Genomic DNA, 1,153,433 nt, shown 5'->3' with positions numbered 1-1,153,433 from the left:
TGCATAAAGAAATTTCCAAAAGAAATAATTCTGGCATACATAAATAAGGTAAATCCTCGTAATAAGATGATACAGCTGTGAAGAATAGGCACCATGATCTAAAGAAAGAGAGAAAGCAGGACAACACTAGCTCTTTGGAATTTCTAAAACCTAGTCTGAGAGCTCATATTCTATGTCCTTCTCACGTATTCTGTAGAGTGAGTCTCAAGCCTGGCTGCACATGAGTGTCACCTTAGAATGCTTAAGAATTCCTGACACCCAAGCCGTGACAGAGCAATTAAAATGGAATCTCTGGAGGTGGACCCAGGCATCATTATTTTTAAATCTCCACAAGGGATATCAATATGCAGCTAAGGCTGAGAACCAGTGCCTTAATGAAGTGTCAGTGGTTTAAGACAGTTATGTTTATTTTCAACCCCTATTTTATGAAATATCTATGGGGTCCTGATAGGTAGTGCAAATGAGTAAAGCTGACCAGGTTTTTTTTTCATAGTTGTGTCTTCAGTAGTATTTTTTCAAAGCAAACAATTTGCTTACATATTAAATGTATAGGAATGCTTTGTTCTTCCACCCACCCCCCGCCAAAAAAAAAAAAAGTGTTTTCCAATATACATTTGGGTCTGTTTTTGGCTTGGGCCTATCTTTGGTTTGGCCAATTTTGATAGAGCTCAGCACAAGAAATATTTCACTTTTTACTTTATTGTATGAAAACCTAGCACTAAGGTGATAATAAAAGACAATCAACATTTGTAGGCTATACCATGGCAGCTGCTCTTCAACCTTGGCCTTTGGTTACCATGCAGGAATGTAGATCCAATCATTGCCATATTTTTCGGATATTTCAGAAGACAGAGATTCAGATTTGCGTAGGAAGTCACTCAGTATTTATATATTGACAATTCAATTTAAAATAAAAAAACTCAGTGTACATCAACATTGCAAGCCAAAGAACACATCTGTGGGCTTTTTCTGCTCACAGACTAAATCTGGTCAGCAGGGTGGCAGTTCATATGTTTTGGTCTAAGGCAAATCTATTGAGGCTGCATAACCAGTTGACCTTATTGCATCATTTCAGAAAGAATCTGTTATTGGCTATAAAATAAGCAGGGTCCAGATTCAGATACAAAAGATGCTTGTCTCAAAAATAAGGTCAAGGCACTAGACTTAAGGCATGTGGTCAGATTTAGACTACTGGCCAAAGAGATTTGATAATGAGTGACTCTATAGTAACATTAAATCGGCTCTTACCAGGGGCAGGGCATATTCTATAGACTCTGGCAGGGCTTAGTGGGGAAGATGAGAACTGTAGGAACTAACATCAGTCAAGTCTGAGGTGTTGGAACAGATCTTTGCACTGTTGACCCATCCTGTGGCTTGTTGATATGGAAATGTTGTCTTCCTCTTGTTACCACCATGATCTAAACAGCTCACATAATCTGCCATATGGCCTTTTCACCAAGTTGGTTCTCGGAGAGAATTTGGGGAGAAAAATATGTTCTCCTTTGGCTGGCTAGACAAAAGATTGATTTTATATCTGGAGAGCAGTGATTCTCAAACTTCAGTGCACATCAGAATCATCTGGGATGATTTGTTAAAACACAGATTGCCAGGCCCACCCCCAGAGCTTTTTTTTTTTTTTTTTTTTTTAAATGAAACAAATGTTTCTTTTTTTTTTTTTTTAATTATTATTTATTTATTTATGTCTGTGTTGGTCTTCGTTTCTGTGCGAGGGCTTTCTCTAGTTGCGGCAAGTGGGGGCCACTCTTCATCGCGGTGTGCGGGCCTCTCATTATCGTGGCCTTTCTTTTTGCGGAGCACAGGCTCCAGATACGCAGGCTCAGCAATTGTGGCTCACGGGCCCAGTTGCTCTGCGGTATGTGGGATCTTCCCAGACCAGGGCTCGAACCCGTGTCCCCTGCATTGGCAGGCAGATTCTCAACCACTGCGCCACCAGGGAAGCCCACCCCCAGAGATTTTGATCGGTAGGTGTGGAATGGGACCTGAGAATTAGCATTTCAAACAAGTTCCCTGCTGGTGTTGATTGCTGCTGGTCTGGGAACTACATTTTGGATCCTCAGGTCTAGGATCTTTAATTCTCATTTTCCCACTAACCTATTTTTGTACCTTTGTCTCTGATAGTGGGAAATGATGTTCTTTTGGTGTGTGTGTTAGAGTTCTCCTTTGAATAAAATAAAATACAAATGTTGAATAAATATTATAAAGTATTTCTTCATAGGGCCAGCACTAATCTTCAGGTTCTATTAATTGACAATTGTAGGAGCCACTTGAGATCCTTATCCTTTTAAGTTTTCTGTGGCAATCAATGGAAGCCGTTTCTGTACTTCCAAACTTCCTGGCATGTTGACGGGGATGGTGACTGGGGAACCCCAGAGCCCGTACCTCATATAGTCCAAATACGGGTTCTTGGATTGTCTGGTTGAAAGTGTGGTGTCTGTCTTTTCCTTGTCTTTGTGTATCTGGCGTTATCTTCTAAGACAGTTGAATCATGAGGCCCATCCTGGAAGCTGCTTATGATTTCCTTGTTATTATAATGTTAGTTACTGGAGCTGCCATTTGTCAGGCATGGACCTAGTAATTGAACTCTCTGGAGGTCAGAATTACTGAGAGAGGGAAAGCATAAGTATATTCAGTTCAGCCAGATATTTTTTCTGTATTATTTTCTGGGAAGGATACCATTTGGAACAAATCTTCAAAGAAACAGGCCAGTGATTCTCAGCTGTGGATGAGACATCAAAAAATCCTAGGCAACTTCGAGGTGAGAGGATGAATGCTTCGACCCCCAACTCCCACCCCAGACTAATTAAATCTGATGCTCCACGGTGGAGCCTGGTCTTGTTATATTTTCAAATCTCCCTAGGTTAGTGGTTCTCAAATTTTGGCCTGCATCAACATCACCTGCAAAGCCTGTTGGAGATTGCTTGGTCCCACTGCTAGAATTTATGATTGAGTAAGTCTGGGTTGGGGGCCTAAGAATTTACATTTCCTACAGGTTCCCAGGGGATGCTGATGCTACCGGTTTTGGAACCATGCTTTGATGATTACAGTGTACAACTCTAGATAGCATGGCTGCTCTGGGCAGAGGTTGCCTTTTCTCTGAGCTCAGCTGTTAGCTACTTCATTAACCTCGGCTTCCCTAGCAGGCTAAATAATAACTCTCAAATCCACTGTGAACCTTTTTTTTTTTTTACAGACTAAAGTATTTTGGGAGGTTGTGCTCTTAGTTACATTGGAGCCCATTAAATTATATGGCAATTTAATTTTGTTAAACAAAACTATATTTGTATCAAATATGTCACTTTAGTCGCTTCTAGCTGTATCAGTCAGCTTCAAAGAGCTCTATCTTTGCTGATATTTTTCATTATATTTTCCTGTAATTTTATTTACCAGACCCTTAAATTGAAGAAAAATAGCAACCACAACATCAGCAGGCCTAAAATAAATTAGATCTATACGGGCAGTTTTCTGCATTATACTCCCCTGGTATGATAAATTCAGTCATTATTTTATGAGGCTCACCATTCCTGGAAAGGTTATTTTTACCAAAAATGTCTAAAGAGCATCTTCAAACCCAGTGAACCTTAGGAGTTTCCAAATCTTGGTTCTTGACCTGATCCTGCAGAATTCTGAATGTATTTTAATCATAAGTATACCTTTTAAAACAGGTATGTACATTGGCTTTCTCACTGTACCAAATGTTCATGCCTCTCTTGCTCGTGTGATAAGAAGAGCAAGGCCTTCACAGACATATCTGTATTAGTATTACCAGCAGAGTAGGTTGGGCAAATTACTTGCTCACTCGCAGCCTTAGTTTTCTTATCTGTAAAATGGTAGGAATAATCCCTGTCTCACAAGGATATTGCAAGATCAGATATGAGGAGACCCAAGTCCCCAGCATAGTGCCTGCTAAAAAGTGCTGTATAAGTGGGAGCTGTTTTTTGTGGTGTTGATGGGGCCTAAGAAGATCTTGGAACCCTCTGTGTGGGGAGAGGATACCATGATCAAAACTGGATATTCACCCAAGCCACAGAACCAAATCAAACAAATCATATGTAACTCCATTGTGTCTACACATGAATTCACCACGTCTACATTACTTTTGTACTTTATTCTAAAGTATTAAAATGTGTCAGTGGAGAACATTGCAGGTCAGAGTCCTGCTCTAAAAAAAATAACTTGTGCAAATATGATTGTTGACCTAGTTTTTAGTACTGTCTTTCATTTTTACATGGTGGTGTCATATGTCTGTTAGGCACTATTTTTAATGTGGATTCTTGGCAATAATTCATTTAGGCTTAATTAAAAATGGAACTTGATTTAATTAAAGGATTACCTTCACAATAAAAGCTAGGGTGGATTTCTTTGAAGTTTGTAAATCTTCATTCTAATGATCATATGGCTGATGCCTTGTGAGACTGTGCTTATTTACAGCTTAAACCAGTCCTTGCAATACAGACTTCTCATTTCCCTGAACAAAAAGGGTTTTGGAACTTTATCCTCCATTGAATGAGGTGGGTGCACCAAGCAGGCTACTGTAGTTTTTCAAAGTCAGCACTAGTTTGGAAGAAATGAAGTCCATGTGAAAAAACAAAACCAAAATCAAAACCACACCTGGAGAACTCTAATTATTCTTATCTTGATATGTTAATTTAACAAGGTTATGATATGATTATATAACTATATGATATCATTATGTAAATGTATAGTTTATTTTAAGTCCATTAAGCTCAACTTGTTGCATCAATTATGTGTTCAGTTTCTTCAAGTTAGGAATTTTCTATACTGGTTCCCAAAATGCGTGTGTCTCAGTCTTCACAGGTGTGTTGATGTGTGTGTTTTTGTATAGGTCTGTGAGCATTTTGTTTGGTTGTTTTTATGATGCACAAAAACAACCCTTGAATAATCATTGTAATATAATGACCATAAAGCATAATTTTGCTTTCCTTCAGTATTTCTGTTACAAACCCATTTAAAATAATATAAAAATCGTTATATTCTACCTTTTCTCTTGAAGTCTTGATAATAAAAATTTCTGTCTCTTTTTATTTTAATAAGCTAGTGAAACAAGCTAGGCTCTTAGATTTAATTTTGCCTAACTCTAGGTAAGGGTTGAGCTTTCTTCTATAGGGTGACCATTCCTCTTTTCTCTTCCTCAAGGAGCTCATCTCTTCTTCTCACTGCTGAGCTAAAAACTTAACAATAGTGATATGCCAAAAAAAAACATGGGATTAAGACCCCTGGATGAGGACAGTCCCCACATCTTTTATCTGTATCCACTGGGCTTCTTGCCAACCTTCTACTTCTCTAGAGATTCTTATTGAACATTTCTGCTTCTCTCTTCTGCCAGTGTTCAAAAGTTAACCCCTAGGAAAGCACTGTCATCTATTGGGATTTACACTGTAGGATGTACATGTACAGAAACTTGACTTTGTTTTCTGTAATTGAACTCAACTTGATCATGAGCTCCCATTTCTGCTGATGGTGGGGGAAAATAAACTTTTACTTTTCCAAAGTAATTTGTTTTCTTCCTTTATACAATTTTGTCTTTAGATAAGGCAGTGGGTCCTGGATTGTTTCCTACCATCCCCTTTCTCTTTCCTTGTCTTGAGAAAGAGGGGAAAGCTTATCGAACCTTATAGTAGTGAGATGGAATGGGTGCTCAGGATGTCCTCAGTCTCCTTCTGGCCACTGTGGGTGAGGTAACCAGATTTATTCACCTCTGAGTAGTAGTCAGCACCACTGCTAGTGTCCCTGGAGTCTGTGATAGAATCAGGCCTCAAAGTTCAGCAACTCTGTAAGCGTCTACTTTAACTTCACTGTGGCCACCAGGTATTCTCCTCTCAGAGCCCCAGATATGAGCCAGGGCACAATCCCTCTCTAACTTCCCCTTCAATCTATCTGTAGTTTATACAGTTTCCTCTTGGACCCTCATCTTCACCCCAGCCAGGGTTTCTCAGGGACACAGGCAGTATCTTAATGCTAGACTTCTCATTTTACAGTCTCTTCATTCTGCAATACAGCTTGTAAAAGGCTTTTAAAAAAACCTTTTTTTGGTAAAAAAAAAAAAAATTTTTTTCCCGTATTCTGCAGTTGACCTTATTTATCTCTGTGTCGAATCTTCCAGCTTTGACTCATTGGTCCTCTGAATGCATCCTTGCAACAATGCCTGCCTCTTACAAAATAAAAGCTTTTGTTCTCACAAGTGTCGTCTTTAAAATGGACATTAAGAGCCTTTTTTTGGAATTCAAAAGTAGAGTATCATTTTATTTTCTCTGCTGGATTCTGCCTTTCTCCTGAACCAACCGATACCTCAACTTCAAGGAGCACAGACTAAAGGTTAGCAATAATTAAATAAATGAAATTATATCAAATAACATTTCAGAATTATTTGATATTACCACTTCAAGTAAGGTGCTTATGTGCTGCAGATCTTACATAATGGTTTTGTCCAGTATTGTTTCAGAGACTATTTTGGTGGGTTTTGGACTTTCACATGAATTAGATAGCCCTATTTACTCAAATAGTCTGTTGGCTTTTCAATTTGATCATAAAATAGTATATAATGAGGATGCATAAAATATTTACTAATATTTATTGGCAAATTTCTATGATCCCAGACATATTAAGGAGTATCTGCAATGACCCTTATTCTCACTGTGTGATTTAAACAACTATGGTTTATTTTTTAACTGTGTAGGTTTTTAAAACTACAGTTACATAGAAAGCAATTTAAAAACCTACTGTGTAGGAGTTGATTGTGACACTAAATTATATATATAAAACAAAAAAAAATGTATATTTGGAGCTTGCTCTATTATTCCAAAGCTATGGCAATTATCTCTAATGGTTCAGAGTAAAGAAGGGTAGAAACACACAAGCCATTTCTTTTTTATAAATTTATTTATTTTATTTATTTATTCTCTGGCTGCGTTGGGTCTTTGTTGTTGTGCACGGGCTTTCTCCAGTTGTGGCGAGCAGGGGCTACTCTTCGTTGTGGTGCATGGGCTTCTCATTGCAGTGGCTTCTCTTGTTGCGGAGCACGGGTTCCAGACACGCGGGCCTCAGTAGTTGTGGCGCACAGGCCTAGCTGCTCCGCAGCATGTGGGATCTTCCTGGACCAGGGCTCAAACCCATGTCCCCTGCATTGGCAGGCAGATTCTTAACCACTGAGCCACCAGAGAAGTCCCCACAAGCCATTTTAATAAGGTTCATTCAACGCAGAATTGGTAGGGAGAATAACTGATCAGATTTTACAACTATTGAGAAGACCCCTTGAGGGCAAATCCATGTTTCCACAGAAACATAAAGGGAATTAATATTTATGAAGCATCTACTGTATGCCAAGGTACTACACTAGTAGCTCATATGTATATGATGTTTTACTTAGTTTCTATTAGGTAGGTAGTTCTTATAGTAAGAGAAGCATTTTATAATGAAGCAACTGGCACATGGCCAAGCTGGAATTAAAAACTAGGTCTCTCCCCTACAACCCATTGCCAAACACTAAAATCAGCTTTTATAATCTTCCTATTAGATAAGCAGTAGGTGACATTTGAATAAGGTAATTTTTTTTAAAGGAATTCCTTTATTTTTATTTATTTATTTATTTATTTATTTATTTTTGGCTCTGTTGGGTCTTCCTTTCTGTGCAAGGGCTTTCTCTAGTTGCGGCAAGCGGGGGCCACTCTTCATCGCGGTGCGTGGGCCTCTCACTATCGCGGCCTCTCTTGTCGCGGAGCACAAGCTCCAGACGCGCAGGCTCAGTAGTTGTGGCTCACGGGCCTAGTTGCTCCGCTGCTTGTGGGTTCTTCCCAGACCAGGGCTCGAACCCGTGTCCCCTGCATTGGCAGGCGGATTCTCAACCACTGTGCCACCAGGGAAGGCCCAAGGTAATATTTTTAAAAGATAGTCATTCATAGAAAAAAGTTAATTGTATAATTATAAAATGATTAAGAACTTTTAAAAATTGAAGTGTAGTTGACTTACAATATTATATTAGTTTCAGGTGTACAACATAGTAATTCAATATTTTTATAGATTATACTCCATATAAAGTTATTATGACATATTGGCTATATTCCCTCTGCTCTACATTATATCCCTGTAACTTATCTATTTTGTGCCTAGTAGTTTGTACCTCTTAATCTCCCTTACCCATTTTACCCTTTCCCCACCCCTCTCTCCTCTGGCACTTACCAGTCTGTTCTCTATATCTGTGAGTCTGTTTCTGTTTTGTTATATTTGTTCATTTGTTTTATTCCTTAGATTCCACATATAAGTGATAACGTATAGTATTTGTCTTTCTCTCACTTATTTCACTTAGCCGAATACTTTCTAGGTCCACCCATGTTGTTGCAAATGTCAAAATTCTATTCTTTTTTACACCTGAGTAGTATTCCATTTTATATATATATATATATATATATATATATATATATATATATATATACACACACACACACACACACACACACACACATATAGATACACACAACATATTCTTTATCCATTCATCTGTTGATGGACACTTCAGTTGCTTCCATATCTTGGCTTTTATAAATAATACTGCTATGAACATTGGGGTGCATATTTTTTTTGATTTAGTGTTTTCATTTTCTTTGGCTAAATACACAGAGTAGAATTGCTGGATCATGTTAGTTCTGTTTTTAATTTTCTGAGGAACCTCCATACTGTTTTCCACAGTGGCTGTACCAATTTACATTCCCACCAACAGTGCATGAGGGTTCTCTTTTCTCCACATCCTCACCAACACTTGTTATTTGTTGTCTCTTTGATAATAGCCATTCTGACAGGCGTGAGGTGATATATCATTGGGGTTTTGATTTGCATTTCCTGATTATTAGTGATGTTGAGCATCTTTTCATGTACCTGTTGGCTATCTGTATGTCTTCTTTGGAAAAATGCCTATTCAGGTGCTCTAACCATTTTTAAGTCAGGTTGTTTCCTTTGATGTTGAATTGTATTAGTACTTTATATATTTTAGATATTAACCCCTTATCTGACATATCATTTGCAAATATCTTCTCCCATTCAGTAGGCTGCCTTTTTGTTTTGTTGATGGTTTCCGTCTCTATGCAAAAGCTTTTAAGTTTGATTGGGACCCTTTTGTTTACTTTTGCTTTTGTTTCCCTTGCCTGAGGAGACAGATCTAAAAAAATATTGCTAAAACCAATGTCAAAGAGTACTGCCTATGTTTTCTTCCAGGAGTTTAATGGTTTCAGATCTTGCACTTAGGTCTTTAATCCATTTGAGTTTATTTTTGTATGCTGTGAAAAAATGTTCTAATTTCATTCTTTACATGTAGCTGTCCAGTTTTCCCAACACCAATTATTGCAAAGAGCGTCTTTTCCCCATTGTATATCCTTGTCTCCTTTGTCATAAATTAAATGACCATATGAGCGTGGGTTTATTTTTGGGCTCTCTATTCTGTCTCAGTGCTCTATGTGTCTGTCTTTGTGCCAGTACCATGCTGTTTTGATTCCTGTAGCTTTGTAGTATAGTCTGAAGCCAGAGCACATGATATCTCCAGCTTTGTTCTTATTTCTCAAGATTGCTTTGTCTATTTGGGGTCTTTTATGGTTCCATACAAATTTTAGAATTATTTGTTCCAGTTCCCTGAAAAATGTTATGAGTATTTTGATAGGGATTGCATTAAATCTGTAGATTTCTTTGTAGAGTATGGACGCTAAAAAATATTAATTCTTCTAATCCATGAACATGGGATATCATTCCATTTATTTGTATTATCTTCAGTTTCCTTCTTTAACTTCTTATAGTTTTCAGAGTACAGGTCTTTCACCTCCTTGGTTAAAGTTATTCCTAGGTATTTTATTCTTTTCAATGTGATTGTTTTCTTGATTTCTCTTTCTGATAGTTCATTATTAGTGTATAAAATTACAACAGATTTCTATTACTAATCTGGTATCCTGCAACTTTACTACATTTATTTATTAGTTCTGATAGTTCTATTGTAGAGTCTTTAGGATTTTCTATGTATAGTATCATGTCATCTGCAAATAGTGACAGTTTTACTTTTTCCCTTCCAATTTGGATGACTTTTCTTTTTCTTGTCTGATTGCTGTGGCTAGGACTTCCTATATAATATTAAATAGAAGCAATGAGAGTGGGCATCCTTGTCTTGTTCCTGATCTTAGAGGAAAAGCTTTCAGCTTTTAACTGTTAGTATGATGTTAACTGTGGGTTTGTCATACATGGTCTTTATTATGTTGAGGTATGTTCCCTCTATACCAACTTTGTTGAGAGTTTTTAGTCAAATCTTTAAACATTGTTTTCACATAAAGTATAAACATTTACTCTAACTCTTATTTATTGATTCAGTTTATGACTTTGAAACTGGGTGTAAGTGATTTTGAGAACAGTTGGACACAATAGTTTGGCACAAGTTCACTGACTCTAGGGAGCTGGGAATAACAGTAATCAACATAACATATAAAGCATTATTTCCCCTCCTGGGAATTATTTTAGAAATAGAAGGATTTCCCGTTTCATGCTTTGTCCTATCCATAAAGTGAAAAATTACTCATCATCACATGCAAGTCCCAAACATTACTTGGGTGGCTGCGGGCAAGGTACTATACCACTCACTCAGAAAACAAAGATGTGATCTCTTACATGTAATCAGATGTCTACACTAAATTAAAAGGTTTTTGGCACATGTTGCCCTGAGATAGTTCCCGGGAGCAGGTATACTGTGTGTGTGTGTGTGTGTGTGTGTGTGTGTATTTTAAATGTCGTATGTGTAAGAAGTGCCCTATACATATTCATTTGATGGTAATGCAATGAGATCATGGTTAAAAGGAGCCTCAGTGTAGTGGCATGGAGTTTAGCACATATTAGCTATTCAATATGTATTAATTACTTTAAAGTGAATTTCAAAGTACTACTTAGACTTGATTGAGGGTCCAATCTGATTCTGAGAACATGAGTCATTAGCTCATGTCCTTCTAAGCTCCGAAATCCCATATATCTTTTGGGGACATCATTAGCTTTCTTTTCATTTCATAAGGAAAAGATCTTTGAACTATATCATCTAGGAATTACACAACTTGGAAAAAACTGTCAGGGCTTTTCTTACTAATGAATGACCTTGGGTTAAGGATTCTAAATTGGGAAGTGTGAGAAAGTTTATGACTTAGAATTCTGTTTAAATCAATATGATCTTTAAAAACAAACATATATTTTAAAAGGCCTTGCTGTATTCATCATTCATACAGTCATTCTGACTTAACTGTACTGAGTTGAAAGTGTTGAATATGTAAATTGTGGTTAAGTGTGTAGGTCCTAACACTTACACCTTCACTCTACATTTTGGCAAGATAGGATCCTTAGGAAGTCACTAAGATACCTTATGTAAGCTAAAAAATGCATATACTTTACAAATAAATGGAAAAATAATCCAATTAAATAACTTGCTATCTCATTAATAGGCAGGCATCTCAGTTCTGGGCTTCCATGATAGTACCATTAAAACCAGCTTGCAGCTTCATGCATTTTGAAAATATTTTGACCACCAGTGAGAATATATTTAAATTAAATTTTTATAAAGTTAATATTTAAGTTACTTTTCCTTTGATTGTCTTATGATTAAAAATATTTCACTAAAAAAATATTTCATTATAGAGTTCTTTTTATCTTTAAGAGCCATGAAATGAGGGACAGTGCCAGTGATGTCTTGTTTCTTTATTGCTCCAAGCACAGGAAGAGAAAATTTTCAATTAGAAATTCCATTTTCTCTTTATATATGGGAAATAGCACATAGAGGCAGATGAGACATTGGCCTAGCTAATTTTTTTTTAACATCTTTATTGGAGTATAATTGCTTTACAATGGTGTGTTAGTTTCTGCTTTATAACAAAGTGAATCAGCTGTACAGATACATATATCCCCATATCTCCTCCCTCTTTTGTCTCCCTCCCACCCTCCCTATCCCACCCCTGTAGGTGGCCACAAAGCACGGAGCTGATCTCCCTGTACTATGTGACTGCTTCCCACTAGCTATCTATTTTACATTTGGTAGTGTATATATGTCCATGCCACTCTCTCACTTCGTCTCAGCTTACCCTTCCCCCTCCCTGTGTCCTCAAGTCCATTCTCTACGTCTGCATCTTTATTCCTGTCCTGCCCCTAGGTTTTTCAGAACCTTTTTGTTTGTTTGTTTTTAGAGTCCATATATATGTGTTAGCATATGGTATTTGTTTTTCTCTTTCTGACTTACTTCACTCTGTATGACAGACTCTAGGTCCATCCACCTCACTACAAATAACTCAGTTTTGTTTCTTTTTATGGCTGAGTAATATTCCATTGTATATATGTGCCATATCTTCTTTATCCATTCATCTGTCGATGGACACATAGGTTGCTTCCATGTCCTGGCTATTGTAAATAGAGCTGCAATGAACATTTTGGTACATGACTCTTTTTGAATTATGGTTTTCTCAGGATATATGCCCAGTAGTGGGATTGCTGGGTCATATGGTAGTTCTATTTTTAATTTTTTAAGGAACCTCCATACTGTTCTCCACAGTGGCTGTATCAATTTACATTCCCACCAACAGTGCAAGAGGGTTCCCTTTTCTCCACACCCTCTCCAGCATTTATTGTTTGTAGATTTTTTGATGATGGCCATGCTGACTGGTGTGAGGTGATACCTCATTGTAGTTTTGATTTGCATTTCTCTAATGATTAGTGATGTTGAGCATCCTTTCATGTGTTTGTTGGCAATCTGTATATCTTCTTTGGAGAAATGTCTATTTAGGTCTTCTGCCCATTTTTGGATTGGGTTGTTTGTTTATTTGATATTGAGCTGCATGAGCTGCTTGTAAATTTGGAAGGTTAATCCTTTGGCAGTTGCTTCATTTGCAAATATTTTCTCCCATTCTGAGGGTTGTCTTTTTGTCGTGTTTATGGTTTCCTTTGCTGTGCAAAAGCTTTTAAGTTTCATTAGGTCCCATTTGTTTATTTTTGCTTTTATTTCCATTTCTCTAGGAGGTGGGTCAAAATGGATCTTGCTGTGATTTATGTCATAGAGTGTTCTGCCTATGTTTTCCTCTAAGAGTTTGATAGTGTCTGGCCTTACATTTAGGTCTTTAATCCATTTTGAGTTTATTTTTGTGTATGGTGTCAGGGAGTGTTCTAATTTCATTCTTTTACATGTAGCTGTCCAGTTTTCCCAGCACCACTTATTGAAGAGGCTGTCTTTTCTCCATTTTATATTCTTGCCTCCTTTATCAAAGATAAGGTGACCATATGTGCGTGGGTTTATCTCTGGGATTTCTATCCTGTTCCATTGATCTATATTTCTGTTTTTGTGCCAGTACCACACTGTCTTGGTTATTGTAGCTTTGTAGTATAGTCTGAAGTCAGGGAGCATGATTCCTGCAGCTCTGTTTTTCTTTCTCAAGATTGCTTTGGCTATTCGGGGTCTTTTGTGTTTCCATACAAATTGTGAAATTTTTTGTTCTAGTTCTGTGAAAAATGCCAGTGGTAGTTTGAAAGGGATTGCATTGAATCTGTAGATTGCTTTGGGTAGTATAGTCATTTTCACAGTATTGATTCTTCCAATCCAAGAACATGGTATATCTCTCCATCTGTTTGTATCATCCTTAATTTCTTTCATCAGTGTCTTATAGTTTTCTGCATACAGGTCTTTTGTCTCCCTAGGTAGGTTTATTCCTAGGTATTTTATTCTTTTTGTTGCAGTGGTGAGTGGGAGTGTTTTCTTAATTTCACTTTCAGACTTTTCATCATTAGTGTATAGGAATGCAAGAGATTTCTGTGCATTAATTTTGTATCCTGCTACTTTACCAAATTCGTTGATTAGCTCTAGTAGTTTTCTGGTAGCATCTTTAGGATTCTCTATGTATAGTATCATGTCATCTGCAAACAGTGACAGCTTTACTTCTTCTTTTCTGATTTGGATTTCTTTTTCTTCTCTGATTGCTGTGGCTAAAACTTCCAAAAGTCTGTTGAATAATAGTGGTGCGAGTGGGCAACCTTGTCTTGTTCCTGATCTTAGAGGTAATGGTTTCAGTTTTTCACCATTGAGAATGATGTTGGCTGTGCGGTTGTCATATATGGCCTTTATTATGTTGAGTAAGTTCCCTCTATGCTTACTTTCTGGAGGGTTTTTATCATAAATGGGTTTTGAATTTTGTTGAAAGCTTTTTCTGCATCTATTGAGATGATCATATGGTTTTTCTCCTTCAATTTGTTAATATGGTTTATCACATTGATTACTTTGCATATATTGAAGAATCCTTGCATTCCTGGGATAAACCCCACTTGATTATAGGGTATGATCCTTTTAATATGCTGTTGGATTCTGTTTGTGCCTAGCTAATTTTATTAGACTTTCCTAGAAGACCTCTACCACAAATCTCTCCCGTATAAATGTGCCCTTCTTGGGGATTTTTATCCTATTTTCCCTCTCCTTTACATTGCAGTGTGACATATCTCTTTGAATTCAGGTGATCTTTGCCCACTTATCTAGAGTTTGCTCCTTAATAGTTATATTTTTTCACAATTTTTTTTCAGTTTTTATGTTTTAAACGTGTTCAAGACCATTTTAAGGGAAGGCATGCAGTCTTAGTCACAACTCCAAGAACTTTCTAGGTAGAAAGTGTTCTTTGTTTTTTTTTCTGAGAACTGCGAGGCACATTTTACACTAAAACTAATACTTGAATAATGTTACAGTTGGAAAACTGAAATAATTTCTCCATTACTGTAGTCCTTCCTTCCTTTTTTGCTTCCTTCCTTTTTCTTTTTCTCTTTTCTCTCCCTTATTCCCCCTACTTCGTATTTCTTCTCTTTCCTTCCTTTCCTAGCATCTTTTTATATCTATTTTACTCTTTAACTTTTTACACTTTTATTTTGGTATAGTTTTAGATTTATAGACAAGTCATAAAAATAGTATAAAGAATTTCCATATACCATCCATCTAGCTTCCCCCAAAATGAACATGTTACATAACAATGGTGTATTTATAAAAACTCTTTCTTTTGTATCTTTCATGTACATCAACCCTCTATTGCAATACCTGTCAAGCACTGCTATGTAATAGGACTGTCTTATATCAGTGAAAATAATGCATTTTTTAAAAATAAATTTATCTTATTATTTTTGGCTGTGTTTGGTCTTCGTAGCTGCGCGCGGGCTTTCTCTAGTTGTGGCGATCGGGGGTACTCTTCATTGCGATGCACAGGCTTCTCATTGCCATGGCTTCTCTTGTTGTGAAGCATAGGCTCTAGGCATGCAGGTTTCAGTAGTTGTGGCACACGGGCTCAGTAGTTGTGGTTCGCGTGCTCTAGAGCGCCGGCTCAGTAGTTGTGGTGCATGGGCTTATTTGCTCTGCAGCATGTAGGATCGTCCTGGACTAGGGCTCGAACCTGTGTTCCCTGCACTGGCAGGTGGATTCTTAACCACTGCATCACCAGGGAAGCCCAATAATGCATGTTTCACAAGGATACAGTGAAATAACCTCAGCCCACATCCTCTTTTTTTCCCTCTACCACTTATCCTTATTTACGCTCTGATAGTGTAATTTTATGAATGATTTTAAAAAAAATTTCTCTAATATAATAATCTCATTAAAGAGGCTGTTTCAGAGCTTTTCTGTGGTTTGATATCACCCAGAATTTACTCCTGGAATACTGAAGCCATATCTGAACTATTCCATTTGTCTCCAGTCTTGGCATCTCCATCCTTTCTCCAGCCAGCTGCCAGGGTAATCTTTTTAGAGAGTACACCAGAATCATGTCATTCTCCTGCTTCACATCTTTCCATGGTTCCTCACTGATTATAGCTGTGGTTCCCAAACTGTGTGCTAGGGCACCCCAGGCATGGCAGTTAATTCACATCAGTACCATGGGATATTTTAAATATTTGGGGGAAACAAAGCAATCTATCCCTTAAACACCCTCTGTAACAGCTTGAGGTAGTTCAGTTTCAACATTAGATTGGCTCCATTCCTTCTGATGATGTCATATTTTACAAAGCTGAGTTTTCAGTGGTTGTTGTGATGAAAAGCAAGCATTGTGTAAAAAAACAATGTAAAACAAAAAAGGTGGCAGTGTTCAGTCTGATTCCAAAATCTGTGAAGATGTGCAGTGCCCAAGCAAGAATGTCCCATTGGTAAGTAATGTGGCTACTTAAGGATGAAATAAAAATGTTAATTTTCTTTTAAATTTATGTGTATTATGTTTTCAAATGGTTACTAAGTTTTAAGACATAAATATTTATTGGTGTTTTTTAGACATAACTACTTAAAGAGAACTGTTATTTATCTCTTTTGGCCTAGAGTCTCAATGAAAATAGTACTGACACTAAGAGTGCTGCAAACCAAAAAAGTTTTCAAATGTCTGGTCAAAAATTAAAATTCAAACTCCATGGCAAGGTATGGCAGGCACAGTCCTTCAAAATCAGTTTTCTGACCTTAAAATGAGGAAGTAGTACCATTCATGCTTACATTTCTAGGTTTCAAATTCCTTATCTATAAGGTTGGGATAGTATTAGTACCTAATATATATTAAGAGAGTTGTTGATATTAAATTAACATGTACTGGCACTTAGCACAGTGCCTGGCACATGGTAAGTATGCAGTGAAGTTTTGGTGATTAAATTAAGCACAATGATATTTGCTCTTAAAATTAACATCATCTCAGTCAAAACAGATACAGACTTAGAATCTGAGAGCCCTAGTAGTCTTAAGAGTCCTAGTGTTGGTTAACTTGCTTAAGGTAGTTCAGCTAGTTAGTGGCAATGTGAAAACTTGAAGTCAGATCTTTTGGGTCTGTCTCATCAGCCTTTCCTCTACTCTGCAAGCAAGATCAGTGGTTTTCATCCTTCAAAAGGTGTGCATTACGAAGTAACAGTCATGAGTAGAAACAAGTTTTCTAAGTTCAAGGAGGACATTAAGAAATCAAGTCCAATAGTGTCTTTTTATTTTTTTACTTATCTTTGGACAAAGATTTATCTGGTATTACATTTGTGAAAATGGGAAGAATAAAATACTGAGTTGTTTGCCTTACCTAGAAAAGTAGGACAATGTGGGCTATATAATTTGAATTGGTTCTTATTCCCATATTGCTTTTTTGCTTCTGTGTCTTTTTTTCCTTAAAAGGGAGGGTTCTATAAAAATACTCATGTTTATTCTGCAAGTGCAAACACCTTGCTTTAGTGACACAAGTACCCTGAAGGAGGCCTGTTTTGAGCTAGAGGAAAGTGTAGAGAGATCGTAGAGGTGACATTAGAAGGTCTTTCCTGTGTTGCTACCTGCAGTTTGGTCTTGGGCCCTGGCCAAGCAGTGATGGGACATCTGTTTAGGCTTTGAATCCCTAATATTGAGAGAAACAAAACTAAAACAAAAAGGAGTAGATGATGGTCTCAGGATTAGTGAAGTGCCATACTAAGCATTACTGCTGCTGAACAAACTTAGAACTGTGAACCCTGATTTCCTCATCTAAGTAAGAAAAACATATTTCATCAGATTATTTCTAAAGTCCTTTCTTGTTCCATGATAATTTGGAGGATCAAATTTATTGTTCACAGGGCCATAAACTCATACTCTGCCCCTGGGGCTTAGAAAGGTCACTTAGCTCAGTGCATGAGTTTCCTGATCTGTTGGACTGATCCAGCTGGGTCTACGGATTATATTTCCTGATATCATGCAAAACAAACAAGCAACAAAACCAAACAAATCCTTATTCTAGATCAAATAAGTTCAGCATATAATACATCCTATATTCCTCTTAGAGATTCATAATACACATTATTATAAGACTAAAAGTATCCTTCAGTAAAGATAGATTTATTTGGCTCACTGTCTTAAAAGAACTTTTTTGGTGACACAGTTCATTGACATACCATGGACTGACCACTCTGGACTAGAGTATTTCTAAATCCCAACTGTAAACATTTCGACTCTATGTTTCCAAAAAATAATTTGAGATCAGATGAGTTGGTAGCCAGCTCTCTAAGTCTACTGAGCTATGTATGCCTTTCACCTTTTATTATATATGAGGGTCAATTATATTCTGGGCATGCTAAGTAAACCATGAAATTATTGCAGTCAAGTGGTCCAGAATAAAGATAATGGAACCAGACTGCTTGGATTCAAAATTCAAGCCCTGCCTCTGCCACTTACTCGCCTTGAGGAGTGGGACAAGTTAAGAAGCTCAGTGCTTCATTTGCTATCATCAGTTAAGTGGACATGATGATAGTACCTACATTGTAGGGTTCAGACCAGGAGCAGGGCCTGGTACATAATAAGTTTTCAATAAACGTTAATACTACTATGATGATAGTGATGATTGCTAAGGGAACCTGCAGACTTCTCTCCTGGAGATATTGAGAAGAAATGGAAAGAGTCTCATCTCAGGTTCACGCATTGTTAAATTTTTATCTCCTTAAAATTTCTCCTCTCCATAGTGTTTGCCATCTCAGTAAATGGCATTAACCTTCAGTCAGTAGTTCAGGCCCCAAACTTAGGAGGCCAATTAGTAAGTTCTTTGTCCTCTACCTTCAAAATATCCTTCAAATTATATCTCAAAACCTGTTCTTTTGAGATATCTATTAATATTATCACAGTGCAAGCCACCACCATCCCTTCCCTGGAATCCTGCAATAACCATCTAATGGTTTGTGATCCCCCATAGTCCCTTTATCAGTAGCAACTAGAGTGCTTATTTAAAACTTACATCAAATAATTTGCCTATGGCCCCATTGCATTAGAATAAAATCCAGACATCTAACCATGATCTTCAAAGTCCCTAGCTGCCTCCCTAATCTCATCCCCTTCATTCACAGTGCTTTGGACATCTTGGCGAAACACAGAAAGTTTGTTCTTACCTTGGTCTTTTGTATTTGATGTTCTTTTTGCCTACAATATTCGTTCCACAGATTTTTATAAACCTGGTTCCTTCTCTCTCTTCTGGTCTGAGTCCTTCTCTCTATTCTGGTCTGAGTCCCATGTTACCTTCTCAGAAAGACAATCTGCCATCACTGTAGTAGCCCCCAACACACTCTATCTGAATTTTTAAATTTGTTTATGTGTTTATTTTTCTATCCTTTAACCAGAAAGTAAAGCTGTACGGGGGTAGAGATCATGCAAGTCTTGTTCATGGGCATTTAGAATAAATTTTATTATTTCCATTTAAGTATATATTTAATGACTGAATGAAGTTTTGCTTGAGGGTCTAATGGTCCCCATCTCGCAAGCTTGTTTTGAAGGTTAAAAGAGAAACTACAGGGCTTCCCTGGTGGCACAGTGGTTGAGAATCTGCCTGCCAATGCAGGGGACACGGGTTCGAGCCCTGGTCTGGGAAGATCCCACATGCCGCGGAGCAGCTAGGCCCGTGAGCCACAACTACTGAGCCTGCGCATCTGGAGCCTGTGCTCCTCAACAAGAGAGGCCGCGATAGTGAGAGGCCCGCACACCGCGATGAAGAGTGGCCCCCGCTTGCCACAACTAGAGAAAGCCCTCGCACAGAAATGAAGACCCAACACAGCATAAATAAATAAATAAATAAATAAACTTTATAAAAAAAAAAAAAGAGAGAAACTACACATAAAGCAGCTGAATTCAGTACTTAGCAGATGGAAGCTGCTTAGTATCTGTCCTTAGTATTCCTTAGTATTTTTATGCCACTTCCTCATTTTCCTGTTCTATCCCCTCAGAGGTACTGAGAAAGAGGCTCAAGAGACTCCCCTTCCCCCTAATATCTGGAGGGTGCAAAGAAGCAGAGTCAGGGCTGGAACCTCCATCTTTGGGCCTTCTTTTGGTCCAGGATGTCTCTCACTATGTCACCCAACTTCTATAGTAAAATTTATTCAGCATTTAAGTTTTAAGAGAAATTATATATATTTTCATACCCCATACAAATAATTCTTTTTAAAGAGAAAGGAAACCACAAGAACAAATTTGAACCCATGATGGAATTAATTCATTATCCTGTAATCATTTAAAATGTTTAAGATATAGCTAATCATCTGTATTTTTTCACCTCTGCTAAGATTCAACATTTGGAATGAGTTCTCATTCTATAGTGTTATACTCAGTCTACTTTAAATCCTAATGTAATTAAAATTTTTTATTTCCAAGCTGAAGGTGCTGACCATAATTATTTATCATTTTCCATACCTAATCCATATTCTACCCTTCTGAGCTTCATGTTATTTGCATACTGAATTAGCAAGATTCATATTCAGGTACCTATGTTACTGATCAAATTGTACACATTGAAAAGTATTGAGATATATCATATGTACAAATGTGTGTAACATGAGCATTTATATACATATATACACATATATGTATATATATATGTGTATATATATAGTTTAAACAATAACAAATAAGCATCTCTATTCACCATCCAGGTTGTAAAAATAGAACATGATCAGTACCATTGACATTCCCTGTGTGCCCCCCTCTATTTACAGAATTTGGTAATAATCATTTCTTTACTTTCCTTTATATCACTAAACAATATAAGTTTAGTTCTGCCTATTTTTGTTCACTTCATACAAATGGAATCATACTGTATATATTGTTTGGTGACTTGCTTTTTCACTTTATGTTATGTGTTTGAAATTCATCCATGTTGATGAATACAACTGTGATTCAGTCAGGCTCACTTTAGTACAGAATTCCATTGTGTGAATAAATCACAATTTATTTCTCCCCCATCTTGTTGATTTGAACTGTTTACAGTTATTTACTATTATGAACAGTGTTGCTGTGGACAGTTTCTTATGCTTGTTAGTACATATGTGCAAGGGTTTTTCTAAGGTTTATACCTAGAATTGGATGACTCTGTCATAGGATATTCTCATATTCAGCTCTCCTGTGTAATACCAACTTGCTTTCCAAAGTGATTAAATCAAGTTACATTTCCCTCCAGTGGTACACAAAAATTCACGGGGCTTTCTATCTTCCTGAACATTGTTAGGAAGACTGTCAGGCTTTCAAGTTTTGCCAGTTTGGCAGGTGTGAAATGGTATCTCCTTGAGACTTTAATTTGCATTTCTTTGCTTACTAAAGACACTGAGCATCTTTACATATATTTATTTGGCATTCCCATTTTCTCTTCTAGGAAATGTTTATTCGTGGTTTTTTTTTGTATTTGTCTTACTGATTTATGAGTTCCTTTTACATATTCTAGGTACTATTTTGTCTGTCATATGTACAACAAACACCTTTTCCCAATTATTTGGATTGTCATTTCATGATTCCTTTTGATATACAGAAGTTTCAAATTTTAATATCGTTGAATTTACCAGTATTTTCCTTTTCTAAAAATTGGCACATAAAACATTCTCCATATTGATGTCATAAAGATATTCTCCTACCTTTTTCAAAAACCCTTAATGTTTAACTCTTCACATTAAAGTCCTTGAATAGATTTTTCAAGGAAGGAATATTGTGTTTTCATGTGAATTTGTAATTATTCCAGCATAATTTATTGAATAATGTGTCCATTTCCCACAGATGTGCATTACCACCTCTATCATATATCAATTCTCCAATTATGCATGAATCTGTTTCTGAGCTCTCACTCTCATTTTGTTGGCCTATTTGTCTATCCCTGGGATAATACCATAGTTTAAAAATTGCTCTAGCTTTATAATAAGTCTTAATAACTGGTAGGGCTAACCTTTTTTATCATTTTCTTGACTCCTACATGAAGATATTTAGAATCATTCTGTCAAGTCCTATAAAACGTCCCATTGGGATTTTTATTGAAATTGCATTGAAAGTGTAGATCAATTTGGGGAAGGGGGTTGATACCTTTACAACATTGGGTATTTCTGTCCATGAAAATAGCATCTCTCTCCATTTATTTAGCTCTCCTTTAGGGTTTTTCAATAGAGGTTTGTACTTTCTACATAAAGAATTTGCACATCTTTATATTAAAATTATTTCTAGGTACCTCATCTTTTGGATTTGTAAATGATGTGTTTTCAAATTGTATTTTCTAATTTGTTCTATTAAAAAGCAATGTACTTTTATTAATTTTGATAATCAGGAAATGCTTAAGTTTTCTATATATACAATGATGTTATCCTGAAATAATAGAAGTTTTATTTCTTCATTTACAAACCATTTGTATGTTTTTTTTTGTTTTTTGTTTTTATTGCACTGATTCAAAAATCAAAGGTAATGTTGAATAGAAGTGATAGTGGGCATTTTTTAAATGTAAATTCAAAAGGAATGATTTTGATATTTCACCACTGAATAAGATGTTTGCTCGAATTTTTTTGTAGGTACACTTTTCAAGATAAAAAAGTTCTTTGATTTCTAGTTTTTAAAGAATTTATTATGAAGGGATGCTGAATTTTATAGAATGCTTTTACCAGTTAATGAAGATGAATATGTAGATTTTTTCCCTTTGAACTGTTAATATGAAGTACGTTTCTGATTTCTAATGTTCAACCAACTTTACATTCTTGAGATAAACACAATCTGGTCATAAAAATTTAGGGTTTTTCTGCGCATTGCTGTGTTTGTCATACTATTTTAAATACTTTTATTATTTATTTATTTACTGAAGTATAGTTGATTTACAATGATTAAGGTTTACAACAAAGTGATTCAGTTTTATATATATATGTTTGTGTGTATATATATGTGTGTATATATTCTTTTCCATTATAGATTATTACAAGATATTGAATATGGTTCCCTGTGCTATACAGTAGGTCCTTGTTTATCTGTTTTATGTAGTAGTGTGTATCTGTTAATCTCAAATTCCCAACTTATCCCTCCTTGCCCTTTCCCCTTTGGTAACCATGTTTTCTATGTCTGTGAGTCTATTTTTGTCTTGTAAATAAGTTCATTTGTATTATCTTTTTTTAGACTCCACATATAAGTGCTATCATATGATATTTATCTTTTTCTGTCTGACTTCACTTAGTATGATAATCTCTAGAATACTTTTATTTGTATAATTAGCATTGGCCTGGTATTTTTCTTTCCTATCTGCTTGTCTGGTTTTAGTGTCAAAAGTTACTCATAAAATTATTTGGAGATTGTTTCTTTCCTTTATATTACCTAAGATTAATAAATATGAGATTATTGATTCCTTGAGGATTTGTAGAACTTGCTTTTAAAATGCCCTGGGTATAATGTTTTCTTGAAAAGAAGATTTTTTTTTATAGCTGTCTTTTTTTTTTTTTTTTAAGTGTTATTAGCATTCAAATTTTCTCTCTTCTTGACTCAGGACTAATAATTTGTACATTTCTAAGACTTTGTCCTTTCTACTTTGTTTTCATATTTAATTGTATTTTGTTGTTTGTAATGTCCTCTTATCTTTTAAATTGTTTCTTTTAGTCCTAAAATTGTTTATTTGTGCCTTTCTTTCTTAAAAAAAAATCTGTCTTTTTCTGGAGATTACTCAGTTTTTTTAGCCATTAAAAACTAAAAAATTTGACTTCTCTAATCCTTTCTCCTGTATCTTTGTTTTCTATTTTCCATTCTTTATTTTCTATTTCTGCTTTTAATTATGTTGTTTTTTTACTGCCAGCTTTAAAAAAATGACTTCCCTTTTTTACACCTTAAATGCCTTAGCCTATTTTAACCATGTATATGTGTACATATATGCATTCTATACTTTTCCTTCTAAGTGTACTTTATAAGTTTTGATACATTGTATTTTTATCATTTTCGAGTTTTAAGCATTTCTTTATTTTCATTATGCTTTATTTTATACATGTGCTATTTAGAAGCGTATTTCTTTAATTTCTATTTTTCTTTCTCCTCCTTATTCTATTTGCTCTTTTTGTCTTCCACCTCTTTTTATCTCTTCTATTATTTGTTTCTACCTTGTTTATAATAAGAGAACATGATCTATATGACATTGATCCTCTGAAATATGGTGAGATTTGCTTTGTCCTACATTGTGATCAGTTTTCCTTAAATGCCCCATGTGAACTCGAGAATACATACTCTTCAATTAATGATTGTCCATCAGATCAAGGTTCTAATTATGTTTTTCAAGTCTTTACTGTTTTCACCAATTTTGTTAATATTCCTTTATGGTATCAGTTATTAAGTGAAGTATATCAGAACTTCCCACTGTCATGGCAGATTTATCATTTTCTTGTTTTTATATTTTTCCTTTTGTGTTTTTGAGGTTCATAGAAATTTGGAATTGTTATACATTCTTGGTAAGTTAAACAACTTATCAATAGATGGTGACAAACTTTTACCTCTGCTAAGATTTTACCTTAGTCTATTATGATTAGTAAAAATAAATTGCATTAGCTTGGTTCAAGTAGTATTTTACTAATATAACTTTTGCTGCCTTTTTTCTTTTAACTTTTTTTGTCTTTGTAAACACATATGTAAATTTTATCTTTTTTGGATCATCTGATATTTTTTATTAATTGGAGATTTAGTTCATTTATGTTGAATATTTCAGGTGTATTTGTCTTCATTTCTAACATATTATTTGTGTTTGTATATATTTTTTTACTTGTCTTTTTTTTCCAGAATTATTTTCTCATTCCATTATTCTCTTCCTTGAGTTTAGAATTTATGTATGCTTTGTCTGTTCTTTTAGGCTCAATACACTTTAAATGCATATTTAACTTATCAGAGTCTAATGTTAATCCATATTTTATTATCCACCCAAATAATAAAAGGATTTTAGAATGATTTAGTTAGTATTTTCTTTCTGACTTGTATAATTGTCCTAGCTTTTATCTATATCTAGATTCTTTTAACACCAGAAATAAGGCATGTATTTTTTTTTCACTAGCTTAATTAATTTATTTTTTAAAGGGATCAATATTTTGATTCTTCCTTTTTTTTAAGGCGTGTATTATTATTATTATTAATTATATACAGTGTCACACATATGTTTGCAAATTTCCTTTCTTCATCATTTCTTGAATCTTATATATTCCTTTTGAGGTCATTTTCTTTTTTCTAACATACAAGCTTTAGAAGGGCCTATAGAGAGAGTCTCTTGATTCTAAACACTGTTTCTATCGATTGGTCTGTAAATCTTTGTTCCACCCTCATTACACTGGACATTCTTGGTTGACTTTTTCTCTCTCAGTATTTTGAAAGTATTATTCCAACTACTGGTTTCCAGTATTGCTTGTAAAAATCATCATTCAATGTAGATTTTTATTTTAAATCTATTTTCTTTGTTTATGGTGTTCTGAAATTTCACTATGACATATTTAAGTATGTACCTCTTGTTGTTTATTCATGGGATATCTTGAACTTCTTAAATATATAAATCACTATCTTAGAAATACTAAGTTATTATCTCTTCAAATATTGCCTCTGTCCCATTTTGTCTTTCTTCTTTTTTGTGAACTTTGACTAGATCTGTGTTGCTGTTTCTCATTCTATTCTCTAGCCTTTTAGCCTCTTTTATATTTTGCCCCTCAGTGCTACATTAGAGTAATTTCTTTAGATTTATCTTTTAGTTTCACAATTTTTTTGTCAGCTTTGCTCAACCTCCTGTTGAACTCATTTATCAAGGTTTTGATTTCTATTAATAGGTTTTTATCTCTAGAAGTTTTATTGCTTTCTTTTGCAAAACTCTGAGGTTGTTTTTTTTTTTAATTAATTAATTAATTTATTTATTTGGCTGTGTTGGGTCTTCGTTGCTGCGTGCAGGCTTTCTCTAGTCGCGGCGAGTGGGGGCTATTCTTCATTGTGGTGTGCGGGCTTCTCATTGCGGTGACTTCTCTTGCTGCGGAGCACGGGCTCTAGGTGCGTGGGCTTCAGTAGTTGTGGCACACGGGCTCTAGAGCGCAGACTAAGTAGTTGTGGCACACAGGCTTAGTTGCTCTGTGGCATGTGGGATCTTCCCGGACCAGGGCTTGAACCCATGTCCCCTGCATTGGCAGGCGGATTCATAACCACTGCGCCACAAGGGAAGCCCTCTGTGGTTAATTTTTGAAGGTCTCTTTTTCCTTTGAGGTACTCTCAGTGTCATCTTCTATTTGTTGCACTGAAAGCATTTATAGATACTAAATATTTCTGGGTTTTACAGGACTGCCCCTGCAGTTTGTGTTTTCTGCTGACTATTTGAGTCTACTGCTGCCTTACATGTTTTGTTAACTTTTTTCTTATGAGCTTCTGTTCCTTGGAACTTCACCCGTGGAAATTCTTTCAGGCCTGGTTTTACAGTGTGTTCCTCTAGAGAGGATTTGAGTTTGCTTTGTGTTTGGTGTGAGAGACACTACTCATCCGTCCCTCTTTAAAGTAAATGTGTACATCAGGGATTCTTGAGCGAATCAGTTTGTACAATAGGATGTGGGATTAGAAAGTCTCAGGGAAAAGTTTTTCTCTCATTCCCACCTATAGTCAAGAGCATGAAGGGATGATACCCACTGTTGCCCTCTGCAGGAGGTTTTATTTTTCTCTCAAACACTTAAGAGATTCCAGCTATATGTACACTGGTCTTCTGTCTGACCTCCCATCTACTTGGGCCTTAAGCTTTTCCCCCCTATTTTCTGGTCATGCAATCTTCAAAAACCCAGGCTCTGGGGAACTATGGTTTGGCTGATACTCCCAGAGTAAACACTGGCTTCAGTGCTATTTTACCTCTCTGAATTCATCCTTTCTTGTCATTTCTCTCCTCCAACGAATTCTCTTCATTTCTCCATCAACTCAGCCCTGCATTGAAATTAATTTTTAAAAATCTATCATTTTTAGTTCTGTATTATAAAGATGTCTGTGTGTGTGTTTAAAACTAGCCTGCCATACTACTGGAAGGTAAATGTGCATAGTTTTCACTAGAGAACTTTTTTTTATATTCAGATGAGCCTTATTTTTATTGTCTGTGTGTTTGTGCCTCTCTGCATATACATGTGTTTAACATATACAAATATATGTTAAACAATTGAAAGTTATGGATAAATAGCATCATAAATTTTTATTTTGCTAATAATCAATTTTAGCTCTACATACAGGAAATAACATATACTATGGATGGCATTGTAGATTTAGAAGTTGTTCCTGTGCTAACATGTCTTCTCCTATCCCCAAGGTATCTTTTTTTAAAAAAATATTTTATTTATTTATTTATTTATGGCTGTGTTGGGTCTTCGTTTCTGTGCGAGGGCTTTCTCCAGTTGCGGCAAGTGGGGGCCATTCTTCATCGCGGTGCGCGGGCCTCTCACTATCGCGGCCTCTCTTGTTGAGGAGCACAGGCTCCAGACGCGCAGGCTCAGTAATTGTGGCTCACGGGCCCAGCTGCTCCGCTGCATGTGGGATCCTCCCAGACCAGGGCGCGAACCCGTGTCCCCTGCATTGGCAGGCAGACTCTCAACCACTGCGCCACCAGGGAAGCCCGGTATCTCTTTTTTTGATGTCATAATTTAGATAAAATTTCAGGCATTTAGAATGAGGAATGATGTGGGGAAAAACCCTTCACTTTCAGGAAGTAGCAAATCTTATAAAGTTTCCCTCCAGCCAACAAAGGATAAGCCAATTTAACAAATACTTAGGATTGGACTTGGTCACAGAAAACAGACAGTTAACATAGGCCTTCTATCTTCTAGAAAGTTTAAGTTCAGGGCCATAGGTACCCGTCCTTGGCAGTACCTGTAAATAAGCAAATTGGCAGAGGACTTCTCAGAAATGTGACCTTGCCTGCAGAGCTGGCTTCTAGACTTAAAATGCCAGTTCTTATTATACAGGTGACATTGGATGCCTTTCTTAACCTCTCTAACCACCACTTCCTCATTTATTAAATGAATTTAATGAAAATAATAAATGTGTCTGTCTCATATAGCTGCTGTGAGAAATAAAATAGTTTATTCAGTTGGATATACAGTTTGTGATTAATGTAAAGTATTAATAGGCCAGTCTTATTTTTCTGAGTCAGTGACAACATGTTCTATGATTCTGAAATTTTAGCCTTTTTAATGCACTGAAATCCAGCAACTGAATTTTGAAGGCCTTCCTGCCTATCCCCCAAATTGAGAACCTACACTTGTCATGTTCCCACTCTTCTGAAGTTGATCAGCATTCAAAAACTATCTTGTCTATTGCCAGGAGCACATGTAGATTTTTGTACCCAGGTTAGTGTTTTTTCTATACTCCACATAAGGTGGAGTTTGTGTGCCAACCCTATAGTGACTTCCGGTTTTAAAATCTGTTTGATATGCAGCCACGAAAGCACATTGGTGTATATTCCAAGATTTCTGAGACTCAGGAAGGAAAGGCAAGTCATTGTCTCTTCCCTGAATGCCTATAATTCTTCCTCTTGGCGTTTGTACAATGCATCCAGGTATTGTTTTCCTCAATACTGTATTTCTCAAATTAGGTGGTAAATCTCCAGAGGGTGGGTATCCTGAAATGGTTTTCTTATGTTAATTATTCAATATATATTATTAAGTTTTTGAGAATAATCGTATCCCTAATTCATTCATTCACTCATTTAACAAGTATTCATTAAGCACCTAAAAAAAAAAAAAGCACCTAAAAGAAAAGTTCTAGGTCCTAGGGTATGCATGTCAGTGAACAAGAGATACAAGGCCCTGTTCTCATGGAATTTACATCTGCTTAAGAGAGACTGGAAAATAAACAAGTAAATTAAAATGGATTATAAATAGTGGTAAGTGCTATGCAGTCATAATGGATGTGGGATGGGAAGGATCACTTTGGCTAAGGTGGAGGGAAGACCTTGGTAAGAGGTGATATTCGAGCTTTGTATTAAACAATGAGGAGAAGCCAAGCATGTGAGGATATGAGAGAAGAACGATCCAGGCAGGGGAAAGAGGTTGGCATTTTGAAAAACAAGAAGAAGGCCATTGTAGCTGGAATATAACAAACAAGGCGCATAGACTGGTACTAGATGAAATCTGAGAAGCTGACCAGGGCTGGATCATTTAATATGTGATTTTTACTAACAGTATTCCAGATGCAATTGAATAGGATTTACCATATTGACTTCTGTTTCATTTTGTTTCTTCTCCCTGTAAACTTGCTGCTATTCCCTTTGCTTAAGCTATCGATGCCAGTGAATGTCTCTTTTCCTGTCTCAGCCTTCCACACTCATCATAACTCAAATGACCACAAAAACTAGTTTGATTAGTAAGGGATTAAGGATTAAATGTATTAAGGTCTGGATTCTCTGGAAAGAGATATTCCCTCTGAAAAGTGAGCTTTGCACATGAAGGGCAGATCACAGCAAGATTCTGGCTTCTTGCAATAAACAGATCACAAATCTGAATAAATTACATGTCCTCCCTTGGCTTAGCTTAATTTGAATTAGTGTTGTCTAATATGCGTTTCCTGAGCTGTTAATCATGATTTATCAACAAGTTGATCGTGAAGCTATTAAACTATCTCTAATCTGATGACACAGCATTTCAGTGGTTACCACACCTTCCTACCCATAGGAGGAGCTTATGAAAGGGGATTCTTAGGAGCTTAGGGGACATCGTTAAACCTTCTCACAACCTTCTCATAGATGCGGGGCCCTTGGTCTTGTGGCTTATAGGTCTCTAGAAGTGTTGACATAGGGCCATTCTTTTCTGACAGTTGCATGGCTTTTTGCATTGGAAGAAATAAGTATTTGAAGGAAAATTGCAAGCAAATATGAATAATTTTGTGGCATTATCAATCTTCTGCTTTTGTAAAATGGATATGTTTACTATTTTGAAATTATGGGGCATAATGGTAATTTGCACCTGCAGGGTGACTGTCAAAGGGAGTCTAGTTGGCATTGCTCCGTGAGACTTGATTTTGAAATCTGGTACAAACCCCAGCTGGGAAGTTAGGCTACAGAAAGCAGCAGGAGCAAGCTAAATGTGCATAGAAACTGGTGGTGCTGGTGCTTGTTCTCAGCAGAGAGAGCCTTGTATGATGTCTGAGCACTTGAGAGACTTGGACCAAACAGCACTGGCATTATTTGATTTTGACTAAGTAGCCCTGGGATGAAATGGCCTTTCATTCAACTTTGTTAAACTTAAGGGCATGCTGGGCCTTGCTTCACTCTGAGTTTGCCAAGGACAGGGTTGGCAGCTGCAGAACAGAGCAAGACATTTCTGCCACATCAATCTCTTGATGGCAGCTGTATGCAGTACGGGCTAATAGGCACCTTTTCAACTCTGAGAGTTAGACTGTTTGCTCAGTGTTTCCTTGCTTGTCTGGGTACACAAAAAAGAATAGAAAGACAAGAGGCACAGAGCCTCTTTTTACATAATGTAGCTGGCGCCCTCTAGTGGGGGGATGGTAAGTATGCAGGTAATTTGAACTGCAAGTCTGGAAAAATAGGATTATTTCTAGCCTTCAGATAAATGACGCATACCGAGGCAGGATTGGGTTTGGGTTAGTGAGGCCTAAAGCTTATACAATTTAGGGGTCCCTTTTAGAAAACAATGCAAAATATCTTATTTAAATTTTACAAAAACGGGCAAACATGTAAACACAACTAGGATTCCTCCCTTATCACCTAAACCTCATGAAATTCATGGTAGATCCACCTCTGGATTTACTGGATTCTGTTTTTGCTGACTTTAAATAAAATAGAAATTATGGAGAATTTTTTTTTTAATGTTTGGGAATTACAGCTTTTTAGTCTATAAAAGTTTGGACAAAATTATAATATAGTTTTTAAGTACAATACAAAATTCAGACTTAACTTAATTCTTTCTTTCTTAGAATTAGTTAATCCAGCCTTTATAGCATTTCTCAGAATGACTATTCTTCTATTCCCTAGCTGAGTTCAGAACTGTATGTGCTAAGTAATGTATAACACATTAGTCTTTAACCTATAAAATCTTACTTGAGTATGGTAAAGTACAAAGTTAGTAAAGGTTAGTAAATAACTGCCTTCATTAACCTGAGGAGAGTATTTTAGTGATCAGCATATTCAACTTTGCTTATCCATTGGTAACTCTAGAAATAGATGAACCTCATAAGCAGAAATGTTGGAATTTGCAAATTGGCTTGAAGATCTGCAAAGTGGGAGCCAGAACCTGCCAAATACAATGGAATAAGATTGATTCAGTCTTGAAGTGCAAAAACATTAATGAAAGACACTTCCCACTCAAACTAGGGCCTTAAAAAGTCCATTTTCTGAAACAAAATAAGCAATCCAGTTTTGACTGTTTCCTTGAATTAAAGGGGATATAGATTTGTGGTTTTGTGCTCAATTACAAGCTCTTTCTTAAAAATTAAAGTTCCAAATAAAGTTACTAAGTCACAGAGTTTTCTATACTAAAAAGCTCCTAGATAATGATTTATAGATGTGTCCTTTTTCAAATAGTTGAATTTGTGAATGGGTTTTAAGCATATAATGTGTTTCTTTATTGCCAGAAGTATGCAGTCTCACCACTCAAAAGGACCGTAGGCTAATAAAACAGTACAGAGTTTTTTGGAATCAGATTCAGAGAGACAAGAGCCGAAAAAGAACTTGTAAGGCCGTCTCGTCCAGTCTCCTTTTCCATTAGACAGGTCAGGAGTTGTGTTCTTCATGTTTTCTTCACACATAAGGATGGCTGATTTTAAAGAAAAACTTAAATTGAACTTCTCTGTCTTCATAAACATTGAGGCAAGCTACCTGAAATATTAAAAACCCTGGACTTTTAACCTGAATCACTAGCTATTTTTATGTAGAAATATAAGTTGATTTTATTTTCTCAAAGATAATGTATTCCAATTTAAAATCTAAGGTAATATTGGCTAGCCTTTTTGTTTGGTTTTTAATATATCAGGCACTGGTCTGTGTATTACTATAGTGCTTATGCTTCTCGTGTGTTATTTCCCTTTTATCCTTACGACAACCCATTGAGGCTGGTGTACTGCAGATGAGAAAACTAAGAGCCGTAAAGGTTAAAGAAATTGCCCAGGGTAATTTAGCTAGCAAGTGGCAGACCAGGGCTCATACCCAGGCAGTCTGGCTTCCTGATATATTATCTCCCTGTTAGAAGACTTTGAGGAACCCACTGGAGCATGTGACAGATTAATGCATTAAAAAAGAAGGAATACAGATTGGATTATAAAACACAAACTTCGGAAGACAATAACTGTACTCACATAGATGTTGGTGTATTAGAAAGTGCACTCAGCTTGGAATCTTAAACTTCTGAATAGTGGTGGTAGTTAAAAATGGAGTAGACAGCCATAAAAAAGAGATGAAACCTTGCCATCTGTGACAACATGGATGGACCTTGAGGGTATTACGCCAGGGTGAAGTAAGTCAGACGGAGAAAGACAAATACTGTATGATTTCACTCGTATGAGGAATGTAAGAAAACAAACAAAACTCCCAAATAAATGAACAAACCAAACAAAAACAAACACATAGATACAGAGAACAGAGTAGTGGTTACCAGAAGGAAAGGGGTGGGGTGGGAGAGGGCAAAATGGGTAAAGGGGATCAGCTGTATGGTGACAAATGAAAACTAAATTTTTGGTGATGAACACTCTGTAATGTATACAGAAGTAGAAACATAATGTTATGCACATGAAACTTAGATAATGTCATAAACCAGTGATACCTCAATAAACATTAAACTTTAAAAATATAGGAGTAGATACAATTTCCAAGACAGGAATTCTTGCTAAGAGTGGAGGGGTCAGAATGTGGAAGCTTAGGGAACACCAGAGAAGAGGAAAGGTGGCCTGAAAGTGACACGACAAAGGAATGGTCAGTGGGGTGGGAGAGCTGCCGTCTGGCAGTGCCCCGGGGGAGGGAACAGACAGTCTCACCAGTTGAGCGTAGATGGCAGTGCTGGTCATCCAACACACCACACACCGCCTCCTTGAATAAGAACACCTGAAGCTGACCTAAAGGTGTCTGGTCACATCAGGCACATTTAGAGTCTGATTATACCCTTATAATCAGACTGAGTCTTATATTCAGTCTGAAGTACTTGAGTTACTTCACAGGGGGTGGGGGCAGGGTGTTAGTATTCCTTAGATAAGAACACTGATCCAAAGGTTTTAAGTTATCCTGCTGGTGAGCCTCAAACAAGAAAAAGCAGGCTGCTACTTTTGATTTTGAATTGCTATACAGATGGTGCTAACAGATGTTTCCAAGCAACAGACTTCTAAAAATCACAACTCTACTTGAGGCTTCAAACACAAATACACACAGACTTTGTAATGCTTTGGCATACCTCTTGTTTTAAAAATAGTACCACACTCTCAACCCCTTGGGGTGAGCGGAACTCTGTATAATTACCCTTTTCACATTTAGATGTACCTTACTATGGTTGAGAATGTCCATGTATGCTTAAACGTGGTTTTCCTGTCCTTTTAATGGTTTTAACGGGATAGGAACAATATGATGGCTCATAGATCCAGCAAATTCTAGAATAATGTGAAAAGCACACTTCCCCAGCTTAGAAAACTACAATCAAAGAGATGTAGATAACAAAAGTGACAATTAAAAAAGACTTTTTTTAAAACCCCCAGCAGGAGAATTCATGCAATCATTAAATATTTGAGTGCATACCAGTTATTTATGTGGGGAGACAGCAATGGAGAAATGCATTCCCCTGGAGCCTTATTCTAGAAAATAAAATAGGTAAATAATGGATAGTATGCTAGGTGGAGGTGAGTGTTTTGGAGATAAGGGGACCCAAGTTTGTTCCTGATCCTTTAAGTGTCTCAGGGTGCTTTAGTACTCTTTTTAAAGGTCATTCTGGTTCTATCACTGTCCCTGCTGAAGTTTGCCTCTCCTCTGTCCCTTGTGTCCTGAGTTGCTGCTGCCTTCTTGGCTTCGTGTATGGTGTAGGTTAACCTGGTAAGGTTACAACAAGCCAGGATAGGTCTTTATCATATTGATACACCTCTCAATTTCTCTTTTGGGGTCCTGATTTTGTCTGTAGTGGTGCTTCTTCCTCCAGTGTATTCACTGATCATTTCAGCAGGTCTATATTGAGAACACATTATATGTCAGGCACTGTGCCAGGGGCTTGGGGGCACAGTGGTAAGACATACATGGTCCTTGCCTGCATGGAGCTTATTGTCTAGATAGGGGGAAGAAAAACAAACAACATAAAACCTGTAAACACTCAAGTGAATCGGATAAGTTCTACGAAGGAAGCGAACAGACTTTTGAAATAGAGAATAGTAAGACATGGTGGTCAGGGGACTCCTCCTAGAAAGGGTACCATTTAGGCTGAGATTGGAAGAAGGAAAGGAATCAGCCTTTTAATTTATGTATTTGTGTATTTGTGTGAGGGGAAGATGGAGGGTTGCTTTTCAGGCCGTGAGAACACCATGTACAAAGTCCCTTAGCCAAGGGGAGTAAAATCTGGCGCCTTCAAGGATCTGCACGAAAGCTTTTGCAGGACTGAGTTGGAATTGGAATACTCAGTGCCCTGAATCTGTCTCTTAAAAGCAAACCTGATGGTAAAATTTGACTCCATTATTTACTTTTCCCTACACACCCCTCTTTCAGGAACTTGGGGATTATTTCCATCCATGCTGGGTATTAGTGCATTTGACAAAGTCTGAATCAGCACTGCTCCCAGAACCACCTCTCCCTGTCTACCTTGAGTCCCACCACCTAGACTCCGTTCTCAGAGATTGTTTTCTGAGCATCGGGGGACCAGTACTTAAATGTTCCCACCACTGTTCTTCCTAGGATGTCACAGAGTCCCTGTCAGTCTCCCATGTCATACCCAACCCTCAGAGGCTTGACACCCTTCTGAGACACCTGTCACCAACACACATGTTTGGTAAAAAGATACAATTTTAATTTTTTTCAATTAGATAAAAAAGTTTTCCTTTTAAGTCTAGATTTTGTTTTTCCTTTAAAAATACTGTATTTTCCTAAAGTTCCAGGTAGACAAATATTTAACTACATTCTGAATTGCCTTGGTAAATCTCAATAAGACAACATACCTTTGAGCTCTGTTGTGTAACTGTCCATATTTGGGTGTTTTTTTTTTTTTTCATAGTGTATTTTTTACCCAGTGGGTAACACTCCAGCTGTTGATACTTTCACAGGAGGGGGTTGCCCTCCTCTGCCTGTGTGAAAATTTTGGGCTTAGCAGCTGGGGCAAAGGAAATACTTGTGGTAAAGGACAATCTGTTAAAGAAACTAAGTTACTTCCTTTCATTTTCACTATGGGGTATTCAGCAATTTGGAGAAACTGGAAGAAAATAATAAGCAGAAATGGTCATTGGGTGTTTTTTGTGCTGAAGTGGGATAAGTTTGGTGAGAAGAGAAATCGAGAAATAAGTGTAATCTTTGCCAGTCTGATGTCCAAAAAGTAGCATCTTACTGATTTAACTTGCATTTCTTTGATTACTATTGAGATGAACTATCTCTAGGTGTACTTGGTGTGCATTGCTTCTTCTTGTCTCTTTAGCCATTTTTCTTTTGAGGTTTTACTTTTCTTATTGATAAGTAAGATTTCTATATATGTCACATACGGATATGTTAGTATGTAATCATTAACGCTCTTGTCATATATGTTTCCAGGTTCTTATTTCTGGTCAGATCTGTCTATTTCTTTATATCATGTTGAACCATATGCTGTTGCTGTTTCTGTACTTCAAACATGGTTAAAAAAAATAATATAGAAATTACAAATGGTTCAACCTAAATAGTTTATGACTTAGAGTTTGTACTCACCCCAGATTATATTGTTTCATATGTACTTTTTTTCTCATGCCTAATAACCTATATAATCCTTTAAGAGTTGTGTTTCTTTGAAAATAAGTACTTTATTACTCCTTAGTGTATTAAAAACACTCTCTTCTAACATAGTCTGCTTTTATCTGATTTGGTGCCTTTTGCTTTTGTTCTAATACAGTGGTGTTCATACCCTGCCTTAACTCTTTTTAGCTTCAGCTCAGGAATTGCCCGCTCTGGGAAGCCTCCTCTGAACCCCTTAGCTTGGTTTGGTGCTAATATTCTGTGCTTTGGTGGGACCGTGTATATCCTTCTCCCCTGGAATTTACCACATTTACTGGGATTGTTGATTTCTCCACCTCCAATCTGGGACCACATTTTGTTTACTTCCAAGTCCTAGGATCTAAGATACTGGTTGCCTCATAATAAATTCCCAATTTATGTTCCTTTTACCTGAATTAAACTACTTGAGCAGGAGTTTCCCACGGATCAAGGAATAGAGTCGTTATTTTTATAGCCTATGTGATATACATGCAAGTAACCTTTTCAGCGCAGCACTGATACACATAATAGGACCATGAGAACAAAATGTGCTGAATTGCATTGTGATCCTACACTCTTTCTAATTAGATCTCTCTTCCTTTTTCTTTCCTTCTAATTTATTTTCCTTTTTATATTTTCAAAATAACCTCCTTCCTTACATTTCTAGTCTCTGCATCCTTTTCCTGAAACCCATCTGTTGAGTGCAATGTTTAACTATTTCATGTGCATGTGTATTACACCATGATGAAGTGTTTTCCTACTTGAATATTTTACTCTTCATTTTACTTAAATATAGGCTAGATGTTTGTTGAAAAAAATGTAATTAGAAGAGTCATATCATTATATTCAGGCTGGACTGTAGGCATTTTCTATTTGGGGAGATGCTCTGCATTTTACCTGATCATAAACATATTGTAGGCCATTAACCTCCTTCATAGACTTTAGAATTTCCCACTTTGTACTATTCTTTGCTGACCACATCTTTCTTTTTCAAGCCTGTGTTAAAAAAAAAAAAAAAATCACCAAATCCAGTCATGCTACTGTGATTTATCACACTAATTTTTCCAAAACTTTCCCCTCATAAATGTTGTCTTTTACATCAAGTATAAATAGTTCATCATAAACTCTTTTTATTTATTTATTTATTTATTTTTCACATCTTTATTGTAGTATAATTGCTTTACAAATAAACTCTTTTTAGAAAGCAAAAATGAAAAAAGATTGTTATTGAGGAATAATGACTACATATGAAAAGGCACAGGAAAACATGAAGTTTAAATCAATAAAGAAATGCATATCTCTATATACTTAAAGCAAGAAATTTATTTACCATTTCCATTTTACTCTCATCTTTTTTCTGTGCAGGCCTGTGTGGGGAGGGTCATTATCCTGAATACTATTGTGTTAATTATTCCCTTACTTTTCTTGATAACTTTTAGAAAACAAACTTTCTAGGAATTCTGACATATTATATTGTTTAGTTATCTGGTTTTGTAATTTAGGTAATTACAGTAAAATCATACCACATGAATTTTTAGGTGATTTGATTCTATCATTCAACATTGTGTTTTTGAAATTTATCTATTTGATGAATGCAACTTTCATTCTTTCTTTTTCATGGCAACATAGTATTTCATAGTATGGATATATCACAACTATTTTTCCATTTTCTTTTGAGGAACACATAGGGGTTTTCCAGTTTTATTGCTATTTCAAGCAGCATAATTGTAAATATACGTATTTCCTGGTGCACATGTGTGAGAATTTTTTCCAGGATAAATACCTAGTAATGAAGTTTCTGAATCATAGGCTAGGCAACAAGTTCAACTTTCCTACATGATTTTCCAAAGTAGTTTTACCCATTATCATACCTAGTTTCAATGGATGAGAATCCTCTGTGTATATTCATGGCAACACTTAGTATTACCCTACATTTACATTTTTGCCAACCTTGTGGGCATGAATTGTATCTCATTGTGCTTTTAATTTACACTCCCTTGATTACTGAAAAGGTTAATATCTTTCAATATGCTTTGGGGCCATTTGTTTCTTCTATTTTGAATTCATGTTCATTTCTCTTTCCCATTTTTCAATAGTGTTGTTTGACTTTGTCTTATTAATTCATAGAGTTCTTTATATACACTGTGTAGTAACCCTTTGATTATGTGTTTTAAGTGTCTTATCCAAATTTATAGCTTGTATTTTTATTTATTTATTTACATTATTTTATTTATATATTTATATATATTTTATATTAATTAAATTTTGTACTTCTTTTAAAAATATAATTGCATTTACCAATTTTTCCCTTCATAATTTGCCCATTCTGTGCCTTGTTTAAGGAATAATTTTCTATCTCCCAAGGTAAAGAAGAAACAAATCTTTCCTAAATTGCTTCTAAAATCTTGTCTTTTATATTTAAATGCTTAATTCGTCAGGAATTGATTTATCTGTATGGTCTAGAAGGGGATTTTTTTTCTTCCCACGTATGTAGTCAGTTGTCCCAGTACAATTTATTTTAAAAAGTTCATTCTTTCTCCACTGATCTGTATTATAATCTCAGTCATATATTTTGACTGTGCAGTCATCATCGTATTTCCAGGCTATTTTGGTTCGTTGCTCTATTTGTTAATCCCTGTTCCAATACTTGACTACCTTTATTAATATGGCTTTATAATAAAGTTTAGTATCTGGTAGTCAAGTCCCATGATATTATTCCTCTTCTTCATTAGTATATTAGCAATTATTGGAACCTTGAAATTCCTTATATATTTTAGAATCAGTTTTTCAAGCATCACATATAAAACACACACACACACCCACAGAGTTGGGATTTTGATTGGAATTGAATTTATAGATAAATTTTTGATCAAATAATATTTTTGTAATACTGAGTATTCCAGTCTGTTAATATAATATTTCCACTTTTAAAATTATTCTTTCATGTCCTTCAATAAAATATTATAACTTCGCCATAGAGATTTTGCATGTGATTTTTTATGCTACTCTAAGTGGTGACTTTTTTTTAACTTGTCATTTTCTAAATTTTGTTGCCAGTGAATAGAAATTCAAATTTTTTTGTGTGCACTGATTTTTATATCTAGTAATCTTGCCAAGTGTGTTAAAAGTCAGTAATTTATTGTTTGAATCTTTTTTTTATTGTCTACAACCATTATCATATCATGGTGAATAAAGATAATTTTGTTTTTCCTTTTCTAATTCTTATGCCTTTATTTTTTCCTTGCCTTACTCTATTGGCTAAGAACTTCAGAACAAGGGCAAACAGAAGGGGTGATAACATGCCTCTTTGCCTTTCTTTGCAAACTCAAGAGATACTTTCAGTATTTCAACATTGAGAATCAGATGGGCTCTCTCTGTCTGCACTAGATCTTAATATTGTGTAGGCCCCTAAGTTGAGATAAATCACTGGAGGCAAAGGAGAGAGTGCCAGCTTAAATTTATATTTCTGCCACAAAGCATATTAGGATCTTAAAGTAAAAATTAATTTCTATCAGAGAAAAATAAAATGATATTATTTCTTGTACACCTAAGTTTGTAGACTAAGGTACATTTCCACTACATAGTGAATAGATTCAAGAAAATGACACTTTTTCCAGTAAGGAAAATATCGTCAGAGCATTTTCCAGCTCCCTCAGTGGACAATTTCTTAAGGAATTCCTTTGCAAAAATTCTCCCTATTAGAGAGCAACACAGTGGGGACAGATTAACTAGTCATTGCAGCATTTTCTGGAGGAAGGGAAGATGGCAGGGTGATTGCAGTTCCATTTAACTGTCCCAATAAGTATATGAGGGACCTGGTGTGCTCTTTCACCAATACTTTACTGGGTAAGTGTAAGTGATGGAAAAAAAACAGGACAATTGTACTACACAGCTGTCTCATTCTAAAAAAAAAAAAAAACAGAGCCTCTGAAGTCTCACTCAGTAAAACCACTCAGTTCCATCCCAAATAAAAACAGAATACTTGGTGCTGGTCCTGACATAAAGAAGGCTTTCTGTGTAGTAGACATTCATCCTCCTGAAATCCACTTGGAGGCTTTAGAAGTCAACCCCAGGCATAGCAAATCTAAGAGCACCTCTGGTTGACACACCCCTGTCTCAGTGAAAGTGCCCTGAGTCACAGGAGCAGCCTGTTGCTTGGGTGAATATGGGCAAGGGAGATAGTTTATTCACAGCTCCAGGGAAGGAGAGAATGAACATTATACAGAAACCACTGGTCACAGCTGAAGAAATATGTGGATTGTATCCATGGGCATATGTTATTCTTATACAGTTGCTCAGAGATAAGAGATGGCATATCCTATATTGTCAGGAACTAGAGTTGAGACACACAGGTTAACTCAGGGAGGAGCATCTTGGGGAACAGTGTGTAGGCTATAACTAGGATGTTCGTTGGCCTAGAAAACATGTTTCATTAGGCCTAGTGGACATGTCTCTTGGGCAGAGTAAGCCAGGCTTTGCTCTGGGCACAAACATGAAAAAGATGCAGAAACTTGAAATGTTTTTTAGAGATTCATCATCTCCCCCAAGAGTTCCAAACCCATTATGGGCACAACATGCTTAATTGGCACTTTAAGGAGTAGATTAATAGTAAACATTGTAAAGTTCCCAGAATTACATAAAGTCTTCCTTTTGATATTGTAAACTTAATGTATAACTTTACTGACATCCTAATGACAGTGCTAACAGGGAAAAATGCAAGGCATAGTGATACTTTATCAAGTTATCATTTATTGATATCAACTTGGCTTGCCAATGCTATCTCCCTGTTCCTGTGATAAGAGATGAAAGGGAATAGAAGACAGGAAAACAGGATTGGTGGTGAGAAGTCAGATGGCAGGGCCATCCTTCCTTTCTTCTGATAACGTGTTGTCATGTTTGTTGTCAGTACCACAATGCAGTGATTGTGGCTTTGCTCTAGTAACCGCTGTTGAAGGACTGTATAGATGGAACTGAACATGTCTCTGATGGTGAAGGGGGACATAGAACAAGTCAGATTTTGATTTTTCCCTTTTAACTTTAAGATTCTGGTCATGTAAAATTATTGTTAAGGAATTAAACATGCTTCAATATCATTTCTATCTTATAAATTCATGTAAATTTTTTAGATCCTGGCTCTTTGCTTTCCTAGAAATGTACATCTGAGCTCTCTCTACATAGCGCATAATTATGAATAAATACTATAACCCTATAATAGATGATCATATAAAATGATAAAATATATAATATGAAATTTTAAATTTGTATGATTCCTTTTACAAATGGGCTAATTTCACTGTGTTAGACTTGAGGAATAAACTATATTCAGGCATGTGAGCTTGGTCTGCTGGATACAGGTGCATTTAATCTTTTCATCAGATTATAAACTTCTGAGTCTGTTTCATCTTTGTACTTCCCAGGCTCCTTAAGTACTTATTGAATGAATAAATACATGGATGAGTTAGTAAATTAATAAAAGAGCTAATACGTAAGTACATAAATACATAAATACTTGGTATTTCTCTAGGAAAAGTGGTTAGTACATATTGGCTTATTTGGGCTTTGTGCACTATATTGCCAAATAGACTTTCATTATTTTTATACCCCTTACATCAATGTACAAGGTTTTGTATTTTTAACTTAAAAATTTTTTGTTATTGTTTAGAATCTAGCTATGTGAAATTGTAATCACCTTTTAGAAATGTCAGTTTCTTTCTATGCCACTTCTACTTTCTTGATATCTTCATCATTGAAAATTAAAAGAGAGAGAGAGAGAGAGAGAGAGAAAAATCAAACACTTCTCTTCCATACCCAGGCACTGTTTGAATAGGATGCTCTCTCATTCAGTTTACTACCTGCAGGGTTCATTTGCCAAGATTCCTTTGAAGCACAACTCTTAGCTTTCTAAGTTTTGAATTAAAAAGTATTCCCTCTATTACCCAAAATTATGTCTCAGATGATCCAGCTGGCAAAACAAGGCTGGGATAAGTGGTACAGGTCTGCTCTTCATAAGACAACGGATGAGAGCCACTAGTTTGGCCCCCCAGGGATAGAGAATGAATAGATCTTTATCCTTTTCCTCCTCCCATCACACTCCTGTTCACCCCTTTCTCTCATGTCTTTTGATTGAAGGAGACAGCTTCTGTTACTGTTCATCAAGTGGAAAAATGACTCCGTGTGTTTGGGACTTCGTTTCTAGGGCTCCTGGAGACAATAATGACACCTCCCATTGAGAAGTGTGTTTGCCAGTTTAGTCATTTTCCAAGTCAAACCAGGTCCCTCTGGGAGCCCCTTGTGATTCTTTTATTTTATTTTTAACTTTTGCTTTTGTTTTTTCTACAACCAGACACTATTCTTCTGCCCCTTAAGTGGAATTTGTGTTCCTCACTTATCATGGTCTCTCAGAAGCCCACTCTCCTTTTCCTTGTTGTAAGAATGATCTACATTTCCTTTACCCATGACCATGATAAGCTGGTGCTAAGTTGCACCCATGGTGGAGAAATCCAGAAAATATATTAAGTCAAAAGATATGAGACCCTTTCCAACTGTGATTCTCTTAATTCAGTAGTTAAGTTTTGGAACTAAAATAGGCTTAATAATTTTGAATATAGGGAAATTCTTTGTCAATTTTGTTCTTAGGTAGGAAAAAGGGAAAAATACTCACACTTTTTTATACTTGTCAACTGGGACTCATTTTATTACTAGCACTTATTGTAAATTATAGGGTTAATATGTTTATTCAAAACTCCAATAGCTCCACTCCCTGCAAAATTTCTCTCTTAACTGCATGGAAAATACTCTCCACATCAAATTTAGGAGAACTGTATTTTATTTCCTCTTAAAATTTTGATTGGAATTAGACACACTGGATGGTTTGTGTCTTTGTAGGTACATGAATGCCATTATACTTCCCACTGCAGCACGATTGGGAAGTCACACACACAGGAATGCATTGCAAGTATGTGAGGGTGTGAGGGGGTATAACGTTGCTTCATTTTTGAGAGCGCTGATTAAACAGACACCTTCTGCGGCTGTGACTTTGTACAGATGGCAAGACTAAACCAGAGAGGCTGAAAGCGCTTTCTAAAATGAAGCCAAGAAGCAGATCTAGTTTTCTCCACTGAAAGTTTGGAGAAAACCACATAAAGTACATGCTATTTGCATGTCCATGCATGCTGGATGTGTGTAGATCTTTTACCCCTATTTTTGGTCATGGAATTGTATATGCCACATCTACTACCTACTGGTGAAGTCTTAAACCATATACATATTATGTAGAAGTTTTAAAAATGTATGTTTTATTTAACAGAGAAAGTGGCTGGATATAGAGCAGTTTTCCCTGCCTTGGATCTTTGAAACTGCTTTGGACAACTTGGGTACAAATCTTTTAGAAGGTCTAAGGACAGCCAAAAGATTACCTCTATTACATTTGTTTGAATTGTTTTCCACCTCCTCATATTTTTCTTTTTCCTTTTTTCTTTTTCTTTTTTTCTGATGATCATCTCTTCTACCTTAACTCTGGTCCTCTAATATTTTCCCCAGTTGGTTCTTGCTTAAAAAAAAACTTCTCTACATCATGTACATTTCTACTAGATCTCCATATTCTCTGCCCTAAAATCTTCCCTAAATAGTGGCTATCACGCAAAACAAGACAAAACAAAAAATTTTACCCTTTCTGCAGTTCAGAACATGCAGTTTTGCTCGAGGGATAACTGAGCCCTGGTTCCTCTTCTTGTCTGGGTTCAAATACTTCTCACTCTTGGATGGAATCTGAGCCACCACACAGGTTGGGAGAAGGATTCAACTCACCAACCTCATATGCCTTGGAGAAAAAAGTGAAATCAAATTTTCACAGAGTGCTAAGTTACTCTCTCCACGGGTATCTATGGAGCATCTACTCTAGTTGACCCAATTCTTGGCATAAACATTGGTAAATCGGGCAGATAAAGTTTCTGCCTTCAAGAAGCTTACATTCCAGGACTTCCCTGGTGGTCCAGTGGTTAAGACTCCCGCTTCCAGTTCAGGAGCCGTGGGTTCGATCCGTAGTCGGGGAACTAAGATCCCTCATGCTGCGTGGCGTGCCAACCCCCCCAAAAAAAAACTGAAAAAAAAAAGCTTACATTCCAGTGGTGGGGAGACAAACACTAAACAAAATAAAAATGAACAAGACAATAAGCTATGGATAAGTGTAAGAAAGAAAATAAAATGGAGTAATTTCATAAAATGTGACAGGGTCTTAAAATGTGTAGCGTCTTGGATTATATGTCAGGGGAGACCTATATGAGAAGACATAATAGTTATTATTGCTGTGTAACATATCACCCCACATCTAACAGCTTAAAAACATTTATTGTATCACATGATTTTTGTTAGACAGGAATTCAGTGATGACTAAAATGGGTAGTTCTATCTCAGGGTCTCTTAGGAGATTGCAACCATCTGAAAACTTGACTGGTGCTAGAGATTCTGCTTCCAAGATAACTCACTCCCACTACTGTTGGCAGGAGGCCTCAGTTCCTTCCCCCGTGGATCTTTCCATAAAAGCACACGAGTGTTCTTGTGACATGTTGACTGATTTTCCCCAAACAAATGATCCAAGAGGGCAAAGCAGAGTAGCAATATATTTCTTAGCCTTGGAAGTCGCATGATATCACTTTCTGTGCTGTTGGTCACACAGTTTAATGCTGGTGCAAGGTGGGAGGACACTACTACAAAGATGTGAATACCAGGATGTGAGGATCATTTGGGGGGTGGGGGGACATTTTGGATGCTGGTTACCACAGGAAGGGATAGTTGAACTCAGGCCAGGATAATTAGAAAAAAATCTGTTAGGTGAATGCTCAGGGGAAGGGCATCCCAGCTGGCAGGAACAACAGTTCATATGACACTGAGGCAGGGAATACTTGGTATTTTCAAGGAATCAATACAAGGCTGGATTGAGTAAATGGGAGAGTTGCATAAGATGAGTCCAAAGAGCAAGGGCCAGATTACACAGGACCTTAACAGGGGTTTGGAATATATTCTGAACGTGGGGAGAAATTGTTGGCAGGTTTTAAGCAGAGGAATAACCGAATCACATGAGTACGTGTTGAACCAAAGTACACTTTGAAGAACTGAATTGGACCTGAAAAACTGTAATACTAAAGAGAATGAGTTTGACTAAGACTTTTGACTGACTCTTGATGGTCAAACTGTGCCAACGCATCAAAGATGTGACGTGTATTTATTCAACTCTGTTGAGTAATAGAACAAAATTGATCCAGAGATTTAAGCATAAAGTGTGAGCGTTTCTGAATTAGCCCTAACTCCCTATTCTGTCATCAAAAGGAGGCTGTACTTTTGACCCCGACCATTTATAGGAACCAAAACCCGCAGGGAATTTCAGGCAGGAATATACCTATTGAGGTATTTTATAAATGTTTCAAAGGTCAGATTGAATTCCTGCTGAAGCAGTTGGGTGTTTTCCCCTTTGTTTGCCAGATAGAATGTCATTCACTCCAATTTCTCCAGTTCTTTTTCGTGCTGTTAAAAGGCAGGAAAATTTTCTCATTTTTAGAAAATTCACTTCAGACGTAAAAGAATAGCTCTTTCTTCTCTTGACCCCATGCCCCACCCTCTCAGCTCACTGACCAGTGATGTCTTGCCCTTTAGAAGGTGGTTCTAACCTACAGAGAAAACGCAGCATTTTATTTTAAATGAGATTATTCTGCTCTGTTGCTCTGTGCAGGTGCTGACATTCTGGCCATGGTTCACTGACTTGGAGGAGGGATGTATTCAGTTTTTCTCTTAACTACCTGCCATGCCCCTCAAAACATTTCAACAGTAATAGAATGTATTTTATGCACATAAAAATGTTCATAGTCTCTGATCCTGATCATGTACACAAAATTAACCTTTGCTCCAAGTCTAATGGTTTGATGTGACATTCTTATCTCTTCACTGCTTACATTTCCTTCTTTTTACTTAAGAACAGGAACATTTGACTTGCATATCATGTACCAGCTCCTCAAATACAAATCTACTAAATTTTGTGTGTCTTTATTATTTAAATATTTCTAACAGTTGGAATGTACCTGCATTGTAGAACTGAAAACCCATATCTTGGTTCACTCTCCACCTGTGCCCACACCCTACACCCTATGCTGTTAGTCACCGATGAGTATGCCATGTACTTGGCTGTCTTCACTCCTTGTTCATGTGGTTTGCTCTGCCTGAAATGTCCTCTAACCTTACTTCTCTCATGAACTTATACTTCTCTTTCAAAGTTCAATACAAATATCACTTCCCCTGAGAAGCCTTCTCTGATGCCTATAAGTAGATCTATCTCCACTTCCCACCATAAACCCATGCTAGGACATTCAGGTCTCTGCAAAGAGCATTTAGTTCTAAGTACCATAATTGCTTAATGACATAATTCAATTCATAGTCTCTGATATATCATAGGCTCATAAATATTTATCTTAACCAGTCAGCCCAAAACCATTTTAAGTAATCAATATAAAGTATTTCAGTGTTATCAAGCAAATATGCTTCTGTGTCCTTTGCTCATCAGAATCTTGTAACAGCTTCAAGAAAAGGAACAACTTCAGGGTGACTGATCTCAAGGGATTTTAAATCCACTGAGATGGAAAGTAATTCCTGACTTTTCTTATACACCCTAGAAGCTTTGGTAGCAACAGTCAGGAAGATCAGAGGTTCATATTATTTGTGTGATGATTGTTCTCATCATTTATCACTCACTGGGAACATTATCAAACATGATACTCGCAAGTTCATCTTCTGTCATGTCCATTTATTTAGATTACGTGGCAGTAAACAAATGCCGACTCACATCTCTGGGCATTCTAAAAAGTAAATATAATTAACAATCACACAGAAAGAGTGAGCCTTGGCATTTAAAGTGGGATACGGGCTGTGGAGTTTTAGGTCCTCTGAGGGAGGAATGGCAGAGATGATGAATAGAGTCTGAGTGCGGAGCCTCCCTGGGACTTGTGAATTTCTCTGTGCCTGGGGGAGTGACAGGAAGGAGCTGCAGTACAGAGTCCTTAGGGAAATTATCATCTGTTTACTTACCTGTGTATTTGTTTATTCATGAATTCAGCAATCATCTATGGAGCTCTCCCAATGTGAAGCCACTGTGCTGGGTACAGTGGTAAATGAGACAGAAGCATATTGCCCTCATGTTGCTTCCGGTCTAGAAGGGAAGACAAACATGATTACATGAATAATTTGTCTACTATCCTTTTGATAAATACCATAAAGTAATATTCTGGGTTGTTAGAGCATGTAATAGTGGTTAGGGTGTTAACTTAGTGGGGGCCCTTAGGAGGCCTTCCTAAGGAGGTGACAGTTAAGTTGAATTTTAAAGGATAAGGTAGTCAGGCAAAGAGAATGGGGCATGGGGAGAAGGACAGGTAGGCCAGGATGGGGGAGAGAGATCAAGCTCCAGGTGGGTAGAACAGCCCCTCGGGCACTCTCCATGGATGAATTTGCCATAAAAGATGGACAGAGTTAGGTTTCTTGCTTTTTTTTTAAGTTTGAGTTATGTGGAATTAAAATTTACTTTTGACATGACTTTTTTTGGGGAAGGAGAAAGATATGATATTCAAAGGATTCAAATTTTGTTCATTAATAAAAATACAGAACACACTAAAACAATTTTTGTTTATGCTTCTGTGCTCATTCTGCCATTTATGGAGAGAGTTAGGAAGGGAGAGAAAGAGAGATAAAAGGAAGGAGAGGACTCCTAGAAGGAATTACTGGAGGGACAAAGGCAGAGAAAGAGAAAATAGCAGAATAAAATATGAATAGAGTGATGATGCATTGTTTGTATCAGCTATTAAAAAATGATTTTGTCCTTTCTTGCTGGAACATCAAGGTTTAGATCACTATCTTTTTTCATTCTTTCATGATACAAAAGTTACAAGGTTAGTCTGTGTTTATTTTGACATCTTCAAATAAATTATTCTCCAGGTTTCAGTGCCCAGATCGCCTAATTTTGAGAGCAGGACAAAATGCAGGCAGGGCTCTAGATGGGCTTCAGTTCACTAGTCCTGTCAGTGGAATTCAAAGGGGTGAGCTAGGATATGAAAATGGCCAGGAAATAGCAAATATCTTAGGATTCTGTGTTTGGCTGCAGTAGAGTCCCTAGGTTTGAGAGGCCTGACATGCCTCAAGCACTCACGGTGTTGGCACTGGTGAGAGACACCCACTCCCTTTCTCTAGCCTGAGAGGGGACAAGCACAGCAAGTTGGTTGACACTGAATGGTATGATAAGTTACTTATATTCAAAGAGAAATCAGGGTGCAACATAAGTTGATAATAACTGCAACAGTTTTGAATTTTAATTGAGTGGGTCACTTGAATTTAGCATATGGGGAAAAAAAGGTGAGAGAGGAAGAGAATAGTCACTGGTTAGGAGAGGTGACCGTGTAAGGGAAGAACTACAACAGTAAATAGCCAATTAACTCAGCCAACTGTTGGACATTAGAAAGGAAAATGTGAATACACAAAAGATGTTGTTTTTTAATATCAAGGGGATTTGTCCTTGATGCTTGAGCACTTGTAATAAACTTATGAATAGCCCTAGGCTGCATATCATGGAGGAGTGAAATCAGTTAAAAGAGCTTTGAGCATCTTTTAAAAACAGATGTTTGAAAACATATGAGGTAGGTGAGGAGGGATTAGAAAATTAGTGAAACTGAAATCAAAGGTGTCTTGAACTCAGTTAACTTAATGTATGTACTAAGACAGGACAATAAAGCAATAACTATTTAGCACACGCGTTCACTTACACATCCCCAAATATCACCCATTTCAAAGAAGGCTTTTAAAAATCAGTCTTACTAATTTATAGTTCCATCTCTTATCCAAATGATTCTCTCTTCTAAAGGATGTGAGAGAAAACAAGTTTAATAAGCTGCATGAGGAAGTTAATGTCAGAAAGATAACCTAGGATGATAGTCTATGTGACTACCATAGGACATCTCAGTATCATTATGCTCAAAGAAAATTTAAAATTACAAAATAATTTTTTATGTTTTAAAGATATTTTGTAAGTAACATACGAGAGTGGCTTTATTAACCTTTTTCTTTGTGTCAGAGAAGTTCTAATTCATCTTTTCCCTTAATTCATATTGAAATAATAAAGATCCCACACTTGGATTTAAGAGAACCGAGTGGGTATTGCATATTATAAAAATATCTTTCTTTGCTATCATCCAAATTAAATGTATTTCTTTGTTAAAACACCTTGTGGTAAGATTTAAACATTCTTTTCTCTAGTATTAATGAGAAATGATACACCTACACACAACCAACATACTTCTAAGAATTTTATTTTTAACTTGGAATTAAGTGGATTTTCAAAATATACCTTACCATAGAAATCTCTTCTTTGGGACATAAAGGCTAGAAGATGGAACACTTTTATAATGTGGGAAGAAAGGAAGGCAGAAATGAAGCTTAAGGAAAGGCAGAGAGGCACGATGGATATGTGTGCAGCTCTGAAGTACACTTGTCTGGATTCTTACTGAGGCTCCATTCAAGGGCAACCTTGAGCAAGTCACCCAAACTTTCCTAGCCTCAGTTTCCACATCTGCAAAATGGACGATAGTGGTTCTCCCCTCATAGGGGTTTTGTAAGGATCAAATAAGTGAATGCAAAGCTCACATAGAGACTGCACATGGTACAGCCTCATCTACTATAAGCCTCATCTATTATTTTCTTCTAAGAGGAGGGCTATTCCTATGCTGATTTGGGGACTTTCCTTTGGGTCACTTAATGTGACTATGGAAACAGCATTCACTTTGTTGTTTCCTGGGGATATCAGGCAGTAGAGAAGGTAAGGGAGGTAAAGCCCACTTTTAGCAATATGCGTTCTCCTCTCTACCCTCTAGACCGGCATACCATCCCACACTGTTGTTTCCTTATTCAGCTCTTTACCCTTTTCTTTGTCACTTTTGTTTCCTTTCCCTTCTCCTGTTACTTCAGAATCTTAACAGTTGGGTCAAAGGTAACAGCATTAATTGTGTGAGCCAGAACAAGGAGTTATGGATTAGTTCAAATTTGAACAGGGGGAGAGGGTTGCATGTTTGAGATCTGGGGTGGTTATTCCCTTGGCTGGTTCAGTCACCCTTGTACATATTCATGGGCACAGTATTTCTGGACTCACTGTGATTATGCCAGAATTAACACATAGCTTTGCTTATCTCTTCTATGCAGAATAATCTAAGTGCTAAGAGTATAGAGAAGATAAATAAGACAAGATCACTTAGCCTAAGGGATGTGTCATCACAGGCATACATGTTAACTGACAGTGCCATGGAGATCTGTGATAAGGGCCATGAGAATTATGGCTCAAAGAATTGAAAGATGAAATAGATAGTTGTAGGCCCAGAAGTCATCTTGTATTTTGGGACTTTTTTTTCTCATGCTCTTGGAAATAAATTTCAAGCAAAATAAACAGTCTCTTGACTGCATCATTTCCTGCTCGTTTTTAAAGTTTAATTTTATAGAATTAACCCCAAAGAAGAAAAAAATATGCATAGATTTGGTTACTGTAACTTTTATTTAAAAAAATTTTTTTAAACATCTTTATTGGAGTATAATTGCTTTACATTGTTGTGTTAGTTTCTGCTGTATAACAAAGTGAATCAGCTATACGTATACATATATCCCCGTATCCCCTCCCTCTTGGCGTCTCCCTCCCACCCCCTATCCCACCCCTCTAGGTGGACACAAAGCACCGAGCTGATCTCCCTGTGCTATGTGGCTGCTTCCCACTAGCTATCTATTTTACATTTGGTAGTGTATATATGTCCACGCCACTCTCTCACTTTGTCCCAGCTTACCCTTCCCCCTCCGCATATATATCTTCAAGTCCATTCTCTAGGTCTGCGTGTTTATTCCTGTCCTGCCCCTCGGTTCATCAGAACCATTTTTTTTTTTTTTTTTTTTAGATTCCATATATATGTGTTAGCATAGGGTATTTGTTTTTCTCTTTCTGACTTACTTCACTCTGTAGGACAGACTCTAGGTCCATCCACCTCACTATTAATAACAATTTTGTTTCTTTTTATAGCTGAGTAATATTCCATTGTATATATGTGCCACATCTTCTTTATCCATTCATCTGTCGATGGACACTTAGGCTGCTTCCATGTCCTGGCTATTGTAAATAGTGCTGCAATGAACATTGTGGTACATGACTCTTTTTGAATTATGGTTTTCTCAGGGTATATGCCCAGGAGTGGGATTGCTGGGTCATATGGTAGTTCCATTTTTAGTTTTTAAGGAACCTCCATACTGTTCTCTATAGTGGCTGTATCAATTTACATTTCCACCAACAGTGCAAGAGGGTTCCCTTTTCTCCACACCCTCTCCAGCATTTATTGTTTGTAGATTTTTTGATGATGGCCATTCTGACCAGTGTGAGATGATATCTCATTGTAGTTTTGATTTGCATTTCTCTAATGATTTGTGTTGTTGAGCATCCTTTCATGTGTTTGTTGGCAATCTGTGTATCTTCTTTGGAGAAATGTCTATTTAGGTCTTCTGCCCATTTTTGGAATGGGTTGTTTTTTTGATATTGAGCTGTATGAGCTGCTTGTATATTTTGGAGGTTAATCCTGTGTTAGTTGCTTCATTTGCAAATATTTTCTCCCATTCTGAGGGTTGTCTTTTCATCTTATTTATGGTTTCCTTTGCTGTGCTCTTAAGTTTCATTAGGTCTCATTTGTTTATTTTTGTTTTTATTTCCCTTTCTCTAGGAGGTGGGTCAAAAAGGATCTTGCTGTGATTTATGTCATAGAGTGTTCTGCCTATGTTTTCCTCTAGAGTTTCATAGTGTCTGGCCTTACACAAAAATAAACTCAAAATGGATTAAAGACCTAAATGTATGGTGTTAGGGAGTGTTCCAGTTTCATTCTTTTACATGTAGTTTTCCAGTTTTCCCAGCACCACTTATTGAAGAGGCCGTCTTTTCTCCATTGTATACTCTTGCCTCGTTTATCAAAGATAAAGTGACCATATGTGTGTGGGTTTATCTCTGGGCTTTCTATCCTGTTCCATTGATCTATATTTCTGTTTTTGTGCCAGTACCATACTGTCTTGATTACTGTAGCTTTGTAGTATAGTCTGAAGTCCGGGAGCCTGATTCCTCTAGCTCCATTTTTCTTTTTTCAAGATTGCTTTGGCTATTCAGGGTCTTTTGTGTTTCCATACAAATTGTACAATTTTTTGTTCTAGTTCTGTGAAAAATGGCATTTGTAGTTTGATAGGGATTGCATTGAATCTGTAGATTGCTTTGGGTAGTATAGTCATTTTCACAATACTGATTCTTCCAATCCAAGAACATGGTATATCTCTCCATCTGTATCATCTTTAATTTCTTTCATCGGTGTCTTATAGTTTTCTGCCTACAGGTCTTTTGTCTCCTTAGGTAGGTTTATTCCTGAGTATTTTATTCTTTTTGTTGCAATGGTAAATGGGAGTGTTTCCTGAATTTCTTTTTCAGATTTTTCATCATTAGTGTATAGGAATGCAAGAGATGTCTGTGCATTAATTTTGTATCCTGCTACTTTACCAAATTCATTGATTAACTCTAGTAGTTTTCTGGTAGCATCTTTAGAATTCTGTATGTATAGTGTCGTGTCATCTGCAAACAGTGACAGTTTTACTTCTTCTTTTCTGATTTGGATTCCTTTTATTTCTTTTTCTTCTCTGATTGCTGTGGCTAAAACTTCCAAAACTATGTTGAATAATAACAGTGAGAGTGGGCAACCTTGTCTTGTTCTTGATTGTAGTGGAAATGGTTTCAGTTTGCTCCATTGATAACGATGTTGGCTGTGAGTTTGTCATATATGGCCTTTATTATGTTGAGGTAGGTTCCCTCTATGCCTACTTTCTGGAGCATTTTTATCATAAGTGGGTGTTGAATTTTGTCAAAAGCTTTTTCTGCATCTATTGAGATGATCATATGGTTTTTCTCCTTCAGTTTTTTAATATGGTGTATCACATTGGTTGATTTGCATATATTGAAGAATCCTTGCATTCCTGGGATAAACCCCACTTAATCATGGTGTATGATCCTTTTAATGTGCTGCTGAATTCTATTTGCTGGTATCTTGTTGTGGATTTTCACATCTATGTTCATCAGTGATATTGGCCTGTAGTTTTCTTTTTTTGTGACATCTTTGTCTGGTTTTGGTATCAGGGTGATGGTGGCCTCATAGAATGATATTGGGAGTGTTCCTCCCTCTGCTATATTTTGGAAGAGCTTGAGAAGGATAGGTGTTAGCTCTTCTCTAAATGTTTGGTAGAATTAGCCTGTGAAGCCATCTGGCCCTGGGCTTTTGTCTGTTGGAAGATTTTTAATCACAGTTTCAATTTCAGTGCTTGTGATTGGTCTGCTTATGTTTTCTGTCTCTTCCTGGTTTAGTCTCGGAAGGTTGTGCTTTTCTAAGAATTTGTCCTTTTCTTCCAGGTTGTCCACTTTATTGGCATAGAGTTGCTTGTAGTAATCTCTCATGATCCTGTGTATTTCTGCAGTGTCAGTTGTTACGTCTCCTTTTTCATTTCTAATTCTGTTGATTTGAGTATTCTCCTTTTTTTCTTGATGAGTCTGGCTAATGGTTTATCAATTTTGTTTATCTTCTCAAAGAACCAGCTTTTAGTTTTATTGATTTTTGCTGTTGTTTCCTTCATTTCTTTTTCATTTATTTCTGATCTGATCTTTATGATTTCTTTCCTTCTGCTAACTTTGGGGGTTTTTTTGTTCTTCTTTCTCTAATTGCTTTATGTGTAAGGTTAGGTTGTTTATTTGAGGTTTTTCTTGTTTCTTGAGGTAGGATTGTATTGCTATAAACTTCCCTCTTAGAACTGCTTTTGCTGACTCCCATAGGTTTTGGGCCATCGTGGATTCCATTTGTTTCTAGGTATTTTTTGATTTCCTCTTTGATTTCTTCAGTGATCTCTTGGTTATTTATTAGCGTATTGTTTAGCCTCCATGTGTTTGTATTTTTTACAGTTTTTTTCCTGTAATTGATACCTAGTCTCATAGCATTGTGGTCAGATAAGATACTTGATACGATTTCAATTATCTTAAATTTACCAAGCCTTGATTTGTGACCCAAGATATGATCTATCCTGGAGGATGTTCCTTGTGCACTTGAGAAGAAAGTGTATTATGCTGTTTTTGGATGGAACGTCCTATAAATATCAATTAAGTCGATCTTGTTTAATGTGTCATTTAAAGCTTGTGTTTCCTTATTTATTTTTATTTTGGTTGATCTGTCCATTGGTGAAAGTGGGGTGTTTAAGTCCCCACTTAAACTATTATTTAACACAATACTATTATTGTGTTACTGTCGATTTCCCCTTTTATGGCTGTTAGCATTTGCCTATGTATTGAGGTGCTCCTATGTTGGGTGCATAAATATTTACAATTGTTATATCTTCTTCTTGGATTGATCCCTTGATCATTATATAGTGTTCTTCTTTGTCTCTTGTAATAGTCTTTATTTTAAAGTCTATTTTGTCTGATATGAGAATTGCTACTTCAGCTTTCTTTTGATTTCCATTTGCATGGAATATCTTTTTGCATCCCCTCACTTTCAGTCTGTATGTGTCCCTAGGTCTGAAGTGGGTCTCTTGTAGACAGCATATATACGGGTCTTGTTTTTGTATTCATTCAGCCAGTCTGTGTCTTTTGGTTGGAGCATTTAATCCATTTACATTTAAGGTAATTATAGATATGTATGTTCCTATTATCATTTTCTTAATTGTTTTGGGTTTGTTTTTGTAGGCCTTTTCCTTCTCTTGTGTTTCCTACCTAGAGAAGTTCCTTTAGCATTTGTTGTAGAGCTGGTTTGGTGGTGCTGAATTCTCTTAACTTTTCTTGTCTGAAAAGTTTTTAATTTCTCCATCAAATCTGAATGAGATCCTTGCTGGGTAATCTTGGTTGTAGGCTTTTCCCTTTCATCACTTTAAATATGTCCTTCCACTCCCTTTTGGCTTGCAGAGTTTCTGCTGAAAGATCAGCTGTTGACCTTATGAGGATTCCCTTGTATGTTATTTGTTGTTTTTCCCTTGCTGCTTTTAATATTTTTTCTTTGTATTTAATTTTTGATAGTTTGATTAATATGTGTCTTGGCCTGTTTCTCCTTGTATTTATCCTGTATGGGACTCTCTGTGCTTCCTGGACTTGATTGACTATTTCCTTTCCCATATTAGGGAAGTTTTCAACTATAATCTCTTCAAATATTTTCTCAGTCCGTTTCTTTTTCTCTTCTTCTTCTGGGACCCCTATAATTTGAATGTTGGTGTCTTTAATGTTATCGAGAGGTCTCTGAGACTGTCCTCAATTCTTTCCATTCTTTTTTCTTTTTTCTGCTCTACAGTAGTTATTTCTACTATTTTATCTTCCAGGTCATTTATCCGTTCTTCTACCTCAGATATTCTGCTATTGATTTCTTCTAGGGAATTCCTGATGTCGTTTATTGTGTTGTTCATCATTATTTGTTTCTCTTTAATTCTTCTAGGTCATTGTTAGATGTTTCTTGTACTTTCTCCATTCTGTTATCAAGATTTTGGATCATCTTTACTATCATTACTCTGAATTCTTTTTCAGGTAGGCTGCCTATTTCCTCTTCATTTGTTTGGTCTGGTGGGTTTTTACCTTGCTCCTTCATCTGCTGCATATTTCTCTGTCTTCTCATTTTGCTTAACTTACTCTGTTTGGGGTCTCCTTTTCACAGGCTGCAGGTTTGTAGTTCCTTTTCGTTTTGGTGTCTGCCCCCAGTGGGTAAGGTTGGTTAAGTGGGTTGTGTAAGCTTTCTGATGGAGGGGACTGGTGCCTGTGTTCTGGTGGATGAGGCTGGATATTGTCTTTCTGGTGGGCAGGACCAAGTCGGGTGGTGTGTTTTGGGGTGTCTGTGGCCTTATTATGATTTTAGGCAGCCTCTCTGCTAATGGGTGGGTTTGTGTTCCTGTCTTGCTAGTTGTTTGGCATAGGGTGTCCAGCACTGTAGCTTACTGGTCGTTGAGTGGAGCTGGTTCTTAGCATTGAGACAGAGATCTCCGGGAGAGCTCTCGCTGATTGATATTATGCGGGGCCAGGAGGTCTCTGGTGGTCCAATGTCCTGAACTCAGCTCTCCCACCTGTGAGGCTCAGGCCTGATACCCAGCCAGAGCACCAAGACCCTGTCAGCCAGATGACTCAGAACAAAAGGGACAAAAAGGAAGAAACAAGGAAAAATAAAATAAAATAAAACAAAATAAAATAAAATAATTAAAATAAATTTTTTTTAATTATTAAAATTAAAAATTTAAAAAGTAATAAAGAAAAGAGAGCAACCAATCCAATAAACAAATCCACCAATGATAACAGGCGCTAAAAACTAAACTAAGATAAACATATAAATCAGAAACTAGTCAGTTGCATACAGCAAACCCCAAGTCTACAGTTGCTCCCAAAATCCACCACCTCAATTTTGGGATGATTCGTTGTCTATTCAGGTATTCCACAGATGCAGGGTACATCAAGTTGATTGTGGAGATTTAATCCGCTGCTCCTGAGGCTGCTGGGAGAGATTTCCCTTTCTCTTCTTTGTTCGCACAGCTCCTGGGGTTCAGCTTTGGATTTGGACCCGCCTCTGCGTGTAGGTCGCCCTCTGGTGTCTGTTCTTCGCCCAGACAGGAGGTGGTTAAAGTAGCAGCTGATTAGGGAGCTCTGGCTCACTCAGGCCGGGGGAGGGTGGGGTATGGATGCGGGGAGAGCCTGCGGCAGCAGAGGCCAGTGTGACGTTGCACCAGCCTGCGGTGTGCCGTGCATTTTCCCAGGGAAGTTGTCCCTGGATCGCGGGACCCTGGCAGTGGCGGGCTGCACAGGCTCCCAGGAGGGGCGGTGCAGATAGTGACCTGAGCTTGCACACAGGCTTCTTGTGGCTGCAGCAGCAGCCTTAGCGTCTCATGCCCGTCTCTGGGGTCCACGCTAATAGCCGCGGCTCGCGCCCATCTCTGAAGCTCATTTAGGCGGTGCTCTGGATCTCCTCCCCTCGTGCACCCCAAAACCATGGTCTCTTGCCTCTTAGGCAGTTCCACACTTTTTCCCGGACTGACTCCCTCCCAGCTAGCTGTGGCACACTAGCCCCCTTCAGGCTGTGTTCATGCCGCCAACCCCAGTCCTCTCCCTGGGGTCTGACCTCTGAAGCCGGGGCCTCAGCTTCCAGCCCCCACCCACCCCGGTGGGTGAGCAGACAAGCCTCTCGGGCTGGTGAGTGCTGGTCGGCAGCGATCCTGTGTGCGGGAATCTCTCCACTTTGCCCTCCGCACCCCTTTTGCTGTGCTCTCTTCTGTGGCTCCGAAACTTCCCCCCCCCCACCCCCATCTCCGCCAGTGAAGGGGCTTCCTAGTGTGTGGAAACTTTTCCTCCTTCACAGCTCCCTCTCAGAGGTGCAGGTCCCGTCCCTATTCTTTTGTCTCTGTTTGTTCTTTTTTCTTTTGCCCTACCCAGGTACCTGGGGATTTTCTTGCCTTTTGGGAAGTCTGAGGTCTTCTGCCAGCGTTCAGTAGGTGTTCTGTAGGAGCTGTTCCACATGTAGGTATATTTTTGATGTATCTGTGGGGAGGAAGGTGATCTCCACGTCTTACTCGTCCATCATCTTGAAGGTCCTCCAGCTACTGTAACTTTTTAAAATTATTTTTTAATTGTGAACAAACTAAGTCCAGATGTTTGGAAGAAAGTTAACTAAGTTATAATGTCGACTAAGTGAAATAAGATGTAGCCATTAAAAATGATAATTATAAAAACACATGACATAATGTTAAGTGAAATCAGTATTATAATAGTTTTAGAAAGAAGAGAAAAAAGACAATGCTAGTCAGTGTGAAATGTAGGATTATAGTGATTTTTAGTTTTTTCCTCTTTTCCTTAAGTCCACTAAAGTTCTTACAAATGTAGTTTTAAAATAAAATTGAGGAGGTCAGGTACCCAACTACAAGTATCACCAGGAAATAAGTTTACAAAGCCATCTTGATCCCTAAAATAGTAAGAAGTCTGTAATTTTTTAAAATTGCAGTATATTTTGTTTACAATATTGTGTACAGCATAGTGATTCAGGTGTAACGTGTACAGCATAGTGATTCATTTTTCTATGCAGATTATATTCCATTATAGGTTATTACAAGATGTTAGATATAATTCTCTGTGCTACACAGTAAATCCTTGTTGCTTATTGTCTATTTTATATATAGTAGTTTGTATCTGTTAATCCCATACTCCTAATTTGTCTCTTCCCCCCTCCCTCTCCCTTTTGGTAACCGTAAATTTGTTTTCTATGACTGTGAATTTCTGTTTTGTATATAGATTAATTTGTATTATTTTTAGATTCCACATACAAGTGATATCATGTAGTATTTGTCTTTCTATATGACTTATTTCACTAAGCCTAATATTCTCTAGGTCCATCCAGCTTGCTGCAAATGGCATATTTCTTTTTTATGGCTGAGTAATACTCCATTTTATATACATACACACACACATACACCACATCTTCCTAAGCCAATCGTCTGTTTATGGGCACTTGGGTTGCTTCCATGTTTTGACTGTTGTAAATAGTGCTGCTATTATTCTGTAATTTTTAAGAGGACTACTTTCTGGATGCTGAGACCAGGGAAAATTTCTTTACCCCTTTGATTCTCAGATTTCTCATCTGTAAAATAATCTGTGGATGTTGGAAAGATTAAATATGATGATGCATGTAATGCAATTACCATGGTACCTGGCAGTCAGTAATCACACAGAGATCTTAATGAGTTGGTATATTTAGAAGTATTGATGTAATTAATTAAAATATAAAAACATTACTTCAAGGGGTAGAAATTTAAAGTGAAAGTTCTATAAGGTAAATACCAATTTATCGTTATCATGAAAGTCATTTATTTTTGAATAAGAAAATAAGAAATAAGAGGAAACTTTTTCTCAATGTAAAAAATCCAGATCATGGATAGATACAAAGTCTAGATGGATAGATTTCCTACAATAAAAAGAATTCATGGGAACAGTGGGGACACCTGCTTTAAAGTTTAATGCTAGACAAATACAAATAAGTGATGGCCAGGAGCTCAAGAGCTCATACTCTTAGCCAGTTTGCCTGGGTTCATGTCCCAACTTTGCTGCATGAACTTGGACACCCTACCTAACTTCAGTTTCACCATCTATAGAGCAGGATTAATAACAGCATTATGGTAGGAATTAAATGAGTCAATACGTGCAAAGATCCGAGAGCAGCACTTGGTACATTAATGAGTGCCATGTAATTTACTTAGAAAATGGAATTATGAAGTTTTAAGCCTTATTATAAGTTTGTTTCCATAATTTTAGCCATTCATCCAATTTTGATTTGATAAGAAACCACTTATGGTATTAATAAAATAAAATATCATTCTTGGAAAAGGTAAGCCTTAATGCTTTTAGATGGTGAAAATCTTCAGATGTGTGTTCTCGAGGTGTAAATACTTATTGAATGAGTATAAGCAAATCATTCCATAGAGCAATTTAACACCTAGTGACCATATTACCCTACCCTAATTTTATGTCTCTTATAAAGAAATATCACTTCATTCTCAGGAAGTGAAGCCATAAGACCTCTGGATGAAAATTAAAACAGTTCACTCAGTTACTAGGATATTAACTGGAATGGAGAAGTATTGACTGTCAAATGATATTATCAGAAGACTCACCAGCACTCTGCTTATCTCAGATTTAAAAATCAGCAAGCATTCAGGTGTAGAGTTAGTACAAATGCATTCATTTGTGATTATAGGTTCTATGAAAGTATTTTCCTAAGGATTTCTATAAGTAATTTCTCTTGGTGTAAATCAACTCCATTTAGATAAGTTGGTATATATAAATATGTAAAGAAAATATGTCTCAAATAGCTCAATCAGACCCATACCTTTGCTATTATAATGAAACATATTTCATATGTAATACTTTAGTCATCACTGTCACATGCTATTATTGACCAGCCATTGAGCCCATGGCATGAATGTTTTCACCACATCAGCACAAGATCATTATTTGCTCCCAACTTGCTCTTATTTCCCTCTTTTATCAGATGACCCCACCATGTATTAAGTTACCCTGTTTGATAACACAGGGTCCATCTTCTCCTCATCTTCCTTACACAGTACCCACCTCCCATCCAGTCAGTTACCACACTCTCAGAAGTCTCTCCCCTGGGAATCTTTTGCTATCCTATTAAAGAACTTGTCGTCTTCATCTGTACCATTATAGCACTTTCCTACCTGTTTCTTCCTCTTATGTCTATTAAATTACTTTAGAAGATGACCTTAAAGCAACTCTTCTAAAATGCAAATTTAATTACGGTGCCAGACACTTCCCATATTGCTCTGCAAATATTCATTCTGCAGGATGTTAAAGATGTTACATTTGGGAAATTCTGGGTTAAATCATGTTAAAACATGATTCTTCATTGTAAGACTTATCAGGGCTTTTGGGATTTATACATTATGATGTCCAAAGGGTGTTTTTTTTTAATTTTTTTTTTTTTCTAAGATGAGGACACAGGTGCCCCCTTCCCTCCAACTGATCTTTATTCACTCACTATGCCTTTGCTTTTACATTCTTCTCTTTTTTTTTCCCACACACACACACTGTATTTTATTTTTACAAGAGATAAATAGACTGACACCAAGCATTGTACATGGATGACCACAACAAAAGCAACAATGATTGCAATTACCAAACATGAAACACACTCATAGTATGTCATAATATTGACGTTCAGTCCAGTAATCCTCCACTGTAACAGCTCCTTTACTTTGCAGTGAAAATTGATTTGTATATTCTTTGCCTCTGAGTCCTTGTGGGATTTTTTATTTTTTTTAATTCAGACAGCAAGTCACAAAAATTATACTCATCCTCATCAGTTCACTCAGTCCCATGTAATTAATTTTTTTTTTCATCTTGATCTTTTGTTAGCCCTTTTATGAGTTCATCAGTTTTTCATTAGAGTTCTGAAAATGCTTATTCATTCAGTTCAGCAGTACAGTCAGTTACCAGAAACCTGTACTTGTCAGAGTCTTTTCCATGAATTTCTTGAAGATGAAACCCTTTTATAGGAACATATTTGCAAAATCATCAGAGTACACCCAGAACTGTCTGTAAATGACAAAAGACTTAAAAATGACCATGGTTAAAGATTTGATGAAAGTTCATAATAATGCAGTTGACAAGAAAATTAGTTATTTCTGAGATATACATTTTAAAGTAATAACTAGGATTATTACTTATAACATTATACCAGAACATATAAGATTTTTAGAAGTTTCCTGTAATGTCTGAAACATTTATATTAACATATTTCCATACATATTTCCATACAAATACAAATATAAGATTTTTAGAAATTTCATGTAATGTCTGAAACATTTATATTAACACATTTCCATACAAATAACCCAATGAAAGTTTAGTATTAGTTGTTTTGTTTGTTTTTTTATACTGCAGGTTCTTATTAGGCATCAGTTTTATACACATCAGTGTATACATGTCAATCCCAATCGCCCAATTCAGCACACCACCATCCCCACCTCACCGCAGTTTTCCCCCCTTGGTGTCCATATGTCCATTCTCTACATCTGTGTCTCAACTTCTGCCCTGCAAACTGGCTCATCTGTACCATTTTTCTAGGTTCCACATACATGCATTAATATACGATATTTGTTTTTCTCTTTCTGACTTACTTCACTCTGTATGACAGTCTCTAGATCCATCCACGTCTCAACAAATGACTCAATTTCGTTCCTTTTTAGGGCTGAGTAATATTCCATTGTATATATGTACCACCACTTCTTTATCCATTCGTCTGTTGATGGGCATTTAGGTTGCTTCCATGACCTGGCTATTGTAAATAGTGCTGCAATGAACATTCGGGTGCATGTGTCTTTTTGAATTACGGTTTTCTCTGGGTATATGCCCAGTAGTGGGATTGCTGGGTCATATGGTAATTCTATTTTTAGGTTTTTAAGGAACCTCCATATTCTTCTCCATAGTGGCTGTATCAATTTACATTCCCACCAACAGTGCAAGAGGGTTCCCTTTTCTCTACACCCTCTCCAGCATTTGTTGTTTGTAGATTTTCTGATGATGCCCATTCTAACAGGAGTGAGGTGATACCTCATTGTAGTTTTGATTTGCATTTCTCTAATAATTAGTGATGTTGAGCATCTTTTCATGTGCTTCGTGGCCGTCTGTATGTCTTCTTTGGAGAAATGTCTATTTAGGTCTTCTGCCCATTTTTGGATTGGGGTGTTTGTTTCTTTGATACTGAGCTGAATGAGCTCTTTATATATTTTGGAGATTAATCCTTTGTCCGTTGATTCATTTGCAAATATTTTCTCCCATTCTGAGGGTTGTCTTTTCGTCTTGTTTATGGTTTCCTTTGCTGTGCAAAAGCTTTGAAGTTTCATTAGGTCCCACTTGTTTATTTTTGTTTTTATTTCCATTACTCTAGGAGGTGGATCAAAGAAGATCTTGCTGTGATTTATGTCAAAGAGTGTTCTTCCTATGTTTTCCTCTAAGAGTTTTATAGTGTCCAGTCTTATATTTAGGTCTCTAATCCATTTTGAGTTTATTTTTGTGTATGGTGTTAGGGAGTATTCTAATTTCATTCTTTTACATGTAGCTGTCCAGTTTTCCCAGCACCACCTATTGAAGAGACTGTCTTTTCTCCATTGTATATCTTTGCCTCCTTTGTCATAGATTAGTTGACCATAGGTGCGTGGGTTAATCTCTGGGCTTTCTATCTTGTTCCATTGATCTATGTTTCTGTTTTTGTGCCAGTACCATATTGTCTTGATTACTGTAGCTTTGTAGTATAGTCTGAAGTCAGAGAGTCTGATTCCTCCAGCTCCATTTTTTTGCCTCAAGACTGCTTTGGCTATTCGGGGTCTTTTGTGTCTCCATACAAATTTTAAGATGATTTGTTCTAGCTCCGTAAAAAATGCCATTGGTAATTTGATAGGGATTGCATTGAATCTGTAGATTGCTTTGGGTAGTATACTCATTTTCACAATGTTGATTCTTCCAATCCAAGAACATGGTATATCTCTCCATCTGTTGGTATCATCTTTAATTTCTTTCATCAGTGTCTTATAGTTTTCTGCATACAGGTCTTTTGTCTCCCTAGATAGGTTTATTCCTAGGTATTTTATTCTTTTTGTTGTAATGGTAAATGGGAGTGTTTCCGTAATTTCTCTTTCAGATTTTTCATCATTAGTGTATAGGAATGCAAGAGATTTCTGTGCATTAATTTTGTAACCTGCAACTTTACCATATGCATTAATTAGCTCTAGCAGTTTCCTGGTGGCAGTTTTAGGATTCTCTATGTATAGTATCATGTCATCCGCAAACAGTGACAGTTTTACTTCTTCTTTTCCAATTTGTATTCCTTTTATTTCTTTTTCTTCTCTGATTGCCGTGGCTAGGACTTCCAGAACTATGTTGAATAATAGTGGTGAGAGTGGACATCCTTGTCTCGTTCCTGATCTTAGAGGAAATGCTTTCAGTTTTTCACCATTGAGAATGATGTTTGCTGTGGGTTTGTCATATATGGCCTTTATTATGTTGAGGTAGGTTCCCTCTATGCCCACTTTCTGGAGAGTTTTTATCATAAATGGGTGTTGAATTTTGTCAAAAGCTTTTTCTGCATCTATTGAGATGATCATATGGTTTTTCTTCTTCAATTTGTTAATATGGTGTATCACATTGATTGATTTGCGTATATTGAAGAATCCTTGCATCCCTGGGATAAATCCCACTTGATCGTGGTGTATGATCCTTTTAATGTGTTGTTGGATTCTGTTTGCTAGTATTTTGTTGAGGATTTTTGCATCTATATTCATCAGTGATATTGGTGTGTAATTTTCTTTTTTTGTAGTGTCTTTGTCTGGTTTTGGTATCAGGGTGATGGTGGCCTCATAGAATGAGTTTGGGAGAGTTCCTTCCTCTGCAATTTTTTGGAAGAGTTTGAGAAGGATGGGTGTTAGCTCTTCTCTAAATGTTTGATAGAATTCACCTGTGAAGCCATCTGGTCCTGGACTTTTGTTTGCTGGAAGATTTTTAATCACAGTTTCAATTTCATTACTTGTGATTGGTCTGTTCATATTTTCTGTTTCTTCCTGATTCAGTCTTGGAAGGTTATACCTTTCTAAGAATTTGTCCATTTCTTCCAGGTTGTCCATTTTATTGGCATAAAGTTGCTTGTAGTAGTCTCTTAGGATGTTTTGTATTTCTGCGGTGTCTGTTGTAACTTCTCCTTTTTCATTTCTGATTTTATTGATTTGAGTCCTCTCCCTCTTTTTCTTGATGAGTCTGGCTAATGGCTTATCAATTTTGTTTATCTTCTCAAAGAACCAACTTTTAGTTTTATTGATCTTTGCTATTGTTTTCTTTGTTTCTATTTCATTTATTTCTGCTCTGATCTTTATGATTTCTTTCCTTCTGCTAACTTTGGGTTTTGTTTGTTCTTCTTTCCCTAGTTTCTTTAGGTGTAATGTTAGATTGTTTACTTGAGATTTTTCTTGTTTCTTTAGGTAGGCCTGTATAGCTATAAACTTCCCTCTTAGAACCGCTTTTGCTGCATCCCATAGGTTTTGGGTCGTCGTGTTTTCATTGTCATTTGTCTCTAGGTATTTTTTTATTTCCTGTTTGATTTCTTCAGTGATCTCTTGGTTATTTAGTAACGTATTGTTTAGCCTCCATGTGTTTGTCTTTTTTACGTTTTTTTCCCTGTAATTCATTTCTAATCTCATAGCGTTGTGGTCAGAAAAGATGCTTGATATGATTTCAATTTTCTTAAATTTACTGAGGCTTGATTTGTGACCCAAGATGTGATCTATCCTGGAGAATGTTCCGTGCGCACTTGAGAAGAACGTGTAATCTGCCGTTTTTGGATGGAATGTCCTATATATATCAATTAAATCTATCTGGTCTATTGTGTCATTTAAAGCTTCTGTTTCCTTATTTATTTTCATTTTGGATGATCTGTCCATTGGTGTAAGTGAGGTGTTAAAGTCCCCCACTATTATTGTGTTACTGTCGATTTCCTCTTTTATAGCTGTTAGCAGTTGCCTTATGTGTTGAGGTGCTCCTATGTTGGGTGCATAAACATTTATAATTGTTGTATCTTCTTGGATTGATTCTTTGATCATTATGTAGTGTCCCTCCTTATCTCTTGTAACAGTCTTTATTTTAAATTCTATTTCATCTGTTACGAGTATAGCTATTCCAGCTTTCTTTTGATTTCCATTTGCATGGAATATCTTTTTCCATCCCCTCACTTTCAGTCTGTATGTGTCCCTAGGTCTGAAGTGGGTCTCTTGTAGACAGCATACATATGGGTCTTGTTTTTGTATCCATTCAGCCAGTCTATGTCTTTTGGTTGGGGCATTTAATCCATTCACGTTTAAGGTAATTATCAATATGTATGTTCCTATGACCATTTTCTTAATTGTTTTGGGTTTGTTTTTGTAGGTCCTTTTCTTCTCTTGTGTTTCCCACTTAGAGAAGTTCCTTTAGCATTTGTTGTAGAGCTGGTTTGGTGGTGCTGAATTCTCTTAGCTTTTGCTTGTCTGTAAAGCTTTTGATTTCTCCATCAAATCTAAATGAGATCCTTGCTGGGTAGAGTAATCTTGGTTGTAGGTTCTTCCCTTTCATCACTTTAAGTATATCATGCCACTCCCTTCTGGCTTGCAGAGTTTCTGCTGAGAAATCATCTGTTAACCTTATGGGAGTTTCCTTGTATGTTATTTGTCGTTTTTCCCTTGCTGCTTTCAATAATTTTTCTTTGTCTTTAATTTTTGCCACTTTGATTACTATGTGTCTCGGCGTGTTTCTCCTTGGGTTTATTCTGTATGGGACTCTCTGCGCTTCCTGGACTTGGGTGGCTATTTCCTTTCCCATGTTAGGGAAGTTTTCGACTATAATCTCTTCAAATATTTTCTCTGGTCCTTTCTCTCTCTCTCCTCCTTCTGGGACCCCTATAATGCGAATGTTGTTGCGTTTAATGTTGTCCCAGAGGTCTCTTAGGCTGTCTTCATTTCTTTTCATTCTTTTTTCTTTAGTCTGTTCCGCAGCAGTGAATTCCACCATTCTGTCTTCCAAGTCACTTATCCGTTCTTCTGCCTCAGTTATTCTGCTATTGATTCCTTCTAGTGTAGTTTTCATTTCAGTTATTGTATTGGTCATCTCTGTTTGTTTGTTCTTTAATTCTTCTAGGTCTTTGTTAATCATTTCTTGCATCTTCTCGATCTTTGCCTCCATTCTTATTCCGAGGTCCTGGATCATCTTCACTATCATTATTCTGAATTCTTTTTCTGGAAGGTTGCCTATCTCCACTTCATTTAGTTGTTTTTCTGGGGTTTTTTCTTGTTCCTTCATCTGGTACGTAGCCCTCTGCCTTTTCATCTTCTCTGTCTTTCTGTAACTGTGGTTTTTGGTCCACAGGCTGCAGGATTGTAGTTTTTCTTGCTTCTGTTGTCTGCCCTCTGGTGGTTGAGGCTATCTAAGAGGCTTGATGGGAGGCTCTGGTGGTGGGTAGAGCTCTTTAAATTTTTAATTTTAATTTAATTCAAAAAAAACTTTTGGCCTTCCAGCATGTGGGATCTTAATTCCCTGACCAGGTATCAAACCCACGCCCCCTGCAGTGGAAGTGCAGAGTCTTAACCACTGAACCACCAGGGAAGTCCCCAAAACGGTGTTTTAATATGTAATTTTTCCTAAACTGTACTGACCAAAAACTTTTTTGGGGGTGGGGTGGGGTATAGTACAGAGAGGGCTGATGTCCTTCGGAATGCACTTTGTGAAATACCATTTTATTTGCCTCTCCAAATCCACATTAACCTGTGAGATAAAGCACAAATTCCTTAACATAACTTATAAGAACTTCTGTGGTCAGCTTCCTGGTATCACCTTAGCCCCATTTACTGCTCTTGCACACACACCTTTTGTTGTGATCCTGTCAAACTATATTTAGACCCAATGTACTGTATATTGTCATGACTTGCATGCACTGCTCTCTCTCTACCTGAAATATTTTCTCTTACCTTGTCTGCTTGATGAACTCTTTATCCTTCAAGATGAAGGATGGGGTACAAATGACACCTACTTTGTAAATGTTCCTGGACCGATCCAAGCAGTCAGTCTCTTTCTCCTCCATACTTGCTGGTACTTACCTCTCTTGTAGTTCTAATCAAATTTTATTAAAAATAAAATATTTGTATGTAGTCCCCCTTCTGTGCCAGACTAGGGGTTCCTTAATGGTCAGTATTCTTTGATCCTGTGTCCTGGCATCTGGTCCATGATTGATGCTCAGTAAGAAAAGGAGTGGTGCTTCTGTGGAGGTAAATGGACACCCTATTGTCAGAGGAGAGACATGCAGTGTAATCAAGTTAAGACTCTAATGAAATCACAAAGGCAAGACTGCGTTTGCTAATTAATACATGGCAACTTCAGACATGAAAACATTTTCAGCAGAAACAGCTTCTGAATACCAGTGCCTTTGTCTACTAACAACGATGTCCTCAAATCAAATGGTGAGCATTTGTAACATTGAAGGTTACTTCCTACCTTTTTTTCTGCTTTCCTGATCACCATATCTCTGAATAAAAGAGAAAAGAACAGAATGGCCTTCAGAGAGGCTGGAATCATTATTGAATATGTCACATCTCAGATCTTAGAAAGGGATCAAAGGAGAAACAATAAATAGGGGTTCCCCCCTTTTAATTTAACCACTCACTCTTGCTTAGCTATATAGATCATTCATTTTTGAAATCAAGATAGTTGTGGCCACAGCTCTCTGTAAGAAGCAAATAGCAGAGTCGGCTTTATCTCAGGACAAAGTATATTCAGAAAGTAAATTTACTCAGAATAATAACATTAGAGTTTTTACAATTAAAAGGGGCAAATAAAACCCATATTATTACACGTAAGAAAATGATGCTGGAACAGGGTAAAAGACTTGCCCAGGGTCACGAGAACTTACATTTTCTAAATTGCAAAGGTATGTTTTTAGTCATGTTTAAAAATACAACTCACATAAGACTAGAGAAATAAAGCAAAGTAGACTTTAAGATCAGCAGGCAAAATCTTATTGTCAAGCTTTTGTCTCTTTATCTTTCATTGGTGTAGAGCATATGTCTTTTAAGTAATTTTTACACTAACTGATGTTTTACAGAGATACATGGAGAGGGTATCAAGGAATGATTTAGGAGGAGACAGGTGGTGTTTGTAAATTGGGGCAGGGTGGGCGAATGCTTGGCCAGCCAATGGGAGTGATGGTGGATCACCATCTTGTAAAAGTTTTGCAAGATGAATCTAAAGCATTCTTCTTAAATTTTCATTCATTTTTGTTTCCTAGTACAGAAGACCACGTATTATTGACTCACCACTTAGCATTTTCTTTAAAATGAGCATTTAAAATTTTGTTAAAAAACAACAGAAAATTTTACCGTTTATGGAAGCAGGTTAACTGAGAGATGAGGCAATGGGAAGGCAGATGTGAACAGAGATGGTCACAGTAGTAGCTTCTGGTCGTGTTTGCTTAGAGCAGGCCCAGCGATGGATTGGTGGTAGCTGTAAGGACTTTGTCGTAATCCTTTTGTGGACTCAGTTGGGCTGGCTAAAGGAAGGACACAACTCCAGGGCTACTGAAATCAGCCAACAGGGTGTGCCGTTGCTGGGATGAGGGCTATCTATGAAGGAGGGAGGGGCTTTCTTTTGATACTTGGGAAGCTTCAGCCAACCTTATCTGACGGAGAGGTAGGAGGGATAGTTTATCTTTTCTCCTTGCCCTTACCGCCTCTGCACTTTAGAGGCTGCATGAGATTTGATCTTACCATTGTCAAAAATCCAGCAACAGTAAAAATTAAAACCAGATCAGTAAAATAGTATTTGTTAATAATTTATTGTGCACATAAGAAGAGTTCATGAACTGGGAGCTTTCAAACCCCAAACTGATGTGAGGCTTACAGAATGGCTTGTAAAGTGAAAATGAGGAAGTTGATTAACCTTTATAAAGATTGGTTATTACAGTGGGGATTTCTAGAAGGAAGGAGATTGGTTAAAAGTGTTTATCTTATACTTTAAGGAAGATGACTTTAATTTCTTTTATGATGGCCAGAAACATTTACCAGCATTTACCTAAATTAAATTTTGCTTATGATTTTGTTTTGCTTACATGGCTTAAATGGTTTGTCTGCTCAGGGAGTTTTCAAGTTGAGTCTCCACTTTGTATTTTACTTTAGCACCATCCACACATAAATCTTTACAAACTATCTAAGGATATACAGGGCCAGAATGCTGAAGTGCTTTTGCATTCAACCTCTTAAAAATACTGTTTTGATAGATCATAAGACTTTGGATAAAACCAAAGCAGCTTCTAGTAGGATAAATTTGGGGGCTGCTGTTTCATTTTAATATGTGTGAAAAGTAATAGAAACCTTAACCTAAAGGAGGATGTCTCAGTCTTGGCACTATTGACATTTTGGACCATATAATGCTTTGTTGTAGGCGGCTGTTCTGTGCATTGCATAATGTTTAGCAACATTTCTGTCCTCTACCAACTAGATGACAGTAACACAACCCGTGGCCCACCCAGTTGTGACAACTAAAAATATCTCCAGATATTGGCAGATGTTCCCTGGAGGCCAAAATTGCCCCAGGTTGAAAATTACTGACCTAAAGCACAATGTATCGTTTCCTGCTTACTATGAAGTGAAAACTTGCCTTTGAGTCAGGAAACTTTCAATTAGTGCTGAAATCCCTTTTTCTTTATCCATCACACATGTGTTGAACATATTACAATTAATCAGATCCTGGGGATACAAAAATAAATAAGAAATTGCCCTTCTGGACTTAGATTGTAGTAAGGAAGACAGGTATGTGAAATAAATCATTACTGTATAGGGTTCGAGTGTAATTTTGTAGAGGTAAGTCCACGGTGCCACGCAAGCTCCGAGAATGCAGAACCAAGTTCGGAGTGAAGAATCAGGGAAGTTCTGTAATGAAAGGCATCTCTGGATTATTTCAGAGCTGTTTCTCCCGTGTTAGATACATTCCCTGGGAGATGAGGCCCCTCTTAGCCCCATGGATGCAGGAAAGTCATTGATTTTAGTTATAAGAACCTGCTCCCAATAAAAATTGCACAATTTTATGCTGGAAGAAGTTGGTCCTGGTGTGCGACTTTCACAGCACTGTTCTGTGTTGATGTGGCGAGTCATCCTGACAGAGGTGGTCGATATCACAGACTTCCATCATTTTGAGAAATGTGAAATGAGCAAAGTCCACATCAGGCAAACAGTGCCATCACTTTAAAGACAATGAACTGAACTCAGAATGTCACATAAATTCCCAAGAAAAACTATTGTTACCCTAAAATGCTGTGTTTCCCTTGTTTAAAGAGCCAAGCAGTAGAGTTAATGAAGAATCATGTATTCTACCTCCATTGACTATAATTAGAATATGTGAAAGAATAATGTTTTTCTTTTAGGTTAGAAAAGCTAACAGAATAAAGAAACTCAAAATTAGCTTGTATCTGAATTTTCCTTTGGGGAGGCGAAGGTTCTAATTTTAAAAATTAAATTTCTCTGTTACAATGAATTAGTATTACACGTAAAATTTTATTTAGTTAAGTATTTATTGTATAGCTACCAAGTATAAAGTACAGTATTGTGGGACTGTAAACAATGAAGAAGACAGTGTTTACTCTCAAGCACTTATCGTCTTGTAGGGAAGATGAGCACTAAATAACCAGGCTAATTCATCAGAAGGTAAGATTAGTGCTGTAATAGGGGAGTTCAGATGAGACAGTGAAGAATTATAACTGGTGAATGAAGAAAAATGAGCATCAACTCTTTGTCTTTCTGATTTCCTGAGCCCAATAATATATATCAGGAATATTTGCAGGTCAAAAGTTTCATCCTCTAGTATTAATAAAGCTGGTAGAAAGCTGTGATATGGTTTTAGTAGCTTGTTCTCAAATTCAGTTTTCTCTTCAAACAAAACAGTAAAAGGAAACTTTCTCTAAAAATGCAAGAATACCCTCTCGTGTCTTCCATCCTTCCTTTCAGTTATTCTGCCTTTTTCCCTATCTTAGGACCATTACATATGCACCTTCAATTCTGTCCCTCTGCTCTTGGCTCCTGCACGGCACTCTGCTGGCTCCTTCTCATGTTTTACATCACAGCTTAAATGTCACTACCTAGAAAAGGTCCTTATTTACAACATTTGTTCACTTCCTCCATTACACTTCAAAGCATTACGTGAAAGTAGGATCCTTGTCTATTTTGTTCACTAATATATCCCTGAACAAGGCACAAGAAATAGTGTATACTTAATATGTATACTTTGAATGTGTAGACAAATACCTCTCTTCAAGTGTTTATCCCTACACTAGATTACATATAAGCTTCTTAAGGGCAGGATAAATGTCTGTTTTGCTCACCGTCGTATAACCATTACCTAGATCAGTGCCCAGTTCAACGAAGATTTTAAAGAAATATTTTTTTAAAGATGGAAATGAATTAATCAAGGTCTAGTTCAGGTAAAAAGCAAAAAAGGAAAACAAGGGCAATAACAATAACAAAAACATATGATCCTACCAATAGCTTGCCAATAGGTATGGGAAGGAAAAGTAAACATTTGATGAGTCAATTTTAAAAAAGTATAGCTTCAAGGTTAAATACATGTAATCGTCTTCTCAATTTGAATTTATTATGGTAAAATTCCTTAAACATCATTTATTAAACCAAATGTAATAATTTTAAACATACTCCCTCTCCCCCATAGAATTGCGGCTGATAATCCATTATTAACATTCCTTATGAATCTGTCATTACTCTAAGTTAAAGAATAAGTGTTGTTAATGGGGTTTACTCTGTTAATGGCAGTGGGGAGTTACCAAGCCTTAAACTATGGACCACGTGGAAGACCGGTATTCACATTGTATAGTTTTATCAGTCTAAAATGATTCTCAGTATTGGCCACCAGATGGCAGTGTATGGGAAAACTTTCCCACTTCAAAAAGAATTCTTTCTTCAGCCACTTGATGGCATCTCCTCATTGTTTTCAAGAACTCTTGACCCACTCATCTTGGTTCCTTTTGTGTTCCCTGTCTGCACCGCTTTCCTCCTGCAGTTCTTCCCTATCACATGGACTCCCACCTGCAGTGCCAGTCATGCATACAGTTCCCTAAAGAGAAGGTCTTTAGGACATTCCTTTGAATGTTATTCATTGTGAAAAATTTCCACTCTAATTGTTTAAAATGTACTTTAAAGAAGAATTTTTTCTTGTATTTTAAAGGCAACAGAAAGCTGCATAGGATTCTTTAAATATTATGATAAAATTATATATATTTGTATATACATATATATATACACACACACACATGCATATTTATAATGGAAAAAATGTGTGTGAGCGAGTGATGTTTTTGTTGAAAGGGTTTATGATTGGCTTGTACAATAGCATCACGTTGTTGAACTATAATATTATGATTCCATATAGGGAGCTTTAAGCCCTACTCTTCATAGGACGATATAGACTATTTACACCTCTTTGGCCTATTAAAAATTCCTGATTAAAAAAAAAATTAGGGTAAAATGTAGAACCACATCAGCATTCCAGTGTAATTTAGACTTTGATTTTATAGTGTTTGCAGGCAAATTAACCTTTTAAAGTATGTATATATATATGTGTGTGTGTGTGTATGTATTTTTAAGGGCTGGTAATTTTTCCTCTCAGGATATTATCTCGTTAACATATTTGACTTGTCAACCAAAATTCTCATAAGGCCATTATATAAAGTGAAGCTTTGGGGGATCATACTTTCAGGGGTCACTATTTCAAGCATTTTAAAGATACTCCACAGGAGAGGAGAGGAGGGCATTTGCCCCACCCACTCGAGCCCAGGAAGCCTGCTGGGCTCCCAGGTGAGGTCCCCCACCCTCTGAGACCAGGGGTGGGGGGCACACCTGGGCCCCTTCTGTTCCTTGAGCCTAAGCCCCACCCCCCACAGCCCCCAGGGCCTTTTCCAGCACTGTGGGTCCTGAGCATTGGCCCTGCCCACCATCCAAACCTTGCCCTTGTTTAGGCCCCGCCCTCCACAGCCAAGGCCTTTCTACCCCCCCCCCCCTTTTTTTTCCTTCTCCCTCCTCCTCTTTCTTACTATGGTGGTACTGTTGTACCTTCCAGTTGTTGATTCATCTATATTTTTATTTTTATATTCTTTCTAACATATCTGTTAGTTTCCTAGTCTAATTTTATTTTTTTCTTTGTTATTGTCTCTCTCTCTTTTTTTTTTTGCTACCTCACACAGCTTGCGGGATCTTGGTTCTTGAGCCAGGGCTCAGGCCAAAGCTCCTGCAGTGGGAGTTCTGAGTCCAAACCACTGGACTAACAGAGAACCTCATACACCAGGGAATATCCATCGGCGTGAGGTCTCACAGAGGTCCTCATCTCAGCACCAAGACCCAGCTCTACCCAACAGCCTACAAACTCCAGTGTTGAAAGCCTCAGGCCAAACAGCGAGTAAGACAGGAACACAATCCCACTCATTAAAAAAAAAAAAAAAAAATGAGACAGCAAAAAAAGATGTTACAGATGAAGGAGAAAGGTAAAAGCCTACAAGACCAAATAAATGAAGAAAAAATAGGCAATCTACCTGAAAAAGAATTCAGAGTAATGATAGTAAAGATGATCCAGAATCTCAGAAATAGAATGGAGGTATGGATTGAGAAAATACAAGAAATGTTTAACAAAGATCTAGAAGAGAACTAAAGAACAAACAAACAGAGATGAATAACACAATAACTGAAATGAAAAATGCACTAGAAGGAATCAATAACAGAATAACTGAGGCAGAAGAACAAATAAGTGAGCTGGAAGACAAGATGGTGGAAATAACTGTCGAGGAGCAGAATAAAGAAAAAAGAATGAAAAGAATTGAAGACACTTGGGCTTCCTTGGTGGCGCAGTGGTTGAGAATCTGCCTGCCAATGCAGGGGACACGGGTTCGAGCCCTGATCTGGGAAGATCCCACATGCTGCAGAGCAACTGGGCCTGTGAGCCACAACTACTGAGCCTGCGTGTCTGGAGCCTGTGCTCCGCAACAGAGAGAGGCCGTGACAGGGAGAGGCCCACGCACCGCGATGAAGAGTGGCCCCCACTCGCTGCAACTAGAGAAAAGCCCTCGCACAGAAACGAAGACCCAACACAGCCAAAAAAAATAAATAAATAAATGCAGTCATTTAAAAAAAAAAAAGAATTAAAAAAAAAAAAAAGAATTGAAGACAATCTCAGAGACCTCTGGGACAACACTAAACACACCAACATTCGAATTATAGGGGTCCCAGAAGAAGAAGAGAAAAAGAAAGGGACTGAGAAAATATTTGAAGGGATTATAGTCGAAAACTTCCCTAACATGGGAAAGGAAATAGTCACCCAAGTCCAGGAAGCACAGAGAGTCCCATACAGGATAAACCCTAGGAAAAACACACCTAGACACATATTAATCAAACTAACAAAAATTAAATTCAAAGAAAAAATAGTAAAATCAGCAAGAGAAAAGCAAAAAGTAACATGCAAAGGAATCCCCATAAGGTTATCAACTGATTTTTCAGCAGAAACTCTGCAGGCCAAAAGGGAGTGGCAGGATATACATAAAGTGATGAAAGAGAAAAACCTACAACCAAGATTACTCTACCCAGCAAGGATCTCATTCAGATTTGATGGAGAAGTCAAAACCTTTTCAGACAAGCAAAAGCTAAGAGAATTCAGCACCACCAACCAGCTTTACAGCAAATGCTAAAGAAACTTCTCTAGGCAGGAAACACGAGAAGAAAAAGACCCACAAAAACAAACCCAAAACAATTAAGAAAATGGTAATAGGAATATACATATCGATAATAACCTTGAATGTAAGTGGATTAAATGCCCCAACCAAAAGACACAGACTGGCTGAATGGATACAAAAACAAGACCCATATATATGCTGTCTACAAGAAACCCACTTCAGACCTAGGGACACATACAGATTGAAAGTGAGGGGATGGAAAAAGATATTCCATGGAAATGGAAATCAAAAGAAAGCTGGAGTAGCAATACTCGTAACAGATGAAATAGAATTTAAAATAAAGACTGTTACAAGAGATAAGGAGGGACACTACATAATGATCAAAGAATCAATCCAAGAAGATACAACAATTATAAATGTTTATGCACCCAACATAGGAGCACCTCAACACATAAGGCAAATGCTAACAACCATGAAAGGAGAAATCGACAGTAAAACAATAATAGTAGGGGACTTTAACACCCCACTTACACCAATGGACAGATCATCCAAGCAGAAAATAAATAAGGAAACACAAGCTTTAAATGACACAATAGACCAGATAGATTTAATTGATATTTATAGAATATTCCAACCAAAAGTGGCAGAATACACTTCTTCTCAAGTGCACAAGGAACATTCTCCAGGATAGATCACATCTTGGGTCACAAATCAAGCCTTGGTTAATTTGAGAAAACTGAAATCATGGCAAGTATCTTTTCTGACCACAATGCCATGAGACGGGATATCAATTACAGGAAAAAAACTGTAAAGAATATGAACAGGTGGAGGCTAAACAATGCGCTAATAAATAACCAAGAGATCACTGAAGAAATCAAAGAAGAAATTAAAAAATGCATAGAAACAAATGACAATAAAAACACAATGACCCAAAACCTATGGGATGCAGCAAAAGCAGTTCTAAGAGGGAAGTTTATAGCAATTCAATCTCACCTCAAGAAACAAGAAAAATCCCAAATAAACAGTCTAACCCTACACTTAAAAGAACTAGAGAAAGAAGAACAAAGAAAACCCAAAGTCAGTAGAAGGAAAGAAATCATAAAGATCAGAGCAGAAATAAATGAAATAGAAATGAAGAAAACAATAGCAAAGATCAATAAAACTAAAAGCTGGTTCTTTGAGAAGATAAACAAAATTGATAACCCCTTAGCCAGACTCATCAAGAAAAAAAGGGAGAGGACACAAATCAATAAAATTAGAAATGAAAAAGGAGAAATCACAACTGACACCACAAAAATACAAAGGATTATAAGAGTCTACTACCAGCAACTATATGCCAATAAAATGGACAACCTCGATGAAATGGACATATTCTTGGAAAGGTACAATTTTACAAGACTGAACCAGGAAGAACTAGAAAATATAAACAGACCTATCACAAGTAATGAAATAGAAACTGTAATTAAAAATCTTCCAGCAAAAAAAAAAAAAAAAATCTTCCAGCAAACAAAAGTCCAGGACCAGATGGCTTCACAGGCAAATTCTATCAAACATTTAGAGAACTAACACCCATCCTTGTCAAACTCTTCCAAAAACATTGCAGAGGGAGAAACATTCCCAAATTCATTCTATGAAGCCACCATCACCCTGATACCAAAACCAGAAAAAGTTATCACATAAAAAGAAAATTATAGACCAATGGCACTGATGAACATAGATGCAAAAATCCTGAACAAAATACTAGCAAACAGAATCCAACAACCCATTAAAAGGATCATATACCATGATTTATGGGATTTATCCCAGGGATGCAAGGATTCTTCAATATACGCAAATCAATCAATGTGATACATACATCCTTAACAAATTAAGGAATAAAAACCATATGATCATCTCAATAGATGCAGAAAAACTTCTGACAAAATTAAACACCCGTTTATGATAAAAACTTTACAGAAAATTGGCTTAGAGGGAACCTATCTTAACATAATAAAGGCCATATGTGACAAATGCAAAGCAAGCGTCATACTCAATGGTGAAAAACTGAAAGCATTTCCACTAAGATCAGGAACAAGACAAGGATGTCCACTCTCGCCACTCTTATTCAACATAGTTTTGGAAGTCCTAGCCGTGGCAGTCAGAGAAGAAAAAGAAATAAAAGGAATAGAAATTGGAAAAGAAGAAATAAAACTGTCACTGTTTGCAGATGACATGATACTATACATAGAAAATCCTAAAGATGCCACCAGAAAGCTACTAGAACTAATCAATGAATTTCGTAAGATTGCAGGATACAAAGTTAATGCACAGAAATCTCTGGCATTCCTATACACCAACAATGAAGAATCAGAAAGAGAAATTAAGGAAACATTCCCATTTACCATGGCAACAAAAAGAATAAAATACCTAGGAATACACCTGCCTAAGGAGGCGAAAGACTTGTAGTCAGAAAACTATAAAACACTGATGAAAGAAATCAAAGATGACATAAACAGATGGAGAAATATACCATGTTTTTGGATTGGAAGAATCAATATTGTGAAAATGACTATACTACCCAAAGCAATCTACAGATTCAGTGCAATCCCTATCAAACTACCAATGGCATTCTTCACAGAATTAGAACAAAAAATTTCACAATTTGTATGGAAACACAAAAGACCCTGAAAAGCAAATGCAGTCTTGAGAAAGAAAAACAAGAGTTGGAGGAATCAGGCTCCCCGACTTCAAACTATACCACAAAGCCATGGTAATCGAGACAGTATGGTACTGGCATAGAAACAGAAATATAGATCAATGGTACAGGATAGAATGCCCAGAGATAAACTCACACACATATGGTCACCTAATTTACGATTAAGGAGGCAAGAGTATACAATGGAGGAAAGACAGCCTCTTCAGTAAGTGGTGCTGGGAAAACTGGACAGCTACATGTAAAATAATGTTATTAGAACACTACCTAACACCTTACACAAAAATAAACTCCAAGTGGATTAAAGATCAAAATGTAAGGCCAGACACTATAAAACTCTTAGAGGAAAACATAGGAAAAACACTCTTTGACATAAACCACAGCAAGATCTTTTTTGACCCACCTCCTAGAGTAATGAAAATAAAAACAAAAATAAACAAATGGGACTTAATCAAACTTTTAAAAGCTTTTGCACAGCAAAGGAAACCATAAAAAAGACAAAAAGACAACCCTCAGAATGGGAGAAAATATTTGCAAGTGAAACAACAGACAAAGGATTAATCTCCAAAATATACAAACAGCTCATGGAGCTCAGTATAAAAAAACCAAACTATCCAATTAAAAAATGGGTGGAAGACCTAAACAGACATTTCACCAAGGAGACATACAGATGGTCAAGAGGCACATGAAAAGATGCTCAGCATCACTGATTATTAGAGAAATGCAAATCAAAACTACAGTGAGGTATCACCTCACACCAGTCAGCATGGCCATCATCAAAAAATCTAGAAGTAATAAATGCTGGAAAAGGGTGTGGAGAAAAGGGAACCCTCTTGCACCGTTGGGAATGTAAATTGATAGAACCACTATGGAAAACAATATGGAGGTTCCTTAAAAAACTAAAAATAGAACTGCCATATGACCCAGCAATCCCACTACTGGACATATACCCTGAGAAAACCATAGTTCAAAAAGAGACATGTGCCACAGTGTTCACTGCAGCACTATTTACAATAGCCAGGACATGGAACCAACCTAGATGTCCATTGACAGATAAATGAATAAAGAAGATGTGGCACATATATACAATGGACTATTACTCAGCCATAAAAAGAAACGAAATTGAGTTATTTGTAGTGAGGTGGATGGACCTAGAGTCTGTCATACAGAGTGAAGTAAGTCAGAAAGAAAAACAAATGCCGTATGTTAACACATATGTATGGAATCTTAAAAAAAAAAATGGTACTGATGAACCTAGTTGCTGGGCAGGAATAAAGATGTAGACATAGAGAATGGACTTGGGGACACGGGGTGGGAGGGAGAAGCTGGGGCAAAGTGAGAGTAGCATCTACATATATACACTCTACCGAATGTAAAATAGCTAGTGGAAAGCAGCAGCATAGCACAGGGAGATCAGCTTGGTGCTTTGCAATGACCTAGACGGGTGGGATAGGGAGGATGGGAGGCAGGCTCAAGAGGGAGGGGATATGGGGGCATGTGTATGCATATGGCTGATTCACTTCAGCGTACAACAAAAACTAGCACAGTATTGTGAAGCAATTATACTCCAGTAAAGATTTATTAAAAAAAAAAAAAGATGCTCCAGATAAGTTTAGCTATTAACCAGCAGTTTGCAAATAAATGACCAAGTTTTGCAAATGCTGTTTTTAAGTCAGAGAGTATATTCCACATGAAACATTGTTTGAGTTACCTACTGTTTAAAAGCAAATCATAAACATCTTAAAGCTCATTAGAGTTGATCTGCTTTGAAAGAAATCTGTTTTCATATTCTTCCCTCATGAAAATTTTATCTGTGTATCCTCAGATGGCTTTTCTTTGTACTTTGTGCTATAAGGCTCTTTTTTCCCATAATTCAGAGAACTTATATTTATGATCTTGAGGGCTCTTTCAAAATGTTGGTGTTCAGGGAAGTTGACAACCTTAGGGAGCTATGTAAGTGTATAACAATAATTGGATGTGCATTATTAACACAGACCAGGGCTCTGTTAAAAGTGCCTTGGGGACTTCCCTGGTGGCGCAGTGGTTAGGAATCCGCCTGCCAATGCAGGGGACACAGGTTCGATCACTGGTCCAGGGATATCCGACATGCCGCAGAGCAGCTAAGCTCGTGTGCCACAACTGCTGAAACCCACGCACCTAGAGCCTGTGCTGCAGAACAAGAGAAACCACTGCAACGAGAAGCCTGTGCACCGCAACTAGAGAAAGCCTGCGCGGAGCAGCGAAGACCCAATGCAGGCAAAAAAATTTTTTTTAAAAAGTGCCTTTGTTGAATGGGAGAATCAGTCAGAAAATGAGAGACATTGGTAATTAGCTGAGAATAGGAGCTTTCTCTTATGCCGCCCCCCTTTTAAATCAGTTAAGATGGGATTTGCTCCAACTAGCAACAAACAAAAACTTAAAGTAACATGTAAGAAAAGTGTGTTATCTCATATAGAAAAGAGGGCTGAGGTGTGATGTTTCCAGGGTTGGTTAACATAGAACCTGACAGATATCCTTTCTGTCTTCCCCTTCTAGCTTTCCCAACCTGTCAGCGTTGTCTTCTGGCTTGTCCCCTCATGGTTAATAGATGATTGTATCTTTCCAGAAGCCACATTCAAACACCAGAATGTCCAGAGAAAAAAAGATAATGTTTAACCATACCCAGAGGCCGTGCAGGCAACTCCCTCAGGTCTCATTGGCCAGAATTTGTTGTATGTATACTCCTTTCTAAACCAATCCATTCCTGCTATTTCCTCTGCAAAGCAATTTGATTTCCATGATGGCTCAGACTATTTAGTTTACCACTGAGTCACATAGTGGAGGGGAGAATTTTCCAATGAAAAACAGCCAAGAAGGGTGGATGGGCTTAGGGTAGACACCCAATAATTTCTGGTGCCCTACCTTTTTCTCACTTGGTGGAAGTGTGGGAGAGCTTGGAAAAATTCGGTAATCAGATAAGAGGGAGAATTTGCTTAAAATCTCAGTAGTTGTAATGTTCTTGGCTCGTGGACCCTTTGGGAATGATGATCCATTAGCCTTTGAGATTGTGCTGTCAGCTCAGGAAAAACTGGTCTCCTATTTATTCCCTCAAATATTTCGCTCTAATATCAGCTTTAAAACCTTCACTCTAGCTAGTAAAATAGAGTATTTATAAAATGAAGACTTGGGGTCCTGGACCTCCTTGTTTTAAACCCTAGTTCGTAAATGTTGGATTTCATATTTCTGCCAGGAATGGTGATTCTAGACCCTCCGTGATGATCAGGCAGGAGAAGGGAATCTGTCCTGTATTCCACTAGCCGGTTTCCCACAGCAGCTGTTCCCTCACACTGGGCTGATTACCTTGTATCCCTGAGAAAATAAAGGTCAGTGCATAGGAATCACATCAGTTGGTCCTCCCTTTGTCATTTCTGAGTCTCTGCTCCTTCCCTCTCATTTTCAAGTATGGAATACCTCTCCTCCCTTCCTATTTCCTCCGCTAGTGTTTTTGATTCTTTTCTTTCCTGACTCCTTGAGCTCTGTCATCCCAGTCCTTCTCCAGGTCACCTGGGCTGGACACTTTGGACTTTGACCCCTACATGCAATGAGGTGCCAATTTCTATTCTTCCTCTCAGGTGTCACTCATTCCTTCCTGCTGCCACTGTTGTCTCGTACTGAAATAATTTTAGGTTCTTGGAGCTCAGGTTATGCTCCTTTAATCGAGTTGTGCAGTAGTCTGGCATTTGAAATAGAGTTTCTATTTTGCTATTTTTTATCTTTATTAAGTATTCTGAGAGGTAACCTTTTGGTGATCTATATTTGCTTTGCAGTACACTAGAATTGCAGGATGCACATAAAACCTGAAGAGGCTGAAATGGTAGCAACTAACTACCAAGTACAGAGAGAGCACTAATTAAAGTGTCTTACAATTAAATCTTCCTTATATTAGGGTAGATAAATTAGAACTGTGTGAATTTACAGGGGCCAATTTTGAGATGACAAAATAAATCCCATTATTATTTACTCCCTAAAAGTAGATTGATAGTATTGTAGGCAAATGTCAGTTAGTTTTGTGAAACCAGCTATTTGTATAAAATGGCTATTCAATAGGGCCAATTCAGTTCTGGGTGCTTTTCATTAAAGCCATTGCTTACTTTTCTTTTTTTCCTTTTAGTTGAAAATCTCAATCCATTTTATATTATCGCCAAGACTGAAGGGCTTGGTGAAACATCTCATTTTCCAGAACCATATGCTAAAAAGTGTAAAGCGGGAAGCACCTTGAGTAATTTTATTTAGTTTGTGCACAACGCTCTGTTCACTGTTCTACTCGTTTTCATTGATTTCATCCATTCACAAATCCAAAATATGATCAGTCTTATTTGCAGGCATGATAAACATGCCTTTTTTCTAATGGTTTCTAAAATATAAATACTTTGAAAATTTAAAAAAAATCATTTAAGCATCTACAAACTCTAGAGAAGAACATAAAACATTCTGGCAAAACCATTTTAGTGTTAGAACTTTTATTGAATTTACTTCTCCACCTATCAGTGGATCAAGTAAAGGGTACATTAGGCAACCAAATAAGGATCCAAATTATTCAGCAATCCGTTTCCCAAACCTCATTCAAGTCCCATAATTTTAAAAGTTTTAAAACTATTTAAAACCCCAGCCCTACTCTAATCCCTTCCTTCTCAACTGATGATCTTGGATTCTGCTTCACTGAGAAAATAACGAGCCATTCTTTATTAACTTCATGAGATATCCTTACCACTTCTTTTCTGTAAATCTCTTTTCCATTCTTTCCCTCTCTGGGGCAGTTGAGCCCTCCTCTTTTCCAACATAAACTCCAAACCCATGTATTTGATAACATTTATTCCTGTCTCCCGAGCCTTTAGCCACTATCCTTCTAGTTGTCCAGGCTACACACTTCCAAATCATTGTCAGCCCCTATTGGGAGCCCCTTATCAAGTGATTACTCATCCCAGTTTATTCAACTTCTCCATAATTCTTCTATCAGATTCTTTGCATTTCCACCACTACTGCCCTGTGTAAAACCCAGCTCATCTGCACATCCTTGGCACTACTAATTTATTCTTCTTACGAATTCCTTCAGCTGTGTTCTCAAAACAATTAAAATTACGTTACTCCTTGCCTCAACAAAATTCATCAGTGCCTCCCTGTGGTCTAAAGATAAAATTCAGATGTCTTCACATTTCATTCATACTCTTGCTTAGTCTGACATAAAACTACTTTTCCAACATCTTCTCCCAGAGTATTCTTCATTCTGCCCACCTTGGACTTGCCCACGATGTACCAGTCACTCTGATTGTCCTGCCTCAGCTCAAGTTGTTCTAGCAACCCAGGAAGTCCTCCCCACCAACCTGAACTACTGAAGTCCTACTTATCTTTCAAGATCCACTTCAAATGCCATCTGGAGTTTCATAAACTCCTTCTCTTGATCCTTCGTTGAGAATTAACCCAACATTCCCTGTACTCCTAAACTAAATTTCTTATAGTGCTATCAAATCACTTCACTTATCCTGCTTTTTATTGTATCCAATAGTACATTTGCATTTTCCTCCACAAATGACACATCTTTTGAAGATGGTGACTATATCTTATTTATCTTTGTAGCTATTCTCACTTCCCTGCCCCAAGCACTTAGCAGAGTGTTTTGGACAAAGCAAGAACTCAGTAACATTTGCTGGAATGAAATTACCTGTTATTCAAATAGTCTGGCTTACATTTTGATGTGATCTTTATAATTTCATGGCATTTACAATGAAAAGTAAAGCACAGTGTTCAACTTTCTAGTGTTCAATGCAGTGGTTTGCCTCAAATGATCTTTGATATGTCTAAATACTGATCCTCTTAGCATTCAAGGCAGCATGACAGGGCTTAGGGTACCTTGAATGATTTACCCCAATATGCATTACAAACATTGTCATTTTCTATGTTAACTGATTTGAAAAGGTTGTCAGAGTGCTTAAAAGCATGGGTATTGGAATCAGAATGGCTGGATTTGAAATCAAACTGCCACTCACTCTTTTAAGGCTCCAACTTTTGAGTCTTAGTTTTAGTTTTAGACTCGGGTGAAAGGGGTCCCTGCTTTAGCAAGCTCTGGTTTTCCTCTGGCCACAGCTTTCTTCACAGGATGAAGAGTTCATGCCACCAAAAGGATGTTCTTACCTGGAGCCTGTATCTCCACTTTTAGAACATGCTTCTGGATTCCTGAGGCCTTTTGTGCACATGACCTGGTACCCACTTCCAGGTCCTGCAAAGGCCTCTCTCCTCACCTGTCTTCCCATGGGTAGACCACAGGAACAAAGTGTCCTCCGGGGAGAGCTATTTGATGGGGCAGGGACTGAGCTTGGACATGGGAGCTGGGCTGTCCACAGACTCTACACAAGGTCCCTCGCAGTGTGGGACATGGCCTAGGGTGGGACATAAGGGAGGTAGGCGGGGGGTGGTGGGGGTCCACAATGATCTTTTCCCATATCTCTGCATCCTTGTGTGGAATCCGAGGAATTAAAAAATTCAAGCCTGATCTTACGTGTTTTATGATGTTATATTGCCAAGATAAGAGTAGAGAATGTATTTTATGTAACAGTTTCTTAGCTTGGTTTATAACTTTTGAGTATTTGGACTCAAAGTGTCTGGGTCCCCATTTGTCCTCCTCCCTAAGCCTTGCATATGTTATAGGCTATAACAAGAATTAGGTCTCATTCATACTTTTGAAAGCTCAGTCTGGTTGCAGTATGGAGAATGGATGATAAAAGTGATGAAGGCAATGATGGATAATGAAAGTATTAGAGTAAAGCTAGTAAAATTAGTAGGGAGGCTATTACAGAAGGCCCAGGCAAAGAGTGGTTGTGGTAATGATAACAATGGTCACAGTAATAGATGTAGAACTAATAATAATTATAAAAAGTAACATCAACATTAGTATCAGTAATAAGAGCAATAAATAACAACAATGATGATAATATAGATTTATCTTTCTTTGTCAGGTTCTGAATTGAATACTGTAGAATTAAATTTTTAGGTAGCCAACTTAAATTGATTTCTGTTTTTATTGAAGTATAGTTGATTTACAGTATTAGTTTCAGGTGTACAGCATAGTGATTCAGTGCTTTTACAGTTTACACTCCTTTGAAAGTTATTACCAAAAAATAAAAGTTATTACAAGATAATAGCTTTGATTCCCTGTGCTGTACAATATACCCTTGTTGCTTATCTGTTTTATATACAGTAGTTTGTATCTCTTAATTTCATCCCCCTGTCTTGCTCCTGCCCCCCTTCCCTCTCCCCACTGGTAACCACTAGTTTGTTTTCTATATCTGTGAGTCTGTTTCTGTTTTCTTATATAAATTCATTTGTATTATTTTTTAGATTCCACATATAAGTGATATCATACAGCATTTGTCTTTCTCTGACTTACTTCACTAAGCATGATATTCTCTAGGTCCATCCATGTTGCTGCAAATGGCAGAATTTCATTCTTTTTTATGGCTGTGTAATATTCCTGTGTGTGTGTGTGTGTGTGTGTGTGTGTGTGTGTGTGTGTGTACACCACATCTTCTTTATCTGTTCATCTGTCTGATGGACATTTAGGTTGCTTCCACATCTTGGCTATTGAGAATAGTGCTGCTATGCACATTGGGGTGCATATATCTTTTCGAATTAGCGTTTTCATTTCTTTTGGATATATACCCAGGAATGGAATTGCATCAAAATCTAAATTCCTTCATTGAAATGTTGTTCTGTTAACAAAAGTCAATCTTAAATGAATAGGTTTTTCTCTATTTAACCCATTAAGGACCTAGACTTTTCAGAGCAGGGCTATACAGTTATAGAGGGTGTTCGGCTGCGGGGAATCAGACACTTCCTCAGCTAACTGATCATTTCACAGGGTCAGCCTTTTAGAGCTGAAAGTCATCCTCTGGATCCTGTGGATCATTTGCCAGTGAAGAAACTGCCTCTGAGGATTTAGCGACCTAAGCTGGAGATGCCTCAATTTCTTTGTGGCTTCTAATCTGTATCACAGCCACCCTCTGCACGTAGCCCAGTACCTTGTGCTGCTAAAGGACAATGGAAACTTATGCCTGAAATATTGCTTTCCACATCTGTCTGCCACAAAAAAACGATTTAAAGCTGTTGAGAGGCAGTGATTTCCCAAGTTGACACATATGCAAATGTGACAGATGCTTTTGTCTTAAAGTCTCCTTCCAAAAGCAATGTATATCTGAGTCATCCTGATTCTGTGTGCTCACTGTTGAAATGAGCATTGCTGCTGGATGTCTGATGAAATGAATGTCCTGAATAAAGTCACATGAGATGGATTTTCGCCTAAGAATATTTTAAATCAACACTAATTTGCACAAAGTTGGTTTCTTAAACCTTTACTTTTAAAATGAGTCTGCATACATAATGTTTATTTCTATAACTTGTTTTTTTGCCAGTTGAGTTTAGATTTCATAGCATATCAAATTAGTAAGCTTATGAAGCATTCATACATTGCATAACAGAATTCCAGTATATTCTGTAAAGCATTTTTACATGAACCCAGGCTTCCAACCAGGATTATTTTTAAAGTGTTGAACCAATTGAATTTTTGGCTAGATACGGTTAAGAAAAGGCCACCAGAACTATAGTGAAAAGAGCTATGAGGGCATAAGCAGGAAGAGCTCTAGCAGCTTTGCCATCATTACCACTGAAAAGGATTTTAAATTTAAAGGTGTGAAACAAGAGAACTGGTGAGTGTGTGATTGCCTGAGGTTCAAGGTCTGTTTGAAGAACTGTGCATGTAGGTGAAGGAATGTATTCTGCTATTAACTTTAAATCTTACAAAGTGATCATTTTGAGGTATTTTCCTCCATTTGCATTTCTCTTGGAATCTAAGAAACTTAGAGCATTTTTAAGGCTTTTTATATCTTTGGAAATAAAAGAAATAGTTTAACAAGGACACAATGTTCAGAAAAGTTCTAATGATCAACTAATAATATAAAGCAGAATCTACATTGTAGGAAATTTTCAACACAGAAAATTTGGTATCCTTCTAGGAGCCAAAAACGTTCAATTAAAATGTTATTCCTGGCATGACCTAGATACTACTCTGAATTCCTTGTAGCAGACCTAATCCTACAATGGGTAGACTACAGACTTCTGTTTTATTTTGCTTTTTCTCAAAAATGTTGGTATTCCTCTCTCCCTCTCTCACTCTTGTGTCCTTTCTCTCTCTTTTTTCTTTCCTCTCTTCCTTCTCCAAATCTACCTTAAACACTAAAAATGTTTTTGTAAAAGCATTAAACACAAGAAATTGTTTTTTTCAAATTTTCTTTCTTGGTTCCAAACATGAAAAAATACATTTGTTGTTATTGTTGTTGTTTAATTCTGGGTGTTTAATGCAAACATTTAAACTTATATTGACACTTTCAGAAACTATCTGTATTAGAGTAAATGTAGACTTAGATAAAAGATGTTAAACTAGTGGGTAAAGCCGTATGGTAAAAATAATGCATCCCATTGGCTAAAAGTCGTGGCTAGATTTACAATGCATTTACTCGTTCACTCATTCAAGATAACACTTGTTATTGCTTACTCAGTAAATGGGATGCCAGGGATAAAAAGATGACTATGACCTAATTCTTGCCGTCCAGGAATTTGTAATCTGGCCAATCTCTTTTCCCCTGATGGTCATTTTGAAGAGTATGACAATAACTTAACATTTCCCTAAAAGAATCCAAATAATTATTCAGTGTCTATGTAGAAAATTATTTTTAAATTTATAAAATAAATTTCCAATAAAGAATCTGAAACAGGTGCAAAAATTGGTATATGTAAGGCTCATCCAGTTCCAATGGGAAAAAAACTTTACATTTATGTAATGAATTTCAAGATGCACTAAATTATTCCTCTGAGCTATATTTAGATGCTATAAAGGTCTCTTCAGCTAATCCTTGACAAAAGAATGAAACCTTTTAAGCAAATAAATTCTTATATAGCAAATGTGAATAAATTCCACAGGCTGCCCAAATTAATTCCATTTTCTAAATACAATGAACTCCCTCTTCTAACAAAGATCTAAATAGGCAAAGTAATCTTTGAAAACCCCAATCCATGAGGCTGAATCTTGGTGATATTATAGTTTCAGTGCATAACTTTTATATTTGGCATATTTAAGGACTTGGAGTTGGTTAATTGCATGAAAACATATTTTCCTCATTCCTATTTAACTAAAAAGAAAAAAACAGGCCGTCAATAACTTATTCTAAGAAATGCATAATATATTGTCATTCTAAGGAATGAATAAGTATATTATATTTCCTGTTGAATTATATTCTGAGTTTATATCAAAGGAAACATGCAAATACTTTCTGTAACTAATGCAATCCCTCTTTTGATTCATGACTTTTGATGTAGAAAGGTGATTTTGTTTTAAATTTATGCTACTTTTTTGTGAAGTTATTTTCTTCAAAATATTTATTTGATGATTTTTGAATGACAAATTCATGGATCAGTGTGGTTGTATGTTTTCCTATAGAACATTGAACTATAGTGATTGTAATTTAATATCTCAGTGATTTAGAAGTGCCCTGAAGATATTTGAATTGCAAGAGCTGTGCACTTTGAAATGTTTATCTGTGAGAGACTTTTCAAAATATACCAATAGTAGTGGTAGTAAACCTATTCTGCCATTCTGGTATGAGAAATGCTATAAATAAAAACATATTAATATGGTTAAATTTTACTGCATGAAATGTTAAAAATTCCACATTGGATTTGTAGCACGAGATTTGTAAAATTCTGTCATTTTATCCCTTCTTCAAGGGAAGGAGGTAGGGAAGGCCATCTCAAGAAGAGAAGTGCATTTGACAGAATACAATCATATATATTTTGGAATATTCTAATCTGAGATATTTTGTACCACATTGCACAGTTGGTAGGGGGCCATATCAAAGAGAATATTAATATCTCTTAGAATAAGTGTTGCAGTTTTTCAAAAGTGTTCTTCAAAAGTAATGTTAATACTTTTGAGGTGTGCTAGGGAAAAAGAGAGCCCAATACCCTTCTACAAGGAAGAGTAGATGACTGTTTGTGAGTTGTGATTTAAGTAGCACCAAGAAGATCCCCCTTTCCCTAAGTTTTCTTGACAATCTCACATAATCTCATTGCTTAAAGTTCTACTGATTAGAGGTACATTGAGTTTATGAGTAAATGGCCCTTGAAGAATAAAGATGTGTAATGCCAAATTTTATATTCATGGTACCTTCATTTAATCGTAACTCCAGAAAGAGGGCTTCCTTAAAAAGTCAGTAGATATTGGAGCATGGGAACTTAAGAACTGAAACCCGAGAAATAAAGGAGCAAGATGGTCAGAATTAACTGAGGACAAAATGAAGGAGGACATCAGAGCCTGGTTTCACTTTGAATGTTTTTCCTGTGGTTGAGCTGATAATTTAATTTACATCATTGTGTAACACTTGGATAGGGAGAGATAATTGTCATTTTACCTGACTTTAGGGAATGATATATGGAGAAGGAAGCCAGACTGACTTCCTGAAATACTGGGCATCATCTTTGGCAGACATTGTTCATGATCCATGTGAGATGGAATAAAAGTAGGTTTACTGAGGAGAAAATGGTTATATTAATAATTTAATGCTGCTACTGCTTTTATTTTTCATAGAAGTGTATTATGGATATGCAGAAAATGTGTTACTTTGAAAAACATGTTGAATTTCTGCTAATCCTTCATTGTAATGAGCCATTAGAAATTTGATAGGTATAACCTACATGCCCCAATGGGGAATATGAAGGTGAAAGATCTGCCAATCACTTTTTGGTAGTCTTCTAATCTTTTGCTTGGGAGATTCATTTTTATATTGAAAATGGCATCAAAACCTAAAGAATTAAATCCTATCAGAAGTGCCTGAAGACTTTACAATGGAGTTCATCTTCCAGACCACCTAATAAATAAAAGTATAAAATTTGGGCTTTCTATGGGCTTCCCTGGTGGCGCAGTGGTTGAGAGTCTGCCTGCCAATGCAGGGGACACGGGTTTGAGCCCTGGTCTGGGAAGATCCCGCATGCCGCGGAGCAACTGGGCCCGTGAGCCACAAATTACTGAGCCTGCGCGTCTGGAGCCTGTGCTCCGCAACGAGAGAGGCCGCGATAGTGAGAGGCCCGCGCAACGCGATGAAGAGTGGTCCCCACTTGCCACAACTAGAGAAAGCCCTCGCACAGAAACGAAGACCCAACACAGCAATCAATCAATCAATAAATAAATAAGAACGTGAATTTCTAAAAAAAAAAAAAAAAAAAAAAAAATTTGGGCTTTCTATTGCTACCCATACCTCCTCCCCCAGCCTCTTTGTAAGAAATTGAAGCAGGTTTCTGTAACAGTGTACCTGGATGAAGAAAGACTACCTAAAATCCCAAGAAGGAAGTATTTTGAAAGGGTATGGTTTAGACAAATGTCAAAGTCATATTGGACATGCTCTAGAACTATGTTCACACTATCATCACCTCATTCAGAGAAAAGCAAAGAATATTTGATTCACGAGTATACTAAGAAGACTTTAGATAGGTCAAGTTCATGAATCAGGAAGTGTGAAAACCACACAGCCTAATTGTACCCATTTCTGTTATAGCTCAGAATTAAACTATTTGAACATTTAGCAACTTTTATGTACAGAATTTTTTTTTGCTCGGAATGTACGAAAAGTTTTGCACAAAACTTGCTGTAGGGAGAAACACATTGGCATATTGTGAACAATTATTAAGCATTCTAGTTAGGTAATTGCTGTAAGACATAAGATATATTATCCTGCCTCTGTCCTGAGGGGACTTAATTAATGTTTGTGACTAGGGTGTCTTATATGTAGAGAGTTAAAATTATGAAAGTCATCATAGCTAATTGAATGCCACCTGCCTTTGTTTTAACAGAATTAATAGGGCTGCTTATTTTCCTCCAATTGAAAAATCAATAGAATTGTGTATTGTATGACTACTCTTATGACATGAAGTGTGATAACTTAAACCTCCAGAAAATCTTCTAGAGATGAATTGGGAACAGCAGTTGAGGAGGAATAAATAGTACCTTTCTTTTGATTATTATTAAGTGAAATAATATTATTTGCTTATATACCACTTCTCTTCCTCAACTTTTCCAGTTACTTCTTTTTATTTATAATGCAAATCTGAAGGTAATTTATTACATAACGATAGATAATTAGTATAATAATTAAAGGGAAAAGGACTCACCAAGATAGCTATATTCCTTCTTGTGAATCTCAAACTTGATCAGTGGGGTTTCATTCAGTCTGAATTAAAGGAAAAGACTTTTGAGCTTCACTGCAAAAGAAATCCCAAGCCTAGAATGACATTTAAAAGGGCTAACTGAATATTTGGCTAGGATCTTGAAAGTTGGGGTTCTTAAAAACTCTGGAAGACCTTCTAATGCTAATAATAACACCTACAGTGTATTACCTGTAATTTAAAACACATGTTCACATGAGTTTAGTTTAATTTGGAAGGTGGCAATTATTTCTGCAATTTCCTAGAATTTGCATAGTGCTTTTCCAAAATTATCAAGGCTGCTTCCCCATGGGATGATGTATATGATGATGGTTTTGTTTTTATGGCATAAATGATGCCTTTGCAAAATAAAATAAGACTCTCTCCCATTTTAACATGCCTTTTACTTTTGCATATACTACTTATACCAAGAAAGGAGCAAATGAAGATATCTGCATATAATTAAAGCAGATATGTTGACTGAAATATGAGTATTTGGTATTGAAACTCAACCTTAATTATCAAATTGTAATTTGTAGACAAATGAGATGTCTGTTGACTATAAGTGATTTCGGCTTTTATAAAATGAAAGCATGGAGTCTGATAAAGTTAATATGGATTGATAATGCTCCTTTTGAATTTTTTTTAAACATCTTTATTGGAGTATAATTGCTTTACAGTGTTGTGTTAGTTTCTGCTGTATAACAAAGTGAATCAGCTATATGCATACATATATCCCAATATCCCTTCCCTCTTGCGTCTCCCTCCCACCCTCCTTATCCCACCCCTATAGGTCATCACAAAGCACTGAGCTGATCTCCCTGTGCCATGCAGCTGCTTCCCACTAGCTATTTGTTTTACATTTGGTACTGTATATATGTCAATGTTACTCTATCACTTCATCCCAGCTTACACTTCCCCCTCCCTGTGTCCTCAAGTCCATTCTCTACGTCTGTGTCTTTATTCCTGTCCTGCCCCTGGGTTCATCAGAACCATTTTTTTTTTTTTTTTTTTTTTTTAGATTCCATATATATGTGTTAGCACACGGTATTTGTTTTTCCCTTTCTGACTTACTTCACTCTGTATGACAGACTCTAGGTCCATCCACCTCACTACAAATAACTCAATTTCGTTTCTTTTTATGGCTGAGTAATATTCCATTGTATATATGTGCCACATCTTCTTTACCCATTCATCTGTCGATGGACAATTAGGTTTCTTCCATGTCCTGGCTATTGTAAATAGAGCTGCAATGAACATTGTGGTACATGACTCTTTTTGAATTATGGTTTTCTCAGGGTATACGCCCAGTAGTGGGATTGCTGGGTCATATGGTAGTTCTATTTGTAGTTTTTTAAGGAACCTCCATACTCTTCTCCATAGTGGCTGTACCAATTTACATTCCCACCAACAGTGCAAGAGGGTTCCCTTTTCTCCATACCCTCTCCAGCATTTATTGTTTGTAGATTTTTTGTTGATGGCCATTCTGACTGGTGTGAGGTGATACCTCTTTGTAGTTTTGATTTGCATTTCTGTGATGATTAGTGATGTTGAGCATCTTTTCATGTGTTTGTTGGCAATCTGTATATCTTCTTTGGAGAAACGTCTATTTAGGTCTTCTGCCCATTTTTGGATTGGGTTGTTTCTTTTTCTGATATTGAGCTGCATGCGTTGCTTGTATATTTTGGAGATTAATCCTTTGTCAGTTGCTTCATTTGCAAATATTTTCTCCCATTCTGAGGGTTGTCTTTTTGTCTTGTTTATGGTTTCCTTTGCTGTGCAAAAGCTTTTAGGTTTCATTAGGTCCCATTTGTTTATTTTTGCTTTTATTTCCCTTTCTCTAGGAGGTGGGTCAAAAAGGATCTTGCTGTCATAGAGTGTTCTACCTATGTTTTCCTCTAAGAGTTTTATAGTGTCTGGCCTTACATTTAGGTCTTTAATCCATTTTGAGTTTATTTTTGTGTATAGTGTTAGGGAGTGTTCTAATTTCATTCTTTTACATGTAGCTGTCCAGTTTTCCCAGCACCTCTTATTGAAGAGGCTGTCTTTTCTCCACTGTATATGCTTGCCTCCTTTATCAAAGATAAGGTGACCATATGTGTGTGGGTTTATCTCTGGGCTTTCTATCCTGTTCCATTGAGCTATATCTGTTTTTGTGCCAGTACCATACTGTCTTGATTACTGTAGCTTTATAGTATAGTCTGAAGTCTGGGAGCCTGATTCCTCTAGCTCATTTTTCTTTCTCAAGATTGTTTTGGCTATTCGGGGTCTTTTGTGTTCCCATACAAATTGTGCAGTTTTTTGTTCTAATTCTGTGAAAAATGCCATTGGTAGTTTGATAGGGATTGCATTGAATCTGTAGATTGCTTTGGGTAGTAGAGTCGTTTTCACAATGTTGATTCTTCCAATCCAAGAACATGGTATATCTCTCCATCTGTTTGTATCATCTTTAATTTCTTTCATCAGTGTCTTACAGTTTTCTGCCTACAGGTCTTTTGTCTCCTTAGGTAGGTTTATTCCTAGGTATTTTATTCTTTTTGTTGCAGTGGTAAATGTGAGTGTTTCCTTAATTTCTCTTTCAGATTTTTCATAATTAGTGTATAGGAATGCAAGAGATTTCTGTGAATTAAGTTTGTATCCTGCTACTTTACCAAATTCATTGATTAGCTCTACTAGTTTTCTGGTAGCATCTTTAGGATTCTCTATGTATACTGTCATGTCATCTGCAAACAGTGACAGCTTTACTTCTTCTTTTCCAATTTGGATTCCTTTTATTTCTTTTTCTTCTCTGATTGCTGTGGCTAAAACTTCCAAAACTATGTTGAATAATAGTGGTGAGAGTGGGCAACCTTGTCTTGTTCCTGATCTTAGAAGAACTGCTTTAAGTTTTTCCCCCTTGAGAACGATGTTGGCTGTGGGTTTGACATGCTCCTTTTGAATTTTAAAAGAAGGAAATAAAGTTGATTTGATTTGAAATCTTATCTAGGTTTTATAGGTTTACTAGGTTTGTTAATTCAATTGTCCTATGCTCTTTTAGGTAAGGATGATGTATACTGTTGGAAAGTAAAGCAGGATGGTAAAATGAAGTCTCTGGCTTGCCTTTTCTGGGCTACATATGGCACTTACAAATGTAACCCCAGATGGAGTCTGGGGCTGGAGGCAGGTCACTCCTTGATAGAGGCTGAAGACAGACGGCTGATAGAGCCTGCTCATGGAAGCAAGGTGAACCCCATGTTCCCCCAACACAGTGGTGTGATAATGGGGGCTAGAGAGTTAGCACACCAAAGCAGAGGGGCAAAGACAACACAGTGCAGGGAGAAGAGACACAAACTTAAGTTGTGGGCCAGGAAGAGAGATGGCACAAGTTAAAGAACAGGTACCTTGACACTGAATCCAATTTATATATGCATTAGAATATGCATCAGTGAATGGACAGGGTAAGGAAAATGAACAGACAGTCTTCTCATGGTGAGTACATGGGAAGCAGGATGGTAGAACATTGACAACATGCACATTGGAGTCATATCAGCTTCAGTTTAACCTCTGGTTCCACACTTTACTAATCAATAGTGTGATCTTGGCAGGTTGTTATACTAGTGCAACAAGATACCTAGCACAGGCCAGACTAACATACAAGAGGTACAAACAATGCTGGTTCTAGTGCTAGTCTAGATTGGAAGCACAGATTCTTTATATTTGCTATATTCTTTTCCTTCTTAGAATCCACTCCACTTGGTATCAACATTTGCTTGAAATCCTGTTCTCTAAGGCTATTTGTTTTTAATTTGTAAAGTATGGTAGCTTATAGCTACAGACATCTTTTAAGTCTCCAGTGGAACACAGTGCCTTTGGAGCACTTTGATTTGAGCTCCTTGAAAGGACTAATCTAAATGTAACATTTAAATAATACCTGATTTTTAAATCTATTATTCAAATGTAATTGTGTTTATATAATATGTGTGTATTAGTTTCCTATCCCTGCTGTTTGACCACCAACTTAATGGCTTAATGTCTTGCTTTGGACCACTATTTGAACGTCAAGAAAATTTAGTGCATCCATTGGTAGTGGTCCAATAATACATTTAGTTAAGACAAGATCAAAGCAAAAAAAAAAAAAAATTAACCAATTGCTTCTTGAAGGAATCTCTTAAGCTGAAAAATAAGAGGAGTTAAAAAGTTCTATAATTCCATGAATCCTAACATTAAACTCGTGATCCTGGGCATAAATGAATTGCAAAGCGGAGCCCCCAGTTTAACTTAACCTTGGAGGCTTTCACAGAGGAGGCGACAGAGAATGCCTATTGTAATAATACAAACAGATGCCAGGAAACAATGGTATTTGTCTTCACTGTTGGTTTATTGGCATGCTTTTTTCAAATGACTGCTTTTCAATTGTCTGCTCCATATGCAAGCCAAATTCACTGTCTTAAGATACATTAAGCAGTAAGGTTTTTTAAAAAATGTTGCTTTCTAATGAAAATATGAGCTATGTTCAGGGATATTAGTCGTTCAGCAGATACTTTATGAACCACAACTTTTTGTCAGGCATCTGTATTAAGCATGAATAAGGCATATTTCCTATCCTCATGGAGCTTACAGTTTTGAGGGTTTGGGGTGTGTGTGTGTGTGTGTGTGTGTGTGTGTGTTGGCAACAGTGGACAGATAAATAACAATAAAATCTGTCATAAAGTAAACAATGATAGACTTATGACCGTCATGAAGAGGCCAAGCTGTAGAAAAGGAAAGGTTTTTAAAGGTGGAAAGAGGTTGAAAAATAGGAAGTTATTAGCAAGGAATGCATTCATTCAGGGAAGGTCACCCTCCAAAGGGGAACAGATTATCCTTACTAGTGCTGACTAGGTAATTCCAGGTTGATGGGTTAAATGTTACATTCCGGGAGGGACTGCAGTTAGGTTAGATATTAAGTCTTTGTTTGCTGACGTGGGATTTAGCACAAGTGACTCCATTTGGGGCCTGCTGTCTCCTTTTTAACAAGACTTAAGTTTTCAAAGTAAATATAAATTTGCACCAGGGTCTACTGTGGCAAACAGGTTCCATTGTGTGTTTGTGGTATCGGAAAAAATTAGGTGTTCTTGACTTCTGGTCAGAATTTAAAAGTTGGAGATCTTTGTAATATCTCTTGAACGCACTCCCACTTCCTAGTAGCCTCAAGAACTGATGTTTCCCATCTGTAGGGAGATGCTGTAGTGCCTAGTTTAGCAGATATCATAAAAATATTTAGAGATGTTATTTTGACCATGAAATGTCATATTCCTTTATGTTTATAATAGTTTATAATTAATGTTTATAATAGTTATTTATTCTGAGCTTAAATGTCATAAACCAAAGAAAGAAATAAAGTGAATATCTAGTTTAGTGGTCAGCAAACTTTTATCTGTAAAGGCTCAGCTAGGAAATATTTTAGGATTTGTGCACCACACAATCTTGGTCACAACTGTTAAACTTTGCCATTGTAGTGCAAAAGCAGCCAGAGACAAAATGTTAACAGATTTACATGGCTGTGCTCCTATAAAACTTTGATGGACACTGACATTTAAATTTCATACAATGTTTGTGTTGTGAAGTATTCTTTATTTGATTCTTTTCAACCATTTTAGAATGTAAAACTCATTCTTATCTCATGTGCATACAAAAACAGACAGTGAGTTGGATCTGGCCTGTAGGCAGCAGTTTGCCTCCTCACCATGGATAGTTCCCCTCCTTCTCCATCATCTGGTGCTCTTTGCCTCTCCCACAACTTTTGCCAAGCTCACTATTGTTCTTTGTGCGCCAACAGTACATATTTGGTAGATGTAGGGGAGCAACTAAGATGGGCTCCACTACCAGGTATTGTTTTGCTTGAGATTATTTTGAAAAAGTTTTTTTCTTTTTGTCCAGTCGATTTATATTCATGTTAGAGGAGGCAACGTGTTCTTGAGATTGACAGGAAGACAATGTGTTCTTGATTCTCTTGTTCAAGAGCATCACATTCTCTTCCTCTCCTCTCTCCCTCTTTCTCCTCTATCTCTGTCCCTAACTCAATCTCTGTTTCTCCAGTTTAAATTCCCTTGATTTGGTTAGATGTTTTAACTCAAAAAATCACTTTTGGAACTGGCTCCCTTAGACACGAGTTAAAACTTAAGAAATGAATAAATTTTGCTTATGAAAATGTGAATGTTCACTTCCTAATATTGAGAAATTATAAGCTTACTCCTTAAAAAAGCAAGCAGTTAGTTTTAGCAACCATTATGCAAAATAGAAATGGGGCATCAATTTGCTAATTATTCTTTCCCACTCTAACATCAGCTAGAATTCAATTTCTAGCTATGGCATATGAATAATTAAAAGGATTGAAGTTTCATGATTTACGTTATGTCTGGATGGGCTAAGATATATTCATTTAAATTCTTCACAAGAAAATAGTTTCAGGGACCACTACTAAAAGTCTTGATATTTTCACAACTGGACATATTTTAGGTTTACTAGGGTTTCCAAGATATGTAATAAAACTTCATAGTAACTTTTAAATCCCTGAGGGTTACATTTATGTTTATATTTTCCTGGCCATTTCTATTTTTACCTTGGAAAATAGGACAGTAAAGGGAGAGCTGTAGTGCCTAGTTTAGCAGATATCATAAAAATATTTAGAGATGTTATTTTGACCATGAAATGTACTTCTATGATGGTAAATATTTCTGATGAGTTAATTTAAAAAATTTTCATGTTAATTATAGGATGCTTTAATTTGATTGACTTCAAAGACCCAAGTAAATTCTTGGTTCTTTCTTGGAAACTGACCTCACAGTCAGTGTTAATGAATGCAAACCAAATTAGGCCTTTATAAAGCAATTTGAACTATTTATTCTTAACACATGCACCACCACCACCAAATGTTTGTATATCTTCTACTGCAGGAATGTTTTCTATTGACTTTTATTCCAGGTTTTGGGTAAAGGATGAAAGTCAAGGTCTAGCATTTCACTCAATGTTTCCAAAACTTTTTAATACCTAAATTATTGCTATATTTTGTGAATGATTTGTTTAAAATGAAAATTTTAAACTGCAACAGTAAATTGTGTTCTCACCTTTCCCCTTACCCCAGCAATATAATTTTGCGCTATTATTCAGTGGTCAGTTCCAGTGAAGGTCAATATCAATTACTGGTTGGATAGGCATGCCAGATCAAATTAATTAGCTTAAAGTACAAATGTGTTCTGTCTATGCTGTTTTTCTGGAAAAACACCAGAATGCTTTTTTCAGGAGCTCATTCCTTGTCCTTTCCAGGGCTAGAGATGGAAGAACAAAATTGAAATAATTTTGGCCTTTTCCTGTTTTGTTAACTGCCCTCCCTCCTCCTTACCCCTTCTGATATAAGATGCCTTACTCTATTGGTCAAGTGTGGACCTAAGAAAGGGAGGCTTTGGTAATAAGGAAACAATTCCTATCAAAGAATGGATCAGCATAATTTTGGAGCAGTTAAGGAAAAATAAAAATTTAAGCTATATGGAGAACTGATGAAAATTTAAAACACTTGACATACATCAACTCTTTTTGTTCTTTCATATTGATTTTTTTCAAAAGGGCAATGAAGATCTGTTGAAAGGCATTAAAATAGACCAACCGGTTTTCTGTGACATATTTAAAAATACTTTAAAGTTCATTCTCATTTTGAACAATAACTGATTCAGGGAGTTTCTGTGATTACACTATCCATTACTATATGGAAATTTTATAGTACCACACTATAAAGTGCCAGATTTCCCACTGAAGAATTAACCAAATGGTATGTAATATTTATTACAAAATATATGTTGAATATTTCACATTTATCTCTTTATCTTTTATGCCAAAAATCAATTTAGGGAATAATGACCGATTTGACTTAATTGGGCACACTATTGAAGAATCTCAGTATATTTTTTTCATTTAAAAGAGGTAAGATACATAAGAGATGTATTATTTATTCCAGAAAGTAGGTCTGTAATTGTTAATAGCATGTTAGATGTTTTTATAGTGTCTTAATCCTTTTACTTAAGAAAAAGAAATTTTAGTAGAAATCAGCTGCTTCTTCCATAAAATTTCAAGGAAGAAAGCTGTCATTCCTAATCAGTTTCCAGGTATATAGCATGGATTTAAAAGATCAACACTTTATTTTATACTGGTAGCTACTTCTTCAGTCTTCTTGTTTAACTTCTGTACCCATTTCAACTGCTGAAAAGAAGAACATCCCAGTAAGGCCATCTTTGAGATAGCTTTGGGGTCATGAATTATTCTTTGAGGTAAGTTAGAGAAACCTTTTGGTACCTACATAAACCATTTTTGCCCTACAAGGCTTTTGGCAAACTTGTGTACATTAGTTCCCGCTTATCTGCAGGGGATATGGTCCAGGACCCCCAGCGGATGCCTGAAACTGCACATAGTACCCAACTCTATACAGGTGACTCTTGAACACTGTGGGCGTTAGGGATGCCAACCCCCAAGCAGTCAAAAATCCCTGCATAACTTTACTGTCAGCCCTTCATATCAGTGGTTCCACATCTTCAGACTCAGTCATCCACACGATCTGTGGATTGTGTAGTACTATAGTATGTATTTAGTGAAAAAAAATATGAGTATAAGAGGGCCTACACAGTTCAAATCAACGTTGTTTAGACACTGTATATGTTTTTTTCCTATACATACAAACCGATGATAAAGTTTCATTTATAAATCAGGCACAGTAAGGGATTAACAACAGTAACTAATAATAAAATAGAACCATTATAACAATATACTGTAATAGAAGTTTGTGAATGTGGTCTCTCTCTCTCTGTCTTTCAGAATATCTTATCATACAAATTTAATGCCTTTTCCATCTTAACTAAGCACTTATCACACACTGTGGCTGTAACTTGTAGTTTGAGGTGTGACAGCAAAACTAACACAGTTTCACAGATAGAAGATTCATTCTGACCCTAGATCTTAGCAACCTCAGCATACGATTTTTTTTCTTTCCTTATTAAATCAGGAACTTCCATCTTTTCACTTAAAGGAAGCACTTTACTGCTTCTCTTTGGCATATCCGAACAGCCAGCATCACTACTCTTGCGCTTTGGGGCCGTTATTAAGTGAAATAAGGGTGACTTGAACACAGGTACTGTGATGCTGTGACAATGGATCTGATAACTGAGGTGGCTACTAAGTGACTAATGGGAGGGATAGGCTGGGCAAAGAGATGATTTCACATCCCGGGCATGACGGGAGTGTGACTGCGCAAGATTTCAGCACTGCTACTCAGAACAGTGCACAACTTAAAGCTTATGAATTGTTTACTTCTGGAATCTTCCATTAAATATTTTCAGATCTCAGTTGACCATGGATAACTGAAAATGCAGAAAGTGAAACAGTGGGTAAGGGGGGACTATTGCATTTATTTTACTTGGTAAGCTTTTTCTTTACCCCAGCTGTCCAGTATCCTTCATCTTAAAACTCCATTTTCCTTTCAAGTTCCTGAAAGAGTGTTCTTAGAATGGAAGCCAAGGCTTCGTTTGCTGTTTCCTTCCCCTGAGGTAACTCTTTCACACTCTTATTTTTACTGAAACCGTAGTGCGCAAACACAAGGATTCCTGTCATTTCTCATGGAAACTACCAGGAGACGGTTCAGTTTGTTCATTTGCAGTCTTAGGCAAGAGATATTTATTAATTCACGTGAATGAATCACTTTTTTTTTTTTTTTTTTAAAGAGGTAATTCTTTTTTTTTTTTTTTTTTTAACTTTGGGTTTATTTATTTATTTATGGCTGTGTTGGGTCTTCGTTTCTGTGCGAGGGCTTTCTCTAGTTGCTGCAAGCGGGGGCCACTCTTCATCGCGGTGCGCGGGCCTCTCATTATGGCGGCCTCTGTTGTTGCGGAGCACAGGCTCCAGACGCGCAGGCTCAGTAATTGTGGCTCATGGGCCTAGTTGCTCCGCGGCCTGTGGGATCTTCCCAGATCAGGGCTCGAACCCATGTCCCCTGCATTGGCAGGCAGATTCTCAACCACTGCGCCACCAGGGAAGCCCTGAATCACTTTTAATGCTACATGAAATGTGAATTTGAGAAGGATGAGTAATTACTTCTTGAGCTGATATCATTCAAACTACATAGTATATAGTTCAAAATGTATCAGCATATTTTTTTAAGAAAATGCATAATTAGTGATATACTTTATTTTGTCCTCAAACAATCCCTAGTGTGTTTTAATGTTTCACACAGCATTGCATATAATTTTATTTTAAAAGTGTTTGCCCAACAAACTTGACATGGGTGCCATTCCATCTTCCTCACCCTCCCGTCCAGCCCTATTCCTCCTCAACCACTGTCTACCCCACTGAGAAAAACCTGGGCAGGGCACTCATAAATTCAAGCAAAGCAGAACAAGTTAAATTCATTTTGAACTCAATGAGTAGCTTTGTTTTTAAGCTTTGAGAATAAAGACTAATATGTATTTTCATAGAGGTAATCTTTTTCCTCCTTTTATACTCAAATCTTTGAAATGGTATTAGTAACAATTCTACTGCTATCTGTGGCACCAAATTGCATTTAGGATGATGATAGTTGATGTTAGCTGATACTTCCATAATGCTCTTCACACTGTACCAAGCACTATCCAAAGTACCATAGGTGTATTAATTCCTTTAATCACACGACAGCCCTCAGAGGTAGATACAACTATAATTGCTGTTTTACAGATGAGGAAACTGGGACACAAAGAGGTCAAGCAACATGCCCAAGGTCACACAGCTAATATAGTTGATAGCAGAACTGGGATTTCAAACCAGACAATCTGTCTCCAGGGTTATTCTGCCTTTCTAATATCATTAGCACTCAGTTTTACCCAGCCCCTACTGAGACTTTGAGATGTAATTCTGGCTGAATAAACATGAGAAGATAAACGCATAGAGTGGAATTTGTGTCTGTTGCATTTTGGTACAAAATTAGGAATGGTAGGTTTGGCTACAGCTTACTGAAACATGTTAAAGGGGAAAGGTGGGGGTAACAATAATATTGAATATGCATTATGAGCCACGATGGTCCAGTAAGGGGGATATTTTTCAGATTTGCAGATAAGGGAGAATGAAGCCAAGAAAGGTTAATAAATGTGCCCAGAGTGACACTAAAGTGGTGAAGCCAGCATTCTAAACAGCTCTGTCCTGCTCCAAAGCTTCTCTGCTTCTCTGGAACTAGACTTTCCTCAGAGAGTATGTGTCAGTGTCAACCAGAGAAGCAGAACCAGCTATATATCTATACTGGCTAAACCAAACACTTCTGGGGGCCAACCTGCAGGCCACCAATTTGTAACTTGGCTTTAAATAATTGATACTGTTTTCATACAGTCACTGCAGTGGGCATACCATGGTATTACTTGCCTATTTGGGGATTTCTCTTTTACAAAAAGAAATGCATAATTCAATATTTATAATGTCTTTGCTTAGAGAACATTTTTCTAATACCTACTATGTATCAAACACTGTTTTAAGCTATTCACATACATTTTCTAATTTAACCCTCACAACACATTTATGAGGTCAGCTATACCATTAGGTTCATCTCACAAATGAGGGTACAAAGGAGGAAAGGACATTGTCAGTGGCATAGTTGGCATTCAGATCTGAGCAGTCTGGCTGCACAGTCTGAGCTCTTAAAAATGATTCTTTGCTAAAGTGTTACAACCAAGAACTGACACATAATCCTACATTGTCCAACTGAGTACCTGGGCCCATCGGTCTTCCCCATGAGGCTTATATGTACCTGCCACGCTATACCTGGAAAGATGCTCAGAGTAAGCACAAAGCAAAAGTCAGAAAGTGTTAAAAATAACAACCTGGGATCTCTATCTGCCTATGAAGTCTGTGCCGGAAAACTCTGTAACAAGATCCTTTTAAAGTGTTAATAATCGAGTTCTCTTGTGAGATGTACACAAGGACCTAACCTGTGATCCATTCTGCCTCATAACAAAGAGTGCTGTGCAGTGCCACCTGTATGCATAAACAATGGTTTAATCCCCTGTTCATATCTTAGTTTTCTTTAGAAATATATAAAAGTCTTATAAGTATTACTAAATAAAATTTAAAGAAGAGAAAAGCTCCCTCTTAATGCATCTGATACTTATTTGGTTTAGCAGGAATTTAATTGCCAGGTGTCAATGAGGAAACCAAATATTGGGGATGATTTGTGGTGGAGGTGGGGTGAGGTGACAACAGCAGGATAGGTCAGTATATCGGGGAAAAGGAGGCAATCTGGTGAAATACACATGACATTTGTAAACAGAAAATGTAGACTATAAAACTCTACCTGTGATACTAGGGTAAAAATGTAAATACCAAATATGCACATGAACAAGGACCAAAGAATGATAGATTTTCAACAGTGCAATTGAGGATGTGAGTATGAAGTAATGGTTTTTTTTTTTTTTTTTGCTTTCTGTTATTTCAGTACTATTTGAAATGAAGTATTAAAAAAGAAGGGAAAGAAAACAATTAAAAAATAAAAATAAAATAAAAGAAGGGAAAGAAACGTATATTAAAGATCAAGAAATTGGGAAGCCAAATAAATACACCACAAGTAGAGCAAATAAGATACAGAACACTATTTTGTGGGAATTTAAAAAATGCATATATCTTTTATAGTAGTCTTTAAAGTGACAGTCGGTGCCTATTATAAATTGCTTCTTTTTAGTTAACTCAATGAAATAAGAGATAGGGTGTCAGTGTTTCTATGGGTAATATACATGTCATTGCTCCTAGTGAATTACTTACTGAGAAATTGGTTCAGGGTGATTATTCTTGGTGGTTTTTGTTTGTTGTTTTGGGGTTTTTTTTTTTGATGTTGTTGTATACAGTTTGGTAACATTTGATCCCCTTTTCAAGTCTAGCTGAGTTCTCAGAACTAATTGAAATCAGTGTGTTCTTTTTTTTCTAAGTAACTTCAGCACACTTCCAACTGTATACTTTTAATATGATCTATATACAACTGGTCCTACTCTAAAAATATTTTCTAATGCATGTATATTAGTTAAGGTAAAGCTTGCTGATGTGGCAGATAAGTTTAGTGGTTTAGCACAATAGGAGTTTCTCATACGTGTCAGAGTTCAGTGAGGGTGGCCCTGGTTGGGTATCTCTTCTCCAAACAGTAATTCAGGGCCCAGGCTCTCTCTGTCTTGTGATTTCACTGTCATCAGTTTGACACCAAGGCTCACCATGGGGGCCATATTCACTCCAACCAGCCAATCACCTGAAGGGGGTTTTCATGGACTGACAGGGTCTGGAAGTAGAATGCATTCTTTTGTCCAATTCTGTTAGCTACAATTCAGCAACAGGGCCACACCTAACAGGAGGTTGGGAAACATGGTGTAGCTGTGTGTTTGTTAAGGAAGAAGAGAAGGATTTAGTGAGCACATAGAGTCTGTCACCATTGACCCTCTTGGTCACCATATCTCTATTTCAATCTTCCTCCCATACATGGAACATTCTCACCCCCTTCCCATGAGAAATCCTGAACTATTAGAGCCAAAAATCACTTACTAAAAATTCCAGTGATCTGTAATTGTAAGTTCAATTTTCTAATTTAGCAGAAACAAAGTGAGGGAGGGGGGAACCTGATTCAAGCTACCGGTTACAAAAATCACAAAATTACAACTATCAAGTTACAAAAATTGCAAAAATATCACCCCTTCAATAAAGTGAAACAACTTCAGCATCAACTATACTCGTAAAATATATCTATCTATTCTTTTTCACAGTCTTTTCTATTATAGGTTATTACAAGGTATTGAATATAGTTCCCTGTGCTATACAGTAGGTCCTTGTTGGTTATCTTTTTTATATATAGTAATGTGTATCTGTTAATAACAAATTCCTAATTTTTCCTCCCCCCCTTTCCCCTGAGTTTGTTTTCTATGTCTGTGAGTCTATTTCTGTTTTGTAAATAAGTTCATTTGTATCATTATTTTAAATTCTGCATATAGGCAATATCATATGGTATTTGTCTTTCTCTGTCTGACTTCACTTAGTATGGTAATCTCCAGGTCCATCCATGTTGCTGCAAATAGCATTATTTCTTTCTTTTTAATGGCTGAATATTATTCCATTGTATATATGTACCACATCTTCTTTATCTATTCATCTGTCAATGGACATTTAGGTTGCTTCCATGTCTTGGCTATTGTAAACAGCACTGCAATGAACATTGGGGTGCATGTATCCTTTCGAACCATGGTTTTCTCCAGATATATACCCAGGAGTGGGATTGCTGGATCATATGGTAACTCTATTTCTAGTTCTTTAAGGAACCTCCATACTGTTCTCCATAGTGGCTGTACCAGTTTACATTCCCATCAACAGTGGAGGAGGGTTCCTTTTTCTTCATACCCTCCCCAGCATGTCTTGTTTGTAGACTTTCTGATGATGGCCATTCTGACTTGTATGAGGTGATACCTCTTTGTAGTTTTGATTTGCATTTCTCTAATAATTAGCAATATTGAGCATCTTTTCATGTGCCTATCGGCCATCTGTTATAAATTCTTTTAAAGAAACTTTCATTCATTTATTAGTCTCCTTTAGCCTGGACCTTAAACTGCCAAATTGCTTTCAGAGACCGAAACCTCATGCCTTATTTCAGCCCCATCCCCACCCTGAAGCCTAGATTTGGGAGAAGAGAACATTAAAAATGCTCTAAAAAGGAGAGAATCACAATGATACCCGTTGGAATTTCTGTTCAATAATTTGTGCTTTTGCTATATTTACATAGAGATTAAAAAAATAGATTTAAGATAGTGTCTTCCTTTAGCTTCGAAATAAGTGTTACCGTATATTAAATACATTTTTCTTAAAAAAATTTTTTTTATTCCACTACTGAAAAGTTAGCGCAATAAAGTAACAAATCTATTAGAATGTTGCATTCATTTCTATGTGAGGGAATAAAGCAGTCAAAGGCACCTTCTCACCAGCTCTCCAGGTCAGAAAAGGGAAAAAGGTATTGTGTCTCACAGATACTGTATTACCCTGAGGCCAAGGCTCCCAGCAGCTGAATTCACACTTCAGTTCTCTGATCCTTGATGATGTGGTGGGTTCAGAAATTTGCTATTCAGTTGTTTCTTAAGGAAACAAATACAGATTAAAGTTAAAATAATAGTTTGTCCATAACAAAGGATACAATGTTTACATTTGAAAAAGAAGTGCTCCAAATTGTCAAAACAGCAATACTTACAGTTTTTATCTCATAGTATTACAGGCAAGTAGTCCAGCACAGAAAATGCCTGTATCCGTTATCACTGGGGACCAGACATTAAGCTAGATGGTGTAAAGAATTCAAAGTTTAAGAATTAATGAGACCATGAGAATAAAAATAAGTGAAACAGAAGGACAACAAATACATAAATGTTACAGGGAATTTGGGTATTAATTATGATTTTCTAGTATAGACCATGAATTAAGGAGAGATTGAGGTAAGCTGCTAAGTCCAGTCATGGAAAGCATTATGGAAGAATGTGAACTTGAGAAAGGGGTTGAAGGTTGTAGGGAGGTAGATGGGCATTTTCAACATAGTCAAAAAGCAAACAAACAGACAAAACCCACAGGATCTTGTTTTATTTATTCAAAAAAAATTTATTGAGTGATTACTATGTACCATGCTGTCACTGAGGATAGAGACAAGTGTTGAAGTCAGAAATTACAGGCCTGTTCAATACAGCTTTAGGTTTAAGAAGGCTTGGAATAAGTGTTCAAACACTGGCTATGTTATTTTTACTCTGTATGGCCTTAGAAAAGTTACCTTATCATTTTAGGCTTAAGTTTCCTCATCTCTAAATATTAAAAAAAAGAAAGAAAAAGGCTCCCTCGCAGGGAAGTTGTAAGGAATAAATGAGAAGAATAAATGAGAAGATTTATCTCCGCTATTACACAGTTCAGGGTGTGTATGTAATAAGAGCTCAGAAAATGAGAATTGCTCTTCCCTGGATTGAAGCTTATATTTAGTGGAATAGTAAGAAATGTATCCAGGTGCTTGGTTGGGAGACAATCTGTGAAAGGGTTTCAGTGCCAGTCTGGGAATTTGGGCATGTTCTATAGGTTGTGGAGAGTCCTGCCCAGGGAATATCATTTTTCTTTTCTTTTCTTTTCTTTTTTTAATGGATATCTCTGGTAATAGCCCTCTTCCTGGTACAGGAGGCTCTTCTAATGTAAATTTCTTTCTTTTATTTTTTTTTAATGATACCAACTATCATTTTACCATATTCATTTTTTTTAAGGAATTCCTTTATTTTTATTATTTATTTATTTATTTATTTTAGCTGTGTTGGGTCTTCGTTTCTGTGCAAGGGCTTTCTCTAGTTGCGGCAAGCGGGGGCCGCTCTTCATCGCGGTGCGCGGGCCTCTCACTATCGCGGCCTCTCTTGTTGCGGAGCACAGGCTCCAGACGCGCAGGCTCAGTAGTTGTGGCTCACGGGCCCAGTTGCTCCGTGGCATGTGGGATCTTCCCAGACCAGGACTCAAAACCGCGTCCCCTGCATTGGCAGGCAGATTCTCAACCACTGCACCACCAGGGAAGCCCCCAGGGAATATCATGATCACTGTGGTGTATAACAGGTGGACTAGATCAGAGGGGCAAGGTGGCTAGCTGGGTGGCTTGGCTAGCTGGGTGGCTTTTTTTCAAGCTTGATGTCCCAGAAAAATGATATTGTGGTCTTCTGTGTTTAGGTAGATGTGGAGACTTCATAAGGAAGTGCATGCTATAAATGTATGGAACATATGACGTTACCTGTAGGAGTTTATAAACTGTTGAACATTCCCTTTACCCAGTCCTTCATTATCCTACCCATCCCCTCTTATAGAGAGGCCTCAGATGCCTGGAAGACTTGAATATTTCAGATATTTCATACATTAAATAAAATAATTGGATGTGCAAAGAGGATTGTTGTCTTTGAGCTAATTCCATTAAATCTCTGTGGCAAGAGCTTCTTCAGTTTGATACTCAGATATGTGTGGGAGTACCTTCGTTGGTGAGAATATGAAAAGGATGGGCATTCACTCAGCAGATATTAACTGAATGCTTAGTACTTAGATATTTGTGCAAGTTCTTTAGAGGTAAGATGGACTGAGCTGCTTTGTTCAGCATATTAGATATCACTTGTAGATCCCAAGTCAAATGGGATTTCAGTACCACTGCTACCTTGTTTATATTGAGCAACTGTGCAAAATGACATGATGTGATTACTGCTCCTGCTTTATGTACTGAACTGTCAACACAGCCAAGACCATGTACCTTTAATACAAAAGTCAAGGCAAAGGGCAAGGTGTTAGATTTACTCTTTCAAATTCTTACATCCCTGATGGCCATTGGGGAAATCAATTTGTAACTTAAAGTGTATAAAAATGACACCAAAATCAGTCAAGAGGAGAAAAAAATCCTCTGCTGATTTTGCAAATTCTTTCCTAGTTACTGTGGGCCGCGGATGGATTTTTATATGAATAGTGCATGTGAGTGGAAGCACTATATATGTCTGTTGATATGTAAACTCTTGGAGATAAAAGATTTAAAAATCCTGGACACCCCAGGAATCCCAGAAATCATGGACAACAGAGAGAGGCTATTGCTGATTACCTGATTTTTGGAAGCATCCTTACTGGCATGGTGTTGGCACAGATTGATTTGAAACCACTTCTAGGGGACTTCCCTGGCGGTCCAGTGGTTAAGACTCTGTGCTTCCACTGCAGGGGGCACGGGTTTGATCCCTGGTCAGGGTAAGATCCCACATTCCACGTGGCGCAGCCAAAAAAACAAACAAAAAACAAACAAACAAAAAACACTTCTAGGTATTACATGCTCAAAGTTTGGGGAAGAGAACAATCAGTCTCTTCCTTTCTTGAATTTGTAAAATAGGTCCTTTTTTTCTTGGTGGACACGTGTGCAAAAAAAGCACAGTAATATAAAAATATCAATTTTATACATTTACTGTATGCCAAGTGCTGTGCCTATTACTTTGTATACATTATTTATTTAATTTAACATAAATTTTAAGAGATAAGTATCATTTATTATCTATAGTTTACAGAAGAAAAAAACAAAGCATAGGGATGTTGAGTAGCTTGCTCACTGGCACAAAGCTAGTGAGTAGCTACATAGATTCATGTGCAGGTGAGGTAGCATGGTGGCTCCTGGGTCACGACGGAATATACTGGGGTGTCTGCGGACCGTGCTCAGAGGTGGGCTGAGAGCAGTTCTGTAGGTGTTTGAGAGACAGGCACTTTTCCCCTAGCTCCTGGGCTCTCTAAGATCCTGTCTCCCAGCGCACTTCAAAGTCTACAATTAGGAGTTTTTATTATGCAGCGTTATAATAATAAATATCACATGGTAACATCAAAAGTATCATCCAGCAGATTAAACAAGGAGAGAAAATATGAAATTGCTTGTACAGTCTTGTTACAGGGATAGAAACTTATCAAGGGACATGGTTGGCCTATGCATGTCAACTATAGATGGCACTGCTGTTGTGTCGATATGATGTTTTAAATTAAGAACTTCCCTTTTCCTGATCAGATTGGAAGAGATAAAGATGTTGATGGTACCTGGTGTGGGCAAGGATGTGGGGGAACGTGCACTCTCACACTGTGCTGCCAGGAGTGTAAACTGGTATAGCTTTAGAGGTTTCCCATTAAAATTAAAATGGTGCAAAACTTTTATTCAGTACTTCTTTTTCTAGAAAGTTATTGTATAGGTATACTTGCATTTGTGTCCAAAGGAAGGTGTATACGGATGTTGATTGCAGTGGTTTATAATAGAAAAAATGGAAACAAACTAAATGTTCGTTGAGAGAAAAATGTTAAATTATTATAACTATATAATTGAATACTGGTTAACTTAACCATATCTCTGTCTATATATATGTAAAGGTTTGTGTGTATATGGACGTGAAGAGAGATGGTATGTTCAGAGAGGAGGGTATTGTAGAATAACATGGAAAGTATATTCCTTTTTGTGCTGTAAAAAGTATGTGCCCTTGTATGATCTTATATTCTTGGAAAATGCCTGAAGAAATAACAACAAAATTAGGAGTGGTCCGCTTTGGGTAATGGGGAAGCAGGGAGGGGAGCTTTTAAGTTTTGCATAATATTCTTCTGTATTGTTTGAGTATTTTAACTTTATGAAGAGCATGTTGCTTTTTTTTTTTTTTAATAAAAATGAACATTAGGTTTAAAAAAATCACTTGATTTTGTTATAGTTTTCTCCCTAAGATGATTCTGTGTTTCCCACTTGCGTTAATGCCAGTCTTCCTACCCTAGTCTCCCAGAAATTTCCTGATGGAGTGAGCGGTACAATGTGTATATATGCCTGGTTAGGATGACCAACAGAGCACATCTTTCCTCCTTCTCCTTCCTTCCTTCTTCTAGCCTGTAGGCCTAGAACAATAAGAGGTGGAATAAGAGGTGAGCAAGAATTTGTTGCTGTTGTGACTGGGAATTTCCTGGAGGGAAGAGGAAACTTCATACTGTATGTTGAAAGGTAGTTCAGTTGGAGCAAACTATGTAGAAACAAAGATTGCGATGCCAGCATATAACCTCTTGCATGTAGATTGCCTATTAGAAATGAGGGAATAATTTAACTTCAATTGAACTAAAGTTTAACTTTATCTGATCTATGAGAAGAGATTTGCTGAGCACAATAGTACTGTTATAAAGATAGCCAAAGGCTTGTTTTATCTGCTCTATAGGACTCCTGTTAACAATAAGTGAGCTAATTATTGGTATGCAAAGGTACTAGTAATTTTAAATCAACCTTATCTTTTAATTAAAACTGGCCCAGAACTGTATGCTCACATGATAAAGTATTATGCACTATTGCAGATGATTTTTAAGAAGAGTTTTTAACTGATAGGGGAAAACATGTTTATGAGATGTGTTTAAAACCCTATGGCATTCTCAGATTTGCTCATAGACCCAGCTGAGGTAGAATGAGATGGTTAGACTTTTGCTAGCTCATCTTATACAAAACATTAGTCAAGCAGCAATACATGCGAGAAAGCCTTAAAGATTTTATAGACATTCAAATCTATTATTTTTTAAAGGAGCTAAGTATACCAATTAATAGCAAATTCTGCCCTTAATATATTTCCATTTAGGAATATTACAAATTTTTATAGAATTCTAATAGATGTCATTCCTAATCTTAGTCTGGGCTGACCGCATATTTCCATGATTCATTTATATATTCTCTCAGTCAGACATAGTTCATCATTGGACATTAATCAGTTGCCTTTCTGAGGGATAATTTGCAAACAAAATGCCTTGGAGATAGGAAGTTAAGGTAGGCATAGAACTTGCCCTCAAAAATTATACAGTCTAAAGACAGAGAGGATATGAATTTAAGGAGAAGTAGAGGCTTGGGTGGCCTTTATAATATAATTACTTAGATTTTTCTAAGTTTGCAGTTAGAAAATAGTTTAAATTCATTGGTTAGTTAATCTCTGCAATGTTGTTAATATAGTAAATAACCTAGGAACTAAAGCATTTAATTAGAATGATTTGCCCATGAATGTGAGATTGTGATGCTTTTCATATGCACGTGCTGTTTTCTCTGCAAAGTTTTCCTGATACCCAGAGTGGTTAGTGATCCCAGGGATGAGTTACCTTATCTCTATGAGCCTCAGTGTCCTAATCTGTAAAATATTTAGACTAATACCTAATGGCATATTAGTCCACACATGAAACACGGAGGATGGAGCCTGGCACATAATGGATGCTTCAGAGGTACATGTGAATTCTCATGCATTCCCTCTCTGTGTGTTGTGCAGGGCAGAAGGTTACTCCCCAAGAGCCTTTGTCTGAAGCCTGTCCTAATTAGTGTCTGAGTAAGAGAAGCCAGGTCTGTGTCAGTGATTGGGTTTATTCCCCACTGGTCCAAACAGCTTAGCAGGAAGCATAGAGGGTCTATCTACTTCTAAAACAAGCTGCTTTGGGTTTTGTGTTGTTGTTATTGTTTCTGTTTTTTGTTGTTGGTGGTGGCGGTGGTCATTCCACATAAAATATATAGATACTTGTGGAATTTCTACAGGTTAATATCTTTGCTTTAAGTCGGATAGGATTATGCTTTCAGTGGTGAGAAGCAGGGAAGTAAAGGGTAGAAATGAAACAGCTGTGGTTGTTCTAAGTTTTGTACCCAGGGTTGCTCTGATTTCTTTCATAATATCTCCTCTTTCCTTACGTGTACCAGTTGTACAATGAATTTTTATTACTGTAGTTGTAGCCTCCCCAAAGCAAGTTTTCCACCCCCAAAAGTTCCCTGTGGTTCGTTCGGAGAGCACAGTCTTTGAAAAGTCACTTGGTTTCTCTGAACATTTGTTTAGCCATCAATGTATGGACTTTCATATCTGCTTGTTTTGAAAGACCAACAAATCTTAGGGCAGTCATCCTGTATCTTGATAACTGCTGTTCTAATCTCTGTGTGTGTGTTTGTGTGTGTGTGTGTTGACAGTCTTTTACTTTCTCCACTTTTTTTTATGTGTGTGTGAGAATGAAACAAACTTCTTCATTAGAAATAGGACCTAAATGTAGATTCTTCGGGAGTGAGCAATGCATGGAATTAATTGGATGAGCATGCAAAAGCTGGTGTCAGATCCTTACTTGCACTAGTGATTTTTTTTAATGGATCAGAGACTGATGTAAGCATAAGGATAAAGATTGGGTCAACAAGACAGGAAAAAAGGCAAAGACTGAGGCTGCTTATGAGAATTCTTTGCCTTCTTCATGATTTTGCCCAAGGCTAGTTCTAGGTTAATACTTCACAACAAGAAGATTGTCTGCCTGCTCAATGCAGATACAGAATCTGCTCAGCTGGCATCATTGCAGAAAACAATTATGGAATGAATTGAGGATGAGCAGATATCAGGAGAGGCCCAGCCCACGTCTATTTTTCAGGGCTTCAATAATTTTGAAAAGAAAAGAGAGAAGTGCCAAGTCAGGTCACAAAAACTGTTCTATGGTTTAAATGATTACATTCAAAAAGTTAACACTTCTTTCATTTACAGAGAAAGCCAGGAGTCTAGATTGGAGACCCTTACTAAGAATGAGCATTGGGCCGAGTGGTCCTCTGGGAGCCTCCATCCCAGGCCCTGGCATGGACTGATACCATTAGTTATCCTTTGATCCATTTCCACGTGGAGTGTTTGAGATCAATTATTCCTAGTTAATAGCGAAGATACCTCATTGTCAGAGGTGTTTTTCTCTGATGTCCACACCCTGAGGACATCTGGAAGAAGGTCCCCAAAAACTGCTCCTGAAGAGTTATCTTAAAAACCTGGCTACCTGTGTAGCTGGAAACCTGTCGTGATTTTGGCTGAGCTAATGGTAGGAACTGACGATTCCTGACAAGGGTATGAGACAGGATGTGGCAGAGCTGTGATACTATTGCTCACTATTTTCAGTGGGGCCCTGACTGAATTGCTGTTGAATTATCTACTCTGTGTACAGTAATGGGTGTATGAGTGAGGCCTGAAAGCTGTTAATTGTATTTTCTTCTTCTATTCCATAGCCTGTATTCCACATAGTGGAAACATCCCAACGCTTTTTATTTCTAATGCCCCCATAGGTTACACTGTGATAGATATACTTGTTAAGGAACAGAAGACACTGAGAAAATTATACCACTTCTATCATTCATGTTATTAGTGTGTTCAGTAAGCAGTGTTATTAGCTGTAGTGATAGGATACAAGCTCTAGAGGGGAAGGTTTTCCTAGCTGTGTATATTTCGATGTGAAAGTGCTCTAGATAAATCATATTAAATATAAATTCTGGAATTAGCATGAAATTGATAAGCAAAGCTTAGAAAAGAATAGGCTGGTATATAATGAAAAATATTATGCAATGCAACTGTGCTTGGCTAGGACTGTTTTCGGAGTAGTTGCCAGAGAAGGAGCCAATAATTGTAATAAGACAGGAAATTAAAGAGCAAAAGAGGAAAGGCACTTTCAAAGGGGCTGGATGGCAAAAGGGAGAAATGCCTCCAGCTGAGGAGAGCTTCCAAGAGAAAGATCTGATTCAAGTGAGATGTTTTTCTTCTCTGTTTGCCTACTTTTATTATCCTTAGAGAATCTGGGAGAAGATGAACAGGTGGTGCTGAGAATGAGAAAGCACAGTAAAGGCCTTGGACTTGACCTTGCAGGGCTGGTGGACTGTGCCGATCTAATTCAGGTGCACATTAATAGGTCCTGGATCATGAATACTTATTTGATTTTGGGTCACCCAAGTGGTGAGTAATGGATAATCTCATAATATATCCTTCTATTTACTAAATTCCCTATTTACTGCCTTGCCAGGTACATTCCATCTGTAATGTCACCAGATAAATGAATGTCTTTTTTTACCCCACTTGAGGAATGAGTAAAATCATTCGATTCCTTGATGGAGTGAACTGCTTGTTTTAAAAATTTTCAGTAGTGAGCATTTTTGGTCATATAAGTAAGCCATTATACTATTTTGTGTTTTGTTATGTTTAATTCGATCAAATAAGATTCAGAGTTGCTAAAAATATCTTTTAGGACAAATTGACTCCTTTATGTTTTTGATAGATATGTATAAATTTAGGACCATTTTCTTCATTGAGGTTTACCTGCCATGTTAAGATAAATTAAAAAAAAAGAAATGATCAGGTTTTACTTGGCCATGTAGAAATATTTAAAGATTCAGAGGAATCCAGATTCCTTTCAAACCCTTGGAATCCTGGAGAGCTACTCTTCCTCCTGTGACTATCTTTTGAGGAGGGAAATTCAATGGGACAGGAAGTATTTACATCACTATTATGTGTGGCCTGATAGATTAGCAATATTTATCACACAACCCCCCTAAAAATTGTTTTCTTTCCTATTCTCTGCTATGACTTCAACTTAATCATCTCTGAAATCTTAGTACCAAATTATATTTAGGTGTAGAAAGAAAATCAAATGAACGTTTATTTAACACACACTCAAAGTGCCTGTTATATGCTTGTCTGGGTCTGGTAAAATATGGTCCATATAAAAAAGAAAGAAAGCTGAGGATGATAGGCAAAAGGGAGTACAGGGCATGAATCATGTAGATGTTGTGGATTTCATCATTCAGTGTGCTTAAAAATGGCCTGTGGGGCTTGCCAAACATGCAGATCTCCATGCCCCCACTGATTCTGGTTCTGTATGAAGTGGCTCAGGAATTTGTACTTTTACAAACACATTGGGTGATTATGATGCAGGTGGTACAGGAGACACTGAGAGGGTAATCTTAAACCTGTGCTTTATGTTGACCACTGTGAGATAATCTTTAAATTGTTACCTGGGGCCAGACATTTGAGCAAAAGTTATATCTAAGGATTACTCAGCAGCTAGTTCAGCTATAGCAATCCCACGTGAGTGAGTGTGTATGGCAAGATACAAGAACACAGAAGTGAAAAATGACCTCTTATTGCTAAAGGACAATGGTAAGTTTGACATCTCGTTTGTAAGTTTCAGAAAGAAAAACTGATCTGTAGAAATGCAATATTATAGTATTTATCTCATAGGGAGGATTAAACATGATAGTGATTGTAAAATACTTCATATAGTATTTCACATAATGTCTAATACTAAGTTTAATAAACACGATGTATTCTTCTTGTTATCGTTTAGTTATTATTTAAGCTATGCATTTCCTATTCTCTGCTTTATTTTTAGTAAAGTAAGTTGACCTAAGGGCTTGTTTGTCATCTTGTGGTTTGAAGAGCTAGGTTTTTTCTGCATCAAAAGAAAATAGCAGTTACCGACTCCATTATTCTTTTGAAAAATAACAAAAGTATTTTGATTAAAACAGGAGTTGGAGTAGAAAAAAATGCTTACATGCTTTTACTTATAGGGTTCAAAGTTGTAGAGGGATGTGGTAATACAAGATCAGTTTCCATCCAATTTAAAAGAGAACCTTAGATAGTCTGGTGAATGACTGGGATAATGCCTTTGTTCTCAGGAAGGTCACAAGATCTTTCTTGCTCTATAAAGTAGGAGTATTAAAAAAAAAAGGCACATTACATTAATTTTAATGGAAATGAATCCAATTTCTGAAGCATCTGGGTCCTCAGGTAAGGGCAGTCTTGTCAACCCCCTGTGACTAAATTAGCATGATGGAAGTAAACACTAGAGCCTTTATGAACTGCTTGCTTCTATTCTAGCAACTTAATTCACAGAGGACTGAAAGGCCAAACCTTTAAAGAGTACTTTTATCCTATAATTAGAAAATCCAATATGCCAGAATTTGGGGGGAGATGAAAGGCCTCTTTAGAAGAGCTATTAGTCTTTTATTTACTCTAACTGCCGAATCTTGGGATTTAGACGTTTTAGCTGGGGTCAAATTGTTCAAATCTTATTTTACACAAGAGAGAAATTCCTAGGGATTATGCTTTCTTCTTTTTGGTAAAAATTTTCAGAATTCGTTAGGCAACAAAGAGAACATGTGGTCTAGGACATCTGCCACTCACTACTAGTTTTAGTGGGGACCATATAGCCACTCTGCCTCCTTCCTTTGTATCCAATAGGACATGTTTTCAGAAATTATTCTGACCTTAGAATGTCTGTTATGGATTCCCATGTGAGGTATTGCAACTCACATTTCTCACTAAGTGTAGTACTTAACAGAGTATATGTTTCTTTCTATTGATAGAAATGGGGTCAGGTCATGGCCCACACACCTTAGGGAATTATATCCAGGTTAAATTCCTGTTCAGATGAACTGAATTTGAAATACATTGTAAATGATGTCCCTTTCTAAGAAAGATGGATGATAAGGATCTCCCCTTCTACTGTGTAATGTAAAATCTATTATATTCTACTGAGAGAGAGATGATTTCCAACATGGTAGTTCCAACAAAGCAATTTCCTACAACGATGAACACCAGCATCCGACACACATTAATGCCATATGGTGAGTCCTGCTGCTATTGCCAGGTGAGCCACTAAAATTTACTTCCTATTCTGGGAGGCAGATTTGATTAGGAAGTCTCATTATGATTTTAAAATTTTGTTTACAGAGGATGCTTATGGAAAAAAATATTCCCCAAATGGGAATATATGTTGGTTATGTTTAATTGGTATGACAAGTAAAGCACTTCTAGATCACTACAAATCACAGCTGTCTTCAGCTAAGTCAGCATCCTGCCCCTTCGGAAAAAGTGTAGAGTCTGGTTTCCTTACTGCCTTGCCTCCTTCAGGACAATTTTGTTTTATGCTTTCAGTATTTACTAAGTAGATGCCATTAAAAACTGACTTGTTCAAAATTATCTAAACTGATCAAATTCACCAAAAATTAGCAAATCCTCCATTTTATTTCACATAATATGCATTGAGATTTGGTTCTTAATAAAGCAAAGCAACGTCAAGAACAAAAAACAGGAATATGGGGCACTCTCTTTGCCTGCAACTTTGGATGTGGTGTACATTTTGCTATTTTGCTGGACAAATAAACGTTTGATGTCGAATAACTCCCTTTAGAATCATGAATGGTGATGCCTCCTGCCTTTCCCTCTCCCTCTTGATAATCGGCTCATCCTATCACTTCTTTTAGGCTCAGTCTAACTAGTCCAGTCCAGGCCCTCACTTTGGAACTAACAATGCATGGTTAGCTGGCACACTGCATTTCACATCAAATTGTTCTGTTTCAAGTGTGTCACTTTTTCTACTAAACTGGGTTATCAATTCCTTGAAAGCAAGGGAAATGCTGGGATTAAGAACTAAGGAAAATCATGGTTCAATATCTTCTGGAAGTTCTCCTTTATCTAGTTTATCATTCTAATGTATGAAATTTCTATTAATAAAAGTTTAAACTGTCCTCTTAAAATATTTTTAAACAAAAGTTAATTTTTAGAATCTAGGCTCTACGGCAACTGCAGTGTCACTGAGGGAATAAAATAGGTTAATTACCTTGACTTCCTAGAAGTAATTCCTTTAAAGTAAGAAAGCAGCCTCTGCCTGTCAGGGTTTCAGAGTGAAGGATGAAGGCATTTTTAACAGCAGATTGGAATAGCAAGGACAAGGGGATGATGACTCTGATATAGTTATGGATGCTATAATATTTATGTCTTGTATTTAGTTGGGAAATATTCTTAGAAACTGAATCTTATAAAATTGCTATTTCCTCTTCATGCATATTTTCATCTTATAATTTGCCTACTCTTAAGTGATTATTTCTTTAAATACTATCTTCTAAATACCAGTAACATAAAGATAATGTCTAAAAAGAAAGGGTGCCTACAGTCTTACAGAGTGAGAGAAATTATATTTTGTTTTTACATTCCTTTTGATTTTATTTATTTCCAGCATTATTGACATATAATTGACACATAACATTATGTAAGCTTAAGGTATACATGTTGATTTGATACATATAAATGTTGCAAAATGTTTACCATCATAGGTTAGTTACCACCTCTACCCCCATCACATAGTTACCATCTCTTTTTCCTCATTTCATTATAAATTGCCTGGGTGTGTAACCTACTCTATACAGAAGCTTTTATATTAAACTACTATGAGAAACATGTTATTATGTTTATACTACCTAAAATAAAATATATTGAATTTACGTACCCACTTTCTGTAATATTCTCCACTCTGTTGTATTTTAAGCTGTAAATATGTATAACACATGCATAAGAATTCCTCCTTGCAAGTCTTATCGATATAAATGCAGTAATACACTGTAAATCATATATTACCCATTGCTACATTTGCCATGTGTAGGTTTATTGCACTCTTTCTACAGTGTGGCTATATGATAAAAATCTTATCTCGAGGAAAATGAATTCCAAAAATTACCAAGCTGAATAATTCTTATACTGAGTTTAAGATCATATCTTGGTTTAATATAAAACATTTTCTGTTAGCAAAGGCAGGTTCGTTAGAAGCATTTTTGTTCCAAACTATCCTTTCCATTGTGGTACAAAAATACAATCTCCCTATTAGCTTCAGGAACTTAAGGCAAACAAAAAATGAAAACCTCATAAAAGTCAATTAGGATAACCCTATGTGGTGCTTCCATATGACTAAAAACTAAGCCTTAGTGTGCTAGTCCCAGAGGCAGAGGAGGCAAGAGCTAAAAGTCTAAAAACCCAGTGACATTTGGGGTCCGGGTTTAGTAACTTTAAGAATATTTATAATATCGTTTGGGTCTTTTTTAAGTTGAGTATTTGTGTGCGGCAATAGCTGGGTTTCCTAATGCATGAATGACACTGAATCCTGTCTCTGTTTGTGAAAACTTGGGTGTTCAGCGTGCTGATTGCTTTTCATACCTTCCAGTATTTCTCCTCATGGCTTAGATTTTTAATGCCTCTCCTATCCGTGTCCTTTACCTTTTGAAGATTTCAATTTCTATGTTAAAAGCCCTTTGATTCCTCCATCACCTGGCTTTATGCCTTCTTTGATAGCACAGCTACTTAGCAGCAGCCCAGACACTAAGTACAATGAGTATTGCTTTGCTTCAGAGATCTCTTCTTGGTCCTCTTTCTTTCCCTGTTATACCATCCTCACGCCCTACCACCACTGAGACCAGCCTGCCTGTCACATCTACATCACTGGCTGCCTGCCAGCTCATCACCCTCCTCCCTCCCTTTTACCTCTAGTCTTCATTATATTAGAGATTTATTTTTTCTACCCACATTTCCCTTGGTCTGCCTCATTGTTTCCCAAATGCACTGGTAACGCTTGCAACTGTTTCAGCTTATGTTCTCTGCTCTTCTGCTCCTCAGCTGCCAGGCTTGATGGGAGAGAAACATAGAATTGTACAGGCCGAGCCTATTCCAGGTTCACACAAATGCAGTTTGGCTATCATTGCAGCTCCGCAAACCATTTACTTCTCTTCTGTGCAATCCTAACCTTACTCTCCCAGAGGCTACTTGTGACCTTTTTTCTCTTCTTTGAATCCAAATCCTGCCTTCCCTCACTTCCAAATTCATGGCTAAGATCATCACAGTCTGGCAGGAGCTGCTCTGCATCTTCGGTCATGTTTACCTCCATCGGTTGCTTCCTTCCTCCCAGTCATCTTCTCCCTAAACTCCCTGCCCCCATGGTATTTGGCCCACCTGCCATTCTCTTTATGACTGCTTCAAGGCTCTCGGTCTCTCATTCAATTCCAGTAGCCCCAGCTGCTCCTCTTCTACTTTTAAGCAAGATTAGCCCTCAGTATCTGAAAACAAAACAGCCAAATGTGTTTTTCTTGGCCTCATTCTCTAATCTTATTACTCAAACATGGCTTTGTCCCTTCTGTTGAGCTGTTAGAATGTGTGGTCCTCACCTGATGGCTGCATCACCTTCATCAGCAGCATCTCTTAATGTTCTCGGACTCTGACTTCTAAACTTGCTTTATCCAGATTCTGCCCAATACATAGTCCTACCCTGTTTTCCTCCTGTTACCTGATAGCTCCTTTTTACCCTTCAGACTTTAAATATATTTTTTAAAAAGTTTATCTTTGATACTTTTCCCTCCTGCTTCTTTGCTTGGCATTCCCCAGTTCCAACTATCAACTGTATTTTCATGATGCCCCAAGATATGTCTCCACATGAATCTCTCTCTAGAATTACAACTCTATTTTCAAAGGCCTACTGGACATTCCAACTTAATTTTCCTATGATTGCTTCCATTTAGCTTGTCTAAAAGTTCATCAGTTATCTTTCTCCAAAGCCTTTCCCCTTTGACATTTTTTTCCAAATGCCTTTTCATTTCCAAATTTATTTTATTTTAATTTTTGAGGGAAGAAATATGATACTAGCGGAAACATACTCTTTTGACTTGGCGCTAAAATAATCATATGCAGACTCAGTTATCACTTCTGTAGATTATGAAATATTTTCCTTCATAGGAAGTACATTGTATTGCAGATGATTATTGTGATCTGGTTTATCTTGGAGTGCAGTGAATGTAGAATGATTTTATTTTTAGCAATTTATAATGTAATGCAATGCCCAGATCATGTCAGTTATTTGCTGATCAAATTCATTGTATTTTTACAAGTAAAAACTCACAAGTAAGAACAGTAATTTCAGGGAATAAGTTGGTCTTCCTAGGTAGTACATCTAAAAACAAATTAAAAGTTGACTCATGCTGTCCTCCGGCCATTTCAATATCATTCTTACCTTGAATGAAGGTAGAAAAAAAACATTTGGACAATTTGTGACATGCTTGTCTCCAAAGCTGGTTTATAGGCAGGTAGTAATCTGTCTCTCCCCTCAGCCCCCCATGGAATTTTCCATAAAGAACCCAGACACCTCCATCAGTGCACAGCCATGGACCTACCTTCTCCCAAATGTAGGGAGATACTTGCCAACTACATTTTAAGGAATAGCATTTTTGCAAAGTATAACTTGTTTCTTTCATCACCACCAAATGTAAGATTCTAAGGTAAATATACTGCCTTTCCATATATGTTCAATAGGAGGGGAAAAAGTTTTCCTCTTTTCTCTTAGGGTTCCTGCCTAGGTCTGAATATTAAACTGGCAAAGACAGATTAACAGGAGAAAAGCATGCACATTTATTTAATGTAAGTTTTATGTGACATGGGAGCCTTCATAAGGAAATAGAGACCCAAAGAAACAATTAGCCCTGAGTATTTTTATGCTAAGTTTGATGAAGAGTGGTCAGATGTGAAGAGATATGATAGGTCAAAGAGTATGAGGTAAGTGTAGTAATCTGGGGAAAAATTAGCAAGACCTGTTTGTTCGGATTCTTCTGGGCATCCTTTGTCTCCAGAGATAAGGATGCTCCTTTCCTGGTATAGAGGAGCATCCTTATCTATACCTCTCACATGTGAGGTTCTGAAGTCACAACCTGTTTCAGGGGAGAAGTTGTAGGGGAAGGTCAAAGTGACCTTCCTGCTTCTACTGTTTTCTTAAACTCCTTCAGCTTACAATATTCAGCATACTAAGGTGACATATTTTGGGGTAGTATGTCCTGAACCCCGTCATTTACAGTTTACCTCCTGCATTCTTTGTTTCTCTAGCTGTCCTTATTTTTCTGTAATTAGGAAAACTTACTTATAAGACTCTACCAAGGAAAATGGGTGTTTGGAACAAGAAAGTCCTTTTAAACTGTTCCTAAGTGTTTGTATGGAAATTTGAAGAATCTGGGGCAAAGTTAAATTGCGATGCATAAGAAAGTGGTAGCAGTATTAGGGGCAGAGAAGGAAGATCAGGGAAAAATGATAAATATATTGCCCCGGTATACTCCCACAGTGTGGGAAACCCCAGTAGGAGGCTGGGTGAAGGGACTGCAGGAAAAGGTACATGTGAAATGAGGAATTAGGAAGTGGGCTGTAGGGAATAAGACACAATGCCTTTCTCCAGTTATACTATAATATGTTCAGGGAAGTCAACTTTGATCACTAATCCTTTTCAGTATAAGTAGATGCTTTCTGGAAATGCAAAGACTCCTACACACTGATGGCCCTCCTAAAGACTGCATGGTGGTGGCTGCATAGGGTGGTGTTACAACTCACATAGCAGAAAGCAGTTGTGATGCCATTGTTTTCTACTCATATTCGTCATCAACATATATTCATGGCACGGGTTGATGCTCGAGGCACTATGGAAAATGCAGTTATGAGACAAGGCACTTACAAGTCTAGTTATGAAGAGAGAACAACAATTATAAAGGCAATTGGGTATCATTGACAGGTGGGTGGTCCAGTCAAAAGGTGTTCAGAGGAAGAAGACATGGTGTGCAGAAAAACCATGTCTACCAGCTGTTCCTTCCTTCCCACATCTATGTGACTTTCTACTTTGTCATGTATTAATATTTTGTAAATGCCTTTGCCCTTTAGCTACCTCTGTTTTCCATGTATGATGTCCTTGTGAAACTTTACACCATCTTTAATTTTTGTGTTTCTTATGCTGCACCCTGATTCAATCCGTTTTAGTTCAATGAGAAGAACCTACTTAGCTATTCTGTTTGGGGAGTTCTTTTACATACAACACATTCAGTAAATCTGGGCTACAATGAGAAAGCTTTGATTGTTCCTCTCTGAGACCTCACAACTAAAGATATGACTTATTATTTGGTGGCAAATGTCCTTTAAGCATAACAATGATGAAACTCTTAAGGACTTGTAGTCTATTTTTTTTTTTTAACACATTCATCTCACAAGAATGAGGTCATCCCTGTTCCCCTCCCTCTCTCTCCCAACAAGTATCTGTGTAGCTAAATTCTTCTGATACTTTTAAGACTCACGCCAGAAGCAACTTCCTCCAAAAAGCCTTCCATGATGCCAAACTATTCTCATTTTAATGTTAGAAGCTGCCACGTTATGCAGTTCCAGGGGACGCCATTTACTTGCAGTCTATGTGAGTGACACCTCCTGGATTTACGCAGCTCACAGCCTGAGCAGCAGTACACAGCAGCCGTGGGTGCTTCTCCCATAGTACCCTATGCCTCAACTATTACATTATTGTTCCTTTCTATTTATGATTCTGTCCCCTAACACACTGTAAGTATTTTAGAGACAGAAACTGTAACTTAATTCTCCACCTATAGTAATTACAGAGTAAAGGTTTATTTTATTAGTGAAAAGGAAAGAAAGACGTTGAATGGAACCTCTTTGTAAAATTCATACCTTAATGATGTCTCTAAAGACCTATGCTTAACTCACACTGTTGTTACATATCCTGACTCATAGGTGTAGCAGTCCAGACTTTCTCCCCAATTCTGACTCCTGATCCAAAATACCGGGGTTTCCATTTTCTAAGAGCCTTGTACCCTTCTGACCCTATCTATTCCCCATCCCTTTCTCTATCTGCTGTAATCCTGGTCATTGGCCATTATCACCTTATTCCCCTGACTCATTAACTTTATGGAACAAGTACTGGAGAATCTTTTCAAAACTCTACCAACTCCAGTTTCTCCTCCAGGTCTTTCCCCCTCTTACTTCTGTTGTGCATCTCTCCCATCCTCCTCCACACTTGCCACCAAAAATTAGAAATTCAGCAATAAAGGTTGAAATTAGATTTTTATATCGCTGTATATTTTTCTTCTCTGCCTTCCTCCCCAGTTGGGAGGAAGGCAGAGAAGAAAAATCCATAGGTTTAGTAATATCAATTAGATATCAAATCTGTTTGTCTAACAGAATAACTGATTAGGGTGCATGCCTCTTAAATAGGTAAAAATATTTTTTTATTTTTAGAAATAGGTTTTAGGTGACTTTCCTAATCCACCCTTGATCTGTATGTGTGGCCTCATTCTGCACATCATTTGTCTATTGCATATAAACAACATTCACCTACATACTCTCTCCTTTCAAGTCTGCATTTCCAATTTTCTCTTACATAGAAGAGATCTGGGGGGTCCTGTTTCCAGCCATTGGTGAACATGAAGAGCAAGCCTTGCAAACTGGGGACTTCGACCTGCAGATGTGCTTTATTTAGAAAGCATACTACTTGGAAAAATTATTTTTTATTTAACAAATGAAATTGGAAGATTCCACGTAAGAACTCAGCTTTACAAGTTTTCTTTAAAACTTGTTTTGAAATCCAACAGATGATCCACTTTACAACATGGTAAAAATCAGTGGGGCTTAGTAGCAATTACTTCATTTATACAGATATCCACTCCCTATAGACCACAGTCATCACCACTCCTTATTGTCTCCCTAATGTGGAGGTCTAATGCATCTCTGCTCTTCCACTGTATTCTCTTATTGTGGAGAGATACTTCCTTGTATCCCTGGTTTTGTCAATTATAGGAAAATGAAAAATGACTGGAGAGGGCAGTTTATTTCATGCAAAAAGTGGAAGTAGCTTATTTCCTTGTGCCAGTGACACATATTTTTATATATCAAATGCAAAAAAAAAAATGTGTTTGTGGAACTTTAACCAGGCATCTTCACTCATTTAAGTTACTTTCTTGTTCTTGTACACATATTCTGTGACCCTTGAAAAATAAAAAGAATGATATTATTAAAATAATAACAACATTCCAGGAGGTAACTCATTGCCAATGGCATAGGAGAATCCATGTAGAAGGAAGGTCAGGGTTAAAGGAAGGTGTTGGAGATGTTGAAGTGGCAAACAACAGTGAAGCAAGGCTCTGACTTAAACTCTTGCCACTCTAGATCACCGTGTAATACCCACTGCTGTCTCATCCTCTCCACACAAGTGGAATATGGGGCCTGGATTGGGAGAGGACAGACAGCGTAGAATCTGTCTTAATTTACCCTCTGGATACTTAGAAATCCAAATGAGTGAAAACTAGACCACAGGGAAGACAGCACATAAGTTTTATTTTCAGAGTCATTGTAGTCTGTATGCCATTTGGAAGCAGAAGTGTCTTGGTGGCTTCAAAGCCATACAGACAACACCAATAAATAGTATACAATGATGGGTGTTAATTTGGTTTGCTTTGCCCATTAAAATACCATTTTTGGCAATCTATTTTTGTATTCTCCGTAAGATGATAACAATATTTTTTCCTCTAAATGAGGTATGTCGTAGTGCACTTATTTTCAGCTTCAACAAAAACAATTCCATAGCAGTCTATTTGTCATGGTATTATGCAGCTGTTGGTGCAATAACCGTGTACCTAATAAAAAGTATTGTTTTATTTCCTCCATTCTCCCACATCCTGCCCTCCACTTACCCCTTCTAATTTCTCAATTTTTTCTTCTGCAGAGTGAAGCTAGAATGTTGTTAGAGTTTTAAAAAAATTATGCTGTCATGATTCCCTCCATAATTAGCTTATTGGGAAAGTTTTGGTAAATATCTCATAGCTCAGCAGGGAAAACATTAAAAAAACAAAAACAAAAAACTCTTACTCAACTTGTGCAAGGGGTGAAGTTACTAGGGAGTTTTAATTGAAACCTCAACCATGAGCGTATAGTTCTCAGAATTCTGAAAACTGCTAATTAGGTTCAAAATTAACTTCTGCATGGAATAGAAGACTATTGAATTTAGGAATGTATTATGACTACGTGGAAAAGTGACATCTATAAATAATCCAAAATGAAATGTGTCATGAGAGAAAGAAGTGTGTGTATGTTTTTTGTTTTTTGTTTGTTTTATTTTTTTGGCAGGGGGGCAGGAAGTAATTGGTTCTTTCATTGGTTTTATGGACAAAGGAGGTATTATTCTGGTAAGTTCACTCTTGTGTTCTAGAATCAAATATGGGGATAGCAGAGAAAAATAACAATGAATTTTAAATAAAAGATAACATCTTTATACTGTACTTAGTGTTCTTGAGGAAAAACACGTTGAGGGAGGTAAGATAAATAAATGAGGAAATCATCCAGGTAGGTCAGACTGAAATGAATACGTCTTTTTTCAGAATTATCTGGATATTGTTCTACTGCCTTTTGGTCAGTGGCTTTATAACAACCACTGACTAGCCCAAATAATGTCTTTCATTTGACTCAAATTTTTGAAATAATGGCTGTAATAAATAAATTTTAGTTTTGCTTTTCTTTTTATTTTAGATTTGTTTTATTCCTTGTGGTGCCAGATATTTGAGAGAGCCTAGTACATATGTATTGGTTGAGAAATATAGTTTGGCATAAGAGAGTAAAATGATGATCTCTCTGATATAAAGGGGAAACTTGAAAAAAAAATCATTGAAACAGCATAAAACATTTAAAGAAAAAATGTGGACCAACTATATTTTAGAGACCATCTGCACTGATACTTACTTGGTATAATATTGGAATATTCAATGGAGTTCTTGAATCCCTTCTGCGATTTACCTCTTTTTTCTTAAACAAGATGATGAGAAGAGATTAAAGTGATGTGGACAGTACCTGGGGTATTTCCATGTTATTCACCATAATTCCTTTAATCAATTTAAATTAATCAGTGTATGATTCCAGTCATTTGTATGAACTTTCAATCTGTGCAACACATTATTTTACATTGTTGCTGTCTTAAATAGTCAATTTCCAAATATTTTATGCTTGATAGTATGGCTAAATTTACCCTTTTATGATGAAAGATATATTTAAGTTTCACTTTTGCGCCTATATATTGATGGTCCATGAGTCCTTTTAATTCTTCTCTTCAAAATACTGTTTTAAAGAATATACAGGGCTTCCCTGGTGGTGCAGTGGTTAAGAATCCGCCTGCCAGTGCAGGGGACACGGGTTCAAGCCCTGGCCGGGGAAGATCCCACATGCCACAGAGCAAATAAGCCTGTGCGCCACAACTACTGAAGCCTGCGCGCTTAGAGCCATTGCTCCGTAACAAGAGAAGCCACGACAATGAGAAGCCCATGCACCACAAGGAAGAGTAGTCCCCGCTCACGGCAACTAGAGAAAACCCGCGCTCAGCAACGAAGACCCAATGCAACCAAAAATAAATAATAAATTAAAAAAAAAAGAATATACTAACATGGAAACATTATATTTTTATTTCTTTAGACACAGCTGTCAACCTACTGTGTTTGTTGAATTTCCTGTTTCCTTCCAGTCCATTTTGGCCAGTCACCGTAACTTTCTGGTCACTTTGGTTTATTATAATTAGTCTAATCCTGTTTAACTTCCGATATCATATCTGATTTCATTGTTTTCTTCCCTCCCCCCAGCTGTAGACTGTGATCTTGGCTACTTGGACTTTGGAGAGTAGGAGGGTCTGCCTTTTAGATCTTCATTACCTCTTCCTTTTCAAGGTCCAGTCTCTTGAAATAGAGAGAGAGAGGAATAGTGGAAGCAGAGCTTGTCTGTAACTAAGCTGCTCTGATTCCATCTGTGATCTACTCAGAGAATGGTCTTTGTGTAGATGTTACATTTGGGTGGGGGTGGGGGAGTGAGGGCTTTGCTCATCCTCCTTTTGATGACCTCTATTACTGACAACTCCTGCAGAGAAAGCCAGCTAGTTTCCCGTGAGTCCTTCCAGAAGGCCATGTTCCCAGTTCCTTCTGGTACTTCCTCATCTGTCTCTGCCCTTCCTCTGTCTTCCTTGCTCCTTCATATGGGCCCACAGGAGTCATAGGAGGCTTCTTCTGTCCCCTCTGATGGCCTCTGGGAACTTAGAAGGGGCTGCCCCACCATTTTTCTTCACAAGTGTAATGGACATTAGTCCTTTTAAGACTTGCTGACAATAGACTACTCTGAAGACCTTTCTGCTTTCAGACAACCCTAGCCCAGAAATGGGCACCAGGTTCTATATTTATTATTATCCTACATTTCAGGGGGTGGATGTTAACCTCACCTGAGAACTTTCTCGCTGTTCTCAACTCCAGCTCAGGAATCAGCCAGCCAGGTTTCCTCACCCACTGCTGTACATGAGTCTCCTCCTCCCCTGACATGCTTGCCTTTAGCAAAAAATTATTCTTGCCTTTCTTTTATGGTTGGGACAGGGATGAGTAACCTCTCACCACAAAGAGTGCATAGCCATTAAGTCTAAGGCTGACCCTCAGGATCGTTCATCTGCGCACTTGGGGGAATAGAGGACAGAGAAAAAGTTAGTGAATGGGGGCTCTGGTAGCTGCTTCTGCCTCTCTGAGAAGAGGAACATATCTGGGGGGCTTGTTGTTAGTACAATATTGCGCCCTCCCTGTTATGTAAAAGGTCCCTCTCTACATGCTGTTGGGTGTGTGTGTGTGTGTGACAGCCTCTCTCTTCCATGGATTTTAAGCTACTTTGAGACAGAAACCATATATTGCAGCTTTTTCATCCTTTCTAAGTACTACTTTAACAGTAAAATTGATATCAAAATGGTAATAATAATAGTAAAAATAGTAAATGGTGCTTTTTAGGTCAGGCACTGTTCTAAAAGATTTATATATATTTATGCATTTAATCCTCACAAACCCTACGAGGTCGGTATTGTTATTGCTGCAATTTAGCTTGTGAAAATAGGTTATGGAGTGGTTAAGTAACTTGCTGAAAGTCACACAGCTGATAAGCAATGAAGCTGGGGTTGGAACCCAGGCAGCCTGGCTCTGAGGTTTATCAATATTGATTGTCCTCGTCACAAGCATATGGCCTTACTGTGAACAGGTGTTGGTAAAGTTAATTAGAAACAGGGATAATTTGCTCAGTCTGATTTAGTATGTGAAGGAACATATTAAATTTTAATTTAAGTGAATTATTTTACTTAAGAGAAAAATCAGATTATTATTATTTATGCATGCAACTTCATAAATTATTGTTGAACTCAGTGAATATGAAACTTTATAGATTAAATGTAAGCAAAAAATTAGTCCCGAAAGAATTGAGAACATTAAAACAATTCCTTCTAAAGATGAGTCAAAACAGTTACTTAATGAGTGACTGTCCCTGAATATATTAGATACGTTTTTAAAGGTAAGTTTAAAAAGTTCAAACCATATTGGTTATCTAGTCTCAGACACTATCTGGTATCTCTTTGTAGATAAGAAAATAAAAATCAGAGTTCAGAACGATGAAGTCCATTGTTCTCACCTTGCATCTCCTTAAAATCACTGATGATCTTCTCCCAGATTTAAACAGATGCTTTTCAGACCATATCTCTCATACTTCCCTTCCCTCTCCTCCTCTGTCTCGAGCTCTGCCCCTCGTTCTCCACCCACTCATTTTCCCCTCAGTCTGTCCACTGCACCAGCTGTGAGGTGCACTGAGTCTCCTCTCTGCTCTCTTCCTGCTGTGCGTTCTTTGCCCTCTGCCCCTTCTCTGGCCAGCTCCCTGCAGTTCTGACAATGGGTATCTGGGGCAAATTCAGCTCTCTTGACAATGCTCTAATGGAGAAAAAAAAAAAGAAAACTGGTCAGCTAAAACATGGCATACATTTTTCACAAGCTCTTATCTCTACCCCATCCAATACACATTTCTGTAAACCATTTCAAATTGTTAAAAGAAGCAGGTATTTCCCTTTCTGACTTACTTCACTCTGTATGACAGACTCTAGGTCCATCCACGTCTCTACAAATGACCCAATTTTGTTCCTTTTTTATGGCTGAGTAATACTCCATTGTATATATGTACCACACAAATATCGTATATTAACTCATATATGTGGAATCTAGAAAAATGGCAGATGAACCTATTTGCAGGGAAGGAATAGAGAATGCAGATGTAGAGAATGGATGTGTGGACGTGGGGGAGGGGAGGGGGGAATGAATAGGGAGATTGGGATTGACGTATGTTCACTGCCACGTGTAAAACGGATAGCTGGTGGGAACCTGCTGTATAGCGCAGGGAGCTCTGCTTGGTGCTCTGTGGTGACCTAGATGGGTGGGATGGCAGGGTGGCGTGGGAGGGAGGTCCAAGAGGGAGGGGATATATGTATACATATAGCTGATTCACTTCATTGTACAGCAGAAACTAACACAACATTGTAAAGCAACCACACTCCAATTTAAAAGAGAAAAAAGAAACAAGTAGATTCAGTGAACTTGTTACTTGGTGGATTGACTTTCAGCAATCCAGCCTTAAATGAAGTGGCCATTCAGTCAGCTGGTAAAATGGTGAATTGTCTTTTGGGATATTGGCCCTGAGGCTGCCCTGGTTCCTGCCTTTCTGGTTGTTCAGCTTGTGCTTTGATACCATGACCTATCCCAGCATGCTTTGTGCTTAAGCTGGTTGGCCTCTGTGACTTGATGGAAAGAACCCTGACTGTTTTGAACCTTAGTTCAGCTAGTCTCTGAGCAGGTCTGTTGGGAGTGGCAGAAGCAGAAAGCTCTGGGGCCATCTGGCTCTCCTGTTTTCAGAGTTCCTATGATCACTTGTGGTCTGTGCACCTGTCTTGCTCACAGTATAAACCTGGACTTTTTAATATGTATATTATATTGTAGATACACACTGATGGGGTTAGGATTAGGGTTAGAGTTACGGTTATGGTTAGCTTAGTGCTGGATTTTGGATTCTCTGGTGAGATTCCTCTGGTCACAGAGACCATTGACCTCCATATGGCCAAATCCAGTAGCTACAATTTTGTCATTATATTTCCTGATAATCCTATTGATTTTTGCAATGTTGACCATTCTCTGCTACTTAAAATCTTTTTCTTTTGTTTCCAGAATCCTTTCCAGGATTTGTGGTTTCTCTTTTATTAATAAATAAAAATTTATTTTTTAAATAAACTGTTATTTCTGTCATCTTTACAAATCTGTCTTTAGCCACCCACTCCTTTTAATAATGTGTTTCTTCAGGACTCAGGCTCTGACCCTCTAGTTACCTTACCTTACATTCTTTTTTTTTTTTTTTAATATTTATTTATTTATTTACTTACTTACTTACTTACTTATCCGGCTGCACTGGGCCTCAGTTGTGGCACGCAGGATCTTTGTTGCCGCTTGCAAGATCTTTGTTGTGGCGTGTGAGATCTTTTTAGTTGCAGCATGTGGCATCTTCTTTTTAGTTGCAGCACGTGGGATCTTTAATTGCGGCATGCGGGCTCTTAGTTGCGGCATGTGGGATCTAGTTCCCTGACCAGGGATCAAACCCGGGCCCTCTGCATTGGGAGCACAGAGTCTTAACCACTGGACCACTAGGGAAGTCCCTACCTTACATTCTTAAACATGCTTATCCATGCCCATGACTTCAACTGATGCATCTCTACTTAAAATCCCCAAATTTCTATCTCTTGTTTTGGCCTCTCTACTGGTCTCTAGACACATAACAACTGTTTACTCATTTCAATTTGGTTGTTTCACAAGCACTTCAAACTCATCATCATCCTTCTCCAAATTTTCCTCTTTGACATTGCCCATCTGGTAAATGGTACCACTGTTTACCCACTCCACCTAGCCTTCTCTGTCATCCCATTCAGTCACCAGATCCTACCATTTCCACCTTCTAAGTCAGCATCAACCACTCTCTCCCTCTTTGCTTCTCCCTCTCCTTTTCCCCCTCTGTCTTTCTTTTTCATCACCATTGCTCCTGCCTTAGTGCAGAGCTGCATCTTTTCTCTCCCAAATCATTACAGCTGTTTCTGAATAATTATTTTCTTTCCAGTCTTATCTCCCTCCAATCTGTCCTTCATACTGTGGCCTTGGAGGGAGCTTCTGAGGTGCTGTTCTGATCATATCACTTCTCTGGGTAAACCTTGTCATTGATGTCCATTCCCTTTAGAACAAAGAGTTATCTCATTAGCATGAACATGTAACCTGGTAACATGTAACATGAAACCTTGTAACCTAGCCTCTGTTTAGCTATCATTTATTCTTTTGCCTTCTAACATGTATTCATCACTCCAGCAATAGCAAACATGGCATTTCCTAAATGTGCCATGTACCTTAATGTTTCGCACCTGTTTGTAAGACCCATGTGAAGCATCACCTCCCCAAGGAAACCTTCTCTGACCCCTCAGCTTAACATAGATGCTCTTCCTTTGTGTTCCTACAGCCTCGAATACACACATATCTCTGCCCTAATGCTTATCATACCCTTCTGGAATAGTCTGTTTACTTTTCTGTCTCTTACACTAAGTCCAAACCTATTTACTTTATCTCCCCCAAACCTAGCTCAGTACATAGGAGGTAATCAATAATTGTTTATTAAATGATTAATATATTAATGAATGGGTGAAAATAAGAAAATTAAAACAGAAGAAGTTTTCTTATTTAAAAATACAGACGATTCCTCTGAACAATTTCATTTACGTAATGTTATTTCTATTTTAAAATACTCTTTTGCATGTTTGGAGGGTAGTTGCATTCTTGCTAATTACATATTTCAATTAATATTGTGTAAAGCTAGTTATGCCATGTAAAGTATGCCCATTCTATTGAATAAGAATATAATAAAATGCATGCTACAAAATATTGTAGTCCAAATGATTCAGTCTACATTGTTTTTCTGTCCTTTATTCATTGTTATGACTGTCAATTATTATTATACAGTAGATAAGGGACCTGTAGGTTATGAGAAAGTCAGAAGTATTATATTTTATTATGAACTAATCTTGCTCTAATCCCCAATGCAGCTACTTCCTTTTAATAACATTGTTTTAAAAGATCTTCTGACATCTGCATATACTCAGTAACGTGAATATAGCAAACTTTTAGGTATTTCACTCATCTCTGTGCAACATATTAAATTATTAAGAATGTCCTTTTGGAATCATTTTCCTGGAATATAGTATCTTTCTTAAAGTCTAAGGCTTTTTCCTAAAACAGTCTCCCTTTCCCCTAGAGGCTGAGTAATCAGAGACTCCCCTATTCACCTTCTCCTTAGCATGGTACCAGGTACTCAGCAAGTTCTCAGTGACTGTTTCTTGAGTCTACATCCTTGAAACTCTTCTTCCTTTCAGTTTTACCACATTTAGAGGATTTTCAACCCACCAAAGCCCCTAATATATTCTCTGAAAAGCCAAGGGTTTATTTAAGGGTATAATACAGCAGGGAACAGGAAGTAGAGTGAGTGTTTCTTCATCTCCTTGGAACTGTGGGCCCCTTGAGAGTCTGATGTAGTCCTCTCTCAAGGAAAATGCACATACTCATATACTCACAAATGTTAAAAGTTCAGGGGGTCATAGAGCTCTAAAAGGATTTCATTGACCCTCCTGGGTCCATGGAACTCAGATTAGCTCTGAAATCAGGTTTAATTATGGCTGGAGTGAAGGATGTTGTGTTAGGACATGGTAGAAGATGAGGCGAAACCAGAGGTAACCAAGAGATGGAGAAGGACTTGGATTCCATGAAAGCAGTTGGGATTTCTTCCTAAGAAAGCATTAAAACTCATGATAACTAAATCGAAGGATATTTATAAAACTGAGACTACCAAGCCAGAAAGTAAAATTTCCATTTATTTTATGGGGAAGATAAATATAATTTTGCATAAGCATCAAGGGGGAAATACTGAGTTCCTAGTGTTGCCTCTTTGCTCAGTAAAATGCCACTAAGTTGGAAATCTCATATTTTAGCAGACCGAATCTATTTGCACTGAGTTGGCAGTAGTTAAGTACCTTTCTCTACAAAGTATAAGGCTTACTTATGTCTAATATTTTGTCTAGTAAAAAAACAAAACCAGAAAGTTATGGCCAATTCACTCTCATACATATAGTTGAGTGACTATAAAGGGTCAGGCACTATGCTAGGCTCTAAGAGGAATATATAGACAATTTTTAGAAGACTAGAGCTTCTTGAACAGCTTGAAAAAGAGATGCACAAAGAAGGTGAACGCTATAACTAAGGTCCAGTTATAATGGGAAAGAAGAAAAGAGGATTTGATCCTCCATAGTGGAATCTGGGAAGACTTCACGGAGGAGGTGGAACTTGAGCAGGCTTTGAAGACAGTTGGATTCTGACAAGTGGAAGTGAAGTACAGAGACCACTGTAGTTAAAATATGTTCAGAGGGAAAACATGGAAGTTAGGGAGAGCAAGGAGAATGATGAATCGTCTCCTTGGGTTGGCACAGAGGTGGCATGATGCACGGTAAGGAAATGCCCTATGTGGCAGAACGTGCTCTGTATTCCACATTCAACAAACCTTGAGCACGTACTATGTGCAAGTGGAGAGAGAGAAATAATAAGCCATAATCATAATAGGAAAGTTTTAAAGGATTTTATAAGTGATAATGTGATTAAAAATAAAAGAAAAAATAAAGCAGGGTAAGGGGGATTGTAGTGCCTTATAGGACGCAAGTTAACATTTTAAATAGGGTGGTCCAAACATAATTCATTGAGAAAGTGACCTTTGAGCAAAGCCTGGAAAGGGATTAGGGAGAGAAACATTCAGATATCTTAGGGGAGAATGCTCCAGGAAGAGAGCGATGAGGCCAAAGTGTGCTTGGTTTGTTCAAGGAATGACTTGGACACCAGTATAACTGGAGCTGAGTGCAGAGGAGAGAAGTAGAAGACACAGTCAGGTAAAGTGGTGTGTGATGCAGGTGGGGATGTGTCCTATAGGGTCTAATCGAAGGTTTAGGACCTTTCTTGCTTCCTCTGCCAATATTTTCCCCGAACACTCTTAACAGTTCCACAGTTTTAGAATCTCAAAGAAAACATGGAGGCAGTGTTACCTGGAAGGGATGTAGTGATTCATCTATTCATAGCACAGTGTATGGAATCAACATAGTCTATTTTATTTCACATTTTTTGACTCAACCATACAGATCTCTGGAAGGGAGATGATTTTGCTAGACTTCAAATAGTAAGGAAGCAGTACTTCAGATTGTTACATGTCCCCCATGATTGACATGGTTCTAAGTACTTTCACTGCAAGCATCTTTGCTGCAATCATTTTCACCACATAACTAATTGGCTGTAAGGCAGTTTTTCCATAAAAGATACAGTAACAAAAAATAAAAGAGGGACATTTAAAAGGACATAATGAAATATGAGAAATGAATAACAAAATTAGAAAACTATTGTGAAATACAAAATATTTGATTACATTTAAAATGTGTTGATTCATGGCAGTTCTGCATAAATAACTGATTTTATTTTGTGGGTTGTACCTAAGCACTTGTCTTTCAAGTATTTTCTCCTAGTATTTTCTTCCTTTTTTTTTTTTTTTTTTGCTTGTTGATTCATGTCCTTATTTGGCATCACACTTTTTCTTTTTTGCGAAAATTCATTCATTAAGAGAGGTATCAGTTTCCAAATACTAGGATGTATATTCGTACCTGAGCTTTCTATTGCATGTGAAAGCCTTCTACACTGTTGTTTGTTATTGGCATATTGTCACATGTCCGTTGACAGACATTCCAAAGTCCTGTGGGAATGTGCATTCAAGTCTGCACCTTGGAGGCCCTGGCCTCTTTCTCCTCCAATGTAGTGTGTTTCAAAATAAGAAACCAACTCTTGAGGCAAATCATCCTCATCTGTCAGCTGGACAAAGCCATCAGTAACGTCGCTAACTGGAAGAAATGCTAACGTATTTCAAGCAGTTGAAACCAAACTGTTGAACCAAAAACTATCAACCAATTGTATCTTTCACGGCAAAATTGCCTTACGGCCAATTAGTTTTGCGGCAAAATGCTTGCGGCAAACATTTACGGCAAAGAAGCTTATGGAAAAAATACCGGATTCTGAGGCGCTCGCGTGTTGCCTTCGATATAACAGGTAGGAGTTATTTTTCACTGGAAAGGTTTTGACTTCCAGAATATTCAAAGGGAATTTTTAGAAAGAAAGACGGTAGCTATGAAATAAGCTTCTTGGGATTTCCCTGGCGGTCTAGTGGTTAAGACTCCGCGTTTCCACTGCAGGGAGCGCGGGTTCCATCCTTGGTTGGGGAACTAAGATCCCGCGTGCCAAGCAGCTCAGACAAAAAAAAAAAAAAAAAAAAAAATTCTGTTAATAAGTTTCTTAAAAACGAAAGATGGAGAGAAAATATGTTTGTAGGTTTTAGGTTCATTAGGATTTTTAAAAAAACGTATATGTGTTTTTTTTGGCCAGATATTGAAGTATGCATGCTTGATATGTTTTATTCAACATAATGACATTTGGGTTTTCTCTTTAATTAACATAGATGATGTAGCCAAGCCTTATTTTTTCACATGACTCTATCTACAGCAAGGATGTACAAAAGCATAGTTTTTGTGTTAATGGCCCTCTCTGGCCCATTGTGTTCACTACTGTTTGCACTATACTTTATTTCCTATCCTTACAATGACTCTATAAGACAGAGATTTTTAGTCAAATTTTCAAGAGAGTTACCTGAAGCTTACAGAGGTTAACTAATTTTGCCCAAGTTACACAGTCTATTTGTTGTGGTGCTGTAATATTAGTTCATATTGCTCTGACCCCAAATCCTTTGTAATTTCCACATGATTGAATTGTCATCTTCCTTGTAATTCCCTTTGAACCATATGTAGCTAGAGTCCAGAGAAGGAATAAATTGTTAATAGGGTAGTAGCTACTGGGTGTTTATCTCTGCCCGATGCGGTGTCCTAAACTAATTTAGGTAGTAGGCATTTAAAAGTCCTGGATTCAAATGCTACTTTCCCTCTATGAATGGTATGACTTTGGTCAAGTTACTGTACAGTTTTGAGCTTTCATTTCCTGATCTATAAAGTGAAGATTCACGCCTACCTTGCAGAGTTGTTGGCAGAATTGAATAAGAGCATATTTTGGACTAAGTAAGCTTTCCGTTTTTGCTAGTTGAATATAGTAAGACCTTTTCTTTGTGTGGTTGGCAGAGCATATTTTTATATCAAGAATTAATAGTCCAAGCTATGTCACAACTTTAAGATTGCATGTAATGTTGCTCCCTGTGTAATATTATAATAGGTTTCAATTAGAAAAGTTCACGGCCAGTCTTGCATGGCAAGTTGTGTTAACCTCATTTAACCCAGTCAAATGTTCTGTGGTACCAAATGCAAAATTTTTTTGACAATCTGTCCTCATAGTTTTTGAAATAATTTAATTATTTCAGTTTCAACAATCTGTGTGCTCTTCAGCTTAGGTCTTCTCTTACTAATCTACTTGATTCCTCCTATCCATGAAAGAATAACTAAAAATAGCATATCTTTAACCCAGTTCCTTTATTACTTGCTATCTACCCTCAAACATTGTCGCTTAAATATTAGGCCATCACAGATCTGTAGTTCTTGTGTCCTGGTCACACTTAAAAACAATAATGATGTAGCAAAGCATTTGTAAGCTAATAGCTTGGCTAATTACTGAACTTTGATTAGAGTTTTAAGTTTCTGAAAAAATGTATTAATGGAAAATCAGAATGGCTTTTCTTTGACTTACAGATTTTAATTGATATTATCTTTGTAGTGTAATAAGATTCCTTAGAGGGTGCCCTTGGTTTAATTTTATCTTGCTCTGACTATGAAAGAGGCAAGAGTTGGGCAAATGATACTGTAGGATACTGTAGGTAGTAGAAACTAACATTTTTTGAAATTAATAGCTATAGCTTTTAAAACTTTTTGAAATAAAAAGTAATACTTTTAAAGATGTTTAGATAGCATTATAGACAAATTTATGGTAATTTGCTTCTGATATTTTTAAGTTGTGATACTTTGCTATTTGTTTAGGCAAAATATTCTTTGCCTTCAGAACTGTAACATTTGTTAGCTCAACAAACCAAAATGTTCCCTCAACATTGTGTAGGTGTTATGCTTTTTGTTTATAATGTACTGTTATTCATCTTCTATTAATATTTGGAAAATAAATCTGGAGTCTAAGAAAGTGTGTGTCCAATGTGGATTATTGCAGTAAGGGAAGCCCTCACTCATCCATGTGTGTGGGAAGCAGGCAGAAGTCAAACATTTAAATATTTGATCAAATATCCTTTATGGAAATTATACTGGACTTTGACATTCTTGGACACAATTTTCATGGAAGCCCGTTTGTAACAAGGGTTATGACCTAGAGCACTTTCAAGTGATTTGGTCTTAGAGAATGACTGTCATGAAGATGCTTATTATGACATCAAGTTGTGATCATTTTTCTTTCCAAAGCAATTTGGAATGCTTTCACAAGTGACATCTAGCATTCTTTCATAAGGGTTTGCAAATTTTTAACAGGGTGAAATTTTCCTGATCCTATATTAAGAATAAGTCTACAAGTCTCTTAAGAATCCTGAAGAATGCTTATTATAGCAAGTTTTCCTAAGTACAGTCATGAGTAATTTAGAAATATAAGTACATTTTTGTCTTTCTCATAACTTGAAAAGCATTTATAGCATCATATGGGATGATATGGGTAGCAACCTAAGCACAATCAGTTCTTCTCATTTAAATCTTTAAAAGAGAGCAAGAAATTTGATTTGCTTTAAAAAAAAAGTAGATTAAAAGACTAGGCTAATCATTTAATTATTAATAATCATAGTTGGTATATACTGATCAGTTACTATGTATCTGGTGCAGTGATAAGCTGATGAACAATGTATATACTGGTGGTATACTTATATTCTGTATAAAGAAACAAAGGCTTAAGAATTTAATGACTTGCCCAAGTCTGATGACAGTATTCAAACCAGGAATGATCTGACTGCAGAATTCAGGACCTCAACCAGCAGACGCATGGCCTTTCTCAAACTCCCAATGTACCTGAACTAACAAACATCGGCCTAGGGTTGACCACTAGGGAGAAGAATCCCAACACACAGTCTGGTTACTAGAATATGGCAGTTTCTAGATTAATTTAGAACAATGGCTTTCAACTCTCGTTTTGTATTAGAATTATCTGGGCAATTTTAAAACATCCTGAGATTCTGATTCAATTGGTCTTGGGTGAGACCTGGACACTGGTATTTTTTTAAATTGCCCTATAATTGATGTTAATGTGTAGCCAAGATATAGATGCATTTATTTAGGGCAGACTGTGTCTTGTAAGACAGCAGCATTCAGTGGAAATACTTCAAGTTTGTTTCAAGTTTAATTTTTAATATATTTGAACTATTAATTAATTAAAATAAAATATACAATCAGATGTTTTAACTACAAACGTTAAATCTCAGGATGAGCCAAGCTCATTTTAGCCTCAGGGTCTTTGCAGTTGGCCTGCAATACTTTGAAGCTTTGCCTGGATGGTTTCTTCTCTTTATTAAGGTTTCCACTCTGTTGTTCCTTTAGAGAGACTGTCTATGAGTGTCTCCCAAAATACCTCCCCCGATTTTTTATCTCATTGTTTTTAAAGGTTTTCATTAAAACACTTTTAATTTCCTGAAATTGTCTTGTTTTTATTTGTTTTTTGTTGGCTTCCTTGCAAAATACAGAGATCTTGTCTGTCTTGTTTTAATATGTGTCTATCCCTAGCACAAGGAGTGGAGTTTGGCTCAAGTACTCAATAAATGTCTGTTGAATGAATGAATGAACGGCGAAAATTTAGTATAGATTTTTGGTTAGTCCATCTGCTTATAAGCTAAACTGACTCTCCCAACTTTGAACACAAATTCTGTGTACCTTACTTCCTAGATAACTGGAAAAAGAACACACCTGGTACACAGGTAGAGGTATTCTGAATTCAGTTTAAAATTAAGGTGATTTGATAAAGCCTTCATTCGTAGCTGGGATTGTGACTCTTACTTGATGATAAAACCATGTTTCTGGAAAATATTAATTGTGTTACAATAAATTGACATCTCTGATAGGTAGCAAGTCTAGTTTTTTAGACTACCCAGCGAAAATAAAGGTCTAAGGTAATGCTTTTCGAGTATGTCATTAGTACACTGGATGTAGTTCTGTAAGTCTATACCATTTTGAAGGGAATCTTGATTTTGAATTCTAGACTGTATCATTCTTTTCTTTGATAACCTTGGCACAATATTCTTTGGATAAAATAAAACTATTAATATTTGGGAAAGTTGAGTTTCTAAAAATGGGAACTTGGATAACAGGGAGTAATTAAAATACCTCATAACTCTTGGTCTTTGTCTGCTTATTCAGGATGGCAGTTCCTAGAAACCGCTGAAGCAAGTTCATAGAATAATATAAAAGAAAGCTCACTTCTTGATTGACATTGGCTTAGTACTTAATGTGAGATGGGGAAGTTTTCTTCAGTTAGAATATTTTGAAGGAGGGAGGTCAGTTGGGTTTCATCCCGTGCAAGTATCTTTTGACCTGCTGCTGATTAAAGTTTGTTAGCTTGCAGAGTAGCAATAGACTTAAGAATCTTTAAATGTGAAGAAGACTTACATACCATTTAGTTCAATCACTTTATTTTACATCAAGGAAACTGGGGCCCAAATAGGAGAAGTAAATCTGGAACTCTGTCTTCCCTCAGTAATTGCAGTGTAGCTACATGCTCTGCCTTTCTAGCAAATGTAGTGAAAGGTTTGCTCTTGTATCTTCTGGTGTTTTTTCGAGAAGAAGTGTTTTGCTTTGTACTTATAAAGGCTAAAAATACATGTTTTAAATATATTAACAATTATATATGTATAATATAAATGCAAAATATCACTGGATAAGAGACCTAAGGCATAAGCAATCATTTGAAGTGCCAATTTGAAGCTAAAGTTTTTCTGTGGATCTATCTAAAATAGAATAACATTTACTTGGAGAATTCAAGGAAAATAAGCTTCAAAGTTTTTTTTGTTTTTGTTTTTGTTGTTTAAGACTTGAACTTTGCCATTGCAGCTTCCCTCAGGTTCACTCTCACAGTGCCAAACTAAATTTACTCCTGGTGTTTTTAACATTGGCCTTACAGAAAAATGGCTACATAAACCTCAAATTGTGAAACATTAAAGGAATGTGAAAGAAAATATTCTATTTGACTATGTGCAAGTAAATCAGGTTGCTAAATTACAAGAAAAAATGAAGGTGCTCATTATACTTGTTGGGTCCCATTTTAGGGGTATAGAATTCCAACTCCTATGGGAATGTAGTGAAAAAGCACAGACTTCAGTCAGGTCTAACAGGGTACAAGTCTCACTACTGCTTATGAGCCAGGGCTCTAGGGCAAGTGACAGAATATCCCTGACCCTCCTTTGGCTTAGCTGCAAAATTACCCTGAGATAAAAGTACAGTGAAGTGAACTAAACAGGGAAGGGTGTGTCCCAAGGCACCAATGTTAAGGGAGTACAAACCTTTTAAAAATTGAAATTTTAATGATGTCATTTAAAATAACGTAACATTTGCATATTGACAACATATGCACTGAGCTTAGTACCTAATTAGCAAGAAAGAGTAATTAAAACAGGAAGCTACCATGTGACAAGTATTGTTACTGATACCTACACCTGAGGCGCATTACCAAGATGATCTGATGGTTCTACTTTCTGTGGGCTCAGTATTGCCAGTGACTGCCCTGATAATGCCAACTTCACAAGGGCGTTATAAAGATTCCATGAGGTAACATGCTGCTATGACTGTATAAATGGTAGTCATTGGCCATTGTGACAGGAGCTCTTTCTCAGGTTTCTAAGTTTGGTATTATGTTGACTTTCTTATCAACCTGATATCTCTTTTAGTAGACTTTCTGCAGGGTAAGGTCATTGCACTGTTTTATTCTTTGAGTCTACCAAGTAAGTGCCTGATGTGGAATAGGTCCTCTTTGAAGAGTTCAAATGAATGTATACAGTCATCTAAAAGTTACTTAACTGGGGATCTTGTTATCATTTTGAGAGCTCTAATCTCTGTCCTAATAGGACAGATGAGCTAATAAAGGAGAGTTGAGTACCAATTCTACTCCCCAGATGGCCTCAACCTTCTTGGGCAGCAGTAAGGCCAGGAAGAGTCAGTGGTGATCACTCCATTGTGAGGACAGACTATATCTAATTCTGCTGGCTCTCCCCTCTGTATTTCCATTCATCTGAAATATAATGGGTTGGAATTCATAAAATAAAATTCTCACTTGTTTATATTACTTTCACTGGACATTAATGATCCAGTTAAATGGAAAATAGAACTTTTTTGAGTGGGGGTATGTTAAAGCTGTATTTGCTCTCCCATTTCAGTATTTCCTTGAGATTGAAACCTTTTAATAATGATTTACTCATATAAGTACAATACTATTATAAAGAAATTTGTTAGGTCATTAAGTTCTGAGGAGCAAGGTACAAGGCAGTCAACATCCAGCCCCTTTTTTGAGAATACGTAACATATACCCTCTAAAGTGACTTGGTTTTTTAGCCTTGGCCTTGACTTGAGAAATAAATCTCCAAGTTACTATGCAGTAAACTTCAGAATTATTTCTCTTATAGTTTATAGCAGAGCAAGTTGAAGGTGATAAAATTTTTATCAACAAGGAGTTCACAGTTTTATATGTGATTAAGAACATGTACTTCGGTTATTTATAATATGTGTCCAGATTTTAAAAACTCACATTACCATAAAATCAGCTATGACATATAAATTGACTGAAAAACAAGCCATGGTTCTTATACCTCTTTTGAAAGGAAAGGCAGGTATATCACAGAGTGGTTTTTATAATGTACATTTTTCAGTTGTTGATGGCAGATAGTTGAAGCAAAAACCTCAGAACGGTCACAAGAGAGTTTAACGCATAATTTTGTAATAACGGAAGCATGGTTGTTTTCAACCTTTTTTTTCCCCACTGGGAGCCCATTCCATATTAGTGTGTATAGAATTGCCTTATACTTTTTAAGGGATACTAAATTCCTTTTATTTGGATTTATATAATGTAGTCAACCATTCTCCTATGGATGGAAATTATGCTGTTTCCAAACTTTTGCTGCTATAAACAATGATGCAAAGAATGTCTGTGTCCATGTCATTGAGCTTTTGGGTGAATACTCTGCAGAATAAATACCTAGCAGTAAAATTGCACATTTTATTGCATTTTTTATTTTGATAAAGATAGCCAAATTGTCTTTCATAGAAGTTGTATTAATTTACACTCTCATCAGGGGTTTGAGAAGATACATAATTCTTCACATCAAGCTTTTAGATCTTTACCAATCCTGATAGGTAAAAAATGGTATCTGAACACGTTTAATTTACACAGCTCTTGTTACAAATAAGAGCATTTGAAGTTATTTATATTTCATTTTCTATGAACGCTCTGTGTATTTTACGTTCTGTTTTTAAATCTTAGATTGTTCTTTTCTGATTTGTTGAAACTCTTTCCATATTGGAAAACCTATGCCTTTGTGATAGGATTTGCAAATATTATTTTTCCTCATTTGTCATTTATCTTGAAGCAGTTTAGTATATGTTTTGTCCTGAAGAAAATTTAGATTCTTTTTTACCTATTCAATTTATGAATCTTTAATTTGATGACTTCTCATTGCAAATTCTCCCCCCCCCCAACACACACACACACACTCTCTCTCTCTCTTATTTGTTTGTAGGGTTTTATCTGGAATTTATTTTGTTATGCGATAGATATCCAACCTTAGTTTTTCCCAAATGATTTCCCAGTTGTCTCAGTTTTTAATCTAGTTCTCCTACATGCCACTTACATCATAAACTGAAGTCCCACATTTATTTGGTTTTATGTATAGACTGTTCTGTTCCATCTTTCTTTCTTTCTTTCTTTCTTTCACCACAATATTTTAGTAGCAGTAGATTTATAATAAAACTAGTTTTCATTCCACCCCCTCTTCTTCATTAGAATTCTTTTCTAAAAATTTCCTTTTTGTACACATTTATTTTCCACATGAATTAAATAAACAGATTGGTATAGGTCTAAAAAATATGTTGCAATTGTATTTAAGATTTGTGCATCTATTTTCTTAAGTGTTATTCATTTGTGATTTTAGTGGGAGGCTATTTCATTGGATTTTGGCATCCATGTTATACTAAATTCATATAAATAGTTTAAAAGATTTTCTTCTTTTTTAATGCTTTGGAACTGTTTCAATAGAATTGGAGGTATCTGTAGTTTCAAATTTGATATGGTATCAGAGCTGTTTACTCTTTATAGACTTTTTTCTCCTGGGAAAATCTGAGACTTGTGCTTAAAGGTATAAGAGGGGGTAGAGGAATCACTCTTCTAGTGTTTCCTCGATTTTATTTTCACCAATTAGGATATTTATATATTCTGCTTATTTAGGTCAGTGGTTTTATAAAGCCTTTATTTTTTAAGAGCAGTTTTAAGTTTACAATAAAATCGAGAGGATGGTATAGAAACCCTCTGCTCTCATACACCCATAGCCTCACCTGTTAACAAGATCATTCACCAGAATGGTACATTTTTTCACCAAGGATGAAGCTACATTGATACAACATCATCATAGTTCACCTTAGGGTTCTTGGTGCTGTACCTTTCAGTGGGTTGGTGCTGTACCTTTCAGTGGGTTTGGGCAAATGTATAATGACATGTATTCATCATTATAATATTACACAGAGTATTTTCACTGCCCTAAAATCCTCTGGGCTCTGCCTATTCATCTCTTACCCACTCTAGCTCCGTTTTTGTAAAATTATATTTTCCTAGTTAACCATACATTTTATACAGATTTTCAAATTCATTTTCAAATTGCTGAAAATAATAGCAGTCTCTTCTTTCTTCTAATTTCCTCTGTTGGGATTATTTCCCCTTTCACTGTGTGCATGTATGTATGTATGTGTGTGTCTCCATCTCCCACTTTTCCTTGCTTGTGTTTATTGTTTATTCAACTGTATTTTTAAAAAAGACTCTTTTGTATTTTACAACATTTCTTTTTTTTTAAAAATTGTATTTATGAGCAAATATCATGGCCTTCCTTTTTTTTTTTAATTTATTAATTTATTTATTTTGGCTGTGCTGGGTCCTCATCTCCGTGCGAGGGCCCTCTCCAGTTGCGGCAAGCGGGGGCTTCTCACTATCGCGGCCTCTCCCGTCGCGGAGCACAGGCTCCAGACGCGCAGGCCCAGCAATTGTGGCTCACGGGCCCAGCCGCTCCGCAGCATGCGGGATCCTCCCAGACCAGGGCTCAAACCCGTGTCCCCTGCATTGGCAGGCAGACTCCCAACCACTGCGCCACCAGGGAAGCCCCTACAACATTTCTGTATTCTAATTATTTGGTTTTCATTTCTCTTTACTGCGTTTTTTTTCTTTTTTGTATTGCTTAGTTTCATTTTCCTCTTCTGTTTGAAAATTCTTGTGTAATACGTGGATAATTATTAATCAGTGATTTTCTTTTTCATTATTACATAAATATTTTAAGACTAAATTTTCTCTTAAACCTGACTTTAGCTATTTCTTGCCATTTTTAAGATAAATTTCATTATCTGTGTTTGCTAAGTATTCTGTAATTTTTAATTTATTTCCTCTTTAACTAACATGCATCTGTACTAATTATATTTTGGGGAGATGTATTTAGGTTTTCTAAATGGCCTAGTACTTGGTTTATTTTTTTGTGGCTATTCTATTATTACTTCAAAAGAAGTTATTTTGTTTGTTTAAAGATTATAGAAATTTATATCAGTTACCTTGTTAATTTTGTCCCTTAGGTATAAGAAGACCTTGTTTATTTCTGTTCTACTTGCTCTTTTGTGAGTGGGGGAAAGAGGAATTCAAATTCCCTATCACTGATGTTTTTCCATCTATATCTCTTTGTTTCCACTAGTCTTTGCTTTATGAATTTTAATGTTATTTGATTCACAGATATCATAGCTGTAAACCTTCGTTGGTTGAAATCATTATCACCATCATTGAATGCTTTCTTTGTTTTTATTTAATGTTTATGGCCCTGAATTTAATCTGTTTGGTATTAGTTTATAAACCCTTAAACCTCTTTTGTTTACATTTCTTCGAATACCTTTGCTCACCCTTTCATTTTCAACCATCCGTAATCACCTTGTTTTAAGTGTATCTCTTGTGTACCACATATAGCTGTTTTGCTTTCAAGAATATCTGTCTTTCAATAGACAAGGAAATTCTTTTTGCAATTATATATAAGACCAATTTGTGTGGCCTAATTCTGTCATTATATTTAGTGCTATATGTGCTCCTTCTATTTCTTTAGACAATTTATAGGCCCTCCTCTCTATGTGGTCTTTAAATTAGTATACTTTCACTTTGTCTCATTTGCCTTCCCTCCTGTCTTTCCCTTCACAATTTTGGGTGATTACATTTTTTTTTTAAACATCTTTATTGGAGTATAATTGCTTTACAATGGTGTGTTAGTTTCTGCTTTATAACAAAGTGAATCAGTTATACATATACATGTGTTCCCATATCTCTTCCCTCCTGCATCTCCCTCCCTCCCACCCGCCCTATCCCACCCCTCTAGGTGGTCACAAAGCACAGAGCTGATCTCCCTGTGCTATGTGGCTGCTTCCCACTAGCTATCTATTTTACGTTTGGTAGTGTATATATGTCCATGCCACTCTCTCACCCTGTCACATCTTACCCCTCCCCCTCCCCATATCCTCAAGTCCATTCTCTAGTAGGTCTGTGTCTTTATTCCCATCTTGCCCCTAGGTTCTTCCTGACCTTTTTTTTTTTTTTCCTTAGATTCCATATATATGTGTTAGCATACTGTATTTGTTTTTCTCTTTCTGACTTACTTCACTCTGTATGACAGACTCTAACTCCATCCACCTCACTACAAATAACTCCATTTCGTTTCTTTTTATGGCTGAGTAATATTCCATTGTATATATGTGCCACATCTTCTTTATCCATTCATCCGATGCTGGACACTTAGGTTGCTTCCATGTCCTGGCTATTGTAAATAGAGCTGCTGTGAACATTTTGGTACGTGACTCTTTTTGAATTATGGTTTTCTCAGGGTATATGCCCAGTAGTGGGATTGCTGGGTCGTATGGTAGTTCTATTTTTAGTTTTTTAAGGAACCTCCATACTGTTCTCCATAGTGGCTGTATCCATTTACATTCCCACCAACAGTGCAGGAGTGTTCCCTTTTCTCCACACCCTCTCCAGCATTTATTGTTTCTAGATTTTTTGGTGATGGCCATTCTGACCGGTGTGAGATGATATCTCATTGTAGTTTTGATTTGCATTCCTCTAATGATTAATGATGTTGAGCATTCTTTCGTGTGTCTGTTGGCAATCTGTATATCTTCTTTGGAGAAATGTCTGTTTAGGTCTTCTGCCCATTTTTGGATTGGGTTGTTTGTTTTTTTGTTATTGAGCTGCAGGAGCTGCTTGTAAATCTTGGAGATTAATCCTTCGTCAGTTGCTTCATTTGCAAATATTTTCTCCCATTCTGAGGGTTGTCTTTTGGTCTTGTTTATGGTTTCCTTTGCTGTGCAAAAGCTTTTAAGTTTCATTAGGTCCCATTTGTTTATTTGTGTTTTTATTTCCCTTTCTCTAGGAGTTGGGTCAAAAAGGATCTTGCTGTGATTTATGTCATAGAGTGTTCTGCCTATGTTTTCCTCTAAGAGTTTGATAGTGTCTGGCCTTACATTTAGGTCTTTAATCCATTTTGAGTTTATTTTTGTGTATGGTGTTAGGGAGTGTTCTAATTTCATACTTTTACATGTACCTGTCCAGTTTTCCCAACACCACTTATTGAAGAGGCTGTCTTTTCTCCACTGTATATGCTTGCCTCCTTTATCAAAGATAAGGTGACCATATGTGCGTGGGTTTATCTCTGGGCTTGCTATCCTGTTCCATTGATCTATATTTCTGTTTTTGTGCCAGTACCAAACTGTCTTGATTACTGTAGCTTTGTAATGTAGTCTGAAGTCAGGGAACCTGATTCCTCTAGCTCCATTTTTCGTTCTCAAGATTGTTTTGGCTATTCGGGGTCTTTTGTGTTTCCATACAAATTGTGAAATTTTTTGTTCTAGTTCTGTGAAAAATGCCAGTGGTAGTTTGATAGGGATTGCATTGAATCTGTAGATTGCTTTGGGTAGTAGAGTCATTTTCACAATGTTGATTCTTCCAATCCAAGAACATGGTATACCTCTCCATCTATTTGTATCATCTTTAATTTCTTTCATCAGTGTCTTATAATTTTCTGCATACAGGTCTTTTGTCTCCTTAGGTAGGTTTATTCCTAGATATTTTATTCTTTTTGTTGCAGTGGTAAATGGGAGTGTTTTCTTAATTTCACTTTCAGATTTTTCATCATTAGTGTATAGGAATGCAAGAGATTTCTGTGCATTAATTTTGTATCCTGCTACTTTACCAGATTCATTGATCAGCTCTAGTAGTTTTCTGGTAGCATCTTTAGGATTCTCTATGTATAGTATCATGTCATCTGCAAACAGTGACAGCTTTACTTCTTCTTTTCCGATTTGGATTCCTTTTATTTCTTTTTCTTATCTGATTGCTGTGGCTAACACTTCCAACTATGTTGAATAATAGTGGTGAGAGTGGGCAACCTTGTCTTGCTCCTGATCTTAGTGGAATTGGTTTCAGTTTTTCACCATTGAGGACAATGTTGGCTGTGGGTTTGTCATATATGGCCTTTATTATGTTGAGGAAAGTTCCCTCTATGCCTACTTTCTGCAGGGCTTTTATCATAAATGGGTGTTGAATTTTGTCGAAAGCTTTCTCTGCATCTATTGAGATGATCATATGGTTTTTCTCCTTCAATTTGTTAATATGATGTATCATGTTGATTGATTTGCGTATATTGAAGAATCCTTGCATTCCTGGAATAAACCCCACTTGATCATGGTGTATGATCCTTTTAATGTGCTGTTGGATTCTGTTTGCTAGTATTTTGTTGAGAATTTTTGCATTTATGTTCATCAGTGATATTGGCCTGTAGTTTTCTTTGTGACATCTTTGTCTGGTTTTGGTATCAGGGTGATGGTGGCCTCGTAGAATGAGTTAGGGAGTGTTCTTCCCTCTGCAATATTTTGGAAGATTTTGAGAAGGATAGGTGTTAGCTCTTCTCTAAGTGTTTGATAGAATTCGCTTGTGAAGCCATTTGGTCCTGGGCTTTTGTTTGCTGGAAGATTTTTAATCACAGTTTCAATTTCAGTGCTTGTGATTGGTCTGTTCATATTTTCTGTTTCTTCCTGGTTCAGTCTCAGCACGTTGTGCATTTCTAAGAATTTGTCCATTTCTTCCAGGTTTCCATTTTATTGGCATGGAGTTGCTTGTAGTAATGTCTCATGATCGTTTGTATTTCTGTAGTGTCAGTTGTTAGGTGATTACATTTTTGCTAGTCCTGAAATTTAAATTATATCTTCAAATATCCTCTCTTTCTGTTATTTGATTTATCAGCTGTATATGATGCATTTTGAATCTCCAGCTCTAAAAAGAGAGAATATCAGCATACATCCACTACCGTCTCCTTCTTTCTCATTTAAGTTTTGGTAGTTATATTATTTTTACATTTCATATTTCTATTACCATAATGGCCCCAGGGTTGCATTTTTTCTTTATCCTAGAATTAAATAACTTCAGTAGCCTTTGCATTTGCTGTTCTTACTCCATTTTCCTCTTCTTCAGCTGCAATTTAGCTTCTGACTTTCAAGAAATTTCAAACTTCTTCAAGAAAGCTTTCTGGGAACAATGATCTCTGAGTTCTTATATGTTCAAAAGTTTTTTTCTTTGGCCTTTATACTCAAATGATTGCTTATCCATTCATCCAATGATGGACACTTAGGTTGCTTCCATGTCCTGGCTATTGTAAATAGAGCTGAAGTGAACATTTTGGTACATGACTCTTTTTGAATTATGGTTTTCTCAGGGTATATACCCAGTAGTGGGATTGCTGGGTCGTATGGTAGATGTGGCACATATATACAATGGAATATTACTCAGCCATAAAAAGAAATGAAATGGAGTTATTTGTAGTGAGGTGGATGGAGTTAGAGTCTGTCATACAGAGTGAAGTAAGTCAGAAAGAGAAAAACAAGTACAGTATGCTAACACGTGTATATGGAATCTAAGGGGGGTAAAAAAAAAGGTCATGAAGAACCTAGTGGTAAGACGGGAATAAAGACACAGACCTACTAGAGAATGGACTTGAGGGTGTGGGTAGGGGGAAGGGTAAGCTGTGACAAAGTGAGAGAGTGGCATGGACATATATACAGTACCAAACGTAAAATAGATAGCTACTGGGAAGCAGCCGCATAACACAGGGAGATCAGCTCGGTGCTTTGTGATCACCTAGAGGGGTGGGAGAGGGAGGGTGGGGGGGAGGGAGATGCAAGAGGGAAGAGATATGGGAACATATGTATATGTATAACTGATTCACTTTGTTATAAAGCAGAAACTAACACACCATTGTAAAGCAATTATACTCCAATAAAGATGTTAAAAAAAAAAAAATGATTGCTTAGTTGGGAGTAAAATTCTTGGTTCATGCTTTTCCTAAGATCTTCCCAGGCATCACTCTACTATGTGCTAGTTATATATTCTGCTCCGGAGACTCGTGTGAACAGTTGACTGAAGAACAAGAGAGGAGATTTTTAAAAATCATAAAAATCTAAAATAAATCCCCTCCATAGCAAAGCATTTCAAAACAACATCCAGTACACCTCAGTTGTATCTAAAAACATTATTGTAGCATGTCATGTGATAATGATATACATTACCATGTCCCAGGGTGTTAAGAAAAATGTAAATTACTTTCAATGTTATTTATAAAAATTCAGGCAAATGTAAATTTGTTTATAAATATCCCTCTACTGATTAATTATATTAATTAGTATTATATTAGTCTAATATTTTAAACATCTGGTAATTTTAGCAGATTAAAAAGTTTAGTTCTGTGAAATTACTTATATCCTAAGGACTCAAGAAAAATACGGTACTTCTGCCTATAACAGTTTTTCTCAAATGGGAGTACAAATGGCATATTTACTTGAGAAGATTTTAAAACATTAGACAATCCCACCACTCCCTGTCATTTCTGTTTGAGAATCGGTAATTTAGTACCAAATGAAATATGGTAGGGAGAAGCAGAAGGGAACATTGTTAGACTAAATTTTTTAAGGCAAGCTTCTTAATGAGGTGACCCTGGACTTGTATAGATTTTTGCCAAGGTAGAGGGAAGGGGAGCATACTTGTAGATCCCTGGAAAATGAAATGCTGGTCAGAAAGTGCCACATAATTAGTACCGCTTGTAAGGGCCCTGTTTATAGTGTTGCCACTTTTTCCAGCTGGTCTAAGATATGAGTCGTGTACCTACCTTTGTCCAGAGGCAGCATTTTCTATCTCTGAGAACTTGAATCAGCAGGATTGGCAGCAAACGAAGTTATTTTTTCAGTCAATTATGTGATTAGAGCACTTGAAACAGGCTAAATTCCAAAATGCTATCTTAACCTGATTTCCATTCAGATTGGAGGTTGGTTGAAAAGAATCACTGAGTGATTCTCAATTCAGATCTCTTGAGGGTTTCTGTCAAGTATGGGCCTAGGACTTCAGAGAAGCTCTGGGAAAAAGTTCCATTATGAGGAAAAACAGTTGAATTTGCTTTCCATTAACCAGCCAGCACTATTTTTATTGTTCTGGGTGTGTGTGGGGAGGTCAGGGGGAGTATTTAATGACAGGTGTGTATTTTGTTTTAAAGAAAAATAGTTTTCTGAACTGTGGTACAGTTATATTTTAGTAGTTCCTGTATGGAATTTCTGTTCTAAAGGTTCCAAGGTCTATTTTTAACACATGAAGATTTTAAAGCAGGAGCAAATTAACCCATGCCTTTCAATACACTGTGAATCTTTACAGTAATTTCTAGGCTTTTCTGTTTCCTAAGGTACAGCTAAAGGTATGTTACATATTTTAATTCTTTATTTTATTCAACAAACGTTTGTTGAGCATTGTGAATTGGAGAAACACAGATATATAAAATACCTCCCATACCTTCCAAGAATCCATGGAAGCAGTTGTCTACAGAGACCAAATTCATGGGAACTTTGGGAAGTACATGGAACTAAGTGGGGGCTCTGTGGCGTGTTTGGCATTTCCTGGCCTTAGGGATTCTTAAGCATCCAACATCCATTACCCAAAGTCTGTGGCCTCCCTGTGACCATCATTAATAAGTCAGGCCTGTGGCATGTCCTTCTTGCTGCACCTTTACTTTCTAATCAGTTCTCACTCAATACAAGAAAATTTTAAAATTTTCATTTATTCTAGGTGTAGTTTATGAAATGTTTATAAACTTATGATTTGTAGACAGAGATTAGAGACAAATTGCATCTCTGAGCCTCATTAACTATGTGACATTAGGCTCTTAATCTGATCTGTAAAATGGGAATGATGTGAAGGGTCCTTATGAATATTAAATGAGGTAACATAGGTAAAGGACTTAGCAAAGTGCCTGACATATAGTAATTTGTCAATAATTATGTGTATGTGATATATATTCCTCTCACGATTATTGTTTTCAATAAACTATGAACTCCTTAAAGGCATGAAATAAGTCTACTCAGTTTTTCTATCTGAGAATTAGGAACAGTGTGTTGCATGAGACAGTAATGAAACAAATGTTCATTATGAAGGAATATTAATAAATTATGCAAGGCTTCCAGCTGCTGAGATCTTCAAGAGAAAGCATGTTCTTTCAAGGTTCCAAGGACATGGGTGATGCCTCATTTCCTATAATCAGCAGTGTCCTCTAGGATATATATAAGTCAGGTGCTGAGTTTGAAAGACCTGGGGTTGGTTGTTACTGTATCATTGTGTAGATTGTAAAAGAGAAAAGAAAAAAAATCCATAGAATTATAAAAGAAAAAAAGAAAACTCATCCATAGATGAATGATGATACATCCACCTTAGTGGAACTATTTAGCATTTAAAAACAGATGGATCAATATATCCTGACACTTTAAGGAGCACTACAACGTATTGATAAGCAAGTGGAACATGATGCAAACACATACAACCATACATAAAAGGATTCAGTTATTTTAAACTATATATAAACTACTTCTGTGTCTATTCATTTACCCACATATCCACTCATCAATCTGTTATTTTTATACCTACACCTGTAGAAGAGGCTATGTATCTACCTATTCATTCATCCATCTATCCATTTACCCTCTCTCCATCTTCTCTTTGTAAACATGAAGAAAAAGGAGTTCTGAGGATACAAACTAAACTGATAAAAATGGATATGGTGGCTGTTGGAGTGGGCAAGGGAAACTTTTGCTCTATCTGCAACATTGTAATGTCTTATAAGGAGAATCCTTTAATGAATTTCTTGTTTTTAAGCTCTGTTGAGTATTAAATAGGAAATCATGGAGTTATCTCCTTGTTGAAAATATTGTATCCTATGTCAGAAGATGTTTTGCCTGTGTTCTCTTCTAGGAGTTTTATGGTGTCATGTCTTACATTTAAGTCTTAAAGCCATTTTGAGTTTATTATTGTGTATGGTGTGAGGGTATGTTCTAACTTCATTGATTTACATACGGCTGTCCAAATTTCCTAACGCCACTTGCTGAAGAGACTGCCTTTTCCCCATTGTATATTTTTGCCTCCTTTGTCGAAAGTTAATTGACCATAGGTGTATGGGTTTATTTCTGGGGTCTCTATTCTGTTCCATTGATCCATATGTCTGGTTTTGTGCCAGTATCATGCTGTTTTGATTACTGTAGCTTTATAGTATTGTCTGAAGTCTGGGAGGGTTATGCATCTTGATTTGTTCTTTTTCCTCATGATTGCTTTGGCAATTCTGGGTCTTTTATGGTTCCATATAAATTTTAGGATTATTTGTTTTAGTTCTGTGAAAAATGTCATGGGTAATTTTTTTTTAAATTAGTTAATTTACTTATTTTTGGCTGCATTGGGTCTTCGTTGCTGTACGCAGGCTTTCTCCAGTTGTGGCGAGTGGGGGCCACTCTTTGTTGCGGTGCGCGGGCCTCTTATTGTGGTGGCTTTCTCTTGTTGCAGAGTACAGGCTCTAGGTGTGTGGGCTTCAGCAGTTGTGGCTTGGGGGCTCCAGAGGGCAGGCTCAGTAGTTGTGGCGCACGGGCTTAGTTGCTCTGTGACATGTGGGATCTTCCCAGACCAGGGCTCGACTCTGTGTCTCCTGCACTGGCAGGCGGATTCCCAACCACTGCCCCACCAGGGAATTCCTGTCATGGGTAATTTGATAGGGATCACATTAAATCTGTAGATTGCTTTTGGATAGTATGGCCATTCTAACAATATTAATTCTTCCTCTGTTAGAAAATTTTAATCTGAAATTTAAATTCCATATTTTTAAAATTAATTAATTTAATTCTGGCTGCATTGAGTCTTTATTGTTGTACGCAGGCTTTCTCTAGTTCTGGCGAGCAGGGGCTACACTTTGTTGTGGTGCGAGGGCTTCTCATTGCGGTGGCTTCTCGTTGTGGAGCACGGGCTCCAGGTGCTTAGGCTTCAGTAGTTGTGGCACGTGGGCTCAGCAGTTGTGGCTCCCAGGCTCTAGAGTGCAGGCTCAGTAGTTGTGGCACACGGCCTTAGTTGCTCCACGCCATGTGGTATCTACCCGGAACAGGGCTCGAACCCATGTCCCCTGCATTGGCAGGCGGATTCTCTACCAGTGTGCCACCAGGGAAGCCCTAAGTTCCATATTTTAAGCCATGTTTCTTTCAATGCTTTTTCTGGTATATTACTCATAATAATATATTAACAGTAGTATACTTTTCTTTTTTGATTACACAAAACTAAAATTAGGATTTTACATGAAAAAATAGACTTTGGAATGCTCGTTCTTTCCATTCTTCATATTATGTCTATTTTCTTTTCCCAGAAATGCAGCTTTTTCCTGCAGGGCACCTCCAGGCTTCACAGCAGTTTACTAGGGCTCTCAAAGTTGGCTGAGAAAACACAAAATCATGACGTGGTATTTAGTGCTTTCTTACTTATAGAGTATTCCAGAATCCATTCTCAAAGTCCCATATCTAAAGGAACCTACATCTCTTACTAGAAAAAGGAAAGAGTAGCAGAAGTCCTTGCCTGAATGCCCACATTCAGTCATTTTTCTATTGTTATTCTCCTCTGGAGTGTATCACCTCTAGGGAAGTTGCCCTATCAGATTTCCAAATGGAGTTCCATCTGGTATCTAAGATAGCATTTACATTTTCTCATATTTTCATATCCTTTTTGACTTCACAGTAGTCTGAAGGATATGTGACCCTTGACTCTTTGGTCTTCATTATAATTATGATATTAAACAGCTTTTCTAGTTTCTCATGAAGAATGATAATCAAAACTTTTCATAATTTTCATTTGCTGTAAAGTTTTTTTGCTGGACTATTAGCTAATGGATGTTTATGGAAACATAATTTTATCTTATTACAGTGTTTTAAATAATTTACATATTCCTGGTAACATAGCTATTTGAAAGTCAAAAACGTAAACGTGGGTTGTCATGGATACGTACATGAAGAAACTTACTTCATACATTTATTACAGAACTACCTGTTTATTTTTAGTATGTAATGTAGTGTAATCCAAAAAACTGCTGTTGTAATTGAGGTTCATTTTCGTTTTCACTAAGGTTATTTTATTAAGCATATTGCTCCTTGTTTTTCTTTCGATTTTTTTTTTCTCTAAAGACATTATATTGCCAAAGGGCACAGTTTAAACTGTGTGTCAAAATGACTGATCAGCAGTCTAGGTTGACTTTTGCTGCCTTTCCTTTCTCCGGCTGATATGTCAAGTCAGGTCTATATATAACTCTCAGAATAATGCTTATTATAATGTGTTAGACCAACTCACTAGGGAGCTCATAGAAATTTAATTGACCCAGAGGGGAAAAAAAAATAAAACCCTAGCTCGCCCTAAAAAAAGTCAGCAAATCTCGTGCTTTGCCTTTTAAGGGTACAATAAAAAAACAAAAGGGTACAGTGTGCAAAAAAACATATTGAAACAATTATATTTTTGGGGTTTTTTGTTTGTTTTGGCCATGCCATGCGGCATGCGGGATCTTAGTTCCCTGACCAGGATTCGAACCCATGCCCCCTGCATTGGGAATACAGAGTCTTAACCACTTGACCACCAGGGAAGTCCAAAAAACACATTGATACCTAAGAAAGTAGGGGAAAGAGAATGAATGGATGGGTAGGTGGAAACAGTATAGGTCAGGTTGCCCAGGAGCAAAGAGTTAGATAAAAAGAATTGGGAAAGGTTTTTTTAGTTTGTTTGAGTAGACCAAGATTGGGTAAGACTAAAATTAAAATGATCAGATGAAACTTTGTTAAAGTAACTTGCTTGGATAAAACATATTGCTGCTAGGTACACGGAAGTTTAAAAATCATGAACCTTATGAAATTTAGAACTCTTACTCATTTTTGTACTTTTTTTCCCCACAGGGTTGGCCATAAAGTAAGGGATATTTTGGTGAAACATAACAGAGAAAATACACATTTTGTTTGATAACTGACAAATATGAAAAGAAGTTTAGAATATATATTTTTAAAAGCCAGCTCTATTAACTAATATAATAGCTAATGGGACAAGGTGCTACCAGTGGAAAAATACAAAACTGCTTTGAAGATTGTGTACTATTTATATAAAGTAACAGAATCTGACAGTGCGTGAAAAATGCATCTTCACATAGGCAGAAGAGACAACTTTAATATAAATTGCAAGGCAAGCTTCTTTTTTATAAATTATCAGTGAAAAATAAATCTGAGAATGTTACCTTTGTTAAAGTTAGTGTGCTCAGATTAACTTGGTTGGTGTTTTTTGATAATATGATTTTAATATTAAAATTTAAACATCTGATTTGATCTCAGGTTAAATTATACATATAAAATATATAGAAAAATGGAAAAGTCTTAAGCAGCCCAGAGCCTTAAACATATTAGGTAGACATTCAATATATGCTTGTTGGAGCTGCTACTGCTGGATGAATTTTCCAGCGTGGCTCACCAAGTTTTTGGTGTTATGAATTTGATAAAAACATTAAAATGTCAGCATAAACTGTTCCACTGTTTCAATGTCTAAATAATTTGAGTTACAGCGAGGGATGGCTATTTGGCATAAATAACTGTAGTCATTTCTGCATGCTCTGTTTCCTCACAGAAATGCGATAAGAGACAGCTTGGTGAATGCTAAATTTTTACAAAAGAACCACAGGCTTACCCAATAGTACTGCTCAAATAGATGTAGGTAGACTACTAGGCTAGAGATAGAAAGAACTTAGAGTTTAGTGGAGATAGGCATGCAGTGCAATCATTCCTATAATGATGTATGTGGTACGACAGAGCTCGGGAGTCGAGGGAAGCTGTGCACAGATGATATAACATTTGAGCTAGTTCAGAGGATGATCACAAGTCTGCCAGGTAGATTGGGAGAGGAGCATGGGAAGGAGTGGTGTAGTAGATTCCACCTATGTCCTTTCAACCCATTTCAGTGCACTTTGCCTCAACATAAAATTCCTCACATCTGTATCTCTTTGCTTGATAATGCTGGCTTCTAGAGCCCTGCATGGCAGTCTGGAAGTGCTGGTGAATAGAACTCTCCCCTCTCAGTAGCCCCCAACCAATGACTGACAGGCGTTGGTGTACGAATGCCCTGGCTCCCTCAGCCTTTGGGTAGGATAACTCTGGGAAGCAGGTTCAACATCATACAAAGCATCCCAGTGAAATGAAGCTCCAGGTACTCGCAGTGATAACTTAACATCCTCATTGTCTTTCCCCTAACTGGTTTCAGTTCTTCCTTTCCTTCTTTGTTTCCTGGGATAACTACCAAACAAACTGCTAGGGCTCAAATTCTTGTTCCAGGGTTTGTTTTGGAGGGAGTTCAACCTCAGATATTTAAGACATTTCAGAACAAGTGGCCACCATGTCCAAAGGCATTTTAGAGATGCTCTGTCAAGAAATTTCCCAGCTTAAGCTCTTCTCTTGAGAAATAGGAAACTGGAGGTCTAGAGAGATTGATGCCTGGTCCAGTGTCACAAACATTTAAAGAAAGAATTCTACCCTTTGGGCTCCAAATTTAGTGTTTTGACACTAGTCAACATTAAGTTTTTTTTAATATATATATAACAAAGGTAAAGCTTAAGATAGAAATCCTGCAGCGGTAACAAAACCCTTTCTGCTCAGTTTTGAAAACATTCAGATATTATATACTGGTGTTTTTGATGATATCCTTCACAGATATGGTCCTTGACTGTATTACAGACCCAGTGAATGGAATTTCAGAAACCATCAAAATACAAGTATAGTAACAGGGTATTAAAGATGTTATTGTGGATGAAGCAGCTTCATTTCATGGGAAATCAAAAGGTCATGCCAACATAATTGGGATTTTGCAGAAGAGCAACTAACAGAATTACAAACATGAGTGAAAGTGATATATAAAAAAATGTAGTCAGCCTATGAAATGTAATAAAAATTTATTTTAAGTGGTAGTAATATTATTAATTCCATTGTTCAAGACCTCACAGATAATGCTGCAAACACTGTCATGTTTTATTGCAGATTCAGACAGTCAGATGTTGTCCATGTAATCTCATTAACTCAGAATATTCCAGGTTTGTGTTTGAAAAGTCCCTTTAACTCAATAAATAACGCATGGAAAAAAAGGATGTCTTGGAACTAAAAGATGAGTGAAGAAAGACCTACTTGAAATCATCGGAAAAAGAATAGAATCAGAATCAGAGGTCAAAAGGCAGTTATATCCATCCCCAAATTAAAAACTAGGTGTTCACAGTTTGTTACAATCATTTTGAACATGAAAATCCATCTTAAATATGAGTTTTAGTATTTTTTGTGTTTATATTAAGTACTCAAAGTATTTGTAAAATGTGCGAGGATATCAGAATCCCAGTCAACTAGGTGCTATTTATAAAGATGTCTGAAGCTAAGTGCATTGGTAAATTATAGTACTTTTAATACAACTAATTAAATTATTGAAAGTAGCAGATTAAGAACCAGAAGCTTAAGAACATGCTAATAGTCTAGCTTTCTTAGGTTTTTGTGGAAATTTTAATTTTACATGTCAAAGTTAAATGTATCATGTTCAGTGTACTTGATTTTGGATCTTGTAAATATAAAAAGGTGAAAATGGGATATGCATAATTTTTACATTTAAACATTACTGAACACATGACAGATGAGTTTGACATCAAGGGTATTATCTGCATACTTCTGAGCATAGAAACTAATTATACTTGAATATGATATAGTGCAGCTCAAGCACACCCTCTTGAACCCCTGAGATGACCCCAGACAGAGCCAGTTGCTTTATTCCTCTGCTAAAATCATAGATTGTTTACATTTATTTTATTATGCTTTTCATTGTACTCTGTTTATACAATATGTTAAAATACAGTATTTTTCTGTATAAGTGCATGTATGATTCAACTGTTAGACACTAGTCCTGTTACTTGTACCTCAGGGCCAGGCACATAGTGGAAGGTCAGTAAATGTTTGGGTGGATTGATGGATAGATGAGTGAAAGAATGAAAAATATGCTAATTTAGAGCAGTCATTGAGGAAAGTTATGTGCCTGTTGGCTTTAAAGGTACCATAACATTAAAATACTTTCAAACATTATTCTAGGGTGGCACAAAGGACCAAACTTGAGTAGATGTCAGGATGCCATATTGAGGAAGAAGAGGAGATTAAAAGAGGTAGAATTGGAAAATATTAGGAGGATGAAGAAGGAAAAGGAAGTAACTCTGTTTTCAAACACTGTGCAATTTCCTTTGGAAATGAAAGATGTTGTAGAGCGGGGATTTAAGACACTGGAGACAAACTGCCTGGGTTGAAATCATGTCTCTGCCACTTCTTAGCTGTGTGACTTTGGGGAGGTCAGCTTTTCTGTCCTTCAGTCTCTTCATCCATAATTTGCTTCATAAGGCTGTTTATCCTAAAGCATAAAGCTGCAAGTAACAGAAGACTTACTAGCTGCTTAAATACTAAAAGCACTTAATTATATTGTATAAGTAGAAGTCTCAGAGGTGGTAGATTGTAGGTTGGCTCAATAGCTCAGGATATGAGGGCACTGGATGCCATGTCTGTCTGTCTTTTGACCTCTCACTCATGGCTTCAAGCTGATTGTTATAGCTCCAGGCCTCCCCTTCTCAAATGACAGCATCCCAAAGGTAGGGAACAAGTAGAGGGACGGTAAGTGGCTTGGCATGGGGGCTGCAAGAGAACTTGGTGGCTTTCTTGTTTTTCACGAAGGGAAATCTTTCCCCTAACCCGCACATCAATTCTTTCCCTTTTTGACTAGAACTAAAGGTGAGGGAGGCTTAGAAAACACATCTTAGCCTTTCCAGCAGAAGGACAAATAAGAAAGTGGTTAAGAATGGGAGCTGACTTGCCAGCCAAGAGTATATGTCACTTTTGTTGTAAGGATTATTACTGGTTAGCACCATGCCTGGCACAGATTTGATGTTGTTATTATTACTATTATTATTGTTATTATTATTGAATACTTATTTGATACATACTACAGTTATTATTTTAACTACTCTGGAATGCATTGAAGAGAATAAATCCAGTATTAGTAAAGGTTTTCCAAGAGAATATAGACTCCTTTCTACCACTTACAATTATTTTTATAAATTATTTACAAACTCAGACATTACTATTGTTCTCCTCTTAGTATTATCTCTACCCCTACCCTTTCTTTATCACACCTCTACTCTGATTTGTGTAAATTGCCAACTAAGAGAAGTCATTTTTTCCTGTTTTCAGGACTGAAATGTAAACAGTAGTTTTTCTAACGTATCAGTTAAGATGAGTGGAAACTTTTGTTTTAATTATTTTTAATATCGTCAGGAATTAAGGTTGAATTTTACCTAAGAGCTTCACAACTAATAAAATTTTCATTGCAGAGAACCTCTTGAGGTAATAACTTGCCACACAGCCATTTCTATGTGGACTATTTAGCTAATGGGAAAATTTATCTTATATGCTATTCTCATCAATGTAATCTTTGAGGACATCACTTATTTCAGTTATAACATGAATTGTAGTAAGAGAGGACAGCATTTGGGGAAGATTAAAAAGCATGTATTCAGGGAATCAAGTAAGAATACCAAAGAGGTAAACAAAACAAACAAAAATGAAAAATGACCTCTAGAGAAGAGACAGAAAGATGAAAATAATAAAATCTACATCACAGTTTTTATGCTAGCAAATTAGGAGACCTCTTTCAATGTACTAATCACTAGTCTTTTATATTATACAAGTTATATACTAGTATAACTTGCAAAGTCAGAAGCCTTGAACAATAGTATTTTTATGTTTCTAAGTAGAAAAGCAAATAATCACATTTTAAAAATCAATTTTTATATTGGAGCAAGCAGAAACATACATGACTATTTGAAATATATGTCACAGATATACTGAAGGATCAGAAGCCCAATTAGAGAGAGAGTATCTCCCCAGGGAAACCTGATGTGATTTCCGTTTAATAAATGGTTGAAGTATTGGGAAAATGGCACTAAAACCCAGAGCTATTATTGTTTGTATGCTGTATTCTGTTTCTTTTTTAAAAACAGTTTTATTAAGATATAATTTCTATACCATAAAATTCACCCGTTTGAAGTATACAATTCAGTGGTTCATTCTATTATTTTTAAGTGAAGCAAACTGAAAAAAAAAAAAAAAGATAAAAGATAAAGAGAGAATGCTTGGAAAATGCTGATTTCCAATTAGAAGTTTATGTAAGTACTAAAAAATCAATTGGAAGACAAATTTTTCATTTAAAACCCCAGAACAAATTAAAAGTAATATTTATGCATTGCATCATTCTCTTGTGTCCTGAGTTCAGGCAACCTTAGTGTTAGCACAGGATCACCTGCCTGGGAACAGAAAAGCACCAGCTTTTCTCCTCAGATGACTGGGAGCAAATATAAACAAAGACAGAGAAAGCTGGGAGGAGAAGGAAATTGGAGAGACCTTTGATGTGGAACCAGGTGTGTGAGTTTGACAAAGGAGGTTTTTGTTGCCATGCTTCATTTTTATTTTTTCTTGATTTCTAATACTTTCTCTTTCCAAAGTTTCGTTGTCTATTTCTAATTGCAAAAGTTCCTTGAACATAGATTTTCAACTGTTTAAATGATGTGAAAAGGTTACTTTCCTAAAAATAATACTTGAAATGTGTCGTCCAAGCCTGAAGCTTCCTTTTGGACATTTTGCAGAACTTGAGTCTTTTGCATATGAGTCCTTCAGTGACATGTCAAAAGTAAGGAACTGATGAGGATTACAGCTCAAAGTCATGTGCTCCTCCATGTGGAAAATTAAAGAGAAATAAGATAAGAACCATCTTTTTGAAAAAAGGATTAAAATAATTGGATTGCTTAGCCATTTTACCAAAGTTTATGTTGACACAATTGCCAAATATGTATATTGTCTGTAATCCCACTAATGAATCTTCAAAACTCAGTTATCATTTCTTCATGTTACTGTGTTATGCTCAGACAAGCTTGTCTTAAGTATTTACTTAAGTGCTTAAGGTCATCTATTCACTTGACATTTGTTAGACTATTAGATTTTTATTTGATACTCGTTTGTTTTTTTTTAACAGAGGAGAGGCTATATCAAATGTAATAGAATTTTGCCTTAGTCTGAAGCTGTGAAAATGGGGGCACTTAATCTTTATTTCTTTGAAGTAATATCTTTGTCTATTTTGTGTGAATTTTAATAGTTTTTTAAATTAAGTTTTAAGGAAAAGCCACAACATAAAGAATAACTTTTTGCATTATGAAGCACATGCTTGGAACATTATGTTTACCTCCATTCTATAAGAAAATTTTACCTTTGGGTCTAGAAGTTGAAGGAAAATTTGGTATCAACCACTAAAAACTGAAGAATTAATAATTTTCTATAATTGACATGGTTTGCTTTCCTTCCTCTTGTTTTGCCCCACTCTGATCTACTTTCTACGGATAGTAGAGTCATTTTCTAAAACACAATCCTGATCACAAAACCTTAAAACCTCTCCCACCCCATCCAGTTTAATGATACAGTTGAAACATCTTAGTTCAAACTGTCCCTATCCACCCCCAGCCTATTGTTGTGCTATGCAACACTTCTTATATTCAGAAAGTACCATGGGTCCTCTTACTTCTTTGCCTTTACCAGAGCTGTTCTTACTATCTAGAGTGCTATCTTACTCTCATATCTGTGGCTAAATTTGCCAAACTCTTTTGCTTCCAGAAATTGCATTTCTCTCTGTGCTCCAGACTGAGAGGACACCCCGAGATGCTCCCCTTCCTGTGCTCCCTTTAGCATTTTGTGTGTAGCCCTGTCTAGATCTGGATTAAGGAGCAAACCTGGGAGTCCCTACCTGGTCCCTGCTCTGTGATGGGCATTTAATTTCCTTAGACATACATAACACTGGAAATGTCCCAAGGAGGAGGGCATTACATTTATTAGAGCTCATTTTAAGGAGACTAAGGTATGTGGTTGGGAAGATTTGATTGAAAAGTAAGTAGGATTGAAGAGTAAAAATCCCCAGGAAGTAGATTCCAATCACAAGGTGGTCCTAGTCCCAAACTACCTTGTCAGGTATATGAGTCTAGTTACCTGTGACACTTTTGCATTACCAGATGGAGTATCCATATTTGGTGTTAGAGCTGAACGACTCAGGGCAATAGAGGAGAGGCTGGGCCTAGCGATCTTAAATCATTCCCCACGTGACACTCACCTTACTCCAAAGTAAGGTTTAAATGTAGCCCTTCTTGAGCCACTACGTAAAGAATTTGTCTTGAGTTTGTCTAGGAGGCTGTCTCTGTCCAGTCTTGCCTTTAGTCTGGCACTTACCATGCTATGTGAACTGCTTGTTTTCTCAAGTAATGTGCTTGTGTGTTCCATTATTGTGTGGACTATATACTAATCGTTTTATATCCTCAGCACCTGGCATAGTTCTGGGCACATAGCAGACATTCAGAGGGTGGTTAGATTAACAAATCTGTACAGTGAGTTGGTAAATGTTAATTACATCACTTTTAAATGGTGTCTTCATAAATTTGCTAAAATCTTAAATTCAGGGTTAGGCTGCAAGTGTGGCACCAAACAAATTCTAGACCTAGGGATAGATATTTATGTAATTCCTCAGCAAACAATATATAGTATTTGTATTATGTTAACAGCCCTTAAAATTCTACTCTATTTTACTGAGAAAAATTAAGGCACATCTAAAATTTGCTGATGTTTTTCTTTTTTCCTGAAGGTAAGCATATGCTGAGGTATATCTATCTGGCCCAGATATTTCATAGCATAAACTCCAATAGAATAAAACTCTCCAATTACATCTGTGATGCCAGTTGGCTCTGGGTGAGTTTATGAGGCTGTCCTATTACACAGACGCTATAGTAAGTGTTAGGCAGTATTCACTTTTTATTCAAAATGGGTAATGCTGAAAATGATTTATTTGTGGCACAATGAAATAGATGGAAACTATCTAGGAAGGAATTAGTATTAAAATCTAAAATGTTAGCTCTGGAAAAAACTCAGCAGAGCATCAACATCACTCTTATTATATTATTTTTTTTTTTTAATTAATTAATTTATTTATTTTTGTCTGTATTGGGTCTTCGGTTCGTGCGAGGGCTTTCTCCAGTTGCGGCAAGCGGGGGCCACTCTTCATCGCGGTGCGGGGACCGCTCTTCATCGCGGTGCGCGGGCCTTTCTCCATCGCGGCCCCTCCCGTTGCGGGGCACAGGCTCCAGACGCGCAGGCTCAGCAATTGTGGCTCACGGGCCCAGCTGCTCCGTGGCATGTGGGATCTTCCCAGACCAGGGCTCGAACCCGCGTCCCCTGCATTAGCAGGCAGATTCTCAACCACTGCGCCACCAGGGAAGCCCCACTCTTATTATATTTTAAAATTTATTTTATTGAAGTATGGTTGATTTACAATGTTGTGTTAATTTCTGCTGTACAGCAAAGTGATTCAGTTATACATACGTATATATGTTATTTTCCATATTCTTTTCCATTATGGTTTATCACAGAATATTGAATATAGTCCCCTGTGCTATATAGTAGGACCTTGTTGTTTATACATTCTATATATAATAGTTTGCATCTGCTAATCCCAAACTACCAGTCCATCCCTCTGCCATCCACCCTCCCCCTTGGCAACCACAAGTCTGTTCTCTATGTTTGTGAGTCTGTTTCTGTTTCATAGATAAGTTCATTGTGTCATATTCTAGATTCCATATATAAGTGATATTGTATGGTATTTGTCTTTCTCTGTCTGACTTACTCACTTAGTATGATAATCTCTAGGTCCATCCCTGTAGCTGCAAATGGCATTATTTCATTCTTTTTTATGGCTGAGTAATACTCCATTGTATATATGTACCACATCTTCTTTATCCATTCGTGGACATTTAAGTTGCTTCTATGTCTTGGCTGTTGTAAATAGTGCTGTTATGAACATAGTGGTGCGTGTACCTTTTTGAATTATAGTTTTGTCCAGGTACGTGCCCAGGAGTGAGATTGCTGAATCATATGGCAACTCTATTTTTGTTTTTTTGTGGAGCCTTCATTCTGTTTTCCATAATGGCTGCACCAATTTACATTCCCACCAACAATGTAGAAGGGTTTGCTTTTCTTCACACCCTCTCCAGCATTTGTTCTTTGTAGATTTTTTTAATGATGGCCATTCTGACTGTTGTTAAGTGGTACCTCATTGTAATTTTTATTTGCATTTCTCTAATAGTTAACAATGTTGAACATCTTTTCATGACCATCACCCTTATTTTATACCATTATCCTGGGCCCAGAGGAGGGAGGTGCCATCACAAAATTCCCCACTCCCGCTTAGTGGTACAGCCTGGAGAAGAATCCAGCTGCCTTGGCTTCCATACTACTCCCATTCTACATAATCACGTCTCTATGGCTTCTGCTTGTCGCCCTCCTCTCTAACCCCAATCAAAACTGGAGGTGACACAGGGCAATTTGTGTTGCAGAGGGAAATAGGGAGCTAAAGGGTGACTGAAAATTTGCTGTCCAGTGTATGGGAAAGATGCCAACAGGATATGACCTTACAGTAGGTCCAAAAATAAGTTTTGGCTCCAGGTGAATGCTTAAGGAGTCACATAATTCGAAGAGACTAAAAATTGTCATAATTGATAATTCCAGAAATTTTGGATTTAGCTAAGTATGTTTTTATAAGGTTGTGTTATGATGAGTTCCTTTTGTTGACTTTCTTCTTTGTCATTTTGCTTCTTGCCCATCTTTCCTATCGTTAAGGTTTATTGAGTTTTCAAGTTGGATTTTTCCCCAACTGGTTTGCTACCAGTTGACAGCTCTTAGAAACAGATGTTCTCCATTTTCTGGCTACTAGTCCAGAGAGCTTAGTTTAAGGTATTGACTCTGATCCTCGAAGTCTCTAGTAGCTTAAGTTCTGGCAAACTCAGAAATCCATGTTACATTTATTCAGTAGCCAGACAATAAGGTACATTCAATCACTCATTGCTTTTACCAGTCATTTTTGTGGCAGAGATCATAGCCACATTGAACCTGCAGGATTGCATCTCTCAGAGACTGAGATGACAGAGATTTCATGGCATTTGGATCCTTTTATTCTATGGAGATAGTGATTGTGGAAGAGAAAAGAAGGCTTAATACTATTTGAAAATATGAAGCAATAAGCTTTATTTAGAACAGATTGTGGATTATATCATAGAACAGAAGATCCCTTTAGTCACAGTTGCTGTTCAAGGAATTTTATCACACCATTTGGATGGGCCTTTAATAAAAAGGGTGATATAGGATTGCAGTTTGGTTAAGTATCAGCAAAGAAATGTTAGTCCAAATAGTTTAAATATAATGAGAAAGAAAGAGAGAATTTGAGACAGGTGTGCATGTGTGTGTGCACGTGCACACACACACAGACTTTTATAAATAGTAGGCAAAATAATGAAGTCACAAAGGAAGGTGAATGGACCAGAGATGGTGTTAAGAGATGCTAATGGACTATGGAACAGCTATAAGAATATATAAATGAGTATTTATTGGAGCCTGGGTCGGGGATGGCCTTCCTTTAGCTTAACGTGTATGATGGGACCTACAAAGGAAATGACTGCTAGATTTGAATGTATAAATATTAAAAAAAATTTTATAAATTAACAAAAAGAACATAAACAAAAGACAAGTGGAGGGACTTCCTGGCTGTCCAGTGGTTAAGACTACATGCTTCCACTGCAGAGGGGTGCGGGTTCGTCCCCTCGTCAGGGAACTAAGATCCCACATGCCTCGTGGCACAGCCAAAATATATTAAAAAAAAAAAAAAAGTGGAAAACTGTAAAAATACTAACAACTCATATGATGATGGGTTAATACCTTTAGTATAAAAAGAGCTGTTATGGATAAAGAGGAAAAATAAAACTCTATTACAAAGAAGCAGCAATTCACTAGAAGAATTACAATTGGCAACAGGAAAAATGGAGCTTTATAAGTTACTCAGTGAGTGCACAATACATTTCTTTTTCTGTGATCGACTTGGCCAGAAATTAATTTAAATTAATGATATACCTGGTTTTGTAAATGATTCAGTAATAAGGACATTTTTATCTATTGCTGAGGGGCATGTAAAATGGTACATTTTTCTGAATAACAATTTGGAAATACCTATCAAGAACCTAAAAAAATATTCATCACTTATGAACCAGTTATCCTTCAACCTAATTGTATCTTAAGGAAATGATCAGAGATGTGCACAAAAATGTATGAGCAAGTTTATCCATAGATAGTGTTATTTATTACAATGAAAATGGAACCAGGCTGATAACTTGCAGTGAATAAAATAACACAATAAAATTCTATATACCAATTTAATATTATAATTTCTAAGAATATTTGATAACATGGAGGTCAATTTATGATATCATCATATTAAGTTATATATAAAGTATAATTCCTAAAATGCTTGATAAAATTTCTTAAGTCACATGAATAGTTATTTATGGGTAGTGAAATTATAGGCATTTTTAATTTTTTATACTCCTATAAATTAAAAAAAATTTGTATTGAAAAGTTCTTTTTTATAATCAGGGAAAAAATATATTTTCCCCAGCTTTATTACATACAAAAAATTCACTAATTGTATGGTTTGATGAATTGCAGCAATTATATGCAGTTGAGTAACTGGCATTACATTCAAGATACAGAACGTTTTCATCACCCTAAAAAATTCCTCATGTCCTTTTGCAGTCAATTCTATCCTCAAACAATTACTGGCAGTCTCTGCTCTTTCTGTCACTATTGTTTGTCCTCTCTAGAATTTCATATATCATTTTGAGATCCATGCTGCTTATATATGCCATCTTTTTGTTCTAAGGATTTTATTTTGAAAGAATATTCAGTATGTGGCTCACTCCAAGAATTAACCCAGGGGTGAAGAGGCGATGGGGCATAATGAAAAGAAGAAATACTGAGGCTGGAGAGTCTGGATAAGTCATCTACATCTTCTGATTCTCAGTTTGCTCATCTCTAAGATGAGGTTAAAAATAACATTTTCCTTACCCATACTTCAGCATCATTATGGGTAACAAATTAGAATATGCTTGTTAAACCACTTTGTGAAGCATGTGTATCAATTTTTGTCTTAATTATTATTGTGAGTATGATTATTATTGCTGATATATAGGTCAGTGTACCTATCCCCTTCAAAAGGAGATTTGCCTTTATGTGAAATAGAGAACTGCCTTTGTAAAGGTATATTCTGACATTAAGTTAAGTCCTAATAAATTGCTATCATGGGAGATGTTTGAGAATGGACCAGACTGTCACAAGTGGTAAATGATTGAATTCTCTAGCATGAGTTATTTTCAGATTCAGGTTCTGATATCTATACTTTCCCCCTTTCCTCTTTCTCTTTTCCAAATCCCTCTACATTTAGAGCTTGGTCTCTACTAGCAGGTTAGAGTATAAGAATGTACTCCTTTTATTAACTTTTTAAATATCTAATAAGTAATTCTTAGACTTTTCAAGGGAATGGAGTGAAGATTTGGAGAAACAAAAAGGCAGTGAAACCCAATAAATGTTCAACCCAGTTTGCAGATAAGCACCATGAAATAACTTTAAATAACTTGAAAGGATACAATGAACATGTCTAGGTCATTCATTCATTATTTATTCATTCTACAGTCACCAAATTTTGATTGAGTTTCCATCATGTTCTAGACGTTCTGTAGGACCTGGGATATAGTTGGTAATTGTCCTAATAGAAATTACAATCAAGTAGGAGACGAAGACAAAAAATAAATCATTAAATAGTTACAAATTCTGATAAGAGTAAAAAGAATTCAAACAAAAACTGCAATGGGTGATGGAGTGTAAGGCTAGAGAAATCAAGAAAGGAATCTCCAGGGAGACTACACTTAAGCAAGACCTGAAGCATGAGAAGGAGCTAATCTTGGGAAGAGCTGGAGAAAAGAGCATTAGGAGGAGAAGAAGAAACACTACGTGTAAATACCCTGTGACAAGAAATACAGGAACTAAAAAAAAAAATCAATATGGCTGACACACGATGAATATGGAAAGGTCCATAGTTGAAGCCGGAGAGTTAATAAGCAGGATCAAATCAGACTGAGATGAAGACTTTGGGCTCTGTCCTAACTCCCTGGGGAGAACTGGATGGTTTTACTCATGGGGGTGCCTTAATCTGTTTTAATCCTGAGTGTTCTCATAAAATCGAACTGATCATTCTCTCATCTGATCTGTAACCAACCGTTTAATTGCAAAGAATTTAATTAAGATGCAAAGAAAACTTACACATATTAAAGCTTTATCTACCTACTTTCTTTTGTTTTTTTTTAATGGTAACTATTGTTTTTATTTATTAAAAAAATTTTTTTTTAAATTTATTTTTGGCTGTTTTGGGACTTCATTGCTGTGTGTGGGCTTTCTCTAGTTGCGGTGAGTGGGGGCTACTCTTCATTGCGGTGCATGGGCTTCTCATTGCAGTGGCTTCTCTTGTTGTGGAGAACGGGCTCTAGGTGCATGAGCTTCACTAGTTGCAGCACGTCAGCTCAGTAGTTGCGGCACGCGGGCCCTGGAGTGCACGGGCTTCAGTAATTGCGGTGTGTGGGCTCAGTAGTTGTGGTGTGTGGGCTCAGTAGTTGTGGTTCACAGGCCCTAGGGCATGCGGGCTTCAGTAGTTGTGGTGTGCAGGCTCAGTAGTTGTGGCTCGTGAGCTCTAGAGTGCAGGCTCAGTAGTTGTGGCACACGGGCTTAGTTGCTCCATGGCATGTGGGATCTTCCTGGACCAGGGATAGAACCCGTGTACCCTGCATTGGCAGGCAGATTCTTAACCACTACACCACCAGGGAAGTCCCTATCTACCTATTTTCTAAAATAATAATTTAAGATTTTCGCTTTGAGATAATTTCAGGTACAATAGGACATTATAGTTCTTTCCTCTATTATCATCTCTCCACTTCCTTATTGGGGAAGGCTTCCCAGGAACACCTGGGGGTCCCATGCAGTCAACCAGATACCCCATGCCAACACATGTATTGTTTAGGCTCCTGTGGGTGGCTTTGGCTAGATTTAGAATAACAACAGTCGGAATCTGATTTATTAGCCAATTTAGAAGCTATTGTAAGTCAAATTTTTCTTTGCTACCTAATTTTCTAGTTTAACAGCTTCGGGTCAGTAGTAAAGTTTTGATATTATTTTGTTTTCTCCCCAGATGCTTTTGTACATTTCATACGAGGGTCAAGTAACTTTGAATAATCACCATAATTTTATATGATTACACAGATACCTTTGGTATTTACTTACTATGATAGTTATCAGGCCAAGTGTATTTTTTGTGTAATTGAAACTTCTTGTTACCCTAGTAAGTATCTAGAATATTGTCTTTCAGTCATGAAGACTGCTGGTTTTATGAGCTATCTAACTAAAGTATATGAAACTAATTCTGTTGCCTTAAAAATAGATTTTATTTTTATTTTATATATTATAAAACATTACACAATATCTCAAGTTTATATTTGAATTAAAACCATGGCTCTGAAACTTACTGTGTGAACTTGAATAAGTATTTAACCTTTCTGTGCCTCCATTTTCTCATCTAGAAAATGCATGTGGGGATAAAAGTGGGATAGTAATGAGAATTAAATGAGTTCATATATGTATATGTATATATATTCAGTATATGGAGAACTTACCCCACATTTGCAAGAATCATGTGAATCCTTCAGAAAAATTCATTTTTCCGCTTCTTAAATACTGTGTCCCGGGCCTTGTGTTAAAAATATTGGCATACCAAATGATTAAGGAGAAATCATTGTCTCACCAGAGAGACCTGAGCTTCTAGCCCAGGACAGGCTGCCCCAGCCAGATGGAACAGGAGAGTAGGGAAGGGATGTGGATGTTAGCAGAAAGAACATAAGAAACCCAGAGCCGGGAAGATCCCACATACCGCGGAGCAGCTAAGCCTGTGCACCACAACTACTGAGCCTGCGCTCTAGAGCCCGTGAGCCACAACTACTGAGCCCACGTGCCACAACTACTGAAGCCTGCATGCCTAGAGCCCGTGCTCCGCAACAAGAGAAGCCACCACCATGAGAAGCCTGTGCACCACAACAAAGAGTAGCCCCTGCTTGCCACAACTAGAGAAAGCCTGTGTGGAGCAACGAAGACCCAACGCAGCCAAAAATAAATAAATAAAAATAAACTAATTAATTAAAAAAACAAAGAAAAGAAACCCAGAGCCATTGGGAGAACCATTGGTCCTCCTGTGCTCTGCAGGATTCTTATGTTACGGTTAGATGCGCAAGTTACTTTTTCTGTTTTCAGATTGTGTCAGTGATCAAATACCACCTTCCTTTTGGAATGCAACCAAAAACTTGTATAAATCTTTTTGTTTTTAATTGTAGTGGTGTAGTGTGAACAGCACAGATTATAGAACCAGATGCACAGATTATAGAATCAGATAGACCTGGGTTCAAGTCCATTTACTACCCATGTGACTGTTGACAAAAATAATAAATAAACAGTCAGTAATAAGAATAGGAAAGGGTTTTATTTGAGCCAAACTGAGGACTAGCCTGGAAGCATGCTTCCCAGATTACTCTGAGAAACCGCTCCAGAGAAGCAGGGTTTTCAGTACAGTTTTATGTCTTGTCAGAACAAAGAACATTAAACATTTCTTCAGGGGTTACATTTCTTCAGGGTTTCAAAAAAAAAGAACAGACCAGCATGTACACAGTGAGTCAGTATGGCCTTGGCACCTGGGAAGGTAGCCTTATCATCAGAGGAGTACCAGTGTTGGCATTCTAGGAAGAGGGGCATTTAATCTTTATTTTTAACATGGACATTCTTTATTTCTGGTCAATGTGCGCTTTTCTTTCATTAAAGCAGATGTACAGTGTGTGTTTGATAGGCCACAGACTATTTTAGTTAGCATAAAATTCAAATTAATTCATGTATAAGTCAGAGTGAGTTCCCTGTATCTCAATATGTGAAAATTTCTTTTATTATGACTTACTGCAAGTTTCTTAACTTTTTTGAGTCTTTGGTTTTCTGAGACTATTTCCCCATCTGTAAACTGAGGATAATAATGCTACAAATCTCATAGGTTTGTTGTGAAAACTAAATGAGCTATGCACTTAGAAGGATTAATACACTTTAGCATATAATAAGTGCTCAAAGTTGTCAATCATCATCTTAACATTATTATAATTAACTAGTATGTTTATTTTAAAGATGAGGATTCATAAAAGTTGTATAAATTGCCCAATGACTTAATGTGGATTCAAACCCAGTTCTTCCTGATTTCGAAATCCATGTTTGCATTGATTTTATGCCGCCTCATAAGAAAAGCAAAACAAACAGAACAAAAACTGGACCAATCCCTCAAAAACTAGAATCGTGTAATCCCCACCACTATTGTTAATTAAAATAAAAATGAAAGGCTCATGGTTGTTAAAAATGTGATATCAGAATAAGCATCAACAGTGATACATTTTATGGTAGGCTGACAAAAGTAGATAGCAAGTATGGTTTTCATTAGCTTTCTTTGTTAAAATCCTCTTTTGTGCAGATCTACTGCTTTGAGGATTTTCCAGATCACAGCATGTCTGTTTCCCAGGTGAGCACACCTTATGGTTCAACACAGTGGTAGCCATTAGTGTCAGAAGCCCAGATGCACAAGGTGGAGTGTGCAGCTCAGGTAGTTTCTCTGCTCTCATGGGTGGGTGTCAGATGGTGTTTGAGAAGGTATATGTGAGGCATGAGCTTGAACTTGTATCTTATTTGAGCATGCGTTAGTCAAAAGATCAGACTTACGCTGCACTGTTAGCAATGAAATATTGAGCTTCCCTCCAATTCACACATTTTATTCAAGCAGTAATTGGAGATTCACTGCTTAAATCCCCCTCCCAAAAGATGTTCATTCACAAGTTTTGTACCAAGTTGGCCAGATTTGTGGTTTTCATAATGGAGAAGTCTCTAAAATACCTGTATTCTCTCTGTGTGTGGTGCACTTGAGTGTGTGTGTGTGTGTGTGTGTGTGTGTGTGTATGTGAGATGTCTAGGCTCAGAATAGAGAATATCTGCAGTAATCAATAGCATTGCAAGTATTAAAAGAATGCAAATATTAAGCGGTTTAGAAATGCACATCTCAAATTCCTGTAGTTTTAATAAGCCTCCATAGACTCATTAAAATTTTCGGAATTGTACAAAAAAACAATCCCCTTTGTGAATGAAAGTATTAGGGTTTCAAAGCTTGCATGAGGATGTATTTTAGCTCTTGGCCTTTGAATACTTGTTATACGTGTGTGTGTGTGTGTGTGTGTGTGTGTGTGATTTCTATTTTTGATGAAACAGAAACTGCTTATATACCTTAATGTTTTCCAACTGAAACATTTTATATATTAAAGCTTTGTACTCTGTTAGTGGAATATATGATCCCCTCCCAGCTGCAGAGAGGAAAGCAGTAAGTAAAGGCAGGTGTGGTTTTCTTCTGTGTTCTCTGAAGCTTATCCTCTTACTGGAACAAGCAAAGGAGGAAATGAAGGCGTTTTGCTTTGCTTTTCCTAGAGCAGCAGCTTTGGGAAAGACAGTACATTTGACTTCATATTATTAATAATCAATTACTAATATTTTTTGAGCTTTTACGATGTGCTGGTTCCTCTTTTGAGGGTTCTGCATATATTAGCTAATTACTTCACAATATTCCTTTGACATAGGTAGTAGTATTATCCCCAAGTTACAGATGAAAAAACTAAAGCATGGTAAGGTTAAGAAACTTCCCAAAGCTACATGAAATGGTAAAGCTGGGGTTCAAATCCAGGCCATTGGCTGTATGGCCTGTGCTCTTAAGCACTGTGCCAGTGTTTCCAGTGAAAGAGATAACAATAATCATCATCATTCATCATAATTACACTTAAATGTGTGTTTACTATATAAGCACTGTGCCAATTGATTTTAATCTTCACAAACATCTTGAGGTGGAAACTGCTGTGGACCCCATTTTACAACATGGAAACTAAGACTCTGGGAGGTTAACCGGCCCAGGGCTACACAGCTGTGAGAGGTGAGACTTGAGTTTGAATTAAATCTGACTGCAAAGCTAGCAAATAGACAGGGAGAAGGAAACACAGACCAATCCCTGCCCATTTCTAGATAACATGGCTTCTCATTAGCCAGAGCTTATCACTACCTCCATTACAGGGGCAAGGAAGAGGAAGTTACATGCACTTCAGGCTTCAGATACAGTGGAGGTCACTTTGTAACAGAGGTTCTATACGGCACACTTCACTTAGGGAGAGAGGGGGAGTCAGTTATTAAACTGTATGTTGAGTAAATTAATTAATTCATGAAGAACATTTTTTAGAGAAACTACATTATTAGTGAGTTTGCCCTCAGAGCTCCCTACAGGACCTTTATGAGAAGTAATTCAAGGGACATAAGAGAATTAGACACCATTATATTTAAAGTGCCCTATGACATAATATTGACTATAACCATGAAGAGGGTTTTTACATAACGATACTCCATCATGTGAAGAAGGATCAAAGGTCCAAGATGTCCAGTATGGAGAAGAGGTTTGAGTGGAGCTTGTTGCCTGTCTTTATACTTTTGGAGAACATTCTCTGGAAGAGAAACTCGACTGGGAAGTTCCAGGGAGACACATTTTATCTTAGTTGTAGGAAGAACTTTCTCTCAACTAGAGCTGTCAACCCATGGAATGGGGTGCCTTAGAAATATACCCGCTCCCTGCCACTGCATGCAGAGGGGGGGATAGCACTCAAGGAGCCGGGGAGAAATGGAGTAGACAACTATTCTAATTTTGAGACCTTTTAATTTTATACAGCATAAATGTTGTTTAAGCTACTTAACTGAGTGAGTCATGGGTTTTAATAGATTTTAATGTATGTTAGAATCTGTTATCTTTATAAAAGATACCAAAAGGGGAAAAATAAGTGTAGAAAAAAATTATTTAATCTATTTGGAAAACATATTTGAAACTAAATTAAGAACTGTTCTGTATCAATGGAATCTATAAAGAGATTTAATACCTTAGAAAATATTGTTGAAGGATCTAAAATTTCTAAAAATTTTATGGCTGTATTTGAGCGCAGTTAAAGCGAAGAAAGAGGAAAAGCATGGTTTTTTGATAAAAATGATAAATTGCCAGTGCTTACAACACAAATGTTTTTCTGATAAAAGTGATGAATTATCAAACACAACAAATAGGGTGATGATATTGAAATTACAAAATATTAAGGCAAATGAAGTTATCTTGCAAAGGCTTACCCTTGGACTGATTTCTGCTATTTCACTGGGATGCTTGAGTATCGTCCTTCTGAACTAGGTACACTACATTCACTGTGAGAGCCTCGAAATATCTGTTCAATTAATGTCAGATACGTATGAATTTCCGTGTCTTAACAACATTGTGAAAAATTATATTGGAGCATTTTTTAAAAAACACATCTTAGGCGGCAGATTTGGAACACTGAACCACCCGTATACTGTGTCATTTCCTTTCTGTTTTCTTAGGTTTTCATGGATCAGCCCCTTGTATATCTAAGAAATATAAGGGAAGACAGTGTGCAAAGTGGAGCAATGCTATGTAGAGGATGCCATGATTTTTTTAAGGAGAGGGAATGTGGTTGTCAAAAGGAAGGCAGGCAGCCTGTCTGTACTGTGGCTCGTCATCAGCATTGAGACAGCTCAAATCTTATCATAATTCCTAAATTTAGCATCATTAAGACAGGAAGTAAAACACAAAGATGATCAGTGGGAAGTGGGCTTACATAGCATAGGAGAAAATTAGTTCAAAGACAGGCTTCGGAGAGCAGAGATTTGATGTGCTGGGCTTGCTATTTTGGGGGATACTGAAAGCTGATGTGGTCATGTCAGGCTTTTAAGTCTGTTGGTATTTATTGTGTAGCTTTGTAAACATCCACATTCATAAAATTGGTAAACAGGCATTTTGGATTTATGAGATGCAGACGTCTGGGGCTGGGCTTGCTCCTCTCTGCTCTTTCCTCATTAGACTCCTCTCTAAAAGCCAGGAAGACATCATTCCATGTGAAAATATCATTTCTTGAAGCAGGGCGGGATCCTGAGAACTGCTTCAGATGTTGTGATAGCAAACAATTGTGGCCCAAACTATTCCAACAATGGAAGAAAAACCTCCTCTCACGCACTGTCATTCTTCTTTGATCTTTACTTCTTTTGCGGTGTAGTCTCCAATTCTCTAGAGGTTTTGTGCTCTCTCCTCTAATTGCCATTATAGAGGGCTGTGAATCCTCCTACTTCTCCATTCCGCAGAGTTCCAAACTATTCTCTTTGACCAAAGTTATTCAGTAAAAATTGAGGGGGCTAGGAGGATCAAAGGCTGTGTGTTTTCAGAATGATGCTGTCCTTTTTGTGGGGTCCTTAACAGTGAGGAACAGTGGGGGCAAGGGAGAGGTAACTGCAGTGTTTCAGCATTTTAACCGACCACTTAATAGCATTTAATAGCTTACGGAGGTTGGTGCCTGGTAGCCTAACCAAAGGCAACATCTTGCAATCTGATGAATACCACTCTGCAGTATAGCATGAGGAAATCCATACTGCTGTCTTAGTTTCCCACTTTTCTCTTTACCCCATTTATTAATCTCATGGTAACTCATATAAGAAGCTGTCAGGTTTAATCTGCCTTGCTTGACTTCATTACCTGGTACTAAAAGTGTATATACTTGTGCACGCTTAAGGAAATCATCAGCAGGTTCCCACCTCAGCATCAGTGCTTGCTACCTGGAAGATAAATCATGGTATAAGAGACTCAGTATACGCCAGGCACTGTTCTAAGTGCTTTACTGATCTCTTAGCTGACTTAGTCTTCACAGCCTTAGGTGTGTGGTTTCATTTTTATCTCCATTTTACAGATGAGGACTCTAAGGCACAGAGTAGGCCGGTAAGTTGCCCAAGGCCAGGGTCAGAATTAGAGTTCGAACCATGCAGCCTGATTCTAGAATTCATGGTTTTTACTATATCAACGTCAAACCAAAGAAATAATTTGAAACAGATGCTGAGCATTTTTTCTTCATGGTCTTTTAGCTCAACTCTTATGTAGGGTTAAATCACCAGAAAGCTGAAGCAGTAGCTTAAATGCTGTGGCTGCCATAACTATGAAAGAAATAGGAAAGAAGATAAAGCTTGTCTTTTTTTATTTATTTATTTATTTTTAATGAGGATCTTGAATCAGATGCGTATGTTTTGATTGATTGATTGATTGATTGATTTTGGCTGTGTTGCGTCTTCGTTTCTGTGCGAGGGCTTTCTCCAGTTGTGGCAAGCGGGGGCCACTCTTCATCGCGATGCGCGGGCCTCTCTCGTTGCGGAGCACAGGCTCCAAACGCGCAGGCTCAGCAGTTGTGGCTCACGGGCCCAGCCGCTCCGCGGCATGTGGGATCTTCCCAGGCCAGGGCTCGAACCCGTGTCCCCTGCATTAGCAGGCAGACTCTCAACCACTGCGCCACCAGGGAAGCCCAAAGCTTGTCTTTATAGTCTTGTAGACTGGTTTCAGTCTAAATCCCAGTTTTATTAGTTATATCATTACTAACTCTCAATTACTCATTACGAATTTCTCAGGACCTCAGTCGCTCAGTCTGTGAAATGTGGATATGACAGTAGCATGTACTACATAGAGTTATTGTTGACATGAACTTACATAATGCATTTAGAGTGCCTAGCACAATGCTTGATACAGACATGTTAGCTGTTACTGTTCTAAGCTGCCTTTAATCTTTGGTGGAAATAGAATGGTGGCAGATAGTGAACCAACTGTGTGTGTGGGGGTGTCTATAAAGTGATATTGGTTAATAGAAGGAAATCAGATGCATGAATTTTATTACACAAGGCAAGTCAGTAGTCTGGATTCTACCCATGGACTAGATTTTCTATAAAAAAATCCTTAGTGTCCTTAGATCTGTAACACAGGACCATTGTGAGGGAAATACAGTTGTAATGTGGTGTGTCAGGTATTTATTACACTCCAGGGAGGATCCATGTTGCTCCAAATTCTGAATTAGAGCAGGATCTCTGTGTATCACATCTGCTCTCACATCTCCCGTTTCTGCTTCAGAATGCATAATAGTCATGGAGCTGGGATTTACCATTCTCTTCTAGTTAATTCAAAATTGAAAATCAGTACAGTCATAGGGAGGGACATAAAGAGGAAGAATAAGATGGAAATGCTCTAAGGATGTGAGGGTTCTCCTGGGCAGCCGTCAGTCAACTGCACTCACTGATGTCTGATTCCTCGGGATGGGGGCGTTTACGTGGGGCTTGTGACTTCCTCTTCCCAACCACCTCACTGCCTTCAACTGGAAGAGTTCCCCTTTGTGCTTTCTCACCATAGGAGCCCTAAAGACTATTCACACCAACACAGCAACTCTCTCTTAAAGCTTCCCTTAGGAAATGGTGGGGGTGGGTATCCCCAATTCAGGAAACTCCATCTTTTATGGAAAGCATTCCTTCCATGTGGCACCTTAAGGGTTAAACTTTTGTTGCAGATAGAGTATCAAGTGGCTTTTCAGGATGGGATAACCCCCCATTTAGAAACTGCTGTTTCTAAAAGGTAAGCCAAAGATACATTAGTTTACACTGCTTTCTATGAAAGGAATAACTCACCGCTCCCTCTGTGTGTGTTAGTTTGCTTCTCTCTCTGCCGTCTGCCTCCTCTAATCTATATAATGTATACATCAGGGTGAGGACTGTCAATCACAGTTAATAAAAAACCCAGAACATGACAGAGATCCCTTTTATTGTAAATCCATTTTACAGTAGCTCTCAATTTATTGTCACATAAATCAAAAGTGTTTATCTTATCATTCGGAGGCATTCCCTTTTCCTTCTGTGTCCTAGCCCCTCCCCCCTGTGCCAGTTTCCAGCCCCTCAGAGATGCTTTGTACCAGAAAGTGCAAGTTCCCTGTTCTGGCTTTATTGATGTTCCCTTTTGCTCTCCTCCTGGCTCCCCCCCAAACCAAGTGAGCAGAACAAATGGCCAGGGTTTTCCCCCAATGCCTGACCTGCGTTTACTGGGAGGAGAGTAGGAGAGGGAGCACACATTCTGAGCAGGCTGCTCTGACTCCGACCGCTGGCTGTTCCGTGCAGGCTGTCCCTCTCCTTCGAAACCGTGCATCCCCTCCCCGAAGCAGCAGGCAGTGTGCCTCCATTCAGCCACATTTGGTATGCATGAGCACGGCTGCAGGGAGAGGGGAGGTGGCTTTCTTAAGAAGGTTCAGTGGCTCAGGCAACGCCACTTGACTAGTCTCCCAAGTTGCAGGAAGCCTCTGCCCTGATGGAATTCTCAGGTGTGGAGATGACCATGGGATGCCAGGGCTGTGGGGGACCGTTTATTTTCTAGGCACTGCTCAGGTTTGCGGCTTCTGGTTTTCCCGGTGGAATTTGGACGGGGTCATGAATCAAACTGATGCTCCTCGACCCCTAAACTGGACCATCCGGAAGCTGTGCCACGCAGCCTTTCTCCCATCTGTCAGACTTCTTAAGGTACTGTAACTTGCTGCTTTGAATGGCTCTCATTGTGCTTTGCAGGTCTAAATACCCAACTTTGCACTTGGGCTGGGACACACCTTTTGGGGAGTATAGATGCCTTGTAGTACTGGCTCTGTTGCCCATGGCTGGAGAGAGGTTCTAAACGCCCCTCACCCCATGGTGTCAGGGAGGGAGGATGATCTGAGCCACATTTGAGAATGAGATTGTGGTGGTATAGAATGGGCTGCCTGAGTGCTCCCCACCCCCAAAATCCCTAAAATAGAATTAATTAACTTCTTTGGGAGGGTGGGAACAGTGGTGGGAGTGAAATCTCTTACTCCCCTGTGTTTGGCTCCTGGATTCTTTTCCCTCCCTGGGGAAGCCTTTCGACCCAGTTTTCCTTTAAATGGAACCTGGGAGAACAAAGGATTCTCCTTATTAGTTTAAAAGCCCTGTGTCCTTAGGTGGTCTCTCAGATAAAGACAAAGAACAAGCCTCATCAGATTGTGACTTTTTTGGTGACTTTTTTTTTTTTAAAGCCATGATAATTTTAGTCTCTTAAGTGAAGTCGGTAGTGGGAAAGTATTGTTAAATATATACCGAGTGTGTGCCTCTAGCTTTCTCTCTAGCTGAGTTACACAAAAGAACTATACCTGAGCTAGGATGCTACCTGGTGTCTGCAGCACTCCTCTTTCTAGAAGCAAATACATTAAAGATACTGAGAAATTCCCTACAACTTCATAATAATTCATCTTCATCATCTGCCTTGTAGGGAAGGAAATACAAGTAAAATTTAAAAGGTGCAGAAAACAAGTATTTTCCCTCAGAAAAGAGAATGTGGTAATACTTATTTGGGAAAAGTGCATATCTCTGGATGTTCCTCCCACATCCATGTGGAGTTAAAAAGGCAAGGTGAAGTTCTTAATTCTCTTTTCCATATTAATATGATACTGTGATATAATGACCACTGGACCTTGAGTCCAGTGTCACAATAGAGGATTAATAAGTTAACCCTGAATAAATTACGCTTGCAACATTTTTTTTTTTTCTGAGGCTGTGTTCTAGTTGGGTCAGATTTGATGTGGACCATTAGTTCTGTACAGCTAAGTGGCTTCTTACAGTGGAGTATTACCTTGTCTGAGTTTCCTTTATTCTGTTCAGCACAAACTGAGATTAACTTTCTCAAAGGCTACCCTCACGTACTGTTCAAACACCTCTCATATTGTTGTTATGATGGTGGTTTGCTTCCCTAAAAGAGTATTTTGGAGGAAAAGCAGGTTTGAGAGTGGGAGAGAAGCTTCCTTGGATATAAGGGCTTTTGCTGTATTGGAACAACATGCGTGATAGGGCATGAAAAAGAATGAGGCCAGGGAACTAACAAACAAATGTAAATTTTCTTCCAGAATTACTCCTGAATCCAGGGTCTGGGGCGAAGAGTGTCTTGTCAAACCTAACTATGACTGAGAAAATTGACTTTAGCAATGCCATGTGCAATAAGAAACATTTTTCAGTTAAATCATTCATTGGCTTTACCCCAAAGTAATGCTTTTTAACTTACATAATGATTTTTTAAACAAGTGTGTGTATACCACCTTCAATATATTATTCATTAATACTCTCATTTTTTTAATGGAAATGTTATTTTTCATTTGCTAGTCACAAAACCAGCAGAGAAGCATCTCTTTGAGGTACATTACTTATTTTTAGAAGAGCTCTCATCTTTTTTAGCTGAAAGTACCATCCATGCTATATACCAGCAGACATTGTCAATACTACACCAATACCATGGTTGGCATACAGCTCGGTCTTACCATGGTTTATTAACATGGTGCTTTATAACAATTCATTCTAATAAAGTGCATTCATGAGTATCCTTCCAATTCTCTCAATATCTGAAAGATAGGATTTGTTTTACCTGAGAACTTTCTTTCCAAATGACATCTGTATTTTTTGAAAGATTATACCTATCCTAGGAGACTTCAGATATTGAGCACATTTCAAACTAGAAAAAAAAGTGCTACCAAATTCTTTCAGCAATATTTGGAAAGAAATAAAAGCTGCTTCTGTATATGAGTTATTGTATTATCAACATTCTGGATATCAATGCCATGTAATTTTTTTCCCCTCTAGATTGTTGCTGTCTTGTCTTTGCTTTCCTAGTCCCTGTGTATTCTTGCTCTGCTTTTACATTTTGAGTAAAATCGAAGTTTCTGAGTAATCATTTGCAACTGTTGCTCAGTGTTCTTCCTGGTTTAGTCTATAAATTAAATATTTAATAACAGCAGTCCTACTGTTCTTTCCGTACTTTCTGCTGGTTCTCTCCCTCTCCTCCTCCTCTCTCAGTCTCTTATTCTGTCCCCCACACTACCACAACCGTGTTAGTATAACGGATGGATTCTCTGTTGTCTATTGAAATTGTAAGTGAATAAACCCAGTTCTCCTATTCAATAGGTCATGTTTGTTCCTCTTTCACGCTTTTTCTGATGTGATATGCCCTTTCCAGTGCCCTGACTTGTCAGTAAATGCAGTTTAGGACATGATGGCATGATTAGATTTAACTAAACTCAGATGGCTCACCGTTTCTGACAGACAGGGCTCAGGCCAATTTCCCTCCCTATCCTTTCCTTGAAAATGTGTGTTTCTTTGCTAACTTACTTCAGTACCATGCTAATGTTTAGAAATGGCTTCATAATCCTGTTTCCTGTATTTCCCATTTCCTGATGAAAACAGGATACTAAAGAATTAGAAGGGAAAGGCCAGCATCTGAAGCATGAATTAAACCCAATGAGTGTTGGAATATACTTATTATTCCTTCTGAAAACATCTCATTTGTTGTTTTGTCCGTCTCAGAGAAAATTTTGAACATGCCAGCCAACTCACATTTTGAATTTGGGATTGCATTCGGAAATATCATTTGAAAATGAATTTTTGGACAGGCACATGACCATGATAGCCAAAAGTCAGAGGCTGTTTTCAAACGGATACATTTCAAATGGGACCCTTACCAAAATGTTTCTCTTCAGTTGTCATTTGCTTCATTCTCATGTGTTTCAAGATTTCATCTTATTATTAATCTCCAAAAGTATAATTTATTTCAGTGATAGAATGTTCTTAGCATATTTTATATTCATTATAAGGTCTGTCTCTGACGTTGTTTTATTTAGGAGATTTTATTTTGGTTACTTCTGTTGAATTTGAATATTAATTTTAGAGCAGAGAGCTTTTTTTTTTTTTTAAACATCTTTATTGGAGTATAATTGCTTTACAATGGTGTGTTAGTTTCTGCTTTATAACAAAGTGAATCAGTTATACATATACAGATGTTCCCATATCTCTTCCCTCTTGCATCTCCCTCCCTCCCACCTGCCCTATCCCACCCCTCTAGGTGGTCACAAAGCACAGAGCTGATCTCCCTGTGCTATGCGGTTGCTTCCCACTAGCTAGCTATTTTACGTTTGGTAGTGTATATATGTCCATGCCACTCTCTCACTTTGTCACATCTTACCCTTCCCCCTCCCCATATCCTCAAGTCCATTCTCTAGTAGGTCTGTGTCTTTATTCCCGTCTTGCCACTAGGTTCTTCATGACCTTTTTTTTTTTTCCCCCTTAGATTCCATATATATGTGTTAGCATACTGTATTTGTTTTTCTCTTTCTGACTTACTTCACTCTGTATGACAGACTCTAACTCCATCCACCTCACTACAAATACCTCCATTTCATTTCTTTTTATGGCAGAGTAATATTCCACTGTATATATGTGCCACATCTTCTTTATCCATTCATCTGTTGATGGACACTTAGGTCGCTTCCATGTCCTGGCTATTGTAAATAGAGCTGCTGTGAACATTTTGGTACATGACTCTTTTTGAATTATGGTTTTCTCAGGGTATATGCCCAGTAGTGGGATTGCTAGGTCGTATGATAGTTCTATTTTTAGTTTTTTAAGGAACCTCCATACTGTTCTCCATAGTGGCTGTATCCATTTACATTCCCACCAACAGTGCAAGAGTGTTCCCTTTTCTCCACACCCTCTCCAGAGCAGAGAGCTTTCTTTGTATTGACGTCTTGGTAGACTTAGTAAAGGGGCTTCTGAAAAATGGATTGCTTTGGGGAAAAGGAAACTCTGCACTTGTAACAGCCTTTGGATACACATGTTTAAGCCAGTTTCTTAATGAGGACCAAATGGTCTGTATCATTTTATGATTTTCAAAGAAAGAGTATGACTTTGCCACTTTGAGTAATGTCAGAAAGAGATTAAAGAAATTGTACTTTGGACAGTTAGGCCTAAACACTGGGTCCTAATTCCTTCATGTTCCTAATCACCTGTGTGACCTTGGGAAATTACTTAACCTCTCTGTAACTTGGTGTCCTTCTCTTTAAAATGAAGAGTTTAGGTCTTGACTTAGATTCAATGCTATGATTCCTTGTGGTGAAGGCTGCCATGCTCTGTGGGCCTGGAAGAACAGAGTCTATTGAGGCTAAAAGTAGCTAAGCTGGATTGAACATTAAACTGGAAGGACTAGAACAGTCAGCAGAGTTTAGATCATAAGGGGCCTTGTCTGCTAAGCCAAGGCAGTTGACAATGATCCTGAAAACGAGGGAGGGCCATTAAAGGGGTCTTAGCAAATAAGCGATTGCTAGATTCAGCTATTAAATAGATTGCTTTGGCTGTAGTGTCTAGAGTGGATGGGAGATGGTAGGATTGGAAGCTGAGAGATTAAATTAGAAGCCTGAAGAATTCATGAGGACCAGGGCTAAGGCAAAAGTAATGAAGGTAAAATAAATAGGGACTTGTTAAATCGATTAGTTGTGGTGGAAGAAAGAATTTAGGATACCTTCAGATATCCTACTTTGCTGTCTGATGGTCCCAGTGGTGGTGGTTCCAGTGTCTGAGAATCAAGGTTCTAAGAAGGAAAGACAGAGCTTCTTTTTTTTTTTTTTTTTAAATATTTATTATTTATTTATTTATTTATTTTTGGCTGTGTTGGGTCTTCGTTTCTGTGCGAGGGCTTTCTCTAGTTGCGGCGAGCGGGGGCCACTATTCATCGCGGTGCGCGGGCCTCTCACTGTTGCGGCCTCTCTTGTTGCGGAGCACGGGCTCCAGACGCGCAGGCTCAGTAATTGTGGCTCACGGGCCTAGTTGCTCCGCGGCATGTGGGATCTTCCCAGACCAGGGCTCGAACCCGTGTCTCCTGCATTAGTAGGCAGGTTCTCAACCACTGCGCCACCAGGGAAGCCCCCAAGACAGAGCTTCTTGATTGGTGGTTCTTTGGTGAGCTAGAAAGGGTATGCCAGTTACTAATTCTAGTGGGACTGAGACAAAAGTAAGGCATGTAACTTCATGTCATTGATGAGTAAGAGCCCCATTGGATGCCTGATAGCAGAACTCTTTGATTAAGTAATATACAATCAGAAATATCACTTCTAGTTTTCTTAGATTGTTTTTTTTTTTGCTCTTATAAAACAATGCATAGTAAATTCCCAATTTTTTGAAATCCAGTCAAAAAGCTCAGAGTTTCATTTCATTTTTTCCCCTCCTTTCCCTCTTTTATGTTATTATGCAAAGAGGGATAAATGAAGGTGAACTGGGTATGACACAAGAGAAATAATTGAAAGAGCAGTGATCAAGTTAGGCTACCAGATCACAAATTCTGCCCAAGTACCAATGTTTTCTACTCCTATAATTTCATGTCATGGTAACCAATGTCCATTGTATTGTCTCTGAATCATAGCAAGATCCTGATGACAAAATAAGTTGGGTCTGTCTTCTACAGTTGATGCCAGGCATTCCAGAAACTGACTTCCCTTTGCTGGTCTCAAACTCTTAGAAAACAATTATGTTGAGATTCATTTCAATTTGTGTGTTAAATTTATTACTTTTAATGTCTTCTTTTCACATCTAAAATTCTGAATCTTTACATGGCAGGTAGAATAATATTAATACACCAGAGCTTTTCCTTAGCCAGGACAAGGTACTCCTAAACCACATGCTGGTGAGTAGCCATTAAGTTCCCACAGGAAGAGAGGAAACATACACCTATTATATCTAGACATGTTCATGAATGGTGGTAAGTGAGGTCAGGGAACTTGTTATGGATCAATTCCACTAAGCACCTTAAAGATGGGAAACTTGAAGAATAAATTGCTTTTAGGAAAATGCAGTGTGTGGTTAGGCAAATTTTAAGGGCTACTCATAAAGAAACTTCTGTCTTTCCATCTCAGCATGCCAGCCTCAGATTCCCTTTAAGAAAATAAGAAAAAGAAAAGAAAATGTGCCCAAACTAAAACCCAGGAGAGACAAAATCTGTCTGGTGTGTTTCAAGTAGTGGCTTCAACTCAGACTGCTGAACAGTGACCATGTGATTTGCCTTTTTGTGAAATGTTCCTCGGGCAGCCTGAAGGAAATTCCTGAGGCAACAAGAAACCTGTCTCTCTGGAGAGCTCTGTCTTCTGATGCCCACCATTGTGGAGTAAAGAATGAAAGTGTGTGGTCACTGAAGAATGAGGAAGGGCATAGCTGGGATGTCCAAGCTCAGGGCCATCTGGTTCTGGGATGACTTGTGGAGTCACAGTAAAATGGGGCAAGGTCTGTGTCAAGGAAAAGGGTTCTGCCTTCCCTGTAGATGACTTCCTGCAGGGGGCAGGTGGGGAGGCGTGGGGGGTGGCAGGAACACTGCCTCTCCAGCAGTGGCTTTACATCCTCCCCCTCTCTCAGTCTGTTGGTATAATCTCAACTGGCTCCAAGCTCATCTGCGGACAACTAGATCATATCCTTTCTCCATTTCCATTAGCTAACATGAAAAAGAGTTTTAAAGACTGTGGCTCACAGAAAGTATTCCGTAAATGTTTATTGAAAAATAAATGAGTGAAGAAACATGTGAATGATACATGATATGCTAAGAATGCTTAGGAATCACTTGGGGAGCTTGTGAGCAAAGCAGATATTCATGTCCACCCCTTGGGGGTGCTGACTCAGTAGGTAGGTTGTCGGCCCAGGAATTTTCATTTTAACAAGCTCTCTCAGTGATTCTGGTATGAACACCCCTTAGAAGGACTGCACGCTGAGAAAAACTGCCGTAGATTCAACTGAGCTGGAGGGAAACTCAATTAAATGCCCTCTCTCTTTTGCTGGCATCTGGGCAGAACAGATTATGTGTTAGTTAACAGTGGGAGCAAAGGGTTTTAAGTGAACAGTTCATGGGTTTTCAAAATTTTTAATCATGAAAGATCATTTATATAGAGAAGTAATTGAGTTCAGCTGCCCCGTTTTGGTTTGTAGATGATATAACATCATAAAGTGAAGGAATGTTTGTCCCTATTCTTTATCTTTTTCGTTTATCTATTTGAGATTTCTCTGTGTATTATTTTCATGATGTTTTTCAGGCAATGACATACAATTTTAGATTTTTCTATCCTACTGAATTTATATAGAGGCATGATTGTGAACCAGAGCTCCCAAAGGTAGTGTCCATCGTCAAGATTCTGGAGCATCCTGCTTATGCCCCCTTTAAACTTCCCTATGATGGTACTTGGAATTGCAGTGGTCACTCAAGTGCATGTCCCTTAGATTCCCATTGTATGTGATAGTACCAACTGAGCAGTGGTCAGTTCACTTCGGGACCAAGGCCAAAGCAGCCATAACTGATGACTACATTAGTAGAGATAATACCCGCACCCCTGCCCCCTGTCTGCTCTACCCTACATCCTTCAAAAACTAAGGAAGAGATTCTGGACAGGGAGGGGGAGGAATGGAACATCCAGGGCTTTCATTTGAAAAAGCATGTTCAAACTCAAAATTAATTTTATATTTGATTTTTTTTAAATGATGCCTGGTATTAAATATTAAATGTGGAAAATTGAGCTGAACAAAATTTTCTTGGCTCCTGAGCATGTGAGAAAGATACAAAGCTATAATTGCTTGGGTAAGGTGGGGGCAGGTATAACAAAATCTCTAAGAGGGAGATATTTAATTTTTACATTTGTCTCACATATAATTTATGTTTAAAGCATTTGGGAATTTTGTTCCAGCCATTGGCTCTTCTCTACTTCCATTTTCAGGGGCACATGCATAGAAATTTGAAGTTTAGGGATAGCATTGATAACTTTTGCTTCTTTTCCCCCAAATAATTAAAGAATTTCTAAGTTTAATATATAGAGAGACAGACAGATAGGTGACAGTTAGATGATAGATAGGTGATAGACAAATAGAAAGATAGATAGATAGATAGAAGGAAGGAAGGAGTGTTTCTCAAAGTGTGGTCCAAGACTGCCTGTTGTTAAGTCTGACTGAGTCTAACTTCTGCCCTAATCATTCAGCCATTGCTGAAATAAGCAAGCTCCCTCACACCTGCTCCTTTTCCTCTGTTTTCTCCCAATTGCTAGAATCACCCATTCACCAGGTTGCCCAAACTGGTAAACTTGGGCTTATGCCTTTTGCTTTGTTTGCTCTTATCCCTTACATAATCAGCCAATCAGTTCTGCCACGTATTCTCATACATATGTGTCTGATCCACCCGCTTCTGTCTATTCCTAGTTCCCAAGACCAGTCTCTCTTTTTCTTGGGCCCAAAATACTACAGCTGTCTACTTCAAATTGATCCTTTCCACAGCCACCAGAATGGTCCACTTAAAATGCAGGTAAGACCAGGATACTGCCATGTTTGACATTTCTTGTAGAATAAAATCCTAAACTCCTTGGATTGGTATATAAGACCCTCTGTGAGCTGTCCTCTGCCTACTTCTCTGCCTTTATACTTTGTTTTTCCCTTTCTCAAATCATGGAATTCCTTTTAGCTGGGCTTTTTGCACAAGCTATTTCCATTGCCTGGAAAATCTGAACCACATCTTCTCCTACCTGACTCCTGCCCATATTTTAATACTCAACTCAAGTGAGTTGGATGAGTTCAAGAAAAATTTCCTGAATCTCTAAAGCTAGATTAGGCTCTTCTTTTATTCTTAAAAAATTTCATAAAAATCAGTGGGTATTTCTGTCTTTGCTTTTAGCATGTTGTAGCATTATTAGCTCTTTCACCTCATTCTGAAGAGCTTCTTAAAATTAGGAACCATATCTTAGACAACTTCCTGTGTACATCATTTAGCAGAGAGCACGGGATAATTGGGGTGCTAGATGAATAGGTAAATGTTGGAGAGCGTGGATAACTATGCTCTTGATGCAGTGCTCTGAAGCCACTGCTTAGAAGAACCAAATGGTATTATAGGGTCTTGGCATTTTTGTCTAGTTAAAGGATACTTTGAGCTTGAGTTGATATACTTCATATGTTCCCCAAATTGGAAGATTAGTTAGGGAATTGAACTAATAATTATTACTCAGTAAAAGTGATGCATAGTAAAATATGTACTCAAGGAAGAAACTGTAAGTAGGTAGCACCAGATGTCTGCTTTCAAAATATTTACTGAAAGTGAAAGTGAGAGATTGAAATTACTTCATCTATTGCTTATGTTGGAGAAAGGGCATTCCTTAATTTAGTGATCTAAGAGACTTTAATATGTTACTTTCAATAATGTTGGCTGGGTTACACTGTGAATTAGAGAAAGTACTATTAGAAGAAAAACTACACTGTTAAACTCAGGCTATTCTTGCTTTAATCTTTAAATATGCCATTGGCTAATGTCTAGAGATAATTATGTAGACAGTTATATTGAAGTATTTTGTCATTTTCATTTAAAGGCAAATGTGGCTTAGGATTTGTTTTTCTGTTAGCATTAGGTTATTTAACTGTATCAGGTATCATGGATAGAAATATTTTATTATATCAGGTATCACGGATAACTGGTATAAAATAGAAGTTTTAGTTTATCCCATTGTGACAACCAAAAATGTCTACACACATGGTCAAATCTCCTTTTGGGGGCAAAATCATCCCCAAAAGCACTGCTTTAAACATTTCCTCTTAAAGATGGAGGGTAGGTAATTGATTACACTGGAAACCCAACAGATACATCCTAGTGATGTAAAAGGGATGCTTTAACTTTAGACACACTTCCTTTTTCATTTTATAAAAGACTGAAATTTACATTTACATTTACATCCCAATTTACATTTGGGAAATTAGCTGGTCAAGTTCTAGTCACTAAACACAGAAAGGCTAAGGGATTATTTTCTCATCTTATTGTCAATCATCTCTTGTAAGAAAATTGAATGTGGCCAGTTTCTCTGAAAGTGTTTGAATTTCCATATATTACTGCTTTATGAATTACAAGCAGAGCATGTGTCAGTTGATTGATGTGTTAAGCAAAATATTTAATTTTTACCATTATTTTATTCTACAGTAACTTCTACTTAGAACTATTTAAGAATAATACAATATAAAATTCATCTCAGTGAATAAATGAAGAAAATATTTTACTTCATCAAGATGAATTTTTTGTATAATGTTAGCTTATGTGAGCAAAGATTCTGAGATAAATCTAGTAATTAGCACAAGGAGGCTACATAATTTAAAGATGAGTATAATTAAAGCTAATTTTTAATCATTAAATTGAGCATGATCAAATGGACAGAAATACTAGGTTTTAGCCCTAATTCTGATTAATTAATATCCTAGCTGAGTTACCTAGAGTAAATAGTTTTATCTTTAGTTTTCTCCTCTGTAGAATGACAGGATTGGGTTAGATAAGGGTTGGCAAACTTTTTCTATAAAAGGCCAGATGGTAAAGTGGCTTTCTGGGTCATATAGTTACCCTGTCTGTCACAACTGTTCAGCTTTGCCATTGTAGTTTGAGAAAGCAGCCACATACAATACATAACAAATGAATGTAGTTGTGTTCCAGTTAAACTTACTTATGAACACTGTGCTATGGTCTGAGTGTTCATGTGCTGAAAGTCCATATATTGAAATCCTAACCCCAAAGGTGATGGTATAAGTAGGTGGGGCATTCGGGAGGTACTTCAGTCATGAGGGTGGAAACCTTATGAATGGTATTGGTGCCTTGTAAAAGAGGCTCCAGAGAGCTCGCTATCCCCTTCCAGCAAAGAGAAGTCTGTGCCCTAGAAGAGGGCCCTACCCTGACCATGGTAGAACCCTGATCTTGAGCTTCCAGCCTCCAGAATTGTGAGCAATAAATTTCTGCTGTTTATAACCTGCCCAGTCTGTGGTATTTTGTTATAACAGCCTGAACAGACTAAGACAGATTGAAATTTGAATTTCATGTAATTGTCACATGTCATGAAATATTATTCTTATTTTCATTTTTTCAACCAGTTTTAAATGTAAAAACTATTGTTAGTTTATTGGCTATACACAAACAGAGGGCAGGTGGTAGTTGGCCTGTGGAGTGCAGTTTGCCAATCATGAGATGATTGTTAAGTTCCCTTATAGCTCTAATATTCTTAGATTAATTCATAATAATAGAAAGCCATTTCATGCTCCTGTTTATTTTAAAATTAGTTTGATATTTGAAAGAGCTGAGAGTAAATCATTTATTATAATAATGTTATCTCATGCTCACTGGAGAGCGGTGTGGAGTAGACTTACTGTCTCGTGGTATAGCTCACATTTAGTAAATGTTAGTAGGGAATGCTTGTTTTCTATCTCCAGCAATCTGAATGTCTCTGTCCTTCAGAAGATGTCATTATTCACAAACTATTTTGAAAGGTGCAGAGACTACAAGTGAAATGATATTAAAACTTAACATTTAAAAAGTCCTTTTCAGTTTACAGAGTTCTTTGCTTTACATCAAACAAACTGAACTTCATAGCAACCCTGTGACACAAGTATAGAAAACACGGCTATCCCTCTTTCGAGCTGAAGAATTGACCCACCTAGGTTACCCACATCATTGGACTTTGCTGTTCCCGAGCTCAGAATTCCCTCTGTTGCACGCTTCTTACATCTGCCCCATCCCCACCACCTTCACTGTCTCTGCATCTGAAACCCAGCTAGATGATAGCGTTACTCATGCATTGATAATACACACAAGCAGATCATTTGGGTACTTGCTACCAAAATAATTAAATGGCATATTCTCAAAATTATCATTGACAAAATAGGAAAACTTCTCCAAATTTTAATTTCCTTAATTATAAATTAAATAAAAATATTGCTTTATGTTCAGAAATTAATATGTTTGGTGTCGGCATACTCTATAGCCAGTATTCAGTTAATATGAGTTCCTCCCTTCCAGCCTAATAAAACAGAAATGGTGCAGTGCAAATGAACAAAATTCAAGATGTCTTTTGTAATAATTTGGGTTTAGGGAATACATACTATTCACGTGCAGCTAATTACACTTTGTAGTTATTGTAGGTTGTATTAGTTAGGGTTCTCCAAAGAAACAGAAGCATTTGTGTGTGTGTGTGTGTGTGTGTGTGTGTGTGTGAATAAAAAGATTTATTTTAAGGAATTGGCTTACATGATTGTGGAAGCTTGGCAAGTCCAAAATCTGATGATGGACACTGGCAGGCTGGAGACTCAGGAAAGGCCTGCAGTTTTAGTCCAAAGGCAGTCTTCTGTAGAACCAGGAATCACTGATGTTGCCGATGAATTTCAAAGTCAGTCTTCTGGAGAATTCTGTCCTGTTTGGGGGAGGGTCAGCCTTTTGTTCTATTCAGGCCTTCAACCAACTACATGAAGCCCACTCACATTATGGGGGGCAATCTGCTTTACTCAAATAGCACTGATTTAAATGTAAGTCTCAGCCAAACACTCCCTTACAGAAATATCCACAATAATGTTCGGCCAAATATCAGAGCACGGTGGCCTAGACAAGTTGACACATAAAGTTGGCCATTGCATAGATCATTGTTACAGTTAAAGTTATTATTTTAGATGTAACAACATGGGCTTGAACTGTGCAGGTCCATTTATATGTGGATTTTTTTTTCAATAAATACATACTGCAGTACCACATGATCTGAGGTTGGTTGAATTCAAAGATGTGGAACTGTGGATATAGACGGCTGGCTTTAAAGTTACATGTGGATTTTCAACTGTGTGGAGAGTCATTGCCCCTAACTCCTGTATTATTGTTCAAGGGTCAACTGTACTTTGCTTGCAAATAACAGAAATCCACTCGTGCTAACTTAAATAAAGATTTTCTTCTAAGGCTAATCTCTGGGATATCTAGCAACTGGAATGGAAATACATCCCGACAATACAGGGACCCAAGCTTCACTGTAATGGGGCCCTAGAATCTCTCATTTTGGCTTCTCTTAGCCCATCTATTCTGTATTCCCACTTTTCTTTGTAGACTAGCTTCCTCTATCACTCTATATTTCTCTCATACTTGCCACAGTGTGCAGTTCTATATGATCTTGCTGTTGCATTCCTTACATTTTACCAATTTGTCTCTCCCATTCTCCTAAGGAGTCTCCCTGACTCAGGTTTGGTCAGATATCCATCCTTGCCTACATATCTTTGGTCAAGGAAATTGAATCACCTGATATAAATATGGCCACCTAGACACATTCTTCTAGTAGGTGATGTGGGCAGGGGCAGATCCTCTTAGCAAGGATATAGGCACAATGCTTCACTAATTCAATTAGCATGAATCCCCTACACACACAATAGCTTAATGTTTCTGGAAGCCATCCAGGCCCAAAAGTTACAGCAAGCGATCCAAAACTAACGTTTCATTCTGCAAGTGCAGATAAACAATCTGCACCTTTTTGCTAATATGTAACAGGAGGAAGTGGATTCCAATTATAGAACCTGATTTTAGGTGTACTATAAAGACAATATTTCTGAGGAAGGGGCTTAGAGAACCAGGGAAAATAGTAGGCTCTCCTCCATTAGAATCAAGAAGAAAAAGAAGAAATGCTTTTTAGAGTCCACTACAAGATGGCATGGTGGGCTCCAGTGTCCCCTTAAATGCCTCCTTGAGTTCTTCCATTTTTCATGGTTTCACCACTGCTGAAAGGTCCTGTGGAGCTTTTAATGGGGTTTGTCAGCTCTTCTGACTGAATGAAATTGCACCATCCCAAATGTATATCCCTGAGAAAAGCAAAATAGCACATTGTTTAGAAGTAGTAACGTGATGGTGAACTAGATATGAGAAAAGTTTTATGTTTTTAAAAAATTAACCATGCTAAAGGAATTCAGTCTGAGAGATTAGTGTTTTAGTCAGAATATTCCTGTTTTCCTCAGTGTTCGTGTGAACGGGAAAAGTTCATAGATATTTAATGCTGTCAAAGTGAGTATTGTGTTGTTTCTAGGTGTACAGCAAGCAATTCACAAATCAAAACAGGAATATAAAATTAGCTTTTCTCCCCATTCATTTATTCATTCTTCACACTCTTATTCATTCTACAATTATCTATTGCTATGTGTCAGAAACGTGCAAAGGTATTAGAAATTCAGAGATGAAGAATAACTAGGCTCCCCATCAAAAGGAGATAAAAAGAAGTTAGGGAGACAGACAAGCAAATTGGAAGGGATACTGTGGTTTGATAATTGGTGAACATAGATAAGGGGCACCAAATAATAGCCTGGAATGTACTAGAAAAGGTAACTCCTGAACTGAATATTGAAAGAGATACCTATGGGAAGTTGGGTAGAAAGAATATTCCAGATAAATAGAGTGGCATGTACAAAGGCAAGGCGATCCTGGAGAGTATAGCTCATGGAGAGCACTCCCATGAGGGAAGCTGAAGTATCAAGTGTAAAGGGATTGTCATGGAGAGAAGTGGGCCAAAAAGAGTGCCATGTAGCTAAGGGACTACTTCTGGTGGTGGGTGTGGGGTGTATTTATATTGCTCTGGCGTGTACAGCTCGTACTCACTTGACAGTCTGCCCAGTTTAGGCTGCTCACATTGAAGTGCAAGCTGCCACCTCCTCACCCTCTGCCTCAAAGAAGCTCTGTAGATAGTACCACTGCCCCCAGCTGCGCAAATGCAGAGATGAACTCAGATTCATTAATCATTAAATGTAGGAATTGTTCAGCAGCTGCAGGATGCTCTATTAAGAGTGTTACACTGTAGGAGTGCTCTTCATTTTTCTTTTCCTTCTTCCTTTTTTTTGTGCCCCTGGCAAACTCACTTTGCCTCATCATGGAGAAATGTTTTGTCCTGTTTTATACATTTTAAAGTGTCTTCATCGAGAGTGATAATGGCCTTATGAAAATTATAGTAAACAAAAGCTACGACACAGAACATCTTTCTTTTGCTCTGGACAGCTATAAAATGTTAGGCACAGGGGATAATGAGCTTACTGTGTAGTTGTCAATAATGGCATATCACTGAGTAGAGGGAGTAGGTGTGCCTTCAGATGTGTCCCCATTTAGCAAACAAGTGAACTCTGGACATCAAGACTGTTTAAATCTAAACTGACTTCTCTGGGATTTCAGTCATCCTCCATCATCCTGTAAAAGCCTCTACCAGGTGAACTACTCAAGTGAACAGTTAAACATCATCAAGAAGACTTTCTAAAGTTGAGGTAAACTTACATACAGTAAAATTCATGAGTTTTCATTCTAAGCTCAATAACTTTTTGGAAATGTAATCACCTGTATGAGCACTACCCTTATCAAGGCATATTAGTTTACATCACTCTAAAGAATTCTTGGTGCTCTTTCCCAGTTAATACCATTACAACCAGCACTACCCAAGGTAACCACTGTCAAGCTTTTATCACTCTATATTAGTTTTGCCTGACTTAGAATTTTGAATAAGTGGAATCATACAGTGTGTACTCTTGTGTCTGGTTTCTTCCACTCGACATAGTGTTTCTGATATTCATCCATTTTGTTTTGTCTATCATTCTGTGTAATATCGCATTGTATGAATACTATAACTGGTTTATCCTTTTTCTTGTTAATGGACATTTGGGTTCTTTCCCACTTTGAGTTCCTATGGATAAAGGTGCTGTAAACATTCTTGTGAACCTATGCACTCATTTGTGTTGGCTATATACTAAGATTGGAGTTGCTGGGTTATAGTGTAGGCATATATTTGACCTTAGTAGAAACTGCCAAAGAGTTTTTCAAGATGGTCATACCATTTTATACTCCCTTTTACACAATAAGAGTTTCAGTTGCTGCATATTCTCACCAAAATTAGCATTGTCTATCTTTCTTTTAAAGTTTAGCCATTCTGTTGGGTGTATAGTTGTATCTTACTGTATTATAGTTTTCATCTCCCTGCTAAGTAACGTGATGTTAAATTTCACATGTAAACATATTAAAAAAATAATAACAATAGCAAAAAATGTATGGATAAACCTAGGGAAAGGGGAGGAAAATTAATTTTTATTGAGTTATTATGGTGGCTAGAAACCATGATGCATGATTTATATCTTGTCATTTAATCTTTAATGAGGTATTATTATCTCCAGTTTTTAGGCAAGGAATTTATGATTAAGAGACATTAAATAAAGCAGGGATAGTTATAATATTAATTACTTTGCAATGTAGTTGGAAGAAATAAATGAATCATACACATTTATACACATTGTGTTGTATCTTCTCAAGTACTGAGAATAGTGCTTGGCATATGAGCAGCACTCAGTATGTTTTTGCTGTTTTGAAACATAGTGCTACAAATTGTAAATAAAAACCAATTAGTTTGTGGTTTTTAAGGAAAGTCAAGATGTGGTAGGCTATAGATCTACCCATCTGAAGTCAACATGAGGAAGTTTCATACAGTGTTGGCTGTGCTGCTAGGGATGTCTCAATATTAGTAGTGATGGTCACCCTTGAAGAGTTGCTAAATGGGTCTGATTATTCTGAGCTATAGTTATTCCACGGAGCTTGGTTTGGATGGAGAGTGTCCACGTTTCAGAAGGAGGGCATAGGATGTCATTAGTTGAGTGATGTATTCACTGCTTCCACCAAACTTGTCAGGTGCCTCCTACGCATGGGATGTCATACTGAGTGCTGGAAATACAAACTTGTATAGTGATTATAGTTACATTTCATGGAGCTGAAAAGAAGAAAAGACTATCTTTCCGAGTGTACTCTATTTTCCCAGCCCATCACATCTAGTTCCTTAATCAGTTACATTTAGACCATGTCAGGTGCTTTTGAAGACTTAACAGCTTTCAGGACTCTGCAGTTAGAAAGATCTTTGTGTTTGGGGCAGGCTTTTTTTTTTTGGTTTTGTTTTTAGTTTTGTTTTGAGGTCCCTGTAAATAAATATCAAAGATTACAGTAACACAAATGACTGTGCCAGTATTTCATAATTTTTTATTCAACTTTGACTTCTGAAATCTCACCTTATTTGGAAGGCTTCTCAAATAGCCATATTTTGACCTTGGCAACTTGAAAGACTAGTTTTCATAGGATACTCAGGTGATAAGAGAGAAGATACTCATCAGTTTGTTCTAAGGTTCCTATTTCACTTTTTCTTTTTAGTAATTCTCATTTTGTAATAAAATTTAATAGGGGTATTTACATTGATTACAATCAAGATTCAATGGAAAAAATAATACAGGTGTTTGAGAAAACTTCAAACAGTGCAATTCAGCATGTGATTTATTAGGGATAGGTATCTTTAAATGACCAAAGCTGTTATCCTCTTTACTTACTTACATTCCTCTTACATCGAAGAGGATTTGAGGTAATAATATCTTTACTTAAAACTAAAATCTTCTTTGGCTAGTTTTTAAAATTTTTTAGTTATACCTCAGAATTCTGTTAAAACACAAATATTGGGAGGGGGAGAAATGTCCTAGTTTGTCAGAAGGGGCAAAGCATATGTGCTGTTCTCATAATTTCAAGTCAATTCAGTAAATATTGTTGAGCATTTCCTATGTTCCACGCTCCATGCTGAGTGTTAGCAATACGAAGATGAAAATGACATACTCTATACATTCTAGGATCTGAACAACTTATGGGAGAGATCCACATGAACAATTAACCATAATGCTTTCTAATAAAAAATATAATAGAAAAATGTTCCATGTATTAAAAGAGAACACTGTGTAAAATAACTAATTTTTCCTGAAGAAAAAGGCATCAAAAATGGGTTATATTGGGCTCATATGAATCTTAAAAGTTGATTTCAACATCTTTTAAGGAGGGCAAGGACATTCTGGGTGGAGAAAAGAGTATGTGGAAAAGCATCGTGGTGTGAGTGAGCATGGCGTGTGTGGTGAGTTGAAGTTGATCAGTGATTTGAAGTTGATCAGTGTAGCTGAGCAAAGTGGGCTGGAGGGAAAAGGAGGCATTGCAGAAGGAACTAGGGCAGGAAATGAGAAGGTTTTCATGTGCAGTGTTCAGTAGCTTGGATTTTACATCTGAACTTGTTTCTAAAATGTTCTTAGGGGAAAATGTATTCAACAAATATTTACAGAAATCAGCTGTGTGGCAGAGTCTGAACTAGGCACTAGGAATACAGTAATGAATAAAAATTCATTCCCAGCGCTGAGAAATCCCAAGTAGAGCTAGACCGACATAGAAGTAATGTGGTTGATTCAAGGATAGGTGGTTTTCTTACCTCATGGGAAGAGAGCTGGGAGCAGAAGGGAAGGTGCTTGTTTTGCTTTACCTTTGAAAGGACACATTCCACTCACTACGAAGACAAAAATGTTTAGGTTATGAACCAAAAGCTTAATAAATCAGTAATGTCATTTCTGATTTTGCTTTGGCATGGAGGGGATGCTTGAAATACATTTGAAAAGAAAAATTTATACTAGAACTCCACTTTCACAGGTTTTGGTTCAAAACACACACATATCCCCCTAAAAGGAAAGCTGGAGTCTTGATTTAATTGCTTCTTCTGAAAGGCCCAGAGAGAAAGCTATTGGGCTTTGCAGGCTTTTAACCAGTTTTGTTATCAATAATATAAGAGATGGGTGCTTAAATGTACCTTTCTCACAGGGGAAATGCTGCCACAGGAGCCAGTGACCTAAATTGTCTTTGAACATCAAACTTCCTAAAGTGAAGAGGACACATCTACCCTTTGAATATTAAACTAGTCACTAAACTGGGTCAGAATGCCTGCAGAGTGCATTTACAGTCTTCTCTCTCTCATAGAAAGTAATGTCTTGGGCCTTCATTACCGTGAAGAAAATAATGGTATTTCCTATACAAATTGCTTTTGATGGAACAAGTGTTTTACGATATTCATCTTTGACAGTATAGCCCTGCACCAATTTTTAGATTTTCTTAACTGAGTTTGAACTAATTCCTTGGGAATTACTTATCCCTTGCTACCTGTGTTCTCCACTTTTCTCCTTTATATCTGTCTCAGTTACACATACACACACAATTCAGCCCTCCCTTCAGACATTAGAAACAGTCTTAACAATTGTTTGAGACTACATCAGCAGTTTTCTTACGTCAGCATCCTTGGAAGGAGGATGTCAGTGAGGACTAAGAAAAGACCCTTGGGTTGAGCGATTTGTAGGGTTCAGGGTGACTCAGTCAGAATCTATGGTAGGGTGTTCAAGGAGCAAAATACCCACAACCATCTCAAGAGCAGAGACCATACCTTTTTCATGTTTCATTGCACAACACCTACACTGAAGTCACAGATGCTTGTATGTTTCCTGAATGGATCAGTAAATGAACAAGTGGGAAGTAGAGGCAGTGGGTATACTATTTCAAGAAGATAAGCAGTGGAGGAGAGGAAACATAGTGAGTTGGCTTCAGGTGGTTACATGGTCCCAAAAGAAAGGTATATTTAGCTTTTAGACACATGACAGAAAGCAAGAAAAAAGATTTAGAATTCAAACATGATTTAAGAAGAAACGATGAGTCAAAATCAGAGGCCAGGAGTTTTCCTTGGAGCTGAGAAGTCTAACAGTGGACACACAGTAAATATTTGTTGAATAAATCAATGGGTGAGTAAAGACACTTCATCTAAGACATAAAAAAAGATTGGCTCAAGGTACAAAAATTTTGATGGAGAATAAAAGGAAGTTGGAAACTCTTAAAAATCTAATCATCTAAGGTAATTGTAGTAAAGATTTAGGAAATGATCGCTGTATGCCGGGTGTCATGTTATGTACTTTACATATATTATTTCATTTAATCCTTACTCATAAGCCTACACTGTGAGTGGGGGGTAGTATTTTGGTCATTTGTAGTTAAGGAAACGAAACTTTACCTTATAGTGATCTAGACTCAAGGAACAGTTGTAGCTGAGCTAGGACTTGAACTTAGGGACTCTGCCTCCAGATGTCACTGCTTCCTGATGGTAAGGGAATGAGGCTGGAGGCTTGAGTATCCTTTGCTTTTTTTTTGTTTGTTTGTTTTTGTTTTTGTTTTTGTTTTCAGTTTTCAAAAGTCTCTTCTTCATCTTATCTTCTCAGACAACTAACTGTTTTGAGATTCTGACATAGGGAGTATCCTTTGCTTTTAATTTTCCGATGGTTTCTCATTTTCTTATGCTTATGTGGATCTTGCTATATGGATTATATATTCATTAAGCGTGAAGACTTTAATTTGAATTTTCTTCAAATTCAAGATTTGAATTTCCTTCAGTGGCTAGCAAAATGCTTGGATTATTGTAGTCAGTTGGCTGCTTGTTAACTGATGTGTTAATCAAAGAAGTTAAATCAAAGAAGTTAAAATTTGGGATATGAAACTTAGGAATTGAAAGTCAGAAAGGAATTAATTTTTATAAAACATGATGAAACGTAGAAATATACCAGTCCCTTGAAGTGTGGCCAATAAGATCTGAGGCTCTGCTATGTCAGGTAAAATTTCTAAAATAAAGGCATATAAAACTTGTTCCAGTGTTAAAAATAATGGACGAGGCTACAGTGCACTGTCCAGCACATAATAGGCTCAATATACATCAACAGGGATGCAGGATATCATAGGCATTGCTTGGGTCCAAATCTCATCTCAGTCACTGGAAACTTTGGGTAAATTACTTAATCTCTTTAAACCTCAGTTTCCTCATCTGTAAAGGAAATAGATGATACCTCCTTCCTCGGGTTGTTATTAATATTAAACAAAGTAATGCACATAAAGCACTTATTTAAGGCTTTACACATAGTAAATTTTCAATAAGTATTAGAGATTACTATTTGATGTTGAATGAAGGAAAGGGAGCTTAGAGTCATAAGATAAGTATAGCATGGATCTCCTGGAGTCCAAGTTGCATATTCTATCCTGGTATGTATGTAATGGGTACAGTGGGCTTGCCCCAGGCTTTTTGGGAAAGAACTCATCTAGAGGTACAGTCATACATATGCTTGGATCATTGAAAAGGCCCCACACCAGAGAGGAGGGTTGGTTGTGGTATACAGCATTGTACCTACCCTGTGCATTTCAGGAGACAGGGATTATGAATTAAATATAGTGGGGAGATGGGAGAGCTCTTTTCTGTAAAGTGCCTGAGATATTGGAAGTACCAGCTAACATTGCTTTGGCTTCAGTGTCATGGCATGAGGCCTAAGGAATAGGGAACAGCACTTTCCCCCCTCAGCTGAGCAGCCCAGCCTGGTGCCTGCAGCAGCACCACTCTGACAGCTCTGGGAGAGAAGGAAGTAGGGATGCCCAGGGAGGCATGGATATCATTTCCTGAATGGTAGGTCTGGAGGTGGTGACCCTTGTGAGATGCCGTCATAGGTTTCACCTGGCCACTGAAATCTCCAGGGGAGTCCAAGACATCTTTGGATAAGACTTGAGGAGGATTAGAAATCCTTTGGTTGACGTTAGAGACAGAGAACTGAGCTAAATTATATCCATACATTTACAACTTCCAGGCCATTGTGGTCAGGGGAATAGGAATTACATAGAATTCTAGAGCTGAGAAGAATGTAACCGGTCAGCTGGTTCAGTTTTATCCTTTAACCTGTGGTCCAGAGAGCCTAAGTAATGTTCCCAGGATCACCTGCCATAAGAATCTGTGTAACAAAGTTTGAGTGACAGGGGAGTATTCACCACTGCATATGTCCATTACTTACTAGCATTATGAAAAGTGTGAGTGAGCTGAATATATATGAGAGCGATTGCATTAAACCAGAAAACGCCAGTATGGACAGCCAGGCAGCCTGCTTGGTTTGTTTCCCCACATACATCTGCTCCTTTTGTCTCTCTTTAACGGTTGCTAGCTAACTGATGATGTGAAAACAGACTTCCTTAACTCCTACACACTAAATCAATTAGTGTTGAGGTGCCACTAGGTTCACTGAGAACTGTTGATTTCTACCCTGTTGTTTTAGTTGTTGCTTTTATTCTTTTTCATTACTTTTTGGTTTGGGATTGTGTTAGTAGAGTGAGGACATCTGCATGATCCATGGCCCTATTAAAGGGACTAATAGGAGATAAGTAAACATATTACAGGTATTCCAGTGTTGACTACAGAGCGATCATTACACAATGAAACTCTCATGGCCTGAGTACACATCAAAGAGGCCATGCTGGTATTGGGTGAATTTTTGCATTTTCTTTTCTTCCTCTTTATAGAAGAATGCTCATGAGAGTCCTGGATGGTTTGAGGAGCTATCTTCTCTGCATCTTTCCCTTCCTGGACTGATTTAATCATATGCCCCTTCCTTTCCCTTCATCTCTAACTTCATGCCATCTGTGATATTTGGCAGCTGCTGGTATATCCAGAATACTTCTTGGCCCCAGCATCTGTTGGTTTGGATGAAGCTGGAAGTATTTTATCTATCGGTAATGTCTTCCAAAACCATAAATGGTTATTTTGTCACCTGTTATGTTGGGATAATCATTTCCTTTATATATGGCACCTTTGGGCACTTAGACCTCTGTTTCTTTTTAGGCCCTAAAATGCAGAGGCACACAAGCTTGAATAATGGGAAATTTGATTTTCCTATGGGGTGTATATTTGGTTCTAGGAGATATTCAGTGGTGGCATTGAGAATAAAGAGAATACAGCGTTAGAAGAGTCAGAAAGTTCCCCGTGGTGTTTTTTAAGCTCAGAAAAGTTTGGAACCAAGAAACTAAAAAGTATATATATATAAATTTATTTTGTGTCCATAATACTAAGTATAAACAAATACCATACAGACATGCAAATTAAACATACCCTCATTTACACCATGTATACATTTGTATATGTATGTGGGTGTGTGTACAAAAAGTGTTGGCCAGTTGTATATGTATGTATATCTGAAGGTGTTCATAATATTACTATATGACAGAATTACAGAAAATTTATTTTTTCTTATATAGTTTCTGGGTTTTTCAAATTTTTAAATGAGCTTGGAGGCCTTTTATAAAAAGGAACAGCCAAACATTGTAAAGCAAATCCATGCTTGGAGTCTTTTTGACAGCACACCATACAAGCTGCCAGAGTCAGGAAGGACATAGAAATTGCAAATGTTCCCTGGGCTCTGGCCAAATGGGTCACAGGAATTGGTCCCCACCCTCCATCCCCACTCCCATCTCCTTCTTTGAGGTCCCAGCTATTTTGAGACAAAACAATATATGTGATCAGTGAGGTGACTGAGATGGTATAACCAAACAGATTACTCCAGCCTCTCTTCTAGAGACAAAGTCTGATTATGTTTGAATTCTAAATTTGTATTTCCTCTCAAATAGTTGCAGAGAGTTCACTCACAGAAACTCCAGAAACAAATTAAGTTGACCACCAGCTGATTTGAAATTTAGCGTTTAGTTATGAAGGACTGTTTTTTTTTTTTACAGATAATGATTGCAGCACTCCAGGTACATAAAATCTGCCACTGCCATTGTAGGTTCCTGTACTCCTTCTCCATTTTATTTAATCGGGTGTATGTGCACACAGGGGATGGGGATTCCAGCAGTCAGTGGGAGATCCTGCAAGTTTCTCATCTACTAGGTCCCATTTTCACTCTTAACCTCTGGAAGAGTTCCATAGAGCCCAGAGGTAATGTAGTATGTCGTCTTTGCTTTTTCACAGGTTTCCTGACTGAGGTTATGCTAATGATTTTCAGTTAGAAATTTGACCATGGATATGACTGTTGTCTTCCTTTAGATCCTAGCAGAGTAGTTCCATCAATTTTTAGTAAAGAAAGAGAAAAGCAACTATATCTAAAAATCAGTTGCTATAAGAGTTTACCATACTCTGATGTTTTGATTCTGATAGAAGCATAGCATTTATAACATTATTTGGAATTTACATTTTTTTTCAAACTGCCGATCTATTTTTAGATTGGAGCAAATGAACTTATTTTTGAAACATTAACTTGACTTAAAATCATATTTGGTCCTCCAGAATCAAGAAAGCTAATCTTGGAAAGTTATCCTGCTTGGATAAATACCTTTTTTAAAACTCTTAACTTGATAAAGCCATGGTGGTCTCCAGAAAAGAAAAACATAGGCCCACTTTAATTTTTATGACTGATCTATCTGAAAATGGAAGAGGAGAATTGTAATTCCTTGAGAAGTTATGCTAATGAAAATCTCAAGTGTCCATTCCATATCTCTGACAGCTATCTAAGTGAGCAATGGAAATATCCTCATAACTATTAGAAGAGAATAAACTTAAATGGAAAATTCTCATTCTCCTGCATTGGGAGAGTTACTTTTGTCTTCTGCTTGTTTTAATTTGTGGTTAAGAACTTATAAGAAACAGTCCAAGAGCATAAATAAAGTGTTCTCCCTTTGTGCCCCACATCACACCTCCCTCCAATTCCATGTTCTTTTATGAGAGAAGAAAAAGAAGGGAATCTGGAAAATGGTTCTATCTCTTATACACGATGATGGAGTCAGTTTGACCCCTTCTGTACTCATTTAATAAGCAAATCTTTTGTTAGTGAAAATAGGAGAGTTTTTGTTCACATGAATTTTAACAGCCAAATGTAATCAGAAACTCAGTCCAAGAAGCAAAAAAGGAAAAAGTAATATGTCCTCTGAGCCCTACTCCAGATAAAAGCCAAGGCATTTCCCAGGGCTTGGATTACAGTCCATTTTGTAGATACTCATCTGTAGGGATGATATAGTTCCTCTTTTGAATACGAAGTGGTTGTTTTGGATGGAGTATGCTAAGAGGACTTAGGACCTTCCTGGCTGGAGCCGTGTGTACTTCCGAAACTTGAGAGTTTTATGGCTGTCCTTTTCCTGGTCCTCCCTGTAAACCCTGACTATATCCATTGAGATCAATGTTACATTACTGAGTTGCAAGTCTGTGTTCTATTCTGAGGATAGATTTTTCTCTTTTTTTTTTTTTGAAGTCTAGTTGATTTACAGTGTTGTGTTAATTTCTGGTGTACACCAAAATGATTCAGTTATATACACACACACACACACACACACACACACACACACACACACACACACATTCTTTTTTATATTCTTTTCCATTATGGTTTATCACCAGATACCGAATATAGTTCCCTGTGCTATACAGAAAGATCTTGTTGTTTATCCATTCTACATATAATAGTTTGCATCTACTAACCCCAACCTCCCACTCCATCCCTTCCCCACATCCCTTCCCCCTTGGAAACAACATGTCTGTTCTCTATGCCTGTGAGTGTGTTTCTGTTTCATAGATAAGTTCATTGTGTCATATTTTAGGTTCCACATGTAAGTGATATATGGTGTTTGTCTTTCTCTTTCTGACTTCCTTCACTTAGTGTGATAATCTCTAGGTTCATCCATGTTGCTGCAAATGGCATTATTTCATTCCTTTTTACGGCTGAGTAGTATTCCATTGTATATATATATCACACTTCTTTATGAGGATGGATTTTTTTTTCTTTAACAATATATATAATTAAACCAGAGGCAAAGTTTGATTTTTAGAATGTGCCTTGATAGCAACATCTAATGTATCACAGAACAATTACTGTATGACAGGCATGGTGCTTACTATCTTTCATACATTTATCTCTCTCATTTTCCCAACAGACCTGTGACAAAAGATCGTTCTTTCTACATACAGCTTAGAGCATTAGATATTATGCTGGTAGGAAATGGTAGCTGAGGTTTGAACCTGGTCTGTGCTGTTAACTACTAACTGATTTCCTCCTATTATATTCCTTCTGCTTTGCTCTTCTGTCTCTTCCATGAAATACTATGGATTCTCTAAAAAAAATAAAGCATAATACTTAGAAATGGAAGAGAAATAGAGAAGAAGTCAAGCTAATAAAATGATAATATGCAGGCCTGGAAGAAGATGCAATTTTCCAGTCTTACATGTCTGTCAAGAGATGGTTTATACAACAATAAGAACCTTGTCTATTTTTCTTTTTTCATTCTTGCATTCCCTAGCACCTAATACAGTGCTTGGCAAATGGAGGCAACCAAATATTTTAAAATAAATGTTTATATTAAATTTATCACAATGTTTAATGTAAAAGATACATTATAATAATGTTCAAGGAGCCGAGGACATTGATTTTATCAATTCAAACAAATGCTTCTGTATTGGTCTTAAAGATTCAGAAATTTAGAATCAGGGCAGAAAGAAGTAGAAAACTTATTTTGCCCTTGTTATTCTTAAGTCAGTATTATAGTCTTAAGAAATATACTGACATTATTTGTGGATAACTTCCTAATCAGATCCTGAAATTTCAAATTGAGTCTATTTTATAATTTATAAAATGTTAAGGGAAAGCAGAAAAGTCTGTACTTGGTAAGTGAAGAAGTTAGTCTTATTTCCATTAGGGGAACAAATTTGTGAGAAATCACATTGCAATTTAAATAAATCCATTATCTCCTTATGTTTATCGTGAAGATAGATAATCAGTGTTATTTTCTGTAATTTAAAAAGCTTGCTCAGGTTGCTTCACTGCACAACTCCAGAGGGCACCATTCCCAGTGCAGTGAATCTATGTGAATGGTGCTCTGGGCTAAAGGAGTGCTGTAGTTTCACAGCCATTGGCAGCCCTGCCATTCCTTCTGTCCATATAGATGATTTAGGCCTAACCTAAATAGATTCCTATTTGCAAAAACAATCAATTTATCCAGGGATTTTTTTCATATTTGTGTGATGTGATAATTTATTTTAGCGTTTATTGAATACCTATGTCAAATTTTGGGCTAGAACCTTGCAGATAAGTAGGACATGATCTCTAAAAGAGATTTACCATCTGTCAGAATGGGAAATACTAAACGGATGTCGTAGTATCTTTATCTACAGATAGACGTGATTGATGGTTAAGTGGTACACATACAGAGGTATAGATGTATAGAGATATATATAATACATGCTTATGCTTGGATAGCTACAGATCAAGGTTATTATGATATTTTAAAATTGGGTCATCCATACAAAATTCTTTATCCCTCAGATACACCCTTGCCATTCGCAATAGCCAAAACTCCCTCTTCCCAGGGGCTTTCTAGTACTAGAAAATGCTTGGAAACTGGCCTTTTTCTAGGGTTTATATCCTTGATTTTCTTTAGCAGTACATGTAACGAGTGATTTCATTTGTATCAGCTGTGGCTCTTTGTGAGCTGAAAATCACAGAAAATGCAATGCCAACCAGTTTAAAGCACAAAGTAAATTTTTTGGGTCCTGTAACTGAAAATCCAAGGAGCTATTTGGCTTCAAGTAGACAGTGTCGCTAGTATTTGGTTTCCCTTGTTCCATCTTTTATTACACTTACTCTGGGTTGTTTCCATTCTCTTGTGACCCAAGATGGCGGCAACAGTTCTGGACTTAATGTGATCATGTTTCAAAGGCTCTGATCAGATCCTATGGCAAATCCAAACCAACCATTGTTGCAAGGGGAATGTGATGCTCTGACCAGCTTAGACCTACGTTACACGCTCCAACCCTGAACTGGGGTGGATTCTCCAGCTGAAGACTAGTGACTGAGACTGAGAGAGGGGTGGTTCCTCAGAAGTTTGAGTTTCAATTACCAGAAGTGGAGTGAAAGGAATTCTGGAACAATAGATGTCAATCACACAGGCCACAAAGAGAAAATCGACCTTCTTTATCTATCCTTTACCACAATCAACACAAGTTTTGTAATAAAAGCTGCCAATATGCTAAAGAATGAGATGTCCTGTCTGCAAGGGAATGGCAAGCATAGCATTTTTAAGTTTTGATATTTCAAGGTGTTTCTTATCAAGCCAGAGTCAAAAGGTAGGGTCAACAGCCATGAAGCAAAAATTAATTTAGAAAGTAAAAAGTTACAGTAAATTTTTATGACTTGTTAAAAGAAAGGGGTGAGTGGGTGTTAAAAAATTCCTACTATAGATATAAATCAAGAATTTGAAAGTTTTACTGGAGCTTTTAAAATCATTGCACAGTTAGGTACTGTAATACTAACAGTACCTAACATGTATTTGGTACTTACTACAAGCCTGACATTATGCTAAATACTTTTAATCCTCACTTAATCTTCTCAGTAATCCCATGAAGTAGATAGGTATCCTCATTTTACAAATGAAGATGCTCAGGCTTGGAGAAGTTAAATAACTTGTCTAAGATCACAGAGTGAGTGTAGTGAAGCCAGCCCTAAAATTTGGTGCAGTTTGAGATATAATAACTTAACCTGTGTCTTCAACCCCTTCTAACAGAAACAACCCATAGCAAGAAAAGCCTGCTTTTTGTACTGCTCGGGGCAAACAGGAAGAGCAGTGTAACAGCCTGGGAAGCGTATTTTAGAGGAGACCTTCCTAAACATGAAGGCATGGTGTAGAAGATGGCCAAGATGGTGATGATTCTGGAAATTGGCAGATGAGAAGGTTCATATCGAGGAAAAAGGACATGATGACTTTGCCTCTGTCTTAGTTCAGGCTGTTATAACAAATTACCATAGACTAGGAGACCTAAATAACAAATGTTTATTTCTCACAATTCTAAAGGCTAGAGGTTTGAGGTCAGGGTGCCAGCAGAGTTCTGGTGAGGATCCTCTTCCTGGTTCCCAGATGGCTGTCCTTTCTCTGTGTCCTCACATGGTAGAGAGCAGAGAGAGGGGAAGCAAGCTCTCTCATGTCTCTTCATATAAGGGCACTGATCCCATCATGACGGCTTCACTCTCATGACCTAATAACCTCCCAAAGATGCCATCTCCAAATACTCTCACATTGGGTTTAGGGTTTTAACATATGAATTTTGGGGATACACATTCAGTTTGTACCATTCTACTTCTGAGAATTGGCTCATAGATATGGAATTATACTTACCCTGCATAGAATGGTTGTTGGATGTTTCAGAAAGACAGTTTGCAGATAAGGTAAGACTTCTTAGCAGTTACCCATTGGCATATTCTGTTACTTCTGTCTACAGTGCTTCTCCATTCTCTTCACATGTCTAGATACAACCCATCCTTGAAAGCTTGAAATGCCATTTATTCCACAAGACCTTGCTTGATTGCCTTCACCACTGCCATCAAGTGAGGTATCTCCTTCCAGTAACTCCCAGAGCACTAAGACACTTGCCTTAGGACCTTGTGCTGTGCTTTATTAATGGAGAGATCTTATCTCTGACTTTAGCCTTAAGTTCTTTGAGGACGAGTGCTTTGCCAGCTTCATCCATGAACCATTCTAGAGTGCCCCATTTGGCCTTGCACACAGCAGATGCTCAGGACACCTCCTGAAATGGCCTGGCTGGTGAGACGGGAGCTCGTGTTCCTAATCATCTTCAACAGAGTGTGCTGAAGACAGTGATTATGGGGATAAATCCCTGCATTAAGTGGAAGGCACATGAAACGACTTCCAAGACCCTATTTATTCTAATATTCTATGATATTTATGGCATAATTTTGCACTTATTTTTTATTTTTTTCACATCATTGTTGAAACATGACTTTATGCATTTGACAAAAAAAAAATCCTAAATGAATTTCTGGCTCTTAAGTATCTAGATGTCTCTAGCTAGACAGACATATTTTCAGGTCATATCAATATAAAGGAAGACACAGATAACATAGCCATAGTTTATTACTTTTATTTATTCCTAAGTAGATCTATACAAGTTATATGGAGCTATAAATGCCATATTAAGAAAAGTATGTATTGTATTTATGTATTCTTGCATGTATGCTATATCCTTGTATAGCATGTTTAGAGTTATAAAACCCTTCTGCAAAAATCATTTCATTTTATAGTTATATAGAAACTATATATACCTATAAACAAATGTTTGTATATATAACGTATATATATAACCATACATACATACATTATATATGTACACATGTATATATACAATGCATATGTATATTATCCACACACATATACACACTTACAGTGATGTATAAACTTGCCTTGATATTTGAGGTTGCCTTTTACCTTGGAAAGCAGCTGAAATAGTGCCGGGATTATTTTTCAGAAAGGATGAACTAGAGAAAGAAGAGAACAGTATATCAGCAGCTGTCTCCTTCCCCCTCAAGTTTCCATTACACCTTCTTCCCACTTTCTTTCCACCTCTCTACTTACAAATCTTATCATCTGGTCTCAATGTACTAGTGCAAATAACAAGTTTGAATGGAGTGAGTTCCAAAATCAAAAGAGCATAAAGAATCTTTCAAAGAGAGGAAAATTGTGTGAAGTGGTGTTGTGGATATTTAGTGCCTTGCCAACAACCATATACCAATTATGTTACCTTGGGCTAGGTGAAAATGAGGAAACCTCATTATGCCTTGGAAATTCTGCTGCTTATACCTAGAAGTGTCACTTGGCTTTCTGGTTAGCACAGAAAATTTTGGACTTTCTGAAATTAAGTAATGGTAGTCAGCTTGAGTCTAGAACAAGAGAAAAACGTTGATATATTTGGAAACATTTCGATAACCATATGTATACAGTTTAGTTTGTATAATAAGCTATAATTAGATTATATCTATATATTATGTTGCCTTCCAAAGATATTTTATATCAGTCTTTAAAATATGATATAATAGATTTTGGGGTATATCAAACCCATTCAGAACTCCATATATTTCTGTTCTTACTTTGTAGGGTGAAGTTCCTCCCTTGCTTTCTAAAGGTCCCACTCAGAATCTGTTTGAACAGCTTCTATCCTGAAATCCATTTTCTCTTTTCAGCTATAACCAAATGTTCTATCTTCTGTATAACATGGGTTCATAAATGCTTCTCTCTACCAACACTTGTCTCAAACTACTTTTCTTCCACAATTGACTGTGGAGTCACTGTAACCTGATAGGTATAACTGTATCTCATTGTTGACAGGAGATTACTGAAGAACATGTTTTGGTCTTATTTTATTTCTAGCAACTAGTCCAATCTCAAGCATAAGGGAGACACATAGTAACCTCTTGATTAAAGAATGAATAATAGTATAAGGGTTAAGGCAGATCTACTGCCATAGATGCAGTTGCTTTCTGGCAACATTTAAATCCAAAGAACATCATGTCCTAAAGAAAATGTGATATACATGCATATATATACATAATGGAAAAAAAAGATGAAATCTTGCCATTTGTGGCAACTTGGATAGACCTTGAGGGTATTAAGCTAAGTGAAGTAAGTGGAGAAAGACAAATGCCATATGATTTCACTCACATGTAGAATATAATAAACATAAATATAATAAACAAATAAAACAAAAACAAACACATAGATACAGAGAATAGAGTAGTGGTTACCAGCAGGGAAGCAAGGTGGGGGAAAGGTGAAATGGGTAAAGGGAGTCAACCCTATGGTGATGGATGAAAACTAAACCTTCAATGGTGAACATGCTGTAGTGTATACGGAAGTTGAAATATAATGTTGTACACATGGAACTTATATAATCTTAGAAACCAATGTTACCTCGATTTAAAAAAAAGGAACAGCATGTCTACATTTTTTTGAGCTTTTTAGATATTTGAGCTTCCAGTACTTATTTGCTTTGTATTTATGCAGTTTGTAATTTTCAAAATACAATTACTCCATGTACTCACCCTGAAGTCATTTATTAGTTATAAGTGTTTTCCTAGTCTTTATACCCAGTAGAATTGGCCTAAACGTGCGATGGCCTATGTTTAAAATCTACTTTGCTGATTAAAAGAAGGAAATGAGCTTGTACTTGGTTGCTTGCTCTCTCCCAAAGCTTATTAATCCATGTACAGTTATTTTACTAAAGAATGTACCCAGTCATGCAGTGAAGTGCAAATATATTGAGTGCCCACCATGTGCTGGATTCTGTGGGAGTACAGAGACAAATAAAATGGACACTTCCCTCCAGGAGTCTAAACGGTATTCACAGAACAGATATAACTATAAATAATGTTTTTTATAAAGGATCCCTGAGATACATGCTCTCTCAATGTTGCGAACAAGGAAGGACAAAATTAATTGCTATGGGTGGGATCTGAAAAGGCCTTTCAGAGGAAAGGGCATTTGAATCGAGCTTTGAAGTTCGTGATATAAACATTGTACAGTATAAGCAGTGTGAAGGAAGCTTCCAAGAGGAAGAAATGTCTTGGTCAAAAGGCTGGAAGCAACAAGGTTAAAAGCTATTCTTTGGCACAGATGGGATATAGGAGTGGAGATGGGGTATCAGATAAGACTGGAAAGTCAGATTTGGGTCAAAAGTTCTTGGTAAGAGGTGAGGATCTTGCTTTAATTTCCCAGGCAGCAGAGAGAAAATGAAAGTTTTTAAGGCAGAGAAAAGAAGAGACAAGCTGTGATGTTTAAATGTTTTCAAGAATCAGAGGCATCAGAGCCAGTGGCCAGAGAATTTATAAGTAGGAGGAAACCTGATAATCTTCATAAGGAAATAAAATGCCCAGACATTACTCTCCTCTTCTCAAATAAGTGCTGGAACCAGGGCAAAGCATGTGAGGTGAGTAAGGTGTAAATTTATAGGAGGCATTCATTCTTAGGGGCGTGAAAGTACATGAAATTGTACCTCTCTCACCTTAATCTAGTTCTGACACTGCCTGGAATATTAAATTGGCATTACTGTAAAAGATACTTGTGACATTTCCTATGAGAACTCGCTTCCTATGAGTACTCTCAAAGTGGTCTACTGGATTCTTTCCTTGGGCCACCATTTTCAGTTTCTGTAAGGGGAGAGGAAGGCTAATTCACATAGAAAAGTTGCACTGCAATGAGATATTACACTGAACCAGGCCAATTAGAAGAAGAAGATCTTACCTCCATGAGCCTGAAGCTCCCATTTATCCTGACAGGATAAATAATGACTCCCAGGTCTTTTCATTTTGACCTCTTTAATTTAGATTCTCAGTCTGAGGTAGAGAAAAGGACATCGACTGAATGGTGAGGAGCACCAAACTCTGAGCCATGAATTTGTGTCAGTGGCCCATTATGATAATCCAGACTTTCTGCCCATTTTTAAGGTTGCTGAGAAGAGGAGGAAAAAATTAGAATGAATCTCTTCTTTTTTAAAACCAAGAAGTAGGTGACACAGAACATTTGCTTATTTGTGGCCAGGATCCCTTCATGTTACTGCTTGTTCATTATTGATTGCCTATGTGATGCCTTGTACAATCATAGATTCTTAGAGCAGTTTTCATTTTATAAATATACTGTGGGGTCCATTGTTAAAATTAGTGTACACTACATATGACTATCCATTCTACAGTCAGTCAGCCTGTTTCTCACCCATGAGAAACAAAGGAGATATTCAGGAAGCACCTAGCACAACATTGGCACATTGTAGGTCCTCAGTCAAATACTGGCTCATTTTCTTCCCCTCTCTCAAAAATCTCCTTCCTCTGTAGAATCACTCTCTCCCCCACAGACTGGGCCCACATCACTCAACTTCAAGATTCTACTGCTAAGATAATTCTTCTAAAGTATTATTTGAATATCCTATGCCTGGCAATTAATTGATTGGTTTAATATGTTGTACCCCACCACTTAGAAAGTTGGTTAAAAAAAAAATATACACACACACACACACACACACACACACACACACACACACACACACATATATACATACACATGCATGCCCTTCAATGTACAAGTCTACTGAGTCCAAAAACAACACATAGTATGTAAAGTCATAGTCATTAAAAACAGGGCTACATTAACTTTTTTTATATACGTTCCCATCCATCAAAAAAAGTGCAGTGTGCAGAGCATTGTGATGTTTACAACTTCAGAATACGTAGCTCTTAAGATTGGCTTACCCAGTAAGATTCAGAGAGATGCAGGATGCAGAATGGGAAAGAGCATGGGCTTTAAATCAGGAAGGCTTGGGTTTAAATCTCCTATCTACCAGCCCTGTGACCTTGAGCAGGTGGCTTACCGTTCTGAATATTTGTTTAAGATATTAAATTGCCCCCCCTGCAATTCTATAAGTATTAGATGAGATGATATATGTAAATCATCCAGTGTAGTTTCTGATCCATGGTTGGCACTCAATAAGTGGTAACAATAAATGACATTGATTACAGTTTTAGGAAATTATTTCTGTCTCACACAATCACTCAGCCACTTCAATCCATGTATATTCTAAGGGATTTACTTGGAATTCAGACTCATACCTCCTTTATGTGTTCAGTGGATTCTGTGAAATGCAGTACCTGTCATATCATCCAAATGAAGGCTGTTCTTTGGAACACATACATAGAGATATTTGAAAGATTTCCCTATTCAGGACAAGCTAGACATCTCCATATGAAGTCTCCATGTAAAGAATTTTTTCAGATTGTCTTCCAAGATGTTATCTGTCCTGTTCCTGCCTTTTCAATTCCTTCCTGCTATCCCCAAATCTCGTACAACAGAAGTAAAATTTAGTACCTTACTGTGTTTTTATATGACTCTTCTTGCCTTTAGTACCACAGAGATACTCTTCTTGTTAAACCCACTCTCAATGGTTACATTATTAACCTTTGACTTCTTTTCCCTGACACAGATCATTTTAATTCCAGTAACAACCTGTTCTTTCTTCCTTGATTTGACAGGGTATCAGGCCATGTAAGATCATGTAATCCACTAAGAATCATAGACCATTAGAGCTGGAAGGCATTTTATAGAGTATCTAGTTCACTTTGTTCTTTATATACAGGATAAAAGGGAAGTTCTGAGAAGTTAAGGCACCTTGTGAACTGTCATTCAATGTCTGAGATTTATGTCTTGAAACCAAACATAGATTCTCTTTAATTACCTGGAATGAAATTAGAACATGGCTCTAACCTACCTTATGGTCATCCTCTCTTTGTGCCTTGTCTTGGTAGGTATTACATGAGAAGACATGATAGAACAGTAAAATTATGCAGCCTTGTTAATAAGGTAACATTCCATCGATGTCAGGAAAATTGGCATCATTTGAATGGTTTCCTAACTTTTATTTTCGACATCAGCTATTTGGCAATCTGTACATATACTATTAGGAGCGAGCACTCATAAATCCAAAGCAACCAAATGATCATCAGTAAACACCAAGGGAATTTCCCTTAGCATATTCGATATATTTCCGTGATCCTTGAGATTGGCGCTGGGATTAGTTGAGAGTATACGACTATTAACACACAGTTAGCTATATTGGTATTTCAGGAATACTGTCTATTACATGTAAAACATTCATAGCCCGATAGATGCACTTTTTCTGCATTCTTTCCAATAGGATTTATTTTAAAACATCTATTGATGTTGTTACATCTGTGCAGAGACATAAGGTTCTGCTAGGAGAAAAATTAAAAGATTGGTGGGTAGGCAGATGTGGCTGTTATCTTACTCAGAATCATCCGAAATTATAACTCCACTAAGTCAGTGTGGTAGTACAGCTAAAGGAAGAGCCAGAATGTAAGACAGATGTTTACACTTTTATTAGAACTGCTTGATACCAAATCAAGACTGTGAGTTTGGAAAAACCATTGGTAATCATTTCAGAAATAGCTTACAAAGCATGTAGTTAAACTAAGTCTCTTATTTCTAAGTGCTCCTGTGTGTGTGTGTGTGTGTGTGTGTGTTTGTGTGTGTGTGTTTTCAAATAACAATGACGTAAGGCATTTTCATCTAGATATTCTACCAACGATCCTTCTTAACAAAAGTTCTTATGTTAAGCTCACAGTTCTTTCTTAGCAATGCCATACAAATTTTCAATAAAGGACTTTTGTCTTGGCACCTTACAAATCTTTCCCCGATTATCCTGAGTCCCTCAGAAACTTCCCTTGTTTGAACCCTTATATTTAACACTGGTGAAGCACTTTTATGTGTTGAGTACTGTTCTAAGCATTTAATCCTTCCAACAGTTACTAGAGAAGTTATTCTAATTATCCTATGTTTAAAGATGAAAACACTGAAATACAGAGGTCAGCTTGTCCAGAGTCACACAGCCTGTGAAAGATGAGGCAGGAGTGGAATCCAGGCACAGCCTTCCTAATTACTTCAGTAGATTGCCTCACTTGTTCACTATTAATTACCATTCTCTGGGACATTATATCCTGTCTTTCCAGGTAGTTTGTTAATGCTTTGTAGGCACTGTTCCTCTTTATACTCTTAAAGGCAGAGTAGATTTTGTTTGGTGAAGACCAGTTTAGCTTCATGCCCAGAGAGGAAGTGTCCTGGACTTTCTGAGGGCCAAGCTGGAAGGGGCAGTCTTGCCTCCAACCACCTGGCATTTCTAGTCTCTTCCCTCACTTGCTCCTGGTCCTTGGTTTTATCCTTTGCAGGTGCAGGATCGACTGCAGAATGTGTATATACAAGGGGTTTAGCCACCCTGTGAGAGAAGGGACTTTAGGCACTTCCATGCCTACTGTGTAAACACAAGGCCAGCTACGTAACTTGCTAGGTCTAGTGCAAAATAAAAAGGTGTGACCTTTTATTCAAAAAGCAGGAAAAAGTTTATGCCTTTCTTCTGTGGTCTCTCTCTCAACCTGTCATGGTGGTTTTTATTTGCTATTTAATGTTGTGCTCCCTCAGGCATGGGGAACTCACTAAGCGAATGCACCTAGGGCCCCTGCAGGAAGGAGATGGGGAGAGGGCAATGGCTGAGTGGGGTTGTGGTTGGGAATGACCAAGAGTCCACTCCAAGGAGGCAGTGGGAGATGAGACCATGGTTGAGCCTAGGCTCTGAAGGCCCAGCACATCCTTCATTGTCTCATCAGACATCACAGAACACAACTTCAAAATAAAAGTACTAAGAATTTCAAGATGGTAGCTGCAGAGTTAACCCCCAAGGGTAGGCCCCCCTTTAGAGCACTGGTTGCAGACCAGACCCATGAAGCTGGCTCTTTATACATATTAATTTGGTTTGACTTAGGGGTCAGAGCTGATGAAGAATATGGCTGAAGCCCGTCTAAGCTGTCTTTTGCTTCTTCCACTGTTAGGGTGATAGCATCTTTTGAGGTATTGTTGTCTCATCCCAATGACTAGATTGTAAATCTTCGAGGGCAAAGCATCTCCTTTGTGTCTTTATGAAGTCTCACAAGGTGACCAGAGGACCACTGGGGGTAATGAGGGCACTATGGGAAGTCCATTTGAGGATAGACAAGCCTGTGCAACCCAACAGAAAGATGACTTGTACCACTTTATGATGGCAGAGAGTCTTCACGTCCACTGGACTCACTGAGAAACATTGCTGACTACTAACCAAGCTTTACACTCCATTGGGAAGACTCTCATGCATTTTTAATGAAGAACCATCTACTTCCCAGCTTATCTCCAAATGGTACAGTCCTGAATGTGCAGACTGAAAGGGACTTTCGAAATCATCCCTTCCCAGCCAGGCACTTTACCAAAGAGAAAAATGAGGCCTGAGGAGGTGCCTTGACTTACCTAAGGTCACAGTCCTCCAGAGATACAGTTTTCATTCGGCCTGGTCTTTAACACAGCACACCTTTCCCTCGAAATCTGGCACAAGTTTTTGGAGACAGAAGCCAACTTGAGGGAACAGTCCAGAGTGCTACCCTCTCAATCATTCCTTCACTCCAAACCCCAACTTGTCAGTGTCCACAGATGATAAACTTTTCTTTCCACAGAGAGCACATTCTTTTTTCACCTTGTGCATTTTTCAGGTGTTCTATCCAATGTTTTGTTTCAGGGCAAATTATACTCAGAGACTGAGATTGTATTGCCAGTATTTTATTTAACAAAGATTCAGTGTACAAATTATAATTTCACAAGCCAATAGCATACAGGAAAATGTCTCTTAACAAGCCAATAAAGAAGTAACATACTCTAAAACGATGATAATTACACTATTCTTCTAGGCGAGGGGAGATGACAGAAATAAAGTCCAAATTTAGTTGAGGTGTACCTTTTTATGAGTTAGTACTCTAGGGAGGCAGCTTAGTCAATCATCAGCTAATGTCCAGCTGCTGGCAAAAACGAAAGTCCCCTGTTGTTGGAGCACGTTGCTAGGGAGTGATGGTGCTGGTTTGGGGGAGATGATCTCCTTCGCGGGGCCACTGCTCAGCTTTCACCACTGCCGGTAAAAGAGTGGACTTTACCAAGGGAGGAGCTAATGCCCCAAGGTCTTCCCAGAGCTATTAGATCAGCAACAGCAAAGACCCGCCTTGCCCAGATGGAACACTCTCAGGTGGTCCTCAGAAACTCTGAGTATGTATAGTCTAAATGTCCCATCACCATACTTGCCTCTGTGTATGTTCTTATTAATAAGCCCCAGTGGCGCCCCCAGCCGCTGAGCTACTGAGTGCTCATCAGTAGTCACACGTGTGGATGACAACATCCCCACGTGCAACTTCACTTTTATATCAAAACAACTTATAAAAACAACTTCATTTTTAGACCGAAACAACTTTACTCTTAAAAACAACTTCATTTTAAAAATGAGCCTAGAGTTTTTTGTCATAAAAAACAAGTGGATTTGAAATCCTACTGTCGACTGAAAAAAATGCACAACTTAGAAGTTGAGAGTTATGTTTTATTTGGGTACTTTGCTGAGGGCTATAGCCCAGAGAATCAGCCTTTCAGATAGCTCTGAGGGACTGTTCCAAAGAGGTAAGGGATGAGACAGGATACATAGGCATTTTTGTTGGAAAAAAGAACATATAGTTGAACATCAAAAGGTAACTGCTAATTTACACACAAAAAAACCCAGACATTTCAAGTTAATGATTTTATTGCTTTTCTATATATGGGAAGATGCAAGAGTCTGGGCTCATTGAAATTACTACTTTGATTTGCATCTTAACTATCTAGGTCCGGTATCCTGTTCCCTCCATCCTGAATTACCCTCAGGGCACACCATAGTGGGCTGCTGATGACAGGTAACATTGGTTGTTTACCGGAATGGCAGGCAACATTCTTCGTCTGCAGTATCAAACCACTACACAGCACCCACAAACCCATCACCAACTCTGATGGACACGGTAAAATCTTTCCTCTTCTTTGAGATATTTGGGTTATACAGACAGAGCCCTAGCCAGGCCAGCACAGAGGCTTCTCCTCTCTGCCTCCCCAAGAGTTCAAGGTGGATGTGAGGGTACACTGTTGAGGCCTGATGTGGAAAAACTGGTTTTCATTCTACTCAACTGGCAGTGAGTACCTTGAGGATTCTGAAGTTGACCCAGGGGCTCAGTGGGAAAGTGTACCTTGGCCTTTGGTAGTGGCTTCCTGGGTGCCAGGGCAAAAAGGGTGGTAGTTCTGCCACCTATTTGCTTTGTATTAGCTTCTGTGCTTATTCTGGATTTCTTCCTGGATTTATTATGCTATAATTTGATGTACTATTGGAAAATATTTTAGCTGAAATTCTAGGCTCATTGATGAACTTTCATAACGGGGTCCTCCATTAGGCCCTGCCAGCAGGAATCCTCTCAGCATATATTTAAAGAAGCAAGATGATTAGGGGAAGAGCCTATTGGTAATCTTAACATTGCAAACTTTTATTTAACAAAATGTTATACCTACATATACGCATGTAAGTCTAAATACTTTAAAACTCTTTTTAGTTATGGTGATTTCTGTTTTTAAAAATTATTAATTGAAGAAGTAATATAGCTTATGGCAAAAATTTTAAAGAGTACAAGAAAGCATGCAATGAAAAATATTATGACATCTCATCACCAATAATTAATTCCAAATTCTCCATCCCAAGAGGCAATTACTGTTAAGAATTCCTTCTGTATCTTTCTAGAAATTTGCTATATATAAACAGAAGTGTGTGTTTATACACTTGAGAAGATACTTTACATATTATTCTGCATCTTGCTTTTTTTTCCATGTAAAATTATATCTAGGAGGTAGTTACCTATCAGCACAAATAGATTTCATTTTTTTAACATCCACATATATTTCCATTTCAAAGATGTTTTTTAATTTATGTAACAAATCATCCAAAGAGGATGCTTTCTAGATATTTGCAATTACAAACAACACTGTAAAAAACCTCATGACTATGTTTTTGCCCAAATATGTACATACATGTATAACGTGATTTTCTAGAGGTAGAGTTGCTGGCTCGAAAGATACACGCACTTAAAAATTGTGATAAGTGTTTCCAAACACTCTAAGAAGTTTGTGTGACTGGTTAGCATTTGAAAAACTGTGATTGAATAGAAAAAGACAGATATAAAACCAAAGTAGATGACTATGAATTGAATTAATATATTCTACTAAAAGCATAAAGGAAATAGTAATTTAAATGGAATCTAAAAACAATAAGTAGTTTAGTTCAGTTTATCAAACACTTGTGCCTATTGTATACTGAGCAGTGTCAGATGGATGAGAAGGAGCTGGAGGGCATGGGGAGGAAGGTGTACACAGGTGAGTAAGGCTGCATGCTTGTCTTACCTTGACAGGGTCCCCAGTCCACTAGTGTAGGCAGTTGTGGGTGAAAACACAGGTGTTAGAGAAGCACAGGTGAGAAGGTTTAAGATAGGTGTGGGGTTGGTGGGGAGAGGGCTCATGTTTATAGTACTTTTTTGTACCTCAGATATCTTTCTGCTTCAGCCTATAGCATTTATGTACAATTCAGGAAGAACTGATTTACGGGCTGCTCCCTGTTTAACCATGGGTTGAATTCCAAAAGTTGGGTTTAAGTCCATTTGGAGCTTAGAGGACCTTTCCTCACAGAAACATTGCCATAAATTGTTTCAATTCCTAAACCATATAAAAGCAATCTCACCCACAGTGTAACAGAAAAATTGTGCATATGTGGTTAAAGAAGGCAGTAATATTCTGGTAAGATCAGGTGATTAAGCAAAAGGCAAAACAATTCAATTTAAATGAGTAGCTTACCATCAATGCCTGCACTTGAAGACTGCTAGGTTTGGTTAGAGGAAGATGAAGAGGTCTGTGGAGATTCTGAAAGGTACCGGCTCTTTCTCTGGAAACTTTCAGGGGCTTTCGGAGCTAGCCAATCCATCCTAATTTCTACTTTTTTGTCCTCTGCACTCCCTTTGTTTTGTAATTCATGGAAATGAGCCAGAGGGAAAGGTTTTCCTGAGGTAAAAAGGAAAGAGTTGGAAGAAAGAGTAGAAAGAAAAATGAATTCAAGTAGGGTGTGTATATCTCCATGAGAAAGAGGTGTCCTGAAATGGAATTGAGGAGTGTCTGAAGAGTTGAGTGATGAAGCTTGGAGTCACACAATTTTACAGTCTGCCCAGGAGGTTATGATGTTTATCCCAAATGCCTTGGCTGGTCTTTGAGAGGGCGGGTGGGCTTGGTAGTGCTTCCTTTAAACCAGTGGTTCTCAAACCTGGAAGTTCTTCACAGTCATTTGGAAATTTTAGAAATGCACATTCCTGGCTCCAATACTGGAGATTTGATAAGAAATTTCTGTTTTCCTGTCCAAGTGCATAATGTGTCTAGGTGATTCTGATATTTAGCCAGGGCTGAGAACCACTACAGGGCTGGACTTCATAGCCTTGGGTGAAAGGGGAGAAAGACTATATGTAACCTGTTGATGGTGTAAAAAACACTTCTTTAAGCCAAGTGATTGTAATGTATGGAATGCTTATTTATATTTCAGAAAAGGGCAGTCTCCTCTTTTTGGAACAGTGGAAGGTACGAATCCTCTGTTCCTGGGGACAGGATGGTAAACAAGATAGGTCCCTGCTGTCTTTGAGTTCATATTCTGGTTTTTACTCTCTTCAGTGATTCTGATAAGTGATTCTCAATCACCCTGCACCTAATGCCTGGTCCATTCTTGGTTCCAGGATGGGACTCAAGCATTGATATCTTTTAAAAGTCTCCAGGCGATTCTCAACAGTGAAAGTATTGAGAACCTTGTCTAAATTTGCATGAGGTTGAAGAGGGAGCAGTAACCTCTCTCCAGTGTTTCTCCTCTCCCAACTTAGCTCCCCTCTCCTCCAGGATTTCTGGTGTAAGAAAAGATGCTAGTACTGTCAAAAAATTTTGAGATGAGGAGAGAGAGTGTTTTGTTCATCGTACTAAGAGATGGAGAACTCTAAGAGCAGCAGAGCTATGATCTTCAGTGACTCCCAGAGGATTTTCCCGTGTGTGGAGCAACTGTCCCTTTTCCAGCTGATGGTTGATGCAGGGAACTCCCCGCCCAGTCCAAGCATCTGAGAGCAGATAAAAGCTTTTCTCCTCTTCCTAAGAATGGCTGCTTGACCCAGTAGCAAATTAGTCCATTGTTTTTATTGTAAGATTTTGTGATGTGCTAGTGAATGTTTAACAACCGGCTCTGGAAAGAAAACAGAATCCCTGACTGGTAGTGTGTGCTAATTTCATGGTGTAAGTACTCTCCCATGGCTGATTTCAAGCTGACAGCAGTTAAACACCTCACTTACAAGGTTCCTGAAAGCGGAACAAGTAGCAATCCTGAGCAGTTAGAAGCCAGCACACCACTAGATGTATCTTTCCTCCACCCCTCTGCATTCCAACCATTTTTTATTTTCGATAGTTTCTTTCACATAAATGTACAGTTGGCACTTTATTGTATATAAGTGATATATCAATTAAACAATAAAAAACCAAAATGAAGTATTGAGGCTAAAGTTGTGCCAGTGATTTACATCTCTGCCCTGTTTTTTTTCATTTATAGGGACAACTTATCTTCTTGCTAGTTAATATGACCTCTGAAGACTCTTCATTGACATGAACATCACAATTAAAAATAGTGTACAATATTTCTTTTCTGAGACATCTTGTTATAAAGCTTATGCCAAAAGAGCTAGTTTTCCTTAAAGCAGAAAAAAATTTTGTTTTAATATTTGCTTCTTTTCAAAATTTAAATAAATGGCCTAGATATTATTTATGGTTTATTTATGACCCACAAGACACTCACTAGGTGGCTTTATGAGGTTGACTTATAATGTGGACGTTTTATAGATTTTAAAAAATAAAACAGATGTATATTTAAATTAAGTCTATCAAGTAGTATGGGAGAGCGGGTGGTTGCTTTTTGAACATTTATTATCCAAATCTCTAAGGGAATTAAGGTTGCATAGGGGAGCAAAGTTGAACATATCATAGAAATATTCACAAATGAACTGACCACTTACAAAATTAGCCCCCATTCAAACCACCCCCTCCACTTGACATCTTATCTATTTAAACACTGAACAAAATGCAATGCAAACTGGCTTCAAAGTGCATTGGAAATCCTTTAATATGAGGAATTTCTTTGAAGGCAGTGTTGGTGAATGGCTTGAATCTTGTGCAGAGCCGTAAACAAATGGTGATCTGATTGAGTCATCTGAATGAAGAGGTGAAGTAGAAAAGAAATCTGAAGATGAGAATAGGATAGGTTTTTCAGAAGTGAATTATTCAACATCAAAATATTGAGAGAGACCTCTGCAAAATTGATAGACATTTTTGCCAAAATGGCTCTCTTAATTATGGTGCTACAAAGTATCATGTAATTTTGTTAGGAAAGTTAGCTACATTCCCATCCACCAAAAACAAACCAAAAAAACCCCCAGAAAACAAGAACAATTACAGTAGAGCCACTTGTTCTTAGAAACAATAGCCTAATTCACTGTGTACAACAGTACACAGTGGGTGCAATTATAATTTAGTTTTTTGACGTATAACATATGTTATTTTAATAATTTTTATGAATTTATCAAAATTTGCCAAAATTTTATTGTCATTTTTCCTGGGTAAAGTTCCATTCAAACTTCACCCTCATTATTTATAATGAAATGTTTTTTCCTGCTTTAATTAGGGTCATTTCAAGTCAGCCTTTTCCAGGTAATGGTTATCCTTAAATAACCATAATGATGTACTCCTGAATTCAATCCAGAACTTGCCAGGTCCCTACTTTTTTAGTAATAAGGACAACAATAATAATTATTGAGAATATGCTATGTACTATTCTATGCCTATGTGCTATTCTAATTACTTCACAAGTGTCATCTCTTTTAATCCTTACAACAACCCTGTGAGGTAGAAACATTTATTAACAGCATTTTAGATATGAAGTAACTGAATTGAGAGGCTGGAAAGTAACTTTCTAAGGAGGGGAAGCAGACACAGGTAATCTGATACCAGAGCCTGCTGCCAGTGTTTACCAGTGACATAACGGCCAAGAAATATTTAAATGCTTAACTCCTCAAATTCTAATGGTGAAGTGACCAAAAGTCATATTCTTATCTACTTTAAAACATAAGATAAATATTATATTAACAGGAGTTAATAAATATCAATACCGGGAAATCCTCTCCCTAATAACTGGCTTATTCACATGTTAATCAGAGTTTGAAATGCTGCAAGAAACAGCTGCACAGACTGCTTGCCCCATAAGCAGAAAAATATTGTGTAATATTTGGACAGTAACTTAAATAAGAGCTAACTATATAGACCTTGCCTGTTCTGGTAGTTACTAAAATAGAATTAATTGCAGGCTGTTGAATTATATTGTTAACAGTAATCATGGTGCTGCTAGTCTGTTAGGTGAAGAAAAAAAGCATGTTGTAGTTCTTAAAGTTATTTATTATTATTTAAAAGCTCCAAATTAATAGAATCAAAAGATGTATTCTTTACATAGAAGAAAAATGGTACAGCAAAGAAAGTTTAAATTAGAGTAGTTTTGTACGCTGGAAGCATATTTTTCTCCTTAGGTTAGTGACTTTCCAACTTTTTAACAGCTCCTTAGGGAAATGAAATCAAGATAATGATAAATGCCTTTGTGTCACTATAAAATTCAGCATTCCTTTTTCAACATTATCTCAGCAATATTTTTATGGGTTTTTAAATATTAAATATATTAAATTTGTGCATCGTGGAGTCCCTGCCATATGTAAGCTGCCAGCTTGAAAAGCAAAGCTCTCTGCTTTAATATTATGTGATACAAGAAATAAGATTTTCCAAATAAATTGGTTTATTGTTCATTGATGATTGGTGGAGTGGAATAGGGAAACACATTACATTTTGCTTTAAAATAGAATTCAAGAAAATACAAATGGGTATATTAGAACATGGGCATTAGTTGAAGCTGCATCTCTGGCCAGCAAAATTAAAGCAATTAGATAGTGTCAGAGGCTAATTACTGATGAGACCTCTGTACTTTCTCAAGCTCAGAACCGGGAAATTAAATGCAGAGCTGAGGATATAGTAAGATACAGCATGTTTCTTTTTGAAAACTGTAATCTTCCTTTTACCATATAGTGAGAACCATGTCATATATTTAATCTTCCTTTTTGTCTCGATCTACAAGAAGTTCAGAGGCACAAGTTTGGCTCAAATGCAGGATCTTGCATTAAGCCTACATTTTTGACTGTTAAGCCTCACCTTCCCTCCACTCCTTCATTCTCATCCTTATTATTTCAATTTCCCTTTTTAGCCTTCAGTTCATAGTTTTACTTTTTTCTCATTCCTATGCATTATACTATGTTTTGTTTTAGTTTTTGCAAGTTATTCTGAATCCTTGAAGAGACAGTGTAACTTTATGAGCCCTGGAGTAGGACTGCCTGGGACCAGATCTTGACTCGGCCACTCAAGAGCTGTGCGATCTCAGGCAAACGATTGAATTCATCTGTCATTCGTTTTCCTCATCTGTAGAATTGGGTAATTATGATACCCGACTCCTAGGGTTACTGTAAGGATTAAATGGGTTAATATATGTTCAGTGCTTTAGAAGAAGGGAGTCTGGCACATGGTAACTTTTCAGTAAGTATTAGCTATTGAAGCGACGGATGGACAGACATGCTCTAGGTGGAAGAGAAATAGGCAAATATAAGATAAAATGCTTTGTAGAGATGATGATAGGTTTAACTACCTGAACTTAAAGGAAAATTAACTGAAGACGACCCTGAAAACAAAATGTGGCCCTGATACTCACCAACTGTAACAGCAAATAGAGAAATCTCAAACAATGTAGGCATTGTCATCAATGAAGGCATTCCATAAACTACTGGAAACTAGATCTGAAATGTTTGGGTCTCCCAAGTCAGACGGGGATATGTTTTGTGACATTAGTGTCAATTAGTTCCTCTCTGAAGTTATGTCTTATAATTCTGGGCCAAAAATCCTAAGATTACTACATTATTAAGAGATTAATCGTACCTAATCAAGAGATCAAATGCCAAAAAAATAAAAAATTGGAATCCCACTTTCTACTCTTTCTTCTTGCCTCCTTCATTCTTGCTTTCCTGGCGCTGAGATCTCTGTGATGTCCTTTGAAGGAGTAGAAGAAAGATAAATACACCTGACATTTGTTGATTCCCTGTGCATGAACCAGGTTATCTACTAGAAGCTCTAGCCTGCATCTTCATGCTGCAAGCAGGTATTAATATCCACGCTTACGTTGCAGGTTCAGAGGACTTAAGTGTATGTCCCAACATCTTACATTTAGTGAGTGATAGAGTTGGATTCAAACCCTGGTCTGTATGGTGCTAAAGCCCATTCTCTTATGGATACAGCCTATTCTGTGTATCTAATCACTCTACCACAGAGTCTGTGGATAAAGACATAGCTATAATGTGTTAATTCAGTCTTGCTTAATTAGGAATCAGTTGCAGTGGTTGTACAGTCTGGGTTACAATTCGTGTTGTAAATTTTTAAACATTTTTTAAAAAAATATTTATGTGTTTATTTATTTATTTGGTTGCACTGGGTCTTAGTTGCAGCAGGCGGGCTCCTTAGTTGCAGCTCCAGGGCTCCTTAGTCATGGTTCGCCGGCTCCTTAGTTGTGGCACATGGGCTCCTTAGTTGTGGTATGTGAACTCTTAGTTGCAGCATGCATGTGGGATCTAGTTCCTTACCAGGGATTGAACCTGGGCCCCCTGCATTGGGAGCGCGGAGTCTTATCCACTGTGCCACCAGGGAAGTCCCTCGTGTTGTAAATTTTTGAAGAGAGGTTTTCCTGGGTAGTTTAATATTGCTTATTTCATTGTCATGATTGAAGTCCTGTGGCTACAATCTTCTAACAACCTCTCATCCTTTATTCTTTGTGATCCTACCCATTCTTGATTATTCATTAGCTAAGCTAATTTCCTAAAACACTCTCCTGTATGAGGTCAGGCTATGCTTTTGTAACCCAAAGACCCAAAACCATAGTGCCTCAAGCAAAAGAGTTTATTTCTGTCTCATGTAGCAATCCAGGACTAGCAAGCAGCTCTGCCATCCTCAAAACATTGCTTTGAATGTTGCCTCTTTCCAAGAAAGTGGGAAAGAGGTAGGCCAAGGCAAGGAGATAGCCCAGAAATGGCACATGTTACTGCCACTCACATCTTATTGGCTCAGACTAATTAATACAACAAAGCTAGCTACAAAACTAGAGAACCCTCTAACCAAGTGACTGTGGGGATAGATGTTCTATGCTAAAAGAAAGAAAAGAAAATATATACTGGGGCACAATCAGTGGTCTCTGACTCATTACCCCTGACTAAAGAACCTCTGAGACGCCTCCCGGTCTCTGTTATTGAAGCTGACCTAGATTCCAGTGCCCTCTGTGATGACGCCTCACCTTACCCATTCAATTTTTTTCCCTGGAGCCTTGCCAACATAGGGTTATGTCAGCTTTAGAGCTGAAAAGAAATCTTTTAAAGCAACAGTTATGGTTTTGACATATGTAAAAGTCTGTATATCCCAGGCCCATCAGCTGAGTTGGAAAAATGTCCAGCCCCTCCCCAGGATGAAGAGTGCTGCATGTGAGACGGGAAAAATGAGATTTGTGTTCATATTAACTAGACACGAAGATTTATATTTGTATCATAAAAAGGCAATAACTACACTGCAAAGATAATTTCAGAATTGGATATCTCTTCTTCTCTCCCTCTCCAAACCTCATTATTAAAAAAAAAAAAGGTGAATATGTTGTTATTTGCATGGGTATCAGTTGACAGTGCGTATCTGGCAATCAAGAGTTTTACAAACGTTGTCCTTATAAACTATCTTGCTGTGGTTTTGTTTTGCTTTGATTTTTTTTTTTTTAAAGAAAATACATCTGATAAGAAATCTGGCCCAAGAGAGTTTAGAGAACAAAGCTTACAGAAATTGCAATGGATTTGTTCCACAACCTGGTGCAAAGCTAAAAGCAAAGTGAAGCATATTTCTCTGCTTTCTAACAGTCTTCTCTGTTTCAATCAGAGTGCAGAGCTGTGTGGCTGAACTTCTTGTAGCACCATGCATCATTCATGACCTGATGGAGTAGACAGAGTGCATAACAATCAGTGCAGAAATCCACTGCATGAATAAGTTCACCAATAGGTTACAGACATCTCCATTTTGTTTTCTGCTGATCTAGGACGTTACCCCCTCCCATTTCAGGAGCAAATTACTGATACATTTTAATCATAACACTTCATCCCGATATGTTTCCTCTTAATTTGGAAGTTGATTTGGGTGATGAGAGTTTTGGCAACTGTTAGAGTGAAATATAATCATTGTATGGTCAACACTCATTAAAATCTAAATTAAACAAAAATGATAACTCAGCATATTAAGTTACTAGACTGGTGACATTAAATCCACTTTTCTTTGCTTAGAATAAATTTATGTTAGGGGAAGAGGCTAAGAGGCATACTTTTTAAAAAAAATTAATTTTGGTAAACAGGTCTTCCTGTTCCTCCCTACCTGTCTCTCCCCGCCATGTGAGGCCCTATAGTAACCATTCTTATTACTGTCTTTATGCATTTACATATAAATGCAAATACATGTTCCCCTGCCATTCTTATATAAAAGGTATATATTGGGTTGGCTAAAAGGTTCATAAACCCGAACGAACCTTTTGGCCAACCTAATATATACCGTACTATATATACTGTGGTGTACTTTGTTTTTCTTACATAAGACATCTTAGAGAGCTTTTGATATGAGTACATAGACAGCTTCGTCATTCTTTCATAGAGTTGCATCGTTTCTTTTTTGTGGATCTGTCAGAGTTTATTTACCAGTCTGAGGAGCATTGTTTAGTTAAATCCTCAACTCTAAAGTAGGCATTATTAATCTGGATTTTCAGAGAAAACCAAGGCTCTAGGAGCTTCTACAGTGCTTCCACGGTAATCTCTATCTTCCAGGGTTTGGTAGGTGGATTCATATTACATCACCATGGTGGAAGCAATAGTATCAGTTCTTAAATATTGGCTATTATTAAGAAAATCTCCTTCCTTCACATGCTCACAAGTAAGTTTTCCTATGCCAGAGGTTCTCAACTTCAGAGTACAAGAGAATCATTAGCCGCCTTTGAGAATGCAGACTCCTGGGCGGCACTCTCCTAAGTTCTCATGAGCATGTCTGGGGTGAGTTGCTGGAACACAGCTCTCCCAGGTAGCCCAACTCCATCATGGCTATTCACATAGAGTGGAACATAGAGGTTCTGGTCTGCAATACTCATTTGAACATATACTCCAGATGGTTTGCAGCAGTGATCCCTGAGCCAAACTCTAACACACAGCTGTAGATAGTCCCTGGGTGTGTATAGTATTTGTGTACAGCATCATGCTTGGTAGTCAGAAGCATTCCCTGATCCCATTGCCACCTGGTTCCCTGTGGTGCTTTGGGCTGGGCTTTGTTCTCCAGCGCACTTTGCACCCTGGCTGTACAGGCTGCCTTAGGTGCCAGTGGGTGCAGCAAAGCATGAGGCTGAATATCTCTCTCTTGTGCCTTTGAGATTGAGAAAGACTCTAGTTCTCTGTAGCAAATTAGCATATAAATAGGTGCTTTTGGAGTCCCAAATCCTGAATGCACCAGGAATTGAAAGTATGTGCAAGGGATTTAATTAGGAAACTCTTAGAATCTCCAATGAGACAGAAAACAGAAATCTTCAGTGAGGAAGAACTGCTTCCTGAACTTACCGTTCACTTCCTTCTTGTTTCCACCATAGTCAGGTCAGGAATTATAAGAATGAGACCATTTCTGTAGGACTGACCACCACAGAATGCCAGAGCTTGAAGAACCATGAGAGGTCGTGTAACATGACGATTCTTAACGTGGAGCCTCTAGAAGGGACCCTTTAACTTCCAGAGGTTAGTAAACCCCACAAAATCATAAAGTACTGTGTCAAAGGAGTTTCTGATCTTCTCAAAATGATTAAGGACCACCCATATAGCCTAGCACCTTCATTTTACCAATGATGAAACAATGATCCAAAGAATTGCAGTGACTTTCCAAGGTCACATAATTATTTGTGGCAGGGATGGGGCCAGAATATGGGAATCTTCATATCTGGTGATTGATATCTCCAAGACTTTGAAAACAGCATATGAAGGTGGCTTAGTAAGAGCCCTTGGCAAGGAACATGTCATTGCCAGGACTTGCAGTCTTTGTAATAGAAAATGCTAATTGACGGCTTACTTTGTGCTAGCCACTGTTCTAAGTACTTTACATATTAGCTCATCTGAGTCTCATAATCACTGCATAAAGAACACTAAGAATGGATGAATGGTAGGAGTTAACTTTTGAGTACAGAGAGGTAAACAAAGACTGGACATGATGGTGAGATTTAGATGAAAAGGGGGACAGGGACCAGGAAAGACTGGCAGCAGGAAAGCTTTATGATAAGCCACATAGCAAAAGGTGGTCAGAAGAATAAATGATGTTCAGCTGTGATTTTCCCCACCTTAAAAAAAAGTAATTCAATATGTTGTTGTTCTTATCATCCCATTTTATTTATGAGGAAAAGAAAGTACAAAGAAATTAATTTATCTGCTACGATTTAAAGTCCAACAGTTTGGTTCCACAACCATGTTCATCATTACGCTATGCTATTTCTTTCTCTGAAATGATGATTAATGTCAACTGGGAGAATGAGCACCAAATCATTTACAGATCCACATTTTCATGAGACATGAGAGAAGGTAATCTTGGCTCTGTTCCCACAAACTTCTGCACTTGAACATGAGCCCTAGAATGAAGAAACACCATTGAGATGCCTTCAATGATAAACGACAAGATGGTTATACACTAAAATGTCCACAGTAGTTATCTCTGAGTTCTCCAGGATGCAATTTTATTTTTGCTTGGTGCTTTGCTGTTTTCCCAGTTTTCTACAAAGTATATCTGCCACTTTGATAGTCAAAAAGAAAATAAATATTATTTCAAAGATACTATACACAGTATAAGAAACCCAGAAGTTCATTGCCTCCCTTTTTGTCTCAAACCATTGGAAGGGATCCTTGACTTCTACAGACATTTGCTGTCAGGTTTTGGGCCTCTGGGGTGTATTCTTGTCTATCTTCAGAGTGCTTTTGTACAGTGGGAGTTTCAAGGGCTGACAAAACTGCTCTGATGCTTTCCTGGGTTGAAATATGGCACCGTAGCACCAACCCCTAAAAGGAAACAGTCTTCCTTCAAACATGATCCAGAGAACACTTTGAATGGATGAATGGTAGGAGTTAACTTTTGTGTACAGAGAGGTAAACAAAGACTGGACATGATGGTGAGATTAAATGAAAAGGGGGAACAGGGGCCAGGAGAGACAGGCAGGGGGGAAAGCTTTAGGATAAGCCACATACGAATAGGTGGTCTGAAGAATAAATGATGTTCAGCCCTGATTTCCACACCTTTAAAAAAAAGAGTAATTTAATATGCAACAGCCTTCAGTGCTATTCAGGAATGATCTATCAGTGTGTGTCTGTTATGCCAAAACTCAGAGTGGTTAATTATAGATAGAGCAGCATGAAATATGGCCTGCTCTGCATATAAGGCCATCAGGGACCCTCTCTGTTCCTTGCTGTCACTAAAGAGTGTCAGCACAGCTTAAAAATGGCACCCTATCTGCCAACACCCCATTTACAAAACATTTTTAGAATACATTTATGGCTGGGAAGGTCTGTGTCATGGAGTTTGTTTCAGTTTCAAGTCTCAAGTTAATGGATAATTCCTTGGAAAACCTACATGGAATTCATTTCTTTAAACTGTATCTATTGGTATGAGAATCAGACCCTACCTTAGTCTTTCAGGAAACTTAACATTTCTCAAGTGTCAAGCTGCACCATAAGCAAGGTTGCCAATGTTTTAGTACTAAAGTTCACAGAGTCAAGTTTTGCTTAGATATTATTGTCATCAGGATATAAAATATTTCAGTTTGGTAAGTTTTTTCAGAAGACTGAGTTTCATAACTTTAAGGTGTTAAGGCTATTTTCTCTAACTTTAAACACATGGGAGGAACATTTCTCAAATATGTGATACATTTCTGTCTCTTTTGAAACAAAGCACTGTACTCTGGGTGGCTAGGGGGTCACCACTGTACATGCAATTGATAATTGTCAGAAAGTATTGGTGCATATGTAGCAGTTTCCCCCTGCATGTAAGTCCCAGACTGCCTTCCTGGGTCAGTTTGTGTGTCTGCGTTTGAATTTGTGATCTCTTCGCTTACTATCCATCCCACTTCCAGATATCATTTCTTCCTCTTACCAGTGTGCCAGTCATAGACATGTTGTATGAATTTTGATGACTTTCCTTAATCTCCTTGGCTCCAGGATTGCTTTAGGTAATTGAGGTGATTAGACAAATGTTTTTTAGATAAGTGATATTTTGCTATGAGCAGCAATAGATATTTTAATGTTTTTTAATGAATTCACTTAATGATATGCTCTCAAAGTATTTAGAATAGGTTAGTGGTCCCATTGTTTAGAAAGGTGGAGTGAGCGACGGAGTCACAGAATTCTGTGTTGGTGATTGGGGCCCAAGACTTAGCCAGTCAGCAGCAGCCCATCAGTAGCAGCACTGATGGTCTCCTAAATCTCCCAGGGGTCAGAGCTCTCATTCATTCATTCATTCATTCATTCATCAAAGTGGTAGTTTAAGCAGAAGGATTAATTTTATACTTGCGTGCAGAATGATTTCAAAGCTATGGAGACTTAAGAGGGAACGGGGCTTCAAAGACATATAATGTTGAAAGCAGTTGAAGCCAGTTAGAAGCATTTTCAATAATTTAGCATGAAAAGTCACCCTTACTTGACAATCCTACTTGAACATGTTTTCTTCATCCATTAGCTTTGAGATTCTTCAACAACTGTTACCTTTGACAATAAAACTCATTCATATGGTACAGTTCATTATTGCAGAGATTTATACAAATGTCACCTGCAAAATATCATGTAAGATCTGATCTATCAATTGCTTACAAGCCTTACCACCTAAGTGTAGTTGAGTGTGTTATAAATAAGCTACTCCTGCTAGACATTTCACCTCTAATTCACCTTGTTTAAAATTTGATTTATCATATATTTTTTCAAGTTATCCCCTCGTCCTAATATGCCTATATATTAATTCCAGTTTTTGAACAACTGCAGTATGCCACGCCCTACACCAGGTACTTGAGACACAATCCCAGCCTGCAGAAATTTATGGGCTATAAAAGAATAACAATAAATCAAATTTCACTAATAGTTATTCTGTTACAATTATAATGAAGGCTATGAATTAGAATTTTAGCACATTATATGAGTGTAGTATTAAAACCAACTTTTTAAAACTTCGTTTATGGGACCTTCATATCATAAAGTGTCTCCAGTGCTTATTGGCTGTGCTGTCATTTAGCCTCTCATATCCATTTCTTTTTTTCTGTTTCGCATGTTTGCAAACTAATTCGACCTCTTCTTATTTCAGTAGGCATGCTATGCTGAAATTTCCAGATTTCTGTTTCAATGATTTACAGCCTCTTTCATACCTCTCTTCAGTTTTGTCATTCTTATACCACACCTCCAGACGAAGCATCCACAAATGCCACATTGAAAGCAAAAGTCCTCTGCTCTGCAGACACCTTTGGTGGTCTTCCCTCACCAGCAAGAGGAATGCCAGCCTTCTTAGACTGCATTCTAGGCTGTCCTCAGCCTGGCTGCAGCTGCCTACCCAGCCTTATTGTACATTATTCCCTTAAACACAGTCTCCCCTCGGCCACCTTAGTCTACTCATTGTCTCCTGAATGTGCATCTATGCACATTATCAACGCCATTGGAAATGATCTCCCACCTTGGAGCATTGTATACCACCAGACTTCATATTTCAGTGTAGATCCTTCCTGTAAAGATGTTTACATCCTCAGAGGGTTCTTTCCTTTCTGAACTCGTAATAGTAATCTGCATTTCTTACTTAACAACGTAGCCTTTCTGTTGTTTCATTGGATTGCAGTGTGTGATTACACACCTAAGGCTGATGGTTTCTAGATATCAAGGACTATGTCACTTTCAGGACACAGCACATGTTTTGCATGAAGTAGGTGCCCAGTAAATATTGATTGATTTCCTAAAAGGATTCTAACTGTACTCAGCAAAGGTGAAGGCATTCTATAGATCTATATCAGTGAGCATCTCCATAGGAACAGCATGCCGGGCTCCTCAGAGACGTCAAGTTTGAGAGCTTTCTGACTCTTCCAAGTGGAAGTTCATGGGAGGAGAGTAAGTGCTGTGATAGGAATTTATACTTGCTTTGATAATGTGAGCAAGATGGCCGGATTCCAGAGAAAGAAGACCAGTAGTGTTGTTTGGTTGTTTACTTTAGAAAGAAAGATTTGTCTTCCATGCCAGTTCTTATCTCATCAATATTTTATTTGCTGTTTTCCTCTCCTGAGAATGGAAGAGTAAGTATATTGGATTTTCATTTACTCAAAGAAACAAAAGTATTTAGTAAGCAATATCCAGTTTTAAGCCTTGCTCTACTGGAGATAGTGAAGTTGGCATATATTTTGTAAAATTTGCCTTTGTGGTTTTCTAGTATGTTTGTATTGCTAGTTCTTGCAATTAACAGAATATAAAGTACAAAGAAATGACCAACTTTCCTAGGTTTTGAATAATATATTGAAAGTATAAGAGAAAGAGGCCATTCAGACTGTAATGTTGACTGGCTTAATATAAAGATATAAAATGAAAATGACCTTATTACATTCATTGGCACAACCTGCATTTTAATAAAGGCAGATAAATTAAAGCTATAGAGCATTATGAAATTGGTTTTCTGAACTCCTGAAGGTAAGATGCCATGTTCCTGGGCAAATGCAGGGCAGTGGCACTGGGGATTGCAGGTGGTTGTTTAATATTTATTATTAATCTTTGTTGGAAGTTAGTATATGTCTTTAAATTCTCATTACCCAGCCGTGGCTCACTGTAGACATTTCTAGACCTTAGAGTCGTGAAGCAACTGCCGAGGTGAGAGTTGCCCATTCTAACCCACCTTTGTAAGCCCTTCAGTGGTTGGAAGGGAAGCTTTGATTACATGGTCACTATAGGCTTTGGGGTCAGCAAGGTCACAAGCCCTGTATCAGGGGTCCCTAAGACCACCCTCCCCTGCCCCACTAGGTTTGGTGATTCACTAGGAACACTCAAAAGACTTATACAGTCATCCTCATGGCTAAGATGTGTTACAGGGAAAGGACACAAAGCAAAATCAACAACAGGATGAGATGCATGGGGTAAAGCCTAAAGAAAACTAAATACAAGCTTCTGTGCTTTCTCCCAGTAGAGTCACACAGGACATGCTTAATCCCCCCAGCAGTAGTTGTGAAAATGTTTGTGAAATGCTGTCTACCATGTAAGCTTATTAGACTCTCAGTGCCCAGGGTTTTTACTGCGGACTAGTCATGCAGGCACCCTCTGCCTGGCACATACCAGAATTCCAGACTCCCAGAAAGAAAGCAGGTGTTCAGCAAAAACCATATTGTTTGTACAGTTTAGACACAGTGAGCCACTCTCATCAGTTCTGGGAAGGGTGGGAATCTTCTCAATATCCAGGTGTCCTGTTGCCAGCCAAGGGCCAACCTTGCAAACAGGACTTTTAGGCATAGCAGTGTCAGGTCTGCTGTGCTGTTTGTACATACCACCCAACCTCCATGTGCAACTGCATTGAGGACTACGTGATTGGGATGTCCCAAGCCACCAAGTTATCTCTGTCCTTATGCATTCATTGGTTCATTTAGAAAATTACATATTCTGCATGGCCTTGCATGGAGTGGCTTCTGTCCACCTCTCTGGCTGCATCTGATGCCACTGCCCTCTTTATTAATAAGAAGTCAGGCACCCTGGCTTTCTTTCAGTTCTTCAGTGCTCCAAGTGGTGTCCTATTTCAGGGCCTTGCTATACACTGCACCTGGCTGAGCACTGTACATCCTTCAGCTCTTACCCTGGCAATTACTTACTGAGGGATGTCTTCCCTGACCCTCCAGATGAAATAAGGACCCACCTGTTACTCACTCTCCGAGCACTCTGTTCTCCTTCTCAGCATTGATGACAATTGTAATTAAATACTTATCAATACATTTTTTTTAATGGTAAGTTTTTTTTTTTTAATTTATTAATTAATTTATTTTTGGCTGCATTGGGTCTTCGTTGCTGCACTGGGGCTTCTGCTAGTTGCGGCGAGCGGGGGCTACTCTTCGTTGCGGTGCATGGGCTTCTTTTTGCGGTGGCCTCTCTTGTTGCAGAGCACAGGCTGAAGGCTCACGGGCTTCAGTAGTTGTGGCTCGCGGGCTCAGTAGTTGTGGCTCACAGGCTCTAGAGCGCAGGCTCGGTAGTTGTGGCGCATGGGCTTAGTTGGTCCGTGGCATGTGGGATCTTCCCAGACCAGGGCTCGAACCCATGTCCCCTGCGTTGGCAGATGGATTCTTAACCACTGTACCACCAGGGAGGTCCATCAATACATTTTAATTTAATATTTACCTTCTCTGTAGATGTATGTATCTGATGGGGCTGGGATCGTGTCTATCTTGTTTGTTGCTGTATTCCTGGATGACTAGTACCTGTGATCAACCAGCATTTGTTTCATGAAAGAAGACAATTCTTTCAGTTTTAATGCTCTGAAAAATAAAGCATGGCCCCATCACAGATGAATTCACTACATTGTACTCAAGGCAGAGAAACATATAATTAGGGTGCATGTACTAAGGATTGAACAGACAATGACTTGTGGCTCATGCATGAGATTTTGAGTCCTTCTCTCACAGGGTAAGGAGAGTGTTTCCACAGAGAGTTGCCCTCTACACGGTGGCTTCCCAGGGGAGTCTGGGGAGTCAGGTGGGCCTGGGTTTGAAACCTAGCTTTGAAATGTACTTACTGGTTGACTTTGGACCAGTTACTGAGCTTCCAAGAGCCTTATTTTTCCTGTCTTTAAAGTGAGGGCACTAAGGCCACCTTAGAAGTTGGGAGGATGACGTTGTGAAATCAGATATCTAAGTGCTGAGCACAGTGTCTGGCACGCAGGGAGGACTCAGTAACTGGTGGCTTTGATCGGGGAACTGTCAAGCTGGATAGGAGCCTCCAGGTCATACTCTCTCTCTCACCTAATCAAGAAGAATCTTTTTTAATCTCCTGCCACGTATCACAGTCCTTTTAGAAAGCTGGTCCCTGGGAGCTGATCCAGTTCAAATGGTTCAGTTCTTGTGTTTATTGATTGCCAGTCTGCCCACTGTAACTTCTAACCTTAGGATCCAGTTTTGTATTCTGGGGCAGCACAGAACACGGCTGATCTCTCTTCTGCATTTCAGACCTTCAAATATATGAAGGAAGCTGTCAGATCCCACTTAGACCTTCTTCTTCCAGACTGAATATCTGTAGTGCCTTCAGCCTCTCCTCACATACTGTCATTTCCAGACCTTCCTGGTTTCCAGATCCCTTGAAGTCTTGGCTGCCTCCCTCCCCACACATGCTCCATTTGGGTGGTGTATCAGTCAGGGTTCTTCAGAGAAGCAGAACCAATATGTATTTATTTTAAGGAATTGGCCCATGCCGTTGCCAGTGCTGGCAAGTCCAGAATCTGTAGAGCAGGCCCCAGCAGGCTGTGAAAGCTCAGGCAGGAGCTGATGCTGCAGTCTGGAGGCAGGATCTCTTCTTCCTGGGAAACCTCAGTTTTTGCTCTGAAGGCCTTCACTTGATTAGATGAGGCCCACCCACCTACATTATCAACGGTGAGCTGCTTAAAGTTAACCACATCTATAAAGTACCTTCACAGCGATGCCTAAAGTAGTGTCTGATGAAATAACTGGGCACTGTCATCTAACCAAGTTGCCATAAAAGTAACTATCACAGACGATATACTTAAACTATGATGCCAGAACTGAGCATGAAACATTCGCTCTGACTAGAGTCCAACACGGGCGAGTGTTAGCTCCCTCGATCTGGAAACTACTTTTGTGTTAATGTGGTCTAAGATTTTATTAAATTTTTAAAAAATAGCCAGACCACACAGACTTGTTTGTGCTAAACATATCTGCTGCCCTTGCAAGCAGGAGGTATGGACCCTGCTGCAGAAGCTCCTGGTCCAGGTAAGAGGGTGCCTGACAACAAAGGAAAACCCCAGATCAGAGGAAGTGGGGGGAGGGAGGGATTCTGTCAAGGAGCCTGGAGGAGGGAAGGAGACAGTTTTCTTTGACACAGTCCTACTTTGTTTCCAGTAGCCTTTAACATACCCTTCCCTCATCTCCCAACCAACCCTTCTGTTCACATGTCCCTAACTGCCACCCAGAAGCTAGTAGCATAACACTAGTTAATAGTAACTTACAGTGTTATTTCTCCTGTAGGTTATTTATAGCCTAATAGATGACTCTTGAAATTCGAAAAAAAAGTCATAGCAATGTATTTATTGCAGCAGAACTTCAGACTCCAGAGGCAGGCAGGGAGGGAGATATTTTTGGAAACAGGCACAAGATCCATCAGGTGGACCAGCTGCTCTCCATTCCTGACATCTCTTCACTGTCCCTGTCAGGAGGCTGTGAAGGAGGTCAGGAGGCTGACCTCTGCGATAACTGTGTGTACTCGGTTAGCCTTGCAAGGCCAGCCCTCCTACATCTTGGCAGCTGTGCTGCCTCTGGCCCTGGGTTGGTTTTCTAATTCCCATATTAATATTAAGAGGGACTGAGCAGCTGACGAATCAGCAGGAGAAAACAGGAGAATGGAGCACGTTACTTCAAAAATATTGTAGCCTGCAATACCCATCAGTCAGCGCTCTGAATTTGAAGCTACTGCCAGGTGGCTGCACAACTTGCTTAAAACATGTATATAGTAGCTTCTGGAAAAACACCAAGGCTTGCACTGGGCTATGCTGTGGGTTATTTTGTTCATAAGTGGCATCAGTTTGTAGTGCAGTATTTCACAGACCATGATACCCATACTCTTGGTGACTCACAGATAATTTTAGGTGGTACATGGATGATCATATTTTATTCTAGATTTGTGTGCTTATTTATTTTAGTATATATTCTTGTGAAATGTGTTGTAAGGTTATTATATTCATCTTAATGTCTATTTTAAAAGTATAGTTGTCTCACTGAGCTATATAAAAGTATAGCTGTTGCATACTGCTTAAGACAACGTTAAGGTAAAAATTTGAGGTTATTTAAAGAAAAATGTTCAATAGATAATAGTACAGATAGTATGTAGATATGGTAAAAGTTATGATAGTGACATGAGAATGACCACAGTTAGAAAACACATGTCCAATGAGTAAAGTCTGGGCTTTACTATCAGACCTTTGTTCCAATATCAGTTCCATTATGGCCTCTTTATGGTCTTTTGTGTCTCATCGATAAAATTGAAATGTTAATACTTAACCTTTAGGATAATTTTGAGGATTAGAGCTAATAATACAAAGTGCCAGGCTCATCATAGGTACTCCATAAATAGAAATTATTGCTTTTAGTATTTTAGATCTGTTAGAAGAAAATGGCACAATTATCAAAAAGATGAGATCAAAGGCTAGAGATCTAGCATAAGACATAAAGACAGAAAACTGTTTAAATTGTGAGACTGCATCAGTGTAGTAGTTCCTTTAACTGTGTTTAGAGCACTTCATTATCTGACAGTAGCTTCAGATACAAAAGTAGAACATGAAGACACAATCAGGGGAGGCCAGGCTAGACTCTGTACAGAAGTAGACTCAGTGGGATAGAAAGTGTCATGAAAGATTTTTCAGTTAAAGGTTCAGAGAGGAAGGACAAACAGCTCTCTGGCCCTTCAGAGGAAAGGGAGAAAGTGACGTGGACCCTCTGGTCCAGCGGAGGAGCAGTGAGAGGGGCATGGAGATCCAGTTCTGCATCAGGGGTCTCATGAGCCCATTACATGGGTATCTGGAGACAGTAAAATGAAAACAACACTACAGACTGAATCGTTTATCCTCTTCCTCTATTTTGTTGAAACCTAAGATAGGACACTTTGTCACTAAACTCCCAAGCCTCCAAAGCATTTCCTTGTCACTGTTTTGTCCATCTTAGTCAATGCGCTAATAATCTTTTCCTCACAAGGGAGGCCAGGTTCTGGAGTGTGGATGAACCCAAGGATGCTATATGCTATATTAGTTTGCTAGGGTTGCTGTAACAAAGTACCACAGACTGGGTGGCTTAAACACAGAAATTTATTTTCTCACTCTTCTGGAGGCTATAATTCTGAGGTCAAGGTGTCAGCAGGGTTAGTTTCTTCTGAGGCCTCTCTCCTTGGCTTGCAGATGTCCGTGTTCTCCCTGTGTCTTCACTTTGTGCTTGTCTGTGCCCAGATTTCCTATTCTTGTAAAGACACCAGTCATACTGGATTCTAGTCCTCCCTTATGACCTCATTGTACCTTAAGTACCTCTGTAAGGCCCTATCTCCAAATATAGTCACGTTCTGTGATACTGAGGGTTAGGACTTCAACATGTGAATTTGGGGAGACACAACTCTGCCCATACACATGTTTGTTAACTGCTCCTGGAAGAAAAGAATTCACACAGTATGACCTGCTGACTAGACCACAAGCTTCATCTTCATTTCAATGAAGAGTGTCTAATTATCTGTATCTTTGCAGTGTTTCCTAAAGATTAGAGTTGAATAATCATCCTTCTCTGAAGTTTTAAAATTAATAAAATCAGATATCCTTTCAACACGTTATGAAGAGATTACAACAAGAGGCAGCACACTGTAATTGGTATCTTAATTTCCATTCACAGGTAATGAGTACTTTGTAAACACTGGAATATAATTTATTCTTCTTCAATTTTCCTAGTCCCAATTCTACACCCAAACATGTTATTTTAATATATCTTTAAGTTTGATTTGAATCATGGCTCTGCCACTAGCTGCTGGAGTGGCGTTGGGCAATTTTGCCCATCTGGGTCATAGTCTATTGCTGTGTAGAATGGGGATGATAATTACCTGATAGGGAGGCTAAGGGGATAACAGGAGATAATGGCTCTAAAGTGCTTTGTACAATGCCTGGCATACAGCAGGTGCTCAATACGTGATAGGTAGAGCTCTAAGGGTTATTTGTATACAGGGTATATAGAAAGGAGGGTGGATTCTTAGCTGTCAGATTAGGAAGAACTAAAAAGGAAGGTGTGGTCCCCTTCAGCTCATGCTCTCTGTCAAGAACAGAAGCTATTCTGGATTACTACCAAATCATTCAAATCAACATTCATTCACAAGCTCAGAAGGACATGCTCACATTGAACTGTAGTGGCCTCAGCACATGTAATATTATCTTCAAGGAATTGGCATAAAGATCTGAGTCCTTATGACTTCTATCTACATTATCCATTCCTTTAAGAGAGCAAGCAGCCAGGCTAGAGATTATATAATAGGTGTCAGAGCAGATAGCACAAAGCAGTAAGTGATACCGCCTGGACATGCATGCATTTGTATTCTGATTCATCTGAAGCTGCCTTTTTGGAAAAATGGTCCACTTGGATATAAGAAAGGATGTGTACTGAATGTTTTCCTGCTACTCACAAGCCCTGACTTTAAAAATATTTGCTGAAAAGTAGGGAATTGGACCCTTTGTCTTTCCTCTCTTGATTCTGTTGCTCAGCCTGAATACTTTTCTAGGCACTATATTTGAAATCTTGTAGACACCTGACAAAATTATTATTTTTATAACTAGTCTCCTTGACTTTATTCTCTTTCCTCTCCAGTCCATCCACTTACCTGATTAAGTTTCTTAAAATGTGACTCTGTTCAACCCAACACTTGAAAAAGTGAATATTTAGTTAGCAGACTGCCTCCAAAATGGTTTAAGCACAACCTAATCTCTGGCTTCAACATAACTAAACAGCACCTTACCTCCTAACTTGTGTTTCAAATGAACTGGAATCTCCAAATCTGTTCTGAACTCACTACTTAAACTACATATATAGCAAACATTTGTAGATACGAGTGCTTAGTATCTACCAAGCATTGTGTGGAGTGATTTATATGTATTTTTAAATCATCACAGTAACTCTATAAGAAATATTTGTAAGATACTGTTATTATCTTTATTTTATAGGATGAAAGTGGGGCTGAGGAGGTTAAGTGGCTTTCCCCAGGTCACACAACTAGCAGTGATGGAGCTGGGTTTACCTGACTCCAAAGCCTTCCTTCTGCCCCAAACGCTGCTTCTTCACATCTGCCAGTCAGGCCTTTAAGGTACATCTGAAGCATCTCCACTAGTTAAAATTGTAAGTTCCTTTATTATAGGAACCGTGGAGATGCCACTATATGTATGTATGTATGTGTGTGTGTGTGTGTATGTATATATATGTGTGTGTGTGTATATTTGTATATATATTTTGTGCTCATAAGATCTAGCATAGTGTTAGCCTCATAACAGATACTCAATACCTGTTTGAATGAGTGGACAGAACAGATGATTTCAGATAAGGCATAAAACAAAAGTAAAAAGCAAAGTGGTATGCAGTGCTACTGTAAGGACTTACATAAACAAAAGCTGAGCTGAATTAAATTTCATTTCACTTCACAACTACCTCAGTCTGCCTCAAGGGCAGAATAAACAGATTCTGTGAACTTTATGAGTTCATACCTATAAAATAACATTGCTGATGTGTGGCCTCCTCTGAGAGGGAATAAAGTTTCATAGCAGGCATCGTGAATAACCAAAGATGCAGAACTCTGCACATGGGGAAACATCTTGGCCAGTCAACAAAATCAGGCTGCTGCCCTCCTGGGGACCATTTTGTTTGCTTAGCGTCCACTCAACTTACTGGGTTGTCTTGGGCAAGACTTCACCTCTTTGACCAAGTTCCTAATCTCTAATGCAGAGGGGCTGGTGGAGATAGTAACAGCTACCATGACATAACTAGCACAGCTAGTATGAGCAGAGCTAAGGTTTAAGCTGACTAACTGAATTTAAAGCCTTAATGCTACTGTTTTAAGGCCCCTTGCAGCTCTAAAATTCAGTGAATCTCCCACATGTTCTCTCTGACTCTGAGTTGGTTGGAGGCTCTTACACTCCCTTGTCTGAAGATCCTTTACTCTGTTTTGTGATGTTTGGTAATGATTTTTATACTTCTACCCCATGCAGGACCTGCTGGAGGGGTCTCAGCCATTATGCAGCTTGGTCTGGCTCACATCTGCTGAGGGCTGCTGGCTGGGGAGGGTGTGGAGGCAGAGCAAACAGTAGAACAAAGCTTCTCTTGCCAAGTCCATGTCACTGAGAGGCAATTCGATACTTAAATTAAAATTTTACATATTTCAAATTTCAGATATTTTCAAATTGTCAGATAACCTCTCTAAAAGAACTGAAAAATAACACATTTTTCAAAATTGGGTAGTGGAATTGTAGGTGGCATCTACACCTCTTTTATAATCTTGTTTTCATACACAATCAGCAGGTTGACCCTCATCTTCTGCCACCGTGACCTTGAAAGAAGACCTGAAATTCTCAGGGCCACAAACTGTGTGTGTGTATTTAACTATAAATCTTTTTACTTCTGGGACACTTTCCCTTCAAACTCTCTGGAGTGATATAAGAGGTACTTAAATGAATGTGAAAGGAAATGAGTGGACAGCACTGTATGTTGTGAGGATAATGAGGCAGGATGAGTTAGCTTGAAAGGCCAGCATTGCACAGACATATGCAGAGGTCAGTGTGGCTCAAGCTTTGAAGAGACTCTTCTTCACCTGGGATTGGAAATAGATGATCTTGAGGTCCCTTCCAGGTTGTTTAATTGCAAGATTTACTGCTAGACTGGAAGATACCTTCCCTCTTCCCTCTCTGCTCAGTTTGTTTTTTTCTTTTTCATGGCATGGTTCTATAAAAAAGGTACGTTAGTTTGCTCTGTGTTATAAAACTCCAGATGCATCGCTGATGCCAAGAGAGTTACTGAGATGCACTTTGGGTAGGTGTAAATATTGTTTTGTTATTGTATTTTTTGTAATAGTGTGATATTTTTGCCATGAAAGTACAGCTTTGGACGGTCATTTCAGTAAAAAAGAGAAATAACTACCTCACATGAACTTATGGGAAGTTCATTTTATCTGGTGAAACTGAGTTTTGCTTTGTGCGCTGAAGGAAGCAAATGATGGTACCTTGTTCATTTGCAGCAAACTCTTAGATACCTGGAGTTGTAGGTGTTTTTAGAAGGTTATATGTGTTTTGGCTCAGCTAGTGAATAGAGGTGGAAACAAGCCTTCAGTATGACCTATAAGGTTAAAAATTACTGTAAATTATGATGAGCACTAGTTATTTTCTGCTGTCAATAGGTAGAGTGAAGGTCCTGAAACATGGAGCACTCGTGGCCTCACTCTGGCTTGCACACCCGTCGTAGACATAACAGATTGAACTGGCACTCTTTCCTGACTTGGATCAAGACCTCAGAATCCTTTCTCAACACAGCAATTCAGGAAGCTGCTGTCATCTAATGAGAATGATCTAGCACCTAAAACCCAGTTGCTATTCCGAGATTCATCCCTGTGGGCATCCAAGAAATAGATATGGGTTCTAAATACAACACTTTTAATTTAGCTTGATTTGCATTAATGAGTGTGAATTCTTGATCTGCCATTTACTAGCTGTGTGACCCTGGCCAAGTTTCTTAACTTATCTCATTCCTCTAGTATTAAATGGAGATAATAATACGTACCATGAACATATAAACATGGTTCCTTAACATGAAGCCAAATTGTGCCCTAAATTTTCACTCTCCCCCATGATACAGAACCAACCATTTACTGCCTTTAAACTTTCTCCTTCACCCTGCCTGCTTTTCTTCTCCTTCTGATACAGTTATTCCAATGCCAGCAATATGTTTGATTAAGAGATATAGTACAGAAGCAGGTAAGACATGCCAGACCTGAACACTAATGAGGATGAAATTAAATGATAATGGATTTTCCCCTCCTATCCCCTAGATAATGATGAGACTGAAATGAACACCAAAACTGTGTTCTTCAGTAATCCATGGTGACAGTAAAAAGAAATGGCCAAATAACATATTGGCCTCAATATTCAGAGCACATTTGGAATGCAGAGTAAGACTGAACAATCCTCCATTTCCCTTTCTCTCTTCTTTTGTGTAGTATAGTCTGAGCAGGTATGTGGGTGAGGCAGTGTGCTCCCCCCAGGTGGGGTAGGGACACTAGGCTTGGGAATCAGAATACTTGTGCTCGGGTGTCAGCTCTGTAACTGACTACCTGTGTATCTTTGGATACATGGCTTCCCAGCTTCCTGATCTTCATAATGGAGGAGAATGATGTTATCGACCTCACAGCAATGTTGAAATGAGATAATGAATTTAGTAATGCATTTTATAAACTGCAAAGCACTTAAACACATCTTAGAGTCTTAGTAGAGACGCTCAAAGACATGCTGAATGAATGCAAATCAGTTAAGCAGTAGAGGCTAAGATCACCATCCTAGTAGATTCTTTATAGTATAATACTTTGTTCAAAGAAAATCTTATTATGGAAAGCCAAGTTTTTGCTGTCTGACATGGCAGGAACTTCAGGACTCATCTGAGAAACACTTGCATTTTTGTAAGCAACATTGTGCCTTATCCCTGTCCTACTGAAAGGTACAAATTGTACTTTTTTCTATTTATTTTTTAATTTATCTGTTACCAAGGTGTATCTGAGACCTACATGAGTCTCACAAAAACTAATTGATGAATCTAATTTATGTGCCTAAATATTAGTTGAGAGCTTCCTGGGTCCCAAGCACCATGCTCTACACCAGCAAAACAATAATGAAAATGTCACAATTCCCATATAACAATTTCCTATATGCATTGTTTTCCTAGTATTTGCATGACACTGAGGGAGGCACAATTAATAATTATAGGCTACACTTAATAAGGCTCTTGAGCACCTTCTGTGTTCCAAGTCCAGTCGTTACTTTACTTTACAGTATTCCATTTAAGCCTCACAAAATCTGGACGGAGATTTTTTTTTTGTTTGCTTTTATTTTATATTGTGGTAAGAACACTTAACAAGAGCTATACCCTTTTTTTTTAAATTAATTTTTATTGGACTATAGTTGATTTACAGTGTTGTGTTAGTTTCTGCTGTACAGCAAAGTGAATCAGCTATACGTATACATATATCCACTCTTTTTTAGATTCTATTCCCATATAGGTCATTACAGAGTATTGAGTAGAGTTCTGTGCTAAACAATAGGTCCTTATTAGTTACCTGTTTTGTATATATTAGTGTGTATATTTCAATCCCAATCTCCCAATTTATCCCTCCACCCTCTTTCCCCCTTGGTAACCATATGTTTGTTTTCTACATCTGTGACTCTATTTCTGTGTTGTAAATAGGTTCATTTGTACCATTTTTTTTGGATTCCACATATAAGCGATGTCATATATTTGTCTTTCTCTGTCTGACTTACTTCACTCAGTATGACAATCTTTAGGTCCATCCATGTCACTGCAAATGGCATTATTTCGCTCTTTTTATGGCTGAGTAATACTCCATTGTATATGAGCTTTACTCGCTTAACAAATTTTAAGTGTACAATACATTATTGTTGGCTCTAGGTACAGTGTTGTACAGAAGATCTGAAGGGAAGTTATTATTAACCCCTGGGTCACAGATAAGGGAACTGCGTCTCAGAGAGTGGGATAACTTTCCCAGACTCACACAGCTGGAAAGTGGAGGAAATGGGATTTTTAACCTGGGCTGTTGGAACTCTAGAACCTATCCTCTTTTCCATTACACCACAGTGCCACCTCTGCCTTCAAAGAGCGACAGTCCAGCTGGGCAGATACAATCTACCTATAATGACCAGGAAACGTAGAACTGGCTAAGGGCCAGTCGCTTCAAGGACCCTCTCATTTGGCCACTTCTTCCCTTCCTCCCTCAAACCCAGGCAACACATATGCCTCCTTACTGGCTTGGGCTCCTTGGGGCCACCCTTTCCTTTTTCCTCTCATGAACCAAATAAAAGTTGGTTAACTTGGTTTCTGCATATAAAATGATGTTTTTAGAAACTAAAACTCACATTTCAGATTGGGACATGCCAGAGCATTATTTTACAGAGTTTTCTCATGCCCTGAAAGATGAGTACTTATGACTCTGAGCGTTTTGGCCGACGTGGCTATCATTGGGTACAAGACAGGAGCTATGTGCCTGGAGGAGGATCAAGTCATTAAGGCAGGTCAGCATAGCCTCGGAAAGAGGGAGTCAGGGTGTGCCTTGTGATGAAAAGGATAAGTGAGATGGAGTCACTGACAACGACTGTGACACATCAGCAAGAATGGTGCTAAAAATGTTAGTGCAGCAAAGATGTGGTGAAGAAAGTGAGGGTCTTCAGCCTGCTCTGGGGAAAGACTCATTTATTGTTATTCCCCTGGAAGTAAAAGATCATGTCAAAGCTATTTTATTTTATAAAACGGCATTGAATAATATGGATTTGAAGGAAATGAGTAACTTTCATCTGATTTCATCTCATAATGGCTAGCGTGGGCCAAAATGGAGCCATAGCTCAGGCTCCTGATGAATAATCATATGTCTCCTTCACATTAGCAGTGAGGGATTCTGAGTCCCTTTCGTTACTTAATGCCCCATGGAAATCTGTCTTGACATTCCTCTCACATCAGCATCAGAATGGGATTTTTGCTGTCTGTGGCCATCTCAAAAATTGGCCACTGCTTTTCAGTCACGCAGTTTCTGTGCATGGGTGTGACTGCCTGCAGTTGTCCATCCCTGCTCCAGTGCAAGGCTCAGATTCTAACCCATTCATAAAACACGGTAGATTCATGTCACAGAATTGAATGAGGTGAGCAAGACAAGGCTCTCCCCGCTGGTTGGAGCCATAAAGTACCTGGAGAGGAAACAGAACCAAAAGGGAATTGTCCTGATTTTATGGTAGGTGAGAACCATAGTATTGTTGCTGAAAGCACATTCCCACGAGCATTCCTGCTTGGGGAAGGTTGGGTACTTCATGGATGGCTAGTGAGTAAACTGTCCCCAAAGATATAAGGATCTGAGGCCAGTAGGCCTGCCCCTAAATGGAAGCTGACCTTCTGGGCAGTTGAGACTAGAGGAGTTACTTAGTTCTTTGGCATAAAATGAGATAGGTAACTCAATAACTAAATGCTCTAAAAAGTTAAAAGATAGTTTTAGCCATTCTTTCATTTAACAAATACACTGAACACCTATTCTGAGCAGAACACCAGTCTAGGCTCTGTTGCGGATGGGGTAATGAAAATACTACTCCTCACCTTTCAAAAAAAGTGTCAATAACATATTAGATTAAATATCTATACTAGAGTTGAATGATGATATGGCAAGAGTAGAAAATACGGAATCATTTATTCAGTCAACGAATACTTATTAAGCACATAACTGTGTTCCAGGCACTCCACAAAGCATTGGTGAATCATTGGTGAATGAAAGTCAGATTCTCTGCCCTTGACACCCTTTTGTTCTGGAGGAATGCAACCAGTAGGCTTGCATTTTGAAAGCAGTGATTTTCTCTGGTGATTGAATATCTGTAAACTTGCAGTTGTATAGTTTGTCTGTGGGGCAGATTTAGCCATTGTCAGCTTTCACTGATCATGAAAGAATGAGATTTTTGCATGTGGTGAACCAGAAGACCAGGTCCTGTCTTCTCCAGATACTCTTCAAGTGAAATAATCAGATGAGCAAGATGTTGACTTATCCAGAGGGTAGCCAAAGTTGTAGGAGTTTGGGACAGCCTCCTTTGTATCAGAAGATTTTAGTCCCTACACAAAATCAAGCTACTGATTGAATTCTTTCCAACATTATTTGTGCTGTGCCTAGGTTCTTAATGATGGATCCTGATTCTGGGGCATTCAGGTAAAGTATACCATAAGGCTTTCAGGAAAAAAAAAATTATTAAAATGTTTTTACCTGATGATCAGTTCAGGCTAGAACATTTGAATGTTTAGAAGAAAACCAACAAAAACTGGAATAATAGAAAAATAATTGAAAGTCCGTGAATGATTAAAGATTATACCATATTTATACATCTGCATAATCAGTATATAATAATTCCTATTAATCTCTAATGATCTTGATTCTAAATTGCCAGAAGATCTCCACATATGAACTTTTATCTTGGGTTAATTTGGGACCCTCTTCATCTATTGGAAAAGCATTTCATTAAATGGATTTTACACACACATACACACACACACACACACACACACACACACACACACACACACACACATTTCTTTCCCTAAAAGAACAGTTTTGAGGAATTCATTATCCTTAAACACTGCAAAGGCAGCTTGCATTTGGCCTTTAAAATATTCCAAGGGGCAGTTCTTAGGGATTACAAGGGTAAGCCTATTTTGGCATATGTGTGAAAGTCATGTGGTATTTGGTGCTTATTAATTTAAAGTATTATTTTGAACATTCTTAAGTAAATGTCATGGCATTTAGGAAAAAAAATGGGCCACAACTATGAAATATCAAAGACCAGATAGAATATTAACTCTATTCCATTCTGATCAGTTTTTCTGTGCCCTCAGGCAAAATATCTGTTTGATATATATGTTGCTCTAGCAACACTTTCAAGTCATGGTAAACCTATTTTAAATTATGAGTCTGAGAGTTGTATGTGTAGTTAATTTTCTTTTTCCCGCCTTGCTTGGATTGCTAAGAAAATCCCTCCAAACAACAACAAAAAAACATGTTTCGCAAAGTGGGAATTAGGGAAGAGGGGTGGTTAGTGGAGGCTAGAGCTGGAAACAGGCAACAAATAACTGATAGTCTGAGAAATCCTCAGGAGAGGGGACTGTGGAGCAGATAACATTATTTGGATGCTTGAAAGAGAAGTGCCCTTTTTGCCATTTTATGGGCCAGCTAATTTATTTTTTCCATTTCTAAGGTACTGAATATATTAGAATTGCCTTCAGTTTCTTATTTAAAAGCTCACAAAATATCAAGTTGCAGAGGGTCAGTCATGTAGTGTTTCCCAACATGAGTTCCTCAGAAATGCTGTTCTTACAAGATGCTCTGTGATAAAAGACTGTGTGGTCACATAAGTGCAGGAAATACCACAAGCTGCAGATTCTCCTGGAAAGTCATACATTACTAAATGAAAGATTTAAGAAGTGGTACAATGAAGAATCCTTTTCATTTTTGTGTGTCAGATTTTCTCCAATTATTTGACCATAGAACCCCCAATTTAAATAGCTAACAGCTACTCATTTTACTCAGAACTGATGTTGCGCAGTATGCTAAATTCTATGGGAAGCACCCCTGTCAAGTATTCTTCCCTAAGAGTCCCTTAGCCTGCAGTTAGCACTCTCCACAATTGAAAACAAATCCACATTACTTCCTTAGATCTCTGCTGGAGGATACTCTAGTCTTTGTTTCTCCAGGTCATAAGACTGCTTGTCTGCTTGCTTTATGTCTCATCTGTTCCTCCACCTTCCTCTTTGGTTGCTTCTTTTATAAGACCCATCAATCATCTCATGGGCAAATTTTAGGCGAATTTATTCAATTCAAAAATATTTATTAAGCATCTATAGCGTGACAAATTGTGCAGTAGGTACTCAGATACTCAGGTGAGAAAGAAAAACTTAGAGACCAGCTCAGTACCTGTCTTTAAGGAGTTTACAGTCTAGCGAAGAAGAGAAGCCATTGTGCACATTATCATAATAACTTACAGATGTGTCACCTGCGATAAGAAGGGTATAGAGAAGGTGAAAATAGCGGAAAGATAATGTCCTAACGGGGGCTACCTAAGAAGGAAACATGGAGGATAACTGAAATGGTATTCTAGGTTGAGTGAAAGCATTAAAAAATAAAATTACAGAAATATTCAAAATAGTGATGAAGCTCAGAGACTCTTTAATGGAGAGTCTCCCAACTTGGCTAGACTATAACAGGGAGCAGTATGAACTAAGCCTGGAAAGGAAGTTTGGAGTTATGTAATGTAATAGATAATCTCATATGTCACGCTAATGAATGAAGATTTTATATGTGAGGTAGTAGCAAGTATTAGAGAATCATTGAATGTCTTTATAATGATACAATCAAAACCTTGAGATTAACTTAGTAGCAATTACTAGAAAAAACTCAGGTGAAAGATGACTGGAGGCTGGGTCTACTGAGAAGTTGATGGAAATGCAAATAATATAAACAGACTCAACAAGACTTGGCAAGTAATCAGTTGTGGAGTGACTGAAAAACAAGGATGAGTCTGAGTCTTTGAGCCTTCTTGTGTGAGAGTCTAGGGAGAGAAATAGGAAAGCTGAAGAGCAGGGGCTTTTGGGGGTGGCGAGGACTGGGTGTTTGGGTTTTGATGTATTCCTTATAAGAAGCCATGGAACACAGAGATGGCATTTCTACTCAAGCAGTTGGAAAGGTAAACTTGGAGACTCTATTCAGATTGAATAAAAGACAAAATTTTTAAAGTCCTGTGACTAAAATGAATGATTGAGATCATAGTGATGCATCAGATTCTCATGGAAGGAAGTACGAAGTGAAAGGAGGCAAGGTTTAACTATGGAAAACTCCAGATAATAGGGAAAAATGTCAATGAAAGAGATAAAGGAATGGTGTGAGGTAAAAAGAGAATCAGTCAGGGTAGTACAACCACAGAAAACAAGGGAGGAGGAAGTCTCAAGCAGTAATGTGAAATGGTACAGGGATAAAGAAGGATCAGGGCTAGGGTAAGATGCCTAGATTGGGTGAATTAGAGGTCCTTACTGAACTTTGAGAGAGTGGTTCCAAGAGAGCAGTGTTCTGACTGTGGTGTGCGTGGGAATCTCTTGAAGGGCTGGTTACAGCAGAGATGGCTGTTCAGTTCTCTTCCCTAATCACTCTCTGCCAAAATTTTGATTTTGTAGATCTACAATGAGGCCAGAAATTTCCACTTCTAACAGATTTCCAGCTGATGCTGGTGCAGATGTGCTAGTCCAGGAACCATACTTTGAGAATCACTGTAATAGAGTGATGGAAGATTGTAACAGATGCAAGAGAATAAGGGAATAAAAGATAATCTAGATGTCTGTGTAGCAAATGGAGGCAAGTTCAGAATATTTGCCTATGAAAAGAAGATGGGGAAGAGCTGTAGACTGGGGACTAAATTTTCCTCCCATAGCACCCAGCACGGTAGCTTATATATATTAGGTTGTCAGGGACTAGCTATACACTGAAGATAACCAATAGCCATTTCTTTCTCCTTGCTCTAGTAGCAAAGACTTCTTAAATGTAGCCTTAGGTGTAGTCACCTCTTCTAAACTCCTCCATCTCTTCTTGCCAGAAACTGCCCCCGAATTCTATCTTATGTCCAAAATATACCAGTTGTGTGACAATCACCTCAACTACCAAAGTTGGGGGATAGCTAGGTTTGAGGCTCTCTGCAAAGAATTTAGCTATTTAAAGGATAAGGAGAATATGTCAGACATCACTTTACCCTTGAAAATGCAGCAGTATGTGCATCCTTACATTTATGTGCTTAAAAACTCAAGATCTGTTTTGCAAAGATATCAAATTTTCTGTTTCTCAGAAAACTGCAAGAACTTGGCAGAAAGCCTGTGCTTTGGACCAAATGCAGTCATGCTCGTGTGTAATCCCAAGAAATAAGAATTAATGCAACTCTCACAGTTTAGAAAAGTCATTTCAAAGTCTGTGTAGTGGTTTCCTTCATGACACTATGATTTTATTACCTATAATTTGAAACACCATGGTGCTTCCTGATGAACTGTTTATGGCCCTTTGATTTTTCCCAACTGCCAGGTATGTAATGCTTATTTAAATTAAATTTTTCATCTCCTATTCAAAACCTTTTAAGGACTCTCCTCTTTGCAAAATTGACTCTTACCTGGGTAAGAAGAGAATGAAGAGTTACACAAATGTAATCACAGGCTGTCAGAATGCTGAAGCTTCTATTAATGATTAGAAGTCAGCTTCAGGACATCCAAAGGTCACTTAGTTTGGATGTAAATATTAGATAGAGGAAATTGGAGGGATGAAAATTCAATACCACGAGATAATGTAAGAAGAAAAGAAACAGTATAAGAGGCTTAGTGTGTCCCTGCCAGTAATCATGGGATATTTATTGAATATCTACTATTTGCTTAACATGTAAAAGAAACTGAAGTGTAAGGTGCATCGAGTTCTTCAAGTAAATACTATCTTTGGGCGACTAAACAAAATTACATAAAATAGCTACAAACAACTTTTTTAAAGTGGCTGTTGAGCGGCATGGTATACATTATGTGGGGAATGCTGTATAATGCATACTACAGAAGAGTAGTGACATAAATTAGCACAGTAGAGGCTGAGTTGATTAATTTCATTTAATGCAATATATCTGAAACATATTTGACCATTGTACTCTCCCCCTTTTTTTTCAAATAACAACTTCAACATTCTAAGGTATATACTTTAGGAAATGAGAATGGAACAGACAAAGCCAGACAAATAAAAATTTGTCTTAACTTTTGATCTTCAGTTTTCTGAGCTCTAAAATGGGAACAATAATGCCTATCTCACAGAAGATGCAGGAGTTAAATTAGATTCTGTGTGTGTGTGTGTGTGTGTGTGTGTGTGTGTGTAGTGGCACACTTAAATACTTTACCCTTGAATACTTCAATGTATTTTCCCCTAACAAGGACATTCTCTTTCATAACAATAGGACAATGATCTAATTCAGGAAATTAACACAAGTACAACATTATCTAATCCAGGAAATTAACACAAGTACAACATTATCTAATTCACATACCTTATTCAGATTTTGCCAGATTTTTCCTTCTTCCTGGGGAAGTGCCTCAGTCTTCCCTTGTCTTTCCTGACCTTGACACTTTGAAGAGTTTAGGACACTTATTTTGCTGACTCTCTCAATCTTTGATCTTGCCTGATACCTCCTTGTGATTATATGCAGGTTATACATTTTTGCCACAGAAGTGTCATTGTGTCCTTCCCTGTGCATCATATCTGGAGGCACCTGATGCCTGTTTCTCATTGCTGGTGATGTTCATTTTCATCACTAGGTTAAGGCAGTACCTACTAGGTTTCTCCTGTTTGCCTCTGCTTCACTTTGCAATTATGTAAATATCCTGTTACTAATCAAAGTTTATACTACTTGTTCTAGCATCCACTGGTGACTCTTTTTAATCAGTTATAACCATGATGGCTGCCAAATGGTGGCTTTTTAAAGTCCACGTCAAAAGCAATTTTAAAAACTTATGTAATCAGAGAGATGCTACTCTATGTGAATGCCTCTAGTTTACAGAATGCCACCCTGAAATAATGTTTTTTATACAGCGTGAGGAAACATCCCTAACACCCAGCTGTGACTGTTAATGTCGTGGGGATAGCACTGCTGAGAAAGTCTGGGAGGTAATATCAGGCTGATGAACAGCTATGCATTTCAAAGCTTCTGTTATAGAGGAAGCTTTGTCCACTAATGTTTATCTATAAAATATATTGAGAAATATTGTGTGCTTTGAGATAAACTATTTTTATGAAGAATTCTAGCTCTGGCCACCAGGACTTGTTTCTGCCTCAAGACGTAAAGAATTTTGTCTTTTGCTTTTACTCAAACAACAAACTTATTTGTAAATGACTGAAAGAATAGAAACCTTTAAAGGCTTGTTTGTAACAGCTACAGGCTTTCTCTTTCCTGCATAGGGACTCCTGCTCCCTTTACCCCTTACTTGAAAATTATAGCAAAAAATTAATTCTCATAGTACCTGTGAGATGTATTGGAAGAGAAAAAAGTTTATCCACTTTTTAAATTATTGCCCTTATAATAAAATTATCAAGTATTAGCATTTCAAATATTGTATTTTGAAATGTGATCTTTGTATACCATGAATAAAAAAGTATAACATCTATTGATCACTTATTATGCCCCAGGTACAGGCTATACTAATAGTCTATATATTCTCATTTAATCCAAAACCACTCTCTGAGGTGTTATCCCCATTTACAGAAGACAAAACTGAGACAGAGATTTAAGTGCTCTTCATTTCATTTCCAGTGTTTGTGAGTCCTACTCATAAATCCTGAGAATTAGAACCTATCTTTGTTCATTTGTGTTAATGAGAATAGTCTTGAGATTGAGTTGACTATGCCTGTGGCCCAAAGAGGCTCACTGATATTTTCTACTTTTATGGCCACATGTGGCATTTCCAGACCCAATATGTTTTCTTGAAATAGCACATTCTTTCATCGCTGGCAGTATCTAGCTAGAGACTATAGATTTACATTTTTGTAAATCGTTGATATTATTAAAGAGCATCTATTGATATTATGATTTGAAACTTCTACTTTTAAAATGTTACATACCTTTTTACCCACTTACTAAATATTTGTTGAATACTTAATATGCCTGGCACTATGCTGGGCTCTTTACACGTATAACCACCTGGTTCCATACTTCCTGGAGGGTAGTTTTTAATTCTGATTCTGCACGTGAGAAAGCTGTAACTTAGAGATAGAAAGATTTGCTCAAGACCAAAACACCAGAAGGTTCAGAGTCAGGATTAAATTCCATGATTTGTCTGATTTCAGAGTCCACAATCCATATAGCACCCTGACAACACTGGCTTTCATAAGGGTGCAGGGATGTGTGGGTAAGAAAAAGACCAACGTTGCATGGTTGAGGTGACAGGGTTTTGACATGATGCAAGGCACATTTTCCTCTATTTCTTTTTTTTTTAAGTTTACTTCAAAATGTTTATTCCTGATTTATTAATGCAAAGTTCAAAATTATACAGAAATGAAAATATTTTAGAGGAAATTTTGGTCTGGGAATTGGGCCCATGACATTGAAGACAGTCAGATAATACTCTTCTGCCATTGCCTGATGGGTCAGTTTTGCTGAGATCCTCCAGTGGCCTCTTCTGGCAGCTTTCTGCTGTGGGACATGAGCACAAACCATATCCTCTGCCTGGAATGTTATATACCCCCATTCTGTGACAGCCTGTCTCCTATCCCTAGGTCTCAGTGTGAATATGACTTCACCAGAAAGCTTTTCCTGACCTGTCCATGTGCCCAACTAGACTATAAGTTCCATGAGATCAGGGATGCAACTGAAGCCCTAGTCCCTAACCCTATGCCTGGTACATAATAGCTGCTCAGCAAATAATTGTTAAATAGATGGATGGATGGGTGGATGAAGGAGAAAGAGGGAAATGAAAAAGAAGGGGAAAGAGGTGGAGAGGAAAGGAAGGAGGGAGGAATGTTGTTAAACAGAAAGAGACAAGAGGGAAGGGGAGAGAGAGGGGAAGAGAAAAATTCTCATTCACGGTATACAATAAGCATGTTGTAATGCAAAAACTTCCTGGACCTAAGGCCAGTAGAGATGAATTCAGATGCCCCTTTATTCACTTGTTCCATAGCATTGAATACATTATTTCCCCTCTCTGAACTTCTAATTCCTTATCAGTAAAATAAGGATTTGAACTTGAAGACAGGAGGCATCTCAGATCTCTTCAAACTCTGTCATTCTCCAGAATTGCAATTGTTAGTGGATAAGTGTTCTCAAATGCCTGATATGCACTTCTCCACTTCTCCTCCAACTCCCCAAAGACTGAAACAGCCCACAGCCTTGAACAATACAAATCTGTTTGAAAACACTTTATGCTCTGTCACTCCAGCTTTTATCTCACTAAGCTAAGACTTTTGAAAATTCAGTAGGGTCATTAAAATCAGTTCGTCGATTTCTTTTCCCTTGTAATCTGTAAGCACTACTATATTTTGACTGAAAAAGACCAAAACAGCGTGTAAAAGCATTAGCAGCAAGAATGATAGGCTGCACCATTTATTTGAATGCATAAATGTCATTTTCTAGGACGACTGATGTTATCCAGGTTTTTCTTGATTAGGATTCGCCTGTGGCATCCACGCTTGATGGAACTGTGTGGGTGGGCAGGAGGGAAGAACAGCAGACTGGCTTGTATTGAACAAGTAGTGGGCTCTGTACATTACAGATTAGATCTGAGGTGATCCATTTCACTGAGAGGCTTCTGCATATGCCTGCCACATCATACCAGTGTTCTGCAGGCTGCTAGCTGAGAAATGAGGTAAACCACACAGTCAGCTAAGGTGGGAAGACTTGAATAAGCAAGAAGTGCAGTTTTGTAACTTCATAATGGACAAGTTATGCTGAGTCAATGGGCAAGGGCCACTTTTCTGCGCATGCACACACACACACGTATGTATGAGCTTGTCTCACTTGAAGCCATACATTTTATGCACACATATCACGTATATACATACAAATGTTTATGAACACATGAGACTCCACTGAGTTTTAGGAAACACTTGGATTCCACCCAGTAAAGTTAAATCCAGTCAAAACACTGGATTTGTGTTACATATTCAAACTTTAAATGTAGTATTTCCCATGGTACCAAAACTTACTCTGAGGTTTAGGGGGTAGCTACTAATTGTTTAAACTAGGCTAGTCTTACATACCTAAGTATCCAAGTGTTGAATTCTCCTCACTATTGTAAGTTGAACATAATCATGATAAGACTTGAACACGGCTGGATGATCAACATACAGTTAATTCTCAATTAACACCCCTAAGAATAAAATAAATACAGAGTTTATAGCATACCTTTTCATGTGGGACGCTTTTTAAAGTTTTTCATTATTGCTGCTGCTTCTCTTGTTGCTGCTGTCATTGGTCATGAGCTGAGTATAGCAACTCTGTCTCATATTTCTTGGTATCTCAATCATAGCTTTCTGTCATCATCGATGCTTAATAAATGCTTATTATATTGTACTAGATTGTCCTAAATTTTGCATAATTTAAAAATGATCAATCTGTGTTAATTTTGAAATGTGTGTTTTCACTCATATTTGAGTGTCTATTATCCCTCAACACCTGTTGAACCACCTAATGACATCCCCAAGGCACAAAGGAGTTGTCAAGTTCCCTATGCTGCCATTCTTATAAGTTGCTTCATAATGGTAGGCAGCTACTTCAAACTAATGCAAACTTAGCCTTCTTTCAAAAATTCTCTTTATCTGGGCATAGGGCCAAAAACTTCTGTTTCGAAGAGTTTCCCTCAGGCAAAGTAAATTGAGGGAGTTCCCTCATGCATTCACCTGTTCCTTCAAAAATAGTGTGCCAACAAATGTGTAGTGAAGCCTTTGTACTGTTAACTTTTTAGTTAATGCCCAGCAAATGAAAAATAAGTAATTTAAATGAACTGGGGTCTGTGGAAAAGCCACAAGGCAGTGTAGATAATATACCCACAAATAAGTGAAATTTGGTTGCACTGAGTTTATATGGTCTTAGTAAAAACCATGTCAGGGTGCCTGAGACGTAAGTGCTTTCTGAAGAAAATTGAAGAGGCCTAATTTACAGAGATGTGACCTGGAGGTCCCTGCTTCATGCATCCTAATTAAGTAAAGCAGTCACTGAAATTGCTTTCTGTCATCTGGATAAGAAGCAATTACAGTTACACTTCAGGTTGCTGGTTTGGTTAGGGAATAAGGTATTGTATTTAGCTGACTCCTTCAATCAGCTGAGGGTTAATAAATTAATGTCCATAGTTGTGAAAAGGTAATGTGGCAAAGAGGGGAATCTAACTGCTTAGAAGATGAAGACTTTAAAAATTCAGTCTGAAACCTCTTTCCAGATGATAAAATTAGGGTTAGTGGTTATTTTTGTTTTCTCTCTTACAGAAACTGAAAAAAAAAACCCCCAAAATTGTTTAAAAAATATTTCCATCACCAAGTTGAGTTTTAACATGGTATGCAATAAATTTAATTAGAATGGATTTCTGATTTCTTTATAAAACCTGTATACTTATCTCTATTTAATAAATATTATAATCTGTGATCTGCTGCCAACTAGATGATGAGTTCTTCAAGGGTTGATACTGGAGTTTTTTCTTTGAGAAATCCTAATTATTGCAGGCCCCCATAAAGTTTGATGAAGGAGTAAATTTTTATACTATGTTTTATGAATTGGAAAATTTGTGTCTCCTAATGCCTGTTCTTGAAATATGCTAAGTCTCTAAAAGTAGTTTCTGGCTTGTTGTTGTTGTTGTTAGAATATTTTCTGGAAAGATTTCAAAGTTTGCATTCATTTGTTTTTTGGTAGTTTCATCTTTCTCTTCCTGATCAATCGGCACTCTCTGAATTGCTGGTTACTTGATGGGTGCAGTTAGCTGAGTGCTTGTTAACCAAGTTTTTACTAATGAAGAAAAGCAAATGAGCTCAACTGGGAAAGCTTTTGGAATAATTCTAATTAACTTCAACAAAAGGGTTGGCCTACTAAAGGAAAGAGTGGACTGGAATTACCAACAGGTTGAGATTAGTCCACTGTTACCAATTTCCTACTGTAAAAAATGAATAAGCACAAGGAAACTGTTAAGAGATTTTGTAGCTGCTAAAACATATATCTGACCATTTTTAAATGCATGGGTGAGCTAGAGGAAGATTTAAAGTTATTTTGACTAATTTTCCAGAAATTAAATTTCCAGAATGTGTGCATGCACACACATACACAGACACACACTGAGTAGTGTGCTGATGTATGTTTAACAATGCAAAGCTCTCTGGAAAAAAATAATGATACAAATACCCTGATTTGCAGCATTGTTGATTTCCAGCATAAATTCTCCCATCATGGCCAATTTCAGTCTTCAAAGGTGATGTCACTGAGCACAGTTAGGAAGAGATGTGCACACTCAGCTCTTACACCGAAGCAAATCAGCTCAAACAAACCACTGCACACTCGGCCCCAGTATACCATTTAACTTCTAATATCTCAGATATTGAATCCTGTGAATCATATATAGAGGTGTGACCCAGAATCCAGTATGAAAGTATCTAAACTGGAAGAAGGAAATATTCACCTTTCTTTTCCCATGTTTCAGGCAACTAAACAGAACAATGAGGCTTGCCACTTCATGGGAATAAGCTCATTTTGGTGAAACACATTCACTTGATAAATGATCTCTGTCAGCATGAAGCCCTCACCAAACCTTCTGTCATTTTGCTGATGACCCAAACTTACTGACCCAGCTGAGTGCTGACTGGATCTCTGCTCGTCCAAGCAGAGCTGGGGCATGGCCACCATGAGAACAAGAAAGAGCAGCTTCAGAGTCCTGGCTTTGAAGATATTAAAGGCAGCCTCCCAGTGACCTTGATCTCAGCCACAGCCTGCTTCTTTGAACAACTCAGTCTGTCTGTTTGGCTTCCCAGCAGTTTAGGACCCCTTCTCCTTATTTCCTGTGTTCCCTCTTGCTTCAGAGACTGCAAGCCCCAGCCTGCTTGAGATGGAGAGATGGCTCATGAATGGAGTATCAGACGGGTGCCAGAAGAGTCAGATGGAAATAGGATCTGATTGTTTGACTCTGCTTAGAATCAGTAATTGGCACTAAGTAAAGCAGGGAGTTGTAATCAAGGTAAATGGGACGGTGATGAATAGATAGCTAAATGGAGTCCAGGAAGTAATAGAGTATAATTCCAAAAGAAAGGTTACATTTAATCCAAATAAGTAAAGTGCTTCTGAGAGGGAGGAAGTTAATAGATAGATACACACCGAGACCGTTGATGGTATGAATAGCTGTGTACCACACAGGAGGAATCTTCATGGAAAAACTGCTATAAAACAGATTTCGAACACACACTCATACACATACCCCTTGGTGTTGTGGTAGAAAAAAATAAATGCCACATTTTCAGATGTGAGGTTAATTGGACACAGGTGATTGTTGTTTCAATCTATGGGTCACACTTTTACATCATCCTTATTTAGTTAAAATGTTATTACATTTATGGAGACTTAGAATGACTGTCTGCTTATCCTACCCCTCATTTCTGCAATTTCTTCTCTTCTTTCTCTTGTCCTATTAGCTTGTTTTACTTCTGCAATATTCAGACTGTATTTCAGTAATATGTTGAAATTAATGGTGGGTTTATAACCTGATATTTGTTTTTAAAAACTTGGTGTTAGTAAATACATCAAGGAGGGGGTCCCAATATCTTCCATCTAGGTTAATATTTAGGAAGTGTCAAATTTCATTGGTTTTCAAATTATGGTTTGTGAAATATATTTTATGAAAGAATCAGTGGCTAAACATATTCAGGGTAGGATTAGCCCAGTGTCTCCAGCCTTGACCCTCAAGTTAAGATGTTTACGTATGAAAAGGGAGTGTGTAAATGTCTCAGAATCTCAGAAATTGAATGTTTCAAGGCCCTAGGGGACTATAACTTGGCATGGTATTTTGTAATCTGCCTAAAAATATCAACAACAGCCACAAAAATAGTAATAGTGAGTATGCTTTTTTAAAGTATCTACTTTGTGCCAGGCATCTGACTTTCTTAAGTATCACTATGTGCTGAGTATATACTAGGTATTTCATATGTATTGCATTCATTCTATTTTTTAAAAATTAATTAATTAATTAATTTATTTATTTTTGGCTGCGTTGGGTCTTTGTTGCTGCCCGCAGGCTTTCTCTAGTTGCAGCCAGTGGGGGCTACTCTTCGCTACGGTAGGCGGGCTTCTCACTGCAGTGGCTTCTCCTGTTGCGGAGCATGGGCTCTAGGCGCGTGGGCTTCAGTAGTTGTGGCACACGGGCTTCAGTATTTGTGGCACACGGGCTTCAGTAGTTGTGGCTCACAGGCTCTAGAGTGCAAGCTCAGTAGTGGTGGCGCACGGGCTTAGTTGCTCCGCAGCATGTGGGATCTTCCCAGACCAGGGCTTGAACCTGTGTCCCCTGCATTGGCAGGCGGATTCTTAACCACTGCGCCTCCGGGGAAGTCCCTTGCATTCATTCTTGAGAGAAACTTGACAAAGGAGTTAACACTATCCTGTTTTTATAAATGAAGAAATTGAAGCTTAGAAAAGTTTAGAGAGAAATATGAGGGAGAACCAGTATTCAAACTCAGATCAAGCTGACCATAATTCTGCTCTCTTACTACTATGGCCATCTGATTTTAAGCTCTGAAAGGGCAGAGACCGTGTTGGTTGTGCTCATCTTTCTATCTCTAGCACATAATAATTTGCTTGGCATTCAATGTGTATGTGTGAGTTGAAAGAATAAATGAAATCTCTCATTTAAATTCTTGTTAGCTGTCCTATTTTTTTCCATCTGAAAGTGAGAATTATAATGTTAAAATTTTTTGTTAAACTTACAGACATTTAATGAGACCATATGACTTAGTGTGGTTGCAGCATTTTAGTTCTCAGCATGCAGCAGTAGGAGCCCCCAAATGTAATCTATGAAACACTACAGAGATGCTGAAATAAATTAAAAATTTTAATGAGTTCAACAATTCAAACTTTAGCTCAGATAATTTCTATGGAGATCAATAAATACCCTGTGCCTATGTAATTTCTTTTCATATGTTTCATGTCAATATCAGCATAATAAATGCAAGAATTAAATTCTCTAGGAGAAATAGCTTCAGATTCATTCAGTCTTTATAACCCAGATAAAACTACCAAATAGCTTTGACTACATCCTGGGCATTGAATTCATGAATTAGCTGTTAAAACTTAATATACCCTTTATGTCCAAGTTCTCATTGCTGCACAAGATTCCAAAATGAATAATCTTGTCTATACTAAAATAATGTTTTGTGTTTTTAAAATGCCATTTAGCCCGATTGGTCAAGGAAAACCTGAGTGTCATTTTAGCCATCTAAGCTTCATTAAAATTTATGCTTCTGTCATTAGAAAAAAATTGAATGTATCATGTCAAAGAAGGCATCTCTGTTACCTCTGAAAACAAAATCATGGCAGATTTTTTTTTTTTTATTTTAAAGAATATTTATTTATTTATTTTTTATTATTTTTTTGGCTGTGTCATGGCTTAGTTGCAGCACGCGGGATCTTCGTTGAGGCATGCGGGATCTTTTTTGTTGCAGCACGTGGGCTCTTCGTTGGGGTGCGCCGGCTTCTCTCTAGTTGTGGCCTGCGGGTTTTCTCTCTCTAGTTGTGGCACGCAGCCTCCAGGGCACGTGGGCTCTGTAATTGTGGCGCATGGGTTCCAGAGTGCGTGGGCTCTGTAGTTTGAGGCACGGGGGCTCTCTCGTTGAGGTGCACGAGCTCAGTAGTAGTGATGCGTGGGCTTAGTTGCTCCGCAGCATGTGGGATCTTAGTTCCCTGACCAGGAATCAAACCCATGTCCTCTGCATTAGAAGGTGGATTCTTTACCATTGGACCACTGGGGAAGTCCCATGGCAGATTATTTTTAAATAATTCTAATAACTTTCCATAACTATAAAATATGTTTACTGAACAAACTTTAGAAAATATGATCAAAAATTTAAAAATAATTATACCTCCTTAGCCTTAGGTGACCGCAGTGAATGTTCATTAACATTTGTTTGTGTTTGCTAACAGACTTTATACTTTATTTATAGGTAAGTGAGTCAGTAGAAAGGGAACATGAATCAGACATTCTTGTCTTTATAGAAAGCTTCAGCATGTAATTTCAGAGTTTTGGACCCCTGGAGTAGCTTCTTTTAGCTAAGAGTTCAGTCTGTATCCTGGTACATGACTCAAATGATAAAAGCAGCCCACCAAAGTAATGTCATAGCCCTAATTCTACTCTAATTTTCCTAGTAAATATTCTCTCCTGAATTCCAGTTATCTGTCTGACTATTGTTTATTATCAATATCTATAGTATCTATTGACATTTGACTGCATATCTATGTAAGGATATGGAGTGACCAATGTAGTTTTTTTGCTGAAGGTCTCTCATAACTCATCATTATATACCTTGATTCTTAAAGACTTTCTAATTCCTGAAAGACTGTTCCCCAGAATACATGCATGAAAAATCTGTTGATTTTCCTTTTTTTGGTCATAAGTTTAGATTGTCTAAACTGTATTATGGTATTTCTCTTCCTTTATTATATCTTCACATAGTAATTGAATTTGGAATGGGTAAATCTTGAACTTTTTATTGATGAATATTTACATCTTAATTTGGTGTCATTTTATATTTTGGTCACCTTTCAGTATGTAGCTTTTACTCCATACTGAATTTTATATATCTTTGGCTCTAGAAATCTGTAAATACATAGAACATGTTAAAAATCCCTCTTACAACTATTAAGCTAATTTCTGATAGTATTTTATTTTTCACTCTCTCTTTATGAGAATATTTTGGTCTTATTATAGGTCAGGAGTTTTTTTTTTTTAAGTTGTGTTTCAGGTGTACAACAAAGTGAATCTGTTATATATATATACATATATCCATTATTTTTTAGGTTCTTTTCACATATAGGCCATTACAGAGTATTGAGTAGAGTTCCCTGTGCTATACAATAGGTCCTTATTAGTTATGTATTTTATATGTAGTAGTGTGTATATGTCAATCGCAATCTTCCAATTTATCTCTCTCCCCCACCTTACCCCCTGGTAACCATAAGTTTATTTTCTACATCTGTAACTCTCTCTCTGTTCTGTAGATAATTTCATTAGTAGCCTTTTTCTTTAGATTCCACATGTAAGTGATATCATATGATATTTGTCTTTCTCTGTCTGACTTCACTCAATACGACCATCTCTAGGTCCATCCATGTTGCTGCAAATGGCATTATTTTGTTCTTTTTCTGGCTGAGTAATATTCTATTGTATGTATGTACCACATTTTCTTTATCCACTCCTCCATTGATGGGCATTAGGTTGCTTCCATGTCCTGGCTATTGTAAATAGTGCTGCAGTGAACATTGGGGTGCATGTATCTTTTCGGATTATGGTTTTCTCTGGATACATGCCCAGGAGTGGGATTGCTGGATCATATGGTAGCTCTATTTTTATTTTTTTAAAGAACCTCCATACCGGGGCTTCCCTGGTGGCGCAGTGGTTGAGAATCTGCCTGCTAATGCAGGAGACACGGGTTCGAGCCCTGGTCTGGGAAGATCCCACATGCCACGGAGCAGCTGGGCCCGTGAGCCACAGCTGCTGAGCCTGCGCGTCTGGAGCCTGTGCCCCGCAACGGGAGGGGCCGCGATAGTGAAAGGCCTGCGCACCGCGATGAAGAGCGGTCCCCGCACCGCGATGAAGAGTGGCCCCCACTTGCCGCAACTAGAGAAAGCCCTCGCACGAACCGAAGACCCAGCACAGCCAAAAATAAATAAATAAATAAATAAATAAATAAAATAAAATTAAAAAAAAAAAAAAAAAAAAAAGAACCTCCATACCGTTCTCAACAATTTACATTCCCACCAACAGTGTAGGAGGGTTCCCTTTTCTGCACACCCTCTCCAGCATTTATTGTTTGTAGATTTTTTGATGATGGCCATTTTATAGGTTGGGAGTTCTTTACCTAGAATCCTCAGACTCCCAAGGGTTCAAGGATTTAATTCATAAGGTCTGTGAACTTGTATTGAAAAACATATACATATGCATATTCACTAACCTCTGACTAAAATTTAGCAGTTTCTTCAATTATAAATGTAGACAACAAACCACAGTACTCTTAGCAATATCTGACTTTGTCACCACTGAAACTCACAGATATTTTCATGTCACTTTATAGTTGCTATAGATATCTTAAAATATCATTACATTCATCACTACTTAGAAATTATGGAAGTTATTAGACCTACTGCTAGATCTTGATATTTAGTGTGTTAATAAGGGCTTGCATATTTTTATAACGAATATCTGGCTTTAATTTTTCAACGACAATATTTAGTGTTTTAGTATTTCAATATAATAGGTTTTCTTTGTAAATAGATGTAGTTTATGCACAAAAAACTGTTTTGATGATGCGACTGTATCTTTCACTTATTTATTTTACTCTTCCAAACATTAGGATTATATACCAACACACAGTGTAAGTATCTTTCTTGGTACTTAGACTTCAAAAATATCTTTTGATTAGTTTTCATACTTAAAAAATGACTATAGAACTTGGAAGAACTGGATAAGAAAGAAACTTCAAAACAAACAAAAGGGAATGATTAAACGATAGATGGAGAAGAGTAAACAAGGGTGATCCCAGACGATCTAGAAGAGGAAATTTCTTATATTTCTCTTTATACATGATGCTAATTTCATCCAGGTGATGAGCTGCCAGATTAATAAGGATCATTTCAAGAAGGCCTAGTAAGACATGGCAGATGTGCTTTCATAAGGAAGGGTAGTAAATTTGCAGAATATAGTTCTAGAAAGAGGACTGTTAAATCTAGAAGCCGTGGTTGACTGTTTCCCAAAGTGTAGTAGTGTCTGCAGCCAGAGATGCTTCCCCTTTCCCACTCATCTCCACCCTTGCAAAGCTGGTAATCTTCAGGAAAATTTCCAGAAGGAAAAAAAAAAAAAAATCCTGTGCTGATTATCATTATACACCCTTGCCAGAGGTATATTTCTGGATCCTGTACTTCCACAAAAGAATAAAGAATATGGAGGAAGTTGAGTGAGTGGTAACTAAAATGATCAGCGGATGGATGTATCCCTTGATTTGAGAAAGTGAGGACTGAACAAATGCAAGGCCTGTAAAAATTTGAAGATTATAAACAAAATGGAGATGGCTCTATTAATCAAGTTCTTGAACATAGAACTCTTAAAAGGGATTTGATTCAAGAATTTGAATAAAAATAAATGACAGAATCACTATATACTGCAAGTAATAAACATATGGGACTGGTAATCTCCAATGGTGGTATTCCTCAATATAAACAAAAAAGGGGGTCTGAAAACAGTTGAGTATGTGAATAGTGGCTTTCCAATGGGATTTCATTAAGGGAGTGTTAAAATGATAAACCCACATGCTTAAACTACTGAAGTTATTGACAGGACAACCACTGCATGTGACGAAATACCCTTCAGTGACATTAACAGGAGCCATACAATTGGACTGTACTCTGGTGTTCCCACTGTGTGGTGGTTTTTGTTTCTCTGGCTGCATGTTGTGTATGGTATGCCAACAGCGATGGCTGCTAAGTCAGTGCTTGTCCTTATTAAAGAAGAAATGTGCCAATACCACCAACTTGGTATTTTCCCTGCAAGTGATCATATCCTGGTTCATTAGAAAATATGAGCCTCATATAGTTCATGCCCATAAATATTTATTCCTTTTCTATGCGTCATGTATTCTTGCCAGTAAAGCTCAGGCTCTCGTAGAGTGGAGTTCTCACAGCTGTCATCCTGTAGGCTTCAGGGCTACTTCAGCAGCTCCTTCTGCACTACTCAGAGCAAGTCTATCTGTAGGGGATTTAGAGCCAACAAGTTCAGTCTAGATCATTACTGCCTGTCAGTCTTCATCAGTCAAGAGGGTTGCAAAATAAGGAAAAAATTTTACCAGGAGGGCTGGAAAATGATGATTACAGTTTCTCTTTGGGGAATGAGTGTTTCATTACTTGTGATGCATTGTACTTCGTCAGAGAATAAATAGGTTGCTTGGTGCTGAGAAGGTGAAGATACCGCAGAATTATCTCTAATTTGTGCTGGACTCAGAAAACAAAGATCTTGTTGGAAATCAGTCAGGAAAAGGGGACAGGTTTGAGGGAGATGTATTGAACTGGTTTCCCTCTCCAAGCAACATTGTTTATACTTGGATGGGTAAGCAGCCACCTACACAATACTGTGCTTCTCTGGCCTGCTTTCAAACAGCTTTAGAAATCAGAGATGCAGAGGTGTCAGTTTCCCCGGCTACTGTGGGATAAGCTCAGTTAGTAGAAGTATCAAAACACAGTAAGTAATAAGAAAGACACAGGAAAATTATAGCTTATGTTGCCCTGTGATCAGGTAATGATACAATCAGCTAAGACTGAATACCAGGCACTCTTCTAAGATTTTTATATACATTAATTTATTTGGCCCTTGTAATAGGCTTATAGGATTCATATATTATAAGGAACCTGAGGCATAGAGAGGTTTCAATAACTTGCCCAGGGTCATACTGCTAATAATTGACAGAGTTGATATTGGGTCTCAGGCAGTCAAGTTTAGAGCTCACACTCAACAGTTATATTCTACTGTATATTTTGGATGTATTCTGTTCAAGAAGGCACCACGAGATACTTGCCCTGGATTTTCGTCCCTAGTTAAGTAGAAGCTTGTTACCTCCTCCTTAAAATCTCAGTTTCAGTCTTAACCAGTACTTACTTCTACCTCTCTGATACCCTGTATCCAATTTGTTTTTTCTTTTCCAGAAAATGATAACGGCTCAGTTTTTGGTACTCTGCACCTCTATCCTGTGTGTGTGTTGTGTGTGTGTGTGTACATATGTCTTTTGTTTTTATTCCAGTTTTATTGAGATATAATGGACATACAATACTATGTAAAGTTAAGGTGTACAGCATAATGGTTTGACTTACATAACATCGTGAAATGATTACCAAAGTAAGTTCAGTGAACATCATTTCATATAAATGCAAAATTAAAGAAATAGAAAAGAATGTTTTTCTTCTGATGAGAACTCTTAGGATTTGCTCTCTTAACAACTTTTATGTATAACCTACAGCAGTGTGAATCATGTTTATCATGTCCAGTGCTGTACTGGAAGTTTGTACCTTTTGACAGCATTCATCCAGTTCCCCTCCCCCCACCCCCACCACAAATCTGATCTCTTTTTCTATGAATTTGTTTGTTTTTGAAGTATAGTTTTCCTACAACATTATGTTAGTTCCTGGTGTACAGCATAGTGATGTGGCATTTCTATACACTTCCAAATGATCACCACTATAAGTCTAGTTACCATCTGTCACTATACAAAGACATTACATAATTATCCACTATGTTCCCCACACTGTAAATTTCATACCCATGACTCATTTATTTTGTAGCTGGAAGTTTGTATCTCTTAATCTCCCTCAGGAAAGAAACCTATTTCTTCCCAGCCCCCCACCCCCCCACCCCACACCACCCGCCCGCCACCCCACACCTCTCTGGCAACCACTTGTTTGTTCTCTGTATCTTTGACTCTGTTTCTGTTTTGTTATGTTTGTTCATTTGTTTTATTTTTTAGATTCCACATATAAGTGAAATCATATGGTATTTGTCTTTCTCTGACTTATTTCACTTAGTATAATACCCTCTAGGTCCATCCACTACATGTATATTCTTTCTTTGAGTTTATAACGGAGATATATTTTTGTGTTCAATAATTAATTAAACTTTTTTGTTTTGAGATAAATGTAAATTTACATACAGTTGTAAGAAATAATACAGAGAGATCCTATATCCTTTACCTGGTTTCCCCCCATAGTAACATCTTGCAAAACCACAGTATAATATCACAACCAGGATATTGACATTATCCAGTCCGCCAATCTTATTCATATTTCCCAAGTGTTACTTTACTCATTTGTGTGTGTGTGTGTGTGTGTGTGTGTGTGTGTGCATATACTTAGTTCTGTACAGTTCTGTCACATGGGTCTGTTCATGTGTCTGAACCACAGTCAAGATATAGAAGAGTTCTATCACCACAGGATCCTTTGTGTTGCCCTTTTTATAACCACGCCATCTTCCTCCTGTACCTCCCCTTCCCTGTTCCTAAACCTTGGCAACCACTATCCTGTTCTCCATTTCTAAAATTTTGTCTTTCCAAATGTTTATTATAAATGAAATTACCATATGTAATTTTGGGGGATTGGCTTCTTTCACTTAGTGTAATACCTTGGAAACTCTTCCAAGTTGTTGCATGTATCAAAAAATCATTCCTTTTTATTGCTGAGTAGTATTGCACAGTTGGTTTAACAGTTCACGTGTTGAAGGACATCTGGGTCGTTTCCACTTTGGGCTTTTATGAATAAGGCTGCTTTGAGCATTCACACACAGATCTTTGTGTAAACATAAGTTTTTATTTCTCTAGGATAAATGTCCAAGAGTATTATTGGGTTATATGGTAGCTGATGCTTAGTTCTACAAGAAACTGCTAAATTGTTTTCCAGAGTGACTCTATCATTTTATATTCCCACTAGCAGTAAATGAGTGAGCCAGGTTTCTCCCCATTCTCACCAGCATCTAGTACTGTTACTATTTTTAATTTTTGTGATTCTGATAGGTGTATAATTATAGCTCATTGTCGTTTTAATTTGCATTTTCCTGATGTCTAATGATGTTGAACAACATTTTATGTGCTTATTTGCCATCTTTATTTCTGCTTCTGTGAAATGTCTGTTCATCTCTTTTGCTTATTTCCTAATTGGGTTTTTTTTTTTTTTTTTTTTTTTTACTGTTGAGTTTTGACAGATCTTTATGTATTCTAAGTAATAGTCTTTTGCTGGATATGTAATTTGCAGATACTTTCTTCAATTCTGTAGCTTGTGTTTTTATCATGTAGCAGAGTATTTCAAAGAACAAAATTTTAAAATTTTGTTAAGGTCCAAATTATCAATTTTTCCTTTTAGGGATCGTGCTGTTGGTATCAAGACTAAGAATTCTTTACCTAGCCCTAGATCTCAGTGGTTTTTCTCAGTTTTCTTTTCTACAGTTTTTATCATTTTATGTTTTGCAATTTAAGTTTATAATCTGTTTGTGTTAATTTTTATATAAGGTGTGGGTTTAGGTTGAGGTTCACCTATGTATTTATTCATTTTGCCTGTGGATTCCAATTGCTCTAGTATCATTTCTTGAAAAAGCTATCTTTTCTGATAAATTGCTTTTGCACCCTTGTCAAAAATCAGTTGGACGTATTTGTGGGGGTCTATTTCTGGGTTCTTTATTCAGTTCCATTAATCTATGTGCACATCCCTTTACAAATACCATATTGTCTTGAGTAATGTAGCCATATAGTAAGACTTGATTTTGGGTAGAGTGATTCCTCCCACTTTAGTCCTTTTCAAGTTTGCTTTAACTATTTAATATTTAATTTATGATGTTAATTTATAATGAAAAGCAACAGCCCATGCTCCACTTACATTCTTATTCCGACCTCCTGGAGGCAACATCTGTGAAGTAATTGCATTTTAGTTTCTTTTGGTGGTTTACCCTTTATTTCTTAAAAGTATATATTGCTACCTCTTGATTTATCAACTTTTTGATGCTTTTGCATTACTTTTTGCTATAATATATAGTGTCTTAGCTCACTTAAATCAATCCCCACTCCCTCTCCCTCCTACCTTTTGCTATTGTTAAGCCACTAGTTTTAGTTTGTTCACTGGTCATTTGTGTACCTTAAAAAGACATACCTGAACCTTCTTCGCTTGACTTCCCTCTTTGTTAGATGACAGTACTGCTCCCCCAACTCTTTCACCTCATATTGTCTTATACATTGTTGAACTTTTCAACATTTTCATTCTGTTTTGTAATGAATGATAATTGTCTTATTTCTTTATAGTCTGATTTGAAAAGTTGAAAATCAGTAGGTATTATTAGCTTTTTAAAACTGTAAATATTTAATCATAAATTTCTCTACTGTGCCAAATAGTACCCTATGGACCATTCCCATTATAAATGTTCCTAATAACAAGTTGAATAGACTGTCCCCACCATCGTCAAAATTAAGTCACCTTTTAGATTACTTCACACTTGAATGATGCATTTCTTATTACTCCTTGAGTTGCATATTATCAATCTTTTTGGAATAAATTTTCTTATTGAAGTATATGCATACATAAAAAGCAAAGATTATAACTGTATAGCCTGATATATTTTCACAATAAATGGAACATTAGCAGTACCCCCAAACCTTGTTTGCACCACCCCAGTCATCAGTTGTCCTTCCCCAGTCATTTTCCTGACTTCAAACACTGTATGTATTTGTTTTATTTGATTTTGGATTTTATATGAATTGAGAGATACAATATTAATCTTTTGGTCTGGCTTCTTTTACTTAACATTAAGTTTGTGAGAGACATCTTTGTGGTTGCATTCAGCAGTAATTCTTTTATTTTTGTTGCTGTAAAGTAGTTTTTGTAGTAAAATACCACAATGTCTTTATTCCAACTCTGATTGGGCATTTTTTTTCCAGTTTGGCTATTGTGAATATGCTGCTTTAAATCTTCTTTTACCTGTCTTTGAGTATATACATACAAACTTTCTGTTAGGTGTGTGTTAGGAGTATAATTACTGTGTTATAGAATATGAATATTTTCAAGTTTAATGAATACTTCTAAACAGTATTTCTAAGTTTATAATCTCACTAACATGTATGAGAATTCTACTTGATCAATTTCTTCACTAACATTTAGTCTTGGCAGTTATTTTAATTTTACCCAGTTTGGTGAGTAGATGTTTTTACCTCATTGTAATTTTAATTTGCATTTTCCTGATGAATAATGAGGTTAAATAGTTTTTCATATTTTTTGGCTAGTTCTTTAAATATTCTGGTTTTGAATCTATTTTTGTTTATTCTATGGCTTTTCACTTTTTTAAAACTGTCTAAATGAGCAAAAAAAAAATTGTAATGTTATCCAGTTAATCTTTTCTGTTTTGGTTAGTGTTTTTTGCCCCATTTAAAACGTATTTGCCTATCCCAAGTTTATAGAAATATTGCATAATATTTTCATCTAGAAGCTTTATTGTTTTACCTTTCTTATTTAGACTTACTGAAATTAATTTTTGTGTATGGTGTGAGGTAGGATTCAAAATATATTTTTCCCATATAAATATCCACTAATTTGGTTCCATTTCTTTAAAAGGCCATCCTTTTCCCAAAGTTCTGCAGTGAAATCTTAGTCATAAATCAAGTGTCCATAGATGTGTGGGTCTGTTTCTGCCCCTCTATTCTGTTACACTGTTCTATTTACCTATCTTTGTACCAGCACACACTTTAGCTTTTTACTGATTCTTGAAATGTGGTTGTGTAAGCCCTCCAGTTTATGATTGTTTTGGCTATTCTTGGCCCTTTGAATTTCCATATAAATTCTAGAATCAGATTATCATTTAAAAAAATTCTCTTGGGATTTTGACATTTATAGATCAATTTGCAGAGATATGACATCTTTACAATATCAATATTCCAACCTGTGAATCTGATATGTATCCCCCCAATTATTTAATTCTTTAAAAACCTCCTCTCAATATATTTTTTTCAGTTTTCTGGGTACTTACACTTCTTTTACTTCTTTTGTTAGAATTATTGCTAGGTATTTGAAGATTTTTGATATAAACAGAAACTTTTTAAGTTTTCATTTTTAGCTGTTGATGAAATATAGAAATAAATTGATTTTTGTGTATTGACCTCTAGCCAATGAACTAAATGATTTCACTTACTAATCCTAAAAATGTATTTTTAGGTTCTTTTCTAGTTACTATAGTTCTTTTAGTCACATAGTACAGGGTGTCAGTTTGGGAGGGTGATAAAAGTTCTAGAGATGGATGTTGGTAATAGTTGTGGAACAGTGTGAATGTACTTAATGCTGCTGAACTGTACACTTAAAAATGGTTAAAGAGGTACATTTTATGTTATGTATATTTTACCACAGTTTATAAAAGAGATGTTGATGAGATCTGCAGTATACTCACGGTTGGTAATGTCGTCAGAATTTCTTTACCTCCCTCATGATTTATTATTATTACGCTGAAGCAAGTATGTAGAGAACTGTCCAAAACCTGCTCCTCAGTGTGACACATGGATATTCCATTCAAAACAAAAATAGACCCAAAATCTCTACTGAATTAAACTGGACTACTCTGGTTCATTGGCTTTCTTTTTTGCTTAGCAGATTTTCATAAGGAAAGCTCTGATTTAATTGATAGAAAACACAAAACAAATGTAAAAGGCCCCAAATGATAAACTCCAGAGTGTAATGGTAAGGGGACACTCTCATAGTACTCTGAAGTACTCTGAACATAAGAAAACACAAAGAATAAGGAAAATGTCCTTGAACTGCTATGGAATGATTTCCAGGATATACTGTCAAGTGGGATAAAAAAGCAAGATTCAAAGGATTCAAAATATTTAAACTAAATCTAGTCTTAAAGCTATAGTCAGACAAGTCAGTTTGTGGAAAAATCATTAAAGATAACTAACCCTAGGACTCTTTGAAAATGTCAGTATAATAAATAACCAGAAAAAAAAATATGAAGGTCATACACTTTATTCTAGATTAAAAGAGATACTAGAGAGACTTGACAACCAAATGCTGTAAGTAATCCTTTAATGAGTCCTGGATCCAACAACAACAATTATTAAAGACATCTTTGGAAAACTTGAATATAGACTATATATTAAATCATACTTTTCCATGTTAAATTTCTTGGTTGAGATATTGGTATTGTGGTTATGTAGGAAAACATTCTTGTTGTTAAGTGATACATGCTGAAGTGTTTGGGGATGAAGTGTAATGATATCTGCAACTTGCATTCAAATAATTCTAAAGGATATACGTGGAGAACGGATCTAGCTGAAGATAATATAGAGGTGCTCACTGTACTATTATTTCAACTCAAAATCAGACTTGAAATTTTTCAAGTAAAAAGTTGAGGGACAAAAGGGATGTCCATGATAAAAAATAATTTAAATTAGAGCTATGCCATTTACTTATTTTGTAGTTCATTGCAGTTTGAGCTTACATTTAAGTAACGTTAAATAGTAATAAATTGGTCATCCTAACCAAATAAGCCTTCATTGAATGCCTGTTGTGTCTGAGGTGTGGTAGAGAATAGATATGTATAATGGAAGGAGAAAAGAGTCAAAGCAGAAAAACGATCACCGTGATGGATGAAGTTATAGTGAAAACCTCAGTGTAGAATAATTGTGTTGTGTGTCTAAAAAGTTGGTCTTTCATTTTCTCTGAGACTTCTCATTAAAAAGAAATGTAGTCCCTTGTATTAGATGGTTTCCTGGAGACTGAGATTCCTTTTTAAAGTTTGAAAGCTAAAACCACTGGCTCCAGTTTCAATGAAGAGAAGTATTTCTAGCAACTGCTGATAGCTTATGGCATATAGTACATAAAATGACTTAGTACATGGAGTCAGGGAATGCTTCCTTGAATTGACGTCAGAGGTGAACTTTGAAGGGTGATAAGAGTTAACTAGGCAAATGGGATAGATGAAGTATTCTAAGCACAGGGAACAGCACGTACAAAGAACAAAAACGAGGGGAATGGTGCATTTGGGAACTAAGAGAAGGTCAGTATGCTTGGAGCACGGAAAGGGAAAAGATGAATGTAAGAAACAAGGTTGCAGCCCTCCATCTCCCACCCCTTCATTGTTCATTCCTCCATCTCTATTAGCTTGTCAACCACAAGGGGGCTCCCAAGACCCAATACCTGGTCTGTGGCCTGTGTGCCATTCCAAAGGTGTTTCCTTTCTTCCTTGGGGTTATACAGAACCATCTTGAGCAGCTCCCATCTCTTTCACATATGCCCCCGCCAACTGAGTAGCAAAGGGGAAACAAGTGAATAAGTTTCAAGTTACTACCAACACACAATAGGTGCCATGTGTCTCATACTCCCTCTTGGGTTAGAAATCAAAATAGCTGCCTAGACACATGGGGATCAACAATGCAGTCCTCCTTCCGTTAGAATGATGTTTTGCTTTGGATTCTACATCAGAAAGGCTAATTTTTCAGGGTTAGGGACTTGCTGTTTTTATAGGAGGACAAAAAAAGAGGAGAGTGTTTGGTTTTATTTTTTACAATGTCTCTATTGTTCCTGGCTTTTTTGTCCTTAATGGACATTGCATGGCACCAAGGCGTTTAGAAGTAACTCGGTATGCCTGTTCAGAAATCATGTAGATCAGTAGGAATATCATAACTTTTGAAACTAGAACTATGAGGTAGCAGAAGTCTTAGGTTTGCTGAGGTATATTTAAGCTTAAAATGACCTTAATAGAAAGAACAAATGTAAAAATCTAAGGGAAAATGACATGTGTGTATATATTTTTTTCTTTATCTCTATTTGTTAGTTTTCCTAGGGTTGATAAAATTAATCAAAAGGCACAGTGACTACTGAATTGGTTATAGACATAACCCCCACATTGGGACTGCTTTTGGGAAGACCCAAGGGTTCTCATACCACACCACCTACCACAGTCCGGACTCCCAGGTCCGGGCACTGGAGTGGCTCAGAACTGGCTTTGGGTTCCAACAGCACTAATAATCAGAATTCACTCAATCACCCATCCACCAACCACCATTCAAATATGTTCTACACCAATGTTTCATCTATTGGAGTGGAAGGCAATTAGGTAGAACTGAGGAAATTCAGCAGGCCAAATCATTATTTTGCATTCTGCATGTAATTTGTTGAGACCCTTCTAATAAGAAAAGGTATTTTGTTTGTTTTCTAGCTAGAATTATATTTATAGGGACAAAACTTATCAGACTAATATCAGTTTCTGCTATGAAAGTGACAGGACTGATAAATTGCAATATGATTATAATTTATCTTGATTTTGTGAAGATTTTTATTCTGTGCATACTAATGAAAAGAACTGGAAGAACAGCCCACCTCCCTTTTCAGGGTGTTGTCAATCCTGTGGACTAAATAGCAGGTACGCACTTTATTGTCAGCTTCTCATGAACTGTGTGAGGGGTCTAGGTTAATGAGGTAAAGAGCAAGATCCCTTTCCTTTATGATGGTAGATGATTCTGTGATTTAATCAGCGAACTGTGTCTAATTAGCTCTAAAGGTAATAAAACTAGATAAATTTGACAGCTGGAAGAGGAAAGTCAAATAAATTAAAAAGCAAAATCTAAATTTCTCTGGATCCCAACTAGATTGAAATTTTATTTGGGTTGTATATATACACTTTAAAATTTATTTTTCATGTAAGCAGCACAGCTCAGGGGAGTATTTTTACACCATGAAAGCCCGGTCATGGATCTGAAAACCAATTTAGCACTTTCTTTATTTTATTTCCAAAACTTAGCAGTACTTTGGAAATGGCTAAAGAAAAAATAATAACTACAATGAGATGGAATTCAACACTTTAACCTCAGTGTTCAGCCAAACAGAATCTTAAGGCTCTAAATTGTAAACTCATTCCATTTGACTTGATTTTAGGGTCACATGGAGCCAAAACTAACTTATGTGCCTTGAATTCACTGCTTTGAACTGAAAAGTAAGCTATTTACTTGCTCCCAATGGGAATACGTTATGCTGAAAGATCGCTTCCTGTCTGTCCTAGAGGGGTTTCCCTGCCCTGAAAGAAGCCGTAAGTTGGGCCAGCTGTCTCTGCAGGGGCCGCCTCTGACAGCTTTCTCAGGATGAGGTCAGGAAAGCACCAAGCTGTCGCAAGATATGAAGCCAAAGGCTTGGCACAGCCCCGCCCCTCCCTTGCAGAGGGCTCTTAAGTTTAAGTGCGGCCCGAATGCTGAAGTCACAGAAAAGGGACACATTTCCCCCAAGTGACTTCTGCTGAACCACACTGTGGATTGTTTCAGATGTTGCTGAAAGTCATTAGGAATGCTGTCCTGCATGGATATATTAGACCGTCTGTAAGGAGGATTGCCCAGAGAGAGTTGCACCTCTCTCTGTGACATTGGAAGGTGCTGGAGAGTAAAAATAATCCTGGATCAACATATGAGTCAAATGCAGTATTTATCCATTCTGCAGTTAGGGAACAAAAACTTAAAATGCCACCTTGCCGAAGATAACAGGCAATTAAAGTAGGCCAAACCCATGATACTACATGTGGTAGCCAAGAAGCATTATTGTAGAGGAATAATTATAATGGGGTTTCCAGTCTTTCATTTACCCTGATATTACCTACCTAACTCTTTACCCTTTTGCCTTTGAAAAGAAGTGAAGATTTCTTCTGGTTTCATCCAGGGTAGTATTACCACTTCTGCTTATTATTTCTGATCACTGTCCCGGTAAATTCTAAGTATGATGCTAAGTTCTGGCATGAACCACTGCTGGAAGGAGTCCAAATGAAGACGTGTGAACATCCAAAGACTGCCCCATTCACACAGCTGGAAAAATCAATTCAATTGAAAGCACAGGTGTGATAGACAGCATATTACCAGGTCAATGCCTTCATAATTCTTTCTTTCTAGTGAGGCCTTGTGGGAGATAGGCCAGATACTCTGACTCATCTTTACTGAGTGCTTTCATGCCAGCGTGCTCCCTTCTCTGAAAGGCAACTGGAATTGAAGGAAAATGGAAAACTCATCTTGAGGTGAAATTGGAAGTGAGCAAGGAACATATAGAAGGCAATGATTGTCAATAGGCAGAAATACGGGGCTTTGCTACAATCATGCCTCGTAAATGTGCCTACCTTCCATCACAGTGCCTTATATCTGGCAAGTATGGAACAAAAAATTCTGGAAAGTATGAAAATAAGGAGTGCACTGTGTAGTACTGCAGGGGACCAAGGGGTAGAAAGTAAAAGTTTAAAGAAGATGTGAAGACCATCATTGCAAAATAAATGGAAACGCAGTTCCAGGACTTCTAAAAGCACGCTAGTGAAACTGTTGATGTTGTAATCTGAGTTCTGAGTAAATAATGTGTCCTTTTCGTGGAAGAAGTGGGTGGTGGTGAAAGAACACGTACCAGAAAACAGCTAAAAAATAGTGATAATGATACAAATAAAATTCAGTAAAAGTGGTTGCATCAGGGTAAGTAAAAAACTGAAACTAAGAAATAGAATTGAATCATAATATATGGATTATATAAATAGAGAATAAAATTAAAAACAATTTTTCAGGAACAGTGATAACCTGAAAACAATAGAAACAGGCTTGAAGGCATATGGGCAAGGTATTTCTTTTTTTCTTTTTTTTTTGAATTTTATTTATTTTTTTGTACAGCAGGTTCTTATTAGTCATCACTTTTATACACATCAGTGTATACATGTCAATCCCAATTGCCCAATTCATCACACCCCCACCCCCACCCCCCACCCCCCCGCTGCTTTCCCCCCTTGGTGTCCATATGTTTGTTCTCTACATCTGTGTCTCAACTTCTGCCCTGCAAACCGGTTCATCTGTACCATTTTTCTAGGTTCCACATGTATGCGTTAATATACAATATTTGTTTTTCTCTTTCTGACTTACTTCACTCTGTATGACAGTCTCTAGATCCATCCACGTCTCAACAAATGACCCAATTTCGTTCCTTTTAATGGCTGAGTAATATTCCATTGTATATATGTACCACATCTTCCTTATCCATTCATCTGTCGATGGGCAGATGAATGGATAGGTTGCTTCTATGACCTGACTATTGTAAATAGCGCTGCATTTTTGGGGTTCATGTGTCTTTTTGAATTATGGTTTTCTCTGGGTATATGCCCAGTAGGGGGATTGCTGGATCATATGGTAATTCTATTTTTAGTTTTTTAAGGAACCTCCATACTGTTCTCCATAGTGGCTGTATCAATTTACATTTCCACCAACAGTGCAAGAGGGTTGCCTTTTCTCCACACCCTCTCCAGCATTTGTTGTTTGTAGATTTTCTGATGATGCCCATTCTAACTGGTGTGAGGTGATACCTCATTGTAGTTTTGATTTGCATTTCTCTAATAATTAGTGATGTTGAGCAGCTTTTCATGTGCTTCTTGGCCATCTGTATGTCTTCTTTGGAGAAATGTCTATTTAGGTCTTCTGCCCATTTTTGGATTGGGTTGTTTGTTTCTTTAATATTGAGCTGCATGAGCTGTTTACATATTTTGGAGATTAATCCTTTGTCCGTTGGTTCGTTTGCAAATATTTTCCCCCATTCTGAGGGTTGTCTTTTGGTCTTGTTTATGGTTCCCTTTGCTGTGCAAAAGCTTTGAAGTTTCATTAGGTCCCATTTGTTTATTTTTGTTTTTATTTCCATTACTCTAGGAGGTGGATCAAAAAAAATCTTGCTGTTATTTATGTCAAAGAGTGTTCTTCCAATGTTTTCCTCTAAGAGTTTTATAGTGGCGGGTCTTACATTTAGGTCTTTAATCCATTTTGAGTTTATTTTTGTGTGTAGTGTTAGGGAGTGTTGTAATTTCGTTCTTTTACATGTAGCTGTCCAGTTTTCCCAGCACCACTTATTGAAGAGAGTGTCTTTTCTCCATTGTATATCTTTGCCTCCTTTGTCATAGATTAGTTGACCATAGGTGCATGGGTTTATCTCTGGGCTTTCTATCTTGTTCCATTGATCTATGTTTCTGTTTTTGTGCCAGTACCATATTGTCTTGATTACTGTAGCTTTATAATATAGTCTGAAGTCAGGGAGTCTGATTCCTCCAGCTCCGTTTTTTTCCTTCAAGACTGCTTTAGCTCTTCGGGGTCTTTTGTGTCTCCATACAAATTTTAAGATGATTTGTTCTAGTTCCATAAAAAATGCCATTGCTAATTTGATAGGGACTGCACTGAATCTGTAGATTGCTTTGGGTAGTATATTCATTTTCACAATATTGACTCTTCCAATCCAAGAACATGGTATATCTCTCCATTTGTTGGTATCATCATTAATTTCTTTTATCAGTGTCTTACAGTTTTCTGCATACAGGTCCTTTCTCTCCCTAGGTAGGTTTATTCCTACGTATTTTATTCTTTTTGTTGCAGTGGTAAATGGGAGTGTTTCCTTAATTTCTCTTTCAGATTTTTCATCATTAGTGTATAGAAATGCAAGAGATTTCTGTGCATTAATTTTGTATCCTGCAACTTTACCAAATTCATTGATTAGCTCTAGTAGTTTTCTGGTGGCATCTTTAGGATGCTCTATGTATAGTATCATGTCATCTGCAAACAGTGACAGTTTTACTTCTTCTTTTCCAATTTGTATTCCTTTTATTTCTTTCTCTTCTCTGATTGCTGTGGCTAGGACTTTCAAAACTATGTTGAATAATAGTGGTGAGAGTGGACATCCTTGTCTTGTTCCTGATCTTAGAGGAAATGCTTTCAGTTTTTCACCATTGAGAATGATGTTTGCTGTGGGTTTGTCGTATATGGCCTTTATTATGTTGAGGTAGGTTCCCTCTATGCCCACTTTCTGGAGAGTTTTTATCATAAATGGGTGTTGAATTTTGTCAGAAGCTTTTTCTGCATCTATTGAGATGATCATATGGTTTTTATTCTTCAGTTTGTTAATATGGTTTATCACATTGATTGGTTTGCGTGTATTGAAGAATCCTTGCATCCCTGGGATAAATCCCACTTGATCATGGTGTCTGATCCTTTTAATGTGTTGTTGGATTCTGTTTGCTAGTATTTTATTGAGGATTTTTGCATCTATATTCATCAGTGATATTGGTCTGTAATTTTCTTTTGTTGTAGTATCTTTGTCTGGTTTTGGTATCAGGTTGATGGTGTCCTCATAGAATGAGTTTGGGAGCGTTCCTTTCTCTGCAATTTTTTGGAAGAGTTTGAGAAGGATGGGTGTTAGCTCTTCTCTAAATATTTGATAGAATTCACCTGTGAAGCTATCTGGTCCTGGACTTCTGTTTGGTGGAAGATGTTTAATCACAGTTTCAATTTCATTACTTGTGATTGGTCTGTTCCTATTTTCTATTTCTTCCTGGTTCAGTCTTGGAAGGTTATACCTTTCTAAAAATTTGTCCATTTCTTCCAGGTTGTCCATTTTGTTGGCATAGAGTTGCTTATAGTAGTCTCTTAGGATGCTTTGTATTTCTGCCGTGTCTGTTGTAACTTTTCCTTTTTCATTTCTACTTTTATTGATTTGAGTCCTCTCCCTCTTTTTCTTGATGAGTCTGGCTAATGGTTTATCAATTTTGTTTATCTTCTCAAAGAACCAGCTTTTAGTTTTATTGATCTTTGCTATTGTTTTCTTTGTTTCTATTTCATTTATTTCTGCTCTGATCGTTATGATTTCTTTCCTTCTGCTAACGTTGGGTTTTGTTTGTTTTTCTTTCTCTGCTTCCTTTAGGTGTAAGGTAAGATTGTTTATTTGAGATTTTTCTTGTTTCTTGAGGTAGCCTTGTATAGCTATAAACTTCCCTCTTAGAACTGCTTTTGCTGTATCCCATAGGTTTTGGATTGTTGTGTTTTCATTGTCATTTGTCTCTAGGTATTTTTTGATTTCCTCTTTGATTTCTTCAGTGATCTCTTGGTTATTTAGTAATGTATTGTTTAGCCTCCATGTGTTTGTGTTTTTTACGTTTTTTTCCCTTAATTCATTTCTAATCACATAGCATTGTCAGAAAAGATGGTTGATGTGATTTCAATTTTCGTAAGTTTACTGAGGCTTGATTTGTGACCCAAGATGTGATCTATCCTGGAGAATGTTCCGTGTGCACTTGAGAAGAAGGTGTAATCTGCTGTTTTTGGATGGAATGTACTATAAATATCAATTAAATCTATCTGGTCTATTGTGTCATTTAAAGCTTCTGTTTCCGTATTTATTTTCATTTTGGATGATCTGTCCATTGGTGTAAGTGAGGTGTTAAAGTCCCCCACTATTATTGTGTTACTGTCGATTTCCCCTTTTATAGCTGTTAGCAGTTGCCTTATGTATTGAGGTGCTCCTATGCTGGGTGCATATATATTTATAATTGTTATATCTTCTTCTTGGATTGATCCCTTGATCATTATGTAGTGTCCTTCCTTGTCTCTTGTAACATTCTTTATTTTAAAGTCTATTTTATCTGATATGAGTATTGCTACTTTCTTTTGATTTCCATTTGCATGGAATATCTTTTTCCATCCCCTCACTTTCAGTCTGTATGTGTCCCTAGGTCTGAAGTGGGTCTCTTGTAGACAGCATATATATGGGTCCTGTTTTTGTGTCCATTCAGCAAGCCTGTGTCTTTTGGTTGGAGCATTTAATCCATTCACGTTTAAGGTAATTATCAATATGTATGTTCCTATTAGCATTTTCTTAATTGTTTTGGGTTTGTTTTTGTAGGTCCTTTTCTTCTCTTGTGTTTCCCACTTAGAGAAGTTCCTTTAGCATTTCTTGTAGACCTGGTTTGGTGGTGCTGAATTCTCTTAACTTTTTCTTGTCTGTAAAGCTTTTGATTTCTCCATTGAATCTGAATGAGATCCTTGCTGGGTAGAGTAATCTTGGTTGTAGTTTCTTCCCTTTCATCACTTTAAGTATATCATGCCACTCCCTTCTGGCTTGTAGAGTTTCTGCTGAGAAATCAGCTATTAACCTTATGGGAGTTCCCTTGTATGTTATTTGTCATTTTTCCCTTGCTGCTTTCAATAATTCTTCTTTGTCTTTAATTTTTGCCAATTTGATTACTATGTGTCTCGGCGTGTTTCTCCTTGGGTTTATCCTGTATGGGACTCTCTGTGCTTCCTGGACTTGGGTGTCTATTTCCTTTCCCATGTTAGGGAAGTTTTCGACTGTAATCTCTTCAGATATTTTCTCTGGTCCTTTCTCTCTCTCTCTTCTCCTTCTGGGACCCCTATAATGTGAATGGTGTTGCATTTAATGTTGTCCCAGAGGTCTCTTAGGCTGTCTTCATTTCTTTTCTTTCTTTTTTCTTTATTCTGTTCCACAGCTGTGAATTCCACCATTCTGTCTTCCAGGTCACTTATCCGTTCTTCTGCCTCAGTTATTCTGCTATTGATTCCTTCTAGTGTAGTTTTCATTTCATTTATTGTATTGTTCATCTCTGTTTGTTTGTTCTTTAATTCTTCTAGGTCTTTGTTAAACATTTCTTGCATTTTCTCGATCTTTGCCTCCATTCTTTTTCCGAGGTCCTGGATCATCTTCACTATCATTATTCTGAATTCTTTTTCTAGAAGGTTGCCTATCTCCACTTCATTTAGTTGTTTTTCTGTGGTTTTATCTTGTTCCTTCATCTGGTATATAGCCCTCTGCTTTTTCATCTTGTCTATCTTTCTGTGAATGTGGGGGTTTTTTCCACAGACTGCAGTATTGTAGTTCTTCTTGCTTCTGCTGTCTGCCCTCTTGTGGATGAGGCTATCTCAGAGGCTTGTGCAAGTTTCCTGATGGGAGGGACTGGTGGTGGGTAGAGCTGAGTAAAACTTTGATCTGCTTGACTGCTGATGGGTGGGGCTAGGTTCCCTCCCTGTTGGTTGTTTGGCCTGAGGCAACCCAACACTGGAGCCTACCTGGGCTCTTTGGTGGGGCTAATGGCGGACTCTGGGAGGGCTCAAGGCAAGGAGTGCTTCCCAGAACTTCTGCTGCCAGTGTCCTTGTCCCCACGGTGAGGCACAGCCACCCCCCGCCTCTGCAGGAGCCCCTCCAACACTAGCACGTAAGTGTGGTTCAGTCTCCCCTGGGGTCACTACTCCTTCCCCTCGGTCCCGATGCGCACACTACTTTGTGTGTGCCCTCCAAGAGTGGAGTCTGTGTTTCCCCCAGTCCTATCGAAGTCCTGCAATCAAGTCCCACTAGCCTTCAAAGTCTGATTCTATAGGAATTCCTCCTCCCATTGCTGGACCCCAGGTTGGGAAGCCTGACGTGGGGCTCAGAACCTTCACTCCAGTGGGTGGACTTCTGTGGTATAAGTGTTCGCCAGTCTGTGAGTCACCCACCCAGCAGTTATGGGATTTGATTTTACTCTGATTGCGCCCCTCCTACCGTCTCACTGTGGCTTCTCCTCTGTCCTTGGACGTGGGGTATCCTCCTTGGTGAAGTCCAGGGTCTTCCTGTCAATGATTGTCCAGCAGCCAGTTGTGATTCTGGTGTTCTCACAAGAGGGAGTGAGAGCACGTCCTTCTACTCCGCCATCTTGGTTAATCTCCACATGTGTCTTTTTGAATAAAGGTTTGCTCTGGGTATATGCCTGGTAGTGGAATTGCTGGATCATATGGTAATTTTATTTTTAGTTTTTTAAGGAAACTCCATACTGTTCTCCATAGTGGCTGTATTAATTTACACTCCCACCAACAGTGCAAGAGGGTTCCCTTTTCTCCACACCCTCTCCAGCATTTGTTGCTTGTAGATTTTCTGATGAAGCCCATTCTAACTGGTGTGAGGTGGTACCTCATTGTAGTTTTGATTTGCATTTCTCTAATAATTAGTGATGTTGAGCAGTTTTTCATGTGCTTCTTGGACATGTGTATGTCTTCTTTGGAGAAATGTCTATTTAGGTCTTCTGCCCATTTTTGGATTGGGTTGTTTGTTTTTTTAATGTTGAGCTGCATGAGCTGTTTATATATTTTGAAGATTAATCCTTTGTCCATTGATTCGTTTGCAAATATTTTCTCCCATTCTGAGGGTTGTCTTTTGGTCTTGTTTATGGTTTCCTTTGCTGTGCAAAAGCTTTTAAGTTTCATTAGATCCCATTTGTTTATTGTTGCTTTTATTTCCATTACTCTAGGAGGTGGATCAAAAAAGATCATGCTGTGATTTATGTCAAAGAGTGTTCTTCCTATGTTTTCCTGTAAGAGTTTTAGTGTCCGGTCTTACATTTAGGTCTCTAATCCATTTTGAGTTTATTTTTGTGTATGGTGTTAGGGAGTATTCTAATTTCATTCTTTTACATGTAGCTGTCCAGTTTTCCCAGCACCACTTATTGAAGAGACTGTCTTTTCTCCATTGTATATCCTTGCCTCCTTTGTCATACATTAGTTGACCATAGGTGCATGGGTTTGTCTCTGGGCTTTCTAACTTGTTCCATTGATCTATGTTTCTGTTTTTGTGCCAGTACCATATTGTCTTGATTCCTGTAGCTTTGTAGTATAGTCTGAAGTCAGGGAGTCTGATTCCTCCAGCTCCGTTTTTTTCCCTCAAGACTGCTTTGGCTATTCGGGGTCTTTTGTGTCTCCATACAAATTTTAAGACTTTTGTTCTAGTTCTGTAAAAAATGCCATTGATAATTTGATAGGGATTGCATTGAATCTGTAGATTGCTTTGGGTAGTATAGTCATTTTCATAATATTGATTCTTCCAATCCAAGAACATGGTATATCTCTCCATCTGTTGGTATCATCTTTAATTTCTTTCATCAGTGTCTTATACTTTTCTGCATACAGGTCTTTTGTCTCCTTAGGTAGGTTTATTCCTAGATATTTAATTCTTTTTGTTGTAGTGGTAAATGGGAGTGTTTCCTTAATTTCTCTTCCAGATTTTCATCATTAGTGTATAGGAATGCAGGAGATTTCTGTGCATTAATTTTGTATCCTGCAACTTTACCAAATTCATTAATTAGCTCTAGTAGTTTTCTGGTGGCATCTTTAGGATTCTCTATGTATAGTATCATGTCATCTGCAAAGAGTGACAGTTTTACTTCTTCTTTTCCAATTTGTATTCCTTTTATTTCTTTTTCTTCTCTGATTGCCGTGGCTAGGACTTCCAAAACTATGTTGAATAATAGTGGTGAGAGTGGACATCTTTGTCTTGTTGCTGATCTTAGAGGAAATGCTTTCAGTTTTTCACCATTGAGAATGATGTTGGCTGTGGGTTTGTCCTATATGGCCTTTATTATGTTGAGGTAGGTTCCCTCTGTGCCCACTTTCTGGAGAGTTTTTGTCATAAATGGGTGTTGAATTTTGTTGAAAGCTTTTTCTGCATCTATTGAGATGATCATATGGTTTTTATTCTTCAATTTGTTAATATGGTGTATCACATTGACTGATTTGCATATATTGAAGAATCCTTGCATCCCTGGGATAAATCCCACTTGATCATGGTGTATGATCCTTTTAATGTGTTGTTGGATTCTGTTTGCTAGTATTTTGTTGAGGATTTTTGCATCTATATTCATCAGTGACATTGGTCTGTAATTTTCATTTTTGTAGTATCTTTGTCTGGTATGGGTATCAGGGTTATGGTGGCCTCATAGAATGGGTTTGGGAGTGTTCCTTCCTCTGCAATTTTTTGGAAGAGTTTGAGAAGGATGGGTGTTAGGTCTTCTCTAAATGTTTGATAGAATTCACCTGTGAAGCCATCTGGTCCTGGGCTTTTGTTTGTTGGAAGATTTTTAATCACAGTTTCAATTTCATTACTTGTGATTGGTCTGTTCATATTTTCTATTTCTTCCTGGTTCAGTCTTGGAAGGTTATACCTTTCTAAGAATTTGTCCATTTCTTCCAGGTTGTCCATTTTATTGGCATAGAGTTGCTTGTAGTAGTCTCTTAGGATGCTTTGTATTTCTGCGGTGTCTGTTGTAACTTCTCCTTTTTCATTTCTGATTTTATTGATTTGAGTCCTCTCCCTCTTTTTCTTGATGAGTCTGGCTAATGGTTCATCAATTTTGTTTATCTTCTCAAAGAACCAGCGTTTAGTTTTATTGATCTTTGCTATTGTTTTCTTTGTTTCTATTTCATTTATTTCTGCTCGGGTCTTTATGATTTCTTTCCTTCTGCTAACTTTGGGTTTTGCTTGTTCTTCTTTCTCTAGTTCCTTCAGGTGTAAGGTTAGATTGTTTATTTGAGATTTTTCTTGTTTCTTGAGGTAGCCTTGTATAGCTATAAACTTCCCTCTTAGAACTGCTTTTGCTGCATCGTACAGGTTTTGGATCGTCATGTTTTCATTGTCATTTGTCTCTAGGTATTTTTTGATTTCCTCTTTGATTTCTTCAGTGATCTCTTGGTTATTTAGTAATGTATTGTTTAGCCTCCATGTGTTTGTGTTTTTTACGTTTTTTTCCCTTAATTCATTTCTAATCACATAGCATTGTCAGAAAAGATGGTTGATGTGATTTCAATTTTCGTAAGTTTACTGAGGCTTGATTTGTGACCCAAGATGTGATCTATCCTGGAGAATGTTCCGTGTGCACTTGAGAAGAAGGTGTAATCTGCTGTTTTTGGATGGAATGTACTATAAATATCAATTAAATCTATCTGGTCTATTGTGTCATTTAAAGCTTCTGTTTCCGTATTTATTTTCATTTTGGATGATCTGTCCATTGGTGTAAGTGAGGTGTTAAAGTCCCCCACTATTACTGTGTTACTGTCGATTTCCCCTTTTATAGCTGTTAGCAGTTGCCTTATGTATTGAGGTGCTCCTATGCTGGGTGCATATATATTTATAATTGTTATATCTTCTTCTTGGATTGATCCCTGGATCATTATGTAGTGTCCTTCCTTGTCTCTTGTAACAGTCTTTATTTTAAAGTCTGTTTTATCTGATATGAGTATTGCTACTTTCTTTTGATTTCCATTTGCATGGAATATCTTTTTCCATCCCCTCACTTTCAGTCTGTATGTGTCCCTAGGTCTGAAGTGGGTCTCTTGTAGACAGCATATATATGGGTCCTGTTTTTGTGTCCATTCAGCAAGCCTGTGTCTTTTGGTTGGAGCATTTAATCCATTCACGTTTAAGGTAATTATCAATATGTATGTTCCTATTAGCATTTTCTTAATTGTTTTGGGTTTGTTTTTGTAGGTCCTTTTCTTCTCTTGTGTTTCCCACTTAGAGAAGTTCCTTTAGCATTTCTTGTAGACCTGGTTTGGTGGTGCTGAATTCTCTTAACTTTTTCTTGTCTGTAAAGCTTTTGATTTCTCCATTGAATCTGAATGAGATCCTTGCTGGGTAGAGTAATCTTGGTTGTAGTTTCTTCCCTTTCATCACTTTAAGTATATCATGCCACTCCCTTCTGGCTTGTAGAGTTTCTGCTGAGAAATCAGCTATTAACCTTATGGGAGTTCCCTTGTATGTTATTTGTCATTTTTCCCTTGCTGCTTTCAATAATTCTTCTTTGTCTTTAATTTTTGCCAATTTGATTACTATGTGTCTCGGCGTGTTTCTCCTTGGGTTTATCCTGTATGGGACTCTCTGTGCTTCCTGGACTTGGGTGTCTATTTCCTTTCCCATGTTAGGGAAGTTTTCGACTGTAATCTCTTCAGATATTTTCTCTGGTCCTTTCTCTCTCTCTCTTCTCCTTCTGGGACCCCTATAATGTGAATGGTGTTGCATTTAATGTTGTCCCAGAGGTCTCTTAGGCTGTCTTCATTTCTTTTCTTTCTTTTTTCTTTATTCTGTTCCACAGCTGTGAATTCCACCATTCTGTCTTCCAGGTCACTTATCCGTTCTTCTGCCTCAGTTATTCTGCTATTGATTCCTTCTAGTGTAGTTTTCATTTCATTTATTGTATTGTTCATCTCTGTTTGTTTGTTCTTTAATTCTTCTAGGTCTTTGTTAAACATTTCTTGCATTTTCTCGATCTTTGCCTCCATTCTTTTTCCGAGGTCCTGGATCATCTTCACTATCATTATTCTGAATTCTTTTTCTAGAAGGTTGCCTATCTCCACTTCATTTAGTTGTTTTTCTGTGGTTTTATCTTGTTCCTTCATCTGGTATATAGCCCTCTGCTTTTTCATCTTGTCTATCTTTCTGTGAATGTGGGGGTTTTTTCCACAGACTGCAGTATTGTAGTTCTTCTTGCTTCTGCTGTCTGCCCTCTTGTGGATGAGGCTATCTCAGAGGCTTGTGCAAGTTTCCTGATGGGAGGGACTGGTGGTGGGTAGAGCTGAGTAAAACTTTGATCTGCTTGACTGCTGATGGGTGGGGCTAGGTTCCCTCCCTGTTGGTTGTTTGGCCTGAGGCAACCCAACACTGGAGCCTACCTGGGCTCTTTGGTGGGGCTAATGGCGGACTCTGGGAGGGCTCAAGGCAAGGAGTGCTTCCCAGAACTTCTGCTGCCAGTGTCCTTGTCCCCACGGTGAGGCACAGCCACCCCCCGCCTCTGCAGGAGCCCCTCCAACACTAGCACGTAAGTGTGGTTCAGTCTCCCCTGGGGTCACTACTCCTTCCCCTCGGTCCCGATGCGCACACTACTTTGTGTGTGCCCTCCAAGAGTGGAGTCTGTGTTTCCCCCAGTCCTATCGAAGTCCTGCAATCAAGTCCCACTAGCCTTCAAAGTCTGATTCTATAGGAATTCCTCCTCCCATTGCTGGACCCCCAGGTTGGGAAGCCTGACGTGGGGCTCAGAACCTTCACTCCAGTGGGTGGACTTCTGTGGTATAAGTGTTCTCCAGTCTGTGAGTCACTCACCCAGCAGTTATGGGATTTGATTTTACTGTGCGCCCCTGCTACTGTCTCATTGTGGCCTCTTGTTTGTCTTGGGGTGTGGGGTAACTTTTTTGGTGAGTTTCAGTGTCTTCCTGTCGATGATTGTCCAGCAGCTAGTTGTGATTCTGGTGTTCTCGCAAGAGGGAGTGAGAGCACGTCCTTCTACTCTGCCATCTTGGTTGAATTCCTGGTCAAGGTGTTTCTTGTTATTGTGTGGGCTGTGGGATGTGGGATATTCTATTGTGAGGCTTTGGGAGATCTTGTTGGGTGCTGTGTAAATGGGTATTAGAGGAGTGTTGAGACTTATGAAAGACTCTCAATTCAGAGGAGGTAGACACAGCATATCAGGAAGAGCAAAACAGTTCATCCAAGAAATGCAAAAAAAAAGAAAAGAAAGTTCTAATAGAAATCCACAGTGGATTATAATTAACATTGATATCCAGGAACCCTGAACACTGAGGATTCTGTCAAATTAACTACAGTGTGTGTGTTCTGAAGATCATCTGGAACTAGACATCAATGATGTGGCCTTCAAGAGAAGCTAGCCTACCTTCTTAAGGGGAAGGTGAAAATCTACTCTGACTAGATTCCAAAAAGATTGGAAATGATAGTCTGGGAAAGACTGTGCAAGAATCAGATTTTGAAAAGGTAGAAGGAAGCCAAAGAAAGCATTAAGGTTAATGAGTATAAAAATGTGACACAGGGGAGAAAAAAAGAAAAGAAAAAGGAATATACATTACTGAAGGTATAAAACAGTTTTGAGCTCTGTAATTGGAAAATATGTTGTCCATCTAGTCCTTCTTAAGGTGCAGACAACAAGCCATACTCAGCAGAGCATTAAAAAGATTAAGGCAGAAGAAACCCTAATATGGCCCACAGGAGAAAAACACAGGAGTCATAAACCCCCATTAAAGGTATATTTATGACTGATTATAAGTTTACTCTCATTTATGAAAAAAAACGGCAAACCTTCCCACAACTCCTGAGATCTAAAAAGTGTTCTTCCCATTTACCTGGTCATGGGTGCCAAATAACATCAGAAGAAATTTAATCCAAATTTCTCGTTACTTTGAGATACTAGGTACTACATGTTAAAGCTTTTGGAGGCAGTTTAACTGGATAATTACCCGACACAACAAAAGAAAACTTGAGGCTACTGTTAAGGTGAAAAGAAAAGGAAATCCCAAATAAACTATTAAAGCAGATAGTATTCAGTACACTAGGAATGACCCAATGGCTGACCTAAATGTGAGAAATTAGTGTGATTTAATATTGTGACTTGGCCAATGATTCACTGTTAGCCTTGCATACAATCTGAGTGCTATGGCCATGGGATGTAGATGTAAGTGGAACCATATATTTACCATCCCTGTTTGCTCCGTCTCGTCCATAAGCCAACATAATGAATGCTCCTGGGTATCTTGTTCACTTGGTTGGACTATCAGGATTTGTTTACAGTAGACATAGATGGCCCAAGTTCTTTGGTGTCATTGTGGAGCAGGGAACAAGAGGACAGAATTCCTCTTATCAGATTCCCCGTGACTTTCAACAGTATTGGATCTATGCGTTTCACTACCTAGGACTTCACTCTCTAGATAGACTGAGCAAGGTGAGTTTGTGTCTATAGATCAAAGTTCTTAATCCCTTCAAATGGTAGGCAGGATTCCATTTCTATGGATATGTGTTTAGTTTTTCTAAGGAGAATGTATCATTGGCCATTCATCTGCCAAAGTTAAGAAGGGCCTTTCATTAATCCAACAATATATTGTAGTACCTTCAATGTATAAGACACTAGATTCTGTGATTACAAAAGTAAATATGACAGTAGTTGCCCTTAAGCAGTTTTCAGTCCACTGGGGTAAACAAGCCCCAGCCAATTTCAAAGGTGCAGTAAAGACACGCATAGAGCTAATGGATCCAGAGAATTACAGAGGAAAAAGGGACAAGATTAGAGTTTCTTCCTGAAATTGCATAAAATTATGGCAATTAGGAACCAAAGTTGGGACACCAAGATAGAACAATTAAGTAAATGAGTCCAGCAGTATGCATGTGTGTAAATCAGTGTCCGTAGAAGCAGACAGCATTTGGGTTTTGCAGGGCTTTATTTTGAGCAATTAATTTTTAAGAGCCTGGAATGCTAAATTTATTCATCGTCTTGCCCACACATCTGGAGAGATGCTAGGAACCTCTGACCTAGCTAATTAAAACAAATAGCTCTTGTTGTGGCATTGTGAATGGCTAGGCAAACAACATCGCACTGTTCGTTAGCAGATTCTGCCACACTAGTGGAAGAAAAATGTCAGAAATCCTAGTGGATGTCTTTCCTAATTGATACAAGGACACTTGATGGGCAGGGATGACAAATGCTAAAACAGAAGGAGATATAAAGAAAAATGGATCCAGCTTGTTGGGCTTGGAGATTAAGTTGATGAAATTTTTTTTAAAAAGGAATAATCTAATCTGTACACTTTTGCAAAGATAAGAGTTAAAAGCAGCAAGTGATCCATCTCTCTTCCACTTTTCATCTGCCCTGATCTAGAGAAAATTTGCTTGAACTGCTGATTTAAATGTATTTTTTTAGTAAATCCTTTTAGGAAACACTGATGAGGACAGTTCAAAGAGAGTTAAGTAGATTCCTTAACCTTAGAAAATGACTTTAAAAAATGGTCAGCACCCATGTATTGCACTATAAAGACTCCTAGACCAATTTTCAACCAAATTAAGACAGAAAAATGTGATGAGATTACACACACACACACGCAAGCACACATACACATTTACACTCATACAGAGGAGGAAGCAGGAATCGTGGAAACCTACATGCTCTGATTTCTGCAAGAGTCCCCTATACCTGCCTTAGTGGTGGTTGTTCATTAGGAGCATCCACCTGGATCCAATGAATCACTTGTACAAATACAAAGTGGGATGGCGAGCACACTCTGCAGAAAACAAGAAAAGGTGTTTTGAAGATGATCATGCTAGACTGGGTCCATGTTTCTAATTGATCTGCTGGGATAAATTAACTGTCTCCCATCTTTTTTGTTTCTCATATCCACAGTGGTTGAAGATTTATTAAATAGAATGCACAACGAAAGCAGAGTCAGCAGGAATGTAGCTAATCCACATGTTTCACTGCAGTTTGGGAAAAGAACAGTGCTTGTATGCCTTGCTGGCAAGCCCTGCATGCTGAGTAAGCTGGTGAGGTTCCCCTGGAGAGTAAGGTGGGCTGGGAGGAGGAAAAGGGGAAACATTGGGTTTCCCTGGGTACACATTTACAAAGGCCATGTGAAATTACATACTTCCTGCCAGAGAGCAGTAGGCAGAGCCAGTTTCAGGAAGCAACACTTTCCAATTAAAAAAAAAATGAATTAAATTTAAAAATTATTCTTAGGGAGCATTAGGGAAGTAAACAGAGAAAGAAGGGATAGAGCCAAAATCAGATAGTTCTCAAGCACAGGAGTCGTGGCATGGCACAGTGGAATGATCACACAAGCTTTGGAGTTGCGTACACCTGGGTAAATTTCTTAGGCACAGTAACAGGATTACTAACACTGACCAAGGTATTTCATATCAAGAGCTAATGCATTTTGGGCATTTACTATATGTTAGGCATTGGACTTGTATCCATTATTTTACTTAATTCTCCTTACAGCTTCACTTACTGATGAAATTTGGGAGACATTAAGTATCTTGTCCAAGGTTATGCAGCCAATAAAGAGTGGAGTCAGGATTTTAACTCAGTTCTGTATGACTGTGTACCAATTACATTCTCTGTGAAATAGAGGTGCTATTACTAATCGTCCAGGGTGACACAGCTAGTAACTGTTGGTTCTCCCCCTTCGTGACTGTAGCCATTTGCTCAGTGCAAAACTCAGAGTACACCTCTGTGGTGTGAACTTTGGGTCACTGATGGTTGGGCCCTTGGAATTTGCCCATTTTGCCCCAAAGAGAAGTGACCCTAATCTAAAGAGAATAACCACTGTGCAGGTGCTGGTCAGCATGCCCAGCCCTCCTGGAGCACTTTCTCTTTTCTGTCTGGGCTCATCCCACAGTTGATTTCATCAAGTCCCTCAGCTTCAAGACCATTTCTATGCTGCTGCCTCCCAAACCCACATTCGCAGTTCTGACCTTTCCTCAGAATTCCAGACATGACATTTCCACTTGGATGTCTAGGTATTTTATACTTGGCATATCCAAAACTGAACTCTTGATTTTTCACCCTTGAGCTGGGTCTTGAATTTACCAGCAGTCAATTAGGGAGAGACTTTTTATCAGAGAGAACAGTGTGCCAGAAATAAAAGAGAACTTTGATGGTTCATTGCATCTGGGAACTTGAAACAGTTTGGAACAGATAGAAAGCAGAGTTCAAGGATCAACACACAGGCAGCGAGGCAGTGGAAGGAGACGTGTAGATCATGGAAGGTCTTCTGTGAACCACAAAGGATTTGGACGCTATTAGGGAGATGGTTTGGTGCCACTGAAGAAGTTTAAGTTAAGAGAGTAACATTATGAAAACATTAGAAAGATCCTTCCAGAGCAGAGGTTCTTAATTCTTGTATGTGTGCCATGGACTGCTTTAACGGTCTGGGAAAGCCTAGAGATCCCTTCTCAGAAGTGTTTTTTAAATAGACGTATAGAATTTCAAAGGAGACCAATTACATTGAAATACAGTGATCAAAATATAAAAAAGAAACAAATCTGTAATACAGCTATATATGTGCTTCTTTATTAAATGCATTAAATAATAAGATCTAGGAGGAGGTCTAATAACTAAGATAATTTCGAATGGTGGTGCACTTACATGATATTGGGGATATTTGCTGTAACTGTAGTGAGATATGAAAATGTCTGTGGTTTTGTTTGGCGACTAGCTCACATCTACTACAAATAATACTGAAATTTGTTTCTCCTTTCATCGTAGAAGGAAATGCTAGATTTCGGTTTGAGATTAGTGAAAATAAAGATACTTTATTTTTATCCAAGTTTATGGACCACTGAATTCTTTCCATGGGTCCAGATATAGAGCCCCTATTGTAGGTGATACGGAGAATAAACTTGGGGGTGAGAAAGAATAAGGGTGAATGTTGTGAGGCTTGTGATGAGACAGGGAAAGCAGTTAAAAAGATATTACCATAGTTCAGTGAGAGATGAGGAAGCTTGAAGGGAACAATTCCTTTAAAACAGATGTGGCACAAATTCACTTCCAAAATAGATCATTTAAAGGGTAATTTTTCTATTAGAAATGATACATCACAAGTCCCTTATAAATAGGCTCCCCCTTACCTTATTTAAGATTTAATTTATATTAACTTTGAGATATGTACGTTTCAGAGACACAGTATTTCTGGAGAGATAAAGTTGTGCTAGTTCTATTTTCTTTTCTTTTTTTTTTAACATCTTTATTGGAGTGTAATTGCTTTACAGTGTTGTACTATTTTCTGCTGTATAACAAAGTGAATCACCTATATGTATACATATATCCCCATATCACCTCCTTCTTGCGTCTCCCTCCCACCCTCCCTATCCCACCCCTCTAGGTGGTCACAAAGCACCGGGCTGATCTTCCCTGTGCTATGCAGCTGCTTCCCACTAGGTGTTTTACATTTGGTAGTGTATATATGTCAGTGCTACTTTCTCACTTCATCCCAGCTTACCCTTCCCCCTCCCTGTGTCCTCAAGTCCATTCTCTACATCTGTATCTTTATGCCTACGCTGCCCCTAGGTTCATCAGAACCATTTTTTTTTTTTAGATTCCATATATATGTGTTAGCATACGGTATTTGTTTTTCCCTTTCTGACTTACTTCACTCTGTATGACAGACTCTAGGTCCATCCACCTCACTACAAATAACTCAATTTTGTTTCTTTTTATGGCTGAGTAATATTCCATTGTATATGTGTGCCACATCTTCTTTATCCATTCATCTGTTGATGGACACTTAGGTTGCTTCCATGTTCTGGCTATTGTAAATAGAGCTGTAATGAACATTGTGGTACATGACTCTTTTTGAATTATGGTTTGCTCAGGGTATATGCCCAGTAGTGGGATTGCTGGGTCATATGGTCGTTCTATTTTTCGTTTTTTAAGGAACCTCCATACCGTTCTCCATAGTGGCTGTATCAACTTACATTCCCACCAACAGTGCAAGAGGGTTCCCTTTTCTCCACACCCTCTCCAGCACTTATTGTTTGTAGATTTTTTGATGATGGCCATTCTGACTGGTGTGAGGTGATACCTCATTGTGGTTTTGATTTGCATTTCTCTAATGATTAGTGATGTTGAGCATCCTTTCATGTGTTTGTTGGCAGTCTGTATGTCTTCTTTGGAGAAATGTCTATTTAGGTCTTCCATCCATTTTTGGATTGGGTTGTTTGTTTTTTGAAATTGAGCTGCATGAGCTGCTTGTAAATTTTGGAGATTAATCCTTTGTCAGTTGCTTCATTTGCAAATATTTTCTCCCATTCTGAGAGTGGTCTTTTCGTCTTGTTTGTGGTTTCCTTTGCTGTGCAAAAGCTTTTACGTTTCATTAGGTCCCATTTGTTAATTTTTGTTTTTATTTCCATTTCTCTAGGAGGTGGGCCAAAAAGGGTCTTGCTGTGATTTATGTCATATAGAGTGTTCTACCTGTGTTTTCCTCGAAGAGTTTTGTAGTGTCTGGCCTTACATTTAGGTCTTTAATCCATTTTGAGTTTATTTTTGTGTATGGTGTTAGGAAGTGTTCTAATTTCATTCTTTCACATGTAGCTGTCCAGTTTTCCCAGCACCACTTATTGAAGAGCCTGTCTTTTCTCCATTGTATATTCTTGCCTCCTTTATCAAAGATAAGGTGACCATATGTGTGTGGGTTTGTCTCTAGGCTTTCCATCCTGTTCCATTGATCTATATTTCTGTCTTTGTGCCAGTACCATACTGTCTTGATTACTGTAGCTTTGTCATATAGTCTGAAGTCAGAGAGTGTGATTTCTCCAGCTCTGTCTTTCTTTCTCAAGATTGCTTTGGCTATTCGGGGTCTTCTGTGTTTCCATACAAGTTTTGAAATTTTTTGTTCTAGTTCTTTGAAAAATGCTGTTGGTAGTTTGATAGAGATTGCATTGAATCTATAGATTGTTTTGGGTAGTATAGTTATTTTCACAATGTTGATTCTACCAATCCAAGAACATGGTATATCTCTCCATCTGTTTGTATCATCTTTAATTTCTTTCATCAGTGTCTTACAGTTTTCTGCATACAGGTCTTTTGTCTCCTGAGGTAGGTTTATTCCTAGGTATTTTATTCTTTTGGTTGCAATGGTAAATGGGAGTGTTTCCTTAATTTCTCTTTCAGATTTTTCATCATTAGTGTATAGGAATGCAAGAGATTTCTGTGCATTCATTTTGTGAACAGGATTTTATGTATCCTGCTACTTTACCAAATTCATTGATTAGCTCTAGTGGTCTTCTGGTAGCATCTTTAGGATTCTCTATGTATAGTATCATGTCATCTGCAAACAGTGACAGTTTTACTTCTTCTTTTCTAATTTGGATTCCTTTTATTTCTTTTTCTTCTCTGATTGCTGTGGCTAAAACTTCCAAAACTATGTTGAATAATAGCGGTGAGAGTGGGCAACCTTGTCTTGTTCCTGATCTTAGTGGAAATGCTTTCAGTTTTTCACCATTGAGAATGATGTTGGCTGAGGGTTTGTCATTTATGGCCTTTATTATATTGAGCCTATGTGCCTACTTTCTGGAGAGTTTTTATCATAAATCGGTGTTGAATTTTGTGAGGAGCTTTTTCTGCATCAATTGAGATGATCATGCGGGTTTTCTCCTTCAATTTGTTAATATGGTGTATCACATTGATTTGCATATATTGAAGAATCCTTGCATTCCTGGGATAAACCCCACTTGATCATGGTGTATGATCCTTTTAATGTGCTGTTGAATTCTGTTTGCTAGTATTTTGTTGAGGATTTTTGCATCTTTGTTCATCAGTGATATTGGCCTGTAGTTTTCTTTTTTGTGACATCTTTTTCTGGTGTTGGTATCAGGGTGATGGTGTCCTCATAGAATGAATTTGGGAGTGTTCCTCCCTCTGTTATATTTTGGAAGAGTTTGAGAAGGATGGGTGTTACCTCTTTTCTAAATGTTTGATAGAATTCGCCTGTGAAGCCATCTGGTGGTCTTGGGCTTTTGTTTGTTGGAAGACTTTTAATCACAGTTTCAATTTCAGTGCTTGTGATTGGTCTGTTTATATTTTCTATTTCTTCCTGGTTCAGTCTTGGAAGATTGTGCTTTTCTAAGAATGTGTCCATTTCTTTCAGGTTGTCCATTTTATTGGCATATAGTTGTTGTAGTAATCTCTCATGATCCTTTGTATTTCTGCAGTGTCAGTTGTTACTTCTCCTTTTTCTTTTTTAATGCTTTTGATTTGAGTCTTCTCCTTTTTTTTCTCGGTGAGTCTGGCTAATGGTTTATCAAGTTTGTTTATCTTCTCAAAGAACCAGCTTTTAGTTTTTTTGATCTTTGCTATCGTTTCCTTCATTTCTTTTTCATTTATTTCTGATCTGAGCTTTATGTTTTCTTCCCTTCTGCTAACTTTGGGGGGTTTTTTCTTTTTTTTCCCTCTAATTGCTTTAGGTGTAAATTTCAGTTGTTTATTTGAGATTTTTCTTGTTTCTTGAGGTAGGATTGTATTGCTATAAATTTCCCTCTTAGAACTGCTTTTCCTGCATCCCATAGGTTTTGGGTCATCGTGTTTTCATTGTCATTTGTTTCTAGGTATTTTTTTATTTCCTCTTTGATTTCTTCAGTGATCTCTTGGTTATTTATTAGCATATTGTTTAGCATCCATGTGTTTGTATTTTTTACAGTTTTTTTCCCCTGTAATTGTTATCTAGTCTCATTATGTTGTGGTTGGAAAAGATACTTGATACGATTTCAATTTTCTTAAATTTACCAAGGTTTGATTTGTGACCCAAGACATGATCTGTCCTGGAGAATGTTCCATGAGCACTTGAGGAGAAAGTGTATTCTGTTGTTTTTGGATGGAGTGTCCTATAAATCAATTAAGTCCATCTTGTTTAATGTGTCATTTAAAGCTTGTGTTTCTTTATTTGTTTTCATTTTGGGTGTTTTGTCCATTGCTGAAACTGGGGTGTTAAAGTTCCCTGCTATGATTGTGTTAATGTCGATTTCCCATTTTATGGCTGTTAGGATTTGCCTTGCATATTGAGGTGCTCCTATGTTGTTTGCATAAATATTTGCAATTGTTATATCTTCTTCTTGGATTGATCCCTTGATCATTATATAGTGTCCTTTTTTGTCTCTTGTAATAGTCTTTATTTTAAAGTCTCTTTTGTCTAATACAAGAATCACTACTCCAGCTTTCTTTTGATTTCCATTTTCATGGAATATCTTTTTGCATCCCCTCACTTTCAGTCTGTATGTGTCCCTAGGTCTGAAGACAGAATTCATACGGGCCTTGTTTTTGTATCCATTCAGCCAGTCTGTGTCTTTTGGTTGGAGCATTTAATCCATTTACATTTAAGGTAATTATCAATATGTATGTTCCTATTACCATTTTCTTAATTGTTTTGGGCTTATTTTTGTAGGTTTTCCTTCTCTTGTGTTTCTTGCCTTTAGCATTTGTTGTAAAGCTGGTTTGGTGGTGCTGAATTCTCTTAACTTTTTCTTGTCTGTAAACGTTTTAATTTCTCCGTCGAATCTGAATGAGATGCTTGCTAGGTAGAGTAATCTTGGTTGTAGGTCTTTCTCTTTCATCACTTTAGATATGTCCTGCCACTCCCTTCTGGCTTGCAGAGTTTCTGCTGAAAGATCAGCTGTTAACCTTATGGGGATTCCTTTGTATGTTATTTATTGGTTTTCCCTTGCTGCTTTTAATATTTTTTCTTTGTATTTAATTTTTGATAGTTTGATTACTATATGTCTTGGCATGTTTCTCCTTGGATTTATATGTTCTGCACTTCCTGGACTTGATTGACTATTTCTTTTCCCATGTTAGAGAAGTTTTCAACTATAATCTCTTCAAATATTTTCTCAGACCCTTCCTTTTTCTCTTCTTCTTCTGGGATCCCTATAACTCAAATGTTGGTGCATTTAATGTTGTCCCAGAGGTCTCTGAGGCTGTCCTCAATTCTTTTCATTCTTTTTTCTTTATTCTGCTCTGCAGTAGTTATTTCCACTATTTTATCTTCCATGTCACATATCCGTTCTTCTGCCTCAGTTATTCTGTTATTGAGTCCTTCTAGAGAATTTTTAATTTCATTTATTTTGTTGTTCATCATTGTTTGTTTGCTCTTTAGTTCTTCTAGGTCCTTGTTAAACATTTCTTGTATTTTCTCCATTCTATTTCCAAGATTTTGGATCATCTTTACTATCATTATTCTGAATTCTTTTTCAGGTAGACTGCCTATTTCCTCTTCATTTGTTTGGTCTGGTGGGTTTTTACCTTACTGCTTTATCTGCTGCATATTTCTCTGTCTTCTCATGTTGTTTAACTTACTGTGTTTGGGGTCTCCTTTTCACAGGCTGCAGGTTCGTAGTTCCCATTGTTTTTAGTGTCTGCCCGCAGTGGGTAAGGTTTATTCAGTGGCTTGTGTAGGCTGCCTGGTGGAGGGGACTGGTGCCTGTGTTCTGGTGGGTGGGGATGGATCCTTTCCCTCTGGTGGGCAGGACAGCATCTGGTGTTGTGTTTTGGGTTGTCTGTGACCTTATTATGATTTTAGGCAGCCTCTCTGCTAATGGGTGGGTTTGTGTTCCTGTCTTGCTAGTTGTTTGGTATGGGGCGTCCAGCACTGGAGCTTGCTGGACTTTGGGTAGAGCTGGGTCTTAGTGTTGAGACAGAGACTTCTGGGAGAGCTCTCACCAATTGATATTACGTGAGGCCGGGAGGTCTCTGGTGGTCCAGTGTCCTGACTTCGGCTCTCCCACCTCAGAGGCTCAGGTCTGACAGCAGGCTGGAGCACCAAGACCCTGTCAGCCACACGGCTCAGAAGAAAAGGGAGAAAAAAGAAAGAAAATAATAATAATAAATTAAAAAAATTTTTTTTAATTATTAAAATTAAAAAAATTATTAAAATAAAAAATTTAAAAAGTAATAATAAAAAAAAAGAAGAGGGCTACCAAACCAATAAAGAAATCCACCAGTGATAACAAGTGCTAAAAACTATACTAAGATAAACATAAAAGTCAGAAACAAGTCAGTCGCAGACAGCAAGCCCCAAGTCTACAGTTACTCCCAAAGTCTGCTGCCTCAATTTTGGGATGATTTGTTGTCTATTCAGGTATTCCACAGTTGCAGGGTACATCAAGTTGATTGTGGGGCTTTAATCCGCTGCTCCTGAAGCTGCACGGAGAAATTTCCCTTTCTTCTTTGTTCACACAGCTCCTGGGGTTCAGCTTTGGTTTTGGACCCACCTCTGTGTGTAGGTCGCCCTCAGGCCTCTGTTCCCACCCAGACAGGATGGGGTTAAAGCAGAAGCTGATTAGGGGGCTCTGGCTCACTCATGCTGGGGGGAGAGAGAGGTACAGTAGGTATAATTGGAATGCAAGGCGAGACAGCGGAGGCAGAGGCCAGTGTGACGTTGCAACAGCCTGAGGCGCGCCGTGTGTTCTCCTGGGGAAGTTGTCCCTGGATCACGGGACCCTGGCAGTGGCAGGCTGCACAGGCTCCCGAGGGGGAGTGTGGTTAGTGACCTGTGCTTGCACACAGGATTCTTTGTGGCTGTAGCAGCAGTGTTAGAGTTTCATCCCTGTCTCTGGGGTCCAAGCTGGTAGCCATGGCTCGTGCCCAGCTCTGGAGTTCGTTTAGGAGGTGCTCTGCGTTCTATGGGCAGACGGGGAAGGAATCCCCTCTCCTCATGCACCCCAAAACAATGGTCTCTTGCCTCTTAGGCAGGTCCAGACTTTTTCCCAGACTCCCTCTCAGCTAGCTGTGGCACACTAGCCCCCTTCAGGCTGTGTTCACGCAGCCAACCGCAGTCCTCTCCCTGGGATCTGACCTCCGAAGCCCGAGCCTCAGGTCCCAGCCCCCGCCCGCCCCAGCGGGTGAGCAGACAAGCTCTCGGGCTGGTGAGTGCTGGTTGGCACTGATCCTCTGTGCGGGAATCTCTCTGCTTCGCCCTCTGCACCCCTGTTGCTGCGCTCTCCTCCGTGGCTCTGAAGCTTCCCCCCCGCCACCCCCCCGTCTCCACCAGTGAAGGGGCTCCCTATTGTGTGGAAAGTTTTCCTCCTTCACAGCTCCCTCCCAGATGGGCAGGTCCCCTCCCTATTCTTTTGTCTCTCTTTTTTCTTTTGCCCTACCCAGGTACGTGGGGATTTTCTTGCCTTTTGGGAAGTCTGAGGTCTTCTGCCAGCATTCAGTAGGTACTCTGTAGGAGTTGTTCCACATGTAGATGTATTTCTGATGTATTTGTGGGGAGGAAGGTGATCTCCACGTCTTACTCCTCCGCCATCTTGAAGGTCCCTGCTAGTTCTGTTTTCAAAGCTCATTTCTAACATGGTGGGAAGAAAACTGAATAGTTCTAAATAGTGACTCCAGGAAAAAGATCCCTTCTGTGCATTTGATGTCAGTGACAGTAACAAATAGCCCAGGACCAAGAGAGGTGAATTGTGCCTTCCTTCATTTCAACACAGGCATTTCAAGCACAGGGTGTTTTGGGCCAAGAACATGTTGTAAAGGAACAGGAACCCAAGGAGTCACCTTCAAGACCTATACATCTCATAACTTGAACTGAAAGCGTCTATCTTGTTATAAACTATTAAAGTATACTATCTGTTTTATGGTGCCTTATTGAATTTTTTAGACTCTAGGCAGAAGCTTTAAAGTAGGCTTTTGTATCCTTCATTTTTCTTGCCAAGAGCAGTAGTGAAGGAGAGGGAAAGGTCTGGACTCAGTTACTGGTTTTTAGATGTTTCCTTGTTTCACGCCTTTGCATTTTGCCTCTCCAAGCAGAGGCACCATTCTTTGACACGAAGGTCCTGCATCTTCTGCTGAAGGCTGCACTTTGCATGCAGTAGATTTGTCGACTAAGAGAAATAATATATCTCATCTCAAAATAGAGTAAGCATTATATACACAACTTTCTGGGTTCCAGCTTCTCCACTTACTAGCTATATGATCTTGGGCAAATTATTTAAATACACTATATATAGTTTCTGCATTGTACAAAAGGCATAATGTTAGAACTTATGCTACCTTTCTAGAAGAGATGTTATGACAGTTAAATTAATACACTTAGAGTGCCCACAACAGGATCTGGCATACAATTGCTTAATAAATGTTGCGTATTATTGTCTACATGGGAAATGCACACATGTTTCCTACACAAGTAGAAATTCCTATATACACTTGCTTCAGGTTATAAAAAGGGGAAAAGAGATCATTATTCTCCTATTAGATCTGATCTTACTGAGATTGGAGACATGATTTATTTTTATTTGAAATACTTTAGAAGGTAGAGTTTGGTTGAATGTCTAAGTTCCTGGTCTAAATAATCCAAACCAATTGGGATTTAGTTTGAACAACATATAAAGCTGAGTATTCTTACTGAAGTCCCAAGACTTTCAAAAAAAAATCTTGATCTTCTTGATCAGATCAGAAGGCCAAAAGTACCAATTCCCTTCCCCCAACCATATGGAAGGACTAAGAAAATGAAAATTCAGCAACAATAACAAGGAAGGAAGCTCTTCACAGTTGTAAACCTTTGGGAATTGCTGTTTCTTCAAGTTAAAAGTTCAGTTCCCGTCGCTTCTAGATTCTTAGCTAAGCCTGTGGGCAAGATGGGAACGTTATTTCACTGTAGGGCATTTATAACAAACTAAAAGAGATGGAGTGAAAGAGATGTGCATTTATGTAGTCCTTGGTAATATGTCAAAATACTGAATATGTTGTTTCTCCTTCCATTTGGCCCTCGGAAGATAAGAACTGTCACTTCGTATTTCTGCTACAGATACAAGCATAGGTGTATGGTGGAAAAGGCAAGAAGAGGAATTTGTTCTTCAAATAATGTTAACTTTTAAAAACAATCATATAATACAATTCTGCTATATATATATTTATTGTCATCTAACAAATTATCACAAACTTAGAGATTTAAAAGAACACTATTATCTCGCAGTTCTGTAGGTCAGAAGTCTGGCACAGCGTGGCTGGGTTCTCTGTTCAGGGTATGGCAAAGGTGATATCAGGATGTCGGCCAGCTGCATGCTCCTCTGGAGGCTCCTCTAGGGAAGGATCTCTCCCTTTGCTCCTTTAGGTTGTTTCAGATTTCATTTCCTTGCAGTCATAGGGCTGAGGTTGACAGTTGGGGACTGATCTCAGCAACTACTCTCAGGTCCTTGCCATGTGGCCCCATAGGCAGTTCACAACATGGATGTTGGCCTTCTTCCAGGCCTGCCTAAGTGCATCTCCCTGACTTCCTGTGGGACAACCAGCAAGAAAAATCTCTCTGTTTTTAAAGGGTTCATGTAGTCAAGTCAGACCCACCAGAATAATCTTTCCATCTTAAGATCAACTGATTTGGGACTTTAATTACATGAGCAAAATTCCTATACAGAAATACCTAGATTCGTGTTTAACTGAATAACTGGTGGTTGGGAATTTGGGGAGGACCATCTTAAATGCTGCCTCTCCAGAAATACATATGCAAGGTATATAATGGACACTTAAGTAGTATAGTGAATACTTAACTAGCATGTACAAGGGTATGGTGGAGAACTGATTTTCTTGGGTTTCTTTTCTGGACCAAGTGCTGTGGGAAACTTTCTACTGATTAATGTTTTCATTCTCCTAAAGGCCCAATCATTTTACAGGGGAGACAATGAAGGCTGCCAGACTTTAAAAGTATCTTAGGTTACCCAGCTAGTAAATGACAAGGCAAGATTTCAAACTTTCGAGTATTTGGATTCAAAGTTTGTACACTTTACTCCATACTAGTGGTTCTCAAACATTAGGATGTATTTGAATCAAGGAAAACTGGTTAAACATGTTAATTTCTAGATCCTCCTCCCAGATATTCTGATTCTCTGGATCATGGTCTAGGAGTTACTATTCAAGAAATCTTGCTCTATAGCAGTGTTTCCCAGAGATTCCAAAGAATCTCAGTGGCTAACACAAGCTTACCTACATGGAGAACAGATATTTTAACCCTGAAAAATTTAGAAGAACATACAGAATAAGAGATAATCTCTTAGGTCCTTATTTTTCACACTTCTCCATAGACTGATAACAAAATTGTCATGAAATTTACTAATCCCAGGTCTGGCATTTGGGAACCACTGTTCTATACCATAGTTGAAGTATTTTTAAATTAGTTATTTACATAACATACAAGTCACCAATTATCCATGAAATAAAATTTTACTATAATTTAAAACATAGGAATATTTTAATATAATGTTAAAATTTTTTAACACTCCACAAAGACATTTCAGGAACCAACAGAGAATTAATCTTTGTTGTTCGGTTGATGTGCAGAAGGACTACTTAATGGAAAGTTCCAGCTGATAGATTACTAGATTAACAATATTTTATTCTGTATGTATGACTATAGCCTCAGGGTGATAATATGGCAGCAAGAGCCTCTCTGATCTTGTTTTCATAGGTTCTGTTCCCAAAGAGTTTTCATTGCTTGTAAAACACATAACTAATATATGTGTGTGTTGACCCACATATAACCGTATATTTGCGAATATATATTCTGACTTATTAGTGACAGTTATTGTATCACATATACTTGTCTCTGGCTTTCAGGTTTCAAAAATACCAGAATTAGTCATTGGACATAATCTCTATGGCAACAAATTGATCATTTCACATCAGAAATAATATTGGTTCTTAAAATATTGGGGAATATAATAGATTTTAGAGATCTTAGAAAAGGACACAAGAAATGGAAGAATTAAGCAGAATTTTCCAGACAGTGAGTATATTACAATTACCATCTACATCAAATATAGCACATGAGAGTTGCATCTTACTCAGAGCCTGTGTTCAGAATTTAGCAGGAAATGCAAAAATTACGTAAAATCAAAATTACCTTTGAAACCAAATAAAGGGATAGAACAGATCATACTTTCTTCAGTTAAGCACTAGTTCAAGTATTTGGCTTAAGTTTGGGGGCCATTTTGTGTTTTAAAAACACATGTTGGTTTTTGTTTTTTGCTTTTGTTGTTGTGTCATCGTTGTTGTGTTGATTTTGCTGAGTCCATATGATTACACTGATGGAGTTTAATGGACATATGATACTATTCTCTTGTAGGACTTTTTAAAGCTTTAAAGCTCTTTGAGTTGGATTTCTATCCGTGACTGACTGGGGGATTCACAGACATGGTGATGTTTAAGCTGAATGCAACTAAATTTGAAAAAGTAGGAAAAGGAGGCAGAGGAAGGAAGAAGAGATGAGCTGAGAATTTAAAAATAAAAAGGAAGTGTCCACATGTATTCCCATCACTGTTTTAAATAAGCATCTTTTGGAAACAGCTTTATGGAAGCTAAAATAGTATTTTTCAGCTTTGTTGATAAGGAAACTGAGTGCTTGGGAATTCTTGCTAGGTTTACATTAACAAAGGTTGTGAACCCTTACATTTTTCTTTTTTTCATTAAACTTCCACCTTCACCCATTTCGCCCACTCCTCCCCACCCCCACCCCACCTCTGTGGGGTTTTTAAAAAAATTCCACATATTAGTGAGATCATACAGTATATATCTTTCTCTGTATGACTTTTTTCTCTTAGCATAATGCCCTCTAGGTCCATCCATGTTGTCACAAATAGCAGGATTTCCTTCTTTTTTATGACTGAATAAGATTCCATTGTATATATACCACATTTTCTTTACCCATCCATCATGAAAGAGATTAATGAGATCTGTAATCTGTCCCGTACTGTTCAATAAATTAAATGTAAATTAATTAGAATTAAATAAAATTAAAAGTCCAGTTCCTCAGTCACACTAGTTGCATTTCACATGCCCAAGAGCCACATGTGGCTAGAGGCTACATATTGGAAAGATGCAGCAGAAATATAGAACATTTCCACCATCCAGAAATCTCTGTTGGAATATACTGACCCATCATTGGCTAAATGATGCTCCTAGAAGGTTAACTACAGATAATAAGAGACTGATGTGACCTGTGCTCTTTTGAAGAGTTTTCTAAAACCAGAGATCTGAAGAGGCTCCACTAGATTAAACATCTGTTTTTGCACATTTGCCTGTATTCTATTTGCCTACATTTTTGGGAAATCACAAATGTTAAAGAAAGAGGCAGAGTAATATAGTAGAAGAATAGTAGTGCTGCTTCAAAATCTGGTTAATTCACTTGTGAATGCTGCTGCTACAGACCAGTCACCATACATCTGTAGGTCTCTCTTCCCTCACCTGTGAAATAGGATCATAATATTGACCTCACATGGAAATTGTCTGACTTAACTTAGATAGTTCAAGGGGAAAACATCTCAAAGCACCAGATGATTCTGAATCATAACAGACTTCCTCTTGAGATGAATGTGTAGTCAAGTTTTGGGTTTTGGGTGTTTATTAAAATATAAGTAATAAAATTATAATATTGCAAATAGAGTATGTTTCTCTTTCCCTGTTAGATTATAGGTTCCTTGAGTATAGGGATCATTATCTGGCCCACTTTTATACCCACCAGAGCCCAATACAGGAAAAAGTCAGTTCTCAGAAAACACTTGACTCTGGAGCTGAGATTACTAGCAAGTACTTTAGATGGATTTAGAAGCCAAATTTCATTTTTTAAGTAGCATTTTAGTTATAATACTTTTGACCAAAAGTAATAGAATAAATTCCTGAGTAAAAACAAATACAGACATTTCATTGCTTGTACAAAAAGAAGTTTGGAAATGTTCATCCCCAGGGCTGGTTCAGAGGCTCAGTGCTGTAAGAGCACTGGGTTGCCCTCTTTAGAATTCTCTTGGCCTCTTCCTCATGGTTCCAAAATGGCTGCAGAAATTCAGTATGACATGTCCGGACATCAGGCACACCAAGCAGGAAGGGAGGGAAGGAAAGGTCCTCTCTTCATCCATCTCTCTTTAAGAAAAAATTCTTTCCCAGACACTCTACAGCTGAGGTCTTAAATTAGTCAGCACTGGGTATTAGTGTTACTGCTGACATTTTCAGCTTAAGGAATGTCTGGTACTGGCCCCAACAGCCTCTGCCACAGTAAGCTGTCCCTAAGCCCTGTAGATAATAATGCCATAATTAGACCTTCGTGATCTCATTTCATTTTACTTTTTTCTTCTTTTTTCCCATCTGTTCTTTGGCACTCCATGCCATCTGCTGGGTATTGTTTACGTCTGCATCTTAAAGTGTCTTTAATTTGAGATAAAGAACCCAACAGCAGAAAGGTGGAACCTAGGATACAGGTTCAGGAAGCTCCACATGACCCCAAATAATCTGTAGGTAAATGAGACAGTGGATGACATATTAGCGTCCTATTGTTGCTTCAGCAAATTACCACAAATTTAGTGGTTTAAAACAATACAATATATTCTCTTACAATTCGGGAAGTCAGAACTCCAAAAGGAATCTTAAGCAGCTAAAATCAACATGTCGGCAGGGCTTTTTCCTTCTGGAGGCTCCATGGAATGTTGTTCCCTGCCTCCTCCAGCTTTTAGAGGGGGTTGGCATTTTTTGCCCCGTGGATTCCTCACTCCATTTTCTGCTTTTGTTGTCACATCACCTTCTGTTCCATTGACCCTTTTGCCTTCCTCTTATAAGAACCCTTGTGATTATGTTGGCTTACCCAAATAATTCAAAATAATCTCACAATCTTAAGATTCTTAACACTATCAAGTCCCTTTCACCATGTAAGGTAGTAGATTCCCAGGTTCCAGGGATTAGGACGTGGACATCTTTTCTGGGGGAGGGCAGGGAGAGGGTACATTATTCAGCCTACTACATATAGGAAGTTCTATTGTACACCATCAAAAACATGTGGAAGTAGGAAACAAATGTCTGATCAGGAAACACAACTTATTTGAAGTCTTTATTAATTATAAGGCACTAAATAAATGCTGTTCTTATGGAGTTTTGCATCTCCAAGCAGCAACCTCTTTTCTTTTACAAATAAGGTGACATGACTTACCTGAATTGACTGTTTTGGAATCTAGGGCAGAAAGCGGGTGTCTGAGTCATAATTTTTAAGAAGGATCAGGCAAGAAAAATTACCCCTCAAATGCACCAGTACATTAATGCTATTATGCCTGCCAAAGCAGATTATATGTTATATGCACAAGAGCTTTATTTGTAATGTTTTAAGGGAAAGTTGATCCAGGAGGTCAAAACAGGAAAAACAGAAAAGGAAGCTTCTGTTTCACACTGCATCATGTCTCCTTTCTACTTACTCTAAGCGTCATTCTCATTTATTTTTAAGATGTCAGTTTGATACCAAAAAAAAAAAAGTGGCAGTGTGGATACCAGTGCCAATAACAGATAAAGTATGATGTCATAAGAGAACAGTTTTCAAAAGGCCACTTTCTGAAGTCTTTTTCTAGTTTCAAAAGGAAATTTCAAAATCAAGGGCATTTTAAGCATGAGATAAGGTTGTTTTGAGAGATGCCAATAACCACATAACCAGTATTTATTATGCACCTAAGGGCTGCAGAACATTACTGTGCTTTGAAGGAGCAGTTATAAGAATCCTATGAGGGGGACTCATGAATCCCAAACTATGCAAGGAGTTGAAGTATGAATGGAGCTATTTGGGGAAATTTTTCTGAGGATTGCCTGGAAATAGACTTTAAATAAAGGAAGGATGTAATATGGGAGAGAGGAAGAACAACCATAATAGCACCTCTTAGGTACTCTGTTAGGCCCTCTACACAAATAATGGCAAATCCTTACAACCTGCATTGTCCCCATTGTATAGGAAAAATGCTGAGGCTCAGAGGTAACTCCCCAGGGTCATGCAGCTCATCAGGAGCAGGAGCAGGGTGCGAATCAAGATCTTACTTTAAAGTCCATATTCCCTATACTACTCTGCTATGTAGCCTCTAGGGACTAAAACGTTTATGCCTTTAGTAGTCGAGGAATCTTTTAGGAAATAAAGTGCTACATTGACAACCCCCTTCTTTTTTAATGTGAAACAGGGAAGAAGGAATGATTTGCCATGTATCTATGTCAGAATAGACAAAAATCTTCTGTCTTGTTGAGATCATTGTTTACAATGATATATAGTAAATATAAGAATGGAAAAAACTTTCTATGATAGCACATAACAAAAAACTTGATCTGGACAGGGGTTTTTGGAAAGGTTTCCCTGACAATACCATACTTTAGCTAAAGGATGGGTAGGAGTGAACTCAGCAAAGGAGGGATGGTTTGGATGCATTCCAGATAGATGGTGGGGACAGTATGTGCAAAGGTTCTGTGGTGAGAAGGAGCAAAGTTTATTCCAGGAACTGAAATAAGGTAAGCATGGTTGGAGTACGGGGAGCAAGGGAAAATGTAATGGAAAATAAGGCAGAAGAGCTAAGCAGAGGCCGTGGAAGACTGTTGTAGGCCATGCTAAAGATTTCTATCTTCATCCCAAAAACAAAGCCAGGAAAGGTTTTTAGTTGGGTGGAAGCAGAAAGACACGTTCACTGTATGATAAGATTAGCAGTGAGTATTTTCCTGCATAGTGCAGAGGAGATATTATGGTAACTGATAGCAGCGAGGATGGAGAAAAGAGAAAAGATGTCAGTGGTACTGAGGAGATGATGATGGGAAGACTTTGGTGATAGGTTGGGAAATAAGGAGGTGGATAATAGCAACATTAGCTAACGTTTATTAAATACTTACTATGTGCGAGATGTGTTGGTAAATAACTTTTTTGTGGATTATCTCATTTTTCACAGTAACTAAACAGTAACATAGTATACTTTTAGCTTCAAGTGACAGAAATGCCAGCTTAACATGTTCTTATGTTGTAGAATGAAAGTCTGCAGGTAGGGCAGTTTTGATGTTGAATTAATTCATCAGCTCTAATGTCATCTGGGACCCAGGTTCATTCTGTGTGTTCACTCTGTCATCTCAGTGCGTACCATAGTGCTTTGGGTAGCCCCCCTCATGGTTGCAAGCTGGCTGCAGCAGCTCCAGCCATCACTATTCATACAGCTATGTCCAAAAGGAAAAACTTTCCATCCCTGTCTCCTTCTGTTACCGTCTTTCCTCTTTAGGTAGGCATGTGTTTTAGTTTGGAGGTTATTCTCACGCTGTTTCCTTCTGAAAATAAAAACAAATATGTGGATGTATTTATTTCCTCTTTTCTTACAAAGGATAGAATGCTATACACACTGCTCTACCCATAGATTTTTATTGCTTAACAGTATATCCCAAAGATCACTAATGTAAAAAGATCTTCCTCACTCCTTTTTTTTTTTATTTTTTTTTATTTTTATTTTTTTTATAGCTACTTTATTTATTTATTTATTTATTTTTGGCTGTGTTGGGTCTTCGGTTCGTGCGAGGGCTTTCTCTGGTTACGGCAAGTGGGGGCCACTCTTCATCGCGGTGCGGGGACCGCTCTTCATCGCGGTGCGCGGGCCTTTCACTATCGTGGCCCCTCCCGTTGCGGGGCACAGGCTCCAGACGCGCAGGCTCAGTAGTTGTGGCTCACGGGCCCAGCCGCCCCGCGGCATGTGGGATCTTCCCAGACCAGGGCTCGAACCCGTGTCCCCTGCACTAGCAGGCAGATTCTCAACCACTGCGCCACCAGGGAAGCCCCTCCTCACTCCTTTTTAGAGGTACATGGCACTAAGTTTATGGCTGTACTAGAATTTATTCAGCTAGTTCCTCATTGATAGACATTTAGATACATTCTAGTCTTTGCTATTACAAGTAGTGTTGTATTGAGCAAACTTGTTCATACATGTCATTTCATATTTCTTTTTTTTTTAATTAATTAATTAATTTATTTATTTTTGGCTGTGTTGGGTCTTCGTTTCTGCGTGAGGGCTTTCTCTAGTTGTGGCAAGCGGGGGCCACTCTTCATCGCGGTGCGCGGGCCTCTCACTATCGCGGCCTCTCTTGTTGCGGAGCACAGGCTCCAGACACGCAGGCTCAGTAGTTGTAGCTCACGGGCCCAGTTGCTCCACAGCATGTGGGATCTTCCCAGACCAGGGCTCGAACCCGTGTCCCCTGCATTAGCAGGCAGATTCTCAACCACTGCGCCACCAGGGAAGCCCCATTTCATATTTCTTCCTGTGTATCTTCAAAATAGATTCCCAGAAGATGGATTGCTCTGTTAAAGGGTAAATACATGTGTAATTTCAGCAGTAAACACCAAAATCCCCTCCATTGTGTATGCTGTACCTCTTTGCCTCCCCACTAGCAACATATAAGGCTATTTGTTTTGTGTTGGCCTGGCCAGTGACGATTATTGTCAGACTTCAGGTTTTTGAAAATCTGATAGATGAAAAGTAGAATCACATTATATTTAATTTTACATCTATCTTATTAGAAGTATGGCTGATCATCTTTTAGTATGTTTAGGACCATTTGTTCTGTGAGCTGCCTGGTCCTATCATTTACTCGTTTTTCTACTGGGTTGTTGGTCTCTTCTAAATTTTTTTTTTTTTTTTTTTTTTAAATTATTTATTTATTTATTTATTTATGGCTGTATTGGGTCTTCGTTTCTGTGCGAGGGCTTTCTCTAGTTGTGGCAAGCGGGGGCCACTCTTCATCGCAGTGCGCGGGCCTCTCACTATCGCGGCCTCTCTTGTTGCGGAGCACAGGCTCCAGTCACGCAGGCTCAGTAGTTGTGGCTCACGGGCCTAGTTGCTCCGCGGCATGTGGGATCTTCCCAGACCAGGGCTCGAACCCGTGTCCCCTGCATTAGCAGGCAGATTCTCAACCACTGCGCCACCAGGGAAGCCCCCTCTTCTAAATTTTGAGGAAGCTTTTATAGATTACAGATTTAACTGTTTGTAATTTAATTTGCAAATGTTTTTCCTATTTTGACACACTCTAGGTGGAACATATCTTGGTGTACAGTGTGAGAAACCCACCCCATTTTATCTTTTTCCATACTTCTACTCAGTTGTCTCAACTTGATAAAAAGTCCATCCTTTCACTTCACATCACTGATTTGAGAAGTTGTCTTTATCGTATTCTAAATTATCAAGTGTACTTGGATCTATTTGTGAATTTTCTATCCTGTTCTATTGGTTTGTATCTCTCTTCATGTACCAGTGCATACTATTTTAATTGTAGAAGCTTATATAATATTTTAATGTGTTTGCCACCCCTGTCCCCCTTCCCAACATTGATTTTTTTAAAGTTTTCTTGGAAATTTTGCTTGCTAATTCTTCCAAATCACTTTGTAGCTGACTTATCTGGCTCCAGAAAAAAATCAAACGGTACTTTTGTTAGAATTTTATTATGTACATAAACTGACTTCTGAGAATTGACATCTTTTTGATATTGAGTCTTTCTTTCCAAGAACATGGTATATCTTTCTATTTGCTCAGGTATACATTTTTTAAAAAAGACTTTATTTTTTAAAGTTTTTGTTGAAGTATAGTTGATTTACAACGTTGTGTTAGTTTCAGGTGTTCAGCAAAGTGAATCAGTTATACATATACATATATCCACTCTTTTTTAAGATTCTTTTCCCATATAGGCCATTACAGAGTATTGAGTTGAATTCTGTGCTATACAGTAGGTACTTATTAGTTATCTATTTTATATGTAGTAGTGTGTATATGTCAATCCCAATCTCCCAATTTATCCCTCCCCCACCTTATCCCCTCATAACCATAAGTTTATTTTTTACATCTGTAACTCTATTTCTGTTTTTTTAAAGCCATCCAGCTGGACACTTTATTTATTTATTTATTTATTGGCTGCTTTGGGTCTTTGTTGCTGCACGCGGGCTTTCTCTAGTTGTGGTGAGCAGGGGCTACTCTTTGTTGCGGTTTGCGGGCTTCTCAGGGCTTCTCATTGTGGTGGCTTCTCTTGTTGCAGAGCACAGGCTGTAGGCGCATGGGCTTCAGTAGTTGTGGCACTTGGGCTTAGCAGTTGTGGCTCGTGGGCTCTAGAGCACAGGCTCAGTAGTTGTGGCACACGGGCCTAGCTGCTCTGTGGAACGTGGGATCCTCCCAGACCAAGGATCAAACCCATGTCCCCCGCACTGGCAGGCGGATTCTTAACCACTGCGCCACCAGGGAAGTCCCTATTTCTGTTTTGTAGATAAGTTCTTTGTACCCTTTTTTAAAATTCCACATATAAGCGATATCATATGATATTTGTCTTTCTTTGTCTGACTTACTTTACTCAGTATGACAATCTCTAGGTCCATCCATGTTGCTGCAAGTGGCATTATTTCATTCTTTAAAAATAACTTTATTTTTTTTTTAAAGCAGTTTTAGGTTCACAACAAAATTGAGAGAAAAGTACAGAGATTTCCCATATATCTCTTGCCCTCAACTCATGCATAGCCTCCCCCATTATCATCATTCTCTACCAGAGTGGTACATTTGTTACAATTGATGAACCTACATTGACGCATTGTAATCACTGAAAGTCATAGTTTACATGACAATTCACTCTTGGTGTTGTACATTCTGTGGCTTTGGTAAAATGACATGAATCCACCATTATAGTATCACGTGGAGTAGTTCACTGCTCTAAAAATCCTCTGTACTCCACCTATTCATCCCTCCATGGCCCCCCCCCCCCCAGTCGCCAGCAACCACTGATCTTTTTATTGTCTCCATAGTTTTGCCTTTTCCGGGATGTCACATAGTTGGAATCACACAGCATATAGCCTTTTCAGATTGGCTTCTTTCACTTAGTAATATGTATTTAAGATTCCTCCATTCTTTTCATGGCTTGATGGCTCATTTCTCTTTATCACTAAATAATATTCCATCACGTGATGTACCACAGTTCATCTGTTCACCTACTAAAGGTCATCTTGGTTGCTTCCAAGTTTTGACAATTGTGAATAAAGTTGCTATAAACATTTGTGTGCAGGTTTGTGTGTGGACATAAGTTTTCAACTTCTTTGGGTAAGTACCAAGGAGAATGATCGCTGGATCATATGGTAAGAACATACTTAGTTTTGTGAGAAACTGCCAGATTGTCTTCCTTAGTGGCTTCTATTTTGCATTCTGACCAGCAATGGATGAGAGTTCCTGTTGTTCCACACCATCACCAGTATTTGCTGTTACCAGTGTTCTGGATTCTGGCCATACTTTGGGTGTGTTGTGGTATTTCATTGTTGTTTTAATTTGAATTTCCCTGATGATATATCATGTAGAGCATCTTTTCATGTGCTTATTTGTCATCCATATATCTTCTTTGTTGAGGTGTCTTTGGCCCATTTTTTAATCGGGTTGTTTGTTTTCATATTGTTGAGTTTTAAGAATTCTTTGAATATTTTGTCCTTTATAAGATGTGTCTTTTGCAGATATTTTCTCCCAGTCTGTGACTTGTCTTTTCATTCTTTTGATAGTGTCTTTTTCAGAGCATATGTTTTGTATTTAATTAAGTGTACTTATCAATTATTTCTTTCATGAACTGTGCCTTTGGTGTTAATCTAAAATGCCATCACCATACCCAAGGTTATCTAAGTTTTCTCCTGTGTTATCTTCTAAGCATTTTATAGTTTTGCATTTTACTTTAGGTATTTGATCCATTTGATTTAATTTTGTGAAAGTTGTAAGGTCTGTGTCTAGATTCAATTTTTTTTGCATTTGGATGTCCAGTCTTTCTAGCACCATTTGCTGAAAAGACTATCTTTGCTGTATTGTATTTCCTTTGTTCCTTTGTCAAAGATCAGTTGACAGTATTTATGTAGGTCTTTCTGAGCTGTCTCTTCTGTTTCATTGATCTATTTGTCTATTCTTTCACCAACACTATACTGTCTTGATTCCTGCCTCTTTGTAGTAAGTGTTGGAGTCTAGCAGTTTCAGTCTACCAGCTTGGTTTTTCTCCTTCAGTACTGTGTTGGCTATTCTGGGACTTCTGCCTCTCCATATAAACTTTAGGATCCACATATTAACTTGCTGAGATTTTTATTGGGATTACATCAAATTTATAAATCAAGTTGGAAAAAACTGACATCTTGAAAATACTGAGTCTTCCTCTCCCTGAATATCTCCCCATTTATTTAGTTCATCTTTGGGAGGGTGGGGGGGAGATGCAAGAGGGAGGAGATAAAGGGATATATGTTTATGTATAGCTGATTCACTTTGTTATACAGCAGAAACTAACACACCATTTTAAGGCAATTATACTCCAATAAAGATGTTAAAAAATAAAAAATAAATAAAAAGATTAAAAAAAGGAAAGGGGGAAAATGAGAAATAACACGCCCACTGAAATATGGCATGTATTATATCCTGTTACACAGGAAAGGTCAGGACTCTCTGGTAGAGATCAGTCAGTCATTCTGGTCATCTCTGGTTCTGCCCTAAGGAAGGATCTTTCTTATCTGTTGTCATTCTGAGTGACATCTGAGACATTTATTGGGTAGAATGTCCTTCCTTTGAGCCAATTGTTTTAGCACTATACTTCTTGTAAGTATGAGTGTAGAGCCCCAAAATCACTGTAAGGTTTGTTACAGATTATTTTTAGCCAAGCACGTGGTAAATTTAGCAGTGTAGTACTCAGAAATAAAAAATTATTAGGTTTCCATTCTGGTTTTTTCCCCCACAGGCAGCTCCATATTGTAAAACCAGCGCCAACAATCTCCTTGTACATAATCCTTAAGAATATCTGTCCTCTGGTCACTGGCGCATTTCCTCTGCTAAACCCAGAGCTTTGATTTTAATGTTAAAATATCGAATAGCATCTTCAGTGATATGGGAACACACCTCCTTTAAGCTTATTTTTGCCATCAGTCTTTTCCCCTTTGTCAAGCAGAGAATGATTAAGATGCCAGGCCCACTGTTTTCTCAAGTGTATATCCTACCTCTCTCTCTCTATTTAATTCAGGTTTGAGAATTCCATTATTCCAACACTGCAAGACTGCAAATTATAGAAGTCTTGGTTAATTTTAATTTCAGGCTATTGGCACAGAAAGCTTCTCTTAGCAAGTTTGACTCTTAAAATACTATACTAAATTCTGCGGGGCTGTAGCTAACACATATGAGTAGGCTGAATTTTCCTTATATTACTATCAGCCTTGTTAGTAAAATTGTCTTCATTACAAGGTAGTAATGCAATAACTAAACCAAGCATTTTGACCTTCAATGACAAAGCTTATCAACTTCCAATCTAGCAATAGTGGAATTCTCAACACCCTCCATCTCCTTTCTTCCTTCAATCAAATTCTCATTTTTAGGGTCTGTTACTTATAATGCACCATTCCTGATTATCACTGGACCAAGAACATAGCCAGTAGTTAAAATGTTTTTAACACTTCAGAAAAGTGTGGGTAATGGCTGTTGAGTAGGCAATAACTGTGTCTATGTCAGATAAGTCTCCCATTCTACTAATTTTTAGGTTAAGTAAATGAAAATTAAAACAAAATTTAAGTACCTTGTCCAGAGTTACAGAGCTCATGTGTGGTAGACCTATGAAATATAAACACAGTATGATTCCAGAGCTCACATTCTTAATATCATGCTATATTGCCTCCTTAGTTTCTGGTTTACGAGACCGGACTGAGGGAGTTGAGAGACTGAATATACAAGTGGACAATGGCCAGACCATATATAAAATAGAACTCTGACCCATAATCTACATCAACCAGCCCAGGAAGTGAACCTCCCATTTATATTTTCTCCAACTGGAGGAATCCAAATATATACCTCTAACCAATCACATAGGAGGCCCACTTCTAGTTAGCCCACGTCCAGCTTTCCCATGCCAACAGCCTCTAATCAAGGCATACCTGGAGCCCTTTTTTCTTGACTGTAAAGCATTCCCACTCCTCTGCCTGCCTTTGAGTCTCTGCCAAACACTGGTGATGGTGGCTGACTCCCTTTTTGTGAATAAATAGTCTTTGCTTGCTCTCGTTTGAGTCATCTTTTTATTTCCACAGAGGTATCTTTCAATGAAAGAGAAAGTGCTGAAATGAAAGAAAGTGAATCTTGGATAGTATGTGTTTGATGCTTTTGAAGTATCAAAATACACATGTTAAGTAGGCACTTAGATTTATTGGTCTGAAGGGCCTAAGCTATGAAGGGTGGATAAAGTTGCCTAGAGAAATATACAAAGTGAGAAGATATGAGGTATTAGAACTGATCCTGGAGGAACTCCCACATCTAATGGTTGGAAAAAGCTGTATCAGCCTGCAGAAGAGTATGAAAGGATGAGAAGGGGATAGGAGAAAAACAAGGGCCATGAGGTCATGGATGTCGAGGGAAGAGAGCTTTCAGAAGGAGTTGATCGACAGCATCTAATGCTGATGAGAGTTGAGTGGATTTAGCACCATGGAGGTCAGTGTGCTCCTAGCAGAAATGCTACTGTGATAGCATGGATTCCAGACTTGTGGAGATTGAATAGAAAGAGAGATGAGAAAAGAAAGGCCAAAAGTTTAAAGAACTTTCAACAAGTTTGGCTGTGAAGAGGGGGGATGAAAATGTGCTGGGAGCTGAGGTAGAATGTGAGGATCAGAGAGGGACTTGAAAATACCTAAGGTTTGCGCGTGTTTGGATGCTGACAAGAAGGATTCATTTGAAAGGTATTGGTTGATTATATGCAAGGGGAAAATGAATAGTCATGTGTCATGTTCCTGAGGAGACTGGAGAGAGATTAAAGCTTAGGCAATAAAAAGGAAGAACTCCTTTAATCTAACAGGAAAGACGATGAGGGCTGTTGACTAGGTCAGTGGGTTTGTCATTTTCAAGTGGGTTCCTTTGGAAATCTTTGATTTTCTGAATAATATATAATGATACTAGAAATATTTCAAGTAGTCACTGTGGAAATTAGGCAAGGTAGTTTACCAGGGAAATGATGGGAAAATGCTAGGTATAGTTGAAGGCCCATTTGAAGTTTATAATCTTGATTTTATTGTCACATCAGTAAATTGATCCAAGAATGTGAGGTTGTACAGTACAACTGACTCGGAGGAAATAATCACCAGATAGATTCCATGCTGGGCTGAGAGGAAAAAGAGAATATTCATGATGGGTGAGGTGAAATTAGTCTGGAGAGTGTACGTAACCCAGAACTGAGGATTGGTAATGTTTAGATGGTGAAATAGCCCCAGTCTTCCAAGGTTTCAGGAAGAACAAGAAGCTTTGCAAGGTTTGCTCGAGTCACACCAGTATATCAAGGCACTTTAGCATATGTGCTCTTGGGACTAGTGTTTTATAAATCTCCTAAGAATACTTGTAGTGCTTTATTGGGTGAAGTCCAATTTGTTTGGAAATAATATAAAGATAATATTTTCTAAGATTAGGATGTTTCTGTGCTTTTGTACTACTTTTTTGAAATTTGCATTATACATCTTAGATGCACGAGCTTCAAATGGAATGGGGAAAGAAATGCTATCATCCTCACATAATAATAATTATTAGCATTAATTGAGTATTTACAGTAAGCCGGACATTGTGCTACATATTTGCCTACATTTCCGCACTCCATCCTCCCAACAACCATGTAATTTAGATAGCATTCTTATCTCCATCTTACAATCAAGGAAACTAAGGTTTATAGAGGCTAGGTGACTTGCTGGAGATCCCCCTACTGGGAAATGATGGAGTCAGGACCAGAACCCAGGACCTTCTCAGGCAAAATTGTGATGTCAGCGAAAGTGATCTTCAGGAAATTCCTGGTTCTCTTCCAGCTTTACTTTCTCAGACCTTGCCTAACACTCCCACCTCCCCAAGATGAGACAGCTTCTATCTCTTTTCCAACTAAGGCAATAAAACATTCTTTGCTAATGGGTTAATCATGTACTCTCAGACATTGTATTCATTATTTATTAGGAAACTTTCTGGAGACACTGGCCTAAATCAGTGAGATCGCTCTAATGTTCCTTTTACTCTCCCATTTTCAAGTCATTCTGTGCTGTAAAACTGCAGAAGAGGTAACTACTGTTTTCATTCACTAGGGCCCTAAAATCAAGACTCCTGTTGCTCTGGAACAAATCACATTGTCATCTTTCTCAGTAGAAGTGAGTAGGTCTGTGGGGATGGGAGAGCAGAGAAGTGACAGATTGTAGGTTCATCAAAGCTTATGCTAATTAGGAAGCAACTGATTTGATGTGACTCTTGAGCTTCCAGTCACCCAAGGAAAGAGGCATCTTGTGTGTGCATGCGTGTGTGCACTCACATATGTGTGTATTGAAATTGCTTTAGATTTATTTTTTGTTTTTTAAAATTTCAGCTTTATTGAGGTATGATTGATAAAGTTGTAAGATATTTGAAGTGTACATTGTGATAATTTGATGTATGTATGCATTTTGAAAGGATTCCCCCTCCACCCATCTAGTTTATTAACACACCTTTTCCGTCACCTCACATATTTATCTTTTCTGTTTCTTGTGGGTTTTTTGGTTTTTTGTTTTTTTTTAAATAAATTTATTTATTTATTTTATTTTTGGCTGCATTGGGTCTTCGTTGCTGTGCGCGGGCTTTCTCTAGTTGCATTGAGCGGGGGCTACTCTTTGTTGCGGTGTGCTGGCTTCTCATCGCGGTGGCTTCTCTTGTTGGGGAGCACAGGCTCTAGGCGCGCGGGCTCAGTAGCTGTGGCTCACGGGCTTAGTTGCTCCGCGGCATGTGGGATCTTCCCGGACCAGGGCTTGAACCCGTGTCCCCTGCATTGGCAGGCGGATTCTTAACCACTGCGCTACCAGGGAAGTCCCTGAGATAGATTTCTTGAAACAAATGAATATAATGCATTTCCTGAGTCCTAAAACGTACGGGAGGATGGAAAAAGGAGAGAAGAGGCCACAGCAGTGTGCCTATCTCTGGTGAAACATCCAGTTAGAAATTTAGGCAAAGAAAGTACAAAGTACCCAAAGATTGAGTTCCCACATTTAAAAAATAGTTCAGTTGATTTTTAATCACTTTTGCCCACTTTTTTTAGAGAGAAGCTCAAGGTAAGGCAGTTGAAGGGAGTATGTGTTGGCAGGGGCCAGGATGCTACCAAACAAATAAATTGGGGGTGGGAAGTAAAGGAGATGGAAACAAGATAAGTGCGTGTAGAGGGATGAGTTAATCAGTCAGCTTGATAGAGACTGGAGCAAAAGAAGAACATGAAACAGATGCCTTAGAACCACAGGGAGTAGCCAACAGAACTGAGCAGAGGGAGAAAGAAAAATGAACACCTACACGTAGCCGACATTGATTAGCTTCCTACCTCAGGAACATGAAGGAAAACCACTTTAAAACCACTTTAGAGGGGCTTCCCTGGTGGCGCAGTGGTTAGGAATCCGCCTGCCAATGCAGGGGACACGGGTTCGAGCCCTGGTATGGGAAGATCCCACATACCGCGGAGCGGCTAGGCCCGTGAGCCACAACTACTGAGCCTGCGTGTCTGGAGCCTGTGCTCCGCAACGGGAGAGGCCGCGACAGTGAGAGGCCCGCGCACCGCAATGAGGAGTGGCCCCTGCTCTCCGCAACTGGAGAAAGCCCTCGCACAGAAACGAAGACCCAACACAGTCAAAAATAAATAAATAAATTTATTTAAAAAAAAAAAAACACTTTGGAAAAGCAAAGGGAAAATACGAAAACTCTCCCAGACTGCCCCCTTCATACATCTTTCTTCCTTCTAACACTGATCTCTCTCATGCTACCGCTCCCTCTGGTCTTATTATTCTGTGTTATCACTCAAATCTTTCCTTCTGCCCTCCAAAGATGTCCAGAAATCCCAGTTCCTCCATAAAGCCTTTCCTGGCTAAATGAAAAGAGGTCGCGCTGACTTCTCCTCCCTCCAGCAGTCTGGCAGAGAACACTGCAAGGCCTGATTTAAGAAGGTTACCCTCAGTGTAAATATTTAATGACAAGTGCCCTCACCACAGCATTAGCTCTTGGCTTAGCGTGCTGTGTGTGCATGAGCATGTGCACGTGCTATGGACTGAATTGCCTACCCCACCAATTCATATGTTGAAACCCTAGCCCCCATGTGACTGTATTAGAGATAGGGTCCTTAGGAGGTAATTAAGGTTTAGTGAGGTCATGTGGGTGGGGTCCTAATCTGATAGTATTTTGGCCTTATAAGAAGAGGAAGAGAGACGTCCCATCCTCTGCCCAACCAGTCCCCCACCCCTCACTCCCTGCTACCCCGTGAAGACACAGCAAGAAGGAGGCAGTCTGCAAGCCAGGAAAAGAACCCTCACTAGAACCTGAACCCTGCCTGAACCTTGATCTTGGACTTTTTGTCCTTCAGAACTGTGAAAAAAAAAATTTCTGTTGTTTACACCACCCAGTCTGTTGTATTTTGTCATGGCAGCCCAAGCAGTCTATGGCAGTGTGTGTGGGTAGCGGCAGTTGTGAAGACTGTTAGTTGAATTTAGGTCATCCATTGTTAGAATAAAACTCCCATAAGGCAAGGATTGTCAATTTAACTGTATTTACAATAAGCAAAGTGTTTATGTGACGCCAGTACCTAATAAATACCAGTAAATTTCTGCTGTTTCTTTTAATACAGAAATGACAAATGTCTTCTGCCTATTTTTCTTTATGTATCCGTTCGGCTCCCCCTTCCCCTAAATTTCTGTTTACCTGAAACCAGGGTCCCAGATATAGCAATACAGGTATTCCTTGTTATATCACACTTGGCTTTACTGCACTTCAGAGATACTGCTTTTTTTTTTTTTTTTTTTTTCAAATTGAAGGTTTGTGGCAGTCCTTGTCGAATAAGTCTCTTGGCACCATTTTTCCAGCAGCATTTGCTCACTTTGTGTCTTTGTGTCACGTTTTGGTAAATTCCCTCAATATTTCAAACATTTTCATTATTATTATATTTGTTATGGTGATCTGTGATCAGTAAGCTTTGATGTTATTACTATGACTCAATGAAAGTTCAGATGATGGTTAGTGGTTTTTAGCAATAAAGTATTTTTAATTAAGGTATGTACATTATCTTTTTAGACATAGTGCTGTTGCACACTTAGTAGACTACAATATAAAGTATAAACATAACTTTTATATTCACTGGAAAACTAAAAGTCTCATGTGACTTGCTTTATTGCAATGTTCACTTCATTGCTGTGGTCTGGAACCAAACCCAGAATATCTCCAGTGTGCCTGTACTGGAAGCTCTGGATTATACAGGACAAGGTTGGAGTAAAGTTACCTAATACCCCAGAGAATTGAGAGGCTTTGCCAATTAGGTGTAGATCTTTCACACTCTATAGCATTTCTGTTAAATTAAAGCTGTAGCCAGCTGTATGCATTTTTAGTTGTAGAACTCAACTCAGATAAATTATTTCAAGTAAGGACACTGGCAGTTATCAAGAAGTAGGTATTAGATGGCAGCTTAGCTGAAAAAGCGCTTTCCCTACTACCGTAATTATTGTGCTGAAAAACTGCCTAGGAGAAGCCTGCAAGTAATTAGATGCTGTTAAAAGCAGGTGGAGGGACGATGCTTCATTCTCCTCCCTGGGCCAGCACACCCACATGGTAATTTACATCAAGGAATCCTTCCCTCTGACTCAGAAAGAGGGTGATCCCTGTTGGGCTGTCCTCATGTGAGGAATAAATGTGCCCCTGCGAAGTCACCCTTTTTAATCATTAGATACTCCAATCTAGCAACATGGACCTCAGAAAAGAATATTAGCAACGTTGGCAAAAAGCATGTTTGCCCTCTATAAGACTTCATTCAGAGCCAGCCTGGAATATGAAATGGCAGTGGCCATTTAGCAGGAAGACTAATTCTGGTTCTCTTCCCATTACAAGGGTCGGGAGGAGGGGGACTATTAAGACCTTCCATTTTCTTGCATCTTTTTTTCCTACATGATACATCAGCACCTCAAAAGCCTTTCTTGCACCAGATTCTGTATTACATATATCAATGAGCAATGCTGATTCCTAACTCTTGCAGGGTGCTGGCCAGTTAGGGGGAGAGGAAGAGAGCCCAGGCTCAACATCCTCCCTCCCACCTCCATCCCTACCCATATCCCCCAACCCCCATGAAAACCAAAAGGGGTCCTAAGGTCAGGAACGAGGACCTGGAACTCTTTCCTCCCCCAGGACCACACATCCTCCTAACTCACATCCCTATGCCCTCTCCTCCCCACAGCACTGGGACCTGGGTGGGATTAAAACCCCTGAGGCCCTAAACCCTGGAACCATTATAGAACCTCTTCTCATATGTAGATCAAAAATGTAAATAAGTCTCAGTGGAATAGCCATACACCTTGTCACCCAAACCTGGACACTTGTGAGAAAGGAGGAGCTGTTGACAAATGTCAGGACAGTAGACACAAGCCAGGAATGTCCTGAGCAAATGGGGATGTGTGATTACCCCAGCTCAAAACCATAAAAGAGATATAAGAAAGTTCTTTTTCCATGATGACTAATTTGATTTGGAAATATCAAATTCTTACCCCCTAAATTCTTTCTCTAATATACATATAGTTTGTTTTTTCTTTTTCGAAAGAGTTGATATTGGGCTGCTTATTGTTAAATCCACTAGTTCTCAAGTGTAGTCCCTGGACCAGTATCATCAGAATCATCCGTGAATGTGTAAGAAATACAAATTCTGAGGCCTACCCCAAACCCACCGGGGGTGGGACCCAGCAGCTTGTATTTTAACGAGCCCTCCAGGTAATTCTGAGCCATGCTGAAGTTTGAGAAACATTGGGATAATCAGTTCAGCTCTGAAGGCAACTTGTTAAGGAGGTTCATCGGGGATTTGCTTGAAGTGGTTTCCCTTCCAGTGGAAAAGGAAAATGCCTGGATGGACCTAACCAGCATCTGCTGATAACTTATAAGCCTAGTTGTCTATCAGAGTTTTCACCTGTTGACTAGTTGTTGGATTCTGAAGAAGGCTGCAGTTGCACAGGCCATATCTAGGGTTTTGTAAAATGCTTTAGTTCCTTGGAACTGGATCTCAATATAAAGCATGCAGATATATTGTTTGACTTTCATACCATTGTGTTTCCAACACACTTTCAGAAAATTGTTATGTGTGCCAGAGAGGAATATCTGGACTTCCTAGCTGTGTGACATCAGGCAAGCAATTTCTCCATCTTTCATGTATCAGTCAGAGTAGCTTGGGTGATGCTGTGCTAGCTAACAACCCCCAAATCTCAGTGACTTAAGATGACAAAGGCTGATTTCTTGCTCATGCTTTATATTTATCATGGTTTGGAGGGGTGAGAAGCTCCTGCTCATTGGAGTAACTCAGGGACCAAAGCCACCATCCACAAACATTGCTGATCTCCATATAGAGGCAAGAGAGTTCTAGAGTGTCTCACATCGGCAATTAAATGCTGTAACCTGAAAGCGACACATTGCATTTTGGCTCACAGCTTATTGTCAAAAACTAGTTACATGGCACAACCATGGGGGTATCATATATTAAACAAAAGACATAAGAAATAAGTTACATAATATGTAAGAAAGGGATGAGTGTGATGCAGAAAGAAAACATGGAGCAGATAAGGAGGATGGGATGTACTGGGTAGAGGAGAAAGGGAGGAAGGTTGTAAATTTAGACAGGGTGGTCGGGGAAGACCTCAGGGAGAAGATGACTTTCCAGCAAAGACTTTAAAGAGATGAAGGAGTCAACCATGCAGATACCAGGGGGGAAGAGCATTCCGGGTAAATGAACAGAAGGAACTGCTAATGCTAGTGCAAATGCACACCGAGCATGTTCAGGGCCAGCAAAGAGGCTGCTGGTTTGACAGAATGGAGTGGAGAGGGGCTTGGGTGTGTGTGTGGGGGGGGGGGGTGTAGGAGGTAAGGTCAGAGAGGGAAAGGGGCCTCAGTCTTCCTAAGGACTTGGCTTTTACTCTGACTGCAGTGGTGGTGACCTATTATAGGCATTTGGGAAGAGGACTGATGTGATCTGACTTGCATTTTAAACTGATGCTCTGGTTGCCTTGTTGAAAATAGACTGTAGGAGGGCAACGGTAGAAGGAGGGAGACTTATGGGAAACTACTGTCATAATCTGGGCTCAAGATGATAGTTTGGGCAAGGGAGGTAACAGAGAGGTTGGAAGCAGAGATCAGATTCTAGATAGGTTTGGAAGGTAGAGACAAGTGAGATTTCCTGACAGATTGGACATGAGGTGTGAGCGAAAGAGAAGAAGAGCCAGGGACCCACTTAGAGGTTTTTTGCCCAAGGAATCAGAAAAGTGGAGTAGCCATCAACTGAGATAGGGAAGTCTGAGAGGGGAGCAGGGTTATGGGGGGCAGACCAAGAGTTCTGAGTTAGTGTGAAATGTGAGAGAAAGCCTCTTGCAAAAGGCAGCTTCAACTGAAGTGCTATCAGTAGATGTCAAAAGTAAGAGAAGTAGAAAATTCCACATGCTAGCACAGGCTAGCTTCCTTGAATTCACCAATCCAGGCAGATATGAGAGACCTGGGACAATCCTTTTGACAAAAGATGATGATTTTTACTGGTTATCATATGTTTCATAGAGATGCCTCAGAATGAATGCATTAGGATGCCTGGGGTTAAAATTAGAAAGTTAACAATACGTCATATTCATCTTTGCATTCATCATGAATAGAAAATCCATGGCACATAAGCAAATGATAAATATTTGATAAGTGGATGAATGAAATTACCACACCCACATCTCCCCAAGTCTGAGCAATGGAATGGCAAATGGAGAGGTGTTAACAGGAGATAAGGAAAGCCAGGTGAAAGGCGTGGGCTTGAAAAAACAGCCATTTGGCCCAAAGGGGACTTGTTATGTTGACCTATCACTGGTTTCAAGAAGCACTACACACCTAATCTTAGCAGTAGTTGTATTAGTTGGAATTCTTTTCTGCTCTAGAAAGGTATTCCTTTAAGATGACTCATCTCAAGATATCTACCAGGGCAATAACGTTCAATCTTCCAATTTTCTTTCTTCCTTGGGGGGAAAAGTCTCATTTTAACTTGTTTCTCTCTGGCATTTGCGGAAAAGGTATGAGTGTGGCATTTTGGAACAATTATGTTCACTTCCCTGGAATATGGATGGCATCCAACCTCGAGGTTTTATGTTGAGGACACTGGCAGGGCACCCAGTGAGCATGTAGCCAGGCGACAAACTTCCTGATATAAAACAGAGCCGTCTGACACCAAAACAAATGTGTTTCCATTTCATGCCATTTATGCTTTATGAAGTTGTTTAAATTATGCTGATGGCAAATTAACACTAAGCTAAATGCCTTACCCCATGATGGGAACTACAATATTTCCTCGTGGAGGCAGTGTTTCAGGAACTTATGATGCAAAGCCATGGCATCGGAAATAACTTGAATCCTGATGATGTCTCTAAAGCATTAAAAGCATCTCTCGTAGATGCATGAAATAAATAGGATTGTTGCTGGAAAAAGAGAAAAAAACATAAGTTTTGGGAAGGGAGAAACCTGTGAAGGGATTTTCTGAGCAACTTCAACTGACTGCAAAAGAGTAAAATACACTATACTGACAGATTGTGGAATATGCATGGGGCTGGTCTTTCTTACACTCAGTGGGCTGAATTGCATTTGCTTTGGTCACTAGACATAAATATCCAAGCAGGCAGCTGCCCTGAGAAGCATCCAAGACATTTTTCATTTCACCTGTGCACATTAGTCACATGCATTTCTTAAATATTTTTTGACCAGAAACAGTTTAACTTTCTCCATGTTATAAAATTCAGTTATCCATCCTTTCTGAAGTTATACTCTCAGGTGTAGCTGAGGGGCAGATGGGAAGAAAAAAAAATTTTTTTTTGACCTTCATACTTAAAGTAATGCTGTGCCTTTCTCTTAAAAAAAAAATCCCTGGAATTAAAGGAGAATCACATTATGGTGATTCACGAATAAGAAAATCATGACTCAGAGGAATCTTTCAGAGACTTGCCCACTGTCCATCTGTGGCTGCACCCAGGTTTCTTCATTCTCAGGCAAGAATTTTTATTATTAATAACTATTATTTACATAGGACTTACTAGAATCCAGTAGAGTGATGTATTATCTCATTTAATCCTCACAATAATCCAGTGAGGTAAAAACTATTATTTGTACCTTTTTACAGAGAGAAAATTGAAGCATAGAGTGGTTAAGAGACTTACTTACCCAAGGTCACATAGCTACTAAGGTGAGGAGCCAAGCATTAAATGCAGGCAATCTGGTTCTCAGATTCTTTGCCCTTAACCAGTGCACAGACTGCCTTTTTAAAGACATAAGCACTTTCAAAGAAATGAGCTTTGATTGATTGATTGATTTTTGGCCGTGCCACACAGCATGCAGGACCTTAGTTCCCCGACCAGAGATTGAACCCGTGACCCCTGCAGTGGAAGCGTGGAGCCCTAACCACTGGACCACCAGGGAATTCCCAAGAAATGAGCTTTTAGAAGATGTTCTCAAATTATAGTATACATAAGAATCTCCAGGAACCCTCTGATTCAGAAGGTCTGGGCTGGGGCCCAGAAATCTTTTATGTTCAGGTGCTTGTGGCTGGGCCCGATGCTTTAGAACACCTCTGCTCTCTGGATAAGTGGTATCTGAGATGGGCTGGGGTGCTTTTGAATCTCTTGACTTCAGTGTGTACTTTGCACATTCTGCCTAGTGACCTGGCCTCGTGAAAACGTTCACCTGGGTGTGGATGTTGGCGAATCAGGTGGAGAAATCACTAGCTGCGTGACCTCCTAGGCAGGAGAAGTTGAGCTTCCCTGTTTTGTGTTTTCTTTCACGGTAGACAAACCCTTCACTTCCTGAGGTTTTAGCTCATGACATAATACTCAGTTCACCCTGCTCCTTCTTGACAATGCCTCATGCTGAGTTGTTCTGCACCAGGAGTGAAGAGCGTATCTGTGTTCGCCTTCCTCTTATTGTCCAGGAAATTTCACCATGGATAGTCTTCTCTACACTGGAAGCAGACTGATTCTAATGAAGTAATTGCAATGAAAGTGCATATTGAATACAGTGAAGTGAGAGTCCCCTTGGATTCTAAGGCTGGGAATGGAGATCAGGCTTTAGAGAGCAGGGATGGAAAGAAGGGACACTAAAATATGTGTCCTAGGCACTGTGCTTGATCATTTGGGTCTATGATCTTCAAGGTACCTGTTATCTACATTCTTACAGATGAGGACCCTTGGCACAGAGAAGTTAGGTAACGTGCCCAAGTTTGTTCAGCTAAAAGATTCTGTCCTATCTGATTCCAGAGAGTGTGTTCCTTCCATGATACCATGCTGGCCAAGACAACGCAGGTGGCTAGCTGAAGTAAGCTCCTAGGTGATCCTCACATGCAGCTTACATCTTTAACCTTTGAGCTGAACCTGAGAGGTTCTCCAGGCCTAAGGTCTTACGTGGTATTTATCTACTGCAACTAATTAGAGAATCTTCTTTAGAAATTGTGACTACTCAATGTTAGATAAGTGTACATATAAACACTTATTTTTTTTACTGATATGAATCAAAATGCATTCTGGCTTAAGGCCCTGGGTAGTATTATGTATGTGCTCCAAGGCACATAGAGGTGTTCGTAACATTGTAGATGTACAAAAGGTTTTTCCTCTAGGTATTTCCTAGGAATGGCTGTGGTGCAAGTAACAAGTTCTTTTTCCTTTAAAGAATCCTTTATTCATCTCTTATTTCTTACTCTAAAAATACATTTTGAAATAGGAGTAACATGATACTATAAGATGGCTCTACTCAGCAACTCCTTTGCAGAAGTTATCTTTAGCTTCCTGAAGAAATTAATGGTCTTTCATTCTCATGGAACTATAATCAATTTTGAATTTTTGTCTTTATGTACATTTCTTAACCTTTGTAAATTTCACATTTCTCCTATTAAAAACAAACACAAAAAACCTTTCTCATTTATATCTGGAAATTGTTATATCCATCAAAAAAATTACACATGTGAAAATGTTTCAGTAAATTTATCATGCTGTACAAAGAGAAAGAATTTGCTTTCAAACCATGGTGACTGGATTACTTTTCAGGATTAGCCTGCTGATTTCTCTGGTTGGTAGGCAGTTAATAGCCTTTATAAGTATCATTCCCTTTTACTTATGAAGTGCGTATGTATACTTCACTTACTATGCGCCAGGCATTTTGTGAATAGTAACTCACCTAACTTATTCAGAATGTTGTCCTTTTAGGCATCAACTACTTGATAAAATTCCCTGTCTGTTAGTGAGGAACTTTATCACAACTTTGAAATTGACCAATTCTAGGCTATGCAATTTAAAGAACTTTATCTTAAAATTTGTATTCAGTGAAGTTTTTGTTACAGTTGGTAGTTCTTTTTTCAGTGACTTTAGTCTGAATTTTTGATTTTTTTCCAATGGGAGATAGTTTTGACCCAGTGGTGTGCCGTAAATGTTTAATAACCAGATGGATGATGTTTAACAACCAGGTTTGGGGAAGGGATTAAGACCCTAATTTGTATCATTGGCCAATTCCTATGGTGTAACCATGGCTGATTTGGTGTCACAATGTGGAATTGGGAAGAAATGCTAACATGCAGCTCCTGTGAGTGTGGTCTTTTTATATCTTATCTTAAAGATGCTATAAATTTGAGTTTAGTGAGAATGACCTAAATTCCTAGATAAGGTTTAAAAAAAAAAGTGTCTCATGAAATGGAGGATATTAGTTGCCAGATAGTTACTACCTTCTCATGTAGGTATAGTTGATAAGGTTTGAAATCTTATATAAACACAAACCAGTAGGAAGACTACGTAAGAATGAGTCACTTTTACTAGAAATTAAATGCTTTCACAAATGAATGAGACCTCCTTGCACTTGGGCTAACTCAGCTTAAATAAGCAAAGTAAGCAGTGTCCTTGTCAGTATGATAGGAAGACTAAGGAAAAAAGATCTCTGCTAGTATTAACCACCCACAACCTGACATTGATGTGATAAAGTCAGTCCTTTGAATTAAGAAATAATTGTACACAGTAAGATGTAAAGAGGACTAGACTGTGATTCAGCAGACTCACATTGCATCTATGGAATCTGTCCACATCTTTCTATCTATGTCACTTAAAATCTCATTTAGGCCCCAAATGTTTCATCTTTATATTGGAAATAATAATTATTGAAAGCATAAATACCAAGGTACTTTAAAAACCAAAGGTATTATATGAATGATGAGGCATCTTATGTAGGGGTTAGATTTTTAAAGTGAGGACGTGAGAAGGCAGATCATATGTAACCTCAGTCCATGCTCCCAATCCTTTCGATATCATAGCTTCCACAGAAAATAATAATAGTGGTGGGTCACACTGGGCCCCCAGCTGAATAATGCTTACCAGATGAAACCTTACAACTACTATAAGCCAGATACTCTCTGGGGTTTCTTGCCCCTTGGGATGTAGAAAAAAATTCTGCACTGATACAAGTCCAAAGCCCTCTTCAAGAATCTAAAAAAAATTCCTAAAGCACTTTTTAAATAACAGCTTTGTTGAGATATTATTCACATACCAAAAAGTTCATCTTTTTTTTTTTTTTTTCCTTTTTTGGGCCGCACCGTGAGGCATGCAGGATATTAGTTCCCCAACCAAGGATCGATCCCATGCCTACTCCAGTGGAAGCAAGGCATCCTAACCACTGGACCGCCAGGGAATTCCCAGTTCACCTTTTAAAAGTGTACAGTTAAATAGATTTTAGTGTATTCACAGAGTTGTATATCCATCACCACTATTTAAATCTGGAACATTTTCATCATTTCCAAAAGAAACCCTGTACCAGTTAGCAGTCAGTTCCCATTTCCCCTCATCCTACCCCTGGCAAACACTAATCTACCTTTTGTCTCTGTAGATTTGCCTATTCTGAACATTTTATATAAGTGGAATTATATGTGGCTTTTTATGTCTGGCCTTTTTCACTTTACCATAATGTTTTAAAGATTCATCCATACTGTAGCATGTATCACACCTTCATTCCTCTTTATGGCTGAATAATTCCATTGTATGGTATACCACATCAATTGATGGGCCTTTGGATTGTTTCCATTTTGTATAATGAATAATACTGGTATGAACATCCATGTATACTTTTTTTATTTATTCATTTATTTATTTATTCATTCATTTATGGCTGTGTTGGGTCTTCGTTCCTGTGCGAGGGCTTTCTCCAGCTGCGGCAAGTGGGGACCACTCTTCATTGCCGTACGCGGGCCTCTCACTGTAGCAGCCTCTCTTGTTGCGGAGCACAGGCTCCAGACGCGCAGGCTCAGTAATTGTGGCTCACAGGCCCAGTCGCTCTGCGGCATGTGGGATCTTCCCAGACCAGGGCTCGAACCCATGTCCCTTGCATTGGCAGGCAGATTCTCAACCACTGCGCCACCAGGGAAGCCCCATGTATACTTTTTTTATGTGAACATACATTTTCAATTCTCTTGGGCATATACCTAGGAAAAGAATTGTTGGGTCATATGGTTAACTCTATTTAGCATTTTGAGGAACTGCCTCCAAAGCAGCTGGACTATTTTACATTCCCACCAACAATGTATGTGGATTTCAATTTCTCCACATCCTCGCCATCAATTGTTATTGTCCGCCTTTTTCATTATAGCCATCCTAGTGGCTGTGAAGTGGTATCTTAATGTGGTTTTGATGGGTATTTCTCTAATGACTAATGATGTTGAGCACCTTTTCATGTATTTATTGGTCATTTGTAAATCTTCTTCAGAGAAGTGTCTATCAAGTCCTTTTACCATTTTTCATTGGATTATTTGTCTTTTTATTGTTGAGTTGTAAAGTTTCTTTATATATTATGGATACGAGTTCCTTATCAGATGTATGATTTGAAGATATTTTCTATCATTCTGTGGGTGTCTTTTCACTGTCTTGATGGTGTGCTTTGGTGCACATAAGTTTTTAAATTTGATGAAGTCCAAAATTATATATTTTTTCTTTTGTCACCTGTGCTTTAGTTATCTAAATATCTGAGATAGATATCTGAGAAAGCATTGCTTAATCCAGGGTCACAAATATTGACCTCTGTGTTTTCTTCTAAGAGTTCTTACATTTAGGTCTTAGGTCAGTTTTGAGTTAACTGAGTTAATTTTTCTGTGTGCTGTGGCACTGATGCTTTTATGGTAACTCTACCCTCAGGCTCCTACTTCTGTACATAGTGTCTCTGTTCTCATATTGACACACAGGAAAACCAGGCCCTTCCTTGATTTCTACACACACACACACACACACATACACACACACAGATACACATACATACACCTAAACTCCTCTTCTATAAAACATCCCCAGGATAGTATACTTTACAAAAATTTTAATAGTCACATCATATATCAGACAAACAACCTAAAATCACATTTTAGGCATCTCTAACCTCCAGAGTTCTTTTGGCCAAGGGATATTCACTGTTAATTGTCCCCAGTATGATGCAGTTTCTAAGTGGTTTTTTTCTTTGTTCAGTTCTTCTCTCTCTCCCCTGTACTTCTCTCCAGGCTCTTGAGAACCGAAACGCAAATGTCTCTCATTTTCTCATGTAGCACAGCTTAACTTCTTCATTTCCTTACTTGAGTTTCTCATGGTTTCTCACTTGCTTTTCTGCAAGAATGTATTCCCCTACCCCCCAAAAAGGTTTATCCCTAATGGAAATTCTGGTACCATTTTCCATACCATTATTCTAAGCAAGTTTTGGTAGAGTAATGGATGGAGAGTGGTCCTAGGAGTGAGTAGAGAGCCCACATACCTGAATAGCAAAAAATAAGAATCACCAAATGAATAAAAGAAAGGCACAAAAGGGGAGACCAAGAACACTATGATGATGAGCTTCAACTATTCCAACATGTTCACAACAGTTGAGGTAGCAGAAAGGGTCTTATAGGTCAGCTCAATACAGTGGGGGAGAGATTAGGTTGTGGAGAGATTGGTCAGTGGAAGGGGGAAGGAAACCTACTTTTAAATATACAAAGTTATAGTGTTTTGATTATACAGATCCACAATACTTTGGGGCAGATATGTTTATAATTCGGTATTTTTCAGATTTTAGAACATATTACAGTAGGTGTGTCATGTATTATATACAATATAATACCCGGGTAGGGTGAGGCAGCATCCCATAAGCAAACACAGCATCAAAAGTATATAACATGAAGGAGGAAGAAAACTCTAAATAGCTTTATATCGATTATTTAGTCTTGTCAAATGAGTTAGGAGAAAAACTTTCTATTTTTGGTTTTGGTTTTTTTTAAATTCTGAATGTCATATTATGGAAATATGAGATCTGTAGGTGATAAACCACTATTCCAGTGTTCTCTTTTGCTGAGACTACTCAGCACGGCTAGCGATGATGAGGATGAAGATGAGGATGCTTCCCAAGTGCCAACATTCTTTCTAGCCGGTGCATGTTTTGTAAGTGATTTGCCAGGCAGATCAGCTTTGCTGCTTAAAAGCATTCACTGTAGCCTCATTTCCTCCCAGCTTTCTTTTTAGCTTCAGTCTTACTGCATTGAATATAGTTGGAACATAAGACGATGAGCAAATGCTGTTGAGGATAATAATGTGAGCTCAAAAAAGAGAGAGAAATCACTACAGCGAGGAGAGTAGCAGGGAAGAAGTAGACTAAAACAGTATTAGGAAATTGCTACCCACCCCTCAAGGGAAAAAAGGCCTATCAGCTGTACTAAAGCTCTCTTTGGAAAACCTTGAATGGTAATAAATGAGCACGGGCATCTAGAAGGAGTGACCGGCAGCCTTTGTGGACTTAATGGAGGAATTAATCTTAATTTGCCTTTTGCGTAAAGGAATTCTGATGCAGCTTTGTTGCATGAAAAATGCTTAGGATTTGGATTCAAGATACTGGGTCTTAACCAACCTCCTCCTGACTGTGACCCTAACCAGCATCATTTGTTTTTGTTAGTGAAGATGACCATTTTGTAAAAGTCACTGTGATCGGGACATTTTACATAAATTAGTTCTAATATTCATAATAGCCTTTCAGTGAAAAAATACAGGTCTTAACATCTCCATATAATGGATGAGGAAATTGAGATCTGGAGAGCTTACCTGACTTAGCCCAAGTTACACGGTGAAAGATCTGTTCCACTGGGATTAGACACAGTTCTGTCTGATGCTAGAGCTTATGTTCTTCTGTTGTTCAGGATGCCTCTTTAACGGAGACCCTGGTTTAGCACGTGAATACTGATTTTACTGTACAGTGTAGAGACCTGCAGGCCTAGCTTCAAATTAAGCTTATTATATACTAGCTATTCAAGCTTGGAATAGTAATAATAGTAGTAGTGGTAATAGTTACCATCACTATGTATCAAGCACTATTCTAAGAAACTTTATATAGATATAGCTGTAGGTAGATATTTAAGGGATAAAGATACCAGCTTGTTTTCTATGTAGTTCACATGACATAACGTGGATCAGCATTTTCCACGGTTCCTTTTAGGAACTACTAGACTCTTGAAATATCCCAAGAGAAGAGGTTTTATGCTAAAACAAATTTGAAAAACCCTGACTGTTTTTTTCTTTTATAGGTTCTCAGTGTACATCCACATTGTAATGATGCTGAGAAGCATTTAAGGTTAAAAAGAAATGGTTGAACCTTGTTTAACTCAGGGGTTTCCCCAGTATTTTGACCACAGAACCTCTTTATTCAGAGTTTATCTGTTAACATCCTTAACTTCCATGGAACACAGTGTGAGAGATGCTGATATAAATGAAAGTCCTTTGTATACTGGTATAAAGTGATACGATCACTCACATTATTTTGTACAACTAGTATAAGTTTACAAAGTAAGTAAACACAGAGTTTGTTTGGGTCAGAACATGTGTCTGACTTTAGCTTCTTATTCTACCTGTGGGCTTTGCCCACTTGAATATTTTTTAAATAAAAATAAATTTTAGGGTTATGTCTTACCATCCAAATTCAAGGCGCTCAAATCCTGGTCAAGGTTTCTCTCTTTCACAGAATCTTCCCAAGCCTCCCTCCCCTCTAGCCCACAGGGATCCCTCTGTTCTCTGCCCTGCCTCAGCACTGATTGTCCCCAAGGAACTGGGGCTTCGGAGTCGTCTCTAAGAAACTAGAATTATGCGGAATTAAAATGTTCTACATTTGATGGAGCTGAATAGGAATAGATTGAAATTTGTGAGAAAGCCACAGTTTTAAAACAAAAGGCAACATTTCCTCATTAGCCTTCCGGAAGAAATTCACAAGGGGAAACTAGCTTTCTTGCTTTCTTTCTTGCTTTCTTCTTTGTGATCCAGTCCTGAGTACACAATTACAAAAATTTTATTTACCAAAAACAGATATTCAGTTTGAGTCTTCTAAACTTGGACATGGATTTACATTTAAATTTCTCATATATCTTTTTTTAAAAATACAACTGCAAAAAATAATGACTCTTCTCCCTGTGTGAGTCCTTGATTGTTTTTAATTTGTAACACTTCCCAGCTATATGGAAATTTGTGAGTCTCTATTCAGAATCACTTTTTTAAAAAAAATGATGAAGTGCAACATTCCTAATTGAAAATTAGCACTTTATTTATTATTGGGGACCCCTTTTATTAAAGTTGTGAAATTAAAGTACAGTGTTTACTCTGTTTAAAACGTCTTAAGTATGCTCAGTGCTGCTCTTGCAAGAGAACCACCCTTTGGCCCTCTGACTAATGCACCAATGGTAATCTGTGCTAAAGGGAAATGCCCACGACTTGCTTCTACTATGAATTTTAAAAAATAAAGGATAGCTTGAGGGTGTGGCACTGTAACTGTCCTGGGAGAAGCTGGAATTAGGTAGGAGAGGGTGATCAAGTGATCAGCCACACTGGGGTGTGGGTACAAAAAGATTGTGTCAGGCACTAGTTTACTGTACTAACTTAAGAACAACCACAAGCTAAATGTGGTGCTCAGTCTACAGGGAGAAAATTAAATTAGTCAGAGAAATAAAGATTGATGTAAATTTCTGTGGCTTCATATAATAGGAAAGAGAAGAGGTTTGATTTTGAAAATGCTCATGCTTCTCTAAAACAGAACTAGCCACCTAAGCAGAATCTTTGGAACACAAAGGGTGATTTATTTGAAATCCTGTGGTTAATTATAATACCATTAGTCAAATTCAAATTATGATTTATGAAAATTAGTCAAGGATAACAATTACACCTGTGGCTCTGACTTAAACTGGTGGTTATTTATAATAATACAGATCAGTTCAGAATATAACTGGAAATTTATCTGAGTTCCTCAACCACATTATTCCCACGACACGTACAGAGCCTGGAATGTAGTAACTGCACAGTAACTGGAACAGAATATTTGCTCTCCAGATTAGTCATGTGGGTAAATAAAACAGAATGAGAGAGATGGAAGCAGCTTAAGTGCCCATCGATAGATGAATGGATAAAGAAGATGTGCAAATATATGCATATGCATATATTGGAATATTACTCAGCCATAAAAAAGAATGAAATCTTGCCACTTGCAACAACATAGATGGATCTAGATGGTACTAAGTGAATAAGTGAAATAAGTCAGAGAAAGACAGTGCAGGATCTCATGTATTATACATGGAACCTAAAAAACAAAAACAGACAATGAAAACAGACTCGTACATACAGAGAACAAAGAGGTGATTGCCAGAGAGGAGGAGAGTGAGGTTGGGCAAAATAAGTGAAGGGGATTAAGAAGTACAAACGTCTAGTTAAAAAATAAATAACCCACAGGGATGTATAAGGAATATGGTCAATAATAATGTAAATAACTTCATATGGGGACAGATGGTAATTAGACTTATCATGGTGATCATTTCATAATGTATGTAAATGTCAAATCACTATGTAGTATACCTGAAACAAACATAATATTATATGTCAACTGTATTTCAATTTAAAAAACAAAAACCAAAAAATAATTAGGAACCACAAGGAAAAAACAATGATAGTGAGATTGTTGCCTTGACTTAAGAAACGCACTTCTGTCATTTACCAAAATGCCTCATAGTTTTTAAACTCATTTTATTCTGTCTCCTCTCTGTTAACTCATTCATTAATTTAAGCATTCATTCATTCACTCAAAACCTCTTCTTTGAGCCTATTCTTTGTTCCAAGTACTAGGTATACACTCTGCCCTCCTAGGGTTTATGGTCTAGCAGAAGAGCTAAAAAACAAGAAAAAATATATATAAAATCATAACTGGGATAAATAATAAGACTAAAAATAATGATGGCGAATACTTCAGTATGACAGGTCTAGGTGAACAGAAATTTCACCTTCCTTTGAGAAATCACTGTATTATATTGATTTGTACTCACTGATTTGCCAGTAAAGCACTTGTGACATTTAAAACAAAGGTTAGAAAGGTCTCTAACCCAAAAAAGACACTGCCAGAGAAAACACATTTTCCAAGGAAAGAATATAAAGTTAACAGGATCTTAAATGTCATAATTGTCCCTCATTAGCTAAAAAACAACAGAAGAATCTTGCTTTAAAACATGTCTTTCTGACCCCGGACAGAAACTTTCTAGACCAAAGCATGGCCTGCTATTGATGCAAAAGACTCATATTTTATTCACTCTCTTTAAGGGCAGCAGACCTTGGGGAAGACTGTGGATTTTGGTGCCCACACTGAGAAACAAGGGTGTGAATCTGTACTCTTCCACACGTTTTCCATGTGGACATGGACAGATTATTTAACCACTCAGAACCTCATTTTTGTAAGCCTTTTAGTTGACACACAAAATGTGCAAAATATCAATATACAGCTCAATGAATTATCTCCAAAAGAAATCTGTGTAGCCAGGCAAACCAAGATGTGGGCCATTGCCAGCCCATCAGAATCCCCTCTCAGGCCACCTCCAATCACTTCCCCTCTCTCCTCTCTAATGTAACCAGTCTTTTAACTTCTTACACTACAATTTAGTGTTGTACTTTCTTTTTTAAAACTTTATGCATATATAGGATCAAATCATACATATTGTTTGGTGTCTGGCTTCTTTCACAGAGGCACATTTCTGTATCTGTAAAATGGGGGAAATCATACCTACCTTATACCGTGGTTACGATAATGATACTGGAATTTTGCAGCATGGAAAGTACATGGCTACCAACTAGTTGGGAGAAAAGGGGAGTGGTTTATCCTCCCTAGTTCCATGTTCACAAGCAGCAGGTGAACATGCAGAAATGCTAGTGACAAGGATGGGATGGATTTGGAAGTATTTGATAGACCTGACCTTGCCTTGAGATCTACAGTTAAAACATGAACCTTTATCTTGGCAGTTAATTCTTCTTTTCCTGATGCCATTTCCTCCTGTGGAGTAGCTGTTCCTTCTCCATTAGTCTCCAAACGAGCTCAATTGGTTTGTGCACCAGAAGCTTGTAGAAGTGACCCAAGCAGGTTTTCAGATAGAACAATAGTTATAAGTAGTTTTTCCTAAAGACTCATTATGTGCCAGGCCCTCTACTGATCACTTCACATACTTTATCTCATCTAATCCCACCACAGCCAAATGAGGAAGGTATTCCTATTATCCCCATTGTAGAGATGAGGTACTGAAGTCAGAAAGACTTGAAAGTTTACCCAGCCTCTAGGAGATGGAGTTAGGATTTCAACCTAGGCAGTTCATCTCCAGAATGTTGGCTAGCTGCTGATGTGCAGGGCCCTGGTACAAACAGATCCTGTCATTTTTACTGCACTTCTTTGGGAAAAATTATCCCATGTAGATTTCAACTTATTGGAGAGATTTGGTTGAAAAAATAATAAGAAAGTGTTTTACACTCTCCCTTCTAACCTTACTAGGAAATGTTCTCAGTGAACAGAGTTTGGAAGACACAGGCCACATATGCCTCATTAAAAGCCCTAAAATTTAAGGCCTAAATCTATGTTTATTGTGTTACTCCTGCACTAGAGCATGCCATGTTATCTAGGAAAGTGCGTTTGGGGATTTTAGTGCCCTCTCTAGTTCTACTACCATTTCCTTCTTTTTATCTCTATAACAGTTTTACGTATTTCTTTATTTTCCATTATTGACCAATAATCACAGCCCTATAGAGTCATTCGTGATGCTACTTCAGAAATTTAGAGAGCCCCTGTAAAAACCCACTGCCAGGTTTAATCCTATGAAGTTGCTGGTAAGACGTTTTGTAATAAATCTTCTTACAGCATTATTTAATATGTCAAACCAATACTTATTTAGTATTTTTTTTGTGCATGATACTATTCTAGGGGGGTAAAACAAAAGATTACATGACATAAGCCCCATCCTCAGAGTGCTTGAAATTCAGTTGGGGAAGAGGACAAAGATGTAATCACAGAAAGTTAAATGTTAGTTCAAAGCAGTAGTAGAAATGTTAACTGTAGTGCCTATGAGTAAGAGGACATTTAAGGTGGTCTCAGAATAATTACCACAGATGTTCAGAGAAAGCAGGAATCACATGGTCAGAAAAACAGAGAGTTTTTTTTTTTTAACATCTTTACTGGAGTATAATTGCTTTACAATGTTGTGTTAGTTTCTGCTTTTATAACAAAGTAAATCAGCTATACATAAACATATATCCCCATATCTCTTCCCTCTTGCGTCTCCCTCCCACCCGCCCTGTGCCACCCCTCTAGGTGGTTACAAAGGACCGAGCTGATCTCCCTGTGCTATGTGGCTGCTTCCCACTAGCTATCTATTTTACATTTGGTAGTGTATATATTTCCATGCCACTCTCTCACTTTGTCCCAGTTTACCCTTCCCTCTCTCCGTGTCCTCAAGTCCATTCTCTCCGTCAAGCAGTGGGATTGAAGGTGCTCCTAGAACATGAATAGGATCTGCAGAGTCAGACTGTAAAACACCCTGGCTGATAAACATGGCTTTACCCAAGGATTCAGGAAGATGAGAAGAGAGAGGGTAGAAGGTTGAGTGCATTTGTTTCCTATTGCTGCTGTAACAAATGACCGCAAACTTGGTGGCTTCAGATAACACAAATGTATTATGTAAAAGTCTGCAGGTCGGAAGTCCAAAATAGGTCTATGGCTAAAATCAGGATGTCAGCAGAGCTGCATTCCTTCTGTAGACTCTAGGGTAGAATCTGTTTCCTTGGCTTTTCCTTGGCTCCTGGCCCCTTTCTCCATCTTCAGAGCATATTATTCCAACTTCTGTTTATGTCATCACATCTCCTTCTCTGACCCTGACCCTCCTGCCTTCCTTTTATAAGGGCCCTGTGATTATGTTAGGCCCACTGGAAATGTCCAGGATTATCTCTAAGTGTATCATCTCTACACTAACTGAATCACATGTGCAAGGTTTCTTTTGCCGGGTAAGATAACATGATCACAGGATCTGGGGGGCAGAACCCGGACATCTGTGGGTGGTTGGCGGGGGGAGGCGTTATTCTGTAGATTTAGCTCAGCACCATACTGAGGAGGTTTTTAAGTGATAGGCTTTGAAGTTTACCTGGTGCAACGTGAAACCATTGAACATTTCAATCTGGGAAGTGACATGAGCAAAGCACAGAGTAAAAGGCAGAGCAGTGGTTAGAAAAGCATAGAGACAAGGAGACCAGTGCAGAGAGTGCTGATTCGATCACTGGACAGTGTGCATGTGGTGTGTCATCTTTGCCTGTGTGTCAGTCATGTGTGGGTGTGGGTGACAGACCACCCACATGTCCACCTACGCTTGTACTTGTGAACACTGCCTAAGCTTGTTCCAAATGGATATTTGCCCAGCCATGGGAAAGCAGCCACCCGAGGAGACCTGCACCTCTTCCTGCCTCCCAGTATTCCTGCTAGAGCATGGGTGATATGCAGGGATTTGGGTTTCTAAGTAATTGTCATTATACTTCAAAATATGGGACATTCAGAGAGCTGGGAGTAACCTCTCCAGACAACCGACCAGGTGTTCCAAGGGGGTTTCCATACTTTAAGAAGATCTTTTAAAAAGTAGTCTGTGATGGGCAATTATGCAAGCTGCAGTGATCTCCCAGAGAGACTGTTTCCTGGGGTGGCAGGGACTGTCACATAGTGGCAGCCAGGAGAAGTGATCTGATTAACAAGAAGTCTGAATGGTGTTCAGAGCAGAGCTGAGATGCTATTCATTAACTTGCCTCTCTATTGTTTTCCCTCTCTATATTGTCTAAAATTTGAAATAAGTTGTCACACACAGTGAGTTTTTGTTCAGACACTGCTTTATTGGAATTAGCTGTAACTATGGCTCTACATGGGTTTGAAATTAGGCAAAAACAAAAAAAAACCCAAATCCCAAGGATCAAATGAATTAGCAGACTTGCAGCGGCCCGAGAAATTTTTAGGAGAATTCTCACTGACATACAGGCAAAGGCTGGAGTTGCCTCTCCGGCCAAACAAATTCAGATAATTCAGGAGTGAGCAAGCCCAAATGGTTTATTAACTCATTTGGGGATCCTGTCATCAGTGTAGTTGCTTATCTAGGGTAAAGCAATTAAGATGGTATCAGATAGCTGCACCCAACTGCCTAGTAAGACTTGATAACATGGAATTTTTGGAACAAAAGCTTGTGTTTTCAGCAACGGGAAAGAAAATTATAATGTTGGTATTCAGACTTTGAGGAATTACAACACAGTCTGAAAGGGATGGATGTTATGAAGTGAACATGTTCCCCCTTCCCAAGGCTGAATGGTATAGCAGAGTTATTTTGGTGACTTATAACTATTACGATGTTCAATAGCAAAGAAAGATCCTCAGAAATAAGCCCAGAAGTCTCCGAGGGAAAACATAAATATTCAGCTTTGCTTTTAAAGACTTGCTGTTTTCTTTCTTAATTGTGTTTACCTTTTAAACAACAGCAAACAGAAGCCAAAAACTTGGCAGAGGGATGCTTTTTAAGGAGAATGTATTCCTTGGCTGCTAACTGAATATGCCTCTTTTTTTATTTGGTTCTTTTTCCTTTAAAAAAGAAGAAAGTGATACTTCCCATTTTCTTCATTCAAGAACATCTTGCCCTTCAGTCATCAAGAGTGCTCAGACTTCAGAATGGGGTCCCAAGGAGGATAAGTCCAGGGATGTGTTTATCGTTATTATCATCATTATTGTTATATTGCATGAAATTATAAGACTCAGGGTTTGGAGCATTAGAGATATACTAGATTGATAGAAACATGTGTATAAACAAATAATGACTACACAACATAATAAGGCATTTGTACTTAAAAAATCACTATGGGAGTGTTATTATTTTCAAGAGCAATGACCTCTAGTGAATTCATGCACGTGTTTGCCACCTTTAAAGAGTTCCTCACCTCATACAGCAAAACCAAACAAACTACAAAGCAGTAGCAAACTATCCTTTTTGAACCCGTTTCCCATGCTTGGGGTGTAAGACAGAAGAGGACCATGGCCCTGGAGTCACTGACATTAGGTGGTAGCCACTGTGGTAATCAGGAGAGACCCCCAGAGGAAGGTGACCTCAAGTCGGTGCTCTCCTGCCACCCAGTATCCCTTTCTGTGCTTCATTGGGGAGTTGCAGGCTCCATGTCTAGTTAGGTGTCTCATACATGGTATTCCGAATTTTCTGGTTGTTAAACCCTCTTCCCTGTGCACTCAGAAAATCTCCAGGGAAATGGGTTCAGAAAGTAAACCACGATCTTTTTTACGTAACATCCCTTTACAGAGGCTAAAGCTTGGCAAGAGTGCTGAAGAACTAGAGGGGAACTTTTATATCGTAGTAGAGGAAAGTCCGTTTCCTAAATGGAAAAAGTTCTGCCTCTTCTTACTGATTATATTGATGGGGACACCATGGACCAGTTGATGTTTGGGGAAGTTGGAGGAAGGGGGAGCAGGGTAGCTGCTAGGTTTGAAGACTTTGGGCAAAGTATTTGAATTATTGTGGGATTTAGAGAAACTGAGAGGAGTGAGTATTTATTTATTGAGCCTCTGCTAAATAATTTAAATATTCATTTCATTTAATCTTAAAACAAAATATGAGGTTTACAGATATGGAAACTAAGGATTTGCAAGAAATTACCCAAATACATTATTGTTCCACAACCACTGAGTGACAAAGCTGGAGTTTGAATTCGGTCCTGCCAGAGGACTTTCCACCTCAACAGTGTAAACACCTTGGGCAGTGGTAATACACTCAGGCCTGCCTCTGAGATGGGTGTTCAGTTCTGGATGACTGCAATAAAGCAAGTCACATGAATTTTTTGGTTTCTCAGGGCATGTTAAAGTTATGCTTACACTATACTTTAGTCTATTGTGTGCAATAGTATTATATCTAAAAAAAAAAACCCCACAATGTACATACCTTAATTTAAAAAATATTTTATTCCTAAAGAGTGCTAACCATCATCTGAGCCTTCAGGAAGTTGTAATCTTTTTTGCCGATAGAGGGGCTTGCCGTGAAGTTGACGGCTCCTGACTGATCAGGGTGTGGTGGTTGCTGAAGGCTGGAGTGACTGTGGAAATTTCTTAAAATAAGACAACAATGAAGTCTGCCACATTGATGGACCCTTCCTTTCGCAAATGATTTCTCTGTAGCCTGCAATACTACAGCGCTTTTTACCCACAGTAGAACTTCTTTCAGAATTGGGATTGGTCCTCTCAAACCGTGCCACTGTTTTATCAGTGAAGTTTATGTACTGTTCTAAATCCTTTGTGGTCATTTCAACAATCTTCACAGCATCTTCACCAGGAGTAGATTCCATCTCAGGAAACCACTTTTCTTTGCTCATCCAAGAAGCATCTACTCATCTGTTAAAGTTTTATTACGAGATTGCAGCAATTCAGTCACATCTTCAGGCTCCACTTCTAATTCTAGTTCTCTTGCTATTTCCACCACATCTGCAGTTATTTTCTCCACTGAAGTCTTGAACCCCTCCAAGGCATCCATAAGGGTTGGAATCAACTTCTTCCAAACTCCTGTTGATGTTGATATTTTCACCTCTTCCATGAATCATAAATGTTCTAGGATGGTAAATCCTTCCCAGGAGGTTTCCAATAGACTTTTCCCAGATCCATCAGAGGAATCACTATCTATGGCAGCTATAGCCTTACAAAAAGTATTTCTTAAATAAAAAGACTTGAAAGTTGAAATGACTCCATGATGTTAGCAGGCATGAAAACAACATTAATCTCACTGTACATCTCCATCAGAGCTCTTGGGTGAGCAGGTGCCTCGTCAACGGGCAGGAATATTTTGACAGGAATCTCTTTTTTTGAGCAGTATATATCAACAGCGAGCTTAAAATGTTCAGCAAACCATGTTGTAAACAGATGTGCTGTCATTCAGGTTTTGTTGTTCCATTTATAGAGCACAAGCAGAGTAGATTGATCATAATTCTTAAGGGCCCATGAGGATTTTCAGAATGGTAAACGACATTGATTTCAACTTAAAGTCACCAGCTACATTAGCCTCTAACAAGAGAGTCAGCCTGTCCTTTGAAGCATTGAAGCCAGGCATTGACTTCTCCTCTTTAGCTATGAAAGTCCTAGATGGCATCTTTTTCCAATAGAAGGTTGTTTCATCTACATTAATAATCTTGTTTAGTGTAACCACCTTCATTAATGATCTTAGCCAGATCTTCTGGATAACTTTCAGCTTCTACATCAGCACTTGCTGCTTCATGTTGCACTTTTGTGTTGTGGAAATAGCTTCTTTCCTTAAATCTCATGAACCAACCTCTGCCAGCTCCAAACTGTTCTTCTGTAGCTTCCCTTACCTCTCACAGCCTTCATAGAATTGAAGAGGATTAGGGCCTTGCTCTGGATTAGGCTTTGGCTTCAGGGAATGTTGTGGCTGGTTTGCTCTTCTACCCAGATCATCAAAACTTTCTCCATATCAGCAATAAGGCTGTTTCACTTTCTTATCATCTGTGTGTTTACTGGAGTAATACTTATAATTTCCTCCAAGAACTTTTCCTTTGCCTTCACAACTTGGCTAAGTGTTTGGCGCAAGAGACCTAGCTTTCAGCCTCTCAGCTTTTGATCACTAAGCTTAATCATTTCTAGCTTTTGATTTAAAGTGAGAGACATGTGACTCTTCCTTTCACTTGTACACTTAGAGGCCATTGTAGGATTATTAATTGGCCTAATTTCAAAATAGTAGTATCTCAGGAAGTAGAGGCCCAAGGAGTGGGGGATAGATGGGGGAAACAGACAGCTGGTGGAGCAGTCAGAACACACTCAACATTTATGGATTAAAGTTACGTCATATTTGCGCAGTTTCCACGTCCCAAAACAGTTACAACAGTAACATCAAAGTCACTGATCACAGATCATCATAACAAATATAATAATAATGAAAAAGGCTGAAATATTGCAAGAATTAACAAATGTGACACAGAGACACAAAGTGAACCAATGCTGTTGGAAAAATGGTGCACATAAACTTACTCAATGCAGCATTGCCACAAGCCTTCAATTTGTAAAACACACAGTATCTGTGAAACCAGGTGTTCCTGTACTTCCTAAGTGCTTACTGGTCTAAACTTAACAGGCCAGTTGTTCTGCTCTTAAATTGATGTTGTCATTGCAATTATACACAAGTGCAGTTTAAAAATAAAACTTCAAAAGTTAGAAGCATTTTTAATGTAAGAAGTAAACCATTAAAACTTTCATTCATTTAGATATGATATACATATAAATGCATACACATATCAATACATCCCTATCTTTAGTCAATGCTAAGTTCTTACAGATTTTCAACATCTTTATCTTTGCATTAAAAGCTTGCTACAACTATTCCATTTGCCTTGCTAATATGTTGCTTTTTTTTTTTTTTTTTTTGGCTGTGTTGGGTCTCTGTTGCTGTGCACGGGCTTTTCTCTAGTTGTGGGGAATGGGGGCTACTCTTTGTTGCGGTGCACGGGCTTCTCATTGGGGTGGCTTCTCTTGTTGTGGAGCACGGGCTCCAGGCACGTGGGCTTTAGTAGTTGCAGCATGCGGGCTCAGTAGTTGTGGCTTATGGCTCTAGAGTGCAGGCGCAGTAGTTGTGGCACACGGGCTTAGTTGCTGCTCAGCATGTGGGATATTCCCAGACCAGGGCTCGAACCCATGTCCCCTGCATTGGCAGGCGGATTCTTAACCACTGCGCCACCAGGGAAGCCCGCAAATTTATTTTTTCTTATTTTTTTCTATTTAAAATTTACTATCCTTAGGTAGAAATGTTGAATTAATTAACAAACCTTTCTGAAGTGAAAAATGTGCGTTTGTCTAAGTAGAGTCTTGGCTATATTTATTCATGTGACTAAAAAATAAGATTAAATCCTACAAGCTATCTAAATTCTGCATTTATTTATATGTTAAGTATATTCTGTGCTATGCTATTCTCAATATTGCCCAATTTCTTTATCTTTTTATTCTGAAAAGCTTATCTTGGAGTAAGCAAATATGTATATCTTTCTGATTCTCAGTTGGATGCCCTTCAAGTAACATTGTCAAATAGTACCATTAGAATCCTGGGAGTGCCTCTGATATGAAAACTCATTCAGTAGATATTAGACTACTGACTAATTGGCATTGGCCACTGAAAGGTTGTCAGAGATAATGATATACTGTCACTCTCACTATTGTTATACTTTTCCAGTACACCAAATATATTAGATGCCAATTAATAATCATGGAGCTGCCCCCCAATAATCTTGCAGTTACCCATTGAGCTTGTTATATTAATTTGAAAAATGAGACTCGAAGAATTGACAAAGACTATTCACAGAAAAGAAACATGGTAACTCAGAATTCACGGGCCTCATTCTATAGGAAATTTTCACCAGTCATGAAAGATATATGCAGAGTCACCATCTTAGTGAGCTAGTAGAATACTATCAGACACCCTGGAATAGTAGTGGTCAGAAATCTTGGATTCTGGTTCTAGCATAATCCCTGATTTTCTGTGTGACCTTAAATAAATCACTTCTCTGGGTTTCAAATTTCCCACCTGTTAACTAGGAAGACATAATGCCATTCCATTGTAGGTATAAAAGCACTGTGAAGATCAAGTGAAATAAAATATATAAATATGAATTTAAAAGTATTAGGAGCAAGAGAGATGTTTAACTGCTACTGCTACTATAATTATATAGCCATGTGGAATAGTGAAGATATCTAAAGACAGGAGTATGAAGTATAAATATAAATAAGGATAATTATTAGATGAGGTAAGGAACTAAATAAGCCAAAGAATATTCCTCATTCTTCCTGTAATCTCTTCTGCAATGCAGAAACAGCCTCCAAAAACAGACTACTCCCTAACTGTTTAAAAAAATTTTGATAGCTAAAGGCAGAGGGATGTTACATAGGAAAAAGAAGAATGTGATTGTCACTTGTTTTCAATCACTCTACTTCAAGCAAAAAAGAATGTAATATAGGGAATTAGAGGCTGATATAACTGTTGGAAGGGCTGCGGAAGCAAAGGTCAGGAGGAGAATGCTGCTGGTTTCAGGAACTCCAGAAGTGCAGGAAACACAGAAAAGCTGCTGCTGATGATCTTTAATTGCTGGCAATTCCCGAGTGACTTGCCACTGCTCACGTAGTAAGCCCCAGGCAAAATCTGCTCTAGGCATCTGTCAGTGTTCGCCTGGCTGCTGCTGGAGAATGCAGGCTTCTCCTCATCTGTGCTCCAGCTTTCCTGCAAGGATTCCCACTGGCATAATTCAAATTGGAACCTAGAGGGTGAGGGATCCCAGGAAGTGTGGGTACCAGGCTTCCCCCCAAGGATGGGAGTGATGTGCAGTTGACAACACAGCTGACACACTCCTGCTCTTCAAAGCCATTTCTTTAGTAACACTTGCATGAAAAAACTAGAGTTAGAAAGCAAGGATCTCAAATGTTAAATCAGAATTATTTGAGAGTGAGAAACTAGACTATTTCTGTACTCTCTCATATGTTATACTATTTCCACAGTTCTAAGTTTCCAACAATTAGGAGTTGCACCATTAATTTAATAAGAGCTTTTCAAAAAAAAAAAAAAAAGCAACATAAAAAGTACACATCCAATGGAAGACTTGCCCCCTCCCAAATCACTGTTGTTCATAGTACAGAGATTAGTCTTAGAGACAAGGAAATAGGATGTTACTGTGATATTGGGGGGTTCTAGTGGGAAGAAGTTGGAAATCCCTTATCCTTCTCACATCCTTCTACATACTGACAATTGATCCTTTAATCAAATTGGGTCAGGATCAAGGCATTTTCCTCTACCACCAAAGAGGTCTGGTGGACATGCTCAAGGATATATTATTGGTTATTGAGCTATAGGGGTAATGGAGAGAATGTCACTGTCCTGGGCAGAGAAGGAAGGGGGACCAGGGGGTGTCACAGTCTCTCCATACATGGACTTCCTTACATTATGCTAGGGAGAAGTAGCTAGTTGTCTCTTTCTCTTTGGTTTCCTTCTGCTCCCTTCTGACCTTTGTCCCCATGTGACCAGGGTAGAGGTGGCCCATTTCCTCCTGGAAGAAGCCTGGTCTTCTCTGTGTATTTCCTTTTGGGATGCTATTTCTTCAGGGATGTTCCTGGTGCCCCAGCCTCAGAAGACCTACCGAAGTTTCTCTAAACTAAATCTACTATAGGCATTTCAGAAAATGTTTCCTCCATCTTCCTCTTTGAGCTCTTGGGCTGGCTCTGGATGAGAGCCTTTGCAGTGGTGTGGCTGAGATTTGGGCTTGGGCCCAGTGGCGCCCTCTCCTCTGGCTTGTGGTCTTTTCAATCCACCTTGTTTAGGCCATAGTTGTTCTACCCAGGGCCTCTTCCACCTCACTGGAGAGTTCTGCATTGGAGTTTAGTGGTTATGTGTACATAAATTTCCTTTGGAACCTGGTAAAGAGCGGTGGCCAATTTATGACCTAGATTCTTGGACTCTTGGCCAAATTCTGTGGTGATCTCACTTTGTATTGAATAATGCCATGTTTATTGCCTAGAAAGTAATTTTAAGTATCTTAGCATATAATGTGTTGAGCAACTGGCATATGTTGCCTGTTATCAGAGTAGAAGCCCAAACACTTCCGCCTACTGCATCTTGATATTAGAGTTGCCAAGGAAAACACAATGATGTCAAGTACTGGATGGAATAGTGTTTTACTTAATAGAGAAGAGACAGCAATACCAGCTGCAGTAGTTGGGCATCCATCACCCATGGCGCCTACATGCACCCCAGTTGTGACAGAGCACAGAAACCCCGCCCCCTCCCTGTAAGGGACAGGTAGAGCTGTGGAGCTGACCAGGTGCCATATGACACATACGCTTAAGCAGAACAAAGGAGTTCACCTTGAGTCAGAAACAGAGAAAGATGCTCTTCTTTCTCAAGTCCAACAGAGGCTTTGAGGATTTTTAAATTTTTGGTCAGAATGTATTCTAGGCCCAAGGCCTACCCTGTGCAGCTAACAGGGTTGAAAAAAACTACATATATAGAACTATTTTCCTAACCATCAGGATTTTCAAAAAATGGATTTCCTGATTTCTGAAAAGAGTATATATGTACTCATGATGAAACATTTAAAAATGCTTGATAATGTCACAGATTTTTCTGGAAATGGTATTGTGTCCTACTTTGGTTTTTTTTTTTTTTTTGAGACCAGAAGAAGATTATTACCTGCAGTAATCTTCTCCAGGGCTGATTGGTTCACTCTGAACTAGGTTTCACTTTGGAAGAATATCTATGGACAGCCTACCCCTATCATAAATGCTAACATTACAGCCTTCTCATCAGCGCCTAAGCTGGTTAGGTGACCTTGAGAAGCAAAAGCACTTTGAAACTGGGTGACCATTACATGAAACATTGTCAGGCAAACTCCCCACCATGGGAAAAGAAAAGAGAATATTTGGGGGTCTGTCGTAGACCTTGTCTTTTATTTGTGCCATAGAAGTTCTGTTGAGCAGCAATGAAGCATGAAACATTTGGGGTCCCAGAGCTATGGACCAGTATTCAATTTTAGCCAATATATCCTTTTAACCAGAAAAGAAGCACCCCTTTTTGAGGTTATTTCTGTTAATTGGGTCAGTAGAGAAACCATTTTTTTTAGTACTTGGCATGGTTGCAGGAAAAATGGTTTGAATGCTTTATCATTTCTTTGCTGAGTTTAATTCAACTTTGTCACTTCTTTGCTTAAAAATTCCTTCAGTGGCTCTCCCTTATTTTTTGGATAAAGTTCAGATTTTTTCACATGACTTGACTAGGACTTTCAGTAACTGGTTCCTCCTTGCCTATCCAGACTCATCTTCCAATGACCTCCCACAGGCTGCAGCTCCACTACAGCCTGACTAAGCTATTGTCATTTCCTCCAACACTCATGCTCACCTGCTAACCCCTCTGTCTAGCTTCCTATCTCCCCTACTCCCCTCCCTTCCTTCATCTTTCAGATGAATTGCTACTTAACCTTCAGGAGGGCAGACTTTAAGCACCTCCATAGATTGGCCATGTCCTATTCATCTCCAAACTCCTGGTGCTTATCAGAAAATTGGTACATCAGAGGTGCTCAAAAACAATCAGTGTATCTGAAATGAACTTTATAATTGTACATTTTCTGCATGAACTTTATCCCAGTGTCAAGAGTCTTCTGCTTAGGTAATGTGAACGATTACTAGAAATTGCTCATTTAATTTCCGTGACATCTCACTAGCAAGAATCTCTTCATTACCAAAGTCCCTATTAAGAGCTGTATTATGAATTCCACATATAAAAATGTGTCCTAACACACCATTTAAGAATTCAACAAATTGTAGTTGTAGGAGTGAGACTATCCCCTGTCTATGGGCTCAGGCTATAAGATGAGCAATAAAACTTTGCTGCTAAAGAAAAGTGTGCTTTCATTAGTGCCACAAGTTCATCAAATATTAGAATCTTAGTTGAAAGACTGTGAGCAAATCTTTTAAGGAAGCAATTTGGGCTCATTGATGGTTAGGAGATGATGCTTTTCTTTTCAGGGCATTGCATTTGTTTTCTGGAGGTAGAATCAAGGCTTCTTGGGTTGTGGATCCCAGGGAGCCTCCTGACCTTGAGCATTTTGGTCTGCCCTAGAGCAGCCATTTTTAGCACGGAGTCAGCCCGTAGGTTTAGGGGAAAGCTTTGTTCAACTGATCAGTAATTCTAGAAGGCTGAAGTGCAGTGAAACAAGTCACAGCTTCTTTGAATGTATATTAGTTGTTTTGCTTGTTTAAATAGAATTCCATCCTCATTACCAAAACATTTGTCATGTTGAGTGCTATTAGGAAACAGAAAAGAACAAGCAGCCCTTCCAGAAGACATTCCTTTAGCTCTTCAAAATCTGTATATCCCTGGAAGTTACTGCAGAGACTCAAGAACAGACTGTATAATGGAAATATTATCAATAAGCTTCACTGCCCTTGGGTATGTAAGCAACAGTACTCACATTCTGTCCTATTTCTCAAATTCTAGAAGGATCATAATGGTTTAATATGCCTGATTTACAGAGTGTGTTTAGTGAGGAGAAGCTAGCAATGTAATAAAATAAAATAGAATATGTTATATTTTAAAAGATTTAGTTTACCTCTTAATGTTGTACCTATATTTTCTTTGATCTTTTACATGCATAATATATATTTCATGCCAAACTCCTCTAATCCATAATTTGATTATTTACAGGATAATAGAATGTTGTCAAGTGTACTTTTTTCTTTTTTTTTTGATTACCTTGGTCATATGGTTCACCAATTTAGAGAGTTACTTACATTGAACTGAAAATTACTCAAGAAGTTTATCGTCATTATTTGTTGACATTCTCTCTTTCCACCTATTCAAACATAATTCTTTATTAAACATCTACTAAGGATGAATCCTAAGATGCAATATCTAGTCATTGTTTCCACAAGCTAAGTTGGTTAATCATAATATGTTCTTATAAGAGATCAGGAGACCTTGAAGGCTGAATAATTGAAAAATAAATTAAATAAGCCACAAGGTATATGTGCTATAAGAAAAAACTTCAGTGCAGTCTGGAGAGGCTGCATAAGATTTAATAGGCCTTTTCAGATTTTTAATTTCAGTCAGTTCATGGGTCATGCTGTTGGCTTTCTCCTCCTCTCTTCATCTTGGTTAATTCCATTTGCTTTAGAACGTGTCTGTCCGGTAACTGTGGAGGAACCCTCATTCTCAGTGCCTCAACTCAAAAGAATCCTGTTCCCTGAAAAGGATACCTTTTCCAAAGGATTCCCATGTAATAACAGGTGGTCTCAGTTCTCTTTGTTCTCAACCAGCTTATTTTTCCTTCTGTGATACTGTCAGGAGCCTACAATTAATATATCACCCAAATCCATGAAAATATTGAGGAGGTTTGACCATCAATTTTTGATGGACCAAGTTAAAAACGTCCATCACACAGCCACTTGAAAAATAACACCACGAGTGTGCGACAACTCTTTATTAAGAACAAATAGAGATTTCTTTGAAAGGTTTTTTGAAGCTACAAATCATGTTCTGGTGTGAATTTAAATACATCTGTACTGTGGCATTACTTAAAAAGAAAGCCGTTTTGCTACTTAAATACTTTCTAAATTGTTTAAATAAGGCAGCTTTAGAAGGTTTTGATAGAAATTGCAATACCACATAGACTTTGCCATCTCTATTTAAGAGAAAGATCATGACTGCACAGGGAGCATTTCAGATATTTTTTTCCCCAAATCTTTGTAAACAACATATGAACAACTCATCAGTCAAAGTGAATTGCATTAGTATCCTTCCCAACTGCAGTGCCAAGTTAGCCTTTGGGGAGCTTCCACGTGTCACATGGACTCCGTAACAGGAGTCAGTTTGTCCTATAGCTTAGGCATGGGAAAGAAAAGCAGACCTCGCTTGGCCAAGGCAGTGACTCCCATGTCACAAATGAAGGAGATGAGTCCTATTACTAGAAATAAGAGAATGTTGAATTTTTTCTGGAAACCTACATCATTCTCTTTTTTTTCACTTTTTTTTAAAAAATTGAATTGTAGTTGATTTACAATGTTATGTTAGTTCTATAGGTGTATAGCAAACTGATTCAGTTTTATATATGTATTTATATATTCTTTTTCAGATTCTTTTCCATTATAGGTTATTATAAGCTATTGAATACAGTTCCCTGTGCTCTACAGTAGGTCCTTGTTGTTTATCTGTTTTATATATAGTCGTGTGTATCTGTTACTCCAAGACTCCCAATTTATCCCCCCACCACTTTCCCCTTTGATAACCATAAATTTGTTTCCTATGTCTGTGAGTCTGTTTCTGTTTTTCATTTATGAACACACATCGTATCATCTTCATAACATATTTCCTTAAAATCCTTCATTGGCTCCCCTTCATTGTCTTTAGGATTAAGTTCAAACTCCCTGTCATGGCGAAGTCCAAGTCCTTCCAGGATGGCATCTCCCACCCCCAACCTCTGTAGTCTAACTCACTCTCTCTCCCTGAAGCTGCAGCCATATGAATCTTGTGTGTGTCCACACTCACCATGCTCCCCAAATGTGGCTATATCTTCTTAGAACACTGTGCCACCCTACCTAAACCATTCCATTTGTCCCTACCTATTTATCCAGACTCACCTCCTCCATGAAGCCTTTCAGACATATTGGACCACTTTTGGTACCTATAGGACTAAAGTAATATAACTATTACTTTTCTGTTTATTTCAACTAGATTGTAAGCTATTTATGGGAAGAAATGTCATAATATTTATCACTGTATTCCCAGTGTTCAGCATCATGTTCAGCACAGCATATTAGAAAAACACTTCTTTTTAAAAACACATTTTGAAAGAACTCCCCCCATCTAGTTAATTAACCTATCCATCACCTCACATATTTATCTTTTTTTTGGTGAGAACATTTAAGTTCTATTCTCTTGGCAAATTTCAGTCCCCACAATTTGTTTATTTTATAACTGGAAGTGTGTACCTTTTGGCCCCCTCATTTTACCCACCTTCCAAATGCCCCACCCCCATCTCTGGCAACCACCAGTCTGTTCTCTGTATCTACGAGCTTGGATTTTGCTGTCATTGTTCTGTTTCTTTTAATTACACATACAAAAAATAAGATCACACTTCACTGGAAGATTTTGAAAATAGAAATACAAAAATGTATTTTTATAAAGGTGAATTGAGTTTTTTAGTTTGATTATAAAAGTAATACAGGCTAATTGTAGAAATGTAATGCAAATAATACTGAAAATAAAAAGAAAATAAAAATTATCCAGATATAACCACCATTAATATTCTCTATTATATTCTCTGTCCTTTTTAATGCAAAGGTATTTTTAAAGAATATATTAGATATGCTATTTGTGTAGTTGTGTAACCTTCATTTTAGACTTCATTATGGCCCACTTTCTCAGTCAATAAATGTAGATGATGATGAAAATTGTCCTTAATGTGAAAAGATACTTTTCGAAGTCTTTTACGTATATCAACTCATGTAAATTTCAAAACAGCCCTATTGTAGATTGTCATTATCTTCATTTTATAGATAACTAAAATACAGAGAAATTATGTAACTTGCCCAAGGTCACATAGCTACTAAGTAGCTGAACCTCAGTTTGAGCCTAGACAGTTTTGCTCTAAATCTATGTCTAGAACCACTGGACAACACTATCATCCATCTTCAATCTTATTTTCATGGATGCACAATTTAAAATTGTAAGCATGAACTTTAATTTATTTAACAGTTCCCTTATTGTTAGACATGGAAGCTATTTTTCTAGTATTCAGTATGATAAACAATGCCACAATAAATAGCTTAGTGCAATCATTTTTGTATAATTATCTATTTATTGCCTTATGATAAATACCCATCTTCAATTTGTTCTTTTCTCTTTGGACACTGTACTCCTGCTACATGTGCTTCTTGTTAATTCTGCAGACTCAGAAAGCCCTTCCCTGACTACTGTATCTAACTTAATCCTTACCTCTGTTATTCAGTATCATTGCATGCAGTGCATTTCCTTCAAAGCACCAAAGTTCTGATAAAATATACATCTGATAGTCTACATATTTATTACTGTCTCCTTCACCCCCAGTGGCCTATGAGCTCCATGAATCCATAGGTCATGTCTATTTTATAGAACACTGCTTGCCCAGGGTTTGATTCCATGCTCAGCCTATGGTAGGTATTTAAATACTAATTGAAAGAACAAATAAATTTGAGTATAATTGCTGAGTCAGGTAGATGTCATGAAAATTTAAGCTAAGGGCATTACACTTTCTTTCCCTAAAACCACAACATAGAGAAAAATTCCAGAATCAGCAAAACAGTAGATCAGTCTGTAGTAAGGATATAATATGATCATACCTTTGAAGCAAAAAAGTCAGTATCTTCCTGCATTAATTACCACTCTTGGCAATAGGGCAGATGGTTTAAGTAGTTCAGGGAAATCTGTGTCAAAAGTGGCTCCAGGTCCAATGTTATGTTGTGAATTCGCTGGAGGCAGGGATTATCTTTTGGTCTGGCCACTTACCGTGAGTAGTGGCTGGAATACCAACTGCTGAGAGCAGCAGAAATTCTCTTTGCTGCTTGTAAACTCCTAACAGGGTGATATTTGTTTAATAGTCTCTCAACTACCCAAGCCATGTTTTTGAAGACAGTCTCTTCAATTGTTAATATATTCATTCATCTTTAACCTGCAACCCAGCCCACTGGTCACAGTTTCAATTTTTTACCAACGTAACCAAACCAGAAAGCGTGTTAAAAAAACTTATTTCAGTCGTCAAAAGGCTCTTTATTTTTCAAGCTTGGTGTTTCATTAGAGAAAAGGACAAGGAATGCATACAGTTGGAACTGTTAAAGTATATTTTGTTTTCTGCAATGTTCACATTGGCACAAATGATTCAAAATGTACCTCTCTAGTGTTTCCCAAGATAAAAAAATTCTTTTAAATAATTTATATTTGAGAAGGCTTCTAAAGGAAGAAAATTCTTTCAAATCCAGGAGAGGAAAAATTGTGTGTGATTTGAACGTAAGCCAAGAAGATATATTCATTAGCTGGAACCCTTTTATGAGAATGAAGAGCAGTTTAGTGTTCTATCTGAAGGCAAGAAAGGCTTTTGAGGGTGAGAATAAATATGTAGGAGCTGTATCCTGGATGATACTAATACTGTTATTTATAAAATCAAGTTATGTTAAGGAGTTTGGTGGTGTTTCTGTGCACTCTCATAAATATAAAGAAAAGCAGGAACAACTTAAGTGTTTACAAGAGTTATATCTAATAATACTAATTTTTCCCTATTTACTGTCCCTACAAAAGGCTTTGGAGGAAGTATGGGAGACTTAGGTATACCTGTATGTGCTAACAGTGAAAGTAAAACTTAAAACCCAAGCTGCAATCATGCATTCTCCTGCAAAATACTCACAGATGTGCTGTACTGTCATTATTCTCACACATACACCCAATCTTCCTCCCCCCCACGCACCTCTGGCTCAGTTTCAAACATAAATGTCATGAAAACACGTTGCAGTCACTAAAAACGATGTCATGGAGCCTCCAGAAGTAGGTCATCCTTCCTTACTGTCTTCCTCCCCCCCCACCCCAACCCCACCAAACACTGAGCAGGCCTGCAGAGCCAAGATAATTTTCTAATTCCACTTTGAATGGAAACAAAAGGAAGTGCAAGAAAGTCTTTTATAAAAGACCCCCTTCCTCCCCTCCATTACCAGAGGGTAATTCTCTAAATTACAAAAGAAAAAAAAAAGTGAATACAGAATAAAAATAGTGAATGCCCTTGATTTGTAAATTAGAACTTAAAATTCTTTGAAAAGCTTTGGAGAGAGGCAGTTATTTATAAAATGAAAGGTGGGGATAGTTATTTATAAAATAAAAAAGAGAGAGCACAGGCTTTTGACTTAGAAAAACCTCAGTTTAAATCTTGGTGTTGCTTTATACAAGATATCCAAATATCCAGTAAATAGGTGTTTAATTTCATTAGTCATCAAGGAAATGCAAAGTAAATCCACAATGAGATACCGCTCTACCCCTCCAGATTGGCTGCAATGAAGAAGACAAAGTAGAATTTCCGTATTCTACTCATGGGGAGTACTTATTTACAACTAATCTCTGTTTTACGCTGTATTCTAAAGCTGACTGTATTAATACCTTATGAGCCAGAAATTCCACTTGTAGATATATACCAAATAAAAATGTGTATACATGTTCACCAAAAAGCATTGTTGAAAGGTTTATAGCAGTACTATTAGTAATAGCGTAAATTTAGGAACTCCTCAAATGTGGATCAACAGTAGATTGGATATATTAGTTGCGGGAAATTTATAGATAAAATAACATACAACCATGAGAATAAAGGATTTTTATCCACATATAACAACAAGTACAAAGTTTAGTAGAAGAGGCCAGATACAAAAGGTTATACATTGTATGATTCCTTTTATATAAATTACAAAAACAAGAAAGACTCTTCTGTGTGTTAGAAGTCAGACTATCAGTTATGAAGGGTGTGGGGATATGACTGGAAGGGGGCATGAGCAGATCTTTTGGGTGCTGGTAATCTGTTTCATGGTTTGGATGCTGGTTACATGCGTGTTTTCAGTGTGGGAAAATCTATCAAGGTATACATAAATTTTAATAGCTTTTAGAAATTCTCGTGCCCCCAATAACTAGCTGTGCATCCTTGTATATGATTAGTACCCACTCTTGTGCCAGTATTCTGAGAGCTTTATAAATAGTGATGCATTTAATCGTCACCCTGGAAGATAATTATGATTATTATCACCCCGGTTTTACAGAAGAGGAAACTGATGCATGGAAATGTATGTAACCTGCCAGAGACCCCGTGGCCGGTCCATGTTGGAGCTGGGTTTCCGATTCTGCCTGCCTCTCTACAAATTCAGTGTTCTTACCACTACACTGCTCTGCTTCCGTAGGCACTTAATATCTATGAACTACCATTTTCCCTTTTATAATGTCAGCATAATAATACATCAAAAGTTGCACTAAGGATTAAGTAACATATCATTTGATGTAATATAGTCATTCCTCGGTATTTGCGGGCGACCCCCTGCAGATACCAAAATATATGGGTGCCCAAGTCCCTTACGGTTGGCCTCCGCATCCGTGGATTCAACCAACCAAGGATCAAATCCATGATTGGTTGAATCTGCAGCCACCGAACCCTCTGAAGAGGGCCAAATGTATATGACATTTGTCTAGCTCACAAGGTGTTTAACTAACGTTAACTAAAAGCATGTCTGCTCCACCTTTCTGACCAGAGCTGACCCAAGATCTTCCTAGTTCAGGGTCAACAAAGTTTATTATTCACATACTTCTCTCTCCCTTTTCTGTCCCATTGGACCCCGTGTCCTCAACACTCTGCTCCATTTCTCTCTTCTTCTGTACCTCTCCAGCCAGTTCTTACTAACTAGGGCTGCCCTGCCTGAATAGTACAGAACCTCCCTCAATTTTAAATTTAATTCAGAATTACCTTGTTCTATATTTTAGGGTTGCTAATGGTTGCCAAGTGATAAGAACTCATCTAATTAATATTATTCCACCAAACAGGGAATTTACATTTTAACAATAGTCAGTCACAGCTGAATAAAGGAACCTAATGTTGAAAATTTCAAGCCAGGAGCTATACGGGGAAACATTTTGTGTTGGGTAGTGTTTTGTAGTAATAAGAATAACATTTCTTGGCATTTTACATTATCCACATTAGTTTATGTGGCCATGATTTCATTGAATCATCACAGCAATCTAGCTGGGTAGGTAGTATTTTGCTTATTGTAAGATGAGAAAGCTGATGTTTAATGAATTTAAATGTATTTATTTGACAAATATATAGAGGGTAACTATCCTGTACCAAATATTGTTCTGGGTCCACAAGATCTTACATTCCTGAGAGAGGAGAGTGATCGTACACAAATAACACACAAGACAAGTATATAAAGATAATTTAAATGGTAGGTTAATGCTATGAAAAAGGAATAAAACAGAATGGTGAGATAGAAAGAGACCAGCAAGGCTGGGGCAGGAACTCTATTTTGTCCTGAGAAATTCAAGGCAGAATCTCCTGGGCCTTCTCACTTCCTTGTAAACAGTGTTTCTCCACTTTGGCTGCACATTAGAATACACTGCGAGCTTTTAAAAAAGTACCTCTGTCCGTGCTTCACCTGCAGAAAGACTTTAATTAGGCGTAATACCTTTTAAAGCAAAAAACGAATGAGGCCCAAAGAATGACAGCACTAGCTTCTGTTGATGCTTTCAGTTTAATACAAAACATGAACATGCCTACATTGATTTCTGATCCTTCACCTAGTTTTTATTGAGGCTTTTATGTGGGTTTTTCCCCCATGAGCAGAGTAATCTGTCTCTATGCAATGGAAGAAGATAAAACCTTCCCAACATAAATGAGCATAAACATTTCCTTGCAAACCACAAATGATTATTGTTAAAAGTTTAAAATTCAAGGGCTTAATGTCATCTTCCTGAACATTTTAATCAAGAAATCTTTGAAAAGACTGAAGGGAAATATGAAGTTATGTTATAAGTTTTCTACTAAGTGTCTCTTAGTCTGCTGCTGGTATATGCTGTCCATATGGAGGAATTTGAATTGGTGTCAAAAGACATTATCATCCACCTTTACCCATTAAGGTATGAGGGGTGTTTGTGGAGAAGGAAAAGGGCAAGTCTTTACAGGGAGAATCTAGAATAACCCTTCACTTATGATCTCATTCCTTGAAGAAAAAAAGAGATAAGAGAAAGAGAAAAAGGAAGGAAAGGAATGAGAAAATAAGAGAAAGTGAGAGTGTGGAAATGAAGGAGGGTTGTGGGCTCTGTGGTCTAAAGTGATGGAGCCGACTCAGAAGTCAGAAGACAAAATAAAGGTACATTAGAGAAACACACGCCTTGCTCCAAGGCTGCTTTTCACTTAGGCTTGTGTCTTCCTTTTTGCTTAATGAAGGCAGGATTGTTCAAGCAGGGTGGTCATTCATGATGCTGCTGCATGTTTTCTCTTCTCTGCTTTTCATTCATCCACCTCCAGCCCTCCAACTACTTCCTTTTCTGTACTGCCAACTAGAGCAGAGGCCAGATTGAGCTTTCTTTTCTGTTACTTGTATAACTCTATGGAGTCAATTTTTTTACGAAAAAAATTACTTTAAAATCATTATCACCATTGTAATTACTCATGCACAATAACATTATTATTCAGTATCAGACATTTTTAGAGACTTTGAGGCCTGTACAAAATCTTTTAACCAAATGGTAAGATTTTTGGGGGTTTTTTTGAGTGAAAAAATAGCTTAACTTGGAAGCATAGTTCAGTAACTGTGACCTTTGTTTGCCATTAGCTAGGATTTTGGTCGTAAGTTAAGAGGATTTGCACACAGTCAATAAAAATAACTTCTAACCCAGTAAAACAAATATTCCCTCAGTCTTTTAGGGAAAGTTAACTCAGGTTATTGAATGGGTGTAAGAAACCAACCATACAGGAACTATGTGTTATATAATCAAAGCATTTTGTGTCAGAAGTTTTACTGAGTGTCATGGGTAAATGCAGTGGCAGTCATACTTTCAATTTCTACATTTATGATATTTGTGATCTAAGTCTTGAGAAAGTTTTCATGGAGTTAAGCCATGTAAGTTTTGTGTCTAGAAGTTTCTAAATATGTAAAGAAATCCAAATGTAGTAAGAGATTCTTCTTCAGCCAACATCTGTCAGTTACCTCCTGTGAGCCACCTTGTCTCATCAAACTCATGACCCCTTGATGTGGGCATTATCATCCCTGTTTAACAAATGAGGACACTATGGGTCACATAAGTTAAGTGACTCAGCAAAACTCCCACAGTTAGTAAGCAGTAGAACCCACATAGGGATTCAGATCTTGGACTCCACAAAGACAAAAAACTCCTTTCCATTTTACCACATGATCCTAGTTTAAAAACATTTATAGTGGGCCGGGTACTTGTTACATTAGCTCATCTTTAATCTCCAGAATCAGTGGTTCTCAAACTTTGGTGAATATGAGGATCACCTTGAGAACTCGAAGAAAATACAAATGCCCAGGCTTTGTTCTCCTTTAATTAGTTTGACCTCTGTGTTCTTCATTAGCTCTCCACTGAAATTTGAGAAACACTGGTCAAAACCTTCCATATTAGAGATGATCTACAGAGGTTAGTACAATAATTTGCCCAAAGGCAATGCTGGAGCCATTGGTGGAGCTCCAAATGGGAGCCAGGACTCAACCCCAGTCTGATCCTAAATCATTGCTTCTGAAATTGAAGTGGGATGCCAGTGGAGATAGAAGGCAAGGAAGGCATATGCTACCTAGAACCAGTCTTTATTACTGAAGAAGGTGGAAAAAAATGATATGATCACTGATAAAGAAGAAAATGAATCCCCACCCAGTGAATTTTCCAACAAGGTTTTGATCTCCAAGAGCCAAAGTTGATTTGTAAATAATCTGTGCATTGTGCCAGTATGGTTGTTGAAGGTCGAGATGCTCACCTCTTCTTCCTGAATCTTGCCATCCTTTTCTTTTGCCTCTCCTATTGGACTTCTGTACATTTTTTGGCCTAAATGTGTTTGCCAATCTCTCCTTCGCCTGAGACTCTCTAACCTGAATGGTTAATTCATTTGTCTGTGTATGTATGTGTGTGTGTATACAAACCTACATAACAGCCTGTGTGAGATTCCCAAGTTTAACTCTAAAAAGAATGTCAAAAAATGGTCCTGGTGTAGGTTTTTAAGAAGGAAGATTGTCTCTCCTTTTTCAAAAGTCTGTTGCTGGAAACTATCTCAGTTAAAGGTTGGCCAATTGCTCTTGCTAGTGCCTGCTAAACCTGAGCTGCATGATTTATTTGTCTCCCAGATGAAAATCAAATGGCATCCAAAGAGAAGTTGAAAACAGTATGTGGTAAGATTTAAGAGGAAAAAACTTACAGGTTTAGAACAAAATATAAGGGCCTCTACTGATTGTTTTTGGAACCGATAGAGACTGGTTAATTTTTTTTTTCACGTAACAGATTTGGGGATAGAAACTACTTGCTGAATTGTGGAGTCAAGATAAACAGTAATCAGATCTATTTTCCAAAGAGTCCAATTAGTTCTCAGAAGGTGCCTGAGATTCAAGGGAACAAAATGTCATCCAGATGCTCATTTGGTACAATTCACTCCCTCTGGGTCTTTTGCAGTGTAAATAGAAAGCTGACAGTTTGCCACCTTTAATAAAATGCCCCTTCCTTGCCTTTCTGAATCAGCCTGTGCATCAACAAAATCCACCCAGGGCAGATACCACACTGATACCCTCTTCACATTTTGCCCCGCCCTACACAATGATTTTCAAATTCCATTCTTGCATTCTTATATGCAAACTGTTAGAAATCGTAAAATGTTTATTATTTTAAAGAAGAATCTTAATTAATACTTAAGCTGCAATGATTTCTAAATAGAGAGTTAATTTTGTCCCTCACTAGGACACAGCAATGCTGGTTGTACTCCATTTTTTCAAATACAAACTACTTCTCTCCTCAAGCCCTTGCACACATGCTCCTTCAGCATGAAACACTCCCTTCCCTCCACTCTCCATCCCTGTCCCCAGACTTCTCATTGCTAACTCCTCATCCTTCAGCCTTAGCTCCACTGCCACCTCCTCCGAGAAGCTTTTCCTGGCCACCTTATAGAAACAGGTCTGTGCCTTGGTCTTCTATTTGCTTCACAGTTGTTTCCTTCACACCATTTATATTGTATACCCTTATATATTTTTGTTTACTGCCTTTGTTATATATGTCTTTGTTTCCCCACCATACCATAAACCCCATAAGGGCAAGGAGTACCCCCCACCTAGCATCGCACTTAGCACATAGTAGATGTTCAAGAAATTTTGAATTGGTGGACCACCAAAACTAAGAGATTGAGATTGAGCCACCTTCTTGTCTCCACTCCCTACCGAGTATTCTCTAATCATGCGGTTTTTATTTTCCAAAGGAATCCTAACAAAATTTCAAAGAAACTTAGATAATGTAACTTGATGATGAAAAACACAAGCTTAAATGCCAGCTTTGTCACTTCATAGGTTGGTGAACTTGGCAAAATATTTTACCTTTTTGTGTCTAAGTTTCCTCTCTATATACTGAAGATAATACTTGTATCTAATTCAGAAGGTTGTAATGAGTCTTACACAAGTTAACACGTTATATGCTTTTTAAAATAGTAGCTGGCAGATAAATTCTGGCCAGAATAGTTTCAAAAGCTCCATACAGGGAGGGGTTCCAACACCTGCAGGAATTCTGCATTGATGACAGGAAGGTTGAAACCACCCAACTGAGAACCTGTGTTGTGTGTTTTAAATACTGAGACATCATCTGGATTCCGCACTTCAGCTTCTTAACTTTAGCTAGAAAGCAGCTTACTGTAATTATAATGGAGAATCTCCCTCATCAAGCTGAATTCTAAAGGACCCTGCCACCTTCACACTTCAAGGAACAACATCTTATGTCATTAGCAGTATTAATTAATTTTACTTTAATAGATGGGTACATTGAGGAGAAGGGACTCCCCAGGGCCATAGAAAGAGTGAATAAAGGTGCTTGGAAAAGGTTATAGCAACTCTGTTTCATAATTCACCACTCAATTCAAATGCTTGAGCTGTCCCTCATTTAGATTTCCTGTTTTCTCTCTCAGTATAAATTTTAGTTGGATTTATCTTAGGAAACTTCTCTTTCCAATCTTTCACTGGCAAAATCAACCCTTGTGGGTGTGTCTGATCACTATAACCCAATTAGGGATTTGTTGATTTATCTTAAGAAACTGTTCCTTGAAGCATTAAAGTAAATCTCTCTGCAGCTTTTCAGATCCTGTATTTCTTTAAGCAATTGGGCTGACTAATACTTGCTCTGCTGCTGAAATCGAGTGATAACTCATTAATCTTGCTGAATAATTAACGTATGTGAGAAAAGGGGAGGAAGTACTATCAAGTTCTGAGAGAAGTTTCAGGGACTCTTGGGTAATTAGCAAAGCAGGAGGAGGTGGAAATTCTTGCTCACTTTGAAAAGTTCTATCATCAAGACAGTAACTTTGGTGAGAATTTTGGTAACAAAACTGTAAAGGAAACAAAACTCATTTTAGTGTTCTGTGCCACCCTTTCACTCTTCTCTTCCCCTTCTTACTTAGTTGCTTTGAAATAGCCATTATTTGTGATGCCTCCACCTTTCACAGAGGAGAATGGCTCTGAAAAGCAGGTGTACTTTAACCCATTAGTAGTTTAATAAGGTATCTCTTGCATAAGTTATTGCATTACACAAGGTAAACCATAAAGAAACAAATGTCTAATGGTGGAATTTCAGCTGCTGAGACACCTTGGTAGAGGGAGAAAGGAGTAATATTACTGATAATTGGCGACATTTCATGATATGAAGGGGGCTGAAAATGGGCAGCATCACTATTTAAAGAATGTTCAGAGGACAGGTAATCTGCAAAGAATGAGAAAGAATCAGCAGAGAGATAGAAGGAAAAGCATGATTAAATGGAGACATATTTACCAAAGGTAGAGAGAGCACCCAGGAGGAAGTTGTGGTTAGCAGGGGCAGATGTGAGGAGGGCTCATAGAAGGTAACTCCCATAAAGCATGCAGGAGTTAGCAACAGAGAGTCATTGGTGCCTTGAGTAGAGTGGGCTCAGGGCTCAGTAAACTGAGAAGGGGACAGAACCTGAGGAAGTGGGAATGACATGGTTACTACATGTTTGAATTGGTGTTTTGGAATCTGTCCAGATCTCTGTATTTTTTGATGCACCCTCACCCATCAATTCAAAACTCACAACACAAATCACAGAGCACTTTAGCCCCTCTGCCCAGCCCTCCCTTACACCATTATAGTGATGCAGCCCCAGGTCCTGTTCCCCACCCCAGAACATTTAGAGGTCCTGAAAGTGGTCTCCAACTTCTGCTTACTTACTGGACAGAATATACTGAGAAATTATAATAGAAGAGGTTTCTCATAGGAAAGTAGCAAATTCGAGAACAAATCCTCAGAAATCAACTAAAAGGTCAAATTTCTGAACATTATTAAATTGTAAAGGGAGTTCTTTAGAAGCAACCCCCTCCCAAAACATTGATAGCTTTTAGTCTGAGAGTCTAGTTAGGCTCTCAGCTGATTTCTGCAGGACCTGCGAGAGTGACAAGGGCTCACGGATACAATTGCTGGAGCCCTCCTGCCCCAGGAACTTTGCAAGAGAATTTCGCAGTCTACCCGGTAAATATTCAAATTTCTGTTTAGGGATGGCCACATTTTCAGTCAGTCACACTTTGAGGCTTCTTTTCTGGTGAAGTTTCTGTACAAAAGAGTCAATGGACTATGCTATGTATTCAGTTTCTTTTAACTCAAGAATGTTGTTAGTGAATTTTTTTAAGGGTTTTTTGTTTGTTTGGTTTGTTTTTTTTGTTCACAGGAAAATTTGTAATGTCTCAGTAACTTTGGACATTTCTGTCTGTAATATGTTGCAAAGTTATTTTAGCAAGAATGAAATTAAATATTGTGTTGGCCAAAAGGTTCATTTGGGTTTTTCCATAAGATGTTACGGAATAACATAATATAAAAAATTACCATGTTTACTGATTCCAGTATAGTTCCTACAATTTAGATCCTCAAAAGATTGATTTTAAAGTCATAAATAAATCTTGTCATTTAGAGATGGCTACGCTGAGGGAGAGGTACCTAACAGATTTGCCCAAAGATGATAGTTTGTGTCCAAGCTGAGAAGAGAAACGAGAGAATAACATGAAACCTAAATCTGATTCCAAGCTCAGTGCCTGTTTCTATGCCTATCTATCCACTTTTAACTAACCACTTTTTAAAACTTTTTCATTTTGAAATGTACAATTATGAAGTTATCTCATCAACTCATGCCATGTAGTGACGTTTCATCAAAATGTATAATAAAACAAGTTCATTAATTCTTTTAAAACTATTTTCAGCCCATGACATATTTCCTCATTGTGTTAATATTGAACAAAAGTATGATAATTGATGCCACAGGCTGATTTGTTTCCGAAGGCTTTTGAGATAGTAGAGATTAAAAACTGGTGATAAGCCATGTATCTTTTGTATGGTCTGGGAAGCTAAAGGCTGGAAGATCTTGACAGATACGAGTTATGGCACAGAAATCCTACTTAAATTTCCTCTTAGATGCTAAAGCCTGGAGTTAGCTGAGCTGAATACAAATGAGGTTGATCTTAGTTTACTTCACCTATAAGAACAACTCTCCTCCTGAGCAAAGAGTATAGTCATCCCTCGGTATCCGTGGGGGATTGGTTCCAGAAGCCAGTCCCCCACAGATTGGAAGCCACAGATTGGTACCAAAATCTGTGGATGCTCAAGTCTTCTATATAAAACGTCTTATGTAGTACTATGAATACAGTTTTCCCTCTGTGTCTGCTGGTCCTATATCCCCCTGTTCTGCATCCACAGATTCAACCTACCCAGTTTGCAGTTGGTTGAATCCACGGACATGAAACTCTCGGATAATGAAGGTGGACTGTATATTTCATTGAGTCGTAATGAAAATCTATTTACTGAGTATACAGAACGCTAAGCATAGGAGGAGACTTGTGTGATACAGAAGTCTCACAAACACTTTTGAGGGGTAAAGGTTGTAGCTTTCAGTTCATCTGAACCATTAGGTAAATCACCCAGCAGCCTAGTAGTGATCACACTGTTATCAGTTCTGATTTCCACTCCTCCGCTAACCCGTTAGTGGTCTCTGAATAAATCAATTGCTTTCCCACTGAGGTGTCCCATTTCTACCAGTTCAACCTGAATTTCCTTGTCTGATGCCAAAGGGTTAATTAAACATTTTGTCAAGAGCTATAGACTACAGAATCTCATTCTTTGCCAAATTTCACAGAGGATGGACATAATTCTCTCCCTCAATGGAAAATTCTGTGGCTGGAGGTCTTCATACAGATTTTAGTGAATGGGGTTGAGTGAAGTTTTTGTTTTACTTTGTTTTAGAAATTCCTAAACATCGAATCAAAGCAAAGCAATACTGTTGTTCACATCTGAAGGGTGGTACAGTTAGTCATTTATTTACTTACTCATTTACTGCATTTATTGAACTTACAGTACACTTATGCTGTACAATCAAGTTTTAAACCCTTGGAGGCTGAAGACTGGAAATTATAGTTACTTCCATGGAGCAATCACCCCAAGAAAGCTCTCTCTCCTGTTTTTGCAGCCAAAGTTAATCCTATTGCTAAAGCGATGCCAGGTGTCTTTGGCATTATCAGAAAGCTTTTGAAGGAAGGGAAGTGCATAAATGCACAAGTATTTGCAGGCCTTTTGTTCTGTCAATAACTGGACTGCTAATACTCCTTTTCCTAATCTTTGTAGCTTTGAAGCACACTAGAGGAAATTTGGAAATGGGTTACTGATTTGAATGAACAGCATACCTAAAGATATTAGGATGTGGAGCATTTATCATGCTTGGGGGGAAAATCATTTTCTTTTTAAAAAGTTCACAAATATAAACAAGATTATGTTTAAGTCTCATCCAGAAAACATTTAAGTGTCTACCTACTCTTGGAATCAGACTATTAGATATAATTAGTTTGTCAGAGTTCCTAGAGGCCAGTGACCCAGACAAATATGTAGGACACACATCGGTGAGGGAAAGATGCAAAGTAGGTGCAAAATGGTAATGGATAATAGCATGCATTTTCAGTATGCACAGGCCAAAGTTTAGGTATATTTACAGGCAACCTATAAAGTGTAAACAACTTCCTGTTTAGATGGTATTTTTTTCATATATATATATATATATATATATATATATATATATATATATATGTTAGATAATTGTGCAAGTCAGCCTTGCCATTAAAAGTATCCCCAGGATTCATTCTTTACTTCATCTAACATTTATTGAGCACCATGGTACCTAGCCTGGAGTAAGCACTAACGTGGTTCCAAAAATGGATTGAGTCCTTTGCCCCCTGAGATGCTCAAAGTCTGGTGGGGAAGGCAAATCAATTAACAGACTAATTAAATACAACCCAGTAAGTATTAAAATGGGGGTATGTTCAAAATGTCAGTGTTCTGTAAGCCTAGAAAAGATATCTGCCTGGAGAATTGGGGAAATTTTCATAGGAAGGAATATTTCCATTGAGTGGGTGGGAGTTAATGAGGTAGATAAGAGAAGCAGTAGGTGGAAAGGGATGGGATGGGGACTTTGGTGTAGTTGCAAAGTAGGGCATAGGGAAGTGATGGAAGATGAGGTGATGAAGTACATTGGGGTCCAACTATGAAGGCTTTTGTAAGGATTTGCGTTTCATTTTCTGAGAACTTGATACCTTGGGAAAGGTCTTCTAGACTGCCAATGTCTCTCCTACAAAATTTACAAGCCCATGATTACCCAGTTGTTTTCTCTGGTCATTGTATGCCACAATTCATAAAACCTCAGGTTGAATTTCCCACTAGTTACATGTAAATTACATTTCCCACGTACTTCAGCGGCACACCTCCTCATTACAAACACACACAGGCAAAAGAAACAAAGATATTTGACATTTATTCTGAGGGAAAGAGGAATTTTATTGCAGTAGTCATTTTACCTACATTATCCTGTTTGATTCTTCCAAGTCTATGGTGGTAGGTATTATTAATACCTCATTTTTAGGATGAAGAAGTTGAGAAAACTGATACTTAGAGTAGTTAAATAGCCCAAATTCACCATCATAATAACTTTGCAAGTTACACTTAATGTATTACAAATGTATTGCAAGTACATTTAATGCATACATCATATGTATTTCATATATTGTTTATTTTAATCTTCACAACCATATGAGATCATATTTTATTCCTATTTAGTGATGAGGAAACTGAAGCTAAGAAAGACTAATAAATAAATTGCTTATGATAGAACTGGGGTTTGAACCCAAGTCTAGCTGATTCCAACACCTATTTTTTTCCCCAATACTGTCACTTATGCTTATAAAGCAAACCTGAAATGCTCTTTGATTTTCCCAGGCATAATCCTAGAATCATCAAATATTATGTTTTCTTACCAAATCCTCTCATTATCCTTCCATATTGTAAATTTTTCAACTGTGCCTTCTTTGTTATTCCTGAGTCTACCTGGGACTCAGCACATCTTGATACTGCTTTGTGTATTCCAAGGATTTTGGTACACTTATAAAAAGATTTTGACAAATACATGTTTTGGACAGCCAGGGGAAGTTTTTCTATTATCCAGCATGTTGGTACAGCAGCGGAAGCCAGGGAATGCAGTTTTGTAGCTTCCGTAACTTTAGGAATTAAGTTTAGTAAAAGAGTTTATGCAGGCTTCCCTGGTGGCGCGGTGGTTAAGAATCTGCCTGCCAATGCAGGGGACATGGGTTCGAGTCCTGGTCCAAGAAGATCCCACATGCGGCGGAGCAACTAAGCCTGTGAGCCACGACTACTGAGCCTGCGCTCTAGAGCCCAAGAGCCGCAACTACTGAGCCTGCGAGCCACAACTACTGAAGCCCGTGCGCCTAGAGCCTGTGCTCCGCAACAGGAAAGCCCGCTGCAATGAGAGGCCTGCGCACCGCAACAAAGAGTGGCCCCCACTTGCCACAACTAGAGAGAGCCCATGCACAGCAGCGAAGACCCAATGCAGCCAAAAATAAATAAATAAATATTTTTAAAAAGCTTTAAAAATAAAAAGGTTTATGCATCAAGTAGAATGTTCAATTTTATGCTCGTTATCCTAGAAACTCCCAAATATATGTGATTGACAGACTTCAAGGTTTAGTATAAAAATTTGATTTTAAAGTTTTTATACGAATCTAAAAAGCATTGGTGAAACTATTAAAAGGTTTGTCGGGCTTCCCTGGTGGCGCAGTGGTGAAGAATCCGCCTGCCAATGCAGGGGACACGGGTTCGGGCCCTGGTCTGGGAAGATCCCACATACCACAGAGCAACTAGGCCCATGAGCCACAACTACTGAGCCTGCGTGTCTGGAGCTTGTGCTCCGTGACAAGAGAGGCCGCGACAGTGAGAGGCCCACGCACCACGATGAAGAGTGGTCCCCGCTTGCCGCAACTAGAGAAAGCCCTCACACAGAAACAAAGACCCAACACAGCCAAAAATAAATAAATAAATAATTAAAAAGAAAAAAAGGTTTGTCATTTGGAGAAAATACATATTCCTTCAGAGAGCTCATTTTTCCATTTCTTTCTGATCATTCTCTATGCTGCAAAAAAAAACTATAGCACAGAAAACAGAAAGAGTGAAATAGTGATCAATCCTGCCTTTCACGTCTTTAAATGAAATGTTTTCTTCAAACTTCATTTTATTGTTGTTATTGCTCTTATTGTTGTTATAGCTCTATTTTCTGGGTTCTGTCTCCAATCAGTTTTAGTCATCAAGAGCTCACATTTATGAAGCCATTCTTATTTCTTAATTATGGACTTGTTTTCTTTGTGCGTTTTCTTAATGCATTCTGAATACACTGTCTTAAAATTACATAATCTTTGCATTTTTTTATTTCTTGAGTGCACTCACAAAATAGGAGTTTTTAGAATTTACTCTTACAGTTTTTTCAAATGCATTTCTAATTATTCTTAAAATATATAACTTATACATGCATTTAAATGCATTTACTATAATTATCATTACACCAGAAACCCTATTGAGCATAAGTTTCTTCAGAGTCTGAACATTGTCTTCCCAAAGTTGCCTTGCTTATTATTATCCTTATAAAACTCATAAAAGGCAGGAAACAATTCTTTACATTAAAAAAATTACTTTTGGGGCAAAGTGAATATTATGCTTCTTTATCCAATCCAGAGCTTGGAAAATATGATTATTGGAGCCCCAATATTCAAAGTTATCTACATTTTCTCTGCTTTGATTATTGCACTTGATACATATAAATGTGTGTGTTGTATTTTTCCCACAGCTAGTTTCCTTTATTCTGCTTTTCCTGCTCCCAACTCCCACATCTCGACCAAACACATTGGCAAGATTTTGTCTTGGTTTTAGTGACTGTTTAAAATGAACAGTTTTCTTGCTTTTGCCAAAGTATTTATGGAAACCACTTTCTATATTTAAGTTAATTGAGTTGAAATCATATTTCATTACAAGAAAACAACCGCGCAGTTATGTCACAGGACCTCATTGCTCCTTGATAATCCTGCATTTCATTCCTTAACACCTCCTAATGTAACATTAATAAGAATGTGTGCTGCTCTGCTCTATCCTTAACTTTTTGTTTATTGTGTATTCAAATATTAACACACTGTGGCTTAAATGTTAAGATTTAGATAAATGAAATAAGTCAATCATATACATGTTATTTTTTAATAATCAAAAAACAATTGTAAGAAAATCATAACAATGATAAAAGAAAGTATAAAAATTCACCCAGAGAAACAATTTCCATGACACTGCTGAATCCTCACATAGGAACTTACATAATCTGCATTAAGTGACAACATGGACAAATTCTTGAACTACAGTTTTGAAAAAGATAATACTAAATAGCTACCATTTTCTATATTCTTTCAGTGTAAGGCATTATGCTAGGTACTTTACAAATGTGACTATATTTCTATCTACTAATTTGTTTTTTCTCACCCCACCCCTATCCTGCATTGTCTCCTGTGGATCTCTTCATTTCTCCCACCACCCTTAAACAAATGTAGAAAGAGAAACTGTGGAAAACCAAGGACACTGCATCCCAACTCCACCGTTTACTATGTTTAGAATCTGTACTTCTCTTCTTACGTTGTCTAAGCCTCAGTTGCTGCACAGGTAAAATGAGAATAAAAATATCTACCTCAAAAAATTGTTGTGAAGAGCAAATCATATGTACACCCAGTGGTTGATGCTTAAGTTTCCACAATTTCTCTTGTACCAGACAGACTGAAGAGCTGAAATATTGAGGGCTAATTCTAATTGTATACAGAGAAGAAAGGCTAGACTGAGGGGCTGGGGAGGAGGACAGCAAAAGCGCATCCTAAAAAAAACAAAACACAAAAAATTCTTTAAGCATGTTCAAGCCCTTGGAGAAGCTCTTGGTAAGATAAGGATTCTGTGCCAGAAAACCGTGGGAGGAAGCAATTTTTCCCTGACCATATTAACAATAGATTTTCCAGTTATCAATGCCAGCCATAGAAAATCAGCCAGGACCCAGTGGAACATACGCTTTTGGATAGAACTGTCTTCAAGGACCATCCAGAACCTATGATTTTGTAAAACACTATTATCGTATAGCTTAGGCTCCAAGGACATGAAAAAGTATGAGGAAGAATTATATTTAAGAGATGATGCAAAAAAGAAGGCAATGCTTGAAGACTCTTGGAACTTATCAGATACCAACTAAGTAAACCAAGAGGCTACTTTCTACCATTTGTGAATATGGCTGGAAAAACCACAAGGATGTAGAATCCTTTCTTTCCTGTACGTGTGCTGGGTCTTTCCTAGAATGTGGAGGAAGCCATTGTTGGCTGGCCAACTAGGAAGCATAGTAATTTTTATCATATATTGTGCTGTGCCAGAACAGGAACTGAGGGCTTTTCTTAGGGACAGCTTGGTTGCAAGCTACTGAAACACATTCAAGCTAGATTCTGGGGGGATGGTTAATTGTCAGGGCAACCTCTCAGATACCCAAGAGCAAAGAGCAAAGGTCAGCCAGGTCTCTCATGAGGTTGCATGATCCTCGCTTCATCATCTTTCCACATACCTGCTTTGTTCTCCCACATCTCTCTGAGATCATGTTTCTCACAGCCTCCTGTCATCTGTGGCTCAGGTTTGCCATGTTTCCTTTGGATCCAGCTGAAAAAATATTCAGCTGCCAGACCCAGTGAAGTAAATAGAGAAGCAACCCCATTTGATAGTCAGTGTCACAGAGTTCCAGTGCTCCATATTGTCTCAACTGTATTTGGCCTGTGTGTTTTAGATTGAATTTTCAAGAAAGACACCGTAATAGGCCGTACTTAATCCCTAGGTGTGTTCTCTTGGTGTCAGGTTTCCACATTGCTCTCTCACTTTGGCCAGAGGGTCGAGATCACCTGTATGAAATCCACCTGTTCCTAGGATCACCCTTTTAGTAAGAATTGAAGAGAGAAGGTGATTTTTTAAAAGGGGTGAGGAGACCTGGTTTATTCAGACAAGTCCAAATATCTCTAATAGAGCTTCAGCCTGCAATCCTGCAGATAGCATTATCTGCAGTTCACAGATGAAGAAACAGAGGCTCCAAGATATTAAAGCTCCTTCCTAATGTCACATACCTAGTAAGTTACAAAAAATGGCATTTCATCCCAGTTGTATCTCTCTGACCCCGAAGCTCATGTTCTTCCGATTTTGCCTTAACAGCTAAATATCCAGATGACTCGCAAAAATGGGGGCAATTTGTTTGAAGTCATAAGAACTCAGAAAGAATTAAAGGGTCCAAAATAGTTTCTGCACTTCCAAGCAGTGTATTCATTATCTTGGAATTAAGAGATGTCTCAGGAAAGCTCTTCATAAAAAGAAAAATACTGCATTTAAATGCTATTAGAAACTATTAATTAGTGGGAGGTGAGAAAGCTGCTCCCAAGCTAAAAATAGACAAAATAGTCTAAATTAGGGGGGAATGGACGATACCCAAAAGGAGACAAGAGACCCAATTGATTGTGCCTGCTTTTAGCGTTTTGCCCTAAAGCCCTGTGGCTGGCAGGTCCTATCAGGTGCTGTGACATTGCCAAATCTCCCTTTTATGTATAAAGTGGGGCACCTCAGACTCTGTGCCCAAGCCTTGGAGAAACACTGAAAAGAAAAATACAGGAGAAAAGTATTCAGAAAGTCCTTGCGAATAGCAGAGATCATTAAACCAACCATTGGAGGCTGGCAGCCCAAGAAAGTATATAATAAAACATATTTTCTCTATCTCCATGAGAAAACCTTAATGTACTTTTCTAAGTTACAAAATTAAAACGGAAGATTTGGATGCCTTTAAGGTTTTGCTAGTTTCATTGAGATTCCTTTACCGTTTCTCATGCTATGAATTTCATTAAATGTTGTCTGTTGGCCTGCAGAACTGTCCGACAGTTACTTTGTGGACGGCATTTACCAATATCATTCAGGGAGCATTCAATAATGTCTTACCTGCAGCTTAATGTATTTTCACCTCTTATGTGCAGAACATAATAGCATGAAAGTACATCTGAATTTCCATAAAATGTAAGGAGACATTCTTTCTCAAGCTTCCAAATAAGAGAACTTTTCTTTGGCCCCCTCAACATCCCTTGAAAAGAACTAGAGTACAATAAATTCAGATACAAAGTGATGATAAACAGGAAAATGTTTCAGTATGTCAGTAATAACTTACAGTATAAAACCCTGATAAGTAAGACTGAGCCCTTCAACTATGACAGTCGTGGAGAATACTAGAATAAATTTTCATGTTACCTGAAATGTAATTTCCTTAGATATGGTGCATTTTCAGGTTAGCACTTAACCTTTAAGCTGGAAATTTTCCGATTAAATCCAATGCCTGCCGTAGGGAGAGCTGTCAACACAGGTCTCCTCTGGTTGGAAGATTTCGTTGACATGTTCTTGCAGTGTGGGTATTTGCGATCTCAAATCTGCAAGAATGCTGACGACTTTGAAAATTTAGTCCTTAAAATGCCTTCCCTAAGCACACTCGGGACTGATATTTCCCACCAGTTATAGTATGTTTAGGAGCAACACAGCATCAGATGGATGTGCAGAAGACTAAGTAAATTACGACAAAAATTTCAAAAGCTGCTTAAAAATAATAGGTCATAGAAAAATGGTTCTGGTTGTTAACTTCTATTATTGAAGTCCCAGACCAGGATGTGAGTTGAGTTAAAAAGTGCCTCTATGTTTCTTTGAAGCAGTACTACATGAAGAAAAAGTTGTAGCTTTTTTTCCAGGGTGTTTTAAGATCTAAAAAGTAGCTCTGCCTTTGCTATCTACCTGCCTCTTTTTCTAATGCTGCGTTTTGGGAGAGCCTACCTTTCACTTTCTGATGAGTCTCTCTATGGAATCACATGTAGTCATGTGATTTTGCAGAAGAATATGGTACATACAGTAGTATCTCTGAATTATATAACCACAAACCTTTACAAATAAATACAGATAACTTCATGAACAAATACATTAGTTTGGGCTAGACTTGAAATATTTTACAAATGCTTTGTCTCACTTTGGTCTTGGGGACACCTCACTCTGAAGATCACACAAGCCCCCAAACCCACATTTGTAATTTATTTCCATTTCTTGTCAAGTTACAAATTTGAGAAGGAAACCATTATAGGTGATCTCTTGTCAATATTATTGGTCGGCAGTCTGTATACCAGCAGCCTATGGACCATTTTTGGTCTCCTTGAAAGAAGGATGACTTTTCTGTGTGTATTAACAATAGTTGTTTGAGATATGCAGATTACAGATTGATTTTTAAAGGTGGGGGGAGGTTGTTTTGTTTCATTTTTTTCAAAGCCTTTTTCTTTTCTAGTTACGAGTGGATCATAAAATGCCTAACTGAAACTGATCCCTCACCTAAACTGACGCTGTTTTCAGAGAAATGAGACTGGCCTTGGTTCCACACTGTAAACAGGAAAGGTGCTGTTCTCCTCCAAATCCTAACTGTGTTGAAGAGAACTTCTAACCTGTATTGACAGTAAGAAATTTATCTCCATTGTGCTGCCTAAAAGGACATATTGTGCTGCTGCTTCCATCTTAACATTAAATTATTTTGGAAAATGAGTCACTGCTAATATCCCAGCCATCCAATCCATATTCCACCAACATTTCTGTGAAGCTATCATAGAAACAATATAGTCTGTATAATGACTCGTAATCTTTTTTTTTTTTTTTTAAAGATTTATTGATTGATTGATTGATTGCTATGTTGGTTCTTCGTTTCTGTGCGAGGGCTTTCTCTAGTTGCGGCGAGCGGGGGCCACTCTTCATCGCGGTGCGCAGGCCTCTCACTATCGTGGCCTCTCTTGTTGCGGAGCACAGGCTCCAGACGCGCAGGCTCAGTAGTTGTGGCTCACGGGCCTAGTTGCTCCACAGCATGTAGGATCTTCCCAGACCAGGGCTCGAACCCGTGTTCCCTGCATTAGCAGGCAGACTCTCAACCACTGCGCCACCAGGGAAGCCCCATCGTAATCTTTTTATAACTACCCTGTTTAAGACCCACCTCTGACTCCCACTGCCTCCCCAAAAACATTTACCTATGTATCTTTAGGAAAAAGGTCTGGTTTAATACATCATTGCTATTAGGTGGTGAGTCATCGTTTATTTGCCCTCAGTACCCCGGAAAACAGATTTCTTTCAATACTGAGCAAAGACTGGTTTTGTATTTGAAGTCTGTTGTCTCATTTTCAGGTTCAGTTTTGGACCTGTGAGCAATTTCAATAATATCAGTGTGCAAAGTGGACTTCATTGAGCAGCCTTAAGCAGGCCTGCTCAAATCAGTCAAGTTATAAATTTGCCGTGTAGCAAATTTAAATGTTGGAAAGACAGCACCATCTGCTGGAAGGGGGCAGGTAGAGAAACACATGTTAGCCAAGTGTTGGAGAATCTGAAGACCAAAATCCCTGACTGGCTCAAGTGTGTGCATATCCATGTTCAAATAATTCATGTTTTGAACTGGCAATTGTGGTATTTCAATGATAATGACGTTTTATGGTTCAGTGGAAAGAGCACAGAGTGAAAATAGGATTTTGGTCTGGTTCAGCCTTCTTAATCTTTTTTTGTTTTTGTTTTTTTGGTGGTTTTGTTTTTGTTAAATCCATGTAACCTTGAGGAGATCACTTCTTTAAAATAAGAGTTCCTTATATGGGTCTTGGGATGTGTGGGTAGTAGTACCTAAGCTTCCTACCTCACATTAGTCAGCTGAAAGAATGGTTGTTAAAGGGCTTTGTACCCTGTAAGTCACATTAGAGTATAAGATATAAGTGTTAGTGTTAGCATATCAAATTTTAATTCAGCAAGATGCAGTAGAAGCAGAGCAGGCCTGTTGAGTATTCTAATACACTGCTGGAGAGACTGTTAATTGGGAAAGTAATTTGGCAAGAAGAGGAAGAGCTTTAAAAGCATTCATCTAGTTTGACTCAGTAATTGTGCTTCTAGGAATCCATCCAAAGAAGATCATTAGAGATGTGGAAATAGATTTATGGTCAAGAACATTCGTACTAACATTATTTATGGTGTTGAAATACTGGAAATACAAACTGATGAATATCAGTAAGGAGTAAGTCCCATGATAGAATAGTGTGCAGCATTAAACATCCCATTTTGAGGAATAATGATATGAGGAAATATTTATAATTTAATTATAAGTAAAAAAATATGGGATTTGAACGTGAATGACCAGCGTGATTATAACTTTTGGAAGGAAAAAGAAAAGGGATCAAGAGAGGAAAAAAGATATTGACGGACACTCAGTGAGATGTCAACAGCAGTTATCTCTGTTAACACCATCAACACTGTTGACATTGTTGACTATATAATTCTTTGTTGTGGATTTTGGGAGACTGTCCTCTATGTTGGATATTTAGCAGCATCCCTGACCTCTATCCACTGGATGCGATAGTAGAACTTCCCCCAGATGTAATCAAAAATGTCTTCAGACATTGCCAAATGTCCTCTGAGAGCCAAAAATCACCCTTGGTTGAGAACCATTGGTTTAACGGCAAGTAGTAAAAACATTACAAAGTTATTTCTGTGCTTGTACATATACTAAGCCCAGTTTGATCAATAAACTGGTTATAGGAATCAAATGGAGAAAGTGGAGAGTAACTCACTGGCTCTCCAGGATTTTGCCTAAAGGAAGTTCTTGGGAAGTGGATTGGACATCTGGCAAGAAGAACTCATAGGAGATACATATCTATTCACAGATTGAAAAGAAAGATTTTCTGACATATGACCTTTAGGAACTTAGGCCTTTTCCCTTTGTACTAGCTATATTACTTTATGGTCATTTCTTGGCAAAAGAGACTGAGTTCTCATCACTGACAGGTGATGATGAGTAACTTTTTTTTCTTTGCACTTTCTATATTTTACATATTTTTCTACAATTAACATGAATTAATTTGTTATCAGAAAAAGTAAATGTGTTTTAAGAAACCCTTGGAGCAGACCAGGAAGCAAATGCTTGAACCCTGGCTAGTGTTTTCCTGATGTAATCCTGATGAATTCATCTGCTCTTTGTATCCCTTCCATCATCTTAAAATCGGACAAAACCTGCATAATTGCCATAGTAAATATGAACATGTACTGAAAAGTTTAAAATGCCATGAACATGAAAACACGTCATTATCTTAATAACACTTACCTTCAGGTTTTCCTGGCTTCTTTTTCATTAATTAGTTTACTCAAATTGTCAAATTAATAAATCAAGAAATTTTTAGGCTCCAGTTAATTGTTCCTGGATAGGTACCATAGATTATCATGGGCTGAACTGTCTAATCCATTTAGAAAGCCAAAGTCAGAAAGACCAATCACTTTTATTCTTGGTGGACATGATCTTTGCCAAGCAGATCATTTGCACTGTTTCAGCTGAGCTCGTAGAAGGTGAGCTTTTGTGGAATGTGTTTACAGAGTCGATTCTCTTTCCTCAGGCCCCAAATGTTACATTCTATATAACATTCTGGTTACCTGCAAAATCTCCCTTTGAAAAATAACCTTTTGGAGATCTAAGCTCAGTATGTGGAGAGAAAACGAGCCTGAGACCACTTAGCAGCCCAACAATAACTGAAATCAAATAAAAATGAGCGGGCCGGTTCCGTTTCCAATTTTTCAAAATGAAATTTTCTCAGCAATGCAGTATCAGTGTGTGAGGGTTTAGCCACAAGCTAAGTTCAAGGAGTTGTAATAAATTCTGAAAGCAATGATTTAGTGGAAAAAACGGTAATCAAGGCAAAGTATTACATATCTTCAAATACAGTAGAACGAATAAATATCTGTAGAAGACCTGCAGAGATGCAAAAATATAAGGGCTGACTTCCTGCTATTTAAACCCCTTAACAGCTTTATCAAAGTATACTTTACCTAACATTAAATTAATTCATTTTAAGTGGCTGTTCAATAATTTTTAGGAAATGTGCAGAACTGTGCAGTCAGCACACCAGAACTTCTTTTTGAGGCCTAATATTTTATTGTCCAAGTCAAACGTTAATAACATGATGCATCACACATGTGTGTGTGATTGAGGACAGGATTTGGAGAGATGGTATGTATTCAGAATTGAGTCTCTTTTGCCAAGAACTGACTATAAAGGAATGTAGTTAATGCAAAGGGGAAAGGATGCTTAGTTTTTAAGAGTTATATGTCAGAAAACATTTTTTCAATCCATGCATAGACATGTATCTTCTATGAGCTCTTCTTGCCAGATGGCAAATCCACTTCCTAAGAGCTTCCTTTAGGCAAGGCCCTGGAGAGCCAGTGAGTTACCCTCCACTTTCTCCATCTGATTCCCATAACCAGCTTGTTGATCAAACTGGGCTTAGCAAGGGAGAAGTACAGAAATTATTTTTTTTACTACTTTCTTTTAAACCAGTGGTGCTCAACTATGGATGCTCCTCCACCCCATCTCAGGGAACATTTAACAGTGTCTCCAGTCATTATTGGCTATCGCAACAAGGGGGATGCTATTGACATCTAGTAAGGTGGAGGTTAGGGATGCTACTAAACATCTCACATTGCACAGGATATTCCCCCAGCCCCCCCATACACACAACAAAGACTTATTCTGCCCAAACCATCAACAGTGCCAAGACTGAGACACCCTCCTGTAAACTCACTTCATGCATCTGCTAGTCCCCACCGTGGACAAAGTGTCAGGCAGGATACATATCTTCTCATCAGTCATTTTATGGTAATAAAAAGTCCTGTGGTCACTTTCAAGCACTTAAGGATTCACCCTAAGCAAATTATCAAATAACTCCAGTTTCATCTGGTCAAATGTCAAAACTTAAAAGCTTATTTGGAGTGAACATTTTTCCCATGTAGTAACTCAGGCCTGCTGGAAACCTGCAACAGGAAAGGGGCATGGTTAGAGGATTCTTCCCTCCTATCCTGCCTAGCTTTCTGGTCCCTGAGCTGCTGTTTCTATGCCCGTTACAGTCCAGCCCAGGCGGCCAGGGAATTACATGACTGGTACAGTTGCAATTTGGCATCAGTGCTCTCTGGTATAATGCTTGGACAATACAGACTTTTTCATTCATGGGATACTTTTGCTGTTTCTTTAGAGCATACTCTCCACCCCAACTTTCCAAGGTCTTCTCCAACTCCTTTGCTTCAGGCAGTGTCTTTCCTCCTCTGGCTGCCTACTTAAGATTCCCTGCTAGTACCTTGTTCTTCCACTGTTCATCCCTCTCCTGGGGGGTTTCACTCATCAATCCAGATGCTCTTCTGCAAGGAGATCCCTTTTTAAGACACTCTCAGACCAGATCCCATTCATGGGGTCCAGAGTTGGTTCCCAAGTGTATTCGTTATCTACGGCTATGTAACAAATTATCTTGGAACTTAGTTGTTTAAAACAATAGCACTTAGGGCTTCCCTGGTGGCGCAGTGGTTGAGAGTCTGCTTGCCAATGCGGGGGACACGAGTTCGACCCCTGGTCTGGGAAGATCCCACATGCCGCGGAGCAACTAGGCCCGTGAGCCACAACTACTGAGCCTGCGCGTCTGGAGCTTGTGCTCCGCAACAAGAGAGGCCGCGACAGTGAGAAGCCCGCACACTGCGATGAAGAGTGGCCCCCGCTCACCGCAACTAGAGAAAGCCCTCGCACAGAAACGAAGACCCAACACAGCCAAAAATAAATATAAATAAATAAATAAAAATTAATTTATTTTAAAAAACACAACAAAAAAACAATAGCACTTATTATCTCACAGTTTCTGTGGTTCCAGAATCCAGGTATGACTTAGCTGATTTCTCTGGCTCAGAGTCTCCCACAAAACCACAGTCAAGGTGTTAGCTGGGGCTGCTGTCTCATCTTAAAGCCTTATTGGGAAGGGAACCTCATCGAAGCTCTTTCAAGTAGTTGTTGGCAAGATTCAGTTTCATGCTGACTGTTGCACAAAGGCCACTCTCAGTTCCTTGCCATATGGGTCTCGCCTCATGGCTACTCACAACATGGCATCTTGCTTCATCAGAGAAAGCAAGAGAGAAGAACCAGAGTGAGAAAGACAGAGCAAGAAGACCTATGCTCTGCTAGTGTTTGAAACAGTCACTCTCTGTCCAGCCTTCCTTCCAAGAGACACTTATCAAACTCTCCTAGTGGGCTGCTCATTGACCCACTTGGATCTATCACTTGGCTAAGGAAAAAGCAACCATCTTTTCCCAGTGGAGAATTGTCAAAGCACCTCATCACCCTCCCCACAAATATTTTGTTTCTTGGACTGTTTAATATTGATCTCCTATGTAGATTGTGATAGTGGGAGGCCTGGATAATTGCTGACAGTACCAATCTGGTGGAGCTTGCTTCTTTGCAAATGCTGTACTTATGAGCTATCATTTTGCTATACAACGTGAAGGAAGTTGGCAATTATTTATAATTCAGCATTTAGAGTTCAGCAAAACTGAGGCAGGAAGTACTCACTTTTAATAACCTGCTACCTTTTAATCTAGAGGTAGCAGAGAATAGAGAAGCAGATTATAAAATTTTATTTAAGTGCATTGTGGAAAACAGAATTTAAAATGAGAACTATGATAAAACTGGAAGAGAGACTAGAACATCTTGTATAGAAGAGTATAATCATTCGTTCAATTAATAATAAAATAGGCAAAGAATGATGAGGACACAGGTGTAAGAGAAATGAATCTACTTGTTAATAGAAAATCAATAGGGAAGGCAATCAAACATTTGGAAGGACTAAGAAAAGGTGATTTGGATCTGTGTTTGATGCCTACTTTTCTCTTACAGCAACACTTCTCTGTCCACAGAGAATAGGAATATTGAACTAAGAGTGTGCAACCTGTATTTGACGGGGTCTGCTAAAAATGAATCCCTAATATTGGTCTACAGCAAAATTTTCATCAGTTCAGGATGGAATAAGAAGTAAAGATATTATAGTAAGCATTTCATATTTATTCAGTATAAATAAATATACTCTGGCATTTTATCTTTTATATTTGGGAATATAAATACTTCCTCTTATTTATGAAACTGTTGAGGGTAGATGTCTGATTATTTAGATTGGAGGTTTCATGTTTTTTACTCTTAACCTTCAGAGATTTTTTTGATGGTGTATTTCATCACTTTTTTTGATATTAACGAATATGTAGTTTTAGGAAAATATAGAGAAGCCAAAATCAGCTGTTTTAGCTCCTTGTTAGAGTTCTGGCCAGAAGTTTGATAGAGGAGACTTAAAATTCCAAAATTATTGACATTTTAAAATGGTCTGTCATTTTCCATTATTTTTTGTTTCTATTCTATTACCACATTTCATTATTTCCATTATTCCTATTTCATTACCACCGCATAAAACTAATAGACTTTTCAAAGCCCTGACCCCACTCACTAAATGATGAAACAAAATTTTAGTAAGCACGTACTATGTACAAGGCACATAGGCATTGTGAGGGCTACAAATAAGAACAGGGCACAGTTTTTGCCTTCAAGAAGCTTGTAGTCAATGGGGAAGAAAAGCTTTTATCCCAAGTTTATTGATTTCTCACTAACAAAAATTGAATTCTCTTATAACAGGTACTAGGAACGAAGTAATAAAAAAGACATGCTCCTTACCTTTTTTGAGTAATCACCAAATGATGAACATGGGATAATTTATTATCCACAGTAAATATCTTTGTCTATTATGTCAGTTTTTTTTTAACCTTGGACTTGATGTGACAGATTAGAGAAAGCAAACTGTATTCTTGAAGGTCAATTTAGTCAAACCTGGGGAGAACCTGGTCTGTACTTTTGACCCCATTTACACAAAAATATCTGCATTAGTTGATGGACAAATGAACACCAAGTTAGACCTTTACAACTAAATATCAGTCATGGACATACATAAATAAAAGATAAGGTAGACTATAAGTACTATAATAGGGAAATGAACAAAATAGCACAGGAGTGTAGAGAGGTGTAAGATTAATTCTGGCTGAGGAAAGTGATGAAAATAATTCTACTTGAGCTAGCCTTCAAGAAACTAACAAACATACATAATGAGGTTTGGGCGGAGAGTAAAAGACCTTCCAGGCCAGGACAGGGTTTGTCCCATGGTGAAGTCACTTGCCGAGGCCGGGCATGTTTCTAGAGCAGGGCTCAGTTTGACTGTGGCATCAGGTTCCTGAAGAAAAGTGACTGATCAGGCTGGGAGAGCAGATTCCAGCCTGATGATGGAGAGCCTTGGTTGCCATGCTGAGCAGTTCGGACTTGTTTCTTAGCAGATGAGTAGCTATTGAGGGATTTTTCACTGAGAGTGTGATAACCTGGTGCTTTAGGAAAGTTACTCTTTTGGAAGGATAGGTTATAGGATGCATTGGAAAAGGGGAAGACAGTGGAGAGACAGACAGACAGCTCCCTTGAGAAACTATTGTCTGCTCCATTGAGAGACTATTGTAACCACCGAAGAAAGAGGCAATGAAGGCGCATATTTAATGAGTAGCAATGGAAGTGGAAAGGAACAAAGAGACTGAATAAATTGTGGATTGAATCTATAATATAATTTTTAGGTTTTCTATAGAAAATGCTACATTAATTTGGGTAGAACAATATAAATCTGCTTCATATGAAAAACATGAGCATCATCTTACTGTACAACACTTATTACATATTTGTCACCATAATTTTTAAGTGGGAACCTAGGAAATTTATTTTTTAAACTCAAAACTGCCCAAATGAATAATCTGTACACCCAAAGCTGACTTTTCTCTCGAAATATTTGATTTTCTCTTTATCCAGTAGGTGCTCCTCTCTGAGCATCCCCCAAATGGCATCATTTTATGTTTGTACAATGCCCAAGCCAACGTGCTCCTTCATTAGCTCAAGACTAAGGGTTTTACCGCACTGATCTGTCTTTAAAATAAGGGGTTTCTATTTTATTCTGGGGATGAGGGATGGATGAAAACATATACAAGAAGGAAGAATCACAGGCTCATCCACATCCAAGTCCTAGAAAAAAGCAAGTGACAGTCACTTCAATGCTTGAGTAGTGGTGGTCAGTTCCAACAAAATGGCATGAAGATTTCGAAACAAACGCAGGCCCCATTTAACTTGAAACAGGGGCGTTTTTGTAGATGTACCACTTTCTTCAAGACTAGAAATCATTAAAATATATTCTAATGGCATTTCCTTTCTTGAGGGTCTAAATGTTTTTAAAATTACAAAGAAATATGTAAAGTCATTCTTACACACTTTTAAAAGCATAGTCATTATTTAGTTGTAACTGCAGCTTGATCCATGCCCTTTCATCATCACATTGCACATGTCTATTCTGCTTCAGCATCTGTCTCTATAGGAAGTTTTTTTTGACACCGCTTTTTTCTCATTATACCTCCAGTGACTCTGAGAGATACAGATTATGGTGTTTAGCAGCCATCATTAAAGACTGTGATCTAAGTTATTTTGCCCAGGGAACATGATGAGAAATCTGTAACTTTATTTCTCTATTCTTTGACCTGGTCTTTCTCATGCGCAATAGAACATGTTGGTGCACTGGGGTCTAGGTGTGGTTGCTGGCCATCACATAGAGGAAAGCAATAACTTGTAAGCTCGACATGTTTTATGCTTTTAAGACTGATAGACAAGTTAATATTTTACTCCTGGGAAATTTGGGAGAGACAGTTAGATGCTCAGAATACCACAGAGACTTAGGAAATTAGATTTAAACCTAAAAGAGCCTAATTCATCCACTGGTCTAGTAACAGCCTATTGTCTTTATGCTGGTACTACTGGACACCACAGATTCTACTCTAGAACAGTTAATACTTTGTTTATTGAAGTATAGTTGATTTACAAAGTGTTAATTTTTGCTGTACAGCAAAGTGATTCAGTTATACATATGTATACATTCTTTTTTAAATATTGTTTTCCATTATGGTTTATCATAGGATATTGAATATAGTTCCCTGTGCTATACAGTAGGACTTTGTTGTTTATCCATTCTATATATAATAGGTTACATCTGCTAACCCCAACCTCCCACTCCATCCCTCCCCCAACCTTCTGCCTCTTGGCAACCTCAAGCCTGTTCTCTGTGTCCGTGAGTCTGTTTCTGTTTCATAGCTAGGTTCATTTGTGTCATATGTTAGACTACACATGTAAGTGATATCATATGGTATTTGTCTTTCCCTGTCTGGCTTACTTTACTTAGTATGATAATTTCTGGTCTCATGTTGCTGCAAATGGCATTATTTCATTTCTTTTATGGCTGAATATTCCATTGTATATATGTACCACATGTTCTTTATCAATTCATCTGTTGATGGAAATATAGGTTGTTTCCATGTCTTGGTTATTGTAAATAGTGCTGCTATGAACATAGGGGTGCATGTATCTTTTTGCATTAGAGTTTTGTCTGGATATATGCCCAGGAGTGGGATTGCTGAATCATATGGTAGCTCTATTTTTAGTTTTCTGAGGAGCCTCCATACTGTTTTACATAGTGGCTGTACCAACTTACATTCCCACCAACCGTGTAGGAGGGTTCCCTTTTCTCCACATCCTTTCCAGCATTTATTATTTGTAGAGTTTTTAATGATGGCCATTCTGACCGGTGTGAGGTGGTACCTCATTGTCGTTTTGATTCACATTTCTCTAATAATTAGAGATGTTGAACATCTTTTCATGTGCCTATTGGCCATTTGTATTTCTTTTTTGGAGAAATATCTATTTAGGTCTTCTGCCCATTTTTCGATTGGGTTGTTGAGTTGTATGAGCTCTTTGTATATTTTGGAAATTAAGCCCTTGTCGGTTGTATCATTTGCAAATATTTTCTTCTGTTCTGTAGGTTGTCTTTTCATTTTGTTTATGGTTTCCTTTGCTTTGCAAAAGCTTTTTAGTTTTATTAGGTCCCATTTGTTTCTTTTTCTTTTTATTTCTATTGCCTTGGGAGACTGACATAAGAAAACATTGGTTCGATTTATGTCAGAGAATGTTTTGCCTAAGCTCTGTTCTAGGAATTTTATGGTGTCATGTCTTATGTTTAAGTCTTTAAGCCATTTTGAGTTTATTTTTGTATATGGTGAGAGTGTGTATTATAATTAAATTGATTTACATGTGGCTGTCCAACTTTCCCAGCACCACTTGCTGAAGAGACTGTCTTTTTCCCATTGTATATTCTTGCCTCCTTTGTTGAAGATTAATTGACCATAGGTGTGTGGGTTTATTTCCGGGCTGTCTATTCTGTTCCATTGATCCATATGTCTGTTTTTGTACCAGTACCATGCTATTTTGATTACTGTAGCTTTGTAGTATGGTCTGAAGTCTGGGAGAGTTATGCCTCCTGCTTTAGAATAGTTAATACTCGATAACACTAAGCTATTCATTTTTTTAAATCATTGATTATTCGTTATTTGTGTCTTTTTCTACTATAGAAAATCATGGAAATTTTAACAGTGGCTATTTTCCTCTATTCCTTTGAACTTGAACATTGTAAATAAATGTACATGAACTTGATGACCTTTTTTTCTACTTAATATCTCCCTCTAACCCACTCTCAGTGGTGGTGATGTGAAAAATGTGAAATCCAGGGGTGATCTTCACCAATCCAGGGAAAAGGAGGTCACTATACTCTGTACTAGTTCTAGCACTGACTTTTGACCCCCAAAGACTTTTTTTTTTAATTAATTAATTTATTTATTTCTGGCTGTGTTGGGTCTTCGTTTCTGTGCGAGGACTTTCTCTAGTTGTGGCAAGCGGGGGCCACTCTTCATCGCGGTGCGTGGGCCTCTCACTATCGCAGCCTCTCTTGTTGCGGAGCACAGGCTCCAGACGCGCAGGCTCAGTAATTGTGGCTCATGGGCCCAGTTGCTCCGCGGCATGTGGGATCTTACCAGACCAGGCTTCAAACCCGTGTCCCCTGCATTGGCAGGCAGATTCTCAACCACTGCGCCACCAGGGAAGCCCCCCCAAAGACTTTTGACCTCAGAGAGTACAGTAAATCATTTCTAGGTAAACCAAATAAGACTATTGGGACACCTCTGTGTACAGGTGAAGTTTATAGTTCATACCTCTGAAACATGTCTAAGAAACAGAGGCCTGGAAAACAAAACCAAATACGTGGAAGTGACTCATTCACAAATTTTGAAAAGGGAAAAAAATGGCTGTTTCTACCATTTTGTTTTGGGTTTGACAATTTCACCATTGGGAGGGTAAACATATGCCTACTCTACATTTATAGGTTGCCCACCCAGCTTTTATTTTACAGGATGCCTTCTCATAAGCAGGATACCCATGTATATAAGTGGTTGCCTGGTAAGGGATGGATTGTAAAGGAAGAGAAGGAAACATTGGAGAATGGTTAAGTGTATGTTATCATAATTATGGTAATGGTGTCATGCTTGTATACATATATATCAAAACCCATTTCATGTATGTGTAGTTTATTCAGTGTCAATTGTATTGCAATTACTTTGTTTTTTTCCAAAGATTTATTTATTATTTATTTATTTTATTTATTTTTGGCTGCTTCTGGTCTTAGCTGCGGTACATGGGATCTTTGTTGAGGCATGCAGGATCTTTCATTGCAGCACGCGGGCTCTTTGTTGTGGTGCATGGGCTTCTCTCTAGTTGTGGTGTGCTACTGCAATTACTTTGTAAACCTGAAGAGTAGATTGAGAGAGAGAGAGGGAGAGAGAAACAGACGGAGAAAGAGACGGAAAGAGAGACAGAGAGAGGGAAACCTAAAATACCTTGCATAATGGGTGACTGCCGCAGAGTTGGTGCCCATTGCATTTCAGCTTGTTTTTCCTTTCCATTATTTATTGTTTTTTCCAGGCTTTCGTTCCAAGTTTGCGATCTCAAACACTTGTTAGGGGGCAATGTCCACATTTGTTTTGGATTCCCATCAGCTGCTCCTTTCACTGAGCAGTGTTTTCTAAATACTTTTGTTGATTTTCAGATAAGCAGCCCAAACATGTTTTTACATTTACTCTGCTGGGCTGCCCTGGTCTCTCCTCACTCTCTTCACCCACCCTCTATTCTATCTGAGAAATTAGACTAAGAAATTCCAATTTGTTTTAGCTGTTTGAGGTTACTTTGCTTTATCAAGCCTGTTGAGGCAACTATTTAGAATTTTGTAGAACACCTTAGAATTGCTGTTTTTAATTCTTTAACAGGTACCAATGTTTTTTCCAAACATAATATTTTACCCATGAAAGAGTTGTTTTGTTTCGTGGTTTTAACTTTGAGAAACTGTTTAACCTCTAGAAAACATTCTTAACTTTTAACCTTTGGGATAAAAAATACTAAGTGAGAATTTAAAAGTTCCTGGAAAACTAAAAATTAATATAATGATTCTCATGGAAGATTGCATTAATCCTTTTAAATGTTTATTTGCCTCCTCTTCCTCTCTTTGACTTTTCCTGCCGATGTTGGCCATAAAGATTGTCCTGACATCAACTTCTGATTGAGACAATCATGGAGGAATCCACTTTGACTATTCTGACTCTATTCTAACTCTTCTCTTTGGTTAGACATCATTCTGTTTCCTCAAGTCCAAGCCAACTCCTTTATTTTTGTATCACAATCCTCATGCATGGCTACTCAGCCCTTGTCCCTCCAAGCTAGGTCCAGCCATGGCCAGAAGGGATAGAAGGGATGGTGAAGGTGGTGAGGGGTATGCAGGAGATACCTGTTAGTCGTAGGGAAGGAAATGAGGAGATGGGATGATGGGACTTGATGAGGCTTGCTAGGAGGGTGTTGCTGTTCTGCAGGAAGAAGAGATGAAGGTATGAACTAAAACAGTTGCATTGGCAATGGGAACCAAAAGGAGAGGACAGATTCACGACAAATTGAAAAACTAGAATCAGGACTTCCCTGGTGGTGCAGTGGTTAAGAATCCGCCTGCCAGTGTATGGGACATGGGTTCAAGCCATGGTCCAGGAGGATCCCACATGCCACGGAGCAACTAAGCCTGTGGGCCACAACTACTAAGCCCACCTGCCACAACTACTGAAGCCTGCGCACCTAGAGCCCGTGCTCCGCAACAAGAGAAGCCACTGCAATGAGAAGCCTGCGCACCACAGCGAAGAGTAGCCCCTGCTTGCTGCAACTAGAGAAAGCCCGTGCGCGGCAATGAAGACCCAACACAGCCAAAAAAAAAAAAAAAAAAGAATAAAATTTAAATAAATAAATTAATTAAAACTAGAATCAGTAAGACTAGGTGACTTTTAGATGGTGAGTGGAAAAGTAAACAACAGAGGGGAGACTATTGGCATCCAGGTTTCTAATCCCTGGTGGAATCATGATCGTGCTGCTTACTAATAGAGAATATAGATGAAGCAGGTTTTAGTAGAATCCCATGAGTTCATGTTTGGACATATGAAATTAAAATACCTTTGACATGTCTCACTGGAAATAACTAATAAATAGCTGAATATACAAGTAAAAATGTTGGTATCACCAAATTTTAGATAGTAATTAAGGTACAATTTTGTATGAAGTTACCCAGGAAGGGAGTACAGAATGAGATAAATGAAGAGAGGGCCTAAATGGTGCCGTAGGGAACACCAATGTTTCAAAGGTGGTCAGAAAAACAGGACCTTGCAAAAGAAATCAATAAAGAATGGCCAGAAAATCCAAGAGTAACTGATCTAATAAAATGTTCCCCGAAGTATTGCTGCAGGACAGTACTCCTATGATTTGATGTCAAATGGGGTTCATTTGTCAAATAAATTTGCAAATGCTGCAGGATATATTCTTTCCTGGAAGAGTCCCCATCTGAGGAGTCTTCTGGTAAGGAAAATTGTTCAAGTTATATAATCTAGGAATTTCTCAACACGTTGGGCCACAGAGCACTTTTCAGACACAGTACATCTCATTAACATTCAATACAACTACTACCATTCCTGAAACACACTTTAGAGGTAGTGTAATAGAAGTCTACATATGAGAACACCAAGGAGGGGGATGTCATCTGTTTCCATTGCTGCAACAAAATCAAGGACAGGTTAGGACTGAAAGCCATCTATTGCATTTGGCAGTGACTGCAATGGTTAAGAACTCAGACAATACTATTAATTTGTAGAACTTTCTTAAAGATAGAAATAGAAAGTGTATGCAAACTGCTGAGAACAGCTATTATTTGGTAACTCTTATTCATAGCTTGGCAATTTTGGTTGCATTTTATGGCAGAATCTTTATTTCTAGAAGTTAAAAAGTGAGTAGAAAGTGATAAAAGTGATAAAGATTCAGCTTCTAAGGTGTATTTTTCCAATTATAATTTTACCAAGTTTTATTCTTTTTATTTTTAGAAATTTTTAAAATTAAAATATAACAACTAGAAAAGCACATAAACTAAAAGTATATATCTCAATAAATTGATACAAAGTGAACACACCCAAGTAACTACCAACCAGGTGCAGACAGCACACTAAAAGCCCTATTCTTGCCTCTTCCCAGTCACTATCCATACCCTCTTTCCTGAAGATAACCATATCCTGACTTTGAACAGTGTGATTAGTTTTACTTGTCTTCAAACTTTGTATAAATGGAATCATGTATTCTTTTCCATATGACTTATTTTGTTTAACATTATAGTGGTGAGAGTCAACCATACTGCATGTAGTAGTTTATTCTTTTTCACTGCTGTATAGTATTTTGTTGTGCCAGCATGCCACAATTAATTTATCTGTTCTATAATTAATAGAAATTGGGGTTGTTTCCAGTTTAGGGCTACTATGAATAATGATACTGTGTACGTTGATTTATACATAACTTGGTGACCATATGTATGCATTTCTGTTGCTATTAGCCTAGAAATGGAACAGCTGGGTCATAGGGAATACATATATTCAACGTGAGTAGAAATTCCAAGTAGTTATATCAATTTACACTCAAAATTGTAGCAATTTATACTCCACCCAGCATACAAGGGTTTCATTCTCATATCATCATCATCACTCTATATTGTCCATCTTTTTACTTTTAGCCATAGGGTGGGAATGTACTGGTATTTCATTGTGGTTTTAATTTTCATTTTCCTAATGACAAATGAGGTTGAATATATTTTAATATTTATTGGCCATTTGGATATCTTCACAGGACCTCATCAAGTCCTTTGCCAACTTTCCTATTAGACTGTATATTGAACCCAATTTATATACCCTCCACCCAGTTCACTCCTTCTAACCCCAACTTTTTGGGCCCTTAGCTGCTTGATCAATGGACAGCCCAAGCTGCCAATGCTGTTGCTTTTTTTCCTTAACACCACAGGCTGCCTAGGGCTTCCTCAGAATAAGTGCTGGGCTTCAGCATGGCCTCCCTCATGCCCACCTTGCCTGGGGCTACAGCAATTCTGGTTCCCAACCCCAACCCTACCAAACTATGGAGGATCTGGCTTCTCCCACCACCTCCCTAGGGGTTCCCTAGAAAGGCCAAGTGAATTAATCTGGAAATATAAAAATTTGACAGTGAAAGACATGAGCTAGAAGGAAACCAGCATACAAATTATTCCCCTTCCCTCCTTTCCATATACTCTAGGTATTTCTCTATGTCCTCTCTGGAAACTGAGCAATCAGCTAGGTTTTCTTATAAGGCTGTGGGGTAGCTAGGTATTTGCTTTCCCTTTTTCCCTGCCTCTCTTCCCTATTTTCCTTTACTCTTGCTGCCCTGGACTTTTAACCCCCCAATAAAGCATTATCTTGTTTTTCCCTCAGGGTTGATTTTTTAGGGAAACTGGATTATTGATTTAAAAGACTTTATATATGTAAACTTAATTGGTTATGTGTATTACAGATATCTTCTTCATTACGTGACTTCTTATAATGGAGTTTTTTGATTAACAGAAGTTCATATTTTCAATGTATTATAATGAATCATTCTTTCTTGCTTGTGGTTTATGATCTGTGTTTTAAGAAATCTTTGCTTACTCCAAAGATATAGAGGTACTTGACTGTCTTCTCAAAACTTTATTTCACATTTCACATTTTTATCTACAATCCAGCTGAGATTGTCATTTGATGATGTGAGATCAGGGTATTTTTTTTCCCATATGGATATGTGGTTAACACAGCATCATTTATCCTTTATCTGCTTCTCTGAGGTGTCATGTTGGTCATATATTAAGTGTCAACATATGTGAGGGTCTGTGTCTGGACCTCTGTTCTATTCCATTGGTCTGTTTGTCTATGCTTGAGCCAGTACCACATTGCCTTAATTACTGTAGCTTTATAATGAGTGTTCATATATGCTAATGTGGATACTCCAGATTTGTTCTTCTTCTTCAAGCTTGTTTTGACTATTTGGAGCCCTGGGATTTTAACTGAAATCACATTGAATACAAATCAGCTTGGGGAGACTCAACATTTCCACAAGTTTGGATCATCTAGTCCATGAACATGGAGTATCCCTCCATTTGTTTAGGTCTTTAGTTTCTTTCAGTATTGTGCTTGCTTCTATGGACTTCCCTTTTGTCCTGGACCTTGGCACCACAAGTCCTTGTTACCTTCACAGCTTTCCAATGTCTTCAAAACTTGATGTATATTTTGTCCAGTTCACGTAGTTGTTCTTGGTGGGAGTGTTGCCTGAAGTGAAACTCTCCCTATCTGTATTAAATAATTAAATATTATGTAATCAGTTGATTCTCATTATCTGTAATTATTTTCTGTAAAGTCACCAGGAACACTGAAATAGCAAATATGGGATCATTGCTCCTAGGGGAAATACAGTGTTAGGTTCCTGTGAGCCTCTGCTCATAACATTTTCATCAACTGATCAATACGTAACCTTGATTTATGTGTGTTTCTGTTTAAAGGCATCTTATTTAATATATATTGCTTATTCATTAACATTGAATTCACAGCCAAAGCACTATAACTTATATCTGAATGAAGCTTATCTAACACACATTTTCTCTGTAAGGCAAATCACAGCCTTTGCATACTCAAGAACACTAGAAGACACTTACGAATAATGTTAGGGGAATATTTTAAATAAAGAAATCACCAGCAAAAAGCACAAAAATGTAAAAAATGTGTCTAAATAGACCGTGAAAAGTATACAGTATGAGAGCTGAAACAAGAAGCCAAGAGTCATCTTGTTCGACCTCAGCTGGGAACACACATGTCAAGCAAGTCAAAGTGTTTGCCCCTCTGCACAGGAATGACTGTGAACACGTGCCATGGGTACTGATTTGGGGTTACAAATAAATTATCATAGGTAAGCTAATTAAAAAATACAGAATCCATGACTAAAAAGAATCAACTGTATTATCTGAGTAAAATTTTATTGTTTTTAATAAGCTCTGCTATAATTAAAGAAATATAAATTTCAAAAGTAAATAGTAAATGTATACAGAACTCATACATTTGGGTATGTTTTAGTCCAACTGAATTCATTATTTATCCCACAGTTACCCTACCTTTCCTGTGTTGTATCTGAACTTTTTTAAAGCATTGTTCTTATCCACTGTAACTGAATATATAAAATCCCCATCTAACTGTTTCTCAGCCTGGAGGATTCTTCCCCAAACTTCCAGAAACTCCCCCAAACTCTTCTGGCATTTACTTCCCTGAAATTTAACAAAGGGATGGCACTAGCTTCACCTGCCAGAGGTCACCAGCCCTCTTCACCTTTGACTTCCACCCTCTCCTCAGAGCCCAGGCCGAGTGAAGAATCATGCAGCTGGCCCCCTCACAGGCTCATGGCAGAAAATGAAACTATGTGCCATTCCCATTTTAAGATTTTCTTTTTTTTGTACCTCTTCATCTCTTTTCTGTGATAGATGTAAACTCCAAAATCCCTGGCTACTACCTGGGATTCTTTGTATACAGTAGGAAAGAGCTACTGATTCACAAGACCTTTTCCCCTAAATATCATTACAGAAATAAATATTCAGAAAAAAGAAGATTCTTTAAGTTATGAAGGAAGAACAAAGTCACAATTGTATTCTGTCTTCCTGTGAGCTTTTATTGTTAGTTTGTTTGTGATGAGAGAAGCCAGAGGATTCTCCAACAAAAAATGATTCCTTTATCAGAATCCAGGTCCAGGAAGTAGAGGATGCTTTGTCTTGGTATTGATCATCCCTTGGGTGTATTTATTAATCATAGAGATGACAAACACTTATTCATTGCATTTCTAACGTCCAGGTATTTATAAAATGTTGTAGCTTCTATTTATGGCTATAAATCTTGTTGGTCTATTTGCACAGTGGTATGTTACTCTTCCTAGTAATTAAATATACTTTGTTGAGAGAAAATAGTATAATTACAGTTAAATAGAGGCCATTCCCTTCAGCTGGTTTTAATGACACTTAGTGAAAATTCCAACACAGGCATTTTGGTACCTTCTGCAAGATATGAAGAGTTGCTACTGGTCTGTAAACAAAGAGGAGAGGGACTTTTAATTTGTTTCGGAAATGTTGATTTAAGCAAAGTTAAACAGCTTGTTTACTGCAGCACTTATGCTCTTTAATATGTCCACATGTATTGGGCATCTCCAGAAGGAGATTACAGTGTACTGCAATCTTGAACATACTTAACTTCAGAACCATTTTAAGAAACAACTTGTGGGAATAATGCTATGAAAGGCATAAATTTGAAAATACTACTCTAGAATATGACCTACATTATTTTTGTAGACTTAGAAATTCTAGTGGAAGAAAATGGATAATTAGTGATTGGCAGGAACCATGTCTATTTGTTATCGATGCTCTCGAGATGGCTTTTCAGGATTATTAGCAACTCCCCAGGATATCCTGAAACCTACCAAAACAATTGAGTTTTTGCTTACCTACTTCATTAAACCACACTGTGAATGAAGCAGATGTTATGAGATTCAGGGATCATTACAAGGAAAGCTTCCCCAGCCATAAGAAAAATTTAAACTCTGGAATATAAGCAAAAATTTTAGAAAAGCTACCTTCAAATTTTGTTAATCTCAAAAGAAGCCAATTGTCAATTAAAAACTCTCCTCTAAGTCTTCTTTTTTTTTTTTGTACTTGAATAGCTATTTATTTATTTATTTATTTATTTATGGCTGTGTTGGGTCTTCGTTTCTGTGCGAGGGCTTTCTCTAGTTGCGGCAAGTGGGGGCCACTCTTTATCGCGGTGCGCGGGCCTCTCACTATTGCGGCCTCTCTTGTTGCGGAGCACAGGCTCCAGACACGCAGGCTCAGCAATTGTGGCTTACGGGCCTAGTCGCTCTGCGGCATGTGGGATCTTCCCAGACCAGGGCTCGAACCCGTGTCCCCTGCATTGGCAGGCAGATTCTCAACCACTGCGCCACCAGGGAAGCCTAAGTCTTCTTTTAAAATGTCTTTAAATTAGCAAAACTTCATTTCAACACCTTTGAAGAGAAAATATTCTATTCTATTACCCTGTGAATATGTGTTTTCAAACTGAGTATGTGAAACCCAATTTAGCCCTTCCTTGAAGGCTGTGTCATTTTGTGACATTTTGTGTTGAAAGGCATTGCTGCTCCAGACCAATTAATATATGCTGGCCATTTACCCCATCCCTAGATGGGCCCAGGTTGCTCCGCTTTCTGAGATTACTTCTTTTCTGCCTCTGAGTTCCTTCCTTCTTACCCCTCTTCCTCCTTCACATTCTTCCCTGGGCTGTTTCTAATCTGCTGGGCTTTTGGAAACCACAATATGTATTACACTTGTTGATTTAAGTAGTAAATTAGAGAAGGTGGGCCCTTGAGCACCTAATTTGCACTTCGTTGATTAGAAAGAAGTAACTTTTCAGAAAACTTTCTTAGTTTTTTTTTATCAAACATGTATTCAGCCAACAAATATTATTATGGCTTGGGACTGTGTTTTGGATGGTCAGGTTTGCCAGAAAAGCGAAGAATCTTTATATTTTTATTAATTAATTTCAAAAATAAGCAAAAAAGAAAATATATGATAACTTCAAATCCTACATAATTCTGTATCTCAGAGAAAACATGTTCTCCTTTCTATTCTTGAGTATACACAATGGACTCTTAATTGAACAATATTTAAACAAACTCATTTATCATGTACCTCTTATATATGAAGAACCCTGCTGTTTGCAAGCAATACAACCAAAACTGTAGCAAACTATAATAGATCCTTGCCCTAACTGTCTAGTAGTTTTAGCTAATAAACAATATTCTGTAGGCAGAGTTTACCTTAAATCACTCTTTAGTATTTTATATGCACCATTTTGCTTTTTCATTTTCTTCATGATAAATAAACTCAACAAAAAAAGTAAATGTCTTTCAGTTCCCTTGTTAAGGAAAAAAGTATTTTGATTCCTCATTGTGATCTCTTTCTTTTTGCCAAATTCCCCCTTTTTTAAAAAATAGTACCCTTTTAATAGGAACACTTTTAACAGAGTACTTTAAGGGAAATTATCTTTTGGGGGAGGTGGATGAAGCCTCCATTCACATTTTACGAGGTCCAGAATGTTAGTGTAGGAGTGCCAACGTGGCATTTCCATATAATGGAGCTAATCCCCACACAAAATGTGTCAGTCATTTCACTGCGTATTAATGCCCCAGCTTTCTTTTAAACAACCAGCAAAGCTCAGATCTTTGTTTCAAGTGCAAAACCCTGCTGATGCGCCAACTTGGTTCAGGCCTCCGGCACGTTGTCTGTGCTTCATGACCTGGAAAAAGGACCCATTATATCTGAAAATGTTAACGTTTCAACACAGGAAAGGACAGTAAGGTACAAACCAACACGGAGTCATCTTTCCTTTGTACTGGATTCGGTTTCTGAATTCCTTCCTGGGAAAGAGTTCCGGCTGTAATTTTCCCCTGGCCAGCTACGTGGATAACATCTTCACATCCCCCTCCACTTCGTTTCCTCTTTTACATTTACAGCAGGACACACTATGCTTGTATTACAGCCATCTTATGTGCCTGGGCAACCTCTGCCCAGACTGTAAACTGGAGGCTGGAACAAGGTTATGTCACTCTGCTATTTGTGCCATGACACCGTGAGCTCTTTCAAAAGGTTCTGTGACTTATTCTAGTAACAGTCAAGCCAACAACTTTCTCTTCCCCTGAAACATCACTAGTGCAAGTCACAGGTACATATTTATTCACTTGTTCATTCATTCATCTAGAACTCCCAGCACCTAGTATAGTGCCTGGGGCTGAAAATGTCCTCAAAAACTGAATCAACGAGTGAATGGCCTGCGTTTTGCTCATTGTAACTTCTCTAGAATAAGGAAGAAAGCAGCTGACATGATTCTTATTCAAATAATAGGTGAAAGGTTGGAAGAAGAACTGAGCTAACCCTAACTTGTCTCATGCAGATGCAATGAATTTGTGTCTCGTGCAAAATTTGAAATGTGTCCCTCCCTTATGCTCCCCGAGATTAAAATAAGTGGCCCCCGGAGTAACAAAATAGATCTTAACCACTTCCCATTCAGTCGTCGGCATTTATTGAATATGTACAGTATCAGGCACAAAAGAAATGAGGCCTCCCAGATCTTGAGTGCAGTGAGGTCAAGCATAACCACAGCTTCGCAGAGTGTGAGGGATGTTGAGATGAAGGGGCATGCCTGAACTGGAGCTGGAGCCATGACCAACCTTGCAAGATTCTGCTTATTTGCTCCTGGAACTTCTCTCATCCTGCCTTTGCTATGTGTTATTTGCTCACCAGTGGGGTGAATTTGGTTTCTTATTAGCTAGACATATTGGAGAGAAGCAGGCCTTGTAAAGGAGAATTACGTAAAAAATTGCTGTGTGTTGCTGGCTAGATATTCAGTGTGGACCCTCACATTCTATGTGACTCCTCCCCTAACCACCAAAGAACAAGAATGTCAGAACATAAAGACTGCTTTGTGTGGCTACGGGTGTCTGCCCATGTCATCTTTCCTAATTCTACGACAAGCACAATAAATGACATTTAATAGAAACATAATTATGATGATGAACATCCTCAGCTGGTTTAAAATTTGCAAATATATGCTCTCATGAACTTGCTTATAAATTGTTCTCTGGGATCATTCATTAATTAATAGTAACTTGGAAGTTAATAACTTAGAAACAAAACTCGCCTTCTTTTTGTTCTTCTGTGCCATTAAGTAACATTAAACCTTTGCTGCTTCAGATGTTTTAACTTGTCAAAGTCTAATAATTATTCACAGCTCCACATATTGCTGCTCCTCTCCTATTATAAACAACTAATTTTTTTTATTTTTAATGCTTAAATTTTATTTTCAATTTATTTGTTGAATTTATTTCTGGATATATAATAAAATTCCTAAGTATGTTCTTTTCACGGTATATTTCAAATTCCATAAAATGTTTTACCACCATGGACACAACATCTACCATGTTGCTAACCGAAGTCAAATTTTTTAACCTACCTTGTTAAGGAAAAAAAAAAAAGCTGAATGTTACATCTTGATAATTTTATTCATACAAAGTAAACATGCCTCCTCTTCATATTAGTTGATGGTGTTTGGAGCTGCCTCAGGGGATTTTCTCTCTAAGGACTGACTCTGTAGTATCTGGAAATGCTTATGGGGTCATTAATGAATGTGCCCTTTGAGCTCAATGATCAAGGGTGTTTCCTTCGGTTTTAATTTGTGTTACCATATCCACACTCATAACAATTGTGTAGGTCATTATACTATGCATTTTTACCTAATTCCTGGTTACATTTTAGGTCTCCACCCTTATTTTTCTTTCTTTTTTCATGCCACTTTCATTTTAGTCTGTCCTGTTCCTTGTGGAACAAGGTAGTATGTAAGTAGTACTGAAACAAAGGACAGTTAAGGCAAACCAATCAGTGATTTCTGTTGAACACAAATGGGGGAAAAGTTGTCCTCTACTTCTCCCTGAGAATATCATAGAAAATAATTTTAAAAGCTCTTTATAAACTTCAAAGACATAAGTATTCATAGAGTCTCTGGCCCAGAAGGGAAACCTCCCTTATGAAAGTAGCGTGGCTGCCTGCCTGTGAGGCCAGACACAGACTCTTCCTCTCGATTGACCCTTCTCACTCATGATCAGGCCTATGACCATGACCACAGTTTAGAGCAGAATCAGAAGCCCTGTCAGATTGTATAGTAACTTTGACTTGGAGAAAAATGAAAAGAGTGTTTGCATAAAGGTTGATCCAAGTGAACGATCCACTTATAGTGGGAAAAGACTAGAAATTCTTGCTAAAAGATATTTGTGGATACTTCCCAATTTTTTGCTATAACGTATAAAATGTGCTTTTTGAGGTAAGGTATTTTATTTGCTTCGCTTTTTAATTTTAATAACCTATTTTTATAATGCCTGTGTCCATTTTCTTCTGTTATTCCTTGTTTGTGCCCTTGAATTCCAAATTTCGCCACTCATTTTTTTCTTTTTACTTTCTTAATCTCTGCAAGAAATCTTTGAACCATGACCCACGCTTGTACCTTATATCATTTGATTTTCTAGAAATTTATTTCTTGACCTCCAGTAAGTTGGATTTTATCTATGTCATTAAAGTTATGATTTCCATATTGGAACTTGATTTTTTCTTTTTTGATGAATTTATTGTTAAGGGTCCTTCCACCCCTGAGATTCTCTGAAATATTTCTTCTGTCCAAGAAAAAAAAGGATAATGAGAGTTTATGCAGTGCTAGTTTTTATATTCTTTGCAGATATTTTAAAGCAATTTTCATGCTGCAATAGTATAATTAAAACCAGCCTCTTCAAGTATACATTTATCTAGTGATTGGTTGAGCCTCTTCAAGTATACATTTATCTAGTGATTGGTTGATTGATCCATTCATTCATATATTCTTCAAACATTAAGTGACTTATCTATGCAAACAGGATGCTAAGAGCTATTTCTACAGTGATAAAGCAAAGAGGGTTCCTAACCCAGAGAAGTTCACAGTCTTGTAGATAAAAACACACAATTGGGCTTCCCTGGTGGCGCAGTGGTTGAGAGTCTGCCTGCCAATGCGGGGGACACGGGTTCGAGCCCTGGTCTGGGAAGATCCCACATGCCGCGGAGCAACTAGGCCCGTGAGCCACAGCTACTGAGCCTGCGCGTCTGGAGCTTGTGCTCCACAACAGGAGAGGCCGCGACAGTGAGAGGCCCGCACACCATGATGAAGAGCGGCCCCCACTCGCCGCAGCTAGGGAAGGCCCTCGCACAGAAACCCAACTCGAACAGAAGACCCAACACAGCCAAAAATAAATAAATAAATAAATATTTTTTTAAAAAAAACAAAAAACACACAATTAAGCAAATGCCATAAAGTGGAATTACTACTACGGTCTAAGCATCTATAGGGTGCATTGGGGCACAGAAGAGTGTGTGATCAGTTCTCCCTGAGGTATAGGTAAGGAAAAGCTTCATAGATGAGATAATGATTCAGCTGAGTTTTTTTAAACTTTTTATTTTATATTGGAGTATAGTTGATTAACAATGTTGTGTTAGTTTCAGGTGTACAACAAAGTGATTCAGTTACATATATACATGTATCTATTCTTCTACAAATTTTTTTCCCAACTAGGTTGTTACCAACAAGGACCTACTGTATAGCATAGTTGAGTTTTGCAAGACAGTAGTAGATTCATAGGGGGGCAGGGGAAGGGACAAAAAGCAGTTTGGGCACAGCAAACAATACAAGAAAAACCAAGGAACGTGAACCAATATACGCAGTTTAGGATTTTGGAAGTGGTTCTGTGACTCAAGTGTGAGGTGTGAAGTGGAGACAGAGTGGAAGATGAGGAAAGAAAGAGATGGAAGAGAGCTCAGATGATAAGAAGTTTGGACACAAATCTGTAGGCAATGAGGATCTGTTGAAGAATCTGATCAGATTGCCTGAGAGACCCTGTTTTAATAAATAAACAGTAACTGTAAGATTACCTCCAGGAATGACAAGTCATCTTTTAAGGCTACAACAAAATGTGGTAACAGGTTTATACTCAGTGATGGTAGTTTGTATTATGCTCTAAAATTAAATCTTTCTTTCCCTCTTTCAATTTTGGTTGCCCTATTGCTTTCCATACCAGTACCACTGATGTCTCTGTCTTTGCTCTTGTCTTCCCTGCCCTGCTCCTTTCTCTGGAAGCATCAAATTTCAGGTTCTCTGAACACTTTACACAGGCACTGGCCTTGACTCTATTCCTTTCTCTGACTGTTTCCTACAGAGGGATAGTACATTTATTTCTATTGTCCAAGCTGCATATTGGTAATAAGCTTGCCAGTTAGGCACACATTTCCCAAAGCCATTTGGACCACCTTCATTCCTAATAAGTCAGTCCAAATTCTATCAGAAGCTTCTGTTCTCCTCAGGCTGCTTTCAGATTGGTAGAAGTAGAGGAAAAAACAAGTAAATCTTTCAAAAACATTTACTTTTAAACTTATTGAGAGCTGTTGAGTGAGAATTCGGGTTCCTTCAATACCAAAATAAAGACTGTTCTAATGAGTTGCTCAATTCGTAGCACTTGTCAGGGATCTTATGCAAGAGGGGTATCCCCAGAGCTAGAAAAGCTCCAGAAATTGGAGTGGTGCTTTATTTTGTCTTGAATTATCTCTGGTTTAATGACAACTACCTAGACAGCTTCAGCCTTGCTGTAATTGATCAATCTGACTCTCCTTGACCTTCATAAGAGATGCTATTAATGGCCAGTGAGCTGGTGCACGGTAATAAAGAGAATTGTCTTTAGAAGCCATTGTTTAATTTTACAAACCATTAACATACTCTGAGTCTTCCCTTCACTAAATATAATCAGTTCCTTCTCCTATTTGGAGACATTTACCTACAGATTATCTAACTTTTCTAGGAATTTACCTCTGGGAAAATAATTTCCTCTTCAAAACTCAGCCTAGACTTTTTGGAGCTTTTAACCCCAAGACTTACTGGAGCTTTCTGGAGCAACTGTCCAATATAATCAAAGACCTTCATAAGGAATTGTTAAAAAAAATTCAATGGATATCAGGTTTGGAACTAGACCTTCTCCCTTGTGCACCTCAATTTTCTCACCTGTCAAAAAAAATTAGAAGGTCTGCTTAACTCTAAAATGCTCTTTGGTGTTAGGAAGTTCTTAACACTGCTCTGGCACGTAGAGCACTATTGTAAACTAGAGGAATTGGTTTTAATAAAACATAAATCTCCTGATTTAGGCATTAGTCCCTACAAATCTCATCATTGCTATTTGTTAGTGGTAATCTTTTAATTAAAATCTGCCTAATTCAATCCAAGAATGATATACAATGAACATGTTAGGCTTTTATTAATAAATGTTCAAATATCTTACTGCACAATGAACATCAGTAGTGATTAAACAGCTCTGTGGGGGTTTTTTTGTTTTTTGTTTTTTGTTATTGAAAGTACTCATTGTCTCTATCTGTTTACAAATCGATTAGTACTTTTTGTGTAATAATTCATGCACATTCACTTTTGAGTCCTTTTGTCTTCTAGCATCTGGTTCTTTATTTTCTGTGACTGTCTGTATCTTATAAAAGAAATTGAAGCTATGGCAGCTATCTAATTAGTGTAATCAGTATGTGTAGCTGAAGTAGGAAATTCATCCAGACCCCGGTATATTTGAAGGGTTTTAGCCTTTGAGTGATCAATTTAGCTAAATAAATTTGTAAGATTAAATCACCACTTTCCACTAGGCTATAGAACTATCCTGTGTAGCCTACTCCAGCAGGGCAGGACAAGCAGATAGAAGTGAACATCCCTAAAATTTGCCACTGTGCAGACACCTTACACAGCAAAAACATTGTAGTGAGGTAAATTCATTGAAAATGAGGAGTTTTTCCCAAAAGTATAGAGGTTAGCACAAAACAAAAGATAACACCCTAAACCTTTTTTTTTAACTAAATCTTTTTTTCCAGTTTTATTGAGAAATAATCGATTGACATACATCACAGTATAAATTTAAGGCATACAGCATAATGGTTTGATTTACATATATTATGAAATGATTACCACAATAGGTTCAGCTAACATCCATCTTCTGATAAAGTTACAATAAAAAGAAAAGAAAAGATAGAAGAAGAAAAGGAAAAAAATTTTCTCTGGGATGAGAACTCTTAGAATTCAGGATAAAAACTTTCTTATGTATCATAGAGGTGAGTTAGCTATAGTCGTCTTGTCGTATATTACATCCATAGTATTTAATTATCTTATAACTGGAAGTTTGTACTTTTTGAACCCTAAACCTTCTTATGAAATGCTGCTGTTCTAATCTCTATCTCTTTTTCTGCGTATTGACCTTCATCTCATCTTTCTCTCCAAAAGTATTCTTAATCTCTAATTATCTTTCTTGTGACTCATCAATTATAATTTTTTTAGTTTCTTTTTGATCATTTAGGCCACCTGCTGTCTGACCCATTTGACCAGTAATGCATTTTATAAGAGGGGATGTTTTCCCTATGTGATGAAATTTCACCAGAGCCACTCTCTGGATAATCCCCTCATTCTTAATTTAGGGTTATCTAATACTTTTGCTGTCTCTACTCAAATTTGCTATCTCTTCCAGATGTGTTTCTTATAAGATTATCCCTTTTAGTTTCTGGGGCATTTTGAGGGCTAGTCTATGGTCTGTCTCTTTTTGTAAGGTATAAATATCTTTTAACTTTCTAAGTTTCTTCTCTATCTTTAAAATATATCCTCAGTGCAAATTCCCCCAAAATAGCTTGTAATGTGGTAAATTCATTGAAAATGGTGAGTTTTTCCTAAAAATATAGAGGTTAGCACAATTTAAATATACACAGAAGTATAGAAAGGATTATACTATATTCAATAAGCCCCTATTTACCCATCACCCAGCTTCAGTCTTACCAATTCATGGCCAATCTTGCTTCAATGACTCCACCACCCACTTTCTCCCCTCGTAATATTATTTTGAAACTATCCTAGACATATTTTATCCACAAATACAGTGTTTTTAAAATATATATAAAATATATATTAGAATATATAACATATAGCACATGTCATATGTATGATATATACAACATGTATATAATACATATATAATATTAAGTAGAAAATTGCCTAAAAAATTCTGGGAATTTTCTGTAATCCATTTGTCTATATAAACACTGGGAGTTATCATAAGTCATCTCTAATTGATATGTTTGTAGTATTAGATCATTCTAATTAAAATATCAGATGTGAAGGAGAAGAAAAATTAGAATTCCATCCAGATATTAATTATGTAGTTTCATTTCAAATAGCTTGGGCAGTTAATATGTTCCTCTAGATTTTCCGTGGCACATAAGCTATTTAGTAGATAGAGGGGCCTATTCAGAGTGGGCCAGGTGGTCCTGCCAAGTTGTAGAAAATATTACGGATTTTAAAAACCTTTTGCAGAGTTAATAAGCATTAAGCATAGGAACAAAATTCAAAGTGGTGTACACTGCAGAATTCCATAAAGAACAAAAATGCAGCACTGGATCTCTGCAAAGCTCAGATCTGCCTGTGTTTGGACTGGCATACAGAATTGTCATAATACTACTAATGTTTATATAGCACCTGACACTTTAATATCTCATCTGATGTTCAGTTCACCTTAGAGCTGGGAACTCTTATCATCTTCCCTGGGCTCATGAGGAAATAAAGGCTCTGAAAAGATAAGGCTCTCCCCAAGGCCTGGCCCTAGCACCCAGTAGAGGCAGCTCTCAAGCCGATGTTGTCTGCGACTCTAAAACTTGTGCTCTTTTTCTCATTTAGGATTCTCATGGGTCCTGTTAAACCAGTGTAGCCCTGAGATGTAAGCTTCTTGAAGATATAGACCCTCAAGAAGGTCTATTGTAGGAAGTAGTATTGACATGATGTTACTAACATTTATGTAGCAAAATGTCAAGTACTTTTATTTAAATGTTAGTAATGTTATCACAATTCTATATGACGGCCCAAACAGATATAGGTCAGGGCCCTGGAGAGGCCTAATACCACATCTTCTATTCTTTACAGAATTCTCAAGTGCACCTAACCTTGCATTTTATTCTCATGTTCAACGTTTTCTTGGTCAATACTATATAACCAAGTTCCTAAAATGGTGTGTGGTACATGGTAGGTGCACAAGGAACATTTGTTGAATAAATAAATGGATGAAAAGTGATGACAGTATCCCTGGCTCTTGTACCAAAGGCACAGACCTTGATTTATAGAGAGATATTCCATGAGTTGCAAACACTGAATATAGCAAACCAAAGTGGTGCAGTCCCAGGAAGCCCAGTTGATGTCCTGTGGTCCCCCTTGCCCAGGTATCCATTCACCCCATAGCCCAGGGCAAAACTCAGCTGGGTCCTAAGCTTGACTGCTCCTAGCTGACAGTGTCACTGGACAACGCCACTGAAAATGTTCCCTTTTGTTGTTTGTGTAACAGTTAACAAAGTTTCTTCATATACATGGCCTCTGAGCCTCAAAACAACTCTGGAAGGAAAATCCTGGGCCCCTGCACCTTAGCAAGCTCCTTGGTCTCTAAACTCCTTTCACATTCTGGTGCTGTGATTCTGAAGAACTACTCTTTCCTCACTTGTAAATTAGAGACATGTGCTTATCTATCATGAAGTTACTTCCCAACTTTTAAGCTATTGTAAAGCAAAGTAGACTTTTTCTATGGTAATTTTCTGCATATCTTATTTTTTATTTTGGTTTTGGATCATATTCCTGATTGATTGACGTGTGTGTGTACACACATGTGTGTGTGTATTCTAAAGCTATACATCATAGTTAGATGACTGTTAATGTGCAAACACAGACATGCATCCACTTCATTTGCACATGATACCATACAAGAAAACTTACATCTTTGTAGCTCAACAAGGAGTACATATCAGTGTTGAAATTTGTTGGGATGGCTTATGAACACTTTTTCATTCTGTCTGCTGTATGTGTTCTCCTCTACCTGTTCCAAACAAGATTCCCAAGTTCTTGGACAACCATGACCCAATTTTCCCTCCAATATAGTGCTATTTCCTATATGTGGGATAAAGCCTTACACATATTATAACTTCTGGTATTTTCCAGGAGAAAAAAAATTGTGCTTACCTCGTCATATTTTTCAACTTCTTTTAAAATAACTGAGAGGCTTAGAATGCTTTGCATAAGACTTCTTTCATATCCCAGGCCTTTTTGGGAGAAAAAAGAAAGAATCCTTTGATGTAAATCTTTTTTGATGTAATCCTTTTCTAATATTAATCTTATTCACTGTGTGTCAGTCTTTAATTACCATTAGCCCTTTAATCTGACCACGTGTGGGATTTGGGGTGGCGCTGGTGGCTTTGCTAGCACAGTAATGTGACTCAAGCTACATGAATTACTTTTCCCTTTTCAATAAATAAGTTTATAGAGCCCTAACTGTTCCACGTCTAAGAGGTGTACTTTTAATCCCAAAGTTATCAAGGTACAACTAAAAATATCCGTAATATACCATAAGCTGCTGGTGGTCACCATGGGGCATCTTGATATTTATGCTGTGCTATTATTATTTGTATTAGTCATATCATTATAACATATTTGTCTGGTACCTTATCATTTATAAAAGAGCTTCCTGTACAGGACACATTCATATTCTTTATTCATTTGACCCTAACAAAAACCCTGTGGTGCAAACAGGGATCCCTTTTTATGGATGAGAAAATTTGGGCTAGGAAAGTTGACCCAGGTTCCTTGTGACAAAGCCAGCTCTTTGACCCAAGCCGCTGGTATGGTCTAAGTGACTTCACCAAGCAAATATCGACAGTATGGTTATGCAGCCCTTCCAATCTGGAGGACCTATGGGGAGTAGTTTCATTATGCAGCCCTTCCAATCTGGAGGACCTATGGGGAGTAGTTTCATTATGCAGCCCTTCCAATCTGGAGGACCTATGGGGAGTAGTTTCATTAGCAAATGTGTTACTGCTATCCCAGGCAATATCTGCATCAATATATTGAAATAGCGATCTGGTACAGGAGACTGTCCTTTGGGGAAATAGATCATCAGTGTTGCCTCTTTTTCAGAATATGTTGTGCAGAGATGGTGCTTTGTGTTTGTTTAAAATGCCATCTCATGTTACAGCATATTAATAACCTTGTAAGTAGTTGCAGTGGGTGATATTTTCTCAATTTTATTTATTGACATATTTGGTCATGTAATTAAGTGACTTTTCTAAATATGTGAAGGTAACATCAGAACAAGAAAACTATAGTATTCTTTTTTGTTGTTTGAGTTATTTTCTTTTTTTAAAATTTTATTGAAGTATAGTTGATTTACAATGTGTTAATTTCTGCTGTACAGCAAAGTGATTCAGTTATACATGTATATATTCGTTTTCATATTCTTTTCCATTGTGATTTATCATGGAATATTGAATATAGTTCCCTATGCTATAAAGTAGGACCTTGTTGTTTATCCATCCTATATATAATAGTTTGCATCTGCTAATTCCAAACTGCCAATCCTTCCCTCCCCCACCTCCTCCCCCTCCCCCTTGGCAACCACAAGTCCGTTCTCTATATCTGTGAGTCTGTTTCTGTTTCATAGATATGTTCATTTGTATTGTATTTTAGATTCCACATATAAGTGATATCATATGGTATTTGTCTTTCTCTTTCTGACTTACTTCGCTTATTATGATAATCTCTAGGTTCACCTGTGTTGCTGTAAATGGCATTATTTCATTCTTTTAATGGCTGAGTAATAGTCCATTGTATATATGTACCACATCTTCTTTATTCATTCATCTGTCAGTGGACATTTAGGTTGTTACCATGTCTTGGCTATTGTAAATAGTGCTGCTATGAGCATAGGGGTGTGTGTATCTTTTTTGAATTATAGTTTTGTCTGGATATATGCCAGGAGTGGGATTGCTGGATCAAATGGCAACTCTATTTTTAGTTTTTTGAGGAACCTCCATACTGTTTTCCATAGTGGCTGCACAAATTTGCATTCCCACTAACAGTGTAGGAGGGTTCCCTTTTCTCCTTTTTCTGTTCCACCACACACTATGGTTGGAATGACAATTACCAGTTTTAACCACTTATATCTTGGTATTGACTAAGAGTTAGAAGAGTCTCTTTAATTGGAAACCCTTTTGCAGAGATAGGTTCCCTAAGTTTAATAGATCCCCATCCATGAACATGATAGTTTTTCATAAATGTTTACAGATAGGCTAATTTTTTGATCCCTTTTTTGAGGCCAAATAGGCCAATACAAAGCTTGAATCTAAAGAAGGAACAGTGTATTAATTTGGGATTTTTTTTTCATTTCAAAAGATAAAGGATTGAAGTAACCAGAATTGAATTGAATTGAACCATAGAATTTCTTTCAAGATAATTATTTAAAAAATAAAAAGTGGCACAATCTCAGTAATAGCTAAAACTATTCCCCAGAAATTAATCAAATATCAGAAATTGGCTTTATCTTTAATCTCAAAATTCAAGGTCTGACCCCATTAATGTAAAGGAAGAAAAACAAATTACCCTATTTCTAGATATTTCCACCAGTTTATAGATGCCTAGCTTAATGTCTGACAATAATAGTGCCTTCTTTCTCTGAAAGTTATTCAATATTATTAATTCATTTTACTTTTTATAGTGTATACTACTCTGTTGGCTAAAAAAGTAAATTCTCTACTCCCATGAAAAATTAATTTCTAAATCAAAAGTTTAAGACACAAGATGTTAAAATAGTGTGGGTAATACATTCTGAAAATAAAGAATCCTCTCACATCTTGCTTTTTTTTCCCTCTTCCTTTATAAATAAATTCCCCCAAAGAAGGATTAAAGTTATCATCTAGATGTCCACTTTATTATGAAACGCTATGAAGGCTAGGAGAAACATGCAGTCCATAACAATTTCTTAGAATCAAGCTTCCATATATAATTAAATGAAACTTCAGAATATGGTGAGAGCATGGAACTCAGGGTGAAAAAGGCTTTTGGTAGGCTGTGACTTTGCTAGCCCTCTGACCTTGGACAAGCCTTTGGAACTCAGCCTGAGTTCTCTTATCTGGGATGTGGGGACAAAAATGCCTGCCTCATGGAGTTGTCATTAGCATTAAATGAAATAGTGCTTAAGAGACTGCCTAACACAGGGGCTTGTAATAGATAATACAGGTTTGTTTTAATAACGACCCTGGGGGAGCTGGAAGGATAACAGTCCAACCTCCTACTCAAGTTTTGTTGTTGTTGTTCATTTAATTCTTATTACATAATTTTATTATATAGCTTAAAAAATAAAATAGAACTACAAGATCTTTAACCCAAAAACTGAGTCCCTTTCCCACTCCACATTCGTGCTTCCCATTCACTTTCCACTCTTTTAGCATCTTTTCCTGATATTTATCTTTGTTTGTAAATAACATGCTTATATGTCTACATTTTTTATTTTTCGTAGTAGATATTTTTACCCTGAAAGATAGGATTTAGCTATTTTACTCTCCTTCCCCAACATACACTTCCTCTTCCCCCTTACTTCCAAAAGACGGTTGATAAATTTTTTTTCAATCCATATTCAGTGTTCTTTATGACTATGCAAACTTTGTTCACTGCCAAGACAAGCAAGATTATTAAACCTCGTTTCCTGAACAGTATTTAAGGTTATCTGTGTTTGTTTGGTTTTGTTGTTGTTTTCATATGCGTGATTTTCTTTGTACTTCTAGCCAGGTTTTCCGGTACCCTCAGCAGCTTTGTAAAATGTCTGGGTCCAGTTTTCCCCATCTGTCCTTCTACCCTATTCTGGAATGGTTGGTCCTGTGTGTGCTGTGTAGCTGTCTTGTCAACCTGGCCCTTGGTTTTTCCATCCTCCTCTCACTTCAGTCTGCTCCTATCCCATGTTTGGTTCCCTGTTTCGTGCGTACCATGTTTCCTCATATTTATGGAGCGTATTTTCCAGTAGCTTTCTGAGAAAGGGTGCATAGCAGGTTAAATTTTGAGGTAGTTTAGATCCCAAAATTCCTTTATTCTATTCTTACACTTGATTAAGAATTACTTTCACTCACAATTTTGAGGTAACCCCCACTGCTTTCTAGATTTCAGACTCTTGATCTTATTTATGAAACCCATTTTCCCCTGTCTGGAGGCTTATAGAACCTTCTCTTTTTCTCAGTCTTTGGAAATTCTACAGTGTTATACTGTGGTGTAGGTCCATCTTCATTCACAGTGGGTCCTTCAATTCGGAAATTTATGTTCTGCAATTCTGGAAGCTTTTCTTATATTGATTTTTGATAATTTTCTCCTTCGGTGTTCTCTATTTTCTTTTTCCTGCACACCTTCACTACTGATTCTCTGATCTTATTTTTTTCTCCTGTTCTCTCTTTGTTCTGTTTACTAAGAAATAACCTTACCTTTATCTTCCAGCACTTCTATTTAGGTTTTTTTTTTAAGGTTTTTTGTCATATCTTTATTTTTTTTATTTTTATTTTTTTTTAAATTTATTTATTTATTTATTTATGGCTGTGTTGGGTCTTCGTTTCTGTGCGAGGGCTTTCTCCAGTTGCGGCAAGCGGGGGCCACTCTTCATCGCGATGCGCAGGCCTCCCACTATTGCGGCCTCTCTTGTTGCGGAGCACAGGCTCCAGACGCGCAGGCTCAGTAATTGTGGCTCATGGGCCTAGTTGCTCCGCGGCATGTGGGATCTTCCCAGACCAGGGCTCGAACCCGTGTCCCCTGCATTGGCAGGCAGATTCTCAACCACTGCGCCACCAGGGAAGCCCTGTCATATCTTTAGCTTCTAATAATCCCTTGATGTTTTTGAAATGCCCTTTGTTATAATCTCTCTCCTTTCATGCATGGGGCTTCTTTATCTCTCTGAGACTATTGTTTATACCCATTCTCCTTCTTCTCAACACTGTTTCCTTTGTTGTTGATTTCGATGGTCTCTGTCTTTCATACTAGAGGCTTTCTTCAAGTCCTGGTAACCCTTGGCTGTTATTATATTTAACACTGAGACACTAAAATGCAAATTGGAAATTCTTTTTACTGAGGTGGGATTTTTTTGACTGATGGCCTTTTCAGTGGGTACCCAATATTTTGTTGGGAGAGCCCCCCCCCCAATCAAGATCATTAGGTCTCTGTTTGGTGCTCTTTAGTATTTCCAAAGGAAAGTCCTCCAGTGTCCTGCCTAAAAGTGGGTACAGAATGGAGTAAGAGTGATCAGGGAGGGTGGTGAGGATATTCAGCCAGTCTGCGCATGTGTAGCTTAGAGAGGTAAGGAACTTCTGGGATCTCACTGGTCTGTTTGTACACTTTCACTCAATATTTTTGTTTTCAGTCTGGTGCCTCATGCCTTGTTTCAGCTCTGCCCCAGAACCCAATCCTCTGAGGTTCAACTTCTCAAAAGAGTAAACCTCTGGTCTTCTGCCTGGGTGGGACAGGGGCAGTTTCCTGGCTCTGTGGAGTGGAGGAGGAAATTTGGCTCCTTCTTTTAAATATTTTCAACTAATTATCCCTGTGGGCTTGGCCTCACAACCCCACCCACATCCCAGCCTTCAAAAATACCCCGATGCCTCTATTTATAAGCCTGTTTGAGGTTCAGCAGAGTGAATCAGCTTCTTTGTTGTTGGCTTATGCCACCCTTTCCAGTCCCTTAGCTTGGAAGAGTTCCTCGTCAGCTAAATCAGTTACCACTCATCTACTTTGAAGCTTCCAAAAATGTTGTTGACATCCTTCATGTGTTCCCACTTCCTTCTCCATGCTCCTGTCCTCATAGGCTATGCCTTTGTTGTTGTTCCTTTACTGTCATTGTAGGAGAATATTTAAGAAGAACCAGGAAAACTGCATATATTCAGTCTTCCATGTTTGATCAGAAGAGCTATTGATTCAGTCTCTTCCCATTCCAAAACAGACATCATCACTCCTTAACTTAAGCAAAGGTCAGCCCAAAGGGAACCGTATCTCCTTCCTCTTCTCATCCTAGGCCCAGGGGTCAAGTCAGTGTCTCTGCTGAGCCAAAGTAGCTGGACAAAAATGTTAGTGAATTGTCACGACCTCAGAAGGGGAGGGTAAGGTACATCCAGTCCTTCCAGTTATCACGGGAATTTTTTAAAATGGTATGCAATGTACATTAACAGTGGAGGTAAGACAATAAGCAGAAGTTGAAAGCAAAACATGTATTTGTCAATGGCAAAATAAATTGAAAAATAAAATCTCCTAATCAGAGGAATTTTCTGAGAAAAATTTTGGAGAATATATACTATCTGGTTATTTACAGTTTTATCTTAATTATGCAGAAAATTTTACATCTAAGATTGGATAAACCACACACACACACACACACACACACCCACACACACACACAAAAGCAAAACGTACTCTCTTAACTCCTATTAGCCCAATAAGAAATTTTTAAAAATGAAAATATTGTTATAAAAATTCAAGTTTTCAGGCAACTACTATGTGCTAAGTGGTTATAATAGTTCATAGTAAAGATTGAAGCTAAGCTTCCTTTAGTGATATAAAGCCTCATCATTATAGTGATTTGGGGAAAGCCAAATCTTGTTAATATGCCTTCTTGGTTCTATGGAGCATGCTACAATCTGTGCCAGATGCAATTAAAGAATGGTTCAAATGGCAATCTGTAGAGCTTTGAAGATATCCGTGGGAAATAGGCTGCTTGGCTGTTCATTCCCATTGTAATAGATTAGAAGTGACATCGGTTTAAAAAAAAATAACAACTCATCATTCTGGTCCAGTTGACCAATTAGGGCATTCACACTTGTCATACTGCAGTTGCACAGTTGTTGACATTATTTTTCTTCATATGATGGTTATGGGAAAGGAACACGGTACTTCATAGACCTTTACAATATCTGTGCTTCTGCCCAAATGTAAGTCTTCTTGCATATGAGAGTTAAATATGTTGTGTTTATGTACATAGATAAAATGGAGCAAACCAGTGTCTGGTGATAAGGAATAAATGGATTGATAGTTGAAAAACAGATGTTGAAACACACAGAAAACCAGATATCAATAAAATATGAGATTTGTATGAGCTGCCTCGCTCACCCACATGTAACATAAATGAGAAGAATTAAAACTGCTGAAATGGGAAACTTATAGTTTCCTGCCAGAAGTTTATTCTTGTCATTTCAGATATTCAGGGAAACTCTCTTCTGTAATAATTCATAAAAAGAAGGCATCTATATTGACATGAATATTATAGTATAAAATTATACCTATTAGATTTGCATCACTGTATATTCTAAAATGCTCTAAAAATGGAAGAGAAAGCATTTTTATATTTATATTCCTTATATTGTTTCCCACTAAGTTTTATTAGCACTTTAGATGAGTAACAATGTAGACAGTGAATAATTAGCTCTTTGAAGATCTTCCCAACACTTAAATAATCTTCCATTTTCCTTTTGTAACTTCAACATTGAAATTAGGAGGAAAACTACGTATAGATGTGACACAATTTGGACTTAATAAGACCTGGAACAATCTAAACTAAGTCACCTGAATTCATATCCTCAGACCCCTTTCTTTCTAAGCAGGAGCCCGATCAGTTGGGCACAGGTGATATGAAAGAACTCCAAATGGCTTAGGAGTTAGGTAGTATATATTGGTAAACTTAGGTAGAATGCAATTACAGATTTCCATTTAGAAGAATGACTCTCCTTTAAAACTTGGTTTTGGTTTTGTCTTCTCCCAGTTATTAGTGATAAAGACACCTTATAGGTAAAAAGAAAAACTCTCAAAGGACCTCCACCACCACCATCTTCCTCAGTAGTCCTCATTTCACCCTTGAGCTGTTGTCCCCATCTCCTCCTTCTGAGTTCAGGGTAGCTAAGGTGGTCAAAATAGGTGCTTTAGATCTGGACTGAGATTGGATGTTTAGGATCAACTTAGATGCATTTGTTATACAACATAAAGTAAGGACACAGGGCAATGAGGGGAGAATGGAGACAAGCTAACTGTTGTAAATTACTGTGATTGTTAATCCATTAATAGAGTAATTCCTAAAACCTAGAACTTCTTGGGAGTTCCCTTTGTAATAATTCTACCAAAGATGCTAACGTAGCACCTACTGAATCAATGCTTTTCAAAGGTGATTTGAGGTATAATTTATATCTATTAAAAGCAGGAAAACACTAAAGTGAACATTGCTCATGTGTTGGTTTGGGACTGGTTTTGTTTAATTTTGGGCTGCTTATGAGTAGTTTGGTCACTTTTTCTTACTGATTTTAACTTAACTTTAGTTAAGGACTTACTGCAAATTAAATATTCTAAAATGTTGATGGCTAATATCCTGACTTAAAGTGTAATGCTGTAGGTCTATAGCACACACATTTAATTTTGTTTCCATCATTCTTGGTGAGTCAGTTATAACATATAGATTAAAAAACTTTTATTCTCTGTAGTGTGCTTTAAATGTCACTTTTATTCATTTGCGCAGTTATTAAGGGCCAACTTGTGCTTTCCCTATGCTCAGTGCTAATGAGTTGGGAAGAAATACGTTCTGGTCTTTGCAATTGAGAGGGAAAGAGATGGGCAAAAAATTGGTTGTGGGACAAGTCTGAATGAATAAGCTCTAGATAGAGGCAAGAAAAAAAAAAACTAGTACACACAAGGAAGGAGTGGAGATAATTAGGAAAATCAAGAAAACTTTGGAGAAGGTGGATTTTAAGCTAAGCTTTGAAGATGTCAGGTTTTCCTGGGAAAGCAAGCAAAAAAAGAAAAGGATGCTTAAGGCTTGAGAAAAAGCAGAAGCTAATGTACAGAGTTGTGAATATCAATGGTTCTTGATATTGGGTAAACTAGAATGGCCTAGTTCGGTGAAGAGCGAGGATCATTGAGTAGTTTAGCAGTAGGCACGGCTGGAAGCCTGTTTTGGAGGCAGATCACATAGGTATTTGATTGCCATGGTAAAACATTTGGACAATAGAAGAAGAGACCTAAGGTTTAAGAGCAGTGGTTTTCAACCAGGGTCTGTTTTGCCCCAAAGGGATATTTGGCAATGACTGGAGACAATTTTGGTTGTTACAACCAGGGATGGGGATGTTACTGGTTTCTAGTGAGTAGAGCCCATAGATGTTGCTAAACATCCTACAAGGACAGGACAGTACCCACACCGAGCAAAGAATTATTCAGCCCCATGTGTCAACAGTACTGAGGTTGAGGAATTCTGGTTTAAGAAGATATTTTTTATGGCACTGTGAAGGATGGAATAGGGTGAGGGAGTGGGGAGCAGAGAGGCCTGTTAGGAAACCTAGAGTAATGGTGTTGGAGTGAGAGAGAGGACCTAACCAAGGCAGTGGCAGTGGGTTTGGCATCTTGCAAATAAACATAAATAGCCGACTTCGAGAAACTCAGATGCCAACCAGTGGCCGAGAGGAAATCTTAGCAGTGTTGCTCAGACAGTAGTTCACGGAATTAACTGTGGTTATTATTTAAAAATTGGGATGCTGGAGACCCACTATCACCTACAGATGCATAATCTATGAACAAGGGACCATAATGTACATTTTTCACAAACTCCTGGAATAATTTTTAGCAGGAGTTCCACTTCAAGTCATTGATTCTTAAACTTGTTTTCTAATACATCAGAATGCTTATAATTATCTCCAAGATTATCCTAGTTTTTTTAATCACTTAAATTATCAAAATACATGTCCCCCAGCTCTGTGAAGCAGGGATATAAATCAACCATATTTAGGATATTGCAAAAACAAAGGCATAGCTGTGTCCTCTGTATACAGGAACTATTTGGGGTATTTGTATAAAATGCCACATCTCTCCTGTAATAAGGAGCACCTTTGCCACATGCCACATGCACACTCTGCCCCATGCTGGGGCCATCACTAGTTCTGCCCTCACATGCCTGATCAGCACATTCTCAGATGAATGGTTAATTCAGTTCTGCATGCTTTCACCAGGTCATTGCATCCCAGGGAGAAATCAGACATTTGCCTTGTAGGCTTCTGGGGTATCCTATACTTTTCCACCAAGAACATATGCCAACATGTTATCAGAGTTCTCTGTGGGTAGGAGTCAAGATTAGAGGTAACGTATATTTTCTTCTCTTTGTGTAACTGTTTTCCAAAGGATCCTCAGTGAATTAGCACAACTTTTGTAAGACAGAAAGAATGTACAAAATAAGTTGTAAAAAAGCAAATTAAAGAGTTTGCATGTGGGCGTTGTTCCTGCAAGTGATCATTGTAAACCACCCCTAATACAGGAAAACACCCTAGGAAGCTCTTCATTATGAACAACAACAAAGGATGGAGACTGAAAGGGGATGAATCTCACTGTAAATACATGTCCCTAGATTTCTTAAGATCCCCAAAATATGTTTTTCAATATAGCCAAGAAAACAACTACCCAAATGCCAAGAATTATTGGGCTGGCCAAAAAGTTCGTTCAGTTTTGTCCATAAGATGGCTTTAGTAGCACTTAGTTGTCTTTAACTTCATTCGAAGCAATTTTGTTAGGTTGTATGTGACAGCTGTCATATCAGCGTGCATTTTAAAAGAGACATCAAAATTGGTGAATTTTTGTGTAGCCATTTTAATATTGAAGATGAAAGAAAAACAACATTTTTGGCCTATTATGCTCTATTATTTCAAGAAAGGCAAAAACGCAACTGAAACGCAAAAAAAAGATTTGTGCAGTGTATGGAGAAGGTGCTGTGACTGATCAAACACGTCAAAAGTGGTTTGCGAAGTTTCGTGCTGGAAATTTCTCGCTGGATGACGCACCACAGTTGGGTAGATCAGTTGAAGTTGACAGCAATCAAATTAATACATTAATTGAGAACAGTCAACGTTATACTACGCGGGAGATAGCCGACATACTCAAAATATCCAAATCAAGCGTTGAAAATCATTTGCACCAGCTTGGTTATGTGAATCGCTTTGATGTTTGGGTTCCACATAAGCAAAAAAAAAACCTTGACTGTATTTCCACATGCAATTCTCTACTTACATGTAATGAAAATGTTCCATTTATAAAACAAATTGTGACGGGCAATGAGAAGTGGATACTGTACAATAATGTGGAACGGAAGAGATTGTGGGACAAGCGAAATGAAGCACCACCAACCACACCAAAGGCCGGTCTTCATCCAGAGAAGGTGATGCTGTGTATATGGTGGGATTGGAAGGGAGTCCTCTATTATGAGCTCCTTCCCGAAAACCAAACAATTAATTTGAACAAGTACGGCTCCCAGTTAGACCAAATGAAAGCAGCACTCAATGAAAAATGTCCAGAATTAGTCAATAGAAAATGCATAATCTTCCATCAGGATAATGCAAGACTGCATGTTTCTTTGATGACCAGGCAAAAACTGTTACAGCTTGACTGAGAAGTTCTGATTCATCCACTGTATTCACCAGATATTGCACCTTTGGATTTCCATTTATTTCAGTCTTTACAAAATTCTCTTAATGGAAAAAATTTCAATTCCCAGGAAGACTGTAAAAGGCACCTGGAACAGTTCTTTGCTCAAAAAGATAAAGAGTTTTGGGAAGATGGAATTATGAAGTTGCCTGAAAAATGGCAGAAGGTAGTGGAACAAAAGGGTGAATACGTTGTTCAATAAAGTTCTTAGTGAAAATGAGAAATGTGTCTTTTATTTTTATTTAAAATACCGAAGGCGGGCTTCCCTGGTGGCGCAGTGGTTGAGAATCTGCCTGCTAATGCAGGAGACACGGGTTCGAGCCCTGGTCTGGGAAGATCCCACATGCCACGGAGCAGCTGGGCCCGTGAGCCACAGCTGCTGAGCCTGCGCGTCTGGAGCCTGTGCCCCGCAACGGGAGGGGCCGCGATAGTGAAAGGCCCGCGCACCGCGATGAAGAGCGGTCCCCGCACCGCGATGAAGAGTGGCCCCCACTTGCCGCAACTAGAGAAAGCCCTCGCACGAACCGAAGACCCAGCACAGCCAAAAATAAATAAATAAATAAAAACCTAAAAGTTAAAGATTTAATCTGATCACCTTTCATTCTTTAAAAAAAAAAAAAAAAAAAAAAAAAAAAAAAAAAAAAAAAAAAAAAAAAAAAGTGTTATAAAATACCGAAGGCACATTTTGGCCCACCCATTAAGTTCCTTTAGATGAATCCCAGTAAGGGAAATGTTGGGACATCCAAGACTCATGGATGTCAGAGCTAACACTGTAACTGTTTCCAAAAGCAAAATAACAACTAGGATTATGTCCCTGATACAAGCAGAATGCGTCAGCCTCTCTGTAATTGTCGTACAAATCAGCCCCTTTTCAGAGATGAAAATACTCTGTTTTAGATGCCAGCTGACTCTGCCTTCCATGTGGAGGGGGTAGTGTGATGGGACTGGATTGCACAGGTGTCTGGATCAGAAGAGCTGGCTTTAATTCTGCTTTTGCTGGTTGCTAGTGGTGTGACCTTGAGCAAGTCCTATCTCCCTCTCTGAATGTCAGTTTCTCCCAACATGGAGCTCAGGTAGAGCAAATGAGACACAGCACTTGAGAGTTGGATCTGTGAACTATGAAAAAATAAGGTTTTTTGGTATCTTTTGGCTCATAAGATTTTATTGTTACCTTTCCTAGCTGTTCTAATGAGAATCACTCAAGTCATGTTAGGGAAAAGGAAATTATTGTGAGCCTAGAAATTGACTAGAATTGGAATGGGAAAATCATCAGGAAGCAGGACTACTCTCCCCATCTCTCTGTCTTTCATGGGCTACCTTGTTTCTCTCTCATACACAGCGTTTCTACTTCTAACTGCACAGGCACTATGGAGTACTCTGATAATGCACATGTTCCCCTCTCTGAATTTCTACTTATACCTAAGTGTTGTTACCTAGTTGGAACTTTCTCTGCCTCAAGACTTCTCTGCATTAGTTCCCCATGGTTCCTGGCTTCATTTTCTCTGAGTTTCTAAGTTCAGATTTCCAAGAAAAGGACTATGATTGATCAACTTCTCTTTGGGGTCCTTCATAAGTCAAAGGTAGTGGACAGCCTATGACTTTTTTGCTGTGATGTCAGGCACCACCACTGGTCCACTGGTCTTTCAGTTATGACCATGGTGGGGGGGTAGGTGAGGATATGGTATCACGATAAAAATGGCTACATATGGACAGGCAGGCACTAACTGAGATCTCTAGGAAGCACACTGGTTTGAGTACTTCTTTATAATCCCTGCTTTAGCACTCTTATATATCTATCCTTTTGAGGTTTGTTACTATCATATTAAGTGTTATAGGGAACATATATGTCTAGGGATGTTGTCTTGAGGAATGGGTCCATGGTTTAAACGGTACCCAGTCTAAAACACAGTCACCACTCACTCAAATGAAGGACCAGAATCAGGTTTCATTCTTCTCTGCTCTTTATGATGTTGTGAAGTCATTGGGAACAGTTGCCATGGCCTGCAGCCAAACATCCTTGCAAAGTCACTTGCAAGGGAGAACTTTACCAGTAAGTCAAGGTAGACCTCATATGATCAATAGTATGAAGTGGGAGACATAGGAGTGGGATTAAGTTTAAAACGAATTTTGAGGAAGGTGCTATGTTCCAGAATACTCAAAATGTCTCACTAACTTTGAAGTTCAGGTGTCATTCTGAAAAAATAAAGTAGCTGAAAAGCCAGTGGAGAAAACAAACCAGCAGTGATTCCTAAGGCCTGAGTCTCCACACCTGCAGTCTTGCTAATAATCTGATATCCAGGAATGGAAGAGAAAGAATACGGAGATTATTTCTAGAAACTTATTTCTAACCATTCCAAACAGCTTTGGCATTTCCTGTTAAGAAATGTTATTTATGTCAGCTCCCCCCAGTATAGCATTTTTCACTGTCTGGTTTGTGACTCTGTTAGAAATATGGCAGACCTAGGAGTCCCAGAGGAATGAGGCCTCTGTCTCTTCATGTTGTGATGACACCAAACGCATGTAACCAAATCAACTAAAGTGAGGACTGGGTCATGTCAAGACACTAAGTTAATTTATTTAGTCGACTAACAGGCTGAATGCTCTGTGTGTCCAAGAATCTATTGGGTAATAAATCATCATTTTACTCTTTCGTACAATCTCTTTCATATGTTGACTCTTAGTCTTTTGGCTAACACAGCAACTTTATACTCTGGCTAAGACTAACTTCCTAGAACTGGAAAACTTGGTGATAATGTTATTTTTAGAGCATACTTTTGATTATTTAAGATAATTCATTGTTTGTTAGGCAAACAGACTGAGTGCCTCAATATGCCAGATATGGTACTAATTGCTAAGGAATCAGATGAGAGACACGGCCCCCACCCTTGAGGTACTTATAATCTGGACTAGGGGGTAGACAGAAAATTTTAGGAAATAGTGGAAAAGTTCTGACTAAGGTAGAGAGAGCACAGCTTGCTCTAAAGTGAATATTTCCATTTGTGGCTCACATTTCATGTAACTAACCTTAATTTCTAAGTAACATAATTCACAGGTGATGGGTTTTGATGTCACTTCAGAGAGATGCAGGAAACTCCAAAGGCAGTGCTCTAAAAGAAACTGCAGAAATGCAGAAATGGCCAAAAGCACCAATGTGATGTCGCCTTTTATTAGTCCACAGAGGAGATGTAATTATTCTGCTAAGTCTTTGTTTGCTATTTGAGAGCAACAAATTAAACCCCACTAATCTACCTCTCTGGATGGTACCTACTGAACCTAAGAGGCTTCAATTATCAACAGCTTAATAAACTTACTAATCTGCATTAAATGAAATCCTTTGCAAAATCACATTGAAACAATGCTTAAGTCATAATCAGCCTGCCTGGTATCTGCAGCCTGCTGTGGCTGAGCCCCAGAATGCACTGTGTAATCAAATTCCATGTTACTTAAACCTTAGAAAATTCCTAATAGTTGGTTGTGTTTGTGTGTGTTGTGTGTGTGTGTTTTGTCACATGAATTCATATAGTGCTTTTTTTAATCCAGAGAAAATTGACATTTAGGTATAAGTCAAGCAAGAATGTAATTTAGAACTGCTTAAATTCAACCACCTATTACCATAAAAAGAAAGCTTAAAAAGAATGTTCTATTCTGCATACAGCAAGCCAGCATTCTGTGTAACAAGTATTCATATGACACTCAAAGAATCCAAGGTTGTCATCATGTTATCAATCCAGACCACAGTCCCTTGCGAGGTAATAAGAGAAGTATTCTTTAGGTTTGCAAAAGGAGAAACGGAGGCAATGGAATGCTTTGTCCCCAGTCATAGAGGGGAACACCAGCAGGCTACCATTTCATTCCTCTTTCTTTTGCTAAGCAGTCCAGGTAAGGGAGGACTGTTAGAACAGAATCACTAATTGAGTGGTTTAGGATCCACATAGATATTCTCCAAGTGATTTGTATTGATGTCTGGCACAGAAACTCAAGTTGATAGTAACAGTGCCATGAGGAACTCATCAATTAGGTCTTAAATGTTAAATAATGAGCAGTGCAGTACAGATGAGGGTAGGATTTGTGCACCTAAGAGCAAGGAAAGGGAGCCATAAAAATAACTGAACAAAGCATTTCAGAATTTTGTCCTCAATTTTATGGACTAATTAATCATTTAAACCTGTCCAGGGCACACACATGCAAATGCCAACTAAAATCTATCCATTTAGGATTCTGCTGGCATAGTTTTATTTTTTTAAGGTATAAAATGCAGAATTTTCTATCTGGGTAAAACAGAATCTAGCAAGGACTGTCATTTAAAAGCTACCTAGGTAGTAAAAGTTCTGATCCTCTCTATAATTTTGAATTATGCTGACTAAAATTATTTTTCAGATCATCTCCATCAGCCTGTAGTTTCTAAGACTTGAAAATTTTTGAGCAGAGGGGAGGTATAACATGTGTCTAAATTCAGTGGGAAAACATAATTGATGGGCAATTATACTATTTAACAAATGGCTGAATTTAAATAATGACATCTACTGACATTAAGAAAAGACTGCATACCCCCAAAATAGCATTTGACAATCCAGAACTTTTCTAAGATTTTTATCCTTAGACTACAGAATATTAATTTGAAGGTCCAAGCATTCAAGAATGATCTATGGACCCATTGTCCTTAAAATGCACTAACAAGCTATAATGCCAACAAAAGGAAGGGTGGAGATGAATTACATTTTTATATATTTCTCCATTTTCAGTGCTTTCCAGCATGTTTTTGTAATATAGAACTGGTAAAAGTAGAACTTGGTGTGTGCCTACCAGATTCCAACAGAAAAAAAGTGTGTGTGTGTGTTTCTGCGCACAAACACGATGTGTGTGGGCATGTGATCAGTGTAATCAGTCAACTCAGTGGCAATGCTTTAAGTCTGACAGTTATATTTTGCTAATATTTTAAGGTTTGACAGTTCATGTTAAGGTTCTGGTGCAGAACGTGTTAGGAAAATAGAGAGCAATGAATATCTAAAAGAATGTTCCACCCGCAGCCGAACAATCTATTTTCTTGGTAACTTTATATTATTTTAACAAAGATTTATTGAGGTACCAGGCACTTGGGTTTCAAGAAGAAGGTAAAAACGTAAATAGATGTGGTCCCTTCCCTACATGAGCCTGAGGACGTAGGCTAGCTGCACACTATTAGTCAGGACAGAAGGTGTTAATGGGCCAGGAAAGAACAAAGTATAGGGAAGCTCAAGGAAGGAAACAAACACTTTCACTGTAGAGTTGGAAACAGGGGAAATAGGAGAAGAAAGAAAAATTTGAGCTGAATCTAAAAAAGTGTAGAGTTATGAGAACAGGTAATTAAATTGAAACCACCTCCCTGAAACTATGGAAATAGGGAAGGACAAAAGTTATGTAACTCAGCGAAATGCAACCAAAATCATTTAAGTGCCTACTGTATGCTAGGAATGCCAGCTATGTGCCAGACCCAGCTCAAATACCTGTCGTGTCCAAAGTTGACCCTTCCCACATCTGAGCACCCTCTCAGTCAGTCTCAACTTCTCTCCTGTCCCTGAAGCTATTCTCATTCCTACATTCTGCTTCCTAGCTGTGTGACATTGAACTAGACGGTTAATCTCTACTGTCTGGTGTCCTTACCTGCAGAATGAGCATAATAAAAGCACTTAACTTCACAGGTTTGTTATGAGGATCAGATTAGTTGATATATGAAAATAATTAGACCAGTGTATGCGTACTTACTGTAAGGGCTGTAAACCTGTTTGCTATTATTGCTATTATTAAATGTTATTGTAATCTTTCATTCGTCTGATTGATTTCCCTGCAGAACAGTGCTTTTCCCCTGTGGATCTTATTAAAATGCAGATGCAGATTCAGTAGGTCTGGGGTGGGGCCTAAGAATCTGCATTTTTGACAGGTTCCCTGATGCTGCTGGTTCATGGACTACTCATCGAGTAATGCCTTACGGTACACAGACTGGTGCTGGCTCACGAACTGTTTGTGAATGATGAGAGAAGAGCAAAATTGAGAGTAAACATTTGGAAACTTTTAGAGCAACTTGCCACTGCCACAAAATCCAAGTGCATAATCAATTCATGGCATTTTACAGAACTATGAGTTTGTAACCGATCGAAAAAAGTTTTTAAAATGGTCCTTCACCACAAATCATTTGAGAAGCATTGCTCTAGAACACAGCATAAACTTAAAAACAGATAGGAGGTCTTTGTAAAGTTTGGTACCACCTCATCAACTAAAAGAACTTTGTACAAGGTTCGTGTTCAACAGATATTCTTGAGTGCTTGTGAGAATTCATTTAAAAATAAGTGAATACAACTCTGATTGCCCATTTTCAGATTCTCCGTGTGATGGCTGGAGTCAGAGCTCCAGGTAGCATCAACTTTAATGAAGTACAATTAGCAGTTGTACGACTAAGCTTCTGTTTACATCTTATGCTTAGTGATTGTTTAAAGACTTCTGTGTTAGAACTGTATGCACAGGAAGGTGTTTTCTCTACTTGGTTCTCTCCTGCGAAATATTAGATTTGTACATTTGTAGAAATACATGCCCACTTTCATAATAACTCACTTTCAAATAACTAACATTAGGATCTGAAGAGAGACAGAACACATACACATGTATGTTAATGTGAGTCTCATATTTCATCCTTGTTCTTCATCTACTATGGCCTCAGGTAGAGCACTATTTAACAGTAGTATACATATCAGTATGTCAAAGAAAAAAGTAAAAGGGAAAAGAAATACCTGTTTGAACAAAAGAAATATATTATTATTTTGGGTGTGTGTGTGTGTGTGAGTGAAAGTCAGTATTATAGTATATTTTATGCCTTTACCTGTAGTGGCAGTTTTAATGACTGGTCACAGACAGTATTCTAATGAAAGGGATCGCATCCCAGAGTCAGGAATTTCATGTGAATGTGTGTATTTATGATTTTCCTTTGCAGTTATCTCACCAGCTAGAAACAAGGTGTCATTCACCAGAAGAACTTACTTAGTTTTCTACAAAATATTGGAGAAAGGACCTAAGATCTCTTGCAAACTTAGGGTTTGAAGATTAAATTAAGAAATGAATCAGGATACTTGGTCTCTGCTCCATGATTTTCCAGTGATTAACGTCTTTACTAATGACTTCCAAAATCATTATCATACTTATCTCTCATGTGCCAAACAGATATCTTAAAATAAACTACATTATCAAATTAAACAAATCTGTGTTACGAAAATTTACATTCAAAATGCGGACGTCAGATCATCCACAACCCCCTCCACCCAGGTCATGAGTGTTATTTGTATCCCCTTAAAAAGGAGTATTCAAATTAAAGAGTAAATTCTATCATGACATTTTTACTCTTCCATCTCTTTTATGTGGAAAAGTTGCAGATCTGAAAGAAGGCTGGTATGGCTGGAGGTAGTGAGTTGGGATGTGACTGTGCAAGGCCTCTGAGACCTGCTAAGGCATCTCGATTTTATTCTGGGAGTCACTGAGTGATTTGGGGTAAGGGAGATGGAATGCCACGAGCTAATAATTATTTTAAATGGTCATCAGTAAAACTATTCTATATGATACTGCTATGATGGATACATGATATTATGCATTTGGCAAAACCATAGAACTGTACAACACAAAGAGTGAACCCTGATGTAAACTGTGGATTTTAGTTAATGGAAATATATCAGTATCAGGTCGTCATTTGGAACAGATGTAGCACAGCAGTGCAAGGAGTTAAATAATATGGGAAACCATGGGGATAAGTGGAGGGAGGGGATATTTGAGAACTCTCTGTACTTCTGGTCAATTTTTCTTTAAATCTAAAACTTCTCTAAGAAAGTCTATTAATTAAGAAAAAAAATGATCACTCTTGTGCTGGGTGGAGAATGAATTAAAGGGACAAATTAGAAAGCCAGCACAGTCCATTTTAAAAAATAGCTTTACTAATATAGCTTCCTTCAGAAGAATTTTGCTATCAGAATTTCATTTTGGCATCAAATATCCAAAGAATGGTATTCTCTACATCAGAGTAAGGGTGAGGTGGTAAGAAAACAGGAGAAAAATACCACGTTGCCATCCAATGGAATACAACTTGGAAACTAAATCTATATTTTTGCACTACCTACTAACATTTTTTACACCTACTTCTGAATTTTTGTTCGTTTCTATGTGCATCAAATTTAAATTAATATATTTAAAGAAAGCTAATAAATGTATTAGTATCTTCCAGGACCTAAAATCTTTCAGAGAAATTTTTTTATTAACATACTAAGGTAAGAATAAATCAAAAAGATATAGGCTTTGGTAGGGAGTATGTAAGGAAAGGCATTGGCAATATATGGAAGCTAATAACCTTGAACCACTTTAAAACTGTCACATTAGTACAACATAACCACTGGCTGAATTTATGTGGATGCCTTTATTTTCTACCTAACAATCTAGTAATTTGACAGAGAAAGATGACTATCAGACAGAAATACATTTATGCTGCATTAACTTAATACCTAATAATTTTTCATTTCCAGAGAGAGATAGGAATAGCTTTACAGTTACATCACTGGACCTATCTGCTTATAACTTACTTCTGATGATAAAAATGGTATTGATTTGGCCTCAGTTTCTCCAGTTAAGTAATTCTTGATTGTTAGGTTAAAGAAAAATTACAAATCGTGGGCAGACTCTGCATATTCTGACTGGAATGACCATCAAGATTTGATTTATCATTTGGTTGGGAATCAGGGCAAGAGAACAGCAAGTTCTGGTCTTGAAAACTCTCTCAATAGCAGAAATAGAAATGTCAAGTTATTAATTAATTGCAGTAATGTCTTAATAATACTTGAAGTCTTATTGAAACAGAATTAGGACTTGACACGTGTGCCAGATTGCTAAACCAGGGGCATTCTTAAGAATGGTTGGAGTCTGGGGAGAATTCTTTCAGGGATTATTTATTAGTTCAAATCTCCTTATGTGCTTTGTGCTCAGTAAGCACAAAACTGTGTGCTCTGCTACATTTTTGTTTGTTATCAAAAGAATAGTTATTTCATGAATTTGTAAAAATTAAAATAAAAATACCCTCTTATTTAAAAAAAAAACACCTCTACATCTATTTTGTACACATTAATGAGGAACTAATAACAAAGCTGTCAGGTTCTGATTCCCAGAATCCTCAGCTCTGAGAGCTGGGGTTGACCATGAGATCACCAAGATTAAGTCCTCCCCCAAGTTTACACGACTAGGGGTCAACAAGGCATGGCTAGGATGCATATCTTGGGACCCCTAATCAGTCATGCTTCCACTAGGCTCTGCCTTTGAATGGATAAAGAAAATCAAGATTTCAGAAATAAAATCCTGCCCCAAATTTAAGTCTGTACTTTGTGAGGATGAAGAGTTTGAACTGAACTAATCACTCATTGATTAAGATGAGTCTGTTTCTGTACCCCAAATACTTTAAGGTAATTAGGACTGATGATAAAGAAACTAAAAATAATAAAAATGAGAGAGAGAGAGAGACACTGATTTCCTAAGCAGTTAATCCTCATTTGAGAACTCCATTACAAATAGAAGTACAGCTACTGATCCATTGTCCCCTTCTTCTTAGCATCTTCATCCTTCCAGGGCAAAAGAGGCAAACAAAGTAAAAATCAGCCTCTGAATCTATGATATCATTTGTCACATAAACTCCACATTTCAACATAACATAGAATGTTCCAATTTCATGACTCAGCACATTTCTTTAGTTCCTGACAAAATCAGAATGATGTGGGAATGAATTGTGAAAGCTAAACAGAATTAAGGACTTAAAGGATGACATTACATTGGCCCAGCTCTGCATTTACTTGACAGAAAACAAGGTTGTATTTCCCATGTATGCGGCCTCCAGGAATGTAGAAAGCCCTCCCAGTGACTTGCTGTACACTGGCATTGTCACACTGATGCTGCTTTCTAACAAATGACCTATCATTTTAAACTTTCTACCTCTTGAATATGTCAAATCTCAGTCTTATAATTTTGTTAGTCATAATTTTGTCTTTCATTTCCTACTTCTCTGGGTGAAGTTTATCCTATTATTATCTTCTTAAGACGTACACCGGTTTCATAGAGCTGGCTCCAATGTAGGTATGTTTTTTGGTCAATGAAGGCAGTGAAGTCGCTGAAAGTATGTGTGGAGCTTTTAAGTTTTTATGTCACCATGTATGGAAATAGCTATTGTATTCAAACAGATGTCTAATCCTTGATCATAATTAGGATACTTTTGAAATAGAAGCCTATGTCCTCATTTCAATTTTTCAACAGTCTTTTAGGCTTGATGAAGTGTGTATATTTTTATTAAGATCATAATGATTAAAATGCACTTATCCCACCACAAAGAAGAAAAAGATGACTCAGAATTCCTAAGGTTAGTTATAGCATATAGAGGATGCAGGGTTCTCTGTACCCTGTGTACCCTATGGACGCACAAGGGCTTTGGCTCCATCAGGCTAAGCCAATAGCTGATGTACAACTTAGGAATGAGACTAAACCTCTGTAGACCCCAGTTTTTAATTTGAATAATGGAATTTTATAATACCTACCTTACAGAGTTATTGTGAGTATTGCATAAAATACTATGTTTGGAAGCATTTGTGAACTGTAGAATAGTTTATAAACGTAATATATTATTGCCAAGCAATAATTAACTGATTCATAATGAAGAAACAATTTTCCAAAGAAACATGAAATATATTTTTAAATTGTTCACAAAAATTCTAGGAGGTTAACATTAGTATATATTCATAGTACATCTATATAAAATTCTGCCTGTATTTAAGTGTAATTTACATAGCATGACCTACTGAAAAAAGATGTTTCAGTTATAATTACAAAGCATAATTTATTGAATTGTTTGCAAATCTAGTGATAAAATATAATCTAATTTAACTTTATGTTAAGGTGTATATGATTTAAGTTTAGAGGCTATAAGGAGAATTTTAGTACAAATAATTTGTATAATAATTTATATACTAATTATAGTAATTAAAATAATTTAGTATAAATAACCCACAAAGAATTATTCCCCAAAGATGACTGACTAGGAGTGAGAAATTGATATTTCTGCAGAAACAATGTTAAAAATAGAAAAAGAAGGAGAGTGTCCTAGGCAAGGCTATGAAACTCTAGTTATGCCATGATAGACCCAGAGTACTGTGTGTTTGCAGCAGAAATTGGCAGTGGGTGATTATAAATCTTGAAATGAAAACAAATAATTATAAAATTATATGACTTTTCTTCTAATGGAAGTGTGAGCAAGGTATGGAAGTGGATCAGTAGTTGTGGTGATTCATTCTGTCTGGCAGTGGCCAGCCAAGCTTGTCGAAGAATACAATATTTTGTGCAGAGTTAGCAAGAACAAACAGGTGTTTGCTAAGTACAGAAGGAGGAACCTAGCATTCCAGGCAAATGGGACAGCATATTCAAAGGCTGAGGAGTGTGGCACAGCATGGTGCATTAGGGAAATAATCGATAATCTAGTGTACTGGAGCATAATGTGTTTAAAGATTTGGAGGGAGATTGAGAGATTTGAACAGATAGTTTCAGAGGCAGATCCTGAAAGGTTTTAAATACTGAACTGATCTGATCTTGTTGGGGTTGGGGAGCTAAAGAAGGGTATTGACCAGGGGGTATCCTGATTGACTGTTTTAGGAAAACCATGTTGGTGGTATTATGCTCCAGAGGCAGCTGGCTTTGTCATGTTCCTCTGGCATTGTTTTACTTTATAGGTCAAGGGCAATTCTGAATATTAGAGAACACAATACATTTATTTTCATGCATTAGAATAAAAACAAGGAGCCAAAGGGGCATTTAAGAGGAATTGGTCCTGTGTTTCCCAAACTTCACTTGCTTATGTGGTACCATCATTATCTACAAATCATTTTTAATCTAATTTATTAAATATTTTGGATGGATTCATTTTTTCATAACTCCACAAAAGAAAATGTATGTCACCAAACAATAATATTTATTAAATTACAGGTTTAGCCATTGCTTAAATATTATATATTATTATAAATCCAACTGTTAAAAGAAAAATGCATCTGGGTACCACCTCTGGGAAACACAGGTCCATCTGATGTCATCATCTTACAGGTGAGGAATTGATGTACAAGTAAATCAAATGTCCCTAAGTCACCTTTGTATGCTGACCACGTCCCAAACACAGTTCTAGGTGCTGGAGTGACAGCAGTAACAAAATAAAATCACTGCCCTCAGGAACTTACATCCTAGTGGGGGAAATAGACAAAAAATAAATACGTGAACACATGGCATAATGCTAGGTAATGTGAAAAATAAATACGTGAACACATGGCATAATGCTAGGTAATGTGAAGGTAATGTGAAGAGGAAAAGAGAGGGAAGTTACAGAGTAGAGAATGATGACACAGGTGTGCCTTCAGATGGAGTGTCCGGGCCCGTCAGTGTTCCTAATGTGCTGATGGGCAAGTTGTGGGCAATCTGAGGATGGAGCTGTCCAGGTAGAAGGAACAACAGAAGCAAAAGTACCTGAGAACTTGCCTGACATGCTTAAGGAAGAGCCAAGACAAGCTAGTGGTGGTGCCATGGAAGCCTGGTTTTTAGGACCGTCACCCCCCTCCCCTGCTGCCCCATCAGACATACCCCCTTTCTCTATAGCAAGGGCTGATCAGTACACACCAGTTCCAGCCCACTGCCTGTTTTATTGGAACGCAGCAGTGCTCATTTGTTTATATCTGGCCTATGAGCGCTTTTGTGCTGCAACAGCAGAGTTGAATGTTGTGACGGAGACCATGTGACCCACAGAGAGCCTAAATTATTTACCATCCAGCACTTTACAGAAAATGTTTACTGACCCCTCCTCTATATCATGCTCTTGTTGTCATTGTTGTTATTAAATGTGGACATCACAGAAAGGAATGCTTTGGACATCTTTATAAAAATGAATACAAATCATCCATGTCAAAGTCTAGTTTCTACTTGTAGAAAATCTGATTTCATTTTTTAAAATTGAGTTATGTACCAGTGGGAACTTTTTAGTATATTCTATTCAAGTGTGATCTTTTTTCTTTAACGATGAATTGGAAGAATAAGGTAATCTGCCATTACATGAAGATAGGAGTGAAGAATAACCACAGTTCGCATTACACTTGTGGTTTCCTCTTGTTAGTATTCAAAGTATATTCTCTCTAAACTACATCTGAAACAAGATGGTGATATATCCTGTCAGGAGTTGAAGTTGCATTGTTGGGTAATGCATAGGATTTTTAAAAGATCTGTGTGGACAGTGTGGCCCAGAGCTACAAGTCTCTTTGGAACTAATTACCTTCTCAAATCAGAGTCCTGAAGATCATCTGTGACCTCATATGAAAGAAATGCTGTGCTGATTTTTACCTCAGGCTTCCTAGTTCACATAGACAGAATGCTCGTGGTTCTGGTGGCAGTATTTTTGTCTTTGGTGTAAAGTTCATAGAAGGTGCCTCATATCCTTTTCCCTATCAAATATTTCTCTCTAGGAAGGAAAAATAAGCGAAAAGAAAAACAGCAACAAAAAATGAGTAAGACTAGAGAGAATAAGGCTAAAAAAAACACATGGGCAATATTTAAAAGACTCAGTATGGATCTGATTGAACTCAAGATTTAAAGTAAGTCAGATGAGGAACTGAAGTAGTATCTAGTGAAGTAGATATCAGATCTCAGTATCTCTCAGATGCCTGCCTGTCAGCCAGCCCTCCCCGTCTTCTTCCATCTCCTCCTCCTCTTCTCTGTTCCCTTCCCTGCTCCTCTCTCTCTCTCTCTCTCCAGCCTTTATACCCTAGGAAACTCATCCTGTACACTATAGAACTTCCCTTTCCAAATATTAACCACTGAGCCCTCTCTTTTAACTGAGCTCTTCGTACGTCACTTCCTGAACTGCTCTTTCCTAATGACTTCCCATTATCATAAGGTCGAGCTTAACAGCTGGAAAAAAAAATCTGGAAATCTTCTGACCATATAGAATATAATTTCATGACTATAAATATATGGTTACAGAAGAAAACTTTGGAAAATATAAAAAAGCAAAAGGAAGAAAATAAAAATTAGCTACAGTTTCCACTTTAGTATATTCCCAATCATCTCTGTATCTATTTTAAATTTGTAATTATTCTCTACTTAAAATTTTGTCCTGCTTTTCTCACATAACAATGTGAAAATGTATATTTCTCTATGTAATTAAATAGTCTTCTGAAACCTGATTGTGGTCATCAAACAGCATGAAACCATAGTTTAATTAGCCTCCCATTAATTTCCATTTGTTTCCAATTTTTCTGAATTATAAATAACGCTGTGGTGAACATCTTTGTGTGCTCACATCTCTGTTGATTCCCTAAGAATAAATGCATAGGAGTGTTACAGCTGCATAGAAGGATAGGTATCCTCATTATTAAGGCCATCACTACGTATTATTCTGCAGGCAACTCCTGAAGACTGTCAAAGGGACTTCTCCATCTCATGTTTAATGCTCACGCTCAGTCTGATGATGATTCATTTGCATTTTGCTTATTGTAGTGTTTCCTCAGTTGAAAGTCACTAAGTAGTTTGTTGCCCCTTGTCTCCGGGGAAACCTTGGTAAGTGAGAGACCAGAAGATGGGGGAGTTTGAAAGAGATCCATCCTGGAAACAGCAGAGAGGCAGGGAGAAGGCTTTGGATCTGATCCAAGCTAGAAATAAGTCACCCAGTTCCCACTGTGATTCTCAGGGAGTGCCCACATAACACATACTAGGTGCTTTGAGAGGAGATTGTGGGAAAATGAAGCTCAAAATGACACTGCCCTCAGAGGTTCACAGCCCACAGAGTTGATGATGAACACACCTCTCAGCTCTGACTTCCATCTGCAAGAAAAGATAAGTCTTTTGGAGGTGAAGTGTTCACATAGTCACTTCTTTAAAAGTATTTTTGCCTTGTTGAAAGTTGAGCTCTCTTCTTCCCCAGTTCATTCACTTATCTAGCTAAGAACTACTATTATCTAAAAAACTTATTCTTGGAAGATATTTGAAAGAGCCCTTTTGTGTTGTGTGAGCCAGAACCTCTAAGTTGCCCTCCACCCGCCCCAGATAAACACATCACAGTGCCACTGCTTTCAGCCTGCATCCATGTGCTGTAATAGTCCCAGCTCATCTTTTTTTAATAGGGAAACAGGGGAGTGTAGGTTTCTAGTCACACAGTTACAGTAGTGGGGGAGGGGCTGCAGGATAAGAAGTGTGATCAGTTGTATTATTTTTTGACATCTCAGAAGTTGTGGAAGGTTACTGACAGACCCCAACTTTATTCTCCTTGGGCTCACATTCAGGGACCCAGCTATCCTTTTGAAACATTCAGAGTTTTTAGCAGTTCCTCTTTAAAGAAATGCTATCATTCCATCCTTTGGGGAGGAATGAACAATGCCGCTTGTGTGTTCAAACCACTCGGAGCATTAATATACTGTTTCTTTAGAAGGATTTGCTTTCCAAAGTTGAACTTTTCAGAACTCAGAACACCTTATCACACTTTCACAAGCCTTCTCTCTGAAAATGGAAAAAGAAAAGGGGGGAGAGCCTGTCAGGACTTGTGCCAGTTAAATCCGATCTCTCCGGGGATTTGTTTTTCTTCTGGCGTCAGATTAGATGTTCAAATCAAGCAGTGTTTGAGGGCTGCGAGGGAATGTCCATGGGATTCTTAGTGAGGCTAATCCCAAAGCAGCACATTCCAAGGGGCTAATCTGCCCAAGTTCATTGCTTACTTGAAACGTCTCTTGGGGGAAGAGCCGGGCAAGTGACTTTTTTTCCAGTGGGCGGTCATAAGAGCATTATTAACGGGATGACCAGCCCCAGATGCAGCAAAATGAAAGCAACAAGAGCTGCTCGTGGGACTGCCTTTGCCACCACCCAGAGTCAATGCTCAGGTAAAATGATTTCAGCTCATTTTCTTCTTGTTCAACCTCCCAATACTGGATCTGGGGATCTAGAGGAAGACCCAGGGAATGCCAGGGAGATGTTGAGGGAAAGCAAAAGGTAAAAATGAACACAGGCATTCAGTACCTTGGGGTCTTTGGTGTTTTGTTCTGATTAGGGCAGAGTGTACCTTTTAAACCTGAGAGTCTTAAAATGAGGGATGTAAAGTTTTGCTCGTAATTTGTTCCTATAAAGTTAGTGGACTCTTTTTCTAATCTTGGAATTACTGGACTGGATTGGTGTCCTGTTAAGTTGCCCTGCTAAAGGGTAGATTGCAATAGCAGTTTCTGAGACTTTCTGTAGACAGATTTAATACATACTCTATGTAAGTACTTGTAAATCATGTTGCCCGGAGAAGGTCTTAATTCTGTAGTTAATGGGGAGTGGGTGGTAGGAAGAGTCAAAGAAGTTTGAGAGACTAATGTTTGTAGCAGAGTCTTTGTGAAAAAGAGTTGAAACTTTGTTAAATGAAACCATTTTTTCTTCTTTTTTCAGTTCCAATTATTTTGATGCTTTATTGACTGTACATTTGACTTTCAAAATTCATACGTACTTTATTCTTTGAGGGTTATTATTATACTTTTCTTGACATGTGAATGTCCTCATTTTTGTTTTGAATAAGATGTCCTTTAATTATTAGCCTTTGAAAAACAGTTCCCTATTACACATCACACATGACTGATAATGCAGAAAGACAAGAAAGAAAATAGCCCTTCGCCAACTCAGTCATGGTGATGTGACTGTTCTGCCTTTAGAAAAGTGATTTTCTAAGAGCTGATAGAAGCCACCTTTTCTAAGAGTACATGAGCCCTCCAAAGCATATTTAGAAAGAAGAGATTTTAGGGCATGCTGTTGAAGTTTTGCGTTAGAAGAGAGTTAAAGGGTCAGCTAGAAATATGGCATGTCAAAACTGTTTCATGCTTTCTAACAATAAGGATAGCCATTCTGTGCTAACTTAGTTGGGTGTTGCAACCAAGTATAAAGCTTCACACAGAGTAGTTCAAAGCCTTTGAACAAAGGAAAAGGGAACTAGTTTAGGGAACAAGTTAAATCATGATTATACATCAAATATGCCTTCTCCAAGAAAATGATTTTAAAAATCTAATATCCATCCACACTGAAGACTGAATAAAAGCACAATAAAGCAAAGCCCACAATAAAGCATAGTAAATTATGCATGATATTTGGTAGAATTCCTAATTCATGTGCTATACGTGCACTCTTCCTGTTATGTATTATGCTTTTCTTCTCAAAAAGAGAATCCGACTCAATTATGAATGATGGAAAGATTTTTTTACATTTTCTCCCCTCCCAATTTTCTATGCCTTTGCAAGAGAAACTGTTAGTTTGCTAATAATAAGAAATAGAAACTGATCCTCAATCCCTTTGCTGACAGTGAGGTAGCTTTTCACCTTTGAGAAGGTAATTAAGTTGCTAAACTGCACACAAGTCAGATTACTTAAAGACTAACAAACAAGTTGACAATCCATATGCAGTCATTCTTATTACACACCATCTGTGTAAACCTTCCAGGGCCTTCCAAGTTGAAACCAGGATCCATGAGTGAGAGAAATAATGGAGGTGCCCTTGAAAAGTGTAATCTATTTGTTGTGGCCCCCAGATTCTCAAGTTGGGAGTCCTGTGTGATTACATTTCTTTGGGGTAGCCGTTATAGTGATCCCCCCCCTTCTTTTACGTCTTTCTCATATTCTGATGTCTGCCTAATGTCCCACCTCAATCCTTGACCCCAAGGAGAGAGGAACAGAGAGCAGAGTGTTCATTACTCCACTTGTGGGGACTGGCAGGGGGAAATAAGGAGGGGAAAGGTGCAGGTATGAACTGGTTCCCAGACATGCCTCTAGAAGGCATCCCAGGCAAGCCCAGATGGCACTGCCCAGATCTGGGGTATTTAATACCAATAAAACCTAATTTGGAGAGGCAGTTGAGCAGAGTGGGTAAGAGTGTGAACTCTGGAGTCAGACTGCTCACGTTCAAACTCTGTCTTCTAATCTGCTGCATCTCTGACTCAATTTCTTCATTGGTAAAATGGACATAATAGTAGTACTTCCCTCACGGGGTTCTTGTGCGGCTCCATGGAGATAATACGTATACAGCGCAATTCCAGGTACATGATGAACCCTTAATAAAGGTTAAGCATTGTTATTACCTACTGAGTGCCTACTATGTGCCAGGTGCTTTCTCTGAATCATTTGCTTTGATTAATACAACAACTCTCCAAAGTAGCTGTGGTACCCTCATGTTATAGAAAAAGCTCAGGAAAGTTAAATAGCTTTTCTGTATACCTTGTTTGTGGCCAGCCAGGCCTTCTGAGAGCATATCATCTCCAGTGCAAAGTGAAATCAATTTAGGTCAGATCTGCTACAGCAGTTTCATAGTAATCTCATCTAAACCTTTATCTGAACTTCTAGTACCAGGCCAACCTAGGACCGGTCCCTGTTCTTGAAGTGAAAACTTGGTACCTAAATAATGATAACAACTCTGTGTCAGGCATTATTTTTGTGCCCATTTTATAGATGAGGAAAACCGAAGATCAGAGAAATTACACGACTTTGTCCAAGCCGCAGAATCCCATGCACGACAACTTTTTCTAACTGCAAACGTCATTGTCTACCCATGATACTGCCATTCCTGCTTTCTCTCAATGAGTATTGATCAGCACTCCCTGAAATTCCCAGATAGTGGGCCACAAAAAAAGGGAAAGTATGCTCTCCCTTTTCTGCTCCCCAAGGTGTAGTAAAAGTTGGTTGCAGATGTCCAGTGAGGAATATTTTTACCATCTATCTGCCAAGAGATGTTATCAAAGAAAGTATTCAGTTTCTAGGAAAAATCACAGCCTATGAATAGTTTAACTTACAGGCTTTTTACAGAGATAAAGACTGGTTATCTATGCTGCTAAGCTCATTTCTGCTGCAAAGATGTACCCACTAGTTTTTCCTATGTATTTGAGAAGAAAAATGTTTAAGAATAGACACTGGGGCTTTTTCCATGCCCAGATGACAAATGACTGCAAATGTTAGTTTTGTGGTGTGAGGGTGCAGAGGGCCACCTGGACCCAGGTATCTCTGTGGCAGGGTGGGTGCTCCTTTTCACGTGGACAATGTATAAACACTCAGAAATTATGCAACCTGATTGTAACCATGACTGAAACAGGATGCAGGTCCTTTGTATCCCTCAAGCATCCCCCCCCCCCCGCGTTGCTACTTTTAAAATGTGCTTTGTCATGAATATAAGACAACTACTTCCTTCTGTGCCACATGCTCGAATAGACTCCACTGTGAGAGAGGAGGCAGGTGCAATATTAAGGGGTTGAGGGCAAACCAGACCTTAGCACAACTTATACAGACATCTGGGTCCCTGGCAGAGTCAATATCAATTACAGCCAACAAGCAGGGGCTTGTAACAGTTAACACTGGTCATTGGGACAGGCCAGGTAAACAGCTTAGTTGGGCTTTGGTCCCGTATATTTTAAAAGTAGGAATTTGGTCCTGATGCTGGGTTAGAGAGAAGACGATGCCATGTAGATATAACATTACACGTTACTCTAGCAACTTCTGTTTTAAACACGCGCTTAGAGAAGGAATCTTCTGAGTAGCTTACTGGATTTCGTAGGAGGTTCCGCTGCTGTTTCAAATGCTTCTAAAAAAAGGGGTTAAGGGATGAAGGATGGACACTGCTTTGGAACAAGGATGGTACAGTTTGTTGAAACTTCCTTCATCCTTCTGGGAGCCCAATCTCAGTGGCCAGGCTTCTGGGTGGACAGTCCCAACAGTGTTCATTCTAAGAAGCCATGTTTGCTGTGCTGAAAGGCATGTGGGATGCCAAAAAATGTGGTATCTTCCTTCCTTCCAAAGGCATTACCTGTGAAATTTTGGACTGTGATGAAGACATTTATCTTCCTATGTTTCCATTTCCTTTTTTCCCCTCCATATTCAAACATTGCTAATTTGGATTTTAGAAAAAACGTGGTGATGGATTAGGGCTCAAATTATGTAATTTCCTCACCGTTTTTCTTTCTTTCTATAAGGAAAATCTAATGGAAGTGTCAGCCATGAAAACCGTATGCTTATTTAGATGTATTTCTTCCTACCACTGAATACTTGTTAACTAAAGGGTTATAAACATCCTGCTCTATGGCTTTCATTTTCTCTGTAAATAGCATTATTTTTCTGTTCTTCAGAAGTCATTATGAACTTGTATATAGTTTCATTACTAACATTTTTTATTATGGTCATTTCCTTTAACTCTCGTATTATAATGTTAAATAACCTAACCAGCAGATTCTGGTAATAATTGATTTTGTTATATGCAGTGTTTATGTGTGAAGTAACCACAATTTCAGTTCAGTTTATGAGACACTAGTCTCTTAAGTGATTATGAAATTTTGCTTTCTAGTCAAAAATACTTAAAGGTTGTGTTCACCTTTCCTCTTCTTTTTTTTTTTTTTTCAGGCTCAGAAGTCCTGGATAGAAAGAGCGTTTTATAAAAGAGAATGTGTTCACATCATACCCAGCACCAAAGACCCCCATAGGTAATCTTGCTGTCTCTGTAATGTAGCAAGAACATGAAGTAGCAATTATGGGACCAAAAATATGATACCAATCACTATCCATTGCAAGAGAACGAATGTTAAAGATCATTTTTTAATTGTTGCTGGACATCTTTGAAGCAATCTCATATATACACACCATGTAATATGCCATGCCTGCAGTTAATTGTCTGAGAGCCTGTACGAAATAAAAGCTACACCATTGGGAAGGGAATTCATCACAGTCTATAGGAATGGGATATATATATATTTAGTGTGGTTACTGGTTTTCCCTTTCTAGCATTTCATCAAAATGCTTACTTTTTACTAAAATGCTCTGCTACAGTGAAAAAAAGACTTTTAAAGGAAATACTCCTAGCAGATTACTAATTAGACTGCAGACCTTTCGATTTCTATCCAATCACATTTTTAATATTCTACTTACCTTCCTGAAGATCAACAGTATATAAGGTGGGAAGCATTGGGGATAAAGTAATATATGAATGTCTGGAAACGCCCTTATGAAAAGGCAGTATAATGGAGTAGTTTAAAATATAGACTCTGGAATCATATAGGCCAGCTGTATAACCTTGAACAAATTACCTAACCTTCAAAACTATAATATTTTACCCATAAAATGTATGTCACACTGTTAGTATTTAATAAATGATAGCTCTGTATCAGTATTATTGCTAATAGTCATAACAGTGCTAGTAGTAAAGTATGAAGGACATTTTCATGGTATGAGGGGCGAATTTTGTTTTCAAATACCTTGTGAATAATATTTTCATTGTTTCTTCAACAACACTTAAGCTGCAGATCTTCATTCTCAAAATTGGATATATGACAGACTGTCAATTGGGAAAAGACAAGTTAGGTTGTGACTCACATATGATTGAGAGTCCTTATTTAAATGTACCTGTTAAAATTCTTCCCTCAAAGCTGTTCAGTGTCCTTTGTGCAAGATTTGATAGATGGGAGGAGTGAGAAGTAGAAAAATCTACATGGTGTTCGTTCTTTTCGTTCCAATCCTGAACAATGTGGCAGGTGTGAAAGGGGGTAGGTGCAGAAGGATGGGAGGCATGTTACAGCCTATACAGCTAGAGGAAAATGTGGAGGGGCCAGAAAAGAAAAGAAATGTATGTCAAGTAAATCCCGAGTTCACCATTTGCCAGGTATGGCCACATTATGGTTTCCACCTAAAAACTGACTCTCTGGCTTGCTATGGTTTGTAGGTTTCTCCAGCAGGTTGCCTTCAGTGTGTATTACAGTTGTTACTAATACAAGGGGTTCACTTTGACCTCTTATGTTATAGGTGTTGCTGCGGGCGTTTAATAGGCCAGCATGTCGGCCTCACTCCCAGTATCTCAGTTCTTCAGAATGAGAAAAATGAAAGTCGCCTCTCCCGAAATGACATCCAGTCTGAGAAGTGGTCCATCAGCAAGCACACTCAACTCAGCCCCACAGATGCTTTTGGGACCATTGAGTTCCAAGGAGGCGGCCATTCCAACAAAGCCATGGTAATCAGAAACCATTCAGTCACTTCTCAAATTCTGTCTCAAGTCCTGCAAAGGAATGGTGAAGAGCTGGAGATTTAGTCTTTGGGCTGAATCCCAACTTTGCCAGTTCCTGGCTGGGTGACCTGCTCTAACTGTGCTGCTCCTGTGCAGCTCTGCCCTTCCTCTGTCAAATGGGGCAAAGAAAACCTTCCTCTCAGGATTTTTGAAATGATTAGTATGAGATCAGACACAGTGACTCTTGTTTTTAATAATAATAACAAGTAGCTTTCTACAGTTATCCACTGTTCATTATTTTATTTTCTGGGTCTCATCCATTGAGACATGTTTTTCTAACTCCTTTGGTAAAAAATATCTTAACTTTAGGTCTCTGTTTCATTCGGTTGGTAACTAGCATTTCTTTCAATTCAAGGTAGAAATGATCATCCCAGACTATTTCCTTCCCTGTTCTAACAGAGATCTTGTCATCCAAATTGAGTGCTTTTTCTTCAAGCAGCTACGTTCAATAATGTTCTCAATAGAACAGCTCCATATGAAAAGCATTTTTTTTTTTTTTGGAAAGGAGGCAGTAGGAAGTATACAAATTTTACTTCTAAGAGTTGTTGCTTCTAAATTTTAGCTTTCATCGTGGACCTCTCCCTACTTGGCTGACAGATTTTGCCAGGAGAAAAGTCTACCATGTGTTTTTGGAAATTCTAGAAATGCTGTATTCCAACGAGCTTGCTTCTAACTGTTGAGAGAGAGTTAGTTAGTTGAGGGTGGAGCAGTTGGAGGTGACTGTTCTCAGGCATGCCATGGAGTTTTCTGAGTTTGGAGAGGAAATTTTGCTTAGAGAAGCATACTGCAAAACGCAGGAGAACTCACTTCACACCAGTTACAGTCTAAAAATGTGCAATAAAGCCACCTCTCTTGTCTCTTTCCTCTTCTCTCCCCTTTCCCCCATCCCCCCCTTCCCACTGCAGTATTTTCTTCACCAAGAGTAGCTGACCAAGCTATTCTCACAGTTCTTCCCTAAGAAAATTAATTCTGAGCAATATACTGAAAAGGAGGCTGCTATGTGCAACCCCCAGAAAGGCCTGGGGAAAACAAAGAAAGGGTTCGGTAGTCTTGACCTGGACAGAACCAAGGGAAATGAAGACTTGGTAACTTCCTCATCCACTTAACGGATGGATATGCCCACACAAGATCCTTAAGGGTTCCCAATTACAGTACAGTCCCCATTCACAGTATGAGATTGAACCATATGCAGTGTGGATGCTCTGGAACCGTGCATTAATTAAAAGTCACGAAAGTTCTCCCTATAAGAAGAGTGCTGCAGATGAAGAAGTGGTTTAGCGGTCAATAATCATTATAGAGTAGTATACTCAGTGACTTCATAGGGTGCTTGAATGATGCCTGTAAGCATCATGCCACAAGCCCAGAGGCATATGATAAACTTTTAGCCGTTATTTCCTTCATTAATATGCAGTATCTGTCAAATATAGAGCATAAATTTGGTCTTAAGTAGAGCATTCCTCCAAAGTCATCACCTAGGGAGATTCTAATTACCGTGATGCATGAGTGCACAGAACGTGTTTTGGGGACTGCTTTCAGACAATTTATAGATCATGAGAGAAAAGCACTCTGTATTTTCTTCAAATGATGTTTTTGATCAGAAGTTAATCCCGAGTACCTAAAATTCAAAAAACTTAGGGCTTTGTCACAAACGGCTTCTGCTAGTTTTTAAAAATCAGGTCTGTTCTCAGAAGATAAAGTTTTCCACCACTAAAAATTCTGAAAGAATGGAGTTCTAGTTTGGAAGTGAAGAATGTGGGGTTTGGATGCAGACAGTCTAAGTTTATCCCAGAACCATCATATATTTGCTGTGTGACATGAGAAACATCAATTAAATTCTCTGGGCCTCAGTAATTTATTCTGTTATCTAGGAATAATAATACTACCATTATAAATGTTAAATAGATGGCATATGTAAGTCATCTGGCACAGTGCCAGGACACATAATAGTTGTAAAATTAATTTTAACTGTTATTTGTGCTACTATCATCATTATTATTTGCTTCAGGCTTTGAAAATTTTTTTAAATGTTTTGATTAATACTCTGAAGGACATACATTTGGGTGTATATCTTGGTATATTATTTTAGAAAGTCAAATCATAATTTTTCAGTTAACCCTTTAAAATAATTCAAGAAGTTCTGATTTCTTCACCTAGTTCTTAAGCCCCGAATCTGAAGCCACATTGCTTTGTTTATAGTCTGGCCTGTCACTTACTGGTTTAAAATCTGGCCCAGTTTATTTAACTTCCCAGTGCCTCAGTTTCCTCATCTGCAAAATGAGGATAGTAATTCCTGCTTTATAGGGCTGTAGCAAGGATTAAGTGAGTCAATATGTATTAAGTGCTTAGAAGAGTACCTGGTGTTAAAGCTAAATTAATGTTTGCTATGTTATCACTTCCACTAAGTGTTCACTTACTATAGTTACAGGAGAGGCTTTGCAATCAATTAAAATAAAATGCAAAATCTTGACGTCATATAGAACTGTGTCTAAACACTCACTCTCTCTGCCTAGTTAAAAAGTGTTGGTTAAACCAATTAACTTAGCTGAGCCTCAAGATTTCTTATTTATAAAGTGGGCATGTTTTCCTTATGAGATGGTTACAAGGATTAGAGAGAATATAAAATCACCTGGTATACAGCTAGTGCTCAATATATTTATGAAAATCATAGTAATGGCACAGTGAAGCAGCTTCGTTTACTTCCTAGGAATCCAAAGATATGTTAACATATTTCCACAGGAGTACCAGGCTGCATAAGCTGGTGTCAGTGACGGCCACTAACTGGAGGCCACCACTGTGGACACCAGCTCATCAGTGACTGGAGACATGTGGCTTGTAAACCACCACATTATACACTTTGACTTCCACATTGAGTCAACCTCCTGCATCCACTTACTCTAGCAAAACGGAAAATGAGCTGTTACCTGGTATCCTCTCTACTTTACTCACTGTAGACTTCAACAATTAGACAGCTACTGTGGGTGTGGCATTTGTGCCTTTTATGATGGACAAAGCCAAGATTCCTTCTCATGATACAATTTTCTTCTACCTGAAATTTTTCCCCTCCTAAAAATTTCTAGTGAATTTGAAATTTTTAAGAATCCTGGAGATTGAATCTCCAAATAAATTTACTAGAACATGTGTCCTTCAAAGTATCAATCAAAATACTTTTGCAACTGTTTTCAGGGTCTGTAGCAAATAATAATGACAACTAAAACTTATTAAACATCTACTATGTGCCCAGCACTGTGCCAAGTACTTATCTATGTTGGTATATTTCATGTTTATGACACTAGCATTATTATTCCTGCATGACAGAATAACATACTAAGGCACAGAAAAGTTAAGTAATTTGCCCTGTGTCACACAGCTACTATATGATATGTGTATATTATGGTATTTAACAGTAGAGGAAAAACTTGAAGAGACAGCTAGATCTTTCACTCTGTTCCAGAAGAGTGAACACATAAGGACATTGAACCTTGACAGCCCTCCCCAGGTCCCACATAGCTCTGTCCAACCCAGAGCTGTCTGTTGGCAGTCAGGTTAGGCAAGGTCAGCTACATGATTTGTGGAGCCCAGTATAAAATGAAAATGTAGGCCCTCAACAGGGGTAGGGAAATCCATGCCCCTTTCCCATGACTACAGCCCCAACCCGTCAATGGATTGCCATCTCCACACTGGGAAGTGCTCAGTATCCAGTGGGGGAGGCTTCCCACAAAGTTGCCCACAAAACCCACCGTGGCACTGCCAGCCCAAGGCAAAGACAGCTACATCCTTACCTGCCCTCAAATGCTACAGGCCACATGCCCGACCCTGCCCCTGCCCTTGCCTGCACCCAGGTACCAGCCAGGGATGGATGGTAATGATGGAACATGGCCCTGTCCGCTGCCCCAGGCAGGGCTGGGGAGGGGAGGCTAGGCTGGCAGGGACACTAAAGGCAGGAGCGTGTATGAATGAAATCCCATTCTGGCGAGGCAGCAGGAGGTAGGGCGTGGGACTGTAGCGACGTGTGAGCCGAGGCTCCAGGCCCTCTGCACATGCTCCACTGTCCCATCAGGCTTCACTTACAAAACACGGATTCAAGGGTAAATTTGTCAAGAATTTCAAGACAGCAAGTGCAGAACATTAAACCCTGAACACTGCCCTTCTGAGCAGTGTGACTGGGCTGGTGGCACGACCATGAAGCCAGCACTGAGGTTAGGTCTCGCCTGCCCTAGGTGGTCTCAGAGCAGTCACTTCAAGGGGAAACCTTTCTTTCTGACTCTAACCTGCCAAATGAGGACCACTTTTTCTTTTTTATTACAACCCAATATTTAACAAGTGGGAGTCCCCACTGTTCATCTAGGCACGATGAGCATTTTGTCCACTTTAGATACTTGGCCTTGAATTATTCCGATTCTCCTGTCTAGACAAAAGGGTGGAGTTATGCATAGGACAGATGACTTGTTTTATCAGGCAGGACAGTCGTTTTGTGCCAACCTGTGCCTTCTTTACCTCTTGTTCTCTCCAACAAACCGACATGCAGTTCATCAAAGGGAAAAATCAGCAACTACTGTCTGTTAAAGAGTGCCAGTCTTTAGATGGGGAAGCCATGGTTAAATATTCACCAATATTGAAGTGAATCAGGTCAACTAACTTAATATGTCTTTGGTCCCCTTCTCCTGACAAGAATATTTGAAAGTTGAAATGATTTTTAACAAAGTGGTCAAAAAATTCTAAAGGGCAGATTAACTTTGACCTTCATTAATTTTTAAAAAAATAAGATATAACATTAACTTTTCCCCTCAAGACAGCCCAAAATAAAGCACTTGGGTCTTCAGAATGCTGATGTGGTCTGGACACAATTTGAGGCAGAATCTGCCATAGTTTGGTAGAAGATACAGTGGGAGAAAAGGGACTCATTATTAAAATGTGGTGGGCTATGTGAGAACCATATCTCACATATGTATCTCTGTTACCACATAGACAGTACAGCATGATGTCACAGGACTTTGATCACCAAAGACCCTTGAGGGATCAGTGCAATGGTTCTCTACTTGGAGGCTCACAATAACTTGTGGGGCTACTACCAATGCCCATGCCCAGGAATCATTCCCAGAGAGTCTCCTTCATTGGTCTGATATAGAACCTGGGCATTCAAAATGTTTTGTTTATTTATTTTATTTATTTATTTTTGGCTGCATTGGGTCTTTGTTGTTGTGCACGGGCTTTCTCTAGTTGCGGTGAGCAGGGACTACTGTTCTTTGCGGTGCACGGGCTTCTCATTGCGGCGGCTTCTTTTGTTGCAGAGCATGGGCTCTAGGTGCACAGGCTTCAGTAGTTGTGGCGTGCGGGCTCAGTAGTTGTGGCTCACAGGCTCTAGAGCACAGGCTCAGTAGTTGTGGCTCGCAGGCTCTAGAGCGCAGGCTCAGTAGTTGTGGTGCACAGGCTTAGTTGCTCCACGGCATGTGGGATCTTCCCAGACCAGGGATCAAACCTGTGTCCCTTGCACTGGCAGGCAGATTCTTAACCACTGAGCCACCAGGGAAGTCCCCAACGTGTTTTAAAAGTTAACCCAGTTAATCTACTGTTCAGCCAGGCTTAAGAAATACTGAATAATCCCAATCTGTCTACCTATTTTATAGATGAGGCAACTCGAGCCCAGAGAGGTTAAATTATTTTCTGAGAGTCACCCAATTACTTGACAAAGATAGTTCTCAAACTCAGGATCCTTAGCACTCTCCATCAGTTCTGTTTCTTCTCTGTCATGTATTCCTGGTGCAGCCTATAATAGATGTTTTGAAAGGAAGCTAATGACTATTACGTTTCTAACTCTTTATAAGGGTTTTGAAAACTTTCTAATAGAATTATAAAATCTCTAGTATTTGATGAGGTTAATTACACTCAAAAGCTGTGAGCAGGAAGAGCTCTTTGTAAAATTACATCCTAGGTTAATGGAGCCATTTTCTGAGCCCCTCCCAGGACTCTGTGGTATTCTTTCCTCAATTCTCAGACTTGACAAACCCCAGTGAAATAGCAGTGAAACCAGTGTCTCTCACGCTTTACAGAGAAAGAAGTTGTGACACAGAATGAAGACATTCAGAGCTGACAGTAAGTGAAGGATTCTCGTTCCTCTCTCCTCTATACCAAGCCACATCTTACCAAAAAATTCATGGCCCCCAAATCCATTCCTGGGCTGTTAAACAACCTGGCAGTTCATGCAGATGCCTCATAAAAACCAGAACATGAGGACCAAGGAAGAAGGTACTGAGATACTAAAGCTCTGGTTTAGGCATTTTCTTACTAGACTGGGTTCCAGGGAACTTTTTAAAACTGACTGAGAGAGCAATACCAAAATGGCCCAACAGCAGACATTGTTGGGTCCTTTCTCAAAGACTCTTCTTTGTCTGGGGCTGAGTCTATTAAATTATTTAGAAAAGGAAGCAGTGCTGGACTTAATTAGACAGACTCTTATTTGCTTACTAATCATCTCTTCCAGTTAATGCTGAGCTAACTTACAGACCAGGTAAGTATAACCTAATTAAGGACTTGTATTTAAACTTCTCAACTCACCCACATAATTCTCTTTGGGTTTTCCCTTGCTGTTTACTCAGCTTATTAGATCAGGTTGAGCCCCTTATTACAGTTTTTGTATAATTTAGAGAATTATTCCTGTGCTTCATTTTTACACTTAGAGCTGTAACTGTTGAGTCAGCCAGGATGCAAGCCTTCTTCTCTGCGCATTACCAGAGAGTGTGTGAGAGGGAGTAGGTAAAACTGAGGAGATACTCAAGGGGGTGGGGAGGCTGTCAGCTGCTTGACATCTACAACCTTATACTCTTAAAATGCTTTAGGATTAAATCTGATTTTTAAAAAATTATCTTTCTTTGCATTATGCAGATTTGATCTGGGAATCGTTGACTGACGTGCACAAAATACATTAAATAAATCCCAGTTCACAAAACAAAATAGCTAATCACTGGACTATAGCTAACTAAGAAGCTTTATATAGCAAGGTATGGTTTTTGAGGGGTTTTGTAATTGCTCTGTTGCTTTCCAGTTTCCACTTTGAAATCTCTAGGCCATTAGACTGGCAGTACCTTTGGAAAACCTTTCTGAAGCTGGGAATAAAACTAGAACGTATCAATATCACTTAAACTTCTGATCTCAATCATAGACCTATAGAGAAGGAAGAACCGACATTCCTCAAGAGACTCATCTTGTTCTAGAAAATTTTATACAAAAGCAATTCTGGCAGAAAATTCATAGAGTACCCCTGCAACTAGGTGATATGCTCAGTGAAGTTTTGTATTATTTCTAAACCTTTAGCTTTGCCTTATCAGCATCCATCACCTGGAAGCACCTGTTATCTAACATTGAAGAATCACAAAAACAATATAGAATAAATTACAATGGCATTTTCACTCCCAAAGTTTTGTGGGTCATCAAACTAGGAACCCAATAACAGTGACACCTTACATTTACCTTCCACATATTTTCTTTCTAGGGAACTTTGCATACATTAAACCACCATAAGCATTAAACATTTGGTGCAAAACCAACGGCTCCATGGACTTGGAAAGCTGATATCAGCAAAGTGGTCTCAGCAGTCTGATGCAACATATTCTCCTTGGCCACAACTTTAATTAAAAATACTCATTTAAAATGGGGCTACAGAGAATTAGAAAATGAAATGATGCTTGTCACAGATCTCAACAGAAAGGAAAATGGGACAAATTCCCACTACAGGCTTGGAAGAAAGGCATTGAAAATACTGTTAAAATAGATTTAGCTGTAGTAGTTCCATTACTCAGAAAAAGTACTACTGAAATATACCAATTGGTTATTTCCCCAAATTAAAGGTGGCTTCTCAGTGAGAGTTAGAAAGATTTGTCATTTACCATTTCCTAGAGTATAACCAGATTTGTTGTTCTGTAAATATCTTCCCTTTTCATTTAAAAAGCTGGGCAAAATGATGTGAGTAAAAATTTAGGGCTGAAAAGGTGACAGATTAATTATCAGAGACAAATTGCTCCACAGCAAGTCAAGATCAGAATACCAAAGGAAGATTATTATTATTTTTAATTAAACAACCCCAGCCTATTCTAAGTAGTGACGGCTGCTTCTCCACTTTCCAGCCTTCACCCGCCCTGGGTGTTGTAAAGGGAAGGATACTGTCTGGTTTGTGACACCTCTGTACCAGTTTAATGCAGTGAGGCCGTAGTAAAGTTGAATTCTGCTTTGACAAGTGAATAGTAACATTTCTAATGATGAAGCAGGTTAGAGTGGCTTTAGAAAAAACTGCAGTGAAATCACCTGCTAAACAAAAATAAATTTAGCAACTGGAAAAAGCAAAGACTCAAGGGTTTTAGTTACCAAAGCCCTCTGCCATTCGAACAAAAGAAAAGCTCTAGTTTGCTATTATAGTCTCACTTGCAAAATTTCATTTGTAAGTTTGTGGTTTGGAATTCAAAGTACGTGTTTTTGTGAAAATCATGCTTGTATGCATTGGCCTCCAGAGCACCTAGGAATAGATCAAATAGTACAATTTCAAGTAGAGCTAACTTCTGTTTTATACAGTACATTCTTTAGATGCTCTTCTGAATCTCATTAGCTCATCACACAGGCTTTCTGCTGCCAGGCAGGGGCACTAATGATGGCAGTGCAGGCATGGGTAAGTCATTTGAGCTCAATTTATTTCTAGAAATTAAAATTAGGGAGCTCAGGGCATGAGGGAGAAGGATAGGATAGGTAGCCAGACAGAGGTAGCATTTTCCCTCTGGACAGGTACTTTTTATAACTTGCACCAGTCACTCTTCAGATAGCTCAGAGTTGAGAGGCAAAGGGCTACTTTGAAGGGGACATGAAAGAGCTGACGGCAAGTTATCTGGACCCTGTTGTATGCAGAGGTCATTTATAACGTGAGTGCTCGTAACTCTTATCCAATTTACATATACTGATTTTTCTGCCATTCCAGGCATTTCCCAGAATTTAATCTTTAGTGTTCTGTCTGGGGGTCAGGATCACCCTTATTTCACAAGAGAGGGTCTCAAACTGATCTAAATGACTTACAGTGCCAGTACTGTATCTGATGCTAGAGTGTGATGCCACACGTGATTGGGAAACCTGTAAATAGGAGCACACATCACCACATCAGAGTACTGCCCAGGTAACAAAATTTAATATACACATTAGGAAGATTTCTTGTTATTTGTAAGGTGATCCCTTGGCAATTAATGAGCTCACAAGTGGACAGTCAAAATTGCTTATCTTGACAACCAAAATAGCTCCTAATTTCAAATCCCATTGACCTTTGAGCAGGAATGGATTAATTGCTCTGGGTACAACCATTTATGACCTTGAAGCTGCTGATTCGGCACCTGAGTTAACTGTTATATTACAAGCACCGGGAGAATTACTGAATAACCTGATTTTTATGGGTATAAGAATATAATTTAAAAATTGAAATCTCCAGGTAATCATAAAGTATCATTTTATCCCTTAGTTTTAATTATCCTCTTATCCCTAAACTGTTTCCTTGAGCTGCTAAACAATAACATACAAAAAGTAACAAATTGATTTCATTTAAATGCTTCCTTTTTTAAAAAATCTCTTATTCTCCAAGGGAAGGAAAAAATAAATCTAAAATAATGGCCAACATTAAAGGAACAGGGACACCCAGTATTTCTATTATTTATCAGTTTCTGGATAATCAGGGATGGGCTGTCATTAATCATGTGTTCCTTTGTATAAGAATTAGTCCTGGTGAAAAAGAATTAGGTAGTTGAAATTGAGTAGCTTATCAGTGGCTGCACTTTCCTACTTCTCATGGCCTGAGTAATTTTCCAGTGTTTCCTCCATTCTTCTCTTTGATTTTCATGTAAAATATTGAGTGTTCTTTTTTCCCTTGGGCCCAGTGATAAACGCTAGACACACCACTTAGAATCTTTGGTCTGGGGAAGAGTTGTAATCCTTGCTACTCCTGTGGTCCCTGGGGAGCTAGTTAGAAATGCAAAACCTCAAGTCCCACCTCATACCTACTGAATCAGAACCTGCATTTTTGAGGTCCCCTGGGTGAGTTTTGCATGTTAAAGTTTGAGAAGCACAGCTCAACCTAGAGTTTCCAGTGTAACAGTAGCTTTAATAATGGGTTAGGTGAGTGGTTAATTACTAGATAACTAATTCTGACTCCCAGTCACTCACCTTCCCTGGGTCTCAGTGTCCTCATCTGTAAAGCAGAAGAACTGAAATAGAGTATTTCTAGTTCCCATGATTGCTAAGATATTTCTAAACTCCCTTTTATTTCTAAGATTGTAACTACATCATAGCCAGTACTGAAAGGCTTATCCAAAATCGTAGGTCAGACCAAACATGATCCCTCCACTCAAAGGTCTTGCAAATGGGGAGATAAAACTGACACATACAAGAAACAGCCGGAAAAAAATATATATTAGACTGGGTTTGACTGAGAGTTATATTGAGTCAACATGAGCTTGCATTCCAAGGAGCAGTCAGTAAGAGCCTTTGAAAGACAAGAATGATTTATGTAGATGAAAGGAGAGGGACTGGGTTTTCTAGGACTTGGGGAATAACATTAGCCAAATACAGAGAGAAGTGGGGAAACGCCTCTTAAATAAGTAGGGTAAGGCCAAATTGTGGGGACCATGACAGGCAGAATGGGAGTTTATGTATGATGTAACTATTTGAATTGAGAAATAATAGGATCAAAAAGGAATTGGGGAAAGAAATCTGCCTGTTGGTGTCTCATTGAGAACACAGGGTTAGAGGAGCCAGTAGGACTGTTGCCACAACCCAAAATGACATCCTAGTAAAGAGCATTCTTATTTATTCTTAAAATAGCAGCTGAAGCAATAGAAGGAAAGGCCTGGATGAGAGCACCATTTGAGAAATGGATCGTTAGGACTCGCAGACTGCTTGGTTGTAAGTGAAGGAAAAGGAAAAGTAAGGAGAGAGGAGGTATTTATGTTTTTGAGGTCAAGAGCAAGGACGTGGAGTCAGACAGACCTGGGGTGTGAATTCTGTCATCACCACTTAATAGCTGTTGAACTTACTGTTCTTTCCTGTCCCCCATAAATGTGGATGCCACCAACCTCGTAATTGGGAGGAGTCCATGAAATGATGCATGTAAAGCACACAGTACGTATGTACCTGGAACACAAGGGATTTGATTGTAGGTTTGGGGTTTTTTCTCAGTAGTTAAGAAATTGAGAGTAGAGAGAAATATGCATGGAGAGCGTATGAGCAACATGACCTTACACAGGCCAGACACTGAATACCTCTGTTTCTTCCTCTGTAAGACAGAGAACCAGGGACAAGGTGATCTAAGGTCATTTATTCATTCCCCCACTGGAGCACTTATTAGCTGAGTAAGAAGTGTTTCGTGATCACCAGCAAGCTTTTCTTCGTTTCCTAGCTAGGAAAAAGATAAAGCTAGTTCAAAAGGAATTTTAACATATTCACTAGATTCGTTGGTCACTTTACAGTGAACTGCTCACATGATCAGTAAATTGGGTTCCTTATTGGTAAGTTGTAACTTTAGAAGCCCCAAAGGGAATTATTTACCAAGTGAGACTTATTCCTAAAAATGCATTAGGATTATTATTACTAATTACTATAAATAATGGAACTCCATAATATGTTATTTTTAAATATTTTTTATTTATTTATTTATTTAATTAATTTTATTTTGGCTGTGCCAGGTCTTAGTTGCGACGTGTGCAATATCTTCATTGCTGGCACGTGGGATCTTTAGTTGCGGCATGCGGGCTTCTTAGTTGTGGCATGTGAACTCTTAGTTGCAGCATGCAAGTGGGATCTAGTTCCCCAACCAGGGATTGAACCCAAGCCCTCTGCATTGGGAGCGTGGAGTCTTACCCACCAGATCACAGGAAAGTCCCCATAATATGTTATTTAGCTAGGTTACACATACTAAAATTATTACACATTCTCTGTAGTGATTAAGTATGATTCCCATATCTCTTCACATTGAGTTAATTAATAATGTATGTGTGTCTGTTCCCAGACACTACCTGTGGCTCAGAATCTCACATTATTTACCTGGCTAAATGAAACGTGCAGGTGGGGTTGCTCAATGAGGCATCTTGAAGTTCCAAAAGCCATAATCACACTACTTTTCTTGTTTTTCAAAACATTTTACTGTTCTCAAGTAAGCCTTCTGTAATCATTGGGACTACAGCTTTACAGTTCTTCAGAAATTTTAGGAACTACTATCTAGGCTTGCAAGGGGCATGTAATTTTAGAAGGATTTTTATACTTTAGATGTTTTTCTATATTTCGAAATGTAATTTATATCTCACCTTAGAAGAATATGGATTCTTATTTAGTTGGGGTTTTTTGAAGGAATAAGAAAGTGATACTGAAATAAAGTTATTGAATAATTTGAGAAGCAGTTTCTTAGCCTCTCCCACAATGAACATTCCTGGTTTGGAAGCCTTGTGAGTCTCAGTTCTAGTTTATTTTACTAAATATCCCTTTCTAGAATTATTCAAAATGGTATAAATTTAATCTAGTAAAGCTACCAAATTTTAACATAAATTTAGCATAAATTCAGTGTACAGGCACAGAAAACATTTTATTCTTTTATTTTATAGTGTTCATTATATAGATAGCTTTCTTATAAACAGTCACTCAATGAGATAATTAATATAACAATAGATAATTTTAAAAGCTTTTAAGAAACCCTTGTGTTTGCTTCCACCACTGCAGTACCCTCTCTCCAGCCCCAAGGCTCCTTGCATGACACAAAAGCACATGTTGTTGAAGATTTCTGCTGATAGATATCTGAAAGTTCTTGCCCTCTACATGAGAGTTTGTGTACAAAATATGCAGTTTCCCACATTGTAAACTCTAGTTAAATTCTATTGATATAAGTGATGTAATTCTTTTTTTTTAACATCTTTATTGGAGTGTAATTGCTTTACAATGTTGTGTTAGTTTCTGCTGTACAACAAAGTGAATCAGCTATATGTATACAGATATCCCCATATCCCCTCCCTCTTGCGCCACCCTCCCACCCTCCATATCCCACCCCTCTAGGTGGTCACAAAGCACCGAGCTGATCTCCCTGTGCTATGCAGCTGCTTCCCACTAGCTATTATATCACTTATTTTATACACTACCAAATGTAAAATAAGTGTTATAATTCTTTTGATATAATGTACTTAGCTAAAATTGCCAACCTTTACTGTTTCCATTCTGGAATTGATTTTTGCTGAGTAGATTAAGTCAATATAGAACCAGCTTGTTAGATTCTAACACTTCTTTGGATTTCTAGTATATGTATATGGGAAACTTTAGCTCTTTTGTATTTCTTGATTATGCAGCTTAATTTATCAAGCTACTTTAATATTTTGTATGTTTGTGCCTCACATTTCTGCTAAATATATTTAAAATATACTTTAACAAAAGAATTGACATATAATTTTTAAGGTTTTTGCAACAGTGGGGTCTCCCCGATCCAAAAAATATTACAATAAATTGTCATCTCCTGCATAACCTTTTTTATTTATACATCCAAAAGCATATGTTTGTATGATTACATGCAAGTCTGTTCTTTTTGTGGTTATGTAACTTCAACATTAATACTTCACAAATTCCAAATTAAAACTTTTCTCTGCCACACAATATATAGACTTTAGAATGCTTTGACTCTAATTACTACTCCCGAATTTATATGCTATATTATCCAGTGCTTTAGTTCTATCCCTTTCCACCATGTATTAGACACTATTATCATTTTATATTTTACAACCAGTGCTTTTTAAGATTTACCCTGTATGTGCTAATATCTTTGTTTACCATTCTTTCTTGTATCTCAGCTCATCCATCTGGGATCATGTAACTTCTGCCTGCTACATATATCTTAAAATTTCCTTCAGTGAAGTCTGCTAGAAGTAAACTCTCAGTTTTGGTAGTCTAAAAATGTCTATAATATGCTCTCATTTTGGAAAGATATTTTTGCTGAATTCTACACTGACAGACAATTTCTCTTTGCAAATCGAAGACACTGTTCTGGCATCCATTGTTGCTGTTGAAAGTAAGCCATCAGTCTAATGACTGTTTCTTTGTAGGTAATCTGTCTTTTTTTCTAGCTCCTTTTGAAGGCTTTTCCCCCTACCCTTTGGTGTTCTCTATGAGGTATCTGTGTGTGGGGTTTCTTTTTATTTATCTTGCTTGAGATTCATTGAGCTTCTTGAATCTGAGAATTAGTATCTTTTAGTAATTCTGAGAAATTCCCAACCAATATCTCTTCAAGTATTGCCTCTTCCACATTATCTCTTTTATTTCTATCTAGAATTCTGATTACATCCTCTAAAATTCTCAAATTTTCTTCTATGTTTTCAATTCCTCTATTTTTCTAGGCTGCATCTGGCTTATTTCTCTGGATCTGTAGTTAACATGTCTGATCTGTAGTTTCATTTATCCCCTGTATTTTTTATTTAAATTGTTATATTTTAATTTCTAGAAGTTCTGTTTTTTACTGTTTTTCAAATGTATGTGATCATTTTTTATAATCACTTGTTCTTTATTCATATGTTCAACTTTCTCATTTATGTTTTTTAACATATTAAATGTAGGTATTTTATATTCTCTGTCTGAGCATTTCAGTATCTTTGAGGATCTTATTCTGCTACCCATTGTGTCTTTTGGTTCTCATTCATGTTGCTTTACTTCCTTTTGTAATTTGTGATTTTATTTTTTTACAATGAAATGCTTATTTTCCCATGGGAATTATTTGAGACCTGGGTTGATGATGTATTCCTCCACAGAGAATTTGCATTTGCTTCTGACAGTTATCTGGAGCCATTACCCCACCAGAACCACCTTATATTAAATACTCTGATGTTTCTCAAACCACACTGAGAGTGTGAATGTGGACCAGAACCTGTATGAGGACCCACTTTTGTTTATAAATAACCAGAGGAGAATTTTTTTTTCCCATCTGCTGAGAGTCAAGGTTGAGGCAGGCAAGTTTCCTTGCTCTATTCTTCTGACCATCAGCCTTATTTATCTTTCTTCCTTACACTTGAGAGTGGAGCCCTTTGAAGTATCCCCGCTTTATGTGGGGTCTCTCCTTAGGCACTTAGGCACCCCCATACTGCATTAAGCTACCAAAGCAGCTGCTCATGGTCTTCCAGGATTCAGGAGAAAGCCTCAAGGCCAAAGCTTGCTTTGGTATTTCCTTACCTCCTGAGATTCCAGCTTCCACTTTGTTTAGGTATCTGAATATTCTCTCTTTTCATGCCAGCTCAGCAATACATTTCAAAAGGCTTTCAAGTGCATTTGCCCAGTATTCCAGTTGTTTCCAGCTAGAAATGAAATGTTTATATAATTAAAGACCTAAATGAGTATGTATATATATATATATAGTTATAGTTATATAAATGTTTATCATTATATGTATTTATAGCATTTTATTTATATATACTTATCATAACTTTATTTCCAGTTGCATCTGGTAATACCTTGATATCTGCTATGCACTTCAATTTTTTTCAACTATTCTACAAAAATAATTGGAATGACTTTTGTCACTTTTCTTTGAAAGATAAAACATTTGGTATGCAGGTATTTTTAGATTTAAATAAATATAATCAGCTGTTACCGTATTTTAAAATTCTTGTTACATTATGTAGAACTGTAGAATTTTCAAAACCTCTCAAAATAATAAAGCCACAGAAACAGTCATGTCTAGGTCCAGTTGGTATAGAGGGATTATTTATATTGAAAATGTTAGCAACATTTGAACTGTTGCACAAATTTTAAGGTTGGTAAAATATAAATACGATTTCCTCTGAGCAAAGAACCCATCCCAGGGAAAGTTGTGTTTACACTGCATTTTAGAAAGTTAAATAATTTAAAAATTTGTAGTCATTCAGAATTTCAAGAAAACCTTTTAAAATGGTGAATCCCTTTGTCTAGAAGGCTCTTTTGGTAAATCAATTGATTTGCCCCTTTTAAAAAATCTAGTTGTTATAAGACGTTTTCTTCAAGTAACTATACATATTATTGCAATCAGTAAAGATAAGCAGTCAGCCCTGCCCTGTCTCCCTAATCAATGGTCGTCCTTCTTCTAGTACGTACGAGTATCTTTCGATACAAAACCTGATCTCCTCCTACACCTGATGACCAAGGAATGGCAGTTGGAGCTTCCCAAGCTTCTCATCTCAGTTCATGGGGGCCTACAGAACTTTGAACTCCAGCCAAAACTCAAGCAAGTCTTTGGGAAAGGTCTCATCAAAGCAGCCATGACAACTGGAGCATGGATATTCACTGGAGGTGTTAACACAGGTAATTGGAAGTGGGACAGAGAAGGACAACATAAGGCCACGAGAATGTTGTGACTAAGATCATTTTCCCCTGAGGTTAAATATATTTACATTCCCCCACCTCATCCCCTACACCTGTGTGTCCACACCTGCTGGTTATTGCTCCTTTCACTGAGTCTCTCTCCTTCCTCTACCTAAATGATAACTGTACTGTCATTTCTCAACCAAGAAGAATTATTTACACTTAAGAAACAGATTGGGATATTTAATACCTGACTCTACAGAATTTATAAACACAACTAATGGAATTTCACAGGATACTTTCAATACCTCAAGTTGCCAAATAGGCATCCAGTAATTTTTTAAAGAATAACTTTTGCTCTAAATTGGAGACTCTGTTCTTTAAGTGATTTTAAGTTTGATGCAAATAGCTTTAGATTTTGCAGAATGCCCTTTCCATCTGGCGTGACAGCAAAGTCTGGAGTAATATGTGTTTATTATTTAAAGTATTTCATTGAATCAACTGCACCAACAGAAGACACACTCCACTCTGAACTCCAAGCGGTCTTTTCTACCTGCCAAATGAGTTTCTATATTGTGATCCAGGCAAGCTGTCAAATCAATTCTTACAAACCCACTTAGAGTTAAGTGCTTATCTGCAGAACATTATGAATGTGCAGCAGATAATGGAATGGATGCTGTAAATGTTTTGATATATTTCCCCAGCCTGAGTCAGAAGTGCCAATTGGAAGAGACAGGTAATGCTGCAGTAAATTAATTCAGACTTGTTTCAAGACTCAAAGTCTGCGCATGTGGACACATTTGAAGTTAGTGGGACATGCTGAACATAACCCTGGACCAACTAGTTTTAAATAAAATGTTATCTCAATGTTGTTTATTCATTTGTTTGTAGTTTAGGTGATGTTTGAGTGAGACCTGCACTCAGAATTCTCCTCCATACCTAGAAGTTGGGAACATTCAGCTCACAACAATGTAGGTTCATTTACACAGCGAAATCTGCATATTGCCCGTGCCCGTCGTTGTCATGTGAAACCCTGACTCAGTCTGTGTAGTGACATGATCTTAGAATGACCTGCTTAGCCAGCTCTTTACTGTTTACTTTGTGGCGATCAAATATCTACAGAGCAGTTTTCTTCCGTGGCTGTTCAGGCTTTAAGCTCCAACTTTCACTCACAGTTTAACAGGCATCATTTGCCTATAATTATTCAGTCTTTCGCTTTCCTGGCATAACCTGCATCTCCTGTGGAGATCAACTCAAAGATTTCTAAAAGAAATGCTTACCAATCTTCTGTTTGGGGGAACTTGGAACATTGTTTATTGTTTTTCTTCTTCTGTGAAATGCATCCAATATCAGAAGAAGAATTAACAGCGTAAATGTTGTAAACCAAAGAGTTCACCTCTGCCTCTCTCCAGGCATAGTGTTCAATCCAACACGCTAAGTGAGGTTTTTTGAGTGTTCTATTGAACGCTCAGCTTGGGTAAAAAGGTGAAGGTGGAATTGTGGCAGATGGAGGGAGGGGCTACCATGAAGTTACCTTCTTGTCCAGGACTGGACCCCAAATGAGTTTTGCATATAAATAGGAAAAAACTTAACACTAATATTCACACCTTTACTCTTTTTTTTTTTTTTTTCAAACATCTTTATTGAAGTATAATTGCCTTACAATAGTGTGTTAGCATCTGCTTTATAACAAAGTGAATCTGTTATACATATACAATATGTTCCCATTTCTCTTCCCTCCTGCATCTCCCTCCCTCCCACCCTCCCCATCCCACCCCTCTAGGTGGTCACAAAGCACCGAGCTGATCTCCCTGTGCTATGCGGCTGCTTCCCACTAGCTATCTATTTTACATTTGGTAGTGTATATATGTCCATGACACTCTCTTACCCTGTCACATCTCACCCCACCCCCTCCCCATATCCTCAAGTCCATTCTCTAGTAGGTCTGTGTCTTTATTCCCGTCTTGCCACTAGGTTCTTCATGGCCTTTTTTTTTTTTTTTTCCCTTAGATTCCATATATATGTGTTAGCATACTGTATTTGTTTTTCTCTTTCTGACTTACTTCACTCTGTATGACAGACTCTAACTCCATCCACCTCATTACAAATACCTCCATTTCATTTCTTTTTATGGCTGAGTAATATTCCATTGTATATATGTGCCACATCTTCTTTATCCATTCATCTGTCGATGGACATTTAGGTTGCTTCCATGTCCTGGCTATTGTAAATAGAGCTGCAATGAACATTTTGGTACATGACTCTTTTTGACCTATGGTTTTCTCAGGGTATATGCCCAGTAGTGGGATTGCTGGGTCGTATGGTAGTTCTATTTGTAGTTTTTTAAGGAACCTCCATACTGTTCTCCATAGTGGCTGTATCAATTTACATTCCCACCAACAGTGCAAGAGTGTTCCCTTTCCTCCACACCCTCTCCAGCATTTATTGTTTCTAGATTTTTTGATGATGGCCATTCTGACCGGTGTGAGATGATATCTCATTGTAGTTTTGATTTGCATTTCTCTAATGATTAATGATGTTGAGCATTCTTTCATGTGTCTGTAGGCCACCTGTATATCTTCTTTGGAGAAATGTCTATTTAGATCTTCTGCCCATTTTTGGATTGGGTTGTTCGTTTTTTTTTGTTATTGAGTTGCATGAGCTGCTTGTAAATCTTGGAGATTAATCCTTTGTCAGTTGCTTCATTTGCAAATATTTTCTCCCATTCTGAGGGTTGTCTTTTGGTCTTGTTTATGGTTTCCTTTGCTGTGCAAAAGCTTTTCAGTTTCATTAGGTCCCATTTGTTTATTTGTGTTCTTATTTCCATTTCTCTGGGAGCTGGGTCAAAAAGAATCTTGCTGTGATGTATGTCATAGAGTGTTCTGCCTATGTTTTCCTCTAAGAGTTTGATAGCGTCTGCCCTTACACTTAGGTCTTTAATCCATTTTGAGTTTATTTTTGTGCATGGTGTCAGGGAGTGTTCTAATTTCATACTTTTACATGTTCCTGTCCAATTTTCCCAGCACCACTTATTGAAGAGGCTGTCTTTTCTCCACTGTATATGCTTGCCTCCTTTATCAAAGATAAGTTGACCATATGTGTGTGGGTTTATCTCTGGGCTTTCTATCCTGTTCCATTGATCTATATTTCTGTTTTTGTGCCAATACCAAACTGTCTTGATTACTGAAGCTTTGTAATATAGTCTGAAGTCAGGGAGCCTGATTCCCCCAGCTCCATTTTTCGTTCTCAAGATTGCTTTGGCTATTCGGGGTCTTTTGTGTTTCCATACAAATTGTGAAATTTTTTGTTCTAGTTCTGTGAAAAATGCCAGTGGTAGTTTGATAGGGATTGCATTGAATCTGTAGATTGCTTTGGGTAGTAGAGACATTTTCACAATGTTGATTCTTCCAATCCAGGAACATGGTATATCTCTCCATCTATTTGTATCATCTTTAATTTCTTTCATCAGTGTCTTATAATTTTCTGCATACAGGTCTTTTGTCTCCTTAGGTAGGTTTATTCCTAGATATTTTATTCTTTTTGTTGCAATGGTAAATGGGAGTGTTTTCTTAATTTCACTTTCAGATTTTTCGTCATTAGTGTATAGAAATGCAAGAGATTTCTGTGCATTAATTTTGTATCCTGCTACTTTACCAAATTCATTGATTAGCTCTAGGAGTTTTCTGGTAGCATCTTTAGGATTCTCTATGTATAGTATCATGTCATCTGCAAATAGTGACAGCTTTACTTCTTCTTTTCCGATTTGGATTCCTTTTATTTCTTTGTCTTCTCTGATTGCTGTGGCTAGGACTTCCAGAACTATGTTGAATAATAGTGGTGAGAGTGGGCAACCTTGTCTTGTTCCTGATCTTAGTGGAAATGGTTTCAGTTTTTCACCATTGAGGACAATGTTGGCTGTGGGTTTGTCATATATGGCCTTTATTATGTTGAGGAAAGTTCCCTCTATGCCTACTTTCTGCAGGGCTTTTATCATAAATGGGTGTTGAATTTTGTCAAAAGCTTTCTCTGCATCTATTGAGATGATCATATGGTTTTTCTCCTTCAATTTGTTAATATGGTGTATCACATTGATTGATTTGCGTATATTGAAGAATCCTTGCATTCCTGGGATAAACCCCACTTGATCATGGTGTATGATCCTTTTAATGTGCTGTTGGATTCTGTTTGCTAGTATTTTGTTGAGGATTTTTGCATCTATGTTCATCAGTGATATTGGCCTGTAGTTTTCTTTCTTTGTGACATCTTTGTCTGGTTTTGGTATCAGGGTGATGGTGGCCTCGTAGAATGAGTTGGGGAGTGTTCCTCCCTCTGCAATATTTTGGAAGAGTTTGAGAAGGATAGGTGTTAGCTCTTCTCTAAATGTTTGATAGAATTCGCCTGTGAAGCCATCTGGTCCTGGGCTTTTGTTTGTTGGAAGGTTTTTAATCACAGTTTCAATTTCAGTGCTTGTGATTGGTCTGTTCATATTTTCTATTTCTTCCTGGTTCAGTCTCGGCAGTTTGTGCATTTCTAAGAATCTGTCCATTTCTTCCAGGTTGTCCATTTTATTGGCATATAGTTGCTTGTAGTAATCTCTCATGATCTTTTGTATTTCTGCAGTGTCAGTGGTTACTTCTCCTTTTTCATTTCTAATTCTATTGATCTGAGTCTTCTCCCTTTTTCTCTTGATGAGTCTGGCTAATGGTTTATCAATTTTGTTTATCTTCTCAAAGAACCAGCTTTTAGTTTCATTGATTTTTGCTATTGTTTCCTTCATTTCTTTTTCATTTATTTCTGACCTGATCTTTATAATTTCTTTCCTTCTGCTGGCTTTGGGGTTTTTTTGTTCTTCTTTCTCTAATTGCTTTAGGTGCAAGGTTAGGTTGTTTATTCGAGATGTTGCCTGTTTCTTGAGGTAGGCTTGTATTGCTATAAACTTCCCTCTTAGCACTGCTTTTGCTGTGTCCCATAGGTTTTGGGTCGTCGTGTCTCCATTGTCATTTGTTTCTAGGTATTTTTTGATTTCCCCTTTGATTTCTTCAGTAATCACTTCGTTATTAAGTAATGTATTGTGTAGCCTCCATGTGTTTGTATTTTTTACAGATCTTTTCCTGTAATTGATATCTAGTCTCATAGCGTTGTGGTCGGAAAAGATACTTGATACGATTTCAATTTTCTTAAATTTACCAAGGCTTGATTTGTGACCCAAGATATGATCTATCCTGGAGAATGTTCCATGAGCACTTGAGAAAAATGTGTATTCTGTTGTTTTTGGGTGGAATGTCCTATAAATATCAATTAAGTCCATATTGTTTAATGTATCATTTAAAGCTTGTGTTTCCTTATTTATTTTCATTTTGGATGATCTGTCCATTGGTGAAAGTGGGGTGTTAAAGTCCCCTACTATGATTGTGTTGCTGTCAATTTCCCCTTTCATGGCTGTTAGTATTTGCCTTATGTATTGAGGTGCTCCTATGTTGGGTGCATAAATATTTACAATTGTTATACCTTCCTCTTGGATCGATCCCTTGATCATTATATAGTGTCCTTCTTTGTCTCTTGTAATAGTCTTTATTTTAAAGTCTATTTTGTCTGATATGAGAATTGCTACTCCAGCTTTCTTTTGATTTCCATTTGCATGGAATATCTTTTTCCATCCCCTCACTTTCAGTCTGTATGTGTCCCTAGGTCTGAAGTGGGTCTCTTGTAGACAGCATATGTATGGGTCTTGTTTTTGTATCCATTCAGCCAGCCTGTGTCTTTTGGTGGGAGCATTTAATCCATTTACATTCAAGGTAATTATCGATATGTATGTTCCTATTCCCATTTTCTTAAATGTATTGGGTTTGTTATTGTAGGTGTTTTCCTTCTCTTGTGTTTCTTGCCTAGAGAATTTCCTTTAGCATTTGTTGTAAAGCTGGTTTGGTGGTGCTGAAGTCTCTCAGCTTTTGCTTGTCTGTAAAGGTTTTAATTTCTCCATCGAATCTGAATGAGATCCTTGCTGGGTAGAGTAATCTTGGTTGTAGGTTTTTCTCCTTCATCACTTTAAGTATATCCTGCCACTCCCTTCTGGCTTGCAGAGTTTCTGCTGAGAGATCAGATGTTAACCTTATGGGGATTCCCTTGTGTGTTATTTGTTGTTTTTCCCTTGCTGCCTTTAATATGTTTTCCTTATATTTAATTTTTGACAGTTTGATTAATATGTGTCTTGGCGTGTTCCTCCTTGGGTTTATCCTGTATGGGACTCTCTGTGCTTCCAGGACTTGATTAACTATTTCCTTTCCCATATTAGGGAAGTTTTCAACTATAATCTCTTCAAAAATTTTCTCAGTCCCTTTCTTTTTCTCTTCTTCTTCTGGTACCCCTATAATTCGAATGTTGGCACGTTTAATGTTGTCCCAGAGGTCCCTGAGACTGTCCTCAGTTCTTTTCATTCTTTTTTCTTTATCCTGCTCTGTAGTAGTTATTTCCACCATTTTATCTTCCAGGTCACTTATCCTTTCTTCTGCCTCAGTTATTCTACTATTGATCCCATCTAGAGTATTTTTAATTTCATTTATTGTGTTTTTCATCATTGCTTGGTTCCTCTTTAGTTCTTCTACATCCTTGTTAAATGTTTCTTGCATTTTGTCTATTCTGTTTCCAAGATTTTGGATCATCCTTACTATCAGTATTCTGAATTCTTTTTCAGGTAGACTACCTATTTCCTCTTCATTTGTTAAGTCCAGTGTGTTTTGAGCCTGCTCCTTCATCTGCTGTGTGTTTTTCTGTCGTCTCATTTTGCCTATCTTACTGTGTTTGGGGTCTCCTTTTCACAGGCTGCAGGTTCATAGTTCCCGTTGTTTTTGGTATCTGTCCCCAGTGGCTAAGGTTGGTTTGGTGGGTTGTGTAGGCTTCCTGGTGGAGGGAACTAGTGCCTGAGTTCTGGTGGATGAGGCTAGATCTTGTCTTTCTGGTGGGCACGTCCACGTCTGGTGGTGTATTTTGTGGTGTCTGTGGCCTTATTATGATTTTAGGCAGCCTCTCTGCCAATGGATGGGGTTGTGTTCCTGTCTAGCTAGTTGTTTGGCATAGGATGTCCAGCACTGTAGCTTGCTGGTCGTCGAGTGAAGCTGGGTCTTGATGTTGAGATGGAGATCTCTGGGAGATTTTTGCCGTTTGGTATTACGTGGAGCTGGGAGGTCTCTTGTGGACCAGTGTTCTGAAGTTGGCTCTCCCACCTCAGAGGCACGGCCCTGATGCCTGGCTGGAGCACCAAGAGCCTTTCGTCCACACGGCTCAGAGTAAAAGGGAGAAAAAATAGAAAGAAAGAAAGAAAGAGGCTATAATATAGTGAAGTAAAATAAAGCTATTGTAAAGCAAAGCTATACAGACAAAATCTCACCCAGAAGCATATACATATACACTCACAAAAAAAAGGAAAAGGGGAAGAATTAATATCTCCTGCTCCCAGAGTCCACCTCCTGAACTTGGGCTGATTCGTTGTCTGTTCAGGTATTCAACAGATGCAGGCACATCAAGTTGTTTGTGGAGTTTTAATCCGCTGCTTCTGAGGCTGCTGGGAGAGATTCCCCCTTCTCTTCCCTGTTCGCACAGCTCCTGGGGTTCAGCTTTGGATTTGGACCCGCCTCTGCGTGTAGGTCGCCTGAGGGCGTCTGTTCCCCGCCCAGACAGGACGGGGTTAAAGGAGCAGCTGCTTCGGGGGCTCTGGCTCACTCAGGCGGGGGGAGGGAGGGGTACGGAGGAGGCGGGGCGAGCCTGCGGCGGCCGAGGCCGGCGTGACGTTGCACCAGCGCGAGGCGCGCAGTGCGTTCTCCCGGGGATGTTGTCCCCGGATCCCGGGACCCTGGCAGTGGCGGGCTGCACAGGCTCCCGGGAGGGGAGGTGTGGAGAGTGACCTGTGCTCACACACAGGCTTTTTGGAGGCGGCAGCAGCAGCCCCAGCGTCTCACGCCCGTCTCTGGGGTCCGCGCTGATCGCCGTGGCTTGCGCCCTTCTCTGGAGTTCGTTTAGGCGGCGCTCTGAATCCCCTCTCCTTGCCCGCCGCGAAACAAAGAGGCAAGAAAAAGTCTCTTGCCTCTTCGGCAGCTGCAGACTTTTTCCCGGACTTCTTCCGGGCTAGCTGTGGTGCGCTAACCCCTTCAGGCTGTGTTCACGCCGCCAGCCCCAGTCCTCTCCCTGCGATCCGACCGCAGCCCGAGCCTCAGCTCCCAGCCCCGCCCGCCCCGGCGGGGGAGCAGACAAGCCTCTCGGGCTGGTGAGCGCCGCTCGGCGCCGAGCCTCTGTGCGGGAGTCTCTCCGATTTTCCCTCTGCGCCCCTGTTGCTGTGGGATCCGCGCTGATAGCCGCGGCTTGCGCCCTTCTCTGGAGTTCGTTTAGGCGGCGCTCTGAATCCCCTCTCCTTGCCCGCCGCGAAACAAAGAGGCAAGAAAAAGTCTCTTGCCTCTTCGGCAGCTGCAGACTTTTTCCCCGGACTCCCTCCCGGCTAGCTGTGGTGCGCTAACCCCTTCAGGCTGTGTTCACGCTGCCAGCCCCAGTCCTCTCCCTGCCATCCGACCGAAGCCCGAGCCTCAGCTCCCAGCCCCGCCCGCCCCGGCGGCTAAGCAGACAAGCCTCTCGGGCTGGTGAGTGCTGCTCGGCGCCGAGCCTCTGTGCGGGAACCTCTCCGCTTTGCCCTCCGCACCTCTGTGGCTGCGCTCTCCTCCGTGGCTCTGAAGCTTCCCCCCTCCGCCCCCCGCAGTCTCCGCCCGCGAAGGGGCTCCTAGTGCGTGGAAACCTTTCCTCCTTCACGGCTCCCTCCCACTGGTGCAGGTGCCGTCCCTATTCTTTTGTCTCTGTTATTTCTTTTTTCTTTTGCCCTACCCAAGTACGGGGGGAGTTTCTTGCCTTTTTGGAGGTCGGACGTTTTCTGCCAGCGTTCAGTGGGTGTACTGTAGGAGCAGTTCCACGTGTAGGTGTATTTCTACTGTATCTGTGGGAAGGAATGTGATCTCCGCGTCTTACTCTTCCGCCATCTTCTCTATCCACACCTTTACTCTTGTATTTGGTTTTCTTTATCAGTACTTTCTCTTAGAAGATCCATAGATGAGTTAGTAAGTGAAATTGATATTCTTGCCAACGCTCCCAGCACAACTCAGCATGGATTAGTGGCTATTTACACTACTCTGTTGTTTGATTTTTTTTAAAGGAGGCTCTTTCTGTTTGAGCTTAGGAATATTTCAGAATTGAGTTGTTCACACATGTCTGTTGTCTCCTGTGATTAAATTGCCTGGTGTGTTTTGTGTGCTTAGTTAGTCCCGTGCCCAGTTCCTGAGCCCTCACTCTGTGCTGGCACCTGAAGAGAGTGAGCCGCTGATCTCCAGCCTTCCCCTCAGTGAGTTTACTCTGAGCAGAGACATCCTCATATGTGGTTATGAGCCAAAGAAGAATATGTTCAGTGACATATTGAACTATTCAAAATATACAAACTGCAACCCTGTTCAAATGGAGAAGAAATCAAATCCAACTCAGCTTTCATATAGGAGATGGAACTAGGTGTGAGTTTTTCCTTGAAGAATGGGTGGAATTTTCCTTAAAGTATAAATGGAAACATCTTTTCTTAGAGAATGTATTTTATATCTTCTATAAAAATGATCACTTGAGAGAGAAGTTACAAGATTAGAAATTATATCTTCTTTAAATGGTTTATTAAAAGATAAAAGGTAGTTCCCTACCATCTTGTAAACTGAATTTTCTCACTCTTAACTATGGTGAGGAAAGGCGTGGTGATGGGAAGGCCACTATGACAGAAGAGGAAAATAATTAGAATGATGTCTAAAAAGGTGTATTTATGTATTTTTAACATAAATTTTCCACAGAATATGTCAACATTTTCTTTACAAGCAGGGTCTCCACATTATGTGTCCATAAATAAGGTGAAATCAAGATTAACAGAATCTGAGCTAAGTAATTACTCTGTTTGCTGACCCTAACTCATACACAAACTGTGGTATAGATTTAATATAATATTATTTATGATGTTTTTTATAGGATATTGTCATGTTATTAGTTCTTAGTCATACTAACACATCATTATACTTATAATACAAGAAAAGATTCTCTAAGTTTAAAGTATTGTATTTATTCTTTTTTTTTGAATGAAGTTTTATTATTATCATTATTTTGGCCACGCGGCTTACGCGATCTTAGTTCCCTGACCAGGGATCGAACCCATGGCCCTTGCAGTGGAAGTGCAGAGTCCTAACCACTGGACCACCAGGGAAGTCCCTGTATTTATTCTTTTTATAGATATTGTATACATCTGTTTTTCATATGAGATAGAATAAGAAATGTATTACTAGAGTTCATATACAAGTCCAGCAGATGTATCTGGCATTAGAGCTGCAAGTTTATGTTCTCTCCTGAACACGTGTAGTTCGTATAGAAATATGTCAAAACTTTATATTCAGTGCATTTAATCTTAGGAAAAACAGTTACCGCAATTTCCTTTAGATCAATGGAAAGTAATTGCTTTAAAAGGCAAGAGTAATACTTCTCTTTTTCCTCTTAGGTGTTATTCGTCATGTTGGAGATGCCTTGAAGGACCATGCATCTAAGTCTCGAGGGAAGATATGTACCATAGGTATCGCCCCTTGGGGAATTGTGGAAAACCAGGAGGACCTGATTGGAAGAGATGTAAGTCCTGGGAGCTCCCTGTATGTGACTTCTCATAGAGGCGATATCAAAAGAGTAAAATAAAATTAGAATTCAAACTATGCATACTGGATTACTCTGTCAGTCCCCACCTCCCAAAATGAAACTGATGTTAGGAATAGTTATGGGAGACTGTTTATTTTCCAGTATCTATCTGTGTGAACTCCATGTCAACTCTTAGGATTAGGAAAGGTCCTAAGTAAGACTTATCAACTACCCTCTTGGTTTGAATCAAGCAATGGTTTTTTATCACCCATCAAATTTTGCAAGTGCTCTTGGCACAGTTATGTTAAGATTAATTAACAACATGAATTCATTGACTGATACATAAAATGAGAACTTCCCTCACCCCAGGTCTCCAGCTTCTTTATTTGAGTGCCCTTCACCTAGGACAGGAGGCTACAGAGGGAGATTCTTTCCATTCAAACTTGTGGCTTCCCTGGTTGGCCTTTCTTTTGCTAAATGCTTGGGTGAGGAGTGAGCATAGTTGGGATCTTTATTTCCTGCTCTGGAACTACTCAGAAGCCCTTGACCAAACTCAGCAGGTTGTCAGCCTCTCTTTCCTGTTCTGATGTCCGAAGCCACACACTGACCAATCAATCAACAGTTTTGCCAGAGATAATTTGGTCCTATTTCTTCTGAGTCACTGTCTTATTTCCAGGGTCTCTTTTTCGTTTGTTTAAAACCACAAACGGGTCATTCCGCACCTCCCTTCTAGGGTTTTTCTCTCCTACTAACAACCAGACTTTTTCCCCTATGTAATACTTTCCAAAATTCCACTGGTATGAGTTAAACTATGTACACAGATTGCCATGCATTATTTACTTCTTTTGTCCCCAATAATTTTAGCAATTAATTATTTATCAATGCTTCTCTATATCAGATCAATACAATCCTCCATTCCCAATCAAGACCTGCCATAGAGTAATAAATGTGTTTCGCAGTTCTTTCTAAGTAACATGAAGTCTGTCTGAGTTAAAAAAAAAAAAAAAAAAAAAAAAATTTTTTTTTTTAATCAAAGAGGTTGAGAAGTAACTGGTCCTAAACTGCTTCTTCTATTGTGTTGCAGTATAATGAAACCATCTTATTTCAGTGCAACACAGTATGTGCAATTTTTTAAAATGCAATGCAAAATACTTTGAATTTAAAAATCAAAGATCATGAAATGGAAGCAGTAAATAAACACTCTTTGAATCCTTCAGAACTTTATTTAAGTGATAAATAACTTTATTTTAAGTGATAAGAAATGTCCATATCTCTGCTACCAAATTACATGTAGAAACATGAATTTATCCAGAATACGTAGAATAAGGAATGAGATAGTTTTATCAGTGTAATATTCTCTTAACTAAAATGTACTTGCTGTTTTGTATCATACAAAAATTGAATATCTCAAGTGAAATATCTTTGAAATATCTATGTGAAAATGTCCAGCAGGACAGTGAGAAAGATCTGGTTACCCACTTAGATTCAGAAGGTGTCTGCATATAGATGATAATTAAAGCCACTGCAGTGGATGGATCACTACATACAGCAGAGTATGTAGAGTGATGAAAAGGAGGGCCTGATGATATCCCGGATCCTGGTGATAGCCAATATTTAATGGTTGAGCAGAGGAAAAGCAGCCTGCAAAGGAGAGCAGAGGAAAAGCAGCCTGCGAAGGAGACCAGAGGAAGGGCTAAGAGGGAGGAGCAAAACCAGGGAGTGTTTTAGAAGCCAAGGGAAGAGTGTGTTTTAGAAGAACTGAGTGAAGGGCAATGCCAAGTACAACTGAGAGTCTAAGGAAGATAAGGACTTGGAAGTGTTCATCCAGTTGATCAAGACAGACATGATTGGTATCACTGGTCAGAGCTGTTTCAGAAGCATGATGGAGGATCAAGCCATATTTCAATGGGTTGAGGAGGAAAAAAAAGAAGTAGAGATGGCAAGTAGAAACTACCTTTTAGAGGTTTGTCTGGGATGAGGAGAAGGGACATGAGTAGCCAAAGGGAGCCATAATTTGAGGGTTTTTTTCTTCAAGATGGGAGAGACCTGAGTTTGTTTATATGTTTATGGTAGAAATGGAGTTAGGGATGGAGAGGAGATAATTAATGAAATAAGTCCTAGAGTGGCCCTGAGGTGCTGGGGTCCAGAGCTAAAGGGGAGATTAACCATCTGTACCCTTGTAACCGAAGGAGACGAGGAAAGAATATGTAGGCAGAGAGTTGATGGCAGGACTTTGAAGTTTAGCTGGAGGTTTATCATTTATCACTGAAATAATAATAACAACAATGATAATATCAACACAATTGTAGAGTTTAATAAGTATCAGCATCCATCTAAGCACTTTACACAGATAGTCATTTAATCCTCATAATGGCACTCAGAAGTTGCTATTTTTAGTATCACTGTGATCCTTCCCATTTTACTGATGGTGAAACTAAACACAGTGAGATTAAGTAACTTGCCCAATGTTACATAACTAATAAATTATGTAGCTGGGGTGTAAACCTAGGCCATCCAATTCCCCAGATCATATTCTTACCTATTATGCAATATTACTTCTTCATATAAGAGCAACTCTCATTTTTTTGAGTTCATATGTGGATCACTTCATGAGTTCTATATCTCATTGAATCCTAAAAATGACCCAGTGAGGTAGTTATAATCATTATTAATCTCCATTTACAAATGAAGACACTGAGACCAGAAGGTAAATAACCTGCCTTGGGTCATCCGGCTGGCAAATGTGTAAACACAGGAGTCAGATCATCTGCCAAATGAGGAGAGATAGTGTTTGGGGTCAGACGTATGAGGAGCGTGGAGGATGGTAGTCATAGCCCCAGTGTAGAACAGGAACCAGAACTGATCAGAGCCCAGGCATGGAATGCCAGGCAGCTTAGAGGACTAGAGTGAGGCAGGATGGAGGTCATGAAATTATGATGCATCAGTGAATCCAGAGTAGAGGGAAGAGAATACATTTTGAAGTCTCAAAGAAAACGATAATAATGCACTATTATATTAGTTATCTATCACCATATAACAGGTTACCCCAAAACTTAACGACTTAAAACATTCATTATCTCACCGTTTCTGCGGATCAGGAATTTGTGAGTGGCTTAGCTGGGTAATTCTGGCTTGGGGTCTCTCGTAAGGTCACGGTCAGGATGTCAGTTGGGACTGCATCATCTGAAGGATTGAATGGGGTTACAGTACCCTCTTCCAAGATGACTCACTCGCATGGCTATTGGGAGGAGTTTTCGCCATGTGGATCTCTCCAGGAGGCTGCCTTATTAACATGGCAACTGGCTCCCCCCAGAGTAGGTGATCCAAGAGAGAGCGAAGAGGGAACCCTCTTATGACCTAGTTTTGGAAGCCACACACCATCACTTCTGTTTTATTCTGCTTAGAAGTGTGTCACTGAATCCAGCCAGACTAAGGGAAGATTTTCAAAGAATTTCTGAACAAATTTTAAAATCACCCCACTGATACATGGTGATTTCTAAAGCAAGTAACGCCTTTCAGAACTCAAGGCCTTTTCCCACAACCAGTAGGCCCTGTATCTGAATGGTACACAGTCCACCTCAGGACAGGGCAGAGGGAGGCGAGCCTATTCGAGCAGAAAGCCTGAAATGTGGACGGTGCAACTCTGCAGCCCGTGAGGTGAAGAACACATTTTCAAAGTGCTGCAAAAAGATGCAGTTGTTTTCCCATGGATTTTAGTGGGAGTCACGCAGCTCAAGTACCTGGGCATTCTTTAGAGATGGATCCCTGGGTTTGCTGGTTTCTTGTTTGGGTTGCTGAGCTGAGAGTCAGCATCTGGGTTTCAATATGACCCTGCTTCATACCTAGACTTGGCAGCTGAGCTGCCTAAATAGGAAACAACAAGGCAGTGTTCCCTCTAGCTCAGGCCTTGCTATGATTCTGAGGATACACAGTGCCTTTCTTTTTTTAATTTCATTCTCTCAGTCCCCTTGTTTCTTTACCTCAGACACAGGTTGTTTCCCACTTCTCTGCAGTATACCCTCATCCCTCCCAGAAACGCATGCCTGATCTGAAGAGTACCTTGCCGCTCCTTTTGTGTCTCTCTCACCAAAGCACAAACCCCGTTTTGCTGCCTGCTGGTGCCTTTCCTGACCTCTGTCTACTATACAGTTCTGGAGAACTCATCTGGAAATAATCTGATCAGCTGTCAGCAGGATTTTAATGCCCGGCTGAGTCACTGACAAAAATGTCCAGCAGCAAAACCAACCATAATATCCTTTATAAATTTAAAATCAGGCTGGGTCCTCTGTCTTTCCTCTAAATGTCTCCTGCCCTGTAAAGGAATTTAAGGTCTACATGCAATTTATAGGAAACAGTGAGGTTAGTGGGGCAGATCTGGTCAAGATGCTTTACTTCTCTGAGCCTCTATAGTTGTGTCTTTAAAATAAGCATGAAATGGATTAATCCATGTAAAAGTGGCTATCACAGTGCCTGGCATACAATAAGTAGTCAAAGAATGCTAATCTTCTTCCTGCCTAAATTATAATCATGGTGCTATTAGGAGGGAAAGAATGACTCAGTGGGCTACACATCCCCTACCCTGGTATTGCCTGGGGCAGGTTGACACACACCTCACCAGGTAATAACGTCTGGGATTGCAGAGGGCCTGTGATTGATGACTCAGAAACCTGATTTAACTCAATTCAATTCTGTTCAGGAAAGGAGTCACAGATACCCAAACTGCCCTTGCGTTGTGGAAAGCACCACAAAATGGAAGAGACCCCAAGATATGAGCGAACTACTTTTTTTGTGGCCAGCATGCCCAGAAGGTCATTGTTCTATACTAACTTGGAAAAGGCAAATGTATTTTTTAATACAGACTGTTCATACTCAATTTTAGAGGTAGAAAGGCTTCAGAATTTATAGTCAAATCCTCTACCTTACAGATGAGAAAACCACCATCCAAAAAGTTTCTTTCGATTAATATATTTTGAATATTTATTTGAGATATTACTTAGATGCAAGATTATATGTCTCCTCAAGCCAGTCCGATACTTATCACATACATTTCCTAGAGAAATTCTGAATGGGTGTGTGAACGAATGAATGAATAAATTTGAAGACTTGCCCAAGTTCACAAAAGTAATTAGGGGAACTAGAACTTGAAGTCCCATCTCCTGACTTCCTACTAAGTACTCCTGGGTGAGACCAGAACATGCATGAAAATAGCTAGGAAAACTCCAGCAGGTGTCCTAGATCAGCTCCCAAATGATTGATTTCAGCCCATCCAAGTAAAATAAATGCAGCACGCTGCACCAACACACGAACGATGTTCAGTTTCTCCACAGTGTCTCTAGATCGGTTCTCTCCTGGCAATGATAATGGCCCTACAAATATCTTATATAAAGGCCCTCCACCTCATTAACTTCTTGAACAGCTTCTATTACATTCCCTCTTTGTTGCAAAGTCAAGGTACACAGAGGCCTTAGAACCAGAGCTTTACCAATCAGCCAATACAAAATGTGTACAATAGATTAATGAGTGAAATACTAAGTATCTAAAATCCATTTCTAAGCAGATTTCCCTTCTAGGTATAGATACCAATGTAGTTACCAATCATGAAAGATCACTTGATATGTAGTCCTTTCAGACACAGTTCAGTCTTTCTCGACCCAGATTCCTCATTTGAGCTACAAAACACAGAAAATTATTTGAATGACTCTCTTCTCAATTCTCTCAAGGATGGTACATAACGTGGACCATCCTATATTCTTAGGAGAGAAGGTGATCCATTACATACAACGAATACTGCAGAGCATTAGGGCTTGATTCTCCCAGGAAACACTGGCTGAGAAACGTGCTAATCTGTATACCTACAGGTCACAATTGTTCTAGCTATGCACACATGCGCATGCACACACACACACACACACATACACACATTTCCAAAAAAGTCCTTTTTATGTTATGCTCTTAACAATAAAAGTTTTGCATTACCTCCAAAATTTTGTCAGAAGGAAAAATTCATTTGTATTCATGTGATACAACGGCATTATTTTTTTCTATTTGAAAAACTTAACAGAAGATCAGCAAATCTTTTGTAGATATGCAAATTGTAAATTGAACAAAAATAGACTGCTGGTATGTTTATGAAGAATATTAAGTGGATTTTGTAGACAAGTTAGACCAAAATGCATTCCTCTGAAGTATTTGGGAAGTTATTTCCAACTTTGCAGTTAATCAACAAATATTTCCAGAAAATCACCGTCTTAAATGACCTAGGAGGACATGCAAAAAAAACCACTTTGCATATTTTGGCAACTGATAAATTTGTTTTCTCTACTCATATTGATTGATTTAAATCCCTGTGTAAAACAAAAGTGACTGATTTGTCTCCCGTCGTTTCATTTTGGTCACTAGTTTGCAACTGGAAAATCAGTTTATAGTTGTTAAGATAAAGCAGGACTTGAGAAGAAATTCACATTTGTAGATTGCCTACTAGGAGCCAGGCATGGTGCCAGGTACTTTGCACATATAATCTCATCTAACCCCCATGAGGTAAGTGGTTTTATCATTTCCCTTTTACAGATTAAAAATGTGAGACTCAGATTCCCACAGCCATTGACAGAACTGGGATTCAAAGAGATTTCCATGCCTCAAACGTTCATGATTGTTCCAGGATTCAACATACCTTCCTCCAATGATGACTGGAAAATAATTTAGGACATTTAACTTATTTTTTGGATTTATATCCTCCATTATTCGGCAGAAAAAATCCCTGCCAACATATAACTACCTTTAACTTACTTTAACATAAGATCCAAAGAAATGGGGAGCAGTAAGATGAAGAAATTAAAATTCATGAGTGACACTGTAAACTTGATCCTCTTATCATGATTAATTCAAATGTACAGTATTCCCAAAGAGCTGGTGCACCATGTTTCACAAGAAAAGAAGGTCAAAACTCAGAAGGCTGAAGCACCAATGTCCTTAGAATCCTGTGGTGGGGGAAACAGATATATAGAATATAGTCAGATGATTTAATTATGTTCTTTTATTCTCAGATTGTGGTGATTAAGTCAGGTTGACCCAGAATCATTTTCACTCCTTTATTTGTTTGAAAACGTCACTTTCACTGGTGGGCTTTAATTAAGCTCCCAAGAATTAGAAAACGTGCCCCGTATCTCAGCTAGAACAAGTGTCTGGAGTTCTCCATCACAAATAGTTTAACCTCTAGAAAATCCACTGTCCCATGACCCTCACAGAACTGCTTTGGGGTTCCCTCCTTCTTGGCATGGAGCCTTGGGGAACTGCCGTTAGGAAAGAGAAAACAGTAACCTAAAGCTTTTTCTTTTGTCCAAAAGTACAGTGCAGAGGTACTTTAAGAATAGGAGAAAGTCTTTCTGCTAAGCCTTTTTCAACAAAGCATTAATATTTATTAACTTGCACTCTGTTATAGAATGAATGTTTTATGATCAAAAATGCGTAACAGCAAAATGGGAATTTTAACCACAAGCGACCTACTCTTCCAGTGATAAAGAACTCAGGATGGGGTTAGCCAACCACTCTCTCTGTAGTTCAGGGGGGACTCTCATTCACTCATCTAGACAAAGGAGTAATTGAATACTGCTCCATGTGATTACTGGAAACAATAATCACAAATTTATAGGCTTACTTTATAAATGAGAGCCATCTAGAATAAGCTGTGAATTAATGTTATATTAGTGGTATATTAACAAATAGGGACATTTATTAAAAGGTCTGAAAGATATTTCAAAAGCTCAGAATAACCCATTTTAAATTTAGATTAGATCAATTCCCAAACAATTCAGATAAGAGGGGGTTTTTATTTTTCAACTTTTAATAAAAGCATGTCTGTCTCAAGTCTTTTGAATTAATCCATTCACTATTCATTGAGTAGATTCTGTTTGCCAGGCATACAGAAATGTGGGGTTTTGAATCAGCATCAAGGTGTAAAATTTGACTTTTATGAGATCTTTTCTACTGACGCTGTCTTTACTGAATCACTTTGTAATTCCTTTAGCAAACTACTCAATCTTACTACAGCTTTGCCTGATGAGTTATTACTTACTTAAAATGAACAAGTGCATCTCAACTCTATAATTAATGTATACACTGCATAAAGGCACAGAAATAAAAGTCCCTTAGCATTTATTTCTGTCTTGTCAATTTCAGTGGTACACTACAGAGATAACTGTATGGAGACCGTGTAACAGTGAGTTTGTTAAATGTTCCTTTTCATAGTCTTGAGTGAAATTTCTGCCTAAATATTTTAGGAGTAGATTTCCAACACATCATCTTGTTTCCATTGTGTCTAAGCAGTTTGGGAAAGGGGAATGAATAAGCATAGATTTTGGAATCAGGCAGACCTGGTTGTGATTTCTGGTTCTGAGCGTGGTAAACTCTTGTAAAACCTACTTAATCTCCATCTCTGTTCCTTCATCTACAAAATAAACATAACAGCATCTACCTTGCAGGATTATTGCAAGGAGTATAGATAATGTATATAAAGCAACTAGCGCACAATAGGCTTTGTTTTTCTTTTCAGATCAAAAGTCTGAAAGACCATACGAAGAATTGTTCTGTTTCAGGTAGTCTGATTCACCATGAAATTAAAATAACACAACAAAAATTTAAGACAGATATGAACATTGTGAGCCTGATTTTTATTTATCTCATGATACAGTTATTTTACATTCAGCATTTCCACTTAAGGTGTCTAATAAGACACCTTAAGGTGTCTTAAGGTCTGTTTAAATAACAGACCTTCAGACTGCTGAATGGGCTTGACAAAGAAGATCACCCCTGACCCCATTCTCCACCCTCCACTCCCCACCCTCCACTGTACTCCAGAATCACGATTGCTCTTCTCTGCCTATTAGAGTATGGACATGATGGAGAGGAGAAAGAAAGAAACAAAATAGCTAAATTTAAAAATTATTTTTGGTTCATCAGCATATAAACAATCAACTTCAAAATGAAACAGACATTCACTTGCCAGTTTTTGAGTACAGTGAAAGCACAAACTCTCATTTCTGTATGAATCCAGAAAATGAATGGAACACTTACTGTAAATCTTGCTTCTACCCAAAGCAGTATTAGGAGGAGGATGTAGACTATCCTTTCACTGTACCAAAGAATTGATTTCCCTTCTCTCTCTCTCTTTCCTGTCTGTCTGGTTCTCCTTTTCATATTTTGCACTCTTTTCTCTGACTTCTGCCCCTTCCTTTTGAAATTCTGCAGGTTGTCCGGCCATATCAGACCATGTCCAATCCCATGAGCAAGCTCACTGTTCTCAACAGCATGCATTCTCACTTCATTCTGGCCGACAATGGGACCACCGGAAAGTACGGAGCAGAGGTGAAACTTAGGAGACAACTGGAAAAGCATATTTCACTCCAGAAGATAAACACAAGTAAGTCGGCTGCTGTTCCCACTCATGCTTCACGGGAAATAGGCTGAAAGTGAGAAAACTTGAGCAAATTTTAAACACAGATCATTTTCTACTGGGCCAGTGGTTAGAATTAGAGAAGGTCATCTAAAGGAGGATGATTGGAGGCGCAATAAGTGTTTACACAATTAGTGGACTCAAGCTCATTTATTATGTGTGAAAAATTCAACCCTGTCTGGGGTTTATAAATGCAGATAAGCTTTTCTTTCCAAACTTTTTTCTACATCTTTTACAATACTCTAAGGAGGAAAAGCACCCTGGAGAATTTTTTTCTATTTATTAAGCTATTTTTGGTGGCTAAAGAAAAGAAAAAAAGAAAAAGAAACAGGTTTTGATCTTAGCATAGATCTGGCTGTGCAAAGGCATTTCGAGGGAACTGACATTGTCTAAACTAAAGCATAATGTGTAACCATGTTGATGAAACTTTAATTCTGTCTCTTAATTTTATGTATGTATTCATTCACTGTTTCTAGATACCTATATATTTAGATATATGTGTGTATTTATGGGTACCACATAATACTTAGCCCATAGTTACACTGAAATTATCTCTTAAGTACTTATGTGTTCTATGCAGTATTTATTGTGTACCCATTTAACTATGAGAAGGTAGCATTGTAAAAACAGCAACGCTCCCCAGATCACTCAGTGGCTTGCATTTAAATGTGGTAGAGGTAAGAAAATAATCTACTGACCTTCCTCACAAAATAAAGTTCAATTTGTTTTCACAAAGTAACACATGGCTTCGCGGCAGGCTCAAGCTTTCTGGTAATTGTATGTTCCATCAGGGAAACTTGGATTTAATTGATTAAACTTTCAAAACCTGCAATTCCAAGTAACAAAAGATTCTCTTTGGCTTGATAAGCTTTCAAAAATTCAGTGTAATATGATTCAACATGTCCAAATGGCTTTTCTCATCTCCAGTCTTTTCTCTGCATCTGTCCCGAATGGATTTTGCTTGCTCTCACCACCTTCCTCCCAGAACTAGGATATCCAACCTATCAGACCACAACTTCTCTTTCCTGTACTCTCTTTTCTGGTTCCACCTTTTAGGAGCTACTACTGTTTAAGCAGTCAAGTTTCATACCTTCATCTTTTTCACAGAGAAGTCTGGAATAATAGATTTTGGTGTAGGCCTGAAGTCAACATTGTATTAGAAAACTCTCTTCTAAGAATCTTCAACTATCTTTGGAAAGAGAAAACACAGGATTACCCAAAGGTAAACATCTTTTGGGAACAAAAGAGTAAAAAAGACTAGAAAATCCATCCAGAAACCAGCAGAGATCCAAAGTAACAAAGCACTATAGCCAATGGGTGGTAGGTTTTGTTAAACTAAAATTGAATTTTATTATAATACTTGATAGGAAGGACAAAACTCATATCATTAATATTATGCATTTAGGTTTTTATTGGCTGTAGCATTACTTTTTTTACACCAGCAGGTTAAGAATGAGCCTAAATAGGAGTAACCTGAAAGCTGAAGAAGATGGGAGCAGGGTAGACAAAGAGCAAATGCAGGGTCAAGTTCAGTGCTCAATAGTGAGACCAAATTTGTCCAGACACACAAAGCATGCCATTGTGCCAGGTCCTGGTGGCAGCTGGGCCAGGTATTTGTTAGTGTTAGGAGGAGAGCTAGGTGTGCGGTTGTGTAAGTTTAAACACCCAGCTATGGTGGTGCCAGCAGGAGTTAAAACCCAGCCAGAGCTCTGTCTGCCAAGCCCTGTGCCTCATAGGCTGCCCAAGGAAAGGATACTCTTTTCTAATTAGTCATCCCAGAGGGGACATCGTTTTGTAACCTTTGTGCCTGGGGAAGCACCTGTCTCCAAAGCTCACAGAGTTGCTATACGTGGGGATTGCCCTGAAGGGGAGGCTCATAGACAGTGGCCGGGCCTCCATGAGGAGCAGAGCCCAGCAGCATAGAGTCCAGGAGAAGGCCAAGGCTGGTGGTCAGGGCATCAGGGATGCTGGAGGAGCCAGGACCCCAGGCACATGCCTTATGCCACTCGTGTGACACTGGACCCTTGTGAGCACATCAAGGCAGGTAGCGGCATGCAAACACATTGCCAAGTGGAATCCCAGTCAAGGGTCTAGGGCGCAAAGTAGGGGATAAACACAGACCCAGGTTCCAAGCTGAAGCACCAGGTCAGAGAAGCTGGCTTGAGACTCCTAAAATGTTCCGAGTCCACAAACAGAATTAGGCCTCGGACCTGGGGTAGAGGCTGAGCCCCTAGATTGGGTTAAGTGATAGTAGCTGGAACAGGATGGGGGCAGAGAGAGGCAAATAGTCATTGCAATCGTCATAATTTATAAACACAATTTTCCTCTTTGTTTTGGAGACTATATTTGAGGCTTAATAGGAATCCACAGACTCCCATTCAGTGCAAATAATTAAATAGGAAGAAGAAGGTTAAAGATGCCCAGAGGAGATCCCTGAGGTCACAGGAAGTTATAAGGCTCAGGGCCAAGAATTTGCCACAAGCTGTAGTGAATGATGCCATGTGTTAGCTCTTCTACCAGTTCTATCCTTGAACTTAGTAGTGGGAGGGTGACCAACTTGTCCCAGTTTCCCAGGGACTTTCTCAGATTTAGCATTGAAAGTCCCATGTCCCTGGGCCCCCTCCATCACAGGCAAATGGAGATTGCAGGTCGCCCTCCAAGTCAGACTCAGGAGTCATTAGTTCTACTTCTCTTTTTACTGCATTCACCCCGCAAACCAGGGAAGGAGCAGCGAGGGCCTCAGAGTTTAAGGAGTGGCCCAGGCTCTGGAAGTAGAGCAGGACCTTGAGATCTCCATTCAGTTAGCAGTAAAGCAAAGTGCCCACTGAGAACCTGGAAGCCTCCAGAATAGGACTGAGTGAGAAAAAAGGAGGAAAAGTTGACCTGGTTAAAATAAGAAACAGCAGAACTAAGAATACAGACCTTTAATGTAACTCTCTGTTCTAATCTGAACACTATTTTTTTCTTTATATCATAATTAGTGATAATGTAATTCTTCTTATTAAAATAAAATTTTATTCTATAACAATTCTAAAAATCTCACCTACTTCTTAATTTCCCTCTTCAAAAGTCTAAGAAATCTAAAATACAACAGGGGAACTCAATTTTGGGAAACCTCAACTTAGCCTCCTGAAATTAGACCATCTACCAGGATACCACAATAATACTATCACCACCTATTACGCTTAGCACGACCCTGGGGGTGTCTGAATACACTCAGCATTTTGCTCATTAAAGTGCCATTCCTCCTCATCACTTAGGGATGACATGCATACCATAGGAATCTTTCCACAAGTCTGTTTCTTGCATAAATAGCATAATCTTCTGAAGAATATTTTCAAGAGACCTTTAAGCCCTTTCTCATCAACATGACAATTATGAATAATAAAATATTACAAGCACCAGCATCTTAGACTTTTCTCAGCACTCTGGCATCCATTATCTCAACTCTCCCCTCCCTCCACTCATTCCTGCTGTTAACAGTCCTTCTGGAAGTGTTGTCATTGGTTACTGAAGGACTTCTTTGTTGTTAAAGGAGAATCCTTTCTGACATGAGCCACTTAGGAACACTTCCATCTGAAATTTTCTAAACTTCAAATTTAACATGCAAAGCCTCAAACAATCCCCATCATGCCTTTAGTAAACAAATATTTCTTGAACTCCTATTATGTACCAGTCATGGTTAAGGTCTAGAAAAGCAGCAGTAGATAATTCATTGAGCTTACGTCAAGAGGGGCAGAGTAATAAGTAAATAAGTAAATAGGCAAATATATGTAGTAAGAGAGCTATTAAGAAAAAGCAGAGGAAGGGATATATGTATGTGTCATGGATACACATGTCTGCATGCCTGCACATGTGTGTGATGGGAGGATAGTTTAGATTAGATGATTGGGTATGGTGTAATATATAAGCAGAGACCTGAATGAAGTGAGGGAGCCAGCTCTGAAAAGAGCATTCTGGAGGGAGTGAAAGCAGGAACAAAGACCCAGGTATTTGATGAAGAGTATGACCTTTGTAAAGAGTTGAATTTTATTCTGACAGAGTTTTGATCTGGCAAGTTATAGGATCTCCCTCGTGGTTTAAAACACCACTCTGCTGTTGTGTGTAGAGATCCAACTGACGCAGGGGGCAAGGTTAAAAGCAGGTAGATGTTTCAGTAGGCTATTGCCGTAATGCAGGTGAGAGATGACAGTGTTTTGAATTAGGATGACAGCAATAAAAGTAGTAAAAAGCGGTTGGATTCACATTTATACATATCTATTTTCTTAACTGATCTTTCTTTTAATGTGGTAAAATATATATAACATAAAATTTATCAGTTTAACCATTTTTAAGTGTACCGTTCAGTGCGATGAAGTACGTTTACATTGTTATGTAATGATCACCACTATCCATCCCCAGAACTTTTCATCATTCCAAACTGAAACTCTATACACATTAAACGCTCTTATTCCCTCCCTCCAGCCCCTGGTAACCGTGATTCAACTTCATGTCTTTATGAATTTGTTCTAGGTAACCCACATAAGTAGAATCATACGATATTGGTCCTAAGATACATTTTGAAGGTAGAGCTCAAGAGAACTTGCTACTGAATTGAGCATTCAGGGGAAGGAATAGACACATCAAGGATGCTGAACAGTCATCCTTACAGACACCAGTGTATTCTTCAAAGAATGGGGCTAGTGGGAGCCCCTAAGTAGTAAGTTTTTACAGAAAAGGGAGTTGAGGACTAATCTCTGGGGAGTTGGGACAAAGTCCTTGAGAAGGAGGGAGATGATGAGATTCAGTGCACAAATGAAGAATGTGGCCATAGGTAGAACAGGAAGAGTTTCATCCTGGGTAGCAGGAGGGAAGGCAGAGTTTACGTGTGCAGATGTAGGTGGGATGGAACATTTTCTGCTGGGAAGATCAGGTAGTTCTTTATAGATGCTTTCTATATCTGAAGAAAATAATACAGGAGGTCATTGGCTAAGAGTGTGGAAAGGCAAGAGGTGTAGAAGATTAGGGAGAAAAAAGAAAAAACAAGTGTAGAGCCTGGGAGAGTGAGCTGACTAGGGAAATGTAGGACTGCCCACTTGATATTTGTGGTCATAAATTTGCAGTGGCATGAATCATCAGGGATGTGTGTTTTTTTCCAGGCATGTTCAGCTTGAATAGTAGAATAGGCAGAGACTTGGGTTGAGAGGCTATTGGGATTTTGCTAAGCAAGTAGAAAAGAGGAAGAGAGAGGCAAGGGAGTGAGGCTATATGTACTCTATATACCTATATCCCAGGAGTATTGTCAGTGTCTGGATGAAAGCAGTGGTTTCCCACCCACATCTGTGCCCATTCACGAGAACATAAAATCATTCATCTAAAAGATCAGAATAAGGTGCAGAGAAGTGATTAAGAGAATTATCAAAGGTGACCCACACCTTTAGTTAGTATTGCCAAGCATTACATATGTTAAGTTCAAACCATTTAAGTAAGCAAAGGTTCATAATAAGCAGTTCCTCATATTTATTTTATTGTTGTTTACATATTCATATAAGTTGAATCAAGTTAGCACAATGCTGGGAACATAGTAGCTGTTCAGTAAACACGTGTTACCTGAAAGACTGAATACCAAGGGACTGCTCCAGAAAGTAACATGTAAGTAGCCTGATGAACCTATAAAATCCCAAGCATATTTTCTGCATACATTTTTGCTGTTAAAAAAATTTCCAAAAAAATTAGAGAATATTATAATAACCCCCATAACTATCACCCCAGCCCATAGCCAATCTTGTTTCCTCTATGTATACAACCACCTACATCTTCCTCCGGGTAAGTTTGAAAGAAATCCAAACAGTGTATCATTTCATCTATAAATATTTCAGCACCAAAGCATTTCTTTAACTTGCGTGGGCCACACGCAAGGTAGATTTTTAAAGTATTTCCTTAACTTAGGAGCAACATAATGGAAAATACTGATCCAAGAACCCTTTAACAATTCTTTCAAAAAAATAAAAATTAAGAACTATGTTATCACATGTTAAAATTTATCTAAAATTTTGATAATCATTTTTTCTTGTCCCAAATTCTACACTAAGCTGGCCAAAAAACATTTAAAACAAATATTACCTTGCAGTTCTTAAAAAGGAAGATTAGAAAAATCCCCAGCAATTGTGGCTTTCTTTGAATCATTTGAAGGGAAGAATATAACTTTTGGGAAAAAAGGAAGGCTTTGCCTTTTGCCAGTGGTATAAACTGAGAGAAACAGGGAGACCTGGGGGTTCAGATCTTCATGGCTCTGTGACCTTAGGTAAATTACCGTATTTCTCTCAGACTTTGTTTCTGTGTCTGTGAACCAGGGATAATAATTTTTCACAGTGTGGTGATTAAATGAGTCAACCTATGAAAGGATTCTGGCATGTGGCAGTTCAGAAACACTGATTCCCTTCCTGCCTTCTCGGTGGCACAGTGGTCCCCCAGTGGGAAACCATGTTCTGTGTTGATATAGCCTGATGGGCTGCCATAGATTCCAGCCTGAAATCCAGACCTTCATTCGAAGCACATCAGAGTCTAGGGTGTCTGTCAGAATATCTTTACCACAAATCGAACCTGTCTCTGCTTGTTAGGGAAAAGCCATGTATCTCTGGGGTTACAGAAAGGGTCCAAAGAAAAAAATAAGACTCAAAATTGTATTCTGAAACATATTATCAAGCCTCTATTAACATTACTTCTTAAAGAGTAGTTGATTTAAAGTCTTGATCATTGCAGCAATAAACAGAAAACTCTTGTTTTTTCATTATTGTTGAAAATATATTCTAAACTGTAGTTGTTCCTCTTGCTTGAGTGAAGAATATAATGGAGAAACTTTAATATTTCTTTAGAGAGTCAAGCTATTCTAGTGTCTTGGAGCAATCGTTATGAATGTCAGTTAAGTTTGCAGAGAACTCTATTTGGTGGAGGTGTTAGAATTTGGGCTAAATGTGAATTGGTCCAGAATATATAAGATTAGATTTATATGTCAAGTTTAGATTTAGGCCAATATCAGATTTCCTTCTTATAATTTACTATTTTGTTTAAAAAGGAGATTGGAGGAAGAGGACAGAAATCTAGTTGGTTTTGGGCTCTAATTAATGAAAGTGTTACTCCTTTGTGTTTGAATTTTATTTTAGGTTTGGCTAAATGCAAAGTTTTATTTGGATTATATATCTTAATTAATTTGTGAACATTAACTTTGTAGGAAATTTCATTATGAGGCTAGAATTTTCCAACTTTGTCATCTTCATACTATAAAGTGAAATCTATGTCAGACTAAATCTAGTCTAAGAGACTCTGTCCCCACGGCAAGTCATTATAGATACACCCATTCTGCAGTACTAATGAATGGGGATGTCTGAATAGGTTTAGATTTTTGTAACCATCGCTTTTGCCACCGTCAGGGTTTTCTTGAAAGAGAATTTGATGCTGTGCATTTTTCTTTGCCCCAGAGTTAACAACTGACATTTGAGCATAGCCTCATCTAATGAAGCCACAAAGAATACTTTCTCTAAAGCAGTAGATTAAAATCTGCTTGGCAGTTCTAAGCAAACAAGTAGCAGACATGATCATAGAACTCATAAAACACAATCAAATTTGGTATTTGAGGATACTGCTATTTAGAATTCTCTGGAAAAAAAGAACAGATGTTTTGTTATGCAGTCCCTAAACCAGTACACCTATTTATATATGATTGTGTGCTTAACTCACACAAACTAACAAAAAATAATAATGATAATAATGTCACCCAGTAGCACCGAATGTCATCCCTGGTAAGTTATGCTTTATGATGGGAACAGATGTTTCTGATTTCCACTGAGTTGTTTGGTACAGGAGTCCCATGAACAGGCTAATCCATAGAGTGATAAAGTCTTATGGGTTCCAGGAGATTTTATTTTAAAAAGATCATGATGTGACATTCATCAATTTTACAGCATTTTGTTTCAGTGAAATTTCCATAATCAGAAAAAATACTCATGACTGTATCCTTGTTCGATTACCACCATTTTTTGGTGATAATTCTTAAACATGGCTGTGGTGGTTTTCAACCAAGGTGACACTGCGTCCCGTAGGAGGTATTTTAAAATATCAGAGGGGTTTGGTTGACACAATTTCTGGTGCTCCCAAATGACACAGAGGGGAGGAGGGAATGTTAATATTCTACCTTGTGCAGGACGGTTTCACATGAAGAATTAATTGCCTGGACCAAATGCCAATCCATCCCTTAGGAAACACTACTCTGATTTTGTTTCCTTGAGTTTTGTTTTTCTTTTTTTTTTCTCCCAAATCTTTCCAATAGCCCACACCTGATGTGGTAGGACCACACACTTCCAAGATACTCTGTCCTAGTCTAAAGACGTAGAAGAAGCAGCAGTCGTGAGCCAGCAGTGAGATTTAAAATATCGAACAACGTGTGAAGACTTTAGTGTCCTCAATCCACATCATAGGCTGGATGTCAGCCCTGACATGTCCTTCAGATCTTAACATCCCTTGCTGTTGGGAAGTTCTCCCTTATATCCAACTTCATTTGCTCTGAATCCGTTCTCTTCTGGGTGAGGACCAAAGTCATCACCTGTGTTAGAGCTCTCAGCTTATTTGAAAACTGTAAATGGACTTGAATTGACCTTTCTGCCATAATGGCTGTAAGGAAGCTGTTTTTCATTTGAAGAGACACACTGACCTGCTTAACAGGCAGAACTGACTCAAGAAGTAAATCAGAATTTCCATTTCGGCAGCACCCGCTCTTAGCACCACTGCTTTGTATGTTTCAGGCTCAGTGACTCCAGAAATGAGTTCGATGCTGGGGGCTCTACTGTCAGAGTCCTTGATGTTCAGAGAAATCCTACAGTCCACAGTTAATAACTGATTTGGGGGTAGAAACTGAAGCCCAGAAATGTGGTCGCTTTACCTGCAGGCCCCTGGAGAGCCTACTAACTAGAATTCATTGCCAAGGGAATATTTTAATAAACCAAGGTTCTAGGAGAATAAAGAGTTTGAAACTGAATACAAAGAGACCTCTAATTTTTAATCTATGTATTACTGAGAATTATGTTGGAAATAAGGGAGCAGGACAGTAATATAAATCTTGAATGAATGAATAAATTCATGATGTAAAATGCCATAAAGCAGTGCTTTTTAAAAATTCACATTTAATTTCTAATATATGTCTCTCATTTCCCTGGACTGTAATAGACCCCTTATACGTATTAGTATTTTTCTCTTGTTAAATTATGAAGCCGACTTACCCTGGAAATTTGACATAGATTATCTAAAGAATACTATTGACATCCTTACTATTAAATCCTTACTATTTACCAACCTTTCTGACACCAAAACTAGCGTTAATGTTATGCATAGTAAGTGCTCAATAAAGAGTTGCTGATTTGGTATGAAACAAATTTAAGTGATTTTGACCCAGTCATATTATTATAAGAAATGTGTGAATTTACAGTTTCCAAAAAATTCCAAAGATACTTTAGCAACAGCAGCATTACTGAAATAAGCAGGTAGCTTCCTGGGAGGCTATTTTAAAGGATTGTAGTCATTTATATATAAATAAATAATTTGTATCATAAATACTACATAAATTATTTATTTTTATTCTTATTATGACTGTTAAGTAAGTCTCATTTCTTTGTATTTATACCAAATACAGAGAGACCAAACCTGAGTGTCAACAATAGCACAGAGAGGGAGGCATATGGCAAAGGGAAGGTCTAAGGTATGAGTCACATCAGAGCTTCCTTGGAAAGTTTTCCATTTTGGAGTAAGTTGGATAGCCATACAGTAAGAGGTTAGAGTTGGCATGGAACCATCGGGTCCCTTGCCCACTATTGACATTGCAAACCTAGCGAGACACTTTTCCCACTGAGCCTTGATACAGCTCAGGACCATTTTGCATTCATTAAGACACAGGTTCTGCTGCTGTAACAATGACTCAAAACAATGGATGCCTCAATGAGACAGGAGTTTATTCCTTATGCATGTGTTATTCTGAACATGAGTCCAGGCCTTTTGTGGTAGCCTCACAATGTTGAGGACTCAGATTTCTTCTTTCTTTTGCTCTGCACATCCCTGTTTTCATGGTCTGCGGGAACTCACTATCACATCTACATTCTGCTCAGAAGGAATCAGGAAAAAGTCATAACCTGTTCCCTTAAAGGCACAATGAGGAAGTCATATACAGGATTTTGGCTTACATCCTATGTGCCAATATTTGGTCACATATTCACACCTAGCAAAAGGGGGATTCAAAAATATAGTCTTTATCCTGGGCATACAGCTAAAGTTCTATCACTATGAAGGAGGAAAATAGATACTAGGGTACAGCCAGCAGTTTTTGCCACACCTTTCCAGCATAGCATTACAGATGGTTATTAAGAATTGGCTGGAGTTGGCACATGAGGTAAAACATACCTGCCATTCATAAATAAGATACACCTACATGTTCTAGTGTGTTCATTGAGTAGCTTTGTCCATAAATAACTCCTGTAGCATATGCTTCATATCATGCCCTTTCACTCTTCACGTGTGTGTTTCTTAGTCATATGTAGTTGAAGAGTCTTCCACTGGTTCTGGAAATTGTAATTCCCCTTGAAATGGGATTGAGACTAGCTGTCTAAAATTATATACATTATTTTAGACCATCCTGGTTTAGTTAACTTTTTAGGTTAACTCAAACAGATCCTCCTAGCCTCAAAGTAATTGCATAGGCTATACTATGCATAATTTGTATACATTCCATAATGGATCTGTAGCCACATATTTTCTTGCACATCATTTGTAACCTTAAATGTTACAAGTGTTAAAAATAAATAGAAAAGATTCAGTTCTGTGTTTCTATGACATTGTACTTAATATTAATGTTTCAAAGATAAATCCTAGGAAATAATTCTCATGTGACCTACACAGGACTGTACTCTTGGTAACAGGCAGTAGAATGGAGATAGCTCGCCTCTCAAATCCTTCCTGAGGGGAAAAGGTTGTAACTGGGCCTTGGCCCAGTTGGGGAGAAAGGATAAGAAACCCATCTTAGGGAGTAAAAGCAGCAGCGCATCCTCCGACTCTGTTGAGGAAACGTTTGAGGAGACGTGGAAAGCAGATGCATTTGTGAGGGATTTAAAGCTCTCTTATGCCAGTTATCCAGTTTGACATTCCTACATTTTATAACCCCTAAGTGATAACTAATAATTTGGTAAGATACAGCTGAAAGGCTCTTGAAACCTTCTGAATGCCTATAAATATATAATTAAGAGTATTTCCTGACACTGACAGTTATAAGAAGATTAATCAGTAGAACTTCTCTTAACAAATGGTGAACTGGGTCACCTTGTTTTAGAGACTGAGATACATGTGTATTATTGATCCAACCCTAGTTAGTTTTTCTTTTGATTTTAGCTTGTGTTTCTCAGTAAAACCAAAAAGATAGAGCTAAAAGCAGTTGGGGTTTCTTTTCTATCTTAAGTGAATAAAGCCTACGAGGATCTATTGCGGTACAGATTTAATGAAGCCAGAGGCCGGCACTTTAAAAATAAACCTTGCCTTTCCTCTCTCGGTATTCTTTGAATAGAACAGTTTCTTGGCCTTGTTTCTGCCTTGCCTATATCTTTTTCCCTCATCTTTTTATAGTACCAAACTCAGAGGTATTGTGACTTTTCCATTCAGACAAACTAAGTTTCTGTAGAAAATAGATTCAATGTTTAGAAACCCCATTAGAAAATAGTATAAATAAATTCAAAAAACAAATGGGAAAGCAAAGAAAATATTTGCAACCATGACAAAGAGCTCATTTACATAATAAGTAAAGGGCATCTACAAATCCAAAAGGAAAATCCTTTAATAGGCAAAGTATATCAACAGGAAAATCTTGGGGAAGAAAATACAAATGCTCAACTTCACTCAAAATTAAAGAAATGAAAGCTAAGACAACAATGAAATGTTTTTTAACCTATCAAATTGACAAAAAACAAAGTTTAAAAATATCTGGTGTCAATAAGTGTGTATGGAAATCTGTACTGGAGGGTGTGCAAATATGGGCAACCTTATCTGGAAGATAATTTGGCTACCCCTATTAAATTTTAAATGCACATACCTTTTGGCCCTGTAATTTTACTTCTAGGGATTTATTTTATGCATATTTATTGCCATATTGTTTACAGTAATAAAAATGGAAATAATTCAAAGATTCACCAATAAGTGACTAATTAAATTATACGTAGACATAACAGTGAAAGACTGTGAAGTTATTATGAATAATGCAATAGCTCTGTTTGGGCTCCTATGGAAAGATACCCAATGGTAGTTTTTATGTCCTTTTCTTAAGTTAAAGCCTGTTGTACGACAGTAGAACTGTGTGTCTATGACCACATTTATGTTTTTTAAAATTATGTGTGTGTGTGTGTATATATGCTTACAAAATATCTTAAAGGACACAGGTGAACAATTATAGCTTCTAGAGAATGAGATTTGAGGTAAGTAAGAAGTAAGATGAGAACTGACATTTTCCACTAATACCTTTTAAAAACCTCTCAATGTTGTTTTTTGACAATGACCAAATATAGCTTTTATAAAAGGAAGGAAGGAAAGGAAGGAGGGAGAGAGAGAGAGAGAAAAGGAGGGATGGAGAGAGGGAGAGAGGAGGAAGGGTGGATGAAGGAAGAAAACTTTTTGGAAGTAGTCAGCCTATCCATGTTCAGTACTTTCTTCCCACAAGTGTATGTTTATCATTCTTGACCTGTGGGTAAGGAGCCAACACAGCTGTGTTTGACACACCTTGGTTTCTCTTGCCCACTGAGTCTGCTAGCAATTCTTTGCTTCATCTAAGACAAAAGGAAAGAGTCAAGTCAGGAGACCTAAGGGAAGAGGCTGGTTAAAGACATGCCATGGAGAATAATACTCTCAAATCATATAAAGGATGTGTATAAAACAGTAAGACAACATAACAGGTTTGAATCTTATATTTGATAGTGGCTGAAATCAGAACCAAAATTATCTTCCCTGTTTGGAGTTGGTAAATGACAAAATAGCCTAAATTTATTCCCAATCCTTAGCCATAACCAGATAGCCTAGTATAATGGGGCTACTGAAAATGCCCTACTTCTATATCTCTACCATGAGCACAATTCAGTAGAGCTAAATTATTCATTTTCCTTTTATTAGGCTCTGGGGCACCCCAAAGTCCAGCTCCCCTCTCCCTGGATCCTACTCCCTGTGATGGAGTAGGCTCACACACAGCTCATTCAACAGCCATTTCATGTTGAATGTTGTCTGTGATGCTCACACTGGAAAAAATGGCTCCCACTATATTCTTGACTCCACTGTACTCCTAAGATGCTTTGTATGGAGCCAAAATACATGTCAAAAGTTCATCAGCTTTTCTAAATATGGCAAGAATGAGAACTCAAAATATCTGTCATCTAAAATAAGTAGTGATCACTCTCTCTGTTATTTTCCCCTTGATAGTTCTTCTGTTACTCCACCAGTATTTGCTTGTGTGCCTACAATATACAAAGCGCTATAGAGGTGGCAAGATAAGACATAGTTGTGCACTTGAAGAACTTAGGGTTTTACAAATAAGTTAACAATAACTAGCTATTGAGTGCTATTCTAAAACTTTACAAGGAATAACTGATTCAGTCCTTACAATGACCCTATGAAGTGAGGACCATTATTATTCCCATTGGCCAAAAAGAAAACTGAGGCACAAAGGAGGTCAAGTAATAACCCCCCAAGGTCAGACTGCTAAAAAGTGGCAGAGCCAAGAAGTCTGCCTGCGTCCATGCCTCAACCGTGTGCTCCACGGGCTCTCAGTGTGCAAAGGGCTGCATCAAACAGCAACAAGTGTCAGATGCCCTTGAATGATACGAAATACAACAGGAATTCAGAAAGCATTTCTGGATAGAATGTTCATGGGGGCGGTGTAGTCAAGGTATTCTCAGGAAGATTTTGACAGATGGAATGTGAGCAATGGATTGCAAGCCATGCAGGTGAAAGCTTTCAACATTTAGAAAGGTAGTGCACAGCATGTGGTCTAATTACATTTATTTTACTTTCATTAAATTGTTTTTCCTATCTTCATAAGCAAAATTTCAGCTGCAAATATAAATAAGGTCTACATGTGAACTAAGCTTAGTTTTTTTTTAGGAAACGCGATCATCAAAATCATAAGGATAAGATATAGATGTTTCATTGTTTCCCTTTTATTGACCCTCCTTAATAGAATGATGTAAAGGTAGAAGATAGTGTAATATGATAAATGAGACATTATTGTGTATACATAGATATAGATATATAGATGGGGCAGAAGCAGAGCTATTCATACTCATGGGATTCTATATATCTATAACTATATGTTATCATTGGTATTATATATATATATATATATATATATATATATATATATATATATATATATATATATATATATATATATATTTCACCTAGTTCATTGCCTTCATTTTCCAGATAGGAAAGTCCACTTGGAAAAGGTCAATCAAGTGTCCTACCTAAATTCATACAGTGAATTAACTGGCACAGCTTTTACCTGAACTCACGACTCCAAACTCCTAACTGCTACTCTTTGCTCAGCATTGTCACTGCCTTACTTTGGGAGGTACTTCTCTTATTCTATTTAACAAAGCACCAGGGGAACTCAAATAAGAAAAGGTTATCCAGGCACCTGAGCAAGGAATAAAAGCAGAGCACTTAGGATATCAACGTATTTGATGCAAAATCCTTAGCCCTTTATTCTCCAGTTTTTCCCCTTGAGACCATTTTCTCCACTGCATCTTGAAGGGTAAGCAAGGAAGTATCGAGAGAATTGGAATCACAATCAACAGACACTGGATGTTCAGACATTTCCATTTTTAGCCGTGCAACAAATCGGCAAGAAATCTGGTTGATCTGCACTAAAATGTCATTTAACTTTTGTTCATTAGGGCTTGGTAACTGTGGGGGGAAAGAAAGAAACTAAAAATACCAGTGTGCTGTTCAGTCTGCAGGAAAGACGCAGCTAAGCCAATTTTGTGCTTGGTTCCTTAAACAAGCGCTTTTGTGGTAAATTTCCAGGAGGGTTTGTGTCATCAACTCTTTGAGGTTTTGCTCGTAATATTTAGCAATCTGTCTAATTGTTGCACAAAGTGGTGGAGTGACCTGGGGAGGTGTGTGCTCCCAAGCTGAATTTATGTTCTCAGGAAGGTGCTAATTAGTAACTTTCTGGAAAATGTACAGTAGTTACTCTTGGCTTGTTTTTTTTTTTTTTAATTCATGAGATATTTATTAAAATAACACATTTAGGGAAAAAAATCAATACAAATGTATGCATCATTACTGAAAACTGTATACCATCATACAAAAAAGGATTTTATTATGAGAAATCAATTCCTAATTTATGGCAAGTTCCCCCCCCACCCCCGCTGCTTTGGGTCTTCTTTGCTGTGCACAAGCTTTCTCTAGTTGTGGCAAGCGGGGGCTGCACTTCATTGTGGTGCGCGGGTTTCTCATTGCAGTGGCCTCTCCCGCTGCGGAGCACGGGCTCTAGGCACGCAGGCTCAGCAGTTATGGCGCACGGGCCTAGTTGCTCCGCGGCATGCGAAATCTTCCCCGACCAGGGATTGAACCCGTGTCCCCTGCGTGGGCAGGCGGATTCCCAACCACTGCGCCACCAGGGAAGTCTGGCAAGTTTTACTTTCAGAAATAAAACCACAAAACAACACAATCTAATTCAATCTTAAAGGCTGGCACGCTGAGCAAGGAATGTTCTTATTCTTTATAGGAGCTCCTTCTTTACACTGTCAGGTACCAGGGCTCTGCCTTTTGGTGTGATTTCAGCCACCAAGTCATCAACAGTAATGTGTTCTAGTCCTTTTTCTTTAATTACCTCTTTACAGTGTGCCTTCAACTGATCCTTCCAGCCACATTCAGTTAATTTAGCTCTCAGCCACTCTTTGAGGCATTCTCTTTCTCCAGTTTCTATCAACTTTTGGTTGATTGCTGCTCTCATCTGCGCATCTTTGTTCATCTTGCTAACCACCATCACCGCGGGCAAGGGCCGTCCCTTCCCAGTGACGAAATGACCCTTGCGCTGACGACCGTTACCTACCACACTCTTCGGCTGCCCGGACCTAGACCCTCCTTGGCTTGTTATTTTGCAAACTATTGATAATCCAGAAGAACCAACCCTTATATTTTGTGCTTCAAGTGATATTGCTTTGTGTTTTCCCCAATGAGTACGTTCTTATGAAAAGGCAGCCCTGCCAAGTTATGGGCACTGAGGAATTACCAAGTCATGTTTTATGAAAAATGGGGTGAGACCCTACTATGCCTCTCACCAACCAGCTACCCCCTGCCCAACCAGCAACCAACAACTACCACCCCAAGCTGTGGCTGCGCTAGAAGTCTGGCTTGATCCTAGGACACTAGGGCTAGAAGACCTAACTCAAGGATCTGGGGCCCTCTGTAAATGCTGTTTTAGGGAAGGAGCAAAAACGGGCAGAGGCAGATTCTCCTGAGGCCTAGATTTGAAATGAGATCCTGCCTGAGTCATCTAGCCTAAAACTAGCTTGTTAGTAAGTTAACAATTCCAGAGACATTATTTACCATTAAATTTCTCTCCCAGTTTGGGATAGAATAGCCAGAATTGGTAGGAAACCTATTATAATGAAATGTCTTTGACGACTTTTTTTTGGAAGATAGATAGATAGAAAGGTAGGTAGGTAGGTAGATAGATAGAGGTATATGATAGAGATAATATGTGACAGATAGATATAGATATATATGGTTCTATCTATCTATCTAATTGGTCGTTTTCTTGGCCCATGAGAGAAGAGAGGGAAATGTGGGGATCTGTTCAGTAAAGAACATCAGATATGTTGAGTGACACATTGGCATTGGTTTCAGTTCCCTTTTAAAAAGAAGAGTTAAGTACATTAGCCTCTGAAAAAGTACTTCTTTTAGGTCAGAAGTAGCTAATGACCTGAGAATAAGACATGTATCTCTAGAAATCAGAAAAAAAAATGTTTTTAAAGGGAGGGAGGGAGGGAGGAATCCAGTTATTTATTCAGCCTTGGAAGACATAATTATTGTTATAATTAGTGTAACAAAAACAAACATTTCTTGAGGATTTACTAAGTGCCAAGCATTGTTACAAGCACTTAACATGGATTAACTCATTTAACCCTTTAACCACTACAACAGTTATCTAGGCTGAAACAGAATAATGAAGGCTATGTCCCCCAGCAAAGGGAATGTTGATTTTAAGGACCCGTTTATCTGAGGGAGCAATGAGACAAGGCATAGCTGGTACAGAGTGCTGTTTGATGCTTTGCATAGGTCTGAATATGCAGTTAGGTTGCCATCACATGTGTAAATTTATAAATTGGGAGATTGGACTGCTTTAATAAAATGTGAATCCAACCATTGGGTTGTAGAAATTTCAAAGATTTTGTTTTTTGACAGGATGCCTGCCGTTTTTCTCTCTTGACTCCCGCTTGTTTTATTCATTTTGGGGTAGTTGCCAATTAGACCCAATTGGTAAGTATAATTAATGGACAACATGAATTTCCTCTTAAACCCCAACCAAGAAAATTAACCATAGAAATAATCATTTCCTTTACAAATTCCTAACACTATCCCTCCCTGTGACTGCTGTTTATCTCTTCTAAGACATCCAACCACACCAGAGATTAATTACTCCCTATTATTTATCATCCTAATAATACCACATAAGACAGAGAAGAGAGAAATGAGTGTTTATTGAGGTCCAAGTATATTCCAGGCACTGTGCTAGCATTTTCATATATACTGTCTCTTTCAATAGTCACAAAAACCCTTCAAAGTAGGAATTATTATCTTCCTTCTTTATAGTAGATGAAATGGCATCTCAGAGTAGTTAAGCCCTTGTTTTATATCCAGTTAGTGGTACAGACAGGTACAAACCTAGGCTGATATGATTCCAAAACCCTTGCTCTTTTCACCCCACATAGGAAGCATTATTTCATTCAAAAAGACACTCCCCTGAAATTTTGTTACCTTGGAGGGTTTGGGGGTCATTATTTCATTCAACAACTATTTGAACACAAACTCTGTGTCAGACACGGGATGAATATTGGTTCAGCTGGGAATAATCATCAGCAGAACTTTGGGTGGAGGACAGTGGTTAGTGGCAAGATGGTAGAGGAATTCACAGGAACAAGATGAGGAGGAAGTAGGACAGGGTGGTGGCATGGGCGGTAGGGGTGAAGACAAACAGAGGAGCTCCTGATCGTGTTCCCATGGCTACAGTCTTTCTTCATGTGACTCGTGGACTTCCCTTTGTCATCCTATGCCTGAGAATATATGAAGGAGGCTGGGAAGGCAAAGGGACGTTCAATTGTCATCACTGGCATCTTTTTGATCATTGCACCATCATCCAATGCATTGGGATAACCATGACATGAAGTTTTCCATCATTGAGCTCATAATTGTTCCATGAGATAAATAACAACTCTGTAAGTTAAAGGTCATAGCAGAACTTCATCCAGGGAGCCCTGGAAGTAAGAAACAGTGAATTTATATTCTCAGAGACTGACAGCCCTGTATTCAAATCAAGTGACCTAAAAAGGATGTTAAACTTCCTCTGGGCAGGTTACATGTATATCAGGAACATCTCATTGTCTTCCTTGGATGCCTAATCCAAGACATGTTCAGCCTAATCATTCAGACTTTTTACTACTGGTAGAATCAACCAATCAAGTAGAAGACCATCCAAAATACAAATACCAAATTCATGATCAGTTAACTTTGGACTGTGATAACTTGCCATTTTCCAGATGCTCTCAACTGAATGTGTTGTTTGAAGTTTCCTCTGCCTTTTAAAGAATTTTCCCTTCAAAGGATAGGTTGTGTGAAGAAGACAGTTACAGTTTAAACATCTGCCCTCTCTTCATTTTATAAAATGGCTTGACAGAAGTTGGCTGTGACACTGAACTGTTTGCCATGCTTGTTAATGAAAAGTCACCTTGTCAATCAAGAAAATAAAGGAGTCAAAAGAATAATACTGAAGGAGTAGAACAAATTTTAGTGAAACCTGTTTCTTGGTATTTACCTGTCTTGTTTATCTGACTTATTTTCCAATTCAAGTTAGGAGCTCTCTCTTTTTTAGGAAGGAACCCCATTCCACATTGGAACTCTCTGTTCAGGGACTGGGACAGTTCCTGTAAACAAATGAGTCTGAAACAGGTAACTGTCCACCATTCTGATAAGACTCTTAGGTTCTTTTACATGTAGGGAAGAATGCTGAGATCTCCTTTCAGATTAGAAAGATTTGGGTTGCAAATGTTTGACTGGCATTTTGGTCTCAAAGTCAGCAACATTTACTGTTGCTGGTCAGAACTAATAGGTTCTTCTGATGGCAACTTTCTTGGTGGGACTCAATCTCTTCCTCGTTTCACTAACTGGAAGACCTTCCATATCTTCTCATTTGTTGTTTTTCTAGCTTTCGTCTCCTTCCTAATGCCTGTGGACCTTATGTCCCACCCATTCCAAGCTACTTGCAGTTTCTCTTAAAGGACATACCCTGTTCGATGTGTTTTTGTCCCATTTTGACATTTGCTGAAATTCCAACCTCTCCCAACTCTACTTATTGGCAAAAACCTACACTCTTAAGTCTCAGCTTGAAAATCTTCTTTTCTCTGAAATACTGTCAGAAACCATACACACACACACACACACACACACACACACACACACACACACACACACACACACCGTGATCCTCTTAGGCTCAGTTATTCACCACATAACCCCCGTTCCCACAGCACTCTGTATAAACCTGTGTTGTAGCATTGCCTCTTTGGTAGAGTGGTTGTCTGCCTGCACCTCCTCCCCATCACCTGTAGATTGTGAGCTCCATGTGAGCAGAGCCTGAGTCATACTCACTTTTGTCATCCTGCAAATCTAGCACAGTGCCTGGCACATGCAGGTAGGTAGGTGCTCAATAAATTTTTATTGTAAACATCAGTATTTGGTTTTCTGGCCTTATTTTTAACTCTTGTTTCCAGCCTGATGTAAAAATGTAATAGAAGAGTTTAGAAACTAAAAGCTATATAGAAAGGACACATAATAAAACAATAATACATAGTTTCAGGGAGGATAAATAAATAGGAACGTGTACAGGTAAAGACCATCATGCATACTTCCAACTGTCATGGGCATAAAAACGTTTATTCTGGAAATTTGACTGTATTTCTGTTGACTTGTGCTTGTTGTCAAATCATTTCTATCTTGTGGATTTAGAGAGTCTAGGATATACATTTTTGTAGCAGCCAATGCCATCATGGCTTCATTATTTCCATTTACACAGAAAAAGAAATAAGTATTGATTTTTCTGCACTTATCTAAAGTGATAATTGCCCATGGCTGCTTTTCAGTCTAGATTAGGATCAACCATTCAGTAGAAATGCATAGCTAACTTTAGAAAGTTAGATAAACATAAAATAGATGGGAAAACCCGTGCTGACTGAGTACTTTTCTGCCGTAATCAACAATTTTACAGTAGGATATATTTGGAGACGATAAGGTATCTCATTCTCTAGGGGTCTTTTAAAAAAGCAGGCTGAGATTTTAATTCACTGGAGATGGGTCAGGCCAGGGCAATTGTCATAGGACCCTTCAAAGCCCCTTCCCAGGATTTAAAATAATTTGCCCATCCTTTGAAAATACTGTTTGGATCATTTCAAGCCATTTAAACTAGTGGATGTAAGGCTATATTTCATATAGGCTAGGAAAATGACTAGAAGTAGTGCTCCCAAGATGTCAGTAATAAAGTTGTCATAAGTTTTAACAGAATAAAAATCTTTTAACTTGAGCCCTCAGCTTAAGATCATTAAGCCCTGAGAAATAGGAGAAAAATAGAGATGTTATGCCCTAATACTGGCCAAATAAGCATGCAGATTTTTTTTTTTTTTTTTTTGGCATCCATCGCTGAAGCAGCAAGCACTCTTACCCTTACTGAACAGGCTGTCCCTGTTCTGCAAGGAGGCCAGATTTCACAAGCCTCACAGAGTCCCACATGCTGCAACCTGGCAGGCAAACACTCAAGTCCTAAATCCCAGGCAGAGGAATCAACAGTTCTTGTTGGCTAATGAGCCTTGACGTCTCTGGGTCCACATGGGGTTCTGTGAGCAATTCCTGGCGAAATGAGGCAGGGTGGATAAACAGGTGCACCTTTGCTAAAACAGAGGGATGAGGATTGAAGAGTCAGCTTTCCTGATCATCAGAAAGATCTGAGCTGAACCCTTCCTCATTAGCAGCATTTTGTCCACCCAAAGGGAGAACACAGGAAGTGCATATTGACTCTGGTTCACATCAGAATTTATTATGAAATCATGGTGGAGTTTGGGGAGAAGTGGAAAGTTCATTATACCCTGTATTTCCATTTTTCTATCCTGTTTTCTTGGTTTGAGTGGAGCAGGGTTTGTTTTGTTCCATTGATTTATTTATTTCCATTATTCAAGTAATAAGAACTGTTGAGTATGAATTATTGTTCATAAACTTAGGTATGTAGGAAATGTCACATAATAACAATTTTCCTTAATTCAAATAAATCCAATTCCAAGCTTCTATCTAGTTTTGGTAAATTCAATCTTTATCTATTAGGTCTCTCCCACCCTCTCTCCCTCTCTCTCTCTCTCTCTCTCTCTCTCTCTCTCTCTCTTTCTCCCTTCCTCCCCCCTCCCTCCTTCCCTCTCCCCCCCTCTCTCTTTCATTCTTCTTCTCTCCCTCTTCCTCTCCTCTGTCCCCGTATTCCTCTCTCCTCTACCCTTCTCCTCTCCCCTTCTCTCCCCTCCCCTCCTCCCTCCTTCGCTCCCTCCCTCCCCCCTCTCTTCCTCTCTCTCGCCTCTCCCCCCACCTCTCTCCCTCTTTCCTCTCCTCTCTTCTCTCCCCACCCCACTGTCCTCTCTCTCTCCTTACCCGCCTCTGTCATGCTTATGGTGTACCTGGAAAACTGAATAAGAGCCTTTTAACCTCCCTCAGCCAAGGTGACCACTGATAAAAACAACTGCCCAAGCCTGCTTGGTCCCTCCAGGGTGGAAGGCTCTGGTGCTGCCTGGCCGAGTAAAGCCAGCGGTATCTTTGCTGCAGCTGGCATCCCCGTGCCCAGGGCTCTGCAGCCCCGACTCAGCACCCCAAAGTGCACTTCACAGCAGCTCCCTCAGACCAGATGCCTGTGCTGATCCCACCCTTAAGGAGCTTACATTTGAGTGGAAGGAGACAGAGAACAAACAAGTAAAATACATAGTGTATTGCATAGTGATAAGTGCGGGGGAGAGAGAGAAAGCAAAGAAGGCAGAAAGGCAAGTGCAGGGAAGGGGCTGCAATTTTCAGTAGAGTAGGGGGAGGACTCCCTGAAAAGGGGACATCTGAGTAAAGACTTGGAGGAAATGAGGGAGCAAGTTGTGTGATGTTTTGGAGGAGACCATTTCCAGCAGTGGAAACAACATTAAAAAGGCGCTGAGGTGGGAATGTGGGCAGCATGTTTGAGGAGCATCAGGAGGCCTGTGTGACCACGTGGGCGGAAGAGTAGGAGAGGAGTGGGGAGGAGGCCAAAGAGGAAACAAGGGCCAGGGCCAGCGAGGACTGTAAGACCTCTGACTTTCACGTTCACTCTTTGGGAGATGGGAGCTTGTGGAGTTTTGAGCAAAGGAATGAGTGGTCTTGTATGTTTCAATAGACTCGCTGTTACCTGCTGAGTTGAGAGTCGTCCAAATTGGGAGCAGGAATGAAAACAGAGATGCCAGTCAAGAGAAAATGGCACTAATCCAGGCAAAAGCTGATGGTGACTAGACTAGGAGTGGTAGCAGTTGAGGAGCTGAGAAGTAGTCAAATTTGAACTATGATATGAAGGTAGACCAGGCAAGTTTTTTTTTTTTTAAATGAATTCCTTTATTTTTTATTTATTTATTTATTTATTTTTGGCTGTGTTGGGTCTTCGTTTCTGTGCAAGGGCTTTCTCTAGTTGCGGCAAGCGGGGGCCACTCTTCATCACGGTGCGCGGCCCTCTCACTGTCGCGGCCTCTCTTGTTGCGGAGCACAGGCTCCAGACGCGCAGGCTCAGTAGTTGTGGCTCACGGGCCTAGTTGCTCCGCGGCATGTGGGATCTTCCCAGACCAGGGCTCAAACCCGTGTCCCCTGCATTGGCAGGCAGATTCTCAACCACTGCGCCACCAGGGAAGCCCAGGATTTACCATCAAATTGGATATGGGGTATGGTTCCAGGTTTTGGAGGCTGATCAGTAGAAGAATGGAGTTTCCATTTTCCAGTCTGGAGAAGACTGTGGGGATGGGGATGGCAGGGATGAGACAATATCAGGAATTTAGCTTTGGACATGTCAGATTTGAGAGGCCTCATAGCATGTGTGGAGACGTCGAGAGGGTCACGGTTATGTGAGACTGAAGTTCAGTGGAGATATTTGGCCTCAAATTATAAATATGGAAGTTGTCTGTGTGTCGACAGTATATGAAACCATGTGAGTGGATGAGATCACCAAGGTAGTGTGTGAGGAGAGGACAGGACAGGAGAGAACCAAGAACTGAGCTTTGAGACAGTCCTTCTATCAGAGGAGAGACCAGCAAAGGAGATAAAGAAGGAGCAGCTAGTGAAGTGAGAGGGAAACCAGAGGAGAATGCTCTCTGGAAGCCAAGCAAAGAACATATTTCCAAGAGGAAGGAATGGCCAACTGTGTCAAATGCTGTTGACAGGACAAGTAAGGAGAGACCCGGGAAGTGACCATCAGGGATGTTGCGAGTCTTTTCTGCCTGTCCCAGGAGTTGGATAACTTCCTCCCCATCTCATCCGCTTCCACCTCTCCCCATCAAATACATTTGTCTTTCTCTTCCTCCTCTTCAGGGCATCAGCGAGCTTAGTTCTTTAGCAAAAACCATCATGAGAGCTTATCTTCAGGCCACCAACGTAAATCTCTTGTGCGAAAAGACAGCCCAGTGGGCCCTTTTGGAAATAAGGAGAAGAAAAAACGAATTTAAAACGAAATATGAATTAACTGATAACTCAATGATCCTGATACACAGGATTGACTTTTATTGACTTTTAGGCAATGTACCAAGTAGAGAATAAATTAAATGTACGTAATTTCCAGCAGTGCAGTGAAACCCCTGTTGAATTAGGATGAAGTGGTGAGCCATTGGTTTTTAAATGGTTGTAGGGGTTGAATTGCAAGAAGAGTGCATATCTTCCAGTGCGGGCAATAGTCAACCAATCACGTGCAGCTAAAAACAGGTGTCAGTGCTTGGCTGACACAGGTTTCCAGCTTGGTTGGTTTCTCATTGATCATAGGCATGCTTGGGCTCAACATACTAACAGATGTTGCAATATATGAGTCATATTTATCACATTAGTTAGACTCAGAGGTTGGCAAATTATGGCCTGTGGGCCAAATCCATTGCATTATTCGTCTTTGTAAATAAAGCTTTATTGGAATACAGCCGTGTCCATGCTCCATCTTTCATGCACCGTCTCTGGCTGCTTTCATGCTACAGTGGCAGAGTTGAGAACTTGCAGCAGAGACCATCTAGCCTGCAAAGCTGAAGATATTTACTATCTGGCCTTTTACAGAAAAAGTTTGCTGACTCCTAGTCAGACCTCAATAGACTGTTAGAAATATAACAGGGACATTTCAGTCCTACTCCATGGGCTTTCATCTTAATTTATTCCAGGGGGCACATCTTAGATTTCACTTCTTTTCACAGGTGAAAAGTCTCCACTCCCTACAGCTTTATGCTAGGGCACTGGTTCTCAGAGTGTGGTCCGTGGACCAGCAACAATAGCATCATCCGGGAACTTGTTAGAAATGCACATTCTCAAGTCCCATTCTAGACCTACTGATCGGAAGCTCTGAGGGTGGGGCCCAGCAGCGTGTATTTTAGCTGATCCTCCAGGTGATTCTGGAGCATGCTAGGCTTGAGAGCCATCCTGCTAGATCCTAGAGCACACACTGGTAAGAAGAGCTGAGGACTGGAAATGGGCATTTCCACACACTTCTTCTTGTGATAATTTTCAATGCACAAACTAGTTCTTTGCACATTAGAATCAGGATTTTAAGAGCAGTCCTTAGAGTGCCACGCTCTTCTATGTAACATTAGGGTAACCCATTTACTAGAATGATAGTAGTAGCACTGATTATTGATGTCAAATGACTCTTGGTGGCAGCAGTAGGAATAACTCAAGTGGCTGTTTCACACCAACTCGACAGAGTAGGATAATGAGGTTAACCGCCCCCATGCCCCTGGGCCTTGACTGTCTCTGATTCCTCATCACGACACTCCAGTGTGCTTAAGTGATAGAATGTAATGGGACATTTATTTATAAGAGAGAAAAGTAGAAGGCATTTATATCCAGCTCCATCAAGGATATGCTAGAACATGAGAAAAACTTTAAATTGATCTTTTCCCCCTACAGGATTTATGCAGGTGCTGTTGTATTGTTGTTTCTATTTTCCTTTGCTTAATGATCTAATCCTTCCCTGGAGCTTCATCCCTCTGTGTGGCTAGAGGAAGAAATATCTCTGATAACAAACAGCTGTGATTTATTTAGATGGAGCTAGAAACTGGATCTCAAGAATCAGGGAGGGGCAACAAGTGAGTCTTAAGCCTTTTTAAGCCAGGAAGAGGTGAACAAAGGAACAGTGAACAAACTCAGGCCCCTTTCTAAATATCCAGAATTGGCATCTATTTTTAAACATCTGCTAGAAACGAGTTTGAGACCCTAGAGTGATCATATGTACAGGTTTGTCCAAAACTAAATAATTCTGGTTTATATTGATGTTTGTCATCCCAGAATAATTATTAACGATGACCCCTTCACTTGCAAGAATGTCCTGGTTTTTGTATGATAAATCACCTGGTCACCCTAGTGAGAGACAAGCCAGTAGAGTGCAGAGTGCAGGCTCTGAATTTCCTAATAGGTCTCTGAAACCCTGTTCAGACATGAGATTTACTCTCAATGCCTCAATTTATTTAACTGTAAAATGGGGATGATAATATCTCTATCATAGGGTTGGTGAGCAGATTAAGTGAGCATATCCAGCTCGCCTGGCTGAGTGCCCAGCACCTGGTGGGTGCTTCGTAGCCGCTACTTCCCCTACAGGAATAAGAAACTGCCTTCAGTCAGTTGGCCGAGTGGACTTCACTACATGAAATCATTCACTGCAACCCAGAAATTCATAAGCTCCCTTGTTTGGGTTCCATTTTTAATAAGCTTTTTTAAAATCTGTGGCAATTGTTGTTTCCTTTTAAGGAGCTGTAAAGACATTAAGAAAAAATTGTCTTTCAGAAAAGGCCATATTTGTGTCTAAAAAATAAGATCACGTTCACAAACTTGAACCAGAGGTTCAAGTTTGTTAGATGCTGCTGCAAAATGAATGCCAGAAACAGAAATGACTGCATTGTAATTCATGGTGTTGGAGCTTGAGGAAGTCCAGTAAATTATAACTCACTCTTGACAGGACAAGATTCAAATTGAGAGTTGAACAGTGGAGTTATGCAGATGGAGATCAAAATATCACTTTTATTAATGATGAAGTAGTTGAAGATAATGACTTATTGTGAGGGCCAAATGGGTTTGCCTGCTTACCTCAGCCCTCAGACAGCCAACCAGAGGAGAAATTTAGGTCTACAGAAACAATTTTACTAATATCACTGACTGGCACTGGTCCATAGAGAAAAACGAAAAAAGATGCTAAATCCTCCTCACTGAGAGACTTTTAGTAGACTAGTCCTATCCAATCAAGAAACATGGACATTAGTCACCACCAACCAGGTTACTCAATTCTATATATAGAGACAAGAGAAGGACAAGGGGCTAGATGTGTCACATTAATGGAGCCCTCCACATGGAAACTTGACACCAGAGGAAAGAAGGTTTCCCATGACATTGTCACCATATTTCTCACTGAGGATTTAGTAACAGTGAAAATTTGATCAGATTGGACACATTATCTTTTGGAAAAGATGCCAGATAATCAAATAAAAATGTATCGCTTTTCCCAACTGCTGGTCAGAAATTGGATTAAATACCATTACTAGATTCCAAATAATCAGTACCCTTCCTTTGTCTCATACATGATAATGGCAGTCAGTTATTCTAATAACTTAAATAACCTTTGTGGTGAATGAAGGTCACTCCTGGCCTACAGCAAGTTAGCTGCTAAAACATATCCATCACCTCAGAGAGAACAGAATTAGGTTTCTACTTCAGTCATATAGTTCCCTATTTATTTCAACTGGAGGAAATAATAGCTTTCACGGACATCCTTCCAGCAAGGGGAAGAGTGTAAACCTTTGTTCGCGTCTTTCTCCCCAGTGGCCAGGACACGTTGTCACTGCAGCTGCGTCCAATTCTGAGAAATAATAAGGCTTCAATTTAAAAGTACAAGACAGCTGAACTGAAATTGGCTATTCAAGTTCCTAAGAATCTGGACTTCTGCAGACTTAATCCAGATGGACAAGGCAATGTGTGAGCACCCACCCAGGTCACTCAGCGTGTTCTTTTCTTGGTCTCTGACCACCACTAAGGCCAATAGTGAAGGCCTGTAAAAGGACACCAGGGACCACTTAAATGGCTGTCATCTCCACTTTCAGCAGTCCGCATCAGTAGTATTGAGGTGTGATACTTAGTCCCCTTATAACAACCCATCTATTCATGTCATTTCAGCTGTGCTAGTCCCAAGGTATAGACCCTAGGCATTGTACCTTCTAATTTTATTTCACAAGCATTTATTTGAACTACCTTCTAAGTATGAGGCACTATGGAAACCAGAATGTTGTCTAAGAGGGGTGTGGGTGTTTCTATCCCAAAGAGTTTACAGTGTAGTAGATGAAACTTTCATTAAAGCAAGGCAGAATTTAAAAACTGCCAAAGGATATGTAGAAAAATAAATAAATAATGGGACTACAAAGGAATGAATAATTAATACTGCCTGAGGGAGTTAGGAAGGGCCTCAGGAATTAGTAACATTTGAACTGGACTTTGCAGATTGAGTTAGGGTTTCTGAGGGGCTGCAATAAATAGCACCTCTTTTCCTCATCCAAGTTCTAAACACTTTGAGAAATAAAAGAAGTAGCTGATGGAACTCAGAATATCATTTTTAGTTGGGGGACAAGTTAGCAGACATGGCTTTTAGACTGTTGACCAAGTGGGATTATTGACTCCCCAGAATTAGGCAGAATTCCACAGTAAGCCTTCATTCCCCACGCCACCGCATACACCCACAGGGACAGGGCCCTGGAGGAGTTGGGAGATGTCAGGCTTCCGGCAGGCAGGAAGATGCCAAGAGAAAGAAGAGCGAGACTGAGTGGGCAAATCCAGTTATTCTTCTCCAATCTACCAAGGAGTAAAAGCATAGAAAACCCAAGGATCTGCTTAGGAAAAATTCCTCCTCATGAAACCAAGAGTAGGGAAAGATACTCCTCTCTGGAAATTAGGATGGCTAAAGGGAAATTTAAGAATAGTCCTAGATGGAGGATAAGGAAGATAGTCTGGATGAGACTAGGATCAGAATGAACAGAAAGTTCTGGAGAGAGAGATGAGGCTGTGAATAAAGGTTGGGTCCAGAATATGGGGAGCCTTGTCTGTCATGCAAAATTATTTGGGCTTTTCTATAAGCAATGGGAACCCACTAAATATTGTTACAGAGAAGACTGTATTTACAGATGATGACTAGCAGTTATGTGATGATTGTTGTAGAGGCAGAGAAATCAGTTAGGAAGCAATCTCAGTAGTCCACAGGAAAACCAGTCAGCGCAGAAACCGGGCATTTGGCATCATTCCTGATTTCAGGAGAATTTAAATCAGATCTAAGTGCCCTGGATCTCAGGTCAGTTGATTAAGGGAAAATTGCTTATATCATAAAACATTTGAAAATTTCTATTGAAATAATTACATTGTCATATAACCTATGAGCAATCAGGATATACTTGAGGTGATTCAGTATCCTGCCTTCCTTCTGTACCCCAGATTTTAGAGAACAACTACTACATGTAGAACACTCTATGATATGCTGGGGATACAAAGATAAACCTACCTACAGAGAAAAGAGATGTCCAAACATGTAATTTAATGAGAGAAAACTTCAAGAGATATGTAAGGTACTATGAGAATTTTTTCCTTGATATCATAGTAGTTGATTGACAAATTTATAAAGTATCTTCATTGGCATGGGCTTTTAAGAAAAGTAAATGCTATAAGAACACAAAAGTGAGAATAGTTAATTCTGCCTGGTGGGGGTGAAAGGGAGGGGCCTAAGGAAGACTTGTCTTTGAGCCTGGGAACTGCAGGATGCATAGTAAGTTCTCCAGAAAGAGTAAGTCAAAAAGAACATGCCTTAAAGAGAGAATAGAACTTTTCACATTTGGTGCAGGGAGAAGTAATTGCAGTCTCCTTCAAATGACGCAGAGATTTTTTTAAAAAATTATTTTGGAAGGGCAAATTAATATACAATTTTGCCATTACCAGCAACATTTCCCTCTCTCTTACCATTTACCTCTCCTACCCAGCCGTGCCCTGCACTGTGGGCTAGGTCTTTCCAAATCATAATTCCCCTGGCTGCTCTGCTGCTTACTAATTCTGCCAAGAAGCCAAAGGATCTTGTACGAGCTGTGGACCTAGATCCTGGCACATTTATAGGGGAGTGTGGGCAAGGAATTATAAAGTAAAATGAGTTAGAATCACTTTGATTACCTTACATTTGAGAAGGCAAGGATGCCTTTTGATGTGGGTTTTGAACAGAGCAGAAACTAAGAAGACTGTAGCTTTGTTTGGGCGAGTTTTCTTGTAGACTTAGATCAGTTACATTAAAACATTCAGCCTGCAAACAATGGCCCCAAAGAAAAAACTCTGGCTCTTTCCTTTTATGAGAGTAATACTTGCCTTACAGCCCATGCAATTGGCCGTTCCCTTTCTTTTGAAACGATTCACGTGGAATGTTGCTTGGATGTCCTGGAAACATACGGACATTAATAGCAGAACATTTTAATCAGAGCTGTCTGGCCATGAGGGAGTAACTGTTTTCCATTGATTAAGTCAAAAGCTAAGTTTGTTTACTAGCATGTAATATACTTGGAGTCAACTTATGAGTTTTGTTATTTGGCATTTACATCTTTGTCCAACCCACAGAATTCAAAAGACTTAAGCTGATTGAAGCACTGACGAGAGGCCCCTTGGTAGAAGACATCTGGGGAGTGACAAAAAGATCACCTACCCCGAAGCAGAAAGTTTTAGTGTTTTGGATAGGAGATAAAGGAATTTGCCTTCCTAAGCATATTACTGGTCTGCATGAGAGAATATTCAAACTTTGGAAAAGTGTGTTTCAAATTATTTATTTGTCGGAGCATACTTTTGGTTTAAATCCATAAAATGCATTTGTCGTCATGAATCATTTATACAGTTAAAATAGAAACCTTTTACAAACCTAATAAATATATATAAGAATCTTTATATTTGTTTAACCATATAGTTCTCAGTAAGTGCCAGACTCTGTTCTAAGTGCTTGACAAATAACTCATTACTCAAAACAGTGCTATGAATTGTGTGCCAACTCTGTGTATTAGACACTGTGTAGAATTCTAAAATGTATTGTTGGTTTATCAATTCATATCAAGATGTATTTATGCCTTTCTAGGATGTGCATAGTTCCAGCTACCATGTTAGTAGTACAATGTGTAGACATGCTGTCAAAGTTTACAGTAGCAAGGAGGTAAAATAGACTAGAGTGACCCATGCTGAGTTAGAAAATGGGGGTCAACAAAAAGCAGCAGACAAATGAAGGTAGAGGCAGTCATGGAACTGGGAATCAGAGTCAGAGATCAGAACAGGACAGGTTCAGCCCAGTTCCAGCCAGGCAGCCCATGATCTAAAGAAAAGAGTCATCATCTGAGTGAGACAGGTCCAGGCTTCCAGAGTATAGGGCAGAGATGGTCGTGGTGTTGCATGAAGAAGTGCTTCCAGAAAAGTCCACTGAAATCAAGGCAAAACCCCAGTCTTGGGGCCCACATTGCCAGGGAGGGAGCAAGCAAATGTCCCAGCCTGGCTGGCTTATAGAAGAGGGTGCCACTCTCCAGGAGCTAAGGGTATTCAGAGAGGACGGATTGTTCTCTCTGCTCTTGGGCTTAGAGCTCTCTGAAGACCATCTAAATCCCTTCTGCTGTCTGAGTGAAGTTCCTTGATCGACCACATGAGTGAGTCCTCTTCTCTTTGAGAGAAGCAGAACAGCTCACCATGACTGGTAACCAGATTTCCCACATGAGCATCAGTTAAGCTTCAAAATGAAGGCCTGCCTGACACTGTGTAGATAGTAGCCTTACACCCAGTTTAGAACTGAATATTGCCTCTTAAAGCCCTACCTTAGGGCTTCCCTGGTGGCGCAGTGGTAAAGAATCCGCCTGCCAATGCAGGGGACATGGGTTCAACCCCTGGTCCGGGAAGATCCCACATGCCACGGAGCAACTAAGCCCATGCGCCACAACTACTGAGCCTGCGCTCTAGAGCCCGTGAGCCGACTACTGAGCCCTCGTGCCACAACTACTGAAGCCCGTGAGCCTAGAGCCCGTGCTCCGCAACAAGAGAAGCCACCGCAATGAGAAGCCCGCGCACCACAACAAAGAGTAGCTCCCGCTCACCTCAACTAGAGAAAGCCCATGCGCAGCAACAAAGACCCAGTGCAGCCAAAAATAAAACAAAACAAATAAATTAAAAAAAAAAAAAGCCCTACCTCAAAAAAAAAAAAAAATCTCTGCTATCGTCAATTTTTCTCTTACAAAGAGCCCTCAACTACTCTCTCCCTGTGAGGGTCCTCAGGCTGAGAAAAGAGCATCTGAGGACTTTCCATGTTGTTAAGGACAGGCGAAGACTTCCTTAGAGTCAGCAGAGGTGAGGCTGAGGAGGGGAATGTTTGGTGGCAATAAAGAGAAACTTACTCAAAATATATAAAGGAGTATTTTTGATAAAGAGACAGAAATGTGTTTAGAGGAAGGTTTGCAAACTATGGCCCACCCTGTTTTCATATGGCTCATGGGCTAAGAATGTTTTTTTTTCATTTTTAAATGTTTGAAAATAAAAGAATAGTTTTGTGACATATGAAAACTACATCAAATTCAAATTTCAGCATCCATCTGAAAATTCCATTTTTCTCGTTAGTAGACCTGTAGTACAAAAAAAAAGTATTCAATTGTGTTTTGCAATTCGTCCATAAACATTCTGTATAATTTGTTTTCTCTCTTGTTATATAAGTACCTGCATGATGTCCTCTATTTTGCCCATTGTCCTACAAAGCCTAAAATATTTACTATATAGCCCCTTACAGAAAAAAATTTTCTACCTTTGATCTATAGGGGACTCTGTACAAACTATAGCCAAGTGACTGTATCTTGAACTGAAAAGTCATTAATAATCCAGGCAATAAATCCCTCTCTCTCTCCCTCTCTCTCCCTCCCTCTCTCTCTCCCACTCTCATGCTCTCTCTCTCTCTCTCTCACCCCCAAACACACACACTCTTTCCCTCCCTCTCAGGCCACGTGATCTCTCCTCTGTAATGCCCTCTGTTCCCTTCTTCTCTTCCTGCACACAGACTTCTTTGCTTGTTTATTCACCCTGACATGGTCCCATCAGAGCCACCATTAATAGAGGCTTTACTCCCCAAATACTCATGCCCTCCCAGTCCCTCCCAGTTACTCACCTCAGGTTCAAGGTCTCCATTCAAATTGCAGAAAGGCAAATCTGGCCCACTGCAGGTCTGGAATCTACCACCATTCCGATCAGCTTTGAAAGATGCCAAGTAAGGCTGCCCTTCTGTGCTGCGGACAGCTCAGTTCTCTGATAGGCGAGTGTGGATAGAGAGGACATGATGGGAGTTGCCAGTACACATGCCACAGTGACCTCTTTGGTTGGCTTTCAAGATTTTACATTCAATCCACTCATCCACTCTCCCAGTTCTGGCCTTTGGCCTTCAGTCACTACATGGGAAAGCAAAGCAAGAAGGCAGTGTCCAAAATTATAGTCTTCTGGTGGGGGCTAGTACTAAATTCCTAAGAAAATACCTGCAGCATTGATAATGCGAAAAATAGATTGGTTCAACAACAGAAAAAAATGCATTGGAAACAAACAGAAAAAAAGGGGATTAGCCATATTAATTCAGTAGATTTAACATTCTTAGTCCCCAGGGTAAGAAATGCTATGCACCATCTGTTTTCGGTCTTTTATCATTGTCTCAGAGAGGTGTTTCCATGAATTCAAACTCTATATCTTCAACGTCTTGACAACCTCATATCTTCAGCCAGATTTACTGAGATTTTAACTGCCAAGATAAAATATACATGTATGTTTATTCTGGAATATTGGCACTAGCTTTAAATATGGAAAGGTTGTGTATGGATGGGGTCTGTTAAGTTAAATATCGACAAGGGAGTTGCCATAGGGATTGGTGATGATAGGAAAAGACATTTAAGCAATTCTCATTATCTTTACCCCTGCCTAGTACTCCAATGGGTTGGAAATTTATGCCTCAGGGAAAGACCTCAGCCCTCTTTCAAGGAATTTCTTCCCCACTAGAGAACCAAAAGTGTCTAAAAGTGAAGCATCTTGTTGCATGTGGTTTCTTTTTGACTGCTTAATAATTTGTGCAGTATTTTATATTTCCAAATGCTTTTCTAAGCATCCATTTAGGTGCAGAATTATAGTGGCAAAAAAAATGTAGTAAGGATATACATAATTGGTTTGAACTGGGATTGGCATTTACCAATTGAATACATCATCAGGATTTGCTAAAATGAATGGGTTTATTACCCATTTCCAAGTAGGATCAGGCACATTCCAGTAATAGTTCTGTTGTCTTGAATAGATAATGTATTCTATCTCTAAAACATGAAGGCAATATCTAAAACATCTGCTTCCATTGAAGACTGAAGAGACATTCTAGTTAAAATGAGATGCATTTTTTTTTTCTTATGTCATTCCTAGATATTTTCTTGGGCTCACTCTGTTCCTTAGTAGCTCAAAGATTTCCAATCACGTTTCTTTTTGCCAAAAAAAAGCATATTAAAATATTATCTTTCTATACAGTAATATTCTACAGTTGTACCTGAATATTCATGTTCTGGGAATCTTCCTAATTATAAGAAGCGCCTTAAACTAAATAAACAAGAATAGTATCGAGTGTTGTCAGTTAAACACAGCTGATTACCAGCTTTATTTAATTTTCATAAATCCATCCCACAATTTGCAGATCATAGAAGAGATGCATTAAGGGGAGCAAGAACCTAATTCTAAAACTATTTGTGAAAAGCTGTGGCATTATGCAAACTTCAGCCACTATTTCTCAAGTAGAGAGTAAACTGGTGCCCATTAAAATGAGGCAAATAGCTTGACTGCTTCTTCTCCCAGCATTACAGTAATTGTTAATGCCCCCCAGGTCTGTATAAAGTTCTGTTTGTAAAATACAAGATCTTAAGGGGTTAGTGAGTTTTTATGGCCCCATTCTAGTCCAAATACAGGAGATGGTGACCAGTATATCTATTGGTCGAGTCAACCATTGAATCAAAGACCAGACTATTCAAATGAGAAATGGGATAAAGGGGACATGTTCAGTGCTTTTTAATAATATACACATTTTAATAATATAAATTTAAAATTTTGCAACATAAAATATATTGACAAATTCTCACTATATGCACACTTTCAAAGCATATGCATTCTCCAAACAAACTTCTAAATCATCAAGAATCACATAATCCCAGAACTGGCAAGGCCAGTGTGTTAACTGTGTTCATGTTATTGCTAAACAGCTTTAGCTGGTAAACAGAAATGCCTACCCATCACTGACAGACTCATTTTCAAAGTGATTAAGATCTTCAAGAAGTCATCACTCATGTAAAGTTTGAAGCCTCCTTTCTAAATGACCTGTACTGTAATAATCACGTGATCTGTGGCTTTGATCATTAAGACTTAGCTAAATATCAATCTTCTATGCTCCATCTCCATGTAAATATAAACCGTTTTCCAACAGCAAAAAAAATTATTCCTTAGGCCCACTGGCGTTTTAGATCATATATAATGATGTTGACAGTAAACCAAAGGATTAATTTGGTTTGATCAAAATTCTATTTATCCAAGCATTTCACTACAATACACCAAATATTTTTACAGGTGGCTGAACTGATCGTAGATTATAGTCTGACGTCGGCAGAAAGAGAGAGAAAAAAAGGGTCTTTCAGAATTTTAAGACATTCTTCTCTCCCTGCCACCTCCCTTCTTTACACCACCCAACCCAATCTTTGTTTACACCAATTTTGACAATATTTGAATTATTGGAAGCCCAGGCTTAACTGCGTAGTGGTCATAACAAAATGGGACAAACGTCTAAGAGGTTATCTTCTGCAAAGGACCATTAACTGGGGTTCAATTTATAATTTGAAAGCCCTAGGTCAACCTGGAATCCTCTAGAATGTAATTGCTAAGTCCATTACTCAAGCTCACGTTTTTGTAGGCTATAATGCTTCCAGTTCCAAAATTACAAAAACTAAAGAGTGTGGCAAACATCTTGCCTCTTCCTGATTAAGCAACTCTGCATTGCTCTAAAATTAAATTCTAATGGAAATCTCTAAGAAGTTTTTGGTTATAGTAGAAAATGAAAAATTATTGCAATCAACTAAGGAATTAGCCTACTTTCCCCAAAACCAAAAGAACAAGTATTGACCAAAAAGATCTCTGAGGGGCCTAGATAAAATGAGAAATTTTTGGTGATAATAGATAATAGAAGTCATATTTTTTTAAAACTATAAATCTAAACTACTTTCTGTGAACGGTCAGTAGTTTCAGCTGAGCAAGGCTTACATCTGTGAGACTCTTCAAAGGAATTTATGTTAATTTTTTTGTGGGCATAAAGAAAATGGTAGTGGTCCTTATGAATCCAGCTGGATCTGTAGTGAATTCCCAAAATGTTTTCTTTATTTCACTAATAAAGAATATACCATTCTTGTTTTTTAAAATGCTTTTTCTTTACTAATGATGTCATATGCTACAGATTTGTAAATTTGTGGTTTTCTCTAGAGATTTTTTTTAATATCCTACATCCAAAATGTAATTTAGAAAAGAAAATGTGAACAGAAGAAATAAAGAAAAACAAGGAAGAGAGAAAGGCATGAAGGATGGGAGGAGAGATAACCTATAGACAGTGCTTCACCTTGGAAACTTCGGCCAGTCACTATAACTGGGTAGTAATAATGTGATATAGTTTCCCTGGACATAGAGTTTTGTTTGAAAACCCATTCTAGGACCTGTCTCAGAGGCCTCAGTGAGCTTCTTAAAAGAACACAAACTGATGCTCTTTGCATATATAGTGGTCCCTCAGTATCCTTGGGGGATTGGCTCCAGCCCTACCCCCACAGATACCAAAATTGCGGATGCTCAAGTCCCTTCTATAAAATGGTGCAGTATTTGCATTGTAGCCTACGCACATCCTCCTGTACACTTTAAATCTTCTCTAGATTACTTATAATACTTAATACAACATAAATGCTATGTAAATAGTTGCCAGCGCCCGGCAAATTCAAGTTTTGCTTTTTGGATCTTTCTGGAATTTTTTTCAAATGTTTTCGATTTGCAGCTGGTTGAATTTGTGGATGTGGAACCCACAGATACAGAGGACCAACTGTATATCAGTGTTCTTAATTTAGGGTGGGGCTTTGTAAGGGTCCATTAGCAAGATTTTTATGAATAGGTTTCAGGGATCCATGAACTTTTAAAATGCATAGAAACATTTTTGTGACTGTCCTTATGAGCATTTATTTTTCTGGGAAAAGGATCATTAGCTTTCATCAGATTCACAAAAGTTTTCAAAGATTCTTGTCTCCAAAACATAGGCTAAGAACCATTGCTTTAGGTCATTACTAATTATTTGATATCATTTTCTTTTCTCAGAAAAAAGGTAATATGTGTGACGGGTGTGTGTGTGTGTGTGTGTCTGTGTGTGTGTGTGTGTGTGTGTGTGTTGACAAAAAGGCTTAATGTTACCGTATATCCATATATTGGCAAGTTTAATTTACACAAAGCATATTTTTAGGAACAGCCTGATTCTCTACCACCTATAACTAAGAAAATCAAAAATGCTTTTGTTTTAGGCTATAAGGGTTTTTCATTGTCTGTGGAACAAATTTCCATGTATTATCACTAAAGGAAATGGGAGAGAATTTGGAGGAATAGATATATTGGATATATTCAGTTTATGAAAAAATAGATGATATTTTGATACTTTACTCCATCCAATTTTTAGCCCTGGAATATATATCTGAATTAATGTAGTTCTTTTCATCATTTCAGTTAATTATAGCTTCATTCCAAATATAGGAAATCTGACCATCTAAATGCTTCTGTATTTCTAGAGGTTATAACAATTTGATTTATTGACACATATAACTGACAGCTTATTGCTCTCAAATCTTCCTATGAAAATTGATCCTTTGCACCTGTGTTTCCTCTCAAAGAGAGGAGAGTTTTCCAGCCATCTTGCCTATTGTCTGGTAGACTCTGGATCACTGGAACATTCTAGAAGGTCCATTCTATGACTTCTTCCTCCATGAGTGGATCACAGTTGGTCTGTGAGTAGGAGTAAAGATCCACTGATAGAATCAGTGCTCAAGAATCAGAATTTGGCCAAGGCCTCTCTTAGAAGATCCTAGAAATAGTCTAAATGATATCATTTGGTATAAAACAGTAGGTATAGCATATTGTCCCTTGACATGAAACAATATGAGAGCATGTGCTAAAGAAAAGCAAAGGGAAAAACTAAATAGCATAGTATTTTGGAAATACCTTATAAAATCACTTTAAACATTTAAGTTTATGTTTAAACTTTAAACATAAAATACTTTATAAAATAACATTTAATGTGCCTTGGAAAAGAGTCTCTTTTCCAAGGCACATTAGAACATAAATCCATATAGGGGTGGGTATTTTTATGTCAGAAAATTCTCCTCCAAAAGAAGTGTGCTGTATTAACATTTCAAGTTAGCCCTTAATCTTTAACGTGCCTTTCAACAGGAACTTACTTAATCCTCATAAGCAATAGCAGTGGGAAAGTGTCTCCTTCATAGACACCCCAACAGAGCTTTAAAGTGGCCTTTTGTCTGAGTCATTAGAGCTTCTGGGTCAAAGGAGAACAGCATGACCTTTTACTTCCCTCTCCTTGGATTTGAAGGAGTAATTCTCAAAAACTCCCCATCCACAGAAAACTCTGATGGGACTACAGGTCATCTCTCTCTCCCAATTCCTTCTGGGGAACAAAAAAAAATCTTGGCTTCTTGCCTTAATCAACAATTGTTATTTTCTTACATTTTTTAAATGTAAATTTAAAACAGCACTCTTTTTTTGTGTAACTGGCATTTTGGACCATTCTTTCCAGATGAAAATCAGACCATGAAAAACACTGACTTAGAAGAGATAAGGCCCTAGGAGACTGATGTACTTATACTTTAGAAGTAAAACAGGTCACACAAGTCTAATAAAATCTCTTACTAATGGAGCAAGAAATCAAACACCAACCTATTATTTCTCATAGGGAAGCAGTTTCTTGATAAAAGATAAAACCATAACAGAAGGAGGAAGAGAAAGGAAGAACTGAGGTGATTAAGGGCTTTTTTCAGTTCATATTTCCGGAAGTGGTACAGAATCTTGACTCTGTTTTTTAAGATAACTGCTTTGTGTACCTTACAAAACCCTTTCATTTTTATGGCACTGCCCAATTTCCTAACTATTCTGAGAAGATAGAGTGAGAAAATACAATGTGGTACCAAATTGAGCAAAAAAACTTATTCAATGAACGATGATACTTGAGATGTCACTTGAAAACTAATTTAATTTCTTTCTCATCATGTCTCTCATGGACATTTGTTTTTAATACTTCTCTTTACTATGTTAGGTTGAACATACATAAGTGTTGATGTTAGGGCAGTTTTTACTTGAAAACAGCAATGTCTGTGGCTCAGCATAAATAGCTGAAGTCCCTTAATTCAACTGAATTCAGAAAACGTTTGCCCATCGTGTGCCTGGCACCTTCCTCAGTAGTGAAGGACACAGTAATGGCAGAGGACAGATGCCATATCTCCTGAGTAATTTATTATAACTATTCTAGTGTTAAGAATCCATAATCAAGCTTATCACCTATGGTCAGAAATGATAGACCCCTAATTTTGCCACTAGTTGATTGAACAAGTTAAAATATGCCCCCAGCTGATTTTGGTAGTCTTTAATAAAAAGAACCATTTAGGCATTTTCTTAGCACTGTGATGACTTCAGGGAGGTGGCATTTTTTTAACTCCCCATTTTTCATATAGGAAACTGACCGTTGGATCCATGTGAGACTTGCTTAAGATCGCATTTAGCTTCCAGTCTTTTGGTTGCTGGCCCAGCACTTCCTCTACTAACCAATTCCTTTCCCACCCTCCTCACTCTACGCCTCCCCTTTGAGGTATAGTCATCAGCGCTTTAAAACCCCAAAACGCTGGGAGTTGCGGGGAGAGGGCAGAGTCGAGTGGACTCTCTAGCGGGAAAATTCTGCTAAAGGGTTTTCTGTAAATTTTCGCTCCGTATGTTAGCCCTTCATATGTTGTTACCTCCCCCATGCTCAGTAATTTTAGTTTGTGCTTTTTGTTTCTCTTTTTGTTTCTTTGGTTTGCTGGCTTTGTGTTCTTTTCTCTTTTTTTCCTTTTCTTTTCCTTTTTTAATGCAGGAATCGGTCAAGGCGTTCCAGTGGTGGCACTCATTGTGGAAGGAGGACCCAATGTGATCTCAATTGTCTTGGAATACCTTCGAGATACCCCTCCCGTGCCAGTTGTTGTCTGTGATGGGAGTGGACGGGCATCCGACATCCTGGCATTTGGGCATAAATATTCAGAAGAAGGCGGGTAGGTAATTTTCCAGGCCCCAGAGTTGACCTGTGAGTGCTAAGCTTGTGTTCCAAGCTTGGAAGAGAGGGTGTGAGTTGATTAATCATTTGGCGTGGGAGGGAGGTGGGGAAGAGCAGGGAAACATATCTACATGTCCTATGAAGTGGGAAATTCCATGAAAGCTCTACTAGTCCACACTGATGCTAAAGAGAACTAGGGGAATGGAGGGGTCATAGGATGTGGTCTTCTTTCTGTTCTCTTCATTCTCCTCTCTTGTCCTCCTCCCACTGAGGAGAAGCAGGAATTGGGTTTTAACACATGAAGCACAGCTAACCTGGACCACACAGTACAGGTTAGTAACTCGAGAGAAGCTAGGATGTGCAGCTTCCAGGCTTGACCTCCAAACACCACCTTCCCCAAGCTGCCATGTGTGTACAAATGCTAAATGTTTACAAAAGCATTTGGTGGCCTGTCCCATCAGATCCCTCTAGACTAGCTTGGAAAGTAGATTCTCTGCAATGGTAACCACTCTGTCCTGTGTAACCTGCTCTTGACCCCCTCACGCACTTTCCTTGGTCTAGCAACCCCCGGATGCTGCTCTCAACAGTCCAAAGTACCCAACCCCATGGAGGACTTCCTTTCATGGCCCTCCCCCCCAAATCTGAGATCCCCCTCAGTGAATCCTGAAGTGCAGGCACTCCTGCAGAAGATTAGATCAAAGTCATTCATCTGAAGGTGTGAATGACTTTAAGGAAGAAAACTCAAGGGAGCAATTGAAGTTTTAAATAAGGAACTTCGTAACCTAATCAGTTCTCCTAACACATGAAAGTAGTGGGAGAAAGAAACCCCGAAGGAGTTGGGGGTCTTTTATTCATTCCTTTCATAAATATACAGTAATTGTCTACTGGGTGCCAAGCACTAAGATATGAAAAAGAATAACAAGCTATTCCTACCCCAAAGAGTTCATAGCAAGTCTTGTAAGTAGACAAGCATATCATTATAATAATCGTAATGACAGGTGAGCTTGCCTACTCAGGCCACTCCCTCCTCCAACTCTCTCTCACCCAGCCTGACTTAAAATAGACTCGGCATGGCAGCTCAATACCCTCTCTCTCCCCAGTCTTCCTCTTGTCTTTGCCAGCAGCCCAGCACTCTGGGTGAGCCATTAAATCCGCACACTTCCCTGGTTAGTACATGAACTTAGACATGCGAAAGGAAGACGGCTGGAGACATAAGACTCTCAGCTTAACATTGCAAACATTGACAGTGGCTTTAGGCCCTGTTAAAGCTTTTGATACTAAAAGAAAAAAGGCTAATTTTTGTACGCACCAAGTTGGAGTTTGCTTACTGGCAAATTCAATGAAGTTACTGTTATCTTCTTCTTTAATAGTGAATATCAGTCACATTTGCCTATGTGTCCGCATGTCTGTTACCAAAAAGAGTTCGAGATCCTCAACTATGCTTTGCTTTTAGCCATAGTTCTCATTGATTTAAATATAGCAATTGGTTCTTTATTCAGAAATAGGTTAGAGAATGTACACAGTTTTTAGCTTTGGTGCTTTTTTTCGTTTTAGTGCTTGCAATTATTTTGCTGTATCCCTAAAAAGTAGATACAAGTTTGCACTCAGAATGCACATTTCGTTTTGAGAAACCTCAGCATTTCAGGTTTCCAGGTCTATATACAGTGAAAGTCTGGACCTAGTGCTTGTTTTTTGTCATTCTCTCGGGTTGGGTACCTTGAAAAATATTAAAATCTCTGATAAGTTGCTTTTCCTGATTCTGTTTTAATATAGGAGAAATGTTATACATTTTAGAGCTGGGTAAGACTCTATATATTATTTAACCTAGGGGACAGATACACAGAGAAATTAAGTGCTTTCCCAAGGCCACACAGCCCATGATCCCAGGCCATTTCTGGTGTATTATAAAAATTCACTGAAATGTGTTTTGTGGTATGTGCCCTAGTGTTTCTCATATAGTACTTCAGTGATACTATCTTTTAAATATATAGGTGTACTTAAGCTGCCTTCAGTTTCCGCTTTCTGTTGTAATTGAATTTTTTTGTTATTCTGTATAATCAAAGAAAGATAAAATCAATGTATTTCTGGTTGTAAACCAACATCCAAGCTGATCACCTCTACATCATGTAGATTCTTTTCTTTCTCACACCCAGACCATCATACCTCAACTCCAAAATTAAGAGTCAAAAATACCATGCCCTTTCATGCGTGTAACTAGTGTGAAGATAAAGAGTTAAGATATAATTTTATATCTTTGGAATTATTAAAATTAAAATTTCAATAATTTTCAGAAACATTTAGAAATGGTTATTAAGAATATAGAAGACTAAAAAGAGCATTATATTTGCCAGTCTAAATATATATATATATATTTTTTAAAGTTATGATAAAAATATGGCTTTAGGAAACCGGTTATAAATTTAACATGATAAAATGCATTCAGAATGTTTCTGTGTGCCATCTGAATTACTGCCAGAATTAATCATGTTTATTTACCTTGGTAAGAAATTGTCCAGCCACACATGTGCAGCCAATTTTAAAAATCATTAGTGTGCTTTATTATATGCTCCTGAAAAAAATGGCCCACCTGGACTTCATTCATCAAGAAGGATTTCTTCTTTGATTTTCAACAAAGTCCAACAGAGTTGAGACATGTTTCACTGCAAATAGATATAAACGCATAACTATATGTTCATATAAACAAATCTATATAAATAAATGTGTGTGATCGTACATATACTATTGAACATAGGAAACATACATACCCTGTTTATTAAACATGAATCAGGATTTGAAATCACTTATTTTTATTTTTCAGTTACTTTGGTAATTTAAATATGATTTTTTAAATTTTAAGTTCATTTATAGGTTGTTAAATAGTATAGGCCCAAGCACTATAAATTTTTATATTCAGCTGTAAAGCTTTTCAATTTTATAATCCTAGAGGAGTGAATAGAATTTACACACACTTATGTAGTTTAACTTTTGTGAACTTGATATTTTGACTTTAAATTCCCTGTTATTAACTACCTTCCAAGAATATGAATTTGAAGGGGAATCGCTCTGGAAGCAAATTATCATTGGAAATACTGATTAACTTTTGTAGATGAGATTATGTGAGGTAGAAAAAGTCAGACTGTATCTCTCCCAATGCAAATGGGTTTGGATAGACTAGGAGACTGTATCTCTCCCAGTGCAAAGGGGTTTGGATAGACTAGGAGACAATTGCAATTAAATTCTTATTTTTATCTTTTTTCCCCATGTCTGTTCTGTGGACTATACTACCAGAAAGAAATGGTCAAACTTTGTTTTTTTCCTTCTTGACATATTGGATTTTCTATTTCTCATCTGTCATAGTTTAGAATGAGTCACAAGTCACTTTCCCTACCTAATTTCATTGCTTTAGAAATATTATGAAATATTATTTCTGAATCACAAATGACTCAACACTGCAGACATAAATAGATTAATGCTATCTATGTAGCATTAGATTCAATTACCTCAGTTTTTAAATACTAGGATTCCCCTTTTTGCTGTGTTGACTAACCAAGATGACCAGCATTACCCATAGTCAGGAGCACCTTTCCGGCTGTAGGTTTCTGAAGTTGAAATCGGAGATTGCTTTGCTTGATAATTGTCAACCCAATTCTCAGATTGCAGAGAAATGTGGTCTAGCCCCTCATTTATCAATTAGTGAGCAATGACTCACAGATGAAAAACGTCAGCATGAAAAAGGCATCTGAATGAATGTGAGTCCTGAGATGATTACCCCCATTCATCCAAATTGTATTATCAATGCTTATGTTTATTTTGACAAGTTTGTCCCAAAAATAATCATCCGGATTTACCATTTTTAGATACCCTAGGCAAGAAGCAGAACTTGCAGTAACAGAAAGCCTTAAAGTTTTAAGTAGTCATAACTTTTGGAAAGTTATTAATGGGGCAAACACCAATAGACTTCACATCCTTATGTGCCAGTGGAATTTGCATCAGGTATTGTGAAGAATAAATGAGCAATGGCTTGCTCTTGAATACGGGAGATAAATATTTTATTTGAAATAAAAGTCTGATTTGCCTGTTTAAAGGGAGCTTAATAGGGTCCCTACATTTTTGGATTAGCTGAAATAAAGGCATAAATGGAACACAAAGTAGAAATGAAGAAGGAAAATTTTGCTGCATGGCTTCAGATTATATAACTCTATCCTACCAGAGATGTGACAGGTTTGTTTCTCTCCAAATACACATCAAAATGACCAAGGACAGGAGAAAGTCACCAGAAAACTAGTCATTTTAGAACCCCAGGTGTAGACTGTATTCCCTAGGGCATATCGTTCTGTGTGGTGGCCACTCTTTCCTTCTGCTGCTCAAGAGATTTCCAGCTAAAGCTGAAGGATGCCACAGGCCGATCATTTGTCTCTGTAAGATCTGCTGAAAGAAAGTAATTGATCTCGATGGTTTGTATTCCAGCATGATTTAGACATAATGGGAATGTCAAGTGAGAAGGAAGGAAACCAATAGCAGGCATGCCAACTTCAAGTGTCCATTTTATTTTTTGTTAATTTCATCTGGCCTTGTCTCTTTTCTAGAATTTTCTATAAAAAGCATGTCAAAACTGGATTCTATTTTGTGACCTCAGAAGGGAAGTAAGAAAAATTAGAAACATCTTGTACAGACACAGAATACTGGTGGCTTTATTTATAAAAAAGTGCTGGTTTTGTAAACTGTTTTCCAAGTTAACATTTAACTGTTAGAGGACGGGCAGGATGTGGCACTGTCGAGGACTTTGGAGATTAAATGGAGACCTCCAACACAGGCATGAATACAGATAACGAGAAGGTCATGTATGCTATGATAAATGTATAAAGTGTTACCAGAGCACAAAGCACTTGAGTGTGGCATTCCTCATGAGAATCTATTCAATGAAAACATTTATGTTAATTATCCCCAAAATGGCAATATAATAACTCTATTGCTTCCCTTCCCCTTTTCCATCAAAAACTATATCTAAAGTGAGGGTCAGTATGAATGATCAAGGAAAAGCTAACATACAAACCTCTTTTATGCAAGTCAACACAGAAAAAAGAATCAATCTGAATAGGATTGAAGGAAAGCTGGTAAAGGGACAAATTATATGAGACAGTATGGTGTTTTGTGTGGTGGTGTGTGTGTATAGATATTATTATTTTTTTTTATTTTATTTATTTATTTATTTATTTATTTATTTTTGGCTGTGTTGGGTCTTCGTTTCTGTGCGAGGGCTTTCTCTAGTTGCGGCGAGCGGGGGCCACTCTTCATCGCAGTGCGCGGGCCTCTCACTGTCGCGGCCTCTCTTGTTGCGGAGCACAGGCTCCAGACGTGCAGGCTCAGTAGTTGTGACTCACGGGCCCAGCTGCTCCGCGGCATGTGGGATCTTCCCAGACCAGGGCTCGAACCCGTGTCCCCTGCATTGGCAGGCAGATTCTCAACCACTGCGCCACCAGGGAAGCCCCTAGATAGATATTATTAAACTGAATTTATATATACTCAAATTCAATGTAATGAAGTTAATTGATATATTAATAATAATAATATTTTATAATATTTATAATAAATTTAATAATTTAATACTATAAAATTTAATTTTATGTAATTAAGTATATATACTTATATATAAATGATAATATGTGTATGTATGTGTGTGTTTAAATCTTAAGTGAAAACTTAAAAGTAGGACTAATAACCTCACTTTTCAAATCAATCACCAGGTATTTTTTGAATGCTTGTTTTAGGCCTTTCCTGGAGAGGTACAATCTCATTTGAACTAATATAATAGAAAATAATTTTCAACTAGATGTTAGTTACTGAATTCTAAAAGGCAGAAAGAGGCAGAGGTTGGAGTAGATGGAGAAAGTTTCATAAAGAGAGTATTATTGCAATTTTCCCTCCGTGGAATATATAAAGATATAGTTATATGGATACTTAGGTCACTGTATCCAAGTTCCACAAGGCTAGAGTAGCTTCATTTATTTAGGAAAGTGCAAAATAAAATAAATATTTTTCCCTTAGAGTTTGCTATTTGATCCCTCCATGTGTGCCAACATGGGGAGAATGAAGCATTGACTTAAAAAAAAATCTAGATAGTTCATGGAGGAAAGTACCAGTGAAAACTTTTATTTATATAAATTGGCCGATAAGTTCTCTACATTGATTAAATTTACTTTAGAATTGCTCAACTCCAAGTTGGGAAAATGTGGTCTTGAACATAAAGAGCAAACATGAGAAAAACACAGAGCTGGGTAATCCATTACCGTAAAGAAATCCTTTTTAGGGAACCACTGCCCAGAACTTTTAGATAGCCCATCAATGCAAGTGAAGACTTCAAAGGTACCAGTTGTGTTCCCCTGAGATTTGCTTAGCTAACTCTCGGCCACTTGTTATATAGAAAACTTTCAAAATAAGCATGTGGTTATCACATTTCAGCATGCCTGAGAATCACCTGGAGAGTGAAAGAAAAAGTCCCCTAAGTATCTTGATTAAGTGTAGCTGGGCTGGGGTGCAGGAAACTGTATTTGAAACCAAAACCCCAGATGATTCCAATAAGAGTGGTCCATGGACCACACTTTCAGAAACTTTTTAAAAATTTATTTCATTGAAGTATAGTTGACTAACAATGTTGTGTTAATTTCTGCTGTACAGCAAAGTGATTCGGTTATACATATGTATATACATTCTTTGTCATATTCTTCGCCATTATGGCTTATTACAGGATACTGAATATAGTTCCCTGTGCTATACAGTAGGACTTTGTTGTTTATCCATCCTATATATAATAATTTGCATCTGCTAATCCCAAACTCCCAGTCCATCCCTCCCCCATCCCCCCCCCTTGGCAACCACAAGTCTGTTCTCTATATCTGTGAGGCTGCAGAAGCTCTTTTAAAGTTTATAAAAATTAGATTTCTCTTTATATTTCTCTGGTGTTTCCAAAAACAGCTTCACTTTCTATGCCTCATGTGCATTCTACTCACACAAGTCATTGCATTGTTACCACAAGCACTTTGTACTCTCTGCCAAACTTTGTCTTTGGAACCCAGTTGACTTGAAAAGTGTATTTAGCATGAATCTCCTCATTTCTTTCTTTATCACAGCTGTTCTTGGTTCCAAACATCTGTCAGACTTGAAAATTCTTCCCTTGAAGAGCAAGCTATAGCTCTTCATACAGCATAAAAATATGCATTTAGACAGGACTGGGAGACTTCTCTGTTAGTATTTTTATTTATATGGATTTCTTAAAGCTATTCAGCTCACCTCCCTGTTTCTCTTGAAAATTATTTTCTGAGTAGTTCAAAAGGTATGAACAATTTAAAAAGAGAAAGAAAAGAGGATGAGGAAAGCAATAGTACTTAAAAGTGAAGTAATGCTAGTTGGTTGTGAATGATGGCTCTCAGCTGTTTGAGAAGCCACTGACAGTCACTGGGGCCATTAACTTCAGCATTAGAAGGTATTACCTCACTTTCCTTTAACTTGACGATTGCAATGGATAACCATTTAAGAGTCCCAATTTCCCACTTGCCTCTAGTATTGATTTTCACTTCTTTAAAGCCCCTGGACCCCTTCTCAAATGAAATCTCTGGTAGAAGTGCCATTTATAAAACAGACAAGACACAGGTTTACTCTGTTGAAGCTGGGGTGGAAGGCCTAGACCACTGGGTCTCAAGTTTTACCTTGCATCAGAATTACCCAGAAGGCTTCTTAGAGTCCACATGCCACAACTAAAAAAAGATCCAGCATGCCGCAGCGAAGATCCCCCGTGCTGCAACTAAGACCTGGTGCAGCCAAACCAAAAAAAAGATTAAAAAACCATTAGCATTAAAAAAAACTACCCAGAGGGCTTCTTAAAACGAATTGCCGGGTCCATACTTTGAGAACCACTGGCTTAGCCTCCTTCTCTCTGCCTGGTTCTCACCCACTAAAGCAGTTCTGAAGCAGCTCTGGAGCTCATCCTCAAAATTCCAGGGGCTTCTTTGTAGAACCCAGTTGAAGACCATTAATCTACATGTTAAGTCCACGTTCCTTTACTTAAACTCAACACTCTTTGCATTCTGGCCCCAGCCTCTCTCTAGAGCCATCTCAGTGAAACTTCCATTTACCTGAAACCCAGCTGAACTGTCCCCCTGCACTGCTCTCCAAGCACAGCATGCTGCCATAGGCCTCTCTGCCTTAGCATGAGATGTCCATGTACATTTCTTTACCCACTTAATTTCTAGGAAATTTTTCTTTCTGAAGTCCAATGCATAGTTTCTCTCTCATGAGAGCTTTAAAACCCACATTTAAAGAGCTTTAAAAATACATTTAAAACTTGTCTGGGTGAGGTGCAGATAATAAACTCTCCTGGTATTTAATCCCTCTACCTTAGAGGAAATGAATTCTGAATCAACCTGGCTGACATTAGAACCTGCAGCTGCTAAAAATACAGTGTAGTAACATATCACCCAGTGATCATTAATAATAGATAATGTTTGGAATGTTCTTCATGAATTTCCCTCAGATTCCCCATGCAATTCTCAGATGTTGATTATGAGCCACAGGATTTATGAAAACTATTTACAGCAGTAACTACCTGCTTAAAAAAGCTTCTTCATCCAGAGAAACACTAAAGATGCATTAAAGTAGGACTCCAAGGTTAAGTCAAGTTTGTACTTCTGAAAAGTACAAACTAGAAAAGTCTCCATTCAGTTTCAGTAAAGCCTGTCCTTTATTGTCCTAATTGCTGGACAACCATCCTAGAGTTAATATACATGTTCATTGTGTTTTCTGGGTTTATTCAATGTAAATGAAGTGTCCGTCCATGAACAGTGACCCCCTAAAGGTCTTAAGTAAGCAATAAAGAATCGGTTCTTCTAACTCCATGGAAACCACAGTTCAGTGTCTTAGAGACAGGCCTAAAATTTGGAGCTCTTTGACCCTATGATCTTATTGGTTTTCACCATTTGACAGTATATTTGAGATTTATTATCTCTGATAGAGGGATGACAAGTTTTCATCTTGAGTGTCAATGATAATCAACCAGTAGTGGCTTCCTAAGATGATGTGTTGAGAGTGATTCTGAGGCCACATCTAGACTCAGGAAAGATTACTGTGATAGATTAGCAATGATGCAAAGAAGGAAATTTATAGTCAAAATACCATGGATGTCTATTCTTATTCTTGAATAAAAACAAAATCTTTTAGCTAGCCTGTGTATGTCGCTACCAGGCAACCATCAAGCAGCACATTGAATTATGAAACCAGGGGAAAAATAAGAACCTTATCTGCCTAAAAGATACTTAGGAACTACTCAGTTTTTTTATCAACACTGTGAAGCACATCAGTCTTTAAATTATCTGATGATATGAGCCTTTTCACACAAGCATAATGCATAGGATATGAGGGACAAGAGGCTCTTTATTGTGGGGTGGTGCTGTTTGGAGCTGGACTGAGGGACAAAGTGCAATTGCTAATGGATAATGTATTAGAAAAAAGAATAACTTTTTCAAAAACCTAGGAACTAATTCATCACAGAATGCATACAAAAATAGAGAAAAGTATATTTGCCCCAGCATCTCATAGAGTAGGATATAGGGTTAGAAGGAATACTTTGACAAATTACTTTGAAAGAGAAGTGATATTTACCACTCCTTTTCCTCCACACCCCTGACCCTCCCCCCAATAGCATACTTGAGGAATTGAAATTACTGTTTTTTAAAGCTTCTACATGCAAGAGCCCAATCTAGACACTTTGTTTCATAAATGCTGTGAGGTAGCTATGATAATTATCTCAATTTTATAAATGAGGAAATTGAGTAGAGAAAGGTTAGGAAAGTTCAGTATCGCACAGCTAGAGAGTGGTCTGCCTAGGAAGATTAGGGCTGGAACCTCTGCTCTTAGCAGCTGCACCACGTTGCCTCCTAGGAGAATGGGCCCCAGGAACTGCAGGAGGTTTACTTGCCCCAGAGCTGAGTTACTCCGAACAGAGGAAGCTGCACCCAGCTTCCATCTTCTCCTTCTTGTTTCACATGCTGGTTAACTTCTCCTTTGAATTAAATGTTGGACCAACGTTTAAAGCATGTCAGTTGAAGAGGTGCCAGTGTTTTTGCCTGCCCAAGGAGCCTACACATCTCAGTCCAGCTCTGATTCTGTCTCTCATACAGGGCCTAAAACAATAAAAGTTTGATTATTCCTCTTGCCTGGCTATGTGCAATATTCACTGATGGGATTTCACTTGGAATGAAATCAGAGGATGTGTTTTCCTTACAATTTTGGCAGCAGAGAAGCTACCTGACCATGTGGCAGTCCCCATATCCTCTGGCAACAATTCAGTTTCTACTCTTGGGCACATTCATAACCAAAGGCAAAGAGAAGAGGAGGAATTGGAGAGATGCAGCCAACACTGTTCAGGATTTTTCACCTTAATGTCCTGCTAGTCCCTGACTAAGGTGGAGGATTTGGCACCTCTGCCTCAAGAGCAGCGCTATCCAATAGAACTTTCTGTGGTGACGGATATGTTCTGTATCTCTGTCGTCCAATCAGACAGGCACTGAGCTCTTGAATTGTGGCTAGAGTGACTAAGGAATTGAATTTTAAATTTTATTTAATTGTAATAAATTTAAATTTGAATTGCCACATGTGGCTGATAGCTCGCACAGCTCTGGCATTTCTGTAATTGGATTCTACCACACTACGAACCCTTGAATGTCTGATAGACTTCCAATGTTATTAGAAATTGTTCCCTTCATTTTTAAATTACATTCTTTCATCCAACCAACATTATGTATTCAGTCATTCAATATTTTTGGACACCTACCATGTTCCAGGCACTATTCTAGGTGCGGGCAAAAACACACCTGTGAGCCAAATAGACAAACATTTTTTTGTGGAGCTTACATTTTAAATTTTAGCAGGGTTAGATAGATAATAAGTAATATACATAATAAATAAGCCTGTAGAACATTTTAGAAGGTGATATACTATGGGGAAAAGGAGAAGGGTGAGGGGAATCAAGATGAGGTAGAGGAAAAGCCTCTGTCTACAGCACATCCATGAACACTGAGAGAAGGAGTACATAAGTAATATAACATGTAGTCCATGTATCCAAGGAGTTAGAGTTAGTTAGGATTTTCTTAGATTAATCTGTATTTCTTTATGAAATGCCAAATACAAGATGCACAGCACAAAGCTTGTCTTATAATAGGTGTTAACTGCCTCTCTTAGCACCACCCTCAACCCTACCTCACCACCTACCTTCTGTTTCCTTTTGTATGTGTATCTAAGCCTTCTGTTTTACTATATCTGGCTCAGGATTGTAGAGTGGGTTTTAAAAAGTAGATAGATATTAGATAGGTAGGTAGGTAGATAGATAGATAATAGGTAGGTAGGAAGGTAAGTAGAAAGAAAGAAATGTAAGACACATCACTCTATGGTTAGTGGTAGGTGAAATTTGCCAGAGAGCAGACTGTACCATCAAGGTATGTGCATCTTGCCCAATTATAAGCAGCTTCTCTAAGATCCTTCCAACTACCTCACACTGCTAGATGGAAACCCTCAGGAAAAGCCCAGGTGAACAACTTTTCTAGGCCAGATGTTCAAACAAGATCAGAGGTACTATTTCTAACATGTCTTAGCTAATAAAGGCCATTTGTACCTGGAGTTGATCCTCAGTAAAACTTGGGCAAAGTAGTTTGGTCACTTTTCTACATTCCATTCACATCTTCCCCAACTTTCTATCCAACTAGTGCTTCCTGAAAAACATCAACATCAGTCAATTATAGCTAAGTAGTTTAACATGAAATATCACGTTAGGGCTTCTAATTGTTGAGCAAAATAGTTGTTTGCCTTTTAATTAATTAAAAGGAACTTGGGGCATCTGCTAAGTTAAGGGAGTAACTCTGAGAAAGTAGTGGATCCTTGAAATCACATTACTCAGTCTTCTCACATATAAGATATATAACATCCTGTTTCAGGGATAAAACAGAAGAAATCTCCTCTTGTATCCAATTGTTTAAACAAATCACTAACTTTACTACACTGAGCTGAGCCTATATATTTAGGTTAGTATAATTCATTGTCAAAAATTATTCCTTCTTATTCTCTTGTTCTCTAAGCCCAGCTCTGATGCTTTCAGCTATGTAATCTTCAGCAAGTCAGTTTACCTGTTCAGGCTTCAGATTCTTCATCTGTAAAGTGGTTCTGAAGTTGTATCATTCCTTTATCCTGAACTTCAAATTCCTCAATAGAATTTTCGGATTAGCACTTTTCCTAGAACACACAGACTCTAGAAATATCAAAATATAAGCTTCAGGAGGAGGTCATAGTCAAGTAACAGTTCTGATACTAACAGCAGTTTGACTTCAGGATGACATAAAATTATCTAGAGTAGTGGTTTTAGGGTATCTTAGGATCACTTGTTTGTTTTTACATGACATTGATGAACATAATACAAGAGCTAATGAACTCTCTTCATTGATACCCTTCTAAGTGGTTTTGAATTATAGCCTTGGGCTTCCCTGGTAGCGCAGTGGTTGGGAATCTGCCTGCCAGTGCAGGGGACACGGGTTCGAGCCCTGGTCCAGGAAGATCCCACATGCCACGGAGCAACTAAGCCTGTGCGCCACAGCTACTGAGCCTGTGCTCTAGAGCCCGCGTGCCACAACTACTGAGCCCACGTGCTACAACTACTGAAGCCTGCGTGCCTAGAGCCCGTGCTCCACAAGAGAAGCCACCACAATGAGAAGCCCACACACCGCAATGAAGAGTAGCCCCCGCTTGCCACACCTAGGGAAAGCCCTCGTGCAACAACGATGACCCAACGCAGCCAAAAAAATAAATAAAATAAAATAAATTAATTAAAAAAAATTATAGCCTTTTCTATCCCATTCACAGACCTGCTCCATCCAAATTTTATAGAAATACTGCAGTTTTTCCCTCCTGCATAGAATTGGTCTCCTCCAGCTAACTTGCATATTCAGTACCTTGCTTCAGCCCTGAGCTGGGCACAACATTGGGATTCCCTGCAGATGCGAAAGCCCCTGGGGTATTTAATAATAAGAAAAAACTGCTTATTATTGAACACCTACTATGTACCAAGAACAGTGCTAGGTGCTTTCTATACCTTATCTTTTTCCAAATACATCAACCTACAAAGACATATTCTACCCCCTTTCAACAGATAAGGAGAGGGAGGCTTAAAGAGATTGAATAACCTGCCTCAGGTCCCTCAACTAGTAAATGAAAGAACTGGATTCCAACCAAAGGCACCATATCATAGTGCTTTAATTATAACATTCCCTCTTCTATAGAAGATTGCAAAACTGACCTCACCCCTTCTATGTATGACATGGAATTAGTTGAAAAAATGTAGATGTATGTTGAGTTGATCTTTTTAATTTTAGTTTATTTTATTGTAGTATAGTTGCTTTACAATTTGTTTAAATTTCTACTGTACAGCAAAGTGATTTAGTTACATATATAATCATTCTTTTTCATATTCTTTTCCATTATAGTTTATCACAGTGAGTTGATTTTTATGTGATATAATTACTTCCATAAAAAAACAACAAGATCTATGTGAAGGAACTATCTTGATATCACTGAAATCCTTAAAGTCTTTAAACAGTTATTGAGCACTTTATGGGCAAGACATTGCCCTCAGCATTATGGGGGAGACACAGTGAATATGCATCTCCTCCTGACGAGCTACAAAGCAATTCAAAAGGGGAAAACAGTCTCCAGAAGTAGAACCAAATATAGATTATTGAGTTTGGTGGCCAATTCATTTCTAAATACCCTTTGAGTTTAAAGAAAAACTAGAATATTTCTTAGAGATGGATCTGATTGAATGAAAAATGATCAAGAAAATCAGATTGTTGGGGGGTGAGGGGCAAAACCCTATGCCACTTCTCTCATTCTCCCAAATAGGTTTGAAGTCCATCCCAGCATGAGGAGCAAAGGGGAATGGGGAAGACCACCTGGTTAGCTGCCACAAAGTAGCTAATGAGTAGGCAGCTACACATTCACTCAGTCAATCCACAGATATGCTTCTAGAACCAACAATGAACTATGTACTCTTCTAGAGCTTAGGTACAGAAGTGTTAAGATGCATTCACTCCTTCAAGGAGTTCATAATCTACTGGAGGGAGACATACATGTAAATAAATAATTCCCATACAATATAATAGTAGTAATTAATATGTATCCAGTGCTATGGGAACATCAAGAGAGTGGTAATCAGAGACTTCCACACAGGAGGTGGACTTGGAGCTGAATTATGAATGATGAGCCTGAGTGACGGGATCAGATGTAGAGAGTATTTCAAGCAGCAGGTACAGCAAGTTCAAGGGCATAGAAGCATGCAAGAGTCAGGTGTGTTTGGGTGATAATAGCATTTTATAGAATATGTGTGAGAGAGTTGCAGGGGATGAGCCTAGCTGGGAGAGAGACCATGATAAGCCTTAAATGCCATATGCAAGTTGAGATGTTATCTTGCCCGTGATGGGAAGCTATTGCAGGGTTTTAAGAAGGATATGATAGAATCTTATTTGCCTTGTAAGAGAACCATTCAATCAACACTGTGGGGAATATAGTAGAGGACATAGAGAAGAAACCAATTAGTGATCTGTTGGTACCATTTGCATGAGTCACCTCTGCCTGAATTCTTGGCCCACAAAATTATCAACACAATAAATAAATACTGTTTTACATTGCTAAGGTTGGGGTGTGTTACCTATTAATAAATGACCAGAATATGTTGACACACAATCCTGTGAGTTCCTTGAGGCTAGGACTGAATAGTATTCATCTCTCTACCTCTAGTATAGTGCCTGGCACATAGTAAACACAATATTGTTTGTTGAATGAATGAGTGAATGAATGTTTAGGTGCTGCCTGCATGGGATGTTTGCAAGGCTCCATTATAATTAAACCTCCAAATCTAAGTATCTCTGTCTCAAATGTAAGAAAGAATGGTGATCTCTGACCTCTCTGAAGTCAGAAAGTTATTTCTCCGACTGCATACCTGGCGAGCCCAGTGGTATAAGGATTGGAGTGTTCTTATACCGCTGGGCTCTCCAGGTATGCAGAGCACTGTTGATCCCAGGGGAGAGCTCTGCATTACACACAGAGGCCCTGGCCACTGGTTGTGCTACTTGACAAGAAGGGCTGGTCAGTGATGCTTTCCTAAGGAGCATTGTAGGACTGAGCTCTAATAATAGCAAATGTTTACATAGGACTTGCTGTGTGTCAGGCACTTTTCTAAGCATTTTGCAAAGATTAATCCATTTAACATTCACAAGTCTATAAGTACTATTATAATTCCTATTTTACATATACAAAAAATATGACTTGGAAATACTAAGTAATTTGCACAAGATCACACAGCTAGAAGTGACAGTTGAACTCCAGACATCCTGGCCCTGGTGACCATGATGCTTTTATTCATGATGCTCTCCTGCCTCTCTGGGAAGAATCATGCTGTTACTTGTGACCTCAGCCATTTGGGAAGAACTGATAACTTTTACTAAGGAAGAAAGAGAAGGAGAAATGGAAGAGAAAAGAAAAATACCAGTCTCTGTGACCTTAGACAAGACATGTAAACTTTCTGTGCCCTAATGTTGTATTTAGTAATTTGCTTTGGTTTCGAGCAAATGATAAAATTTCTTTTTTTTTAGACCATTAGAGATTCCATGGGAAATGATGTTTTGTAAGTACCAAACAGTGGTATTATTAACAGTCGTTTTTATTTATACAAGTAAAATTTTCTCCCATTGTATCTGAATAGGTTAATAGAGAGTGTCTGTGGGGGCATAAGAAGGGCCCCTCTCCTCAAAAGCCATTAGCCTAAGCCTAGCTGTTTGAGTCCCATTGAATTCTGAACGCGTTTTCCAATTTTTAAATCTAGGAACAAAACTCTGATATTGCAGGTAAATTCATTTTGAGAAAAATATGTACATGTGGGTTGAATTGCCAGCGTTTGAACAGAATATTAGTAGCAAACTGTGGGAAGCTTTGTTGGTTACTCTGAGCACTGGATGAAACTGCCCTATTTCAGATAACTCTGTGACTCATCTGAAAAGCTTCAGATCACAAGTACAGCATTTAAATGGAGACACAAATGCTGTAGTGTAGAGATTTTCCTCACTTCAGTGACTACACTTCCTAATCAGAAAACCTTCTAATTGGAGGTGCACCAAAAATAGCCTTGGTACATATGGAACCACAAGTCAACAGTTTCCATAAATAGGCTCCCCTTTGTCAAAGACCCAATTCTAAAACTAAAATTTTACATAATACTATGACCATGTTTTGGTGTCAAGAAATTTTTAGTCACTATTCTAGTGCCATAAAAAGAAATCTAAAATGAGCTTATTTCTATTTTTTGCTCATGATTAAATATAACAGTCAAGATTTTTAAATCATTCCAGTGTTGTGCAGAAAAAAATATGTGAAGAGCTAGGAAAGTCATAATTTCAAGAAAGTAGGCCTCCCAGTATCATAAGGAGTATAGTCACAAAATAAGAAAGGTGCGGTGGAGAAGACAGAGTAAGAATTTGTGCCAAATGGAAATCATCTAGGTCAGCATAGAAAATACTTGTGGAAAATTAGAAGCAAATGTAATCTTCAGTGTACTAAATGCACTTTGTCGTTGTCCTCATTTACCAGTTTCCCCTTATCTTCTCCAAACGTGTCTGATTTCCTTCAGATATTTTCTATGTAACTAAAACGAAAAGCAATTTCCTACAACACATCCATGCAAATGTCTACCTCCAGTGCAGATGAGTAGGAAAGTGAAAGGCATATTTATAGATTACAATCAGGAAAAGCAACACCATGGAAGGAAGGCTGAATTCAATAGACCCAACTGAAGCACTGAGATGATCAAGCTTTGTGACTTTGCACACATCATTTCACCTCTTTGGGCCACAGTCTCCTCTTCTGCAAAATGGAATGAATACCTGCTTTTCTCACAGACTGTTATGAAGAGCAAATGAGATTATCTCTGTGAAGCCCATTGTGTGTCATAAACACTGCTGCACTATGAACACATCAAACCATTATACAGTATCTTTTTAAAAACAATATTATTAAACTCTCTGCAAAGAGTATGGGACCTAAAACCTGTCATTTCTCTGTCAAAAGGGGGGATTTGTAAGTGTTTGTGAGCTGTGAAAGGCAAAGAAGCATCAAAAATGAAATTTTCCTCTTGATGCAATCAGAAGGACAGAAAAAGAAGTAAACCAGGAATAACAGTTATTAAATGTTTAATGAGTATAACCTAATGCTTTGAAAGGACCAAATCACCTTTGTTCAACCTAAATTCATCTCAGCTCCAACAGTGACAGTTTTCCTACACTCTGGAAAACACCAACCTAGAGAATTCTTGTACTTCTAGAAGTAGAATCCATGGTTTTTGTTGCTAAATGATTTAACCAAGGCCACAATTTCAGTCAGTTGCAAAATTGGACTAAAAAGTATAAGATGCTTAGTGTCTTTCAGCTCTCCTAGCCACTGAAGCCCACAATCAGCTAAGTTGTACATCATTTCTGAATTTTTACAAAGTGACAGACTGGGTACAAGTGACAGATCCCTCACACAGTTAATGACCTCAGGGAACTGGGATTTCATTACACAGATGGTTGGCAATAGAAAACAAATTAAATTCAAAATTAAACACCTGCAGGGGCTTCCCTGGTGGTGCAGTGGTTGAGAATCTGCCTGCCAATGCAGGGGACACGGGTTCGAGCCCTGGTCTGGGAGGATCCCACATGCCGCGGAGCAACTGGGCCCGTGAGCCACAACTACTGAGCCTGCGCGTCTGGAGCCTGTGCTCCGCAACAAGAGAGGCCGCGATAGTGAGAGGCCTGCTCACCGCGATGAAGAGTGGCCCCCGCTCGCCGCAACTAGAGAAAGCCCTTGCACAGAAACTAAGACCCAATACAGCCAAAAATAAATAAATAAATAAATAAATTTATTAAAAAAAAAAATTAAACACCTGCAGATGAATGATTGGATCTATCAAGTGGCTAATCAGGAGAGTCTTTTCTGTTGTTAATCATGTACAACCTTTATGTACACTTGATATTGCAAAAACCTCTAGACTGTCAAGTAGACACATGCCCAGGTATGAGTGCTCATGTCTTGACTCTTACAGAAAGTTAATTGGCAACACAAATGTAATCATGTTACTCTCCAACTTAAATCCTTCAATGGTTCTCCTTGCCTGGGGGATAAAATCCAAAATCTCTAACACAGTCTTGAAAATTTCCCATGATCTTGCCCTTGCTTACCCCTTCTGCAGCCTCATCTTGTTCCATTCTTTCTTTTGCTCTCTGTGCTCTAGCCATACTGGCCTTCTTTATTTTCTCCAAACTAGGCCTATTCATGCTGTTTTGTTTGCCAAATATGCTCTTACCTAGCCCCCAGCCCCATCCCCATCCCACCCCCTTCAAGTGCTAATGCTCCTCCATTCTTCAAGTCTCAGATAAAAGAGCACTTCCTCAAAGAAGTCTGCCCTGAACCCCTTAGATTAGATTGTATTCAACTGTCACAAGCTTCTCTACTTCTTGACCACTGTAAATTATAGTTGAATTGCTGGATCGTGTCTTTCTATTCCACTGGTGTGTAAGCCCATCGAAGGCTGTGAGTGTGTATATCTCATCTATCCCTGTAGCCCTGGCATGCACCACAGTGTCTGGCACTAAATAGACATCACTAAGCAATTGCTGAATGAATGAATGAATGGATGGTTTCAGAGTGGTTCACAACTAAGAGTACAGAGTCCTCCAGAATAATTCAGTAACCTTGAGAGGATTTGGTATCATTTTTCAACTTCATCTGGATCATTCTCTTTTTCTGAATGTATATGTTCATGATATAAATCTTCCTGGGGGGCCAAAAGGGTAACCCAACCCTCCATCAAGGTGAGTGACATTCCAGGATCCTAGGTATAATTCTATCATGGGGAGTGCACCTGCTTCAAAGTAGGGCCACCATAATATCCAGCCTCGTGGGTCTAGGTGAATCTTCACACAGTCCTGGGGCACAGCAGGTCAGTGATATGAAGACATTCTCAAGCCTCTCATCTTGCTTTCTTTTAAGAAACAAAATTTGTCCTGCTTTCATGTAAAGGAAATTTTATAATTTCCTGCTCAAGTAGCCACAGTGATGAAGAGAGGCAGTGGTGTATTGCAAGGTGTAATACGAGGCAGCATGGTGTAGTGGAAAGGGCACTGGACAAGGAATCAGAAGAACTAGGTTCTGGTTTTGACTGTGCCACTTGTTTTCTGAGTGACCTTAAGCATCTGGCTCTTTCTGGCTAAAATATCCTTCCCTTTTGAATTGGACAGATCTCTTGTCTATCAAGTTTCTGTAGGCACTTAATAATTATAGTATACTACTTTATCTAGGAGTTGTTGGTACTTCATGTGTGAAGGCAATTTGTAAACTGTAAAATACTAGGCAAATTATGATAATTTTGTCATTAGTCCTTAAGAGCAGTTTTATCTTCCTGATTTTGAATAGTATCTATTAATACAAAGTGAATTTTCATTCCTGCTATTTTTTTTAAGATTTTTAGAAATTTCATGTAATGTCTGAAACATTTATATTAACATATTTCCATACATATTCCCATACACATACAAATATAAGATTTTTAGAAATTTCATGTAATGTCTGAAACATTTATATTAACATATTTCCATACAAATAACCCAATGAAAGTTTAGTATTAGTTGTTTTGTTTGTTTTTTTATACTGCAGGTTCTTATTAGGCATCAATTTTATACATATCAGTGTATACATGTCAATCCCAATCGCCCAATTCAGCACACCACCATCCCCACCCCACCGTAGTTTTCCCCCCTTGGTGTCCATATGTCCATTCTCTACATCTGTGTCTCAACTTCTGCCCTGCAAACTGGCTCATCTGTACCATTTTTCTAGGTTCCACATACATGCATTAATATACGATATTTGTTTTTCTCTTTCTGACTTACTTCACTCTGTATGACGGTCTCTAGATCCATCCACGTCTCAACAAATGACTCAATTTCGTTCCTTTTTATGGCTGAGTAATATTCCATTGTATATATGTACCACCACTTCTTTATCCATTCGTCTGTTGATGGGCATTTAGGTTGCTTCCATGACCTGGCTATTGTAAATAGTGCTGCAATGAACATTCGGGTGCATGTGTCTTTTTGAATTACGGTTTTCTCTGGGTATATGCCCAGTAGTGGGATTGCTGGGTCATATGGTAATTCTATTTTTAGTTTTTTTTTTTTTTCACACACACACACTGTATTTTATTTTTACAAGAGATAAATAGACTGACACCAAGCATTGTACATGGATGACCACAACAAAAGCAACAATGATTGCAATTACCAAACATGAAACACACTCATACTATGTCATAATATTGACATTCAGTCCAGTAATCCTCCACTGTAACAGCTCCTTTACTTTGCAGTGAAAATTGATTTGTATATTCTTTGCCTCTGAGTCCTTGTGGTATTTTTTTTTAATTCAGACATAAAGTCACAAAAATTATACTCATCCTCATCAGTTCACTCAGTCCCATGTAATTTTTTTTTTTTTCCATCTTGATCTTTTGTTAGCACTTTTATGAGTTCATCAGTTTTTCATTAGAGTTCTGAAAATGCTTATTAATTCAGTTCAGCAGTACAGTCAGTTACCAGAAACCTGTACTTGTCAGAGTCTTTTCCATGAATTTCTTGAAGATGAAACCCTTTTATAGGAACATATTTGCAAAATCATCAGAGTACACCCAGAACTGTTTGTAAATGACAAAAGACTTAAAAATGACCATGGTTAAAGATTTGATGAAAGTTCATAATAATGCAGTTGACAAGAAAATTAGTTATTTCTGAGATATACATTTTAAAGTAATAACTAGGATTATTACTTATAACATTATACCAGAACATATAAGATTTTTAGAAGTTTCCTGTAATGTCTGAAACATTTATATTAACATATTTCCATACATATTTCCATACAAATACAAATATAAGATTTTTAGAAATTTCATGTAATGTCTGAAACATTTATATTAACATATTTCCATACATATTTCCATAGAAATACAAATATAAGATTTTTAGAAATTTCATGTAATGTCTGAAACATTTATATTAACATATTTCCATACAAATAACCCAATGAAAGTTTAGTATTAGTTGTTTTGTTTGTTTTTTTATACTGCAGGTTCTTATTAGGCATCAGTTTTATACACATCAGTGTATACATGTCAATCCCAGTCGCCCAATTCAGCACACCACCATCCCCACCTCACTGCAGTTTTCCTCCCTTGGTGTCCATATGTCCATTCTCTACATCTGTGTCTCAACTTCTGCCCTGCAAACTGGCTCATCTGTACCATTTTTCTAGGTTCCACATACATGCATTAATATACGATATTTGTTTTTCTCTTTCTGACTTACTTCACTCTGTATGACAGTCTCTAGATCCATCCACGTCTCAACAAATGACGCAATTTCGTTCCTTTTTAGGGCTGAGTAATATTCCATTGTATATATGTACCACCACTTCTTTATCCATTCGTCTGTTGATGGGCATTTAGGTTGCTTCCATGACCTGGCTATTGTAAATAGTGCTGCAATGAACATTCGGGTGCATGTGTCTTTTTGAATTACGGTTTTCTCTGGGTATATGCCCAGTAGTGGGATTGCTGGGTCATATGGTAATTCTATTTTTAGGTTTTTAAGGAACCTCCATATTGTTCTCCATAGTGGCTGTATCAATTTACATTCCCACCAACAGTGCAAGAGGGTTCCTTTTCTCCACACCCTCTCCAGCATTTGTTGTTTGTAGATTTTCTGATGATGCCCATTCTAACAGGAGTGAGGTGATACCTCATTGTAGTTTTGATTTGCATTTCTCTAATAATTAGTGATGTTGAGCATCTTTTCATGTGCTTCGTGGCCGTCTGTATGTCTTCTTTGGAGAAATGTCTATTTAGGTCTTCTGCCCATTTTTGGATTGGGGTGTTTGTTTCTTTGATATTGAGCTGAATGAGCTGTTTATATATTTTGGAGATTAATCCTTTGTCCGTTGATTCATTTGCAAATATTTTCTCCCATTCTGAGGGTTGTCTTTTCGTCTTGTTTATGGTTTCCTTTGCTGTGCAAAAGCTTTGAAGTTTCATTAGGTCCCACTTGTTTATTTTTGTTTTTATTTCCATTACTCTAGGAGGTGGATCAAAAAAGATGTTGCTGTGATTTATGTCAAAGAGTGTTCTTCCTATGTTTTCCTCCAAGAGTTTTATAGTGTCCAGTCTTATATTTAGGTCTCTAATCCATTTTGAGTTTATTTTTGTGTATGGTGTTAGGGAGTATTCTAATTTCATTCTTTTACATGTAGCTGTCCAGTTTTCCCAGCACCACTTATTGAAGAGACTGTCTTTTCTCCATTGTATATCTTTGCCTCCTTTGTCATAGATTAGTTGACCATAGGTGCGTGGGTTAATCTCTGGGCTTTCTATCTTGTTCCATTGATCTATGTTTCTGTTTTTGTGCCAGTACCATATTGTCTTGATTACTGTAGCTTTGTAGTATAGTCTGAAGTCAGGGAGTCTGATTCCTCCAGCTCCATTTTTTTGCCTCAAGACTGCTTTGGCTATTCGGGGTCTTTTGTGTCTCCATACAAATTTTAAGATGATTTGTTCTAGCTCCGTGAAAAATGCCATTGGTAATTTGATAGGGATTGCATTGAATCTGTAGATTGCTTTGGGTAGTATACTCATTTTCACAATGTTGATTCTTCCAATCCAAGAACATGGTATATCTCTCCATCTGTTGGTATCATCTTTAATTTCTTTCATCAGTGTCTTATAGTTTTCTGCATATAGGTCTTTTGTCTCCCTAGGTAGGTTTATTCCTAGGTATTTTATTCTTTTTGTTGCAATGGTAAATGGGAGTGTTTCCTTAATTTCTCTTTCAGATTTTTCATCATTAGTGTATAGGAATGCAAGAGATTTCTGTGCATTAATTTTGTATCCTGCAACTTTACCATATTCATTAATTAGCTCTAGCAGTTTTCTGGTGGCAGTTTTAGGATTCTCTATGTATAGTATCATGTCATCCGCAAACAGTGACAGTTTTACTTCTTCTTTTCCAATTTGTATTCCTTTTATTTCTTTTTCTTCTCTGATTGCCATGGCTAGGACTTCCAGAACTATGTTGAATAATAGTGGTGAGAGTGGACATCCTTGTCTTGTTCCTGATCTTAGAGGAAATGCTTTCAGTTTTTCACCATTGAGAATGATGTTTGCTGTGGGTTTGTCGTATATGGCCTTTATTATGTTGAGGTAGGTTCCCTCTATGCCCACTTTCTGGAGAGTTTTTAACAGAAATGGGTGTTGAATTTTGTCAAAAGCTTTTTCTGCATCTATTGAGATGATCATATGGTTTTTCTTCTTCAATTTGTTAATATGGTGTATCACATTGATTGATTTGCGTATATTGAAGAATCCTTGCATCCCTGGGATAAATCCCACTTGATCGTGGTGTATGATCCTTTTAATGTGTTGTTGGATTCTGTTTGCTAGTATTTTGTTGAGGATTTTTGCATCTATATTCATCAGTGATATTGGTCTGTAATTTTCTTTTTTTGTAGTGTCTTTGTCTGGTTTTGGTATCAGGGTGATGGTGGCCTCATAGAATGAGTTTGGGAGTGTTCCTTCCTCTGCAATTTTTTGGAAGAGTTTGAGAAGGATGGGTGTTAGCTCTTCTCTAAATGTTTGATAGAATTCACCTGTGAAGCCATCTGGTCCTGGACTTTTGTTTGTTGGAAGATTTTTAATCACAGTTTCAATTTCATTACTTGTGATTGGTCTGTTCATATTTTCTGTTTCTTCCTGGTTCAGTCTTGGAAGGTTATACCTTTCTAAGAATTTGTCCATTTCTTCCAGGTTGTCCATTTTATTGGCATAAAGTTGCTTGTAGTAGTCTAGCAGTTTGTAGTAGTAGTCTTGTAGTAGGATGCTTTGTATTTCTGCGGTGTCTGTTGTAACTTCTCCTTTTTCATTTCTGATTTTATTGATTTGAGTCCTCTCCCTCTTTTTTTTGATTTGATTTGATTTTTTTTATTGATTTGAGTCCTCTCCCTCTTTTTCTTGATGAGTCTGGCTAATGGCTTATCAATTTTGTTTATCTTCTCAAAGAACCAACTTTTAGTTTTATTGATCTTTGCTATTGTTTTCTTTGTTTCTATTTCATTTATTTCTGCTCTGATCTTTATGATTTCTTTCCTTCTGCTAACTTTGGGTTTTGTTTGTTCTTCTTTCTCTAGTTTCTTTAGGTGTAAGGTTAGATTGTTTACTTGAGATTTTTCTTGTTTCTTGAGGTAGGCTTGTATAGCTATAAACTTCCCTCTTAGAACTGCTTTTGCTGCATCCCATAGGTTTTGGGTCATCGTGTTTTCATTGTCATTTGTCTCTAGGTATTTTTTGATTTCCTCTTTGATTTCTTCAGTGATCTCTTGGTTATTTAGTAACATATTGTTTAGCCTCCATGTGTTTGTCTTTTTTATGTTTTTTTCCCTGTAATTGATTTCTAATCTCATAGCGTTGTGGTCAGAAAAGATGCTTGATATGATTTCAATTTTCTTAAATTTACTGAGGCTTGATTTGTGACCCAAGATGTGATCTATCCTGGAGAATGTTCCGTGCGCACTTGAGAGGAACGTGTAATCTGCTGTTTTTGGATGGAATGTCCTATATATATCAATTAAATCTATCTGGTCTATTGTGTCATTTAAAGCTTCTGTTTCCTTATTTATTTTCATTTTGGATGATCTGTCCATTGGTGTAAGTGAGGTGTTAAAGTCCCCCGCTATTACTGTGTTACTGTCGATTTCCTCTTTTATAGCTGTTAGCAGTTGCCTTATGTATTGAGGTGCTCTTATGTTGGGTGCATATATATTTATAATTGTTATATCTTCTTCTTGGATTGATCCCTGGATCATTATGTAGTGTCCTTCCTTGTCTCTTGTAACATTCTTTATTTTAAAGTCTATTTTATCTGATATGAGTATAGCTACTCGAGCTTTCTTTTGATTTCCATTTGCATGGAATATCTTTTTCCATCCCCTCACTTTCAGTCTGTATGTGTCCCTAGGTCTAAAGTGGGTCTCTTGTAGACAGCATATATATGGGTCTTGTTTTTGTATCCATTCAGCCAGTCTATGTCTTTTGGTTGGGGCATTTAATCCATTCACGTTTAAGGTAATTATCGATATGTATGTTCCTATGACCATTTTCTTAATTGTTTTGGGTTTGTTTTTGTAGGTCCTTTTCTTCTCTTGTGTTTCCTACTTAGAGAAGTTCCTTTAGCATTTGTTGTAGAGCTGGTTTGGTGGTGCTGAATTCTCTTAGCTTTTGCTTGTCTGTAAAGCTTTTGATTTCTCCATCAAATCTAAATGAGATCCTTGCCGGGTAGAGTAATCTTGGTTGTAGGTTCTTCCCTTTCATCACTTTAAGTATATCATGCCACTCCCTTCTGGCTTGCAGAGTTTCTGCTGAGAAATCAGCTGTTAACCTTATGGGAGTTCCCTTGTATGTTATTTGTCGTGTTTCCCTTGCTGCTTTCAATAATTTTTCTTTGTCTTTAATTTTTGCCACTTTGATTACTATGTGTTTCGGCGTGTTTCTCCTTGGGTTTATTCTGTATGGCACTCTCTGCGCTTCCTGGACTTGGGTGGCTATTTCCTTTCCCATGTTAGGGAAGTTTTCGACTATAATCTCTTCAGATATTTTCTCTGGTCCTTTCTCTCTCTCTTCTCCTTCTGGGACCCCTATAATGCGAATGTTGTTGCGTTTAATGTTGTCCCAGAGGTCTCTTAGGCTGTCTTCATTTCTTTTCATTCTTTTTTCTTTAGTCTGTTCCGCAGCAGTGAATTCCACCATTCTGTCTTCCAGGTCACTTACCCGTTCTTCTGCCTCAGTTATTCTGCTATTGATTCCTTCTAGTGTAGTTTTCATTTCAGTTATTGTATTGGTCATCTCTGTTTGTTTGTTCTTTAATTCTTCTAGGTCTTTGTTAATCATTTCTTGCATCTTCTCAATCTTTGCCTCCATTCTTATTCCGAGGTCCTGGATCATCTTCACTATCATTATTCTGAATTCTTTTTCTGGAAGGTTGCCTATCTCCACTTCATTTAGTTGTTTTTCTGGGGTTTTTTCTTGTTCCTTCATCTGGTACATAGCCCTCTGCCTTTTCATCTTGTCTATCTTTCTGTAACTGTGGTTTTTGGTCCACAGGCTGCAGGATTGTAGTTTTTCTTGCTTCTGCTGTCTGCCCTCTGGTGGTTGAGGCTATCTAAGAGGCTTGATGGGAGGCTCTGGTGGTGGGTAGAGCTGACTGTTGCTGTGGCGGTCAGAGCTCAGTCCATTCCTGCTATTTGATGGCTGATAGAGATAGACCAGTTCTCACCAGGCTAGTGATAAAGGAGTTAAAATTAATTGTGATTCGTCCATATGCAAGAGATAATTGAGCTTTAACTTGATATGATGCACCTTCCTTGTTTTAATTCACTCCTCTATAATACGAAAACTATCTTTAAATAAAGTAGTCAATATAATACCTCTTTATGGGTCAGACGCTTGTTGGCAAACAACACAGCAAAAGTTCAGCATAAATAGTGAGGACCTGAATTGTGGGCCAGATCAGCTACTACCTTCATAGAATGATTTTAGAGGAAACATAAGTCCGATTTCTCCTCATTGATACTCAGCAATCCCTTACTGAGACAAAATTTTTCTTTCCACAGTTAGACATGAAGCTGAAATTTAAATCTCCTTCAAATAAGTAATATATTAATAGTAAGTTTTTACCAAGATGCAAAGGATTAATTGAAGGTATTTTTTTGATAACAGCACTTGAGCAAGAGGGCATTAGACATATGCCATTTAAAAGAAAAAAGAGAGAGCCAAAAAAGAACTAAATCCATCTTCTTCCTTTACTCATTTAGGTACTGAGATGTTGAAATGGATTTATTTTTAAATGTACTTTTTAAAAAAAATTATCACAATCAAAATAACTGCTATGGAAAAAAATATGGGAAGAAATAACTCCTATCTAAAGTAAATCCTCATAACGCTTTCTCATGTTCTATGTTTGTCAGAAATATGTACTAAATAGGAGCTGAGTTAACCCGCTTTCAACATTTTTTCACTGCAGACTTATAAACGAATCTTTGAGGGACCAGCTGTTGGTGACCATCCAGAAGACTTTCACATACACTCGAACCCAGGCTCAGCACCTGTTCATCATCCTCATGGAGTGCATGAAGAAGAAGGAATTGGTAGGTAACAGTGTGTCCGTGGGTGGCAGAGACCTCCCCACATTCCCTCTGTGTGTTTAACCATTTTCTTGAATCACACACCCGCTGTTTCTCCTTTCTGGCCAAGCTCACAACCATCCTCAGCCTCCACTGGCCCCTGTAGCTTCCTCCCTTCAGTAGCTAAGAAACTTTTCTGCCTGGATCTAATGAAGTGTGGGCAGCAGGGTTCTAGCATCATTTGCTATTGAAGCTCACCTGAATGCTCCGATTGCCTCAACCCAATGAGGTGAAGAGAGAACACGGGTTTCGTCTTTGAAAATGCTTCAGTTGATACTCTCTTAGGTTTGGAGTTTCACTTGACTTGTGAGTTGTGAATCACTGATGTGCTTAGTATCAATGATCTTAGTGACACAGGGTCCAGGCTAATCTGTTCATCTGTACAGGTGGAAAATGGAGAAACGTAGCCAAGGAAGGGTGGGAATTTCTGTAATTTCCGAAGTGTCCTTCAATAACTACTGAAACATTTCTTACATCTGGGGAAAATGTCTTAGAAGTGTGTCAGCACAGAGACCTTCTGTTAGGGTGCACAGAAATAACCTGAGCTAACATTGAAGGAGTAGGCAGAGTGCCAGATCTTTCCATATATTAGCTCACGTGATCTTGGCAACTGTCCCAATGTGAGAGGTACAGTAATTATCCTCACCTTAGAGAAACCCAAAGTCACCTGATGAGTAAATCAGGAACTAGACTAAAAACCATTGGTACTTCATCTCTGTGGGAAGTATTTTTATTCAGAAATTGTCTCATTGAAGCAAATGTAGTGAATCGCCCACTCTGGGTCGATTTGAGGTGGGCCCCAGTGAGAGGAGACTATTCTCAAAGGCCACGTGAGCCCACCTGCTGATGCGGAGGCAAAGGAGCAGTTCAGACCTGAGCAGCAGCCTCACTCGGGCTTTGACGATCTCAGAGTCTGCGTAGGCATCCTGGAATGATTATCTCCGGAGACATAGGGTGGCACTGCTCCTCCAGAGGGGCACCAGGGCCAGACCCTACAAGGCTCAACCACAGGGAGGTAGGTGGTGAGGAGAAGAACTAGAGAGAGCTGCCTGCAGCCTGCTCCCCTCTAGACTATAGCTCCCTGGGCCTGGGCTGGAACTGTCTTGCTCACGATGGTGTCCCTATGTATGTGACAGTGGCTGGCACGCACAGGTGCTCACTGAGGCTGCCAGGAGGGAGGGAAGGAGGCAATTTCTGAGTTTAAGGAACTAAATATTTAGAAAAAAAAAAAAAGATTTGATTCAAATAAACAAGATCCAACTCCAGAAAGCATCACACAGCCTTTGTGAAAAGCCTTTCAGCTGCTTCTAGGTTTGGGATGAGAGAGAGGAGTGAAGTGAGGAGAATGGGACAACACCTCTAATCCTTGAGTATCCAACCTAAGTAGTCTGGCCGCCCTGCAGAGGGAAGCCCACGTGCAGACTGGGTTCACAGTCATGACTGCTGGTGTCCCAGCAGAGCCTCTGTCAATCCTGAAAGTGCCACTGGCGTCCTCCCATCTCGGAGGCAATTAGCTCACAGCATTTCAGCCCATGTGCTTCCTGCACTCCCAAGGAGGGCATGAAACTGAGCTTCTGCATGCTTGCAGCAGGGATTTTCTCCTAACTGAGGATTAATGATTTTCCAACGCTAAGGCCAATGACTGTGAAAGTTTACCAGAACTATGCATTTCAGCAGTCCTGCAAGTTTCCTAGAAAGGCAGTCAGGCTCAAAATTCTAGGAACCAGTTAGAAGTCATAAAATCAAATGAGGTTGAATGTACTTTTCTGGGTATGTTATAGGGCTGTTCCCTGGGATTCTTTCTGTCTGATAATTATCTTGTTGCTTAATCATGGCCCCTGCTGTAAGGTCAGCTGCATTTTCACGCGAGATATTTATTCTAAGAAACGTAAGGTATCCCTAGATCTAGGCTAAGGACATGTGATCTTAACAAGCAGTAAATTGTCCTGATTTCCATCCACATCTGGACAGAAATTAGGATTTTTTAAATCATAAATGTAATTAAAATAATTTCCATTTTTGAAGGACTATGTGTGTGGACAGTACTAGATGCTTTAGAAAGGAGGTGGAAGGAGGTAGGCATTATTCTTCTCCTTTTGAAAGAAACAGGGGAGGGAACTGAGGCTGGGGAGGTGAGGAGATATGTGCACAGCCAGGAAGAGCCACACCAGGTCTGTCCTGCTGCAGAGCCCGGGTATCTTTTCCATGCCGCCTGGCTTAGCACACACAACAGCATTGCACAGGGAGCCCCTCTTCACTTTTACATCCTTCAAGTTGCTTTTTTTTTTTTTTCTTTTCTCAATTAGGTAGTCTAGAGTTTTTATTCCCCCATTGGAGATTTAATCCATCAAGTATTAGGTACAGAGTTTCTTTGCAACTTTTTTTTAAATTGAAGTACAGTTGATTTCCAATGTTTCAGGTGTACAGCAAAATGATTCAGTTTTATATATATATAAAGAATTTCCAGATTCTTTTCCATTATAGGTTATTACAAGATATTGAATATAGTTCCCTGTGCTATACAGTAGGTTCTTGTTGGTTATCTATTTTATATATAGTAGTGTATATCTATTAGTCCCAAATCGCTAATTTATCCCTCTTCCCCTTTCCTCTTTGGTAACCATAAGTTTGTTTTCTATGTCTGTGAGTCTATTTTGTTTTTAAATAAGTTCCTTTATATCATTTTTTTAGATTCCACATATAAGTGATAGCATATGATATTGGTCTTTCTCTGTCTGACCTACTTCACTTAGTATGTTATTCTCTAGGTCCATCCATGTTGCTGCAAATGGCATTCTTTCTTTCTTTTTTTATGGCTGAGCAATATTCCGTTGTGTGTATGTATGTATGTATATATATATGTATGTGTGTATGTATATATATATATATATATATATATATATATATATACCACATCTTCTTTATCCATTCATCTGTTGATGGACACTTAGGTTGCTTCCATGTCTTGGCTATTATAAATAATGCTGCTATGAACATTGGGGCGCATGTTTCTTTTTGAATTAGTGTTTTTGTCTTTTCTGGGTATATATGCCCAGGAGTGGGATTGATAGATCATGTGGTAACTCTATTTTTAGTTTTTTAAGGAACCTCCATACTGTTCTCCATAGTGGCTGCAACAGTTTACATTTCCACCAATAGTGAAGGAAGGTTCCTCTTCAAGTTTCTTTTGATTTCCTTTACAAATGAAGTGGGATGTCATATCCTGAGGTCAACCTAACCATTCATTGCCAAGTTCAACTTAGGGATTTGGTTCTAGAGCTGATCGTACATCTTTCTCATCCCAGCATCCTATTAACTATGTCATAAAAATCTGCACTATAGATGCTTGTGAAACCCAGGCCTCTGGGCTGTGTGGCCTTATGGAAAATATGCATTGATGGGCCCTTTGTGTGAGTACTTTCTACTAACTTCATATTGTTCTTGAAGAAATTCACTTCTCCTCTGCTTATTTCCCAACTTGGGTCAAAACACCTGAAATCCTGTCATCTTCTGAGAAGATATATCCCTCTAGACACCAAGCCATGAGCTAAATTCCATCATTGTTATTCAGGAAAAAAATAAAAATAAAGCAATAAAAACTGTCCACAGCCACTATAGTAATTTGGGGACAAATGTAAGGGATCAGTGGCCCTCCACCTCCTTCCTCTCAAGAGGGATCTGGTCATAAAGCACATCAGGACAGGAAAAGTGGCATAGCATACTCTGAGGCTGATTGCGTATGTAGAAACCATAGAGCCTTTTAGTTCCAGAGGACAGTGCCACCTCCTGCCTCTTGGAGCTCCTGCCTGCCCTCCGAGCTCCTGCAGAAGCCTCCCCCCATCACCACTTCCAACCCACCAGTCCCAGGCTGGGCAGTACCTGTGCTCCTGACACTCTGTAGTGATGGGGTACCGGTCAGACTCAGCAATGTAAGCCCCATGGTACGTGTGGCCCTAAACAAGTCATGGTGGAGGATGGCACCCACCTGGCTCCTAGTTCACTACTTCCATTTACACGCTGATGGCTCCTCTAATTTGCTACCCTTCTCTCCCAGCCGTTGGACCTCCTAGGGGCCAGTGCTGTTCATCTGGCCACCACTTCCCAGTCACACCTGAGGATCATGTCTCCACTCCAAACTGATGCTGCTCTAAAATCCAAGACTTTAAATTCCATTCTCACCTCCAAATACAGTCACCCTCCCCTCCCCCCACCACCATCACTTTATTCATATCAAACTTGAATGCCAAGCTTTTCCATAATTTGCTAGTCTGAGATCAAATTCTTGAGATCATCCATGTGGAAGCATATTTTAAAGTGTGGTTTTCTTTGTCCTCTTAGTTGAGAGTCCAAGCCATCACTCCCAAAGCTGAGTCATTGGTTCTAATTCAGTTAGATCTTCAGTCATACTGGGCAATCTCTTTATTCATCTCTAGTCAATTCAGGATGTACAGGAATGAAGATAAACTGATTTTTTAAAGACATCAGATGTCAAGAATCTACCAAGGATGTCTACAGGTATAGAGAAGAGGTAGTTTGGGGAGAATTGGAGGGGACCTGGTACCCACCTTTCTTTGGAAAATGATGGACACATGCAACCTGAGAAGCTAAATTTAAGGAATAGGTCACTATTATGTCCTAGCAGCTGAAGCTATAGCATCTCAATATCATCACATTCTCACTTGGGTAGGGCACCTTAAGGCAAGGAAAAGCCAAGGACATAGAAATGTGCTAATGGAATAAACTGAAGCGAAGATATTAGGTCATCAGGTTTGTGTCCTTTTCAGTAACTTCTCTGTAGCATTTGATGCTGTTAACTCCTCTTCCCTCTTCCAAGTTACATTCCTGAGGAGTCAATGATGTTAGACTCTGTAGATTCTGTTTCCTTGCCATTTCTCTTACAGTTCATTTATCTTTCTATTGCTAGTTCCCCTTCTTCCTCCCCATACTATAAAAAGATGTTTATCAAAGATCAGTTCTTGGCTCTTCCCCTTTCATTCATTATTCTGACTTCAGTTATCATTTTGAGACAATTCCCAAATTACACATGTTAAGCCTTGTCTTCCTCCAGGCTCCTTCATTTCCAAAGTCCATGCTCTCAGACATTCCCTCATTCTTCCTTTCCTAACCTATCACTCTTCCCTATTAACATGGCTTCCCCTAATCCAGTATCCCCCCCAACAATCCATTTTATACACTGCAGAGGTTGTCAAACTTTTTTCTGTAAAGAGGCTGATGGTAAGTATGTTAGGTTTTGTGTACTACATACAGTTCTGTCACATAATTTTTCTGTTTGTTTGCTTATTTGTTTTTAAACCACCCTTTAAACTATAAAAACCATTCTCATCTTCCTGGCCACGGAAAAACAGGCCATGGACCAAATTTGACCCACAAGCTGTGGTTTGCTGACCCCTGCTATATAGTAATGCCAGATACTCTTGCTGGAGCAGAGAACCAATCACATCAGTCATTTGAATATGAAGTATAACGTTTTGCCTATAGTTCCAGTCTTACATTCCATCACTTTTTTATGGACCCCTTACACTAACCAAACTAATCTTCTTGCAGTCATTTTTTTATTTCCTACTTCCCTGAATTTGTTCAAGTTTAGAACCCTCTCTTTAGCCATAACCAGTTGCCAAACACATGCAAATACACATGCATGTACATGCACACGTGCACACACACACCTAGAAGACACCTCACTCCTTTATTTGTAACTCTCTTGTGGTACTTATCGTTTATACCTGAAGTTATTTATGTGTATCTCTAACTTCCCATGTAAACTCTTAAGAGCAGAATCTCTGTCCAATTCGTTATTCTCACTCATCCCTAGTTGTACTTAGTAGCATAGCATATATGTAGCAGATGCTCAATAAATCTTTGTTTAATGGATGAGTGAGTGAATGAATGAATTCAGATAAATATACATTAAGGCAGAAAGATACATATTCAGTATCCATAAATTGCCCTAGAATTTTCATTAACACAGCAGCATGTCTCCTTAGGGCGTCGTAGATTTGGTTTATGGACGTAGATTTGATTCAGGGCCATCTGCTTAAGTTGCTCTACCTATGGGAGGTATCCCAATGCAGTGGTTATGAGGAGCAAGCTGTAGAAGCAGACAAGTCTGGATTCCAATTCTGGCTTCAGCACTCAAGAGACTTAACTTCCATTAAGCCCCAGGGCCCTCAGCTTTTAAAGAGAGTGATAATAATACCTATGTGTTCCAGGATCTGCCACATTTAGAGCTTCTTCCTTACTGGTACAGATTATGCTTTGATTCTTTTTTTTCTAACCACAATGAGACAAATGTCACAATACCAAAAGATTAAAACTGGCACGAGGATTTCACATGACCTATTCTATGCCCTACCAAGTCCAAGGCCAAGCAGTACCCAGACGTCACTCACATGGCTTCTTGTCCTCTGCTTGATGGTCCGAGGCTCCAGAGCTGATGAATATCCGCTAGACACTGGGGAAGGCAACAGAGGGGTGTTTTCTGTGCCTTACAGGTGAGTCTTTGGAGGCCCAACTCTGCTACCTTCCAATGCAGGGAGATGTATTACTTTTATGAGGGCATATGTAAAGCATATGCTGATGTCCCATCACAACTCTCTAACCACATTTGGGAAACTGAGAGACAACTCTCTACTTGTCATTTCATAGATTCATAAAAACCAAGCAAGCATGACTTCTAAACAAACAGGTTTCCTCTCCTTTCGCAGATGGGTATCCTATATCTGAGGAAGAACCACAAAGTGCAAGATGTTCCTTGCTTAGAAAAATAGATGTTTGTAAGACTCTTAATACCATAGACAGGAGCAGTTAGTGTACCTTGACGCATTGATATCTTAGCATCATGTAGGAGATATTCCTGAAGATCCCAGTTACCCCTCCACCACCCTGGGATGCTGGGAGAGTTGTGCAAAGAATGTTGGCACAGTTTGTGGCTCCTAGGAAATACTCAATAACCTCAGCTATCATTACAGTTATACGACAAGTCACTACAGATGCTAATTAGAGTACAAGTACAGATACCTGCTCTTACCCTTGTTTTTTCCCTAGTCCTATAGATAGTTATAATTGTTACTGGGGCACAGTTTGACTTGAGTCACTTGTCATCCATCTTCATGTTCCGTCTTCTTTCCTTGCTCATCACCATGGACAGAGAGGACAGACAAGAGGAAACATATTTATATGTAAACTCCCATGTGATAGGAGAGGAGTGAGCCTGCACCTTCCCTGTTTAACACCAATGGCCAAACAAGTGCAGTAGATCTCGTGTGGTCATGAAGGGAAAAAAACCTCTTAGAGCTGAAGAAAGGCTTTTTAGGCCAAACGGCTGAAAGTCATAAAGTCAGGTATCAAGTTTAGAAAACAGTTCTCTCTAACACAGTGTATGGGGAGAAATAGAAATGCTCTTTGAGATCAATGCTGAATTGTACCTAGCTCCTTTTAAGTTCATTTGACTATCATCGTAACAATTTAAATCCAAACGTCTTAAATAAGATGGAAGGAGGATAGAGGGGAAATATTGTTCCATTAAAAATGTTTCCATATTAGTTCTCAAAACGCACTGAGTTACTGATTAATTTTTGGAAGTTCTGAAACTTTTAGGTGATAGAATATCACTACTCTAGGAATAAGGATGATGAAGGCTTTGGAGTCAGTTTGCCTGGCTTCAAATCCCAGATCTGTCATTTAATACTTGGCATTAGCAAGTTATTTAATCTCTTTAGTTTTCTCCTCCAGAAAGTTGAGATAATAATAATATTTATGTTATGGGGTTAATTATAAGGATTAAATGAGTTAATATATGTAAAGAACATAATAAGCATTCAATAAATACTTTTATTGTAACGATGATGATGTCTATATAGCACTTTATCTTTAACAAAGACAATTTTCTTGTCATCTTATTTGATACTACAATCAACCTTGCTAAGGTCAGTATTAGAATCTCCGTTTTACAGAGAGAAACCAAGACTCAAAGACTTAAGTGACAGGCCCGACGTCGTGTAGCTTAGTCAGTGGCCACCCCAAGACTTGAACCAAGAACATCTTTCTGCAAGTCCTCTGCTCTTTCCACCATATTTCAGCTGATTCTATATTCAAAATATCAGGTATGACCAAGTTAAAATGACTTTAAAGTAGGAGCCAGTTTTCTCTTTCATTCCTAGAATAATCTGAACAAATATTTATTAGATTTTTAGAGTCCTGGAAGGAAAAAAAAGAATACATTGTTGGTTGATATTCCTGGAATGCCCTCTGCCCCTGTAGCCATTATATTCCTACAAGGAAAATGTAAGTACAATGTCCAAATCACTTGAAATTTCTACATCAAGGGCAAAGTGAAATTATTCTTTTCCAGCATAATACCTTAATCAGACCAACTAGAAGTCCCAATTAGTGATCAACTCTCCTATGTCTTCTCACAAAATATTCATTGAAATAAAAAAGAAATTTGAAGGAAATGTCATTTACACAATTCCTTGCCAAGACAGCTGATCATAACACCTTTCGTTTAATGATGTATAATAACACTTTATAATAGACAAAGGTCTGTTGCACAACTTGTGTCATTTGAGCTGCACAACAATGGGACAAGAATCATGTCTATTTTCCAGCTAACCAGAAAAATTAAACAAATTGGGAAAGACCAGAGAAGTATACAGAAAATGGCCATCTGATTTTCAACCCCACTATGCAGGTCTCACATTCTCTCTCATAACCAATAAAAATGCATAGAATTTTAATGCTTCTGACTTTTTTCAACCATATTCATTAAATATTAGTAGATTAAGGCAAAGGGAAAATATAGCAAGCATTAAAATATAAATAATTAAATATAAATAATGCCCAAAAATAAACATATTATTGTATTATTTTATTCCTTAGGAGCTGACTTACTAAATGGTTTACATGACAATTGGTTTGAGTTCCAACTCTAGGAAGACTCCATCTCACCTCCAGTCTACATTTTCCCTCTGCCTCCCTGGTCCAGGGTCTCATCATGTTCACCTAGACCATTGGTGTCTGCTTGGTCTCAGCACCGCCAGGCTCTCCATTCCAACTGACACTCAACTGCTGAAGGATTCCTTTTACAGAGCAGCTCTCATAACATAACCTCCCACCCACTCAGAAGTCCCCATTGCACTCTCTAGTGTTTCCCAAAGTGAAGAATACCTACTGCTGATTGCATGAGATCATTTCAGGTAGAATGCAAATTCATATTTTTATTTTAGGAGATACAGTTTTTTGCATATGTATTTGAAATGATTACAATAAAATGCAAAATATAAGTGTATATTAAGCCTTTAAAAATATAAGTTTTAAAGGGGAATCAGTTTGAAAAAAAGATCTAATTGTCATGTTGGGATATAGATATGGCAAAAAGATGAAGATTGTACAAGGATGACTGTAGGCTGGAACATACTGGCTTTCAGAATTAAGTTGCAGTTTCTTAACCTAGCATTCAAGATCCTCCGTGATCCAGATCTAGTCCTCCTTTCCAGTCACAACTACCAGTACTACTACTCTTGTCCCTTATACTCTAGCCTCTCCATACCTAATCTTCTTTGAGGAAAAAGACTATGCCTTATACATCTTTCTGTATTTTGTGCAAGCTCTTGAATCCTCTCTCAAATGTTAAATGCAGTAGGCTCTACAAGCACCAGGATGGATTCTTCACCCCTACCCTACAGCCTATTCCCAAATAGGAATTTTACTGTTGTAAATAGAAATACATGGGCTAGCGTTTTCCCTGAATTCAGTAGGCTAACAGTTCTTAGCCTAGTGTTCAAGAACAACTAGAAGTCTCTAGGGAGTTCTGTGAATCCCCTGAAAATATACATAAGATTCTGTGTGTGTGTGTACGCATTTCATGGAAAGAATGCATTCAATTCTCAGATTCCCCAAGGTACAAACAACCCCAAAGAGCTAAGAACCACTATATTAGAGACCTCTCCATGGCAGCAACCAAATTAGAATCATGGGAGCCATAAACATTGTCTCACATTCCTTTTAGTTCCTCAGAGATATCCCATTTGGATAAACATTTAAACTCTGAGCAATTTTTAAATGTGTGAACCTCCACATTTCTCAATAAGAGTTTTGTACACGTAATTTCTTCCATGCAAAACAGTCAATCATGCATCTCAGGAAGTCATCAGCTTATAAATGGGCTGTGATCCAAGGATCTATTTACAACCCAGAATCCATTTTCTCATAAAGAAATGTAAATAATTTAGCAAAATTCTGGTTTGCTATGAAGAGTCTGAGAGCAAGAAACCAAGAAATGCAGTAGGAAAGAAGGAAAAGATTGTCATTCCCTTCTTTGGGACATCCCCATCTTGTTCCTCCAGTGTTACCCATCTCCCACCTCCTACAATTCCAAGTCCTCCCTGCAGAGCATCTTGTCTGGGAACCTGGAATCCCAGCAGCAAGAGTGATAGCTCTTTGACCTCCGTAACATACTTGAGCTTCCAATAGAGGAAACTTATTGAACCAAAGGAATTATTGATTAGGGGACTTCAAGGTAGTATAACAAATGAAGGGGGAAATACAGGTGGGAAGGGCAATGAAGAGGTAGGATGCTGAGTCTTTTTTGGAAATATTCTGATGTCAACTGTCATATTCAAACCATTTCCAAACTCTGCTTCCTACAGCATCTTCATGATGGGTAAAGGCAAGGATAAAAAACATGCTGAATATGACAGACACCAGCCCACCCTTTCTCTGTTTTAAATTCATCTTAGTTCTGTAACCCGTCTCCAGTAACAGTTCATTCAACTAAAGATCGTAGGACTAAAGTTTGAAAATCACTTCTCCAAAATAGGTGTTTCCCAGCTTATTCCCTTCCTCCATTTCTTTTTTTTCATAGCTCTTTTTTAAAAATTTTATTGAAATATAGTTGATTTACCATGTGTTAATTTCTGCTGTACAGCAAAGTCACTCAGTTATACATATTATATATATACTTTTTCATATTCTTTTTCATTATGGTTTATCACAGGATATAGCATATAGTTCCCTGTGCTATACAGTAGGTCCTTGTTGTTTATCCATCCTATGTATACTAATTTGCATCTGCTAATCCCAAACTCCCAGTCTTTCCCTTCCCCACCTCACCTCCCCCCTTGGCAACCACAAGTCTGTTCTCTATGTCTGTGAGTCTGTATCTGTTTCATAGATATGTTCATTTGTGTCGTATTTTAGATTTGACATGTAAGTGATATCATATGGTATTTGTCTTTCTCTTTCTGACTTAACTTCACTCAGTATGACAATCTCTAAGTCTATCCATGTTGCTTCAAATGGCATTATTTCATTCTTTTTTATGGCTGAATAATATTCTATTGTATATATATACCACATCTTCTTTATCCATTAATCTGTTGATGGACACTTAGGTTGCTTCCATGTCTTGGCTATTGTAAATAGTGCTGCTATGAACATAGGGGTGCATATGTCTTTTCAAACTATAGTTTTGTCCAGGTATATGCCCGGGAGTGGGATTGCTGGATAAAATGGCAACTCTATTTTTAGTGTTTTGAAGACCCTCCATACTGTTTTCCATAGTGGCTGCACCAATTTATACTCCCACCAACAGTGTAAGACACTTCCTCTACTTCTGATTCCACAATTTTACTCAAACATGTAAGTTTTGTTTTTGACCCACAGTGTTTGCAGGAGGAAGAAGGGAGTGGAGGGTTGGGGTGGGGAATAAATGGGAAGGAGCTAGAGAGGCTATTTATACGCGTGGATTATTTGTAAACCAGGTTTCTGAAACCAGATACTTTCTGCTTTCTCTTCCATGCTAATCAATGTGTATAAAATACCTTCTATCATTTGATCTCATTCACCCACACTTCCTTCTGTATTAGTATTTATGCTGCTTCTTATTAGATGTGAGGCTCAGTAAATGAATACATTCATCGAATTCCAAGGTTTCAGGCAGGGCCATTAGCCTGGTGTTGATCACATGTTGCCCAATATATCATTCTCCCAATTCATGATCTGCCTTCCCCAAACCCAAACCTTGACCTGAGAAAGTTTTTCCCAATTGGAAGACAAACATACACTGCCTAAAGAGCGCTCCTGCTACTATTATCTCTATCATTTATCTTTGGGTTTTTACTTGACCATCTTCTCCCTCAAAGGGAATTTAAATATTTTACCCACTAACCTCCTCCTTTACATTAAATAATATTTCCTTTCTTTTTCCTTCTCATTTGGCCTTTGTATTTTCTTTATTCTCAGGCCACTTCTACTGTTTGTTATCAGCACATGGCTATCAACCGTAGGGCCGGTGCTCAGGGCTTGTTCTGGAGCTGGTCTGTCATCTTCATTCCACAGTGTTGTGACTAACACTTCACTCATCCCCGTCCTTGTGGGCCTTAGCATTGGCCCATGGCAGCCACATTAGTTTCCTTCCCCTACTTCTTCTCGTTTTTAATTCCTAGAAACATAGATACATAGTTCACAGAAGTATAGAGGCTTGGGGTGTTAAGAAACCACTTAATAGTGATTCTCAACCTTGGCTGCACATTAGAATCACCTGGGGAGTTTTAAAAACTGCTGATGTCTGGACTCCACCCCTGTGAAATAAATTAAAAGTTAGCTTATGTGAAACTCCTCCTTTTTCAAAGATACCAGCAAATGAAGTATCCTGATACAATGAGAGCAGGCCTGGTGGGGGGCTGGGCAGAGAAAGAGCATTATTAAGTAAAACTGGCCCCAAACTGACTTGATTTTAAATGTTGTGATCACATCCTCCTCCATGCGCTCGGCCATGACTAATAACAGTGGTGAGAATGACTGTTGGGGTCTCACACCACATCGTGGGCTCTCTGCACATGCCAGCGACGAGCCATTCAGTGATAAAAGACAAGAGGCTCAAGGCGTCGCCGACTGGTGGAGGGAAGGGAAGAAAGGAGGGAAGTGGAAGAGGAGGGAAGAAAGGGAGTAATTCATCCCTAGCTTGCCAGTTGCTTTTTGCAATTTTATCTTCCCTACAGCAGAGGCAAATAATGCCATCCCTATTTTTACAGACAAAAAAGTTGCTTGGAGTGACTAGAGGTCACTCGGCTAGCAAGTGGTCTGATCAGGCTTCCTCCTACCACTCCTGCCTTACTGTCGTCACCTGTTCAAAGTCTGCTGCTCTGGTTTTGAAGGTCAGGGAACACAGACCCTCCAGATCTGAGTGAAATAAAGTTCCAGGTGGGAGGAAGGGCAGTCTCCACCCAGCGGGAGGAGCATTACAGCTCTCAGCCCTCTGGGTGGAGGCAGGCTGACTTGGGACCCAAAAAATGGAGTTTGAGTTTTTCTGGCAGTGGTTGGCCTCCAAGGGGACCTGGGTCAGGGGAAAAACAAATTCCACCAAGCAGGTTCCAGCAGGCGCTACATGAATGCAAAGTCTGGAGTATGAGTCCTTTTGCCAGGCTTCCCCAGGAAATGGGCTGGAGGACTTCTGTTATTGAGCTAATGGGGGGACAGTTTTGGTTGTCGTGGAGAACAGCAGAGCATAGAGTATTCACAAAAACCCACCATCCTCTCATCTAACGACACTAAGAAACAGTCAGATACTAATGATTCAAACATATGGGCAAACCTGCACTTCAACCAAATGGCATCATTTTGTTTCCATACTTGCAGAGGACAGAATGATAACCAAAGGGAGAAATCTCTTACAACACAGCATTTAGGGGCAGGAGGTGGCCAACTCTCAAAAAAGATTTTCCCGAGGAATGACTACCAATATTTTCACCCTGTTTTTCTCTCCTTGCTCTAGCACTGGTCTCTCATCTCAGCCACTCTGGTCTTCTTTCAGTACCTCAAACACCCCTGTGTCTTCTTTGGTCTCAAGACATTTGCTTATATCCTTCCTTTTGCCTGAAACCTTTCCCTCCAGTCTTCATGTGGCTGGTGCTTTCTTATTCTTCATTCTCAGCTTGACCATCACCTCCTCCAGGAAGCCTTCCCTGAACACCCTGTATAAAGCAGTTCCCCCTTTCATTCCACTATGTTTCCTATTAGCATTTATCACACTTGACAGTTCTCTTATTTATTTATGTTTGCATGTGTTTTTGTCTATCTGCAACTTTAGCCTCTACGAAGGCATATCCATCTTGCCCAGCGAGTCACACATTTTTAGATACAACATAGATGCTCCATTTAAATGTTTGCTGAATACATTAGCAAACAAAGCCCACGTCTGCCATGTCTGATGCTGTATTTTCTCCCCCTACCCTTTTTTATAACTTTTTAAAACTATTTAGGGTGGGCTCTATTTCAAACCCTATGCTAGGCACTTTGCTCATATTTCATTTAAGACTCAAAACAATCCTATGTGATAGATATTATTTCTCCAATTTTACAGATTAAGAAATTAAGGTTTGAGAAATTAGGTTTCTTGCCTAAGCCAGCATCATAACTGAAACAGTCAGGATTCAAGCACAGATGTATCTAATTCCAAAGCTTTTGCTCTTTTCACTATGTGACACTATCCCTAAGGAAAAAAGAGGGATTATTGGGGTGGATGAATAATCTTTCCAAAGAATTGAACAACAGTGCTTCTCATTTATCTTTCTTCCTCTCCTTTTATTTGTTCATTCCTTCCCCCCATGCCCCCATTTCACATTGCCAAAAACATGCACATCCATTGGCAGGAAACACAGGGAAGTAATCCCTGTCCCAGATAGTGCCTTTAGAAACACTGAAGTCAGAAAGCCACTTTGAATGGCAAGCTCCTTTTCTAGTCATGGAAATCTCCTCTTTTAGTACCTATATTTCTAGAGCCTCAATGCAGCAGACCTCAATGCACCATACTCAGCCCCTGCAACTTCAGAGAGATGCCCTTGGAAGGGCTGAGTGCTCTGGGGAAAGGGTACAGGGCCCAGATAACACCCCCACCAGCATCCCCAAAACTCAGGGCTTGCAAGAACCAACTTGCAAGTTCTACTGTGGACAAAAAAAATGGATCAGGGTGTGAGAAGACCCCAATCCTGACATAGATAAAGTTTGAGATTGCTAGGACTGTCACTAGCCTATGCATAGCTTTAAATGCCCATGTTCCAACTCAGCCTAAGACAAAATGTTTCTCAACAACTCGATTCCTAACCAGACCTCAACCATCTGCCATCCATGAGCCATAAGCTCTTTGTCTTCCTCTTTCATTGGTCCTCGGAAGCTCTCCATTTCCACTACAGCTGTTTTATCTCCTTGTGTGGGTTCATTCTGTCACTCTGCCAGCTTAGGAATACTTGGTAGCTTTCTCATCCCCAACAGGATAAACCAGAGAGCTCAGAGAGGAGAATTTCTAACCCTTGTAACATGCCAGTCAGCTCCCAGATGCCCTGTGGGCACAGGCACACGGAGGGCCAGGAAGCAGAGCAGATGCCAGGCACAGCACACATCATATACACATAAACATGGGCATTTGCAACTGAAGCTCACTGCAGAAAAATCCAAGTGGGAAATGCATCGCTTTTTAAAGCCAAATCATTACACATGCCAACAAATTATAAGCACTGAACAGAAGTCCAGAATGTGCTCAGGAACTGCTCACGGCATCCATGGGGTGGACTTCAGCTTGGAACATACATTCACATTGCCCTCAGGGTATCCTTCAGGGAAAGGCAGTCTGTTGTTACCTGCAATAGTTTTTTGCTCAACAGACTACTTTTGCAGTCATTCATTCCACTAACCTTTACTGTGCGCTTGCCACATGCCAGGCACTATTCTAGGGGCTAGGGATACAACAGTACCTGCCCTCATTTCAGCCCACATTCCAGTGGGGAAGAAATAGTAAAGAAATTGGTACTGACCCTTTCGAGTCTGGCCCCAGCAAAGGTCCTCCTGCCCAATGTCATTTAAGCCAATACAACGAGACCGTGTTCAGTGCAGAAGCAAAGCAAAGTTTTATTCTTTGATCAGAAAACGGAGAGGTGTGAGCTCACGCTCTAGAGTACACGGTCTCTTGACAGGCTGTGGGTGGAACTCCTTTATAGGGATCGTGTCCTCTGGGAGGGAGGGGAGTTCTGGTGGGTGGGCGGGGCTGTGCTGTTCTGGCTCCAGATGGCAGTGCCGGGCGCAGCGCCTCTGCGCACAGCCCACTGCCGCCATCTTGAATTGCAGTGTCGGGCGCAGCGCCTCTGCACACAGCCCACTGCCGCCATCTTGAATTGCAGTGTCGGGCGCAGCGCCTCTGCGCACAGCCTGCCCGGCTGAGGCGTTGAGGCGTCAGCTCAGGCGTTTGGCGCTAGGAACTCTGGCCTGAAGGGCCAGGCGCAAGGCCTCTGCAGGTGGCACCCTATGAGCAAGTGACACTAGACTAAGCACAAAGGAAAAAAAGGTTAGATTTTATTACCCAGATTCTATTTTTATTTCCGGGGACTTGTTAATGGGCTTTGCTGGTGACAAAATAAAATAAATACATGGAAATATATATTATCATAAATATATCTTGTGCATTTAACGCATCAAGTACTGTAAGTATTAAAAATCTGCGACCAGATTTAGCAAGATGGAATTCATTGGTGGCCTTAAGGAGCATGGTTTTGGTGGTGGTGTGGGCAAAAATCCTATGAATAGGGTACATTCAAGAGAGAATGAGACTGTAAGGAATGAGACAGAGTAGAAACTGCTATGTGAGGAATTTTGAAATAAAGGACAAGAAAAAGTGGGGAAGAGCTGGAGGACAATGGAGATCAAGAGATGATATCACAATAACTTGTCCATTAAAAAAATATTCCATGACCTTAAATATTTATCCTATCCAGTACTGGAGACACAGGACAGAGATTTCAGTACTTATCTTCATTCTCTTCTAAACCCAAGAGAAATGGCATCAAAATACTTCTGGCCTGGGGGCCACCGAGGAATCAAAGAAGTCAAATAATAATGTTAAAAGCTGCCATTTTGAGGGTGCTTTAATGAATAAGCAATTATATACGTGTGTGTATATATATTTCCCTCTCTTATTTAAATCTGAAAAACACAGTAAGAAGTTGACATTATTGTCAGCTTCCCTCTCTAAAGTTGAGAGGGGTTAAGTAATTTGACCAAGGGACACAGAGTTATGGAACAGCATTAAGATTTGAATCCAGACTTGTTTGAATAAAAATCTTGTGTTTTTTTCTTCTTCTCTCTTCTAATGTGAGAAGAACAGGCTTTCAACTCTCCAGCCTAAAAATCTCACCTTGAAATGACCTGATCAGAGGGAACACACAATCTAGATGATCTCTAGGGCCCTCTGGCACTGCTTTTCTTTTATTCTGTGATTCATTTACAAAGAAAGACTTTTTCATATTTCAAATTCTTTTTTTTTTTTTACAAATTAATTTTACATCTCTCAGTGAACAATCATCTTAAACTTAATTTTTAATGTAGTTTTGATTTCCTTTATTTCTTCCATTGGGAAAGTAATATCTGCTGATTGAAAATATGTTTTTTATAGAAAATTTAGAGACGACCAAAAAAATGAAAAGAGGAAAACTATCACCCACAGCCCCACAAGCACCAGTGACTTTTGTTTCCTTCTATGTTTTTTCTATGTGTAAATTTTTAGATTTATTTTGTTTTAAATACAGTTGTAATTAAGCATATATTTCTAAAGTAAAATTTTTCATTTAACATTAAAATATTTGCATTTTTCATACCATTCATAACTATACATTTTTAGGATTAAATTATTCATTATGTTATAGTGAGATTTCCCCACTGAAAACATTAGGTTGAGTTTTATTGGGAAAAGATATGAATAGTGCACTTAAGTCCCCCCAGCCATGCTATTAGAAAAGAGTAGGTGTCTGGTTATAAGGGTACATGACTCAGTACTACTAGCAGCTTCTTCTACCAGAGTTCTCCACCATGATTCTCAAACCTACTTTCAGTAGGGGATCTGCCTTGGCAAGTATAAATTTTGGGGTCATCCTGTTAGTCAGTGTTATGACCCTGCTGAGAACACTTGAAAAAACTTTGGATTAAGAAACATGCCAACCCCACCTCTGCTTAACAAAGCCCTTCCTAACTATTAAAATTGCACATGAATGCTGTTCATGATCATGTACTGAATAGTCCAGCATTTGAACAGAGGATAATGTAGAGACGACCTTTACTACTTGTCCCTTTTCACTCGTGAAGTTTATATAATACAATTAATTTGAATTCACTTAATGTCCAAACAGTTTATTGGGCAATTTGCAGACTTGGTGAGTGTCATGGATTCTTAGACATTATGGAACACAACCTACGAGAGAACCTTTGTCCCCTAAATAGACAGTCCATGTGAAGAAGCCACAGCATAACAAGAAATGGCATGACAAAAAGAAACATGAAGACCCAGCTGGTACTTGACATCTGTGATGAATGCAGCCTTTCACTGACGTACTCCTGCCAGTCCTACCTTGTTTGATTTTGCATTCTCCGTGAATGTGGCTATAATGCTGGCCCTGGCAAAAGTTCCATTGTAAGCTTCCTGTTTCCTGGGTATTATACAGCCAGCAAGCTTACTTACATACCAGCTATTGACTAACAAAACAATGACCTATTATTGAAGAGGTCTTGGGTCACTGTGCAGTATATTCTTTATGTTCAGTGAAAGCTGTATCAGAGACAATGTTAGAAACCAGTTCGAACCACCAAAGAGAATCCCCTTTCATTCTTTCTCTCATATATGCTCTATTTATCTTTTTGTCTTTCTTTTCCTTTTGTTTTTGCAAGGGGTATTTCCAGTAAATCTATGTCTGATCGGAAGTGGTTCATTTTGTAAAATGCCATTGAAATCAAACTACTGATGAATAGCAATTTTTTTTTTCTTCTCTGGACTATTGTTCCCTAGAAAAATTGTACCTTCCTGACTGCTTTGTCTCTCACCAGAATTTTTTAATACTTTTTTTTTAATGCATTTGGGTGCAGTAAATACAGCCCTTGGATTTTGGTGGAGCCTAAATACAGGGAAATGTAAGGTAAAAAATCTCTTTTTCAAAAGAGGACATACTCACTAGCTCAAAGCCTAATTGTAAGCAGCTTATAGCCCCCATGACTAGCATTTATTCTGCATAGGAAGATATTTGAGAAAGAGAGCAACCATTTGGGGGAATGAAGGATTTACAGTAGCAGTTGTTGGAACAACTGGCCGTCAGCCTGTCCAAACATTCTCCCAGATTTATAAAATAAAATTACCGTATCAGAACAAGCGAGCCTCCAGGGAGCTAAAACAACCAGTTGACAAGCTGTTCTACTCCCTGTTAAGGCTGAGCTGGGCCTCTCTCCTTCTGGATCCCAAAGCATTCAAAGCTAGGCCAAGTTTTTAAGCCCCCAGGAGAAATTACCTGCTTATTATCATTTCATCATTCTGGCATTATAAAAAAACAAACAGAAGGTATTTGCATGGAGCAAGACAAAACAGTTATTCTTGTGCTTCCATTTGCTGCCATGAGCTCTTAATACCTCAGGGTAAATTTTCATTTGTGTTAAATTTACACAAGAGTTAACCTGATCCACTGATTTAGGATATTGGTCCCTCCATAGAAAATTGAAGGACTTTAACAGAGGTCACCAAAACAAAGAAACTGTAGGGATCATCAAGATGAAATCCACCCATCCAGTTTACAGATGAGGAAACTAGGACTTTAAATAATAACAATAATAATAACAATAATAGCAACAGCATTTACTGAGCACTTACCTTTTCCCAGGTGGTTTGTTTTTTTTAGCTCACCTGTAAAGCCAGTTCAGTTTCTCCAAGAATATGCCAAGTTCTTTTCTGACTGCTTTACACGTGTTAATTTACTTTTCCCACAACAACCTATGAAGATGATATTGTTAGTGTTGTTGTTTTGTAAAAGTTAGGTGACTTGCTTGAAGCCACAGAGCCAGTTAAGTGACCTAATATATTATGTGGGTGTATATCATTATATTACATTGTCTATAACGTTATTTATATGATAACTGTCAAATGTCACAATACAATGATGTTATATAATAATAAATGTTATTATATTATATGTTGAAACTTAAAAAAATCCATTTTCTTGCAAGGTTCTGTGCATTTTGTTTTTCATTGAAGAGGGTTGCAATAAGTCCATTATGTGCTGGTAAAGAAAACCAGGAAAAAATAACATGCCATATCCCACGTAATAAAGGTCTTCTGATTTCACTAGATATTGAATTAAAACACCAACCTTGCATCTGAAGAAGGTGTTCAGAAAATATCTGTTGACTCAAAATCTGACTTTCTCTCTTGGAGTCATAATAGTGGATAATATGGGTCCAGAAACCATATTTTCAGAACTAAAATGTAGACAGGGTGGCCTTGGATGTGAGCTATAAACTGGGCAGAACATTTGAAATAGAGACAGTTCTGGAAAATTCCATGTGCATAGTGAGTGTGTGTGTTTAATATGTGTACTTGGTGTGAGTGTAAAATGTAGGATGCCATTTTTCAACTTCTTTTGTTTGACGCCGAGTAAAAAATTTGTAAATTTTTAAAACCTGGCTATTTTAGAAACTGTAGGTAAAGCCTGATAAAAATTTGAGTTAGAGAGCAGGAATGTCCAATATTCTCTCACAAGTCAGCATAAATAAGTCACCAAAGACAAGGAGGACGTCTTCTCCCTCGATTTTATCCCAGTTCCAGAAATGCCTCCTTTCCTTGTCCATATCAGAAAGTATAGGATCAGTCACTGTAAAAAGGTATGTTTAGGATGCTTGATTTAGAAAGCTGCTAAAATATGCTTTTCCTTTAAGGGACTTTCCAGTTCTCTGCCAGCCTTTGTCACACTGGTCTGGGTGGTTCTGTGATTGCTGAGTGTGCTCAGTGAAGCAGTGCTTGAAAAGCAATTGAAACCTGAAGTTGACTGGGCCCATAACAGCAGCCAGTCTACTTGAAAATACACACTGGACTCCTTGAAATGGAACTTGTCATGCCCAGCAAAGCTGGTGACTGCCTGTCAGTCTGGGAATTCTTGGAGGAATTGAACTAGCCTGACAGATAGACTCAAAAAACCAAGCAACCTGGAGAAAAGTTCCTGAGCTGCCCCTCCTTTGCAACATCAGGCATGCTGGCGGCTGTGGGCTGTCTTCCTCATTAGTTCCTAGTAGCATGGTGGTCATGTTTCTGGTGGCCTTTTTTAAAAGATGATGAGGTACTTGATAAAATATTGTCTTGAGTAATGAAAGGATTTGTCATTCACATGATATTTCTTCTTTTGGAAAAAAAATTCTTCCTGTTGCCCAATTTATTTTAGGGCTGCCACAGTTCTATCAACTCTTAGACCCATAGAATTATGGTATCTGTATATGGGGTAAACTTGGCCTTACATGCTTTTTCAGATTGATGATATAATTATGGAGAGCCACTAATGGTGTCATTCTCTCAAACACACTCTACTACTTAGTTAAAACTAGGTTTTTCTTTTCTGAAGGGTGAATAAAAGTAAAACCTGCTTTCTTTTCAAGGGATTAGCATTATCCATTGTATCTGGTATAAACCCACTAATTTCCTTTTTATTCAGAATTTCAGAGACCCACTGAGTAGTACATAATTGTGTAATTTTTTCACATCTAAATTTAGCTTCATTTAGCTGCTAATATGTTATATTGTTTCTTATTTTAAACAACTATGGCCAGATAAACTCAGGTGCACTTTTCTCATCATCTAAGAACTATATTTGCTTTTTTAACTAATAAAATTACTCCTTTGATGCAGTTTTTAAGGTTATAAATTTTGAACTGAGCTTCACCTAGCTACTGTTCCTATTCCATAGAAACAAATCTCTATCTAGAAAATATATGTGTGTGTGTGTGTGTGTGTGTGTGTGTGTGTGTGTGTCCCTGCACAGTGCCTGGCCCTTTAAAGGCTCGTAGTTAATAATTTTGGAAGCAAAGAAGGAAAGGAGAGAAGGAATGAGGAAGAAATGAGAAGGGGAGGCTAAAAACATAACTGAAAGAAATGCAATGTTTGCATGAGAGAGGGACTCAACATTTGGATGTTTCTTGAATGTTCCCATGCATCTCTCCATACATAACTTTCAAGCTAAGGGATGTTCTGCTGCAGTTGAATGATAAGGAAAAGATGAAAAAGGAGAGAAATATTTCTCATTGATGTCCAGAAATGATTAACAAAGTGACAGACTCAAAGACAGGTGCTGGACAGAAAATAATTACATTCTACTTTGCACCACTGTTACTTCAGTTTAATGCAGTAGCTTTATAATTGCTAGCTAAAAATATATGCCTTTCCATGCCATTCTATCAAGCCTATTTTTGGGAACTTGACCTTCTTTAGCAGCTTGCTTTATTCCATGTTATTTCTACTTTGGGGCATCTAGGAAATTCTCTATTTAAAAAGCAAAGTCTAAAAGAGCTGATGATAAATGATAAAAATCTGTTTGCATATCTGACAATCAGTAAGTGCTCTTGGCAAAGCAACAGAGAGGAGGTTCAATACTGAATAATAATGCTGTCTCTTTCATCAACATCAAATATGGACACTACCTCTGACCTCAGTGCAGCTTCCATTCATTCTCTTTCTGTCCCTCCATAAAACCCAGGGAACTCTGATGAATCATCCAGCAGAATGAGCGGGGAGGCCTTCAACAGTAGTGTTTGAGCACACACCATGAGAATCCCAGCTATGTGACTTTGAATTAGTTACTTTACCTTTCTAAGCTTCAGGTATCTCTACTGGAAAATAAGAATAATAATACTGAGGGTCATTGGGAAGATTAGTGAGTTGTACATGTACAATGTTTAGAGGAGTGCTTGCACACTACAGCTGCTATTATTATGATTAAGAGCTCTCTTCTATTCTTACCTTAGGCAGATGTGCTAATGTCACTTAGCAGCTGCTCTCCTTAAGAGGCTAGACATGTTCAATTCTTAACTCCCTAGTAGGGATTAGCAGAAAGAGTTCAAATAAAATTAATTAGAAAAATTTCCTGCTAAAAGTACGACAATGTCTAATTTATCTGAAGATCTCTTATACAGAAACCTCAACTATGGAGACCAGGAAATAAGAAATGAAAAAAGAGAGTTATTTGAATGCTGTCATTAATATCAGACAATCTGGCACTAAATCCCACACAGTCAAAAGCACTAAATGCCACAGAAATCACCACTCTTTTGTTCAGTTTTGGTCTGGTACTCCTGCCCTTTATGCCTCAGGGATGGTTTTGAGAAGAGTTAGTCAGACTGTAGAGTGAGGAACCAATAAATAGCAGATACATGAACTCTGAACATGAATGGTCTGAGGTCATTTCGATAGGACGAAGTAGTCCTACCTTCCTGACAGTCAATTAGAACATCACAAAGTCACACCAAAAATAAATGGATTTTCATTTTATTTAATGTTGTCTAAGAAGACAAATGTGTCTATTCCATTTTAGAAAAGTTTCCATCCAAGAGAACTAACTTGTTTTTCAATTGGTGTCAAGCAATAACTCATACTTAACTAGAAAATTCACCTTTATAGAACAATTCATCATTCTTTAATATCTCCAAATAAGATAGACATCATCATATAACTGTACAATCAATGTAACAGGAATATGTAAAAAATGCAAGCATTTGATGAAAGTGGTAAATGTAAAGCTGAACATTTTTCTGAGGGTTCTTTGTGGAAAAGGCGATGCTGGTTGAAAGGTACATTCCTCCATCCAAGAGAACCACACTCAAATTGTGCAGAGTTGCTTTCTGGGGCGGCGATTAGCATATTTAATATTGCCAAGTCATGTGACTCACAAAACCACTGTGTGTGTGTATGTGTGTGCACGTGCACATACCTCCTTATTGTTGTGATAGGATGTAAGTAAAACATGCCTCCAATTTTGCTCCCTAAAGAGAGCAACCTGATGAGAGCTTCTGTTTTCTCAGTCCTGGGTATCTCCACATACATACACATTGCTCTGTGGCAGTTATAACCTGAAAAGCTGTTGACAGCCTCAAGTTTTGCCAAATCCTTCCCTTTCCATACTCTTCAGAATCTCCCCAGGGCTTTGGTGTAGCTCTAGTCAAAGGCATTTTAACAAAGAGCTCATCTTTTTGCTTACCAGTGGGAAGATTTCGAGGGCGTATGGGCAGCAGGGATTCTACTCATTTTGGTTTCACTGCCCGGCAGAGCGCTGTCTAAAATCACCCCCTACCTTGTAGTGTGCTGCCCTGGGTCAATACTCAACTTCTGAGTCAAAAAGAATAGAAGTTATGGAAAACTCTTCACTTTTCCTGGCTTTTCTGTTTCTCTTAAGAGCAGCCCCATGCTCTCAGCACCAAGGCTGAAAAATTGAGTCATCTTTGATTCCTTCCTGTCTCTTGACCCCTGAAAATCAACCCACCTTGTGATTCTTCTTGATGTTCCTCGCACAGAGCCTCTTCTCCATCACACAGCCATGTCCTAATCCAGGCCCTTGTTACTTCACCTTAAACCTGCTGCAACAGCCCTGAAGCTGGGCCTCACCTCCAATTTGTACCCTGAGATTAATTTGCATCCAACAGTATTTGACTTCAGCAAGATAGCCTAGCAGGCTGAGAGCATAGCCTTTAGAGCTGAGCAGATCTGAGATCTAATCTTGACTCTGCCATTTACCAGCTAAGCACTGTTGGGTACTTATCTAATCTCGGAGCCTCACAGGGTTGATGTGAAGATTCACAAGGTAATATATATAAAGTGCTTGGCACAAGGCCTAGTACATAGTGAATTATGTCCAAATTCCTTGACACTGAAGATGGTTCACAACTCGGCCCCAACCTTCCTTCATTAGTTACCTTCCCTTTACACAGTGCTCCAGCCAAATGAATATGTAATGCTTTTATTATTTTTTGTTTATTTATTTATTTATTTATTTATTTTAAGTTCTTATTTCGTTTTATTAGCTTCCTCGGAAAGTGCAAACTTAAATAGCCATATGTGTTCTCCTGGGCAACATGAAGTCTCTCTCGTGTCTTACTTTTAGTCTTGACAAGAAAACTGTCTTTGCCAATTTGCCTCAGAACAGGTGATGGATGTAATATTTATCCTCAAAGAAAGGAGTAGCAAGAAAAACAATAACCTGCATTTATACAGTGCTTATACATATTTTATATCATTTGATTTTTTTCTTTTTTTTTAATTTAATATCTTTATTGGAGTATAATTGCTTTACAATGTTGTGCTAGTTTCTGTTGTATAACAAAGTGAATCAACTGTACATATGCATATATTCCCATATCCCCTCCCTCTTGCATCTCCCTCCCACCCTCCCTATCCCACCCCTCTAGGTGGTCACACAGCACTGAGCTGATCTCCCTCTATTATGCAGCTGCTTCCCACTAGCTATGTCAGTGCTACTCTCTCACTTTGTCCCAGCTTACCCTTCCCCCTCCCCGTGTCCTCAAGTCCATTCTCTACATCTGCGTCGTTGTTCCTGTCCTGCCCCTAGGTTCATCAGAACCATTTTTTTTTTGATTCCATATATATGTGTTAGCAAACGGTATTTGTTTTTCTCTTTATGACTAACTTCACTCTGTATGACAGACTCTAGGTCCATCTACCTCACTACAAATAACTCAATTTCGTTTCTTTTTATAGCTGAGTAATATTCCATAGTATATATGTGCCACATCTTCTTTATCCATTCATCTGTTCATGGACACTTAGGTTGCTTCCATATCCTGGCTATTGCAAATAGTGCTGCAGTGAACATTGTGGTACATGACTCTTTTTGAATTATGGTTTTCTCAGGGTATATGCCCAGGAGTGGGATTGCTGGGTCATATGGTAGTTCTATTTTTAATTTTTTAAGGAACCTCCATACTGTTCTCCATAGTGGCTGTATCAACTTACATTCCCACCAACAGTGCAAGAGGGTTCCCTTTTCTCCACACCCTCTCCAGCATTTATTGCTTGTAGATTTTTTGATGATGGCCATTCTGACTGGTGTGAAGTGATACCTCACTGTAGTTTTGATTTGCATTTCTCTAATGATTAGTGATGTTGAGCATCCTTTCATGTGTTTGTTGGCAATCTGTATACCTTCTTTGGAGAAGTGTCTATTTAGGTCTTCTGCCCATTTTTGGATTGGGTTGTTTCTTTTTTTGATATTGAGCTGCATGGACTGCTTGTATATTTTGGAGATTAATCCTTTGTCAGTTGCTTCATTTGCAAATATTTTCTCCTATTCTGAGGGTTGTCTTTTCATCTTGTTTATGGTTTCCTTTTCTGTGCAAAAGCTTTTAGGTTTCATTAGGTCCCATTTGTTTATTTTTGTTTTTATTTCCGTTTCTCTAGAAGGTGGGTCAAAAAGAATCTTGCTGTGATTTATGTCAGAGTGTTCTGCCTATGTTTTCCTCTAAGAGTTTTATAGTGTCTGGTCTTACATTCAGGTCTTTAATCCATTTTGAGTTTATTTTTGTGTATGGTGTTAAGGAGTGTTCTAATTTCATTCTTTTACATGTAGCTGTCCAGTTTTCCCAGCAACACTTATTGAAGAGGCTGTCTTTTCTCCATTGTATATTCTTGCCTCATTATCAAAGGTAAAGTGACCATATGTGCATGAGTTTATCTCTGGGCTTTCTATCCTGTTCCATTGATGTGTATTTCTGTTTTTGTGTCAGTACCATAGTGTCTTGATTACTGTAGCTTTGTAGTATAGGCTGAAGTCAGGGAGCCTGATTCCTCCAGCTCCATTTTTCTTTCTCAAGAATGCATTGGCTATTCAGGGTCTTTTGTGTTTCCATACAAATTGTGAAATTTTTTGTTCTAGTTCTGTGGAAAATGCCATTGGTAGTTTGATAGGGATTGCATTGAATCTGTAGATTGCTTTGGGTAGTATAGTCATTTTCACAATGTTGATTCAAGAACATGGTATATCTCTCGATCTGTTTGTATCATCTTTAATTTCTTTCATCAGTGTCTTATAGTTTTCTGCATACAGGTCTTTTATCTCCTTAGGTAGGTTTATTCCTAGGTATTTTATTCTTTTTGTTCCAATGGTAAATCGGAGTGTTTCCTTAATTTCTCTTTCAGATTTTTCATCATTAGTGTATAGGAATGCAAGAGATTTCTGTGCATTAATTTTGTACCCTGCTGCTTTATCAAATTCATTGATTAGCTCTAATAGTTTTCTGGTAGCATCTTTAGGATTCTCTATGTATAGTATCATGTCATCTGCAAACAGTGACAGTTTTACTTCTCTTTTCTGACTTGGGTTCCTTTTATTTCTTTTTCTTCTCTGATTGCTATGGCTAAAACTTCCAAAACTACGTTGAATAATATTGGTGAGAGTGGGCAACCTTGTCTTGTTCCTGATATTAGAGGAAATGGTTTCAGTTTTTCACCATTGAGAACAATGTTGGCTGTGGGTTTGTCATATATGACCTTTATTATGTTGAGGTAAATTCCCTCTATGCCTACTTTCTGGAGAGTTTTTATCGTAAATGGGTGTTGAATTCTGTTGAAAGCTTTTTCTGCATCTATTGAGATGATCATATGGTTTTTATCCTTCAATTTGTTAATATGGTGTATCACATTGATTGATTTGCATATATTGAAGAATCCTTGCATTCCTGGGATAAACCCCACTTGATCATGGTGTATGATCCTTTTAATGCGCTGTTGGATTCTGTTTGCTAGTATTTCATTGAGGATTTTTGCGTCTATGTTCATCAGTGATATCGGCCTATAGTTTTTTTGTGACATCTTTGTCTGGTTTTGGTATCAGGGTGATGGTGGCCTCATAGAATGTGTTTGGGAGTGTTCCTCCCTCTGCTATATTTTGGAAGAATTTGAGAAGAATAGGTATTAGCTCTTCTCTAAATGTTTGATAGAATTCACTTGTGAAGCCATCAGGTCCTGGGCTTTTGTTTGTTGGAAGATTTTTAATCACAGTTTCAATTTCAGTGCTTTGTGATTGGTCTGTTTATATTTTCTATTTCTATTTTGTTTCGGGGTGCGCAAGGAGAGGGGATTCAGAGCACCACCTAAAAGAGCTCCAGAGATGGGCGTGAGCCGCAGCTGTCAGCGTGGATACCAGAGGTGGGAATAAGACGCTAAGGCTGCTGCTGCAGCCACCAGTAAGCCTGTGTGCAAGCACAGGTCACTATCTACACCTCCCATCCTGGGAACCTGTGCTGCCTGCCACAGCCAGGGTCCCGTGATCCAGGGACAACTTCCCCGGGAGAGCACACGGCGTGCCTCAGGCTGTTGCAACGCCACGCCAGCCTCTGCTGCTGCAGGCTCGCCCCACAGTCTGTACCACTCCCTCCCCCAAGCCTAAGTGAGCCAGAGGCCCCTAATCAGCTGCTACTTTAACTCCATCCTGTCTGGGTGGGGTACAGACATGCTCAGGCAACCTACATGCAGAGGTTCGGCCAAATGCAAAGCTGAACCCCAGGAGCTGTGTGAACAAAGAAGAGAAAGGGAAATTTCTCCCAGCAGCCTCAGGAGCACCAGATTAAATCTCCGTAATCAACTTGATGTACCCTGCATCTGTGGAATACCTGAATAGACAACAAATCATCCCAAAATTGAGGTGGTGGACTTTGGAAGCAACAATATATATATATATTCCTTTTTCTCTTTTTGTGAGTGTGTATGTGTATGCTTCTTTGTGTGATTTTGTTTGTATAGCTTTGCTTTCAGCATTTGTCCTAGGGTTCTGTCTGTCCTTTTTTTTTTTTTTTAGTGTAGTTTTTAGCACTTTTTATCATTGGTGGATTTCTTTTTTGGTTTGGTTGTTCTTTCTTTATTTTTGTTAAATTTTTTTTTATTTTAATAACTTCATTTTATTTTATTTTATTCCTTCCTTCCTTCCTTCCTCCCTCCCTCCCTCCCTTCCTTCCTTTCTCCCTTTTCTTCTGAGCCGTGTGGCTGGCAGGGTCTTGGTGCTCCAGCCGGGTGTCAGGCCTGTGCCTCTGAGGTGGGAGAGCCGAGTTCAGGACATTGGTCCACCAGAGACCTCCCAGCTCCACATAATATCAAACAGCGAAAGCTCTCCCAGAGATCTCCATCTCAACGCTAAGACCCAGCTCCACTCAATGACCAGCAAGCTACAGTGCTGGACACCCTATGCCAAACAACTAGCAAGACAGGAACACAACCCCACCCATTAGCAGAGAGGCTGCCTAAAATCATAAGGTAACAGACACCCCAGAACACACCACCAGACACAGACCTGCCCACCAGAAAGACAAGATCCAGCCTCATCCACCAGAACACAGGCACTAGTCCCCTCCACCAGGAAGCCTACACAACCCACTGAACCAACTTTAGCCACTGGGGGCAGACACCAAAAGTAAGGGGAACTACGAACCTGCAGCCTGCAAAAAGGAAACGCCAAACACAGTAAGTTAAGCAAAATGAGAAGACAGAGAAACACACAGCAGATGAAGGAGCAAGGTAAAAACCCACCAGACCAAACAAATGAAGAGGAAATAGGCAGTCTACCTGAAAAAGAATTCAGAGTAATGATAGGAAAGATGATCCAAAATCTTGGAAATAGAATGGAGAAAATACAAGAAATGTTTAACAAGGACCTAGAAGAACTAAAGAGCAAACAGACAATAATGAACAACACAATAAATGAAATTAAAAATTCTCTAGAAGGAATCAGTAGCAGAATAACTGAGGCAGAAGAACAGATAAGTTACCTGGAAGATAAAATAGTGGAAATAACTACTATAGAGCACAATAAAGAAAAAAGAATGAAAAGAACTGAGGACAGTCTCAGAGACCTAGGGGACAACATTAAACGCACCAACATTCGAATTATAGGGGTCCCAGAAGAAGAAGAGAAAAAGAAAGGGACTGAGAAAATATTTGAAGAGATTATAGTTAAAAACTTCCCTAATATGGGAAAGGAAATCGTTAATCAAGTCCAGGAAGCACAGAGCGTCCCATACAGGATAAATCCAAGGAGAAACATGCCAAGACACATTAATCAAACTACCAAAAATTAAATACAAGGAAAAAATATTAAAAGCAGCAAGGGAAAAACAATAAATAACATACAAAGGAATCCCCATAAGGTTAACAGCTGATCTTTCAGCAGAAACTCTGCAAGCCAGAAGGGAGTGGCAGGACATACTTAAAGTGATGAAAGGGAAAAACCTACAACCAAGATTAGTCTACCCAGCAAGGATCTCATTCAGATTCGATGGAGAAATTAAAACCTTAACAGATAAGCAAAAGCTAAGAGAGTTCAGCACCACCAAACCAGCTTTACAGCAAATGCTAAAGGAACTTCTCTAGGCAGGAAACACAAGAGAAGGAAAAGACCTACAATAACAAACCCAAAACAATTAAGAAAATTGTAATAGGAACATACATATCGAAAATTACCTTAAATGTAAATGGATTAAATGCTCCAGCCAAAAGACATAGACTGGCTGAGTGGATACAAAAACAAGACCCGTGTATATGCTGTCTACAAGAGACCCACTTCAGACCTAGGGACACATACAGACTGAAAGTGAGGGGATGGAGAAAGATATTCCATGCAAATGGAGATCAGAAGAAAGCTGGAGTAGCAATTCTTATATCAGACAAAAGAGACTTTAAAATAAAGACTATTACAAGAGACAAAGAAGGACACTACATAATGATCAAGGGATCAATCCAAGAAGAATATATAAAATTGTAAATATTTATGCACCCAACATAGGAGCACCTCAGTACATAAGGCAAATGCTAACAGCCATAAAAGGGGAAATCGACAGCAACACAATCATAGTAGGGGACTTTAACACCCCACTTTCACCAATGGAAACAGTAGCAAAGATCAATAAAACTAAAAGCTGGTTCTTTGAGAAGATAAACAAAATTGATAAACCATTAGCCAGACTCATCAAGAAAAAAAGGGAGAAGACTCAAATCAATAGAATTAGAAATGAAAAAGGAGAAGTAACAATTGACACTGCAGAAGTACAAAGGATCATGAGAGATTACTACAAGCAGCTATATGCCAATAAAATGGAAGAAATGGACACATTCTTAGAAAAGCACAACCTTCCGAGACTGAACCAGGAAGAAATAGAAAATATAAAGAGACCAATCACAAGCACTGAAATTGAAACTGTGATTAAAAATCTTCCAACAAACAAAAAAGCCCAGGGCCAGATGGCTTCACAGGCAAATTCTATCAAACATTTAGAGAAGAGCTAACACCTATCCTTCTCTAACTCTTCCAAAATATAGCAGAGGGAGGAACACTCCCAAACTCATTCTACGAGGCCACCATCACCCTGATACCAAAACCAGACAAAGATGTCACAAAAAAAGAAAACTATAGGCCGATATCACTGATGAACATAGATGCAAAAATCCTCTGCATCTTTGCCAACACCAGGGGTGGTAGGAGAAGACGACTCTGCTTTTCTTGTTTGACTTTTCTTTTTTTCTGAGAAAGACATATAAATTGAGTAATTGATATTTTTTAAATTTTAATTTCAAATTTAAAAGTTTAGAGTAGTGGAGACATAATATCTCAGGTCAACTCAAGGGAAAATTATGAAATAAATTTCATCTTTGGATCCTCCAGCCTCCCTTTGGTGCTTCCTCTCCCTCTTTCTAGGATCCTTAGGTCCTTCAGTCTAAGCACACCATGGGGATGGGGTGCCACAGACAGGTGGACAGCCATCCCCTCCACACCAGTTTTCCAGAAAATCTGTGAAGCCCCAGAGTACAATGCTATTTCAGGCTCCTGGACAAACAACAGCACACATATCCGCATCTCCACCACCCCCACCCTGAAATCCTTTAGCAGCTCCACACTGTAAACCTTCCTTTCCCCTCCTCAAAGCTGTTCGTAAGAAAACCTGATAATCTTATATTTCAGGGTAAATTTATCTATTTGCTACCTTGGAAGAATTTGCATCTGAAATGGGATCTCTAATTAGGCAGTGAAATTTAGGCATCTGCAGAACAAGTAGGTCAGATGTTTAAGGAATTCCGTTTGATGCCTAATTTCTGAATTTTTCTAAAACAATGAGAGATGTTATCCTGGTAGTCCGCAGCTTGCTACCAGCTCAGCACACGGTAATACCTTTCAAACCCTAGCCAGCCCTGGCTTAAAAAGTTGAAGATTTAGCCAAAATTCCACTTCTGCCCCTTGGTTCTTTCTCCAGTGGACCTGAAGTTTTCTTCCCAATTAAGGCACTTCTGAGTTCAGAACAGAGAAGAACTGCCTCTCATCTCTGTTCTTGATTCCAGTCACAGCTGTTCTTCTAACTTGATGCTGACCATAAGCAAGTTACTCTGTCTCTGGATAGTGGACTAGAGGATTTCTAAGGCAACTGACAGTTTAACAGTCTGTGATTCTAGGTGCCTGTTCTCTTCATCATGGTGGCAAAACTTAGAATTATACATGAGCAAATCCTACAAAGTTTACTTCCTATGTGGTTAGAAACAGGGAAGCCCTATTATTTTCCCATTTTACAGATAAACTTGAAGTCTGAAGCAGTTGAGTACAGTAGTAATTCAACCAATGTATATATTCAAATAACCTTTTGGCTTCCTTAAGTAGCTTCCATCTGACTGGGAAAAAAAAATCTTCATTATCGTTAAGCATGATGTGGGGACTTCATATTAATCCAACATGTATTAACCCTTCACTGCTACATCTGTACTCTCCTCCCCATCATTCATCCCCAGAGAATACTTTTCTTCCCAGAATTAAGAGGAAAAAATGTTATTTTATTGTCTGCTTTTTCATTCTTACAACCTGGATACTGCTAAGTCATTCTCAAGAAGGTTTAAGGTTATTGAGAGGACTGAAGGATCTAGAGGCATCACAATATTGAAACCCTTGAATAACTATTGCTGAGGAGAGAGTGTAGTGATGGCTATATTGCACACATGCATATACACAAAAACACACACAGGCACACATGCATACATAGTGGGGCCACTCACTGAAGGGCGTACTAACTAGCTATTTTTAAACAGTTTCTCAACTCATAGTTTAAATTATGGCTTACACATTTTTGCAAATCTGGCAAGTTTTAATTCTAAAACTAAAATGGTAGAAGGGGACATTTTCTTTGGTCTCTGGTTTCAGAGATTGTAACCATAATCAATGAATTATCTAAGTTGGTTTCTGTTTGGAGGCTACTGAGGCATCTTCCTCTTAATGAGTTGCAGACCACTCTAATTGAATTCTTGCTATGCATGCTTTCCCTGTGGTTAAGAATCTACCTTATAGATATTAAGATAGTCTGTGTTCAAATATGGTCTCATTGATTTAATTTCTCTTGAGAGAAAAAATGCATTGCTAATGGTCACCTTGTCTCAAATTTCAGATTACGGTGTTTCGGATGGGATCAGAAGGACACCAGGACATTGATTTAGCCATCCTGACAGCTTTGCTTAAAGGTAAAGATTTTCTACGTCCAGAGAGTGCAAAAATAATTTAAATGCATTAACACAGTAACCTTATGTCTCCTAAGAGTTGGATATAATTCCAAATGATACCATGACACATCTAATTACTGATAACATAAGGGTCTCTGTTGTAAGACATTCTTAATGCTATTAAATTCCCCTATAATAGACCTCTTACAGTGTGACTCAATTTCATGAAATTTAAATGTACTGCAATTCATCCGTGTCCATTGAATCATAAAAATATATTAATTAAAAGGCTAATGTAATATGTAAGAAACTAAGTTACTAAGGTTAGTTAATAATTATTACCCTGCCTACTTTCAAAAACCATTTGATATGGCATAGATGATAGATAGATAGATAGATAGATATGGAGATATTATAATACATTAAAAATGAAAATCAAAACCATTGAGAAGAAGGGAGAAAGAAATAAAACAAAAAAATTGGGCTACTATATTTGTTATAATTGAGCATTAAATTTAAGCTTCCTAGAAGTTCAGATAAGAATAGAAATGCCCTGGGTTGTATGATTTTCCTTTATAAGGTGGGCATTTGTCCTGTTTTCTAGTCCTAATATCATAAAGAGGTCCTTATCCTTGGAACCATATCCAGGAGAAGACCATTTTCCTCCAGGCTCTGCAGATCAGATTCTGCCCTTAATGTCCCTTAATAGGTATATTACATTTAACTAATAATTTTCACTATTAAAATAAACAAAAGGAAATTGCCTCTGTTTAGCACTGAAGTGAAAACAGGAACAATAAGAAAAAACAAAACCGCAAACCTTGTTGACTGTGGTTCTGGGTTAGAGCTATCTCCTACATTCCCGCTAAGCCCCACAGTTTATGCCTGCTGCAGCATTTATCACATGGCTGATTACTGCCTGTTTGTAAGTCTCCATTAGACTATAAGCCCTGCGAGGGCAGAGAATGTGTCTTGTCCATTACTGCTTTCTTAGCACAAACAGTAGCATTTAATCAATTTTTGTTGAATAAATGAAGGAATGAATGGATTACTCAATGATTCAGTGGTAGACTCAGCATCCCAAATTTTAAACTCAGAATAGCAGCCATTGTAATCTAAGTTCCATTCTACCTACCCTTATTCCACTATTAATAGTTTCTTGAGTACCCATCATGTGGCAGCCACTATGCTAAGTGCTAAGCTTTTTACAAATACTGTAAACATTAATTACTCCAACAACTACATCACATTAGAGCTATTTTTAATCCCCATTTTACAGAAAGAGTAAGTGGAGCTACAAGAGATTAAGTAACTTGCTCAAGGTTACTATGCTAATTAATAAGCCTGGACTTAGATCCAAAGTATGTCTAGTTCTTCACTGTACCACGTGTGACCCCTTTGATACTAGAAACTGTCTGTCCTCTCCATTCGTTCCCAGAGGTACATGTGCACATTCATTCAAGATCCTGATCACATTTCGGAAGTTCACAATCCGATGAAGTGTATCGTGTGTCCCAAGTTGAGCATTTCATTCTAATGAACTAAAGCATTTCATTCTAACGAACTAAAGAATATATACATGCAGAAGAATTAAGGAACCATGCATGGGTTGAGCCACAAAGCATCTTCAGGGCCTAATCATAGCAACCAGAGATTTCCACTGGAAAGGGCCCCAGACTTGCCTTAATAAACTATCCAGTGCTTATCAACCTGCTCTGTCGGTCACCTTATCCTATCTGCATCCCTCATGCAGCAGTATAAACCTCTTGCTCCAGGCTCAATGAAGCCAGAAAACATCTACTCATAGTAGATGAAGTTATTGTAAGTGGTCCCTTGACCCTTTCTGTGCATAAAATTATTCCAATTTTTTTCGTCTTTTCTCATACACCTTGGAGGTTAAATCGTGTGGGTGTATACTCTTTCACTTCTGTACATGCACTGAAGTGTAATATGTGATTATAGCTATCCTCCGTAAATGAGGAATTCTTTTTCTTTGGGTTTAATCTTCATTGGTAAAGAAGTTCACCTGTGGCATAAAGAGAGAATAACTTTTATTGCTTATTTCTTTTTCTGGAAGGTATTTTAAAAGAGAGTGCAGAAATAATATATTCCTCCTCAAAAATGTCAAAATCATCAAAAACAAGGGTAGTCTCAGAAATTGTCATAGCCCTGAGGAGCCTAAGGAGACATGACATCTAAATGTAATGTGGTTTCCTGGATAATATTCTTGAGCAGAAAAAAGGGGCATTAGGTTAAAACTAGGAAAATCTTAATAAAGTATGGACTTTAGTTTGTTGGGTTTTTTAAATGTTAAGGGAAAAATAAGAAATTTATGCTATCATATATTATGTATCTGAGGAGGAGACATACTGTAGCCAAGAAAACTCCACACTTCTTTCATGTCAAAGTGACAAAAAAAGGAAAAAGCCTCTTATGGGATTAACTGTACAAGTCAAGTACTTATATAATCAAAGTACTATAACATGCGTAGGCAGTATTTAATATAAAGAATCTATATAAATCACATAGGCATGGATAATAGCTGATCACTACTGATGTAAGAAACGATTAAAAATACCACTGGGGAATCTAAGACATGTAATGAATACAGAACTAACAGAAAACAATTTGTAGGAAATCAAATGTCCTATGGACTTATACAATCATTTCAGAGATAATTACCATTTTATTGTATACAGTTCACTTCTTCAGACATAATTAATGCTATCAGTAATTAATAAACTAATTAATTACTTACCTATTCTTAAGCAGAGGAAGAAAAACTCTTTTTAAGATATGTATTTGTTAATTTGTTCAAACTATAAAGAAGAAAGTTTACAATAAAAATTCAAATGCCAAAAGAAAGTCAATATGTTCTAACTTTAGAAAAAATTTATAGTAAGAATGCTGTTGATTAGATTAGATCATACAAAACAATGAAAATCACTGTTTTCAGAGTCATTTTCCTTTAAAACTATATCTTTAAAAAAAACCCTAAATTTGAAATAAAAGTGGGTAAAATCTAATGTTTTTAAACTACTTCTGAATGCATGCCCCTCCAACTCTATTAACCAGAAAATGCAGAATTATTGTCACAAACTAGTACTGATATCAATACACAATTAGTCTTGCTAAATAATTCATTTTTAAATGGCTTAATTAATCCTTGATAAAACAAAAATTTTGACATACATTCTAAAGTAGTTTCTGTCCAATAATTCTCTGCACCAGATACATTTCATAAGTAACTAACACCCTAGAATGTTTACTGAGAAGCTGTCTTTGCTTACACTTGGATGATTAATGAATAGGTTTTATGGGAATTTACTGTGGCTCTGCTTTGAAAATTAAAAAATTATTTCTAATTATGTGTTCCATCTTTCCCACCCTTTTTTCTGTGTGTAGGCAGCTTAATATAACACATGCATGATTGCTTTCTTTTTAATATTGTTTTTTTTTTAACCCAGAACTGTTTAGATAGCTTTATTAAGGCCAAAAAAAAGAGACATTCATGTTGACACTTTCATCGTTTATATGCAGTGCAAAGTTATTAAATATTATGCAATGGAAACAGATGAAATTTTGTCCAAAAGATATCTCCAGAGTCGAAATGTGTGGCATATTTATTTTAGGTTTAAAAGGGCATAGGGGTAAACTGTGGGAGAACAGTGAAATATTTCAGGTAGAGATAAAATTCACCCAGTATTTTTTACAGTGTAGATTCTTAACAAAAGTATTATTAAGCCCTTCTCTGTATGAGACCACTTTTAATCTTCCTTGTGTCCTTTGACTGTAAATCAGGCTCCCCCAAATGCACTTGTTTCCTGATGGTTCATTTTACCTCTTTAGCCAAATCTTTAACTTAGATGTCACGGAGCAGATTGGCCGTGAGCATTAGAACCTTAGCATGGGCCCCCCAGACCTATGTCTGCTACTGGCCTCTTATTATTACTTCATCCCAAAGCCACCCTGAAGCCACAATACCCTCTTTCACCTTGCTACTCCCTTGCATTTTACAAACTTGGAAATTGAGGCCAAAGAGTCTAAAAGACATTCAAGATCATTAGGCAAATCAGTGGTAGAGCCAAGGCTTAAACTCAGGTCTCCTCACTTCTATTGTTTTCTTTACATACATGTATGAGTCTTTGGGGCATCCAGGATTTCTTGGCTCTACACTGCCACAGAGATTTCAGGCATTTGCCCCTTTGACTCCAGGGGTATCCGAGTGATAACAGATCAGGACATCTACTTCCTTAAAACTATCAGAACACTTACCAGGGCCCTCAGCTGCCAGATGATCTTAGCTGCACACACAATATCTTAATGATGAAACTAGAATGCCCACAATTTAACCTAATGTAATGGAAGAAAAAGTATAGTCTGACACTTGTTTTATTTTTAAAGATTAGACCTCTGGTGAAATATTGACTTAACCAGGAATTTTTTTAGTTACATGTGGCAGAAACACAGTTCAACCTAGCTCAAACAAAAAGAAATAAAATGGTTCACACAGCCAGGAAGTCTAAGGGTAAAATGAGTTCAGGCAGAGTAGCATGCAGGACTCAAATGGTGTCATCAGGGTCTATACTCCATTTCTTAGACGTTAGTCTGTACGCTTGTTATGCAAAACAGCAATCAGCAGTGCCAAGCTCACATCCAATCCACTGAGCAAACCCCAATTCAAAAGAGCCATCTTTCCTCGTACTTACAATGAGAAGTCCCAGGGAGCATTTGGATTTGCTTGCCTTGGTTCAGTGCCCATCCCTGAATTCATCACCGTGGCCAAGAAGATGGGAGAATCCCTATAAGCATGAAATACAAGATGGGATCAGCTTCACCTGAGTCTCAGAGTTATAGATTCCCAACAACACATAAAAGAGGTTCTGTAGCCAGAAAGTAGAGGAGGAAAGAGTGCTGAGAAGACCAAAAGCAACTAAAACATATACACGTCTCTGCAGTTGTATTAAAAGAAGTACTGAGGGTCAAAGAGTGTCAGATTTACCTCACATGCTGGCACCTCATGCACCTTAGTGGAATAAATTCTTCACTCAGCAGACAAAAATGGGAACTAGGTCAAATGAATACTAATCAGGGTCCAGACATTCTCCCAAGGCATTCTCATACAGTTCACTTTAGGTAGACCTAAATATGCAATTTATGAATATTATTTACTATATATTGTTATATATTACTATAATCATTATTACCCTTTTCAATTTTAATTGTCTGTACTTGATTATTTCTGCCAAAAATTTTAAAGGAGATTACATTCTTAACACTTTTTCCCCAAGACCAAAGTCTGTCCCTTAGGAAAAAATGATTCTGGGAAGACCAAATCGTCCCAGGCTTTCCCCACTAGACACCATCCACCCCATCCTCCACTACCACCCCAACCCCTCAGAATAGTACTTACCACAGTGAGACCACTAGTAAAGGGCCTTATAATGTTAAGAATTACAGCCATACTCAAAGCATCGCTACTCCCTGATTGAACAAATTGCTTTACTTCATTGAGGCTTGGTTTCCCAATCTGTAAAATTGAGATAATTATCATACCTCACTTACAGTCATTGTAACAATTGTAATTAATAATGCAAGTAAAGCACTTAACAGTACCTGGAAAGTTCTGTTTAATAAATGATGGTTGGACAGATCATGATGATGATGCCAAACTAGAAATGAGGACAGGGACCACATCCATTTTACTCATGATGATATACACAGTGCCTGGCACACCGTCAGTATTCAATATGTTATATTTGTTGGATGCGTGAATAAATGATCAACAGGCTTTGGGATAAGATGACATATATACATACATATATATATGTGTGTGTATATATATATATATATATATATATATATATATATATATATATATATGTATGTATGTATGTATGTATGTATATATCTCCTAGTTCTTTGCTGGCTGTAGAATTGACCAAGTTATTTAACCTCTGTATGCCTCAGTTCCCTTAACTGTGAAAAGGGAAATTGTACCTTCCTCATGTGGGTTGGTTTAAAAGGGTTGCATGAGATGGTTACACTGGAAGCTCTCTGAGGGCAGGCACTCTGCCTTCTTCATGGTAAATACTGAGCACTTAGTGCGTTGATACCCTTCCCCTTCTAAGACAGGCTTTAAAAATTCCTAGGGGATTAGGATGTCCCCCATGTCCAAAATCCAACAGCATCATAAAATGTTAATTTTGAAAGGACACATAAATTTGAAAAAACAACAACAAAACCCTTGAGCATACATGTAAAGAAACAGAACAGACCACAAAAAGAAATTTAATCTTGAAAATGGTTGAGCACATGCTAAGCTGCCTTAAAATGAAGTTAATTTTCTGGCAAGTTTATTTTCTTGCATATCCAAGTAGATCTCAGAGCAATAATAGAGACCATGGTAGAGAGCAATTTTGGACACTTCTGTTTGTCTCTAATAGGAGAATGCAATAAGAGAACTTAAATCTCTTAATCTTTCTATTTGTGTAATGTTTTACAATTCACAAAGCATTTTCACGTAAATTTTATCATCTAATCTTTATAACAACTCTGTGGAATGGTTGCCAGTTTATTTATCTCCAAACTGGGCCTTCTGGGGCATGAAAGTGGGAGGTATAGATAATTATGACAGAACAAGTAGAATGAACCAAGAATGTCCAGGTAAACTGGGAAGAGTGATCATCCTGATTACAACACCCACCTTCCAATTAGGAAGCTTCCAGAAGAAAAGTATTATGTCTTCTTTGCCTTCATATCCCAATACCAGGAAAAATGCTTGACATACGCTAAGCATTCAGTAAATGTCCACTGATTGAAAGAAGTGAAGTTTAGTCCCAAGCCCATCAGTCACTGGCTAAAGTCATATAAACAACCTAGACATAAACTGGGCCTCCTTACCCCTTGAGAGTTCATTGAGGTGGACTCCAGCCTTTCAACTCAGTGATCCACAGTAATGCAAATTCCACATCCTCCCCAGGATTTCTGCAAATTCCTGAAAGATGTAAGTTCTCTTGGTCACCCCTGCCTTCAGGTTCCTGATTCCACGTGTGATATTTCTGTTTCTCATCACAGAACGCAAAATGTAAAACTCAGCCTTGCCACAATTTCAAAACAAAAAACAAAATTCACTTACACAAAGCTTTTAACAGACATAGTAGACTTTTCTAAAAAAGTAGGTAGGGATGGAAGAGAAGTTTACTTCTCAATAATGCACATAGCTTCTAATTGCACAGCAGGCATCTCCAATGTTGACGTCCTTTGGCTATTTCACACAGGGACTTCCCATGGATCCTTCACCCTTGACTTCCCCAATGTCACACTGTCTCACAGTCTTCTCCCCCTCTTCTGCCACTGTTCTCTTCTTCATGCTCCCCTCTAAGAGTAAAACAAAGTCCTTCAAACAGAGCATTTCATCCCTGTTCTCTGACATTTTGGCCCTGGCCCTGAAGGGCTCATCTACCCTAAGCAGCTTTGCAGGGTATTTTTACAAACAAAGACAGCCTCCTTCCTAAGCAGAGTTCTGGTGCCAACGCATAGGAGAGAGTGATTCTTCAGCTCCTTTGATGTAGGTAGTAAGTGAGAGAGTGGGGCTTGGACTTATGTCTCTAATCAGAAGATGAGAGTATGATGTTCTTTGCTCCAGGGCCATAATCACCAGCAGTAAAAGTTACAATGTGTAGGAGGCTCAAATGCTTGCAAGAACTGTGAACATCAGCCCCCAGGTCTGCAGCCGTGGATGGGCCATTTCTAGCAGATTTTCAAGATTATGACCATGTCCATAAGATTGTCTCATTGTAGAACTACACAGCTGGATAGAACCGTAAAGGTCTAGGGTAGGGAGAGGCCTCTGCTGATGTTCAGACAAAGGGGAGCTAGAATCCAGGTCTGCAGATGTCCGGGTCTGTTACTCCTTCCCTGCATCATGCAGCCAGTGCTGGTGGCAGATGTGGTCATCCTTGGCCTCTTGTTACACAAAAGGTAAACACCTTTCACTCTGCAGCTCCCTCATGCCTCAGGATTGGCACGGGAACAATGCCATGTGCACATTAAGCTAATTGCGAACCCAAAGCTCCTGAGCAGCTCTCAGCTTGTGAAGACATCATCACTGCCGACTGCCCAGCAGTGCTGTAGAATTGTACCTTTTCTTCCTTGACTTGCCTGAGAGCAATGAATCAGTCATCAGTTAAATCAATTATTGAATATTCTGAATTACATAACCATGCAGATTGGTAAGAGCATGATTCCAAAATGAATAGTTTACATTAATAACAAAAGTAATAGTGATAACAATAGTAAAACATGTAACAATAGCAACTAATATGGCATTTACTATAGTACAAGCATTAACTAATTTAATTCTCACACTACTCCAATGGGGCAGGTACTATCAGTATTAGCCATTTTACACTTGAGGAAACTGAGGCACAGCAGGCTGCCTTGGAAAGGTCACACAGCTAGAAATTGATGGAGTCTGGACATGAACTCAAGTTATTTGAGTCCAGAACACTTGGTCTGCATCCTGAGCCTCTATGGCCAGGATCAGATATTAAGGACTACCCCCATTTTTTACATGTTCTGAACAATAAATGGTGGCTAAACTTTCCTTGATGTATAAAAAAAAAAATACAGATTCCTAGTTAAATATGGTCCACTGAATACATGGATCTACTATTATTAGTCCCACTGAATCCCTCTAAAAGAAGAGTAAATGGTTATTTATTAAAATATTTTTGTTGTTGGAGCAGAAACAATATTTTGTGTTGGAGCAGAAACAATATTTTGTGTTCACCACACTGATTTCTCTTCTTGCACACTGAAGATTAAATATCCTAGCCTTCCTTCCAGAGAGGTTGGGACCATGTGACTGTGCTTCGACCAAAGGGATGTGATCAGAAGTGGTGTAAGCCATTTCTAGACCTGGAAGATGAAAAGCCAATGTAAGAATGGAAAATAACATACCAAAGAAAACTGAATACTAAGCTGATACCAAGCTGACTTACACTTCAAAATGTTCAAAAGGCCCAGAAAGGTGGGGTACATGGAGTCTTTTTAAAGAAGTAGCCAGAATGCCATATCCACTCCCCTAGACTCCCCTACACTCCAAAACCCTCTCCAATCAAAAATCAAAGATTTATTCTCTGAAGAGGGTAAAGCATATTCTCTGCACCAGGAGACACCAGGTGCAAGGTGAGGGCTAGGCTATAGAACTGATAATGGGGGTGCTAAATAAATTAATAGATATCAGATGCTGAGACCCCAGCCCTTCGCCCTCCACTTGGTTCCCAGCATGCTGGTGGCTGGGGTCTTCATCCTCCAGTGAGGAGACTGGAAGATCCTTTTTTTGTAAAACCACTCTTAACACCCATTGGCAACTCTGACATATATATAAGCCCTTGATAATTTAGGGACCTCAGTACTTATTTCTGAGAATTACTGTTCTCAGTAATTACTGAGAATTACTGTTTCACTATACAGTTGGTATTCTGTGTGGTAATTGTTCTCCATCTAGGAGTGTCTACATGGCAATGGCATTATTAACCTGATAAAATTATTAAAATAGTATTTTTAACCTGGTAAATTTATTGTCGGGAACGTGTAAGACACTCAAAATATTTGCACAGTGCTTTAATTTAACAAAACAATTTTTTCATCTGTTATTCTATTTAATCCTCAATCCCTTGAGGGAGATCTTGTTGACTTTGTTTTACGTGAAGAAACTCGGTCTTGGGAGGATAAGTAACGTTTCCAAGCCCCCCAGGTAATATCAGGGATAAACAACCTAATCGCTGGGGCACCTACTATAAGGCATTATCTTAAGTGCTGCAAAGTCTTCAAAGTCTTAAAATATGGTAGAGTACAGACCCCAGTGTAAAATGTAAACAAAATGGTAAAAAAGTGCAAATGAAAGAGACTGCGTGTCCAGGGGAAATTTTATTATAGAGGCAGCATTTGAAATGCACCTCTGCAGTTCAGAATACTAAGCCTATTATATTGAATAAACAGCCTAGAGAAATCCAAAATAAATAGTATGCCGATTATTTTTTCAGAGGAATTTAAAATCAAGAAGAAGATACTTGTTTGTTTGTTTTCTTTTTCAAATTATTTTCCCATTTAGGTTGTCACAGAACATTGAGCAGCGTTCCCTGTGCTATACAGTAGGTCCCCATTGGCTACCTATTTTAAATATAGCAGTGTGTACATGTCAATGCCAAACTCCCAGTCCATCCGTCCCCCCGCCCTTCCCCTGTGGCAACCACAAGTTTGCTCTCCCAAGTCTGTGAGTCTGTAAGAAGAAGATACTTTTTAAAAAAGTCTTATTAAGACTGAAAATCAGAGCCTCCAAATAAACAGGATAAAGAATGTCCAAACAGGGTTTCTTTTGCCTGTACAAGTGTGCATCATTTTATCCAATCAGTACCTTCCTTTTTTTTTTTTAATTAATTTATTTATTTATTTATTTTATTTATTTATGGCTGTGTTGGGTCTTCGTTTCTGTGCGAGGGCTTTCTCCAGTTGCAGCAAGTGGGGGCCACTCTTCATCGCGGTGCGCGGGCCTCATTATCGCGGCCTCTCTTGTTGTGGAGCACAGGCTTCAGAGGCGCAGGCTCAGTACTTGTGGCTCACGGGCCCAGTTGCTCTGTGGCATGTGGGATCTTCCCAGACCAGGGCTCGAACCCGTGTCCCCTGAATTGGCAGGCAGATTCTCAACCACTGCATCACCAGGGAAGCCCAGTACCTTCCTTAAAATGTATTTGTAAATTGTATCTTTTGAACTGTATCATACTTTAGACACACTTGTAAATTCCTGATTAAGGAGAGAATAAGTCCTTTTGCAAAAGAGAATCCTTTTACAAAAATATCACCTAAGTCACTGTTCTGTAAGTATTCACTTTTACAATCTTGTTACCAAAAGTGGGGTCAGGCTGCTCATCCCTCTGAAGCCGATAAAGAGGCAAGGCTGGTGGAAAGGAAAGTTTGCTTTATTTCAGAGGCCAGCAACTGTGGGGGAGGGTGGAGTCGTGCCCAAAGGCCAACTCCTTGCAACTGACAATCAGTGGGCAAGAGCTTTTATGGGCGGAGGGAGGGGGCCACATGCAGAAACAGCACAGTCAGCTCTGCCAGTCATCTTGAAGTTGGTTGTGTGGTGGTCTGATCAGTGTCATCTTGATTGTTTTCAGTACAGTTAGTCTTCAGTTCCCGGTCAGTTTGTTCCCATTTCTTTGAGGCCAATTCTCCGAATTGTGGCAGCTTATGTCATGCTACATCCTGGTCATCATGTAGTTCACTTCTTCCACCTGGTGGGGGTTTTAGTATCTACAAAACAGCTCATAGGACATGGCTCAGAATATTATTCATAGCCCTTGAGGAGGAACTAAAGGTCCTTGACTTTGCTTAATGACTAAAATTTTTTTTTTAATAAATTTATTTATTTACTTTTGGCTACTTTGGATCTTTGTTGCTGTGCGTGGGCTTTCTCTAGTTGCGGCGAGCGGTGTCTACTCTTTGTTGCGGTGTGTGGGCTTCTTATTGCGGTGGCTTTCTTTGTTGCAGAACACGGGCTCTAGGCACGTGGGCTTCAGTAGTTGTGGCTCGCGGGCTCTAGAGTGCAGGCTCAGTAGTTGTGGCACACGGGCTTAGTTGCTTAGTTGCATGTGGTATCTTGCCGGACCAGGGTTCGAACCCATGTCCCCTGCATTGGCAGGCGGATTCTTAACCACTGCGCCACCAGGGAAGTCCCTTAATGACTAAATTTTTATTATTTTGTCCTGTTTGACTGTTTTCCTTTGCTTCTGCATTTTCTCACTTCTCTGATTAAATTTATTCTTTGACTAAAGTTTTTCTACAGACGAAAGGCAGGCAGTGGACGTGGTGGGGAAAGGACCATAGGGTCCTGCTCCGTTTCAGCATGAGACTTTCAAATGGAGAACTCCTATTTATGACTATCAGGAAGGGGTGGCAGTAGAGATGGGATAATTGAAATGAATGGAGTTGGTAGGGTAGAGTGGATGGAGCCCAATTTAGGACCAATCTTTTCTGTTCCAAAGGAAATGAAGAACACTGAATTCATTTTGGGTCACTTCAAAAACTGGCATAGACTCTTAGGTAGTCGTCTAAGGACTCTATCCAAAATAAGAGACTCAATAATAGAATCCAAAGGCGGACTCGGGGGATTGCATATATATTTATTTTATTTATATTTATATTTATTTTATATATATATATGTGTGTGTGTATATATATATATATATATTTTTTTTTTTTTTCCTTTGAGAGTAGAAACTTTGGTTCAACCTTGTTTTCCCCAGGGCCTAAAAGAAAGGCTGATGGAGAATTGGAATTCAATAAAAATCTGTTGAGTAAATGAAAACAGCTGGGGATCCAGCTCTCTTCTCTAAAGGCAGCCCCTAGAGGCAGTGAAATGAAGACATCAAGAATTTCAGCAAGGAGTGGGAGGTGGGGGTAGGTGAAATGGGTGTATGAGGTCAAAAGGTACAAACTTCCAGTTATAAGTAAGTCCTTGGGAGGTAATGTATAGCATGGTGACTTTAGTTAACAATGCTGTATTTTATATCTGAAAGTTGCTAATAGAATAGATCTTAAAAGTTCTCATCACAAGAAAAAAATTTGTAACTATGTGAGGTGATAGATGTTAACAAAATTTATATTGTACACCTAAAACTAATACAACATTTTATGTCAATTATATCTCAGTAAAACTGGGGGAAGATGTTTTTAATAAACAAATACAACCTCAAGCCCAAATGGCTTGACTAATAATCATAATAATAATTAAAGAAGCTGATATGTGAATTTTAGGTAACATTTTACTGTCAATTTTGGACCTAATCATAGGGCATTAGAGAATATTCTGGCTTACTTCATTAATGCAATGTGGGTTATTTTGTGATAAAGGAAGCAAAAACCTGTTTGCCTCCTTCCCTTTTTGTTGTAGGTATGATGTTCTAAATTTCTATGAATCAGAAAAAAAAAATTTCAGCTCTTAAAACCAGATTGCCTGAGTTTGAATCTCATCTCTGAACCTCTTAGCCATCTCACCTTGGACAAGTTTCTGTGCCTCGGTTTCCTCATCTAATGAGGATAATGGCACCTCAGAGCTTGTTGTGAGAATTCAATACATTAACACTTAGAAACAGTGCCTGGCACAAGCTAAGCATGAAAGAAATATTAGTTATTATTATCTTTCTTATTTACTAAAGATAAACCAAGAAAGAAAACTCCATCTCCCCACAAAGGGCTCTTTCACTCAGCTGTCTGCGTTTTCTCTTACAAGCCAAATCTGAATTTCTTCAGCTAAAGTTAATCCAATTTTTCCTGATTCCTTTTAACTTTCTCCTGGGAGTCTACCTGAAGTTATTTTATTTTATTTTTTTTTTATAATTTTTTTTTCCCCTACTTTATTTATTTATTTATTTATTTTTGGCTGTGTTGGGTCTTCGGTTCGTGCGAGGGCTTTCTCCAGTTGCGGCAAGCGGGGGCCACTCTTCATTGCGGTGCGGGGACCGCTCTTCATCGCGGTGCGGGGACCGCTCTTCATCGCGGTGCGCGGGCCTTTCACTATCGCGGCCCCTCCCGTTGCGGGGCACAGGCTCCAGACGCGCAGGCTCAGCAGCTGTGGCTCACGGGCCCAGCCGCTCCGCGGCATGTGGGATCTTCCCAGACCAGGGCTCGAACCCGTGTCCCCTGCATTAGCAGGCAGATTCTCAACCACTGCGCCACCAGGGAAGCCCTGAAGTTATTTTTACCAAGAGGAGATAGTTATCATTCAAGGTAAGAAAATAGAGCAAAGAATAATTATCCACAGACCTCACATACTTTATATGTGTGTGTTTCAAGCCTTTAATTTGTTTTTTCTCAACACAGCAGCTGCATTCCTAAGAGAGGTTCACAAGGCTAGGTCATGTCTCTGCTCTGAGAGATAACTGAAGGTGTATCCTAGCAACCAAGTCACATGGCAGGGCCTTTCAACTACTTTCCTTCCACCTTTGTGGTTTTCATGTAGGTAGAGAATCTGAAGTCTTTAAATGAATGGATGGATGGGTTTTCACTGACTTACTGCATTTAGTTGCAAAACTTAGCAGTAAAGTAAATTGATAGAAATGAATAGAATTCCTGAGAAGAATATTTAATCCAGGCAAGGTTCTTTAGATAAGACAAGGAAAGGCCCAAAGATCCCAGCAAGAAGAAATGTTCCTCAATTAATTAGGGATGGGCAGCATCATCCTATATATCACAGAATCAACGCACTACTAAGACCTTGCAAGGTCAGTACCTCCTGCCCTCTCCCCCCACCACCCAGTCCATCAAGCAAGATCATGCTTAACTATCCAGGTCAAATGACTCACCCAACTTTTTTATTTGGAAACTCTCCCAAAGAGGGTCCACAGCTCTATTTACAACCCATTGAAGTGTTTAGTGACCCTCAGAGTAATAAAAAACAAAACAAAACATAACTTTCCCTAATAGTGATGCTCAAGTCCCTAAATAAATATTGCCTGCAACACGTACCCATTGGTGCCATGACATATTTGGGATGCCTTACCTCAAGTGGGCTCTAACTCTGCTCCAAAACTGCTTCATACTTTAAGCCTCAGCCTCAGACACATTCTCCCTGTTCCTTCCTTCAAGTCCCCACTTCCTCTCACTCCCAGCAGATGGTATCCCCTCTTACTTAACTTACAATATTTAGGTTCATCTAAGCTCCCTTCTTTTCCTCTCATGAATATGTTTCTTCACTCAGCCTCATTGCTTTTCCTCCTCTCCCTGAAGACCCCTCTTTGCTAAAACCAACTACTCCCTGGCGTCCATTCGCCAGGATCTCAACCATCACGCACTTGCTCTTTCCTTTTACATTTTCAATGCCTCCCTCACCAGTGGCTTTTTCCCTTCTGCTATAAATACGCTCCAGGTACTTGTCACCTAAGAAGACCTGGCTCCTCTCCACCAGGACCCTCAAGGAAGCATCCTCCTTTTCTCATCTTAACCATCAAACTCTGAAAGGTAGCCTGCCTTTCTACCAGCATTCCTCACCCTCCACTCACTCTAAATTCTTGACTCACATACTCACTCTGCAAATTCTTGCATTCCATATTCTATCCCAGCCAATTTATTCACACAGCTTTCAGTGACTTGATGATGTCGTCTTTATCCTCTTCTTACTGCAACTCTTTTTTTTTTTTTTTTTTTTTAAAGTTATACAATTTTTATTTATTTATTTATTTATTTATGGCTGTGTTGGGTCTTCGTTTCTGTGCGAGGGCTTTCTCTAGTTGCGGCAAGTGGGGGCCACTCTTTTTTTTTTTTTTTTTTTTTTTTTTTAAAGGATTTTCTTATTTATTTATTTATTTATTTATTTATTTTTGGCTGTGTTGGGTCCTCGGTTCGTGCGAGGGCTTTCTCCAGTTGCGGCAAGCGAGGGCCACTCTTCATCGCGGCGCGGGGACCGCCCTTCATCGCGGCGCGCGGGCCTCTCTCTACCGCGGCCCCTCCCGTCGCGGGGCACAGGCTCCAGACGCGCAGGCTCAGCAACTGTGGCTCACGGGCCCAGCCGCTCCGCGGCATGTGGGATCTTCCCAGACCAGGGCCCGAACCCGTGTCCCCTGCATTAGCAGGCAGACTCTCAACCACTGCGCCACCAGGGAAGCCCAGGGGCCACTCTTCATCGCGGTGCGCGGGCCTTTCATTATTGCGGCCTCTCTTGTTGCGGAGCACAGGCTCCAGACGCGCAGGCTCAGTAATTGTGGCTCACGGGCCTAGTTGCTCCGCGGCATGTGGGATCTTCCCAGACCAGGGCTCGAACCCGTGTCCCCTGCATTGGCAGGCAGATTCTCAACCACTGCGCCACCAGGGAAGCCCTGCAACTCTTTTTTATTTTGCGGGAAGGCCTCAATTTAAAGCCTTGTTCTACAAGTTAATCCACCTCTCTGAGCCTCTATTTTCTTTTCTTTTTTTTAAATTTTATAGTTGCTTTATTTAACAAAATTTATGCCCACTTCTCTATCTACATACATATGTGTTTCAAAATCAGAGCAGGAGACACACAAACTGTTAACACAGGACTTATAATAATGCTTAAAACATGTTACACAATGTTTTGTTTTCAGCTCATACTGACATTGACAGATTCAAAATTATTCCAAAGGCTGAGCAGCATCATGTCTTTATTTTCTCGGGTGGTTTATATGGTATGTCCTAAAGAAAGAGGGATGGAATTTTTGAGGGTTAATACATTGTGTTCAGTTTAGTTCAACCAACAGTTCTTGACCCATAAGAGGGGCTCACAAAGTGTTTTGGACTGGGGATAAAAACTTGAATAAAATAGAATCTATTTGAGTATACTTTAAAAAGCTTTTTTCACTGTCATATCATAAACATAACAAGGTCATCTTGTTTCTGATCCCCCAAAGTAAGAAAATCTATTTTAAAAAATAAGTTAAAAATGATTTTAGTAGTAAGTACTATGAATAACATTTAGTGAGTAGAGATCCTTCAAAATCAAGGTAAGAAAGAGTAGACAGATACTCAACACAGTTTTGCCCCTACCTTCTCCAATTTTGTTGGAAATATGTTCGTTTCATGACATGAAGCTACATGTTGACAAGATGTTTTCTAAAGTTCTTTATATGGGGAAGACAGCCATTTTCTGCTTTCTCATTTTTTTACAACTTCCAGGAGCCCTCTTAATTCCTTAAAAAGTAAGTACTATAGTTCTGAAAATCTCAAAAAGCTTAGCTACATATTCTACTCACAAAATTTTTGAGCCTCCGTTTTCTGATCTGCAAACTGGGGATAAAGATATTCACTGTACAGATCTTTGTGAGCATTAAATGAGATAATACATGTAAAATGCCTAGCATGTAATTGTATGTATGATGGCAATTATTTTTATTTTTCATTGGTGTCAGAGATACTGAATATTCTGCCTTTCTGACTACTCCTTTGTTTCTTTCATTAAACTCTCTTACTTCTTCACTCTGCCTCTGTCAAACTTTAAAAGTACCATAACTTTAAACAGCACATCTGCATGAATAACCTCCAGACTCACCTCCAACCCTAGCTTCCCTCCCTGCTCCCTTTTCTAATTGCCTACTGGATAACTCCCTTGGTAGTCAAATTCAATCAAATTAATTATCATAAAAATAAATATAAATAAATGAAAATAAATTCTTTGCCCAAAAAGCTGATTTCTACCATTTATGTTCATATAACAGCCATCCTTTTGGCTATCAAGGTTCAGAGCCTTCATCAAGTTCTTCCTCCCTTTGTTCGAGCAAATTCTTGCTAATTCTGGGCATTTTTACCACCATAATTTCCTTTATGTCTATCCCTTCTTTTCCCTCCTTGCTCAGCATCATTAGACCTTCAGGACTTTTGATCTGAATTATTGCAGTGGCCTCTTAAGGGATCTTCCTGCTTCTTGTTGAACATATTCCTATCCATCTTCTATGCTTCAGTTAGAGGAATACTACTAGTGCAAAGATCTGATCAAAACACTCTTCTACCTACAAAATCCTTCAGGATTTCCAGTATAGACATGGCAACATAAATGTATCTTTCTCTTCCTAGAAAGCTTCAAAAATCAATAATGAAAAAGGAAGACAACAGCAAGCAAACTCCATTTTTGGTAAACTAGGAAAAATTCCAAAATATTTGTATATGTGGGACATCTGTAGGAGGAAAGGGTGACAGCTGAGGAGAGAGAAACCAGCAGTGGCAGTCCTCAGAAAGCACCAACAAAAATGTAATTCCTAGATGTGAGGAACACCCTAAGGTACAAAGTTCTTTCCTTTGTCTGGAACAGCATGTGCAAGAACAAGAGGGAGTTGGATGGTGGCAGGAGACCCTCCTGTTCCTGACTTAGTACATATAAGTAGAGGAGGTGAGCCACATATGGAATTATTCAGATAAGCCATGTTTGCAGGAGAGAGTTTTCCTTCATGGTAGCTGGGAAGAAAACCTTCCAGCTGTGAGTAATAACTAGCCTGGAATGCTACCCTGGGCCCATTATAACCCAACTCACTAAATGATAAAAAATAAAAAAGGAATTAGCACACAGATTTATTCTAAGAAAAAAATAACAAAAGAGCAAAATGTATTCACAGAAGACTAATACTCTATAAAAATGTTTCCAGGGAACAGATGAACATTATGAGTAAATACTTTACCATGAACTTTAAAAAAATTAAATCTCAATGAAGCACTTACCTATGAAGAAATACTTCAGAGTTGGAATACCAAAGTTCAGGTAAGAGTAGGTGAGGCAGCAAGAGGAGATAAAATGTGAATAGCACTCAGGAATAAAGTAAAGGGGGAAAAAATAAAATTATCACAGAATTGCAGAAGAAATGGAAAATGGTACAAGATCAAATACACATTGTGAAAAACCCAGTGCAGGACACAAAGAGTAGAAATGAGGAAAATAAACAAAAATGAAATGAAACAGAGTTAATTGGGATTAAAGAGAAGTTATATTTGTAGAAGATAGAAAAGAGATCCAACATAAACATACTTGGTAACTCCAAAGAAGACAACCAAAATAACGGATCAGAGCAAATATTTTGAAATATAATTACATAATTTAAAAATATAATTTAAGAATTTTTATTCAAATTTTTTAAAACTTTGACCTGGATATTGAAAGGGCCACGTAATGCTAGGGAAAAAATGGATTCAGAATCCTCAACGCCCACACTTAAAATCCTAGTAAAGTTACTGAACGTCAAAGAAAAATAAAAGATACTTTGGGCCACCAGGAAAAGTAATCAAGTCTTTTATGAGGTGAAAATCAAGCTGGCCTCAGACCTTCTTACAGTAACATTCAATGCCAGGAGTCCATTGAGGAACAAATTTTATACTGAACCAATGTCATTCAGCTACAATGACTACTGAAAAAGCGAAATAAAACAGTTTAAAACAGTCGAGAACTCTGGCAGTATTGTTCCCTTAAGTTCCTCTTGAAAAAAACTATTGGAAAATTCAAGCTACCAACCAAGAGATGCTTCGTTGGTAAAATCACTAATTGTGAGCATTGATACTAGAATCTAATAGAACTAAGATTTAAAATAAAAATGGGAATTTGAGTAACAGAACAGAATGTAAATGTTACTTGCCATTTACATAACAACAACAAAAATTAACAGGAGGAAAAAGGGTGAAGGTAAAGTTGGTAGGCTTTTTGCCCATTATTATATCTATGCCTTTTGCCTAAGGAACATAATTTAAGACACAATTCAAGTATTAGTAAAAGAAATATAAGCATATTTGACAGCACAGAGTAAAACACTAAAAATACAATCTTATATTCTAAAATTGAATGGTGGAGGAAAGGGAGAAAGAGTACATGTACTTAATTTTATCATGATTACAATAGAAAACTAATTAATGCTTGCTGTCTAGAGAAACATAATTAGGAGCCCACCCCAGACCAACTGAATCAGAATCACCATTTAAACAAGATCCCCAGGTAAATGATATGCACATTAAAGTTTGAGAATTGGTACCATAACAAATTACCACAAACTTAGTGGCTTAAAATAACAAAAATTTACTCATAATTCTGGAGACCAGAAGTCTAAAATTAAGGTGTTAGCAGGGTTATATTCCTTCTACAGGCTTCAGAGGAGAATCATGTCCTTGCCGTTTTCAGCTTCCAGAGGCTGCCTACATTCCTTGACTTGTGGCTCTTACCTTGCATCAATCCACCCTGTTGCTTTCATTTTCACATGTCCTACTACTACTTTGATCCCCCTATGTTCCTCTTCTAAGGACTCTTGTGATTACATTGCATTTGGCCCATCAGGTAATCCAGGACAATCTCCCCATTTCAAAATCTTAATTACAGCAACAAAATTTTTCTGCCATATAAAGTAACAGCTTCACTGGTTCCCAGGATCAGGACATTGACATCTTTGAGAGATGGGGGCATCACTCAGCCTACCACAAACTCCATTTGTTCAAGTCTCCCTCATCCTTCCCCATCTCTCAGAAAATTCTACTTCCTCCTTAAAGTTGCTCTGACTTAACTGACAGGAAGTGCTCTAGACTTATTTGTATAGCTTCTACAGAACTTACCACTTTGTTCTTTGATACAGTGATTTGTATACTTGTCATATCTCTCCTTTTATTCCATTCCACCTCCATTCTTATTAGATCACACTTTCCTTGAGGGAAGAGTTAGGAGACATGCTTCCATTCCCGTACTCTGCTGACAGTACACACGCTGTTTTCATCAAGGACTTCTTAATTGCCAAATCCAGTGCACACTTTTGGGTTCATTTATTCATTCAGCAAATAGTTATTAAACACCTATTATGTGCCAAGCACTGTTTTGGACTCTAAGAATACAACAGTGAATAAAGAAGACTCAGTCCCTGACCTCTTGCAGTTTACATTCTGGTGATGGAAATAAGTAATAAACTAATAGATGCATAAGCTGGTGCTCAGTAATGAGAAGAGTTGTGAAGAAGGAAGACCAGTCTTTTCACTTGCTCTTTTTGCAGAATTTGCCCTATTGACCATACCCTCTTTCTTGAGAACCTCTCTTTCCATAGTTTAGGACACCATGATCTCCAGTTCTCTTCCTATCTCTCTGTTTGTGTGTGTGTGTGTGCTTTCTTTCTAAAGATTTGCTTTACTTTCATACTTTTTAAGTACTGGTTTTTCACTTACCCATCTTCTGCTCTCTTCTTCTTGTCACCTTCATGCTAATGTTTCCCAAATCTGTATCTCCAGGCCTGACCCCTCCCCTGCCCCAGACCTCAATATCTAGTGGCCTCTGGTCATTCCCACCTGGACATACCACAGGCATTTAAGCTCAACATCTTAAAGAATGAAATTTTTCTGTCCCCAAATGCTTGTTTTATCTTGCATTGCCAATCTCAGTTGGGTTCCCAAGCTGGAGACAGGGGATCACATTTGACTTCTTTTTCTCTCTTGCTCCCCACTTTAAATCTCACCCAAGGCTATCAACTTTGCTTTCTAAATATCCCTCCATCCAAGCTGCTTCTTCAGGTGCTCATTTTCCCTTTCCTAGAATGCTGCAGAACTTTCCTAACTGCTTCTCCAGTCCACTGCTCTTCCAATCCATCCTTCACACTGCTCTAGTGATTTTCCTAAGTCATAAATCGGACTGCGTTGTTTCTGAGACAGAGTCCTCCAGTGGTTTCCTCATGACTTCAGGAAAAAACAAAACTCCTCCACATCATTTATAAGTCTTTCTATTCTAGCTTCATCTCTCTCTGCTTCTAACTCACACTATACCCCAAGCACTGAATCTTCAATGTCTTCCCATGAATTTTCCAAATTCACTGAGTTGTTTAACTCCCCAATCTTTGCATATATGATTCCCTTTGCTAGAACACTTTTCTTCCTCTCATTTGTCTAGTGAACTAATCCCATAAAACCAAGTGTGGCCATTACTTATGCAGGGAAGATTACCTGCAGAAAGAGGAAATAATAAAACCATATTTTAATGTCTTATACCTACTTGTTTTCATTTCTACGTCAGGACCTTTGCACTTGATGTTTCCTCTTCCCAGAATGTTTTCCCCCCACTTCTTCACACGATGGCTTTTTCTAATCATTTAGGTCTCGGTTCAAGTGTTACTCTCGGGGGGGTCTCCTGTTCACTCATTTTAACAGAGCAGCTCCACCACCCTGATCATTATCAGTACCATCCTTAGACCTTTGCTTTCAAGGGCCTTCTCCATGGCCACCTGGGATCCCACACCAGCTAGGGCTGTAGTACCATATGCTGGGGAGGGCAGGGACTGAGCTGACACCAGGACCCGCATAGACCCCAGACCCATTTCAATACTTCAGGGCATTTTTGAAACTTCTGTTTCCCACACGGGATCAACCAGATGCCCCAAAGTATTCCCAGACTTGTGCTATGAGGTTATCCAGTGGCTCCATGTCCAGCCTTGGCTTCAGGAGGGCAGCCTGGCCAGCAGATCACTCCAGCTGACTGGCACAATACTTTTGTCCTGGGATCATATGAAATGGGTTGCCAGAATGTTGCTGCCACTTTGATTTGGAATGACTCAAATTTTTTATATAGACACAGGTCCCATATATCCTGGGAATGACACTGGTCCTTCATAGCACTTACACGTTCTGAAAGTATACTGTTTATTAATTCATTTATTCATTTATTTTCTGAGTGCCACTCCTCCACTAGTAGAAGTAAGTAGTAAGCTATGTGAAGAGTGACCTTAGCTATCTTGTTCACCACCAGACATTCAGTGCTAAAACAGTTCCTGGCACCGAAGGTATTCAGTAAATATCTATTGAGCAAATAAATGAATGATTGCATGAAATAGTGTATTTAATTACAGACCTCTCTCCTTCTCTAGAATGTAAGCTCTCAAAAGACAAAGGATTTTGTCTTATTCACCTTGGTCTTCATACTGGCATAGTGCCTGCCATATGAGAAGGCATGAGGTCAATATCTTTGAATGCATACATAAATAAATAAATGAGTGAATGAATGACCGTATAATATCTAGACTCGAGGTTCTTAACCTTGTCTTCACAATTCTAATGTGTAAATGAGGTTAAGAACCTCTAGTTCTTAAAAGCTGTTAAGAATCTCTAGTTCTTAAAAGCTGTTAAGAAACTTTTAAAACTGCAGTGCTCAGGACCAGTTAAATCAGAGTCTCTGAGGATACATCCCAGGCATGAGTATATTTTAAACTTTCCAGGAAATTTCAGTGTTCCACCACAGTTGAGAATAGGGTGACCAGCCATCCAGGTTTGTGCAGGACTGAGGGGTCTCCCAGGATTCAGAAATTTCACTGCTAACACTGTGACTATACCAGGCAAACTAGGATGGTTGGTTACCCTAGTTGAGAACCACTGATTTGAACTGTCACCCAGCACCAATCTTGAGTGATATATTTTCAATTTTTGAAAAGTCAAGACTCATTAGTTTCGTGCTTTCATTTGACACTTACCTAATTACATTCAGGCAGTTCACATTGACCTCAATGACTGCTTTCTGCTATGTGTTCTTGTTCAGATTTGTGTGGCTACTATTGACTTGGGTGACATACAAATTTGTGGCATACAAATGGCAAAGGGAATGATTAAACCATTACAGCAGGTCAGCAAGGACCAATAGGGCAGCTAAGCTTCCTTAGCTGGAAGTTAGCATAAAGTGCTACCTTTCCAAATGCAACTCCAGTGAGCCTTCACTTTTCATTCTCCTTCAAAATGTTGACAGTACATTCTGACACGTTCCTATTTATCACTTATGTACGTCAGTTACCCTGGTATGAGCTTGCAGTCCCTGCTGTTATCTGAGGAGACAAAAAATACTTTTCTTAATGGAAAAATCCCTATGTAAACTGAATTAATATTTATCATTCCAATTAATTTAATTCCTAATTAATTTACTACAAGTATGTGATTTATACTGAACCCATCAATATCTGGACACCAGAATCAGAAATGCTCTTTGACCTATGAAGGGAACATAGCACCACAGCTCTCTAGGGCCTTGTTATTCAAAGGGTGGCCCTAGATCATCAGCCTCAGCATTACCTGGGAGCTCGTTAGAAATACAGAAACTCAGGTCCCACCCCAGATGTACTGAATCAGAATCTTTGGAGGTGGGGCCCAAGAATCTGTGTTTTAAAAAGCTCTCCAGATTATACTTATGCATGCTCAAATTTGAGAAGGGGTCATCTAGCGAACACTTCACTTACCTAATTCTTCACATCATTATCTCAAAGCCCAGAGAGAACAGGTAAGGGTAAGCAGAGGAAAGAAACATGTGGCACAGTGGTCCCCAAACTCTGCTGCACATTGAAAACACCTGGAGATCTTAAAAACTATCTGCGCCTGGCTTGCCACCCAAGGCACCGTGATACAATTGGTTTGAGGTGCAACCTGGGCACAGGGATATTTTAAAAGCTTCCCAGGTGATTCTAATTTACAGCAGAGATTGGGAATCACTGATACAGCAGCCATAACCCCAGCTCCTTGCTTTGGGCTTCCACTGATGAAGAACCCAGAGGAATGGGCAGCATCAGCATTTTCTGTCCCTCCTTCCTTCACAAACATCAGAATCAGCAGGGACAAAATGAAGGGAAAACTCTCTGAGTCTGAATCTCACCTCTGACATAATGAATGCTTATTCTGTTTACCCTCTGTTAGTAGCTGTTCGATCTTTAACCTCTCTGGACCTCAGTATCGTCTGTCAAATGGAGACAGTAAGACCAAATTCCCAGGATTATTTGAGACATTACATATGATAACATGTGGATGTGCCTAATACTTTGCCATTCGAAAACATCTGATGCAGGAAAGAGTGTCCTCTCTTTATCCTGCTCCCCTGGTGGTGGGACATCCAGCAGCATGAAGTCTGGCAAATATTTAGGGATGTCTCTTGCTCAGTACATCAAGGATATTGATGAATTGAAATAACCCTGTTCACGTGTGAGTTCATTTATATAATCCCATTTCAGTCTCACATCTCAGCTGGGTAAACAGGATAACTTTTATTGTCCCCATTTTACAGATGATAAAACAGTGGCTTAGAGAGGTCCAGTGCCACACAGCAGTGCAATGGCAGACTCAGATCCTCTGACTGTAGCCCATTTTTCTCTTCATTCTCAATCTCACATCCCGCTGCTTGGCAGGTTGCATTTATGGACAGGATACATTGATTTAGACCAGCTCTGTCCCAGTAAACCGTCTCTGTGTTGATGGAACTGTTCTGTACTTGCACTGTCCAATTCAAAGGCCACCGGCCACGTGCGACTATTGAGCACTTGAAATGTGGCTACTATGAGTGAGGAATTAAAGTTTTAATTTAATTTTAATAGTTTAGATTTAAATAGCCACACGTAGACAGTGCAGATCTAGCGACAGAGTCTGGAGAATAATGGGAAACTGAAAAATTGTTCAGTGGTTTCTGTTCACAAATCGAAGTAAACCTCAGCCATTTGTTTGCCTTTCTCTTAAAAGATCTTCTTAACTCTTTTTCAATAGAGTGTTAAAGCTGGCTCACTATTTTTTTTTAATTAATTAATTAATTAATTAATTTATGGCTGTGTTGGGTCTTCGTTTCTGTGCGAGGGCTTTCTCTAGTTGCGGCAAGCGGGGGCCACTCCTCATCGCGGTCTCTCTTGTTGCAGAGCACAGGCTCCAGACGCGCAGGCTCAGTAGTTGTGGCTCACGGGCCCAGTTGCTCCGCGGCGTGTGGGATCTTCCCAGACCAGGGCTTGAACCCGTGTCCTCTGTATTGGCAGGCAGATTCTCAACCACTGCACCACCAGGGAAGCCCCCTGGCTCACTTTCTTGACAAGGGCACCATCACCATGCAATATATAATTCAAATGATGCCTTGAAACCAGTGATTGGCCAGCAGAAACAAAATGTGTTGTAGAGCAGGCTTCTCAAACTTCAACATGTATAGGAATCACCTGGGATCTTGTTGAAATACAGATTCTGATTTAGTAGGTCTGGGGTGGGGCCTGGGATCCTGCCTTTCTAATAAGTGCCCAGGTGATGCTGCTGCTGCTGCCCTGTGAACCACACCTTGACTAGCAGAGCTGTAGAGCAGCAGTCGGGTTAATATTGTCTCCCTTCACTCCTGGGGGCGTTTGGCAATGTCTGGAGATATTTTTGATTGTCATGGCTTGGTGGGGGAGGTGCTATTGGCATCTACTGGGTCCTGAGATGCTGCTAAATATTCTACAATATATAGGACATGATAATTATCCTGCTCAAAATGGCAATAGGGCCAAGTATGAGAACCCCTGCTGTACAGCCAAGTCTGCTCTCCAGGAAGAGGGGGTGGATAGGAGAGCGATGGAGTGGGTCTTCTTGGTATAATAACTGAGTGCTGTTTTCTCTCTCTCATTCTTCTCTCCTACTTATCTACACACAGGAGCCAATGCCTCGGCCCCAGACCAACTGAGCTTAGCTTTAGCCTGGAACAGAGTCGACATCGCCCGCAGCCAGATCTTTATTTATGGGCAACAGTGGCCGGTAGAGTATATGTCGTCACCCCTGAAAAGCCCACTTGCTTGGGCAAGGGTATTTGTTTAAGGAAACTCTGAGAGCGGCTCAGGAAAGCGCTGCTTTTTCTTTAGGGTAGAAACGTTCCTTTGTAGCTGCCCTCATTCTCAGCTCCCTTTCTTATATTTAGGAAAACACTGTCATCTGGTGGAAGATATGACAAAGCACAGCTCCAAATGTTCCAAACATTTCCATCTCTCTGAGTGGCCTTTGATAGCAGTGTTTAGCTGCAACTAATGCCATTTCTTTTATATGCCTGAAAAAATATATATAAGACAAAATTGTGTTAATTAAAACTAAAGAAGGAGCAGAGTTAGCAGTTTGTTTCCGGTTGTCCCGGAGGTTTCTGCTGCCATGTAGTGGCACCCCATGCTGGTGTGGGGCTGGGTCGCACCTTAGGATACAGAACCAGCAGGCTTCCACGTGCCGGTGCCATCTGGTCCTGGAGGCTGAGCACAGGTCCTCCCTGAGCCCAAGAACAATACAGAGGCAACCAAAGCTTTATATAACTGTTCTTGGTTTGTTTCCGTCAACTGGCTCTACCAAAAATAAAAACTTGGAAATTGGCCATTGGGTAGTGTATGCTTGTATGCCCAGGAGGCAGCCAACAGTCTGGGATTTGATTTCTGTGCCTGGAATCACTGCAGGACACACCTTCATGTACAGGTCTTTTTTAACCCTTCCTCTGCCCCAGAGAGCTTCTGCCTAGGATTGAAACCCTGGCTTCATTTAGTGCAAATGAATTGCTAGTGTGGAAAGATTTGTCAAGGAGTCTGGACACTGGGAAATTTTTGTGAAAGAAATTAAATAAAACCCTAGTAAACAGACCAAATGACCTAAATAGTTATTGGGCCTCCGTGTAGAAATGGGCGAGGTGGAGACAAGGTAGTATCACTTAACTAAAAAAAAAAAGAGCAGCCTTCTTTCTGGTCTGTTTATTAGGATCCCTCCTCTCAGGTCAGCCAGGAGTCCAATTTAGAGCCTAAGGAAGATGACAATGAAGACAGTAAAGTACTCACTTTGGAACTTCACTGGTTTTGTAGAAGTTTGATCAGAGAGTTGGAAGAGGGAAAGCCTTTGAAACCCGTGCACCTTCTCAGAATCTAGAACAAAAAAAGAGATTCAAGGAAGAAATAGCTTTTGGAACTAGAGATCCTTGTGTTCTGTTTGCAAAGACAAGCCCCAAAACACAGGAGAGAGTGTGACTGTCCCAAAAGTGGGGTTGGGAAACTCTTGCTAGCATGTTCTTGGAGGTGCTGAAGGTTTACCAGATGTCAAAGGCATCCATTTCTAAACTATTCAGGAGAATGCCAGAGAACTACATCCTTAGACCCTGGGTCAGACTAACTCTGACTTGATTTGCAGGTGGGGTCTCTGGAGCAAGCCATGTTGGATGCCCTAGTTCTGGACAGAGTGGATTTTGTGAAATTGCTCATAGAGAATGGAGTAAGCATGCACCGTTTTCTCACCATCTCCAGACTAGAGGAATTGTACAATACGGTAGGACCAAGCTAAGGCACATTTTATTTTCTCTACTTTTTTTGTTTGTTTGTTTTACCTTCTCCTGCCCCCCACATGTCTGTGAGTCCCTGCCCTCCCCTCCAAATGCATGGATCATTTTCCACAAATGCTCCCGTAGACCTGTATAGACAACAAACACCAAGTCACCAAGAATCCACTTGTTTTAACTGCTCAGTTGTCAGCATCTAAGAAGCAGAAAGTTACATGATCACCAAAAGGTAATGTTCTCAGGTTCTTACACAAAAGCATATGGCTCTGGAAATTAGAACACACTTTATTCTGTAAGCCCAGAGGGTGTTTGAGGCAATCCGCAGAGGAGGATTGATTTAACTCCAAGCATCAAAGGAGGCCGATTAACTATCCTGCACCATCTTGTTATCCTCAGAGCTATGAAGTTCATTCATTCCACTATAATAGGATAAAATGTAAAAACCTCTTGTTTGGAGTTACCCAGAAAGATTTGTTTTGTTTTGTTTTATAATGATTTGTTAATTCATTCACTAGGGATACCAAGAAGTAATCAAAAGAAAACCTACTGTTTATGAAGTTGTTGAGAGTATCCAGTGAGTTAAGTACATCAGCTCTGAGCTGATACTCACTAAAATACAATGAAGTTTAAAGAATAGATATTGTTTTCCCCATTTTACAGATGAGGAAACTGAGGCCAAGAAGAGAATTGGCTTATTCAAGATCACAAAATTTCTAAGTAAAGACAGAAGCCAGTACTGAACCAAAGCTTCTTTCTCAGGGACTGTTTTTCCCCTCATTTGTCACAGTGCCTCTTTGTCCCACCACCCACAGCACTAATGAGATGGAGCTTGTTGACCTGTCCCCAGCCAGTGATAGGTATTAGCTGGTGCCACCCTGGCTCTGTAACATTCCCACTGCTGGAAGTAGAAAACAAGTTAGCGGAATGACCCCACGTTTCTGTTTTCTCTGCAGATTTTTCTCAGTTCCACATACTAAGACTTTCAGTAACAATACGCCAGAATGGCAGAGTGGGAGACCCAGCCTCTATCCGCCCCCCCAACAAAGATCAACAATTAGACAGCTATCCACAGACAAAGACAGCTCTAGGAGAGCTCAAGAGTTCAATTAAGAAACTTCAGCAAAACAGTGGAACAAAAAATATCTGAAAATAACCACCCAAAAAGGAGAGGAAGAACAGCTTCATTGTGTCTGTATCACCCTGTCCCCTGAGGCCAGCACAGCTCTGTGCCAAGAGGAAGCTCCTCAGCTAGAAATAGTTCCCCTCACTGGAAAAGAGAGAGCCAGTGAGCCTTTCAGGGCACTGCACAAAGGACACACTTTGGTTTCACCCCGCCCAGAGACCTGCAAAGCTGAGACATACTGTGATAGCTAGGAACACAGTATCAGCCAGGCTGAAGGCTGAGTAACCATGGTTCCCAGAGACCTGCTCTGCAGAGGACCCCGGCATTTTTCACCAGTGAAGGAACCAATAACCAGCACAGCTGCCACAGACCCCTGCAGATTTCACTGGCTTTTGCTCTACAGATATTTGCATTCATAGACACCGGTCACCCAAGCCCCTCACCACTCCCTCTCCCCTCACCCCTGCTGGTGCCTGGGGTCCACACCAGCAGCCAGCCCAGGCCTCTGTGGCTACACGATTGCAAGAACCCAGCCTAGACCCCCATGGCTGACCTCCACTGCTGTGCACACTCTGAAAGCTAGCACCTCTGGCTGTGCACCTGTACACTGCTGGCCTGACACACACCGCCACTGCTGTGGAAATGCAAGACCCTAGAACTGCAAGACCCTGCAGCTACATGAGTACACTCCAGCAGCCAAGGCTGCATGTGGACCAATAGCAAGTAAGGAGATTGAGTCAGGAATCAAAAACCTCCCAACAAAGAAAAGCCCAGGACCAGATGGCTTCACAGGTGAATTCTACCAAACATTTAAAGAATTAACTCCAATTTTTTCCAATTCTTCAAAAAAAATTGAAGAGGAAGGAATGTTCCCAAACTTACTTTAGGAGGCCAGCATTACCATAATAGCAAAGCCAGATAAGGACACTGCAAGAAAAGAAAACTACAGGTCAATATTCCTGATGAATATAGATGCAAAAATTCTCAACAAAATACTAGCAAACCAAATTGAAGCACATTAAAAAGATGGTATACCATGATCAAGTGGGAGTCTTCCTAGATGCAAGGATGGTTCAACATATGCAAATTAATAAATGTGATACATCACATTAATAGAATGAAAGACAAAAATCATATGATCATCTCAGTGGATGCAGAAAATATATTTGACAAAATTCAACATCCTTTCACGGTAACAACTCTCAACAAATTGAGTATAACAGTAACACACCTCAATGTAATAAAGGCCATATATGACAAACCCACAGCTAACATCATACTCAATGGTGAAAGATTGAAAGCTTTCCCTCTGAGATCAGGAGCAAGAAAATTGTGCCCACTCTTACCACTCCTATTCAACATGGTACTGGAAGTCGTAGCCAGAGAAATTAGGCCAAAAATAAAGGAGGAAAAGAAATAAAAATTTTTTATCCAAATTGAAAAGGAAGAAAGAAAATTGTCTGTTTGCTGATAACAGCATCTTGTATACAGAAAATCCTAACGACTCCACCAAAAAAACTATTAGAACTAATAAATTCGGTAAGTTTCAGTATACAGAGGCAACATACAAAAATCAATTGCATTTATGTATGCTAACAATGAATTATCTGAAAAAGAAATAAAGAAAACAATTCCATTTACAATAGCATCAAAAACAATAAAATACTTAGGAATAAACTTAACCAAAGAAGTGAAAGATCTTTTATCATATATCAAAAACTATGACATTGATAAAAGAAATTGAAGAAGGCACAAATAAATGGAAAGATATCTCATGTTCATGAACTGGAAGTGTTAATATTGTTAAAATGTTCATGCTACCCAAAACCATCTATAGATTCAATGCAATTCTGATGGCATTTTTCACAGAAATAGAAAAAAACATTCCTACAATTTGCATGGAACCACAAAAGACCCTGAATAACCAAAGAAGTCATGAGAAAGAAGAACAAAGGTGGAGACATCACACTTCTTGATTTCAAACTATATCACAAAGATACAGTAATCGAAATAGTATGGTATCAGCATAAAAACAGACACATAGACCAATGGAACAGAATCAAGAGCCCAGCAATAAACTCATGCATATACAGTTAACTAATATTAGACAAGAGAACAAAATATAGGAAACAATATGGAGGTTCCTCCAAAAAATTGGGGCCGAGGGGCGGGGGAAATGAGGAGATGTTGGCCAAAGGATACAAACTTTCAGTTATAAGATGAATATGTTTCAGGGATCTAATGTACAGCATTGTGACTGTAGTTAACAGTACTATATTGTATACTTGCAAGTTACTATGAGATCAGAGCTTTAATGTTCTCACCATAACAACAACAAAATGATTATTAAGTGAGGTGAAGGATATGTTAACTAACCTTATTATGGTAGACATTTCACAATATATATGAGCATCAAATCATCACATTGTACGCCTTAAACTTACACAATGTTACATGTCAATTTTATCTCAATAAAACTGGGGAAAAAATAATAATGGGGTTTTCAGTAAAATAAATAAATGAAAAACACAGAGTTGAATGACCTTCATATAAATTAGAGAATCAAGGGAGTAGAGTGACTTATTCCAATGATTGGAAAGAAGTAAGTAGGAAAGTTATAGATCAAGAAAGGCCAATAGATTTCATCACTCCAGTCAAGTCTAATCAACATTCCCTAGAGTACTCTCTTGAAAAGGATTATGGAACAGTGAATGGCCTCAGTGATAAGAATAGCTAACATTTTCTAAGCACTATTTTAATAGTTTTATAAACATTTCATCATTTAATCCTCACAACAGCCCTACCAGATAAGTGGTAGTATTATCCTCATTTTATAGATAATAAGACTGAGTCACGGTTAAGCAGCTTGCCCATGGTCATAGCTGGTAAGCAGCAGGGTCAGGTTTGGAGCCAGGCATTCTGACTCCAGAGTTTGCATGTTTAATCCCGACACAATACTGCATCCCTCAGTGGAAAAAGAGTTCTGATGAGTATGTCCGCCTGAAGGGGCCAGTGGTTGAGGTGGTACACAGGGATTGTCTTGAATACTTGAATTTGTTCCAGCAGTGCTTAAGGATTTGCCATCACTGTTCAGGATCTTCCAATACAGTCACCAGATTTAGCAAACAAAAATACAGAATTCCCAGTTAGGTTTGAATTTCACATAAAGAGCAAATAATTTTTAGTATGTCTCAAATATTGCACAAGACATACTTATACTCAAAATTATTCATTGTTATTGGTCAAAATGTACAAAATTCCAAATTTATTTATAAAATAAATGTCATGAGGATGTAATATACAGCACAGTGACTATAGCTAATAATATTGTATTGCATATTTGAAAGTTGCTAAGAGAGTAGATCTTTAAGGTCCTTATAACAAGAAAAAAATCTAGGAACTATGTATGGTGACAGATATTAAATAGACTTATTGTTATGATCATTTTGCCATATATACAAATATCGAATCACTATGTTGTACACCTGGAACTAAAATATGTCAGTTATACCTCAATTTAAAAAAGATGAGGAAACATAAAAACAAAAGAAGCTGTAAATCAAAAGATTAAGAGATATAGTTACATTTAAAACTTTTAATTTGATACATAAAAAATACATGAATACTAAAAAGAAATACAAAATAGGCCATCAGGGCTTCCCTGGTGGCGCAGTGGTTAAGAATCCGCCTGCCAACTCAGGGGACAGGGGTTTGATCCCTGGCCCGGGAAGATCCCACATGCCGCGGAGCAACTAAGCCCGTGCACCACAATTACTGAGCCTGCGCTCTAGAACCCGCGTGCCACAAGTACTGAAGCTGGTGCGCCTAGAGCCCGTGCTCTGCAACAAGAGAAGCCATGACAATGAGAAGCCCGTGCACCACAACAAAGAGTAGCCCCCGCTCGCTGAAACTAGAGAAAGCCTGCACACAGCAACAAAGACCCAACACAGCCAAAAATAAAAACAGATTAAAAAAAAAAAAAAAAGGCCATCATTATGACAAAAAAAAAGTTCAACATTAAGAATTAATAAAATGAATAAAAACTAAAACAAAAAAAGAAGTTATTCATTGGCTGTCTGGAATTCAGATTTAACTAGGCATCCTGTGTTTCATCTGATATTCCTATTCCTGAAAGACAAGAGAATGGCAAACCACTTCACTTTATTCTTACCTTAAGCAAAGGTAAGGATCTTTTGCACAATGGCAGAGTTGAACAGTTGCGATGAAGACTGTATGGCCCACAAAGTCTAAGATATTAACCATCTGGCTATTTACAGAAAAAGTCTGCCAAACCCTGCTTTAGCCAGTTTCTCATTCATTATGGGTAATAAACAAGTTGCGATTGGCAGTGTGCCAAATTGTAGTTCTAATGCAGTAAACTGGCCCTTTTGTCTCCCCCTGCTGCACAACTAGCCTCTTGAATGATGTTTTGGCCCAACTGTCAACAGAGTTGATGGCCTCCTTTGCAAAGTTTGAATCTAGAACCTCAAATGGTTTTTCTTGAGGAGCCACAATCCAAAAACCTGCCACTGTATTTGTTTAGAAAAGACAGGTACAACTGAGCAACTAGAACAAGGTTCATCTTAATGAACTTCCCCTCCGCCAGCCAGAACCCTTCCTTCCAGATCCTTGTTGCCTTGCCAATGAGAGCCCCTGACTAGCAAAACCATTTGATTCTTCTTTATTGTTTTCAGAGACATGGGCCCTCAAACACATTGTACCACTTGGTCAGGGATGTCAAAAAGGTAAGAACCCTCTCGACTGCAGGTCGGAGGCCCTGTCTTGACTGCTTCCTGTGATTAGAAAGTGCCTGTTTTGCATGAGCTGCCAGAGTATTCCTGTCCCTGCCAGACGCCCTCATTTCAGGACACAGTGTGCGTGTATGTCTTTTAACTTTGACATCTCTGCTTACGATGCAGCTGCGGTTTTATCGCCAGTCTCCATGGTTTTAGATGCTTTCATTGGACATAATGCTTTCGGATAGTGGAACCCTAGGCTTTCCCCCCATGCCGTGTGGATTTATGCCATTACCTGTATTTTTCCATGTGCTCCTCACTATTTGGGGAACTCGTTTCCATGCTATCCAACTGACCATGAAAGGTATATTTATTTACTAGCTCCTGATACAGTGTGTCACTGCCACATCTAGCATGACACAGAGCATATAGTAAGTGTAGCTCAAAAAGTCTCAGAGAAACAGAGACTACAACATATATATACATTCCATTCTGCTAACACTTTATTTTCTCCAATATATTTTTTCACATCATCAAATTTGATGGGGGAAAAAGCCAGTTGGTTTGGATCTAGTAGATTTATGCCCAATTTAAAAATGAGGAGGTTGAAACACAAGGTGAGAACTGTATTGAGTGGTTAGTAAGGAGCTAGATTTAGAACTCAAATCCTTTAATAATCATAATCATAAGTAATGGTACCTAGGATTTTGTGATGACAAGGTATGTGACACTAATCCTTCTATGTGTCTTAGCTCATTTCATCTTCACAACAAATATATGAAGTAGAGTTATTATTTTTTTTTACTATATAGTGTTATTCCCATTTATAGATAAGAAAAATGAGGCACAGGGAGGTTACATTTAATCTTAACCAAATGCTTGTTCTGCCCCATACAATCTCTTTCTGAGGTAGCTTCAGTTCTGAACCCTTGGCAGGGTTCCCAGAAAGTGATGTTTTAACACCAAAGGATAAATTAAATGGTGGCACTTCCCCTACCACATACACACGTACACACGCACATACATACACAGGTATACCCACCTACCAGTTGGTAGCAATTCTTTGCCAAAGTCCATAGGACATACTCGGAGAAAGCTACAAAGTGAGGTAAAAAGTAGATTGCCATTCCTTCATCTCATAGGAAGTCATAGGCTAGAACTACCCTTTAGGTGTCCTGTAGCCACTTACTAATTTTTCCTTCGAAAGGCCAATCAAAGGCCCTGGGACTGATTATAATGTACCTATTAACCAGCTGGACCTTTGCTGATAATGAGTAAAGAGTACTAAAAAACCTCTTTCTGTAGGCCCTTGGGAACTTTACTCCCATCTCTACACAACCTTACTGAAAAATTTCTCATCCGTGTGAGTGAGTGAAGCCTGTAGTTCTTTCAAAGCAAGGGAAATAGATGCTATGCCATCTGTATATTTTACCAAGATCACACCTTTCCATGGTCTGCCTCATTTCAAGCCATAAACATACCTGCCCTCAACAAACCCATTTCTCTTTTCCTCAAGTCTTCCTATTTTGTTTAATTTATCTTGGCATAAAATTGCCTGGAAACTAAACAGAAGTATCTCAGAAGATTAGATGTACACACCCAGCATGTATTCTTTGCCAAGGTACTTGTTGCTCATGTTCAAAACTCAAAATGTTTTGAGTTTTTCTAAAATAATAAGTAAAATATCCCCCTCACCTTAATCTAGTCTGTGTCACTGAAGGAATTATGAGGCTTTCTGAAGAGACAGCTGTGTGCCTTTTCCCTTAGTCCCAGCCACTGGGCAGGCCAAGCCTTCATATAAAGTCACTCATCTACCTCCATCACCAAGTTTCTCAATGTCTTGCCTGATTTTCAAAGAGATTTTTGCAGTTAGATTTTAATGAATATAAATGATTGAAATCCCTCCTAATAGGTTCTCTTCCTCATAGGACTTTGCTTTGCATATCATTTTCTTTTTTCTGAAGTTCCATTAGCTGCCTCTTACATTTGCTTACATTTAGTGGAAGGCATGTAGAGTATTTTTAAGGTAGGGTTTTCTTTAACTTCTTAGCTAAAGGTATACCTCAAAAATAATATAGACTAACAAGAAAGGACAGGATGGTAAGAATTTGGGAGGACTATCAGTTAGGAGCAGTTTTATTTTTCTTTCAAGTGTGATCCAAATACCAGAGCAAGAATATAGTTATATAAGGATTCATTTACTTACTAATTTAGTAACGGGAAAAAAATAAGAAATCACTCAGGATAGTACTGAAATGGCTTAGGAAAAATTTATCCTTTTTCTTGAGAAAAGAGACTGCCAGTATGGTTGGGAGAAACAAAAGCCTATGTTTAGTTTCTTCCCTTGGGAAGAAATAGGGGCAGGAAATGCAGACTCCATTTATTTCTATGATAAAGGTGAGTGTCTGACTATTGGAGAGCAAGAAAGAATAACAGTGGTAGCCAAAGGAGCTGTAAGTGTCTATGTTTTATGGATGAAAGTAGCTAAAAATTAGGTTTTTTTGTTTGTGTTTTTTTAAGAAGTGAATGAGAGAGAAATTAATATTGGTAAACATCTTCCTCAGATGGTTCCAGATGACTTCCATCAATTTATGCCAATAAGATATACAAAATCTACAAAAACTAGGTTTAAAATGCTAAGAAAATCTTGGGCAGTTTAAACAGTTTTCAGAATTAAGGAACATAATAATTAGCATGTGCTTTGTGCTTTATGATTATAGGACTTTATGTACATATTAATTGATTTAATCTATGACAAAAGTTAATCAGTAAGTGATAAGCCCTAGTGTGAAATGAATGCTGTTCAAAAATTAGAAACACAGTTCGGGACGTTAAACGTAGTGTTTGATAATATGTCTGTAAAATAAAATGTAAATAACTCTTATGAACCCAGAGAATGCATTTAGGAATTATCAGACCATCATTAAGTTAACCAGCATATCTCCAAGTCCAACTATCCTTTGAAACCAACAGAACTGAACGTGGAGAATTACTCCCAAGCTAGTTTCAAAATCTTAAATTATTTATATCAAGGGAGAAATCTAGGAGCAATGAGGTAGAGTTAGTATCAATCAGAAATTTAAAATATCACCCAACCCAGTTCCCTGAACCTTTCTCGTGCATAAATCCATTGGATGTACCAATGCTCTCATATTAAACCAGAGTGGCCTGAGTCTGTCCGCTTTTCCATGAAATCTAACTTGCCATTTTAGTAGCTAACTGTCTGCTCAATTTGTGCCTCTGTATGTTTTAAAGTAGTAGTTTTTCTTTCTTAAATTAAATGTACTAATACTTTAGATTGCCTCAATTATCCCTCCCCACCAAAGAAGGGTGATATTTGAGTATTATGTAAGAGTAGTGGTGAAATTATTATAACTTAAAATTCATTTATATGGGAATCAAGACCCAGAGCTTTGCCGAATTTTAAAGAAAAAGTATTTCGGACACACTTTGGGTAAAGAAAGGACATTTTCATAACTCCATCTGCCAAATTCATGCAAATTTGCAAAAGCATTCTTAATTTTTAAAAGATTGGTTGCCCAGTCTACTGCCATGCCAAACACTGAGGGAATGTCCTCTTTTCCCATGAATTTTCACCAGGTTGGTCTTTTCCCCACTCTCCCTTGGTAAATCTGACAACCAGCTATCATTTTATACCTTGCATACATCAGAAGGAAACAGTATTCTTTGAAGGCTTGTTATGAGTTTCAAAGAAAAAAATAAAAGTTTCCTAAACAGCTGAAATCTGATAGTGATATCATGAGCTGACATCTGAAAAACAGAGTGCATTTAGAAGAGCAGATCTAATAAGTGAATTTAAGTTATTCTTTTAATTAAAAGACATCCTTAGGCATGGCATGGATTAAAATTTAGCCTCAGAGTAGTATCTCATGGCATGAAAAAAAAGGAGACAATGTTTTCAAGTTGTAAAATTTACCTACCCATGGATCCAAGCCTCTCTATTTTACTCTGTGGATCAAATTATTTGAATCCTGTGGCTTGCTATGTGTTGTTAAGGCATGAAATGGGAAATAAGTGTTCAGACTTTACCAGTTACCAAAGTAATTACCAAAAAATGGGAGCAGGGAATAACAGAAACAGCAGGCAGAATGAATATTACTCCAGTATATTGACTTCCTGTTCGAAAAGGAGCCAAGCAAAGGAAGACTCCTCCAGAAGTTTTTGGACATTACCTGTGGAATATGAGGGGGCATTTTTCTCTGCTTTTTTTTGAAGGAGGTGGATGTTATGAGCACAAGCCCATCCCTGTCTAACCCTTTACCCTCCCTTTTCTCTAAGCCTCCATCTCTACTAACCAAATTCCAGCAGATTATTAGAAACTGCATCAACTCTGGAAGCTCTGGACAGGGGTCTTTGCCCAGGGACCCGGCAGCATAGAAATAAGAGCAGCCTTCCAGGTAGTGATCAAACAACTGGACCTTTAGAAACAGACAGGACCTTAGAAGTAACTATGTCCACATTGCCTGTTTTCAGAGCATGAATTGAAGTACAGAGAGAGAACCCTCATTGCCTTGTGTTAGGTGACCATTGCCCCCGTTGTAGTCAAACAGAAATCAGGCCAGTTCCTTTCAGGCCATCACTCAAAGCTCAGTAACCCAGAATGGTCACAGAATCTTTTCTCCTACTTCAGACCAGATCATACAAAAATCACTCCAAAATAATCAAGCTTTATATAAGAAATTTCTAGGAAAAGAAGATGCCAGCACCTTCTTTGGTAGTATGTAAGCCTATCAGCCCTTTATGAATTTGCATAAAATTTTGCAAAACAATGTTGCCAATGTTTGCTGAACATTTGCAAAAAGTGTTGCCCCTCTAAAATTTTTGTTTATTTTGAATTTTACTATTATCACTTTCCTGACAACCCACTCTTAACAGAGACCTCAAAAGCATAAATATTGCCATTCAATATTGGTCTTCAGGCAGTATTGGTTCTTCTTGTTAGAATTCAAACTGATGTTCACACATAGGTTTCTCAAAAGGAAATATACAGGTGTTAGGCTCACTATTACCCACGTTTTAAATTTGGAAAATCGTTACAAGACTAAAAATAGGCACAAATTCATAGACCCACTATGATCGTTGTTCAGTAGCATCACAATAAACCTTTTGGGGATTTTTCTGAAACCTGGTACTTGAGCATTACAGGCCATAAAGGGCATGGAGTTCAGCCCCTTTTACGGGGAAGAAAACTGAGGCCTTGAGGGAAAGTGGATGATTTGTGAAGGATGGACAGAGTCCAGAGCAACTGACTCGCAGCCAGTGCTCTTTCCCCTGCCAGCTTCACAGTGCCAAGGAAAATAGCCCAGATGGGGTGAGCCTCCTCTGGAGGTCATCCGTGTAGGAGCAAAATGCACAGGAGATGAGGCTGACCCAGATGTGCCCAGAGAAGCTCTGGGGCTCTTCTACTCTTGAAATAATAGCCTTGCCTAACTGTCCAGTAAGAGCCAGACAATACAGAAAGTGCAGTCTTGTTAACCTGCCCAAAATAATGGAGAAGTGTTGCACAGGTAATATTTTTAGATTCAGTTTAATGTTTATGGAAAGGACAATACATAAAAAGTTACTACCTTAAAATAAATCTCTAAGTTCCCTTTTAAAGAAGTCAGACAATTGGTCTTTCTTGATAACCTGAGGATAGCTGGGACTTTCCCACTCAGGAGTGACTCATAAACTGTAACTAGTTAGTTGTTACTGAGAACATAATACTGAAGAAACCCAAACTGAGACTTGATCCCAAATACATTGATTAATTTCAGTGTTTTACTTATTCACATTTTTGACCAAAAAAAAAAAAAAAACTTGAATGCCTACCATACACCAGACATTGGGAATACAAAGATAAATAAAGCAATTAAAAATATGAAGTTATAGGTTTGATGGCAGGATACAGTGGGCCACCCGTAATCCTGAATCCCTTTCAAGTGATTGCTGTTGACCATAGGAAAGCTGATAAGGATAACTGAAAACCTACCTTCAGTTAATAAAACTACATAAGCTAATTTCCTAGTGATAATGATTACCTTCATACACTATGAATTTCCCAATTCTGCTGTGTAATCCCACCTGAACTTTATTTAGTAGACCTCAGAATCACCTGGACAGCTCACAAAGTGCATAGAGTCTTATACTCGAAGCAGGATAGGGTCCAGACCTTTGCATTGTCACCAAGTTCCTCAGATGGTTCAGATGCCACAAAGTTGGAAAACCACCACTGTTATGAGCCACTTCTGTGAAGTGGCAGGAATCTCACACAGCATCCTGGATGGATCCTCCATTAAAGACAAACCCCAAAGTGGACAAAGCCCTCAGGCCCCTCCATAATGTATCTAAGAATGCAGTGTGCCAGGCTTCCAACACGGTGTGGTACCCCTGCCATTCATGGTATAGAGCACACTTCTGCATCAGGGAACTAAACCAGACAGTGAGACTTGATCAGTTGTACCCTTTGGAACTCACTGTGAGCTCAGAATTTCCCACAAACAGAACTAATTCTTCCTGGACCTAACAAAACAAGGATTTTCCTCAGACCCTATAGAGCTCCCTTTTGAAGTAGAAACCAGTAATGAGCAGATAATAATAAAAACTCTTGTTTTTGCATCTATATGTACAACATTAAACTTATACCATAGCTCTAGGTCCTTAAGAAGCACTATTCTCTGAAGGAAAATATGAAAAACCTCTTTAATTCTGAGAAAATAAACATTCCGTTGATAAAACTTCTCTTATTTCACCCCTCTTTCTCTTTAAACACAGGGGATATTCATAAAGGGCTTTGTCATGACATCCATCCTGGTCTCCTTTTATTAAAAAGGTGCCAATTTTTAAAAAAAGTTTAATAGAAGTTTTGTATAAACGATATTTGAGCTGTCAGCATATTTCACCTGATGCAGTCCCTGGTAATCACAATCATCTTCTGGAAGGAGTCTTCATTTAGTGAGTGTGAAGAAATAAATGATCAGCAAGAGGACAGTAACAGGCCTGGGTCAGAGGCAGAGCAGCGAGGGGGTCCAGGGGGAGTATCTGGGGAACATAGTTCCTAGTGGCTGGGAGTGGTAGAATTTGCCATGTCTAGCCTTGTGTTTCTTTCTGCTACACTGGTGTTTTTTTCTCCCCAGCTGAAGACTTGAATAAATATTTTGATTTTCTGTTATTGCCGACGATTACTGCATCTTCTTATTTAACTTATGTCTTCTTTCCAAGCGAGAATATCCAGGTTTCGGTTGGATCTATTTTAAGGTGAATTGATTAACCAGAATAATAATACATTCATATGTTTCTTTTTTTATTATTATTATTATTTTACTCTAAAATAGTTACAAAACACATGGAATAGAATCCCTAGTAAACCACGCTGTCTTTTGGATGTGTCTGTCTGTTCCGTTCTTCCCTGATAGGGGAACCTGCCCCCAGACTACAGAATCAGCCTGATAGACATTGGCCTGGTGATCGAGTACCTGATGGGAGGGGCTTATCGCTGCAACTACACGCGCAAGCGCTTCCGGACGCTCTACCACAATCTCTTTGGACCCAAGAGGGTGAGGCTGGCAGCAAATTCCATTTCCTGGACTCCGGGGAGGACTAGTGTGAAGTAGATTTGGAGTGTGGCTACTTTGTCATCTCCAAGGGGGAGATCAGATGACAAGGCAGTTGCCCTGCCTCTTCTTCCCTCTGCCATCAAATCTGTTTAAAAAAGAAGAAAGAAAAAAAGGAATATACTGGGTGTTACACTTCTTTCTTTTCCTCACTAGATCCAATTCAAACCAGAAACTGGCATTGAAAGTGAACCTTTTTTAGCTTTTCTACATGCTATGAATTGAGATGACATGCTCAACTTCTAAATAAGTCATTTTGTATATTAAAAAAGTAATTTTTCTCATTTAAAAAAAGTGAACCTTAATGGTCAGAGAATAGTAATTATATTCAAATAATCTTATTATCTACCTCATCAGTTTTCAAGGTTTTTGGTCTTGGGATCTATTTATACCTTTAAAAATTATTGAGGACCCCCCCCAAAGCTTTTTATCTATATGAGTTCCATCTTGTTCTATAATTTACTGAGTTGCCTTCTCTTCCGTCTTGGTCTGTGCCTGTTTTGCACATCCCCAGCGTCACCAGTGGTGCTACTGTGTGTGCTTACACTTTCCATGCCATTGAGTGCCTTTTGCCATCCGCACATGCCCCTCTGGTCCCACTCACCCTGCTCTACTGGACAGCAGCAAAGAGAGATAGCCAGCATGAAGCATCTCAACATATAGTATTTCTGAATAATATCCCAAGTCTCCAGATAATAGAGGTCTTTCAGAGGTTTGGGAAACATCTCATGGTTTGACTGAATGTCTCATTGTTCACTCAAGTGCTTGATGTCATGGAGAGGTCGGCCTAGCGGGATGGTTTTAGGATGATGGAAGAAATCTTGGTCCACAAAAGAGATTATAAACCTGCAGGCTCTACCCTTGGGCAATCTCATTATGCCTCTCCAGTTTCCTAATTTTCTGTAATTCACCAAAATCACTAAATCCCTAATTCTTTTAGAATTTCTATAAAGAGTTTCCCCTGTGGTATTTTATTTAGTGAAATGAATAAATGCTGTATGGTACAATAGATTTGTTCCATTACCTGTTTAAGATACATTAGGATTCTTTTCTTACCTCTAGAAAGAAAGATCTAACTTTGTGCATAACATTTTTTTAACAGCCCAAAGCCTTGAAACTGCTGGGAATGGAGGTAAGTGTTTGCTCAAATTATTAGTGTCAATTGTTTATTCTCTTTATTAAACATTTCAAAATATATATATATAAGTTCATTCCAGTGGTAGGGCTTAGTACATGTTTATAAAATAAGGAGGTGAAATTTTTTCCAGTGTCGAGGGGGCAGGTCACAGTAGCTTTGAAAATTCTATCATGGGGTTATATTAGCATTGCAAACAAAAAAATAAATCCTATTTGAAGTACTGACTTGAAAACCAAGAAAGCATATACATTCCAGTAAGTGAAATCTATTCATGGGTGCTTACAAATGGCAACAGATCCAAAGACCAGAAATTCTTCACAAATGCATCTAATGAAGTATTCAGAAACTCAAGATAGATTATCTGTCTCCCATCTTCTGTTCATGTGGTTATTATCGTATATCCAAGTGCAAGTATAGGATGTCCTTGTCCTTTCAGCAGAAAGGGTAGTGCTGTCCATCATGAGGTACAACTAACCCTACTTGTAGAGGAAAAGAATGGACAAAAGTTAAAAAAAAAAGCCCATTAAAAAATACTGTTCTAAAATTAAAGTATAACACTGACATGTTCCCATAGGACTGTGCTTATGCATTTATTATAACTTGTTTTAAAGTTAGGCATGCAGGGGCTTGTGAGTTCTTTTAGAATAGAAGCTAGGAAAAGATAGTTCATTTTTTCTGTATCTATCCCAGAGCTGGGCCAGTAGTAGACATCCAAGAACTATTTACTGAATTGAATGGATTCATTTCTAACTCCATCTCTCTGTTTTTTCCCTAAAATTACAGGATGATGTTCCCTTGAGGCGAGGACGAAAGACAACCAAGAAGCGTGAAGAAGAGGTGGACATTGACTTGGATGACCCTGAGATCAACCACTTCCCTTTCCCTTTTCATGAGCTGATGGTGTGGGCCGTCCTGATGAAGCGGCAGAAGATGGCCCTGTTCTTCTGGCAGCACGGCGAGGAGGCCATGGCCAAGGCCTTGGTGGCCTGTAAGCTCTGCAAAGCCATGGCCCACGAGGCTTCTGAGAACGACATGGTCGATGACATCTCCCAGGAGCTGAACCACAACTCCAGGTTGGACAGCCTAGCAAATGGCGTGGTCAGGGGAAGAGAAGCGAAGGTGGTCCCCAGATACAGGTTTTTTGAGCTATCCAGTACTTCAAGGGGAGACAGAATCAACCCAATGGTGCACACAGAGGGTGGACACAAACAGTTAACATTTACAGTGCACAGTGCTAGATACAGAGGTACATACAGATACATAGATTTCATTTCACCCTCTCAACTGCCTCAAGAGGTAGGTCCCTTATGATGCATACTTTACACCTGAAGAAAATGAGACTCAGAGAATTTAAGTAACCTGTCCAAGATCACACACTTGTGGTTGACAAGGCCCAGTTCGGAACTGAGGTCTGTCACACTTAAGAAGACATACTGCACTCTGAGTTTTGGGTCTGCCTTCCGCATCCATATGCCTTGAACTGGGGGCCTTGAGTGCAGGGATTGTGCTTCATTTGACTTACACCCCCAGTTCTAAACATGGTATCTGGCACACAGTGGGTGTTGGGTGTTGGCTGAATGAATGAATGAACAGACTAGACCCCATAAGGAACAACTAGACCACTCAGCGACCACCCTTTGTGGCTTGGCCAGTGGGTCCCCACTTTCATCATCTAAGTCTCCAAGATGGCCAAAAGACAGTTCCTCACATTCTCTCATTCAGGGACTTTGGCCAGCTGGCCGTGGAGCTCCTGGACCAGTCCTACAAGCAGGATGAGCAGCTGGCCATGAAACTGCTGACGTATGAGCTGAAGAACTGGAGCAACGCCACATGCCTGCAGCTCGCGGTAGCCGCCAAGCACCGTGACTTCATCGCACACACATGCAGCCAGATGTTGCTCACGGACATGTGGATGGGTCGGCTCCGGATGCGCAAGAACTCAGGCCTCAAGGTCAGTGAGTCCAGAAGGCCCTGTTGGCTATGAGGACCAGAGGGCTGGTGGGAGCTTTCCAAGCCAAATCTGCAGTGGTAGTAGGCATTCTCTTAACTCGGGAGGGTGGTTCTAAGCCCCAACTGTGCATCAGAATCTTCTGTATAATGGGTTGTTTTTTTGAATACAGAGACGAGGGCCTACCCCAAATTCTGCTAAATCAGAACCTCTAGAGATGGCATGCCTAGACAGTAATATTCTCAGAAGATCCAAAGGTGATGGTCACACACAGGTACCATAGGAGGTATCATTTGCTCTGTCACAAGCCATGCTGCACCAAGAGACACTTAACTTAGGCAACCTTTCACCTCCATGCGAGCCTGAACGCCTTGGCCCCTCCTTGGCACCATAAAGAGACATTGGCTCTTATCAGCTGTACTTTAGAAATTTTTTAAATGAAATAAAAATGAGATAGATTTATATGTAAAGATGTTGCTAGGTAATCCTGATCTATTCTTCATTGAAGGAAAACAAGTTGCAGACCAATATGTAGAGCCTGAGTCCATTTCTTTGGTTTTTTTAAAGCATGTACATGTATAGTTCTATTTGTACAACTTCATTTTTTAAAAAAAAAAATAGAAAGGATACACAGTAAATTGTTTGTAGTGGTTATCCCTGGGGTTGAAAGTATAAGAAATAGGATAATAAGTGGCTTTTGATTTTTTGTTTTCTTCAGTGTTTTACAAGGAAAACATTAAACTGAGAGAATTTTTTAAAAGGCAGAAAAAATGGGAAGGGAAGATGGAAAGAATGTTTTTAAATGCTCTATCTGTTTAGAGTCTGTGGCTGTTACAACTGAAGCCAGCCAGGCTTATACTTACCTAGAACTACCTGCTCTAGGTAACTCTGAGGTCAGCCCAAAACAAAAGGGCCACCAGACCAGAGCAATCTGCTGAGGCCACCCTGATTGAACCAGCAACCCTCCCCGACTCCACCCTTTCCGTGGGCTCTTGGCCCAGAGTCACAGAAGGGTTCCATGAAGTGGGTCATGGACATTCCATCACTACACTGCAAACAATGCCAAGCCTGGCTCTCAGCTCTGAGGACAGGGTGTCATGTCCCCTGAAGACTGCCAGGCATGCCACCTGAGCGTTCCCAGGCCTGCCAGGCACCCTGAGTCAGGGTCACCACTCTCCCCTTTCCCTTAGCTGCTCTCAAGTCCCTGGGCACTCGAGCACAGGCTGTCCCTGCCTCATTACTTGAGGATCATTTTTACTTATCCTTCATGGCCTCTCTTAGCCCCTCACCTTGGTACACTTTCTTCAGGGAGGGTTGTATTCAGAAGCCTTGTACACAGAACCATTTTAGGACTGAGGGAAGAGGTGAGAGAAGATTTAGGGAACACAAATCAGATGTCAGTATTATCATTCAGAAACTTGGTCCCTGGAAATAGAGAATGAAATTATTGCCCTCTCATGAGAAAAGCCAATGAATTTAGTGTCATCACGTGGAGATTTAAGCATGTGGTTTATAATGAGAGAAATACAATGCAGAGCCTCCTGGGGCATTTGTGCAGAGGGATTCTCATAGTGATGCAGAGCCCACGTGTGTGTGTGTGTTTCTGTTGGATAGTAGCAAATGCTGAGGGATGCTCTAAAATGAATACCATTTTCCTACATGGACTTACTCAAGGTCAACTTAGGACAGTATTTTTTACGGAGATAACCAGATGACACATAATCAATTCCACTTGGCATATTAATAAATAAATGCCAATGGACATAAGTATGAACTGATTTCACAAAGTGCCATCAAGTGACTAAATGGGAATCTGAATTTTTTCCCATTTTTGCCTTGGGTAGAATCTTTTTCCTCCGTTTCCCTCATGCAAAGTAGGTGTTAATTGGACAAGATGTATTTGGGTAAGATGCTTTGTTTCTCCAAAATCAGACTGAGCTACTGTGAGTTAACAGTTAACAGTTCCCAGTCACGTGGGCAGAAGTGACCCTCTTACCATGGATGTTCTTAGTTACTCAGATATGCAGGTCCCCACTGTGGGCACAGCCAACACTCATACACCCTCACATCACACACACACAGACCCCACCCCCCAGGCTCTCTGATTCTAAGCAACCACCCTTATCTTAATCCTTTAAATGTGATTATTATTATTATCATTATTATTACTTTAGGTAATTCTGGGAATTCTACTTCCTCCTTCAATTCTCAGCTTGGAGTTCAAGAACAAAGATGACATGCCCTATATGACTCAGGCCCAGGAAATTCACCTCCAAGAGAAGGAGCAAGAAGAACCAGAGAAGCCCACGAAGGAAAAAGACGAAGAGGACATGGAATTGACAGTAAGAAAAAAATATGCAGTTATTGTCAGAGGGGAGAACCCCTAATCCACCTCTCCCATGGATATGGCTTAAGATTTAATAACTCTTGAGGTCAGCCTCCCACCAGGTACTTTCATTTAAGTATTGAGACCAGGTTATTATAAAAGTGTCCTCTCGGGGACTTCCCTGGCGGTCCAGTGGTTAAGACTCTGTGCTTCCAATGCATGGGGCACGGGTTTGATCCCTGGTCAGGGAACTAAGGTCCCACATGCCGCATGGTGCAGCCAAGAAAAAATAAGTGTCCTCTCTGTACACAAATAACATAACTAAAGGGACTGATTCTAATCCTTCAGCCGGGTAAGTGGCACTCAACAACCCAATGAAATTCAGAAGCAAGACACCCTGAATTTTCCAAACAGGCGATACTTTATAAACAACAGGTGATGTGGCAGTCTTAGCACACTAAGAAGGAAAGGGAATCTGATTTGGGAGCAGCTGGCTCCACTGAGCTGGAGCCGTTGTGCTGATCAGAAGCTAAGCCTTTATCTGTCTTCGAGGTCAGGCTCACAAATACAGCACTAATTGAATTTGGGGGTTTGTATGGAAGGCTTTTATTAGCTCTTCCTGGTATAATTATAGAGCATGGATGGTTTGTTCTGTAGGGGGAATGGGGCAGCTGGGCATGGGACAGCTTCCTGCAACCCCTGCTGGAGCAGCATGACTACCACTGGATTGTATCCAAAGTCTAAAAACATCACATGCTATTAAAGGAACAAACAAGGCTTCAGAGCTTTGGAGACATAAGGCAACAGCTCCATAGGACTTCCTGGGTACCCCCCACCCTCCCCACCACCCTGACCAATTACCGTGATGAGCCAGAAGAAGCTGTTTGGGGAAAAAGCAAAAAATTGGTTTTGCTCAGGTGACAAAAGGCCTTGGCATTATTATCCTAAGTGGGACCACCCTGCGATTTTTTTTTCCTCCAGATAAACACTATTTCCTTCAGTAGGTCCTTCCTAAAGATCTATTTGCAGGCACATTCCCAGCCCCAAGTACAACAGGGGGTATGCATTGGGCCACTCTTTGGATTGATTAATCATTCATTGCTTTTGACTCACTGAGTTCAAGTCCTATGTTTGCTTTCAATTTCAGGATCCTTATATAAATTAGTGGAGGAGTCGGCTTCCCTCTATGACAGGATCAAATGACTGTCTTCCCTAAAGAACTTACCATAATTTTGGCCTCTGAACCCCTTCAAGGATAGGAAATGATATTTTGATCATTAGCAGAAACGTTGGTAGTAGTAATACCAAATCTTTATTGAATGCTTCAGCAGAGGGGTAAAGAGTGTGCGCTCTGGAGCCAGAATCCTGCCCTGTCACCTACTTGCTGTGCAACCTTGGGCACAGTTTCTTAACCTCTAACATGGGAATAATGACATTATTAGTATTACTAGCTGACAGGTACATGTAAACTATGTAAAAAGTGTACATGTAACTAATGTAGACTGGTGCCTAGCACATGGTAAATGTTTGCTAATATTGCTATAATGGTGCTAAATGCTTAACCGTACACTTACTCATGGAATCCTCACAACAAGCCCACAAGGTAGATACTATTGTTATACCATTTTATAGATGAGGAAGCTGAGACTCAAGAGAGGTTAAATGGTCCAAGGTTACCCACCTAATTAGTTGCAAAGCCGGGATTAGAACCCAGGCATGAAGACTCCACTGGCCATGCTTTTACCTGATAAACCTAAGGGATGCAAAGAATTTCTTCCTAGTCTCAAATATAGGAGCTCAGCTGGTTTGGTCCACCACGTAGTAGAAAGAATCCAATAGGGATGCATGGGCCTCCTGTGTCAAGTATGACATGGCCTTGACATTGGTGTACATCCTAGGAAGGCTCAAAGAAGGAACCTAGGAAGGTAGCCAGAAGCTAAAGCAGTATTCTTTCTGGTTGGGTCTCAAGGAAGATAACAAAAGAGGCAGCTGCCTCTCCTGCTCGGTCCAGAGTTTTGAGGATCTGATCTTTCAAGAAGCCACAATAAAAGATGCATCTCTGGACTAAGAGCAAAGTCTACTTCCCAAAGAATAGCCCCTGCCATTGTCTACTGAGAACCCAAGTAGAAGACACCACAACAGCATTACTGCCTGAGCTGATTCTCCACAGGCTGAAACAGCAGGGAGAAGGAAAGGAAGGAAAGGACTTATGGGCTGGCAAAGTCAGGGTTGGACAGCACTTGTTTTTAAGGTGGCACTTTCTTTGACCCTAATGACAAATTCTGTTACTGCTGGACCACTGGTCTCAGCTCACCCCAGACAGGATTGGAGAATGCAGCTTGTTGACAACTCCACTCCCTTCATAGCATTGATATTTGAGCTTCTGTGTTAAATCAGTATATCCTCTCTTGGAATGGAACATTTTCCCTTGGCCCTTCCAAAATTATACATGAAACATCAGCCTCAGTTTGCTTCACTTTAGTAGCCTTTAATAGCTTAGTTCACCTCAAAGGATCTTTCCCGGACTTGACATCTGTGTCTAGCCAGCAAAGATTCTGAAATCCATATTGTGCAGTCATGTCTGTATTTGACCCTGTTACAATCTGCTTTAAGAAATGTAGGCTAAGGAAATGTTTGACTACTGGGAAGAGAAATCAACAAAATCAGCAAGTTAAGCTGGAATTAATGAAATGTCGAAAATGCTTTACTTAAACCATGAAAGACAAGCCTCTTAAAAATGCACTCACTTTGAAATATTTTTGAACAATAAAGGCAAAATAGATTGTTCTGTTTTTCCCTTTGTTTTACCTGCCTTGCTAGGTAAGTGTCTTGAATTTTGCCTAATAAAGCCTCAACACATCCACAGACCCAGGGCATTGTTACAACTCTGTTGGGAAAGCCACCATTCCTAGAGGTTACCCCAAGATGCCATTCTCCAAGATGCCTAAAACCCTCCAAGCTGCCTTTACTCTCATCTAATTGTGTATCCAAATGGTCTTGTATTATTGAGCATATAAATAAGCAGAATAGAAGTAGGATAATTATGTTACATATATTATAAATTATAGAAGATAAATATCATGAACTTCAGAGTTTCCTGAGGTCGATGGTCGATATTTATAGAACCCTATTGCTGTCTAGTGTGCTATATCCATCACAAAGATTGACTCAGCTCACTGATCAAAATAAATTCTTAGATAGGCCATAGTATGGAATCTTACCTATTCATTAGTTCAAGGTACTTTTCCAGCCAGAGAGTCCATAAAGGAATGGAAGTTACCCTTTCCCGAAATCCAATGGTTACAGGTAAATCATTTGTGATTGTTACATATTTGAGTAAAGTGGATATTTGAGGCAATGACAAAAATAGTTGAAACTAATATATCTATATTGTGGGTAAGGTAGTTTGAAACCAGAATTATCTAGTGGTTGTCTCTGTTATCAACTTCAAGGTAAATTATTTTGGTAATTAGATCTTCAACTTTAAACCCATATTCCTATACTTTTTCTTCCCCCAAATCCTTGTCTGTCTTCAGTAGTTATAAGGTTTTACCCTGTTCTCACACTTAATAAAAATTTCATTTCCCAAACATTGTAAAACTAACCTTGCTTAGAACAATATGGAAAGAATTAAAGCCAAGAAATTATGCTGTAATAGGTGCCTAATATCACACTTCTTTTTTTCTTGTGAGAGAGCCCAACTAGATCATTTCAGTCACGAGTATCCAAGAAAGTCTTAGTTCACTTTAAAGAGCAGCTCATCTTTACCGAGCACTTATTACGTTCCAGATGCCGATTGATTTGTAAACCAACCCTCTATCAGGTGCTATTACTTATTTTACAGTTAAAGAAACTAAGTCTCAGAGAGGTTAAAAGAGTTGCCCAAGGTGCCACAGATTCTAAGTGTCCAGGGTAGGACCCAGTCCCTTTCTGAGTATGTCCGCTTTTTCTCAAGTTCTGCCTTTTTTGTGATGTTTAATTGTTGTTGCCGCTTCTCCTGTCAGAAATGAGGAGGAAATAGTGAATTCTTAAGGAGATCTGCAGCAACTTGGGAGATGAGGGCCTTTTCTGGTCAGGCCTGACTTCCAGTCCCATCTGGTTGACTCTGCCATGCAGAGGAAGGCCGTGTGCCCAGGAATCACCAAACTAGCACCAGCAGTAATTCAGGCTTTACAGGGTTTGAAATCGGGGAACCGAGGCATATGCCTAAGAGTTGGGTAGATATTCCTAAGTTCAGGCACTACAGATAACTTAACCTCTTGAATATTCAACACCTTTGGATAAATAAGGTATTACTAGTCCAATTTACCCTTGACTTAAGAGTCGTTAGCATGAGTAGAGAACCCAGACCTGCCTGTTTCACGATATATAAAGGGAGAGAGGGGTTGGGAGGAATGACAGATTCCTGGCCTCTCCAGGTTACGCTCTTTCTCTCAGAACTCTGGGTATCTTCCAACAGCTCATCTTCCAGAGGTTCCAGGCTGGAAGAGAAGAGAATGGTCAAGAAATATCCCTAAGGCCTTTCATCCCAGGGAAAGGGTACATAGATTCTATGTATAATGCAAATGCACACTTAGGGAAGGCACAATCTCTAAATCTCTGGGGGCCCTGAACAAAGCTCTTAGGTTCTATGAACACACTTTCCCCATCTATAAAATGAGATACATGTTGAAACATGTTCTGCAGAACCCTGCTGTGATGGTATCGGTTCTCTTCCACTGTAGGCAATGTTGGGACGAAACAACGGGGAGTCCTCCAGGAAGAAGGATGAAGAGGAGGTTCAGAGCAGACACCGGTTAATCCCCCTGGGCCGAAAAATCTATGAATTCTACAACGCACCCATTGTGAAGTTCTGGTTCTACACTGTAAGCATCTTTCCTTTTCTCCTTTTCTTAAAGGAGAAAAGGCCACAAAGAGCCAATGTCAGTTTCTCACACACCTGGGTGGTTTCTTCTACAAGTCATTATATAAAGACCATACAGGCAGGAATAATGGCTCTATGACCTTGCTTTTTCCTATAGCTTTGCAAGATTTGTGGAGTTTGTGAGGCAGCTTCCACAGCTTCTACATTTCTCCTCCTTGCAGAAAATAAAGGAAATGGTAAAAGTGAGAACTAGCAGAAATAGAGGTGAGATGAATATGAGTCTAGTCTAGAAGGGAAATAGAGGTCCTTCTACAAAACGCTTCCTGTTCTGGATGGACGAGCAATGGATCAGAGTTGCCCATTTTAGACACCAGTCCTGGGTTTGGGGGGACATTTGGTGGGTAAGGGCTGAGCAGAGTGTTAGAAGGAAAACCACAAAAGATGGGGATCAGAAGTGTGTAATTACTCCCAATCCGGTATGTCATCAAACAACCTTTCTTGCTCTGACACGGTTAAACAACATGCTAACCAAAGCAGCAAAAAACATGCAAAGCAACCTACAATCACAGCAAATACTGTCCAGTAAGCACACCCTGCAAATATTTTCTGCCCACAAGATAAAAGATTATCCCTGAAATAGCCTCCTCATATGGGAGAAATGGCCTGTCTGCCCCTGTTTTTCATGATATTTTAAGCTTAAGGTGAGCTTTGACCCAGGTCGTCTCTGCTGCTCTCCAGCCAACGGTGGAGCTGTGCCAGATGAAAGATAGTGCATCTGTATTTTTGGCCTTTTTCACAACCAGCTCCACCCCAGTCACTTGAGTCAGCAACAGGATAGTCTGAGTCTGAGGCCGAGATGACACAAATGACCAGATGAGGTCCTTTTTGTGTGGTCCTGTATGCTAACACTCAACACTGGCTTTCAGCCAGGCTTTCCCAACCTCAGCACTCCTGACATGTGGGGCGGAATGATTCTTTGTTGAGGAGGGCTGTCCATGCGCAGCAGCATCCCCGGCCTCTGTCCACTAGACGCCAGTAGCAGTGTCCAGCCCCCAAGTAGGACAACCAAAATGTCTCCAGACATTGCCACATGTCTCCTTGTGGGGTAAAACTGCCACAAGCTGAAAACCACTACTTTAAAGTTTGTTCTTCAAAGAGGATGGGAAATTATTAAAATACAAATATGACTTTTTTAGTGAGGTAAAAATTTAAATTTAAAGTTTAAATTTATTAACATTAAAAAAAATCCTTCCCCCCCCCCAAAAAATAACTAAGGCATACAGAAATCATTTCTATTTATCTATTGCATGCAGATATACACTATTTTTACCTTGCAGAAAACAACGGAGTGGTGGCAAACATGGACTTTGGAGTCAGACAGCCTAAGTAGAAATCCTGTCTGGGCCTCTTTATTATGCTGTGACCTTAAGCAAGTTACTTTAGCACTACGTTCCCAGTTTTCTTAAGATGGGGATAGTAATGGTACCTACTTTATAAGGTTTGGTAAAGATTAAATGTGTTGAAATATATAAAGCACTTAGAACAGGGCCTGGAACACGTAAGCACAATATAAATGTAACTGTTGTTATTCCTAGGCTGGTCCCATTGCAGAGCAACGGTCAGTGTTTTATTCATCCACCCAGTCAATAATGATAAACTATCATTTACTGAATACCTACCTTTCTCTTATATTACACTGCTTTAATTGTCTAGGACGGAGCGAGGCAAGCTAAAGCTCACAGGCCAGACCCAGCCCGCTGCCCATTATTGTGGCCTGTGAGCTAAGAATGTTTTTTACATTTTTAAAGAGTTGAAATAAAATCTACTGAAGACTAATTTGTGACACGTGAAAATTACATGAAATTCACATGTAATTCATGTGTCCATAAATAAAGTTTTACTGGAATACAGCCAAACTCATTCATTTACCTACAGTCTGGGTGCTTTTGTGCTACAACTGTTGAGTTGATTACTTGCGATAGAGACCATCTGGCCCACAAAGCCTTAAAAATTATCTGGTCCTTTACAGAAAATGTTTACAGACTCCTGATCTAGAGCATGAAAGAAACCAGTAGTAGTATCAAGAATTATCTATCACCTTTACAAATAGAATACTAGCTTCTCTTATCCTTCCAAGGCATCTCTTTTTTTCTTTTTCTGAGTTCAGTATTAATTTTACTTCCTTGATTCCTCTAGTCCCCATTTACTTAGTTGAGGCAGTTTGTTAGCCAAGAATGTTTTTAAATCACAAATGCCTTGGCCAGTGGTTCTGAGCCTTGGCTACGCATTAGAATCACCTGGAGTGCTTAAAAAAAAAAACAACTGAGTTCTATTTAATCTATATGTTTATCTACTTAAAAAGATGCCTGGGTTCTTTTCCCGGAGATTCTTTTGACATTGTTCTGGGGCACAGCCAGGACATCAGGATATTTCAAAGCTCCCAAGTGGTTGTAATGAGTAGCCAGGGATGAGAACCACTGCCCTAGACAAAGGGCTGAATTTTCAGCCTGGTATTTCCAAAACTTCCATGATGATAAGGGATTGTGTTAGAAATGCAAATTCCTGGCCCCATCACAGACCCACTAAATGAAATCTCCAGGGAGGAGCCCGAGCAGTTGTGTTTAACAAGCTTCCCAGGTGAGTCTTGTGGTCTGGGAAGCTTGGGGCATACTGCTTTTCTTGTACCATATACTGCAGGTTGTGAGGCTGTCCCTTTGAGAAGTGGGGCCAACGTGTCCAGCTCCCTTCTGCATGGCTGACTGGGTTACCCTCCACAGACCCATCAGACTGGATGCTCCAGTCATGTCTGACTGTGTTTCCACAATGATTTTCAGAAATCCATATGTACTGACAAAGCCTCCAAGAAGTAAATGGAGATGCGGAGTGTCAATCTTTAAAGTCCCCAGAGATGCTTAACAATAAAATGCAGCTTTAGATCAAAGGGCCCATTTGCTTTTGGTTGTGTTTTTTTCTGTAAGAGTAGTTCCCACCCTGATTTCCCAAAGTATCCCCTTCTACACTCCCAAGGTTCTGAAAGGTAGGACACACCTCACTTCCACATAACCTCACTTCCATATCTTAGCAAGTTTCCAGAGGAGCAGGTTGAGTCCTCTTCTGTTCCAAGAAGAAAGGAGGCAGGGATCCAACTGGCTCCCAGACCAGTTTGTGCTGAGAGCCTGTTTCAAGTGCCCAGCTGGAGAGGATGCCAGTTCAAGGTGCAAAGTGGTGCCGGGTCAGAGGGCACCGGGTGTGCTCCGGGCTTCTCCAGCAGGAACAGACTCCTTCCTCTGCTGACACGATGGGCCCCTCCACGCTCTAGTGGCAGTAGGAAAAGGCCTGGGAAGAAGCGAGGAATGGCCAGGGCCCACCAGGGATCCCCAGGCAGCTTCAGCAGGCTTTGGTGCTTGCATTTCATACTTTAGGAGTCATGCACCTTGGTTAATGGTAAATTTATAAAAATATATAAGCAAATAAAATACAAATTCTTATAGGATTCCCACTAACTTAAGAATCACAAGGTTCTGTTTCTTTTCAAAGCTATGTTATTCTACACACAGCTTGTTAAAGCTTACAGAATATATATGTGTGTGTATATATGTGAATATATATTCACACACACACACATTAAAGCATGTCACGTTAGGGTCATCTGCAGCAAGGCCCCATGAATGTTAGCGAGTTCTAAGATAGGTTTCTTCCAAGGCAGCATCCAGTCCTCTGTTGTACCACTGAAACATGTTTAAAGCCCTATTTTGGAAGTCCGTATTTTGAGAGTTGTCCCAAAATATTATATTGTAGCTTGTTTATGGAAAGAAAAGCATTGTAGAGTAACTGATTTAAAAAATAGGCAGGAGCTAAAAAGAATGGTCGTGGAGGAAGCATAAGCCATGAGGTCAATTTAAAAAAGAAAAAAAAAGAAGAGAGGTATGAGTAGTTAAGGGGGGTAAAAAGGAAGGAAGGACTGAGATAAGAGGAGGCGAGAGGCGTAGAAGTTTCTTGAAGAAAGAGGTGTATAATAATATCAGTCACCGTTCATTGGGCCTCTATACTGTATCAGGAGGTAGATGCATATTCCCCTCCCCCATCCTTCTGAAAGCTCTACAGGGTCGATAGCAAACATCTCCATTTCACAGAAGGGAGGCCCAGGCAGGCGAAGTGATTTTACACAAAAAGATACAGCTGGGATGTACTTGAGCCAGGATTTAAATCCAAGTTTCACTGACTTTGCGTCTGTATTCCTTCCACCAAACACTAGTCCTTCTGCCAAACAAGTACATTAGACCTGTGTTCAGAGGAGAGAGGCAGATTGAAGGAGTTATTTAAGTACTAAAAGGAAGAGGTTCTGGAAGAATTGTGTGTGTGTCACTGGGCCTACCTGTGACAAGAGAAGATAATGCTTTGGAATGTTTTGTAATGAACTGAGTAAAATGACAAAACCTGGGCAGTTAACAAGGCCCACCAGAAGCAGTGGAATTTGGTCCAACAAGGAGAAGGAAGCAACTAGAAAGAGAGAAGGATTTCAGGTCAGAAGGAGGCTAAGAGCATATTTCACCGTTTATCCACTGAAGTCCTTTCCTTGTGTTTTGTAAAATACAGAACTCACAGGGACTAGAGAGTGGATGCCAGTGTATAATGGTAAACAGGAACCATATGAAACAAATTACACTCTAAACACCATCCTACACGATTTCACGTTGAGTAGACTCTTTTCAGGTGAGGTTTTTCACAACGTGCTAATGATCCCGAAGGGGGTGGGGTAGGAACTGAGGCATGGTTATAAATGGTGGTCCTTGGGCGGGGCGTATACCAAAGCGAATCTCGCAGGAGGAGGAGGCCTGCTGATCCTCCAGCATCTATGCAGCTGCCCTCTCACTTTCATACGTGATCTCATTCAACTCTGACATATGCCCACCCTTCAAGAGATGAGACGTTATATCACCATGTCTGTAAATCCGTCAATGTAATAGGGTCTCAGAAAGTACCTTTGACTCATATTAAGGGCCTATGTATTCATTTATTTTTTAAATGAGAAGGAAGGGGGGAAAAAGGAAAAGGGGGAAGAAATAAGAAAAAAAAAAGGAAAGGGGGGAGGATAAAAAAGAGGGTGAGAAAAAAGAAAAGGGATAAAAAAGGAAAGGGAGGAAAAAAAGGGGGGAAGAAAAAGGAAGAAAAAAGGAAATGGGGAGGAAAAAAGGAAAAGGGGAGGGTAAAAAGAAAAGGGGAGAGGATAAAAAGTAAAAAGGAAAAGGGAATAAAACAGGAAGGAGAGTAGAAAAGAAAAGGGGGATGAAAAAAACACGGAGAGAAAAAGAAAAGAAGGGGAAAAAGGAAAAAAAGGGGAAGAAAAAAGAAAAAGGGAAGGAAAGAGGTCTGTTAGCAGAGAAAGCAGCATTTCTCTAGCTCTGCAGGGCTGCCCGTTCCCCTGTCTCCCAGCCAGGCTGCATCTTTCTCCACCTTCTAAGCTGCCTCCAGGGCTCCGGAATCATGCGGTATCTCCAAAATTCTCAAGGTCTCAATCCTTTTGCCCACACCGTATCCTATTCTTTTCTACCTAAGCTCCAAAGAGTGCAGATTTCAATATATTCACTCTTAGTTCCTATTCACAGCCCCTGAGGCCCCTAAAGGCAGCAGGTACCTTACTCGACCTGAAGCCTTGCCTAGAAAAGGCTTAACTTCTATGCCGTTGCCCCTAGGATGAGTTTTTTTCTCCAGAGGCTCCTCAGCCCCTTATGTAAGAACCTCACTAGCCCTCCTATACTTCACTCATCTAGACATACCTGAGTCATCCAGTGACATTCACCAAACCTGAAGCCTGAGGAATTTTCCTGGGACACCCAGCAACTCAGCTAGTTCCATCAGGGCTCAACCTCCAGTGCTAGTGCCTCGTGAGGATTAAACCTTACTCCAAGCCACAGTAGGCCTCACAGACTCATTCTTTCCTATAAATTGCTTGTCTTCTCTTGCTTTGTTCAAAGAAGCAGAAACCAGGAAGGAATATCCCAGCTTGGATAGGGCAGGAAAGCAGTGCCTGGGGTAAGAGGTAAAACCTTCCCAGGGCACCGCCAAACCAAGCACATTAAGATAGGAGAAAAAAAGAAGACATTAACATAGAAGAGAATTAAAGTGGGGCTCCAAGAAATTCCGGGCTATTATTTATGTCGGTTTGACCAATTTACACGTATAGCATGTGTCTGCCTTTCCTTCTTACAGACATTTAATCTACCTGGTATTCGTTAGGCAAAAATTCACTGTGCTGTCCTAGTTCAAGGACCCAAGACTCATGCATGAGCAAGAGCAGCCCCTGAGAGAAGAGGTTCCATGTTTAGCCAAGAAAATACGAGAAACGGGGAATTGCAAAACAAAATGGTGCATCATGACACATAGGTACAAGCAAAGTACTGGGACGCAGAGACACGCAAGGATCAAAAGGAAGATTGTATATCAAATTATTTCAAAATTACAATCTTTTAAAATTCTTTTGATCGTTTAGAGCCTAGAAGTTCATTTCGTCGTGAATTCCTAGTCCTGCTTGCTGACCTTGTTGTGTCCTAACTCACAGTGGCCTGGCCCAAGGGCAGGGCTCCCAGGTCTTCGCAGCCAGAGCACTGTATTGTGTTTCCTTACAGCTGGCGTACATCGGATACTTGATGCTCTTCAACTATATCGTGTTAGTGAAGATGGAGCGCTGGCCTTCCACCCAGGAATGGATCGTCATTTCCTATATTTTCACCCTGGGAATAGAAAAGATGAGAGAGGTAACTGCTTTCATAAAAGAGAACAGAGGAGAAAGACAGCGGTTAGTTACATCTGTGGATAGAGGGGATCATGGAACACTCGGGATCCAAGTTAAGCCAGAAACTATTTCTCTAACACTGCCACAGAAATAAAGGACTTGGCTTCCACGGCTGCTGACAGACCTGGGAGGCTTCAGTGTGTGTTTATAGGGTTGTCAGTCCATGCATGCTTGGGATCTAGTCTATTTTCTGCTAGAGTTATCTCTTACCCCCAAGAAACCCTCCAGTTGTCTTCAACAGTGTTTACACCTGTCTTTCCTCGTCCTGATAAACATGACTTTAAAATTTTTTCTACTTTAAAAAAGTTTTTTTTAATCTTTAAATTTTCCACTTTTAACTCCCATTGCAACCCGTTACTCTGTGTCTCTTTGGACACAGTCCACCAATACCTGTGATTCTGCAAATGCATTTCAGCAGCTCTCGGAGGAACTATGCTTTCATTCGTTAATTTATTCCCTGGTTTATTCCTTCTCAACATTTATTATGTCCCTGCTGGGCGCCAGCCTCTCTCCCAGCCCTAAGTGAATTGAACATATTTCTTGTCCTTCAGGTTGAGGATGTGGGTCCCTCTCTTCTCCCCCCAGCGCCATCGCATAAAAGGGGCCATCAAAATGCCACCCTCCTGTGACTTGAAGTCAAAGCTAGCCTCGGGTCATCAGATTCAGAGCCATTAGAATAAATGTAGTCAAGCAATAATCCACCAGAGGGCTCTGCAACCCTGCCCAACAAGCTCCCAAAGCCCATTCCCAAGCCCACAGGGGAGGCAGGCTTGTAAGGTATGATGATTCCTCTGCATTTCCCCCTGGAACTACAATCAGCTGGAGAGGTTTTTCTGGAAGAATTACTCCCCGTCAAGTCCACTGCATTCTCGAGAGCTCTGGAACAACCCTACTTGCTGTACTACAGTGAGTAGGAAAATATATTGAGCTCCATAGAAAAAAGGATTCCTACAAACCCACAAATTCACCCTTGCCTTCATTACTAAGGTTAAAAGGGCCTTACTATCTTAGGGCTTAGCTCTAGAATGTTCTCCAGAGAAAAAGTGGGATCATTTTTTTAAAAAAACAAACGTATAAATATTTAGAGCCCTTCCTTGGGTTTTTTAACTGCTTTGGGGATATTTAAATTCTAACCAGCATGCCCCTATCCTGAGAGTCCCATTTTATAAGGGACTGGATTTTTTTTTTTTTTGAAGTGGCTGCCTTTGCCTCATTCCAGCTAGTTGTCTCCTCTTAGGCTTTCCCATTCATAATGCCTTCCACTTCCTGACCACTGTTGTGCATTTCCCGTTTGTAAACTGAAAACAGTAATAAATTCGCCTTGGTCTTTGTGTAGCTCTCTGAGAACTGAGGCCGCGACTGCTGCGGGCCCTGTTGCTGTGCAGCGCCAGCTCACTGGCTTTGTGATTTAAAGCCCAGATGCCTATTCCTTCCCCAGGACAAGCAGAAAAGGGAGAGACTTGAGCAGGGAGACTGGAATCTCTCCAGGGACTAGACTGGAAGAAGACAGGGAGCAGTCTGTACTCCACGGACTGTTCTGGAAGAGGCTGCCAAGCCGGCGGGCTGCCAGGAATCTCCAGGCTGGCTATCCATTTCTCCTGAGGCGGCATATAACAGCGGGGAGAGCAGGTTTTGGAGCCTGGGGTCAGCGGGGGGTCAATCAAGAGTCCTTGTTTCCGAGGAAGCAGTGGGCGGGAGGCACTGACCACCTAAGTGTCTGACCTTCTCTTCGGCCCAATGAGGTTGCCCCCTGGCCCCTCACCCCACGTCCCTGAACCCATTAAGGACATGCTCAGGCGCCGAGCGTCCCGCCTGGTGCCTCCTCACAGCACGCGGGCCCTCCAGACCTCAGACGCAGGAGCCTGAGAACAGGGGAAAGGCTGTAGGCTTCCGCGCCCCCGGGGGCATAGGCAGGCTCTGTGGTTTCTCCCTGGGCCCGCCCCTTCCCGGCACACTTGCTTCTGCGCGCAGTCGGCCAAACAAGCCCGGTCATGCCGTAAGAGCCCGTAACAGCTCCCGGGTGCGGTTAGACAACTTCTCACGTGGGGCCTCCTCCCCGCGACTCGTGAGGTAGGTGGCGCGCTGTGACGACATCTCCACTGCACAGGTATGGGAACCAAGACCCAGGGATTGAGCAATTTTTCTGCAACCCACAGCTAGAGAGGAGAGCTGGGTCTTAAATCCGACTGACCCGGCCCGAGGCCCACGGCTCTTTCCACTTCCCGCGAGGTTGCAAACAGACGCGCCCCGGATCCCTGGGATCCTAAGAGAGGCCTCACCGCAGCCACTCTGCTTTTCTCTCTTTTTATGTTGAGATTTCAGAAAAATACTTTAACTATTTAAAATATATATACATATATACTAAAATCCTTAGGCGAGTGTGGGCAAAGGGTTAGAGAAACTCTAAGGCATTCCCCACCCCACCCCAGCACGTACGCTTGTGCACAGACAGGTTTTTTCCCCTAGTTAAGGTGGAGCCTGGGTGGGAAGCCATCAGGACAATAGCTGCTGCAGGAATTCCTCATGGGTAGGACAGTGGCTCCCAACCTGTGGTCACCAGCATGACCTGGGAGCTTTTAGAAATGTAAATCCTCAAGCCCCACGCAGGCATACTGAAGCAGCAACTCCAGGACTGGGGCCCACGCAACCGTGTTTTCACCAGCCCTCCAGGTGATTCCGATGCATGCTAAGGGCTAGGGTTTAGGAATGAGGCACTAGAGGATGAAGAATGAGGCTACCACGTGGCTCCTGGTATCTTGCTCAGCCTTCCAAGCCCCAGTCCTGACTCACTAATAAAACCTCCCTTCCTTAATATTTCAGGCCAAGGCAAGCCATTAAAGGCACCGTGAGGATTCAAATAAATAGCTGCAGATAAGACCTGGCCCCCGTCTTTGCACTCCTCTCCTTTGAGAGGTCCTGAGTCGGGAAAGGGGTGGGTCATGGCTTGAAGAGGTGGAAATCTCAGAGGCAAACACAAGTGATTCGTGAAGGTAGCCCTGCTGTATAGCCTCACCAGGTTCCTCACATCCTGTGGTGCAGAACGGGTGTCAACTCCTACTGTCCAACTGTTCATTTATAGAGTGTGGAGCAGCAAAAAAAACCCTCTAGATTTAAGATAATTCAGAGTACCACCCAGCAGTTAAGATACACAAGGGAGTGGAGAATTGCTATGAGGTGTCTCTGCAACAATCAGTCAACACATGAGTGTCTGTTATGTAGCAGGGCCTGGGAAACAAAGGGTCTGTCCTCAAAGTTTACAGTTACAGATGAGAGGAGAGATGGATGGATGTTGAGAGGGATGCGTAGATAGATGATAGCTAGCTAGCTAGACTGGCATGCGTACATGTACGCACACATATACATGCATGCAGAAGGTTTCCATATAGTGATAAAAATCTTCAAAACATAGAGTAGGGTAAGGTATTAATGGCTTGGGCATGTGGAGACCACTGCAGGGAGGTGGTCAAGGAAGTTCTTCCTAAGAAGGGGAAATTTGAGTGGAGACCTTGAGTATAAGGAGAACCCAGACATGTAAAAATCTGGGAGAAGAAAATGCCCAACAAAATGAACAAGTGCCAATGTCCTGAGTATAGAATGGATTTGTTATGCTTAAGAGCAAACCACTACGGCCTCAGGGTAGTGAATGGGGATAATATGGTGGGACATGAAATGAGGCCACCGTAAGGAGTTTGGATCTTTCTGTATTCATAATGGAAGCCATCAGAAGGCTTAAATATTCAGTTATCACAATTTACTTCAGTTTTGCTGTTGTTCATATGTCTCTCAAGTCTCTCTCTTTTTTAAATTGAGGTATAATTCACCGGTAAGAAAATGAACAACTCATAAGGGTAGAGCTTGATGAGTTTTTACCTACCCATACAACTGTGTAATCACCACCCAGCTCACAGCTTAGGCTTTTAAAGGTCTTTCTGTGTGCTGCTCAGAGAATACACTGAGGCTGGTCGGGCAACAGTGGTGGCAGGGATACCAGTTAGAAGGCTGTTGCAATCATCTGGGCAATGTAATGGGGCTTAGGATAGAGTGGCGACACTGAAGGTGGTGAGAAGTGGTTGGACTAGGTCGTATTTGGAAATATAGGTAAGAGGACATGTTGATGCAGAGGATATGGGTACGAAAGAGGAATGAAGGAGTCCTCCTAAGTTAGTGGCCTGAGTAACTCAATATGGTGATAACGTTTACTGAGATGAAGGAGGATTTTGGAGATTTGCAGGGTATTAGGAATCAATAATTTTATAGCAAAACCCTAATGCGTGTCTTAGAATTGTAAGGCGTCCCAAAGGATCAAAGTTATTGCTTATATACAACTGAGCTAAGCTTAGGCTACCCAGATGAGTAGATACAGGTAGACAAAACAAGCTACTGTTGTCAGCTAACAGACCAAGTACTTTCCAACTGGGCTGAAAATATAGACAGAAATCAAACCTAACCCCACTCTCTTTCCTGACTTTCAGATTTTGATGTCAGAGCCAGGGAAATTGCTACAAAAAGTAAAGGTGTGGCTGCAAGAGTACTGGAATGTCACAGACCTCATAGCCATCCTTCTGTTCTCTGTTGGAATGATCCTTCGTCTCCAAGACCAGCCCTTCAGGAGTGACGGGAGGGTCATCTATTGTGTGAACATCATCTATTGGTACATTCGTCTATTAGACATCTTCGGCGTGAACAAGTATTTGGGCCCATATGTAATGATGATTGGAAAAATGGTAAGCAGGGTCCTCTGATTCCATGTTATAAGTTCTCAGGGAAGGAGTGGTTATCATAGGAAGAGGGAAATCATTCATTTGGGTCTGCTATCAATGTCTGAGATGGCCCTGGGGGTGTTTTATTTTTTAATTCCTTTTGAGTGTTCAGAAGTTTGACTATATCTATATATTATTAATACATAACTGGAGGATTAACTATCACTCACTCACTTACTGACAAATATTTATAAACATCATCTATTTTGTGCCAGGCACCTGGGCAGGAGTTGGGTATGTAAGGACTCTCATTTAATGAGGTAGATGATGAGAGAAAGAGAGAAGTGATTACCATACAGTGTGAGAATGCTGCAACAGAGTTGTGTATAAAATACCTCAGGAGCATAGAAAAGAGACGGTTGGTCAGGGAAGCCTTCACACAGAAGTTACATTTTATATCGGAGAAGGTATGGATCTCCACTGTAAATTTTTAACAGATTCCTTTTTTCTTAATGAAGTTCTAGAAAAACATGTTTCCCTACGCAGAGGGGGAAAAAAACATAGTTTATTTGAGTTGAGTTAGGTTGAGTTTGAGCTGAACATTAAGTTCTGTCAATACATTATGTGTTTTGTTACATTACTGGAGAATGATATCTGTTGAAAACTGAGTTCCAGAATGATGCTCCTACTTATCTTATTCTTTTTAAAAAAGAATCCCAAGTGCCAAGTTAATATGCTTCCCCACATATGGCTGTGGACTTGTTCCGGTATTCCTGGACCATACACTAGTTTCCAGACTTTCTCCATAAAGACTGAGCCCTCACAGGACAGCATCGGTGTAACCTTGGGAATGCACAAGTAAATCAGCCCCCTCTCCAAACTTACTAGAGGAAGAATCAGAGTCTGATGCTCAGAAACTGGGTGCTTTTTATCAGTTACCCCACTTTTCTAAGTGTGTCCCCTTTCTTAACCTTTACAGGGCATATATGGAAAAGCCAAGTACATCCATTTTACTGTGGCAAACAGCTCTTACTGAAAAATCTCATTCCTAATGTCCTCCACTCCACTCCCATTGTATCAGCTCTTGAAACAGTTGAACAATTGGTCAACAGATAATCCTTCATCATTCTCACTCAAGTTTTACTATTTACATCATTACTGCTTACCTTTCAGTCAGCAAATCAATATTTATTATTATTATTATTTTGTGTGTGTGTATGTATGTAACTACTAAAATGAGTCTTAAGTAACAAAAACTCTTCCTACAAAAGCACTGGCAAACTCATACAAAGAGAGGGAGACTGAGTCTAAAAGGAAAGGGTTATAATACCTTGAGCAATTTATTTAACCTCTTTGAGATGCAGTTCACTCATTTCCAAGTAGTAATAATAAATGCGTATCTCGTCAGGTTGTGGTGATAATTAGAAATAACACAGGTTAAGTGGTCAATAATGTCTGGCTTACAGTAGGTAGTTGATAAATTATATCTGTTATCATTGTTAAAGTACAATGGAAAAAGGAAAAATTGGTGAGCATACTTATTTACTCTATTCCTAATCCTTTTGTACAAAAGCTTGGTGTTTATAAAACCAGCATTGTTTAGGGAAAATATCACAAAGCCCACTCTAGAGTGGAAAAACTTGAATTCAGTAAGCTTGAGTTACTTACCCAAAGCTGAATCCTGGTTCATTTGGGGGGTTTTTGAGTAGGAAACAAATGCGTATCTTACTGTATAACACTACCTCTTACATCATCTTTGTACTTTAGTGATGAATTTGAGATGGTGGTGAAAATTTCCACATCTAAAAGCAGAGTCTCCACTTAGTCTATGGAAGAGGTTTAGGAGAGAGGATCTGTTGGCTTTCCACACAATTTATGTATAAAAATGTGTAGATGTATGAATTTTCTGGACAGAGGGGACAGACCATCTATGAGATTCTCAAATGTGAAATTCTCAAATATATTCTCAAATAGACCCAGTGAAAGTGAAGAACTATAACAGCTGCAAAATTAAGCCAAGTTTTCTCATTCTTGACACTATTGCTATTTTGGACTAGATAATTCTTCGTTGGGGGGCGGGGGGCTGTCCTGTGCATCATAGGATGTTTAGCAGCATCCGTGACCTCTACCCACTGGGTGCCAGTAACGTGTGTGCATGAGCGCATGTGTGCACGCATGCATGTGCACACACACACACACACACACACTCACAACAACAAAAACATCCAGATATTGCTATATGTCCCCTGTGGAGCAAATTGCCCTCTGTAGAGAACCAGTACATTAGGTGAATACATTATTTGATTGTTTGTTTTTCGTAATTGATCATTACCTTATCTTATTTCAATAAATAAAATTGGGAAAGACCCAAGCAAGCCAGATATATTAGTTTTAAGAGGTTGAGTCACATTTAAATACTTGAAATAACTAAAGTCACACTAATGCAGTAAGATTATTTTCTTTTTATTTATTTATTTATTTATTTTTGGCTGTGTTGGGTCTTCGTTTCTGTGCGAGGGCTTTCTCTAGTTGTGGCAAGCGGGGGCCACTCTTCATCGCAGTGCGCGGGCCTCTCACTGTCGCGGCCTCTGTTGTTGCGGAGTACAGGCTCCAGACGCGCAGGCTCAGTAACTGTGGCTCACGGGCCCAGTTGCTCCGTGGCATGTGGGATCTTCCCGGACCAGGGCTCGAACCCGTGTGCCCTGCATTAGCAGACAGATTCTCAACCACTGCGCCACCAGGGAAGCATAGTAAGATTATTTTCAAATTCATATCTATCTTTTTAATAATGGCATAATTATCCCCAGTTTTGATGAGAATGAAACCTTACCGTGGAGTGAGCAAGAGAGATTGTACTGCAGTTTTTCTACATTCTAACTTATTCTTGACTGATTAGTGAAGTCATTCATAAGTAGAAAATGAGTATATTTGGGGGCTTTGTTCGCTTTCATGGGGCTTTTAAGATAATTAGTAATAGAGTCACTGATCCAGAAGGTAGGTAAACTATGCCTATAGAAATTATCAGTGAGCTGGATGGACTGCCAGGATGGAAGCTTAACAATATATGCCCAGATGTGATTATACCGAAAGCCCCCAATATTAGAGAGCCCCTGTTTAGTACTAAACAGCCAAGTAACTCACTATGCCCTGTGGTCTAGGGACTGCAGGCTGCTAAAGTACCTGGACTCAATACTGATCAAGTATGATTCCAATTAATCTTCAGATCCAGGATCACTTAATGGAATTCCAACCCCTTTTCTTCATATTCCACTTCTCAATGGGTCTCTAAACCTAGCACTAAGCTCACTTATATAATGTGGAATAAAAACAACAATAATAGGTTTCATTTACTATGTGCCAAATACCATGTCAGACATGTCAATCATCATAACAACCCCATGAAATAGGTTTTAGTATCTTCATTTCATAATTGAGCAAACTGAAACTAGACAAGGAACAAAGGAAGGATTCAAACTCCTGTCTATCTGACTCCACAGCCTGACCTCCTTTCAATTCTAATAATAAACTTTTACTGAGAACTACCCACATTGTTTCACACATTATCTCATTTAATCCTTACAAAAATAATATACATTATTATTATTATCCCCACTTTACAAATAAAAGAAACAAGACCAAACAACGTGCCCAAGATTACCTAGTTGTTTTTACTACCAGAGTCAAGGTGAAAACTCAGGTAGTCTGACACCTGAGGACACATACTTAACCGCTACAGTATATACTCTCCTCTATAGAAACCAACCAAAGGGTATTTGAAAGAATGAGACACAATCAGCTCTCTTCATATTAAACCAATTGGACAACTTAGCTTTAAAAACAGAGGTAGCCAGGGCTTCCCTGGTGGCGCAGTGGTTGAGGATCCACCTGCCAGTGCAGGGGACACAGGTTCGATTCCTGGTCCGGGAAGATCCCACATGCTGCGGAGCAACTAAGCCCGTGCACCACAACTACTGAGCCTGTGCTCTAAAGCCCGTGAGCCACAACTACTGAGCCCGTGTGCCGCAACTACTGAAGCCCGCCCGCCTAGAGCCCGTGCTCCACAAGAGAAGCCACCGCAATGAGAAGCCCACGCACTGCAATGAAGAGTAGCCCCTGCTCACCGCAACTAGAAAAAGCCCGCACGCAGCAACGAAGACCCAACACAGCCAAAAATAAATTAATTAATTAATTAAAAAATAAATAAAAAATAAAAATAAAGGTAGCCAGACCCAGTTCTCACTAATAATGTCCTGTTTCTGCAGTTCACTCCAACAGATATCAGTATTTGTATGGAAGCTAAGACTCCTTTGAAATATATGAAGTTGAGTGTTTGGGAACAATGTTTCTTTGATTGTTTTGACCCTTTGAATAGATATTACAATCAAGCTGAATGAAAACAGTCCTGAGAAATTAGATTAGAACAGTTGCTGTATTTACTGGCTGAGTTTTCTTGGGTCAGACTAGTTCCTAAGTCTCATAAGTACACACCTTCCTCTCCCCACCCACCTTTTCATCAGTCTAAATAAACATAACATGAAGGACCCATTTGTGTTTTCTCACTAACAGAACTTTTTGTAAATAAATGATGAAAGAATTTTATAAGAGAGAGAGAGGATGAGAAATAGACCCACATTCCCTATAAAACTGTTTCAGCACAGCTGGCTTGCTCACTTTTAAGAGAGTTCTGAGGCCACTAAGTTGTGAAAAGAATAATTAACCAGCATATATTTTTAAGGACAGTGAACAAATACGAATGAATGTCAAATTTTGAGAGATTCTTATTTAGATTCAAAGTCAGACAATACTTGAGAGATTTTTAAGTTGCCTTGAAAGTTGATTAATTTGCCTAAAATGTATTGAGCCCCCAGTGTCCTAAGGCATACAGGAAGGCTGTAATGTTTTAATTCCAATAACTGGCACCATGAAATGTAGTCTTGCAAAATAAAGTTTTAAAACTAATTTAAAGCCTTCATTACCATTTATAAAATTATCATCAGTTTTTCTTTGTGGATGGGCATTCCTTCAGGAAATTTGGTATCCAAGAAAAGATAGCCTTTTGTATTAGGTGGTTTTATGTAAGGGATAGAAACCAATCTCCAACTAGCTTAAGCCCAGGAGGGGTAAATTGATTTACAGCAGGGCATGATGGAACTGGGCTTAAAAGCTACTGCAGCCAGGCCCCCAACTACCATCACAGCGCACTCTTTCTCTCTGGAATAGCTGCTTCATTCACTCTGGTCAGTTTCACTGGTGGGAGACTCAGCCTCAGACACTCTGAATTCACATCATTACAGAGAGTGTAAGGGAGCTTCTCTCTCCTGCTTCAGTTAAAAAAAAAAAAAAAAATCCAAAGAAGGGATTCTGGTTGGCTTGTCTGTGACGCATGCCTACCTCCTATCACTTGCCAGAGGGCAAGGTACCATGATTAACCCAGCCTAGAAAAGACACCTACCTTTAGGGCCAAAATGGGTGGGAACTGTTTCTGAAAGAAGGAGGCAGTGGGTTCTGGCTAGGCAAAATAATAGTTAGTACATCCTCATCTACTTTCGGTGATAAAAGGAAAGTAATTTGGCATGTGAGAAACAGATCCCAGATAACATGTATCATGAAAACAAGCAAAAAAGAAAGGAATAAAGAGGGATAAGAGATAACACTGTACTTGAATGGAGTCGAGAATTTTATAAACATGTCGAGATGAAAATCCAACATTTCAACAGCAAACACTGGAATGGGCCATTAGGCTACCTGATTCTAATGCCTACAAAAACACGCTCCGTAACTGATAGGATGCACTGCAGAAGAAAGCACAGAAGAAGTGGTTCTCTGAGACTGGTTTGTGGTAGAATACCATTCAGTGAGGTAGGGGCCACAAGGATAAGACGGTATAAGGTGGATATTTGGGTTGTCCTAGCCTTGTTAACAAATGATTTTCTTGAGCTTTTCAGCTCTCCATAAGCTTTTCAGAATTTAGGGAATTTACAGCATTGCAATAGTTGTTGAAATAGTTCAACTATCTCAATTCCAATTTTGCTAAGAAGAAAGAGACCCAGCAAGGGCATTTGCCTTTCCCAGGAGCAGAAAAAAAGTTAGTACTGCATTAATATAAAGACTCAAGCCTCTGTGTTATATGACTCTCATGCCTAGTCTTGACTAGGTCCCACAGAAAATAATGAACGATGAAGGGGTTCCATTGTGCATGTGCTTTCTTTTTTTTTTAAATGATTTTTGAGTTACTGACAAGCTTGTATGGACATTGGCTTCAATAGACCAGGTGTTCTCTTACCTGCACACAGCTCCCTATGTCAACATCCCTTATCAGCAGTCTCAGAAGTGCATCTCCTTCAAAGGTTTCCATCAATGTCAGCACCACAGGAATACTCAGTCATTCTGGTTTTCTTTTGTTTCTCCCTCTGCTTCCCCACCCTTCCAGATGATAGACATGATGTACTTTGTCATCATTATGCTGGTGGTGCTGATGAGTTTTGGGGTCGCCAGGCAAGCCATTCTGTTTCCCAACGAGGAGCCATCATGGAAATTGGCCAAGAACATCTTCTACATGCCCTATTGGATGATTTATGGGGAAGTGTTTGCAGACCAGATAGACCGTAAGCAAGTTTATGATTCTCATACACCAAAGTCAGGTATTTAACTTCATTTGGGTCATATCTTTTCCAAGTTCATTTGTTTGTTTTCAATAAATGGCTCAAGATAGAGGACTGATTCCTAGCTTGCTATCTTGGAGGAAAAAATAACAATTACAGAAGGTGAATATACAATTTTAGCACAGTAGTCCTCGGGTGCTTTTTTCAGGTATGTCCTTTCTGTGACAGCTGACGTGCCAAATTTGATCAAGAATGAACCATTTAAAAAGGTCTAAATTCTTTGGGGATTCAAAATCCTAGGGCCATGTGTTGAATATTTCAATATTAGGAGTATATTATGTCACTACTCCCCACCCTACCCCAGCCCCCAGCCTTTAAAAAATAAATTCCTTGGGTTTGACTTCAGAACAAATAAACAATTCTCAATTTCGCCATCAGAATTCAAGAGTGAGGGCAAACATCTGCATGTTTTCCTTGCACTGGAAACTATTCTCCAGCTCCTTTTCCCACTGTCTTAAATTATGTGCTGTTGAGACTCAAAAGAAGCTAGTATTCATTGCCTGGAAGTATGGAAAATGCCTTAGGTTATAAAATGAGTTGCTTGCTTGTAAATGCCAGAAAAAAAAATAGTATCTATATCATGAAGTGATTCATTGTGAGGAGCGAGTGCCAGCAGGCCCCCGATGTTTCATGCCCTAATAGATGCTGATTCTCTGTAATAAACACCCTTCTTGTATAGAGTTTGAAGATAGTTGTGTCCTAGGAGTCTGTTCCAGCATTTTATTTGGATAAAATGTCAGGACATACCAGGCACTGGGAAATTATTTGGGAAGAAAGCATCAGGAAAAGAAATATCTTTCAGTGTGGAGGAGTTGAATCCCAGGAGCAACCATTTCTCATTTTCCCTGAGGAGTTTAACTCTAGAAATAACATCCTTCCAACATTGTTGAATTAACATTTTTCTAACGTTTTTTTGCTGACAGACCAGCCATCTGAGCTCTGGACTATAGACATGGATTAGGGTTACATAACTAGGTAGTATAGCTTATTAAGAACCGGAGCAAAGACTAGTCAGCATCTCCCCCACCCCACCCCTGCCAGTCCCAGGTAGGACTGAGACCAGGAAAATAAGGACAAAGCACCAAAAAGTGTGAGTCCTACAGGCCTGTGAAGAGCATGTGTACACTGGCCACAGGACACACCAGTCTCTTATTTTCCCTTCCATGATGGGTTTTGAACAAATACTCTTTCCTTCTCACAATGAGTTATCTGAGGCAAGAAGGTTTTTTGGAACACCTAATTGGAACAAATACTCATTTCATGAGACTTAGCCATCTCACTGAGCAAGAATTTTAACTCCATCTCCCAGTTGGAATATCTTTGACAATGTGCAGCCTTCACCAAGACAGCTTTCCAGGGACTGGGGAAAACTCTTTTGAATTCCTTCTTTCAAATGGTCCCTAAACGCAAAACAACACTTAAAAAGCCCACCTATGATCATTCTCCTCGGAGATTAAATGTACTATTTTTCCCCAAGAAATTGCTTTTCCACTTACATTATTTTACTTTTTCTATCTTTCCTTTCTTTCCCCAAATGAAATTAAGCCCCCATGGGTCTTTTGACAATGCAACATTTTGGGATGGGAGAAGGAGGGAGGTGTAGGTGTGCTTTATGAGTGGGATTCTGTCCGTCCGTCTACAAGTGGCCATTTATTGATGTTGTACTATGAACCCAGCCTAGTGCAACAAACACCACCATCTGGCTGAATCAGAGGTTCTATTATTGTTATTTTGAAAGAAGGGCTGATTGTAGTTTAGAACTCGAAAAAACCCTGGAGATGGAAGTGCAGTGTTTTGTGTGAGTGAAGTATGAATACAGATTTCCCACGTTGTTAATTAGATCTGTGGTGCTCTATGTGTGTGAGAATAAATTTCTACCCCATATCCCACATATCCCAGTATGTAGCCAACTCAGCCTTGGATGGATGTAACCTTCATGACACCCTTCCCCCGACCACTTACCTTCCTTTTTGATATTCTGAAATTGGCTGCAATGGTGGCCACTGTTCTAAGCTAAATCAGCCAGTTTTCTGTCTAGAGTGTTAGAGTATCTGTCCTTTCTCAAATGGGCATAGAACACTGCCCCCAAATCTGTCATTACACTTGGCCAAAGTCATTGAACATCCCTGTCCTCTAAATGATTTGGTTCTCATGTCATGGCATTGAGTGGGCCAAAGGGGGATTGGGTGATGGCCCTGCCCGGACATTCAGAACTGCCCAGGAGACCCAAGTTCCGAGCTATTTGAGAAAGGTACAAATCGTTTATGCTGCCCTGCGGTGTCTTGCCTACTTTCCGTGCCGTGTCCAGGTCGGTTTGTGAAGCATGTATTCAGGCTGATTGGATCTCATATCCACCTGGACCCACAGCCCTGCCCAGGGTCCACCAACCCCATCCTGTGGATGTGCCCTGTGGGGACCTCTCCAAGTGCTGCTCATTCTCGCACACCTTCTCAGAGCAGCTCATTTCTAACGTAATGCACGCGCTCCATGTCTAACTCTTTTTGTTTTTAGCTGCAAAATTGTTAAACCTATTTCATGTTTGCAGAAATAATCTTTCTTAATTAAGGTGAGTGTATATGGCTGTATCTTGGGGCCCTCGGGGTGGGTTATTAACATCTGTCTCACACCTCAGAAGGGAGGACAGCTTTAATGCCCTCACTTCTGGGAGGCAATATTACCCAACTACAGATTTTTAATATACATTCCATTTTTTTCTTGTAGTTAGTCCTAAACCCAGAGACTATCAATAAGGCCAAAAAAGCTAGAAAGAGACTTCTAAGGTTACTTTCCAAATGTGCTTAAAGACTAAAAGCAAAAGGAAAAAAAGAAAAAAAAAAGAATGTAAATTTACAAAATGACATGTACTTTGACCTCTAAGCCAAGTTGGGTTAACACAAACGATAGTCCAGCATTAATCTCAATTATCTGTAGAGGCTAAAACATGTGCTTTGGTGTTGGGAGCAGAAGTGAGTGCAAGAACGTGTTTGGAAACAGCAGATAATGAAACTCAGGAAGGAACAGTGATGATCTGCTCGTCTATACACTTTGCCTAACACCCTGATTAATGGATGGGAATTGAACCTGCTGTCATTGTCTGATTGGTGGGTTTCTGGTTTTTGTTTTTTTCACATAGCCCAAAATCATCTCAGGTATTTATGTTATATGTACTAGCTCTCTAAGACCCAATCTATGGGCTACCGTGATGGGACTTGGGCTCCAGGTTGCTAAAAGCATTGCTACCGAATGATGATATCCTTCTGGGCATCTCATTAAATGACCCATGTTGCATGGCTTCTGAGAGCTGGTCAGGATCCCACTGGAGCCTGAGGGGAAAAAAGCCACTTGAGAGTAGAGGAGCAGCAGAATAAATTTCCAGCACATTCATGCCAAGGCGGGGGCAAAGCTAAAATTAGATGGATTTTCGCCAGCTAAGAAATCTGGTTCTACGTTTTTGTGTGTGAGGTGCTTGGAAGTTCACCTCTGTTGGCAGAGAAAATGGGGTGTCTCTAGCTTCCTCGAGCCTCTGAATGAATGAGACTTCCCTTTATTTACAGGGCATCCTTGTGTTGCCTGCCATACACACAGATTCCCCAGGCTGTACCAGGGCAGGGGGAAAATGAATCATGCTCTTGAATACATTAAATCAGCATCTAAATTTAGTCCTTTTTTCTGTCTCTCTGAGTATTTTCACAAGTTTGGTTAGTAATGTGGAAGCAGAATGTCCAAAACTTACTTTCTACCATGACAACTTATTATTTAGCCGTTTCTATTCACCCTAAATTAACTATCCAACCTACTTAATGCATGGATCACATTTTATTTCCCTTATTGCCTAGGGCCTTTCCATCTGAAATTAATGGGTTATCTGGAGTAAGAGGGATATTTGTGTTGTTGTTTGGTTTGATTTGGTTTTGCTCATTTATTTATTTAGTACTGAAGTTTTGCCGTTCAAAAACTCTATAGGCCTGTTGTCTCTGTGATGTTGACTGGATTTAAAGTGTTGTTTTTGTCAGGAAACAAGGAGCATGCATGGGCATGTAAAGCTCAGACATTCTCCTGTATTACTTTTCTGTCTCAAATCATTTGTTGCTCACTTCAGGTGTGGAAATTAGGATAGCTCAAGGCCAGTCTCTAAAATATGCCTACTTATGGTGAAGCTTAGAACAGCAAGAACAGAAAAGATGACTATTGTTATGCATTTCAATCCATAGACTCCAGTTCTGGAAACTCAGGGCTCTGCATCTGTTTGGTATTTAGGACTGACCTTCTCTAATGGATTCAGAGCACACTATGCCTGACAGTTGTGGCGTGGGGAGTGTTCCCTGACGAAAGAAAGTATTTTGGAAAAGACAAACTCGAGCCTGTGCCAACTTTTGGGAAAGGGGGTATTGTTTTGCTGGGTTTTGTTTTTGCAAATTGCTAAGGAAGCAAGCCAATATGAGGCACCACCCCCATTTTCTGTCCCTGAAAGTCAGCTTACACTCTAGAGAATCCCCACCCGACTTGTTTACTAATGCAACCTGAGGGTTAGCAGGCTTACAAACAGCAGAACTATCTGCAGACAGGCCGTTGTGATGATTCATTTCACTACTGTAACCAACATTTGTTCCATTGTCATCATACTGATTTTAGCCTTTGCTCACAGGTTAGGCTCCATTTTTAATTTGTTCATTTTTCAGTCAATGAATATTTGTTTTGTTCCTACTATGAGCTGAGCATCGAGGTACAGAGGTGCATGTGACAGAGACATTGTCTTCAAGGAATTTACAGTCCAGGAGAGGCAGACTGACGTGGTCCATATATGTGGAGATGGAGCCCCAGAAAGAAAGTAGTCAGTTCTTCCTGGGGTGAAAGGAAGAGCACAGTAGATGAAGCCTTGCAAAGAGTGGGAAGGTTGAGCTGAGCCCTGAAATTTAAGTAGATATTTGCTAGACAGATGGGAGCAGGGGGGTGTGAAGGAGAAGAATGACATTCCAAACCGAGACTTAGCATGGAAAGTTCCAGGCACAGCAGGTAGTTTAATATGGCTGACTGCAGGGTGAGAGGCAGGAGGCAGGAAGCAGGACAGATGGGTCTGAAGAGAGACAGGAGTATAGATCTTAGCGGAGTTATACTCCCTGCTCAGGGTAGTACCATGATGTGATATATGTTTTAGTTGGAGCTATCAAGCAAAATGTAAAGGGTCCATAAAAGGGATGGAGATGGAAGGTGGGAGGACATTAGCTAATGCAGTAGCAGTTGGGATGGAGAAGATAGGCAGCATGAAACTTCAGGAAGGTAAAATCAGAAGGACCTGGATAGAAGTCAGATGGTGCAGAAGGCGGGAGTGCGGGAAGTGGATGAGGATTTAAGATGGAGGAGATGAAGTTCACTCCAAGGTTTCTGGCTCAGTCTAAACAGTGCTGTCATCTACTGAGACAGAGGAGCAGGGAGGAGGAACTGTGGGGGGAAGGGGACTTGTTCACTTGGGCTTGGATGGAGCTTGAAGTTTCCATTGGAATTCCAAAAAAATTATGAAGAAGACTATTTTGTTTATAGAACTCTAGAGCTAAGTAGAAAAAGCTGGACTGGAGATATAGATTTGGGGGTCAAGAATACAACCACCAGTCAAAGCCATGGGAGTGGGTGAGCTTTCCAGAGAGCACAAGTAGAGAGAGAAGAGAAGGCCAGAGCAGAACACTGAGAATGGAGGAGTCAACAGTATCAAATGCAAGAGAAGAGTGCAACTAGGTGAATATTTAAAAGAGTCCATTCAGTTTGACCTTTAGAAAGTCACTGGTGACTTTGGCCAGAGAATTTGCATTTCAGCGGGGAGTGCAAAAATCAATTACAGTGATTTAAGAGTAAATGAGTAGCAAGGCAAAGCATTTACCAGGGAAAAGGGAGGGAGACAAGTGTTGTATATGTATGGGGCCGGGGGTGTCAATGCAGTGAGGCTTGGAAAAGAAGAGTATTGTTTTGTAATCACCCCTCAGGAAAGTCACTGACCCATACATATCAAACAATTGCCTAGGGCTGCCTCTTTGCATAGTTAGGTTGTCTGTTTTCTCAGTCAAGACTTAGCAGCCCAGATCAGGAAAAACAAATCGGTGGATTAAGTCAAGATTGAAGATTTTTTGTGCCATTACAGCAGAAAGAAAGGGGCCTAGGGATTTTGAAGAGGCTTGCAAGGGTTCTTAAAGTTTTGCGTTATAAGGTCTAGGATGGAGGGTGAAGAAAATAAAGGTACAATGTTGGTAAGTACCTAGGAGGAAAAAAGAATAATCAAAGGACTAGAATTCTAACTTGAACACCAAGGACACTGAGAACTAAGGATCCTGAGAGTAGTGATGATAACGTGCTGTGGTCAGAGAATGGTAAACTGGCCTTCAAAATTGAGAGGTGGAACAATTTAGGATAATGATAAGAGCCAGGAGTGGCTATAAGGATGGGTTCTAGGATATGCTGGAATCAAGGTCACACATCGTGAAGCTAGGTTCTTCTGTGTTTGTCACTTACAGATGTTGAAGTGTCCATGATAATGACAAGAGAGGGGAAGACTTTGAGCAGGATGACCTGAAACCCAAAGGAGAAAGGGCTTTTTGCACAACAGTGAAAAGCAGTGGTTTAGAAGAGGCAAAGAGTATCAGCGAGAATGCAGACATTACTTATGGGAACCACACTGGCAGATGAGCAGAAATATGGGATTTCCATTTGAGAAGGTTACAGGGAGGTGGTGTCTTCCTACAAAATGGGTTTAGCTAAGCCAAGAAAATGGGGTATTGTTCTTAGGATAAGTGTAAGAAAGCAGAGGAGTTTGTGTTCAGTGGTAAGGGTTTTCCAGAAGGCTCTGGGGAAAGGGAGGAAAGGGAGAAATGGGAAAATTCAGTGGGCAGAAAGCACAACATCATATGAGGACAGTAGCATAAGGCAGGATAGTTAACCAGAGGAGTTTGCATTGCAGATATAGAGGATCATAGGTAAGAAAGGTATGGTGGGAATAACTTTTCCAGAGTTTTGAGGCAGCTGGAGCCTGGAGCCCTAGTAGCATAAGAGGCCAGATGAGGCTGATGAGATCTAGGTCTCAGAGGCAGACTAGAGTGGTCATTGCTCAGGTTTCCAAAATTGTGTTGGGGACAAATTGCTCTGGTGCCTGAGGAATGGGTGTGGCTCCCAGATCACAGATGCAGAGGCTGCCAGAAAATCAACTTTTTTTTTTTTTTATTATAATTCTGCTTATTTCTCTTTTGAACACCTACCCCCTTATGCTGGGGGAAAATCATGACCTCAGGCTCAGCCCTCTTTACCTTCCCTGAGGTGGGTTAATGTTGGGGGGGTGGGAGCAGGTTGTAGTTTTGAGTAATCTGTCCACACAGTTTGCTGCTAAAATGTCCATTATGCCTGTCAGTGTGACCCTCCAAGTGTAGCTGACTTATGAGGTCTCCCCACAGTCCCAAATCCTAGACACTTGCTCCCTCTGGGGCCCTGCTACCCACAAAAGAACTGCCAGGAAAACCACGCAGCCTGAGCCCACAAAGCACATGCAAGCTGGCGTTCACTCCCAAACACCCTCACACGTATACACAGACACACATTTCTTTCCTCTCCCCTCCAGTCTTGCTCCTGCCAGCATAATTTCATCTATTCCCAAATTCCTCTCTCTGTTACCCCTTCTACAAATGCTTGAAAGTCCTGAGAGCTTGTACATCCGGACCACAAAAGCAGCCAGCGACTCAAAGGCTGTCTCTGGGTTGTGCCTTGCAACCCCTCCTTCCCTGATAGAGAGCCATTACCTGCTTGCAAAACAAGCAGGAAATGTGAATGAGTATTTCATAGTGCTATCCCACCACACTGATTTAACCATCTTGTAAGTAAAAACAGGATGCCCCAAATAAAAATAAACTTATTGGCGCCAGGCATGCTAGATGTAATCTCTGTGTTTCAAAGGGAATGTGAAGGAATCATAAATCGTCTCATGGTGTTGCTGCGGGGATTTCCTAAACTCTCAGAATGGTAGTAGGTCTTGCAAGTTCTTCTAGAATAGCCCTGTCCAGTAGAATCTTCTGTGATGGTGGAACTGATCTAGTCCTGTACTTTTAGTCACACGTGGCTAGCGGGCCCTTGAAATGTGGCCGGTGTGAATGAGAAACTGAATTTTTGTTTAATTTTAATTAATTGAAGTTTTAATTTAAAGGGCTGCACATTGCTAATTGCTACCCTATGGGACAGCTCAGTTCTAGTCCTTCAGAACACCAGCTCTGTGAGAGCTGGAAACACATCTGCCTTGTTCCCTACTGTAGCCTCAGCATCTCAAACTGTCTGGCACAAAGTAGGTGCTCAGAAAACAGTTGGTGCATGAAATAAACCCCTTGACGTAAGGAATAGAAAGAAAGTAAGGTTGTTATCTGCTTTACATAATTTAAAAAAAGAAGATTTCAATGATACATATAAAGAAATTTGAAAATTTTCAATTGAGAGGGTGAAAAGTTTATTATAAAGGAATTTAAAATTTGGGTTAAGTCAAATGTAGTGATCATGGATTCATACTTCAAACACACACACAGAGAAAAGTGAACTCAAATGGGATCCTAGAGTTGATAACTTCCTGCAATTTAGCTGAATTTGTATTCAAGAAGAGAATTACAGCCACATTCAAGAAATATTTATTGAACAAGTCATCATTCTAGACTATGTGCAGAGATTGACTGTTGGGTAGCTAGAAGAGAGGAAGGAAGAGAGGGAGAGAAGGGAGGAGGGAGGGAGGGAGGGATGGAGGGAGGAAGGAAAGAAGGGAGGGAGGGAGGGTAGGCATTTGGTTGTTGAGGGCAGCTGAGGAAGGGAGAGAGAGCTGTGTGAGCCCAGCAGTGGGACTGGATGAGACCCAAACAGAGAGCCCTGCCAGCTCCACGTTGTGCCACCCTGGAGGTGGTTGCCATGCATCCTGTAACTACGGGCCTCTCCACAGGCACGGTGTTCTGACCAAACGCAACGAGGCAGGTGGCTGATTTCCACTCAGAGCAGAGCAGAGTACATCCCTTCTGATAACGTGGCGAGATTTTAACTGACCTGTGTCAACAACAAGCAAAAAATAGACTGACCTCCACACAGGTTAACTATTAACAGACAGGGCCAGCAAGATTCACATGTTAATTGTTTTTTCTCAAATGTGACAAGAGTCCAAATAAGCCTGCAGCCTCAGTGAGGAGGGGGAAGTTAGGTGCTCAAGATCTTTTACAAGATACCGTCCAGTGGAGTGAAGAGCTTCCTGCCGCTAGATTTCAGACTCTGTCTGGCAAGTGACATTTGACTGAATCGCTTGGCCTTCAGCCAGATATTTGGTGTCTAGAGTATCAGGCCTGAGGTTCAAGATGAGGGCATGCTTGGCAGAAGACCCCAGTAACTTCAGATCAGGTATAGAATTGTGAGTCCTTGCCATGGTGACACACCCAGTTCAAGTACATGACATCCACTGATGGGTCAAAACCTGAGGGGCTATTTCTTGACCTGGGTTGTCGTTACATGGGTTTTCATTTTACACTGGACATATATGTTTTATGGACTCTTCTGTATATATGATGTATCTCACAATGTAATATAAAAAGGAGTAAAGCAGACAGGCTGCTATCACATTTTCTAGGTTCTAGTTAGAATGGATTCATTCATTCAGTGACATTTACTGAGCGCTTCTGTGTGCCAGGCACTGTGCGAGGAGCTGGGGAGTAAAAAGAAACATACGTTATTGTCTTGGCTTCGAAAAATGTTTAATAGGGATGATTGACAAGTAAACAAATCGGTATGATATATATATTCCATAGACGTGATGTATAAGGACTTAGCTCAAAGGAAAGAACATACTTTTATTTGAGGGTGGGTGGGGTGAGGGGGACGTGTTGAAGCGGAAAAACAAGAGAAGGCAAAGTACAGCCAGAGAAATTCTCCTGGAGGTAACAGTTAAGCTGGATCATAAAGGGTACTAAGAGCTTCCCAGACAGATCATAAAGAGGGCATTCTAGACAGAGGGACCATCATGCACAGAGCTAGAGAGAGGTGACAAGGTATGCCAGGTGTAGGCATGTGGAGACAGCAGAGAAGTGAGAGTCCCTCCCTGGACCGGTCAGTTAGGGTTAATCCCCCTTACAAGGTGCTCCCACGCCTCCTTTACCTACCCTGGGTTAACTCATGGCACCGTATTGGTTTTTTCTGGTTTCTTATGTGTATCCCCACTGGACTATATGCATTTTGGGAGGGAGAAGGCCGGGGTTCGTGTCCATCTTTTTCACCATATTTGAGTCAATGAATGGAGAAGAGGTTAGAAACGTAGATTGTAAAGCCTTTGTATGCCAGGCTAAGGAATTTGAATCTTTTCTTATGGGAAAGGCACAGCTTACCTTGTGTGGAGCCCATTTCTAAGTTAAGGCTGTAGTTTATGGAATTCGCAGGTTGTGAATGCCGAGTGGGGATATTGTGGCTGGAAAGTATACAACCTTGATGCTCATTTCAGGGAAGCTCGGCGAGCCGTAGAAAAGCCCTTTGTTCCAAAATGTCTTTTAAAAGAGAAATAGCAAGTTTTGAAGAGTCAAAACATCCCCGGAATGGGTTAAACCTACTGACTGTTCTCCCCTTAGTGTGAAGTATTTGAATCTTTCATCTTAACCCCCCAAAAAAGCTGAAATCAGCATTCAGGGAAGGAAAGTTAAAATGGGGGCAGGTCACGAAGGAAGCAGATGGCTCCAGCGGAGGGTGAGGCAGACTTTGAGCAGCCAGAGGGCATCATGAGGCGACTGTGTGCCTGGAGGGCAGGGAAAGTGAGACGGGGTGTGGGGAAGGTTCGGAAAGAGAGCTGGTGGCAGAAGCAGCTATGCCTACCTTGCAGTTTTGCCAAGGGCCCTGGCAGATGCCCCGCTTGCCTCCAAAAACCATCTTCTATGCTGTCTGCAATAAATTGCTGATGCCTGAATTTAAATATCAGGACTACTTGAAGTTCTAAAAGCCTCAGGCTCCCCCAGTTCAGGCTGCAGGTGCTGGAGTTCCCAACTCCTGCTTCTCCAGTTCAGCCAGGTTTCTCCTCACCTACACCCCGCCCCTTCCTGCTAGGAGACTAACAGATGCAAAAGAGAGAGAGGAAGACAGAGGGGAGGAGTCACATGCATTCAGGTACCACCCTCTCTCACCTTTTCCTTTAGTTCATCCTTTATTTATTTTCAGGTCCATTAAAAATCTATTTCCCAGGAAACTCAAAGGTCTAAAAAAGCCCCGGGAAAGCCAGCAGAAGCTGGAATACCTTCAAAGAAGTTTTCTTGTGACCGCAGAATCTCCCACAGTTAGGTCTGCCTCACTGGTTCTCAACCAGGGGCAATTTTGCCCCCCAGCCCCACCCCCAGGGGACATTTAGCACTGCTTAGAAGTATTTTTGTTTGCCACAACTCGAAAGATGCTACTGGCATCTAGTGGTAGAGGCCAGGGATGCTACTACACAGGACAACTTCCCAAGCAAAAAAATCTTCCAACCCAAAATGTCAGTAGTACTGAGGTTGAGAAAACCTGGTTTATTAGAATCCAAAATTCAACTTATTGTTGCTTCTCAAAAAAAAATGGCACAAGGTAGTTGCCGTCAACATCTGCAAAGTCCTAAAGGACAGATCTGAAAAGATCCCAAGTCCTCACTACCTGATGCCAGGAACAGTGTTCTAGGCCCCCATCCGCCATTGCTTACAGAGTTTCACATCTTTCTCCACTCTGCTCACTCATTTGATCTTCAGACCAAAGACCAAGTTAGGACATCATGCAGTTATGGTGTCAGAACGGTCAACATGACAAGCCACTTTTAGCAAACACCAGTAGGTCCCATCACCTGTTCTTGGGGACCAGTTTTGGATGGAATAAATCCAGCTACCATTGCAGTGAAGAATGAGGAGAACCCAGAGGTCTTAACTTATCATTCAGAATTCACCAAATATTTTGCTGATCCAGGTAAAATCTAGCAAACACTTCCCAAGTTTTTATCTGAGAGATGTCAGTGATTTTTTAATAGGAAAGGATCATCCTGCATGGCCAGAGAAAGTGGCTTCAGTGACCTCAGAAGTCCTGTGAAATTGTCCAGTTCAATCAGTCTAGCTCATCATCTGAGATGAAGCAGGAAGGAGAACCACACTCCCCATAATCAGACTCAATAGTTACAGTTACTGACCAACTTAACACCACTGGACCAAATCCAAAACCGTTTTTAAACATTGTGCTGGAGCCAGTGACTCTCTCCTGAGTAGACCACAGGATCCAGCTTTACAAAATCACAGTCCTTGAAGCAAAGGAATAGAGTCTGTGGCATGCCCTTTTTAATATTCTGAACAAGGGCTTTAGAAGTAAAACGCCACTGTGAACTAAGTGGTTGCAGTACTGTTGCAGGAAAGCCAGTTGCTGACAAGTACTTCAAAGTCACGGATGCCACCTGAGGAACATAGTGTTCAACGACCAGAGGAACTGTGTATGGCGCATGCGGTTCTATTATACAGCGAGTAATTGAATATACAGGGTGGGGGACATCTCCATCAAACAGGTCAGGCACTAAAAGACTAGATTCTTTTCAGTGGATTTAAGATTATACAACCTGTCAGGAGTCTACATAAGATAACCAAATGTCGAAAATGTCACTGCTTTTTGAAAAATGTATGGCAGTTGCACTTAAGCAGATTGTACTAAATATAAGGATGCCTGAGTGCTTTATTAGCTGTCAGGTGTGTTACAAAGGCTGTGTCATGAGTTTCATGGGTTTCTTCTGGCATTTCTAGGCGAAGGGAAGTCAATTAACATTTGTTGAGATCCTGTTACAGTGGCTGGCACCAGACCAGGCACAGGATATACTGCAACCCACTTAATCCTGATTTACTGTTGATGTACAGAAAGAGCAGAGATTAAATAACTTCCTTCGGGCACACAGCCAGGGTTGCAGAGGCGGAATTGGAACCCAGACCTGTCTAACTGCTAAGTCAGTGCTCTCATTTCTACACTGTAACAGAAGGGTGCTTCCATCTGATTCCACAGGCCTTCTTTCTCCCTTGCACCTTGCTCCAGTGACTGGACCACAGTTATGCATTCATTTACTTAGCAACTACTTATCAAGTGCTCTACTTGGCCCTGGAGAGAAAGTGGTACACAGGAGAGACCTCATCTTTCCCTTAGTGGGAGTTATAGTCTACTGCGGGCAGGAGGGAGGTAGACAATTAGTAAACAAATAAATAAGATACTTTGGGATAGTAATAGGTTCCATAAAGAGAATAAATCCAAGTAGTAGTCTAGGGAGTCATTGGGGCAAGGAATTAGGGTACAATTTTACATAGAATGGTCAGGGGAAGACCTTGAAGTGATAAGGTTGTATTGAAATATGAATGATGAAAACAAGTGTGGCAAGAACTGGAGAAAGAACATTCCAGCAGAGGGAACAGCAAGGACAAAAGCCATGTGGTAAAAATGATCTATTAGTTGTGCTTAACTAGGATCAGAAAGGATGCCAGTGTGACTAGAGTTTAAGATCTAAAGCAGCTCAGGTTGGTATTAACATGCCATAGTGGAAATCCTGGGTGCAAATGTGTGGCTTAATTCTAAGTTAGGGACTGTATTTAAGAACAGATCAACAACTCTGCAGTCATTCAGGAAACAGCATGCCACCATGTGCTGATAGGAGGGTAGGGAATCTTCCAGAAGCCGGTGGCTTCCAGGATCAGGAAGGGAGCTGCCTCCACTGTTGGAGCCATCCTGTGGCCTCACTGAAGGGTTCCTTCGACACTGGGATGGTGATACTTTGGACACTCTCAGAAGCACCCATCATGGATGAATTAGACACCCACATGAATAACACATTGTACCTCCAAAGAGGAGATTTACCTGTCGCTATGAGTATCTCAGGTAGCATCCATCATCAAAACTGTGAACATCTTAGTAATGTAAACAAGAATACAGCACTTGTAAATGAGACGTGTTCACAGATGGGTCAGAAGATTACAAATTGGGAAGAGGCAGCTAAAAAGTGTTAGCCCTGAGATACCAGCACTGTGCACTGGGTATAACGTACACAGGGAAAAAAATCTTACAGAAAAGTTTGCTTTGGGGAGTGATCATTAGTCCCGTAGCAGTTCACATTTACAAATGAGTGCCTGGTATGCATGTAGAACTCAGTTAAGAATGGTTTGAGTTGCTGTAGCAGGGACAGCCCATGATGGAACCAAGAATCAGGAACTCTGAATCCCAGTTCTGTCAACTCTGATAACTCTGTGACCTTGAGCAAGTTAGTGAACCTCTCTGTGCTTCAGTAGCCTTAACAAATTAAGGACAGTAAGGAGATCTGGCTTGGTAAACCTCCCCCCAGGAACACTGTTAAGAAAAAGAGCAGTCTTTCCCCAATGAGTATAATAAGCCCAAGAAATACAGGAGTTCATGCATATTAGTGTTTATGATGAAGCTAAAATCTGCATCAGTGTCAAGGTGTGATGTGTTCAAAGAAAACATTAATGAATAATAACCCTGGTGATGTGCAGATGTGCCAAATTAATGAAAGTGATACCCAAAGGACTGGAAATTTGGGAAAGAATGAAACAAAATTTGCACTTTATTTATTTATTTATTTATTTATTTATTTATTTTTGTGGCTGTGTTGGGTCTTCGTTGCTGCGTGCGGGCTTTCTCTAGTTGTGGCGAGTGGGGGCTACTCTTCGTTGCGGTGCATGGGCTTCTCTTGGGGTGGCTTCTCTTTGTTGTGGAACACGGGCTCTAGGCACGCGGGCTTCTGTAGTTGTGGCACGCAGGCTCAGTAGTTGTGGCCTGCGGGCTCTAGAGCGCAGGCTCAGTAGTTGTGGCGCGTGGGCTTAATTGCTCCGCGGCATGTGGGATCTTCCTGGGCCAGGGCTCGAACCCATGTCCCCTGCATTGGCAGGTGGATTCTTAACCACTGCGCCACCAGGGAAGTCCCAAAATTTGCACTTTAAAAGGCACAATACCAAGGACTAATCAGAGATAAGGTGTTATTGGTAGTAAACAGGGAAAGGATGAAGTGCGGTTGCTTGTAGGGTTGAGTCCTATAAAGCCAAAGTTTGCAAAGCTGTTGCTTGAGCCTCTGTTCCCTTCCAGCAGGGAAGCCAGCTCCAAATAGGTGCAGGAGCCTTGAGTCATCCAAACAACAAGGTGCTTTCCAGCATCCTCTATTCCACTGTGTTCTTTTCAAACAAAGCCCATTGAAACAGTTAAGCCAAAACAATCTGTCTCAAATAACAGTATGCCTCTCTCTCTTTACAGCAAGATAGAACCAAGAGTCTGTTGCTGCTGATCATAATGAAAAACGACGATCTTGTTTGCCCTATTGTGTCTGCCTTCTAGCCAACCCAAAAGTCATTTTGGACAGCTAACACAATTTCTCATCCATTCATGGATTCAGCAAATGTTTAGAACCTACTCTGTTCCAGGCGTTATGATGGGTGCTGGGGGTACAGTAATGAGTAAAATCTGAGTGGGGGCATCAGATAACAAGCATAGAATCACAGAGATACTTAATCATAAGCTCTGTCAAGTGTGTGTTCAAGAAATAGAGGTGATATGAGAACATCAGACATGGAGACTCAGGGAAAGGCTTTCTGAGGAAGTGACTTTTTGAGCTAAGCTATGCAGAATAAGTAGGAGTTTGCCAAGCAACGAGCAGGAGAAGAACCCAGGGAGGAGGAATAGTCTGTGCCAAGGCCCTGAGGTAGGAAGGAGGTAATTCTTGCCAGTAATTGGGAGAAGACCAGCATGGTAGAAGCATAACATATAGGGGAAAATATAGTTTGAAAAAAAACTGAAGAGCAAATGAAGGTCAAGTTGTCCAGGGCCTTCTAGGCCAGTGTAAGGATATGAGTTTTCTCTTACATTTAATGGAAAATCTTTGAAGGGTTTGGTACAGGAATTTAGCTATAGTAATGACAGTGGTGGTTGTGGTGGTGTATATATGTGTGCATGCTTATGTAAGTGTGTGTTGGTGTATGTGATGTGAATTGCATGATTTGATCAATCAGCCTCAATCCAACAGTTACCATGGGTACTGTTGAGGGCTCAGCAAGCACCAGATCATGCAGGATAGGAGCACAGACCTGAATTTCAAGCTAAGTTTTGCCCTCGTATGCTGGCTGCGTGGACCTAAACCCAGCCCCTTGCTGTGGACTGAACTGATTGGACTTAAACTAGATGAGTGGTGGTCTTGACAGGGCAGCATGGCCTCCATATTTTGGAAATTTTATCTTGAAATTCGAGGAGTGTTTTTGCTTGCCCTCCCTGATTGGGAGGGACACTGGCATTCAGTAGGTGGAGTCCATGGAGGGCCCCTGTCCTGCAGTATACAGGCCACTCCCACAATCAAGCATTGTTCTCTGTCCCACACAGCTTTCCAGAGTCCCTGCAGGCATTCATGTAGGTGAAAAACCTGGTTATGATTATCTGAGCCTAGCTCTGTTTTACATTTAAAGATACAATATTTTTGCATGTTTTTAATAAGCAGTAAATTTTTCCAGGAATGAAACCACCATGAAGATTGACGGCAGTGGTATTTTGTTTGCTTTGGAACTTTCCCAAGGGTTGTTCACCCTTTTAGAAAATCAACTCACCAGTGACAATCCTGCCCATTATACTTGAGTCTTCTGTCAGTCTACATTTGTGTCTCTCTCATACGTGGAGATTCTTCATATAGGTGTAAGCATCTGACCACTTCACTGTGGCTTGTGGAATAGTCAGACCTGAGCGTTTATATATTGAAATATTTATTATTATATTATAAATCACTGGCCTTTTTATTTTCCTGTTATTTTAAAATTAGGACATTATATTGATTTTTCTGGTTTTTCTGATTATGCATACAGGTAAATTATGCCATCAATAATTTTATTTCAGAACAGTAAAGGAGGCAGTAGAAAATACTTACTATAAAAAAGAGGTGTTGGGTCTGATAAGATTGATAACAACTGAACAAGCATGTTTGGTAATTCAAAATACTATGATTTTAGGAATCTTGCTACTTACTATCTCTGAAGAGTCTCTTGGGAACTTTAATACCTGGAGAGTTCTATGTAAAAATTTTACTTTGTTCAATAACCCAGGGAGGTATCAAGGTTGACACCACCAGTGAGAAGTCATGTGGGTGTCATTTACCCTCAGTAGAATATGATGAGACAGACATTTGACCTTTGTGGTATTCTTCCCTAAATTTCATAACCCCAGTCTAATCATGAGGGGAAAAAAATGCGACAAACACAAATTGAGTGATATTCTTCAAAGCGCCTGACCAGTACTCCTCAAAACCTTGTCAAGATCATGAAAAACAAGGAAGACTGAGAAATTGTCACAAACCAGGAGACTAAGGAGACTTGATGACCAGATGCAACGTAGCATCCTGGATGGGATCCTAGAAGAGAAAAAGGACATTAGTGGAAAACTGATTAAGTATTGACTCAAGTCTGGAGTTTAGTTAACAGTAATATACCAATATATATAAATTTCTTCATTTCAGCAAATGTACAATAGTTGTGTAAGACCTTAACATTAAAGGAAACTGAGTAAAAGGTACACAGGGATTCTCTGTACTACCTTTGCAACTTTTCTATAAACCTAAAATTATTCAAGTTTTTTTTTTCAGGTTTCTGCTTTATTGACCAAGGTAGATCTAGAGATCAAAATAAGCAAGGAGCTATATTTTTTTACTCTGCGTATAATAAAATTGGCTTTTGGTAGTGGTGATTGTATACAGGTCTGTGGGTCTTAATACATGCATAGATTTCTGTAACCACCACCACAATGAGGATACAGAGTCATTCCATTACCCCCAAAAAACTCCTTTGTATCAGACTCCCCCTGACCCCAATCCCTGACAACTATATTCCAGAATATCACATAAATGGAGTCGTATAGTATGTAACCTTTTGAGACTGGCTGTTTTCACTCAGCAAAATGCCCTTGAAAGTAAACCATGGTGTTGCATATCAATAATTTATATTATTAGTTCATTCTTTTTTATTGCTGAATAGGATTCCATTGTATAGATGTATCACAGTTTGCTTATTCACCTGTTGATGGATATTCTGGTGGCTTCCAGTTTGGGGCAGTTATGAATAGAGCTGCTGTAAACATTCATGTGTAAGTTTCTGTGTGAACATAAATTTTTATTTCTCTGGGATAAATGCCTAGGACTGAGATTTCTGGGTCATGTGGTAATTCTATGTTTAACTTTTTGAGTAACTGCCAAACTGTTTTCCCAGTGATCGTACCATTTTACATGCCCACCAGCAATGTATGAGAGTTCTGATTGTTCTGCATCCTCTTTGGTATTGTCACTTTTGTTGTTCTTCTTCCTCTTTGTTTCGTTTTTATTTTGGCCATTCTGATAGGCTTGTGGTGATATCTTGTTATAGTCTTAATTTGCATTTCTCTAGTGCCTAGTGATGTTGAGCGTCTTTACATGTGCTTATTTGCCACCCATAGGTCTTCTTTGGTGAAGTGACTTCAGATCTTTTGCCCATTTTAAATTGACTTGTTTGCTCTTTTGTTGTTGAGTTTTAAGAGTTCTTTATATGTTCTGGACACAGGTCCTTTATCAGATATATCTCTGCAAATATTTTCTCCCAATCTGTGGGTAGTCTTTCCATTCTCCTACCAATGTCTTTCTTAGAAAAGAGTTCTATATTTTATGAAGTTTAGTTTAACAGTTTTTTTTCTTTTATGGGTTGTGCTTTTGGTGTCATTTCTAAGAAATCTTTGCCCAATCCAAGGTCACAGAGATTTTCTCCTGTGTTTTCTTCTAAAAGTTTTATGGTTTTACATTTTACATTTAGATCTGTGACCCATTTTGAATTAATTTTTCATAAGGTGTGAGATTTAGGTCAATGTTTATTTCTTTTGGCATGTGGATGTCCATTATTCAAGGGTTTTTTTAAGTCCTTTTTAAAAAACATAGGAAGACATTAGGGGTCCCACATTTAAAGATCACTTAATTTTTCTAAAGATATAAAATAATCACCACATGAAAAGATACAATTAAAACAGGAGAAATGTCATAACCTTCCTGGACCCTCACACTCCAGGGTCAATATATGGAGAAGACAAAGACAACATGGGAACCACTGTCAGCTGATGTAAAATAACTTGTCCTTAGTGAATAAACAAATGCCAAGAGACATGGCAGAAATGGAATAGAGTGGGGGAGTCGATCACATGAATTGAGACCAAGCTTTGAAGGAGAGAGAGGGGCATTGCAGGCAAGACAGAAAGGCTGATTGACAGAAGCAGGCTATTCTTGGGAAAAGTTTGTGTCAAGCAGTAGTGAGATATGAGGGTAATAAAAATGATAATAGTAAATACTTAAATAGCACTTTCTGTAATCAGGCATTGTCCCACATGTTTTATGAATGCTTACTCATGTATTCCCCATAACAATCCTATGAGGTAGGGTTATTGCCTCTTTTTTTAATTAATTAATTAATTAATTTATGGCTGCATTGGGTCTTCGTTGCCACGCATGGGCTTTCTCTAGTTGCGGTGAGCGGAGGCTACTCTTCATTGCTGTGCATGGGCTTCTCATTGGGGTGGCTTCTCTTGTTGCAGAGCATGGGCTCTAGGCGTGCGGGCTTCAGTAGTTGTGGCACATGGGGCTTCAGTAGCTGTGGCTTGGAGACTCTAGAGTGCAGGCTCAGTAGTTGTGGCGCATGGGCTTAGTTGCTCCGTGGCATGTAGGATCTTCCCAGACCAGGGATTGAACCCGTGTCCCCTGCATTGGCAGGCGGATTCTTAACCACTGCGCCACTAGGGAAGCCCATTGCCTCTATTTTTAATGGGTAAGGAAACTGAGGCGCAGAGAATATTATGTTCATGTTAGGTTCAGCCCTGTGAAGCTGCCGTTTTTGTAGGTCAAAAATGATCTACTCTCAGAAAGTTCATATGGTCTGACCTAATAAGTAACTTGCCTAAAGTGTATGACTATTTTGAGAGGCAGAGCTGAACTTTGAACCCTGGCAGCTGGGTCAGGAGTCTAGTCTGGAAGACTACCAGCTAGAGGGCCTCTTATAGAAATGGCCAGCACTTACTGAATGCACACTGTGTACCTGGCACTGTCTAAAGTTTTACATGTATCAACAACTCATATATCTTTGCGTCAGTACTCTTGAGGGTAGGTATGATAATCACCCAATAATCTGGAGAGGAGAGGCTTTTCCTGTCAAACCTCAGTACAGCTGCTAGGGGCTTTGCATTGGAAGGACACACAAGAAGGGGACATTGTATTTTCTGGCCAGCTCAAAATGAATGACATTGTTATTCTGATGGAATAGAAAATTGACCTCATAATCTCTTCAAAAATAAGGAAGTAAAAGAGAGAATGAATGATAATGGAACAGAATGAGAGAAACATAATGTGAAAGACTGGAAGATGGACTATAGAAGGTATTTCAGATGTTTCTATGCTGGAGATATTTGGAATCAAGTATTTTATTTGCAATTGGCTAGCTTCTTCCTACTCTTAAATGATTGGCTGGCCATTCAGTGGACATCTGGTGCTTGGATCTACACTATCGAACAGTTAGTAGTCATGTCATAATGGCCCGATGTTCAGTCTACTTAATTTACACCCAGATTCTCTTAGGCAGAGAAGAAAAAAGTACCCAAATGTTGCTCTCCAGCAAATTAAATTTTAAAGTATCATTTAATAATATGACCTAAAACTCTGCTAAGTTTAACTATCAGATGAATCAAATTAGAAAAAAAAAAATCTGAATTACAGAATATTTTAAAATGCAGTTTTATTATTTTTCATGTACAGTATCTTAAGTTAGGCTAGCTATGGATTGCCTAGCAAGATGATTCTACACGAATAAAGAGTCTAAGAATCTAAAGTAATTTAAATCTTGAGCATTACATAATTCAGATCACCAAATCTACAAAAATATGGAAACATCCTTAACTTTATCTCTTTAAATCTCAAAATAAAGTAAATTAAGTCCCATGAACCATTGTTTGTGGGTCAATATTCTGGGTCAGTTCTGCGGAAATATAACTTAGACTAGAGCCAGGCCTAAACAAGGCATAAGTATAAAAAAATTATTAACTAATTCATATGCACATTTAATTAATTAAATGAAAGAGACTGCAAGGACTGTATTATTGGCACCACTCTGCCCACTTGGCCCTGTATACCTGCCGTAACAGTGGCAAGTCTCTTGCATTTTGAAGCACATAAACATGACTGTGAACATCTCTGTTGGTCTCAGATGCTGACACACAGACTTCCACCAGTTAGTAAAGCCAAATCCCTTCATTTGATATTCCTCGACTTGACATCACTGGTTCCTATTGTAATGTGGGACCAGCTGGAGCAGTGTATATCCATGGCAACTGTCAGTATAGCCAATTCCTTCACTCACCTAGTAATATGAAATAATAGTCTATTCTTTATAACACATAGCAAAACAAGATTTGGTTTTGTTCCTTGATTGTACACTATTTTGGTCCTCAGCCTCTTCTCAACAGAGATCCTACTGCAAACCCAACACTACTATGTTAAGTGAAGCTATCAGTCATGGTGGGTGTAAACAGCTATGCCTAAGCAAACTGCTTATTCTTGGGCCCATCTACACACTCTAGTGAAATAGAGAAATCTCTGTTTCCATGGGTTAAAAACAGACTGTTTACACAGTTAACTGGGATAAATGAGACCCAAGGAGGGCTTAAATCGAGTCTTCAAGCCTGTGGGATGAAACGCCTTGCCCAGGGCACTCTAAATGATATTTCCTGGCCTGGAATTATTCATACCCCTTCCAAAGAATATTAGTTTACTCATTTTCAAAGGCACCACTGGACAATAAATAAAATAAAAACTGGGCTTTTAAATTTATTTCATTATATTTGTGGTGATAAATATACATTTTCCATTTACACTGAATGTATTATCCACACAGATGTGGTTCTAAAGTAAGCATGTTGGCCAAAAATCACTTCTGGTCCAACTTACTCTCAAAAGTCTTTATATCATGGAAAGAGTATTACTTATGGACATCACCACTTGAGAGCCACTGACCCAGACAAAAGAATGAAACACAAGTATAGTCTAAATACAGATGTCTGGACATTCAAACCTTCATGACTCTAATGTAACTTTCAACTCCCTCACCGTGAGAAAGAGCACAATGCAGTAGTTAAGATGATGGAATCTTAGGTTTGAATCCAGGCTCTGAGGTCTCTTTCTCTTACTAGCTGTGTGGCATTGGGCAAGTTACTTGCCTATTTGTGCCTCAGTTTACTCACCTCTAAAATGGACATAATAGAATCCACCTGTTATAGACTAAATTGTGTCCCCCCAAAATTCATGTGTTGAATCCCTAACCTGCAGTGTGACTGTGATGGGGCCTTTGGAAGGTAATAAGATGAGATCACAAGGGTGAGACACTTATAAGAAGAGACAGCAGAGACCTTTCTTCCTCTCTCTCTGCCTTATGAGGACACAGTGAGAAGGTAGCCATCTGAAGCCAAGCTGAGGACTCTCACTGGGGAACCAGATCAGCTGGCTGTTTGATCTTGGACTTCCTAGCCTCCAGAATTGTGAGAAATGTCTGTTATATAAACCACCCAGTTTATGGTATTTTGTCTTATGGCTGTTTGAGCTAAGACACCACCTTATTTTTTTTCTCATATTTTTATGAGCTGAAAGTTATAAAGCATGCAGAATAATGCCTAAAATATAGCAAGTGTTTTATTAATTGATTGTCAAATGAAATTTTTAAAAAATAAATGAATGGGTGGGAAATTCTAATGTGTTTCTTGCAGGGTTTCCACCACTTTGTCTTATGATCAGCCTCCATAATCTTAATAATCTTTTTAAAAATGTGTTTGTTATCATGACAAATGAGCTAATGTATGTGAAGGCATCTGGCATAGAATCTGATACACCCATCTCTAGGGTGTTTGTAACCACAGTTGTTTGTTGTATAATTATAAATGCTTGTTGTACTTGAGTTTGCAACTTGTTTCATCAGACCCATATCAACCCTGTTCTTTGCAAAGTTGTAGTGAAAAACCTGGCCATCTGCCTTATGTCTGTCCAAGTCCACATGTCCTGTTGTGGCCCCAAGGAACAATGATCACACTCAATCCACTGGACATTGGTTTTACGTCGTCTTAAGTAGAATTGCATCTTGCACTGGGATTTGATTGTAGTCAGGTCATACATTAAATGCGTATAGGAGACTGTTCCTTTACATCTTGTTAGCTAACTTAGCAATCAAGCTGGATTTTACCCCATAACTTTCTTTTAGCTTTCCTTCCTTTTCTCTCCGCTCTCTCTCCTGCTGGGGGTGGGGTTGTGTGCATGCGTGTATGCTTGTCAGCATTGAGCATGCAGCCCAGAGCCTGCATGTTAACCATCCTCTTTTTACTAAATAGTTGTATAAGATACGGAGAAAGGAAGGCAGAACATTCACTTACAAACTCCCCAAGTTTGCAACCCACAAGCTGGTCCACCAGAGCCCAAAGAACAGCCTTTGTTTCACAATTAGGCAAGGGATATAGTGGAAGAAGCCCAACTTGTTTCCTTTCTATGTAGGACCCAGAAACTAGCCAATTTTATACTGCTTTTTGGTTTAGTTTTCAGATTTTCCCACAGGTCTATTCAGACCAACTTGGCCAAAGGAAATGCCACTGCACAGCATTGCTTAGAGTAGAGCTGCATGAGGCATAAGCTTACGAAAATTGGGAAAGACTTTTAAAAAATACGTGTGTGTGTATGTATATGTATGTCGGCTTTCACATGTCACTAGTTTGTACTTTGTGCAGTGACAAAGTGAAGCCATCCAATTTTCAAATACATGAATCAACATGGTCAACTCAGTTGATCATTTGTGGAAAAAAGCAACATCTTTGTATGTGTGAGTTTTGTCCAGGTACAGGAGAAAAATACAGATTTTGTAGAAACCATCTATTTTCACTTTAAAAAGAAGTAACAACCTTCCTATCTTCACGAAGAAAAGAAATGAGAATTTAAATCCACCCTTTCTCTGCATATACTTTGTGGTGGGTAGGCACACTGTTGAATAAAACCGTCTAGAAGTTTTTCAGACTAACTGCTGGCTACAGCCTTTGCTTAGGTTTCCTGCCTCGGGAAAGGTTAGGATACTTAAGGAACAAAGGGGCTTTGCCTGTCCCTAAGCTTATTGTTCTTTGACACACCAGGTACAGCAAATAGTTTGCACTAAGCAGCAACCACTGAGGAGTTTAGCAGCAATGAGAAAAGCTGGATTGTGCTCTAAAGTCATTAGTAAGAACCTTGTTCCCTCTCCCAAGCCTCATACTGTGAGGACTTCTTCTATTTATAAAAGTTGATTTTGCTCAAATTAGATTAGAAATCAGCTTTCCCTCAGCAGGCTGCTTGTTTGGCCAATAAAGGGAGGATAGCTGTTGATGTGGGTAGGATTGAGAGAAAGAGCGAGCCCAGGCACCTGTTCTCATGAGCCTTCCATCTCTTTGTGGTAGGTGGACGCAGAGGGAGTCTGAGAGCTACCGTTCATTGCAGATTGTGGAGAACCAGGATTCAGCTGCCTTCAGTTCACCACCAGGGGACAGAGCGTTGGTCCCTATTTCATTTAGGGGCATTGGGGGTCTATTGGGAAAAACAGAAATAATGAAGAGAGGGCTTACTGAGTAAATCAAAAAACCGTCCAACAGGAGCCGGAATGGGTGAAGAGGAATTACTCAGCTTCTTTTTTTTTTTTTTTTTTTTAAGATTTCTTTATTGATTGATTGATTGATTGATTGCTATGTTGGGTCTTCGTTTCTGTGCTAGGGCTTTCTCCAGTTGTGGCAAGTGGGGGCCACTCTTCATCGCGGTGCGCGGGCCTCTCACTGTCGCGGCCTCTCCCGTTGCGGAGCACAGGCTCCAGACGCGCAGGCTCAGTAGTTGTGGCTCACGGGCCTAGTTGCTCCACGGCATGTGGGATCTTCCCAGACCAGGGCTCGAACCCGTGTTTCCTGCATTAGCAGGCAGATTCTCAACCACTGCGCCACCAGGGAAGCCCACTCAGCTTCTTTAATAAAGCCAGTAAGGATTACAATAAATAGCAATGCCTTATTATCTGACTGGATCCTGGGAGGTCCTTCCATAGGCCCCACATGAAGTTCAACTTCCCTCCACCCCTTAGCACTCTTTTTTTCTTCTCTGCTCTCCTCTGCATTACGGCAGACACAGAACACAGCAGGAGCACTTCTGCCCCAGGGCCTTTGCCTTAGCCCTGCCTGCAGCTTCAAACACCCTTTCCCCAGATTGCTGCTTGGTTAACTCCCTCATCCAAGACTGGAGTCTGTTCTCGTCTCACCTTCTCATTGCTGTTCCCAGGCACCCACATGCCCGCCTGATCCTTCTTGCCCTGCCTTACTTTTCTTTTCTTCTACAGCACTTATCACCTTCTAACACACCACTTAGCTTACTTATTTATGATGCTGTTGTTTACTTTGTGTCCACCCACCTCTCCCAGTGCAGGCTGAAGAAGAGCAGGAGTCTTTGATGCGTCATTCACTGGTGTATCCCAAGCACTTAGAACAGCGCCTGGCACGTCGTAGGGGGTTCATAAATACTTGCTGAATGAATGATGAGGGAATCTGGGCATGCATCATCATCATGATTAATATTATTTCTACTACTACTATATTCTATTAACATTACTGTTATTTTATCAGGCTTAGACATTTTAATTGACGTACTCTATGACGTGCACAGATGGCAAATGTCAGGTCTGGGACTCAAACTGAGCTCACTAAGATTAGTAGCTTGTGTCTAGTGACTTCAAAGAGTGATTTAATAAGATGGGTCACTTATGGATAGATCCCCAAACAGGAAATGTACAACAAGGAGATTATTTAAAATATTCAAACCACAATTAACAGCGAAGTGCCTTTCCCATCTTGCTCCTTTCTATGCCCCCCACCCTGCTTCTCCACTTGATTGGCACCTGAGTTTCTAATTTTTAACAGATAAATCTTTCAAGATAAAAGTGTTTGTTTATTTTATTTTCACTGACATTTGCTAACATTGCTCTGGGAAAGAAAAAAGTTGGTAGTCCACTGTACGAGGGTGTACTGTCACCCAGTCTTTTGTTATAATAATAATAATGTTTATATTCTGCATACAGTTGGACGCCTGTTCACAACATGACAGTAAGTGATGTCATGATGTCAGTAATCTGAGCCCGCCCGTGAACTGACTATGGTCCAGATTCTTTGCTGTGTGAAGAGCAGGAGTTGAAGTGTGAAAAGCTCACATTTTAGCAGTAAACAGAGACAAGTGGGCAGAGGGGCCTTAAAGTAAAAAGAAGAGGGCGGGGAGAACAGAGCCTGGGATCTGGAGGGGGCAGCAAGGGGAGGAGAGACCCCAAGAGGGCCGTGTGCCAGGAGACTGAGCCAGGAGCGTGAGTTCTGAGTACAAATGGATTTCCTGCGTTATCTGTCACTTACCAGGGGATTTGTAAATAATGTCAGCAGGAGCTTGTGTTTGCTTACCAGCACATTCCTGAATATTAGGGGCCACATTGATTGTTTCCCTTTATGTCCTATAATCCCGGGGGCGCAATCCAATGGGAGCTGGCAGGAGCTGTGGATCATTTCCGTGGAGCTGGTCCAGCCTGGTTTCTCTGATGTACATCCGCACACAGATATGCATAGCCTGGCTCGCTAGACTGATCCTTCTCAGCACAAAGAACCCTGATGTCAGCTTGCTAGTTTCTTTTCATGAGACACTCCCTCTCGAAGAAGGCCCTGGCCCTCCCTCTTCATACAGCCAGCAGGACAGATGTACAGGTTTCCGAAAAATTATGCAGTCCCTTTTTAAACAAAAACAAGAAGCATGTTCCCTAACGTGAGGCACGGTGGCTCAGGTAGAATGGACCCACAGGGGAAGCCTTTCCCAGTTAAGGCAATGAGAAGGGAATCACGCTCCCTGCACCTGGGATGGAAGGGACACCTGTTTCTGCCCTTGTAGCTCTGGAGAGTGTATTCTTCCAACATGAGGAGTTGGTACAAGAACGTCACAGTCAAGAGTTACAGTGGAAGTGGACATAGCACAAAATCTGGGAGAGTAAATCATTTATTTGACTTCTTCTCTGAATGTTTTTGTTTTTGTTTTGAAGCAGACAAAAGCTTATCTAATCCTATTTTGCTTAGGCAAATATCAAAAGGAATGAGATGAGCCCTCAGTAAAATTGTAAGTTAAATGCTTTTTATTCCCATCCTTCCGACCCTTCCCTGGGCCCCTTTCCCCCGTCCCCGGCCCCCTCCCTGATTGCCATGAGTTCCCAGCCTGCTGGATCTTGGCCTGCTCTGATGAAACTACCAGCCTGAGAAGCTGATTCTCTCTAAGGTGTTAATGGCTGTGCCCTCAACTAGAGAAACGTTGCTTGCAAGAAAACAAAACCCACTCAAACTAGATTAAATAAAGAAAGATTGACTGTAAGTGTCTAAGAGGAAACCTCAAAAACATTCAAAGACAGGAAGCAAAGCATGACGTAAACTGACTGGAAATGAAGCTGGAAGTTGTTTTGGGAAGCCAGAATCTGAAGACATGACCACTCGTCTGCTTTTCTTTCTGCTTCTTTCCAGGCTCAATCAATCAATCATCTCTCTTGCTCTCTAGCTCTCTCTCTGCTTTCCTTCCCTTCCTTCCCCTCTCTTCTCTCAGATGGCTTGCTTTCCCTTTTTTTTTTTTTTTTTCTTGGCAGTGTTGGATCTTCATTGCTGCCTGCAGGCTTTCTCTAGTTGCAGAGAGTGGGGGCTACTCTTCATTGTGGTGCGCGGGCATCTCCTTGCGGTGGCTTCTCTTGTTGTGGAGCACAGGCTCCAGGCGTGCGAGCTTCAGTAGTTGTGGCACGTGGGCTCAGTAGTTGTGGTTTGCGGGCTGTAGAGCGCAGGCTCAGTAGTTGTGGCATGTGGGCTCAGTAGTTGTGGTTTGCGGGCTCTAGAGTGCAGGCTCAGTAGTTGTGGTGCATGGGCTTAGTTGCTCTGTGGCATGTGGGATCTTCCCAGACCAGGGATCGAACCCGTGTCCCCTGCATTGGCAGGCGGACTCCTAAGCACTGCACCACCAAGGAAGTCCCTGGCTTTACTTTTAAATGACCTAACTTGGTCTGATTCTATATGATCTTCAATTAAGTACCTGCCATCACCTAACTAAAGTCTCTGCATCTCAGTTTAATTTCTAAAAACCAAGTGTGATTAGCCATTGGTCATTCAGTGGATTTGCTCCTCGCTCCTTGGGTAATGATGGGATTTGACCTGAATTGAGGGGGGAGGATGAAGAAATTAGGAAAGGGTGTGTTAACCTGTGAGACCTAGGGCTACAGGTTGCCCTAGAAGAGGGCTACCTCTTCTAGCTGTGAGCAGGGCAAGGGAAGTGGAGTATGTATATCAGGTATCTTTGACATACACCCCAGAAGGCAGTGGCTTAACGCTGTCAACATTTATTGAGCTCAGGAGCCTGTGGGTTGCCTGGATGGTTCTTCTGTCTTGGCTGGGCTTGGGCATATGCCAGGGAGTCAGCTGGCTGTCAGCTGATCCAAAACAACCTTAGCTCACACAACAGAAATGACTAGGAGCAGAGGCTCCCGTGTTTCATCCTCCAGCAGACTAGCTCAGGCATGTTCCTCGTGGTGATGGCTGAAGTGGAAGAATGGAAACAAAAACACTCAAGGTTTTTTCCAGGCTTCTATATGGGTCACATTTACTAACATCCCCATTGCCAAAGAAACTCACATGGCTAAACTCAGAACCAGGGGGCAAGGAAATAGATCCTGCCTGTTTATTGAAAGAAATGAAACTGTCAACTCACATGGCAAAGGAGGTTGGATACAGAGAGAGAAATAGGAGCTATTAATGTAATCAATCTGCTGCATCATGGCAACAAATTCACTGACATGTATGTACTGCAGGCTAGTATAGATACACATCCTTTGCTGGCAAAATTTGCATAGGATCTTACTGATACTAATTCCTGATCCCAAATAATGAACTCCCAAGGTTGGAATTTTGACTCCTTCTCAAATAACAGCAAATAAATGACAGGTTTGTTTCTAAGTAAAACTAGAAATTAAGAATAACTAAAACACAGAACGAAGATAACAGAGGGAATTGGATGTTCTCCCCTTCCCCCCTCCCCCGCCCACAATTCACACACAACATACCTAGGCTTATAACATTCTGCTTTATATATATATATATATGTATGTATGTATTTCTTTTTTTTTTGCGGGGGGCGGCTGCGTTGGGTCTTCCTTACCGCGCGCGGGCTTTCTCTAGTTGTGATAAGCGGGGGCTACTCTTTGTTGCGATGCCTGGCTTCTCCTTGTGGTGGCTTCTCTCGTTGCAGAGCACGGGCTCTAGACATGCAGGCTTTAGTAGTTGCACATCCTGCTTTCTGATTCACTAGATTAAAAAACAAAGCTTATTAATTTAATTGTGCTTCCTAAATAGCTGAAAGCTGAGCATGTGTAACCCTAACCCTGTGAAGAGTTAGAGGCTCTGTCATTGGTGAGTTTTTTCCCCCTTGGTGGTGGCTGGATTCTCTGTTGTGCGGTGGGGGCTAGGTATTTGTTTGCTTTTCTGACAGGAATAAAAAGAATACAGCTTTTATAGGTGACCTACAGTTAGCTCCTGGGATGGATAATCCAGCCTGGGGCTTATTCTAGTCTTCTGCTCCTCTTCTTAGATTCATAGAGTAATAAAATGTCTGGACTAGATGGGGCTTAGAGATCATCTAGCGTTTCCCAACCTTTAGTTAGTCACATAAACCATTCACTGTTTTGTAACATCTGTCCACTCTTTAATGTTTTTAGTTAAATTGGCTCAATTTTAAAACCTAAATTAATTTATTTTTAAAAATTTACATCATGGCCGTAAGTTGAAAAATCAGTGTGATTTGATGTAATAGAAAATGAGCATAAAATAAACAGAATGAAAACACCGCATTGTTAGGAAATTCTGTCCAGATGCTTGAGCCTTCAGCCTGCCCAGTCTTTACTGAAAAGGAAGTTTAGCAGATGTGAAGGAAGTGTTAAAGAAATATTATCCTCAAACTGACGCATTCTCTCTGATGGGAGTCAGGAAGATGGAAAGAGGCTTGAAAAGGTCATCACTTTCTCACTGTCCAATTCAGTGCTGCTTAGTGAGCTGTGCCTGTATCCCACAGTCATCTTGGGCTTCCTGAGTTGTGTGGGCAGTGCACTGTAGGGGGTATCAGTAGTCCAAGCCCCTCTGTTCACAGACAGAGGAGCTGAGACCTCTTACTCCTTTCTCATGGTTGCCTTTGTACCATGTCACTACCAACTTGCATCTTGCCCAACCCTTAGGATAGGGGAAGGGAAAAGAAATGAACCACAAAAGAAGTAAAAGAGCTGGTGGGTGATGCTTTCGACTCTACAAAGTTGGAGCTTACCTGGTATTCAATTACCTCTGTTCTTCCTGACCTCCATTTCTAGAGGACATTGACTATAGCCTATTAAAAGAAGCAGAAAGACCCCCTTACTTACATAAAGAAGACTTCTGCCTGGATGTACTGTTATGCAGGACTCTTAGATCAGGAGCTTCTAGATAGATATAGCCGTACAAAAGGAGGCATCTCCAGTTCTTTTGCCAAGGAAAACAGTGTGTCAGGAAAAAGGCCAAAAAAACAGAGCTATCTAAATCTGGTTCCTTGGAGTAAGCTATAGGAGCTGTGTAATGGCATTCTAAACCCTCCATGGCAAACTGTATGGATTTTCAAAATGAGGTGGGGAAATCCTCTTTGTCTCCTTTTCAGGATGGATTTTTAGTTGAATATCCTTTGTTTAAAAAAAATAGGATAAATGTAGTCATATGTTTAACTAAGCTCTTTATTCCATTGCCTGTGATTTGGAATATGCTATTGAGACATTTCTTCAGCCAGGTGAGGAAGAGATGATCTTCTGGAAATATCCTTCTTCTTCATATTTTTAAAGAGGATGCTCATTGTGTCATATATTGGTGTTTCATTTTTAATCTCTCATGCTTTTTGGAAACAGTATGGTATGCGTATTAAGTAAACAAATGTTTCTTTTCCCCATGCCTTATAGGACAAAATCAAAGGGGCAAGTGTCTTAATCTTTGGGATGTGGGTTCCTACACCTGGTACCTGTTTTATGAATCAAATTTCTTTCTCCACACTTTGAATTTTAGTGTTCTATACATTTGTACATGATCTGAACAGCTCAGGCTTTATTCGTGTTGATGGAAACAAGAAAAATTCAGATGTCTATCAATCTGTCTTTACATTTGTTCATAGTTGAGATTCCTCTCAACCCCATGTTGGCTCTTTCTTCAGAGGCACAGACAAAAGATACTTTATAGTTGAACAGGTTTGCATGGACATCCTGATTCTCTGAAATACTGACAGAGATACTAAAATTTTCTGAGCCTCACTTCTTCACCTTTAAATGGGGCAATAAAATCGATTGTGTCAAAGTATTATAAAGATTAAAATAAGGTGATACAGGTACGGCTCATAGCACAGGGCCTTACACTGAAGCTTGCAATTGGTAGTCACTAGCAATATTACACTGGAAAGGCTGTAAGATAGAGAGGCATACATACAGGCTTTGGGGTCAGAGAGGAGGAGGACCCATTTCTGCTTCATTCATAAGTGCATCTCCAGAGCAAATTCCCACTGGCACGTAGCAGGAACTCATTATTTTTTGGATGGATGAATGAATGGTTCTGGCATATTCCCTTATTAGTTGTGTGATCTTAGAAAAGGCATTGCACCCCTCAGTGCATGTTTCTACAACTATGAAGCAAGGATAATACATTTGTTATGGAGTTGCAAGGAAGCTTAAGTGCAATGGCTGATGTGAAGTACACAGCACAGAGACTGCCACATGCTATGCTTTCCACAGTTGTTTATTCCAAATCTCTACTGTCCTTCACTTTAGTGGATCCCAAATAACAAACTAGGATCAGCAGTTCCACTAGAAGTATCCATTTTAATTTACTTTTTTTTTTTTTTGTCTGTGTTGGGTCTTTGTTGCTGCGTGTGGGCTTTCTCTAGTTGCAGCAAGCGGGGGCTACTCTTTATTGCGGTGCGAGGGCTCTAGGCACACGGGCTTCAGTAGTTGTGGCACACGGACTCAATAGTTGTGGCTCGTGGGCTCTAGAGTGCAGGCTCAGTAGTTGTGGCGCATGGGCTTAGTTGCCCCACAGCATGTGGGATCTTCCCGGACCAGGGAATGAATCCGTGTCCCCTGCATTGGCAGGCGGATTCTTAACCACTGCGCCACCAGGGAAGTCCCAGAAGTATCCATTTTAAAAGGTATCTTTTAAAATGGGCAGTGGGCAGTGTCCAGGAGCCCAGGACGTATGTAGGTGGCCCTTCATCAAAAACGTCAGGGTCTAAGAAAAGCAGGATGTCTAATTTGACCCTTTTTTGTTCCTGGGCAACTTCAAGGTAGTATAGATTGGGCAAAGGCCAGGCCATGTGGGCATAAGGAGGATCCTGAAAAGAGGTATAGAAATTATCTTTCACCGAGACCTCATGTTCTCATTTTTGAAAGAACTAAGAGAAAGTTTCCATCTCTTGTGTCAACTTCAGTTGGTTAGTCGTGCTTTGGGGAGTTGTGTGGTAAAAAGGATTCCAAGGCTACAACCTGACAGAAGAGTGTAATGATTGATTACCAAATGTCTGCCGTGCGTTTAACGTGGGGTGTTCCGTCTGGTGCGCCATGGAGATTTACGCAGCAGCACTCAGAAGGGAGGTCTCCTCTAGCCTTTACCGAAGCCAGGCGTGTTCCTTTGCAAGTTAATTGCAAAGACAAACAAATAATCAAGAATCTGTTTTTTCCCCTCTTTCAGATTTTTGCTCTTACAGGAAACATCTCATATTAGCAGGTCATGGTGGCACTTAAGATCTTGAAGGAAATAAGAAAACAAACACTGACCCAGTGAAATTGATCGCATGTCACCCTTACAGAAATGCCTGACATTGCAGGTCAAATGTACAGTATGTGATATTCCTGCCTGCATTCATTTGGCAAGTATTTATTGAGCATCTGCTATGTGCCAGGCAATGTTACAGCTGTTGTTTCTTTAGTGAACAAAACAGACAAAAACGCTTTTCCCCACGAAGCTTACGTTCTAGTGAGGGATTCTGTTGACCCTTATTTTAGTTATTATAAAAATTTATTTATGATAAAAATGCCAACCATTGGAAGGCTGCTCTCCAGAACATGTACAGAAAAGGGAAGACTTTCTTACTCTGACCTGCATAATCTGGCTGGATTATAACTGCACAAACCTATCATTGTTCTAGAGCCCAGTCTTCCATTTCACTTCTACTCGTTAATGCACTTCCAACTTTCTGCCTTGTGATGTGTCATTGTGACCCACGTAGATAAACCGTAGAGAATCTGAATTTCCAAATGTTTGATCCCTTCTCATTTGGCCATAATTGCATAGATGTAGCCTTTACACTCTGTACCCGCACCCCACCCCCCGGGGCTTCTTTGGCCTAATCTATCTATGATCAGCTTCTAGAGCAAGGTTTTCTTCACTTTGGGAGTAGCTGGAAAGTTTGGCCAGTTTCCCAAGTGTGTTTACCCTGCTGACTTGATAATAAGTGAAATCTGTATCATTAGTTTCTGAGTCAGAGGACAGTTGAGCTTTGAGCAGTGTAGACCCCTTAAGTTCTTCTATGCTCGGGGAAGAAAAAGAGCAACAGAGCCTCTGGCTCCTGAAACCCTGAAACTGTGATTCAACCTTGATGTCAGGTCAGATTTCATATTGCCAGTTGCCTCTTCCAATCTCTTCATGCTACCCCAAGGCTCCAAATGTAGCCTCCCAGGAGTGGTATAAACAAAATACCAACATCCTTAATGACCGTGGACAGGGGACAGGGAGGCAAGGGTGATTGTATTAGCCAGGACTCACTGCAAGTGATGATAGAAACCCAATTCAAATTGACTTAAGGAAAAATGGAATTTTATGGTTCATATAACTGAAGAATTCTGGTTTTAGGCATGGCTGAATCAGGAATCTGTTTCTCTTCTCTGTGATGGAGTCACTCCTGGGCAGGCTGTCTTCGCTTGGTAGACTTATATCGCATTGTAAAAAGAGCTTCTCTTTAATACGAGTTCTAGCAAAAGTCCCAAGCTTTATGCATGTTGGCTCTGGTTGGTCAGGCTAGGATCGCATGTCCATCCCTGAACTAACCACTGCAATCAGGAGATGAAATACACTGATTAATTTCCTCAATATGGAACTGCATGCAGCTCATTTCGCCCAAACTTCATGGGCTGAGAGTAGGGAGGGACAGTTCCACAAAGGGAAACCAGCATGCTCTTAACAGAGGAAGGGGAAATGTATATACTAGGCAGGTAGAACCACCAAACATCCACCAGAGGCACTCTGCACTGACTGTCACCGACAAAGAGGGAGATGACAACATGTCACTTGGTATAAGGGTGGTAGTGACTGTGCATTTACTTCTTGCAGGAGGGTTGGGAGAAAAACCACTCGTGTCAGGTTCCAAAGCAGGGAAGGAGGAGGCGCAATGGTAGCCACCAGCCCACACGTTCCTAAACATCCACCCGTGTGCCATCTTGGGTCTGTGTGCCCTGGAGTATTTCCCTGGGAATATGAACCCCCAGATACTGGTTGGTACCATTCGACAATCCAGATAACTTATCCCCCAACCTAAAATCTGCTTGTCAGGGCTTTAAGGCACCCAGTTCATCTTCATCAGTGGTAGACATCTGTAAGTTTGAGTCATAGCACTTTCTAGTGCAGATAAATGCTCTGAGCAAGGACACGGCTAGGAGCCATTACAAAGCAATGTTTTGCACTAACTGCTGCATATAATATCAGCAAACTGCCTCTTTGCTGATATTACCAAATGAAGGCTGTTTCTTACTGATTCATTTTTATTATCATTATCACAAGGATCATCTAATTCATGTATACTGCACTTGTTGCTGTAGAGTCTAGATGGCAGTCCTCAAGGCTAATCCTGACTACCAGCCTGCTCAGTGGGACCCAGGCTAGAAGGACTGCAGCAGTTCTGCTGTGCTTCTTCAGAGCCCCCAGCAGAGCTCACATCACCCGTTAAATGCAATGTTCTCTTCCCTTTCTGTGCCCCCTACTAAACTGCGAGTTCCTTAGCAACAGGGACTGTCTCTTTAATCCCCAGCATCTCCTGTACCCAGCATATTATAACCACTCAATGAATGTTTGTAGAATAAGTGCTATGCTTAGTGATTGTAAAATAAAGAGGAATAAGACATAGTCCCTAACCTTGAGACGCTTCAAGTCTACTAATTACAAAATAACAATACCAATCATGACACCAACTAATGTTAATTAAGTGCTGTATGCTAGATACTGAGCTAAGTGCTTTCCATGCATTATCTCATTTAACGATCTTGACAGTCTCCCCCCATGTATACTATTACTACCCCATTTTACGGACGAGGAGGCTGAAGTTCATGGAGTAAGCTAATGTCGCATCATTTGAAAATGGTGGAATCGGGATTTGAACCCAGGTCTGCCAGATTATAATGCATGTTCCTAACCACTAAAGTAATACTACTTCTATAAAGGCAGGATGAAAAAAAGGTGGGGGAAGGTGGAATAAATTAATACCCAAAGAATTGGCAGAGAGTTCCCAGAGCCAATCATGATGACATCAAATCAAATCAAATCTTGTATAAAGGTAATGAGTTGGTCCAATTTTCCAGCTAGTAGGGGAATAAAGCAGAGATCTAGAGACATGTTAATGACACTATCTGAAGACCCATGGAAATGCGCAGGGGCCACTTGAAACTAGCGAGCACCTACTATTCTCCCTGGGTTTTTCTCTAGGCTGGAAGAAGGTTTCTTCTCTAGTGGAGGAAGTGTCTGCATCTTCACTAAATAAGGGGTCAAAAGCTGGATGAGCTCTGCCCCTCACAAGTTTATTTTACGTTCTCCCAGAATGTAAAGAGAAATCTCAGAATGACATCATTAAATGGAGATCAGGGATCACACCTGTAAAAACTGTGTGCACTTTGTACCCCACCCCAAGCAGTTCTTTCTCCTGCTCTTTGTCGGCTTCCCCATAGAGATCTGAGCAGGAATCAAAGAAAAGGGGAGCACAGGAGTGACAGCCCCAAGGGAGGTCAACTCAGGAGGAAGGGGGTAGGGTGGCTGGGCAAGCTTCGCTGAGGAGAGAAAAGCAAAGTGAGCTATTCCATGAGGCCTGCAGCCAAGTGGGTATCAGAGACCCAGGCATCTGGTTGAGCATGAGAAACCTTCTTGCCAGACCAAGGGCAGGATTTCTTGGAAGAATCTAAGGAAGGAGCCAGCAACTGCTTAGAGCTAGAACTATCCATCATGAGTAGGCCTGCAGAGCTGTGGTGAATGTTAGTGCTCAACAACCAAATTGTGTTTAATGATCTTTATTCACTCAACAGTTTTCATGTGTGGATATTTGTGTATGTGCTGTGTGTATGCACTGAGGCAGGTAATTGGAAACCATGAAGAGACATGTTACCACTGGAAATGTTATGTAGGACACAGAGACCAGTAAATTGGCAGCAGTGATACGGTGTTGAGAAACCCCCCAAAGGGGCAAGCAAAGGGAGTTCTGGGATTATATGGAAGACAAAATTACTAAAGAAAAAATTATTTGTTAAAGAAAAAATTATTCATGACATTTGGTAAGAATGGTAAGGAAGACTTTGTTCAAGGGGAGCTACTGCGGTGGGGTTCTGTAATAGGAGAGAGAGATTGGGCTCGACTCTGAGTGAAGAAAAAAAAAAAAGGAAATTTATAGCCAGGAGCTGGGTGTGGGTCAGTGGATGGAAGATCACTAAGAGGAAACATCAGGAGTAAGGGGGGTTCTGGCTTACCTGACGTAATGGATTCTTACTGAAGACAGACCAGTGTGATCAGACTTCAGATGGAGGATGGTGGAGAATGAGGAAACTGATTAGATATCGATGGTGATTAGAAATTGAGGATGGGGATTCTGGCTAAACATACTTAGCAGGATTCTTGCTAAAATTGGACAAATGCAGAGACAAGCATGGGAGTCCACAAGTTGAGGCCACAAAAGAGCTCAGAAGAGCCTGAGTGGAGTTTGGTCAAGCAGAGGATCTTTGTCAATACCTATCCCAGTCCCAGCTGGAAAGGAGCAGAAAGTTAGCTGAAAGCTAAGTGAGCACTGAAAAGTGAATAGGATTCATCGGAGGTAAAGCATGGGAGTGGGAGCAAGGTGTCAGAGGTGCCTTCTGGAAGCGAAAGGAGCAGCATGGCTCAAAATCAGTAAGTAAGAGAGGGCATGACAGTTCTAGGAGCTGCAAGAAACCTGGTCCGGTTTGTGCTCAGAGCGAGGTGTGGGAAGTAGCAAGAGTTGGCACCAGGCTAGCTACCCCAGAGTTCGGACCTCATCCTGGCGTCAGTGCGGGCTCTATCACTGGGTTTTCCTTCCAAAGGAGGAAATGATCAGAACCTCCTGCAGGGCTGTCTTGGGTGCATAGCGCCACAACTGCCAACAACAAAAAAGACGCCGGCGCCTTGAGAACATCTGAGTCCATCAACACCTGATCATCTTACAGGCAGGTCCAAAGGAAGCACTTTGGCCATCTTCTTCTGGCCATAAAAACAGAGTCTTGGTGTCCCGATATTACTAAAACCCTCATAAATTGAGAAGATGTGTTTTGGACTTCAGAGCATGTCAAAAATCACATAATGTTTCTAGCCTAATTCTAGTTCAGTAGACTCATGTTAGTGGCACCTGAGAATTACCTGGGAAATTTTGAAAGAAATACTGATGCCGGGGCCACCCTCAAAGATTCTGGTTCAATTGACTGGAGTGGAGCTGGGCATTGGCAGTTTTTAAAGATCCCCACGTGGTCCCCTGTGCAGTCAGATGTTTTATTTTTCTCTGTTCGCCCATTTATTCAGTGCAGTTGGGTTTTGTTCCCTGTGCCCTGAGAAGCACATTTTTGGAATGGAAATGCTGCTGGAAAAAAAACAGGTGGCTCCAGGCTCCAGGGTCCTGGCCCATCTCCCCTCATTGCCCCTCCCCATGAAACGCCGTCCATCAGGAGCACTGAGCTACAGTCCCCCTAAATACTTCCCAAGGTGCTGCCCTGTTTCGTTCCTTCCACACTGAGACAGCAAATCGTTAACTCAGAGTCCCTGGGTTGTTTCATGAAGCAGTTAACAGCTGCCCCGGTGTTAATTCCCAGTCAGTAGCCCCTCCATGCTGCTGCTCTTACAGCTGTCGGCTTCTGGCCTCCACAGCACATTTTGAAAGTAACTTGATGGGGCAGTGAGACTCTGCCCCTCCTGCACTCCCTGGGAAAGCCTTCACCAGGCTTCCTGGGGACACCAAGTGCCCCAGGGACTCGGCAAGCCAGCAGGGGGCTCCACCCACCTCTTTCGTGTCAGATGACAGCTTGGGAGACTGTCGGAACCAACTCCCCTCTGCAGAGACAGCCCCTAGAGATATTCATGAAGCTTTCGTTTGTTTGTTTTGGCTTTTCTGGAATTCTTTTTTTCTGTTTGTTTTGAGATGGCTGTATTTTTCCTTCATCTAAAAACCCCTCCTTCAACTCAGTCTGTGATTTCAATCACAGAGCCACACAATTTCTCACATCTTGCCTGTGCTGCTTCCTCCAGCTCCCTGTGGACAGAATGAGACTCGAGAGGATGGTAAAATAATCCAACTGCCTCCCTGCAAGACAGGAGCCTGGATCGTGCCGGCCATCATGGCCTGCTACCTCCTAGTGGCAAACATCCTGCTGGTCAACCTCCTCATCGCTGTCTTTAAGTAAGAGGGTCCTTCCTCAGAGCCCTTGGAAGTAGGGAGACTGAGGCAGGAGCGGGGCATGACGCTCCAGAAAGCAGGGGTGTTCCTCACTTGATTCTCTCTGGTCTCTATTTCAGCAATACATTTTTTGAGGTAAAATCAATATCCAACCAAGTGTGGAAGTTTCAGAGGTATCAGCTCATCATGACTTTCCATGAAAGGCCCGTTCTGCCCCCACCTCTGATCATATTCAGCCACATGACCATGATATTCCAGCACCTGTGTTGCCGATGGAGAAAACACGAGAGTGACCCAGATGAAAGGGACTATGGCCTGAGTAAGCTTTGAGTGACCACCCCCCGCAACTACAGAGCAGAAATCCCCACCACGTCTATAGGTGGTCATGCAGGACCACTGGGCACCTGGTTCCTCCTACGTCCTGCCCACAGCTCCGAAGACTTGGGAGGGATGGGAGGGTATGCGTGATGAGAAATGGTGCTGGAAGGAAGACAGGAGAGGCTGAAAGCGAGCATTCTTAGCCTCACACCTTTCTTAGTGAGATAAAACCAGGCTCTAGCAGGGCTGTTTTAGCACCTTCATAGGTTCTAAGCTTCTTACTTCACAGACATCCCACCACAAGATATATCAACCATGTTAATATGCTCCCAATGCTGCAGTATATATAATTTAAGTATCCTGACATGAGTTGAGTTGTAGGTGACTAAGTTTGATTTTCCATGGTCATTTTTGGATCTATCATGTTTTTAGGTCTTAAACATTTCCCAAGCCTTAAGGGTTGTGCCTATATGGCTTCATGAGGAAACCAGTCCTGCTTTCCATGATTCCAAGGACAAAAAAAAAAAGACCCTCCACCAGCCACCTTCTAGCCCAGTGTTTCTAGAAGGAGATTAGATTGACATTGGGGTGGAGTAATTCTTCATTATATAGGATTGTTCCACATATTGCAGGAGATTTAGCACATCCGGCCTGCACACATTGAATACTAATAGCTCCTGCAGATTCCTAAATGTCCCCTGGGTACCACCCACAGTTAAGAACCATTGGGAATCCAGCCCCCATACAAGCAACCTACCGTGATTTCTCAAAGTGTGTCAAATAGACCACCTACACTAAATCTACTGAACCAGAGCCTCTAGGATTGTGGCCCAAGAATTACCTCCAGGTGATCACTAGTGCAACTAAAGTTTGAAACCAAAGCCACTTAATAATCAACTGCTTCTCTAAGTCTGAAGCTTTTAACAACTTCTCTGACACAGCAATGCCTGACTTCTTTCGAGACATTAAAATTGGAAAGTTGGAGAGGGATTAAGAATTCCAAAATTCACTGTTTCCATTTGAAACACCAATTTAGGCAAGTAGAAAGCTCAGGGGGAGAAAAGGTTCAGATTTCCACTGGGCTCTTTCTACCACTGAATCAGTTATGAATTTGTTTACCAGCTATAAACAGAAAACCAGACTAACAGTAACACAAATACGTAAGGTTTTACTTTTCTCACACAACAGAAAGTGAAACGGTAAATAAATAGCCCAGAGCTCAACAATGACTCACTGAAGTCAAAGACCCCAAGTCCTATTTTTAGGCTCAGCTGTTCCTTGTCACACTGTCTTGTCTCATGGTAGCAAAATAGCTGCTGCACTTCCAGTCATCACATTCATGTTCAGGGCAGAAAGAAGCATGAAGGTGAAAAAAGGTAGAAAGAAGCAGCCACATACTTATAGTTTATCAGGAAAGCAAAATCTCTTCTCAATACACAACCCTTTCCTGCAGCAGGTTTTTTTTGTTCCTTGAGCCAAACTGGGTCTCATGGTTGTTGCTAGCTTGAAGGGACACTGGAAACGTGTATTTGGCTTTCCAGTCTCAGTAGTGGGAAAAGGGAAAAGGGAAAAGGGAAATTGGGTTGCAAAGGGCTTTTAGTAAGGTGAATGAACAATGTCTTGTCTGCCACACTCCTCAGCCCAGAAGTTGAGTTTTTAAGAAACCTCCATGCTCTGCATAGCTCCCCTTTCCTTTATTTAGCTACATTCTTGTCCTTACAATATATATAGTTCTAACTGGTCTCTGCAGTAAACCAGGTATACTCAGGTGAGCTTCAGAGACCCATAATGAATCTAACACAGAGAAAGAGGACAGTGACGCAAGTTGCCTGACCAGATTTGGATTTAGTTTGAGACTCAGTGAAGAATCTGGGCCCCATTCCCTAACCTTGAGTTAGATTAGGAATGTCATTAGACCCACAAGTCAGGTGCCATCGCTTTTACTTCTCTGCCTCATATCTCTCATTTCTTTTCCACAGAGCTCTTCATAACTGATGATGAGCTCAAGAAAGTACATGATTTTGAAGAGCAGTGCATAGAGGAATATTTCAGAGAAAAGGATGACCGCTTCAACTCGTCCAATGATGAGAGGATACGAGTGACTTCAGAAAGGTGTGTTCCCACGGGCACATGCCTCCTGGGGATGTTTTATACCATGGCATGCCTTATCAATTGATTTTGTTTGCAGGGCCGCAAAAAAACAGAGACCCCATTGTGCTTATTTTTATTGTCCAAGAAATCATCGAGCTTATGAGAGAACAGAATGTTGTCTGAAATGTCTATAGATCAAAGTCCCAGACTTATAGACCCTAGACTTCTCCAGCAGGCAGTAGCAGCCGCCTTCCTGGACACTAGAGATTGTTGAGTCCAGGACAGGGCAAGAGTTGCTGGCTCAGACCAGAAATTGGAAAGTTCTGACACAGACATAAACCAAGAGAGACCCAGCCCAACTCAAGGCTCTCCATCAAGTTTGTGTTTCATATAGATCACTGAGCTTCTTCTCCAAAGGTGAGGATGGTCCTAGTGCCTGGCTTATATGGGTGCCCAATACCTTCTGAATAAACAATAGCAAGAGACTTGTGAATTTGTTAGAATAATGGTTGAGGGTTTTTTTTTTTTCAATTGTTTTGTTTTTTCTTCTTATAGAACAAGATAAAAGCAAAGAAATAAAAGCAGATTTTTTACTTACTTATTATATAATTTTAGATCTCATTGGCCCCAAATAGTTTTGTAGACCAGTAGGGCTGTAAGAAAAAAATCTCAAAATGAAGAGAAGAGAATCCTTTAAAGTTAATAAATATAAGTTTATATAAATGAACTTACATTTTCTTATTTTCCCCATTTTGCTATAGACTAATACAAACTTCATTCCAGGCTGGCACTCAGAACCCAGCATTTAGGAACTACTCTTCTAAAGAACACCCCGAGTGTTACAAAGCATTAGTGTAACTTTAAATTTTAAGCACTTTCAATATAAAGATGGCAGAAGCAAATTATAAATAATGGGAAAAGGACGGTATACTGATGACTTCAGATGATATATGACTCAGACTACTAAGATTTGAGTCAGTTGCCTCTAGTTTTCATGAAATGGCATTCTGTCTGCTTACCCATGTCATACATTTTCTCTAGTGGCTCTGTAGAAATTACACAAATGGCATTTTTCTGTCCCTGGCCCTTTATTTCTCTAAAGAATGCAGTCTAGATAAGTGAGTATATACACATATGCCATTGAGTGATTGTATCCATAGGTACTCAGCCAATATTAATAAAGTTTAAAGCCATGGACAGATTTTATACACATCTGTCATTGCAAAATAGAGCATTTTATGATGATATGGTGTGAAGCAATTTTCCAGCAAACAGAGGAAGGAGCTGCAAATCTAAAGATCTCTCTCATGCTGAGGCCTTGAAAAAGCTATTTATTAATGGACATACAGCCATGTGGTTCCCAGAAAATTGTGCCCTGTGGACACATTGTCCATTGCTCAGACATATTTCCAAAGCATATGTCCAGGGGCCTTTGAAATGCTTTTTGGATTCAGAAAACCACAGACCTGGGAGGAAAGAAAGGTAGGGGAAGGAGTGTTAAGATGCAAGGAAGTCTTTGTCTTTCTTTCTGGGGAACTAGAATGAGAGGTACAGACACTAGGGCATGTAAACTGTGACCTTGTCACCAATTCCTTTTGGATGGAAACATAAAGGAACTATAGCACCTCCAACTAAGGCTCTCACCCCACACCTACAAACGCTTCCAGGAGACTTCTTCCCCAAGGCCCTATTCTTCTGTGGGTGGTTACAGAGCCCCACCCTTCAGAGCGTGACCAAGATGAACAATTCCCAGAAATCAGGACAGCGTGCAGGCCCACCCTCCCTGTGTCCCAGGCGTTAGCTGACCTCCTGGAGTAACATTGGCCTAGAGGACCAGGACGAGTTCTCAGCCAAGCCCAGGTGCCAGAGAAGTGAACTTAAGCCCAGGCCTCATTCTGCTTCTGTTGCTTCTGTCTGTGTTTATTTGAGGTTTTGCTTTTGTTGGTGGTGGTGGTAGTTTTGGTTTGTTTTGCATTTGTAAATGTACCCGAAAATAACATCTTTAAACACTAGGATTATACTCAGCACAATAGAAGCACCACGAGGTGCATAAGGGAATCAACCAAGGGAAGAGTGGGTCCATGTTACCAATCTCACACATTCTCTAGGCCGTGTCCTTTCTAAGTGGAGTGGCGTGCGAAATCACCTGTCCTGTTTTACATTAGCTAGCTAGATGGATAGATAGATGGGTAGAAAGTGATAAATAGATAAATATGTATAAACAGACATTTGAATACATATGTTAAATTTATATAAGTTGACTGTGCACATTCTATATAGTATATAAAATATTTTATAATTTTCTCTTCATATTAGATAACCTCAATACAGAGATTTGAAATCAGAAAAATTAAGAGCTGGTTCTTTGCTCTACTAAAAACTTGGGAAAAGGGTTTTTTCACATAGTGAGCCCCATGCTTCTGCCCCTGCTACTGCCTTTAAAATACAATTTATTTATACTTGTTCTATTTGCATGAATCTTTTTAGAAATACAAAGATACTTCCATAATTGTCTATTTAAATGGATCATTATTAAATCATATTTTTGTCACCAAATGGTATGTATAGGGCTCAATACAATATTCAGGAGATCATTAACACCTTGGAGGAACTTGATCCTGAAAACCCCTTGGCTTTCCCATTTTTATATAGCAATGACCATGATGTATCTAAAGCAGTACTGTTCCAGAATATAATGAGCTAATTGATTGTAACCAGTGCCCTCACTTATTTGGGACAATATCTAGCTGGTGATAATTATATTAAAATAACCAAATTTTTAAGCTATTAAGCAACATTGGTGACTGGCTTCTTTTCTGAGGATTTTTTGACTATTGGCTGAAAATAACCAATCCTTGGAGTTTGTTCCATCAAATTCTGTGCTCATCATCCTTTAACTAGTTCAGTTCTGTTTCAGTACATGCATACTGGACCTTTACTGTATACCAGACAATAAGGCAGGACCCTGTCCTCAAAAAACACAGTCTCATTGAGTTCCAGTGTACACCCAAGGCAGGAACAGTCAGAAACATCTAACTCAGTGTTGTCAAACTTTAGAAGGCCTGAAAATCATCTGGAAGGCTTGTTACTACACAGGTTGCTGGGCATCCGTCCCCACTCTGGGTTTCTGATTTACTATGTCTAAGGTGGGGCCTGAGAATTTGCATTTCTAACAAGTTCCCAGGTGATGCTGATGCTGGTTCTGGACCACACTTTGGGGACCACTAATAGAATACGATGGACAAGATAAAAGTTAAAGTAGGAGAGGACAGTGCAAAATTATTCACTGTGGAACATACAAAATTCGGCACCTTACATTCAGAATAAGTTCGGGAGGTCAGTGAATACAGGTTACTTGTACCCAGAGCAGTGTTTCTCCCACACACCTGACCAACAGCACTTTGACAAGCATGTACTGAGCAGGGCCTGTGTTAGGGGTGGGGATATAAGGACTTTGCTTTGAAAGAATGCATAGTCGTTACACTCAGCCTCTACTTGAGCACCTCCTAGAGAGAGGAGAAATTGCCTTAGATACCAGCCTTATGAATAAATACAGAAAAAAATTAAATTCATTTCTCTCTGAGAAAGTATTTTACATAGGTGAAGATCACTATCATCTCCCCACTTTGCTTTGTCTTTTCTAAACTAAATATCCCAAGATCTTTTAACCACTTACCATGCATACAGCAGGTCTCCCACTACCCTGCTTACTTTCTCAGTATGCACTTTAAATTGTCAACGTCACCCTTTAAATGTGGTCTCTAAATGGAACTTAATTCTGTGTTTTAGTTAGAGCCTAGATTCAATTCCTTTATTCATTCATTTACTGTTTTTATCATCTACTATATGCTAGGCTAATAATCATAGAGTACAATAGAACAAGCAGTTCTTTTCATGTTACAAGAGAAGGAACACAGTATAATGGAAAGTTTTTAATACTAATTCTGCAGTGACTAGCTGTGTGACCTTGAACAAGTTACTTAACTTCTCTGAACCTATGTCCCCATCTGTAAAATGAAGTATTAATACCTAACTGTAGAATCTTAAAAGTTATTGAGATAACATATATGAGATATTATGCTTTCAGTAACTGTTAGTTATTGTTTGATCCATACATTTTATTTGCTGTGAGATTGCATATCATAGCAGCCAAGTCATGTCTTTGGTTCAGAGTGAGACTACAATTAATTAAAACCAGGGCTTTTTCACGTGAGCTAATTCAAATATCCCCAAACCTCTTCTTGTGAAATGTTTGTTTTTAACCTAAAATCAAGACTTAACATCCATCGCTGTGAAATTTTTCTTTAATTTGTTCCCCCTTTGGCTCATTATTCTAGCATTTTTAAGGACAACTTTGGATCCTGATTTTATCATCAGTCTATTAATTTTTCATCCTATTCTTTTTATATCATTGTTTGCTTGATAAGCATACCTACTATGCCTTCAACGTAATCCACCAAAATGTCACCAGCACAGATCAGGTGAACCAAGACAGAACTAAGATATTGCATGACTCCAAAAAATACCTCTCATGGCAACATCGGCCCATGGGTTAATCAGGCAGCCAGGTGTCCACATTTCTTTAGTCACTCCAGTGTGTCAACCTCCCTTCTAAAATCACAATGTACTTCATCAAAAGTATTGTGCATCTGTGTCTCTCTATTAGTCTAGACTATCAAAAGAGAGACAAGATTAACATTGTAATCTTGAGCCCATGTAGTCTCGTGTTAACTAATCCTATCTCTTTAAAGTACTCAAAAGATACCATCTGCTTAATTACCTACGACTAAGCCATTCTGTAATGCTGCCTAGAATTGATGTCAAACTCCCATAATTCCTAGAATCCAGGAATGTTGAATGTCAGGAAAACATTTCCTATCTGCAGTCTCCTGGCATTTCTTTTCTTTTTTTTTTTTTTTTTTAATTAATTAATTTATTTTGGCTGCGTTGGGTCTTCGTTGCTGCACATGGGCTTTCTCTAGTTGCCGTGAGCAGTGGGCTACTCTTCATTGCAGTTCACGGGCTTCTCATTGCGGTGGCTTCTCTCGTTGTGGAGCACGGGCTCTAGGCACACAGGCTTTAGTAGTTGTGGCACGCAGTCTCAGTAGTTGTGGCTTGCAGGCTCTAGAGCGCAGGCTCAGTAGTTGTGGCCCACGGGCTTAGTTGCTCCACAGCATGTGGAATCTTCCCGGACCAGGGATCGTACCCATGTCCCCTGAATTGGCAGGTGGATTCTTAACCACTGCGCCACCAGGGAAGTCCCCGGCATTTCTTTTTACTTCCCTTTGGTTTTTAAGGGTCACGTACATTTTCTGCTGATCAGAGATGGAAGTTCTTTTCTGGTTCTTTTAACTCATTTAAAGCAGAATTTGCAAACTGGTTGCTCATGGGCAGCATCTGCCCACAGAGGGCTGTTGTGTTGAGCTTGCAGTGATTGTTAAAATTCACTCCGAATGCCTTTGGACTGGGTGTGCTCTCTGCTGCCACAGAATCCTTGCCTCTGTTCTCTTATGCCTTGCCTGCTTCACCTACTTACTGGATCTGCCCTTCTATAGGCATTTGAATCTCAGACCCCTAACTTAAAGCTTCCAGTTAATCCTCACCATCACCCCACCCGTAGGGCCCCACCTGTCAGAAGTTTCAGTTTGAATTTTCTCCTTGACAGTAACAATTTAAGCAAACTGGGATATACATTAATCCTTGTTGTCATCTTTTTTTGTTGTTGTTGTTGTTGTCATCTTTTAATCTAACATTATCTTTCCCAGACCAATGGGCTCTATACCCTTTTTTCACTTCACCTAGATCCAAAAAGTATTAGACAATGACTATTAATAGTATATACAACTTATAATTTTTCATAACAAAGAGAGAGGAATAACTTAGGATATATGAAATTTATAAATAATCCAAAAATAATGTAAGCCAAAAAAATGAGCTTCACCCACTTGCCACCATGACTTTTTCTAAAACTGATCTTTGATATCTCCATTGATAGAACGAAGTTTAAACCTTTCTCCCTGTTTTTGGTTAGTGAGAAGGGTAATTGCCCCAAAGGGAAGGGTAGGTGACCCTAAAGGACTTAAATAATTCACAAATTAGGTATCAGTCTGTGGATAAGCAAGAGTTAGCTTTAGCTGCTCTGCATCGTTGCCTTTGATCTGAAAACCTGTGTCAGTATACCCTTTTTCCCCCCGCAAGAGTCCCCACAATTTGGTTCATGTGTTCTGGGGTTGTTTTTGCTCTTCATCCTACACCCATTCTACTGCTAGCACTCCAGGAAATATTTGAAATTTAGAGCAGGCATGGTCTGCCAGTTCTCTTTTTCCTTTTACCATATTTGCTTTAACTACATTTTGAGGTTATCAGAAAAGAAGATGAATTTCTGGAAGGTAATACAATAATCCTTAAGAAATTACATATTGAAGTTGAAATTTTCTGTGCCACCAGAATCTTCTTTTGAATGCCCTTTTCCTTATCACACTGGCTGTTAGAGGCTGGTTGTTTTACTACCTGGTTTTTGTTTGTTTGTTTGTTTTACCGGCCTATTGAGTCCTCTCTAATGGGCTCCTTGCTGTCACTTTCTTGGCCTCCCGGGAACAGGAGCCACCTCACATCTTTCCAGGGTTCTGTTGGGTCCCTATTGTGATTGCCTTGTGAGTTATTCTGAAATAAGCCATGCAAGGTCTGGAGATTTGAAAGAGGGAAAGAAAAATAAAGTGTTCCTTCATACAACATCTTCCTTTCCACAGTTCCTTCTTCTTTTCTTACTTAGTCACTTCCCATATCTATCTCGTTAAGGATTCTTATTGATCCTTAAGTCCTTATTGATCCTTATAATTCTTATCTCCATTTTATCTCCTGATTTATTTGACTGGAGTCAGCTCCTAGAAACTACAATCATGACTCGAAACTCTCGGTTTGTTCCTCAGACCTATTTTTATCTGTGATGCGTGCCCATTTGCAAATAACTTTTCAGGAATTCTTTTTTAAAGATTAAGAGAAGTACTCTATTTATGGAACAAGCATATGTAAACTTGACTCTAGGAACGTTTATTCTTTTATAACTCCTACATTAAACCCCTATCAGTTATATCCGTGCTCTAATTGATGATATAATTAGGTGGTTAAACACATCTAGAATTCTGAAAGGAAATGGATCAAACAGTCCTTTTTTTTTTTCTTTTTTAAATTCAAATCTTACATTCCAAAGCACCTCAGAGCCCACAGGAGAGTTAAGATTTGGTGAAGAATAGCTCCTTGGCCCTGTTCTAGCAGGCTTTCCTCCCCTACTTCCATCCCCTGGAGCCATGCTTCTTTATCTTTGCTCTTGAGGCTCCACTGGGCACCTCCTTGCTTTCCCGGACGACCCTCTTCCTCCTTGTACCTCCTCTTTCTTCCTCCCATCCCCTTGGGCTCCTTAGTTTCTGGGTTCCATTTATTCCCCACAACCAAGTCCTTAGTCTTCAATTGCCTCTTGGTGCCTTAGCTTGGCCTCTCACCTGCTAGTTTTCTCTGCAGTATTGGATCCTGGGGCTAAAGCGAGGTGGGATGCAGGGAGGGGAGGGTCCCACAGTGCAGGGAGATAGCTCACCATGCTCAAACCAATGATCGCATGCAGTTATGCTCAGAGAGCATCTTTATTTCTTTCCATACCGACCTTGTATACACCAGACTCCAGGAAAGGGCAGGAGAGGGAGGAAGAAAACTATCCTGCCTTTTGTTACTCTGCCAACACTAAAAAGCTAGGTGGACCCAGTACCTAGAGTATCCAAAACAAAACTCCTCATTCTATAGAAATGTACCATCTGTCCTTCTCTTGACTTTAATGAAGAAGTATTTTTGTCCACTTACGCAAAGCTTATTGAATTACAAAAAAAATGAAATTGTAATACTTGAAAACTCCATAGGCTAGATGGTGAAGAAGTGAATTGTAAGTCTGTAAGACACACAAACTTATTATTGTAAGTAATTTGTTTCTCAGGCTATGTTTATACCACAAAACAAAGTGAAACAGAGGAAGTTGAATTTTCCTTCTGAATCATCTGTGTTAGCTGAATGAATAACATTGTGTTTGCCAGACACAGAATTGCTCGATTTATAAGTCTTCTGGAAATACACCTGGTCATGATGGCAGAGTGTGCCTGGACCCTGGGAGGCTCTGGATTGGCTATGGAGCAGCAGGAAGGAGCAAAAGAAAAAAATGTTCCCAAAGCAGGGCTCTTGAGAACAGTCCACAACCTTGGACCAGTGAAGGGAAGCTGAGAGGTAAAAGAGCAGAGTAGGTAGAGTGAGGTGGGAGGTTGTTGCTAAGAGAGGCAGAGATGGGCCCCAAGGCCGCAGCAGCAGAGAAGGAGGAGGAGGCTTTTAAAAGGCCTCAGGTCCCTCAGCGAGGGGGACCACATGCCTCTCATTTCATTCTGGCACTGAAACGTATAGTCTTCTCTGATAGAGGCACTGCTGCTGTCAACCCACCGTCACCATCACCACCACCACCACCCCAGCTGGAGGGACCCAGGTCTGATGCCCACCGCTCTTCGTAATGCATGCAGCCATGTTCCTTTTCAGGGTCAGCAGTCAAGTGATTAGCTGTGCATATTGGAAGTATTGGAAAAGTATCTTTATCCTCCCCAAAAAAGTTGTGAATGGGTCTTATTTAGACTCTCCAAAAGATTTGCCTTTGGGCATCTAAAAGTGAAAGTTTGAGCTCAAACCAAAACTTGGCTTTGGTTTGTCCTTTCCAAGTTTATTTGAGCAGGTGAAAATGTGGCACAATTTTATTTTAAATGTGTGGTCTCTGTCTTTATAAATAAATGGTCAGGCAACCTATTAGACAGTTGAAATCAAGTTCATCACAGTGGTTGACTCAGTGAACCTTTATTGACACCTGGCACGTATTGGGCTGGCAACACGGAAATGGGAACAGGAATATGAGGCAGATCACACGCCTAAGAATTTCCAGTAGGGAGGGTCAAGACCTGGAGAAATAACTGTAATATAAAGCATCTGTGATCAGCTACCCAGAGAAACAGAGAGCAGTAGGACTATTCATTTATTGATAGCCACTCCAGAGTAATTTACCATAAATCACTCTATGTAATCTTGGCTGAATTTCTTGATGTTTGATTTTCCTTTATTAATGAAAGGATTTGGTTAAATTAGATCAGCTCCAGGTGACTCAGTAACAGTACTATAGCAGTTCCTCTGGAGGCACTCCATTCTAAAAGGATTGTTGTGAATAACAACAACAACAAAAGATTATTATATAAAGGCAAAATAAACATAATCCCAGTCCATAGAATACAAATTTAAATGTACACTGCAGTAAGAACAGCTACATTCTGCAGTTCCACTGCAAAATTCTGGGTAAAGTTATCCAAATGTAACATTCTCATTTTGTTGGTGACTGATAAGCCAACACCCTAATACTTATTTAGGTCATTGAACCCTGCCCCAAGCCACAGCAAAGCCAGGAGGGTGAGAAAAGGTGGGACTTTGGCCCACTTTACTTCAAGAAGAACTACTCAACTTTGGTGTTTATTTATTGGGATTGAGCATTAATTTTCACTGAGGGAAAAGGGGATTAGTAGCTAAAAACCGCTGGATTCAGTAATCTCTAAAGCCTTTTCCAGCTCCAGAAGATGGAGATTCTGTGATTCTCAGTGGCAGGGTCACTGCCATCCTCTCCTCCCCACCCCCCTTAGTTTCCCTCCAGTGGGACAGCGAGGGCACCGAGTCTGGGCGCAACTGTGATCCCCTCTGTGCTCTCCAGCCTCCCACAGAGAAACCAGCCCCAAGTGACTCTGGTTCTCTTTTCCCTCCCAGGGTGGAGAACATGTCCATGCGGCTGGAGGAAGTCAATGAGAGAGAACACTGCATGAGGGCCTCGCTCCAGACCGTGGACATCCGGCTGGCACAGCTCGAGGACCTCATCGGGCGCATGGCTACAGCCCTGGAGCGCCTGACGGGTCTGGAGCGGGCCGAGTCCAACAAAATCCGCTCGCGGACCTCCTCAGACTGCACAGACGCAGCCTACATTGTCCGCCAGAGCAGCTTCAACAGCCAGGAGGGGAACACCTTCAAGCTCCAAGAGAGTATAGATCCTGCAGGTGAGGAGACCTTGTCCCCAACTTCTCCAACCCTAATGCCCCGTATGCGAAGCCATTCTTTCTATTCAGTCAATATGAAAGACAAAGGTGGGATAGAAAAGTTGGAGAGTCTTTTTAAAGAAAGGTCCCTGAGCCTACACCGGGCTACTAGTTCCCACTCTGTAGCAAAAGAATCCAAAGCTCCTGCAGCCCCTGCAAACACCTTGGCCATTGTTCCTGATTCCAGGAGACCGTCTTCATGTATAGACATCTATGTCTCTGCCATGGATGAGCTCCACTGTGATATAGACCCTCTGGACAATTCCATGAACATCCTTGGGCTGGGAGAGCCAAGCTTTTCGGCTCCAGTACCTTCCACAGCTCCTTCAAGTAGTGCCTATGCAACTCTTGCACCCACAGACAGACCTCCAAGCCGGAACATTGATTTCGAGGACATCACCTCCATGGACACTAAATCTTTTTCTTCAGACTATACCCACCACCCGGAATGCCAAAACCTGTGGGACACTGAGCCTCCGATGCACCACACCATTGAGCGTTCCAAAAGTAGCCGCTACCTAGCCACCGCCCCCTTTCTTCTAGAAGAGGCCCCCATCGTGAAATCTCACAGCTTTATGTTTTCTCCTTCGAGGAGCTATTATGCCAACCTTGGGGTGCCTGTGAAAACAGCAGAATACACAAGTATTACAGACTGTATTGACACAAGGTGTGTCAATGCCCCTCAAGTGATTGCTGACAGAGCCACCTTCCCGGGAGGTCTTGGAGGAAAAGTGGAGGACTCATCATGCTGCCATCCCGAACGAGAAGCAGAACTGAGTCACCCCAGCTCTGACAGTGAGGAGAATGAGGCCAAGGGCCGGAGAGCCGCCATTGCAGTACGCCCCCAGGAGGGTGATAATTCAGACAGAACCCTGTCCAACAACATCACAGTTCCCAGGATAGAGCGTGCCAACAGCTACTCAGCAGAGGAGCCCAGTGTGCCATATGCACACACCAGGAAGAGCTTCTCCATCAGTGACAAACTTGACAGGCAGCGGAACGCAGCAAGCCTGAGAAATGCCTTCCAGAGGAGTAAGTCCTCCAAGCCAGAGGGCCGAGGGGACAGTCTGTCCATGAGGAGACTCTCCAGAACATCCGCTTTCCACAGCTTTGAAAGCAAACACAACTAAACCTTCTAATAAGCTTTGCAGGAGGCTCAAGAATCCAGCCCTAAAATTCTCCCCAAAATTCACCTGTTCCCCTTCCTTGAAACTTATCTGCTTTATTCTTAGCTGAGCAAAACAAATATTGCCTTGGGAGGTATTAACTCAAAGGTGACTTCTGGCCAGAGATCAAGAAAGCATTTGTTCTGGCCCAGTGCCAAACACGGGATTTAAGTCATGTTCACACTTGATGGGTAGGGAGGGGAAAGAGGGAGAAGAAGGGTTGAGGTGAATGTGTATCACTAGTCACTTCAGAAAGCCATGAGTTCTGGGAATGAATGGGGCTTCAAGCACTGTCCGTGCCAGGAGGCATCTTTCCATTTCTGACCATTATCAAGAGTTTTAGGATGCAGGGCTAAATTGCAAAAATAAAATAAAATAGCCAGCATACAAATGAGATATTCTAAACTTTCAATTCTGTTTTCTTTTCACATTGGCTCCATCACTGGTGACTGATGAAGAGCATCCTTTTTATTCAGTATAAGCCGGCAGCAAGCAGTTCTACCTAACGTCCCACATCCTTCTCATGCCAACACTTCTGTAATTGATCATTATAAAGAAAAAACAAGGTAACAGTCATAGTTCACCTGTCTCTTATATATTCGTTTCTGGTGCCACAACTTTTATCTTTTTTGAAGAAAATAAAGGGAAAAGAAATGCCTTTTTGTATTGCAATCAAAATGAAAGAAGAATTGATGCTAAAAACAAATGTCAAGTGGTTTATTATAAACAGTGGGCATTCAAGCATAGTCAAGCAAGCTCAGGATGAATGTAATTAAATAATTTTATATTTTTTAATTTATTTTGTATCTCACCTGTCTTCAGTGAAGCCACTCACTGAATATGTAATAGTGAACTTAAAAAAATAGTAGGCAGAACTCACCTAAAACTGCCATATGAGATACTATTATCTTCTCACCATCCATGTCATGTGTGATGCTGCTGTGTGACCTTCATCATTTGTATGAGTCTACCATGTCTTCTGAATGTCTCCAGGATGTAACTGCCAATTTCCTGCACCACTCATCACATGAGCATTTTGTATATGAATATCTGGTTACATGTGGATATTTTCATACCTAGAGTTTTGCCATTTAATCTGAGCTCAGCATAAATTTAATTGGAGTTTTTCAAGGGCTGGTATCTTTTTTATGGAATGTTCCAAAGCACTTTTTAAGGAAGTTTCAAAACCATAAATAACCTTAGAATTGACTGGGAGTTTGGTATCAACCCAAGCCATCAGTTGCAGGCATACCATGAATATTTTTCTTATACACAGAGTTATAAAAAAGATACAGTAGACTAAAATAGAAAACAAACATGTAAAGAGTTCTGTAGTATATGCTGCTTATATACATATATATGCATTTACCCAGGGAGACATGTTAATATATAGTATATAAACAGACATATAGAGCTTTCTTAAAAGGCTTGGACTTTTCTATCACCTTGAGATATAACCAGGATTTTTTAATATCCAAGGAGTTCCATTGAAAGAGTTCATTATATTAAATTTTGACAGATGTTGAAATTATGAATTTTTTAAATCCCTATGACCTCAGCTTTTCCTTGTACCAAACCAGAACATGACTCACTGCCTTCCCTCTGCCCCTTTTTGTGCGGAAGCACTTGCTGTCATGACGTCTCATTTAGTCTGGTTTCTCCTACACAAAGCGATTATGCCAAGTACAATCAGAATAGACATGCCAGTCTAAGCCAGATAGTATTATGGACTCGAGAATACAGGCATGTGTTTCTAGATCCGAGTCTGGATTTCAAGTGGGATAAAGAAATCTTGACCCTCAAATCTTCGGATTCCTATTTGGATCACTGATTTCAAAGCGAATCAAGATCTTTAAGGAAAAAGACTTAATGTCTCTGACTCCAAATACTACCTGGCTCTTTTGTTTCTCTGTAGTTACGAACTCCAAACTGTCTCACTATGTGAAATCAAGTAAGTACGTGGACAAAATCTCTAGCCTTTAAATATTTAAACAAAACCCACAACATTCTGCACAAGCTTTTCAGTTGTAGAGATAATGATGTGGCCACACATAAAGAACTAAAGAATTCCTCCTTCACTCCTTGGATTTAAGTGAAAAAGAAATAAGTCACCAGAGTCCCTCATGTATAATTGCTCTAGAAACACTTAATTTTTATTGAACTCCATATTGGCTGTTTCCCCCTCAGCAAACACACATTTGAGAATAGATCAGTTGCCCTTAAACTTCCTTGAGTCACGAATCTCTATGAGGATCTAATGAAAGCTCTGGGCCCGCTTCCCAGAAAAAAATGTACATACGTGCAAAGTTGCAATATACCTTAAAGGGTTCATGCACCCCTGGTTCCATATTGATTGATAATGAGGAGGAGGAACCATGTTTATTCATAATCAATGCAGTTGTAATAGGCACTTTACATTTCAAGACCATTTCTCTGTGACTCTCAGGAAGGCCAAGTCTCAGCACCAGAGTTTGAACCAAGATTTTGTTATTTTTGTTCCTTAGATTAGCTTTTGCTAGTCTGATGTACTTACATCCTAACACTTTGATGGTTTTACGTATGGAGCACATTTACAAAGCCAGAAGCCTCTCTAAATCTGTAGAGGAATCTAAGAAGGAGGTGAAATCATTATTCTTTGACCACAGAGCAGGATATCACAGCACCTCCAGAGCCTCATTCTGGACCAGATTGAAAGTAGGGGAAAGAAATTATGAGCATGCGTGTTTCCATTCATCGTGATTTCTGGAGAGAACTGAGCAGAACCTGGGAAACAAAGTATTTAACAGCCCTGACCTTGTGACTACCTGGTCCTTTTGTTGTGCATGAAAATGAAGTTCTTACATCTTTTGTGAAGTGTGTGAAATATATAAGCCAAATTTAAGTGACTTTAAACACAACCTGTGTAACTTTCATGAGCCATTTCTTTCCTCTGCACTTACATGTGTATTATGTTTCCACCCATTTCTTTCCATTTCTGGGTGTTCTGCACACCGACGTGGCATTGATTCTGTGGCCTTGTACAGTCAGCTTGTGTCCAGCTCATTTATTTCACCATGTCCCTGATCGAGGGGACATTAATTACCTGTCTCTGTGAATTAAGCAGCCCGTGAGCAGCAAGTTACTGAGGAATGTAAATAAAGTCATAGAGCGCTCAAGGAAGTAATAGCTTTGGTTTAATCATATGCTTCTAAGGTGCCAATTTTTATATACTACTATATGTAATGGTTTGTTCTAAATTACTCAGTCCTTTTGAAAAAAAAAAAAAAGTAAGGATGTCTAATGAAAATGACCATGGAAATTCCTGATTAACCAACATACTTTATACTTATACTTAGAAACTCCCTCCTTAATGGATTTCAATGAAGCTGGAAAGCTTGAGTGTAATTGTCGTGACTAGTCTGAGTATTTCTCCAGCCAAAAGGTGTTTTAGGGGTCAGAATGCAGCACTTTACAGAACTGGATTTTTTTTTAAGTCTAAGCTTCCCGGTCTAGGATATTATATAGCACTTTGAAAGTTCCCCCTTTAAAAAATATATATCAGAATAATCGAATGAGAAAAATGTACTTGCAAGAACACAAAATGTGTTTCTTCTGAATGTTTCAAATGTATTCTAAAAGATGGTTTCTATAGATAATATTATGGTAGATAACTGGATAGCACATTTTTTCTACTTTCTGAGGCTGTACAGTCTAATCTTTCTGAATGTTTGGGCTGTTTAACTTCTGCAATGATAATAAATATTATCCAGTCATCAATCATGCTATATCTATAGGCTATACCATTCGATGTGTGTGGGGCAATGCTGTATTATAAAACACATGTAAACATATATGTAACCCGTGTTTAACTCAGCATAGTTGTAGCATGTGGTTGTATTAATGAACGTTACAGGACAGCTTTATAATCATTTACAAATCTGTAACATTCAATAAAGAAGCACATGTTGCAAGGATTAATGATGTTCCCAATTCCATGTTATTTAGCATCCTCGTGAAATGGGCACTTTTGTTCCTGATCTGCTTTATGTCTTTCACATTCCCGTAGACCACTGTAAAATATTCGTATAAGCTGATGTGCATCTTCTAACCAGCCCTGCGAGCTGTGGTAGGCAAGTTGTGATTCTGTGAAAGACAAACTGGCATGTTATACAAAAGACTATATGACAAATGAACTGAAAATAGTATTTTAAGCTCCAGTTGAATTAGCTGTTTGTTTACATCTGCTAACCCAACGTGGAAGCAGTGTACAGTATTTTATAAATATGTTCATGTAGTAACACTGATATGTTTGTTTCTAGATAAAGTGATGCTAGTGTGTAGGTGGTTATATCCTTGTTCTAGATATTGCATTATAGCTCACTTTTCTTTAATAATAGTAATGTGACTTAAATGAAGTAATCCCGCTCCAAATCCAGTCTTAATTTTGTGGCAACAAAATGCATGCACTGCTTTATGCGTTTATTTTGACTTTTTAAAGGCACTTAACATTTTACCGTTGCCTGCTGTGACACTTAAACCAGTTAGGAACTCATTCAAAATATCGGGCTTCTTACACTGTTTGGGGATTATGTCCAGTTTTTAAAAATTAAAAACAAAAAAGCAACCAAGTATTTTTTATTATTTTTTTAAGCTCTGCACAAATAATATGGACTAAAGTATTAACCACAGGGCATATAGCCATGCGAGACCTGGATGTAGCTAGCCAATACTAAGGTCTAGGTGTTGGTGTATCTGTGATATATGAAAGACATGTTTCTGATTCTTTAGGGCCATTAGGTGCAGATTGCTAAAACAGAGATGAGAGGGAGAAGTCCATTCGTGACAGTGTAGAAATCCACATATCAGTATGAATGAATCCAGTGGACAACATATGACCACGCTCCTACCTTGGGGCTTTTTTCACCTTCTGTGTGAGCCTGGCCCAGGGGAGGGCGAGAGATGGGTGACTGGGTGTGTGATTGAGCACCGGGTGACTCTGAAGAGTTTACCTTGTAAGGAAATCACCATTTCATTGTTAGAAGCCATTCAACATCTAGACAAGAGAGGAGCCAATTTGCACAATTTACACATCTTACAAATGATGGCTTCTCAACGAGTAGAGAGAACTTTTCTCTCTCAGCCTGCACTGGCCTAAGCTTTCTCTCCTTTTTACCTGTCAAACAGTCTCTTTCTCAGATTGGAGTCAGCCAAAGGAGGGGTTGGTTCTGATTTAAGGAAAACAAGATTTTTTTTTCCTTTTCTTTTGTAATTCGTTTGAGAATGTAGTTGTGTTACCTTTTCTCTGATGAATTCCTTGCACTGATCGCTGCTAATGAAATCACAACATGACCGTTTCTACATGTCATCTAAGAGAGGAATTCGGTGGCCAAGTAATCCCGACGGCGGTAAGAGTGAGGTGACTTTTCCCTCCCCTAACTTACCTAGTCTACTGGCCCCATTAAACCTTCAGGCCATTGCCTATTTACACAGTGTTGTGTGCTGGGAAGTGAAAAGGACATGTGTGGCCATAAGGCCATAGGCTTTCTGATGAACATCAATGCCAACCTTGACCCAGGCCTTCCTCTGGAGCAGGCAGGCTGCTGAGAGCTGTGGGACACAGAGGGGAGTTCAGCCTTGTGCCTGGATGCACAGCCTTCTTCACCCCTTTAACTTTCTTCCTTTCTCTTGACCCAGCACAAGGTGTTTTTTGCCAGACCATTTGACTCTTGCTCCTATTACCTCAATACCCTCTGGACACTGGCACAGTAAACTGAAACAGTGGTTACAAACATTCAGACTTTGTCCAGCCCTCACCTTCCCACTGACTTTTCATCCTCCCCGTAACTCTACCCCACATGCTCCTAACTTGGCTGGTGTTTGCATCAGCCTCATCAGTTCTTTGCCTGTCTGAATCCCAACCCTCACATCTTCACCCCAGCTTCTCACATGTCGTCAGCACCGGCCATCTGCACCTAGATTGTGGGGTTGCAAACTCAAATATGTGGAGAGGCTGGATCCAGAACACAAAGGTGTCAGTTGGGCTGGCGAAAGACAACAGGAAGAAGTAGGGTTCGTAGGGCACGAGAGAACATGTGTCCTGCTGCAAAGACATTCACATTCAGATGTGCAAACACTGTGCTAGCCAAACAGACGTGTCTGCCAGCAGCTTTCAGTCCCGGAGGCAATAGTTTGGGACCTCTGAATCGGAGCCAACCAGGATCATATTCTTGATTCCAACTTAGTGAGTATATACACAAAATACACTGAAAATGGAGGCGGGAGGGAAAGAAACTCACCCTATTCAGGGTTCCTCCTGTTCTCCCAAATGATATGTGCATGTATATTTGCTAGCTGCATCATTCTGGACCTAAACTCAGGATCTTTGTGAGGAAGATTCAGAAGAAGAGTACCGTAGCATTGTATCGAGGCTTGTCTGCTTCCTGTCACTACAGTGTCTGACCTGAGTTCTTATTGCTGCTCCTGCCATGCAGAACAATCCATGCAGTATACTGTACTCACAGCCATTTCATAACACAGAACTTAGCCTCTCATTTGTAAACGTTCTAACCGTAGTTTATAATGGGGAAAATTATTCAAATATCATTTTTAAATGAATTCCTATAAACAATTTTGCAGTTGGGTTTCTTAAAGACATATACATCTTTTCGTTCTTTGTGTATAGACAGACAGTGGTTTGCATATCTATCGACATTATAAATATATATAAATCCTTAGAGGAATTGTTCTTTTTTAAAGGTCTCTTATTGGATTCACAGTGCACTTTGAGCTTGTTCGTTTAGATATATAATTCAAAGCAGAAGTTGGCAGATACTACGGGAGAAACTTTCTGAAATTTCTGTAACAAATGTTTTGCAATAAAAAAAAAAAAACAAAACTCAGTAGTTCAAACCATGACTTGGACTTCCTTGTGCATTTATTTGCCACCATGTGATCTCTACCATTCTCATGCCAAGAATTGTTGGGGTACAGAGAGACAATTGCCTTGGGCTCCATAAATTACTTGTAGAGCAGAGGCTGCAACTGGTGGTCTGTGGGTCATATCTAGCCAGCAGAGAAGGGGTGTTGTTGTCCAGCACAAATATTTTCACTTCAAATAATAGTGGGAAAAGAAATTGCAGAACACATATATGTACAATCTTTTATTTTATTTTAAAAAATATTTGTTGAGCACCTACTCTGTGCCCAGTAGTATGCCAAGGTGAATAACGCAGGCAAAGGCCCTGCCCCTGTGGAGTTTTAAACCTAACTGTAATAAAGTGGAATCATATCTAGTTTTGTAATTACCATTGCGCCGCCTAAGAAACAGAGCATGAAAAGTAAGAATCTATAGGTTCAGAGGAGTGACAGCGCTCTGTGTCTCAGGGCAAGGAAGGCCCTATGGGGTAGGCTACACCAGAATGTGCCCTGAAGAGCAAGGGGAGTTTAACTAGCCGATAGGAGGAGGACATTCCACGTAAGGGGGACATTTTTTTTTTTAATTGACGCATAGTTACTGTACAATATGGTATAAGCTACAGGTGTACAATATAGTGATTCACAATTTTTAAAGGTAAGGGGGACATTAATTTGATAAGCAGCCAAATGTTACAGTGCTTCATCCTGGTTAGAACCTCTAAGCAGCCCCAGCTTCAGGGGCTGCATCTCCAGCGTGGACCCTGATGTTGAGAATGAGGCTTTGTTCCAGTGAGCACCTTTATCTTTACTTTTCCCACTGGCTCTGTCTAGTCAATTTTTTGAAAATGGAATGGCTGGCATAGCTTTCTGCACATTTATGTAACACATACAATATTCAATCATGTGCCCTCAGATTTCCTGTAAAATCAGGTCAACCATCATTTGCTGCCAAAATCTCAGATTTAGACCAACATGGGGCTTCCTTGAAGGACGTATTAATGGAGGTAGAGAAAGACTAAATTCTCTAGAGATATTATATCATCATTTCCTTTTTTACATTACCCAATTTGATTAAAAGCCGGAAGACAGCTTACCATAGAAAGGCCTGGTTTACCACACCCTTGTCTGTGGAAAGTTCTCAGTAATTATTTCCTTTTCACCATGCCTGATCTCTGGTCGTTAACTTGGCCTCTGCCCTAACGTACAGCACATTACTTTTTTTATAGTATGAACCATTTCCCAGAAGCCTTGGGCTGTGTCACAGTCACTATCTTATAGTATATCATCAGATAGACATGATGACACAATGCGGACACCCTAGAAAGGCCTTCACTCAAAATCATGAACTGTTGCCCCAATATTCTTTACCTCAGGCACTAAACAATTTTTTTTTTTACAGACTGTATTAATCTGCTAGGACTGCTCTAACAAAACAGCACAAACTGGGTGGCTTAAACAACCGAAATGTATTCAATCTAGACCTGGAGGCTGGAAGTCCAAGATCTGGTACTGGCAGAATAGGTTCCTTCTGAGGGCTGTGAGGGAGAATCTGTTCCAGGCCTCTCTCCTGCTTCTGGTGAGTTTCTGGCAATCTTCGGCATTCCTCGGCTTATAGAAGCATCACCCTGATCTTTGCCTTCATCTTCACATAATGTTCTCCCTGTGGTCTGTATTCAAATATTCCCTTTTTATAAGGACACCAGTATGGGGCCCATCCTACCCCAGTATGGCCTTACCTCAACTAATTGTGTCCACAATGACCCTATTCCCTAATAAGGTCAAATTCTGAGGTACTAGAGGCTAAGATTTCAACATATAAATTTTGGGGTGGCAAAATTTAACCCTTAACACTGGGTGAATTTGTGAATAGGAGTGTGATGGTCACACTATCACACACACCTGTCTTTTTAATATCTTTTAAGGTAAAGAAATCAGAATTCAAGAATCAATTGGAAATATGTTGATCGATAGGAGAAAAATATAGATCAATTGTGCCACCGCATGGAGCCATTAAAAATAATTGAATCTTTGTACATTGACATGAAAAAGTGTCATTGGTGTATTGTTAAGTCTTTTTAAAAGGAAATACAAAGCAGCATATAGAGTGTAATCCCAATTTTTATAAAAACTAAACCAAGTGTATAGATATGGATATATTTGTGTATAAATAGTAAAAAGACTGGAAGAATACACCAAAAGGGAGAGAAAGGAGTAAAAGTTTTGCAGTAGAAATTTTTTTTTCAAAAATTCAAATACTGTTTAAGAGTAATCTAAAGTGGCCTAAGTGAAGTTGGTTTAAGCATCAATAGACATCAACCAGGGACTTCCCTGGCGGTCCAGTGGTTAAGACTCCACGCTTCCAGTGCAGGGGGAGTGGGATCGATCCCTGGTTGGGGAAGTAAGATCCCACATGCCGTGCACTGTGGCCAAAAAAAAAAAAAAAATAGACATCAATCAAGAGGGTTTTCTTTGCCTTCTTTCTGCTCTAGGCATTGTCACAATAATCACAAGCCCTGTAATGGCAAGTCCTCTCCCCCCAAGAAATGGTAAAGGTGAAAGAAAAGAAAAGTGGTAGCAATGGTTTAACTACTAATGTCATGAAATTGTAGGCACAAATACAATCAATGCCTTTCCAGCTGGTACTGTTCCTCTGGAAGAACTGAAAATTTTATTAAAAAGGCAAGACTGTCGTGACTAAAAAGATAATTACATATTGCAGTTATTTAATTAGAGCTGCTGAAAAAATGGGATGAGCGGCCCAAGTTTAGCTCATCAACACTAAAAGTGTTCATGTAGAAGCAACATGGCCACCAGGAAGGCAACGTGTGGATGTTTTTCACATTCAGGCAGGAAATTGGGCTATTGGGCTACATGATGTACTCTGACACTCTGCATAGAATAGAGGAGAGACGCCCTTAGAAGTAAGAGGTAAGAATGAGTATTTGTAGCCTAGCAGGGCCCTAAGTAATATGCAGGACTGAAAAGATAGGAGGTGAGGGTCAGATATTTCCAAGGCTGGAGTCCCAGGCAAAACAAACGCATAGCCGTGAGAACACATAAGGCACGCTGGGAGAGCCCTGGGCAGCCAACCTGAAAGGGCAGAGGGTTCGCGCTGGAGATTTGTGGGAAAGGATAACAATCCCTAATATTCACTTAATCTTCTCAGTACATCAGTGAATTTGGCATTATTATTCTCCTGTCCCAAATGGGGAAAAGGTGACTCGGCATTTTATACATAAATGCCAGGTTAGAGTTTGGACTTTATTCTGAGATAAAGAAAGTGCCTGAAGAATTCTGGGCGAAAATGTGACATGTAAAGATATGGCATGGCCGAGGAAGGAGAGGTACAGTCAGAAGAACTGCAGGATTCCAGGCAAAAGGAGATAAAACCCCCTGGATAAAAAGACACTTTGAAGAAATTTCACAACTCTTCCTAATTCCAGAAACATTTCATGGATACTCACTATTTGAAAAACACTTGACCAAGTGCTGGCACATTCTGTTTGAAATGTCAACCTCTTACTTAATTCCCTGGTGAATAACTAGTCATCCTTTCCAGAGGATTATTTTTTACTGTGTGCCCAGCTGAGCATCCTTTGAGATGCCTCCTTGCTGGCAGTTGTTTTATACAGTGTGGAAGAGCTGTACCCTTTCCCTCAGCCACAGTTTTGGCTACATCTTTGGCGAAAGGTGACATTGACCCAAGAGTGCCAATCAGAGCTTTTTCCTTGGGAACTTGGAATAGAGGTAGGGGTGGGGACAATCTCTGGCTACTGAAACCATAACTTACGGACTCAGGAACTGTCTACCATCATGTTCCTACATATGGCTGAGCTGCAGAGGAAGTCAGTCTGAGGAGAAAGAAACAAGGAATACAGAGACAGAAGCAATTATGGAAAACAGAAAAATTCTAGACTCTTCCTGGGACTTGACTGTAGTTCACCTTTGGGGTCTAAAAACATCAGTGTCCTTAAATTCCTTGTGTGGTAGGCTAAATAGTGGTCTCTCAAAGATGCGCACGTCCTAATCCCCAGAACCTATGTGTATTACCTAATATGGCAAAAGAGGCTTTGCAGATGTGATTAAGTTAAGGATCTTGAGATGGGGAGATGAGGCAGCCTCAGGACCCACCAGACCCTTCTATACAGGACCCAGATGCTTAAAGCCTTTCAAAGATTACTTAAATGGCATTACTCTTAGTTATAATTATTCTCCAATAATTCCCCCCACAACACACACACCCCTATCCTTCTCAGTGTTTAATTAAGAAACTTTCTGTCTTATCTTACTTATTTGATAAGCACAGCAGTGCTTCATCAAATAGAGTGCTGTCTCTGTTTCAGAAAGAAAACTGAGTGACTTCCCCGGCCGTCCAGTGGTTAGGGCTCTGCCCTTCCACTGCAAGGGGCACGGGTTCAATCCCTGGTCAGGGAACTAAGATCCCACATGCCACATGGCAGTGCAGCCAAAAAAAGAAAAAGAAAGTCAAGCTCTCTTTTGCCTCTTTTGTGTCAGTCCTGCCAAGGGACCCACATTTTTTTAAGACAGTGGGTGAAGGGGCCATGTGGGAAAGGAGGTGGGTGGAGGGATGGAATTTGTTGACAGAGATCTTTTTTAATAATATTTTCTCTCAGAGATCAAATGTAACCCACACAAAAGAACCTAACTGGTCTCCCCCATGACTCTGGCTTCCAGAGACTGCAGGAGCTGCTCCTAAATTATGTTGCCTTCTTAAGGTTTTCGACCAGACTTGCCTCTGCTATTTGGGATTTCTATGCTGACAGCAAAAGCTCCCTAGTGGCTCTGTTTCATTCAACCAGTTGTACCGGGCCATTAGCTCAGTCTGCAGCGGCAGAAAACCAGGTCAGTCCTATAAAGTATACAGACTTTCCAAAAATTTTAATAACTGCTTCTTTTCCTAATTTGTTCTCTCGGTTTCTCTGTCTGTTATGTGGGGCTTAGAAGTTGGACCAGATCAGTGGCTCTTAAATTTCTTGAATTATAACCACTTATGGGATCTATTGAAAGCTAGGAACCCTTCTTAGGGAAAAAAGCTTAGATTTGGGAGACTGTTTAAAGGGGCTCCTGGAAGCCCTGAAAGCTATCCAGAGTCACCAAGGGAAGACTCTGAGAAACCCAGGTTAAGAACCAAATGTCTCTCCAGCCCTAGAGTTCTGAGACTCCATGGAGCCTGGCAAAGCAGAAAGCACAGGGTCATTTTGAAACATCTGTCTGCAGAAGAAATCAGGCTGACAGCTGGATGAGCCATGATGCAAGCGTCAGGCGCTCACCCGTCCTCCTCCACAGCTACTGAACAAATGCACTGAAGTCGATACAGAAAGATCCCGAATTAAGTCAGTCTATTCCCGATGAAGGCAATGTGAACCATCTGTGCACTTTCAAGTCTCCAGCAAACCACAGATTCCCCAAGCCCTCCAACTGGAAGCTCTGCCTGCAAATGAGGGTTAACCAATAGTCTCCTCAATTATCTCAGTATGTCTTGAGATCAGGCTTCCTGCCTGCATCTCATGAAGAACTGTCTGCTGATGAGAAAGCCACCCCTATCTAAGCACCCAGCCTTTCTCATCGTGACTTTATGGGGTTGACACATAACTAGATTTCCTCTCTGTCACACCGGGTATTCTAAGTGAACAGGCTTCGTCTGCTATTTTTTTTAAAGCAGTATGAGCTGCTGTTCCACAAACATGCAGTACAACTATTGTCATATCTCTTTGAACCCTCACATCTTGTTAGCTGAGACAAGTTACAGCTCTTGAGTCTCCCACTCCCTCTTTTTTCCCTCTAACTCTTAACTATGAAAATTTTCAAACATACAGAAACATTGAAAGTACAGGACAATGAAGACTTTCATACCCTCTATCTATGTTCAATGATTATTGCCATTTTGCTCTATGTGCTTTCTCTCTGTATATATTTTTCTCCAAAACTGTATGAAAGTAAGTTGCAATAATTGAAACACTTTACTTACACATACTTCAAAATTTATGTCCTAAGAATACTGATATTCTCCTCCATAACCACAATGCCATTATCATGCCTAAGAAAATTATCAATAATCCTTAATGCCGTCTAATATCTGGTCCATATTCAAATTTTCCCAGTTGTTTCCAAATTACTTCTGTGGCTAATTTTTATTCCCCAAATCATAACATTTGGTTGACATATCTCTTTAGCCTTTTAGCCTAGAGCAAGGCCCCAGCACACACTAATTTTTCACGACAATGACTTTTTAAAGAGTGCCGGCCAATTGTCTTACAGAACGCCCCACACTCTAAATTTGTATGATTATTTCCTTTTGTCCTGTTCATGCTCCTCTGTCCCCTTTATTTCCTGGAAACTGAAAGCTTGGTCTAAAGACTTCATCAGATTCAGGTTAAACATTTATGGCAGGAATACTTCACAAGTATCTTACATACTTTCACACCACACCAGGAAACGCATAATGCCAGGTGTTTCTGCTAGGAATAGTAGTGCTAAGTTTGACCACCAGATCTCTCCAATGTAAAGATATATTTTACCTCCACAATTCATACACAACCTGTGGGGTGATACTTAGCTAACACGTGAATGTGCCGTTCCCCCACCGACCTTTCACCTAATGGTTTTAGTAACCATTGATACAGCCCTTGACTGAATCAATTATTACATAGCGGATTGCAAAAAGCACCCTCCCTCCCTCCAGAATTACTCAATCCAAAGGATCAGTCCTACTTTCACATTCAAGTGAGGTGAGGATTAGGTCCGATCAGCCTGCCGCTGCCATGACTTCTTGTTGTCACAGGGTGTCACTGTTGAACACTGGCCCTGCACAGCCTCAAATGTCTGGCCCAGATCAGACCACTTCTCAGATCTCTGCCTACCATATTTATTTATATAAAGTACTGTAAAATAATGTTTAGTTTTAGACAGTGTTTATCTTCTCCAAATACTTTTGTGCCAAGAAAGTCGGTTTTTTAAAGCACCCGAATAAGGCACTTTTTGTGTTAAATTTAAAGTCGATAAGTAAAACGGGAGAGAGGCCTGGAGTCATACATATCTATTTCTTGAGCTTGCTGTAAGCTAAGTTGAAATGCTTAAATGTTTCCCACTTCCACATCACAAAAGAATGACCACAACATCCCATTGCTTTCTATTTTGACAATATGTAATCCATCTCATCCAACTCACCTGTTGGAAGGCAAAGGGCTCCACTCAGCAAGCCAGAGATGATAAATGGGGAGCAGAGTCTTTGCTGGCTGTGGTTCATCCATGATGTCTCCCAGGAAGTGAGACTCAGGGGAGCAGATATGAGTGAGGAGACCTCCCATGTGGCCGCCAGGAAGGAAGAGGCCACCAACATGGCACCTCCACACCTGGTCAGCTTCAGAATACAGCATTGCCAGACTGCTTCCCCTCTTATTCAGCATCTGAGTCCTCTAATCTCACTCCCCTGAGGCAGCACCCCCTCTCATCAAGAGACACCCAAAAAAAGACAGACTTTCCATGTGCTGTCTTTCAGTTCTCTATTTGCCCACTTTGATAAAAGAGAAGAGGGCTGGTGTTTACTGAGTGCTGGCTCTGAGCCAGCCAGTTTGACACATGTTCACACTGAACAGCTACCACAGCCCTAGAAGGTGGGCATTATTATCCCCCTTTTAGAGAGATTATATCTCTTGCTCAGGGACACGCAAATATCACATAACAGAGTTGAGAAATAATCCCGGGTCTGTGTGGCTGGTTAGTCTGATAACTCTTGACCCTCCTTCTAAGTATGTCCCTCTTCTGTTCTTTAAGAACATGTGTCAACAGGATGGGCATCAAACATTGTTTTAGCCTCTGGAGACTCTGAGCTGAAAGAGAAACTTGCTAAGCTTTCAACGGCTAAGCCACTTTCAACGGCTCTTTGCCTCTCTTCTCTGCTATGATGACTTATGCTCCCTGGGCTAAGCCATTCTGTGCCAGCAGTAGTCTCATTCAAGAAAGCACATCAGAACTCAAATGAGTTGAGTGACATTATGATAGGAGACAGTGCTAAATCTGCTTTCATTTTTTTATTAAGTAAATGTGTACAAACTTTGCAACTTTATTATTTTATCTTTAATTACTGCTATACGTATTATTATCTATTATTCTACCGTAATCCTGGGTTGAAAATCCTGATCTAGTTCAACCAACAGCCAAGGAAAGTAAAGCCCCAGTGAAGATAAGTGATTTTCCCAGGTCACACCACTTCTAAGTGGCTTTGCTCCAGCAGGTCTTCTGAACCAGATCTTGATTCCTGCCACTACATCACAATATCCAACTATCAGTCCTGGGCAAGGGCAAAGTCTTTTTATTTTTTTAATTTTTATTTATTTATTTATTTATTTTTGGCTGTGTTGGGTCCTCGTTTCTGTGCGAGGGCTTTCTCTAGTTGTGGCAAGCGAGGGCCACTCTTAATCGCGGTGCGCAGGCCTCTCACTCTCGCGGCCTCTCTTGTTGCGGAGCACAGGCTCCAGTCGCGCAGGCTCAGTAGTTGTGGCTCACGGGCCTAGTTGCTCCGCGGCATGTGGGATCCTCCCAGACCAGGGCTCGAACCTGTGTCCCCTGCATTGGCAGGCAGATTCTCAACCACTGCGCCACCAGGGAAGCCCAAGGACAAAGTGTTGTTCCTAGTTCTTCCTGACTCCCCTCTCTGTGCCCACTCCTTCTCCTGAAGACCATGCTATCTTCTCATTTCTAAGTCTGCATCCTCCATGGACAAAGACCATCTTTCTCCCCACCCCACTCCCACACCCAGTGCCTTTCTTGACTGCTATCTCAGGAAAAAGGAATTCAGCTGACACTCTGATGAAGATGGCTAGGCACCGCACTAGCTATGCCACAGAGCAGTGGTTCTCAGATAGTTTGATCTCAGGATGCTTTACGCTCTTCAAAATTATTGAGGACTCCAAAAAGCTCCAAAGTGAAAAAAAAAAAAAGAAGAAGAACAGCGTTGTTTTATGTTTGCAAACTTCTTTAATGTCTGGCTTAAGAGAAGGCAACTGGATTCTCAAATCTGCTTCTGCATTTGATTCATTGTGATATCACCTATCATGTAGCCTCTGGAAAACACCATACAATCATGAGAGAATGATAGTAAAAAAAGCAAATACTGTCTTAATATTACTATGAAAATAGTTCTGGGACTTCCCTGGTGGTGCAGTGGTTAAGAATCCGCCTGCCAATGCAGGGGACACGGGTTCTAGCCCTGGTCTGGGAAGATCCCACATGCTGTGGAGCAACTAAGCCCGTGCGCCACAACTACTGAGCCTGTGCTCTAGAGCCCGCGAGCCAAAGCTACTGAGCCGGCGTGCCACAACTACTGAAGCCTGCGCACCTAGAGCCCATGCTCCGCAACAAGAGAAGGCACCACAAGGAGAAGCCTGCACACCACAGCGAAGAGTAGCCCCCGCTCGCCACGACTAGAGAAAGCCCACGCGCAGTAACGACGACCCAACACAGCCAAAAAATAAATTAATTAATTAAATAAAATTTTTTTAAAAGTATAATTTAAAAAAAGAAAATAGTTCTGATTATACAGATCAACTGAAATAGTCTCCAGGACCCCCAGATGTCCCAGGATCATACACTGAAAATCACTGCATGGAGCAATAAACTTGGAGTTAGAGGAGCTCCAATCCAGGTGACCGCTTACTAGCTATGTAACCTTGGGCATGAACTTATGCATAAGAAACAGCCTGGCACATACAGTAAATTTTTTTTTAAGCTTTTTGAAAGCTTCTCCAAAAGATGTTTATATAAGAGGAGATATGCCTAGGGATAGTGCCTGAATACAAAGAATGACTCTAATGATGGGATGTCAGGCAGGCAAGGAAGCAGAGATAGAAAGTGAAATTTGAAACCTGGTGGTGGTGGTGGATATCCCTTGGATCATCTCTTCCCGACATCCTTAGGTTCACGTAATGCATGCGACCACTTTTTGGAAAAAGCCTAGCTATAGTTGCATGTGTTCTACTTAGTCCAGCCACATCTGGGTCTTTCAATTTGCACTGACTCGTCTGAACCCACCTCCGCCCACAGCATAGGATAGGAAATCTTCTGAGAGATTGCCCTGCAGAAATGAGTCCCTTGATTGAATGACCTATCTGAGCCTATTGTTGGGCCTCCCTTTCTCCTGACAGAGACCACCTGGGGAGCCCTCATCCTCCCACCCCACCATCCCCATGCCATAGGCATGGACGGCATCTGGGACGCATTCTAATCTATTTTCTCACTAGATGAGCAGGAATTCTTAATTTGACTTAGTTTTTTGGGAATTGTTTCTGTGGGTGTTATAAATATTAGAGAGTGGTCTGCATTCTGAATTGTGAAAATTATTTTTGGCGGCCTGGTGCACTCTGCTATTCCTACTCATCTTTCACAGCCACATAGTACCAAGAATGAGCTCTAAGGTCATATTCCTGCCACTGAGGAAGCAGGGTCTCTAGGACCTTCCGATCGTAATTTTAATTGAATCACACTGTCCAACCCCCCCCCCCCCCCAAAACACAAAGACCTGAGGAAGGATGGTGAGGCCCTAGCTGCCCTGTCTTGCACATCCTTTGAGTTTCAGTTTGAATTTAGTTTGGAAACACATGACTAAAATGTTTAGAGGGAGGAAAAGGTGTTAGGGGGAAAATACAAATGCCATTATCTACTGCCCTAAACTAGGCATTACCAGTCTGATAATCAGGGAGATAATGTAGATAAGTGGCACTGTCAGGTGGGGACTGTGGTTAGCAGGAGAGCACATGTTCCACCTAAAGGGGGCAGCACCTCCAGGCAACGGCTCTCCACCTTGCTATACCATGGGCCCCGTGGTACCAAAGCTTTTCTCTCAAATCTCTCTTTTCAAGAAATTCTAGAAATCTGGATTTTTTTTTTATGTGAAATCTTCCAACACAGATGTTTATACATTTTCGAATAATACATTTTTTTCTTTCAGTTTTATTGAGATATAATTGCCATACAGCACTGTGTAAGTTTAAGGTGTACAGCATAATGATCTGACTTACATACATCATGAAATGATGACCACAGTGAGTTTAGTGAACACCCATCATCTCACATAGATACAAAATTAAAGAAATAGAAAAAAATATTTTTTCCTTGTGATGATTTTTTCCTCTTAGGATTTACACTCAACAACTTTCATATATAACATACGACAGTATTAATTATATTTATCATGTTGTACATTACATTCCTAGTACTTAGTTATCCTATAACCGTAAGTTTGTACCTTTTGACCACCTTCATCCAATTCCCCCTTCCCTCTTTCACCCCCTACCTCTGGTAACCACAAATTTGATCTCTTTTTCTATGAATTTGTTTCTTTGTTTTTGAAGTATGATTGACCTACAACATTGCGTTAGTTCCTGGTACACAACATAGTGATTTGATATTTCTATATAATATTTCAAAATGATCACCATGATAAGTCTAGTTACCATCTGTCACCATAGATACTATATACTTATTGACGATATTCCCCACCCTGTGCATTTCATCCCCATGACTCATTTATTTTGCAACTGGAAGTTTGTACCTCTTAATCTCCCTCACCTATTTCTCTAATACTTAAATGTTCACAAATTTTTCAATAATACATTTTTTTGTATTTTTCAATAAAAATTCAACAAATTCTTTTTTCGAAATCAGTGTCAACAAAAAATGTCTGTGATTTCCTGTAGAGCTTCCAGAAAGGAAAGCAGCCCCGCTAACTCTTGATTTTAGCCAAATGAAACCCATTTTGGACTTCTGAACTCCAGAACTCCAAGATAATAAGTGTGTGTTGTTTTAAGCTACCAAGTTTATGGTATTGTTGCAGGATTCACCTGTAATAGGAAACAGATACAGATATTTGATTGAATTAGATTTTCCTGTTCCAAAGTTTATAGCAGTCACAAGCATGGAGCTGTAAGAGACATTAACACTTAATCTTTCTTCAAATAGGACTATGTAAATTAACTTCTTTAGAAAAATGGCAAAGAATAATTGGAGTCTAGTGCTAGGTGAAAAGTTCCTAGACTTGATACCAAAAGCATTATCCATAAGTGGAAACTTGAAAATTGGGCCTCATTGCTCTGTGAATGACCTTGTTAATAAGACAATGTATAGTTTGGGAGATAATATTTGCAAACCACATATCCAGCAAAGGACTAGGGTTTAGACTGTATAAAAACTCTGAAAACTCAATATTAAAAATATACAGTTGGAAAATGAGCACATGCTGTGGTTAAACAATAGATGCCTGCATCTGAGTACAATGAAATTCATAACTATTATTTTATCACCTTATTTGAAACATTTAGGTTTATATTGATTCAAGGTTCTTGGTTTATCATATCTTCACTGTCAAAAATCAACAATAAATAGTACCACTTTTGTCTTCTTTAGATACACACACATAAAAAAAAAAAAAAAAAAAATGTCTGTGGGCTGCCAATTTGTGTCCTGTAGCTCCGAATCTCATTTCTCATGGTGTAAGAGTGTTTCTCCCAACCCAAAACACTGTGGCTCCTGCCTAACATTGCCCAGGGCTCAGTTTTTGTTTCTGTCTTCTACGATGATGAAAATTTGCACTTTACACTGTCATAGAACATATAACACTGTAACTGATATTTCACAATTTCAGGAGCTGATTTGGTGTACTTTTGACAGATCTGACATGTTTATACAAGAATATTCTTCCTTCTGGAAAGTTGCAGAGGTAACCAAGTAATTATGGCCTTGGGCTTCTCTCTTACTTCAGCTACCATTGTTGCCTCCCCCTGGTCCCCCAGGGTGCATTGCTGCTCAGCATGGTCAATACTTTTTTCTTGGTACCCATTGGCACAGATGAGTCAAAGTGAAAATATCAATCAATCAATCCTAAATCATCGGGGAAAGCTGAAAGGCAAGGCAGAGCAATAAGCAGAGAAACAGAGAGAAAAACACTATAAAACCACTTCAGTTTACAAAGTACAACTCTCTGTTTCCTTCTTTCATGGAAAAAAAAGACCTTTATTCATGTTTTAATACTGTTACTATCTATTTATGTAGCCATACATGACACACAGTACTGTTTTATAGATTTCAATTTTTCATAAATGATGTTACTGGATTCATTCTATAATGTTTTTCTTTAATTTAATATTATGTTTTTGAAATCTTTGTTGTTATATATTGACCTAATTTGGGTCCTCTCTCTTTTCTTCTTGGTGAGCCTGGCCAGAGGATTGTCAATTTTGTTTACCCTTTCAAAGAACTAACTCTTGGTTTTATTGATTTTTTTCTATTGTTTTCTTAACCTCTATTTTATTTATTTCGTCTCTGATCTTTATTATTTCCTTCCTTTTTCTGACTTTAGGTTTTGCTTGTTCTTCTTTTTCTAATTCTTTTAGGTGGTAGTTTAGGTTGTTTATTTGAGGTTTTTCTTGTTTTTTGAGGAAGGCCTATATCACTATGAACTTCCCTCTAAGAACTACTTTTGCTGCATCCCATAGATTTTGTATGGTTGTCATTGAACTAGTTCATTCCTTTTCATTGCTATATAGTTTTCTATCACTTAAATATATCATGATTTAATTTAGCCATTCTCCTTTTGATGGACATTTAGGGTTTTCTTTTTTTATTCCCACTATTACGAACGATGTTGTACACCTTCAATACTAAGTTTCTCTAGAAAGAGAATTGCTGAGTTATAGCCAGAACACTTTTGTCTGCTCCGGATTTTGTCAAATTGCCTTTCAAAGTGGTTGCAACAGTTGACAGTTCCAGCAATTGTGTATGGAAGGTTCTTCTAATAGGGTCTAGTTTTTTCCTGTGTGGTCCTGAAGACTGTTAAGATTTGGTTAGTACATGAATACAGTGAAAAATATGCCCTTTTAGGAATGTGGAATATCTGTATATGCTACTCAGGATAATCTTCAAGATAGATTGTTAAATACAAAAAAAAACAAGAAGGGGAAAAAGTGTGTATGGTAGACTTAATTTATCTAAGAAGTAGGAGGATATAAGTAGATATATTCACATTGCTTATAATTTTTAATGGAATAATAAAACAATTTTTTAATGTTACCTATAGACAGAGGAAGAAATAGGTAGAGGGAACAGAAAAAAGGCTAGACTTCTTTGAATATACCTTTGTTTTGTAGATTTAACTTTGGAACTATTTACTATTTTGCATAATTACAACAAAGTTAATATAATACAAAAACAACCTGAGAAGTCAGAAGCAGAATAAAACAAATGAACCTAACCATATGTCTAGTTGGTGGCAGAACCACATAGAGATGAACTAATCTAAATCATTTCATGATACAGAACTGCAAAAACAAAAAAAGACCCTATTTTAGTCATTAAATTATTGGTTGTGGTGTTGGTATTTTTATTTTTAGACTGAGAGGGGCAAGAATAAAGCAATTTAGCAGTTATATTGTATCATTAGAAATCATAATTTTTAACATGAGAGAAAGGAGATACAGACATAAGGCTGATAAATTAAAACCCTGTAGAACTAAATTTAAATTTGAAATTTCACTTTCAATTCATAATGTGTCTTTAAAACAGAAATTAAAATTCCCTATCTCTGTCTCCTAAAAAAACTTTGAAACAATGACCAGGCCAGTGTTAATGAACTCCTCTGGCACCCCTGACAGTAAAGTCTAAAGATCATTTTCTGCTATAAGGAACCAGGCTGACTTAGAAAAATTGCTGATTCTGGTCTGAAGCCAAAAGTGTACAAGACGAGCCTAGAACATTTTGTCATATCTGAAAGCAAGGAATTTCCCAAAGATCACTGGGATCATACCAAAGACTCAGGAACCAGCCTATTGGTCAAAAATGGGAAAACTTGGCAATCAATAAAGATAAAGATACTAAGAGATTGAAAACACAACAAATATGTTTATATCTATATTTTCATAGTGAATTTTTTTTTAAACATCATCATTGATTACTTTTGGAAGATGCTAATGAACCAACTCATTATCTTGAAAAATAACAAATAGAAGGAAAGAATCAAGCATTTGTTCTGCTTTCCAAAGGAGCTGTATGTCAAGGCAACCAAATAGTTGACATGGGAAAGTTTCTCTTCATAGATGTGTTCCAGCCAGTAAAGAAGGATAAAATTAGACTGCTACCATCTTGCAACCCCAATGAATTAATGCATCCAGGCAATCAATATCAATGGCTCAAACCCTAAGGGAGAGATAACCAAACAGAAATACATGAACAATTCTGAAGTCTTAGCCAAGAAAAGGAGGAGGAGGAAGAGTGGGGGCCGGGGGGTAGGGGTGAGGAGGAGAATCTACCCAAATGTTTGTGTCTAACTATAAATTTTCACGCACCATGCGCCACAAGGGATAGAGAAATGCATTAAATGGAACCAGGGGAAGATGTGAAACAGGAGTATTGCAGGTTACTAGGTTGCTCTTGGATTGACATCGCTGTCAAACTGCTAAAACTCTTAATGAGTCCTAAGGATTATTGACAATGTGTCCATTTTCAGTGAAGCTGAGCCACCTAACTGCTCAGATTGTTCCACGTCTTCTTGACTTCCACAATCATATCCTCAAAATAAACCCTGAAGTTTCTGATCATGTCTTTCTTTCATAAGGAAGCATCTTACACAAGCATAAGGAAGGACAAAATTCCCTCCCTAGCCCTTATACACAGGTGTATAAAATAAATAAATAAATATATATATATATTATATATATATATATATAATATATATATATACTTTCCACCATATTTCCACTGATGCACCCCCTGAATTTGGATAATACTTTGAACCTGTGTTGAATGGGAGACAGAGGAGATTATGTCTAAAGGGGTCTGATTCCTTAAAGATGAAAGATGCTGTGAAATGTCCATTTCTATCATTTCCATGTGTTGGACAACACCCAGACCATTAGAAAATATAAATTATAATTCATATATATGCTTTATATAAAAATATATAAATCCTTTGTCTAAAATATATATAAAAATACGCACTCTTTATATAAAAATGGAAGCTCAGAGAGCATCTCCAGAAACTGTGACCATGCCAAGGGCTGTGACTTTTCCACAGGGACGGGATTTCGGATATATTGTGAACACAGCATTAAAGGGATGAAATGATTTCTTAAAAGAAGGACTAAAAAAAGCAGAACAGCTCCCCTGCTTCTCATGGTGTCTCAATGTTTTCCATATTTAGTGAGTAAGAGTCAAAAATATCAAAACTCCTGGGAAATTCTCAGTAAAAGAAGTTATTTTTGCTCAGCATAATTTAGTTCCATTTGTGACTTTATCGTGCAAGGCTCAGGATCCCTTATACTTAGAGAGAGAGAGAGAGAAAGGTTGGAAACAGGATGATCCATGATTGTCAATGGTCCAAAGATTCCTTTTTCATTTGGTCATTTTCTAGCACATGTATACGAAATTAAGAAAATGGGATCAAAAAGAACAAGAACGTGGCCTTAAATAACAAACAATCCTTAGATGAAGAACACTAGGCTGTGATTTCTTCAATGATAATAGAGATCTTATATCATCTATGACCACAGAGTAAAGGAAGCAGATTTATTATGAACAATACAATGCAATCAGGAGGATGTTGGTTTTAATTGCTCTTAATTTACTCTGCAAGTCAGACACAAGGCAAGGCTTTAGAGAAATGAATGGTTTGTTTTTAAACCAAAACCCTGACATTGTGGAGTCCATGAGGACAGAGAACTGGGTTCTGCTTGAGTCATCCTTTAAGAAGACATTTTTCCTTCTTCCCAAACAGCTTCTATAGCTACTATCCTGTAATATTGGCCTATGTCAAAATCTTGGACCTGGAGAAAGACTTGCAGTTACTGTGAGTGTAGGATTCCAAGTCTCAGCTAAGAAGGGAATTCAGTGCCATGTAGCTGAAGCAACCAGATTTTTTTTAAGGTATAATACTTGCTCTAGGTGTTTGGCTATGCTATTTTAGTCCATTAGTAATGGCTGATTTAAAAGTTAGCACATCCAGACTGGAATGAACCTTGGGAATAAAAATTACTCCTGAATGACATATCTGCTTGCTATGGACTAAACTGTGTCTGCCTATGTTTGTATGTTGAAGCCATAACCCCCAATGTGACTGTACTTGGAGATAGGGCTTTTAGGAGGTGATAAGTTTAAAAGAGGTGATAAAGTTAGGGTCCTAATCCAATAGGACTGTGGAGTTATAAGAAGAGGAAAAGGGAAATCTCTTATCTCTCTGTCTCTCCATGCTAGCACACTAAGGAAAGGCCATGTGAGAACAGCAAGAATCTGGGCAGTCTGCCAGTCAGGAAGAGGGCCCTTACCAGAAACCAAGTTGGCCAATACCCAGAGTTTGGCCTTATAGTCTCCAGAACTGTGAGAGATAAATTTCTGTTGTTTAAACCACCCAGTCTATGGTATTTTGTTATGGCAGCCCAAGCAGACTAACACACTGCTACTTTTAAAGTTGCCATGCAGGTGCTACAGATAAATCCATCATGTTTGATGATCTCGGGTTTCTAATATAGTATACAATCATACAATTGGAGAATTTTTTGAGTTTAACAAAATTCTAAAAAATGTCTAGTCCTGGGATGTATTGTATCATGTCACTGGTGGTATGTTTGGGGCACTGTGTTGAGGACTCTGGTTAGGGTTGAGCTCAATGGGAAAAGAGAGCTGAGATCAATTGGGGCTGCAACTGCCACCTCTCGGCCCCTGGAGTGTGTCTGGGGGGGGACAGAGGGAAGGGAGGGATGTGTGGATTACACATAACACAGATTTGCCACCCCTGCTCAAGACCAACAGCCCATTTGGAGGCAAAAGACCCAGATCTACTCCTAAACTCTTCCACTAGCTGGTCCGGGCCAGGAACATTAGAAAGCAAAAATAAGTCACCTAAAATATTTGAGCCAGGGTTTATTCATCAGCAGTCAAATGAGGATAGTCATTAATGATACTGCTGCAGCTCTCGGAGAAGCCAGGCGATGAGATCAAATAAGAGAATGTCTATGCAAAGGCTTTGTAAGCCCAGAACACTATGCAAATATCAGTTTGATTTTTTTAAAAAAAACTAATCATCCCATATAGATGGCTACTTATCTTTCACTCAAGTGTAACCGCTCCTAGCTGCAATCCACACATGGGCATTCCAATATAATTGGGAAATAAAATCAGATGGAACCATTTTTAAGCAATGTGGGTTTTTTTTAAAGGAGTGAATATTTTGAAAAGTTTCCATTTATTAATTACATGTATTTCTATATCCCTTCTTATCCTCAAAAGCCTTTGAGTCAGTGTACATACCATATAAAAGTACATACAATACTTGATTAATAGAAGCAAAGGCAAAGGGCACGAGACTGTCAGACAAGATGGAAAGTTTGAATCTGAGCTTCCTGGCAACCAAGGAAAAATAAAACAACACAGTTATATAATTCTTGTTTTCAGAAAGGAGAAAAAAGTTTTACATAGGAATTGTAATGAAAAGAAACTTTCTTCACCGTACAGATAAGCCAGTATTTTTCCATCAAGCCCCCATTTGCCCATGTAAATGTGGATGCAGCTAACAATGTCTCTCAGGAGAACTGTAAATATAAAGGAGTCCGTGTCCCCACGAGTGAGGATGTGCTTTGACCCTGGCACAACATTAATTTCAGGAGCGCAGGGCCGTGCCCCTGAGGCCGCACAGAGACCTGTTAAGAATATGGAACTGAGAATCTAAATCTGTTCCAGCCCCAGTCTCCCCATCTCTTGGCTGGGTGGCCATGGGCAAATACTTTAATCGAGAGAGTCCCGATTCTCTCTCCTCTGAGAAGGAATAATTATACCTACGTTGGAGAATTGTGATAAGGAAAACGCAAAATCTATTTGGCAAACATTTAACTTGTAAAGCACTAATGACACGTTTGCTGTCATTAACCCTTGTGTTTACAGCCCATGAACGTACCTAAAAGCAATGCCCAGCATGTATTGAATGCACGCTAATGCCACATCTTCCCTCTTGGAGATTTAGTGTATCCGTCAGCATATTGCAGGCCTGAGAAGCCCTACAAATAAAATGGTCTGTTTAGCTTGTTTTCATTCAGCATTTCCAGACTTACTGGACTATAGACCCCACTTTCTTTTTGTATGACCCCCTAGTCCATGTCCATTTGAGGAGAACATTAAACTAATCCACTGGGGGCAATTTTGCACCTTAGGAGACATATGGCACTATCTGAACACATTCCTGGTTATCAGAACAGGGGTGGGGGAGGAGCGCCTGTCATCTGATGGGCAGAGGCCAGATATGCTGCTAAACATCTTCCAATGCTCAGGACAAGAATCCCCACCCCAAACAAAGAATTCCCTGACTCAGAATGCCAGTAGTGCCAAGGTTGAGAAACCCTAAATTAACCCCTTCTTTAAAATATTTATATTTCCAACCTGCCTATTCTTACAGGGCTAACAGGCCCAGAAATATACTACCTTCTGTGAGCCATAAAATCTTTCCTTCCCTCCGATCTTATTTAGTTGGCCTGGTTTATATATCTACAGTGCTCCAGGAATTCACGAACAATCCATGGGGCCCTCATGGATTAAATCCTCACCTTGTCGACTCTCATTAAATCTCCTATCAGCGCCGTGCATTCCAGGCCACAGTCGTAACTACACAGCTGTATCGGGAGTCAGCACTGTCCCCGCCAACTTTCCTGCTTCTCTCACCGCTGCCCATCCCTGCATCTTCTCCAAGGCCGTACAGCCGGTCCTTCCTGGAGTGCAGGACCAGATCCACAGCCAGTACTACAGATACAGGGGAGACTTGCCGTGAGCTGGACGCTTCCTACCAGAGACCACCGGTATGTTTCCCAGGCCACAGTCAAGAGCCAGAAAATGTCACCTCCTCCTCATTGTTTGAGGAAAGCCTTTCTATGTGTAACGCATACAAATAGCAGCTAAACTGTGCCCACAGTGTATAATAACTCTCTTTTCTGTGATTAAGTTCCCCTTTTCAGCTCCCACTCTGCTCAGTGGCAGAACTTTAAGCTCAGTAAGTTCAGGATTCCTGGAGATCCCCATTCCTTCAGGGCTCCCAGGATTTCAGGGGAAGGCGTCGCCAGGTCCTCCGTGTCGTCATCCACCGTGCTGGCATCACAGAGGGGTCCCCACCCCCACCGTCTTCTGCCATATTGTTCTGGTCCCCCCCTGCTCACTGGCTCCCTGAGCCTCGTCTATGCTACTCTCAGAAGCACAGGGTCCAGGCTGCAGTTCTCACACTATCCTGGGCTTCAAGAAACTCAGAGGGTTTGTCTGAGGACCTTCATATTCCATACTCTGCTGGGCACTTGCTTGGGCTCAACCTTCATGCCCTGTGCCTCAGTTTCTCAAAACTACCTGGGGTGCCGCCATCATTCCTCCCCCAGACTTGGGCCAAGGCCACGCAGGGCACAGAAATTCTTCCCAAAGGCCCACCTCTCCCCATGTTTCTTCTCCCCACTCTGACTTCCACTCTTGAAGAGCTTTTCCCTTTTTGCCTGTTTTCATTCTTTTTTTCTACTCATCATATATTCTCTGTGCTCTCAGTCCCCTTATGACACAATGCTTTTGAAACTCCAAAACTTAAGCTTTTCTTTTTTTTTTTTTTCTCAAAGTACCATCTCTGCCAGGAGTTTCAAAAGTCTGTTTAGACTCTTAGCTCTCTGCATTTTCAGAGTCATTCATTCACCAAGAGACTAGAAGCAGAATGTCATTAGCCTGAATTCAGGGAAGGACTAGGGGCATAATGAAGTGAGGGGGGAAACTTTGGTTAAACCTCAAAATAATACAATTATCCCACACTAGTGAGCCCCTAGCCACTTGTGGGTCCACTTTAGCGGCCTGTCCGTGTCTTTTGTATCCATCTTGACAAGGTTTAAAGTTTCACTCCCTGGAAGAGCTGGGTGTAGGGGTAACAGATTTCGTCTCACTTGCTAAGTTCAGTTGATTGGTAGGGGCTGCCTACAGTAGTGTTGAAAAGGTTTTTTCAGGCCTCCGTTGGGCTTACTGGGCAAATGTGGATTAGTCACATCTGCTGTGGGTAGGGGAGGAGAAATGTGATAGCATGTGTGCCAAGAACTAGCCATCACTGGCTTACTCTTATCTCATCTAGAACTTCCCTTTTTCGGTTCATATAAGTAATGTTGTTAGAGGGCCTGATGAAAAGTCTAGGATAAGAGGGGGTCCCAAATATAAAGGATGTTTGGCTAAAAGGCAGGAGCATCCCAGAACCAGCACCCCAAGTGGCACCCCTCAGAACTGGGAATGGGATATGACATATTGTCCCTCCTTCTCCCCAGCTCCCAGGCCTGCACTCAGGGAGGGGTGGCAGAATTTATGGGGTTTGTACCCTCTGGAGTTAAGCACAGGATACCTTGATTACACAGACTAATTATTTATACCACAGGCAATAAGAGCCACTGATGGTTTTTGAGTGGAAGAATAACAAGATACACGGCTTTAGCAAAATGAATCTAGCAGCCACAGAGAGAATGGATTGGAGGGGAGAATTTAGAGGAAGAGAGCTTCTTGGTCTAGGTGAGAAGAGGTCTAGGTGAGAAGTCTTTGTGAAGGGGAATAATGTTTAGCATTATTGAAGTGAAGTGAAGAGAGAATGTTTAGACAACAGAGGGCAGTGGGCCGCCCTCACCTGGATGCAAGCCAAGTCATAGGCCTTACAGAAGCCTGGAGTGTTGCGAACTTTCTTGAAACACCTTGTACCTCTAGCCTCTGCCTTCACTTTTAGGGGAGCAAGGGATTTGCAAAAGTCAGAGTGCCTCAACACAGAATGCTGCCAGCCTGGTCTGATGTAGGGAGACCTAGTTGGCTAGTTGGAACCCTAAAAGGAGACAGAGTGCACCCGGCCCCTGCAGGCTGTGGGGCAGCAGGCATCGGGCATGCCCACTTCCAAGTGCCTGCATGACCAAGGGCAATTTCTGGTCTAGGGTGGCTCTAGGCCGTCCTGAGAAAGGTCAGACTGCACTGGGATGTGGCCATAGCTCTGGGCTAGGCATTTCTCCAGGGCTGGGAATAATTCCTCCAAGGCACAAGTCAGTCCCTCCCACTGAAACGAACTAAACCAGACACACAAAAACAAAGCTGGGCACAGCACACAGAGGAGATTGCCAAGGAGGAATACACTCTGGGCTGGGGCTGCTTTTTGACCTATCCTATTGAGGATAACTGGGGAAGGGGGGAAGGGGTGGGGGGGTAAAGAGAGCCTTGAACGCCAAGACAAGCCTTCGGAATTTCTCCATTCATAATAGTGAGATATGGAAGGTCGCGGAGCGAGAGGAACATTATCAAAATGATGTATAAGAAGATATCAAACTAGGGCCTTTCTTGTTGCAGCAGGATTGGCGCTCGGACCACAGCTGAAAACAACAGCAGTTAAGTAACACATATTGTGAAAAATAAAGGAAAAACATGGGCCGGATACCACACTCTTCCACGGCTGATTAACTGTGACTCCACTCTAATCCCCCCCCTTTGAAGAGCTGTATGAGCACTTCCACTGGGACGGGGGTGGGGGTCAGGAGGGGTGGGGACACAGTGGCTTTGCCGCCTCCGTGTAGCAGGGACACGCCTTCTTCGCCGCCCTACCTCCCACCGGTGTCTGGGAGGGATTCCCATAGAGACTGAGGCACTTGAAAGACAGGGAGGCAGCCATCCTTTGCCTGCTTAGGCAGCAGGGCGCTGCTCTCCCTCTGAGCCAGGGAAAAGGAAATCTGAGTGACAGCAGGTGGAGAGAGAAGGCAGCTGTGGGGCACCTGCACAGCCACCATTTGGTACCACAGTTCTGCCTGGGCTTCTCGTGGTCACCAGCACACCTCAAAAAGTAGCTGTGCTTAAGACACAGAAGGTCACATAGTGTATGGGTCCATGGATGTGAAATACCCAGAACAGGCAAATTCATAGACAGAAAGCAGATTAGTGGTTACCAAGAACTAGAGGATATGAGAAATAGGGAGTAACTGCTTAATGGGTACAGGGTCTACTTTTGGGGTGATTAAAAGGTTCAGGAACCATGGCAAAAGAAATCATAAACAAGACGAAAAGACAACCCTCAGAATGGGAGAAAATATTTGTAAACGAAGCAACTGACAAAGGATTAATCTCCAAAATATACAGGCAGCTCATGCAGCTCAATATCAAAAAAAAAAACCCAAAAATGGGCAGAAGACCAAAATAGACATTTCTCCAAAGAAGATATACAGATTGCCAACAAACACATGAAAGGATGCTCAACATCACTAATCATTAGAGAAATGCAGATCAAAACTATAATGAGATATCACCTCACACCAGTTAGAATGGGCATCATCAAAAAATCTACAAACAATAAACGCTGGAGAGGGTGTGGAGAAAAGGGAACCCTCTTGCACTGTTGGTGGGAATGTAAATTGATACAGCTACTGTGGAGAACAGTATGGAGGTTCCTTAAAAAACTAAAAATAGAACTACCATATGACCCAGCAATCCCACTACTGGGCATATAGCCTGAGAAAACCATAATTCAAAAAGAGTCATGTACCACAATGTTCACTGCACTATTTACAATAGCCAGGACATGGAAGCAACCTAAGTGTCCATCAACAGATGAGTGGATAAAGAAGATGTGGCACATATATACAATGGAATATTACTCAGCCATAAAAAGAAAGGAAATTGAGTTATTTGTAGTGAGGTGGATGGACCTAGAGTCTGTCCTACAGAGTGAAGTAAGTCAGAAAGAGAAAAACAAATACCGTATGCTAACACATATATATGGAATCTAAAAAAATGGTTCTGAAGAACCTAGGGGCAGGACAGGAATAAAGATGCAGACGTAGAGAATGGACTTGATGACACGGGGGAGGAGGGAAGGGGAAGCTGGGACGAAGTGAGAGAGTGGCATTTACATATATACACTACCAAATGTAAAATAGATAGCTAGTGGGAAGCAGCTGCATAGCACAGGGAGATTAGCTCGGTGCTTTGTGACCACCTAGAGGGGTGGGATAGAGAGGGTGGGAGGGAGATGCAAGAGGGAGGGGATATGGGGATATAAGTATACATATAGCTGATTCACTTTGTTATACAGCAGAAACTAACACAACATTGTAAAGCAATTATACTCCAATAAAGATGCTTAAAAAAAAGGTTCGGGAACTAGATAGTGGTGATGGTTGCACAGCACTATGAATGTACTAAATACCACTCATTTGTATACTTTAAAATAAATTGGCATATTTCATGTTGTATATTTGACCACAATACTTTTCTTTAAAAAACAGTAGCTGGGCTTCAGCCATCTTGTCAGTCACCCAGGGCTGCCTGTGAGGAGAGGAGATCCAGAAGGAAGATGCCATGGAACGTAATACTTCCAGTAACGTGAGGGGAGGGACAGTGGTCTTCAGCCAGGAGTTTGACCTTACTTGCCAGAGACGGAGGCCATGCTGAATCGTCTAAAGAACTCACACGTGTGCCCTGTTGTAATCATCAGTGCTGCTCCCAAATGTTCAAATGTTCAGAGCACTCCTTTTGGGCACGTGGTAAGATTGTACTTCCTGTTCCCATTCTGGTTGGGTGGGGCCACATGACCAGTCCTGGCCAGTGAGATGCAAGTAGAAGTCATTCCAGGCCTCCGGATTCAGTCCTGGTGTAAGATCTTCTGCAAGCTCTTGTTCCCTCCGTAGGGTCTGACAGTGTTGGAGGTGAGGGCTGTCCCACGAGCCTGAGTCCGAGTGATCCGGTGAGCAGAGCTTCTTGTGGCCTGCAGTGGATATGTAGCATGAAAGAGAAGTAAGCCTTTCATGATCTAAGTTACTAAATTTGGGAATGATGTGTCACCACAGCATAACCTAGCCCAACCTGCAAGAATCAGCATGTGAACTCTTGCTCCATAGACAGCCTCCATTAGCCAGAGACACTAGCAGAAGAAACTATCTCAGCAGCTGGTTATGAAAAGAGAGACCTGTACCTTTTCCTCATCCTTTCTCCAGCACCTGCATACAGGGGATGCCTGGTAGAGGCGGCAGGAAGGGAAAGCGTACACCATGCCTTCCTCCTCAGGTCCCCATTCCTGAGGGGAAGAGAAGAGATGAGAATTAAGTCAGAGATGAGATTAAATTTCCAACCAGACTGGATTTAAGTGGTGATAAATTGAAATGACCAGGATACAGTGAGAACTCCCTAAGTGATAGGAGAGGGAAAGTCTGCAGAACTTGACTGACAGCAGTGATTGGGGCCTCAGGACCAGTCAGGGTCCCAGCAGGAAGCACATGGTACCTTCAAATGGAGGTAATTTAAGAGAGTTTAATAGGACAGGACTATTTACAAGTGGTGGGCAAGTTAAGCCTAGCAGTAGTAGGGAGATGCTAGCATCCCGAGGTCCAAAGGTGAGAAAGTAGGTGTGGCTGTAGAAAGGGCTACCCAACAGGAGCTGTGGTCTATGTGAGAGAAATGTAACCACTGCCGACCCTCTGGCCATCTGGGAGGCAGCCTAGGAGATGAATACCCCAACCTTATCTTCCTCCTGCCCTTAGAGTCCTTGCCAGTGCTTCTTAACTGGCTGAGCCCAATGGAAGGCTAGAAGACAAGGGAGCCCTTTGACACCTCCCTAAAGGTCTGTCTCCCAGGACTCAGAGCATGATGGAGAAGGAGGAATTGATCAAGAGGGGCAAATGGAAGCTCTCCAGAACCTCTCCGTCCTGAGTGAGACTGCTCCATAAATTGTTTCCAGGGGTTTGGGGAATATTATTTTTTTAATGGGTGATGTTCCAGATAGGGCAGGATGGAATAGAAATTAGAGGACCACTTAAGAAACAATTAGAGTAGTTCTTGTCAGAGAATGAGTGGAAAGGTAGAAGGAAAGAAGGATAGAGTAGCATCTAGGAGAGGAGAGGATAAAGAGGAAGAAATAACCTGAGCACAAGGGGTTAAAAAGAAGAGCAGGGAGGTGTTCTTGGGTACTGTTTTGCGTGTCCCTGGTGGCCAGCCAGGGAGCTCTTCTGGAAGAGTGGCGAGGATGAAGGCTGTATAGTTAGTGTCCTGGCAGGAAACAGATGGACACTCAAAAAAGTTGGACTCTAAAGAATCTCACGAAGGGACTTTATAAGGTGTAGGCAGGATTAAAGGAGCCAGAAAGAGATAATGAGTCACCCAGAGACTCATGATTGCTGGAAGCTGTTTCCATCCTTGTGCCTGAAGGAGCAAGAGAGGGGGTGGTGACACTGGAGCCATGGAGGAACCCCTCCCACCAGGAACTGGGGCTGCCGAGGAACACAGCCTCTACCAGAGCCTTCATGAGGCTGCCGTGGAGGGTCAGAGGCAGTCCACACCTCATCCCACAGCCCTCACACCCGCCAGTTTCCTGCCATGCCTCCCATTGGGTGAACCAACCAGAAACCCCAGAGCAGAGGAGCCCAAGAGGGGCAGAGAATGGATCTGTGGAGAGAGGGAGACAAATGGAAAAACCATCTACTTGGAGGAAGGAGGAAGTAAGAGGCAAGGAGACAGTGAGAAAATGGCAGATAGCGCACCAGGCTATTTTCTGGGGAAAGAAGAAGAGGGATGAGGGAAGAACAGCAGTGTCAAGCAAAGGTGTTTTCTAGGCAAAAGACACCTGAGCATGCTTTAAACTGAGACCCAATTTACCTAAGCCACACCACCGATGTCATGGTGACCGGTTACTCCTGGCTCACATCGCGTTGGAAAGTTTCTGTAATTTCAGGTGCCCCAAAAGATACCAAGGTTGAAGTGAAAGGGGCAACACGGTCGCAACAACATTGCAAGCTCGTGCTGACTCTAACTACCATCTTTCACACAAGAGAAAGATAATCTTTTAGAATAGGAAGACCTTCACTCATAGTAACACAAAGGCTTCTATATTGCATTCCCCGGCTCCCTGGAGGCTGGCTGGATCTAGTTCAAATAATTTCTTAACGGAGTTGCTGTTACCAGGAGGATTTAGAATAGCAAACAGGGGTGGTCAAACTAGGTGAAGCTGCGTGTGTTTGCATCCCGTCTTCCTGAGCAATTCGGAGAAATCAGCATCTGACTTTCCAGCAACAGACAACTGTGGGCAAAGAATGTGCTGTGCTCATTTTAAAGGCTTAGCTATCCTCTGCAACATCACTCATCAGGACGGTTTAAAAGGAAGGATTCTCTTCCTTGCAGTTGGAGTGGGATGCGGTGAGCATCTGAAAAGCCAGCAGAATCTGGATTGCTAGTGGGTAGTTAACTAAAAGAGACAGCACAGACGACTGCTGCATTCAGCATGAAGTGAAAATGTGCAGAAAAGGGGAAATTGATAAATGGTTTTAGAAGGTTAGATGAACTTTGCCAGGAAAATGAGGAGTTAGGCTTTCAGAGTTCAACCTCCTCAATGGTTCATCACCAAAGTCAGGTCCACAGGGTACAGTTGTGCAGGTTGTGCACTGCACAGAACAACCCTCCACCCTTTCCTGCCCGCCCTCCTGTCAACGGGGCAGGGACAGTTGAAATCCAGTGTGCTGTCCCCTCACCAAGCCATGCAACCTAGCATGCAGGTGTCTACCTAGAGGAAGGGGTGGCTTTTTCTGTGCATGAAGATCCTATTCCCCTGCCAAGCCATGTTCCCTGGAAACTGCACCACTCAGAGATGGAGGGAAGGGTCTATTTCTGATTCTCACGGAGATTGTATATATGCTTATAGCAACCCTGGCCAAATTCTTTCTAGTTGCTGATGATGCATTTACTTTCCACGCCTTGCCTGAAAGAGCATTGCATCATAATCAGAGCATGAGTGAGAGAAATTCAGAAAAGATGATACTAGTAATAACAACGACAATCCCTCATTTGGATTTAGCCCTTAACATTTATTATAAAAGTACTTTCCTATACAGGATCTCATTCAAGCCTCAGGACAACACAGGGATCAAATTGGGTAAAGGTATTCTCTCCCATTTAACAATTGTGGAGACCAGAAAGACTCAGAGAGCCGGGACTGAAATATCCATTTTTCTGATTTCAAATTCTCTGCTCTTTGCACAATATAAACCAAAAAAATCTACACATTTAGAAAAGCTTCTAGGTATTGAGTTGGACAGCGAGCACCTATTCGCACGTCTTCTGGGTAAACAGAACAGTAATTTCCCCCCTGGCTAACTGCTGCCATTCTCAGTCCACTTTCTTCAATCCAGGGAGAGACTTGTAACTCAGGTCCGGCTAGTCAGGGCACTGCCCTAGTGATTGGTTCAGGAAGGGCATGTGATCCAACCAGAGCCAATGAGAGTCAAGAATATATTTGCATAGGGGTTGGGTTTAAGATGGCGAAACGGGAAGACCTGAACTCGTCGCGGACCCACCAAATTCGAAGTTTGGAAGGATTTCCTCCGAGAAAAACTGAAAAACTGGCGGAGCGACCCCTTCACATCGGGCAAATGAGAGGAAACTCGCCTGGAAGCAGGTAGGAAACGCTGAAACACAGTCTCGCCATAAATCCCACCCCCACCCCCTAGCACCGCGACCCGCCGCAGGACGGAACTCAAAACCCGGAGCTTCTCCTTGAGGAGCGAAGGGTTCCTACCTCGCACTGGGCACTCCAACTTTTAAGACATTTGCCTCACCTGAGACTGGAGAGAGACCCATCTCTTTTCCTTTGGTCCTGAGCAAGCGAGAAGGTGTGCCTGGGGGTTTTGGCTGCAGTCTTGCCCCCATGTGGGATGTGGGAATAAATAAAGACAACGTGAGTGATAGGACAACCAAAAAGTGACTAGAGGCAGGGTCCTAGTGGCAGCATTTGAGCCTGTAGGTGAGTCACGCCCAAGATCCTTTTTATTTACTTAAGCCCATGTATTTCTTTCATTATTTAGACAGCTTGAATTGCATTATGTGTCACTTGAAACTAAAATATCTTGGCTAGTTCAGGTAGTTTCTTCCTCTTTTGTCCCTTAGCCATATGCAAATGCAGGCAGTGCCATTCACAGCACTGGGGACCAGCATAAAGTTTCAGTGGCCAGAGACTGAACTACAGAAATTCCCTCAGTGCTATTCTTTGGTTACTCACCACCTCTACTCAGCAGCCTGGAAAAGTTGGAAAAATTCCTTTTGCCCAGATGCCAGCAGAGTAGCCTAAGCTACTAGTAATTGTGAGGCAATTGTGTGGTACAATGAGCAGACTCACTTAGTAGAGGTTGAGCCGTGCTCTAATTGTGCTTGGTCACCTGCATCAGATTGATCCCTGATGGTGAAAAGTTGCCTCTCAATGGTAATGGAGGCTACATGCAGGAGAAAGAGTCTTCTCCCCCAAGCAAAAGACATAATTTTTCTCCTTCAGTCTTACTGGTCCACCATAGGTCATGTACTCCGCTCTGGGTCAGTAGTGGTTGCCAGGAGCATGCCATGCATTGATTGATTTAGACTAACCAAGATCTACCCTGGATCTGGAAATGGTGTCACATTGGTTATCCCTGAGTCACACTGGGGAAAGATAGATGCCAAAACTGGAATTCTGTTGAAAGAAGTAGGGACTAGATGTTGGATAAGACCGAGAGTGTCATTATAGCCACTACTTGATCATGTGACCCTGGGCATATCTCTCTAACTCTTTGGGCCTCAGTGTCCTTGTCTACAAATTGAAGAGGACGGAATGAAGGATATCAACAGTCCCTTTCTACTCTAATGTGCTATGACTCTATTTGACTCCAAACACAAAATAGAAAACCCGCATAGTATGGTGTGGAAAGGAAATTTGATGATGGTGGTAATTAATTACTCGTGTTCATTCATTTCAAAGTCACTTCACTTTGGGGGAGAGGTGTTGATAGGACACAGGTGTGTCCTACCTTAAGCAAACCCAAAATCAGATCCACAAAACACAAAAACTTAGGTGAGGCTACACATGCTATTGATACATTTGCTTTACAAAGGGATTAACCACAGTAAATCCTCTTTCCTGAATTCTATTTTTTTCTAGATATTATGATGATATGATGTCTTAAGCTTGAAGAAATTGCTTTTACAACCTTTTGATATTTCTTTGGTTTTTGTTTGAGGAGTTCTGCTGTTTCTCCACACTTGAGAGGGCTTACAAGCGGTCTTGTGCGATGAGTATGGGAAGGAACTAAGGAGACTTTCAAAGAAAGTATGGGAAAACAAGCTTCAGACGGTGTGGTTCAGTTCAGTATAAATCAGCTTAACATTTGTATGTTTTAATAGCTTCTCATATCACTCCTGAACTCTATTAAGGACATTTATGTCCAAACAGTGGTTTTCTCCTTTCCCTCTGCATGCTCCAAAGTCATAAAAATGAGGGAGCACCATAGGTATATCAGCTGGTTCCACAGGCAAAATTTCATCTCAAAATCTAGCAGCTTCTAAAAGCATGAAGACAAATGAGTCTCACTCAAATCTAACTCTCAGCACCTCCTTTTCCTGTGACAAAATTCCAGTCTCCTCTCAGTGACCTCCTACCTTTGACCTTAAATACTCTACCTGGTGCCTCTCTTTTCTTTTTAAAATTAATTAATTTATTTATTTTTGGTTGCGTTGAGTCTTCATGGCTGCGTGCAGGCTTTCTCTAGTTGCGGCGAGCGGGGTCCACTCTTCGTTGTGGTGTGCGGACTTCTCATTGCGGTGGCTTCTCTTGTTGCGTAGCACGGGCTCTAGGAGCGTGGGCTTCAGTAGTTGGGGTTCGCGAGTTCTAGAGTGCAGGCTCAGTAGTTGTGGTGCATGGGCTTAGTTGCTCGACGGCATGTGGGATCTTCCCCGACCAGGGATTGAACCCGTGTCCCCTGCATTGGCAGGCAGATTCTTAACCACTGCGCCACCAGGGAAGTCCCCTCGTGCCTCTCTTGATACTGTTTACCGGACACAAGCAGGGCCATGGTGAGCAGGACCCGTGTTCCTCCATGACACTCCCCTCCTCCCTTTTGCCTCAAGACCCATCCCAGGGACCCTGACCCAGCCATCTTCATTCAGAGGTTTGCCAGACTACTGAAAACCATTTAATACAGCAGGTACGATTCCTTCCAGCTCAGAACTCTTTCCCAGGCCATCTTCCCCACCTAGCATGTCAACTCCTTAAAGCTTAGGAAACTCCCAAAGAACAGACTAATATGTTTTCTAGTGCCTGTGAGAATAGAGAATGCTTCTTCCCCTAGCAAAGCAGCCTATAGAGGAGTCAATCCATAAAACAATGGGAATAACAGTAAGTTTTAGAAATGGAGTGATTTACTAAAAAACAAAAAACCTGATTTTAAACAGGTTCCCACCTCTGTACAGTTTCAGAGTTCATAAAATGATGATCTGGTCCTCAAATGTGCTTCTTGGCACTCAGTGTTCTTAACACTGAGAGATTCTGCATACAAATACTAATGTGTATATTATTCTCCCCCAAAGTTGTGGCAACATTAAGACCAGATTCACTTGTCATTAATCAGCCAGAGTGGGGTCAGTGTCTCCCTTGAGAAAGGACTCCTGCCTCAGCCCAGGCCTGTGCTCCTGGCTGCCTGGTATCCTGCGCTTAGCCGGCACTTACCTGCCTTTCCCCAGCCCCAGGCAGGTGTGTGAGGTTGCAAATCCCTGTTTACAGAGCACTGCTCCCCGCACCGCCACTGCTTCATAATCTCACTTAGGCTACACAGCAGTCCTGTGGAATGGGCAAGGTGAAGATGTACCCCCCTCCCATGACAATGCAAAAAAACAAAAAGTTTTTCCAAATTTCTTTATTATAAAATCATATTCTATGGCATATAGAAAGTAAATTCTAAGCAATGATAACCTGTTTAAACAAAGACTGGATTTAACTTTTTTTTTTTTTTTTTTCCCTGGACCTGGTCAGATCATACAAACTACAGCACATTATAAGTACTTGGAAAGTTGTTTGGTTTTTTTTTTTTTTTGCTTTTTAAAAATTGAAGTATAGTTGATTTACAGTATTATATTAGTTTCAGGTATACAGCATAGTGTTTAATTTTTTAAGATTATACTCCATTTAAAGTTATTACAAAATAACGGCTATATTTCCCTGTGCTCTACAATATATCCTTGTTGCTTATTTATTTTACAAACACAGTAGTTTGTATCTCTTAATCCCATACCCCAATCTTGTCCCTCCCCCCTTCCCTCTCCCCGCCGGTAACTGCTAGTTTTTTCTCTTTACCTGTAAGGCTGTTTCTGTTTTGTTATATGCATTTGTTTGTTTTATTTTTCAGATTCCACATGTAAGTGATAACATAGAGTATTTGTCTTTATCTGACTTATTTTACTAAGCATATACCTTCTAGGTCCATCCACATTGTTGCAAATGGCAGAATTTCATTCTTTTTTATGGCTCAGTAATATTCCTGTGTATGTATGTGTGTATGTATGAGACATTTGTATAGTTTGCATATTAATCACTTGTTGGTCATGTCATTTGCAAATATTTTCTCCCATTCCGTAGGTTGTTTTTTCATTTTGTTGATGGTTTCCTTTGCTGTGCAAAAGCTTCTACGTTTGATTAGGTCCCATTTGCTTATTATTGCTTTTATTTCTTTTGCCTTGGGATGAGGGAAGGATTTATACAGGAAAAAAGGCAGTGCTCCTCTATGCCCAGAGTCTTGCTAAATCAATAGATTCACTTTGATCTGACCCTCAACCCAACCTAAACTGGAATGGGAATCAGTCTAGGCTAATTAGGGAAACCTTTTTAGTTGTAGATTACAGAATCTTAACAGAAACCGACCTAAACGAGATAATTTATTACGTTAAGGTACAGTAGTGGCTGGATCTAAGCACCTCAGAGATGTTATCCAGAATCAGTCACTTTCCATCCCTCCACTCTGATTTCCTCCGTGTTGGCTTCATCTTCAGACAGGCCCTCTACAAGTGGTGACAATAATAATTGCCAGAAGTTCCTGGCTCAGGTTCAGCCAGCTTAGCGTCCTCGGATAGTTCTAGCAAAAACCTGGGGCTAATTTCCATTGGCCTAGCCAGAGTTACATACCATCTCTGAACCAATAACTATGACCAGGGAAATGCAGTTCTCTCACTGGCCTGGACTGGCCTCTGTCATATGCCCACTCCTCATTCAGGGTGGGGAGGTCAGCCCTGCTCATCCAACATGGACCAGTACTTCAGCGGGTGCCCAAAAGATAATTGGAGTATTTTCCTAGAAGGTGAATGGAAGCTGAGTATCAAAAACAACAACTCTGGACTATACTCTGCTGGCCCTGTTTGTGGATGCTGGAGTTATGACACCTCTTCTGACCTTCATTGTCATTGAATTTCCTGTGTCTGAAACTTAATAGGCAATTCAATAATAAATAGTTTTAAAATGAATAAATGAATGAATCTGGATGACAGTATAAACATGAATCATTTAAATAGTCTACAGTATTTAGTGATGTTCCTAAATGGATGATACAAAAGCAAAGATGCAGAGATAAAAGAAGAGATCAGGGGAAGAGGCAAGATCTGAACTGGGTCTTGAAGGATGGATAGGTGTAGAGAGGGCGAGAGGTAGAGGTGCATTCCAGGCAGGGGCACAATGGGGGCACAGCCACTGAGATCAGACAAGCCCCATGCATCCAGGGACAGAGAGACAACTTGCCAGACTGAGCTTTGTGTGGGGAAGTAGTGGGTGGGGCCAGGTGCAAGTCTGGAATGACCATCTGCAGAGTAGACACAGGGTGGGGTGAGAAGGGTTAGCATTGAAGGGTAGCACTGAAGGGAGGGAGGAAGCATTCAGTTTGGGACAGGATGAGTTGGCAGTGTCAGCAGGAAGCATGAAGCAGGATGACAGTGCTGCTTTGGAAAGATAAGCCTAATGGAGATGGGGAGGGTGGAGGGATTGTCAGAGGTGAAGATGGAAGCGGGGAATTAGTCCAGACACTGTCGCCAGGTAAAGGTGATGAAGGTCTGGCCTCTACCCTTTCAGATAGCTGTTTGCAACCCAGCCTCAAAAGTCCATTCATCAACCTGCTCCACCCTTCCTCTTTCTCTTGCTACCTTTCCTGCCTCCACTTCCTGAATGCATGTCAGATATTTGATTATATTCAAGAAATTTTTAAACGCATGGAAGCTCCACTGAGAGAAGGAGTAACGAGTGCCGTGAGAAAAGACCAAGCCCTGCCACACAAGGGGCTGATGGCGATGACATGGAAGCCCAGGTGGACCAAAGAAGATATAGCTTACTGTCACTCGCTATTCTGCAAGCTGGGTTTGGATTTCAGCTTCACCATTCACTGGCTGGATGATCAGGGGCATATCTGGGGCATATCTCCCTTAGCCTCAGTATTTCTCATCTGTAAAATGGAGGTAACAATTGTACTTTCCTCAGAGGCTTATTATGAGAATTGTGTTAACAATGTTATGTAAAGTGCCTGACTCAATAAATGTCATTATTGGGCTTCCCTGGTGGCACAGTGGTTAAGAATCTGCCTGCCAACGCAAGGGACACGGGTTCGAGCCCTGGTCTGGGAAGATCCCACATGCCACAGAGCAACTAAGCCTCTGTGCCACAACTGCTGAGCCTGCGCTCTAGAGCCCACGAGCCACAACTACTGAGCCCACATGCCACAACTACGGAAGCCCACGCACCTAGAGCCCGTGCTCTGCAACAAGAGAAGCCACTGCAATGAGAAGCCCGCGCACCACAAGGAAGAGTAGCCCCTGCTCGCCACACTAGAGAAAGCCTGCATGCAGCAACGAAGACCCAACACAGCCAAAAATAAATAAATAAAATAAATAAATTTATTTTTTTTAAAATGTCATTATTATTATTATTATTGTTAGCAACAGCAGCAGCAGCAGCAGTAGTAATAGTAGTATTTGCATCTGGGAACAAAACAAGCAACACTGCTGGTAGAACTCACCTAGGCTTCCTCCCAAAGCTAGAAATCCCTACAGGAAAGGGAGGCCTTTGGAGATGGAGTTAAGCTTTTCTCCAGGGGTCTTCAGGCTGAGCTGAGACTCGTAAGCTCTGTTCTCTCCTGAAAGATGCCAACCACTAGAGGGAGAGTGGATTTCTAGAAACCACAGCCCCTTAATCCCCATGTCTTTCACACTGCAGTTAGCCACATATTAGCAGTTGTGATATCAACTTACTGGGACCCAACCAGCCTTTTTTTTTTAATGAAATAGAATAAAATTGAAAATGGCATTAATTGCAGAAGATTCAGGCAGATATTGTTTCATAAAGCCCTTTGTTTTAGTTACATAATTAAGTATGTATGTGTAAAATGTATTTCTTATTGTGCGACATGATCAGCCAACAGTAGTGTAAGAAACACTGCCTTAAAGGATATGGAAGAGAAAACTACCTTTTTTCTTTAATTCTCAGACAGACACCAAACAAGTAACATTCAGGTGAGTCACTTTTCTGTATTAAAGAAGAATCAGATACAGGAGTAGAAGATTAAACTAATGGTGCCCCATATTGTTAAAAACTTGTGTTATAAAGCAGAAACTAAACACACCATTGTAAAGCAATTATACTCCAATAAAGATGTTTTAAAAAAAAGACTAATGGAATTAAAAAAAAAAAAACCTGTGTTATTTCTTGGATGCTTTTCCTCTGGTGTAAGCATCTCTCAATGTATAACCAGGCCCTCTTTTCCACAGGTCTGTAAATGACCTGCATAGCTCTTTTTCTAGGTGATAACATCGACTCCCAAGGCTTTCAGTGGTTCCTTTAATGTGGCTGAATCCTGAATTACTTCTTTAGCTCTTAACTCCAGACATGTATTTCCAAATGATGGCTGGAGTTCTCTCCATAAGATGTCCCATATCCCTCAAATTCAACCTATCTGAAGCATAACGTATCATCTTCCCTTTATTTAAAAAAAAAAAAAGTAAAATGCTCTTCCTGTATTCCTTCTCTTGGCCCCTGTCTTAGTCTTAGTCTGTTCAGGCTGCTATAACAAAATATCACAGGTTGGATAGTTTATAAATAACAGAAATATGTTTCTCACAGCTCTGGAGGCTGGAAGTCCAAGATCGTGGTGCCAGCATGATTGGGTGAGGGCCCTCTTCCAAGTCTCAGACTTCTTGTATCCTCACATGATGGAAAGGGCTAGGGAGCCCTCTTGGTGGTGGTCACTTTTCTAAGGCACTAATCTCATTCATGAGGGCTCCACCCTCATGACTTAAGACCCCATCTCCTAACACCATCATTTTTGAAAGCTAGTATTTCAACATATGGATCTGGGGGGACACATTCAGACCATAGCAGCCTCTTGCCTCTCAGTAACCCAGTTGAGAAAACTCAGTATTGTCAAGTCTTCTTTCCCTCCTCTATCATCACCAAGTCCTATCACTTCTACCTCCCCAGTGTCTCCTCTGTCCAACCCACTTTTCCCTCCCACTCACACCATTCTAGATGATTTGTGTAGTCTTCTTACTGGTCTCTCGTGGTTTCTAGTCTTACCTTTCCCAGGGATCCTTCCCATGGCCATCAGCTACCTTACAAAAACCCAGGTTGAATCATGTCATTGACTCATATCATCTTGATTCTTAGAAACACGCAGTAACTCCCCAAGAACAACAAAATAAAATGCAAATGTGTAAGGATAGGATTTAAGGCCCAAGCAAAGAATGACAGATGGTTTTATCTCAAGTGCCAACCCCAGCTGATTAGTGGTGGCTTTTTGGGGAATTGCATTGAGAAAGATTCTGAAGCTTCATACAAACTCAGCAAGAAAGACTAGCTGTGGGCATAAGATGAAAAAGTAGACATCCCCAATCTAGGCTCAATCTATTTTTTTTTTCTTCTTCCTATGTACTCTAGCAACAACTGCTCAGCCACAAGAACTACTCATTACTACCCAAATAGCGTACACAATTCTATTAACCACAAAGACCATCTCTCTTCATGATTTGTTTCTTTTTTAAATTTATTTACTCATTTTTTTATACAGCAGGTTCTTATTAGTTATCTATTTTATACATATTATTATATATATGTCAATCCCAATCTCCCAGTTCATCCTACCACCACCACCACCCCCACCCCACTTTCCCCCTTTGGTGTCCATACGTTTGTTCTCTACATCTGTGTCTCTGTTTCTGCCTTGCAAACCAGTTCATCTGTACCATTTTTCTAGATTCCACATATATGCATTAATATACGATATTTGTTTTTCTCTTTCTGACTTACTTCACTCTGTATGACAGTCTCTAGATTCATCCACGTCTCTACAAATGACCCAATTTCGTTCCTTTTTGTGGCTGAGTAATATTCCATTGTATATGTGTACCACATCGTCTTTATCCATTCGTCTGTCGATGGGCATTTAGGTTGCTTCCATGACCTGGCTATTGTAAATAGTGCTGCAGTGAACATTGGGGTGCATGTGTCTTTTTGAATTATGGTTTTCTCTGGGTATATGCCCGGTAGTGGGATTGCTGAGTCATATGGTAATTCTATTTTTAGTTTTTTAAGGAACCTCCATATTGTTCTCCATAGTGGCTGTATCAATTTACATTCCCACCAACAGTGCAAGAGGGTTCCCTTTTCTCCACACCCTCTCCGGCATTTATTGTTTGTAGATTTTCTGATGATGGCCATTCTAACTGGTGTGAGGTGATACCTCATTGTAGTTTTGATCTGCATTTCTCTAATAATTAGTGATGTTGAGCAGCTTTTCATGTGCCTTTTGGCCATCTGTATGTCTTCTTCCGAGAAATGTCTATTTAGGTCTTCTGCCCATTTTTTGATTGGTTTGTTTTTTTTAATATTGAGCTGCATGAGCTGTTCATATGTTTTGGAGATTAATCCTTTGTCCATTGATTCGTTTGCAAATATTTTCTCCCATTCTGAGGGTTGTCTTTTCATTTTGTTTATAGTTTCCTTTGCTGTGCAAAAGCTTTTAAGTTTGATTAGGTCCCATTTGTTTATTTTTGTTTTTATTTCCATCACTCTAGGAGGTGGGTCAAAAAGATCTCGCTGTGATTTATGTCAAAGAGTGTTCTTCCTATGTTTTCCTCTAAGAGTTTTATAGTGTCCAGTCTTACATTTAGGTCTTAATCCATTTTGAGTTTATTTTTGTGTATGGTGTTAGGGAGTGTTCTAATTTCATTCTTTTACGTGTAGCTGTCCAGTTTTCCCAGCACCACTTATTGAAGAGACTGTCTTTTCTCCATTGTATATCCTTGCCTCCTTTGTCATAGATTACTTGACCATAGGTGCGTGGGTTTATCTCTGGGCTTTCTATCCTGTTCCATTGATCTATATTTCTGTTTTTCTGCTAGTACTGTATTGTCTTGATTACTGTAGCTTTGCAGTATAGTCTGAAGTCAGGGAGTCTGATTCCTCCAGCTCTGTTTTTTTCCCTCAAGGCTGCTTTGGCTATTCGGGGTCTTTTGTGTCTCCATACAAATTTTAAGATGATTTTTTCTAGTTATGTAAAAAAGGCCACTGGTAATTTGATAGGGATTGCATTGAATCTGTAGATTGCTTTGGGTAGTATAGTCATTTTCACAATATTGATTCTTTCAATCCAAGAACACGGGATATCTCTCCATCTGTTTGTGTCTTCTTTGACTTCTTTCATCAGTGTCTTATAGTTTTCTGAGTACAGGTCTTTTACCTCCTTAGATAGGTTTATTCCTAGGTATTTTATTCTTTTTGTTGCAATGGTGAATGGGATTGTTTCCTTAATTTCCCTTTCTGATCTTTCGTTGTTATTGTAGAGGAATGCAAGAAATTTCTGTGCATTAATTTTGTATCCTGCAACTTTACCAGATTCACTGATTAGCTCTAGTAGTTTTCTGGTGGCATCTTTAGGATTCTCTATGTGTAGTATCATGTCATCTGCAAACAGTGACAGTTTTACTTCTTCTTTTCCAATTTGTATTCCTTCTATTTCTTTTTCTTCTCTGATTGCCATGGCTAGGACTTCCAAAACTATGTTGAATAATAGTGGTGAGAGTGGACATCCTTATCTTGTTCCTGATCTTAGAGGAAATGCTTTCCGTTTTTCACCATTGAGAATGATGTTTGCTTTGGGTTTGTCGTGTATGGCCTTTCTTATGTTGAGGTAGTTTCCCTTGATGCCCACTTTCTGGAGAGTTTTTATCATAAATGGGTGTTGAATTTTGTCAAAAGCTTTTTCTGCATCTATTGAGATGATCATATGGTTTTTATTCTTCAATTTGTTAATATGGTGTATCACATTGATTGATTTGCATATATTGAAGAATCTTTGCATCCCTGGGATAAATCCCACTTGATCATGGTGTATGATCCTTTTAATGTGTTGTTGGATTCTGTTTGCTAGTATTTTGTTGAGGATTTTTGCATCTATTTTCGTCAGTGATATCAGTCTGTATTTTCTTTTTTTGTAGTACCTTTGTCTGGTTTTGGTATCACGGCGATGATGGCCTCATAGAATGAGTTTGGGAGTGTTTCTTCCTGTGCAATTTTTTGGAAGAGTTTGAGAAGGATGGGTGTTAGCTCTTCCCTAAATGTTTGATATAATTCACCTGTGAAGCTATCTGGTCCTGGACTTCTGTTTGTTGGAAGATTTTTAATCCCAGTTTCAATTTCATTACTTGTGATTGGTCTGTACATATTTTCTATTTCTTCCTGGTTCAGTCTTGGAAGGTTATACCTTTCTAAGAGTTTGTCCATTTCTTCCAGGTTGTCCATTTTATTGGCATAGGGTTACTTGTAGTCTCTTAGGATGCTTTGTATTTCTGCGGTGTGTGTTGTAGCTTCTCCTTTTTCATTTCTAAGTTTACTGATCTGAGTCCTCTTCCTCTTTTTCTTGATGAGTCTGGCTAAAGGTCTATCAATTTTGTTTATCTTCTCAAAGAACCAGGTTTTAGTTTTATTGATCTTTGCTATCATTTTCTTTGTTTCCATTTATTTCTGCTCTGATCTTTATGCTTTCTTTCCTTCTACTAACTTTGGGTTTTGTTTGTTCTTCTTTCTCTAGTTCCTTTAGATGTAAGGTTAGATTGTTTATTTGAGATTTTTCTTGTTCTTGAGGTAGGATTGTATTGCTATAAACTTCCCTCTTAGAACTGCTTTTGCTGCATCCCACAGGTTTTGGATCGTCGTGTTTTCATTGTCATTTGTCTCTAGATATTTTTTTTAACATCTTTATTGGAGTATAATTGCTTTACAATAGTGTGTTAGTTTCAGCTTTATAACAAAGTGAATCAGCTATACGTATATCCCCATATCTCCTCCCTCTTGCGTCTCCCTCCCACCCTCCCTATCCCACCGCTCTAAGTGGTCACAAAGCACTGAGCTCATCTCCCTGTGCTATGTGGCTGCTTCCCACTAGCTATCTGTTTTACATTTGGTAGTGTATATATGTCCATGCCACTCTCTCACTTCGTCCCCGCTTACCCTTCCGCCTCCCCGTGTCCTTAAGTCCATTCTCTACGTATGCGTCTTTATTCCTGTCCTGCCTCTAGGTTCTTCAGAACCATTTTTTTTTTTTTAAGATTCCATATATATGTGTTAGCATACAGTATTTGTTTTTCTCTTTCTGACTTACTTCACTCTGTATGACAGACTTTAGGTATTTTTTGATTTCCTTTTTGATTTCTTCAGTGATCTCTTGGTTATTTAGTAAAATATTGTTTAGCCTCCATGTGTTTGTGTCTTTTACATTTTTTTCCCCTGTAATTGATTTTTAATCTCATAACGTTGTGGTAAAAAAAAAGATGATTGATATGATTTCAATTTTCTTAAATTTACCACAGCTTGAATTGTGACCCAAGATATGATCTATCCTGGAGAATGTTCTGTGTGCACCTGAGAAGAAAGTGTGATCTGCTGTTTTCGGACGGAATGTCCTATAAATATCAATTAAATCTGTCTGGTCTATTGTGTCATTTAAAGCTTGTGTTTCCTTATTAATTTTCTGTCTGGATGATCTGTCCATTGGTGTAAGTGAGGTGTTAAAGTCCCCAACTATTATTGTGTTACTGTCGATTTCCTCTTTTATAGCTGTTAGCATTTGCCTTATGTATTGAGGTGCTCCTATGTTGGGTGCATATATATTTATAATTGTTATATCTTCTTCTTGGAATGATCCCTTGATCATTATGTAGTGACCTTCCTTGTCTCTTGTGACATTCTTTATTTTAAAGTCCATTTATCTGATAAGAGTATTGCTACTCCAGCTTTCTTTTGATTTCCATTTGCACGGAATATTTTTTCCATCCCCTCACTTTCAGTCTGTCTGGGTCCCTAGGTCTGAAGTGGGTCTCTTGTAGACAGCATATATATGGGTCTTGTTTTTGTATCCGTTCAGCAAGCCTGTGTCTTTTGGTTGGAGCATTTAATCCATTCACGTTTAAGGTAATTATCGATATGTGTGTTCCTATGACCATTTTCTTAATTGTTTTGGGTTTGTTCTTGTAGGTCCTTTTCTTCTCTTGTGTATCCCACTTAGAGAAGTTCCTTTAGCATTTGTGGTAGAGCTGGTTTGGTGGTGCTGAATTCTCTTAGCTTTTACTTGTCTGTAAAGCTTTTGATTTCTCTCCTGAATCTGAACGAGATCCTTGCCGGGTAGAGTAATCTTGGTTCTAGGTTCTTCCCTTTCATCACTTTAAATATATCATGCCACTCCTTTCTGGCTTGTAGAGTTTCTACTGAGAAATCAGCTGTTAACCTTATGGGAGTTCCCTTGTATGTTATTTGTCATTTTTCCCTTGTTGCTTTTAATAATTTTTCTTTGTCTTTAATTTTTGTCAATTTGATTACTATGTGTCTCGGCATATTTATTCTTGGGTTTATCCCTGTGCTTCCTGGACTTGGGTGGCTATTTCCTTTTCCATGTTAGGGAAGTTTTCAACTATAATCTCTTCAAATATTTTCTCAGGTCCTTTCTTTCTTCTTCTTCTGGGACCCCTATAATGTGAATGTTGGTGTGTTTAATGTTGTCCCAGAGGTCTGTTAGGCTGTCTTCATTTCTTTGCATTCTTTTTCTTTATTTTGTTCTGTGTCTGTGAATTCCACCATTCTGTCTTCAAGGTCACTTATCCATTCCTCTGCCTCAGTTATTCTGCTATTGATTCCTTCTTGTGTATTTTTCATTTCAGTTATTGTATTGTTCATCTCTGTTTGTTTGTTCTTTAATTCTTCTTGGTGTTTGTTCTTTAATTCTTCTAGGTCTTTGTTAAACATTTCTTGCATCTTCTCAATCTTTGCCTCCATTCTTTTTCCAAGGTCCTGGATCATCTTCACTATCATTATTCTGAATTCTTTTTCTGGAAGGTTGCGTATCTCCACTTCATTTAGTTGTTTTTCTGGGGTTTTATCTTGTTCCTTCATCTGGTACATAGTCCTCTGTCTTTTCATTTTGTCTATTTTTCTGTGAATGTGGTTTTCATTCCACAGGCTGCAGAATTGTAGTTCTTCTTGCTTCTGCTGTCTGTCCTCTCATGGGTGAGGCTATCTAAGAGGCTTGTGCAAGCTTCCTGATGGGAGGGACTGGTAGTGGGTAGAGCTGGGTGTTGCTCTGGTGGGCAGAGCCCAGTAAAACTTTAATCTGCTTGTCTGCTGATGGGTGGGGCTGGGTTCCCTCTCTTTTGGTTGTTTGGCCTGAGGTGACCCAGCACTGGAAGCCTACAGGCTCTTTGGTGGGTCTAATGACAGAATCCTGGAGGGCTTACACCAAGAAGTACTTCCCAGAACTTCTGCTGCCAGTGTCCTTGTCCCCGTGGTAACCACAGCCACCCCCCGCCTCTGCAGGAGACCCTCCAACACTAGCAGGTAGGTCTGGTTCAGTCTCCTATGGGACCACTGCTCCTTCCTCCTGGGTCCTGATTCACACACTACTTTGTGTGTGCCCTCCAAGAGTGGAGTCTCTGTTTCCCCCAGTCCTGTCGAAGTCCTGCAATCAAATCCCACTAGCCTTCAAAGTCTGATTCTCTGGGAATTCCTCCTCCTGTTGCCAGATCCCCAGGTTAGGAAGCCTGGCATGGCGCTCAGAACCTTCCCTACAGTGGGTGGATTTCTGTGGTATAATTGTTCTCCAATTTTTGTGTCACCCACCCAGCGGTTATGGGATTTGATTTTATTGTGATTGTGCCCCTCCTACCCTCTTATTGCGGCTTCTCCTTTGTCTTTGGACGTGCGGTATCTTTTTTGGTGTGTTCCAGTGTCTTCCTGTCGATGATTGTTCAGCACTTAGTTGTGATTCTGGTGCTCTTGCAAGAGGTAGTGAGCACACATCCTTCTACTCTGCCATCTTGAACCATATCCTATCATCATTTCTTATTTGATAATCCATGATTTCTTTCTTTTGCTGTCCAGACTCCACATGACCCAACTTCCACCTATTAGAATCCTCATCTTGTTCCTGTGATACTCTACATTCACAGTTTATAGCCTTGTCCTTCCGTTGGACATACATCAACCTCCTTTGTATTACATATGTATACAGTATTATGTGCGTGTGTTTGTGTGTGTGTGTATTTCTGCCTCTCCCAGTGGACAATAAACTCTCTGAAAGCAGTGAACATATCTTACCCATCTCTCAACCCCTAAGTCCCATCTAATAACTTAAACATACCAAGTATTCAATGGCAGTTTATAGAATGTATGAACTAATCAACCAAAATTCTGATGGCATGTTGACTTTAAAAAAACAAAAGATCACAGGGACCCTCCAGGAACTAGAATCATTTCAGAAGTAAAGACACTCTTGTAGGAATCTCCCAGTTGCCAGCAGTGAGCAGTGAGCACGATCTACAAGACAGCAGCCCCTCAACTATGAGGTAGGTGGTGGAGCTGTGAATGCAAGAGAACGTCTTTCATTGGCATAACAGTATGGCACTGGACACTTACGAATGACTCTGTAAGTACACAAGACAAGCCCCTTTCACCAGCTGAATTTTACAAGGCATGACTTGACCAGTATCACATGTGCACGCATAAGTAGAAAACTCAGACACGCAGCTCTCACAAAATTGTACTCTTCTGCTTCACCAGTGAGTTTTGGTTAATTATAGCATAAAGAAAGGAATCTACTGCTATTAAAAAATAGTAAGTTGGAAAACTACTGCTGCCTGTCCTATAGAGATCTCACATTCAGATCCTCCAAGCAGACCCCCTAAACCATTTATCAATGTGCCCCCAAATTGGAGGCTCGGCCCTAAGACTAGACAAAGATTGTTTTCAAAGAGAAATTTCAGACCACCTTACCAAGCATTGGTTGTGTCTCAAGTTGGTGATTTATGTGGAGGCAAATGACTCAGAACCCTTACTATCGATTCTCTCAGGCCATACAGTAAATTGGGGACCACTGTTTGTAACATCATGATAGCCTGAACACCTGAAAGAAGTCACAGGCATTGGAGGCCTTTCCTTTCCCTACAGGAAAATATCTTTTATTGTTGTTGTCCCTTGAATGCCTAAGAGGAAAAAGAGAAAGAAAGAAAGAAATCTAGGAGAGATGGTGACAGACTTGTTTCTTTCCAAAGTGGAAGCTGGAGTACTGACTCAGAGAAAGGACATCACAGGCATTTTGTTCTTCCGAGAACTGTAACGCTTGGGATTTTTAATTTCGAGCAGTGAAAAGCAAATGATCAGGGCCAAAATCAGAGAGAACACAACGATTTCAACAATTTGGGGGTTATCTTCCCTGTTTTTTCCCCTCTGTGTCTGTATGATTCCTCAAACAAAGTGGGTTGGAAAAGTTCAAGCTCAGTTCACAGAAGAGAACATTCTGTACTCTTCACAACAGGCTGGGCTGCTCTCTGTAAAACAAAATCAACAGCGTGATCTCAGCCACCGCGGCGGCAGGCACTGCGCCGCCAGCCTATGGCCCCAGCGTTTGAATAGACAGGCTGTCAAAGGCACCCCGTGGACAGGACACGCAGAAGGTGCAGCCACACGTGCATGCGCCCCCCCTACACACACACACACACACACACACACACACACACACACACACACACACACACACACACACACACACACACACACACACACGAGACTTTCTGTCCAATTGTTATTTCTTCTCTCCAGAGGGTCAAGAAAGTTGTTTGGGTATTTCTCTTCGGAGAGTTATTATTTCCAAGGAAACAGCCCCCTGCGTGTGCACTTCTGCTCTGGCATTGATTGGAGCTTTTCAATCTGTTTGTATGTTACTGTAATCAAATGACAGCATTAACACTGAATAACGTGGCTGCTTCCCTACTAAGGGGGAGGGAGGCGAGGAAAGGAAAGAGTCAAGTTGGTGTTTGCACCCCTCCCCCACCCCCTCAGCTTTTCAGTTTTCTTTCTGGATCCGCAGCCTTTTCTTCTTTTGTCTAGAATTTAGCATGCAATTCAGTAAATATTTATTGAGTGCATATTTGGTGCCAGGGACTGTCTACAGAATAATACCTGTAGCAAGGTTTTTCTCGTGAAGTGAAAACCTGGCCTTGAAGCCAGTCAGCGGAGGAAGAAAAGAGAAGCTGTATGTGTCAGCAGTGGAAGGTGGGAGGGGAGGAGAGGGGCTTCTCCAGGAGGGCTGAGGGGCTGAGGTACTAGAAGGCCCTGAACATGGGTGGGTGTTCTTCAGGATGACAAAGCAGACATCTGGAATGGGGCTGCTAACCCAGTGCTCCTTCCATGCTGGATTCAATCCTGTTTGCTAGAGGAAGAAACAAAGAGAATGCACAACTGCCCGCAGCAGGGGAGTGGGTCGCTGCCCCATGCCACCTTTAAAGTCACCCTTTCCTGCAGACGCTGCAGGACCCAGAGATGGGGAACTGGGCAGGGGTTGGGGGGAGAAGCGTAGAGAAATGGCAAGTGGGAATGCAGGGGCTTCCGTGCATGTGAGGGGTTTGGAATCCTGGCTTACTGTCTGTGTGGTCTCAGATGAGATTCTCAGACTTTGTGCCTGTGAGTCTCCTCCGCTGTGCCCTCCGTCGGCTGTTAACTGGGGAGAGAAATCCCTGTTTCGTAGAACTATTGACTATTGTAGAATTTAAGGAAACAATATATGCCTTTGCTTGGCATAGGCTAGGTACTTAATAAATAGTAACCATTGTTATTATTAATTTAAGTACTGTTCAGAGAAAGCTGTTAACTGGGGTGTCAGTTGAGAACTTCCACCAATATGTCCTCTCAAATGTTTTCATGCCCACGTAGTTCACAATTTATTGACTTAACTGGGTGCCTGTTGAGCACCTATACCCAGCACTGTGCTCTGTGTTAGGCACTGCAGCGGGCACCGGGCCAACAAAAGACTTGTCCTCAGGAAGCTTCCTCCCCTGACCAGGGAGGGAGTTTACACAGGGCAATGGCCGCCCTGGGGCTTGATGGATGCTTCCTCACAGCCGACCTTCCTTCATGTTCAGGCTCGTTTCTTCCATGTCCCAGACCACCTCTGTGGCTATCACAGCCATCCCACAGAGAAAGCTGCTGGGGGGCGGGGATTGGTCGGTTTGATGCAAGACATTTCTTGAGACTGCTCTTCCAGAATGTAAACACCCTTTCTCACTTCAGGACCAGAGCTCCTGCCAAGACTTTGAAAAACAAGTTACACAAGCACCTTTGGGGTGGTTGGTCATGCCACATCACGGCTTCTACTTGGGAACATGGGGGAGGGGGTGGCCTCAAGGACTCAGTCAGGTACAGTGCATAAACCTGTAAACACAAGGCTCACTGAGCCAGGAGTTCAAGAAAACACAAGCCCTTGGGCACCACAGCAAGCCCCGGCGTGGGGAAGGAGTCAGTCATTGCAGATCATTTCACAGACTTCCCTGCTGCCATCACTGAAACAATCCCAGGGTTCAGTAGAAGAATCATCTGCCATTAGAGCCAGGCCTAGGCCAAGGTGGGGCTTCCCTGGAACTGCCTACCATGACGTCTTGAATTCTCTCTCCCCCACAGAGATCACCTCCCTGACTATACCCACCACACCAAGGGTCCTGTTTAACATTTTCGCAACAGACAGCCTGTCACAAAAACACTTCCCCCATTGGACCTCCTTTGCCAAGGGCTCCTGCCAACTCCAGGTATTTGCAGATGGACTTTCTCAAAAGGGCAGAGTGTGCATGGGACAACAAAAGCAAAACCCTGAGGATCTGAGGTAGACCAAGCTAAATCAATCCAGGGACTTAGGCAAGTAACCAAGATCTCAGAGAGAATAAATGAAGGGAAGTGGTTCCAAGTTCATACCCACCCACACACACTTGATGGGAGGAGAGCCTAAGAGAGTGACATTAGTTGACCATTTATTATATACCAGGTGCTTTACACACATTCTCTCATTTAATCCCCATAGTAACCCTGTGTGGTAGTTAGTGATGTTATGCCAGAGTCAAAGAGCTTAAATAACTGGCCCAAGGTCATGCAGCCAAGTATATGGTAGAGCTCGCACTTGAACCCAGGTTTGTCCAGCTTGAAAGCCCAGGTTCCTTTCATTATACTAGTCTGCCTCCCTGTATGCAAGGATCTTTTTAGAACACTGTTGGAAGCATCTTGTACATCGATTTTGGTTTTTCAGAGACGGAAGTCTCAAAGTTCTGACACCAAGTCCTACTCTTCAATCTCTGATATTTTACTTTATCTCAGTGTATATAATCAGTCAGCAATAATTATTGAACATGCATCGGGCATTGTGCTGTGCTCTCTGGGGGATAGAAAGGTGAGTTATGCATGAGTGCTGCCTTCAAGGAACGTATAGTCTGGATAGGATAGATTGTGCTGCAGTAACACACAATTATTTAATTTTTATTTATGTTATTAATTATTCAAACAACCTCTGAATCTAAATGGCATAACACAGTCAAAGTTTAGTTCTTGCACCACATACCCATGGTGAATCAGCTGGGTCCTCTATCAGACTTCCAGGACAGTCCACTAGATATCTCAGTCATTGCCAGCCACCAGTGTCGGGGGGAAGACCAGTCACCAGCTCTTACTACTTCTTCCTCTGAGAGCTTCTTCCCTAAAGGGGCTCATGTCAGTTCTGCTCACATTTCTTTGGCCAAAGCAAATTAAACAGCCACACATAACTTCAGAGGTTAGATAAGTACAAACCTACCAAGAGTCTGGAAATGGAGAAAAACCTGAAAAATCTGGTATATAGACCTATTAATGACCACATTCTAGGAAGAGGAATGGCCTTAATGCTTCATGCCCCAAATTCCAAACAATGAAAGCCTGAAAGATTAAGTGCCATTGGCACAGATGCATTCAAGACATGTCCTAAGGACTCAAGAGAGAATTATGCCTGGACTGGAGACCTCAGTGAAGTATCCTTAGGAAGTGAAGGCCTGCATTGAACCTTGAAGAGTGAAGGCCTTGGATGGACCCACAGGAGCAGACCAGTTGCATCCACCTTGGCCTTCAATAGGGTGATGGTAATGCACCACTAGTCACGCTCATGAACTGCATAGGTAATTCCAGGCCTGGAGAGACCACCGAATGAGTGCCTGAAGGCGAGAATATGCGCGGTGGGGCTTGAGGGGAAAGGGCCCATCACAGCTGGGCAGAGTGCTCAAGTCAGGGAGAAATGGCAGTTGGCCAAAGCAGTGCTTTGAGAAGGCATAAAAAATCTTTAAAAAGGAGAAAAACCATGATTACAGTGGAACTTTTTGGATTTTAATCTATGGCTATATTCTTTCATTTCACAAATATTTTAAATATTTTGCATAGGAATTGCAAAGGTAGATAAGGCTTGATTCCCACCTGTAGGTCTTTAGTGGAAGAAGAAATGTGTTTGGTTTTTTACCATTGCCTTTTAAGAGAATTGATCTCAAAGAGATACTTTGTTTGATGAATAGGATCTAAAATTTCAAGGATGTGCATTTATGAAGCAGAAAGGGCTAAAATGGCTAGTCTGCTAAATGGAATTGGGATGGTGGTGAGGAATCCAGGAGTGGGAGGAGCGTGGAAATGGAGGAGACAGAGGAGATAAGGCAGCTGGCAACGAGGAGAGAAAAGACTTTGGGAATGATGGAGATTTTTAATGGGGATTTTTATGAAGTTTCACCATATGGTGTTCAATGTAAGCCCTCCACTTTTCTCCCTTGTGAGCATTTCTGTAAAATATATATTACTCAAAATACTTTGGGAGGTGACTTGAGAGGTCACAAGGGGGCAATGGAGTAGCAATGAAGTGTTGATTGTGGCCTCAAACTGTGCAGAGTGTGAGCCAGAACTTCTGAAGTGAACCCAATCGTGTTTGTGTTAAATAGATATGTGCAATCACATTTGTACAGGATAAAGTGGCAATTCTAGCTGTGGGAGAGTTTGTCAAGAAGAGCTTCATAAAGGAGATTAAAGGAGATCCTTTTATCTGGGGCCAGGTGTTGAAATATCAGAAAGTGTCCCCGGCCCACCTGGATTAGTGAAAAGCATTCCAGTCCAGTCACAGAGAGCAGCAGGTGCAAAGGTACTGGGGTGTAGAACAGCCTGGTTTATTGGCACTACTCTGAGCAAACATTGATGGGTAGGATTTTGAGGGATAAGGTGAGAGGGAGCAAGTCCAGTAATCTCATCCAGTTGTCAGCATTTGTGGAAATAAGGACATGTGTTTACCGTCAAAAATATTTCTTCAGCATTTGACTCTCAGATACTTTCCAGCGTTTATATTGTTGCAAAACTATTTTGTTTTAATTTGGCCAAAAAAACTGGGGAACTCATGATTTTCTATTTTCTTACCTATTGGTGAGACAAAAGGTGGATCCAGAGATGAACTTTTCTAAGGATATCCTGAGTTGTTTATATTCACTGCTCATGCACAGCATGCCAATATTTACCTGGCTGCTAAGCATCCCCTCCCCATGTGCAGTGCAGAGAAGTGCCGAGATCCTTCAGGTCCTATGTCCCAGGAGGTGAAGGATTGCCTGAGACAGCAGCACACAGAAGCAGAGAGCTGGTGACTGTTAAAACACACTTCTTGATTTACAGTCACCTGTCAGGTAGGAGAATTTATCCCTGCTGATCAGAGCAGAAAGTACCCTGAGTGTGGGGTGTGAGTGTCTGTGTGTGCCTGGGTATATTTAAGTATCCACATGGGAAATCTCTAAATCAGCATCTATTTCAATAATCTTATACATTCATATGACACCTTTCTCCATAAATGCTTCCAAAACAGTTTGTAAATTTTATGTAGCAGGGGAATCATCACTGCTGGAGTAGAAGGAAATAGATGCTTATCGGCTTCCTAATGAGAACTCGGGACTAACTGTACTTTTGTTAAGAAGTACAGAGATCCAAGAATGTGTGCTATTAAATGACATTGTATTTCATTAAAATAGTATTCAAATTTCCTCTGAATAATTCATTCAAATTCTACCTAGCCTTCCAGGCCCACCTCTAGATTCAACTCTATAGTTGATGCTAAATTTTGGTCCCCTAGAGCAAAGTACTCTCACCTTGCCCTGGATATGGCTCTTCCCTCAGTACCCAGAAGAACAGAATTGGGCAGGAGACCTTCGTCACTCTTAACGTTATACGTTATGCTTTTCTGGCCCATTAGGAGGATGAGCAGTATCTGAGGGGCCAGGTAGCATCTGAAAGGAACTTCAACTCACTCATTCATTCAGTAAATATCTATTGGACCATTATTATGTTCTAGAAACTCTGCTAGGGTGCTGGAGATAAAACTAAGAACACCAGAGACAGGGCCCCTGACCTGGAGCCAGCAGTTTGGCAGGGGAGGTGGTCATTAGTGAAATAATCACACTGAGAATCAAGATAAGTGCTACAAAGGATGGTTCTGAGAGCATAAGCAGGGAACTTCACCGAGACTGGGGAGTCAGGAAGGCTGCCTGAGAAAGTGAAGTTCAAGGCTTCAGCTCAAGGGTAAGTAGGATATAGCTACGAGAGAGAGAGAGAGAGAGAGAGAGAGAGACAGACAGACAGACAGACAGACAGGGAAACAGACAGAAAGAAGAAGGGGAGGAAGGGAGGAGGGGAGGGAGAGGAAGGGAGGGAGAGAAGGAAAGGAGTGTGGATGGTGTGTGTGTATGTGACAGCCTCAGTTTCTTCATTCGTAAAACAGTGATAGTAAGTTTTACAGTCTAAGTTTGGGGTCCCCAAAAGCAGATCCTGAGATAAGGACTCATGTGAACATGGTTTACTGGGAAGTGTCCCCAGGGGAAACTGCTAGAGAAGCTGAAGAATGGGAACATGAAGGGAAGGAGGCCAAGCAAGGTTGAGAAGGAAGCAAAATGCCATGGAGGGGAGAACTGGAGACAAGATAGGTGCCACTGGGAGCTGGGGCACTTGTCCCCCTGCACTGTTTCGTTACCAGTAAAATCCTAGGCACTTATGCTCTCCGGGCTGGGAAGCAAGAGTGGCTCCAGTAGCTCAAGGACTGTCCCCCAACACAGAGCCAGGGTGCTGGCTGCTGGGAGTATAGCACATGGTGATAAGTGTGCAGGAATACGGGGAAAGCACGTGAAGGGACGCGGGCAGAGCACCGGCAGCCTTTGCCACACAGGATACAGGGACAGGTTAAAGGAAGCAATGCATATAAGGAACAGAGCGCAGTGCCTGGCATGTAGTAAGTGCTCAGTAAATACTCTCCTTGTAAGTCTTGTTTATTGACTAGGCATTGACGTGGCCTGGAACAGGCTTCCTCTGCCCAGTTATCTCTGCCTACTCCAATCCTGAAGGAAGCACTACCACCCACCACTCCCCGCCAGGTCTCCCGAGACAAACACATGTATAAATATAGCAGTATATATTTATATTTCCCAGGATTGTCACATTTCGCTGAGCTCATAATAGAACTGAACAAATAGCCCTGTCATCCTCTGTAATACGTCCCATCATTCACTGAGGCCGCATCTCTCCCGGTCCTTCTGGACTCCTGGTGCTCAGAAATTCACGTGCCTGGCTACTTCTTTTTTTTTTTTTTCTGGCTACTTCTTAAATGTGATCTGTACCAGCCTGATGCAATTCTCAGGGCTGCGTTTCCCAGAGAAGTTGATAGAATTTTTATACCAGAGGGACTTCCTAGCTATGCTCATCTTCCTAAGTGGTACACTGAACAATTGTTTGCTACTTCAAAAAGCAGCATTTTAAATAAAAAGGAATGAACTAACAAGAATGAATCTCAGAACCATTATCCTGGGTGAAAAAAGCAGACGCAAAAGAATGTGTATGGTATGATTTCATATGTTGGAAATTCTAGAACAGGCAAAATTAATCTGTGGTGACAGAAAGCCGGTCAGCGATTGCCTGGGGCAGGGGCTGGGGCAGCTGCAGAAAGGCGTGAGGAAACTTTTGGGAGTTGAAAATGTCCCATGTCTTGATTACACCAGTGTATACATTTGTGAAAACTCACAGAGTGGTATACTTAAAATGGGTGTGTTTTACTGCATGTAAATTATACCTTAGTAAAGTTGATTCAAAATCAAATAGGCGTTTTATTGCCTGACCAGGAGATCAGAAGTAGATCCAAGACCAGTCTCAGGGACCTCCATGTGGCCAGACACGCAGATGCCTTTGTACTGTTCCCCATCCCCACCCCCTATTTTTTTCTTTTGGCAAGAAGTTGGTCATTATTATTTGCACCAATGGAGGGGAACAATGGCCCAGAGACTCTAAAAAGGGAATAATCCACGAATCATTTACATCTGGTGGCTCTAGAATGTGTTTTGTTGCCTATCTGGTATTTGAATAGAGATGTGCCTGCTTGACCTCCTGAAAATACACTTCCGGTGAAATAATGAAGTTCCCTATAAAGACCTGAATTGTTGGAAGCTTGGGAAGCACTTCACTTTCCCTGCCTGACCTCCCTTCTCCCTTCTCCTCATTCCAAGCAGGAAATGCAGTGTTTCACCTGGGCCCAAACCTTCCTTCAGACAAGTTCTCTCTCAGTGGGTGCCTCTACCTTGTGAGATTTGGTGCCTCTGTGTTAACATGCAGTGTAGCTAGAGGGAGCTGAGATACTCAAGCCATTGAAAAGCAGGCTTGAAAAAAGTTTTCTTGCAAACCAAGTGGAATCATCTTTTTGCGTGCCAATAATTGAGAACAGATTCTATAAAAATTGATTTCTTATATTTAGGATACAGTTTAGCCAACTCTGGCTGTGCGAAGCCTCTGGCACCCCCCGCATCCCCGCCCCTCCCAGCCCTGCCACTCCCAAGGCTGGGTTCGCAGCCCCTGCTATTTGTACCGCACCTCCCACCTCCAGCACCCTGGACTTTGTCCTTCATGGCACTCACCACGTGGAGGACAAATGCCTGTTTACTAATCTGTGTCCTGGACCCGACTGAAAGCTCTTTGAAAGCAGGGTCTGCTGAGGTCACCAGTGTATCCCCAGCTGCTACAACAGTGCCAGGCTCATAGTAGGTGCTTAATAAATAGTTGATGAGTTGTTATGATTCTGAACACATCACAACAGAGTTTATTTAAGGCTTTCAAAATCAGCTGCACAGACAGGAAAACTCTGGTGCTTCCAAAAAGAGCTCCACCCAGACAGAGCTCCAGCAGGAAATACCAAAAAGTCAGTATCTAGCACAGAAATCACTGTGTGTGTTTCAGGGCAAAATTGTGTGAGCTGATCTCAGAGAGGCTGTGGAATAGTCTGGAAAATCCAAAGCTTTAGGAACTCTACATAAGAATTCTCCTCCAGGGCTTCCCTGGTGGCACAGTGGTTGAGAATCTGCCTGCCAATGCAGGGGACACGGGTTCGAGCCCTGGTCTGGGAAGGTCCCACGTGCCGCGGAGCAACTGGGCCCATGAGCCACAACTACTGAGCCTGCGCGTCTGGAGCCTGTGCTCCGCAACAAGAGAGGCCGCCATAGTGAGAGGCCTGCGCACCGCGATGAGGAGTGGCCCACGCTCGCCGCAACTAGAGAAAGCCCTCGCACAGAAACGAAGACCCAACACAGCTAAAAATAAATAAATAAATTAATTAATTAAAAAAAAAAAAAAAAGAATTCTCCTCCAAAGCAAGTGACAGTCCCTAAGTGGGGGTGGAGGGAAGAGAGGAGAGGCTCCCAGGAGAACACCCTGCGACTCTAGAGAAGCCCTGAACTTGGAGCCAGTGGACCAGGCTGGGCACCGAGACTCTTAGAACCTCTGTAAATGACAGTAATGACACCTCCCACAGAGTTTCATCTGTAAGTCCTTAAGGATGATACACATTTTAGCTGCCTGTATTATCAGGAAAAACAACAAAATACACCTAGGACTTTAAAATCGACAGAACAAGAAGAGGAAGAATGAGGAGATTCTAAATAAAAGTCATAAGTTACTCATTTTTCAAACACTGACTTCCAAGATATAAACCACCCCAGTCCTTTCTTTCTTCCCCATGGCCTCCTGGGTGCTCACCTTGAGCTCATTCATTCCACATGAGTGAGGAGAGAGCCTGGAGAGTTTAAATTCACTCAGTGCTGCTACATATTATCCACGTTAGAATTGGGAAAGGAACAGTGAAAATGAGCATTTGAGAGTATCTGAATGCCAACTTTCCATAAATTCACCTTGGTGGGCACCTAGGTCTCAACATACAAAGAGTTAAATTCGTTCATTGATTGATGGTGCCTCTTTCACTAAAATGCTTAGTTAAGAAGCGACTTCATGAACTTACCAGAGTTCCGTGACTTAGACCCATCAGATAACTTACCTTAAATTTAGATAATGAATCATGCCAACATTTGGGGGAAACCAAAAGAATTGCAGAACATCAACAATCAGGTCAACTCCTAGTGAAAGTCCAGCTGGTGCATGTCGTGATATCACCAGTCATCCATTCATTAAATCATTCGTTCAATAAAGGAAAAGATCTTCGAGTCTGGTCTGAATACTGGCTCTGCCTTTTATTAGTGATATAACCTTCATCAAATTGGGTGTCCCTTCCTTTGTAGATTACAGTTCACAATTCCTACCTTGGAGATTTGCCATGAACATTAAATGAGTAGTTTTAATTAGTAATAATAGCAGCAATAGCTATGGCTCGGAGCATAATATGTGCACCAGGAACCTAGAGCCATTTTGCTTCTCCCACTTTAAGAATGTTCTTTCCAGCCTTAAGGCCTTAAGTAGGTGTCCTTGCCCTCATGCTTACATGCCACTGGTAGACAGTAAAGGAAATCTTATACAAAGCAAGCTCTGCAAAGTGCTGTGTTTCTAGTAAGACAGTCACAGTTCCATCAAACTAAGCCATCTGAATGTTTTTGGAGAAAGAGAAGGCTTGGATGAGTAGGAACTGGAAAACAGAAAGCACAGAGGATCAAGGTGAATACATAAGAAATGCAGTTTAAGCATCTCAAATCAGATCTTTCTAGCACAGAGTTGTGATGAGCACAGAAGCTTCTCTAAGTATGTCCCTGCCTAACCACAATTCAAGTGCAATGTTTTGTAAGTAATGTGTGCTGCCAGTACATGCAGTAAATATTCATCATGCTTCTGTGGCTTAAGCAAGGTGAGAGAACCAAACATGAATTACATGGGGCCCTCCCCTGAAGGAATCTGACAGGTAGATGCTTGTTGACTGAAAAAGAAAGTTTTATATTTCAGTTCTAGTTTATCAAATTCCATAGCACTTTACCTGTCCCACTCTTAGGGAGCAGTTTCTCCTGAGCCTATAGCTGACCTCCCTTGCCAGAGAAGGCAAGCAGTTGGGATGGGTCCATGGCTGGTCCACCACTGTGTCCCTCACAGTATGCAAAAGGCTGCCATATAAAGGCTGCCAAACATATGCCAAACAAGCATATTTTCTCCTCTCTCTCCCTCCCCCACACTTTCTCTCCCCCCTGCTCCCTCCCTCCTTCCCTCCCTCTCTCCTGCCACCCCCCCCCACAGTACTAACTGTTTACAGCTGTCACACCTATAAAGGCCTTTCTTTTGAAGGGTGCAAAACTGACCATAGTTTCTTATATCATTCTTGCGCTGATTGATGAGATGGGCAGTGCATTCAGTTGGAATGTCTGAACCCCTGTCCTTTGCCAGTTGCATAACACATAGCTCTCCAGTGAATGAGGACTATCATATTTCCTATTTCTTCAAACCTCACCACCTTCTCCCTCCAATCATGTCTTCCTCTGGCTACCTGTAAATCATTGGCTATTTGGAGTTAAAGGAGCCAATACAGCACAGCCTCCACCATACTTACTATGCAGTGAAATCAGGTAGTGAAGCAGGAGGGTGATGCCCCAGGTCATACAGCCAGTGATGTGGTCAGGAAAAGGACCTGGGTCCTTAACTTCTTGTCTTCCGTATACTCCCTTTCCAAGGAAATTAAATTCCAATTTGGGAGAGAGGCTTGATTCAAAGAGCTAACCTGGAGGGCAGCAGAAATATGGAAACAGTCCCTTCCTTACCTTTGTTGACTTCGAATTTTAAAGGCTATTGGGGAAGGGCTGTTCTATTATATGTAGCAAATGTATGTGTACACACATATTTCTTTGTGCATATGTATATTCATCTGTAGCATTAAATCCTAAGATATATGTGTATATATAGCATTATTGTATATTATTATATATATTATATATAGCATTATTGCATATATATTTCAGATTCAGACATGGCCCGTTCAGCTATTGAGATTGGCTCCAGAAGATTTTTTTTTTTTAATAAATTTATTTATTTATTTATTTTTGGCTGTGTTGGGTCTTCGTTTCTGTGCGAGGGCTTTCTCCAGTTGCGGCAAGCGGGGCCCACTCTTCATCGCGGTGCGTGGGCCTCTCACTATCGCGGCCTCTCTTGTTGCGGAGCACAGGCTCCAGACGCGCAGGCTCAGTAGTTGTGGCTCACGGGCCTAGTTGCTCCGCGGCATGTGGGATCTTCCCAGACCAGGGCTCGAACCCGTGTCCCCTGCATTGGCAGGCGGATTCTCAACAACTGCGCCACCCGGGAAGCCCCAGAAGATTTTTATTTGCATGTAGAACCAAGATGCCTTATGGGAAAAATTTAACCTAATGAAACATGAGTCTCAAAGTATCTGCTTTGTTGAAGAAGAGTCAGTTTGCCTTAAAGAAGGATGCCTAGAGGGCTATTCCTTGGAGTGCTTCTGCCCATTCTTCCTGCTCTGTGTTCCTAAAGATCCCCCCTCTCTTTGATGGTGTTATCATATGGTGGATGCTGGGAAAAAAATGTCTGCAGCAGCTGCATCAAAACAGCAACAGTGGAGTGTTACACCTCATGTAGGGGAGGGAGTGACAACTACAGGAATGTGCTATAGCAGTCTTGGATGCAGGCACACAAAGAAAGAAAATGGGGTTTGTTCTATGCAAACTGGTCAAGGACTGAACCAAAGAAACACTGTCTGCTTGTCCCTGGTCGTTTCAACCACATCAACACCCCTATACCCAAATACTAGACCTCAGCTGTTGTTATTTGAGGGAATCGCTTCCTCACCCAAGTTTGGAACCAATCAAGAAGAAGAGGAGTTAGGCAGATGGAGATGAAAATACCATCTTTATTGCTTGCTATAGGCTGACTATGTGCCCCCAAAATTCACATGTTGAAACCCTAATCCCCAATGTGATGGTATTTGGAGACGGGGCCTTTGGGAGATAATTAGGTCATGAGGGTGGGATATAAGATGGGATTAGTGTCCCTATAAGAAGAGACATGGTAGAGCTTGCTTCCTCTCTCTGCCCTGTGCCATGTGAGGACACAGAAAAAGGACAGCCACCTGCAAACCAGGAAGAGGGCCCTCACCAGAACCTGACCATGATCTTGGACCTTTCCAGCCGCCAGAACTGTGAGAAATAAATGTTGATATTTGTGTCTATGATAATTTGTTATAGCAGCCAAAACTAAGACATTACTCAGAAAGGCTGGGTGGCAAGATGTGTCTGGGGTGTGCAGTAATAATGAGCTTTCTAATGCTGAATCCCAGAATTAGGCAGACTTAACTCACCCAGTCATAGGCAGCACTGAATGATTACAAACCCCAACCGAGGCGAAGGCTGCTCTATGTAGACGATGCAGGAGCAGAGCAGAATGGGGGCTCTCTGCCGGCCGGCCAGTCCCAAGGATAGGGAGAAACTGAGCCACAGGACTCAATTCGTTGTCTCAAACTCATCATTCTCTTACGTCACCTAGCCTCTCCTGGGAGGGATGAGTAAAAGGGTATGGAAAGGCCAGGAATGTTGCCGTAATAAAAGGCCCTCCACATGGAAGGAACATCATGAGTAGGGAGTAAGCATTCCCCAGCATGAGCCAAGACACAAGCCAGGCTTCAGGTGACAGTGGAGGTCCCCAAGAATGGCTCAGAAATGGTGCTTTTCTTCCAGAGTCGTCTTCTTTCCTAACTTTCTAGTTTCACTTTGTTTACAGCCCCTTGGGCCACTCCTCTGGATTTTGAGTCATGGCACTCTTGCATGAGGGAAAGGAATAACAATTAAACCTAGGGGCTTTTTTTTGTTTTTGTTTTTCACTTCAGTGACTTGGCTGGAGTGGCACTTTCCAAGGAGAGAGAATGGGCGGGGAGGAGCAGGTCAGATTGGTGTGTTGGTGAACAGTGCCTTTGCCTGATAACCTTTTCCCCATCTTCCAAAAAGGATGCAGAACATAAGCAAAATTACTCTGAAGTCATAGCCTTGCTTTACTTTACTGTCCAGAGCTAGAAAGGAATCAAATGAGTCGACCTAAGAGCAGACTTTTGGATTTACAAAGCTCATTAGTTCCCAGTAATATTTACTCATGTGTTCATTCAGCATTTTTGTTGAGCACCTGAAAGGTATGAGGCACTAGGTGCGCGGGACACAGGCACAATCCAAGCCCTAATGAGATTTATATCAATCCATTAGTCAAATAAGAATTTATGAGCATTTATTATGCACCCCATTGTGCCAGACATTCAGCAAACCCCTGAGATTTGCCCCCGCCGACCTGCTGAATGCAGCAGTGGAAAGCGCTTACATGAAGTGTCCAAAAGTACGGTTTCCTTTGGGGAGAGATTTCTTCAGATTGCCTTGAGAGTGGTGGAGGGTTTAGAAAAACAAAGTAAATGGCTGATTCAGTTAACTAAAATTAAATGTCTCTCGTGGAAGACTGCACAACTTCTGAAGAAGGGCTAGTGAGCATTACTCGTGGGTAGGTAAAACCATTCTAAAAAATAATATGTGGTGGCTTTAAAAACGTTAAAGGGTTGAGAGTCTGCATCCCACCCTTGATGGAGGTGTGACTGCTGACCTGACCATGGCTCTTAGAGAGATGGATTTGTACATTTTTAGACACCATAGATTTCTTTCTGTCTGGGTTTCTTCTGAGCATTGTACATTTGGTAAAATTTTAAAACAACACAGCAGGTAAAAGAATAAAGGCCTTTCTTTCCTTTAGTCTCAGTATAACTGTGTATGAAGGGCAGAGAGCCAAAAAGTTCATGTCCAGAAACTCAGGTGCTATTTATAGCTTTCTAATAAGCAAAACTTTTGAGGCCATTTACTCATTCATTCATTTTGTTATTACAAAACCTAACGTGAAGATAGGCACGTAGTAGGTGTCCAGTGAGGGCTTATTGAATGAATGAATGTCCAGAGATCAAGCCACAGCCTGTCCAGCTTTCCACAAGCACAGAGTGACTTTGGGACTGGCCAGCGGTAACTGCCATGTTTATACCCCCCCCCCCTCAGGGACTAGGAGCAGAGAAGTTCTCACACGCTGAGCCCTGAAAGGAAAAAATGAAGTAGAGAAATAGGGTGGGCTCATTCAGAAAGACTGCTGAACCCAAGACATAGAGAACTAGAACACTTGAGAGATGAGAGGACTGGGGGATTTGTAGACCCAATCTTACCAGCCATTGCTTGAGCGCTGTTAGGGGACAAGAGCGTGTCTTCTGGGGCCCAGATTCCTGATTCCTCAGAAACTGTGAGAAAATAAACGTTTGTGGCTTTCATCCACTAAACTTTGGTGGAATTTGTTACGTGACATGGGTAACTGATACAGTTGTGATAGCATTGGAAATCCACTACAAGGTACAAATTATTTTTGAGCCTAAGATACTGTGTTTCTTTAAAATGAGTTTTATTACACAAGCTGCAACTACTCTCCTGACCCACGTTTATATAAGTGCCCCAAAGCATAACATTCTGTTGTTTCACATCTCCCCACCCCATCATGAATATTCAGACCAGTTCCCTGACTTTGTGTAAGTAAAAACCAGCAGCTTCCCGGTGGGAAGTAGTCCCTTCCTTTTCTGCCTCCACCAACCCTAGTGTGGAGCAACCACTGATGATGGCTATGACCGGTGTAACAGCCGATCACAATCTCACTGAATCGTATCATCAAAGAATCATAAGGTTAGGAAGAGCCCCAATGAGATTTCTTTACTCTAAATTTAATAAAGGTAAAAACTGTATGTCCAATTAGAGAGGAAATCCTTAATACCTTTCCCCTCCCCTACCAAAGAAAGTTAACAGGGCCAAGAGCCCACTGAGTTCTTTCACTTTTACCTTTGCATAATGGAAATGTTCAACATAGAGAAGTAGAGAGAATAATACAATAAACCCATAACTCTTGCATCCATCTCTCATCTTCAACAATTATCAACTCAAAGCCAACTGCATTTCATGTCTTGCCTCCCTTACTTCACCATACACTTAACCCTCACCCTGACCCTCTGGGTTATTTTAAAACAAATTGCAGACATCGTATCATTTCATTTGTATACACTTCAGTACATATCTCCAAAAGATGAGAAGTTGAGAACTCTTTTTATTTAACATAATCATGATACCATTCTCATGCCTAAGTTTTTTTTTAAAGAATTCCTTACTGTCATCAAATATCCAGTCACTGTCTTATTTCCTCCAATTGTCTCATGTTTTGTTTTACACTTGGTTTGTCCAAATGAGGATCCACACAGGGTCTACACATGGCATTTGGTTGATATGTCTCCTAAATCTGTTCATTCTTCCTCCGTCTGTCGCTACTCCCCACCTGCCACACCCTGCACTAGCGGTGCATTTTGAGGCAATCTTTCTAACCTTAGTGAACACTCTATTTTCTGATTTCCACTAGTGACTCATCTCTCCTGATCAACAAATAACAGCACACTGGACCCCCTTCTTTAAGGTATAACTTTAAAAGATACGCTTGAACTTGGGTCCATTTTAAAGTATCAAAATTTGTCAAGGAGAGATAGTCTGATTACATATCGTACTGGAGGAGATAGAAGTCAATTTCACACTGCAGTTGATGTAACACTTCTTAAAAATGCTACTCTTGGGGGATGTTTCACGAAAGTCAATGAATATTTTGGTCCATTGACGCTGCCCTTGCCATAACTTTTAGATAATAAATATGAAATGAGAAAGTATTTCAACAGCAGTACACATCACTTACATCAGGTGGCCTTTCTTCTAAACCTCCTTAAGATTTTTCTTATTTTCTCTGAAGTGGGATAAAACTAATAGCTTCACAGGAAAAATCTCACTGAGGCCTCTTCCCAAGTTTTTCCCAAGTGGAGACGCATCTGTGGAGAGTTGGTGTGAAGTGGAAACACGGGGAGTAACTGATATCTGTGAGTTTATTCGGGACATCGTGATGCTATTAACTGCAGGGTTTTGACAGGAATGCTGTGAAATCTCCTCCCAAGCTTGGTGTCGCTTAGGACCCAGGAGGAAGCACATTCTCAGGGCCTGTTTACTCTTCAAACCCGTCACCCTGGGCTCCGCACTTCACCCCTGCACTTAACACCTGACCAGACAGAGCTGGGCACTGCAAACTTGGAGGTGTGAGCCTCATTATGGCTTTTCCTATGGTGCATGCCTGGGATTTGTCCAGCCTTGGAACAGGCAAGAGTTCAAAGCAGATGGCACCTTTTCATGACTTGAGTCAATTAACAAGTGATTCCAAGCCAGCCTGGAAGGCCTGGTTGCCAGAAGGGCCCTGGAGCAACAGCTGGAATAAAACTAATAAAAACAACTGCAGAGCAATTTGTGAAAATGTCAAGGCCAGCCCAAACGCACTGACCCTCGTAAACCTTGACATGAACTTGGAAGACTGGCCCAGCCTGCCTTCAGGATGGCAGAGCGGGTAGGGGCTGCTGCCTTCTTGCCAATTCTGAGGTCTTTCCAAATCTTCCTAATGCCTTGCTCCACTGCCTGACCCTCTCCTGATTTGGCTTGCTCCAGTGGACCAAAGATCTGTGCCGTCCACTCTTTCCCTCTAGGTAGACCCTCTCTCCATACAGAACTCCCTCTGCGATGAATGAAAGTGTCGGATGTATCAGCGGTGGCTGGAGCTGGTAATTCTAAGAGCCTGTTAAAAAACAAAGCAAAACAAAACAGCAGCTCCTCAAGCCTATAAAGACACTCAGAACCTAAATAAGTAAATGTTAGGATTCCAGCCTTCTTTTCTTTTCTCCTCCCTCCCTTTAAATGGTTTGGTACTCACCACTGTTTACACAGAAGCAAATGCCTCTCTCAAGATAAATGGACTTTCTGTAAACTCACAGCTGTATCAGCTACAGAAAGTTACAGAGGTGATTAATTGATCAAGACCACAGCTTAGCTTATATAGAGACAGGGCAACAGGCAGCCCAGATCACAATTTTGCAACTACTGTAGGTATTGAACCAAATAACTGTTTCAGGACCCCTAAAGTCAGTCAGACGAAGGTGAAGAAAAATTAACCTATATTGGAAAAGGGAAAATAAGATTTGCTTTTATGTCATATTAACTTGCAGATGTGTGTTTTTTTTAAGGTACTTTCATGAGGAGAGTGGTTCTCTTTGCGGGGGAGGGTGGCAGGTGGCAGGACAAGAGGACATGAAAGGGGCTGCTGGGGTGCTGGCGGTGTTGCCCAGCACCATGGCCACATCAAAATTTGCTTTGTGATCAGTCACAGAGTTTTCATTCCTATTTTGTATGCTTCTTAGTATGTGAGAGTGCTTCACAATTATTTATGTATTTTGTTTTCAAGATTAATAGACAGTCCAACTAATGCACAGTCCCTAAAAACAGTTTACAGAAGTTTACTTTTAAGTACTTTCTTCTTATGGGCGCCTCTAAGAACTCCCTGTACCTTAAACTGTGTCCCTCGACTGCCTGCTTCTGAGTTATATGGGATGATTGTTATAAAAGCAGAAAGTGGGATCCCACCCAGCCCAACTGATACAGACTTAGGGGAGGGAAGGAAGGAGGGAGAGAAGTGGTTTCTCCAGAACCCATTATCCAAGCCAGAACACCGAGAACGAGCCTTTGTGCATCCCTCTCATGCACCACACCCACATCCAGACAGCTACCAGATCCATTCTGTGACCCAGTACAAAATTGACCAGGCTCTCTACTGCTGCCTTTCTTCCCTGACCTTCTAATATGTCTTCAGGTTCTCTTCTTGCCCTCCACCCCCTCATCCTCTGTACTGCTTCCAGAACCATATTTCTGAAACACAAACATGACTATGATAAGAGACCCCCTTTGCTAAAGCCCCCCTCCACACACACAGCCCAGCTCCTTAGCTGGGTCTACAACTGTACCTCTCCACCCTCCTCTTTCCCGAGTGTACCTAGGGCCCCTGCACCTCCAACCTGCTCACTGCACCTTCTTGCCTTTGCTAATTTTGTCTCCTCTGCCTAGAAGGCCGTCCACTCCCTTCTCCAAGCAGAGTCCTACTCAGATGTCACCTTATCTGCTTTCCTTTCCTGCTGCCTGAGACCCTATAAGCTCCTCCCTTGCCATGGCTTCACCACTAGAATGATACGTTGTGTCTGTTCTTATGGAGAACTTCTCTACAAGGTTATAAACACCTAAAGAAAGGGACCCTGCCTTGTTTCTCTTTGAATTCCTGAAACCTGGCACAGTTTGAGATACATAGTAGGTGCTCAACAGATGTTTTCTCCATTGAATTTAATTGACTCTAACAAAACCCCTGTAAAACCTATCACTTGCCTCCTCAGCCTGGGCTCTCTTACCTAAACTGTTCTCTTTTGGTTCATTTCCAGTCAGGGTGAACACTTGATCATTTCTGTCCTACCAAGATGCTTCTCCTAATGCAAGTCTCTCTCTACTAAGCCTCCTCTCATTGGCCAAGCTTGGGCCTGAGCAGCTAACACTGGTGCCAGCAACTATAACCATTACACGCTTTTCCTGCCAAAAGCAGCCATGACCCAGGGGTAAGATGAGCATGGTCACTGGAAAGCATTCAGTCTTTGCCAGTTGATGGAACCTTCTCTGGTCACTTTCTGAAGCAGCAGGCAGCAGATAGAATTACCCTCACCTGAGGCAGAGGTGTGTCTGGAAGGAAGGATACTTACCTTCCTCCAAACCAAACCACATTTTCTTCCAAATGCCTCTGCAGTCTAGGCTTCTGCCTCCCTTCCCTGGAACTTGCCTTCTTGGAGGTTGATTTTCCAGTCTAAGGTGGCAGAAAGTCATCTTAGAATGCTTTGAGTTCTATGGGCAATTGCACTGACTCAGAGGCTGAGCACAGCTTTCATTCAGCTGCTCGGGGACACCCAGGACTGAAAACAGTGGGACAAGCACTGAGTCCACAAAGCATTATATTAATAGATTAGGATACTGGACAACATTTAGAATTATAGCGTGTTCACATCGAAAAGGACATTAGGTAAATCTCAAAATGTCATAGGAGCAACTTAGAGATCAACAAGTCCATGGTCCCATTTTACATATAGGAAACTGAGGCACAGAGAGGGGGAATGGCTTGCCCATATCACACAGCCGGTCAACGCTGAGCCTCACTCCATTTGGGGCTCTTTTCAACATCCTTCCATACTTAAGTTGGAGGACTTACTGGCAAAAACAGACTCCAGGGTTTTCCACACCTCTGCCCAGTCCATCTTTCATCTGCTCAGTTGCTTTCAAATGGGTTGCATTTCTGATCCCCTGCTTATTTATTTACAGTGCACATTGACCCCCAGCAGCCGCAGACCATGTCCCCTCTCCTGTGCACTTGGAGGGCTTCCACTTAAGCCATGGTTTCTAAACCTGCACCAGACTGCCTGGAGTGATTTTTTAAATATAGAATTCTGGTCCTCATATTGGTATTTTCCATTTCAGTAGGATGGGCTCAAGAATCTGTTTTGTTTGTTTGTTTTTAAACTCCTTCACTAATTCCCCTGTAAGGCAAAATTTCAGGACCACCCTGACAGCTGCCCTTTTTAGGTCCTTTCCAACCTGGAGGTTCTGTGCTTAAATGTCATATGGAATCCCTCACCTCTGATTTACTGGCAATCCATCATTCCTAATTTTAAAAAAGAAAGATACGATCAGAAGTATGGGTTTGTTGTCCAGACTTCTAGCAAGAAAATGAGCATCCAGAGAGAATGAAAGTCGCTCAAGGTCACCAACAGACCGCCTGCCTCCGTAGGAGAGCCCAGGAGTTTTAACTCACTGACCACGAGGTGATGCTGTCCTATAGAATAAGCAGCAAAAAGGAGACCTGTGACCCTGAATGACTCAGCCATTGCCCTGCAAGGTGAAAGTCAATTAATGTCTGTGCACCATTTCTTCATCCATGACATGAGAGTGATAATGCTTGCCTCTATTTCAGGTGACAGAGATGGTTATAAAACACCAAAAGGATAAAAGTGTTAAGCGAAGACAGACTGTCTTTTTAAAATAACTCACATGCTATTCCCTCTTAAGTGGCTGTGTTGAGTAAAATTTCCATTAGATCCAGCATGGAAATATGAACTATGAGAATACTGACATCTTAAACCACTGTTCATATAACTTGGGCTGCATGGGTGGCCTCCTTGTGGCTACTTCAATTTATAATTTATTGAAATCTGCCTAACACCAAGATAAAATTTTATCTGGTCAGTTGATTCTTTTAGTCTCTAGTCAAATCCAAAACCCCATTATAGATCTTGCAGTATGGAAGGTGCCTCCAAGGCAAAAGTCATAAACCTTTCAACTGTAAACACTAGACTCAAGGAGCTAGAAGCTAAGAGCTGGCTGAAGACCATTGCTTACTGATCCAAAGAAGATTCCTATAATCATTGTAGATCCCTGGGAGAACCTCTATATTAGCCTTCTACTCCATCTTTGTCCCAACTCCCACTAATCTAATGAACTGATGGGAAACACTTAGGCCTGATCAGTAGAATGCCTTGGATAGAACTGAAAGCTTAAGAAAGCCTTGAGGGACTTCCCTGGCGGTCCAGGGGTTAAGACTCTGCGCTTCCGTTGCAGGGGGCATGGGTTCAATCCCTGGTCAGGGAACTAAGATCCCACATGTCAGTCGGTGCGGCCAAAGGAAAAAAAAGAGAGAAAAGAAAGAAAGCCTTGAATAAAATTTCACTTAGATATATAGAATTTCAATGGCTACTGTCTTGGAGGATTTAAGATTCTACAATGCTGAAGTTGTTTTGCAATTTATTGTGATCTTCTACTTCTGTCATGTAGTGCTCATACTCAGAGATTCCTATGGTTTTCCCATTGGTTTGTGGATGGGAAACTCTCACCAGTCTTCACATACATGTATTGGGAAACTGCAGAGGGAACAAATGGGCAGAAATACAGAGGAAACAGATCAGAAAAAATGGAGCACCGGGACAGACCAGAGAGAGCAAAGTGGACGCACAGTGAAACAATAAGGTCATGTGTGGAAACTAGAGAAGCAAATGCAAAAACAGAGAAGGGAGAAGAAGAAAAGGCAAAGAGGGGAGAATAAGATATCTACCTTTCAAGGAATCCACATGCTAGGTAGATGGTAGATGGAGAAGGAGACAGTTCTCTGTTCCAGATTGTTTTGAGCTGAGGCAGTAGGAATAAAGATGGGAGGTGATAGCAGTTTTGTTGGCTGCAAGGAGAGGAAAGTCATGTCAGCCCATGTGCTGACCATAGCAACACAGCCCTGGGCCAAGGAAGCTACAGGGAGATCACATGAAGGCCTTCTGCACTGGTGTGCAGAGCAAGTCCTCAGGATGTAAAATCAGACCACCTGCCAAGGTTCTCTGCAGAGCCTATACCTCTGGGAGAAGTCAGGTCTAGGGGAATCACAGGTGTCCACTTGTCTGAGTCAGCTCGGGCTGCCATAACAAAATACCACTGACTGGGTGGCTTAAAGAACAGACATTTTGGACTTCCCTGGTTGCGCAGTGGTTAAGAATCCGCCTGCCAATGCAGAGGACACAGGTTCGATCCCTGGTCTGGGAAGATCCCACATGCCGCGGAGCAACTGAACCTGTGCGCCACAACTACTGAGCCTGCGCTCTAGAACCTGTGAACCACAGCTACTGAAGCCCGTGCACCTAGAGCCCATGCTTTGCAGCAAGAGAAGCCACCGCAATGAGAAGCCCATGCACCGCAACAAAGATTAGCCCCTGCTCGCTGCAACTAGAGAAAGCCTGCGTGCAGCAGCAAAGACCCAACACAGCCAAAAATAAATAAAATTTTAAAAATTAAAAAATAAAAATCTGTTTAAAAAAAGAACAGACATTTTTTTCCTCACAGTTCTAGAGGCTGGGAAGTCCAAGATCAAGTTGCCCTGCTGGCCAATTTGATTCTCGGTGAGAGCCCTCTTGCTGGTTCACAGATGGCTGCCTTCTTGCTGTATCCTTACCTGACAGAGAAATAGATCATCTCTGTTGTTTCTCTTCTTGTAAGGGCACTAATCACATTCGTGAGGGCTCCACTCTCATGACCTAATTACCCCCCAAGACTCCTAACTCCAAATACCATCACACTTGAGTGTAAGGCTTCAACATATGAATTTTGGGGGGACACAAACATTCAGTCCATAGCACCACTAGTATTTGTTTTTCTCTAATTATGAAAAATTTCAAACCACAGGGAAGTGTAATATAAGCCATAGTACCCACCACCCAGACTTAATAAATGTTAATACTTTACTGTATTAGCTTTAAATCTTTATTCTAAATGTTACATCTACACTTGGAAACTTATCCGGACCCTTCTCTGATCCTGTTTCCTGAGGAGTAACCACAATCAGGAAAATCGTGTTTACCCTTTAAATCTATCTTTTTATTTATTTATTTTTTTACTACATCTGTATGCATCCATAAACAGTAGCTGGCATTGTTTGAGGGTGTTTTTAAAATTTGCATAAAGGATAGTACATAGGATCCTGAAACTTGCTTTTTAAAATTTAAACATTATGCTTTTGAGATTCATTTATATTGCTACTTACAGGTCTAATTTATTCAGTTAGTTGTTGTATGCTAGCTATTCCCTTATCTGAATAGCCCTCAATTTTTTAATTCATTTTTCTTTTAATAGACTTTTGGTTTTCATTTTTTGCTGCTACAACACTGCAATAAAATCCTCGTGAGAGTTTCTCTAGGATATATGCTTGGTGGTAGAGTATATATATCTCCAACTTTCATAGATATTACCAAATTATTCCTATAACAGTCCTCCCAATTTATGTTCACCAGCACTGTGTGAGGTTTCCTTTTTCTCCACACCCTCAGTATAATTGTTGACTTCTAATTTTCGTTGATGGGTATGAGATAATATCTCATTTTAATTTTACTTTGTATTTCGATGATGACTGGTGAGACTGAGCATCTTCCCCTTCAGGTCAGCATCTTCTATGAATTTCCTGTCTGTATTCTTTTCTTGTTTTCCGTTTTCTTTGGTCAGTAGGTTTTTTCTCAAGTATTTAGGGGAGTTCATTGTGTATTCTGGATGCTAATCCTTTGGGGGTTTTTTTTGTTTGTTTCTGGGTTTGTTTTTTGTTTTTTTTTTGCTAATCTTTTGTATATTGTGTGTAATGCAAAGTCTTCTCCCAAAATATAATTGTATTTTAACTCTGGTGTTTTGGTGTCTTTTATCACTTAGACTAAGTTTCTTCTTTTTCTTAGTATAGTTCATTAATTTTTCATTTATGGTTGCAATTTTTGTTTTGTTTAAGAAATTCTTCCTTATCCTAAATGATAGTCTGCTATAATTCCTTTTAAAGTTTTGCTTTTTATATTTAGAGCTTTAGATATTCTAGAATGTATTTTTTTAGTATGATGGAATGTAGAGATATATTTTAATTCTTTCTCATATAAGATATCCAAATGCCACAGCAGCAACGTTGAATAGTTCATTTTCCCTATTGATTTGTAATGCCCCTTTATCATATATTATGTTTTCATGTATGTTTGTGTGTCTTTATGGTCTCTCGGTTCTGTTCTATTAGTCTTTTTGCTTTATTACTCCACCAGTATCATACTGTTTTGATTTAATAGCTGTATAATAAGTCTTGATATCTGCTAGAGCAAGTCTCCCCCCACCCACCTTCTTTAAGTTTTCAAAATTCTCTTAGCTTGTTCTTGGCCTCTTCATCTTCCAAATTAATTTTCAGATCAGCCTGTCAATTTCTATGAAATGCCTCTTTGGGACTGCATTAATTAAGAGTTGCATTAATTAGGAATTGATCAGAAACACACAACCACTATGAATGATATAGAATAGGGATTTATTTTAGGGCTGTGTCTGGTGTTGGACCTGAAGTCAACAAGACCAGTAAGAGGGAAACAAGAAAAATAGGGCAGAGCAGAGACAATTAGGAAACCACAAGGGCAAACCTGTGTCTTTCTCTCATTGCCCCCAACCTCCATGATACAGATGATTTTCAGGATAAGCTGGCACCCTTCACCATAGAATTGTCACACAGACGTGGTGCAGCTGCTACCTCATGAGTTGCAACAGGGCCTGGCCCTAGACAGAACTTCAGAGCATAAAAGGTTACTACTGCTTTACCTCCACCTTCCAATCTTCACGCAAACTTTTCCTATGGCTCATCCTAACCTAGGACCATTCAGTGAAGGTAAGTCTGGGTAACAAAGTTCCTGCCTAGCTAAATTGGCACTGTTCAAAGCTACCTCAGGGATTTTATTTGGAATGGCTTAAAGTTAAAGTTATAGAATAATTTAGACTAATTGGCATCCTTAAAATATTTAGTCATTCCATCCATGAAACCAGTTTATTTCTCTTTTTATTCAGATCTTCCTTTATGTCTCTTGAAACATTTTATAAATTTCTCCAGAACAGCCTTGCGCATATATTGAACCTTAAGTACCTTACAATTTTGTTTGATATTTTGAATGGAATCTTTTAGGGTTACATATCTTAGCTGATTACTAATGATTTATAGGATTTGATTTCTGTAAGTCTGTTGAAAGTATACCTGCTACTTATAGAATTTCACCACTAAGTATCATGTGTCTTACAGATTTTTGGAATGTACTTTATATTAATGTAAAAACTTTTCCTTCTATTCCTAATCTAAGTCTTTTATCATGAACATACTTTAAATTTTAACTAATGTTTTCGTTTCATTTATTAGAATAATTATGTATATTTTCTCCTATATTCTGATTGTGGTAGCCAGACTCCAAGATGCCCCCAGTAATCCTCACCTCCTGGTATTCACACCTTTGTGTGATGCCTTCCATTAGTGTGGGCTGGACCTAGTGATGTACTTCTAATGGCAGTGTGGCAGATGGGATGGTATGTCATTTCTGAAATTAGGTTTAAAGATATTTTTTCTTGTTTTAAGAAATGAAGTAGTCAGTTTTCTGTCTTTTGCTGTTCTGTAAAACATTTGTACAGGAGGAATTATCTGTTTCTTAAAGATTTAGTAAAACTTTTTTGTAAAATTCTCTGGGTTTAGTGTCATTTAAGTGAAGATTTTTAAAATTACTAAGCCAATATCTTAAATAGTTACTGATAATTCTTCCTGATTCACTTTTTGGTGAATTATATTTTTCCAGCATATTGCCCATTCCATTTAAGTTTTAAAATGCAGTGTCATAACCTAGTTCATATTCATCACCTGTGAATTTTTAAATCTATAAGTGTCTATAGCTATGATCACAGTACTGTTTATTTATACATTTCTCTTTTATCCCTTAATTAATCTTGCCAGTAATTTGACTATTTTATTAAACTCTTCAAAAAATCAGTTTTGGGTTACTTCCCTGGCAGTCCAGTGGTTAAGACTCCACCTTCTAATGCATGGGACACAGGTTCAATCCCTGGTCAGGGAACTAAGATCCTACATGCCACGCAGTGTGACCAAAAAAAAAAAAAAAAAAATCAGTTTTGGGCTTTGTTGAGACTCTCTATTGTTTCTTAGTTTTCTATTTTACTTAATTTCAGTTTTATAATTACTATTTTCTTGATTCTACTTTATTTGGATTTACTCTGTTATTTTCTCTTTACCTTCTCAAGTACAATATTTAATTTATTTTGAGACTTTCTTCATATCTAATAAGTGTGTTGAATGCCCCACTTCAAGCAAAAACTTTCTTCACTGCTTCTGCCTGATTTTGGACCCAGGGCCTGCTGCTTCAGGCCTACTCACTATTTGTCTTTCTGCTCCGTTTCTGATCAACAAATGTTTATCTTGCCTTTGAGCATGGCTATGTAGTTTTATTTTCTCATTTTATTTTTTTATCTATCATCAGTATCATTGGAGCAAAGATGCTGATTGGAGGATGAACTTACAATACAATCTTGACAGAAGTCTCCAGCTAATTCTTATACCAAGCCTCAAAACACAAAAGCCTTTGTCTACATGGAAAAATTTAACCTTTATGGAAGGGACAGGGATGTTGTTCCAAATGTTGATTCAAAATCTGTGTTTGGAAGCCTGCAGCTTTCTTTTTGTGAATTTTATTTTATTTTTCCCCATCCCATATGCTCTTTTTTAAAAATTTTGTAAAATCGAAGTATAGTTGATTTACAATGTTGTGCTAATTTCTGCTGTACAGCAAAGTGATTCGGTTATACATTTACATACATTCTTTTTTTTTAAATTCTTTTCCATTGTGGTTTATCATAGGATATTGAATATAGTTCCCTGTGCTATACAGTAGGACCTTGTTGTTTATCCATCCTATATATAATGGTTTGCATCTGCTAACCCCAGTGCCCCATTGCATCCCTCCCCCTTGGCAACCACAAGTCTGTTCTCTATGTCTGTGAGTCTGTTTCTGTTTTGTAGATAGGTTCATTTGTGTCATATTTTAGATTCCACATATAAGTGATATCATATGGTATTTGTCTTTCTCTTTCTGACTTATTTCACTTAGTATGATAATCTCTAGTTGCATCCATGTTGCTGCAAATGGCATTATTTCATTCCTTTTTATGTCTGAGTAGTATTCCATTGTATATATATACCACATATTCTTTATCCATTCATCTGTCGATGGACATTTAGGTTGTTTCCATGTCTTGGCTGTTGTGAATAGTGCTGCCGTGAACATAGAAGTGCATGTATCTTTTTGAATTAGAGTTTTGTCTGGATATATGCCCAGGAGTGGGATTGCTGGGTCATATGGTAGTTCTATTTTTAGTTTTCTGAGGAGCCTCATGCTGTTTACCATAGTGGCTGCACCAGTTTACATTCCCACCAACAGTGTAGGAGGGTTCCCTTTTCTCCACACCCTCTCCAACATTTTTTTTTTTTTAAGAGTATTAGTCATTTTATTTTTATTTATTTATTTATTTATTTATGGCTGCATTGGGTCTTTGTTTCTGTGCGAGGTCTTTCTCTAGTTGTGGCAAGCGGGGCCACTCTTCATCACGGTGCGCGGGCCTCTCACTATTGCGGCCTCTCTTGTTGCGGAGCACAGGCTCCAGACGCGCAGGCTCAGTAGTTGTGGCTCATGGGCCTAGTTGCTCCGCGGCATGTGGGATCTTCCCAGACCAGGGCTCGAACCCGTGTCTCCTGCATTGGCAGGCAGATTCTCAACCACTGCGCCACCAGGGAAGCCCTCTCCAACATTTTTTATTTGTAGAGTTTTTAATGATTGGAGGCCCACAACTTTCGGTGTTGTCCCACATATTCTCCCTAAATTTGGGTATGTGTGGGGGGGTGCATTTGTTTAGCCTTGCCAGTAATTGTGTTCCTGATCAACATCGGAAGTGATAGTGGCCATCACAGGGTTTACCCCAGGTGCCCCACTGCTTAACGATCCCTTTGTTTGGTAGAGAGATCCTCCCTGAGGTTTCCAGTCAAAGAAAGAGTTTACATACTGTTGGTAAGTAAACACATGTTTAAATTATTAAAACAAAACTCCAAAGATCAATTTACCCTTGAACTCATGAGGATATGCACCCTAATTAGGAGTATGTGGTCATGTGGCATTGATGGCGGTGGGAGCTACACGTAAAGCCACTGAATAAGTACTATACAACCAGCCTCTCTGGGGGGACAATTTTACCATTACATTTGGGTAAGAAAAAAAAATTTTATATTTTTATATTAAAATACATATAGATATGTAGCATCAATACAAAATTCCTGAGTCGTTATAATAAAACACCAGTCTTCAAAGAAATGACAAGAAATTGCTGTTTTCCTTTGTGGCAAGCCCTTAGAATCTCAGCGGTTCACTGTTCTGGCCTTTTAGGATATTTTGGTAGAAAAGTTGGAGAAGAATCATCATAAGTGAATTAAGTAAAATATAAGGTGGAATGAACCCACCATTCCTTACTCATTCATTCACCTCAGATTCCTGTTTTCCTAACTTTGTAACCAAGGAGGCCAGGACTTAAGGTAAGAGTCAGTGGTTAGGATGTTGTTTAAAGCCTGAGAGTTTTGTCTTCTTTACTTCAAACATTTCTAGTTAATTCTAAAACAGACACAAAAACTTGTGTGCATAGCAGTAAGGACACCCCATAGTTAAATATTCTACCCCAAAGTATACCAGCCAACAGTTGTTTCCTTCCTTTCTTTCATTCACACCAAAAAATTATTTTGCCCTGTCCCAGGTCTTTATAGTCTCCCTGTGAGCACCATATTTTCCAAAGTATGAAACACATGATCTGACAATAGAACAAAATATTTGAAATTAATACTATCCTAGAAAATATTTGATTCATTGGAATTATACTACTGAAAAAGGCCGATGATTGAACAGTATACAGCTTTCCACAAAATGACAAGATGGAAGAATGAAGTCTCAAATGAGATCATCTTGTCACTACACCTAACATGTACTAAATGGTCAATAAATGGTGGCTGGAATTCTCCAGGTTCCTCTGGGCAGTCCTTCACCTCCTCCACCATCGTCTGCTCCCCAGTGTTCTCAGGCTTCTCTCATACAACAAGGGTTCCTGCTGACAGAGAGCCTTACAGTTATTCGTTTATTCATTCAACTTCCATGTTTTCTTTTACATATTAACAACTTTTCACCATCCCAGCCTTTGAAAAGTTATACCACTTTATTTTTTTTCCTTTTTTTAATTTATTTTTTATACAGCAGGTTCTTATTAGTTATCTATTTTATACATATTAGTGTATATATGTCAATCCCAATCTCCCAATTCATCCCACCACCACCACCCCCGCCATTTTCCCCCTTGGTGTCCATATGTTTGTTCTCTACATCTGTGTCTCTATTTCTGCCTTGCAAACCAGTTCATCTGTACCATTTTTCTAGATTCCACATATATGCGTTAATATATGATATTTGCTTTTCTCTTTCTGACTTACTTCACTCTGTATGACAGTCTCGAGGTCCATCCACATCTCTACAAATGACCCAGTTTCATTTCTTTTTATGGCTGTGTAATATTCCATTGTATATATGTACCATATCTTCTTTATCCATTCGTTTGTCGATGGGCATTTAGGTTGCTTCCATGACCTGGCTATTGTAAATAGTGCTGCAATGAACATTGGGGTGCATATATCTTTTTGAATTATGGTTTTCTCTGGGTATATGCCCAGCAGTGGGATTGCTGGGTCATACCACTTTATTTTTGATATAACAACTTTTTCACTCAAAACCTCACTAAATAAATAATGAACAAGAAGTAATATTTCTTCACTGGGGTTTCAAGCAAAAAACCCACTCACCAATTTTCTTGACACAGGTTTATTGTAGGGAATATTATTTGGAACCAATTTAAATTGTGAGCCATGTTTATATAAACCCCAAACATTTTGTTTTGTGTACATGGGCCCAATGAGAGGACTGAAGAGGTCGTGGCATCTATGGCTCTTTGACCTGTTGAGTGCGTGCACTATTTCCATATATTTCGAAGCACTCTCATGTTTAACTTTTATTTTGCCATAGAGGTATTCTTCTGTGCTATAATTTTATTTTTAACCCCGTGTAAGTGCAAAAGTCTCCAAAGTGTTGAAAAATTGAACAAGAAAGAAGAAAAAGAAGTAAAATAAGCCTTTAATACATTGTTTTATGTATAAACTGTATTGATTTAACTTTCAAATTGCTGTTGATTACTTAACTAAATTTATTTTCATTGTTCAAGTCATATATTTTTCTTTATCTGTAAAGTTGTTTGGTATCTTGGGATGGGCTACAACACAATTTTTCCTGTTAAAATGAATAGAGATTTTTTTTTCATGTAATAGCTTTTCACATAGTAGCAGAATTTTCAGTACAAATTAAAGTCATTGAGTGAGAGATGGATACACCCTGTTCAGGGCACCCTATAAGGCATTGGAAATCCAAAGATGAACTGAACAGAGATCCTGCCTCAAACTCATAATCTGATAAAAGACACTGGTGAGTCAACAGACAACTTGGAAAGCAATGAGAGAGTGCTATACTAAAGATTCAGGGAGAAAGTTTAGGTCAACCAGAGGTAGGAGGATGAACTCTAGGAGGGCATATGAATTTGAGGTAGGAGATAGTTCATGGCTTTTACTTAGCCCTGTCTCCTTCAGCAAAACAAAAGTACTTGTATCCTATTCCTTTAGAACTTTAAGTTAACTAGGTTGTTAATCTGTAATAAAGTAATTTAAGGTGAGGAGTTAGTGGCTAATAATTAGCCAGCTGTCTACTAGGCTTGTCCACTGGACTGTCCCACAGACACTGCAAAGTCAGCTCCCCCTCACCTACAAATCTGCTTTCCACAGTTGTTGAATCCGTTAACCTAGGAGACATCCTTACCCTCTCCTTTGCCCTTTCCACCAAACCTAATTCCCAAGCCTTGTCAATTTTTCATCCTAACTGTATCCAGAATCTGCCTACTTCTCTCCATTCCTTTGCCACAGTCCTATTCCAAGCTACTTCCATCTGTTCCCTGGACTCTCATTTCTGTTCCTCTAATCTTGGTTCCTTTTGATTCATTCTTTAGACTGCAGGCAAAGTGGTATTTCTAAAATACAAGTCTATGTCTCTTTCCTGGCTAGAGACCTGAATGGCTTGCCATTGCCCTTAGAATAAAAGCCATATGGGTATTCACATTTAAGATCTGACCCATGCCTTCCTTCCCGGCCTCACCTCTCTTCACCCCTGCCTTCCTAGGCTACACTACTTTCAGTTCCTTATATGTAGCCTGATCTCAGGTTCTGATCTCAGAACCTTCGTACTTGCTATTCCTTCTTCCTAGAACGTTCTTCACCCAGTTCCCCTCCTTGCTTGCCTAAATCCTACTCAGCTTAGCTCTCAGTCCTTCCCTGATGCTTTGACAAGGTGAAGGACCCCTATTATGTTTTCTTTGTAGCACCCTTTAATCCTCTTGTCATAGCATTAATTACACTGTATTGCAATTGATTATCCCCCTCTCTCCCCCCACTTCTAGAACATAGGATTGGGAAGACAGTAGTCATGTGTGTTCTGTTCACCATTATATCCCTTGTGCCAATGCTGGCATATATGGAGGCCCAATCTATTGAAAAATAGATGAATGATGAGTGAATGACTTGTTTCCTTTATGAGTAACTGTAAAAACTTATGGGCTCCATGCTCTAGCTCAGGAAATGGATTGTTAAGGAGGACATTTCAGACAACTGTAGCAGGTACGGTAGTCCCCCTTATCCAAGGATTCGCTTTTCATGGTTTCAGTTACCCACGGTAAACTGGGGTCCGAAAATATTAAATGGAAAATTCCAGAAATAATTCACAAGTTTTAAATTGTGTGCCATTCTGAGCAGCGTGATGAAATCTTGTGCTGTCCCACTCCATCCCACCTGATTCATGAATCATACCTTTGTCCAGAGTATCCTGCCGTCTTGGTTATCATACGTGGTATCTCAGTGCTTGTGTTCAAGTCACCCTTATTTTACTTAATAATGGCCCCAAAGCACAAGAGTAGTGATGCTGGCCATTCGGATATGCCAAAGAGAAGCCATAAGTGCTTCCTTTAAGTGAAAAGGTGGAAGTTCGTGATTTAATTTTTAGATAAATTTTTAAACGATTTTTAAAAATCGTTTGCTGAACTTGCTAAGGTCCACGGTTGAGAACGAATCTTCTATTCGTGAAATTGTGAAGAAGGAAAAAGAAATTTGTGCTAGTTTTGCTGTTGCACTTCAAACTGCAAAAATTATGGCCACAGTGCATGGTAAGTGCTTAGTTCAGATGGAAAATGCATTAAATTTGTATAGTAAGATAGGTTGAGAGAGAGGCCACATTCACATATGTTTTATTAGAGTATATTGTTATCATTTTTCTCTTGATTTGTTAGTTATTGTTAATCTCTTACTGTGCCTAATTTATAAATTAAACTTTATCATAGGTATGTATGTACAGGAAAATACAGTATATATAGTGTCTAGTACTATCCACAGTTTCAGGCATCCACTGGGATCTTGGAATGTATCCCCTACAGACAAGGGGAGACTATAGGGGGGGTATACTGAAAGTGTCTTATCCCAAAGTGGCCTCTTCTTGGTCCCTAAAGGGCTGGAGCATTGGTTCTGAGCTCCTTGTGAGGTCCCTCTACTTCCTCTCCACATCACCTGCCCACCTCCTTCAGTGACATGGCATGCGCTGGTCATTGCTGTAATGTAACCACCAGAGCAAAATCTCAAGGCCCTTCTCTGACCACCTCCCCCATTCCCATACTGTTGCTGGGTTATTCAGGTCCAATGTGCAGACTGCTGTCTGCGTCCAGGAGCATGTCCAGAGGCTCTGCATCTGGAAGTCGGCCTGCTGAGCCTCACAAAACCCCAAGTGCTGCTGAGTATCTGACTCACCCTTTTCTCTGCTCCAACAAGACATAGAAAGAGCAATAAAAGGTAAATGCAATGATAGACCAGATATGCAAATACAAAAGCAATTACATAATGAATTTTATCACAGTCAACACATTCCCCAGTCAGATCTGTTTCCTCCTTGAAGGGGTGAGGTAGGGAAATTACATACCAAATCTCAAAGAGGGTTACTAATCTGACTCTTGAGTTGAGAGGCCAGAGAACTAGTTCAACAACTTTTCTGCTTTTGGAACTGTTGGGAAGTGCTTAGGGGAAACCTTAGGAACTTGCCTATCAGCACTGTAACTAATTGATGGTTGGTTTCCCAGACACCTCTTTACAGTACTAAGTTCAAATTGATATAAACTTGTGGAGAGCCATTTGGCAACACATAGCAGTCCTGGCATTTTCCTCTTTGCTGTCAGCTCCATTTTTGCCCATCCGTGCTCTGCTCTGCAGAACCAAATCCATAATTTGCAGGGTCAGTGCAAAACAAAAATGCTAGACTGTTTGTTCAAAACAAATTTCAAAAGAGTGACAGCATGGGGCTCTTCTAAGGATGAAGCCCTGTGCAACTGCACAGATGGAATGGCCATGAAGCTGACCTTGCTTGGCCTTGTGTCTCTGTATCATATGGAGCTGGACTCTGTCAACTATTTTTCCAGACTTCTTTGCCATCTTGCTTCTGATTAGGTTCAGTCAATGGGAGGCATTGGTGGGGTGGGAGGGGCAACTGAAAGGCAGGAAGGAAGAAGGCATTTGTATCCCCCTCTGCTTCTGGCTCCACCTCCAGAAGCAGTGGAGCATCCTTTGGTTCCAGCAGCTGCAGTGGTGGTGACTGTGGTTCCCGCATCCTGCAGCGACTCTAGCAGTAGCGTGAGTGGTTTCAACAGTTAAGTACAAGTCTTCACCAGTGTCCGCAGTGAGAGTGTCCTGGGTTCTGGCAACACTACTTCCTCCTGTTTGCTCCTATAATCCTAGTGTTGGTAGTGGCTTCTTGCAGTTACTAATGTAGGGGTTATCTCACCTTCCCCTTTTTGCTTCTTCAGTCCTTCCAACAATAATAATTATTCCTTAAATTAGGTACCCTGATTGAAACAATTACCATGGTTTTTATTTTCCTGATGGGACACTGGTTGAAAAGTAGCTAAATTCTTAAAATTATATCTACCCCTTGACCCAGCTATTCAACCTCTAAGGACTTACACTAAGTATATAATCATGGAGTGGGAAAAGATCTAGCCAAAATACTCTTTATTACAGCGTTGTCTGTAGTAGTAGAACCCTGGAAAAACCTAATTCCCAAATATCCAACAATGCATCCATTAATGATAATGAGGTAGGAAAGACAAATATTAATGAAACAAATGTAACATAAAATCCAGAAATGGACTCAAACATTTATGGAAATTTAGTATATGACTAAAGTGGTATCTCAGATCAATACACAGCAAGGACATTACAGGGAAAGACCAGTTGGAGGGATACTGATCAATATCCCTCATGAAAATAATATGAAAATCCTTAACAAAGTATTAGCAAATAGAACCAAGCAATATATGAAAAGATAATAAATTATAACCAAGTGTGGTTTATTCCAGAAATGCTGTTGACTTAACATTCAAAAACAAATTAATATAATTCACCACATTAACAGAATAAAGGCCAAAAAAAAGCACACGATCACCATAGATATAGAAAAAGCACTTTTCAAAATTCATGATAAAAACTCAACAAACTAGGAATAGAAGAGTACTTTCTCCATCTGATAAAGTGTATCTACAACCTACAGCTAACATCATACTTAATGGTTATGGTTTCCTAGGCAACTCCATACACTGCAGAGTAGTTCAGATTGTCATAAACTTTGTGGAGAGCAGTTTGGCAACACAGAGCCAGCTGGTCCTTTACTTGTTTGCTCTCAGGTAAGATCAAGAGCAAGGCAAAGATGCTCACTCCCCCTACTTCAGCCAACATTTTACTAGAGGTTTTAGCAAGTACAATGAGGTAAGAGAAAGAAATAAAAGGTATGAAGCTCAAAAAAGAGGAAGAAAAACTGTCTTTATTCAGAGATGACATGATTATATCTTTAAAAAAATAAAATCAAAACAGGATTGGAATAGCTAGATATCATTTGGAAAAAATTTAATTGGGTACATACTTCACAAAGTACACTGGAAAAAAAAACATTTAAAATAGATCAATGAAATCATAAGGGCTCTAGAGGAAGCCATGGGACAATTATTTTATAATATGAATGGGGAAGGACTTTCAAATTATGAAATAACATCTAGAAGTATAAGAAACTGATAAATATAACAACAATAACAAAAAAAACCACTTCTGCATGGCAAAAACACAATAAGCAAAGATAAAAGGCAAATGACAAATTGGCCAAAAATATTTGTGATTCATACCAAAGACAAAGGGCTAATATCCTAATATAAAAAGACTCTAGAGGGAAAAAGCCTACAGTCCAAAAGAAAATGGACAATAGCTATGGGTTAAAAAAGGAAACATCCAAAGCTCTCAAACACATGAAAAAGTTCTCAACCTCACCTCTAATGAGAGGATGAAAATTTAAAGGCTGAAATATCATTTTTATCAATCAGAATGGCAAAGGTCAAACAGCTTTTTAACCAACTCATTGATGAAGATGTGGAGAAACAGGCACTTTTATACATTGCTAGTTTATGCTTTTATACATTGCTATATGGAGTTTGTACATGTACATGGTACAAACTGTAGGGAGAGCAGTTTGACATCTATCAAAATTACAAATGCACGTAGCTTTTAACCCAGAATTACACTCTAAGAAATTTATCCTTCAAGTGTATTGCTCCAAAGTGAAAGAAGGTTATTTAAAGTAGTCTTTTTTGAAATTCCAGAAGACCCTAAGTAACCTAAATGCTGAGCAGCAGGGGAGTCGTTAAGGTACATTTGTATTAGAATTCTATGGCAGTCCTTAGATGTGAGGAAACTGTATGTATTGATCTGTAGTGATCGTCAAGATATATTATTAAGTTTGTAAAGCAAGATGCAAACACTGCTATGATACTAATCATTTGTGTAAAAATGTGGGCAAGATATGTGTATTTCTTGGATATATATAAAATATCTCCGGAGGGATTAAAAAAAAAAAAAACTTAGTTGCTTCTGGAAAGGGTAACTAGGTAGCTGAAGGACAGGGTTGGGGAAGAGATTTTTCATTACATATCCCTTTAAACTTTTAAAATTGAACCATGTGAATGCTTACTTATTCAAAAGATAATTCTTTTAAATAATAAGGTAGAAGAATGTAAAACAATGTGGAAAACATTCATAGAATTGTTAGCTGAAATTGTTCAGCTGACTTGTTAGCTGAAATTGTTCAGCTGACTTGTTAGCTGAAAAACAGGTTATACAAAAACATGTACGGCCTGATATCGCTTTTATTTTATTTTTTTAATGTATAGTTGTGCATAAAGAGGACAAAACCAATATATCCTGAAATATTAACCACGGTTACCTCTGGGTTTGTGGGGTATGATTAATTTTTATTTCTTTTCTTTGAGTTTATCTGTATTTTTTAACTCTTTTACAATGAAAGTATATTCGTTTTGTAACAAGAATAAAAGTTATTAAGAAAGCCCCACAAATGCATGGTTTACCATCTCAGCTGGGCAGCTGTTGCTGTTTAACGATCCTATTACTCATATTGAGTCAATTCATTCTTCCAGCAGACAGAACCTGCCATGTGCCAGGCACGGTGCAAGGAGATATAAATAAGGTGGCTTATTCTGATGACAGGTGTTCCAAACCCTTGCCACTTTCCCCGTGGCCTCTGTCACATTCTCCATCATCTCCCTTGCACAGATTACCTTGTTTCTACTTCACAAAGAAAACAGGCATGAACTCCCCAGGGCTTTCGTCTTTCCACCTCCAAACTTCACATTTCAACCAGGCTCACAGTCTTCTTTCTGCCTCAAAGGAAGACAGAGCTTTCCTTTTTCCTTCTGGGCTCTTGAGACACTTTTCCCTTCTGTACCTTGTTTTATCGGTGATCTCCTCCTTCATATATTTTAAATTTGTGCCTAACCACTCCCTCCTTCTCCTCGATGAAACGTATTCAAGTATTTGCAATCTAGAAAAAATGTCCCGATCATCTTTCCTTCCCTCCATATACCCCTACATCTGCTTTTCCCCTTAACCTTCCAACTTCTTGCAGAACCACACCATAGGCTCTGATGATATGTGTTTACCTATAGTTCAGACCTCAGCTCATTTGAGTTTGATTAATGTGCCCCTAATCTATTGAAACATTTCTTGCTAAATGTGTCTGTTAGGCTGCAAATAACAGAGCATCCAACTGGCAGTAGCTTAAACACAAACACTATGATTTCTCCTCATAAACAGGCCCAGAAGTAGGTCACTGCTAGCAATTCAGCACTTAACCAATTACAGGGCTCTGGTTTGGTCTCAGATATCCTCTTGGCCTTCTTCTCATGGTCATAACAGATCTAAACATCCTACCCTTACACAACTGTGTGAGGGGATCTGAATGGCTCAATGAACAGAATTTCTCCTCCTGTGCCTGCCTGTCAGCAAACTTAGCCTCCTTACACCCAGTTGTCAGAACCGAGTCACGTGCCCACCTCCAGAGCAGAGATAGGCCTACTTTTTCTGAGATCAAGGAATCTCCGCCAGAAAGGAGAGGGGAGGGGTAGTTTTTGTTTAGGAAGTGAAGTGTCTGACTCACCAAACTGCCCCATCACCTCTTAATTTTTAAATCCAGTCCTCATCCTATTTGACCACGGTCAACAACTCCCTTTCTCTGGACCCTCTCTTCCTCTGGCTCTTTTTTTTTTTTTTTTTTTTTAATTCATTTTTATTTTTGGCTGCATTGGGTCTTCGTTGCTGTGAGCGGGCTTTCTCTCTAGTTGAGGCGAGCAGGGGCTACTCTTCGTTGCCTTGTGCGGGCTTCTCATTGCAGTGGCTTCTCTTGTTGCGGAGCCGGGCTCCAGGTGCACGGGCTTCAGTAGTTGTGGCTCGCGGGCTCTAGAACGCAGGCTCAGTAGTTGTGGCGCATGGGCTTAGTTGCTCCGTGGCATGTGGGCTCTTCCTGGACCAGGGATCAGACCCACGTCCCCTGCACCGGCAGGCGGATTCTCAACCACTGCGCCTGCAGGGAAGTCCCCCTCTGGCTCTTGAGATACACCTTTTCTCCTGTTCTCCACTTCAACATGTACACCATCATTTTCTCTTTTCCCTTGACATTTGCTCCCTGAACAATCTCATCCACTACCATAACCCCAGTATCAACCTAGACAGATAATTGACTTCTCTAAACCCTAAGACTCTTCTGAGATCCAGTCCTATCTTTCCAAATGCCTACTGGCCATCTCTGTCTAAATAGATCAGTTGGGCTCTTTGTGTTGCAAACACCATAACAAAACTGGCTTTATAAAATAGAGTACTTATTGGTTCACATACCATGAAAATTCACAGGTTGTATAAGCTTTAGGGTCAATTTGAGTCATTAACTCACTGGATCAAAGACCCCAGTTCCTTTCCAACTCTCTGATCCGACTTCTGTCTGTCCAACTCACCCTGTGGCTGGCTTCCCTCATGGTCACAGAATGCATGAAGATCTTCCAGACTCTGCCATCATATATTACTACCTCATCCAAAAGGAAAGAGTCAAAAGGAGCTTCTTTTCTAGAAGCCCCCAGGAAAGTGTACAGGTTAACTGATCTAAGATGGATCGTGTATGCATTCTTTTTTTTTTTTTAATTAATTAATTAATTTATTTTTGGCTGCATTGGGTCTTTGTTGCTGCACGCGGGCTTTCCCTAGTTGCGGTGAGCAGAGGCTACTCTTTGTTGCAGTGTGCGGGCTTCTCATTGCGGTGGCTTCTCTTGTTGCAGAGCATGGGCTCTAGGCATGCGGGCTTCAGTAGTTGTGGCACGTGGGCTCAGTAGTTGTGGCTCTTGGGCTCTAGAGCACAGGCTCAGTAGTTGTGGCTCACGGGCTTAGTTGCTCCGTGGTATGTGGGATCTTCCCGGACCAGGGCTTGAACCTGTGTCCCTTGCATTGGCAGGCGGATTCTTAACCGCTGTGCCACCAGGGAAGTGCAAGTTTATGCATTCTTAAAGTACCAGAAGATTAAGTTTTTCTGATAAGCTTACGTTAAGTAAAGCAAAATGCCCAACTTCCATATCCTGACATAGAGTTCAGATTTCCCAAAACACTTGGACTGCCTAAGGAGGCACTGGTACTCAAACAGAAATCAAAGCCAGCTCCCAAGAAATGGGAGAATTGGTATTGGGTGGACACCCAATGGCCCTCAGGCTCATCACACTCAAGGTGTCAAGACTAAGTTAATTACTCCAGTCCCTGCCCCCGTGTTCAAATTCACTCCTCCAGTGTTGTTTTCCATCTCAGCTAATGGCGCCAGTCCCCACATTCATAAACCTGGGGCTTACTGTGGACTCCTCCTAATATTCAGTTGGTTACTAAGCTTGGCTGATGCTATTTTCTGACCATCTCTCCCATCATTCCCTCATCCCCAGTACCACTGCCATAGCCTTTGTTCAGGTCCTCGTCATCTTTTATAAGGAATTTTGTAATCACCTCTCAATTAGTTTCCTGCCTCCAGGTTCTCTCTGCCTCAGTTGATCCTCCATATTTACCCTACAGTTATCTTTCTCTTTGAGGCCCTTCTTGACAGGTTCATAGTTCCTGCCACTCCCAGAGGAAGAATTAGATGACTCTTGGTGCCCCAAACACATTCTGCACCATCTTGCCCTCACATCTATGCCATGTGTGGGATGCCTTTCTTCCTCTCGTCTTTTAATCATCCTTCACAACCCAGATCAAATATAACTTCTACCATGAAGCCTTTACTTATCTACCCCCCAAGGAGGGCTAATTACTGATTCTCTGGAATCCCAGAGGTCTTTGTCTTTGTACAACCTGTTTTGTTTGCACATACCACACTATGTTGTAATTTTTTGGACATATGTCTTCTTCCACCATACTGTGAACTCTTTGGGAAGGTATACCATAGTAGTCATTAATTTCTGCTTAGAGTTAATATTATACCACTTCACATAAAATTTAAAAATCTTGTAATATAGAGGTTCACTTACCCTCCCCCATCTTTTATGCTATAATTATTATATGTAGTACACATACATTATGGTGAACTTCACAAGACAATGTTATAATTTTTGCCTTAAATAGTTAATATGTATCTTAAAGAAATGTTTTAAGTCTTTCATATTTACCCACGTATTTGCCATTTCTGATTCTCTTTATTCCTTCCTAAAGAGCTGAGTCTCTATCAGAGTTCATTTTCCTTCATCCCAAAGAACTTCCTTTAGCATTTCTTGTAGTGCTGACCTGCTGGTGGCAAATTCTCTTGGTTTTCTTTCATCTGAAATTATCTTTATTTTGCCTTCATTCTTGAAGGATATTTTCACTAGATATAGAAATCTGGTTTGACTGGAGTTTTTTCTTTCAGTACCTTAAAGATGTCATTCATTGTATTCCAGTCTTTATTGCTTCTGATGAGAAGTCAGTGGCATTCAAATCATTATTCCTCGATATACAATATGACTTTTTTCTGGCAGCTTTTATGATTTCCTCTTTGTGTTTATGTTTCAGGAGCTTGACTATGATGTGCTTAGGTGTGGTTTTCTTTGTATTAATGCTGCTTAGTGTTCACTGACCTTTTTGAATATGTCAGTTACGTCTCACTGTTATTTCTTCCAATATATTGCCTGTCCCATTCTCTCTCTCTCTCTTCTCCTGTGACTCTAATTACACATGTATTAGATATTCTGATATGGACCCACAGGTCCCTGAGGCTCTTTTTTTCCCATTTTTTTCTCTCTGTCTTCTGATTGGGTAATTTCTATTGATATCATCAAGTTCACTGGCTCTTGTCATTTCCACCTGCTGTTTTTAAATTCTATAAATTTCCACTTGATTTTTTTTGTTTGTTTCAATTTCTCTACTGAGACCTCCTATCCATTCATTACAAGCATATTTTTCTTTCCACCCATGAGCATGAGTATAATGGCTGCTTTAAAATCCATATCTGCAATATGCAACATCTGAGTTATCCAGGGGTTGTTGTCCGTTGACTGTCTTTTATGATGTGAGTGGGTCATATTTTTCTGTTTCTTCACATGTCAAGTAACTTTGGAAAATGCCCTGGATACTGTGGATAACAGGTTGTAAAGACTGTGGATTCTGTTATATTCCTCTAAAGAGTATTGATTTTTTTCATTTAAGTGAACAGTTAACTTGGCTGAACTCAAATGGCAAAACTCCATTTCCCCTACAGTGAGCGGCTGCTCAAATTTCAGGTCACTTGTGTCTTCTTACCTGGGGTGCTTGGAGTCTGTCGCATGCATGTATGATTCAGCGATCAGCCAGAGATTTGGGCAGAGTTTATACCTAGAATTTGGGGCTCCTCCTCTCTAGCTCTCTCTTTTCTAGAGTTTCTTCCCTTACTTACCAGCATTTGTGGGTGCCCCAAAACTTACCCCCTGGCTCTTTAAGCCAGTAAGATTGTTCCCTTTCTGTCAGTATTTTAGCCATTGTAAATGGTACAAATTAGGACCTACATGCAAGCTAAAAGCCATAATAAACAGGAAATTCTCCTCATGTCATTCCCTTCTTCCAAATGTAACTCCCTTCCACTATCTGCCTGCTTTTGTTCACTCTTCAGGAGCCTCAGGTAATTTTATCCAGAGTTATATTTTATCCAGAGTTATAGTTGGTATCTATTAAGAGGGTTGGTCCAACAAGAGCATAGTCAGTAATACTGGACATGGGCCCAACAACTATTTCTAGCTCTCTGCCATCTGGGCACATGGAAGGATTGTGCTTCTTCTTGTTCCCTTTATGGATGAGATGGCGACAAATGAGATGTAATTAGAAACTATGACTTGGATATTCCAAATAGTGGCTGTACCAGCAACCTGGGTCCTGAATTAAAAGAGACTCCAGCCAGTCTTTGTTCAAAATATATGGTGAACAAGAAACAAATCTATTGCACCATGCTGCCTCTGTTCTACAAATATGCTCAGCATCTTCATAAGTAGCCAAAATATTGTAGTGCAAGCTAAATACATGGCCATGTCCTTGCCCATCACCCTCACCCTTTCTTCAGCATGAGTGACTAGAGTAAGGGAAGGAGCCTGTGTGACCCACCTTGCTGCCACACACTCAGGTGACATCTGCACACGTCACAATGTGCTTCACCACAGCTGAAAGAACTCACTGTTGCCTTACAGCTTCCACATATACAGGGGCACGATAATAGAGTGCTAAAGAGCACGGGCTCTGGATTCAGAGTACTGAGTTAAAATCCTAGCTTCGCCACCGTGTGAGCCTGGATTTGTCACTGATTCTCTCCTAACCTTAATTTCCTCATCAATAAACCAGGAGTACTAAGACCACACAGAGTGTATTTTGGAGTGCCTGGTATATAGCAAGGTTCAAACATAATTACAGCTGTTTATCCCCTGTTTACATTCAGCAGAATTTACTGAGATCTTATTATCTGCCACTCCCTGTTCTAGACACTAAGAATACATCAGTGAACAAACAGCTTGTATTTAGTAGGAGACAGATAATAAACAACAAATATAACAAATAAGCAAAGTATGTAGCATGTGGGAATGATAAGTGCCATGGGAAGACAATGTAGAAAAGGGCAACTGCAGGAGTTGCAACTACAAATAGGACAGCCAGGGAAGACCTTGTTTAGAAGGGGACATTGGCGCCAAGGCTTGGAGGAGGTGAGGGAGTGAGGCAGGCAGAGATGTCGGAGAAGAGGGTCCAGGTGGATGGGAGAGCCATTGCGAATGTTTTAAGGAAGGAATGTGGCTGGAAAGTTCCCAGCTGAGCAAGGTGGGCAGGGTGGCTGGAGCGGAATGAGGCAGGGGGTGCAAGAAGGAGAAGAGGTCAGACAGCCACCTTTCAGGTGAATGGTATGGGCCCTGTCCCCATGGTGAGGACTTCGGCAGTCACTCTAAGACAGGAATCACTGTGGAGTTTTGAGCAGAGGAGAGATGTGACCTGTTGTGTGTGTGTGTGTGTGTGTGTGTGTGTGTGTGTGTGTGTGTGTGTTTTAAAGGGATGAGTTTATTATCCACTTTTTAAAAAAAGTTAATTAATTTATTTATTTTTGGCTGTGTTGGGTCTTCGTTTCTATGCGAGGGCTTTCTCTAGTTGCGGCAAGCGGGGGCCACTCTTCATCGCGGTGCGCGGGCCTCTCACTATCGCCGCCTCTCTTGTTGCGGAGCACGGGCTCCAGACGCGCAGGCTCAATAATTGTGGCTCACGGGCCTAGTTGCTCTGCGGCATGTGGGATCTTCCCAGACCAGGGCTCGAACCCGTGTCCCCTGCATTGGCAGGCAGATTCTCAACCACTGCGCCACCAGGGAAGCCCAACTCCTTGGTTTTTGGCCTGAGCAATCAGAATCACAGGAGTACCTTTATCTAAGATGGGGGGGGGTCTTTGAATTGAGCCTTTTGGGGAGGAAATTATCAGTAGTTCAATTTTATTTCTTTTTATTGAAGTATAGTTAACTTACAATGTTGTGTTAGTTTCAAGTGTACAGCAAAGTGATTCAGTTATACATATATATGTATATACTTTTTCAGATTGTTTTCCATTATAGGTTATTATAAGATATTGAGTATATAGTTCCCTGTGCTATACTCAGTAGTTCAGTTTTAAAATGTTAAGTTTGAGATGCCTGTTAGATCTTCAAGTGGAGATGAGGAATAGATGGTTGTCAAGTGTGATGTTCGAGAGAGGTCTGGACTGAAGATAAAAATGTGGCAGCCACTGGCATATAGAAGGTATTAATGCCTTCAGGGTGGATTAAGTCACCAAGAGAGTGAATATAGATGTAGAAAAGGGCAAAGGATAGGGCCCTGGGGCACCCCAATTCTTAGAGAGCCAGGAGAAGAGCTGAAAAAGAGTCCAGCTAAGGAGACTAAGAAGGAATTAATTAAACTCTTTTCCTTGAAACAATTTCTCTTGGCTTCTAGGATACCATATTTTCCTGTTTTCCTCTTACTTCGCAGCCCACTCTTTCTTAGTCTTCTTTGCTTCGAGGTGGATGAAGTGAAATAACTGTCCAATAGATTTCATAGGATGGAGGTCATTTGTGACCTTGACAAGAGTGGTCTTGGTGAACTGATGGGGGTGAAAGTCTGATTGCCATGAGATCAAGAGACAATAGGAGGTGTGGGCATACCAGCAACTTTGAGGTGTTTGCAGCCAAGGAGAAATGGCAAATTAGAGGGGAATATGGGGCTAAAGGGACATATGTGTACATATAAAGACAGGAGGGTGTACACTATGTTTTTGTGCTGAAGTGAATTATTTAGGAGAGGACAATTGATGAGCAGGAGATGAGGAGATAATTTCAGGAGCAGTCATTAAATAGTCAAGAGGGGAAGGGACCACGGTGCCAAATGGAAGGGCTTGCCTTAGATAAGAGCAGGGACACTACATACATGAGACAGGAGGGAAGGCAGAGTCGAGCAGAGAGGCAGGTAGGATGGAAGCCATGGGGTGGGAAGATGAGGTAGTTCTTGTAAAATTGCTTTTATTTTTCTCAGTGAAATGAGAAGTAAAGTTTTCAGCTCAGAGTGGGGAAGGGGAGAGGTGTTGATATTTGAGGATAGGAGGTGCAATGCAGTCATTTCAGAGTGTGGGAAAGTAAACTGACTAGGGAAATGCAGGAGGGCAGTGTTGAGAGCGCACTTGAGATTTATGATCATAAATTTAGTGACAACAGTTAGCACTGTTATTTTTGTCCAGCGTGTTAAGCTGGACAGAATCAGGGTTTTGCCTGGCAGGTAGTCCCAGGAACAAGGAAGTGAGGAGTGTATGCAAAGGGATGATATAGTGATGACTATGAAATCTAATGTGCATAGGAGAGATATGAGAATATAAGGGCAATGAAGAACAGTGGGAAAGTAGATTAGAGGTCAAAATGGGGGCAAAGAATTGTTCAAGTGGGGTTATTAGAGTAAATAAGCTGGAAGGGAAAGACATGTTGATCAGGGAACAGGATGCTTGAAATGAAAAGTTAAGCGGTGGTGCTGTTATTTGGCGATGCAAAGGTCCAGGGTACCCACATGACAGTAGGGTGGAAAGGGATATGGCTGCAGTTTAGATACTAGGGTTTCAGTTGGGTCGTTACTCTACAAGGATGCTAAATTCACTAAAGATGTCAGCAGGAATGAGGTGGAGGTGGGGAACTCTGCTGTCAGATGCTAGCATCTCTGGGAATGGGGGGTGGGGGGGTGCACAAGAGAGAGATGTGGCAGAACATAGCAACAAGCAGGGCTTGGTATGGTCTTATGGCAGGTACTTCAGAGCAGCTGGGGGTTTTACAGCTGGAGGCCAGAGGGGAGAACTAGTCTAACTTGGGTATTAATTCTCTGGGTGTAGGTGGACCTGCTCTTCTGAATTCTACTCTCTAGTATCTCAGTAAGCTCCCTTCCCTCCTTTGGCTCTGAGAGGCCAACCAGGGTGAGGGATTTATTCCGGGTTACAGGGTCAGAAGGAAACCAGGGAACTGCCGGGATTTTCACTCTCTCTTCTCTGCTACCAAAATACCAAGGCAGTGTTTTGGATATTTAAAAGAACATTTAAAATGCCGTCGTTTGTGTCTGCCTCTGTGCAACATTTGTGCTGCGGAAGGACAGGGAACTGGTAACCATGGTAGTGGAGCAGAGCGGTGGTGAAGAGGTGGTTTTTGAATGGGGTGAACTTCAGGCAGGCGGCACCCAGAGCTCAACCCTCCTGGCCTCCTCAGAGCTCTTTGTTCTTTCAGCTTCCTTAGGGAGAGAGCTTGAATTCTTCCCTGCTGGGAAGCAAGCTTTGAAAGGAAAGGTTTTGCCAGATTCCCTATGGAGAGGGTGTGTCCCTGGGAGCAGGTTTCGGGGATCTGCCTGAAACCTTGGTCAGCAGGGAACTTTGGGCACCCTGTCATGAACGGGAGAGCCTGTGATAACAACTAAGCCAGCTCTGCGGCGTCCTGGATGCCGAATTCCTGCACACGGTCAGCTCTCTCACTACCTGTCCCTGGACAGGTGGCCACTCATGGCAGTGGCCCAGAGCCCTGGCCCAAAAGGCAGCCCGGCAGGGCCCCCACAGGACGATACCTGGTGCCAAGAGGGGCGAGGAAGAGGGAGGGAGGGAGGGAGGGAAGGAGGCCTCTTCCACATTCCTGGATGGGGAGCCCCAAGGGCCTTTCCAGAACAAAAAAGTGCCCCAAGTGGACACAGGGCACTGCAGGGCAGGGCAGGGCAAACCCAGGCCGCAGCTCGAGTCCAGGGAAGTCTCATGACTGCAGTGTTTTGCTGCAGGTTTCCCAGCTGCTCGGGGTGGGAGGCGGCGTGGGGTGGTGGGGGCGAGGAGGAGGGAGGGGGAGAGGAGGAGGGAAGTAAACAGAAGACCACAGAGAGAGCCAGTTCCCTGCGTTCAGAGAACACCAGCCGCCTCCGGTCCCCGGTGGATGGCTGTATGTGTGGAAATGAAACTGGGAGGGGAAGGGAGAGAGGGAACAGTAAGCAAGCGCTCCTCGGCTGTTACCCACCCACCTTGCCTTTCCTGACCCACCAGCCCACTCCCCCTCTGGGGTGACGGGGTGGGAGGGAGACGGTTCACGAAGCGCCCACCCCCAAGTACTCGTAGCTGGTTCAGCTGTCACTGTCTAAGCAGCTGTCACCTGCACTCAGGAGGGGAACAGGGGGCGGCCTTGGGAAGGGGTAGGATGGGTGAGTGGAAGATCCAGTACTGGCCTGGGCGTGGGGTGCCGCCTGGGGCTGGGAAATGGGGTGTCTACCTTCCAACACATGCACATTTCTCAACCCGGTCCCCACGACACGGGGGTATCGGGGGTCGGGGGGTGGGACGAGGGCCTGGGGACACAACTTAAGTGGGAATTGGAAGCAAGGGAGGGGCTGGGAGGGAGGTTGGAGTGTACTGCGGCGGGAAGCGCTGGGGTGCAGGGCTGGCGGGGGCCGCGGGGCAGGCTGCTTCCCGCCGCCTGCCCGCGCGGGGTTATGCGAGGTAACCGCGAGCGGGGAGGAGGAGGGAGGCGGCGGGGGCCGCGGGCCGGGGTGTCTAGCGCTCATTGGACAAAGAGATGATGAAACGTGAGCGCTATATTTACCAAGGGGGTGGAGACCAAGCGGGGGGGGGCGGGGGGAGGAGGGCGGGGGGTTAAAAAGGACAAACTGTTCCACAACAACTACAGGAAACACAGCCCATCTGACTCACCGGGAGGGCCCGCCGACCCCCTCTCAGGCTTAGCCTGGAGGCCAGCGCGGGGCTGGAGGGCGCGGAGGGTCCCCGGACCGACCCAGCCGGGCGCTACAGCTACAGCTGGGGGATGGGTTGATTTATATAAACAAAAGCAGCTTAGATCCAAGGGCTACGTGCGTGCGTGCGTGTGGCTTTTGTGGGGCAGGGGAGAGCGCGGAATGGCACGAATGATTCCTAACCCCGTGGCCCCAGCATCCAGTGGCCCGACCACCGCGGGAAAGGCTTGCCTGCAAACTCCGTGAGCACGATTCCTGCAAAGTCATCTCCCGCACAGCCCGGCCAGCCGGCCCGCCCCACCCCGCCGGCGGCCGGCAGCACACGCCTCCCCCGCTGTCCCCCCTCCCCCGCGCTAGCCCAGCTCGTGGCGCTGAGTTGGGGTGCGGTGCGGGATATGTTTAGAAGCTGATGTCATCCAACACCCTACTCTGCAGTGTTCCCAAGGGGACCGTAGGGCAGGTTTTCCTCTTCCTCGCGGGCGTGGGTGATGGAGAAGGTGCCTCCTCCCCCCAGTCCCCCCACACACACCTGTCTTCCCCCAGGGAATTTTTTTTTTAATGCAACCCCGCCAGAGTTATGAAACGGGGGCCGTACGCACAGAGGGCGCAAACCCTAGGGCTTGGGCCGCGAGGGGCCAACGAGCAGCCTCCGCCCACTCCCACCCCTTCCCGACCGGGTGCAGGGGCTAATTTCAAGGTTAGCTCACGCGGGCGCGGGCGCCCGGAGCTTCTTGCACGAGTTTGGGGCGGGTTCCTCATCCCCTAATCTAGGGCAGTTTGTTCAACTGCAGTAAAGGGAGCTTGATGTTCCAGCAGGGAAGGGATTTCTGAGAACTGGGACTGTCCTCAGATGAACTCGCCTCCTCAGGCTGCTGCTGCGGCGGCCGCCCGCGGAAGACTTTTTAAAAGGGCGACGCCAGGCCGGGGCGCGCGGCCGGCGAGTGGCTGCGCCGCCCGCCAGTCTGCAGCCCCAGCCGAGCGCCCGCCCACGAGCTCGGGTGATTCACCGTGCGCGGCGTGGGGCTCCTCCGAGCGCGCGGGGCTGAGAGCTAAACTTATCCTCTTGCATATGCATGAACGGGTGGCCTTTCGGCTCGGCAAAGGAGAGGCCTGGAGTTTTGCGGAAGGCTGCTAAGTGGAGCGAGAGCAAAGTAGGGCGTCGTGCAAGTTTTCGCGCGGGCCGGAGGCCCTCCTCCCTCTCCAGCACCTGCATGTTAACTGTCGTTATGGCCACGGGCATTTCAACAGATAGGGAGGGCTTTACCTGATTGCATTTCAAATCCAGGCACACCGCCATTCTTGGAAGCTCGATCCCTTCAGCCCCTCTTCCCTCCTCCCTCCTCCCCAAACTTGCCACCTTCCCCTAATTACCCAGCTTTCACTAAAATAAACACTGCTTCTCCTCCTGCACCCCCGCCCCCCAATATGCCCTGTATGCCTTGGTGGGATCAATGAAGCCGAAGGACCTGGGTCCTGAAAGAAGTCTGGATCCAGCCCAGAGTGAGGTCCGACACGTGATCCCCTACCCCCAGCGGGCCATCTGTTCTCCTTCCTTCCAACAGGGAGGCTGGCAGCTCTGCCCAGCACCGTCCACGCCTCCCAGCAGGAAAGAGGGAGAAAAGCCAGCGTTGGAACCCACTACCTACAGAGTGCGATTTTAACCTAAAAGTCCCTGAGCCTTGGGCAAGGGTGAGACTGGGCAATGTGTATTTTAGATTAAGCTCCAGGCGATGAGCTCCCCCCCTCCCCACCCCGGGAGTTGCCGTGGGCTCCATTTGAATTAAAACCTCCAGGGAAGGGGCCTGGGAATGGGTTGCGTGTGCCTGGAAATACCTCACTAAGAGCTGGGGTGGAAAACTGGCCTAGGAAAAAGGGTGGGTTTCTGTGACCTCTCCCCCGCTCCGCGCGCGTCCCACAAACTAGTTTGAAGAAAGAAGCAGCACTATAACAAGAAACTAAGGAATAAAGGATTTAAGGGATTTGGAACGAATTTATATTTGTGCCTGCTATCCAATTAAATATTGATTTAAGGTATTCTCACCTTCACTGTCCTAAAGAGCTGCATTTGTAAATGCACAGCAGATGAGGTGGTGTTTAAAAAACCCAAGTCTTGCCTAGAATATTTTGGTTGGTGGGAGGACCCCTGGAGTATTTGGAGTTTGGAAGGGACTACAGAGCTGTATTAATCTAATCCCATTAATTCACAGATAAGGAAATAGCTTTAAGAGGTTGCCTAAGGTCACACAGCCACCCTCAGGCCCAGGAGGCCAGTTCCCTGCCCCATGCTGGCCTGAACTGAAAATCAGCTCACTGTAGGCACTGCCTCTTAGGAGGGGTGTTAATGAAAATAAAAACTTTAGGATGCACAGAAAATCAGACTTAGACGTTCTTGCTACAGTCCATTGTTCTTGAGAACTGGGAAAATAAAGCCAAGGTTTAGGCAGAAATTAGGGACGAAAATGCATACTTACAAACTGTAAGCACAGTTCTAGTCTTTGAATGCTCGTGCTCCTCCCAGTTGGTTTGTGTGGATTTGAAATGTGTATTTACAAAGATTAACTTGGGGGAAAACAGACTTCTTATATTTATGTGGCATAATATATACTTTACTATAAATTATTCATTGCAATTTGGAATGATTCACATTGATCTGGGATAATTTATTTTGCCAGAATTTTAATTGGGACAACCACATGCTGGCAAAACAGCATTAATTGGTTTTCACTATAATATGCGCTCTAGCACAGAAAGGAAATCCTATTGTTGAAAACACAAGAAAAAATCCTGATGTAGGAATTATTACTTGTGAGATATTTATATCTATCTATATCTATAGTTGTTTTTAACATATAAGCCTCATTGAGGACAGACTGTCTTTTCATTTCTGTATTCCCCCATGCCTAACTCATTGACAGAAACATAAATATCTGGAGAGTGGATACGTGGAAGAGGAGAAAAAGGAGAAAGCAGTCTACACTTCTAGAATTGTTGGGTTTAAAAAGATACTCTAAATCAAGTAGTAGTTATGTTTGTAAGTGTGTGAGAGAAATTCATGTAAATGAAATCTGAGTTGTATTTTATTACTTTCTTGTATAGCTCTGAAATGAATGAGTTGGAAGAGTTCAGGGTTTATGTCCAGTCCAAACAAAATTAAATTAGAGGGAGTTAAAGAGAAGAGGGCAAGAAGTAAGTCTATATAGAAAAAAACAAAAAACACAAAAACCTATGATGATTGACTTATTCAGGTTCCTGGATTACAATCTTCAAGGAAAGATACAAACTTTCCTTCTTTTCTGGAATAACCCCGATGTTAACTATAGGGCTTTCTGCTATCTGAAGGTGCCCACTGCAATGCCAGTTAACAATGCAAATCTGAGAGACTGTATAGGCCGTGATCATGGGAGTCCTGGAGAGATCCTGCTGGTATTTGTGGTGGACCTTAAAGAGGCAAGCAAATGTGAAATTTCTAACTGATCTTGTATCCTTGGGGACAGAGTTTGTCCCAGAAAAATCATGAAGTAGGCAGACTCCCTTGGGCTTCAGTGAATTCTTTTCTAAAATTACGGGGATTGGAATACAAGAACTCTAAGATGGCTTCACTTTACATGTACCTACCACCTACCTTAGTAGGATGGTGATGATGATATTCTTAGTTGACCAGCACCCCCTTTCTAAACTTCCCTTTCCTGTGTAGTCACCTACTGCAGTATCTTTCTGTACCACTTTAAAAGCAAAGTCGAAATAAACTACCATAGACTTCAAACTAGAAGAGTAAATTTGAGACCCTTCCTTTAGAGACCAGGAACCTGATGTAACTTTCCCAAACCTTAACAAAAGCTAATAGCCAGTGGGGGGTATGGTTAGACCTCACTGGCTCTACATCACATAGAAACAGGTGTCCCTCACACCCACTTAGGAAAATAAATGTATTTTTAATCAATTCTGCGGATAGTACACCTCCTGGAAGAGACATTGGCCCTAGATTCTTTTATCAGCTATCAAGGTGAAAAACAACCCCATCATTCCTACAGAGGGAGAGGCAAACATAGTTAATCAGACTCTAAGAGTCATACTAATTGTTGATCAAGTAATGCCACAATATTCAATGGCTAAGGACCTCTGGCTGGTTCCAGTTCTTAAGAATCTGTTAAGCAGAGTTAATATTTCACAAAACCAAAGAGTTCAGTTGTGAAGCCCGAAGAGCTAGGAATCAGATTTATGTTTTCAATGGAGTTCTGTCACAAGTCACTTCCTTGCATCTCAGTCTTCATATCTGTTAAGTGAGGGAAGGGATACACACCCTAACATCCCACAGGAGTCTGTGGAAAGAAAATGAGCTAAGAATGTTGTTGTTTTTAAAGTTTTAAAAGTTATGCACGGATTTTTGTCTCCATTTATTTTAGAGAGGTTACAATAGCTTCAAAACAAAACGAAAACAGCTTCCTTAGAATAAATTGCACGAGGGAAGGAGAGGAATTGAGGTATCACAAAAGAAAAAATGAAGCGTTTCAAAGTAAGACTAGCCAGACAGAAGAAGGACTATGCTTTAAAACAGAACTTTTGTCAGCTCTGCATTTTTAAGTTGAATTAGTCATAGTTAATGTATTGGGTGGAAGAATTACTAAAAATCTGCCCCAAAGTATGCTGCATCCTGAAATGGAAAAACGAATTGATGCTTTCTCATTTGTGTTTATTCTTGAGCAACTTGGCCTGACATATTTAGTTGTTTTTTTAAAATTATTGACTCACTTTGCATTTATTTATCACCACTGCCCTCCCATACATATCTCGATTTTACCATCAGCAACACAAAGTACAAGGATGTGTTCAGTTTCACTACAGCTCTTCGCGTTTACAAGTGTGCAGCGCTGGCCTTCGGAATGCCCTTCTGATTGGCTGAGCCAATGTCAGTGACATCAACCAACTTACTTTTGATTGGAAGGCTGGTTGCTGGGACTGTAGTGTTTGCAGGAAGTCACTTAACTGTTTGCGAGCTGGAAAATGAAACTGAAGTTCTCTTTTGTCATAAGAAGGAACGCAACCGAGTAGGGAAGGTGTATCCCACACTCCGCAAGCTGGAACGTGAGCCAAGAGGCCTAGACCGGCTAAGGGATTGAGAGACACTCCCAAAGATGCGCGGCTGCTCCTTTCCAGCCTCCCGGCTGTTACCCTTTTAAATGTCGGCGTTCGAGGCTGTAGAGGTAGCACGAGGCATCGAAACAGAACTGTCGGATTGGCCGCACGCCTCAGTTCTAGACGCACCTCTCCACCGAAAGGCTGTTCTGACTGGCAGGGGAGGAAAGTAAACAGAGTTGAATCACCCTCCCCACTGGCCAATTGGAGGGGGTTTGGATTGTGACGTGATGGGATTCTGCGAAATTGTTACTGAGCGAGAGAATGCCGGAACGGTGCGGACCGGCGAGAGCAGGGGCTCAGAAGCCGTCAGTGGACTGGGGGAAAAGTGTCTCTTAGACCTGGCGCTTGGTCCGGCCCTTGCCACCCACGTCCGGGTGGTTGGGTGAATGTCCTGGGGCTTTGGCTCGACTGAAAAGGCGGCCGAGGGCGTGTACCTCTCTTGCAGTTTCCTCTCCCAGCGCCTCGGGGGCGTTTTCGGTCGAATAAACTTGCGACCGCCACGTGTGGCGTCTTTCCAGGGGAGCCGGCTCGGAGCAGACTGTGCGCCCGTCGGGGGGATTGCGCCCGGCTCTGGGCACCGGAGGCGGCGAGAGGCGGCAGCGCGGCGGAGCCCGGGGCCGTGGATGCTGCGTGCGGAGGCGCTGCCGGTTACGTAAAGATGAGGGGCTGAGGTCGCCTCGGCGCTCCTGCGAGTCGGAAGCGCCCCGCGCCCCCGCCCCCTTGGCCGCTGCGCCGCGCTGCGCCGCGCTCATCGTCCGAGGCCAGGGCACGGCGAGCCGAACCTCCGCAGCCACCGCCAAGTTTGGCCGCGCCTCCGGGGCTGCTGTCGCCCGCACCATGTCCGCGGCCGCCTACATGGACTTCGTGGCTGCCCAGTGTCTGGTTTCCATTTCGAACCGCGCTGCGGTGCCGGAGCATGGGGGCGCTCCGGACGCCGAGCGGCTGCGACTACCTGAGCGCGAGGTGACCAAGGAGCATGGTGACCCGGGGGACACCTGGAAGGATTACTGCACGCTGGTCACCATCGCCAAGAGCTTGTTGGACCTGAACAAGTACCGACCCATCCAGACCCCCTCGGTGTGCAGCGACAGCCTGGAGAGTCCAGATGAGGATATGGGATCCGACAGCGACGTGACCACCGAATCTGGGTCGAGTCCTTCCCACAGCCCGGAGGAGAGACAGGATCCTGGCAGCGCGCCCAGCCCGCTCTCCCTCCTCCACCCTGGAGTGGCTGCGAAGGGGAAACACGCCTCCGAAAAGAGGCACAAGTGCCCCTACAGTGGCTGTGGGAAAGTCTATGGAAAATCCTCCCATCTCAAAGCCCATTACAGAGTGCATACAGGTTAGCGGCGTCTCCCTCTCCCACCCAACTCTCGGGTTAGTTAACCTTTGGCCGGGCAGCCTTCCTGGGCGTTAAAGGACACCACGCTCGGCCGAAAGGGTGCAAATACTTAGGATGAGATGCTGTTTAACTCTTTAAAATGATTGAACCGGGTAGAGACGGAAAGCTCACAACCTTAATCGTCCCCAGCCTCTAGAAGCCACGGAGAGCCTTAACCTGGCGGGCAGAGTGAGTGCTGAGTGCCAGCCGATGTGCGTGGCTTCATGGGGAGTGGTGCCGCCCCTCCCCTGTCCCGCCCCGCCCCCTCCCAGGACTCCCGCACCCGGCGACTCTGGGGCCACCCCACTTGGACAGACGCTGGCGGGGGGTTGGAGGGCACAGTCAAATGGCGTATCTTTTATTTTACTGTTTTGGGATTGCCGCGAAGTGGCCGAAACCTGGAGAGAAGCGGCGCACATTATATGGAACCTTTTAGGGATGACTAAGGGCTCGGTTAGCTGTATGCTTGCTACTTTTCAGGGCTTGCCAAGGTGGGTTTAAATTTGGCCAAGAATCCCCAGAGAGGTTTAAAATAACACTGCTTCAGGCAGCAGAGAAGTTTGATCAAGTGATGGTTGGTTAACTTCACAACTAGTTAGCCTTTTTAATGAGATTTCAGAGTGGATTTTTTCCCACGTGATTTAGGTCGCACCCTCCACCCTGAATAGAGCAGTTAGTGAGGAGGTGTGGTTCTTGACGGAGGTCAAGGCTGATAACAAACGTTGGGATGTTCTGGAGGCCCTGTGGAAGGGTCTCTCCCAGGGAGAGCCAAAGGCAGGGCTGATCAGATGCACGTGGCTGGTAAGACATCTGCAGTATAAAATGGGCTTTGGAGACTTATAGGAACCTTGGTCAGCCAATTCTGTTGGTTCTGTTTAACATATTCAGAAAAAGTTGGAAAGCATTCACACTTGACCATGCTGTCTCCCCATCTTTAGTAAGGTTCCTTTACAGCTGCTGTTCTGATAAGGAAGCACAGTGCTTGGTCCTCTCATGAACTCCTTTCCCTCTGTCCTATAACACCATGTTTAGAGGAGCTTGTTGGAATTACTTGGAAAGTATTGTCGTTTTTTGGTGTAATTGTTGGTGCTTTTAAGATGAGGCCCTGGGCCTGTGGTTTCAAAATGATCATTGGCTGGTTTGGTTTGGTTTTGCTTTTTTTTAAAAAGGCCACGTAACTGCATCTCATATTTTATTTCCTTTGGAAAGTGCTTCTTGTGGAGGTGGCTGCTGGCACAGGAGTAAAGCTGAATTTCCTCCTCGTGGTTAATGCAGAATCAGGTTCTGTTTGCGGCTGTCATCTAGGTTGCCATAAAACAGCACATTTTAAAGTTTGTGTCTGTTAGGTTGCTGTGCCTGGCTTGGGGGATGTGACCTTTAGCGTGACTCCCAGGGTGAAGTAGGGGTATAATAACCAGAGGGTGTTACTCACCAACAGCTGCTGGGCGGGCCTGGCTGTGTCAGCCATGTTCCCGGAGTTCAGCTCACAGGGACACCCACTGCCACCTTGAGCAAAGGCACTTTCTCCTTCAGGGAGCTGCCCAGTTGTGCAGTTGGGGAGGCCTGCAGAGCTTCTCTGTGAGCTCCCTGAGTCTGTCCAACTCAGAAAAGCATTCTGGACCATTCTGCTGAGCGATTTTCTCAGGCATTTATAGCAATGGCTGCTTAGGTGTGCGTGGATGCATGCTGCTCTTTAATTCTCCATGAGGCAAGTCAGCTCGGTTGTTTCAGGAGAACCTTTTACACAGTCCAGAGTGGAAAACGAAGTGAAGTGTTAATCCCATTTTATATGCTACAGTCAGTCTTTTGAAACTAGTGATGTGGTAATTGCAGGTGTCTTATTTATGTTTGGGGGCTCTGTAATGCTAGGACATGGTTGGACAAAACCCTCAGCCTCTGTAAAGACTGTCAAAAGTGTACTCCTGCTAGAGAAGGTGTGTGCAAAGGATACTCTAAATAAGAGACTCGTAGGAGGCCTCATGCGTTTGGAAGTTTCCGATGCAGCTTCCAGTTAGATTGTCTTTAGGGTGGGGTAGCATCTTGATTTTAAAATTTTTTTTTAATTTTTTAAATTTTTTCCTGGTATTAAACCCAGAAGATGGCCAAGAGATAGCAATTGGAATGTCTGTATTTTGTGAAGACTTTAAGAAGTAAAATTCCAGCCACACCCCCCCTGCTCAATGTGGCCCAACCAGAATCCCTCCTGCTGCTTGCTCCTCTCCTCCTAGAGCCTCATACAGCTGCCACTTTTATAGAACCAGTGGCTTTATTTATTTATTTATTTGTTTTGGCCACGCTGCGTGGCATGCGGGATCTTACTTCCCTGACCAGGGATCGAAGCGCAGAGTCTTAACCGCTGGACCACCTGGGAAGTCCCAGAACCAGTGGCTTTAGAAGTTGAGCCACTTAAACAAAATTGTGTTTAGTTCAGTGCAGTTATTTCTAGAGTATCCTAGGAGAAAAGACCCCTTTGAGGTGGACTGAGGTGGGTTCTCATTTGTCCTACTGTTTCCCAGTTGTGAGATGTTAACCTAGTTCCTTGAAGTCAGAGCTTGTAAACTAGAGGTCTGCTGCTGAATTTGCTTTGCTAATTTGTTTGGCTTGACCAGCACAGGGTTTGTAAAGATTTTGTTACTAACATGGAAAAATCAGGATTTCCACACAAACCCAGATTTCTGGCTTCTCTGGAAAAATCGAATGAACTGGCAATACTGTGTCTGAATTCCTGCCCAGCAACAATTGGCTTGAACTGACCGTTCTTTATATGAGGTAGTGTCCCTTATTTTAATCATTTACATGGTCTCTGTTGGCATTTAAGTTTGCAGTCTCTTCTCTATTTGAGCCTCAGTTTCTTAATCCACAAGATAGGGTACTATCTCTGAACTTGGATTCTTGTGCAAATATAATAATTTGTGTGTAATGGGTCGAGCTTAAAATCAGGAAACATAGGAGAAACTTATTTTTAAGTAGTACAGTACTTCACATTTTCTAATACTATGTTCAGTTTGTTTTTCTTCACCCTCTAGATCAGATATCTTCTCAGGTGATGTACCTATAAAATTTAAGCAGTGGATCCATGGTTAATCTGAAAAAAAGTACAAGGAGTATGAGCTTTTCTGTCTCCAGACCTTTTGGACACTTTAGAGTGTATTTATTGTTTCTGATTAAGTATTAGACCCATTGGAATACTTTGCCTGAAAACACGTTGAGCTTATTATTTGAAAATGCAACCAACTTTAAGTTTATCTTGGCACACCCCACATCCACACGCCGCCCCCCACATCTGAGCACACACCCCAAATTGGCCTCCACAAACCCACACCCAAACCCACTGACTCCCCAGACCCTCTCCCGCATCCCCTCAGCCTCTCTAGGACCGTGAAAAGAAAAAAGAAAAAAGGATTAACCCAAGTTTCCTAACTTTGTGGTCACCCTGCACATGCACACAGGCACACCCACACACACATACACACACGGGGGTATCTTTTGGAGAGGTAAACAACTGCATCCAAATTCCAGCTCAGAAGTCATCAGAACCAGCTGATGTAGAGTCATGCTAGGTTGCCATCGCAGTGATAGAAACCTTAGGCCTTATTTCCATGCCAGGTGCAATTTTACTATCTCTTTGGAGGGACTTAAATCAGCTGTCCCCAAATGGTGACAATGGGTTGAGCTTAAGGGCACTGCTTACAGGATTCTGAAAACCAGAAAGCCCTAAATCCCAATCATCACACCCCAGTTTTGTGGGAAAAATTTTAAAACAATGTATTTTTTTAATAGGGCAGAAGGAAGTTCATGAAAAACAAGGAGAGACAAGAGCTGCAAAAGCAGCCAACAGTGGCTGCTTCTGTTTCTCTTTATCCTGTTTGAACATTTCTCTGGGCTACCTAGAATATCTGGTGGAGGGGACCTGGGTAGCTCCTGCCAGGGAAGTTATCCTCCAAACAGGAAATAGATTTTTCTGGCCTCTCTAGGAACATCCATCACTGGCTAGCTCTCACTCAGTCGGATTTCCTTCCCTGAGACTAAAGTTTTACAAGTTTGCTTATACAGGAGCCAGGCCTGCTCTGTGCCTCATGAACCCTTCTTCCTTAATTGCTACAAAAAGCTTTGGAGTCAACTTTTTGGTTCAGGAGAGTCTAGTACCATCAGAGGTATGAGGAGGACCCACTTCCATTACCCAGGAGGCAGGGGTTGAGGGACAGGGCAGGGTGTTGACATGGCCTCTGGGCAGCCCATTAATTAGCCCCTGCCCAGTCTTTCCCACTTGCTCTTCTTTTCATGAGTAGAAGGGAGGCCCTGTGCCTTGATCCTTAAGGAAACCTTCTCTCTGCCCCATTCTTCTTTCCATAATGCTCCCCAAAGTGATGTAGAGTGGTATTTCATAGCCTGACATGCTTCATCCAAGATATACTTACAATTAAGTCTGAGTGGGGCCTGCATAGATCATCGTTTCGCCACCTTTTCTTCCACTTTCTCTCCCCTAAGGAGATTAGCCATTTTTTCCCCTATAATTGTCCTCCCCGTGACATTTTAGTACCACAGATATACTGTAGAGCTGCTTATGTACTGTGCCCCTTTATAAGGTCACAAACCATTGTAATAACTAAGACTTTTATAACCTGCCAAAGATCCAGTCTTTGCCCTGTGGCGGCGATTTCACCCCCATCCCCATCCCCAGTGAGGCTGTCTAGACCCAGGCTCATGTATCCTGTCGGGGAAAAAATGAGAGCAAAGGACTGCAAACGGGCTCTAGCTGTGGAGGATGATAGTAGCCTAAGAATTGCAAGGATGTCCTGTAGGGTTTGTTTCTGGGTTTCAGACAAGAGGCTAGAGACTCCCTTGCTTCCAAGGAAAGATGGCCCACAGCTGCTTGAGCCCCAGCTCACTGCTGGAATCTCACCCTGGGGACTGAGGCCTGTGAGGGGGCCTAACAGCTTGTTATTCCTGGTCCTGGAGGTAGGAAGGACCAGTTGCTCCCTCCTCACTTTCCCCCCGTCCTTCATCATCCTGCGTCTAGCTGCCCTAGCAAGACAAAGCAGGGTTGCCTTAGAAGAACGGCTGCTGCTGGCAGGATTACTGTCTCACAACAGAACATACAAGTGGAGTAGAATTACAGGGTAAAACCATTGTTTCCCGTGATTTTCCTCTCAAATCTGTGAGTGGTGAGAAGAGAGAGGGGAGGAATGCAAGTGGGGCCTGGGTCAGGGAGGGGGAGGTACTGGAGTCCATAGCGTGCTGTTTTGATGGTAACACCCCATTACCTTCAGACGCAAAGATGTAACCTGAGGGAAATCAGTTCTTGAGACTCTGAACATAAGGGTCAGATATACATCCCTGGCTCAATTGTTGACACTTATCCTAAGAACTAGTCATTCTGCAACGTCTGTGGGAAATTCCCCGATTGAACTTCCCAGGGAGAAACATCGTATGACATTTTGGAAAGCGGCTGACAATGGTCTTCCTTAATAAGCTCATTGAGAAGAAAAGTGGGTGGGTGATTTCCCAGTATTCACTCGTTCAGGAGCCCCTAAAACAACCTGACGTCGTGCCCTGGTTAGAGTCGGATTTCTTGACCATCATTTTGATTTCTGAATGCCTTATGATCGTGAGCATACTTGATTTAAAAAAAAAAAAGCCAGCTTTGTCAATTTTGTTAGTCTTGACTTCCAAAAATTTTTTCCAGTTTCTTTTTAAATTTTCTTTCCTCCTCTTGTCTGTTCTCAGGCTTGGAGAAAGAGCTTGCAGCATTCCAGGCCTCTGCTGCTAGAATCCTCCCCCACGTCCGACCCTCCCACCTTTTCCTAATGTTTCTCCAGCAAGCCGGGTGCCCACTGAAGAGCGTAAATTAGTGCCTAGTAATTGGTACAAAGGCACTTTCTGTTTCTATGCAACACATGCAAAAAGGAGGGGTAAAGGAAGGAGAAAAGCCCACAGACAGTTAAAAAGGGAAAGAAATAGGATCCTCTGCCATGGTCTTTGAGCAGTCCTGTCTCTTGCTCTGCCCCACTTTTTGTTGGGAAGTTAGTCACAGGCCTAAGCCCAACTCAGAGCACTTGGTGGCAGCAGTTGTTAGTATCAAAAGAACAGAATTTGGAGGTTGGAAGTGACCTTGAGAGGTCATCACATCCATCATTTTGTCTGTAAAAAAGTGACTGCTTTTTTTTTTTTTTAACCCTCTCAGATAGATGAGGATTGTTCCATTGAGGCATTGGGGGTGCTCTGGAGGGTTTGGAAGCACACCACCAGGGTTCAAAGGCTGGCTCTCTGCCTTGGCAGGCACGTAACGTTGGGCAGAGCGTGGAAGCTACCAGAGCCTCAGTTTCCTCAGCAGCACAATGAGGACATGGGGTCCTTGGAAGTTGAAGTGCTCCAGGCCGGAGCTTAGCCAAATGGAGATCTTCCTTCACTGTGAATTCTTTGCAGTTCTTAGATTTGGATTCCTTTCCCCCATGGTCTCCTGAGGATTTCAATCTGGTTAACATTTTTTTGTTTTGTTTTAACCTTGGTTTAAAGAGCTGCTTTGCATTAACCAAATTAACGGAGTGAAGGGGCAGAGGTGGAGTCAGTCGGGGGACCTCTGCCCTTTTATTATGGGAGCAGCACCCTGAAACAGTCCAAGGCCATTGCTTGTGAGATTTCCTACTCCTCCCTTCCTGGAGCCCTCCCGAAACTTTAATACCTTTTTGGTGCATTAAGGCCAGGAGTAGACATTTGTCTTATCCCAGCCTCAAACAGTCCCCTCAGCAAATAATAGGACTAACGTTATTATTCATAGAGAATGCCTTTCCCACTAAGGGAGTGAGAGGCATCCATTTTTCATGCGTGGGATTTTCCAAGGCATCCTTTCCATTTGTGCTTAAAGCCCATGTTTACAATGGTGCACCCGCAGGCTTCCCTTGTAATCTCAGTTTGTCAGCCTTTCGAGTCCTGAGATGAGAATTGAACATCTGGATCGGAAATCTAAAGGTTCTAGAGCTACAAGAACCAGTAAGCTCACCATCTAAGCCCAGGACCACTGGCCATTTGAATTTTTTTTTTAACCAAAATTGAAAATGATCGCAAATTTGAACAGCAGAATGGAATTCAGCCCTGATTGAGCCCCTTTTTTTTTTAAAGTGAGGACTTTATTTAAATAGATTAAAATAAAGAGATGGGAGCTTAAATCATACAAAATTAATGACAAGGATTTGAAAAGCAGGCAGCAGTATTTTGTATTAAACAAAGTGTGAACGTTTTTCCATGGCAAGTCTCCGTTGTTTTAGAAGTGCCTCCCAGAGGACCTGACTTGAACCGAAGTGGGGCAGTGAGGCAGGCAATAGACAAAAGCACAAAAATTCTACCTGAGAATTATGGACATTTAAGAACTGGAAGGAATCGTACAGATCCTCTTTCATCAAAGAGATGGAGGTTTCACCATCTCTCCCTTCCAGGGAGCCAGCTTTGATGAGACGGAGGCAGTCAGAAAAGCAGAGTAAGGCCTGTGAGAAGGAAACCAGCCCACCCTAAGGAACCTGAATATGAGGGGTCTCCAGAGAGGTCTCTACCTTCAGCAGGGAGGCAGTAGGTAGAGCCAGTAGAACACGGGCTTAGGGGTCCCTCAGACCTGTGTTTGAATCCTGCCTCTGCCACTTTCTAATTATGAGAACTCTCTGAGCCTCAGTTTTCCCATCTGTAAAATGGAGTTCAGTAATTATATATTCATAGAGTTTTTATGAAACTTAGTTCAGATGAGGTATTTAATGCATTTAGCACAGTGTCTCCATATACTAAGTATTACAATTAAAAATAATCTACATGTGTTGGCCAGAAGCCCTTGAGGTGCTTAGAATTTTTGTTTACAGTTCCACATTAATCCAGCAGCAGCTCATTCATTTAAATAATACTTGTTATTGAGTAACTGTTACATGCAAAGAGCTGTGCTAGATGTTGACAGCAGGTACTGTGAATGTTGTGGATAATAATAGTGTTGATAGTAATAATAGTTATAAATTATTAATACTAGTAATAATGCTATTAATAGTGATAATAATGAAGCATCCAGCATGTATTACACTCCAAGTTCCAAGCCAAATGGTTTATACACATTGTTACATTTAAACTCCCAGAAGTCCTATGCGATAGGAAGGTACTCTTATTCTCATTTTATAGGAGGAATTGGAGTTAGTTAACTTAGTCCAAGGTTACTCTGAAGTTTTCCTAGTATGTTTCTAGGTGCTTGGAGTTGCACCATGAATGGTTGTTGACGAAGACTCCTTGGGTTTTTGCCAGTGGTAAGAGACCCTGTGTTTTGCATGGCTCTCTTGGATTTGGCCCCAAAGCCACCATTGTCTCTACTCTTGGGTTCTAGCTCTGGCTTCTGGTTTGTTTTTATGAAGCTTGGTGAGGAATACCTTCAGAAATCATGAACCTGGCCAAACCCATCCTGTATTTTCCAGTAGCTATCCAGAACCTTCATCCTTCCAATTGAAAAAGATCCCAGTTGTGGGTCCACAGCTGTTTTAATCAAGCCTCTTGGTTGTAAGGAACAGAACCCAAACTTGGACTGGCTTAGTAAAAATGAGAACTTTATAGGTTGCCATTTCCACCACCTTTGGGGTAGCTCTGGTGTTAAGGATCTCTGGATACAAGTGGTCAGTGCCTTCCTCTCTCCCTGGCCCAGCCTTGCTCTCCTCTGCTTTGGCTTCATTCACCGGCAGGCTGTCTCTGAAGGGTGGTAAGATAGCTGCCAGCAGTTCGGACTCCCATCCTGCTAATTCAGCAAGCCCTGTGGAAAGACAGTTCCCCTTTCCTAATGATTCCAGCAAAAGTCCCAGGCTTCAAGCTTCAGAACACAGAATTTTGTGCCTGTCCCTGAACTCAGTCACTGTGGCACAGCTGGGTCACATCCAACCTCTGGGCCTGGGGTGTGGGGTCGCCCGTCTGGAATTACGTAAACTCAGAGTGAGGAAGGAATGGTTTCCAAAAGGAAATTCAAGGTGTGCTGTTTATTACCCCAAAGAGGCAATAGGTGCCAGACAGGCAAAACCAACAGCTGTTCATTCGATCCACCCATTTAGAACTACAGACAGGATATTCCCAAAAGCAGAGTTTGACAAAATGAGAGACAGGTTGGTATGACAACAGTTTTTCTCATTTTTCTCCCCTTTGAAGAGAAAGAGCTCTGAACTCTCTCTGGAGTTCAACCTATAAGATAACTGTATACTAAATGGTCTTTGTAGAAGATAGATTATTTCAACACGTATTTCTTATGGTCAGGCTCAGCCCCATAGGCCCTGCTCAGTGGATGTTCTAGAAGCCAGTACCCAAAGCCTCACACGGAACACGTATAGCGGCAACAATGTGATCAGCGGCACCGTTCACTTGGTCTTAATTCCAGCCATCTGACTGTTTTAATGCCCAGAGAAATGACTTGTGTTTACGTGAACATTTGTCACCCTGTGTGCTGATAGAGAGGCCTTGCCTTTACAAAGATGGGCTGTTTGTATGGTGGTTCCCACTGGGATTCAGAAATCTACCCGGTGTACATGATGCCCAGCAAAAACACTGCAATAAATCGTAAGAGGCAAAAATTAGATCTTAAAAATAACTTAAAAAAACATACAAAAATGACTTAAATCCCTACGCTGTCATAATTCTACAGTAGTTTTGTACCATTGCTGTTTTAATGAAAATAAGCAGAATGACAACCAAACAGCTGCTTTCCCTCTTGGGTGTTGCAATTCATACCCACGGCCAGCCACAAGATGCCTGTCTGCTGAGCATTACCCACCGAAGCGGGGGTTCCCAGTGTGAAAGAGACACAGGCTGCACCTCTGACCTGAGTCATTTTTTCCCAGTGCCCTGCTTGCTCCCAAACTTCAAAGCGCTGTCCAGGAACGCCTGCCCCAGGAGGGCTGAGGGAGACAGGCAGGGGTTGTTGGGTAAGAGCTGGACAGCTCAACCCTGCCGTTCTTCGTGGTCTTTGGTGACAAACACCAGACTGTATGAATTAGTGGCTCGCTCTGTAAAAGCTGGAAAAATGATGTGATGATGGCGCATGTGGCATGTGTGAGTAGGATCTGTGGTCGTCGCAGCCTTACTCTCGTGCCAGCCGTGTACAGAGGTTGAGCCCAGAGAGAAACAGCTGGAAACCTGATGCTGGAGCAGCGTCACTAGTCACTCTGGGTCACTGCCGTGAGTGCCGTGACCTGGGTGGCAGGTAGAGGAGGCATGCACTAACCAGACGACAGTCTCCTGTGTTTTCCTGGTTTGCTCATTGTCTTTTCTGAGCCAAAGAGAACTGAGTTCTCTTGAGCCCCCCTGCCCTCCCCACCACTTCTGCTGTTGGTGGACAAACTTCATCTTGGCAATTTGGGGTCTCTCAGTCTCTTTTGTGTTCAGGTTTATTCTCTTTTGGGTACCTAGTCACAAAATCGGAGTTCTCTCTGTCTCTCCTTTTGCCTTTCTTTCTTTCTTTTTTTTTTTTTTTTAATTAATTAATTAATTATATTTATTGATATTTGGCTGCATTGGGTCTTTGTTGCTGCGTGGGCTTTCTCTAGTTGCGGCGAGCGGGGCCTCCTCATTGCGGTGCGCGGGCTTCTCATTGCAGTAGCCTCTCTTGCTGCGGAGCACAGGCTCCAGGCCCGCGGGCTTCAGTAGTTGTGGCTCGTGGGCTCTAGAGTACAGGCTCAGCAGTTGTGGCGCACGGGCCCAGTTGCTCTGCGGCATATGGGATCCTCCCGGGCCAGGGCTCGAACCCATGTCCCCTGCACTGGCAGGTGGATTCCCAACCACTGCGCCACCAGGGAAGCCCAAATATTTTATTTATTTTTTTCGTTAATTTATTTATTTTGGCTTCGCCGGGTCTCAGTTGCTGCATGCTGGATCTAGTTCCCCGACCAGGGATCAAACCCAGGTCCCCTGCGTTGGGCGTGTGGAGGCTTACCCACTGCACCACCAGGGAAGTCCCTGCCTTTCTTTCTCCTGGGAGTGATCTGCTTAGTAGGCAGGAGCCTCATCTCTTCTTCCGGCATCATGGAAGGTGTGTCCATGTTGCGTGCCATCCTCTGACCTTGCTGGTCTCCCCCAGGGTGTCATATACCAGCTTGGGTCCTGGTCCTCACATGCGACATTAGGAGGGGTGGAAACTTAGGCAAACACTTGAGACCCCTTTCTCAGCGTGGCTACCCAACTCCTCAGGTGCCCTGGTGTGTGTGGCGACTTCCCTAGAGAGGCTCAGACAGGCTCCAGGCATGCCGTGGGCCAGGCAGCAGTGGTCGCGCCTCTGGGACTGCCCAAGACTGCTTCTAATAGGAGAGTCCAGAACGCTTGCACTTCTCAGACCTCTGCATCTGTTCCCTAAACACAGCTCCTCCAATTTCTCTCCCTATAGCTCAGGTCTTGCTACGAAGCTCTGGCAAATTAAGAGAATTTGAGGATTTCAGGGTCTGCTTTACATTTTTAAAACTCTATTTTGAAACCTCAAGCTTAGCAGCAACTTACTTGTTTTAAACTGTCTCTTCCCTCCCCGAGGCAATGCATCTGGAAAGGAGGGCCTGGGAGTAAGAGGATTAGAAAAACACAGGAAAAAGGCTGTCTCTACATTTAGTTAAGGTCTGTGTTCTACTCTCACCTCTAATCTTGTTCTGTGCTCAGAACTGAAGCAAGAATTTGAAAACCGGTTCTAAGGATGTCCTTGGGCGAGTCATTGGCTCTCTGAGTCGGCTTCATCTGAAACAGGATGGGTTTGAATTAGGTGGTCATAAAAATAACCCAGAATGCAAAGATTCAAAGAATCTACGTTCTCAGCATAGCTTTGCCCTCAAGCTTACATATCCTGTTCAATGTTTAGTGCCTAGTAGGTTATTTATTTACTATTTCTCTTTTCCACAAAGAACTGGGCAGAGGCAGTACAGGCTGGGGTGGGAGGAAGAATGCAGTCGTGGGGATTGGCTAATCTGGGCCTGGACCTAGCTGTGCGGACGTGGGGAGGTCACCTCACCTCTCTGCCATTTCAGAGTTGCTGAGCTGGGGGCCAGGTAATGGAGACATCAAAGCATAATGATATATTTCTTGCTGGGTTGAGAACCTGAAGAGTCAAGACTCTATTGTCTGTCATCTTCATTTCTGAGGTCCTGGCACATGTGCCACCTCACAGATCAGTTGAGGTTGGGAATGTGCAAGCAATATTCGGACAGGCTTGCTTCCAAATAGCTAGGCACCAGCTTCCAGTGAGGAAGTACTGCATGACAGATGTTACAGACACCCACTTCCCAGTGCAGAACCTCAAGTATGGAGACAGGCTGCCTTCCACAGATAAACACAGGGACCAGGAAGTAAAATCTCACATCCAAACTCTATAGTGACTCTGTTGCATCAACAAATGAAATATAAAAGGAAACCAAATCACAAGAAGGATTCAGAGAGAGAGGCCAGGAGCAAACCATAATGTGATGGGATGGCATTCAGGCAGGATTCTTCTAAAGCTATCAAGAATTTTTATCTTTTTAGGACATCTACCTGTGTAGGTAGTAGCAACATTTCTGGTGCACAGGAGGCTTTTAATTTCTTGATTTTTGAGTTTGATATTAATTGGAATGATTTATGCAGGGAAATGTAGAATTGGCTGTACCCAGACGATGCAAGTGTATGGGTGCTTCTGCACTTGGGTGTGGAAATGAAGAACAGTAAAGCAAAGCTCACATTTTGTACCTGCAAGTTAGCATTGCTCTCCCATGGGGAATGAGGACCGATGATAATGGACAAGGGGGTGTCAGTGGCTTCTGGTTGCGGCAGTTGTGCGGGCTGGTGCTCCACCAGGAACACTGCACTGGGCTCTGGGCTTTGTGTGTCTGCGCCTCTTTCTCCCCCTGCTTCCTAAGGAGCCTGCCCCTTGGTGGGCAGCCCTGCCATCACTGCCTGTGTCACTTGGTATCTGAAGGGAGATTCCTGTCTCTTCTCACAGGCCATTTTCCTTTCACATACGGAAAAAGGAGAGGAGGAGGTGGGGGAGGAGTGAGAAAACACATGTAGTTTACTCTGAAAGTTTCTCACTTTCTCACAATTTGAGAAGGAAGCAGAAGGATTGTTTGCCTTTCTTTGGTCTTGGACCCTGGAGTCTATTTCTCAATAGAGTGTAAACCACCCACCCCTCGAATGGAATAGGATCTTGATCAACCCATTGGTGGAAAAATTTGAACTCCTATGCATCATTTTTACCTTTGTTTTGTGTAAGACTTTTCTGACTTCTCATTATAAAAGAAATTTGTACTTGCTTAAAAAAATCAGAAAACATAGGGGAAAATTACAAAAAGAAGTAGAGGTTATCCCCTCACCTGTAGATAAATATTGTTCGTATTTTGCATATATTCTTGCAGGATTTTTCCTCTCCTTAGATGTTCACACACATACACAGCAGATCATGCACTGCTCTTTTCACTTAGCCGTGTATTGCTAACATCTTCTGTATAGAATAATCTAGTACCTTTTTAACAGGCACATATTATTCCACTGTATGGAACGCTGAAGTATTAAACCAGTTCTTTATTGTTAGACATTTAGGTTGTTACCGAGTTTTACCTTTTATAAACAATGCTGGTATCCTTGTATATTTTTGTGTTGCTCCCTAATTGTTACCACAAATAATTCCTGGACAAATGTATTGCCAGGTGATCCTGGAACAATTATAATTTCCACCCATGCCTATTTCCTCATGCCACCATCAATGATAGGTATATGAACATACTTTTTAGCACTTTTACCAGCCTGATGTGTATTTCATTGGTGTCTTGATTGGCATGTTTTGATTACTTATGAGATTGACTATATTTTCATATATTTATTAATTGGCTGTTGGTATTTCTTATTTTATAGATTACTTATTTGCATCCTTGCCCAATTTTATGAAGTTGGGCTATTCATTTTGATTTGCTAGTGTCCTTTCTGTACCACAGATTTTAACCTTTTGTCATAGGCTGCAATTTCCTTTATTCGTTCACTGTTTTAGTTCTTAAATTTTTTTACTTATATGTGCGTGTGTGTGTGTGTGTGTGTGTATGTATATGTATCTTACCATGCAGAAGTTTAATATTTTTAAGTATTTTAAAACTATCCTTCAAATAGGATACTGCCTTTGATTTCATGTTTAGGAAGTCTCTCCCTATTCCAGGATTCTAAAAATATTCACCTATATTTTCTTTTACCTTTATGGTTTTATTTTTTACATTTACGTGTACAGTAAATGTAAAAAATTCCATTTGGAATTTAAGTGTAAGGTATAAGGGTAGGAATCCAGATTTAATTTTTTTTTTTTTACCAGATATCTATGCCATTTATTGAATTAAACATTCTTTTCTTCACTGATTTGAAATGCCCATCCCTATAGTCCTGGGTTTATCTTCAGACTTGACTCTGCTCCACTGATTTGTCTTTTCCTGTGCTGGTATCACACTATCTTAATTTTTGCAGCTTTAATCATACATTTTAATAACGTATTGCAAGCGCTCATTTATTATTGTTCTATTCCAAAATTTTCTTGGCAAGTTGAGCGTATTTATTCTTCCCAATGAACTTTAAAATAATTTTGTCAAGTTCAAGAAAAAAGAATGTCTATGGTGTGTGTTAATTTCATAGATGAATTTGTACAGAATTGCCATATTCAGAACACTGGGTCTTACCATCGAAGAACATGGGAAATGTCCCATTTATTCATTTCCTTTCATATCGTAGTTTTATGATTTTCTTCATGCAGGTCCTGAATTTTATTGGTAGGCTTACCCTGACTGACTGTGGTTACCATATAAGAAAACCATTGTTCTTTTGTATATTTACACCTATGAATGCATTTTTTTCTCCAATTTTTTTATTGAAGTATAGGTGATTTACAGTGCTGTGCCAATCTCTGCTCTGCGTTTTTAATTTTTGTTATCTTAGACTTTCCAAATAGGAAGTTGTATCAGTTGCAAGTAATTCTTATTTTGCCTCCTCCTTCCCACAATTTACTTCTTAATTTGTTATCTAATTGCAGTCACTAGCATTTCCTGAACAACATTAAATAGCTATAATGATTGGGGCAGGAGTCCATTCCTGCCTTGAGCTTGACTTCAGTGGGAATGCTGCCTTCATTTTACTATTGACCCTGCTGGGGAAAGGTTTGAATCTATATTTTCTATCCTGTTAAGGAACTATTTTGTTTTCCTAAAAGCTTTTATTAGGGATGGATGTTGAATTTTATCAGATATTGTTCTGCATTTATAAAGGCAAGATATGAGTGTGGGTGGGGGTGAATTTAACCTATTAAATGACGTGTAATATCATTATGATTTTCCAATATCAAATTATCCTTTTATCTCTGGAATCCTAGTTGCTTTTTTGTAATTAAGAAAAACACTATTTTTCCTCAAGAAACGGCCTTGATTTTGTACATCTGTGCGAAGCTATGATTATTAATTGACATTTTTAGAGTTCTATTTTGAAAAGGAGGCCCAATTCCCTTAGATTTGTTTTACTAGATTGGGTTACTTCTGCTCAAAGCAGTGGAAGCTTCAGAGTTGGTATTTTTAACCCTCTTAAACCCAATTAAGTTTAGCCCATTTGGGGCTCTTCCGTGGAATTGTGGGAGGGGAAGAGAGAGAATCAGAGAGGGGAGGGGGAGGGTCTAGACCCTAGGCCAGGACTGCAATGGCTGTCCATCTGAGCTCTGGGGAGCTTGGACAGGGCTGGATATATCCAGTTAGCAGTCCCCATACTTGTCCTCGTTCTCCCTCTATATGGAAAACTCACCACTGTTCATTTCACGACTTTACCGAAAAGAATAAGCTTCACTTGACATCATCAACTAATCACCGGGTAGGGTGGAGGCTCCTTAAAAGCAGTGAGCCATCAAGTTAGCGAGTGCATAGCCAGAAGGGCCCCCCTCCACTTCTCTTGAACCCACTGGAGACCCAGGAGAGTTCTGGAGACCTGACCTGTCTCTGCAAAGAAAGCCTTTTACACGTTTGATGCAGTGTTCAGTAGCCGTTTTGATCCAGTGTGTTTTATACTCAGAGCTGAGTCTGTCAGTGAGAGGCGCTGAGCTTGTTGCTGAAGGGGAAGGGAAGTGGTATATAAATAATGAGAATGCACAGAAACTTGTGCTGTTACCAGCTCTGCTCCAGTAAAGCAGACTTTATTGTGTCACTGCTTCTGGGTGTGTTTTCCTGTGAAGGCCAGAAATAAAGCACAAGTACATGTCTGTTCTTTTTTATTTATTTTTTTCCCCCAGGAGGATGGTAACTCTCTCATTAATACGAAAGACAAGTTTAAATATTCCTTAATTGATAGTTGCTTTACCATATGATTTGTTCTGTATAAAGAAGGTTAACCATTCTTTTGGGGGCCTTAGCCTTGAGCTAAAGGAAGGGCCTGACTTGATTTACCCCCGGCTGCAGGATGAAGGGCAAATCCCAGCCCTCCTAAGCCCTCTCTTTTCCACTCTGCACATCATCTCTGGTCCCATTCAGCCTGAAAATCTCTTCCCTCTCTACATATGATTTCCCCATTCCATACTTTCTTAGGTTCAAAACACGTATCTTTTTCTAGATACCTTAATATGTGTCCATCATTAACTAACATGTGGAAATGCATCCTATAGTAGGTTGTATGCAAACTCTCCACTGGGTTAAAGAGGTGGATGATTTCAAAGGGCTGCAAATTGCAAATCCCCAAGAAGAATCCAGGTCCCCTGAACACACACTGCTTGGCTGGCACGGTGTTTCATCAAGTGTTGAACTTGAATGCCTTTATGTGTGGAAAGCACTCCCCAGTTGGCCCCAGATTCCTCTACAATCCATGGTCTAATATACTTGGCATTTCACCCACTTTTATTATGTGTCTGGCTCCTGTAGACATTTGGATTTACAAATTCTGGTGTACACTAGATAGAAATTCAGGCCTGCAGATTGAGATCGGGGTTAGCCAACTTTCTATAAAGGACCAGATAGTAAATATTTTAGGTTTTGTGGTCCGTACGATCTCTTATCACTACTCAACACTGCTGTTGTAGTGAAAAGGCAGCCATAGGTAATACATAAACAATGAGTATGATTGTGTTCCAATGCATCTCTGTATGCGGACATGAAAACCTGAATTTCATATAACTTTCTCCTGCCACAAAATATATTACTGTTCGATTTTTTTCAACCATTTGGTAAAAACTAAGTATAGGAATGGTGTTTATTCCAGCAGGTGAGATTTGACCTATGGTCCATAGTTTGCTAACCCCTGATTTAGATCATTGACCAAAAGCCCCTAATGCTTTTCCAAAGGATCCGAGAAAACTCAAAATGATCCTAGAGCTTTTAGACCAGCAACTCACTTCCAAGTAGATCTATTTTTAAACGCTTGGAAACTGTAAGCTTGAATTATACACGTTATATGAATCTAACAAAGGCTACTGTTGGCTCTTATTTGCTCTGGGCTCTGTGGGTGGCCCTGTCGTCTCTGAAGCACTCAGGGAAAAGGATGCTAGGTCAATGACAGCACCTGGATTAGAAGCAATGAGAACAATCACATGACAACTATGAGGGGCAGTGAAGAGAGTGTAGCCATAAGCTAGACCGAAAGTGAATCCAGTGGGAATGGACCCTGATTACACTTGAAATCTTTGTAAATCATAAGCGTAAATACTTAATAGCTCTCCAGTACATGCAGCTGATTCAGGCTTCATGACGATTTTCCACTGGCTATCACTTCCATCTTGTTGAAACAAGGGGTGCCTTATTTCTTTTCCAGTCTTAGCACACAGTAGAGTGGTCTTCTGACCCATTTTTCCCACAATGGACACAGATCCGTTCAAATAAATTAATCTCCCCTCATGACTCGCTTGAAAGAAACATGTGCCAGTGAATAACTAAACCACATCACCACTCCTTCAAGGAAACCGCCTCTGATGGGTGTTTGTCCTAACAAGTGTTGAGAAAACACGGAACTTCTCCTTGTCATCGCTTTCCTCCCCACCAAATCATCAAGCAGTGGAGAGAGGGCTCCAGGAAAGGGACAACAGACAGGGGTTTTTGGTCTGTTTTTTTTTTTTTTTTTTTTACAACTTATCACGCTATGAATTCTAACTCTTCATTATATTTTTTAACATAACATGTTTAAAGAACACTTCTCCCATAGATTCTTCGTTTGGGTTAGTGAGGACTTGGCTGCAGTCTGATTCAGAAATAGCCCGGAAATATTCCTGTGATCTGGGAACTTCTGAGCAGGATTTGGTCCCCTGCGCGACCTGGAAGATGAACACACACGCACAGAGTTGAGGCATTTACTAAATGCTTGACAGCACAGGTAGCACGGAGGTCAGACGGGACGTTGTCCTTGCCCGGGGAAGCTCAACCTTGTTGGGTTATGATAGCCTGCATTTCACCTTTTGCTCAGAAGTTCTGCTGAACTGGGTAAAAATGCTTTTTAATCCAACAGAAGTTGCAAAAGTGTAGTTTTCAACCCCATGTCATTGGATTTTTCAGAGGGTTCAGTCTGAAGCTCTTCTTTTCCTCTCTCTCTCTCTCTTTTTGGCCCTGCTGGAGACTCTGAGTGTCCTCGTGCATCATCCACCTTGGGTAGGGCTCAGGATTCACTGGCTTGCTATTGCCTTTTGCTGCTGTGACTTTTCAGCTTAGAGCTCAGCGAGGAAGTATTTATACTTAGACCTGTGTATAGTGAATCTGTTTATACAAATTTGTTCTGCCCACATCAGGTTTCCCATAAGAACAGGTAGGTTGTACATGGCGTGATGGCCATACCTCTGCTTAGAGAACAGCAAATAAAACCTTAGTCACGAAGGTGATAGAGGTATTTTGTTGTTATTATCTTTATTTTCACATCTCTGGCACAGGTTAGGAGAAGCTGGGGGAAAAGAATCATTTTTGGATGACTCAGATGCACCACGCTGGGCAGCTCCCAGCCCTTTGAGCCTCTCTCTGGGTTCCAGGAAGGTGGGGACAGGAGTGAGAAAAGATTCACTCCTCACACCTACCTAAGGAGTGTCTGGAGAGTTCTGTGGAAACGAGAGTCTGTGAAGCAGCTGCTTTGGGCTGTGCTTGGAAAGGTGTGAGGAGTAGGCAGGCAGGTGCTCAGAGCTGGGGGGTGGTGACAGTCACTCACAAGAAAAGCAAGCAAGACTCTGATCTTAAGCAGCTCTTTCTGCCTGTCTGCTTGTGTGTGTCCTGCCCAACAAACATGGACACAGACTCTCCCCTGCCAATCCAGGGGTCAGGAGGCCCCCAGTGCTGGCCTGATCATGTCTGGAGGGCGGGGCTTAGCTGCGTTTTAAGTGGGACAGGGAGACGATAGCGTGAATCTGAGGAGAGCAACCGTAATGGGAGGGATGTGGAAACCCTGACAAGTGTTAAGCCTCATCTGTAAAATGGGCCGCCTCCGTGGGGTGTCCTGTAAGAAGTCAGTGAGATAATGCATGTGCAACCCTTAGTGCTGTGCCTGCGCTTGTTATTTTAGAATAATGTGAGCTCTTCTTTTATGAGAAATATGGAAGAAACTGGGATTGTTTCAACTAGACCAGAAAAGATTAGAGAATGGCGTGATAGCAGTCTTCAGATAGTTAAGGGATTATTAGGTGGCAGAGGGAAAAAACTAATTTTTAGTGTTAAGACAATATAACGTACAATATGGCCTTCGCAGGAAGGCAGGTTTCACATCAATAAGAGTGTTTATTACAGGGATGCTCAGAAACAAGCAGGCTTCCTCGGCAGGTAAGGGGCTCTGCCGCCGGAATTGCTCAGGCAGAGGCTGGGTGGCCAAACATTCAGGAGCTTAAGGGGAGATGCCTGCCTCTGGTGGGAGGTTGGTTGGATTAGATGCCCCAGTTCTCTTCCATCTGTGCGATGCCAGGAAATTTAGCAAAGGACTAAGGTTTTTGACACCTCGGAGAGAACTCGTGAAACCAGCAACCGCGTAGACAAAAACTGGAAAATATAGTTTCCAAGGCTCTTGGGGATCCATTGGGTACAAATTGCAAGCTCATTTACCTAGAGAAGACGATTCTCAGCAATTTCTTCGTGGTATTACTTTGTTAGGGCTGCCATGACAAAGTACCACAGACTGGGTGGCTTAAACAACAGAAATTTATTTCTCACCGTTTTGGAGGCTGGGAGTCCAAGCTTAAGATGTTGGCAGAGTCAGTTTCTTCTGAGGCCCGTCTCCCTGGCTTGTAGCTGGCCATCTTCTCCCAGCATCTTCACACAGCCTTTCCCCTGCGAGTCTGTGACCTAACCTCTTCTTATAAAGATACCAGTCATTCAATTACATGACCTCATGTAACCGTAATCACCTCTTTAAAGACCCTATCTCCAAATACAGCCACATTCTGAGGTACTGGGGGTTAGAACTTCAGCCTGTGACTGGGGGGCACACAATTCAGCCCAGAACACAAAGGAGTTATTTTCTGAGTCATGGGATGGTTGACCAGGACCAGCCTGGAGAATTTCAGTTACACGTTCTTTAACCTGTATCCCTGATTCTCTTCTCTTAGGTGAACGGCCCTTTCCCTGCACGTGGCCAGACTGCCTTAAAAAGTTCTCTCGCTCCGACGAGCTGACCCGCCACTACCGGACCCACACGGGGGAGAAGCAGTTCCGCTGTCCGCTGTGTGAGAAGCGCTTCATGAGGAGCGACCACCTGACCAAGCACGCCCGGCGGCACACGGAGTTCCACCCCAGCATGATCAAGCGATCCAAAAAGGCGCTGGCCAACCCTTTGTGAGGTGCTGCCCACCGAGCCAGGGAGGGACGGACCCGGAAGGACGAACTACTCCCAGCGAACAGACAGACAGGTGGGAACCACGGCCCAGAAGAGGCGCGCTGCCAGCACAGGAAGTCGCTGTTCTTTGGTCACTAGTCTAATTTTCCTCTCCCTGCGTTGTTTTTAAAAAGCACATTGTAGCCTAAGATCAAAGTCAACACTTGGTCCCCCTTGCAGAGGCAACTCTGAACCGTCTCTGACTGTTGGAGGGAAGACAAATGCTTTTTTTTTTTTTTTTTTTCCTCTCCTTAATTTTCTTTTGGGGGGGGTGGAGGGGTGGCAGGTGTGGGGAGGGGGTTAAAGCCAAGACTGGGGTAGACTTTTAAAGATTCAACACTGGTGTACATATGTCTGACTGGGTGAGTTGACTTGTAGCATCACACAGTGATTCTGGGCCCTTTCTGCTTGCTCTCTCTCAGAATTGTTTTCTTACCTTTTAATGTAATGACGAGTGTGCTTCAGTTTCTTTAGCAAAACCACTCTCTTGAATCACGTTACCTTTTGAGATACGAAACGCCATAGCACAGCTGTCTTTATGCAAGCAAGAGCACATCTACTCCAGCATGATCTGTCATCTAAAGACTTGAAAACAAAAAAGTTACTTATAGCCAATGGGTAAGCAGTATGAATTTATACTAATCAAGACACACCTTTGAAAGGTTACTGTAAGTACAGAACTTTCAAACCTTGCTTTGTATGAATTGTACTTTTTGAACATAAGCTGCACTTTTATTTTCTAATGCAGAGGATGAATAAGTTAAATACATGCTTTAAGGATAGAAGCAGACATTCTGTTTGGAACCACGTTATAATCTGCTTATTTTACAGTATACACATTTCCCTATGAAATCATGGCAGAGATGTGAGGGCAGAATATATACAACAGATGCTGAAGGAGAAGGAGGGTAGTATATATATTTTTTAATTTAAAAAAGAACAAACAATTTTAACTCTATTAACTTTTCCAAAATTTCCTATCCTTTTAATTAACCTCTTCTTATTGTACCATAATGCCACGAAGGGCGAGGGCTTTGACTCTGTTGGGTTTTATTTGAATGGGTGCATAACAGTAACTAGCTCTGGAAACGTTTATTCTTCGGGGAAAAGGTTTGTCGGTTACCTTCCCATGTTTCCTACAGAACCCCCAATAACAGGTGCAAGAGTTACATAAAAGGAAAAGGGAGCTGAAATGTGAAAAGAAAAATAACATACCCCTATAAGTAGTGAGCGCTAAGGGAAGATACCATGATGATTTCAGAGGAGACTGTGCAAAATCATCCCTTTTGGAGAAGGAAGGCACATGGAACATAGAGGAATGAAAACACAACACTGTATCTTTTATATCAGTAGCCTCACCACTATAAGATCTCGTATCCAGGGGTCTAAAATGGCCTCAACCACTATATGCATAGTATACCATTTACCTGAAAACTTAATTTTGGCCTTTATGTGGTCAGAAAAATGAACCGAGTTTTCATCGTTGAGAAGAAACCTCAAATAGGGGAGTCAGCAGTGATCATGGGGGAAATGTTTACATATTCTTCTTTTTCATCAGAAACAACGTTTTCTGACAATTTTATCTGATATTTAAAACAGGGAGTTATGGTGCACTCTAGTTTATACGTGTGCTATGAGATGTGTTGTGTAAACCTGGGGTGAATTCATCATTTCACCTGACACATGCTTGTTTCCAGTTCAGAACCAGTGTGGGCTCCTGCAGCAGGCATGGGTCACAGCTGACTCCAACTTCCAATACAGTAGCCATCACTAGCACGGTGTTTTTCTTTTGTTTGTTTAACCAGCGTAGTTGTATCAGTAGTTCTGGAAAGAGAACTGCTTTTAACATTAGGGACTGGGAGCAGTCCATGGGATAAAAAGGAAAGTGTTTTCTCACGGGAAAACATGTCAGGAAAAATAAAGAACACTTTCTACCTCTGTTTCAGATTTTTGAAACGCTTATTTTAAACCAAATTTTAATTTCTGTGTCCAAAATAAGTTTTAAGGACATCTGTTCTTCCATACGAAATAGGTTAGGCTGCCTGTTTCTTACTGAACTCATGGAATGGTTCTGCTTGTGATCCTCTGCATGCTGCCTTTTAGTGAGTGAGGAGTTTGGCGTTGCCTAGCAACCCACTAACTTGTACAAACTCATCTTTCCCTCACAGAACGAAATGAAGGAAAACCAAGCAAAGTCAGTGAAAGACAATCTTTGTAGTTTCAGGAGTAAATCTACATGTGGCTTTTGTCCAGCACTTCGATGGATGTAAATGCAGCAACTTGTTTTAAAAAAAAATGCACAATTTACTTCCCCAAAAGAGTTGCTACTTGCCTTTTCAAGTCGTTGAAGAACACACATTTGATATTCTCTTATATGTTATAGTAACATAACGTATAAACTCAAGGCTTTTTATTCCTTGTGATAAATCCTGTTTTAAAATGTCACAAAACAGGAACCAGCATTCTAATTAGATTTACTCTATCAAGATATGGTTCAAATAGGACTACTAGAGTTCGTTGAACACTAAAACTATGAAACAATTACTTTTTATATTAAAAAGACCATGGATTTAACTTAAAAAAATCCAAATGGAGGATAGTAATTTTTGTTTACTTTTTTAACCAAACTGAATTTTTTGAAAGACTATTGCAGGTGTTTCAAAAGAAAGAAAAATTGTTTTATCTAATACTGTAAGTAGCTGTCATATTCTGGAAAATTTAATAGTTTTAGAGTTAAGATAACTCCTCTCCTTGGTTAGGGAAGAAGAAAGCCCTTCACCACTGTGGAACGATGCCGTGGCTTTAAGGTGTAGCCCTACATCATGCTTCTTTTGAGAATTATATTTGGTATAGTTATAATTACAGAAACTGACTCGTTGTCAGTTTGCAGGTAGATTAAGCACAGTACTCATCACTCTGGATAGATTGAGATGTTCTTTCACAACAGATGAATGATCTGTAACACTGTAAGATACTTATCTTTACAACTGTTTAATCAGTTTTATTTTTGTACAGTATTAGTGACCTAAGTTATTTTGCTGTCCCGTTTTTGTAAATCAAATGAAATTATACAAGAGGATTCTGACAGTAGGTATTTTGTACATATGTATATATGTTGTCCAAATAAAAATAATAAATGATAAAGATTGCATTGTTCCAGCCATTATGTGTTGTAAAAGGGGCATGTTTTTGTCATACTGGGGGTTACTTCTTTAACTTGTGATGAGTGCAAAGATGATTTACCCTAGGCCTTTCAACATGTGAGATATTTGTGTATACCTGTATGTATTTACTATTCACAGACCTCTGGGGAAGTAGATGGAACGGAGGCCACGTGAAATCGCTGTATTATACTGGAGGGGAATATTTATATTTTCAGGTAAATCACTTAAAGAGGTTTATAAAGCTCATAACTGTGCTGGTGTGTGCCAGGAACTAGTCAGAGGATATTACTCAGATTGTTCTCTTGAGATATGATATTGATAAGAACACACAAGTTGAAGTCTCAAAGGCAAAACAGTAGACCCATTAAACCAAGTGAAGATGAACACCAAAGTGTGTGTGTGTGTGTGTGTGTGTGTGTGTGTGTGTAATTTAGTCTAGAGAATCTAAAACCTATAATTGTAGTATAATCTAGTATAGATACATACTAGCTAGCTAGTGTTTGTTAAGGTTTTATTGTATGCTAGTCACAGTGCCAAGCGTTTAGGACTTTTTTCTCATTTTATCTTTACAGCAGCTCTGTACAGCTCCTTACAGAAGATACCATTGCTATCCACATATTTCAGATGAGGAAATTACTAACTTGCTAAAAGACACATCTAGTAAGTGGTATAGACCATATTTAAATCTGGATCTGCTGAATCCAACCCTCCATCTGTCTATGCCTGCAGCAGGTTATTTGCATTTGACTCATTTTATTGAGCAACTGTTAGTGCCACACATTGTTGTCACTGAGGACAGGAAGGTGACAAAAACATACCAGCTCTCTGCATTCAAGGAGTTTATGTGTTAGTGGATGGAAACACATGAGCAAGTAAACAAATTATCCATGTGATTTCGGATGGTGATAAGCATTATGATGGAAATAGAGTTGGGTGACTTGAGTGTTGGGGAAAGGCTACTTTAGATTGAGTCTCCCTGAGGGGACTTAAACATTTGAGCGGGGACCTGGGTGACACGGAGGAGCCAGGCCTACAGATGTAGAGGGAGCGAGGAGAGCCAGTGCGAGGAGTTTGGCAGGACGGTGTTCAGGATTTTGGAGGAACCCAAGGAAGGTGGGGTGGCTGGAGCATAAACAAGGAAGATGAGAGGGGATGGGAAGTAGGGGTGGTTGGCACGGGCCACATCACGGGGCCTGGTATTGCAGGTTACAATGTGGTGTTTGATTTTGATTCTAAGGGCAGGGCAGGGCAGTGTTATGGAAGTTTGCAAGAGAAGAAGGTTATGATCAGATATATATTTCAAGAAGCACTTTCTGGGTGCTGGGTGGAAAATGGATTTTAGAGGGGCAAGAGTGGAAGAGTGGAGACTAGCATTTGTCCGGGCAAAAAATGATGGTTATTTGGATCAGTGGAAGTAGGAAGAAGTGAATAGTTCCAAAAACACCTCCGAGGCAGAATCATTGGACTTGAAGATGTTAGGATGTCAGGGGTGAATGATGAAAAGGTCCCGTCATGACCCTCAGGTTACTATGGCCTGAGCAACAGGTTAGTGAAGTTTGATAAGGTGGAGGAAAGGAGAAAGCTGGTGTGCAGGAAAGTCATGGACTCATCCATGGACACGTTGAGGTTGATGTGCCCGTCAGACATCACGTGGACATGTTGAGAGAACAGCGATTGTGTATACTAGTTTAGAGCTCAGAAAAGTTGTGTGGACTGGAGATTTGGAAGTCACAATCATGTCTGATGGTAACTGAAGCCACAGAAATGGGATCATCTGTGGTAGAATAGAGAGAGAGGGTTAGAGTCTAGAACAGAGGGGAGGGGGGGTAGAAAGTTGGCTCAAGAAGTAACAAAACTTAGAAAACTGCAGGGTCCTAGGATAAGGGACAGTCGGGGAGGCAGAGTAATCAATTATGTTGAATGTCACTGGGGTCTGGAGTAAGACTAGTACTGAAATGTGTCCACAATATTTAGGTATTTGAGGTTATTGGTGACTTATTAGAGCTACATTAGAATAGTGGAAATAGACCTCTGGTTGGGTAGGGGGAAGAGTAATCAGGAGGTGGAAAATCATAAATAGAAAGTATAGTCATTTCTTGCACAATTTGTAGAAAACGAAACAAAAACTGCCTTGATCAATACATAGCACAAGATAGGAAAAAGAAAGGAGACACAAGAAAACCAAACAAAATAAGAAGGAAAGTAGAATCCACGTGTCACCTAAATCTCCTTATTTAAAGTTAGATTTTTCAATTTGGATCAAAATATGAAAGTGTGTGTGTGTGCGCACGCGTGCGTGCATGCATATTTCACTAGAGGCTCACCTAAAATGAAATGACAAGGATTATCTTTATCTGGTAAAGATAAACAAGGCAGAGGCCAACAAAAAATAATTCAGCAGTAGTCATACTGAAAACAGAAACGAATAGAATTTAATGTAAAAAAAAACTGGATGAAAGAGGAGATTACTTTATACGGGCACATTCTATGTTGAAGATGTAACAGTGGCTAGTAACATTCCATCAAAATACATAAAAAGAAAAATAAAAAACAAACAAACAAATAAAAACAGCAGGAGAATTTCATGAAAACTACAGTCTTACCCAAAAAAGAAAGGATTTTGGTAATGTGCATATTCTTTTCAAATATTTGTGGAATGTGTACAAAAATATGATATAATAAGACTGTAAGTAACAGAGACTACATTTTCTGACCACCAGGCAATAAAGTGAACAATTCACAACAAAAGGATAATTTTTTAAATAGCAGAAGTTAAAATATTGTCCTAATTCTTAGATCAAAGAGAAAATACAAATTATAATCAGCATTTAAGTCAATAAAAATAGAGAAAGCTGTATATCCAAGATATACCCAAAAGCTTTACTTAGAAGAAAAATTCAGAGCCTGATATGTTTTTATTATTATCCATGAACAAATAAACCAAGCAATCAATTCAAGAAGCCAGAAATTGAACAAAATCTGAGAAAAGCATGAGGAGAGAATAAAATTAAAGTGAGATTGACATATAAACCCAAGAGGTGGATCTTTGAAAAGACCAATAAAAGTTAATTTTGACAAAGCAAAACAAGAAAAATAGAAAATCTAAATAATGCATGATATTACGAATGAAAAGAGAGATTATAGATATAATGATCTAATAATTTTGGACATTTTGATTAAATGGCTTTCCTAGGAAAAGAACAATTTTGATGAATAGCACAGTATAGACCAAAAACTATAAAAGAAGTTGACAAATGTCAGAGAATTTCAGCACCCAGATAATTTTATAGGCAAAATCTTTCAAATCTTTAAGGAACCAATATTTTCTTTAGAATTTAAACTGTTAGAACATAAAGCATAGAAAATGATGGGAAACAACTCAATTCACTGTAGGAAGCTAGTTTAACCCTGACTTACAAGAATAGTCAAGAATATTTTGTAAAAGAAAAGTGGGAGAATTTGCCCTACCAGGAATTACAGCCTGTTTTAAAGACATAATACTTTAATATATTTTGTAAGAGTGACATTCCAAATCAATGGGGAAAGCAGGAAGTATCCATTGTGTTCAGCCAGTTGATTATCTGAAAAAAAATCAAGGTACATCATACTATATACCAAATTAACTCCTATATCGATTAAAGCTTTAAATAAAATGATTAAATCACTTCAAGAAAATATAGGTGAAGATTCATAAATCATGATTTGGGGAAGAACTCAAATATACAAATCTAAAGGTGGAAACCAATAACAGAAAGATTAATAGATGTAACTATTTAATGTGAAACTATTATAAATGAAAAATTAGCCTAAACAAAATTAAAAGGTACAGATATGGAAAAATGCACTTCAAAAGGGTTAGTATTGGGATTTCCCTGGTGGCACAGTGGTTAAGAATCTGCCTGCCAATGCAGGGGATATGGGTTTGAGCCCTGGTCCGGGAAGATCCTACATGCCAAGGAGCAACTAAGTCCGTTTGCCACAACTACTGAGGCTGCACTCTAGAGTCCACAAACCACAACTACTGAGCCCACGTGCCACAACGACTGAAGCCCGCGTGCCTAGAACCCGTGCTCCGCAACAAGAGAAGCCAGTGCAATGAGAAGCCCGCATACTGCAACCAAGAGTAGCCCCCGCTCGCTGCAACTAGAGAAAGCCCATGCGCAGCAACAAAGACCCAATGCAGCCAAAAATAAATAAATAAATAAAATTTTAAAAAAAGGGTTAGTATCTTTAATATATATAACTTCTTACAGGTCAATATGAAAAAACACTTATTTAGAAAAATCCAGCAAATGATATGAATTGACACTTTATTTATTGACAAAAACAATCAAACATTTTAAAATGTTCACCCTGCTTTCAATCAAAAACACAATATTAAAAAAATGAGGTAGTTATATTTGCCTATGCATTTAGTGAAGATTTTAAAAATAAAGCACTCATTTTGTCAAGAACTGGGGGAGATGGGCATATTGTTAGTGGGAATCCAGATTGGTACATGTTTTCTAGGAAACAGTTGGGCCATAAGAATTTTAAAACTATAAAAATTTCTTAAGACTTTAAGAAGAGATGTCTGGAAGGGAGGTGGGTATGAGGTATTCATGCTTCCTATATTGTCCCTCTTCCTCTTCACTCCAGCTAACTCAGGCTCCCATCATCTCTCACCTGTATTCCTTGAATAGCCTCCTAACTAGTCTAGTTTCCTCCATGTTTTCCTCTTTTAACATCATCTTCCACTTTGCAGTGTCAGTGTCCCAAATATAAACTGTCCATGTCCTTCCTTTCACAAGGACCGCCCATGTCCCCATCACTTACAGGATTAAGGTCAATCTTCTTAATATGGCTTTCAAGGTTCTCCATGTTCTGACTCCTGCCAAATTTGCTAGGCACACCTTTTTTCCCCACTATTTTGCCATCCATTCATAATACCCATCTGCTTATAAATTTTACAGATGTGTTACTTCTGTTCATATTATTCTTTAAATTTAAAATTCAGCCCTGTCCTCCCCTTCCTCCATCACTCCTCCAATCCTTTGCAGTGAAAGCTGTACCTTCCCCCAGGAAGCTTTCTATGACTTTCTGGGCTGGGTTAGGTACCCCTCCATTTGCTCCCACAAAACACGTTTATCTACTTACTCTGCATTATGTTTGAGATTCATTCGTGTCATTGTAAGTAGTTGTAGTTTGTTCACTCTCATTTCTGTATTCAATTATAAGAATATTCCACAACTCTTGTTGAATAATTTCTCCAGGTTTTGGTTAATATGAATAGTGCTTCTATTAGCAATCTTGTGCATGTGTTTTGGTGAACATATGTACTCATTTCTGTTGGGTATATATCTAGGACTGGAACTGCTGAAGTCATAGGAGGCGGTCAGCAGAATACTAAAAATAGCCCCCAAGAATCCATGCCCTAATGATAGATTTTCCAGGTGGGCTTTATTGGGAGATATCCAGGTGGGCCTAATGTAATCACACCAACTGCTTTAAAAGCAAGAGTTTTCTCCAGCCGGGAGTAGAAGAGTTAGTCAGATTCGAAGTGCAAGCGGTCCTTGCTGCATCGTTGCGGGCTTGACGATACAGGGGTCCACATGTAAGGACTGAAAAGTAGTCTCTAGGAGCTGAGGGTGGCCCTCAGCTGATAGCCAGCACGGAAACAGGACCTCAATCCTACAACCTCAAGGACCTGGATTTTGCCAACAAATAGGATATGGCTTTCTCCCCAAAGCCTCTAGATGAGGATGCAATCCTCCCAACGCTTTGATTTCAGCCTTGTGATACCCTGAGCAGATAACCCAGCCACACGGGTCGGACTTCTGATCTACAGAACTGTGAGCTAATAATGACTTTGCTTTTAAGTTTGCGGTAATTTGTTATATAGCAGTAGAATACTAATACATAGAGTTTGCATGTATTCATTTCAGTAGATGCTCCCAACAGCCGTGTATGAGAGTTTCAGTTGCTCTGTAAAATCAATACATGTTGCTTTTAGCATGGTCACAGAATATAAAGTATCTAGTAAAAATTTGCCTGATTAAATGTCTAAGTATTAATCATTAGTGAAATAAAATTAGAAGTGAAATGTAGCATTCACCTTCTCATGTAAAACAAAATTCTATAAGTGATAACATCCATTTCTTAAAAACTATAAAAATGTTCATATCCTTGACCAAGCAATTGCATGTCCAAGGAATTATCTGAAAGTCTGCAAAGATTGTTGTAAAAATGTAAATGGTATTGTTTATAATAGTGAAAATTTGAAAACAATCTCAATATTTAGTTCTAATGAGCCGTTTTTTTTAGAAATTTATTTTATTTATTTTTGGCTGCATTGGGTCTTCATTGCGGCGCTCCGGCTTTCTCTAGTTGCGGCTAGCGGGGGCTACTCTTCATTGCGGTGCGCAGGGTTCTCATTGCGGTGGCTTCTCTTGTTGCGGAGCATGGGCTCTAGGTGTGTGGGCTCAGTAGTTGTTACTCTCGGGCTCTAGAGCACAGGCTCAGTAATTGTGGTGCACGGGCTTAGTTGCTCCGCAGCATGTGGGATCTCCCCGGACCAGGGCTCGAACCCGTCTCCCCTGCATTGGCGGGCGGAGTCTTAACCACTTCGCCACGAGGGAAGCCCTCTAGTGAAACCTTTAAATAACAATGGAATATGATGCATCCATTACAAATGATATAGAACAGCTTTTCACCAAAGGATATTCTGTAGAACATTAATTTCCCAAGTGTTACATTATAGAAGGATCCCATGATTAAATAAGTTAAATAAGGGATACTCTGGGCAAGGTGAACCAGGTTTCTCCACTGGAGATCTTTGCAAGCCTTTGCTCTAATCAAACAGGCATTGTTAACATCTGAGGCTCTGACACTGCAGAATTGCACAAACCTATTTGATTATGGTCAGTTTGCTTTGTTTTGGGGGACATTTTGCAAATTAGACTTTGAGAAATGACACAGAAACATGTTCATGATATATTTGGTGCAAAGTGGTACGAACAGCATAGTCCCACTTTAAAACATAAAGGAAGAAGACTAGAAGAATTTAAATTACACAAAAATGTTAAACGTGATTATCTCGACGGGCAGTTTTTATATTATCTGTATTTTTCTAAAGTTTCTATAAAGTAAATATAGATTACTGTTGTAAAAAGCAGCAACATTAAAGCCCTAGCTCTTCAACTGGGGTTAACTTGCTATATGGTCTGGCCTTAATTAAATTATATTTGTTAATGGTCTGCTTCTGGGCTGCCTCTCTTACCATGGCAGGCCAACCTGGGGGTCACATCCTCCAGTCGGTTTGGGTTGATTTGGGGTAGCCTCTGGAGCTGCTGTGCTAGCAGAGCAGCGAGTCCTCACATTCTCTCCTCTGGGCTCTAATTCAGGCTCCATCTCGTCACCCCGGCATCGAAGCTCTTGCTTCTTGAGCTTCATCTCTTCCGAGTGCAGCTTCTGTTCTTCCCATCTTCACTATCAACTCAGTTCTTCCCAGGTCACAATACCACATTGAAGCTTTTCTGAAAAGACCAATGCATGTTCAAACCCTACCTGGGAACCAGGTGGAGGCAAGGCACTTAAATTTTCTGAGTCTCACTTTCCTCAACTATGAAAAGTGTGCATGTACATGTAATACTATAGTATTAGTAGTACATTAGTACACACAATGTAGTAGTATTGTTGTGAGCAGTAAATCAATAAGACTTAAACACAGTACTAGGTTTTCAAGAAATATTTGTTCTCTCCATCTCTCACCCCTAGAGTTAACATGGCCTTCCATTAACACTAGGGGTTACCACCTGGTTTCTCTCTTGTGGGTGGGTCCCGTTTTCTTACATCAGGCTTTGTTTACGAAAGAGTGTGAAGTGGAATGGGCAGGTGGTGTTTGTGTGGCGGCCGGCAAACTATGGCCCCTGGTCAAATCTGATCCACAGCCCGTCTTTATAGAGTCAGCAAGCTAAGAATGGCTGCTACGGTTTTAAATGGTTGAAGAAATCAAAAAGAATTTTATATCAGACACCTGAAAATGATTTAAAATTCAAATTTCAGTGTTCATAAATAAAGTTTTATTGGAACACAACCACTCACTTATTTGCATGTTGTCTATGGCTGCTGTCACACACCTTCAGTGCTGAGGATTAGTGACAGAGACTGTACAGCCTACAAAGCCATTATTTCCCATCTGGCTCTTTCCAGAAAAAGTCTAGGCTCTAGAATCTAGGCTAGGCTCTTATCTAGGCTCTAGGCTATTTCTTATTTAAGTATTTCTTAAAGACCAGCTTTAAATTTGAGACCTGGTGCTCACTGGATTGCATTTTTTAAGTAATCAAAATAAATGTCTCTTGAAGGCTTGAGTTTTGAAGTTTCCATTTCCACCCTTTTTCTTTAACTTCAGTGAAGTCTGTGATAGGTTTGAAATGCAAGCCTGACACAGCTAAGGCTGCATGTTTCTTTCTAGATGCTCTGCCTGTCTGTTAGATAAGAGCCAGCAGGTTAGTGGTCAAGACTAGCTTTTAGGGTTAAGCTTTTAGGTTATATACCTATTTTTAAGTAATTATTTCAGATTTTTTTTATCATAGGTTTTAATTGATATTTAATCAGCAATGCCTTAGAACACTGCCTTTGTCATTGGCCTCCCTTGTTATTTAATTTATAAAAAAGCATCTGAGGAGATGCTGCTTTCAAAGGACCCTGTGATCTCTTTGTCATGTGAGGATTCCTATGCAGTGAGACCACTGTCACCGTCATGTCACGTTTCTCTGTAGGTGAGATGTTCAGATACTAATAGTAAGTATTTTGTTGCATAGTGCAAAGGGCAGTCCCCTAACAGGGACAGTAGGGTGTCTTGGGTAGAGCCTCTGCAGATTTTTTTTTCTCCTTTCCTCTCTGAGAATGGGTATTTTGGTGGAGACTATCTGCAACCTGGCCAGCTCTGGCTGCGTAAGTTTTATAAATAGGTACAATGAGCCTAAATAATTGGAGGGTGAGTCCAACATATCGTCCATTCTGTTTATAGTTCTTTCATAAAGTAAAAATCTATTAAATGCACCTAACTAAGCAAAATGTTACACACGTGAGCAGGATTTAAAGGGCCACAGCCCTGTGTTTGAGTGATAATAACAAAGCCAAACCGAATTCGATTTGCTTATTCTGAGAGACCTTTCTGTTGTTCTCAGGCAGAAATACCACACAGCCTGGAGACTCAGAGCAGGCAGGTTTTCTTCTGTTGCCAGCTCTCAACAACCATATTTGCCCAGTTTTAGAATATGCTTGCTCTCTGTTACTCCTAGGAAAAAACCTTAGGATCTTGTATCTTCTTTGCATTTTTACTAGCTGCAAACCATCAGTATTTGCAGAATTTCCCCATTTTCCTAAAGCAACAGGATACCAGCCCTTCCCTACTCTCTTTAGCCCCTTGATTTCAGCGCCTTGTCTCTACTGCGGTCTTTTCCTAGTGGTTCCTGCAGATTTTAGACCCCTGCCGAAGCCAGACTTTTTACTCTTTTGCATGACAGTTCTAAATAGACAGAGATCTCCCAGAGAGGAAGTGCTAAATCGTCTATAGCTTCTCCAAGCTTTTATTATTTTCTAGGATGCGTTCATTAATTTCATTATGTAGTGTTTATGCCGCCCAAGATTCCAGCTAACTTCCCCCATTTCTAAGGGAGCCACGGATAAATGAATTCTAAACGGCTTGTTCTCTATCTTTCTGGGTCGAGATCAGCGTTGACGTGAAATGTACTGTTCCTAAGTACCTCTGGTAATGGCTAAAAATGTTTTCTTTTTCTGTAGAAATCAAAGTCACTTTTAAAAAGCCTATAATCACTTTCTGTGTTTCTCTGCTGGTCTTAGGTAATCAGCTTTGGGCATCCTAAAAAATAATTTTCTGTTATCACCACCCATGGAAATCCCAGTTGGCCTCTGAGGAGTTTACCTAAATGAGTCAACCTTTATGCGTGTTTCAGTTTTATTTTTATTATCAAGTCTTATCATTTTTTTTTCTCTTCAGAATCCTATGAAGGAATGTCTCAACATTTAAATATTTACGTTTTGTGTCCTCCAATTTAAATATCTGAGAGTTTACATGTACTCCAAAAGTCATCTCAAAATGAGGCTGCCTGAAGTTTACTTTTGAAACTGGCATTTATTTAATTTTCCTGGTGCTTCTGTGCTCCCCCATCACCCCAAAATACTATTTGAAATCTTGATGATAATGTATACAGAAACACAATTGAAACAATAAGGTCAACGTATTCTGGGGAAATAGACTAGAAAACCTTGCTCATTTGAAAGTCAGAATAAGCTTCTTTTATTTTCTTGAGATGGGGGAGTGGTGGGTGGGAGGAAGGTGGGGAAAGGGGCTGAGTAAACTACTATTCAGTTTTTCATGAGAAAATGTTGCTCTTAAGAGAATTGAAGTATAAAGGTCAAAAGACTCTGCATTTACTCAGATGAGGCAACATTGACATTAACCATGGAAGGTTGAGTCCATTTTTAAAAACAAAGATTTGGTTGCTCATTCTTCTGGGCTCCTGAGCACACAGCATCATGAAATTACAGCTTTCTGTTTACTCTTGTCTTTGCCACGAAGCTCTTAGTACCTTGACTGTGTAACTTATCTTCATGTAGCATCCCTCCAACCCCACCCTTTGAGGGCTCCCATACCCTGTCTCTCCCAGATATTCAGATTGGCCCCAACAATGTTGGGGAAGAAGTGTGCTTGTCTGCTGCATTTGCTAAGTTGGACTGTAGGAGTCTGGGACGGCGAAGGGCCATCTTTCCTGGCTGCACGAAAAAACTGTGTGTGCAGGAGAAAAAGAGGTGTAACGTACAGAGGATGAAGAGCTCAGAAGCAGAACCTGAGTGAGCCCTGAGCATATGTGAAACCTTGGATACAGCTGAGCCTGTTTCGCCCTGTACTTCCCAACTGTGTGTAAGTGAATTGCCTAATTTGTCTCAGCTAGTTTAAATCTGGCTTCTAATGATATAACTTTGTCAACCTAAATAAAGAGGTAAACTAAGGCAAACTCGAATTACTAGAAATTGAGTCGGGAATAGCAGAGGAACTGCAATGTGGGAAACGCACGCTCCAGCAAGCTACAGGCCAGTCCGTTGAGGGTTAGGGTGGGCTGTATTTATTGACAGGGAGTGCAAAGAGGAGGCGTCCAGCCAGAGTCCAAGCAGCGAGTTCATTGCCCTGAGGATGGAGAGAGATTCTTGGTGGATGTTCATTGGTCAGGAGATACATCTCGGTTCTGTGAATCAGGCATTTATGGGAAATCAATCTCTCAGTTCTTAAGTTTCCTTCTTCAGAGGGCACATTGGTGAGAGTCTCCATTTCGCATCTTCCAGGTATATTTCACATTTTTTTCGACTGTGTTACTTAGTTTATCTATTATAAATCAAACAGCATTGCAGTGTTGCATTGACCCAACGGTTCTTTTGGGGTCTGTTTTGTCCAGAACGAGAGGGAGTCGGGGACCCAGGTGGTAATTTTAATGTATCAGGAATTCCCTCCCAGACTTTTTTGTTCCTCTCAATCTGATCTATTTGAGTTGTTTTAAATTGTTTATACCTATTCTGCTATGTAAGCAATACTTTCATTGTTTACAATTATTAATCTCTAATTCCTAGTAAATTGTCCAAGAGCAAACTGGTAAACAAACAAAACACTGTCTCCTACAGTCAATTCACAGATAGATAACATCTGTTCATTCCAGGGAGCTTTTACAAATTAAAAAATTTTAAGCAACTGCTTTGTTCTAAAATACTTAAAATTTTTTTCAGTCAGGGATGCCACTTTGCCTGTTTCTCAACACGTTCCACATTTTCTATTGGGTATTTCTCTCATGTTTAAGCAGCTGTTCTTCAAAACAGAAAACCCCAAACCTCTAATAGGATGATCAGTTTTTATGGCGTATTCCTGAAAAAAGCAAACAAAAAATTTTATAAGCATCAGAGTGTAAAAGCAACATGTGAGAAGCATTGCATAGATTATTTGTCATAAATTTAATCTGCTATAAAGAAAAGGTTGGAAAGAACCTAAATATCCATCACACAGCCTCAATTAAAAACATTATGACAAATTTAGAAAATGGAATAAAATTTGCTGTTAAAAAGAATGAGGTAGAACGTACGTGTGATATGGGACACTTCTCAGGATAGATGTTGTGAATAGCATTATTCATTTATTCAAAAACTATTTATGAGTACCTTCTAAATGCCAGATAGTGTCTGAGCATTGGGGACACAGAATTTAAGATAAACAAGCTCTCTGATTCTCATGTCCACATTAGTATCACATATTTCTATTTGTGAGGTTTTTTTAAGTGTATCTATAAGTATATATAAAAGTATAATTTAAAAATATGCTTGTATGTATACGTACATATATATACATGTACGTATACACATACACACATATATGCACACACATTTATATATGTACATATAAAATGTTTGCTTTGCAATCTTCTGGAAGTATACCTAATAAAGTGTTACACTGATTGCCTCTGGGGAAGGGGAGGGAACTCTGAGGTAAGAGAGAGCCTTCCTTGTCTACTATTTGTGTACCATATACGTATATTACCTTTCTAATTGAAAATAAATGACTTTTAAAGTATAACTTTCCAATAATTATAGGCAGTATTTGTAACCTTCACTCTACATATATAACCATTGTTTGTTAAGGTAGAATAGTCATTGCTGGTTGAAAAATTGTGAAACCATGACTGGAAATACTCATTTCCCAATAATTCTGTCTGCTTCTGTATGATTATGTCTGGCATTCGATAATACTTGTGGAAGTGAATAAAGAGTACACTACAGAAACTGGAGCAAGAGGCAACCCAAAGTAGAAAAGCATAAACACAGAAGAAAGGGGGAATAATATTAATAATATTAAAGAAGTACAAAATAAGGAATGGGTTGGTGAGAATTTTTGGTCTACACTAAGAAAACAAGGGGAAAAAAATCAGGAGATATACTGAGCTCAAGGGAGATTTAAGAGTCAGCATTAGAACAGCAGTGAGGCAGTCGAGCAATTTCTGGGTACCAAATATTATAAGGTAGCAACCTCAGAAGGCGATTCATGAGAGGAAGAAGAACAAGGCTTCCTTCAGTACAAGGTGCTGTGGAGACTCTGCAGGAACAGAATGGACCCTCTGCCCCAAATTTGGTTCAGACGTCAAGATTAATGATGCCTCCACCACACCAAGAGGTATGGAAAGGTTTATTATTCATATAACAAGACTTTCTGGAGAGGGCAGAGGAGGCCCCAAGTTTATTCAAAATGGCTTGAGAGCAAGGAGAGGAGAGTGGTGTGGGTTTTATTGCGGTTAGGGGCTGAGGTCAGGGTGAAGCTTTCTGCAGGTGGGTAGGGGCTTGGGAGGTTTGAACCACCTGCTCTCATCGAAGGAGGGGGCACCTGAGCTGTCTGTCAACTTGCCCAGATGTGGGGCACAGGAGGAAGAAGCTTATAAGCCTCAGAAGTCAAATATCAACAACTCAGTCAGGCTCTATTGCACAAGGTCCGATGAATTCAGAAAAATTTTCCATTATTCCATTTCCATGTGAAAAAGATAGAATGGGAGAGAAAATTGTGAATTTCTACTGCCTATGTTTTAAGATTGGTAAGGAGGGAGTATGGCTCTGGAGAGAAAAAGATACCCAACGGACAAAGACAGCGTGAAAAAAGGCACGGGAAGGATGATACAAGGAATTTTAAATGACAGGCAATCTCAAAGATGATTTAAGGAGTCAATGGATTTGCAGGCAAGATTGCTACAATGTCAGAAAGTGGCTACAGAATTCAAAGTTAAAGATGGGAACTCATGGGACAGGTTTTGTTCCAAAAAAAAATTTAATTTCAGTATTAAATTTGTTTATATCCATTTTGGCTTGGCAAAATATTTGAGGTGATAAGACCAGTATAAAATCAAAGTTAGAAAATATATCTAAAAAAGAACAAGAAGGAAAATATCTCTCCAAAAGAAGGATATGGAGGTCAGTCAGATACAGAAATTCAGCAAGAAGGCAGTCAGTAGACCAGGGCTCGGGCTCTGAAACAAGACAGGGGATGCTCAAGTCTCAGTCCTGCCACTTACCCACTGTGTAACTTTGAGTAAACAAGTAACTTGATTTTTTTTTTTTTAAGCCTTAGTTACCTCCTCTGCAAGCTGGAGATGATACCAGGACTTATATAGTGGTTGTAAGGATTAAATAAGATAGTATATATAATCTACTGAGCACAGGGTGTGGAGTTCAACCAGTGCTGGTATTAACATATTAATATAAAAAGATTGTGAGAGTACTTGGCAAAAAGGGAGGAGTGAGGGTGGCTCTGTTTTGGAGCATGCATCATCTCATTTAATCCCCATAACAACCCTGTGAGGTGGATACCATTTCTATCTCCACTTTACAGATGCTGAAATAGAAACAGAGGTGTTCTGTCACTGGTCCAAGGTAGGCACTGGAGCCAGCATCCAAGTACAGGTCTTCATGGCTCCAAAGCCTCCAGGCTGTCCTATTCCAAGATGCTTTTCTTTGCTACTCGTTAATGGATATTTTTCAAGTGAGAGAGGAGAGGAAGAACAATGGGTCTTAGAAAGAATAGCAATGTGAAAGTCTACAAATGAGTATGAGTTAGAAGAAAGGAACCAGGATGTAAAATACATTTGAGAATAAAAAAAAAAAAAAAAAAAAAAGGGAAAAATAATGGCTATATGTATATTGTGTTAAAAAATGTAATGTTTGTGGAAAATTTCTTGGCTAGGTGATGGAGGAAATTGTATGTAAATGTGTAAAGTGTTAAGATAGCTTTTATAATTAAAACCTGTGAGAAAGAGATATGAAATTGCTTTGGCAAAATTAAAGGTACTTTACCAATAAGATAGTATTAGAAATGAAGTATCCTTTAAATGCTTCTTGGTAATGTTCTAACTAAGGCAGGTTTTAATGGCCATAATCTTTTAACTGTTTTTTAAAGTTGAGTTTGGGGCACAGTAAGTGGAAGGAATGCATTTATCCAAACAGCTCCGCATTTCCATGTTCTTGTTGTTTGTTGATTTAGGCGGGGGTGTCTCTCTTAACTTCAAATGAAAGTTCCAAGACAGCCTCAAAGGGTGGCATTATTATTTGGATATACATACAAAATTTATGCCAATAGCAACCAATCCTGGTCCAGTTATTAAGTTTTTAACATTCCATGCATCTCACAGGCTGCTTCATTCAGTATTCTCACTTTAAATTCGTTAACATTTAGTTTCTGAAGAGCCAGAATGTGTGGAACTGAGCAGCAGAAAGAATGTGATGAGAATATCACAAGATAAAAACAGTAATTGTATACTACAGTTCCAGAATACTATAAAGAACAGTCAAATAGCAAAGTCCAAGCAAGAGAACAAGCATTGGTGTCCTGTCCTCTTGTTCACCTGCCTGTCATAATTCTGAGACATAAGCCAGCCATCTCTCTGTACTCCTCCCTTGTGTTCTCCTTAGACCCAAATCCAACAGGAAACTGTACTCCATGGTAACGCAGCCTCTCTGTAAAGACTTTTCATCCATTTGGAAGCTATAGCTGAGGCAAGAGGACAGATAATGAACAGAAGCTCTCCACCTGAGCTCTGTGGGTTCCAAAGTCTTCCTACTTATTTCTGTAAAATGAATCCAAGTTTATACAGAGTAGTTTTATATTTCCACATTAGGTCTATTTCTTATTCTTATCTCCCTCAGAAGACACAATGGTAATCCATTTATCAAGCTGGGCAGTCTACTTCCCTTGTACTCAGTAACGATTTTTAAGACTAGACTTTGGCTATAACTTCTGTCAATTTTAATAATATAGCTATTTTACCAGCAAAAGCTAGTTTATTCAGGGGCAGCCAGAGGAATTGGATTCAGAATATGCGAACTATGGTGGACAAGAGGCAAATCCGGAAACAAGGAAGGGGAACTTGCTTTTATAGGAAAAAGGGGAGAGTTGGAGCAGCTGTAATAAAGAATCCCTTGGAGGAAGTTGGGACTCCAAAGTAGGAAGGCTTCCCATTGGTTGGGTTGCTACAGTTTCTGATTGGCTGGACTGTCCGAGGGCAGAGTTTTCTTCTTCCTGCTGAATAGTAATATAGGTAACACTTTCCTGTCGGAGTTTGTATACGTAGGTTTCTTCCTGTTTGGAGTAATTGATGATGCATGGCACCCATGACAGCTCCCCCTACAGGCTTGTCCCGACTCCAACTTTAGCTGAGGTTTCTTTAATTCTACAGTTCATAACAAGTTTGGGTTATAATCAGCCGAGAAACTCTTCTCCTCCCTCTATAATGATGACAAATGAGTCATTTTTAATTTTAAAGGAGAGAATTTTTGCTTATTCTATATCAAAACCCTCTTTTGGAGACTCCAAGGAAGTAGTATCAACAATAGATAAGGCAAAACAACCAACAAACATAAACAAGTAGGCAAGACTTTGCAAGAATTAACTTTCATGCTATGATTTGCTCTGGGATGAAAGTCTCTTTATCATCAAAGTCTCTTTTTATCCCCCAGTCTGTCTGTCAGATTGATTTTTTTTTTAAGTTCTCAATATTTTATCAAATCAATGATTTTAATAGCTTTGGTGAGTTAGGATTGACATACAAGAAACTGCATGTATTTAAAGTGCACAATTTATTTTGACATACGTATACCCCTCATGAAAACCATCACAATCAAGATAAACTTATCAGCCTCAAAAGTTTCTCACGCCTGTTTATAATTGCTCCATCCCATTCCTTTCTGCTCACCTCTGCCACATACCCAGGCAACCACTGATTGTTTTCTAACACTAGAAATTTATTTTTATTTACAAGAATTTTATATACATGAAATAATACAGTTCTGTTTATTTTGGGGTGGTGACTATGGCTTCACTTGCTCAGCATAATTATTTTGAGCTTTATCCTTGTAATATTCCATTGCACGGATATACCATAGCTTGCTTATCCTTTCATCTATTGATGGGCACTTGGCTATTACAAAGACAGCTTCTATAAACATTTATGTAAAAATCTTTGCATGGACATGTGCTTTCAATTCTCTTGAAATACTTAGGAGTAGAATAACTATCATATGGTATGTGTATGTATAACTTTTTAAGAAACTGGCAAATTGTTTTCCAAAGTGGCTATGTCATTCTACTTTCCCAACACTTGTAGGAGAGTTTCAGTTCCTCTGTGTCTTTGTTGACCCTTGGTACTATATCTCTTTGATTTTAACCATTTCAGTGAGTGTGTAGTTGTATCCACTAGTAGTTGTATGATTTTAATTTGCATTTCTCTAATGACTAATGATGTTGAGCACTTCATAATGTGCTTATTTGCTTGCATATCTTCTGTAGTGAATTTTCTGTTGAAACTTTATGCCCATTTAAAAAATTAGGTTATTTTCTAATTTGGAAGTACTTTATATAGTCTGGATATAAGCCCTTTATCAGATATATGCCCTGAAATTATTTTGTCCAGTTCGTGACTTGTCTTGTCGTTTTTCTTTTTCTTTTTTTGCAAATGTCAGATGGTTTTTAATTTTTTAATTGAAGTAAAGTTGATTTACAATGTTGTGTTAATTTCTGCTGTACAGCAAAGTGATTGTCATATATATGTATATATACACACACATTCTTCTTTATATGATTTTCCATTATGGTTTATCACAGATATTGAATATAGTTCCCTGTGCTATACAGTAGGACCTTGTTGTTTATCCATTCTATATATAATAGTTTACATCTGCTAACCACAAACTCCCACTCCATCCTTCCCCCACCCCACCCCACTTGGCAACCACAAGTCTGCTCTCTCTGTCTGTGAGTCTGTTTCTGTTTTGTAGATAGGTTCATTTGGGCCATATTTTAGATTCGGGCCATATTTTAGATTCCACATATAAATGATATCATATGGTATTTGTTTTTCTCTTTTTGACTTACTTCACTTAGTATGATAATCTCTAGTTCCATCCATGTTGCTGCAAATGACATTATTTCATTCTTTTTTATGGCTGAGTAGTGTTCTATTGTATGTATGTACCACATCTTCTTTATCCCTTCATCTGTTGATGAACATTTAGGTTGTTTCCATGTCTTGGCTGTTGTGAATATTGCTGCTATGAACATAGGGGTACATGTATCTTTTCAAATTATAGTTTTGTCTGGATATATGCCCAGGAGTGGGATTGCTGGATCATATGGTAATTCTATTTTTAGGTTTTTAAGGAACCTCCACACGGTTTTCCATAGTTACTGTACCAGTTTACATTCCCACCAACAGTGCAAGAGGGTTCCCTTTTCTCAACACCCTCTCCAGCATTTGTTGTTTGTAGACTTTTTGATGATGGCCATTCTGACTGGTGTGAGGTGATACCTCATTGTAGTTTTGGTTTGCATTTCTCTAATAATTAGTGATGTTGAGCATCTTTTCATGTGCCTATCGGCCACCTGTATGTCTTCTTTGGAGAAATGTCTATTTAGGTCTTCTGTCCATTTTTGGATTAGGTTGTTTGCTTTTTTGTTGTTGAGCTGTATGAGCTGTTTGTATATTTTGGAAAGTAAGTCCTTGTCGGTTGCGTCATTTGCAAATATTTTCTCCCATTCTGTAGATTGTCTTTTTGTTTTGTTGATGGTTTCCTTTACTGTGCAAAAGCTTGTAAGTTTGATTAGGCCCCATTTGTTTATTTTTGTTTTTATTTCTATTGCCTTGGGAGATGGACTTAAAAAAAAGTTGGTACGATTTATGTCAGAGAATGTTTTGCCTATGTTCCCTTCTAGGAGTTTTATATCATGTCTTATGTTTAAGTCTTTAAGCTATTTTGAGTTTATTTTTGTGTGTGGTGTAAGGGTGTGTTCTACCTTCATTGATTTACTTGCAGCTGTCCGACTTTCCCAACACCACTTGCTGAAGAGACTTTTTCCCATTGTATATTCTTGCCTCCTTTGTCAAAGATTAATTAACCATAGGTGTGTGGGTTTATTTCTGGGCTCTCTATTCTGTTCCATTGACCAATATGTCTGTTTTTTGTCAATACCACACTGTTTTCATTACTGTAGCTTTGTAGTATTGTCTGAAGCCTGGGAGGGTTATGCCTCCTACTTTGTTCTTTCTCCCCAGGATTGCTTTGGCAATTCTGGGTCTTTTATGGTTCCACATAAATTTTAGGATTATTTATTCTATTTGTGTGAAAAATGTCATGGGTAATTTGATAGGGATCACATTAAATATGTAGATTGCTTTGGGTAGTATGGCCATTTTCACAATATTAACTCTTCCAATCCAAGAACATGGGATATCTTTCCATTTTATTGAATCATCTTCAGTTTCCTTTATTAATGTTTTATAGTTCTCAGCATATGTGTCTTTCATCTCTGTGGTCAGGTTTATTCCTAAGTTTTTGTTTGTTTGTTTTTGGTTAGATTTTAAAAGGGATTGTTTTTTACATTCCCATTCTGATATTTCACTATTAGTGTAAAGAAATGCAACGAATTTCTGTATGTTAATCTTGTATCCTGCTCCTGTGCTGAATTTGTTTATCAGTCCTAGTAGTTTTTGTATGGAGTCTTTACAGTTTTCTCTCTATAGTATCATGCTATCTGCATATAATGATACTTTTTACCTCTTCCCTTCCAATTTGGATACCTTTTATTTCTTTTTCTTTTCTGAGTGTCTTGGCTAGGACTTCCAATACTGTGTTGAATAGAAGAGGTGAGAGTGGGCATCCTTGTCTTGTTCTAGATTTTAACAGGAAGGCTTTCAGCTTTTCACCATTGAGTATTATATTGGCTGTGGGTTTGTCATAAATGGCTTTTATTATGTTGAGATATGTTCCCTCTGTACCCACTTTGGTAAGAGTTTTTATCATAAATGGATATTGAATTTTGTCAAATGCTTTTTCTACATCTACTGAGATGATGATGTGGTTTTTGTCTTTTCTTTTGTTGATGTGGTATATCACACTGATTGATTTGCATATGTTGAGCCACCCTTGTGACCCTGGGATGAATCCAGCTTGGTCGTGGTGTATGATCTATTTTATGTGTTGTTGGATTCAGCTTGTTAATATTTTGCTGAGAATTTTTGCATCTATATTCATCAAAGATATAGGCCTGTAATTTTCTTTTTTCATGGTGTCTTTGTCTGGTTTTGGTATCAGCATGATGGTGACTTCATAGAATGTCTTTGAGAGTGTTCCCACCTCTTCGTTCTTGTGGAAGAGTTTGAGAAGGATGGGTAAAATTTCTTCTTTGTATGTTTGGTAGAATTAACTTGTGAAGCCACTTGGTCCTGGACTTTTGTTTGTAGGGAGATTTTTGTTTTTTAAATTACAGATTCTATTTCACTTCTAGTGATCGGTCTCTTCAAATTATCAATTTCTTCTTGATTCAATTTTGGTGGGCTATATGTTTCTATATAGAAACTTGTCCATTTGTTCTAGGTTATGGAATTTATTGGCATGTAATTGTTCATAGTATTCTCTTATGATTTTAAATTAATTAATTAATTAATTTTTGGCTGCGTTGGGTCTTCGTTTCTGCGCGAGGGCTTTCTCCAGTTGCGGCAAGCGGGGGCCACTCTTCATTGCGGTGCGCGGGCCTCTCACTGTCGTGGCCTCTCTTGTTGCGGAGCACAGGCTCCAGACGCGCAGGCTCAGTAGTCGTGTCTCACGGGCCCAGTAGCTCTGTGGCATGTGGAATCCCCCCAGACCAGGGCTCGAACCCATGTCCCCTGCATTGGCAGGCAGACTCTCAACCACTGCCACCAGGGAAGCCCTATGATATTTTTGTATTTCTGCAGTATTGGTTGAGATTTCTCCTTTTCGTTTCTTAATTTATTTACTTGGATTCTCTCTCTTGTCTTCTTGGTGAGCCTGGCCAGAGACTTGTCAATTTTGTTTACCCTTTCAAAGGACCAGCTCTTGGTTTTTTTTTTTTGTTTTTTTTTTAATGAGCTTATTTATTTATTTATTTTTATTTTGGGCTGTGTTGGGTCTTCGTTTCTGTGCGAGGGCTTTCTCCAGTTGCGGCAAGCGGGGGCCACTCTTCATTGCCGTGTGCAGGCCTCTCACTATCGCGGCCTCTCTTGTTGCGGGGCACAGGCTCCAGATGCGCAGGCTCAGTAGCTGTGGCTCACGGGCCTAGTTGCTCCGCAGCATGTGGGATCCTTCCAGACCAGGGCTCGAACCCATGTCCCCTGCATTAGCAGGCAGATTCTCAACCGCTGCGCCACCAGGGAAGCCCTTTAATTAATTAATTTATTTATTTATTTTTGGCTGTGTTGGGTCTTCATTTCTGTGCGAGGGCTTTCTCTAGTTGTGGCAGGCGGGGGCCACTCTTCATCGCGGTGCGCGGGCCTCTCACTATCGCGGCCTCTCTTGTTGCGGAGCACAGGCTCCAGACGCGCAGGCTCAGTAGTTGTGGCTCATGGGCCTAGTTGCTCCGTGGCATGTGGGATCTTCCCGGACCAGGGGTCGAACCCATGTCCCCTGCATTGGCAGGCAGATTCTCAACCACTGCACCACCAGGGAAGCCCAGCTCTTGGTTTTACTAATTTTTTTATATTGTTTTTAATCTCTATTTTATTTATTTCCTCTCTGATCTTTATTATTTCCTTCCTTCTGCTGACTTTTGGTTTTGTTTGTTCTTCTTTTTCTAATGCTTTTATGTGGAGGTTAGGTTGTTTATTTGAGATTTTTCTATTTTTTGAGGAAGGCATGTATCACTCTGAACTTCCCTCTAAGAACTGCTTTTGCTGCATCCCATACTTTTGGTATGGTTGTGTTTTCTTTTTTTTTAAAATATATTTATTTTTATTTTTTAAATTTATCTTTGGCTGCATCAGGTCTTTGTTGCTGTGCATGGGCTTTCTCTAGTTGTGGTGAATGTGGGCTACTCTTCATTGTGGTGCGTGGGCTTCTCATTGTGGTGGCTTCTCATTGCAGAGCAGGGGGTCTAGGCACACGGACTTCAGTAGTTGGGGCATGCAGGCTCAGTAGTTGTGGCTTGCAGGCTCTAGAGCACAGGCTCAGTAGTTGTGGTGCATGTGCTTCGTTGCTCTGTGGCATGTGGGATCTTCCTGGTCCAGGGCTCGAACCTGTGTCCCCTGCACTGGCAGGCGGATTCTTAACCACTGTGCCACCAGGGAAGTCCTTGGTTGTGTTTTCATTGTCATTTGTCTCAAGGTATTTTTTAATTTCCTCTTTGATTTCATCATTGACCCATTGGTTTTTTTAGTAGCGTATTGTCTAGTCTCCATGTAATCGGTTTTTTTCTCATTGTCTTTTCTGTGGTTAATTTCTAGTTTTATGCTGTTGTGGTCAGAAAAGATGCTTGAAATAATTTCTGTAGTCTTAAATTTGTTGAGGCTTGTTTTGTGCCACAGTATGTGGCCAATTCAGGAGAATGTTCCATGTGCACTTGAAAAGAATCTGTATTCTTTTTTTTTTTTCTTTTTGATGTATTGTCTTTTTATTTTTTCTTTTACCAGTCCTTTCCATGAGCAAACGTTTTAAACTTTGATGAAGTCTAATTGAAAAATTTGATATTTTATAAATTGTGTTTTGGTCTCATATCTCAGAAATATTTGCCTAACCCAAGATCACAAGAGTTTTCCCATTTTCTTCTAGAAGTTTTATGGTTTGGGATCTTATATTTAAGTCTATGATCATTTTGAGTTAATTTTTTGTATATTGCAAAATATGGATCAAAGTGGGTTTTTTGTTTTTTTGGTTTATTTGCTTTGTTTTTTTTAATAGGACTGTTCAGTTGTTCCAGATGAAAGGCTATCATTTCTCCACTAAATTGTCATGGCAATTTTGTTGAAAATTCGTTGTTTGTATGTATGTGTATCTATTTATAGACTCTTTATTCTGTTCCATTGATTTATTTGTCTATTTTGATTCCCATAGCACACTGTCTTAATTACTTTACGTTTATAATAATTATTGAAATCTTCTGGTGTTAGCCATCAAACCTTGTTTTTTTTTTCAAAGTTGCTTTGAGAATTCTCAGTCTCTCAAATTTCTATATGAATTTTAGAATCACCTTGTCAGTTTCTATAAAAATGTCTGCTAGGGTTTTGATTGAGCTTGTGCAGAATCTAGAGATCAATTTGGAAAAATGATAACAATACTGAGTTTCCAACTTCTGAACAATATGTATTTCTCCATTTATTTAGATCTTCTTTAATTTCTCTCAGCAATGTTTTGTAGTTTTCAGTGTATGTCTTTCACATTTTTTGTTAGATTTATTCCTAAGAATCCTGGGTTTTGATGACATTATAAACCATATTTTTAATTTCCAATTTCTGATTCATTTGTAAAATATGGAAATACAACTAGTTCTTTTTATAAAAAATTAATTGAGCTATAACTGACATAATATTATGTTAGTTTCAGGTGTACAACATAATGATTCCATATTGGTATACATTGTGAAATAATCACTACAATAATTCTAGATTACATCTGTCACATAGTTAAAAATAATTTTTTTATCTTGTGATAACTTTCAAGATCCACTCTCTTAGGAACTTTCAAATAATTAATACAGTATTGTTGACTATTCACCATACTGTACATTATATCCTTATGACTTATTTATTTCATAACTGGAAGTTTGCCCCTTTTTGATGCCCTTCATCCATTTCTCTCACTTCCCAACCCCCCAGCTCTGGCAGCCACCAATTTATTCTCTGTATCTGTTAGGTTAGTTGTTTTTTGTGTTTTTGTTTTTGTTTTGTTTGCATTGGATTCCACATAAAAGTGGGATCATATGGTATGAACATCCCCCTTTAAATGCTTTCGCAGCAACCCATAAACTTTGCTATGTTGTATTTCCATTTTTGTTTGTCTCAAGAAATTTTTTAAATTTCTTATTTGATTTCTTCTTTTTTAAATAAGTTTATTTATTTTTGGCTGCGTTGGAGCTTCATTGCTGCACGTGGGCTTTTTCTGGTTGCGGCGAGTGGGGGCTACTCTTCGTTGTGGTGTGCAGTCTTCTCATTGCAGTGGCTTCTCTTGTTGCGGACCATGGGCTCTAGGCACGTGGGCTTCAGTAGTTGCAGCATGTGGGCTCAGTAGTTGTGGCTCACAGGCTCTAGAGTGCAGGCTCAGTAGTTGTGGTGCACAGGCTTGGTTGCTCCGTGGCATGTGGGATCTTCCTGGACCAGGGATCAAACCCGTGTCCCTTGCATTGGCAGGTGGATTCTTAACCACTGTGTCACCAGGGAAGTCCCTTTGATTTCTTCTTGAACAACACATTGGTTGTTCAGTAACGTGTTGTTTAATCTCCACATATTTTTGGATTTTCCAGTTTTTTCCATGTAATTGATTTCTAGTTTCATACTACTGTGGTCAGAAAAGATGCTCAATATGGTTTTAGTCCTCTTGTGTTTATCAAGACTTGTTTAGTGGCCTAACACTTGATCTATCCTAGAGAATGTTCCATGTGCACTTGAAGAATGCATATTCTGTTGCTTTGGGGTGGAATGTTCTGTATATATCTGTTAAGTTCACCTAGTCTGTTATTTAAGACCATGCTTTCTTCATTGATTTTCTGCCTAGACGATCTATCTGTTGATATAAGTGGGGTATTAAAGCCCCCTACTACTATTGTATTGCTGTCTATTTCTCCTTTTAGGTCTTTAATATTTGCTTTTTACATTTAGGTGCTCCTGTGTTGGACACATATTTACAAATGTTATATCCCTAGTTGGATTGACCCTTTTATCATTATGCCCTTCTTTGTCTCTTATTACAGTCTTTGTTTTAAAGTCTATTTTGTCTGATATAAGTATAGCTACCCCAGCTTTTTTTGTTTTTATTTGCATGGAATATCTTTTCCCATAGATTCACTTTCAGTCTCTGTGTGTCCTTATATTGGAAGTGAGTCTCTTGTAGGCAGCCTATAGGTGTGACTTGTTTTTTTTTTTTAATCCATTTAGCCATTCTTTTCTTTTGATTGTAGAATTTAGTTCATTTACATTTAAAGTAATTATTTATAGGTAGGGACTTACTGCTATTTATTCATTGTTTTCCTGGTTGTTTCATAGTTCCTCTTGTTCCCATCTTCTCTTCCTCTTTCCCTTTGTGGTTTGATACCTTTCTGGTATACTTAAATTCCTTTCTCTTTATCTTTTATATATCTACTATAAGATTTTTCTTTGTGTTACCATGAGGTTTACATATAATAAGAACCTTATTTAAGTCAATAACAACTTAAGATTGATCTCATTTTAAAGCTCTACATTGTTACTCTATTCCATCTGACTTTCATGGTTTTGATATTACATTTATATCTTTTTATCTTGTGTGTTACTTAACTAATTATTGTAATCATAGTTATTTTTACCCCTTTTGTCTTTCAACCTTCATACTAGCTTTAAAAGTGATTAATCCACTACCTTTTCTATGTTTGCGTTTCCAGTGAGATTTATCCTTTCATATGTTTTCTTGTTTCTAATTAATACCCTTTCTTTTCAGCTTAAAGAAGTCCCATTAACATTTCTTGTAAGACCAGTTTAGTGGTGACAAACTCCTTTAGTTTTTGCCTGTCTGGAAAACTCTTTATCTCTCTTTCACTTCTGATTGATAACTGTGTCAGGTAGAGTATTCTTGGTTGGAAGTTTTTGTTGTTGTTGTAGTTTGTTTATTTTCTTTCAGCACTTTGAATATATAGTGCTTTTCCCTTCTGGCCTACACAATTTCTGCTGAAAAATCTGCTGATAGTCTTATGAGAATTCTCTTGTATGTAACAAGTTGTTTTTCTCTTATTGCTTCTAAGATTCTCTCCTTGTCTTTAACTTTTGACATTTTAAGAAAATGTGTCTTGGTGTGGATCTCTGGGCTCCTCTTATTTGGAACTTGGATCCTGGGCTTCCTGGATCTGGATGCTGTTTCCTTACCCAGTTTAGGGACATTTTCAGCCATTATTTCTTCAAATGATTTTTCTGCCCCTTTCTCTCTTTTCCTTTTGGGAACCCTATAATGTTAGCCCATTAATGTTATGAATGTTAGCCCATTTGATGGTTTCCCATAAGTCCCTTAAGCTTTCTTCTTTTTTATATTTATTTTTTCCTCTTGCTGCTCTGATTGGGTGAATTTTAGTGCCTTGTCAACAAGTTAACTGTTCCTTTTTTCTACTTTGTTTAGTCTCCTTTTGAACCCTGGAGTGTACTTTTCAGGTCGGTTATTCTTCAGCTCTGTAACTTTTGTTTGGTACTTTCTTATATTTTCTCTCTCTCTGTTGAATTTCTCACTGTGTTCATTTATTTTACTCCCCAGTTCAGTGAGCAGCCTTATAACCATTACCTTGAACACTTTATCAGGTAAATTACTTATCTCCATTCTATTAAGGTTTTGGGTTTTTTTTCCTGAGCTTTTATCTTCTTTTGTTTGGAACATATTCATCTGTTTCTTCATTTTCTTGACTCCCTGTGTTGGTTTCTTGCAGTAGATAAAACAACCACTTCTCTCAGTGTAAAAGCAGTGGCCTCGTGTAGAAGATGAATCTTGTTCAACCCTGCCCTAGCCTCTGGTTGTCTCTCAAACCTTTGTGATTGTCCAAGCTGCCTATTATACTTTTAATAGCTCCCAGTAGTTAAAGGTGTGCCAAGACCTGTACACGTCCCAAAAAGGGGAGGCTCTCAGTCAGCACTTAGATCCAGACAGATTGGAAGCCAAACCCTCAGACAGCAGATTTTAAAGTATGCAAAGATCTACAGTCCTGTGGGACCACAGGCATAAGCCCCACCAGCCACCAGAGCCAGGTGATCTGGAGGTGTCCCCTCGGCAGAAGTCATACAAATCAGGGCTCCAGACAAGAATATAAGCTCTTTTCTGGGACGTACCACTGAGCCTTAGTGAGAAAGAGGGGAAGTGCAAGGATGGCATCCACTGGCCTGCGTTCCCTGAGATCAGCTCCATAGACCCCTAGATGTGTGCCAAACCTGAAGCTTCCCCTCAGGCCAAAGCTCCAGGAGACTCAATTAGGCCTCTTTCACAGAATGGCCGTGGGTGTGTTTCAGTCTGCAGTCTGCGCAGTGTCCTGGATTTGGTAGCCTGCCAAGAACTACCTCTCCAGTCCTTACAGTCCCTTGGGACCCAGGAACACAAGACCCTCTGGCCACCAGAGCAGAGGCAGTCAAGGTACGTCCCCTTGTTGGCAGCTGCAAAAACCAGAGCACCAGATGTAAAAGCCAGGGCACCTGACACATGTGAGAGCTCCCCTCTGGGAGATGCTGGTGTTCCGGAGGATGGCAGAGCCCCCCCCGCCCCACTTCTGAGCTCTGTGGAAAAGATTACCGTCAGCCCTTAGATGTGTGTTTAATTAGAAACTTGCCCCTCAGGCTGCATCTGTGATGATTAGTTAATAGGCCTCTTTCACAGAGAGATTGAGCTCCTGGGTCTCTTGCTCTTACTGTGCCCTGGGAATGTTAGCTATTTAAGAACTCTTTTCCTTTGGTTATAGTTCCACTGGCTACCAGAGCCAGATCATGTGGAAGTGTCCCTTGGCAGCATCTACAAAAATTAGGGTGCCAGACAAGGGTATAAGCTCCTCTCTGGGAGATACTGGTGAGCTGGTGAGGCAGAGGGAGAGCACAAAGATTGTGCCCACCAGCCTCTGTTCCCTGAGACCGCTTCCTTAGGCCATTAGTTGTGTATCAAACCAGAAGCCTATCTCTTAGGCCACAGCTCCTGGACCAGCAAATAGGCTTCTCTCACAGAATGACTGGGATGGTGTTTGAGTCTGCTGGCTGTGCAGTGCCCTGGGCGTGGTAGCCTGCCAAAAACTGCCTCTCTGATTGTTACAGTCCCAGGGGACCTAGAAATGCATGCTCTCCTGGCCTCTAGAGCCAGGCAACCGAGGGGCATCCCCTAGGCAGTAGCTGCAAAACTCAGGGCATCAGACACATGTAAAAGCTCCCTTCTGGGAGATACTGGCGCTCTAGGTCACAGCAGAATTAAGAGCATGCTGATGGCGCCCACTGGCTGTAGCGAGGAAGAGGGGAGCATAAAAATGAGGCCTATAGGAATAAAAGAGAAAGAACAAGAGGGCGTCTGTTGGCTAAGCAAGGCAGAGTGACAGCACATAGATGGCCCCCACCGGTCTCTGTTTCTGGAGAGTGTTCCAACAGCTCTTAGATGTGTGTGTAAAAATAGATGCCTGCCCCCCAGGCCAGTGCTTTAATATATGAAAACGAACCTCTTTCACTCAAAGTCTAAATGCAATCTGCAGCCTCTGAGCTGAGCCCTGGGGAGGGTGAGTCTAAGTGTGCAAGCCCTTCTAGAGCCATTTCTCAGATTGCTACAGTTTTGGGGATCTTCTGGATGTGAGCCTGGTTGGATTTCAAAGCTAGGTATTTGGGAGTTCATCTCTCAGGTGCAAGTATCAAAAGTTGGAGTGCTTGATGTGCGATTGATACCCTTCAATCCTCAGGGAGAAGCTCTGGGTTTTGAGTTCCCTCCTGATTTGGGGTCACTGTACCAACAGTGGTATGTATAGCAAGATTGTGTCCCAGCCATTCCTACCCCCTTTTTAAAAAAATTTTATTTATTTTATTTTGGGCTACGTTGGGTTTTTGTTGCTGCGCGCGGGCTTTCTCTAGTTGCAGCGAACGGGGGCTACTCTTCATTGCGGTGCACGGCCTTCTCACTGCGGTGGCTTCTCTTGTTGCGGAGCACAGGCTCCAGGTGCATGGACTCAGTAGTTGTGGCTTGCAGGCTCTAGAGCGCAGGTTCATTAGTTGTGGCGCATGGGCTTAGCTGCCCTGCAGCATGTGGGATCTTCCTGGACCAGGGCTCGAACCCGTGTCCCCTGCATTGGTGGGCAGATTCTTAACCACTGCGCCACCAGGGAAGCCCCACTACCCATTTTAATGTGGTTTTCTTCTCATTTGCCCAGTGTAGTCCATGCTCAGCCAACATTTAAGTTTTTTGTTGTTGTTTTTTTTTTGGAGGGACTGGTTCTTTATTTCAAAAAGACATTTATCAATGTTCAGTATCAAAACAGTTACACTATTGTTTTTTCTTTCTCCCAATCGGCCCCCAAAGAGACCACACCAAAGGGGAGTACATTTTAAGCCAATTAAGCTGTAGGATGCACACCTAACTGACCTCACTGAAACCTCACCAAAAAGAGGGGATTGGGTAGGGAAAGAAACTTTAAAAGATCAGCACACTGCCAGCCCAGACTGTAGAGAGCTCTCACAGCCAGATGGGGTGACCAGTGTGCCCCAACCCCAAAGAAGCAAAGTTTCAAAATAATATAAAATTTAAAAACAATTTTGTACATAAGCTATTCAAGATTTCTCCAGCACTAACTGATACAATGCACAATGAGATGGCACTTTTAGAGACAGCAGCTTCAGACCCAGAAAAGGGTGATGAGATGAGTTTCATATGGCTAAATCAGTGGTAAAACATAATTTTCTTTCCTTTCTTTCAAGGAGGCGGGAGAGCAAATAAGTGGTCGCCTCACAATAAGGGGCACGTGACCCATTCTGTGAGCGGCGGGGAACAGGGCAGAGCTGGGACAAGGATTTGGGCTCAGAGGTCTCACCATGTTGATTTCATCTGGTCACTTCGGATGGAAAAAAAAGTTGCCCAAAGATACCGTAAAGCTGAAAACCTGAACAGAGCTTTTTTTTTTTGGCTAACTCCTTCTGGAATCACCTTTCTGGTTTGGCAGGTACTTTTTACAGAGCAATAAGGTTTCCCAAAATGGAGTCCTTCTCTGGGCTGTTTGGCTCTCAGCAAAGCATGCGCATACCTTTTCCCCTCCTCTACGGAGAGGGCAATATGCATTAAGCTGAAAAGTTACCTTCCAAAAGTGAGAAAGGGATTAGACTGCTGCTTCAAAACTATGGAATTATCTGGAATGTTTTACAAATGGCTGCTACATCAACAACAACAGAAAAGATAATTACAAAATGTGTACATCACCACATGCTTTTAAAGACACTTAGCATTGTGCTCACATTCCCTTAAACGTTGTTCCCAAAGGTGCTCAGCCTCTAGCCCAAATGGACTCTCTGGGGAGAGGCAGAGACAGTTTGGCGAAAATGACACAGGGGTGGGGGTGGGAGAGGTGGCGAAAGGAGAAAGCAGCCTTCCAGTTAAAGATCAGCCCTCAGTTTAAAGGTCAGCTTCGGGCAGGCTGGCCTCAGCGGAGTCGGGGTCAGAGGGAGGAGCAGCGGCACGATGGGACTCTGGGGTGCTCTACATCTCATTCAGGTCAAGCAGAGTCTGGTCCAGCATCCTTTGTGTACAGAGGTGCTCCTCTTTGGTGCATTTCAGTTTATCTTCCAAATCATCAATTGTCTTTTCCAGCTTGGCTACCGATCTCTCAGCAAACTCAGCACGGGTCTCTGCCTCCTTGAGTTTATCAGTAAGAATCTTTATCTCTTCCTCATATTTGTCTTCTTTTTGAGAGTACTTTTCTTCAGCAGCACTCAGACACTTCAGGTTGTGGTCCATCAGTCTGATCTGCTCATCCATCTCTCGGCAACGGGACTCTGCCAGCTCAGCTCGCTCCTCTGTGCGTTCCAAGTCTCCCTCAATAATCACCAACTTACGAGCCACCTCTTCATACTTCCTATCTGCCTCTTCTGCAATGTGCTTAGCTTCTCTGAGTTGGATTTCCTGGAGTTCCATTTTTTCTTCATCTTTTAAGGCTCGGTTTTCAATAACCTTCATACCTCTCTCACTCTCATCAGCAGCTTTCTCAGCTTCCTCCAGCTTTTGCAGGGCAGTGGCCAGGCGCTCTTGAGCGCGGTCCAGCTCCTCTTCAACCAGCTGGATCCTACGGTTCAAGGAGGCCACCTCAGCCTCAGCCTGTTCCCGGGCCCGCCTTTTTCCCTCCACTTCCCGCTGGAGGCGCTCGGCCCTCTCCTCTGCATCATCGGCCTGCTGCTGCAGAACCTGGATCTTGCGCTTCACCGCCTCGATGGTGGTGATCCCAGCCATGGTCCCCACCCAGCCCCTGCTTGCCTTCGGGTTCCTGCCTCCTCCGCCAACATTTAAGTTTTTTCCAGAGGAAGTTGTTCATATGTAGCTGTAGACTCGGTGGGGCTGTGAGAGGTGAGTTCAGGATCTTTCTATGTCACCATCTTGAACCAGAAATCTAATTCTTATATAGTGATCTTGTATCCTGTAAATTCACTTAACTCACTTATGGGCTCTAGTAGAGTTTTTATAGATTTCATCAGATTTTCTACATAGGGGAGCATGACATTTGTGAAAAAAAGGCAGTTTTACTTCTTCCCTTTCTGGTATAGGTGGTTTTTATTTCTTTTCTCTTGACCTTATTGCACTGGCTAGAATCTTTAATGTTGAGGTTTGGCATCCTTGTCTTCTTCCTGATCTTAGGGGGAAATTGATTCAGTTTTTCACAATTTAGTATGATGCTAGTTGTTAAGATTTTAAGTAAATGCCCTTTAATGGGTTGAAGAATTTTCCTTCTATTCCTACTTTTCTGAGAGTTTTTATCAGGAACGGATGTTGGATTTTTTCAAATGATTTTCTGCATCTATTGACATAATCAGAAATAATTTATGTATTTATTTATATATTTATAGATGAATATTCTTTAGTTTGTTAATATGATGAATTACATTGATGGATTTTCAAGTGTCAAAACAATCTTGCATTCTTGGGATAAACTTCACTTGGTCAAATGTATTACCCTTTTTATAAATTTTGGATTCAATTTGCTAAAATTTTTGATATCTATGTTGATATCTATATTTATAACATAGGAATATTGGTCTGCCATTTCTCTGTAATATCTTTGTCTGGTTTTGGTGTCAGGGTAATTCTGTAATCATAGAATGAGTTGGGAAGTATTCTCACCTTTTTAATTTTTTGAAAGAGTTCATGAAGAATTTGTAAATGTTTAGTGGAATTCACCTGTGCTGCCCTATGGGCCTGCAGTTTTCTTTGTGGGAATGTTTTAAACTACAAATTCAATTTCTTTAATAGATAGGCTCTTCAGGTTATATATTTCTTCCTGGGTAAGCTTGGGTAATCTGTGTCTTTCAAGAAATTTGCCCATTTTATCTAAGTTGTTGAATTTATTAGCATAAGGTTGTTCATAATATTTTCCCAGATTATTATTATTACACTTATGTGAAAAATGTCATGGGTAATTTGATAGGGATCACATTAAATCTGTAGATTGCTTTGGATAGTATGGCATTTTATTTGCATGTGTATATTACATCCCTAGAAAAAGAATCCAAGTATTTTCCCTCCAGTGTGTTTTCGTCTTGCTTCTTCATGGTCCATGATGCCAGCTGAGGTTGTCAGTACAATGAAAACAAACTGACGGGACGGGAGCACGTTATTCTGACATTTTTCTAGATCTTTGAGTTGCACATCAAATCTGGGGCTGATCACTCCACAGTTATTTAGCCTGCCTGTGAGGTTCACAACAGTTTCCCCAGCCCTGTGATCATTGATGATTTCAAATTTGCCAATGTAACCATGATTCATCATCACAGTTAGAAACCTGATGATGACTTGGGAGCACGGCCTAATAAGAACCTGGCGTTTGCCTCTTTTTTTCGCATTGTTGATACTCTTGAGAGCATCAGCCAGGACATTCATGCACACCATTATGGCGGCACAGAAAGATGGTGGAAAGAGCAGTATGGCCATTTTAACAATATTAATTCTTCCAATCCAAGAACATGGGATATCTTTCCATTTCTTTGAATCATCTTCAGTTTCCTTTATTAATGTTTTATAGTTCTCAGTATATAAGTGTTTCACCTCTCTGGTTAGTTTTATTCCTAAGTATTTTATTTTTGGGGGGTGCAATTTTTTTTTAATATAAATTTATTTTATTTATTTATTTTTGGCTGCGTTGGGTCTTCATTGCTTTGTGGGCCTTCTCTAGTTGGGGTGAGCGGGGGCCATTCCTCCTTGCAGTGCGCAGGCCTCTCATTGCGGTGGCTCCTCCTGTTGTGGAGCACAGGCTCCAGGCACGCAGGCCTCAGCAGCTGTGGCTCGTGGGCTCCAGAGTGCAGGCTCAGCATTTGTGGCACACGGGCCTAGCTGTTCCGCAGCATGTGGGATCCTCCTGGAACAGGGCTCGAACCCCTGTCCCCTGCATTGGCAGTCGGATTCCTAACCACTGCGCCACGAGGGAAGCCTGGGGGGTGTGATTTTAAAAGGGATTCTTTTTTTACATTCCTTTCTGATATTTCATTGTTAGTGTAAAGAAATGCAACCGATTTCTGTATGTTAATCTTGTATCCTGCTACCCTGCTGCATTCATTGATCAGTTCTAGGGTTTTCTATCTATAGTATCATGTCATCTGCATATAATGATACTTTTACCTCTTCCCTTCCCATTTGGATACTTTTTATTTCTTTTTCTTACCTGAGTGCCTTGGCTAGGACTTCCAATACTGTGTTGAATAGAAGAGGTGAGAGTGGGCATCCTTGTCTTGTTCCAGATTTTAACAGGAAGGCTTTCAGCTTTTCACCATTGAGTATTATATTGGCTGTGGGTTTGTCAAAAATGGCTTTTATTATGTTGAGATATGTTCCCTCTGTACCCACTTTGGTAAGAGTTTTTATCATGAATGGATATTGAATTTTGTCAAATGCTTTTTCTGCATCTACTGAGATGATGGTGTGGTTTTTGTCTTTTCTTTTGTTTATGTGGTGTATCACATTGATTTGCATACGTTGAACCATTCTTGTGAACTTGGGATGAATCCCACTTGGTCATGGTGTATGGTCTTTTTTATGTGTTGTTGGATTCGGTTTGCTAATATTTTGTCGAGAATTAGTAATTTAAAAACTATGGTAATAGACCAATGTAACCCAATACAGATTGGGATTTAATAGATGATAAAGATGGAATTTCAAACTAATGGAAGAAAGGTGGACTATTTAGTATACGGTATTGGCACAACTGATTGGGTTTTTTTTGGGGGGTAGGGGTAGGGCTTGATCCCTCCCTCATTCTTATATCAAAGTCAATTATAGACAAAACAAAAATTTAAATGTAAAAGCAAAACTATAAAAATAATGAAGAAAATATGAGTAAATTATTGATATCATCTAAGAGTAGGAAAATGACATAAAATACCAATTGAAAAACCTGATTAAAACAAAATTGAAAAAAACCCCCACAAAGCCAACAAATCTTATCTAGAACAACTAAAAACACCATAAACAAAATCAAAAGGTATACTGGGAAAACTATTTATAACTTTTAAAAACTTATATCATGGGAAAATGGAGATTATATATATATCTATCTATATATAGATAGATATTGATAGATAGATAGATCTCCTAAAAATCAGAATGAAAAAGTCCCTAGTAGAAAATAATGGGCACAGAACGTGAACAGATAATTTAAAGAAGAGATACAAATGATTGAGAAACATAAATATAGGCTCAACCCCACTAATATAATGATGGTTCAAATTAGAGCAAAAATAAAATACTATTTTTCTTGCCTACCAGATTTATGAAAATTAAAAAGATTTGCAATATCCAATAAAGTCAGCCCTTCGTATACTTGGGTTCTGCATCTACAGATTCATCCAACCATGGATCACAAAAACTCAGGAAAAAAAAGTCCCAGAAAGTTCCAAAAAGCAAAACTTGAATTTGCGATGGGCTGGCAACTCTTTACATAACATTTACATTGTATTTACAACTATGTATTTAGTATTTGCATTGTATTATGTGTTATAAGTAATCTAGAGATGATTTAAAGTATCAGGGAGGACGTGCATAGCTTATATGCTAATACTACACTGTTCTATATAAGGGACTTGAACATCCAAGGATTTTGGTATCCACAGGGATCCTGGAAACAATCCCCCTGAGGATACCGAGGGACAACTGTATATGGGAGTGTGATAATTCTGTACTACTGTAACAGAGACAAAACAAAGTGGTTTAACAAAGATGCTCAAAGATGATCTGTCTTCCTGCTCGCAGGGCTTTTGCAGCTTTTGCTCCATAATGCCAACAGCCCCTTCCAACTTATGTCCTGTCTTGCCTTGGACTGATGTGACTACACTGTGCTCTCCCAGGCTGGTCTTACTTAAGTCATGCCCAACAAGGGACAGACGTTTCTTGTCTGAATGGGGCTGCTGTTCTCATGTTGTACATGGGCCCCTTGCTTCTCCTCCTCTCCGGGCAGTAGTGTGTGGAAGGCAGGGGTGTGGTCAACAGAGAGTGAGGACCTGGTCTAGGAATGCAGTGATTCTGGCCTAAAGAGCTCAAGAGAAGTCACTGTTGGAAAATCTGTTGTTCTATTTTCATGCTATAAAATTCCAAACGGTAAATTTTACATGACTAGAAAATGAATGATGGTTCTTGTTTTCCTGCATACTCAGGGTAAGACTTGCCCTCATTATCAATGAGCACAGTGTCCCTCTCTGACAGTCACTGGAAGTCGCTGGATGCTGCGCTCTAGGGAGCAATAATGTACCCAGCATTAAATAAGTGGTACTGGGGGACTGCATAGGTGAGATGACCTATAGTGTTTCAATATAAACAAATTCCCAAGAGTTGCGGTATTTAAAGTAATAACACAGTTGCTACTTTTTTCTCCAGGTGGGATATAATATTAGCCAGAAAGGGTGATTTGTCAATAAAGAAGAGCTAGTTCCTGGACCTGAACAGGAAAATATGATGTACTTATTGAACAATAAACAAATATTTAAGTACTTTCTACTCATTATTCTAAATCTTCATCAATAAATCACTATACCTTACATGGACCAATAAATTTTCTAATACATTTAAAAGTTAAATTGTTTACTTTGTAACCAGAAAGAAGTACAGGTTTTTTAAAAGACTAGGAAGAATTACACCAAAGTTTTATAGTGATTGTGTCTTGAGTGTTGGCTTCTTAAGAGACTTTTTGGTTTCTTTTTTATATGTTCTATAATGCAGTCATAATAAACTAGAAAATAATAACTTGGACATGGCCACATAGCTAGTTAAGTAGAAGAAACAAATTCTCCTTGAGTCCAAAATCCATACTCTTTTTTTCTCTTAAAAAAATTTCAAAAATAAGTAATAAAATGTATATAATTCAAAACATACAAAAGGACTGGTGAGGAATAAATCTTCCTCCCAATCTGTTGTTCAATTATCTAGCTCCTTCCCTCAGAGGCAGCCACTGTTAGTTTCTTTGTATCCTTCAAGAGAGAAAATGTAGCTATGTGTGTGTGTGTGTGTGTATTTATTCTTTTTAAACACAAATGACAAATACACACACACACACACACACACACACTCTTCAGTACTTTGCTCTTTTCATTGATACATCCTGGAGATCTGATCATGTCAGTATATAAAAAACAGACAACTGTACATTATTATATTAAATGGATATTTGCACCATGATTTATTAACTCATCCTCAACCTACTGCTATTTCAAAGAATATTGAACTTAATAATATTCTCACACGTGCACTTAGAAATACATGTGAGCGTATATAGGTGGGATAAATTGCTGTAAGTGGATTTGCTAGGTCAAAGGGGATACTTATTTAAAGTATATTGCTAAATTACTCACTTCAGAGGTAGTCCCAGTTTTACACTTTCACCAAAAAAGCATGTGTATCTTTCACCCCAAGCTCGCCTACTTCCTGAGCTTTGCCATTTCCCATGCTCTTTTCAGTGTAGCACATTGCCTGGCTCTGAGTCCCAATTCTAGCATTTACTAGGTTTGCAACTTTTGGAAGTCAATTTAATGTCTCTGAACCTTCATCCTTAATGAAGATAATATCCATTTTCCATAGTTTCTATCAAAATTAATGGTGATATGTGAGAGACCAAACATTACACACATGGTAGGCAGAATCAGTATTTTTATATATTCTATATATAAATAGCTCTTGTACTTTTCTTCCACTTTTCCACTTCTATTCTTAGCCCAGCAACTGTTCTGGCTTTATTATTCACCTACTTGCTTTCAGTATCTTTTTCACATGTCCTCCCCCCTTCCCCCAAATCTGATGGTCAAATGAATCTTCCTGAATTCAAGTTCTAGTTGTTACTCCCCTGCCTTAAAAAACAAAAACAAAGCCAAAGCCAAACCTGTATAACTAAGTGGAAATTCTGTACCTTATTCTCCATTATCTAGCCCCACTCTACCTTCCTAAGTGATTAGAGAGGTAGCTATCACAAGTGCATCTACTATCCATATATTGATTAATACCAGACAGATGCTTTGCTAATTAGTACAGCAAATGTCAGAAATGGGTTTTTATTAAATTGATGGCTTGTAATTAGCATGATGAATGTTAGAAATGGACTCTCACTGAGAAATTACAGATATTCAAGATATGTATTAATAGATTGGCTAAAATGATCAGACGCTCCCCATTATTTTGTGAACTGGGTGTAAGTTCTATGTGCTTTACCCTTAGAGGTGGTTCCCAAAATTTGAACACCCAGCAGTTCCATGGCCAGACTTCGGGTCTAACGATTTCTAGTTGTTTCATGTCCATTTAAAGGAATATTATCACATCCGGTATGAGTGAACCTGTCATGCAAAGTGTGATCAAATCACCCAAACTGGTAAAGAGCAGGACTTCATCAGAGTTACAAAACAAGTTGTATGGACAGTTTTGTGCTTGCTTGTAATAATGCTTAACAAAGGTGTGAGAGGCAGAATTTGATCTAAGACTGACTTTCATCGTATCCTGTTAAACAAGGGTGTGGGGGAATAGCTAACTCTCATCCATGCTAAACTTTTTTTGCCAGTGAAATCCGTAAGAGTTGTACATGACGACATTGTCTTGGATCAGTTGGGAATAATTGGATGTACATTTATAACATCATGAACTCCCCTCTCAATTCCAACAGTATTAAATCTGCATATCACTTAGTGCATTTCAAAATTTGTCTTTGTGGTCCACTGTATACCACTGGTAGACGAAGTTTCTTAAAAAAACTTAAAAAAAATTTTTTACCTTTTGACCCCCTTCACCCATTTCTGCTACCTCTTCCCCCAACTACCCCTGGCAACCATCAATTCATTCTCTGTATCTATGAGGTCGGTGTTTTGTTTTTTTGTTTGTTGTTGTTATTGTTGTTAGAGTCAATATTTGAGATCATGCAGTATTTCACTTGACATAATTCCCTAGGGGTCCATCATGTTGTCACAAATGGCAAGATTTCAATCTTTTTAAAAACTGAATAATATTACATTATTCCATATATATATATTCACATTTTCTTTATCCATACAACTATTGATGGACACACTTAGGTTGCTTCTATATTTTGGATATTGGAAATAACGCTGCAATGAATATGGGGATACATTTATCTTTTTGAGTTAGTGTTTTTATTTTGTTCAGATAAATACCCAAAAGTGGAATTGCTGGATCATATGGTAGTTCTATTTTTAATTTTTTGAGAAACCTCCATACTGTTTTTAATAGTGGCTACACCAATTTACATTCCCACCAACTGTGCACAAGTGTTCCCTGTTATCCACATCCTTGCCAACACTTGCTATTTTTTGTCTTTTTGGTAATAGTCATTCTAACAGGTTTGAGGTAGTAACTCATTGTGGTTTTGATTTGCATTTTCCACATCATTAGTGATGTTGAGATTCTTTTTAAAAAATTTTTTTTATTGAAAAACATAGTTGATTTACAATGTTGTGCTAGTTTCAGGTGTACAGCAAAGTAATCTAGTTATACGTGTGTGTGTGTGTGTGTGTGTATATATATATATATATATATTTTTTTTTTTTTTACATTCTCTTCCATTATAAGTTATTACCGATATTGAGTATAATTCCCTGTACTATACAGGGAATCCCTGCTATACAGTAGGTCCCTGCTGGTTATCTATTTTATATATAGTAGTGTGTATATTTTAATCCCAAACTCTTAATTTATCCCTTCCCTCCCCTTTGGTAACCACAGTTTGCTTTCTTTATCTGTGAGTCTATTTCTGTTTTGTAAATAAGTTCATTTGTGTGATATTTTAGATTCCACATATAAGTGGTATCATATGGTATTTTTCTCTTTCTGACTTACTTCACTTAGTATAATAATCTCTAGGTCCATCCATGTTGCTGCAAGTGGCATTATTTCATTCTTTTTTATGGCTAATGTTCCATTGTATATATATACCACATCTTCTTTATCCATTCATCTGTTGATGGACACTTAGGTTGCTTCCATGTCTTGCTATTGTAAATAGTGCTGCAATGAATATTGGGGTGCATGTATTGTTTCAGATTATGGTTTTCTCCAGATATATGCCCAGGAGTGGGATTGCAGGATTATATGGTAGCTATTTATTTATTTTACTTCTTTACTTACTTACTTTACTTACTTACTGCACCACGCAGCATGCGGGATCCCTGTTCCCCGACCAGGGATCGAACCCATGCCTCCTGCACTGGAAGCACAGAGTCTCAACCGCTGGACCACCAGGAAAGTCCCGGTAGCTCTATTTTTAGTTTTTAAAGGAACCTCCTTACTGTTCTCTGTAGCGGCTGTATCAATTTACATTCCCACCAACAGTGTAGGAGGGTTCTCTTTTCTCCACATCCTCTCCAGCATTTATTATCTGTAGACTTTTTTTTGCACTGCACTGAGCAGGCTGCGGGATCTTAGTTTTCTGACCAGGGACCAAACCTCTGCCGCCTGCGTTGGTAGTATGGATTCTTAACCACTGGACTGCCAGGGAAGTCCCTAGACTTTTTGATGATGGCCACTCTGACCAGTGTGAGGTGATACCTCATTGGAGTTTTGATTCACATTTCTCTAACGATTAGTGATGTTGAGCATATTTTCATGTGCTTTTTGGCCATCTGTATGTCTTCTTTGGAGAAACGTCTATTATTTTTTTGGCTGTATCAGGTCTTTGTTGCAGCTTGCAGCCTTCTCTCTAGTTGTGGCGTGCGGGTTTTCTCCAGTTGTGGTGTGTGGGCTCTGTAGTTGTGGCACACGGGCTCTCTCATTGAGGCACATGAGCTCAGTAGTTGTGGCATGCGGGCTTAGTTGCCCCATGGCATGTGGAATCTTAGTTCCTTGACCAGGGATTGAACCTGTGTCCCCTGCATTGGAAGGCAGATTCTTTACCACTGGACCACCAGGGGAGTCCTGAGAAATGTCTATTTAGATCTTCTGCCCATTTTATGATTGGGTTGTTTTGATATTGAGCTGTATGAGCTATTTGTATATTTTGGAGATTAATCCCTTGTTGGTCGCATTGTTTGCAAATATTTTCTCCCATTTTGTAGGTTGTCTTCTCATTTTGTTTATGATTTCCTTTGCTATGCAAAAGCTTTTAAGTTTAATTAGGTCCCATTTGTTTACTTTTGTTTTTATTTTCATTACTCTAGGAGAAGACAGATCCAAAAAGATATCTGCGATATATTTCAAAGGGTGATCTGCCTATGTTTTCCTCTAGGAGTTTTAAAATATCTGGTTTTACATTTAGGTCTTTAATCCATTTTGAATTTATTTTTGTGTATGGTATTAGAGAGTGCTCTAATTTCATTCTTTTACACATAGCTGTCCAGTTTTCCCAGCACCACTTATAGAAGAAACTGTCTTTTCTCCATTGTATATTCCTGCCTCCTTTGTCTTAGACTAATTGGTCATAGGTGCGTGGGTTTATTTCTGAGCTTTCTGTCCTGTTCCATTGATCTATATGTCTGTTTTTGTGCCAGTACCATACTGTTTTGATGACTGTAGCTTTGTGGTATAGTCTGAAGTCAGGGAGTCTTATTCCTCCAGCTCCATTTTTCTTTCTCAAGATTGCTTTGGCTATTCAGGGTCTTTTGTGTTTCCATACAAATTAAAAAAATTTTTTTGTTCTAGTTCTGTGAAAAATGCCATTGGTAATTTGATAGGAATTGCAGTGAATCTGTAGATTGCCTTGGGTAGTACAGTCATCTTGACAATATTATTTCTATCCAAGAACACAGTACATCTTTTCATCTGTATCATCTTCGATTTCTTTCATCAACATCTTATGGTTTTCAGAGTACAGGTCTTTTGCCTCCTTAGATAGGTTTATTCCTAGGTATTTTATTCTTTTTGATGCAGTAGTAAATGGGATTGTCTCCTTAATTTCTGTTTCCAATCTTTTGTTGTTAGTGTATAAGAATGCAAGAGATTTTTGTGTATTAATTTTGTATCCTGCAACTTTACTGAATTCATTGATGAGCTCTAGTAGTTTTCTGGTAGCATCTTTAGGATATTCTATTTATAGTATCATGTTATCTGCAAACAGTGACAGTTTTACTTCTTCTTTTCCAATTTGCATATTAATTTTTCTTCTCTGATTGCCATGGCTAGACTTTCAAAACTATGTTGAATAAAAGGGGTGAAAGTGGGCATCCTTGTCTCGTTCCTGATCTTAGAGGAAACGCTTTCAACTTTTCACTGTTGAGAATGATGTTATCTGTGGGTTTGTCATATATGACCTTTATTATGTTGAGATAGGTTCCCTCTTTGCCCACTTTCTGGAGACATTTGTTTCTTTTTTTTTTTTTTTTTTTTTTATCATAAATGGATGTTGAATTTTGTCAAAAGCTTTTTCTGTATCTATTGAGATGATCATATGGTTTTTATTCTTCAATTTGTTAATGTGGTGTATCACACTGATTGATTTTCAGACACCGAAGAATACTTGTATCCCTGGGATAAATCCCACTTGACCGTGGTGTATGATCCTTTTAATGTATTGTTGGATTTGGTTTGCTAGTATTTTTTTGAGGATTTTTGCATCTATGTTCATCAGTGGTATTGGCCTGTAATTTTCTTTTTTTGTGGTATCTTTGTCTGGTTTTGGTACCAGGGTGATGGTGGCCTCATAGAGAATGAGTTTGGGAGTATTCCTTCCTCTGCAATTTTTGGAATATTTTTAGAAAGATAGGTGGTAACTCTTCTCTAAATGTTTGATGTAATTCGCCTGTGAAGCCATCTGGTCCTGGACTTCTGTTTGTTGGGAGTTTTTAAATCATAGTTTCAATTTCAGTAGTTGCGATTGGTCTGTTCATGTTTTCCATTTCCTGGTTCAGTCTTGGGAGATTGTACCTTTCTAAGAATTTGTCCATTTCTGTTTGGATGTCCATTTTATTGGCACATAGTGGCTTTTAGTAGTCTCTTAATGTCTTTTGTATTTCTTATAACAACCTTTTTCATTTCTAATTTTATTGATTTGGGCCCTCTCCCTTTTTTTCTTGATGAGTCTGGCTAAAAATTTATCAATTTTGTTTATCTTTTTCATGTATCTGTTGGCCATCTGTATGTCTTCTTTGGAAAAATGCCTATTCAGATCTTCTGCCCATTTTTAAATAGGTATATGTATTTTTTCCTATTAAGTCATATGAATGCTTTATATATTTTGGATATTAATCCCTTATCAGATATATTATTTGCAAATATTTTCTCCCATTCAGTAGATTACCTTTCCATTTTGTTACTGGTTTCCTGTCCTGTGCAGAAGCTTTTTAGTTTGATCTAGTCCAACCTGTTTACTTTTGCTTTTGTTGTTTTTGCTTCTGTTGTTAGATTAAAAACATCATTACTAAAACCTGTGTCAAGGAGCTTACCACCTATCTTTCTTCTCAGAGTTTTGTGGTTTCAGGTCTTATGTTTAAGTCTTTAATCCATTTGAGTTAATTTTTGTTTATGGTGTAAGATAGTGGTCCAGTTTCATTATTTTGCATGTGGCTGTCCACTTTTCCTAACATCATTTCTTAAAGAGATTGTTCTTTCCCCACTGTGTATTCTTGGCTCCTTTGTCATAAATTAATTTTTTTTTTTAATAGATTTATTTATTTATTTATTTATTTTTGGCTGCGTTGGGCCTTCATTGCTGCATGCGGGCTTTCTCTAGTTGCAGAGACCGGGGGCTGCTCTTCGTCTGCGGTGCGCGGGCTTCTCATTGCAGTGGCCTCTCTTGTTGCGGAGCACGGGCTCTAGGCGCACAGGCTTCAGTAGTTGTGGCGCGTGGGCTCAGTAGTTTTGGCTTGTGGGCTCTGGAGCGCAGGCTAAGTAGTTGTGGCTCACGGGCTTAGTTGCTCTGGGGCATGTGGGATCTTCCCGGACCAGGGCTCGAACCCGTGTCCCCTGCATTGGCAGGTGGATTCTTAACCACTGCGCCACCAGGGAAGCCCTGTCATAAATTAATTGATCATATATGTGTGGGTTTATTTCTGGGCTCTCACTTCTGTTCCATTGACTTGTGTGATTGTTTTTATGCCAATAACGTACTGTGTTAATTACTATAACTTTGTAATATAAATGGACCCTTGAACAACATGGCTTTGAACTGCATGGATTCACTTATACCTGGATTTTTCACTAAAAACATACTACAGTACTACACGATCAGTGTGAAACTGCAGATATGGAGGGCTGACTGTGAAGTTATACACACAGATGACTGTATGGCGGGTTGGTGCCCTTAACCCCTCCATTGTGGAAGAGCCAACTCTAGTTTGAAATCAGGGAGTGTGATGCCTCCAGCTTTGTTCTTCTTTCTCAAGTTTGCTTTGGCTATTCAGTGTCTTTTGTGGTTCTATACAAATTTTAGGATTGTTTGTTCTATTTCTGTGAAAAATGTCATTGGAATTTCGTTAGGAATTGTATTGAGTTAGTAGATTGCTTTGGGTAGTATGGACATTTTAACAATATTCTTCCAATCCATTAGCACAGGGTATCTTTTTATTTGTGTTGTGTTCAGTTTCTTTCATTAACATTTTGTACTTTTCAGTATACATGTCTTTCACCTCCTTGGTTAAATTTATTGCTAGGTATTTTATTCTTTTTGATGTAATTGTAAAAAGGATTGTTTTCTTCATTTCTTTTTCTGATAGTTCATTATTAGCATCTAAAAATGTGAGAGTTTTTGCATTGATCCTGTATCCTGAAACGTTACTGAATTTATTAGTTCTATCAGTTTTTTGGTAGAGTCTTAAGGGTTTTCTACATATTGTATTATGTCATCTGTAAATAGTGAGTTTTAGTTCTTTCTTTCCCATTTGGATGCCTTTTATTCCCTTTTCTTGCTTAATTGCTCTAGTTAGGACTCTCAATACTATGTAGAATAAAAGTGGTGGAAGTGGGCATCCTTGTCTTGTTCCTGATCTGAGAGGAAAAGTTTTCAGCATTATACTGTTGAATAAGATGTTAGCTGTAGGTCTGTCATATATGGTCTTTGTTATGTTGAGGTATGTTTCCTCTATCCCCACTTTGTTGAGTTTTTATCATGAATGGATGTTGAATTCAGTCAAATGTTTTTCTGCATCTAATGAGATGATTGTATGATTTTTACCACTCATTTTGTTAATGTGGACATTGAAACATCCTTGCATCCCTGAAATAAATCTCACTGGATCCTTTTAATGTATTGTTGAACTTGGTTTGCTAATATTTAGTTGAGGATTTTTACATCTGTGTTCATTAGGGACATTGGCCTGAAAATATCTTTTCTTGTGGCATCCTTGTCTGGTTTTGGTATCAGGGTAATGCTGGCCTCATACGTTGAGTTTGGAAGAGTTTCCTCCTCTTCTGTTTTTTGGAAGAGTTTGAAAAGGGTTGGTATTATTTCTTCTTAGAATGTTTGGTAAAATTCACCAATGAAGCCACTTAATCCTGAACTTCTGTTTGTTGGGGAGTTTTTGATTACTGATACAATCTTGTTACTAGTAATTGGTCTGTTAAGATTTTCTATTTTTTCACAGCTGCCTTGAAAGGTTGTATGTTTCTAGTAATTTACCCATTTCTTCTAGATCATCCAATCTGTTGGTGTATAATTGTTCGTATTGGTCTCTTCTAATCCTTTGTATTTCTGTGGTATCAATTATAATTGATTATATTATATAATTGATACCACTTTCATTTCTGATTTTGAGTCCTCTTTTTTCTCTTTGTGTGTCTAGCTAAAGTTTTGTCAATTTTATCTTTCCAAAAAGCAGCCCTTAGTTTCCTTGATCTTTTCTATTGTCTTTTTAGTCTCTATTTCATTTATTTTTGCTCTTATCTTTGTTATTTCCTTCCTTTTACTAACTTTGGTCTTTGTTCTGCTTTTTCTAGTTCCTTGAGGTATATAGTTAGGTTGTTTGAGACTTTTCTTGTTGTTTGAGGTATGCATTTATAGCTATGAACTTCCCTCTTTAACTGCTTTTGCTGCAACCCATACATTTTGGTATGTTCTGTTTCTTTTTTTTTTTTTTTTTTGGTCTCAATGTATTTTTAAAAAAATTTTAAATTTTAATCTTTATTTTTGGCTGCATTGGGTCTTCATTGCTGCACGCAGGCTTTCTCTAGTTGTGCCAAGCGGGAGCTACTCTTCATTGCGGTGCACGGGCTTCTCATTGCAGTGGCTTCTCTTGTTGCAGAGCACAGGCTCTAGGTGCACGAGCTTCAGTAGTTGCAGCACGTGCACTCAGTAGTTGCGGCACGTGGGCTCTAGAGTGCATGGGCTTCAGTAGTTGTGGCACATGGGCTTAGCTGCTCCATGGCATGTGGGATCTTCCCAGACCAGGGATTGAACCCATGTCCCCTGCATTGGCAGGCAGATTCTTAACCACTGTGCCACCAGGGAAGTCCCTCAAGGTATTTTTTTTTCTTTTGACTTCTTTGACCCATTGATTGTTCAGTAGTATCTTGTTTAATCTCCACATATTTTTGCATTTTCCAGTTTTCTTTGTGTAATTGATTTCTAGTTTTATACTGCTGTGGTCAGAAGAGATGCTTGATATGACTTCAATTCTCCTAAATTTATTAAGACTTGTTTAGTGGCCTAACATATGATTTATCCTAGAGAATGTTCCATGTGTACTTGAGAAGAATGTATATACTACTGCCCTGGGATGGAATGTTCTGTATATATCTGTTAAGTTCACCTGATCTAATTTGTCATTTAAGGCTGTGGTTTCTTCATTGATTTTCTGCCTAGATGATCTATCCATTGCCATAAGTGGGGTATTAAAGCCTCCTACTATCATTGTATTGTTGTCTATTTCTCCCTTTAGGTCTTTAATATATGCTTTTTACATTTGGGTGCTACTATGTTGGGTGTACAAATATTATGTCCCCTAGTTGGATTGACCTCTTTATCATTTTGGAATGCCCTTCTTTGTCTCTCATTACATTCGTTTTAAAGTCTATTTTGCCTGATATAAGTATAGCTACCCCTGCTTTTGTTGTTGTTTTCATTTGTATGGAATAAATATCTTTTTCCACTGATTCATTGTCAGTCTGTGTGTGTCTATAAATCTGAAGCAAGTCTCTTGTAGACAGTATATAGATGGGTCTTGTTTTTCTTAATCCATTCATCCACTCCATGTCTTTTGATTGGAGAATTTAGTTCATTTACACTTAAAGTAATTATTGATAGGTAGGAACTTATGGCCACTTGTTCATTGTTTTCTGGTTGTTCTGTAGTTCCTCTCTGTTCTCATCATCTTCTCTTCCTCTCCTCCTTTATGGTTTGATGACTTTCTTTACTGGTAGACTTAAATTCCTTTCTCTTTCTCTTTTATATATCTACTACAAAATTTTGCCTTGTGATACCATGAGGCTTACATATAACAACTTATGTCTGTAAGAGTCTTATTTAAGTCAATAGCAACTTAAGACTGATCTCATTTTAAAGCTCTCCATTTCTACTCTATTCCAACCAACCAACTTCTATGTTTTTGATATTACATTTATATCTTTTTTTAAAAAAATTTTATTTATTTATTTTGGGCTGTGTTGGGTCTTCGTTTCTGTGCGAGGGCTTTCTCTAGTTGTGGCGAGCAGGGGCCACTCTTCATCGCGGTGCGTGGACCTCTCACTATCGCCCCCTCTCTTGTTGCGGAGCACAAGCTCCAGACGTGCAGGCTCAGTAGTTGTGGCTCACGGGCCTAGTTGCTCCGTGGCATGTGGGATCTTCCCAGACCAGGGCTCGAACCCATGTCCCCTGAATTGGCAGGCAGACTCTCAACCACTGCGCCACCAGGAAAGCCCCACATTTATATCTTTTTTATCTTGTTACTTAATTATTGTAATCAGTTATTTTTACCACTTTTGTCTTTTAACCTTTATACTAGCTTTAAAAGTGATTAATCCTTTTCTATATTTATCTTTCCAGTGAGATTTATTCTTTCATATATTTTCTTACTAACTAATATCCTTTCTTTTCAGCTTAAAGAAGTCCCACTAACATTTTTATAAGACCAGTTTAGTGGTGATAAACTCCTTTAGTTTTTGCTTCTCTGGAAAACTCTTTTATCTCTGCTTTAATTCTGAATGATAACACTGTCAGGTAGAGTATGCTTTGTTGGAAGTTTTTTTTTTCTTTTAGCATTTTGAAAGAGTGCCATTCCATTCTGGCCTACAAAATTTCTGCTGTAAAATCTGCTGATAGTCTTATGAGGATTCTCTTGTATGTAGCAAGTTGGCTTTCGCTTATTGCTTTTAAGATTCTCTCCTTATCTTTAACCTTTGACATTTTAAGAAAATGTGTCTTGGTGTGGATCTCTTTGGGTTCCTCTTATTTGGAACTCTCTAGCCTTCTTGTATCTGCTGTTTTCTTCCTCAATTTAGGGAACTTTTCAGCTATTGTTTCTTCAAATAATTTTTCTGCCCCTTTCTCTCTTCTCCTTCTGGGAGCCCTATAATGTGAACGTTACCCTATTTGATGGTTTCCCTAAGTCCTTGAACGATCTTCTCTTTTTCATTTTTTCCCCCTTGTGCTGCTCTGATAGGGAGAATTCCACTGCCTTGTCTTCAGGTTAGCTGATTATTTCTTCTACTTTATTTAGTCTCTTGCTGAGCCCTCTAGTGTACTTTTCAGTTCCGTTATTATATTCTCCAGCTCTGTGACTTCTATTTGATATCTTCTTATGTTTTCCAACTCTTTGTTGAAGTTCTGTGTTCATTTATTCTACTCCCCTGTTTGTTGAGCATCTTCATAATCATTACTTTCAACCCTTTATCACATAAATTACTTATCTCCATTTTATTAAGCCTTTTTCCCCCCTGAGCTTTTATCTTGTAATTTTGTTCGGAACATATTCCTCTGTTCCTTCGTTTTCTTGACTACCTGTGTGCAGTAGATAAAACCACCACTTCTCTCAGTCCTAAAGGGATGGCCTTGTGTAGCAGATGAAAGTTGTTCAACCCTGCCCTAGCCTTTGGTTTTCTCTCAGACCTTTGTGATTGTCCAAGCACCTATTATATTGTTAATAGCTCCCAGTAGTTGAGGGTGTGCCAAGACCTGTCCATGTCCCAGGGGGAGGTTCTCACTACCTAGATTCAGGCTGATAGGAAGCCAGATCCTCAGGCAGCAGCTTTTAACACTATGGAAATATATGTAGTCCTGTGGGATTCTAAGTGTAAACCCTGTTGGCTACCAGAGCCAGGAAATCTAGAGGTATCCCTGGGGGGCAAAAAAGCTGTGGCTCCAGACAAGTGTATAAGCTCTTTTCTGAGAGACACCGGCAAGCAGGAGCAAGGCAGAGGGAGAGCACCAGGATGGCATCCGTAGCCTGTTTCCCTTGAGAACAACTTTGTGTAGGCCACTCGATGTGTGCCGTATTTGAAGCCTGCTTCTCAGGCCACAGCTCCAGGACAAGTAAAGAGGCCTACTTCACAGAAAGACTGGGGTGAGGGTATACTTCAGTCTGCTCTGTGTGCAGTGTTCTGCCGAGAACCGTCTCTGTGATAGCCACAGTCCTGCGGGGCCCAGGAACACAAGCCCCCCTGGCCATCACAGCCAGGCAATCAAGGGCTGTCTCTTGGGCAGAAGCTGCAAAAAGTGAGGACTGGATATAAAAACCAGGGTACCAGACATGTGTAAAGCTCTCCCCTCTGGGAGACACTGGCACTCTGGAGCATGGCAATGGGAGAACTTGAAGATAGTACCCCCTCTCCCAGACCTCTGGAAAATATTGACAGCCACCAGATGTGTGATTTAATCAGAAGCTTGTCCCTCACACTGCAGCCATGATTTTTAATAGGCCCTCTGCACAGACTGAGCTCCTGGGTCTGTTGCCTCTTGCCGTTCTCTGGGGATGGTAGCTATTTAAGAACTCTTTCTACATTGATTATTGTCCTGTGGGACCCACTGGCATAGGTCCCATGGTTAACAGAGTCAGGTGGTATAGAGGTGCTTGCTGGCAGCAGCCACAAAAATTGGGGCACCAGATTTTTCTGGTGACACTGATTCTTATAGTCCCATGGGACCAGGAACACAAGCTACCCTAGCCTCCAGAGCTGGGCAATCAAGAGGTGTCCTCCAGGCAGCAGCCAGCAAAATAAGGGCATCAGATGCATGTGAAAGCTCTCACCCGAGAGACACTTGTGCTCTGGAGCATGGCAGAGGGAGAGCATGAAAATAGCACTTGCCAGTCTCTGTCCCCAGAATGTCCTAGCCAGCTCCCAGATGTGTATGTCAAAGTAGATGCCTGCCCTCAGGAAGGCTGATGCTTCAATTCAAGCAGGTGAGCCTTCTTCACTTTATGTCTGGGTGTGATATGTTGCTTCTGAGCTGGGCCCTGGGGTTGGTGAGTTTGAGCACACCAGGCTTTTAAGAGCCATTTTTCAGATCACTACAGTTTGGGTCTCGGGACATAAGCCCCAATGGTTATCAAAATTAGGTGGTGGCTTGTCTTCCAGGTGTAGGTCTTGAAAGTTGGGGTGCCTGATGTGGGGTTCAAACCCTTCACGCCTCATCAAGAAGCTCCAGGTTTTGAGTTCTCTTCCAATTTGGGGCCTGCCAAGGGTGGGGTTTATGGTGAGTTTGTGTTCCAGCCTCTCCTACCCTCTTTGATGTGATTTTCTTGCTTGCCTGATGTGTAGTCATCACTCGGCCAGCCTTTAGGTTTTTTTTAAGAGGAATTTTCCATATGTAGCTGTAGACTCAGTGTGTCTGTGGGAAAAGGTGAGTTCACGATCTTCAAGATGGGGTTTGCCATCTTCAACCGGAATCCCCACCCTAAACTAAGTTTCTTGACAGTGGAATCATATGCAGGCTATATTTTTTATTTAAAATATACAGCATAGTGCTTTCCCAGTGGTACATGTAAATAAGGACTGACTACATGAATAATGGAATAAATATGCTCAAATATCTGTCAGTGTTGGGAGAAAGGGCATTCATTCATGCTACAGTTACTGAGTGCTTACTATGTACTGATAAGCATTTTTCTATGTCCTGGGGAGGTAGCAATCAACACAAAATAGTCTCTGTCTTCAGAGAACTCATATTCTAGTGAAGAAGACAGACAAGGAACAAAATACATAATGGTAAGTAGTGATAAATGCTATGAAGAAAAACCAGGGTAAGAGCACAGCAGAGCAGCTTAGGGATGCTATTTTAGATGAGGGTAGAGTGGGGAGATATGTAGATATCTTTTTTTTTTTTTTTTTAATGTAGATATCTTGAAGGCTGTGACAACTGGATTTTTATGAGTGTGATGGAAAACCTACCAAGTCTTTTCTCTGAAAACACTGTCAATAGGCCATAGGGTAATCAGTTATCTCTTTGGGTCTGTGGCAGAGACTCCTGCTTGTCCCCAGTATTCACCCTCCCCCTCTTGAGTAACAGAGTGGCTGAAGTTTAACTAGGTACATAGACACATAAGATGACATATTCAAGGCTCTCTTGCAGGCCATCTAAGGTTTCAACCTAAAAATATTTATACTTGCCTTGTAACTGGTTTCTTTAGATGGTTTAAACCTTTTTTTCTTTTATTTCTTGATTCATTTAGACTAATTTCCTTGCAGGCAGACAAGGGACTACATTTTCTATCCTTTTGAACATGGACTGCCAAACACTGTTCTGTAAATGGTAGGCATTCAATAGACTTTTCAGCAAATCTGAAAACCAAAATGACTCTTACGAAGGTTCAAAGTATATAAAAACATTTCTCATTTAAAATGACATACACCAAAAGAATATGAAAATATGCATTTATTACCAACAAAGTAGCATTTCCCACAAAGAGTTTTTTTCCAATTACACACACACACAAACACACACACACAATAGCAGGACAAAATTACACTTTTTTTTTTTCCCCGCTGCACTGCACAGCTTGCAGGATCTTACTTCCCTGACCAGGGATTGAACCCAGGCCCTCGGCAGTGAAAGCATGGAGTCCTAATCACTGGACCACCAGGGAATTCCCTCAAATTACACTGTTTTACACATTAAAGATTCATACTCCAAAGAAAAAAAGCACATGTCCAAAAGACAATTAACTAGAAAGCAGCAAGAAATCTTTCCTTTTACTTACTGCTAAAAACCTTTTAATTTCTCTCCTTAGGCAAATCAATGAAGATTTTGTCATTAAAAATACTTGCTTGTCACCTTAGGGTTTTAAATATTTTATTCATCAAATCAGACTGTTATTTGACGTTTTTACAGTTTGTATGTAATTAAAATCAACTTTTACAGAAAATATGTGAAGTTTCAAGTGGCTGAGACTAATGTGCTAGACTTACTATTCTTCACAGCTCAACATTCAATGTAAAACCAAATATTTCTCCACTAGAGAGAGAGAAATGCTTATAAACAAGGTATGGAATAATTATTGGCATATGTAAACTGAAATGTAGTTGACCATTTTATTTTCAAACACGCCTAATCTTCAAACTTCTTTTTCACATTGATAATCATTTTGCAGAAATAAGATGACTGGCACTAACTCAGACAGTAAACAAACTACACCAAGCACATATTAGTAAAGATACTTTGGTGGAAAACGAAGTATTAAACAACAACAAAAACATTTGGTAACAACATCCATTTACTAATATGTTACCAAGGTTTTCAAGGTTTACATGAGTTGTTTGCACTAGTAAAAATGTTATTTTAAAATATTTTCATAGTATATGCATTAGACTTAGTTTAAGAGGGGAAGGCTCTTTTAAAATTTTTATGAAGAAAAAAATAGCTTTTTAAAGAGAAAATGTCCAAGTAAGAGGTTTATTTTTTGACCTAACAAGAATATAAATTTCAGTGGCTATTTAAGAACATACAAAACCCAAATTGACTGCAATTCTTCAATTTAGTCAAGCTGCCAAGTCAAAAAAATAATTCTGTTATTACCGGCACAGATCCAGTCCATTGTTCAAAGATATGTCCTTGATCTAGTCCGTTATTTTACAATATTTAAAAGAATAGAATTTGTTTTGGCACTGTTAATTAGTATAACTCAGAGATAAACAAATGATGTTCTCATCTAATTCTTTCACGTTGAAAGAACAGTTTAAACTAGATTTTCTAAGATAATGGGGTAGGATCAACACTGTAAGTTTTAGGACCTATATAAGCTTAGATTCTAAAAACATTATGGTTTTAAACAAATCAATGCTTTTCCTCACTCTTTACATAACACTGAGAAATTTCAAATATAAATTGTAGAAACCAGTATATGAAACCTTAAGAAAAATCTTACTAAAAATAATTATGAAAATGCTTTAGAAATTTAAGATGTAAAATACAATTGACTTTAAATTAAAAAAAGGAAAAAACCACCAAAACCCAAAAAACCTCACCCACATTTTACAGGGTTATTCTTTAAAAACCCTTGGCACTTGATTTTATTCTCTGTCAATCTTTTGGTTGCATTTTTTGCATCATCTAGTGGCCACCTTGTGGCATTTCAAAGAAGTCCTGCTACCATTTTTGAACCCCAGTACTTTTCCCTCCTTTGAGATACCAATATAATTATAGTATCAAGTTTCATAAAACTTTTTTTAAAGGCTCATAAAATTCCATTTCCTAGTGGAGATAAGGTAATCTTTTTAATAGGAAGAAATGAATAGATTTGCCATAAATTATTACTATACATTAGACTAGACATTTCCATATCAAGTTTTAAAAATTAAATATAACACTGGGAGAAACTATGACTTAAGCTGTAGAGTCATCTTTAGACTCTAAAAGTAGTTAAAATTACTTTGCAAGTAAAGCTCAGGGTTACCATGTCAACTAAACTTCTTGTAACTGATAAGCCCTTCCACTGTACCTTTGATTTGAGTAGCAAATACTTTTAAAAATGGGGACCCAATGACTTATGGTCAGAGTGCTAAGGACTCAAGAAGACTTAATTTTTACTACCAGATGATGTTCCACAGAAAGAAGTTATTATGGTCTCTTTTCATCGACCCATTTGTATCTAATATAGGGTTTCCAAAAATAACTGATCTTTTTAGTCTTAATGAATCTCCTAACTTTTATTCAGTTGAGCCACACTTATATACAGGATTTAACAGAGAAGTCCCAAAGTTCTTGCCCCTTTACTTTTATTGAGAAGGCTGAGTGAATGTAATACGGCGCCGCCGCCTTTGGAAAGCCTTTAAATTCCATCTGTTTGGTTCTAGCATATGAGGACCATTGTAGACAAATAATACCGTCATCTTTTCATTATAAGGAAGATTTTGCAGGAGCTGTAAGTGTTAAAACAAACTGTCATATAATGCTTTCCATAAAGAAGCACAACTTTCCAACCTTACATGTGTACAGTCAAGTATTTTATTTGTAATATGAATGAAACTCTTAAGTTCTCAATTCAATACACACCCTGCCCGACTGTGATCCTCATTTGAATTAGCACATCTGAACCATGGCCTAAGGAATCATCAATATGCCTTGGGAGCCCTCTATATTCATAGGCCAAATGGGATCATACAACTTCTTAGGTTGACCCTGGAAAAGTGCGTCCTCCAGAATTTTCCTAGGATACTTTCACTCTTTTATCCACAAAACACTTCTCAAGCAACTTCTATGGTGAGGCACTGTGATAGACTGGTAGCCTGAAAAGTGTATATAACAGGGAGGCTTGGTTTACAGGCCAACATGTTTGGTAAACAATAGGGAATTAACAGATCTAGCTATTCCACAGGGTATCTGCTGGAAAAGGAAGACAGATTATACTATTCAATAAAAAACTGAATTTAAGATAGGATTTCCAACGAAATTTTTCATTGAACACTTTAGTTAAAAAAAAAAAAATCTGATTACATTAATAAATACATCTTTGATTACTGTACATCAGTTTTATAATTGACCCACAAAAGAAAATTTCCCATTGTAATGGTCCTAGCTTATGGAAAATTCTCTGTGAAGATAATTCTTTTTTTTTTTTTTTTTTTCCAAAGTTAATATGTGAACAGAAGATCATGGGGTACTTGGGACTGACTGCCTCTGGGCCAAGTCAGTGGCAGTGGTGAATTAAAAAAGGGCAGAGCACACCACCAAAACAGACCTTTCTGGGAAAATGAGAAGGACCAGCGTTCTAGGGTTTATATTCTCCTGTCATTTTTTAGTGCTAAAAGAGGAACTTCTTTAGAGGAAGAGTAAGTGCCAAAAGCATGGAGGAAATCTCAGTTCTAGAACATAATGCTATGCCTCCTACGTTTCTTCCTCTGATAACAAGGTTTCTGATTAAGTATGTCACTGGAACTTGTCCCCTTTAATAATATAAATATTACTATAATCTTTTTAGTTCTATTTTGGGAGTGTTCCTGCTCATATTTACATATTGGGCCAAAATCTGCTACATGTTTTAGCCATGAGGGACTTCTGAGTATGAGTATTTTTAGGTTACTTATTAACCTACCTTTGGTGTAATAAAGAAGTACTGAGATGTGTTTTCTTTACAAGCAGTATTTACAACCATTTCAAACACTCTCCGTTCATTGATTGGGTCCATTCCCTAAACAATGACAATAATAATGATTAGATTTAAATCTATTACAAGATACAGTGAAACCCAATAAAAGAATAAGCTATACCTGATTGATTTCATCAACTACTCTGAACGGACATCTATTAAGCTCCTGAAGTGCCATCAAGTATAACATGGTGGAAACACTTCTTTCACCTCCACTTTGATGATGAGGAGTTAATTCATGTAGTTGAGTGCTACTGCGAAATTTGACTCTAATTCGAATTCCATATTTATCATAGTCTTCCTATAAAACATCAAAAAAGTTGATGAAAGGTGAGAGTTTTCTCTGGCAATTTCACACAATTTTTTGAAAATAGACTGAATAAATCAATTATAAGAGTAAAGAACTTAAAACCTCATGATATTAGTTTTATCTAAATAGATCCTTGGAGGCCTCTAGAGCTTGCAGAGAGTAAGTGGTTCTAATATTTTGTTTCAGTTTATTTATAAAATACGGTTTTAAACCATTCTGCTTTATAGAATGGTTCTGAGGATTAAACAAGATAAACCTAGAAGTGCTTGGCACAGTGTCTGGTACATAGAAAGTATATTATAAATTATATTTGTTATAACACATCCCTTCCTTCTAACAAGCCCACACTATGTAGATAACAATTCTCATGGCAGGTCTAATATCTTACTAAAACTTGAAGTGAAATGATGTTTGCTATCCTTATGTCTCACACTAAGCAGATAAAGGAGTCATGGGCAAAGTTCGTAAGGGAAAATAAAGGTGCTACCTTGCTTTATAAGGGAAAAATTTCAACATTTACAAAATTAGAACCCTAAAATAAGCTTAATGTATCTACCATCAACTAGTCTCAACTATGATCAATACATGACCAATCTTGTTTCATCTGTAACTCCACCCACTCCTCTTTCCCAATTATTTTGAAGCACATCCCAGTTCATCTCTTTACACATTTTTTTTTAATATATATATATTTTTTGATGTGGACCATTTTTGAAGTCTTTATTGAGTCTGTTACAATATTGCTTCTATTCTATGTTTTGGCTTTTTGGCCGAGAGGCATGTGGGATCTTAGCTCCCCGACCAGGGATTGAACCCACACCCCCTGCACTGGAAGGCAAAGTCTTAACCACTGGACCGCCAGGGAAGTCCCTCTTTACACATTTCTTAATGGAAATCTTATTTTACCCACAACTGCAATGCATGAACGTATAGCTCAAGAAATTAGTACCAAATTTCTAAATATTTTTATTCTTGTGAACTCAAATTTTTATCAAAAGGAAACCACTGATACTATACTATATTTCAGTTATGTTTGCCAATTTGTTTATGACTCTTCAAACTTGAGTAGTAGATTCAAAAAGCAAGGCATTTGCTTACCACACCTGAATAACCATTACTTAGACTGGCTATGAAAAGACTTCGTAAGGTATTAGTCACTAATCTCAAATGTCACCAAAAAAAAAAAAAAAAAAAAAAAAAAAAGTGAGCCTGATGGAATCCCATATATGGTCTTTTCCTTCCTTTGGACAATTTTTTTGTAAGCAAAATTTTCACAGATATAACTTTACAGTAAATAAGCAATTTACATGTACTTTTAGCATATAATTAAAATTACTTGCCAGGAAACATTTCAAATGCAATTTTACCTCATTTTCTGTATGGAGATCAATTTCACCAGCACACTGCATGGAACTAAAAAAATTGCTAAATTTTTCATTAATTTTTTCTACCAGCTCTTTTAAAGGATTCAGCCACCTTTCTTTTACCTGCAAGTAAAGGCAATATAAAAACACGATTTAAAAGAAGTGTTATTGCATTGATACAAAACTTCATATAATACAAATTTAATATCAATATCAATCTGGTCATGAGAACATATGCTTCTAAGAAAAAAGCAATGTATCATTTCATTTTGCATTATTCTACATTCCCATATGATTAATGGTAAGCACATGAGAAAAAGAAAACGGTTGATTACCTGTGAAATGTTTTCCCTATATTTATCCAGTTCAACTTTCTTTATCTTTAGTTCCTCAGTTAATTGCTCTATTTCTTCTTCTCTTTTTGTGTACTCCTCAACAACCTGGCAGAAGAAAAAATCTTTAAGATTAATCTACCAAAGGATAAAATTATAGAAAATTTTGCATCAATTAAAACACTAACTGAAAATGCCACTTTTGTTGCATTGTTTGTATGCAGTTAATTTATGTTCTTGTAACATACTGAAAATGCCATTTTTTTATCCTTGAAAAAATAGACATTGCAGTATTTCAGGTTAGCCCAAGTATTCTTTTTATAAAGAAAAGGCACAGAACACTGTGTTCCTTAGGAAGAATCTATTTAAAATTCTAATAGATTCAGAATCTGGCATTTAAAAGCACATTGTTCCTGCTGTCTAGCTTATTATTACCAAGAGCTCCAGTACAGAGTGGGAGGCAAGTACTGGAGGGAACTGTGTGTGTGTGTGTGTGCATGTGTGCGTGTGTGCGCGCATGCGTTTGTGTCTGGGGGAGGGTGTGGTGACGGCGGTGGCTGCAGTGGGCATTAGGGAAAGAGGCATACTGTAGGATTCAGTCCTGTGAAGCAAGAAGCTCTTGATCTTTCTTCAGTTAATAAAGCATCAATTTCATCCAAGGTGTTTGGAAGATCTTGGAAAGCCTAAAGAAGAAAATAATTGTCCATTATTATATATAGTACAGTGAAAAGAGTTCAATTCAAATAGTTAAAAGAAAAATATTCTGCTAAGTATCTACTATGTGTTGAACAGCATGCTAGCACACAATAAGGAATCAAAGGAATTATAAACACAGCTTTTTGCTTTCAAAAAGCTTATGCTTTAAAAGAAAACAAAATGTATATACTTAATAACACGGGCTAACACCTTAAGGCAATGTATTGATGTTGAGTATTAAAATAAGCAGTACATATCATACAGGTTATGGAATTCAGAGAAAGGAAGTATCAGTTCATGCTACAGGAGCTACAAGAGAGTAAGAGAATTCAGGCCCAGATTCCATCTCTGGGCCTTAAAGCAAATGGCTAGGGAAAAGTAAGGCAGAGGGGAGACAGGAGCTTGGAAAAAAGAATGAGCACTGCATACCATGGGGGGTGAGGAGTTGTGTCCATTTGGAATGGTGGGTACTTGCTGAATTGGTAGAATGGGTCCAGAATATGTGGGGCATTGAAAGAGAGCAAGAAGTTAGAACTTTATACTGTACTTGTGAAGAACTACAAAAGCATCCTAAGAATCCAATTACTTTGACAGTAGAATTTCACCACAGTACTATCTTCTGAGACCATGCCACAGAGACAAATTAGAAGAGATACTTTACTGTGGGGCAAGGCAAAGCAGTACATTGTTTTTTCACCACAACCTGCAAAAGTTTATGTACTACAGTGTACAAAATGAATATTGAAACCTTGAAAAAGATCCTAACAAACACACTGCATTAATCTAATATCTTAACCTGTCTTTTTTTCCTTAACCTTTTGGAAAGCAGTTCAACTTCTATAGGCCTTCAGATATTTGTTAAGTATATTTTGCTGAATCTGACCTGTCCATTGAGATTTGAACTCATGTGCCAAACACTTGGTATCCTCATTTGACTCTTTAATAGACAAATTTAAGATGGTGAAACACAAATCTTCAACTTCCTCACCTTCCCCACCAATCTGAGCAAACTGATTTGTCCTTCAATCTTTTCCATCCCAGTAAATGACCAAATTTAGGGGTTCTCTCTCTTACCCTTCAACTCAAATCCATTAGCAAGTCCTGCTGGTTCTGTCATTAAAAGATACCTCAAGCCTGTAAACTGCTCTGTCTCTAATGCTTCCACCCTAATCCATGCCACGAAAATCTCTTGCCTGGTCCAAAGCAATAATCTTCTAAATGGTCTTCTCGCTTCCACTCTGGTGTCCCTACTTTATTCTCCATACAGCAGTTGCGGTGCTCTTTTACAAACTGAAGTTGTCCTCGCTCTATAACTCTTCTGTTTAAAATTCTCCAGTGGATTCCATCTCAAAATAGAGCCCAAATTCCTTCTATGGTCTATAAGGCCCTACAGGATCTGGCTTCTGCCCTCCTTTCTGCTTGGATTATAAATTGTAGCCCCACTGAGATTCTTTCTATTCTGAAACAGGCAATGTATACTTCTGCCTCAGGAGCTTTGTATGAGCTGTTTCCTCTGCCTGGAATGCTTTTCCCTCAAACCTTCACTTGACTGATTTCTTCTCTTCATTCAGGACTCATCTAAAATAGTATCTTCTCAAAGGAGCCTTCCCTGACACTCTAGCCTCTTACCTTGTTTTATTCTTCTTCTTAGTACCTCTTGCTATCCCCGACATAAGCTGTGTGCTTTTTGATTTGTCTTCCCCACCCTCCAGACTAGAATACAAATTTCAAGAGAGAAGGAAGCATGTGTGTTTTGTTCTGTACATGATATATAGAAGGTAATCAATACATTTTTAATGAACACACGAACTATGTTCTAATCTTGTTTCTTTCAAAAACAGTACCATGTATCAAGGATAGAATCATGCTACTTTCTGAAAGAAAAAATTAGTACAGATATTGTACTAATATTATTTTATAACACAGTGTATTCTGGAGAAGTTTTATTTTTAGAAACAATAGCCCCTCAATTGTCTTACAAATATCTACTAAATTCCTACTATGTAGCCAAACAGATCCATTCTCCCTAGTTTCTGGGTCTGATAGCATAAAGCACAATCTTTGAGGATATGAAAATAATAATCCAAATAAGTTTTATTTCCAGTTCTATTTATATCTTTAGCAGACATTTCATTATCTACTGAAATAGGTAACATTTGAAATTAAAAATTAAAAAAGCCACACAAATACCAGATATTTAAAATTTTATTTCTAATTTTACTTTGACATTATTCTGAGAGAGTAGGTATGTAGGCAAGGTATTATTCCTACCTGTCAGATAAAGCTTTGGGTCACAGGGCTACCTAATTAATGGTGGAACTTGGAAGAAAGGGCAGCATCTTCTCATTTTACTAACTGAATGATATGTCAGAATCTAAAATACGCATAATGTAAAGAAAGAAAGGCTCTTTTTTCCCTTTCCTTAGCAACAGATGTCAGCCATAAAGATTCAGCTCCCACTCAACCGTAAATAAACACCCTAATTTCCAGGAAAACATTTTCATTTTGCCTTCGTTTGTCTAAATATCACCTCTATTTACTGTTCCTTATATATCAATTACTGGTACTATGTTTCCATGAAAAGCTATAAGCCATCTCCTGACCCTACCTCTTAAAAGGGTGCTTGGGGAAAAAAGCGTTTTACTGGAAGAATGAATGTTACGGTATTAATAATTTTGCAAAATAATACCCATGTTTTAATAACTTTAGTACGAAGCAATAAGACTGACTGGTGTCCGAGTCTGAGTATAGTGAAGAAACTTCGTTGAGCAAAATTACTTCACACACATGCTCAGTATAAAAATGGTGGCGGGGGGGGGGTCTCATTTTATGGCACGTTGTGGTTTTCATGGCCCAGTACAACGCCTAACACACTTAAAGCTTAAAAATAACTGTCGTAAATACGTTAGCTTGTAGCGTTATATACTTTTTATACTTACTGTCTGATATTCTTGAGGAATGGTCTGCTCTGCACCCAGGTTACATACTTGCCTGGCTCTCTTCATAAGTTCCTTGCATTTCTGCAATAATCTCTGTCTATTTTCATCCAACTCGATGAAATGTTGCTAATACAAGAAAAAGAAATATTTTGAAAATTTGTATGTTACTGTTAAATCACAGGGCTATTTTATTAAACCACCACATTATATCAAATATATTATTGAATTTTGATTGTGATAAGCAAATCATCTGAAAACTTATCTCAAACCATGACTGATTTTACTGTAAAGGTTAAATTTGAACTTAAACTTCAAAATATATCGGGACATTAATAATATGGCATTTCTTGACTCCATAAGAGCTCTGAAATTTAAACTTAACTGCCTTTTTCTGAAAGTTTAATTTAGCTATGTATAATTATACTCTAATAAAATTTGATATATACAGTATGTAGGCTTCATATCCAAACACTCAGCATTCAAATGTAAGCAGAACCTTTAAATAATGTTTTGATAGTTTCCCAAGCGCCTTTCATGTAGCTATCATTTATTCATGGACCCATTCGTTCCTTCACCAAATAATTACCGAGAACCTATCAAATGTCAGTATTTTATTATGCACTGAGCATAGAAAGGTGAATAAGAAGAAAGATACACAAAGTCATTACCATACAAGAAACAGCTACTATTTACTGAAAGCTTATGTGCTAGGTGCTTCACACACATTCCCTTATTTCTCACAGCACTGTACAGTATTATTATCACCCCCATTTTGCACATTAAAAAAGAAAGAGGAATTACGCAAGGAGAGTATGTGTGTGGTGCGGGCAAGGGATGGAGGAAGGTCAGAGCGGCCACAGAAGCTATGACAAGTGAATGATCTTAAAGGACAAATAAGAAATTACTAAAGAGGGAGCAGCAGAAGGCATTCCCAGGATAGGTGATTTAAAACATACAGGCCATGGAAGCCTCCAGGGCCTGCTTATTTAGGGAACAAGAAATTCAACGTGGCTGGAGGAGAGGTAAGGATGTAAAAGATGAGAGTGGCAAGGTAGGCAAGAGCCAGGTGGCAAAAGTTTCATGTGTAACAAGAAGGGCATCGTGGAGGACATGGAAGCAACCTAAGCGTCCATCGACAGATGAATGGATGAAGATGTGGCACATATATACAATGGAATATTACTCAGCCATAAAAAGAAACGAAATTGAGTTATTTGTAGTGAGGTGGATGGAGTTAGAGACTGTCATACAGAGTGAAGTAAGTCAGAAAGAGAAAAACAAATACCGTATGCTAACAAATACATATGGAATCTAAAAAAAAAAAAAAGGTTCTGAAGAACCTAGGGGCAGGACAGGAATTAAGACACAGACGTAGAGAATGGACTTGAGGACACGGGGAGGGGGAAGGGTAAGCTGGGACGAAGTGAGAGAGTGGCATGGACATACATACACTACCAAATGTAAAATAGATAGCTAGTGGGAAGCAGCTGCATAGCACAGATAGATCAGCTTGGTGCTTTGTGACCACCTAGAGGAGTGGGATAGGGAGGGTGGGAGGGAGACGCAAGAGGGAGGAGATATGGGGATATATCTGTATGTATAGCTGATTCACTTTGTTATAAGGCAGAAACTAACACACCATTGTAAAGCAATTATACTCCAATGAAGATGTTAAAAAAAAAAAAGAAAAAAAACCAAAGGGCATCATGGGACGCCTTCTGTGTGCCAACCATGGTTATCACCCCCATCCTATACGGTAATTAATATAATCCTCATTACCATCTTAAAGAAATGTATTACCTCCTTTTTTATATGTGGTTCAGAGATATTAAGATGGAAATAGCAAATGATTAGGTTCCTGAAAAAGAAAACAGGTCTTAGCTTGCTCTTTCCATCAAACTTTGGTCTGCACAAAAAGTACAAGGGCAGGTGTGAGGTAGAGGGAAGATTTGTTAAACAGTATTGATGTCCCAGCCACAAGCCAGATCTATTTAATTAAGACCTCTGGGGCCAAGGCCTGGACATTTGTATTATTAATAAAGTCCTGAGGTAGTTTTTATGCACACAAGTTTGACAGCAAAGAAAGTAAACTAAGACACAAGTTATAAAAAGTAAAAGTATATATATACTGGACTGATCTGAAAATGCAAGCAAGCCTTTATACTGATCAGTTAGTATCAATATAAAGTTTCCTTGAATGGATTCCTTGGCCCCTACACACCAAGAGAAATAAAAGAAAATTAAAGACCCCCAGTCACCCTTACTCTGCTCTCTAGAGCCTATTATACTCAGGCAAATGCAAAACATGGGACAGCTAGACAGAACTAAACACTCCTAAAGTCTTCTCTTCCTGCTTCCTATTCCTCTGGATCTTGCTAAAATGAAGTATTAGAACATTATGGGAAAGAAATATTCCCAAGCTGAATATCTGGGGCTCTGGGCTTAGGACAAAAGCTCAGTCAATAGTTTCCTTCTGTTTGGTGGCATATGTCTACTAAAATCTTTATCAGAGGGCTTCCCTAGTGGTGCAGTGGTTAAGAATCTGCCTGCCGATGCAGGGGACACGGGTTCAAGCCCTGGTCCGGGAAGATCCCACATGCCGCAGAGCAACTAAGCCCATGCACCACAACTACTGAGCCTGTGCTCTAGAGCCCGCGAGCCACAACTACTGAGCCCTTGTGCCACAACTACTGAAGCCCGTGTGCCTAGAGCCCATGCTCTGCAGCAAGAGAAGCCACTGCAAGGAGAAGCCTGCGCACCACAACAAAGAGTAGCCCCCGCTCACCGCAACGAGAGAAAAGCCTGCGTGCAGCAATGAAGACCCAATGCAGCCAAAAATTAAAAAAGGAAAAAAAAAATCAGAGAAAATGTTTCTATACATACATGTTTGTGACAATCTTCACATAGCACCTGTTCTTCCCCCACCCCATAATTCTTACTGAGTTTTTCTGCGGGGGTGGGGTGCAGAAAGAGTCCAATTATATAAGATAACACTGTAAATTCAGGCTAGTGAAAAGGGCTTATTTACATTTCTTCATAGAATCTAGCCTTTAACAGTTAAAAGGCCATAGAAATAGTTCATCTGTGTAAAACATAAGGGGAGAAAATGGCGAACTTACAAAATATCCCCCACCAACATCTCAGAAAAGATTACTCTGTAGGTACATACCCTGAAAGAAATGAATAAGTATTATCTTTTCTCTGAAAGTCTTTTGATAAAGTTCAATTGTTATGAAAGTTGTACAGAAATACCTTGACACTAAACAAGAAAAACCTTCTCTAAGAGGGCCCTCTAGTGGAAAAAATCAGACTGTTCACAGAATTTCTTACTAAATATATGTTGCACAGAAACTTAACACAGTAAATATTCTACTTAATTTATTAAAATAAGAGTGAAACAAAATGAAAGCCATTTTGGTGTGAAAGGAATTAAACTACGTTCTAGGTAGCATAAACTTTTACTTAAAAACTGGCTGTAGATCAAAACATTTCTTCCTCAATTTTCCTTTCATATAAATACAAGAATCAAACTTCATTCCAATTTAATTGATTTCAAATTCAAATGTCAACCATAAGTTTTCGTTCATGTTGGACTGCATATATATTTTAGAAATATGAAAAGTATTTAATCTTTTTGTTTTAAGCAGCTTAAAATTTTAACGTCGAATTTGAAGTTTAGAAATCAGTGGTCTTCACTGACGTTTTAATATATAAGCTTACAAATTCTATTTCCATCAATCTAATAGTAAACAGTGAAGCAGTGACAATAATACTATTTACTTGGGAAAGGATTTTTTCCCGCCAAATACATATATATCATTTAAATTGGAAAAAAAAAGTCTCCTCTGAAGTTCAGTTTTTTGTGGGAGAGTAGTAAGCAGGCAGGCAGAGGAAAGCACATTAGATGAAAGCACAGAATTTCTATATTTAGTATTAGGATAAATAAATTTAACAACTTCCAATTCCTGATGTAAATCTATACTTCTTAAGGAAATATGGGCTTCATGCTAGGCACACACTAAGCATCATGATGTATATTATTAAATTTACTATCACAAATATCCCTGCAAGTTAGGTATCATAATACCTATGGCTGAAGACAATAGGCTTGGAGTGGTTAGGAACGCTGCCCAAAGTAAAAAACCAAGTAACATGTACATCCATCTGTCCACCTCTGTATCTGGATTCATGTACAGTCTGCTTATTAACTTGTCGTAAAAATATTCCAGAAGGTAATGACATACCTCTGGAGATGTTTTATGGGTCTGGAACCCTTTTCCCCTATTTGCCTTCCAATAATTTGAGGAAGTTTCAAACTCAGTGGTGGTTAGTTATCCCTAAGTTCCTTCACGAATACAATCCCTACTGAATTTTTGTGTCAGTCTTCTTTTGTGAACTTGTTTTCATGATCAGGGTAAAAGACAAACCCTGAAGTGGCAGTAATGGTTCCTTAGTACAACCTGCAGTGTGTCCAAAGGAGGAGGGGAGGGGAGGGAAGGAAGGAAGGAAATGATTTCTTTTTGTTTCAAATGCAGTAGGACAGCAGAAGAACAGGTAAGAGCAAATATGGGTAAGTGACAGCAAACATGAGAAGGAAAAAGAGCAAATGAAAGAGAAAATGAACTACCATACACTTACTCTTCTCTGTATCTTTTACTCACCATTCTTGACTGTTTAAAATGTGTGGTTGGTGACTATGATCAGTCAGTAACAAAACTTATCAAAATATAGTGTAAGAAATAAAAGAACCTTACAAAAGGGTTGGTAAGACAATTATGAATAAAAAGCATTTAATAACTTTCAGATCAACATATAAAAAAGGGAAACCATGCTGCAAAATATTGTTGAGGAAATACAAAATAAAGCCGGGGGGTAGTATCAAGTAAGCTTAGTATGGAAAAACCTGACAAGATGTGTGTGTGAGTATGGTAAGAGGCTGACAACTGAGTGGGTATTATTTCCAGGTAACAAAATCTAGAGTGACACGCAGCTAATCAGATTATTTCTCTAGACAGTATAATGTGGCCATCTTTGTAAAAAATTAGTGACTCAAAGATTGAAAAAAAAACCTCCTCACAAGAACTTTCCTACTCGCCAGAGTAGTCAGCTCAACTCAAAATATTACTATTTCTGCTACTACTAACAAAATGGATGAGTCACAGTTTGCACCTAATCTTAGTACATCTACGTGAACTAAGGCTGCTGAAGAGTATCTCTAACCATGTCAACAGCGGCTGAAGTCTGGGAGAGGGCTTACTCCAAAGTTAACATGATTTTGTGATACTTCTGTAACACGACACCCATAATTTTCTTAAGTTCTCACTGACACTTAATTCAAAAACAAAACTTCAGGCAGCAGGATCAAATACTGTCTCGTGTGACTGGACGGAAAGCTCCATATATCTGCATAAGGGGTCAATTCCTTCATGAAATCTCTTCTATAACACCATACTCAACAACCAGGTTCACAGGCTCAATCAATGAAGAAACTTCGGCATGGGCTCTATCATTATTTACCAAGAGAACACACGGTCTGCAGATGACTTCCCTTATGCTTCCACAAAGTATGATGAGCTCTCCGTTGGAAACTTGTTCCACATCCAGCACCTCCCCCCACCCCCACCCCCACCCAAGTTTCTTTGCCGGATCTCTTCTACGTACGTGTTCAGAGTGACTACTGCTACACCCGCTGCCTTCCTGTCTTCCTCCACTCCTTTTCTTTGGGTGGCGTAGGGAGAGGGAAGGAACTTTCCCATCTTCCAACCCTCTGGTTTTTGCTCAAAGTGAACTACCCAACCCTAGGATATGGAACCTGACCTTCAGAACCTGACCTTCAGCTCCTTTTGGCTAGGTGTGTTTGTGCTTGCATACTTTAAGATGCTTACCTGCTAGCAAAATTCTTGTTTTTTCCCCATTTCTTCTAGCCATAAGCTTTTTCAAGAAGCCAGAGAGTTTGAAGAAGCTGGCTTCAGAATAATGAAGCTGTTCTTCTACTCTGATTTAATCTTTCCATTCATCTTTGCAATCCTATGGCTACCCAGCCTCTAAAGACTCTTTCCACTGAAAGATACTACTGTAGTTCACTTTTATACAACACGTTAGTTTCTGGTAAGTGTAAAGTGAATCATGTACAGACCACTGCCAGAAAGGAGTATATTCTAGCAAAGTAGAAGAACAGATAGGAAAGGGTACAAGGGGACTCTGAATACATGAACAGTCTTAAAAACCTGCAACAAATATGGCGAAGTGTTACATCTGTTAAAAGGGACAGTGGACACATGGATGTTATATTACTTTTTACTCTTGTATATAAAATTTCATACTTGAAAAAAGACTTCAGTGAAACAAGTGATAAAATCCTGTTTTTTCCTTAAATTTTTCAGTTCTGAAGTGTAACTAATGAATAACCTGCACATATATAAAGTGTACAACTTGATGAATTTTGACAAATATGTACATCAGTGAAACCATCACCACCAATAATGAACATATCTATTACCTTCAACAACTGTGTATCCCTCTGTAATCCATCCCACTGTACCCTTTGCAGGCAACCACTGATTTATTTCAGTCACTAAGCATTCTGCATTTTGTAGAATTTCATATTTTTTAGCTATTACAAGGAAAGTTGCTACACATTTGTGTACCAGTCTTTCATGGACGTATGCTTTTCTTTCTCTTGGGTAAATACTGGGAGAGGAATGGCTGGATCACATGACAGGTATATGTTTAGTATTTAAGAATCTCTCAAATGGTCTTCCAAAGTGGTTATTCACTTTAAATCTCTACTAGAAATGTATGCAAGTTCCAGATGCTCCACACCCTCACCAGCACTTTGGTCAGTCTTAAAATTTTAAATCATTCCAGTAGGTCTGTGGTGATAGCTCATTATGGCTTTAATTCACATTTCCCTACTGACTAATAAGGTTGGGCACCTATTCATGTGCTCATTTGCTCTCTGTATACTTTAGTGAAGAATATGTTTAAATCTTTGGCCTGTTTTTTTGACTGAATTGTCTTCCTTATATTGATGATTGTTAAGAGTTCTTTTTATACTATCTATCGGGGGTCAGCAAACTTTTCCTATACAGAGCCACTAAGTAAATATTTTAGGTTTTGAGGGCCACATACAGTCTGTCACATATTCTTCTTTTTTTTGGGTGGAGGCTTTTAAAAATGCAGAAACTATTCTTAGCTAGCAGGGACTTTACATAAACAGACCTGAGGCTAGATTTGGCCCAGAGTAAGAGCCCTTCATCTAAATACAAGTCCTCTGTCAGATGTATGTTTTGCAAATACATTTCCCCAGTGTGTAGCCTGCCTTTTCTTAATAGTGTCTACTGAAAAAATTTTAATTTTGACGAAGTACAACTTCTGATTTCTTTCCCTTTATAATTCATGCTTTTAGTGTTCTATTTATTCTATTTTGTCAAAACTAAGATCACTAAGATTTTCTCTTATGTTTTCTTCAAGAAGTTTTATAGCTTTAGTTCTTACATTTAAGTCTATGATCCATTATGGTATGAGGTAAGGGTTGTGGTTCATTTTTTTGTATGTGACTATTCAACTGTCCCAGCACTATTTGTTAAACTATTCTTTCTACATTAAATTTCCTCAGTATCTTTGCCAAAAAAACAACTGACTGTATATATGTGTATCTATTTCTGGATTCTCTGTTCCACTGATCCGTATGTCTATTTTTACACCAATACAATGGTGTCTTCATTACTGTAGCTTTGTAATAAGTCTTAAAATTAGGTAGTTTCTGTCATACAATTTGTTCTTTTTCAAAGTTCTTCTAAGCCCACTGCATTCTAGAATAAGCTTGTCAACTTCCAAAAACTAAAACCCTTCCAAAAACTCTGCTAGGAATTTTACTGTATCTACAGATTTGGAGGAGCACTGATATTCTAACAAATCTTGAATCATGAACACAATCAATTCCGTTTAATTTTGTAGTTTTTAGCGTATAGGTCATATATATTGGGCTGGCCAAAAAGTTCGTTCAGGTTTTTGTAACAGCTTACAAATCCGAATGAACTTTTTGGCCAACCCAATATATATACATCCCTACGTACTTAATATTTTTGATGCTATTGTACACAGTATTCTTAAATTTCAGTTTCAAATTGTTCATTGCTGACAGACGGAACCATAACTGATTTCTACATATTGAACTTGTATCCTGCAACCTTGCTAAATTCAACTAGAAGCACTTCTGTACATTCCTTAATATTTTCCACAGAAATGATCATATTTGTCTGAAATAGGCAAATTTCTTCTCCCTTTTCAATATGTAAGCCTCCTCTTTTTCTTTCCTTATTGCACTGGCTAGAACCTCCAGCACAATGTGAAATAAAATTGGTGAGAGTGAGCATTTTCCTTGTTTCCACCACTGAATATGATATGAGCTATTGGTTTTTGGTAGATGCCCTTTGTCAGGAGGATGAAGTTTCCTTCTATTTCTAGATGCAGAAAGTTTTTATCATACAAGGATACTGGATTTTGTCAAATATTTTTTCTGCATATATTGAGATGAGATGATATGGTTTTTCTCTAGTTAATGTGGTGAATTTACACTTACGAATTTCCACATGTTAAATCAACCTTCTATTTCTGGGATAAACTCATTTGGTTAGGATATACTACTCTTATATATTGCTGAATTTGATTTGCTAACATTTTATTAAGAACTTCTTCATCTATGTTCATGAGAGATACTGGTCTGCAGTTTTCTTTTGTCTGGTTTTGATATCTAAGGCTGGCCTCATATAATGTGTCAAGTATTCCTTTCCTTTTCACCTTTTCTAGACTTTAGGTAGAATTGATATTAATTCTTTTAAATGCTTGGTAGAATTCACCAGTGAAGCCTCTGGGCCTGTAGTTTTCTTTATGGGAAGGCTTTTAACTACAAATATGATTTCTTTAGTAAATACAGGGCTATTCTAATTAGCTCCTTCTTCAGTGATCTTTGATAGCTTGTATCTTTTAAGAAATTTGTTCATTTCAATGAACAAATCCTTTTAATGTCTGTAGGATTTGTACTGTTATGCTCTCTCCTATTAAATTCCTCTTCCCTACATCGTGGCCTGGAAACTCTCCAGGCAATAAGCTAAGGCAATTGTAGAGCTCACCTGGTTCTGTTTTCCCTTCTCTTAGGGAATCACTGTCCTGTGCTGCCTGTTATTCAATGTCTGAAAATCTTTGTTTTATATACTTTGTCCCATCTTGTAGTGGTTTAAGATAAGAGCGTAAACTGAGCCCCTGTTTCATGATGGCCAAGAATGGAAATATTTACTTTTTACTATGGGAAATGTAGAAATATATGAAACAGGAGAGAGAACAGTATAAATAAACCTTTATGTATCTACCATCCAGCTTCTTCAAAAATTCTCAACTCATGACCATCATAGTTTCATCTACACTCCCTCCCCACACGGCCCCCTCCCTGGATTATTTTGAAGCAATTCCAAACATTAGTTTCTTTGTAAATATTACAGCAATGTATTTCTAAAAGATAAATCCATAACCACATTATCAAACTTAAAAAATACTATCAGTAAACTCTAATATTATCAAATATTGAGTCAATATTCAAAATTCCATTTCTTAGAGCTTTTTTAAGTAGTTGCTTTGTTCAAATCAGGATCAAAATAATGTCCACACATAGTATTTGGTTAGTACGTTTTTTTTTTTTTTTTTTTTTTTTGGTTAGTACGTTTTTTAAGTCCCTTTTAGCTTATACATTTCCTCTCTCCTTTTTATCTTAGTTACAGTACTGCACTGCCCAATAAAGTAAGGCACAAGTCATATGTGACTAGAGTTCTGAGAAACTAAATTTTTAATTTAAAATCATTTAAAATTTAAAATCAATATTCACTTTAGCCACCGGAAAATGTTTAGAATAATCTGAGTATATGAATTTACTTTTGCAACTCTTAAGTTTTATAAAATCTAATATTTCTGATGGAAATTTATCATCTGAATTCACATGTGTTGTATTTATTACAGTATTTTGAAGGCTTATTATAAAATTGTAAAATATCTCAATAAATAATTTTCCAATATTGATTACATGTTGAAATAACATTTTAATTTATTGAGTTAAATACACTATTAAATGGATAGACAATTTTACCTATTTCTTTTTACTTTTTAAAATTTGGTCACTAGAGACTCTATAATGACATACAGCTTGCACTATATTCCTATTGGACAGTGCTAAAGTAAATGATTTGTCCCTATACAGTCCCTTACGTTCTAGATTTTGCTTACTGTATTCCTGTGGAGTCATTTAGCATATTTTTTGTTCTCCTGTATTTCCTGTAAACTGGTAGTTTTAGAGCAATGGTTCTGAAATGGGGGCAATTCTGCTCCCCAGGGCAGTGTCTGGAAATATTTTTGGTTGTCACAGCTGAGGGAACAGTGTACTACTGGCATCTAGCAAATAGAGGCCAGGGATGCTGGTAAAGACAGCCCCCCACAAAAAGAATTATCCAGTTCAAAATATTCATAGTGCTGAGATTGAGAAACCTTGTTCTAGAGGCTTAATCAGATTGAAATTTGATTTTTTCACAAGATTAGTTCATAGGTGGTGTTGTGTTATGTCCTTCCATCAGGATACACATAAATAAATATCTGGCTATCTTTTTGTGATGTTAGCAGCTAATGTGATCCACTGATTCATTAGCAGCTACAAGGTGGTGATATTCTAACAGTATAATTCCTTCTGCATTTATTAACTGAAATACTTCTGTAAAGAAAAACTTCCCCATCTCATTTGTTTATCCTAAATAGTTCACATAAAAAAGCCAGCATAAATGCTAGATTCTTTCTTTGCCATTTTTCAAAATCATGAGCTTGTTCCCTAATATCCTCCAAAGGTGACCATTATTATTTTAAGCATCAATTATGAAATTCATAGGTTTATCATATATTTTTGATAAATATTTTGAGTCTTTTTGACCCCAAAAGATCCCTGGTGCTCATTGTCCTTTCATTTTAAACCTTTTTGAATCTCTTTCTTTTAGATGTACCTCTCATATTATGCATAGTATTGGAATTTACTTCAAAAAACTTTTTAAAAAGATAAATTGTCTCCATTTATATTTAATGATATGACTGATTGATGTTTGGCCTAAGTTCTGCCATTGTTTTGTCTTAATATGTATATAGATTAAATTAAATATCTAATCTTCAGTGATGTAATCTGTTTTATACTGTCCCCTTCTCCCTTTTTCATCTATTTTTGGCATTTAGGAAAGCTATTTTTATTTGAAAGATTAGGTGCAAAATATCTTATACAATATCCTTATGGCCTTAATATCTTTTTTGAGATACTGGTTCCTACTATAAACAATATTGAAATTCTCCCTCATTTCCCTCTCCCAAAGCATCTAATCTGAAGTAGTACCCTTTTATTTCCTGATAGTACCTATAGGACAATCAGCAAATATATTCCATTTTACTTACACTGTCTCCCTTCTCCCATGTTTAGAGTGTTGTGCCTTTAGCTAATGTGTCAGCCTTATAATCACATGATACATGCTTACTATCTCCTTAGTCTATCCTGTAGTTCTAGTTCTCCTCAGTAAGCAGCTTTGTTCTGCAAAGCAGTTTCGGTTAATTTGAGAGTTCACAGGGCCTGAACCACCACCCCAGCACCACCTGACCTTTCTTGAGTCTACAGTCACCTCCCAGTTTCAGCTGCTCTCAAATTGGTCTGCTGAACTTTCCACACCAAATGGGGCCTCTTTTCTTTAGAGATGAGTACCTGTTGGTGACTTGATTTTTGGATTCTTGGAGCCTTCCCTCTGCTTCTTACCACATACTTTTGGATACCATACCAGTCTTGATGCTGCTGCTGATCTGATCTTACCCACCTATATTTTGGAGTTCATGGGTGTTGTAAAATATAGAATTTGACTGATGTTTGTCCCCGGTTCTTGGGAGGAAGACTCTAAAACCCTAGGAACTGTCTGAGTGATAGGAGTGTCTGTCTTTGTTATTCACGGGCCCCTACTAGGATCACACCTGACTTTACTACGCTAAGGAGTGACTGACTCAGGATGGGGGAAGTCAATGCCAGAAAGACAAATCATGTGACTAGAGGGCTGGGGCTTTGAGTCTTATTATTGTCCTCCCAATCTCTTGAATTCCAGGGAGGAGGGCTGGAGATTGAGTTCAACCACACAGCCAATGATCCAATCAATCATGCCTAGGTAATGCAACCCCAATAAAAATCCTGAACACTGAAGCTCCATAGAGCTTCTTGGTTAGTGAACACACTGATGCTAGGAGGGTGACACATCCTGGTTTCACCAGAAAAGTGTACAGAAACTGTGTTCAGGACCCTCCCAGACCTCACCCTACATGTCTCTTCATTTGACTAGTAGGGATTTGTATCGTTTATAATAAAACTGTAATTGTTAAATATAGCCTTTTCTTCAGTTCTGAGTCATTCTAGTTAATTACAGAACATGGGGGAGTCATAAGAACCCTTGAATTTGTAGTCAGTTGGTCAGAAGTGCAAGTGGCCTGGGGACCTCTGAACTTGCAGCTAGCATTTGAAGTAAGGGTAGTTTTATTGGGGACTAAGCCCTTAACTAGCCTGATGTTAACCCTGGGTGGTTAAGTGTGAGAATATACTGCAGTACACCTATAGGGATACCTTAAAGCTTGGTTTGTTGTATATGTTGTCCATGGGTTGTTAACTGTTATGTTATCCTAGTTGCTCTTCTATTTTTGGGAAAGGATTTGGAAGACTCAAAAACTATGCCACTGTTATACTAACTCATTTTGTTGCTAGTTCTTCTTTGGAATTTATGTTAACTTAGTACATCACCCCCGACCCCCCACTATTTCAATATTTATCATCGTTTCACAGATATTAACAGAAGATTAAATCACCAAGATTACACACTAAGGCCACTCTTAGTGTTGATTAGAACTCATCTGCAGTTTACTTTATGGGATACAAACTGCAATAAAAGCTACTAGTTGCTGCTTGGTAACAGTAACAACTATAATTTATATTGGTTAAGAAAGCAGACATGAGACTTTGGTTTTCAAGTGACTAAATCAGGGACTCTAATTCTCTTTTTTGATTATTACCACCCCTCCCCCAATCAAATAACATAAAATGCAGAATACATACAAAGGGTTTAAAATATTGCTTCCTCATCAGCAGGATGCATTAAATTTGTAAATTAAAGAGCATAAAAAACCTTCATATTGCAAGGCATGATATATATATATATACACATATATGTATATACATACCCCCCCCCCCACACACACATTTTCAAACTGGTCTGAAGCCCCAAAATAAAAAATAAAAGCAAACATTTTACCTCTGTGAGACGTAGCTGTGATGAAGCAGCCATATAATCTGATTCTAATTTGTTCTTCTCGGAGATCACTGTAGTATTTTGAAGAATTAAATCTACTTTTTGTATATGCAAAGAAGTACAAATCTAGGAATAAAAACCCCTATGAGTTTGTTTGTTTTACAACTAAGAAAAACAATAGTTTCTTTTAAAAAACAAAATTATAAACCATGAAAAAAATAACATTTTTCTAATGTGACTGATACCTCTCTCAAATAATTATTCTAAGAGAATTTTAAAGTTTTCTTGTATATTTGAGTCATCTGGAATAAAATAATTTAGCTTAATGAGTGCTTTAAACCAATTTACTGATCTATAATGAGAAATGTCATACAACAGAGAGCTGAAATTACTGTTGAAAATCTCTTGCTAAGATTTTGCTGTCGACCTGCAACAAAAAAAATATGACTAAAATTAAGAAAATGGCTTACCTTTATCAGGTTTGTTAATTCAGTAACAAGTTTGGCTTTTTGAACATTTATTTCTTTGATTTTGGTACTTGCTTTTCGCTCTTCCTCTTCAAGGTTGCAAGTATCCTGTTCCATCAGCTTTAAACTGTATGAAATGCATAATGATGTGGAAATCAGAGAAAACACAAGGATTGAGCCCAAATTCTTAGGTCCCCTGCTGCTTTACGGGTGAGCTATTTAGCAATGCTACTCAGATGTTAACTGCTAGCTTCTAGATTAAACAATCGTTTTATGCAACCACTCAAGATTGAAAAGTATTTTTTGAGATAGAGTGTGTGCCCAGCATAGTCTAGGTAATGCTAGTGGCTAATGGTATAGGATCTGGAATCAGAAAGATGGATTTAAATTTCCTCTTTGCCACTAATGAGCAATATAACTGAACAAGTTACTCTTCTGAGCTTCAGTTTCCTCATCTATAAACTGTAAATAATAATAGTACTTCTCCTGCAGGGCTCTGGTGAATACTAAAAAAAGGCAAATTATGCAACACAGTATAGTGTCTGGCCCATAACTGATAAACATTGTTTATAAATATAGTCCCTTCCCTTACGGAGCTTAACTGTGGAGATCTGATTAACAGGTAAAAAAAATATAATGAAAAGGCAATACAACAATCCTAAAAGTTAATACTTAGCTCTTTAAGATGAAGAAACTAAGGCTCAGAAGTTGTTACCTAAGATCCCAGCTACTAAGTTGTAAGATGTGTTTGACATCAAAGTCCAAGTCTTTCCATTTGACATCAAAGTCCAGGTCTTTCCACTACATCATGTTGCCTCAAGGGAAAAATCAAGAACAAACGATGGAAGCAATAATAAACAAGAATGAGTAAGTTCAGTGGATGCTGTAGAGAGTGGACTGAATGGTACATGAAGAGACTTTGGGGAAGACAGGGAGGAAATAGAATGGGTGGAGTGAAATAAGATTTTGAAAAACTTGAAAGCCAATCTAAAGGAAAGCAGTATTTAATTAAATTTCATGTAGTAAAGGTAGGAAGCTATAACAGATATTCTTGAAGGGGGTAGGAACATGAAAAGAAGATAAACTGGATGACAGTATTCTGGATGCACTGAATGGAGAAGGAGACTAGTCAAGTAGAGACCACTAACCATGTCACCACTGCAGTATTCCAAAGTGAGTAACTGGAGGTATGAGACAGCAGGATGACAATGGATAGGAAAGGTTACTGCACTACAAAAATCAACATTACTTTATGAGGAGAAAGTTTAGCTTTAGACAATGAGTTCAATACAGCAGTCCAACAGTAAATGTCTTGTAGATGACTGAAGATAGAAATGAAGAGTTAAAGTAGAAAAAAATTCTAGGCAGTTAGACTAAATAGTTATATCTTGCTTTAAGCAACCAAGGTACATTATTTAAACAAAAGTTAATGGGCAATTGTTTGCTTAAAATTTTTTTTTTTCTTAAAGCATTTTAAATATGATTTAATTTATGAATGTGTTTAGAAACACTATTATATTAGATCAAGGTAAACTTGTACCTTATTCAAGGCAATGAGCTGTCATTTATTATGTTATTAATATCTATATCTTTATTCTATAGCAAAGAAGCATAAAAGAAACAATCACAACAAAAAGGTCTGTGCTGTGTCATGACTGACAGGACATGGGAAAAGCCTTGAAACTGGAAGCCACAGTTCCTTTCCCCTAGACTGAACACCCTAATAGCTTTTATCCCATCTTTTACATATTCCAAGTTTCTACAAAATATCTAAATTCAAAATAAAACAATAAGTTCTGAGAACAATTGCCTGGGATCTCACAGTAAGCTAGCATAATGTAACAAAGTCATTCATGGGTGAATGATGCACTTAAAGCAATGTAAGAGTGCACAACTTCACTGATGAGTTCACATTCCATGTTGCAATTAAACTTTCACAAACCACACCTTGGCAAGTTTTGATGTAACATTAAAGAATACATACACTGAAAAGTCTATTAAAGCACTTCTCCCTTTTCCAGCTGCATATCTATGTGAGGCCAGATTTTCTTCATATACTTCAACCAAAACATCTCACAACCAAGTGAATGCAGAAGCACATATGAAAAACAACTGACTTCATCTAAAGAGATTTACAAAAATGTAAAAACAATGTCATTCTTCTTGCTAAATGTATTTTGTTTGGAAAACTGTTTCATAAATATGTTAATGTATGACTTTATTATCATTTTAATGAATTATTTAATTTCTAATTTGGTAAATATCAATAGATATAATCCATAGAAACAAAACTTCCTCAAGGTCCTCAATAATTTTTAAGAATAGAAAGGGGTCCAGGGATGAGAACAGCAGATCAGGGAACAGAAAAACTCACAACACTTAAGATTCACCTCCCTTTATCCCATGTTTTGGGTAGGAGGAGGGTGTAAGTTTGAGAGAGAAACTGTACACAGAGTGCTGGTGGGAATTGTGTCATCAATGTATAACTAATAATATCCTTACAGTGCTTTTGTACCACCCACCCAACCCCCTTATCCCAAAACAGGCTGAAAGATACCTTCCTAGTTTGGAACTAATTTTTTGTTCCAGTTGTCTTTTCTTGGTGTTCCTTTCAAGAAGCTCCTTCTTCTTTTGTCTAAGTTCATTATCTTTGTGTTCTAGATGTTTGTTTGTCTCACGTAAGGCAGTCAACCCTGATTCTACTGCTTGCAATTTTCTATTAATTTCCTATGGAATATGCAATATTGTTAGTATATTTAAAAAACAGGCTAAAGTATTATAACTCCAGTTAATATTCTTTATTAATACTCAAATCGAAATAACCAATCTTTAACTTAAATATAAGACATAACACCATACATTCTCCTGACATAAATCATACCAATGTTTTCTTAGGTCAGTCTCCCAAGGCAATAAGAAATAAAAGCAAAAATAAACAAATGGGACTTAAACTTACAAGCTTTTGCACATGAAAGGACACAAACCATAAACAAAATGAAAAGACAACCTACGGACTAGGGGAAAATATCTGCAAAGGATGCAACTGACGAGGGCTTAATTTCCAAAATATACAAACAAACAGCTCATATAACTCAAAAACAATCCAATCAAAAAATGGGCAGAAGACCTAGATAGATATTCTCCAAAGAAGATAAACAGATGGCCAATAGGCACATGAAAAGATTGTCAACATTGCTAATTATTAGAGAACTGCAAATTTAAACCACAACGAGGTACCACCACATACCAGTCAGAATGGTCATCATTAAAAAGTCGTCTACAAATAACAAATGCTGGAGAGGGTGTGGAGAAAAGGGAACCCTCCTACACTGTTGGTGGGAATGTAACTTGGTGCAGCCACCATGGAAAACAGTATGGAGGTTCTTCAAAAAACTAAAAATAGAGTTACCATATGATACCAGCAATCCCATTCCTGGGCATATATCCAGACAAAACTATAATTTGAAAAGATACATGCACCTCAATGTTCATAGGAGCACTATTTACAATAGCCAAGACATGGAAACAACCTAAATGTCCATCAACAGATGAATGGATAAGGAAGATGTGGTACATACATACAATGGAATACTACTCAGCCATAAAAAAGAACAAAATAATGCCATTTGCAGCAACATGGATAGACCTAGAGATTATAAGTGAAGTAAGTCAGAAAGAGAAAGATAAATACCATATATCACTTACATGTGGAATCTAAAATATCACACAAATTTATTTACAAAACACTCACAGACATAGAGAATAGATATGCGATTGCCAAGGGAAAGGGGGAGGCAGGGGATGGATGGATTGGGAGTCTGGGATTAACAGATGCAAACTATTACATATAGAATGTATAAACAACAAGGTCCTACTGTATAGCACAGGGAACTATATTCAATGTCTTGTAATAAACCACAATGGAAAAGAATATGAAAAAGTATATATCTATAACTGAATCACTTTGCTGTACCCCAGAAACTAATGCAACATTGTAAATCAACTGTACTTCAATAAAAAAAAAATTTTTTTTAAATGACCAACCTTTAGCTGTTCTTCTAAGTGTCGTCTTTGCTCTAGATCCACAGTGACTGTGAGAAACTGGGCTACTTTTAGGGATGTGTTACTAGAAATAACTTTGTTTGAATAAAAAGAAGTTTTCACCACAAACTTTTCTTCTGCTGTATAAATTTGTTTTAATCGGGTTTCTTGTATTACCTATAATGTAAAATAAGCATTCAGTGCACATCTAAGAATAATTATGATATGTTTTTTTTTTTTTTTTTTTTTTTATAGCTACTTTATTTATTTATTTCTTTATTTTTGGCTGTGTTGGGTCTTCGGTTCGTGCGAGGGCTTTCTCCAGTTACGGCAAGTGGGGGCCACTCTTCATCGCGGTGCAGGGACCGCTCTTCATCGCGGTGCGCGGGCCTTTCACTATCGCGGCCCCTCCCGTTGCGGGGCACAGGCTCCAGACGCACAGGCTCAGTAGTTGTGGCTCGCGGGCCCAGCTGCTCCGCGGCATGTGGGATCTTCCCAGACCAGGGCTCGAACCTGTGTCCCCTGCATTGGCAGGCAGATTCTCAACCACTGCGCCACCAGGGAAGCCCTGATATGTTTTTAAAAGGACTAAAGAATTAAAAATACAGATCTCATGAACTTTAGAAGATCAAAATATACTAGATATACTTTCATTTATTTTTTAAAAAATGTACCCAACATCTCTAAAAAGGCGAGTGATAAAATTCAGGTTATTATTTTGGAAAACAACACTAAGGAAGAGAGAACTGGGAGAAAACCAAAACAACAGCCAAAGTTGGCTATACTTCTACTTCACTATACAATCTCTCCCAAGTAAGTGTACTTTTGGGACTTTGTTTTATCTACAGAAGAGATACCAGGAGTCAGCTTCCCAGTAGATTGAACTGTGTTATCTCAACTAACACATTTACTCTCCCCTCCCCTCAGTTATATTGTTCAAAGATACATAATCTTATATTTAATTCCTGTATATTTGGGGAATACTTAATGCACACACTTTTCAAGGACTTCAAAGACTTCTTTTCGCATTTTTTGGAGATCTCTTCTCTCAAGAATTTATTTAAGGAGTTTCATAAACTAATGCACATTCTAAACACCCTAACATTGGATTTGTTACTGTTATTTATAAAGAACAGGCTGTTGTAGTTTTTTCCAGTCTCTAAAGGTTTATTACCAGTATTCTTGTGGCTTGTTTCTCTCTAGAAGTTTAACTGAAGAGATAAGACATATTTAAGCATACTTAGTTTAATAGGGTATAAACTGGCATCCACAAATGCTGAATAATTTGAAATGAAGGGAAAGCCTAGATGAGATTAGCCTACCCACGTTTCATGAAAATAAGTTTTAAGCACACTGAAACTGACAGAGATGGTGGGAGTGCTCTCAGAAAAAAGAACATTGTTAAGCTAAGGAGGTCAGCAGACAATTTAACCAGAGACCAGTCTTGGAAATTAATGAGAACAACTGCATAAATAGAGTATAATCATTTACAGAATCCAAAATGTCAGGACTTGATAATAAAGCAAAACTTACACTAAAGAATGTTATTTTTATTCTAAGGAAGAAATATAGCCATTATTGTCATTAGGTAGACATGAAACATTAAGACAGTGAATTTCCTCAATGAAGGTTTGTATCTTCTGAAAGATGGCTAAGACAATGTCAAGGGCTTTATTAGGTGTCTGACTTTGCTTTACTCTATACAATGTTATTTTTCTAGTACAGACAGTAGAGTTAAAGCTCTCTAGATGACTCAACCAAAATGTTAAAAAGTAAAGTACATAAAAATAATTCAACTTGAAGCACTGTTCAAAAAGTGAAAGGATTTTCCAAGTGCAGTACTGTTCCTTTCTGCCCCAAAGTAAAGCTATGAAAGTCCTTACCAAATTTTCTATAGTCTTTCTGCAATAGTAAAGAATGCCTACTCTCCTAACCTTCAGAGATAGCGCCCTACCTACCCCTGAAGTTATGACAGAAATTGGATTGGTCTATGTATATAGTCTTGTCCTCTTTTTTTAAACCCCATCTATGAAGACCGAAGAGAGAGGTACACCCACATGGAGAGTTGTAGTTTTGCTTTCCCCAAATGGTCACCATAATACAATTTTTAATCAAAGACACAGGCAACTTACCATAATAAATAATTTGCTTGTCTGTGCAAAATGGGTTAGTAATGAGCCCGCATTTCTATCTTCTGTTAATGAGGTATATAGAGGCCCCGAAATTACAAATGAATATCCTAGGGATACTTGTAGAATGCTTGTTAAAAAATTTAAAACACATTCTCTAATAAATTCACTATTATAAATAGCACTTAGGTCTGTAATTGGGTCCTACAAGCAGTATTAATATGGCAACTTGGTATTATGGAAAAATCTGTTCTAGAAGAGACTTCTTCCCTGTTTCTCCCTTTGATAAAAGCAATGAAGGTGGTTTGGAGTCTTAGAGATTACTTGTAAGGAGAAGAAAACTCCAAGCAGCATTAGCAGAATATAGGAACTTAGAGTTTATGTAGCTGTACTAGACAGGAAAATGAAATCCTATTAAGGGTGGTCATTCACATGAGATAATCTTAAATGGAAACTTTAAGGGGAGGGCTTACCAAAGCAGTTCCATATCCTAGCCTACCATCCTAAAGTATAATTTGTCTGAAAAATAGAATACAGGAATTTAAATGATTAAACCATTAATGTTTGAACAAATGTTTGTCAAGCAAGGCAGAATCACGTAAGAGAGCCAGGTGTCTCTTCAGGTTTTAACTTAACTACCCTACAGGTATTAAGTTATTTATTTACTCTAGGTCAGCGGTCCCCAACCTTTTTGGCACCAGGGAACAGTTTCGTGGAAGACAACTTTTCACAGACCCGGGTTGGGTGGGTTGGGGGGATGGTTCAGGCAGTAATGCAAGCGATGGGGAGAAATGGGGAGCGGCAGATGAAGCTTCGCTCAGTTGCCCACCGCTCACCTCCTGCTGTGTGGTCAGCCTGGGGGTTGGGGACCCCTGCTCTAGGTAACTCCACACCACTCCTGTCGTAAAGTATTAGTCAACATTCACTGTCCTATGTCATATTAAAAATGGAAAATACCAAGATAATTTCTGTATGGTTAAAAACAATGACATGTTTCTTTAAATTACAAGTTTTCCTTGACTTTAAGCTAAGAAGTTTTAACTACATTTTTGGTACTGATTCAGTACTTTCTTACCCGTTCAATTCTTTCTCTGGTTCTTTCAGTTCCTACAGGAACTTCATGAATGTGATACTGGCAGCAAAGGTAACTCATGACAGGATCAGGTGCATCAAATAACTCTCGCAAATAAGAGAAAAATCCATATTGTCTGAAAGGAAAAGCAACTATTAGGTTTTTCTTCTTAAAATATCATTAAAAAAAAAAAACTCCTAGTTGACATGTGGTGACTAAACAATAAATAAAATATAAATTAACGATGGTACAGAAAGTATTTTCTTTGTATAGTTTAGTCACTTAATATTAAGTGATTAATATTCAGATTTATTTCCTTGTCAGAAAAATTTAATATTTATAATTACGAACTATTAATCTCTTCTTTTGTTGTTTCTACCATTGCTTTTATACAGAATTAAGACTTTATTTACTTATAGCTGTTTTATAATTGCAGTTTTTCCATTTGATCCTTCTGGAAATTATTTTTATTTATGAAGTGATGATTTACCCTTTTATTTTCCCAATAACTAACCAACTATTTTAGTAACTTTTACTAAGTAGTCCAGTATTATTCCACTGATTTAAAAAATCACCATCATATACTAACTGATACCATGGTCTGTTCCTGGGCCTAGATTTTTCCTTATTTTAGACTTAAGTAGAGATCCTAAAAAGGAATAATACAGCCTATAAGAAACATACTTATGTGACAAAGAAATAATTAAAATATATTTGAGAGAAATGATTATTCAATATTCAAAGTAACAGCTTAGTTCTAATAATATTTTCAAGACTTACTTGAGTTCATTCAATGGTCTTGAAGGTGCTTTGTCTGCATATGAACTCTTAGGAGCAATAACAGCATTCACTCTTAATTTTTTATGGTCATGAACCTTAATATAAGGAAAAGAAAATATTACTTTAATTACCATATACTATCAATCAAAATGATTTTTAAAGTTATGGTATTCTTACTGGCATTCATGGGATGATCAGAAATTTGAACACTGACTAGCTATTTAATGGTACTTATAAGAAAATATTTTAGTGTGATGATATTGTAGCTATGTGTTTTCACTAAGAGTACATTTCTTCTATTATCTCCACTGATAAATTCTATCAAACAGATAAGGAAGCAGTAATACCAAAAACCCTTTTCAGAACAAGAAGGAAGGGACATTTCCCAAGTCATTTTATGATTCCAGTATAGTCCTGACAAAAGTATTACAATATCCCTCATGAACACATATACAAAAATCCTTAACAAAATATTAGTAAACAGAATCCAGCAATATACACGACCAAGTAGAATTTATCCCAGGAATGTGAGATTGGTTGATTTTGAATGCTACATCAATCCAAGTTACTGTATTATCAGAATAAAGTACAAAAGCCATATGATTTTCAGCAAACTAGGAATAGAAAGAAATTTCCTCCACCTGGTAAAGGGCATCTATGATAAGTATACAGCAGACATAATACTTAATTGTGGAATATTGAGTGCTTTCCCCCTAAGCCTGGGAACAAGCAGGGGTATCAAATCACAGCACTTCTTTTCAACATTGTCCTAGAGGTACTAGACAATGTAGTGGAGCGTAATAAAGAGGTAAAAGATTAAAAAGAACAGGTAAAAAGATCTATTTGCAAGGTTATGATTTTCTACACAGAAAGTCCTGTGGAATCTATAAAGCAACTACTAGAATTCAAGAAGTGAATTCAATAGTGTCACAAGATACAGATCAAATAAAAAAAATCAAATTATATCTATGTACTAGCAGTTAACAACTGAAAAATGAATTTGAGAAATCCATTTCTAAGAGTGTCAAAAATCCATAAAATACTCAGGAACACATTTAACAAAAGATGTGCAAGACATAAACACAGAAAAAATAAAACACTGCTGAGAGACAAGATGGGATGGCGGAATGGAGGAATTTCATGGTGGCACAGATTAGCAATGTTGAAACTACTTTCACAGCCTAGAATGCTTGACTACTTTCACAGCATTCTACACTTGAACAAATTAGTAAATAAATTGATGATAAGGGGGAGAAGGAGGTGTTTTTCACTGCTACAGTAGGAAATTACAGATATGCAAAGGAGAAAGAGTAGAAGGTACCCTGTTGTGTTCGACTGTAATTGGAAGCATCAGTGTGAATTCATGGTGCCCTTATGCACTCTTGTTCTCCAGATAAATACAGAAATAAATATAGATATAAGGGTTTGCATGCAAGGGCTAAGAAGCAACGAGACACTAGCAGCAATGCACACATCTAGCACACAGATCTTGGTTTCTAAAAACTAGGGTTCTTTGGGGAAAAGCCTGATTGTAAGGCCCAGACACAGCAAGGTAAAGGTATAAGTCAACACCTTGCTCTCCCCAAAAGTAAGTAGTGCTCAAAATATGTTGGCAAAATAACATACAGCGGTCAAGCTGAAGGTCTCACTGGCCAAATGTGGGACAATTTGAGCATTAAAATAAATAATGATAGTAATGGATTAAAATCCATAAAACATAAAATTCTATGAATTTTATATGATATAATAAATGAGTAAATAAATGGAGAAGAAAGGGCTCTTCCTTACAGAATACCAACTAATAAATATAGAAAGAATGATGAGAATCATTAATGGTTCTTAAACCTACTAGGCAGTTACATGAGCAACAGGATATTTTTAAAGGCTCAAAGTATTTCCTCACACATAATTACAAACAGAAAAATAGTTTTACTGTAATGCTTGTTTTGAGGACAAATTTATTCCAAGCAATTTATATATTAGGGGACAATTTAAACATTATGTGACTCTCACATTTGCTTATGTACAATTACATCCATAACAAATATAAGGTTTTCTCTAGGTGAATGCAAAAAAATTGCACCCAACTGAATGGAGCTGTGTAGGAATAGACATAATTTGTGCACAAATACACAGACACACATACATCCCTCTCAAACATCTACCAGCTACCTGAGTTCACTACATATTATGAGCCACCCCTCAACCACATCTGGTGTTACAACTTTCCATCCAATTTTAGATAAGTGCTTTATAATTGTTTTACCTACTACACAATTCACATACGGAACCCTTCCAACGCCTACTTCCACAAGCCAACTTCAGGTCTTTCAATAAGGCACAGGGTTGTAACGTACAGTACAGGGAATATAGTCAATATTTTATACTAATTTTGTACAGTGTGTAATCCATAAAAACATCAAATTACTATCTGTACACCTGAAACTTATAAGTCAACCATATTTCAATAAACAAATAAAAATGAAAAAGCACTTTTATTGTATCTGCATATTTCTTAATAATTTAACATATGTAAAACTGTGCTTCCCCCCACCACCATAGCCCCTGTGGGTTTTTATTATACAATTTTGCATAGTACAGTAATTTTTAGGAATTATATATTGGTTATAGCAAAACCACCTGTACTTTGCTATGGAGAAATAATAAAGCAGGAGGAGACAAGACAGAGGAGTAGAAGGATGTGAGCTCACCCCCTCTTACGGAAATACCAAAATCACAACTAACTGCTGAACTACCTCTGACAAAAAAATGCTGCTACCTACCAAAAAAGATACCCTGTATGCAAAGACAAAGAAGAGCCACAACAAGATGGTAGGAGCAGTGCAATGGCAATAAAATCAAATCCCATACGTGCCGGGTGGGCGACCCACAAACTGGAAAATAATTATACCACAGAAGTTCTCCCACAGGAGTGAAAGTTCTGAGCCCCACGTCAGGCTCCCCAGCCTGGGGGTCTGGCAACAGGAGGAGGAGCCCCCAGAGAATGTGGCTTTGAAGGCCAGCGGGGTTTGATTGCAGGAATTCCACAGCACTGGGGGAAACAAACTCCATTCTTGGAGGGCACACACAGGGCCTTGCGTGCACCAGGACCCAGGTAAAAAAGCAGTGACCTCATAAGAAACTTACCTGCTAGTATTGGAGGGTCTCCTGCGGAGGTGGGGGGGGGGGGTGTCTGTGGCTCATCGTGTTGACGAGGACACAGGTGATGGTAGTTATGGGGAGTACTCATTGGCATGAACCCTCTTGGAGGCTGCCATTTTCTCACCAAGACCTGGCTCCACCCAACAGCCTGTAGGCTCCAGTGCTGGGATGCCTCAGGCCAAACCATCAACAGGGTGGGAACACAGCCCCACCAATCAGCAGACCAGCTGCTTAAAGCCTTCCTGAGTGAACAGCTGCCCGATAAACACACCCCTTGACACAGCCCTGCCCACCAGAGGGGCAAGACCCAGCTCTACCCACCAGTGGGCAGGTACCAGTCCCTCCCACCAGGAAGCCTGCACAAGCCTCTTAGACAGCCTCATCCACCAGAGGGCAGACAGCAGAAGCAAGAAGAACTATAATCCTGCAGCCTGCAGAATGGAAACTGTAATCACAGAAAGTTAGACAAAATGAGACAGCAGAGGAATATGTCCCAGATGAAGGAACAAGATAAAACCCCAGAAGAACAACTAAGTAAAGTGGAGATAGGCAATCTACCTGAAAAAGAATTCAGAGTAATGACAATAAAGACGACACAAGATCCTGGAAGAAGAATGGAGGCACAGATCGAGAAGACACAAGAAATGTTTAACAAAGACCTAGAAGAACTAAACAACAAACAGAGATGAACAATACAATAACTGAAATGAAAAATACACTAGAAGGAATCAATAGAGTAACTGTGGTAGAACTGATAAGTGAGCTGGAAGACAGAATGGTGGAAATCACTGCTGTGGAACAGAATAAAGAAAAAAGAATGAAAAGAAATGAGGACAGTCTACGAGACCTCTGGGGCAACATTAAACACACCAACAGTCACATTATAGGGGTCCCAGAAGGAGAAGAGAGATGGAAAGGACCTGAGAAAATATTAGAAGAGATAATGGCTGAAAACTTCCCTAATATGTGAAAGGAAACAGTCACCCAAGTCCAGGAAGCACAGAGTCCCAGGCAGGATAAACCCAAGGAGGAACATGCCAAGATACATGGTATCAAAATGACAAAAATTAAAGACAAAGAAAAAATATTAAAAGCAATAAGGGAAAAGTAACAAATAATGTACAAGGGAACTCCCATAAGGTTATCAGCTAACTTCTCAGCAGAAACTCTGCAGGCCAGAAGGGAGTAGCACAATATATTTAAAGTGATGAAAAGGAAGAACCTACAACCAAGGATACTCTACCCAGCAAGGCTCTCATTCAGATTCGATGGAGAAATCAAAAACTTTACAGACAAGAAAAAGCTAAGAGAATTCAGCACCACCAGACCAGCTTTGCAACAAATGCTAAAGGAACTTCTCTAGGTGGAAAAGAAAAGGCCACAACTAGAAACAAGAAAATTATGAATGGAAAAGCTCACTGGTAAAGGCAAACATACAGTAAAGGTAGGAAATCATCTGCATACAAATATGATATCAAAACCAACAATTATGAGGAGAGCACAAAGGCAGGATACTGGAAATGCATTTTAAATTAAAAGATCAGCAACTGAAAACGATCTTGTTTATATATAGAATGCTATACCAAAACCTCGTGGTAACTGCACACTGAAAATCTACAATAGATACACACACAGAAAAGAATAAGGAATCCAAACACAACACTACAGTTAGTCATCAAATCACAAAAGGAAAAAAGAGGAAGGGAAGAAAAAACACCTACAAAAACAAATCCAAAACAATTAACAAAATGGCAATAAGAAGCTACAGTCATCAAAACAGTATGGTACTGGCACAAAAACAGAAATATAGATCAATGGAACAGGATAGAAAGCCCAGAAATAAACCCATGCACATATGGTCAATGAATCTACAACAAAGGAGGCAAGACTATACAATGGAGAAAAGACAGTCTCTTCAATAAATGGTGCTGGGAAAACTGGACAGCTACACATGAAAAAATGAAATTAGAACATTCTTTAACAAGATACATATAAATAAACTCAAAATGGATTAAAGACCTAAATATAAGACCAGATACTATAAAACTCTTAGAGGAAAATACCGGCAGATCACTCTGACATAAATCGCAGCAATATCTTTTTCAATCTGTCTCCTAGAGTAATGGAAATAAAAACAAAAATAAGCATGGGACCTAATCAAACTCAAAATCTTTTGCACAGCAAACGAAACCATAAACAAAATGAAAAGACAACCCACAGAATGGGAGAAAATATTTGCAAACAAAGAGACTAACAAGGGATTAATTTCTAAAATTTACAAACAGCTCATGTGGCTCAATATCAAAAAAAACCAAACAACCCAATCAAAAAATGGGCAGAAGACCTAAATAGACATTTCTCCAAAGAAGACTTGCAGATGGCCAAGAGGCACACGAAAAGATGCTCAACATCGCTCAATATTAGAGAAATGCAAATCAAAACTACAATGAAATATCACCTCAAAAAAAAAAAAAAGAAAAAAAAAAAGGACTTCCTCGGTGCCACAGTGGTTAAGAATCCGCCTGCCAATGCAGGGGACCTGGGTTCAAGCCCTGGTCCAGGAAGATCCCACATGCTGCGGAGCAACTAAGCCCGCGAGCCACAACTACTGAGCCCGCGTGCCATAAGTACTGAAGCCTGCGTGCCTACAGCCCATGCTCCACAACAAGAGAAGCCACCGCAATGAGAAGCCCATGCACCACAACAAAGAGTAGCCCCCGCTTGCCGCAACTAGAGAAAAGCCCGCACGCAGCAACAAAGACCCAATGCAGCCAAAAATAAACAAACAAATATATTTTAAAAAAAGAAACATCACCTTACACCAGTCAGAATGGCCATCATCAAAAAGTCAACAAACAATAAATGCTGGAGAGGGGGTGGAAAAAAGGGAACCCTTTTGCTCTGTTTGTGGGAATGTAAATTGGTACAGCCACTACGGAGAACAGTACGGAGGTTCCTTAAGAAACTAAAATTAGAGCTATCATATGATTCAGCAATCCCACTCCTGGGCATATATCCAGAGAAAACCATGGTTTGAAAGGATACATGCACCCCAATGTTCACTGCAGCACTACTTACAATAGCCAAGACATGGAAGCAAGCTAAATGTCCATCAACAGATGAATGGATAAAGAAGATGTGGTACATATATACAATGGAATATTACTCAGCCCTTAAAAAGAATGAAATAATGCCATATGCAGCAACATGGATGGACCTGGAGATTATCATACTAAGTGAATTAAGTCAGACAGAGAAAGACAAATATCATATGACATGGCTTTATGCGGAATCTAAAAAAATTGATACATATGAACTTATTTACAAAACAGAAACAGACTTACAGACTTAGAGAATGAATTTATGGTTACCATGGGGGAAGGGCGGGGGGGGGAGGGATAGATTAGCAGTTTGGGATTGACATGTACACACTGCTATATTTAAAATACACAGCCAACAAGGACCTACTGTATAGCCCAGGGAACTCTACTCAATACTCTGTGATAACCTAAATGGGAAAAGAATTTGAAAAAGAATAGATACATGTGTATGCATAACCGAATCACTTTGCTGTATACCTGAAACTAACACCACATTGTTAATCAACTATACTCCAATATAAATTAAAAATTTTAAAAATGAAAAAATAAATAAAGCAAATAGGGCAAAATGTAAATAATTATTGTAAATCTGGGTAAAAGGTATATAGGAGTCATATGTATGACTCTTGAAACTTTTCTATAAGTTTGAAGTTATATCAAAATAAGTTATTAAAAAAAATAGAGGAGTGGAGGTATAGATGAAACAATATTAGCCATGAGTCAATGTATCAATGATACTAGTATGCAGAATTCATTTAAGTTTTAAAAATCTATTGTTTTAGTGGTGGCTACACTAAATAAAATTGAATTACACAATGAGAAAGTAATTTCCTTTTCAATTCCCTTTCAATATTTCTAATCATACCAATGAGTAAGTTACATATGGTGTTATCATGTCTTTAACTCCTTATTACCTCCTTTTAAAAAAATCATATCATCTGCTTTCGAGAAGCAACAGTACAGATCTCGGATTTACTAATACTGCTTTTATTGTCTTTACTGTAATGTAAATTATGTTTTTCTAATTTGGTAATGACATTATACTTCCTTTCAGAATATTTCATTTCAGTAACAAGAAGTGAAGTGATTTAAAGAAAAATTTTAAATAATAATATAGTTAGTACCCAGATATGGCAAAAATTGTGATGGTAGTACATGGTAGTATGCAGAAATGGCAAACACCATGAAGAAGGTTTGTAAGTTACTAAAGGATGGGAAATGGTACTCTAGTAGATATAATTACAGGAGGAGGTTATATACAATATATTTCAAAATTTAAAATATACACACAAAAAGTGATACATGTAAGAGGAAGTTCTAGTCCTAATGATGAGCCCCTATGGAAGGTTGTCACAGTATAAGAGAAAAAAAAAAAAGTCAAATTTCCAGGAACCTGTCATATTATTAATATACGGTTCAAATTCTTAGCACAGAGGAAGAAGCATGAGTTTTTGAGGCAAATCCAGTTACTCAGTGTAGGCTAAGCTGGCCATTTGCAAAATAGAAATCATCTAATTACACCTGACTCCAGGCCCTTCACACTGTGCCATGTCTCATAGACTTGTAATCCAAGTAACCTACTTCTTCAGTGACATCAGTTCAAGAACTCACTGTTTAGGCTTAAATAGTTCTGAATAACACAAATGCTTAACTTTTTGGAGACCATTTTATAATTCTGTAGATTCAACTTTTTTATCCAGTCATCTTTTATTCACATTCCCTGTCAACTCCCAAACCAGAAGGAGGGCAATACAGTAAAAGTCAAAGAAAGTAAAGATTCTTTCCAATCACTTGTGTACCAGAGAAATAGAGGACTACTTAAGCTGATTCACGGTCCTGTCCTCACTTAAGACTTACTAGAAAAAGTTTAAACAAAACAAAATCTAAACCTCATCTTTCCAGGGCTTTTTAAAAAGTAGAAGGCGTATTGCAAAAGGAAAAAGAAACCTTACTGGCAAGGATAGTAACATACATAGCTAACAATATATATTATATAGATATATAACAATATATAATAAAAACAATAGTGCCCAACAAACACTGTTCTAAACTTTTTCATTTAATAAATTATTTAATCATCACAACCATCTTTTGAAGTAGATATTATCTCCATTTTATAGTGAAGAAATTAAGACACAAAACATTTAGTCAACTTGCTGAAATCAGCAGTAAAGTCGGAATTCAAAGCCTGGTAGCCTATCTGTAGAATCTATACTCTTAACTAAGCCATGCTGTCTTCCAGTGGCTTATATTCTTGGTCAGTGGTGTTTTTCTAGTCAGATATAGCATTCTCATTCTTTTTAAAGTTTTTTATTTATAATAAGCTACAACATTATATTCCCCTCCAAAGAAAAACTGAGTTCATTCCAATACATTTCCAAAAAGGATGTCCAAGACCAAAGTCTCATCATTATGATGTTTCTCTTAAAACAATGTGACAGAATTACTCTTCATATTAATTCCCAATGGTAATTTCAAAAAAGGTTAAAGATGGAATTATGGGCTGTTGTTCCTCTTATAAAACTAATTCAATCCTCAGTGGTATAGACAGAAAAGAAATTAGCAAATTTGAATGATTTTACACTAGAGTTACTGCTGGTAAAATAGGTCATTATCATTTTTTGCTCTAGAATGAGGTTGAAAACTCAAGCACTGGAAGCTAAGTGTGAAGTGAGTTAAAATATTACAGTACTTGCCTCTTTGAGGAAAACCTCCATATCTTCTTGACTTTCAAACACAAAAGCTCTCAAGTCATTTGATGGAATATGATTTTCAATATATTTGGCATTTTTGTTATCTTTCATATTGATCTAAACAAAACAAAAAGAAAATAAAAGTTGATTTTCATGAAATCCAAACTGACCACTAGAACATAATTATACTTAACTTAGATTTATTAATCAGGATAAATAAATCCTCAAGAAAAAAGCAGACCAAAAAAGAACAGTTTGGTATTGAAGAGTCAACATTTTAAAACGGCTATTTAATTTACTGTCCAAGACATAGTAAAACAAAAGCTAAGACTTTAACAGCACCTAACGCATATTGATTTTGATACCGTCTAAGAAATAAAAAGTTCCTTTCTGGTCAACTCACTGAAAACATTTGAAATAGGGTTAGATTGTAACCTGAGTATAAACATTTCTCATCTGTCCCCAAACTTTTAATATTTTTCTTCTTAATCTTTAAGAGGAATTCATGCTATACATGGCAAAAACTAATTAGTATAAAAATACAAAGGCCTAAATAAAACTTTATGAAACTAATGAAAAAAACTTGCTATGGATTAATTATAACTATGGGTGCTTTCAAGAGAAACCCTAGGTTTGTACTACTAGAGCATAAACTTAATTACTTAATCAAATTAGACATTTGATTAGACATTTAATTAGACATTTTTGCACTTGAGGCTCAGTGCTATGTAAGATACTAAGACAGTTCAAGATCTAGGGCTCTGGGATCAGACAGATGTCACTTCCATTCCTATGTATGACCTTAATCAAGTACCACCTAAATCTCTGAAAGCTTTAGTTACTTCATCCTAAAATAGGTAGAGTAAAACAGTCTATATCTCAAAGGACTAAATGTGGATTAAAAGAAATAATACAACAAAAAAAATCAGTAGACTGCTTGTCACATAAATGTTGGTATTATTTTAAATTACAGAATATTGATCAGTATAGAAAGATGGGAAAACTAATAAACAAGCAAACAAATGAAAAAATCAAAGCCATATAAAATACCATCCCCCAGACATAAACACTACAGACATTAGATGTCTATTGTTTCACAATTTTTTTGGTAACAAGTTATTGGGTTGGCCAAAAAGTTCATTTGGTTTTTCCATAAGATGGCTCTAGCGCTTAGTTGTCCTTAACTTTGAAACAACTTTGTTAGACTATATTGTGACAGCTGTCATACCAGCATGCATTTAAAAAAAAAAATCAAAATTGGTGAATCTTTGTGTAGCCATTTTAATATTGAAGATGGAAGAAAAAAACAACATTTTCGGCATATTATGCTTTATTATTTTAAGAAAGGTAGAAACACAACTGAAATGCAAAAAAAGATTTGTGCAGCATATGGAGAAGGTGCTATGACTGATTGAATGTATCAAAAGTGGTGTGCGAAGTTTCGTGCTGGAGATTTCTCGCTGGACAATGCTCCACAGTCGGGTAGACCAGTTGAAGTTGACAGCTATCAAATCGAGACATTAATTGAGAACTGGCTTTATACCAAGCAAGAGATAGCCGACATACTCAAAGTATCCAAATCAAGTGTTGAAAATCATTTGCATCAGCTTGGTTATGTTAATTGCTTTGATGTTTGGGTTCCACTTAAGTGAAAAAAACCTTCTTGACCGTATTTCTGCATGTGATTCTCTACTTAAACGTGATGAAAACGTTCCGTTTTTTAAAAAAATTGTGATGGGCCATGAAAAGTGGATACTGTACAATAATGTGGAACAGGAGACACTGTGGGGCAAGTGAAATGAACCACCACCAACCACACAAAAGGCCGGTCTTCATCCAAAGAAGGTGATGTTGTTGGAAGGGAGTACTCTATTATGAGCTCCTTCCGGAAAACCAAATGATTAACTCCAACAAGTAATGCCCCCAATTCAACCAACTGAAAGCGGCACTTGACGAAAAGCGTCCGGAGTTAGTCAACAGAAAATGCATAATCTTCCATCAGGATAATGCAAGACGGCATGTTTCTTTGATGACCAGGCAAAAATGCTTATTGCTTGGCTGGGAAGTTCTGATTCATCCGCCGTATTCACCAGACATTGCACCTTCGGATTTCCATTTATTTCAGTCTTTACAAAATTCTCTTAATGGAAAAAATTTCAATTCCCTGGAAGACTGTAAAAGGCACCTAGAACAGTTCTTCGCTCAAAAAGATAGAAAGTTTTGGGAAGACGGAATTATGAAGTCGCCTGAAAAGTGGCAGAAGGTAGTGGAACAAAAGGGTGAATACGTTGTTCAATAATGTTATTGGTGAAAATGAAAAATGTGTCTTTTATCTTTACTTAAAACCCGAAGGAACTTTTTGGCCAACCCAATACTTTGTTGTAAGGAATGGTACAAATGAAAAAAAAAAAAAAGTGGGTGTTTGCTACAACTTATGGAAAGGGTAAAGTAACCCCAATATCACCACAGGAAGTCATCTTTTTTTATAGTTATGGATAAGCCAGCATAGGACTTAGCTCTCATTATCACTCTCCCCCAGGGTGCATTTATCAGAGACATTCTGCCATATCAGATTCTGGGGCCCACATCTTGTATAAGTTGGTTACACGGTCATCTAATTTTTTGATGAATTTCACCTGCTCGTTTAGGTAATGAGTCTCAGAGAAGTCACACAAGTAGGGGTCATTTTTGTCATTGGTCAGTTTGTGCATTTACAGTAGTGACTGATTCACAATTTTTTCCAAGTGTAATACACACTCCATTGCATTCATTGTCTGGTTTCCTGATATCCTGAAGGAAGATTTGGCCACCTTGTTGGTTCTGAACCTTCATCAGCTTCTTAGCGAGCTCCTTCTCCTCATGAGATTGGTGAAGAAAATATCTGGCAAAGTTCTTCAGAGCCACGTCTTTACAAAGTAGTAAGACATAGACAGGTAGACATAGGAGGTGTAGCTTTCCAAGATGTTCTGGTGGTTGATGGCAGACTCCTGTTTCACAATTTTTAAAAATGAAATCTTTCTATATATCCTATCCTGTAATCTGTTTTTTTTTTTTAAAGAAATACTATGAATGATGGTCTTTTTTTTTAAATTAATTAATTAATTAATTAATTAATTTATGGCTGTGTTGGGTCTTCGTTTCTGTGCGAGGGCTTTCTCTAGTTGCGGCAAGTGGGGGCCACTCTTCATCATGGTGCGCGGGGCTCTCACTATTGCGGCCTCTCTTGTTGCGGAGCACAGGCTCCAGAGCACAGGCTCAGTAGTTGTGGCTCATGGGCCCAGTTGCTCCGTGGCATGTGGGATCTTCCCAGACCAGGGCTCGAACCCGTGTCCCCTGCATTGGCAGGCAGATTCTCAACCACTGCACCACCAAGGAAGCCCCTGTAATCTGTTTTATAAGTCATTAACATATCATAAATGTCCCTTTATATTAGTAAATAGAGACCTATGGCAACATTTTAAAGGCCTATGGAGGTGGTGCAACGCATTTCAACTAGATTTTGAAGGGTTAGGTAAGTGTATGGGCAGGATACAGTTGGAAGAAGGTGGTCAGAAAAGTAAAAGGTTGTTCCAGGAAGGGTAAAATAACAAAGTATCTCCCTTTATCTCAGACTCAAATGTAATTCAAAAAGTAAATATAGGGCTTCCCTGGTGGCGCAGTGGTTGAGGGTCTGCCTGCTAATGCAGGGGACACGGGTTCGAGCCCTGGTCTGGGAGGATCCCACATGCCGCGGAGCAGCTGGGCCCGTGAGCCACAATTGCTGAGCCTGCGCGTCTGGAGCCTGTGCCCCGCGACGGGAGGGGCCGCGATAGAGAGAGGCCCGCGCACCGCGATGAAGAGCGGTCCCCGCACCGCGATGAAGAGTGGCCCCCGCTTGCCGCAAATGGAGAAAGCCCTCGCACGAACCGAAGACCCAACACAGCCAAAAATAAATAAATAAATAAATAAATAAATAAATAAGAAAATCCTTTAAAAAAAAAAAAAAAAAAAAGTAAATATATGCCAGCTAGTAATCTGACTTGGTGATAGGCTACTATCAGGAAATCAAGTGACAAGAGGATGACAAATCTAATAAAGACTAGAAGTACTGTTTTGAGGTTAGCATTTTAATAAAAGTCTGTTGAAAAATTACACTTGCATTCTAATTTATAATACTAAGGGTCACAGTATTTCTTCTTTACTGAATTAATCAAAACAGTAATGTCTGCATCCAAAATAGGTATTCCCTTCTTGATCAAGCAAAAATATTCTAATAATTCATACCTGAGCAAGGAGAGAATACAGTATTATGCACACTAATTTTGCTAATATAATGCAAACTATATGAAATGATTTTGAATAAAGCATAATATAAACAGGAGTTACAGAATATAGAACTTTTCATGAATCCTACAAGGATCTACAGTGAATTCTTTCCAAAAAAAAAAAAAAATCATCTAGCAAAAATAATCCTTTTATTATTTTGGAGTTTTAAGTGTGTGTATGTGTGTGTATGTGTGCGTGTGCGTGTGTATAAAACATGTCATTAGCAAAGAATGTGGTTTTTACTTTTTCATTCCTTCTCATGGCCCAACTTACCATTTAAAATATTTTAGATGGAAATCCTCCTAGTAAATCCACACCCACATTTCATTAAATGATTTACTAAATACAGCTTGCCCTATTCTTGATGACTCATGATCATTAATAAGACTTATCAAATGTTTATAAGGTCAATAAATTGTTGGTTTCATTCTCAGAATCCTCAGAATGCTTTATTTTTGTAGCAGATGATTTTGTTGTCTATCCTGTCAGGTGTTCCATATCAACTGTATTTATTTATAGCAGTTTTCTACCCTTTTGGCAGCATTTAATATATTGCCTGTTGTAACCGAAGAATAGCAATTGGCAGAAGGAAACCAGCTAACCAAGTTTACACATGATTCTTGGTCAATAAGTTGCCAGTTTCATACTTCTATCAAGAAAAAGTTCATAGGTTTATTATCAAGGACCCTTTAAAAAGCACATATATGGATTCAGCAGCATACCAGATGTCACAAGTCTACTAATGGAAAAGCAGGGTGTTAATAAGACTAAGAATTCTTAAAACAACAAAACCTACAATGATTACAATAATAAAACTAACAGATACTACTAAGATGAACAAATTTCTTACCGTGAGCATTATGGGTTCACAGACTCTTTGCTTAAATTTGTCTCTGTTATTTCTCAGCCATAAAACAGCATCATATGTATCACGGTATCTCTGTCTCAGCTTATCTTCCTTTTGATTCATAAGATTGTCAAAACGCACAATATGATCATCCACACCTAAAATTGGAAAATAAAGCATTATTCCTCTGAAAACTTTAATTAGCGAAATAATCTATTAATAACATAAAAGAATATCTTAGATCTAAAGGTTATAAACACCACTCAGCAAGTACCCAACACAGTGAAAAAGACCCACCCTGGACAAATCATTCTTAAATTTGTAAACACCTGGGATAAAAGATGATCTTTAAACTATCAAAAATAAATAGGTCACATACAAAATAATGAGAAAACACTAGATTTCCTATCAAAAGACAATGGCAATAGGCCTTCAGAATTCTGAAAGAAAAATTATTTTCAAGCTAGATTTTTATAAAATGAAAACGAAAAAAGGGGATAATGAAGTAAAGGTTTTTCAGGGATGCAAAGACTCAAATTAATTCCCAAATATCTCTTCTTAGGAGGTTATGTGAATATGTACTCTTACAGAACAAGGAAGTAATTTAAGAAAAATGAAGACACAGAATTCAGGAATAGCTTTTTATCCAACACAGAAAAGGTGTGAGACAAGTCCCAGGTAACAGCCATACAGGAGACCTTGAGAACAATCAGTTTAGATGGGAGGAAGATGGAAGGTCTCAGAACTCAAGAGAATGCCTGATAATTTTTTTTCCCAATTTAAGGAAATGCTAAAGTAAATGGTGTTTCTAAAAAATGGTAAATTAAAATCCTAAAAAAAAATTATCAATGAACAGAAATTAGATCATAATGCACTACTTGGCTCTGCTGTGAACAAGTTTTATTGTTGTAATAACATAAGTAATACTTAATATTTCTAGCTATTAGAATTAACCCATAAACAGACCATATAAAACTTAATTATGGTTCTCAATAAAATATGTTTTCAGCCTTTAAACTATAAAACCCAGAGTACATATTAAAGAATTAAAGGGAGGAAAGTAAAAAGGAAGGCTAGGAGTACCAGTATTTTTAGCTTATAAATGTGCATTCAAGCATTATCAACAAATGTTAAATGACAAAAAAAAGTAAGAATATTATTGGTAATAAATCAACATTAATAAATGTTAATGATTACTAATATTAATATAATAATGCCATTTGAGGAATTACAATAATAGGGGAGGTATCATGAGTTGAAATCCACATCTAAAGGAACAAAATATTAAAAGATGATATCTAAAATGATTAACCAAGCCATGGTGAAATAAAAATATGATTAAGATATATGAAAGACTATTAGAAAAAATTACTGAAATAGTTAAGAGTGCTTACTCTTGACAGTGGGTCTGGAAGTTGGAAAGGCACTGGGCTACCCTTCTTGTCTAGTGTTATTATTATTTTTTAAACCATACATGTAGCATTTTGCTAAACATATAAACAAATTTTTTAAATAACTGACCTTAGTCATATATACTGCGCAGACAGAATGTAAGATCTCCTCTAACTGAATAATGCTATAGATCTAGCCACATGGTCTACAGCAGAGAAAAAAAAAGATGAAATTGGACAGGCTTCAAGGAGCAAAGCTAATGGAAGGTTATGAAGGCTAGAATGAAGAGCTTAAATTTGACCTGAGAAATAACAGAAAACTGAGTGACTGTAAAGAAAATAAAATAAAGTAGTTTTAGAGAATTAAATCAACTGCCATAATCTGACATAAGACAACGGTCTGCTCGTGGCAAATCATTACACAATAGATATAGGTAATTAAGACACTAAAATGGAAGAACTGAACTGAGCTTCCTCAACAAGCAGACATGAACACTTAGACACATGATCAGGGAAGAAGAAAGCCCATCAACAGAGACATATCTCCATTTTATAAACATGTCTTCACTATAAGTTTAAAAAAACTTACTCTTCTTCTCCTTCTCTAGAGTTTCCCTCTCTCTATGCTTATCAATTATCTCGCCTTCACATAATGCCTTTTCATCTTGAACTCGTCTCAGATCATTTGTAATGGCATCAATTTGGGGTTGAAGGTTCTCACAGTTTTCTGTGGTCTTCAGTTCATTTTGCAAATCTTCTATCATTTTGCGGGTATTACTTATTCTCCTCTGTCGATCATGCTCTTCATTTTGTTTTACTGTTAAAGCCTGCTGAAGCGCCTCAATCTAATAAAACAAAAGCAGGTTAGCACTGGAGATTGTTTTTTCTCCTGGTTTATTAGGCTTTTATAGTAAAACAGTTTTAAAAATGCAAACAATCTAAGAACATGGGTTTTTTCCTCATTAAAAGGTATCCTATTAGAATTAAACTGTTACTCCTACCAGACTACCTGTCTCTTTATTTGTTCAGCAATACATTCCAAGTACCTAGAGCAGTGGTTAGCATATAGTTAGCATTCAGTAAATATTTGCTAAATAAACAAAATATTTATAAAGCCAATCAGTAGATTTCTAAATATTTATAGGAAGATTTCACATACTATACATCATAAAACTGAAAACAGTCACATGGTATACCACAGACTTTCAATAAAGCAGCAATAGAAATGATGATGAAGATTATGTCACCCTACTAATTTAAAACCACAATATACTATTTTCTTTCAATTAAATTATTTTCTACTAGCACTTCAAATTAGTATTTTAAGATTTTAATCCTCAATCTGTATGTTTATATTCAGGGTAAATCATTTTAAAAAAACCAGATCATGCAACTTGCCAGTGGAATTTTTATCAAAACCATACATGGTCTACCTAAGACAGAGTTATGATTTTCTTCAAGACACAGATGCATACACCCAATTTATTTTTTGCAAAAACAGAATTTTGTGTTAAATGAGATAAGGTTAACATATCACATAATTTGCTTATTAGTTACCTTTCTTTCCAAGTCAAATTTACTCCCTCTTCCTCCCCATTATAAATGTATATTTACAACATATCCATTATAGAAAATATAGAAACTTAAAACAAATAAAAAACACCTAAAATCTTAAGGTCCTTAAACATTTACATTTTAATGCCAGCCTATATCCATCAATAGCGCATATACGTTTTAGCAAATGGCATCACTAAAAATTTATTGAGAGCAGTTTCTCATTACCTCCATGTCCTTGCAAAACAAAAATTTAATACCTGCATAATGTTCTTTTATATGGATATACCACATTTTATCCCATTCCCTACTGTTGGAAATTTGGGTTGTAATCAATTTTCTTTTCTAAAAGTTCAGCTTTGACAGCATCAAGATAATGAACTGAATACATGCCAAAATCCCCTCTCCTATAACAAACATGCAGAAGTGAAAGATAAAATATTATGTTTGAAAAAATTAAGATTGTGTGTGTGTGTGTGTGTGTGTGTGTGACTGAAAATTAACAATGTTCAATGGGCCCAGAAGAAGGAAGCAGACAAGAAGCCACAGTGTTCAGCCAGGAAACCCATGAAGTCCAAGGCTTTTAGAAGAATAAACTGGCATGTCATGGGAGACAGAGAGAGAATTAAGAATCACCAAACACATGAGGAAGTCCAAGTCCATAAAAAAGGGACAAGAAATTTAACAAATATAACCTCTACAATCCCAGCAAAATAGAGACCACCAAGCTACCAAAAATCACTGGGCTGCTGAAGAAATTTTATACCAAGAGGTCTTTGTCTGATGTTGACCTGAAAAACTGAAAAGCAGCTTGATGGTCCCATGTCCTTCTAGCTAAATTTTCTGAGTTCTAACTTTAACTCATTTGCCACCTTCATCCAAGAAACTACCATAACTAACTAATTCCATCACACCCATGTTTAGCTCAGGCACAGTAAGTCCAAGCCTCCTGGATCACGCATGTTCGCTAGGATACCATCCCCATTACTGCTCTCTATCTTCAATTTCTCTGAATGTTCTCTCTTCTTGTTCTACATAAAACCTGGCTATTCTTGGAAGATACTTCTCCCTAGAGACCTTTCAAATGGTGACCTTTTCCTGCCATAATTCTTCAGAGCACTTCAGGACTCAGAAGTGGGGAGGGTATCCTCATCAATCTCCGCTGTACTACTTCCTCCGTTAATTGAGCCTCACTTCAGATCTTTGAAGATCATACGATCAGACTTTACCACCCATTATCTTTGCTATGTTAACTACCCTCCTCAAAGTCTTTCCTCACACTCTTCATTCATTGATGCCTTTAGCACCTGACTCACTGTCTTTCTCTCCATCATTATGCTGGCCATAATGGAACTCCAACATACATACAGAAAACCAGTCTAACTCTTTGGCCTCTGTGTTCCTTGACTTCTTCAACTGTCTTTTCCTAAACACCACCTCAGCCACCTTCTCCTACAGTTATGTTAGATTATATCTATAGTTGTATCTCTGACTAGATCATGTAGATCACCAAAAATCATACCACCTCTGAAAACTATTTCCACAATCCTACTCTTTGATCACCATCTCCTTTCCTTACATTTTACTTACTATGGTCTTCCTACTGCAACTATCCTTTGACTGCATAGGGTCCTGTAATCCACTGACCCTACTACCTTTTCACAATCCACCATCCCCCTCATTTCTTTCCTTAACTGGCTGAGGTTCCACAACTCTAGAATCACTCCCTTGCAAAAGCCTCTTGACCCTCCACCATTCCTATGTCACATTAGCAAGGAAAAAGCTTAGTCCTTATTAAACCTAAATATATACTTTCTATTTATCTGTATCTAAACAACTGAACTAATTGGAGAAACTCTTGAAAACAGGTCTTACTTCAAATTTATGGCCACAAAACTTAAACAGGCACTCAGAACTCTCAGAAAAACCTACTACATTTTTCTAATAAATGTATGCTCTCATTCTGAGATGAATTCACATCTTTTCCTCCTTCCTCAATCTTATATTGCTAAAGGCTCTCTCCTCACCCAGCTAATGACCCTGTCTCATATTTCATTAACAGCAGTGTTAAAATCAAGAGTACTCTGATCAGAGTACTTTTCCTCCTTTCAAAACCATCAACCTACCTCCATCTGTACTCACTCTGCTTTATCTTATACAATGTAAGGAGAGTTCTTGTAGCTACCTAAATCTTCCCCTCCAGGGCTACTCCAAGCAGTGTTTCTCAAATTATTTATGGTGAAGAATCATTAAAATAATTCTAAGTAATCACAAGTCAACTTTTATCAATTACAACTACAAAAAATTGCTAATAATCATTTTGGTCAATTAGCAATAATCAATTGCTAATAAAACAGTTTGGCAATTCCTTCAAAAGTTATATGTACACCTATGATAGTCACTTCTAGGAAATTATTCAAAAGAAATGAGAGCATATGTTATATTACATAAGAACTTGTACAAGAATACTCACGGCATTTTTTGGTAATAGCCCTAAACCAGAAACAACCTAAACGTCCATCAACAGATGAATGGATAAACAAATCGTGATCTCAAGAAAAGTGGAAAAAAAAAATCAAAGTGAACAGAGATAAAAATACAACATATCCAAATTTGCAGGACACAGGTAAAGCAGTGATGAGAGGAAAACTTATAGCATTAAGTGCATAAACACAAGAAAAGAGGAAAAGTCTCAAATCAATAATCTGAGCAGAACCTGGAAAAAGAGCAAAACAAACCCACATCAAGCAGAAGAAAGGAAGTAATAAAAATATGAACAACCTTAATGAAATTAGAAAAATAACAGAGAAAAGCCAATGAAACAAAGAGCTGGTTCTTTGTAAAAAACAATAACATTAACACACCTCTAGCAAGAATGATCCCCACCCTCATACCCCACCAAAAAAAAAAAAAAAAAAGACAAAGTAGACACAAATTACCAACATCAGGAATGAAACAGGGTTAACAGTATCACTACAGAACCTACTGACATCCAAAGGATAATAAGAGAATTTATGCACACATAAATTTAACAATTTAGACAAAATGGACCAATTCCTTAAAAAAACCACTAATTACCACAACTCAACCAATACGAAATAGGTTATTTGAATTGCCCTGTAACTATTAAGTAAATTGAATTCATAATTTCAAAACTCCAAAAACAAATCTCCAGACCCTGATAGTGTTATTTGAGAATTATTCAGAATATATAAAGAAGAATTAACACAAATTCTACACAATCTCTTCCAAAACTGAGAATAGGAGGGAACACTTCCCAGTTCATTTTAAAAAGCTACTTATTATCTTGATACCCAAAGCAGACAAGTATGAAAAGAAAACCACAGAGTATCACTTCTGAAGATAGACACAAAAATCCTTTAAATGTTCGCTAACAGAATTCAACAATAAGGAAAAGGAGTTATAAACTTATACACCATAACCAGGCAGGGTTTATTTCAGAAATGCAAGGTTGATCTGATATTCAAAAATAAATGTAATCCATCATTTTAACAAGCTAAAAATGAACATGTGCATGATCGTATCAATAGATATGGAGAAAAAGCATTTGACAAAATCCAACACTCACTCATGATATTCTCAGAAACACAGGAATAGAGCAGAACTTCCTGAACTTCCTCATCTATAAAAAACCCTACAGCTAACATTATACTCGATAGTGAAAAAATGAATGCTTTCCTCCTAAGACCAGGAACAAGGCAAGGATGTCCACTCTAACCTTCTTATTCAACACAGTGCTGGAACTTCTAGCCAGTGCAATAGGCAAGAAAGGAAATAAAGGGCATAAAAATCAGAATGGAAGAAATAAAGCTGTCTCCATTTGTAGATGACATGACTGCTTATAAAGAAACACCCCAAGTAAACCATTAAAAAAATAAGGAACAGAGAAAAAGAAAAATCAAAAGAAAAACTTGGGTATAATCCAACAAAACACAGAGAACTTATATGCTGAAAACTACAAAATGTTGATGGAAAAAAATCAAAGATCTAAATAAATGGAGACATACCGTGTTCATAGTTTTGAAGATTCAACATAGTAAAGATTTCAATTCTCCCCAAATTGACATACGTTTAATGCAAGTCCCATTAAAATCCTAGCAACATTTTTCTGTAGATATAGAAGAGATTTGGCTGTCAACAGGAATGGCAAAGGAACTCTGAAAATCCTCTCCTCCAGAAAAGTAATGAAAACATTGACAAAAATTATCAAAATTAACTCTTTCAGAACTCTGGAATTTTAACCAAAGGCTTTTCAACAAGCCGGAGGGCATTTACTCAAGAAAAATGCTCGAATCTTGGTAAAAACAACAAGCTTTGTGGTGTTTTGAACATGCCCTATTCCTATTCCCCGCTCCTCAGTTCCTTGGCAGCCTTGAAAACCAACAGCCCACAGTCATAGTGAAATCAGCAGCCTAGGAGCTATGGGAGAGGTCACAAAGTTAGAGAACTTTCACATTCTCAGTCTCAGAGAACTATCGTTATCTGATCTGTCTGGCAGTTTCCAGGAAAACCTTACTTGCAAGCCTTGTCTTCATTTGACCTGACTCCATAGCTTGCACACTGCAAAAGACCCTTTTCCTTGGAGGAAGCTGCCAAAAACAATCAGTGGCAATTGTTTAACAACAGAGCTGCCTGGTGTAAGATAAGTGTGGCAAACAATAAGCTAACCAAAAAATTTAAAAAGAAAAAGCTGGAGAATACGATGCCTATAGGAAGTTTTGGTAGCTCCTGGGAATCTAGAAGGCCATATGCATGCTTGAGTTCGGACTGTGCATGGCCAAGGCTGTATGCATGCCCTAGAAAGACCTGAGGAGGCCCTTATCTCTCACAACATTCTGTGCAAACAGGAAGTGAAAGCTGAAACAGAGTTGTAAACTAGCACTGGAAGTTAACCAAAGCTTTCAACAATTCAGGGAGTATTTGAGGACAGAATCTTGGTGGAAAGTGAAAACAATGCCTGGCTGAGTGTTGAAGGTGTGAACCAACATGCATTCAGAGACCCTCAACAAAGACTGGGAGACATACTAGATTGGGAGACATTATAGTCATTTGAGAAAATGCCTATCCAGTAATTAGCTGACCACTAACTAACTGAGCAGAGACTTTAGCAGTCACATATGACAAAGAACACAGAATTCACAGAGTTAGGAAAGTAATTAAAAAACAAAAACAGCAACATCATCATCAGCAAACAAAAATAACACAAGCCTGGGTGAAAGGAGGACAACTGATTTCAGAGTTGCCACATCCTGCTATTTAAACTTTACAGTTTCAACAAAAAATTAAAACACAGTCAACAAAACAAGAAAGTATAACCCATACACAGGAAAAAAAGCAGTCAACAAAAAATGTCCCTGAGGAAGCCCAGAAATAGTTACAAAATAATGACTTTAAGACAGCTATTCTAAATATGTTCAATGAACTAAAGGAAAACATGTCTAAGGAAAAGAAAGTAAGAGAACAATGTCTTATTGAATAGAGAATATCAATAGAGAGAGAAATTATAAAAAAAGAGTCAAGTAGAAATTCTCAGTTGAAAAGTTCAGTAACTGAAATAAAAGATTCACTAGTGGAATCATGGCAACATGCAAAGCAAAGATTAAGTGAGCTTGAAGATAGGTCAATTGAAAGTATTCAGTCTGAGGAACAGAGGAGTATTCAGAGTATTCAGTCTGAGGAACAGAAAAAAAGAAAAAGAAAAAGAAATAGAATGTAGGACACCATTAAATATATCAAAATATGTGTAATAGGAGTCTCAGAAGGAGAGAAGAAAAAGAAAGAAGCAGGGAGAATATCTGAAGAATAATGACCCTAAGCTTCCCAATTGTGATGAAAAACATTAATCTACACATCCAAGAAGCTCCATTAATTCCAAGCAGGATAAACCGAAGGTGACTCACATCTAGAAATTTCATAGTTTACTGCTGAAAGAAAAGGAGAGAATTTTGAAAGCAAGAAAAAAGTAACTCATCATGTACAAGGGATCCTCAATAAGATTAATAGCTGATTCCTCATCAAAAACCATGGAGGTCAGAAGGCAGTGGGATGTTATATTCAAAGTACTGAAAGAAAACCAAGAATTCTATACCCAGCAAAACTATCCCTCCGAAACAAAGAAAAACTTAACACATTCCCAGATAAACAAATATTGGTAGAATTCATCATTAGCAGACCTGCCCTACAAGAAATACTAATGCAAGTCTTTCAGAATGAAATGAAAGGACACTAGACAGTAACTTGAATCTACACAAAGAAATAAAGAGCACCAGTAAAGGTAACTACATATGTAAATAAGAGATAGTAAAAATGTATCTGTTGTTTGTAACTCTTCTTTTCTCCTATCTGATATAAAAGACAACTGTTGTGGTATAATAAAAAATATATACTTGGTCTTTGTCCCCAGTTCCTGACTCAGAGGTCTTAAAAACCTTAGAATTTCCTGAGTGACAGAAGTGTCTTTTGTTATTCACACTAAGCCCCTTTTGCAGATACCTGATTTTATGCTAATAAGATGACTCTTGGCAGGGCCCCTATACAGCTTCAGAATAGAGACTGATTGCCAGAAGAACCAACCACATGATTAAGGGGTTGGAACTTTCAGCCTCACCCCCTGCCCTCAAGGAGTAGAGAGAGGCTGCAGATTGACCTCACTCACCAACAGCCAATAATTTAATCAATCATATCCAGGTAATGAAACTCAATAAAACTCTTGAACAACATGGTTATGGAGCTTCTGGGTTAGTGAACATGTCCATATGGTGGGAAGGTGGTGCACCCAGAAAGGGATTAGAAGCTCTGCCCCACTCTAACCCCCCATACCCTTGTGCTATGCACCTCTTTCATTTGGCTGTTCCTGAGTTGTATCCTTTATAGTAAACTGGTAATTGTTAAGCGTAACATTTTCCTGAGTTCTGTGAGTCGTTCTAGCAAATACTGAACCTGAAGTTGGCGGTGGAGGGGGGTTGTGGGAATCCCTGAATTTGTAGTGAAGTCAGAGAGAAGAGTAGGAAATCTGAGGTCTGGGGAATTGAGACTGGCATGTAAAGCCAGGACTGTCTTGTGAGACTGAGCCATGAAATTGTAAAATCTGCTTTAATTCCAAGTAGTTAGTATCAGAACTGAAATGAATTATAGGACACAAAGTTGGCGTCAGAGAATCACACAATTATTGCCACAAAAATGAAACTATATAAAGAGATAATTATAAAACTACGTTGATAGGCTTATAATGATTAAAAATGTAACTGGTATGACAATAACACAAAGGAAGGAGAAGGGAATGGAGCTATATGGGAGCAAAGTTTGTATACTACTCAAGTTCATATTAATATGAAATAGATTATCATAAATTAAGATGTTATTTGTAATTCTAAAGGCAGCCACTAAGAAAATAGCTCAAAAAATACACAGCAAAAGAACAAGGGAATTAAAATGGTACAATAGAAAATATTTAACTCAAGAGTAGCCCCTGCTCGCTGCAATTAGAGAAAGCCTACACACAGCAACGAACACCCAACACAGCCAAAAATAAATGAATGTACAAATAAATAGAATATATGAAATACTGTTTCTCTATGGCTTAAAAACTTTCAAAGCCTTCTTATAGTTTCTCACTGCATTTACAATCAAATTCAAATTGCTTTCTTTTTTCTTCAAGGGTCTACCTAACATAGTCTCTGCCTACCTCTCATATCTGCTACTTTTCAGGAACAATACACTTGTCCCCTGGTATCCTCAGAGGATTAGTTCCAGCACCTCTCCATTCCCCCCACCCTCTACAGCTACCAATATCCACAGATTCTCAAGTCTCTTACGTAAAATGGCATAGTATTTGCATACAACCTACACGCATCATTATGGGATGCAAAGGTACATCATTATTGTAGTTTTAAAGCTGTACATAAGACATACTTTGTTTTTACTGTATGCTTTTACGGAGTGATCTATGCCCCATCCCAAAGCAAACATAAACAAAATTAGATTAAATGTAAAAAATTTTTTAAAAATCATCTCTAGTATAATGTAAATGCTATGTAAAAAGTTGCTGGTGTATAACAAATTCAAGTTTTGCTTTTTGGAACTTTCTGGAATATTTTTTTTTCCCAAATATTTTTGCTCAGTGGTTGGTTGAATCCACGAATGCAAAATCCATGGACATGGAGGGCCAACTATATTAGACCCAGGAAGACACTGAGGCAGACTGTCAAAGTGCTAAGGAAAAAAAAATTTGTAATTTAGAATCCAATATCCAGCCATATTAATATTCCATAGTAACTGCAAAAAAGATAGTTTGCAACATACAGGGACTCAGAAAGTTTATCACCCAAAGAACATCTCTAAAACACCTACAGAAGATAGCCAGTAAGAAAAAAACCCAAAAAATTCCTACCTCTTCAAAAGAAAGACTCATAAGAAGTGTGATATAAGCAGTAACATGATCAAATAAGTCAATAAATATATTATTAAGTCTAAATAAATACAGATAGTAGAAAATAACATCTTAAAAAACTGACAAGTAAAATTTCTGATGACACTGGCATGAAGTGGAGAAAAAAAGAAATAAAAGCCTGCTAAGATTCTGATCTTAATTAAGTAGAATGAAAATACTGATTAACTTTTTTTATTAAGAAAAATATGTTATTTAAACTTTAAGAGTAATCAGTAGAATAGGCTTAGAATATATAACTTTAGGGAAAAAAAATGGAATAAGAAAACCTTAATCAACAGCAACAGAAAGTAGAAAGGGCAATAGGAAGAATCAAACAAAAAGCATAGGAAGTAGAAAACAATGGTAAATGTGAACTGGTTAAACTCCTTTACTGTATGAAAAAGTGTCTCTCACACCAAATTGAAAAAATTACAAAGCAAAACCCAGTATATGTTATTTTAAACAGATAAAATAAAAACATGATGCAGAAAGAACAAACAATAAAGCTTTAAAATCTAGAAAGCAAGAACTAATACAATTACAAGGAAAAATAGACAAATCTACATTCACAGAAGAAGGTATTGATACTTTAAAATGGATGTCAGGGCTTCCCTGGTGGCGCAGTGGTTGAGAATCTGCCTGCTAATGCAGGGGACACGGGTTCGAGCCCTGGCCTGGGAAGATCCCACATGCCGCGGAGCAACTGGGCCCGTGAGCCACAACTGCTGAGCCTGCGTGTCTGGAGCCTGTGCCCCGCAACAGGAGGGGCCGCGATAGTGAGAGGCCCGCGCACCGTGATGAAGAGTGGTCCCTGCACCACGATGAAGAGTGGCCCCCGCTTGCCGGAACTAGAGAAAGCCCTCGCACGAAACGAAGACCCAACACAGCTATAAATAAATAAATAAATAAATAAATAATGTAGCTATTAAAAAAAAATATTATGAAAATGGATGTCAGGTTGGTAAGAAAAAAAAATAAGTAGAACATTTGCATAATTATAGTAAGCCTGATATATATATAGCTATATATCTATATTTACATGTATAAAAAACCACCCGTAAAGACAGAATACATTCTTTTTGAATATATGAAGAATACCTACAAAACCAAATATAAAAGTCCAAGAGAGGTTTCCAAAAATTCTAAAACAAAGTCATAAAGGCCACATTTATTAACCATAAAGCAATATAACTGGAACTACACATTTTTTAAAAAGCTTAAAAATTCCATATCCATGTAAATTGAAACAGTAAGAACTCCTATGTAAGCTTAAACAAAAACATTTAAATGAGAATTATAAAATCTTAAACAGAAAAACAGTACATATCACACATATGAGATGTATAACCAAATGATAACCAGAAAAAAAATTTATACCCTAAAATGTATTAAAAATTAAGAAAGGCTAAAAATTCAAGAACTTACAAAAGTGACAAACTGGCAATTATGATAAGGGAAAAAAAGAAAACATTGGTTTTAGGAGTACTAAACTACTTAAAAGGTTGGCATAACACTAAAAAAAACCAGTTAAGGATGGAATAAAAATTTTAGGTCAATCTCAGATGGTGCAAAACAATCCTAAAAACAAGATTTTCTATTTGAATCCAGGAACGTATTAAAATACCAAGTAAGATTTATGACAAAATGCAAGGATGGTTCAATGTTAGACAACCTATCAACTTAGTATTCCCGTTTGGGGTTTTAAAGGTGAATCTTTGTGCCTTTTTCCTTCTAAACTCTAACTAAATAACAGAAATGGAGCAAAAAAAAAAAATATCCTGGAGACTCTTAGAACTAGGAAATTTCAAGTATAAAGACATTACATATTAAGTAAGATTTTTATGGAAAATGTTATTTTATATTGGGGAAAGTAGAGTGCGGCACTGGGAGCTACTTCTGAGTTCTGCAAGTCGTTTAATTTTGTGGAGTCTTTATTTCTCCACCAGCTATTTGTATACAATGGTGACTGCCCTGTACATACTTTAGAGGGATTTAGAGAAGGGAGATTTTGCTATAAATACATTATTGTTGAGTCTTCCAAAGTAAATTAAAAAAAAAAAAGAGAGAGAGACACACACACACCCCACATAGAGAATTACCCCTACCAACCCTACACTATCCTCCTACCCCAATGCCTTCACACCACCTCTATGCACACACCTTGAGCACTAATGCTAGCAAGCAAGCTTCTGTCATGAAAATGTGAGGTTTATTCTCTGGAGAAGTTAAATGAAAGAGGATTGGAACTTGAAGATAAAGGCATAGGAAAAGGGGTAAGGCTGAAAACTGAGAGATTAACGTCATGCTTTAAACACCAGGAATGCTTCAAGACATGCATCTATCCCTAAGAAAGGTAATTCAAACTTTAGTTTCTGAATGGTCCTGGAGAACAGAACTCCAGATACATTTGGGGATCTGTTAGCTAAAAAGCCCACTTTCTTGCCCAATTATCCTAAAATAATTTTGTCATCAAGTCCCATCCATGCACAATGAATTTATAATCAGCTTTTTAAATACCCAACTCTTAATATAAACAAACAACAGAATAAATCCCTTATAATTTAATTTCTGCTATTAAGATAACTAAATCCAATTTTACCATCACCCTATTAAATACATATCTATTGCACCCTATAATGCATATCTATGAGTAGTTTAGAGCCATTTTCCCCATTTATCCTCTGTGCAAGTGCTATACTTCCAAAGCTTAGTTCCCCTCACAGATTAAGAAATAGAGAATGAGGAGGATCTCAGACAATTCCCAAACAAGAAGGTGTCTCATAATCTACACCTGAACACAAAAGTTAGGGCAAATTAACATAACAAAAATTTCAATACAAGATCTTACATGTTTATCTTTCCTTTCTATAACATCTTGCTTTTGTTTGCATTTTTGAGATGTCTCCTTAATATCTGTTGCCTGTAAGATTGAACCAGAAGAGGGGAAGTTAGTTAAAAATTCAAGCAAGGCAATTATGTGACCCCACTCATCCAAATATTAAGTTGCTATGTAAGTTTACCCACAATGATTTTCCATGATTTCTTTCAAACTAAATTCATAATTATCACCCAAAATACCAACAATTATTTGAAAATCTATGAAAGGTTATTCATATAGATATTAAAAATAGCTGCAGCAATATGCATACATATGTTTCTGTATCTCTTCACATTTATTTCCTCATGTTATTTTATCCTAGAAACGATTATATAGAATTGCAGGGTCCATTCTCAAAACAATATCTGACTCCAAAATCTCACCTAAACGTTAAAAGCCATGATCACAAAAAATTTAAATTTACATTTTCAAAATATCGGGAATATTCCATATGCCATTATATTATTTATTCCAAGAAACATCAGGATTTTTATATTACATTCCTCCAAATGGGTATATAGTTACAAAGCATGTATAATAAATTCACAAAAGGAGTTAAATGTTTCTAGGAATACTACTCTGATCCTCCTGTTATTAAAAACAATCACATTTCATTTTTCTCTTTTTATATCTTGGAATTTCTATAGAGTAGCAAGCTCCTATAAAGTAGCAAGTGATGATTAGGACCTTGAAAGACCTGTGGTAGTAGAATTCCTAGTAAAAGAACTTAAGGAACTAAAGTTAACAAGTAAATCTACAAAACATTTTAAAAGACCTGCAAAATATTTTTGTATTTGCTAAAATAAAATACAGGAAATCCAAAATTGAGCCAGAAAAGTACCTTCTCTTTGATTCGAGCCTCCAAATTGTGACGCTGCCTTTCAGTTTCTTCAATACGTTGTGTTATAGGAATCTGCCCTTCTTTAAGTTTTCTGACCTCATCCTTTGCTCGGTCCCGAGCTAATTTTACTTCTTCATATTCCTGACGAACATTTTCATATTCCTTGTAACGAATTCAAGAAAGAGAAGTTAATGCACTCCTAGCTTAAAGTAACACAAATACTAAAATCAAGGTACAAGCAGAAACCAAATCTATGAAAAAGACAGTTTTGAATCCCTTTGGCAGGTCTATTAATAAAAAATTTGCCCTCTGAAACAACTTCAAAAATAGTAAATACCAACATAATGATTAACTCAGTGATACTCACTGAGCACTTATCTCTATCACTAGGGCAGACTCTCTGTCTTCCATCCCTTCCTGTTATTGAAACTTACATCCTAACGGCTTCTAACACTAGGACCTCCTCTAGTCTCTCAATAAAGAAGGGATTCAAAAACATATAAAGAACCAAAAGAAACTCAGTTATGAAAAATAAAAATGAAAAAACAAAAGTAAAATGGCTCAAGAGAAAACCAAAATATAGCATCCAGGTGAAAATGATGCTTGTCACGTCACAGGAATTAATAAATATTTGCTAAAAAAATTAAGTGGAGTGGTAAGAGAGCATATAGTAAGAATGAATGAGATGAAGAAAGGTAAGAAAAGAATACAAATAAACATTACAGTAAATCAAAAAAAGGAAAAAATGAAAAAAGATTGAAATCAATCTTGAAAGAAAAGGGAGAAATCAAAAGACTTCAAAAGACAAACATAAAGCAGGTGCAAGAATAATAATGGACATAGGATAAACCTAATCAAAATGAGCTGAAGAAAGAAAAAAGTTTAAGAAAATGGAATTACGGGAAAGGATAGGGTGAAGCAGGGGTGGTGGGGTTAGGGTGGGTGGGAGAAGGTTCACAAATAAAGCCACATATTTCTCCAATCTAATAATTATTTCCATCCTAGCCTTAAAAACATTACTAAACTTTCTTATTTTGTTCCACCCACTGAAAAGTAATGTACTGAGGGAAATGAATCTTTGGCCCAAACTGTGGTTTTAAACAGTATACATCACAGAGTGACTAAAAACAGTAGCCTCAGTAAGCTTATGAAGCATAATGAGCAGAAGATTACAATTAATATCCTTCAACTTTGTCTGCAGCTGAAGCTGATATTAGTAGCACACTCAAAGTAAATTCTCAGTGACCTGAGGACACTCAAAGATTTAATTTTTACATATGTAAACATTTTTAGCTCATTAACATTTTATAAAACAAAACTATCTGTTGACTCAAATCTGGAAAAATTAAGGGCACAGACTTAATCAACTGTTATCTGTTATGCAATAACAACAACATAGCACACAGTTATATAATAACACAAAGAAAGAGATAAATGTTACTATGTATGATATACAAAGCAAAAATGAACAAAAGCACCTAATTTGAATATACAGTAATTAGTGCCTTCTTTATAACTTTTCTGCTAATTAAAGAATCACTATTTTCACCTTTAATAACTCACACTTACCACCCATGGCCTTTTTGCTTCAAGCATCTCAATCAAATCTAAATGTCGCTTACGTTCATAAAACCTCTCCACATCTTGTTTATATCTTTCATTCCTCTGAATCATCTTCTCTAGATATTCAGTTTTCTCTTTGCATGAGGTCTAAAATAAATATTTATTTAACAATTAGTTTAACTGAAGAAAGACAAAAGGTCAAAGCTTTTAATAATGAAAAATGTACAGTGCTAGCAAAATTTCACAATAAATGATTCCATAGGAGTTCTTAAGAACTGTGTGAAACTAATGTGCACACCTGAATTCTGGTCTAGGTTCTACTATTTATTAATTATGGGACTGTGAGGAAGCCCTGCCACAACTCTAAGCCTGGACTCTTCTTGCCTAAAGAGAAGAGAGGTATCTGCCCCATTCACCTCAAGGGTAGAAGCAACTCAACTTACTATAGGTGAAAGCTCAACAAAAGCTCTGACATCACATACAAATGAAGAGTGGTATTATTATGATTACTATGTTATAAATACCAATGACTGAAGGACTTAGAAATGAGATAAAGGAAAGCTAAAATTCAGCCTTTATATTGTGAATTAACAAATGCCAAAAATGTACTCAGAGCTTAGTAGAATACGTTTGTTTTCTTTCAGAGTTTGGTAGGTAGTTTCAGTGAGTGTTTCAGAGGGGTGTGTTAAGATTGTTTGACGTGGGGAAAAGTAAAAGGACCGACAGAGTATATAAAGTAGGATAAAATAATTACGACTCCTTTGGCCATTCACTCTGAATAAGTATAACAATAAAAATAGTATTAAATTATAATAAAACTCATTATCAAGTACAGACAGTTACAGTTTAAGAGAAAGCATTTGTTTACAAGATTTCTCATTACAAAAATTTACTGAATTTATTTTAGCTGCTGAGATATGGAAAATGATTCATTAAATAAAACACCTTTTCAAATGATATGATATAAAAGAACATTTTAATTTATTTATTAAAGGTGACAATAAAAATCAAACACTGCAACTAAATGTACAGTTCTTTTACAAAGTCCATCCTCACACAACTGAAAAAAATACGAGAACTGGCTCAACAGAGACACTATATTAAAAGCTACATATCTGCTGTATTACCCAAAGCCTTACACAGTGCCTGGCATATAGCAGGTGTTTAGTAAATACTGAATGAATAAAAGAATAACACTGAAACTTACTGAGAGAAAAAAAATACTTTATAATACTATTATTGGTTCTTTAGAACAGGGGTCCCCAATCCCCAGTCTGTGGACCGGTAGCGGTCCACGGCCTGTTAAGAACCAGGCTGCACAGCAGGAGGCAAGCGAGTGAAGCTTCATCTGCTGCTCCCCATCGCTCGTATTACTGCCTGAACCATCTCCCACCCCTCACCCCGTCCATAGAAAAACTGCCTTCCATGAATCCGGTCCCTGGTGCCAAAAAGGTTGGGGACTGCTGCTTTAGAAATTCAATTAATAACATATATTTGATGAAATGATAGTCAAAAATGTCAAACTTTATATAAAATCCATACCCACTTTTTGTCACCTAACTTAATTAATGTTAGCAACAAAATCCTAGGTGAAAAAAAATCACAAATATATGAATGCACTCAATGAATCAGAACTACTATTTACTTTCCCACATTTTGAGACATAGAAATCAATGACAGACACAAAATGAGTTGTCTATTTATAAATACCTCTAGTTGTTTTTCTTTCTCCCTGAAGTTTTTGAGTTCACAGTGGTATTTGTGCATTTCTGGAGGACCAACTGACTTCTCAGTGGCTTCAAGGAGTTCAATTTTACTGAGTTTAGCAAATTCTCCAACTTTATCCTAGAGCAAAAACCTTAAATATCAGTTAATATTATCGTTTATAAATATCTTCAAAACATTTTTCACTCAGTGATACTTGTCAAGAAGAAACTCATTTAAAAGAAAAAAACCCTTTATTTTGAGATGTGAATCTTAATATAAACCCTGTCCTTCATATATCATTCTTTAAAATAATAAACTTAGGGTATAAACTGTCATCTTTTTGAGAACCTTAAAAAAATTTCGATGTCAATATTTCCAGGTTGAAAGTTCTATACACATTTAACAAATAGTTTGGAAATAAAAGAAAAAATACTCCCCTGGACTGAAATGATTATCTACTACACATAATTTGGAATGGAATACTAGAAGTTAAAAAAAAAAACACAGAGCAATTTTAAACATCTACTTCTGTAGATAGTCTTATATCAGCTGATAAATACTTGCAAATTTTAACTTTTCTTTCACTTGGACATAGTAATCAAATCATCATTGTTTCTGAAGAAAAAAATGAACTATAATTCAGTCACTAGACTGCATTCAAAGACAAATTTAAAAGATCTGATTTTAACATATAACATGCAATATCAGGATGTTTTATTTTTACTAAACAAACTTAAAATATGAAAGGTTTTTAGAAGGCACACCTATAGATTTAAAAGTCTTAGTATATAAAATATTTTATACAAATACACTGATTAAGAAGTTGTTTACTAACAAAATTTTACGAGTCTATGAATGGGAGCACACAGCTGTTCAAGTTACTCTCTGTATTTAAAAATAATACCTTTATTTCCTTTACAATACTTTAACAGACTTATTAATTATTTCCAAATTACTACAAATTAGTAAGATTATACTGTAAGAGATGAGATGCTACCTTTTACAAAGAACTGTTAGTATTAAGACCACTATGCTCATTTTAAATAGTAAACATTACAATACTCTTAAAAAGTATTTACATTCTTATATGACATAAAGAGGAAAGAAACATACATAAAATTTTCCCACCTTTACATTTAATTCTCTCATACCTGAGGTAGAAACTGGCAAAGATTGCCCACTTGAATATTTAAGGCTGCAACCTGCTCTTCTACTACTTTCTGAGTTGTAGATTTTTTGTTGATGAACCAAAAGGACTGATTTTTTGCCACATCAATCTCACGAGTGATTACAAGATTTCCAGACGTCCTGAACCTAGTTAAAAAATAAATTAAAAACCTTTATACTCAAAATACATACATTATTTTAGAAATAAAATTTCTAAAATTCTCTTGCATCAAAGGTTGCCACATAGGATTATTATTATAATTTTTACTCCTTTTGACATTTTGGCCCCTCCAAAGAAGGAAAGCCTGACATTTTATTAGTGATAATATGTAACTGACCACCTGCAGGTTATTACTCTTTCAACATTTGAAATTATTTAAACTGTTAAAATAAAATAAAAACAAATGCCAATACTAATTCCCAAACACTGCCAGAGGAGTTATTTATCCTTTAATCATTATGCTACACTCCAATCACGTGTGTTGACTAATTTTAAATGGGTTGGTATATAAAAACATGTAACAGTTAAACCTCGAAACTCTCTCTACTTGGAAAATGTATGAATGAAAACTAACTCTTACATATGCATTTCCAGACATCAAAATCAGCCTGCCCATACAGGTGGCCCATGGTTTCCTCATCTTACACTCCACCACTCTGAATTCAGAGGAGACTGTACCACATGACTATAAGGAACATTAAACAATAGAAAATCTGAAAGAAGGGTATTTACTTATTTCTTGCTTTTAAAAGTACTACTGCTTCACACCTCCTATCTATTCATCCATCTTCTTCACTGGCAATCAGCAGCATGGGAAGAAGCCTGGGACCACCAGAGAGACAAGGTGCCATTGTTGGGGTGTGTGTGAGGAGAGGGGTGGGACTGCCATAGAAGTTCCTTTCTCTGCACGCGTGCTTTCAGGTGGCAGGGCACCACCTACAAGAGCTCCAGGGATGGGTGCGAGCTACCACTGCCATCTAGGACTCCACAGATGGGCATGGAGTGCTGCCGCTGCCAAGGGTCCCATGAGTGGGTGCTGGTTGCTTCCCCCACCTCCTGGAAGCGTGCACGGGCAGTGCACCTGCACAGCCCCTATCAAGGGATAACAGCCAGTACACGCTGAGGAAAGAGACGGCAAGCATCCAAACCAAAAGCAACCCTCACACCAAAAAAATATTACACGCACACAAGCTACACAGGGACACTCCTGCATATAATTAGCCCTCCAAGACTACGGTACATAATTGTTTCTCCTAAACACACAGAGTAAGAGAGATATAAGAGGAACCATTCCCGGTGAAAAGACCGAGAGAATTCCCCTGAAGGAACAATGAAACAGACCTCTTCAGTCTAACAGACACCAAGTTCAAAAAGAAGGTAACAAAAATACTGAAGGAATTAAGAAAGGCTATCAACAGAAATGCAAATTACTGTAAAAAGGAAGTAGAAACTATAAGGAAGAGACAAGAAAAATTAGAAAATTCATTTGCCGAGACAAAAGCTGAGCTAAAGGCAATGAATAGCAGAATGAATAATGCAGAAGAAAGAGTAAGTGATCTGGAAGATAGAATAATGGAAATTACCCGATCAAAACAGCAGACAGAAAGCCAAATGGGGGAAAAAAAAAAGAAAGCAATATAAGAGACCTATGGGATAATACAAAGCATGCCAATCTACGCATAACAAGGATTCCAGAAGGAGAAGAAAGAGAAAAAGGGATTGAAAATGTATTTGAAGAAACTACTGAAAACTTCTCAAACCTAAAGAAGGAAACAGATATCCAGATACAGGAAACAGAAGGTCCCAAACAAGATGAACCCAAACAGACCTACATCAAGACATATTATAATAAAAATGGCAAAAGTTAAAAATAAAGAGAAGATTCTAAAAGCAGCAAGAGAAAAGCAAAGAGTTAATTTCAAGGGAACCCCCATAAGACTATCAGCCGATTTCTCTACAGAAACACTGCAGGCCAGAAGGGAGTGGCAAAATATATTCAAAGTCTTAAAATGGAAAAATCTGCAACCTAGAATACTCTACCTAGCAAGATTATCATTTAGAATAGAAGGAGAGATAAAGAATTTCTCAGACAAGCAAAAACTAAAAGAATAAAGCAATACTAAACCTATCCTGAAAGAAATATTGAAAGGTCTTCTCTAAATAGAAAAAAGCAAGAAGATATAGGAAGGAGGAAATCACAATTGGAAAGTAAACCACTTAAATAAGCCAGTATACAGATCAAAAAGAAAAACAATAAAAGACCTATTTGTGAAAGCTACGATAAAGACAAGGAACAGCAAAAGTCTAAACATGAAGATGTAAAAAAAGGACATCAAAATCATAAAATGTGGCGAAGAAGAGTAAGAAAATGTAGATTCTTTTTTTTTTTAGACTGTGTTTGAGCCTGTATGACTATCAGTCTAAAGCAAGCAGATATAAGAAGGGGTTAACATACTTGAAAAACAGGGCAACCATAAATCAAAAACATACAATAGATTCACAAAAACCAAAAAGAAGAGAACACAAGCATAAAATAAAAGAAAGTAATCAAATCACAAAAAGAAAAACAAAAAAGGAAAGGAAGAAAGAAGAAACATACAATCAACTGGAAAACAAGGTTTAAAGTGGCAATAAATATATATGTATCAATAATTACCTTAAATGTCAATGGACTAAATGTTCCAACAAAAGACACAGAGTGGCCGACTGGGTGAAAAAACAAGAGCCTACAATATGCTGCCTACAAGAGATCCACCTTAGGGCAAAGGACACACACAGACTGAAAGCAAGGGGATGGAAAAAGATATTTCATGCAAACGGAAATGACAAGAAAGCAGGAGTCACAATAAGCGTATCAGACAAAATAGATTTTAAAACAGAGGCCATAAAGAAAGATAAAGAAGGATACTATATAATGATAAAAAGGTCAATACAAGAAGAGGATTTTACACTCATCAACATATATGCACCTAATATAGGAGAATACAAATACATAAAACATACTAGCAGACATAAAGGCAGAAATTGATGGGAATACAATAATAGGAGACTTTAACACCCCACTCACATCAACAAACAGATCTTCTAGACAGAAAATCAATAAGGTAACAGAGATCCTGAATGATACAACAGAAGTTAGACTTAATTGATATTTTAGAACATTACATCCAAAAAAAAACCCAGCATACACATTCTTTTCAAGTGTACATGGAATATTCTCTAGGACTGACCACATACTAGGGCACAAAACTAACCTCAACAAATTTAAGAGTACAGAAATTATTTCAAGGATCTTCTCCAACCACAATGGCATGAAACAAGAAATCAATCACAGGAAAAGAAATGAGAAAAAAAAATTACATGGAGACTAAACAACATGCTACTAAAAAATCAATGGGTCAATGAGGAAATCAAAAAGGAAATTAAAAATACCTGGAGACAAATGGCAATGAAAACACAACCATACAAAATCTATGAGACGCAGCAAAAGCAGCTCTTAGAGGGAAGTTCACAGCGATACAGGCCTTCCTCAAAAAATAAGAAAAACCTCAAATAAACAACCTAACCTACCACCTAAAAGAATTAGAAAAAGAAGAATAAACAAAACCTAAAGTCAGCAGAAGGAAGGAAATAATAAAGAACAGAGAGGAAATAAATAAAATAGACATTAAAAACACAGCAGAAAAAAATTAGTAAAACCAAGGGCTGGTTCTTTGAAAGGGTAAACAAAATTGACATGTCTCTGGCCAGGCTCACCAAGAAGAAAAAAGAGAGAATCCAAATAAACAAAATAAGAAATGAAAAAGGAGAAAACTCAACCGATACTGCAGAAATACAATAAACCATAAGAGAATACTATGAATAATTATATGCCAACAAAGTGGACAACCTGTAAGAAATGGACAACTTTCTAGAAACACAGAGCCCACCAAAACTGAATCAAGAAGAAAGATAATTTGAACAGATCTATCACTAGAGGTGAAATAGAATCTGTAATTAAAAAATAAAACAAAACAAAAAAACTCCCTACAAACAAAAGTCCAGGACCAGATGGCTTCACAGGCGGATTCTACCACACATACAAAGATCATACTTATACTGATCCTTCTAAAACTCTTTCAAAAGACTGACGAGGAGGGAACACTCTCAAAGACATTCTATGAAGCCACCGTCACCCTAATACCAAAACCAGACAAAGACATCACCAAAAAAGAAAATTATAACATCTTTGATTAGTATAGATGCAAAAGTTCTCAACAAAATATTAGCAAACCAAATCCAACAATACATAAAAAAGATCATACACCATGACCAAGTGGGATTCATCTCAAGTTCACAAGGATGATTCAATATATGCAAATCAATCAATGTTAATACACCACATTAATAAAACAAAAGTCGAAAACCACATCATCATCTCAATAGATACAGAAAAAGGATTTGACGAAATTCAACATCCATTCATGATGAAAACTCTTACCAAAGTGGGTATAGAGGGCACATATCTCGACATAATAAAAGTCATTTATGACAAACCCACAGCCAATATAATACTCAGTGGTGAAAAGCGGAAAGCCTTCTCACTAAAACCTGGAAGAAGAAAAGGATCACCACTCTCAACTCTTCTATTCAACCTAGTATTGCAAGTCCTAGCCACAGCACTCAGAAAAGAAAAAGAAATAAAAAGTATCCAAATTGGAAGGGAAGAGGTAAAATATTTACTATATGTAGATGACATGATAGTATACATAGAAAACCCTAAGGACACCACACAAAAGCCACTAGATCTGATAAATGAATTCAGCAAAGTAGCAGAATACAAGATTAACATTCAGAAATCAGTTGCATTTCTTTATATTAACAATGAAATATTAGAAAGGGAATGTAAAAAAACAATCCCTTTAAAAATTGCACCAAAAAAACCCCTTAGGAATAAACCTGACCAAGGAGGTGAAAGACTTATATGCTGAGAACTATAAAACATTAATAAAGGAAATCAAAGAGGATTCAAAGAAATGAAAAGATATCCCATGCTCTTGGAGAGGAAGAATTAATATTGTTAAAACGGCCATCCTATCCAAAGCAATCTACAGATTTAATGCGATCCCTAGCAAGTCACCCATGACATTTTTCACATAACTAGAACAAATAATACAAAAATTTATACGGAACCATAGAAGACCCAGAATTGTTAAAGGAATCCTGAGGGAAAAAAACAAAGCAGGAGGTATAACCCTCCCAGACTTCAGACAATACTACAAAGCTACAATAATCAAAACAGTGTGGTATTGGTACAAAAACAGACATATGGATCAGTGGAATAAAATAGAGAGCCCAGAAATAAACCCACACACCTACAGTCAATCTTTGACAAAGGACGCAAGAATATAAAATGGGAAAAAGACAATCTCTTCAGCAAGTGGTACTGGAAAAGTTGGACAGTTGCATGTAAATCAATGAAGTTAGAACACACCCTCACACTACGCACAAAAACAAACTCAAAATAGCTTAAAGACTTAGATGTAAGACATGACACCATAAAACTACTAGAAGAGAGCATAGGCAAAACATTCTCTGACATAAATCGTACAAGTGTTTTCTTAGGTCAGCCTCCCAAGGCAATAGAAATAAAAACAAAAATAAACAAATGGGACCTAATCAAACTTACAAGCTTTTGCACAACAAAGGAAACCATAAACAAAATGAAAAGACAACCCACAGAATGAGAAAATATTTGCAAACAATGTGACTGACAAGGGCTTAACTTCCAAAATATACAAACAACTCATACAGCTCAATAACAAAAAGACAAACAACCCAATTGAAAAATGGACAGGAGACCTAAATAGATATTTCTCCAAAGAAGACATACAGATGGCCAGTAGGCACATGAAAAGATGTTCAACATCACTAATTATTAGAGTAAATGCAAACCAAAAGCACAACAAGGTACCACCTCATGCCGATCACAACGGCCATCATTAAAAAGTCTACAAATAAATGCTGGAGAGGGTGTGAAGAAAAGGGAACCCTCCTACACTGTTGGTGGGAATGTAATTTGGTACAGTCACTAAGGAAAACAGTATGGAGGTTCCTCAGAAAACTAAAAATAGAATTACCATATGATCCAGCAAGCCACTGCTGGGCATATATCTGGAGAAAACTATAATTCAAAAAGATATATGCACCCCAATGTTCAGAGCACTACCATTCACAATAGCTAGGACATGGAAACAACCTAAATGTCCATCAACAGATGAATGGATAAAGAAGATGTGGTATATATATACACAATGGAATACTACTCAGCCATAAAAAAGAACAGAATAATGTCATTTGCAGCAACATGGATGCAACTAGAGATGATCACACTAAGTAAGTCAGAAAGAGAAAGACAAATACCATATGATATCACTTATATGTGGAATCTAAAATATGGCACAAATGAACCTATCTACAAAACAGAAACAGACTCACAGTCATAGAGAACAGACCTGTGGTTGCCAAGGGGGAGGAGGGGTGGGAGAAGGATTGGCTGGGAATTTGGGGATAGTAGATGCAAACTATTACATCTAGAATGGTTAAACAACAAGGTCCTACTGTATAGCACAGGGAACTATATCCAATCTCCTGGGATAATCCATAATGGAAAAGAATATAAAAAAGAAGGTATATATGTGTATAACTGAGTCACTTTGCTGTACAGCAGAAATTAGCACAACATTGTAAATCAACTATACTTTAATTAAAAAAAAAAAAAGAAAGAAAAAGGAAAAAAGAAACCATCCCCAAAAGGCTATACTGTCACTGTGAGGGTAAACTAGAATTACTCCATTACCTCCACCACCACCATCACCCACAGCAAGGCAAACTTGCCTGTATCAAACTATGACTCGAACTGGAAATGAAGAAAAATTTTACCCTGAGAGTTACTAACCCCAAGTCACTCTCAAACAGATTTGTACCTTGAAGTTACATGACAGACATAAGGAGGTTCAAAAACCCTCAAACTGAGAATTCTGTGTATTGAGATACTGGTTTAAAAGTATCCAATGATCTCTAACAGAAGTTAACAAAAATTCTCTCTGCAGGAATCTACCTTTATCATCAAAGAGTTTAACACAGATAAAGTTCCAAGAGAAAGGAGAAGCTCGCTGGAAACACACACGCAAGAAAACAAAGCTTCAAGAGTAAGAACTGGCAGAAATAGAAAGTAAAATCATATTGGAATCAAAGGACTCAAGTATAAATACGTTTATTATATTTTAAGAAATAAAAGATTGAAAATATAAATAAATGACATGAAAAAGAACCAAAGAGAAATGGATCTAGAATGCAACGTAGACATAAAAAGATGAAAAATATGAAAGATGTTAAGAGACATGGATGACTAAGAAAGCCTAACATCTGTCTTGTAAGAGTTCTGGAAGGAAGGGAGGCCAAGAATGGGTCAGTGGCAGTATTTGGAGAAATAAGAGATAAGAATTTTCCAAACTACAGATTTAAGAAGAAATCACAGCAAAATAAATAAAAAATAAATCCACACATAAATATATGATGTGAAACTATAAAACACCAAAAACAATTACTAACAAAGAAACTAAGATTAGATTCACAACAGAAGACAATAGAATACTTTGCATGTGCTGAGAAAAGATCTATCAGTGTAGAATTTTATATAAAGCAAGTACATCTTTCAAGATTTAGAGCAAGATATTTACAGACAAAAACCGAGTGTTAGAAGAGCTTCATTAAAGGAAACTTTAAAGAATGTCCTCTGGCAGAAAGTGATCCCAGAGGGAAGAAAACAAATGCAAGAAAGAATGAAAAGCAAGGCAAACAGAAAATACGTGGCGTAATTCTAAACAAACATTACAGTTTAAATTAATAATAGTTATTATGTCTTGAAGAGTTTAAGAAACAAGACAGAATTAAAGTAGCATATAAATTCAGAAAAAAAGTTATAAAAAGCACTCTAAGATATTTATTCAGTAGAAGATGAAAATTTAATTAAGTCTAGACTCTATTAAAGTATTTGTTAAAAATTCTAATAACCATTAAAACAAGAGAACAATGCATAATTTCCAAAACAATAAAAAAAGAAAAATTAACCAAACAAAAAAATCCAAATGAAGGCAAGAGAGGAAACAAATACTGAAAAGTGGGCCAAATTAAAGGCACAGAATAAGGCAGTAAAAATAAGTCCAGATGTATAAGTAATTACAATAAATGAACTGTATAACTGTATGTATTATTTAAAAGACTATATGAAAAACACCACCCAGCTATCCTTGTTTAAATAAGATAAAAAAGATATTAAAAACTTGAAATGAATGAAAGATAACCAGGAAATATTTAAAGAGAAAGCTGCTAAGTACATTCATTAATAGCAAATTAAACAGATTCTAAAGCAAGAAGCCTCGAAAGATGAAGAAATCAGCACATAACAATAAAGAATTCAATAATGTCCTGAAAATATATAAAGCAAAAATTGACAGAACAAGGGTAATTGATGAATCTACATAAAGGGATAGTGTAATACACTTTTCTCAGTAATTAAGGAATTGATCTGACAACTGCAATCAGCTAAAATACAGAAGATTTAGCAATATAACTAATAAGCTTGAACTAATGGACAAATACTGAATGTTGCACATACAACAGCAGAATTCTCATTCTTTCAACCAAACAAGTAACAATTACAAAAGCTCAGTACAAGTAATAAGTCTCAACAAATTTCAAAGGATTGAGAACATAAAGACCATCTCTCTCTCTCTCGCTCTCTCTTTCTTTTACCACACTACTATCAAAGTGGAAATCAATAGTAAAATATAACAGGAAAATCACTACATTAGAATCTGAAACAACTTTTAATTTATGAACTCAAAAAGAAAATGAAAGAAACATTCACAACTGAAAAGTACGAAAATACAATATACCAAAATTTGGGAGATGGAACTAAAGCAATACTGAGAGGGAAATTTTTAACCTTAACTATTTATATCAGGGAAAAAACAAAAGACTGAAAATTAGTACAATAAATATCCATTTCAAGAAATTAGAACAAAAGAAACCAAAAGTTTAAAGAAGAATTAGTAAAGGTAAGAGTAAAAATTAATGAAATAGAAAGCAATGATGTAAGACAGAAATAACAATGCAAAAAGTTAATCCATTAAAAAAGACTAATAAAACTAACAAATCAATTTTTTCCAAATCATGAAAAAAACATGAATGAAAGAGGGGAATACAACTACAGAAGACACTTAGATAATATATATTATATATGAGACAACATAATACAAATTTAATAAAGTTACATAAGAAGCTATTATTCAGCCCAATAAAATTAAAAGCTAAGATGAAAAATTCTTTTAGAAAAGTATAAACTACCGTGATGATTCAAGAAATAGAAAAACTAAATAATCCATTATCATTAATTAAACTAAATCAATAGTTAAAAAATTAAAAAACAAAAAAACTCGAGGCCCAGATGATTTTATCAGTAAGTTTAACCAAACATTCAAACAACAAATGTTTCACAAACAAAATACAGATGTAAAAATCCTAAATAAAACATTAGAAAAGCAAATCTAGCAAAGCAAAAATTATGACTATACTGCATTTATTCTAAGAATGCAAAACTGGGTGAATATCAGGAAATTAACTGAATTTAACAATTAAAATAATATGATCAATTCAATAGATGCTGATAAAATTCATTAGCTAGTCATAATTAAAAGAACACCAGGGCTTCCCTGGTGGCGCAGTGGTTGAGAATCTGCCTGCCAATGCAGGGGACACGGGTTCGAGCCCTGGTCTGGGAAGATCCCACATGCCGCGGAGCAACTGGGCCCGTGAGCCACAACTACTGAGCCTGCACGTCTGGAGCCTGTGCTCTGCAACAAGAGAGGCCACGATAGTGAGAGGCCCGCGCACCGCGATGAAGAGTGGCCCCCGCTTGCCGCAACTAGAGAAAGCCCTCACACAGAAACGAAGACCCAACACAGGCAAAAATAAATAAATAAAAAAAAAAAAAAAAAAAAAGAACACCAAATCAGGAACAAAAAGTAAATGGTATCAAGGAACCAAATAAGTGGTATCTTCCAAAGTCCTACAACAAATACCTCATTTCACTCCAGCCACACTACCATTTTTCTGTTCCTCAGAAACAACAAATTTAATTCTGCCCTAGATCCTGAGCACAAACTATTCCATCTGCCTGGAATACTCTACTCCCAGTTCTTATGGTTCTCATTTAGTTCTCAACTCATGAATATTCTCAACAGGCCTTTCCTGAACATTCAACAGAAATAAATAAAAGCACCACCTCCCCTAAACCTTGCCAAGGCCTACAATGAGCTAAATCTAATTTAAGTTCTTTGTCTTCATTTTACTCGACCTATCAGCAACACTGGACACATATCACTCCCTCCTCCTCAAGCCATCGAGCCATTCAAAGTACTGCTTTCCAGGTACTATATTCTTCTGACTCACTAGCATTCCTCTCAGTTTCCTTTCGCTATATTCAGCCCCTAAATGCTGCAGTACAACAGGGTCTAGCTCTTAGACTTCTTTGCTTTGTATCTTCTCCCTTGGAGATTTCAATCACCCTACTGCCAACTCCCCAAATGCATTATCTTTGGCCCAGACTTCTCGCCAAACGACAGGTTAAAAAATCCAATTGCCCATTCAACATTTCTACCTGAATGGCTATATAGGCATCTCAAACTTTACTCTGTATTTTACTGACCCTGAAAAGCATCGGTTTTTGTTATTGTTCTTTTCCATCTTAACATTTCTGAAACTGTGTTGCGCATTTCAAACCGTGTCATAGTTCAATTGGAAGCTGCATTTTACAAATGCTGCCATCTTAATTTGATGAAATATAATTTACTCCAAAATGACCTTCTGATCTTACCCTAAAACATACTGATGCAGGTTTCATTACCTCAGCTAACAGAAACTCCACTCTTAAGCATGCCAGATTATCTATATATGTACATGTCCTCTTTGATGCCTCTCTTTCACACCCTATATTCAATTTGTGAGCAAATCCCAAACTATTTTAATTTCTCTTAAGGTTATTATATTCATCACTACTTTGGTATCCTTGCTTTTGCCTCTGTTTTCTATTTTTCACACAGCAACCTAAATGGTCTGGTTAAAATTTAAGTTAAATTATGTCACCTCTCTGCTCAAATCCTGGTGGCTTCCCATCTTAGTCAAAATAAATGCAAATTCCTTACATTGGTCCACAAGGCCTTATGAGCTGGCTCCCTCCCTGATATTTTCAGAACTTACCTTTTCCTGCTCAATGCAATCCAGTGACTCTAGGTACCACTTCAGAGTCTTAGCATTAACAGATTCCTCTACCTGAAATGCTGTTTCTCCAAATATCTCCATGCTCATCCCCTTATTCTCTTCAAGTCTTTGTTCAAATACTTTCTCAGTGAGAACTTTCCTGATCACCTTATTCAATACTGTAATTTCCACTCTAGCATTCCCTATGTTCTCTTCCTGCCTCTATTTTTCTACATAGTGCTTATCACCATCTAACATATTTTATTATCTATTTGTTTATGTCTCCTCTTCGCCTCTAACCATAAATTCCATGATGGCAGAATGCTGTATCCCCCAATGAACTAATAAATATTTGAAAAATGACTGCATAAATGCATGTCAGAGACTATTCTATCCACCGTTGCCTTCAATGGATATGTGGTCAGTTAATGCATCCGTTCAACAGCAATGACAATTCCAGCAACTAATAATGAGCCATTTTATGTCTGGTACTCTCAAAGCCACATGGACCCTAATGGAACAAGAGAGCACAACATAACCATGTTGAGTATGGGGAAACGGAAACCTCCCCTTGTGCCAGACTTGGTAACAGAACTCTGGTTAATAGTCACTGGTTAGATTATTAGAGCAAGTAGCTACTGCACACCAAGTAGTTAACCTCTTTAGATAACTAAGAAGACAACTGGGCTTTGGTGATTCAGAGTAGAAAGTCAGGAGTGCTTAAGACCTGCAGCCATCCATAATGGACTTTTGAAACTTAAATATTAATACTTCCTCTGTATTTTATAAATATACCTGGCTTAGTATACTTTTTCAGTTTCAATATCTAAGAAACCATTTTGATCAATCAATGGTACCAAGGCTAACCCAGGAGTATCTTTGGCAACAGGCATACCTCGGAGACATTGCGGGTTTGGTTCCAGACCACCACAATAGAGTGAATACTGCAATAAAGTGCGTCACACGAATTTTTCGGTTTCCTAGTACTTATAAAAGTTGTTTATACTATACTGTAGTCTACTAAGTGTGCAACAGCATTACATATAAAACAACAATGTACCTACCTTAATTAAAAATACTTTATTCCTAAAAAATGTTAACCATCATTTGACAATGCGGGGTTGCCACACATCTTCAATTTGTAAAAAAACAAAAACAAAAACAAAACACAGTACCTGCAAAGCACAATGAAATGAGGTATGCTTGTATTTTTTAAAATTGAGATATAATTCACATATCATACAATCCACCATTTTAAAGTGTACAATTTGATGGTTTTTAAAAAAATGGTGGTAAAATGTATAAAATTTACTAGTTTAACCATTTTCAGGTATACAGTTGAAAGACTGTGTGTATCAACAATGGTTTTTAAATGCATTCACAAGGTTGTGCAACCATCACCACCATCTAATTCCAGAATATTTTCATCTCCCAAAAGAGGAGCCCATACCTGTTAAACCAATCACTCCCCATTCTTTCCTCCCCTCATACCCCAGCTACCACTAATCTATTTTCTGTCTCTATGGATTTGCTTATTTTGGACATTTCATATAAGTGGAATCATGCAATATGTATTCTTTTGTGTCTGGCTTCTTTCACCAAGCATTATCTTCTCAAGGTTTACCCATGTTATAGGGTCTGTCAGTACTTCAATCCTTTTTACGGCTCAATAAAATGTCATTGTATGGATATATCACATTCTGCTTACCCATTTATCAGGTGATATACATTTGAGTTATTCATAATTTTCATTATTAAAATTAGGAAAAAGCTACTTTTGTGTCAATGAGCAATCAATCTCTAGAATAGTGACTGGACCAAAGAATATTTGTATTTAATATTTGATAGATGCTGCCGAATAGGATATAGTGCCTATACTCCCACAAAGAGTGCACAACAGGATTCACTTTCCTATACCTTCATATGACTGAATTTTATTTTAAAAATTTTCTAAGCTGAGAAGAAAAGAATCCTCACCTTGATTTCCTTGCTAACTAGTTAGGTGTAGCCTCTTTTTATACTTACTGGCCATTCACTTTGTATTAAATTTCTTTGCTTATTTTCTATTAAGTTGTTTATAATTTTTACTGACTTGATGAAACACTGGTATTTTGGTAATTCGGAGACATGCACACGCTATCTGTACTGAAAACGTTCTCTCCCATCTGTCACTCATTTTTAACTATGGCACCATTATATTTAGCTAGATTTCTATGGAGCCTAAATTTCTTATTTTCCTTTATTTGTTTATTTTTTTCAAGGCAAGGCTTTATTGGGTCTAATGCTGCAGCATAAGGGGGTGAAAACAAGAGTCAGGTGCCCATGCTCACTCCACAAGAGGAACTGCTTGGGTCCTTAAAATGGATAACAACAGGGGCAGGTACGTGGGTTGGGCAGGAGGTACAGCTTAGGTAACCTGCCCACTGCCTTGGTGGTGCTTTGTGCAGGGATTATGCACAGTGCCCTGCTTTTGCTCCTGGCACCTCAACTGGTTTGTGGCTTTTTTGTATCTTATTGTTCATAACTGCCCCAACTGCCATGTGTGCAGTTATTTTTAGTCCCTTACAGTTTCTTTGTATTCTGTTGTTTCAGGGGAAGTTTGTCCAGGTTCAAGTGCTCTGGTAAAGGGTCCCAGGTCCCAGCCCATCTCAAGTGGAGACCTGCTGTTCTCAGCCTAGCTTTCCATGTGGTTTGGCAGAGGCCATGTAGTTCCAGTCACCAAAGCCTTCTCTTCCTTAGAGCTCTTCCTATCTTCCTTTATATGGTTATTGGCTATCCTGTTCTACTTAGAAAGGCCTCTCCCTTTCCTGAGATTTAAAAAGTATTCTACATTTTTTCCTATCATTTTCAAAGTTACATATTTTTTTCACTCAGCCTTTAACACATCGAGATTCTATTTATGTACAGGGTGCCTGATAAAGCTCTATATTTATCCATTTTAAAAATTAACAGCTAATTATTTCAACTCAATTTGAGTAATTTATACCCGATGCTTAAATTGCCACCTTTACAATAAATTAAATTTTTATGAGGAAGACATAGGAAGAACACTCTTTGACATAAATCACAGCAAGATCTTTTTTGATCTACCTCCTAGAGTAATGGAAATAAAAAGAAAAATAAACAAATGGGACCTAATGAAACTTAAAAGTTTTTGCACAGCAAAGGAAACTACAAACAAGACAAAAAGACAACCCTCAGAATGGGAGAAAATATTTGCAAATGAATGAACGGACAAAGGATTAATCTCCAAAATATATAAACAGCTCATGCAGCTCAATATTAAAAAAACAAACAACCCAACCAAAAATGGGCAGAAGACCTAAACAGACATTTCTCCAAAGAAGTCATATAGATGACCAAGAAGCACATGAAAAGCTGCTCAACATCACTAATTATTAGAGAAATGTAAATCAACACTACAATGAGGTATCACCTCACACCAGTTAGAATGGGCATCAGAAAATCTACAAACAACAAATGCTGGAGAGGGTGTGGAGAAAAGGGAACCCTCTTGCACTGTTGGTGGGAATGTAAATTGATACAGCCACTATGGAGAACAGTATGGAGGTTCCTTAAAAAACTACAAATAGAATTACCATATGACCCAGCAATCCCACTACTGGGCATATACCCAGAGAAAATCATAATTCAAAAAGACCCATGCACCCCAATGTTCACTGCAGCTCTATTTACAATAGCCAGGACATGGAAGCAACCTAAATGCCCATCGACAGATGAATGGATAAAGAAGACGTGGTACATATACACAATGGAGTATTACTCAGCCACAAAAAGGAACGAAATTGGGTCATTTGTAGAGACGTGGATGGATCTAGAGACTGTCATACAGAGTGAAGTAAGTCAGAAAGAGAAAAACAAATATCGTATATTAACGCATGTATGTGGAACCTAGAAAATGGTACAGATGAACCGGTTTGCAGGGCAGAAATTGAGACAGATGTAGAGAACAAACGTATGGACACCAAGGAGGGGAAAGTGGTGGTGGGGTGGGGGTGGTGGTGGGATGAATTGGGAGACTGGGATTGACATGTATACACTAATATGTATAAAATGGATAACTAATAAGAACCTGCTGTATAAAAAAATAAATAAAATTCAAAAAAAAATTCTTATATACATTTAGAACTGTTTCTATTTTCTCCATTCTGCTCCTCTAATTTTCTGTATGAATACCATACTATCAACAGCTTTATTAACTAGACAGCCACATGTAAAAGAATGAAATCAGAACATTCTCTAACACCATATACAAAAATAAACTCAAAATGGATTAAAGACCTAAATGTAAGGCCGGATACTATAAAACTCTTAGAGGAAACCATAGGCAGAACACTCTTTGACATAAATCACAGCAGTATCTCTTTTGGACCCACCTCCTAAAGTAATGAAAATAAAAACAAAAATAAACAAACGAGACCTAATGAAACTTAAAAGCTTTTGCACAGCAAAGGAAACCATAAACAAAACGCAAGGACAACACACAGAATGGGAGAAAATATCTGCAAACAAAGCGACCAACAAGGGATTAATCTCCAAAATACACAAACAGCTCATGCAGTTCTGTATCAAAAAAACAACCAATCCAATCAAAAAATGGGCAGAAGATCCAAATAGACATTTCTCCAAAGAAGACATACAGATGGCCAAAAAGCATATGAAAAGAGCTCAACATCACTAATTATTAGAGAAATGCAAATCAAAACTACAATGAGGTATCACTTAACACGGGTCAGAATGGCCATCATCAAAAAGTCAACAAACAATAAATGCTGGAGAGGGTGTGGAGAAAAGGGAACCCTCCTACACTGTTGGTGGGAATGTAAATTGGCACAGCCACTATGGAGAACAGTAAGTAGGTTCCTTAAGAAACTAAAAATAGAATTACCATATGTTCCAACAATTACCATACATCCCACTCCTGGGCATATATCCAGAGAAAACCATACATGCACATTTGAAAAGATACATGCACCCCAATGTTCACTGCAGCACTATTTACAATAGCCAAAACATGGAAGCAACCTAAATGTCCAATGACAGAGAAATGGATAAAGAAGATGTGGTACATATATGCAATGGAACATTACTCAGCCATAAAAAAGAATAAAATAATGCCATTTGCAGCAACATGGATGGACCTAGAGATAATCATACTAAGTGAAGTAAGTCAGACAGAGAAAGACAAATATCATATATCACTTTTATGTGGAATCTAGAAAAAATGATACAAATGAACTTATTTGCAAAACAGAAACAGACTCACAGATTTCGAAAGCAGACTTGGGATTGTGGGGTGGGGGTGGGGGACTTGGAAAGAGATAAATTAGGAGTTTGGGATTAACATATACACACTCCTATATATAAAACAGATAATCAACAGGGACCTACTGTATAGCACAGGGAAATCTACTCAATATTTTGTAATAACCTATATGGGAAAAGAATCTGAAAAAGAATGGATATATGTATATGTATAACTGAATGACTTCGCTATACACCTGAAACTAACACAACATTGTAAATCAACTATACTCCAATATAAAATAAAAATTAAATTTTAAAAAAAGCCTTATTTTACACTTTAACATCTGTTACATAAATGTCTTATTCATGATTCTACTTTTCAAGACCTCTTGGGTTTATTCTTCCCGATGAACTTTATAATCAACTTATAAATTTACCTGTTGAGACTCTTATTGGAATTATATCAAATTTATACATTAGCTTGGAAAGGACTGACATGTTAATGGTGACTACAAATTTATATATATATATATATATATTTTTTTTTAATAGCTACTTTATTTATTTATTTATTTATTTTTAGCTGTGTTGGGTCTTCATTTCGTGCGAGGGCTTTCTCTAGTTGCGGCAAGTGGGGGCCACTCTTCATCGTGGTGCGGGGGCCACTCTTCATCGCGGTGCGTGGGCCTCTCACTATTGCGGCCCCTCCCGTTGCGGGGCACAGGCTCCAGACGCGCAGGCTCAGCAGTTGTGGCTCACGGGCCCAGTTGCTCTGCGGCATGTGGGATCTTCCCAGACCAGGGCTCGAACCCGTGTCCCCTGCATTAGCAGGCAGATTCTCAACCACTGCGCCACCAGGGAAGCCCTAAATTTATATTTTTAGAACATAATATGCTTCTCCATTTATTCAGGTCTCGGTTTTGTATCCTTCAGTAAAATACCACCATTATATTTTAATAAGTTGAGTATAACCTCTTTAACTGTTTTCTTCCATGTGTGCCTATTTCTCATCTCTACATAAATTCTAAAATTTTCAACAATTTTTGAATAAAGATCACTTCCTCATTTCCTATAAAATAAGGCTATTAGATAATCTTTAAGAGCTATTTCAGCTAAGAAAATTCAATAACTTTCTATAAACACTCCAAAAAACAACACTCTAAAAACCACCTAAGGGATGTGCATATTCATATATAAAAGACAAAGTATCTGCACCAAGGGTGGTCAACTGGTTTCATCTTGAAGAGTAACTCTCATCCATCAGAAATGGCTGCCAAGAGAGGTAAACTGAGAACATCTAGGTTTAAGGGAAAAGAACACCATAATGAATTATTAATTTCTATCATGAGGGAGGGAATGGAAAATGGTGACATAAATGCCCAGTATCTGCCATACATGAAGTTCACCAAACTACTAACAGTGGTCGTTTCTGGAAGTGGAATTATGGCAAGAAGGCTTTCATCTTTTTACGCTCCTACACTGTTTGCATTTTTTTTTTTAAACAAGTGAATATTTTGTTTTCAAAATCAGAAAAAAGAAAGCTTAAGTTTGTAAAAAATACTGCAACTTCTTAATGAATATTTAATAGTGGCATATTTCTATTTCATTATCTCCCATAAATTTCTAATTTCCTTAAGAATTTTTCCAGAAGAAAGTTCTTACAATTCAGGCTTTAAAAGATGCATTAAGGGACTTCCCTGGTGACGCAGTGGCTAACACTCCATGCTCCCAATGCAGGGGGCCAGGATTCAACCCCCGGTTGGGGAACTAGATCCCACATGCACACCGCAACTAAGAGCCCATATGCCACAACTAAGGAACCTGCCTGCCGCAACTAAGACCCGGCACAACCCAAATAAATAATAAATAAATAAATATTTTTTAAAAAAGATGCATTAAAAAAACCAAAAACAAAACAAAAAACCAACAAAACTTACTTGTCTGGATAAAGTATCCCTTAAATATTATTCCCAATATCTATGCCATAATACTGTATTATTACTCTTGACTAAAGTCATCAGGAAAGCATGAACATAAACAAAGAAATTATGTAGGAAAATATGGTTTTAGTGCTTTTAACACTTACAATTCAATTTCAACCATGCCTTTGGAACATCCTCTCTTCACAAAAAAGCCAACCTAAGATATAAGAAAGACAAAGTGAGCTGTGTGGTGACATTCCCAGGTTAACAATGAGCAATTTAGCAAAGTCATTATTATTTGTCAGATTCTTTCAATAACTACTCTATTCATTCCCATCACTTTCTAATTGTACCCTTCCCAGATTTAGACTCCTCCATTGGTTCACTCACAGATAGTAATCATCTAAGTTACCATTTATTAAACCTTCTATGTGCCTAATAGCCTCTTACAAAGTTCATGACAGAGCCAGTAAGTAGTGCAGAGCAAGGATCTGAGCCCAGGTAGCCCAGCTCCAGACTCTGGGTACTTCTATGGAGTTGCATAGATTAAATATTATTAACCATCACTCTAAAAGTACTCATACTGTTATTAATTACGATACACCTACCACCAAGCACTTAAAAAAAAGAGCAATACACATAGTAAACACAATTTAAGTAAGTACAATTTACATAGTATAATAGACATATTTGAGCTAGTTTCTATATATTTGAGCATAAGTATGAAAAAAGACCCTGGGCCTAAAAAAATCAGATTGGATCTTAAATTAGACTATAAGTAAAGCTAAAAAAAGGCAGAAAATGCACCTTGCAAATAATTGTCTTTTTAATAGTGGCAATGACAGTGATGATGACAATTATAACCACAACAGTTAACATTTATTAAGCATTACTAAATGTTTCTGTGCTAAGCACTTTATATACAATTTTCTCATTTAATACTTATGAGCAAAGTTATGAGCTATATGTTATATCCATTTTATAGACTATGAAACTGAAACCCAGAAATATGAAAAAGCCTGTTCCTGTAACAAGAAAGTACAGCTAAATGATCAAGAGTACAGGCTTTACCATGTCTAGTTCAAATCTCAAGTCTGCCATATACAAGCTGTTTGACCTTAACCAGGTTACTTAACTTCTGTTTCAGTTTCTTCACAGATAGGGAAAACAATGGCATTTTTGTAGGAGTGGGTCATCTGTTCATTAGCTTGCAACAATTAAAATACTTGGTACCAAATGGAAGAAAAGATCAGGAGGAAGTTTTTATTATAAAGTATCCATACAGGTGGTACAGAACATGCTTGTACTAAATTTTTATGTTAGCATTTAAATAGAAATACAACACTAAAAAGTTTTGCTAAGAACTTGGACATCCCCTAAACACATCTATGGATACACAAAGGTCTGCAATCTGTCATCTAAGAAACACTGCACTGCACTCCACAGCTTCCTTTAAAAAGCCTACCACTCAAGGGTGAGGAGAAATGTGTCTTCTTTATGACACAAATAAATAGGAAGATTGGTGAATATTGTTACAGCCCAATCCATTCTGACCATACAGCCCTTGGAGTACAATCCAGCAGACCATTACACAGAGATAAGGATTTAATAAATGATTTCTGAAAATTACATATCAGGAATTCCCTGGCGGTCCAGTGGTTAGGACTCTGTGCGTTCACTGCCAGCGGCCGGGGTTCGATCCCTGGTCAGGGAACTAAAATCCCACAAGCCGAGCAGTGGGCGGTGCGGTCACAAAACAGACAAAACTACGTATCAATATTTATAAAAATCTGAGTCGGTCCTTGGAAATTATCTACTCCAACCCCTGTTCTTTGAAATAAAGAAAAACTGAGTTCCAGACAAGTGACTAAGGTTACAAATCCAATCATTAATAAAACAGTATCTTTTCTACCTCATAAATGCCTCCCACAGAGCATTAAAAAATCATATTTTGAATAGGCTATTTATAATCATAAGGGGTATATAACTCAATCTTGTAACCTATATTAAATTTTAAGCCTGGCTAAGAAACCTGTAATATCATTTTGATAATATCGCAATATTTACAACAGTTTTAGAAAAATGAATCATTTCAAGTTTTAAAAATATTTTACAGTGAAGTAACAACTCAACTTTTAGACTTTTTAAAAAAAATTTGTTTTATTTATTTTTGGCTGCTTTGGGTCTTCGTTGCTGCGCATGGGCTTTCTCTAGTTGCAGTGAGCAGGGGCTACTCTTCGTTGCGGTGTGTGGGCTTCTCATTGCGGTGGCTTCTCTCGTTGTGGAGCACGGGCTCTAGGTGCGTGGGCTTCAGTAATTGTGGCACGCAGGCTCAGTAGTTGTGGCGCACGGGCTTAGTTGCTCTGCGGCATGTGGGATCTTCCCAGACCAGGGATCGAACCCATGTCCCTTGCATTGGCAGGTGGATTCTTAACTACCGCGCCACCAGGGAAGCCAAGCCCCTAGACTTTCTTTTTAAAACATTTTTTATGTGAAATACATACCAAACAGTAAATACGAACTTCATGCACTGTTTAAGAAATAACAAAACAACCATGTATCTACCTATTTAAGGAACTGATAACTACCAGTGTATCTGACATTTCTTAACTCATGCCAATTACGTCCTTCTCTCTCGACAAATGTAATCTCTAAATTGATTTGCTGATAATTCTTTCGCTTTTATTTTTACTGTATAAATCTCCAAATATTAAATATATATTTGACCATTCCAGAAACAAATTCACATTACATGTATTTTTCTGTGATGGCATTTTTCCTTAAAATTATGTTTTTGAGGGGCTTCCCTGGTGGCGCAGTGGTTGAGAATCTGCCTGCCAATGCAGGGGACACGGGTTCAAGCCCTGGTCTGGGAAGATCCCACATGCCGCGGAGCAACTGGGCCCGTGAGCCACAACTACTGAGCCTGCGCGTCTGGAGCCTGTGCTCCGCAACAAGAGAGGCCGTGACACTGAGAGGCCCGCGCACTGCGATGAAGAGTGGCCCCCACTCGCCGAAACTAGAGAAAGCCCTCGCACAGAAACGAAGACCCAACACAGCCAAAAATAAAATAAATTTTAAAAAAATTATGTTTTTGAGATTTAACCAATGAGCCAAAGTTTGCTTTTACTGTCATATAATATTCAATTTTATTTGACTATACTAGAATTTATTGCAAACAATACTTCTATAAATATTTCCATAACTTCACCTAGTATAAATGGACACAAGCTTACGAAGGTACCTAGAAGTAGAATTTTTGAGGGACTGGATATAGGCATTTACAGATTTACTAGGTAATGCCATATTTTCCAAGGGGGTGTACAAATTCATATTCCCACCAAGAATGCATCAGAGTTCCCACTGCTTTATATCCTTATAAGCCACATGGCACCACAAGAATTTCTGTGAGTCTAATGGATATACCACGCCAGGGTTAATTCGTGTTTCTCTGATAATTAATGAAGCTGAGCATATTTTCATGTATTTACTGGCTGTTTGGGGTGCCTCTTCTGTGAGACATCTGAGCATATCTTTTGCTCATTTATCTTCTGAGTTGCCATTATTTTGATTATGTAGTCTGGATACCAATCTTGTTATATGTGCTATATATACCTTCTCTCATTTGTGACTAGTCTTTTCTCTACAAGGTGACTTCTGATGAACAAAAAAGTTCCTTAATTTTACTGTAGTTGAATTTATCAACCTTTCCTTTGCAGTCTATATTTTTATTTAAGAAATTCTTCTTTAACTTGAAGTCACAAAGATATTTTCTTCTACTACCAATCTTTTCTAGAAACTTTCTGGTCAATCACATTTAGAACTTTAATCTATCTGGAACTGATTTTTGTTAAAGTGTGAGGAAAGGACTCAATTTCATTTTTTCCTATACCGATAACCAATTGTCTCAGTACTATTTATTCATCTCTTCCCCACTCATCCACAATGTCAGTTCTGTCATAAATCAAGTTTTTACTAATCATGGCTTTGTATCTGGGCTCTTCATTCTGTCACATCACACTAGTCTATCTACACCAATACCACAATGTCTTAATTTACTGTAATTTTGTATTGTCTTGATATCTCATAGGCAAGTTTTTCCATTTTGTCCTATTTCTTTAGAAGTATCTTAACTATTTTTGGCCCTTTGTTCTTCCACCTAAATTTTAGAGTCAGCTTGTAATTTGTATAAGACAGTATAGGGATTTTGACTGGAATGACAATGAATATGTAGAAGAATGACATTTTTATATTAGATCTTCTTGTCCATTAATACAGTGCATCTCTCTAAACTTCAATGTTTTTAAATAAAAATTGTAATTTCTGCATATAGGTCTTACATGTCTTTTATTAATTTACTGCTATGAAACTTGTACTTTTGTGGCTATAATGTCCATTTTTAATTGCATTTTCTGTTCTTTGTTAGTATATAGAAATGCAATTGATTTTTGTTATACAACTTTTTTCGGGGGGGGTCTCAGTTTTTATTTCTAATCTGATAATTATTTTTAAGTTTATTATTAATTCTAATCAATAGATATAACTCACAGAAACAAAAGGCTTTGGAGTCCTCAGTAAGTTAAAGAATGTAAAAAGGTCCTTGCCTTAGTCTGGGCTTCTATAACAAAAATACCACAGGCTGGGTGGCTTTAACATTTATTTCTCACAAATCTGAAGGTTAGGATGTCCAAGATCAAGGTGGCTACAGATTCAGTGTCTGTGTTACACAATCTTATATCTAGTAATCCTGATAAATTTGCATATTGATCCATCAGGAGGCTTATCTGGAGTTTCTCTGTGGTTTTTATGCAGACACTCATATAATCTGTGAATGACAGTTTTCTTTCTTTCCAACATGTATCTTTTCTGTTCTACCTAGAGCTGCCAGTACAATGTTCAATAGTAATGGTAGTAGGTAACCTTGACTTGCTCCTGAACTTGCTGTACATTTTCAGAGATATCTTTTGTGAAATTAATAAAGGTCCCTTCTATTCCTAGTTTGCTAAGAGCTTTTAATCATACATTACTGTGGAATTTAACTGAATGCTTTTTCTCTGTCTACTAAGATGACCATGGAGTTCTTCTCCTTTAAAATGTGGTTGCTTATTAGGAAAAAATTAACAGCACATCTCTCACTCCTTGAATAAATTCAATTTGGTCATGATATGTTATGTATTATTAAATTCAAAATGCTAAAGTTTCTTTTTTGTGTGTGATTTTTGCTTCTAGATTCATGAGCCAGACGGGCTTGTAATTTTTTCATTCTATCCTTGATCGATTTGGGTACCTAGGGTCACATTCTCTGTGTAAAACAGAAAGTTACTGCTATTAGGACTAATCCACAATTGTCTTTGTCTTTCTCTCTGAGAAAAAATTTACCAGCTTATTTATCTTTTCTACTTAGTCAGCTTTGATAATTTAAGTAGTTGTAGAAACATTTATAGTTACAACTTTTTAAAAATTTAAACTTGAGTGGCATAATGATTCTCATAATATTCTTATATAATCTTTCAAACCTCTGCTGCATTCTTGTAACGCCCTTGTGGTAGTCATCAGGGCAGTTCGTGAATATTCTGATTCTCCTTTCAAGCAAAGGACTGCACTTGCTCTTTCTCTCTGATCCAAGTTATGGCTTCATGACATGCTTTGTCCAATGAAATATGAGAGGAACATATATATTTACTATTGAAAAATATTCACATATAAGTGGACCTGTGCAGTTCAAACCTGCATTCTCCAAGGGTAAACTGTATATACTGAAATGAAGATTCTATAAGGCTAAAGTACCTAAGTGGCCACAAAGGGCCTACACTGGATAAGCAGCAAGAATTAACCTTTTGCATATTTAAACCACTTAAATTTGGGGGTTTTCTGGATCACAATATAACATATCTTAACTATTACTTTTTGCCATTCCTTATATTTTTTTCTTCCTTTCTCTCCCTGTCCCCAGAAGTTACTGATTTAAATGGTATTTTTGAAAAGTTTAGTTTTGTGGTTCCTACTGAATCATTGTTTATTATTTTATTAATTTCTGCTCTTACTTTTCAGTTTCTATTAAAATTTCTTCTTTGACCTGTGTATAATATAGAAGTACATGTTTCATTCTGAACAAATGGGAAAATTTTAGTTATCTTCTTTATTATTTCTATCTTAATAGCACTGTGGTCAGAGAACATAGTCTATGTGGTAGCAATTCTTTGAAATTTTTGATATTGCTTTATGGCTCAGTTTATGGTTAATTTTAAGAAATATTCCATTTTTGCTTAAAAAGAATGTGTGCTCTACCAATTGTTGAGTGCAGTGTTTACAACATGTCCATTAGTTCAATCTAACTGTTGTTCATACCTTCTATACTCTTATTAATTTTTTATCTGATTGGATCTATTGATTACCACTAGCTCTTCCACTATAATTCTGGAGCTGTTAACTTGTCTTTAAGAACTCTGTGATTGTGCTTATATATTTTGTAACTAGATAATGTGAATTTAAGTTGGGAGGTGAATTATCTTCCTGCTGAACTGAAACTTTCATCAATATTTAATGACCATCTTTATCTCTAAAAGTTCTTTTTTCCTTTACATTCTATTTTGCCTGGTATAAGTTCAGCTACACCTACTTTCTTTTGTATAATATTTGCCTGGTATGTATTTTTTCATCCTTTTACTTTCAATTTCTCCGTAGTTTTTTATTTTAGATATGCTTATTGTAAACAAAACAGAACTGAACTTTGTTTTATTTATCTACTCTGACTTTCTTATTTAACAAGAATGTAGAGCATTTATTATTATTGTGAATGTATTTCCACTATCTTTTTTATGTTTTTTAATAATATCCTTTTCTATATTTCTCTTTCTTTTCTCTTCCTCCTCCTTTCTTGAGACTCCTTCTGGGTTGTTTGGGCAGTGGTTATTTTTTCTCTACTTCTCTCTTCCTACTTTAACCTTTCTTGTTTGGAGGTTATATATTTCAATTTTTTTACTGGCTTACCCTAGAAATTTTAACATGCATATTTAGCTTAATAAACTCTGAAGCTAACCAATTATCTTAACTTCCTTCCAACAATACAAATTCAAAGAATACTTCAACTGTGATCACTTCCTTCCTGTTGTCCAGGAAGGACAACATTTAGTACTATCTTCTTTGATTTAAAAACTTGACAAATGAGACATTAGTATTATTTTACACAGTTTACTTCCCTACATGTTTACCATTTTTTTGCTCACCATTTCTTCTTACCTCTCAGACTTCCTTCTGGTATCATTTTCCTTCTTCCTAAATTATATACTTTCAAAGTTTCTTTATGAGCATCTCAAACTGTTCTTTTCTTTCCCCCCTCTGTTCCCATTCTGAGACCATATTACTACTATGTTTGGTATTCTGGAATTTACTACAATGTGTCTATTTGTGTATTTCTTTCATTTACCCTGTCTGGGATATATTAGGTATCTTGAATCTGAGGATTCAAGTTTTTCAACATTTCTGGAAAATTCTTAGTCATTCTTTCTTGAATACTGCCTCTTCCTTAGTCCATTAACTATCAGGTCACAATCTTTATTTCATACTTTTTTCTCACTTTATCTCTATATTGCATTTTTAGAAAAACTGTCAAGTATTTTGGTTCACAAATTCTCAAATATGTCTGCTTTGTTGTTTTACCTGTCCATCAAGTTTCTCTCCCATGTACTGTTATTTCTTTATGTTCTATTTGATTCAAATTTACCTGATCTTTTTTGTTACTTATTCCTTTGTTATACTTGCAACCTTCTTTCAGTTCCTTAAATAAATTAAGTATTCCTAGTTTACATTCTGTATCTACAAGTTTCGTAGGTCTGATTGTATAGTCTGTTGTTTTTGTTAGCTCTCATTTTTGGTGATTCATTTCCTCCTATGCTTTGTGATTTTTTTTAAGGTATGGATTCATGAATTTCTTAGAGCTTTATGTTGAGGACTGGATTGAAGGTATTTTCCCTCAGAGGATTTGCATTTGCTTCTGCCAGAAGAGAGATGTTACTAACTGGGACCACTTTAAACTAAAATTACAATGTATGTGTTATGACTTGTTTGGAAGATTTTCTCTTTTTATCTACTGTATTCACAGCTAACAATGAGATAAGTAACCTCACCGTCCCACTTTGTGATTTTTTTTTTCTTCTGCTACATGAAGTGCTTGGCTTCTAGTTTCATCTACTAACCCTTCTGCACCTTCAGGACCCCCAATCCTATGCAACCAATTCAAAGCCAGGCTTTAGGGTGCAAGGTAAAGCAAATACCCCTGGGTAAACAACGCCAGAGCTTGCAGAAATCTTTAGATCCAAACTACTTTGTTTGTGCCCTTTGTAAACTTACTTCGCCTTTCCACAAGCCCAGCAATACATTTAAAAAGATAGATTTTACACTATTTCTAAGGTTGCAGGTGTTACATACTTGGAGAATTCTCTAGGTATATAGTGCACACTACTTCTGGAAATGGAAATCTCCCCACAGTGTCCCTGCCAACTTCATTATTTATATTCAAGCACAACACATTTGCTATACTCAAGGAACGGAGATATAGAAATTGATTTGTGACTAAAAGCAATTCATGGCTTTGAATTCTGTTAAAACGTACATATGTTAACTCACCTTATCTGCCCGTCCCATGAAAGCAGGTTTGCCTGCTAATCCAAGGCAAATGGCACACACGATGCTGGACTTCCCTGTTCCATTGGCTCCAATAATCATATTCAAGTGGGGCCCAGGAGATACTTCACAGATATCATATGTTCTAAATTGTAAAGAGGTGATATTACTAAGCAGAGATAAGAAGTGAAGAATATTTTCTTACCAAAGCACATTTTCTTCCTTTACCCTTATCATTATCTACAGGCTTCCTCAAATTCTTTTAAAAACCACCTAACCTTACAAATTTAATGTAAGGTTAATTTATAGGTTGTTAATAAACTAGAGGGAAAAAAATCTGTCAGTGGGAGAAATGAAAAAGTGATAATGTATATCTAAAATAAGAACATTCATGGGAAAATAAGACTTCATGTGTTTTTCAAATATTAAGTCTGCTGAATAAAGCAAAGTTTGATACTATTTACTCTTTAATAATTACAATACATGAGAGAGTACATCAAAGCTACTATACAAATAAGATAATTTTTATCCAAATTATATGTAAGTGAAGCCATGGCTCATACTAAATCTGTGGATTTTACATTTATATTTCTCTTGAATTAAAATGCTTACTAGCAACTTCTCATAGTCAACCAAATTATTTTTATTCTAATTAGAAAACTGAAGATATATCAAGCCAATAGTTTAATTTTTATTATTACTTAAAAAAATAACATCCAATTCCTTTAATATGCTGCCATTCACCAAAGGATCTATTTTTAGTACAAATTCAAGTAAATTTTATTCCTATGGGAGGAAACAAGAGTGCATCATCACCAAGCACTTCTGTAACATTCCCTCATACTAGAAAGCAGCATGCTGTCCTGCACTCTACATGCAACAGTAGCATGTAACCCATATTAGTACTCAGGGACAGCTACGGCAAAATGTGAAGCGAACTCTGACTCACATATCCTTCTACCTTGTCTTTGAATACTCTGAATTGGAACCCATAAATAATGTCCTGTTCCCACAGGGTTTCAGTTAGCTGCCAACTAATTCCCCAAGAGTAAAAAAAAACCTTAGCCTGCTACTAACCTGCTAAGTATTTAAATAATTTAACCAAGCACACTTTAACTTTAATACTCAAACAAATTAACAATTCTGAAATGCCAGGTGGTAATAAAATAAATACAGGTGGTAAAGAGAGGTATTTTCTGGCAGGTTTCCAACCCCACATCTCTGTACAGCACCTATCTATCTTTTCAGAAGCTTTATTCTAGTAACAGCTGAGTTTTAAAGCAACCCTTTACAAAGGCTAAAATAAAACTAGTTTGGGAATTTCAGACATCTGGAAAAGTATCTGACTTGGAACTTCTTAATCCCAACACATGAAGCCCCATTCTATTAATACTGGAATTTCCTGCTGTGAAATCTCTGTGTGACTATCTTACTACAACAGTGATGCAACTGGTATTTAAGCAAACAATAAATACAACAGGAAAAAGCATGAGAACTTCTGGCCTATACTATACACACAAATATTATAAACAGGAAAAATTGCCAAAAACAAAATAAAGCCTCTGCATTTTAAGAAACCTTTCTAATATGTTTACTGGGAATTCCCTTTTTGTGAGTTCCCTTTGCTCTGAGCTCGCTCTGAAAGAGCTAATGTCAGAGGCCCACCCTCTTCTCAGTCTACATACTTTGCCTAGTACCTCATGTATTCTCCATGGCCTCAGGTAGCATCTACATGCTTAAAGTCAGTCCAGATGACCTATATAGATGGAATTCCCACCTCAAGAACTCTATTTGGATAGAGTCACCTCAAACTTAACACATTCAAAATTAAACCCACCATCTTTCCCATCTAAAACCACTCTTATAGTCTCTTAGTGAAGGATATCGTCATTCATCCCACTGCCCAAGTCAGAAACCTAGGCATTAGTTTTGCATCATCTTTGATTCTTACCATCTCCTTCACCTCTATCCGCACTACCCACCCACCCCATCATCCAATCAATCACCAAATCATGTTGGTAGACAAGCAAATCTGAAATAACTTGTTTTAAAGAAAAAGAAGGACTAACCTGGTGGTGCAGTGGTTAAGAATCCGCCTGCCAATGCAGGGGACATGGGTTTGAGCCCTGGTCTGGGAAGATCTCACATGCTGTGGAGCAACGAAGCCTGTGAACCACAACTACTGAGCCTGCGCTCTAGAGCCCGCGAGCCACAACTACTGAGCCCATGTGCCACAACTACTGAGCCCATGTGCCACGCTACTGAAGCCCACACTCCTAGAGCCCGTGCTCCGTAACAAAGACAAGCCACCACAATGAGAAGCATGTGCACTGCAACGAAGAGTAGCCCCCGCTCGCTGCAACTAAAGAAAGCTCGCGCGCAGCAACGAAGACCAAACACAGCCAGATGTTCATACATACATACATACATACATAAAGTTTAAAAAAAAAGAAAAAAAATAGGACCCTTCATAACTTAGCTCTAGCTCATCGTTTTCTACTTTCCATCTCCTTCCCCTATTCTCTAATAAGACCTCTAAATTCTAACTATAATGAATTTCTTTCAGTTTCTTGACTATCTTACGCTTCCTTCTTTCTCCAAGCCTTTGCACATGCTATTCCTTCTGCCTAGGAATCTCTCCCCCAACTCTCGATCCCATTCGACTTGGTTAACTACCAGTAATCCTTCCCTTGGCTACCCTCTTCCAGGCCATTTCGGTTCTCTAAGCTTACTCTTCCTACTTCATTCCTAAAACTCAAAGTCCTCTCATTGTAAAAATAAACAAAACCTCCCCTAGTGCTGCACTTTCCAGCTACCTTTTCTTTCTCCTCTTCACATCCAAGCTTTACTTCCTCACACTCATTCATTCTTCTATGACTGCAAAGTTTTCTGCTTCCACTACTTCAAAGTGTCAAAGACTTCCTAACTGCTAAATGCAGCAGGTTCTTTTCTGTCCTGTTATCTGACTTCAATGTAGCAGATGATATTTTTGAAGCGCTCTTTTTCCTTGGCTTCTTTGATAATACTCTCCCACGGTTCTCCTCTTACTTCCCTGAACAGTTCCTTCTTAGTCTGTGAGTTCTTCTGCTCGCCCTTAAATGTTGGCATTCCTTCAGGACACTGTACTCAGCCTTCTATTCCTATTTATATTCCCTTTTGGGCAATCTCAACCATTTCTGCAATTTCAACAGTCACCTATATGCATGATTCTCAAGTCTCTCACCTCTCACATTTTCCTGTAAGCTCCAAACCCTTAAAAGTACTGACTATAAAAGATCTTTAAGATGTCCCACAGGAAACTTCAATTCACAGGATCCAAAAGGTATTTATTATTATCCTCCCCAAATTGCTCCTTCTTCTGCATAGCACTATATATGACCAATTAGCCAAGGCAGAGACTTGAGAAAAATGCTCCATTCCTCCCTTACCCTCATGCCTCACAATTAATCTGCAGCGAAATCCTGTCAAGTCTCTTCTTTCTGATCCTACTTCCCACTGCTAGGTTCAAACCCTAATCATCTCTGCCTTCATATTGTAAAAGCCTTCTTGCCTCCAATCTAGCACCCTTTCTAAATCATCCTTCGCACTGCTTCCAAAGTAATATAAATCACATGTCATGCCCTGCTTAAAATGCATCCTGGCTGCCTACAGGATAAAGTTGGAATTCCTCAGCAAAGGAAACACAGACCCTCAACATCTGTCTACATCTTCAGTATCTACTCTGTCCACATACTAGCTCACATCCTATGTCCTAGCCGTACTAAAATACTGGAAATTTCCCAAATATAGCAAACTGTTTCAGGCAGTTCCTTGCTCTTCCCTTCTTTTAAGACTTTCATAACCCCCAGTACAAAGCCCTTCTCACAACTGTGGACGAAATTAATCATTTCATCCTTTGTGCCCGCATGGCATCATGATGCATATACATTATTATGGCAGGTACTTCATTTAATTATATTTATCTTTCCTGATTTGGATTCAAACAGCAATTCAGCTACTTATTAGCTGTGTAAACGTCGGCAAATTAACCTGTCTAAGCTTATCAATGGAGGCGATATAAAGAGTTGTTATGAGGAATGAATGAGGGCACTGTGTAAATAAAGCACCTACTTCTATACCTGGCACATGACAGATGCTTGGGAAAAAAAAATGTCCCTATTGTTACTGCAATTCTGTTTTCCCTACACCACTCTGTGCAAGCTTTAAAAAAAAAAAACCAAAAAACAAAACAGACCTTGATCAAACGAACAGCAAGGTACTAAACGGATACATGGTATTTGTGTTAGAACATATTTACTCAATTCTGAAATATTATGGTTAGTTGTCTGAAGGGTAAGAAAGGAACCAGGGAAGAAAGCCAGATTTCAAGGAGTCAAGGGTCTGTTGGGAGGCGCAACAACTGAGAGTAAGGCTCAATGTTCCCGTATATTTCAACCTCCATCCAGAACAACCTTCACCATCTTTGTCCACCTGGCAACTGCCTACTCCTCACGTATCTGCCGCAGCATCACTGCCGCTCTGATTTAACTGCTGCAGCCTCTAAGTTCCCAGAACGCATAGTTTTGTGAATTACAGATTATGTCCTACTTCTCTAGGCCGTGACTCCCAGCGGGCGAAGATCTAATTCCTACTACTTCCACGGCCCGCCATATGACGCCTTCAAACAACGTTGGCATTAAGAATTTAAAAACCGCAACACACACCTACCGCATCAACACACACGTCGATCTCCACGGCCCACAAGTAAATATCCTCACGGCAATCCCGGCAAGAATTTACTGTCAGACGCACAAGCCAAGCACACATCCACCCACCCGCCCCCGCACGCACTCAGCCCGCGGCCCAGTGTGCGGGCTCGCTCGCCTCCTCCGCCGCGGCACGGCCTCCGGCCACTCACAGGAAGTTCTCCATCGCGATGCGGACGATAGAGCCTTCCACGAAAGGCCCGGACGACTGCAGCGGCAGTGGCGGCGGCGGCGCCGCCGGTGGGGCCGAACTCTTTTTCTTGTTCGGGACTTCCGACGAGGGCTCTCTCGGGAAAGCTCTCTTGGGGGCCAGGGGACTTGGGGTGCACGTTTTCCTGCTCGGTGTCGCCATCCTGGCTGCCTCTCTTCCTGGCTGTGGCTTCCGTTCCCACAGACCTGCAGCTCCAACGCTCCGGCGCCCCACTCCCGCGCGAAGTGAGCGGCGCGCGACTCCCTCGCGAGCCCGCCCCGCGCCTGCGCAGTCCAGCCCCGTAGCGTCAGCGGGCATACGCCGCCCCTCCCACCGCCCTGTGCAGGGCCTAACTTGAGCCGGCGAGAACGCGGGGGTGGGGGTGGGAACTCGCGGGAAGCGCTTACGGGATTTTCTGCTCTGTATTTTCAGAGGTTTTGTTTGTTTGTTTTCAACTCAGAAAAAGATGTCAGTTGCATTTAGTATTTTGAAAGCCTTTTCAGCGCTCCCAGGAAACAGATCCGCGAGGGGACGGAGGGCGGCGTTTGCGGTGGCACCTGGGTGGGCCGGCGTCCCGAGTGCTCCGGGACTCGCCGGTTTGGAGTCCGGCGAGTCTTCTTACCTTGCTTTCAATCAGGTCCCCGAGTCCAAAAAAACCCAAAAACACAAAAGAAAAAAAAAGACTTTCAAATGACTCTATGCCTGCTTCTCCCCTAAAACATCGCGCGAGGGTCTCCTGCACTCTCCAACAGATGGAAAGAGTACACCGCAAAGGTTCTCCTCACTGACTCTCCACCCCCTCGCTCCCTAATTCTCTATTAAGACTTCCTCCCCTGAGGTTTCTAGAAATCCCCGCTGGCGTCATTGAGAGGGTGCTTCCACTTAAACCTACTCACATTCATCTAGTTAACTCCCTTACTGAAGATGAGGTTCCCTGAGGCCTACGTAGGTCTTCACTCACTCAACTAATGTCTAATCTACGAGAGGCTGGGCTGCGGCAGTAAGTGATCCAGTCAATGCTGCATGTCTCAGAGCTTACGTTCTGGTGTGTGAGACAGGAACAGAACAAGATAACCTACATATGATCAGGATAATTTCAGGCGGTGATAGGTCCCAGGAAGAAAAAACAGAATGAATGTGATGGAGAGGCAGGAAAGGCCTGTCAGAGGAAGTGCTATTTAAGCTAAACCCTGAAGGAGAAGAAGCCAGGTGCAGGTGTGGAAATGAGAAAGGAGCATTCCAGGCAAGGACAGAGACTCTGAGGTGGGAACCAGTGGAATGACGAACAAAGGGAAGGCAGCGTGGTTGCAGTGAAGTGAGCAAGGTTGCTTAGGGGAGCCTTGCCCATCGTGCATTTTATTTTAAAAGCAGTGGGAAGCCATTGGATGGTTTTAAGCAGGAGAGGGACGTGATCTGATTAAAGTTTTTAAGTGAGCACTCTGCTGATTCGACGGGGTCAAGCATGGGAGTGGGGAGGCCATTGAGAAAGCTATTGCAGTAGAACCCTGATTCCTGACTCCTGGACAAATGCTCCTTTCCCAGGCTCCTGCTTCTTCCTCTCACACAACTGAAATCTGCGCTCTCTAAAAGAAAAGTAAAAAGAAAGTAGAATAAAAGAAAAAGAAAGTAGAAATGTTTTTAAAAAAAGTGAACTTGTTATTAGAAAATTTTTAAAGTTTAATGCAAATTAAAATAAAGTAGAATACCTTTATAACTGTTCGAAAGGCAGGAAATAATAAAAAAAATAGTGTTTAGGAGGGCACTATACTGCCATTTGCTACATTACTAGTACAAATTTTTTGAAAAGTGACTTGGTACCCTGCTTCAAGAGCCTTAGAAGAGTCAAATTCTTTGAAGAAATGATTACATTTAGGGAAACCTATCCTAATGGAAAAATAATGTAGGCGTAATGGGAGTTGAGAGCAAGGAACATATCTAATCATTTTATATCATCATTAGTTCTTTAGTGAACTACTCAAATTGTGCTCATAAACTTGAAAGTTGGGAAAGAGCCCCTGAACTTGTGATGACCCCACGAATGCACACACACTATGAGTTCTTGTCTAGACAGTCAGCCAGTCATACTCTACCATCATCCTTTGAAAAGGAAAATGTTACTGGGTTTCACAAACGCAATTTGTGTTAAATGCAGAAATTTGGGGAACACAGAGAAAAACATACACAAAGGGGAAAATTACTCATAATTCCTTTACCCAGACTGATCATTGTTAAGATTTTGGTGTATGTTTTGACATCTTTTTTCCTTGTATATGTATGTTATGGCCCTTTTGTTAAAAAAAAAAATAGGATTATACTGCACAAATTATATATACTGTTATTTAACCCCCTTTTTCTCACTTATTATTATCTTTCTATGCCATTAAATATTTTTCTGTAACACAGTTTTAAGTAACTATATAGTATAGTGTAGTATACAGTATTCCATCAAACAGATTTAAATACTCCTCTTTTGTTGGACTCTATGACTGGAAGTTAGCATGAACCAGAGAGACACTGGCAGGTTATACTAGCTCAGTGCTTCGTAATATTCTTTAACAATTTCATACACCCATAAAGGTATACACATTTATTTATTAACCAGCCACGTCTGGTTTCTTTAATTCCACTGGTGAAAACTGTCTTGAAAGGGGTTGTGTTAAAGAGGCAGAAGGAGGTCTTTGGAAATAGAATATTAATTAACCAGAATCTGATGCTAATAAATGAGTGAGTGAGCCAAAACGGTTAATCTTACACATCCATGATTTAAAGTCCAGTCGTCAGCTCAATTCATCGTGCCATCCTTGCTAGGTAATAGACGTGGCAAGGCAACTGTATTTAACTTTTTATTGACCAAGGAATAAGTGACCATCGAGTCATCAGCTCAATTCATCGTGCCATCCTTGCTAGGTAATAGACGTGGCAAGGCAACTGTATTTAACTTTTTATTGACCAAGGAATAAGTGACCAGGGGCCATTTTAAGTGATGACCTTCCAATTCTGCAGAAACTTTAAAACTGACACAAACAAAAACCTGGCAGACAGGGGCAGGGTCAAGGATTATAAATATATTTCACCTCACCATTAGAATATCATATTCTATGTTCTCTTTCTTGGCTTCACTCCAAGCTTTGGATAATGATACTGCAATAGCAAGAAGGTGGGGGCACGATGCATGGAATGGGACGCCGCTGAGGCCGTCTCTGACTGAGACAGCTTTCTCTTCCAGTTCTAACAAGAACCCTCACAGGTTAACAGGAATACTCTCCTCTGGTTTATATACCAAGTGAGAGGGAATATTCCTTTTGCTTTTGGTAAATTCATAAAGTAGAAAAGTGAACCCTCATGGCTTGAAAGGGAGGGAAGAAGTCAGATGCTAAAACCCAAGACCTTGGCTCCCAGGAACAACCCTCCCCCCTCTCCCCGCTCCCAGCACACACACACACACACATGCACACACATATATACACACTTTCTCATCAACCTAGTTAAGGAACTGATGGGAAAGATCTAGGCAGGGATGAGGGTTTCTGAAGAGAATGAGCACCCTTCCCACAGGGAACTGAAACCCCATGAAACAAGTTCTGATAGAGGTAAGAATACCTTATCTCTACAGTTCTTAATTTTTAAAAATTTGTTTCTAACATCATACAAAAGTTGAAAACAATCAAAATATCTGCTGCTTCTTGGTGTAGCAATATTAGTATTGGAATTGGTTGTAATAATAGCTATCGTATTAGTAGTAATAGCTAATACTAACAGCATTTACCATATACCATATACTAGCTGCTGCTCTAAGCACTCTTTCATAACTCATTTTTGTATTCTGGATCAATGTCTCAACAGATTTGTCTCTTTCTCAAATTTCCATTTATTGGATACAAAAACCAAATGAAAGATTAAAAAAATCATTAGGAATTAATATTAGGTTTCAGGTGTTCTTTGTGATGTGTCATGATAGAAAGCCTAGAGCTAAACAGGCCTTCCTTCGTTTCCTTGGAGGATATAAATTGGGAAAACAATATTAAACCACTCCAGAAGGAATTTATGCTCAACTTCAAGTCTTTGTCGAATGAATTGATGGTCCTCCTTGCCCAGGCTGGGTTGGGAGCCTCTGGTGGGGAGAGCAAGCATTTCCCCTAACACCCTGTTACTTCCTAAAGGAAAGAAAGTTGGTAATTGTCAGCATGGTGCTAAATCTGTTGAAATCAGCTTCATAAATTATAAAATGAGTCCTTTGGTATCAGGAACCGAGAGTGACATTTCATCCCAATATCTCCACAAGCTGGGGTGCTGAACTCTCCCATAACTTGTTAGTTTTAAGTTCAATTATATTTCAAAAACAATAAACTCATAGAGAAAAAAATTCAAATTTGTGGTTACCAGAGGCAGGGGGTGGGGAGAGGGGGAATTGGATGAAGGTGATCAAAAGGTACAAACTTCTGGTTATAAGATAAATAAGTAGTAGGGATATAATGTACAACATGATAAATATAATTAACACTGCTGTGTGTTATATATGAAAGTTTTTAAGAGTGAGTCGAGTTCTCATCACAAGGAAAAAATTTTTTTTCTTTCTTTTATATTTTGTATTTATATGAGATGGTGGATGTTCACTACACTTTTTCTGGTCATCATTTCACGATGTATGTAAGTCAGATCATTGTGCTATACACCTTAAACTTATACAGTGCTGTATGTCAATTATATCTCAATAAAACTGGAAGGAAAAAAAGAAATTAACCCTGAACAATTTGGCATGATTTCATTGTCTTTTTTTAATCTATTAAAAAAAATTACATATGAAACATTTGAACACATTCTTCTCTTAAAAATTAGAACAATACAGATAAAATTAGTATGCACTTGACATTTTTTTTCTTCAATCTTGTTGCTGTACTCCTTATCCCTCAGAGTTAACTACTCTTATACACTAGTTCAGTGTGTAATGTAATGCCTTTTAAGGCCATTTCAATACATTTTTTTAAAAGTTTTTAAAATTATTTATTTATTTTTGGCTGTGTTGGGTCTTCGTTTCTGTGCGAGGGCTTTATCTAGTTGTGGCGAGCGGGGGCCACTCTTCATCGCGGTGCGCGGGCCTCTCACCATCGCGGCCTCTCTTGTTGAGGAGCACAGGCTCCAGATGCGCAGGCTCAGTAACTGTGGCTCACGGGCCTAGTCGCTCCGCGGCACGTGGGATCTTCCCAGACCAGGGCTCGAACCCGTGTCCCCTGCATTGGCAGGCAGATTCTCAACCACTGTGCCACCAAGGAAGCCCGCCATTTCAATATCTACATGCATTTTATCTACAGAAAATATGTAATAATATTTTGAGTGTGAATGCATTATGAAAATGTATTATATAAACACACAATGTAGTACATGCATACATATGTAAATGTATTAACATAAAAATATGGTAAGAATAGTTATGCAACGGCTTTTTTGTTTAAAAAAATATATTCCTGTGATACATCCATGTTGACAGATATAAATCTGGCTCCCTTTTAACTGCTGTAGAGTTTTTGTATGAATATATCACACTTCATCCATTACTCTACTGATTTGAAATGTAGATTGCTTCCAGTTTTTCATTTTTACAAACATTGCTTCAGGGAACATCCTCAGACATGTCCTTATGTATGTGTACTAGCATTTCTCTAGGACAGATACCAAAAATTAGAATTGCTAGACCATATACCACACTAACTACTTTCCTTCAGTTTCTTGGAATTGTTGCTTGTGGCCAATTTCTTAGTCACTGTGATTATTTGAAAATTATGTCTAAACAAATTTTCTCTTTTTCCCCCTCTCTCTAGCATTGGCTTTGACTCAATGATCTCTCTCTCTCTGTCTCACACACACACACACACACACACACACACACACACACACACACACACCTCTCTCCTCTACTTGGTGCCCTCTCTTTCTCCCACCAGGTCCAGGTTCTGCGGGGCCTGAAGCTTATATAAATTTTGAAGCCCTCTCTGAAAAAGTACCAAATTACACATACAAAATGAGGAGAGTGATTATTTCTTCAGCATGAGAAAATAAACCACAGCCTCAGCACCACTGACCATTGACATTCTGGGTACAGTTCTTTGCTGGCGGGAGAGGAGGCAGCCGTCCTGTGCATTGCAGGATGGTCAGCAGTATCCTCGGCCTCTACCCACTAGATGCCAGTAACACCTCCCCAGTTTTGATAACCAAAAATGTCTCCAGACATTGGCAAATGTCCTGTGAGGGATAAAATTGCCCCCAGTTGAGAACCACTGCTCTAATCCTACCCACTCTTTCAGAAAATAGAAAAAGAAGGAAGATTTTTCATTCAGCTCATCTTATGAGTCTAACCTTGTCTAAATCCCCTAATTTCTAAGGAAATTGAAGAAAATTTTCTGTCATTCTTTCTCATGAACATATTTGCACATATGTAGCAATGTTCAAAAAAGTAAATGTCATTACTTAATTGGGTTTATTACAGGAATTCAAGGGTGATTAAATATTAGCAAATCAAATCAATTAATATGATTCTTCATATTGAAAGATTTCAGGAGAAAGATTGAAGCAGGAAAAAAAAGTATTCTCAACACACATTCACGGTTAAAATTTCTAGAAAACTGTGAGTAGAAGAAAACTTCATTTAACCAATAAAAGTCAACACCAGAAACCTTCAGCAAACTCATATTTAATGATGAAATGTATAGAAATGTTCTCAGGTTCTGGAACAAGTCAAGGATGATACTATCACTGCTTCTATTTAGCACTATATTGGATGTCTTAGCCTGCCAGATAAGAAAATAAAGCAGATAGAGGAGTTGAAAAGGAAAAACGAAAATAGGCCTTTTTAAGAGATCTGACCTAATAGCAAAAGAAAATTGTGGTAGGCAGAAAAATGGCTCCACAAAAATGCCCACATCCTAATCTCTGGAATTTGTGAATATATTACCTTCCATGGCAAAAGGGAATTTGCAGATGTGATTAAATTAAAGATCTTGAAATGGGGTGATCATCATGGACAATCCAGGTAGGCCCAATATAATCACAAAGGTCCTTATAAGAGGGAGGCAAGAGGGTCAGAGGTGTTAGAGTGATGACACAGCTGGATGGGGGCCATGAAGTCTTGGGTATCTAATTATGCTGTTTGTTGGCAGCTGATTTGTGCTTCTTGCAGACTGTTTCACTAAATGTTTTGTGCTTTTGGGTTGTGAGTCCTTCCGTGCAGTTTTATACACGGGAAACTTGTACAGCCTGGGTTGAATGCATGGCCTTCCAAAGAAGCTTTATATTTGTTTTTACCAGGTGCCCCAGGTGGCCAGTGACATATTTTTAAGTTAAATTTTTAGTGTGTGGATTCCCAGACCATGAAATTTTGATGGACCAAAGAGAATCTTTATATCCTTCGTGATTTTTGGAATCCACATACATATTTGTACTAAACTAAATGTCTTTATTGAGAATTTGTTTATTTAGTTCAGCAATATTTGTTGAGTATGCTAGGCAGAGTGGGTACATAATTGAATATGCAACCATTCTTGAGGAGATGGATGTAAAAGCAAGAATTTAGGTTTAGCATGATAAATCTTGCAAGGGGTATGAATACAGGTAAGCAGCTAAGAAGAACCATTAACAATGGCTGGAGTGGGAAGGGCAAACTGGGCATTGCCCAGGTGCTGGTTAAAATGAGCCTTGTATTGCGAGTAATAATAAAAAAAAAAAGATGATAAAATGACAAAATCATATGGTTGCTTTATCCTTAAGATGGCACTATAAACTCACAATTCCTTTGTAGAGAAAGGATACATAAAAATAACTGAGATTTATCCAAAAATTTCACTCAACCCTTATAATATAAACTAGAAAGGCTTTTGTGTGTCAGACACTAAAGGCTTGTATGTATTATTTTCATTTAATCTTTACAGCACCCTTAAGAAGTAGAGACAAGTATTTGCCCCATTTTGCAGATTAGTAATAGGAGTCAGAGATGGTGTGACTTGCTTTCAGTCACAAAGCCTATAAGTGGCAAAGCCAGGATTTAAACTGAGACAGCCTGAATCTGGAAACCGTGCACTTAATCACTATGTTTCCCCTCTTTATAGTAATCTACGTGTTGAAAATGCCACAATATTAGAATGACCAATACAAAAACCCTCCCCCCACCTCCACTGGCCCCCGTTCTGGTTAAATCACACAGGAAAACAAGTCCCTTGCATGAGAAGAAGTCAAAGAACCCATGCCTTAGCCCCCAGAGAGTGACAGAAGACATCGGGCACCCGGAACACTGTGTTAGTGCTGGTTCTCACCGCTCTGCCCAGACTGCAGTTGGAGGCTTGTCCTGCCCTCCCTTGTCAGATGCCCCTCCTAAGCCCTCCATGGGCATCTGGTCTCATCGAACTTAGCACTCTGATTGTGCTGACAGGTTTACATCTCTATTTTCCTCACTAACATGTAATCTCCATGCTTAGTATAATGCCTGGAGCATACATTTCTCAACAAATCTTTGCTAAACATTTTCTTCTTCCACATTAAGCCAGATTTTGCATCAGAGTCACTATTTTCCCAGTAGCCTCTCCTTTGCACCCTTCTATACATAATCTCCAACCCAGACAGCAAATTATAGGAGAAAAGGCAATTTGTGTGAAAAAGTAGTTTCCATCTGAAGGACCTGTGTGTTTAGGTGAGAACTGGAATAAATGCTAACCCTGGGTTTAAATGGTTAAGCAGTATTTATTAGCTGGTATGCCTTCCCCTGGGGCATTTCTAAACCTGAGAAAACTATACTGTGCTTACCGTTCTTGCATATTTTCATCCAGGTGAAGTACAGTTAAAATGAAGGCCAAGGCAACCTGGAAAAGGAAGAGAAGCATCCAATCAGCGAATCCTGCAAAAGGGAAATGAGGAAGGGAGGGCAAGTTCATCTGCTCACCTTCCACTTCCTCTCTTCTCTTCTATGAACTTCAGGTTGTTTCTCAGCAACAATTGGTAATAGTTACCTCCTTCCTTTTTGCCCTAAGTCAATAATTAGCCCCCAACCCCTACTCCCCACCCCACTTCCCAAAGCTAGTGCTCCAAGTAGTATCTCTGGTTTGGCAACCTTCAGAGCAATTTTGGTAGCCAATAAATCCTCTTGAGTGAGGGAAACTTGGAACCTTCGGTATTGGGGATGGAGTTGGTAGGAGAGCTAGGAGGTTCAGGAGACAGTCTTGTGAGGATTAGAACACAGGTTTGGCAGTGTTGAGTAAAAATTCAAATGAGTCGATTGTAAAGATCTAATTGGCTTTATTGAACAATTCATGAATTGGGCAGCAGCCCATCTAGCAAGTGGAGAAGAGCTCCAAGGAGTTGTATAAAGTGGAAGGCTTTTATAGACAGGAGGGGAAAGGGAAAAGGAGAGAGTGGATTACTTCATCTTCCTGTGAGGGATGGGAAGGGCCTATGTGGCTGATTACCTCATTGGTGCTGACCAGAAAATTCCAGACTGACCTGTTAAGACTACAATCCTAGGGGAGGTTATAACTGCAGTTAGGTTACCTACTAAGTCTTGGTTTGCTGATGTGGGGCTTAGCACGAGTGACTCTGTTTTGGGCCTGTTGTTTCTTTTTTTCAAGAACAGTGAAGCAGACCAAGGTACAAAGCCAAGCCCTACACTAGCTGCTGAACTTGGACAGATTTAGTTTTCCTACTTACAAAATGGAAATATCACTAGCTCTACCTCACGGATTGTTGTAGGATTAAATGAGCAAATACATGTAAAGGTCTTTGAACAATGTCTGAAAATAATAAGTATTCAATAAATGTTAGCAATGATTATTACCATGGACTTATGTAATCTGTAAGCAAGGAGTCTGGTGCATGACTTCATTCCTTCACCACATATTATAAATCCCTTATTATGCACTACATACTGTGTTAGGTCCTGACACAATCTTCAGTTCTTTATTCAGCAAATATAACTAAGCTCTGGACAGGAATAATGCTTTGAAGAAATTATAATGTCTAATATGCTGATGAATTAGTCAACATCTTGAAATCTTCCTTCCCCAGTGTTTCAACTCTGTTTAGGGATGTCCCCCCATAGGTAATTAATCATCGTAAATAGAAAGGATTTGAGTTACAAAATTTTGCTTTACTATAAAAGTTTATTTTATTTTCTCCATGAACTTCAGGATGTTTATTTTGTATAATGGAGTATTTTTTGTTTTCTAAGTAATGTGGCATTTGAGGAGCTATAATGCTTTTTACAGATTAATTTACGGGTTTTGACATTCTTGAGTGGGAAAACCTCCCAAATCCATGAGCACAGTGGATTTTTGGCCACACAAAGCAATTAAGAGGTTTGGGCTTTAGGGTCAGAGAGACCTGACTGTTAAATTTCTCCACTTAACAGTGGTAAAATCTTAAGCAATTTTTTCATTCTTCTGCACCTTGGCTTCCTTATCTATAAAAAGGGATAATATTATATCCTCTTTGGGGGATGTTTGGTGGGTTAAATTCATTCATTCATTCATTCAAGTATTTATTTGTTGAATACCTACTATATACCGAGATATTCTTCTGGGTACTGAAACTGCAATAGTAAATAAAACAAGAAAGAGTTGTTGTCTTCACAGAGTTTACATTCTAATAAGATAAAATTTGGGAGAAAATTGAGATTATGTGAAATAAAACACTCCTTAAAAATTAATTATTGCATCCATGTTTGCAATGCTTATGTCACAAATAAAAAGGCTTAAGAAGCATTTAAGTGTGGCAGAGTAGAGATTCAAATTAGAATTGGCAGTTATACAGTGAAGATATTCTGATAAAGAAAAATAATGTTGAAAAAAGTTAATTGCTAGTGAAGAGATTTTCAAATTATTATTTATTAGGTAATCATAATTTCACAACAGCTGTTTGGGTATACAAATATGTATATACAATTTTCTAAACATGTAAATAAAAGGCAGTAGTCTAGTATATCTGCTTGAATTCATATTACTCAAAATATTACCAAAACATTTATTTAAAAAAATCAGTAAAATTGTTTAACACGTTATTAAAATCTGAGGGTATGTGTACATAAACATTTTTAAGCTTGCTTTACAAAAAAAGAGTGCAATTTCTATCCAAGTGTTCAGAGTGACTTTCAAAAGTAGTTTAAAGGGGGAAAAAAGAAGGTAGCATTGCCTTGTAATACAGCATTAATTAATACTGACTTATACCTTGGGACATTCATGAAAGATCCTTTGTTATCACATATGGCAAAAACATTTAAAAATTAATACTCCATTTCTATGAATAAAACATAGAAAATAAGACTTTATTTTCTTAGATTAACTTGTTACTGTGAAAAGCTGCATTCATTCTGCAGATATTACTGACACCTCACATTATTACTTCAAAAATATTTATGATACTTGAACTTCAAAAGGAAACCCACAAGACCTATTCTCCTCCCAGTACATTCACTGAATGCAGATTTAAGTGAGCACATCTCATTTTGATTGTGCCCTTTATTTGCATACTTTAAAATGACTACAATATAGTACATTTGTATTTTTAACTGGTACCAAAATTAAGATGAATGATCTAGGCAAAACCAGCAGCCTGTACTTCTAGTAACAGTTGTCATATGCAAAAAAAAAAAAAAAAAAAAGCCCTGAGTCAGTATTTTTTGCAAAAGTAATGAAAAAGAGTGCTCTGAAGTCATTTTATAACTTATGAAACAGTTAAGACTGTCCAGTATTCATTCGTTTTTTGTTTTTGTTTTTCATTTTGATTGAAGAGAGGTATGGCTTTGTTTAGTTAATCCAATTCAGATCATTCCTTAATACTCAATTTCATTTAAATCCTCAGAATATCCTGATGATTGCTGAGTTATAGCTTCCATTTCTGTCAGGAAAGACAAATAGACATTAATAGTTTTCTCTATTTTTATTGCAGAAAATACTTAATTTGTATTCTTATGATTTGAGACTATTGCAAAATCCCTTTTCAGTCAAACTTATATAATTTGTAAAAATATTGTTACCCGCACAGGATCCTGCTTGAAATTTAACATCATCAATGGCAATATCACTTCTTATTGACACTCCCCGAATGGCTTCAAAAATTATCTGAAAAATAATGAAGTTTGAATTTAGAAATAGAGTCATCCTGATAAAACAATGCTGGTCAAGGGCAAATCCAGGCTGTATGGGTCTGGAAACCTAGATCATTCTCAGGGGCCCCCTTTCAGGAAAAGAATACAAAATCACCAATTCAAATTTAGGTACAAAAGGGAATATTTATTTGAAATTTAAAGAAATTCACAAAAATTACTAGAGCCTTGGAGTTTCAATTTCCTTTCTTCTGAGACCTTTTTAGGCAATTTCCCAGAAATGCCCACCTAGAAATGCTTGCTGGGGGGCTCCCCTGGTGGCGCAGTGGTTGAGAATCTGCCTGCTAATGCAGGGGACACGGGTTCGAGCCCTGGTCTGGGAAGATCCCACATGCCACGGAGCAACTGGGCCCGTGAGCCACAACTACTGAGCCTGCGTGTCTGGAGCCTGTGCACCGCAACAAGAGAGGCCACGATAGTGAGAGGCCCGCGCAACGCGATGAAGAGCGGCCCCCACTTGCCGCAACTAGAGAAAGCCGTCGCACAGAAACAAAGACCCAACACAGCCAAAAGACAACAACAACAACAACAACAACAACAAATTACTTAAAAAAAAAGAAATGCCTCCTGGTGGTGACCTGGTTTCCCTCCCCACCTAGAATATTCTACTCCCGGTACTCACAGGGCCTATGAGAGTGAGGGGCCCAGAAGCCTAAGCTTCCTTAGGCTCTCCCTAAATCTACCTTCATACTAGTACTAGGTGGGAGAATTAAAATGACGGATGAGACCCAAGTATGAACAGCAACGTATAATAATTAAATTTACCAAAAAGACAATGGGTCACTTATCATGTTAAATACCATAACATCCAAGACACAGCCCAAGAAAAAGAGGAAACCAGTTTCATGACTTTAGATCCTAGAAGAAAATAACTGATCAAATATTCAGGTTCTAAGGAAAATAGATCATATTACCAGCTCTAAGGCTGCTCTGATAATGGTTAATAAACCACCGAATACTCCAGGGAGGCTTGTAGGTAATGAAAATCGTCCAGAAGACACATTTGCTCTACTCATTTTATGAGCAAATTACTCCCCATTGGACTAGTTTATGATTTAAACTAAATCAAAGACTATAAAGTGGATAATTAATAAGCATATGAAACTATCTTGAAATTAATGACTCAAAGAAGCTTTAACAATGGAAATGTTGCAAAATAACATTAATAGAAATTCTAAAGATATCACCCTAAACAAGAATCCAAATAAATGGCAAAAAGAGGAAAAAATGTCCTAACACATCTAGATAGGAGGATATATGAGTGTAGTTAATAAGTGTTTTGGTTTTCTGGAAAACAGTAAAATCTGTTTTTTGACCTCTACCTCTGCAATGGAAGCATAATAGGAAAATCACCTGATGGAATTATATCCTGAATTGTCTTCGGTTGGGCCAAACACTTGATTTCATACAATCCTCTCCTTTGAATTTCCTTCATATTTGAGTGATCACCATTTTATAGCATTATGATTGCCCCTTTGTATTATTCCCCTATTTATATCTGTAGAAATTCTATTAAATAATTGTGGTTATTTTAGAATTAGATAAAAATATTATTTTTTCTTTCAGTTTAAGTATATTATTTTTTTCAAATGGTTACTAAGTCATTAGCACATAAATACTTATTGTTGGGACTCCACTACTTGATAAATGGAACATTAGCTATCTTTTGGTCTAGGGGCACCAGGAAAAAAATTACTGAGATTAAGGGTACCATGAATAAGAAAATTTGAAGACCTGGTCTTAGCTCAGTACCCAGCACATAATAATTCCTACTAAATGTTAGGCAGTATAATGAACAATATGAATGATATAAATATTTCATTGAGCTGAGAATTTGTCTAACACTCTCTTTCACTGGTATCAAAATATAAGAAATCAGGGAGGAAAACACCTGAGAGCAGAAGAGGAAAGGTAAGCAAGGAATCCAAAGGAAATAAAATCATTTTGTGTTTGTGATCAATGGTGAGTCAGGTTCTGCTTAGCACTTTAATAAATCCCTTAGGAAAGGACATGATTAAAATTTTGCCACTTAATGCATTTTTTTCTACAAAGAAAAAATTCTGATGACTGGAATATCATCCAGAGGCCACCCAGGTATTTCCCCTATAGGATAAATGTCAAATGACAGCAGTACTACAGCATTCTAAAAATCACCTACACCTGCCCACCACCACTGACGATGTACACATTTACTTCTCTAGCTCTGTGCATTTTCCTGATCTCCAGTCTCATAGCCTATTTTTTACATGACACACCCACTTGGATGTCTGATAGACATCAAAAGCTTTGCGCATCAAAAACCAAACCAGACCAAACCAACTGTTAATTTCCCTCCTGCACATACCGCCCTCACTCCTCCAGATCTGCTCCACCTAAGGTCTTCCTCATCTCAACAAAGAGCGACTCCACTCTAGCAGTTGTTCAGGTCAAAAACTTTGGAGTCATCTTGACTCTTTCTCTCGAAACCCACATTCCACACGGAAGGAAGTCCTGTGGGCTTCTGATGACACCTCACCTCTGCTGCACAGCCCAACCCACCACTCCTACTCCTCCTGCAGGAGCCCCCAGAGTCTACTCCACCGCAGCCTATGTCCATGTAGTACCCGGAGTGATCGTTTTAAAATATAAATCAGACCGTATTACCTTAAAGCCATCTGATGGTTTCTCATTGCTTTTGGAATAAATTTCAAGCTCTACCATGTCACCCAAGGTCTTACATGAGTATTCCCTGATACTTCTTTGACCTCATTACCTGATCAGCTTGACTTATTCTTTTTCATAGCACTTATTAACACCTGATGTTACATTGTATATTTTTGTTTCACATTTTCTACCTCTCCACCACTAAAATGTAAACTCAAAAAGAGTAGGAACTCTATGCTATGTGCATTGCAGTATCCTCTGCACTTAAAAATAGTAAATGGTCAATAAATATTTATTAAAAGGAGATATTTTGGCCTCATACTATAGGATCTCAGTCTGGATGCCTGATGTAGCTATTGAGATTACCAGGTCTGCCATGGTTATAAAGACCAGAGAGATTTGGGAGAGAATATATTTTTAGAAACAATAATAGTATCTTTTTATAGTTTGGTACTTTAAAGTTTATAAACCCTTTCACAAACATAATCTCATTGGACCCTCACTCTAACTCTGGTGATATCAGCACGGCAGGCATTATTACCCCATTTTGAAAATGTATAAACAGTCTCAGAGAGGATAACATTTCTCCAAGATCACTCAGTGCTTGTGGCACCCAGGGCAATGAGTGTATTTTGGGACTTCTGTGGTGGGAGGGAACGTAGAACAGTGGCTTAGGGATACAAACTTTGGAACCAGTCAGATCTGGGATTGAGTTCTCACTCTGCCACTCACCAGCTGGACATTTGGTTTTCCCCATCTTTAAAGAGGAGCTATGATATCAATTGGAAGAATTCATGCACAGCTCTCAGCCCTGTAGGTACCTGGTACATAGAAGATGGCCATTTGCACATGAGTGTCTCTGTGTTTTATTAGACACTAGGATGTTTTGGAGAACCTAGTTCATCGTGGTCTCCAGACAGTCCTGAGGGAATCACAACATCAAGAAGAAAATTCCTCATGGCAGATTCATATCTGTTCCATTCTGAGCCAAAGGGAATGGTCTGGAATCTTCTTTCCAAATTGAGAGCTGAAAGTCTCTCAGGTCATTCCTCACCTTTGAACTTGAACACCCCAAGATGCCACTCCAGGTGCCTCACTACTTTGTGCTCAAAAATATTTTCAAACAACAAGCCACCTAGCAAGTCTAGTATATGCAAGGACCTGTACCTGGCCCCCAGGTTAGATGCTGGGAAGTCACCTGTTCCATAGAACTCAAATTCTAGAGCTCTTCTGCATCAGCATCATTTGGGGGTTTTAAAAAACATCAGTGCTCAGGCTCTACCTGAGAGACTCAGATTCATTTCGTCCAATAACAGAGATTCTTCATCTTTAGAGTGCATCAGAATCACCAGGAGGCTTGTTAAAACATAGATTTCAGGGCCCTAATCCCCAGAGTTTGTGGTTCAGTAGTTCTGAGGTGGGGCCTGAGAATGTGTATTTCAGGTGAAGTTCATATTAGGTGCATATGCATTTCAGGTGTTGCTGCTGGTCTCAGGACCACACTTTGAGGACATTTGAATAGGGTAGGAGTATGAGTGCCCTGATAGCCTAAAAAATTAATTCATCATCTCTGAATGATGATCAATGATATCAATAAGTTCCTGAGTGATCCATTTTCCTTCTGTAAGCAGATATTAAATCACTATCAAAATTATTCCTGGGGCTTTTTTTCTTTGCTAAAGTTTTAGATAATTTTATCCATGCCGAGATAATGGGCCAACCGTAAATAACGGCACGTCTTCCCTCTGTCATTTGTTCTTAGCAATCCAGCACCCTAGATGGCACTGTACCCTGGTCACCTGAGCTTCTGCAGTTCATTCCCATTTAGGTCTGCAGAAAATTAATTTTGGTTAAGGGGTGGTGTAAAATAATGTCTTTCTTTTGGATACTTCTTCCTTAAATCTTCCTTTAAGATTTGCTTAAACCAAGCGGCCGGTGGTTAAAGTTGAGGGGTGCTGGTCCAGAAGCAAGGATGAGGAGGAAGTAGGGCTTTTAGCTGAAGGTCACACCTGGAATTCTATAGAGCAATTTCAGGAATAGTCAGGGGTCTAATATTATCTCCCCAGAGCTTTCTGGAGCCTTGGCTCACGGTAGGCAGGTGAAGTCAGTGGCTTTCAGGAGGCTGCTGCTGATTTCTAGACTAACTGGCTGCTCAGTCTCACCCATTGGAATTGAAAAGGCTCTTTCTTACTGCTGTCCAGATTCCCTTATCATTGGGATCCTGTAGGATGGAGGTCTTCTACCGCCCGTGAGAAGACCCAAGGGGAGACCCAGGACATAGGATCAAGACTAGTTTCTTCTGCATCAGTGCAGACAGAGGCTTAAAAATTTACTCTGGACCACATACTCTGTTAAATAGAAGCTTACAACAAAAGCCCTTGCGTGTGGCTAATGATGAGTGAAAGATGCAGCTGCAACAACTAATTAGGTAACACCATGTTTAGAAGAAAGAGAGACTCTGTTTTGGAGGTTTGCAGGATACACAGAATATACTTGACACTCATAATGCACCAAGACAAAAATAGATACACTTTCATCACTGAGTTGCAAAAATCACTTTATGCATAAATACCCAAAGCTTTCTCTTTCTGCCTAATTTCCCATTCACTGCTTAGTTTCAGTCAATATAGACTAATTATTTTTACTCTTAAACAAGTACTGCCTTTATCTATGACCCTGAAAAAGAACAAAGCATTCTTGATGGGAGCAAGAAAAGGAAAGAGTATCAGAAGGTTAAAGGAACATTTCCCATCACTTGATTCTTATCTCTTTTGGCTTACCTGGTGTCGCCTCTCACAGGTGTATTCAATCAGCGCTCGTAGCCAGGAGATGCTCTGCTCACCTCTTCTTCGCCATAAGAGGGCCTCTTCACTGTCACCTTCCTTTTTCAAATAAACATTCAGGAGGCCAGTCCCCGCTCCATACATGTGGTAGAAAAAAGTCAAGCAGTGTTTTCCAGTGACTCCTCGTAGAGGCCTGGACAAGAGTCGTGCTTTTTGTCCATACACCATGTGGGAAGCCTCGATGTACATGTAGTAGCCTTGAGAGCAATGCAACATCAGGTATTGTTAAAAAGGACACTAATTATATTCGCTTCTTTCTCTTACATATACATGTATATTTTTTCAGATTATTTTCCATTATAGGTTATTACAAGATATTAAATATCGTTCCCTGTGTTGTACAGTAAATCCTTGTTGCTTATCTATTTTATGTATAGCAGTTTGTATCTCTTAATCCCATACTCCTAATTTATCCCTCCCCTCTTCTTTCTCTTTTGAGTAGTGTTCTTGGAAACAAATCAGAGTCAATGGATGACTTGACTACAGTACTGATAAAGGATTTTATAATTTTGGAGAATATGTATAATCCAAGGAGGATAAATATGCTACAAAATTTAGACCATCAAAATAAGTGTTTTCATGTAATAATTTATAATTCAGTTTAATATACAGGAGGTAATAAATATACTAGTATTGTGCCACTGAGGTGGCAATTAACATATCAGAATTTATCCTACTAATTCGTGGACAATATTCTGAGCTTCTAGACATTGGTTTAGGGGAATAGTCAGGTAGATCTGGGTTCAAGTCTTGGCTCTAACATTTGTTGTCTGTGTGACTGTGGTCTAATGGATTATCCTCTCTGAACCTATTTTCAATTTAAATATAACGATTAATAAACCTGTGCTACAGAGTTGTGAGAATTAAATAATGTGTGCGACATATGCTCACATGCAATACATATTCAAATATGAGTTTCCTGTCCTGCCCTCTTTCCTGAGGTTTTCTGTGACACTTCTTGAAAATATAATTATATAATATTTAATATAATTATATATGACATTTTATATATTATATATCTTATACTATATACTATACATCATATACTACATGTTAATTATATAACACTTTACATTTCCATTTTCCTTTCCTAATTTTAGTTTGTTTTTTAATTTGCTGGTTTCAGGCAGAAGCAGAATTAGTTCACATGTAAATAAGGCAGTGGTGTGTTGGGGCCTGTTTTCACGGGCTCCCAACAGTCAATTGTGTGATTTCTGTTGGTAGGTCCAAATGGCTTCACATTGGTAGTTTGAAATGGGCCATGATGGAAGTATTTACACCACAGAAATGGGACATAACTACAGATCAGCACCCCCCCCCCCCCCCGCAAAATAGAGCTGGTTGGTATTAAATAATTACCATGAAGCTACTGAAACAGGCAATATATTAATAGTAATTTCTAGAATAATACAGCCATAATATAATTCTGTGCACCTGTGGCTCATTTTAAAAAAAGCCTTGCACTCTACATAAGTAGCTCTTAATCTTTGCTCATTTGATGAAAAGTTTATATCTCTTCTACCTGAAAAAATATGCACAGGTTTTTGTACGTGATTTCATTGTCTTCTTTGCCAATATTGATTTTTTTACATACACAATGTAAAAATAATTTTTACATAGTGTTATCTATTATTTCACGCAGAAATTAACGGCCACATTGAGGGAAAAAAGAGATCCCAAATAATGCATGCAAATGAAATGGCTTCTAGAGCATCTTTATAGTTTGAAGTTTAATCAATGAGGTCTATTCATTTCCCAAAAGGCAGTGCTTGAGATAGCCCAACCAGAATTGATGAGAAGCTCCACCTATGCTCCTTCAAGGCACTCCTCCTTTTCCTTTCCCTCATTTCCGTAAAGACCTGAGAATCCTACATGCTATTAAAAGGGTGGGAGAAAGAGTCCTGCCCAATTTGGTCTTATCAAATAGTGTGCACTGTGCAACCCCTTCCCCCAGCGTTTCACTCAGTAAAGTTATCACCCTGAAAAACTGGCGATCAGAGTCATGGGGTGTCGGCTTCATCAACCAGTCATCCCCATGATCAGCTCTAAAATATTGGGAAAGTACTGTCATGTTTCTGGTGTGCTCACCAATGACATCCTCATTACTAAAGCCAGTGGTCAATTTTCAGTCCTTGATGACAATTCTTGTCATCAGTAGCATTGGACAGAGTAGATCACTCCTGCCTCCTAGAAGGACTTTCTTATCTTGGTCTGTGGGACCCTGACCTCTCCTGGTTTTTCCCCCACCTCACTGCTTACTCCTTTGCTAGTTCACCCTTTCTTCTCTGACTTCTTGACCCTGGAGTGCTCCAAGGCCCAGTTTTTGAACTTCTCTATTCTCACTCACTCCTTTGGTGATCTCATCTTGTTTCATGGCTTTAAATGCTCTGTGTTGTCATATCTCAAATTTAAATTTCCAACCTCTTTTCTGAAATCCAGACTTGTTTATTTAAAGTGCCTAACAGACATCTCCACATATTGTCAAGTAGACATCTCAAACCGAACATGGTCAAAACGAGGCTCCTAACAGCCTTGCCCTAAAGCCTATCCTACCCTTTCTAGTTGACCAGGCCCCAAACCTGGCCATCATATGCCACTCTTCGCCTCCTCTCACTCCTCACATCCAGATGGTCAGGAATTCCTGTTGGTTCTACCTTCAAAATATGTCCAGAATCCAGTCATTTTTCTCCTCACCACCTCCATTGCTACCCCCTGGTCTGAGCCAGTATCATTTCTCAGTTGGATTAATACAACACTTCCCAACTAGTCTGCCTGCTTTTACCCTTGTTCTCTGCAATCTAATCTCAACATAGCATCCACAGTAAACCTTCTAAAACAAAAGCTAAATTTTACCATTCCTCTGTTCAAAACCTTCCATTGGCTCAGCATTTCACTCAGAGTGAGAGCTGAATGCCTGAAAATGTTTAGGGCCCCATGCGATCTCCGGCTCATTCTCTTACCTCTCCGATTCCTATCACCTTTCTGCTCACTCACTCTGGGTTGTGTGGTCACACTGAGTTCCCTACTGTTCCTGGAATACAGTAGGTATACTATCACCTCAGGGCCTTTGTGTGTGCTAAGCTCTGCTTAGAATGGCTTTTCTCTCATATAATCTCAGGTCTCACTCTCTCACCTCTAACTCTTTGCTCAGATATTACCTTTTCTATTAGGCCTATTCTGACTACACCATTTCAAATAGCAATTCCCTTCCTCTGGCACCCCTCTTTCTCTATACCCTAATTTATTATTTTCCATACCATTTAATTGCCTCTTAACATACTGTATGATTTTCCTATTTTTTATGTTTGTCTCCTTCCTCTGGAACACACAAAGGCAGAGATATTTCCTTGTTTACTTCACTATGCCCCCAGGTCCTAGAACAGTGCCTGGAACATAGTAGATGCTCAATAAATATTTGTTGAATGAACAAATGAATTTTTTCCACAGCTCTAAGCCACATACCAGTTTGACCATTTCCAAAGCACATGGCTCTACCAAGGTCCCTCCAGTTGCATGAGGATCTTGGCAATGAGACATGTACTTGACTAGGATGTTCCAAGGCAAAGCTGGAACAAGTCCAAGCTTTGATAAAATTAAAGTCATATCAAAGCAAGTGTTCTCAAGCTAGTTCCACACCATCTGATGTATTTTTTAACCAAACACACATTCTTAACTTCATTATCTTCATTCTTTCACTGGCAATAAAATTGCTACACAAGAAGCACTGGGGTTTTTACACCTTTAGCAATGAGAGGAAATTTTATTGTTCTTTTCTCTAATATTTTCTAACTTAAGCGAGGCTAGATATAAACAAATACAGATACACAAAATCCTTACAGAAGGGTGTATTTAATTTAATTCCATGGAAAATAAGGTCAAAGCATGAAATGACCATGGTTTATCACCTACTATGCACAAAGGTATTCATACTGTCCTATACATAAGTTGGTATAGCACAGTGAACTGAAACCCTACTTTAATGCATGTTTAAATTAAAAAAATATTTCCTCCAGAAATAATTCTTAGGTAAATAAGAAGAAAGTCAAAGAATAATAACTTTGGTGCCTGGCTTTGGGGCTCTCATAAGCCTACTTGAATCCTAAGAAAAGGACCTTGGCTAAAGATGAAACACTCAGTTGTGGGGTGGGGAGGGCTCCTCTGAAAGATGCTGTCACTGGGAAACTGGAAAGTAGAGACTATTGTGGGTCTAAAACATGAAGTCTTTTCAGAGTAGAAAGGAAGCAATAGATCCATCATAAGTGAGAGATGACCCAGGAGGTATCTTTCGTCTAGTGATGATAGTGTGCATGCGAGTGATAACAACATGAGTCCTGGCCAAAACAGTCTGAGGTCCTGGAAGAGAGGTAAACCTCTAATCACCTCCAGGATTATCTAACTGAATTTTTTCTTTCGTGAGTACTGTGCACTAATCATTTAGCCTCAGCTGGATGAAGCATTACTCTGGTAATACTTTCAGCTCATGCGTCTCTGGGTCTTGGGTATCAGACTGAAGCCATTACCTAAGGTTTCCAGTTCCAGAGATTGTTGTGTTTAGTACCATGAAAGATGAAAGGAAAGCTCCTAAGGTGTTTGACATGTGTAATTGTGCTGCTTTTGGAAGGGAGGGGTAACATCCAGGGGAATGTCAGTATAACTGCGCCTTTCTGGGGCACTGGTACCAGTCTGCTTTTCTTGAGTAATGCTGACCATTGCAAAAATCCTTCAGGTTTTTGTTTTTTTTAAACGGTTTCTATTTTAAGCACATATGCATATTCCATAAGGCAATACTGATTTAGACTAATCTAGATCAACATCTATACCTAAAAATAATTGTAACATACTTGTCAACTGATCAGAATTTGTCCCTTTGATGCCCAGACCAATTATTCCTCTTGATTCCAAATATGTTTTTCTTCTTGACTTGCATGTGACATTTCCTTTCCCCCTTTCCCCAGAAAAGATCACAGCTTCATGGAGAGCCAGTCTGCCTCACATGTGTTTGGAAAGCAGAGAAAAGCCCTGTGTGTTGACAAGCTTTGCCACATTCCAACTCCAAATGCTGTCTGTCTCAGCAAACAAAAGCTATGGATTGGAGCCAGGAGCCCCAGCGCTGAAACCTCAGACTGGCTCATGTGTTCCTGCACATGAAGGATTCCAGTCTGTGGAAGGGATTATTAACTAGAAAAAACAAATCACTTTCTCTCTGTGGATCACTGTTTAACATTCAAGACGGGGGTTCCAGTGGGTCTACTGGGAGATCAGGGTCCCATCTGTTCTTTGCTCAGCAGCTGTGCTGTGTTGAGACACACACCATATTGTAACTTGGAGCAGTGAAGCAGCTGTTCCTCTAATCCTGCAGCCTCCTCTCACCAGGGCCAGGAAGGAGTTGGGGGCCGTGTGGAATGAATAGCTAGCTGCTTCATTAAGCTGAAAGAGGATTCTTAACAATCAGGGAAAAAAGATATCAATGCTTTGGGAAGAACAACTGCTAAATGCGTCTCTCTAAAATTGTTCTTTACTATATCTTAAATAGTCATAAATGAGGAGTTATTATTTATTGGGTACAGAGTTTCAGTTTGGGAAAATGAAAAAAATTTCTGGAGATGGATGGTGGTGATGGTTACACAACAAGGTGTATGTATTTAATGCCACTGAATTATATATGTAAAAATGACTAAAATGGTAAATTTTATGTTATGTATATTTTACCACTATTTTTTTTAAAAGCTTGTCATAGAAGCCTTCTCTTGTGTAAGTAGGGTCTGACAATATCAGAAACTAGTGTGATAAGTTATGAAAAGATTGAGGGAGATTGGAGATTTTAATAATCTGGAGCTAATTGCCCCGATAGTTACAGCTTAGTTGGGTAGCATCATTACATGTCTGGATATTAGTACCAAAATTCTTAAAAGACAAGGACTTGAATGAGATTGCTATTAAATTTCAGCTATATAACCAACACATTAAATATATAATTTTGAATTTCTTTCGTCTGACAGCACACTTTTATAAATAAATGTCATTATTTGGTATTTTAATGTATCATTGATATTTCTACCACACAAGAAGGGGGTGTTCTTAGAAGTGAATAAGACTCCTACGTTTAGTAAGTAGCGTGTTGGAAGAGAATTTAATTGTCAGAAGTACAGAAGATGTATTGAAACACTGAACAGTACCACAAAAGAAACTGATGGTGTCTCTTTCTTTGGAAATTAAGAAAATGATGAATAGCTACTTTTCTAGGATTTGGTGGTAGGGAGAAGAGAGGGAGGACTGGATGACTTTTAATCTATTCACTGGTGGACTCAGTGAGCTAGGAAATGTTACAGTTGAAGGTGTTTTCTCACTAAACTGGATAGCTTATCTGTTGCTTTATTTATTCTACTATCTTTTGGCCACAAAAATCCATGTAAACTCCAGGGCAACTAAAACAATTGTTTAAAAAGAATTCTGACAGCATGGCATCATATAAATGTTAAAAAAATTTCAATAGCCAATAAAACCCTTGGAACTTTGTTAAGACTTGTCTTCATTATCTTGTAAAGAAATAGCATTAGTGGCAGGTAACTTTCTGATTCTGCCAGGATAGAGCTACTCAAGTAGATGGTGACAAGAAATGGATAGACAAATCCGCCAGAGTCCATCCCAGCTCAATGCAAGTCAAGATTTATCTGTCACAAGTGCCTTTATTATTTTATTAAATAAGGAACCGAATGGTGGAGCTAGAATTTTTTTTGTCTTTGTTGTTGTTCTAGTAGAATGACATATTCTATGAGATGACTGACTTAAACATTGGAAATGTTTCCCCAACTTTAGTCACACAAATACCACCATCATGATATATATATATACTTATCCACATACTACCTGCACTGTTATTCATTTAATATTTTTCTTTAAATAGATTCCAGTTTTGCTACTTAAATCCATTTATTCAAATAGGAAACTGCATGTTAGCATGAAAACAGAAAACAAGCTATAAATGGTTTTGCTGTACTGATTGTATATTTTTCTTATACATATTACTATCAAAAATATTCATCCACTTACCCCTTAAATTACCCAGTGGTACTTCGGAAAACATTGGTTTAAGGTCTACCAAACCTTCTGGTTTCTACTAAGTCATTTTATTTGTAAGCATAGGCCATGATTTTCTATTTATAAAAGCACAAATGACACAAAACACCGAGTCCAAGAAAGTATCCCAGAGATGAACATCAGATTTTGTAAACTAGTCACTCATTATAAAAATAGTAATACCGTTCACTTCAGTGGAGCTTATATAGTATCAAGCCTTTCAGAAATATAACCTCAGTTAATCATCACAGCAGCCCTAAGAGATTAGCAGGGCATCCACTGTTATATTTATTTTACACATGATGAAACTGAGGCTCAGAGAAGTTATGTGACGATTTTCCAGGTTATGCAGGTAGCAAGTGGCAGAGTCAGCTCACTGTGTACCCCTTGGTCTTTCCACTAGACCACATACACCATGCTACACCCTAGAATTGGAAACTGCATCAGCAGTTAGTAAGTCAGGAACTACGGCTCCCTTGGAATTGCTATGTAGGATGATGTATTGATTCTGATAGACACACAATAAACTATATCATAGCCTTTCTGAACTTCTTTTTTTATTTAATGAACCTATATTTACTGACCATCTAATGTAGTTGTCTGTAAAATAGCTTTGTATGCCTCTCCTCTTTCTATTTTCTCTTGTGTATGTTCTTCCAAGTGTAAATTGACAGGCTTTAAGGATGGGAAGTAAAAAGGCAGAATGCAGTATATGAGTACAGGTATATCCTCTGAAAGTCCCAGAACGCATTGCATTCAAAAAAGATTCTGCTGTCACTAACACCTAACAAATACCCTCCAGTCATCAAAGAGAAGGATACTGTTGCTGGTCCAGCATTTGAGCTTATCACTTTATTAAAGTATAGAATAAGAAATTCAGCCATTTTTGTACCCTGTCATTATTTTACTGCCTGTATTTGAAAAAAGAGACATAGAAAAGATTGTTAGGACTAAATGTAAAAATAGCAAAAACTCAGCAATGCAGGCAATAGAAGACTTTTTTGGATGTAATTTCATTATTGTTTAAATTGTACATCTAATCACAGGCAGGTTTGCTATTGCTCTCCCAGGATCCAAGCAGACAATAATTAAAATTACTTTGAATGAGTTTCAGTGCTTTAATATTTAAAATGTGTATGTTGTCTTAACTGATTTATAAGATCTTGTCTACCTCCAGCATCCTAGAAATCTATGAACTGTTACTAAGCCAATTAAATTTTCTTATTACTTCAGACCATATCCCTGTTGAAGAGAAATTCTAGTGACATTCATCTAAGCAACAGTAAGTACATTTACTATGTAAGTCACTTCTTTAAAAAAATAGGAGGTGGACTTCCCTGGTGGCGCAGTGGTTAAGAATCCGCCTGCCAATGCAGGGGACATGGGTTCGAGCCCTGGTCCGGGAAGATCCCACGTGCCGCGGAGCAACTAAGCCCATGCGCCACAACTACTGAGCCTGTGCTCCAGAGCCCACAAGCCACAACTACTGAGCTCGCATGCTGCAACTACTGAAGCCCACGCACCTAGAACCCATGCTCCGCAACGAGAGAAACCACTGCAGTGAGAAGCCTGCACAGCGCAATGAAGAGTAGCCCCTGCTCACCGCAATTAGAGAAAGCCTGCATGCGGCAACGAAGACCCAATGCAGCCAAAAATAAATAAAATAAAATGAAAAAATAAAAAATAAAAAAGTAGGAGGTAACTGTTAAGTGGTTTCTACCATAATTAAATTTAAAAGGCATTTGCAGTATTTTTTTTACTATGACAGTTGTCCCCAATATTTATTACTCAAGATTGAGAGTTATAAAGGGAAAGAAGTAGAATAGTCTCTCAGACAGTTCATAGCCAAAGGCAGTATAAATGTAAATTTTAATATTCTGCTTCTACTACTCCTTGCCAAAGACAGAACACCGTGTAATAACATAATATCAGATACAGCAAGACCTTGGGTAGAACAGCCAGGAAATATCAACAAAAGAATACAGTTGAAAGAGACCAGAGACACATAGAGCTCATTCAAAAACATTATGATGGGTTGGTTTGTAGTGCAGAAGAAAACAGCAAATGTCTTCAAATTTTGAGTATAACAATCATGCTCTTAAATATACGATGCTAAAAAATGAAATACCAGGGACATCCCCTTGTGGATATGTTGAGTAACTTGTAGCTGACCTACACTTCTGCTGAGAAAAATTATTTTAAAAATGGATAAATTTTTTTTAGAAAACATCTGTTTTGAAGTTGTCAGAGAGCTTCCCAAGCAGCAAGAACTTGAGGGGCCAAGATCCCTGAGACAAGGGAAGGTCAGTGAAGTGAACTCAACATTCTTCAAGCTGCTTTCCCCGCTGGGGCATTTGCCTATTCAGTTTAGAAGTTAAGCAGAGGGCAGCTAAGAGGCAGAGAAACCAACAGTTCTCACTGTGGGATGATAAAAACTGGAGTTCAGGGCTGCAAAAGCAGCCGGGGCTTGAGGATCAAGTTTTGTGAGAAAAGATACACACAGCAAAGTGAGCAATCTTCCCTTGAGGCATGTGCCAAATTCTTTTTATTTATTTATTTCTTATACAGCAGGTTCTTATTAGTTATCTACTTTATACATATTAGTGTATACATGTCAATCCCAATCTCCCAATTCATCCCACCACCCCCCCCCAACTTTCCCCCCTTGGTGTCCATACATTTGTTCTCTACAACTGTGTCTCAATTTCTGCCCTGCAAACCGGTTCATCTGTACCATTTTTCTAGGCTCCACATATATGCGTTAATATACGATATTTGTTTTTCTCTTTCTGACTTACTTCACTCTGTATGACAGTCTCTAGATCCATCCACGTCTCTACAAATGACCCAGTTTCGTTCCTTTTTATGGTTGAATAATACTCCGTTGTATATATGTACCACATCTTTTTTATCCATTCATCTGTCGATAGGCATTTAGGTTGCTTCCATGTCCTGGCTATTGTAAATAGTGCTGCAATGAACATTAGAGTGCATGTGTCTTTTTGAATTATGGTTTTCTCTGGGTATATGCCCAGTAGTGGGATTGCTGGAGCATATGGTAATTCTATTTGTAGTTTTCTAAGGAACCTCCATACTGTTCTCCATAGTGGCTGTATCAATTTACATTCCCACCAACAGTGCAAGAGGGTTCCCTTTTCTCCACACCCTCTCCAGCATTTATTGTTTGTAGATTTTCTGATGATGGCCATTCTGACCAGTGTGAGGTGATACCTCATTGGAGTTTTGATTTGCATTTCTCTAATAATTAGTGATGTTGAGCAGCCTTTCATGTGCCTCTTGGCCATCTGTATGTCTTCTTTGGAGAGATGTCTATTTAGGTCTTCTGCCCATTTTTGGTTGGGTTGTTTGTTTTTTTAATTTTGAGCTGCATGAACTGTTTATATATTTGGGAGATTAATCCTTTGTCTGTTGATTCATTTGCAAATATTTTCTCCCATTCTGAGGGTTGTCTTTTCATTTTGTTTATAGTTTCCTTTGCTGTACAAAAGCTTTTAAGTTTCATTAGGTCCCATTTGTTTGTTTTTGTTTTTATATCCATTACTCTAGGAGGTGGGTCAAAAAATATCTTGCTGTGGCTTATGTCAAAGAGTGTTCTTCCTATGTTTTCCTCTAAGAGTTTTACAGTGTCTGATCTTACATTTAGGTCTTTAATCCATTTGGAGTTCATTTTTGTGTAGGGTGTTAGGGAGTGTTCTGATTTCATTCTTTTGTATGTAGCTGTCCAGTTTTCCCAGCACCACTTATTGAAGAGACTGTCTTTTCTCCATTGTATATCCTTGCCTCCTTTGTCATAGATTAGTTGACCATAGGTGTGTGGGTTTATCTCTGGGCTTTCTATCCTGTTCTATTGATCTATATTTCTGTTTTTGTGGCAGTACCATATTGTCTTGATTACTGTAGCTTTGTAGTATAGTCTGAAGTCAGGGAGTCTGATTCCTCCAGCTCCGTTTTTTTCCCTCAAGACTGCTTTGGCTATTCGGGGTCTTTTGTGTCTCCATACAAATTTTAAGATTTTTTGTTCTAGTTATGTAAAAAATGCCACTGGTAATTTGATAGGGATTGCATTGAATCTGTAGTCCAAAAAATGCTTTGGGTTGTATAGTCATTTTCACGATATTGATTCTTCCAATCCAAGAACATGGTATATCTCTCCATCTGTTTGTGTCTTCTTTGATTTCTTTCATCAGTGTCTTATAGTTTTCTGAGTATAGGTCTTTTGCCTCCTTAGGTAGGTTTATTCCTAGGTATTTTATTCTTTTTTTTGCAGTGGTGAATGGGATTGTTTCCTTAATTTCTCTTTCTGATCTTTTGTTGTTAGTGTATAGGAATGAGAGAGATTTCTGTGCATTAATTTTGTATCCTGCAACTTTACCAAATTCATTGGTCAGCTTTAGTAGTTTTCTGGTGGCATCTTTAGGATTCTCTATGTATAGTATCATGTCATCTGCAAACAGTGACAGTTTTACTTCTTCTTTTCCAATTTGGATTCCTTTTATTTCTTTTTCTTCTCTGATTGCCACAGCTAGGACTTCCAAAACTATGTTGAAGAAGAGTGGCGAGAGTGGACATCCTTTTCTTGTTCCTGATCTTAGAGGAAACGCTTTCAGTTTTTCACCATTGAGAATGATGTTTGCTGTGGGTTTGTCATATATGGCCTTTATTATGTTGAGGTAGTTTCCCTTGATGCCCACTTTCTGGAGAGTTTTTATCATAAATCAGTGTTGAATATTGTCAAAATCTTTTTCTGCATCTATTGAGATGATCATGTGGTTTTTATTACTTAATTTGTTAATATGGTGTATCACATTGATTGATTTGCGTATATTGAAGAATCCTTGCATCCCTGGGATAAATCCCACTTGATGATGGAGTATGATCCTTTTAATGTGTTGTTGGATTCTGTTTGCTAGTATTTTGTTGAGGATTTTTGCACCTATATTCATCAGTGATATTGGTCTGTAATTTTCCTTTTTGTAGTATCTCTATCTGGTTTTGGTATCAGGGTGATGGTGGCCTCGTAGAAAGAGTTTGGGAGTGTTCCTTCCTCTACAATTTTTTGGAAGAGTTTGAGAAGGATGGGTGTTAGGTCTTCTCTAAATGTTTGATAGAATTCACCTGTGAAGCCATCTGGTCCTGGACTTTTGTTTGTTGGAAGATTTTTAATCACAGTTTCAATTTCATTACTTGTGATTGGTCTGTTCATATTTTCTATTTCTTCCTGGTTCAGTCTTGGAAGGTTATACCTTTCTAAGAATTTGTCCATTTCTTCCAGGTTGTCCATTTTATTGGCATAGAGTTGCCTGTAGTAATCTCTCATGATGCTTTGTATTTCTGCAGTGTCCATTTTAACTTCTCCTTTTTCATTTCTAATTTTATTGATTTGAGTCCTCGCCCTCTTTTTCTTGATGAGTCTGGCTAAAGGTTTATCAATTTTGTTTATCTTCTCAAAGAACCAGCTTTTAGTTTTATTGATCTTTGCTATTGTTTTCTTTGTTTCTATTTCATTTATTTCTGCTCTGATGTTTATGATTTCTTTCCTTCTACTAACTTTGGGTTTTGTTTGTACTTCTTTCTGTAGTTCCTTTAGGTGTAAGGTTAGATTGTTTATTTGAGATTTTTCTTGTTTCTTGAGGTAGGATTGTATTGCTATAAACTTCCCTCTTAGAACTGCTTTTGCTGTATCCCATAGGTTTTGGATCATCGTGTTTTCATTGTCATTTGTTTCTAGGTACTTTTTGATTTCCTCTTTGATTTCTTCAGTGATCTCTTGGTTATTTAGTAATGTATTGTTTAGCCTCCATATCTTTGTGTTTTTTACCTTTTTTCCCATGTAATTGATTTCTAATCTCATAGCGTTGTGGTCAGAAAAGATGCTTGATATGATTTCAATTTTCTTAAATTTACCAAGGCTTGATTTGTGACCGAAGATGTGATCTATCCTGGAGAATGTTGCATGTGCACTTGAGAAGAAAGTGTAATCTGCTGTTTTTGGATGGAATGTCCTATAAATATCAATGATCTCTATCTGGTCTTCTGTGTCATTTAAAGCTTGTGTTTCCTTATTATTTTTCTGTCTGGATGATCTGTCCCTTGGTGTAAGTGAGGTGTTAAATTTCCTCACTATTATTGTGTTACTGTCAATTTCCTCTTTTATAGCTGTTAGCATTTGCCTTATGTATTGAGGTGCTCCTATGTTGAGTGCATATATATTTATAAATTGTTATATCTTTATTCTTGGATTGATCCCTTGATCATTATGTAGTATCCTTCCTTGTCTCTGGTAACAGTTTTTATTTTAAAGTCTATTTTATCTGATACGAGTATTGCTACTCCAGCTTTCTTTTGATTTCCATTTGCATGGAATATTTTTTCCATCCCCTCACTTTCAGGCTGTATGTGTCCCTAGGTCTGAAGTGGGTCTCCTGTAGACAGCATATATATGGGTCTCGTTTTTGTATCCATTCAGCAAGCCTGTGTCTTTTGGTTGGAGCATTTAATCCATTCACATTTAAGGTAATTATCGATATGTATTTTCCTATTACCATTTTCTTAATTGCTATGTTTCTTTTTGTAGGTCCTTTTTTTCTCTTGTGTTTCCTACTTAGAGAAGTTCAGTTAGCATTTTTTGTAGAGCTGGTTTGGTGGTGCTGAATTCTCTTAGCTTTTGCTTGTCTGTAAAGCTTTTGATTTCTCCCTTGAATCTGAATGAGATCCTTGCCAGGTAGAGTAATCTTGGTTGTAGGTTCTTCCCTTTCATCACTTTAAATATATCATGCCACTCCCTTCTGGCTTGTAGAGTTTCTGCTGAGAAATCAGCTGTTAACCTTATGGGAGTTCCCTTGTATGTTATTTGTCATTTTTCCCTTGTTGCTTTCAATAATTTTTCTTTGCCTTTAATTTTTGCCAATTTGCTTACTATGTGTCTTGGAGTGTTTCTCCTTGGGTTTATACTGCCTGGGCCTCTCTGTGCTTCCTGGACTTGGTGGCTATTTCCTTTCCTTGTTAGGGAAATTTTCGACTATAATCTCTTCAAATATTTTCTCGGGTCCTTTCTCTCTCTCTCCTCCTTCTGGGACCCCTATAATGTGAATGTTGTTGCATTTAATGTTGTCCCAGAGGTCTCTTAGGCTGTCTTCATTTCTTTTCATTCTTTTTTCTTTATTCTGTTCTGCAGCAGTGAATTCCACCATTCTGTCTTCCAGGTCACTTATCCGTTCTTCTGCCTCAGTTATTCTGCTATTGATTCCTTCTTGTGTATTTTTCATTTCAGTTATTGTACTGTTCATCTCTGTTTTTTTGTTCTTTAATTCTTCTAGGTCTTCATTAAACATTTCTTGCATCTTCTTGATCTTGCCTCCATTCTTTTTCCGAGGTCCTGGATCATCTTCACTATCATTATTCTGAATTCTTTTTCTGGAAGATTGCCTATCTCCACTTCATTTAGTTGTTTTTCTGGGGTTTTATCTTCTTCCTTCATCTCGTGCATAGTCCTCTGCCTTTTCATTTTGTCTATTTTTCTGTGAATGTGGTTTTTGTTCCACAGGCTGCAGAACTGTAGTTTTTTCTTGCTTCTGCTGTCTGCCCTCTGGTGGATGAGGCTATCTAAGAGGCTTGTGCAAGCTTCCTGATGGGAGGAACTGGTGGTGGGTAGAGCTGGCTGTTGCTCTGGTGGGCAGAGCTCAGTAAAACTTTATTCCGCTTGTCTGCTGATGGGTGGGGCTGGGTTCCCTTCCTGTTGGTTGTTTGGCCTGAGGCAACCCAGCACTGGAGCCTACCCGGCTCTTTGGTGGGGCTAATGATGGACTCTTGGAGGGCTCATGCCAAGGTGTACTTCCCAGAACTTCTGCTGCCAGTGTCCTTGTCCCCGTGGTGAGCCACAGCCACCCCCTGCCTCTGCAGGAGACCCTCCAACACTAGCAGATAGGTCTGGTTCAGTCTCCTATGGGGTTGCAGCTCTTTCCCCTGGGTCCCAATGTGCACACTACTTTGTGTGTGCCCTCCAAGAGTGGAGTCTCTGTTTCTCTCAGTCCTGCCGAAGTCCCGCAGTCAAATCCCTCTAGCCTTCAAACTCTGATTCTCTAGGAATTCCTCCTCCTGTTGCCAGTCCCCCAGGTTGGGAAGCCTGATGTGGGGCTCAGAACCTTTACTCCAGTGGGTGGACTTCTGTGGTATAAGTATTCTCCAGTTTGTGAATCACCCCACCAGTGGTTATGGGATTTGATTTCATTGTGATTGTGCCCCTGCTACCATCTCATTGCTGCTTCTCCTTTGTCTTTGGATGTGGGGTATCTTTTTTGGTGAGTTCCAGTGTCTTCCTGACGATGATTGTTCAGCAGTTGGTTGTGATTCCGGTGCTCTCGCAAGAGGGAGTCTCTCATCCGCCAGGATGGAAGTTCTTCTGGATTCTGCTGTGTACCTTCTACTCTCTCCTCTTCAGAAATAGAACAGCCAGTAGTCCTCCCTCCAAGGAAATGGCGAGCTAAGTCGTGACTATACAACAAAGTCTTTTTTACTCCATTGGAATTGCTGTTTAAAATTTCATTTTGAGGTTTTACATTTCCTTACTGGTCTCAACAATAGAGGATAGATTGAAAAGATAAGGCAAAACATTTAAAGTTATCCACATTTAGCAAAACAATACCCTTCCTCTCCTCTGCCTTCCCAAGACTAAGACTACCCCAAATTCTTTTTTTCCTTTTTTTAAAATTGAGATACAATTGTCAATAAACATTATATTAGTTTCAGGTGTACAACATAATGATTCGATATTTGTATATATTTAAAAATGATCACCCCAGCAAGTCTAGTTAACATCCATCACCACACACAGTTACAAACTGCGTATGTGTGTTTTGTGATGAGGACTTTTAAGACCTATCCTCTTAACAACTTTCAAACATGCAATACAGCGTTACTAACTATAGTCACCATACTGTACATTACATATCCATGACTTTATTTTATAGCTGGAAGTTGATACCTTTTGACCACTTCACCCATTTCACCCACCCCCCACACCCCACCTCTGGCAAACATCAATCTATCTATATATCTATGAATTTGGCGTTTTGTTTTGTTTTTAGATTCCACATATAAGTGAGCACATATGGCATTTGTCTCTCTTTCTCTAACCTATTTCACTTCGCAAAATGCAACCAACGTCCACCCATATTGTCGCAAATGGCAAGAGTTCATTCTTTTTTATGCTGAACAGCATTCCAGTGCCATATCTATATATCTATATACTATATAGATATATATTCACACATACATACATACATACAGAAAACTGTCATTACTTGACCTGCTTGGCAAGTTTCATTCTCACACCTTGTCTTTATTTAACCTGACTGAGGTAAACCTTATTCTGTATGAACAGCCTTATCTCACGGGCATTTGCCAAGAACAATCAAACAATTGTTTAACATTGCAATTGCCTAAGGTGCTATTAACAATGGAAGCTAACAAAAGGCTGACAAAAAGTTTTTCAAGAAAAAATTAGGGAATGGTATGTCTGTGGGGGGCTTTGCAAAACTCCAAAATATTCTTGTCAATCTAGAAAACGATGCACATGTGCAGAGATATGCACATACCCAGGAGAGAACTGAGAAGGTCCTAAGCTGGCTGACTTTGAGTCTCTGAACAAGAAAAAAGTGAAGGCTAGCAGAGATGTAAACTGTCTACTTGAGCATTGAAACCATGCCCCAATACAAACATAGAGAACCTTTGCAAGGGCTGGGAGATGTATTGGTTCAAGTCATTTAAGAAAAATCTCTCTTCAATCGTTAGTTGATGGTTAAGCTGAGCATATTTTTCAGTGGCCACACACAACAAAGAATACAGACTCTATATAATTAGTTCAGGAAAGTCACTAAACAAACAAGTAGCAGGAACAACAGCAATAACAACAACGATAACAAAATGTTGGGAGGAGGGGAAGCTGTCACATTGCAGTATTAAAAATAACCAGTTTTCAACAAAAATTATGAGACACACAAAGAAACAGGAAACTGTGGCTCATACACAAGATAAAAAGCTGTCAATAGAAACTGTCTCTAAGGAAGCCTATAATTGAACTTACTAGACAAAGCCTTTAAGTCAGCTATTATACATATGTGCAAGAAATTAAAAGAAACTGTGTCTGAAGAATTAAAAGAAAGTATGAGAGTGATGTCTCACCAAATAGAGAGTATCATTAAAAAGAGAATTTACAAAAAACCAACTAGGAATTATGGATTTGAAAAGCACAATAACTGAAATGAAAAATTCACAAGAAAGGCTGAACAACAGATTGGAATTAGCAGATGAAAGAAGCAGTAAACTCGAAGACAGGTAAACTGAGATTATCCAATCTGAGGAATGAAGGAAAAGGAATGAAGAAAAATGAACAGAGCTTCAGAGGTTGGTGGGACAGCATCAAGTGTATTACCAAATGCACAATGGGAGTCTCAGAAGGAAGGAAAGAGAGGAAGGGGCAAAAAGGACATTTTAAAAATATAACGCCTAAAAATATTCCAAACCTGATGAAAAATGTTAATCTACACACCCAAGAAGGTCAAACAACTCTAAGTGGATAAACTCAAGGAGACATACACCTAGAAAAATCACAGTTAACTGCTGAAAGACAAAGACAAAGAAAACTTTGAAAGCAAGAGAAAAGTGACTCAAGTAACTCATTATGTACAAGGGATCCTCAATAAGATTAATATGTGACTCCTCCTCAGAAAACATAAGAGACCAGAAAGCAGTGAGATGACATAATTCAAAAGTGCTGAAAGAAAACCAAGAATTCTATATCAAGAAAAACTATCCTTTAAAAGCAAAGGAGAATTTAAGACATTCCCAGACAAACAAATACTGAATTCATCACTAGCTACTAAAGGGAATCCTTCAAGCTGAAATGAAAGGACACTAGACAATAACTCAATCCACATGAAGAAAGAAAGGGCACTGATAAAGGTAACTATATAGGTATATATAAAAGATAGAATAAATGCATTTTTGTTTCTTTTTTTAAAATATCTGATTTAAAAGATAACTGCATAAAGCAATAACTTAAAAATCATGTCTATGGGCTTATAATGTAAAAGATATCATGTACATGACAATCATGACAAGGAAGGAGGTGGTTTTGTATACCATGAAAAAATTAAGTCAATATTAAATATAAACTAGATTGTCTTAAGATGTTAATGTTAATCTTTAGGGCAATACTAAGAAAATAACTTTTAAAATATATAGTAAAACAAACAATAAGGAGATTAAAATGTTATCTTAGAAAATATCTATTAAACACAAAAGAAGGCAGTAATAGAGGAATAAAGGAACAAAAAAAACTGTAATACATACAATACAGAAAACAAATAGAAAAAAGGCAGACATAAATTCTACCTTATTAGTAATCACATTAAATGTAAATGGACTAAACACTCTAATCAAAAAGTAGAGATGGGTAAAATGGATTTCAAAAGATTCAATTATATGCTACCTCCAAGAGACACACATTAGATTCAAAGACACAAATAAGTTGAAAGTAAAAGGCTGGAAAAAGATATGTCACTCACACAGTACCCAAAATAGAAATGGAGTGGCTATAGTAATATTTGACAAAACAGACATTAAACAATGAGATACCACCTCATATCCATTAAGATGGGTATAATCAAAACGAGAAACCAACAAGTATGATAAGGATATGGAGAAATTGAAACCTTCACACACTGCTTGTGGAAATGTAAAATTGTGCAGTCACTTTGCAAAATAGTCTGGCAATTCCTCAGTGTTTAAATATAAAGTTACCATATGATCCAATACAACCAAAAGAAATGAAAACTTATATTCACACAAAATCCTGCATGCAAATACCATAGCATCATTATTCATAATAGCCAAAAAGTAGAAATAAACAAAATGTTCATCAACTAAATAATGGATAAACAAAATGTGGTATTTCCATGCATTGGAATATAATCACAATAAAACCAAATGAAGTGCTGATTCATGGTACTAGGATGAACCTTGAAAACATGCTAAGTGAAAGAAGCCAATAAAAAACTACATGTTGTATAATTGCATTTATATTAAAGATCCAGAATAGGCAAATACATAGGGACAGAAAGTAGATTAGTAATTATCTAGGGATGGGGGTGGCAAGAGTTGGGGAGGGAATGGGAGTGAGTGCTAATGTATACAAGGTTGCTTTCTGAGGTGATAATAATGTTCTGGAATTAGATAGTGGTGATGGTTGCACAACCTTGTGAATATGCTAAGCACCACAGAATTGTATACTTTAAAAGAGTGAATTGTATAGTGTGTGTATTCTATCTTAATAAAGCTAATATTTAAAAAAATGGAAATTTTGTAACTGAAAAATAGAATTACTAAAATTAAGTAATCAATCATTGAATTTAACAGCATACTGGACACAGCAAAAAAGACTTGCAAACTAAAAAAAAATAGGTCAATAGAAAATATCCAAACTGAAGAATGGAGAACAAAAAGAAAGAAAATCTTTGTAAAAGAGCATAAAGGATATATAATACATGGTGAGATCTTTTAATGTACATGTAATTGGAATCTCAGGAAGAGAGGAGATAGAGTAGGGCAGAAGCAATATTTGACAAGATAAAGGTCAAGAATTTTTGAAAACTCAACCTAAAGATTAAGGAAGTTTAATGAACCCCAAACAGAATAACTACAAAGAAGACTACACACATGCAAATCATTTTAAAATGCTGGAAACAAAACATGAGGAGAAAATATTAAAAGCATCCAGAGAATAAAAGTACACTTTCAAAGGAACAACTAACTATATGACTGAAAACTGACTCAATAGAAATGATGGAAGCCAGAAGACAACTGAATGACATCTTTAAAGGTCTGATTAAAAAAATGATTGTCAACTTAGAATTCTATTCTCAGCAAAAACATCCTTCAAATGTAAAGGAAAAATAAAGACATTCTCAGACAAACAAAAACTGAGAGAATTCATCAGCAGTGGACTTACACACACACACACACACACACACACACACACACACACAAAACCCCAAACCAAAACCAAAACAAAACAAAACACTAGATGCAGAAGAAAATACTTCTGGCAGAAGAGAAATATTTCCTAAAAAAAAAAAAAAAATTCAAGAGAGAAACATGGAAATGCAGGAAGGAATGAATACTAATGGAATGGAGAAATATGTGAATAAATATAGAAGAAACCAAACCAGTCATATCTTCTGGGGTTTAAAAAATACAATTTCTATATGCCTAATACCATAGGTTCAAAATATATACAAGCAAGAATTTATAGAACTGAAAGGAGAAATAAATTAACAATCATAATAGGAAACTAATACACCTCTCAACTGAACAGATAAAAATCAGGAAAAATATAGAAAATAGGAAGAGGATTACAAGCTTGATTCAGTCAACATTTACAGACCACTTCATACAACAACAAAATATACATTATTTTCTAACACATAAAGAACATTTACCTAAATTGACCCTTTTTTGGGCATTTCAACAAATTGCAAAGGATTGCAATCATTAAGGGTATGTTCTCTGAGCATGGTCGGATTATCTAGAAACAAATTAAAAACAGTAACTAGAAAATTCCCAAATATTTAGAAATTGAGCAATACACTTATAAATAACCTATGCATAAAAGAAAAAAGCAAAATGGAAATGAGAAAATATTTTGAACTGAATGAGAGGGAAAAAACAACTTATTAAAACATGTGGGTTACAGCTAAAACTGCATTTAGAGGGAAATTTGCAGTACTTTTCTATGTACATGTTATACTTCAGTAAGTATTTTACTTTGAAAAAATGAATAGCAATGTACTTTTCTAGCAGTATCTAGGAGATCCCTGGATGGGTATTTAGGGGTCCTGGATTACAATCCAAGTTCTAAACTAATACTGAGTAGTTGTCAAAGTAAGGCTAAAGGAAAAGCATCTCCGTGCAGGAAGAGAGTGCAAAACTGGGTGTCATGATCGTCTGGTTCCAGTCCTAGACCCCCCTTTAATTAGCTATGTCAGTTTGTTGAATCAAATAACCTCAGTTAGGAGGTAAAACCTGGGAGCATCTGAGCTAAACTTGGTTGCAGATACTTATCTAGGTATCACAATAATTTCGTAAAACTTGATTTTGAGTACCTTTAGATGATGCACATACATCAGCAAACCACAGTCCCCACCACACTCTGTTACATAACAGCTCTCCTGCTAAAGACATGGTTTCGTAACACATGACTGCATCTGAATTTGCAACCTCCGGGCCATGTGTTTTCTAAGGTCCTTTCTGGTTTTAATGTTCTTTGTTTCCATGACTTGCACTCAAAAATATGTCCAAAATCTGGACATACTTCTACTAAATATTATTCATTGTTTATCTGAAATTCAAATTTAACTGAGTGTCACATACTTTTACTTGCTAAATTTAGCACTTCTACCATCAATGCAAGTGACTTTACAAGATTCCACAACAATAACCCGTTCAGGAGGGACCATTTTGAAGGTTGATATAATCTATGGTAGATTGTTTGCAAAAATAGCCATAATTATTCCTTCCCTATATCCAGCAGCTCCTCCCATCAAGAGGTAGAGTCCATTTCCTCACTCTTTGAATCTGACCTAGCAGAACAAGTTATCCCAGTTGAGGCCCCCCCTAAACTAGCCAGCTCCTCACTAACCTGGCAGATGGCTTCAGATGCATGAATGAGCCCAACCAAGAACTGAACTGCCCAGCTCAGCCCAGATCAAATTGCCACCTTGCAGAATAGTGAGTGAAATAAGTGGTTATTATCTTAAGCCACTAAGTTTTGGGGTGTTTGCTATACACTAAAAGCTACCTGATATAGAACCAATTCTAATCCTAATAAAGGAGTTAGATGTGATAATCCTTTTTCTTATAATGTTTTTGAAACCTGGCCTCTGATTTATGAAGCTGATACTCTTTCATATTGTACAACATTCAGCAAAAGTCATTCATTCATGGTATTGGCCTGTTTCTTTTCAAGCTGATCTGAATATAAATGCCCAAGACCTCACCTTACGTATCACCTGAGCTGAAGGCGGAATCAAGAGAACTGTGTTTGAGTCCTGGCTCTCGTCCCCAATTTGCCTCTGTCTACCCTCATCTTTATGAGGGAGCCGCTAGAGAAGGGTTTCAAGCCTTTTTCTGAGATGGAACTGCTTCTCATTTGAACACTGACTTCCCTGCTCAGTGTTCAGGTCTCACACACTCTTAGAGCTCTCTTAGAATCTTCTACTCAGTGCTGGAACCTGGTCGAACCAAGGCTGAATCTCTTCAACAGCATCCCTAACTGATGCAACACTGTCCCAGACTCTCTGAAGCAATAGGAAGGAAAGAGAGGTCAGTGGGAGGACCAAGCTGCACATCTTCTTCTTAGTCAGGCAAAGGTGCATTTAGGATCCGAGGCCAAATGGATACTCACTGGGAAGGTGGCTGGAACCAAAGGCTCTCGAAAGGACCCAAGTCAAAACTGCCAGGAGGAACGTAAGCAGAAAATCTGTGTGAGTTGTACCTCTGTAGTGCAAGCGCTACGGAAGAGGGGGTAGCCATAGGAGATTAGCCAGAGAGTACAGTGCCAAAAATGGTAAGATGCAGGATTTAGATACCTTCTCCAAAGAGCCAGTATTTAGATATCTGTCATAACAGAAGGTATTCAATACCCAAGAAAGAATTTGAAATAGCACCAAACATTTTAAAAGTTATTTTCTTTTAATCCCTCCTCCACTCACCCTGGCTAAATAATCATGAAGATGAGGGGCAGAGGAGGAAGTTAAACACAGTTAAAGCACAGAGAGTCTTCCCTTTTATCATCTCCAAACTATGAATCAGGCCCATGCTGAGGGAGAAAGATGATTTGATTGAATGAGAAACTGAAGTTTTAATTTGAATTGCACTTTTTAACATACCTGAATGTGTGACGGCTCCTATACCTCAACCATACTGAGAAGCTATGGAATCTGCCATGGGGTGGGGAAGGGAGAATTCTCTAGGGTATGTTTGAAGAGAGTGTTGGAAAGAAAAACCAAAGCTGTTCCTGATTGCACCCTACCAAATTAAGCCAATTCAATAAATAGGTTGTGCTATAGGTTGCTCTGTGGTGTTATTCCCTAGACTTATCTTGAGGTAGACCATAAGAAACAGCACTATGCAACTCTCTGTAAGGACCCTTCAGGAAATATCTCTATAATCTTAGTACCAGGGATAGTTATTTTTTTCTGGACCAAATGATGTGCTGTTATCCAACTGGTATACCAAGTAAAATTGAGAGGGTCAGTGAGAAAGGTCTATTCTTTAGGGAGTATTTTTATCACTGACATTGTTTACAATTGTTGACACATGGTGATAATAAGAAGTAGATCAACTTTTAGCCGACTTTATTGCAGTTTATACATTTTCTACAGAAAATGCACCTCCTTATTGCCTCCACCCATTGATGGACTGCTTCATCTGTTTCTATCCTAAGAACACTGTAAATCATGTTTTACAGATGAGTTTTCCATCTTTTTCAGTTTCTAGAAAGTGAGGACTCAAATTGATATATCTCCTCCCCTGTCTGTCAGCATATTTCTATACTAGGTCTCAGTCCTGGGCTTAAGTTTAGATCATCATATACTTTTTTTTCATTTTTTGTCCATCTCTCTTTTATTTTTAAACCTACCTCTAATTAAATTATCTTTGTGTGCATATCTTTGCAAGCTCTTTAAATCCTTTTTGCAGCAAGCTATATAAGCAATGTAATAAACAGAAAGAATGATTTTAAATGCACATACTGAACTACCTACCCCACATGTATAGCATCCCACGTGCAGTTCATTCTAGACACATCATTTTTCCCATTTCAAAATGCAGTAAATGACCCCTAGAATGCTATTTCTGGTTTCCTTAGGAAACAGCACCATGTGGCATAACTCACCTACCCCAGTAGTGTGATCTCCCTTTGGTCCTGTGTAGGAGGTAGGAGTTTCTCCCCTCCTCCTGTGCCAGCTGCTCCGGTTCCTTCTCTCCTGAGTAAATGCACATTCATCTTGTTCGAAAGTACACTCTCCAGGTGGAGTTGGAAGCTTCTCTGCAAGGAAACAGCAGGTGTTGCGATTGCTGAGGCTCTTTCAATGAATACGTATTCCAAGGCTCACTGGAAGCACGTGCTGCACATATGGGTGTCGTCTGGCCACACATCCCACATGAAGAGGCAGCCCCCTCACCAGAAGCCCACCTAAGCCACACTGGTGCCTCCAGCTAGAGGCTGGACTCCACCCTAGGTTCTGCCAGAGAGGCAGAGAACAATCAGAAATCTAGATCCACAAGTATGGGAATACTTTGAGAAAGACACTTTCTCTGACTTGTGAATTTATTTGTGTGAATGAGCTTATAAAGCTCTGAAAATTGGAGGTATGTTGCTTTTATGGAAACATAAAAATAATAAAACGGCATGCAGGAGCTTTCTTCAGAAATCCAGAATGAGTAAAGGGAATCCTCAGAGCAACTCTATAGCTGCTTTGGAGGAGGGGGAGAATGTGAAAGAATTAAATGTGATTTTGGAGACATAGCTTAATATGCGTGGAGCAGGTTACTGAATTTTTCTGTGCCTCAGCATTCTTATTTGTAATGTGGGAATATTAATGGTATCCACCTCAGGGGGTTGTGAGGATTAAATAAGATGATGTATGTAAAATATTTAGAACATGAAGTTCTCAATAAATATTAGCTAAATATATATTAGAACTTGGTGTTTTGCTACCTGGAGGCTTATTTTCCATTTCCAAAAACAAATGTTTATGTCTTTGGGTGCTATCTTCAATAACTGTAATAATGATTATTATTAGAGTGGTGTCACCTCCTAACTTCCTGGGGACTTCTTTGGTTGCACCTCCCTACATCTAGATTCTCTAATAAACAGCCTATCTTTTCCATCTCTTGCATGATAATTATTTTACTTCATTTTATTTTATATACACTACAAGCTAATGAAGCCTCATTCCCTTTTCTACGTCTTGAGTGTAGAGATTTTTATCTTGTTTTATGTTGTTCTTGCAGTGCCACACAAATCGACTAGAAACAAATTATCTTTTAATTAAATAAACATGGAGATTATTCTCTGGTGCCAAATTGATGCCACAATTTGCCTGTTTGTTAAAGAAATGGATACCCTGAGACCTAGGATGCAGTGGTAATTAGTAGATAGAAACCAATAATTTGGGTTGAGGTATGCACAATTTTCTCATTAGACATAATGTCCAACACACAGCCACAATATTTGTCACTATCATCAATGCTTGCTCCATTGTTCCACTGTCATTTAATTCACTTGGAAAATATTTACTTATTATCATTTAGAAATGATATGTTTAGCCTAGTCTATGTATAATAACAATTTCATCAATATTTCTTGAAAATCTGCATGCATATGAGGCAACAACAATAATAATAACAAAAGGAATTATAATAGAAGGTATTTGTTTTTAAAGCACTGTTTTGTGCCAGGTCCTACACTAGGGAATTTATGTGTATTATCCCCACTTTTCAGGTAGGTATTACCACCTCTCTTATAGATGAAGATACAGAGGTCAAGTCATATGTACAAAGTCACACATTGCATTCAAGGCATCATTTCTAAATGAGAGAGGCACTTCTGGCAAGAAAAGCAAAGGACAGACTAGCACAGATTAAATGTACGTGGTATGTTCTTAGAGAAACAGGACATGCCATGAATCGGCCAGGGAGACAAAAGAAAGCTGAAATGACCGCCCTCTTACCTGGAGACCAGCAGCTTCCCAATTCTATTGTAATGTCATCCAGGGCTACAAGTCCACAGTCCCAAAAACTTTTGCACAGGCTCATGAAAACCACCTGCAATTCAGAAAAGTAAAACTGTGAGTTCTGTCAACTGAAAATTGGAAACTCTTACGACCTGGGATGTACTTGACACAACAGATGTGCAGAAGCAAACTACAGGCACCTCTTCATTGTCTGTGAACCACAGATCACAGTGGCATGAGTAATGGTTAACCATTTATATATGACCCTGGGACTACTTCTCTTATTTTTTTCAACAGAATCAAGCTCACAATGATATGTTGTGTACACTAATGCTGAACTTAGTTTGCATTCTTTAAAACACTGGGAGAGAAAAGCAAGAAGTTAACTAGGTGGCAGAGGAAAACCAGTCAACTTTTAAATATTTTCCCCAGATAATCCACAAAGTGCATACAGGTGGATGGCAGTCCAAGCTTTTTTACAAACATTTCCAGTGTAAACACACTATTGATTTTTTGGAAGTGACTTTCTGGCAATGTGCTTCATTCATAGAGTGAACAAAGTCCCAGTGATTTGCTATCTGGAGACCCAAGTTCCATTTCCAAGGTAAAGATCTATGTCCCTGAGTGTTATCACTAATAAAAGCCCTAAAGGCAGTTATTTTATCAGGCCAAACGTTTTTACTGTTGTATGTGAAGGAAAAATAAATCTCTACTATAAATTATTAAATTCACTGTGCCAAAGAGAGAAAAGTCTTGGATTTCTTTCCATTAAGCCAATTTAAAAGTCTCCTTTTCATGTATAGGATGAGCAAAGAGCACTTTTCAAAACATTTATACTAGATTTTCACTGTACTTTGCAGTTTACAAAGCTGCTTCACAGGTATAACCTAATGTTTAATGAGCACAAGGTCATTCAGTCCATGGCCAATCCCTCAAATACAAATCTTAATTCAAAAAAGACAAAGAGATATTACAGAAAGTACAACCCAAATTATGAATAATGAGAACATTTGATTTTTTTTAGGTTCTAATATTCAGTATGCTATGTCTTCAATTTATCTGTGTTATCAATAGGATCTATTTGCTCTTTAATGATCAGAGCCACCAGAATATAGAATTTATTTAAAAAGAAATTGAAAAATCTCATGACAGTTTATCACTATGCAAAATATAAAATGTCTTAGGCCAATATCTTCAGAATAACTCCTAATCGTAAGATGTGTGAAAGTTTACTTGGACTGTATTCATATTACTTTAAATTATAAAAAGGATAGTTTGGAGGTGTAATAATATATAACTATATATATTTACAAGGAACAAAATAAAAAGGGCGTTTTGGGTTTTTTAATTTAACTTCCATTAATTTTCTTATCTTTATAAATTCTAGAGATGATCTGACTATGTAAAATATTTTACTTGTAGGATTTATGCGTGGGAACTTGTTCCCCATTTGCAAAGCAGAGGTCTATGGCATCAGCCCTGAGTACAGTTACATTTTATCAGCAATTCTTCCTGTTCTATGGGAAGGAATAATAATCTGTCTCGTAATTTACTGAATTAATCGTGCTGCAGCGAGAAAAGACTTGGCTTTCTTTTCGTTTCTCTTCTTTAAAGTCTATTTTTGACATGAATAGTGAAAAAGTACTTTTTCAAAATGATTCTGTGGTAGTGAAATGATTCACCATGTAACTTATTACCTAAATAAGACTCAAACATTTGGCAGGTAAACATACCTTAAAGAGGAGAAATGTAAACATGCTTTCACATGTTTACTACAGCATTATTTTATAATGACCATAAAACCAAGCAAGCAAGGAAGCAAACAAATGAAAGAACCCAAGATTTCAAAAACAGAGGAAATACACAAATCATGGTGCTACAATCTAAGAAATAGGCAATCATTAACTCTGATAGCTTGTGAATATTATTTAGTAGTAGAGAAATATATTCCTCTCATAATGTTAAGTGAAAAAAAGCTGGTTATAATAGATAAAATTAAAATAAAGCAAAATAAAATAAGATAAATTATATAGAACTCATCTAAAAATACATAGAAAAAAACCTTGAAAATTTACCAAATGTGTAACAATTTTGTTAGGTTCATGAAATTATGGGTATTGAATAGAATTTCCTTTCATTTTCTAAACATTCTTTAATTTTGCTATATTTATAATTGATAGAAAAGAAGAAGGAATCAAGATATCTATAATGAAGATGTGGAATAATGTTACTGTTTTTCAGATTGGCACTGTTTATTATAGTAGCCACGAGGACATGTGGCTATTTAAATGAAAATTAAATAAAATTTAAAATTCATTTCCTTAGGTGCATTAATCACATTTCAAGTGCGTAATAGCCACATAGAGCCAGTGATCAAGTGAGCTGGTTATGGCAGATATGTAACATTTCCTCATTGCAGAAAGTTCCACTGGATAAAGCTTCCTGGCTCCTTTTGGACATTCCAAACAAATCTGTGAACTGCCACAGTGGGTTAAGTGAAATGCTAAAGATGTTCTGGACAACAGCAGGCCACTAGGTTATTCCTATCTTAGAACTCTTTCTACACTTAGAATACTGGCCAGACCACATGTTGTTCTGATAAAAGAGCCACAAAGCCAGTCAGCTATGTACTAGATTCAAACTATGGCCTCAAACCTCAGATCTGTTTGGCAGTTGTCTATCAGCATTCCAACACACAAAAGAAACGTGACAAGATCAGCTTGTTTGGTCTAACACATTGGATTTCCACCCTTCTATAAATAATGCTGATAATGTCATCTCCTATTCTTGTGCCGCCATCTTGCATTTTGAGGGCCTCTTGAGGTGGAGAGGTTATTTTAGGGTAGTTGGTGACTGGGTAAGCTGAGGATTGGGCCTGGTTGACACAGGCGAAGAGAAAGCCAAACATTTCGGTCTGTTCTTAAGAACTCTGTCCCTGGGTCCCATTAAGAATGTGACAAGAAGGAAATTGCCCATGGTCTAAATTCTTAAGGGGATTAACCTCTTGTTTATTTATAGCTCTTTTTTAAAAAACAGTGTTTATTTCATTTTTGGCAATATTTCAAAGTAAACGGAATATCTCTAAAGACTGGGAAAAAGATCTTAGGCAACTTGAATGTATACTAATATCTATTTAAGAGGGGAGAAGAGGGACAAAGTAAATTGCTGTCCCTTAAACAGGTGTTCTTGATTTTATGCAAATCTCTTAAAAGTTAGGGGCAAATTAGATTTGTGTAAATGAATTTGTTTCAGTGCACTAAAGGTTCCAGTCCTTAGGGACTAGTGATACTTTAAAATTTTTTTGATAGAGAATATTAATTGTTGAGAAAACTTAGCTAGACCAACTTTGGAAATACAAATAGGCAGTGAATGGAGAGAGCTACAAATACATATTTGCAAACAAATAATTTTAAATATAGTCAAGTAAGGATCAAAAACATGATTTAACTTACTTCTTATCATATTAAAATTAGACATTGCACATGCTCATTTATCTACAGCAGGGTGTTCTGATCTCAGCCCTATTGACATTTGGGGCCAGATAATTCTTTGTTGTAGGGGACTGCCCTGTGCATTGCAGGATGTTAAGCATTCCTGGTATCTACCCACTGGATATCAATATCACCCCCAAGTTATAACAATCAAAAATGTCTGCAGACACTGCCAAATGTCCCTTTGGGGAGGGGGGCCAGGGCAAAATCTTTTCTGGCTGAGAACCACCAGTCACGGGTGGTAGAAAACTGCTATGTGGATTATCAAACCCCACTTGCTAAATTTCTATTATGTGTATTCCCTATGTGAGGAACTTTCAGATCTGTTACCTCCTTTTTGGATTCTCTGTCAATTTCAACCTGTTAATTCTTCCCAGTCAGAGCAGGACAGTTGCTTACATTTTAAAAGCAGGCTAGATTGAATTAGTTTTCTTTTCCTCTGCACATCACCAGGTGGTAGTTCTAAGGAGCAATGAAATATCCTCAAGCCCTGGAAAGAAAAGGCAAAGGAGCAAAAAAGCAAGGGAGATGGACTGACACTCCAGCTGAATAATCATCCTGGAGATGATCAGGGCTTCACTCTTCCAATTTCCTGCTTCAGAAAACTGCAAATTGTCAAAGGGCAATAGAGTATCTTCTTTGTTTTCACTTGCCTCCCTTTCAAAAAAGAATGATCTACTCCCTCAAAATAACATAATGACAGGGAGCAAATCCTAAGGGTAACCGAGAAAACTTTCCTCATGGTATACAAATTTTAATTCTTTCCTAAAGTTTTTCCCTCCCAGTGGGTGGGGACAGTGGGGTGGAGAGAGAGTCTGTACAGAAATGCAGCCACAAGGCTGGGTTACTCAGAGGGGCTGAACTGCCCCTAAACCTGTAAAAGTCCAGAAAAGTTCCTGGTTAAAGCACATAGGAAAGAAAAAGCAGAGAAACAGATATGTCAGGAACTTATTTTCCCAAACCAAATCAGGCCGGAGTTTTAAAATAGTTAGGGTTACTCATTATAACTTTATGAAGTGTCATAGTTTAAGTGGTACCCAACACAATGAATAGGACTTTGCTGAGGGAGGGAAGAAATGAAAGCTTTTGCAGGGAACCCCAAACCTTTGTTGTGTAGTTAAAAAAAATCGTTGGTATTAAAGAGCTCAACACTGACTTTTAAAGTAGTTTCATGGCCTTCCAGAGAGACATCGCTGGCCAGGCTGTTGGGTTAATCCACCACCTACTTTACCAATTGAAGAGCCCCAGCTGGGCCTATAATTAGTATGTGAATGATAGTTTCCAGAAATGGCCTCCTATCTTCACATGGAAACATTTCAATCCTATGCCAACAATACCATAAATTACCCATGTTCGAAAACAAACCTAGTTAGGTTCTTGTTTTAAGCAGTGGACCTCAACAATTTACCAGAGGGTTTGTTTCTGGGTTAAATTTAACTTCTATCCTGACGAGGTTTGAAATCTTTTGGAATCATTTGCACAGATAAATTTGGATATGGCGACTGCAGAGTTGGTGGAATAATTACTCACAAAATTACTATAATCCAGTCAGTGGAATTCCAGAGCCCTTCATTAAGATGCTTTTGACACAATTGCAGGATATACTATACTATGTAATGCAACTGCATTCATTTAACTGTTTGACAATAAGTTGTAAGAGAATTTTAAAAACATAAAGCAAAACAAAAATTCTGACATTAGACACTTGGCTAAAAGGGTGGAATTTTCACAAATCCCTAAAGACAGGCTGAGTGGCGCTTTATCTAGAAAAATGAGTATAAGACTTTAGTATTTTTAGAATCCCAGCCATGTTTGGGGAAATAGTTGCTAAACTGTAACAGCATGCCTCCTGCAGATACTATATTTGGTCTTCAGATCCCACAAAAGGCAGAATGACCATGTGTTTTTAAATAAGTCTTTAGCTGACCAACACTTTTTTCTTAAAAGATCCATCTGTTTTGTTTCTTCTTTTTTTAAAGACCCATCTGATTTAATTCAGCTCTTGGCTTTCACAAGCAACAAAGACTGAACAGCTTCCGGCTTTACCCAGCATGAGCCCTTCTGCTCATAAGAGCCTTCCATTTTAGGGTAGAGGGCACCCTGTGCTAGATTTGCACATCAGCAGCCAAAGTTTTTCATTGCTATTTGTGTGGTAAATACCCAGATCTCTCAACTCACTGATTTCAGAAATCTGCATTATTCTCAAATCATTTGGTCACTGAAAAGGAAAAGGAGTTTCCAGAAGAGACCTCAGAATCAGATAATTTTTAGAATGAGGAAAAGGCCCAGAGACCCTATGATATGAGCTCAAGGTCATATAACAGCTAGCTGTAGACCCGGCCATGAAACCTGACACTCCGAATATCTGATAGAGCATATTTCATTATACCAATCTGCTCATTTTCTCCTTTTTGCTTTAGGTATTTTAGAATATGATTCTGAAAGGCTTGAAACTCCCCAATTAATAGCAGAGGACAAGTATGTCTTTGACCTGTATTTATATTATAACTAGCTTCCTGTCATTTTGCCTTATGTATGTTTATAAAGAGTTCTCCATCACCTGGCACCAGAACCTGAATCTTACATAGATCACGACTGAACTTCAGGGCTGGTGAGTGTTGAAACCTCTCCTCGCAGGCAGTAACCCCGCCTCTCCACAGCAGGTGTTCCCTCACTTCACTGATGTCCTTCTCTCTCTTAGCCGATGACCTTATGTCTGCTCCACATGGAAAATTTAGCCCATAGGAAAGAATCCCCTCAACTCCCCACATCCACACCTTCAACCTTATCTTCATTTGCACCCATTTTCACTTCCTTTCCTTTGTTTTGGGAGTGAGGTCTGTCTGACTCCAAAATTCATGCTCTTTTTTTTGTGGGACATAGATCCTGCACAATCCTGTACAATTAGCATTGAGGGTCTAAATGGAAAATAAACATGAAAAGCCTCTGAAAAAATGAACATTAGAACTAAAGGTGAGATGGTATCATTTTTAGTGTTTTAGGATCTAATTTCACACCCTAATAATGAGAACATTATATAAAATTTTCCTATAAGCCTTTCATCATCACTAAAGGAAACAGGTGTGAATGCCTTCCTGGACATACAATGTGGTTTATCTCCGGCCCACCTCCCTTAGGGAGGACCCCTGGTCAAACACTTCCTGAGCAATGTAATGTAATCATCAATTTAATTGTCATGCCCAAGGATGAACATCATAATACGGACCTATTGTGACACGTGGATGGAGATATAAAACGTCAGTCCTACAAGAAGACTTGGAGAACACAATCAATTGCAAAAAAAGGCGGAATCTATGTCTTTGCCTTGACTCTCAGGGGCTCACCCCTGCTCTGGATGAATTTCTCTGGGTCAGGAGAAGACAGTGACTTTAGCTAATATCCAAACAGGAATAATGACTTCACTCTGCTCATGTATGAGACATAGAGACAGTGTGGGTCTTATTTTCATTAACTCCCAGGGCAAAGCGGAGATCCTGACTTGAGGCAGAGCTGTGGCTAAAAACTTGTATAATGCTAAGCCTTTTTTAGCTGTGTTACAACTTATTTAACCAACCTCTACTGATAGATAATTGGGAAGTTTCCAATTTTGCAATATTACAAATATTGCTGTGATGGATATTGGTAGATAAACCTTTGTGCATAACCATGATTATTTCCTTATGATAAATTCCTAGAATTAGAATTGTTATGTCAAAGGATATGCATGTTTGGGGTCTTTCTTTTTGATACAGGTAATTGAATTGTCATCTAGTAATATTATATCGATTTACCTTCACACTAGAGCTTATGAGAATCCTATTTCCTTGAATACTCACCTCTCCAGGGCAATGTTTTATATATAATATACTTAAATATGTAATTATATATATATAAATATTTAATAAATGAAATTTAAGTATATATATAACTCCTATATTATATATACATCTATATATTTTTGGCCTAAAGTGAAAGATTTTTTAATTGATAAACTGAACAATACAAGCAGTATGAATGCAGCTATTAATATAAATATCATACTCCAGAGTATTGTTTTAAAAATATCTTTATCAAAAAAATATATATGTATCTTTATCCATTTGATAGACAAATGTGCTATTTTATTACTTTTTAAATTTCTTTGATTATAAATGAAGTTGGACATCTTTGTGCATTTATTTTCCAGTAATATTTCTTTTTTTCTGATTTGCCTGTATATATTCATTGCCCACCTTCCTACTTCTTAGTTCATGTTTTGCTTATTGATATATTAAATTTAAAGCTTAAATGTATTAGGAGTTTGTCATATACGTTGCAAACTATTTTTTCTGGCTTGACATTTGCCTTTCAGATATGTTTATTAGGCAATCCTTATTTGGAGAAAGAAACTAAGGGAGAACTAAATGTCTTGGTTCAGAGACTGAGATGAAATAGGCAGGCCACAAATAGTAATGCGTCCTGAGCATTGCCTACATTCACATGTAAGCCAATGTTGAACAGAAAATAGGAGCTCATGACCCTTCAGGGTGTGGTGGGAGATGCATAGGGATGTAGCTTGTTGACTACCTGGAGAGAGACTTCTACTAGATGTAGATACTGCAAAGACAGAGCACAGAATACCCAGAGAAAGCCACACAAGGGAGGGAGGAAAAGGTGGGGATATCTATGCAAAAGGAAATAAGGTAGTCTTCTGTGGGAGAAAGTAGGGAGTCTTTACTAATGTGTGAATTGTCGATTTCAAAGTAAGTGAATTGAGCTTATACCTAGAGTGTCCAGCAAATATTTACCTGGTCTGTGAGCTCAGGAAGCCAGAGGTTCCCCAGAGAATCTCAAAGTGCAAATTAGTCAGTGTTGCCTCATCCAAAAAACCCGGGAAAAGATTCCCTATAAAGGCAGCCATCGTGAGACTGTGAAATACAAGATTAGGAATCTGGGAGTGTGGAGGGAGGTAGTGTTTTTAGGTTTATAAACAATCTTTGGAATACATTTTTGCTTAATTAAGCTTACTAATAAGACTATGGGGCAAGAATGTCCCAGATATCTCCATGGTGCTGGGAGGACAAACGTGGTAATCCAGCCATATTCTATGAAATTAATTCCTTGGGAAAGTCATGAAAGAATGCACTGACATAAACACCACATTCATGTAAGCTGTGTGTTAGCAACTACCAGTTGTGCTAATCAGTCTTTCCAGTCATTTCCCTATAAATTGACATGAAACACAGAAACCCAACAACAACTATCTGAAAGGAAATGAAAGAGAAGGAAAGTCAGAGTATCTCAACTCTGCCTTACTCATATTTAAAGTAATTTATAATTCCTGGACTGACAACTGACGCTGAGTTTTGCTTGGAAAAACTCAACAGCAGGCTCCTTTTCCATACTTAGCTCCTCTATCCAATTTCACATTAAAACATATTCCACTTGACAGTAGAATTTTCCTGGCTCTGTGTATGGAACCACCCTAATCTGTTCTATAATGTGTTGATTATTGTGTCAGAAATTAATGACCTTGCAATTTCTGCTTTGCACTCAGCTGCCCTGCTTTAATTATGTTGGAACATTAATATCCTGGAGCAGCCATTTCCCAATGTTCTCAGACATCATGAAATGTGATAGGAAATTCATCTTTTCTCATGTATCTTATCTACACATTGGTTTTCTGATTCCTTAGTCCCTTTATAGCAGGGTGTCTTGTCATTAAATAGCCACCTATTTATAAATCTCTCCAGAAACTTACTAGACCTGCTCTTCTATCCAAGCGAACTGCTAAGTGTTGTCTTTAAAAATTTTAGAACCCTAGGTAGTTTACATCTAGTTTCATTTTCATTATTAAAGGGCAAAGTGAAAAGGAAGATTTTAAAAGCAGAAATCCAAATCACAGACAAATTTCATTCACTTTTTGCTAAAATGAGAAGATTATTGTGAGAGGAAGTAAAGAAATAGAGAAAGTTATCCACAAGAACTGTGCTGCATAATATTAAAAGACATTTGGAAAAATGTATTCCAAAGATTGTTTTAGACAACATTAAGATGTCTAAAAATATAATAAGAATTAGAACAGACTTAGTGGACATCTTAAAACATGTTTTTATTTCATGGAGAGGTGACATGACATTCTGATTTGTGCCATTTCATGCCAGAGTCAAGACTTAAAGCCAAGTCTTCCTAGCCCTGACCTAGGATCTTTTATTATACAATCTCATCCCAACAAAACACAAATTAATGACTTATACAAGATTCAAAGAGGAAGGGGCTCTTAAGAGGGACTTTGAGAGAAGGGTAGGAGTTTCTCAGGTATGATGATTCCTGCAGCAAGATCAATGGGAAATATTTGCTGTTGATAAACCCTTGAGGGAGCAGTTGAGGGGGAAGGCAAGGATTTGAAGAATGAGAAACTGCACTGGTTCCTAGCCAGTAATTGAAGACACGTGTTCCAGGGAGTTTGAAGACTAAAGGAATGGGATAGGGTGGCAACTTAAATGGGTAAAAAGGTGAAAGGAAGGTTTGCTGTTCATTTGTGTGACCAGCATATGTTGGCAGCATGCAAAGGACTAATGGAAGTTGAAAATTTATGAGAGAGGGAACAATTTATGAAATAAGGTCCCAGATGAAGCAGGATGATGAAATCAAACGTATAGATGACCAGTTGGTTTTGACTGAGAAACCAACCGTCAGATTCAAAGAGAGGCGAGTGAGGATTCAAAGAGGAACAGAATTGAAGGGGTTTGTGTTCAATGCCTTCATTCTTTTGGGAGTTGAACCCATGAGGTCACATTCTAAGAATGAGGCAGGTAGGATCGATTTGGAAACTTGCGAGTGAAAATGGATCTGAATATCTGGCGTGGGGAACGAGAGTGGAAGTCAGCGAGAGATGATCTGAATAAAAGGCTTTCCCAGCAGCATGGATCCCAGCAGCCTGGAGGGGACAGTAGAGATTAATCTTATTTTCTCCAGCTGTGCTGAGAAGCTTAGGGAAAAGAAGATGAAAATAGCTGCTGAGGGTTCCCAGGGGTTAAGAGGACCAAGGTAGGAGAAGCCAGAAGGACCTGTGGGTGGGGAGACTATAATGTGGAAGTGAGTGCTCCATGGACCACAGCACAGAATGGAGGCTGGAGAAGCTGTGTTGGGGGACAGGAAAGGGATCAGGAAAATCAAGAGAGCTGGGAAAACCTCATATCAGTCTTTGGGAATAGGGAAATGGTGAGATGTAAGTTGTTCCAAAGAAAAGAGTTACAGCTTTTGGTTTTAATAAATATCATCATAAAAAGCCCCAAACCAGACTTGGCATATATGTGTTTATGTGCATCCTTATATCCACTCCAGCAGGATGTTCCTGCTTTTAAGTGTTCACATTCAAATTCCTTGCAGGACCAATTGCACAGGTGCTGGGTTATAAGAGATTATGGTTTATATGAGTCAAAGGCAGAAACAGTTAATCTTCCTTCTTCCTTTGATGTATTTACATTGTTCTTCCTTGCCATAAACACATATTCATTGAGAGTTCGGTTCTCTTTCCAACTATTTATTGAGTACCCACTCTGTTCCAGAAATTGTGTTCACATAAGAAATAAAAAATAAATAAGATATGGATCTCTGTTCTCCAGAAGCTTACACTCTGATGTAAGCTAATGTAGGTAGGCAGGTAAGTAGACAATTTCCATACAATGCATAATGCTATGATAGTAGTATGAGTAGTATGATGCACAATGCAAGGGTTCTATGTCAAGTACTCTGAGGAAACTGCCACCTTACACAAGGTTGAAGAGGATTCTTTAATGTAGAACTTACTGGAGTTTCTAACATGTCACTGTGCAGGGTGAATCTTCATGTGTGTATGTGGAAGTAGAGATCTAGCATGCAAAACTTCCCCAACTCATTTGACCACAGAACCCTTTTTCAATGGAATAACTCAAGGGATTTGTACTCCATGGGACATACTCTGAGAAGTGCTGACATAAGGTTCTTGCCTGGTCAAAAAAAATGTATTTATATTTTTTTCAGACTGGCCAGATGGGGCTTTTCTCCATCTCCATAAATGACTTTTGAAGTTTGTTCTTTAATCTTACAACAGAATAAAGATGCAGACTTAGAAGAGTTTACCATGCAGACTTTAATGACTGCTGAGCTGATCATTAAGCCAGACCCAGATGAAAGAGAATGCCTGGTCATGCTCTCATTTATGGGTCATTTAACATTTTTTCCAAAAGAAATATTTAATGAACATGATATTGAGTTCCTCCCAGTGCCTCTAATTAACAGACCACTTAATGGTCTTTGTTAAAGGGAAAACTTGCTTCAAGTCAAAAGATATTGCAGGACCTGATATAGGTGCTATAGTGACCAAGTGTAACGTCAGTCCAAGGATTTGAACATAAGAGATATGGGAACATATGTATATGTATAACTGATTCATTTTGTTATAAAGCAGAAACTAACACACCATTGTAAAGCAATTATATTCCAATAAAGATGTTAAAAAAAAATTCAGGGACCAAAAACATGTTTACACTAGGCTCAAACATTTTTTTCATACATTAAAAGACCACCAAGCCATCCAAAAAAAAAAAAAAAGAAAAGAAAAAAAGGCTAATGTTTGTGCTTCATCATTACAGACTTTCTGACAACGACTCTTTAGTCTCTCCTGACATTTAGCTTTCAAGAAAAGCACTTTGGAGTGAATTGTTCCCTCTCCTCATTACCATCTCTAGTGTGTGAAAGTCTCAAGGTAACTCTTGATTACCTGCTCTCTATTTAGTAACATGCTGAGGAAAAACAGATCAAGAAAACCATTTCATGATTCATGCCCTTACAAAATGTTTCTAAAACGTTAACAAATATATTGTCGGCAGTTCATGATTGTGTAAGTGCAGTAGTCTAGTACTATTAAAATAAAGATTTAACTCGGACCTGATTTTAATTTAAAGAATACTTCACAGAAAAAGCTCAGGTACAGAATTACCCAGGTACTAAAGAGATGTTACCTATGAAACCTTATGAGGATCAGGACCTAGAAAAAAAATTCTTTAGTCTCTGTCATTCTCTCTTTTCTCTCTCTTGCTCTTGCCTTCTCTCTCCAGCTACATTATGCCAACTATGTGCCAGGTACTATGCTAAGGGTTTTACATGATGCACCATAATTCTATGAGGCATGTACTACTAATACACTCATTTTGCTTATGAAGAAAAGCGAGGCTCAGCAAGATTCACAGAACTAGCCCCAATTATAAAGGCGTAAGCGCCAGAGAGCCCACAGCCAAGTCTCTTAAGCATTATGCTGTACTTCCCTCTACCCCACAGATCTCCTTTGTCTGTGCTGAACCACCTTGAATTTTGACCCCTCCTAGGAGCCAAAGTGATTTCTAAAATAGAACAGCAGAGAGTTAATAATAAAGCCCTAGAAATTTGTTGAAGTCTTGAGTTAGGGCTGGCTTCCCCTTCTTATGTGATCCTACACTTTCCACATTAGCCAGGAAAGGGCTGGGAGGGGGGGCATAAAGGTATGGTATAAAAAGCATGGATTCTGGATTGAATAAGACTTGGATTTACCTCTCTGCTCTGCCTCTTAATAGCTGTGTGCTGTTGAACAACGTCCTTAATTTTCTGCACAAGCTTTCCTCATCTGTTAAATAGGGCTATACAGCTTTCCTTCCTAGGGTGCTGCAGCATCAAATGAAGTAATGCATGTCGAGTGCTTAGCATAGCGCCTGGCACATGGAAAGTGTTCAATAAAAGTTCCTCTTGCTGTTGGCAGCTGTGACATTACACAGCCATCCATATGGCTATTTTATTAGAATGGTCTCAGGGAAATTCTTACCATTGCTATCATTCCTTAAGTAGAAATATATATTATAGTTTCCATCAAACATTAGACTGTATAGGGGAGATAGCAGGGACTTGTTAGTCGAATCAGCCCATTGTCCTTAAAATGGTCTGGGTAAGAACTAATATGGAAATAAAGGTAAAGAAACATCCAGAGTGGGAGGTACCCGGGAAGGCACAGGTGAGCTAGTGTGTAGGGATTAGGATCGAGGCAGGAGAAACAAAAGGAAGGAAGCCGAAAGTTTTGACTTTACAGTTCTGTCCAGGCTGCCCGTCACTCCTCTCAGCTCTGGTCTCACATGACAACTCACTGAGAGGTGAAAATAATGTTCATGAAAGCAGGCTATACTAAGAAGCAATGTGAAGGGAAGAGATTATTGTAATTATTTTGTGCAGCACAGATACTCAAACATATCTACCAAACATCTCCACCAGTGAAAATTCACACCGGGATTGGGATTAGGCCAGGTGTAGTCAAAATTCAAATACAAGGCTCCCAGCCAGGGAACAGGTGTGAAAAGGCAGCCATTTACTCTCGGTGAGTTGGGCCTTGACCACTCACACTTGACCGGCTTTAGGAATGGCGTGGTGAGGACGTGAAGCAGAGACAGGGAAGGGTCTTCCCCACAACAGTGACGCACATGCAGTGAGCTCTGAGTTTAGGCATTCATTGCTAGTAGAACGTGACCTTGGGTTAGTCTAACTTTGTATTCTAGAATGCCAAGAGCACTAAAAGGAGATACTTTACCTCCCTTACGGGAATGCTGTGAGAATTAAATAAAATAACAGACGGTGCCTATGCCCCAAGGCACGCTGGGAGCCTCACTTTTTCCAGCTGCACAAGAACAGGCTTTCCCCAAAACTGGATGGAGACCTTGAGCACCCAAAGATACCTGCGGCAAAGGGCAGGCTTCAGACAGTCTACAGACCACGGTTCAAACCCCAGCTCTGCCACTTACCAGCCTTAGAAAGTCCACTCTTTCATTCTTTTACTTATTCCTTTTTCATTGTTATATTTTTATGGGAAAAGAGAAATGGACAGTGAACGAGTAGACAAACAAATCAGACAATTTCAGATTGGGGTAAATGCTATGCACAAAAGAAGCTAGGAAATATCATGGGGAATAACTTGGGGATGGGAAAAGCAGTTACAGACTGGGTGGTCGGGGAAATTCCTTTCTAAGAGGAGACATTTGACTGGGACAGTAGAATGAGAACCGGGCTTGACATAGGATAGATGGGGGCGGGGCATCACAGGCAGAGGGGACTGCAAGTGCAATGGCCCTGGTGAAGGAAAGGCCTTGGGACTCAGGGGACAGAGAGAAGGCCGGTGTGACTATGGGCACTGTGTGACTATGTGATCACGGGCAGAGTGAAGGGAGATGAAGTCAGCGAAGGAGGCGGGGACCAGATCGTGCATGGTCTCATAAGCCACAGGAGGGAATGGAGCTTTATTCTAAAGACAATAGGACAGTTTCATGCAGGAGAGTGGCCTGATCCTATTTCTGTTTCAAGACGATGATTCTGGTGGCTGCATGAGAGCGTAGAGAGAGCAAGGTGGAAGCAGAAAAACCAGATAGAAAGATACGAAGCAGTTTAGGTGGCTGGGGAGACACAAGTGGGCATATTCGAGATGTATTTTTGAGGTATAACCATTAAGGATTTTGTCTGGAATTTGGGGGACAGTGGCAATGTGACAGCAAAAATAGGACTATTTTAACTTTTTGAAACTTCAGTTTCTTCAACTGTAAACTTATAAACGCGCAGCATGGTGAGTATAGTTTAACAACACTGTACTGTGTATTTGAAAGTTGCTCAGGGAGTAGATCTTAAAAGTGCTCATCACAAGAAACAAAATTTGTAACTGTGTGAGGTGACAGATGTTAAGTAAACATTGTGGTGATCATTTCACAGTATATACATATACCAAATCATTATGTTGTACATCTCAAACTAATATAATGTTATATGTCAATTATACCTCAATTAAGGAAAAAAACTAAGATTGCAAAGCCATTTCAGTAGTAGAGTGGAGATTTGAAGCCAGAGAGACTCTTGTGTCATTATCCCTAATCGCTGTGCTATCCTGTCTCCAAGACGACGCAGGAGAGGCCTAGGAGGCCCAGGGCACCCTAACCTATTCTGGGCAGTGAGCCAGAGGAGGGGTCTCTGTGGAAGGGACGTTCAAGCCATGACTGAATTAACAAGAGTCTAGGCAGAGGAGATGCGTGCAAGGGCTCAAAGTGGGAGAGGGCAGTATGTTCCAGGAACTGAGTGCAATGGGATTAGAATGGAGGGAGAAGCGGCTAAGCTGCGGAGGGGATCATGTCAGAGCATGAGAGCCTTTTCCCGCAGAGCAACGGGAAGCCAGGGGGTCACTGCACGGGAGGCTTCCTCATCATCACTCTGCCTCTGGGCAGAGCGCATATCGGAGGTGGCAGGCATGGACTGCAGGTGGGGTTGGCTCTTAATTTCAATTTTCAGAATCAGCTTAGAGAGCAACGGTTCTCATCTGAGAACTGCACGGCACCTCTGGGGCCATTTGGAAATGTGTGGAAATAATTTGGGTTGTTGCTGTCACTGCAGATGTCAAAACCCCAACCGTGTGAGGCATGGCCCCCCACAAAGACAGAACTGTCCTCTTCTAAATGCCAAGGGGGCCCATACTGGGAAATGCTGCCATTGGCAAGGCACTGAAAGCTTCACTGGAGGAATATAAATGTTTTAAGCCATGACCGTGTAGAAGCAATTGTACAGCTGAGAGAATTGAGAGGTGGAGCGGGCAAGCAAGGTGAGGGGAAATAAAGGGGTGAAAACGCACTCACTGTACATAGTGGGATGTCAAGGGACACTACCTAAAGTTTATGGAACCAAAAATAGATGGTTAGGTGTATTAAAGTTACAAAGGGAACCAAGAGAAAAGTTAAAAATATAACTAAAAATTGTGAGGAGGAGAGAGAAAAGAAAAGGAAATAGTGTAAATAAGCTAAATTTCTTATCTTTCATAGCAGGGAGTCAGCAGATACTGCTAAGGTTAATGCAGCAAGAAATGAGGTGGAAATAGAATATTTAGAATTATAGAGGAAAGCATCATAAAATCAGGAAAAACCCTTTAGAAAAAGAAGTAGAACTGGAGTTTGAGTTCAGGGGTGGTTAAGGGAAACTCTGGCTTTTCATTTTATCCCTTCTCTGAGATATTGTTTGTATGTTTGTTTCCACCTGTATGTGTTACATAAGTCAGTGAACTTTAGTTTCCCGCCTTACTTTATGCTGCTTCTATGGATGTCAAATGGTTCTCTCACTCTCAGAGCTGGTTCTGTTTAGAAGGGACCCGCCAAAAACTACTGGCCACCTTCAGATACGTGTCCAGAGTTTTCTGGCATTGAACTGTACCTACCATCTCCTCACCTGCACTGGGGACAAATCCCTGAATAGGCTATAAGAATTTCTCTGCCCCCACTGGGTCTAGATCCAGTTTTCCTGAAGTGGCTGGGGAGGATCTGTGTGGTTGCTGGGAGGGCTGGAAGTCAGGCAAAGAAGAAAGGGCCAATTCTCTGGGGCACCCTTATTTGCTGGGGGGCTTGCTCCCATTCCATGGAAGTCAGGTAAGAGCAGAGACTCACTCTGAGGAGCAGGCAGATTACTAACACCCACGTTTTGTGAGTAGCGGATGGCGGGGAGGGTTGGGGGCAGGGAGGGAGGGTTAAGCGTTGGGGAGAAGGGAGGAGTGGGGTGGGGGGAGGCATGAGCAGGAGTTAGAATCCAGCATGGCCTGAACCTTAACCCTCCAAGCACCAGGTCAGCTGGGCCTCTACTAATCACTATTTTTTATATGTCCAATTGGTAGAACTACTCCTCTATTTTTCTATATAGCCCTTCTGTGAGACAGTGAGATTGTACTGTTGTTAGTTATTTTATGTATCTGTATCTTAAGGTTCTACCATCTGTGATCTCATTCTCAGAAGTAGGATCTGAGCCTCATTCATCTTTATATGCCTTGCACTGAGCATATACCTAATAAATTATGGTTGAATTAAGGAATAAATGAATGAATGAATAAAGTCAAATAAATGAATGAAATGTTTATTATATTCTCCTGTTTTTAAAACATTAGCAACAGAGGGTGTGGAGTACAATGAAAATTCTATTATTTTCTGGTGCATCCCTGATTATGTGGATCTGGTGTATCTCTGATTATGTGGGTCTGGTGCATGTTTGCTCTGTGTGTGTGTGTTGCCATAACTACGTGAGAGAGTTAAATAATTGGTAATGGGGAAAAAATGTAAGCCTTTGGGATCCCTAAGAGGTGCGGGGAAGGACTAAGAGATCAAAGAGGAAATGCAAAAATGCTGCAAATGTGAGATGACATTTATAGAAAGATAGTCTCATTCAGGAAATGTTTGGAACTGGCTAGGAAATAGGCTTAAAAAACATAAGCCTAGGGCTTCCCCGGTGGCGCAGTGGTTGAGAATCTGCCTGCTAATGCAGGGGACACGGGTTCGAGCCCTGGTCTGGGAAGATCCCACATGCCACGGAGCAGCTGGGCCCGTGAGCCACAATTGCTGAGCCTGCACGTCTGGAGCCTGTGCCCCGCGACGGGAGGGGCCGCGATAGAGAAAGGCCCGCGCACCGCGATGAAGAGCGGTCCCCGCACCGCGATGAAGAGTGGCCCCTGCTTGCCGCAACTGGAGAAAGCCCTCGCACGAACCGAAGACCCAACACAGCCAAAAATAAATAAATAAATAAATAAATAAATAAGAAAATCCTTTAAAAAAAAAAAAAAAAAAAAAAAAAAAAAACATAAGCCTAGGCTAGGAGTTGGAACTTGGCACCAGAAACATCAATTTGTTTCCTCTGTTGCTCAGGGGGATGAGCCAAATCTCTCAGTTTAGTCAGGTGACCAAAATATGATGGGATTAAGAAGGGGATACTTACAACAACCTATTTAGTCAGCATAAAAACAATACCATCAGTGCTTATAAGACTGTGATAAAACTTGTGTGCTTATATTCTGCTACGGGTATCATAAATTGGTTTGACCCTTTTAGAAATCAGTAAGTCAAGGAGGCTGCCATGTCATTATAATCATAATTTCTTCTTGCCTAGCAATGAAAAAGAACTTTGTAAATATTTTCAAAGATCTTTGATTAATCATTGTAAAGATTTAATCATGCTTTGGTGGGTATTCCAACGAACTAAGAGTAACCAAGCAACATTATGATGGGAATGGTGTACAAAATTTCTTTAACAGGAAGTTATAGACAAAGCTATGGTTCTGTCCAGATGGTTATAGCTAAGAGAAGTTTGGGCCATTAATGTTTATGAAGAAGGTTCTACTACTCTGCTAGGTATGTATCTTTCCCTGGGGAGCCTGGACTTTGGGTAATTCCTAGTTAATGAACATGATCAACTGACCCATCCATTCTTCAGTGATATCTATTGAGCTCCCATCGTGTGAGGCATCTGTTTGCAGGAAGGGACCTTCTTTTAGCTTCTTTTTTGCACAGAGGGTACATGAGAGAGATCTTCTGACCAACTGACAAATGAAAGAAAATGGATTTTCCCATTCTAATTTCATCTGGGTTAGTTGACAGAATTTATTGCACCTGTAAAGCTTAAGTTTAAGTTTATGAGTTGTAAAATTCAGATCACAGTTTTCTTTTGTATTTTCCCCATGAAAAGATCTCTTTGTTTTCTTATTGTTATCAAATACGCTGCTGATGGTTCCCTTATTTAAATTCTCTCTGTCTGGGTTGGCTCTCATATTTTACTGAGTTTCCCCATCCTGTGTTCAGCTAGAGGTTTAGGTTGTTGACCTTAAAGCCTCAATGTAGAACCAGGCTCACTGATTTCACATTTTGAAAGTACTAGCATTCGTGTGTGTGTGTGTGTGTGTGTTCGTGTGCGTGTGCATGTGAATTGTGGCTTCGAACTAAAGTATAGCTGTTGAAGTTGGATTATTCACATATTCTCTGTCTTTGGACTATCCTCAAGGAATCTACGGACTAAACAAGCAAACTCCCTAGGTGACCATGACTCTGAGAGACAGAAAACTGAAAAGAACTGAAGGATATCACTTGCGCACGGCTGTGGATAGGGTGTGGGAGTGGGGCTCTCAGCTTGAACAGAAGAAAAACAACGCATCACCAGTTGAAAATAATTAAACAGAAATTCACTAACCCAGTTTAGCAACTGAAAATTGCAGAAAGCTTCTACTGTACCTTGGTAGGCATGGGCTTCTTAAAGGTGATTTCAGCTTGCATCCAAACGCCCCTTGGGGACTCCAGCACAGACCAGATCTTGTCTTGAACCATGTGGTTCTCTTCAAAGATATAAACTGCTAGGGTGTCACTCATTTTTAAAAACCCATAGATGGCATAGTAAAAACGCAAACAATACTGCAAGTTTCCTGGCAGGGAGGGACCGTAGAGCCTTCCAATGTAGCCAGGCTGAGACGTAAACTTTGTGTTGGCCATCAAGAAATACCCTGCAAATAGGACAAAGCATTCAGTGCATCAGCAATGAAAAACCTAAATAATTCAGCCCAGATTATAAAGTGCGAAAATTTGGTTCAAGCAGTGGAGTTTGCCAACAGAGACTATTTCTATAGGCTTTAAATGATAGAAAGCATTTAAAATATCGAAAATATCTGTGTGATTCTATTGTTAATAAACCTTCTCCATTTTTAAGTAAACCTGTACAGATTTCCAACTGCATATGTCCAGATTCTAGTCATCAATCAGGATTTATATTTCTTTTTTTTTGGCCGTGCCGTGGCTTGCAGGATCTTAGTTCCCCAACCAGAGATTGAACCCCAGCCCTCAGCAGTAAAAACATGGAACCCTAATCACTGGACCGCCAGGGAATTCCTAGGATTTACACTTTTCATGAAACAAAACGGATGAAATCATCTTGGGGTTCCCCACTTTTTGGACAACCAACTGACAACTAGGCTGAGTAGTACTGAGTCATAGAGAACACAAGGCCCAGAGAAGATTTTCCTTCTTACCCCTGCAATGACCAGCGAAGGGAGAGAGGTTACAGGGCCTGGCAGTCCTTGGGGGGTGATGGGTGGGGGGTGGTTTGTGTATCTGAGCAGAGCTTACTCTCTTGTTCATGTTAAACCTGATCCTAAAGAGCAGGTGTTTAATCAGACAGACCCTCCCAGGTGCTGAAGATCTGATCTTCCCCAATTTCTCCTAAATAACATGAAAAAATAAGATCAAGAACCTGCCCTCCCACAGGCTCCACCAACCCCATGGTAAACTTAAAATAGTTCACCATGTTAAATTACGTGTCCTATAAAGCTGGGGCAGAAAGAAAAAAAATAATACCTTACTCTTTTTCCTTTCCCTTTTTTGATCCTCCTTCATCAGTTTTCTTTTGGGTGCCTCAGTCTTTGCTATACAGTTTAGTTTTATTTAATCCGGGAAAAGGTTCTTTGGTTATTTCATGAGTGGTATTATGGACAGAATTATGTCCCCCAAAATTCATATGTTAAAGCTCTAACCCCCAATGTGACTGTATTTGGAGACGGGGCCTTTAAGGAGTCAATTAAGGTTAAATGAGGTTACAAGGGCAAAGCTTTAACTCCCATGCGACTGGTGTCATAAGAAGAAGAGACAGCAGAGATCTCTCTCTTTCTCTCTCTCTCTCCATGTGTACACACAGAGGAAAGGCCATGTGAAGACACAATGAGAAGGCGCTTTGGAAAAGGCAGGAAGAGAGATCTCACCAGAAACCAACCCCAATGGTGCCTTGATTTGGGGACTTCTAGCCTCCAGAACTGTGAGAAAATAAATTTCTGTTGTTTAAGTCCCCCAGTCTATGGTATTTGTTATGGCAGCTCAAGCAGACTAACACAGGTGGCCAATACAACAGCCAGAACAATCTTTTTTTAAACCTAAATTTAATCTCTCTCTTCTCTACTTAAACCCTTTCAATGGCTTCTCATTTCCTTTGTAGTAAAATCCCAGTTGCTTAATCCGGCCTGCCACGCCCAAGATCTTCCTCCCTCTCTACCTTCATTTTCCTTCACTCTCCTCCCCAGGTGCAGCCACTCTAATCTTCTAATTCCTGGGAGTATCCAGTTCTTTCCAAACTCAAAGCCCTCACAGATGCTGGTCCCTCTGCCTGGGCTGCTGCTGCTCGCACACATAAAAGCCACGCAGTTAAACTCCCCACCCAGAATGTGGTTCCTTATTCTCTCTCAGAGGTCACTCTTCGCATCTCTCGGCACACTCCACAACTGGTAATCTTGAGCCTATTTGCATATATGTTTGTTTAGGGTTTCTCTTGCCTATTGAAATGACAGTCAGCCAGCAAGGGTGGGATACATACATGATTTGTTCACTATTGTATCCCCCAGGGGTTAGGCTGGCCAGGGTCAGAATAGGTTTTTATTCTGTAATTCTACAAGTTAGCCAACCCCTAAGCAAAGAATACAAAATTACAAGTATGAAATTGCAAGGGCCCCACGAAAGTGAGGGGCCCTGAAACAAGCTTCATCAGCTTTCTGTTAAGTCACCCCTGTGCCCAGTATATAAATAATTGTTGAATAAATGAATTAGACACCAACCCCTTGAGAATAAGCTCTTTCCACCAGTCTCTACTGGAGTGGGCTTCACAAGGGCTCCCTTTTCCGAGATAGGTAATCCTTACATAAGGGGAGCTCAAACTGATTTCTAAGAGCTCCTTGTAGGTCCATCCAAAATTTCCCAACAGCTGTGATAGCTTTCATGCCCCACTATATATTATTTATTGCAATAAAACACACATAACATAAAATTTACCATTTTAACCATTTTAAAGCGTACAATTCAGTGGCATTTAGTACTTTCACAATGCTGCACTGCCACCACTATCTACTTCCAGATATTTTCATCACCTCAAAAGGAAACTCTATACCCATTAAACAGTCACTCCCCATCCCCCCTCCCCAGCTCCTGGCAACCACTAATCTGCTTTCTGTTTCTATGGCTTTGCCTCTTCTGGTTGTTTCATATAATTGGAATCTAATAGCTTTTTAAAGGTACTTCTCCATCTAAAGTGAAGAGCAAGATAATTTCCAAAGGTTTGACTATTTAATTAACTGGTAAATACTTCTGCTAGCACAGCAACTTGAATTCCAGTTTTGAAAAATGGCCAGACACAAGGTTACCTATTGTCTTTGCTTCTTCACAGCTGCTCCCACACCCACCTCCCTTTTTCAAGCTGGTGTCCTGGTGAGAATGGCTGGCGAATGGAATGAATACTACCCGCTCCCAACCCTCAACATGACATCCCACACAACAGTCTGATTTACCTAAGCCTGAAGTGTGGTCTCCTGCCCGATACATGTTTGGTTTTACTTTCACTCGGGTCCAGCCTGGACCTTCTTTGTCTTGGTAGAAGTTGCAGAGATCTTCCTCAAAATTGCAGCTTGCTTCTACGGCACTAAAAGGACGCTCTGAGCAAAGGAGAATCAAAGTTAAAAGTGAGCCAAACCCAAGGATCTCAAAGGACTACATTAACTGATTGACAAATATGTGCACATTTGTACCAGGGGAGCTCAGAGAAGTAACACACAACAAAAATATTTTTACCCTAGTGGCATGCTGACAGGTTAGCATCAAATCCACATTTCAGCATGACAGGAAAATTATTCTTTTCCTCCCTAAAGGGATGGAAAGAAGGAGCTCTGTTCACATTCTCTACAAAAATGAAGTACCAAACTTCAAAAGAAATTTCCTTTCTTGATGTAAAGACTGAGAGCATTTATTCACATACTTCTTCACAATTTAAAATTCATTCATACAAAATTAAAAAGAAAGAGAAAAAGTAAGGATTTTATAGAATTCTTAATTTCTTTCTGACAGATATTTTAGAAATAATATTTTCTAGAAATAATTTTCCTTTGTTGATCAATCTCTGTGTCAGAAGCACAGCCACTGTCTATTTATAATGGACATTAGTAGTAGGAGCTGATCTGCTGGAAGAGAATCATTACTCAGTATAAATCACACTGCTCAAACAGTCACACCAATTCTGTCACCCGTTCTACTATTATTTTGGCTTTTGCTGAGTTCTGGTGTCACTTACTCTGGTCTATAAGCATCACCTCAACCCAGATTGCCTGGAGGAAAGGGAACATAAAAGATTTCTGCTCTTTCAAGAATGATGTGGTCCTAGCAACAAGTAATTGTAAACCTCACTGTTCAGATTGCCCTCTGTGTCCAGAGGAGATGTGACTGCAGCGGTTTGGGACACATTCAGTGCAGCCAAGTGTAATCTTGTTCTGCACACTGACGTACACTGGTCTAACCTTTTAGGGCCAGAGACAGCACTGTTTTGAATAAGCGGAAAATCATCTCTAGAGAAACACTTGAGTTCTAGGTGCCGGGATCTGATGAAACAGAAAGCTGTTTAGGAACAAAGACTCAATTTGTCAATTTTCAAAGTAAGAAAACATTCCATTGGGCTGAGGAGCTGGCCCGGATAAAGAGGATGAAAGACACATGACAACCAAATGCTACAAGGGGTCCAAGATTCCATCTTGGTTCAGAAAAACAAATACCTATAGAAGACTTTATTGGCACAATTGGTGAAATTAGTATATGGACTATAGGTTAATTGATAATATTGTATCAGTGTTAAGTTTCCTGAACTTTATAATTATTCCATAGCATGTTGGAGGATGTCTTTGGTTTTAGAAAATACCCACTGAAGTATTTAGTGGTGAAGGGACATAATATCTGCAACCTACTCTTAAATGGTTGATAAAACAAACGTGGCAAAATGTTAAACGTTTGTAGGTCTGAGTAAAGAGTATACGGGAGTTCTTTATCATATTCTTGCAAATTTTGTCTGAGTTTAAAATGATACTGAAGAGTTTTAAAATGCTAAATTAAAAAGAAAAGTGACTAGCACCACATTACAAAGAGAGAACAGAAAGAAAATGTTCCTAGCGAGTGTACAAGGAGAGGCCCCGGATGAGCCAGATAGGAGGAAAGGAAGAGAATTCTCAGTGCTCTGAGACTGGTGGGTTAACCCACACACTGCTCTGTCTGACTCTGTCGGCATCAAGGTGACTCTTTAAGCTGCGAAGATAAACTCATGAAGATATTCATTTGAAAATGAATATGATGTCATACAAACAAGGATCCTTTGACATCCCCCCATGGAGATTTGAGCCCATGGGAAACCCCACTATGGTCTCCAGTCTTGGTCACCCCTCTGCCACCTGGTAATGCAAAAGCAGATGGAAATTCAGATCTACAGATGGCCATCTGGCTCAGAAAATGGTGTGGCACTCCCAAAAGCCATGCATAAAGAGAACGGAAGGTCAGTGAAATTATTCATCAGGAATACATCCTAAGGAATATACACCTGGGCATCCACAAGAGAACCATAACCCGTTTCCTAGGTGTGTGGGAGGGGGTGAGAGGTGGTATTAAAACTTGAAAGTAAGCAAGGCTCTGTTGTCTCCAGAGTGACAAACTGAGTCACACAGAGAAGATTTTTCTGAGGATGCAATTATATTCTTTTGCTAAACACTTAGTCTGAGCAATGGATTTTTCTGGGGTCCTAAGAAGGTCTGATAAAAAGAAAACCTCAAAAGCGTAACTCAAAGCCTAAATCTTTTTCACCCAGAATGCTTCTTCTGTCGTGAGATAGTATCTAATTACTGAAGATAAGGCCGGAGGGCCTATGTGTGACCTAAAATGAGCTCCCCAAAGATCTGGGGTGAATGAAGAGCCTTTGCTTCAGGCTTGTTTCAGAAGCATGAGTCAAGTGGCAATCACAATTGTATTTGGGGAGTGTTAATGACATATTTGAAGCATAGGGAGGAATCAGAGGCAATTGGAAGTCCCTGAGCATCAGCTGATCATCCCCGCCCCATCCAAAAAAAGAAATAAAGTCTCTCTGAGCATCATAATGTACGATTTAGTTAATTACTTAATTTCTGACATTTGAACTTTTTAGAATCAGGAGGCTCTGAAGATAAACTAATCAGGTAGAGGGTGTTGCAGTTTGAGAAGAATGGTTGGGAGCATTTCTCATCTTTTCCTCTGCTTCATAGAGTTCATGGAGATGAACTCAGTATCAGTCCTCGAGATCTAAGAGGCTTATCAGCCCCTGTAGTGCTAGAGAGACTTTGGGTGTGGTGCTCTTTAGGCTGCTAAACTTGCACAGTAGTTCTTATTTTAGCACAAGCCAGTCCAAAAGCAAGCTGGGACAGCTCAAGGCTGGCGAGGGAAGAGGGTGAGTGGGAACTAGCAGCAGACTGAGGAATCATGATGGAGCAGGATTGGGCCACTGCTCAGGCCGTGGAGATCTTTGAGGGCCTCTGAGCTAAGGAAGACTCTGACACCTTCGGCTGTAACCTAGGCAACAACTGGAGCCAGGTTTCCAATTAGACAAGAGGTCTGGGCAGCGTGTTGTTGATCAATGGTCAATATTGGGACTTAGGCCCAGGTAGACATCCTTTCAGATGTATATCCATGAGTGTCAGGATCCTCCCAGACCCTGGCCTGGGTGTGGGGCAAACCCAAGCCCAGAGAGGAAGTTAGGTCTCCATATGGCAGAGCCTGGAACGCTCAGTTTGGGAGTTGGGCGTTAAGGCAGGATTCCTAGAAGTGAATGGCATCAGCTGTTAGGCATTCAAGGACTTACAGACTAAGAGGAGAGCTTATTCCTATGATCTAGATTCTAGGCCAAATGTGGCAGTAGATGGGGAGTTTGTGGGTGGAAAAGGCTTGGAAAGGGAAGTGTGGTAACTCAAGTTGGGGGGAATGGGGTGAGGTCTCACTGTCCTCTGGAAGCATCCTGGGGGGGGTGGCACGGTGACAAGCCACTGGTGCTTAATACCTGCAACTCTGAGATGGGTCTCAGGTCTGGGAAACTGGATTAACTGTAAGAGCAACCAGATGGTGGGAACAAGATGCTTCATATGTTGAAATAATTCCTGTCTCAGCCTACTAGGGAGATGAAGGAAGAAACCACCAGATCCAGCTGGGAAAAGCAGAGACAACAAGTCTGAAGCTAACCAAGATAAAGAAAAAAATGTTGGCACCTGTTTCGAAACAGAAGGCCATAAACTATTTGTGAAATGCAAGAGGAAGTATGAAAACCAGAGGGTTCAGCTTCTGAGACTCAGAATCTGGCCCACAGCTGCTTAATGAAGGGCATAAAGCAGGCTCCAGCTTACATATTCATCAAAGCAGTGCCCTTTGCTTGTTCTCTTTGGTTTCAATCTGACCCCCTGTTCTCTAGAGGAATGGATGGGAATAGTTTGAAAATTAAGTAAATAATATTAGGTCTCATGACTAAGCATCTTCTGTGTGCCGTACTCTGCTAAGGCTGTCACAGACATTATAAACTCATCATTCACCCGGACAACTCTACGAAACAAATTCTTCCATCCCTGTCCCATAAAGGTGGAAACAGAGTCTCAGAGAGGTTAATTAACAGAGGTTACACAGCTTGTAAATGGCAGAGTAGGGATGTGAGTCCAAAAGGCTGGCTCTCAAGCATAACACTTTGATCATGTAATTAAACCATTTTAAAGCAAAGTTGGTATGTTGGGAAGTTCTGAAGACCAATACAGAACCTTGGTTAACTTTATATAAGAATGTGAATCCCCTGTGGTCCTTATGGAGGGAGGGTCTGGGCTGGATTTTACAGACTGAAGGGTCACCAACTCTCTTAATAAGTGGTCCTTATTTTGCTGGAATCTTTCTTTTCTTTTCACCAGTCAGTAGGAAAGAGCTCACATATATTCTATATATTTTTAAAGGGGAGAACGTTTCTAAACATTCCTTCTAAGGTGGCCCAGTAGATTCTATAGAACGTTTCTAAACATTCCTTCTAAGGTGGCCCAGTAGATTCTATCACCTTCCAGCTGCTGCTTCACCCCACCTGCTACCCAGTAGAGATGCTGAATAAATACCTCTTCTCCCATATGTATAACTTGGAAATATAAAAAAAAGTTCAGTGTAAGTGCCCAGTGACTGAGAAGACAAACTTTCTGGAAGTAATCACAAAGATGTTGTAAAACTACTATTAACATCACTGAAATATTAACTGATGGAATTAGGGAGTAATCAGATTTAGAGAAGTAAAACAATTTTGCTTTCTGTGTTCTGTCAAATTTAGAGACTTAATTTTTGATTACAGCTGGATTAAATCATTTTAATGAAAAAATATAAGTATGTAAATCCAGTCTGGTTCTATCTGTTTCACTAGTTTTTTTTTTTTAATTAGAATTAGTCAAAAATAATATTTGGTTTTAGCTAATAAGCAAGTTTCTCTGTAATTTGAGGGTAACAGTTTAGCTTGAGTAGAAAATATTCTTTCTCAGTTCCCTTGCTTATAGAATATATATTTGAAACCATATTAAATTAGAGACTAACTCTATCTTAAGTGAAAGTTGGACTACCAAGGCCAAGTTCAAATATTTGCTTCCCACACTCCAAAACCCAGAATGAGGGCTCCTTAATAAGACGGATGACCACAGTGTCTCCCTGGGGCGTCCCAAGGAAACAAATTCACTAAAAGTTAAGATCGATTGCATGTATCTGGGTTATCATTAATATAGTGTCACTCTTCTTATTCTAAAACATTTGTTTTCTAATTCACTTTGAATCAATTTGTTTACCTATTTTCCCAGAAAGTAAAAATTTCCTCTTTTTCCGAAACACCAAGTTTATGGAAACAAAATTGGCCATGATAAAATAATGTGAGAGTTCACTTAGAGAGATTAAACTGAGTATATATTCTGAGGCCAAAAGCCATCATAGAGATGTATACCAAATACTAACATCTTTAAACAGGAGGACATTTAAAAATTAGATTCATAAAATTAGAACGTTTTTATAATTCTACTCAGTAGATTTTGAGAGTTTTTTCCACCTACTCAGCCACCTGTCTATGGACCCAAGTTACCCTTTAAAGAGAAAGATGGAGTGGGAGTGAGTTAGCATTATTTAATTTTAATTTCTTAGTAGGTACAGAAGATAAAAGCTTCTTAACCCATGACAACTGACCTCTGGTATCAGAAAAATTAGATTCACTCTGTGAGAGAAAAAAAGAGTAATATGCCAGAAAAATGACTATTCGGTTAAATAATTTTTAAGGATAAGAGGAAAAGGTAGGGAAATTAGAAGGAATTAAAGCAAGTCTTGACCACAGGCATCTGTTGAGAAAGGAAAATTCCAGATGTGAGGAAGAAGAAAAAGAGAATGCTTACCTGTCTGATTTTGGCAGGGAACAGGAGAGAAAGAAATATCATCCAGGGCAACATACCCTCCTTTGGGACCATTGAAGGCAACTTCAAAAATAACCTGCAGAGGAGAATGACATATTGCTACATGTTTACATATTTTCTTTTAGGCTTAAGTGCTTGTAACTATGATTTAAAATGGTGTGTCAATCCAGCCAGGTGTATAGGCATTTGGGCAGCTCCCTCCTTAACCCACAGTTTTCTTTTGGGGAGAGTGAATACTAAGCCCTAAGTTGCATTTTATTGGTGGACTTCCCCCCCGCCCCATCCTGCCTCTTGAGTGTCAAAGTACCTGTATCACTTTCTGATAGAACTACAGAATTGACAATTTGCATTATGAACTTCAATTAAAGAAACAACAACCTGCTTGCAGAAGGCAGGCTAATTTTGCCGCTGCCCTTCACAGGCCCCTCCAAGGTCCTTTCCCTTTTTCATACATAAAATTCCATGTCCATCTGGACAAAGATGCAGAGATGATTTCCTGATGCCTAAGTCAGAATCAGGTCCAGAAATCCTATGTACGGATATTAGGATTTCAGCATATCCTGGCATGCTCAAATGGTTAAAGAGAACACAGGGTTGTTAATGAGTTCAGCCCCCTTTAGTTATACTCTCTTCTCTGCCACCAACTGTAACTTTGAGTTCAGTGGATGACTTTCTGCTTGTGACCATGGGGATCAGGTGTGGTGAGCACAGCACTCACCTGTGTTGGGAAAACTACCCAAGTATGCAGTCCACTCTGCTGCATTGATAACATGAGACGATACAGTGTTGAGCAGGGGTGGAAACTCAAGTGCCCACCCAGGCCAGGCAGGTAACATAAAAGTGTGACATGGGTTTGGTCTGATGCAGCAGGAAAGCGTGTGAAATGGGGAGCAAGTCTCATCTAAAGGGGGCAGCTGCTACCCAGATTTGTCAATTGCTGATGTGTGGGAATTTAGGACTAACATGCCTGGATTTACCAAACTGTCAAGAGGACCTGGATCTCTAGATTTTTATTTGAAATCTTTGGATTTTTCAATGTTAGCAATTAATTCAAAAACTAAAACAAACATGCAAAATAAAAACAAAGAAACAAACATATACCACTACAGCAGCTAGGCAAATCATCATAGGCTAGATTTGACCCATAGGCGTCTAGACTTCAACCTCTTCTAAAGAGAATGGTGTCTTGGCAGCAGATAGACCAGAGTTCAAATCCCATTTCTGTCACTTACCAACTAGGTGACCTTGGGTACATAGCTAACCCTCTTGGGACCTCGCTTTTCTTAGTTATAAAATAGGCATTATAACACCTACCTTGTAGAACTGTAGATGCCATTAAATGAGACGCTGTATATACAGATCCTAGCATGGAGTCAGGTGCATAACAAGCTCTGAACTAAATCCATGCCTCTTCCTCCTGGGTGACACCCCCTCCTGAACTCACATTCATGTTTGAGGCTAGTTAGCCACTAACTAACTCCAGCTTGTCCCTTCTCCACTCTAGGTCTCAATTTCTTAATTTTTAAAAAAAGAGTTTGAACGAGATGGTCCCTTTCGGCTTAACAACAGTGGTCCTTAGACACCTGGCCTCTGCAAAATCTAAGAGGGGCCCTGGAAGCTTGTCTCTGGCAATACAGGAAGGGCTGAGAACCAAGGAAACAGATGTGGACGAATGAGGAGGGGCTAATTAAGTTTACAGACTCAACACAGTCTGTGACATTTCGTTTTCAAGGTGCCAGCTGATAAAGCCAACGACAGAATGTGATCTTACTGAACAGTAAGGGGGAATAAGAATATTTCCGATCATAATTTGCAAATCACAGCCTCTGTGCCATTATGTTCTCTCTTGTTCAGAATGAGGGTCTCAAATGTTTGTTTTCCTTTTAAAAATTCATTTGAGAATATGGGGACCTTAAATTCGCTGATTTCCACAGGATAAGTTTCTTCCCCGCCCCCCCCCCCACCCCCCGCAATTACCAAGAGCAAATAATCCTGGCCGTAATGAGTCCCGACTGCTAGGGCAAAATCACACACGTGTGACCCAAAAGGATAGGTATTGAAGTTTAGTAGTGAACTTAAGCAGTAAACAGACATTGTAACTTTTCAAGCACTGATTAAAAAGAAAATTCAGCAAAGTCTCACTCGTATAAACGTTGCCCCAGAGTTTACGGTTGGATGAAAGGAATTTGCTAAGACAATGCCTTCACTGTGCGTGTGACTCATTGACTTTAATTGAAGGAAAATTTTCTGAAGCAGTATGTGTATTTCTTTTCCTCCTTGTAACCCAAACTCACAGAAAATTTTCCACTGGGCTGCAAGAGCCAATCAAGCCCTGGTTAGAGTTTGGGAAAGGAAATAGCACACATACTGCGCCAGGCCCCTCTCTGGGGCTGTTTGGGGGAAGGAGGGGGATGGGAAGAGGGCAGGGGAGTGGCAGGCACTGGGCAGGACACATCAGAAACTGAGACTCAAGCCCAACACTCACTGGAGCTCCACATCAGGTGAGCAGATGGCACCACTGAAAAGCAGCCAGAGGATAATCGGCTTCTTTTGCACTCTAAATGGAACTAGGGACGATATTGCAAAAAGCGCAAAGCGAAAGCAGGAGACGTTAAAACCCGTGGGAACTAAGACTCTCCTTAGAGTTCCCGATCTGCAACCACAATGTTGCACCCACTGACTCTAGAGGTCCTAGGGGTCCCCGGACAGAGCTGGCCCTCTTGCTTCAAATTTAGGTCAGATTTAAAGTAGGAACTTTTCTCAGTGCCCTGGCACGCACCAGCAGTGTGACCCAGAACAAAACGTCAGACTTCTTGCACTCTCCATCTCCTCCTCTTTCATCTGTAATATGGGGACAATTTCATCTACTTTGTTGAATGGTCATCAGTACTGGACCATCCAACAGACACATACATAGATATGTATTAATATATGTGCTTTGAAAACAGGTCTGCAGGTCTGCACGGATAAACACCAAAATGTTAGTAGCTCTTATCTTTGCAGGGCTGGAATAGGGTGTTTTCGTTTGATTTGCCTCTCTGAATTTTCTAATTCTTCTGCACTGGACATTTACCACTCATGTAGCTATAAAGAGTTTTAAACCATAAAAAGTTAAAAAACTTTATAGGCCCCCAAGGCTTGTTTCAAATTAGGGCCACAATCTTAAGTTTATTTCTGACTTTTATGGCATTATTTATACTGTAAAGGAGAAAAGAAGAAAATAAGTCTTTTTTTTTTTTTTTAATTTAGAGAGAGTATTCCCTCAAGTAAGGGAAACCTTCAGTTGCTGTCAGGAATGGAAGTTCAAGAGGGAGTTTCACGTAGAAGGCATTTCACTGATCTCCTCTTCTGAACTCACGTGACCACGGTGCAAGGTTCAGAGGGAGAGTGTGCCCAAGATATCTAGTTGGTTGACTGGCTGTCCCATAGTTGTCCTTATTAAAGAAGACTCTAGAAAATGAAGTGATAAAGGAGGAAGGCAGAGGGAATAAAGAGGAAGGGAGAAAAGTGGAGAAGGCCAAGGAAGGGAAAAGGAAGATTAAGACTGAGACACAGCGGAAAAGAAAGAATGAGTGTGAGACTGCAGTATCTCTTGAATTCCACGCCTGGGTGTGGGTGGCATCCCTGTAGAGCGGCCAGGCCAGGGCACACCTGGCACACCTACCTCCATGGGGTACGGGGCGCTGAACTCCACCTCAGCGAGGTTCCAGTCAGCATTCCCTGGATTGCCCGTTTTCCAGATCTCCTCATACAGGCCGGCCGCATCCCTCGAATACACGGAGAAGACGTTGTCATTCCCCTGCTGGAGTTGGTAATAAAACAACAAGCAGCCAGACATGGGGGCCGTGGTCATTGGGGAGATTAGCTGTGCCACCTCCTGGTAGTGCTTGACGTAAACCGAGTCCACATACATGTAGTGGCCTGAAATCACACAGAGAAGACAGCCTAAGACAGGCGGGCGGATTCTCAGATACAACTACATGATCTGGGATTTACTTCAAAATAATCCAGTGGGAGTGGAGGAGAGGAAGCGAATGAGTTATTGAGGAAAGAAGTTTGGCCACGGGTTGATGAATGTTGCAGCTTGGAGATAAATAGTGGAGTTCACTGTGCTCTGCTTAATACAAGATAAGCACCATTCTTTTTCTTCCCCTTAATTCTGATTGAAGTAAAACATACATATAGAAACGTCGATGTGTCATCTGTAAAGTGTTTGAATTTTTACAAGCTGAACACAGCTGTGAAAAAAAAAAGCAGGACATTACCCCAGAAGTCCCCCTCCAACAAGCCTTCTTTGAGTTGTACGGTTTCTAAGAGCATACCAAACATACCATCTGTTCTTAAAATCGCAGTGACCCTCCTGTACATCTTTCCCATGTACACAAAATGTCGCTGTGTGTTCTTTGAGTGAAACTAATATGAATTCAAACTAGATGACAATTTGTACCTCTTTAATAGAACATGTAGGTCAGTCAACACTGTTGACAGGGTTAGGATTTGGGAAGTTGAACTTGGGACCCCACTCGTGGCAAGGCTTTGGTGGGCTCCGGACCCAAAGGCTGACTGCATTAGAGGCATTTTGGTGAAACAGAGAAACTGTGAGGCAGAATGGGGAGAGCTTGGATTGGACATTAAAAGAACTGACTTCGAATCCTGCTCTATATCTTACCATCCCTGGGACTTTGAGTAAGTCACTGAATATCTCTGGGCTTCAATTTCCTGATCTCTAGAATAAGAATCAAATATTTCTCTCATACGGTTGATCTGAGTATTAAATGAGATTATGTATGTGAAGTGGTTAGCATGTGCCTGGCACATTGTAATTTTCTAACATGATTATAATGAAGTAAAGCAATGCCATTAATGTTCTTAGTACCATGCTTTCCCCAGTATGGTACTATTATTGCCAGCAATTTTGTCTAAATTTATTTGAGCTGCAATGACAGAGGAGTAATAGCAATGTAGCTTTGATAGAAAGGCCTTTCTATTTACAAGCTCAGAACAATTACAGCTTAATGTCTTTGCTTTTATTATATGGTGACAGGCTTATAATCATTCCTTTTATCCTCAGCAAAATAGCAGTAAGGATATTAGGAAGAATATATGCATTCACACACTGGAGACTTACTTTGCATCTAGCACACTGCCTAGTATGTAGTAGGCCCTCAGCAAATGGTGATTCAAAACACATACATGGTCTCAGAAAGATCCTCACTGCAACATGGCAGAGGGGAAAGGTGGATAAATTAAAGCTCATTTTCTCCTGGTAGCAAATTGTTCAACCCCTCTGAAAAATCTCCCTTGCTTAAAGAGAATTGTCTGATCATCTTGCCAAGCCATGCAACTGTGAATAAACAGAAATCACAAACTCAGATGATCAGAGCAACCAGCCAGATCAAGTATATGATTGAAGTGGAGTGGGTCAGGGAGAAAATAGAGTGATGGATTAGCTGCCAACATTGGAAATCACATTTTACCAGCAACGAGAAGCAGAAATTAGGCTTCTCTGAAAAAATCAGAAAATCTGATAGTGCTGGGTCCATATCCTCGGGCTGCAACAACCAGCTGGTGGTAAGGGGCGCCAGCCCCGTGCATGGACCTGTGTTCCCCCCTGAGAGCCCATCCCTCTACTTCCAGCTGATGCCCTGACATCCAGCCAGGTGCTGCAAGCTTTTCCCATTGAAACTCAAAATCCAGATTTTTCTGGCAAATCCATTCATTTAAAAATGATACCTCTATTAGTTTGCTAGGGTTACCATAACAGAGCACCACAAACTGAGTGGCTGAAACTAAAGAGACTTGTTGTTCCACACTTCAGGAGGCTAGAAGTCCAAGGTCAATGTATGAGAAAAATTAGTTCCCTCTGATGGCTGTGAGGGAGACCCTATTCTATGCCTCTCTCTCCTAGCTTCTTTGGCATTGGCACTCTTTGACACTGACGGATTGATCTCTGCCTTCATGTTCACATGGTATTCTCCTTTCTATGCATGTATCTTTCTGTGTCCAAATTTCCCCTTTTCATAAAGACACCAGTCATATTGGACTTGGGGCCCACCCTACTTTAGTATGACCTCATCTTAACCAATTACATCTGTAATGACCACCTTTCCAAATAGGTCACATTCTGAATTTCTGTGGGTTAGGACTTCAACATATGAATTTTGAGGAAATATAATTCAACCCATAACACCTCCCACCATAATTTTTTAAATTTTGTGTGTGCCAAATAAACATATCTGCAAGACTGGAAACAGCTGATGGGCTCCCAATTGGCCACCCCTGGGGAGGGATTTTAAAGGAAGAATCAGAATGTCAGGCTGAGCAGAATCCAAGAACCTCTGATAAGGAAGCAGGGCCATGAACCCCCCTCCTAAGCTCGGGTGTCCTCTAAAGCACTGCTGGTGGCCAGGTAGCCCTGACTAATGCAGAACGCGTGTGACCAGCTAGCCCTGTAACACGCCTTTGCTCACTGAGAACGCATGTGAGTGTCAAAGGCAGACAGCAGGTTTTTATGCCCTTTGTAATTTGTCTAACTGGTGAAACAATCTCTTTCCAAGATATCCAGCCAGGGAGACAGGGTAGAGGAGCTGTCATGCTTTGCTTCCTTGATACGTCACTGCGGGGCCATGCTGGCGGGCTCCTGACGTACTTTTCATTCAGTGTCCAGCTGCTTCACCTTTGGATCCACAACAGCAATGGGTGCCAAGGCCATGCCACACCGGGCTGTCCTCGGCTGATGATCAAGCAGAGCAGGGGTACCAGGGCAAGGCCATTCTGCCTGACAGGGGCTCTTTGACAACTCCCCATCGGCCTGGCCGCCCTCTTTCACAGGTGTTAGCCTTCCATCCTGTGCTGAAGGCTCTCCCCACCCAGGCCGCGTTAGGACTTCTGTTAGGGCCCTAGGCGCTTTTGCTGCTCTGGACCCCTTTCTCCACAAAATATATTAAAATTACATTTTATAACTGAATTCATATAAAGATGAATATGATCTAGGCCAGACCTATTATAATACTTGGTATTATGACATTCATTTTTTCCCTCTGATTTTAAAATAAATCAAATTAAAACATGCTCATGGGGCTTCCCTGGTGGCGCAGTGGTTGAGAATCTGCCTGCTAATGCAGGGGAGATGGGTTCGAGGCCTGGTCTGGGAAGATCCCACATGCCGCGAAGCAGCTGGGACCGTGAGCCACAGCTACTGAGCCTGCGCGTCTGGAGCCTGTGCTCCGCAACGAGAGAGGCCACGATAGTGAGAGGCCCGCGCACCGCGATGAAGAGTGGCCCCCGCTTGCCGCAACTGGAGAAAGCCCTCGCACAGAAACGAAGACCCAACACAGCCAAAAATAAATATAAAAATAAATAAATAAATAAGACCCGGTGCAACCAAATAAATAAATAAATATTAAAAAACAAAACAAAACAAAACAAAACATGCTCATGGATTCCTAAAAATGTCAGGTCTCCTAGGCACTGGGACTTCTCTGCCTAATGGACACATGGTCCTGGGCCCCAGCTCCTCCAGCTCTCTCCCCACTTATGCTTCCCAGCCATTTCCCTCAATAAGTCTCTTTCCACCTAATCCCAGCTTAGTGTCTGCTTCTCGGAGGACCCAAACTGCCACAGCCATGAAGCAGGAAATCAGTCTACCCAGAGTGAGAGGCACCTCCAAAGGCTCCACGAGACTCTCAGTAAATCTAGGAGACCTCACAAATCCACTAGAAATTATTCATTCTCCTTCCGGAGTACACGATAACTCTGTTTAGGAGCAATGTCTCACACTCCATCCCATTATGAATGTATCTTCCTCACAGTTGACAGATATCTGACAGTGTTCTTTAAAGGCTACTCACTCACCTCCCGGGTGGACAATATTTTAACCCCTGAATTTACAGTTAAGTGCCTTGTGCCCATGCACAAGACACTAGGCCAAGTGAGCCACAATCCCATTCCTGATGCACAAAAACAGCAAACACAATGTGACCTGCTCAAAGTGAGTCAGAGAGCCTGCTGGGAAGCAGACCAGGACTGCTGACACCAAGTCTCACATGGAACCACTAGACTAGACCACATTCTGCTGCCCCTCCCTTTCCTCTCCATCATTCATTTGTTGCCAAGTTGGGTATTATTTACTGACTGAGTAAGACTGTTTTTCACTAAGACATAAAAGGTAGCTCATCAGAAGTTTATTATCTCAGTTGAAAGGGTGGGGATGATTCAGAAATCACCAGGTGTCTGCCCCAGGGGGCTGGGCCAGAGAAATGACCAGCAGCCCAGGCTGAGTGTGTGTCATTGGGTACAATCTGCTCTGAGGAAGAGGAGCCAACGGTTGGGGGGAGTGTGCAGGCACTGTTTTGTGTACCCTTCCAAGGGGAATGAAGAAGGTAGCCTGGAGTCCTTGGGAAATTATGTCTAGTGTCTGATATTATGAGAATTTTCCTGCCCAGCTCAATGAGGCCAACCCTCCTATCTGGTCCAGGGTTCTAGAGCCGGCAGAATCTCTAGAAGAAGCAACTTTTATCAGATCCTTTAAGTCTGAGTAGATGAAACTAGGTATAGATAGATCTTAGGTGGAAAGGATCCTAAAATCAACCAAATCATTGGGGATCCTGTTGAAAGATCAAAACTCTCGGTGATGCCAGCCAAAGCTCAGGCCCCTCTGGCATAATGCCTGCGATAACGGCACATGTACACTTGCTTCTGAAGAGGACTTTCTTCCTTTCTTGCAGCAGTCCTCTGTACTAGCTCAACTTTTGTTGTGGAACCAGTGGCCCACTGGTAGTCAGCCATTTTCCCTTGAATTAGGGAAAGAACTTTGAGGGCAGCTCCTGAACTTTTATTTTCAAACAGTCTGGCTAACCAGCATTCCACAGAGATTGCCCTTGGCTTGGCTGTGATGCCAATGGCGTCCTCTGACTCATCTATGATTTGGTCCCGTTGGCCACATTTGTGCTCCAGTTGCGACGTCTGCATCTGTGTCGTGGTTGTCTGGACAAGCTGTCTCCCGGGTAAGGGAGAAAACTTGAAGGAACGTATGCCAGCTGGTCTGCTGCCATCGTGAGGAGACAGCACCCAAAGACAGCAAGTTATCATGCCCGCTCTCCAGTCTACGGATCTGACAGTCATCTGCTGAACCTTTAGTTCTAAGGGTTTGGGTAAGTTTTACTATGATAGAGTCTGACTCTATAGTAGAGTCAGATTGAAGTGGAACTTCTTCTAGTTTCTGCTAAGACCTCAGTGCCAAGAACGATGGGGGACAAGTCCCTCTACTTTCTACAGAGTGGTGTTAGACCATCCCTGTTGGATGTGCTACCTTGTGGCAGACCTGGAATCTAAGCCAGCTCTACCAGAATAGCCCATCTCACCACCATCCCCTGCCAGCCTGTATATATGAGAAGGCCAAGGAGGGATCAGAGAGACTGGAGAAAGAGTTCCTTTGAAGAGAGTTGTCACAGAGCTCACCTGCCATGTGTTTCCTTTTGGCCCCCCCAAGGGAACGGGAGGAGATTGCTTCCCCTTTCTTACCTTGATCCAAGGGAGGGGGCTTCAGGGAACCACTTGTAGAGAGGATGGGGGAGGGAAACTACCATCTAATTTCATCCCCACCCATGCTTGCAAGTTCCTGGGTTCTGTGACTGCCTTGGGCCTTGAGAGGAGTGTGGCAGAGTTAATGGGAGAATTTGATCAGTGGTAACTGGAGTTTGTGGGGTACAGAGGCTGGGGCCTGACTCTTGACTGCATGCAGCTAGAGGTTGTAGGGGCCTGTGAGGGCAGAAGGGAGAGAAAGGATTTTTGTTGCCAGGGAGCTGTACTTCTAGAGGTTGATGGGGCAAAGATTTGAGTTTTCCCTAAGCCTAAGTGGGCAACTCAGAAGGTAGCTGGGCTAGAGCGCCTTAAACAACTCTTCTCAAAGGGACTGCATGCAGGGTGTTAACCCCAACAGAAAGGGGCTGGTGATGTTAAAAAAAAAAAAAAAAAGAAAGAAAGGTGCTGGTATGGTGTACCTAGTGACAGGCACTAAGGGGGATTCATAGATGGCCAGGCAGAGAGTGCATCATTTTTGTCACTGGCTGTGAGAGAAATGGCCAGCATCTGGCCACCTGCAGTGTGAAGGGCATCGACTCCAGATTAAACAGCTCTGGTCACATACACCTTTTTGTCTCCTTCCCTTCCATTTCTGTTCTACCCGCATCCTACCTTTCCCAACCCTGGAGGAACTAGAAACAGCAATGTTAGTGGGGAAAGAGGAAGAAAAGAGCAAAGGGAAGAAGTATGAAGAAATAAAGCCCAATCCCTTCTCTGATGCTGCTCTGTGGTCTGGTCTGGGGGAAAATTTGAATTGGATGAGAAATTGGAGTTTTGACTTGACTGAACTTAATCCTTAAAAATGAAGCTATTTGTTAATACTTGAAAGTGCCTGGAAAGCCATGGTAAAGTCACCCAAGGACAGAGAAAGGAGATCCAGCAGAGCTTGCACAAAGGCAATGGTAAGAAAATTAATAAAGCTGCTCCCCTACTGGGTGCTTATGCAATGAACCAAATGGATCAATGCAGAGAGAGAATGAACAGGTGCTGTTAAGATGATGCTTGAACTCAATCCAAACCGAAATGGGAAAAGAATGTCATGAGTTATGGAAAGATGATCCATCTATCTCATGGTCTTTGATGGAATAAAACAGTTCTGACCTTATTTTACATTTTGAAACTTTGTTCAGCTCCTTCTACGGTGGCACCATATGCAGACCTGATTTTTAAAAGCTCAGCAAAGAAACAGATTTCCCTCATTATCTTTCCAGCAATTATCTTCTTTTTGCTAAGGCAGGTAGGAGACAGTCATGATCTGAGCTATCAGTAGGTTACCCCCTGAAGGATTTTGTTTCACTTCATAAAATATTAACAAAGGAAAAAAAATCCATATGTGATGAATCCAAACTGAATAAGAAAAAGCAACATAATATCGCATCCCTTTCAGTATGCTACCACAATCTTACTGCGGTAGTCATTTCCACCATAAGACAGGAATTTGGAGACACAGTGCTCATTTGAAAACTCTGACTCGCTGTTTGGGGCTGTTAAAAACACACAGCCAAATGAAGGAAAACTTATATCCACATAATATTTTTCAGATATTACATTCACCGTTCCCTTTTCTATAACACATAAGCCAGAGCCTCCGGGGAAGACTTCCTTCGGCAGCTCTGCAGCTCTGAAGTTTCTGAGCAGGCACACAGCTTCCCTCACCCCTGCTGTTTGTTTCTCCAGTTTTCACCTGAAAGCAAAAGCATAAGCTGCTTCCAGGAAACGAGTGAACAGGAGATGAGTTTATATAGAGACAAATCTGCTGCTGCAGGCAGACGTCTGAACCATTTAATCTTTCCTTTGCCACCCAAACTGATGGAGCTCAGGGAAAATCAATATACCTGGTAGAAGGCAAATGTAATAAGAAGGCAACCTCTCTCTTGTTTAGAGCATTGGAGTTTTTTTTTTTTTTTTCCCCCAAGAGTGATCTCGGTCAAACCTTTGAGTCATATGAGCACAGAGCTTTTCAAGTAAAACATTTTAGAATTTTTAGAACCCATCTTTTTTAGCCCCGTCCTATGCAGGGGGAAGTCTTACATAGGAGTCTATGTGCGAGGAGTATGAATGAATGTGTGAGTGTGAGTGTGAGTGTGTGTGTGTGTGTGTGTGTGTGTGTGTGTGTGTGTATTGGGTGGGAATGAGAAGGCTCTTTGGCTACTGATTGGGCAAAACCTCACTCCAAAAGTTGAAGAGAAGTCGAAGTGAAATAGCAGAGAAGAGCTGGAAGAAGTGAGTGGAAGGTAAGTAATCAAGATTCCTGCTGATCATAAGCAGAAACATAACCTAGGATCTAGGGCCTACTCTGCCATCATCTTCCATGCTGGCATTCTTAAATACTCCCCAGACATCAAAGGAACCACCCACTCTCATGCCTGTACACCTCTGCATATGCTACACTTATCTTCTCCTTATCCATCAGGTCAAATTCCAGTTCTGACATGACTTCCTATAGAAAGCCTCCCCTGAACCCCAAAACCAAGGTGGTCTTTCACTTCTCTATGATCCCATATCATTTATTTCATACCTCTATTGATCATACATCACTATGCATGTTTACATAGCATTTCAGTATTTGAACACTTTGAGAAATGCCATAATATACATTAACACAGAACTATATTAAAGGCACTGAGAAGTCCTGAAATAAATCTGTTTAGCTTTCTTTAGCTCCAGGTTTCCACAGTTTATTTGATCATATATATAGCCCTTCTTCTCTCATATAAAGACTTTTATACTCAAGTACTGGTATTCTAGGGAATAGAACTTTGGAAGAATTGGTTCCTGTGATCTCTTTGAGGTCAGTGACAGTTTTTGTATCACCAGGATATGCTAGAATACCTGACCTATAAAGAGTGCTTATTATGTGTTTGTTGAATGAATGAATGAGTGATCAATGAAGAAGCCTCATTCTGATGTTCAGGCTCTGACTAGGCTGACTATAATCAGATGCTTTGCTGGAAGGGAGATAAAAGTCTTCCTAGATTCCTTCCCTTCAGGCTCAGGGTCAACGACTTCTTTAGGCCTTGGTATTGATGTCAGGGGACTAAACAATGCTAGAGGGCAAAGCTGCCTGCCTTTGGTAGGTGTTTTAAAATAGCCAAGGAAGAAGAGAAAAGATAGAAAAGATGGAGAGGAGGAGATGGGATGGAGAGAGGGAGGGGAGAGGAGAGAGGCGAGTGCCTACAGCAGGGGTGATACACCCTACTACCAAGTCTTTGTGCTTCTCAGGGATGACCATGTCATCATGCCTATCTCTTGATATAGGTATTAGAAAATCTCCTGGTCGAGATATTAGAAAGGCCAGGTCCTCTTTTTCCCATTCCTTAGTCCCTTTAGTCCTCCTTTTTCTTTTTTTCTAATGCCAAATGCAATGTATTTATATGTACTCAGGAGGGACCCAAAGCACTTTTTTTTTTTAAATAGATCTCTATTGGAGTATAATTGCTTCACAATACTGTGTTAGTTTCTGTTGCACAACAAAGCGAATCAGCCACATGCATACATATGTCCACATATCTCCTCCCTCTTGAGCCTCCCTCCCATTCTCCCTATCCCACCCCCTAGGTCATCGCAAAGCACCGAGCCGATCTCCCTGTGCTATGCTGCTGCTTCCCACCAGCCAACTATTTTCCATTTGGTAGTGTATATATGTCAATGCTACTCTTACTTTGCCCCAGCTTCGCCCTCCCACCCCATGTCCTCCAGTGCATTTTCTATGTCTACCTTTTTATTCCTGCCCTGCAACTAAGTTCATCAGTACCATTTTTTTTTTTTTTTAGATTCCATATACATGCGTTAGCATACGGTATTTGCTTTTTTCTTTCTGACTTACTTCACTCTGTATGACAGACTCTAGGTCCATCCACCTCACTACAGATAACTCAATTTCATTTCTTTTTATGGCTGAGTAATACTCCATTGTATATATGTGCCACATCTTCTTTATCCATTCATCTGTCGATGGACATTTAGGTTGGTTCCATGTCCTGGCTATTGTAAATAGAGCTGCAATGAACATTGTGGTACATGTCTCTTTTTGAATTACGGTTTTCTCAGGGTATATGCCCAGTAGTGGGATTGCTGGGTCGTATGGCAGTTCTGTTTTTAGTTTTTTAAGGAACTTCCGTACTGTTTTCCATACTGGTTGTATCAATTTACATTCCCACCAACAGTGCAGGAGGGTTCCCTTTTCACCACACCCTTTCCAGCATTTATTGTTTCTAGATTTTTTGATAAAGACCATTCTGACCGGCGTGAGGTGATACCTTATTGTAGTTTTGATTTGCATTTCTCTAATAATTAGTGACGTTGAGCATCTTTCAATATGCCTCTTGGCCATCTGTATGTCTTCCTTGGTGAAATGTCTATTTAGGTCTTCCGCCCATTTTTTAACTGGATTGTTTGTTTTTTTGATATTGAGCTCCATGAGCTGTTTGTATATTTTGGAGATTAATCCTTTGTCTGTTGATTCATTTGCAAATATTTTCTCCCATTCTGAGAGTTTTCTTTTTGTCTTGTTTATGGTTTCCTTTGCTGTGCAAAAGCTTTTAAGTTTAATTAAGTCCCATTTGTTTTTGTTTCTGTTACTCTAGGAGGTGGGTCAAAAAAGATCTTGCTGTGGTTTATGTCAAAGAGTGTTTTTCCTATGTTTTCCTCTAAGTTTTATAGTGTCTGGTCTTACATTTAAGTCTTTAATCCATTTTGAGTTTATTTTTGTGTATGGTGTTAAGTGGTGTTCTAATTTTGTTCTTTTACATGTAGCTGTCCAGTTTTCCCAGCACCACTTATTGAAGAGGCTGTCTTTTCTCCATTGTATGTTCTCGCCTCCTTTGTCGTAAATTAGGTAGGTGCCCATAGTGCGTGGGTTTATCTCTGGGCATTCTATCTTGTACCACTGATCTATATTTCTGTTTTTGGGCCAGTACCATACTGTCTTGATTACTGTAGCTTTGTGGTATAGTTTGAAGTTGGGGAGCCTGATTCCTCCAACTCCGTTTTCTTTTTCAAGATTGCTTTGGCTATTCGGGGTCTTTTGTGTTTCCATATGAATTGTAAAAGTTTTTGTTCTAATTCCGTGAAGAATACCATTGGCAGTTTGATAGGGATTGCATTGAATCTGATTGCTTTTTTTTTTTTTTAATATTTATTTATTTATTTATTTATGGGTGTGTTGGGTCTTCGTTTCTGTGCGAGGGCTTTCTCTAGTTGTGGCAAGTGGGGGCCACTCTTCATCGCGGTGCGCGGACCACTCACTATCGTGGTCTCTCTTGTTGCGAAGCACAGGCTCCAGAAGCGCAGGCTCAGCAGCCATGGCTCACAGGCCCAGTTGCTCCGTGGCACGTGGGATCTTCCCAGACCAGGGCTCGAACCCGTGTCCCCTGCATTGGCAGGCAGATTCTCAACCACTGCGCCACCAGGGAAGCCCTGATTGCTTTTTTTTTTTTTTTTTTTAAAGCCAATTTAAATCGTAGCCCTAGGAGATCTTTTTTTTTTTTTTTAATGTTTATTTATTTATTTATTTATTTATGGCTGTGTTGGGTCTTCTTTTCTGTGCGAGGGCTTTCTCTAGTTGCGGCAAGTGGGGGCCACTCTTCATCGCGGTGCGCGGGCCTCTCACTATCGCGGCCTCTCTTGTTGTGGAGCACAGGCTCCAGACGCGCAGGCTCAGTAATTGTGGCTCACGGGCCCAGCTGCTCCGCGTTATGTGGGATCTTCCCAGACCAGGGCTCGAACCCGTGTCCCCTGCATTGGCAGGCAGATTCTCAACCACTGCGCCGCCAGGGAAGCCCCCCTGATTGCTTTTTGAAAGCACTTTTGAAATAGATTTCAATGGGTGGTGAATTTGGAGATTTTGATGTACAGTATTATGTAAAGAGAGAATAGGAAAATATTAGAACTCAAAGCCATCTTAGGGATCATGGAATTCAAATTCCTTATTTGCAAACAGGTCAGTGGAGACCCTGAGAAGTTAAGGGATTGCCCAAAGCCTTGCAGGACATTTGGTCCTATCCAAAATGTCCATAAGACATTTAGTCCATGCCAAAAGGTCCTTGATATTTGATCCTGTCCAAAACATCCATAAGATATCTGGTCCATAAGACATTTTGGTAGATGCCAAAGGTCCTTGATATTTGATCCTGTCCAAAACCATTCGGCATGGACCAAATATGCTTATGGATGTTTTGGAGAGGACCAAATTTCAAGGACCTTATGGCATGGACCAAATGTCTTACTGGACGTTCTAGACAGGACCAAATGTCTGCTGATCACCCAAAGTAATACAGGGCTCTGATAACTAACTGGGTCTGGAGCACAAGCCTTCTGACTTCTAGCCTAGTCCTCCTTCTCTATCTCTTGTTGATGCAAATATGGTCAGAATGTTCTGTGCTCACAAATGAGAGTGAGGAAGAACTAGTGGTGATGCATTCTTCAAAGAATAGATGATACTCAGGTAACATAGTCAAGTGGATGATTTGACACTAGTCCACAGGTCTGCTGTCTCTCCCAAGAAATACGTGTTCTCCAAGCCACCTGGTCCTTGCCATCATTGAGAATGAAAAATGACGCACTGAACAAGTAATTATTAGGTCATGACATTGGTTACCCAGAGGATCTGACTTTGGAACTAATTTTTAAGTAATTTGGGAAAAGTTGTCTAACACTGAAGCTTGTACCTCTGTGATAATGACACCAAGGATTATTGTAATTTTAATGCATTAGTCTTTCAAGATTCTCTCTATTCCTTGCACTAGAATTTTAAAATATGGCAGAAAAACAATCTCAAAATCAGTCTACTTCCATAATTAAGAAAATGTCATCTGGCATTTCTTTTTGAAACCCCAAGACATTGTTAGTTGTTTTATTCATTTAAACAAAGGTTTCAAGAGGTAGTAACATTTTATTGTTTTGAGTTAACCCAACTGTCATTTAAAATACTCATTCAGATTCATGGATTAATCTGTCATAACAGCTTATCATTCACTCTACACATAACATTCATTAGCGTGTGGTTCCTACAATGGCCACAAGTAGAGATGGGCTGTGTGTCTTTAGGACCAAAATATGGATATACATATGGAAACCCAAATCTTTTGTCATCTCCAAGAGTGCTAAACCTTACTTTTAAAAGAAGGAAGTGAATACTTTTTTGGTCTTTTTCTAATTTCAATTCCTTATGTAAGTGACCATAGATGTATCTAAAGAAATGGTTTCTGGGGCATTTTTCGTTCTCTTGTTCTACCTTTCAGTCCTATATCTACTGAGATAATCACCATCTGGTTAATCAAACTAACACACTGCTGTGATTGCAACTCTCTCTTCTCAAAGACCTCCAATGGCCTCCCATCATCAATGGAATAAAGTTAAAATCTCTTTCCTGGCATTCAAAGCCTTTTAGAACTGCCCCCACACTGTTTTCTCACTCATCTCTCTCTCTCAGCTGCTACCCCTTGCCAGAGGCATCATGGCTCCTGCCTCTCTTGTCTCTGCCTGTCCAAATCATGCCCATCCTTCAAATACACTTGACTTCTCGCATCATGTCTTCTAGAACATCCAAACAGTAAGTGATCCCTCTTGTCGCTGAATACCAAGCACCTTTCTTCTTTTTTTGGAAGCACTCGACACATACTACTTTGTCTTACATCCATTTGTGGTAGAAATCTTTTCCGCTTTCTCAAATGTATGTTCCTTGAAACCAGGCAGGGGCCATAGAGGACCTGACATTTTAATCGTCATTTTTCCAATCATACCTAATACAGTGTTGAATGAGTGAAAATGCTAGATCCAAAGTTGGCTTTGTCTTAAACAGGTAAGCCACAGGAGACTCCAACCTTTCTTATATATGGTTACTTATAAATATGTTGTTCTAAGAATCCTGGGCATGTTAAAAAAGAAAAGGAACTTACAAAAAAGGTTGCAAAGTAGAAGTTGGCTAACTGGATCTGCCCTGAAGATGTGTTTGGTTGGCCTTGTGGTGTTTTTTAAGAGAATATTCACCAAGTTAAAAATTGGGAAAATTTCATATAAAACCCATGCCTTGCTGATTATCTTGCAAAATCGAAAGACCTAGTTCCCTGGGCTTGCATTCTCGCATGGCGGCAACTAATTGAAGTTGAGTACTCTTTGTACGTGGTCCATGCTCTCTCGTTTGCCGCTGTCCTCACCCAGCCCATATGTCACTCTCTTTATACCATCTGCCTGGCCCCTTTGGGAAACTGAATCTGAGACTCTGGATATAACGGAGACAGAACAGGAGCAAAGAGAACAATAAGGACAGAATGAAGACTGTCCAAAGCCAAGATAAGTCATAGGATGGACACTTTAAAAAAGTTGGGGACGTGCTTAAAAATATTGACATGAAGAGAAACTACAGTGACTGAGGAATGAAGTAAAGAACCATAAAAAGTTGCCATGTCTTCAGGCGGCTGAAGGGGACACACTGTCATCATCAGCAATTTATTGTGACTGAGCAGATCACCTCAATATCTGCATGGCAAAGGACTGAAAGGGAAAATGTTACCGTTTGCAGCAGAACCAACATTCCTGTTCTGTCCTTGATGGAAAGCCAGTCACCAGAATCTTCTAGCTGGTCAACAAGAACTTGCAGTTGATGACTGGAATGTTTTGCAACTGTAGGGAGACCTAGGCTTTTATGAAGCCTACCAAGGTCCAGGTGAGAGCTGCCATAACTCACAAGGAGGCAAGCCCTTGCCCTGTCTCTGTGGGGACTTTCTCCTCCAGCCCACTGCTCACTGATAACCTCTCCTCTCCATTTTCCCTGCAGAGAACCAGCCCGCTTGGCCACTAGGGGGCCCTATTGCTCACCTCATTCAGGACTGACCATCAGTACTATTGGCTCCCCTCCCTGCCACCAGGGAAGTTCTTAAAAACGTATTCCCATCACTCCATCTACTTTTAGTGAAAAGTAACCTAGGATTATTCCAGCCTTGTCTTTAGAAATAAGAAATGTTGAACAGAAAACAGAGAAGAAAGTAAAGCATAATATGGAAATGTGAAAATAGCAAGACCAGGTCACAGGGGAAGAAAAGCCGTTATCTGGGTGGCCTTCTCCTTAGTTATAGAGCTCGTGTCTGCAGTTTGCCTCTATCTCACGGCTTACTCTTCTCTTCCACCAGGGCTCTCAGTCCCTACTCACCCTCCTCTCTCTGTCTCCTTCTCTGTCGACAAGCCACAGTCAGGTCAATGTAGAGAGAGATGGCAGAAACAGTTATCCTGGAACAAGGACTCCATTTGTCCCCAGCTCACCCAGTTCACTCTTGAAGGTGTGATCCTGCGGGAGAATGGAGTGGGAGTTCCGAATGCTTCCTCCTCCAACAAACCAGTTCACGTTGGGGTTCCAGCGGTTCACAAAGCCACAGAGATGATTTTCTTCAAAGTCACATTCTGGCAAGAGAGAAATAAAAACAGACTTCATGTAGATGTAGTTATGCCTGGGTACACCCAGGCTCACTGCAGTTTGCTATTAGATACTCAGATATGCTTCTCACTCCCTTTGACCACTGGGATCTTCGTACCAGGACCCCTGGACAATGTCGGTCAAGAAGAGAGATCCTGTAATGAACAGAGATTGTAATTCATCATTGCTTCTTTGGATTGTGGCCCTTCCGCCTACTTGCCATGTGGCTTGCAGTGTGACTGCTCCTAGCCTCTATTTGTTCATATGAGAAATAGGGGGACATTCCCCCTGCACAGGGCTGTGGTAAGTGTGGACAGCTGCCAGCACAGTGCCAGGCACATGGTTAGTGCTTGGTCAATCAGCCAACTCTGTGTCAAAGCACTATTTAGAGCTATGCTTTTAGCTCCAGGAAGTTTATCCACCACCTTTCTGGTAGCTCATTCCCCCATCCCCTTCTCTCTTAATAGTAGACAAGGTACTAAGCTAAGGGCTAAGGGGCATGTTTCCTAGATGCTAAAATCATCTGCTTTGCTTATAACAAGAACCTGGTCAGCATAGTCGGGACAGGAATATCTTAGGCACTGGGTCCTACTGCAGCTCCTGAGTGGAGAACAAAAGAGAAGACAAAGAGACTCTCTTTCCCCTTTTCAGTAGCACTGACATGTTTGCACGGATAAATTGTTCCCAGTCAACAGACTTCTTTAGGGGGAACAAGAAACTCACAAGCCAGTTCTTTCATTGACCCCCATAATTATCAATTAAAAATATGAAGTGTGATTGTGCTGGTCATCTCTTATTGGCCCCTCCAGTCCCACCCACCTTTCTTCCACGCTGCTCCATTCTCCAGAGGTTGACGTGTACAGCCTTGTATGGACTTCCCTGCCTTCTGGCTTCTCATTGGATTCAACCAATGGAAGGTAGGAGGAGAGCAAGGTTGGGGGTGTTTATTCCTCCAGCTCCCTCTCTGCCAGGTTGCCATGGGTTGGCTGTGTCCCTCTATTGAGGGACCGTACAGCTACTGTCTCCAGGTTCTGGTAACCCCATCTCCCTTGCCCCTTCAGACCTAAAGATATTGATGGCTCATGGGTCATCACTCTGACTAGTCCTGGATTACTGCACTAGCTTTGACTGGTTTCCTTCACCCACCCACACCTTTGTAGTCCCTTTAGTGAGTTTTCCTCAAATTGCTCAGGTTGAATGCACTCTGTTTCCACTTTCCTGCCAGGGTCCTGACTGATAACAGTTATCAGTGTGCTTTTGCATTAACAAGCATTGAACATTTTTAAGATTTTCATTTTCAACTTTTCCACTATAGCATCCTCTAACCCATGCCCAAGAGTCGGTGCCAAAGGCTGCCGCAGAGTAAAAGAAAAAGCAAAATATTCCTCAATGTGCCAGGCAGTATTCTGAGCACTTTATACAAATTAAATTATCTAATCCTCAAAACAACCCTACAAGGTATGTGCTATTATTAACCTCATTTTACAGATGAGGAAACAAGGGAAGCAAAAAGAGTGCACAGAAAGAAAGGTAAGGTGAGAGTATGATCATACAGTTCAACAAGAAAAAATATCAGCGCTCCTTTTGTGTTTTAAACAAACTAGAAGCCATCAAGTGATTTGGAGAAAGGAAATTAACATTTTTGAGTGCCAAGCACTGTGACAATCACCTTCACATCCCCGATCTTATTAGTCCCCACAACAATCCTACGAGGGAAATATTTTATCCCCATTTTGCCGGTAATGAAACAGAGGCTGAGGGGCGCAGTGCATTGACTAGGCCAGCAGGTGGCGCTCCACTAGGTATGTCCGCCTCAAGTCTGTGGGGTGTTAAGATCCCCGCAGCCGCCACTAAGGAGCTCCAAGGAAGATACAGTCTTAACTCACTGTATCTTCAGAAAATGGTCGCAATCTAGGTCGGTTTTCTTTCAGAACTGCCCTTGACTCTCTTGCCTCTTTCCTTTCCACAGCCATTCAGCCTCCAAGTACTGTCAGTGCTGAAAAATCTCTCAAATCTACCACCTTTATCCCATTCCACTGCCATCCCCAATTTTAGACCCTCGTTATGTCCCCTCTGTAAGGTCACAGTCACTTCCTAAGGGTTTTCCTATCTCTGACCTATTTTCCTTGTTTCCAATGCATTTTCCATGCGGCAGCCAGTCATCATCTGAAAAATGCAGCTGCAGGCCGCTCCCCTCCCTGATGACTGACTTTTAACGCCTCCCAACCACATAATCCCGGAACCCAAGCTCCACAGCTGGGCTCCAGACTCTTCCTTAACAGACTCCCTTAACAGTGCTGATTCTCACTTCAAACACTACCCAGCCTCTCGCCTTTGCCTGGACACACTCTGGGCTGTCCACCCACTATAGGATCTGCCCAGAAAGAGCGCTTTCCTTCCTACCCTGCTCCTCCACCTGACTAAATTCTACTCCTTCTTGAAACTACGGCTCAAATGCATCTCCTGGATTCAGTCCTGTCCGATTTTCTCCCCTCCTCCCTACACCTCCACAGCATGGCTTGTCCTTCTCCAGCAGAATTTGTCATATACAGAAACAGCTTCAGTAGGAGGCAAATGGAAGGTGAGTGACCTCAGGACATAGAGTATGTCTGCTTTCGATGCCCTCTCAGAAGCTGGCACAGAAGAGGCACCTACCAACCCTGCTCAAGTGGAATCTAAGTGACAACTGTGAGTATAAAGACAGAGCAATGGTGTGTAAGAGAGAAATGGAGGAAAGTGAGGAAAGAGGTAATACAGAGGTAACAGGATGCCTGCTTTTCTGGCAAATGCTGCAAAAAGCTGAATTTGCAGCAAACTGGATATCATGTTTATTAGAATATGTTGAGCTTAAGGCAGCAACTCAGGTTACAGTCGCTGCATCTACTTTTCTTTCATCAACCCAGGCAGTCGAGGCAAACTCTAACGAGCCTTCCTCTGCTAAAGACAGAGAAACATCATACAACACTCAAGTGATGCAAAATTCAAAATGCACTACACGGTGTCGTTTATAAAATGCCCTGCCTTTCGGATGGATTCAATTCCCTCTGGCAACAGGAGATTTTAGAAAAAGATGCATGTTCTGATGCAGTGAAAAGGAAACCCACTTACCAAGACAGTAGCCAGTTGTCATCTTGATTTCAAAGACTGCAATGCTGGCTGTAGTTCCATGTCCTAGCACGCCTTCTATTAAAATCTGTACAACACATGGGGGAGAAGGGAGTTAGACTTCAAAACACCACGTGTCCTTTATCAGTATTTCAGCTACTTGTCAGGAGCTGTTCAGCGATTCAAGGCAAAACGAGATTGTTTGTCTCAGCTCATTGCTATTGGATACCAATCTCATGATGGACTTTACTGGAAGGAGGCGTGTGTGTGCATGTGTGTACACAAGCTCATACACATATTCTCAGAACTTTGAGGTGAGCAAGGTGTCCAATAAGAGCTCAGAGTCAGCTGGCTTCCATCGTAAATGCAGCCACGACCTTCTCCGGTGCTTGTGGTGGCACCGGCTGGCTGCAGGTGGAGAGGAGAGCTTGTGTCCCTGGGGAAATCCATTCTGAGACTAGCCAGGAACTGAAGGCAGAGGCTTCAGAGGGGGAAAAAAAAATCCCTTGCAGGAGGAGGTAGGAAATGCCATTTGACTAGCGGTGGGGGATTTCTGCATGAGGTGGAAGAGGCTCAAAACTCATCTTGTAGTTTCTATATTGCTGAAAATTTGAAAATTTTACATAAAGAACAGAGAGAAGCATAACAACTTATGTGGCTGATTTTAAGCACTGTTCACAGTAGGTCCTGCTTCTGAAAATATTTGCTTCTCCTTATGTGATTTTAGTCCAATATTTTGCAGCTATGCTGGTAGATTTAGGGTGTGATATACTGTCCGGAGGACGCTGTGAAATAGGGAACTCAGACCTTCAATGCTCCTTCCCTTAATCCACCCTGCTGCCTGATGGGAGGGACTACACACAGACAGGGAAAGTAGGAGAATACCGTATTTCAAAGCTTGTTGAGGAAGAAGAGATATGGGATAGGGAATTGAAAAGGGGATTAGGAATGGAGAACGTTTTCTTGAAGGCTCCGCTTTGTCCCCCATGACATGTTCTCACTAAACATCACACTTCATGGCGGAGTCCAGATTACATCTTCCTTCCCTGCTCTAATCCACATCCAACTTTATCTTATTTTCTCTACCTTATTTTCCCATTACTTCTGATGGAACAGCTTCCATCTCTGAAAAGGAATCAGAACATGTCCTTTAAGTATCTTTCCTCTTTCAATGTATTTTCACTTTTTTATTATCGTTAATATCTTGTTCAAAATTTACAGCAAACAAACCATTAGGAAGACAACATAAACACATACCACACATAACTTAGGAGGATGAAACAAAATGATAAGAAATGAGAATGCTCCCTAAAGCCCACTGGAAAATAAATTCCCATTGAAGAGGTTGGTTTGAGCCCCTTTTAGAGTCTTACAGAAATCCCACTTATATACACACAAAACAAATCTGGGAAGAAGCTCTTTTAAGGAATAAACAAAATATTAATTTACATTACTGATATTTTCCTATGATGCAGCTCCCATAAAATGTCACATCCTAACACCGGAGATAACTAACTTCAATGGCAGAAGTTTTCATAAGATCTTAGAATAGCATAATGCCAAATAAGAAGCCCTGCACATAAATTCTACCTACCTTGAATTTCTTGGAACTGTTTTGCAAGTCCAAGCTGGCTATGAGCCAGCTGTCCGAAGGTTCCTTGGCTGACCAAAGCAAGCGATCAAAGCTTTCATCATCAAATCTCACATAGAGGTTCAGCCGGCTGGGCTCTGATGGAGACCCCAAAGACGTGGTTATCTGGTAGACCAATCGGAGGCAGCTCCATTCCTCAGCCCGTAGATCAGAACTCAGCAGCACGGCTTTCTCCCCCTGCTTGGCAAAGGAGGTGTCCACATAAATGTAATGGCCTGGAAAGAGAAAGGGACACAGAGAAGAGATCAATCTTCCGCTCACAACTCAGGAAAATACACAACTGTGGTCCAGTAAATCTGAGGGCAGATACTGCCTGCAGATGCATTTTGTGGGTCCACTGAATGTTGCCTGAACATGGGGTCTCTGCTTCTGGTGAAAAATTAGAAGGTCCAGTAACACTGAGGCTACTTTCACATGACACATGACAATAAGAATGCAGAGCTGAGTAGTGCTGCCTCTTCAGAGGTGGTATGTGGGCTCCATTTTGCCATAATCCCCACTACTCCATGTAACCTTCTGACATTGAAGCCAAGTATCTGTTGCCTCTAATCACCTTATAACAGGCCCATTTAGCACATTGCATTCATCTTCCTGGTCCCCATAGGCATATGAGTTTGAGAACCCAGGCTAAGGGGCTTCAGAATCTGGAGGAGCAGCATTCCTCTGCTGGAGTCAGAATGCCTTGGTGGATCCCATCCCTTTCCATAGCTTCCCTCATCCCTAATGACTCAATCTGCATTTGACTTGACTCATTATTGTAGATTAAATTGATTTGGTTACCTTAGATCTTAGAGCCTAGGCAGAAAAAGTTCATTGCAAGTTCATTAGGCATAAGACTCCCCTCCTCTAGACTCTTCCACGACCGAATCTCATAGTTCTGATAACTAAGTGAGAAAGTACATGCAAAACATGTAGGACAGGGCTTGGAAATCAGTAGACACACTGGGGCCAGCAATCATTATTTCCCTCTCCTCCCTTGTCCGTTTCCTCACTCCCTCCTTCCTCCCCTTCCCTTCTGTCTTCACCTTCCCTTTTCTCCCATCCCTCTCCACTCCCTCCTCCTTTCCTTTCCCTCTCTTCACTCCTCCTCCCTCCTCCTGCCCCCTCTCCCCTCATCCTCCTAATATTGACAAGGGGTGCTCTGCTGGCTACAGCAGGCTGTAAAATAGCATTTCTATGACCAAAAAAAGGGGTTGGAACTGAGAATTCTCACTTGAGCCTTCCAAATCTAACTCTGGTCGTTGGCTTCCTTAACAGTGATCTGATATGCCTGTGGGTCTTGGGGACCCTCTGCCTTTCTGACCTGCACCCTCATGCTTGCTCAGAGGTTCCCACATTTGTGGCCAGCATCTAACATGCATGTCATGTGACCACCCACCCTACCCCTTGCATTTGGGGCTCCCCAACACTAAATTCTTACTGGAAAGGCCCTAAAAGGCCTCTTTGCTTGATGTTCTTCAGCCACTCTTCCCACACTTGTTGCCCCAAATGCTGATCCCAGCCCCATCCTGTGGCAAGTGCAGACAGGCCAGTGGCAGCTCAGCTGATGACCACCCTCACAGTTAAGGCACAGTTAGGGCGTTGTCTTCAAGGAGCCTCACTTGCCTGTGGAAGCTTTCAAGATCAAGGTCTATCTCCAGCTGGCAGTCTTCTCAACATAGCAACCACCCACTGGGTGCAAATACAACTGCTTCTAGATGCCAACCCAGGCACCCTCTGTGGATAAACCTGGCCCTTGCGGTAATCACCAGCAATACCATTACCTCCTAGGTACAGCGAACACTCATTATGAACCAGGTGCTGCTCTAAGTGCTTCACATATACTTACTAGCTGTGGGGTTTGTTGGGTTTTGAAGCACTAACTAAGCTGGGGTTCTTGATGCCAACCCTTTTTTGAAACATAATGTTGCTTCACTGTGACATGAGGGAATGAATAAGCACCATCCTCCTTGTCCCACTCTGCTACTACCCCAAAAGAAGGGACTCTAAGCAGACTGGTAGTGGGGTGGGGTGGAGATGGGAATTGATGGAGATCCTGAGAGCACTTCAAACCTTTTCTGAGGAAGTAGAGGGTTGGTACATGGGATATAAAAGAGGAAAGAAACAAAGAAAGTCCGTGCTGTGTCCTATGGATGTTTACATTGCATGCCAACTTGGTTGCCATACGAGGCCCACTTCTCCCTGGGACACTTGCCCAATTTCTCTCCCTCCTTCCTTTCCCCATTCTAGAAGGGAAAAACTCACAGCAGAGGCTCTCAAACTTGAGCCCAGAGTCACCTGGAGGGCTTGTTCAAACCCAGATTGCTGGGCCCACTCCTAGAGTTTCCGATCCAGTAGGTCTGGGGTGATGCTGCACATCTAACAGACCGCATTTCTGAAAAGTTCCAGGTAATGCCGATGCTGCTGGTCTGTGGGTCACAATTTGAGAACCACTGATTTACATATCTGACAGAGAAATAGGACTCATTCTCAGGACACTTCTTATCTATCAAAGAAAGGTCAGGCATGTAAGTACTGATAGCATGCAAAGGAGGGAGGAAATAGTTTTACTTGGAGGTAGAACTCAAACTTAAGTAAATGTGTGTTATAGTAGGCTCAATGAGTACATCTACTGGTGATTATCTTGATTTTTCAGTGAATGCCATAAAAAATCTTTCTTGACATAATCTTTTATTATATCAGATTTTATTATAAGCATATGCTAATGCTCTTATGTTAAAAACCTTTGAGAGCACACAGTATATAATATGTATTATTTTAAATACCATGATGTTATACAGTATGAAAGTTAATGGTATTTATTGAGTGATTTTGACATCTTGGCCATAAATATTGGCTGTTTCAAGTTATTGAGATTTTTGCATGCAAATTACAGACCTCAAAATCACTCTTAGGTCATGCTGTATGGATATGCCTATTAGCTGCATTACAATCCATTCAAAGATTTATCCACCCAAGTGATTTTGCATCCACTCAGCAGAATAATGCATTTTCTTAGCTCAAATAACTAGCTCAAGAGCTACCCACCTCCACTACTACTGCCAATCTCAAGACAGATTTTCTTAATTAATCACTACATTTTTTTGTGTGTGTGCTCAGCCTGGATATAGCCTCAGAATCTTTCTAAATACAGTGTTCCATGTAACCACTACCAATTAATCTGAACTGGCACCTAAGCTGGAACTATTTCTTATCCTTGCTTGTGGTCAGATTACATCTTGTGGTCATATTAGAGCCAAATTGAACTAGAAGGAATGTGGCACATTTTGAAGAGCTTTTAGAAAATTAAGAAAGAATGAGGAAGATACTGACATCAGGGATGGTGCCTTTCCCTGGACTGCCACTAATAAAATAGCTATTCTAGAAAAAATTGATAATGTTTTTGGTGAGTTGTTTTTTTCTCTTACTTTATTAAAAATAATCATTTCAATAAACAAATGGGACCTAATCAAACTTACAAGCTTTTGCACAGCAAAGGAAACCATAAACAAAATAAAAAGACAACCTACAGAATGGGAGAAAATATTTGCAAACAATGCAACTGACAAGGACTTAATTTCCAAAATATACAAACAACTCATACAACTCAATAACAACAAAAAACCAAACAACCCAATCAAAAAATGGGCGGAAGACCTAAAAGGACATTTCTCCAAAGAAACATACAGATGGCCGGTAGGCACATGAAAAGATGTTCAACATCACTAATTATTAGAGAAAAGCAAATCAAAACTAAAATGAGGTACCACCTGACACGGATCAGAAAGTCTACAAATAGAGAGGAGCTTCAAGATGGCGGAGGAGTAAGATGTGGAGATCACCTTCCTCCCCACAAATACATCAGAAATACATCTACATGTGGAACAACTCCTACAGAACACCTGCTGAACGCTGGCAGAAGACCTCAGACCTCCCAAAAGGCAAGAAACTCCCCATGTACCTGGGTAGGGCAAAAGAAAAAAGAAAAAACAGAGACAAAGAATAGGGACAGGACCTGCACCTCTGGGAGAGAGCTGTTAAGGAGGAAAGGTTTCCACACACTAGGAAGCCCCTTCGCGGGCGGAGACTGCAGGTGGCAGAGGGAGGAAGCTTCGGAGCCACAGAGGAAAGCGCAGCCACAGGGGTGCGGAGGGCAAAGCGGAGAGACTCCCACACAGAGGATCGGTGCCGACCAGCACTCACCAGCCCGAGAGGCCTGTCTGCTCACCCGCCGGGGCAGGCGGGGCTGGGAGCTGAGGCTCGGCCTTCGGTCGGATCGCAGGGAGAGGACAGGGGTTGGCGGCGTGAACACAGCCTGAAGGGGCTAGTGCACCACAGCTAGCCGGGAGGGAGTCCGGAAAAAAGCCTGGAGCTGCCTAAGAGGCAAGAGACTTTTTCTTCCCTCTTTGTTTCGCGGTGCGCGAGGAGAGGGGATTCAGAGCGCCACCTAAACGAGCTCCAGAGACGGGCGCGAGCCGCAGCGATCAGCGCGGACCCCAGAGACGGGCATTAGACGCTAAGGCTGCTGCTGCCGCCACCAAGAAGCCTGTGTGCAAGCACAGGTCACTATCCACACTGCCCCTCCCGGGAGCCTGTGCAGCCCGCCACTGCCAGGGTCCCGTGATCCAGGGACAACTTTCCCAGGAGAACACACAGCGCACCTCAGGCTGGTGCAATGTCATGCTGGCCTCTGCCGCCGCAGGCTTGCCCCACATCCGTACCCCTCCCCACCGGCCTGAGTGAGCCAGAGCCCCCTAATCAGCTGCTTTTTTAACCCCATCCTGTCTGAGCAAAGAACAGATGCCCTCAGGTGACCTACACGCAGAGGTGGGTCCAAATCCAAAGCTGAACCCCGGGAGCTGTGCGAACAAAGAAGAGAAAGGGAAATTTCTCCCAGCAGCCTCAGGAGCAGCGGATTAAATCTCCACAATCAACTTGATGTACCCTGCGTCTGTGGAATAACTGAATAGACAATGAATCGTCCCAAATTGAGGAGGTGGACTTTGGGAGCAACAATATATATATATTTTTCCATTTTTCTCTTTTTGTGAGTGTGTATGTGTATGCTTCTGTGTGTGATTTTGTATGTATAGCTTTGCTTTTACCATTTGTCCTAGGGGTCTGTCTGTCCTTTTTTTTGTATAGTTTTTAGCACTTGTTATCATTGGTGGATTTGTTTTTTGGTTTGGTTGCTCTCTTCTTTCTTTCTTTTATTTTTTATTACTTAAAATTTTTTTTAAAATTATTATATTTTTTATTTTAATAACTTTATTTTATTTTACTTTATTTTATTTATTTTATATTATCTTCTTTCTTTCTTTTTTTTCTCCCTTTTATTCTGAGCCGTGTGGATGACAGGCTCATGGTGCTCCAGCCAGACATCAGGGCTGTGCCTCTGAGGTGGGAGAGCCAAGTTCAGGACACTGGTCCACAAGAGACCTCCCAGCTCCACGTAATATCAAATGGCAGAAATCTCCCAGGGATCTCCATCTCAACGCCAAGACCCAGCTCCACTCAACGACCAGCAAGCTACAGTGCTGGACACCCTATGCCAAACAACTAGCAAGACAGGAACACAACCCCATCCATTAGCAGACAGGCTGCCTAAAATCATAAGGCCACAGACAGCCCAAAACACACCACCAGACATGGACCTGCCCACCAGAAAGACAAGATCCAGCCTCATCCACCAGAACACAGGCACCAGTCCCCTCCACTGGGAAGCCTCCAAAACCTACTGAACCAACCTAAGCCACTGGGCGCAGACACCAAAAACAACGGGAACTACGAACCTGCAGCCTGCAAAAAGAAGACCCCAAACACAGTAAGTTAAGCAAAATGGGAAGAGAGAGAAACACACAGCAGATGAAGGAGCAAAGTAAAAACCCACCAGACCTAACAAATGAAGAAGAAATAGGCACTCCACTTGAAAAAGAATTCAGAATAAAGATAGTAAAGATGACCCAAAATCTTGCAAATAGAATGGAGAAAATACAAGAAACGTTTAACAAGGACCTAGAAGAACTAAAGAGCAAACAAACAGGGATGAACAACACAATAAATGAAATTTAAAATTCTCTAGAAGGGATCAATAGCAGAATAACTGAGGAAGAAGAACAGATAAGTGACCTGAAAGATAAAATAGTGGAAATAACTACTGCAGAGCAGAATAAAGAAAAAAGAATGAAAAGAATTGAGGACAGTCTCAGAGACTTCTGGGACAACATTAAACGCACCAACATTCGAATTATAGGGGTCCCAGAAGAAGAAGAGAAAAAGAAAGGGACTGAGAAAATATTTGAAGAGATTATAGTTGAAAACTTCCCTAATATGGGAAAGGAAATAGTTAATCAAGTCCAGGAAGCACAGAGAGTCGCATACAGGATAAATCCAAGGAGAAACATGCCAAGACACATATTAATCAAGCTATCAAAAATTAAATACAAACAATAAATATTAAAAGCAGCAAGGGAAAAGCAACAAATAACACACAAGGGAATCCCCATAAGGTTAACAGCTGATCTTTCAGCAGAAACTCTGCAAGCCAGAAGGGAGTGGCAGGACATATTTAAAGTGATGAAGGAGAAAAACCTACAACCAAGATTACTCTGCCCAGCAAGGATCTCATTCAGATTTGACAGAGAATTTAAAACCTTTACAGACAAGCAAAAGCTAAGAGAATTCAGCACCACCAAACCAGCTCTACAACAAATGCTAAAGGAACTTCTCTAGGCAGGAAACACAAGAGAAAGAAAAGACCTACAATAACAAACCCAAACAATTAAGAAAATGGTAATAGGAACATACATACTGATAATTACCTTAAATGTAAATGGATTAAATGCTCCAACCAAAAGACATAGACCAGCTGAATGGATACAAAAACAAGACCTGTATATACGCTGTCTACAAGAGACCCACTTCAGACCTAGGGACACATACAGACTGAAAGTGAGGGGATGGAAAAAGATATTCCATGCAAATGGAAATCAAAAGAAAGCTGGAGTAGCAATTCTCATATCAGACAAAATAGACTTTAAAACAGACTATTTATTACAAGAGACAAAGAAGGACATTACATAATGATCAAGGGATCAATCCAAGAAGAAGATATAACAATTGAAAATATTTATGCACCCAACATAGGAGCACCTCAGTACATAAGGCAAATACTAACAGCCATAAAAGGGGAAATCGACAGTAACACAATCATAGTAGGGGACTTTAACACCCCACTTTCACCAATGGACAGATCATACAAAATGAAAACAAATAAGGAAACACAAGCTTTAAATGACACATTAAACAAGATGAACTTAATTGATATTTAAAGGACATTCCATCCAAAAACAACAGAATACACATTCTTCTCAAGTGCTCATGGAACATTCTCCAAGATAGATCATATCTTGGGTCACAAATCAAGCCTTGGTAAATTTAAGAAAATTGAAATCATATCAAGTGTCTTTTCCAACCACAATGCTATGAGACTAGATATCAATTACAAGAAAAAATCTGTAAGAAATACAAACACATGGAAGCTAAACAATACTACTTAATAACCAAGAGGTCACTGAAGAAATCAAAGAGGAAATCAAAAAATACCTAGAAACACATGACAATGAAAACACGACGACCCAAAACCTATGGGTTGCAGCAAAAGCAGTTCTAAGAGGGAAGTTTATAGCAATACAATCCTACCTTAAGAAACAAGAAATATCTCAAATAAACAACCTAATCTTACACCTAAAGCAATTAGAGAAAGAAGAACAAAAAACCCCAAAGTTAGCAGAAGGACAAAAATCATAAAGATCAGATCAGAAATAAATGAAAAAGAAATGAAGGAAACGATAGCAAAAATCAATAAATCTAAAAGCTGGTTCTTTGAGAAGATAAACAAAATTGATAAACCATTAGCCAGGCTAATCAAGAAAAAAAGGGAGAAGACTCAGATCAATAAATTTGGAAATGAAAAAGGAGAAGTAACAACTGACACTGCAGAAATACAAAGGATCATGAGAGATTACTACAAGCAACTCTATGCCAATAAAATGGACAACATGGAAGAAATGGACAAATTCTTAGAAATGCACAACCTTCTGAGACTGAACCAGGAAGAAACAGAAAATATGAATAGACCAATCACAAGCACTGAAATTGAAACTGTGATTAAAAATCTTCCAACAAACAAAAGTCCAGGACCAGATGGCTTCACAGGCGAATTCTATCAAACATTTAGAGAAGAGCTAACACCTACCCTTCTCAAACTCTTCCAAAATATAGCAGAGGGAGGAACACTCCCAAACTCATTCTACGAGGCCACCATCACCCTGATACCAAAACCAGACAAAGATGTCACAAAGAAAGAAAACTACAGGCCAATAACATTGATGAACATAGATGCAAAAATTCTCAACAAAATACTAGCAAACGGAATCCAACAACACATTAAAAGGATCATACACCATGATCAAGTGGGGTTTATCCCAGGAATGCAAGGATTCTTCAATATATGCAAATCAATCAATGTGATACACCATATTAACAAATTGAAGAAGAAAAACCATATGATCATCTCAATAGATGCAGAGAAAGCTTTCGACAAAATTCAACACCCATTTATGATAAAAACTCTCCAGAAAGTAGGCATAGAGGGAATTTTCCTCGACATAATAAAGGCCATATATGACAAACCCACAGCCAACATTGTCCTCAATGGTGAAAAACTGAAACTATTTCCACTAAGATCAGGAACAAGACAAGGTTGCCCACTCTCACCACTATTGTTCAACATAGTTTTGGAAGTTTTAGCCACAGCAATCAGAGAAGAAAAAGAAATAATAGGAATCCAGATTGGAAAAGAAGAAGTAAAGCTGTCACTGTTTGCGGATGACATGATACTATACATAGTGAATCCTAAAGATGCCACCAGAAAACTACTAGAGCTAATCAGTGAATCTGGTAAAGTTGCAGGATACAAAATTAATGCACAGAAATCTCTTGCATTCCTATACACTAATGATGAAACATCTGAAAGTGAAATTAAGAAAACACTCCCATTTACCATTGCAACAAAAAGAATAAAATACCTAGGAATAAACCTACCTAAGGAGACAAAACACCTGTATGCAGAAAATTATAAGACATTGATGAAAGAAATTAAAGATGATACAAATAGATGGAGAGATATACCATGTTCTTGGATTGGAAGAATCAACATTGTGAAAATGACTCTACTACCCAAAGCAATCAACATATTCAATGCAATCCCTATCAAACGACCACTGGCATTTTTCACAGAACAAGAGCTAAAAATTTCACAATTTGTATGGAAACACAAAAGACCCCGAATAGCCAAAGCAATCTTGAGAATGAAAAATGGAGCTGGAGGAATCAGGCTCCCTGACTTCAGACTATACTAAAAAGGTACAGAAATCAAGACGGTATGGTACTGGCACAAAAACAGAAATATAGATCAATGGAACAGGATAGAAAGCCCAGAGATAAACCCACGCACATATGGTCACCTTATCTTTGATAAAGGAGGCAAGAATATACAGCCTCCTCGGAGAAAAGGAGAAAAGACAGCCTCTTCAATAAGTGGTGCTGGGAAAACTGGATAGCTACATGTAAAAGAATGAAATTACAACACTCCCTAACACCATACATAAAAATAAACTTAAAATGGATTAAAGACCTAAATGTAAGGCCAGACACTATAAAACTCTTAGAAGAAAACACAGGCAGAACACTCTATGACATAAATCACAGCAAGATCCTTTCTGACCCACCTCCTAGAGAAATGGAAATAAAAACAAAAATAAACAAATGGGACCTAATGAAACTTAAATACCTACATAGACATTTCTCCAAAGAAGATATACAGATTGCCAACAAACACATGAAAGAATGCTCAACATCATTAATCATTAGAGAAACGCAAATCAAAACTACAATGAGATATCATCTCACACCAGTCAGAATGGCCATAATCAAAAAATCTACAAACAATAAATGCTGGAGAGGGTGTGGAGAAAAGGGGACCCTCTTGCACTGTTGGTGAGAAGGTAAATTGATATAGCCACTATGGAGAACAGTATGGAGGTTCCTTAAAAACTAAAAATAGAACTACCATACGACCCAGCAATCCCACTATTGGGCATATACCCTGAGAAAACCATAATTCAAAAAGAGTCATGTACCAAAATGTTCATTGCAGCTCTATTTACAATAGCCAGGACATGGAAGCAACTTAAGTGTCCATCAACAGATGAATCGATAAAGAAGATGTGGCACACATATACAATGGAATATTACTCCGCCATAAAAAGAAACGAAATTGAGTTATTTGTAGTGAGGTGGATGGACCTAGAGTCTGTCATACAGAGTGAAGTAAGTCAGAAAGAGAAAAACAAATACCGTATGCTAACACACATATATAGAATAAAAAAAAAAAAAGAAAAGTTCTGAAGAACCTAGGGGCAAGACGGGAATAAAGACACAGACCTACTAGAGAATGGACTTGAGGATATGGTGAGGGGGAAGGGTAAGTTGGGACAAAGTGAGAGAGTGGCATGGACATATATACACTACCAAACGTAAAATAGCTAGCTAGTGGGAAGCAGCCGCATAGCACAGGGAGATCAGCTCGGTGCTTTGTGACCACCTAGAGGGGTGGGATAGGGAGGGTGGGAGGGAGGAAGATGCAAGAGGGAAGAGATATGGGGACATATGTATACGTATAACTGATTCACTTTGTTATAAAGCAGAAACTATCACACCACTGTAAAGCAATTGTACTCCAATAAAGACGTTAAAAAAGAAAAGTCTATAAATAAGTAATGCTGGAGAGGGTGTGGAGAAAAGGGAACCCTCCTACATTGTTGGTGGGAATGTAAGTTGATGAAGCCACTATGGAAAACAGTATGAAGGTTCCTCAAAAAACTAAAAATAGAATTACCATATGATCCAGCAATCCCACTCCTGGGCATATATATGGACAAAACTATAATTCAAAAAGATATATGCACCCCTATGTTCATAGCAGCACTATTCACAATAGCCAAGACATGGAATCAAGCTAAATGTCCATTGATAGATGAGTAGATAAAGAAGATGTGGTATATATATATACAATGGTATACTACTCAGCCATAAGTAGTATGGCTACTTTGCAGCAACATGGATGCAACTAGAGATTATCATACTAAGTGAAGTCAGACAGAGAAAGACAAATACCATATGATATCACTTATACGTGGAATCTAAAATATGATACAAATGAACCTATCTATGAAACTGAAACAGATTCACAGACATAGAGAACAGACTTGTGGTTGTCAAGGGGGAGGGATCGACTGGGAGTCTGGGGTTAGCCGATACAAACTATTACCTATAGAATGGATAAACAACAAGGACCTACTGTATAGCACAGGGAACTATATTCAATATCCTGAGATAAACCATAATGGAAAAGAATATTTTAAAATGTGTATATATGTATAACAATCATTTTGTTGTTCAGCAGAAATTAACACAACATTGTAATCAACTATACTTCAATTAAAGAAAAAATTCATTTCACCACTTAGTGAGTTAATGAAGTTTCCTCTGTGTATGAAATATTTCATTTATTCCATCCTAATGAGATTGACAGCTGGAATTTAATCTTGGACATAATTTACATACAATAAAATTCACCCTTTTAATGCAATTCAGTGTTTTTTAGTATACTCACAAAGTTGTGCAACCATTACCACTATCTATTTTCAGAATCTTTTCATCCCCCCCCAAGGAAATTCCATACCCATTAATAGTCATTCCTCATTTTTCCCTCCCCCTAGCCTCTGGAAACCATGAATCTACTTTCTGTGTATATGGATTTACCTATTCTGGAAATTTCATATGAATGGAATTATATAATATGTGGTCTTTTGTGACTGACTTCTTTCACTTAGCACAATGTTTTTGAGGTTTATCATGTTGTAGCATATATCAAAATTTCATTCTTTTTTGAAGCTGAATAATATTCTATTTTATGGATATATCACTATTATTTATCCACTCACCAGCTGATGGACATTTGTGTTGTTTTTACTTTTGACTAATATTAACAATGCTAATATGAACATTTTTGTGCCACTTTTTATGTAGACATAAGTTTCAATTCCCTTAGGTATATGCTTAGGAGTGAAATTGTTAGGTCATGTGGTAACTCTATGTTTAACCCTTTGAGGAGCTGCCAAACTGTTTTCTGAAGTGGCAACACCATTTACCTGTCCACTAACAGTGTATGAGAGTTCAACTTCTCTACATGTTCACCAACACTTGTTACCGTCCATCTTTTAAAAAATTATTATAGCCATCCTAGTAGATGTGAAGTGATATCTAATAGTGCTTTTGATTTGCATTTTTCTAATGGCTAATGATGTAGAACGTTTTTTCATGTGCTTATAGGCCATTTATATATCTTCTTTGGAGAAATGTCTATCTAAGTCCTTTGCTCATTTAAAAAAATTGGGTTATTTACCTTTTTATTGTTAAGTTATAAGAGATTCTACATAATCTGGATACTAGATTTTATCAGGCACATGATTTGCAAATATTTTTTCCCATTCTGTAGGTTGTCTTTTCGCTTTCTTAATGGTATTCTTTGAAGTACAGAAGTTTTTAATTTTGATGAAGTCCAATTTTCTATTTTTTCTTTGGTTGTGTGTACTTTTGGTGTCATAACTAGGAATTAATTGTTTAATTTAAGGTCATGAAGGTTTACACCTATGTTTTCCTCTAAGAGTTTATAGTTTTAGCTCTTACGTTTAGGTCTCTGATATATTTTGAGTTAATTTTTGCCCATTAAATTGTCTTGACACTTTCGTTGAAAATCAATTGAGCATAGATATAAAGGTTTATTTCTGAACTGTTAATTCTAGTCCATTGATCTATGTCTATCCTTATGCCACTACCACACAGTCTTGCTTACTATAGCTTTGTAGTAACTTTGAAATTGAGAAGTGTGAGCCTTCTGACTTCATTCTTATTTTTCAAGACTGTTTTGACTATTCTGGGTCCCTTGCATTTCCACATGCACCTAAAGATCAGGATGGGATAGGGTAAGTTAGAATACCACAAAGTTCACTGTTCTTACTGATATTCAGTCGTTTTCCTTGAATAAATGCTCCCGAATATTGCAAATCTTTGGCTAATTTCAAGTTCTTAAAAAGCTGACTTTGACAATTGTTGCCCGTGTTTTCTTTGCTTTTATGGGGAGAGGATTTTCTGAAGTCCTTACTCTACCATTCCTGCAGACATCATTCCATTTCCCAACTTTTTAACCAGTAAGGATAGAAAACAATGCTTCAGAGATGTTAAACACAGACAAGAAAAAGGCAAAGGATGGCAGAAATCACATGTGGACTGGGTTGTTGACTATGACGCATGGGGCCAAGGGTCTGGGGGAGATTTACTAGCCACAGTGTTAGAAACATGATGACAGGAGGGGAGGGAAGGACCCTTTTCAAATACTGCTGCTTAGGTAATTTGAACTAATTTATGAGACAGTTATTGGAAATGATAAAATCTTTATAAGGGGTCAGAAAAGGGCCATAAACTTCCAAACAGATTTTTTTTTTTAAGTCAGCAGTCAAAACCAATAATTAAACCATCCTGCCAGAATGGTCAGGCTCCACATGCCTCAGGGTCTGAACGTGTCTTCTAGTCACAAGCAGGCCTCAGAAAACAACAGAAAAGGCTTTTCTGCTTCAGTGAAGGCAGACATAAAAACTGAGTCTTGAGGGCATCCTCAAATGCTACACATATCTGCACAGCTCGAGCTCAATGTATTAATGACTTCTATTAGCCAAGCCACAGTGTGATGGGACTAAATCCCAGGCCATCACTATGGTGGTATAGCCAGGGCATAAATCACGAGGGACTTCTTGGTATCCCTGCAATTCTTTTCGCCAATGAATGTACTGTCATTCAGGTGTGATAATCATGCTGGGGTGACCATATGGAGCAGTGGTTGCAAAGCATAACCTTGGCTTAAAACTGCATCGTGCATATGCTAAATGCATCATCAGTTTCTTTACCTGCAAAATGGGAATAATAAACAGTGGAGTCCTATTACATATACATTCAATATTTGAGAAATCACTCAGTATACTTAGAAAATGACAAACCAACTAAAGCAATCCAACCACTGCAATACATACATACTTGTATGAAATAAGTTTTTCATACGAATAGCCACTAAATGAAATTTATTTTATGTATTTCAACACAGAAAGGAAAATCGGCTGTGTTGTACATAGAAATGGTATAATATATAGAAAACCATGTATGCTATACTCTATGTGTAATTTAAGGAACTTTCAAGGGCAATTTTGACGGTATCCAATTTTCACTTTTCATGCTGACTTTAGAATGTAAAGCTCAAGTGAGAAATGATTTCATATCTACAGAGTTGTTGTGGAAACCTGACGAAAATGATATATATAAAAATGCCTTCTAAAGTGTAATGTTAATCGTTAATTATTTCTCTTCTCATCATGGCGGCGGGGGTGGGGGGAGTCCTTTAGTTGTTCAACAGAAAGAAATTTATATTGTCTTCTTACTTTTTTTCCATTACGGTTCAGAGATGATATTTGTTCGGGTAACAGACCAGCAGCATATTCACAATGCTGACATGAGAACAGTCTTCATTCATTTCAACTTAGTTGACTCTGCTGTTGAAATCTACACCTTTGGCCTCTTGAGTACCAGGGCTCTCCTGGCTGCCCATCCTCAGCAGTTCCCATCCTCACAGCTAAGCCCTGGGGCTCTCACCCAGGATTAACCACCATCTGAAGTAGAATCAATATATTTACCCCTGATATCGTTCTGGCTGAAACCTTGTGACCCAGGTCTGATAATGACGCCTACATCTCTGTTTGTTTAGCTCTCAGTGTCTCGCATGTCTAAGACAAGGACACTGCCTTCTTTTTGGCAGCTTCCTTCCCAGGGCTGAAGTCCAGTCCCTGAACTCAGGCAAGGATCTTCTCGCCAGATTTCCTGAATGCCCTACTGCCTGCCTGTCTGGATTGGGCCCTGTCTGTGGAAGCAGAGTGGTTAAAACTCTGTGGTTATCACTCCAGCCAGATGTTGGTTGAAATCCCAAACACACTACTTACAAATCGTGTCACTTTCAGCCAGTCACTTATGCTATCTGAGACTCACTTTCTTCACAGGTAAAACGAGGATGCTAAAATACCGACTTTGCAGAGTTTTAAAGAAGATTAAATAAGATTAGCTCTTGGCACAGTGCCCAAGGGCATGTGGTAAGCTCTTAATGAGGTCTTATTTTTCCAAATATCTAATCAGCATGATTTTCCTGATGGCTAGCCCATCTCATCTTCTCATACCGGACCTCCCTGATATTAACTGCTACTAGTTCTGCCTGCTGCCCATTGTCTTGCCCTTCTGACACCGACTTCTGCCCACTGTATGGAAGATCCATATGCAGCTGTATCCATTCTCCCTAGTGCCTGCTCTACTACTCTGGGCACATCTTTTTCTAGGTCCCAGCCCCTCCCAGACTGTCCTGTCCCATTGCCCAACTATATTTTCTCTTGACAGTCATCTTTAGGGCTCCACCAGCTGATCAAAGCAGCCTGGACAATAATACATGTAAAGCATCTAGCAAATGCTCATAAAGTATTTTGCAAAGAACCAGATTCCTTTCATGGAGAGAGGAGGCTTCCATGCAACTGCATCCTGAATTATGTATCAGCCATCAGCTTACATTTTGAAGGAGTCTTGCTTTCTTTGCACATCAAAGACTTTGCAAAAATTAAAAAGTATAGAAAATGCAATGGGTATAGGGTTCTCAAAAACAGTTGATTGTGTTATTAGAAAATAAATGGTATAGCATTCCCCAAATGTAAAAACTGTATTAAATATTTGTTAATCAATCAGATTGACAATTATTTATAAATGTACTGGTTACCTCTGGCAGAAGAATGTTCTGTTCTGAAAATATCTAAGAAAAATCACAAATGTCTCTGACTTGCATAAACTATTCTCACCTTCTGTTTGAAGCTTCCAACATTACTATTATTCTCTGTAGGTGTTTAGTAAATCACTATATGAGTATTATTTTGATCATATGAAAATGAAGACAGCTTTCAAGAATTCATCTCGGACTTCCCTGGTGGCACAGTGGTTAAAAATCTGCCCGCCAATGCAGGGGACACGGGTTCGACCCCTGGTCTGGGAAGACCCCACATGCCACGTAGCAACTAAGCCCGTGCACCACAACTACTGAGCCTGCACTCTAGAGGCCGTGAGCCACAACTACTGAAGCCCGCAGGCTCCACAACAAGAGAAGCCACTGCAATGAGAAGCCCGCGCACCGCAACAAAGAGCAGCCCCCGCTCGCCGCAACTAAAGAAAGCCCGCGTGCAGCAACGAAGACCCAACACAGCCAAAAATAAATAAATAATTAATTTTTTAAAAAAAGAATTCATCTCAAATCACCTGTTAAGAAACAAAGTTCAAAGGGAACTAGCATTCATTGCGCTGCAGGTACTAGATTCTCCACATACATTCTTCTCTCTTAATCCTGACGAATGATCCTATCAGGTGGGAATTACCACTTTACAAGGGAGGAAACAGAGCTTCACAAAGGCTAATTCAGCAGTCCAAGGTTACAGCTAGTAAATGAAGGTTTGGCTCCAAGTCCATGCATTTCCCCCTGCTCCATGCTGTTTCCAAATATTTCCCTGTATGTCTCTTTATTAATTTGCCTTTTCATGATTGTACTAATCTTCCTATGGCAGGAGAGCAAAGTCTTCCTCCTTTTCCTTACACGGGGATCCTGAAGGGATGGATGTTTTTATATGGTAGCCTGTATAGACTTTTCTACAAATGCTATTCCTGTCCATAACACAGTAAGCAGATGAACTTTTCTATCACATTGCCTCACATCTAAAAGGGTTTTAAATACATAGTTTTCTAAAATTAGGGTATGCCTTATAACTGATCCACAGTAGGGCACCTTTCCCCCACCAAAAGCATGTTAACAAATCGATGGTTAGAATCAATGCATACAGGATAAGTTTTTGCACCTGCACTCCGGTTAGTGACAGTGGACAGAGAGACCCCACAGTCTTGGGCTCAGAGGACCCTAGCCAATTTCACCTATAAATATTGCTGGGAAGTGGGGAGCAGGGCAACATGGAAATGAAGGGGTTTCAAGCCACTCAGAATGAGGGCAACATTGACAGACCAGAGACCTGTGAGTACAAGGCACAGCCCAGAATTTCAACCCAGTGTCTTAATAAGTATTTACTAACTTACACAGACCAGAAGTCACCATGTGTGCTTCTCATGGGTAATCCATTTCCATGCTGTATTTGGACCCCTAGGTGCCAGATGACAGGGTGCTCTGTACTGTCTAACATAAAACAAGTCCATCAGGCTCCCAATCTCCCTGCTGGGTTAGAAAGGATCGCTCTACAAATTTGGCAAGTCACATCTGTTTTCAGTAAATGTTTTTGATGGGAATAGCTTCCTTTCTTCTTTCTTTTTGCCATATGAGGTCCTTAATAATGACACAGTTTCAAGAAACTTCTCATTCTCATTCAATGAAACTGCATGAACCCCATGGCTTTTGGTTAGCTTCAGTGGATAAGGAGATGAATGAGATTTAAGAGGCATGAGCTTAAATCTAAATCCTCCCAAAAATCAATATACCAAGGGTGGTTGATTTGTAGCACAACTTTATAGACAAGACCCGCTTCTGAAATGCAACTCACGGAATAATCTATAATTGAGAAGTGAGTAGCATTTGCAGTTTTATTTTGGTCCCAAGCGGTAAGAAACCCCTCCCAGAATGAAACCTTCCATGGTGCAGCAAAGAGGCTCTCGCGTTAGGGAATATTTCAAATATCACTTTGCTTAAGGAAAAAGGAAAGCCTACATTTAAAGAGCAGCATAAAATTGCCACATACAGGCTTCAGTGCCATCCCAGCACACGGGGCTGGGGCAGGGCGAACCCTTTTCCTTGATGTGGAAATTGACTTTTCAGTTTTCTCAGTATTCATTTATAAATAAGAATTTGCTCCTCTCACTGAGGGAGCCAGGGCAATGTATTTTACTGCAAACTTCTGGAGAAACTTAATATGTGGGGCTGGAAGGAACCTTGATGTGCAACAGTGCCATGGAAGGCTTTTTCACTGATGCCACTTAGGATTAAAATTGAAGAAAACTGTGAGGCCCAGTGCAGACCCACTGAACAGTGTCACCATTGATTAGCACTGTCTGCTCTGGTTCTGGGAGAAGGCCAGGGTGGCAGATAGGATCCAACTTCTTCCTCTAACTGATTCAGCAACTTCTCCCACATCTGGGGTGTTTGGCTTTTGGGGAGGAAGGGGAATTTCCACAGGAAGCTTGTGGCACTTTTTACCTTCGAAGTGGCCCTTGTTAATAAAATCTCACGGGAGCAGCATTAACCTCTCTGACCCCCTCTTGGTCTTAAAATGCTTTTTTCCTCTGAATTCCTTGATACCCTTTGTAGTAGTTTTGCTCCTACCTTCTACTTCTGGGTCTTCTCTGTGGGGATTTCCATCTTTGTTTGTCTCTTTGTACTTCACTGGGTCTGGGTCTGGGTCTGGGTCTGGTTTCTCTACTCTGATGAGTCTTCCTCATTGTGGCAGGAACTGCTAATTGCACACCCAATATCTCTGCTTCCTCTCTAAAGAACCGTAATTTGATGGGGCTGCCAATGTACCCAGCCACGACATTGCTGTTGCCATGCCACCCCTGCACGTAGAGGTGGCCAATGGCTGAGTTCTAGACAGAGATGTAAGAGAAAGTTGTTGGATGGGGCTTCCAAGAAAGCTCCTTAAAGAGGGCCTCAGTCAGCTGGCCTGTCTCTTTTGTCCTTCTCCCTTGCTTCTTCTTCCTGTCTGAGGTGTGGATGCAGCAAGTTGGAGCTGCAGAGGCCATCACAAAACTAGGACGTGCAGAGGTAACCGACTCATCCCAGTTAGCCTGGGACTTTCCTGGTTTTAAAATGGAAAGTCTCATGTCCGGGGAACCCCTTCAGTCCCAGGCAAACCAACACAGTTGGTCAACCTAGCAGGCAACCCTGAGGATGGAAGCCGTTGCTGTGTGTAGGGCAGAAACCCAGAAGGAGCTGGATATTCTTATATCGTCGAATCTTCTAAACATTCTGACTTCCTACCTCTGCACTGTTCATTATGAAAGAGAAAAACAAATCTCAGTTTAAATCACCGTTATTTAGGTTTTTTTCTGCTACAGGCTTCCAAACTACCTGATTCACCACTCCTACGTCTTCCAGCGTAATTTTTATACAGGTGATTCCCAAGTCTAGTTCACCAACTGAGTCCCTTATTAACCTCCAAACCCATACATCTAACTTCCTGCTGGGTGTCTCCATTTGGACACGTCATAGACACAAAGTCCTCTCTTTCCTCAAAATCCTGCTCTTCCTCTGTGTTCCAAATCCGAGTGAATGGAGCCCTGACTATCCAATGACCAATCGAGAAATCTCAGTATTTTCATTGATTCCTCCACCTCCTTCCTTCTCCAAAACTGTATCAATCTTGATGACTTAACTTCCTAAATTTCTCTCAAAGCCATCCATTCCACCAAGTTCCCTCCACTGCTCCAGTCTGGAACACCATCCGTTGTCTATATTGTTGCCAGAGACTCCCAATATGTCTTACTGCTTCAGTTTTGCCCTACTCAAATCTGATCTCCACACTGTGTCCAGAGTGTTACTTCTACTGTGCTTAACTCATCATATTACTTTCTGGCCTAAAACACTTGAGGGGTTCCCCACTGTCCTTGATTTATAAGGCCCTGTTTTTCTGACTTTCATATTTTAACCACCACACTCTTTTCACAGTCTACATGGCAGCCACAGAATTTCTTTTAGTTCTGCTAAGCTAAGGCATCACACACTCTCTTGCTTCCAGGTTTTCTCACATGCTGTCTCCTTTACTTGGGATGCTCTTTCATCTGCTTTCCTTCATACGTTCCACTCCACTACTTCCTGCCTCCTTTCCTAGGTCACTCACCACCACACGTCATTAAGGTCTTAGCTTAACAGAGCCAAAAAGTACAGTTGTGCAATGCACAACCTAGACAACTGTACATGGTGGTCCTGTTTAAATACTGTCTTTTCCAGCAGCCTTTGCTAACCTCCACCTCCAAACCTGGTTAAATGCCTCTTCTAAGTCTCTTTTAGTATCAGTATTAAAATTTTTATTTTTAATTTTTTTGATTATCTGTATTCCTCACTAGGCTTTAAGCACATAAGGGCATATACCACATCTACCTGCTTCCTTGTAGATACTTTCTATATTTTAAAATAAATGGGTAATGCCACAGAGCAACTCAGCCTGTGCGCCACAGCTACTGAGACTGCGTGCCACAACTACTGAAGCCCGCGCACCTAGAGCCCGTGCTCCGCTACAAGAGAAGCCACCGCAATGAGAAGCCCCCACACCGCAACGAAGAGTAGCCCCCGCTCGCCACAACTAGACAAAGCCCATGTGCAGCAACAAAGACCCAATGCAGCCAAAAATAAATAAATAAATTTATAAAATAAAATAAAATAAAATAAATGGGTAAACTCCTTCCTAATGATAGATACAGTTATGTTTACACATAAAGGACGCATTAAAAGTTTTTTATTATGGAGATTTCTCATTCGGTTTGAACTTCATAAATTACTCAATTTACTATTATTCTGGAAAATATGATATTTAATGAGAGCTGTAACTTCACTGGCAACTCACACCACACTTAATATTTTCACATATGCTCCCACTGTTAATACTTTCTGAAACACAAATTCTCATTATGTCAAGATACATAAAGGATTGTTAAAGTGTATAATTCTTTGCCTTCCTGGAATGCAGAGTCTGTGAGAAGCATTCAGGAGATGTTTCAGTGTGTGACATTTCTAGATTAAAGAGAGCTATAGTTTTATCAGCTTCAAATTTCAAGGAGTTCCGAAGTGCAGGGGTCAGCAATACATCGGGAAGTGATGAGGTCAGCATTGCTCAGATGTCTCGAATGTCATTTTCGTTCCCCCTGACAACAGGAAAATTCTTCTTATATCCTGGCTAACACTGCAAAAGTAGTCTTAAAAGATTACGAAACATTAAGCCTAGCAAAAGTAAAACAAATGCCAGGAGGCAATCTCCAGCGTAAACAGTATGCCAACATTTGAAGCCACTACCACAGATGTTTGCTTCACTCTTTTTCACAGGGTCTGGGAAGGGCGTAGCTTTGAACACTTTTGGCCCCAGTGGCAGTTTTAGAAGAGAAGTTTACCTTAGCAACTACCAACAGAAAACCAAGAGATGAGCCCACAGTGAAAGGTCATGGGGTATTTGGAAAGGGAGCTACACTTTACATAGTATTTAATAACGAAGTACGAAAATATAAGAAAAGGCTGCGTTACCAGATAGTGTTTGTTCTACCAAAGACCAGTTCTCAGAACACATTTTCCACTACATGAATTGCCAAGTAGGTAAGATATTCCTTGGAAACTTGGAAGTGTCCCTCTATTTAAGATAAAGGGAATGCAGAGAGCGATGACATCAGGGGATGGGTATGCATAGGTAACTGGATTCTCTCCTCGGTTTCCCTGAGTGTACCTGGAAGGAAAAAAGTATTCTTCTTCCATGGAATATACGATCATTTACAAGGAAATTTTCTTATTTTGACTTACAAGAGACTCTGACTCTCTATCTTACAGTTTTGCTAATAATAACCACCGAGAGCACAGCTGAATATTTTTGCTTATGCATTATGCAAGGCAATTTTGTCAAACAAAAGGAGTTATACACATTCTAGCTTCATTCAAACCAGGATAAAATAGGAGTGCCTATGAAAATTTCACCACAGTGCAGGTAAATAAATAAATCTGAATTTAAACAAATATATATACATATGTATATATATGTGTATAGATATACATATCACTTTTATTTGCACTTTCTCATTTCAAATTTTGCATTTTACACCTATTATAAAGTATTAAAGCAAGTAGGAACGAGAATGTTCAACTTGAAATTATAGCTGTAGAGGTAAACACATTTTATTTTGTTGCCTTACAGAGAAGATACAACTTTCACTGGTGTGAGCATAATAATAGAAAGAGGAGTTTAGATGAAAGTAAACCTCATAATATCCGTAAAATGAGTGATCTCATCTAGATTTGTGGCTTCTTTTTGTTTCTCTAACATAACTGAACACATATGTCCACCTATTAACAGAACAAAGAAAAGTGGCTGTGACTGTCAGGTGGGTTCAAGAGTTTCATACAGTCATTTGTGGTCCAGGGCAATTTTACCTACCAACTCTGTTCCCTTCCAACCAACCTCCTTTCCAGGGTCCCTAAAACTTGTCCTCAGGACCACGTGTGGACACCCTGGACTTAAGACAGTCTTGGGTCTCCACAGTACAGCAGTCTAGTACACTACTGACCAGAGCCACTCCCCACACTGCCCACTCCAAGCTGGACTCCTGCTCCTTTCATGTCTGTTTTATCCAGTTGTCTGGGTGTTGGGTCTAGTGCATGCATTCACTCTCTACATGTCTGTGTAAGTAACCACATTCACGCTGGCTGAGAGCTTCTCATTTGCCAAATAGACTCTATTGAGTTTGAGAGCCAACATGCTCTACGCTCCTTCTAAGCCAGGAGTTCTTAACCCTGGGTGCACCTTGCAATCACCAAGGGAGACCCGGGTCTGCAGTGTAGTCTAGACATCAGTCCACGTCCTGAGGAACCCCTGCATCCTGGACAAATTGGCCTGGTTGGTCACCCTACTAACAGTAGAATTTTCAGAATTCCCCCAGGTGATCGAAAGTCAAGCCAGGCTTGAGAAACACTCATCTTACCTGTCTACCTCTTCCTTTGGCCCTGCCACTGCTGAATCTCAGCCAGACCATGCATTCAGGGAAGTCAGGATCTGTGTCTGTTTTTCTCACCCCTTCCTTCCAACGCCTGCCACATACTGGGTGTTCAATAAATATATGCTAATTGAATTAAGCAGTACATTCTGCCACTCAACTTACGGTAAATATGGTTAAAATAAAGGCAACAAGTTTAAGTCCAAAAACAATAATGAAGCCCCAGTTAAAATATTTTAGAATCCTCCTTAAACATGAAAATAAATGTATGACTATGTGCCTACGGCTTATAAGAAATCACAGCAAAGTTGGTAGAAAACAAGACAGTGGGTTTCAATAAGTTGTCTGCCATGGAGACTAGGGTTTTGATAACAATGACGCCGAGAGAAGCTGTGTTCATTCTTTACAATTTTAGAAGACTTATTCACTAAGCACTGGGGCATGTTTAATCCTCACAGCAACCCCACGATAAAGCTGGAGAGTTATTATCCTTCATTTCATAGATCAGGAAAGCCAGGCTCGGAGAACACACGCAGCCTGGTGAGGAGCCAGGTTCAGGATCCCACTTGGATTGCCAGATTAAGCAATGAAAAATACTGATGTATGTCCCAAATATTGCATGGGGCATACTTATGCTAAAAAATTGCCTGTTTATCTGAAATTCAAACTGAACTGGACTTCCTCTGTTTACCTGGCAACTCTAGGCTCCAGGCCAATTCTTTTTCTGTGAAAAGAGAATATTAGATTTGAGGGTCACTGGGGACCCTTTCAGATAAAAAAGCTGAGGCTGTGGCTCTTTTCCCCTCCCCTTCTGACCCTTCCTGAAGGTTCTGCACCTGCTGGCCTGTGACGTGTGTCTTACTCCAGCACAGCAGGGAGCCAAGCCAGGCAGGGAAAGGGGTGGCAAAGAAGGACACGAGCCATGAGTCTCAGGACTCCAGGGCCACACACTCCATGTGGATTCAGTGTTTTTTAATTTTATTATGATTATTTTTTTTTTTTTTTAAGGATTTTCTTTTTTTAATTAATTAATTTATTTATTTTTGTCTGTATTGGGTCTTCGGTTCGTGCGAGGGCTTTCTCCAGTTGCGGCAAGCGGGGGCCACTCTTCATCGCGGTGCGGGGACCGCTCTTCATCGCGGTGCGCGGGCCTTTCTCCATCGCGGCCCCTCCCGTTGCGGGGCACAGGCTCCAGACGCGCAGGCTCAGCAATTGTGGCTCACGGGCCCAGCTGCTCCGTGGCATGTGGGATCTTCCCAGACCAGGGCTCGAACCCGTGTCCCCTGCATTAGCAGGCAGATTCTCAACCACTGCGCCACCAGGGAAGCCCTATGATTATTTTTGAATAGGTGACATTGAATGGTGCAAAACTGAAAGATATAACACAGTGAAGGTAAGCCTCTCTCTTACTCTCAATTTCTGGGCCATCCTTCCACAAATACTTTATTCATATACTAACACATATATGTATATTTAAACATCGCTTTTGAGTTTTTATACAAATGGTTAACAAAAAATATACTATTCTATATCATGCTTTTTCTACTTAATATATGTTGGAGATTGTTACATTATCTATCTATCTATCTAAAGCTGCCCCATATTTTTAAACTGTTCCACAGCTTTCCATTGTATAGCTATGCCATAATTTAATTATTGGTGCCCTGGTGCTGTACATTCACATTCCTTCGATCTTTAGCTATTAAAGCAATGTGGCAATAAATCTCCTTGTTCCTATGACTAAGTACACATTTCTGAGTATAGCCAGCCCTAGAAATTCCCTTTCTAGGGCTTTCTCTTAGAAAGCCCTAGAAAGGGAATTGCTGAATAAAAGGGAAAATTTGGTTACATAATGCCCAACTTCCTTCTTGAAGCTGTACCAGTTTATGCTTCCAGCAGCAATATATGAGATTATTTTCCCCATCCTCATCAATCCAGTGTATGTTATTGAATTTTTGATATTTGTCCATCTGATAGATAAAAAATAGTATGCCCTTGTAGTTGTAATTTGAATTTCTCTCATCATGAGTGAAGTTAAACATCTTTTACATGTTTTAAAGTCATTGATATTTCCTTTTTGTGTTGTCTTTGGCCCATTTTTCTATTCAGTTTTTAGTCTTTCATTATTAATTTACAGAAATTCTTTACATAATAAGGAGATTAACCTAATATCTGTCACTTGTTGCAACACTCCCCAGTTTATCATTTGTCCTTTGATTTATGACTTTTTTAGCATAGAATTTAATGAGTTTTCTTTTTTTAAAAAAAAAATTTATTTATTTAATTTATTTATTTTGGCTGTGTTGGGTCTTCGTTGCGGTGCACAGGCTTCTCACTGCGGTGGCTTCTCTTGTTGTGGAGCACGGGCTCCAGGGCTCGCAGGCTTCAGTAGTTGTGGCGCACGGGCTTCAGTAGTTGTGGCTCGCAGGCTCTAGAGCGCAGGCTCAGTAGTTGTGGCGCACGGGCTTAGTTGCTCTGCGGCATGTGGGATCCTCTCAGACCAGCGCTCAAACCCGGGTCCCCTGCGTTGGCAGTGGATTCTTAACCACTGAGCCACCGGGGAGCCCCTTAATGAGTTTTCAAAACATCTTATATTTACAGGAGCATAAGACATGTCAAGGTTAGAAAATGATCATTTTCAACAGCACACGTAATTACCACCATAACTATAATAGCTACCATTTTCAGGAGGGCTAATTATGGGTCAAGCCCTAATCATTTAAATGTTTATCTCTTTAAATCATAACATCAGACCTATGAGGAAGGCACAACTGAGTCATTGTACCAATGGTTCCTAAGATTTATTTTGGGCCTAGAGGTAGACTGAGAGAAAATTACAAAACCATGGGGACTTTGTCTTTGGTGTCTTCCCAAGTTTTTAGTCAACCTTCATCCTTCACCATGGCACTTCTTCATTCTTCTCTCTTCCCCCACCATCCTTACTCCCCGGCTGACACATCCTCCTGTGTACACTCTGAGGAACAGCCTATTTATAATTCACTGGGTTTTCCTGCCAGCTCTCACCTGTTCCCTACTAGGGTGTAAACTATATGGTAATCTCAAACTTGCAGAGCAGGAAGACAATTTTCTTGAGATGCAAAAATTCAAACATATATAAAGTTAGAGCTATAATGATGCATTTATAGGGTAGAGGACAGGGAGTACTCGCAGAGTCAGACAAAGTAGGAAGTTTCATGTCCTGTCTGCTCATGTGTCCAGCCCTGTCTAGGCTGTGAAGAGCATCAGAAAGCCCCCCTGGAATTTGAAGCTCTGTGAATTTTAGAGAAAAACCTGCCAGGAGTTGAAGTCGGAAGATATGAGGTCCTGTCGTGGTTTTTATTTTTCTGTCAGCCATGAGTCCTGGAGCGATAGTGTTGTTGGTGGAAAGAGCATGGTTTTAGAATCAGGTAGTTCTTACTTTAAATAACAACTCAGCCAATAACTGCCTGACTTCAGAAAAGTTAATTAACCTCCTCTAAGCTTTAGTTCCTCAGGTGTAAAATGGGGATAAAAATATGTACCTTGAAGGATGTTTGTAAAAATTGAAAAATCTCTTGCATGGGAAGTACCTAGCATAGCAACTGATGTAGTGTAGGTTCTCAATAAAGTGTGGTCTCAGATTTCATATTTGTCAAATCATTATTATACTACTCTACCAAAATTTTTAAAATTTTGAGGTTATGTATATCAGAGTTTTCTTAAATTGTATAATTCATGCACCACGTTTGGGGTTTTTCCACATCTGTGTACCACAGGTTCTAATGTTATATTATGTTTTTCTTTAACTGTACTCATCTTTGAAAAAAATATAATACTTATTTTATCTGGTTCCTTAGCAATACTGTCCATGAAACTGGGGAGTTGCTGTGCTGGTTAATCTAGTATACATACATAAATTATATGTCAATTATATCTCAATAAAACTGGGAAAATACATAATTATCAAAATTAAAAAATATGGCCATGTGCCACCTAAGATAACCTTATGAACCACTATGGCATGCATACTACACTTTGGAAACCACTAATTTTTATCAAAGTTAGTTGTTATGATATTTTCAACCTTTCCTTTTGGAAAGGAAACTAAGACCCAAAGAGGGTGAGAAATTTGATCAAAGTCAACCTGATAATCTATTGCAGAATTGAGACGAACCCAAGTGTCTGCATTTCCAGGTCCACATCTCCATTAATCAGTCTCCTAAAATACCTCTAGTTGAAACCTAAATTAGAATCCTGCTGTAAAACTACAGGATTAACACTGTAATATCCTAAAGCAATCTTGTTCTTCCATCATTGTTATTATTTTGTCACCTAGGAAACCTGAAAGGCAGCCTTTCCCTCCCAGAGTGTGTACACCTGAGCCGACCTAGCTATGAGCCTTGCTTAGTTCATAGCCTTGCTTGGTATGGGAAAGTATTCCATCCCAGCGGGTGGCGGGGTTGGGTGGGGGCGATAGACAGAGGAGAGCAGAGCAATCTGGGGTTATCAATACTACGTACCGTTTAGAGACTTCTCTGGAAATTTTCTGACCTTGTTCCGTCCTCTCCCAACCAAACACTCTCAAATGTATCAAGCCTTCTAATGGATTATCTGGACATCTCTACCAACTGCCTCCAAAAATATAGGGTATGTTTAAACTCTGTGCTTTTTTAAAAAAATCAAGAAACCCCTGTATGTTCCCCAACTGTGTAATAATAAATAAAGAGTCCATAATAGAGGTGAGTCTGGGGTCCTACAGAAGTAGCAACTGTGAAGGCAGCTAGCTCTGTGGCGAGCCCTCTCACCTCTGTTCCTAAGTATCAGTCTCAAAAGCCACCTAAGAGTTGAGGGTGTTTCAGTAGATCCATGTTGTTTTCACCTTCCCAGCATCCATTTCCTCCTAGTTCTGGTTAACAGCAACCTGTTTCTTCCCTGAGAAACCAGCCCTTCCTTATCTTCAGTCCAAATGGTTCGACTGGGACTGACCTCAACCTCCCGTTGCAGGGGCGGCCACTTGACCCAGGCTTGACCAATCAGATCATTTAAACCCTTTTGGCCACAGAGGTTGGTTCAGGAATGAGCACACAGACCAACTCAGGTAAATGAGGCTCAATCATGAGAATTCTTAAGAAGTTAGGAGAAACTTCCTTTTCACAGGAACTATCAGTTATAAGAACGTTGGATGCCTCCACCTGCTGGAGTCCATGATGAAAGGCCTCTTGGAAGTGAAGCTAGCACAACAGAAGCCAGAACCAAGAGCTATGAAGAGACAGAGATTGAACTGGATGGAATTTTTTAAGCTTCTAGTTGCGCCTGAAGTCAGATATCCCTGAACTTCTAATTTATGTTAGGTGATAAAGTCCTTTAATTGAAGCCAGTTTAAATTAGAGTATTTTTTGGTTGAGGACAAAAAAGCCCTATCAATACAGAATCCAGAGTGAGTGCATGATGTGTGGTTTCGACCATGAGGCGTCAGGGAATGGGAAGGGAGGAGGCAGAGGATGTGAACTGGGCAGCAGAAGGTGGTCAGGAGACGAGTCTTTTGTCTCAGCTTTACTCCTACTTAGCCATGTGGCCTCAAACAGTGAGTTCATCTCTCCAAGCCTGAGTTTACCCATCTGTAAAGTAAAGGAATTGAACAATCAGTAGTTCTCAGACAGAGCTTTGTGGAGCCCTGTAGTGTCTCAAGCGATGGGAGGGTAATGGGAACCCAAGTTCCCAGACTTTCCTTTGTGGAACTCAATCTCCTTTTATCTATATTATTCACCAGGATCTCTAATAAGGTTTTATTGGAAGAGTGGGCTCTACTGCTACAACGGATTAGTTGACCATTCCAGTTCTGTTTATATTGAAGTCTAAAATGAGTCAAGGCTTGGGACTTCCAGTGGTAAAAATCCGCCTTACAATGCAGGGGACGCGGGTTCAATCCCTGGTCAGGGAACTAAGATCCCACATGCTGGGGGTCAACTAAGCCTGCGCACCACAACTACTGAGCTCGTGGGCCTCAACTAGAGAGCCTGTGTGCCACAAACTACAGAGCCCATGCACTCTGGAACCTGTGCGCCACAACTACAGAGCCCACGCGCCCCGGAGCCTGCGCACCACAACTAGAGAGAAGCCTGGGCGCCGCAACGAAAGACCCCACATGCCTCAACGAAGATCTCACGTGCCACAACTAAGACCCGATGCAGCCAAAAATAAATAAAAATAAATAAATTAATTAAATAAATAAAATGAGTCAAGGCTAATCTGGGATGTGGTCCCTCTATGCTAAGAGTTGGTCAGAAGCCACGGTCAAGAGCTTAGTCCCTGGAAGGCTTATTAGCTTCATACAGACATAAAAAATTGTTAATGGCAATGATCTGCACCCCTAATCTTGAGAACTGTCTTAGAGATGTGGGTCATTGGTCACACAGGGACTGGGAAAAGGAATGGACATAGTTCCATATAGTCATTAGCTTTGCCATAAATGCCAATACAAACACCACTGGTAATACTCAAGGCAGACAAGCTCTTCATAGCTAGAAAACAGAGGCTGTTGTGCTTGGAGGTCTGTTTGTTTTTCTTTCTCAAGACAGTGCGATCATTGCAGAATAAGCTGAAAAGAGCAGAGTACTTGTTACACAATCAACTGCACAACACCTGATGTGTATCCACAGTGCTATAAGTTAATATTTGCTTTTCCTTATAGAGACAACATACACATGTAGAGGAAATCAAATGAGACAATTTTTATGAAAGTACATAAAAGCATTTTTATGGGAACATAAATTACTAATTTACATTAAAAATATATTAACTTCTAGGCAAATTTGACACTGTATATAAATTTGGAGTGTTCCAAATATTTTTTAAATGTATCTTAAAAATACATTTTAGCACCAATTGCCAGAATGGGTTGTCTACTACTATAGTCAAAACAATTCTCTTTGTTCTATTTCACATAATAATTGCAAATGTGACTAGAGTCTGTATGACAAATATATGTTCCTAGAATAATGTTGATCTTGCCCACAGTAGCTGAATATTGAATTTACTTTAGCAAACATGCTGAAAGACAATAAATTAAGAATGAAAATTATTTCTCAGTGTGTCCTTCTAGTCTGTATACCTAGAAGTTTTCTCATTAGAGAGCTTTTTTTCAACCATATATATCAATAACTTAGGCAATTTATATTAATACAAAAATAAAATCATATATATCTTGAGGTTTACTCTCTCTTACTGATTAACTTCTGATTTATATTACTGTGCTTACATGTGTTATAGATACAGAAAGCCCAGATGGGGAACAGGGTGAGAGAGGACAAGAGTTAAGTCAGACTAGGCAGAGTCAAGACAAGATGCAGGCAAAGGGTTAGTTGAGGGCAAGCTATGAATGTGTCACAACACATCTCAGGATTTGGAAGCAAGTCGTGGTCAGGAAGGATCCAAATTGGGAAAGACAGATTGTTTCAGGATTAGACAAATGCAGAAGGGTTAGGCTTAATAGAGGCAGAAATATATGACAATACTGGGACAAAATATTCAGATCTACCAGAAGACAAGGAGTTTCAGACAGCACCTTGGATAGCTCCCTGGGCAAGAGGTGCTCTGACAAAGCTAAGACCCTAAGAAATGAAGGATTTCATCTTCTGTGCCCCAGAATTCCCAACTGGTACCATCCCTGATGGAATGAACTTGGTCCCTGGAGGCTTAGGGAACCAATTGCAACACTCCACTGGAAGGTTTGACTTAAAGCTCTAGGGATGATGTCTACAGCCTTTGGTAATAGCCTCTTTGGTGATGGGCCAGGCAGGCTGGAGGGGTGGGGAGTGGATGAGGTTGTGACAGGAAATATTGTCCTCTCAAAGTTCAGAATATTTGTTTTTCAAGAGTCTTTCCCACTTAATTTGGGAACAGAAGTTCATCCCAGGACCAACGTTGCTGTGAACAACAAGGGGCCCTGTGGTGCAGTTTTAATGTGTTAATGTTCACCTTTGACTTCATATTGACTCTTCTGGGCACCTACACTTGTAGATTAGAGGAAATGGGATATAGTATTTATTAGATGTTAGAAGGTCTTATATTAAAACAAGTTTAATTTTTCCCATTACTACAACTTCACTGATAGTTCATAATAATAACAATCCCTGGGTGTGACTTTTATGCAGGCAACTGTTCTAGACTTTATTCCCCTCTGACCAAGTACTATTAATAGTGTAGAAAAGTTTGCTTCAGTTGACTCCTCACTAGTAGAGCCCAAAGTCTCTTGGGTTCAAGGACAAGCAGTATCATTTATCTCAAAGTTCTTTGGCTGTATTCGCCTTATGGAGTCAGTGGATCATAACAATAATTGGGAAACCAAACTCATTCCAAATGGCTTATTCACTAAATGAAAACATGACATTTAGATTATTAATTAAGTGGATAGGAAAGTTTTATAGATTAACCTAGGAAATGAATCAGGCAGAAGGAAGAAAAAAGAAAAAAACAGGTTGCAAGTGGAATAATAGTTGGGCATGGGGTGGGGTGGTAACAGAGAAGAGAATGACTGGTGATACCTATCCAATGTGTGATTGTGACTATGTGGGGCCCAAGACATCATGATGTGGTGCCCGCTCTGAGTTCAACAATACTTATTGAGCATCTACTCTGTACCAGGCACTGTTCTAAGGTCCTGGAGATACAGCTATAAACAAAATAGATGCTCATGGCATTATTTACTCCTTTATGGTGATCTTAAGTCAGGTCACCTTGAGTGAGAGCTGTCTGAGTGGCAACTCTTCAAAGACTATAGCCAAGATACAACATAAGGAGGTGGCAAAATAAGAGGTGGAGATGTCAGATCTGGCAGTGGGGGATGTGAGAGACCTGGATAAGAAATTTAGGAGTTATAAGTCCCTCACAAAAACCAGCCCCACATTATGTAAGTTGAGAGTGTGCAGAAGAAGGGAAGCGGGTTCTAGTTGGTATTTTGAAGCCCAAGAGGACTTGACATATTAAAGGAGATGTCGGTAATACCTAGTTGGGTTTCTTTGTATAGTTTCTTGGAGATCACAAAATATTAACATTAGAAAAGACTTGAGATGTCATTGAGTCCAACCCCCTCTGTCAACTCTTCTTAAGTCTCTCAGCTAATTAGTGTTAAAGCCAGAACATGCTCATCTTTACTGCAGTGGAAGCAAGATGTTTCTCTGTATGATTTTTACATTTTAATTGTGTCTGGCTAAAGAATCTTCTCACTAACAATAAGTAACAGAATCCACATTAATAAATATAAACTTGAGGGGGTACAAGGCAGTTGTCTCTGTTGCTTCCTCAGGTCCCTGAGAGACTGGGCTTTGGCTTGTGATGAGGAGTATAAGAAAGAAGAAATCATGGGTAAGGAGGGGAAGAGGAATGAAGCCAAGGGAATGGAATGCAAGGCCTGACCTGGAGCTGGCTGGCTTCCCTCAGTGAGAAAGATCATCCTCGTCTTCAGTTACAACTCCCTCTGGCCTGGTGATTGTTACTACTCTTTAACAGAAGAGACTGTCATAAGTGATCCATCAGACAGGATTTGCTTTGGCTTAGAAGACATATTATGTATATCCATGCAGAAAAATTGTCACTGAACTCGGAGTCCTTCACTGCTTTGATTATAGAATAAACAATACTTAAAATCAAAAACTGAAATGTGCGCTATTTTCCAAAAATTCAGTCCAAAACAAATATAACTTTGTGAAACTAAAATTAGAGAATCCCTTAGATATACACTTTTAAGTGAACATATTAGACTAGATTCTTTACTGCTAAACCAATGGTGCCACATGAATATAAAGAGGTGAGGACAATAACAAACAAACCACCCATTCATATCTGAAATTGTTCTCATTCTTGGGAAAAGAAAATCACAGCCACTGCTCACTTCCATGGTTTTCAAAACTTGGTCACACCGGTTATTCTGGACGCTGATTTTACTCATAAAATAAAATGCCCTATGTTTCCTTTCTGTTAATTCAATCCTTGGCGGGAGATGCTAGGACATAAAAAAAAAAACAAACCCATGCTTTGAAATTTCGCGATGATAATGTCTCCTAGAATATTCCTATGGTAGTTAAAAAAAATATATATATATATATATATATATATATATTTTTTTTTAATATTTTCAACATTCCTCTGGTGCAGAAGGGTTGGCATTTATTAGAAAGTTCCGATTTGCAGGTGGTGTTGTATTAAGCGCCAAGAGTAAACCAGGTAGAGGAAATTGCTTCTTAAGCTTGCAGGTCTGAAAGAGGGAATTGCCTCTCTTCAAAGAAAAGTAACTTCCATGATTGGCACTGTTTTCTAAACAGGAATCATGCCAAAGACAGACCCAAATCTGGACTAGGTCACTTGTAGCACGCTCTTTAGATGTAAGGCTGCAAGAACTCTTGACTTGCCTTTTAAAGGGAAGCCCAGCCACCTCTGAATTCTTGGATTAAAAGATGGAGGATTTACATATACAGAAAAAAGTATACCCCAATATTTTTGCAGAGATTAAAAGAAAACACAACAAATCAGAAATAATTGAGGCAAAAGCATAAAAAAACTAGTGACATTATATGAGAGAACATACTTTTCACCAACTTTTCTAATATGTGGATAACAGACTTTCATGGGAAAATTACAGTAGACTGAAGCTAGGCTTTTCAAGACAGCTGTTTTTAGAATTTTTTTTACCTAATGAATTTTGCATTCCGGAACAAGTAATAACTATAATTCACAGAGCTTTCTGAAGTTTACATAGAGCTTCTACCCACACTCTGTTATTTGAGTTTTGCAATAATCATTTGAAGTTGCTGTCATTACTCCATGTTCTTTATATCTTAACACTTCATGGTCTGTATCAAGAAGCAAGATGGAAAGTACTATTTATCCTTCTCTTGGCATTTTCCCCTGCTTGTTAGGCTTAAGCCACACCCAACTCATGGGTTTCGCCAGAACTGGGATAGCCTGGTATGCCCAGGCAGGATATCTTTTATTTTGCCTAGAAATGAGGTCATCACAAGTGAGAACATCCAGAACAGGCATAGTAGGGTGGAGGCAAGTATTAGGTAAATCAAGTTTATTTGGTCAGCTTACTTAGATATTCCTGGGAGGAAGTTCTGGCCTACTACAAGGACTTCCAAAACAAGATGATATTTTGAAGCTTGTTAGTGGACTGGGTCTTGGGCTGGCTCATACAATGAATTACAGGACCTCCAGATTGCTGAATCTATCCACAAGCTTCGATAGCATTTGAGAGACTGGCTAACATTTTGGAGGCCACCAAGAAACTCAGGAAGACTGAGGACTAGGAAGGAAGTTTCATTGTTCTTGAAGGGTTTTTGAATTGTTCCCCAATTATATTTTTCTTGATGGATCTGTGGAAATATGTGGTATGTATATACATACACAAAAATCAGACTACAGACCAACTCACAGTATGAAAAATTAGAGTTTTGTTTCTATTGTTCTGAATATTCTTTGATGCATAGAAACCTGGCAGAACAAACTATAAAAATAAGGTATAACAAACTCATTCCATGCAAGGGGCAGGAGAGGACGGTCCCTCCCAGTTCATCAATCACAATGACACATAAAAGCCCCAGTCAGCTTCTCTACTCACTGATTTGGCCATTCCCTCCCTGCTCCCATCCCACCAGAAAGGTTCTTGTGGCTTTCCATTGCTCTCAGGCCCAAGATAAACATCCTCAAGATCTGATTTAGCATCTATCACTACAGCAAACTGAATTATCTCATTTTCCTGGTCTCCTCCTAATCCCAAATTGAATCTTATGCCTGGGCTGTCCTTTCCCCACTGTCTCACCGAGCCCTCTTCTCTGCATCAAACAAACATCTAAGAGTCCCTCTTCAGCAAGACTTTTTTTTTTTTAGTGGTACTTTTCAGCCCTGTGTAAGTCCATTTAGCTCAAAAGACATTTACTGAGTACCTACTTTAAGCCACACATAATACAAAAATATATAAAGAGGCCTACCTCAGTGAGCTAACAGCCTAGTACAGAAGTACTATGTTAAAAAATATTCTCAGTCCTTGTGTGCAACGTAAATACTCAAGGGAATTTTTAAAAATTAGGTGTTTCCACACTATTTTTCACAAAGTAAAAACTAGACCTGTCTTGCAATTAAAACCTTCCTGACCATTTAAAAACTTTGCAATATTTTCCATTCCTCGACGTTCAGTTTGCATTTGGCCACAAGACATGGTTTAGGAAGAGCTGTTGGCTGCCAAGTCACACAGATTGGCAAGGACACATGGAAACCTAGGAAACAGACCTTGTAAACAAACAATACTCTCAAATGCTCACGCAACCAACCAACTATCCCTGCAAGCTCTACCACTGTAGAGCAAGGCACTTTTCTCTTCCTTTTCTCTTAATAAAGGGCCTTAAGATTAAAAAATACATACTTTTAAAAAAATCACCAGTCATGTGAAGGACAGAAAACCTAATTAAGAGGAGATTAAAACAAACTGAAGGTCAAAATGAAGTACATGAAAAAAATCATAAAGCCAAGGTAACAACCTTTGTTTTTGTCTTTCTCACTTAACAACAGAGGAAACACTACAGTGGCCAGCACTGGGGAAATGATTAAATAGATTATGGACCGTATTATAGACTACTAGGCAACTACTAAAAAGAATGAGGTATCTCTGTATTGACTTGTAAATATATCATATGTATAAGTACTGTATATGTAAATATATGTAAATGTAAATATATATATGTAAGTATATGTAAATATATATATTTTTTTGTGTGTGTATATAGCCATAGCATATGAAAGGCATATTTGTGCTTTTATAAACTATAAAAATAAGAATTTATATTTCTACCCACATAGAGGGATTGTGAAAAGTTACCTGCAATGCTCTACATTAACATTCGTTACCTCAAGGAGACTTAGTCATTTATACACTTCTGTATTACTTGAATTGTTCTGATCATTTAAAGCAAAAACAGGAGACTGGGAAAATATTCTATTTTCTACAAAATGCGTGATCAATTTTAAATGTTTCAACATAAACAAAGTGAATCAGGGTAATATTTAGCAATAACACCTGTAATTGCATAACATCTAACCACCAAGGAGCTCTGTTTGCAGATAAACGTTCATTGATTTTAATCTACTGCAGCTGCACACGTTCCCACTCAGCCAGATAAAGAGCAGGTGTGTCTTGCCTTTGTTGGGGAAGGCTGAAGGCACACCTGGCCAAGACTTCCTCAAGGTTGTCCCGTGGGCTGTGGATCAAAGGGAGGGACTCTAATCTCACCCAAGAGACCATTCACATGTCCATGCTGGGGCTCTGGTTTGTAAAGGGTGGATATATTTATGACATCTGAGAATAAACAAGTAGCCATTTTCCTGCCAAAAATCCAAAAGTGGCCATTAAACGTGCAGTTTAGGATCAATTAGTCAAGTGCTCACTAATAACATGCAGAGGTTGACCAGAGAACAAACCCTCTTGGCTTTGATTCATAACCCCCATCAGACCACCCACACTGTATGCTCAAGGACCATGTGTGCTCATTAACAAAACAATAAGATCTGAAATTCTAGGGCTGTTTATATTCATGGCACTCTGCTGGGTGGCTCGCTCAGTAGGAGATGAGAGTAGTTAATGTCATTATAGCAGCTTGCAACGTGTTATAAATTTGTTCCTTGAATAAGCCCTTTGGAGAGCTTCTATGTCCTAATGTCACCAAATCATCTTAGACTATTAAGTAAAACTCATGAATCTATGCCAAGAGGATTCAACTCTTCCAGGAGTTCTAACAACTATAGTAGTTACCTGTCTATCGCATTTTAGGGCTTCCCCTTAGGGGGTCAAGTAAAACATTTGATTACCAATGGGCATGCATCAGAAGCCAAGAGATGGTGGCCCAACACTAGGCCTTGACCACAAAGCACACAGGCTAAGTGGAGGCTGGAGTGAAGACTAGTTCTGGAGGATGGCTCCCTCTGGGCTAACCCTGGAGGTCTTGGGACTCCCAGATGGACAGTCTTAGGAGTAAAGGTCAGCAGGAGCTGAGGATCTGGAGCAGGCTGGGTTTGCTCTGGGCCATCGAACCTCCCCACTTCCTAAGGAGATAGAATTCCTAAGGAAAAAAATGACTAGACCTATATCTTAAAAATTCTGGAGGCTAGGCCTAGAGATGTAAGTGTGTGAGGGCTGGAGATGAGGACTTTTGTTGGCAGGACCTGGTGGGTTACATGATGGGAGGCTCGACTATGCATTGTTTCTTAATCAGCAGCATAAAAAAAAAATTAGGTACCAGGTGATTTGGAAAATACCACTGAATGGACTATGATAAAACATGAATACTCTGAAGGGAGAAACCGGAGGTAGGAGAGAGTGATCAGATTGACTTAGGGTTAGTAAGATACACAAGATTGAATGATGTTTGCTTTTACAAAGCCACCTTGGATATCTACACTACACACAAGACTGTTTTATAACAATAAATTAGCCCCCAATTGTTATAACCACACAAACTGTGTGCTACAGCAATTAGTTTTTTTCTATTTTCTGGTAAAAATTATAAGCAGGAATGGGTGGACTTGGGTTTTATGTAAGTCAAGGCAAGTCCCTGATATTAATGAATTGATTCTGACTTTAAAGGAATACACACACACAAAAGAGGTGTTCTCACTTCTGAATATCAGGTGCAGTGTTGTGATTTCACACCTGTTGTTTGAGGAGCGCTTTCGTAGCCGTCTGCCTCTCCAGGGACTGAATCCCTGGTTTGATTCTTGCAAATGGACAAACACAATCAAAGAGCAGCTTGGCACTGACATCTCTGGTTCACGGAACCCAGTAAGGAAGTTGGGATGGCCCACCCCTCTCAGAACGTGCAAAAGGGGGAGGCAAGGGTCAGTTATATCTATTCTATAAGACGGACAATGAAAAAAAAAAAAAAAAAAGGACGGACAATGAACGCACACAGCACTAATATGACATTACCATCATCTTAATTTGGCATAAAGGAAGAGTTCAGAAATCATAATTCCTGACTCCTCTTCCAAGCTGTGGGAGCTGCGCTATCCAAATGGTAGCTGCTAGCCATTTAAATGTGACTATTTAAATTTAAAGTAGTTGAAATGAAATACAATTAAAAATTTGGTTCCTCAGTTACACTAGCTACATATCAACTGTTCAATGACCAGTGGCTATTGTACAGAACAGGTTCACAACATTCTCATCATCACAGAAGGTTCTACTGGACTTGGCTGGTCCAGATTAACCTTGGATATAACTTTGGGCCTTTGTGATGAGAATCACCTACCAATTAGAGCAATTAAAGTGCCAAGGTGAAGCCTGAGGGGGTGGTGAAGGAGAGCTTTACCTCTACTGTCCATCAGCTACCCCTTCACTCTTTGACACGGTCAATTTATACTTCTTTGATCTTACATAAAGGGCCATGAAAATGCAGCTTCAAGCTCTCCCCACCCCACATTCTGGAACCACTACTGGCCATGACAGAACCCAGAATAAATTAATTCAGGCCCCAAACACAGGAAGCAACAGAATTTTTATTGTGCTAACGGATCATGTACTATTTATCTACTTCTTGATGCCAGAGTTTTTTTTTTAAAATACTCTGAGAAAATTTATTCATTACTGTTGTTAAATAGTTTCATGCAAAGTAAGAAAAGCAAAGCAAAAAGATGACCCCAAGGCTCAATGACAAATGGACATACAGCTAACTTTTAAAAATATTTATGAATCATCCTTTATCAACCTCAGACTGTTATTCAATATTTGAATACACATACATGTGTATTTGGAACAATAACGAGTTCGCTTCAGCCAGAGTATTTTTTAATCCTTATTTTTTAAGTAAAGAAAAAAAAAAATTGACTTGTCATTTGGGTTTCTCTAACTCATGAAGAATTCCAAGTTCTGCCTTCCTGGGGTTTCACGGCCATATATGACAATCTCCAAGGGAACACTCTGTGCTGCTTTTGCTCTAATAAACTGCTCTACTAACTCTGAGCTTTGACACCTAATTTAATGGGAAAAACTGAGGGGACTATCTTTAGAGAACAATCTGTTATTGAAACGCCCTCATATTTCCAGTCAAGAGTGTAAGCATTCTCTTAGGTACAAAAGAAAACACCCTACCAGGAGAGAGCAATCCAAATTCAAGAGGAGACAGGCATCATACAGAGCTAGAAGAAGAGCACCAATCATCGAAAGGCACTTAAAAAAGAAATACATAAAGTTTGTTCCCCCCCAGTCCAGTCCAGGTCTGAGGCAGCAGCCTTTCCAATGGGAAATGATGAAAAAGTTCGTGCAGTCTCGGAATCATTCTACACTCAAGAGCTAGGTTTACTGTTTCCAAAAGATGTACACTACCAAAAGTAAAATAGATAGCTAGTGGGAAGCAGCCGCATAGCACAGGGAGATCAGCTCAGTGCTTTGTGACCGCCTGTCGGGGTGGGATGGGGAGGGTGGGAGGGAGGGAGATGCAGGAGGGAGGAGATATGGGAACGTGTGTAAATGTGTAGCTGATTCACTTTGTTATAAAGCAGAAACTAACACACCATTGTGAAGCAATTATACTTCAATAAAGATGTTAAAAAAAAAAAAAGATGTAATAGAATGATTTCCTTTGCCGTGGAACTGATGAATAGGACCCACCCTGCCTAGGGCAGAGAGGCCCTAAGTACCTCCATTAATTCTAAAGACAGCTGTCAGGGAGCCATCAGCAACCTAGGGCTTACTAAGAGGGGCCACAGCTGACTCTACTGCCCGCACCTGCCGTGCCAGCCCTGAGATCAGAGTTCATAAAGAGAGAATCGTTTGTGGGAGGTGATTCTCTGTTGAGAGGTGATTCTCTGGCCTGTCTGTACTATGCACACTATTGGCACTGTTTTCTTCACCTCCCAAGATGTCCTAGAGCTTCCCCTTCCTCAGAACTTAGCGTTCTTCCTCATTCTGCGCCACTGTGCGGAGTGACTTGGCCAGCTCTCCACTGCTGGATGCCTGGGCTGCTTCCAATATTTTGCTATGATGAACTATGCCACCATGAACAATCTTGTACCTCTGCCATGTCATACATGTGTAGGTCTATTTGTAGGATAAATGTCAGGAAGTGGGACTGCTATATCACAGGGCCAATGCATCTGGAGTCTCGGTAGATATTGCCAAATTCCCTTTCACTGGGTTGTCACCTTTTGCTTTCCTGCCACAATGTATTAATATGAGTGTCCCCTTCCTCATAAATTCCCAGACACACTCATCTCGGGAAGCTTACTGTAAACTAAAACTTTTGAGCAACATTTCTTAAAGTTCCTAAGAATCACCTGGAGGAATTTGTTTAAAATGAAGATTCTTGTGATCCATCCTGAGACATTCTGATTGAATAGCCTGGATTAGAGCCCAGGAAGCCACATTTTAAACAAGCACTGTAGCAATTCTGGTACAGGTGATCCCATGACCTAACTTTTTATAAGATCTTCACTGTCTTAGTAAACTGGAGCATCCCTGTTGAGCCACAGAGGGTGGTTTTTGCTGGCTAAGCTGCAAGGGCAGTGCCACACAGGGATCCTGGACTTAAAATCCAAACTGCCCAAGTTTGAATCCTGGCTCCGTCACTTGCTAGACATGTGTTCTGGGGTAAATGATTTCATATCTGGGTGTTGCTGTTTTATCTGTAAACTGGGGCTAATAGTACTATTGCCTTCAAGATTAAATGAGCTAAAAGTTGTTAACACTTTCAATAATGCTTGATTCCCGGTAATTATTTTTAGTGTTATCTTACAAGGTGGAAACTGCTAGTTATCTACCCCAATATCCATTATCCCCCATCTTCCATGGTAACAGAACTCCTGATTTGGGGCTGGGCATAGCCACCCAGAACAAAGATTGTATTTATCAGTCTCTCTTGCAGCTCTTTGTGGCTGGCAAGTGAGACAGAGCAGGACTGACTACATAATTTGAAGGGTTTGGCGCAAAATGAAAATGAAGAGCCTTTTGCTGAAAAGGCAGGAAAAGGGTGCTATTAAAGGTATTAAATATAAAGCTTTTACATTTCTTCTGAAATTTCTCACTTGACCTGTCAGGATGATTTTTTTTTTTTTTTTTTTTTTTTTTTTTTTTTTTTTCTGTGTTGGGTCTTCGTTTCTGTGCGAGGGCTTTCTCCAGTTGCGGCGAGCGGGGGCCACTCTTCATCGCGGTGCGCGGGCCTCTCACTATCGCGGCCTCTCTTGTTGCGGAGCACAGGCTCCAGACGCGCAGGCTCAGCAATTGTGGCTCACGGGCTTAGTTGCTCCGCGGCATGTGGGATCTTCCCAGACCAGGGCTTGAACCCGTGTGCCCTGCATTGGCAGGCAGATTCCCAACCACTGCGCCACCAGGGAAGCCCTAGGATGATTTTTATTTGCTGTTTGATGTTGCTCCCTGGGGCACGCAGATACTGGTGGGGAAGTGGACACACTCAAAGGCACCAGAAGGACAGCCCAGAGGCTACTGGGTTCCCCCTCTTGTTCAACACTGGGCTGGGAAGTCAGGCTAGGCATCTGCTCTTCCCACAGTCCCGCTGCCCCCGCCCACTGCAGATGGGGGACCCCCAAGTGTGTTACGACCTCTACGTGCTGGGATGGCCTTGGTGTCTGTGGTGAAGGTGAGTGCGTTGCTAAGCCCCCAGTGAGTCCTGCTTTGCGTGCTCTGACACTGGCGCCTCAGGGTGGGGACCACAGTCGCCATGCCCTGCTCCAAGTTGCCTTGGGACACTTCACCTGACACAAATCCTCCCTAGACGCATAGGCAACTGCAACTGGGTGCAGAGGGCCACAGCAACTGCTAGGTGGAGATGGTGATGGGGAGACTGGGAAGGCCCAGGGCGCCAGGGGGAAAGGGGTCAGCTGTGGAGAACTAGTCCTGGGGAAGTAAGAGGAGGCAGTGGGTGGGACCCTGCCTGAGCTGAGGCCTCAAGCCCCCAGCATGTTCTCCATTGTTCCAGTGAACTTCACTTACAAAACACAAACATGAATTTATTAAGAAATTCAAGATGGTGGCTACAGAGCCCAAAACCCAAACCAAAAGGCCTCATGTAACTGTACCGGTTGCATGCCCATGGAGCTAGTAAGCACATAAGCACATAAGCACATAAGCATATGTCGTATGGGCAACTTTTGGGAGATGCCCTTAAAATTATCTTTCCCATTCATCTTCCTGCCTTGGATGCATTTACAATGGCTGGAACATTTGCCACTATCTGAGGCCATGAGGATAAGGGCTACAGCTGGGGATGGCAAAGTGTGAGCTAGAAGGAGCCTGGATTTCAAAATAGAGCCTTTCATTTAAAGTTATTAGGGCCACGGTTCCTACCCTGGGCACAGGGATGGTTTCAGAGGGTCATGACATTGTAGACAAACCATTATGTGTCTGAATATTTTGCTGGGAGAGAATCCATGGCTCTCATCAGATTCTCAAAGAGGCCCATGACCCTAAGCGTTTAAGGACTGAGCTTTGAGCAGCTGGGGACATAGTTTTCTTTAGCTGTTTACCTGTTGAAGTAATACCAAGGCGCTAACCAGAGCCATGTAAGATGTTGAAGTGAGCAACATGGATAAGACATCAACAGGACTGGAATGATGAAAGAAGGGGATTGTGGCCAGGCCAGGAGAGAGATTCTAACCCCTTTGTGCCCAGCACTGTTTTGGTGAGATGAGATTCATGGTTTACACCAGAAATATAAAGGACTTCCACTTGATCGTGATCTGAAAAGTTGCCAGGTCCCTGGATACAATTCATTATTCAAAAGCTGCTGCACACTGTCTATAAATCACTGCAAAGTAGTGGCTCTTTCCAACAAGTCTTTTCAATGTCCTTGGCCAAAGGCCAGAGTTTACGAATCCCTTCCGTAACTTCAGGGGAGGCATCTGAACTACAGGGACCATACTGACATTTGGAGTGGCCAGCCCGGCATCTAGACAAGACAAAGTCAGTCGTCCGCTCCCACAGGAATTTTCTGTTGCCTGGATGGAAGTCTTCCCTTTGGAACGAATCAGCCCTGACACCAGCTCTTGGTTTTATTTTGGTTTTAAACCAACTAGGACAATTTATTACAAATACTCAGTGCTGCTCAGGTACAAGATGTACAAGTACTACAAATTAAAACAAACTCAGCTTGTCAAAAAGTGCAAGCCTTCTCCCTTCTAAACCACATATTTGCACATACTTAAGCTTGGAAATGAGAGCTTCACTCTTTTGTAGCCAATTTTTCATTCCCTTACACAAATTTCTGTTGCATCTTAAACAGAAGTAATAAAAATATGTTTTCATCTTTCCTCTTAAAATGTGCCTCTCTCGCCTTTAATTTTTGGTGTACTCTTTTTATCTCACTTTTCCATTTTAATATGGCAGAGATAGAAACAAGTACTATTTTTTAATCTTCCAATATTTCAAAAGTTTGGGAATGCAAGTATTTAGAGAGACAATACAGTCTATCGGTTAAGAACTCAGTTGCCTAGATTCAAATCTAGTTCAGTATAATCTGAGCAAGTTACTTAACTTTTTCATTGTGCCTCAATTTCCTCATCTGTAAAGTGGGAAGAATAACAGTACTAATATCCAGCTCATGGATTTGTTGTGAGGATTAAATGAGTTATGGCTGGTATGCAGAAAATGTTTGATAAGTGTGAAGCTACCACTATTATCCTAGCACACACACTATCATAATTCTAAAATGAAAAGAATTTATAATCTACTTTGGAAGGGACTAGAATTCAGGGTCACTTATTGAGAACTTATCCTGAGGAAAGGGGGCCTCAGCTAGAACTGGACATTTACTCCTTGGGAACTTGGGATCCAGGCAGATGAGTCACACAATGGTGGGACCAGTACAATTGTGAACCAGATTTCTTTGAGATTGGTTTTATATGGAGATGGTGCTGCTGGGCAGGAAATCTCGATACCTTGTTCTTGTTGAGAGAATTAAAAACAAGATAAACTAGATGAGGGTCAGAATCTTCTGCCCTTTCCAACTTACCATAACACTAAAGACTTCCTAATAATAAATGATTCTTAAATTATTATTATCAGTCACAATATTGATGGCACCTATTTAATGGGCAGCCAATCTTTAATAAGCTCTATGAGGTTTTAATCTGAGCAGTTCCTGAAATAGTTGAAATGAGGGCTCTTTTAAATATTCCACATTTATATTTTAAATTCAGACTTGCAATGTACCTCCTTCATATTGCATAAGTTTACTTTGTAATATATTCCCAGGAATTTTTGGCAAGTAAAGAAAAACATCAACTTCATTTTGGTTCTTCTTTCAGCCTCTTTGTTCATCTATTTAAAAACAATCTTCTCTAAGCCCAGGTGCTCCCCTTAGGCTCCGCAACTTAGTTTCTTTAATATCATCACTTTGCTTTCTTTCTATAATTGCTGACTCTAGATTTCTTCCCCTATCGGCAACTCCCCAACGGAAATGATTTCAAACAGTGCTGAAGCAAAAAATTACCCAAATGTTGTATGTTGCATTTTCTTTCTTTGCCTTTATCTTACCAATAAGTAAAAAATAAAAATAATAATACCTCAAGTGTCTACAGAATATTAAGTTTTATAAAACATTTTATATCTCCCCTGTCTCCATTGATCTCACAATAATCCTGGGAGGAAGGGAGGGTATATGATAATTCAGAGAAATTAAGCAAGCAGCTCGGTGCTTTGTGACCACCTAGAGGGGTGGGATAGGGAAGGTGGGAGGGAGGGAGATGCAAGAGGGAAGAGATATGGGGATATATGTATATGTATAGCTGATTCACTTCGTTATAAAGCAGAAACTAATACACCATTGTAAAGCAATTATACTCCAATAAAGATGTTAAAAACAAAAACAAGCAGGCATTTTGACCTTATAAAATTTGAGGATCATAAAATTTTCACCAAAAACCCTAGACTTATGACTCCTGTTATGTTCCTTAGCTAATTATTTCTACTTGAATGGAAAGAAAAATAGAGCAATCTCTTAATTCTGGAACCCCTGGGATGTAGCATGGTCCCCATCAGGGAATTTCCTGATTCATGAAAAGAAACTATGACATCTTGGGTAAATCAAGTACTGCTTTCAAGTTTTCCTTCATCTCAAAGTTGGTCTCCTTTATGAGGAAGAATGGGTCAAAGTGTATGGTAAAATACACACTATTGACCCAATGTAACCCAAGTTAACTATCAAAACTAGTGTCAGTAATTGTCTCCCACCCTGGTAGACCAGTGATCTCCTTCTGAACCTCTGAAAATCACTGTTTATGGAAGGATTCCATTAGGTTCTTTTTTATTTCCTCAGTTTTACAGTGTTCTAGACTTGGGATATCTGGTGTTAAGAGATTAATTGACCATTGATATGCAAATATTTAATTGGTCATGATTTTTGAACACCTTTCCACACTATTTATTGAAAAAATATTTTACTGACATTATATATTAAATTTCAGACTATTTACCATAAAAAGCGGGGAGGAGACAATTGAGTGTGGAAATGGCAGATGAATATATTCTGCTAAAATGGGAAAAAGAGAAAAGGGATAAGACAGTGAGTGTATGAACCAAGGATCGATGGCAAATAAATGCCTATAAAGAGTCTAGAAATGGCCTGGAGTTTGAATATAATTTACTACTCAAGTTCCAGGCCCGAAGACCACATTATATGTAAAATATATTGTTATAAGATCTTCTTGTCTCCCAAATCAATCAAACATGCAGTCAGCAGGAAGTTACTGGACACCGATGATGTGTTCAGCCCTGTGCTTTCAGTGACTCAAGTGCTGGATATTGCTCAACACTTGTAGCGATTTATACAACACTAGCAATATGGGAGCAGGGGGTAGAGTTGAAGGTACAAACTCCCTACCTCTTACCTTCCTTATTCCAAAGGATTAATTAAAATTAAGAGAAAGAAAGTCCACTCTCCAAAAAAAGAGGGAAGCTCCTAGAATTTATGATAATGACTGAGCCACAATTTTGAAGTAGTGGAGCTTTCTGAAGTCCACAAGCTCATGTTGGTTTAGTCTTCCTTCTCTTTCTTCCATATGCTTGCATTAGTAAAGGTCTGGGCCCAGACATGCATAGGGTGAGTCTAGATTTCATTTCCTTTCCTCCCAAGGAGCAGTCAGGCCCATGCCCACTTTGTACCTATGTGTTACTCAGGAACCTAAAGAAATTAAGCGGTCACTGGGCAAGGAAGGATATGGGATCTCCCAAAGAGCATGCCTGTTTCTAACAACACACAGTGAAACTATGACCCACCAGCAGCCCTCACTCACCCTACACCATTTCCAAAAGTCAGCTTATCCCTTTTGAAACCATCTCCCCCATGAGGGACGTGGAAGGGACATGACTTCGAAAAGGCACATTAAGACCATTATTCTTAGTTGAGGAAAATGTTAAGAGGAATAAATTCTTCTTCAGCCAACATCATGCTGACATAAAAATGATGTCCTAGGAAACAAGGGGAGAGTAACCAAAAGGACAAATGTTTCTGGCTAAAATTCTTTTTTTTTTAATTTAACATCTTTATTGGAGTATAATTGCTTTACAATGTTGTGTTAGTTTCTGCTGCATAACAAAGTGAATCAGCTGTATGCATATGTATATCCCCATATCCCCTCCCTCTTGCGTCTCCCTCCCACCCTCCCTATCCCACCCCTCTAGGTGGTCGCAAAGCACCGAGCTGATCTCCCTGTGCTATGCGGCTGCTTCCCACTAGCTAGCTATTTTACATTTGGTCGTGTATATATGTCAGTGCCACTCCCTCACTGCCACTGCATCCCAGCTTACCCTTCCCCCTTCCCGTGTCTTCAAGTCCATTCTTTACGTCTGTGTATTTATTCATGTCCTGCCCCTAGGTTCTTCAGAACCAGTTTTTTTTTTTTTTTAAGATTCCATATACATGTGTTAGCATACGGTATTTATTTTTCTCTTTATGACTTCACTCTATATGACAGACTCTAGGTCTATCCACCTCACTACAAATAATTCAATTTCATTTCTTTTTATGGCTGAGTAATATTCCATTGTATATACGTCTGGCTAAAATTCTTCTCCAACTCTTCCTGTAACTCTTCAGGAACAAGAAGTTCCAGAAAGCAAAGCAGTTCCCTTCCAGGTGCTCCAGTGTGGATCAGTGCAAATGCTAAATATTCTCGATCATCTTCAAAGAGTTCCCCATCTCAGCAGTAAGAAACATTGTGCTAGTCACTAAGGAACAAAGTAACGTTCAATTTATACAAACTTGTCAGGTATCCTATTCTAAACAAGTTATCAGAAGTCTGTGTAAATTCACAATTTGCTTCTGAAATGTTGCACCTATGAAATGTTTACAAAGACAAGCCCTGGCTATTTGACCCACAAAAGTATGGAGGATCCTGAGGCTTATGTTAGCCTATCATCCCAGAAAGCAGGCTGCACAAGAAAGTTGTGCTATGATTAGAAAAACACATTAAAAATACCTGTGGGTATAATAAATGTAATTTCTTATAATATTTTCAGTAATTATATGAGGCTTTAACTTGACCAGTAAAATAAAAACTAAAGTAACAGAAAAAAAAAATCCACAGGGACAGTAAGAATAAAGATTTTTCTGGTGTGCATGGAAATAAAATGCCACACAAGATGGAACAACTGTGAAAAAAAGAGAAGGTAATATCCAAGAGACTCTCACTCAAGACTGAATCTGGGGTTTCTTTCAGCTCATCCCTCTTACTTTCGCACTCACACTCCTTCCATCCTTCCCTGCCCTTCCAAGCAAATATCAAATCGTATCCATTCCGTCTATAGATGTCTCGAAAAGGCACCCTCTGCGTCCTGCTTCCACCTGCCCTTCCATAATTACTCCCTGAGAGACTAGGGCTAGAGCCTCAGCACTGATCCTAGGCCTCTTTGGCCTCGCCTTTCCCCGGCTCTGCCTTGCAGGGGCTGAGTTTCCTAGTTCAGCCAATGGGAGGTGCTGGAGAGAGGAGTTTAGAGAGCTGGGTGGAGGGAGGAGCAGGAGCATGTCTCCCTGTCCTTCTCTGCCTTAAGTGATGACACCTGTATGGCTCCAGCAAGGCTCCAATGTGATTCCAGTTTTGTCAGTGACCTTGATCCCTAGGCTCCAGCATGACCTTTTCTCTTTATCCCTCCAGCCAAGGGGTGGAAGCAGCTTCTTGGGCTGCTTCAATGGACCCACTCTGGCTCCTCAGTTCCTATACCACCTATGTAACCTATGCATTCTCTCCACTAAATCTCCTGGCTGTAAAGACTTAGAAGGACTTCTGCCTTCTTGGTTGAACACTGACTGATAGAGCCCACTAAAACAGGATTCCACATATTTCACTGCTGGGCCCTCTAATCGATCCCAAATGTTGAGACATAATTAACTTCCCTACAGAGTATGTCTGACCATGCCCCTCCCTTTTCTAGCAACTTTAACTGCTTTCCATTGCTCACCCAGTGGATCCTCAAACTTTCAGCATTCAAAAACTACTTTCATGGTTTTTGACATATCAATATACCAAATGTACTATTATTTACTTTTTCTTTAATAAAATTTTTCTTTAATTTGACACACTTTAAAAAATATAGTAGTGGCTTCCCTGGTGGTGCAGTGGTTGAGAATCTGCCTGCCAATGCAGGGGACATGGGTTCGAGCCCTGGTCTGGGAAGATCCCACATGCCGCGGAGCAACTAGGCCCGTGAGCCACAGTTACTGAGCCTGCGCATCTGGAGCCCGTGCTCCGCAACAAGAGAGGCCGCAATAGTGAGAGGCCCGCGCACCGCGATGAAGAGTGGCCCCCACTTGCCGCAACTAGAGAAAGCCCTCGCACAGAAACGAAGACCCAACATAGCCATAAATAAATAAATAAATAAAATAAATAAACCCAAAGTTAAAAAAATATATATATAGTAGCATTCTAAGTAAAAATTTCCATAATCAAGGTTTTGACATGCTAAATAAATATTAAGATAAATATATAACTTTTCAAAATTGGTGGGCAATGTCTGAAGAATCTATTGTCTCGTTAGTAGTCCATGTGCCAATTTGGGGGAACACTGGTCTACTGAAATAAGAGCACACTTGTACCTGCTCCTAATAATTCCATGGTAGTGTAACCCCAGAGGAGATATTCAGTCTCATTTCAGCTTTTCATCTCTTAGAATCTGGGAATGCAGCATAGCACAGTGGTCTAAAGTTTAGACCCTTGAATAACACTGTTCTGAGTTCAGGTCTTGCCTCAGTCACTTACTAGCAGGGTGACCATGGGCAATTTACTCAACCTGCCTGTGCCCCACTTTGCTCATCCACTCAATGGCATCAATAATACCTGTCCCGTAGGGTCACTATGATGATCCCCGAAGAAATATGCTTAATACCTTTAGGACAGGTTGACATGCAGTAAGCACTCAATAAGTGTTAGCTATGATAATTCTCCCATTTTGACCTTTGCTCCATTCATGTTGGACCACTCTTATACTGGCATAAACTTTGCAACCTATCTTTGTGTCTTTGCCCTGTACCTGGCTTGCCTTACCCAACTTTCAGAATCCTATTCATCCATCACAGCACATCAGAAATTTCACCTCTTTAAGAAAACTTCTCTGCTGCCTTCCCTTCCCTAACAAAACTTCTCCACTCTTTGGACTCTGTGAACCTTTGTATCTCTTCTGTTACACATACCACATTCCATCCTGGGATCTGGATGTTTGCTTCCTATTCCCTATTGGCTTGTAATCTTTCACAGGAAAGATCCCTGTCTCCATCATGGCTGAATCCTGCCTAGCCCAAAGCCCCACACCCCTGCAGAAGAGATACACAATAAATGCTATTTCCCTTGTCCCCAGCTCCAGGTGGTACCTTGGAATACAGGCTGTGCTAGATTCAGAGTTATTAGTGTGCTTTTTAAAAAGTAGCACGTGTGCCCTGAATATTCATAAAACAGCCTTTTGCCTAATTTACAATTTAACTAAAATAAATATTTTCCTTGCTTTTATAGTGTCTCATACTTTTGAGTTGTCAAACTGTCAAGCTTAATTCAGCTCTGGATTCTCTTTGTAAGTCTTTTAACAGCTCACAATTGTATAATGCTTTACAGTTTGTAATGTTCCTCCACTCAAATGAGTTCACATAAGCCTCACAGTACTCTTTATGGGAATTCTCCTCCTTCTGCAGATGTTGAAGATAAGACTTAGGATAAATGCCTTGTATAAGACCACATGGCTGAGCACACTCAGACCCTGGGTGGGGCGTGCATGGTGGTAGGTTGAGATCTGGTTCTCTGAGGCAGCTTCTGGTGAGGAGCTCTTGTCACAGTGATACCATACTGGTGATCCATATAGTCAGGCAGTCTATTAGAGCCACAAAGAAAGGCTAAGAGGTGTCTTCCTCATATACAAAGTGATTTTCTTAAGTTATCCAAAAGCGCTGCATCTCCCACTTGAGTTTTCCACTTGTATCACCAAAGAGAAAGATCCTATCTTTAAATAATAAACTCATATAAAGGCCATACCAGCCAATGACTGGTCCCAAGGACCACCTGAGTGCCTTGCCAGATAAAAGACCTCTGAATTCATTACTCTTTTGCTCTGTGTATGGTTTTCACCCTTGTACACTCTAAGCTTGCTGAGGCTAGGAGCATGGGCAACTGCCACCCAAAAAGTGTAAGTCAAACAGGTTTCATTGCACAGCCATGTGAAACGTTTACTGGTATCTGCCTGGAAATCTGCAGGGGGCTGTATCTGAGCAAGTAGAGAAGAGTACTATGATAGTGTGCATGCCATAGACACAGGACACTGAGTGTTTTCCAGACCCTCATCAATAGCGTCTTCTGTAATATCCTAAAAAATGACCAAATCAATGAAGCTGATTCCATTTTACAAGTACAGTCTCAGATCAGAAGCAATCTTGGAGGCAGAATGCCTTTATCTCAAGCTACCTGGGACCACTATTCTAATCTGATTCAACTGGGTGCATTTGGGGATGAGGGGGAGAGTTATATGGATCATAAAGCTTAAATATAAAGTAGTTAAAAGATTCCTGGATTCTAACCTGCCTCTATCATTCTACTTTTCCAGGCTTCTGTTTCCTCATCCATAAAATAAAGGAATTACCAACACCCCTCCATCTGGGCCATTCCACGATCCCAATAATTTCAAAATTAATAGGCAAAAAAAGCAATAAGTACAAGTGAAGAAATCGGACTCTGGTTTGTTTTTGAATGAAACGGAAGAAAACAAAAACCGGTTAATTTTACGCCAGAGAATGCAACCATTTTCAGTCTGCTCGACAGTGGAAGGAAATTTGTATATTTCTCTGTGCTCCAAGAGATAAAAATTTGCAGATGACTTCAGGAGGGGTCATGAAACTTGGCTCCCCCCGCCAAAGGGTAACTGCTCAAAACTGCTTTCTCTATTCTACTCAAACTGTTCTTGCCAAGATCACCAGAAACCTTCAATGTTGTTCCAAATCCAATATTTTCTCTTTGTCTTCATCTCACTTCTCTGCTGCATTCAACACAGTTGGATACTCCCACTAGAAACACTCTCTTCCTTTAGCTTCTACAGCATCCCCCTGTTTTGACTTGTCTTCTGCTTACCTGGCCACCTCTTCTTAGTCCTCCTGGTTGGCACCTTCTCTATGTCTCCACTCTCAATCTTGGAACATCCTCAGGGCTTAGTCTCCTACCCTCTCTCTCTTCTTTATCTATATTATTTTGCTAGCTGATCATGTAGTCCTGGGCATTAAATACTAGTTGCGTGCAGATAATTCCCCAATTTTTGTCTCACCATCAGACCTCTACTCTGAACTCCAGACACCCATATCGAATTGTCTACTGGACATCTTCATTTAAAGCTCCATCAAGGGCCTCAGATGTAACATGTCAAATCAGAACTCTTGATTTTCCCTCTCCCATCCGTCCCTCTCCCATCCTTCTCCATCTCCGTAGATGGCACATCATCTATCCAGTCGCTCAAGTCAGTTACCTAGAGATTATTCTTGATTCTCCTTACTTTCCACATCCAATGCATTAATGAATCCTGTTGGCTTACCTCCAAAATATGTCGCAAATCTACTCTTCAACTCTACAAACTCTACCAGTATCGAAACCACTATTATCTCTTGTATACATTACTGCAAAGGTTGGTGTCCTAACTTCCATTCTCACTGCATATTTATTCTCCACAAAGCGGAAGTGCGACCCTTTTGAAATAGAATTCATACCTAAATCCCTTCAATGGATGTCCACTTCAATTATTATAGATTAAAATCCGAATTTCTCACCATCGCCTGAACATCTCCCCGAGGTCTAGCCCTACCTACCTCTCGACCTCTCTCCTTAGCTCATTGTGCTCTGGCCACACGGGCCTCCTTTCTGTTCCTCCATCACACGCAGTTCATTCCTACCTCAGGGCCTTTGCAATGCTGACCGTCCACCTGGTATACTCCCCGCCCTCCCCCCCGGTGCATGGCTGCTCTTTCTCCTCACTCTGTTCTCAGTTCAGCGTCACCAGAGAAGCTCTCCTAACCGTTAACTGTAGCAGGCAGTCCCACCCTTCATGATTTCCCATCACCCTCTTTCATTTTATTCATAATTTACCTAAACTGACTTCATTTCTTTGTTTATGTGCCCATTGCCAAAATTCCCCACCAAATTATAAGCTCCAAAAGGGCAGGATTATGCCTGGCTTCTGGGTATCCAGGGTCAATGCACTAGCCCTTCTCCACCTAGAAGTCAGAGTGACCTTTACAAAACAAAAGTCATATCAGGTCATTACTTGCTAAAAACCTCCAGAGGCTTCCGTCTCTCTCAGAATAAAGTCGTAAGTCCCCATGGCCTGCACTAGGCTGACATGATCTGGCCCCCAGATTCCTGTGTGGCCTCATCTCCTCTCCCTAGCCCCCTCTCTCACTAGGCTGCAGCTACACTGACCTCCTTGCCTTCCCCAAACATAGCATTCCAGCCTCAGGTCAAACGTTTCCTCTCCAGAGAGTCTTTCCCTGCCCACCCGAGCCCACACTTACCCTGTCCCATTTCTCTCCATGAAACTTACACCTTCTGCCATGTTATACTGTTGTTAGTTGTATCATTTACCTCAAGCTCTCCCCGCCAGGATGCATGCTCTATGTGACATGGACTATTATTTTGTTCACTACTGAATCCCCAGCACTGGGCATATGTAGGTCTTCAGTAGGTATTTGTTGAATGAATGAATAATCTGGTCTTCTGAAAATTGCTTAGTCTTTCTAAATTGTGCCTGTCTAGGTAGATTATACATAAGCATAGAAAGATTTATCCTAATGGCAATTGTTCTTCTTTTCAATGGTCTAGGCCCAGAGCAACAACATCCAAGCTCCAGATAGGACAGCTACACCTGAGGGAAAGAAGAGAGATGCTTCTACCCAATCCCTCACTGGCACAGCACCAAGGGCACCTCTTTTCCCTGAAATTTCCATTTCTAGTTGGTCTCACCGTTTGTGGACTTGCAGCTTGTTTTCAACATTTTAATTCTATGACTTTGAGAGACATGTCTCTGAAGAGAGACTAAAGTTCCCCCTGAAAGTGGTGATTCATTCTGTAATGAGCATGTTTGCTGAGATGAGAAGCCGTCCAATGGACACTTAGACCCCAGATTTCTGTCTTATTAGTTGCTACTGTGAATGACAAAGCAACTGCATTCCACTTACAGATTCCTCACTTGGCTAAGTCTTCAATGTTCCTAATACAAATAATGAAAACAGCATGAAAAAATAGGCTTAACTTACGTGAAAACAAATTAAACCTGCTGCCCTTTTTGGTATAAAGCTTTTTGTCAGCTGTAAAATGGTGACTTCAGATATTAATTTAATATCCTCAAAATTAAACTATTCTTTTTCCTCCAGTCCATCTCCTACAGTCCAATTAGTAAATTCACAAATATTTACTGAACTTATTATAATCTACTGAGCCCTGGTGGAGGGATGGGAACAGTGGGAGAGATGTCGATACATACACACACACACACACACACACACACACACACACACACACACACATATTTATATAACTCACATATTTATGTATCTTACAGTGTGTCCTTCCAAAATAACTATTCTGATTTCTTTAAATAACAAGAATAAGGAAAGTGGGAAAATAACAAAATGAAAGAGAAATTCCAGGAACTTCAGAATCTTAGACAACCAAGGGCAGTTTTTAATTTAGAATTGCTAAGAAAACTCCCCCTGTTGGGTAGACTGCTGCTCAGACTGGTAGGGAAGCTGGACTCTGGTGGCTCTTCCAGGCTTGGGTGAGTGTGACCAGTACAGCTGAATCAACATCGTTATGGACAGACTAACAGCAAGAAAGTCCAACAGCTTCAGTCCATCTGATTCATCAATGAGTTCTGAATGGTAACACTTCACTAGATCATTAATGGCACATTTAGCTCACGTGAGCCAAACACCAATTCTACAGTCCATTCATTTAATATATTTTAAGTGCTCCTACAGGGCTAGGACTAGGCAAGGGAGGCCAAGTCCAGGGTCGGAGTCTGTCTTTATTTAAATTTTAATATTTTCTTCATCATGGAATTTTTGCATTAGTTTTACATTTTTAAAATAGACATTTTTCAAAAGAAGACATACAGATGGCTAACAGGTACATGAAAAGATGCTCAACGTCATTAGTTATCAGGGAAATGCAAATCAAAACCACAATGAGATGCCACCTCACACCTGTCAGAGTGGCTATAACCAAAAAGACCACAAATAACAAGTGTTGGCAAGGATGTGGAGAAAAGGGAACGCTTGTGCACTATTGGTGGGAATGTAACAAAACAGTATGGATGTTCCTCAAAAAATTAAAAATAGAACTATCACCCATATGATCCAGTAATTCCACTTCTGGGTATTTATATAAAGAAAAATTAAAACAGTAACTTGAAAAGATATATTCACCCCCATGTTCATTGCAGCACTCTTTACAAAAGCCAAGATCTGGAAACAACCTAAGTGTCCATCAATGGATTAATGGATAAAGAAGATGTGGTATATATATACATATACACACAAACAATGGAATATTATTCAGCCATGAAAAAGAACAAAATCTTGCCATTTGCGACAACATGAATAGACCTTGAGGGTATTGTGTTAAGTGAAGTAAGTCAGACAGAGAAAGACAAATACCATACCATGTGATCGCTCTTATATGTAGAATGTAAAGGAAAAAAACAAGCTCATAGACATAAAGAACAGATTGGTGATTGCCAAAAGTGGGAGATGGGGGATGGGAGAAATGGGTAAAGAGGGTCAAAAGGTAAAAACATAAATAAATATTATTATTATGTATTTTGATGACTGAGTTTTTATGGTGTCCCCTTAACTTTTACAGCCATGGTGAGTGCCTCATTTACCTCACCCCAGTCCTGGCCCTGATTTATTATGTGCAGGGCATTTGGTAAGGTATATAGGGGATTAAGAGAAGGAAGAGACATGGATGCTAACTTCTAGAATCATAGCATAATAGGAGGGAAAAGATATGTTCTTAAATAAGGCCAATAAAATGAAAGAGCGATAAATGCTTTAAGAGAGGTTCAATAATACTGCCAGTGCTTTGGGAGTGCTGTGGCAGGACAGATACCATGATAAGCCTTCTTGCCCCAGCTCTGCCACTTCTAGCTGTGTGAGGTCAGGCAGACCACTGAGCCACTAGAGACTTCCGTTTCCTCACTTGTGAACTAGAGGGAATGTCACCCACCTCAGAGGGTGATTGTGAGATGAAATGAGGTGAAGCACACAGGGGCCCAAAATAAATGACAGCGATGAGTAGTCATGGTTCTAAATGGGCCTGGGGAACACAGATCTAAGACCTTGGTTGTGATACTGGTTATCACATGCCTCCAGAGAGAGAAGGGTGGAGAGATGCAACACGCTGTGTGCATTTTTACAAGAATGCATGAGAGCTACAGCCAGACAATCACATCCATTATTTGGGAATTTCTTTTCAAACTGCTTCAAGGGCTCCACATGGAGGTCTGTGTTATTGGGATTGTAAAAGAAAAATCTGTGATAAGGGAGAATGTTTTCCACATGGTCTGGAATCTGATTACCATGATGGATTTCAGGTATCAGCTTGGCTGATCTTAGGGGAAGAGAAGAAAATTACAACAGTTGCCTGAATAATTTACACACAATCTGTACTAGAAGGAACTAGCCAGTTTTCTGAAAAATCACTCTCACACCACAGACTACCTAAGGATTTATTCTTCACACACAGGCATGCATACACACACACACACACACACACACACACACACACACACACGTGCCCCTTCTTATTCATGTTTGGGCAATGTCTTAGAATTTAGTTTTTAAATGTTCTGTATCTTTCTTTGTTCCACAAATTGCTTTCTACATTTGTCAAAAGAAGAAAATACTATCCTGTGTCTGGGTGATAAATCTCTGTTCTCCAGTAAAACACTTGCTCAAATTGGCAGACAATGGGAGAGTTGGTGGCACCATAAAGGCAGGACCAAAACGTAACTGAAAAATTCACCTTTTCTATCTGATGTTTCTGCCTAGACACATTCTTGAGGGAAATGCATTACTTATACAGAATGTCTCTGTGATGCCCAGGCTCACCTGGTATTTCTTTTCATTCAGCAAATCCTGATAATGTGTTGGCCTTCGTACATTTCCAAGGCAGCAGCACCACAGTGACTAAGATTTGTTCATCCATGTGTCAAATATTTATTGAGTACCTTTCTGGTGGTAAACACTGTGTTGGGCATGGGATAATCCACAGTGACACAAGTGAGACAGGTTCCTTGCTATTGCAAAGCTTACAGTTTAACAGGGTTGGCAGACAATAAATACATAATTAAATAAACAAGAAAAATCTCAGAGCTAATGTGCTACAGAGAGAATTAAAATTGGGCGATGTGATAGTGACCATGAGGGAGGTCATACCTGAGGTATGGGGTGCCCCGGGAAGAGGGTAACATCTCAGCTCAGGCTGAGAGGATGAGAAGGAGACAGCTACAGGGTCTGGGGGAAGAGGGTTCTAGGATAGGAAATGGCACTACTGAACATTCTCGCCTATTTCATTTATCAGTGAATTAAGCATGTCCTGAGCTCCAGTAAATGGATCTTGTGAATTGGTATTAGGTGTGGGAGGGCAGGCTTCACGGGGACAGAACCGTTGAGCCTTGTAAGCATCTCTTCTAGCTAATAGAGCTATGAGTCATCACGCTGTTCCTGGAGAAAAGATGAAGAAATCTGTTCTTCAAGGAATGAGGACCAAAAGAGCTAGTGGGCAAAAGTTTTCTCTTCACTTGAACTTTACCAAAGCTGGCTTTGGGAAGTGGAACATGATGGCAGTTTTATGATAGAAACACTAGGTCCCCTGAATGATTGAAGAAAGAGCTAGTTTTAGGCTTGGGAGAGCCAGTCATAAAGGACCGAGAGCCAGTGGGAGAAACAAAGAGGGGAGGGGATCATGAAAGCTGAGCTTAACAGGAAGGGAGGGAGGCAGAGGAGTTGAATTGAGTTCAGTAAGTCCTCCCTAAATGCCTACCATGATGAGGCCAGGTGCTGGGGACACAAAGCAATCCCCAGCCCCAGTGGAGTTTGGGAGAGATGTTTATGATGGATGATGGCAAAGGCCAACAGCTCCTGGCAAAGGCAAAGAGGTAAAGAGGCTGGTTTGGGAGAAAAGGTTGTCAAAATGGTCAACATCTGAGAGGTTGGAATCCTATTCACTACTAGAGGGCAGAAGTTAAGTCTTGCCCTTGTTTGGAAGCCCCTTCAGCATCAAATCCAGCGCCAGACACCCAATGGCAAGATAGTGGAACAGACACTGGCTTTGGAGCAGACAGACCTGGACCCCATCCTGCTCTGGCTGTGTGATCTGGGGCAAGCTGAGTCACCTTGCTGGGTCTCAGTTGCTATATCTTTAAAATGGAGATAGCCACACAGATCATACAAGGTTATAATAGGGTTTAGAAATAATACGGGCATGGTATCTGCAACATAGTGACTAGCGGTCATTATTATTATATCATGGCTGAGGATCTCACTGACAAGTAATTTTCCATACTGTATATTACAGCTCCACAGAAATAACTGACCAGTCATATGCTGAGCCTCTTAGCATATTGTCCACCAGGCCCTTGCATTTTGTTGACAGATACGAACTCACTGATAGACTGTCTAGGGCTACGCTTTCACTGCTGACTACTCATGAGTTTATATTTTTAGTCAAAACTCAAGACCAAATATCACTTATATGTGGAAACTAAAATACAATACAAATCAACATATCTACAAAAAACAGACTCACAGATATAGAGAAGAGACTTGTGGTTGCCAAGGGCAGGGAGGGGAAGGAAGGAATGGGAGTTTGGGATTAGCAGAGGCAAACTATTATATATAGGACGGATAAACAACAATGTCCTACTGTACAGCACAGGGAACTATATTCAGTACCCTGTGACAAACCATAATGGAAAAGAATATGAAAAAGAATCTATATATATGTATAACTGAGTCACTTTGCTGTACAGAAGAAATTAACACATGGTAAATCAACTATACTTCAGTAAAAAAAATTTTTAACATCTTTATTGGAGTATAATTGCTTTACAATGTTGTGTTAGTTTCTGCTGTAAGAATAGCCACCATCAATAAAATTTTTAAAGAAAGAAATTAGACATTCAAAAGTAAACAAATACATACATAGTCATGATTGAAAAGAAAAGAAAAAAAAAAACCTCAAGACCGAAATGCATGTCTTTCTTTAGCTAAGCTAAAATGTAAGTTTTATCAAGGGGTCATTTGTTGCTTTTGTTCCAAGGTTGAGGGATTTTCATTGTCCTTCTGCTTGTTTGGTGTCTTCTGCTTATATCCCTACTGATTTGAGTGCCTAATGTCTTTTTCCATAACCCAAGCAGACAGATATTACATTTTTATTTCTTTTTTTTTTTTTTTTTTGCATGTGGATACTTGACATATTTTTAAAACAAGACCATAAGATTATCAAGGAACATAAGTTCTACTGGAATTTGTCCAGAGAATGCAGGGCAGTCATGGGGATGCTTTGAGTGTGAGACTCTCATAGGAGTTCCCAATGTAATCTCATTTAGAACTTGGAACCAGGCAGGAATTCTTCTGTTGCCCCAGGGTCCTGTGCCATTTCTAAAGGAAAAGATTGATTTAAAATTTCCTCAAATTAGAATTTATTTGGTGATAGCGCCCTTGTGTATGGAAGAATCTGGAAGAAACAATGCCCTTTCATGGTTCTCTTAGTCATTCACATCAGAACTTAAGTAGAAAAGTTTCTCACCTCAAAGTGCAGTGGAAAAAAATGAGTATTATAATTGCTATTTCCTTCACAGAACACAGACTGGAACCAGAAGACCTGTTACAAAATACAGCCTTGCCACCTGGGATCCCTGTGACCTGCAAGTTATATTATCTCTGTATGCCTCACTTCCCTTAACCCTAAAATGAGGATGAAAATAAGACTCAACTCACTAAGCTGTTGGGAGAATTAAATTAGTTAATAACATCAAATACAGAATAATATATAGATGAGTATTTACAAATTAGCTATTATTATAGCTATCATTATTATTTCTATCACAAAGATCCTTTGAGACCCCATGTTAGGGGACAGTGGGGAAACATAAATAAAATAGCAGAATGATTCTTTTCTTAGTCTTTGGAGACAAATGTAGGTTAAAATCCAGGCTCAATCAATTACTTGTTCCATGACTTTGGGAATGTTTAAAAAACCCCACCAAATCCCAGTTACTTCATCTGTAATGAGTATCCCCTCATTGGGTTATTGTAAGAATTCAATGAGATTATACATGCAAGGCATCTAGCACAGAGCTTGGCATATTAGAATTGCCCAATAAATGCTAGATAAAATAATTATCATTACTTATCTACTGGGTCTTCTAGCTCAATGCCAACACATTACCCAGTGCTCAGTAAATGCTTGTAAATGGTCTTTGAGTTTTAGAAACTCTGAATAAAGATCTAAGGATAAACATAAAAAATGATCATTGATGTGTCCATTCTCAAAATATTTAAATAAAATATGCCAGGCATCATCCTCAGCTCCCAGCTGACAGTACCTTGATGGCAAGTCATTCTGCAATGCAGCTGGTGGTTGGTGATCAAGACTGAAAGGAGATCGGAACTCTGAATCCCTGCAGTTTATTCTTCAGGATTTTTCCTTTGTCAAGTGTTTCTAAGGAAAAGTTCTTAAATCATCTGAGCCTCAAATGCAGTGTCTACCGTGCATGACCATGTTTCACTGCACATTTGGATAGAATGATGGTGAATATTATCTATTTTTCCAAGACCCATTAATCTTCTAAGAAATCTTAGACTACTAGGCTAGTATGCTCAGCAAGAGATGATCCATTAATGTATCCAAACTTATTTTATGACAGAATATTGTCGCAAAATTATGAATGACTTCCCGATCACCAAAATGACAAATGAACAGAGTTAATTAAAAATATAGACTATTTCACACCCTTTTCATGTCCCAGAAATTTTTATTGTGAGTAGCTGAGTTTGTGGAGAGGCAAGAGGCTTGAGGGATATTCTGAGGGACAGAGAAATTTTCTTAACAACTAAGCTGTCCGTTTTCAGCTGTTACACAAACATGTTGCCTTCATCCTCTCTCAAAAGTTGCTTAATGACATACTTGACAGACAAGAGGCCCACGTGGATCAAAATTGAGCATGACATCATTGGTAATTATTGATATGTTCTTTAAATGGGGGGTGGTCTAAAAACCTGGGATTTATTCTCTATAGCTACTAGAGTTTCCTTTTACATTCAACACTCTTTAGAGCAAACATGTATGGAAAGCAAATAAGTCCTACTTCACAAGCCCAAGATTAAAAATGAATCATGTATGCCTAATAGCCAAGATATGGAAGCAACCTAAGTGCCCATCAATAGATGAATAAAGGAGATGTGGTGTATATATACAATGGAATATTACTCAGCCATAAAAAAAAGAATGAAATAAAGCCATTTGTGACAACATGGATGGACCTGGAGGGTATTATGCTAAGTGAAATAAGTCAGATAAAGACAAATATCATACGATTTCACTTATATGTGGAATCTAAAAAACAAAACAAATGAATAAAACTAACAAATCAGAAAGAGACTTATAGATACACAGAACAAACAGGTGGTTGCCAGAGGGGATGGGGGGTGGAGGAATGAGTGAAATAGGTGACGGAGATTAAGAGGTACAAGCTTCCAGTTACAAAACAAATGAGTCATGGGGATGACACGTACAGTGTGGGGAATACAGGAAATAATAACGTAATATCCATGTATGGTGACAGATGGTAACTAGACTTACTGTGGTGATCATTTTGTAATGTACAAAAATAACAAATCACTATGTTGTGCAAAAGGAACTCACATGGTGTTGTAGGTCATTTATACTTCACAAAAAACAAACACATAGAAAAAGAGATTAGATCTGCAGTTACCAGAGGTGGGGTTTGGAGGGAAAGGGAATTGGGTGAAGGTGGTCAAAAGGTACAAACTTCCAGTAATAAGATAAATACATACTAGGGACATAACATACTACATGATAAATACAATTAGTGCTGCTGTACATTACATATGAAAGTTGTTAAGAGAGCAAATCCTAAGAGTTCCCATCACAAGGAAAAAATATTTTTTCCTTTTTCTGTTATTTTGCATCCATATGAGATGATGGATGTTCACTACACTTACTGCAGTAATCATTTCATGATATATATAAGTCAAAACATTATGCTGTACACCTTAAATTTATACAGTGCTGTATCTCAACTACATCTCAATGACACTAGAAGAAATAAAATGAATTATATATAACTCATGTGAATACTATGCATCTTCACATATGTCATCTTCAATATCACTTCTCTTTATTACACAATATTCAGTAGAGAACCACCCGTAGGTAGGTTACTGACTATTTCATGTTGACAACGAAGATGAAAATCTTCAGATAAAACATATAACCTATGCTATATTAGGGCTTTTAAAATGTGAGTTCAAAAGGGTCTGCTCGAAGAAAGAAAAGAGAATGAAAAGAATTGAGGACAGTCTAAGAGACCTCTGGGACAACATTAAACACACCAACATTCGAATTATAGGGGTCTCAGAAGAAGAGAAAAAGAAAGGGACTGAGAAAATATTTGAAGAGATTATAGTTGAAAACTTCCCTAACATGGGAAAGGAAATAGTTAATCAAGTCCAGGAAGCACAGACAGTCCTATACAGGATAAATCCAAGGAGAAACACGCCAAGACACATATTAATCAAACTATCAAAAATTTAAAAAAAGAAAAATATTAAAAGCAGCAAGGGAGAAACAACAAATAACACACAAGGGAATCCCCATAAGGTTAACAGCTGATCTTTCAGCAGAAACTCTGCAAGCCAGAAGGGAGTGGCAGGACATATTTAAAGTGATGAAAGAAAAAAACCTACAACCAAGATTACTCTACCCAGCAAGGATCTCTTTCAGATTTGATGAAGAAATTAAAACTTTTACAGACAAGCAAAAGCTAAGAGAATTCAGCACCACCAAACCAGCTTTACAACAAATGCTAAAGCAACTTCTCTAGGCAGGAAACACAAGAGAAGGAAGAGACCTACAATAATAAACCCAAAACAATTAAGAAAATGGTAATAGGAACATACATATCAATAATTACCTTAAATGTAAATGGATTAAATGCTCCAACCAAAAGGCATAGACTGGCTGACTGGATACAAAAACAAGACCCGTATATATGCTGTCTACAAGAGACCCACTTCAGACCCAGGGACACATACAGACTGAAAGTGAGGGGATAGAAAAAGATATTCCATGCAAATGGAAATCAAAAGAAAGCTGGAATAGCAATTCTCATATCAGACAAAATAGACTTTAAAATAAAGACTATTACAAGAGACAAAGAAGGACACTACATAATGATCAAGGGATCAATCCAAGAAGAAGATATAACAATTGAAAATATTTATGCACCCAACATAGGAGCACCTCAGTACATAAGGCAAATACTAACAGCCATAAAAGGGGAAATCGACAGTAACACAATCATAGTAGGGGACTTTAACACCCCACTTTCACCAATGGACAGATCATACAAAATGAAAACAAATAAGGAAACACAAGCTTTAAATGATACATTAAATAGGATGGACTTAATTGATATTTATAGAACATTCCATCCAAAAACAACAGAATACATATTCTTCTCAAGTGCTCATGGAACATTCTCCAGGATAGATCATATCTTGGGTCACAAATCAAGCCCTGGTAAATTTAAGAAAATTGAATACGTATCAAGTATCTTTTCTGACCACAACACTATGAGACTGGATACCAATTACAGGAAAAAATCTGTAAGAAATACAAACACATGGAGGCTAAACAACACACTACTTAGTAACCAAGAGATCACTGAAGAAATCAAAGAGGAAATCAAAAAATACCTAGAAACAAATGACAATGAAAACACAACGACCCACAACCTATGGGATGCAGCAAAAGCAGTTCTAAAAGGGAGGTTATAGCAATACAATCCTACCTTAAGAAACAAGAAACATCTCAAATAAACAACCTAACCTTACACCTAAAGCAATTAGAGAAAGAAGAACAAAAAAAACCCAAAGTTAGCAGAAGGAAAGAAATCATAAAGATCAGATCAGAAAAAAATGAAAAAGAAATGAAGGAAATGATAGCAAAGATCAATAAATCTAAAAGGTGGTTCTTTGAGAAGATAAACAAAATTGATAAACCATTAGCCAGGCTAATCAAGAAAAAAAGGGAGAAGACTCAAATCAATAGAATTCGAAATGAGAAAGGAGAAGTAAAAACTGACACTGCAGAAATACAAAGGATCATGAGAGATTACTACAAGCAACTCTATGCCAATAAAATGGACAGCCTCGAAGAAATGGACAAATTCTTAGAAATGCACAACCTTCTGAGACTGAACCAGGAAGAAATAGAAAATATGAACAGACCAATCACAAGCACTGTAATTGAAATTGTGATTAAAAATCTTCCAACAAACAAAAGCCCAGGACCAGATGGCTTCACAGGCGAAGCATTTAGAGAAGAGCTAACACCTATCCTTCTCAAACTCTTCCAAAATATAGCAGAGGGAGGAACACTCCCAAACGCATTCTACGAGGCCACCATCACCCTGATACCAAAACCAGGCAAAGATGTCAGAAAGAAAGAAAACTACAGGCCAATATCACTGATGAACATAGATGCAAAAATCCTCAACAAAATACTAGCAAACAGAATCCAACAGCACATTAAAAGGATCACACACCATGATCAAGTGGGGTTTATCCCAGGAATGCAAGGATTCTTCAATATACGCAAATCAATCAACGTGATACACCATATTAACATATTGAAGGAGAAAAACCATATGATCATCTCAATAGATGCACAGAAAGCTTTCGACAAAATTCAACACCCATTTATGATAAAAACCCTCCAGAAAGTAGGCATAGAGGGAATTCTCCTCAACATAATAAAGGCCATATATGGCAAACCCACAGCCAACATCGTCCTCAATGGTGAAAAACTGAAACCATTTCCACTAGATCAGGAACAAGACAAGGTTGCCCACTCTCACCACTATTGTTCAACATAGTTTTGGAAGTTTTATCCACAGCAATCAGAGAAGAAAAAGAAATAAAAGGAATCCAAATTGGAAAAGAAGAAGTAAAGCTGTCACTGTTTGCTGATGACAGGATACTATACATAGAGAATCCTAAACATGCTACCAGAAAACTACTAGAGCTAATCAATGAATTTGGTAAAGTAGCAGGATACAAAATTAATGCACAGAAATCTCTTGCATTCCTATACACTAATGATGAAACATCTGAAAGTGAAATTAAGAAAACACTCCCATTTACCATTGCAACAAAAAGAATAAAATATCTAGGAATAAACTTACCTAAGGAGACAAAAGACCTGTGTGCAGAAAATTATAAGACACTGATGAAATAAATTAAAGATGATACAAATAGATGGAGAGATATACCATGTTCCTGGATTGGAAGAATCAACATTGTGAAAATGACTCTATAACCCAAAGCAATCTACAGATTCAGTGCAATCCCTATCAAACTACCACTGGCATTTTTCACAGAACTAGAACAAAACATTTCACAATTTGTATGGAAACACAAAAGACCCCGAATAGCCAAAGCAATCTTGAGAAAGAAAAATGGAGCTGGAGGAATCAGGCTCCCTGACTTCAGACTATACTAAAAAGCTACAGTAATCAAGACAGTATGGTACTGGCACAGAAACAGAAATATAGATCAATGGAACAGGATAGAAAGACCAGAGATAAACCCACGCACATATGGTCACCTTATCTTTGATAAAGGAGGCAAGAATATACAGTGGAGAAAAGACAGCCTCTTCAATAAGTGGTGCTGGGAAAACTGGACAGCTACATGTAAAAGAATGAAATTACAACACTCCCTAACACCATACACAAAAATAAATTCAAAATGGATTAGAGACCTAAATATAAGACCGGACACTATAAAACTCTTAGAGGAAAACATAGGAAGAACACTCTTTGACATAAATCACAGCAAGATCTTTTTTGATCCACCTCCTAGAGTAATGGAAATAAAAACAAAAATAAACAAATGGGACCTAATGAAACTTCAAAGCTTTTGCACAGCAAAGGAAACCATAAACAAGACGAAAAGACAACCCTCAGAATGGGAGAAAATATTTGCAAATGAATCAACGGACAAAGGATTAATCTCCAAAATATATAAACAGCTCATTCAGCTCAATATTAAAGAAACAAACACCCCAATCCAAAAATGGGCAGAAGACCTAAATAGACATTTCTCCAAAGAAGACATACAGACGGCCACGAAGCACATGAAAAGATGCTCAACATCACTAATTATTAGAGAAATGCAAATCAAAACTACAATGAGGTATCACCTCACACTGGTCAGAATGGCCATCATCAGAAAATCTACAAACCACAAATGCTGGAGAGGATGTGGAGAAAAGGGAACCCTCTTGCACTGTTGGTGGGAATGTAAATTGATACAGCCACTATGGGGAACAGTATGGAGGTTCCTTAAAAAACTAAAAATAGAACTACCATACAACCCAGCAATCCCACTACTGGGCATATACCCTGAGAAAACCATAATTCAAAAAGAGTCATGTACCAAAATGTTCATTGCAGTTCTATTTACAATAGCCAGGACATGGAAGCAACCTAAGTGTCCATCGACAGATGAATGGATGAAGAAGATGTGGCACATATATACAATGGAATATTACTCAGCCATAAAAAGGAATGAAACTGAGTTATTTGTAGTGAGGTGGATGGACCTAGAGACTGTGATACAGAGTGAAGTAAGTCAGAAAGAGAAAAACAAATACCGTATGCTAACATATATATATGGAATCTAAAAAAAAAAAGAAAAAAGAAAAAAAATATGGTCAGAAGAACCTAGGGGCAAGATGGGAATAAACATGCAGACCTACTAGAGAATGGACTTGAGGATACAGGGAGGGGGAAGGGTAAGCTGGGACAAAGTGAGAGAGTGGCATGGACATATATACACTACCCAACGTAAAATAGATAGCTAGTGGGAAGCAGCCGCATAGCACAGGGAGATCAGCTCAGTGCTTTGTGACTACCTAGAGGGGTGGGATAGGGAGGGTGGGAGGGAGGGAGATGCAAGAGGGAAGAGATATGGGGACATATGTATATGTATAACTGATTCACTTTGTTATAAAGCAGAAACTAGCACACCATTGTAAAGCAATTATAGTCCAATGAAGATGTTAAAAAAAAAAACTATTCCAAAATCACCAAATAGAATACTGAATATTTTTAAATAATTTGTTCACTTTTCTATGTATAGAACTGTATTTACAACACAAAGATATGTGAAACTAATAAATATTTTACCACCATTAGAAAGTATATGCCCTAAGCTAGTAGTAAGTGACAAGAAATTTTCAAGAAGTCACTTCTTTAGTAAATGCTTGTATGTTATAATGACTTTTGTTGGAAGATTTGGCTGACTTTTTTTTCCATGAAACTCAGTTTCTAAAGATTCAGATAATAAGTACTCTGTAATGCAGAATGATTGTTTTATAAAAAATGATCAGTGTCACTTGGAAAATAGGCTTGGATATTTTAGCTTTGAGTTCCAGCTCTGTCCCTTACTGTTAATAATAACATTTGTATATAATAACTTGATATACAAAGTTATCACCTGATTAACTCTGGCAAAGTATATACCTCCAAACTGTTTCCACCTCCTGAATGAATGATTTCATATCAGTGTGACTGAAATTATACCAGCAGGGATATTGACCATGGAATTTAACATGGAATTAGTATATGGTAATGTGAATTTTGGTTCAGATGACCAAAGAAGTAGATGCCCTTTGAATTGAATGGACAGATGATAACTTAGAAAAAAGACAATGAGTAAAACAAGAATATCAGCAATTGTTATATCTAATTGATGAGTGCCAGACAAACATCAAACTGTGGTTATTTCTTGGAATAGGTGTGCAGATAGAGGCAGAATGAAGAGATAAAATTCCAAGTATATACACATGGGTTTTAGAGACTTGTTAATCCTGTTTCTTGGATCTGAGTGCACTAACAAAAAGGCACAATATTTTATTATCTATATTTTGGTCTCCTATGGTAGGTTATTCCTGTAGAAGGGATTGTGTCTGATGAATACTCCTCTGTAAGACAGGATTTCTCAAAAAGCCAAGATGTCTTCAGGACATTAATAGATTTTACCTAAAATACCCATGATCCTTTAAATATAAGAAACTGTGAATTAAACAAAGGCTACAGATTTTTAAAAAACAATAAAACAAAAAAACAAAACCAAAAAACACAAAAGGTCTGCTCTTCAGTGTTGATTCTCAAAAAAAAAAAAAAAAAAAACGGTACTATTGTGTAACTCACATTTTCCGCATCAGAATTTGTGGAAAAGGGAAAATGTTTTCAGACGCGTATTCCCAATTTTCAGGATTTATAGTGGAAAACCAAAGGCTTTCCATAAAGCTTATATTTTAAAATGGGCTAATGCAGAGTCACAACACACTTTAAACACACTCTAGTCTATTACCCATTTTTCATAAAGTCACAAAATTAAAAGAAATCTGCAGAAGCTTAAAAAAGAAAACTTATTAAGTTATGGTATCAGACAATATGGTCTTAGTCATAAAATATTGGTAAGCAAAGAAGGCAGCTTCTTGGTGAAGTTAAAGCATATTAAAGTCATCTTCATTACAAACGTGGCCTCAAATAACACTTCAGCTCTCTTTGGCAGTGAGGCAAAAGTTTTTCAAATAAGGAATGGAAATTTCTCTGAGCATAGAGCTAAGTTATATATCACAATATTATATAATGTTGCTGGATAGCAACACTGCCATTCTGTTAGGAGTAATGGAATGAGTGAGTACCAAACTGCTCGTGTAGTAGGGCAACTGGCTTGCAAAAACACATTTATCTGTGTATTCTTTTAATTCGTTCACAGTACAAATGGATGAATTCGAAGTTCAGGAGTATTCCTTACGACTGCCAAAGTATTTTAGGTCAAGCTGTAAATTTTCCCTGAAGTTCTCTGCCAAGATAATGCTGAGGACTGAGAAGAGAATCCTTCAAATGGTTCCAAGAGTAAACTTTAATCTGTTATGGAAAAAATAAGTAGAAGTATATTTCCCTATCTTGGCTTGATGCTTGCTTGGTTCCAAAGGCTTACCACCACATGGCAGGCATGCTGGTTGTATCTGGGGCCTGGAACCCCGGGGCAGGAGTTGGAATATTGGGACACCATCAGTATTTTGCAGAGGTTTCCCACTACCTCTAGGGAAGCATAAACCTTGCAGGTCTGTCTTCCTCGGTGGTGACCTCTGGAAGTATGAAGATAACAACTTACTCTCTGATGGGAAGGAGCCTAGGGCCCAGTGAAGCTCAAATCTTTGGAGCCGCATATGCTTCAGTCCATATCCTGACTCTTTGTGTTGCCTTGGGCACGTTACCTTAGTCTCTCTGTCTCCTACTTACGCATCTGTAAAATGTTGATAATAACCACCTCCGGGACTGTTGACTGTTGTGAAGGTTACAGACAATGACGATAAATGTACTCGACAGGTACCATGAAAGGCCACCTATGGGTCACAAACCATGGCTGCATAGGAAGCTATATTGTGTAACTCTTTCACTAGGTTTCACTTCACACTTCTCGCTGGGAACTATTCCTATAACAGAAATAGAATATGCTATGCTGTTAAAGTTTCCTTATACCCAAACATTCTCCTGTAGCCTATAAAAGGTTTGGTTTTGCTTCTTAATAAGTATGTTCCAGGATGCATCCTAATTACCACAGATTCAGCCCAATCTCCTACATCCTCTTCATTTACAGTTGAAATAAAATTTCACACATTTTGAAGTTGCCACAAGTGTTATTGAGCCACCCAATGGAGGGATCTTGGGTTATGTGGGTCCAAGAAATCTGTATGTTCTTGAGGTTTCTGAATTGTCAAAGTGGAAATTGGTTCTAGTGCAGAGCTAGAGCCCCCCCGTCTCCTGAATCTTCTTTCTTTACTGATCCCTTCCTCTCACTTCATAAACAAGCTCAAGTCTCCCTTTCCTTAAAAAAAAAAAAAAAAAAACAACCAACAAAACAAAAACTCTTTCATCTCATGTTTCTTTGGAGGTATGGTCAAACCTCTCTCTGAGAAAGAGAGAACATCCGAACTTACTGAGAACTCTGCTAACTGTCTACATTCTCCCTTCATTCTTCCACCAGGGCATTCGGGGTCTGTCCTCATCATTTCACTGACACTGCGCTCATTCGAGCACCTAACTGTCATTTCCAACAGACAAGTCATACTGTGCCCACCTCTCTGCTGCTGGGTCCTGTTGATCACCTCCTCCTTTAGAAACTCCTAAGTCCTTTGGCTTCTGTGGCCCTGCACTTTCCTAATTCTCCTCCTCCTCTATGTCTAGTTCTTTCTGTTTCATTTATTCCACCATCTCCTTCCTATGCCTAATCCTTAAACATGAATTTAAGGCTCCACCCTCAGCTTCCTGCTGTTACCACTTTATACATTCTCTTTGGGTGATCTTACCTCTTCTCAAGATTTCAACCACTGTCTTTATGCTAAGGATTCCCACAGCCATAGTCTTACCCAGACTGTACCTGACCTTCAGCTTCCTACATCAAAGTCCTGCTGGAAACCTCCACCTGGATGTTTCCCAGGTAACTCAGAACTGAACACAACTTCTTCTACCCTAACAAAATTTTCAGTTTGAAATTCTCTCAACTGTTGACACCCTCAAACAAACAGCTGTCCAAACTAGAAATCTGGGAATCACTTTCCCTCTGACTCGATACTCCTGCCCAATCAATAAGCAAGTCCTGTCAATTTAGTCCCCTTTCTGGTGTTTTATTTACTCTCTCCCTTTTACCCCTACTCCCCTTGTCCTATTTTAAGCCCTCATCATCTCTTAGCTAGACCACTGCACAGTTCCCGAACTAGCCTCCCCATTGCCAATCTTCCTCAGATCAATCCTCTTCTCAGCTACTGGACTGGAGAGCAAGCCATATCACTACTCATTGTCTACAGAATAATGAACAGGCAGGTCCAGAAGCACAGTAACAAATATCCAGTGGTAAAGTCACACAAATGCTTCCTCCAGTAGGATCTTGCCTACAATATGTATCTCTTTACCCTTGCCCAAATATAGCTCTCTAGACTTCCTTCTGATTCTGAGAGCTAATTAATACCCTTCCAATAAATTTCTTTTCTGCTTAATTTAAACAGCCTACTTATGCTGTTTGCAATGAAAATCCTGGGCTAGTATACAATTCCTTTTGCTCTCTACCATAATTACAGATTTGTGTTTCTTCCTGTTGGTCTATGGTGACCACAAAGGTCAGGGACCATGACTGTGTATGTATTTCATGCACTCTCTGTACTCCAACAACTAATATAGTGCCTGATGGACAGTGGGCACTCAAATGTGTGTTGATAGAATGAATATTATTTTTTTTTAAACAGCTTTATTGGAGTATAATTGCTTTACAATGGTGTGTTAGTTTCTGCTTTAATATTCTTTAGAAACTTTTTCTGTAAAACATATGATTCATTCATGATACTATGACATTATGGCACGATACCACTTGTTTTGGTTTATTATTTTATTCTAAACCTCAGAATCCCCCAAAACACAGATAAATGTCTCAAAAAGTAGAAAAAGCAAATATTCTGGCAGATAACACTGAATCATAAACCTAATCCTTTGGTTTCTCCATAAGTCACCACAGTATGCAAGAGCTGCTTCCAGGAGCAGACAAATAGCCCATCAGGGTGGGTACTATACTGACGTCTCGCACTTGAGTTCCTTAGAAACAACAGCTCTCAATAGCTAGTTCAAAGTCTGTTCATCTTTTGCAAAAAATACTTTTTAGACCAATCAGTGTCACTCTCAAGGCTGCATTATGATTGTTTGTGATGGCAGAGGATCAAGGGATTCAGGCAGCCCTGATGGGTAAATAATCCAAGGGCTATTTGTCCATGGGTATGTCGGGGATGAAACAAATCACACATTGGTGAGGCAAGCTGAAATACTGCCTCACTGTTATATCTGGAAATTACAACAGAAGCCTCCAAAGTCTTTGAAGTCTTATGGTAGGAAGGATTATTAAACACAACCTCTTTCGCTACAGGGGAAAATGTCAAGAGTTTTGTTTTGTTTTTTTCTTTTTAAATCAATCTCAATAAGGGCTTTAGAGATTGATTAAATCCAAAACGCTTGTTGGTACCACACACTGTCTGGCAGGTGTTGTGGGAAGTATGTGATCCCTGTTCTTAAAGTGTAACACTCTGATGAGGTGAAGAGGTGGGGACACCGGTAAGGAGACACTAAGAAGATTTACATGGTGGAACGTGAAGAGAGCCATGGGAAGGGAGAACAAAGAGAAAAGGGAGAGGTTCATTTACTTGGGAAAATCAGGGAATGTTTCAAAAAAGAGCCCTACATTAAAGCACGGATAGATTCAAATAGGCCTGGATGGGGCAGGGGAATGGAAAAGCAGGATAACACAGACGTAGAGAACAGCACAAATAGAGCAGGGAGGCAAGAAAGTAAAGAGGTGTTGAATGAACAGCACGCTGGGGATTAATGGGAGGGAAGAGTAAGAAATATAGCTGGGGGCAAATCACGAAGGACCTTGCGTGCCAAGCTAGGCAGTTTGCACTTTATCCTGCTGGCAATTGGTAATCATTAAAGGATCCTTAATAAGAGGATATTCCTTCTTTTTACATCTGGTCGGGGGGAGATGGGGGGAGTTGGCCATTCTTCTAATCACTGTCCTCAACCCTGACCGCATATTGGAATCACCTAGGGAGTTTGTTCATTTCTTAGTGTCTATTTGTTAACAACACCAAGTCTGGCCCCATGTCTGGCCAAGTAAATCAGAGTCTCTTGGGGTAGGGCTGGACACAACTATTTTTAAAGAAACTTTTAGGTGATTTTAATGTCCATTCAGGGTTGATAACAATTGGCCTAATGCACAGGTGTGAGAATTTCTCTATAAATTCCTATTTTTTGTCAGGAATGTTTTATTGATATTAGGTATGACATTATGCTTTCCTTAATTAGGTATGGCCTAATGGATATGATAGAAATTTCTGATATATTGTGAAAGTTCTTTGCTCTTAAATAACTTCTTCATTTATCACCAGCCATATGTTCTTCTGTGTTAAGTACTACCTTCTTCCTGTAGGTATTTCATATACATACCTACATATACATGAAATTAAACATATAATCAAACGCACCAAGAGCCTAGATCTGAATGCATGAATACACTTATATGACTGAATTGATTAAGACAAGCATAAGAGAAATTGAGGAAGAGTGGGTGGGATAACTGGTAGAAGTAAAAATCAGGATTGACCAGCCAAGACGCCCAACACATGTTCAACTACCTGCTGGGCTTATATATCAAGATGCCCATCACTTCTATTAACATAAATAGGTTTCACTCAAATTCTTAAAAATCAAACATTGTTTAACAAGAGACAGAAGTAGGACTATTGCTGGGGTGACCTACCAAAGAGGTTCTGCTATTTTAAGAACCAGGATTTTTTATGAATAGCATATCCCAAAATGCAAGTCATAAAACCTGGGGACTGTGTGCTAAGAGATTTGAAGATGACAGTGAAAGCAGAAAGTCCTATGACAAGAAATTACTTTTTCCTCCCAATATATTGTGACCACAGCTGACTTCTGCAATTATGGGAAGGAAAACATCCCAAAAATCCTGGGCGCCTTGTCAGGGATCAGACCAGGAGCTGGGTAGCAACTTCCCATTCAGCAACTCTAATTTGAGTAGGGAGGAACCCAGACTGGGTGTTGGCCTTGATAGGAAGGCCAGACAGAGCCTACATCCAGAGAAGTGAGTCACAGCAGAGAGGAGCAGGCAGAGATTACCATTCCAGGTAGGTTAAGTCCCAAGTGCAGGGGCCAGGTAAGAGAACCCAAGAACTCAGATTGATTGACAGGGAGGCCATGGGTTAGGGACCTGCCCAAGAGCTTAGGAGATGAGAGCTCAGAGGTCTCCTAGAAGGGACCAGCATGGAACTTGATTGATGCTAAGGCACCAGCTCCGTGGGACAGATAAGTAGGGAAGAACAGGCTGGGGCAGGGACCAAAGCATTCCTGACAAAAACTAAGAATTTATAGAGAAAAAGGTCTAAGTCATAGGGAGAGACTGTAAACCAAGTGTGAAACTTAGTCTTATTACTTTATGTCCACACTTCAGTCAGCCACACAAAACTTAGATGGTCCAGGAGGCTAACAGATGATTAAATTATTAAATAAATAAATAAAATAGAGCCAAACAATAAGAAAAGGAAAGCTCTTCCTCTGGTTGGAATAGAGAACAAATGGCAAAACTATAATGAAAAGAAAAATACATTGTCTTGAGCAATCCAGAAGCTGTGTTGGAAAGCTGTCTGAATTGAAGAAATAATGTTTGATAAAATACAAAACTAGCAATAATAAGAGTAACAATAATAATAGGCTACATGTATAAAGTGCTCACTATGTGTTAAATATATTAATGTATTTAGTCTTCATAACAATCTTAGGAGATAGGTGCTTTAATTATCTCCATTTTACAGCCAAGGAAACTGAGACACAGAGGGGTTAAATAATTTGCCCAAAGCCACACAGCATGTAAGGGTAGAGCCTGGATTCTAATCCAAGCTGTCCAACTCTAGAGTTCATATTAACCACTAGGCTTACATTGTTTCTCATGCTAAGGAACTACCTTTGAAGGGGCAGAATGAACTAGGGGCACACACGAAATGCATAAGGACTTTTTAATCATCCAATATTGAATTTATTCCTTCAGCAAATTCAGTCACCCAACAAATATTTGTTGAGCATCTACTATGTGCCAGGCACTCTTTTATATGCTAAAGATTGCAGGCAGGTGGGATCCCAACACATCTGAGTGAATAAATGCATGGTCTGGCATAAAATATAGTGTTTTGTGGGTTTGGTAGACCCAAAGCACTGCACCTTTGGAACCCATGTTCTTCCACATGTATGAAATATAATTAGATGTTTGATGAAGAGTTTCTAACACGTTGCAGAGTTTAATTAACACACCAAAGTGTCAAGGTCCAGGAGCTGGTGAAGACAGGGACATTGGGAGAGGCAGCAATGCTAGAAGAAAGAAAGGTGAAGAGTTGAGGAAATGAGGCCCTGCCCCAGGGCTGCCACTGACTTGGTCATTGACCCTGACTGGGAGCCTGTCTGGGCCCCAGTGCGCGCCTCCGTAAAATGAGGAGGTTGCACTGGATGAATTCCAAGGCCCAGCTCTTGGATCTAGGATCCCAGGCAGAGCCAGGGCAGAACCAAGGCCACGCTCAGGCACAGCTCACAAGAGCCAGGTTCAACCTGACATCAGTAGTAGCCAGGGTGGGCCGGGGAACACCACATGGCATTGCAGGAAGAACTCGGCCAATTCCTGGGGTCGACTGTTTCTCTGAGAGGCATCTGAGGAACACCCCAGACTGTGCTGCTCTCAGCCTCTCCACAACATGGGGGCTGTGTTTCTGCATAAAGGGCATCAAGAGACCAACGAGCAGAGGCGATGCAGGTTTAAGCAGATCCAGAGGGTGGGAATTGCCTGATGAACTCCTGATGTCAGGGTGGGATGCTGAGTCAGAAAGAGAGCTGTAACCCACAGAGAGGGAGGACTGGTCCTCCTCCTCTAGGAAGGGCCCCTGGGATGCTGGCCAGACTTCTGGCTCCAGCTGGGCCTCAAGAAATATCAGGCAGGATTTATCAGTATTAATAACTAGCACATGACTGAGTGAAGAAGTGAAACTCAGCTGACCAAGTAACTGAAAGTATCCTTGAGAAGGAAGGGGTTTGGGTGAAGAAAGGGGGTTGACAGGAAGAGGCACACGCATATACTTACATTGAGATATCGGCCTACTCTACCACCCGCCCCCCATTGGTTATGCCAAACTTCTAGCTGGCCAGCCTGCCTCAGATACCATCACTTGCTCCTGGGTACAAATACCATCCAAATTCTTCCTGTATTAGGCAATTCCTCAAACACTGATCCCCACTGTTGTAGAAAAAAAAAATACTCTCTCTACAAGTGCTTTGAATTTCCTTTTTTACCTCCTCTTAACCTGACATGTCCACATCTACCTTCCTCTCTGGGGTGGCTTAGTGTTCCAAACTTCTAATTAAGGAGCAGTACCTGGGTTTGGATTTTACCCCCTCCCTCCCTCAGTTCCTCCAATGACTTCCTCAAAGAGCCAGCTTAAAGATGCTAAACCAAGGGGTCCAAAAATTGGAATGAAACCAAAACCCAACCGATGACTAGTCTGAACCGTGACCATTCTGATGTGAGGCCAACTTTATAGTGTCCAAGAATCCTCAGCCGAAGGGCTTCTGCCCCCCCACAGCTGGCACTGGGGAAATGGAACCAACAATCTCGATTTCAGCTGAGGACGATTGTTCAAAGGGGTTCCAATATTCTCTGAACTGCGAATGAATAAAGATTTTTTAGATGATAAATGAATGAATAAGGAAGATTTTTATATGATAAAATAGATCTCTTCTTCCCAGGATTTAATTCAAACCTAAAATTTAAAAGCAAGTTCAAAGTTTGATTCTGACACAATCTCACTTGCCTTAACAAGTGAGAGAAAATTAAAATATTCTACCAAAAACATGGAGGTAAATCAAGAAAACAAGAAACTGGAAAGTAGACGAGGCTAGGTTGCCGTGCCCAGTCACCTGCTCTGGTGCCACCCTCTGTCCCTGGGGGTACCCTCCCTATGGTACGCAACCCAAGTCAATGCATCGCCTTGTCAAAACTCATCCATTTTTTTGCCCAGTGGAAATCAAGCATATTTCAAAATGGCCATGAGCTAGGGACATTGGAATTGTAATTGGAGAGGCTTAGAGACCTAATACTCTAAATAAACCAAAGGAGTGGACCTCAAATACAACTTTGGGCAGCTGGGAGATATTTTGAGACAATGACTCCCGATTTGAATCTCCTGTAATGAAATTCTAATTGGCAGATTTGTTTCTCTACTTAACTCTCTTCACTGGGCTTTAGCATTGATCTCTCCACTGTAAATTAACTTACTGACCAAGAACATCTAGAAAGTGCTATTTGCGTTCCAAATACTTGTGGGCAAAAGTCACTGAAACCTATCATTTTCTATGCCGCCATACAATACACGGAGGTGGATGGAACCAGTTTCAAAGGGTTTTTGCAGCCAGATGAAGTAAATTTGCAGAAAGGCTTGTGACCAGATTTCAGCCTGGGACACTTGTATTGTCTTTAATCTACCAACCTAGGAATGGCTTTATACCAGATATTCTTAGTGGTGACTTCTCAGCAGGCAGCAGCAGGGGCTGCCACACCCCTACCTCGCTGCGCCTCTGGAGTGGACTGTTACGTCCAAGTTCTGGCCTCCGAAAAACGTGATACGTAAGGATGGAAGCCTAACCCGCCTGCTCCCCCGGGAATGCTCAGAGCAGAATGAATGAACTTCCCCCAGCCTTGAGCCAGAAAGCTGTGGCTGTTAGAAGTTAGAAAGAAAGCAAAGAGGAAAGCAACAGTGTCTTCATTTTGCTATAAACCACAATCACCTTTCCCTATAAGCATCGTCCTGTTTTCCTGGAGGGGCACTGTTTAACTGCCACTGGTGCAGAGGTGCCAACTCAGCAGAGGGCACTTCCTGTGGGTCTGGGCGGCAGTTGAGTGCAGCGAGCTGTGGCCTGCCCACTGACCCAGGAGCAGGCTGCCAAGGGGCCACCATCCTGACGGAGGCCTGGCAATGGGGGCGCAGGACTGAGGCTCCTGGATTAAGGGGTGATGTTGATTTCCTTTTCTCAGGGCCAGGCTAGGGCGAGGCAAGAGGGGTGTCTAGGGCACAAGATTTAAGGAGGTTTTCATTCTCAGGGTCATGCAAGTGGCTCTTTCACCTTAGTCCTAGCCCTGCACAGGGCCACCAGCAGAGGTTGGGGTTCTCAAAGGTCAGTGGTTCTCAAAATGTGATCTCCAGACCAGCAGCATCACCGGGGAACTTGTTAGATATGCAAATTCTCAGCCCCATCCCAGACCCACAGACTCTGAAACTCAGAGGTGGGGCCCAGCAACCTGTGTCCTAACATACCCACCAGGTAATTTTGATGCAGCTAAAGCACTGTGTTAGAGAATAATGCTCTCCAAAGCCAGTCATGTGGTCCAGGTCAGGCCACCGCTCAAAATGCTTCACACACAACCAGAACAGGGAAAGGGGTAGGGTGGTGAGATGAAAGAGACTTCCCTAAGGCAATCAACAAGGTAGGAATCCTTCAAACGATACATCAGGAATTGATTTTTCCCAGCTACCCCTAAGTACTCTGTAGGAAAGACTTGGCAATTGTTGGCAATAAATAAAGCTTACTACTGAGTAGTTCCCTCCTGTTTTTTCCCTGATCTAGTCAGCTCAGAGCTGGCCACTGACTGATAGCTTGGGACATGGGCCAGCCATTTGAATATTCTAAGACTGAGAGTCCCTCCTCTGTAAAATGGGGCTAACATCACCTCCCTGCCAATGTCAGAGAAGCTAGTATATGCAAAGCCCCAAACAGAAGGCCAAGGCAGAAAAGCTGTGATGACAGTTCCTACATCCTAAGCAGGGGTTCTGAGCCTCCACCTTCTCCAGGGAGCTTAGATAATCTGGGGGCCTGAGGACAAATGAGATTCCTGGGAAGGAGGTTAGCTGATCTCTTTTACGCTGCAGTGTTTTTTGAAGGAGGCTATTTCTCAGTCCCAGTGGCCTGGGGCATCAAGCTTCTTAATGGGGTGGCACAAGTGAGAGATAAGGGAAAGAAGGGAAAGAAGTGCCTGCTCTTGGGCATTAGAGAACTACTTATTTTTTACTAAATAAATGAAGGGCAAGAAGCTATATCTGAAGACCCCACATTTAAACTTCGTCACTAGAACCCAAACGGTATGAGTGGTAAGACAATGACCAATGCCAGCCAGCTGAGAGACCTCAGGCACATGGCCATGGACTTGGTTTCCTCTTTCGCCAAGTACTGGATTATAAACACAACAATAACATGAGGATGATGTCATGCAACAAAACGCTGTCAAGCACCACATAAATGTGAGGTTTAGCACTGAGGTCCCATCACAGAATTAGGGCACCATTTCTGCAGGACGAGAAGAAAACTAACCTCACCCAACTTTCCCAGCTCACAACGGTGTCTACTGAGGACCAGAGAGGCTGTTGACCTGCAGAGGGCACGCAGCTGGTGGGAGACAATCATCAGCTGTGCCCCCTTTCTCCCTTCCATGGGGGGAGGGGGGCGGGCAAAATCGCAGAGCTTCTACCCACAGGCCAGGTAAACAAAGGGCTCCAACTCTTCATTGGCCATCCATGCAGCACAGCTGAGAGTTGGAAGGATGATCCATGACTCACACTTTTCCTCCTGAGAGTGCTTAACTCCAAGATGATAACATTACCCACGCGAAAGAGGCAACCAGCAAAAAAGGAAAGTTCACCTTGGGCCCCTGTGCACTGACCCCCTTACCTTCCTCGTTTAAAATCCACGGCAGGAACTCGAACACCGAGTCAAAGCCGCAGGTGCTCTCTTCGAACGCGCAGGATCCCGCGGGCAGGTCCAGGGCACCGACAAGCTGCAGGGCTGCTGGCACAAAGCGGGTTTCAGTTCAGGCTCGGTCTCGGGAGCGTTTACACCAACTCAGGGCACCCCGGGGAGCCACCTGGTGAAAGTGAGAAGGCGTGCGGGAGGGGACGGGAGAGGGAGGCAGTATTGCCGCCCCCGCCCAGGGCGCTTGCACTGCGCGACCCGTGCGCAGTCGCTGGGCTCGGGGAGGGAGGTCAGCGGCTGTGGAGATGGATCCGTAGGCGCCCTCGGACGGCCCAGCCCAGGACCGCGAGCCCGACTACCAGGGCTGCGGGATTGGGAGAGGGCCACGAGAGCGCCCCTCAGAGGTATCCCCCCCACCCCGGATCCAGGCCTTACCTTGCACTGCCAGCAGGACGCCCCTGAACAGCATGGTCGGGGAGGAAGACTGGACAGGGGTGCGAGCCGCGAGCCCGCTGGGACAGGCTGCTCCGGGTGGAAGGAGCGTGGGAAGCGGGGGCGCCTGGAATCGGGGGAGGGAGAAGTCAGAGGCAAAGGGTGCGCTTGGAGCTGCCCAACTTTGCAAAGCGGCCCCGGGAGCAGAGCGGAAAGCCGAAGGTGCCTGAACTGTGAGCGCCGCGCAGTGCGCTCGCGTCCTAAATGAAGCCGGCCGGCCGCACAGCTGGTCCTGGGCGAGGACGGGGCTGGGCAGGGAGGAGACAACTGCACACTTTTGAAAAGCCAGCCAGAACTGGCTGGGAGAGGAGAGGTCGGGATGCAGTGCCACGGCTCGGATTTTTAAAGCTTGGGACCAGACCCCTGGCAGATACTGGAGAGGGCAGGCCTCCCGGGAACCCCTCGGCTGAGCTGGGACTGGAGGCGCCCCGCCCCGCCCATCCTAGTGGGAACCAGCTTATTTCTGGGGACAGCCTCCCTCTATGTGGAATGCCAGCCCTGCGGGGCTCGCCCTAATCTTAACCTTTTCTCCCCAGAATGGAAGAGGGTGGAATTCTCTTAGGAAATCCTAGAGGAAATTTTGGGAAGTGTTGGGTGGAATAAGCTTTACATCTAGGAGTTTCAGCATTTATGGCCCCTTAACGCTAACCTTGGAATACCGCCCCCCCACCCCCGCACCCCCGCCTTTATTTAGCAGTGGAATGTTTGGTATGTCTGGTGCTCAGCATTCCCTCTGTCCGGTGAAATGGGGGCATTCCTCCTCTCCAAAGAGCCATGATAAATTAGTAGAAGGTTTCTAAATTGGGATGGGGGTAGTGATGTCAGGGAGGGGGTTATGGTGAAGTACCCATTGGCTACAAATTTGCTTTGAGCACTAAGTGGGTCTTTAAAAATAGTCTCCTCCAGTAAAGAAAGTGGTGACAGGGGTAGGGGTTCTTCTTAATGCTCTTTATTATACTGGGCAGGCAATTTTATGCCTAGGGCAATGATTCTCAAATTTTAGGGTACATCAGAAGCCCACCATCAGACTTTCTGATTCAGTAGTTCTGGTCTGTGGTCCAAGATTCTGCACATTCCTAACAACTTTCCAGGTGCTGATGCTGCTAGTCTGGGACCACATTTTGAGGACCACTGGCCTAACAAACTCTTGTTCAACCATCAAAGCCCTCCTCACATGCCTTCACTTGGTTTCCAGACTCCCTGTGTTTTCCTTGTCCTTCATTCTTCTCCTTGCTGTTTCTTTTTCTCTCTCTGACCCCTGGATACTAGGGTGCCTCCAAGTTCTATCCTTTCAGCTCCTGTTTCCCTTTCTCCTTACTTCCTCAGTGATTTCATCCAGTCTCATAGTTTGAAACACCAACTAAAACCTGATATCGCCCAAATATTTTTCTAGTCCAGACGGCCCACTGCCTCCAGACTCTTCTGTCTCACTGCCACCTCAGCATTTTCATTTGGATGCTTAAGAGCTATCTCATACTTAACAGGTCCCAGCATGAACACCTCATATTCCTTCCCAAACCTGTCTCTCCTCTGCATCTTCCTCATCTCAGTTAAAGGAACCTTTCCCTTCCAATTGCTCAGGACAAAATACTTAAGAGTTATCCTTGACTCTTTTCTTCGTCTCAGGACATTACCAAATTCTGTCAGTTCAGGATTCAAAACATAGCAGGTACTGACCACGCTCCATGCCCACATGACTGCCCTGATCCCAGTCGCCACTGCTGTTTGCCGGGGATGCTGCAGTAGTTTCCGAAAGGTGGTCTCCTTGCTGCTTCTGCCTTGCGCACCTCCATTCCATTCTTAACACAGTTGTCAGGGCATCCTTTTGACACAGAAATCGGACTATGTCACTCCTTGGTTCCAGACTCCTAACAACTCCATCAATCATTTAGCAGAATCCAGACTCTTCACAATGGCCTACCAGGTCCTACAAAACCTATCCCCACCCACTTATATCTCTGACCTAATCTGCCCTGCTTACTTCCCTCCAGCTACATGGACCTCCTGGCTGGTCCTCAGACACAGTCTAGCTGT

General features: G+C 39.3%; 8 protein-coding genes across 27 annotated transcripts; 2 read left to right on the top strand and 6 right to left on the bottom strand.

Moving 5' to 3' along the window:
- The first annotated feature begins 179,124 nt into the window (after nt 1-179,124).
- On the top strand, nt 179,125-705,589 carry TRPM3 (transient receptor potential cation channel subfamily M member 3). Of its 12 annotated transcripts, none has more exons than XM_057548403.1 (28): nt 179,125-179,525; nt 437,956-438,035; nt 439,348-439,552; nt 455,704-455,917; nt 466,467-466,591; nt 475,838-476,009; nt 493,503-493,577; nt 515,812-515,986; nt 543,222-543,345; nt 576,655-576,727; nt 602,625-602,725; nt 604,121-604,255; nt 610,083-610,133; nt 617,346-617,381; nt 617,540-617,680; nt 618,840-618,869; nt 619,659-619,948; nt 620,598-620,826; nt 622,998-623,165; nt 627,874-628,014; nt 634,640-634,768; nt 639,279-639,530; nt 645,937-646,111; nt 684,839-684,989; nt 685,106-685,305; nt 687,284-687,416; nt 697,218-697,501; nt 699,165-705,589. In XM_057548403.1, the coding sequence occupies exons 1-28, from the start codon at nt 179,349-179,351 to the stop codon at nt 699,185-699,187; spliced, it is 4,089 nt and encodes a 1,362-aa protein (XP_057404386.1). In that variant the 5' UTR covers nt 179,125-179,348; the 3' UTR covers nt 699,188-705,589. The 12 variants fall into 12 exon arrangements, with proteins under 12 accessions (XP_057404386.1, XP_028022349.1, XP_028022350.1 ...); XM_028166548.2 differs by having other exon boundaries at nt 645,937-646,147; XM_028166549.2 differs by lacking the exon at nt 493,503-493,577.
- On the bottom strand, nt 491,764-492,180 carry LOC103006017 (transcription and mRNA export factor ENY2-like). The gene has a single exon (XM_057548404.1). The coding sequence runs from the start codon at nt 492,079-492,081 to the stop codon at nt 491,815-491,817; it is 267 nt and encodes an 88-aa protein (XP_057404387.1). The 5' UTR covers nt 492,082-492,180; the 3' UTR covers nt 491,764-491,814.
- Nucleotides 705,590-802,030: 96,441 nt separating the features above from the next.
- On the bottom strand, nt 802,031-803,646 carry LOC103001209 (uncharacterized). Its single transcript, XM_007182311.3, has 2 exons — nt 803,242-803,646; nt 802,031-802,957 (listed from the first exon to the last, which is right to left on the bottom strand). The coding sequence occupies exons 1-2, from the start codon at nt 803,644-803,646 to the stop codon at nt 802,508-802,510; spliced, it is 855 nt and encodes a 284-aa protein (XP_007182373.1). The 3' UTR covers nt 802,031-802,507.
- On the top strand, nt 803,532-903,929 carry KLF9 (KLF transcription factor 9). 2 transcript variants are annotated; one of them, XR_009008681.1, is made up of 6 exons: nt 803,532-804,149; nt 824,698-825,581; nt 828,266-828,342; nt 828,700-828,787; nt 902,334-902,447; nt 903,840-903,929. XR_009008681.1 is itself a non-coding variant. In XM_057548883.1 (2 exons), exons 1-2 carry the CDS (start codon nt 803,645-803,647, stop codon nt 824,925-824,927), a joined length of 735 nt encoding a protein of 244 aa, XP_057404866.1. In that variant the 5' UTR covers nt 803,532-803,644; the 3' UTR covers nt 824,928-828,114. The 2 variants fall into 2 exon arrangements, 1 of the variants encoding a protein (XP_057404866.1); XM_057548883.1 differs by lacking the exons at nt 828,266-828,342; nt 828,700-828,787; nt 902,334-902,447; nt 903,840-903,929 and having other exon boundaries at nt 824,698-828,114.
- LOC103004609 (tropomyosin alpha-3 chain-like) lies at nt 857,659-859,125 on the bottom strand. Of its 2 annotated transcripts, XM_007182251.3 has the most exons (2): nt 858,971-859,038; nt 857,659-858,836 (listed from the first exon to the last, which is right to left on the bottom strand). In XM_007182251.3, the coding sequence occupies exons 1-2, from the start codon at nt 859,036-859,038 to the stop codon at nt 858,356-858,358; spliced, it is 549 nt and encodes a 182-aa protein (XP_007182313.2). In that variant the 3' UTR covers nt 857,659-858,355. The 2 variants fall into 2 exon arrangements, with proteins under 2 accessions (XP_007182313.2, XP_007182312.2); XM_007182250.3 differs by having other exon boundaries at nt 857,683-859,125.
- Nucleotides 860,356-860,762, bottom strand: LOC103005094 (40S ribosomal protein S15a-like). Its single transcript, XM_057548884.1, has one exon. The coding sequence runs from the start codon at nt 860,750-860,752 to the stop codon at nt 860,360-860,362; it is 393 nt and encodes a 130-aa protein (XP_057404867.1). The 5' UTR covers nt 860,753-860,762; the 3' UTR covers nt 860,356-860,359.
- Nucleotides 879,054-976,221, bottom strand: SMC5 (structural maintenance of chromosomes 5). Of its 3 annotated transcripts, none has more exons than XM_057548879.1 (25): nt 975,929-976,221; nt 971,035-971,176; nt 962,574-962,626; nt 943,902-944,064; nt 942,754-942,888; nt 941,050-941,190; nt 939,481-939,642; nt 938,610-938,681; nt 926,348-926,603; nt 924,371-924,525; nt 919,219-919,332; nt 910,260-910,354; nt 909,483-909,615; nt 906,282-906,455; nt 904,795-904,964; nt 902,241-902,364; nt 901,774-901,896; nt 888,422-888,547; nt 885,912-885,956; nt 885,374-885,469; nt 884,790-884,894; nt 884,458-884,577; nt 882,902-883,081; nt 882,727-882,822; nt 879,054-881,554 (listed from the first exon to the last, which is right to left on the bottom strand). In XM_057548879.1, the coding sequence occupies exons 1-25, from the start codon at nt 976,126-976,128 to the stop codon at nt 881,411-881,413; spliced, it is 3,324 nt and encodes a 1,107-aa protein (XP_057404862.1). In that variant the 5' UTR covers nt 976,129-976,221; the 3' UTR covers nt 879,054-881,410. The 3 variants fall into 3 exon arrangements, with proteins under 3 accessions (XP_057404862.1, XP_057404863.1, XP_057404864.1); XM_057548881.1 differs by lacking the exon at nt 879,054-881,554 and adding an exon at nt 881,563-881,920; XM_057548880.1 differs by lacking the exon at nt 885,912-885,956.
- Nucleotides 976,222-986,819: 10,598 nt separating this feature from the next.
- On the bottom strand, nt 986,820-1,153,095 carry MAMDC2 (MAM domain containing 2). Of its 5 annotated transcripts, none has more exons than XM_057547942.1 (15): nt 1,153,077-1,153,095; nt 1,151,343-1,151,466; nt 1,150,887-1,151,000; nt 1,071,731-1,072,002; nt 1,070,140-1,070,224; nt 1,066,881-1,067,018; nt 1,051,705-1,051,961; nt 1,048,023-1,048,116; nt 1,042,098-1,042,241; nt 1,039,015-1,039,280; nt 1,019,478-1,019,571; nt 1,017,638-1,017,790; nt 993,526-993,785; nt 987,974-988,058; nt 986,820-987,834 (listed from the first exon to the last, which is right to left on the bottom strand). In XM_057547942.1, exons 1-15 carry the CDS (start codon nt 1,153,092-1,153,094, stop codon nt 987,770-987,772), a joined length of 2,169 nt encoding a protein of 722 aa, XP_057403925.1. In that variant the 5' UTR covers nt 1,153,095; the 3' UTR covers nt 986,820-987,769. The 5 variants fall into 5 exon arrangements, with proteins under 5 accessions (XP_057403925.1, XP_057403924.1, XP_057403926.1 ...); XM_057547941.1 differs by having other exon boundaries at nt 1,150,887-1,151,003; nt 1,153,077-1,153,092; XM_057547943.1 differs by lacking the exon at nt 1,153,077-1,153,095 and adding an exon at nt 1,151,923-1,152,034 and having other exon boundaries at nt 1,150,887-1,151,003.
- Nucleotides 1,153,096-1,153,433: the final 338 nt, after the last annotated feature.

Source organism: Balaenoptera acutorostrata, chromosome 6 (assembly GCF_949987535.1).
Source record: "Balaenoptera acutorostrata chromosome 6, mBalAcu1.1, whole genome shotgun sequence".
NCBI lineage: Eukaryota > Metazoa > Chordata > Mammalia > Artiodactyla > Balaenopteridae > Balaenoptera > Balaenoptera acutorostrata.
This window is presented reverse-complemented; position numbering and strand designations above follow the sequence as displayed.

Excerpts from the sequence above, each read along its gene's own strand:
- LOC103001209 (XM_007182311.3), bottom strand. The coding sequence starts at position 803,646 with ATGGTGCGGGCGACAGCAGCCCCGGAGGCGCGGCCAAACTTGGCGGTG. Across the intron at positions 802,958-803,241 it reads GAGAGGAAACTGCAAGAGAG|TCAGAACAGCCTTTCGGTGG; the intron begins GTACACGCCCTC and ends CTCCCCTGCCAG.
- LOC103004609 (XM_007182250.3), bottom strand. The coding sequence starts at position 859,102 with ATGGCTGGGATCACCACCATCGAGGCGGTGAAGCGCAAGATCCAGGTT.
- SMC5 (XM_057548879.1), bottom strand. The coding sequence starts at position 976,128 with ATGGCGACACCGAGCAGGAAAACGTGCACCCCAAGTCCCCTGGCCCCC. Across the intron at positions 926,604-938,609 it reads TAGAAAGGAAAGATAAACAT|ATTGAGGCGCTTCAGCAGGC; the intron begins GTAAGATCTTGT and ends TTGTTTTATTAG. Across the intron at positions 882,823-882,901 it reads TAGTTGATGAAATCAATCAG|GGAATGGACCCAATCAATGA; the intron begins GTATAGCTTATT and ends GTCATTGTTTAG.
- LOC103006017 (XM_057548404.1), bottom strand. The coding sequence starts at position 492,081 with ATGGTGGTTAGCAAGATGAACAAAGATGCGCAGATGAGAGCAGCAATC.
- MAMDC2 (XM_057547942.1), bottom strand. Across the intron at positions 1,067,019-1,070,139 it reads GACAACTGGCTACTGTCTTG|AATGTGACTTTGAAGAAAAT; the intron begins GTAAGTGGGTTT and ends CTCTCTTGCCAG. Across the intron at positions 1,048,117-1,051,704 it reads GCGCCCCGTACCCCATGGAG|GTTATTTTTGAAGTTGCCTT; the intron begins GTAGGTGTGCCA and ends TCTCCTCTGCAG.
- TRPM3 (XM_028166543.2), top strand. The coding sequence starts at position 179,349 with ATGCCAGGGCTGTGGGGGACCGTTTATTTTCTAGGCACTGCTCAGGTT. Across the intron at positions 439,553-455,703 it reads GCCATTCCAACAAAGCCATG|TACGTACGAGTATCTTTCGA; the intron begins GTAATCAGAAAC and ends TCCTTCTTCTAG. Across the intron at positions 623,166-627,873 it reads AAGAGGACATGGAATTGACA|GCAATGTTGGGACGAAACAA; the intron begins GTAAGAAAAAAA and ends CTTCCACTGTAG.
- KLF9 (XM_057548883.1), top strand. The coding sequence starts at position 803,645 with ATGTCCGCGGCCGCCTACATGGACTTCGTGGCTGCCCAGTGTCTGGTT. Across the intron at positions 804,150-824,697 it reads CCATTACAGAGTGCATACAG|GTGAACGGCCCTTTCCCTGC; the intron begins GTTAGCGGCGTC and ends CTCTTCTCTTAG.
- LOC103005094 (XM_057548884.1), bottom strand. The coding sequence starts at position 860,752 with ATGGTGTGCATGAATGTCCTGGCTGATGCTCTCAAGAGTATCAACAAT.